At 41.2% G+C, this 1,153,433-nt stretch overlaps 5 protein-coding genes, 7 long non-coding RNA genes, 1 other non-coding gene and 1 pseudogene across 49 annotated transcripts; 6 read left to right on the forward strand and 8 right to left on the reverse strand.

Moving 5' to 3' along the window:
- Window positions 1-96,690: 96,690 nt before the first annotated feature.
- On the reverse strand, window positions 96,691-104,120 carry LOC102550339 (uncharacterized). Of its 2 annotated transcripts, XR_010066544.1 has the most exons (4): window positions 103,921-104,115; window positions 103,533-103,606; window positions 100,795-101,032; window positions 96,691-96,814 (listed from the first exon to the last, which is right to left on the reverse strand). It is a non-coding gene; the product is annotated as an uncharacterized LOC102550339 (long non-coding RNA). The 2 variants fall into 2 exon arrangements; XR_592641.4 differs by lacking the exon at window positions 96,691-96,814 and having other exon boundaries at window positions 100,671-101,032; window positions 103,921-104,120.
- LOC134486951 (uncharacterized) lies at window positions 96,799-101,068 on the forward strand. The gene is made up of 2 exons (XR_010066545.1): window positions 96,799-97,249; window positions 100,833-101,068. It is a non-coding gene; the product is annotated as an uncharacterized LOC134486951 (long non-coding RNA).
- Window positions 104,121-173,245: 69,125 nt separating the features above from the next.
- On the forward strand, window positions 173,246-179,920 carry LOC120102923 (uncharacterized). Of its 2 annotated transcripts, XR_005504896.2 has the most exons (3): window positions 173,246-173,556; window positions 174,626-174,775; window positions 179,440-179,920. It is a non-coding gene; the product is annotated as an uncharacterized LOC120102923 (long non-coding RNA). The 2 variants fall into 2 exon arrangements; XR_010051919.1 differs by having other exon boundaries at window positions 173,246-174,775.
- A 22,357-nt stretch (window positions 179,921-202,277) lies between these two features.
- On the reverse strand, window positions 202,278-218,286 carry LOC120102924 (uncharacterized). Of its 3 annotated transcripts, XR_005504898.2 has the most exons (5): window positions 217,732-218,286; window positions 216,381-217,024; window positions 215,460-216,073; window positions 212,794-212,908; window positions 211,944-212,107 (listed from the first exon to the last, which is right to left on the reverse strand). It is a non-coding gene; the product is annotated as an uncharacterized LOC120102924 (long non-coding RNA). The 3 variants fall into 3 exon arrangements; XR_010051918.1 differs by lacking the exons at window positions 211,944-212,107; window positions 212,794-212,908 and adding an exon at window positions 202,278-202,587 and having other exon boundaries at window positions 216,381-217,075; window positions 217,732-218,284; XR_005504899.2 differs by lacking the exons at window positions 211,944-212,107; window positions 212,794-212,908 and adding an exon at window positions 202,278-202,587 and having other exon boundaries at window positions 217,732-218,280.
- Window positions 218,287-349,226: 130,940 nt separating this feature from the next.
- On the forward strand, window positions 349,227-349,388 carry LOC120103235 (U1 spliceosomal RNA). Its single transcript, XR_005505323.1, has one exon. It is a non-coding gene; the product is annotated as a U1 spliceosomal RNA (small nuclear RNA).
- A 42,894-nt stretch (window positions 349,389-392,282) lies between these two features.
- Window positions 392,283-779,423, forward strand: Fggy (FGGY carbohydrate kinase domain containing). 12 transcript variants are annotated; one of them, XM_017593260.3, is made up of 18 exons: window positions 392,283-392,362; window positions 402,613-402,693; window positions 405,094-405,282; window positions 421,698-421,912; window positions 435,237-435,348; window positions 439,560-439,711; window positions 467,645-467,733; window positions 550,704-550,819; window positions 595,034-595,162; window positions 634,683-634,786; window positions 666,060-666,167; window positions 675,222-675,283; window positions 683,010-683,157; window positions 694,357-694,431; window positions 700,608-700,728; window positions 706,015-706,109; window positions 775,740-775,801; window positions 779,216-779,423. In XM_017593260.3, the coding sequence occupies exons 4-18, from the start codon at window positions 421,709-421,711 to the stop codon at window positions 779,295-779,297; spliced, it is 1,659 nt and encodes a 552-aa protein (XP_017448749.1). In that variant the 5' UTR covers window positions 392,283-392,362; window positions 402,613-402,693; window positions 405,094-405,282; window positions 421,698-421,708; the 3' UTR covers window positions 779,298-779,423. The 12 variants fall into 12 exon arrangements, 11 of the variants coding, with proteins under 11 accessions (XP_017448749.1, XP_017448750.1, NP_001013954.2 ...); XM_017593261.3 differs by lacking the exon at window positions 405,094-405,282; NM_001013932.2 differs by lacking the exons at window positions 402,613-402,693; window positions 405,094-405,282 and having other exon boundaries at window positions 392,287-392,362.
- Window positions 593,690-707,635, reverse strand: LOC103692418 (uncharacterized). 7 transcript variants are annotated; one of them, XR_010051924.1, is made up of 14 exons: window positions 706,000-707,634; window positions 705,438-705,565; window positions 691,830-691,969; window positions 691,615-691,732; window positions 690,917-691,311; window positions 688,434-689,002; window positions 688,077-688,138; window positions 671,012-671,127; window positions 664,421-664,558; window positions 602,652-614,709; window positions 601,875-601,958; window positions 601,303-601,405; window positions 601,159-601,226; window positions 593,690-599,458 (listed from the first exon to the last, which is right to left on the reverse strand). It is a non-coding gene; the product is annotated as an uncharacterized LOC103692418 (long non-coding RNA). The 7 variants fall into 7 exon arrangements; XR_010051920.1 differs by having other exon boundaries at window positions 601,303-614,709; window positions 690,921-691,311; XR_010051923.1 differs by lacking the exon at window positions 688,434-689,002 and having other exon boundaries at window positions 601,303-614,709; window positions 690,921-691,311; window positions 706,000-707,635.
- A 67-nt stretch (window positions 779,424-779,490) lies between the features above and the next one.
- Window positions 779,491-817,930, reverse strand: LOC120102925 (uncharacterized). 6 transcript variants are annotated; one of them, XR_010051929.1, is made up of 5 exons: window positions 817,441-817,691; window positions 816,370-816,482; window positions 811,806-813,335; window positions 793,929-794,152; window positions 779,491-785,922 (listed from the first exon to the last, which is right to left on the reverse strand). It is a non-coding gene; the product is annotated as an uncharacterized LOC120102925 (long non-coding RNA). The 6 variants fall into 6 exon arrangements; XR_010051930.1 differs by lacking the exon at window positions 793,929-794,152; XR_010051928.1 differs by lacking the exon at window positions 779,491-785,922 and having other exon boundaries at window positions 785,930-794,152.
- On the forward strand, window positions 817,909-881,192 carry Hook1 (hook microtubule-tethering protein 1). Of its 6 annotated transcripts, none has more exons than NM_001107946.1 (22): window positions 817,909-818,224; window positions 828,718-828,803; window positions 849,291-849,363; window positions 849,661-849,711; window positions 850,357-850,489; window positions 852,910-852,977; window positions 853,918-853,980; window positions 855,976-856,059; window positions 858,371-858,537; window positions 859,632-859,772; window positions 860,860-861,061; window positions 861,667-861,777; window positions 866,270-866,357; window positions 866,435-866,495; window positions 870,134-870,274; window positions 871,754-871,847; window positions 873,383-873,417; window positions 873,928-874,010; window positions 874,572-874,672; window positions 875,645-875,746; window positions 877,382-877,450; window positions 877,987-881,192. In NM_001107946.1, the coding sequence occupies exons 1-22, from the start codon at window positions 818,162-818,164 to the stop codon at window positions 878,155-878,157; spliced, it is 2,187 nt and encodes a 728-aa protein (NP_001101416.1). In that variant the 5' UTR covers window positions 817,909-818,161; the 3' UTR covers window positions 878,158-881,192. The 6 variants fall into 6 exon arrangements, 5 of the variants coding, with proteins under 5 accessions (NP_001101416.1, XP_063143708.1, XP_038965825.1 ...); XM_039109897.2 differs by lacking the exon at window positions 817,909-818,224 and adding an exon at window positions 818,604-819,944; XM_063287638.1 differs by lacking the exon at window positions 877,382-877,450 and having other exon boundaries at window positions 818,086-818,224.
- A 20,065-nt stretch (window positions 881,193-901,257) lies between these two features.
- LOC100912642 (cytochrome P450 2J3-like) lies at window positions 901,258-923,872 on the reverse strand. Its single transcript, XM_008763958.4, has 8 exons — window positions 923,647-923,872; window positions 920,522-920,671; window positions 919,984-920,144; window positions 915,310-915,486; window positions 906,563-906,704; window positions 904,631-904,818; window positions 904,368-904,506; window positions 901,258-902,087 (listed from the first exon to the last, which is right to left on the reverse strand). The coding sequence occupies exons 1-8, from the start codon at window positions 923,762-923,764 to the stop codon at window positions 901,909-901,911; spliced, it is 1,254 nt and encodes a 417-aa protein (XP_008762180.2). The 5' UTR covers window positions 923,765-923,872; the 3' UTR covers window positions 901,258-901,908.
- Window positions 923,873-953,721: 29,849 nt separating this feature from the next.
- Window positions 953,722-988,624, reverse strand: Cyp2j10 (cytochrome P450, family 2, subfamily j, polypeptide 10). Of its 4 annotated transcripts, none has more exons than NM_001134980.2 (9): window positions 988,199-988,519; window positions 980,945-981,107; window positions 978,482-978,631; window positions 977,824-977,984; window positions 972,746-972,922; window positions 970,200-970,341; window positions 963,148-963,335; window positions 962,295-962,433; window positions 953,722-954,201 (listed from the first exon to the last, which is right to left on the reverse strand). In NM_001134980.2, the coding sequence occupies exons 1-9, from the start codon at window positions 988,406-988,408 to the stop codon at window positions 954,023-954,025; spliced, it is 1,509 nt and encodes a 502-aa protein (NP_001128452.2). In that variant the 5' UTR covers window positions 988,409-988,519; the 3' UTR covers window positions 953,722-954,022. The 4 variants fall into 4 exon arrangements, with proteins under 4 accessions (NP_001128452.2, XP_038965827.1, XP_038965828.1 ...); XM_039109899.2 differs by having other exon boundaries at window positions 953,997-954,201; window positions 962,295-962,395; window positions 988,199-988,624; XM_039109900.2 differs by lacking the exons at window positions 953,722-954,201; window positions 962,295-962,433; window positions 970,200-970,341 and having other exon boundaries at window positions 963,158-963,335; window positions 988,199-988,624.
- Window positions 988,625-1,001,183: 12,559 nt separating this feature from the next.
- Cyp2j16-ps1 (cytochrome P450, family 2, subfamily j, polypeptide 16, pseudogene 1) lies at window positions 1,001,184-1,051,221 on the reverse strand (annotated as a pseudogene).
- On the forward strand, window positions 1,007,166-1,021,253 carry LOC134479009 (uncharacterized). The gene is made up of 3 exons (XR_010051931.1): window positions 1,007,166-1,007,490; window positions 1,009,740-1,012,782; window positions 1,019,500-1,021,253. It is a non-coding gene; the product is annotated as an uncharacterized LOC134479009 (long non-coding RNA).
- Window positions 1,051,222-1,082,112: 30,891 nt separating the features above from the next.
- On the reverse strand, window positions 1,082,113-1,132,441 carry Cyp2j16 (cytochrome P450, family 2, subfamily j, polypeptide 16). Of its 3 annotated transcripts, XM_063261310.1 has the most exons (11): window positions 1,132,123-1,132,338; window positions 1,121,800-1,121,962; window positions 1,119,040-1,119,189; window positions 1,118,388-1,118,522; window positions 1,116,690-1,116,711; window positions 1,115,737-1,115,740; window positions 1,107,562-1,107,738; window positions 1,106,051-1,106,192; window positions 1,097,336-1,097,523; window positions 1,093,781-1,093,919; window positions 1,082,851-1,083,042 (listed from the first exon to the last, which is right to left on the reverse strand). In XM_063261310.1, the coding sequence occupies exons 1-11, from the start codon at window positions 1,132,336-1,132,338 to the stop codon at window positions 1,082,867-1,082,869; spliced, it is 1,512 nt and encodes a 503-aa protein (XP_063117380.1). In that variant the 3' UTR covers window positions 1,082,851-1,082,866. The 3 variants fall into 3 exon arrangements, with proteins under 3 accessions (XP_578474.1, XP_063117380.1, XP_063117381.1); XM_578474.4 differs by lacking the exons at window positions 1,115,737-1,115,740; window positions 1,116,690-1,116,711 and having other exon boundaries at window positions 1,082,113-1,083,042; window positions 1,118,362-1,118,522; window positions 1,132,123-1,132,441; XM_063261311.1 differs by lacking the exons at window positions 1,107,562-1,107,738; window positions 1,115,737-1,115,740; window positions 1,116,690-1,116,711 and having other exon boundaries at window positions 1,118,362-1,118,522.
- Window positions 1,132,442-1,153,433: the final 20,992 nt, after the last annotated feature.

Below are 1,153,433 nucleotides of genomic sequence, written 5' to 3' on the forward strand. Positions count from 1 at the left end.
ATGGCACAGACATAGACATGCAGGTTATGTGGATTGTGAACGAAGCTTGCCCTCTGGTAGTCCTGCTGTAAGTTTCTGCTTCTTTGGTTGCTATAGGTTTGCACTTGCCCAGGTTATCTGGCTATATCTGAATGAACCGGTTTCTTTTCTTACCTCCCCTACCTTGGCCATGTAAGGCCCATTTCAGGAAGCCTAGATCCATTTTATTCCTCTTCTTTACCCTTTGCCTAATGGTTATTCAATGAGCCAGGGACACGTGATTTAATTGCTACATCTCAAATGTATCTGCACCGTCATTTTCTACTTGTTCAACAAATATTTACTGAAAGACTGCTCCATCCTAGGCCCTCTGTTGGCACAGAATATCTGCTTCCAAGGAACAACCCAAGTAATCGTTTAGTCATAAAACATATGATCCTCCAATAGAAAATGGGTGCATGCGTAATACAAGCCTCTTTTTATTGCTTGCTTAATTAAAAGCAGATATGGTATGAAGTGCTTTACGTGCACTGAATCATTTCATCTCCAGCAATAAGTGAAGGAGATATGTTTTATTACTGTCTTTACTTCCCAGCTAAGGAACCTAAGGCACAGAGTGGCCAGGCACCTTGTCCAAAATAGTGACCCGCGGAGGCAGGAAGCTTACAATGCAAGCTTACAAGTTGTTACCATGGAGCTCAACTTTGTCTTCCAGGGTTTCAGAGAGGGTTTTCTAGGTGCCACAGGACATACTTTTACCTACTCAAGGCCTGGCTGTGTTGTGCTTCTGGGTAAGGAAGAACAATGTATCCCAGGCCCACCACCCATACTCTGTGTGGACTTCCACCTTGAACAGCCCCTTCATGTCCCCTCTACTGTTAGTCCTTCTTGTCAAACTTTTTAAACTGTTGATCATGATCCACATATGGGTCCTCGTAGGGGTCACATAACTTAGAAATCCCACCCTCAACTCCACACACCCCCCAAACACAAACAAAGCAAAATTCAGCAACAAGAAACATTTTTTTTGAGTGTGCAATGACCAAAAGTTAATTCAAAACCAAATGCATGATGAATCTGAGGGTTTCTGGCTGTTCTGGCCCATGTTGCATCACATGACTTTGCTGAAGCCTTGGTTCTGAACACAGAACCTATACACTTTGCACTATGCATGCACACTGAACACCAAGTGCTCCCTGAAACATTTCAGCTCAGATTCCAGACTACTATATGTTAGACATTTTAGGTTTGTCCTAGTGTACAACCTTTTTGTGCTCTTGTAGAAAGAAAATGGTTTAATTTATGAAAAACAAGATTTAATATTTTTCTATCGTCATTCTTCGGTACGGAAGTATCAAATTAATATACATTTGAGTTATCTTGAGTTCCAGTGTTGGACCTTAAAACTGCTGACTTGAGTAAGAAAAAAAAATCATTTTGGGTTGAGATTAGGGAGGGATTTCCAACAATTTCTGACGTGTCCCTAAACCTATTTTTATCACTTTGTACTTTTATTTTTATCACTATGTATTTATGTGACACAGGACTCTAAGCATTCATTAGAATAAAATTAAAATGCAGACCAACTCAGAAGCACATTGAAGAAGCTCTACATCCTTTAGTACCAGATTTCATTCTTCATGTAAAAACAAAGAGCACTCATCTTTGTAGTATGAGATTTCGTTTTCTTTAATAAATTCTAAAATTATATGCATATCAATTTTCATGTACGTCTACACCTTCATCCGTGTCCTATCCTATTCCTTTGGCACTCATGGCTTCTTTCTGGGACACCGTTCCAAATCCCACAGATGAAGTGAGGGGATGCTGTCACACTCCCAATGTTTTTATTTTAGCCTTTCCCCTATGAAATTGGGACATGTGGCATATGAGTCTGTCTCCTTCATTACGCTGTATGTCCTTTGAGTATCTCACAGCTCCATATGGAGCTTAGAACCTGGTGAACTCCTAAACTAATGGCTACAAAACGAAGGTCAGCCTGGAGGATGTGTCCGTTGCAGTTCATTCATTCCATAGTGCTGAGGACATGTAGTATCTAGTCAAATGCTGACATCTGTCTTATACTAGTGCCCTCTTTGGAAAAGCGTAAGGTCAAATATCATCCATGAAATCAAATCATATCTTTGGTAAAGCACTAGGCAAATCTTTGGGAGTTTGTGGATTGCTGTGACCTCTTTCAGTCACTGTTTCTTCAGTTACTGAGGAAAGTAGAGGAGGGCACAGAGCTGAACAGCCCTGAAAACGGTGAAGTGCTGAATAGACCAGACTTGTCTATGACATGATTGATCCCTTTGAACTATTCTCAGGATCAGGCTAAACTAGATGTGCTGGATGCTTACTGCGGCCATGAGGCCAGCCCTTCCCACTCTCTCCTCTTCTTGGACTGTATCCAGGAAGGTCTCCGTATGTAACTTGTCTGCAAGCCAGTCTGTGAACCTAGGGTTAGGAAAAACAGGCATGTTATATTTGTCCAGATGTATCCTGTCTGTACACAGAGCTTTAAGGCCAAGTTTGTTCTCAGGATAAAGGTAGTGTGTGTGTGTGTGTGTGTGTGTGTGTGTGTGTGTGTGTGTGTGTATTGCATGTGTGTCCATGTGACTGAGTGTGTGTGTGTGTGTGTGTGTGTGTGTGTGTGTGTGTGTTTTCTTATTACTAGGCCAATATTCAGCTTAATAAGGGCAGCTGCAAACCAGTAGTAGCTGATCTTGGCTCTGTTTCAGTCTTAACCTTGCCACTTTTATTTGTGTGCCAGGTGGACTTTGCTTGGGTTCTTAAACTCTTACAGTCTCACTGCCCCCATGCTGCAAATAACGTGAGTGTGCCCCAGATTCTTTGCGACAATTTAAGTGAAACAGGAATGAAGGCCATTAGCACAGTGCTAATAGATGGATATATTACACAAATGTTTGTCCATTTTAATTTTTACTAATAGTAACTATAATTTTCCTAAGTACTTTCTACACACTGTACTTTATAATAAGCAATTTACTATAATGGTCAAGTCTCAAAACAATTAAAAAAATCTTGTTATGCCATTTAAAAATGTTAAACTCTGGATTAATATTTTTGAGGTGGGTGGATGGCCCCACCCCTCAACTTGGAGTTGTGGCTATACACTGGATATGGTCTCTACAGGTTCTATCTCCCTTTGTTGGGTATTTTGGCTAAAGTCCTCCCTATTGGGTCCTGGGAACCTCTTGGATCCCTGGCATCTGGAATTTTCTAGTGGCTACTCCCAGTTTCCCCTCCCCCACTGCTACACACCTACTTTCAAATTCCTGACCCTGTGCACTTCTTTCCTGTCTCCTCCCATATCTGAACTGGCCCTCCTTTTCCCCATCTCCTCTCTCCCCCGAGATCCCTCTCTCCTTCCACTTCCTAGAGATTATTCTCTTCCCCTTACTGAGTAGGACTGTAGCATCCACACTTTGGTGTGATCTTTTTCTTCTTGGGTTTCATATGATCTCTGAATTGTATCATGGGTACTCTGAGCTTTATTTTTGCTAATATCGACCTGTCAGTGAGTACCTACCACGTGTGTTTTTTTGTGACTGAGTTACCTCAATCAGGATGATATTTTCAATATCTCCCCAGTGCTCCCAAGGACTAAACAACCAACCAAAGAGTATACAGGGGGGTGCCCATGGCTCTATCTGGATATGTAGCAGTGGATGGCCTTAACTGGCATCACTGGGAGGGGAGCCCCTTGATTCTGTGGAGGCTCCATGACCCAACATAGGGAAATGCTAGGCTGCTGAGGCAGGAGTGGGTGGGCAGGTTGGGGAGCATCTTCATAGAGATGGGGGGTAGAGGATAGGGGGATTGTGGAGGGGAGACTGGGAAGGGGGATAACATTTGAAATGTAAATAAATAAAATGACCAATAACAAATTTTAAATGCTTTATTTTTACTTTATATGTGTTTGTATTTTGCCTGCATGTATGTCTCTGTACCACAGGCATGAAGTTTATGTGGAGACCATGGCATGGCGTTAGATCCCCTGAAATTGGACTTACAGATGATTGTTAACCACCATGTTGGTCCCAGGGATCGAATCCAGGTCCTCTGGAAGAATAGTCAGTGCTTCCAAGCCCTTATCAACCCCTTTTAAAGATTAAGAAACTGATAGTGTGTATTAGTTACTTTTGTATTGCCATGACTTAAACATAAGGTAGAGGAAACTTAGGAAAGAAATTAATCTGGAGGCTCATGGCTCTAGAGGGTAGAAGAGTCCATAGCTATCATGGCAGGAAACATGACAGCCATCAGGCACTAGAGAAGTAACTGAGAATTTACGTCTGATCCACAAGTCTTAGGTTGAGAATGGTATGGACTTTTGAAGCCTCAAACCCCACCTCCCAATGACACACCTCCTCCAACAGGGCCAGAGCTCTTAGTCTTTCCCAACAATTCCAACAATTAGGAATCAAACATTGAAATATATAAGCCTATAAAGGCCACTGTCTTATAATTTTGGTTACGAGCATAGTCTTTTAACCGTCGAGCCATCTCTCCAGCCTGGCCACTCTCATTCAAACAAATACACTGTAATAGGTGAAAGAGGGGCCCCAAGGTCAGAGAAGAGCTTATAATTAAGGGATGAAAGCTCAAGTGTATATCTTTACCTCCCAGGGTGATGCTCTGGAGACTTGCCATGTCCATATACCTGCTTAAATCAGCACTTTTTCAGTTTGTCCTATCAGAAAGTTATACCACAGACCCAATACATAAAATACAAATAAAAGAACCACAACTTTAACTTTGTATAACAACTTATATAAACATATATGCTAAGAAATATGTTGACTGAAATCCGTTTAGTAAGAAGAGGAACTAGAGAAAGATGAACACCTTAACTGTTCCATGACTCATAATAGTAAACTAGTAGGTATTGTACAAAAAAAGTACAGAGGAAGATGTTATTTAAAGATGGGATTAAACCAGTAACTACTAGAACAAACAAAAGACATTTTTAATATCAGAAAACTACAGACATAACCAATGAAGCTGAGTAGATAATGTAATGAAACACACACACACACACACACACACACACACACACACACACACACACATGCACACCAGACAGACAGCAATCCAATGATTCAGGGCACTGACATAAAGCAGTGAAGGGCAGCGATCCCCAAATGACATGGGACACATGCAAGAAGTCCTACCAGCAGCCTAATGACCTGGAGAATTTCCAGGCTGTGTCCGGTGAATGAACCCAGGCAGTCCCAGCAGGGTTGGATGAAACTGTTCATAGACACAAAGAGAGAGAGAATATGCAGGGCAGAAGGGTGGACAGGACAGGGCCAAACAGATAGCAGAGCCTGAAGACCTGGAGAGGATTCTGGTCAGCACACACACACACAGGCAGAAGCCTGTGCGTGCTCGGGAAACAGCCCCCAACAAAGGATTAGAGGAAATGCAGTGATCACGATTGTATTTGTAACACATGGGTGATAGGAGAAGTCACAGGGAAATTATAAAGTGTTTTGACTGAAGGAAAAAAATATGCAAACTTGTGGCACTTCATTCAAGCAGTATTTGCAAAAAACCTAATGCACTAAACACTTAATTAGTGAACTAATTAGTAAAGAGAAATCTATGAGAAATCTACAACCAATATCATGCTTAATGATGAAAGAACGAATGCTCACCTTATACTGAAAAAAGACACTGGCATCCATTCTGTTAGAGCACCTCCCATTGCTCACTGACATACACAGCTGCAGAATAGTGTGGTATTGGTTAGAAATATAGACAAACACAGAAACAAACAGAACAGAAAACAAAGCTACACAATTGAGCAACTTTATATATGTGCACGTGTGTGTGTGTGTGTGTGTGTGTGTGTGTGTGTGTGTGTGTGTGTGTGCATGTACATGTAGGTGCTGACCAAGATCAGGAGATGTTCAGTCCACTAGTACTTGAGATCATTGTGAGCCACTCCATTCTGATGTTGGGAACCAAACTCCAGTCCAATGTAGGGGGAGCAGCATTCTTAACACCTAAGACATCTTTCCAACCCCAAAAACTATTTTTTCCTTCAGAATTGGGCTTTTATTTTTTATTAATTTATTATTTAATTTATTTACATCCCAATGATGCCCCCCTTCCCAGTTCCCCTTCATAGCATTCTTCCCCCATCCCCACTCCCCATTGCCTCTGAGAGGGTGCTCTTCCCCCACGTATTCCTCCACCCTGGGGCATCAAGTCTCTGCAGGATTAGGTGCATCCTCTCCCACTGAAGCCAGACAAGGCAGCCCTCTGCCATATATGTCCTAGGGGCCTCGAACCAGTCCCTGTGTGCTTTTGGTTGGTGCCACAGTCTCTTGGAGCTCTCGGGGGTCCAGGTTAGCTGACACTGTTGGTCTTCCTATGGGGTTCCTTCATTCCTTCCCCAAACTCTTTCATAGGGGTCCCTGACCTCTGCCCAGTGCTTGGCTATGAGTATCTGCATCTGTTTCAGTCAGTTGCTGGGTAGAGCCTCTCAGAGGATGCTTAGAAGGGGAAACAAAATGATCATGGGAGGCAGAGAGAAGGAAGGCCCTGGATGGTAGGGGTAAGGGAAAGAGGAATGGGGTCAGGATCAGGAATGGGGGCAGACAGGAGAACCCACCCCTCTAGAAAGTTCCAGAGATTTGGGATGAAGGAGGCTCCCAAGACTCACTATGGGTGACTAAAGCCGAAACACCCAACATTTCAGGGATATGGAACCTGAAGAGACCACCTCCAATAGTCACACAGGACCTCCAATGAAGGGGTGGGGACATCAAGCCACCTACAAAACTTCTGACCCCAAATTATTCCTATCTAAAGGAAATTTGGGGACGAAAAATGGAGCAGAGACTGGAGGAATGACTGACCAGGGACTGGCCCAACTTGGGATTCATCCCATGGGTAGACACCAGTTCCTGTCACTATTACTAATACCGTGTTGTACTTGAAGAAATTGATTTTTAATAAAAGTATTTTTAAAGTCAAGTTAGAAGATAAAGCAAAATTGTTTTTAGCACATGGCATTAGAATAATTGTATAATCTATGTGTAAAAATATTTAACTTTGATCCATACCTTACTTTAACTCGAAATGAACAAAAGTAAAACTATGAAACTTCTAGAGCAAGGAAGTTTAGTTATAACACCAAAAGTAACACTGAACAAACAAATTAATGAATTTGACCTCATACAGATTTCAAAACATTTTTTTAAATGCTATTAAGAAAGGGCTCCCAGGGTGGAGATAAGGACACCAACCCACCCACAAAACCCAAAACTTGTCCTGCCCTCAAGAAATGCAGAAACAAAGACGGAGCAGAGACTGAGGGAATGGCCAAGCAATGACTGGCCCAAGAGCTATCCCACAGGCGAGAACCAATGACATTCTTAATGATATTGTTATGCTTGCAGACAGGAGCCTAGCATAACTGTCCTCTGAGAAGCTCTACCCAGCAGCTGACTGAAACAGACGCAGAGACCCAGAGCCAAACATTAGACCGAGCTTGGGAAGTATTGTGGAAGAGTTGAGGGAAGGGTTGAGGAATCCAGAGGAGACAGGGACTTCAACAGAAAACCAACAGAGTCAACTAACCACCTGGATGTTACTTGACTTGTTGGGGGAGAGGGGCCTTCCAGAGACTGAATCACCAACCAAAGAACACACAAGGGCTGGACCTAGGCCCCCTGCACTTATGTAGCAGGTATGCTGCTTGGTCTTTCTGAGAGTCCCCCAAAAACTTGAGCAGGGGTCTGATGCTGACTCTGTTGCCTGCCTGTGGATACTGTTTCCCTAGTTGAGCTTCCTGGTCTGGCCTCAGTGGGAGAAGATATACCTACCTGTAGTGACTTGAGGTGCCAGGGTGAGTTGGTACCAAGCGGGCACCTCCCCTTTCTCAGATGTGAAGGGGAGGGGAAATGGGGGAGGAACTGTGTTATGGGGGGGCAAGAACAGGAAGGAGAGGAGGGGTTGTAATCAGGATGTAAAGTCAATAAATTAATGAGAAAAATGAGAAAATTTTAAAAAGAGAGAGCTGAAACAAGCCACAGAGTGAGAGAGGATATGTGTAGATCATATATCTGAAAAATGACCTGGACAGAGACTGTACAACTAACTCTTAAAACTCAGTTTGAAGAAACAGCCCCAAAGCTTTCTACAGACACTCAAGATAAAAAATATAGATGGCAAGACAATACGCACATGGGAAGGTGTTCGGCATCCCTGGGAGAAATGGAATTAAAACCAAGTGAAAGACCACCCCACAGCCATCAGAATGATGGAGGGTGGCGAGACCAAACATGCATAAATAGGTAAGGACACAGAACAGTAAGGTCTCTTAGGGGCTGGGAGTTGGGATCTGTGATAGCATAGGCATTCTGAAAAACAGTTTGGCAGGGTCATAAGAAATAAAATATACTGTTAAGGAAAATAAGTGTTTACAAAGTTACTTGTGTATGAATATTTATCAGATATATTTAGAATAGTTAAGTGGAAACAACCTAATTATCCACTAAGAGAAGCATGGCTATGTCACTGTGGGATGTTGAGACAACCGAATACTACTCAGCTACCACAAAGGAGCCAAGTTTATTCACATAGCCACATAGATGAAGCTCAAGATCATGCTGAGTGAAAACAGAGAAAGAGAAAGTAAACTGTTGTAGAAAAGTCTAGAAAGCCCAAGTAAGTTTATGGTGATAGAAAGTAGATCTGTGGCTTGTGGTGCAGAGATGATTGCGGAGGTGAGATTGGGAAGTGGAACAGGAGGAGAGATTTTACTCAGTTGTAAAGAGACAACTTTTATAGTGTTTGAAATTTTAAAATCTGTGGGACTTTTAAAAAGTTGGAATGTTTTATATTGTGATACTGTTATTAGTGTGAGTCATTGAAATGAAATAATATTTTTAGGAAAATGCAGTTCCCAAAGAGGGCTTAGGTTCTGGACTGGAGAACTCAGCCAAAGAGATATCTGGAAGAAGGTGAATCCAGAGGTCCAGGCCCTAAGATAAGGACATTGTAACTGTGGTCTCCTACAGTATTCAGTTATTCTGAACAAGCAATCCATATAAGGCTAGTCACAGATAGTCTTAGACGATGGTTTTGGAAATCACTGTGACAGTGTGGATTTTCTTGGTTACCTAGCTCTGCTGAGTCATTATCTCTGTAAAAGGAATATCTTCTGAAGTGCATGAACCCTTTGCTCAGCTGTGGCTGCAGTCAAGCACCAGGTGGTCTTTTTCCTGTCTAGCTGGTTTGTGGTGGAGTGTTCCCTCTGGTTCGTGCACTCCCTGCAGACTTTTTTTTTCTTCCTGCTTATCTAACAAATATACAAAAACCTCCTACTCCAGGCTAACTCTTAGCCATGGAACCTGTTGACTGAACAGTAGAAAGGGACAACACACAAAGCATGGTGCTCAGAAAGCTGCTGAACCTTTGTGAGTTGAAAACTGGTGAAGAAAAGCCATGAGACAAGATGATTCTAGCAGAGGTGATGAACTGGGGCCAAACAGGATGGGTGAGTATCTGTGGAAATTAAGTTTGGAGGATGAGGAATGAGGGCATATATGGTGGAGGGGAGAGTGGGTCCAGCAAAGGAAAGAGGAAGGGTCAATTTTGAGGTACAAGAGCACCAAGAGGGCTGGATCCCAGAGGTTGAATGGACATCATTGTGAAGGAGGTGAAGAGGGAGAGCAGGTAGGAACACCAGCCAAAGGTAGGAGTCTGTCTTAGCTGCTCAAGGACACAATGATCAACATTTGTATTGTGGAGTTATATGAGTACTTTGGCCCTAGCCCTTGGGAGTGTGTCCCAGAAGTAGGTGGGAAGGTAGGACCTGGCCTGGAGTTGTTGAAGGACCCCTACTGCAATGCTCAAAACATCCTTCTGGAGCCATGTTCCATCTCAGAAGTGGCACTCCCAGAAAGCCTGCAGCAAACTCAAGTTTGCAAGCTGAGCATGAACTCACCATGACATCAGAGTTCATGACCAAATATAGGGATGACCAAGCAACCTGGTGTGTTTGGCTCATGGATAAGGAAATTGGAATCATTTGAGCTTCCCTCACAGAGGTGATCTGTGTCATCCAGGTCAGACTGTCTTCAGAGAATCCCCAGGCTCTAAGCAAGACCAAGGAGTGCAGGCTAAAGGTTTCTAGGCTTTTCCAAGGAGTTAATAAAATGATTTTATTTTGAAGAATCGCATAGTCCTCACACCTGCTTCTTTTTTTAAAGCCATCGATCCTTTGAGTCACTTAGGAATAGACTGTTTTGGTCGAGAAGGATTCTGTGGGAGCCTGAGTAGGAGTAGGGATAGCTGCTGTCAGAGAACAGGGGAACATATGGTGGTCTATTGTGAATGTGATCTGTTTTTTGTGTTGTTGTTAAACTTCCTTTTGCTAGCATTGGGGTTGTTATGTAAGAGCTCGAGGGTCCATATGGTTTGTTGCATAAGACGCCAAAGAACATGATTTTCTGTTGCCCTGCAGCTGATCCAACTGTGTTTAGAAAGCTCATGACCACCGTGTGTTACCTTCCAGAACCAAAGTTAAGTTGTCCAGGGCTCTGATGCCTGCCTACCTTTGGTAATCTGGGTAACTTTGGACAAGCTGTCTCTGATTCCTTTGGGATTTAAACTCCTCAACACCCTCATTTGCTTCCGAACTGGTGAAAAAAAATAATACCAAGTCCATAGAATTATTAGAGAGTTTGGAATTAATAATTATTTATTGCATTGGATGTATTGAACATCCAAAGTTTGAATACTGTGTGCTTGTGCTTCATGGATGTTAGTTTGCTTAAACCTCACAAAGACTTTTGGAAGTTTCTATTATTAACTTTAAATGGGGAAAGAGGGGTACTGTCTTAGTCAATGTTCTACTGCTGTGAAGAGACACCGTGACCACAGCAACTCTCATAAAGGAAAACATTTCATTGGGACTGTCTTACAGTTCAGGCATTTGGTCCATTGTCATCATAATGGGAAGTATGGATGCATGCAGGCAGATATGGTGGTGGAGAGTGGCTGAGAGTTCTACATCTATGTGGGCAGGCAACAGGAAGAGAGAGAGCTACTGGGCCTGACTTGAGCATTTGAAACCTCAAAGGCTCCAGTGACACACTTCCTCCATCAAGGCCATATCTACTACAAGGCCACGCCTCCTAATGATGCCACTCTCTCTGAGCCTATGGGGGCCATTTTAATTCAAACCACCACTGGTAGAAAATACAGAATAGTTTTTTGTTTGTTTGTTTGTTCGGTTTTTTTCTTTTACTTTATAAGAAGCCACAGAGCTAAGATTCAAAAAGGCAACATATTTATTTGAGGGAAACAGTTTAAAGGAAGGGGAGACTCATTCGGGGGACATGGTTTCAGGGTCTTTGGACAGCATGGCAGCACATTGGCAACAGTATGTGAGGAGCAAAGTTTGCTCACCTCATGGTGGTCAGGAGAGAAGAGAAGGTAGGGTGACAGGAAGAGCCTTCCAAGGCATGTTCCCAATGACCTACGTCCTCCATGAAAGTCTCCATCTAAAGCAGTGGTTCTCAACCTTCCTAATGCTGCAACCCTTTAATACAGTTCCTCATGTTGTTTTGACACCCCAGCCATAAAATTATTTCATTGCTATTTCCTAACTGTAATTATACTACTATTATGAATCGTAATGTATATATTTGATATACAAGATAGCCCATATGCAACCCCAAAGGTATTGAGACCCACAGGCTGAGAACTGCTTGACCTAAAGTTCTATCTTTTGAAATTGTACCTCCAGCTGAGGTCTGAGTCTTCGTGTACCTGGGACAGACATATTTCAGATCCAAACCACAACATCGATCCTAATCTATAAACTCTGCAAAGGGAAACATTTGAGCAGTGTTACCCCAGAAACCATGACCCCCAATGAGCCTTAACTTTCTTTAAACCATTTCTCCCAATTCTTCGGGAAAATCTCAGTTTAGACGTTTACTCTCTGTGGTCAGAATGCTTACCTGATCCATTTCCCTGTATAGTAATCTCACTCTCGTTTTAGGTTAAATGTGATTTCTTTACACAAATTTCCCCCTTCCTTAGGTCTGCATATACAGAGTAACCTGTGCCTTATTTTTATTACCCAACTGGAGGTAAAACAGACTAACCCTGACCCAAGTGTCTGAGTCAGTGTTCTATTGCTGGGAAGAAATACCATGACCTTAGCCACTCACACATATATTTTTAAAAGCATTTAATTGGGGCTTGCTTACAGTTTCGGGGATTTAGTCCATTATCTTCGTAGAGGAGGAAATGGCAGCATGAGGGTAGTGCTGGAGCAGGCTAAGAGCTATATCCTGTATTCCCTTATCTGTAGGAAGGGGGAGGAGAGAGAGAGAGAGAGAGAGAGAGAGAGAGAGAGAGAGAGAGAGAGAGAGAGAGAGAGAAATGAATGGGCACTCCCAGTAACACTTCCTCCAACAAGGTCATACTTTCTAATCCTTTCAAAGAGTGTCACCCCATGGTGACCAGGTATTCCAATCTATGAGCCTATGAGGGCCATCCTTATCCAAATCACCACACAATGCTACAATAAGTGTATCTTTGCTTCCAGGTGGCAGAACTCCAATAAACACTGCAAGGCCATGCCCTTTCTTGTGGCCAAGTTTAATTGGCTTCCTATATCAGAGGCTTTGCATCTCAGCAAACATGCCCCTGAGACATGGTGATTTAACCCATGGCCTGCCACAGAACCTTACCTCATCTACAGGAAGTATGACCTGAGAGCAGCTCTCCTCAGGTGTCCTCCTAGCTGAGTGGGAAAAGTCATGACTGAGTAGTGATGGTTGTAAAGGAAGTAAGGGGTTATCATTGGGGAGGAGGGTCTGTGTGCGCAACTGGTGTTACAAGATTTCACAGTAGAGAGACCAGGCACCAGCAAGGAAAAATGTTACAAAAGGCCAATCTGGAACAATCAACAGACCCTATTAGACCCCTGGTTGGTCTGATTTAGAGTTCAGGATGCTTGTTCTGATTAGCTAGCATAAGTCTTGGCTAATTTTGTGCACACACACACTCTGGGCATCTATCCTGAGGTTGGTGACCTTGAGGCTCCTTTGCCAAGCTTCCTTTTATCCTATAGCATGGGTAGGCTGCATTATATTCATTTTGGAGATGAGAAAACTAATCTTGGATGATAAAATTTCATAAGGTTCCAGAGCCAAAGGAAGAAGGCTAACCAGTTTCTTGTCCCATGGTCATTAGATATATCTGAGCACACATGCCAGGGCTAAGGAGTTGGCCACTGACAGACTTGGGCATTGGTCTCCTATGTACAGAATTATGTGAAGACTGGCAAGTGTCTCCCTCTTTAGACCTCATTTTCTTCAGCCTTCAGTAACAACAATCAGTGCCCTTCCTCTACATAATAGTGTGAGGGCAAAAGAATGAGCGGCAGCCTGCTCTATAGCATGGTGAAGAGCAAAGAGACCACGGGTGTGCTGCACCAGAGTTGGGAAGCCCCCACAGGGCCCACAGTCACTGTAGCCAGCCACAGCCCCCAGCACCACTGCTCTGCGTCCTGACAGTAGGCTCAGGACTGGGAAGTCCCCCAGTCCTTTCTTTTGTCAACTCAGAAGAACATGCTATTTCAAAACAAGGTGGTTCCTTTTAAGAAAGTGTTCCTACATACCTGCAGGCTTTTGTGCTGTATGTCTGGGGCTCAGCCTTGTCTTTCCAGTCTATGATTCCCAGTCATAAAAGGTAACACACGGCATGTTCATCTGCTGTATTACCGCATAGCTTCTTTTTGTCCTGGGATGGTTTTGAGCTAACGTCATCTGTGCCTCAGCTTCAGAACGAGGGATTATTGAACAGCCAACTATTTTTAAGAAATGCTAGAGGAATCTTTGAAGATGGTGGCTTCCCTGCTTTAGTCCCCATCCTGCTTCAAAGACTGACAGTTTGATGTTTGTTCCTTCCCCCACAAGGAAGACATCTTGGCCAACTTCAAGCTTGCAAATTAAAAGGCAAATCTCTTTGCCCTCTGCTCAAGAATTCTCTTGGTTCTCCTCCTTCTGTAGCCACTGTGCAGCCTCCGTTTTGGGATTCTCTCTCTGCCCTAGTTTGTAGGAGTACACTGCTTCTATGGGTGTTTCCTCTCCACTCATACACTGTCTGTGTGACTTCACCCAAAGCTCTCCAGTTTGCCTTTCACAGTCCAAGTTTCTTTCTTCTCTAGACTGGTTCTCAAGACACAGCAATCTGACTCCTCTCTCAAATCCAACCCGCTCCCAAAGGCCTCACACTCCTTGCCACCATCCACTCTCAGACATGCACCACCACTCAATAGATGCAACTAGAAGTGGCTTCTAGAGGTAGGCCCTTCTCAGGTTCAAAGGAACAGAGCACAGGGCTGGCCCTCATCCTGGTATCTTGGATATCCTGGTGTCCACCAAGATAACTTCATGCCTGGCATCATCACAGTCCCTTCTTCCTCACTCTCCATGCACCTGGATACCAAACCTTGTTAATTCTTCTTCAAGAATATTGCTTGAGTTAGCCCTGCTCTTTTCTATACCATTTCCACTGCTATAGAGGAGTCAAGGACACTGCTTCCTGCCTGGTCCACAGTCTTAATCCTTCTAGTTTACCACACCCAGGAATCAAAGCCATTTCTCCCCCTTTTCTTTTGTTTGCTCATTTAACTCTTAATTCCAAACTATTTCATGTATATATAATATATAATATATATTGATGATACACTTTTAATTTTTGAGAGCACAATACATTTCTCCCTTCACTTTCAAACCATCAGATATACTCCTCTCTGGTCTCCTTCAAATCCACCCCCTCTTTTAAATTGTTATTGCTTGCATATATGTATCTGTATACACAAATATAGTCCTAATTATAACTTGTGTGGTCTGTGCAATGTTATCTGCATATATGTTTTCAGGGCTGACCATTGGGTGCTTGTATCCAGCTGTCATTGGGCATTGGACAACCAGTTGGTGTGCTCTTCCCTGAAGAAGACCACCTCTCCCTCAGAGCTATTATTTAGCAACATAAATCTGATTTCTCTTCCTTTGCTTAAATCTTCCCTGGCTTCTTCCCCTCACATCAGTGTGATGTCTAGCTATATATGTGGGTGGATGTGCACCATACAGTTATGGATCACCAAAGAAACAACCAATAAGATATTTGAAGTATTTACCATCTATCTGTCTGTCTGTCCGTCTGTCTGTCCATCCGTCTGTCTATCTATCATCTATCTACCTATTTACCTATATTTTAAGGAATTTGCTCTGGAAACAGTGGGGTCTGGCTAGGTAAGTCTGAGGTCTGCAGGACAGGTTGGCTAGTTAGAAATTATGGGTCTGTAGCTGTAGACCACAGGCAGAGTTTCTGCTCTCCCAGGGAAGCTTGCTGCCAATTGTATGAGGATAATCTCCTTTACTTAGTCAACTGGTTATAGACAATGACTGTGTCTAGAAAGGCCTTTGTAGCCTCACCTAGCTTCATGTTTCTGAGTACCTGGGCATGACAGCCTAGCCAGATGGCATATAAATCTAACCATCTTGATATAGTACTTTTGGACATGGGTCACAGTCGTCTCCTTCTTTTTCCTTCTTCCTACCTCACACACTGGGTTCAGCCACCTCTGCATTGTGTCAGCTGGTCTTCTGCCATCTGCTCTTTTGAGGCCTGGAGTAGTCCACATTTTTCTATGTATCCTTCAGGTCACTCAGGAGTTTCCTACTCAGGATGGCTGTATATACACACCCAAGCTTTGCATTCAAGTGTACTGTGTCCGAGTTTTCAAAGCCCAAATGAATCGGAAATTTCTTGTGTGCTGTGAAGTCTGTTCACATATGTGAACGGTTCTGAGATAAGACCTTCTGCCCTATTACCCTGTTAATCCCCACATGCCATACCTCCCAGTTAGCAAGGGTCTTCTGAATCAATTTGTCTGTCAATCCCCAATCTTTCCTTTGGCATGAAAGCTCTGTGGAGATGGGTACCAGACCAGCCTGGGTCACTTCAGTATCCCTGAGACCTCACTGTACATATCACCCAGGAGATGCACAGTGTTTATTGAGTAGATAAATTAATGTTTGTTTGAATGAATTCAGCAATAGTATCAATTAAGCACACCTAAGTCCTAGATATTATCTGAAGGCTTGGAAATGCAATCAACAGGAGGACAAATTCCTGTTGTGTGAAGTTCGCTTCCCACGGCAGGGTCCTAAATAGATGTATAAATAATAAGTCTAGGGAAACAGAATATAATATGATTGTCTGGATGAATGGATGGGTCTATACATTGGAAGAGGTCTATACATAGGAAACAAAGGAACGCCTGTACTGGGTTTGTGGTAGAGTCAGAAAGTTTACTCCTCTCTACTGCTGATACACACCCAGGTAAACAGCCCTGCCTTCACCTCTATCCCTCCTTTGCAGTAATTGCTTGTTTATCTCACAAGGCTGTCGTATCATATGAGACAGCAATTGTAGAAGAGCTTATGGATATGAACTCTGGACAAATATGAGGGGTCACTGTTGACATTGTAGTTGTTGCAAACAGAGCAAGTTGGCCCCATCCGCTAATACTATGGTTTAGGTGAAGAGAAGCAGAAAGGAATTTGGGCCTGACGCCAACCAATGGTGATCTGCTTGATCTTGAGCGTGAATTACACCACCTTTCTGGGTCTCATTTCCCTGATCTGTGAAAATGGGGGGAAGGAGAACGCACCTCAGTCTCTTGCCAGATGTAAAGTAGATAATCCATGTCAAGTGCTTGGCACGAGGTGAAGCCCATTCAAAGAGCTCTGCTAATATTCGCTCCTAATAGTCATTCTGTCAATCATGGGTAAGTATCCATAAATGGAGCCATTCATGGCTCAATTTCTCCAGTCTCACATTTCTGCCAGGAAATGTCTCGTGTCTTTATGCACTGACACCTGTGATTATGCAAAACCACAATCAACGTTCATATTCAGAACCCGAACAAATGGGGAATGTGTTACTCAATTCCCTCCCTTCCAGCTTTTCAAAAGATATTTTTCTGGGATAGATGAGTGGGGAGGGAGGTGGGGAGGGAAAGATGCACTTTTCATTTGTGTAGAAAACAAATATTTCGGGTTTTATGACCATAAACCCCAGAAACTGTTAGGGTTTTTTTTTTCTCTTCATGTACTGCATTTTAGAAGCCCCATAAAGGAGTCCTTGTCAAGGGAAAACACAGCTGGTGCCCAATTAGAGAGGTGATTGAGACTAATGGACTGGCAGAGCTCTTAATTAAACTGGACCACAAACTAGGGGGATGGTGGCTGGGGAATGGAGGTGGCCCACACACTCACTGACAGACATGGGGAGGACAGATTTCATTCAGGCGACAAGACTTTGACCATTTTGATTACATATGAATTTAAGCTTTGGGAGGACAACTCCTTGGAGGCAGATATCTTATTTGGCTCATTGAATACCTCTCTCTTCACATTCCACGAGAAGCTTCAAGCTTTTTGGCTTCTAATCAAGTGTCCATTCCTATCATATTGCTCCTCTTGGCCCCTAGTTCGATCCTAGAGATGACAGGGAGACCACCAACTTCAGAACTTCTGAAAGGCCTCCAGGGAGCCTCCACTCTGTACTTTCCCTCTGTACTGACATTTCTACTGTCTTCCTCATCAGCACCCAGCAACACCAGCCCTATAGCATGCCTGTCCTAGATGGCCGTATCTTATGGTCCATGTTCCAGCACATCCTCAGGAAGTTGTGACTTGTAGCACATATACCCACCCTCAGACCCATCACTGCATGCCTCTCTGTGAACCTTGAAGACACACATACACACACATACAGACACACAGCCATACAGAGACACACACAGACACACACACAGGCACACACATGCACACAGTCACACAGACACACGTGGACAACACACACACACACACACACACACACACACACACACACACACAAGCTATCTAACAGGCACATAGGGAAAGTGCAGCTGCCCACTAGGTCCTGCATGGATACTGTGTGTGTCTGTTCTGAGACACTAGAGAGTGGAGCACAGTTTCTCAAAGTACAGTCTTAGGAGCACGTAGGATCAAGGAGCCCCAGGGAACTTCTGAGACTATTATCATTGAATAACAATTGAAGGAAGTCCCAGCTTTCGTCTCTGGTCCTCGTGGTAAATGTTCTGTATACCTTTATGTACCTCCTCCGTAATGACTGCTTTTTAAGCTGTCCACTGTGGAGGAAGGCAGGCCTGTACACACACAACACCTTGGGGTCTTTTATCATATAGCTGTCTGTTTGAACATTAAAAATCCACTATCGGCAAACTCTTCTATTAAAATGTATACCCCAGGAAGCTGTAATTCACTTAAACACAGGATTATTACACCTTCCCCCAGATTCCTGTTGTCCCAGGAAGACCAGCATCACTCCATCTGGTGTTCTTTTGACCCCAGCTCCAGGGATTTTTGCCTCCACAGACATTCATCCACCCGCACTCAGAGCCACACCTGGCTTTTATCTGGCAAAGGCTGCTTTCCACCCATGATGTCTCAAATAGCAGGGTACCATCCCCTGACCCTTGTTCCTATCTTTCAGAGCTCTCACCACACTGGCTCTTTGACCGTCTCCTGCATTACAGGCTCCTGCGTCCACCTTCCTTTCCCTCTTCGACGTTAAGATCTCCTAGGCCTCTTAATCTTGGAGATCACCATAGCTCCCCACCCCCCAGCACTGAAAGATGAACATACAGCATGACCAAGCAAGAAACTGTATGCAAATGAGCCATTTCTGTTCATCTGTCTTTGAATCATGGCCTTTCTCATCTTGACCTAGGCACCTGCCTCCCAGGGAGACACAAACATGAAGGAGTCTGTGTTTGTGGTTGGCCGGGTACCTGGACTAGAGTAATTGCTACTGAAACACTAGCTCTTACTCTCATCATGAAATGATCATAGGGAGCCCCACACGTTATCTTGTAATGTGTCCGAATACATCTCTGGTGGATCAAGACTCAGATGCTATCTTCACCTCACCTCAGTTTTCCCAAATTGTTTTTTGTTTAAATTTATCTGCAGTTTTCCCGTCTGATTAATTTTCCTCCTGGATTCAGAAACAGTTGAGTTCTGTTTCCTGACCTCAGGAATTAAGAGGGCAGAAGTGGGGTCACGTTAAACATTCACCCACTCACCCACTTACTCACACATGCATCCTTCCTTCTAAATAGGAAGGGGTCTAAAGGACAGTGATTTAAAGATTGAGACCGGAAGAGTCAACTAGGTCAGACCTGTTTTTTTTCCCAAATGGATGTATCCCATCGCTTGCTATATTCTATTGCCCACCTAACATATCCAGCAACAAAGATGTGAAAGGAGGCAGGCTAGGCTGATGCTGCTGAATCAAGCCATCCTGTCGCCATCCTTGGATATATGGAGGAAAGGAAGAAGTATGAGATGAATCATCGATGGCTGTCTTTGGAGGAGATAATGAGGTAAAGCCAGAGTGACTTACATTGCAGCCACAGACAGACAGATAGATAATGGTATTTCTTTTCTCCAGACAGTCTCCTCAGCAGCTGCTGATGACTAAACCTCCCCACCCACCTCATGGGTGTGGCTTGTAGGTAGCTTAGCACCCAGGGTTGATGTTGTACGTGGCATTAGGGGAAAAGTCACAGGTACTTGCAGATATGAGTCTTGGAGAATTTTCCCCAGAACCCTTTACCTGCCAGTCAGGTCCTTGTGTCTCCTACAGACTCAAAAGCCATCAGTTCCATTTTTGAGAAATTGACTTGGAGACAAAGCAGGCCCCTGTTGACAGGGCTGTGAAGAGAAAAAAAACAAAAAAACAAAAAAACAAAAAAACAAAAGATGGACCATTCCAAGATGGTCCAGTAATCCTAGCTGATGGTCTGAGGAACTTGGTGACCCATGGTAAAGAGACTTGTCTATTAAATACAGTAGCCACAATTCCTACCAGCAACCAAGAGGGAGAAAATGGGTTAATGGATTAGCATAGAGTACTGAGATATTTGCCTTTTCACTAATATAGTTGTAAAACATAAATTTATATATTTGCCTTCCTGAGGAAAAGGAGTCTTCTACAAAAGCTAAAATGTTGAAGGTTTACAGCTCTGCCTGTTCACCTCCTGAGTCTGATCTCCCTTCTATTGAATTCAGCTCCTGACAGATTCTACACCATTTCACCCTCAGGTCCTTGGGCACTCTTCTTGAACCATCCTTTACTTACCGCCTCAAGTCTCCACAGGCTGCCTTCTTGTTCTGTGTAGAACACACAGAATCCCTAGGGCTGCATTTAGCACCCTAGCCCTCTATTGGCTTTCACTTTGAGCTGTTCTCCACCCCATCATGCCCAGCTCTCTCTGGTCTGAAACAATGCCCACACCCATTGTTTCTGGGATAGGCTGAGTGAACCTTGTGTGCCTGTGGGTCTTTGCACACTCAGGGCCACTTTGCTTCAAAAGTACCATTCCATTCCTGCCTACAGGCCCTCGTTCACACTGTGGCTACTTAATTGGATAGATCCCTGTACAAACTAACACTGTGAAGTCATTGTTCAAATATCATCAGGATGACTGAGCAGAGCACCCTACTATGTGTGTGGCTTTTTGAGCTCAGCACCCTCTGACTGCATGCATCATGAGTCTTTCAGTCTAGAAGCCAGGGCCGGGACCCACCATTCCTTTTCCTACCTCACCTCAAATATCATCTGCCTTTCTCTCTCAAACAAATGGTGGCAAGGCATGAAATAATACATTTTTCATGTTCTGTGCCATGTGCTGTGCACCTCAGAGCCACATGCTGCTGTTGGTATAATATCCTTAGTTTGCAGATGGGGAAGTTGATGCAAGATGGCATTTGAACTGAGTTTCTGAATGCATGGCTTGAACTCCCACTGCCTGGGCTCTGAGACAATCTGAGCCTGGATCCTTCTCGTCTTGCATATGTCCTCTGATCTCTGAAGATCCCAGGCCCCCTCCTTTCTTACTGATCTCTGACTGTCCATCCCTCCAACACTTCCAGTTTCCAGTTCCCCAACAGGCCAGAAACTTCCTCCCAGAGTAGCTTTAGGATTTCCAGGAGAAAGTTAGATTGAAACATCCTGTCTCTTAAACACCTGACAATGATTGATTACTACCTTTTTCACACTCAATTCCTGGAGACTCCCATACCTAGTTACTCTGGGACGTGGATAGATAGCCTTTATCCTCTGAAGAACCCAAGTCTCACTCTAACCATCCCCGTCCTCACTGTAACACCCTGAAGTAAGCCTGCCTTTCAGAAAGGAAGGCCAGAGTCTGTTATCCTTCCTAAAGGTCCTTCTGTGATTCCCATTGTCCCAGATCCTTACCCGAGCACCCAATACCCTACCTATTCCTTGTTTAGATTCCTCGCAAGTGAACACAACTATTAACTATTTGAAATTCCCAGATGAACCGGGGTTTCTCATGTTCTTATGACTGTCACTAGATATTCTTCAAATGAAACCTCTTCTGGGAATTCTGGGAAAACTGCTTCTAGTGAGTCCAGACAGTTTTAATTGATATTGTCTCACACAGGACAACTTTTATAGGCTCCAAAAGCTAAGGTGGAGGTGTTCTTCTGGATCTCCAGAGTTCCTCAAATTCCTGTCTGGCCCAATCTGTACTTTTGCTAATCTTTCTGGCCAAGGAGACTTCTGAAGGTAGTGGGGCTTTAATGTTTCCATCCTCCAGCCTCAGAGTGCTGTGGACCTTTCTGGGAACTAGAGGGACGTGGTTGGCATTTCTGAATGACACTTGAGCTTTGCTCTTTGCCTTGTCCACCTGCTGACATCAAAAACTTCATTGAAACATCCCAGAATTCTCTGCAGTTGATGGAGGACAAAGGTCCATATTAAACAGGGCCTGAGAGGACCAGGGCTGCTTGAAAACTGTGACAAACCTGACACTCATCACAAGGACAAACCAGTGCCTTTGGACAAAGAATCATGTGGATTTACAACTTGGGACATCTGTCTCAGCTAAAACTACAGCCTATACCAGAGCCAAAGCACAATCACAATGCAATAAGGCTCAGCTGATAGTTTTATGATCTCAACATCATCATGAATGTAAGCAAACTTTATGCTCTAATTAGATTATGAGGGCAGAGGGAAGTGCCAAGGCTCCTGGGAGTTAACATTAATTCCAGCACACCTCAAGCTGATAGCTGAATGGAATGGAACATTGGGAGGAGTATCAGGTACTGGCTGTCTGGGGAGACAGTAGGAAAGAGGCTTCTGAGAGCCCCTATCGAACTACAATTGATGCTGGTAGATCAATCTGACGCCTTAGCTACAACCTGTGTGGAAACGGGGAACTGTGGAAGCCACACTCTGTCCAATTGACCTCACTAATTTCCTGAGGGCAGTTCACCAGAGCCCCCCTAGATCTGAGGGCCAGGCTTGGCACAACACTCTCCGTTACCTGACTCCACCCTCCAATATGGGTGCCATGGCTTCCTCCTCTGGGTCCTTTCTTGGATTTACTCCAGAAGGCTTCTAGCCTTTTACTCCCCATATCCCACTCTGATGCTATGGGGAGATTCACTTCCTTTCATCCAAGATGGCTCTACAGGCCTTGGTTAGAGATTCTGTACCTTCTGGTTATCTTTCCATCTGGACGAGCTGTGTGATGTTCAGTTGCTAGTCCACCTCTCTCGTGCCACAGCTGAGGTACTTGACTAGTTTTTTTCCGCGTCTGGATGTTGGAAGCATTCAGTATGCTGCTTGTAAGAGTGAGGGTGCTCACCCGAGTATCCAGGTTCTTCCCTCAACTTGCCCTGCTTTGCAGCAGCCACCACCAGCAGCATATATATGTTGTTGCCAAGCTCCACCATCCACCATGCCCCTGCTCTTAGCTCCTTACCCTCATTTCGCAAGTTGAGAAACAAAGCCTTTTCAGAAGGAACTTGTAAGGGAGGATCCTATCATTCACTACCCATTAGATCACAAGTGGGGATATGTATGCCCAGTCACAGAGCAGCACGCACAGAGCAGCCAATACCATGGAGGGCATGCAGGTATCCCTAGCAGAGAAATGGTTGAACAGAGTACAGAAAGAAATACTATTGAGGCTTGAAAAGGAATAGAATCCAATGCCTACTACAATGTAGATGAACCTTGAGAACATTCTGCTAAGGAAATTAAGCCAGTCAGAAGAGGATAGAGGTAGTGGGACTCAGATTGCAAGAACAGCAGATTCTTGGGGACAGGAAACAGAAGGGCAGCTGCAAGGGCCTGAAGGCATGCAGGAACCAGGAGTTAGTGCATAACGATTCTAAGATTTCACTATGGGAGAATGAAAATGTTCATGAGATGGCTGGTGGCTGTCTTGTAAAATGCCAAGATGGACTTTGGGCATAGTACAGCAGCATGAGGTTGTTGCTACTGGACTACAGACCTGAAATTATTTAGGTTTATGTTAGGCATGTTTTCTCTGTAGGGGAAGAGATCAGAATAGAGTATGGTTTGGGTGAAGAGAAGTATGGGTTGCTATTTGATAAGCACAGAGGTTCCACTGAGAGCAATGGCACTCGGGTAGAGAGAGCAGAACTGGCTTCTAATATTGAGTGCACTGGATTACTGGACATTTGTGGATAGTTAAGTTGATAATGCCAGGACATTTTGCCACAGTGAAAAACAGGGGCTGCCTGTGTGCCTTTGACTACCTCTGAGAGGGAGCTGCAAGCATAGGCTGGGACACAGTAGGTCCTCAAGAGTCTGCAGCATACAGTGGGTGGCCACATCAGCTTCTCCTGGAAAGTTGTCTATAGGAAGGGGCAGAAGTCTTACACCTTGAAGAGTACAGATAGTCAGGGCTCCAGCCTGTCTTTAAGCTCTATGACCAGAAGTTCCATAGCAAACCCTTCAAGCCAGGGGCTTGGCCATAATGACATGGAAAAGCTGTCATCGCTGGGATTTTTATACATACATCATAACAGCTACCAATTACTGATCACTTACTCTATACCAGATACTATTCTAAATGCCATTAAGACACTGGTTGAGACTGTTACTATAGAATTCCCATTCTGTCCTGAGAACACTAAGACCCAGAGTGGTTGAGCTTTTTGCCAAAATGCTGTAAGCGTCAGCAACCAGTTTTTGCATTCCAGTCCTTCTTGTCTTTCCCTCAGCTCTGAGCAGGAAGCAGGGAGAGGAACTTCAAAGGAGGAAGTAAGAAAAGGGCCTTTGAGCCAGGGAGTGTGTATGCTGGACCCAAGGCACAGTCTTGGGTGTGGTTCACACCAACTTGGCTCAAAGCCTGGCGCTGATTGCTTGCTTCCTAGTGCTCTGAACTCTCATGTGTGGTATGGAGCTTGATGTGTAAACTTGCTAGAGAATGTGGTCTCGGGCCCAGTGAGTGTCTATGTAGTAGGACTTCATAATGGTTGTCTTTCAGGAATGATTGGGTAACTTGTCTCCTCAGAGCCCACTCCTATTATGAAGCACTTACCAAAACCAGCCCCACAGGTTTGTTAAGAGGAGCAAAAAGACTGTGCTTCAAACTGACATCTATTTATAACCGTGACTTGCTACCCAATAGCTAATAATTGATTTGCAAGGCAAGAGTGGGACTTAGAGAAAGGAGGGTCACAAAAAGAAGCACACATGGGACCACATTTGGAAGAGCCTGGCTGCCCTGCAGTGTACCTGCTCTTATCTCTGTCCCTATCCTCTGTTGAGACAGTTGGTCTTAGGGACTCTGGACAATGAGCCTGCAGTTAGTCCACTTTGTGCTGGAGAGGAGAGGAGAGGAGAGGAGAGGGGAGGGGAGGGGAGGAGAGGAGAGGGGAGGGGAGGGGAGGAGAGGAGAGGGGAGGGGAGGGGAGGAGAGAAGAGGGGAGGAGAGGGGAGGGGAGGGGAGGGGAGGAGAGGAGAGGAGAGGAGAGGAAGATGGAATCTACCAAATTGTACACCTTGGAGGAAGAGAGAACAGAGATCAGCCTTGAGAATCCAGGTCAGTTTGAGATACTCATGCTCTGGTTCTGGATTCATATGTGAACTCTGAGTACCAGGCCAGTCAATGAAAAGGTTCTACCAATGATGAAGGAGACAGGGGTGAGGATGAGGTAGAAATAGAGAATCATACAGAGAAAGGAAGCTAACTCTGATTGGTCATTTATATCTGCCAGTTCCATTAGAAACCCGTTTCTGTTCATCTTCATTCAGCAGACCTTGAGTTGCGCATGCCTATGTTGGGAGCTGAGATATGGATTAGTGTATATCTGATCTCCTGTAGCTCAACCTAGAAGTTGGCTCAGAGACAAAAACTGCTTCTGAGAAAGGTGTGCTGGCATACCCTTGAGTCTGTCACATGGGCAAGTCTGTCAACTTGGGGCTCAGTCTTCCAAAAGCACCATGTAGCACCTGGAGTACCCCTACCCCATAGCAATCTTGGAGGGAAGCTTGGGAGGGCCTGTCTCCCTTTAATGCTGGCTATACTCTCTGAAGTCCTGTCCTTGCTTGTTTAACTGTCTTTTCTTCCAGGCTGGAAGTTACAGTTGGTAGGAGTCTGGCCTGCTTGTCTCTCCTGAATCCAGCACTGCAATCATAAGGAAGGAGAGGAGAGGAGAGGAGAGGAGAGGAGAGGAGAGGAGAGGAGAGGAGAGGAGAGGAGAGGAGAGGAGAGGAGAGGAGAGGAGAGAGAGAAAGCAGATCTAATCCGAAGGAAGATCACATGGAGAGGCCAGAGGCAGAGTCATGGGGTTCTAAGTGCTGACTCGGTTTTAAGTGCTGGTCTCAGTAGATGGCTAACAGAACAGGCAGTTAACTAGCTGGGTTTTCCTTACAGCTCTGGTGCTAGTGTTGAGTAAAACTATATATGTGTGAATTCTCTCTCTTTCTCCCTATGTCTCCTCCCCCATCCCTCCGTCCTTTTTTTTCTTCCCCCTCTCTATATTCTATCTTCTAAGATTTCTATTTCTGTGATAAAACACCATGACCAAAAGCCACTTGGGGAAGAAAGTGTTTATTTCAGCTTAGAGTACCACAACACATACCATCACTGAGGGAACTCAGGGCAGGAACCTGAAGGCAGGAGCTAATGCAGAGACCAAGGACCATGGAGGAATGCTGCTTACTAGCTTGCTGTCATGGCTAGTTCAGCCTGCTTTATTAGACAGCACAGAATCAACTGCCCAGGGATGGCACCACCCACAAAGGGCTGGGCCTTCCCGCATCAATCACTAATTAAGAAAATGTGCTACAGGCTTGCCTACAGGTAAATCTTATTAAAGCATTTTTTTTTCAACTGAGAATCCTCACCAAATGACCTTAGCTTGTGTCAAGTTGACATAAAACTATGCAGGGCACGTCTTCACTTCTTCACTCCCTTCCTCTCTCCCTCCCTCTCTCTTTCCAATTTTTTAGGCAGGGGCTACTGTTAGCTGTAGACTGTTGTCTTTATGCAGGTGAGGGCAGGCACAAGATAAGGCAAGGCCTGTGATTGGGCAGTGAAAAAGTAAGGAGGGGACAGAGTTTTTGTAAGGTGGGAGAGAGGGAGAGAGGAGAACCAAGATGGAGGCAGAGAAGGACAACTCAGATCTGGGTGGCCTTAAGTGACCACAGGTAGTCATAAATATTTCATTAGGGATGGATTTTTATAGGACAATTTGTCTTATCTAGGTGGGCAGTTTCTATTATTATCAATTTGTTGTGTAGACAGTTTGTGGATTGAGAATTTAAGATATAAATCTGATTGCTAAATTATAAGCTTCTTGAGTTTTGATTTTAATGGGTTACTTGGACTTGTTACTATAACCACATTAGGCAGATGCTGGGAATGTGGGCAGAGTCTGCATTAAGAAAGCCGTGAGATAGACAGTCTCTGAATGAAACTGGCATGGTAGCAACTTGCCTTGGGAACTAGATGGATGGAGAGATTGCCACTGGGCTCAGAGAGTAGCGGCAGCAGCATGGGATGGAGATTGGAAGCTTAGTAGTTGAGATGCTTTGCTGACTGAGATGAAAATATGCCACAGATGCCATGGCGCCCACCGGTGCTGGCAATAGCATGGTGTGGAAGAGATTGTTTTTAATTTTTTTTATATGAGTACACTGTAGCTGTCTTCAGACATACCAGAAGAGAGCATCGGATCCCATTACAGATGGTTGTGAGCCACCATGTGGTTGCTGGGAATTGAACTAAGGACCTCTGGAAGAGCAGTCAGTGCTCTTAACCACTGAGATGTCTCTCCAGCCCTCTTTTTTATATATTTACTGTTACAGTCAGCTACTAAACTAAGTGCTAAGATTACAGATATATTCCACTGTGCCTCTCTCAAAAGTGTCCCCTATTTTAACATATGATAAATGTCTGGAGATCTAAGGAACAAGTGGAGCAGACATGTTGTCCTTTCCTTTATAGCAGAGGAAGGGACTCTAGTGTTATTGGCAAAGTCCCATTTCTTCCACTGTCTGCCTGAGCAGGGCTCTGGTTCTCTCTCTCTGTAGACTCGCAGACATTGCTGGTTTGCTGATGGCCACCAAGTAGGAATGGATCTGACCTTCACAATCAATTTGCTTCAACAAATTGTCTTCAATAACGACACTCCTGCCTGCTGGATTAATTTACTGCTTAAAATTCACTGGGCAATCTTCTGAATGTGTCCAGTTTCCATTCAGAGCTTCTTCACTCAGGGTTGTGCAGCGGTGGGCAAGCAGTCTCTTCTCTCTAGACAGAGAGATATGACTGTGGTCTGCTGTGACAGCCTAAGGAAGTCCCTGTTGCAGTAGTGGAGGGAGCTGATGCCGCTGTTTGGTTCACTCAAGCCTTTCCTCTCTTCAGTTTTAAAGCTAGAGCATCCTTCCCAAGAGAGAGGCTTGTGGAGTCCTTGTTTCCCTTGGGCATACTTGTTGTAGAAGGGTGGGTGATAAATGGTCAGCCTTTCTTTTCATTCTCAGTATCTGGCCATTGTTGGGGAAAAACAAACATGCTGGTGATAACCCCAAAAATGATAACATGGCTGGTTTCAAAGTCACTTGCTGAGGTCTTTGTAGGGAGGAAGCCATGTTCTTCCTGATAGCAGGGAGCACACTGAGACAAGCAGGAACTCATTTAGGTTAGAAGAAGAAACCTCAGAACTTACTCTTCCTGTCAGGTCACAGCAGGTCAGGACAGAGCAGGGTAGGGTTTGGGCTGTGGGTTAAGAAGCCAGACGTCCCTGGCTTTCTAACCTCACCCCACTCCCTACTTGTCTGGATCACACTGATCAGGTCATGGATGACCATTTTCTAGTTTATAAAACATAAATTATAGTAACACTTTCTGTCTCAGACAAACACAGGTAGAGATGACAGTCTGCCGCCTGGGAACTAGGCACTGTTCACTTTTACTGAGCCTCGAGCTACCCACCCCATGGTCCGCTCAGCTCTCCCCTCATCTAATGCAGCGTCTCCTACTTAACTGTGCAGGTGCCGATGCCTAGGCATTTCTAGGCATTGGATATGCAAGAGTGCCTAGGACCCAATCCTTGCTTTAAGCAATTCAGAGTCTCAGGTTCTCCAAATTCTTCTTGATTGCCATCTACATATTAATAACATATTAATAGTTGTGCTTATGTTGTTGTTGCTGCTGCTCCACAGCTTGTGCAATTTACTGGAAAGTATGTGTGTGCTCGCTCAGTGCTAGCTGCTATCTGGGCACAGTAACCTGCAACCCTAACAACTCCTCAGGAGTTGTACCAATAGTCCCAGTGATGGGAAAATGAAGCTGGAGGGACAATGGTAGGTCAGGTACTTGTCAACGTTTTACAGCTGAGAAAGGGGAGAGCTGGGATTCTAGCCTATTTTCTTCAAATTCTAGGGAAGGTCTATATTTTCCAAGCAACACCCCTCCACCTCACTGTTTTGCAGGTAGACTGACCTTTTTGAAGCCTAAAGACCATCCCTCCCACACACACACACACACACACACACACACACACACACACACACACAGAGCCCCAGCCTCAGGAGACAAGGGCCTTTATGACTTTAGGATAAGATTTATTTCCGAATGAGGGTGTTAAGAGGAGAGCAGGTGAATTCACTGGCTACCTGCAGCTTTGCAAGCAGGAGCTATGGAGACATCACTCCTAAGTGGCAGCTCAGAGGCTGCGGGGTGGCAAGGAGCCTTCTGCAGAGGCGAGAAATATGTGCAAACAAAACCAACAGCTTTTCTTTCTGCTCCCCAAAGTTGCTAAAAATGCCTGCGGGTTTGCACACAAGCAGACGCTGTGCAGTGCTCACAATGCTGGGTGGCTTCCTCTTCTTGGCTCCAGCATGAAAAGACCTGGAAGGTATTTCTCACGTCTTTGTTAAACACACACACATCAGACAGGGGAGGAGTTCCAAGGTAGTCCCAGGGTTCGGATTTCTGCCAAGTCTCTCTTTACTTGTTGTTAAGCTAGAGAAAAAGAAGGAAAAAGTTATATCATGGACAAGCCCATCATCCTTGCAGTACCTAGTACTGTGGGAAATACATTTTTGTGCTTGGCATCAGGCAGCCCTGCAAGACTACAATCTTCCCATCTAGAAAATGGGAATGGTAACAGTTTCTGCAGAGGCGATAGCTGCAGAAAGGCAGGGTTTTGGCCTATTGTGTTTTCCCGCCTTCTGAGGCTGTCAGCACCCAACACAGACTCCTTCTTTTGTTGACAGAGTAAATAAGTGAATAGATGGATGGGCTGCTATCTTGTAGAGTTATCGAAAGATAAACCTCCTGCTGTGAAATTGTCCCTTTATAGTGATGTACAAACTGAGGGTGTCTGATGGTCACAGAATGTGGTGTGATTTCTATTAAAGCCACGCCTTCACTAGTTGTTCATTTGTGAGTTTTCTTTTGGTCTGATATATATTGGGATAGAAAGACACACAACACCTAGTTTTTCATGTGCTTGTGCACTGAGGATCATCCTATAAAGTGGTGGAACATGGGAGTTTCTGGAAGATTTATTCAGGGAAAGTTCCAATGTTAAGGCCATCACCAGACATTTCCCAACACATTTTAGACCTGGGCCCCTGGGTTTTCCTGTCAACCTCTCTATAGCTCATTTCCCTTTTTTCTCATAATCTCTCCCTGAGGTACAATTTCCTTCAATCTTCCATGACTGGTTACAGTACCAGGCAATCCCCCAGGCCTGGCCATGGTGACATCCCTCTATACCGCTGTGGCTGTGAGGATGACCACTGTGTCCTGCCTGGTAAGCTACTCTGCTTCCCTGCTTTGTTTGTTCTTCCAGCCTTACCTGTTTCAGACTTTTCCCACTACCCTACATGCTTCTATGGGCCCTACTCTATTGTCACTTCCAGCCTAAAAACTTTTTTCCCATCTCTGACAGAAGAGAAGTCACACATGCTCACACAACCACCTACCACAACGGAGCCCTAAGCAGGGCACAGGTAGGCTAGAGACAGCTCCCAGTGGGCAGCAGGAGACAGGCCATTCCTTACAGTGTGGGGTGTGAGGGTGTGGAGTGTGAGGGAGGAGTGTGAGGGAGAATGCAGTCCACAGGGAGGCATGTGTGTCCCCTTTGCTGACTCAGTGGGTGCGGTGGCTAAGTGTGGAGATGCAGAGAGTCTTGAAAGTCAGAATGAGCCAGAGGGCTGGGGACCCTCTGGAAGGGACTATGGAAGAGAAGGCATTGCTGATATAAAAACAAAATGAAACAAAACAAAAATCCCCGAACCCTCAGAACTCAAAGGGAATAAAGAAGAGTTTATTCTGGAGCCAAGTTTGAGTGGCATTGTACTAGAGGGCTGGCTAGTTTTATGTCAGCTTAACCCAAACTAGAGCTATCTGAAAGGAGGAAACCTCAACTAAGAAAACGTCTCAGTAAAACCCGGCTGTAGGCCAGCCTATGGGGCATTCTTTTAATGAGCGATCGATGAGGGCAGGCCCAGTCCCTTGTGGGTGATGCCGTGCCTGCCATTGGTGGTCCTGGGTTCTATAAGAAAGCAGGCTGAGCCATCCATGAGAACAAGTCAGTCAGCAGCACCCCTCCACAGCCTCTGCCTCAACTTCTGCCTCCAGTTTCCTGCCCTGTTTGAGTTCTTATCCTGACTTCCTTCAGTGTGGAAGTATAAGCCAAATGCACCATTTCCTCCCCGTCTTGCGGTTTGGTCATGGTGTTTCATCCCCTGCATTAGAAACCCTAACTAAGACATTTCCTGTCCCTCGTGTGTCAGGCAGGTAATTGTAAGATCTTAGAAAGCTGCATCTGTGGGCCCCCAGGACATAGCTGCTAAGAGGCAGCTTTTTCCTCCTCACCACCGACAGAGTAAGACAAAACCTACAGAAATCCACTTACATGAGTCAGGCAGTGAACAGATCTGTCCAGCCGCCCTGCTGGTGTGCTGTTCGTCTTCTAGAAAGGGCAGCCATGGAGGCAGATGAGGGAAATGATAGCATGTCACAATTGGGGTGAGATGGAGCAGGGAAAGCTATGGGGTAGGGTAGGGAATCAAGAAGGATGCTTCTGAGGGTGGTGTGGAGGTGAGACTTGAGAGGAGCCGGACAGCCTGTGGGCTGCCTCTGAGGGGAGAAAGCACACAATTCTTAGAAGCAGGATGGAGGAAGTGTAGTGGGGGCAGAGGGAAAACAGATCTGTGAAACAACAGGAAGAGGCGATGGGTCACACAGGACCTTCTTGGTTGCTGGGATGTTTCTAACATTTCTTGCTCTAGCAGTGAAGGCAAACACAGCAGGATTTTAAACAGAGGCTTTGAGTTGATTTGTGTTTTAACAATTTTTCTGGATATTGTGTTGAGAAGAGAGCAGAGGGGACAAAAATGAAGATGGGGCAGCAATCTAGGTGAGAGGTGACAGCATTCGGGCTTGGGTGGCAGATGCAGTAAGGCATCAAATTCGGAAGGGAAGCCAGACGGGTGTGCAGAGCAACTAACGGTGATGAGAGAACATGGAGAAGTCACAAGTGCGCTTCAGGAGGTGGAGTGGAGACAAGAGTCCAACCAAGGCGAACCCAAGAACATAGAACGAAAGGGTTAGAGGTAGGGCAGGCATCCACCGGATTAAGGAGCAAAATGACAGGGTGGTAGCTCTAGAAGGATGTGAGCTTGACAGAGTGTGCTCATGCTTATGTGGAAGAAGTACCCTTGTGTGTATACTGTGGTAGAAACAACCATGTCCCAGAGACAGAGATGATGTGGCTATGGAAGGAGAGCGCTGCTGGAACAATAGCCCCAGAGACATGAGAAGGTGTCTAGCACAGACTTGCTGTCCAACACACAGCATGCTAATTTGTTTTTGGTCAACTTGACATGAGCCAGAGTCATCTATAAATAGGGAACTTTAACTGAAAGAAATTGCCTGTTCCAGATTGACTTGTAGACATGTCTGTGAGCATTTTCTTCATTAATGACTGATGTGGGAGAGCCTAGCCTACTGTAGACATTGCCACCACTGCAACCCAAACAAGCCTGGCATAGCAACCCAGTGAATACTACTTCTCCATGGTCTCTGCTTCAGTCCCTGCCTCCAGGCTCCAGCCTTGGCTTTCCTTGATGATGGGATGTTAAGCCAAATAAACCCTTTTCTCCCTGATTTGTTCTTGATTATGGCATTTCATTACAGCAAACTCAGACACACAGGGGGTCATGAACAATAATGGAAGAGACTAGGCACAGTGACTGAGGGCCGGGAGGGACACTCCCAGAGTGGCAACCCGCACTGCCACAGTGAGTATTGTGTGCCAGGCTCTACTCATCCACAGACTTCCAACAGTCAGACACCCACGCAGGAGGCACTTACTGTGCCTGTGTTGCATCTAGTATACTAAGAAACAGTGACGTTCAGCTGTTTGCCCATAACATAGAGTCTGACTGGTGACCAATATATGCTAGTAGTACATGAACAAAGTGATGACAGGAATGGGCAGATTTGAGAGGGATTTTCTTACATTTCCTGGGATGGGTCCATTGGTTTCTTTTTCTGGGATACTTTATTTGCACAGTGCTTTCTTGTCACCATGTACTGAGCAGGACCCAGAGTCGGCAGAGGCTTCCACTGAGTCTCCATCTTGGGTTTTGGTGAAATCTAGAAAACTGTCTATACCTCACTACCAAACACCATGCACTGATTCCTAATAGGGATTGACAGCTCCTTTCTGTCCCCATAGAGACATACTTGGTCTTCTGAGCACATGGAGGACCATGAGGAAAGGTCAAAGGAACCGAGGCAGCCATACATCCTGTCCCAATGCCAGGCAGCTGAGAGACTGTGGCCAAGTCATTTCCATCCTCTGTTTTAGGTCAGACTAGGATCAATCCCTCATTTCATGGGATTAAAGGTTCTACCAGCTTGTACTTCTTTGAATGTCCTTGTATCCAGGAGCTCTCAAAATGTTAGCAACATGACAGAGGGCACAGAGGTTTTGGTGGGAGATTGCAGCTAATTGGGGCTAGAGATGGTGATCAGACTTGATATGCATGTTGATTGAACATTCTAAGTTATTCTAAGTTGTTTGGGGATAGGACTGGAGTCTTTCCTGAGATATATTACATATACACACACATACACATACAATCACATGCATATGCATACACACACACACACACACACACACACACACATATATATATTTTATTACACAATCTAGTTGAGAATTGACCTCCCCAAACCAATGTCTTTCTTCATGGCTCATTCACTCGTTTATTCAGTTTTCTAAAATAAAATTAAATAAACGCCTACCTACTGTGTACCCTCTGAAGCAGTAGCTCAAGTTCCCCAATAAGAGAATAGGCTGGAGCCACCAGCAAGATGGCACTAAGAATGAAGTGATTCATTCACTAAATTCAAGACACTTTGTGGTAGAAGGTTGTGGGCTAGGTACAGAGGCATAGTTGTGTAAGACACAAAAGTTGTGTGCTCTTTCATCATGACCTCCCTGGGGTCTCATGGGACTCCACTGAGAAAAGGTGCAACTGATCTGATGTGGGGACATGAGGCTGAATGCAGGTGACACGGCACAGGAGTGTGAGACCGGAGTCATGAGATGCATAACAATAGAGCATTCTGAGTGTTGAGCCATACTGAACTAAGTACCACAGCATGTGCTCCAATCCTCATAAAATCCTGGAGCTTGGTTCTGCGTCTCCATTTGTGCCACAGAGAAGCTGAAGCACAGATGAGAAGTGTGGTATGGGCTGCACCACAGAGAGCCCTCATTTGTTCTCAGAAAGCCGAGGCCTCTGAGATAACCGAGAATCATCCAGTAGAGCAGTAGCCACACCTTTCTCACCACTCCCCTCCCTCATCAAATAGCCCTCACCTTGTCCTCATTAACCATATTTACTTAGAATCATGTCGGTCTTCTATCATTAGTTTATAGTGCAAGTATTATTTCTCCTGATCAGGTTTTCACCCCCCTTCCTCCCCGGATTGGACAAGAACTAATCAGCATAAGGTAGGGTCTGCACAGTGAGCAGAGATCAGGTCTGTGCTGAACATGCCCACATCCCATAATTCAGTATCATCCAGATCAAACAGCCAATAGTCTTGCTGTCTTCAAGAAGCCATAATCTAGACCCTGAAGCCTGGACACAATTAACTATGTGCATGGTATCTGTGGTGAGAGGACATATGCTTGGATCTGGGCTCGACCACTAGCTAGTGACTGAGCAAAGTTAGCACCAAATCATGACCTGTAGTAGTTTTTCAATAGTACAAGGGGATTGAAAACCATTGTGTGTGTGTGTGTGTGTGTGTGTGTGTGTGTGTGTGTGTGTGTGTGTGTGTGTGTATAGGGGGGTGGGCAGCCTTTAGAGCCTCTTGGACTGAAAATCCGAAGATTATTTTTTTATCTTGTTCTCTACACCCCCATTATCTTTTGGTGAAATTGACTTATTTTCAGAATGCCTAGAAAGGATAGTGTGAAATCAGTCCAGAGTTGGAAGGCACAGAGGTGCGATAAATCCTGCAGATCACCCAATAAGACAGAAGAGTGCAAATGCTCATTTTTGGTTATTTGGCAAAATTAGACCAGATTTAGGTTAGAGACACAGAGGGAGGGTACAGGAAGTTCTATGGGTTACCCCAGTCTGCCTCCTGTCTGAAACTTTTCTTTGAAGTTTTTGGGGAATCTTTCTCCTCTTCTTCCTTATCTCTCTCTCTCTTTTCCCCTTCCTTCTTCTTTTTTTTTTAACAGACTTTAGACACCATGATCCAGAAACAACCAGTCTTGGCTGGGACTTTGAACTAGGCACTGTTTTGGGTTCCAGTTTCAGAGGTGTCTGTCCATGGTTTTAGGCTATAATGAAGCAGCATGTCATAGCAACTTGAAAGCAAAAGGAGAAGGAGGGGCCATGGACAAGCTCTACCCTTTAAAGGAATGCCTCTAGAGATCCATTTCCTTCAACTGGGTCCTCTTCTTAACCTATCACCTACAGATAATACTAAAGAATTATGAAATCATAACAAGATGTATCTATTTGCAAAGAAAGGACCCTCTAGATCCAATTACTTTCTAGAAGCCCCACCTCTGAACACTACTTACATTTAGAACCATCAACCTTCCAACCCTTAACAAACAACCTCTTGGCCAATTTTGTACGTGGTCTAGGTCTAGGCTGAGTCAAGAGGGCAGGGCCCACTGCTGAAGAATATCTACATCTCATTGTTCTAAACCTTACATATTTCCCAGACCTATTCCTCAGCTGAGCTGTATGCAAGTCAAGGGTAGCTAGTGCACTTCTATCAGGAGACTCCTTGAAGGTGGAAATCCTAGACTAGCTGTGCTCATATCTAAAAGCAGGGGGATCTCTGAATTAGATCTCAGGTATGTATTACATGTAGAAAGTGTTCCAGGATTGAAGGGTCCACTCTGACTCAAATACATGTCCATCTCCCATCTTACTAGATGTCACATTTGGTTGGTATGAACTCATGGTATCTTGGTTTCCTTGTCTATTAATGGGTGTCATAACCAAACCTATTCTGTAGGTAGTTGTAGAGACTACATGGTCTCACTTGTCACTTTGAACACCACTCTTCATTTCCTTCTTCCTCTTGAGGACTGGATTGTGTACAGGAGGAATCATCCAAGGATTCTTGCTCCAGGCTGTTTCCTGAAGCAGTATATCCATAATAGGAAGTTGACAGAGTACATTTGGATGAGTGAGGTAATAGCAGGTCAGAAGACTCAATGCACTCATGTTCCTCCAGTATTTTACTAAGTATTAATTCATACCATGCCAAACTCATACGTGCTAAATATGCACAATTGGTAAGAGGTGCAAATCGGCCCAACCACTATGGAAATCAGTATCATGTTTCCTCAGAAAACTAAAAGGGGAACTACCATATGACTCAGGTAGACCACTTCTGTGTATTTATCTGAAGGAATTTAAGGTAAGGTACCTGCATGACTATCAATAGCCAAGATAGAATCAGCTGTGTGTCCACTAACAGATGAATGGAAAAAGAAAATGTAGAACATATGCACAGTGCAGTTTTATTCATCCACAAAGATTAATTCATTCACTAACTCATTTGTTGAAATTAATCCATTTGCTGGAAGTGGATGTGACTGGAGATCATATTAAGTGAAGTAAGATGGATGCAGAAAGACAGATATCACATATTCTTTTTCTTACTTGTGGAGCTCAGAATTCCTTATAGACAATAAACCATCACACACACACACACACACACACACACACACACACACACACACACACACGGTGGCATAAAGCAGAGAGGAGACTTTAAAAAACACTATGAAAACCTGCCTGAAATCAATGTCCCTTTAGCCACTGTCTAGTCTCACCCCGTAACAATGTTTTTCTTTATAATAATCCCTTTAGGCAAATATCCAGTTTTATCTCTGCAAGTGTGTCCTAGTTTGGTTTCTATTGCTATGATAAAACACTGACCAAAAGAAACCTGGGGAATTGAAGGTTTTATTTGGCTTATACTTCCATATCAGAGTCCATATCAAGTGAAGTCTAGACAGGAGCTCAAGACAGGAACCTGGAGGCAGGAATTAGAGGCTGTGGAAGAATGCTGCTTACTGGCTTGCTCCAGGCTAACATTCAATTACCATTCTTAAATGGTGCTGACTCACTTGCTTAGGGATGGTTCTGGTCACAATTGGGCTGGGCTCCCTGACCTCCTTGTCCATTAGCAATTAAGAAAATGCCTCACAAACATGGCTACAAGTCTAGCTGATGAAGGCAACTACTCATCAATTGAGGCTTCCTCTTCCTAGGTGACTTCAGTTTGTGTCAACTTGACAGATGAAACCAATTTTGAGAATGTGCCTCTATTATTCTGTAGTATAGTCTGTGGTTTCATTTGAATTAATCTGATGAAGGACTATAAGGACCTGTCAGTGACAGGAAGTTCAGTGCGTAATAATGGTTGTAACCGGAAGTGGTAGGTTTGACAGTTGGTCCCGTCTCTGTTCACTACAGTCCCGGAGGCAGTCCTGTGGTCAGTATTCAAACAGGAGAAAAGAGTTAGGTCTACTTCAGGCACTTCCTGGATAACTATCCTTGCCCCACTCTGAGTATTCTATACCTACACCAAAAGGGCCTTTGGTTGCTGAGGACCTCAAGGTGGTTTACTCTCTCAGGTCAGAAGTGGGAAGATGGCAGGTGGACTAGACAGTTTGCTCCAGGAACATGTAGATTCAGATTTCTTTTGGTCTCCTTCATGTTGCACGGAAACACCTCATAGAAAATCATCTGTCCCTTCCTCAATGATCACGGCCTCCATATGCAGAGGGGTTGACAGGGTTCTACCGGGTGACTCCACAGGCCCCTGAAGAAAGGCTAGCAAGCTTGTTCTACCAGGGGGAGAGCTGAAGCCCATAGAAGTTTCTCCACTTGCTCAAAACAAACCCTGACCCAGCTGTTTTAAGGCCCAATTGTCTAACTATTAAAGTCTAAGACCTCTGCTCTCAATCATGCTCATCACCACTCTGTCCCCCAGCCATGCTCCCTTTGCCGCACCTAAGCTCTTTAGACTTTTCTTCCTGCTAAACATTTCCATGGTTCCCTCCCAACCCCATACCCTTCTTGAGCTACTTGTCTGTTTCCTTGGTACTGTCCCATCTCTGGGGTGTTCTCTCGGGTACCCAATGGAGGTGTGCATTGTAAAGTTCTCTCAAATCACATCTCTGTTGCTAGAAAGGACAGAGTAGAATGAAAACTTAGTCATTTGTTGGAGTTTGGCATGGGCTGTGTTGGTCAAAGACCTCTTGCATCTCACCACATCCTCCTATGAGGGAGGAACGACTGTTATTCCATTTCACTGAGACTTAGGGACATCACCAAGAAATGGCAAAACAGTCCCCAGCTTGAGTCTTTCTGAGTTCTGTGCCTTACTACAATGTATCCCCCTGCTCCAAGACCTGTGTCCCACATCCTGTCTTCCATTCTCTATGACTCATGAAGGTCTTCTCCCTTGGGGCGTTTGCATACGCTATTCCTTCTGCCTAGATCACCTTTCCTGCTACTTCTACAGGGTCCTTGGTTCTGCAGCTCTTGTTCTGGGAGTTTCTCCTCAAGGAGGTAGCTGCCCTTTGGCCCCATTACTAGAGACTTTCCCCTTGGTCTCCATATGTGGGCCACAGTGGTTGTCTATGTCAGCATCAACAACCCTCTCTACATGCTTTCTAGGTAAAGCATGTTGGTGTTAGGCAGTGGTCTGAGTTCATGGGATAAAGAGGAAAGGAGACAGGTATTTCCTGGTCTTTCATAGAAGGCAGCCTAAGTCCAAACATACAATGGAGAACTGAGCCCTGTGGCGAACATTGTAGAGGGGCTGTAAGCCCTCCTAGAAAGAGCCTTTCTCTAAGATTCCAGATGCCCATGGGGCTCTGATGAGCAAGTGATGATACAAAACTACAATGGAGTTCACCCAGCTGGAAGAGGATTTAGTGAGAAAGCAATGTCCCGGACTAAGAGGACAGCCCTTCCAAAGGTCCAGAGGTGAGAAGAGGCAGGGTATACTCAGCACACCACAGAAGATTAACATGGCTGAAAAACTGAGTATTCTGGGTATGTTGCAAGACCACTCCAGAGAGGCAACTGTAACATAAGTCATGGGCAGAACTCCTGTCCATGACACGTCTGTGACCACCTGGCTTTGAGAAGAGTCTTGGTCCGTGCCCAGCCAAACTGCCTTTGAAGTGAGCAAACACAGACTGACTCTTCCTTCCAAGTGCCTAAAATCCTCTCAGCAAACTACTTAACAGCTGTCCCAAATAATCATGATTCCTGATATTTTAGCATCATATTGGAACCATTGCTTTCTCTGTAATGGTGACCTGGCAAGGTCTTGGTCCTGGGGAAGATGGGTGAGGTCCAGAAATGTTGAACAACCCCTTTGCTTTCCATTGTGTAAGAACCAGAGTAAGAAACTTCTATGGTCATGTGGAAAATTCTGGCAGATGTGCTAGACATAGGACCTTTGAACACTCTGGTCTGGCTGGGAAAGCTAAAGCTGCCTTTCAGCTTGGATCACTCTTTTCCTTAAATGGCATTCTCTTCCTTGGGGAAGATCCCCACCTCAGGGCTGGCTGTTTTATTCTCCCTTCAGGATTCCAAGAAAACTGATGTTGCAGTGGTTCTTCTGTGTGGCCCTGCCCATCCAATCCACTGCTCTGCCTTCTCTAACTGCTTTGCTCCTTAAAAGGACCAGCCCTGCATCCCCTAGGTTCCTGGGTCCTCTAGGAATATTACTTGGACTTTTTATTGTGACCAAAGAGATACTCCAGCAGAAGACAGGCAGTGGGAAGAGAACAGTCACTCACCACTTCCCCACTCCCCTGAGAGGTCCAGCTGTAGCCAAGAATGGACATGGCGGGCTATTATTCTCATCCTCTGGCAACTTTGGTGACTTCTGAGAAGACAGTAGAGGTGCCCTGTGAACATTCTTCGAAGAGATGCTAGTGCTCTTGCCTTTCAGAGGCCAAAGCTCTCTGAGTGTAGCCTATAGCCAAAGCAGGGCTCCATCACGGAAAGAGGGATTCAGGCATGAAATAAAGGAAAATCTTTTCAAGTCTGAAGATTGATTTCTAAATTCGAGGAGCTTCTCTCTAGAGAAGAACAGGCTCTTGGGATGGAGTGCAGCCTCAGGGGACAAGCCGAGGTGCCATCAGGATCTCTGCTGAGACTTCTACCAATAGAGAAATCCGTTGTCTCGCCCTCTGTGTGCTGAAACCTGTCCCAGAGGCTATACAGCCACCTTTAAAACTTCCTTCTGCCCTGCAGGGCAAGTTCTTGGGCCTCAGGGCCTACCACCTGCTAAGGTCTTTAGCAATCCATCCCGAGAGCCTGGCTTATCACTGAACCCTCTGGAAGTCAATTCTGATGCAAGTCCTGGGCAAGCAGCACAGAGTAGGACATTATCTGCTGTGAGGGAGCTCTAATATCAGATCATCCATGTGACCTTGTCAAACAAGGGCAGAAGTAAATATCTTCCATGCACATGCCCGGGATTAGAATTTCTATAACCTCTCACTTAATCCATGCAAAAGCCATGGGAGGAGGAATGCTGTCCCTACTCACACTGTGGAAGTGGATGTGCAGAGAGAAGGAGCCACGCGGCTGGAGCTTAACTTATACCCACCCTCAATTGTTCTATGCCTTCCCCCCCATGGAGGCTGCAGCTCTGTCTTTTTTTTTTTTTTCTAGACCAATATGGCTGTTAATTTCTGTACAGTGCCAACTCAACACAGTAAACGGGGATACTTTTTTCCAAAGTTGACAGCACAGCTAAAGTTTCAAAAAATTCAAATTATATATCTGTATATATATATTTATATTTATATAAAAAGACCAATAATAGCAGTGTGTTATGCATCAACAGCAGCAACAGCTTTTCCAGGTTCTGCAGTCATCTGAACAAAACTGTAGAGACATCCAGCACACTCCATTAAAAAAAAAAGTAAAAAAACAAAACCCAAGAAAGCAGCACAGTTCTGTTACTCTTGTGGTACCTGGCACCATTTTTTTTTTAAATTAGCTTCTCAATCATCATCTGGAAAGAAAACATTCTGAGCAACATCATTAAAAACAGCTCTGATAAAGCACAGTCACTACTACGTATCATAAAGCAGGTACAAGCTATTTTACATCCACAGAGGTATGATACAGTACTGTCCTACATCTATAATACTAGAGGATACAATTTAAAAGGCATTATTTGAGACTTGATTCTACTTTTCCAGCAGAGGGCCCAAAGGATGGTGTGACACAGCTTTGTAAAGAAACATACTCTAGACAGGATTTCCTTTCACTAGTGGCACAGTTCTAAGGATTCATTCTCTCCATGAATGTCAGCTAAAACCATTATTAAAAAAATGAAATATCCCTAAAACAAAACCGTATAACCACCGGATTCACATGAAGATGACCTAGTGGAGACAAGCTGGACCTCACCTTACCAACAAGCTATCAAATCTGTTATGTTTAAACAGTGAGACCTCCAAGGAAGGAGATGCCAAGTAGTGCTTCAAAGCTTCGGACCACAATCAAACACAGCATCCTTTTTAACAGAAGCAGAAGCTCATCTGAATATGCTCAAGGATGCTGACATCAACATTTAATCATCTCCTCACTCATCCAGGAAGAAGGGGAGATCAGTTACTACTGTACTTTATTGTGTTCAACCAAATCACCATGTTACAAAAATAGCAAGCTGCCATAATAAAAAATAAGGCTCCTCTATCCAGCACCAGATAGCATCATTTTACTTTCAAGCCTAGAAATTGCACACTTGTATATAAACCAACCGAAGATGAGGATTGAGAGTTCATCTTGGTGGATTTTTCCTTTGATGAATATGAAGTGTCCTTCCTTATCTTTTTTGATGACTTTTAATTGAAAATTGATTTTATTTGATATTAGAATGGCTACTCCAGCTTGTTTCTTCTGACCATTTGCTTGGAAAGTTGTTTTCCAGCCTTTCACTCTGAGGTAGTGTCTGTCTTTGTCTCTGAGGTGTGTTTCCTGTAGGCAGCAGAATGCAGGGTCCTCATTGCGTATCCAGTTTGTTAATCTATGTCTTTTTATTGGGGAGTTGAGGCCATTGATGTTGAGAGATATTAAGGAATAGTGATTATTGCTTCCTGTTATATTCATATTTGGATGTGAGGTTATGTTTGTGTGCTTTTCTTCTCTTTGTTTTGTTGCCAAGATGATTAGTTTCTTGCTTCTTCTAGGGTATAGCTTGCCTCCTTATGTTGGGCTTTACCCTTTATTATCCTTTGTAGTGCAGCTCTGTCTTTTATGAGGTTAGTGGGGGAAATGTGCTGTCAGATAAGGACCAGGGCAGAAGAGGAAACAGCCCAGGGGTAGACTTTAGCAAGAAAGAACTGAAGACTTGAGAATGATGATAGGCTGCCATAAGTCCCTTGCTGATGTCACCTGTCCCCTCTTGCTGTAACAGTGAAGACCTATGCTTGCATCTCAGTTTTGGTATGAAAGGCCAGAAGTGGCTACACAAGCACTCAACAACTCCCACTTGGTTTAAATCTCACTTTTTCTAAGAAGCCTTCCTGGACCTTTGATATGTGTTAACATAATTGCTCATAATTGCCTATATGCACAACCCCTGAATCTGCTGCTGCTAAACTTTCTTTCAAAATGGGGAAGTATTTGCTGACATAACCCACACACACCTCTGTTATATCTCACATAATCCCCAGGTTACTCATAATCTCAGAACAACCTGGACTCTTTGTTTGTATTTGTTATACTCTATTGTTCTGTAAACAATCAAGAGAAAAGTTTGTATGTATTCAATACAGATGTAAGGGTTTTTTTTTCTTCATATAGTAATAATTTCAACTCACAGTTGATTGAATCCATGCATGTAGATTGAAGGGATGCCTAGGGGCTGAGAAACAACATATCAATCTTCCTTTCTTTGTACTTGAATACGTTTCTGTAGAAACCCAACTAAAGCCTCAATAATTCTATGGGCCTCACCGGGATGGCTGAAAGCTTTCTTCTCTCCTGCAGAAGGCTGCACTGGGGTGGGGGTCTAGCCTTGTTTGCAGTGGCCACAGTGGAGAGCTAAAAGGAGAAAGGCTCTGGAGAAACCTCTATTCCAGTCCAAGAAAGAATTCTGGAGTAGTGACAGCCCCATCATGGGTGCCTGCAAGCCCAAGCAAAGAGGATGTCATGGGTGGAGCCTGCCCTTTTGGCCAATGGAGATGGTTCAGGGGTCGGTCTCAGGTGAACTTTTCCAGTTCTAAGATCGGTGTCAGTCACTGAAACACCCGTCCATTTCACACAAGAATTCATTTGAAACCTACGTGGATGCTGTAAGGCAGGTAGGAGCCAGTTCATAGATGAGGAATAAGACACAGAGGAGTAAGTTCTGCCCTGCCTATATCCAGTAGAGGATATAAGCATATCTGACCTGACACTCCATCTCATGTACCTCGTTGCCCTGCATCATCCTTGCCTCCTTGTTCTTGGAAGTTATCTATCATGGAAGGTTGTCAGATACAGCCTGTTCGAGTCTAGCCTACACCATGATTGCCAGACTCAGGCTTTCCCAAACTTCCTTTTATTTCCTCCTAGAAGGAATCTGCTCTTTAAAAACTTATTTTAGGACTTCTGGTTACAGTTATGTGATTTGCATGCCCTGTGAGCAGGTGAGAAGAAAATGAGAGCTTTGGTTGGAGAGGGGTTTAAGAAACGGTAGTTTAGGCTAATTTAAAAAGGAGAGGAGGAAGAAGAAAAATAAGGAGAAGAACCAGAAGGAGGAGAAAAGGAAGGAAGAAGAGAAAAGCAAGAGGGAAGAGGAGAAGGAGAAGCAGAAGAAAAAGGGGGAGGAGGAGGAGTCATAGTTGAAGAAGGAGGAGGAGGAAGAAGGAAGAAGGAAGGAGGAAGAAAGAAGAAGGAAGAAGGTGGTTAAAAAAACCCAAGTATGATGCCTGCAAGATTCAGCATAGAGCCCAGGCCAGATCCAAGCCTGGACAAAGGGGAAATTGCTGACCTTACATGGGAGCAGGTCTGCAAATATCTCCTGAAGCCACCTTCAGCAAATTTGAATACATGTTTATATGGCAAGAGCTTTCAATTATATTTTTAAAAATGTATATTAAGTAAGCAAGATTCCTCCACTAAGATAGTATATAAACAGATTACTGAGCGAGTACTGGCCATGCAGGGCTACAGAATGTATTGCCCCATCCCAAGGCAGCTTGATGATCACTGGAGAAAAGAAACTCAGATAGGATTTCTGGGACCCGAGGATCTCAACCCAGTGGTTCTTAACTTCCCTAATGTTGTGACCCCTTAATATAGTTTTTTTATGTTGTGGTGATCCCCAATCAGAAAATTAATTCATTGCTCTTTATAACTGCTCTGGTTCTGAATCCTTATGTAAATATCTGATATGCAGATATCTGATATGCAGCCTCTGTAGGGGTCATGATCCACAGGTTGAGAACCACAGGATGAAGAAGGAGAGCCTAGTTTTGAAGGGAAGATTGAAAGCAGAAAGCCTTTATAGGAAGACATGAAATTACATAAATGGGCAGCTGTCAGCTGCCATTCTGTCCTTTCCACCTGCCTTGCCCAAGGCGAGCAAATGTTCAGATTCTCTGTAAGCAAGTAGATTTGTGGTATTTTGAATGAGAATGGTCTCCATGGGCCCCATATGTTTGGATATTTAATCCCTAGTGGGTAGAACCATTTAGGAAAGATTTAGAGGTGTGACATTGTTGGTGTATCACTAGGGGTGGGCTGTGAGGTTTCAAAGGATCATTTCCAGTTAGCTCCCTCTTTTTGTCATGCTGTGGATTAAGATACACGCTCTCAGCTACTGTTCAAGCACCATGCCTGCTTGCTACCATGCTCCCCCCTAATACTATGGACTCTAAGCCTCTAGAACTGTAAGCCCCCTTTGAACCCCTTCTTCTATAAAGAGCCTTGGTTATGGTGCCTCATCACAGCAGTAGACAGGTAGCTAACATGATGAGAGCATGAAGAATGAAGAGACACTGGGGTTAGCAGTCAATGACTTCAAACCTGCCTCATCCTATATTTCCTTGGAAGCTTAGTGAGACACTCCTCTGTTCTCACTCTCATTCACTGAGTACTCCCAGCATGCCACCTGCTCGGCTTAGTTTCTTATGGCTGTTGTGTTTTATAAAAAGATAGAAGGAAGACATGTGTTTGGTGGAAGGTGTGGTATGGTTTGGGGAAAGGGGTAGCTCTGTGGGCCCATGCTGAGGCATCCCTTCCCCCCTGAAGTACAAGCCACAGGATGGTATAGAATAAAATAGAGTTTATTCGTGGCGTTGGAAGGTTGAGACAGAGAGAGAGAGAGAGAGAGAGAGAGAGAGAGAGAGAGAGAGAGAGAGAGAGAGAGAGACAGAGACAGAGACGGAGACGGAGACAGAGAGACACAGAGAGAGACAGACACAGAAAGAGACAGAGAGACAGACAGACAGAGAGAGAGAGAAAGAGAGAGAAAGAATGAATAGAGGGGTAGAAGGGTAGACGGTAGAGGAGTAGAGGCCAGCCATGAGCATGTGGAGAGACGGGGGAGGGGAATAGGAAGAGATGGTGAGGAGCAGGAGCAAGAGGAGAAGAGAAGGGAGCAAGAGAGCAAGAGGGTGAGGAAGGGGCGAGCTGCCCCTTTTATAGTGAGTCAGGCACACCTGGCTGTTGCCAGGTAACTGACGTGGAGCCTAGAAGGAGTGCCAACAAAGACCAGTGCCTTCCATAAGGCAGGCAAAGCAGGGATTTGGAAGTAAGTGGCTTGTCTGACAGTATAGGGATGTGTTCAGTTTCATGCCATGCCTGTGTGTGCCACCTTTGTTTAATTTGAATAAGTGGTGTGCATGCCTGGTACAAAGGTTATGATCATGTTAGGGGCATTTCTGCCTCTGTTATTCTTAAAGAGTCCTGGAAGCTCCCAGGATGCTGGGCTTCAGCTTCCTGAGGAAGCTTACCCAAGGGACAGTCAGCTGATGTTTCCTGCCATCACATGTTTCGAAGTCCATTGTTATTTTAAAAAAAAAAAAGCAGAGTAAGGCCTATTATTAGCATCTATCAAAGGGCAATCATACTTCCTAGTCTTTAGGAAGAAGGACATTTGAAGCCATGCCTAGGTGGCATTGATGGTGCAATGTGCTCAGGGGTGGAGGTGAGTTTCATAATTGTCATGCCTGTCAGGTGACACTGAACTTTGCCTCCCAGATACTTCTATAGTCCGGAGACAGCTGGTCTGGTATTTCTGGGGCAGTATACCTGAGAGTTTTCTTTTGTAAGACTTGATCTGTGCTACATGGAAGACCTAGCAAGAGCATATGCTGCACCACACAACTGATTCGAACCAGGATTCATGGGAACCTTTTGTAGCTTGGCAATCTTGGCCCTTGGGGATGCTGTACCATCTGGCTGCACACCTCTTTAGGACTAGACCTGTGTTCTAAATGTGTGCCTCGTCTGACCTTCTTTGCTAACTCTGGATAACCTAAGGCCATGTGTTTAGTCTATTCTGATTCCCTCAATGAGTCCCTGCTACTAGGATAGTGCAAGTCAGTGCAAGGTGGACTTGACACCTCCCATTGCCCATAGCGAGGTTCAGTGCAATGTTGGCCTCTTAGGAGCATTCCTTCCTAATACACTGACACTGTGACTTTCCTATCCCATGATGGGCCCAATGTTTCTTGTGCCATGGAGATCATTGGCCTTAAGACTTTGCTGCTCAAAATGAGGTTCTGGATAAACTACCCTCATTGAAGAAATTTAGCATTCCATGCCCAGTCAAGCCACTCTCAATCTGTATAGCTGCCAGATCCCAGGAAGTTTGTATGCATGCCATGATTTAAGCAATGCTTCTCAAAAGCAACTAAAGGCTACTGTTAGGCATCAAGTTTCACTGCAGTCTCGCTCCAGGTCCTACAGACTACTGTGGCATCCAACACCAGCTCCACTCAGCCGCTGTAAGTGTGCCTGTCTGATGGAGACTGCTTGGGAGGCCTGCTGTTTATCCGGATGGACACACGACGAGCTATCTGTTAGCAATGGATTGTCTATGTCCTTCTAGTGTACATGTTTAAGAGTGTACCTGGGTCCTTAGAGTCCCTATGGAGATTGTTGATGAACCCTCTAGCAAGGAGACAAGCTGGTACTTAGGATGTAATCTCACCTTCCAGCCTGGGAGGCGGATCTTATGACCTTCATGTACACAATAGAAGCCTGAGGTCCAAATGGTTTAGTTCACCTTCCCAGTGTCACACAATCAGAAAGAAGCAGAGTAATGTATTTTCTTTGTATCAAGCCTTTGAACAGCTCCCCCAGACAAGCTGTGCCTGTAACTCTCACACTACCACCTTTGAGTTAGCTCACTCTCTGTCCACAAATCCTTTCCCTGGAGAGTTAACTGAATTCTCTGGAGATCAGACACAGAATTTGATGGCCTGCCCCAGACCTTTGCACTTCCTTCTGCATAAAGTTCCCCAGGCCCCATGTTTGCTTGATTCTTATCATTCAAGGCTCACCCATATACTATCTCTTCAGAGAACTTCTCCCACAGGGAAAATAGTTCTCCTTTCTCTCTTTCCTCTCCCAGTCAGCATTCACTCTCTTCATTTCAATTTATTTTAGTTAAATTACCAAAGCATTTATTCCCCAAGCCTTCTTCCCCCTCTAAGAGGGCATCTTAGTGAGGCCAAAGCTCTAGGGAGGATGGTGCTCCACTCTTGGCTATAGATGCAGCCACATAGTAGAGATAACCAGGTATTGTCAGAAACAGTTGGATCAAGGGATCACAAACAACGATACAGAGAAGCAGTAGCCCAAGTTTCTCACTTGACAGTCCTTGTGCTGAACTCCTGGTTTAGTAGCATAAAAACCTTTAACTCTGACAGTGTCACCTCTAAGTTAGCGGTCCACGAATCCCTTTTCTGCAGGATTGACTGACTTCTCTGGAGCATCAAACACATGGTCACCTGATAGTTTTGGGCTGAACTCACAGTTTAGTGGCATGGCCTTAGGAAATTCACAACCACTGTAAGACCTGGATTTTTCATCTACAAAATGGGAATTAGTAACCCAACCCACAGAGGTAGAAAGAATCAGCCCCGGCTCCCGTTTCCTTTCTGACTTGTCTTCATTGTTGGATCTTTTGTCATCTCTCTGGGCATGACATGGGCATGACAGCCAGCCCTCACTCCAGGCCTGTGGCTATGCTCTATCCTTTGTCTGAAATTGCTTCTCTACCTTTAACTGTGTGCAAAGTACCTGGTCATGCTTTAAAACCCAGAGAATTTTCTGATCCTAGGAAGTCACTTTTTACCCTCATCATCTAGTAGGAAAGTAACCAAGACAATATTAGAGCCCATGAAGCACCTGACACATGACCTGACACTTGGGCAGAATATGTATCATCTCCCGACAGGTTAAAAGCCAACTGAATGTCTGTCCTCATCTTAGGAGACGAGCCTAAAAAGAACTGGTAAATTTTACTCATTGGACAGAAAGAACAGTATTTGTTTCCTGACTGCCAGCCTGGGTCACCTGCCCAGGCATTGGAAACAAGTGTCTGAGGGCACATTTCTCCAAGCATCTCTGTGCCTAAGGTTAAATCACTGTGAATGGGAACTGCTCCATAGACTCATATATTTAATGTTTGGTTTCCAGTTGGTTTAGGAAGGAATAGGAAGTGTGGCCTTGTTGTAACAGGCCCATCTCTCTCTCTCTCTCTCTCTCTCTCTCTCTCTCTCTCTCTCTCTCTCTCTCTCTCTGCCAAGAGCTTATGTAAGCACTCAGCTACTGCCCCAGTGTTATACCTGCTTGCCTGTCACTATGCTTCCTGTTGTGATGATCATGGACTAACCCTCTAAGATTGTAAGCAAAACCCCCATTAAATGCTTTTCTTTATACTTGCCTTGGCCATGGTGTTACCTTACAGCAATATATAGCAGGAACTAAGACAGACATTGGTACTAGGGACTAGGGTGATGCTGTGACAGAACTGATAGTGCTTTTTGTTGAGGAAATATGGCAGATTTTGGGACTTTGGACTAGCAAAGCAATTGAGCACTTTAAATATATCTTAATGAGTGTTCCTAGTGGGATCGTGGGAGACAGTAGTGCTGAGAGCAATGCGGAACGTGGAGACCCAGTCAAAACCTTTCAGTGGGGAACAATACTAGAGGCCATTTTTGTGGCATTTCTGCAAAGAATGTAGTTGCTTTTTTGCCCTTTTCCAAATTTAGCCTGAGGCTAAATTGAAGAGTTTTTAGATTAATGACATTAGCAGAGGGGATTTCAAGGCAACCTAGTATTGACTGTGTCACATGGTTATTAGAAATCACCCTTAAACAGGTATACAATGAAAAAGAGCAAGCAGGGGGAAATACATAGCTTAAGGAGAAAAAAAGAACCAGGAAATTTAATGTTGGGGCCCAGTCTTGTGCTCAAAGAATTGAAAAGAGGGATAAGAAGGCTGAGAGATTTCCTCCACCCTAAAAAGAGCAACAAGGTAAAGTTTAAGTAAACACAACTCAGAGATGGGTCTAGGCCTCAGCCCCAGGAGGCAGCAGAACTTGTCAAGTTTGGGCCATGTGGTTCTGACGTTACTAAGAAGGATACAGGAGGAAATGGACTGTGGAATTTTTGTCCATGGTTCAAGAAAGCTGCTGAGGCTAGACATGTGGTAGGGAAGTCCTTGTGAGGAGGCCTGGGGAGGCCATTGAATGAAGCTGAAAAGGCAAAGTCTAGATTTTACCTCAAGATGCTGAAGATGTCGAAGCTCACGACTTTGACAGTGAGCTAACTGCCTAGGAGAACTGCAGACGGGGAGTAGATCCAGACAAAGAGAGAAATGTTTCAGTCAGCAAATCTGGGAGTGGGAGATCTGAAGAACCCTCTAAGCACTTGGACATCAGACACAGAGCTATAGAGTATGGAGTGCGCTCTGCTGGGTTTCAGTCTTGTTTTAGTCTGCTATTTCCTCAGCATGTCCTTTTTCTTTCCTTTCAGAATGGTAATGTGTGTTCTGAACCATCGTATGTTGAAATTATGTAACTTGATCTTTGTTTTTGCACAAAACAGTTAAGATATTGCCTAAAGTCAAAAGAGAGTTTAAAACAGTGTTGAGATTGTGAAGGACTATGAGTACTTTTGGAGTTGGACTAAATGCATTCCACTATAGTGCGGCTACAAGCCTATGGGGACAGGAAGTTCTTGTGGTGGTTTGAATGAGACTAGCCCTTATAGGCTTACGTAGTTGAAAGCTTGGTTGCCAGTGGGTGGACTGTTTAGGAAAGATTCGGAGTTGTGGTCTTGTTGGAGGAGATGTGTCACTGGGGGGTTGGGCTTTGAGATTTCAAAAGCCCACGCCAGATCCAGTATTGATCTCTTTCTGTCTGCAATCTGTGGATCCAATCTGAGCTCTTGGTTACTGCTCCAGCACCATGCCAGCCAGTTTGCTGCCACACTCTCTACCACAATGATCCACAATGGAAAGGAGTAATTAGTTCTTCTCATTGTTGAAGTGTGTGAGGAATGTCTGTACATACTCTTTAATTCCTACAATATCCATTACACCATGCATTTACAGACAAGGAAGCCAAGGCACAGAGAAGCTAGATGATGTCTCCATAGCCCTAGAGCTAGTAGGTGGAACAGCTTTATTCATACTGAAGAGCTGAAGAACTATAGCTTAGATATGCTGCTTAGTCACCTGGGAGAAAGAAACTCTAGCTAGATGGGTCTGTGCACACATCTTTAGGAGCTTTTTCTAAAGTGGAAATTTCTGATTTCTTTAACAACTCAGTTGTGTCACGTGATATTTTTGGGAAGCTGTCTCATGAGAGGGCATGTGATATTTTGTTGAAATCAGACACGAGAGGGCACGTGATGTTTAGAGAGAATATAAATGGAATCCCACAAACAGAGAGAAGACACTCTTGCATTGCTATATTGTGCAATGCTTCCTGGTCTTCGTTGGTCTTCACTGGTCTTTGCTGGTCTTTGTTAGTATTCACTTCGTAGAAAGGAACACACCAAAGAACTTCTCCAAGCATCTCTGTATCTCAGGTGAAATCACTGTGGTGATTTGAATGAGACCTGACCCATAGGCTCATATATTTGAATGTTCAGTTTCCAGTTGGTGAACTGTTTAGGAAGGTTTAGGAGGTGTGGCCTTGTACCAGGTCCAGTTCTCTCTCTCTCTCTCTCTCTCTCTCTCTCTCTCTCTCTCTCTCTCTCTCTCTCTCTCTCTCCTTCCCTTCCGCTCTCTCCTTCCCTCCCTCCCTCCCTCTCCCTCTCCCTCTCCCTCCCTTCTGTACCTGTCCCTGTCCCTCTTCCTTTCTGCCAAGTATTTATGCATATTCTGGCCGCTTCTGGTTGCTTCTTCCAACTCCTGCCAATTCAGTAGAGCCTTGTTGTTTCTGCTGGATCATGCAGCTGCTACTGATTTGTATTTGGTGCTTGCTATTGAACTAGACTGCTGATATTCTGACAATAAAGAGTGGAATTATCTCAAGGCACTACTTCTACCCAGGTCCATACCACCCTTTTCTTATTAACCTTCTTTCCCTCTACCTCTGATTTGTGGGTTAGAAGGGAGGTTGAAGTATATAAGCCCTAAATAAAGTAAGTTTTGAAAAAGATCTAAGCATACAAATAGTACCCATCATGGAGCTTAGGTATAACGAACGGGTAGCTTCATTTCTAATGCAGTAGAGGAACTGGCAGGTTTTGATGGGTTATCAATATTATTTAAGGAGGTAGGCAAAACAGCAGTTACTGCTGCTGGCTGATTTTCTGCCTTGCTTCCAGATGGGGTTTTCTGGTTTTGCTTCGTAGTTTTCATGTATATCATTTTGAAAAAGATGGGAGGAAAAGCTGAAAACTTAGGAGTTTTACTCAATTCTCTTGTGTTAGAAAGGATTGGAGAGTTGGCAATGCACTTAGAGAGTTTGTGGATAGAAGTTAAAATGTTTAGAAAGCAAAACGAGCCAGTGGAAGGACAACAACAAGATTCAGGCTTGGTGTCTGAGACTGAGAATTTAGGATAGAATAAAAGAGGGAAACAAACAAGGCTGGAGGCAAATTGTTGCCCCACCCTGCTCCACACAATTTCACTGCCAGCTACCTAAAGCACTTCTGTGAGACAGGGGCTGGGAAAAACAGAAGATAGTACAGGGGCAACAGGTGTTCAGTCAAGTGCATGGCCAGAGGATTTGCTTGGGGCTACACAGGCAACTGCAGCCTTCCAGGTATTGTACAGCATATGCCTGCTAGTGATGGTGTTCATGCTTATCATGAGCTAACATGGCATCCAATAGAAATGCTAGATCTAAGGCATTATTAAAGAGGTTGTTGTATTGTATGGCTTTCATTCTCCATTCATTAATGAAATGCTAAGTATTGAGCTATTTCCCAAGGTTGGAAGGGATTGGTATCAGTCTACTAGAAATTGGTCAACAATTACAATGGTTGCTGCGGTGCAAGCACAAAGCCACAAAAACAGAAGAATGTAATATAGCAAGGGGGATAAATGTTACAAAGACCAACTGCTTGGTGAAAGGCATTATGCTAACCTACAAGAACAAATCCAATGTGATGTAATTGAATAATGTCATATTACAGTTTTAGGAGCTTGAGATATGATTGGGGGGGTCATTTACTAAGGTAATAAAGGGTCCTGCAAATCGTTTACTAACTTCTTACAGAGATTGAGTTTGACTGTAAATAGAGCCATATCAGATTCTGAAACCAGACAGTCATTGATCAAGATCTTGCCATTTGGAAATAAAAATACTGAATGTAAGAGAGGAATCAGACCATGGAAATCATGAGGAAGCCCCATAGACAAATGGATAAGAGAGACAACTGGTACTGGCTTTCAGGTGCGTTGTACCATCATCACAGGGCAAGCCATAGCTAGAAGTCTCAGAAATCAAAATGCCTGATGCTTTAATTGTGGTGAATTTGTCCATTTCCAAAGAAATTGTAAGGCTAAAAGATTCAGAGCTTTAAAAAAGCAGGTGCATTGTCTCTGGAGAATATGGTATTTGTAAAAAGAACAAGAGGTTCTGGTTGCTATGAAACACAAAGGCTTCCAGGATATTGTAGCTGCTATGAAAAGGAGAAACATTGGTCTGAGGATTTTGGAGCAAGAGAGACATACGAGGTAACCTCTTACTATCAGAAAATGGACTGACGGGCCTATCAGCTCAAGGCACCATAGCAGACAATATGAGCTATCTTCCTTTGGTCAGCCAGGAGGTACCAAGCAGACAAGAAAATTAAAACTAAGTATTTCCGATCTACATGCTACAGAAGTTAGAGCAAGTTTGGATCTTGCCACAGATATACCACTTATTCCACCCCCAAAAGTTGAATGTAACACGTTAACTACTGGTGTTTATGGTTCTTTACCTGTAAGAACAGTAGGAATAGTCTTGGGAAGAAGTGAATTAACTTCTCAAGGATTTATTCTGCATCCAGGTATAGTAGATGGAGATAGCAAGGAAGAAAGTAAAAGTATGGCATATGTGAAAAAGATGAAAATTAATGCAGGGGATAGAATTGCTCAGTGGTTATTGTTTCCTTACATTAAGGGGAAAGCTGCCCTAGTAGAAAGAACAAGAGCTTTGGGAAGTACTAGAAACTTGTGCTCTGGCAGACAGTGGTTAATGATCAGAGACTGAAATCAATGTTACAAATGAATGGTGTTGACACAGAAGGTTTGGTGACCTCAGGAGCTGATGTTAGTATACTTTCCTAAAAGACTTGGAATTCAGATTGGCCACTTCAGAAGCTTTATTCACAGTTTATAGGATTTGGTAAGTCATCACAAAGAAGACAAAGTGTCTGATGGATTAACTGTGGGAGCAGAAGTGCAAGCAGGGAAGTTGAGACCTATGTTGGTGACATACCCATACAATTATGAGGAAGGGATCATTTACAACAATGGGATACTCAGATTACTATTCCTGCAATTCTTGGGAAAGCAAATAAGGAAATTAGGGGTTATATGATAGATACTCATGTGGAAGGTATTGATATGGACAAGCTGTGCCCATTGTCCAAACACAAGACATCACAGGGGTTGAGTTTCTAAATTTATAAAAGTCTTCACTGCTAACATACCAACAGCCTTTCCCCTAAATTGGTTATCAAACAGACCTATGTGAAAAGGGCAGTGGTCCATACCAAAAGAAAAATTGCAGTCATTTGAACAACTGGTGCAAGAGCAGATGAGAGACACTGGATTGTTGAAAAACTAAGAAACTAGGCTAACCAGTATGTTACAAAGCTATGCTAGTATTAGAATGGAAACCTGCAATAGTCTTTTTTTTTTACTTTCTTTTTTTAAATTTTTTTTATTATTATTTTTTTTATTAACTTGAGTATTTCTTATATACATTTCAAGTGTTATTCCCTTTCCCGGTTTCCGGGCAAACATCCCCCTCCCCCCTCCCCTTCCTTATGGGTGTCCCCCTCCCAACCCTCCCCCCATTGCCGCCCTCCCCCCATAGTCTAGTTCACTGGGGGTTCAGTCTTAGCAGGACCCAGGGCTTCCCCTTCCACTGGTGCTCTTACTAGGATATTCATTGCTACCTATGGGGTCAGAGTCCAGGGTCAGTCCATGTATAGTATTTAGGTAGTGGCTTAGTCCCTGGAAGCTCTGGTTGCTTGACATTGTTGTACTTTTGGGGTCTCGAGCCCCTTCAAGCTCTTCCAGTTCTTTCTCCGATTCCTTCAACGGGGGACCTATTCTCAGTTCAGTGGTTTGCTGCTGGCATTCGCCTCTGTATTTGCTGTATTCTGGCTGTGTCTCTCAGGAGCGATCTACATCCGGCTCCTGTCGGTCTGCACTTCTTTGCTTCATCCATCTTGTCCAATTGGGTGGCTGTATATGTATGGGCCACATGTGGGGCAGTCTCTGAATGGGTGTTCCTTCAGTCTCTGTTTTAATCTTTGCCTCTCCCTTCCCAGCCAAGGGTATTCTTTTTCCTCATTTAAAGAAGGAGTGAAGCATTCACATTTTGATCATCCGTCTTGAGTTTCGTTTGTTCTAGGGATCTAGGGTAATTCAAGCATTTGGGGTAATAGCCACTTATCAATGAGTGCATACCATGTATGTCTTTCTGTGATTGGGTTAGCTCACTCAGGATGATATTTTCCAGTTCCAACCATTTGCCTACGAATTTCATAAACTCGTTGTTTTTGATAGCTGAGTAATATTCCATTGTGTAGATGTACCACATTTTCTGTATCCATTCCTCTGTTGAAGGGCATCTGGGTTCTTTCCATTTTCTGGCTATTATAAATAAGGCTGCGATGAACATAGTGGAGCACGTGTCTCTTTTATATGTTGAGGCATCTTTTGGGTATATGCCCAAGAGAGGTATAGCTGGATCCTCAGGCAGTTCAATGTCCAATTTTCTGAGGAACCTCCAGACTGATTTCCAGAATGGTTTTACCAGTCTGCAATCCCACCAACAATGGAGGAGTGTTCCTCTTTCTCCACATCCTCGCCAGCATCTGCTGTCACCTGAGTTTTTGATCTTAGCCATTCTCACTGGTGTGAGGTGAAATCTCAGGGTTGTTTTGATTTGCATTTCCCTTATGACTAAAGATGTTGAACATTTCTTTAGATGTTTCTCAGCCATTCGGCATTCCTCAGCTGTGAATTCTTTGTTTAGCTCTGAACCCCATTTTTTAATAGGGTTATTTGTTTCCCTGCGGTCTAACTTCTTGAGTTCTTTGTATATTTTGGATATAAGGCCTTTATCTGTTGTAGGATTGGTAAAGATCTTTTCCCAATCTGTTGGTTGCCGATTTGTCCTAACCACAGTGTCCTTTGCCTTACAGAAGCTTTGCAGTTTTATGAGATCCCATTTGTCGATTCTTGATCTTAGAGCATAAGCCATTGGTGTTTTGTTCAGGAAATTTTTTTCAGTGCCCATGTGTTCCAGATGCTTCCCTAGTTTTTCTTCTATTAGTTTGAGTGTGTCTGGTTTGATGTGGAGGTCCTTGATCCACTTGGACTTAAGCTTTGTACAGGGTGATAAGCATGGATCGATCTGCATTCTTCTACATGTTGCCCTCCAGTTGAACTAGCACCATTTGCTGAAAATGCTATCTTTTTTCCATTGGATGGTTTTGGCTCCTTTGTCAAAAATCAAGTGACCATAGGTGTGTGGGTTCATTTCTGGGTCTTCAATTCTATTCCATTGGTCTATCTGTCTGTCTCTGTACCAATACCATGCAGTTTTTATCACTATTGCTCTGTAATACTGCTTGAGTTCAGGGATAGTGATTCCCCCTGAAGTCCTTTTATTGTTGAGGATAGCTTTAGCTATCCTGGGTTTTTTGTTATTCCAGATGAATTTGCAAATTGTTCTGTCTAACTCTTTGAAGAATTGGATTGGTATTTTGATGGGGATTGCATTGAATCTGTAGATTGCTTTTGGTAAAATGGCCATTTTTACTAAATTAATCCTGCCAATCCATGAGCATGGGAGATCTTTCCATCTTCTGAGGTCTTCTTCAATTTCTTTCCTCAGTGTCTTGAAGTTCTTATTGTACAGATCTTTTACTTGCTTGGTTAAAGTCACACCGAGGTACTTTTTATTATTTGGGTCTATTATGAAGGGTGTCGTTTCCCTAATTTCTTTCTCGGCTTGTTTCTCTTTTGTGTAGAGGAAGGCAACTGATTTATTTGAGTTAATTTTATACCCAGCCACTTTGCTGAAGTTGTTTATCAGCTTTAGTAGTTCTCTGGTGGAACTTTTGGGATCACTTAAATATACTATCATGTCATCTGCAAATAGTGATATTTTGACCTCTTCTTTTCCGATCTGTATCCCCTTGATCTCCTTTTGTTGTCTGATTGCTCTGGCTAGAACTTCAAGAACTATATTGAATAAGTAGGGAGAGAGTGGGCAGCCTTGTCTAGTCCCTGATTTTAGTGGGATTGCTTCAAGTTTCTCTCCATTTAGTTTAATGTTAGCAACTGGTTTGCTGTATATGGCTTTTACTATGTTTAGGTATGGGCCTTGAATTCCTATTCTTTCCAGGACTTTTATCATGAAGGGGTGTTGAATTTTGTCAAATGCTTTCTCAGCATCTAATGAAATGATCATGTGGTTTGTTCTTTCAGTTTGTTTATATAATGGATCACGTTGATGGTTTTCCGTATATTAAACCATCCCTGCATGCCTGGGATGAAGCCTACTTGATCATGGTGGATGATTGTTTTGATTTGCTCTTGAATTCGGTTTGCCAGAATTTTATTGAGTATTTTTGCATCGATATTCATAAGGGAAATTGGTCTGAAGTTCTTTCTTTGTTGTGTCTTTGTGTGGTTTAGGTATAAGAGTAATTGTGGCTTCGTAGAAGGAATTCGGTAGTGCTCCATCTGTTTCAATTTTGTGGAATAGTTTGGATAATATTGGTATGAGGTCTTCTATGAAGGTTTGATAGAATTCTGCACTAAACCCGTCTGGACCTGGGCTCTTTTTGGTTGGGAGACCTTTAATGACTGCTTCTATTTCCTTAGGAGTTATGGGGTTGTTTAACTGGTTTATCTGTTCCTGATTTAACTTCGATACCTGGTATCTGTCTAGGAAATTGTCCATTTCCTGAAGATTTTCAAGTTTTGTTGAATATAAGAAACCTGCAATAGTCTTAAGATGAAGGTGTGGTTATGTATCTATAGAGAAAGGAAAAAATATGATCACCAACAAAACTTATGAAGATTAGATTTGACCATGTCTCTTATCAGCTGAGACATTGAATGTCTTCATGAAGCAAATAGCCTGGGTGATTCACTCTCATAAACTGTCTCAGCCATTGACCTCTCTAAAATATGCATGCAAATCAATTTCAAAAGGGCTAACCCAAATGACTGATCACGTGGACACTGGATAACATAGAGACTGGACAACACAGGGAACGAACAATGCAGAGACTAGACAGAAAAAAACACAGCTAGCTTTCCCAGGATTTAGCCAATGTCCCAAATGTCATATAGTATCCAAAAGAGATCTTTGTCTCCAGACAAGTAACTTTAAGAACATGACTTCCCTATTCCCAAAAGGTGGGATGGATGTTTTTGGTCATTTGATGTGTTATGGTTGTTATCATCTAGAGTGGTTGCTTGTTATGACCAGGGAGGAAACAAAATAAAGTTTAAGTCAGGTGTCTCTCACCTCTATCTAATAATGGGGGAAAAGAGGGTAAGGGGGAATATAAATAAATAATAAAAATACTAGCCATAAATATTTTACTTTGGCATAAATTAATATATCTTTGCAGAAATCTAAGGTTATTTTGTTTGACTATTATTGACAGGTTGTACATAAGTGACTTATTTAAAATGTGATCTAAAGTTTTAATTTTATGACTCTTATAATTATTTCTTATTGTATATAGATTGTTAACGGTAGAGAAAAAGACAGAGAAAGGCAGATATGAAATGGAAATTTCTGGTTTCTTTAACAACTCAATTTTGTCCGGTGATGTTTTTCTGGAAGCTTCTATTTGTGAGAGGGCATAGGTTTAGAAAGAATATAAATGGAACCCCACAAACAGTGAAAGTATACTTTTGCATGGCTATGCCATGCAATACCTCGCTGATCTTCAAAGTCTGGTCTTCACTGGTCTTCATAGCTCTTTACTTTGTAGAGAGAAACATGCCAAAGAACTTCTTGTGGGTACTGGCAGTTCCACTGACTCTTGTCGATTTGGTGGAGTCTTGCTGTTCCTGCTGATCCTGCATCCACTACTGATTCATGTTTGTTGTTTGCTACTGAACTGCATTACTGCTATCCTGACACTGAAGAGTGGAATTACCCCAAGGAACTATTTCTAAACAGATCAACAACACACTTTTCCTCTTAACCTTCTTTTTCCCCTACCTCTGGTCAGTGGGTTAGAAGAAAGGTTAAAACATTCAAGAACCTTTAAAAAAGTAAGTTTTGAAAAGAAATCTAAGCCTACAATTTTCTTGTTTATGATTGTGATGGTTTGAATGAGATGCATCCCATAGTATCAGGCATTTAAATACTTGGTCTCAAGTTGGTAGCCCATTTCTGCCATTAGGGGGTGTGGCCTTGCTGGAGGAAGTAAAATCCTGAGAGTGGGTTTTGAGATTCCAAAGCCACACACCATTCCCAGTTCACTCTGCCTGGCTCCTGTTTATGGTTGGAAATGTGAGCTCTCAACTTTGGTTCTGACCACCCTGCATGTGCTTTTCCACACCTTGTTGGACTCCCATCCCTTTGGATCATGATCCCCAAATAAGCTCTTCTTTCTACATGTTGCCTTGGTCATGGTGTTTTATCAGAGAAATAGAAATGTCACTAATATAATGACTATTGAGTGGCAGCCCAGGCCTTTGTGGACACTCTAGGGAAGGTGGCCCTAGATTGTATAAGACAGGAAACTAAGTAATCCATGGAAATCAAGCCAGTAAACAACTTTTCTCTGTGGCCATGGCTTCAGTTCCTGCTTCCAGTTCTGGCCTCAAGTTCCTACCTAGTCTTCCCTCAGTGATGAACTGTAACCTGTAAGCAAGATAAACCCTCTTCTTCCCACATTGGTTGATCTTTTATCACAGCAACAAGAAGCAATCTAGGAGAAATGTGAAGTGTCATGGCCAAAAGTTTGCATCTTATTTGCTTTCATGCACGCCAGAGGTGATGTCCAAGCTCAGGCATTATCACTTTCCAGCCCTATGCTGCCCCTCCACTTCAGCCCTAGCATCTTCTTTGTACTTTGTAGGGATCCTTTCTAAGGATGGTGTCACTTTGCTTTCAGTATTCCCTATGGAGGCTATTCCATGCATGTGGCTAGTCCGCTCCTACAATTTGTTGGTAGCTCATCAGTGGCTCCTTTCCGTCTAGGACTGCCTCATGAGCTTTAATCCAGCCTTTAAGACCCTGTGGCAAAAGAAGGCCAAAAGGACAAGCTGGCCAGCAAGTGACAGACACTTTGCAAGACCTTCTTCTGTTTCACCATTTTACTCTGGAGACACCCTAGACTAAACACAGAGGCAATGCCTTGTGGGAGTGTGAGGAACCTACCAGGTGACTTGAAAGCTTCCTAGGAAGTAGAAGCCTGTGTAGCTCTGGGGATCAGGAGGCAGTCTGGAGACCATTCTCTGATGCTTTCCCTTATGCCATTGCAGAGGGAGGATGGTCATGTGACTTAGGGAGACACTCAAGCAACAGTCAGGTGTGGTCTGGAAGAAAGTCATGAGTTAATGAGGGCACACAGTGTTCAAGCCCAGGAGCCAGTAAGGGCAAACTTTATCTAGGTGATGAGGACTGTAAACACCCTTGGAATCAAGGATTAACTTCAGAAGATTTATTCTTATCATAAAGGAATGTTATATTGTCCTTCTAGGTACACAACCTTTTTACTGGTACCTGAGATAACTTTAGAAGACATGTCTCTTACAGGGCATTAATAAATCACATCACATAGTAGTATGTAAATGCATTTTTTAATTGAACCTCTACACAGGACATTGGAAAGTAATTGATATTCCAAAACAGATAGAGACACATTCTATACTTCCTAAGAGATCAGCACAAGGGTCAAATGTGATTCTTTGAAGTCACTGAACTTCTATTGACAATTGTTTAGTGTGGCCTTTCTGGCTACCCCACTAAGATTCTGCACCCTCATCAATAGGCCCTGCCAGCAGCCCTTCACAGTGTGTCATCAAATGTGCTAGATATTCGACTTACTACCTGTGTTCCCACAGTGCTTCTGTGATGATACCTACATGTTCTGGTTGCTCTGTGAGTATCAGCTGTCTAACCCTGAGCTACTGTGAAGAAAGATATTGCATGTTTCTCCACATGGATGAGGACACACGTACAGAGAGGTTAAGCAAGATACCAAAGCCACACAGCTCACAGGTAGCAGAGTTATGAGTTTTCTATTTGAGTCCTTAATCCCAACTCTTGTTCTGCCAATGCGGTATGAATTACATGGGGAACAGGGTCTATGAGTCTGATTTGAGTAAGCCTAGGACACGATGTAAGCCTTCATTCTTACACTCTGGTGTGGACAGACACTTTCTACTAACCAAGTCTTTTGGTGACACAAAGGAATTGGGGTATGGGAAGAACATGGTCTGACATGTTTGGGGCGTCGGAGTTTTGGGGGTCAGATTCTGACTTGTGAGGTACATTTGGTGTTATTGGAGTCAGGTGACCTTAGCAAATTCAGTTCTCTTCAGAGATTTGGCCGCTTTGTCTTCAAAATGAAAACAGAAGTCTTGATGGAATGTGCACTGCAGTCGAGGTGAGCATGTGGGCACAGGGCAAAGGCCTATCAGGAAACCAAGCATCTCCTGATACTCCTCCCTAGTAAGCAGGACAGAGAAGAAGGTATGAAACCCCTCCCTCCTGCTGAGCAAGCTCTGTTCAGAACAAACATTAGGGTCAGGGCAAGAGAAAACAAAGAGAATCAAGAAATGGAAAACTTCACTTTTCTCTTCTACTCCAATTAAGACTGGAATGACTTCAGTGAAACTGTGGATCTATTTCTTTTGATTCATGGTTAAAGCCATTTTGACGTCACTTTTTTCTCTTCTGCTACCTTATTCAATTTGGTTGTCTATAACCTAAAACATTGGCTCTTCAGAAGTGGTTTCCACCATGTTATTGAGAAGCCAGGGGGATGTCAATTTATCTTCCACCAGAAAACAAAGTCTGCTTTAAATTAGGGAAAGCAAAGTTGCACATCTGACATTCGATTTCTCTGTGGCTCCAAATTTGTAGGCTTAGCTCTTAAAACTCTAAATATTTGTCTTAGCTTGAAGACCATTTTTCAAGTCTTAGTCAGAAATTCTGCTGTGAAACTAACAAAGAGTCTGAGGTTTAAAACAAACTACACTAAGGTCTTAGAAGCTGTCTTCTGTGTTTGGTGAGGTCCTTGATATCAAATGGCATTGGAGGTTCCAGCAGATTCTTTCTGTAGGGGGAGTTCGAGGTCCAGGGACCTCTGCATATATGCTCATCTATATTCTTCACCTTCTTTTATTCGCCCATAAATACCACACAGCAACTATGTTAGATCGTTCTAGCCAGACGTAGCCAAGATTTTAGCCTTTTCTCATATTGTTCTTTTCTTCTCCTCCCCAAATCTGTTGACTGGTCAAAACTCAATGTGAACCCACATGCATCTGGGGCAAAACTCCTGAGTGTCTATTTTCTTTCCTACCATGTATACCCTTCCTCAGGATTTTCTAAATATGATACTTTTTTATATATGCATGGTCAGGTTTGTGTGTTTTAAGGTACATGTGTTTATGCATTTGTGAAGGTCTGCAGACAACTTCTGGTATCTTTCGTTCCTCACAGCATCAACCTATTTTGAGACAGAGTCACTCACTGGCCTGAGACTCACCAACTAGTCAAGGCTGGTTGGCCAGAGGGCCTCATGGACCCATTTGTTTCTGCTTTTCTAGAGGTGGAATTACATATTAGAAAAAAAATGTGGCTTCTGGGGAATTGAACTTCAGTCCTCATGCTTTCCAGGCAAACACTTTATTACCTGACTTACTTCCCATCCATTTATGCTATTTATTTTATATATTTGGGACCTTGCATAGAGCCTAGTCAGTACAAAGACACCTTGAATGATGGACCAAAAAGGAAGTACTTTATACTTTAGGCTCGGATGAATAGGAGTCCTCACTAGCAAGACCATTAGCATGGGGCAGGTTGAGTCTTTTGAGAACCTGAGCTAATATGGCCCACCCTCTAAGAATGACACATTATGGTATTGTGCATAGAGGAGAAACTCTGGGATGCATACACTGCTGATAGACTGAGGCCTCCTGACTCTCTATCCAGCACTGACTCTGATGATGTCATCATTGTCATAGGAAATAGAGAGTGAGAACGGCCATCCAGAGGAGGAAATGACTAGATCTGGACACAAGTTATTTGGAGAGTGGCCACTGGCTTGGGAGTAGGCTCTGGGCAGTCAGGAAGATGCTAAGATCAGGACGGCACAAAAGATGAAGGGGAAGTGATCTGGACTTTTCTTGCCAGGCTCAGTGGATTGGATCAGCATAGGATCCAGGACAAAGTGCAAGGGAACTACCTTCAATCAAAGGACAATGACTCGTCACAACTGGGTAGACATGAGGAAGGGTGGTTACTTCAAAACTCTCTAGTAGTACCAGGAGGAAGTGGTTTGAATTTCCTCCTAGCAGGAAGATGATCGTTTACATAGAATTCAGGAGAAATAAGTGTCAGGGGAAGCACCCCAGTTAGACCTTGAGGTCAGCATCTTGCAAATAGGAAGGAATCACAAGTAGCCTCTCAGGGAACTAGGAGAGAATTTTGCCAACGGCTCAGACCCTGAGTAGAAACTGAAGGACAGACATTTCCACCCGTGACCTCTATGTTGTACGGCACCCATTTTAGTTCCCTTATTCTCCCAAACGTTCTCTCTGAGGGTTGCTGAGAAACATACCATCCACTCCTTAGATTAGCCCCAGAGACACTCCACTGGACTGCATTTTCTGACATGGTACCCAAAGACATCTGGAACTCTCAGTTCCCGGAGCTTCAATCCAAGCGAGCCCCTTGCCTGTGAGCACCTCTACACCTGCTTTGCACTGCTCAGTTGAGCCACCGGAGTACGGGAGCTGGTTTAATTGGTCTTCCTCTTTAGGGTGCCAACCCTATGGCTGGGCACCAATCAGATCCTTAGGAAGTACACAGGCTCTCTATGTCAGGACCTTCCCATGTGTTAGCTCATATAACCAGAGAGGTAGGTTTTACCATCCCTTTGTGTGTGGTAGGGAAATTGAGACTCATGAGGGATATATTGTTTGTTGGCTCTTTAAAAAATAAATTTGTCTCCTGAGTATGGAATAGGCAGAGTGTTTTTATGACACCTTGATGCAAAACACATTTATTTGTGTTTCCAAATCAGATAAACTTCTCCAGTTTGATGGGAAGTCTCATTTTAGTGATAAAGGGTAGGGTTGCTCCAGACTCTAGGGGCTCGTGAGGAATAATGTTTAGATACAGGTCTGTCTTTGGTTTCATAACTAACATATCTCAGATTGGAAGTTATTATTAAAGAGCAAAATCTTTAGAGAGCCTCACCATACAAGTTTCTTCTGAAGAGGATGCTAGAAAACTGTCCACACAGCCACATCCAATCAAGAAAAGGATAGTATTATAACCCCAATAAGCATGGGTCCTGTTGCCTTCCATTCCCATGCGTGATCTTATTTAGTAAGCTGCATGCAGTGGGCATGCTCTGTGTGTGTGTGCTTGTGCATGTCCGTGTGCACGTGTGTGTGTGTGTGTGTGTGTGTGTGTGTGAGGGAAATGGCACTCACACCCTGGCCCACAACCTAAATGACAAAACCAACCCACGAGCTCCACTTTCTGGCACAGCAGCAAGGGTACGTTGAAAGCACCATCCATTCTATGCTGAGCTGCTGGTGCTCGGATTGTGACTATGTCCTTAACTTTAGTTGAGGACAGGGTGGCTCAAGAATAGAAAGGAACTGGGTGTAGCTTTGCCCTTGGCCTGAGGCCATAACAGGGATTTTCTCCTATGTGCGATGCTAACAATGAAGGAAAGTTGACCAGTTCTTGAGAGGGGCTGTTCTTGATTTTAACATTTTTTTTCTAGTAGCAGAGGTGAATGGGAAGGCCATGATTGAGAGGGCTTCCAAAGTAGAGGAGGCCTTTGTGTGCCACAGGCAGGACACAAGGAAAAGACAGCAGGGGAACAGCATGCGTGAGACTTGTGCTTGCTTTTATTCTCATACAGGAAACTCACAGTAAGAGTCCTTGATATTCCCTGGAGCAAGAGTACCCTACTCCTTCCTGGAGCCAAGTAAACAGGACTTTTGGAGCCTGTGGTGGCCACTGCTGACACATGGGTCACAGCCTGGCTGGCATTAGGGGACAGGACAGCAGGAAGTAGCCCAGATTAGGACCCACCCTGGCCTCTGGACTTGAGTCCATGAGGAAACACCTGTGCCAGGACAACCTGTCTTGGACACTTGGAAACTATATCTCAGCTCAAAAAACAGGCATAGCCTTTGCCCTAGTGATTCTGTCTCTAAGGGCATGGTGAGAAGAGATCATTGCTGATGTGTCTGATGACCTGTGCTCAAGGATGGCCAGTGTAGTGCTGATCATAAGAAAAAACAGAAGCAACAGAAGTATCTAGCAATGGTACATGTTAGTACATCTGTGCAACAGAAAAGGATTGGTCATTAGCAGTCACATGCTAAAGATTATCTATAGGAATGGAATGCCTAAGATGTTCTGACAAGTGGGAAAAGGCCACACAATAGTAGGACTGATCTGCTCCCAATTATATAAATATATATTATGATGACATTTATTGGGCACTTACTATGTATCAAGCATGGCTCTAAGCATTTAAAGTACAATAATACATTTACTCATGTGTCACAATTATGATGAGGGTATTTTTATTATCTGTTTTCTTACAAGGAGGTTGAGGTATGTGCGGACCTGTAAGATCTCAGTCATGAGTGGCAGAACCTATGTGTGAACAAGGCTGTGTTGCCTGATGGCCATCTATAAAACACTGACCATCCTCCCTCTCCCTGCATGAGCATCTATGTGTACTTTTTTTTCTCCCCTTTTTCTTTCTTAGTGGAGTCACACCCAGATGTTAGCTGGGTTTTAAGTAATCCCCTTCCAGGGCAAATTAAGGCAAATATTTCCATAAGACTGAACATTGCTACTTTTATGGATTCTGGAAGATGTCAACATCTTGGTTAGAGAGACCAGGTTGTGTGCTCCTGAGCTCCTGACCAGCCACAGGCAGCAGTGGCCTAATTCTTTTTAGCTCCACTTGGTGCCAATGCAGTCCTGCATCCTGAGGTTTCTGCAATGAACAGAGTAAGGGACACAAAGCCAATTCTGGGCTAAGACTTTCACCCTAGTGGGGGAGGTAGGGAGGGAACCAGCAACAAAGAGCCAAGAAAAATATCATCTGGAGTTAAGGGCTGGGCGGAAGAGTGCAATTGGACTGGGACCATGGGGGTGGGACCATGTGCTTAGGAAGGCAGCCTTTGAGAAGAGACATTAAGGCTGAAAATTAAAATGTTGAAACAGAGCAATGGAGGTCAATAAAATGTTTTCTAACACTCTGGAAATCTAGTGAATAATACATTGAAACATTTTGTGTGTGTATGTTTGTTTTGTGACATTTCTATAAGTTAAGATTATTTTAGAATAAGACATTAAAATACATGAAGAGGCTGGAGACACTGCTCAGTGGTTTAGAGCACTAGCTGCTGCCCAGGATATGGGTACAGTTCTCAGTACCCATGTGGCATCTCATCTCTGTAGCTACAATTTCAGGAGATTCCACACTTTTGTCTGGCTTCCACAAGGCACCAGGCACACATACAGTGTACATACACACATGCAGCTAAACAAGCATACATATTAAATAACAAATCTTAAAAAGTTATTGAAATGAACATTTTTAAATACACATGATGATTGTGTACCTAGACAGGCAAAGCTAGTGCTTATGGGGAAGGCATGCGATACATGAGGGGAAATCTAAATAGATGAGGCAGGATGTTTGACTGAAGAAGGGTTTGGGTTTGGAAATAAGCTATCTTTTATTAGTCCTGCTAAGCTGATGGTTTGTAACTACAGTCCTTGAACACTCCTGTGCTCAGTGGTTCTTCAACTCCTAGAGTTAGGTAACATTGAACTGATATTTCTTTCTCACTGATTAAAAAAGTCCAGAACTAAACAAATGTGGGATATGACTGTGCAAGACCTCATGACAGTAGGCATCAGGATTCCAGCTAGCCAGATATTTTGAAAAGTGGCCACTCCATATAGGTGTGTGTGTGTGTGTGTGTGTGTGTGTGTGTGTGTGTGTGTGTGTGTTTTCGCGCGCGCGCCAGTTTTAGGGGGTTGTGGGAGCTCAGCTAGGATAATGCTTTTTCTTCAAAACTGCCAAAGATTCCCTACGATCAGCAAAGCATTTTAATCCCCTAGAGGTATGGTGTTATAGACTGTAACCTAACTTCTCTTGGTACCAGCTTACAGCTCTACTCTTATTATTTTTTAATTATTGAGACAATATAGGTAAACCACTCACCTGGTTTAATGGTAGTCAAAAGAACTGCATTCCAGGGAGGCAAGCAAGTGAAGAAAGGATTTTGTTGGACTGAACTCTTGACTTGGTGTCTTATTGCTGTGATAAGACACCATAACCGGGGTTGGGGATTTAGCCCTTATGGTAGAGCGCTTGCCTAGCAAGCGCAAGGCCCTGGGTTCAGTCCCCAGCTCCAAAAAAAAAAAAAAAAAAGGAAAAAGAAAAAAAAAGACACCATAACCAAAAGCAACCTGGGAAAGGAAGGGTTTATTTCATGTTTACAGTTTCCAATCACAGTCTGTTGTCAAGGAAGTCAAGACAAGAACACAAGGCACGAAATGGAAACAGAAATCATGAAGGAGTGCTGCTTACTGATTTGCTCCTCATGGCTTGCTTAACCTGCTTTCTTAGAGCTCTCAGGACAAGTCCAGGTGCCACCCACAGTGAGCTGGGTCCTCCCATGTCAATCATTAACCAACAAAAATGCCCGACAAGCTTGCCAACCTGGTGGGGGCATATTCTTAACAAGTTCCCTCTTCCTAAATGATTCTAGCTTGTGTCAAGTTAGCATAGAACTATCCAGGACACTGGGGCTGGGGCAGTTCTCAGTGATTTTGAGAATGTGACAAAGCTCTTAAGTGTGACTTTGATGACTTGCTCAATTTCTATCAAATTGGAGACTATTTTAAAATTACAACAGGTTTTAAAAAAATGTTTAAGAGCATGAAGGTACTTAGAGATAGGAATTTAAGACATCATTTAACTGGCACCTGCTCAGGCCTTGTTGCTTCATGTAATCCTGAACCCAGCAACCATTGAAGGTGGCCCTACTAACCTACTTTTAAGGTTGAGAAGACTAAGGCTTAAGTCATTCAACAGCAAGGTTGCATGCCAGCTATGATCCCTCTGGGTCTGATGCTAAAACTTAGACTCTTTATGGTTCACCTCAAAGCCATGTTGGCCCTTGCTGCTCCCAAAGGTGAAGGCTAACCAGACACAGGGGTGGAAGAATGTGTGGATTTGGAACCTACTCTGCTTGCTAGTCCTCGCCACCCTGAATCAATGAGCTGCATGATTTCACTAAGATGGTATTCAGGTTGGATTTATGTTGGCACAGAACACATTATAAATTGTGCCCATGGACCCACTGAAGCCTTTTCTCACACAGAAGATGTTTATAGAATCAGGAAACATGGCCTCTGCATGAATGTACTGGTCCTTTCTAGGTCAACACCATCATAAATAAACGTATCCAGGATCCCTGCCTGCACTGTTTTTCATAGATACTTAGCAAGCCTGGGAAGTCGTCATTCTCACCACAGGGCAGAACAGAGGCGCTCCCTCTGTCCAGAGCTTAGCCTGAGTGAGACACTCTTGACTGATGACATCAAAGCATACCCTACTTTCTCCATTCCCTGACCCACACTAGCAGCGAGGCATATGTTTGAGAGTGTTTCTCTCCTTTGTGCAGCTCAAGCTGCAGTCTCTTCACTCAGATCGCAGCATTATGGAGTTGTAGTCTGGCGGGAAAAGCTGGCCCACCCTGAACAACTCCACACACCTTTTACTCTCTCTGCCCTTTCCGGTTTGAAAGGTTTTTGTCCTGCTATAACAGACCTTGCCCAAAGTTCAAATATATGGAAGAGCTTCTTTTAAGGGTCCCATTTTCTGAATGGACACAATAGTACAGGAAGGGAAGGACCCAGCTTTGGATTCTCACAGAACTTGACATGGACTCTGCCTTGCTGAGTGGGGAATTGATCGAGGCTGAAGATTTCCATGATGGCCATCATCTATTTCTGAGAGAAATCTGCCAAAGGGCATTCTGCGTGCTTATAAAGGCTTTGAAATACATAGAATTTATGAAGGCATCATTGCAAAGGTGTGGATAGCCTTAGGGTCCAGCATGCAGAGACTTGCAAAAGTGGGACGTTGTTATCACCCTCTCTGGACTGAATTGTGTCCCTTTCCAGAACTCAATGTTAAAAACATAACTTCCGGTGTCTTGTTATTATATTTAGTCATAAGTTCACAGGTGAGGATAGAGTTAAAAATGTTATGAGTGTGGTTCAAATCCACTCTGCAGATCTGTATACAGACAAGCACACATGAGCATATGCACACGCGCACGCACACACACACACACAGGCTCACACACACATACACACACACACACACACACACACACACACACACACACATGCATCAAGTATGAAGACATGGAGAAGGTCCCCAGAAGACAAGGAAAAAAAAACTTGATCAAAAACCTCTACTTTCCAGATCCATGAGAAAATGTGAGTCACAGTATTTGCTCTACTGTCCCATTTCTAAGCTTGACAATAGGAGAAGGAACAAATAGCTCTTGTTTCTCCTTTCAGACTCTGATGTACCAGGGCCTCCCACTGTAAACCATGGAAGGCAAGGTCCCATTAGAAAATTAGATCTCTCATCAAGAGCTCTAGACAAAGATTAGTTCATCATTCACTCAACAAATTTCAATCAAACACCTTCAGTCTATGGAAGCTATTCTGAGTATTATGGATATAAAGATAAATTAAAACAGTTCCTATCCTCAAGAGGCTCACACTGTAGGGAAGCCTGATCAAAGGACAGCTATATACTGACAGCTACTCTTGCAACAGAGAGGAGAGGCTGCCTATTTGGTCATAGTCTGCTGATCCTTGAGGACTATTTGAGAGATTTTGTGCAGAAATAGGAGAAGTAAAATGGGCTCAGGGACCTGAAAAGACCAGAAGTGTAAAAAGTTCAAGATTCCCTTAGAAGGAAAGTCTAGGAATGCACACCCACATGGTCAGACTATTATCTCAGCTTCAGTGTGTCAAACACAGTGGTCTATGTTGTGGGCATTGATTACTTCCTGTAGCCACCTGGCATGACGACAAAGATAGGTTTATCATTACTCAGTTCCTGTGCCAGCACATGCCCTCTTTAGGGACGTTGGGGAAGTCATTTTACTCTTTTGAGCTTGTTTTCTCTGAGGTCAACTGATCCTCCAACACTATTGTGTATCTTCCCTATCCAGGCCCCAGAGCTGAAGGCTTATGAGGTGCAGGCTCTGCCAGGAGTCCCTCAGAGCACTGGATAAGTCTTCCAGGGATGTGGCCAGAGTGTTCTGGGAACACCACTTTGCTCATTGTCTTCACGTATCTCAGAGATGTAGTCAGTGCTTAGAGAAAGAGTAGTAGAAGCATCAGCAGAAGGGCTTGTGAGCTGTCACTGTTACTGGGTGGCTAATGCATTATGTAAAGGTTCCTTTTTCAAACCTTCCATTACTCTGCTTTAGTTTTTCTTTGAAAAAGAAGCATAAGAGCTATAAATCTAGAGAGGGAATTGTTCACCAGGAACAACCATCAACTAGGCATATATAGAGAAGAATTACAGAGAAGACGTAAACAAAGGGTTTTGCCTTTTAATAGACTGTATTTTGCTTCTTTCTCTTTATTAATTTTTTTACATTTAAGATTAAAGTATAATAACAATATTTCTCATTTCCTTTCTTCACTCTAAACCTTCCCATATACTCCTACTTGCTCATTTTCAAATCCATGGCTTTCCCCCCATCAATTGTTGTTTCAAGTAAATATGTCTATATACATACATATTGCTAAATATAACCTGCTCAGTCTGTATAATGTTACTTATATGTATGTTTTTAGGACAGAGCATTTAGTCTTGAATAACTAATTGATGTGGTCTTCCCTGGGAAAGACTATTTCTCCCACTCTCAGCATTCCTTAGTTACCTATAGTTCCTTGTGTAGGGTCGAGGCCTCATGGGCTTTTCTCCATTCATTTTGACGTGTCTATTGGTATTGTCCTTGTTAAGTTCATGTATAGGCATCCATGTTAGTGAGACTTTAAGGGTGTAGCTTCTGACATTAGTAGGAAACAAAAATCTCACTGCAAATTTCCTGATCCTATGGCTCTTAAAATCTTTCTATTTTCCTTTTCTTCCACAATATTCCCTGAACCTTGCATGTGGTAAGGTTTTGTAGATGTAGCTGTTAGGACTGGGCTCCATAACTCTGCATTTTGATTGGTTGTGAATTTCCACAGTGGTCTCTGACTGTTGCAAAGTTTCTTGATGAGTGGTGGTGACAGCACTTATATAGGGATATAAGATCAATCATTTAGATTGCTATTAGGGGTTATGCTGGTTTAGTAAAATAGTGGTTGTAGGTTCTCTGATATCGATGACCTTGTTAGCACTGAATGATGGCCTACGTTTCCAGTACTAGTCATGGTTGCCCTTTATTTGAGCAAGTCTTAAGCCCGAGAAGAATGCTGTTGGTTATCGCCAAGGTATGTGTACTACTATAGCATCCTCAGGTTATTGTGCCTTGCTGACCATCGATGTGCTTAATAGGCATCATAGCTTAACACTGTTGGTTGCCTCACCTGCTTGGAAGCTTGCATGATGCTTTCTGGTCAGTTCCAGATCAGGTGCCTCTGAGCCTTGCCTCTGAAGCGCCTAGTATCTTCAGCAATAATATTCCACCTTTGGCGAGCAAATCAAGGGCAAAAGCAATAGGTTGTCTGTTTGGGAATCTCTTGGACAACACTGACCAACAACTCAAGAGGGCTTTTCATGCTTTGTATTGGAGTTTTTGTCAGATTGTTTCTGACCAGAACATTATCATTTCAGATCACTAAAACTATCCATATGTATTTATACACAGAATTACATGTTTTGTAATATTTTAAGATAAGAAGTTAATAGTATGATACCTTATGACTTCCTATTTTACCCTCATTCCTCCTTCTTTATTTACTTCCCTGCCCATTGTTAAAGAACTCCCTTCCATGTCTGTGTTGAGACTGCTTGTATCCTACCATTTCCTCTCTATTGCTTTCCTAACTGCTATGCAGCAATAGATCCATTTTACTTTCCTGGTTTATGTAATTACTACTTACACCTGAAGATTTGGAGCTAGAAACCTCCCATGAGAGAGAGCATGAGACATGTGTCTGTGTGGGCCTGGGTAACCTCACTCAATATGATCTTTTCTAGTTCAACTTATTTACCTGCAAAGTTCAGGATTCCATTTTTCTTTGTAGCCGAATAATACTCTGTAATGAGTATACACCACACTTTCATTACCCATTAATTGACTAAAGGACGTTTAGATTGTTTCCATTTCCTACTAATGGAATAGAGCAGTAATGACCATGGCTGAGTAAGTGTCTGTGGAGTAGGATACTACATCTTTTGTGACTATGCCAAGAGTGGTGTCGCTGGGTCATATGGAAGATTCATCTTAGCCTTTTGAGAATTCTCCACACCTTTTTCCGTAGTGGCAGCACCATTTTGCAGTCCCACCAACAATGAATGAGGGGATCCCCCTTCCCCACATCTCTTCTAATATTTGTTGTCAGTGGTTTTATTGACCTTTACCATCCTGACTGGGGAAAGATAAAATCTCACAGTTATTTTGATGATAGTTCCTTACTTGTTAGGGATGATGAATGCTTTCTGAGATACTTCTTAGCCATTTGTTTTTCTTCTTCTTTTGAGAATAGTTTTTAGGTCTCAGGCTCATTTTTGAATGGGTCATTTGGTTTTTTTTTTCCTGACTCCGTGTTTTGAGTTCTTTATATATTTTGGATATTAATCTTCTGTCAGATGTATAGCAGGAAAAGATTCTTTCTCATTCTGTAGGCTTCCTCTTCACCTGGTTGATTGTTTAGCTGTGCAGAAGCTTTGTAGTTTTATGAAGTCCAACTTGTCAGTTGTTGATGTTTCTATTCGGAAAGTCATTTCTTACCTCTATATCCTGTAGGGTACTGCTTATGAATTTTTCTAACAATTTAAGTGTTTCAGGCTTTATATTTAGGCCTTTGATCCATTTGGAGTTAGTCTTTGTCCAGGGCTATAGATGTGACCTAATTTCCTTCTACTGCATGTGAACATCACATTCTCCCATTATTTGTTGAAGATGGTTTTTTTTTTTTTTCCGACTAATGTTTTTGGGCATCTTTGTCAAATACTAAGTGACTGAAGTTGTGTGTATTCATACTTGGGTATTTGATTTCTTCTCTCTCTCTCTCTCTCTCTCTCTCTCTCTCTCTCTTTCTCTCTCTCTCTCTCTCTCTCTCTCTCTCTCTCTCACACACACACACACACACGTCTGCTTTCATGTAGGTAGGAAATTGGCTCTGTGATATATCATATGGTCTCTAGCATTGTTCTTTACCATCATGCTTGGTTATCTGGTGAGTCGAAATAAATTTTAGATTAATTTTTTTCTACTGCAATAAGCGATGAGAGTTTTCTATGGGTTGGCATTGAATTTGTAAATAGACTTTGTTAAAATGGTCGTTTTCATTATATTAATGCTATCAACCTACGAGCATGGGTTGTTTATCTTTACTTAGTGTCCTTATCTTTCTCATTAGAAGTTTAAAATTTTCATTTTTAGAGGTCTTTCACTTCATTAGTTGGGTTTATTCCCAGATATTTTATTTTCCTTTGAGGGTATTGTGAATAGGAGTGTGTAAATTGATTCCTTCTCTGAATGTTTGTTCCTGTACAGAAAAACTATCGATTTGTGCAAGTTGATTCTGTATTTTTCCACATTGCTGAATTTTTGTTTATCATTTCTAGAAGCTTTCTGGTATCTCTAATGTATCATTTCCTGTCACCTGAAAATAGAGATGGTTTCCTGTTTGTATCCCTTTAGTTTGCTTCTCCTGCTTTTTAATTCAGTCACTATTTCAAGTATTGAAAAGGAATGGGGAGAGTGGAATATCTGATTCGGTGGGACTGGTTTTTGCCATTTAAGAGGATGTTGATGGTGGGTTTCTTACACACAGCTTTTATTATGTTGATATTCCCTGTACCCCTACATTCTCTAGGCCTTTTAACATGAGGTTGAATTTTTCTTCAACTATTGAGATGATCTGACATTAACTCCATTTATGTGGTTTATTGCATGTATTGACTTGTGTATGTTGAACTAACTACCCCTGAGATTCTAAGATAAAGCCAACTTGTTTGTGGTCTGTCTCCTGTTTCAAGTATTTTATTGAGCATTTTTGAGACTCTGTTCATTAGGGATATTGGCCTATAGTTTTCCTTCTTTCTTTTCTTTTTTTTTTTTCTGTTATTGTGTTTTTACCTGATTTTGGTAAAGTAATACTGGCTTCATAGGGGTTTGGAAATGCCCCTCTGTTTCTCCCTTTTGGAATAGTTGAAGAAAGATTGAATGTAGATCTTCTTTGAGAATCTGGTTTACTTCTGTTGTGAATGCATCTGGCTGTGAGCATTTTTTTAAGTTGGAAAGCTTTTATTACTATTTTAATCTCCTCATTTGTTATGAATCTATTTATATTGTTGACTTAATCTGGAATTAATTTTGGTAGCGTAGCTGAATTTAGAAATTCATCCATTTCTTTTAGGTCTTCCAGCTTAATGGAGTAAGGTTTTTAAAAATATTCCCTTGTAATAGTCTGAATTTCTCTGGTGCCTTTTGTACTGTTTCTCTGTTCATTCCTAATTCCGTTCATTTGGGTCCTCTCTTTCTTGTGATTATTTGGACCAAGGGTCTGTGAATCTTGTTTATCCTCTCAAAGAACAAACTCTTAGATTCATTGATTCTTTCTATTCTTTATATTGTTTGTTCTTTGTTTTATTTACTTGATATCGGTTCCGAGTTTTATTATTTCTTGCTATGGGCTGAGTTTGCATTGTTTTGTTCTTCCTCTTCAGCTTTTTTGATGTGCATCGCTGAGGCATTGATTGGTTGGTGCTCTTCCTGACTTCTTAATTTTTTAAATTTTGTTTTATTCATTTTTTTAGCATAGGCACTTAAAGCTATAAATTTTCCTCACAGTACTATTTTCAATGTGTCCTAGAGGGTTACTTCTATTGTGCTTTCATTTTCATTTAGTTCTGGGATTTTTAAAATTTTTTTCATGATTGCTTATTTGCTCTATTCATAAGTAATCAGTTATTCCATGACTTTATTTACTAGCGCTTTTGTTTCTGTCAATTTCAACTTGTATCACATTGTGGTCAGAAAAGATACAGGGAGTTATGTCATTCTTTTGGATTTATAAAGATTTGTTTTGTGTCCAGGACGCATCTTAGATACTTAGATACTTTAGAGAAGCTTCTCTGTGCTGCTGAGCAGAGGGCTTATCCTTTGTTGATTGAGTGGAATATTCTGTGCACAGTATTACTTCTGATGTTTCTATGTTTATTTGTGTCCAGATATCTTTGTATTAGACAAAGTGAGGTATTGAAACCATCTACTATTAATGGATTGGTGTTGCTCTATGTCTTTAAATCCAGAGTATTTTCTAAATAAAATGGATTATCTAAGGGTTTGGTGTTTGTTTGTTTAGAATAGTTGTGTCTCCTTGGTTAACTGTTTCCTTTTTTCAGAATAGAGTATAACTCTTTATATCTTCCGATTGGTTTTCGTTTTAAGTCTGTTTTGTCAAATATTAGGATAACTTCATTTTCTTGCTTTCTAGTCATCTTTGACTGGAGAACTTTTGTCCATCCTTTTGGTCCAAGGAAGTGCCTATATAAAACTAAGACATATTTCCTGTAAACAATAGGTAGATTCTGTTTCTGGATTTTCCGATCAGAGATTTGAAGCCGTTGATATTTAAAGTTATTACTGAAATGTGTGTGTTAATTGGAGTCATGTTGTTAAAGTGTGGTGTTGCCGTTTGTGTTTTGAGCAGTATTTTATGTTTTACATAAATGACTTTGTATTTTTTATTACTTTTATCTTTTTACAGTCCAGCCCTTGCCCCCCTCCTGGTCTGCCCTCCCACAGTTTCTCATCCCACTTCTCTTCCCTACTGTCTCCAAGAGGATAGCTCCCCTCTCCACCAGGTCTCCCCACTCCCTGAGGCCTCAAGTCTCTCGAGGGTTAGGTGCATCTTCTCCCATTGAGGCCAGACCAGGCAGTCCTCTGCTGTATGTGTGTCAGAGCATGGACCAGTTTGCATATGCTGCCTGGTTGGTGGCTAAGTGTCTGAGAGATCTCAGGGGTCTGGGTTAATTGAGACTGCTGGTCTTCCTATGGGGTTGTCTCCTTCTCAGCTTCTTCTAGACTTTCCCTAATTTAATAATAGGATATCCCAACTTCATTCCAATGTTTGTGTGTAAATATCTGTGTCTTTCTCAGTCTCTGCTATGCTGAGTCCTCTCCTCAGCCAAAAATAATGCTTCTGATATTTTCTTTAGATTTGATTTGCTACATACAATTTTATTTTTGGCTGACTATGTAGTCAAAAGTGGGTTTTTTTCCTCCTTCAATTATAGCAGATAGTTTTGCTGGATGTCATAGGTTTTTGGAACTTGGAAGTTGCTGATCTGGCCTCTTCTGGCTTTCAAAGAAAGAAATCAGTCATTATTCTGATGTGTCTTCCTTTATATATGACTTGCATTTTTTCTCTTGATGTTTTAAATACACGTTCTTTGTTAAATACACTTAGTATTTTAACTATGATATGCTGTGGGTATTTTCTGGTCTTGTCTATTTGATGTTCTGTGCAGTTTGTTGTAGTTGTTTGGTGTGTTGTTCCTTATTTTGAGATAGTTTTCTTCTATGACCTTGTTGAAAATCTATCTGATCTATGCCATTGTCTTGGGATTCTTCTCCTTCATTTATGCCTATAATTCGAAGGTTTGATTTTTTTTCTCATGCTGTGGCACACTTTATTTGTTCTCCTTTACTTTGCTTTAATTTTTTTTTGTTTGTATTCCTTGATTATGTGGTCCAGCTCCTCTACCTAGTCTGTAAGTCCTGGCATTTTGTCTTCTGTTTGACTTATTCTACTTGTGAAGCTTCCCTTTTCAGATGTCATCAGGGTTTCTTCTCCTTGAATTCCCTCCTCGCGTCCTGGGTTGTCTTCGTCATTTCCATCAGCCTTGTTTGTGTTTCCTTTGGCATCACTGAGCCATTTATTCTCCTTAAGTGCTTCCTCCTTAATTTTATTGAGTTGTTTCTTTTTGCCATCCGTTCATGCCTCCAATTTTTTGGTGATGTTTACTCATTCTTTTCAATTCTGCACCTGAGTATCTCATTGGAAGGTATTTCTATCGGTCTGGTATGTTTTGGAGAGAAGTTACTGATTTGTTGCTTCATATTGTTATTATTGTTGAAATGATATCTGAGCAAGAAGCCTTTTTTGTTAGTTCTGAGTCTGTTGTGGAGAGAGTAGGTTGGAAAAAGAGAGATGCCTAGAGGTTGAAAATGGCTTGGGTAGAATGAAGTCAGGTAAACAGAGGAGATGTTACCATGGGCTAGTACAGAGGATGTGTTTTCTGATCCAAGCCTGGAGTGTGGAAGTAGATCTGGCTGGGTGAAAATGTTGTACATGGTGTGGGAGGGTCCTGTGGATTGGAGAATTGGTAGAGAAAATTCTGGCCTAAGTCCATTGCAGTGCAAGGAAGGGATACCAGACTGTATCTAGCTGATAAAGGAGTTAATGGGATTGTCAGGGAGACCCTGGAGGAAGAAGAGAAAAGTCTGTTGATCAAGTAGGTGGTTGAAAGCAATGTAGAAGAAACCTGTGGGTAGCTTCAGAAAGAGTGGGCCTGGATTAAGCCAAGGACCTTCATTTCAAGAGTTCACTTAGCACTTTCTATGTGTTCCCACCTTCACATCCCAGTTCATGCCAAGTCCACCTCACACATTTTTGAATATTTAAATCCAAACCCCTTTTCATGATCAAGCTCGGATTTATCTTCTCTAGGAATCCTGCCTAGAGCATGTCAGGTCACAGGTTATTCCATCCTTTCATTTTTTGTCACTTTTATGGACTTTTGAGGCACTTATCCATTTCCTAAAGATAGCTTTGCACTATTCTAGGACAGTCCTAAGCCACCTGGATCAGAGAACAGCAGGCAAAGCTGGGTGTGACCTATTAGGCCATTAGAATACCTCTAATTCCACACCTCCTAGCTCATTCTTCTGGCAGCTGAAGTCAATTTTCTGCTCCTTTCCTTCTTAGCACCAGGTGACCCTACCATCCATTGCCAACAGAGAGATATCTGAGGGCTTCTACAATGATGGGAAGCCAGGTCTAAGCTGGGATGACATGAAGCAACCTAGAGCATAGGTCCTTAGGTTACCTTCCTATTTCCCTTACACACTTATCAGCTGGAGTATCCCAGTAGCTCATGAATAGCTTGAACTTAACCCAGTGTCCCTCACTTGCTCTGTCTCCTCTGCCTCAAATGTGCTGATCCCTCTTCTGTAGCCCCCACCCAGTCTATTCCATTTTCCAGTGTCAGGCTCAGGGTTGCTCCCATACAATACCCTCTCACTTCCTGATGTGGGGGGCGGGGTTCTGTTTCCAATGGCTTTGAGTCAGTCTTCTAGCATGAGCTGCAGTTATTCACAAACTTGTCATCTTCCACTGCCTCTGATCCCTCAGAAGCTGTGTCTCCTTCCCCATTCTCTCCCTGTCACACTGCCCAGGGTCTGTGTCTGAGCAAAGAAAATATAATGTACGTGTGATGATTTCTGGAGATTGCCATTGTATTGCTCAACGTCATCACTACCTTTTCATATTTAATTTGGGGTGTGTCATTCGGACATCCCAACAAGGACCAAGCTTGTCTATCATGTCCTGGAGACAAAAGCCTACTCCCGGGAAGCTGTGGTGGTTCCAGCATTCTTGGCGATTTCAGAACTAAAGCTATGATCTTCTACATCCTTTAAAGGGGCAAGTCTTCAACCCATATTGCTGTGAACATCTTGTAAAAACACTTAGAAGCCCTTGAGAGCCCAGTGATGAGGATGAGTGGCCTAGAGCAGATGTTTCAACCAGGCCCAATAAGTAATCTGGAAAAAGAATGAAGGAAGGAAGAAAGAGTAAGACAGCTTTCTTTTTCAATTTTTCTCTATATAAGAGAGTTGGCCAAACCCTAACAGAAGCATGGGAGAAGAAAAAACATATTTTGAACATTTTCAATACATTTACCGAACTGGGCATTTTATTTGTGTCTTACTTTAATGTAAATGGAGAACACTCAGCCCAAGCAGATAGCACCATCTGAATTTAGAAGTGGGCTAATTAGACCTTAGAACATTTTTCCAAGCTCTTACACACGTTAATGGAAATTATATCATATTTAGACCTAAATCTAGGCCCATGTGACTCTATGCCCCTTCATTTTTCTCCCTTCATTAGTAGATATCTGGAGTCCCCCAGTGTGGATTTTTTGAAGAGTTTTGTCCATTGAATACATTCATCTGGGAGGTGGGGTTTTAGAAACTACTCCATAATCACCATATGGACCAGGGCTCTCTATCCTAAGAGCCCATGATGATCCTCTGTGCTTCAGGTAAGTTCAACATATCTTCATTGGCATCTCAGATCAGATTCTTCTGCTTTATGGGGTAAATCAACCCCAGCTTGACAATAGCCTTTTCAACTATTCCTCTTTTTTTGTCCCACCGTGCCTATTTCTCTTATTAGAGGTATCCAATATAATCTGCTCAGTCACCGCAGTCGTCTTAGTAGCTTATTGGACACCTATCTCCAGGGCCTTGCTACGTGTTAAATCCCATGCCAAAGCAATGTGCTCGCCACAGTTTATACGTTCCTGCCCTCTGCCTGCACTGTCAGGTCCTGTCCCAAACACATACTGGCTTCTGTCAATGCCTATTAGTGAGGTCCTTTGCTTCTGTATGGTCTAGTCCCTCCTTAGAAGCCCAGAAAATACTTGGCTGGTTATGGTGTGTTTGGTCTCATGACTTAGAGGAGATGTAGCAATGGTCTTTGCCAGGCGGAGCTTCCTATATCATCTTTAAAGAAGATGGAAGAGTTATCCCATAACTGGGAAGACCGGCTCGCTCCTGATGCCAGGAGGAACAGGCAGAACCGGATCAAAGCTGGCAGGTTCTCAAATCCTCAAGACTTCAAACCCAGTGTCCTCTGCCCAATCCTCTTGAGCCAGGGTCTTTTTTTTTTTTTTTTTTTTTTTGCCTTCTACTCACAAATATCTCCCTGCTCCTGCCTTCTTCTTCTTCTTCTTCTTCTTCTTCTTCTTCTTCTTCTTCTTCTTCTTCTTCTTCTTCTTCTTCTTCTTCTTCTTCTTCTTCTTCTTCTTCTTCTCCTTCTCCTTCTCCTTCTCCTTCTCCTTCTCCTCCTTCTCCTTCTCCTTCTTCTTCTTCTTCTTTTTCTTCTTCTTCTTCTTTTATTAACTTGTGTATTTCTTATTTACATTTCAAATGTTATTCTCTTTCCCTTTTTCCAGGCCAACATCCCCCTAACCCCTCCCCCTCCCCTTCTTTATGGGTGTTCCCCTCCCCATCCTCCCCCCATTACCGCCCTCCCCCCAACAATCATGTTCACTGGGGGTTCAGTCTTAGCAGGACCAAGGGGTTCCCCTTCCACTGGTGATCTTACTAGGCTATTCGTTGCTACCTATGAGGTTGGAGCCCAGGGTCAGTCCATGTATAGTCTTTGGGTAGTGGCTTAGTCCCTGGAAGCTCTGGTTGGTTGTCATTGTTGTTCATATGGGATCTTGAGCCCCTTCAAGTTGAGCCAGGGTCTTAACCTGAGTCATTCCACAGTGGAAAATCTATCCTTCTCTAAAATGTCATATCCTGTCTTTGACTCAATCTTCAGCTTTTTCTTCTATCTACTTGTAGGAAACCAGCTCTTGGTATACTGCCAAGGAGGCCCTCTGTTTTTCCCACTTTGTCTAAAATTAGGGACAACTTATTTCTGCAGTCATCTTATTCAGTAGTCTTTAGTGTCTAGGTTTTTTTTCCACCTTTATCTTTTCAATATCTGCTACACTGCACCTATGGGTTCCTTCTCTTTTACTATACCAAATCCTAGCTACCCAAGAGAACAAACCCTTGAGTCTCATGCCCATATCCTACATGCTATCAGTTTTCTCCCAAGCTCAGTGGTGAGCCTCATGGCCAGCTAGCTTTCAGGTCACCCAGACCCTAGTGCAGAGCCATGCATGGAACAGACTCAGCACAGTTACTTGCCTGTGGATAGGCCATAGGCAAGTGCTTTGAGAACAACCTGCCTAAAGACAGAATGTGAAGAAGGACTGGGAAGATACAGAAGCTGAGCGAGATACAGCTGCCAGGGACTCTGTGGTTCAGTTGTCTCTTCTGACAAATGAAGCCAAATAACCCAGGCCCTTCATACAGATCCATTTGTAGATTTCCTAGAAAACAAGCACAGTATCAATTAGGTGATTCTTGAAGTCATGGCCAACTGTGTTTGTAATTATGGTAAGAGTCTTAAGTAGACTTGTAGGCAAGCAACACCAACATCCAGTGTACTGAATGAATGAATGAATGGCTGCTTGTCTTTCTAAGAACCTGGGATAGCCTTGAAGAAAGATCTCCACCTACTATGATCCTTTCAGACCTAGCAACTCTGGTTGCCTAGTACTTATACTCGGTACCTCAATATAACAAAGAACCTTTGAAACTACTACTTTTTTTTCCCATTTAAATCCTTTTCTAGTGTGCTTTTTAAAATCAAGGTCTTTAATATTTAAACAACTTTTCTAAAGTCCCCCAGAAAAATTTACAACTCAGCCCAAATGCCCTTAGAATTGTGTCAGCCTCAGGAAGAGGCTTAAACCCCATGGATTTCCTGTTCTATAACAGCTTCTGAAGGTCCAGAGCTGGCACAAGGCACACGGTCACCAGAATCCCATCCCCTTACTAGTGTATCACACTCTACCCTCCAGATCTAGCATGGAAATGTATCACACTCCAGTTGAGCACCAAGGGAAATCATGGGCCCCAGAGTCCATCCCTGACTAACGATTCATCCCTGAGGCCTGCATGTCCCATCAGACATTAAATTTACTCCCCACATGCCATTGGGGAGAACTTTGTCCTATACTATCTCTGACTATGAAGAACATTAGGAAATGTCCTCATTCTACATGGCAATTTATCCAGCAGAGAGCAGATGTTTCATATCTCAGCACATAGGGCAAAGTGGATGTTCAGTAGGCAACTAACAGTTGCTGCCACAGTGCTGATAGAACTGTAAAACCAGCAACAGAAACATCAGTTCGGGTTACACCTAGATAGGTCTTCTCGCTGCAGGAAGAGTTATTTCACCTCTGGACCATTAGGATTTTTTCCCCTGTGAGACCCCACAGGGTGATTATGAATATCTGTAGAAAGCACCTACCACATGAATCAAGTAGCTGCCACATGCATAAATTGTAACCATGTTACCCATCCTTCTCCTAGGACATTAAGGAACTTGGTTAAGACATAATGGACATAATGTCTGTCCTGTTTAAAGAATTTCCAAACTGGCCTAGATGGAAAGCAGAAAACGAAGTTGGGTGGGTAGGGAGGTGAGGGTAGAAAAGGTGAATTTGGAAGGAGTAATTGACGTGAATATATCACAATGTTAAATATGAAATTCTCAAAGTGTTCCCAAACTATTATTTAAAGAATTAAAAAGCATATTAAAAAACACATGCAAACTCACTAATCCATGACAATTCAATAAATGTCAACTCACTCAAAAACAAAACCAAGAAACAGTATCATGTTGTTCACATAGCACAGTATGTCTGAGATCTTTGACTGGCATTCTGCTATTTTTTTCATATAGCGCAGAGAAGAAGAAAATCCATATGTTAGGATTATCTCATTGACTTTTCCTTGCCCTCAGCTGAGGACAAAAAGACATCAAACCAAAACAAGGCCTGGAGCATACTTTTTAAACACAACCCATTTTTCTTTATTCAGTCCCATTCATGAGAGCAGACAGAGGCTGTTTCTGGACACATTTTCTGTTGCTTCCTCTTTAGCAGCCCACTTCAGGGCTCTTCTGCTCTGACCTCTCTAGCCCTGTCATTCCTCACACAGACCTTTTCTATGGAATTAGTCCTGGCTGAGGAGCTAGGGACAACAGAGATGCTGCAAGTGACAGTGCTTGCTACTGAGGAACTGAAGTCAAGTCAGGGTAACCAATTGGTTACAAACGATGTTTAGCACAATCCCCTGTGAATGGAACTAGGGGAAGAGGTTGCAGGTTAGAGTAGGGAGGTCACAGAGAATTATCTGGAGGTGTGTGCATGAGGGTCAGGGATATGCACTGCTTTTGACTGTCAGGGCAAAGAAACATTAAGGACAAAGGCTGTTGGGATGACAAAGCTTGGAGTATATTTAAAGTTGCAACTGCTTGGTGGTCTTCGACTGTAAAGGAGAGGGGAGGCTCCATTCTTAGCAGGACTAACACTGAAAATTTCAGTGTTTCCCCACAGCCCAGGCTTTTGTTTTCATGTATGCATTCTAAAAACCAGTGAGGCTCCCCATCAGGACCAGCATTCACGCTCTGGTGGACAGTCGTGAGGATAGCAATCTGGTGGACAGTCGTGAGGATAGCAATAAAGCTTGGAATGACTCTGCCCCGGATTGTTAGACCTGCTTCCAGTTTCAGAATTCTGTGACTTAGGATGCCATCGCAGCCTGGTTTTCATAGGTGTGTTTTCTGAGAACATCTGGCCTTGCGTTTCCTTGTGTCTTCTTGACAGCCCCCAATTCTCTTTAAATAGCAAGCACAAGAGAGCTAAAAAGGAGTGACTCTGACGCTTACACGGTACTAAGCAGCCTCCTTTTGCATGCCTTCTCCAGTAAGCTTCCTGGGGAGTTGTGAATAAAACAGATTGGCCTGCTTTTTTAAGAGATGAGGGGAGAGGCCCAGAGAGATTGGGATCTGTGCATATGAACACATGTGATAGAGAGAGTGAAATCCTCTAAAGAACATCTACACTGTGCTAGGTCTTCCCTTGTCTGGGGTATCTCTATCCCTCCACCCTCTCCTGCTCTCCTCAGTAATAAACTCCTGTTTTTTCTGGAACTTTCCCCATAGTATGCCTTTGAACTTGGGATAGTAGCCAAAGATTCCAAAACGGACATCTGGAACGTACTGAGGGCAGGGTGTCCCTGGAGAATAGGTCTTTGTTTGATGGCTTACTCTTACCAGCAAGTTCTCCCTCAGGTAATGTCCCACTTCAGAAAAGATTAGGTGTAGAAGGGTCCTCTGTTTCCTTAGTCACTCTTAGTATGGGATACATAGAGACATTGTGGCTCAGAGTTGCATGTGGAAATCCCTAGTGGGTCAATCGGGAAAGAACAGAATTTAGTACAATCCCATGAGAAAATCATGTTTGGATTTGCTATCTCACTTCTCCTAATGGGTTTCTGGCTCCAGGAAGGATGCATTAGCCAAGAACAAGCCTCGACACTACACCTGTGTGTAGGTGTGTGCTGCTCTGGAACCTGGTGTAAATTGCTAGGGATAGTAGAAAGCACTGTCAGTGTTCTAACCCAGGGATCCTTGTCAGAGAGCCAGGTTTCAGCCAGAAGCTCTGGCTGTAGGAGGAATGCATGGTTACGTGGACATGTCCCAAGACTTTGGGTCATCACAAGGAGAAAAACAAATGATCATTGCCTAGCACCTTCCCTCGTAAAGAAGAAACAGAAAGTCAGAATGGAGAGGTGCTTTGCTTGAGTCACAAAGTCAGAAAGTGGCAGAGCCAAGACTGCCATGCTGTTGTCAAAAACCAGGAAGGACTATGGGTCAGTAGTCAGGCCACCAAACACCTAAGCTTAAGACCCGCTTCTGTAGTTCGCAACCTGCATATCAAGCAAATCACTCAGCACTTCGAGCATCATCACCTATTGGCCATAAAATGAGGTCACTGAGAGAACTAAGTCTATAACGAAGGTGAAGGTGTTTGATTCACAGCCACTGTTAATTTTCAGAAAGAGCCTCCTTTTCCACCTTGATGTCTTAGGAATATTGCTGTAGAGTAGGGCAGAGAAAGAGTTACCACTGGTAATTTTAGACATAAAGGTGAGAGGAAGTCAGGGTGTGAAGATGCCTGATGCCCTGGGAGAGACTACTCAGTGATGTCTCTGAGCATGGGTGTGAATAGAACCCACAGCTGGGGGAGCCAGCAGCTACAGCTATGGGCAGACCTGGTGGGCTATACTTTGTCCCATGGAATAGCTGACATTTAACCCTTTTGGGCAAGGGAAAACACTGACTATTTTTAACCTAGAGGAATAGCTAGACTTGTGTTCTTGTGGGTCCTGTGCAGGTGAGTGTGGACATAGTAGTGATGTGGGGAGGGGATGCTGGAGAAACAAGTGCAGTTGTCCTAGATACCATCATGGAGATCTTGGGCCAGGGTAGGACAGTTAGTATATGGGGGTGATGGGGGAAGAATGAGCAACAGGACTTGGAAATAAATTTCACTAGAAAAGCAAGGGAGAGCAGAAGGCCACAATGTTTCCATTTCCTGACATAAAACCGTGGTGTTACTTTCTTGTTGCTGTGACAGAACACCCCACAAAATAACTGAGAGGAGAAAAGTGTCATTTCTGCTCGAGGGGAAGAAACAAAGGAGTTTTCAGTTAAGAAATAAAAGCTATTTTAAAAAGATAGAAATAGGTTGGGGCTGGATGATTGCTCGGGTGTGTAAAAACACCCGCTATGTAAGCATAGAGACTTGAGTTTGAATCCCTAGAACCTACCAAAAAAATCTGGATACATGGCATGAGGGTCTGTAATCCTAGCTTTCCTGAGGGAGATGGGATTAGAGACAGGAGAATCCTGGAGTGTTGGGGCCAACTAGCATGAAATAAGCAGGCAAGAGGTCTCACTTCAAAATCACAGAAGGCAATGACCAATACCTTTTAAAGTTGTCTGTAGAAGTTATGTCAGATTCTTCCTCCAAGCCCCATGCTGCCATTAATAAGACTCGGTCTCAAAATATATTTACAAATACCTTGCCATATAGCTAGGCTCTTCTCTTATTAGATCATAACTTAAATTATCCCATGTATTCTAATCTACATCCTGCCATGTGGCTGATTACCTGTGCTCACACACCACTCATCCTTATCATATCTTCCCAGGTGAATCTCACCTCGCTGTATCCCAGAATTCTTTCTCACTCCCAGATGCCCCACCATCCATTCTACTCTTTCTTATAGGCCATAGGTCTTTAGTTGACAGGTGATATATCCATACAGCACACAAGATATTTCCTCTACAACTGTCCAACAACTACAAGGCAACTATATCCACATTCACATGTTATATAGAAATGCACGCATGTGCACACATGTACACACACACACACACACACACACACACACAGAGGGTGGGGGAGGAAACATTATATATGGAAAACACAATAACAGAATAAACAGTTCCCTAGAAAAGGCCAGATAACAGAGATGACAAACCTTGAAGCAATGTCAGGGTCTGAAGTATTTTAGTCTTAGGTAGTCATAAAATCTCTGTCCTGGCAATGCAGCTTTGTGACTGTAGCATGAAAAAATGCAAGTGAATAGGCGTGGCTGTGTTTCAAGAAATCTTTATCTGCCAAAGTAGACAAGCTAGAATACAGGGCATTGTCAATTCATTTTACATGGTTGACATTATCCAACTATCTAGAGTACACAAAGATTGTGTAAGAAAATGAAGTAAAATATATTTGCAAATCAAATACATACACACAGAAAGGTTAATAGCTCACCATCAGCAGATAGCACCATGAAGAATGCAAGTACAGCTCAGTATTGAAAGCGCAGAATGGAATCTGCCTTATCAACCAGCGAAAGAAAAGAGACATGATCACAAAGAAAGGGCCACACCCATCCATAACAGATTCAGCAAGCTGAACATAGGGACCTCCTATGTCTACAGGAAGATGGGTTAGATATCTCGGCATGAGCAAAGCTCGAAGATGTAATGTTGAATGAGTGACGATATACACAGTGTAGATATACTGAATACCGTAGCCATAATGTTTATTGCATTGCAAATTACTTTATAATACTTACAGATACCACAAAAGTGTTTTCAAGGAAGAGCACAGAATGTTAAAGTGACACTCGCCATAGCTTGAATGGTAAACCTTGAATTCTTTTTTTAAAATGTGCCTGAAATGTAAAACAATAGTAAGATTTGAAGGCTGGAAGAGAAGGTATATAGTCATGCATATTATCTTTGATACTTTCCTATATGGTCAGTATTTTATATTGAAAATATACTCTCTATCTAAAAGGTATAAACACTGTGATAAAAGCTTACTAGGATTTTATGGACACAAGGCCTGAGCAAAGAGGGAAAGAGGCCAGATCTTATGGAGCTTTCTGCAGGTGACTCCAGCAATTCCCCCAAACTTTTCTGTGACTTGGCAGTGTTTAGGTGTAACTTCTAGAAGTATAATTTACTTTACACAGCCAGTGCTAAGGCCTACTTGTAGGTTAGTGGGGTCCCGTGTCCACTTTGCCACAGGGCTTAGGCTGCTCAGGGAGGCAAAATGCGGTGTTTGATGGCCCTAACCCTATGCCACCACCAGGCAGGTGTACGGCTGTAGGGCAACTGCAGAACATCTCTCTGGGGGTGGGGAAGCACAGTCTGGTAGTCTGTGTATGGATAAACTGACGCTCAGGAGGCTTAATGTGTTCTAAGAATGCCAATGAGAGAGGAGGTGCGACATAAACTTTACAGGCTAGTCACCAAATCCTGAACCAGGCAACCCTCTGCACTGTGCTCGGTTTGTAGTGGGGACAGCAGTGTATGTTCTGGCAGTGATGGGACAGAGAAATAATGGTTTCTCTATCTATCTATCTATCTATCTATCTATCTATCTATCTATCTATCTATCTATCTTATTGATCCTTTTACTAAATCTTTATATAGTCTTAATACAATGTCTTTGACTTTGGTAGGGGGATTAAACCTATGCCAGAAAAGGCATACCTCTGAACTATATCCACAGCCCAGTTTTATTTACAATTTTGGCAACTACTTCCCCACTCAGGTTGCATCTTTTGCTTGTTTATGGTGGCATTTTTTTGTATAGAAGTTTTCAGTTTTATCTGGAAAATGGTACCTAAGCCAGTAGTGAGAGGGGAGGAGAGAATAGGGAGGGGCTCATGACATCTGCAGAAGAGGTGATTTACTGATGCTTCCTGTTGCCACATGTAGGGCAGGGTGGCAAACCCTTCCATGACACTTAGCTCTGCTTCTAGGCATGGCAAGACCTCTACAGTGGTTTCTGAAGGTGGACTCGTGATCTGTGTGGAGTTTCCCACAGCCCCTGCTTGTAGCATTGGATGGCTTGACATCTGTAGGCTAAACACTAGCCAAAAGCCAGCATTCCCTGTAGCCCAACTCATTTAATTCAATCCATTTTTTCCTGTATTGTATGTTTCCAAGGGGCATGTTTAAAATCTCATTTTATGTAAGTAAAGATACTGACATTAGATACTATGTTATTGCTTTCCAGCTCTCTTGTTTTGCTGTCAGTACCGAGTTAACAATTTGTTCTGCTTAGTTAAGTTTAAAACAAACAAACAAACAAACAAATAAACGAACAAATAAAACCAAAACAAATCTGATAACAACGATGCCAAAGAGCCTAAACATATCTCAAAATATGTTTCCAGTTGAGTTACAAATATATATTAGCCCTATAACCATGAAACAAATCAATGGACCCCATGAACCTTGGTTTCTTAACCAAAATAGGTTAATTATATTCACCTTAGGGAGGAGGCTAAGAATGAAAGAAGTGATATCATAGGAAGTTAGTTCACGTCAATTTTTTTTCTCCCTTCCTGGCTGAAAGGAACTGGAATTTTTATGCTTGCCTTGACAGTCTTCCTGGTTAGACCTTATAATAGTAGGCATTCCAAAAGTGCCTGTTAGAAACCTCAAAAGGGATCTGTACTTGGAGCTGACCCTGTACCCAGATTCTGCCAGGAGAGAGCTGGTCTCCCAGGAGTGCTGACACACAGACTTACAGGAAGGTCAAACCACTGTCAGAGACAGCAAGACCAGCCAACATCGGTTATAACCAAATGGTGAGAGGCAAGTGCAAGAACCTAAACAACAGAAACCAAGGCCACCTGGTATCATCAGAACCCAGTTCTCCCACCACAGCAAGTCCTGGATACCCCAACACACCAGAAAAGCAAGATTCCAATTTAAAAATCACATTTCATGATGATGTCAGAGGACTTTAAAAAGAACATAAATGACTCCCTTAAAGAAATACAGGACAACACTGGTAAACAAGTAGAAACACAAAAAACCCTTAAAGAATTACAGGAAAACACAACCAGACAGGTGAAGGAATTGAACAAAACCATCCAGAATTTTAAAATGGAAATAGAGATGCCCACGAACATACAAGAAGCCTACAGAACTCCAAATAGATTGGACCAGAAAAGAAATCCCTTCCGTCACATAATAGTCAAAACACCAAATGTACTAAACAAAGAAAGAATATTAAAAGCAGTAAGGGAGAAAAGGTAAAGTAACATATAAAGGCAGACCTATCAGAATTACACCAGACTTCTCAACAGAGACTATGAAGGCAGAAGATCATAGGCAGATGTCATTCAGAACCTAAGAGAACACCAATGCCAGCAAAACTCTCAATTACCATAGATGGACAAACCAAGATTTGCAGGACAAAACCAAATTTACAAAACATCTTTCCACAAATCCAGCCCAACAAAGGATAATAGACAGAAAACTCCAACACAAGGAGGAAACCTATACCCTAGAAAAAGCAAGAATGTAATCTTCTTTCAAGAAACCCAAAAGAAGATAGCCATACAAACATGGCTACACCTCTAACAACAAAAATAACAGGAGGAAACAATCACTTTTCCTTAATATGTCTTAACATCAATGGACTCAATTCCCCAAAAAAAGTCATAGACTAACAAACTGGATATATCAACAGGATCCAGCATTTTGCTGCATACAGGAAATACACCTCAGTGACAAAGACAGACACTATTTCAAAGTAAAAGGCTAGAAAAAAAATTCCAAGCAAATGGTCCCAAGAAACAAGCTAAAGTGGCTATTGAAATATCGAATAAAATAGTTTTTCAAGCAAAAGTTATCAAAAAAATAAGGAAGGACTCTTCATACTCACCAAAGGAAAAATCTACCAAGATGAACTCTCAGTTCGGAACATCTATGCTCCAAAGGAAACTTTACTGAAGGTCACAGCACACATTGCTCCTCACACAATAATAGTGGGAGAGATCAGCACCCCAACCTCATCAATGGACGGATTACAGAACAAGAAACTAAACAGAGACACAGTGCAACCAACGGAAGTTATGGATCAAATTGATTTAACAGATATGTATAGAACACTTCATCCTAAAGCAAAAGAATAAACCTTGTTTTTAGCACTTCATGATACTTTCTACAAAATTGACCTTATAATCAGTCACAAAACAAGCTTCAACAGATACAAGATGATCAAAATAATCCTAAGCATCCTATCAGATCACCATGGACTAAAGTTGGTCTTCAATAACAACAACAACAACAACAACAATAGCAACAACAGCAGCAACAACAACAGAAAGCCCACATACACATGGAGGCTGAACAACATCTACTCAATGACAACTTGGTTGAGGAAGAAATAAAGAAATTAAAGACTTTCTAGAATTTAATAAAAATGACGGCACAACATACCCAAACTTATGAGACAGTGGTAGGACAATGAAGGCAGTGGTAAGAGGAAAACTCATAGCTCTAAGTGCCTCCAAAGAGAAACTGGAGAGAGCATTCAATATCAGCTTGACAGCACACTGAAAGCTCTAGAACAGAAAGAAGCAAATATACCCAAGAGGAGTAGATGGCAGGACACAATGAAACTCAGGGCTGAAATTTACCAAGTAGAAACAAAATGAAGTATACAAAGAATAAAAAAAAAAAAGGGGAGTTGGTTCTTTGAGAAAATCAACAAGATATTTAAACACTTAGCCAGACTAACCAGAAGGTACAGGAACAGTATGCAAATTAACAAAATCAGAAATGCAAAGGGAGACCAAAAGCCTATACTCAACAAAACTGGAAAATCTGGATGAAATGAACAATTTTCTAGACTGATACCAGATATCAAAGTTAAATCAGAATCAGATAAACCATCTAAACTGTCCCATAACTCCTAAAGAAATAGAAGCAGTGATTAAAAGTCTCCCAACTAAAAATAGGCCAGGACTAGATGGGTTTAGGACAGAATTCTAGCAGACCTTCAAAGAAGACCTAATAGCAATACTCTTCAAACTATTCCAGAAAATAGGAACAGAAAGAACATTACCCACTTTGTTCTATGAAGCCACAAAAAAATTCTCCCAAACTGGATCCGAGAACACATCAAAACAATTATCCTTTATGACCAAGTAGGCTTCATCCCAGGGATGCAGGGATGGTTCAATATAGGGAAATCTATCAATGTAATCCACTATATAAACAAACTCAAAGAAAAAAACACATTAATATTACATTAGATGTTGAGAAAGCATTTGACAAAATTCAACACTCCTTCCTGGTTAAAGTCTTGGAAAAATCAGCAATACCTCAACATGGTCCATACCTCAACATGATAGTATACTTAAGTGACCCCCAAAATTCCACCAGCGAACTCCTAAACCTGATAACTTCAGCAAAGTGGCTGGATATAACATTAACTCAAACAAATCAGTAGCCTTCCTCTACTCAAAGGATAAACAGGCTGAGAAAGAAATTAATGAAATGACACTGTCTTAGTTAGGGTCTTATTGCTGTGAACAGACACCATGACCGATGTAAGTTTTATGAAGGGCAACATTTAATTGGGGCTGGCTTATAGGTTCAGAGGTTCAGAGTGAATGTTCGGTCCATTATCATCAAGGCAGGAACATAGCAGCATAGCTGCATCCAGGCAGGCATGGTGCAGGAAGAGCTGAGTTCTACATCTTCACCCGAAGGAAGCTAGGAACAGACTGAGCATCCTCAGGCAGCTAGGAGGAGGGTCTCCCAGCCCACACCCATAGTGACACACTTCCTCCAACAAGGCCACACCTTCTAATAGTGGCACTTCCTGAGCCAAGCATATGCAAAACCATCACAGGCATCCTTCACAATAGTCATATATAATATAAAATACCTTGTTGTGAGTCTAACCAAGCAAGTTAAAGGTCTGGAGGACAAGAGCTTCAAGTCTCTGAAGAAAGAAATCAAAGAAGACCTCAGAAGATGGAAAAATCTCCCATGCTCATGGACTGGCAGGATTAATAGTGCAAAAATGAACATCTTGCCGAAAGCAATCTACAGATTCATTGCAATTCCCATCAAAATTCCCACTCAATTCTTCATAGAGTTAGAAAGAGGAATTTGCAAATTTTTTTGGAATAACCAAAAATCGAGGATAGTTAAAACTATTTTCAACAATAAAAGAACTTCTGGGGGAATTACCATCCCTGACCTCAAGCTGTCTTACAGAGCAATAGTGATAAAAAAAAAACTGCATGAAATTGGTACAGAGACAAGTAGATAGATCAATGGAATAGAATTGAAGACCCAGAAATAAGCCCATACACTTATGGTCACTTGATCTTTGACAAAGGAGCTAAAACTATCCAATGAAAAAAAAGATAGCATTTTCAACTATTGGTGCTATTTCAACTGACAGTCGGCATGTAAAATAATGCAAATTGATACATTCTTATCTCCTTGTACAAAGCTCAAGTCCAAGTGGATCTAGGACCTCCAAATAAAACCAGATACACTGAAACTAAAAGAAGAGAAAGTGGATAAGAACCTTGAACACATGGGCACAGGGGAAAATTTCATAAATAGAACACCAATGGCTTATGCTCTAAAATCAAGAATCGACCTCATAAAAGTGTGAGGCTTCTGTAAGGCAAAGGACACTGTAAATAGGACAAAACATCAACCAACAAATTGGGGAAAGATCTTTACAAATCGTACATGTGATAGAGGGCTAATATCTAATATATACAAAGAACTCAAGAAGTTAGTCTCCAGAGAATTAAATAACCCTATTAAAAATGGGGTACAGAGCTAAACAAAGAATTCTCAACTGAGTAATGTCTAATGGCCAAGAAGCACATAAAGAAATGTTTAATATCCTCAGCCACCAGGGAAATTCAAATCAATACAACCCTGAGATTCCACCTGACACCAGATAGAATGGCTAAGATCAAAAACTCAGGTGACAGCAGATGCTGGTGAGGGTGTGGAGAAAGAGGAACTCTCCTCCATTGTTGGTGAGATTGCAAGCTGGTACAACCACTATGGAAATCAGTCTGGAGGGTCTTTAGAAAATTGGACATAGTACTACCTGAGGACCCAGCTTACTACTCCTGGGTATATACCCAAAAGAGGCTCCAATGTATAACAAGGACACATGCTCCACTATGTTCATAGCAGCCTTATTTATAATAGCCAGGTGTCCTTCAACAGAGGAATGGATACAGAAAATGTGGTACATTTGCATAATGGAGTACTACTTACCAATTAAAAACAATGACTACATGAAATTCATAAGCAAATGGAACTAGAAAATATCCTGAGTGAGGTAACCCAGTCACAAAAAACACACATAGTATGCACTCACTGATAAGTGTATATTAGCCCAAAATCTCGAAGTACTCAAGATACAATTCAGAGATCATATGAAGCTCAAGAAGAAGGAAGATCAAAATGTGAATGCTTCAATCCTTCTTAGAAGGGGGAACAGGAGATAGAGGGTGGGAGAGACTTGGGAGGAAGAGAGGAGGGGGAGGAGGAAAACGGGGGGGGGGGTGGCAAGACCAGGTATGTGAAGAGACTGGGATGATATACATAAGGTCAGGAATTCGAACAGAGGTGTGTAGCAATAGAGGATGGGGAACTGGGGGTAGCCACAAGTAAGTCCCAGATGCCAGGAAAGCAAGAGGCTCCCAGAGGCTCCCAGGACCCAACAGGGATGAGATTAGTTGAAATACCCAACAAAGGAGAGGGAGAAACTGTAGAGACCATATCCAGAGGTCAGACAAGGTACGATGTTGGGGGCGGGGCTACTCACTCATCTCCAAATTTTCAACCCAGAATGGCTCTTGTGTAAAGGAAATATGGGGACAAAGTGTAGAGCAGAGATGGAAGGAAAGGCCATCCAGAGACTGCCCCACCTGGGGATCCGTCCCATACACAGACACCAAACCCAGGCACTATTGCTGATGCCTGTTATAGCTGTCTCCTGAGAAGCTCTGCCACAGCCTGACAAATACAAAGGCGGATGCTCACAGCCAACCATTGGACTAAGCATGGAGACCCCAATGGAGGAGTTAAAGGACTGAAGGAGCTAAAGGGGCTTGAAAACCCATAGAAAGAACAACAATATCAACCAACCAGACCTCCCAGAGCTCCCATGGACTAAACCATCAGCCAAAAAGTACACATGAAGGGACCCATGGCTCCAGCTGCATATGTAGCAGAGGATGTCATTGTCTGGCATCAATGGAGGGAGATGCCTTTGGCCCTGTGAAGGCTCAATTCCCTAGTGTAGGGGAATTGTCAGGATGATGAGGTGGGAGCACCCTCATAGGAGCAGGGGGAGGGGGAGAGGATAGGGCATTTCTGGAGGGGAAACCAGGAAAGGGGATAGCATTTGAAATGTAAATGCATAAAATATCCAATAAAAAAAGGAAAGTCAAATGGAGTTGAGGCACGGGGATACAAGTGGAAGGGGGAGATGAGGTGTGGTGGGAGAATCAACTAAATGAGAGTGTGCTTAGAAATTACATAATGATATCTAATATATTATATGCTGACTTAAAAAGTTTTCCATAAAGATATTTTATTGTAGGCTTAAGCACAGAGTCAAGAGAACAAGAGGTTCTCAGAGAAAACATAAAACATACCAGTGAACATGGGAGCAGGCTTTCCAAAGAAGAGTAGCAGAAAATAAGAAACACAAAAGAGCTAGTATGGGCTGTCAAGAGACTCACTACTTACAATGTTTTAAGTAAATGGAGTTGCAGAGAAAAGAGGAAAAGCAGAACATTCAGGTAGAGTCTATATATTCCAGAGAGTATGAGTAGGGAGAGCTCAGAGGGATGCCTGGGACAGGAGCTTAGGGAGGGTGGCTCTTTAGGCTCTGGGGATTTTATGCCTGAAGTAACAATCACAATCACCACTGCAGGACCATTTTGGAGATTTTGCAGATGTTCTGGATACACTAGTTCTAGCCCATACGGGACTCACAAGGGCTTCTCTTGCTGGTCTGATGGTTCTGTATTTGTGCCCTCTGCCTACCCAGATCCATTCTGTCTTCTGTACATATGAGATTGACCATTGTGTGTGCACCAGGGTTACTCATTGGCCTCTATCTCCTGCCTGTTTGATAAAATGGCAAGAAATCATCACAGGAGATGGGAGAGTGGGAGAATGGGAATTTCCCCTACTGCCCAGGCTTTGTGCCAGGGGCTGTGTCGGCCCCTGTGTTTCTCTCCCAGCACATCTTCTGGTCCTGCATCTGGCTAGCCTGCTTTTGTTCCTTTGGGTCTAGAGTGAGATAGGGCTCTGCTGCTGCAAGTCTCAACACACTTGTTGGCTTTTTCAGACTCATCCTGTCCCTGTAAGTTTGGTAAATGCACTTCTGTATCACATCGGACCAACCTTTTTCTAGCTGATAAATATGCTGAGAACTTCTCTGGTACTGATGGCCATTACCGAATAACTGCTGTGTGCTTGGAGCTTCCGGTTTATTATGCGTTGTGGACCATTTTCAACTTGAGGAAACTGAGGCGGGCACATAGATGCTAATTCAACACCATGCAAGTCTCTTACAGAAATCACATGGCTAGTGAGGAACAAAGAATTCAAACCCTTGAATCCAAAGGTCAGAATTCAAAGCCTTGAAGCTCCCAAACTGATCTATCCTATGCTCTGGGTCATGAGGAAATCCTTTGGTAGACTTTGAAAAATCTATAAGAACATCCATAATGAAATCTCTAGGGCAAATGGAGACAGGGTGTTCTGTGGAAAGTTCTTGTGTTGCTAAAGAATACCGCGTCTTTGAGTTCTGGAATTTCATCACCTCACATTGTTGGAAATAACAATGGTGGGTGATTGTCCAGGATGCCCGGCTCACCATGTGTCCCTGTGGAGATAATTCAGCCCTTAGACAGTTCAAAAGAAGAGAAGATTCTTCCTCAAAGACCTATGGCAGAAAGCATGAGGATTTATTTACGAAGAATATTTTATAATTTTTAAAAATTCTTTTGTATGCTTGTATACCGAAGGTCAGGCAAATGCACACTTTAGGGATCAGTAGTCAAGGGAAACTTCTGCATTGTTTTATTTTTTGGCAGGGTTGTGGTTGAGACTGACTCTCACAAAGACGGTACAAGAGAGTGGAATGGCAAAATCAAAGATTTTTCACATGATATGCTTGCTTTATGCCATTATTTAGTTAAGGGAGTGGAGTGGATTCTATGGCTGGCTGAAGAAGTAGTGCTTCTTGGAGCCAGATCTCCCTGAGCTGTCCTTATCTGCTTCGCGTCTTCCTTTCCTAACCTCAAAACTCCTATTTAGGTCCCATCACAATGGCAGCAATTGAGCTTCAGCAGCTCTTTCTGTTTGATGAAGGTCTTTCACGGCCTGGAGAGATGACTCAGTGGGTAAAGTGTTTGCTCTGGGTACTGGCTGGTTGTGCTTGTTTGTTTTTGTAAACCTGACATAATCTAGAGTCATCTGGAATGAGGAATACTTAGTTGAGGCATTGTCTCCATCAGATTGGCCTGTAGACAAGTCTATGGGGACTCCTGGGCAGCTGGTCCTGGGGCCTTTCTGAAAGCAGGCTGAGAAAGACATGGAGAACAGTCAGAGAGTAGCATTCTTTCACTACCTCTACTTCAGTTGCTGTCTCCGGGGTCTTGCTTTTGAGTTTCTGCCCTGACTGCCCTCAATGATGGACCATGATTGGGATACTTAAGCCAAATAAACCTTTCTTCCTCAGGTTGGTTTAGTCAATCTGGTGGTTGAATATGTTTGGCCCAGAGAGTGGCACTATTGGGAGATATGGCCTTGTTGGAGTAGATGTGGCCTTGTTGGAGGAACTGTATCACTGTGGGTGTGAGATTTAAGACCCTTGTCCTAGCTGCCTGGAAGTCATTCTTCTCCTGTTTGACTTTGAAATGAGAAGTAGAACTCTCAGCTTCTCCTGCATCATACCTGCCTGGGCACTGCCGTGCAGCTGACCTGCCTTGATGACAATGGACTGAACCTCTGAGCCTGTAAGTCACCCCAATTAAATGTGGTTCTTATAAGAGTTGCCTTGGTCATATCGTGTCTTCAGAGCTAACTAAGACAGTCAGTGTTTGATTACATTGGAAAATGTAACTAAGACACTGCACTATCATGAGGACTAGAGTTTGAATCCCCAGTACCCAAGGGAGTCAAACAGCTATGTCACCTACCTGCAATCCGAGTTCTTGGGCTAGCTTGCTTAGCTGGAATTGCCAGCCTCTCAATTAAGCTAGAGACATTATCTCAATTAATAAAGTGAAAAACAATCAATGGAGACATCTGATGTCAACTCTGGGACTCTGAACATAACTCACACATGCAATGTAATGCTCCCCTTATGTGTGCACCATACATACGTGTGCCAATTAATCTTGTCAAATATCTAGAATATCTAGAATCAACTAAAACCCAGGCAGTTAGTGCAACTATGAGGGATTTTTCTTGATTAAGTCATCTGAAGTGGAAGACTCACCCTAAATTTGCATCTTCAGAGATTGGAAGGCCCACCCCAAATTCAGGTCATTTGAGTATAAAAGCAACTTTTATTCACCTGATAGAATTTTCATCTCCAAGGCTTACTGCCTCAGTCTGACAACCTAAGCCTAGTCTTAGAAGCTTCTAGCCTCTGTATAATCTAGGCCTAGAATACTTTCAGCCTCTAAGACTTGCTGCTGAACAAATTCACCCTTTCTAGTTCTTTCTGATTGATTTCATGCTCAGCAGTTCTGACTCAAACTCCTCGCCAAGCTGACTGATTCAAACTGGAGTCTCTCAGCCTCAAACTTTTTGCCTCATACTAACTTGAGCAATGTGTTCTCTTCTGGCTCTCTCTCATCCTCTGGCTCATTCTGTCTTCACCTGTGTCTAGCTTGTTCTCTCTTCAGTTTGTCTCTGTAAAACTGTCCTGGTAAAATTGCTTTCCTCGTTTCTTTTCTCTATGCTGCTCTTTCTTTAGTAGCTTCCCTTTCCTCCTCTTCTTATGAGAATTGGTCATATCCTATCTCTGATTCATTCTGTCAAATCTTTCTCTGATTCATCACTTTGTCTGCCATGCAATTAGGCATCGCTTTCAAACAGGGGTGCTTTCTTCTACAACTAACTTTACCTTCATTGTTTGGGATTAAAGGTGTGTACTATCTGCCTCTATATTCCCACTGTGTGGATTAAAGGTGTTGGCAAAGGCTGAACAATTAGAAACAGTTTTTTTCTTCAGTAAATAATACAATCTTGTGTTTCACAGTGTTATCATATCTCCTGCAGTAGTGAGGTTTGAAGACCCACTCTAAATATGAGCCACACCTTCTGGTGACAGCACCAGGATATTGAAGAAGGAAGCTTTTGCTTCTGGCTCCTTCCTGTCACTCTTGGTGGCAAGTTTTTCTTGCTTCTGAGGTATTCCTTTGCTGGTATTAGAAACTTCTTCAAGACTCCAACATAGTCTCAAGACCAACTGAGACATGAGCAGAACAATTACAAGATTCTTTGCCTTTCTGATGGAAGATAGCCAATGCTGGACTTGATGGACCACAGCCTATAAGCTACTCTAATAAATATCATAAATATAAATGTAAATATATAAATATGCTATAGATAGATGGATAGATAGATAGATAAATAGATAGATAGATACAGATTAGTTCTACCAGTTCTTTGCCTCTAGAGAACCTTAATACAACATGTGAACATACACACAAACACATGTAGGCATAACCATACAGCACCATTATAATATATTCACATGCATGCACTCATGTAGACATACCATATTGGGCATGGTTGCTCACACCTTTAATCCTAACACTCAGGAGGTAGGTAGGTAGATCTCTGTGAGTTTAAGGATAGTCTAGTCTCTGTAGTGAGTTCCAGGACAGCCAGAGCTACAAAATGAGACTGTCTACAAAAAAAAAACAAAAACAAAAACAAAAACAAAAACAAAAACAAAACCCAACAAACAAACAAAAACAAAGAAAAATATAGAAAATCTCTAGAGACATTACTATTATTTCAACACATAGCATTTTTCCAAGGACAATAAAAAATAAGAAATGTTAAAAATGGTTTGACCACCCCAGTGAACTAGATTGTTGGGGGGAGGGCGGCAAGAGGAGGAGGATAGGGAGGGGAATACCCATAAAGAAGGGGAGGGGGAGGGGGATTTTTGCCTGGAAACCTGGAAAGGGAATAACACTCGAAATGTATATAAGAAATACTCAAGTTAATAAAAAAAAAATGGTTTGACCAGTATAGTAGTGCATAACTGGCAATGGTTGTCCTTAATTTAAACCAGAGTCACATGGTGATACTGAACATGTAACCTATGATGGCCAATAAGAGTGGCTGTTTGAAAACATAATATAATGTATGATATCTACTTCACATGTCTGCAGAGCCTAGAGATTAATATCGGCAAATCAATGGGGGAACTTTAATCCTTACTAGGGCCAGGTGACATGTCAAGTGCCAGGAACGTAAACTTACCCTGTTACCACACAGTTGGCTATTTTTGATATTTAGTTTCAAATACTGTTTAAAAGCTTTGAGTAAGCACCTCCAAAAACATATTGTCGGATCTGATACACTCAGAGCTTCTCAGCTAATTTTGGTGCTCACATCATGTGGTTTCTGATAGTCTTCACATTATAACATGGGCATCTCTTTTCTGTGTTCATAGGACACTATATTCATATAGTGATATATATATTCACATATATATTCACACACATATATATTATATATTCACATTTTCATATTTCCTGTTACTTTACGTAGCCCAAGACCAGGTTGTAGGTCAAGGGTGTCATGTGGAAGCTGAAACAACTCCAGTTTGGTGATCAGAGGTTAGACAAGACCTTGTTGGTTGAGCCTCAGTATCCTCATTTCTAAATATAACATGCACCACCCTGGGCTGAAGTGAGGAGTACACGAATCATATAAAGTATAACTTACAGAAGCTGCTCATACATAGTAGCTGTCTTTGGCTTTTCATCAATCTTATCTTATGCTCAAAACTGAATAGGACCACACCCCTTTCTCTTCTGAATTTCAGCAGTACTTTATAGCTTCCTGCTAAATGGGCGACCCTTGGCATCACCAGGTGACTTCCTCCATATATATATATGGAGCATTGCAAAGTTCTGTTGGTAGATCCCTGTACTTCCACTCTTCTCCTGAGTCTAATCCCTGGTACCTTGAAATAGGCACTGGAGAAAGGGATTACCAAGGATCAAGCACTCTAATGAGACCACTAATTCAGAAGGTTGGATAACAAGGAAGAAACAGGTAGAGGTAGAGCTGTTCAGTCACCAAGGAAATGAGTGAAGAGAGCAGCTAGTCAAACAGAACCTTATTTCCATTCTTGGTAAAGTAATCTGACATGTCATGTTCAGGAGGAAAGAAAGTTTGGCTGACTAAAAAGTGTCTCCTAAATTTATTGGACCCTGAACTCTGAAACCTATAGCTATGGACATAAATAACAGGGAGGCAGGTGTGATACATTGTTGGCTCCAAAGTTACGAACATTATCTTAGATTACCCGGATGTGCTCAAACACAATCCCATTGTTCTCATCAGACAGAAGAGAAACCAACATGTGGCTGGCAGCCTGTGTTAGAGGAAGCGGGAAGCACATCCAGAGGGAAGACAATGGTACAACAGTAAAGATGAAGGAAAAAAACATCATCGGAAGGAGCTGGGAATCGGGTTTCCTGTGATCTCTGCAGCTGCCATGGCCTCCAGTTCAGTCACTCACGCTGGTCTGGGATAGTTGAACTCTAGAAGAGAATAACACAAATGTGTGGTATTGGAAACGTCTGGGTTTGTAGTAGTTTGTCATGGCATAAATGGGAAACTAAAATACACAGTGTGGGAAAGACAGAAGCAGACAACATAACTAAGGATGAGGTACACTGGACTTACAAACACCTGAAATCATCAAGTGTTGGTCCCCGCACTTCTACAGCTCTCCCTGGGCAAACACTTCCCCTCTTTGAGTTAGAATTTCTTCATCTGGAAACAAGGCTAATAAATGTTTGATGTATAGATGCTTGATAAAAGGCAGTAGTCACTTCATGACTATTGAAAAGGAATGATAAATTATGGTGGCCAGGCAGTGAGGCCAGGCAGTGAGGGCAGGATCTAGCAAGGCTTTCGCTAACCCCCAGTATTGACTAATGATGTGGCAGATTGATGCTGTCAAGAGATCCTCACTACTCATACCATAGGGCACTACAAGAGTCAAAAGATAGAGACATGAGGCTGGGGACATGGCTCAAACAGTAAAATGGCTGTGCAAACATGAGGACATTTTCTCCACGAAACCCACACGAAAAAAGGTAAGAACAATATCTGTCTGTAACTTCATCATTGAGGATGGGGAGGGGCATGTGGAAACAAGCATACTTCTAGACTTCACACCCAAATCTAGGAGCTCTAGGTTCCATGAGGCATACCATCTTCAAAAATTAGTTCAAGAATACTCAAGGAAGGTTCTGGAATCTACACTGACACAAACACATGCACATACTCACATGAACAATGTATAGACCACACATACAAACATATAGATGATTTAATTTTGTTTTATTCTCAAGAAACCTGGAAGTCTTGTTCTCCTTTTAAAGAAGGAGTGAAGCATCCGCATTTTCGTCATCCTTCTTGAGTTTCGTGTGTTCTGTGCATCTTGGGTAATTCAAGCATTTGGGCTAATATCCCTTATCAATGAGTGCATACTATGTGTGTTTTTATGTGATTCGGTTACCTCACTCAGAATGATATTTTCCAGTTCCATCCATTTGCCTATGAATTCCATGAAGTCATTGTTTTTGATAGCTGAGTAATATTCCATTGTGTAGATGTACCACATTTTCTGTATCCATTCCTCTGTTGAAGGGCATCTGGGTTCTTTCCAGCTTCTGGCTATTATAAATAAGGCTGCTATGAACATAGTGGAGCATGTGTCTTTGTTGTATGTTGGAGCATCTTTTGGATATATGCCCAAGAGAGGTATAGCTGGGTCGGTCCTTAGGGAGTGCAATGTCCAATTTTCTGAGGAACCTCCAGACTGATTTCCAGAATGGTTGTACCAGTCTGCAATCCCACCAACAATGGAGGAGTGTTCCTTTTTCTCCACATCCTTGCCAGCATTTGCTGTCACCTGAGTTTTTGATCTTAGCCATTCTCACTGGTGTGAGGTGAAATCTATGGGTTGTTTTGATTTGCATTTCCCTTATGACTAAAGATGTTGAACATTTCTTTAGGTGCTTCTCAGCCATTCAATATTCCTCAGCTGTGAATTCTTAGCTCTGAACCCCATTTTTTAATAGGAGGGGATAGGGAGGCAAAGTTTAGAACAGAGACTGGAGGAACACCCATTCAGAGCCTGCCCCACAAGTGGCCCATACATATACAGCCACCAAACTAGATAAAATGGATGAAGCAAAGAAGTGCAGGCTGACAGGAACTGGATGTATATCTCTCCTGAGAGACACTGCCAGAATATGACAAATACATAGGCGAATGCCAGCAACAAACCACTTAACTGAGAACAGGAGCCCCACTGAAGGAATCAGAGAAAGAACTGAAAGAGCTGAAGGGGCTTGAGACCCAATATGAACAACAGTGCCAACCAACCAGAGCTTCCAGGGACTAAGCCACTACCCATGGACTGACCCTGGGCTCCAAATTCATAGGTAGCAATGAATAGTCTACTAGGGGCACCAGTGGACTGGTGCCAAGGCTGGACCCCCAATGATCGGGATTGTTGGGGAGAGGGCGGTAATGGGGGAAGGATGGGGAGGGGGAACATCGACATAGAAGGGGAGGAGGAGGGGCTAGGGGGATGTGGGCCTGGAAACCGGGAAAGGGAATAACATTTGAAATGTAAATAAGAAATACCCAATTTAATAAAGATGGAGGAAAAAAAGAGAAAGAAACCTGGAAGCCTGTTCCAACGGTATCTGTTTAGTACAAAATCTAGTCATTTTAGGTTTAAGACAGCAAATGTGCTCTCTGTCATGTGCAGAGACCACAGACCCAGCACATAAAAACTGGCCTTTAAGAGGAAGATTGCTCTGCTCTTTGGGGGTGAGGTGACCTTTCCACACATTTTCCCCTCCCTAATTCAGTTCTCTGACCTATGAAATGGACTCACCACCTTCCTTGAGGGTGCTTTCTGGCAACATTGAATTAGCATATGTAAAGGGCTTGGCACAGGGAATTGGTGGTCCGATAACTGGTGATGGCAGTGAATAATTTGCTATTGTGGTTACTCACCTCTTAATTCACTTGAGTGACATTTCACCTCCCATGTTTTCGAACCCTTTAAGTTCCGTAGACAGGAGCTTTGGCTACGGAAACAACAGAATTTAGTGGCTAATAGAAAGTGGAGTTTACCTTAGTGCTACCGCCCCCACTCACTGACTCTGGTATTGGGTTTGTGCTGCAAGCCGTGAACCACAGCTTCCGGTCTTACTAGGATTCAATGGTGTTTAACCACACTGAGCTGGTATGCAGATTATGCAAAGTGCAGATATCTTTATATGGCTCAGAGTGGAGTAGGGGGTCAGTACCCAGTGAAGGAAAATCACATGTTCACACTCCTTGACAAACAGAAAATAAAGCATGCAGGTCTGAGGCAGGGGGGGATCTCTAAACTGTTTACCAAGCGTGAAGCTGATGAAGCCTTGCCTCTCTCCATGCTTGCTCTATGACACCCGCAGCTCAGGGCTCCGCATTGTTAGTGGAGCAAGTTCTCGGTAAACCAGACCCCTCTGTCCAGAAACCTGCGGTGAGAGACAAGAAAAATCCCTCAGCTCAGGGGTGACCTTTCTAGTGAGGCTGTTTACCGAAGCCAGCAACCTGGGATGCTTCTGAGCGCACCGGGTGGGAATTCCCTCCACAGTCCTGACCTTGCCCCGCTGCCTCCTGGGGTTTCTGTTGAGCCGAAACTACCCGAAGAGGCAGCTGGAGAAGGGGGAACTCTGGGGCGTTCTGAAAGAACTTTTCCCCACTTCTTTCTGAAAATCGAACAACTCTCAGACTAGCTTTTCTAAATTGTAACCCGAGCCAAATGCTTTCTAACTGGGCGAGCACACAAGGAACACTCAGGGCATTCTGACTTTTGGATGTTGTGATCCAGGGCTGCAGAACCCGAGCAGAGCAGGTTCTCAGGCCTCCTGGGACAGCTAGAATGCAGCTTTGTTTCCTCTGAATTTATTGGCTGACTCCTCCTTCCCTACCGCCTAAGCCTTGATTTATGGTTGTGCAGGCTCGGTGGCTTTGCTCCAACGTTATTTCTTTCTTCAGAAATAAACAAGATTTTTACAGCTTTATAACCGCCCCTAAGTTTGTTTGTTCTTCCCTCTGCGCAGCGTGGGCCATGTTTGTTCCCTGGGAAAGTCGCTTCTCTAATTATTTTCACATTTCAACAGCTTTTGTTTCTTCTTCTTTCTCGGAGATTTTAAAAAATGCTGATAGTACATTTGCTTTGGGTTAAATGATACCTTAAACATTTTCCATGGCACTCGCTGGGAGCCTGGGTGACTTAGGGGGCCCTGTTGTCTTTGCTTATAGGGCAATGTGCAGAAGAAAATCTGAAAATCCTGAAATTCATTTGTGTCTTCTGGGAGGCTGTTCCCACCGTGTTCTCTCACTCAGTGGCTGGTTCCTCTCCCAAACATACACTATGCCCTTCCACACTCTGGGCATCCCCACCTTGACTCTAGCTGCTCTATGCCTTCTCCAGCTGGCAAACATCTCCTTAACCTCCAAGACCCAGTTCACACACAAGCATCTTTCTGAGGCCTTCCCAAACTCCAGTAACTTCGTGTCATACTCCCTGTCTGAGTTCTGGAAGGAGCCTCCTTACATCTTTCCAGTATTCCTTCTGACATACACTCTAGCCTCAAACATCACACCTATCCTCTATGATCTTTAAAAGTCAGGTCTGAAGTTGCTCCCTTCTACTAAGCAGCATCTGGCCTGTGGGAAAAGCTGTTGGATATAGGACAATATTGAAGTGATTTTAAGGGAAACCCATTCTGGGAACAACCAGTGTTGGTGAGGGTAAAAATGGCCTCCTGCATTGCTTGGAAGACCATGCACAGAGATTGATACAAGTGTAGGAGTGACAGAGACTGAACTGAATGGGGCAGGAGCTTCAAATGTGGTCAATTTGGAGTCTCCCTTTCAGAACAAGAGAATCTTGAGTATTTCCTATTTCAGGTGCCTTGCTTTACATGGAACCCCTGCTGTCATGCGCCTCTGCCATATGGGACCTACCTGGTCCAATGTCTGAATTTGATGTGCTTCTTATACTATTCAGAATTGAATGGAGGCTCATTTTAGGGTGCGCCTGCTCCACCTTTGGTATTTCAGTCACATGGATTCTGTGGCATCTGGGGAAGTTTCAGTATGCCTTGGAGATAATCCCATCTTTATCTGCTGGCATGTTTTATTCAGAAATAGGGTGGCAAAGAGGGTATTCCCCTCTTTTAAGATTCCAATGAGATAGTAATGATTCTAGAACTCAAGAGCTCTGACCCCAAACCTTATTGGTTTATTCAAATCTCTTCTCCATGAACCTAATGTCTGCCATGGATTATGGAGACCCTAAAGATTCAAAGGTGACTTCAGTGACATTGTTGTTCTGCAAGAATTCTAGTCTCAGTGCAGGAGGTAGGTGTGAGAGAGAACTAAAAGGCTGGCTCAAGAAAGGTCTGAATCCCAGTGTGATCCAGGGCCATTCTCTGTTTCAGCTCTTTGCTTGTACAACGGGGTTCATCCTCTGTGTTCTATTTGCCATACAGGGTTATGGGTACCTAGTCTACAGTTCAAAGTTCAGGTTGCTAGTATAAACTTATTGTGGTGTCAAAAACTTAATAAATATTGGCTCAGTAACCAACAATAGATGAATGGTTTCTGCTCTTCGCCTGATTGGGAAAGAACAAGACCACCTACTGTGCTTTACCTATGTCACACCATGTGCATGTGACCACTGCTGTATTAGTTAAGGTTTCTATTGCTGTGATGAAATACCATGAACCAAAGCAACTTGGGAAGAAAGGGTTTATTTCACTTCTAGGGAACAGTCCATCATCAAAGGCAGTCGGAGTAGGAAATCAAATAGAGCAAGAACCTCGAGACAGGAACTGTTACAGAGGCAATGGAGGAGTCCTGCTTACTGATTTGCTGTTCATGGCTTGCTCAGCCTGCTTTCTTATAGCACCATGGACCAATAGCCCAGGAATGGCACCACTCACAGTGTTCTGGGCACTTTCCCGTCAACAATGCCCTATAGGCATGCCTACAGCCTGATCTTACCGAAACATTCTCAATTGAAATTCCCTCCTCTCGGATGACTTTAGCTTGAGTCAGTTAACATAAAACTAATCAGTACAACAGCTAATAAGAAAGATAGTACACATACCCACTGCAAGCCAGGATTCATGAACCAAGGACTGAGTTGTGGAGTGCTTTTCCTCTCAGTGGGAGGGAGAGAAGTTACTCTCTAAGGTAGTGCTTCAAGGAAGAGTGAAACGCAAGAAGTCCTCATATAGAGGTGGAGGTTTCATGCGAGACTACCAAGGATGGCTTTCTAGAGTTCTGGAGTCTGTGTTCTAAGTTTCGACCTCAGCTTCTCTGTGTGGCAGAGATAGCCTCAGGGTCATCCTTCTGGAGTTAAGGTCCTTCTTTGGATTCTTGGTAAGCTCTTTGTTTCAGACTCTACCTGTATTTCTAGGTCAATTAGCCCCTCTTGTTTTCCCTCTGTGTCTTCATGGGTCTCCAATCACCTTTTTCTTGCTCTCATGATCTTTTCTTCTTGCATACTCATTGTCTTACTGTAGTCCTGAAGCCCCTCCTCACTCACTCCTTCCTCCCCTCCCTCTCTTCTTCCCTCTCTATTTTCTTTCTCCCTCTCTCCCTTCTAGCCTTACCTTTCTTCCCTTCCTTTCTTTTCCCTTCTTAACAAATGAAACAGCTCAGACTGAGCCTAGGGAAAATCTAGAAGGTTCGCAATGCTTAGCTCCTCTGAAGACAAGGACCTCTGTGGGTCTCCTGGAGGTGTATCTGGCATCTAGCATGGTGACTACATTTGGAAGGACCCTGAGTATTGTCACACAAACACAAGTCATTAAGCGTCACTTGCTTGGAATGACAGTATCTCTAATTTGGGTCTGGTTTGTAAGCTAACCTTCAAGAGAAAAAGGGAAGAAGATATAGATGTGTTAAGAGTCTCCGACTGGCAGCAGCTCTCTGCTCCCAGACCCAGTGAGAGAGAGACCCAACCGCCTGGTCAGGTGGGCACTCCTGAGGCTGCAGAGCGGAAGAGACCACCAACACTGCTCACCCCTGCCCACATCCCTGGCCCAAGAGGAAACTGTATAAGGCCTCTGGGCTCCCGTGGGGGAGGGCCCAGGAGCGGCAGGACTTCTGCGCCTGAGACACCGCCGGAACCTGAAAGAAACAGACCGGATAAACAGTTCTCTGCACCCAAATCCCGTGGGAGGGAGAGCTAAACCTTCAGAGAGGCAGACAAGCCTGGGAAACCAGAAGAGACTGCTCCCTGCACACACATCTCGGACGCCAGAGGAAAAAGCCAAAGACCATCTGGAACCCTGGTGCACTGAAGCTCCCGGAAGGGGCGGCACAGGTCTTCCTGGTTGCTGCCGCTGCAGAGAGCCCCTGGGCAGCACCCCACGAGCGAACCTGAGCCTCGGGACCACAGGTAAGACCAAATTTTCTGCTGCAAGAAAGCTGCCTGGTGAACTCAAGACACAGGCCCACAAGAACAGCTGAAGACCTGTAGAGCGGAAAAACTACACGCCGGAAAGCAGAACACACTGTCCCCATAACTGACTGAAAGAGAGGAAAACAGGTCTACAGCACTCCTGACACACAGGCTTATAGGTCAGTCTAGCCACTGTCAGAAATAGCAGAACAAAGTAACACTAGAGATAATCTGATGGCGAGAGGCAAGCGCAGGAACCCAAGCAACAGAAACCAAGACTGCATGCCATCATCGGAGCCCAATTCTCCCGCCAAAACAAACATGGAATATCCAAACACACCAGAAAAGCAAGATCTAGTTTCAAAATCATATTTGATCATGATGCTGGAGGACTTCAAGAAAGACATGAACACACTTAGGGAAACACAGGAAATCATTAATAAACAAGTAGAGGCCTACAGAGAGGAATGGCAAAAATCCCTGAAAGAATTCCAGGAAAACACAATCAAACAGATGAAGGAATTAAAAATGGAAATAGAAGCAATCAAGAAAGAACACATGGAAACAACCCTGGATATAGAAAACCAAAAGAAGAGACAAGGAGCTGTAGATACAAGCTTCACCAACAGAATACAAGAGATGGAAGAGAGAATCTCAGGAGCAGAAGATTCCATAGAAATCATTGATTCAACTGTCAAAGATAATGTAAAGCGGAAAAAGCTACTGGTCCAAAACATACAGGAAATCCAGGACTCAATGAGAAGATCAAACCTAAGGATAATAGGTATAGAAGAGAGTGAAGACTCCCAGCTCAAAGGACCAGTAAATATCTTCAACAAAATCATAGAAGAAAACTTCCCTAACCTAAAAAAAGAGATACCCATAGGCATACAAGAAGCCTACAGAACTCCAAATAGATTGGACCAGAAAAGAAACACCTCCCGTCACATAATTGTCAAAACACCAAACGCACAAAATAAAGAAAGAATATTAAAAGCAGTAAGGGAAAAAGGTCAAGTAACATATAAAGGGAGACCTATCAGAATCACACCAGACTTCTCGCCAGAAACTATGAAGGCCAGAAGATCCTGGACTGATGTCATACAGACCCTAAGAGAACACAAATGCCAGCCCAGGTTACTGTATCCAGCAAAACTCTCAATTAACATTGATGGAGAAACCAAGATATTCCATGACAAAACCAAATTTACACAATATCTTTCTACAAATCCAGCACTACAAAGGATAATAAATGGTAAAGCCCAACATAAGGAGGCAAGCTATACCCTAGAAGAAGCAAGAAACTAATCGTCTTGGCAACAAAACAAAGAGAATGAAAGCACACAAACATAACCTCACATCCAAATATGAATATAAAGGGAAACAATAATCACTATTCCTTAATATCTCTCAATATCAATGGCCTCAACTCCCCAATAAAAAGACATAGATTAACAAACTGGATACGCAATGAGGACCCTGCATTCTGCTGCCTACAGGAAACACACCTCAGAGACAAAGACAGACACTACCTCAGAGTGAAAGGCTGGAAAACAACTTTCCAAGCAAATGGTCAGAAGAAGCAAGCTGGAGTAGCCATTCTAATATCAAATAAAATCAATTTCCAACTAAAAGTCATCAAAAAAGATAAGGAAGGACACTTCATATTCATCAAAGGAAAAATCCACCAAGATGAACTCTCAATCCTAAATATCTATGCCCCAAATACAAGGGCACCTACATACATAAAAGAAACCTTACTAAAGCTCAAAACACACATTGCACCTCACACAATAATAGTGGGAGATTTCAACACCCCACTCTCATCAATGGACAGATCATGGAAACAGAAATTAAACAGTGATGTCGACAGACTAAGAGAAGTCATGAGCCAAATGGACTTAACGGATATTTATAGAACATTCTATCCTAAAGCAAAAGGATATACCTTCTTCTCAGCTCCTCATGGTACTTTCTCCAAAATTGACCATATAATTGGTCAAAAAACGGGCCTCAACAGGTACAGAAAGATAGAAATAATCCCATGCGTGCTATCGGACCACCACGGCCTAAAACTGGTCTTCAATAACAATAAGGGAAGAATGCCCACATATACGTGGAAATTGAACAATGCTCTACTCAATGATAACCTGGTCAAGGAAGAAATAAAGAAAGAAATTAAAAACTTTTTAGAATTTAATGAAAATGAAGATACAACATACTCAAACTTATGGGACACAATGAAAGCTGTGCTAAGAGGAAAACTCATAGCGCTGAGTGCCTGCAGAAAGAAACAGGAAAGAGCATATGTCAGCAGCTTGACAGCACACCTAAAAGCTCTAGAACAAAAAGAAGCAAATACACCCAGGAGGAGTACAAGGCAGGAAATAATCAAACTCAGAGCTGAAATCAACCAAGTAGAAACAAAAAGGACCATAGAAAGAATCAACAGGACCAAAAGTTGGTTCTTTGAGAAAATCAACAAGATAGATAAACCCTTAGCCAGACTAACGAGAGGACACAGAGAGTGCGTCCAAATTAACAAAATCAGAAATGAAAAGGGAGACATAACTACAGATTCAGAGGAAATTCAAAAAATCATCAGATCTTACTATAAAAACCTATATTCAACAAAATTTGAAAATCTTCAGGAAATGGACAATTTCCTAGACAGATACCAGGTATCAAAGTTAAATCAGGAACAGATAAACCAGTTAAACAACCCCATAACTCCTAAGGAAATAGAAGCAGTCATTAAAGGTCTCCCAACCAAAAAGAGCCCAGGTCCAGATGGGTTTAGTGCAGAATTCTATCAAACCTTCATAGAAGACCTCATACCAATATTATCCAAACTATTCCACAAAATTGAAACAGATGGAGCCCTACCGAATTCCTTCTACGAATCTACAATTACTCTTATACCTAAACCACACAAAGACACAACAAAGAAAGAGAACTTCAGACCAATTTCCCTTATGAATATCGACGCAAAAATACTCAATAAAATTCTGGCAAACCGAATTCAAGAGCACATCAAAACAATCATCCACCATGATCAAGTAGGCTTCATCCCAGGCATGCAGGGATGGTTTAATATACGGAAAACCATCAACGTGATCCATTATATAAACAAACTGAAAGAACAGAACCACATGATCATTTCATTAGATGCTGAGAAAGCATTTGACAAAATTCAACACCCCTTCATGATAAAAGTCCTGGAAAGAATAGGAATTCAAGGCCCATACCTAAACATAGTAAAAGCCATATACAGCAAACCAGTTGCTAACATTAAACTAAATGGAGAGAAACTTGAAGCAATCCCACTAAAATCAGGGACTAGACAAGGCTGCCCACTCTCTCCCTACTTATTCAATATAGTTCTTGAAGTTCTAGCCAGAGCAATCAGACAACAAAAGGAGATCAAAGGGATACAGATCGGAAAAGAAGAGGTCAAAATATCACTATTTGCAGATGATATGATAGTATATTTAAGTGATCCCAAAAGTTCCACCAGAGAAATACTAAAGCTGATAAACAACTTCAGCAAAGTGGCTGGGTATAAAATTAACTCAAATAAATCAGTTGCCTTCCTCTATACAAAAGAGAAACAAGCCGAGAAAGAAATTAGGGAAACGACACCCTTCATAATAGACCCAAATAATATAAAGTACCTCGGTGTGACTTTAACCAAGCAAGTAAAAGATCTGTACAATAAGAACTTCAAGACACTGAAGAAAGAAATTGAAGAAGACCTCAGGAGATGGAAAGATCTCCCATGCTCATGGATTGGCAGGATTAATATAGTAAAAATGGCCATTTTACCAAAAGCAATCTACAGATTCAATGCAATCCCCATCAAAATACCAATCCAATTCTTCAAAGAGTTAGACAGAACAATTTGCAAATTCATCTGGAATAACAAAAAACCCAGGATAGCTAAAGCTATCCTCAACAATAAAAGGACTTCAGGGGGAATCACTATCCCTGAACTCAAGCAGTATTACAGAGCAATAGTGATAAAAACTGCATGGTATTGGTACAGAGACAGACAGATAGACCAATGGAATAGAATTGAAGACCCAGAAATGAACCCACACACCTATGGTCACTTGATTTTTGACAAAGGAGCCAAAACCATCCAATGGAAAAAAGATAGCATTTTCAGCAAATGGTGCTGGTTCAACTGGAGGGCAACATGTAGAAGAATGCAGATCGATCCATGCTTATCACCCTGTACAAAGCTTAAGTCGAAGTGGATCAAGGACCTCCACATCAAACCAGACACACTCAAACTAATAGAAGAAAAACTAGGGAAGCATCTGGAACACATGGGCACTGGAAAAAATTTCCTGAACAAAACACCAATGGCTTATGCTCTAAGATCAAGAATTGACAAATGGGATCTCATAAAACTGCAAAGCTTCTGTAAGGCAAAGGACACTGTGGTTAGGACAAAACGGCAACCAACAGATTGGGAAAAGATCTTTACCAACCCTACAACAGATAGAGGCCTTATATCCAAAATATACAAAGAACTCAAGAAGTTAGACCGCAGGGAAACAAATAACCCTATTAAAAAATGGGGTTCAGAGCTAAACAAAGAATTCACAGCTGAGGAATGCCGAATGGCTGAGAAACACCTAAAGAAATGTTCAACATCTTTAGTCATAAGGGAAATGCAAATCAAAACAACCCTGAGATTTCACCTCACACCAGTGCGATTGGCTAAGATCAAAAACTCAGGTGACAGCAGATGCTGGCGAGGATGTGGAGAAAGAGGAACACTCCTCCATTGTTGGTGGGATTGCAGACTGGTAAAACCATTCTGGAAATCAGTCTGGAGGTTCCTCAGAAAATTGGACATTGAACTGCCTGAGGATCCAGCTATACCTCTCTTGGGCATATACCCAAAAGATGCCTCAACATATAAAAGAGACACGTGCTCCACTATGTTCATCGCAGCCTTATTTATAATAGCCAGAAAATGGAAAGAACCCAGATGCCCTTCAACAGAGGAATGGATACAGAAAATGTGGTACATCTACACAATGGAATATTACTCAGCTATCAAAAACAACGAGTTTATGAAATTCGTAGGCAAATGGTTGGAACTGGAAAATATCATCCTGAGTGAGCTAACCCAATCACAGAAAGACATACATGGTATGCACTCATTGATAAGTGGCTATTAGCCCAAATGCTTGAATTACCCTAGATCCCTAGAACAAACGAAACTCAAGACGGATGATCAAAATGTGAATGCTTCACTCCTTCTTTAAATGAGGAAAAAGAATACTCTTGGCAGGGAAGGGAGAGGCAAAGATTAAAACAGAGACTGAAGGAACACCCATTCAGAGCCTGCCCCACATGTGGCCCATACATATACAGCCACCCAATTAGACAAGATGGATGAAGCAAAGAAGTGCAGACCGACAGGAGCCGGATGTAGATCGCTCCTGAGAGACACAGCCAGAATACAGCAAATATAGAGGCGAATGCCAGCAGCAAACCACTGAACTGAGAATAGGTCCCCTATTGAAGGAATCAGAGAAAGAACTGGAAGAGCTTGAAGGGGCTCGAGACCCCAAAAGTACAACAATGCCAAGCAACCAGAGCTTCCAGGGACTAAGCCACTACCTAAAGACTATACATGGACTGACCCTGGACTCTGACCCCATAGGTAGCAATGAATATCCTAGTAAGAGCACCAGTGGAAGGGGAAGCCCTGGGTCCTGCTAAGACTGAACCCCCAGTGAACTAGTCTATGGGGGGAGGGCGGCAATGGGGGGAGGGTTGGGAGGGGAACACCCATAAGGAAGGGGAGGGGGAGGGGGATGTTTGCCCGGAAACCGGGAAAGTGAATAACACTCGAAATGTATATAAGAAATACTCAAGTTAATAAAAAAAAAAAAAAAAAAAAAAAAAGAGACCAAGCAGGGTTGGGGATTTAGCTCAGTGGTAGAGCGCTTGTCTAACAAGTGCAAGGCCCTGGGTTCGGTCCCCAACTCCAAAAAAAAGAAAAAAAGAGACCAAAAAAAAAAAAAAAAAAAAAAAAAAAAAAAAAAAAAAAAAAAAAAAGAGTCTCCGACTATCCTATCTGTCTCCCTGTGTGGGAGGTGGGATGGAAATCCTCAATAGAAACTCCTCTAAGGAGTAGTCTGTTCAGAAAAGACATCCTGGATTTCATCTTTCAGAAGTACCTGAACCTGGGACCAGAGAGCCCAAAAGAAACCTGATGCTATAGAGCATGTGATACAAAATCCCCATTCTCAAAGAGTTGTTACCTTATACAGGTCTGAATTGCAATCGGGGACCCTGATACCATTCTGTTCTGACAGTCACATAAGCCTGTACAGATCTGCCACTGGGCAATGTCTCATCTGTGCAAAGAAGGGGGGCAGGCTAGCTGTGACGTAAGGGCTGTGCTGTCTTAGATCTATGAAATTAGGTAAGAAGTGGGCTAGGGCTTTGAGAAGGATTCCATGTCAGGAGCTTTGCTTTCCCAGTTAGAACAGGAAACTGTGCTGTGATTGATTTCTCAATGCTCGTGGTGCAAGTGTCTGAGCTGTATGCTGATGGTACAAGCTATTCTCAGAGCTTCCTGGCCCAGGCAAGACAGGGTTTCCACTCTCAGTGTGGCCAGAGTCACATGGAAATATAGAGGACAGAAATTCAGGTCCTGAGAGTATCCACATGGGAAAGAATCTAAATTCTTTATGGTGTTTTCAGGAAAATAAGACCCTAACCTATTTCATGTTTATATTTCCCCTTTCTGGTGGTTTCTAAGCTCCCAGCACAGATTGTATACATCTGAATTCCACCAATGAGAGCAGTCAGTGTGTAACTCCAAACCTCACATCCAAATATCCAGCTACCCGGCATTTTTATGTGCCACATACCAGCATATACCTAGAAATTCTGTATGTCCCCCCACACTCACATTCCCAACTACATACTCAAGTCATTTTATTTTTCCTAAATACTCTGCATTTGTCAATCCACAGTATGGTAGGGAGAATGACACGTCTCCAGAGATATCCCAGTCCTAATCCTTGGAACTGTCAGCAAAAGGGAATTAAGGTGATACCTAGAGTTAACATTATTGTTACTGATCTGACTTATCTAGGTGTGGCAGTATAATCAAAGTCTTTTAAAAATGTAAGACACAAATTCAGCACCAGAGTGACATGATCTAGCAACTGCTACCAGCCTTGGATGGCTTTGCAAATGAAGGAAGAGGCTGTTGGTTATAGGCTATGGGTAGCTTATAGGAAAGTCAAGCAAATAATTTTTCCCAAGAGACTCCCACACACCTTAATTTTAGCCCAGTGAACTACTGTTAAACATATACCTACATAACCACAAGTCAGTAAATTTGTGTCACTTTAAACCTTGGTGTAATGGTAATTCGTTATTGCAGCATGGGAATCTGTACCCACACAGGCAGACAGATGTTTGTCTTCTGGAGCCTATGATATAACAGGCAGACACACATCCAGGGTGCCAGGGCACAGAATACGAAAGTGGCTGTCACATAAGCCCAGGATATCATGCCAACACACTGGAAAACCCCAGTCTACATGTAGATGTGGAGACAGTTTCCTCACAGAACTTCACAGGCCCGGGGCCAGCTCTCACAGAGTCTGCATATGCCAGATACCCAAAGGAATACCTGTTAGAGGGAGGGAGAGAAGAAAGAATGGAATGCTGAAAGAAAGGCCCTCATCAAGACTGCCTGTTAGATAAGCAGGGGTTGAGATGGGTAAATAGAAAATGGGGTAGAGTGTTCCAGGCCGAAGCAGCAGCTGAGGCAAGGACCTGAGGGCTATTTCGAGAACTAAACAAAGTTGACTTTGGCTGGGACACAGTGCCCCATGGGGGGCATAGGGAAAGAGGCCCAGATCATGAGGGCCTTGTCGGCTATAATTAGACATTTGGCCTCTATTCTATGTGCCATTGGCTTCCCAACCCCCTCCTCCCTCCCTTGTTTCTTTCTCTCTTCTCCTGGGTTATACTTTAACACCTTTTAAGTGGAAGGTGTTTGCCTGACCTTGTTGATAATACATGGCTCCTGCCCCAGCCCACACCTCAGTCACTTCCCTGTTTCACCCAGGTAAGATCTAAATCAGCAGTTATCATTTGGGGTAAACAATAAACACTGCATTTGTAATTACAAGCATCTGGTAGTTTATACTCTCCCTAATAGTGTTTTCTATCTGCGATCCTGCAAGTGTTTTTGAAGTGGCCCGTATATACTAAGTACCATGTCACTTAGCATTAACAGTCATGCCTAGTTGTACAATTGTTATCAATTCAGTCATAACTATTGTGTTGATAAACTTCCATGACAGTCCAGGCTACCCCCAGGCCTTTGTACTCCCCTGTGCCCAGACAGATGCCCTGCAGGGGTAACAGTAATGAGCAACACTTCCCTCTCAACTGCCAGAGGAGCTCAGCCTACAGGAAGCAGCAGGAGGAGATGCAGGAATGTAGAGCAAAGGAGCATGGGAAGGCAAGCAGCAGGAGGAGATGCAGGAATGTAGAGCAAAGGAGCATGGGAAGGCAAGCAGCAGGAGGAGATGCAGGAATGTAGAGCAAAGGAGCATGGGAAGGCAAGCAGCAGGAGGAGATGCAGGAATGTAGAGCAAAGGAGCATGGGAAGTGATCCTTTAGCTTCCCCTTTGCAGGCTTACAGGGCACCTTGCCTGCTCTAACAGAGCAACCTCTGATCAGTTGACCCTTCCTTACAAATACTATCTTTAGTTTATGGAGCTGGTCCCCCTTTTCCCCTGTGAAGACATAGATATGTAGTGGATTTCTGTTGGCAGCAAGCTGCAGGGTTCCCTTTATACCTAAGCATGCGGTCTTTTCATTAAAATGTCTTCCGGTAACTTAGTGTGAATGCTCTGCCTTCTGTTTTCGGTTGTAATCATACTGTTGACTCTTTAAAATATCGAGTCTGCTAGAGGGGGCCCCAGCACTGGGAGGGAAGTAGACCTGAGCGCCCATCCCTAACCAAGACGCGATCAGCCATTGATGCCGCTGACTCAGGGAAAGTTAGTTTTCTCCAATGGTGCCTCAGTGGGAATATTAACTACATATCAGCTGGTCCCATGCCAAGCACTAGATGACCAACACAAAATGAAATTAATGGTATTTTTGAAGACTATTTTGTTTCATGTTTCTTTGTTCGGGTAACAATTTTTGTCATGTTGGCTTTTTTTTCAGGATTACATATGCTTAAGACTTTTTTTCCCCCCATCTTTATTAACTTGGGTATTTCTTATTTACATTTCGATTTTTATTCCCTTTCCTGGTTTCCCCCTAACCCCCCCTCCCCTTCTCTATGGGTGTTCCCCTCCCCATCCTCCCCCCATTACCACCCTCTCCCCAACAGTCACATTGACTGGGGGATCAGTCTTGGCAAGACCAAGGGCTTCCCCTTCCACTGATCTTTTGATTGTAAATTTTGATTTCCGTTTGGGGGAAGAATTCCTTTTTTCATTTTTTTTTTGTTTGTTTTCTTACTTGCTTTTGAGAGAGGAGGGGGAGAGTGGGGAGAGGTAGAGAAAAGCATGATCCAAATATATTGTATGAAAAAAAATGTTTTTTTCAATATATTTTTCCAGAATAGCCCTTGAACTTAGAAGACTTCTTCAGCCAAAAATGAACAGTCCTCAGCCTCCACTTCTCATGTGGCAAAGGCTTTCCCTGCTTCTGCCTCTGTGTGCGCTCCTTTGTTCTGCCTCAGTGTATACCGCAAAGGAATGGGCCAAGCCCACTGTACCACTAGTGCCACAGCACGAGAGACGTTCACATTGAACATCAGCTTTGTGTCAATTACAGGAAGCACCTGGTGGCTATGGATGCCGAGCAGCCAGTACTGAAACTGACCCTGTAAGCCAGCCTTGTTTCCTAATACAGTCTTATATCATCTTTGACCACTGGAATACCCAAGACTTCTCAGAGTGGGGGAGGGGGAGGAGAGAGAGAGGGAGAGAGGGAGAGAGGGAGAGAGGGAGAGAGAGAGAGGGAGGGAGAGAGAGAGAGAGAGAGAGAGAGAGAGAGAGAGAGAGAGAGGGAGAGAGAGAGAGAGAGAGGGAGAGAGAGAGAGAGAGAGAGGGGGAGGGAGAGAGAGAGAGAGAGAGAGAGAGAGAGAGAGAGAGAGAGAGAGAAAGAGAGAGAGAGACTAGGACTTGCACTCCAGATTACAGAAAACAAATGTTACTTGCTAGAGAACATGGACGTAGATATTGGATATGGATAGGAATTTGGATAGATGGATATAGATATTAAGCAAAGGGTGAATGAGTAGGAGATAAAATGTGTGAATACATGTGAAGGAGAAGATACTAGAATATGGATGATGAGGATGGGGCTGAAGAAATCTGAGATAAGAGAAGGTAACATATCAAAAAATAGCTAGCTCAAAGCTGAGGGTTCATGCACAAAAACAATGCTGCAAAGGTGGCAGATGCTGGAGTATGGAAGCTGCTCATGTGATCGTGCCATACTTTTATATAAACATAGATATATTTGTGTGTGTGTGTGTGTGTGTGTGTGTGTGTGTGTGTGTGTGTGTATGTGTTCTGTTTCTACAGAACAGCAAAGCTATCCACACACACTGGAACTTTTTATTTTTCTAATTTCTTCTGGGAGAGATGAAATGGAGAAAATGCCCCTTCTCTGTGATTATTTTGTGGTCATGATTTGGCTCTTAAAAATCAATAACCAGGGGTTGGGGATTTAGCTCAGTGGTAGAGCGCTTGCCTAGGAAGCGCAAGGCCCTGGGTTCAGTCCCCAGCTCCGAAAAAAAGAACCAAAAAAAAAAAAAAATCAATAACCAGTAAAATTAAAAAGGTTCATTTTAAGCACTACAAGTCCAGGAAGTTAGCAGAATGAACAATAGTGGTTTGTAAAAGTCATGGTTTTTGTTTATAATATTTTAAAATATTAAAAATCAAAGTATAAAACAATTACAAAGGTTTAGAAAATAAAATTACTTTATTATTATCACATTTTAGATTTTTTAATAGTTATGGATATGCTGTTTACATGTCTGTATATTTCATTCACATCTGGAACACGCAGAGGCCGTAAGAGGACATTGGATTCCCTGGAACTGGAGTTTTGGACAGTTATGAGCCACCATCTGAATGCCGGGAATTTAACAATTCTCTTGAAGAACAAGTAATCTTATCCACTGAACCATCTCTCGGGGCCCCCAAATCAAATGATTTTAAATGCTCAAATTGGAGTCATGGGAAGACACAAACTGTCTGCTGGATTCTGAGGAAACTCGTGGTCAAATCCAACAACAGTGAAATTGTGATTGTAGTATTTCTTTAGAAATAATCTTGTGGGCTTCAGTTGATTTAAAAAAAAAAAAAGCTTTAGGAACGAATAAGAAATGCAATTCATAGAGCTGGATGATTGGCCCCTGAGACCTTCAATAAAGGGCTTGCCAGTTTTCTGTGATATGGAAGCATTGGACCCTGGAATGTACAGTTTGACCCACAGAACTTGCCAGAGAAACTGCCAGAGTTGTGTGTGTTGTATCGTATGCCACTGAGCTTACCAGGGAGATATAATAAACAAATCTCTGTACATCATAAAGGTTTTGGTCTAGGACTTTGGGGGGGGGGCTGTAATTAGTGGCCTAAAATAGAGTTTCAGAAGTGTGAAGATTAAATACTCCTTGCTGCCAATAATGAAATAAAAGATTGTTTGTCCGTTGAAATATTAACTCAGCCAAATGGTTTATTTTACTGCAGTCTTTGGGAATTTGGGGTGAGGCAACTGCATGATGCACTGTCCATCCTGTAGCCCTGGGTCACTCAAAGAAGTGCCTGAAACTACTAGGTGACTATGATGCCAAGAACAGGGAACAACTTTTTACTGGAAAGATTCTGATGGAAAATATTGATTTGCTTTAGATCGAGATCTTAATAATTCAGACAAGGTTTAAAAATCAGGGATCTTGGCCATTGGGCTCTCTCGCCATACAGCCACTGATCTGCATCAAGTTTTTTTGGTTTTGTTTTTGTTTTTTTTAGGACAGACTGAATTTGTGATCCTCTTGCCTTAGCCTACCATGCAGCTGGAATTATAAGCGCTCTCCATTTGAGGGGTTCAGAAGTAAGTGTCTGGCTATGACATGGGCAGAGAGTCAGTGCTGTGTCCTGCAGTTTGATAAAAGGCAGTACCCATCTCTCTGGACCATTGCAGAAGCAGCCATCTTTTGGTACATGGCATTCCTCTGGTCAGGCTCTCAACCTGTTTCAGTCATCATTATCAGCCAAAGTGCTCCCCACCCACCATGTCCTATTTACCCTCAGTGAACTTAGACCCTAAGACATCCAGACAGGGAACTCTGCAGGACGTGGTAGGAAAATCTGACTCTTTTCTTTCCCTCATGTTTTCTTAAATTCAAAAAACATTGGTGCAAATCACAACTGAATTTGAAAGCCCAAAAAAGGCCAAAGCAAATCAACTTCACTACAACTACAAAAAAACTTATTGTAGCAACATATGGGGAAAACTTCAACTGAGGCACCCCAAGGCAATTATCTACCCCCTGGCTGATTTCCAAATCCCCAAAGGACCTCATGTTGATTGCATCCCCAGGATACAGCCTCGTGTGTGGATGGAGTGGGCTGTTCTTGTTCCAAATGTCTGTGGTTGTGGGTAAATATATCCATATCCTAGCAACTCCACAGCACCTTAGTCAGAGGTAAGGGCTTTTGCATTCTGTTAATAGGAGAACAGGTTTCAGATGGGGCCTGGAGCCAAGTTGTCTTGGTAAAACCACCAATTAATTTTCTTTTGGTCATCTTTGGCTACTCTTTGCAGGTTGGAGTCATCTTCAATTCAGCCTTCCAGGGTCTTCTAGAAACCCAGTTTTCTCTCCTCTTTGAAAACACAGAACTAATGCTACTGATTTTTCCCACTTTCACCAAGGGCCCGGTTCCACGTGCTGTTTGGGGTTCTGAAAATGGAGGCACATCAGATGTCCCTTCACCCCTGAGAAATGCTGTGAAGACAGAAACCTTGCTGTAGCAGCCAGTCTAGACTTGTTCCAGCCTTTATCGTGCCCTTGCTCTTGCCCTTCCGTTCCTGGAAGCCTTTGGTTATCTTGCTTCTCCTCCACCCTCACCATGGCTGTCCATGCCTCTGGGATAATCTGTACTTTGGACGTCTATTTCAGAGTTTCACTGGATATAGAGTCATCTGATACTCTGCTTATCGCTTCTTCCAAGTGCACTCCTCCAGTCTAGAATGGCTTCTGGCATGCAACAAGCACACTCTCATTACCAGTGGGTTAATGCAAAAGAAAAGTACAGCATCCTACAGCCGAGTTGTGTCAGTTTAAGTGACTCTGGCTATATGATCTGAGCTAAGCCACTTAGTCACTAAGACTCACTTATTTTTACCTATAAAGTGGGAATAAGCTCCATTTCATAGTATTATGAGAATGATCAAATTATTACTAGGTCCATGTTAAAAATTACTGTCAGTTAAAAGGGTTCCATCAATAAAGCTACTAGAATAGCCGTCTCTAACAGACATCTACTGAGAATGTGATCACTATGTTACAGACAACGTGAACCAGGAGAAGGCTTTCAGTGAGCTCCCTGTATGGTTGGGAAGACTCACTGTCTAGGCTGTGGTAGAACATTAGTTTGTTTCATAGATCCTTTACATGTGTCTCCATCTCTTACAAGCTTTGTTCCCCTAGAGGGAGAAACTACGTTGATAACTCTCGTTTATTGGCATAGTAAATGCTGATCAATGCCTATTTGATCAAAGAACACAGTTGTTAGCCAAGTCTCCCTATGGGCTTAGAACATATTTGTAAAAGAAACAGCCTGGCCTTCTAGTAGTCAGCTCCTTGGAGATGAAATATTTATTCCTTATATCAGTTGGCACACAATGCAATCAAAAGACACATTCATACACACTGGAAAGTTTCAAATTAAGTCATTTACAACATGCGTCATGATGTTGAAGGGAGAAGACTATGGTGAGAGAAAGGTGATGTATAGAAGAAGGTCTGAAGTATGAATAGTAATTAACAAGAACACAGAACACAGGGAAGCATGGTGAAGTATCATCTCAGGAGCTCCAAAATCTAGGAAAATCACAACAGCAAAATAGCTATTTTTGTGACTGGAGATGGCATGAATATAAAAACATCACAGAGCGTTGTTTAAGCACCACCCAAAGTCTATACAGATAGTTTCCTAAATGGATATAATGTGTGACAGGATGGTGGCTACACAGATGGATGGATTTTTGAGAGGGTGGGCAGGTGGATAGATGAATTATGTCCAGGAAGATATGTGGGTAGATGGATGGATGAATGGCAGAATGTTTCTCAAGACAACCATTTTGGATAAATGAAGAGAATGTGAAGAAGAACCATGGGTGAAAGATGAGTTCTTGGTCTGTATTCAGACCACCATTGATTGATATTAATAACAATGTTTTAACAAAAGCAGCACATTTATAATGAAACAATAAGTAGATAAGACAAAGGAGTTTTTAGATGAAATAGTCCATCTAAAGAGTTGGAATGTCAGCATATGTCTTTTGGTTTCCCTGTGTCCTTCTGTTTCTTATGTATACTCTCCTACATGTCTTTCTGAGATCCTTCCACACCCAGTCATTCATCTCTTAGTCAAAGCTTTTCTGAAAGAAAACAGGCTTCTGGGGGTACTAAGACCTTCACTTAATTTTCTAACCAATTTATTGTAAAGATTCTGTTTTTCCTCCTTTTGTCTTAATATCTATATAATATCTCTGTTTATGAAAGATGCCAACTAGTGATTCAGCAATTCTCTGATTTTTTGGCCATTATTAAAATGTTTCAGTGAACATTGTGTTCTCTTTTTGGCAGAAAGTTTCAGGCAAGAAATTAGTTTTCTCTCATTTATTCTGCTCTGGATTGATTGAGCAAAAGTTGATATGGGGACATATTTCATCCCCAGGCATAACTCACTGGAAGCAACATCCTTTTGTCACCATAGTGTCCTCCCTGATCAGCCAGGCAGGGTGGACAGGACTCTCTGTGGTGCAGGTGCACTCAAGCAGCCATCAGACATCATTGGCTGTACAAGTGACATGCTGTGACAGTGTCAGCTCATCTGGCATCCCCTCTCTGATGGTGATTCAGAGCTGTCAACCGGCACAGCTGGGAGGAAATGCCAAAGAAGGATTTATGGGGTGCAGCAGTGACTTTGTAACCCTCATCTGGAAGAGCAGAGGCCTGTGAAGTCAAACGAGTCAATGTGGCAAGAGAGAGGAGGCACTTACCTACAATGAACTAGGAAACGTCCTGCCAGTTCCTTGAAGTATCAGATAGTCAATGGCTCTAATTACTTACAGGGAAAGGATACCAAACATTTTAGTTCAATGAAGAGGCAACAAAGGTATAAAGAGGTCTGTGGAAATTCTGATGATCTGATGCCATAGATCGAAGCTAAACCCCAGCTATACACACTAGCTGTATAACCCAGGGAAGTCACTTCTTTTGCTCTTGATTTTCCATCATCTCTACAATCACCTTACATAATTGACGTTTGAAGGTTGAATTAATCAGTTAGTGAAAGTCACTCACTGTGGCCTCTAGAGAGGGCACACTAGAACATGGTGGACCACTCCCATATGGTGGGTATTGAATTTGGGGGTAGGAGCATAGGACAAGAGACTGTGCAGTATCAATGGATGTGGTGTTGACTGTGATAGGGTGGGATGCTAAAGACCAGTTCAGAGTTCATCATAGCCTGAGGATCCAGCATCTCTAATGGCCTAGCAGCCATTAGATAGAACAAGGCACAGAGAAGGTGAAGAGGTAAACTTAGGACATAATGGCCCTTTCCCAGCAAAAAGGAGCTAAGTGTTCAGTCAAGTGCATATTTACTGAATGTCTTACTACCAGATTCTGGAAACTCAAGGACAGATGAAAAGGCATCTCTCCTCTCCTGGCACAGAACTGGAGGAACAAGATCAAACAGTAAGAAGCAGTGGGGTGATGAACAGGAACATGTGACACAAACCCAGGATGATGAGGAGAGGCTTCCCAAAGGAGCCATCATCACAGCCAAGATCAGAGCAAGAAATAAATATTTCAAAAGCTAACATGGGTCTTGAATCCTAACCTTCCAACAGGCTGCTTGCCCATGATCACCCTGACCGATAACATCTGGGGCTCTCTATGAGTTTATGGAACTTTCCCCACTTGGATGAAATCCAGAACGCAGCTGAGATTCATTGATGAATTCAATAGAATGTTAGTGACGCTTTGCAGCCCTTTAGGGAAATGGTTTCAAGTCTTCAGTGAACCAGAATCCCATAGCAGGCTTGTGGAAGCTGATTCCTAGACATAAACCTCTGAATTTCTAATTCAAGTAGTGTAAGGAGGGGCCTGAGAATCCAGCACTGCAAGTCCCCAAGTGATGTGCTGAAAGAAACCTTTTTAAAAAGAAATTAAAGGCAGTTAGGTCAGCAAGGACTCATATTTCCCGACCCTTCCTTTTCACCTTTGTGATAATTAGCCAATAGCATCAGATTGTGAAGTCAAGCTCTCACCAATGGGGTGAGATGCTGTCACCTATGTCAGGAATAAAGAAGAGAAGTCATATTTTCCAATTTTCCATGTAGTCCTTTTTTCAAAGAGAATTCCTCCTGTGTTTCATTCTCTTTGTTCCCGTGTTCCTTTGTGCACCACTTAGATGATCTCTTGCTTGTTTCTAACAATGTCCATGATAACTGCTGGTGAACCGTACTTTAAGAAGCTCTATCTTAGGGGAAGCACTTCTGTTTCTGGGAGTGCTGCTCAGGGCATGGGGTTGTTTCTCAATTATCCTCAGATTTTGTGGAGATGGAAGGTGTCAGTCTAGGCCTCTAGTGCCCTTCTAGGGAGGATCCTGTGACCATTGTTCAAAACCATTGATTATGTAACCAAATCATGCCACCAAACCTTGCCTTAGTGTTTATGTTTTACTATACAAATTAATTTTCTTTTTTACTTTCTGAGGGGAAAATGTAAAAGACCAAATTCTGTGGTCTGAATGTTTGTGCCCCATCCCCAATCCATATGTTAACATTTTAATTCTGTATCTGATGATATTAGAGGGCGGAGGTTTAGGAGGTCACTAGGTCATGGTAGATGCCTCCATATAGGATATGTACCATTATTAAAGAAACACCAGAGGAATAATCAGACCTTCTTACCATGTAGGCACAGTGGTAACGTGCCCTCATAAGACACTGAATCTTGCCAGAGACTTCTCCAGATTTGTGAGGAATAAGCATTTTCTTAAATGAGCCACTCAGCCTACTGTATACTGTTATTGCAGCCCAAATAGACTCAGATGCCTCATGAAATGTACCAGTTAAAAGCACACAGGATCAGTGTGTCCTCTTCAGTGGTTTTTTTCCTTAGGTCTGTGTTTCTCAGGCATGTAGATCCCAAAGTCCATACTAAACTTCAGCCGAGTCACATTTCATCACACCACATTAATGGCTCCTGGGCTGTGGTGGATGAAATGCACTGTCTTGTAACCTGGAGTCAGACTCTCAGGGCAACACTTTGTAGAGATTATTGGGCCTCTTTGTGCTTTTGGAGAATGATGGAGGGAGTGACGATCAGAGCTCCACAGTGGTTGGAATAACTAGAAAGGACAATGCTCACCTTTCCTCTGTGCATACTATGCCTCCAGGGCATAACTTTCAGTGTTTGACAGCTTTTGCCTAGACTTTTGAGGTGTCCTTCTAATGGATTTCTCTGCCTCTAGAGCACCCGTCCAACTCTCCTTCTCCAAATCTCCCTGAAGAAACCCATGTAAAGCAAGAGTCTGATCATGCCCTTTTCCCTTACCCACAGAAAACTGACTTTACACTCATGAAATCAAGGACTGCACCTGGCAGGGACAGACAGACAGACATTCCATGAGAGGGCCTGGGCAAGGAGCTGTGGCAGGGAACTTGATGAACTGGAGTTTTGCCAACTAACAACATTCAAATTTGGAATTCTGGAGAACTCTCTACAGGCTCGATGAAACTTGTCTTGGGACAAAGTTTTGGGGACAGAGTTTTTGGTCTTGACTTGGCCAGAATATGAAACCTGAATTTCTTACCTTGGTTGATGAGGTTCTGCATCCTTCTTAGTGTTCCCTGGTGACTTAACAGTCTTATGACTGTCAAACTGCAGTTTTCCCACATTCTTATACTGGTCCTTGGCTCAATGTCCTTGATGAAACCTGGCATGCCTGACTTTGCTCATCCTTTGCTGAAACCCTACTCATTCAGGTGACTCTTCCCCCAGCTCGCCTTCCCTGCTCTCATATGCATTTCCTCAGATGGGCTATATATGGGTTTACTGTCCCAACAATATCTGTTGCTCTCCTCATCATAATTAGTATTGGATTGTAATAGTGCTTTTGTTTTGTTTTGTTTTTTCTCCACCTCCCCTGCTAAGGTATATGTACTTAAGACCCCAGAGACTAAGAGTTAACTATCTTTGTGCCTAGAGTAAATGGAATTTTCTATTATTGTTAAACAAAGGAGCAAAAAGGCAGGTGACCCTGTAGTGATAGGCAGGAATTTAACCAGTACATGGTATAAAAATTGCTCCAATTATTTAAACTAAAAAGTAGGGCAGGACTGCTTCTCTAATTCTGTCTGTCTGTCTGTCTCTATCTCTCCATAATAGGAAAGGTTAGACACAATGGAAACAAAAATTCAGGAATAGTAAGGTTACCTAATGAACTGCTTTGGCCTGGTGTGTTGGTACACATCTTTAATACCAGCACTTGGGAAGCAAAGGCAGGAAGAATCTCTGAGTTCTAGACCAGCCTGGTCTATATAGTGAAACCTTGTCTCAAAAAATTTTAAATTGTTTCTGGACTTTATATAAACACTGCCCCTCATTGTTGATTTGAAGTCTCAAGAGAGAGTTTGTTTACCCAGTGGGATAGTTACCCACTGTCACTAGATGGCGGACTTCTCTTTGATTGCTTCTAGACAGGGTCTCTTCTTTGTCCCATTTGAGGTAGGGGCCCCCTGCTAAAAAATTCAGCATGTTCCATGGATGGAATATCTACCTTAGTTTGTTTCAACTTAGAACAAAGTTCCATAAACTTGGGGACTTATAAACAGTAGCAACTTGTCTCTCAAAGTTCAGGAAGATAGGACACCTAGGGTCAAGGTATGGCAGATTCAGTGCCTGTCAATGGCCTATATCTTCAAATACAAAGACTTTTTGCCATTTCCCCACTCAGGAGGGTTAAAGAAGAAGTGGTCTGGCACCTTCTAAAATAAGAGCACTGCTGTGGTTCAAGTCTTTACTCATGTTGGAACTGGGTCTCTGGTGCAGGAATATTACCACAGATAGCCTTTGGTAAGTCACTGAGTCAGCAGGACTCTTTCCTTGCAAAGGGGACTCTGACCCTCTGGAATGAAGCTCCAATGGGCACTTAACCCACTTTAGTCCTTTCTGCCATGTGAAGACGTAGGATTTGTCCTTTCAAGAGAATGAAGCAAGGGACCATCTTTGAAGCCAAGATCGATTTTCACCAAACTCCACACCAACTTGATTGTGGACATTCTAGCTTCCAGAATTCGGAAGAATGAGTTTCTATTTCTGTAATGTCTGTAATACATTTCATAGCAGCATATATGGACATAAGCACTACTCTTGCTCACGAAAGCTCTACCCTAATTATATCCCAAGGCCCCATCATTTTCTAATACTATCACCTTGGGTTTTAAAATTTTGACATGTGACGTTGGGGTGAGAAGCAGAGTATTTAGAATATATCAACATTTCTGGCTATTTAAGCGTAGTGAATTTCCTCAAGTCTAATTGGTACAGTTTTAAAGGCCAAGACTAAATGAACAAGATCTACAAAGCTAAACAAAGATCTACAGGCATAAATCCAGAGAGGGAAAACTTTGTGGGTCATAAAAGTACCCTTTTGACTATCCTCCGTCCACCCCCAACAGAGCTGATCTTGTTGGTGACTTCATGGAAGTCACTGCCTCTTCTATAAAATGAAGAAGTCAAGCTATATGGAGTATTAGGTTCTCTGGCTTAAAAACTGCCTTCTTGACCCAACTCTCAAGGCCTCCACCATATGTCATTTAGCAAAAGCAGTCGTGAAAGAGCAACATAACATATGGACCTTCTTGGAGAGACGTGCCTCACATTCCTCCCCTCAACGCAAAATTGATTGGCCTTGACCTGGGGCCACACCAGGAAGAAGGCACCCTTTGGGGATAGGGGCCTTTCAGGAGCTGGTTGAAGCTGCTTACCAAATGCTCCAGGAAGCCTGAGGAATGAGAAGTATTTGCTTCTCTGTAAATCTCTCAGAAGAGTTAGGATTATCTCAGGTCAAACTGACAATGTGCATCTTGATAGAAAAGGAGCCTAAGATTTAATAGCCATTTAGAAAAAGCTCATGCGATTTTGTTTCCTATGTTAGAGTTATAGTATTAGAGAAATGCATCATGAGGGTAATGGAAATGAAGAGGAGAGCTCAGGTAGCATGGTTTTGTCCTTAAGAATGTGTTATTCATTGATTGGTTTTCTCACTGTGAATCACAGGTCTGTGGAGTCCACAGGGCTGGGCTCCCATCTTGGCTCTCATCTCCCCAAGAGCATCAGCAAATGCTGAGATGAGATGAGATCCAAAAAGATGCAGTTAAAGCTCAGGTCTGCTCCTTGAACCCAACTTATTTGTCATTTCAAGAATGGGAACTCTTCCTGAAGCAGCTCATTTCACTGTTGGGTGGCAAACACTATCAGAGGTTTGGGGTTTTGTTTGTTTGTTTAGTTAGTTGATTCGTTTTTATGAATAGTGACCTAAAATTTATCTCTTTGACTCAGCCTCAATATAAGTTAGATTCAAATCAGTTTTCTGAAGGTGTTTGCACATCCTTCCCAGGTAACCTACTCTCATATAGAACACATATTATTCTGTCAGCTCTTTTCTATACTGTACAGTTACCAGATATCCCACTCCTCTGGCTGTCCAGACTCCCAGAATCACAATGCCCCATTGTCTTTCACAGAGTGAGGCCAGGGGTGCACATCGTCATTCGACTACAGAGAGCAGAGTGGCTATCTCAACTGGAAGATGTCACTAGATAATGAAAGCCGGAACAGGAGCTCAGTTCTGCTGATCCTGGGCACCCGGGGTTAACAGAGCAGATGCTTAATTGACAAAACATGTAGAGACACATCTAAAGCACAGAATCATTTTGCATGAAACTTACCATGTACACAATTTCCTCACGGAGCCCACAAACCACAGGGCTGAATAAAGCAAGTTCATGTTCCATACAGAAACACTGACTACCTTAGATGTATTTGAGTGAGTCAGCTGCTCCATAAAAATGAAAAGTTCAAACCCGGGGTAGTACAGTGTGAGGAATTTATGTCCACATGACTAAGTAGTTTTCTTTTTCCTAATTAACAAATATGTATCATTTCATTAAGAAATATACTTTCAGGAAGTGCATTCCTTTTCCCACTTTTCCTTAACATAGTATTCTAGAACAATTATCCTCGATCTTTTCTTTTACTGATCTTATGATTCCCCTTATCACAATACATGTTGCTCACATGAAAACTGCATGGTTTAGGAATGAGGAAAGACTACTCTGAACTTACCCTGGTGATTTCAGCTGCTACCTGGAAGTAAAATTTTCTGTTTTGTACAAAACCTTTATTCTAAACAGTTGGTTATATCTTTGCAATATCGCCCTTCTTTTCCCATAGGGAATTCTAAAAATGCTAAAAACCATCACCTCCCCATTCTTTGAATGATCTATCAAAACTAGAATTCCCATAATCACTGCCCACCACAACACTATGAAGCTTAACCCTGCATTGAAAACATTTGTTTCATAAAATGAAAAAAGAAAAGGTTTTAGAGCAATGGCTCAGTGAATGGAAAAGAGAAATTATTACTCTTGCAGAGGACTAGGGTAAATATTGGCAAGGGTAAGGAAGACTGGAAACCCTTGTTCTTGAATGATGTGAACATAAATTAATGTATCTACTATAGAAAAAAATAAAAAATCATTCTATCCAGCTGGCAAGATGGCTCAGCCGAATTGTAACATTATATGCCACATAAATACAATTCATACTTGACAAGTATATATCAATAAAATTAGAAAAGATAAAAACAAAGGCTCTGGTTGCAAGTATATGCAGAATCCTAGAATTCTAAGTCATTGCCATCGTCGTCTCCTCCTCCTCCTCCTCCTCCTCCTCCTCCTCCTCCTCCTCCTCATCTTCGGCTTCCTCTTCTTCTTTTGTAAAAATGCAGAGCTCTAGGACATGCACCATCCCCCAGCATCACCATCTTAGTCATAACTACCATCATCCCCTGCTGCAGATGTTGCAATGACCTTGAGCAGCTCCCCATTCCTATCCTCACATCTATTCACTCTCAACTTTACAGACAGAGCCTTTAGAGAGAGTTTGATCAACTTGATGAAATTCCTACTGGGTTTCTCTTTCACGTGAAACATTGTCCTTTCCACTAACTTGAGTGCCCACAAGACCTGCCTCCAGCCTTCTTGAGTCTCCTCTCTAGCTGTTCTTCCTCCCCAAACCATGTTCCAGTTCCTAGGCCTTCTTCACTGCCTCTGAGACTTCCACACACTCTTGCTTTGCAGTTAGTACTTGCATTTGCTTCCCCTGACTGTCCTGGGACAGAATCCCTAAAAGTAACTGTGTGGCTTACTTCTTCGTTTCCCTTATGGGTTCTGCCCACTTAAAAACTACAGAATCAGAGATATCTCCTCTGATCACTTCCTGTACAAATTACATCATCATGTCTCCATGTCATATGTGTGTGCACAAGTGCCTTAGTCACTATTCTGTTGCTGTGAAGGAACATTATAACTAAGGAAACTACTATAAGAGGAAAAATTTAAGTGGGGCTGGCTTACAGTTTCAGAGGTTCAAGTCCATTATCATCATGGCAGGAAGCACGGCAACATGTAGCCAGATGCTGGAGCAATAGTTGGAAATTACATCCTACTCTGGAGGGAGGGAGGGAGGGAGGGAGGGAGGGAGGGAGGGAGGGAGGGAGAGAGGGGGTGGGGATTAGGCCTGGCTTTTGAAACCTTAAAGCCCACCCCCAGTGACATACTTGTTCTTACAAGGCCACACTTCCTAAAACTTTTCAAATAGTGCCACTCCCTGAAAACTAAACTAAGCAGACACATATATGAACCTATGGGAGCCATTCTTATTCAAAGCACCACAGCAAGTTTGTGTGTACATATATATGCAAGAGAGGAAGCTCTCTCTCTCTCTCTCTCTCTCTCTCTCTCTCTCTCTCTCTGTGTGTGTGTGTGTGTGTGTGTGTGTGCGTGTGTGTGTGTGTGCGCATGCACGCACACACACATGTACATGTATGTGAATACATATAGAAGCCACAGGACAGTTTCTTGTATTGTTGCACAGGGACTGTCTGTCCTTTATAGGCTTTTGTTGATTTCTTGTTTAAAACAGTGTTTCTCACTAGGCTGGAACTCATCAAGTAGGCTATGCTCCCTGGGATTTTCCTGTCTCTGCCTTTCTAGTGCCGGCATGGTATATACCACTGTGGTACACGTCATTATTTCTGGCTCTTTATAATTAGGCAATTAGGGTTAAACTCAGATCTCCATGCTGACAGAGCAAGTACTTAACTGAGTTATCTCCCAGCCTTCATCTCCTCACTTGGAATGCTGTTTTCTTCACAATTTGCCAATAAATGAGATGTATATTCACTTTTTATTTGTTTGCTATCCAATGCTAATCTAATGGCACAGTTTGCTTCTTCCAATAGCTAGTAGGTGTTTCATAAACATTTAGTGAATTGAAGAACAAGACATAAATGGAAACCGGGGGTGAGGACTACAGATTTTGTCACAGGCTCTGTGCTAAGTCTTAGGTATATACAACCTGTAATATAGGAGTGCAGTGACTAAATGATAAAATGAACATTTTTTTTGAGGCCTTAGATCCTGATGCTGTGCATATGACAGCATTCTTTAAGGCACCCTGAGCCCCATTCTAGATGCTGGTGAAAGCATCATCTTGTGGATGGTGCCCAGCAGGCAAGGTATACCCATCCAAACACACTTCATGTAAATGTGGTCTGACCCCAGGCATCCTGGTAACTGGGAAGGACAAAGCAGAGTAGAAACAGATGTGAATCCAGTTTGCCAAGGAGCTCAGAAAATACACTGCTGGTAGAAACTGCTAGACACAGGGCACAGGTGGGAGGGAGGTGGTTTGGATCAGGCTGTGAAGAGTGATAAAAGTTTGTACACGTCAAAAGGTCTGTCTGGAATACCAGTCAAGAAGAAAGTAAATTTCAGCACAATTGTGCCCACATATTTAGATTTCAAAACTGCTTTTTGGGGGGTGTGGAGAAATTTGGGGAATTTTATAACATGTTATTGAGGTCAGACATTCCTCTGACATCTAGATGCCTATAACCTGTACCATGAGAAAAAGCAAGCCAATGATCTACTTTGACCCAGGTCATATGATGCCAAGGAGGAAGGTGGGGGATCACATTTATTAATGCAAGTGAACACTTTTTGGTTTTTCTCTATCGAGCACAGAAGACAGGAGAGGAGAACAGGGACCAGCATGAGACCCATTGAAGAGCTTTAGAAACAGAACCTAGGGCATGCTACCCATAGGCACGTCTCTGTCATCCCAGGGAATTCTGCTCCAGGCAGAGGGCTTTTTCCAGGTTCCCTCAGGGGAGACATTGGAAAAGTTGAGCCACCCTGTACTGTGCTTAGGTCTATGTGGGAAGCTAAGCCTAGAATCATTTGTGTGTGGAGCAAGATCTGCTCTCAGAGCTTTACCTCTAGCTGTCCTTTTAGTTTTTAATTTTGAAAGAGGATTTCAAAAAGTTATTTCGGTTCGTTGGAATTCACTCTGTTCCCGAGGCAAGTCTGGAAGTTGCAATTCTCTTTTAAGTAGCAAGACTTAGGTTAGCAAAGAAATTTTCCTGTTTTGAATCTGATTCCATGAAGTTTTCTATGTCAATCCTCTGCACCAGGTAGACAAAGCAATGATCACACCAATGAGTATTCTGGAGGGGAAGCTCTGCTCCTGCCCTTACTCTGCAGATGTATAAGTGGGTTTCCAGATAAAATGTAAGATACCCAGTTAAACCTGAAGTTCAAATAAGCATTGAAAGAAAACCCCAGAAGAAATGACATTATGCTGCCTCCCAGGAGCCCACAGAACCATGCTGTTCACATAACTCAGCTCATCAGAGCTGTTTCTGGCCCTGAAAGGCATGAGAGCTCTGGATCTAGATGACTGTCGATTCTAGCATGTGACTGGGGTTAGAAATGGTTTCCTGCTTAGCTGACCTGCACTGCCCAGCAGCCCAGATTTAAGCCAAGCAAAGAAGAAACAACTACTGTTTTATGATGAGCCCAGTAACCCAGATAAAAGCTGAACCTAACAGTGACATTCTCTAAAAGTTATCCAAGGACTTAGAGACTTGTGAGCACCCTGAAGTGTACCCTGAAGAGTGTGCTTAGCTGTCACGCGTGTGTGTATACACACACACACACACACACACACACACACACACACACACCTGCTCTCAGCAACTCTCAGATTTATACCAGACCTTTCATTTTGGGTCTCTTAGCCCCAATTGCTTAAACACACCGCTGTTTTCTACCTCATGGGTCATGCCCTTTGCTTTGCATAATGTCTTCTACTACTCTCCCCCAGGACCTCCCTTAGCTGGTCACCCGCTATTCAAGTAGTGAAACTTAAGTGACACTGACCAATAATACCTCTACTAAAAGCTTCCTTGAGCATCTCCTTCACCTTCATGAAGGCGGAGGGTATCCTATACTACACTGTTTAACTGTTCACCTACTTCTCATCTGCATGAAGATCTTCTCGAGGACAAGTCCATGTCCTGCTCATCCTCTCCAGTCTCACCATTTCTAAACCAGTAGTGCCAGAAGAGCACTAGTACCAACTTTGGTAGAAACACTCTCAGGCCCTGCCCAGAACCACTGGTGGGGAAACCCTAGCAGTTGGGTCAGAAAGCTCTACCCAGTCCTGTTGCAGCCTGAGAACTGCAGGCCTGTAAGTCTCCCACAGCTCTGGCCTGGGGTGCTGGGATAGCTTTCAACACAGCTTTGTTGAGTTACCTAGCTGCCTTTCAAACAGCCCTTTACTGCAGAATTATCTTTTTATATCATGCAAGAGCTCTGCTTAGAAGCTTTCAGTGGCTTCCTCTTGCATGTAGGAGTCAGTCCAGCTCCTTGGGTGTCCTGTAAGTCCCTCCATGATCGGGTACCCTCCATCCATTCTCGGCTTTCTGGATTGTTTTGGCTTCTTGGACCTTCACCACTCCTCCATTAACTCAAGCCATTTACTGGGGCAGCACACAAGCTGACCTGACTCACTCACCCAATTCTTAAGGAAGAGTGGTCAGGGAGGATAGACAAATACACACACGTAATCTGGTAGTTTCTAGAAAGAAAGGCAACTGAAATAGCAGTGGTGAGTTCCCTTGGGGGGCTTCCATTTGCAGTCATTTCTAACTTTGTTCCTAAAGGTCAAAGGTGTGGGTTTTTCTTTTCAAGCCTTTGGACTAGGTTTTCCATCACCCCAAACCCAAGTCTCCTCTGTTGGTTTGGGATCATGTCCATCATGTCCACCATATAGGGATGTTGGGAAGAACAGATAGTATACAGAGTCCTTCCATTGTTGGCAGGCGACATGTTCCAAGATGCTACAATGCCTAAAAGTATAGACAGAGTGGAAGCCTGGATGTGCAAGGGTTCCCCCCCCACACACACACACCCATGATAAAGTTCAGCTTTCAAATTAGGCCCAATAAAAGATTAACAAATACAGATAGAACAGAGCAATTATAATAGCCGGCTACTGCCAATGTAGGAAGTGATTCTTAACTTTCTGTTTAATATTTTCCGACGGAGATTGACTGCAAGTAATTCAACCCACAGAGAAGCACCAGAGTGGAGGAGTCGTGACATCGGATGCTCACCACAGCACCATACTCATTCATCTCTGGGCAGTTGGAAATCCTGATACTGTGAGGAGCAGCAATGTGAGGCCAGCTACATCCTAAAAACCCTGAAGCCTTAGGGGAAGACTCAGGGTTGGGCCAGAAGAGAAAGGAAAGTGCCCCTCCTGCTGAGAAATCTCCCCTTGGGGGTGTCCAGTGAAAGTGAAAGTGGAACCCCTGCCAGTCGGATTTACCAGAAGGGCAGTGGGGCTTGTAGAAGCCTTTCAGAAAAAGCAACAGCTGAGCAGGAACCCAGACAGTTTCTGAGAAACCATGAGCTTCGGGCCAGAGTCTGGCAGCTCATGTTTACAAACTCCAGGTCCACCTGCACCCAGATGCCTTAGCCACAGAGTGGGTCATGGTGCTCTGTATTCTGAAGCAAGGAAACTGGAACAAAAGCCAAGGTCATTTCTCCAGGACCCAGGGCTCCCAGGACTTTATTGGGGAAAACAGCATAGTTGTGGTTGCTGGGATAAGATGGGAGACAGCTGGACCTGAGTGAGTGGGGCCTTCATTCTGTTATCATTCAATAATAGATCTATTCTTTTACTCACTCTATACAAACCTGCTACAATAAAAATAATAATGGATGCTCACTGAGTGTCAAGTCCAAGTCAGAGGACCCTGCTAACCACTTTAGCATACTCACAGCAAATGCTCCAGGTTCCGCTCTTATTTGTACTTGCAGATTGGGAAACTGAGGCTCAGTGAGATAACCTAGTCACATCCCAGCTAATTCACAAAACTGGGACTTGTCTGCTAATTGGTGCTGTGCTCATAGTCATTATGCCTAATGAGGCTCAAGTGTAATTGCCTGTGCTGAAGTCAGAGGTTGGCAAGGATGGCGGTGATCATTTATTAACCTCTAGATCTGCAGTGCCTGGGTCCCGGGCCAGCATAGGATAGCTGCTCGCTAAATGTCAGCAACTCATGACCAGAAACAGAAGACTCAAGAAACTACAGACCCAGTCTAACTCCCTGGACCCAGAGCAAGCCCCAGGGAACAGAAAAATAATTATGTGGATGTAGAAGACCTCAAAGGGAAGCTGCAGCTACCTGAAGACTACAGAGAGATTTTCATCAAGGCAAAGTTGGCAGCAAGAGATAGGGATTGAGTGAGTCAATGAAGGGGAGAGAAGGAGCAACAAGACCTGGGTCATAGGAACCTGGGCAGAGGGTACCCTGCTGAAATCACTAAGGACCACTGAGGACAGTAGAGCAGGAACATGACTGAGAGGGACTTGCCTCGAGGCACAATTCCTTGTTCTAACTATAGAGTAGTGACTTATTTGAGGAAGAAGGGGCTAGAGATGGGCGAGCCACTTGGGAACAAGGGTGGGGTTTGAACAGGTAGAATCCACCCTCTTTGAAGAAAATGAAGACAAACCCGACCTGCAGGTGCTACAAGGCCTAAATTTGTTCCCCACTTGTCTCTCAAGGCAAGTGTAGAGCCAGGATGACCACAGGTCAGTAATCAAGGCAAGCTCATGTTAAAGGTGAGAGTAAATTCTCAGAGTCTCGGGGAACATTCTGCTTGGGTTCTCTTAAGGAAGAGAAGGTTGATGATTACAACTTTAAAAGAGATGAATCCTTAAAGGGCAAAGGCTGTCTGACCACACAGGACCATGTAAGACAGAAGGAAAAAGGAGAGGTCAGAAACTAGGAAGCTGCCTTCATCCTTACAACACCAGGAAGACTGCCTGGAGGTGGGGGGAGATGACCACATGGTGCCAGGAAACAAATAGAAAGGAAACGAGCTGGTTCTGCCTTTCTGTGTTTATGTATTGATTGGTTGGTTGCTAATATTCAATATTGTGCTGGATAGTCATCTGAAGAGGGAATTTCAATTAAGGAAATGCTTCCTTGAGAGGGGGCTATCGGCAAGCCCATAGGGTATTTTCTTAATTAGTGGCTGATTGAGACATTCTAGCCCATTGTAGGTGATACCATGCCTGGGCTAGTGGTCCTGGGTTCTATAAGAAAGTAGGCTGGGCAAGCCATGAGAGCAAGCCAAAAAGCAGCTCCCCTTCATGGCCTCTACACCAGCTCCTCCCTCCAAGTTCCTGCCATGTTTGAGTTCCTGTCTTGATTTCATTTGATAATGTACAGAAATACAGAAATATAAGCCAAATAAACTTTTTTCCCTCCAGCTTGCTTTTTGGTCACGGTGTTTCATCACAGCAACAGAAACCATCACTAAGACAAATACCATGGAGGTTAAGGGAGGGTAAAGTCAGAGATATTGCAGCCTTTTCAGAGGAAATCAAAAAATCACATGCTAGGAGGCTGAGCCTGAAGTTAAGGGCCTAAATTTGGCTGTATAGAAAAAGAGGTCATATGTTAGGGAACCATGGTAGAAGGGATGATGGTTTGGAGTTGGGGCATAGTACAGAAATTATATGGGAGATTATGTTTCTCTAATCTGTTAAAGTATAATCATATATTAATTCTTTATGGTAAGGTGGGTGACAAGGCAACTGGGAGGCAGAAAAGGGAAAGCAGTCTATGGCACAGCAGCCCTCTCCCTAAGGCAGATTGCTGCCTTGTTCTCTAACACAAAATGAACTCAGGGAGGAGAGCTAGTGTCCCTGAACTCCACACAGACACTCCCAGTTCCTGTTTGATCCTCAGAACAGGCATCAGAAAAGAGACCACAGAGTAAAGAGGTCACAAAGTTCTTTCTACAAAAGGTGTGAGTGTAAATATTCTGAGCTTTGAGGAACCATAAACTTGTTACCACCACTTCCTCCGCTTCCTCCGCTTCCTCCTCTTCCTCTTCCTCTCCTTCCTCCCCCTCTTCCTCTTCTTTCTCCCCCTTCATCACTTCCTTCTCCTCACCCCTGCCCTCCTAATTCTCCTTTTTTTTCTCCATCTTCTCTTTTTCTTCCTCTTTGTAAAAATTGTTTAGAAGTTCCAGAAATCACCATTATCTCAGAGGCCACACAAAAAAGAGGCTTCTGCACTGTTTTGAAATTTTGACATGGGTTTTTGACTTGGGTCTGGATTTGGGTTCTGCTTCTGAATTTGGTTGCTTCTCTATTGCTATAAGACACCATGACCAAGTCAACTTATAGAACAGGTTTGTTTATTTGGAGCTTACGGTTTCAGAGGGTTAAGGTTCATGGGCATCGTGTGGGGGACCGTGGGGGCAGCAGGCAATCCTGGCACTAGAGCAGTAACTGAGAACTTATGTCATGATCCACAAGTAGGAGGGAGGGAAAAAGGGAGGGCAGTGAGAAAGAGAGAGGGGGAGTGGGAGAGAGCTCAAATACATGAGCCTATGGGACCGTTCTTATTTGAACCACGGGTGTGAATTCAAATTAACAGGCCATGTGACATTTGGCAAGTTATTTAAACTACTCTTACTCTGTAGAATAACCAAAATCTACTTCCCACATTTCATTAGATAGAAATATTATCAAGCACCAGGCTCTGGTCTGTGTTCTGTCATTTATTCATAGTATGACTCTCACTAATGAATGCTCTGTGCCTCAGTTTCCTCATTTGGAAAATGAAGGTGATAACATACTATCTACATGTTTCATTTATTATTATTGACAGGTACCTAGTATAAGATGAATATTTGGCAATTAGTAGCTAACCATTCCTGCTATTCCTCAATGAAAAGGCAAACCAAGAAACAGGCAGGCCAGCTCTCTGGTAGGGCCAGGTTCTGCTAGGGTTCACTTACAGGTCAATCTTAAGTCTGTCTTATAGGAAGCCATCCAGACGGGCTGTGTGAAAAGCTCTCTAGTTTTCTGGCCCATGTGTGGCACTCCCCCACCATCAGATAAGCACTTTCGTAAGCCAAGACCATTTTGATCTCAGCAAAGATCCTGTACACATGCACACACTTGGCAGCTGTGGGCTACAGGCCCTGTGTTCTTGCTTGTGATTTGAGCTATGTTATCAATATTTGTGAATGTAAACTTGGGAGATCAAAGCTGTCCAGGTCACGAAGGCTAATATTTAAATTCCAGACTTGCAGGCACAGCTCTGAAATTCTCTGGCTCCACATCAAGTCTTTGTACAGAAATCAAGTCAAGCATGCATTTGACACAGTTGTGGGGCTCTGGAGTGTGGGTGTGGTATGTATTCAGTAGAAACTGGGGGTCTGCCCAGAATGAAATTCTGTGGAATTCTAATGAAGGACTGTTCTTCAGTTCAGTGCCCTGTGTGACCCTAGTCAGAGCAAACAGATTTCCACAGTTCAGAGACATCACCGAGATCGTTTCAGTCTCTGGAAATACCGTAAGCTGTCCTCAGGGCTAATGATTTGGGCCTGACTTAGCACCACTACTTTTCATGTTTGCTCTTCTGTTGCTGTGATAAAACACAGACCAAAAATCATCTACTTCATCACAACTCTCAGGTCACAATGCTCCTTCGTCTCTGAGGGAAGCCAAGGCAGGAACCTAGAGTTGAGAACTGAAGCAGAGTCCATGGAGAAACACCATGTTGGCATCCTTTTTGTAACTTTCTCAGCTAACTTTATTATACAACCCACAGCTGAGCTGCAACCCTTTCACATCAATCAGGGATCAAGAAAATGCCCCAACATACATGCCCCCAGGACAGCTGATAGAGGCAGCCTCATTCCTCAGTGGAGATGACCTCTTCTCAGGTATGTATCAGATTATGTCAAATTGACAACCAACTTCCATTTGATATAGAAATTATAAATAATGGTCATATATTTTCTGAAACTTGATGATAGCCACGTTTTTAATCACTTGAATTGTACCACCCACCTCCTTTATACCCTTGAGTGTACAGAACCAAGACATCCTTTGGGATCATCAACTAATCTGTTATCTGCCCAGCTCTTGCAATTCAATCAAACATTACTGAGCTCTTTACACATGCTTTTTAGAATGCCAGGCTTTTGTAAGGACAGAAATGAGCAAGCTGAGGTCCGGAGTGATGGATCTCCAGGTGAAGGTGCTTGCTACTAAGCCTGGGTTTTGTCCCTAGGACCCACATGATGGAAAAAGAGAGCAATTCCAGTGTGTTTGTTGTTCTCTGACCTCCACTTTTGTGTACACACACACACACACACACACACACACACACACACACACACACACACAGAGAGGGAGGGGGAGAGAGAGAGACAGAGAGACAGAGAGAAAGAGAGAAAGAGACAGACACATATACAGTTGTAATTTTAGAACATTTTAAATGGACAGAAGTTTTTGTTGTGGAAGACAGATGCTCACTACTACTTATATTATCATGCAGGTGTACAGAGTATAGGTAAAGGGATAGCTCATCCTTCCTGTCAGCTGCAAATTTGCTTGCACAGAGGACTTGTACATCCAATCTTCCCTAGGGTCAAGCCCTGGCTCTGTTTTAAACTGGGTCATTGAAAACAAATAACTTAACCACAGCAAACGTTTGTTTGCTTGACTATCAACTGAGGGTCTTGCAGAACTTTCTTCATGGAAAATTTGGACGAAATAAAGAGATATAATTTGTGCAAAACTTGCAATACTATTGTCCAATATACTACCACATCATAATGATACATGGCCGCCATCATAAGACAGACTCCATTTAGAACATGACATTCTTGTCAAAGACTCTTCCCTTGTCTGATGATTATAGTCCTGTATTGTATCTGTGTAACACTTTTATAGTTTACAACATGAAGAATTGCCAATTCATGACCTATTGTAGCCTATAAATGAACATTTTTGTAATAGATTTTCAAAGTACCCTCTTCCACAGCGTATCATCAGAGCCCGAGAACTCTGATGCAATGGTATGAGTAGCTGGGTTTGTAAACCTGGCTGGAGCAATGGGAGATTAAGAAAGAAAGACACCCGGACCGCAGTAGCTCTCTGCTCCCAAACCCCGTGGGAGAGAGACCTCACCGCCTGATCAGGTGGGCACTCCTGAGGCTGCAGAGCGGAGGAGACCACCAACACTGCCCACCCCTGCCCACATCCCTGGCCCAAGAGGCAACTGTATAAGGCCTCTGGGTTCCCGTAGGGGAGGGCCCGGGAGCGGCAGGACCCCTGCGCCTGAGACACTGCCGGAACCTGAAGGAAACAGACCGGATAAACAGTTCTCTGCACCCAAATCCCGTGGGAGGGAGAGCTGAACCTTCAGAGAGGCGGACACGCCTGGGAAACCAGAAGAGACTGCACTCTGTGCACATCCAGGCGCCAGAGGAAAACACCAAACGTCATCTGAAACCCTGGTGCACGGAGGCTCCCGGAAGGAGCGGCACAGATTTTCCCGGTTGCTGCCACAGCGGAGAGGACTTAGGCAGTACCCCACGAGCAAACTTGAGCCTTGGAACCGCAGGTAGGACCAACTTTTCCCCTGCAAGAAACCTGCCTGGTGAACTCAAGACACAGGCCCACAGGAACAGCTGAAGACCTGTAGAGAGGAAAAACTACACACCCGAAAGCAGAACACTCTGTCCCCATAACTGGCTGAAAGAAAACAGGAAAACATGTCTACAGCACTCCTGACACACAGGTTATAGGACAGTCTAGCCACTGTCAGAAATAGCAGAACAAAGTAACACTAGAGATAATCTGATGGCGAGAGGCAAGCACAGGAACCCAAGCAACAGAAACCAAGACTACATGGCATCATCGGAGCCCAATTCTCCCACCAAAGCAAACACGGAATATCCAAACACACCAGAAAAGCAAGACCTAGTTTCAAAATCATATTTGATCATGATGCTGGAGGACTTCAAGAAAGACATAAAGAACTCCCTTAGAGAAAAAGTAGAAGCCTACAGAGAGGAATCGCAAAAATCCCTGAAAGAATTCCAGGAAAACACAATCAAACAGTTGAAGGAATTAAAAATGGAAATAGAAGCAATCAAGAAAGAACACATGGAAACAACCCTGGACATAGAAAATCAAAAGAAAAGACAAGGAGCTGTAGATACAAGCTTCACCAACAGAATTCAAGAGATGGAAGAGAGAATCTCGGGAGCAGAAGATTCCATAGAAATCATTGACTCAACTGTCAAAGATAATGTAAAGCGGAAAAAGCTACTGGTCCAAAACATACAGGAAATCCAGGACTCAATGAGAAGATCAAACCTAAGGATAATAGGTATAGAAGAGAGTGAAGACTCCCAGCTCAAAGGACCAGTAAATATCTTCAACAAAATCATAGAAGAAAACTTCCCTAACCTAAAAAAAGAGATACCCATAGGCATACAAGAAGCCTACAGAACTCCAAATAGATTGGACCAGAAAAGAAACACCTCCCGTCACATAATTGTCAAAACACCAAACGCACAAAATAAAGAAAGAATATTAAAAGCAGTAAGGGAAAAAGGTCAAGTAACATATAAAGGCAGACCTATCAGAATCATACCAGACTTTTCGCCAGAAACTATGAAGGCCAGAAGATCCTGGACAGATGTCATACAGACCCTAAGAGAACACAAATGCCAGCCCAGGTTACTGTATCCTGCAAAACTCTCAATTAACATAGATGGAGAAACCAAGATATTCCATGACAAAACCAAATTTACACAATATCTTTCTACAAGTCCAGCACTACAAAGGATAATAAAGGGTAAAGCCCAACATAAGGAGGCAAGCTATACCCTAGAAGCAAGAAACTAATCATCTTGGCAACAAAACAAAGAGAATGAAAGCACACAAACATAACCTCACTTCCAAATATGAATATAACGGGAAGCAATAATCACTATTCCTTAATATCTCTCAATATCAATGGCCTCAACTCCCCAATAAAAAGACATAGATTAACAAACTGGATACGGAACGAGGACCCTGCATTCTGCTGCCTACAGGAAACACACCTCAGAGACAAAGACAGACATTCCCTCAGAGTGAAAGGCTGGAAAACAATTTTCCAAGCAAATGGTCAGAAGAAGCAAGCTGGAGTAGCCATTCTAATATCAAATAAAATCAATTTTCAACTAAAAGTCATCAAAAAAGATAAGGAAGGACACTTCATATTCATCAAAGGAAAAATCCACCAAGATGAAGTCTCAATCCTAAATATCTATGCCCCAAATACAAGGGCACCTACATATGTAAAAGAAACCTTACTAAAGCTCAAAACACACATTGCACCTCACACAATAATAGTGGGAGATTTCAACACCCCACTCTCATCAATGGACAGATCATGGAAACAGAAATTAAACAGAGATGTAGACAGACTAAGAGAAGTCATGAGCCAAATGGACTTAACGGATATTTATAGAACATTCTATCCTAAAGCAAAAGGATATACCTTCTTCTCAGCTCCTCATGGTACTTTCTCCAAAATTGACCATATAATTGGTCAAAAAACGGGCCTCAACAGGTACAGAAAGATAGAAATAATCCCATGCGTGCTATCGGACCACCACGGCCTAAAACTGGTCTTCAATAACAATAAGGGAAGAATGCCCACATATACGTGGAAATTGAACAATGCTCTACTCAATGATAACCTGGTCAAGGAAGAAATAAAGAAAGAAATTAAAAACTTTTTAGAATTTAATGAAAATGAAGGTACAACATACCCAAACTTATGGGACACAATGAAAGCTGTGCTAAGAGGAAAACTCATAGCGCTGAGTGCCTGCAGAAAGAAACAGGAAGGAGCATATGTCAGCAGCTTGACAGCACACCTAAAAGCTCTAGAACAAAAAGAAGCAAATACACCCAGGAGGAGTAGAAGGCAGGAAATAATCAAACTCAGAGCTGAAATCAACCAAGTAGAAACAAAAAGGACCATAGAAAGAATCAACAGAACCAAAAGTTGGTTCTTAGAGAAAATCAACAAGATAGATAAACCCTTAGCCAGACTAACGAGAGGACACAGAGAGTGCGTCCAAATTAACAAAATCAGAAATGTAAAGGGAGACATAACTACAGATTCAGAGGAAATTCAAAAAATCATCAGATCTTACTATAAAAACCTATATTCAACAAAACTTGAAAATCTTCAGGAAATGGACAATTTCCTAAACAGATACCAGGTATCGAAGTTAAATCAGGAACAGATAAACCAGTTAAACAACCCCATAACTCCTAAGGAAATAGAAGCAGTCATTAAAGTTCTCCCAACCAAAAAGAGCCCAGGTCCAGACGGGTTTAGTGCAGAATTCTATCAAACCTTCATAGAAGACCTTATACCAATATTATCCAAACTATTCCACAAAATTGAAACAGATGGAGCCCTACCGAATTCCTTCTATGAAGCCACAATTACTCTTATACCTAAACCACACAAAGACCCAACAAAGAAAGAGAACTTCAGACCAATTTCCCTTATGAATATCGACGCAAAAATACTCAATAAAATTCTGGCAAACCGAATTCAAGAGCACATCAAAACAATCATCCACCATGATCAAGTAGGCTTCATCCCAGGCATGCAGGGATGGTTTAATATAAGGAAAACCATCAACGTGATCCATCATATAAACAAACTGAAAGAACAGAACCACATGATCATTTCATTAGATGCTGAGAAAGCATTTGACAAAATTCAACACCCCTTCATGATAAAAGTCCTGGAAAGAATAGGTATTCAAGGCCCATACCTAAACATAGTAAAAGCCATATACAGCAAACCAGTTGCTAACATTAAACTAAATGGAGAGAAACTTGAAGCAATCCCACTAAAATCAGGGACTAGACAAGGCTGCCCACTCTCTCCCTACTTATTCAATATAGTTCTTGAAGTTCTAGCCAGAGCAATCAGACAACAAAAGGAGATCAAGGGGATACAGATCGGAAAAGAAGAGGTCAAAATATCACTATTTGCAGACGACATGATAGTATATTTAAGTGATCCCAAAAGTTCCACCAGAGAACTACTAAAGCTGATAAACAACTTCAGCAAAGTGGCTGGGTATAAAATTAACTCAAATAAATCAGTTGCCTTCCTCTATACAAAAGAGAAACAAGCCGAGAAAGAAATTAGGGAAATGACACCCTTCATAATAGACCCAAATAATATAAAGTACCTCGGTGTGACTTTAACCAAGCAAGTAAAAGATCTGTACAATAAGAACTTCAAGACACTGAGGAAAGAAATTGAAGAAGACCTCAGAAGATGGAAAGATCTCCCATGCTCATGGATTGGCAGGATAAATATAGTAAAAATGGCCATTTTACCAAAAGCAATCTACAGATTCAATGCAATCCCCATCAAAATACCAATCCAATTCTTCAAAGAGTTAGACAGAACAATTTGCAAATTCATCTGGAATAACAAAAAACCCAGGATAGCTAAAGCTATCCTCAACAATAAGAGGACTTCAGGGGGAATCACTATCCCTGAACTCAAGCAGTATTACAGAGCAATAGTGATAAAAACTGCATGGTATTGGTACAGAGACAGACAGATAGACCAATGGAATAGAATTGAAGACCCAGAAATGAACCCACACACCTATGGTCACTTGATTTTTGACAAAGGAGCCAAAACCATCCAATGGAAAAAAGATAGCATTTTCAGCAAATGGTGCTGGTTCAACTGGAGGGCAACATGTAGAAGAATGCAGATCGATCCATCCTTATCACCCTGTACAAAGCTTAAGTCCAAGTGGATCAAGGACCTCCACATCAAACCAGACACACTCAAACTAATAGAAGAAAAACTAGGGAAGCATCTGGAACACATGGGCACTGGAAAAAATTTCCTGAACAAAACACCAATGGCTTATGCTCTAAGATCAAGAATCGACAAATGGGATCTCATAAAACTGCAAAGCTTCTGTAAGGCAAAGGACACTGTGGTTAGGACAAAACGGCAACCAACAGATTGGGAAAAGATCTTTACCAATCCTATAACAGATAGAGGCCTTATATCCAAAATATACAAAGAACTCAAGAAGTTAGACCGCAGGGAAACAAATAACCCTATTAAAAAATGGGGTTCAGAGCTAAACAAAGAATTCACAGCTGAGGAATGCCGAATGGCTGAGAAACACCTAAAGAAATGTTCAACATCTTTAGTCATAAGGGAAATGCAAATCAAAACAACCCTGAGATTTCACCTCACACCAGTGAGAATGGCTAAGATCAAAAACTCAGGTGACAGCAGATGCTGGCGAGGATGTGGAGAAAGAGGAACACTCCTCCATTGTTGGTGGGATTGCAGACTGGTAAAACCATTCTGGAAATCAGTCTGGAGGTTCCTCAGAAAATTGGACATTGAACTGCCTGAGGATCCAGCCATACCTCTCTTGGGCATATACCCAAAAGATGCCTCAACATATAAAAGAGACACGTGCTCCACTATGTTCATCGCAGCCTTATTTATAATAGCCAGAAACTGGAAAGAACCCAGATGCCCTTCAACAGAGGAATGGATACAGAAAATGTGGTACATCTACACAATGGAATATTACTCAGCTATCAAAAACAACGAGTTTATGAAATTCGTAGGCAAATGGTTGGAACTGGAAAATATCATCCTGAGTGAGCTAACCCACTCACAGAAAGACATACATGGTATGCACTCATTGATAAGTGGCTATTAGCCCAAATGCTTGAATTACCCTAGATCCCTAGAACAAAGGAAACTCAAGACGGATGATCAAAATGTGAATGCTTCACTCCTTCTTTAAATGAGGAAAAAGAATACCCTTGGCAGGGAAGGGAGAGGCAAAGATTAAAACAGAGACTGAAGGAACACCCATTCAGAGCCTGCCCCACAGGTGGCCCATACATATACAGCCACCCAATTAGACAAGATGGATGAAGCAAAGAAGTGCAGACCGACAGGAGCCGGATGTAGATCGCTCCTGAGAGACACAGCCAGAATACAGCAAATACAGAGGCGAATGCCAGCAGCAAACCACTGAACTGAGAATAGGTCCCCCGTTGAAGGAATCAGAGAAAGAACTGGAAGAGCTTGAAGGTGCTCGAGACCCCAAAAGTACAACAATGTCAAGCAACCAGAGCTTCCAGGGACTAAGCCACTACCTAAAGACTATACATGGACTGACCCTGGACTCTGTCCCCATAGGTAGCAATGAATATCCTAGTAAGAGCACCAGTGGAAGGGGAAGCCCTGGGTCCTGCTAAGACTGAACCCCCAGTGAACTAGACTATGCGGGGAGGGTGGCAATGGGGGGAGGTTTGGGAGGGGAACACCCACAAGGAAGGGGAGGGGGGAGGGTGATGTTTGTCCGGAAACCGGGAAAGGGAATAACACTTGAAATGTATATAAGAAATACTCAAGTTAATAAAAAAAATAAAATAAAATAAAATAAAAAAAAAAGATATGTCCACAGAAAAACCTGCAAAAACAAAAAAAAAAAAAAAAAAAAAAAAAAAGAAAGAAAGACAGACACATGTAGCACAAGCAAAGCTTGGGTGGGGTGGACTGAATGTTCTCCCTGTAGGGAAGCAGTCTCAGTTTTGATGAGGAAGCTGCAGTCTATGTTACCTTTCTATATTGTTAACATCTGTATGTGGACCAGAAGAAGGATTTGCCATTCCTGTGGATCTGAGGCACTGGAGCCCTTGACATGGCTGTGCTCATTTCAGTAATAAACATTCACTCAAGATTTCATCTGCCCTCCACACTCTGAGTGTGCTGACACCATTGAGATTTCCTAGATAACTATTTTCTCAAACATTGACCCTTTCTTCTTTACACATATGGTAAGATACTGCCTATTCAGTAGTTTCAAGTGTTTGGTCCAACTATAAACATACAACCGAATTGAACCACTGTCCATTCCCTAAGGCTTCATTTGTTTAATCTCTGTCCTCTCTGTCTTTCTCTGTCTCTCTATCTCTGTTTCTCTGTCTCTCTCTGTCTCTCCCTGTTTGTCTCTATTTCTCTCTCTCTCTCTCTCTCTCTCTCTCTCTCTCTCTCTCACACACACACACACACACACACACATCTGTTTGTATATATGGGTGCAAGTGTACAAAGGCCAAAGGTCAACCTTAGATGTCTTTTCTTAGATTCCTTTCATTATTTTTTTTATATAGGGTCTTTCACTGGCTTGGAATTTGCTAGTTAAGCTTGGCTGGCCACTGTGCTCTGGGGATATGCCTGTCTGTCTTTCAATGCTGGGATTATAAACATGTCACCTTGCCTGCATTTTTTATATGGGTTTTGAAGATGGAGTGCAGGGCCTCCTGCTTAAACAGCAAGCAACCTACTAACTAAGCAGTTGACCCAGCTCCTAATCTACTGTTTGAATAGAAAGCTAGAAAGCTAGACTAGCCTTTCTCTAGTACCTGAAGTTGTAGGATGTTAAATGCTGGAAAAGCCAAATGTATCTTTTTGATGGTTTACTGATCCAATTAATTTTTATAGAGTGCCTTCTAGACACCATACTGGGTATAGGAGATACATAAATCAACATATGCATGAAGTCTTTTCCCCAGTGAACTTTATATATGGAGAGACTAAATCCAGGCAAGAAAACAAGTCAGTTGTAGCAGAACGTAATGAGTTATGTGCTAAAACTCTGTAGAAAAAAGCAGGATGCACATAGACAGGGAGATACAGCCGAAACACAGACACAAGCAACAGCAACAACAACAACAATTTTTAAGAAATTGTAGGAGCATTCATGGGAGCTCCAGCTTCTAGTTCCAGCAAAGTTTGAATCCCAGCTCATCACTGCCCTGCCAGCACTTGGCTGTTCAGTTCTTCCTTGGAGCTCATGGGCTGTTAAGACAGTCCCCTCAGTGCCAGCATTGACTGAATTAGGTTCTGCCAGTTTTAGTCACTAACATGTATTCTGACATGGCAGCTTATATGGGAGAATCCATTCTTTTCTGAGAGAGAGAGAGAGAGAGAGAGAGAGAGAGAGAGAGAGAGAGAGAGAGAGAGAGAGAGAGAGAGAGAACGAGAGATGTTAGTTCTTGGGGGAAGTAGAAATATGGGTCTGAAATGTGAGCTTCATTGAGTCCTCTTTTGGCTATGTGCCTAAGTAACTGATATATGCTTCAATTGAAAAATTATTCAACTTGGGATCCCCAGTGACCATTTCTGACCTGGACTCAGGTAGATGTACAGAGCTTGATCGAGGTAGCCCAGACCCAAAATGACAAAACTGGTATGTATTCTTTTACATGCAGATGCTAACTTTTGAGCTCTCAATATGAATGTTTATGAAATGAATAACCACAATGACTTATATACATAAGAATGAGGAATAAGGGGAAAGAAAGATCTCTCAAGGAAGGGGAAATAGAATATATAATTAGAGAGAAATGGCAGTGGGAGGGTTTGGTAAGTGGGGATTATGGGAAGGGGAAAAGAGGGAGATAAAGAAAGAAACCTAGGAAGGGGAATATAGAGAGAAACAGATAACATTAAGGAAATTTATGACAGTAGAAGTTTCTTTAAATAAATACATATATGCATGAAATCTAAATAGAATCACCAAATGATGCGGGATACAAAGCCTCATCTAGACACCTCTCCACCAAGTGAAATCTCCAGTGCCAGGAATGGGTTACATCTATTTGAGTCGTTGACCAAAGGGGCACCATGGAAATTCTCAAATGAATCAGGCCATTGCCAAGTTGTTGTCCTCTGAAAAGGATGGTAAGGCACCATCGCTGAATACAACGACTGTATATCTTGTTAAACATAGAATAGCTTATCAGATACCTAACCGCAGCCTTCATCTCTACTCCGGAGTGTTAAAAGGTACTAGAAGGTACCCTGTAAGCTATTAGAGGAGAAAAATAAACATTAACCCTCCTAACAATCTTTCCACTTACAATGTTAACCTGCCTGCCTGATATGCCAATACATTAGTAGCATAAACATAGGAGTAATCAGCCACTTCTCACAGTGTTCTGTTATGCCCATAGATGCCTCACTCAGGCGTCATCAGAGAAGATTTCTGCTGCAGAAAATGAGAACTCATACAGACATCCACAACTGGAGAGTATACATAGAGTGAGAGACTGTGAAACAGTCTTTTTTTTTTTTTAATTACTGTTTTTGATAGTCCCCCCTCCTGGTTCACCCTCCCACAGTTCCTCATCCCATTCTTCCTCCCCTCTGTCTCCAAAAGGATGTCCCCACCCTACACACCCCCTCCTGGCCAGGCCTCCGCCCCACTCCCTGAGGCCTTGAGTTTCCTCGAGGGTTAGTCTTCTCCCACTGAGACCAGACCAGGCAGTCCTCTGCTGAATATATGTTGGGGGCCTCAGACCAGCTCCTGCATGCTGCCTGGTTGGTGGCTCAGTGTCTGAGAGATCTTAGGGGTCTTGGTTAGTTGAAACTGCTGGTCTTCCTATGGGGTCTCCCTCCTCCTCAGCTTCTTCTAGCCTTTCCCTAATTCAACCTCAGGGGTCCCCAACTTCAGTTCATTGGTTGGGTGTAAGTATCTACATCTGTCTCTGTCAGCTGCTTGTTGGGCCTCTTGGAAGGCAGCCATGCTAGGCTCCTATCTGTAAGCACACCATAGCATCAGTAGTAGTGTCAGGCCTTAGAGCCTCTCCTTGAGCTGGATCCTAATTTGGGCCTGTCACTGGACGCCCTTTCCCTCAGTCTCTTCTCCATTTTTGTTCCTACATTTCTTTTAGACAGGAACAATTCTGGGTCAGAGTTTTTGACTGTGGGATGGCAACTTCATCTCTCCACTTGATGTCCTGTCTTTCTACTGGAGGTAGACTCTACAAGTTTCCTTTCCCCACTGTTGGGCATTTCATCTAATACCTATCCTTTTGAATCCTGCGAGTCTCTCACCTCCCAGGTCTCTGGTATTTCTTAGAGGGTCCCCTATTACCCCCCACTACCCAGGTTGCCTATTTCCATTCTTTCTGCTGGCCCTCAGGGCTTCTCTCCTTTTTCCCTTCAACTATAAGAGATCATGTTCCCCCTTTCCCCTCCCCCTCCTCTCTTCCTCCCAGTTCCCTCCTTCCCTCTGCCTCCTGTGATTGTTTTCTTCTCCCTCTCAAGTGGTATTGAAGCATGAACACTCAGTCTTAAATGAGATGTAGTCATTAAATCCTTCCTTTTGGGGCTCAACATACTATGTGGAAGAGAAAGTAGGAAGATTATAAAAAGCCAAAGGGAATGGATATGGATGACAGCAGGGAAATAGTGTCTTCCAGATGTAACAGGACTGATGCATATGTGAAGTTACAGAAACTGTGATAGCATTCCTAGGGTCTGCACAGGTCCAAATCAGATGGGGTCCCATGCTGAGATGGGGAAATGGGCACAAGCTCCTATCCCTAACCACCTTAGTTTGGGTTATTGTTGCTATGATAAAGCACTGTGACCAAAAGCAATTTTGGGGGGAGGCTTATTTGGCTTACACTGTCACATTCATTACAGGAACTCAAACAAGGCAGAACCTAGATGCAGGAGCTGATACAGGGACCATGGAGTGATGCTTCTTACTGGCTTGCTCCCCATACCTTGCTCAGCCTGTTTTCCTTTAGAACCCAGGAGCTCAAGCCCGTGGATGACCACACCCAAAATCATTTAAGAAAATACTCTACTGACTTGCCTAGAGCCCAATCTTATGGAGGAATCTTCTCAATTGGGGTTCCCTCCTCTCAGAAGACTCTAGCTTATATCAAGTTTACATAAAATTAGCCAGCACACCAGGAAATTATCTCCGATTAATAACTGTGCCAAATAAAAAATAGTATCTTTAGGAGACACTCTGTGGGTATACAAACCATACTTGGTTTAGGTTCTATACTCAGCAGTACATGGCTAACATAAAATGAACTCTTTTAAGATTTTTTTCCCATCTCATATTGTTTTATTTGGTTTTATTTCTACCTCACTGGTCTTTTGCTTATATAGTATGGTTTCCAATTATATTTTTATGAGGTGTGTGTGTGCGTGCATGTGAGTGTGTGAGTGTGTGTGTGTGTGTGTGTGTGTGTGTGTGAATATGTATGTAATTCTTATGTTCCACTACTCCAGCTACATATGTAGCAGAGAATTCCCTTATCTGGCATCAGTGAGAGGGGAGGCCCTTGGTCCTGTAGAGGCTTGATGTCCCAACATAGGGGGATGCTACATAGGTGAGGCAGGAGTGGGTGGGTGAGTGGGAGAACACCCTCATAGAGGAGAGGCAAAGGGGAGGAAGGATGGGGGTTTGCAGAGGGGAAACTGGGAAGGGGGTCAGCATTTGAAATGTAAATAAAGAAAATAACCAAAAACATAAAAAGAAAGTAAAAGAAAAAAAGAAGAGCATGTGGTAAGGCATGGAGGCTAGGGCTTAGGACTGTGGAGGAGGAGAGATGAGGGGGACTGAGAGCCTTATGAACAAGCAGGGGCAGGATTGCAGTTTGGCAGGTATTGTGGGATGTGATAGAATTTAGGACTATTGATCAATGCTGGATTTTTTTCATAAGTAACCAAATGGACAGTGTTTCTCCTCTGGGTGGGTAATGAAGATAGAACGGTAAAAGGAAATACTCATTAAGGTTCTGCTGTTGCCTCTCACCCCATACTTTGGAACTATGGGTGCTGAAAGAGTAGCTCAGTGGTTAACAGCAACAGCTGCTCTTGCAGAGGATCGCGGTTCAGGTCTCAGTACTCGCACTGTAGCTCTCAACCATTTGGAACTCTAGTTCTAGGGGATGTGGCATGCTCATCCAACTTCAGGCACCAGGTACAAGTGGGAGGCACAGACATACACGCAGGCAAAATTCCCATACCCTTGAACTGTATGAACTCTACATCCAAGGTCAACAACTGACGAAATTAGTCCAAAGAATACTCAATATATTGAGAATACTCGAGGATGGAGGCCAGGGCCTGCTATTCTTCATGGCTATACAGTTGGCCATCCAGTGTCCTGTCTGTCATTGATCAGTGTGGTTACAGCCTGAATGGATTAACTCCTGTTTCTGAAAACCAGAGATAGGCATTGGGCAATTGCTGAGATGGCTATCTTGCATGAGAAGGGACAGGTCAAATCCCTGGGGGAGGGGTGGGGAGGCAGAGTTGGATGGGTAAGGGTGTCCTAAGTGGAGAAAGAACTATGTTCTCTATCCAGAGGTGTGTGGGATCACCATGAACTAGCACTGAGACAAGGTATACTTACAGTCTAACATGACAGATGAACATTTTATCTTGTAAGAGAAAGGTAAGTATAGAAAATAACACCATGTAAGAGAGAAGAAAACCAGACGTAATCATTTATTCATTACATAAGTCTAATCCATGTACAAAACTGTTTCATGTATAAACTCTTGATAAATGTGGGAATGGGGGGGTGTTCAGTGCTAGTAGAGTGTGCTAGTTGGTCTTTACCAACTCGACACAAACCTAGACATATCTGGGAAGAAGGAATCTTAATTAAGAAAATATCTCTGTAAGACTAGCTTGTAGGCAAGTGTGTTGGGCTTATTGATTGATGACTCATGTCATGTTAGGTCTATCTTATTGTGGGCAGTGGCAGCCCTGGGCAGGTAGTCCTTAGTTGTATAAGAAAAGGGGTTGAGCAAGCCATGGGGGGCAAGCCAGTGAGCAGTATTCCTCCAGGTTCCTGTCTTGAGTCCCCTCAGTGAAGGTGTGTGATCTGAAAGTTGTAAGCTTAAACAGTAGAAACCCTAAAACACAACATTGAATGCGAGCACATGAAAGGGTCAAATAAACAAAGCAGTTTGGAAATTTTGTGCACTACAAACCCTTGGTTTACGCAGCGGTCTAGACTGATAGCAAAGTGGAGTGGTAGCCCAGTCCTTGCTCTGTTCTCTGAGCTGTACACAGCTGCTTAGTGCTTCCATACAATAGGAACCTCCTCTCTCTTATGGTACACACTACAGAAGCTGTAAACACAGGGTTGGGTAGAGGGTGGTGGTAAGGTCAGAGAAGTAATAGGGCCCAGACCTAAAGTGCCTTGAAAGTCATTGTAAAGGCTTTAGCCTTTCTTCTGAACAGACCATGCTTGACAGAACAATGGAGCAAAAGAGACCAGAGAGGTGCCCTGGATTGGTTCCTGGTCATTCTTATTCATTTTTGGCTAACCCTGCTTTGTCCTGATTTGCAATTTATCCTCTGTAGACAGGGAGAGACAGAGAGACAGAGAGAGAGACAGAGACAGAGAGAGAGAGAGAGAGAGAGAGAGAGAGAGAGAGAGAGACTTTAATTCTTTCTCTGTCTCTAAATGGCATTTATCAAAGTTTTGATTCTCAACTGACCCTTCACAGAAACCATTGGAGAAAGTTTTAGGTAGAAAGAGGTAGGAAAAACCTGCCCTACCCCCTCCTAAGGTGGGCTCAAACCGACATTCTTTTTTAGTGCTCCATGGTCTTGGTGGGAAGGCTTGAGGGAACCTCAAGGAAGTCTGAGGGAACCTGGAAATGGGTCCATACCTGTCTCCCTGTGTCCTGGGTGAGGCAATTGTACCTTTCTGTGAGTAAACAAGGGCATTGTTGGGGTTCAGGAGTTCTGATGACAGCCTCTCTAAGTTTACTTCCTGCTCTTATGGTCCTGAACCCTCCCTTGCCCTTCTCTTTCCAAAGTTCCTCCTCTTTGGGCTTATAAATGTGTAAAGTGTTGAAAACCATGTAGGAGGTTGCAGGGTGGAGGCCCCTGGGGACTGGGTGAGTGATCAACGCCCAGGAGCAGCCAGGGTCCTGGGAGTCCTCAATGGTCACCACTGAGAGAAGGGCAAGCTCTCATTGCAAAGGGGCTCTGACAGGCTAATGTAAACCAGATGTGCACCAGAGAGAGCAAGGCCTATTACTAAGTGTTGTGAAATGGCCCAGGGGAGGTAAATAAGCAAAAACAGGCCAGTTGCCTAGCAGCACATACAACAAAACAAGCAGCAGCCTAGTTGGCATTGGACCAGGCAGAGCAGCTTTCTGCAGGGGGCGGGAGAGACAGGGAGGGCTCAGTCTGATGAGACCCAAGAGGCTGGCTCCCCAGCACCTTCCAAACTCCCCGATCCCCTGGGTACTAGGGTCTGCCATCTGATCAGTCCACGTTGGTTCCACAGGCACAGTGACTGCTTTAAGTGAACCCCTATGGGTCAGTGTCAAGGATTTCTTAATTGGGGGAAAGAGGATCTGTACCCACTTCTGAGGGCTATGCGCTGACTATATCCACTGAGAGGTTTAACAGCAGGGACAGAGCTGCAAAGATCTCCTAAAGGTCCTCAATATTCTTATCATAGTCTTCTTCAGCCACCAGTGCTCCATATCCCCAGGTATCTCTTAAACTTGTAACCCAGTATAAACGAGGCACTGGGATAGCTCCAAGTTAGACAGAATGGATCAAAAGAGGCTCACACCTTGTTCTCAAAGGATCTATCTACAGCTTATGGAGGAGATAACCATGATCAAGGAATCATATGCTCAAATGCATGGTTGCAAATGTTGCTTAATGCTTTGAAAGAAGATGCAGAGTGGCAAGAAACAGCGAAGCAGTGATTGAGTTTCAACAGTGTGTGAGGCAGTTTGCTTTTAGAAGGAGAAGCTGAGATGTGCAAATGATTAGCACTCACCAGGAGAGAGGGGGTGGGGGCACAAATGAGAAAGTGTGGTGACATGAAGGTGCTTTGGGGGGGAATGCCTGAGAGAGTGGCACTGGAGGAATGTCTGTGAAGTGGGTTCTGGGGTAGAGAAGTAGATGGGAGACAGGTCACTTGAGACACAAGAGATCACATGAGAATGATGGGGGATTTTGTCTCAAGCTCAATGAGAAATGTATGGGGTTTATTTACTGAAAACTAATTTCAGGAGTGTAGGAGTCCTGACTTATTAGGTTCACATTTGTAAAAGATTACTCCTGGGTACAACATGGTAGTCCTGAAAAGGAATGAGAGGGGCCAGGAAAGCTTGTCAGGAGGATAGGATTATCAGCAAACTGAAAACAGAAAAGTTCATGAACTAGCTCAGGGTCACAGGCAGGGCTGCGATCCAAGCCTAGACTTGCACAGTACCAATCAGGTTAGTGTTTCCAGGTTCCTGATTCTTCAGACCAATTCTACAGAAACTTCCTCACCCTTAGCTGACCCCCCACCCCCACCCCAGAGGAGTGTATCCCCATCCCGGCTGGACGATGAGTAAACACTGGCCTGTAAAGGCCCAATCAACACTGTAGACAAGGATGCCTTGGCCACTACCTAGCCCTTCCCTGTAGTGGGATTCCATTTTGCCTATTCTCCCTGAGCTAGCCACCTTAACTGGAGAGTTCTTAGAGAAATCCAATCTCTGGCAATGTGGTGTTATGAACAGACATGGCTTGCAATCAAGACTGGAGTTTGAGTTCTTTATCTGCCTTTCACGAGCTTCCCCTTCGAGTTGTCTGTGTGTTCTAAACAAGTTACTCAACCTTTGTAATTGGAATAATAATTCTTGACTTATTAGTACCAATAGAAAATGTGTCTCAAACTCCTCGACTTCTTCCTTTCCGTTCCCCTTTCCTTCTCCCTTTCTCTCTCCCTACCCCTCATCAAACTTTTTGACAACTTTTCTAGCTTCACCCTGGGCAGGCTACCTCCAAGGGAGATCACTGGTGTGCAATGTCTCAGGTGGACAATTACGGACAAAGACTCTCCATGAGACTCCATAGATGATCTCTCTACCCACTGCAGGGAATAGAGGCCCGAGTCCTGGGACAGGAGGGGAGTCTACTTTGCAGGGCATCTCTGCTGTCTTAGTTGGGATTCCTATTGATGTAATAAAAATGTCATAACTGAAAGCAAGCTGAGCAGGAAATAATAGGTTACAGTTCCATGTCACAATCCATTGCCAAAGGAAGATGAATGGAAAAATGAAAAAAAAAAAAAAAAGGAAAGGAAAGGACATGATTACACCTAGGTATGGCAGAAGAGAAAGTTGATTATAGATAAAAGGGAGACACAGCCAGAGGTGGGGACATCTGGGAGAGCCCAGAGTGGTTATGATCCTGGCCCAGGCCATATAGAGAGGGAGTAGGAAAGGGAGATCAAAACCAAGAGGCCAAGAAGATTAAGGGAAAATTAAAAGTTCAGGTAACTAAATGATTGGATTATATAGGAAAGAGCAACTAGGGGGAAGGGCTAGGGTTTAGTTTACATGGAGGGCTATGCCAGCCTTACCTGTACCAGGAAGGGGCAGAGGGATGTAGGGAAAACCTGGTGACCAGGTTTGCTTTTATATATTGGGTACACACCTTAACCTTTTGTCCTGAGTTTGAGACCTAACAGAAGTCAGGATGGGAACACAAGGCAGGAACCTGGAAGTAAGAACTATAGCAGAAAGCATGGAGGAGAGCTTCTTAGTGGCTTTCTTTAATCCTGGGACCACCAGCCCAGGGATGGCACTGCCTACACTGAGCAGGGCTCTCCCCCATTAGTCATCAATCAAGAAAGTGCTCCATAGGGTTACTCATAGGACAATCTAGTGGGGACATTTTCCCAACTGAGGTTCCCTCTTCCCAAATGACTCGAGTTTGTGTCAAACTGACATAAAACTAGCAATACAGAGACATTGACGAGAATCGGGCAGTTACTTGATTCTACCCTTTGGAGGCTGGGAGCTGCCGCTTTAGGAGGGGGAGGTCAACTTGAAAAGCCATGACACACATTTAAAAGACAGCCAAGGGCCAGTCTTCCAGGTAGAGGGGAAGTCCACTTTGCAGGCCCCTCTGCTGTCATAATCTGTGCAATAATGTATGTAAGTGTAACTTTGAATCTCCTGTTATAATTGTTGTCTGTGAGGCTTATTGCATCGTCTAATAACCAAGGCCTAGCCCTGGACGTTTCTAGCCTCCATACAATCTAATCTAGGCCTAGGCTGATCTAACTCAGCTGTTCTGACTCAAACTGCTCTCCAAGCTCTCTCTCTCTCTCTCTCTCTCTCTCTCTCTCTCTCTCTCTCTCTCTCTCTCTCTCTCTCTCTCTCTCTCCTCAATGGAATTCTCTACTTGACCTCATACTAACTCTAGCAATATATTCTAATCCATTGGCTTCCTCTCATTCTCTGACTCATTTTGTCATCACCTATGTCTAGCTTGTCCACTCTTCAATCTGTCTCTGTAAAACTCTCCAGGTAAAACTGCCTGCCTGCTCTGTTTTTTTTTTTTTTCTTCTGCACTATTCTCTCTCTTAAGTAGCTTCCCTTTCTTCTCTCTTCTCCTGACAGTTGGATGTATCCTATTCTGCCTAATTTTACTCTGATCCATCACTTTGTCTGCCACTCTATTAGACATTACTTCTACAAAGTAAATTTACCTTCATTGTTTGGGATTAAAGGTATGTACTAAGGGCATTTCTGTATGCCAAACAGAAGTATTAAAAGTGTGTGCTAAGGCTGAACCATACCACAACTAGAAACAGCTTTTTTAAAACTAAGTAACACAATCTTGGGGTTCATAGTGTGATCAAATATCTTGCAACAAGTATGTAAGGAGATCACCGTGGGCAGTGGTACATGAGTCGCTCCTGTCTTCAGGTCTCCCCTTTTTCTGGGAAAGTTCTGTTTGCAGACCTTGTAGAGTATAAATAGAACTTTATATACAGGGATGGTAAATTAGCTAGACAGTAACTTGACACTTGGTGTAGGAGAGCAACGCATGAGTGTTTCAAACTAAATGTGAATTCTTTTCCAGAGAAGTCCTTTTAAAAAGTTTATTTTTATTGTATGTCTATGAGTGTTTGTTTGCATATATGTATTTGTACTATGTGTTCCTGGGGCCTGTGCATGCAAGAAAAGAGCTTCACATCCCCAAGAACTGTGGTTAAAATGGTCGTGAGCTACCATGTGGATGTTGGGAACTGAACCCAGGTCCTCTGCAAGAGCTAGAAATATTCTTAACATCTGAGCCATCCTAAAAACCCCAAACCAGAAGTCTCTCTCTCTCTCTCTCTCTCTCTCTCTCTCTCTCTCTCTTTCTCTCTCTCTCTCTCTCTCTCTCTCTCTCTCTCTGCCTCTCTCTCTCTCTCTCTCTCTCTCTCTCTCTCTCTCTCTCTCTCTAGAACAGTCTTATGTGGAACAAACAGGAAATGCATCATTCAAGCATCAATAAAGAAAAACAAAAAAATTAACATGATCAAAGTGTGTAAGAACTCTGGGACATATTCAAGAGAACCCTAAGAATAAAAGGAGATAAGGTGAAAAGTAAAATTACAGAGAATCTAGTCAATGAAAATATAGCAGGACATCTTCAAATCATAAGAAGCACTTACGACCCCAGATAGACATGATCAGATCATAATACTAGAGCTAATCTGTTCATATAATTATAGCAATATTAAAAGTTGTTCATGGAAAATACCAAATCACCTACAAAGGAAAATACATCAAACAATATCAGATCTTTCACCATCAGCCAGGAAAACTAGAAAAGCATGGGACAATATATTTCAAACCCTGAAAGCAAACCATTGCCAGAGCAAGCTGCAATATGCCACAAAATTTTTAAATTGACAGAGAACTAAGAATATTTCAAGATAGTCACAAAATAAAGAATTTCATGATCATTAAGCCATGATTACAGAATATGCTTAAAGAAATACTATACACAGAGAAAGAAGAGCGATATTTGCAAACATAAGAGTACAAGAAAAAGTAAGTTTCATGAGACAGACAGATGAACAAAGGAGGCCAAAGGAGGCATTGCTTCTATTCAAAACAGTAAACAACCAAACACCCAGTATTCCCAGGAGAAAAGTAGAACAAACAGTAATCTGATCAACTAAAAAACCAACAGAACTGCAGGAATTTGGGAACATCTCTCAACACACACAGTATGAGATCTGAAGGTTGGTCATCAATCTGTCAAGCAAATGCAAATAAAAAAGGAGCTGGCGTATCTATTTTAATAATCTGCTAAAGTATACTACAAATGAAAATTAGTCAGAAGATACTAAAATTAGAATTGTTCCTATATAATATTATAATAAATCATAAGTATAATAAAACAACATATATGATTATTATATATTGTTGATATATATTGTGCTATGTGAATGCTGGGAACTGAACCTAGGTCCTCTGGAAGAGCAACAATTGCTGATGAGAGATCTGATATAGTTTTGAAGTATTTACCTTTGTAGATGATTTGATATTTTTCCTTAACAGTGTTTTCATGTTGTTATATTTATAGTTATTTATATTTTAACATATTTACTATAATATTCCTCTCTGGTCCTGTCTTTCTGGGGGCTCTAAATGCCTCCTGTAGTTCTATGTCCATTCCCATCTGTGTGTTTGAAGAACTTTCTGCTATATTTTCATTAAGTGTTGTTTTTACAATTTCATAAGCAGTAATGGGCATAAAAGGACAAGTTACAATACAGTAAGAGTGGATGACTTCAACTAATTCTCTCATCTTTAGATAGGTCAGGAAAAACAAAAAGTAACAAAGTAACATCATAATTAAATTACAGCATAAACAAAAAAGAATTTAATAGATACCTATGGTATATCTCATCCAGCATATATGGAACACATATTCTTTTCATCGTCCTTTATAGGTACCATTATAACTGATCACATTGTAGGCCACAAAGCAAATTTTTCATTAAAAAATTACACTAATTCTTATTAGATCATAGTTAAATGAAACTAAAAATCAAGTAACAAGAGAAACCACAGAAACTACACAAATACATGGATACAGAACAACACACTCTTGAAGAAATCAGAGAGGAAGTTAAAACTTCCTAGAATCAAATGAAATTAAAAGTCGAAGTTACCAGACCCTTTGGGATTCAGATTCAGCTTTTCTCAGAGGAGAGTTTATAGCTATGAAGGCTTACATGATAAACTCAGAAAGACCAAAATAAGTACCCCCAACAAAATACTGTGAGCTCTACAATACAGGAACAGGCAAATGTGAAGGACATCAGGAAGCAATAAAAACCACGGCAGAGATTAATCAGAGAGACTGAAAAAAATCAAACAAAAATGTGTTATTTGACAAAAATAATTGGAAAGCCTCTAGTGAAACTCACAAAAAAAATAAAATAAAAGAGGGGGCCAAAATTAATATAATGTGAAAAAAGAATGTCATGAGGAATATTAAGGAAATTCATAAGACTGTGGGATGCTTTGAAAACTTTCACATATTCTCTAAACTGGAAAACCTAAGAGAAAGGATACTTTCCTGGACACACATGGTCTACTCAAATCAACAAGACATAAGCAACGCAACCAAATCCATACAGTGAAATTAAAGAAGTAACAAAAAGTTGCCTTACAAAGAAAAACACAAGATTGTATGGATTGACTTCCTAATTATGACAAACCTATCCAAAAGAGCTAAACCCAGCCTTCCTGAAACTTTTAAACCAAATGAGAACGAGGAGACACTGACGGATGCATCATGATGTACTAATCTAATGCCAAAACCCAGAAAAGAACACAATAACAAACAAACCTGCAAACCAGTTTCCACAGTGAACACAAATGAAAATACTACCAATCAATACCAACAGATTCAATTTAAGAACACACTAAGATTATAAACCAGTACCATGTCGGTTTTATCCCAGGGATGTAAAGTCAGTTAAACATATGGAAATCAATAAATGCAATGCAATATATAGTGATACGTATGCCCATTTCAATTTGACAAGCCTGATATAGAATACTCCTTTATGACAAAAGCCCTCCTAAAAGAAATCAGGAATAGATGTAATATGTATGAACATAAAACAGCTTTACATGACAAAATTAAAGCCAACAAGGGCACAAGTTCTATTAACTGACCAGCTAGATGCTTAAAATAGTTTTGTTAAACATTCATGATCTTTTTAAAATTTAATACTTTTTGTTCACTATTTCAAATTATTGCCATCTACCCATGTAATCAGTGTGAAAATTATTAAGGATGGTGTTGTACTTTTGGGGGCTGTAACTCTGGTGCCAGAGAGGCAGAAACAAGATGCTTGAGACCTGGCAAGCCAGGCTAGCTGGATTAGAGAGCTCTGGGTTCACTGTAAAAAGTAAGGCAGAGGGTAATTGAGAAAGACACACAGCATCTGCATCTGTCCTCCACATACACACACATTCATATGCATACATGTATGTTACATATGTGTATATATGTAAATAGCCTTTTATATACTGTTTTCAAAACCCAGTATATATTTTATACTAAAATATGTTCAGTCATGGAATTTTTATCTATTCTTTATCAGAAAAAGTTTTCACTGTAACATTTTCATACACACAAATGATTGTACTTTGGTCTTATTCACACCCCACCCCACTCCCTGCTGTGCTCTGCGATCCACCGTCCCCATCTTGCTGGTCTCATTCTCCCTGCAAATGGTCCTTGTGTAGATAAACACAGCTGCAGGGAGTACATGAGTAGAATAGCTACGCACGTTCATCAATGTGGGACCTTTTTTCAAATGTTTATTCCTCATTGGTATTTCCTCCCTTGAAAACTGTCTATTCAGTGTGTTGGCGTTAGTTTATTGCAGTGTCGTGGAGGGAAACACTGAGCTAAAGTCAGCCGAGGCACAGTTAGTGATTGGATGACTTGATGCTCACCGCTCAGAAGCCTTTCAATTCCATGCAATCTCATGTGTCAGTTTGGGGTTTACAACCTGTGCTATTGAAGTCCTTTTAAAAAGACGCTTGCCTGAGTTTATAACTTCAGGACTTTTACCCATGGTTTAATCTGAAAGTGTCAAAGTTTTAGGCTATAAATCGAGGTTCTTGGTCCATTTCTATTGATTTTTTTTCTTACTGAAAGATACAAGTTCTTCTTCATGTGGACATCCAGTTTTCCCAGCATCATTTCTTGAAGAGGCTATCTCTAATATTTTCTAGAATCGAATGTGAGGTATGTCCATGTGTCTGTTTAGTGCACTCTGAGATCAGGTATTGCGATACCTCCACCATTGTTCTTTCTGTTTGGCACCACTCCTGCTATTTACGATCATTTTGGCTTAAATGTGAATTTTGAGGTTTTTTTTTTTTTTCCTTTTCATCTTTATTAACTTGAGTATTTTTTATTTACATTTCGATTGTTATTCCCTTTCCTGGTTTCCAGGTGAACATCCCCCTAGCCCATTCCCCTTCCCTTCTCTATGGGTGTTCCCCTCTCCATCCTCCCCCCCATTACTGCCCTTCCCACAACAATCATGTTCACTGGGGGTTCAGTCTTGGCAGGACCAAGGAGTCCTAGAATTTTTTTTTTTTATTAACTTGAGTATTTCTTATATACATTTCAAGTGTTATTCCCTTTCCCGGTTTCCGGACAAACATCACCCTCCCCCCTCCCCTTCCTTATGGGTGTTCCCCTCCCAACCCTCCCCCCATTGCCACCCTCCCCCCCCATAGTCTAGTTCACTGGGGGTTCAGTCTTAGCAGGACCCAGGGCTTCCCCTTCCACTGGTGCTCTTACTAGGATATTCATTGCTACCTATGGGGTCAGAGTCCAGGGTCAGTCCATGTATAGTCTTTAGGTAGTGGCTTAGTCCCTGGAAGCTCTGGTTGCTTGACATTGTTGTACTTTTGGGGTCTCGAGCACCTTCAAGCTCTTCCAGTTCTTTCTCTGATTCCTTCAACGGGGGACCTATTCTCAGTTCAGTGGTTTGCTGCTGGCATTCGCCTCTGTATTTGCTGTATTCTGGCTGTGTCTCTCAGGAGCGATCTACATCCGGCTCCTGTCGGTCTGCACTTCTTTGCTTCATCCATCTTGTCTAATTGGGTGGCTGTATATGTATGGGCCACCTGTGGGGCAGGCTCTGAATGGGTGTTCCTTCAGTCTCTGTTTTAATCTTTGCCTCTCCCTTCCCTGCCAAGGGTATTCTTTTTCCTCATTTAAAGAAGGAGTGAAGCATTCACATTTTGATCATCCGTCTTGAGTTTCCTTTGTTCTAGGGATCTAGGATAATTCAAGCATTTGGGCTAATAGCCACTTATCAATGAGTGCATACCATGTATGTCTTTCTGTGATTGGGTTAGCTCACTCAGGATGATATTTTCCAGTTCCAACCATTTGCCTACGAATTTCATAAACTCGTTGTTTTTGATAGCTGAGTAATATTCCATTGTGTAGATGTACCACATTTTCTGTATCCATTCCTCTGTTGAAGGGCATCTGGGTTCTTTCCAGTTTCTGGCTATTATAAATAAGGCTGCGATGAACATAGTGGAGCACGTGTCTCTTTTATATGTTGAGGCATCTTTTGGGTATATGCCCAAGAGAGGTATAGCTGGATCCTCAGGCAGTTCAATGTCCAATTTTCTGAGGAACCTCCAGACTGATTTCCAGAATGGTTTTACCAGTCTGCAATCCCACCAACAATGGAGGAGTGTTCCTCTTTCTCCACATCCTCGCCAGCATCTGCTGTCACCTGAGTTTTTGATCTTAGCCATTCTCACTGGTGTGAGGTGAAATCTCAGGGTTGTTTTGATTTGCATTTCCCTTATGACTAAAGATGTTGAACATTTCTTTAGGTGTTTCTCAGCCATTCGGCATTCCTCAGCTGTGAATTCTTTGTTTAGCTCTGAACCCCATTTTTTAATAGGGTTATTTGTTTCCCTGCGGTCTAACTTCTTGAGTTCTTTGTATATTTTGGATATAAGGCCTCTATCTGTTATAGGATTGGTAAAGATCTTTTCCCAATCTGTTGGTTGCCGTTTTGTCCTAACCACAGTGTCCTTTGCCTTACAGAAGCTTTGCAGTTTTATGAGATCCCATTTGTCGATTCTTGATCTTAGAGCATAAGCCATTGGTGTTTTGTTCAGGAAATTTTTTCCAGTGCCCATGTGTTCCAGATGCTTCCCTAGTTTTTCTTCTATTAGTTTGAGTGTGTCTGGTTTGATGTGGAGGTCCTTGATCCACTTGGACTTAAGCTTTGTACAGGGTGATAAGCATGGATCGATCTGCATTCTTCTACATGTTGCCCTCCAGTTGAACCAGCACCATTTGCTGAAAATGCTATCTTTTTTCCATTGGATGGTTTTGGCTCCTTTGTCAAAAATCAAGTGACCATAGGTGTGTGGGTTCATTTCTGGGTCTTCAATTCTATTCCATTGGTCTATCTGTCTGTCTCTGTACCAATACCATGCAGTTTTTATCACTATTGCTCTGTAATACTGCTTGAGTTCAGGGATAGTGATTCCCCCTGAAGTCCTCTTATTGTTGAGGATAGCTTTAGCTATCCTGGGTTTTTTGTTATTCCAGATGAATTTGCAAATTGTTCTGTCTAACTCTTTGAAGAATTGGATTGGTATTTTGATGGGGATTGCATTGAATCTGTAGATTGCTTTTGGTAAAATGGCCATTTTTACTATATTAATCTTGCCAATCCATGAGCATGGGAGATCTTTCCATCTTCTGAGGTCTTCTTCAATTTCTTTCCTCAGTGTCTTGAAGTTCTTATTGTACAGATCTTTTACTTGCTTGGTTAAAGTCACACCAAGGTACTTTATATTATTTGGGTCTATTATGAAGGGTGTCGTTTCCCTAATTTCTTTCTCGGCTTGTTTCTCTTTTGTATAGAGGAAGGCAACTGATTTATTTGAGTTAATTTTATACCCAGCCACTTTGCTGAAGTTGTTTATCAGCTTTAGTAGTTCTCTGGTGGAACTTTTGGGATCACTTAAATATACTATCATGTCGTCTGCAAATAGTGATATTTTGACCTCTTCTTTTCCGATCTGTATCCCCTTGATCTCCTTTTGTTGCCTGATTGCTCTGGCTAGAACTTCAAGAACTATATTGAATAAGTAGGGAGAGAGTGGGCAGCCTTGTCTAGTCCCTGATTTTAGTGGGATTGCTTCAAGTTTCTCTCCATTTAGTTTAATGTTAGCAACTGGTTTGCTGTATATGGCTTTTACTATGTTTAGGTATGGGCCTTGAATACCTATTCTTTCCAGGACTTTTATCATGAAGGGGTGTTGAATTTTGTCAAATGCTTTCTCAGCATCTAATGAAATGATCATGTGGTTCTGTTCTTTCAGTTTGTTTATATGATGGATCACGTTGATGGTTTTCCTTATATTAAACCATCCCTGCATGCCTGGGATGAAGCCTACTTGATCATGGTGGATGATTGTTTTGATGTGCTCTTGAATTCGGTTTGCCAGAATTTTATTGAGTATTTTTGCGTCGATATTCATAAGGGAAATTGGTCTGAAGTTCTCTTTCTTTGTTGGGTCTTTGTGTGGTTTAGGTATAAGAGTAATTGTGGCTTCATAGAAGGAATTCGGTAGGGCTCCATCTGTTTCAATTTTGTGGAATAGTTTGGATAATATTGGTATAAGGTCTTCTATGAAGGTTTGATAGAATTCTGCACTAAACCCGTCTGGACCTGGGCTCTTTTTGGTTGGGAGAACTTTAATGACTGCTTCTATTTCCTTAGGAGTTATGGGGTTGTTTAACTGGTTTATCTGTTCCTGATTTAACTTCGATACCTGGTATCTGTTTAGGAAATTGTCCATTTCCTGAAGATTTTCAAGTTTTGTTGAATATAGGTTTTTATAGTAAGATCTGATGATTTTTTGAATTTCCTCTGAATCTGTAGTTATGTCTCCCTTTACATTTCTGATTTTGTTAATTTGGACGCACTCTCTGTGTCCTCTCGTTAGTCTGGCTAAGGGTTTATCTATCTTGTTGATTTTCTCTAAGAACCAACTTTTGGTTCTGTTGATTCTTTCTATGGTCCTTTTTGTTTCTACTTGGTTGATTTCAGCTCTGAGTTTGATTATTTCCTGCCTTCTACTCCTCCTGGGTGTATTTGCTTCTTTTTGTTCTAGAGCTTTTAGGTGTGCTGTCAAGCTGCTGACATATGCTCCTTCCTGTTTCTTTCTGCAGGCACTCAGCGCTATGAGTTTTCCTCTTAGCACAGCTTTCATTGTGTCCCATAAGTTTGGGTATGTTGTACCTTCATTTTCATTAAATTCTAAAAAGTTTTTAATTTCTTTCTTTATTTCTTCCTTGACCAGGTTATCATTGAGTAGAGCATTGTTCAATTTCCACGTATATGTGGGCATTCTTCCCTTATTGTTATTGAAGACCAGTTTTAGGCCGTGGTGGTCCGATAGCACGCATGGGATTATTTCTATCTTTCTGTACCTGTTGAGGCCCGTTTTTTGACCAATTATATGGTCAATTTTGGAGAAAGTACCATGAGGAGCTGAGAAGAAGGTATATCCTTTTGCTTTAGGATAGAATGTTCTATAAATATCCGTTAAGTCCATTTGGCTCATGACTTCTCTTAGTCTGTCTACATCTCTGTTTAATTTCTGTTTCCATGATCTGTCCATTGATGAGAGTGGGGTGTTGAAATCTCCCACTATTATTGTGTGAGGTGCAATGTGTGTTTTGAGCTTTAGTAAGGTTTCTTTTACATATGTAGGTGCCCTTGTATTTGGGGCATAGATATTTAGGATTGAGACTTCATCTTGGTGGATTTTTCCTTTGATGAATATGAAGTGTCCTTCCTTATCTTTTTTGATGACTTTTAGTTGAAAATTGATTTTATTTGATATTAGAATGGCTACTCCAGCTTGCTTCTTCTGACCATTTGCTTGGAAAATTGTTTTCCAGCCTTTCACTCTGAGGGAATGTCTGTCTTTGTCTCTGAGGTGTGTTTCCTGTAGGCAGCAGAATGCAGGGTCCTCGTTCCGTATCCAGTTTGTTAATCTATGTCTTTTTATTGGGGAGTTGAGGCCATTGATATTGAGAGATATTAAGGAATAGTGATTATTGCTTCCCGTTATATTCATATTTGGAAGTGAGGTTATGTTTGTGTGCTTTCATTCTCTTTGTTTTGTTGCCAAGATGATTAGTTTCTTGCTTCTAGGGTATAGCTTGCCTCCTTATGTTGGGCTTTACCCTTTATTATCCTTTGTAGTGCTGGACTTGTAGAAAGATATTGTGTAAATTTGGTTTTGTCATGGAATATCTTGGTTTCTCCATCTATGTTAATTGAGAGTTTTGCAGGATACAGTAACCTGGGCTGGCATTTGTGTTCTCTTAGGGTCTGTATGACATCTGTCCAGGATCTTCTGGCCTTCATAGTTTCTGGCGAAAAGTCTGGTGTGATTCTGATAGGTCTGCCTTTATATGTTACTTGACCTTTTTCCCTTACTGCTTTTAATATTCTTTCTTTATTTTGTGCGTTTGGTGTTTTGACAATTATGTGACGGGAGGTGTTTCTTTTCTGGTCCAATCTATTTGGAGTTCTGTAGGCTTCTTGTATGCCTATGGGTATCTCTTTTTTTAGGTTAGGGAAGTTTTCTTCTATGATTTTGTTGAAGATATTTACTGGTCCTTTGAGCTGGGAGTCTTCACTCTCTTCTATACCTATTATCCTTAGGTTTGATCTTCTCATTGAGTCCTGGATTTCCTGTATGTTTTGGACCAGTAGCTTTTTCCGCTTTACATTATCTTTGACAGTTGAGTCAATGATTTCTATGGAATCTTCTGCTCCCGAGATTCTCTCTTCCATCTCTTGAATTCTGTTGGTGAAGCTTGTATCTACAGCTCCTTGTCTTTTCTTTTGATTTTCTATGTCCAGGGTTGTTTCCATGTGTTCTTTCTTGATTGCTTCTATTTCCATTTTTAATTCCTTCAACTGTTTGATTGTGTTTTCCTGGAATTCTTTCAGGGATTTTTGCGATTCCTCTCTGTAGGCTTCTACTTTTTCTCTAAGGGAGTTCTTTATGTCTTTCTTGAAGTCCTCCAGCATCATGATCAAATATGATTTTGAAACTAGGTCTTGCTTTTCTGGTGTGTTTGGATATTCCGTGTTTGCTTTGGTGGGAGAATTGGGCTCCGATGATGCCATGTAGTCTTGGTTTCTGTTGCTTGGGTTCCTGTGCTTGCCTCTCGCCATCAGATTATCTCTAGTGTTACTTTGTTCTGCTATTTCTGACAGTGGCTAGACTGTCCTATAACCTGTGTGTCAGGAGTGCTGTAGACATGTTTTCCTGTTTTCTTTCAGCCAGTTATGGGGACAGAGTGTTCTGCTTTCGGGTGTGTAGTTTTTCCTCTCTACAGGTCTTCAGCTGTTCCTGTGGGCCTGTGTCTTGAGTTCACCAGGCAGGTTTCTTGCAGGGGAAAAGTTGGTCCTACCTGCGGTTCCAAGGCTCAAGTTTGCTCGTGGGGTACTGCCTAAGTCCTCTCCGCTGTGGCAGCAACCGGGAAAATCTGTGCCGCTCCTTCCGGGAGCCTCCGTGCACCAGGGTTTCAGATGACGTTTGGTGTTTTCCTCTGGCGCCTGGATGTGCACAGAGTGCAGTCTCTTCTGGTTTCCCAGGCGTGTCCGCCTCTCTGAAGGTTCAGCTCTCCCTCCCACGGGATTTGGGTGCAGAGAACTGTTTATCCGGTCTGTTTCCTTCAGGTTCCGGCAGTGTCTCAGGCGCAGGGGTCCTGCTGCTCCCGGGCCCTCCCCTACGGGAACCCAGAGGCCTTATACAGTTGCCTCTTGGGCCAGGGATGTGGGCAGGGGTGGGCAGTGTTGGTGGTCTCCTCCGCTCTGCAGCCTCAGGAGTGCCCACCTGATCAGGCGGTGAGGTCTCTCTCCCACGGGGTTTGGGAGCAGAGAGCTGCTGCGGTCCGGGATCCGCCGGTGTCTTGAGGTTTTTTTTTTGTCTAATTCTGTGAAAACTATAATTGGAATTTTGATAAAAGTTTCATTGAAACTGTAGTCTTTTTTGCTTTAATATGGCCATTTTTATAATACTAATTTTGGTAAATCCCTGAGCATGGGGTTCTATCTACCTTCTGGTGCCTCTGCTGTTCATCCATGATTCACAGCTGTTCCCAACCAGTGACAGAGTAGTTCAAGAGGTAGTTAATTCCTGAGATACACGCAGCTTCTATAAGAAATATTGGGTCAAAAACTCCCAGCAACTTGTCTACCATTTTTTACAACTAATCACCAAGAAATAAACTTATAATGTTGAAACACTGGTTCCTTGTTCTTGTCTGATAAAGAAGTTAACCTATCATGTTACTTGTATCTTTACATATGAGAATTCTGGTTAGCCTTGGGTTCTCCTATATGTCTTATCAGCGTGTAAGTTTCTTAATAAAGATACAGAGATTAAATACTTTTTTTCTGTATCTAGTCCATAACTCAGGGTATTCCCATCTGTAATTTGTAGCCAAATAGGGGCTATTTCTCCTTGTCCCAACTTCTAATAGTGCATATTGCACCCCATACACACATACATATAGAGAAAATGTAATTATGAGAATTAAACTAATATTTAATTCAATGAAATCATGCATAACTTCTGTAGATAAATTTTCTACATTGACTGACTAAGAAAGTGTTTCTTTTTGGCTTTCTGTATTTTTTTAACAAAAGGAACTTTATTAAACATCTAGTGCTACATAACAAATTACTCCCAAAATTAGTGGTTTTAAAGCAACAATTATTTATCATCTCAATTCTCTGGTTAAGAATCTAATATGTGTTGGTTTAAGGGTTCTCATAAGACTGGTCAAACCGAATTCAAACTGGAGGGAGCCAGAGATTTTCATCTTCCAAGCTTACTCCAGTGTTTGCAAACTTTTATCCCACACTTGCACCTCCCTCCTGAACTGCTTAATAGAGAGCTAGTCTTCTCAAAAGTGCGCTTCTTGAATGTGATTTCAAGATAGAAGCTACAGAATTTTTATAATGTAATTTTAGGGATGGCCACTGATTATTTCTCCCACAAGGTGAGCATGTGAGCATCATTGGGGGCAGGCTTCCTGGCTGTTTATACCAGGAAAAAAACCTAGAATTTTTCAAGAGTCTCTTATAGTAGACTACTGGAATCTTTGAGCTTCTCATGCCAGTGTTTCTCCGCCTTCAATTTTAGGCCTAGTAGGGTTATGAGTATAGTCACTCATGATATTTCAAAGAGACAGAAACAGTATGGTTCCTCTCACAGTGAAAATTTAATATAAAGAATTGTTAAAGGGTTGGGGATTTAGCTCAGTGGTAGAGCGCTTGCCTAGCAAGCACAAGGCCCTGGGTTCGGTCCCCAGCTCTGAAAAAAAGAACCAAAAAAAAAAAAAGAATTGTTAAGTACATGTTAAGGAATTAAAAACAACAACAACAGCAGCAGCAGCAGCAAAAAGAATAATGGGAGTTAGTGATCAAAGGGAACAGTTACCATACCTGTTCCCTGGGGAATAAAGGAGCCAGGTGTGAATTATGAAGCTACCATGCTCAGAGCACTGAGTAACAGAAATATTATTGCTCATCCAGTGCTGAGCCTTTGGCCTGAAAGAGTTGCTCTGTGGGGCTGGGACCCAGAGTCTTAAGGAGTGATTATAGTTGATGCTGGGGTCTAATCCATAAGAAAGTAGAAGAATCTGGTACATGAAGAAACAAGGTTGGGAAAGAAAGGGTTTATTTAGCTTATACCTCTACACTGCTGTTCATCACCAAAGGAAGTCCAGACTGGAACTCAAGCAGGTTGAGAAGCAGGAGCTGGTGCAGAGGCCATGGAAGGATGTTACTTACTGGCTTGCTTCCCCTGGCTTGTTCAGCTTTCTTTCTTATAAAACCCAAGACCACCAGCCCAGGGACGGCACCACCCACAATGGGCTGGGTCCTCTCACCTTGATCACTAGTTGAAAAATGCCTTACAGCTGGGTCTCATGAAGGCATTTCCACAACTGAGGCTCCTTCTCTGTGATAACTCCAGCTTGTGTCAAGTTGACACACAAAATTAGCCAGTACAGATAGGTCCCAGAAGGGAACTGGTGACGAAAAAGAGATTCTGGTTATAAGTAGAGCCTCAGTCTAGTCTGTCCAGAGTACTGAAAGGGATGGTATGTGGGTTCATATGTGCTGGTAACAAAAACAACAACAGCAACAACAACACCACAAAATCATCATGATTTGTATGTAGACCCAAGCCCAACTCTGGTAACAATATCTTCATATGTATTTTAAATATCCCATTGTAAGAGTTGGCATTTGTACATCTCATATCTATTATAAGTAATAGCACAGAAAAACTAGCAAACTAGACCACTCTGTGGGTAGGAAGAAAGGTTTATTGGGGATCAGACTTCCAATGCCATTTCTTGGGCTGGGAGAGGGGCAGAACAAAGAGTAAAATGGCAAAGCAGCATGAAGATTTTCAATGACATCAGGGTGGGATCTGGGCTTGTATAAGCTGTTGGGAAGTAGGTATATCCACCCAAGGAATTGACCTTTGGGAGAAGGTTAAGCCAAGGTGCTAACAAATGGGAACCCACCTTAGGGGATCTGCATTCCTGGTAAACAGAAACCTGCCTTTAGGCTTCTTTACCTAATAACAATCTTGGCCAAAGTCTTTCTGTTTAGAAAAATGCATCTTGCACTTCCAGTTTTTGTTTTTTTGTTTTTTTGTTTTTTTAATTTGGGATTGGGGATGGGCAGTGAACGGTAGGGGGTGGGGATGGGGGGGGTGTGGATTTGGACCTAAGGTCTATATTATCTCATTTCATCATATAAGAATGATTGGAATCCTTTTCCCATAAAAGACAATGATGCACAGACAGGAAAAATGCTTATCAAGTGATGTGTTAACATGTCATCAGGGCTTCCTGTACGTTCAGACTCTTATCTCAAACCAGTACTTGTCCACTATGTCATACTGTCTTCTCAACATCTCTCTGAAGGTCACATGATCCATGGCCTGATGCTCGACTATTAGCAATGTTCATTTTAATTCTCCTTAAGCAGCTATTTATTCATATTCCATTTATTCAACAAATATCAGTATATATATATATTTTTTTCACCCCAGAAGGAGAACCCATAATAGACCAAAGTAATAATTGAACCAATGAGTTTTTATTGCAGTTATTAACAGGAATATGGGTAAGGTTACCTACAAGGAGCAAATACAGCTCAAAAAGCAGCCATTTCATAGAAGAGACTGCCAGACATGATTGACAGGTTATAGCTCATGACAACTGTAATCCTGGACCTAGAGCCTCCTTCCCCAGCAGTTGTTTACTTCTTTCTCCACCATTGACATGTGACCTTTTGTTCTCCTACTGCTTCTCTCTCCTCCAAGAAACTGCCATATAGCAAATAATTTGAATACAGTTCTGAAATCAACTGGGAATCTTCCTCAGGAATTTTCTCAAAATATCAGCAAGTCTACAATCTTCTCTAGAACTCTGAGCTATACGCCTGAGAACACAGGAGACAGGATTTACCCCACTTGGGTCCCTGGACTAAGGAGTTTGCTTTAGGTCACCACAATCTAGCTATTCCTGAGCTGTCCCTGAAGAAACTCCCATCTGTCTTTGTGACATCTCTTTTATGTCACTGTGGCATTTTCTAGAGCAAAAGTGGTGCAGACAGGCTCCTAAAAGATGAGCAGTGTCCCTGAGGAGAAGACTGAGCAGGAGAGAGCCCTTACTTTGGAAACCCCTGGTGGTCAGATGTAAGGTCCTGTTTCCCAATTGGTTCTTAATCTATCAATACAAATGCCATGGGCCAATTGCTGAGTGGAAGGATAGGTGGGACTTCCGGAACCCCACAGGAAGCTGGGAGAGGCAGGAGAATTTAACCATGCTTCAGAGAGAGAAAAGCCAACCAGCCGTGTGAGGTCTGGGGCTAAGCTGCCACCAGGCTGTTCTGCAGATTGAGGACATTGAGGTGGGTGAGCAACTGAAGTTGAGTGCAGATTTAGAGTGCTGAGCAGGGAGTACTGAGAAGGGGAAGCTAACTGAGGTAGATCGGGGGTGCCCAGCAGTTGAGCCAAAAAAAGGAAAAATGAAATTGAGCAACTGTGTGCGTCTGTGTTTTTCATCTGTAGATTGAATATTCTCTGGGCAGGGTACTATGGTAGCAGGTAACATGGCCTGTTCCCTGAACTTGGGCAGGATTGGAAAAGCTACACTCAACAGGCAGATTTCTGAGCTGTATTTCCACCCCATCCCACCCCTTAGTTCTGCAAAGATTTCTTTCTGTAGGTTTCAGACAAGCTCTAAACCTATGTCTGAAGATGCCTCTGACTTTTTGCCTTCTCAGTTCCCAACTCACAACCTTGTCATGCCATACTGCGTGTTACAATGATTTTGATAAAGAGAAGAAATTTTAATGCTTACCAAATACAAACAAAACCAAAAATCAAAACAACAACAAAACCCCCAAACAGAAACCACATTGGAGGTTGATTGGGTAGAGACGGCAGGACATCATGAACTTTCTAGAAGGTTATCATAGTCTTAAATGCTTTGCCCAGCTAATAGTTCTTTCTTGTGGGAAAGAGAGTGATTGAAACCTTTCTAGCCTTGATATTTTTCAAAATATTTCTGTAGTGTCAGAATTTTGTAGTTATTTGTTATATGTGAAACCTAATAGGTATATGAATATGTACTTTAGAATACACTTAATGTGTTATTGTTATTAAAATTATATTTGTAGTTCACAGGTCCCAGGAACTAGGGAAGACTTATGAAGCATTACCTATCCAATGCTGTTCTACTGTGAAACACCAGCATCAGTAGGAGCTTGAGGGATGTGCAGAATCTCAAGCATTTGAACAAATCTGTTGATTTATCAGCACATTAGCATTTAAAAATCTCTAGACCAGCTAGCTTCTTGGTCCAGTGGGTGGGGGATCATTTGGAAAAAGTTCATACATATCTTCAAACACCAAACTGCTTCCCCAGTTTGCAATCTTCCAGAACTCAGTTTGGTTTTCTATATTTTTATTCCTTAGCAATTGTGTTCTAGGTCTCATGGCCACATGGTTAAGTGAGCATCTTCCAAAACTTCATCTTTCAACACAGTTCAAAGCAACAGCAAGTCTACAATCTTCTCCTGCCCTCTGAGATATATGCCTAAGGTCAAAGGAGACAACAAGAGTAGGGTAAGAGACATTATCAGTTGGAATCCAGAGTTCATCAGTGTTGGGTTGGGCCCCAACTCATACTGTAATTGTGTTTGAGAAAAAGCCAGGATATGTTTGAAAACAATTAAAGGTAGGGAAGCCAAGAAAAACCACAATGCCAAGGAACTTTGGGAAAGTCAAAGACAGGCAAAGGTCGGGGCTAAAAATCCCTCAGTTCGCTTTGGCACAGGTGCTCGCTATCCTGCTGGAATTTGAATGTAGGAGTCCCTGACCAGCGCTGATTGCTTCTGTGCATGCTAAGCAGGCCAGCTGCTTGTGGATGTGTGTTCAGCTATTTGCACATGTAAGTGGACAAGACGATACCTATATACTGGTGTGTCTGAGGTTAATTCCACTGGGTGAAAATAAGACCAGTACCACAGTTTTTTGAGTCAAATTGGAAACACACTTTATTAAATACTGGTCAGGATAATGGATAGGATACTCCTGTGTATGGCCAGGTCCATACCAGGATTCCCGGCGAATGATCATGGATAATGATTATGGATTGCATAAGTTGGGTTCTCATAAAGGCAAAATCTACAAGGCTATGTATGTCTTACCTTTGTCCAATTGAGAGTGATCATAAATCCTGACATACTTCCTATCTATATAGCTCCTGACTAAATGTGATCGAGCACATCTTATGTAGTTATGGCAACAAACTTCCTTTATAGAAGTGAAAATGAATGGCTTGTTATCTTACTTGAACAACAGCCCCCCAGCATTACAGGAAGTTACCTGTCCTTGGGCAAGTAGGGCTTACAGGTTAGAGGCATTTATGTTTTATAGATCTCCTGAGCATAGCAATTAAAACTTAAAACATAATTTTAGCCCTCAGAGGGTCTGTAGCTCTGTCTTCTCATCTTGATCTGAATATATCCTGTAGGTTGGGGTTACTGACTTAAGAGATGTCTGAGTTCACACACATAAAAGGGCTCTCCAAGTTCCCAAGGCTGGAGTCAAAGAATTCTTACTTGAAACATTGGAGGATTCTGAGACTAAAGATATAGCTGTGTGGGAAACACACACACAAAACCCACAAAGTCCTTAGGGCCAAAAGGATTCTCTTTCCTCTACCAAGCTGCTCGTGTATGACTATGGGAGGGGGCACCACCAACACTTCACAGTTTCAGCTAACATTAGTACAAGTGAGTGTCATTCACACACACACACACACACACACACACACACACACACACACACATATATATATATATATATATATATATGTAAATTGTTTTCATGAAGTTCCTTTTGTAAGGAATAGAATATAAAAACAAACTGTCTTAGTTGGAGTTTTGTTCCTGTGAAAGACACCTTGACCACAGCAACTCTTATAAAGGGAACCATTTAATTGAGTCTGGCTTACAGTTTCAGAGGTTCAGTCCATTATCATGCTGATGGAATAGGATGGCCGCATGTAGCCCAACTTGATACCTGAGAATGAGCAGAGAGTTCCACATCTTGATCCACAGCCAGCAGAAAGTATGAGCTTTGGAGACTCAAAGCCCACCCCTTAGTGACACACCTTCTCCAACAAAGTCACACCTACTCCATCCAACAAGGCCACATCTCCTAATATTGCCACTCCCTAAGGACCTATGGGAACTATTTTCACACCGCACCAACTCACTATTTTTAACAATCTCTCCCTCTCCCCTCCCCTCCCCCACTCCGTTTCCTTCTCCCTCTTGCTTTCCCTCTTCCTCTTCCCCCCTGGGTGGGGGAATCATTTCTTTGCATCTGGGTTACACTGAGCTGCCTTGAGATCCTAAGTAATGATTGGCAGAATGAAGTTCGGGCATGATCTCACCCAGAATTCAAGTGTTCTGTCATAAAGCTATGATGCATCCCTGCTGGGAATCAGTTCGTGCACCATCTGCTCAAGGCTTCCCTGAACGTCATTCCTCTTCCAGTATGTGTGGGACATGGGCGAGAAGTCCCTCTCTAAAACGCCAGGTGTTTTTCTGTTGGGAGGAAGAACCCATTGCACTCACCCACACCATGGCTGCAATTCCTATACTTAAGGCCGATTATTGAGAGAATAATATACAGATATAGTTAATGACTAATGATATGTTACAATATTTAATATAATAAAACATTTTATGGACATGGGAGCTTTCATTAAAAAAAGGAAGACCCCAAAAAGCAAATCTGAATAATAAATAGGTCAGCTAAGTAGTAGACTGTGTTGTTGACATAATAGTGTGACCTATGAGCATTAAATGGGGGTTGGGGCATCATGGAACTGAGGTCTTTGCAGATGCTTCTCTATCAACTTTTCCCTGAAGAGGAACTGCCCCCTGGTGTGGGGAGTTACCTCTCAAGTGAATGCCTTATGACTTGCTTCAGGCAGACGTTAGGAAACATCCTTCCCCAGAGGGACATTCCTGCCTCAGCTGTTTCCTTCAGTCTACCCTGGGGCCATATTTGAGATAGCAGCAGGTCCTTAACTCCATCACCAGCCAGGGTTTAGGTCTAGTCAGAGAGATCAATTCGGGCAGATTCTAGAATAGAGAGATGAAGACACCCTCCTGCTGCTTGTACTGAGACCCTGGACTGGAAAGTTGTCAGGATATTCAGATTTTCCTACAGCACTATCAGCAGAGAGCTCAATGTGGCCGCAATCTTTTGTGGATGGCAATATGCATGCATGAGACAAATACTGCTGGTGTAGACCATGACAGGCATAACATAGTTTGTCAAGCTCACAGCAGTTTGAGATGAGTTTACAACAAAAGGCTTTTATTTCATAGAAGGTACAAGAAACAACAGGTCTCAGAACTTTGGAGTCATTTCTAAAAGCTCAGCTAGAGGGCCTCTTCAGTCTTCCCAGTCATGTATGGGCCATTTTAAAGCTAGGCCGTTTTCTACTGAGACATTGGTTCAGCTGTTTTGTTAGTATAAACGACAGTCTCCTGAGCAAAATAGAAAATTTGCTATTCTTTTCCATAAAACTATAACCCAATAGGTATTGTTACAGTGCAATAGGGTGGCCCTGTTACTCCAGTATTCAAGTTTTAAAATTCTCGGCATCCTACATTCTACCATCATTCCTACCTGTTGCTCAGACCCTAACAATGAAGCTGTTGCCACCAGTATATCACATATTCCAGAGCACAGGAAATGGGGAGTGTGCAACCCAAGGGAAGGTACTACTACATATTTAACATGTATTTGATCTGGATGGGATTTGTGTGTATGTATACTTGTGTGTGTGTGTGTGTGTGTGTGTGTGTGTACATGTGTGTATGCTTCTGTATGTGCATATGTGCATACATACATATCAGAGCATGCATATAGAGGACAGAGGACACCTTGTAAGAAACAGTTCTTTTCTACTACCATGTGGGTCCCAAGAATGGAACTTAAGTTTTCTCTGGCTTGACAGTAAGCACCTTTACCCACTGAGCCATCTCACTGGTTCTTGGAAAGCAGGTCCTTTTTAAGTAAATGACTTTAGGGCTGGAGAGATCCCTCAGAGGTTAACAGCACTTGCTGCTCTTGCAGAGGACTTGAGTTTGCATGCCAGCAGCCATGTTGGTCAGCTCACATCTCCTGTAACTTCCGTTCCAGGGAGAACCTGTGCTTCTAGCGTCCAGGGAATCTCCAATGATGTGCACATATTTCCTATCCCCAACCCAACATATACAAAATTTAAAATGAAATACATCTGGGAGAAAATACATTAAGTAAATTACTTAAAATTTTATGTATGATGTTCACACATATTCCATTAACCTTATCATATCCACGGGATACTGCCTAGCCATAAAGGGATGGAAAAAGCAATCCTTACACAGGTAGCCAAATAAATGTTCACTTAAACCTTGGAGTAAAGTTCTAGCATTAAGAGGAGGAAAATAGTAGACACTGGTAAATAATATCTTCCTCCTTACTTGATTAAAATAAATTCTGTGTTGTTTAAACTGGCTAGAGTGATTGTCTCTAGTGAAAAGTGCTATAGCTTCTTAAACCAGTACTGAGAGGGCCTTCTACCTTGTATTGGAATGGATTTAAGCAATCATTTCTGAGCCAAATTTGTGTCCAAAATCTCATTAGCAAAACAAAAAACAACACAGGACTAAGATGTGTTTTTGAAAAGTATGCAGTACATTTAAAAGATCCAAATTAATGTACAAGAATCACCTTGAGGTGGAAACACTTGAGAGTTATACTTGGGAGTAGAATGAGCAAAAGACAGACAGGCTGAAGCCTGTGTGATAGAGATAAAAAATAAAGATTTCAACTTATGCGACACTGTGCAATAAGCTATTTTGGAAGTGAGTAACAGGAGGTAGGTGTGGTTTGTGACAGGCAAAGAGTTAACCGAGAGGCAAGTAGTGAGATTTATTGGGTGTTTATATTTCCATGGACAGACAACCTAGATAAATGTCTTAATTTCTTTCTTACCATTGGCAACTATGTTTGTACTGAACTTTATATGAATACTCAATAAGCTTAAATACAATAAGAATAAGTAACTTTCCTAAGGTCATGTGCATACTACTAATGGTATGGCTGGGTTCCAAAGCCAGGAAATCCATAGCCTTTGCTCTCCATTACTCCTTTCTGTGGTATGTGGTTGTTATTGACATGTGTAGCTGTGGTTACAGCCTGGCTAATTCCCATTTCAGGGTGTCCAACACCAGTTTCAGATCAGAGCCTTGAAAATGCACCAAAGAATCCATCAGATCTGTAAGTGACCTCATATGTGAGTAGTCTCTATAAATGAAGAGGCAATGGCATTTCACCCAGGCTTAAGTCTACCCACCATTGTGTGGAGCATTGTGTGAAGAGGAAGTCCCTCCTGTGTGCCCAAAGGACAATGTGAAGAGTCAACAATGTGTGGACTACAGAAAAGCCTTGTCAGAATCTCAACAAGTGCTTCAGAATCATGACCGTATGTCAGAGCCAGTGCTTTGTAAGAAACAACAAAATGAACAGGATTTCTCCTCTAATGAAGCTCAAAATCGAACGGGCAAACAGATGTTAAATAATTTAAATTCATGTGAAGCACATTATATAGAAATATATGAAGTACACAATAAGAGAAAATGATACAAGGATGTCCATTTAGACTTGGATGTGGGACAATAAAATGATGTGTTGTGAAAAGTGTTAGATGAAGTACTGAGAGAGAACATGGCAAGGAAGAACTGAGTCTAGGGTCCCTAAGGTAGTGTGGAGCTCAATGTAGTGAAGGAACTCAAAAGTAGAGTCATGACCACTGAGAGGAATACTTTAGGACACGACTTAAGATATTAAGGAAAAAACATGTCTTTTCCTGTTCTAGGAATCAGATCTGTGTGCTTGAGTAGAGAAATGCTTTTATGATTTATGAACTGAGACAATCAATCAGTCTTGTTACAATACTAATCCATTAAAGAGGATTAGGAGTGACAGAGGAAACTAATAAAGGTAGTTAAAAGTGTTAAACTAGTTAGAAGTGTTTAAAGGCTAAATGTAGTTACATTTCAGTATACCACAAGGCATGCTTTGAGATGCCAGGACCAGGCCTCTGTGCAACATTTCAGCTTGGACACCTAGTTATCTGTGGAACTCAGCTAACGGGGACACTATGAGAGCCCTGCACACTTGGAGGGCCTAAAGAATGAATTGTTTCTCCCTGATTTCGGTTTATCTTTATTTCCAGTCTATAGTGTGAGCAAAGTCATGTTCACCCTGAAAGCAGCAGTCATTTTAGGGGCAACAGTTAAATCCAACACACTCCTCATTGTTTTTTAAACACAGAATCTTTGTCATTGTGCCCCCTCAGTGGCACCAGCAACCCTAAGCCCTTCCTCAGCAATCTGTCCACAGGTAAATGCAAGAGGTCCTTCAAACTCTGGGACAGCATCAGTATCCCTTCTCAGAGTCTGAGTTTCAGCTCTGTGAAGGTCTTTACCCAATAGTTATATTTTGTAATGACAGCTCTTCCTGCTATAAGCCAGTACTATAAGTAACTACTACCTACAGTCTTATCCCTATCGTACCTTAGCATTATCATTTTGCTATTTAAATCCTTAAATTCCCAGACAGCGGTTCTTTATATTAAATTGTATCTGTTAAAATAATTCTCCTGGTTGGGTCTTTACTAACACAGGATGGGATTTTATTTCCTTTTCCTTTTGATCTTTAAAATATGTATCTGTATTACATCATCTAAAACTATAAGCTAATGAAATGACAAAAGTCATCACGGAATATGTATAAAAGCCTTATGGTCAGGAAAGTAACAGGATTCCAGTGATCACAGTGCTAGGAACTTCTGTGACTTTTAGCCTCAGTATGTATAAAATAGATACAGTAAAACTCCATTTACAGGGCCATTTTGATGATCTAGTGTATACATCATAGATACATGACTCATAGCATTATTAGAAGTACTCATGGCTACTATTAGAAGTACTACATTGTTAAACTATCTTAGAGATATTGCTCAGTTTGTAGCATTACCTTATATGTATAAGGTCCTGGGTTTGATACCTAGAACCTATCCCCTAATACATCATTTTAATGCTAATTAATTCAAAGATGCTTTTAAGACAGTGCTCAGCAATGTTAACTTCCTATTCTCTTTTGCTAGCCTATAGGTTCATCTGATTCATGACTTCCTCTCTCATGCATAGCCTGTGAATTCTCCTATCTGTACATCTTTACTTAACTGATTCCTCCACCATCCATCCTCACAAGATCAAGAAAACTCAACACAATACCCAGCATTTTGTAAATCTACAGTGGCCATTTGTTGGCTGATGTCTTCTCCTTGCTAATAGCTCACTCCTTGATTGGCTCCTCACTGCCTTGACTACCTTGGTTTCTCTCAAGATACTCCAGGGCTGTCCTGGAACACTAGGAGAAAAGGGCAGGGCAGGAAAAATAAAGACACTTTCCACCACACCTTGAGGCTTCCCATTGATAAGGCCAGCAGCAGTACTTCAGCTTCTCCTTCACGTCAGCCAGCTGGATCTCTATCAGAAGCCTAGGGCTACTGGCTAAGGCCCATTAGCAGTTGATTAAGGGATAATTAGAAAACCCATTCAGGGTTGATAGCATGTCTCAGTTTTCCCATTTATAAATTGTAACTAACTTGAATGAGGCACAAAACAACTCATGGGGAAATTCATCCTGGAAGTTCAACTACACTATAGCTCATAAGAGCTGGTCCTCCATGGACTTCTCAGTAGGTCAAAGGTCACATCTTCCTGAAGTCCCAACAGGGACCACAATGGTAAATATCACCAAAATTTCAAAGAATACCAACATCCCTTGTCTGGCCATCTTAGAAAAGCCAACTTGGGAAGAAAGACGGACTTGAGTTGAAAACTCAGGTTAGCAATCTTGGGTAAATCATTTAATCTTTGTATTCATTTCATCATTGAAAACACAATTGCCCTTATAGAAAGATTATTTTCTTTTACTTTCTTTATTATTTGTTTGCTGGTTTTTAACAAACCAAAGTAGCAGGAGGAGAAAGGAGAGTTATGTGGAGCACAGAGGATTTATGGGACTGTGAAACCATTCATTCTGACACAATAATGGCCAGGACAACACAACCCTTGTGAAAACTATGGCCTTGTATTGCTGAGACCATAACACTAGCTCAGCATTGCAACTAACATGCAAGGTGATGATAGTGCAAGAGACAAGTGGGAAATCCCAACTCACTTTTATGCTCACTTTTTCTGTCCACCTAACCCTACTCTAAATGCATCATTCATCATTTTGAGAAAGATAAAAAGAAATGTTAGATTATTCCTTACTTACAGGTGTCTGACCAAGGGTGTCAATTACTTTAATGCAAACAACTCCTCTCAGGCTTGAGACTCTACATGTCTAAGAAGCCATGCAGGTCCTTGAGGCTACCCTTGGAGACTGAAGCAAATAAGAAATGGTAGTTGCTCAGGGGATTCTTTCACCTCCTTGTCCTTGTCCAGTGTCAGCAAACAGCACAACACAACTAAATGAATACACCAAACATTGGTGAATATGTGTGAATGACAACTGGGTGAATTTAGGGTAATATTATCAGACAAAGTACAGGATACTTGGGTAAACTTGAAATTCAAATTGGTGATTTTTTTTTACTTATTAGATTCTTCTCCAATCCTGATTTCACTAGTAGTGAGAAATTACTAATTTTCCAGGACTTAGTAGGAAACTAGACATGGTTTCTTTCTTATTGAGCAGGCCTTAAGTCCAATCAGAGAGCCGTTGTTTACTGTCAAGATGTGCATGCTACTACCTCATAGAGTTATAGCCACATGCTCCTTGTTGATTTGTCATAGCTGCATAGGACTGTTAGTTATTGTTGTGGTTTGAATAAGAATGACCCCCTGTCTTAGGGTTTTATTGCTATGAACAGGCACCATGACCGAGGCAACTCTTGTAAGGACAACATTTCATTGGGAAAGGCTTATAGGTTCACAGGTTCAGTCCATTATCATCAAAGTGGAGCATGGCAGCCTCCAGGCAGGCATGATTCGGGAGGATCTGAGAGTTCTTCTACATCTTCATCTGAAGGCTGCTAGGAGAATACTGACTTCAGGCATCTAGGATAAAGGTATTAACGCTTATACCCACAGCGACACACCTATTTCAACAAGGCTATACCTTCTAATAGTGTCACTTCCTAGGCCAAGCATATACAAATCATTATGCCTCCATGGGCTCATATATTTGAATGCTTACTTTAGTCATCAGGAAGTAACACTATTACAAAGGATTTAAAGGCATAGGAGCTATGACCTTGTTGGAGGAAATGTGTACCTGGTGGTAGGCTTTGAGATTACAAAAGCCCATGACAAATCTAGAGTCATCTGTCTCTGTCTGTCTCTGCCTGTCTCTGTCTTTCTCTCTGTCTCTCTCTGTCTCTCCACAGATCAGGATGTAGTTCTCAGCTACTGCTCCAGCATCATGTCTGCATGTATATATGCTGCTATACTCCTGCCATGATGAAAATGGACTAACCCTCTGAAAGTGTAAGCAAGCCCTCAATTAAATGCTTTCTTTTATAAAGCTTGCCTTTGTCATGTTGTCTCTTCTCAGCAATAGAACAGTGACTAAGGAAGAAGTTGGTACCAGGGGTATTGCGATAAGCCTGACCATGCTATTTGTTGGGGGTTTGTGGAAGACTTTGGGACCTTGGACTAGAAAACTGGTTGGATGCTTTAAGTGGCTTAGTGAGCTATCCTAATAGCAGCATGGAAGAGAGAGAGAGAGATGCAGAGAACAATGTGGGGACCTACCTCAAGGGTTTCAGGTGAGAAAAATACTTGTAACTAACTTAAAGACTTTTCTTGTGTTATTTTGCCAAAAAATGTGACTGAGTTTTGTTCTTGTCTAAAAAAGTCTACCTAAGTTGAAGGGTTTTAAAGTAATGGTATTGGCAGAGGAGAGTTCAAGACAGTCTATTATTGACTCTATCATGTGCTTATTAGTGATCACTGTTATGCAGATCTATAACGAAAAGAAGCAATCTGAGCAAGGAAAAATGTATAGTTTGAGCAGAAAAAGAGCACTAGAAGGTAAGTATAATGGGGCTATGTCCAGTGCTCAAGGAGATCAAATGTTTAAAGAAAAATCTGATGCTAAATGAAATAATGTGATTACTACTTTGTCTCTGTGTCTCTGTGTCTCTGTGTCTCTGTGTCTCTGTGTCTGTATCTCTCTCTCTCTCTCTCTCTCTCTCTCTCTCTCTCTCTCTCTCTCTCTCTCTTTCTCTCTTTCTGCCCATAGATCAGGATGTGGCTCTCAGCTACTGCTCCAGCATCATGTCTGCATGTATACTGCTATGCTCACTGCCATGATGAAAGCAATCTCACCTAGCTAAGCTTCTAACTTATAGAAAAGAGTTAAATAAACTCTCAAGTACTAAATGAAACTTTCAAACCCAAAAGGCTGGTGCAAATGTAATTAAACAAGAGGTTCAACTTCCAGCCCCATCAAACAACCGACTTGGCAGCTTCAACCACATAGTTCTGGCTTTAGAGTCAAACATACAAGAAAGAGGTTGTAGAATCTCGCTCCTTCCTATAAGGAAAGCCATGGAGGTCAAGTATGTGTCAGGGTTATCCCTGAATGGAGGCCCAGAGAGACCACTGAATGAAAGTACGAAGCTAGTGGCTTGCCTTGGAAACCCCAAGATGTTGGGGATGCTGAAGTTGGGATACTTGCTGAAGAAAGCTGTGGAGCATGTGTGGAACCAGCAAGAGAGAAGCATATTGCAGTCAATAAAGCCGAAAGAAGTTGGAGGTCTGAAGAGTGATTTGACATCAGTCATAGAAAGAAGTGGAATTTAAGGTTTGCCCTGATGGCTTTCAGTTCCGCTTTGATCTAGTATCTCATTACTTTACTCTGCTTTCTCTCTTTTGGAATGGTAATGTATATTGGTAATGTTGGAAGTGTGTGATTAGCTTTTTGATTTTGCTTTTACTGGGAGTTACAGTTAGAAGACTGCCACAAGTCTCAAAAGAGACTTTGAACTTTTAGACATTGTTGAGACTGATAGACTGAGAACTTTTGAAGTTGGATGGGATGCAATTTCTATTATGATATGGCTATAAGCCGACCTCCTAAGCTGGTTTTGTATGTCAACTTGACATAAGCTAGAGTCATCAGAGAGGAAGGAGCTTTAGTTGATAAAATGTCACCATGAGATTCAGCTGTAAGGCATTTTCTTAAATAGTGATTGATGGGGAGGGCCCTGCCCATTGTGGGTGGTAACATTCCTTGGCTGATGGTTCTGGGTTCTATGATAAAGCAGACCACAAGAAGCAAGCCTGTAAGTAGCACTCCTCCATGGCCTTTGCAACAGCTACTGCCTCCAGGATCCTGCCCTGTTTGAGTTCCTGTCTTGACTTCCTTCAGTGATGAATGACAATGTGGAACTGTAAGCTTAAATAAGCCCTTTCTTCCCCAACTTGCTTCTTATTTATGGTGTTTTGTTACAGCAATAAAACCTCTAACAAAGACAGAAGTTATGGCCTTGGAGGAAGTGTGTCACTGGGGATGGGCTTTGAGATCTCAAAAGCCCATGCCAGGCCCAGAGTCCTTACCCTCATCAAGGAAACTTTTCTTTGCAACAGAAGGAGACCACTACACAAAACTACATCCAATCGAAATGCAGAGTTGTTAAGTCCAGTCTCAATGTATACATCTACAAAATTTCACTGCACCAAAGACTCAGGAAATAGTGCAGGGTAGTGGAGGAGTAAAGAATGATTAGCCAGAGAGTTTGTTGTAAGATCATGTCTCCTAGTAATATCAGAAGCCCTGCCCATAACATCTCACCATTGTAACTGCCCAAATGTGAGCTGAATGAGAACACAGCAATTACATGCCAAAACAAAGGGAGAAAGGTCATAAAGCTTCAACTTTACACACAGAACTATAGGCAACAGATGAAAGCTGACAGTAGGAAGAGTGGTTAACCTTTGGAGTGAAAAAATATGCCAATTGGTTTTCCAGTGTCCAACAACTAGCCTTGAAAGCATAGAACAGATAGCATTATACAGACTGAACAGTTTATATTTTAGAATATATATATGTATATACATACACATGCATATGTGGTAAAGAAACCATTAATGTTAAGTGCCTGGACAAAAAACACCTAGACATCATGGTTCCATGTGGAAGGGCTTTAATGAGAGAAGAGTAGAAGAAGAGAGGAAAGGAGGCCGGCCATGGGCGAGTGGGGTGGGAGTGGGGAGGGAAGCAGCGAAGAACAAAGAGCAAGAAGGGGTAAGAGAGGGTAAGAGGAAGAGAGGGGACAAACAGCCCCTTCTATAGTTAGGCACAACTGACTGTTGCCACGCAACCATGAGGCAGAGCATACCTGGCTGTTCCCAGGTAGCTGTGGGGGTGGAGCTTAGACAGAACACTGACAATTAATTCGAAGGAAAGCAAGGAGGGGTATATGGGAGGATTTGGAGTGAAGAAAGGGAAGGAAGAAATATAATAATACCATAATCATAAAAATACAATTTTTAAAAGATTTCTTATGCTCCATGTGATTGTATTTCCATGAACCAATTAACTGAGGGAAATGCCTGTCCTGGCAAGACAGCAAGTGGCCAGCAAAGACTGAGTGGAAATTCTGTGCATAGCAACATAGCTTCTCAATTTTACTACATTACTCTTACCATGGTACACCTGACTTCACACTTCTCAGTACGCCTCCACATCCTTTAATTCAGGATTTCTCAAACTTTAATGTGCATATGTTTGTTAATGAGACTATAATTTAGTATATCTGAAGTTCTATATTTCCAGCTGGATTCCAGCGCTACTGATAGACTGGTCTGTGGGTCACACTGCAAGTAGTGAGGGCATAAAGATCCAAGGTGATAGATTACATCATTCCTATTTTTATAGCTGAATATTCAAGGCTGCACAAAGATGGGGGTAAAAGGTATGTTCGCATATCAGGACCTGTGCAGTACTGCAGGAAGGAGAAATGAAGATGGCCTGCATGCCTCTCCATCTATCACAGTCTGCGTGAACTTGGAGACATCATTTACAGTTTCTGGCTTTCAGATAGCTGGGCTGTGAGACAGGAGAATGACAACACTGGCGTCGCAGCTGCTTCAGGCCACAGTAATGAGAGGATTCACAGACTGGTCTTAGGCTCTGCGTGGTGATTGCCTATAGTCAATCTGAGACAGCCTCTGTAGAAGTTACCGTTTGCATTGCTGGGATAAAATACCCTGACGAGGAAACACAGTATTTGCACAAATCCATAGCCATGTAACTATTTGTGGTTTTATCAGTGTTTACTGAAGTGGACATCACAGTATTAATAGGATATTACAGAATGAAACCTTTCTTAAAGGAAAATTGTACTGACATTAAGCCATGAAATCATGCGGTTACTTGTGATGAAAATTGGCATTAGGTATAGTCAGCATCCTAGTTTGGGCATCTGAAGATTGCTTGTCATTGTGAAAGTCCTACAGAAACTTTGAAAAGTGGCTTTGCAGGAAGGCACTGGGTCTGCCCAAGCTTTTCTCCTCCCCGCTCCCTCCCTTTCTCTCCTCCCTCCTTCCTTCCTTCCTTCCCTCCTTCTCTCCTTCCCTCCCTCCCTCCCTCCCTCCTTCCCTCCCTCCCTCCCTCCCTCCCTCCCTCCCTCCCTGCCTTCCTCCTTCCATCCCCCATATGCATGTGTGCTTTACTGGCAACTCTGAGTGTTTTCATAAAGCTAGTTACAGCATAAATGAATTCAGTCTTGTTTCATTTGTATTAGATGTTTATACAAGGAATCTCAAAGAAGCACCCAGAAGGAGGGCCCAGTGGAGCAACTGAGGTTCTGTGTGGGGAGCACAACATCCCAGGACTTTTACCCTGGATCCCTGAGCTTCAGTAAAGTAGATGCACTATTCTTTTGGAAAGAAAGCTTTCACTTGCTAATGCTGTTTATCTCATTTAAGTTTTTCCCAAAGCACCAACCAGTGTCAGTATAGTTCATTATATTTCCTTCTAAGAAAAAGTATTACAGTTTACTGTGGAGATCAAATTAAGACAGCATCAGTTCTACAAATGTTTAAATAATCTTAAGTTAAAACATTATTGGCCCAGTCAATTTCTTAATTAATGTTCTCCAATTTTCCACTTGATGTTTCATATTAAAATTCTTTTATATGGATATTTTATATTTTAAGATGTTATAGTTTGTATATTTAACAGTAAGGGGAAAGTGCAACAACAATTCACCTTCTTTCATTGTACATACTGATACTTAAGTTTTTCATTTTAAAGAAAGTCTTTTTAGTACTCAATTTCTCATTTTCAATGTAAGTGATTCTAGTTGAAAAGCTGTCTTACTTTTGGTTACTGTTAATACCATGCTGGAGGAATTAAGCCAATGCTAATACAGTTTGCAATTAAAAATATGTCATACAATCATTTCAAGTGAGCTCTAAAAAGGGAAGTTTGAAGATTTAAGAGAATTGTGTTTTTATTAGGCTTTGCATATCTTTGCTCCCTGAATTTCCCTTGTCACATCCTTAAAGAAAGGATTTGATGAAATGATAAGGGTCTTTTGCATCACTTGGCACAGTTTCCAATCTGAATTTTCTCTGGTTTGTGTTGAGGAGGGCATACTTAGCCAAGCCTTCCTGCTGTTGTCCTACATAATCTTTGAGGCTTTCAATAAAATTTGGTCAACCAAGGGGGTGGGGAGGGGTGTCTTGGAACTTTGAAACCAATGTGTATCTTCATCATTTCCTATCTGACTGACTGAAGGCTGGATTCCAGTTCTGCTAAAAATAAGTATGGGGTTGCAAAGGGGCTGCTACTCCAGCTGAAATACCTGGAGCACGCTTGATCAAGACAGCATGCTCAGGAAAAGCGGTTGGCTTTTAGTCTAACTCAGATACTGTTGTGTCTTTTCTCCATCTCGCAATCTCATTCAGAGTCTGAAAATAATTGGCACACAGGAAATGGAAGAAGGGGGGAGGGGCCACTGTTCCTAGGAGAAAAAGGGCTACTGCTCCTAGTAGCAAATTCCTAGGCTAGAGCAGTGGGCCTCTGTGTAACAAAGGTTTTACTGGGTAGGGAGGGTTAAAACATTTGTCTAAGAATGATTTTAATTTCTTGTCCTAAACACAAGTTTTACAGTATTTGCTAGAAAAGACTCATATTTGATATTCTTACAGTTCCAACCTATAAATTGGAGGTTGGAAGCAAACCGTTGAGAGCCATTGCCAAGCTGAGCTGTCGTCATAGGAAATCACCTGTCCTAGGACCCTGGATATACCAGAGAGTTGATGTGAGCACTGTGGACTGCCTTGAGAACTCTACTGGGATTTTGAGTAGCTTGGTGTAATAACAAAGAGGATTTGATCTAGCTTAGGAGCTGTGATGGCTAATCTTCACTGTCGACTTGACTGGACACAGAGAGGTTAAGTGGGGAGGGAAGACTTATCCTGACTATTGATGGCTCTGTTCCATGGACTAGGGTCCTAGACTGAATAAAAAGGAGAAAAGGAACTGACCAGCGTTTGTCTCTTTCTTCTTCCTGAGTAAAGGGCTGTAATGTAGCCAGTTGCCTCCTATTCCTTGCTATGATTTCTCCACCAAGGTTGACTGTATCTCTTTGAACCATCATCTAAAACAAGCTTTTCTTCTTTATGTTGCTTCTGACAGGTATTTTGCCATAACATTGACAAAAGAAACCAAGACATTTGCTAACTGGAGTCTTGAACCAAGACCCTTCCTTTATGAAGTAATCTCATTTCCTTTTTCCTTATCACATAGCCTTTCAACTTCTGCCTCAGGGTACCAACTAAACTGGTTTATTGGGTGATGTGACTTCTTCTGCCTGACAAAAAGTCTATGGTTTCCTATGAAGACAGCTCAGATTGGCAATGGCTCTCAACGGTTTGCTTCCAACTGCCAATTTATAGGTAGGAACTGTAAGAATATCAAATATGAGTCTTTTCTATTAAGTACTGTAAAACTCACTTTGCTTGTTTTGGTTTTTTTTCCAACTCTGGTGGCAGCCATATTTTTACTTGATAATACATGTCCTTGGAGCATAGAAAAGCTTACCTGACTTACACACACACACACACACACACACACACACACACACACACACACACACACTAATACATTGCAGGTGTTACATGCGGTCAGGTCCTGAGTTTGATTCTCAGCACTGCAAACAAATGCAGTAGCAGTAGGAACAAGAGAGCACCCTTAGGGTTGCTGTTTCATGGGTCTGTTTTCTGGTCTGATTGCATCAAGACTAGAGTGGGGCCTCAGCTTACTCACATGGGCCCAGCATACAATTCTTGACATAAGAGAGAAAATGACTAAGGAGGTTATTCTAAGTGGCAAATACTTCTACACATGCATTTCACTGTCATTTAACAGATATTGGTAGAATAGAACTGACACCAACCCCTATCCTCAGTTATGAGGATTCTGAGAGAGAAGAAGCTCAGGAGTGAGGGTATAGAGACAGGCCTTGGACTTCGAGAACCCAGATACAGAGATGAGCTGTTCCTCTGAATAACTAGTACATCCACATGGCTGATGAGAGTAGTGGTCCGTGACTACCTGGACTACCCTGCTTTGAGCTGGGACTTGGGGATGATCTTTTAATTTTTAAAAAACTGTAAATCATTTTATTTTAGAATACATTGAGCTTGATATATTTCTTGTGTGTCTACTTGTGTAAAATGGGCTGGGGCACTGGGTGGTGGGGGTGGTCCCCTCTGTAGGACCCTGTTTCTAGAACTGTTACAGACACAGAATAATAGTAATTGACAATAGTTGTGCACTATATTCATCCTATTCCTGTTACATTGATATTATTCTAAAATAATATATTCATCATATATTCTTTAAGGATATTTTATTAGTTTCTAATTATATGCATACATGTGTATCTGTGGGTGGTAGCATATGAGTACAGGGCCCCTCAGAACCCAGAGTCATTGTATCTCCTATATTAGGAGTTTGAGATGGTTGTGAGCCACCATGTGGGTGCTGGGAATCAAACCTGGATCCTCTGCAAGAGTAGCCAGTGTTCTTAACTGCTGAACCCTTTCTCTAGTCCCCTCCCCAACCATGTATCATTTTATTATTAGTATTATACTCTCAACAACCTGAAAAGGTGGTTATTGTTTTCTGCTTTTGCAGCCAAGGAACTGAGACTTTGTTGACAGGACAGGGATCACAAACCTAAGAGAAGAAAGAGTAACAGTGTAGAAGTGTGACACGAACCCAGGCAATAACAAAGTCAGAGTTTATCACACAGCTCACAAGATAGCCAGAGACATGAATGTTGCCTTGGAAGTCAAGATGGTGGCTGAGCCCTTAGGGAGAAACAATAGAAATCCCAGGCTGACATTAAATTTTAATCTGTGTCCACTGCCTCCCGCTTGGATTGTAAGAAGGATGAGAAGAGATTTGACTACCTCCTCAGTGCAGTATATCTAATTGCTGAAGAGCTAACTGGGTGCTGGGATGGTGAGATATGGGCTGTGGAAGGAGACTCACTGAGATAGCTCTACTGGTCTTGGCTCATGTGACTTTTGAGCCACAGCTGCAAGGATGAGACATTCTAAGGGTTGACCACTATGTTAGATGTTGGTTAAGACAATTTCCTCATCTCCTCCAAAGCTCACAACCTCATTGCAAAACAATATAGTTGAATGAAAAATGCTAAGGCTGCCATCATCACTGAGCTCAGTTGGGGAGGATAATAAGAGACAGAACTCATATGGGTGATAAGCAAACTCCTAGACAATGGAATAGCACTTGGCTCTAGAAGTAGAGAGTTCCAGGTAGAAAAGACATAGGGGAACTTCTCAGAAGGCACTAGACAAATCAGCAAGAAAAGATGTCCAAAGGAAATCGAGCTAACAATGAACCTTGACTGGCATGCTAATGAGTTTAGACTTGACCCAGCAAAAAGCGATTGTGATACAAGCTCAACTCCACATCTGCAAGACCATAGTACCTACCTACAGAGCTCCAGTCTAGGAGAGGAGAAAGTCAGGACTCTACAATTCGAGGGAGGAGAGCCTGGCAGTCAGGGGAACTGCAAATCAGCTCGATAATATCAGTGGTTTTTGTCAGGCAACCTGCAGAGGCTTAGAAAAGACGATCTGTGACTTTGCAGTGAAGGTTTTGTGCGTCTGCTGGAGATGCAGCTGGAAGAATGTGTAACTCTAAGAAGCAATGATTGAGTTCCTAAAGAGACTAGCAACCCAGCCTGGTCACCTACATGCTTTCAGGGCAATCTAGCGATGAATCTTGACTACTACAGCACTGAAAACACTGGCGTTAGTTATGCCAGGCCAGGGTTCTTGATTCTTCTGTACCCTTTTGCTAGGTGCCCCCTCGCTTGCTACTTTGACTCACCTAGAAACTGGAGGTAGCGGTTGCATCTATTCAGTGAGTTGTTGAAGGTCACATGAGAGCGCTCACTTACAGTTACTGTTAAATGGGATAGTGGAAGTACGTATAAAGGGATTGTGTGGGTAAGAAGAAAAGGAGGAAACACACTTTTGCAGAGTAGGGGTAGTGGGTAAGAGGGATACCAAACAGATGAAAGTAGACCCAGGCCACCAGGGAAAAAAGATTCGCTTACTCAAGGCCACCAGTCTTTGAGTCAGGAAACTGTCATTTCTCAGCAGAGAAATGCCAATCAATTCACTTTTCTATGTGAACTCCTTTTTTATTTCTCCATCCCCTTCCCCAGAGAGATCTCTTCTAGCAGAACACTCAAGTATGGGAGTCCTTATTGTGTGCCAGGCCCTTTACTGAGAACTTGTGTTAATGGTGGGAGCTACAGCATTAAACACAACATATGCCCAGTCAATTTATGACCCTTGGTCATCCTCAGCACCAAAAGCAAACGAACATATCTTTCTTTTTACCTGCCCAGCCCCTTTGTTGTGACATAAATCCTGTTAACTCCTTTTCACACAAGAAGAGTCCAGACTTAGAGTGGTTAACGACTATATCCTGCGCCCCCTGCTCAGCTCTGATGCGGGCTGGATTCAGACCTGACTCTGCTAAATCAACATCAAAGCTTTGGCATATGCCTTCCCTGAACTGGTACACACTTAGAGTTTGCGAGAACACTACTCAGCACCAGATGGTCTTGAAAACACTTAACCAGGGAATGCAAGAGCCATTTTCCATAAGCTATATGGTTACAATTTATGAGTCCCAGCTCACTCCTGTGGGGAGGCAATTGGGTTGATTATTCCAGCCGAGAGCCCTTCGGTAGTACCAGCTGTGATAACTCTCAGCTCTTGGCTGCCAGCCCCAACCAGAGCTTTTGTTGGCTATCTTTCCCCCAGAGAAAGTCCACACTCAATTGCTCATTAACATGATTGGGATAATTTTCTCAACAGCCCTCCAGTGGAACAGCCAAAGAAGACTGAAAAGCTCTCAGTCCATTCGGATCCCTCAGCCTTGGTCTTTCCTGTTTACCCATAATGGACAGGCTCAGTCTTTGGAGAAAGACTGATCTGCATTTGGATTCTGGCGAAGACATTGGCTTGCTGGGAAATCTGCTGCTTCATATTTCCCCTTTCTCAGTCTCCAATTCCTCCTTGGTAGAATGAGATTATCATATTTAATAAGTTGTTTCAAGGACTAAACCAGGCAGTATGGAAGGGAGGGGAGCAGGTTAGCTAGTTTATTGAATTCCTCACGGTAACTCAATAATGAGATAAGGAACGTCACCCCCATTTCAAAGGCAAGAAAACTGAGTAACAGATAGCTTCATTTTGTAGCTAGTAATTAAGTGTGAGAGCAGGGAATCAAACCAAGTCCACTTTCTCTTTTCCTTTCCACACCTCCTACCACACTGGAAACAGAATCTGTAGCCTTGTGCATTCTTGGCAAATGCTCTACCACTGAGCTGCATCCCCAGCCTTTCTGTGCTTTTTCTATTGAAGCAGGATCTCATTAAATTGCCTAGATTGGCTTTGAATTTATAATCTGCCTAAGTACCTGCCCGAAGTGGCGGGGACTATAGTCTCCATTTACATTTATGAATCCATTTTCTTTCATTGTTGGTCACTCTTAGACCACGTTATTTGTCTATATCAGTGTGTAGAAAGAAGAAAAGTGGGAACAGCTAGAATAGTAGTAGGCTTGGGGTTTGAGCTCTGGTCTCTTTTGTGAACTTTTCCAAAAGGGGGAAAAATACGCACTCAAATACACACACACACACACACACACATCACAATCACACACACACATCACACACACACACACACACACACACATCACACACGTATGTGCACATACATGGGGCATATTACAAATGTATGTCCAAGTCTTACTTAGAGACCGGATTCAATCTCTGGTTCTACAACTTTAGTCAATGAAATTGAACAAAGTCCTTCTCAGCCTTTGAGCCTCAGTTTCCTCAACTGTACAATAGGCATCACAAATAGATCCCTTCCCCCTGGGACTCAAGTGAAGATTCAGCCTGTTAGGATAGAGACCATGCTCAGTGTCCCGTCTGGCACACTACAAGAGTTGGGCAGTACTAGAAATTCTGCCACCTTTAACCCATCCATTGACCTATAATAACCCCAGTTGCCTCAGATCTCTCCTCAGGTGGGAAGGTTTTTCATAAATGCAAACTTTTCCTTCTCTGTACTTTCCACAGTGATCTGTCTCCTTTAGCCACAGGAATGCCAAGGAATATTGGTGAATCAGCCATTAGGTGTAGGCAGCTCCGTGACTGTGGGGTTAACCTGCAAGTGACTAATGTTTGGAGATATGCCTTTGTACCCTTCCCACTGCAGCAGCATGGCTGGCTAGAACTCCTCCTGATGAGTTTGCTGAGGGGTTCACTAAAGTGTCGGTATTAATATCCGCATGAATACTTTCAACAAAACCTTTTGTTCTCTGAGTAGGGGGTGTGGGAGGTGATTACAGGAACTGTCTTGCTTTTCCAGATTTAATTGTCTAAATAGAGAGCTGTCTCAGCAACATGGGGCAATTTCTTTTTTCTTCCACTTCCCCCCTCTCTTTCTTTCTTACGAGAGCACCTTCAAGAGCCTACTTTGTTTGTGTATTAGTAAACTTGCTGTGTCAGTCACTTTAGCCCAGCAAGGCTAAGAGAGTTGACACACACTCTCTAAAGAGTCTTTTCATTATTTATTAGACACAAGTCTGTGGCTAAGTCTGTGTAATAAGAAACTGGATGGCTCCTAGACAAATACCTGCTTTTTGGCAGATACCCTGGTGCTGAATGTTCTGATCCCAGGCTCCCTAATAGGTGACCCTGCTAGCTTCAAAATCTCCCAGCTTAACTCCCAGCACAGTTCCAAGTGCTCACACTGTGCAAAGCCTCATTAGGTTAACCATCATGGCACACGAAGTGGCAACTTATGTTAGAGTACTTGGGTTTTGACATGAGGGAAACTGAATCTCAGGGAAAGGAGAAACTTAAGTTCACGTGGAAATTAAGTGATGGCACTAGGATCAGGCCCAGGTGTCTAGCTGATTCAGTGTCTGAATTCTTCCATTCTTCCCTGCTGTTTGTAGCAGTGTGGGGAGTTCTGTGCCCCCATTCTCAGTCCTATCCAATGGTCTTGCATAGGACCATTTTATAACTAGAAGGAACCATAGGTAGACTGACCAAGTGTCATTGTCTGCCTAGCAGTAAACTGGCTCCTGGATTTTGTAACTTTCAATTTTAGGACTGGTACAGTCAGGGTAGGAATGTAGCTCAGTTTGCAGAATGCTTGCCTAGCATGTGCAAGGCCTTGGGTTTGATCCCTAGTACTTCATAAACTGGGATTGCTTGCCCATGCCTGTAATCTCAGAGTGCAGAAGACAGAAGCAGGAATATCAGGTGTTCGAGGTTACTATCTACTACTCAAAAGAAAGGCCAACCTGGGATACAAGAATATGATAGAGTCCAGGAAAAAAAAAAAAGGAAGGAACTGGTTTCTCTATAGGATATAAAGTTAATGGAAGTCTCAAAACAAATAAAAAGTACTTAATGTGAGATATTATTGCTTAGTTGTTTTTAAACTTGTAGAAGGTAAAACTAAAAGGTCATAGAATGAAAATAACCTACTCAAGGCAAGCAGACTGGGAATTGGAAAACAAGCTTTGGGATTTGAGTGCCATTTCTAATTGCTGTATATGAAGCGACAGCACTTAAGACATGGGACACTTACTGAGTTCCTACTATGTACATGTACCCAGCTTGCCATGGCTTAGCAGAAGCGCAGGTGAAATCACAGGTACTTAAGGTCATGTTAGCCATCAGAACTCTCCACAAGATGAAATTTCCTGTCTCAGCGAGGGCCTCACTCTAGTCGCCAGCTACTTGTAGCAACCGAGCACTTAGAGTATGACTAGTATGGATATAAAACTGAATCCTTCTGTTTTATTTAGTTACTTTTAAGTGATCCCACTCAGCAGGTGATTACCATATTGGAAAACACAGACCCAATGGCTGTGCTTAGTGTGACAAAGCATTTTCTGCCTCTCAGAACAGATTCTATAGTGTGTCCACTTTTAAAAGGACAGTTTTGAAAGGGAAAATAAAAGATGGAGTAGGGATCCAAGTTGGGTATAGGCATGAAGTAAAATTAAACTCACTTCTCCAAGGCGATGAAAGAGAATCACCTATCTAGGTTTTAGTTACAAGGAGAGAAATCTCAGAGGAATTAAGAAACTGTCTCAAGGTCTCCACTTGTCAAAAGTAAGGCCTAGAATTTGAACCCAGAACTGATTATAAGCGATATCCCCTATATGGTGGGACTTGGGCCTTAAAGTAGATGTGCACATGTCTGGTTCTCATTATTCTGACTGTGGAAGGTTGTGGGTAGGTTTTGGCCATTCTAACAAAGTTCTTGGTAAAGTCAATGATACAGTGGACAGACTCTACTTTAGCTAGTAGAATTTTTTCTTTGTCTTAAATAAGAAACCTTTCCCCTTTTCAACTGTCGAAGAACATCATATATCTATGGAAATCTGAAGGAGAAATCACAAGTTGTTCTTATTAGATTTGGTTGACTTGACACAAGCTAGGGTCATCTGGGAAGAGGGAATCTCAACTGAGAAAAAAAACAAAAATACAAAACAAAACAAAACAAAAAACAAAAACAAACAAACAAACAAACAAAAACGCCTTAATCAGATTGTCCTGTAGGCAAGACTGTGGAGCATGCTGTTGAGTAAGACTGATGTGAGAGGGCCCAAGAGCGCTTTTGGTGGTGCTTTGCAACCCCTGAGCAGGTGTCCCTGGTAGGTAGGATGAAGCAGGCCAAGCAAACAGTGGAAAGCAAACCAGGAAGCAACATTCCTTCCTGGGATCAGAACCATTTCCTTCCTAAGTTAATTTTGGTCATGGAGTTTATCAAAGTAATGGAAAATAGACTAGGATATAAGGTGTAAAAGTTAATGTTCTGAGGAAGAAAGGAAAAACAACTCTTTTGTTCATAAGCCAATCGCCATCCACTGGAGATCTAAGTTCTTTCCCTGGTGATCATCACACACATCCAACCACATCTTGGTTTTATTGGATGGTAAAAGCAACCAGGGAAGGGTTTTCAGTCAGAGGGTAGAATAGCCCAAAAACGTCCTTGAAAATGAGGCTGCAGTGAAGAAGCAACCCAGAGCTGCTTGTTAGAATGGTATGACCTTGTGGACCAACCATCATTCCAGAATCTTGATTTGCTGATAAAGATGGCGGAGGCAGAGGCTGTGACATGGACCCTCATAAGGGTGGCAGAAGCCAGGAGAGCAAGAGAAAGCAAAACAGATTTAATATCTTCCAAGGTTTATGTGACACGAGAACCTTCAGGTATTAAAAGCTAAAGACCAGGACATGTATTTATTTTTAAAGATTTACTATTTATTTATTTATGTGTGTGTATGTGTCTATGTGTGTATGGTATATATGTATATGATGGGGGTTGGGCCGGTGGAGGTCCGAAGAAGGCATGGGTATCAGGTTCCTTGGAGCTGAAGTTACAGACACTGGAGCCAGCAAGTCAATGTGAGTGCTGGGAACTAAACTTGGGTCATGGGGAAGAACGACAAGAAGTTTTAATCACCGAGCCACGTGTCCACTCCCATGCTGTCCATTTTTATGCTTCAGTTGGGTAAGGAAAAGACAGCTTTGGAGAAATGTGAGTGGACAGAAAGGGTGGTAATAGGTGAGGAAAGTAAGCTTCAATGCACCTTCCTCCCAGGTGTAGGGGACAGTTCTGACAAAAGACACCAGAAGGGAGAGAGTAACCCTCCTTTGTTTTCTGGCTTGCCTTAAGGAAGGCATTCAAGTTTCCATAGCCTTGGAGAGGAGGAATTCTGCTTTCTATTATGTGCTTTGGGAGGATATAGATAGATATAAGAGAGACTTTGCTTCTGAGGCCTCAGAGGCCCCTTCAGTTCAAAGCACTGAGCATCCAAAGTGCTATCCATTGGTGTGCTGTTTCTGAGCCCTGCCAGTACTGAGAGAAATCGTGTGTAACATGCCTGACAGAATGTACTTAGTAAGTGGTGGCTGCCTCCACCCTTCTGTCTCCCATATTACTCATTCTCTTCACCATTCTAGTTTCTCCTCTCTTCTGAGAAATCTTCAATAGCACCCCTGAGTGACATTCAGAGAGGAGGGACCTAATGAGATCACATGGTCCATGACTGTGGTGGGAGCTTGTTAGGGTTAGGTGCCTCTTTTCTTTCATATTCTTATTCCAGGATACATCACCAAAAACTCCTTCAGACCCTGATATTCCCTTATCCCTGTATCCCACCTCTGAATTAAAGCCAGAAAACAGAGGGAGCTACTAGTATGCTTATTAAAAATTATGATCTTGGGCTTTAGAGATGGTTCAGCAGATAAAGGCACTTGTTGACAAGCTGACCTGAGTTTGATCCTCGGATCCCACATGGTGGAAGGAGAAAATTGACTCCCACAAGTTGTCTTCTGATCTCTGCATATGCACTGCAACACACACACACACACACACACACACACACACACACACACACAGAGAGAGAGAGAGAGAGAGAGAGAGAGAGAGAGAGAGAGAGAGAGCACAAGCACAAACATTAAATAAAATATAATAAAAATTGTGATTTTTGGAATAGTTTTGGAAGAAAAACTACAATGTTAATCTATGAGGAGTACAATTCTCTTTAGTCTAGTCCCGCCAAAGGCAGGCAACCTCTGACTCCCTTTTTCCTCCTACCATCTCTACCTACTTAGCCAGGATAGCCTCTCTTTAGTAGGGCCCCTAGGTCTTTTGGACACTGGCTCTTGAGATGTGAACGATCCTAACCTTCTAGGTTGTGGACTACTTAGCTGAGGCCCTGTTGAACTGTAAGTTTCTGTGTTAGCTTTGAGGGATTGACCCCAAGCACAGTTTCTGGTATATGTCCAGAGTTCATAATAAATAACAAACATTCATTAAAGTTCATTGATTATTTTTAAATCTCTTTGTAGTAGAATGCAATATTGATTCCAGTATTTCAAGCTAAATCACTAAATCACCCCTCCCTATCTTTGCCACTGGTAAGCTTCCCTCTCAGCCATACTGTACTGCACAGCAGGGAGAAGAGGAGAGTAAGGGGTGGGGTGGTAAAGTTTTGGGTGCTGTGGAACTTGGGTGGACACAGAAAATCTTAACTGCAGAGCAAGAGTGTTTGTTTGTTGTTGGTTTGGTTTGATTTTCTGTTTCTTTGTTTTAACTGCAAAGGATCTGTGGTCTTCATTTTAACACTGAGGGTAAAAAAGAAGAGAAAGCCCCGCTCTGAACTGAAATCGTCTGCTGTTCTTTCTAAACGCTCAAAGCAAACTAGATTACGGTAAAGCTGGTGGAAGGCCACTCGGATGGCCAGCCATTATACCTCAGCCTCTCATAGTTACGGAGCTTACAGTCAATTGCCCTTCAGCTGCACACTGTGCCCATCTGGACCCAGACAGTCTGAAGGCTTTCAGGGTCCAGGGTCAGACTGGGGGCTTAGACAACCCCAGCTCCTGTCGTTTCTCTGGCCTGCCTCCTTCCTTCCTTCTTTCTTGGCAGAACCCACATCCTGTTGCTCTGAGCAAAGCCCAAGAAAAAGGCCAGTGGCAAGTTATTGTGCTTCGAATGAAGACAAATGAGTCCCCATTCTGTGGTGCTCCTGGCATCCTGTTGGAGGAAGCAATGCACAATGCTTGGATGGAGGGGGCTTTGCTCACCTCCTCCCTGATGGCTTTTCCCTCCCCTTTCCGGTGCCTCCCCAAAGCTTCCACTTCCTGAGGAATCCCTGGATGCAAGCTTTAGGTATGTGGCTCCCCATGCCCAGGCAGATTCCTAGCCAGATCTTAGGAAGTGCAGCTCAAAGAGCTCTGGCCTCAGACCCAAGACCCCAGAAAACGATAGAGTCTTGGCTGCTCCCTCTCCTTGCCAAGGTGGCCATGCCCAATCCTTGAACGGCTCTAAAATGTGTCTTCAGTGTGCCAACAACTGCCATCTACATCAATGGCACCAGAACTCACCCTCGGTCAAAATTCTCCAGGGAGCTTTGACAAGCTGGCACCCTTAATAACACACTCTTAGAGCAGACATTTCTTCACCAGAAATATTCTGTGATTATTCTGATTCTGTGAAATATAAACTGTTTCTCTTTCCTCACTCAGTGCTTTTCTATCCCTGTTTAATACCTTGGGTAGGTAAGAGATAGATAGAGCCAGATAGATGATAAAAGCAGCAGTAATAAGTGACCAGGAGCCAGATTCATCCCTAAATATGTGACCTCGGGCAGAACTTGGAGTTGCAAGGTGATTTACTTTACTCATCTGCAACATGGGAACAACAATAGTACTTCAGAATTGGGTGTTTGAGCTCATGGGTTTGCATGGTATAATTGCTATCCTAGGGGGTTACAGTTAGTCTTCCTAGATTGAACAGTTCAGTGGGCACGGTCCTGTATTTGCTATCAAAAATCCAAAAACCTCAAACCAAACCAAAACCACACACACACACACACACACACACACACACACACACACACACACACACCCCAAAAGGCCACTGGTAAGTTAAGAATAGATGGGACCAATGTCTTGCTCTCTCCAAGATTTTGGGTTATTAGAGGACTCTGTGATATGATCTTGTTACACGATATAGTCTCCCAAGAAACCAGAGCCAAGTGTTAAACATGCAGGATATTTGAGAGAGAAAGGGGAGAAGGTGGAAGCAGGGTTGTGAGTGAGGAGGCAGTCTACAGTGAGGTCCCCAAGTGATGTTGTTAATTCCACTTAGAGTTCTGTGACCTTTAGGGATCACAAAACTGTGGCTGAGGCAGGCCCTGGTCATGGGCTGCTCCAGAAAGGGGCTCAACCTTGGGTTTCCTGAAGGCTGCTCACTGACATCTGGAGTAGGTAAAAAGGCATGGAAAGGGAATTGAGGAATGCCTCAAGTAAATATCCCAAGTCTGTGAGGAGAATTCTGACAAAACAACTACAGTACTGAGAAGAGGCAGAGATTCATCAGATACCTGACAGGGGTTACAGGTCATGCCTGTCTGTTTATATGGGTGCCGAAGATCTGAACTCAGGTCCACATAGGTGTACGGTGAACGCTCTCGTGCACGGAGCCTTTACTTGTTTTATGCAGACCAATCTCTATCTCCTGTCATAAATGCATTACTTTCTCTCTGCCTCTCTTTCTCTGTCCATTTTTTTTCTCCACAAGAATATCAAGAGCCAATGTTAAAAAAAGATAGAACTCTCTACTTTCCAATTGTGAAAGAGGGGGAAGGCAGCTGGGGTCAGGAACATACTCAAAATTATTTGCCACCAAGAAGTGAGGATGGCCCGAGGCAGAATGGACTGGCTGAAGACTTGGATGAGGGTAGATAGACTGGTGATGAGCAATGTCTTGGCCATCAGTTTGCTGACCAGCAGGGAGGAGTGGAAGGTCCTAGAGGAGGGTTTTAGGTGGCAGAGGAAGCAGAGAAAATAGACACGGGACTCAGAGAAGGTATCGTCAAGAGTGTCAGCAATTTCAGGAGAACCTTACAGGTAAATTACAAACTGTGTCCGAAGTTGGAGCAATCACCACCATGAGTCCCACATAGCTCAAAGTCATGACAGGATCCTAGCTGGAGAAGTCATAGCATGTTTGTTCTTCTTTGTGTCACGGACTTCTGGTATTGAGAATGTTCAGCTTTGAAGAGGTCCAGAAAGCAGTTCGGCCCCTTGGATGTGCCGAGAACATTGAGGGCCTCTTACTCTTTGAGGAATTCAATTCCATCCATTGTTTAGTGGGACCAATACTACTGACCTTCTGGAATGTAATAAAAGTTAAACATCATTGTGTCAGTGAAAGGTATTTTACATCTACCTGGGATATATAGTGGTTGTTCAGCAAATGCTTTTCCCACAACTTCATTGCTGTTTCTTTCAGTCCCTGGTTCTCAATACTCTCCCTTGGCTTCATGCCCCTAAACCATGCATACCCTCCATAAAATTAGGATGAGTTGATGTGAGATGATGATGATGATGATGATGATGATGATGATGACGACGACGACAATGATAACAATGATAAGTTATAAGAAAAGCCTTTGGATCTGTGACAAACTACTGAGATCTATAAAATTTCAGTATCAACCAACCAGAGCCCCCAGAGTTCCCAGGGACTAAACCACCAACCAAAGAGTACACATGGAGCAACCCACGGCTCCAGCCGCATCTGTAGCAGAAGATGCCCTTGTCCAGCATCAATAGGAGGAGAAGCCCTTGGTTCTTTGAAGGCTCAATGTCCCAGTGTAGGGGAGTGCTAGGGTGGGGAGGCCATAGGAAATGGGTAGGTGTGTGGGGGAGCACCCTCATAGAAGCAGGGGGAGGGGAAATGGGATAGGGGGTTTCCGGAGTGGAAACCAGGAAAAGGGGTGTCATTTAAAATGTAAATAAATAAAATATTCAATAAAAAAATGAAAAAAACTGCTCCAAACAGATAGTTCTAATTAAGAGAATAGAATCCCCTGGTGAATTCTTTCTGCCCAAGAACCACAGACTTTCCCTCTCCCCGAGGTCAGGTAACTGATTTAGAGAGATAATTGGAATAAGAGGGAACCTACTCTATGTGTTCATCCGCACAACCCACATCTGAGACGGTTCCATGAGGCTTACCTCTTGAATCACTTGAACTAGCGTGAAGAATATTTGAAAATCTGGAGACTCACTCAAATATTGTTAAGTGGTCATCTGCATTAAGCTGTTTTGAGTCACACAGCAGCCAAAAAAGGCAGCTGCTTTTAAAAAGCAGAGAGCTGTATCGAGAATTCTGGAATCTTGGGCTCTTTAAAAAACACAGAAATATTATAAGAAATGTTTTCCTTTTAGTCCCAGGTGGGGTGATATGGGACTGCTTCAGAGCAACTATGAATTGCCTCCTGCTCTGGCAGAGGCATGGTTTTGCCAGCTGCAAGCTGCAATTGTGTGATGTTTAGAATTCTGGAAAATCTTCAGAAGGTATATTAATGCTAGAGCTCCAAAGGGTGGGGTGGGTGGTTGTTGGTCATTCAGGGTGGTGGTGGTTATGATTTGTTAGTAGTCATGCTCAAAGAGGAAAGAAGAAAAGATCCATGAATTGTTATCTCTCTCTCCCTCTATCCTTCTTTCTCTCCCATCTAGTGAGAAGGGTTGAAACCATGGGGGATAGAGAGTGGGAAATAGAAGAACCCATAACGCAGCAAAGACCAGCTGCACATAGCATTTTGTCTTCTTTGTTAAGCACTAACATACTAATTCAATTTTCCTTTTTAAATTAATTTTTAAAAACTTCCTTCCAAAAACATTGCAAATAAGAATGTAGAAAAAAGAAAAAAAAGGGGGGGGGTGGAATTACCCAGGACCAAAGACTTTAAGACTCAATGAACTGTCCTATAGTTAGAGTAGATGTTAGGGATGGAGCTGTGGACATTTATGTTGGATTTTGTAGTTTTATGCATTCATCCACTGCCAAAAAACAAGAAATCCATGATAGAGTTGAATCAGATACACAATTAGCTTTGTACCCTCTTGCCTGGCCTGTGTCCACCATCTGTCCTTCAGCCCCTCCCCATCCTCCAGGCCTTGGCCTTTCTTGTGCTCTTGCCTACATTCTACACTGTGCCCACATGTGCATTAGTTCACATGCAGACATATATTATTGCCTATATTCTGCTCACAAGGGAGAACATGTGGGATTTTCTTTCTGTGACTGGAACTTCTGTTAATGTTACACATTCTAAGTCTGTCCATTTTCCTGGGCAAATCCAACTTGCTACTGAATTGTTTAGTTGACAATATTCAAATAAATATTTTTCCATTTCAAATTCTGGAAAGAGTCACCTTAGCACACACAAAGAGGTTAGTCTCTAGTGCAATTTGTCTCTAGAATGTTTGCATTTGTGATGCCCAGTTGGTGACTTCCATTTCAGCAAAGTGTCTTCGATAGTAGAAGTAAGTTAGAAACATGCTTTCCTAAGTAAGGATAATGGAAACAATAACAGATTCTCTTCTTCCTTAGTGAGTTTTTCTTCAAGCTCTAGAGCTTTAGAAGTAGGAGTCAGGGCACAGCGAGATAGAACTGAGTGGGATACCTTTCCACTCTGTGGGTTTTTTTTTTTTTTGTTTTGTTTTGTTTTTTTTTTTTGGTTCTTTTTTTTCGGAGCTGGGGACCGAACCCAGGGCCTTGCGGTTCCTAGGTAAGCGCTCTACCACTGAGCTAACCACTCTGTTTTTTAACCTTTTATTGATTCTTTGTGAATTTCACATCATGCACCCCATCCCACTCATCTGTCCATCCTTCCACCCTTGCAACCTCTCCTTCAAAAGAAAACAAATAATGAAAATGAAATTGGAAAAATACAAAAGAGAAACAACAAAACAAACAAACAAACAAAACATCTAACTATGGAAGCTGCATTGAGTCACAGGATACCCTTTTGTCCATGTATCTTTTCTTGCAAATGTTCATTGCAGTGAATCAGTCATTGGTCTGGTTTGAGGCCTCTGGCTTCTGTTACACTATCAGTACTGGATCTTCACCAGAGCTCCTCTAGGATATCTTGTTGTTGCCCTGTGTCATGGAAATCCTACAGTTGGATCTGCAGGGCCACATTTTTTTCACACACTCCAGCAGTTCATAGATGACCTAGATGCTTGAGTGGGCCAACTAAAAGCTCTGGATTTGGGCCTGGGTGGTAGCTGAGTTGGTCAGCCTGTCAGTTCTCCTATGCCCATACCACCAGGGTTAGTTCTCCAGGACGAGCTCTCTAGCATGCCCCACCCCCACCCCTGATAGATCACCCAAGTGCTGCAGCAGGCAGTGACTAGGCCAGCTCTCCTGCACTCAGACTCTTGGGCTCACCTCCACCCACTCCACCAGGACCAAGGGCCAGCTTTACTCTGCTGCCCAGGTTGGGAATAGGGCCTAGCTCTCTCGATTGCTGTGAGGCCAGCTCTCCAGCTCTCATAACCTTCAGGCCAGTTCTCCCACCTGCTGCAGGCATCAGGGGTGGGGTCCACTGTGTGTTTATGAGAACATCTGTGTGAATTAAACTCTTCTAAAAGGATCGGTAGGCTAATGAAATCACTTTGGCTGGTGGTCTAGGTTGTCTATGTTTAAGTGAGAAATTTGATCAAGAGCTAAGGAAGGAAGGATGAGGGTGTGGAAATACGACTGGCAAAAAAACAGGGCACTGGAGCCCCACGCAGTACAGAGATTAGGTAGTTTAGAGGCAGCACAAACACAAAGACTCAGTAGAAAGGTGTTAAAATATCCTACATGTTTGGTCTGAAATGTGCCCTGTGAATTGCTTCTTCTGCTTCTCCATAAAGCCCCCAAGAAAATTCTCTTTGGTGAGGAGGGCTTTCTCTTTGATTTGTTTCTGGAGAGTGAAAATGTGACTGAGACTTGCAAAGTTGGTCAGATAAGAGGGTCAGCCATGGCTTTCCCAAGGTGCATACACTATGTGGGACAGCCAGGGAACTGAACACGTCTGACTTTATTTCTGTGGCCCCTTGTGTCTCAGTGAAACAGTCAGAGCATTGAGCAATTCCAACCTTGGTTCTGTGGCTCCTAGAGTCCAAGGACAGAATGTTGTTTTTCATTTCCTGTTCTCATAGGGCTCTTGAGGAGGTTAGGTAAATTGATACATGTTTTTAAAATTCTTCAAACAGTACCTGACAAGGGAATTGCCCAATACATGTTTTCTATTTGACCAGAGCTTCCCAGTCCTAGTATCATCGTTCTCTCAAGCCTAAGAGGTGGAAACTGTTGCTCTTGTTTATAGACAATAAAGTGGAGGGCCAGAGAAAACTGAGTAATTTGCCCAGGCTCATACAAAGAATACATCTCAGAGCATGAATCTAAGCCTCAAGTTGAGATATACAGACATTGTCACTACAGATGTGTCTCAGTTCCTTTGCTCTTGTCTTTAGTTTACAAAGTTTCTGGAGCTGGGAACCAGAAGCCTCAGGTCACCTCCCATCCTGAGGTCCACTGTGATTGAAGCATACATACTGAATAATCCCAGAGCTTTCGCTTCCCAGATTCTCCTTTGCTCTATACCAAAGGGCCAGAGGCTGGAGGCAACAGCCCGTCCTTGGCATGGGCGTGATCACTCAATGTTTAGTCTGTTGTTTGCTGTCTGCACGGCTGGATTTCAAGCACTGAACAAAAGGATTATGACTTAGGAATCCAGAGAGTATGGTTTTTTCCAAAGCTCTCCCAGTCACATCTCTGTGTTTGTGCTAAGTTGCCTGGTTATGTTGCCCATCTCTCAACTGGTACAACCAAGCTGTCTGTTATCACTGACTCTGGGTTTAAGTGGCAGCAAATCAGAGCTGTTGTTCACATAGGCATGTGCATCTCAAGTGTGTCTGACAGAACTATTCATTGACTACACTGAGCCCTGGAGAATTCAGTGTGGTTACAGTTGCTATAAATACCCACAAGGTCACTGGAAGGTAAGAGTCTGGAGTCTAACTGTTGACTTTAGGGAGGGAAGTCCCCGTTCCTCCACGTATTAGGTGTGTGACCTACAGCAAACAGCCTCTCATGAAATTAAGCTCCAGTATGCTCATTAGCAAAAGAAAATACTTGTATGTCATTCATACAGCACTTGTGAGCTTCGTGAGTATGCATGCAAAATGAGTACACACATACATCAGGATTGTCTCTTATTAGTGCTAACATCCCATGATGCTTTGGAGGATTTAATAATTCAGCAGAAGTTATTTGTGCAATGCTTGACACAGAATTAGTACTCTATAAGGATCAGTTATCAGCAACATTGCTGGGGTCTTTGGTGTTACCATCGTGAAGCCTATAGGCCTTTACCTTCAGGTCACTCATTCTTTCATCCATGAAAAGTGTCTCCCCTGTGACAGAAACACTGCATGGGAATGAATCAGTCACCATCACTAAGGTACAGAAAGTCCCAAGTCATGTGGGAAGGTTGATCAAGAGAGACCTTTGTTTCTTACTTGCAAGAGAGGATGGACTAAAGCCAGTCAGAGGGAAGGCTAGTAGACAGTACTTCCAGATTAGATGAAGACTAGAAAACACCTCACTAAAGAAGGCACTGAGCTGAAATTTGAGGGGAGTATGGGTCAACAGGTCAGGGGAAAGACCACTTTGGACTAGGAGCCTTGAGGTTCCAAGGAGCCAGCACTGCATATCTATCTAGACTGGCAGGTTCAAAAAACATAAAGGAGTTGAGTAAGAAAAGAGGTAGGTAAAGGGGGAAAGATCCAAAGGTAGAAGAAGGTAGTTTCTGCATGATGAGGACTTGGTTCCTACTCCATTGGAGTTGGAGACTAACCAGAAGGAAGCACAGACATGACAGAATCACTTCTCTAATAGCTTCCGCTTGTTAAGAGCTTGGTAAGAGTAGAGAATTGAAGAGCTGTGTCAACAAGATACAGAGGGCAGAGTTTTGAGAAAGAGACAAGCAGTCCTACCAAAGTCATGGTGAAGTCAACTGAGATAAGCACTCAGAAGCACTAAGTGGATGGAGCAGTTGCAAAGCCGATGAACAGTCTTGGAGACTACTTTTAACAGAGCAGAAGGCACAGAATCCTGGTGGGTTCTTCCTGCACCTAAGAAATGTACATGCGTCCCCTTTAATGCATTCACTGAATGGTTTCAATATTAATTACAGATCACACAATTCTTTCTCCCAAAGGCTTCAATATGGGTATCCTAAGAAAAGAAAAACTAGAATATTTTTCTATATGGATTTAACATTTAGAAAGTACATATTGACATAAAATTACTGTCTTATGTATAGTCTATATTCAAATTTCTTGTGTCCCCAAACTTCCCTTTATAGCTGTTTTGTTTTTTAACAATGCTGTTGAGAATCGTGCATTTTAACTCTTGTATTTTCTTAGTTCCATTGCATCTAGAAAAAATCCCTCCCCGACCCATGGAATTTTGTTTGTCTGGCTGTCTTCCTTTCTAGCCTGTTACAACAGTGCCTCGTGGAGAGTATAAGTGCAGAGTGCCTCTCAGCTTGGAGTACTTGGTTATTTCTCCATAATTAGATTCAGGCTACTCTCTTTTGATATGGACACTATAGATGTGACATACACTCCTTTCTAGTGCCTCACATAGCTGCACTGTCTACTCACATAGCTCACAGGCTACTCTGTCACTCATGCTGTTGTATTTGATCATCTAATGAGTGGGCTCCACTAGACCTCAGCCTGTGGAGGTAGCATTATATTTTTGTAGTTTTAAGCAATCTTTAAGCTAGGTACCTGAACTGTTCTCTTACTTTTTTTCACCTACTGACTTTAACAACTTCTGTTGATGACTCTTGCATAGACCCCATACTTTGACTGACGTAAAACATGATTTTCTATCTTTAGCCTCCCTGCTGTATTTATTAGCTAATGTTCTTTAGTTGTGGAGGTGCAAACGTATCTGAGACTTATCCACTCTAACAACATTCCTAATGTTTGAGTTGTATTATCCAAGATCCAGACTTCACTCAAATTCAAAGTTCCATTAGTCAATTTAGGGGAAAGAAATGCTACTTGATATGTCTCACTAAGATTTGGAGAAAGGGATAGTTCCTCAGGGAAGATGAGCTGGTCTTATTAAAGTCAAAAAACAATAGCCAGACAGGCAAAAGCAACAGATGCCCTAACAGCAATGAGTCAGTAGTATTGGGACTTCCTCATGTCATTATGAGAGACATCCCAGTCTTACACCTTACATCAGAGAGGTCTCCAGAAATTGTGTGAGGCTCACGGCATCTCAGATTCGTTTGTTTAATTATTATCATTACTTATATGTATGTTTGTGTATGTTATGTATTTTGTTTGTGTGAACGAATGCCACACATATATGGATGCCCAAGGAAGCCAGAAGAGTATCAGCTCCCCTGGAGATAGGATTTCAGACAGTTGTGAACAGCTTAAAATAGGCGCTGGGAACTGAACTCAGGTCCTCTGGAAGAACAACGAGCTTCCTTAACTGATAAGCTTTCTCTCTCTTTCTCTCTATTTCTCTATTTCTCTCTCTCTCTCTCTCTCTCTCTCTCCCCCCTCCTTTCTCTCACCTCTCTCATTTCTCCTCTTTTTCTCTTTTGAATCTTTGCAGTCCCTGATGCCAGCACTTAGTTACGGTCTCCAGTTGTTTCTCTAGCTTCAGTTTCCAGCCTTGTATTACAACCAAATGGAGGAGAAAAGTGGGAAAAGTCATATGGCCCACAGTCCTCTCTGTTTTTCTTTGTGAAATCTGAACATACTAGTTCTATTGACCACAGCAGAGAATCAGTTTTCCCTCCTTGGAAACAGAAGAGATATCCTCTTTACTTCGGACAGCAATATGTTCTGATAAAACACTAGGGGTTCTATTATAAAAGAGGAAGAATAAACCAGTTCTTCATATAGACCTTACAAATAATGTTCTCGAACATACATTTTAAAAGGGAGACATTAGAAAATGGTCAGTGTAATCAACCTGGAAGAATCATATGGAAACAAATTATTTTGTACCTTTGACTTTAAAAACAAAACTAAATCAATGCTCACATCTCAGTTTTACCAATCGTCATAGTTTGGGTTGCATTGCCGTGAAGAGACACCATGACCAAGGCAACTCCTTTGGGCCTGGCTTACAGTTTCAGATGTAGTCTATCACCATCACAGTGGGAAACATGGCAGAATCCAGGCAGACATGGTGCTAAAGGAGCTGAGAAGTCTCCATCTTGATTTACAGGAAGCAGAAGAGGACTTCCTCCACAGACAGCCAGCAGGAGTTACTGATTCTGTGCTGGGTGTAGCTTGAGCTTATATATGAGACTGCAAAGCTCATCTCCACAGTGACACCTCCTCCAACAAGACTACACCTCCTAGTATTGACACTTCCTTTGGGTCAAACATTTAAACACATGAATCTATGGGGGCCATACCTATTCTAACCACCACACCAGTCAAATTGTTTTGTTCTGTAGCCCTCTTTGTGGGCTGAGTTGCAGTAATGACATAGGATGTCTAGTAATACCAGATCCTTTTCTATCATTTTCTCACCCATGTCCCTGAGGCAAGTGGCATAGACCACTGAAACTCTGATCCATATGTGGCAGTAGGAGGGTCACAGATGGGATGTGAAGAGACAGCGTGTGTATGTTGGTAACCACCCCAGCCTGGATCCTGGATCCTGAGATTCCAGGTCCAGATTAGCCACTGGGTTCCTTCATAACTCAGTTTCCCTCTTCTGAGTATTTCGCCTGACCCTATTTTCATACTTAGTAGGTAATATTTCCTTTCAGGAGAAGCTAATCTGAGATCTGGAATGAAAAGCCTTTATTTTTGCTCTGTCTGGAAATGTGAGAATCTGGCAAATTCCAAGGCTTAGCTTGCTAATTGTCTCTCCATATGGCTTTGATACAATGCTGCACGGTTAATGGCAAATGCTCATTAACCAGAGGTTTAATGAGAATGGGAATCTGTTTGATTTTCTCACCACTGTATCAAAAACAACTGTCAAAATCCCTGGTACATGGGAGAGCTAGCTCCTGTCGTGGTAACTGACTTTTTGATTGGCCTGGATCATTTTCTTCCTAAACTATCATGAGGACTGTTTCTGCTCTTCTCTTCCCAAGATCAAGCAAGAGGTGATTTAAGAGGAGCCAGGAAATAGGGCTTACATACAATTTATGCTATATTTTACTTCATCTAGTTTCCCTTAAAAATATATCATGATCTTTTTTATAAATGACAAATCTGGATATCAAAAAAATAAATGAGCTCTTAAACGTTATGTAATTTTTATTACATTTATTTTTTATTTACTTCCTTATTTATTGTATGTGTCTGGAGGTCAAAAGACAACTTATAGGAATCAGTTTTCTCCCTCCATCATATAGGACCCAGGGATTGAATTTAGATTAGCAGGCTTGGTGACAAGTGGCTTTACCTACTGAGCCATCTTACCAACCCAAATTTTGCATAATTTTTGATGAATAATATCTACAAAATATATGAAAAACATCCCTAATACGTAGATGTGAGCTTGCACAAATGGAGAAAACATTTTTGCTCTTAATTCAATATCTCAGCATCACCAGGATAGGCATATACCTTAATCTGATTTACTAATTCACTGAAATTCTAATAAATAGACTGGTTACCTTCTTCCAGAGTTAAACAAGCTTATTCTTAAATCCATATGCAATAATCAGGATGAATAAAACAGATAAGAAAACACACTAAGAAGCAAGCACGTCTCTCTAGTTGAAATAGTGCTGCACAGACCCCCATGAGACAGTTAGTTCACCATTCGGGAACAACTCTCATTCCTAAGAAGGAAAAAGAAAAAAAGAATTCTTAACACACCAAAGAACGAAATGTGAGGTGATGCACTATATAAACAATGGAAGAAATCATGATTGATTCCCTATAGTGCCATGTAGAGTAATAGTTTCCTAGCTATGATTCAAGATTAAGATGTGATAAGAAATGATTGATACATCTGACTAATTAAAAACAAAACGGTTGCATGGAAAGTCACCATTAGAAAAAAAAACAAATAGCAAATGACAAATCTGGAAAAAAATCTTTGTGACATATACCCTAAGGACTAAGATTGATAACATATAAAGAACTTTCAGATCAAGGAGAATATTGCAAATAAATCATGGATAGATAAAAAGGAAGAGTGTGTAACTGGCCCATTCATGCGTAGAGCAATGCTATGGCAGGTGACCCCTCTGCAGCCCCCATGATGTGTGTCCTTGTATCATGCTCCACTTGAGTGTGAACTAGACCTAGATAGTATAAAAGTGATAGGATGCTTCTTGAGATTAGGTTACAAAATAATATTACTTCGGCCGTGTTTATATACTTGCTTGGAGTGAACCCAGCTGCCATGTTTTGATCTACACTATGGAGAGACCCATTGACTTAGGAGCCATTGTCTCTAGCTAGTAGCCAGCCAGGACCTAAGGACTTCTAATAACAGAATATACTTGGGGATAGATGGTACCTCAGCCAAACCTTGTGATGTTCACAGCCTCCAAAGACAACTTGGCCTGCTGATTTGAAGAGCCCTGAGACAGAGGCATCAGTCAAACTGCACCTGAATTCTTGGCTCATAAAAACTGTAAATAATAAATTATTATTTCTAAGCTACCAAGCAATTAGTTCAGAACTAAATTCCACTTCTCAGATTTTGTCCTTGAAATATATCCCCAATAATACAAAAGAACATACATATTCATTCACTGGAGCATTATCTATAGTTGAATCTGTGAGGGTATCTTCATAGTGGAATAGATAATTCTATCTTTTCATTGTTTTGTAACACATCACCACAAAACTTAGTGCCTTAACTATTCCACAACTTACCCTTCATCATTCTGTCAGTTAAGTGGGTGTTTCTGTTTAGCTACAGTGTTTAATATCAGTTGGGGGTTTCTACTTTGCCTTTGATATTCAGTTCCCAGATAAAAGACATACAACCTTTATATTTATAACAATCCTTTAGTGTATTAGAGCTGGGCAGATTTCTACCTGCTAAGCTATTAGAATCTATTTCTCCATCAATAACTTCACATTATAGCTTTCCACTTTCCATCTAGGCTTAAATCCAATTGGCCAGCCCTCATGGCCATGTTTTCATGACTCATATAACATATGATGTCTTCTCCTCCCTCTATCTTCTCTCTTCTCCTCTTCATGATTCTCCTTTGACCCCAGCCCAGGAACTAAAAACTCCATCTGCCTCTCTTATGTATAGCTATAGGCTGTAGGCATCCTTATTCACCAAGATAATTTAGAGGACAAGGTCATAGCATCACTTTGTGTACATACAGGATTCTCTAGTCCCTGGGGGTAACCAGGCCTTGGAGGCCAGTATTTAGCATTACAACATATAGCAAAAAAAAAAATCAAACCTCAATATCAGAGGATGTAGGCTAAGGTCACTCAGTTGACCACATTCAACTGATGCTAAATGATCAAGCTGGTCTCTTTCAAGGACCACTTAGCACATGGCCAAAGGACAAAGGACAGTAGTGTCCTTTGAGCCTCTGTACAGCATGGCAGCTCCTTCCAAGAGTGAAAAGGCAGAAACCCACAGTCCTCTAAGATCTTGACTTGGAAGTCCAGGATATGATATATGCTACTTACTGTCACCCAAAGCAATTCAGAAGGGAAGAGGAATGGCAAATAATTTATGCAAAATCTATTATGAATATGCAATGGTGATAAAGAATGGGGCCAACTTCATGAACATCCGTGGAATAAATGCCAGAAGAACGCAAAGTGCAAGAGTGTGCACATAGGACTCCAAATTTTACACGGAAAAAAAGAATGAGCAACAATAACAAACCCCACACATGTCTGCCTGCTTCCTTGTTTTCAATTTTAAAATAATCTAGGAATAATAATAGGAAAAAATGGGCTACCTAGTATGGGCTGTCATTGGAGTAGAAAGGAGAAGAGAGGATGTTTCTCTGAGTATGACTTTTTTTTATAGTTTAATCTTGAAAACATATTAATCTTTCTGTTCAAAAAATAAAATTAGTCTATAAAAGGGGGTGGAAACGTCCAAGAGACAGAAGATGCAGCAAAGCACATCTTCTGGACATGACCTGGCCACTGCACTTTTGAATTCGCTATAGTGTGGATATCTGTGGAGAAGGTCTGCATGACATCCGGCACAGCACCATCCTGCATTAGGATAGTTAAATGTTTTTTAGGGAAAGGATGTCTTTTTTTTTCCCTCAGTGGTTGTGGTAATAACCTCTTGCTATAGTACTAACTTCCTACCCAGGCTCAGGCAAGAAACATTAAACTCAATGGGTCACACCCTAACAGACAGGAAAGTAGGAGGGCCTTGTTGAGAAGGCTTTCAGCCTGTAGCAAGAGGGGTGGTGGTGGTGGTAGTGAAAATTTATTGTATAAGTATATGAAACAGCCAGACAATAAAAATTAAAAATAAATTAGAAGTCTAGAAGGAAAACCATAAACGTGAACACAAACAGAAACAGATGTACTCAGGGTCTTCAGGTACTAGAAGAAATTATGGTTTATAAAAATCTTATTGATACATATGAAGAGATATATAATGCATACCACATATTAAAGTATTCTATCATTGTCAGATTACCTGAGACTGCATGGGGGTTACATAAGAGGATGTCCTTGCTCTTAGACGAACATATTAACATACTGACTGCATCCTAAATGACAGTCTATGTCTACAAGCTATTCTTAAATGGTTCCAGAAAACACTATGATATGTTAGTTATGTAATATCTCAAACCTCCTGGTCCAATTTTAAATTTCCATATCTTTTAAAGTAGAAATATCACCAATTTAATTTTCTCTGAAAATGTTCTTTTAGTTCTTTTATTTTAGTTTTGTGACTTTTGAATAACACTTTTAAATTCCATGGTTTCTTTTTCCAGTGAAATTTTTATTATCTTCCATCAAAGAGACTGAAACAAAAGAAGGGGCGAGAATAATCTGGAAAATGAGGCGAGCTGTTATAAATTGGTGAATCTGGGCAAAAGGCGCACAGGAGGTTCCTGTGCTACTTTTGAAACTTTCTGTAAGTTTGAAGTGATTTCAACATAAAGGACAGTGTAGCCGGAAATGATTGCTGATGTCTGTGCTGTCCCGCAGGTGCGCTATGCCCAAGCTTACCTTCTATCTGCGCTTTGGCTGCCTTCAGAAGAGAGGAGTGAGGAGCATTGTCTGGGCTCATTCTCTAACAGGACGGACGACCTGGCAGGGCACAGGCACTGTGAATGAATGGGGGAGTGGAGAGAAGGAAAAGGCTTTCATTGCCCTTGGCCTTGAGGGACTTGCTCTCTAATCCACCGAGCTAACTAACTCCAGACCTTTCCCCAAAGAGAACCGTGTAATAGGCATGTCAAACGATGAAGCGGATTGCTGTGGAAACTTGTGTAAATAACTCTTTGGGCAGGAGAAAGATGGCCAACACCTGCTTTTTGTTTTCTGGAATTTATTAGAGCCACCCTGTGAGGGACGCTAAGCTTCCTGGAGCTTATTCACTTATCTGAGTTCATTCTTGGTTCAGGGCCGGCATTTTGGGGGGCCCAGAAAAAGCTGTCAAGGATCAGAGGAGGGTCACCAACTGCAGGCTTTAGGGAGGTGAAGGCAGTTCATAAGAGCCCAACTGGAAAGTAATGATCTTGTAGCCAAGTATGCTTCTTTGCTGTATTTCCATACCCAGATGCAGGCAACACTTCAGTAAGAGCTGGGATAGTCATTCATGGGTGCTGGGATGCCTAAGACTGTCGAGAGAAATATTTGGAGCTGAAGTCAAAAGAATGTTGAGAATGATGTGTCAGGCAAAGGAATCATTTGGATAAAGACAGGGTCATCTAAATTCTTGCTTCCTGAAAGTACGGTCTCTTTATCAGGAGAATCAACCACAGCCAGAACTTACTAGAAACACAGAAGCATGGGCTGTACTCCAGCCCTAGTACGTCAGAGATGCATATTTATAAGGTACCTAAGCACAGTGATCTGAGAGGTGCACTAATTAAAATTCCATTTCTTAGAGAGGGTACCCATGGTTGTCCAACATCTCACTCTTACCTGGTGTAACTTCCTGCCAGCCACAGTTGTATCAATCGTTGATCTGAGGATTCAGCCCAGGGCTCTTCTTCCCCTCCAGACTTAACACCAGCATCCCCAGCCGCTGAAGCCCTCTGGGAAAATGGGAAGTCCCTCCTCCTGGCAGGCTCAAAGACTCTAGCTTTCCTTGAGCTGTAATACTGTCTGTACTTTTTGACCCAGTAATTCTACTTGGAGGATGTGAGCTCAAGGAAAAAAAATAATCCAAAATAAAGCGGCCATCTATGTTCAGATGTTGGATGTTTACAGCTGTGCTGTCTCCAGTCATAAACAACCAAAGGGGAAACTATCCAAATGCTGGCAGTAGCCTAGGGGCAAGGCGGGGGCATGTTGTTCCCTAAGCACTGTTGGGAACAGCCAGTCTGCCTCTGGGGACTGGCCCTGAAGTTCTGGAGATTGGCTGGGCAGACAGGGAACCTGGGTCTCATTTTCATTCTGCTCTTCACCCTGGGTCCCCACTGTAGACTCATGCCTGTGTCAAGGTCTTCTGTGACTCCTACTATTTAAACATTTCATATGTGCTCATCCTCTAGTCCCCTTTCACAAAGATGCTGGGAGGAACACGGGTGGTATAAAGAAAGAATCTTAAGTGGAGCTGACAGCAACTGTGTAGAGAGAGAAAAGAACAGGCCCGGAATTCATGTTCTGTGCAGACTCTGTGATACAAATAAAAGCTAATGTTTATTCAGGGCTTGCTGTTGCCAGAGGCTGTTTTAAGCACTTTTATATGAATTAACTCACTTAATCCTCCCATCAACACTATAAAGTTGGAGTTATTAGTCCCCTGTTTTTTAGATATGGTTGAGAAAATAATTTGCTTAAAGTCACTCTGATGGAAGGAACAGAGCCAAGAATAGTATATACCTTTCTTCTCTGACCATAACTCATACTCTTACCATCTTCCCAAGTCCTTGCCATGTGGTCCCCAGATCACCATCAGCAACAATCCTGGACTGTTCTTTGAAAGCAATGTTCTCCAGACCTACCCAATCAGAAGCCTGGGGGGAGGCCTAGGCACCCTGCTTCAGCAAGCTCGATTCACCCTTGTCAATATGATGCGTGACAAATTTCTAGAATTATTGCTGCACCACTTGCTGCTTTTAATACTCATGGTATATGAAAACTAGACGTTCCCATAATTATACCGCTCTATTGCTAAAGCAATCGAGAACCATGCAGTCAATTGCTTTTTGACTAAACAGCTAGAAAAATAATAGATCCGGGGTGTGAGCCTAGAGTACCATGCCTTTATTCAGACCTCTGCAAAAGTCAGTTTATTCAGAGGGCGCGGGAGGAGGAGGGAGGCACTTACCAGTTATGGGAAGGTTGCTGTGCAGGAATTAGAGATGGGAAAATCGGTAAACCATGAGAACGTTTGCTCAGTTGTTCTACCTGTGTCAGATGGAGGTGACACCCGTATGGTGCTGGTACCTAGAGTGGTGGTGGCAGCTTGGTTCGATCTGATGATTAGCCAACCTCTGTGTGCTGGGCTGCTGGTTTTTCTAGGCTCTATGCATAAGACCTATTTTTAGTTCAGCCTTGATAGGACATGCTGGCCGGGTGTTGCCAGATCTCAGGCACAGTCCCACTCTGGCAGCAGGCAGACTTTGCTTGGCTCACAGATCATGGAGGGCTGTCAGGGCATGCATCCAGCCTCCACCCAGATGCCAGCCCACCTGGACCAGCCCTGGGTGAAAGAAAGAGATCCCAAGGGAAGCCAAAGGAATTGCAGTGACAAATCTTTTCTCTGGTCTTACTGACACACCTACTGAAAGGCTATCAAAACCTACAAGCCACGGAGACAGGGGATATGCCATGACTTACTTCCAGGCATCTAGCCAGTTGGAGGAACAGTGAGAGTAAGAACCTTAGGTTTTCAGACTTCCTCCTCCAAGTGATGCAGATGATCCTAGAATTCTCTGGCACTTGTCTGTTTGTATTCTTTCTGCTTCTACTGACAACCAAAGATTGATGACTATTGGTTCTTCTTATAACAGGTACATCTTCCCAGGAGGAGACAGAGAGCTGGAGGTCCCAGAAAGTAGTATTCCATGGGCAGCAATAGTAACTTAGTAAAATTGGTAAAGGGAGCAAAACTTGAGACTGCTGTCACAGCCAGAGACCACACCTCATATCTTTTGCAACGATTTAAAGTCTCTTTTATCTAAGATTTTTCTGCAATTTACACACAGGAGAGGAGAGGCCAAACAGCACTTTATTATCAGTAATAGCCAATATATCTGCAATGATAATGACTGTTAAATTTGGTGTCAGATTCTGTCTCACATTCATTAACTTTTTTAAACAACCCAGTAGCCTCATGAAACAGAGATGGATATCATTTTACTAATAGAGAAATGAAAGCCCAGAATGCAAGTCAGTAAAAGTCACGCCAGCACTGGTTAGAGCCAAGTTTGACAAATCCAAACTATGTGGATGTGGTGGTTTGAATAAGAATGGCCCCAGTAGGCTCACAGATTTGAATGCTCTGTCACCAGGCACTATTAGGAGGTATGGCTTTGTTAGAGGAAGGTATGGTCTTGTTGGAGGAAGTGTGTTACTGGTTCGGTGTGTTTGGGGCTTTCAAATGTTCAAGCAAGGCCGAGTGGCTTTCTGCTATCTGTGGATCCATATGTAGAGCTCTCAGCTACCTCTCCAGCCTCATGACTGCCTGTGTGCCACCATGCTTTTTGACATGAAGATTATGAACTGAACCTCTGACCCTTTAAGCCAGCCCCAATTCACATGTTTTCCTTTATAACAGTTGTTATATATTTTCATAGCAACAGGACATTGATTAAGACAGTGAGCTTACCTATATGGTCCACCCTAACTAGAAACAAGGATAATAACCCAGAAAGCCATGAATAGATACAGATAGATGAGGTTGAGAACTCTACCATCCAGCAAATGTGCTTTCATCCAATGAAGAATCAGCAAGACACATTCCCTGCTGGGGAAAGGCTAGAATATTACTAGTAAAAGAAATGATGACTGTGGATTTACAGAGCAAGCTTTTTGTGATAGCGGCTGTTGGCACGAGAGTTACATGAGCAGCAGTTGAAGGCAGATGTTCCCAGTGGAGCACGGGTGCCTGGATTAAGGGATGCCTATGACCCCTCCATGGTTGGTAAGCATGTGTCTCAAGAATAAATACTGAATTCTGTATTTTTCCACCTTCCAAATACCCAGTACAGACCTCCCTAGTTAGGGTTGAACAAATGATTGCTGGTCATGGCTTCACCAGTGAACACAGTTGATTTTTTTTTTCTGCATAGCCCTTAGAAAGAAAGACTAGTAAATGCTAGCAGGTCTCATCTGTAGCCAAAAATGAAGCTGTCATTCTCCCAATTTGCCTAGACATTGGTTATGACAATTTGAAATGATCTGTCTCATAAGTAGTGAAAGAGGCACAGGATAGAAACTCCAGAGATGTTCTTCAAGTGTCCACATTCCTCTTATGCCATTCGCTGCCTAAAGACAGCCACAACGATTGAAGCTGAAGTAGCTCCCTATGGTATAAGGCAGGAGCAGTCCGCTGAGCATGGCAGATCAGCAAGGCAGGAATGATTCTCTGGAAACGCACGGCTATCACTAGCCTCTGCTCACTAGAATCCCCTTGTCCAAACTCCCCTGGGCAAACATTCAAGTTGCTCCCATAGTATACCCTTTTATTTCTCTTAATACCCTTGAAGATACTTCAGACCAGGCACACTCACAACATGCTCCAAGATTTTCTACCAATATCATTTGTCACCCTGAAATCATCCCCACTTTCCAGAATCTTCCCCATTTCAATCACTTTATGCAGCCTTCTTGTCTTCTGCCTCCTTTGAATAACCCCAGCTCACTGAGAATTCACCGTGAACTTTTTTTGAAGTAGAAGTCTGTGTTTTCACGCCTGCTTTGCAATAAAGGGAACTAAGCTTTAGAATTAGATAGTGTTGTCGACAGACAAAATTTTGGAACTACTCAGCCTCTGTTTTCCTACCTGTGAAATGAAGATGCCAATACCTACCTCGTTGAGACTCAAGGCAAGGTTAGCCAGAAGATGAGGCAGACTGGAGAAGGTTCTAGAAGGTGGAGGCAACTTGAGGAAGGGCAGAAGCTGTGTTGTTAAATTTCACTGCCATGAGCTCTGAGAAGTTCAAGGGGATAAGACTTATAATGTCCTGCATTCTGTGGACTGTCAAATCATTTATCCAACAATTACCTTATAGGTCAAATGAATCATAGCTATGGGAAATGAGAGGCTGAAATGACCTGTAGAGTTGCTCTTAGATTGTCTTCTCTGGTTATAAATTGATCTATATAGTATGTCATGGGTGAAATAAGTGTATAGGGGCAGAGAAGGCGCAGAGAATAGTCCAGCACGGTAAGTATATATTTAAAGACTATGGAGCACTTGACAGGTAGATGTCACATGTTTTCAGCCTTTCTAGAAAAGACATAAATTTGGGTTTGGGGGCCTGAATTGATGTCTCAGTGGTTAACAGTGCTCTTGGCTCTTCCAGAGGACCTTGGTTGAGTTCCTAGCATCCACATCTGGTGGCTCACAGCTTCTTGTAACTCAAATTCTGAGGGGTGCCCTCTTTTAACCTCCATGGGCAACTGTATACACAGAGCACACACACACACACACACACACACACACACACACACACACACACGAATAAAAAGAAATTTACCTGGAAGTGGTAGTGTATGTCTTTAATTCTAACACTTTGGAGCCAGAAGTAGGCAATTCTCTGAGTTTAAGGCCAGCCTGATCTATGCTAGGGTTACATAGTGAGACTCTGCCTCAATATTTGTGTGTGTGTGTGTGTGTGTGTGTGTGTGTGTGTGTGTGTGTGTGTGTTGGGGTAGGTGGGTGGAGGGGAATGGTAAATAAAATCACATAATTTTTTTAAAAAAATTCTTCAAATAGTGTGAAATTTCACTTGGCCCTTCAATTTATTTAAACCAATATCGGTGGGTGTAAGTCAAAGATGCTAATTTCAAGTGCCTTAGGAAGCACACATTGCTACATCTCTTGGTGGCTCGCCATTATCTTTCCTATCAGCTCAGGCAAGGAGCTTGAGGACACGTGGGCTTCAGTTTAAATCTTAGTTCCAAGACCTAAGACCTGGCCCTGGGGAATTTACTGCTGACCTTAGATTTCTCAGCAGAACTTCAACAGTATCAGACTATTAACTTCACAATGTAACACACTGTTTTAAGCTCCTTTAGTACTAACTACATTCACTTTTCAACAACTTGTAAGATGAGAAAGCCATGATTACTTTCATTTTATAGATGAAAATATAGATGAAAAGTTCCTATAAATGGAACTTTTGTGGTATAAATAGGGAGTGGGGAGGAAGCATGGACTCTGTAGGGCTTTACTTCTCTGGCTGGAACCTGAGAAAGGAAAAGGCACTAAGAGTGAGCCAGAGTTCTCAGGAGGAGTGGGAAACCGGGAAAACCACCAAAACACAAAAAAATCATTAACTAGAGGAAAGGATGCTAGCACCATGATAAAGATGGGGTAAGGTACCTGCATGACATCAGTAACTCTTGACTGGGCTCATGATTTCCTTTCCCCATCCTTGGTCTCCACCTCTGTCCCTGTTCTAATTGCTAAAAGAATAATTCTCTCTGTACCCAGTTCTGGGCAAGCATCCTTTAACCCTCCTCCAAACCATGGCTTATTGCTTTTCCCCTTTCTGTCCTTTACTATCCTTCCCGAGCCTTTCCTCAACACTTTTTTAGTTTAATCCAAAGGACTATTTATCAGATAAAATCTATCATTAGGTAATGCTTTAAGAACACGTTTCCCATCAGATAAATAGATATTACGTAAACCCTAGGTCCAGCCATGCCCTATGGTAAATGTTACCCTAAAAAGGAAATTCATGACTCACGATTAGCTGAACAGCCAACAGAGAAGACAAGGAGTTCCCATTTATGAAAATTAGTATTGTCTGATTGGTTTTTAACCCACCCTCTGCCTGAGGGTCCTTTGAGTCATGCATACATGTATAGCATGCAAACTGGCAGGGGCTGATTGGTTAGAGATGAAGTCAGGGTGACTTAAGAGCCTATATTTATAGTAACTGTGTATAAGGGAAAAGTCTCCGTTTTGTGCAATGACCTATAATCAGGAATTTCCTGGCAATGCACACACACAGGCACACAGACACCAGATCCTGTAGCTCACCTGCCCCAGCAGGCCAAGAGCGCTGCTCCTCCCTGGTTCTCCTCCAACTGTCTGCTGAGCTATAGGGAGGTGCTCAGGCTTGGCAATGTTCAATGCCTACATTACAGCCTAAACGACTGTTTGCTTCATGACTGCAGACCTAAAACAAACTCCTCCAAGCCTCAGTGGGTGAGAGCAGATAATGCCACTTTTATGTAGTGCATCACTCAGATGTTGACACTGCTAAGGAAGCTGCAGGTGGGGGACATTCTGCACACAACAATGGTAGCTATAATGTTGAGAGTTTTTTAAAAAAATACTTATTTAGTTTTATATAAGTATGCCGGCACTGTTTTCAGACACACCAGAAGAAGGCGTCAGATTTCATTAGGATGGTTGTGAGCCACCATGTGGCTGCTGGGAATTGAACTCTGGACCTTTGGAAGATCAGTCAGTGTGCTTCACTGCTGAGACATCTCTCCAGTCCCCTAATGTTGAGATTTTTTTTTGTGGGGAAACCCAAGGCTCCAGACACATTTCAGAATTCTCAGTTTTGTCTGCTTTGTACTGATGGACTGAAAACAGTGAGACTATAGGTCTAGTCCCCTCTCTTTGAGAAGCTACACTTGGCCAGGAACCGAGTATATAGGTTCAGGAAGAAAGTAATGCCCCTAAATTTATAGGCTGTAGTGATCAATAAACTAGGAAAATAAATCTGGACCACTTCTATCCTAGATGTAATGAGCCACATCTCTGAAAAGTAAGGTCTTTATTTTAACAAGTCCCCGATCAATCCCATATACACTAAAGTTTGAGGCTCATTTGTAGCATCTAAAGCTTAGTTGCTTGTTGACGGTCTTTCCCTTCATTTGACAAGTATTGGTTGATGGTATTCCTGAGCTGGGTGCCAGCACTAAATAGTCTGTGCATGGACCCATTAAGTCCTTTCAACGGGTGTAGGCTGAAGTTGTGACTAATTTCACCCTTCCAGCCAGATTAAGGAAAGCACACATGTCTCATGCTTGCATTCGGTAAGTGTGTGCAAGAGGTGCAGTAAAGGAACTGCCTATATGACCATTCCACTAGGGAAAAGGTGTTTATTGGAGGTAACAGGAAATATCCAGAGGCATGTGGGGGAGTCCAGAGCGGAGAGAAAGAGACTGGACATGACCAGGGATAGGGAAGCAGTAGAGAATCATGGAGATAACAAGATAGCAAGAGTTAGAGAACAGAGCATATTGAGAGAGCAAGAGGATAGCAAGAAATAGAGAGAGAGATTGGGGGAAGGCTAGAGATTAGCAAGAGAGAAAGAGTAGCAAGAGTGGGAATAGAGATAGAGAGTGGGTGAGAAGTAGCTGGAGGGAGGGGAGGGCAGGACACTAGCAAGGGCTAGGAAGTGGGAAATGCATACTTGTGATGCTGAGGCCAGCATGAGCTTTGATGTGCTGATTGGCACCACAGGTAGCCATATGTCCCTTCCTGCAAGAGCTAAGGGAAATGACTTCTTTTGGCAGATGAAAACCAGTTTTGCAAGGTCCTGAGGAATGCTGGCTTTTATATAACTATAACAAAATTTTCTATAGGCCACTGAGCTGATTTCTGGATATTTGGATTGCCTGAGACCTAATATTCAAGCCTTTTGTTGATGGTAAAGGGCAACAGGTCTCTTCTGCAACTGTTTCTCAGCAGGGCAGAGGTAGGAAAGTCTAGGAAGGCTAGAATATGAGTCAAAATCAGAGAGCAGTAGCTGTAAGAGCTAGGGGCCCAAGGAAGAGCCAAGGATAGCCTGGAAGCAGCACTTTGCAAACAAGTTCTTTCACTTGACTGGACAGGTTCATCAAGTTGAGGGCTTCAACAGGATGACTTGGGGCTGGCAGAGTGGAGGCTATTTCGGAGCAGGCTTCAGGGCTGCCATTCAGTTCCTGGATGGTGTCAGCTGACTGGAAATCTGGTGGGACAGATACAGACTAGGGACAAAGGTATTAGCCTGACCACCATCTGTGATCTGCACTGCAATCCTCATTGTGGAGAAAGAAGTCAGTAAGTGTCTGTAAACAGTGAGAGCAGACTTCTGCTCTGAGCCATAGCGAAACAAAGCTGAAAAGCTATCAGCACAATAGTGGCATAAACACTTTTTTGTAACAGGACAGAAATGTCTCAGCAGGAAGGAGAACAAAGAAGAAGAGCTTGAGGACCGATATATATATAGACCGGACAGAGATGTTTTTAGCACAAGAGGCACTTTTAAGTCTATATTTAGAAAACAACCAAAGGAAATTTAAATTTCGGAGCCAGTGACCATCATAACAGTTTCGGAGACTAGATGAATAACTCAATAGAAACCCAGTGATTAATGTTAAACTTTGAATTTTTTGAAGTCTTAACATCACGTATCACCTTTAAGTCTCTCTCTGTTTTTAAACTTAAACTTAAATCACTTCCTCAGGCCTTCAAGACTTACATAAACTTTAATCTCTCCCCTCCCCCACAAATCTGGAAACATTCAATCATTTACTGTGGGACACAGATGCTTGATTACTAAAAGCAGTCCCCGAAAAGAAAGTTCTGTTTTTAAAAAGAAATAGTAAAAAGTAAAATTTTAGTCAATAACAGCAGCGTGGTAGTTCGGTTTCTGTCTTTCATGAAACCTGCTTTGAGAGTTTATCCTTGGCAGTGTGAAGCCTGCCCGTAAGATAAACTTGCCTGTGAGTTTGCCTTTCTCAGCAGGAGACCTATTAGCTCTAAGAAAAGCAAGGCATGACCTTTACTTATGAAATGCATTGGCCAGGCAAATGCAGCCTTGATGGGAGGAGCCGGGTAAGTCAGCTTGCTACTGCCAAACTGTGAAAGCTAGGGCTTGCCACCATTACCATCACAGAGATCTGAGAAAAAAAAATACATGACTTTGAGCAAAAAGTATAAAACAAGTGGCCCCTGTATTGATTAAGAATGACAGAGACGTGGGCACCTTACCCAGGCAGGTCAGTGGAGTCAGCCCGAGGTCATGAGAGCAGGAGGGCCGACCCTGCCCCTTTGCCAGTTGTGGCATTGGGTGAGCTACCCAATGCTGGAAAGCTTGCCCTGGTGATGCAGGTCTGGGAGAGCTGGTTTACCAACTCAGCTACCACCTATGCCCAGATCCAGGGCTTTGAGTTGGCCCACACCATCGTCTACCTCGTTTATGAACTACTGGAATGAATGAAGAAGCCGGCCCTATAGATGCAAAGCTGCAGGATCTCTATGACACAAAGCAACAACAGGATATCAGAGAGGAATCCCAGTGAGGATCCGGTATTGATAGTGGAGGTCTCAAACCAGACCAGTGACTCACTGGAATGAACACTTGCAAGTAAAGCAGTATGGACCGAAGGGTATACTGTGGTACACACCGTGACACACTAAAGCTTCCATGATGTTTGTTGGTTGTTTTATTTTTGTTTTTGATAATTTTTTTTAAATGGTAGACTTACTCCCTATCTGGCCAGGCAGTCTAGGATCCTCCATGGTGATCTTGGTGGCTTTGTTTGTCACTCTTCTGCCACCACAAAGGATAGTACTAAGTTTTCCGGTGCCACCCAGAGCAGCATCAGCCTTCAGGCACCAGGCCCAGAAGTTCTGAGAGATTTTTTCCGTGGAGAAGGAACTTTGGGGATTGCCTTTCCTTGGTAAGGCAGAGTAGCAGTCTACCCAGTAGCGTCTATAGTTTGGGAAGGGCCCTGACAGGCAAGGCACAGTGCAGCTCTTTACCTCTACACCCAAAACAAGCTCCAGGCAGACTCTGTTGCTGTCTTCTTCAGAGTTAGGCTCAGCTGCTGCTACCAGAAACTACTATTTCTACTAGGGGAAGTCTTTTTATTAAATACTTCAATGCCATATTTATCAGATCTCTGAGTAGTTTGAGAGCCATTGTCTATTAAATATAGCTGATTTTAAACAAACTTTACTTCTTTTTTAGTTACTTGCTTTAAGCTTAACACTGACAACATATACAGAAGGCTAAAGCTTATCCCAATAGAGGAATTTTATATTTGCACTTAGCATGACAACAAAGCATAGTTCTGAGCTCATTAAAGAATTTAATCATTTATAATTTGACTGACCAGTTATCTTTTACCAGTTCACAATAAGTTAGTAGTTCTTATATGACTAGAATTTTATTCCTATTACATTTGAGCCTTCAAAACTTGAAGATTCAACTGAAAATCCTTTAGCATCAAAATAAAACTTTAGACCAAAAATACAGTTCCCAGGGAGATTTGAGAACCTCATTTCCCCAATCCCTTTAGAGCGTGTCATTCCAGAGTACTTTATACTTTTAGTATGATGCAGTTTATTCAAATAGCTAAATTTAACATAGATAATAAATACAAAGTGGCTATATATACATCTTCATGTCGGTTTCTGCTACCCTGTATAGACCTTAGGAATTGATAAGCTTTAACCATCAGATATATGGTATTAGTATATTCTATTTCAAATAAGCAAGAATTGAATCCAAGGTACATGCAAAAGGTATGCTATAGCAAATCTAGTTTGTAAACAGAAATTGAATCCAAGTTACATATAAGCATGCTGTACTAAATTAAGATTATTTGTGTATAGTTTTTTTAAAACTATCAACCATTTTGGTAATATTGTTATTTTATTAGATATATTTCTTTACTTACATTTCAAATGTTAGATTTTATAGATCTTTTAACTATACAGAATAAACTTAAAAATCCTGAAATACAGAGAGTTTAAGCAATGGTCTTAAGAGACGTTTTGAGAGTAGAGAGCAATGAAAGCTTAGAGATAAGAGATTTTTCAAGACAGGAGAATAGAGAAAACTTAGAGGTAAGATATTTAGAGGATCATTTGCTTGAGCAGTGGCAGAAGTTGTTACAATCTACAAGAATTTGGAAATTGGGTGTGCCCTGTTTTTGACCATTGAGTTGTACTGAGGCCAAAATGTTTTCAGGAAGACAGCAAGGCTTTAGTGAAGTGTGTAGCCAAGGAGGAAAAAGATTAGAGAATAACAGTGAGTGGTCTAGTAAGAGGCCACGGTGTTTGGGTTCTACCAGGCAAGCAAGAGAGACAGAGTAAGCTCTAGGAGTGAACAGAGACACAGTAAGCAGGAAAGAAGACATTCTTGAGGAACAGAGTGAAGAGGAGGTCAAGGAGGCTTGAGAAAAGGGGTTGCAAACAACTACAAACTCCATCAAAAAGATTCCAGCAGAGGGAGATGGGTAAGCGCCTCAACAGAGAGATACCCTGAATAACAGCACAGAAGGACACAGCAAAATCCAGCAAGCCAACAAGAGGCAGAGTCTTTCTTTCCACATGATGGGTGCCCAGGCAGGTGTAGGAGGCTTCAGGAGCCAGAGAGGCCGAGAAGACTCTTAGTAGAAGATGAGAGATGAGTGGTTAGAGCAGTTGTGTGAGAAGTGGCTATAGGAGTGGACTCTAGAATTTAGAGTAAAATACGGTGGGTAGAAATCAGCAGAAACAAATGATCCATACTTTAGAAGAGTTAACTCAGCAACTCAGATTCAGTAAGAGAGGCTAGGGCCCTTGGGAAGGGGTCCTGTTGTCTCCCTCCCAGATTTCAATACCAGATGTATTCAAGGGGGCACACTAAAGAAACTGCCTACATGACTGCTCCATTAGGGGAAAGGTTTTTATTGTGGGTCAAGGAGAGAAAATATTCTGAGGTATCTGGAAAAGTCCAGAGCAGAGAGAAAGAGACTGTTCTTGACCAGATATAGGAAAGTGGGGGAGCAGGTGGAGTTAGCAAGGTAGTAAGAGATAGAGACCAGAGCTTATTGGGAGAGCAAGAGGAGAGAGGAGGGTTGGGTAGAGAGTAGCAGGAGTGAGCATAGAGGTAGAGTGGGGTAGGCCAATCATGTGGATTAGAGAGGACAAGTAGCTGTAGGGAGGGGAGGGCAGGATACGAGTGGGGGCTATGAAATGTGTAACAGGTTCCTGTGATACTGAGGGAGCCTGGAGACCAGCATGAGCTTTGATATGCTAATAGTTGCCAGAAGGGGAATGATTCCTTTTGGCAGCCAGGAGCTGGTTTCACAAGTTTCTGAGGAATGCTGGCTTTTATTTAACCACCAGAAATCCTCCTACAGTTCAGCTTGAGCTCATTTCTGGATATCTCGATTGCTTGGGACCAATAATTATCTTGACAGAGGTGCAGCAAATGTTCTCTGTATGTCCTAAGAAGGCAGACTAAGAGAGGGAGCCTAGGAATGAGTCTACAGTGAACCAGTTCTAACACTGTTCCAGCACGGTGATGTTTTACACAGGATTAAGGGCTCTCTCTGAAGAAGGACTCAGATGTCAGTGTTCACCTTTAACATCAGTTGTGTTTTCTCAGATAAATGTGGTCATCTTCATGGGGCTATGCCTAGGCACTGAGAAAGAGGCCTTGATTTTTTTTCTTTATGAGTCTAAAGGGATGCATGGTGTATGAAAGCAGTTATTCTATTTTAAATCACTGTAACTCATTTTTTCTAAATGAAATGAAGGCAGTGTTACTACCAGTCTATGAACTTGACAACTATTAAGTAGGCGAGGATTACATGAGAAGCATTTGATTTGGGTAAAAGTGTGGTAAAATGGACATTTCTTGGAGCCGATGGGTATGTGAATTTTCACGCCCACCCTCTGTGGAGGTGATTTAGCGATAGAAACCAAGAACGTGAATGAAATTTCATACCTCTGAGCTTTCTAATTGCTGTTCTGTGAAATGTGACTCATGGAACAGGCAGGGATATAAATTTGTAAATCAGTATGTTGTCCCTCATAGTACTGTTTTTAAGGCCATTAAGTCAGGAGCACTTTAAAAGAGAGTGGTTAAGGAAAGTACCACAAGCTCTCATGATAAACTGGAAGTGAAATGCTAGCTCTATGGGGTGGGCTTTGTCTTGAGTTCACTGCCATTCCCAGAGCCTAGCCCTGACATTCATCAAGTGTTTGCTGAAATAGAACAGTCAGACACAGCCATTTTGACCGTGGACTTCTTGGCATAGTCTACTGTTGTGCCTACCATGTCTCAGAATTTCCATTGGAAGATGAAGGTGCCCTTCAACCTTTACAGAGGACTGGAAACTAGAATATCTTCCATACTTGGGGAAATTCACAATTGAACAGAAGCCTACATAACATTTATATTTATAAAACTACAAGGAAGTGTAGATGGATGGTTTGCCTCTAAAAGACTGGTAACTACAGGTTGAGTTTAATGTAGCCAGACTTACCTGTCTATATTCATGCTGCAGGAAAAAAATTAAAGGGAGTATGTGGGGTTTGGGAGAAAAATAAGCACATCGTGTTATAAGGAATTATCAGCAAAGACAAGGCCTTTGGAAACTTTGCTTACTCCAAGCCTTATGTTCGCTGACGCTTTAGCTTGCTAAGGATGAGAGACTGCTCCAATGAGTTTAGTTCTTGGCTTGGTGCTTTCATTTCTTGGGAAGATCTATGAGCCTAGGAGGAAGCTTTGCCACTTGCTGCTCCTAGACTTTCCTTTAAGCAGTTCTGTGGCTTTAAAGTCAGACAAAGCACTGGCATAAGCCACATTGTCAAGGCTTCATCCCAGCAGTCTAAAGACTTGCAGAGCAATTTGTGTTTTCAAGGACTATTCATCAGACTTTCCGGTGGCATGCGCAAACTGAAAAAAACTTGAGGTTAAAAGCAATGATCACTGTTCAGAAGGGGGGAAGGTTTGCGCTACAAGGAACTACAGATAAATCTTGCATCATGGAGTTAGAAGATGTTGTCTGGAACACCAGCCTTAAGCACTACCTGATATTATTGATACCTAGCATTCTGTAACCCCATGCCCAACTACCCACTACTCTCTCTCTCTCTCTCTCTCTCTCTCTCTCTCTCTCTCACACACACACACACACACACACACACACACACACACATACACACACACAGACACACACACACACACACACACACACACACACACACACACATACCTTTTACTATTTCAAAATACCTAAGGTTTCAAGACAGGAAGGTTTGGTAAGGCAGGATAACAATAGTTAGAAATGCAGATCACTAGGTCACAAGCCAAAACATTCTTTTTCAAATATCTTCTTTCACAATGTCATGCATAATGTACTTTGGTTGTGTTGAACCCCATTATCCTCTTTAACTCTCCTCCACCAAACCACTTCTACCCAACAAGTCCCTCTCCTACTTTCATGCTTGTTTGTTTGTTTGTTTAGGTTAGCCAGTCTTGTACAGGTAACCACCATTGCTAGGAATTCCTAGGTGCAACTACCAGGTCATGTCCAGAAGACAGTATCTCCTGACACTCCTCCCCATCTTCTGACTTTTGTATCCCTTTGCCTCCCTCTTTCACAATGTTCTCAAAGACTTAGAGGTAGTGGTATTAATGTCCGTTTGAGGACCAACCACTCAACAGTTACTTGTTCTCAGCACTTGAACCCATTTAGAATTTCCACATTCTTTCTATTGCAAAAAGAAGCTCTTTGACCAAGCCCAAGAGCAGTGCTATGGGTGAGTATAAGCATAAATCGTTAGAGCACATGTTGCCCACTTAGCAAAACATCAGTAGTGAGTTCCCCTAACCCTTGGGGTCAATGACACCAGTACTGGGCTTTTGACAGGTTTACAAGACTTGATATGGATTCCCCACTATAGAGTTGATCTCAGATACTATTAGAAAATGGTTGATTTCCTCCATAAAAATCAGGCTACTACTTTCGCACCAGTGGGTGTATCTTGCCTGGCAGTTCAATATGGTAGCATTCAGGATCCACGGCTCAGTAGGGCCACGGATGAGTTTTTTCCATCAGCAACTTGCAGAGAACCTTCAGGCACTATGAAAACTCCTGATTGCTGGTAAAATTGTCTATAGATATACTAGAGTTGAGTAAGTTTATACTTTTATTCAATTCTGCTTCATTCTTGGTGATTTTTTTAATGCTCAAAATATTAATTACTCAAAATATTAGGATCTTTCAAATATGGTTGTGGGTCTGTTTCATCTTTTTATTCTGTCAATTTTTGTATCATAAACATAGAGCTGAAGGGGGACAATTTAGGATTATTATGTCCAGAAGAATTTTCCTTATTACCGTTGTGATACCCCTTCCTCATGCCTGGTCAACCACTCAAACTTTCTTTTAATTGCTATTTTCATAAAATATTTCCTCACTTTTTAATTCTGACTTTACTAAGAGGTTACTAATAGCACATTGTCACATTTTCTTCCTTTGACTCTGAATACTTTAGCTACATTCGCTTGCATTCAGTGAGATTGTGATACTCATGATTAATGTATTAGATGATATTGTGGTTCTTCAACAAACCATCTTGTTATTTGTTCTCTATTTGCCCTACCTATTCTTGGTTGTCATCATTTATATGACTTATGAGTAGGCCTTGAATGGATGTGTTAGAAGGAAAGCGCCAGGTGAGAAAAGTAAAAGTCACTGAAAGAAAGTCACACACATGAAAAAGCTTATATAATTTCTTTATGAAATGAAGTATCAGGAGATAAAAAGGAATGGACTAAGATGAAACTAAGCAGATGTATAATTACAGTGTAACATAAGGTCTTATTCACACTTTAACTCTAGGAGAACTGAGGAACTAGTTAATAGCTTTCGTGGGTGGATATCATGTTTTTTTTTAGTGTTTTAGAAAATTGCTATCATTTGCAGTCTAGAAAATGGTCTCTAGGGGGATAGTAATGGTCCAACAAGAAACTATATTAATAATAAAATTATTTTGGCTTGAGTTGCGTTATTGGAAACCAGAATGGATGAATATGGTGGTTTGAATATGAATATTCCTCATTGGGTTTTGCTTTGGTCACATTGAATATTGAGATGGGGCATTTCTTGGTCTCTTCTTGATTTGACTATTGTCTTGCCATGTATGTGATTCTGGGTGTCTACTTACCAAGGCCTTCCTGTGGGTATTTCCTATTCATTGATTTGCAGTCCATCTCTTGCTTGTTCTAATGGTCACATTCTGTGTGAGCCAGGCTGCATTCCTGGCTGGATCACAAGGTTGGACATCTTGTATCTGTTGTACTCTACTCTGTATTCCTTTCTTCAACTTTGAAAATAGTGCTACCATATTTTTCCTATGATTCATGAATAACTGTGACACAAAAGTCAATAAATAGATACATAAATTAATTAATGCATAAAACTAGGTGGCATGGCTGAGTGTAACTATAGGTTTAATAAGTTCAAGACATTTTTTGAGTTCCCAGCACTAAAACAATGCTCCATTCTCCCACCCCATCCTACCCCCAAAATTGAAAATACTTCCTGGAGATCAGATTCAGAAAAAAGCTAAACCTTGTAGAGTATAAAGACATTCTTGCACAAGGTAAGAATGTTGGAAATATTCTGGCATTCCGTTAAGATCAGCAGATAAAATGTTGACTTATAGAGAGCTGATAAAGAAAGATACTAGAGAGTTCAACAAAGGTCCTGATTGTTCTAAGTCATTGACTCTTCTTATGTAATAACAGAACCTTCTTACTTTTAGGTATGTGGCTAATAATAAAAATCTTGAAGGTAGATAGATCTAAAGTCTCAACCAAATACAGATGATGTAATCAAATCAGGATAAGCCAAAGAGAACTTCTTCATTAATATAATGTTTACAAACATGAGTTTGAAAAAACTATAAGTGTTGTATAGCAATGTAGACCTTGTATCAGTGAAGTTGTTATCACCTATAGGTCCTAATGATATAAGGGAAGTAACAGTTACCAAGACCTGGAAAAAGATAGATTGGCAGGACCAATCCTTTTGCAAGAATCAATAATCTTGAGTTGATGGGCAGAGCCTGCCTAATTTAACATTGAAGAAGAGATGTAAAGAAATATATACCTTTACCCCACTCTTCTCTTTCTAATCTCTTTCTGGAGGCCTCATTTTCTGCACTAGAACCATAGAATTCAGATGTAAGATATTCCATTGAAGGAGTCTACAAAGGTCAACCTGCCATGACAGAGAATAAAAGAAGAATAAGCAGAAAGACTGGGCACAAGAAGTAGAAATATGACATTGACATATCTATTCTGGGGACATGTTTCTAAAGGGCACAATGTCCTTACTCTTTCCTGTCAACTGGAGTGATGAAATGTTAGATGAACATTGCAAGGCTATTTGGTTCATAGGATGGAAGTCATCTCCTGAAACTAGTCAAACAATACAATAGACAGCATCCTAGGTGTCTAAGGACCAGGTGACTACTTCTAGTCACATACATTTAATGGAGAGAAATGGACATATTATTAAGCCACTGTTGCTGTAGCCTTTCTTTTCCTTGTAGTTGGTACAAACCCTGACCAATTCAGAAGACCAAACAGGAAATTCTTTAGGGACATAGATGTATTGGTTATGGCATTTCTTTTAGACCTGTAAACATCTGAAATGGATTTTTGTCTAGCTTGAGAAAGGGGGAAATTTATTGGAAGGATGCTGTGGGTGTCTCAGAGAATCAAAGGAAGTACTGAACTGTCGAGATAGGAGGACCCAGGGCCACTCTGGTATCTCAACATTCTTCACGGCCTTTTCCCCTGGAGGTCTGCCACAAATGTGACTCACTGCCCATAACACCCACTCTCTTCTGCAATTCATTCCAAAGATCATATTTCTATTTGAAACACTCTGATTGGATTGCCTTGGGTCAGGTTCTGGTGCCTTTGGAACATGATCGCCGAGTATAAACAGGATCATAGGGGTTTACTAAAGTTCTAAAGGCCATGAGGCATTATGAGTCAATCATCCCAGAGATAAGATTTTAAAAAACCATTACTCCAACTTATAACAATCTCTAAAGGATCTTTTTAAGTGAGGTATATCTTCACAATGAAGTCACAGCTCTTCAAGGACAGTTTTCATACTTATTCTGGAGGCAGAATGGATAATAAAAATGCCTGGCCTTCAGTAGATACCTAATGTCTATTAACCAGGATATTACAGGTCTAGTGTCAAGGGAAAGGAGAAGAAGGACTCAAAGCCTAAATTTTGTGTAGCTAAGTTGCCAAATTTTTTAGTGTCTACCATGTTTTAGGAGAAATATTTTAACACAACTGACAAAAATTATTAAGTTATTTTTAAATCATATATTCTGGTAGGCATTAGAACATATAGATAAATAGTAACAGCTATATGCTATCAGAGAAGGAAAATATATGTCAAAGAATGGAGGGAAGAGCCCTGGAAACTGCCTAAAGTTCTGTTTGAGTAAACCAAGGTCTTGAAGGTATAATTGGAGGAAGGGAATCAAAGCACAAGAGATTACACATGTGAAACTAAGGAAGCAAAGCAAATGTTCAGCCCTGTTCTAGGCAAGGGTAGGGGTGGAGAGCTAAAACCTTGTGAACAGACTCCTAAAGGCACTGCCTCGATTCTTGGTAGTGATCTACAGAGTATGACTGTGTGTGTTGAGTTACCAGGGAGTCAAAGGTAATGTAGATGTCATTCCCACTTTCAGTGGGAGGGGAAAGCAGTGATTGGATGAGCTACAACAGCAGGAACAAATGTCCGACTGTGAGTTCAAAGGGAAGGGGGCTTTGCAAACCGAGTCCAGAACTCTAGGCAGGAGCTGAGAACTGGACTAAGCAGCTAAGGCTGCTTGGGTTTAGAGGTTATGACACCCTCTAAACTTAGCAAATGTGTTTGTCCATCAGCAGAACTCAATTGCAGATGCCTCTTCAAAATCTCTAAAAAGGGACAATCCAGTTGTTTCACATTTGTTCCAAGTTCTGATCTAGTGACCTTACAAACACCATCTCATTTCAGGTGACATTGGTATTCAGGCAGAGGACTGTGTGCTTGAGTTTGGAGGGGAGCAAGTCAGAGGAAAGGAACGGACCACAGTTTCTACTGGAAGGGCTGGGTCGAGCAAGTGAATCCTGTTATATGTGTCAAGTATAGGGCCTTTCACTCCTCTTGTCTTCCTTAAAAGCTACTATCCAGTGGGTATGTGTGATGGGTCAGAGCTTTGTTATTCTGTCAGTCAGAATCACAGGTCAGCTGAAACTAGTTATCTTCGGATTTTATCATCACCAAGTCCAAATAAAAGCACTCCAGAGATCCAGACTGATCCATTTTGTTAAGAAGGTTGCTATACCTCCAAGTCTCCCTTTCCTAGTCCAAGAAGTGAGGAAAGGCTTGGCTTTCTTCTTCAGGTCTGGCTATGTTAGAGCTATCTGCTTACGTCCCCCTGGTCAGTATGATGTAGTTTGGCCACCTCTAGTGCTGCTAGAGTGTAAAGTTTTATTGTAGTTGCTATCATTGTTATTATTATTTATGTACATGTATATATGTGTATGTCTGTATATGTGTATGTGCCTGAGATTAGAGGCATCCCCAGCAGCTGGAGTTAGAAGCAGTCTTGAGCTGCTTGATGTGGACACTGGGAATTAAACTCAGGTCCTCCATAAGAACAATATATGTTCTTAACCACTGAGCCACCTTTCCAGCCATGATAGTGCAGTATTTTAACATAATACATGTGTACCACCTCCACATGAAGATGAGTCACTGCAGCACAAGGAAAATGCAAAAGGAAATGGGTTACAAGTTGACCAATATCACTTCATTGCATATTTCCGCAGTTTTGAGAGGTATCCAGAGTGACTCGGAATCTACTGATGCTGAAGTGTGTTAGAAAAAGAAAATCAATTTTCCAAAGTCACCCAAGTAGTGAGTCACAAAATAAAGATTATAAAACAGGTCTGTATTATCCCAGCAGCAAAAGGTTTTCAACATGATATCATCCCATCTCCCTTAGCTGTGTGACCTTGAACTTGTGTAAGCCTCAGCTCTGTAAAAGAAAGACTATCAGCATGCAGGAAACATCTAACTGCAGAAGGGCTGGGAGTCGATGGGCTGGACGTTGAATAGGCCCTGCTTACAACATCTCGCTAGGGTTCCACCTAACTGACAGGCAACAATGTTTCTTTGAAGAATTGAACACTGGCATTGGAACTTGGCACTGCAAATTCTTTTCCTTGGTATTTCCTATTTCGGCTCCATCACAGTTCCCCAGGAATTTCCACTGGCTGGGTTTCCTTTGTGTCCTGCAAAGCTGCCTGAGTACATGCATTTCTGTGGTGTTCCTCAACAGAGCAGAGCAGACATGTAGACCTTTCCTCCCACACTCACAATCATCCTTCATAGTCTCAATGAGAACCAAACTTGTGCTGTTTCTTAGATGATGCTTCATTTGTGCCCCACTGCAGGATGGGAAACACCAACTAAGCACCTAGGTATTTCTAGCTGAAGAACCCCACAACAGCCCCATGGGCTTTGACTCTTACAGGTCTGGAGATTCCCTGATGCCAGTGTAGGCTCAGGTCCCCTCTTCTTAGGCCCTACTACTATCTTGTTTGATAGTTTCTTCATCGATGTTTATTGTTATTTTCACTTATCTATTAGCATATGTCTTATTTGATATCTCTATCACAGTAGAACACAATAAATATAGTCTGAATTGAGTCTCAACCCTTAGTGAGGTAATTCCCAACCTCCTAATGCTGTGATCCTTCAATACAGTTCCTCATGTTGTGGCGATCCCCAACCATAAAATTATTTTCATTGCTACTTAAATAACTCTTATGAATTTTTTTGCTCTATTATGAATCTGTTATGTGATCCCTATGAAAGGTTCATTCAACCTCCAAAGGGGTTGTGACCCATCAATTGAGAACCATTGCCATAGAATCTGTTTTACCTTTACTAGTTACCAGAAAATTTGAAACAAAAAAGTAGTATATATGTCTGTCTGTATGTATGTATATGTGTCTGTGTGTGTATATATGTGACAGATAGATGACAGATAGATAAAATAGAATATATGCAGCCTCTCTATATATCTATCTCTATCCCTCTCTATATATGCAGAGAGGGAGGGAGGGAGGGAGAGAGAGGGGGGGGGAGGAGAGAATGCATTACTATGGTCTGAGTGCTTGCATCCTCCTCAAACTCTTAAACTGAAGTATTGGTCTCCAAGATGATGGTCCTAAGGAACCTTGATGAGCTCATGGGGCAGATACCACATAGTAGGGGTGAGTGCCCTGAAAAAATGAAGAGGCCAAAACGCTCTCCTTTGCCCCTTCTATGTAGTGAGAAATGCCATCACTGAGGAAGACGACCATCACCAACTTCTTCTAGGCTTCATCTTGTGCTTTCTGGCCTCTGCATCTCCCAGAAGTAAACATTTGTTGTCTACAAGTTTTCTGGTTTATGCTATCATTGTTGTAATAGCTATGCTCATTATAACACAAAGGAAAGAAATAGGGGAGGGAGGAAGAAAGAAGGAAGGGAGTCACGAAAAGATATTTAAAAAAATTTAACCCCTCCCCATCAACCACTTAGCTGTGCATAGGTATGACCCAAGCATGGTCTCACTGGAGCAAACGAAGAGATGAACCAGTGTGCCAGAGGCCTCTCGTGGAAGCCAGGGTTCACCTATTAGTTGCCATTTTCATTTTCTGGGTCAACAATGTATATATTCTCATTGCCTTTTAACTACTAGATGAGGTTGCTCTCAATCTCTCAAGCCATTTCTCTACTTACAAGCTCACTGTTACAAATGATGCTGGAATGGAAAGATGCTTGAGAATATAATTGTCAGACAGGTGGTGGCATTTCAGAGTGACAAAATCCAAGAGATGGGATTTGGATGGATACTCCAAAGTTGCTTTCTGCTAACAGAGAATAAGTACACTCACTTCCCAGAGCCTCGCTGAACCTGGATGTTACAAACACCTCACTCACTCACTCCTGGATTTGAATTTCTCTAATGACCACACAGTTGCCATTTTCCTTCTCTACCTTGATTATTAGCATCAGACTCTTGACTGTGACTGAGTCTGACATAAGACTCTTGGTTGCAAAGTCACTAGTTTCCACTCGCTCATGAGACCCTTCTTTCATAATATCTCCTGCATTTCTTCAGCACACAGATTCATTAAGAATACTTGGGCATTAGACCTCTAAAAGGCCTTCCTTTGAAGTTCACTTAGCATCTTTCCCCTATGTTTTCTTTTTATTCTTTTCCCCCTCCTGTTTCTTTCTTTCTTTTTCCCAGTTATTGTCTGCATCATTCTTGACTTTGCTTTGCCCCAGTCTGGCGGAGTATCTTCCATTTGAGATGACGTCTATGTCTATAACATTCAAGCGTGTTAAATCATCTTCTAAAGTCAAAGCCCTTGCTGTTGAACACTCATTGTCTATTGTCTTTGCACAAGTCAATTTTATTTCATTTCAAATTCAGGGAGTGCCCACTCTGAGCCAAACTTTGGGAATACAAAATTGTGAACCATTCATCCCCTATTTCAGTGATGTTTGAACTCTACAGGAGTAGAAATCCAACAAAGAAGGAATGTTGTGGTCACTTAGACAAGTCAGAAAGAGTGAAGCCAGCATGCTAGGGTGGACAGGAGAGCTCATCTATTGTTAGCTTGTGAAGATCAGGGTCTCTCTGTGTCCCTTTTCTTAAATTCACATGTTGAAATCCTAGCACCAAGGTGTCAGAGATGGGGCTTTAGAGAGGTGATGATGTCACGAGGACCATCCCTATTTGAATTGAATAAATCCATGGAAATAGAGACCAAGAGACATTCCCCACCCTTTTACCATATGAGGTCACACCAAGATGACAGCCATTATTGAGGGTGTAAGCTTCACCACCAAGTCTGCAGTCTTTGGACGTCCCACAGAACTATGGGAATACACAAGTATTCACTCTTTATAAGCCATCCAGTTTATGGTATTTTGCCCTAGCGACTTGAACTGGTTGAGATACCAGTGACAAATTAGGTCAGCTAACAAATCTGCGTGCTTGTTTCATCAGCTGTTAAGTACAGACAGCTGGCCAGGCAATGGTGGTGCACGCCTTCAATCTGAGCACTCTGGAGGCAGAGGCAGGGGGATCTCTATGAGTTGGAGGCCAGCCTGGTCTACAGCGTGAGTTCCAGGACAGCCAGGGCTACACAGAGAAACTCTTGTCTTGTATTAAAAAGAAAGTACAAACAGTAGTTTGTCTCTAAGACGGTGGTTATGAGGTCCTGTGTGTGTGTGTATGTGCATGTGTGTGTGTGTGCGTGTGTGCAGGAATGTACATTGTTAAAAGACAATGTCATAGAGTCAGTTCTTTCCTTCCACCTGCATAAGGATCCCATAGATGAAATTCAGGCCATCAGCCTTGCACACGTGTTTACCTTCTGAGTAATCTTACCTGCTTAGTAAATGTTAGTTTTTAATGCTATTGTTGCCACCATCATCTTAATTACTATTAATTTTATTAGAGCACCATAAAAAAATGTCTCACTCAACCTAGTGGTTAATAGACAGTCAAACAGAAAACATGGATGTGGCCTTGCTGCAGGAATGAGATTTTCCATTTTGATTTTGCATTTTGAGCAGCGACAGTGGATGAACACTTAGCTGCCATGACCCCATTTATACATCCGGATGATCAGATGTGGGGGAGTTGCGTATACAGCCCAGGGTTATGGGACACGAATGTGCTGAATTTTTATTTCCTCTATTTTATTAGACAACAGTGAAGCACATAGCATCAAGGTCAAGATTCAGATTCCCTTCTTAACCCCCTAAATCTATGTTCTTCTATTACCCTTAGTGGCCCACCTACAGTAATAAAAGAGTGTGGTCTCTTTTGAGGCACCAGAAGAAAACATTGGTCTTCCAGTTTTATGGGATTTTTGTTTGTTTGTTTGTTTTTCAGCCTAACCTCTCTGTCCCTTTCCCTCCACATAACCTATGTTGGGACCCTCAGAGGCTGTGACAAGAGGGCTTTGACTGGCAAGGTGCCTGGGTTTCTCTGAAGGAAAAGGGAAGCAAAGCACAGGAGAATGGATGGAACCGGAGGCCTTTTTTTTTTTTTTTTTTTTTTTTTTCCGGAGCTGGGGACCGAACCCAGGGCCTTGCGCTTCCTAGGCAAGCGCTCTACCACTGAGCTAAATCCCCAAACCCCCGGAGGCCTTTTTAAGGGTGGAGATGCATGGAAACTTCCTAACATTTCAAGCAACAACATCTGAAAGGAAATGGAATTTTCCTAAAGAACAGGCAAGACCTCTCTGTCTCAAGTTATTGATCTGGTGCGCACGTCTCGCATTTAATCTGGTGATTAATTTGGAGGGAGGCAGCATGAATACTGCCTTTCATTTAGTGAGTTTAAAAGTGCTCGGCTTCTGATTTATTTTTGCCTTGATTTATGCAGGGCTGTTGGATTGGGAAGGGTTGAATGATGGGCATCTGGTAGGCAGTAAAGGCAAGAAATATCAAATCTTTTAAAGCACTCTACTTATCTTTTGTGGTTTAATAGTCACACCCACTGAAGGCTAGTTGGCCCTCTAGGAACAGCTTAGAAAGAGGGGCTATTCAGCTTGCAAAGTTCACTAGTTCTGGTCTTTTTTTTAAAAGTAACTCATAATTTCAAATATATTAAGATTTCCAGATATGTCTGAAGTGCTTTCATAACAAGTTGGTAGTTGAGATATGTCTGCTCAACTCCTGCTGCTCAGGTGCAAGCCATAGCATTCAGAGGAACAGACCCACCAGCCAGTTGAACTGCCCTGCTCACTAGATTGGGTTCCCAAAGACCCCATCTACTTCTGTCCTCCTGCAACTTCATTGTCAGCCTGCACCCCAGACCCCTGCCCCTAATTCTGGAATGTAAGTCTGCCCAACTCCTGCTGTTCAGGTGCAGAACACACAAGTCAAAAGAACAGAGACCCCACGCAGCACCAAAGGCCAAGCAAGTTGCTTGAAGTCTAGCCCCAAACCCAGTCAGGGAAGCCTACTGGATCAGGTCATGCCGGCCACTGCAAATCCAAGCCCAAAAGACAAGAAAACCAAAGAGAAGACAGAAATCAAGGAACAAAACACTCATCCAACAAAGACAAACCCAAAAAGTAGCACCGGGACCTATAATCATCCTAAATCGAGATGTCTAAACGCCAGTGTGAGAAAACAATCAACAACAGCCAGGATGGTGTGGTACCACCAGAGCCAACTACTCTATGACAGCAAAGTCTGAATATTCCAATGCAGCTGAAAGCACAAGAAAATGACCTTAAAGCCAACTTTATGAAGGTGATAGAGATCCTTAAAGAAGAAATGAAAACATCCCTTAAAGAAATTGAGGAGCTAAGTCTGCCCTAGGTCCCTCTTGCTTTAAGAACAAACATTATGAGCTAACCTTCACTAAGCTGGCAAACCCCTCTCATTTCTTACCTCCATCCTTCTGGGATAATGTTATCTTTTTACAAATAGGTTATACAGAGGCTTCTTAATGAAGGCTGAGGCGAATACTGGCCACCTGTCTGGAACATTCCTCTAGAGAAGGAGGGAGGTAGGAAACACCCAAATCTGGATTCCTAGCTCATTTTATTGGGAGGCTTGCTTCTCTGGGTTAATGTCCATTACAGCAATTCTAGGTATCTCTGACACACAGACTTTCAGCTTCTTGACTGCAGTTTATTGGTGGCCTGAGATGCTCCTTTTGTAAATTTTGGCACTAAAATGACAACTGATTTAGGAATGTTGCCATACTGCCTACCTTCTGCAAACCTCTCCATTTCCATGCTCAGTAGGTTGGGAACTGGATTAGAGTTAGGGTTAGGCAGTGTGTGGATCTGGGAAAGCAAACTTACATGAAAATAGATAGATTGAGAGGGGAAATTTCACAGAATAGTGTGTGGGTAGACGATATCATCTAAAAGGGCAATGTACTCGTTCAGTACTTTCAACAAGAGCTGGGAAGCATGCAGGACTGATACAAATATTGTGCTTATTAAGAAGTACCCAGAGGTCACATCAATATGGGGACATGGAGAGCTTGGCTTAGACTCTGCTGTCACCACGGAGAGGATGAAAGTCAAGATGAATGGGCAGACAGTGTGGTGCTAGTAGAGCTAGGAAACAGGTCAGTGTACTCTGCTTACTTTATCCACTCTCTGGCTCCGTTCTAAAAAGCCAGGGTATGGCTAGGAAGAAAACGCGATGAAAAGAGAGGTTAGAATTCACTTCAGAATTCAACCAGGAATTCATTATGTTGTTCATTTGGGTTTACTCATATATAAAATGCACGTATTCTTTAATATTATCATTTGACCTAATGTTATCATGCCAGGCACTGGCCTAGGCATGTGTACAGCAGTAATAGAGACAGACATAACTCTGCCATCCCAGAAAATTATTACTAAGGGGAGTTATTAGTGTAAAGCCTTTGCTGACAGAAGATCTGGCGAGGTGAGATGACTCTGTCCACATGGGACTGTTAAGATGGAGGGAGACGGTGACTGCAGCCTCCAGCCCGGGGTATATGCTCACAATTTCTCTTCCCCTTCCCCCATTCACGGCACTTCCCAAAGTCCCACAGGCCTGATACTGCTTCCTGTCTAGCCATCTCATTCCTTTGTGTCAGCCTCCTGTAGGCACTTTCCACCAGGGACAGCACAGAGCTGGGGCTCTGATCAGTGCCCCACTCAGAGACACCATGAGAGAAGCATCTTCTGGCAGTACCAGAAAACTAACAGAGAGACCCACAACTGGACAACGCATAGAAAGTGAGAGATTTTGAAGTGCTCAGTCCTAAATGAGATGACTTCATCAAACATCTTTCCTCATGGCTCAGGGAGGAGAGGAGGCAGAGAGGTTGTAAGAGCCAGAGAGCATGGGCTAAGAAAGCAACATCTTCCAGATATAGCAGGACTGATGCACATAAGAATTCAGAGACCGAGGCCACATGCACAGGGTCATACAGACTTATGTCAGATGGGGTCCTAGTGCTGAGAAAGAGAAGTGGGCATGGACTCACCCCACTTCTAACCAAAAGCTATCTGTAACTGACTCCTGCTTTCAAAGGTAAAAATTATTTTCTCCAATGGAGTCTCACTGGGTAAATTAATCACCCTTCAACACACACACACACACACACACACACACACACACACACACACACACACAAAGGTATTTTGTCTCAAATTGCTTTGTTTGGGCATTTTATTTTAGTTTCTTATCTTTTCTTTTTGCTAGTATATTTTGGTTTCTATTTCTGTGGTGTGAGTATATGCGTGCATGTCTGTCTATTTGGTTGGTTTATTTGTTGTTTGTTTTTGAAGAACGAAAAAAGATATTGAATTGTGTAGATGGACAGGAACTGGGGAAGGGAAAAAGCATTATCAAAATATATTTTAAGAAATAAATGCTTCTTTCAATTAAAAAATATCCCACAGGGAACCAGAGTATCAGGTTTCATATTTTGTTGTATATGAAATAATCCCAGACTGGCAACTACAGAAAGAACTATTACAGGGTAACTTGCCTTGTGGAGCCTTTGAAAAGCAGAGCACTTCCCCAAATTTGCTTGGATAGCAGGCTACAGTAGCAGAACAGCAGAACAGCAGAAGCAGGGCCACCAGGTCAAGAGAACCTGTATAGAACTTGATCGTCTAATGAATACCAGCCTGAATCCTTTGGAGGAAAAGGCTTGTGCTGATTGATGCTTGGCCACAAGCTAGTCTTTGGAGTCTTAAAGCGAGTGTTGTATTTGGCTCTGCATTCTTATGGCTCACCTGAGAGATGAGCAGGAACATGCCTCCCATGTGAATGCTGTCATGACGACATGGAATAACTAGTGCTTAAATGATTGGCCAAGCTAGCTCATCAAATACTGTTCATTAACTGTGAGAGCATATTTCTTCTCAGCAATGAACAGTATTTATAGCCCTGGTGGTCACATGGCCTTCCCTCTCTAGTCCTTATTCTCTCTATAGGAGCTTAGAGCTAGGAATCCAAGCTCCACAAACACAGAAACTGCTGAATCTTATCCTTTGTTGTACCTCGGGAGAATCTCTTGTTGAAGTAGGAATGCATCCACATCATGTACAGAGCATTGCTGGGACCAAAGCCTCAGTACTACAGTTGGAATTCTGGAGTGTAGAGGGTTTATGATAAGTGGGTTCCTCAGTCAAGACTTAACCAGAAGTGCAGAACTGTCTCTCAGAACAATGATTAGTCAGATCTTCATCTCCAGTATTTATCCTGTGATTTCTATCAGTGAGTCTGTCTGAACTCCCCACCCATGCCTTCTCCTCAAACCAGCAGCCTGGGTCCTATATCTACTGCTCAAGACTAGTCTAGCTGCCTCTGCCTACTATACAACCAGCCACCAACCTATAGGCTTCTACCAAGATAAACACTATACGTTTCTATGCCAAACCTAACCTCTCCAACAAGCTAGAACTCCCACATCTTTCTTAAAGGTCTTTCCTGGTGAGTGTCTCTGACTCTCCCCATCCATGTATCCCACATGACTTCATTCTACCCAAGCCATTTCTAACCTCTAGGGACAACCCACACACATATTCTCTCTTCTGCCTCAATTGGCTCAGTTCAGACTAGACTAAAACTAAGAAAATAAGTCCATGTGCCAAAACCTCATGACAAAAATAGCAACAATATTAAAGCCCAAGCTAGTATCTTCTCTCCTAAACTTACCAGCACTCTAGAAGTGTTTGCCAATGAGAATTGCCTAGATGAACCTCAAGACACAGGCTGTAAAAGAACAATTATGTGCCTCATCAAAGAATTTAGATTTTGAAGAAGATTCTAAAAAGCAGCTCAAAGAATCAAGGAAAACGAGCTTCAGGAGAATAAACACTTGAATGATGTCCACGAAAACATAAGGCTGATGAAAATGACAAAGACACTGCAGGACTTGTGAACAGAATGCAATGGGAGATAGAAACACAGGAGCACCCAAGCTGAAACAAAGATGGAATTGAAAATCCATAGCTCAACTGCAAAACTCAAAGGAAAGCTCTACAAGTAGAATGACTCGAGCAATTTTATGAATCGAGAATATTATGACTCAAAGACAATGTAGAGCATCTAAAACAGATTCACAAGGAATATGAAAAAAAAGACAACTCACATGAAGGAACATACAGGAATTGAACATAGGACTCACGTGAAAAAAACAAGCAAACAAATCTTCAAGCTATAGGCACAGATGAAGGAGAAGAATCCCAACTCTATGGTATATACCAGACCTTTAATAAGATCATAGAAGAAATATGCCCAAACCAAGGAAAGGCATATCCATACACATATGTACATAGAACACCAAATAGATATGACCATAAAAGCAAACAGCCATGGTACGTCACAGTGATATACTAAGTATACAGAACAAAGAAAGTGTACTGAAGAGAGTTGGGGCAGGGATTCCTAAACCATAAGTCACATATACACAAAAACACATCAGACTAACAGCCAATTCTCAACGAAACTTTGAGTAAAGCATGGACAAATGGATATCAATCAAATGGGATTTGGAAGCAAGTGGGTGTCACTAACTTAATATATGCTAAAATGAGCTTGAAACTAAAACCAACCCAAGATAAAAAAGAAACATGTTATTCTGAAAAAGGCAACAATTACCCAAGGAGACATTACTTCCTTAAAAATTATGTGCTCCAAAGTCTGGCCATCCAGTTTTGTTTAAATAAATAAAAAAAGTACTAGTGGACTTAGAGACACAGATAAACATCAATCCATCAAGAGTAGGTGATTTCAAAACTCCTCTTTCTCAAATATACAGGTCATTTGTAATAAAATAAAATAGAATAGAAGAACACTGGAATTAATTGATATTATACATTAAATGGACTTATTGTATATGTATACACTATTACACCAAAACAACAAAGAATACACATTCTACTCAATAGCACACAGAAGTTTTTCTAAAATACACCACATACTGGGGAACAAAACAAAACTGTACATATTTAAAAAAAAAGACTGAAATCACACACCTCTGTCCTATCTGAACACATTGCAATAAAACTTAAAATTGACAGAAGAAATTCTAGTGAATACATAAACTCATGGAGATTAAACACTTCATTCCTGAATGATGAATGAGTCAAAGAAGAAAAACATTTACTAGAACTAAAGGAAAATGAATACACAACACAACAATACTAAAGGTGCCCAACATATAAGCTATAGGGAAAAATGCATCTTCAATACATAGTGCTAGGAAACAGATGTTCACATACAAAGGAAGGAAATCAGACAGTATCCATCACCTTGCACAGAAACTAACTCCAAATGCATCGAAGACTTAATTAGATGTAAAATCTGAAACACTGAAGCTACTATTAAAAAACAAAGGAAACAGGCAGCTTTGTATATGACATAGGTGTAGGAAAGGACTTCCTGTACAGGACTCCAACAGTTGGTAACTGAGATTCATTAAACTTAAAGGCTTCTGCACAGCTAAAGAAAAATCAACTGAGTCAAAGAAAGGAAGCCTTGGAATAGAAAAGAAGCCTTGTCAGCTATAGTTCTGACAGAAGATTAACACCCAGAATATGTAAGGAACTCACATAGAATGAATAGAAACAAGAAAAACAAAGCAAAGGATCAGTTTGGAAAATAGTCCTGGAACTTGAACACGTTCTCAAAAGAAGAAAAGAAAATAGCTAAGAAATATTGCAAATGATGTTCATTATCCTAGGAATTAGACATATACAATTGAAACAACTTTGAGATTTCACCTTCTCCAGTCAGAGTGCTAACAATAAACAATAAATTCTGGAAGGACTGTAGGGAAAATCCCACCAAATCACTGTTGGTGGTGTTAAAAACTGATGCAGCCACCACGGAAATAAATGGGTAGAGTTCTCAAGAAGCTATGATAAATCTTCATATGACCCAGCTATTCTACTGGTTGACATGGGATCCAACATCCTACTCCACAGATACTTGCTTAGACATGTTTATTGCTGCTCCCTTCACATATACATTCACACACACACACACACACACACACACACACACACACACACACACACACACACTATTCAGCTGTGAGCAAAAATAAAACCATAAATTTTGCATTTACTTGCCTCCACACAGATAAGCATAGTTCCCACAACTCTGTAAGGAAACTTCTCTTTGCAACTGACAGAGATCCTGACAGAAAACCACAAACAATCAAAAAGCAGAGTTGGGCAGCTCAGCCCTAATGGCTACATCTACAAAACAACGCCCACCCCTAAAGTTCAGGAGACATTGTGGAAGTGGGGGCAGAAAGACTGTAAGAGCGAGAGGGAGTGTATTTTAGGAACGTCAGAAGCTACAAACATAATGTCTCATGAACATGACCATTCAAGCATAAGCAGAGCAAGAATAACAACAGCAAGCATGCCAAAATGGGTACGGGAACACCCACGAGGCCCCAAGTCTACACAAGGAACTAAAGGAATGCTGAGAACTGTAGCAGCAGTCTTCCATGGAACAGTACACCAACTGGTTATCCAATATCAAATGGTCAGCCCTGAAACCATACATATGGCTAACATTATATGGACTGAGCACATTATATTCAGAAATAAACATAATGTACATACACATACATATATGTACGTGATACAAATCCATGAAAAAAGAGGCTGTGATTTGAAAGTATACAACAGAGACTTTGGAGATAGAAATAGTGTTCTCAATGATAAAGGAAAAAAACTCGTTAGAAGATGAGTAACCAATTCATCATTAGGTAGCTGGATGTATGCATAAATAGATTTTAATTTAAGGAAAATTAAAATGCATGGTTCCCTCCGACCAGAAACAGACAGAGGATCATGCGTCTTAACCTAGTCAAGTTGACATGTTCCAAAGCAGTCACAGTAGTCAGTTATAAGGCAAACCAGAACAGATTTTGGTGCTCCAATAACAAAACTACTCTCGATGCATGGGTTTTTGCGACTATCTGGAACAGGCCAAAGAGAAAGCGTCATTACCAGCATGAAATGTGTGGTGGGGAGGAGTGTAAACCGATGGCAGAATGTCTGTGGAATGATAGGGAGAGAGACCTGTAAAGCTTCTTCCTTTGATGGGATTCTGTAATCCCACCAGTTAGGGATGCTGATGCTGGCTGCTGGTGATGACAGTACTAACATCAGAGCTTCCTGCAGATAAGCAATTCACTCTGGGGCTTCTGGTGTGCCAGGGTAGTTCTTACCACTGTGAGACTAAATGATGAATCACTCCATTTTTAACTAGTAATATTCCTTTTTCTATGAGTTTTAAAGGTGCTGCCCACACTCTCAAAATTAGGCCTCGACAGAACTATGACTGTTAAAACCACATATGCCCATTGCTGATTAGTGGATCACATGACTTAGGAAAAGAGATTGGATCTCACATCCTGGGCAAAGACACAGATGAGTAGCTTGCATGTGTCATTCTGCAGTGGGCACAGATCCCTAAGCTCTGCATTAGGACACAGGATCTCTTAAAACTCCCCAATGATATATAGACTTTTTCATCTGTCCAGACCTTTGCAGTTGCTATCACTCTGCTCTTCTGCCTGAATCATGTGATGCCTGTTCCAATGCCATGTAACAAATGTCCTCAAAGTAGTGGTCTTTGAGCACCAAAACAGGAGCTGGGAAGACAGCACAGTGGGAAAGAGCACTTCCGTGAAAAAAAGGAGGCTAGAAATGGAAACATCCCAGAGCCTGTTATCATGTTAACATGGAGGCTCCTTAAAGGCACCAAAAGGACCAAGCAAAAGCCACATGATCTTTTGGTAACTTAGGCTCCTATGAAACACTTGCCATTTTTTTTCCATACCCTCTAGGTAGAATTGCCCTCATCTATGTTCAAAGACAGAGAACATGTAGGGTAGGAGATATGTCTTAGAAAGTTTATTTTCAGACAATATATGCTTAATCTGTTCTTTTTCTATCCAAAGAACATTTCCTGTGTGATTGTGTCAAGACCCAGCTCAAAGCTTAACTAACCTAAGCAAGTTACCTCCTGTGTGGGGCTCTAACTGTACCATTTTCCTGCCTTCATATGGCTTGGCATCATAAGATCATGTTTTCTGTTCCCCAGAGATGGAGTGATAAGCTCTTCAAGTCTACGGGGATGTCTCCTGAGCTGTTGTTACCAGGTTCTTGTGATGCCTTAGATAAAGCTAGACCAAAACTTCTCAATGTGTTGGACTATGATATCAGGACGCCTGGAACTTGTTCAAATGCAGACTCCTGGGAACCGAGCCTCTTAAGATGACTCCCAGGGAAAGACCTTGATAATATGCATTTTAATAAAATCCTCTAGGTAATCCTGAAGTGTTATGGTTTGAACATTACATGTCTTATCCTTCATCACTTCATTGATCCCTTACACCTCGCTGCAGCTCCTATGCTGGTTCCAAGCTGTTGGTGCTATTTTGGATGGTTCAAAAACTTAAGGACTTGGAACCTACTTGAACAAAGTAGGACACTGTAGGCATATTGTATCATTTATTTTTCTCTTGTCATGATATAACACCCTGACAAAAAAACAGCTTAAAGGAGAAAGGTTTTATTTTAGCTGATGGTCCCTGAGGGATAGTGTCTATCATGATGGAGAAGGCATGGAAGAATTAGGGGAGATATGGATGCAGGAGCAGAATGTTGGCTGATAATTTAATCCACAGGAAGGAGGTATACATGCAGGAAGTGGGGTGAGGCTATATGACCTCAAAGTCTCTTCGCAATAAGGTAAATTTTTCCAATAGCACCACCAAATGGGGGCCAAGTATTCAAATACAGGAACTTATGAAGAGAACTTCTCATTCAAACCACGATATTTTACCTCTGCTTCCCACAAACTCATAGCTATGTCATAACTCAAAATGCATTTAGTCCAAGTTTAAAAGTCTGATAGTCTTTAACAGTTCTAAAATTATTCAAATATTCAAAATATCTTCTGAGACTAAAGGCAATTCCTTTAGCTGTGTATGATAGGAGGGATCAAGTAGGGGAGGACTGAAGAAAAGAGAACTGGAAGAGAGAACTGAAATCAGTGTATGTGACGGAGGGGGCCATTCTGGGATGAGCCAGAAACCTAAGACAAGGGAAACTCTCAGGAATCTCTGAAGGTGATTCTAGCTAAGACTCCTAGCAACAGAAGATATGGAACCTGAAATGGCCACCTCTTCTAACCTTGAAAGACTTCCAATGATAGACTGGGAGAACCAACCCAACCACAAAATTTTCAATTCAAAATTTGTGCTGCCTACAAGATATGCAGATATAAAAATAGAGCAGAGATTGAGGGAACACCCAACCAATGAAGGGCCCAACTTGAGAACCATCGAGAGAGAGAGAGAGAGAGAGAGAGAGAGAGAGAGAGAGAGAGAGAGACAGAGAGAGAGACAGAGAGAGAGACAGAGACAGAGAGAGAGACAGAGAGAGAGAGACAGACAGAGAGACAGAGAGACAGAGAGACAGAGAAATCCAACCCTGGACATATGATATTCTGTGATACTTGCAGACAGGAACCTAGCATAATTGATCTCTGAAAGGCTTCATCCAGCATCTGATATAAACAGATGCACAGACTCATAGACAAACATTAGATAGAACTTGGGGAATCTAATGGAAGAGGGAGAAGGAGGATTAAAGGAACCAGAAAGGTCAAGAACACCACAAGAACACCTACAGAATCAATTAACCTGGGCACATGTGGATTCACAAAGACTGAACCAATAATCAAAGAACAAGCATGGGATGGACTTGTACCCACTACACATATGTGACTGATGTGCAGCTTGGTCTTCCTGTGTGTCCCCTAACAACTGGAGCAGGGGCTGTCTCTAATTTGTTGCCTGACATTGTAGCCCTTTATCCTAACTGGGCTGTCTTGTCTAGCCTCAACAGGAGAAGATGTGCCTAGTCCTACTGCAACTTGATATGCCAAGGTGGGTTGACATCCATGGGAGGCCTCCCCTTCACTAAGGACTAAGGGAGGAGTAGGAGAAGGTGATGTAAGAGGGGTGGATAGTGGGGAGAGGAGGGAGGGGAAGCAGCAATCAGGATGTAAAGTAAATATTAATTAATGAAAAAATACTACAAAAAGTAACTGTATATTCTTACAACATTAAATGGTAGAGAATATACATCACCATTCCAAAGGGAAGAAATGGAGGCACAGTGAGGAAGGACTGAGCCAAAATCCAGCAGCTACGTCAATCCTGTATCTTGATGTCAATCACCTCTGGTGGCCTAATCCCTCCAGCACTGGTGCCTACAACATACATTTCTCTCCTGGGCTGATGCTGGGTCTTGTATGCAGCTTTCCTTTTTTTTTTCTTTTTTTTTCTTTCTTTCTTTTTTTTTTTTTATTAACTTGAGTATTTCTTATATACATTTCGAGTGTTATTCCCTTTCCCGGTTTCCGGTCAAACATCCCCCTCCCCCACCCCTTCCTTATGGGTGTTCCCCTCCCCATCCTCCCCCCATTGCCGCCCTCCTCACAACAGTCTAGTTCACTGGGGGTTCAGTCTTAGCAGGACCCAGGGCTTCCCCTTCCACTGGTGCTCTTACTAGGATATTCATTGCTTCCTATGAGGTCAGAGTCCAGGGTCAGTCCATGTATAGTCTTTAGATAGTGGCTTAGTCCCTGGAAGATCTGGTTGCTTGGCATTGTTGTTCATAAGGGGTCTCGAGCCCCTTCAAGCTCTTCCAGTTCTTTCTCTGATTCCTTCAACGGGGGTCCTATTCTCAGTTCAGTGGTTTGCTGCTGGCATTCGCCTCTGTGTTTGCTGTATTCTGGCTGTGTCTCTCAGGAGCGATCTACATCCGGCTCCTGTCAGCCTGCACTTCTTTGCTTCATCCATCTTGTCTAATTGGATGGCTGTATATGTATGGGCCACATGTGGGGCAGGCTCTGAATGGGTGTTCCTTCTGTGTCTGTTTTAATCTTTGCCTCTCTCTTCCCTGCCAAGGGTATTCTTGTTCCCCTTTTAAAGAAGGAGTGAAGCATTCACATTTTGATCATCCGTCTTGAGTTTCATTTGTTCTAGGCATCTAGGGTAATTCAAACATTTGGGCTAATAGCCACTTATCAATGAGTGCATACCATGTGTGTTTTTCTGTGATTGGGTTACCTCACTCAGGATGATATTTTCCAGTTCCAACCATTTGCCTACGAATTTCATAGTCATTGTTTTTGATAGCTGAGTAATATTCCATTGTGTAGATGTACCACATTTTCTGTATCCATTCCTCTGTTGAAGGGCATCTGGGTTCTTTCCAGCTTCTGGCTATTATAAATAAGGCTGCGATGAACATAGTGGAGCACGTGTCTTTTTTATATGTTGGGGCATCTTTTGGGTATATGCCCAAGAGAGGTATAGCTGGATCCTCAGGCAGTTCAATGTCCAATTTTCTGAGGAACCTCCAGACTGATTTCCAGAATGGTTGTACCAGTCTGCAACCCCACCAACAATGGAGGAGTGTTCCTCTTTCTCCACATCCTCTCCAGCATCTGCTGTCACCTGAGTTTTTGATCTTAGCCATTCTCACTGGTGTGAGGTGAAATCTATGGGTTGTTTTGATTTGCATTTCCCTTATGACTAAAAATGTTGAACATTTCTTTAGGTGTTTCTCAGCCATTCGACATTCCTCAGCTGTGAATTCTTTGTTTCGCTCTGAACCCCATTTTTTAATAGGGTTATTTGTCTCCCTGCGGTCTAACTTCTTGAGTTCTTTGTATATTTTGGATATAAGGCCTCTATCTGTTATAGGATTGGTAAAGATCTTTTCCCAATCTGTTGGTTGCCGTTTTGTCCTAACCACAGTGTCCTTTGCCTTACAGAAGCTTTGCAGTTTTATGAGATCCCATTTGTCGATTCTTGATCTTAGAGCATAAGCCATTGGTGTTTTGTTCAGGAAATTTTTTCCAGTGCCCATGTGTTCCAGATGCTTCCCTAGTTTTTCTTCTATTAGTTTGAGTGTATGTGGTTTGATGTGGAGGTCCTTGATCCACTTGGACTTAAGCTTTGTACAGGGTGATAAGCATGGATCGATCTGCATTCTTCTACATGTTGACCTCCAGTTGAACCAGCACCATTTGCTGAAAATGCTATCTTTTTTCCATTGGATGGTTTTGGCTCCTTTGTCAAAAATCAAGTGACCATAGGTGTGTGGGTTCATTTCTGGGTCTTCAATTCTATTCCATTGGTCTATCTGTCTGTCTCTGTACCAATACCATGCAGTTTTTATCACTATTGCTCTGTAATACTGCTTGAGTTCAGGGATAGTGATTCCCCCTGAAGTCCTCTTATTGTTGAGGATAGTTTTAGCTATCCTGGGTTTTTTGTTATTCCAGATGAATTTGCAAATTGTTCTGTCTAACTCTTTGAAGAATTGGATTGGTATTTTGATGGGGATTGCATTGAATCTTTAGATTGCTTTTGGTAAAATGGCCATTTTTACTATATTAACCCTGCCAATCCATGAGCATGGGAGATCTTTCCATCTTCTGAGGTCTTCTTCAATTTCTGTCTTCCGAGTCTTGAAGTTCTTATTGTACAAATCTTTTACTTTCTTGGTTAAAGTCACACCAAGGTACTTTATATTATTTGGGTCTATTATGAAGGGTGTCGTTTCCCTAATTTCTTTCTCGGCTTGTTTCTCTTTTGTGTAGAGGAAGGCTACTGATTTATTTGAGTTAATTTTATACCCAGCCACTTTGCTGAAGTTGTTTATCAGCTTTAGTAGTTCTCTGGTGGATCTTTTGGGATCACTTAAATATACTATCATATCATCTGCAAATAGTGATATTTTGACCTCTTCTTTTCCGATCTGTATCCCCTTGACCTCCTTTTGTTGTCTGATTGCTCTGGCTAGAACTTCAAGAACTATATTGAATAAGTAGGGAGAGAATGGGCAGCCTTGTCTAGTCCCTGATTTTAGTGGGATTGCTTCAAGTTTCTCTCCATTTAGTTTAATGTTAGCAACTGGTTTGCTGTATATGGCTTTTACTATGTTTAGGTATGGGCCTTGAATTCCTATTCTTTCCAGGACTTTTATCATGAAGGGGTGCTGAATTTTGTCAAATGCTTTCTCAGCATCTAATGAAATGATCATGTGGTTTTGTTCTTTCAATTTGTTTATATAATGGATCACGTTGATGGTTTTCCGTATATTAAACCATCCCTGTATGCAGCTTTCCTTAACCAATGTCCAACAGCTCTGGTATCTTCAATACCTTGGAGTCTCTACCACACCCCTGGCTTCACCTTCACAGTTTCACACAATGGCTTACTGAGACTCCAATTCTGCTAGATGTTGCATGGTCTCAGCAGCTGTCTGAAAACAGTGAATAATCCATTTGGATGACAAAGCCAAGTTTGGTCACCAGTTTGCGATGAAGCCCCCATGCCTTTTGGACCACAGTAACAGCCAATTCTATACATGAAAGATGATGAAAAACTTCACTAGGCAGATGTTGAGAGCACTGGTTCTTAACCTGGGAGTCATGTCACCTTTGGCAAATCTCTATCTCCAAAAACTATTTACATTATAATTCATGACCAGTAGCAAAATTACAGTTGTAAAGTAGCAGTGAACTAATGTTATGGTTGGGGGTCACCACTACAGAGGTATGATGTTAAAGGGTTGCAGCATTAAGAAGGTTGAGGACCACTACTTTAAAGGAACAAGCTATCTATTTGGCTCTCTTTCACAAATTGGAGACTTAGCTTGTGGGTATTCCTCAAGGCATACTTTCTATTGTTTCAGAACACAGCAGGAAGTTACTTCTAAACTCTCATTTTTCTAGCAAGTATAGTCTGTTTTTCAGCACACGATTGAACTTCAGTATTATGCTTCCTAGTGGTTTTTTTAGCTTTAATCTGAACATTTTTTTATTTCATTCTAGCCACTTATTGCTCTTATTTTATAGACCTGCATAAGAGTAATCGTACATCATAGGCTAGGTGTTGGGCTATGCTGTCTTAGAATTTCCTCTGCATTCAAATTAGTCCATTGTTTTAAATTCAGCTTCATACATGTTCTCAGGATACATATAGAACGAAGCCGGATTCTTTACCAAATCATCATATAACTTCACTATAGACCAGTTGATAATAGAATTTGTGTTCTCTGAAATCTCTGAATCTTCACATTGGAACCTGGGCCTCCATGTCTGCATTTCTCTCAGCATAACTGTATTTGAATCTTGTATTAGAACAGCTTGTTTACAGCATTGAAAGGCTTTTCCAACTCTAAGTTCTAAAGCCTACCACATAATATTTCAAAGTTATGAAAGTCACATGGCCAAGTTTATCCTAGCAGTATCTCACTCCTGATATCATTTTCTGCATTAGATACTTTTTTGTTGTTCTGACAAAATACCACAACCAAAAGTCAACTTAGCGAAGAGAGGATTTCTTTGGGCTTACAGTTTGAGAGAGATAGAGCCCTTTATGGCAGGAAAGGTGTGGTGGCAAGCACAGGGAGCTGGCTGATCATATTTTCATCTACACATAAAAAGGGGAGAGAGGGATAAAGGGACGGAGGAAGAAATAGAAAGGGAGAAGAGGAGGGAGGAAGGAAGGGGGGGCATTCGCAGGAAGTAGGCAAAGCTATAATGATGCAAAGGCCATCTCCAATCAACTGCTTTCTTCAGTAAGTTTCCATCTCCTAAAGGTTCAACAGCCTTCCAAATGAGGACCAAGTATTCAAATACACAAACCTTTGGGGGACATTCTCATTCAAGCATCACACATCCTCTGAAGTAAATGCTGAAGCTCTTTCTGCATTCTCTCTGCTTCTTTTTCTGTCATGAGGTGAACAACCTTCTCTTCAAATGTGACCATAGCCATGGTACCCAGTCTCACCATAGGTCCATAATCTTAAAGCCAAAGTTCACAGGCTGCAGTTACTAAAACCGTGAGCTGAATAAATATTCTTTCCACTTAGGTTGCTTTTTCCTGTGGTATTTATCAAATCATGCAAAGCTAATGCACACATACCTTTGTAAGCTACTGCATCCTCAGTCTTTCCTACAACACCACTAATGTAACTGGTCAGTGAATTAGTATTTCTAGAGCGGATTTGCTCTTTTGTCTGATGTGATGTCTATCTGTGGCTCCAGAGTCTCTTAAGCATAAATCCTTCTAGGTTAGTTAAGTGAGGCTCACCGGCCACTCACCTTCCCGGACTAGGACAGGCCATGGAAGAGGAGGATGTGATGATAGAAGAGAAATAATCTTGGCAGCTGAAAAGTTGTCACATTACCTCACCCTCTATCAGAAGGCTCCTTTATCATCCCACACCTCCTCCTCATCTCCCTACCCCCAAGCATCCTGTCACATCCCATATCAGAGCCATTCTGGAAGCAGTGTTTGCTAGTTTGACATTTCAAAATAGAATCTAGGAGGCTAAAGATAGCTAAGTTACTGGGGAGGTTAAACATCTCGCCGAACAACACTGAGTATACCAGCCTCTCTTCATGTTGGTCCAAAGACTACATTGGTATTTTCCCCTAAGTAAAGAGCAGGAGCATAGGATGGAGAGAGGAATTAAAGGAAGTGCCAACACAAGAACTTCAGTCTAGTTCCTGGTGTGATAAGGGTGCCATGACTTCAGAGGTCTCACTTCATGGACTTTGTTTCTTTAGTTGTCTAAGACAAGAGTCTTCACATATGGAAATCCTTTCTTACAGGCTAAGTGCATAGTGTTAGTCTAGGAACTGCATTCATACAGTATAACAAAATACAGCCAAGGATAATCCAAGCTGTGGAAGCAGTTTGTGCCTTAACAACAACAACAACAACAACAGCAACAACAACAACAACAAAATAGGAAAGAAAAAGCCAATGATCTTTAACTTCCTTTTCCTTTCTCACTGTCTCACTTGTTTTTCAGTTAAAATTTCTAGAGCTACACTGACCACGGGTTTAGGCATCTGAGAGCCAGACCTCTGTGCTAGGTTTCAGGAAAGGCAAAATCTTTCCCAGAGAGCACAGATGTCCTAAGAAGTCATTCTGTACAAATAATAATGCCATTTTAGGCTGGTGACTTTTGGCCAAGCACTCTGATAAGCCTTTGATGTGTTCCTCCTCATTTGATCTCACAGCAAACTTAGAGTTAGGTAGTAGTGTTTCATTGGGAGAAGTTAAACTGAGGGTCACAGAAGTTCAGCTGTCGGCCTCCAACGCCTGCTTTCTTCCCAACCATGTTCATCTTCCTTTCTACAGATGGACAGGGAATAGTCTTACTTGCACATCTTGGATTGAATACGTTCCAAGAATCAACTGGCTTCAGAGAGGAAAGATGCATTCCTACAAAGGGCCACCCTCAAGGCCAAGGAGACTGACCACATTGAGCCCTGACTCAGCAGGCTAACTTGTGTCTGACACTCCCTTCCCCCACATCACAGACATCTGATGAAAAGGCTATTCCTGCTCGCACCCAGCAGGGTGACTAAAAACCAAAGTCTCAGAGGAGAGACTAAATGTCAGAGTTGAAGTGAGTCCCTCTGCCTCACCTCTGAATGTGACTACAGCTGCCCACTGTGATGAAGGCCACACTGTTGCAGACAGGGAGGTAGTGAGGGAGCTGTTAGGGCAGGTTAGTGGCTGCGCTGATAAAATGGAGGTGGACTGGAAAAAGCGATCTAATTCCTATAGCTATACTTTGACGTTGCCCATCTTCCAGAAGCTCAGATAAGAGCAGAAGAAGACACACTTAAATTTCCACAATTGGGGTCCTCTGCAGGGAGGCCTTCTAAGTTTGGGAGCAGAGTTCTGTGACATAAAGTTCATTGGGAAGATCTCAGGTCTCCTGTGTAGGGCTGAGTCTGTGAAGACAAACAATCAAAGATGCAGCCTCCCCACAGCTTGAGACCATTGGAAGAGTAAAGACTTCCTGAGGGTAGACAGCAAAGTGAAGAGGAATGTGGGCTAAACAGAAGCATGGGAGTCTGGCAATGCATCCTGGCTAGGAGACTGAGAGACACAAGCTAAGATAATGCCTACTGGAGGAGCTGGAGGCACAGGAAGCAGAGAACATGGCGTATGGGAAGAGTCAGGGAAGGAGGTAGTGCACACAGGGGCAAAACAGAGCAAGGTTGGAGACAAAGGGATAGACTATAAAGAGAGAATAGGAGAGCTCAGCTGGTGGTGGGAATGCCAGGTCTGAAATCCAACTTGCAATCCATTCTCTTGGAAGTACTAGTCTGGCCTCTGTGAGAAGTGGGTATAGGCCTAGGTATCTGCAGGAGCTCAGTGGAGGGCATGGGTAATGGCATTATATACTAGACTATTGTGCTGGCCAGGAATGGAGAGGAGACAGGGGTTAGGCCAGAAAAGAGGTTAAAATAACAATGTATACAGTCCCTAACACTGAAAAACATTTTCATTGAAAAGTAAACTAATTCACCCCAGTCTTTTGTAGTCTGGAAGGCTCCTTTGTAGATATTTAGTTCAATATCTTTTTAAGAGAATCCCAGAAGTTTACTAGGGGTCTCCCAGGGAGAGAGTCATGATAATGTTAGGCAACATTATGTTCTACCTGGGTGAGCAGCTAAATTGGATCCAACCTTTCTTGGGGTTCCAGAAACTTCTGAATGTGGAGAATGTGTGTCTAGTCAGCTAAGCCTGTAGTTCCAGGCAATTTGGGGTTCTTTTGTCCCCTGACATTTGTGATGGAGCAAGCTTCTACCCTTGCCGGGCAAAACTCCAACTGAGGAAGATTGGAAAGGCACCTTTCAACCTAGAGTTCCTGCTACAAGTATTTGGAAGTGACTGCTCTAGGCCAGCATGCTTCTAAAGCTTGGGATAATACTCAGGACAAGGTCCATCACTTACTAACATTCATGGTCTACTTATTTGCTCCACATGTGTGTGTGTGTGTGTGTGTGTGTGTGTGTGTAAATGTAATATTATCAGTTTCTCATGTTTGTAGCATGCTCTTATTATTCTCAAAGCAGAAAGATATACCTCCTTTCATAGTATTTGGAATTTTACAGAGATCATGGTCCCCAGTGACTGGTGTTCAAATCCTTACCCCTTCCTCACTCTGTGACAATGGGATGGTCTGCCTTGCTTTCCTTCTCAGTGTCCTTCTCTATGAAATAGAAGTGATACAGTTGTTTTTAAAGGTTACTGTAGTAAGCATTAGATGAGGTGGTACTGCTTAGCCCAGGGCTGAATAAAGGGTTAATTTTTCTGCTTTGCTTCTTGCCCCTTCTAATATTCTAAACAAGGGGCTATCTAATGTTGGGAAACCAGAAGTGGTGCCTGGTGCAAAATGGATCTAAAAATAAACATTAATTTCTCTTTTCTCTCCTTAAGGCCAGATGTTCCCATGTTTTGCCTCACCTTCTAGGGAACCCTTTTGATAATGTCATGAAAGCCACAGAGCTTCTCCTATGAGAGATGCAGATGTGTGTGTGTGGGGGGGTGTCTATAAATATGTTCTCACACAATTTCACTTACAATTTTGAATTTTCTTCACAGATTCCATGAAGCTCATCCATGGACTTTAATTTCAAAAGGAGTGATGGTACCATATGATAAACTGCTTTCTGTGACAAATTGTATTTCTCCAGTTAACTAATTTCCCCTGTAGAGTAAGAGCTACATGATGTTGAAGACCACTCTTTTACGAGTTTGTATCTATTACTAAAGAATAAAGAACATCAGTAAATATTAACTGGATTCCTGGGTGGGTATGTATATGAACAGACATATCTAAAGATAAGGGATGGGTAATTGTGTAGCAGAGTGGATGCCAGGTAGGTAAAAAGGTGAACAAGTGTGTGAGCGATTTGGGTGGGCAGGTGGATAGGTAATGGATAAGTAAATGGGTATAAGGATGAAGGGCTTGCAAGACAATGGCTTAGGTAAGTAATGAGATGATGCATAAGGGGTCTGAAATTCTGTAGGATCGTAATGCCTCGGTGGAAGACTTGTGACTTAATTCAGTAGAAATTTTGGGGTCTGGAGATATCAAAACAGAGACTGGCGGAGAAAACATTACTGCAGGCTAGGTTTAGAAAATGCCATCTGCAAAGTGGGGCAGTGAAAATATGAGTCAAAAAGATCACTAGGAATCAGGAACCCAGCAAGAGATGGGGGAACTCATGGTGAAGATCATCCCTCTTACTCAATGGAAAGCAGAAGCTTAGTAGAACCATTTCTAAGGAAAAATGCAGAGCAACCAGTGTGGAACAGAAGTGGATCCTGGGGGTAGGAAAGAGCCTAGGAAGTACAGAAATCTGTGGTATGTGTAATTTACTGAGTCACTCACTCAACACACATAGTGGGACTCTCCTCTGTGTCAAACTGTTCTGGGATGAACCATAAGATTTGGCTTTTACCCTGAGCTAAGAAAGATAAGACCAAAAACAAACAAGATATTTTATATTATTTGTGAATATTGTGAAGGGTGTTGTTTCCCTAATTGCCTTTATAGCCTGTTTAACCTTTGAGTAAAGGAAAGCTACTGATTTGTTTGAGTTAATTTTATATCCAGTCACTTTGCTGAAGTTGTTTATCAGTTGCAGGAGTTCTCTGGTGGAATTTTTGGAGTCACTTAAGTATACTATCAGCAAATAGTGATATTTTGACTTCTTCCTTTCCAATTTGTATCCCTTTGACCTCCTTTTGTTGTCTAATTGCTCTAGCTAGAACTTAAGTACTATACTGAATAAATATAGGAAAAGAGTGGGCAGCCTTTTCTAGTACCTGATTTTAGTGGGATAGCTTCAAGTTTCCTCCATTTAGTTTGATGTTGGCTACTGGTTTGCTGTATATTGCTTTTACTATGTTTAGGTATAGGCCTTGAATTCCTGATCGTTCCAAGACTTTTAACACGACAGGGTGTTGAATTTTTTCAAATGCTTTCTTGGTATCTAATGAAATGATGATATGGTTTTTAATCTTTGAGCTTATATAGTGGATCATGTTGATGGATTTCTGTATATTTTGAAATCCCTGCAACCTGGGAATGAAGTCTACTTGATCATGATGAATGTTTGTTTTGATGTGTTCTTGGATTGGTTTGTGAGATTTTTATTGAGTATTTTTGTATCAATATTCATGTTGATCTGAAGTCCTCTTTCTTAGTAGGGTCTTTTTGTGGTTTAGGTATAAGCATAATTGTGGCTTCAAAGGATGAATTGGGTAGTGTTCCTTCTGTTACTATTTTGTGGAATAGTTTGAAGAGTATTGGTATTAGGTTTTCTTTGAAGGTCTGATAGAATTCTGCACTAGACTCATCTGGTCGTGAGATTTTTTTTTTTTTGTTAGAAGATTTTAATCACTGCTTCTATTTCTTTTGGGGATATGGGACTGTTTAGATGGTTTATCTGATCCTGATTTAATTTTGGTAACTGGCAACTGTCTAGAAAAAATCATTCATTTTGTCCAGATTTTCCAGTTTGGTTGAAATATAGTATTAGGATCTGATGATTTTTTGGATTTCCTCAATTTCTGTTGTTATGTCTCCCTTTTCATTTCTGATTTTGTTGATTTGGATTCTGTCCCTGTGCCCTCTGGTTAGTCTGGCTGAGGATTTATCTATCCTGTTGATTTTCTCAAAGAACCAGCTCTTGCTTTTGTTGATTCTTGGTATATTCCTTTTGTTTCTACTTGGTTGATTTCAGCCCTGAGTTTGATTATTTCCTGCTGTCTATCCCTCTTGGGTATATTCACTTCTTTTTGTTCTAGAGCTTTCAGATGTGCTATAAAGCTGCTAGTATATGCTCCAGTTTCTTTTTGGAGGCACTTAGAGCTGAGTTTTCCTCTTAGCACTGCTTTCCCTGTGTCCTGTGAGTTTGGGTATATTGTGCCTTCATTTTCATTAATTCTAAAAAGTCTTTTCTTTCTTTCTTTCTTTCTTTCTTTCTTTCTTTCTTTCTTTCTTTCTCTCTTTCTTCTGTGACCAAGTTATCATTGAGTAGAGTGATGTTCAACTTCCATGTGTATGTAGGTTTTCTGGTATTTTTGTTGTTAATCAACACCAGCCTTAGTCTGTGGTGATCTGATAGGATGCATCAGATTATTTGTCTACTAAGCCCTGTTTTGTGGATGATGTAGAAACTCATAGCTCGTTAAAGTGCAGAGAATAAATAGCAGTGGAGTGCTCATGTGGTACTTCTGTAGCACTCCTGCTTCCCCCAAGAGACTATTCAAGAAGTAGGAGTAGAAAGACTATAAGAGCCAGAGGTTGGAGGGGATCAGAGTGAAAGCAATTCTTCCAGCCATGGCAGTTTTGGTTGTCTGTGCAAGATCCGTGACGTCAGTGTTCTAGTACCTTAGGCTCATAGGTCCCTACCCCTAGCTAAAGAATTATTGGTACTCAATGACTACTTGGAGATGCCATTGAGTTTTCTTTAAGGGAGAAGCCCTTGACAGATTAACCATGCTTCAGTACACCTATGAGTATGTGGGAAGTACAAATTGAATTTGGTGAATTGTTTAAAAAAATTTAAAAAGGACACAAACTTTGGAGGATAGGGAGGTGGAGATTAATTTAGGATGGGTCAGGGGGAAGGAATAATGGATGAATATGACTAAAATACATTGTTTAAAGCTCTATTAGGTTAAACAAGGTACAGTTTTAAAATTAACTTTACCTGTGTAGTTTTTGATTTTGTGACACTACTCAAAAACTTAAAATTTCATATATTATCATTTCTCTGGGCCAGCACTCCTGGAGAGCAATTTCTGCCATGGTTTACTACTTCTGCAGTGAGTAGCTGACACAAAAGTGAAACCAGGGAGAAGAAAATGTCTCAGTCCAGGAATTCCCCAGCTAGGGCCATCTGCTTCAGGTAAATGAACTGCAGTTGAGGTAGTAGTGGCTGGCAACAGCTAAACTGTGGGCACCAGGTAAGGTTTGCCTCTTGACTACAGCTTTTTATAAATCAGACAAAAGAAAGCCCCACCCCTTTTCGTATTTTAAATATTGAGCCTTTTACATTATTATTTAGCATTTCATTATGGCATTTCCATATGCAATTAGTTTTTGCTGATTCTCTCCTTCCTCTTTCCACATTTTCCTACTCCCTTGTCATACCTTTCTGCTCCCAGAATTCCTTTCCCCATTTACTTTTCTTACTTTCCAGGGCTTCCCCCAAATCTCCTATTTCTTATGGTCCCCCTTTTAGTTTCATAATGCCTACTGGCATTTAAACTCACATATATAAGAATTAAAGGCTAGTGTCTATATCAGATAGCACATGTAGTATTTGTCTCTCGGGATGTGGGTAACCTGGCTTAATAGTTTCCAGATCTGTCTGTTTGCCTGCAAGGGTCATAATGTCATTATTTTTTAGTGCTGAATATAATTCTGTTGTATATATGTATCCCATGTTCATGATCCCATCAACTTTTTTTTTTTAAAGATTTTATTTATTTTATCTATGTGAGTACACTGTCGCTGTCTTCAGGTACACCAGAAGAGGGCATCGGATCCCATTACAGATGGTTGTGAGCTACCATGTGGTTGCTGGGAATTGAACTCATGACCTCTGGAAGAGCAGTCGGGTGCTCTTAACTGCTGAGCCATCTCTCCAGCCCCTCCCATCAACTTTTGATGGACATCTATGCTGCTTCTATTTCCTTTTTTACTGTGAACATAGTAGCAATAAACATGAGTGTGCAATTATCTCTTTGGTACAATATAGAGTTAAATGGAGGCTTTTAATAATTCAATAGAGCCTTCCCCTAGCTATTAAAAAGTAAATATTTAAATTTTAAAGAGGAGAAAAAGGAAAAGCTGAGAGGGAATGGGTGAAGAAAGGGACTGTCCCCAGAAGTCAGAGGCTATTGTTTCTCTGTCTAGTACCCTCCAGGGCTCAACATAGCCACAGGGTCAGTATTTCTTGACCAAGTCAGAGAAAATGATAAGGAGAAAAGAACTTAGAGAATGAAATGGGATGGAAACAGGAAATGAGAAATGATCTAAGGCTAGAGGTAAGACAAAGAGTAATAGAGATGACAGCCCAGGAATGAAGAGGGCCAACACACCTGCTGTTCTGGCTTTTGCAAGGCTCTAGTTCAAACAGGGTGGACCTGGTCACCTGCCCTAGTCATAGCCTCATGAAAGTCAGAGCCTGGTCAAGAGTTGGGAGTATCTGGGTGCCCTGTCCTTTCCCACTTCAGGTTAGCCCCATGTTGGGACACTCCCTGAGTTCCTGAGATATAGGGAAGAGAGCCCCTCAGCTTCAAAGGGACATTTCCTTTCCAAACACACACTTGTAGGATGGTTTGCAAAGCTCTAACCACTTCCTGGTGCAGATAGGGTGTCAGAATCTCCTTGAGATTCCTGAAAGCTAGATCTTCAGCCTGATCTTCAGTTTCTGATTCAGTTGGTTTGGCATGGTGTCTGAGAACATCCTCCAGGCCCTGGTGACTTGTCCAGTCTGAGGCTCATCCCTTGGGCCTCAGATAGCAGTTCTCTCCATCATTTTCTTCCTCAATGCTCTGTGTATTTACTCAGCCTTCCAGTGAACCTAGAACCTTTGACCTTGAGGGGTTGTGATCAGTATGCCAGTAGAGTTGAACAGGCATCTGGAACACCCAACTCTCAATCCAGGGTATTTTCCTCACAGGAGCTGGCCCTTCACCTCTCTGGGGGAGGCCTTTCTATGGGTTAGATGTAAAGCTGTAGAAGCTGAATGCCCGATCTCATTAGATACTCAAGCCTTGCTATAGGAAGACAATGAAACGGTCATTGAGGAATTACTGTCAACTAAACTCATCCTGCGTTGGAAATAATGCAGGGAATGACTCTGAGACTCTTATCTGTGCAGAGCACAGATGGGAAGGCCAAGAATGGCATAATGAAAACTTAACAAATGGGGTAAATTTAAAGGTAATAAAAACTATGTGAGAGGGCAGGGACAAAAGCTAGTGAGGAAATACTAGTGGGAGCTGCAATTCTGAATAAGATGGTCAGTTTGACTTCTTGGAACAGAATTCAGGTAGTTACCACCTAAAGCTGCAGTTGGAGCACTTCAGGCAGCATAAATGGTCAGCGCAAACGTCCCCAGAGAAGAAGGTGCTATTCTTGAGGTTCCCAGAATCCCTCAAGTTGTTGGTGAGTGTGATTGCGTGAAGGGCAGGGGTAGAGAAAGGGGTGATTGAGAGATGAGATAAATGAAGGAAGAGATGGCAGGATTAACTTAGAGGGCTAGATGAGAGTTTACAGAAAGGCTTGGATTTTGCCCTAACATTTCTCCAGTTTTCATCTTCTCCCCACTGGTTCTTGCCTTTCCCATCTTCAGAACACGACCTTGTAGGTCTGTAGGAGGCCCCTGACTCACAGCTACTGTTGACTGATCCTGATGGCTCAGATTTGGGCATAGCTGGAATTACCCTTTCTGGCCACAAAAGCAGAACACTGAGAGCCCAGTGCCTTCTTTCGGTCCCATATTGTTCTCAAAGCCTCCTCATACATTTTTCCCTTTCTTCGAGGGAATATCAATTTATACACATTAGCCAGTATCTGACTTAAAATTGTCTAGTAGCACAGACATGATAAAATTAACTTTAGTAATGTGTTGGATTGAACCTAATATATTCCAACTCTCATTTCACCAAGTAGCCAATGTAAAAACAATGAGGGATTTTACATTACCTTCTTCTATACTAATTCTTTAAAATGTAATATGTGTGGAACATACTCCAATTTGGTTATGTTTCAAGTGTAGTATCCTTCTGTGGCTAAGGTTGAATCAGTTCAAACCTGAGGCTCCTTCCTCTTGCTCCCAGATGGGTGTCTGTTTTGATTTATGATTCTCTTGTGATAATTCAGTGAAATAATTTACTAAGAGTGCCTAGAATAGTTCATAGTACACAGTGAACTCCACAGAAGCACCAGCATCCATGATAACACCACTCACTATATTTATAGTAAATGAGTTGACTGTCACCCCAAAACACTATGAGGAGAAGAGTCCCTCCTCACTCCCTCTTCCATTGCTTTGAATTTGGGAATTTGTACTGACTATCGCACAACTATTTAATATAAAATAGTCGATGATAAGTATAAAAGGAAGTCTGTTAAGTCTGATAATAAACATTTTAGGTATAGTTGCAGGGCGCTCAATTCTGTATGGCAGCTGTGTTAGACTTTGTATTTAGCAATGTTTAGACAATTGTTACCAAAGTGGGATGAAATTCACTTCATGAATAGATTAAAAACAGAGTGGTGTGTTGAAAAGTGTACAGTTTTGAGTTCAGAGAGATCTAGGTCTGAAGGCCTGTTTCCTTAATGCACAGTTACCTAACTTTTCCATTCTTCCATTTGTATATCTGTAAAATAGGATACGGTCATCTGTTTATGTTGTCTATTTAAATGCGTAGTTGGTTTCTAAATTGGCAAACCATGCTCTAATTGCAGCCTAGCCATACCCACTCTGAACCGCCCTGCCTACTGTGGCTGCTGTGGATCTGCATGTACATGCAGCCTTCATCAAGACAAGACAGTAACACATGGAGGCTTGGTCTAGAGATAGAAGATACTCGTGTTAGTTTTTCCTTCAGTTTTTACCTGATAGCTTATGCCCTTTCTTTTCTCCCCTTCCATTTCCTGCTGAAATAAAGGAGACAGCTCACAGGGTTTACTATTTAGGACATGGAGCTATATTTACAAGATGATGGTGCAGAGTAGGTTCAAGGTTTAAAAAAAAATCCTCTGGGCTAAGCAATGAACCTTGCTACTTACGACAATTAATACTGCCAACTTGACAGCATTTAGAGCAGTGATTCTCAGGGGTCATATATCAGATATCCTGCATGTCAGATGTTTATATTGCTGTTTAAAACAACAACAAAATTACAGTTACAAAGTAGCCATGAAATAAGTTTATGATGGGGGGTGGTGGTCACCAGAACACGAGGAACTGTATTAAAAGATTGCAGCATTCAGATGGCTGTCCACCACTATGGGGCAATGGCTAGATTAGAGTAAGTGAAGGGGAGTACCAGCATTTCATGGGCCATGGCTTTGGATTACAAAAACAGAAGTGAGCTGAACAAAAAGGCTCCTGTCCCTTTTCTTCTTGACAGCAGAAGCAGTGTGACAAGAGTCCCCTGTTTCTGCCACCCTCCCTTACCGTCTGCACCCTTGTCTTGCCTGACATGATAGATTGTATCCCTTCAAACTGTGAGCCCCGCAAATCCTTCCTCCCTTAGGAAGATTTCTTTGTCAGATATTTGGTCACAGCCTTCTTTTTGCCTGTTTGTTGCTATGTTTCTTCTGGGAGAAAGAAAGCCTCTCTGTGCCATATAAGCTCCTGGCATTTCCCTACATCTCCAAGTCCTCCTAGATTAGTCTCCATACATTGTCTACACTTAAGTGCTTGTTTCAGGGGAGGAGGGCTGCCAGGCAGTCAACACCAGTGCTGGCCATTCTCAGAGGTCCCTGGCATTTTGCTTCTGTGCATTTTCTATGACTTCCTAAATGTCTGCTTCATGCATTTTACCCCCACCAAGACCATGAATGGTATGGGCAAACATAGCCTATGTCTTTTCAGATCCAAATCCTTAGCAATCAGTGCTCACATTATAGGTGCTCAATAAACACATAAGTACATGTGTGGGTGCACAATGTCCTAGTGACTTTATCTGCTTGCATTTCTCTAGAGTCTACCAGAGATTGACAGATATGTGGAGTCAGAAGCTGGAGGAGGAAGAGGAGAGGGTTGGAAGAGGAGGAGTAGGGGAATGTGATGGGAAAGAGAAGGGGAAAAAGAGGAGCAGCAGGAGGAAGAGGAGGAAATGGAGGAGTCTGGTCGCTTGTTAAGAAGTGAAACTGAATGCTGAGAAGCTCCATGTTGGATCCATTCTGTGTCCTCTGGGGATGAAGGGACAGTGGCAAAGGGAGTTGAGAGCGCAGAAGGGCTGACAAGGTGCTCTCCTGAGCCCTGAGTCAGCAACAGTGGCCAGTGGACACAAGCTGATCCTGAGTGCAGGGGCTGAGTCATAAAATAACTGGAATAGTTGTTTAGATCATAATGAATTCCCAGAAGCTTTCTGAGCTGACCAGCAGGCTCAGACACTTTCCCTACCCTCCGTGTGTTCCAGCTTTTTATGAGTTAGCAGACAGGAGGGAGGAAACCAGACCTGGCCTGGGGGAGGGAGGGCCAGGGTACAGGAATCCTCATCATCTCCATCGTCAGACATTGAAGGCTGTCTTCTGACCTTTCTGTGTTCTCAAGAAGGTGTAGAAAGAGACTAACATCTTGGGCACAGACTGCACAGTAGTCATGTCAACTAGATAAGGAAGGTATGGGCCAGATCGTTTAGTACTTCACAGTGTGTGGTTAGGGTGAGAATGGCTGTTGATTGGCCTGGGAGCCCCTCCTTAAATGTCTTAAGCAAATTGTGTATCTTAGATAAAATATTTAAAGTCTAGCAATGAAGGAAACTAGGGACAGGAAGGAACTGGCCTAGAAGGCTTTGTAGGATTTGGTAGACTCATTACAGGTTGTATCCACTAAGCTGTAAATACAGAGCCCTCTATAATGCTGGTTGCTAGCCCCATTGAAACCTTCAGTGACCTTTATCATCTAAAACGTCAACTCAAAGCTTCCTCCCAGTATTTTCTTCCAGAGATCTCAATCTTCTGAGACTTTTTTCTTTCTCCTTGACAGGACATCCATGGCGAGTGCCTCACCAAGGCCTGTGACTAACAGTTTCTCCTTATGCTTTAAGCAATGGTTAAAACTTGGACACATAGACATCACTAGAATTCGTAAGACAGATCTCTGGGCACCAGCCCCAGAGTTTCTGTGTTGAAGCCTGGAAATAGACATCCTAATGGACCTTACAGACTATGCTGCTGCCTCAGGTCAAGCTATGAGAACCACTCTTCTAAGGCAATATTCTGAAATCAAGTTTTAGACCCAAGACCCGTGTACTACAACCAATTTAAGCATTTCCTCAACTAGCTTACAAATAAATGAGAGTCAGACTGTGGTTATTCTATTTGGCTTTGACAATTAGTGGGATCACTCCTAATCTACTCTTCTAACTGCTGGCCTGGCTTCCTCCCCAGCAGTGTATACCAGATACTTGCTGTTTCTCCCGGCCATGTGCTCAGGGTTCCTCTCCCCTCATGTTAGCTTCCTCTTCTTTCCTTCTCCCTCCTTTCTTCTCCTCTCTCTCTCCCCCAACCACGTCATTCCAAACCCATCTGCCTCTAGTCCCTCCTATAATTGGCTGTAGATAATTTATTTAACCAATAGGTTTAAGTCAAAGAACAAGGTTTGTATCACAAAAGCTTGTGACCATGAGAATTCACTAGCAGGCCTATGTCTTCCCTTTAGTATTACAATGTATACCAATGGACCAAATCTCATCAGACCCTTTGGGGAATCTCTTGAAAAGCCAGGCCACTGCTTCCCTCAGAAACAATAATCATATGCCAGAAAGGCACAGAAACTTGTTATTGTTCATTAGACCTGAAGAAATTTATCCATGAACTTCTTGGCTAAAAAAATTTCTGACTCGGCTTCAAACCAGAATTTCTAAGTGGAGAAAGATTTATAAAATAAAATAAAGCAGATTTTGAAGCAGTTATCCAACTGTTTCATAAAGTCAGACCTACTTGTTTCAAGTCCTGTCCTCACTATCAGCTATGGTTCAGTTTCCTCACCTGAAGACCTGAATTGGTAATACAGCATAAGACTGAGATGAATTAATAAATGCAGAATAAAAAATAGAGAAAGTCACATAGAATGCCTATAGAAAAAGCTCCCACTTGACTTAGGTCAGCTGAGTTCTAGTCTCTCATCTTCCTGATATATTTCAAGTCTCTACTTTGCATTGTAACACCCATAGTCCTAGTGGAGGTCCTGCTTGTATTCCCATTTCCTCCCAACTCTTCATGCCAATGTTTCTCCATCTCAATGCATCTCCTGAAAAGTCTTCAGAGCTATTTTTTCTGGATCAGTTCACTTCATTACCGTATGACAAAATACCCGACACTGGGAACTTTATAAAGAAAAAAATGTTTAAAATTCACAGTTCTCCAGATTCAAGAACCTGGTTCTAGCATTTGTTTAGCTCTAGTGAGTGCCTATTACTTATCACATCATAAAGCATATGTAAGATGAAGACATGACACAGAATATACAGAAAACCAGAGACAATCAGGAGGCAGATTGGAGGTAATTGGGGGTTCCATGGATCTCTGGTCTGACCAGAAACAGCCAGTGTTATAGCTCTCAGAAGGGAAGCCAACACAGGTAGCTGGGGTCCCAGGTCTTGCCTGATTTTGTGACAGCACCAATGCCTGAGGCAGGGGTGGTGGCAGCAGAGACAGCAGGTGGCTGTGACAGGCAGCAAGCAGGGTGGCAGCTGCAGCGACAGCAACAGAGACAGCAGAGGCATGAACCCACCTTGCCAGGCAGGTCTGAGATCCTGCGATGAATGTTTCAGGAGAGAAAACTCTTCTTGGAAGTGTCCATCTCAGTAAAACAATCACTCTCAGATGATTCTCCGTGAAAAACGTGTGTACTTTAGTCCATGTGGATGGGACTTTATAAACATTGGAGAGTAGGGTGGTGTCCAGGGGTAGATGTTTACCATTGGATGAGTTTGAGATGCTAGGGATACTCCATTAGCATGGAGAAAAACTTCAGGTGTTTTCTCTATGGGACTGATGGCCATGTTTCTTTTGGTGGGGTATTGTAGTTACATGTTCCAGAGCAAGTAGACATTGGCTGGGAGCTGGTTCCCTGCCTACTGCACTCAATTCTGAGTTTCACAGGATTTGGGCTCAGGCAGCCTTACCAGTTCTTCTGTCTGGTGGCACAGTCCACTTGCCCACAGCCAGACTGGCTCTTTCTTTATAACAAAGTGACAAGTCAGAATTCCAAAAGAACAGGTTAATCATTTCTAAGGGTGTCATGCCCAACATCTTAGTCATTTTCAGAAACCTTCACCCCTCAAAATTTCTGCCATCTCAACTCATGAACCTTTAGATACACAAACAATATCAAAGCACAGTCCCTCCCTGAACCAACTTCCCCTGTTTCCTACCTACCACACTGTCTACCCTCTAAAGAGTCCCTCTATTACCTTAGAGAAAGTCAGAACTCTTGAGAATAATTATAATAAAGTCTATTTGATTCTGGGCCCTTGTTTCTCTTAGACTTCATGGTTCACTGCTCTCTTCTTTCTCCCTGGACACCAGAAGGAGGAGAGGAGAGCAGAAGCTACCTTCTCATGCTCCCTTGCCTTTTCTATATAGCTTCCACTGCAGTAAATGCTATCCAGCTATCTTTAAGGAAGACAACTGACTGATAGACTGTAGGAGCATCTTCTCCACACTGTCCCTGAACATTCACACAGAACTGAGTTCTCCCCATTTTGCAAACTGCTAAGCCTTGTTGCTCTTATGCTTCCTGTAGCCCTTTGGGCAGCCTCCCACTAAGATGGGGTTCACCAGATCAGCATTGGATGTGGGGAAGATTAGGTTTTTATAGCTCAGGGGTAAGGGATTTCTAAATACGGATTTGACAAACAAACAGGCAGGGTTGCAGAAGCAGAACAAAAACATAACAAGTTGGTCTTAACAATCTCCTGAAACAAAGCCATGGTTGCAAGGTGGTCATAGTAACAGGTGGTCATAGTAACCTTTTGAAACAAAGATATGGTTGCCATTTTCTGCAGCATGCAGTACATATCCATTTTGTAGTTAAGGTTACAGATGGGGCATAGTCTCATCCTTGAGAAACAGAGATTTAATCACAAATGGAATGAACCTAGTTTGTCTTTACTATAGGATGGTTTCCACGCTCAAAGTGGAGGCAAGCTGCTTCATCAATTTTTTACTTCTCCAAAGGACTGCTATAAAATTTGAAGGGAAGACAGGAAAGACAGGGAAAACAGGAAAGATAGGAAAGACAAAGCCACTGGGCCTCTGTGTGCTGCTAGCTTTCCATGCACCCTTTCCTGTCCCCTCTCAGAATGTGCTGCACCAGATAGGAAACTATCCAGTGTTCCTTCTAGCATAGATCCTTTGCTCTGTGAAAGGACTCATTCTTTACTCTTCTTTGAAGGTAAATTACTAAGACTTCTGTGAAGTCAGATTTCTCAAACCATTTGTCTGAACAGCCTTGGGGAATGTTCCCTGAAGTTGTTGAGGCCAGAGAGGACAGGAGGTAAGAAGGAGCCATTCCAGGAAGTTTACTCCTGCCAGCTAAGGAAAGAATGGGAAACTTGGCTTTGCTTCTCCATGTAATCATGTTGTTTGTCCTCATCAGACAGGCTATTAGCATTTGAGTCCAAGCCAGTCTTTCTGTGGTATCCTGCACAACTCCCAGTCTAATGCAACCTGCTGCTCCACATGCCCTTGTTAGGAATTTCCCCATGAAAGAGAGGTTCCACTTGAGAGCTGTTACAAATATAGTATAGTTTTCCCTTTAAGATATTGCCATCTTTCATCAGAGGAGAGCAGGGCAATGTTCTTCCTTCAGAAAGGTCCAAGCAACAACAGGAACACACACACACACACACACACACACACACACACACACACACACACACACACACGAACTTAAATTGAAATTTTTATTTTAATTTTTAAAGAAAAGATATAGTTCAGGCTAGCCTTAAGTTTGTGATCCACCTGCTTCAATGGCTTCTGAACATCCTACAACAACTGGCCTTGCATACTTTTAAAAAGAGTTTGACTGCACATGGGTCCTTAACAGCCAAGAGTCTGACTGTATGTGGACCCTTAAGAGCATTCAACTAAGGGCTATTGGGTTCAACCAGACCAGAGGACTGAGGGAATGAGGCCCACAGGAGCTAAAAGGCATGGAAAAATAGCTCCTGAGGTCGTAATGACAAAACACTGATAGAAGCTCAGTGGAACACAGTGGATCACAGGAACATTTGCAGAGATGTCCCCCAGCACGGGGAGTGGAAGTCAAAATCAGAACAAGAAAACTGATCTAGCTGAGCATTCTGTGCACTGCCTACTACCTTGAGGCAAGGATTCAGTAGTTTATGAAGACTGGGCATGAACGGGTTAAGCTACTCAATCTGAACTCCTCCAGCTAGCAGAAACATTTGACGTTCTGCCCAGGAAGCCTATCCCAGAGTGAATAATTCCCTCACAGCAGGGAAGCCTTTTCTCAGGTTGAACTCTGTCTGGAAGCAGCTCTTTTCTTGTCAGAGAGCCAGGGGCAATCTCTTCTACCCTATCCTTATCCAGACCAAGAGTGATAAAGGGCAGCCAACTCCCATCAGGCCTCTGGGAGCACAATAGAGGTGCTGAGAGACACCCCTTGTTTTTTTGCACAACCTAGAAAAACAAACCTCCTTATCAGCTGCTGAGGACCACCTGCACCTTTACCCCGGGCACAGGGTCTAGGGTTCTCCCCCATTAAAGAGACTCTAAGACTTCTTACAATTAAAGCTCTCTCAAATATCCTCGTTTTTTAGCACACTGGCTCAGCAACAGTTGTTCTCATTGTCTCAAGTTACTTGTTTAAGAAGAGTGCTTCATTCATTTTTCAAAGAAACACTAGGGCATATGTTTATTAGGTCCAGATACAGAGTGAGATTGGGGGAATGTGTCCCGAGTTATAAAGTGATGTTACTTAGCATGTACAGAGCAATGTAGCATTCACCAAATTCTTTGTGAATTTCTGACCTTTGCTCTAACCTCTAAACTGCACGAACCCCCTTTTTATGCTCTAGTTTTTAGAATTTCCAAGTACAATACAGAAGCTGCTCCAGAGGGAAGAGCGGTAGCTTAGATCAACAGCAAGTCATAAAATCAAACAATCCAATACAAATGAAAAGGACAAAATGTTTGAACGGTCATTTCAACAAAAAAGAAATGTAGATTGTGAATCAACACATGAAACAATGTTCAACATTACCTTTTCCTTAGGGAAACGTCAGTTAGAACGACAATGACAGGAAATGGCTCTGTGGTAAAGGGCTTGATACACAAGCATGAGGACCTGAGTTTGATGCCCAGCACTCCCATAAAAAGCCAGGCGTGATGGCATGGTTTGCAACCCTATGTTGAGGAGAGAGGAACAGGTAGGCTCCACAGGCCCCATGGCCCGCCAGCCTAACCCAGTTGAAAACCAACAGCTTCCCAAGAAGAACAACACCAAGGTTGCTTTCTGGCGTCTATGTATACCTGCATTCATATGAGTAAGTGTACCCCTCTCCACAGTATCTTCACATGCCCACTTGATGGCTAATGTCAGTGAGAACAAGGAACAGCTGATACATTCAAACACAGCCAGTGAAAATGTATTTGAACAACCACTTAGGAAAACGATGAGGCAGTTTCTTATAAAGATAGTATAATCCACCATTACACATCTAGATTCTAGTCCAAATTAACATACTTAGTAATAAAATACATGTCTATGTGTACTCGTGGTACCTTGTTTGAACTTCTTTGTGCACTGTTTGCTATGGTTTGACTATGAGATATTCCTGTCAACTCACATGAAATATTTGGAGTAGAACTTTTAGGGGTGGGGCCTAAAAGTAGATCATTAAGGGTTCATCTCTAGGAGATATACCCAGCTGCTGGCTTCTGTCTCATAGCAGTGTGAACAGCCTCTATCACCCGTTCTCTTTGTCATGATCTCAGTTATCCCATCATGTTTTCCCTGTCGTGATAGACAGAGATCCTGGGAAGCTGGGGCCAAATAACTCTTTTCTCCCTTAAGCTATTTCTAAAGTTTGGTGGTCACTGTGACGCAAAAGTGACTGACACATTGCCACACATAGTCATAGTCAGATAATGTGATAAGAGATCTAAAGAAAAGGAATGGCTTGTTGACATGTTCAACATCCTGGACAGCTGACTGTGATGAGTGAAAGGGAAGATAGTGAAGAACACAGTCCACACAAGTGGCTTCGTATAAATTCTCAAAAATGCAAAGTGACCTAGAGCCGAAGATTGGAAATCAGAAATCTAAAGATGGAGGTGGGTCAGGAAAAGGACTACATGCTAAAGAAACGTGAGGAAATCTGCAGTTTAGAAGATGTTTGTGCTTCTATGACTAAACACTTGAGAAAATAAACCTAAAAGAGCAGAGTTCTGTTTTAGTCATGTGTTTATGTTTGGGCTATGGCTGCTGGACTCATGAGTTTGGCAGTGGCAGATTGCAATGGAGGACGTTCTTGGTAGTGGACCAGATTGGGGGAGGGGTGATTGGTAATACCTCCAAGAGACCTATTTTTTCTTGTGATCCCTGCTTCCTAACATTTGCACGTCCTCCAAATAGTGTCATAAACAAGCGCCAAGCATTGACAATGAGCCTGCAACATGTATATCATAGTCATGATGGATGTGCTCTTTACCGAACTTGTGGTGATGTTCTCATGACTACAAATATATTTTAAAACATATTTTTATTGCTTGATGATTGTCACGTGTATCCCAAAAGAAAACACACCAGGCGCATGTAGAAGGAAAAAAGCAAACCCCAATAAGACAGGTGACCAAAAAGAAGTACTATATGGTGGTTAATAACCTGAACCAGGAATGTTCACTGCTCCTTCAGCAAGGTACGTACCATGTGTTTGCTGTGCAAGCATGATGATCTTAATGTGAATCATCATGTGTGTCTGTAACTCTAGCACTGGGTGTGGGAGGAAGGTAGACACAGACAGATTCCTGAAACTCACTGGCCAGACGGTCTATCAAAGCAGTGAGCTCCAGTTTCCACAAAGAAACCTGACTCTCAAAAAATGTGAAGAGCTATTTAGGAAGACACCTGATAGTGACCACTAACCACCACATAGACATACAGACTTATGCACACATGCACACACAGAGATAGACACACACACACACACACCACCACCACCACCACCACCACCACCACCACCACCACCACCACCACCACCATTACATACACACATGAATCCAAACCGTAGTTTCAAATCTCAGTTAAACTTTAGGTATGGTCCTTTATTTCCTGTGTAAAATGTAGATTATACTGCCTACAAATAAATACATACTATATATAAATACCTCCTATAAATAAATACATGAATATGAAAGAATTTAGGAAGTAAATATGTGAATCTGCTGTCTTTCTACTCTTATTTCTAAGTTTTTTAACTTTTGAAATTATAATTTAATCAAAACATTTCTCTCTTCCCTTTTCTTTAGCCAAATCCTCCTATATATCCCTCCCCTCTCTACTTCAGTTCCATAACCTCCTTTTTCACTGATTATTATTGTACTCATACATGTATGTGTAAAAAGATACATACCCCTAAATATAACCAGTATGGTACCAACTTTGTGTATGTTTTCAGTACTTTTTTGCACTAGACATCCAATTCATGTGCTCTTCCCTGGAGGAACCACCTCTTCCACTTGGTTATCTACAGTTCTTTTTTTTTTTTTTATTGAATCTTTTTTTTATTAACTTGAGTATTTCTTATATACATTTCGAGTGTTATTCCCTTTCCTGGTATCCGGGCAAACATCCCCCTCCCCCTCCCCTTCCTTATGGGTGTTCCCCTCCCAACCCTCCCCCCATTGCCGCCCTCCCCCCCACCAGTCTAGTTCACTGGGGGTTCAGTCTTAGCAGGACCCAGGGCTTCCCCTTCCACTGGTGCTCTTACTAGGATATTCATTGCTACCTATGAGGTCAGAGTCCAGGGTCAGTCCATGTATATCTACAGTTCTTTATGTGGGGTTGAGGTATATTATGGGCCTTTCTCTGTCCAATTTGGTGGTGTTCTTGTTCTTGCCTGTTACATAACAAAGATACTTTATATAATATTCTTTAGCAATACAAATCCAATGCTTGCCATCTTAGAGGCTGGGAAATCCTACATTAAGGCAGATTTGGTATCTAGTGAGGCAGGTTTCCTTGTCCCAAGATGTGTCTTTTCAGGATTCTCATGTGGCAGAAGGGACTCTCTTCTATGTCACTCATCCTTTCATGAGGCCAGAACTACATGACTTAATCAGATCCATCAAACCCCATCTCTTCATTCCTTGGCTTCAGGAGAAGCTTTCAACAGACATGTTTAAGGGTAACATATACATTTGGAGCATAGCACCTGTTCAGATAGAAGCACTTCTCTGTTCAGTAATTTTGTTACTTTATGGGGCTGGAAAGCTGTGCGACTTAGGGAGTCAATCTGAAGCAAGAGTGAGATCAAGACATGTCTAAGCTCCTGAAAATCTTGTCCTGAGACCTGGCAGGAGTAGGACTATTTTTCTCCTTAATCTGGGCCTGCATGTCCAAGAACACATAAGCCTTATGACCCCCATCTCCACCAATCTTAAGGTAGTCATGTAGCCTGGTAGCCAAATTAGAGATTAAATTTCCTCTCTGCTTCTAAGAACATGTCCAGCAAGTACCTGATATTTCTCTTCTTGAAAATGAGGCATTCCCAGAATCTTGGCACCACTCAATAATGGAAACTCACCCCCAAAACTCCTACCCACTCCCTAGGAATTATATATAACTCTTATTACCCCCAATAAAGGAGAGTTGTTTCACAGAAAACTGTTTTCCAGAGAAGGCTATTTTTCTGCACTCATGCCAGCTGAAATCCTGTACAGCCCATCTGTCAGACTAAGCTTCATTCCTTCTAGTCCAGCCTAGTGCACAGTGGTGCCTGGTTACCTTGAGGACAGAAACAGACCCCAGCCCACAGCACCCAATGTTTTATGAAAATCCATTAGATTTCTTCAGAGGCATAAGAAAGAACCAATAGGAGTGTTTCACACTAATCTAAACAAGCTGAATCAGATATGAAAATAATATAACGTCTTTTATTTTCACTACCAATGGATACTTCCTATTAACCCTGGTTAATGAAAAAAGTGTCTAGCTAATAGGAATTGTTGACAGTTCACAGGGATTTTGAGTATCATGGTTTTCACTGCCTCTCCACTCCTGACAAATACAAGATGCTAGACAGAAATGGTCCTCACTGCAAATGACTGATAGAAGTTCAAGACCTGGAGGAATTTAGTTTCCTGGCCTAGGGATGGTTAAGGCAGGTAGCTCCCGAGTTTGACCCAAGTCCCAATATGATTGTCAAGCTCCTTGGCATGCTAGGTTCCCGTGCTGGTCCTAGAGGTTGACACTAGCTCCCTGCATCCTTCACAACACTCATAGTTGGCCTGAGGAGCTGTTTGCTTCTAGTTCACGGCAGCTTTGCTCTTCTCCTGACTCACCACCAGTGTCTTTCTGGATGCACTCTTTGAGGAGCTATGATATTGGGAAGTGGCCAGCATGGAGGGACAGGTCACGGACTAGGATCAGAGCTCTCATCGTTTTGACTCACTGTCTAATCTTGGAGTAAACACCAAGGCTTCATGCATATCAGCATCTTGGCTTGAAGAAGAAAACAGCTGTCGATAGTTGTAAACGTAGTTGATGTACAGCATATAACCATGTTTCAACGATGGGGGAATATTTTTCTCCGGCTTCATCCTACAATCTAGTATTCCTGGTAGAGAACGTACAAAACCTCCAAACAAAACAAAACTAAAAACCCATATGCTTTAGAACTGGATTCTAATCCTGTCTCTATCATTCACTAAGAACCCAACCAAGGCAATTTCCCATCTTTCTCATTCACAAATATTTACTGCAATCCTATGTACCAGATAATGTTCTTCTGGCTAATGACACAGAAATAAAGTAAGAAAGACCATTTCTATTCTTATGTTCTAATTCAGTGGTTCTGAACCTTCCTAATGTTGCTACCCTTTAATATAGTTCCTCATGTTATGATCTCCAATCATGAAATTATTTCCATTGCTATTTCACAACTGTAATTTTGTTACTGTAATGCATCATAATGTAAACATCTACATTTTCAGATGGTCTTAGGTGACACCTGTGAAAGGATTGTTTGACTCTCAAAGGGCTTATAAACCACATTAGAACCACTGCTCTAATTCATCCATTTGATTTTTTTTCTTCTTTTTTATCTTTATTAACTTGAGTATTTCTTATTTACATTTCGATTGTTATTCCCTTTCCTGGTTTCTGGGCCAACATCCCCCTAACCACTCCCCCTCCCCTTCTATATTGGTGTTCCCCTCCCCATCTTCCCCCCATTGCCGCCCTCCCCCCAACAGTCTAGTTCACTGGAGGTTCAGTCTTAGCAGGACCAAGGGCTTCCCCTTCCACTGGTGCTCTTACTAGGCTATTCATTGCTACCTATGAGGTTGGAGTCCAGGGTCAGTCCATGTATAGTCTTTGGGTAGTGGCTTAGTCCCTGGAAGCTCTGGTTGGTTGGCATTGTTGTTCATATGGGGTCTCGAGCCCCTTCAAGCTCTTCCAGTCCTTTCTCTGATTCCTTCAACGGGGGTCAGGTTCTCAGTTCAGTGGTTTGCTGCTGGCATTCGCCTAGGGTAGATGTATTTTCAGGGGTTGGGTTACAGTACCCCTTTTGTTACTATATAACTACACCCATTCTAGCTCCAAAATCAATGACACAAAGACCTATTAAGATCATTAGCAGGCACTATGACTGGGAAGAATAGGCCATCTTACCCTCTAAGCTAGCTACATCCCAGCCATAGGCCCTGTGTTACTTGCAGTTTAAGTCTTGCCGTGGCTTGCTGTGCTCCATCTATGTCCTTATGTACATACATGGTGACCTGCTCATCAGACTCCTCCTAGACACCCTGCCTCATAGCCACCTCTTCTCTTCCTTCCTCATTGTCCTACTTCTATTTCTCTGCACCTGGGACCCTTTGCTGGGATCAGAAGTCCAGCCTTCCTATCTCTTCTGCCCAGTCATAGGCTGAATCAGCTCTTTATTGACCAATCAGAAAGTGATGAAGAAGAAGGTTTATGAAACACTAGGATAAAATAACACTGTCAGAAAAATAACAAAAGTCCTGCTTGTGCTCAACTCTCTGTCAGTATAAAGAAATCAGCACAAAGACCATCTTTCCAGTGTGCACAAAAAGACTACCCTTGCAGGATAGTAATAACTTATAGTCTATATATACAATAAGTTAAGACAATTTATGAAAATTTTCTATGAGTAAGAGAATCAGAGTAAACATTCATCCTCTTCCCTCCCATTTCTCAGCACTGTGGATGTTGGGATGGCCTTGGTTGGGTTTTAGGCATGCACTTTTGTCATGACATCTCTGGTCTCGTTTTCCCCTTCAGTAAAACAGTGATCTACTTGTACAGATGATGTTCTGTAATTCTCAAAATGAATAATTAATCTTGAGATATTGTAGAAGGTAGATCTATTAGACTGTACTCTGATTTAAAAATAAATGTAACACAGATGTCTATCAAGGCATTACTGTACCCAAGCCCTGTGCTAAATCACCGCACTTTATAACAATCCCTTGCTCTGATGAGGCAGTTATTAGGATCCACACTTTGTATGAAGAAGCCAAACTGCAGAGGAGTAAATTTAGCCAAAGTTGTGAAATCAGACATTGAGAAATATGCTACTGACAGCATATTCTTAATGATTCTAAAAGTCATTTTCTAATCCTCTACTGCTGGTGTCTAATTTAGAGCTTGCAAGGCCAAATGGATACAGGTAGATTTTTCCGTCCTTTAAGCAGCACTTCACAGCAAGTGTGGTTCTTCTGTGTTTTACAAAGGGAAGCCACAGATTGTAAGTAATTCTTGCCTTCCACAGTGCCTCTGCTGCCTTTCCCTGCCTCCATCTCTGAGAATATCTGCCTGTGATTGATGGGAAACTGAACATTATTGTCCATGAATGATTTTTTTTTTCCAAATTGGACATCTGCTGCTTGTTTTTCTGGAAGTTTGGCAAGTTTTCCAATTCACTGTGGTGGTCAAATCTAGAGGAAATAATTAGGTGGCCATGGTAACGAGCATCCCAGGAATATCACCATGATGTTGAGGGGCAAACATTAATCAGAGAGTCCAAATATCCCCCTCAGCCCTCCATGCTCTGGCCTCAGGGTCCTTAGCAGAATCTCCTTTAGGCCTAAAATTGCCTCACTGGTACCTGGAAAGGAACAATGGAAATGAAAACTCATAGAAACCAAAGAAAGACTTAGGAGAGGAAAGGGAGGAATCACAAGTAAAGCACACTGTGTGTCCTGAAGCTATGCCTCAGAAAGCTGAAATGGTTCACCTATGATCATACAGGTCGCTGGTAAAGAAACAGATGGGCATATTGGTTTAGGTGAAGCTAGGCCAATTTGTTCCATGTCTGCACTAAGTTTCCATCAAAACCTTCCCCAAGAACATTTTACTGGTGGAGAAAGAGTCTGGGTGGAAGGCACTAGTCCTGAGCCTGATGTCCATGGTCTTTCTGCAGTTGCCCATCTTGTTTGGAATCTATCTTTTCTTTTCATTCCTAAGTCATCCTTGCCCACTCTACACCACAGTTCCTTGCCTTCATTGTGCCAAGTACTTGTTCTCTCAGAACCATTTCTGCTGTGTCCCAGACAATGTCTTGTTGTTGGATCTGAAATGAAATCTCTTTTTCTACCTTATTGAAAAGATGGTCAGAGTCGCATGTACTCTGCAATCCCTGGACTGTTTCTTGGCTCTGAGACAGATGTTGACTGGTTGTTACCTTATGGATGCGTGGAAAGCACTGTTTTTTATAGGCAAGTTCAGAAAAGTCTCAGTCTCAGAGATTTCCATTTCCTCTCCCATCCCACATTCCTGCAGTGTCTCAAGGCTCATGGGATCACTACCTATTGCTCGGTGACAGTAAAGTTGCTTGGCATTTTGTGCTTAGTAGATTCTAGGAAGAAAAGGTTTCAACATCCCCCAATACAGGATATCCTTATCTCTCTTCTTTCTCCTTCCCTTTCTTTCTCACTGCTCCCTAGTCTTTCCTTACTTTCTTTCCTATTTTTAGACATTGTCTCCCTATGTAGCCCAGACTGTTTTAAAACTTAAAATTCTTAAAGCTTTACCCTCCTTAGCATTGCAATTATGGGTACCCTTTAGTATTGGAAATCAACTAGACATGCGGTGTGTCTGAGATAAGAGGTTAAGCTACTCCTGGAGGTGATTCAAGTCTTCTTTCTAGTAAATAGAATCCAAGTTCTATTTAAAAATTTGGGCTATTGAATCTGAGACTTCTTCCCATCCCCAAAGGTTTTGATTTGTTCCCTCATATTTTAAGAGCAGGCGCTTGATGAGTTTAAAGACCATGTTTTGTTTTTTGTTTTGTTTTGTTTTTTCCTATACCCTGGTAAGCAGAATGCTGCAAGGAGGTCAACCAGAGATGACTGTGAAGTCCTTGAAGAAAGTCAGCATGTTAAAAGATGCCCGTGAGGCAGAGAATCCACTGCTTGAGTCATGCTGCCTTTGCCATTACAATATTACATCATGCTTTGGCCACAGTGGATGGTGAGGTAATAGGAAGGGCACACAGCTTGCCTCTGCCTCAGTGTCACTTTCTCTTCAAATGAACACTGGAACCTGGGTGGCTCTGAAGATCAAAGACAATGTAGATTAAATAATGTGGCGCTGACATCTAGAGATACAAGTCTGTATAGGAAAATTCACGTAATTTTTAAGATTTACTTCGAAGTCACTAGTGACGGTGGTGAACTGATTTTTTTATAAGGGAGTTCAAACAACTTAAGTGATTTTAATATTTTAAAAATTGGTGCTGAAGCAAGTGCATAATCACCTGTGAATGAATGAGGTGGTAAAGATCAGGGAACATTTTTTGAAGAGAGAATTGAAAGTCTAAAAGGGCCAGAGGATCAGGAAATCTGCTTTAATATTGGCTTTAATGTTGTGTCTCCTAGCAGTGTCAGAAGCTACACCTGTAAAGTCTTACCCACATGACTGTACCAATAGACTTTCTGAAATGGGTGGGGAAAATCTCTCACGACCCTAAGACTACACAAAGAACTGTGGGAGACCAACTGAGATACATAGTGAGACCTTGTTAACGGATGGGGAAGGGAGTGAGAACAGGACACAGAGAGAAAAACCCAGGATAGCAGATATCAGGTATGTCTACAGTAATATTTTCATATGTGCAATGTAAAATTTTTATATCTTGATAACAAAAGGACAGATAACAGTTTAAATTTGAAAAGCAATCTGAATAGATATTTCAGTTATCTGAAAGTGAACAATAAAAACTGAAAATATGCTGTATATCATTAGTCATCATAGAAATATAAGTAAAACCACAAGGAGATGACACTCCTTATCCTTATTTAACCCTAATGTAAAGGACAGTAATAAGGGTTGAGGGCAATATGGAGAAGTTGGAACATTCACACTCTGGTCATAGAACATAAAATGGTATGACTTCTATGGAAGTTGGTCTGAGAGTCCCTCAGACGGTTCAAATAGAGTTACAACCCAACCCAACAAATCCTTTTCAAGACACCTATCCAAAAGGAACGAAAACATATGCACTCTTGTACACGAATATTCTTGTACACAAATGTTCATAGGAGTCTATTCGCAGAACTGCCAAAGTAGAACTAATGGAACTATCTTCCAGCTGGTGCATGCATAGACTGTGATTTAGGCTGGCAGGGCGATGCATGCTCACAATGTCCACGCTTAGGGAGCTAGAGAGTCTCAAGCCTGAGACAGGCCTGGGCTATGTACTGACCTGGCTTAAGCAAACACAAACTAAACAGCCAGTTTGTCCACAAAGTGGAATATTATTTCTAACAATAAAACAAAATAAAGTGCCGATGTATGCTACAACATGGATAAACTTCAGAAATACTGAGTAGAAAAATCCAGGTTTAAAAGACTACATATTTTCTGATTCTGTTGCTGTGAGGTGTTCATAAACAGGCAATTCCAGAAGAACAGGAAGTAGAGGAGTAATTGCTTAGGGCTGAGAGCTGAAGTGATCACGTGACATGTGTAATGCACGGCTTTCTTTTCTTTTTGAGACCATAATATGTTTATGACATGTCTCCTACCACTTTCTTCCCTCCATGCCCTCCCAGCTGCACTTCCTTACTCTTCTTCATTTCCTCATATGTATATGGTATATATGCGTATGCATGCATACATGTATGTGCATATTACACATATGTATATATTCCTAAGTAAAACCAGTAAAGGATTTCTTTTGGGGTGATAAATCTATTCCAAAACTGCATTGATGTCCATACGACTCTGAATATTTTAAAATATTGAATTATACATTTTAAATCAATGATTATATGTTATGAAAATATTTATCAGTAGAGCTGTCTTAAAATAATGTAACCTAGACTAGGGGATGGACATCGGGATAATGAAGGCAGAGAATGAAGGAAACAAAATCAACTGACTAAGATTTGATCATACTAAGATGGTAATGGGGTAACTGCTGTCTAGATTTATGTCCACTTGACACAAGCTAGAGACATCTGAGAGGAAGAAACCTCAACTGAGAAAATACCTACCTGAGACTGGGCTGTGGACATGTCTACAGGGTATTTTCTCAATTAGTGAATGATGTGGGGTGGGGGCTAGCCTATTGTGTGTGGTGCTACCCCAAAGCTGGTGACCCTGAATTCTATAAGAATGCAGGTTGAAGAAGTCATGAGGAGCAAACCAATAAGCTGCACTGTCCCATGGCCTCTGCATCAGTGCCTGCCTCCAGGTTTCTGTCCTGTCTGAGTTCCTGTCCTGGCTTCCTTCAGTGATGGACTACAATGTGCAAGTGTAAGCTGCATCAACCTTTTCCTCCCCAACTTGCTTTTTAGTCATCACAGCGACAGAAACCATAACTAAGCCAGGATACATGGAGGTTTGGTGTGTACACCATCATCCTCCCACCCCCTTGTGTATGTATTTGAAAGCCCTTAACACAAATGCAAAGAGAAATCAATAGCCAGGGTACAATAGACTTACCAGAAAGACTGCTACTGTTGAAAGTGCATCACAGAGTCAAGCACTAAATTCTGAAATTAATGCAAGCGTTTCTAACTGAGCTATCATTACTTCAATTATAGACTTTCTTTTCAGTTCTGCTTAATTTTTACTTGTAGATCAACATCTACATCCTTTTTCTTCATCCTGGACCCAGACGGGAGCAGGGACAACTTGGCCACACACATGAGAATGAGTAGTAGCTCCTGACTCATGCTCTCTTTCTCTTGTTATGACACTTCAGAGACCCACTCTTAATAACTCTCCACATAAAAGATTTATCTTCATCCATTCCTTTTACCTCTTGCCACTTGCTGAGACCTCGGTGAACTCTGCTAATGTTAAAGAAGTAGCCAGCTATCATGCACATCATCTCTTTATCCAGTGGACATCTATCCTCCATACTTGGCTTTTTCCAAAGATGTCCATAAATAGTCACCCTTGCTCTAAAATGAGTAAATGAAGGAGGAAAGAAAGAAAGAGAGAGAGAGAGAGAGAGAGAGAGAGAGAGAGAGAGAAAGGAAGGAAGGAAGGAAGGAAAATAGACTGTACGCTGCACTTGTCTTTAATCATAAAATGTTATTTTTTTTTAACTTGGATTCCTATCATCCAATGCTAGCTTATGAATCTTTGTTTGTTATCACTTATTACCTTGTACTCATTGCTCTAATCTGCAGCACTCTCATCTACATGACCTTCCATGTAATCCACGGTCCGAACCCCTCGATTAGTCTTACCCAATCATGTTACTTCAACTTTTTCTTGCCAGTGGTTGATTTGAAATGAACATACAATGAAACTCTTGAAAATAATGATTGGGAGAAGCTGCATTGAGGGCACAAATGAAAAAAATACTGGAGAGGAGGCAAAGCCTCTTCTTGCCCAGACCTTCTGCATCCCTGGACCTCTGGACATTTAAGTTCCAATCGGAGGTTGGAATTGCTGAAGCCCTCTTGTGAGCATGAAGAGAAGGCAGAGAGAACGAGAGATGTGCTATTGAGCCGGAGCTGAAAAGCTCCATTAGATTAAACTGGGATCGAAACTTCCCTGAACCTCATACAATGGTTTTACTTTGAACTCTCACTGTGAGCAGTATAGTTTTAAAGCCTCTCGGACTCTGGTTTAAGAATTAACCAATTTTTAATTACCAGCCCTAACTCTGACACTTACTAGCTTTGTGTACTTGGTACAGTTTGGACCCAGTGTTTCTTAAACTTCTCTTCACACCGTCTTCTAAAGATGTGCCGCACAGCCAAGTGGTACCAGGCTAACATGCTTTACACTTGAGAGATGGAGTAATAACAGGTGGCAAGAGCAGAGGCTGCTGGAGCCCAGGATTCCGGTTGCCATGTCAGAATAACCTAGAAGGCTTGTTAAGCAATGGACTACTTAGTGGTTCTTATTCAGCAAATTTGGGGGCAAGTTGCAGGGTCCACAGAGTTTGTATTTCCAACCAGGAAATGTCACTCACAGGATCAGACTGAGGGATGGGTGAGGAGGTGGTGGGGATGGGCAAAAATGTCCACAAAATAGACAGGAGAGCTCTTAGGGCTTGAGATCAGCAAACATATTTTTGGAGGTTCAATGTTAGACCTGGTTCTTGGCACAGATGTCCGGCTCAGGGACCTCAGCTATTCCAGGGCTAAGTTCTTTGCCCAAGTTCTCAGTGTATAGGCATGCTCTTGCTAAGTTTTGGGTCCCCGTTGGACAGCCTTTCCCCGATATAAAGAACCAAAAGCAATTGCCTATTGGAAGTATTTACTAGGTGTGTGAGGAAGAACGGCATGAGTGATTTGCAGGATTATTGAGAAGCGTCTGAAAGGTTGCAAGGTTGGGAAACAGATGAGGGAAATGGCCTTTGCCTATCAGCCCTGCATTAAAGTGGGCTGGAGTGTGTCTCCAAATTATCTGTGATTTAAAGAGGTGAGACCTTAAGCAGCCATGAAGGCAGGAAGAAGCCTGACTGGCTTTAAAAGAGGAGAGGCAATGAAAGATTAGTTATTAAGTAAATGAAGTCCAGGAAGTGATCCAACATCATGGGAGTGGTTAATCATGGGACACGGGTGCGGGGGCGGGGCGGGGGCGGGTGCAGGTTCGGGGGCGGGGAAAGGGCTGGAATGGATGCTTCTAACCTTGTGGAAACAAAGAAAGGCAAAGCAGAGCCCTTAAACAACAGCTTTTTATGGCTAGGCTGGGGCATGGCATGGACAAATCAGAAGGCTGAAAACAAGGACCTTTTACATTCTTCGTAAAGTGCCCAGTCTCACTGTTCGTTTTATAGTTTTATTTTTATTTTTATTTTTAATTATCAACTGCAAAGAAGTGTTTCCATTGTTGTCACTGTCTGTTATAGACATAGACATTTGTCAATTTCTTTATATATGGCACACATATCACTTGCTATAGTCCTTAAGTGAATCTACAGCAGTGTTGATATTTATACCTTTCTCAGATCGGGAAACAGGATTGGCACCGTGAAGCAGTAAAGTGTGAAAGGAGGGAGTGAGGTTAGACTGTACTTAAGAAGTGTATTTCCTTTCAAAATAATTTGTACCTCTATGCTTTTATGTAGTTGTCCCCTGAGATTCCAGTGAGTATTAGTAACCCAGTTTCACAGTTATGGAATTACAGACAGAAACACAACATGTGTGAATGTAGCCAGAGGTACAAAGATGAGACGTCAGGATTAGGACTTGGGTTTTACCCACCACCACTCACTGCTATTAGAAATCCCTGAGGATTGTCCTTGGGGGTGATTTGTATTAAGAGTCTGTTTCTTATCCCTGATGTCCCACAAGAGACAAAAGCCTTTCTGATACTTTTTTTATCTGTTTCTTACAAACCCTTCTTTTCTTTCCCCTTTCTCTTTTTTCTACTTCTCCATTTTTCATTCCCTTCCATTTCCAGTATAAGTTGGGCCTGCGCCAATTGCTCCTTCCTGACACTCCTCTGTCTAGGGCTGCTCCAGGGAACATGAAGCATGGAGGTAATGCACCATTTCTCCTTCAGTGATGTGACAGGCCTATTTCATTTAGCATAATGTCCTCAAGAATCATCTATCAGCATTAGGGTCTCTATTACTGTGAAGAGACACTATGACAACAGCAGCTTTTATCGAGGAAAACATTTGATTTGAGGCTAGCCCACAGGTTCAGAGGTTTACTCCATTATCATGATGGTGGGAAACATGGTGGCATGCAGGCAGACGTGGTACTGGAGAGGTAGCTAGAAGTTATACATCTGAGCTATCAAGCAGCAGCAAGAAAGAGAGAGACACAGAGGCTGGCTTGGATGTTCAAAACTCCAAAGCCCTAGTGACTCATTTCCTCCAACAAGGCCACTCCCACTCCATCAAAGGCCATGCCCCCTAATGCTGCTCTCTAAGTATTCAACTTTATGAGTCTGTGAAGGCCATTCTTATTCAAACCACCCCATTCCACTCCTTGGTTCCCACAGGCTTGTTTCCATATCGAGATGCAGAAATGCATTAATTTTGCCTCCAAAATCCCCATAGTGTGAAGTAGAAACTATTAGTTCTTTGGAAAGTTACTCATGTCAAATGATGTTTTGCTGGGGCAGAGAGGTGAAAGGGTGTCTTGCTAAAGCAAACACGTGAAAGACTGTTGTCCTAAAGCAGACACGGGTAAAAGGATGTTTGGATGTAGCAAACATGTGAAAGGATGCTTGATGAGGGAGTATAAATATGACCCCACGGACAGTGGAAGACGATGACTGAGCTTTGCTTTGGTTTGCTCCACCTCACTACTTTTGCTAAAGACGGGCATGTATTGGTTTGCCTTACACAATGTTGTTGAGTTCAACTTGTGCTAACAACACCATTGAGAGAAACTTGCCCAAGAACTGCTCGTTAGGTTCCTGCAACAGCTTGCCACTTCTGTGGCCTCGCCTCAGGCTGGCTGGTGAGCCTGGCGGTTTCTTCAGGATGAAGAAACTTCTGCTAGCTGAAAGGACTGGACCATAGCTGCTGGTTTGCACATGGTGTCTGCCTGCCTAGAGGTCTGCAGCTGCTGAGTCATATCTGGTGTTTGCTACGGGACTGAACTGCTGCCAAAGATCAAGCTCGCCCGAAAGAACAATGCTGACCAGGTTCCACTTGTCCGAAATCCTAATAATTTTTCTCCTCTACTACCTTTACTGGGTGGTGGACTAGAGGAGAGGTTGATCCCTTATCAGGAGTAGATTGCAAAAAAAATTATGCTTATAGTAGTCCCAACATTGTTTAAAAGGATTTTCAGAGACTCGTGGAAATCTCTTAACTTGAATCTCCTGTAATATCAAAATTCAAAATGTAGATTACATAACTTCTAACATATAATATAGCACAGGATATACAGTACTATTACAGAAAAGGGAAAAAGAGGGAGGAGCATAGTGAGGAAATACCAGACCAAAGCAGTAGCAAAATCTAGCTGGTTAAATTCCAGTCTCTGCATCTCCATGTCTGACGTCAAAACACTCCAGATCTCCAACTCCTTTCAGCTTTTTGACTGTAACACACTTCTTTCTCTTGGGCTGCTTCTACTCCCTGCTAGCAGCTTTCCTCAGGAGGTATGCCATGGCTCTGTCATCTGCAACGTCTTGGGGTCTCTAAGGCACTCATCCAGATTTTACCACCACAGTTTCACTCAGTGGCCTCTCTAGGTCTGCATACATGGACAGCCCTGACGTATGCCTGGCCTCAGAGGCTTTCCTTAGAGGGAGATTTCATAACCTCTTCCTTGTACTCCAAAGGCAAACCATGTTCCAAAGGTACCAATTTCTGCTGCTTGTGGGGGATTGAACTTGGCCCCCCCTTGTAGGCTTATATATTTTTTAAACCTGCTTTAATAAGAGTTCTTAAATGATTCAAGCTTCTTTATAGCCCACCAAACAGGTAGCGGAGGAAGATGGCTAATAGGACAAGGGGGACATTGACCTCTTTAGAAGTAGTTCTTTGGGGCAATTCCAACCTTCATTGTCAGCAGTCCAGACCACTAGCAAAACACCAAATACAAATGAGCATTAGTGGTGTGATCCAGAAGAAATTATGCGACTCTGTTGATTGGCATGAATCCACAGAAGCAGCAAAAAGCTGGAACAGTTCTTTGGTGCATTTCTCTCTGCTAAGTCATGATCAGAGAAGAAAGCAAGGTTCACCAATGCAAGAGCATTGTCAGTGAAAACCAGCATCAGTGAAGTCCGATGAAAACAAGCAAGGTGAACCAATGCCACAGTGTCATTCACTGTCTATATTTGCTTATACTTATAGCCTTTCCAAACATCCTGAGTCCTCTCCAGCATCCACTCCAACTAAATGTCATATACCCTTTCACAAGACAGTTTCCGGAAAAATACCACATGTCTGTTCTCAGCAAAACATTCTCTTGTGCATCTGCTTCAGCAAAGCGTCCTCTCGTGTGTCTGCTTCAGCAAAACATTCATAAGGCAGCTCCCAGAAAAACATCACATGATACAACATGTCTCCAACAAAACCAGAAATTCCCACTTCACCTCCTAGTTCTATTACATTTGCGCCAATTTTCTGCTTTTGATGGTTTCCTTTACCGCGTAAGACTGGTTGTTCTGGAACTCTTTCTGTAGACCAGTCTGGCCATAAAATCAGAGATCTACATGCCTCTGCATCCCAAGTGCTGGGATTAGAGGCATGTGCCACCTCCCTTTTCTTTAATTCCTTTTTAAATTTGGAAATTTAGCTGGGAGGAGCCTTCCCCTAAGGTCACCACTCCCTTGATTTCATTTAGAATCAGGGTTTCCTTTAAACTTTTTTTCTAGTGCTTTTTTTTTTCCTCTTCAAAGTGTACATTCAGGATTTTCCTTGGACATCTTGCTCCTTTTCTATTATAGATCTATCTAAGAGTGACCACTAATAGTCAAAAGACTATTAAATGCCAATACTACATATGCTGTTAATGCCACTCTAAACATTTAAATACGTAAGTCAAGGGGGGTGGAGTATATTCTTATTCAAACCACCACAGCATGTGTCAAAATTTCTTTCCTTTTAGAGGATGAATAATTTTCCATGTATAAAAACACATTTTGCATGCATAACACACACTTATTAGCTGTCTGTATAATGGTGCTGTGCATGTCAGGGTATAAGTATCTATTAGAATCCTATTTTCAGTTTTTTCATGTGTATGGTGAGATATGAGGTTGGAGTTGGTTCTGTTTATTTTTAAGAAGTTATCAGTCAAACTGTTGTGACAGCAGCTACACCAGTTCCTTTCTTACCAGCACTCAAATGTCTCCAATCTTTCACCAAATCTTATTGTATTTGTTTATTTGACCAGTTGGTGGTTTATTATTGGATTGAGTTTGTGGGATTGTCTCTGTGGCCATCCTCGTGGGTGGGAAGTGATATCTCACTGAGATTAGTATTTAATGGTGTTACTAGCACATCTTTTTATGTGTGTATTGATCATGCTTCTACCCTATCTATAAAGACATTCTGTGCATTTTTAAACTACCCTGCTTTTGTTTCTTTGTTGACTTACAGAAGTTCTCTGCATATGCTGGCTATCAACTTTTTATAAGACAACTGGTTTGAAAAATACTGTTTTGCTCATTCTGTTGATAGTGTACACACACGTATTTTTAATTTTGATTCTAGCCAACTGATTTTTCTCTTGCTACCTGTATTTTCATTATCATATCCAAGAAACCATTGCCAAATTCAATTCCATCAACACATTCTTCTATGTCTTCTTTAAAGTTGGTTTTTTTTTTAAAAATAGTTCCAGCTTTTCCATTAAGATCAGTAGTCCATTCTGAGTTAAGTCTTTGTAAGTGTAGGGTGGGGCACTAAGTATTTCTACATGTATGCAGCCAGTGTCTTCCATGGTGCTCGTTCAACAGCTTACATTTTCTCCCACTAAGCCATCTCGACACTGGTGGTGAATGAAATGTTTCCCCACAGTTTCAGGCATTTGAATATTTGCTCCCATGTGGGAAGCACAGAGGTTCTTGGCCCACAGATAGGTACTAGGGCAATCAGGTATGTTAAAGACACAGGTCTATCTCTCCAAGGGGAGAGATGTAGCCTGCTTTTCACCCAGAAGGCTGAGAGTGGATGTGGGTGACCTTTGTCCTATCTGTGTAGCTGAGACAACACCAGATCCTTGCTTATTGTGTGCCTCCCCATCACCAGTCAATTTATAGAGCATATCTTAAGGCATGTCACATGGACTTCAGAAAGAATTTTGATGTAGTCATGTCTTACGCTTTGTTGTGCACATGGGATTGAGTTATTGCCAAGAAATTTTTCATCAAATTGTGTTGTGCTTAAGTATGCCTCAAATAAACTACCTGGAATCAGACTTCCACAGTATGAACCTATGGCAGCTTCTGACTTGTGCTGAAACAAACTGCCTTCTTACTTCCTGCAGACTGTTACACTGCTGGCCATGGTGATCACAGAGACCACTTCAGTCTCACGGCAGTTGGTGGTGTTGTCTGGGAAGGCTTAGAAGATAATGCCTTGTTAGAGGAAGTATGCCACTGGAGTCAGACTTTAAGAGGAAAAAGCCTCAACTACTGCTAGTTTGCTTTCCATGCTCTGTTCTTGTGGTTCATGCTATGAACCCTGAGCTTTTGATATAGCCACCACGCTTCCACCAACTGCCTCTATTCTACCAGGATGGACACCAACACCCTGGAATCATAAAGCCCAAACAAACCCTTCCTTCTTTAAGTTGCCTTACTCCTAGTGCCTTTTCACAGCAACAGAAAAGCCACTAATGCATCATCCTTCTCAAAAACTTCCAAACACACACACACACACACACACACACACACACACACACACACCCCACACTCATACAAGTGTAATGTGAAGTTCTTCTAAACCACTCATCTGTACACACATGCCTCGATGGTATGATTGTCTCCTCATTGATGTTTGTTTTTAGTGCAGGCAATTTAATCCAGGGCTTCCAGTACACCAGGGAAGTACTGTTACTGAAGATATCACGTTATTTTTCATAGGCTTTGATTGACTCACCCACATATGTAAGTTTGATCAATACTTGGTAGAAATACTGTGAAGACTTCCTGACTCCATTGCTTTGATCACTATTGCTTTCCTCCAAATTTGTAAGTCCTGACATTGAGATGTCAAATTTTGTTCAAGCTTTTGCTGATGAGTTGGTTCCCTTGAGATGTCGTATGAATTTTAGGATGGAATTCTGAAGAAAAAGTTTTGAATTCTAAAAATGTATTTTATTAGGCTTTTAAGTACAAATTATGTGGGTTCTCTAGGTGGTTTAGGGTAGGATCAGTTCCTGCCCAATACTAAGTCTTCTCATTCAGCAAACCAGAATGGCACGCACTGATGAATGTCTTCTTTCTAACCATTAAAAGGCTTTCCATATGGGCTTCTCTGCTATTGGTTCATTTGAAGCTAACTCATTCTACACATAGAAGTCGACATATTATTTTTAAAAAGTAAAGATTCACTGTCAAAAGTCTAGAAATATATAGCCCAGTATAGTTAAAGTTGTATACTAAAAGCTCACAAATGACCTCATGCTGTGGGAAAACTGAGAGCTCTCTCTTTAAGATAACAAGCAATTTTTTTGTTTGGTTGGTTAGTTTTTGTTTTGTGTGGTGCATTTGTACATGAGGACAGATGTCATGAAATACATATAAAGAGTGAGGGAATAATGTGCAATGGTCAGTTTTGCCTGCCCTTCGGCTTCCACTGATTGAACTTAGGTGATTACACACGGTGGCTATCTTCTTTGCCTTCTGGGCCATCATGCAAACCCTGTTTGTTTCTTCTTTAACTTCTTTCAAGAACATTTTATAGTTTTAGTTGCATAAGTACAACTGACCTTATTTGTTAAATTAATCAATTAATTAGTTAATCAATTAATTTTTGATATGGGACCTTACTATGTGTCCCTGGCTGTCCTGAAATGTGCTATGGAGACCAGGCCGACTTTGAATTCAGAGAAATTCACCTGTTTCTGCCTCCAGAGTGCTATAATTAAGGTCTGTGCTACCACTCCCAGACCAGTCAATTGATTTTTATATATTGATTTGGTACTAAGTTACTTTGTTAAGTCATTTATTAGTTCTAACAGTTTGATGATAGAATCATTAGAATGTTCTGCATATAAAACAATGTCATCTGCACAGATATAATTTTACCGCCTACATTCCATTTTCATTCTGTTTTATTTTTTCCTAAAGGCTTCAAGTAAGAATTCCATTTATAATATTGACTAGAAACAGTAAAAACAGCACGCTTGCCTTGTCTATTATCCTAAAGGGAAAACTCTCAGTCTTTCCACAGTACAGTCAGCTGTGAGTCTTAACAAACGACCTTAACAATATTGAGTTGGTTTCCTTCTATTTCTAGCCTTTTGGATTTTTACTTTTTAAAAATAACACATTGACTGTTAAGGGTAGTATGAGTTGGATTAAAAGGAGCTAATAGCAGAGAAGCCTATTTGGAAACTGCTGTAATGTCTTAAGTGAGAGACATGGCCCTGAATTTGGGTAGTATCAATAAGAATAGAGAGGATGAACTAGTAAGAAATTACAGGAAGGCCCAATAGATTTCAGAAATGTTGCAAGAGTCATTAGAAGCAGAGTCTACTCCCTGAAATCCCGGACAAGACAGGCTCACCCACCTGTACTCAAAAAGTCAGTTTCATAAACAACCGGAGAAAATGAGATTTAATCAATATGCCTGTTGGAAAGATCCATTGCCCAAAGTCATCTTCAGGTTTCAAATAAGGTAGAGGTTTAAACAGAAGGCAAAGGTGTGCATGTGTAATTTAGTAATCCAGTTAAGGAGTGCTTTCCAGGCCCATCCTTGTCTATCTATCCTGCAAGCACATCTAGCAAGTTGTTCACTTTTCTCCAGGAGACAGTACCCATTCTGGCTCCAGCCATTTTGTGTGTGCGTGTGCATGTGTGTGTGTGTGTTTGTTTGTTTGTTTATTTATTTATTGCTTGTTTAATTCTTACCACAAGATTCCTAGGGGAATTCTAGTTTCTTGGAGTCCATTATTTTAATAGTCTCATAACCCAAGGGAGTAATCAAGTGTCTCTAGAGCAAAGGTTCTCAACCTGTGGATTGTAACTCCTTTGAGGGGAGAATCGAATAACCCTTTCACAGGGATCACTTTAGACTATCGGAAAACACAGATATTTACATTCTGATTCATAACATTAGCAGCATTAGTTATGAAGTATCAATAGACATAATCTTATGGTTGGGAGTCACTATAACATGAGAAACTGTACTAAAGAATTGCATTAGGAAGGCTGAGAGCCCCTGCTTCAGAATGTGATCCCGGGGAACCTGTAATTTGAAGAACTATAAGATTGAAGAGAAAGGTGTGGCTTGGAATTAGAAGTCTTGAAGTATTTCTACCCAAGTGGGTGATCAAAATCCAACAGGTGAGTTAAGAAAAATTCAACAGTCATAAATGTCTACAAAGGGGAGCCAGGTATGAGCACAGTGAAGGGAGCCTGATGCAGGTTCTAAGGGACACTGGGCCTTCCCGGAGTGGTGGGTCAGTCAAATAAGACTATTGTTTTGTGAACTACTCCTTTGTTCTCACTTATAAACCTATGCAGTCGGTTCATACTCTTCGTGCAGTTTCAGAGAGTTTGTTAGATCAGTGAGTAGGTAATTAGAGACAGGAAAGGCCCCCTCTAGTAGCATGGCTGACATCATTCTTCAGAGCAGATGTGGTTCCAGCTGCAGTCGATTCTATTCTCTGCTCTTGCTTTTCAGCGGCTTGCTTAGTACAGCAACCTCCAGGAGTTAGTCTAGGAGTCCGGGCCCCCCTATATGGAAGAGCCAAAAATCCCAAAGCCAAGACTAGTCGGCCTGGCTCCTGTTTCTGAGCCTGGAAGCACAGCCTTTCAACACATTAATAACCTGCTGAAGGCTTGGCCTCCCATGCATGGGATACTTGGAAAGAAAATGTGTGTGTGTGTGTGTGGGGGTTCTGTTGTTTTACTGCATAAATAACACAATCTGACTTTTTAGAACTGTAGAGATTTCTGGGCAGACAGACTAAGAAGACCCCCAATGGAGCAAATTTCAGAAGCCTTTTTTAAATGAGCCTAAAACTCCAGGAGGATTTGGGCCTGAGCATGCAGAGGTCGCCATCTCAGCTGCTGTTTTTCCTAGCAGGTCAGTTAGTACAGCGGATCATATTAACTAGCTTGAGTTGTTGGGGTTATTTGTTTGCCTTGCTCTACTAAGTAAATTTAGCAATCCTGTGATCCTGCCCTTTCATTGCTGTAAGACCAGGTAAAAGATTATAGGCAGCCCATTCAAATGTCACAAACAATTGGCTCCCTTAGGCAACTAGCATGACAGTATCAAGGCCTGGCTCAGATGTCACAGTTTGTGTCCAAACATCTGCCTATCTCATTTCTTTGGGTCTTTAAAATGTTTACTACTGTTATACATCCAATGGGATCATACTTTGGGCTACTCAAAGGCAAATGAGTGGCACTCTGATGCTTCCTGGCTTAGGGACAAAGAGGTTCTTCATACATATTTTGTGTTTGGATGAATTATTGCATAGCTTAATTTGGTTAATACAGTGCTCTTCCCCTCACACTGCTCCTATAAAGATTTTCTTAGTGACTTTGTACACATTTCCTGGCGCTTCCCTAACAATGTACCACAAACTAAATGTTTAACAATAGGAAGTTGTTGTCTACAGTGCTGAAGGCAGCTAGTCTGAGACCAAGGTCCATACAGTTGATTTCTTCAGAGGGAGTCAACTCCAGGGCCTTCTCCTATTTTTTAATGGTTTCAGTCCTCGGATTCTGTGTCTTGCAGGTGCGCTCATTTCTGTCTTTCTGCTTCCATGGTGATGGGCCTTATGCACTCTGAAAAGACCTCATCAGTCCATTGGGGCCCATTCTAATCCAGTACGCTCTCATTAACTACTGCATCTTCATATGGTCATTTCCTAACAATGTAGATTTGAATATGGGTGAGGACTTTAAATTTGAAGAATGGCATGACTTCTATCTTGACAGCTCTGTTTTATATTTACTAATTTTTGTGGGTCCCAAGTTATTTTTGATGTTTGTTTTGTTTTGTTGTTCTTGTTTATTTGTTTGGTTTTGAGACCAAAGACAGTATTCTGTTCCGAGCTACACACACACACACACACACACACACACACACACACAATCTTTCTTATTTCCTGATCTCAACTCTTCCAAACACAACCTGAAAAGCTGGAGTAAATAAACTATAATCACACCCCTCCCCCCAACTCAAGATCCTTAGAAATTTCTGAGAACCAATATATCTAGGCTTGTTCTTTTCCGGGATTTCTCTAACCTCTAATTGACAGCAGACCTTTTATTAGGCAATTTTTCCTCTCCCTTTTTGCTAATGTCAGTTCCCTTATTTTGGTGAAATTCTCGTTGCCCAACATTTCACAATTTAATGAATTTATATTCATCATCATCATCACTGATGGTTACGCAACCTTTCTGTCCATGTGACAGAACACCTGAGTTAAGGAGCTTAAAGAAGGTTTATTTTGGCTCACAGCTATACTCAATATATGGCCCACTCTAGGTAGTGGTAAGGCCTAGCTAGCATCAAGGTCAGGGACAATTGGTAGGATAATGTCACTTACCTCATAGTGACCAGAAAGCAAAAAGAGAAAGTGTAGCAGAAATGGCAGGGCTGGGGAGGGGGAAGGACACAGCTGCAAAGGCATCTCCTTCAGGACTACCTATGAGACCAAGGATTGCTGGAGCAGACAATGCCAGCCAATCAGGAACTGCTGTTTAGAAGAGATGCTTTCTCGAAACCAATGGGGTAAGGGGGGTGGGGTTTAAAGGAGTTTGCATCAGTGTTCAGATGAACTTGCTGCTGCATTTCTCACCTGCTCCTGAAGTCTGTGTCTTGACTCCTTGCCCTCACCTCCAACCCCCAAGGGCAAGTAAGGTATGGAGTAGTCTAGGACACAGGCAGCAAGATAGAACCATACTGAGATCTCAACATGCTTCTGAAAGGAACGGTCTGATAACCTCAGTCTCTACAACTATGTGTCATCCGTTAAAGGTTCCACCATTTCTTTCCTAATAGTGACAAAGCCTTAACACATAAACTTTTGAGAGGCATCTAAGATCAAATCTATTATTCAATTATTTGAATAATCTAATACAAATTTTCACATCATGGGCTTTTTGGTTTTTGGTTTTTTGTTTGTTTGTTTCTTTTGTTTTGTTTTGTTTTTGCTATGTTGAAGTGCACTCATTATTTAGTTTTGAATGACATTGAAGAGAAAATTACATAAACATACTGAAAAATGCCAATATAAAGGTGTCAAAATGATGTTCTAACCTTTTCAGACTCTGTTCCATTAAAGAAGTAGTAAGTCAAATATTTATGTGGTTCAGATCAATTTTGCTCATCTCTGTCATCCTCTTCCTTCTTTTATATATGTTCCTCTAGGCTCATTTTATATCTATGTGTCATTTGTAATATTCACACCTATATTCTTTCTTCCAACCTTTTGTTCTATGCTCCTCCCCCTGGCATGGCCTTTCCTTATAATATCCTGCTTATCTGCTAAGACCCAGATGAAATACACACACACACACACACACACACACACACACACACACACACACACATGCACACACATGCACACACATGCACTTGCATACTTGTCCTTTCTTACCTCCCCAAGGCAAATAGCTCACTCTGTCCTCAAAACTGACATGTACTGTTTCTGCACTTATGTCTGGATTTTTATCTCTAATTTGTACTAGAACAAGCCTCATTATTTTTCAGCTCCACTTGTACATCTATCAGTTAAACTCTCAAGTCTCAGTTTACTCACCTGCAAAGTGGCCTGCTCTAGAGCAGTTAGTTATGAAGGTCTATACAGGCTCAATAGGGGACTGTCTCATATAGCTGCTTAGCTTGTACCCTAACCAATATGCATGTGGCTTTTCCCAAGGGATTAAGTCACACCAGCACATGAAAGCACCTTGGCTATGGCCAAAATACAATAAATAATTTGGTCCTCAAATGAGAGTCCACTTTGTAGGTAGACTTCTCAAGGGACTGAAAATATCACCTTCATACACTTTTTATACTTCCTTGCTTGTGCCTCACTATAAACTTAGAGAGTAAGAATTAGTTTTTTTCTCATTGTGTCATAGAAACCAAGCCTCCAGCAAGTAGCTTGCTAACATTAACATGCAAATATTCAGTATTCCTGGCAACCCAGGAGAGGAGGGACACGACAACCTGTGGCTGGATGAAGCAGTTTCTAAAGGTTCTGGCTGATGCAGAGGTACAACTCCTAATTAAAATCTAAGCCTTATCTAAAATTGTGTGTCGACTCAAATAATCCTACTTTTAATCACCCTAGCTCTTTCTTCCTCCTCAGCTTAAAGTCAATTTGACATAACCAGGCAGCCTCTGACTATAACTCAGGCTTTGCCATTTAAGACACATTTTAATAAAATTACATGGCCAGGGGTAGAATCCTCATATCCCCTTTCAGGCCTCATAACAAACATATGAGACTCCTTCCCTCTTCTCACAAATGGAGAGAAACTAAGATACACAGAGGTCAGGCAACTTGCCCATAGAGCATAGTCAACAAGTGAGATCATTTGAGTCAAGTCCTCCATGTCTTGGCTGGCAGTTTTGAAGTGTCTGACTAAATCTCAGTCACTGGGGTCTGAGCATCCCTAATCCAAAAAGCCCAAATTTGGAATGTTCTCAAATCAGATTTTGGAGCACTTCTGGGTTATAGATTTCTTGATTAAGGTTTTCTAACAGGTGAATAACAAAATCCAAATAATTTGAAACATATTCAGGCCTATCTATTTTGAATAAGGGATGTTCAACTATATTGACTATTTTGGATAGCAGATGGAGACAGCAATTAAATTCTTCTAACTCTAATTTCACCCTTGCACTTTTCCTCTTACACCCTGCTATATCAGACTATGCATGAGGTAACACACCCAAGGATGTTGATAGCATCCTGAATTGATTGTCTCTGTGCCAAGGCTTGATGTCTATCCTTTCTTTGCCCTTGGCCTCTAACCACCATGTGAACGTTTGTCATCTACACCAATAATGACGAGTGCCTGCCACTCAGACCACCGAGAGAAGTCCAGTGCTGTTCATCTCCCCTCTTCTTATCTCATCTTCACATCAGCATCTCCATTTGATGGATAAAGAGCCTGGGATTCAAAACACTGAAGTAACTTTTCAAGGCCACACAGCTAACACGCATCAGCTGGGGTTGGCAACAACACAGTGTGGCCTCAGAAATCTTCCCTCTCAACCACCATACTCCACCTCTCTTATTCCACGGGGAAGGCTCAGTTTCATTCACCTGAGGCATCAGTGTACTCATGACCCCTGAGCATCTGAACTCCTTAGTCCCAGTTCACAAGCTGTTAATTCTCTAGTTTGCCTTGGTACATGCCATTGGGCTTCACAGATTCCTGGGTACTAAACTTTCTCTCTGGAAATCTGCTGGAATTTGTGACTGGGACAGCTGCCTGGACCTCTCACTCTCACCCAGCCCAAGCTTTCTGGAACCTGCTTTGCCTGCTTCCCTGGATACCAGGTCACCACCCTCCAGGCCTCCCCAATGACCACCCCACCCTGTACGTGCAGCTTGTTTCTGGAGGAGCTGTACTCAGGCCCAACCCCAAATGCCTGTTGTGACATCCCAAAAGAATCTGACTGAGGCTGCTTGGGTGTTTGTTAGCCCTGTCTACACACTTGAAGGCTAAGAGGTCTAGGGAAAAGAGCCAGCTAAGTCCCTACATAATAGATGTGTGCACACCGAGCAAGTTACCCAGCCTCCTTGAAGTTTATCAGCTGCAAAAATAAAGACACTAATGCACATCTCATAGTAGTGATAGTGGGTTCAGTAAGACCCTACATGCTACATGTGAGCTTGGGCATAATTTAGGGAAGGTCTTCCTCTGACATACATTGTCTAGAGCCGGGCATTTTATACTTAAAAAAATCAGTTTGAAGAGAGAGAAATATTGAACTTTGCATTTTGTTGAAATAACTTATAGAAAATATCCTTCACAGGGAGTGTCCTCTGCAGGAGTCGACTCCCCTCCTCCTTCCTCTTTTATAAATGGAAGATAACAAATTCATCACTTGTCATTCTATGCTCCAATTTTCAATGTAATAAACACTAAATCAATAAAACAATAGATCATAGAAAGCTTCTTTAAAAAAAGAAAAGGGCTTTAGATGTATTTTTTCAAGATTCTACATGTTCTTTTGCTGTTTTTGAGAAAGACAGGCTACAGCTGATCTCAAACTCAAAATTATCCTGTCTCAGTTCTAACAGTTTTACCGAGAAAACTGACCTTCAAATTTGGGATCCAAGGGGGTCCACATGCAAAGAGAGAATTAGCATCATTGGGTTGGAGACTATATCTGTAAATTTCAAATGACTCCCATTTTGTGCTGGTTGTGTAACCTAAGAAAAGGTATTTAACCTCTCGGGGCTTTTGTCTGCAGAAGCAGGAATAATGCTTCTGCCTTGTAGAAGTATTTTGAAGTTTTCACAGATATTCTATATGTGCAGTGGCTGAGTCATGACAGAGTCTCAGCCAGTATGATCCTTTCCGTCTGTCTTAGTCGGGGTTTCTTTTCCTGAACAAAACATCATGACCAAGAAGCAAGATGGGGAAGAACTGTGCTTACACTTCCACATTGCTGTTCATCACCAAAGGAAGTCAGGACTGGAACTCAAGCAGGAAGCAGGCCATGGGGGGATGCTACTTACTGGCTTGCTTCCCCTGGCTTGCTCAGCTTGATTTTTTATAGAACCCAAAACCACCAGGCCAGGGACAGCACCACCCATAGTGGGTCCTCCAACCCTTGATCACTAATTGAGAAAATGCCTTATAGCTGGATCTCATGGAAGCATTTTCTCAATGGAGGCTCCTTTCTCTGTGATAACTCCATCTTGTGTCAAGGTGACACAGAAAAGCAGCCAGTACACCCTCCTTCTGCCACACTGATATGCTGATACTAACAAGAAGGAGAACAAGATTGAAGGGGCACTAGGATGTAACTCAGCCGTTGGGTACTTGCCCAGCACACAGGAGGCCCTAAGTTCAGCCCCTAGCATGGGGAGGAGGCAGGCTAATTTCAGGTATAGTGTGTTAACACAGTAATTTCAGACTTCAGGGAGCTCATAAGAGCAGAGAAAGGCTCTTTTCAGACAACAGTACTGCAGAGTTATTTAGATCCTGCCATCAGCAAACCCCTGGGGCAGTTCATTCTCTGAAGGCCTGGGGCTAGAAAACAGTGAACTGTACAGGAGTATTGTATTTGTTACCAAAGCATCTTCAGCCCAGATATAAAGCTGACATTCTTATGTCCCATCTCAATAGGAGAAAGGAAGATTGATTAGTCAAAGGTTAAACACGCTTTCTTTACTTAGCCTCATTAAAGTCCTCTCCAGTATGTTATGCTAGCTCTACTTTACCAGGGGGTTTCCAGGGTTTTCAAGGCTCAAGAAGATAGGCCTAGCTCTGTGAAGTCAGAGCTTAGCTTTACCTGAGTACATACAGCTCCTTAAGGCTTGTATGTCTTTAACTGAGACGCCAGAGAATGGCTGCCCCATTTCCTGGGTAGCCCATGGATGTGACAACTAGTATACTTTGTTAAATACAAAACATCTCTGGAGGTGAGGCGTCCCATTCATTGTGGCTATAGGGGAAAACACTGGCACAAAAATGTCCCAAGCAAGGATGCTGGACAAATGAGCAATTCAGCTCTAAATAAGGACCACATTTCCAGGAGTGCTGGAGAGTGATCTGGACTTTCTCCAGGAAATAAGGACAGCAATATAGTTCATTCATCCCACGAGCAGCAACTTAGCTCATAGCACGTGGACCTCCCTGTGCGTGGCTTCTGCCTACTCAGTGAGGACTCCTCATCCCATCTCTTATGACAGCCACCATTTTTGCTTCAGATGCAGTGAGTCCTGGGGTTTCTGTGAGGTCACCAGAGCCCAGGGGCTTGACCTGAATCGAGTTTAATCAATTTTATCACAGCCCCTGGGGCTAGGGTGGGTATGGAGGGAGAGCAGTTTTCCTGAATTCTGGCTCAGACTGCTTCAACATCTGTGGAAAACAAGGGAGTTTACCACACAAGCCTCTCACAATGAAGCACTTGATTAATACTTGGCTCCCTAAAGCAATCTTTATAAAGAAAAATGCCATTAAAAATTCTTTTGCTTTTTCTTCTCTCCATCTTTCAGAGTATGCACAAGGCCAGTCAGAGAGAGTCCTCAGTGCCTGGTTCTCTTTGTATATTATTGTTCCATTATCAGGTATGAAAACAGGGACACTGGGCTCTCTCTCTCTCCTCTTCCCTCTCTCATCTCTCCTCTCTCCTCTCTCCTCTCTCTCCTCTCTCTCTCATCTCTCTCTCTCTCCTCCAGTATGACTTCTACACTGTCTGGGTGCAGACTGAAGAGGGACAAAGGCAAAAGGCCAACATGGTCCATAGCAACCCCCAAAATGGTAGTGTTGATGACAATGTCCTAAACAGAAGGATCGTAACTAGGTAAACAGATGAAATGTTATTCGGTAAACAGAGGCCTAAGGGCAGGTTTTGTGAGGGCTAACATTATCCTTTAAGTTTTAAATTACTGTGTTTAAGAGATCTATAAAGCAAATACCTCTAACACGTAAGCCCCACTTGCTCAAAACCAGATAACTTCCTGGAATGCTGGGGGCTGTTCATGTAAGATAACAAGCCGAGTGTTTCCACTTCTATAAACAAGGTTGGTTGTCCCAACTGCACAGGATGTGTTTGATAGCAAGTAGGCAGGTGCTATATAGGCAGGAAGCACATCAGGATGTATGCTTGCCCTAGATTGGATGCAGGCAGGAAGTATGTAGCCTTGTGGGGTTTTGCCTTCATAAGTACCTGACTAATGTAATTCTCAGTGACATTTTGTGTGTCCTAGGTATGGACCTGGTTGGAATCCATCTTCCTGTCCTGCTTTGTTATTAAAGCTTCTGAGCTTTACTAAAACTTGCTTCAAATTTGGCTCAGAAATTATGGTAGTGGCTTTATTCTTACCTGGTAAGGTTAAGTTTCTGTCTACAGGGATCTTCCTTAATCTGCTCTCAAATGTCAGCTAACTTCAGCAGGGTCATCTAGACCCAACCTGCTGACTGTCATAAAAATTCTTGGTTTCCTCACATTTTGTTCTTCTCTCTGACCCTCAAGGCAGCCTTGGCAGTTTGATCCCCCAATAAACCTTTCTCCTTTTGGAGCACTCAGTTTGTGGTTTCACTATACTCTTGCTTTTGAGAGAATAGTAAAACCACTGAACTAGACTGGTTCATGGACGGGAGAAGGTTTTATGCTAGATATGTAGAGAGAGGATAGCTGGAGGGGGAAATCAAGGCTGCCATGGCAGACTGATCTCACAGGAGCAGAGAGAAAAAAGGAACAGGTGAGTAGGGGCCGTAAACTGGAAGAGCATTTAGGCTGGCAGGGGGGTGGGTTTGCAGGCTGAGAGAGGCTGGTAGCTTTGGTACACACAACAGGAACATCTGGATAGGGGCTGCCCCATTAGATGGAGGTATGGAGATAGGGAAGTGGCTGTCTAGGCAGAAAGAAACCCATTTCACAAGTTTCTGGAGGATGCTGAGTGGTAGTCTCTGCTCCCTGCCTTCACCTCCTAGGAATACGTTCAAGAGAGAATCTCTGGTGACTTGTTTTTCTCAATGTTCATCTCTTCCATGTTTTATACCACTGGAGGCAGTTTCCAAAAAGATACAGCTCTGCTCTCTGTATCTCCTATAGAAGATCAAGTAAAAACAAGCTGTTAGCAGTTGGGAAATGGCATTCTTCAGGGCTAAAGCTTGGACCCGCTCTTTGTATGTCTGCTTGGACTTGGACAGAGCCACTCTCATTTAGATGCTGTTGGCTAAATTGAGCCATGTCTCCTTATCTCTGGCTTTGTTTTCATTGAGCAAGGGCCAAATAAATACTGAAAATGCTAAATAGAAACTTCCAGAAGCAAATAGCTCATACGCTTTAATTACAATGAATTCTGAGCAGGATCATGGAATTTGTCCTAGCAGAATGTCAACCATTTCTTTGTTCAGCATAATTCTATCAGTTGTATGCTATGACCTCCCACCCTTTGATTCTGAATATCAGATGGATAGCCACAGTATTGAAAACCCTTGTATAAGTACCACTCCTTTTATCCAATGCTCCAGAGCCCAAAAGTAGCAAGGCAGGCAATTTGACTATGCAAAAGGGACATCATAGAGTGCTTTCAAAAAGTATCATTCTCAAATCAAATAGCTTTTTATTTGTTATGATTCTATTTTATTATTAGAAATAATAAATAGAGTTTCATTCTATCCTCATATTTTCAGTTTCAAGTATCCATAGGAAGTCCAGAAACATTTTCTGAAAGTAAAGGAGGGACTGTGTATGGAAATGTGCATTCTTCCTCCAGAGAAAGTTCAAAACTCTGGGGCAGTTTCTGAGGATGTAGAACTGTCTCACTATGAGGAGAAATTAGGGAGCTCTCTAGTAACAATTTATAATGCCAACTGTCTCAGACTACCTGCAGAGGCCAATGAGAAGGATAGTCATATCTACTCCACGGTAAGTGCCCACAGAAGTTGGCCTTAGGAAGGAAAGCAGAGCCCAAGCGAAGAGAATATCTTAACGAATCTGTCTCTTCCACTCTAGTGCTTGTACTAGCTAAGGAAAACTTCTTCATTGCCTCTGTCTCCACTAGACATCCATCAGTTGCTTGTGACTTTTCTATACAGAACTGTGTTCTCTGTACTTTGTAAGCATACTGACTGCTGTGTTTGATTGAACCTAGGAAGTCCTTTGACTCACACTGGTCTTCCCAGAGTCCCATCCATGGTCACAGGGAGCTGGAAATGGAGTTGGGGCATCTCAGCCCAATGACAACGAGCCTGGGGCCAGGGGAATGGGGAACTCTAGTTTAGATCATTTGTGATTGTCCTTAGCTTAGCAGCAGTTGTCTGGGAGCGCAGACGGGCCTTCTACAGGAGACTTAGGCTGTGATTCTGTAGGCAAAGGCCTTCTCCAAGCTCCTCATGGAGGTTTTTGATGGAAGAGACAATCCTTGGCTCCAAACCGTTTATTGATTGTTCATCATGGAAAATGGGTGCATACCAACTCCTCAGGGTCCACCAGAGATTAAATACCTTTTGCAGGGAGGAACGTCCAAGAAGGGAAGCTTATTGGCTAAACACTCAGGGCCTTTAGGTGCCTCATTAGCATGGAGAACTCTGCTTTGGGCTGTGTGACCACAGGTTACGTTTCCTATAAGAGAACTGTGGCACCTGTTCCAGACCAGGAATCTGGTAGGAGCGGGGAGCCACCTACCCTCTCAGGTGGGTGCTTTGATGCTGACAACTCTGAACCTACTCAACTACATCAAGGTTCCTGTATGGTCCACTGTCCCACAATTATGTTTATAATGCTGGAAGAAGATTCATAAATCTCATTTCAAGTCTAACCCTCTGTGATAGACTTAAAAATCAATCATGTTTAAAGGCAGCTTCAGTAAAACAGCTCTGTAGGTCTTTCCTTCTAGGGAGATGGTTCTAGGGTTTTATGACTGTGAAGAGACACCATGACCATGTCAATTCTTATATAGGAGAACATTTAATTGGGACTGGCTTATGGTTCAGAGATGTAGTTTATTATTCTCATGGCAGGAAGCATGGTGACATGCAGGTAGAGAAGTAGCTGAGAGTTCGACATCTGGATCTGACCAGCTGGCAGCTGGAAGAGAATGCCACACTGGGTATGGTTTGGACATCTGAGACCTCAAAGCCTACTCCCTACTGATGCATTTTCTCTAACAAGGCTATATATCTCTTAATTGTGCCACTCCCTGTGGGACCAAGTATTCCAACACATGAGTCTATGGGGGTCATTCTTATTCAAACCACCACAGTGATCAAAGCTTCATTTTGTGGTACTCAGTGTCAACTGAAAACTGTTTCTTGAGAAGGACATGTTTTGGTTGAATATGAAAATGGTGGGAAATGAGGAAACTGAGACTTATAAGCAAATTGTATCTTACATATTCTACAGACATCGTCTCATGCAACAAATTAAAAGTGGGAAGGCCAATAGTTAAACACATGCCTTCCATACAACAACCTTTACACGGAAGGGCAGATGTCAACTCCAGTCTTGCCTTTTTTCCAACCCACGTCTTGAACTACCTTTCAGTGTTTGACCCAATTGATGCTTGATAAACGGCATGAAGTAGAGGAGAAAAGAGGAGGTGTTCCCCAAGTGGTACTAATTATCAGGCCAATAGGAGGGAAAGATTGCTGGTAATCAATTGTACATTATGATGTTAAACTAATAATATATGCATACATCAAAAACAGATGACAGGACTTTAGATGTTCTCGCAAAAACTGAGATAATAAATATGCTACTTAGCTTTATTTCGTTATTCTTTACTGTTCATATTGAAATACCACATTGCTCCACCTAAATGTGTATAATTATTGTCAATTAAATGGAAAATAATATTTAAATATATTTTTTAAAACTTGAAATAACATTTATTATCTCCAGTGAGTCATGGATTTACAGGCAGCTGGGCTGAGTGGTTCTGGCTTGGGTGTCTCATGAAGCTAACAGCCAAGATGTCAACCAAACATGTTTTCATCTGAAAACTTAATTGTAGCTGGATGGGCTGCTTCCAGTAGCTTCCAATTGCTAATACTCAGGTGCTCGCTACATGGAGGAGTTCCAGCTCTTCTCATGTAAACTTCTGCATGATTGCTTGACTACCTTTCCAACATAGGATCTAGTTTTCACTGGAAAGCAGTCTAAAAACATGTGCCATGTGGATGACAGCCTTCTCAAAGCCTAACCTCAGAAGTCACAGTAAGCCACTTCCTCACATTTTATACATTATCCTTCTGGCCCACATTCAAAGGAGGAAGATAAAGCTTAGCTTTAGAAAGGGGGAGAATTGCAGGGCTATTCAAAGGACCACTCTTAATAACACGAAAAAACGTTCAGCTCTATGAGTATACAGCCTCCACTTTCAAGACAAGCTTCTCGTATGTCTTGGGTCAAGATCAGAATGTCCATCATGGCCACTACTTCTTTGTACTCTGGAATCCTTCCACGTGGACTTCACTTGATTTCACACACCTCAGATTTAATTGCTTCTGAACCAGTGGTTCTGAACCTCCTAAGTCTGCAACCCCTTAATGCAGTTCCTCATGGTGTGATGACTCCCAAATATGAAATTAATTTTGTTGCTACCTAACTGTAATTTCACTACTGCTAAGAATCCTAATGTAAATAGTTTTGGAGGTAGAGGTTTGACCAAGGGGCTGTGACCTACATGTTGAGAACCGGCAAATCTAAAGCATTGCACTGTTACACTCTCTATCTGAAAACCCTCCAGAGGCTTCCTTGGTCTCTGTGCAACACAAAGATCGCCTCTTCATCAGCCTCTTCATCATCTCGGTCCGAAGCAGATTCTGTCAGATGCTCTCAGCCTCAGGTGTCTCTGACCTTTCCTTTGTAGCTATGTAAATGTGTTCTTGTGATTCTTGTGTCTTTCCCACTGCCATTGGCTCTACTGAGACTGCACTTAGTTTTATTCAGCCGAGTCCCCTTTGCACAGCAATACTGAGCACACAATATGCACTCATCCCATTAGAATGTGCCAAAAGAATGAAGCCCAAGTAGACGTTCTTATAACCGAAGGCATTTGAGGATACCTTTTCTCTGCCTTGTTTTCCCTCTGCCTCCTTTACAGGTATGTTTCAGGGGAGTTTGGGGGTTGGGGTGGGCTGGGGAGAGAAGGGTTCTGAAATCAGATCAGGGAGACTATGATTTGTAGGATGCCGAACTGCCACACCATCTTTAAGATTCTGTCCTATTGTACTGTGCTTACCACTCCCTACTAAGCACACTCTGCCCGACTGGTACCTCTCCTATAGCCCATTTCCTTTGGCTAGAAGAGCGTCTCCCAGGAAACAGCCTGTCTCAGTGCAGCTAGCCTCCTGACATGTATCCAGCACAAAGAGAAACTGTTGGAGTCTGGGAACCACTGCCTGGGACTTCAGGAGAGCCTCTAGTGACTTCTCTAAGACACCTTACAAGGAGAAGGCTTTCTGTAAATACAAGCCCAAAGGGCTTTTAAAAACACTTTTAAAGTGGTGTGTTCCTAGCAGCCATTTTTGATGGGCCTAAGGGATTTTAAAAAGCTTCAAAACCCACTTCTCAGCCTGTCCCCCATGTGGAGCAAGTTTGATATACAGTGACTTTAAAGACAGAGACACTTTGAATTTTGCTGTACTTTGTAACTGAAACCTTCTGCAGATCCCATCCAAGAGGTTCAAAATGGAGGGTACAAGGTGATGTATAGTGTTTATCACCCTAGAGGCCACATGCTTTTTTCACAGTCAACAACTGTCCCAAATAACCACAGAACCGGAAGTAGTCTCCTGTAGGAGGCTTGGTGCAAGTCTGTCTTCCTTGTTCACACTCTTTCCCGTGGGTTTCTTCACATTACAGCATGCTGTTGATTACTGCGCATTCTCACACATTCAAACCTTCGAGGATGCAACCATCTGCTTGTGTGGTGCACCTGGGAAACTGCCCAGGTGTACTGCTTAGCCCATGGCCAGCAATGAGTGAGGAAGAGCATCCCTCTACTGAAGTGTTTTCCTGCTGCTTTCCTTTGCTTTTACTTCCTTCTTTTCTTGTCTTTCCTTCCCTCTCCTTCTTACTCCTACCTTTCCCTTTCAGTTGTTAGCTAAACGTAAAATGTCATCACATGCCACCTACAGGACGTCTGTTTCAGTGGGGAAAATAAGTTTAGAGGTAGACGGAGCAGGAGGATTTCTCAAGAAGTCTGAAATTCTCTGAAGACCCTTTATGATTTGTAGAGGACTCTGAGATGCAGTATACCGCATTTCATTCTCCATAAGCCCAATAAAGAATCTCTTTTTTACATAAGCAAGAGAACTGGGGTCGAAAGTGATTCCATCAACCTCTGTGCACACATAGTCCATTATTTCTCTAGCCCTATCTAAATGCTTAATGTGATAAAACAGATACCAGTGAAAGGTGTTATGGGAGTGCAGAGGAAAGACAAATTCACTTTCAGCTAGGTAAGTCAGGCAAGATAGTAAGATACTCTTACTGGGGCTATAGTAAGATACTCTTAATTCTTAAACCAGTCTGCTTTGTGCACAAGTAAAATATGTCCAGTTTATGCATAAACATCAAAGTCTGCCCAGGGTTGGTGAGGCTTACTTACTAAACTTCACTCTGATTTAAAGCATCGCATAGAGAGAAGTCCCTGTCAATCTTCCTCCTATGACATCTGTTCTACTGCTCAACCCATACTGCCCACAGGGCAGGAAGTTCAGAACAATTGACACAGTCACTAAGAGATATTGTTTTTGTTGAGCCACAGGCTGTGTCTCTGTGGTTTCCACCTACTGGTTCTGTGTTCTTGGAGCATCATCAGACTGATGGGTTCCATGGTCATAAGAGTCCCATGATATGCAAAGACACCCTGTACATGGTCCCTGAATGCTTGTCTTCAACTAGACCCTCCCATTCTTCCTCCTGGCATGAAAACACAGTAGGATAAGGCAGAACGTGTACTGATTCTAGAAACAGACTAATGAATCCTGCTTAACAAACAGCTTTATGACTCAGAGCTTGCAAATATTTGGATAACATAACTCACCTCACGGAGTGTCACTTTCCTTATTTGCCTAATAGAGATAACTGCAGCGGGGAGTTATAGTAAACTATGTAGAAGTATGATCAGCATGCCTGAAAGACTGTAAAGCATATAGATGATGTTGTAAATCTGATACAGAAGTCCTGAGCTTTCTTCTCCAGATACAAGCAGGGAAATTTACCTGAAAGATCATGGGTTGGGATGAACAAGTTTTTAGGGGGCTGAGACATTTACAGATGACTGAAATCTCTCAAAGGCATTCAAAATCCCTACCCAGAGCACAGATGCCTAAACTTTAGTAATGTACCAGAATCACCTGGAGATCTTGCTCGAGCAGAATGCTTGGCCTGAAGTTCCGGGAGTTGGGATGGTCCTGCGAGTGTGCCAACCATGTCCCAGGAGGGGAACGATACCGCTGGATCACACTTCGAGAAACATGATTCTGAAACTGAAGCAGCACTTACGTAATAATAACTTTCACAGGTACTGTGCAGTTGCTTTACGCCATCATACATAAAGTCCATACAATTCTGACATTCCTTCAAAGTGCCCATGTAATTGGGTCTTATTTGTTTATTCCAGGAAGTCTTACTATATAGTCTAGGCTTGACATGAACTCATAATCCCTCTGACTCTGCTTCCCAAGGGCTGGGATAACAGGCTCAGGACTACTTCGGAGACAAAGACACCAGTGCTAGAAGTTCATTAACTTTCCTTTTGATACTAACAAAACTAGTGAGGGCATCCAGGTCTGATGCATGAGGTCCATACCCTCCGTTGCAAAGTTCTTGTAAACCAAAGCACAGGGTGGGCATGCCTTATAGAGCTCACATCTATAATGGCTAGCTGAATTTGTTTTCAAATCCAGACCTACCTGACCCCAAAGTCTAAGCACTTCACTCTATCCAGTATGAATAACATTCCAGCTATGGCCATTCTAGCTGGAACCTGCCTGATTTTTCACTCTGTCCCATCCTGATTGCTTGACTTCTCCAGTAATCTCCTCAGTTGATGGAGTAGAGCCAGCTTTTGTGGGAAATCAAAGGCGAGCAGCAGGAGATGAAGTTAGAGCAGCCATTTCTTCATTTCTCCTCAGCTAGTGTTTTCCTTTCAGAGGTTGGAAAAAAACTGGGCCTCTGCAAGTGGGAAACCGGCCTGTCAGCTGCACGGGCCTTGGCTTGCAGCGTTCATTAGGACTGGGCGGGCCTCAGGAGAGCACCTGGGCTGAGAAAAGTAAACTTGTCTCAGTTCTTTAGTCCCAGACTCTCTTCTAGAATGGAACCCCAGAGCAGCTGCCAGGCACTAATGCGACCAATTATTTCTGTCCTCAGTTACTAGGTAATAAATCCAGTCCTGGCACCAAGTCGATGGTTTGGCGTGGGAGAAAGCTTGGTTTGAGGATCAACTGCAGCTCCTCACTGTGGGATTGTGGCTAGGAATCTCAGACTTGAAACAAGAGCGTTGCTATAGGAGTTCATCGTGGCCCTCTCAACTACCACCTGTGTGTGACAGCCATGTTCTTGGCTGTACTCTTCAGTAGAAGATGGATGTGGAATCCACTACCTAGGCTAAGTGATGCTGCACTTGAGAAGAGCTTAGGTTTCTGTGAGAGGCCACTGAGGACATTTATGTTTGCGCACCTACATGGACAGCACACAGTCAAGCCTGGCTTTTCTCTGGTCTCGGTCTTTGCAAATGCCATCCTATCTCCCGCAACAGAATGCTCTGCCTTACTTATTTGCCTACCTGGAACATCTACACTCTTCAGTTATACCCCAAACATCACCTCTTTCCTTACATCCCATTTAAAATTCCTCCTTTGTTCTCTCAGATAGCTTACTATTTCTATCTTCTGTATCCCCAGATGAAATATGTCATTTATCTTAGTATTTGGGGGTCAATATGTGTGTATGTGTAAAACTGCCATGTATTGTAAGTAACATCTGAGCAGCCTTCTGAGTAGGCCCCTCAGAGCCTGGTCTGCAAATTCCACTCCCCTGAGAGTGTGAGGCTTAGCATCACAATTCATATCTTCAGCTCTTCATGTGACAATTCATGTTTTTTTATGTTTCCTTTTTTATCTTTATTAACTTGAGTATTTCTTATTTACATTTTGATTGTTATTCCCCTTCCCAGTTTCTGGGCCAACATCCCCTTAACCCTTCCCCTCCCCTACTAAGTGGGTGTTCCCCTCCCCATCCTCCCTCTATTACCACCCTCCCCACAACAATCCCGTTCACTGGGGGTTCAGTCTTGGCAGGACCAAGGGCTTCCCCTTCCACGGGTGCTCTTACTAGGCTATTCATTTTGAAACTCAAAAAACTTAAAAAAAAAAAAAAACTCATGAAACTAAAGCAAAGTGCAGGAGTTAATTGTTCTGTTGAGCTGAAATGATTCTTATTCATTAGTCTACCTTTCTTATCTTTAGCAGTGATCACTGCATGCTAAATTTGATTTTTTAAAAATGAAACAGTCAAACAAACTGGAAAAAAAGAATCCTTGCCTTGTACTCAGTAGAAAGGTGGCGAGGAGCAGAAAGTAAACAGTTAGAAGCTAAGGTAGTAAGTTTACTGATACAAGAAAGAAAACAGCTGCACCGTGACATACATGACAAAATGTAACCTAGGCATAGGCAGAGCTGAGAGACATGGAGGCCGGCCAGCAGCTTACAGACAGGTGTTGGCTGAGCATGGTGGAAATAAATGTGAACGTGCATGACTCCACAGAGTATCAGGATTCAACTCCCATCCCTATGCCTCACCTCCCCCTCTGACTACCATTTTTGTCCTAACAGGGGGATGACTGGCTTCTTCCTGGCCTAACCCATATGTCTCTCTGTCATCTGGATCCTTATTTCTGAGTTCTCAGTACCAAGTACTATGTTGCTTAAAGTCAGTATTAAGTTACTGGTTAATAAATGAGTTCTCAAGGTTTAAGGCACAGTACAATAGAGGTGACAAGTGACAGAGGTAGAATTCTGCAAAGTTGAAGACAAGAATGATGAAACTTGGGAGAAATGAAGGGAGTCGGCTCTTTGGTTGACATTTCAAAATGCTGTGACCTAGAAATGTAGACAACTCTGCATTAAAATGCAGTAAAATAAAATATGTTTACTAGCCTTATAACCCTAACAAATATAACAAATATAACTATTTCTCAGTAAAGGAGTGTCAGGGCTATTATTTTATAATTCTCTCAAATTTTATAATCCATAGTTGAGTTATCTACCCTAGTCTAGTGTCTTTACTAAATATGAACAACAGAAAGTGCCTTGGTCTAGAGGGTAAAAACAATTTAGGATTTGAAATCAAATAGATTCAACTTCAGGAAAGACCTTGACCTCTTTCTGTGGGACGTTAGACAACTCAATTTTTCTGAGCTTCAGGTGTTCTTTTTATAAAACAGACTAAGACTTCAATATTACTAAGGCAATTAAATTGTGTTTCTATTATCATATGACTGTCTGAAAAAATAAACCCCACATTTAAAACGACAGCAGCAGCTCCCTCTCAGAATCCACTGGGCTGCTTGGATCAGCTGGACAATACTCAAAGCTCTGCCTGCTGGGCTGGAATCATCTGAAGTATTAATTGAGCTTATCATCCAAGACAGTTTCTACCAGTGATATTGTCTGGGGTCTATTTAGCACTGTCGGTTTAGAAATCTTGCACATGGAATTACCACACGGCATGAACATGCCACAGCCCAGTGCTAGAGTCTAAGGTGAAACACCCCAAGGATTAGCATGGAGTACAGTTCTACAGACTCCCACAAAATCCAAAATATCCAGATGTTCAAGTCTTTCTATAAAATGGTGTAGCATTTTCTTAGTAACCTATAGATTCTCTTCTATAGACTTAAAATGATTGTAGATTACCTATATTAACTAAAAAATAAGGTCTATGTAAATAGTGGCAAAGCACTATTAAAACAAGAATAGCAAGATAAACTTGTGCAAATTTAGTATGTATGCAACTGAAAAGATAATTTTATACATGGCTGATTGAATGTTTAGATATGGAAGCAGAAACAGAGACTACAAAAAACCCAGAGCAAACTGCAAAGCTTTTGCCCTGGTGGTTTTAGAGCATGGTTGCTGTCACATGTCACAGGTCAATACATCATAGAACCTACCCCAGGTTCCATGGAAAGATTCATGGGCTTCATCTTGTGACGTGTGGAACAGTAACACATACTGAATGGGCAAAGGAATTGGAGCCAAACATTGTTGGACAAAACATCAACTCCAAAACACTCGCTATGTCATAGATACACAAGGAGCATTCTTCCCATTTTCACATTAACTCATTTACTTGAAAAGGTATGTTTAAGGTACAGTTTTGGAAAATCAGAGCTGAGGGAAGTGATGTTTTAAAGATATTAAAGAAAAGTCTCCTCTTATTCTGTAGCTGAGAACACTGGGACTCAAAAGAGTGAAGTGCTGAACCCATGGTCATCAGCTGACTGCACGTAGTAGGTTCCTACTATGTGATCATGAAGCATGGGTTTTTTTTTGCATTGGCTTGCTTTCTTAGAGTATAAGCGCTTATGCAAGTGAACATTAAAATAGACCATACCCAGGTGTGGGATGAATAGTTCTGCCACAGTTCCAGCTCTTGTACATTATGATTTTGGGCAAGGTGTTCAACTTCTGTGGCCTTCAATTCTCTCATTTAAAAGAAGTATTAAATTTTAGAAAGGTTTGCCAGGGCATCGTGAATGTAGAGGTCGTTAAAGTCAACTTGCAGACACCAGTCGCACATTCAAATTAGTATGTGGAATTCACTTTTATTCCTTATTAAGATTTACACCAACCCTATGAAATGAACATTGGTGTTTCTTCATGGGCTGATAAACTGAGCCTCAAAAAGACTGAGCTGTTTTCCTAGGATTGAAAATGTGTTTCTACCAGACAAGCACATTTCCACCCATGACCTCATGACTCCTCCTCCCTACGTGAATTCTTTGAGTTCTACTTTGAAAAGCAGGGCAGAGGATTTGTACAATAACAAGTTGCTGAGAGTATTTTTATTCCAGGGATAGGAGGGGAATCATCAAATTTGGTCGGCTTAGTTATCTAGCAGTTTGTTGACTTTTCAAAGTTTGTGAGTGTCATTGATCTCAATAGTACTTGAGAGAGGAGAAAACCATGGTAATGCAATCATAAAGATGAGAAAATCAAGGTTTACCTTTAGCAAAATCAACATGGCTCCACTTCACACTCTGTTGTGAGTATTCTCACTGTAGTATTTATGAGTAGGGAGGTGGAGGAAGAAATATTATAGAGATCTCAGAAGATAGTGAACCTCGTATCTCTTCCGGCTAATATCATCATGACGTTTTGTAAAGCCAACTGTAACTCTATCTATCTATCTATCTATCTATCTATCTATCTATCTATCTATCTATCTATCTATCTATTTATATATCTGATTGTGACATCTCTAAAATGACATAATCAATAGTGGAACCAGAGAAGGCAAAAGCATATGGGAAAAGAAAGAAACCAACTCTCCAATTAACAGACTTTGACAAGACCCCAAGGAGCTTCCCCTCCGTCCACCAGACCAAAGATGAGGCACCACTTGCCTTACCCGCTAGCTCATTCTTTTTCATTTTTACGCCTATTTTTCTTCATCTGCTCAGTGGTAGCAGTCTTCAGAAGAGAGCAATTCTTGTCATGTGGCACATGGTTTTTGTTTGTTTGTTTGTTTTGTAAGAAAGGTTATTTGGGAAATGTGCTAAGATCCCAAGAGGGAGGGAATGACCTGAAATGAAATGATTGTTTGTTTTGTTTTGTGGTTTGTTTGTTTGTGTGTTTGTGTGTTTGTTTGTTTGGCTATTTGCTCTCTCCTCAAACTTCCCTACCCTACAACCAAGAATATCTTGGAGTACTTGGATATACTTGGAGTCTTCTGTCTGGTTAGCGTTTGAAGGTGGAATCCATATTACCACATCCATCTGCCTGTCCAACCACTCTTCAGGCCCATGTGCTTGAAAACTTGTTCCCAGCTGGTAACGATGTTGGGGAAAGTTGTAAAGCTCTTGGGAATGCGGTCTTGTGGCCCAGCTAACAGAAGAGGGTCACTGGGGTGGACCTTGAAGGTGATGTTCACTTGTGGTTCCAGTGCTGAGCATTGCTTCCTTAGGCAAGATGTTAAACAGCCTCTAAGCTCAGCTCTTGCCTCAAGGATGGAGCTGCCCTGGCCACCATCACTTCTCTGCCATAATGCACCTTAACCTGTACAACAGAATTAAGCAAAACCTTCCTTCTCAAATTGTTTCAGCTTGGTCTTTTGTCACAGCTATGAGGAAAGTGATAGATACAAACCCCCTTTCCTTTATGTGGGGTCAGTATTTGCAGCACAGTCTAAGTCTAAACGAGAGAGAGAGAGAGAGAGAGAGAGAGAGAGAGAGAGAGAGAGAGACCATCGACTGAGCGACTGCAGGAGGAACTCTCTACCCTGAGGGGAAACCCAGATTCTTCATAGTGTGTCACCAGGCTGTAGGAAACCACAGCCAGGCCCAACCCCCATATAAACAGTTTCCTTGAATAAACATCTCACAGTCTTTAACCTTTCATCTCCTGTGAAATGAGGCTGCTCCCCAGAGGAGGATATTCTTGAGCTGTGTTCAGTCAACACACTGTGAAGTGTCATAGAGGTATCACAGCCCCTTCCATGCAGGTGGTTCTCCGCTTCTTGCTGCCTTTGTCTGCTCATGGAAGATGTATGCCAGGCCCAAGATAACAGCGTTCATGTAGAGCAAGTGACGGGCTTTTTCTTCTGTTTTACACTTGAGGTTTCACTGGGACAAGCTTCTGGCATCTCAGAACACTGGCCGTGTTAGGACGTGACCTTGGGTAAAACCTAACTGTTCTAACACAAAGTCTAGACTCAAGTCCCTAAAATATACCTGTAGACCAAGAAGGCCTGGCTTCACACTGCTGCTCTGTGGCTGAGGAGCCCGACCTCATCTCAGCCTCAGTTCCTCTTCTATGAAACAAGATTATTGAAAGCACCTACTTAAAGTTAAGTGAAACGAGTCATATAAAGGGTTTAACACCAGGCACTATGCTTTCTTTATAGTTGTGTGTGTGTGTGTGTGTGTGTGAGTTTGTGTGTGTGTGTGAGTGTGTGTGAGTGTGTGTGTGTGTGTGAGTGTGTTTAGTGTTTCTGCACATCACACATGGGCTGGTGAACAGTCTTTAGTGTGCACCTGTATGTGGAGTTCTGAGGACAAGTGTCCTCTGTTTTTGTTTTTAAAAGAAAGAAATTGTCTTGGAACGTGCCAAGTATGCTAGTCTGACTGGCCAGGGAGCCCTGGGAATCTGCCTGGCTCCCCATCCCCAGCACTGAGATTACAAGCACTGGCTAGACAGATTTTTTTGGGGGGGAGTTCTGGAGAATCAAATGCAAATGCTCTGATGAAGGATCCATCTACATATAATAAGTATTTAATAATAGGAAGTTGCTGCGGTGTGAAGACTATCATTATCATTATTGTTGTTTTGCTAAAACTGCTTGAAAAAGCAAAGTTCTACCCTCCTGTTCTTGTGTTCTTTGTGTAACATTAAGATCAGTCTCTGCAGGATATGTTTAGAGAGAAGTCTCCCAGGAGTCACACAATATAGACAGGCAGACAGACAGACAGACAGACAGACAGACAGACAGACGCATGTGCACCCACATGCGCACGCACACACACACACACACACACACACACACACACACACACACACACACACACAAGGTGGTGGTGGTGAATCTCATCTATCTTAAACTTGCAACATGCACTCCTTCCTGCCCTTGATGTCCTTCCTTGAGAGTCAGCTTACCCTGTCTGGCCCAGGTCTAAGCTGCAGCTGCTGCTCTCTGGGTTTATACTGGTCAGGCAGCCAGGAGGGAGAGGAAACCAGAATAAACATGTTTTGCAAGAGCAAAGCTAGTCCAAGTGAAGGCAATTCTAAATAAGGACAATGCAGTCTTTCAGAGCCAGCGCCTTGGCCTGTAGGCAGCTTCCTCCATGGGCGGGCTTGCCATGTTTTCCAATAAGACTGATAAGCTGAGAGTGCCTGAGCTAGGCTGGCCAGAAGTGCATAACAGGCCCATGTCCAGCATAAAAGCTCACAATAGGCCAGAGTGTGGTGGTTCCAGAGGAGTGAATCCAGCCACGTCTACAGTTCCAGCAACTATGACCAAGGGCATCAGATGATTGGCCTATTCATAAGAGAAAAGAAGGAATAAACATTAGTGGCTTCCCCTAAGAACCAACAGTAATATAGAAAGTTGATCAACAATAAAGTGATCTGCAAAGTTCTCCTCAGAACTGGGCTTTGGTCTCAGCTCCTTCACCACTGACTGTGTGGACCTGGGCAAGCCAACTTACTTTTCTGAAGCACAGTTTCCTAATTGTCATGTTTCCTAGAGGTCCTAGATTCTAATGACGCTGTGGTACAGAGGCTGGTCTGCAGTCTTCTGTGGCTGCCATAAGTAGTGTCCATAGCTTAGTGGTTTAATACAAAAGAATTGCCTTTACTCACAGCACGCACCATCGATTGTACCTGTGAAGAGTCTCCCCAGAGGTTATAGAAGAGAATAGGAGAACCCATTCTTTGGCTGTTGCATGCCTCATAGCCGTGGTGTATCACTCCAAACTCTGCCTCACTACCTGGTAAGCCAGTCTCCATGTGCTCTCCTCTCAGAGCATAAGTGAGGTAATCCAGAATAATCTCTTCACCGAGAGTCTTTATTATGTCTACAAAGTCCCTTGCTTTGTAAAGGTAACATTTACAGACTCCAAAGATTAGAACCCAGTGTCTTGGTATTCGACACCTCAGCCTACTGCAAACCTCTCTTTGAATATTAAAAATGTGGAGAATTTTAGAAGGATCTCATCATTTAAAAATACCTTGTGATTTTAATTAGCAGCCGTTGAGACATACCACATATAACATTGGAGTTCTTCATGTTTTCCTGTTTTGTGTGGGAACTCCAACTTAGTATATTTGTTTTCTACCACAAGTGAGCTAGCAGAAGAACTCAGCTTTATAAACACAGGAATGGGTACATGGAAGTATTTTGATTTCATTTTGAGGCTCAAAAAGTGGCCATGTATATATATCACGTGACACTTTACAAACCCCGGGGCACTGAGCGAGTTACTCAGCCTGTCTGACAGGATTCAGTGTTCTCACAGATAAAGTGAAAATAGTGACATGAGCTAGTACTTAACAAGCTTGAAGGACTAAACGGTCTATGTAAAGGAACAAATACAATTCTTAGCAAGTGATAGAGAGTAATGGTTGTTAACTTTAAATGATTTTCAAATGTTTAATATATTGTCTGTATATATCAAGAATCAGACTGACTTAAGGGAAGGAGGGAGCAATGACACAAGCTACTGAGAGCTTTATGAGTCCAAGTCAGTGTGTTTAACGCCTCTAAGCCATAGCTGTGCCTTCATGATCAGATGGAGTTGGAATAACAGTGGTAACTGTCATAATAATATGTTCATTAGAGACACCAAAATCTGGGTGCTAAAGACAAGCAAGCAGAGGCCTCTGAACTTGTCATGAGATAGAGAAGAAAGATCTAGAGTGAAAAGGGATGCTCTAGCCAGCGTTTAGACTCTCGATTTTGAAGGAGTGGCTTCTAAGGATTGTCTGCTGTTCTAACAATTGCTACATGCACTTGAAGATGGACCATAAAGAGGCTGAGGAGGTGGCTCAGTGGTTATGAGTATTTCATTCTCTTCCAGGAGGACCTTAGAGATCTGCTTCCAGCACCTGCTCCTGCAACTCACAACTACCTGCCACTCCAGAGCCAAATGATCCAATATTTTTCCTGGCCTCTACAGACACCTAGCATGAGCGAGAGCGCGCACACACACACACACACACACACACACACACACACACATACACACACACATACACACACATACACACACATACACACACATACACATACACACACATACACACACACATACACACACATACACACACACATACACACACATACACACACACTCACACACACACTCACACACACACTCACACACACATACACATACACACACATACACACACACTCACACACACTCACACACACACTCACACACACATACACATACACACACACATACACACACATACACACACATACACACACACATACACACACATACACACACATACACACACATACACACACACTCACACACACACTCACACACACACACACCTTTAAAAAGACGGACTAGGAAAAATGTGCAGTTTTTGAAATGCAAGGAGGCCAGGCAGGAAGAGAAAGGAGCATTTGTAGCCTAAGGACAAAGGAAGGCAAGGAGATCGGACAAGGCTCCAAGGAAACTGAGTCTGCATTTCAGTAGGACCCATGTTTCCTGTAACTACGCATTGAAGAATCTCCCTATGAGACTTCAAGAGATTATCTGGCTTAGACCTTGGTCTTCAGGGACCTGGCATTCCCAAGTCATAGGTAAGATTGTGGGGACCCAAAGAAAGCACAAGAAATCATGGCATAAAGAAAGTGACAGCATTTGAATCCTTCTGCTCTTCAAACTCTCAACTTTTAGACAAGCTGTAGGAGTAGTAATTGCGTGAGACTTTGTTTTCGTTAAAAGCGTGATCAGCTAAGAGTGACAGAGACCCAATGGGCTAAACAAATAAAAATAACTTTTATGTAGTATAAAAGTCTAGAGACACTGATAAACATTAGTAATCCTCATAACATTATTCATTTGAACCCAAAGGGGAATTTAGCCCAAACATCTAATCAACAGAGAAGCAGGCAATGAAATACCCTATACCCATAGCATAGACTGATAGTTAAGCATGATACAAAGTGCATGAATATCAAGAACAGGCCAAGTAAAAGGAACTAGTGCAAATGATTTTACACTTACTTATAATAAATGCCCATAATGGACAAATGTATCAGAACAGAAAGCAAACTGGAGGTTTCTGGTAACTAGAGAGTGAAGAATGGACAGTGGGCAATGGTGTTGTCTTAAGAGGTAACTAAACGTCTTGGAAGCATAGGGAGTGTTTATGGCAGATGTAGTCTGAATCACTGTGTTACATATTTTAAATGTCTAATGCTTAATTTAAGAAAATGAAACAAGAAATGCAGAGGTGGCAAGTTCAGAAGCTGCAGGCAGCTCTTTGGAAACTCTAGACATCATCCATTTCCCATTTGTCTTATGGTGATTCCAGCATCTACAGCTTTTAGCTTCTCCCTCACACTCTGAAGTACTGCTCAGACTCTATGGAGGCAAAGGTGCATTTCCGCCATCAGAAGGGAAGACAGGAAAGGGGAAGGAGGGGTGATGGAAGAAGTAGTGTATTAGGATTTGATGACACACAGGAATGAACAATAGGAAGACTGGTGAGGCAGAGCTCTCTAGAGGACTCAGTAGGCACAACTTCCAGGTATGAGAGTTGAGGTGAGAAGGGAGCAAGGAGAGGCTGGAAGAGTTGGTTCCCTGGGAGCGAACTTGCAGGCATCCTGGTCCACCCTGCCTGCCTCCAAAACATAGGCTTCCCTCCTTTTCTCCTACTCCACACTCCTATCCCTGGAGTACACAGATTCGTAAAATTACCGAGCAAGAGTAGCATTTGGAGTTAGTCTCTTTGTGCCTAAGAGCATACATTTTATCTTCTGGCCTAGGACTATTGAAGTTATTTACCTCTTACAGGCTGCTGCCTAGAATCCCATGATTCCAGGGCCCCCTCCCACCTCTGGGGTGCATGTTTTATTGCCGCCTGTCCAGGGGTCCTCTTTATTTTCTCCTCTTCCAATGACTTCATTCTCTGTGTCACTGAAAGCCAAGGTAAATGGTACAGACTTATGGCCAAGGTCAGCTGCTGTGCTGTGGATTGACTATTTGTCTCCCTGTGCCCTAAGAAAGGTGACGCTGTTTGGTACAGAAGGGAGGAGGCAAATGCTATGGGTCACTCATGCCCATTCCTTCTCTGCTTTGACTTTGGCAGGCACTGGGTTTTATGTACCAAGGAGCATAACTAGGGCCACCATGCCTTGGCTAAGTCTCCTGTGCCTGAAGAGAGAAAGCAAGAACCCACAGAGTTCAGCGGGAGCTCTGGACAAGTTACTGTGCCTTGAAGATGCCATCTATGATTATGGACAAAACAGAACCAGGGACATTGGTCTGGATTGCTGGCCTGTATTTCACAGGAGCAGATAATGACATCTCATATACTTTGGTCAGATCAATGATAAGAGATGAGATTATTAAATGTCTTCTGGAATGGATCCCTAAGTTTCTAGAGCTTTGGTCAGAAACCTAAGGACATAAAGGCAGAGATTAAGATGTAAAACTCAAAAGGATGATCGTTTTAGCATTGCCTGATATAGGAAAGTATTCTTCATTTGGGAATAACTGCTGCTGACTAAGTCTACCCATGCACTCAGCTCTAAATATACTGTATGCTTTATACATTGCCACAATGCTTCAGGAATTTTTTTTTTACCATTTTAAAGGTAAGAAAGAGAGACTCCATTCTAGAGTTGGAAGTCAGAGGTGGAGTCCTCGACAGGATGACCCGCAGTTCTGTTAGGGCCTCCCTTCTGTCTCTTCTGTCATCTGTGATCTGACATCAATGGGCAGTGGAGATGGCTGATGGTTTCTTTCATAAAGGCTTCACTTTCATGGTCTAATCACCTCTAACAGAGCTCTGAAATACATAAAGCAAAATCTAAGAGAATGAAACAGTAGACGCTCTAATAATGTGCGTCAGAGACTTGAATGTCCTTTCTTGATAATTTATACCAAAAGTAAGTAAAAATACAGAGTACTTCCATATCAGTGATGGCTAATATTGCTTCTGACAGATGAAACTCCCAGGAGACAGGCCTCTGGGTCTGAGAGATGGTGTAGCTTGCCCAAAGCCACCAGCTATTAAGAGATAATTAATACAAAAATGTCTTTGTGCTTGAACTCAGTGTACATGCTCTTGGTTAACATATATTTTGTAGTCAATACTCTTTCCTTGTGAACTCTACTGACTGGATTTCCCTGTTTAAACAAACATGGAATCCTCATTCGTAGCACAGGAAGAATTTTGAAAAAAATTGCTGAAGTCCCATTTGCCCAAACATGTAAAACAATTGGCCAGGCAGAAGTCCAGGAAGGCAGGACCTCTGTCTTCTTCCACCTTGCAATTGATGCAAGACTCAGGACATAGAGTGAATAGTCTCTATTCACTCTGGAAAATACACTCTCCACATTTCAAAGGTGAAAGTCAAGCTTCCTAGATGTATCCACCCAACAGGAGGAATCTACACACAACGGAACAGAGGAGAGAGACTAAGCTCCCCTCTCCTCCACCTACTACTTTAGCTCTTATCAGGTACCCCCATGCTGAGGATAGCAAGGCTCTGGTCTTTTCAGGTGCTGTCTTCAGCACAGGCTGAGTCACAGCCCCACATAGGTTTCCTTTGACTCTATTCATATCTTTGTTAACAGCCCATTCACTAGTCTCTCTGTAATTATGCCTGAGCAACCTTTCTGACTCTGGTAGGAGCCAGGACTCTCTAGTTACTATAGCTTCAGGTCTTTACTATTGAGTTTCACAAACTATATTTCTAAATAATTATTTATTTCTTTCATGTATGTGAGTACACTGTAGCTGTCTTCAGATACACCAGAAGAGGGCATTGGATCCCATTACAGATGGTAGTAAGCCACCATGTCGTTGCTGAGAATTGAACTCAGGACCTCTGAAGGAACAGTCAGTGTTCTTAACCGTTGAGCCATCTCTCCAGTCCACAAACTGTATTTTTTATCTACAGAAGTAAGAGCTCTTGTGGTAAAACCCATTCTGAAGGCTGTGGAAACCTGCCTTGCTCAGCACCTAACTTCTAAGTAGTCCTCTCCTCTAACATCTTTCACTCTCAAATAAATGTAGGACACATGTTATAAAGCCCACTGTCTAGTCCAACACCCCCAAATCCCAGCTGCACATAAGGGCGAAAAGGCAATTAGAAAAGTTCCAACCTGTCTTTTGTTGGCCTGAGTAGTTGATTTATGCCTTGAGCCTTCATTGACTGTTTGTCTTAATATCTTCCAAAGTGTAAAAAGTCCCATAAATCTTCAATGGAGGCGATGACTCGACTGCCAGCCCATGTTAAACACACACACAAAAATGTCATTATGGCAACAAACAGTCCCATTGGCCCCGGCAACGGCCCTTTCTGCCAGGCTCAAGTTACCCCAAATCAATATTTGAACAAGGACAAAACCACATGTTTTCCAAAACCAAATTAGTGGAGTCCAATACCAGGACTGGAGGTGTGGTTACAACAGGCACATTCTAGCTTGCCCTGGAGACTATGTGCTTGGGCCAGCAGGGCCTGCCTGCCTTTACAACCTTACAGGGTCAACATTCTGTGTGTGAATGTGGCCTGAGGTGACACTGAGATGCAGGAGAAGGGGGAACTGCAATGCCAGATATGATAGTTGAGTTTAAATAAAGGAAGTGAGGTATGTCCCCCTCACTCATGCCTTAAACATTTGCTCAGAATCTGTACCAGGATCTCCCTAAAGATCTAGGAGTCCAAAGGGAGCAGAACCAGATGACTTGGCTCAGGGGAACTCAGAGTACACTGTGGCAGACAACAGATAGCCTCCACAGTTGTGAAAGAGCCCCAGGTATGAACAGGAGCTTCGGTGTCTCCCCGTAGAGGCAGGTTACCCAGGCCTATTAGGCACCCAACTGTCAAGGCTTCTAAAGTTAGATATGCTAAAATGCACTATAACTAACTCACCCTTTTGGTTTTGTTATATGCCAAGCCTCAGGAAGAGAGGACTAGAAGAGAGGGAGGAAATTCTGCCTTCTTCAGGAAGAGACGTAGACAACATCACCTGGCCCCTGCTTCCTGCATCTGGGAATGGATCTCCTGATTGGTGAAGTAGGTGAAGGAATAAAGTGTGGCCTGCAGGATTTCTAGGCAGGGCTCTCATTTCTGAACCTATCTACTCATGTCATCCCACCATGACTACCACCCACTGTCTGCTTTCATTGAGGTGGCCATGAGAATAGGCTTCATGGTCCAACTGTCTTGCAAAACCCCTTCCCAAGTGAAATTCTCTATAACCACAACAAGCTCCTTTATATTCTATGTTCCATGGTTGAGCACACTGGTGTTTCAGGCTCTCCATGGCTGACAGCACCTTCACTTACCCTTACCAGTTCAACCAGGTCTCCCCTTGAGAGCCAATGTGCTTACCCTATGCACAAGCACACGACAGTCCATCAGCTGGAAATGCCTCTCCCACCTACAGGATGAAGAGCTGCTTTGCCTCAAGACTTAGTTTAAGCATCCTTTCCCCCAGGATGCTGTCCTGAGGTTCCTCTTGGCAAGCTGGACATGTTCTACCTACTAATTTGTTTAGGATCCAGCTATGGAATCCTGGGTGTTTTGCTTCAGAGTCACATGTTTACAAGCTGGGCTCTTGTTGGCAGATCTGCCTTCTCTTCATCTACTTCTTTATTTTATCACATTCAACTGACATTGACTGAGATCTACTCTAGGTCAGACAGTTGGATACTTGTGGGCAGAGAACCCACCTTCCCAGATTAATTGTCCAAGGAAAGAGCTTACTGTCGAATGGAAAAAGAATATATATTTCTTCCAGAAAATAGTGCTGCAAAGACTGCTTAAAGGTGCAAAATGGGCCATCCAGAAGATTTTATTTCAGCACAGTGATTAAGTAAGAATGAATAACTTTAAGCAAGTCTTAAAATTTTGCTTTATTTTTTGAAAATTTCATACTTGCATATAATGTGTTCTGATCAACCTATCCTCATCCCTCCCTTGTAACTGTATCTTTTGGCTACTTTATTGGGCTCTTCTACCTACTACCCTTCTCCATCTAAGTCCCTTTCAAGCCCCCAACACTAGGCAAAAAAGAAGGTTAGAGGAGAAAGTGGGCAGAGGTCTTTTAAGCTTCTTTTTGCTGATTAGGGATATCAAGTTCCTAGTGGCAAGTCCAATCTTTTTCATAGGCAAGACAACTCAGCAAAAGCACCAAAACAGCAAATGGAACAGCAGGAACCGCCACCACGACCACCACCACCACCACCACCACCACCACCACCAGCAGCAGCAGCAGCAGCAGCAGCAGCAGCAGCAGCAGCAGCAGCAGCAGCAGGGACCACCCAGCAGCTAGGGGAGCAGCCTCCACTGACTCTCTTGGGGCTCTGGCCTTTCTATACCTTCTCAAAAGTTTCCAAAATTCTGAATTTAAACTATGTTCAGCCGGCAGAATCACGCCCATGCTAGAGCATGAGACAAATCAGTTAGCCACTGTGAACAATCCGAGGCAGACTCATATCCCCCAACTGCAATTAAAACAAAAACACAGTCACATAATATAACTAGGTTTTTCTTTTAAGAAACCAAAATTCTCACAACACTCCCTCTCCAATTCCTCCTCTTTACTATATTCTACTTTTACATACAGACGTTGCATGTTCTCTTTTTGATACCATTGAGTCCATTTAGTGACACACACATGTGTACATGTTTAAGTCTGTTCACTGGAGCACTTCTCATAGTATTCACTCCCAGTAACCTCTCGAGAGCCTTGTCTCTGAAGAAAATGAACTCTCTTTCACCTAGTCACCATCAATTTCCAGTAGTTCCTCTTCTAAGGGTAACACTTCATGAGTCCCATGCTGGGACTTTGGCTTGCTTGATCTCGTATAGGTCCCATGCATGCAGCCAAGTGTTGTGAGATCATGTGAGCAATAGTTCTGTCATGTCCTGCAAATTCTATTTTTCTGCAGATGTTACTATCTCTTCCCCTCATAGTCTTTCCACCTCTTTCCAGGAGGTCATCCCTGAGCCTTTCAGTGAAGGTTTGTGGGAGTGCAATAGATTTCCCATTTAGAATCATGTGCTTCACAGTCTCCTCTGTGAGGATTCTGAACACTGACCAATTGTGGATCTCTATATAAACTACCACCTATGCTAACAAAAAGATTCTCTGATGCAGTCTGGCAGGTTGAAAGATTCACTGTCTTGATTAACATCCATAGCCCAGAAGCTGGAAATTGGCCATCATATTTAGAAACTTCTAACATCGTCAGGCACCACATAACAATATCTCACTAGGTGGTAGGCTGTGTAGACTGAATGCAACTGAAAAATTCTCCTCACCCAATGACATCTCTCTCCTGGCATCACAGTACGATTCATTACTCATGCATTTTTGTCGTGCTGTTTTAAGCAAAGAAAATTGCAGTGGCATCAAAGTGTAATACTCACATGAATCCATGATGCACTATGGTAAACTTTCTAGTCATCATTTTAGACTATATTATTTCTACTCACAACAGCAAAGTACACTGTACAATAGCATGCCGGTGTTTCATCAGTAACAGACTTATACGTTGGGGTTTATTCTTGCTTTGTCAAGGTTTATGTATATCTACCCCACGAATTCTGCAGAGCATTAAATTGCTAGGAACATAGCTCTCACAAGGCTTTTTTCTCACCTACAAGCAACGCATGATTGTGGGTCAATATGACTGTGAGTATATGTGTGTAAATATAGGTGATAAAGTGGAGACAGAGGGGACATAGACTATGAGAATGGTTTGAATGGAAGCCACATAACAGGAGGGAAGCCTAAGTTAGATCATGGAGGGTTGCATATCCTGGGTATGCCTGTGTTAGGTCAGGGTCTGCAAACCCTGGACTAGAGACCTGTAGTTCACTTAGGAAATACCACGTACGGCTTAAGACTTTACATGTCTCAGAGATTTGAATTAGGAAGATTAGTCATTTTCATTTTCCTAGTATCTAGAAGAATGGCTGCTTCATTAGCATTTGTCACTCAGTCACACTACATGTGTCACCTTTTTAAAGAACTCTAGGATTCCAGAGGCCAGGCCACTCAGAGATGAGGGAGAAGTCACTCTCCACTGGAGCTGAAACTCCAGGTAGTTCTAGCTACTAACTTCCCCCAAAGTGCTGCTAATTGGCATTCTTCCCTCTCTCCTCATTACATGGTTATCTAGACAATATGCATGGCACAGACCTGATTCTTCTTTTCATCTGCTGGAAAGAAGCTGTAATCTCCAGCTATGTGTCATTTACACCAGTCCTTCCTCAAGGCCAGGATATTCTTGCCAGACATTAGGTCTCTATAAGTCATGGTTTCCCAGAGAAAAAACAATTCCAGAAAACAAAAATAGATGGACAGACAGATGACTGTGTAGTTGGGAAGATTGTGTATGAAGAGACTCATCTTATAGTTCAAGCTGACGTGGTTAGAAGGCTGAGTGTAGTTCTATAGCTTGTGGCCTGCAGAGAAGTTGGTGTCTATTAGAGTTTAGATGCTTGATAGCTACAGAGACAATAATGTACGCTGTCTGAATGAATGCCTGAAAGCAGAGGGATGGCAGGCAGAAGACCAACATGGAAGTCTATGTAGTCCGCAAGACAGAAGACTCAATCTTCTCTACTTCCTTGCTCTATGCAAGTTCTTGACTGATTAGATGCTGGCCACCCGTACTGGAAAGAGTCACCTATATTTCTTAGTTCATCAATCCAGATCCTAGTGTCTACTGTAGATAGCTCAGAAATGACACTCGAACAACTTTCAAAGCTGTTAAGTCAGTTAAGTACAGTTAAATCAGTATACAAAATTAGCCATCATAGGTGGCTTCTAAATTGGCTCCCAGTGAGTCCTTGTGCAGCTCTTGGAACTGCCACACAATGAACCATACATGGGACCTCAGGGTTCTAACATAAGAAGAACACATTGAGGGAGTGCAGTGTAGTACGGGGTCTCGAGGGATCGTCTGCCTCAGGCCTCCTGCTTAGATTTGATGGTGTTTGTGCAGCAGCATGCCTTGCTCTCATGTCTGCCTCCAAGCTCTCTGTTTCATAAGGTCACCAGTCATATTGGATTAGGATCTGCCCTATCGACCTGATGTTAACTTGCTTACCTCTGAAGAGATCCTGTCTACACATAACCTCATTCTGAGGTACTAAGGCTCAAGACTTCAGCATGTGAATATACCAGGCAGGACGCACAGTTCAAGCTGTAAAATTCCGCTAGTGTTTATGTCCTCCTAGAAGCCTTTTTCCCTTTAGTGTGGACTGGACCAGAATGTTTGTTTCCAAATAATAGAGTATGGTTTTTTTAAAGCAGTAAGTTTCTGTCTCTAGCATTGGGTTGCTAATGAGTAAGATTGTTCTCTCCCCACCCCTTCTCTCTGTCTCTCTCTGTCTCTGTCTCTCTCTGTCTCTCTGTCTCTCTGTCTCTCTCTCACACACACATGACACATGACACATGTCAGATAGGTATATATAGAGAGAAATTTTAGGGGAAAATTATCTTGAACATGGAGAAATAGAAAAATTGTATTTAGAATTAAGAGTTAAATTCAGGAGGAGCAGAAATTTATATTGAGAGAGATAATAGTGTTGTTTTTATTAGAGTTTCTATTGCTGTGATAAATCACTGATCAAAAGCCATTTGGGGAGGAAAGGATTTACTTGGATTTTACTTCAGTGTCACAGTCTATCATCGAAGGAAGTCGGGGCAGAGACCTGAGATAGGACTGAAGCTGAGGCCAGGGGGGCTGCTGTTTGCTGGCTTACTCTTGGTGTCTTGCTCAGTTTGCTTTCTTTCTTTTTATTTGTGTGTGTGTGTGTGTGTGTGTGTGTGTGTGTGTGTGTGTGTGTGTTGCTTTTACGTGTGTTTGAGTACTGCCTGTGTGCCTGGTACCTTCAGAGTCAGAGGAAGAAGTCAGATTCCCTGGAACTGGAATTATAGATGGTTATGAACCTTCGTGGATGCTGGGAACCAAACCTAGACCCTCTGTGAGACCAGCAAATCCTCTTAACCACTGAGCCACCTCTCCGGCTCTGGCCTTGTTAAAAAAAAAAAAAAAGCCTTGAACCAACTATCTAGGTAAGTAACCACTACCTACAGTGGGCGGAGCCGTGTCACGTCAATCATTAATATAAAGTATTTATTTCATTTGGGCTTCCCACTGGCCACATCTATGGAAGCAACTTTTCTATTAAAGTTTCCTCTCCTCAAAGGACCCTAGCCTGTGTTGACAAATAGGACAAGTGTCTAGGGCCATTTTGTTTTAACAAAACATTTGATTATGGATACTTTATAAGAAAAAAAAATACCACTTCTCAGCCTTTTAGCTAAGGTGAAGTGAAGAAAAAATATGCGGTTTGAGGGTTTATGGTTTTGACAATTTAAAAGCTTTAATTATATTATTCCCGGTTACTGGCAAGTACTTTGTAGCAAAAATACATGTGACAGCAAAGAGAGCATGTGGTGAGGGAGGCCAGGGAGGGGCTTGTCTTCTGTAGCAGAACACTTTCCTTTTGTACCAGCTATTAACGCCCAGCACACTGGAGTGGGCATGAACCCCTTATTTGGATGATGCTCCTTCACCTCATTATCTTCCTTAAAGTCCCCACCCCCTCGATATGGCTACATCAGATAGTTAAACCTTAGCATGAGTTTTTCTGAGGACACACCCAATGTAGATCAAATACCGGCAATAGTCCCTCCCCACCTCCTGGATTCCTGTAATCTCTCTTGCTATCCATTTGTAGCAAGAGAAAAGGTTTGTCCTTCACAATGGTGGCACTTCTTATTGAGACTTCCTAAATGTTCCCTCATTGATTCTGTCCTGTACAAGTGACATCTCGCAATGTACAAAGTGGCAAACTGGGAGGAGCCAGCTCTTAACCAAGTTTTTTCTTGGAGATGTACCAGGAAATCAGATGCCTAAAACACATAGCAGGCAGCTCAACACAGCAAATGGAACTGTGAGACCATACAACTTAGAGTCTAGAAGAAAAAAAAACATTAGCATAGAACAGGTTCTCGATAACAATTGTTTGATCAAATGATGTCAATTCTGAAAGTTCATTGGCAAGGATGGAGCTAAGAAGTGGCTAAATCTGAAGATATATAACCCAGAGTCAGAAAATAGGAAGCTGTAGAGGTCAGTGGTTAGCACCAGGGAGGACTCTACAAACGATGGAATATCAAATGGTATTTGAGCTCAGAGTTCCAAGGTTCAGGACACTGGCCATGCTTATTTAATAAGGAAAAGCATAATCAGTATGGGATCAGCATGGGATCAAGGTCAGGCCCAGTCTTGGAGCAACTTCTCTTATTTATTACCCCACACATCCTGCCCATCTTTTGTTTATTCATCTAATATTCTTAAACATATTAAAGTTCAAATAAAAGACATCTTGTACCCCCTAAATTCTTGACCTCAGTCTCAATCATTAAGGTGGTCATATTAGAAGGTAGGTCTTTAGATCAAAGAGGACAGTGCTCTTAGAAAAGAGTTCTGAGGAAACTTGTTTACCACAGGAGCACAAGCAAATGTCATAAGGCAGGAAATGTGCCCTTAAAAGACATCCGTCTTTTGTTGTCTTGATCTTATATTCCAGAGGTCCAAGAACCATGAATAAAATTTTTTTGTTGTCTACTTCACAGATTTTGTTAAACTCCCAAACAGAGTAAGCTGGCACTTCGTTTCCACTTCCTTCTTTCTCCTGTTGCAAATCCTTTTCATATCAGGTATTGTTATTAAGTCAGAGCAAACATCAAAAATATTTGTAAGGGTCAATAAAAAAGCTGGTCGGAGTTGGGAAGAAGACTGAAGATAGACCATTTTTGATGCTCACTCTGGAGAAGCAGAAGGCACTGCAGCCTCACAGATCAGTTTGGCTACTTTTGATTGAAGTGAAAATTCTAGGTCTGGAAGGAAGAGCAACTGAGTAAGATGTGGATGAACAGAAAACGAAGGAGGTGTGTGTGAGGAAGACAACTCAAGATGCCTGTGGAGATTAGACTCAGAAGTAGAATACGGAGAAGTTGAATAGTACACACGACATAGCTTTTCTGAGTGATCACACCTTAGAAGACCTGTCACTCTGACGATGATGTGTATGTCCACAGCTCCTCAGATACTTTGTTCATGATGGGCTCCAGGAATTCTGTTGTTGGTCAAGATGCATCCTCTGGGACTGTGTTGCTCACAGTCTAAGGGTGATCAAATAGAGAAATGCAGTGTCAGATAATTATGTTGATAAGTTGAGCATCTTACCTTGCCTTGAACTTTCCGGGAAGACTTCCATTGGAGAGGTGAGGCTGGGGTTAGAATTATCTAGATAGTGAAAAAGTAACAGAAGAAAAACAACAACAAGCAAACTCAGCTTCTGCAAAGAACCGAGGTATGTGATGCTTCGTATAATTCCATGTCTTATTTGAGTGGGAAGGAAAGGAAAGAGGTACTGATGCAAGACTTGGGTCATGAATAACTTTGTTTGCCACGCTAAGCACTGATACTTTATTCTCAAGGCTATTTGATCTATTTAAAGAATATCCTACAGAACTATAATCTTCGCTCACTGACATGGAACTACTGGAATATGTTTAATGGTTCCAAGCTCTGAGTCGAAGGCTCTGGTATCTGGCCTGAAATTCACAAAACCATTGGCTTCTTGGTTTGCTTTGGGATCAGGGACTTACTCCACTGGCTCAGAGCATGGGCTCATTTTTATGATGTTGAGCCACTGGGTGGATCTTTTATAGGTGACTCCTTCCAGAAATGAGCTGTACACCCATGATGTCAGAGGGTGGGGCGTCGAGGAATGGAGTAGGGTGTAACAGCTGCAATCATAGTCTCTTTCCTCCTTAGAAAATGCAAAGCTCTGTCCAGCTTCTGAGCAAGGGATGCTTTAACTTCTGGAGAAATTCGGCCTTTCATAAAGATGACGATGATCTCCAGAGACTGAAGGATTGTGAAAAGACTTCAAGCATTCTACATGAGCTGATTTAGACAAGCTGTGAAAACTTGAGGAAGTTCATTAGTTCCTTGGGTCCTAATTCCCTTTGCTATAGAAGAGATGATCATGAATCTATTGCAGGTTATTAGAATATCAGAGGGAAAAATTGTAAATCTTTAGAGATACATATTAGTTCTGTCTCCAAACAATTTTTCTTGTGGATTTTCATTCTCTTATTAGCACTCTAGAGCCACCCCAGTTCAACTTTTCTATCCCAATATTATAATTTAAAAGTATTATGTAAAGTCATGAGAATCATTAACAAAACAAAGAAATTGGCTCATTTTCTCATTTAGTATAATCAAGTATACTAAATCAGGCACCATGGGTCTCTGAATTTGGAATGCAAATAGCTTCTACCTCATGCTGTGCCTCTCAACAAGTCACTTTTCAATAAGATCCTTTTGGTTGTGATGCATTCTGGAGCAAGCAAATAAATGAGTGGGTTTCAGCAAGTCAGGCTTATGAGAACAGGCTACTGACCACTGGTTGGTATCTCTCCTGATCTGTTTACTGAAGTTCTGGGAGTTTCCATGTCAACCTGTAACTTAGCTAGAAAAAAAAAATCCTCCACAGGAAAAGAGTTAAAAAGTTCATGCTTCAAGAATGAATCATGAAATATTCCAAGAATGTTTGAGAGAAATATGACATGCCCCAGGGGACCCCCAGGGAGAAAGAGGGGAACAGCTGCAGCCGACACATGCTGAGTCCAGTGAGGTATCCAGTCCTGAGAGAAGTTTTTGCCTGCAGCGAAAATTTAAAGGTGTACTAGTGAAGGGAGAGACATAGACTTCTTCTAGTACAACGAGATCTTCTGTGATGAAAAAAAAATCTTAATGACTTCTAATTAAAGTCTTTAATTCCAAATATCATCTTCACTACACATTTAAATCTTGATAGGACTAGAAATGCATTAGATGTCTTCTTCTTATAGACATCCTATCGTCTTGCTACAAAATTTCCCCATTTAGATGGTCATTAGTCACCTGGCGTCTGGAAGAACAAGAGCTTCACTCCTAAGCACGGTATCTGTGGGGCAGCTCGACACCCGCTATAGCTGTGCTTTTCAAAATCACAGGCTTAGATACCAAGTACAACACAACTGGGATGAAATCATAGGATTCCAGTTTTCTCTTTTTCTTATGAGAAGACGAGGAGATGAAGATAGGATAGATTGGTCCATGATGCTGCAATTGATTCTCCAGGTAGGTATTCTTTACATCTTCGCCCCCATTTTATATAATCTTCATCTCTAACACATAGTTAATATGCAAAGTAGGGTAGTTCAAACCCTCATCCATGAGGAGGTATGGATATCACATCTAATAATAAAACTAGATGACAGGATATACCAAAAGATAGCAGAGTGAATGCCCTGAAGGTCAAAGCTACCCCTTCAGACACTGGTTGTATAGGAGATAACCAATCTCTAGTTGTTATTTATTTGCCTAAGGTACTATTTTTCCTATTTCTATTCTTCCATGCCTTCCTTTGAACTCAAATTCCCAAAGTGGCCAGAAGATATCAACAGCTGAACTTTGAATAGGATACTTGAAATGCATCTGATGGAAGATTTCCTCCTTTGGAAGATCTGATTTCAAATCAGTTGAGTCCAGAATAGTGTGGACAAGAGATAGAAACTCCCCACATGGATATTAGAAGTAACAGTAAATAAGAACAACCTCTGCTTCTTTTGTTCCTGAACCCACAAATCCTACATATGGGAACATAATAACAAATTGTGGGTCGTTGATTTAACACATTTATCAAATTCTTGGATATTGTGATTATCTTTGCAAGGTCACATCTGAAACCTAGTTCTTTAGATGATTCTTCAAGTGGCTGTTCAATCCCTCTGTCACAGTGGAAGATCTGAGTTACGTATTATAGAATAGGATTAATGAATCCAATCAGACATCACCAACTTACCCTCTTTACTATGCATTACTTGATATAATATTATACTATTGATGATTCATTTCATTTCATTCATTTCATGATCCTTGAACAGTAGTTCTAGATAAAGTTCTACAGGACAAAAAGACAAACTTATACCCACAATAAATGTTGAGTCTGGTCCATCACTTCGCCTTCAAACATACCCTGAAGCTGTTCATTTCTTCTTCAAGGAATACTGTTTTATCAGAAATTTAGATTTGGTCTGATGCTTTCTCTCTCTCACTGAATACTTTGCCAAACTTTTGGGGAAAATGCTAATTAAGGTCGAAGTCCACCCTGACCAGATAGCTTCTGTGCTCAGCTCGCTATGGGAGCCTCCATCTGTGAGCTGCCTTTCTTCTTCTCTAACCTTGTGGGGAATTCTAAGCCTTTACACCCACTGCTACTTGAGAAATGTCATGTAGCCTCAATTAGTTTATAGGACCAATTTCCTTTCTCCGGAGAAATCGTGATCAGCCAACACCTGAGATTCCTGAAATGCTTCCCTATGCTAATGAGGCATTCAAGGTACCATAAGCCCCCAGCCAATGACCTTTGCCCATCCTGGATACTGCTGCCCCTAGTTCCCCTAAACTTTCTAAGCCTTCAATCACTCTAAATAAAGTTGATCTGCCTAGCGACCACAATCCCCATGTGGTTTATTCACTGTACTACTGAAGAGGCTTCCCCCTGTTTGATGTCTCTGCTCCCACTGCCCTTGTGGATTGTATTGATCAATGATCCACCAGCATAAGAAGACCTACAGAGTCTCAATAGCTTGACCAGATCTTAGGAATGATCCTCATGGTATTGGGCCAGACAGCTGAACTCAACAGAAAAGGAAGAGTTTGCCATCGTTGCCTCCTTAAGGTATTTAATGACTATAATTTCTGCATCTTATATCTTCCTGGGCTGGAATATTGTTTTAATTTGCTACTGTGACCAGTAAAGTATCAGTTTAAGAGGCTTTTGCTTCCCATTTCCTACTTTCATAGTTAGTTCCAAGCCAAGGACCAAAGGGTTAACAACTGGCTACATACATTTTAATTATACATTAAAATCTCTGGGGCCCAGTGGACACTCTGAGAGGGACTTAGGCCAGGATTCCATTTACTTAGTGGTCCTGTATACTCCAACTTAGCAGAAAAGGCTTGAGAATACTTCTCACTCCAAGATGAAACTCTCAACCCATAACCTGGAACAGAGGTCCCTGAAAAACTTGAATAATCCTTGTCCCTAGTATATGCTTATTCACACAAAACATTATGTGCTCTTTCAGGGAAGGTTCTGGGGAAATCACTGCTAAGTGAGCTCCTTTGATATTATAGGGTACTGTACTCTTTAGTCAGTAGAGTGAATTCATGTGTTAATTTAGGTCCAGAAAGTAGAGAATGCCTTGATGGTATAATGTATATTCCTTTGAGTATAGATTGAGCAGCATCAGCCTGGGTTTTAGTCCACATTACCCCTAGAGATACTGCACTCTATGGTTTCCATGGATTCCTAGGGGTCAGACGTTCTAACTGTGTTTCTAATAGCTACATGCCACGATGTGATTCCTAATATGTGTGCTATTCTCTCCCCATTGATGCCAGTGAACCAGGACTGTGCTGTTGTCTTCACACACATGTAAGAATCCAAAGGTTTCCAGTTATACTTTTATTTATGTCCACATCTTTTCCAAGTTTGGTAAACAGTATGTCCTCTGATTTGGGACTTACCTATAAGCTTATTCAGATATACCAACTTCTTTTTCATCCCTCTTTTCTCATTTGCAACGAACCTGCTATCAGTCCTCTGTCAACAACTGTGGGCAACCACTATGATAAAGCTTTAGGGATCCCTCTTATAGGATGTTACTGCCATCTCCTCAGGTCCCTCCCAAGGTATTCAATAGACTATATCATTTTTTTTTTGGTTCTTTTTTTTCGGAGCTGGGGACCGAACCCAGGGCCTTGCGCTTCCTAGGTAAGCACTCTACCACTGAGCTAAATCCCCAGCCCGACTATATCATTTAAAATGCTTGGCGTCCTGCTTTTCTTTTAGATATCACTGTCAGACCAAGTATTATACTTCCAGCCCTGTCACTTGGTATTGCTAGATCCTTTGGCTGCTGTTTCAAAATGGAGTCTCTCCCTCATCTTCTTCCTCTTTATTTATTTATATTTTATTTGATTTATTTTTGTTTTAAATTCATTCATACACGCACTCATTTTTGAGACAGAGTCTGAGATTCAAGTGCAGCTTCAAACTACCCCACCCCCCACCTCACCCCTGCTTCAGCTTTTCAGGGGCAACACCATATCTGGCAGTCTAATACTAGCACCTCCATGGTTGTATTATGACCTTCCATGATTACTGGCCTATTGATCATGGTGAGAAGTGAAGGAGTCTTCTTGGTGTGTAGCTTCAGGTGAAAGTGAGTGAATCATCTTTACCTGGTAAGGCAGAAGCATCTATGTTAGTCTCTCTTTTTCCACCTATGTTATTCTTAAAGAAAGATGGTGCACTATTCTTTAACAAAGATAAATGTGCAATTTAATAGCCATGAATGTCTACAAAAGTCTATGATTTCAGGTTTTCACATGAAACTAACATAGATGTTTCTCTTCCAAGTTTCAGCATGCTACTCCTTCCCAGGTAGGGGCCTGACTTCGAGCAGCCTGCTTACTGTGGTTAAAAACAAAAACAAACAAACAAACAAACAAAAACAAACAAAAAAATCCCCCTTCATTTTCTTCTAGATCTTTGCCCTTTTTACAATTAAATTCTGGGCTGGAATTTTTCTACCCACTGTGGCAAAGGAGAGTTTCTTTACATTCTGCCAAGAAGGATCGTGGAGATCCATATAAATTGATGATTAATCACGCAAGCCTTCATATTTTCCCAGAGTATTGATTGTCCTCAGCTACCCAATTGCATCATCCTTTATAACGATTCTTTCCCCCAAGCCTCTCAAATGCCTGAAGTATTACAGTAGCTAGTTAATTCCTTTCCACCAGTGCCCCATGCCATACATGTGGTGCAGGTTGAATTTTAGACATTACCCAAAATTGGTGTATTTATGTCTTGGTACTCAAGCTGTGGCAATATTGGGAAATGGTGGGACCTTTAAGAGAATTTGCTTGACTGGGAAAAGCTTGAACAACTGGGAGTGTACCTTTGAAGGGAAGAGTGAGACGTGAGACCCTCATGCCACCACCTCTGTCGCCTCCTCCTCCTCCTCCTCCTCTTCCTCCTCCTCCTCTCTCTCTCTCTCTCTCTCTCTCTCTCTCTCTCTCCCCCCCCTTTCCTTCTCCCCTTCCCACTCTCTTCCCTCTCCCTCTTCCCTTCCTTCTCCTGGTCATCATGGTACGAGCAGGTCCTCTATTACAAATTCTCTCTTCCTGTATTCTGTTTCATTTCTCTCCTCAGCACTTACCTCCCCACCTTGATCGTCTTGATGACCTTTGACCTCCTAGCCACAGGACTTTGTACTCTAGACATATGGTGCCTGTAACCTAGAGCCCAGCCTCTTGAACTGAAGGTCACAGGAGTTGATGAACATAATGGAAAAAAAATCACTAGATGCAGGGTAGTTATACATAAAAGCAAAAGACTTCTTGTAAATATCAAATCTTTCAAGTTATTCTTATACTATTTATTTCTCAACTTCTAAGAGTATGTCTGATGCCCCAGCATGGGTCCACAGAACTGAATTTGGTAACAGTAAAATGTTTCTGAACATGAAACAAACAAAAACGAATTCAAAATCCAACTTGCAAAGAACCCAATATATTTGTGATAGCAGACACTCCCATTAGTATCATACAACTTCAGTACCACCTTGATGTACAAAAGGCTAACTTTGCCCTGTGGAAGACATTTCACCATTCAGTGCCAATGAATACTGCCGAAAACATCAACTCAGATTCAAGACTATTTTATGTTATGAATTAAGAGGTTTTATTTTTATTTACTATCCACACGAAGTTGTCTATACTCACAGCAAAGTAACAGTTTAATTCGCCTCCTCCAAAGTAACAGGTAAACCCGCCTTCAATATCTTCCTATTTTCAGTCTTCATGTGAGTTGACAAGGTAGCATGTATCATGTTGAAATGTTTGATTTTAAAAATTGTTTGAATTGATGATTTACTGGAGTTTCATAAGTTATTATATGTAGAGCAAAGAACTATTTAGTAGAGGTTTCTTTATGATTTATCAGTAAATGTTTGACTTGCATACCTATTTTATATACCTATAAATGCACGGTTGTATAAATATTTCTCAATGTTTATTTCATCAATAAAGATGTCAAATGTGGGAAAAGCTTAAGAAGGCCGGAGCTAGGGGAGGGCTTGGCACAAAGTAGTACCTCAACAGGCAAGGGAAACGCAAATATTTATTAATGACTTCTGGGTGCATCTTACTGGAATTGCATGAGGACAGAAATAAAACTAATAGATAAAGATCTTGCACAGACTTTCAAATGAAAACAGGTTAAAACACAAATATTATGAAGTGCTTGTGAGTACACTTTTGTAAGTAGCACTGGGTAAGGAAAGGGGAATTTTCTTTGTAGAAAAGAAAGACATTCAATTTGTGCAATTCAGCATCAGTGAACAGTCTGAAGCACTTACTGAGAATTTACGAGTAGGTCTTTGATTCGCAGTAGGAAGGGAGGGTTTGAAGCCTGCTTCTACTTTTTCCAGCACCAGCATTTAATTGCAGGCTTAACAGGGGCTCAAGCCTATAAAAGATTCACCTTGTTTCTCTGAACATATATATTATTTACCGTACAGTCTATAAAATATTTACCCATTTTCTTAGCCAGCTGCACTCCGCTCAGCCTTAACTACCTCATGGCTGCTTTAGCTGATCCAATCGGCGGCTGGCACCTCTCCAGATATGGGCTGAGCAGGCAGCTGGAAGGGGCCTATAATTCATGTGTGTGTCAGAGCACATAGAAGTCAGGGTGTTGAAAGGCTTTCTGAAGGTGCTGGGCAGGAGGAGGGTCCCTAGGTGCTTAGACCTTCCACCACCACCTACCAGCTCTACCACATGATTGTCATTACCAGATTCAGCTGAGATGAGGTCTCTATTCAGGATGCAGCTATAGGATACTTGTTGGATCCTATGGATCTTTTTCAGGTGAGTGAGAAGAACCCCAGTTCCCATGCTTTGTTGGGAAGAAAAAAAAATAGAACACAAAAATCATCTCTATGTGCAATTGGTGGGTATAAAAACATGTGATCTTTGAAACCAGACTTTTAAGCCAGAACCCAAACTTCTTCCATCATTTATGGGTTTATACCCTTTGAAAATGTATCACTGGGACACTCACTGGTAGTTCCAATGTCATGGACTTACTGTTGGAATTATGTAGGTGTTAGGCTCTGAGTATGTTGCAGCTGGATAAAAGGAGTCAATGCAGGTTAGAGGCAAAGAGAAAAGGGAGTGAATTTTCGATGACAGCTCAAGGTGCTAGACAGGTTGGGATCCATAGTTTGCAGACGAGAGCCAAAACTTTAAAAGTTAAGTACTCTGTTCAGCACTCTTACTTATTTCCACCCATTTATGTTCAAAACAAGATTTTTACTAAATTAAGTTTTGTTTTGTTGGAAATGAAAGTGCAAAGTTAGCTAGACTAGAATAGGGAGGAGGGAAAAAAGACCAACACTGAATTTGCAGTACTTAGGAACATTAGCAAGGGTACAAAGCACTTTAACATGCCTCAAAAGGAGGCCAGTTGATGTCGGGTGAAGTGCAATATCAGTCCAGGGTTTGGCAGATGCCTGGGGGTTTGAGTATGGGAATGGACCCAGAGTGAAGTTGGATGCTTTGGCTCCACTGTTTATATACTGATTCATGTTAAGTTACCTCCCTGGCTTTCCTGGCTTTGCTTTAGAAGGGCAAATGAGAACCATTTATCTCTGTGGCTCAATGTCTAGATAATTTTTTAAAGACGTATGTATGTATGTGTGTATGTATGTATGTATGTATGTATGTATGTATTTAATGTGTATAACTACACTGTAGTTATCTTCAGACACACCAGAAGAGGACATCAGATCCCATTACAGATGATTGTGAGCCACCATGTGGTAGCTAGGAATTGAACTCAGGACCTCTGGAAGAGCAGTCAGTGTTCATAACCACCGAGCCATCTCTCTAGCACCAATATAATTCTTAATAGATACTACTAGTAGAAAGGTTTGGCACAAATAAAATTGATAATGGAGGAAACCACACATCATATTATATATTGCTGACTGTAAGTGAACAAAATTTGAGCTATTCTTTTTTTTTTTTTTTGGTTCTTTTTTTTTTTTCAGAGCTGGGGACTGAACCCAGGGCCTTGTGCTTCCTAGGCAAGCGCTCTACCACTGAGCTAAATCCCCAACCCCGCTGAGCTATTCTTAAATAGATTTTTGACACTGGATTTTGTAGAATGAACACTCATAAAAGAAAACTCAAAATAACAATACCCATAATCAGTTCAGCGTAACATGGAAAAGAATACTGATGGATTAGTAAGCTGCCCACTCTTTAGTTTACAAAACCATCTTTGATCACAGTACAGTTGGAATAAGGAAAATAAACAGAAATAGTGAAACAGCACTGCACAGAATTACTATAAAAACATAATCTATATCAATAGCATTTGCTCTGCGAACCACTTAATCCATTGATGAGAATATTATTTGAGTAAAAATTGTTGCATAAGTGTGAGTTTTTGGAGTAAATGCCTGTGTCCCAGATACCTTATGCATCTTACCCCAGGTCTGACACTGTTCTAGGCTTTGCTTGGGAAGCCCCCAATCCCCTACTCAGTGGTCAGCAATTCAGCACTGTGCTATGATATTAAAAAATAAATAAAAATGTGTGGATTAAGAAACTGAAAGTTTGGTTAGCTAAGTAATCTGTCTCTGATCATAAATGGTTCAGTTCCAGGGCCAGGGTTTTCTCTATTTCCAAAGTCCCAGCGTAGTTTGGTCATTGAGCTTTCCCACGTAGAGTTAGGACTTTGTTCAGGGGTTGGGGAGCTACTTACTTCCTCACCTCCCTCAGAGGTCTGAAGGTGTAGAGGCAGGCATAGGTCAGCCTCTCTCAAAACAGAAGCACTGAGATTTCCCCTACCCCCCTAGCCCCCACCCCACCAAAAAGAAAGAAATGGGCTGTCGAAGGCTTCCAAGTAAAAGACCTCAGCCTTTTCACTTTTCCTGACCCCCATCTATCATTCTCTTCTCTTGAGGCAATGGCCTGCTCATCAGTCTTCTCTAGAACAGACAGACAATAAGGCTACTTTGTTAATTAATCAGTAAAGTAATTTGTACAAGCACTCTATCACTTCTCTCTGAATCATGGTATTTTGAAAAGACAGACTTTGGGATGCTGTCATGTGGTAACAACAGGAAATTTTGTCTTACTATCCACTTTCCAATTTATACTCAAAGCAAAATTATCTTCCAAAGAGATGTGAAATAAAATACCATTCAAAGATAACTTGGAAGGCCCGAGTTCGTCACTGTAACCTGTCTGCACCGTGTTGTCTCTTTATCAGCTTCTCTCTGGGGATCCCTGAGAAAAACACTAGGACCCATTTCATTCCCACCAAAATGTTTCTAATATAACTTATGTTTTTTTCCTCTAAGTCACACTGACTTCATTAATGCATCCATGTACAAGGACACAGGAGCAATTTTTTGCCAGCATTCTAAGTGAACAATTAACCATATTTGTCTAGTACTTGATTTAGTACCTGATGATAGGTGCTGGGTGATCAGCATTAAGCCTGGGACAATTTCAAACAAACTGAGATGGTCTCATCACCACTGTGATATTACTGTCATTCAGTGCAGGAAGGGGGCCCCTGCTACTTCCCTGAAGGCTGTGTGTGTGTGTGTGTGTGTGTGTGTGTGTGTGTGTGTGTGTGTGTGTCTTTTCTCCTTTGTAGAAGGAGGAAAATAGGGGCCTGTACAGCCCTATTCATTTACAGTACCCATGTTATATTGTAAGGACACAGAGAAGTAATTGTTATGATTATTATGTTGTCTAACACACTATAGAAGAATATAAATAATGGTGGAAAAATGCAACCCAGAGACTCATTTTCCGAAATATTGGAGCCAAAACAGTCTCTAGCATGATGTGAAGTGTGATGACTAGAGTCAAAGCTCAAAAGAAGACAAATCAACAGAGGTATATAAATAGAGGGAAGATTAATAGTGATATAAATTAGCAGAAATTAATTGAAACTTTACAAGTCCTATTTGCTCTTTATTTGTTTGTTTGAGGGGAGGGTTTCACAGAGTCTAGCCTGGTCTAGAACTTTTATGTAGACAAGGATCACAGTGAATTTCTGATCTTTTTGCCTTTGCTTCCCAAGGACTGGGTTTGCATGTGTGCACCACCATGCCCAGGGTTTCATGCATTCCAGGCAATTAGTTTACCAACTGAGATACATCTGCAACGCCAGCGTAATTAATTTTGTGGCATTATTCCCAGAGCTAGGACTTACCTAATCTAATCAATACATATTATACAATACAATTCAAAGTCTACATTCAGCATCTAACTCTTGATAAGGTCAAGATGAAAACTGAACCCTCTAAACACATTAAACTATTGTTTTGCAAACCCCAACTAATTTTAGCCATTTTCTCTAGAGAATGGTATGATTCTCTACTTTAGCTGGTAGTTCATTCTTCTTCCAGCAGAAATTTGGGTGCTTTTATAACATAAAAAAATTTTTTTTGAGCCTCACCAGCTGTCTGGCCTGCTCTCCTGTTGTTGGATAGTGAGGTGGCCTCAAAGAAACAGCTGAGAAAGCAGAGTGGGCATTCCAGTAGCCTGGACCCCTGATGAACATTCCCATAGGCATCAAGAAGCAGAAAGTCTGCTGTGCCAAGTGCCTGGCCAAGTTTATCAACTTATCCTTCCCCTTATGCTTCCTTCTAGGCCCCTGTCCAATTCCGCTCTTGTCTCTAGGACTCTGGCTTCCTTTGTAGCTGAGAATCCATTAGACTATGGGCAACTGGCACGCAGGGACTCACCTATTCATTTCTCTACACTGGCTCTTAGCAACGAGCCTTGTATAAAACAGAGGCTTGGCAGATGAATAAATGAATGGATGAAATAATTTAATGCTTCGTAGTTCAAAACCAGGCCCAACAATCACAAAATCCATGTTTGGCCCAAATATCATTTCTAAAGATATTGAATACATGTATAAAACAAGTGATCATCCCTGAAATCACACACATACAAGCAACACTAAATTTTGTTTGTGTTTATATATTTCAGCATATATTTATGTGGGGCTATGATTTCAAGAAGAAGACGGAGGTAGGGACCATGGGAGGGATTGGAGAAAGAAAAGGGAAGGGGAGTGATATGATGTTTAACTTTAAAAGGTATATAAAAGTAACAGATGAGTGATTTACATGATTAAAAATTATGAACAGGCAATTGGTTTTGTGCCAGATACTAGAGAGAAATATTTTCTTATTTAATGACGTCACCTCAGAGTACTGTCCCTTTCTTCTTAGTGGTCGGTACTACGTAGCAGATCAATGCTTTGTTTACACTTTCTGTTATTGTCTCCCATCAAAATTGAACCTCTAAGGGCCAGATGTTTTGTTTGTTTTGTTCATTCCTGCATTTCTTGTCTATTACTCAGTAGATCTTCAATAGGTATCTGTGCCTTGTAGCCTAACATCTCTACCTCTCTAAAAAAAATGTGGATTTGTGTCAGGCATGCCACAGCAACCCAAGGCTTTGGTTTTTTTTTTTTAAAACAAAGCAAGTATAATGTGAGACAAGAATTATTATTCTAATGAGGCAGGCATCAGAAAGGTAGGGTCATCAGCTCGAATCCAGACAGTGGCTCACCTCATAAATGGCTGTATCAGAATTCAAATCCTGGGTCTGCGGCTGCAAATACATGCTCTCACCATGACCTCAGTCTATCTTGAAATGAGCAAACATCCTGAGCCTGAGGCAGAATATTCATGAAGAAGGTAGTATAAAAGCAGAGACCCCACTGCAACCCAGGCCATCTTAGAAAGACCTCATTGAACAGAGATATTCCTTTCAATTAACAATGTAATAAATGTAGAACGGAAGAGATTAAAACAGGCTATTATTAGATGGGGAGAGGCTAACCAAAGACTCTTTCTCCTAATGAGATGCCCACCGTGTGTGGGCAAGCAATTTCTCTGAGTACCATGTCATGTGAAGAGAATAGTAAGGAGCTCTTCAGTGACACACAGGCACACCTCCTTCTAACACACCTGCTTCGGGCTCAGCAAAAGACAGTGAGTAAATGTCTGGGATATTGCATAAAAGCTGTCTGCCCAACCAGTCAAAGCTATTAAAATCCATCTCTCTGAAATGAACCCTGAGAGCAGGTCAAACAAATCTAATTTTTATTGTTCCTTAAGGAGATGTCTGTGCCGGAGACAAAGGAGAAAGGCAAGAGGCCAGTTCAGAAGAGAAGGGGAAGGGAAAAAAACCTTAAGAGGCCTTAAAAAATTAAATGTTCAAAAGAGCTGTGGCAGGCAAGATAAATGATATATTACAGTGCTGGTTTAAACGTAATTGATGACTAATGTTGTAATGTATCTGAACCTATGCTGATCTATTATACGTCTGGTCCATGCTGGAGGGACACTGCAAGGAGAAAAATTGCTAACTGTTTTAACCTGATGGAACTTTGGAAAAAATAACCAGGCTAGTTACTTTAAAAGATAAATGGCTGGGCGGTGACCTTCTAATGTATATCAGGGTCCTGCAATGCAAAATCAAAAGTTAATTAAATAGAATCCAGCACAAGAACAATGCAGAAAGTGTGTTTTAGAACAGGAGTAGCCATAATGAATTGTTCTGTTGTGTCCCTTCAAAATATCTCAAAGAAGCTATCAATGGAGATCGGTAATACCGTAGAGATAACATAGTGCTGTTGAGAAATCCAATGCACAGGCAAACACCATCTGGGAAACTGCTGCATACAAGCACAGCTAAGCCACTGTCATGCAAGGGGAGGGCAGTAGGGACATCAACAGAGTTGCTGTGATGGGCTAGAGGAGATGAACTTTCTTATAACAACATTCAGAAGAAAATATAAGCAAATAATGTAAAAATACTTTTAAACAGTTCAGGAGTCAACTTGAAAGGGTTCTAGTGCCCATGTCTAGAATAATGTTACCCACCAAGTAGTGAGAGTATTAAGTTATGCCAAAGACTAAGGAAGCAGCGCTAACAGTACCAGTAGTGGAACAAGTGGGTTTCATGTGCCTCTTGATGCATTGAACTGGAAAGTACCCAGCATCAATTCTGTGGCATGCCTGCAAGAAATGGATGGCCAGGAAGTAATTGTGAGAAACATCAAACTAGCTGATGGATGTAGTACAAAAATATTTGGCCAGTTCTCCTCAAACGTATTGAGCTAATAAATCAAACATAAAGTAAAAAGGAGGATGCAGAAGGTGTTCTCCATCAAAAGAAGTGAAGGAGGCATGACCATTAAACGGAACCTGAAATTCTGGACCAAGAAGAGACATGTTCATGGGATAACTGATTTGAATGAGAATGGCTCCCGTAGGTGCATTTGTTTGGATAATTGGTCCCCGGTTTGTGGAGTTGTTCAGGAAGGTTAGGGCGATGTAGCCTTGTTGGTGGAGGCATGTCATTGGTGGGAGCATATAAATGTTAATTGAAGGCACGAGGCTCTACCATCCCCAAAGGGCAACCAGGATTGACAGCATCCTCTACATGGCTTTATATTTAGAGGCCAGCCAGGATGTGGCATAGCAGTCTCTGCATGAAGGTTCTGTGTGGGTAAGAAGCCCTGAGAAGCCACTGTTGTGAAGCTGTGAATGAGAAGCGTGGATTGCATTTCAACTAAGAGATTGCCTTGAGTCTCACAGGACTGAACTTTGAAACAGTATTGAGAGAATATGGGAACTTTTGTAGTTGAGCTAAATGCATTTTGCATTATGAGAGTACCACTAGCCTACGGGGGTCAGGGAGTGAAGTATGTTGGTTTGAGTACTTGGTCCTCAGTTGGTGAAACTCTTGTGGAACAATTAGAAGGTGTGGCCTTATTGAGAGAGGAACATCGCTGGAAATGGGCGTTGAAGTTTCAAAAGGATTTGGCAGAGTGTGGATCCAGGTGTGAATTCTCAGCTCTGCTCCGGTACTAGACCTGCTGCCATGCTTCTCTCTATGATGAACATAGACTCTGACCCTCTGCACCATAAGACCCAAATGAACTCTTCTGTTAGTTGCCTTGGTTATGCTATCTTATCATAGTGGTTAAAAAACATAACTAAGACACAAGCAATACTGGTTATCTTTTAAAACTCTTTAAAATCTATGATAACATTATAACCAAAACATTAATACACAAATGGTATGATTGTGCTTTCTTTAAGAAAGCTTATTTATTTTTTTTAAGTTTAGGCTTATTATTCTAGAGCACATTCTCTTCAGAGATGATTAAGGGATACCATCAAGCCCTGGGTGCCCTCATTTTATTGAAAGGGGAAAGTATTATATAATAATGGTATATTACTATATTGCTAATAGTCATCAGAAGTCAGATCCCATAAGAGGCTCAAGTAGCTTCAATGCAATGTTTCCTGAACAGCTCACATGGTTTAGATACAGAAGTCAAGGAAAGCCCACTGAGAATACATTAATTCTGATACTGTCTACAGAGATAAGTGAAGATAATTAGCCATTATATTTATTTTATTATACATATTTTTATTTCACACTTATTCTGAGTTAGGTTTTGTACTGATGTCATATATATGTATATGTGTATGTACATATATAATGCATATATATTATTTCTTCTAATCCTTATAAAAGCCTATGAGGGAGCTTTTGTCTGCATTTTAAAACATATTGAGGAAAACACACTTGCTCAAGCAGACTTCTTTTCTAAATGAGAGCTTTGGCAGTGGCTGGAAGAATTGATGCCAGAGTTTATGCCTACTGCTCCAACACTGAGGATATACCGTCTCAAGAGTGCAGAGTCAATTTCCAATGACTTTTAAAAAGCTCAACCATATCTAACCTATGCCTTAGTCGAATGTTGCATTTAGAAAAGAACAAAATCAGGAGAGGCAGCTTCCAGCCAGCTGTGTAAGGCAAGATCACTGCAGGGTCACCTCATCTGTTCAGAAGACCAATTCTAGAATTCAGGCAGTTTCCCTTACCTCATGCTAACCATCGGCATGCCCACTGCTAGGAATACTCATCTACTGCCTTGATTAGACAAGGAAATTCTGAGCACATCCTTGTACAAAACTCACCTTTCAGGGGAGATAACATGTTCACAAAGGTGGCTTTCCCAGGGTGACGTTTGTTTATCACACTCTGGATGTCCTGACCCTTGTGATTCCCCAAGTGTGGAAAACTAGCTGCAAAATTTATGGCAGTAGAGGACCATGTTTAAGATCCCCTCATACAAAACAAAAGCAAAACAACAACAACAACAAAGAACTCACTGCTTAGCCTAAAACACAGAAAAAGAAAAGTCACCCATTTGAGCTTGCTGTAACAAGCCATGATAACATCTCTCCTAGCATTGATCAAAAATTCCTCCATCTCTGCCTTTCCTCTCTTTCTTTCTCTTATTTCTTATGCTTTCTTCTTCCTACTGATTCTTTTCATGTATGGAAACACTGGAACATAAAAAAAAATCAACATAAACTACAAGTTTTAGGAAAACTTACACAGTGGAGAGCCCCTGAGCAGAGTCCTAAACACATACATCTCATCTTGATATGCAGAGATTAGAGAAAAAGTATTCTGGTGAAAAAGTCCAAGGAAACAAGATCCTTTGTACAATGTTTAGAATAATGTACAAGAGATGGTGGTGTAAGTGGGGACCCAGGAGTAAGTGGGGAGAATGAGAGTTAAAAACAGTTAATATTTGCAAAGGCAGCTCTGAATTTCTCATGGAGATGTCATTAATTCCTCTAGGAGGGATCTGCATCTGATCTCCTGGCCAGAAAATAACCCAGAAGAAGTGTTGAATCTGCATTTGCTTCTTCATTACTCAAGACTTGAAGTCCAGAAGATCTGGTTCAAGATTAATGTTTAAACTCTTCCAAAGAATGAACCACTGAAGTGACCTCATGAAACCTCTTCTCAGTAAGAGCATTTATTTCTGTCTTCCTTTCCAAGAGCAAATTATGCCCACTTTCCTTTAAGCTTCTCTTGTAATTTAAGCTTTCTATAATATTAAACTGGTTGTCTTTCTCGAAGTATGAGAAGGATTGACTTATAAATTGATGCTGTGAGTGTTTTGATGAAGAAAATAAGGACAAAGGCCCTTAGAAAGAAATCTTAACTTCTCTACGTGGGACCTGACAAGTACACAGCGGCTCGGACTGTCACCTCATAGGCTGGCTATGTCCACTAAGTTCCTGCACCACTTATTAGAAAAGTCAAACAAAGCTCAGCTAGTTCAATGAAAACATCTTGCTGAAAAACCTCAAGTGCTCTGTAAATAGATTCCCAGAGTTTTCTTGAAGGGTTTATGAGAACACCATGGCTGATCACGAAATTACATGAGCAAAGAAAGGGTCCAGAATGCAACCCTTGAAATTGATGTGTGCTTCTCTGTGCAGATCTGTACTTGACTGTCCAGTTAAAAACACAAGCTCTGATTTTATGAAGACCTAGGATCAAATAAATCTCAATTCTTCTGTCTACTGGCTACATGTAGAAGCTAGGTACTTTGTGATTCTAAACCTGGGTGATTGGCAATTCTAACACTCAGTTCTCAAGTTACTTTGAGGACAATTAACCTCCTGAGTAGTTGTATGGCTGAAGACTGCAGCCTTTGGAACTTTTATTCAGTTCTTCCCAATAAAATCTTCTTAGTCACCATTTGTGATGCCAACTTTCTCCCACAGGACCAAATACTTCTTATCCTTTTTATATATTTCTTACCTGGCATAATTTCTATATTTACCATTTTTTTCTTGACTTTGTCTCTGAAACTAATGTAAATTTTAAAGATTTTCCTTCTATGTTTTGCTTGCATATATGGCTGTGCAATATATATACATGTAGTACCCACGGAGGCTGGAAGAGGGCATGGATTTCCTGGAACTGGAGTGACAGAAAGTTATTAGCTGACATGTCGACATTGGGAAGCAAACTAGGCTCTTGTGAAATAGCATCAAGTGCTTTTTAACTGTTGGCCTATCTCTCCAGCCCGAGACTAACAGTTTAACAATACAAGGATAAATAGAATTGACTGTTTCAACCACTGCTACATTTGTTGGGTGTAGAACACAATTACAGGCTTAATAAATATTTATTGCATAAATGGATGGATGATTAAGTGGTTGGCCAATGGTAGAACTCTTGCCTACACTTTTTTAGTTAAGATGCATTGATATGTCTAAACTCCTTCTACCCTGGAGTGCCAAATACAGAGTAATAAGACATTAACTACAAAAGAAATAAATTATATATTTTATATAAGATGGTAACATTAGGAAAAGTTGGATAAGACGTATAGAACTTTTTTCAAGTTCCTGCACCACTTTTGAAAGGTCAAAATCATATTTTACGAAGTATCTCTGAAATGGTTCTGGCAGGGAAAAATTATTTCAAAAATATTTTAAAAAATGGTTTATGAAAGAAAGATAAGCATTTTCATAATCCAGAAATAGAACAAAACATGCAGCAATAATAAGGGGTTAAAGATATGACCCAGAAGACTCCTCACTTAGCTAACCTACAAGGTGGGCTCTTGAGAGTCAAACATAGTGGAGATTGGCTTGATTCTCATGGGTTGGATCTGACAACCTGGGGTCGAACTCGTTTATCCATGAATGCAAGCTTGAAGCCCCACCACCTGTTGCATGAGACTGCGGCTTCTAAAAAGTTCAGGAAGAAAGAACAGCTGCACAGCTAGGACTCCAGCCAAACTATCTTCTTAATGGCTCATTTCTATGGAACCATGGAAGATGAGTGTTTCCAAGTACGATGCATGAAATAGTTCAATGTTAAAGACAGATAATTAGTGTCAGAAGGCCAAGTGATAAAAATAGAATTGCACATCAGGAAGATGTGTATAATAACATGGCTACAAAGAATATCATCAAACCTTCTAGAGGAAAGAGAAGAGATTACCTACCATAGAAAAATACTCAGGACAATAGCAGCTAACCTAAAAATAGCCATCTTTGCCAGAAGACTGATAGGCACCTTCCCAAAATGCTGAAATGGAAAAGCTTTAAACGATGGATGCATCTAGTGTTATCATTTAAGACTGTATTAATTTACTAGGATTGTCATAACCAAACATAGACACTGGCTGACTTAAGCAACAAGAAAGAAATTTCCTTAATCTGGAAGCTACAAGTATAAGATCAAGGTGGCAATGAATGTGTATTCTCCTGGTGAACCTCTTCAACCTACAGACCACTCTCTTCTCATCATGTGTGCCTGTCCTCCTATGATGTTTCCCAAGGTGTTTCCCCTGTCACATTTTCAGGAATGTGTTTGAAAACCCCAATTCCATGTTCATATAAGAATATACTCAAACTGGCCTCATGTTAACTTTATGTTTTTAATGGTCTTATCTTCAAAGATACTCACATTCTGAAACTTATGGTTTTAGCACACAACAAATATATATATATACACACACACACACACACACACACACACATATATATATATATAAATATATAAATATATATATATATATAACCAAAACTCACAAAATAATTAGAGCACAGGAAAACTCACAAAATAATTAGAGCACAGGTTACTTATGGATACTTGCTTTAAATAATAGCACATGTTATTTATTGGCATGGAGAAAAGTGCTACAAAATAAAATTGTAGGAATATATCTAAAAATTGGAAATGAAATTAATTATAAATGAGTTAAAGCTGTCTGTTCGAAAGTAGAGATTATCACAATGGGTTAATAAAAAAAATAGTTCAAAAATTGAAACTCACATGCAAGACATAAATAAAAAAAGGCTGACAATGGAATTAATATTAAACCTGCCTATGATTGTGATGGGAATTATAAAACCTTATCTCTCTCAAAAATAATTAACAATCTTTGTATAAAATATATTATATGTATAATTTGTGTTTGTACATAAATATTTTTCATGTATATGAATATTAAGTGAGTATACATGTTATTCAATATATAAATTTAGCATAAAGAATATATGAACTTCGCCTAAAATGTTATTTTGGTCTTATCATTCTGGCATATGCCTCTTGGGTAGAATTAGTCATGATAATTCAGGCCTCCATTATTATTGTCCATATATCTCATATAGTCCTTATAAGTATAAGGGGAACTGTACCTGTCTGTCTCTAATAGCCTTCCCCTCCAGTTCCTGGGGCGTTAACTATCTCTTTTAATTCCAGTGACTGATACAGTGCATATAGATGAAAATTTCTTCTTGAATAAATGAATCTATGCTTTCTGGCCTCTAGAAATCTCTGTTCACAAGACAGCATACTAAGCAGCTAACATGCAAATTAATGAATCTAGGTACAAAGCACTTTTTCAAGTCTCTGACAGGAACTTTTCTAGGAGTCTGGAAGTTGTTCAGGTTACTTCTCTTTGCAGTAAGAAAATTTGATACAATTGAGCTGCTGTAACTCTTCCAAAGTCACGTAGTTGATAAGTGGTATATCAGGATTGTGGCCCAACTTTTCTGCCTCAGTCTAAATCTTGCAGCATTATTCTCTATGACTCACATTTTGTTTGTGAAGTATACCACTAATAGAATGTAGTAATAGCTAAGTATTCATTTGACTGAACAGATAGACCTCCAGTTCCCTTATTCTAAAATGACGGGATACAAGTTACTATCTTCACAAACTGCAAATTGGTTCTGACAGCATTTCCTATGTGGTGCTTTTCTACCTCTCTGAAGAGGTATACAGGGTGGGAAATGAGTAAATAAGTCAAGTGACCCCTTTTCTTAGATTCCAGCGGTTCCAAATTCTACTGGTCACCTTAATGAGAGTTGTTAAATCTTGTCTCTCAAAAACAGCCATAATAGGAATTCTTGCTTGGTGTACTTTGACTCAGATACCTGGGTACCAACATCTCTATAGTGTCTTCTCTGCTTTATACAGCATACTACCCAGAAAATTCTGCTGTATGTCAACGGCAAGGATATGGGATAGAGAACAAGAAGGGGTCAGATGAGGCTTCCTGTGTCATTTCAAAGCATGTGCACTCTCTCCTCAGAGCTTAGATGTTAAAACACAAAGGCAGCACAAATTCTAAGCAAAAGCCACTTTTGCAGAGCAAAAAAAGAAAAGGACGCAGAGCAAGATGCCTAATTATCAATCTTTATTATCATGAAAATTTTATGAAATATTTTATATTCATATCACATAAGTCATGAGTACTAGAGACAAAGAGATCCACATGTGGCATCTTACCTTATTCTCGCTGAAGGATCAAAAGGAAAGCACTATTATATTTGTGTAGCAATGTGGCAATTTCTCTAAGATGTAAAAGACTTTCTGGTCTAGCCCAGGGTCACTGAAAACTTAAGATATAACCTGCATTAGCCATTGTGTTGTTTGATGGTACATTTGACCACAGCTTATGAGACAAATGACTGCTATGTACTTTTAATCCAAACTGAGAAGCTGCAAGAAATGTAAGCCATGTCTGACTTCAAAGCCAAATTAGAACATTGCCTTTGAGCAGCCAAATGGTGGGTATATGAATATTGTAAAGCTTTTAGCTGAAAAAACTAAGGGTTGGTACTTCACCACCAATGATCCATTTAAGAAATGATTGACAAAACGCTCAGCTTAATTTTCAAGTAAGACATGTTCTAGCCTGATAATACAGAAATATTTTGTTAAAGAGGGAATTACTTGTGCAAAGGATCTGAGTACTCTGAGACATATGGTGGGAAACATGCTCTTACCAATGGCAAGGATACAGGATAGAGAACAAGAAGGGGTCAGATGAGGCTTCCCGTGTCATTTAAAAGCATGTGCATTCTCCTCAGAGCTTAGATGTTAAAACACAAAGGCAGCACATCCCACCACAGGCTCTGTCCGGTGAGTAATACGATCAGCTTTGGAGAGGTGTAAACTATAAAACTGACAGAAATAAATAACAAATGCAGAACATCTAGTCCCGTACTTAGGTAAGAGACTGAACCAAGACACAAGCATTCTTTACATGTCATCATGTACCCATCAGAGCAGCCATATATGAAATCAAGAAACCGAGTCTCTGGGTCAAAGACACATGGCTTAGAAATGGAGGTTGCTTGGAGTTCAGGGCTCCTAGCTGACCACTGACTGCTTACTGCCACAGCCATTCATGGGTCTACAGAATTTCAGTTTCCAAAAAGCAAACAAACAAAAGGCACCACACTTTCCTGCGCCCATAGCCCACACTAAGGTCACAATGACAGGAAGGACAATAAAATGCAGTGGGAAGCTACTCTTTCCAGGTCACCCCCAAGAAGTGCTCAAACAATGATAGGAACACCCCAAAGCCACTGCCGCTGCCTCCTCCTCCTCCTCCTCCTCCTCCTCCTCCTCCTCCTCCTCCTCTTCCTCCTCCTCTTCCTCCTCCTCTTCTTCCCTCCCTCCCAACTCCCCTCTCAATTCTCCCTTTCTGCCTATCTGTTTCTGTCTCTATACCCCTACTCCCTCTCCCGGCCTCTTTTCTCCTTTCTCTGTCTCTCTTGTAACCTTAAGGAAATGAAGGGATTTAGATTTTTTTTCCAAGGACTTAAGATTTTAAACCTCTTGTTCTTTTGTGACTCAGGTTCAAACCACACACTGTGTTAAAATTTATTTACGCTGCCTTCATTTCCATGGTGACAAACTTTTTACGTTTGTGTGCCTGGAAATGAAGGACAAGGAGCCCTCAATTCCTAGACGAGAAAGTATTTCACTAGCAAATCAGGAGAATGTAAGCAACTTCATCTAGCATCAATTTTTGACCCATTTGTACCTGGACCAAATATTCGATGGTTTTTAAGTTAAATCATTCAAACATTGGCTCTCTCCCTAGCATCTCAGGTAAAAACTAGAAAGAAAACACCATATACACACATCCACATCCATTTGTGTATATGAGTATTTACATGTACATTCCCAATATTCATGTAAAGTTTAGCAGACTTTACAATTCAAATAACTGCTATGTCAGTCCAAATCCCATAATTTCTGACTCACAGAGGGTATAAAGTAACAGTCTAACTTTATGCATCTCAGAATTAATAAATTTTATAAACTTTATAAATATGCATTATTTCTTAAAATGTACAATAACTTATTAGCTATTTATATTATTAGATATAAATGTATGTATTAAAATAATCCTCAAGAAGAACAAAGATAGATGGCTTTATTAGGCTTTAAAATATTATAAAGTTATAGTAATTTCAGATTTATTATATATACATATATGTATATGTGTGTCCACTTTGTGTATATATTATGTAACTGTGGTAGGATGGGGTATGTTCATGCAAATGTGAATGACCCAGGAGGACAGAAGAGCCTATTGGATGCCCTGGGGCTTGAGTTGTAGAGCACTGTGACATGTCCCACATAGGCGCTTGGACTTGAACTCTGCAAGAGCAGCTAGTACTCTTAAGCACAGGCTGCTTCTTCAGCTGGCACTATAACCGTTTAAACAGTATGGCATTTGGGCTAGGTTAGAGAAACAAAGCAATTAACAGACTATAGATTAAAGAAATAGGTCACTTATGTAGTCACATGGAAGGAAGCACGGGGATTAAGTAGAAAGAAGGTAGAAGACTTAATAAATGCTGGACAGGAAACAAACGTTTTAAAAGGTTAGGTATTGAATAATGTGCTACATAGAAAATTGACTTGTTATAAACAAAAGGAATATTGACAACGCCATGCACAAAAATTGACCAGAAGTTCATTAAGAATCTAACTCTTCATGGTCTTGGCAGAGTGCTTCATAAAAAGGGCCAACATGGCCACCACCTTCTTTGGCTTCCTGTATCAAGATACAATCTACTTGTTCCTGCATTTACTTCCACCCCTGGCATTCACCATGAACTAATGATCCTGCCTTCACTGTGTCACTTAACTGTCAGCCTTCAAAGAATGAAATAAGCCTCATTTTCAATCTAAGTGTGCTGTGTTGGACATTGACTACTACCTACTATCTTCTAATCTTTCTCAGTGTGGCGCTCCTCACATGTGGTGTCTAAAACTGGAATCCATGCTTTTTCTTACCTAGATGGTGAAAGAAGGAATTCTAAACAAAGGAATAATGTATGCAAACCCCACAGAATTCTAATAAAACATTTTTATTAACACTAAACATCTCTCTCTCTCTCTCTCTCTCTCTCTCTCTCTCTTTCTCGGAGCTGAAATTCCAATATTAGATACTTAAGAAAAAGAGAAATATATATATTCTAGTAGTGGTGAGTGTGTAGATGTGCCAGCAAAGCAATGTGTAGGGGATAGAGAGCATGACAACATATGTCCGCGTGTAACACCTCATCTTCTCCCTACTCTCACTTCGTGTTCCTAAAAGTGGTATTTTCTAGTTTAACCTTTGTTATTGTTTAGGGATGAAGTGTCTTCCAAATGTGGTGATATGAGGAGGTAACTGGAACATGAGTGATTTCATCAATGGTCCAGTGATAATATACTCACAGATGAATTTTACTGTTAACAGACAGGGCTTAATTTGAGGAAATCGGTCAGTAGATCATGGCTTTGAAGGCTATAGTTTGTCCCTAGGTACTTCCTATCTCTTTGTTCACTGGCTGACCTAAGATAAGACTTCTCCTCTGCCACATCTCTACCTCACTGAATCCTCATGACAATGGGACCAGCTGACCTCAGGCTGAGACTCCTGGCGCATTCCACCCAAAGAGATCTTTCCTGATTTGTGTTGTGGTGTTGTATAGGCTTGGCCTAGGCAGTGACAATATTAGAAGGTGTGGCCTTGTTAAAGTAGGGGGTGGCCTTGTTGGAGGAAGTGTGTCACTGTGGAGATGAACTTTGAGACCTACCTCCTAGCTGTCTGGAAGCTAATCTTCTGCTTGTCTTCGGATCAAGATGTAGAACTTGCAGCTCCTCCAATGCCATGCCTGTCTGGACACACATACTTCCCACCATGACGATAATAGACTGAACCTCTGAACCAGTAAACCAACTCAAAATAAATGTTTTACAAGATAAACTCTTTTACAAGAGTTGCCTTGGTCATGGTGTCTCTGTCTCTTCACAATAGTGGAAACCCAAACTAAGATATGTGTTCTCATGTATTCTCATGTGTTCTCATGTATTTTTGTCCCAGTTATAGAAGAGTTAATGACATGGAAAGTTGAGACCCAATAGCACAGTTACTGCTGTGACTATATATCTCCATGGTGTTCAGTAGCCTTTGAAAGTGTTTTGTAGGAGGATTGAAAAAGACTGTAGATGTAAGCAGAAGTGCAGAATGGACAATTCTGGTGGGAAGTGACCAGAGTAGAATTTTGTTAGGAACTCCAACAATGAAGTTTGTGTTCATAAAGTTTCATATGGTAACATAGATCCTGTTGAGAACTAGACTAGAGGCCATTCATGTTACAGTCTGATAAAGGACTTATTTACATTTTGTCCTTTCCTGACACTTTCTGTGAGGACAAGTTTAAAGGTAACAAACTAGTTAATCTACTGAAAGACACTTTGAATAAACATAGCATTCAGGAGTGGCATGGGTGTTGCTGGCTGCATTCAGTAAGGTTTATAGTGAAAACAAGGAGCAGGACTTGAAAATGCATAATGTGACCAGAAAAGGAGGGCACTGGGCTGTAATAAAGGGATGTGGATGTGTGACTGTTGAAAATATTAGCACCATGAAAAGGATAAAAAAATACTTTATACTAGAAGTGTTCTCCAACATTCAGCCATCCCATAAATTAAAGTCGACAGAAACCATGGTCTCATGAGCCCACTCATTACTTGTGCTGTTGGAAGATCCTGACATTATCCACCCACGATTGTGTGTGTGTGTGTGTGTGTGTGTGTGTGTGTGTGTGTGTGTGTGTATTGTATTGTATTTACATATAATACTTTAAGAGTCATGTAGGTTTCCACCATATTACAAATGAAACCCTCAGAGGCCAGGCTGTTGGTAGCAGAGTTGAAGCCCTGATAGGCAACCTTGAGATGGTATATTTGACTCTGTGAGAATGAAGTGACAGAGTCTGTGGAGACCCCAGCATGTGAGAGATGCCAAGAATATAGAGCATTGACCAAGAAAATCTGCAGGCAGTGAACAGATTTCCCAAGAGAATTTCTATATGCATTAAAGCTAGAAAAGGGCTGTGGCCCACTGCTCCCAAATCCTGGGGGAGAGAGAACTGATCACCCAGAAGTGCGGGCAATCCTGAGACTGCAGGGCAGGACAGACTGCCACTTCTGTCCACTTTTGCCCACATCCTGGCACAAGAGGAAACTGCATAGTACCTCTGGACACGAGAATATAGGAGCAGCCTGCTGCAGGAGCCCCAAAATCCAGATCTGCAACCAGATCTGAACTGAACAGGTCAAACAGCTCCCTACACCCAAATCCCATTGGAGGGAGAGCTAGACCCTCAGAGGTGCAGACACCCCTGAGAACCCAGAAGAGACTACTTTCTGCTCACATTCCCAACTCAAGAGGAAAACGCCTAGTACCACCTGTGCCCCCTGCACACAGGGACCTAGGAGCAGTAGGGGTGGGACACTTCCTACTGGTTGCTGTCAGTTGCCAGGAGCTACTACACGCCTGTGAGAAGAACACTCTGTTCCTATTACTGGCTGAAAGAAAACAGGAAAACAGGTCTACAGGAGTGCTGGCACACAGGCACAGAGGAAGGTCAAGACACCACAGACAACTTGATGGCGAGAGGCAAGCACAGGAACCCAAGCAACAAAAGCCAAGACTACTTGGCACCATCAGAACCCAGTTCTCCCATCAAAGCAAACACTGGATATCCATAAACACCAGAAAAGCAAGATCTAGATTTAAAATCACATTTTATCATGATGATGGAGGACTTTAAGAACGTCATAAATAATTCTCTTAGAGAATTATAGGACAACACAAGTAAACAAGTAGAAGCCCTTAAAGAGGAAACACAAAAATCCCTTAAAGAACTACTGGAAAAAACAACCAAACAGGAGAAGGAGATGAACAAAACCATCAATGAATTAAAAGCAGAAATAAAAACAATAAAGAAAGCACAAAAGGAGACAACCCTGGAGATAGAAATCCTAGGGAAGAGATAAGGAGTCATAGATGTGAGCATAACCAACAGAATACAAGAGAGAATCTCAGGAACAAAAGATGCCATAGAAAACATTGACACAACTGTGAAAGATAATGTAAAACACAAAAAGCTCCTAGCCCAAAACATATAGGAAATCCAGGACACAATGAGAAGGTCAAACCTAAGGATAATAGGTATAGAAGAGAGTGAAGACTCCCAGCTCAAAGGACCAGTAAATGTGTTCAACAAGATCATAGAAGAAAACTTCCCTAATCTAAATTAAGAGATGCCCATAAACATACAAGAAGCCTACAGAACTCCAAACAGATTGGACCAGAAAAGAAATTCCTCCTGTTACATAATAGTCAAAACACCAAATGCATAACACAAAGAAAGAATATTAAAAGCAGTAAGGGCAAAAGGTCAAATAAAATATAAAGGTAGACCTATCCAAATTGCACCAGACTTCTCACCAGAGACTATGAAAGCCAGAAGATCCTGGACAGATGTCACACAGACGCTAAGAGAACACAGATGCCAGCCCAGGCTACTATATCCAGCAAATCTATCAATTAACATTGAGGGAGAAATCAAGATATTCTAGGACAAAACCAAATTTACACAGTATCTTTCTACAAATCTAGCCCTACAAAGGATAATAAATGGCAAATCAAAACACAAAGAGATAAACTACACCCTAGCAAAAGCAAGGAAGTAAGATCCTTGCATCAGAACTAAAAGAAGAGAAGCACACAAACATATTTTCCTCTCCAAACATGAAAATAACAGGAAGCAACAATTGCTCTTCCTTAATATCTCTCAACGTCAATGGACTCAATTCCCCAATAAAAAGACACAGATTAACAGACTAGATACATAAAGAGGACCCAGCATTTTGCTGCCTACAGGAAGCACACCTCAGAGACAAAGACAGACACTACCTCAGAGTAAAAGGCTGGAAAACAACTTTCCAAGCAAATGGTCAGAAGAAGCAAGCTGGAGTAGCCATTCTAATATCAAATAAAATCAACTTTCAACCAAAAGTCATAAAAAAAGATAAAGAAGGACACTTCATATTCATCAAAGGAAAAATACACCAAGATGAACTCTCAATCCTAAATATCTATGCCCCAAATACAAGGGCACCTACATACGTAAAAGAAACATTACTAAAGCTCAAAGCACAGCACCTCACACAATAATAGTAGGAGATTTCAACACCACACTCTCATCAATGGAAAGACCATGGAAACAGAAATTAAATGAAGACATAGAGAGACTAACAGAATTTATGACCCAAATGGACTTAATGAATATTTGTAGAACATTCCATCCTAAAACAAAAGGATATACCTTCTTCTCAGTATCTCATGGTATCTTCTCCAAAACTGACCATAAAATCGGCACAAAACAGGCCTTAACACATACAGAAAAATAGAAATAATCCCATGTATCCTATCAGACCACCCTGGACTAAGGCTGGTCTTCAATAACAACAAGGAAAGCACGCCCACACATACATGGAAGTTGAATGATGCTCTACTCAATGATAACTTGGTCAAGTAAGAAATAAAGAAAGAAATTAAAGACTTCTTAGAATTTAAAGAAAATGAAGGTACAACATACCAAAACTAATAGGACACAATGAAAGCTTTACTAAGAGGAAAACTCCAAGTTCTGAGAGCCTGTAGAAAGAAATGGAGAGAGCATACATCAGCAGCTTGACAGCACACAGAAAAACTCTAGAACAAAAAGAAGCAAATATACCCAAAAGGAGTAGAAAGCAGGAAATAATCAAACTCAGGGCTGAAAGCAACCGAGTAGAAACAAAAAGGACTACAGAAAGAATCAACAGAATAAAAAGCTGGTTCTTTGAGAAAATCAACAAGATAGATAAACCCTTAGCCAGACTAAAGAGAGGACACAGAGAGTGTGTCCAAATTAACAAAATCAGAAATGGAAAGGGAGACATAACTACAGATTCAGAGGAAATTCAAAAAATCATCAGATCCTTCTACAAAAGCCTATATTCAACAAAACTTGAAAATCTGGAGGAAATGGACTATTTTCTAGACAAATAGCGGGTATCAAAGATAAATTAGGAACAGATAAACCAGTTAAACAACCCCATAACTCTTTAAGAAATAGAAGCAGTCATTAAAAGTCTCCCAACCAAAAAGAGCCCAGGTCCAGACGGGTTTAGTGCAGAATTCTATCAGACCTTCATAGAAGACCTCATACCAATATTATCCAAACTATTCCACAAAATTGAAACAGATGGAGCACTACCGAATTCCTTCTATGAAGCCACAATTATTCTTATATCTAAACCACACAAAGACCCAAAAAGAAAGAGAATTCAGACCAATTTCCCTTATGAATATCGACGCAAAAATACTCAATAAAATTCTTGCAAACCAAATCCAAGAACACATCAAAACAATCATCCATCATGATCAAGTAGGCTTCATCCAGGTATTCAGGGATGGTTTAATATATGGAAAACCATCAACGTGATCCATTATATAAACAAACTGAAAGATAAAAACCACATGATCATTTCATTAGATGCTGAGAAAGCATTTGACAAAATTCAACACCCCTTCATGATAAAAGTCCTGGAAAGAATAGGAATTCAAGGCCCATACCTAAACATAGTAAAGCCATATACAGCAAACCAGTTGCTAACATTAAACTAAATGGAGAGAAACTTGAAGCAATCCCACTAAAATCAGGGACTAGACAAGGCTGCCCACTCTCTCCCTACTTATTCAATATAGTTCTCGACATCCTAGCCAGAGCAATCAAACAACAAAAGGAGGTCAAAGGGATACAAATTGGAAAGGAAAAAGTTGAAATATCACTATTTGCAGATGATATGATAGTATACTTAAGTGACCACAAAAGTTTCACCAAAGAACTACTAACTCTGATAAGCAACTTCAGCAAAGTGGCTGGATATAATAGTAACTCAAACAAATCAGTAGCCTTCCCCTACACAAAAGATAAACAGGCTGAGAAAGAAATTAGGGTAACGGCACCCTTCATATTAGTCCCAAATAATATTAAATAGCTTGGAGCGATTTTAACCAAGAAAGTGAAAGATTTGTATGATAAGAACTTTAAGTCTCTGAAGAAAGAAATTGAAGAAAATCTCAGAAGTTGGAGAGATCTCCCATGCTCATGGATTGGCAGAATTAATATTATAAAAATGGCCATTTTACCAAAAGCAATCTACAAATTCAATGCAATCCCCTTCAAATTTCCAGTACATTTCTTCATAGAGATAGAACAATTTGCAAATTCATTTGGAATAACAAAAAACCCAGGATAGCGAAAACTATCCTCAATAATAGAAGGACTTCTGAGAGAATCACCATCCCTGACCTCAAGCAGTATTACAGAACAATAGTGATAAAAAACTATATGGTATTGGTACAGAGAGAGGCAGATAGACCAGTGGAATAGAATTGAAGACCCAGAAATGAACCCTCACCGCTACGGTCACTTGATTTTTTTACAAAGGAGCCAAAACCATCCAATGGAAAAAAAGATAGCATTTTCAACAAATGGTGCTGGTTCAACTGGAGGTCAGCATGTAGAAGAATGCAGATTGATCCATGCTTATCACCCTGTACAAAGCTTAAGTCCAAGTGGATGAAGGACCTCCATATGAAACCAGATACACTCAAAGTAATAGAAGAAAAAGTGGGGAAGAATCTCGAACACATGGGCACTGGAGAAAATTTCCCAAACAAAACACCAATGGCTTATGCTCTAAGATCAAGAACCGAAAAATGAGACCTCATAAAACTACAAAGACAAAATGGCAACCAACAGATTGGGAAAAGATCTGTACCAATCCTACACTGATAGAGGGCTTATCTCTAAAATATACAAAGAACTCACTAAGTTAGACTGCAGGAAAACAAATAACCCTATTAAAAAATGGGGTTCAGAGCTAAACAAAGAATTCACAGCTAAGGAATGCCGAATGGCTGAGAAGCACCTAAAGAAATGTTCAACATCTTTGGTCATAAGGGAAATGCAAATCAAAACAACCCTGAGATTCCACCTCACACCAGTCAGAATGGCTAAGATCAAAAACTCCGGCGACAGCAGATGCTGGTGAGGATGTGGAGAAAGAGGAACCCTCCTCCATTGTTGGTGGGATTGCAGACTGGTACAACCATTCTGGAAATCAGTCTGGAGGTTCCTCAGAAAATTGGACATTGCACTACCTGAGGACTAAGCTATACCTCTCCTGGGCATATACCCAAAAGATGTTCCAACATACAACAAAGACACATGCTCCACTGTGTAAATAGCAGCCTTATTTATAATAGCCAGAAGCTGGAAAGATCCCAGATGCCCTTCAACAGAGGAATGGATACAGTAAATGTGGTACATCTACACAATGGAGTACTACTCAGCTATCAAAAACAATGAATTCATGAAATTCATAGGCAAGTGGATGGACCTAGAAAATAACATCCTGAGTGAGATAACCCAATCACAGAAAACACTCATTGATAAGTTGCTATTAGCCCAAATGCTCGAATTACCCAAGACACAGAGACCACATGAAACTCAAGACGGATGACTAAAATGTGGATGCTCCACTCCTTCTTTAAAAGGGGAACAAAAATATCCATAAGAGGGGATATGGAGGCAAAATTTGGAGCTGAGACTGAAGGAACGGCCGTTCAGAGCCTGTCCCACATGTGGCCCATACATAGACAGCCACCAAACTAGACAAGATGGATGAAGCAAAGAAGAGCAAGCCGACAGGATCTCTCCTGAGAGACACAGCCAGAATATGGCAAGTACATAGGCGAATGCCAGCAGCAAACCACTGAACTGAGAATAGGACCCCCGTTGAAGGAATCAGAGAAAGGACTGAAGGAGCTGAAGGGGCTTGCGATCCCATAAGAACAACAATGCCAACCAACCAGAGCTTCCAGGGACTAAACCACTACCCAAAGACTATACATGGGCTGACCCTGGCCTCCAACTGCATAGGTAGCAGTGAATAGCCTAGTAAGAGCACCAGTGGAAGGGGAAGCCCTTGGTCCTGCCAAGGTTGGACACCCAGTGTAGGGAATTGTTGGAGGAGGGGGTAATGGGAGGAGGATTGGGAGGGGAACACCCATATAGACAGGGAGAGGGAGGAGTTAGGGGGCTGATGGACAGGAATCCGGGAAAGGGAATAACATTTGAAATGTAAATAAGAAATACCCAGTTTGATCAAAATTGAAGAAAAAAATGATTAAAAAAGCTAGAAAAAACAGAATCTGTACTACTAGAGTATGTCAGATAGGACTATCAGGCCACTACACACTCTAGATGCTAGACATGAGGCTACATGACCTGATGTTTCCCTTGACAGGTTTTACTTGTACTTTGGTCCCATCCATACTTTCTCTTCTGTCCCTACCTTTTGCAATAAAAATGCTGGGTGTGGCTGCTGCAAACATTGGAAGTGTATGCCCTGGGGTTTTGTTTCATTTTACTTGGTTCTCTTTGAGGGTAACTGCTATTAGTTTTCTTTATGTTACAAAGTAAAGATGGACTAGCATATTGGAGAAATGGTAGAACTGCCTCTCGCAAGTGTTGGTATTATGGGCATGGGCTACCATTAATACCAAATCCATTTTCTAGTTTTTTAAAAAAGATTCGTTTATTTTTATTCATATGAGTACATTTTAGCTGTGTTCAGACATACCTGAAGAGGGCATTGGATCCCAGTCCAGATGGTCTTGAGCCACCATGGGGTTGCTGGGAATTGAAATCAGGACCTCTGGAAGAGAAGTCAGTGCTCTTCACCACTGGGCCATCTCTCCAGCGTCCCCAAATCCATTTTCATTATGAGATTCAAATGACCTTTTAAGGCAGTAGGGTGAAGTGTTATAGTTTCCATATGAAGTTTCTCCCTCAAAGATTCACATATTAAAGGTTTGGTACCCAGGTGGCAGTGTTAGGGAAGGTTGATTAAATCATGTGGGCACTGTGTTATCAATGGATCAATGTACTGACAAGTTCAGAGATCGATGGGCTATGTAAGGGAGATGGTAGATAAAGCAGTCAGTAAGGGGGTGCCTTTGATGGGTACAACTTATTCTTGGCCTTGGCTCTCTCTGCTCTCTGGCTTCAACTAGTTGAATAACATCTCTGTCTCAGATTCCTGCTACTAAAATAAACTGCTTTACCACAGACCCATAATGACACGGCCAGCTGATCCCTGAAACTGTGAATATAGATAAATCTTTCCTGTTAGAAATTGATTTTCTCAAGCAGTTTGTCTGTAAACTCTGTGACTTAATGTTTCAGCATCTTTTTCTGGTTTTTTACTCTCCGAACTTTTCCCAGTCTCTGAGGTCATTCTCAACTCCTGTCAGGTGGCTGACCTTGTGTTTTTAAGGATATATTTTGAACACCACCAATGCTATATGTTATTAAGATGATTGAGAGATTAAAAGGTTATAATACATATATGTTATATATAATGCAAAAATATAATACCACATATATTTTATATATCACATAGCATGTCATATACATATATGCATGTATATTATATATGTACACACACATACATAATACATATATACATATATATGTATGTATTGTGTATGTATATATGAATATAATAACTTTTCAGACTTGGAAGAAACTTATTTAAAACTTTGCCTTGTTCCTTACTCATTCTGTGATCATCCTCTAGATAAGTGGTGTAAAACAATCAGGCCCCAACTGCCATTATGATATGATCTCTCAACGGTTTCTCTGTTCTTTGCTCTAAGTTCCAAGTACACTGATCTTCTCACCACAAGTTTGACATGTGTCTCTTTTACCCTTTGTCACACTTCCCTCTTTGTCATTGACTGTCTAGCTGATCTCTTCTGAGTCCAATTTCCAATGTAAATGTCACTTAAAGGAATGCCCTCCAGACACTACACATGATGAGCTTTGTTCCTATAGCAACCTGAGTTCTCTTTAAAATAGAGTGTGGGGGGCAGAGATAAACACTTTCTTTGTACTCGGAGAGGTAACAGATCCAGTTTGCTCCATCTTTCTTCCCAGTCTAATTTTTAAAAGTAGTAGCTCTCAAGTCACTCTTTGGCCTTCAAAGGCAAGAGCACTGCCTCTAACAGCTTTAATTTCTATTAGTTACATTGTAAACATCTGCTAACTAATGAATGATGTATGTCTATGTGCACAAATGCAGATGTGTATTTGAAAACTTATAAAGGCTGGATGTGCTAAGTAGGGTTTATGTGCGAATCCCCACAGAACCAGTTTCTGTCTTCCGTCTGACTTTCAGATAATGGGAAACTGTAAAACTAGAGAGAAGGGCTAAAACATTCTTCCCCTGTCCCATTCTTGTTATGGTGTCCCATTGCCCCTATCCAACTCTGAAGTATAATCCATTGATGATCTCACTGGAAAGTATTTAACGGACACATTACTTCTTGCCATGCTCTTTTGACTCTGGGAGGACATGGTGAATTCTCTTTGTTAGTATTTTCAGAGTTTCTGAAAACCATTGTTTGTTTGCTCCCTAACTCTGCCTACTTTATTTCTTCTTAATCTCATCTGCACAATCTCTTTACTTAAAATATGTAATAAAGTCTGGTTTGTGCAGAACCCCTCAATGTTCTTGAGCAAAGCAAATGTCCTCTCCTCTTAGCTGCCGATCCTTGTATAGGGATGCCCCTCTCAATTGCCTTGCTTTACCTGTGAGTCCCCTCCCCCATGGTCAGGGAGTGCATGAGCACAGAGAAAGGATTCATTGATCTCTGCATCCCCAGGTTCCTAGACAGCATATGACCTATACAAAATTATGTGTTTTTCTATCACTTGCAGCATGAAAAGCACTTCCACTGAACCTTGTCTAAAACCATAGGTAAACTTTCTAAAGCAAATGAGGCAGAAAAAATTTTTTTCTGGATCTTCCTAACCCTTCTGAGAGAATTGTCCAGAAACACACACACACACACACACACACACACACACACACACACACACACACACACACATTTGCCTTTTCATGGATCTTTCTGTGGCATCCCTAAGGGAAGAGATGCTTTAGGAAATCCAAATTCAGCAATTTATGTTGGAGAAGAAACTGACCACAAAATATCCCAGTTCAGATCAGATTTAATAAGCCAATAAATGGTTGCTCAGTGAGGACACTTGGTTACTGTTACATTAGACTTCCTAACAGAGACCTAGCTCTATTCTGCTGAAAGACTACGAAGGGCCCTGAGCATAGGCGTTCCAAATTTGCTGAAAAGAAAATTCAGAATTTGTTGTAAATTGTTCCTTTTAAATCCAGCATGAAAATAAGCCTCAGCTATCTTTTCAGACACTTCCTTCATATATTTGGGGAAAAGTTTGGCCTGACTTACAAGGAAACCCCTTAATTGTCCCTTACAAATAGAATTGCGTCATTGTGGAGAAGACTGGGATTCAAATAGCTCCCTAGGGGCTAGACTCTCGGATACTCAGCAAGATTTTAATTGTAAGCAGACAATTTGTTTTGGTTAATATGCAAAGCACAAAGATTCAACCGCTATAGTATCCAAAAACATAGAAGAGTGTCTATGCTGGTGTTGCCTATTGCTTTACTTCTTAGCCTGACTGTCTCTGAAAGTGATGAACACGGATTGAAGATTATTTGATGTCCCATTGAAAATCTGAAATGTGTCAATTATTAGGTATTATCCCCCTTTGGGTTTTAGTCACTCTTGTGCCACTAGTGCCAATATTACACTGTACTGCACTCCACTCTCATGCCCAGCAACATTATTGTCTTTCATATATTGTAAAATGCACTTTTTCAGTTTACTGGCTCTGAAATATGAATGACACATGAATTGACAGTATGTCATAGACCAATTGGCTCTTCCTTCTCCTTGGTGCACAAGAGAATGATGCACATGACACTCAATAGAGTCAGTGAAACGTTGAATGCTAAGGGCCTATAGTGAACTCGATTCCGTGTCAGCTCCTTTAATACATTATTAATACATCATATGATAAAAAAACTCTTGAAGGTAGGTGTTATCTAGCATCACATGACAGATAAGACTCAGAAAACTGTGGTTAATTTATCAGAGTCCCATTTTTTTCTTAGAAAATTCGAGTTATCCGTAAATCCAAGTCTGCCTCCAATGCCTATAATTGTGTCACTAGGTCCCAATGTCTTCAGGCAGAAAGTCCAGATGAACATACTAGTAATCTGTATGCTAAAATCCAGGATATGTCATTGAAATTTTAGCTCTCTATGTCCTGGTGCTCAACTAAAGAAATATATGACACCTCAAATACTTTCAAAATGGCTAATTTGTACTCATTTGTTTGTATTTGTGATGACACAAACTCATCTTAGATCAAATGAGACAAATGTGAGATTACTGGAAGTATCCATGTATGTCTTATAGCTCCAAGACTAGGTAAAGATTGAACAGACTTTGAAACAGGTTGCCCTTGTCTGTGTTTCTCTGTGTGCACAATGTTTTTCTTCTTACCACAGGGCACAGTTTCCACAAAACCTAACACTGATCTCTACTAGTGCTAAAAGGCTGTTTTATTGTGTGCCAGCTACTGAGAAAAATAGATAAACTCTTTCTAAGTCAAACTTTAAAATCCTGAAGATTTTACTCACTAGGCTAGAGTATAACACAAACCTCCCTAGTCCAAGCAAACAAGGCCTCAATTAGCATCACAATGTATTGACATGGGTGACCAACAGAAACTATGTGAGAAGGGCCAGAGAGACAGGGGTTATCCTATAAATGTCTGAAGCCACATTTATAAATAATCAAAGAGAAGGTCAGAAATGTTTTCAGCTGTGCTGATTGACTGGTAAAAGGCAGAATTCAGAGTGGCTCCTGAAGGATCTGGGTGTGTGGAAATGAGATGGGAGAGCTTTCTGATGTGGAAACAGTATGACAAACAGGTTGTAGAGGTACATAAACACATGGGTATCAATTAACGTTAGTGTTAAGGAGAGCTAGACACAGATGGATAGATAGAAAGATAGATATATAAATAGATACATAATAGATAGATGGGTGGAAGGATAGATGTGTATACATTTAGGGAAGAAGACTTTGAGAGATTTAAGGATAACTTCCTTGAAAAGTGATATTTGAACTGTGCCTCAGGGGCAAATAGACAATAACAGGGTAAACAGCATGGATGATGGGTCAACAGAAGAAAACCACATGCTGAAGGAGAGAGCCATGGCCAGGTGGAAGAATGAGAAGAGTGACTTCTGACATCTCTTCCTAGGTCTCAGGAAAAGTACACAGACTCCTTGTACCAACCTAGTCAGGCTGTTTCCTTGCTTGAAGTCCTTCTTTTTCTCCATACCAATCAGGGCCAATAGCCATGTCACCAAAGAATTCCAAGGGATATCCCCATCCCTGATGACAAACATTCTCTTCCATTGCTACAGTATGCTCTACAAAAACCAAAAACATTATGTTGCATGTACTTGCAACTCATGTGTGAGCGTGGTTATAATAAAGGATGCTCAATCATTTCTAAGTATGTTTTTTGAGTGTGTTTCTAGAAAAAAAATTAGCCTTTGACTCAGGAGACAAAGGAAAGACGGTCTATATTCACCAATATGGATGGATACCTCAGAACCTAGGAAGCACCTGCCAAAGAACCAAAAAGCCAAGAAAAGGCCATCTCCATTCCTGAGCTGGAATGGCCACCTTCTCTTAATCTATAGCATCTGATATCCTACGCCACATACCTATGAAATGCAAGACTTACAGCAGAGGATGCCTTCCTTTCACCTTACATCTTAGGCCATTGGACTTAGACTGGATTTCTGAGTTGTACCAATGGGCTTCTCTTGGGTTTCCAGTTTGCAAATCATTCTGAAACTTCCTAACCTCCACAAATGAATAAACTCATTTTCACTATACATCTTGTAAAAAGATTTAAACACCCACACACAGAGAAGAAGAAGGAGAAGGAGAAGAGAAGGAGGAGAAGGAGGAGAAGGAGAAGGAAAAGGAGGAGGAGGAGGAGGAGGAGGAGGAGGAGGAGGAGGAGGAGGAGGAGGAGGAGGAGAAGGAGAAGGAGAAGGAGAAGGAGAAGGAGAAGGAAGAGAGAGAGAAGAGAGAGACAGAGAAGACAGAAAATGTTAGCTACTCTAGAAAAACCTGTCTAATATATGAGATGACAAACCCATGAATCCCAAAGAAACAAAGTTCTAATAATTAAAATTTCAGATTTTACTCCTTAAAATCCCTTTTAATTAGGGAATTTAAATTAGGGAATTTTAACTAGGGAATCTTCAATTCCATGTTTCTTGTGTGAGAAGGGCATACAAGGCTTAGTTGAGATCTTAGGTGCTTCCGTTCTCCTAAATGCTTATCTTCAGGTATTTGTGCAAGTATTCCTGAGTGGATTCCTGATAATAATACAGGCATTACTCTGTTTCAACCTCTTTTTTATACACTGGCCTACTTCTCTAATACTTTTCTCCTTTGCTTCTGACAGTGTCACTATTGTGTCACGTACCCGTGTCTCTGCACTATTCTCTTTTCAAGAATGACCTACCCCCCCATACCAGTGTGCTGAAGGATATTAATAATGATGGAAAACAAGACTCAGTATAATTGGAAACATGATTCAGTATAATTGGGAAAGAGTAAGATGTTCTGGACTACACAAAGTTAAATGGTACCTCTACCGTAGTTCTCAGAGCTGAGTATGTGGCAAGATTCATTAAACATCTAGGAAGGGTATTTGTTATCCAGAATTTCCTGAAACCTCTTAACTATAGAATCATTGTTTATCTGTGGGACTAGTCTTTATGGCTAATGTACAGACGAGACGATATGGAAAGAAGGTAAAAAGGGGGGAGAGTATATGAAGGCGCCCCTCTAAATTCCAGAGGTTTTCCAGATTGCCCTATTTACAAGTAATTGCTTTTGTTTGTGTAAAGAACATATATATATATTGTGACTCATCAGGGTCTGCTGGTGACCAACCTTCCGAGAAGGAAAGCATGAGCTCCCCTTGCCTGTCAGGTCCCAGCTGCAGGAAGGCTTGCTGGCAGTCACTACAGGGCTGTGACAATGCTTTCATAGCAACTTTTCCTCCTTATCTCAAACAAAACAGCTCAGAGTTCTTGTAAGGAATTCAAAGGCAGGTGGCTGAGGTTTCTTCCAGGGCTCTTTCACTGGAATTAACAATGCTCTACTACCAATAATGTTCTAAGCCAGAGTTACCACATTCTGGGCATCAGGAAAAGTCCAAAACACTGTATTCAAAGTGTGTTTAAATGAGGTGAGTAAGCGATAGCAAGCATGCCGTCTTTGTTCTCATAACTGCACATCTGCTTCCAGAGAAGCAGTGACTAGCATTCACAGCTGAGATAGCATTTTCAGTATTCAGATTAAGATCGGTATGACCTGGTCTCCTTCTTTCATTTGAACTGCATGAGTCACCCTAAAGTCCAAAACTATTTCCGACACCTTTGAAAGGAAGGATGCGAGAGTGTGGTCTGTCTGTATTCATTTGCAGTGGCTCTGGTTTCTGACTTCAATGCATGTGGGCATCCTCCTAGTCAGGTCCTTTCTAATCATACCCATCCTCACCCCCTGCTTTGCCTTACAGTTTTAGCTTCATCAACGCTGCTTTAGAGGAATTCCTTTTTTAATCAAATAATTTGTTAACTCTCATTTTCCCCTGGTGGTCTTTATGGTTAGTGTAGCTACCCACAGGTCCTTAAAGCAGCCAGCCCTGAAGATAAGGGAGAAACTCACACTGGGTGTCACCGTCCAACAAAACTGAGGTAAGAAACCAACCAGTTTTTATAAACAAAGCAGGAGATTTCCAGCGTCCAACTGAAAGGGACTGGTTAACCAATAATAGTGATGAAAGATGATAGTGTCCCTTCCTGTTAACCCTCTATTGTTAGCTCCTGCTTTTGTTAGCTAGCTTCTTCCACCCAGCTCATTAAAACCACCCATTCTCCCTTATTTTTTTTTACAATCACAAATTAAAGTCAATTCAAAATTAAATTTGTTAAAATTTCAGAATTTTTCCTTTGAAGGATTTTTTTTTTAATTTCTGTGATTCTGGCTTTTGAAAGTAGTCATTGTTTTTTAAAGTGGTGTTACAGAGCTAATAGGATAAAGCACAGCCATTCTGCTACCAATCCCTCCTACGTTCCCATTTGAGTTACATTTCATATGCCTCTTCCTCTTACCCTGGCTGAAGGAGGACAAGCCAGCCACTTTTTAACTCCATTCAGCATGAGTTCTCCTTTAGCTTCCCTAGCTCTGTATCTCCTTCCTTCCCTCTTCTTTCTCAACCCTAGATACCTTTGTGCTAATGTTGTGGTTCAAATATAAGATGTTTTTACTGCAAAGAAGTTCTCTGTGCCCTGTACCTTGACTAACCATTTTAGCATCATAGAAATATGTGTGACTTTCTAGGCTAGGCGGTGCCATCCTGTGAACAGGCACACCTTCCCAGTTGTACCATCTGAGTCTGACTCCCTGAGATCACCTGGCTACAGAAGCTACAGAGAAACACTTAGAGCCCAGCTGATCTCCAGCATCCAGGACACCTATGTGAATATACCTTGTTGGATATCTAGTCACATCTAACCTTGAGATCATTACAGTTTTAGGAGATATTTGACTTTAATCACAAAAGGGCTCTGAGCAGGAATTTCACAAAGGGCTGTTTCTCACTGAAGGAAAATTAAATAAATATTATTTCAGATCTCTAACCATAAAATAGCTTGTTACGTGGCATATTAACTAGAGTTCTCAAGTGTTAGAAACTAAGACTTCCAATGTATTATACGAGGTTGATACAAGGTTAGCACAAGCTGGTGGTTCTAGCTCATTAATAAAGAACCAACAAGTAAGTAAAGACTATCTGAAAAGTCATGGGACTCCACTGTGCCGGAAAGAGAATGTGAATCAAGATGGCTAGGTTAAACATAAAATGTATTAATGTCCCACAGGGCAATTAATCCCTAGTATGTGTGGGTTATTGTTCTTCTAAACAAAAGCCACTTATATTTATGCTTTTAAAAAAGATGTTTCTTCATAGTCTTGGCCTTTAACAGTAGTAAATAGCATGCCAAAAATTGATTAGATAATTTATGAAGAGGCCCATTAGATAATGCTTTCTAGTGTGAGGTTAAAGGAACACAAATTGAACAATTTATATGTTCAAACTGTTTATTTTCTTGATCTGCCCTACATAGAGATTCATACAGCTCTTGTTGTTTTGAAGCAGGATTTCATGTAGCCCAGGCCGTCCTTGAACTCTCTATATGGCCGAAGATGACCTTGAACTTCTGATCCTCTTACTCTACCTTTCTGATCCTCTTACTCTACCTCCTAAGTGCTGGGAATACAGATATGAACCATTCTACCCAGCTAATAAAGCTCTTTTTACAAACAACCACCTGAGCACAAATGAGAGAGGCATCATAGTCCAGTTTCTGTGATAGCAGTGGAAAAGAGATTCCAGGAAGGTTTCTAACCTAGCACCTTCTAAGCACACTAGCACCTACTGCCTGCTGCCTTCTTAGCTTATAGATTTTAAATTAGATCTGTGATTGTCAAGGTGTTACTGGCATTAGAGAGTCAACTGGGTGTTTTTCCATGTGAAGAAATGGAAGTCAAGTAAGAAAGATTATGCTGAAGGGAATTCATGAATTGTATATATTTAGCATCTCTTAAAATCACCATAATAGAAAATTCTTTTTGATATAAGTAGGAAATATTTGTAGAGAGGAGCAGAATATGCCTGATTAGAAGTTCTTATTCCAAACTTTCATTTACTAACTGACCCACTTTACTTTTTTAGTGGCCAGCACTTCCTTTCCTAGCCCTGAGAGAATTTTGGAAGTGGTACAGTTCTATTCACACAGACTCACGTGAAGACAAAAATGATGGACAAGAAGGAAAATTCTTCCAAGTAGTTGTCATGTCTCTTCAGACCCACTCCGTTGGCCGGACCAAAAATCTTAGACACAACTCACTGCTGCCCATGGAATTGCATAAGTCAAACTGCTGTTGCCAGAGGTAGCTCAGGAAGGGCTAACTTTACCTGAGCAGTGACTCATCAGTAGGTCTCAGAGAATCCAAAGTGAGCTAGAGAGACGTCCTGTGGCATTTTAGAAAATTGATTCCCTCAAGAAAGAAGAAGAGCTAAGCCAGGCACTGGAGTCCTCCAGCACTAGCTGGCACTGTCTCCATGGCTGTGTGACTATGTGATAGTAGGAAAGATGTTTCTCCTTTTAGACTATTAATGTCCTCCCCCACAAATGGACATAATCATGTCCAAAGAGCTGATGGAAAGTTGAAATTCGAAATTTCTTCTCACAGTTCCTGTTGATGTGAAAAAGGACAGGTATGCAGTGGTATGGTCATATAACAGAGCATAGTTAAGAGTGAAAGGACAAAACCAGAGCTATGGGGGCTGCCGTTCCTGGAGCTGTGCAGTATGATCTCTACATGTGTCAATGTGCACACATACACATATATGTAGCATAGATGTGAAGATGAGTAGTGAATGTGTACTAATACACACGTAAAATGGAATATTGGAAGGACACAAACATTACAACAAATTGCTCTCTCACATTCAAAAAAATAATTTACAAGAGAAAAGGAGATAAACCCCTTAAGGGCTAAGAGAGAAAAGCAGTCAGAATGGATGGGGAGACAGGTAAGGGGAGAAACAGAGAGTAGGTTGGAATGTGCCAGTGTTCTTGTTTCAGTGCTTGGTGGAGGAAGCTTTAGCAAGTTCAATACTTCATTGCTTATGAGGCCAAGTATAGACATCATATAAGTATGTCATGAGACGGACTAATTCTCCATCCTATAACACTGACTGGGCGGTCTGTGAATACTAGTGGTTCTTCTCTGGATTATTATTTTTTTTTCATGTAACTCACATCCTTCATGGTGTAGTGACTGACACTTTGTCCTATAGTTCTTATTCAGCTAAAACAATCACTGGGTTAGGCGTGCTATGGGGTTTCTGTCCGTGGAAATTGTACTGTATGTGGGTATTTGCTGCTAGTATTGGTAGTTAGTTTTTCTTAATGTCTGGTTCCCACTCACTGTCAGAAAGGAATAGTTGGAAATACGGTGAGACAGCCAAGTAATTAAACAGACAACACTGTAGTGCATGCAACATAGCATCAGGACCTCAGAGCCTGCTCACTCCACACTGAGATTCTTCCAAGGCTGGTTTATTCCAGCCTTGGTAAACACAAATTTCTGCCGTTTTTCAAATATAAGATGATTGATTACACTGATATTTCACTTCCTATCTGGAAGGCCTTTATCTCCTTCCCCCATTGCTCATGGAAAATCTCCATTCTTCTTAGAGAACCACACTTAAATGTCATCCCTCTATGAAATATTCATGAACACAGCAGGAGAGTTCAATGTTGCTTCCTCCTCATGTCTACATTACTTGAAAAGTACTGGGTGCCTTACAGAATGCATATGCTCTTCGCGAGCAGCCCGTCTAGATCATGTCTGGAGTGTTATAATTGCTTCACCTCAGAAGTGTCCGCAACACAGCAGAACACAGGGAGTTCAAGCGAGCATGAGTGCCGGAGAGTTCATTACATTAACTATTTCAACTCCTCTGTTGCTGACAATTCTTGGTGTGGTGCTGAGCATAAGCCCAAACAGTGCACATAGCCAGGTGTGAGGTTTCTTAGAAGGCGTTTTGGATGTGGCCTTGATTGATAAGAAATGCGGGAGGAGAGTGGCTTTGTTGTTGACCCCATCTGTCTCTGTTGTCTTTATTTTTTTTTTGTTTATTGTGAATACTTGTACACATTTGTTGTAGTGAGATGATTTGATGTACCCATAGAACACGTAATGACCAAATTGAGGCAGTATTTCCATCTCTTTAAACACTGAACATTTGTAGTAGGCAAGAGTGATATAAGTTAGTGGGAAATTGCACATATTCCAGTATAGTTACCCAGTGCACGAAAGTCAAACAGAGTAACATTTCTAGCTCATTATTTATGTTCTCTTCTCTTCTACTTATTTCTGAAATTAACAGATTGCTCTAAACTGCAGTTTACAAAAAAAAATTGTGTTGTAGAATCCTGAAGCTTTTGACTGCTTGGTACTTATTTTCTAGTCCCTACATCACATCCCTCCTCCCTCAGTGTTTCCCAATCTGTACCTCTAACATTCACTGTCATACACTGAGACCAACCTTCTCAGCTTCCCATGCTTGGAAAAGAGCATGGAATCCTCATCTTTGTTGAGTGTGGCATTTAATCACACACAAATGTTCTCCAATTTCACCTATTTATTGCAAACATTATTTTTTCTTGACCTCTACACAGAAGATCCATTTCCATAGATGCCCTAGAGTCCTACATGGAGAGATGAAGAGTTTCACAGGAAACATACATGAAGACATGTCTTTGAGTGACCTGGAAATTTTTTCTAAAGGGGGAAAAGTTGTTAGGTTTTTTTCTCTCCAATATAGTGAAACACATTCCTTCTTCTTAAAAAATGTTTAGATGGAAAGGAATGAAAGTCAGTGCTGTGAACTGCAGTATATGAGGATCAATCAGACCACGGTATCTATCTGCCTTTGCTGAATGCTGTTCTGTATCATCCAGAATGAAACGCATGCATCTGCAAATAGAAGGGTGTATCACGTAAAGATGATGAGTTCCTAAGAGAACAGAATTTGATTCAGGACATTGAGCCAGGAGGATTACGAGATCACTGGCAGCCTAAGCTATGTAGCAAGACTATTTCTGACAAAACAAAACAAAACGAAACAAAAAGAATTCAAAACATATTCATCCTTAGACCTGGGAGCAAATCAATTTCAGATACTTCGCTACATTTCTATGGATGACTCACTCCTTTTTTTTTTCTTCTTCTTTTTTTCGGAGCTGGGGACCGAACCCAGGGCCTTGCGCTTGCTAGGCAAGCGCTCTACCACTGAGCTAAATCCCCAACCCCCCGGATGACTCACTCCTATTTCCTCTTATCACTTGCCTTTGTATCTAACCCAGATGAAAAAGAAAACAATATTTATCTTTATGGATTTTTGTAAGACTGAATAAGACTTAAATCTGACCAGTAGACCGGAAGTGCTCAGTAAATGGTAGCAGTTACAATTACTTCAATTCTTTGAGTCTATATCTCCTGAAAGAAAAGAAGGAGCAAGCAACATTTTCTGTTTCAGAGCAGGGCTGGAAGGGGATGTGAAAAACTAAGGTATTCAGCAGGGAACTCAGGGAGCTAAATGTTTGATAAACAACTGGGTCAGGAAGAAGAGAGTTCTTAAAGCCGACTTCTCAGTACTTTGTCAGGGGGGAATCTCTCTCTGTGAACCAATTCCCCAGCTTGGAGGGGAGTATGTACACACACACACACACACACACACACACACACACACACACACACACACACACACACTCTTAACACTTGGATAGAATTATAGTGACCCTCTGAATTACATAAAACCCAGGATTTTTAGATGCTTAGGTTTAAATTCCACAATCAATGGAGACTTTGTGAAAATAATTGACTTTATTTTAAATGAGCAAGTCCATCATTTTTTTAGAAGCTCAGTTAATGCAGGCAGGCACAGCTAGACTATAAGTTAAAAAAAAACCCTTTAGTGGAAGGAAAAGGAGACAATGGCTCATGGTCAATCTTTCCTCTTGAGATCTGGACTGGTTTATCTACTGCCCTCTCTGAATGTGCTATTAATTTGATTCCCCTTTTGGCTTTGACTTTATATTAGAGCTAATGGAATTGTCCCCTGATGTCCTCATTCTCCATTCCTCAACCCGTCTGACCTTTTGCCTACAAAGGTTACCATTTCTATGAAGTCATGCAATTCATCATTGCTATTGAGACAGATTTATCCAGAGTTTTCTCCCTAAAGACGTCTGTAAGCACAGCGACTATTACATCTGAGGTTGACCACTGGGGTTGGACATAACACTTACAGTATCCAAACCCAAACTAAAACACCGAGAGACTCCCCAAGCCCGACAATGTTAGCTATAACTAGAACTGAATGACAGTGTGTTTATAATTTTCCCAATTAGATATTAAAACAATGACTCTGAAGAATAAGAATTGCACATTACTCTGGTCACATACAGAAACAAGCCTTGGTGGACTCAGCGTCAATTTATTTTTACTATGTTGGAACACGGAACCCACTCAACTTTTCTACATGGAATAAAGTATGTGGATTCATAATAGTACACATGTTGCTGCTTCAAAGGATGTCTGTATTCTCCTGGCAGGCATCAGGATTTGATCCCAACATAATTCCTTACTTAAGAAGAAAAAGAGATCTATCTCTCTTTCTTGTCAACTTCTATGCCACTGTCAGCTGGCACTGACCTAAGAGTAAAAATGTCTGCCATTTCTTGTATTCTAAGACATGTGTTTGGAGTCCTTCGTTATCATTATGCTCAAGTACTTCTCTTGGACATCCTAATAGTGTGTCCCATCTTGGAGCTGGAGAACTTTCTATTGCCCAAGAGTCAAAATCTGTCATATGGGCCAGTGAGATGGCTCAGTGGATAAAGGCACTTTTTGCTAGCCTACTAACCTTAGTTTAGTTTCCAGACCCCCATGGTAGAGGGCAAGAAGCAACTTCCACAAGTTGTCCTCTGCCCTCCACACAGATCCCACAGAATGTTCACACACACACACACACACACACACACACACACACACACGTATGTATATGTATATATTATTATTAAAATTTATCTGGCTTTCCTCATTGCAACTCTATACAACATACCAAACCCCTTTGCTATTTGATGGTCATTGAGCAGATGCTGTAATTGCTTCTGTCATGTTCCTTGAGCACTGCTGGATGTGGAGAACTGTGGAGAGCAGAATAGCTTCTCATTCCCTACATGCTATCATCTCAGCAGAGCAGAGATCACATGGCAGTCATGATTCTTCCAGCTTCCAAGATTACCACTCCTAACATCCTAAACTCCTGCATAAATGTTGTTAGTTCTTAGACCCTTCTGTGATTGACCGGCAACATTTTTAAGGGATCACCAATTACAGGAGGAAGAGCAGCGAACGAGAGACCTGCCATCGCTGCCTTCATGAGTAAGTATGTTGTCTGTGAGTCTCTGGAGTCCTTCTCCTCAACTTTCAGTAAGTCTACAGTTTTCACAGGGAAGGCAAGGAGAATAATGAATGAGAAGCTGAATTATCTCAGTGCCATTACTCCACATGAAGAACACTTCCATTGTAGTATATATGAATTGAGTCCTGAACTTGCAGGTCCAGTATCCTAGTTTCAAGTTACAGCTCTGCCAGCTAATATTTAAAGAAACAAACAGCATTATGTATGACTTTTATAACCATATGGGAGAAAGCTCAGAAGGTTCCTGAACTTGCCTTAATGTGTCATTATTTTGGAATTACTAACGATTTTCAATACAGGGTCCCAGTGGACCCTGCATATTATAGAAGTTGGTTGTATAAGTTGGTAGGTTTACTTATGCGATAGGTCGCAGAGAGTTTTAACGAGACAATGCACATCTTCCATGCTTGTCTCAGTAAGCTCAAACTCCAGTGTAAGTCATTGTCTTGTCAGAACATCTGGCAAGAACTCTTCTGAAGTTAATGTGCATTCTTCTATAATGAGCACTTCCAAACTCATCTAATTTTAATTACCTTTTTGTGTATATTTTCTATTCTCCTAAATGGATAATTCTTGTTTGGGAAAGAGAAACATGATGGTTTGCATGAGAATATCCCACTTAGTCTCATCTATTTGAATCCTTTGTCCCCAGGAAACATGTTTGGGGAGGTTTAGGAAATGATCATATTACTGGAGGAAATCTGTCACTGTGGGCTTGGAGAGTTTAAAGATTGGTGCCATTTCCAATTTGTTCTCTGTCTTTTGCTTGCCAGTGAGAACATGGCTCTCATCTTCCTGCTTCAGTCACCATGCTATTTGTTGCCCTGCCATCTTCCTGATGCTATGGACCATAACCTCTGGGACTGTAAGCGCAAATACACCTTTTCTTGTACAAGTTGTCTTAGTTTTGGTGTGTCGTCACAGCAACAGAAAGGTAGTTCGTTGAACTAACTTTTTTCTTGTGCCTATAATTTTTTATTCTTGCATGAAGTAAGCTTATCACACACGGGATTTTGTCAAAACAAACAAACAAGAATGATGGGAAGGCTGAAGTGCCAATCTGGGAAATGAATAGGGACATAGGCAGCCTTTACTGGAGGCCAACGATTTTTGGTTGTGATAGAGTACACATGTTTCTGCTAGTCTCTGCCATACTGCTGCAGACTGCAATTCTTGAGAGGGTATGTCTACAACTTGGCTCAATTCAGGAGCTCAGCCCCAGGCTAGTAAAAGCAATTCATCTGATTACAACTCCCTAAATATTGACACCAAGAGGAACTAGATAGAAGGAAAACAAGGCATAGTCAGGAAGAGTAAATAGGTCTCAACAAACCACGTTGCCCAGAGTGCCTACAGTGTCCATTACCTGCAATAGGGAACTAAAGGTGAGATAGATATTTTGCAGTCACTTGTTGAGTTCAATATTGGAACAAGTACGTGGACTACATAACCCTCAGATAGCTCTTGGAAATAGATAGTATCAGTCTCATTTCACAGAGGAAGGCATTGAAGCTGAGACTTAAATCATATAACTGATAGGTCCTGGGGTTAATATTCACACCTGATTTCTAATATTCGGATTTTTAATTCTGTTGTATGTTGCTTACCCTTTACAGTGTATAGGTGAGAGACTGTTTTATACTTCTTGTACCTTACAAAACTCCAATTTAATGAAGACTTCTTATTTAGGACTGAGTAGTCCAAAGTCTCCCACTCTCTGTGCACTGTCTAGTTGTGGTTGTATATGTTAGTTCCCACATCCTATAGGAGAAAGCTTCTCTGGCAATGGCCGAACAAAGCACTGGTCTATGTGCACAGCAGAGCATGACTAGGAGTCATTTTATTGCTACGTTCCTTTAGGAGAACAAAATTACTTGGTTATCCCCTAGGCTCATAGTATGTCTGATCTCAAGCTTTTTTTGGGGTCGGGGGGAGGATACAAGAAGGCTTGGAGTAGGGAAAACTATGATTAGAATATATATTGTATGAAAAAATATTTTCAATAAAAATTAAAAATCACCACTTAACTGATCACTTTATTTTTTTATATAAAATGTATAGAATATCAAAGGCCCATAAATATTTGTTATTTAATATATTACTAGGGTAATAGATCCAATAAATAATTTGAAATTGTATATATAATTAATTTCTGAGCATTTTTGTTTATTTACCTTAAAAATTACTATCATAGGCCAAAGAAACCATCTTAGAAGTTGTTTCGTTTTTATTAGCATTTAACATTTCTGTCACAACCAGTGTTGCTCCAAGGGATAGACCTGACTGGAGTGACAAGAGATTGAAGAAAAGGCAAATAGAAAGAGACACAGAAAGTTGGGGGTTGGGAGGTCTGGGCACTCAGATGGAAAAACAACAGTACCCCAGAAGCTCAGTGTGCTTTTAATTGGAGTTGAATACAGTGGCCAGATCATTGCATGAAGTCAAAGTAGTAGATGGGGTTATACACAAATTAACAAGGAGGCAGGATGTATGTCATACAGCTAGATTAAGGAGACAGGTTTAGCTAATCTCAAGAGGAGCAGTTCTTGTAGGGGACAGTCTTCAGGCCATAAATAGCCAGAGGGTAAGAAGCTGTGGTGAACAGTTTCTGTGTACACTGTCAACATTCATGCCTGGAGAAAGGGATTGCCATTCCTTTGAGCTTCACCAGCAGGGGTGGGGTTGGCATTCCTGTTAGGTATGAGACCCTGAGGATTTTGACATGGCTATGTCCCAGTCAACAGCATACACTCACTCGGGGCTTCTTCCTTTCCCTATATATATATATATGTTTCTAATATACTTTGGCCACTTCAGTTCCCTATTCTCATAACCTGTCCTCCATCACTGTCTCCCCTCCAATACTTCAAAGCCCTCTTTCTCCTTTCATTTATTATCTTTATATATATTGTTTTGTCCATTTAATTATTATTATTACAAGTATACATATGTATAAATATGTAGCTACAGTCTGCTGAGACTGATTAGTGGTGCTCATATGCTTGTTTTTAGAACTGATTATTTGGTATCAGATAACCAATTTAGGGGGTTCATCTCTGTGGAGGGATGATTTGTCTTCCTCTCCCAGCAGTCATTAATTTCCTATAGCTATCCACCTAGGGGTGGGGCCTTGGGAGATTTCTCCCACTCACATTTGCATATCAACTAGAGTTGTCACACCGTTCAGGTCTTGTTTATGCTAGCATACTGTAGAGATTTCAGGGGTGCAGCTTCTCTGATCCTCATAGAAGACACAATCTCTGAGCTGATACCCTGGTCCTCTGGCTCTTGAATTCTTTCTGTATCCTCTTCCTTGATGTTTCTTGAGCCTTAGATATAGGGGTGGCATTGTGGATACATCAAGAAGGATTGAGCACCCTATGGTTAGTTCTCTGCATTTTGACCAATTATAGTGATCTTTGTTGGAAAACCAAAAGGAGAAGCTTCTTTAATGATAAGTAAGAGTTACAACTTGCCTGTGGGTATAGGATGTTTTTAGAATGCTGTTAGAGATTACATTGTATTAGGAAAAGTAGAACCTAGGAACATAGATTCTCCTCTAGGTTCCATGGTCTTAGTGATCATGGATAGTTGACTAGGTTTACAGTATCAGGTGTGAATTCCCTCCTATTGTGAAGTCTGTGAGTTTAATTAGTCAGATTTTTGTTACTCCCAAGGCACAAGTGCTATTATTACATCATTTGGGATATCTTGGTCTTTGTTCATAGGCACCACAGGTGGGTAGGACTACTGATTGCTTTCCTTGCCTGGCAGCTTGCATAACATCTTCCAGTCTTATGAGAACTAGTCCTCAGGTAGAAGGCTTTCATGTCAGTTCTAGCCCACTTCCTCGAATTCCTGTGTCAGAAGGGTGTAACATCTTTGACAACAGAGACTTAATTTCAACTTTGATAAACAACCGTGGGCAATGGTAGCAGCCTATGCTGTTTTGGAAGTATCTTGGACTCTCCTGACCAACAGCTCAATAGATTGTTCATGCATAATACTTGGGTTTTTGTTGGATAGACTATGACTCTTTAGGTGCGTTCAACTTTGTTTAAACTATATTGAACACACACGCACACACACGCACACACACATATACACACACACACACATTGTAATTTTAAATAAGCATGGAGCAACAATATGATTGCCCATCCTTTTGAAAACATCCTTAACATTATCCATTCCTCTTGCCTTCCTCTTCCTCTGTTTCCCCATTAAATCCCCCTTCATTTTGTGCACCTGCAACTTGCTATTCTCTTTTCTAGAGCTTTCTGCACTGTCCCCTTTTACTTTTCTGATTTCTGTAGTTACGCTAGGTGATGTCCTCACCACATCTAATGACTCAGAGTTTGGAATCACAAATAAGGTAGTATATGTGTTTTGGAGTCTGGGTTACCTCACTCAGGACCATATTCTTTAGTTTCATTCATTTACCTACAAATTTCATGCTTTTATTTTCTTTACCCTTGAACATAATGTCACTGTGCACGTGTGGCGCCTTTATATCTCTGTGCCTTTTATAGGCTCCTTGAAGTCAGAGAAGCTGGCTGCAGATTACCCAATGATGGTTCCAGAGAGTTTGTCTTACCTGAAGAAAATTAATTTTGTGCTTCTCCTCAGATTTCAGAAAGGAAGCAATAGAATGCATAGACATGATATATCAGTGTGGTCCATAGTGACTGGATGATAGACTCCCCACAAGACTCCCGTGAGAATAGTAGGGAATTGCTAAATCTTTTGCATAGCTGATATACAGCCACCAAAATAGATAAGATGGATGAAGCAAAGAAGTGCAGGCTAACGGGAACCGGATGTAGATCTCTCCTGAGAGACACAGCCAGAATATGGCAAATACAGAGGCGAATGCCAGCAGCAAACCACTGAACTGAGAACGGGACCCCTGTTGAGGGAATCAGAGAAAGAACTGGAAGAGCTTGAAGGGGCTCGAGACCCCATATGTACAACAATGCCAAGCAACCAGAGCTTCCAGGGACTAAGCCACTACCTAAAGACTATACATGGACTGACCCTGGACTCTGACCTCATAGGTAGCAATGAATATCCTAGTAAGAGCACCACTGGAAGGGGACACCCTCAGCCCTGTCAAGGCTGGACCCCCAGTGAATGGGATTGTTGGGAGGAGGGCGGTAATGGGGGGAGGATGGGGAGGGGAACACTCAAATAGGAGGGGGAGGGGAGGGGTTAGGGGGATGTTAGCCTGGAAACTGGGAAAGGGAATAACATTTGAAATGTAAATAAGAAATACTCAAGTTAATAAAGATGGAAAAAAATGATTAGAGAACCAGAAAGAAAGCTCTGGCAAAGGCAGCATATTCACTATCACATTTGACCAAAGCCAAGACTTTGGTAGATAAAAGATAATTTTTTTCTCTCTGAAAGACTAGACATTGGTTGGTGAGCTATGCCATCGTGCTTTTTTATTTCTGTATGTTTTCATCTTCTGTTACTAATATCAAGTAATTCTCCCTTGGAATTATTTGGATATATATTTTAAAATCAGATATCATTTCTGTGTCTATGTGAAAAGAATATAAACAAAGTACATTTATTGATGATTTCAAAGGGGGAGAGAGACAGAGACAGAGAGAGACAGAGAGAGACATACAGAGAAAGAGAAAGGGGGGAGAAGGAGAAAGATAGAGAGACAGAGACAGAAAGAGAGAGAGAGACAGACAGACAGACAGACACACACACAGAGAGAGAGAGAGAGAGAGAGAGAGAGAGAGAGAGAGAGAGAGCCTTTCAAGTTCCTTTCGTCAATGTTTTGGGGGGAAATACTGAAGATTAAATCCAGAGTCTTGCATATGCTACACAAATACTCCCACTGAACCATATCCTTAGGCCTCGTTTTCTCTTTCAAATATTGTATTTGTTTGTTTTTAGAGACTACAACTCACAATATAGCCTTGGCTGATCTAGAACTCTCTACATATGCCAGGCTTGCATTAAACTTTCAGTAATCCCCTTATCTACCTCGGACTCATGAGTTATTAGATCACAGTTCTGCACTACCACAATGGGCAGATTCAATTCTCTTGGTGATTCAGCACCTGACTTGAAAAGTTCTCCAGAGGAAGTGAGGAAGTATTAGCAATACCTTCATGTATGCATTGTCTCTAGAAAAAGAGCATAGCAAGTAGGGCAGAGTTCCATGAAAGACAAATTCAGTTGCCACCTTCTTCACATCAGTCACAGCAGGTGCACTTGTCAGATGCTCCCCCACAGGCCCAGCCCAGGGAACAGGTTGGCCCTCTGCAGACTGAGCCCTGACCTAGCAGGGCAGCAGGAGAGACAGATCTTCCTGCAAGAGATGAACTTGCAGTCCTTGCAGGTGCAGGTGCAGGTGCAGGTGCAGGTGCAGGGGCAGGGGCAGGGGCAGGGGCAGGGGCAGGGGCAGGGGCAGGTGCAGGGGCAGGGGCAGGTGCAGGGGCAGGGGCAGGTGCAGGGGCAGGGGCAGGTGCAGGTGCAGGTGCAGGTGCAGAAACCTGAGCAGGTGTAGCAAGTGCTGTGGGGAGGAGAAAGAGAACAGTGAGCTGCAGACATAGGCAGGAGAAAGAGCAGTGATCATAGAGGTTCCCTGAAGCCAGCACACTCTGCAGTGCATGTCTGGGCCTTGCTCCTTCTGTCCCAGGGGTAACACACAGAAGCATACCATTGGACCTCTCCATCCTACAGCAGGGATTGCCCCGCCTCCCCAGCTATGGTGGTGACAATGAGGTGGTGATAGACAGAGCAACATAGAGCCTGCTTTCTCCTTCCTTGAAATGAGAGCCTTGAGAAAAGGAAGGCAGGAATGGATGTTTGGCAAAGCTGCTTTCCCTGGGTGGAGGAGTGGGGGTGGGGTGGGGAAATGTGTATTTCTTAAAATATTGTTGTCTTGTCTTGAGAATGTCTGTAAGGTGACCGTTACTGGTTTGGAAATTTAGATGCTAGTATTATCTCTTTTATTTTACTGTATGTCACAAATTGAAGTTTCTCAGAATACAATTGAAGCTCCCATTTGTTCCTGAAGAGGTTTGTAGGTGCTTTGTCCACTGAAATCTCAATGACAAGGTGTCTACTCATTTTGTATAGAACGATAACCAAGTACACATACGCGATGGTGACCTGGCACTGCGTCACCCTGACAGCTCACATTTCCTGTCACAAGATATTTCCTTATTCAAGTGATATTTAATGCTAAATAACACCGTTCTGCTTCTACTACACTAAACATGGCATTAGGGAGGTTCTTGGAATTTTATGTTCTTGGATCTTGCATTCTATTTCTTTCTTTGACACGGTATGTGGTTCTAGAACCTTTCCTAGTGTTTAGAAGTATACATTTCTTGATTCTCTCATTTGGTAGATAGGAAAGTAGCACCAGAGGGTTACATCTCGCTTAGATTACTCAACACTACCCTGTGGGTATGCTGCCTGGGACTCCTATGTCCTGTTTACATGGCTGCCATGAATACTATGCTGGAAGGATTATTTACCATGAGCACAAATCATTGGCCATTATCTGCCCCTCTGTCATTTTCCCTCAAAGTACCACAGTGCTCTCTGATCACCACTGGCTCTTCAGGGCACTGCTGTGACTTCTTCGTCTTCAAATCTCAAGTTCAGTGTCACACCCATGGGATGCCTGTTCCAAGAGCCACTCCTTCACTTGGCCCACACCTCCACTTCCTTAGCAAGGAGCTGTTTCGGGTTTTGCTGAGCCTTAGCACTCAATCTTCATTGACTTCATTCTAATTACTACATAGTTTCGAATTATTGTGCTTTACAACATGTGTTCTTAGGAAAAAAAACTTAAATATTCGAAGTAAACAAGGAATTTAATGAGCCTCTGTGTGCCCATCATCCAAATCCACCAACTACCAGACCCTTTCGATTGCTAATCCTTCCATCATTCCCATGACCCCTTACTTTCAGCTGTGCTACCTAATGTTTTATACATTTGGTGCAAAACCGACACAACACGAAACATGTAATTCCAAATAGATGTGTTTATGAAACGTGAACATCTACCAAAGCTTTCAACATTCACGCTGACTGGGACAGTTTCCTCATGTCCATGTACAGTTTGGCTCAGTCAATTTCCCTCCTCAAGCCACTCTAGGTCCTTTACTTTCCTTCACTATAGTTTGTCTTGATGTTCATAACAGCACAAAATGCTGTCCCAGAATGTGAGTTCATCATTTCCTATAAATGCTCTCACAAAGCTCGCGTGGTCTTCTCTGTTCTACTTTTCCTCAGTACAATTTTTTTGAGATCCATTCATGGCCTTATAATATCTATTCATCCTCCCCATCCCGTCTCTTTCACCAGTCTGAGATACATCTTCCCAGCCTATCCTAGGGCTGGACGCGAATCTGGTATCTTTACAAGAACTGTGACTGTGAAGATACTACCATCTTTCTCCCACCAAGATTCATGATGGATGGTGACGTTAAAACACTTGCTTGCCACATTTTCTGCTGTGTGGCGTGATCCCACTGGAGTGTGGAGCAATCATAGAAATTAGGAGATGAAACCTGGAGAATAAATGGTCATTTAAGACATAATTGGTATTCCTGGATGACTCTTCTGAGTTTCACTTTCTTCTTAAATCACCCAATTATGTGAACCAATAAAGTGGCTATTTGTTTCAACAAACTTGAATTACAGTTTTTCAGGCAAGGAAAAGAATTATGTATAATCTTTAATAATGAACCATCCTAAGTCTTTATATTACTTACCACTCCAGAGGCATTCAAACTATTCAAGGAGATGGGAGTAATAAATATTTCAGAATATATGATCCAAGAGGAATTCTGGTTCATATGTTATGTAATAGGGTTAAAAGTCATTAATTTTTTATAATGACAGACCTTAACACTCAGATGCCACTATCATTTCTGAGTGTGCTCTCAATATATAGAAGTAAAATGATGAAGAGCACATTTCATTTTACTTCTATATATTGTCATCAAACTCTCGAGGACTACTGAATGAAAACAATGAACATTTGCAAAAAGGGAACTCATTCTTCTTTTCCCTGTAGAACATTTGTTAACAGAGTCTGTCATGTAGAACGGATGGGAATTGTTTATGTTAATGATGTTATGTATTCATGCCTATGTCTATGCATAAATCTGTTTACTTGTGTACACATGCTTTTTTGTATCTCTAACTTTATGTGCTTGTGTGCCTCTGAATAATTATATGGATTTCTATGTGTCTGATATGTGAGTCTGAAGTGGCAATATAAGACTATACAAATATGGTTGTACAAAGCGTGTTTGGCTACACATATGGTTGTGTGATTTCTATCAGTGTGCCTATGTATGTGTGTGTCTATGTTTATCCTTCTGTATCATGACTTAATTTGTAGTTATGTGACTACGTATGTGTAATATAAGAGTGAGCGGCATGTGTGTATATCTGTAAACTCCACAGCTGTGGTCTAGTTATGCTTCAAGCCAGTCTTTAAAGGATTCACATGCAGGAAGCTTGATCCCTAGTGCAGCGATGTTTACAAGTGGCAGAACCTGTAAGCTGCGAGGACTTGTGGGAGGTAATATGCCACTGGGAACATTGTGTTCCAATGAGATTGATGTTGGTTTCTTGGAGTGAGTTAGATTTTCAGAGATCAGACTGTGAATGAAGAAAGGTCAACCGTGCACTTGCTGCCTTCCACGTGGTGTCATTTTCTCTTCTGTTTTTCAGCCACCTCGTGTCATAGTCAGTATTTTATGAAGTACTCAGGATTTGTTATTTCTTCCCATAAGTTGTAGCGTGAAATGGGTGTTTTCCATATTCCATGAGGCAATAAGCACATTCCATTTCTGGGCCATATGAAGGAAGAGTTGGGGCAATGTATTGTGTGTATTAAGTATACAACCTTTTGCAAAACATTTATGTGATGTGGTTTCAGAGGGTTGCGTAGTAGAGGTCTCTTGTGGTTTGCCCTGAAGTTATCTGTATTTTGATGCTAATTCCACTGCCCCAAGGACAGCTGCCTAGTCATGTGCTCAGAACTCAGGTGACTTCACCAGAACCACCTCCCCATTGAATTTGTAAAGTACAGGTGAGGGACAGGTACAGGATAGAAGGAGGCCTATCATTGGAGGAGAAGGAAGGATGGGCGGGAGAGAAGTTTGAAGGAAGAGGAAGAGACTAGGAGAGAAAGGAGGAGAGATGAGACGGAGAGAGGGGAGAAGCGATGACAGGTGATGTTAAGATTCTGCTTTGTGTATTTACAGGTTGTTATTAATGTTCTCAAGGGATGGATGGCACTGGGCTTAATATGTTTAAGTGGACAATTATATCTTACCAATTGGGTCAAAGATTATTGTGTTGTGTGTTCTTTTATGTGAGGGGTTGAGTGTAGGAAAGTGTGCGGCTGGGCTGTGTTTCCGCCAAGATATCTAGCAGATATCTTGGGACACCGCGGTGCGGACCTAAGCGGGGTAAAAGACAACTCTACTCTTTTTTATTTTTATATTTTTACAACAACAGAGGTTAGTCACCCGATTTCTAGTGGTAGGTGAGCTGCAGGGTCTTTTGGACTCCCCCTGGTCTGGTCTACACTGCATTATGAACCCAAGCTTTTCACCATGTTTCTTTCCTCTGTGTGGTTTTATAGTTTAGAATGGCTGCTGGGGGCCCAGGCACAAGGCGACTTTTGCTACTGATAGTATGCTATTCAAGAGGAAACAAATAAAAAAAAAAAAACATAGCAAATATACCAAAGACTAGAGACAGCTATCCACTCAGGCCAGCACACTAATCTATGTTCAGCAAAGAGGAGACCTTTTATGCTTTCACACCCGACCACAGTCCACAAAGCAGCAGGAATGTTCCATTGCTGGGATATATTAAGAAAGAGCTGGGACGATGTATTCTGTGTATTAAGCATCCAAGAAACGCAGTCGTAGTGTAGATCAGTGGCTCTCAACTGTCCTAAAGCTGAGACCCTTTTTGTAGTGACCTCTTGTTGTAATGACTCAACTATAAAATTATTTTTTTTTTGCTACTTCTTCACATATCTACTTTTGCTATCCTTATGAATCATAATGTAAATATCTGAGATATGGACACCAAAGCAGGTTGAGACTGCTTGTGTAGAGGAAATTAAATCTAAAGCAAGACCTGCAGCAGGGTGCAGGACTAATCCTGTGGCCTCAGCCTCACCAAGACAGAGTTCTCACCTGGATGACCAAGAGAGATAGATCACTTGCTTACTCTCAAGTCATGTGGATACCAGTCTTAACATAATAAATACATTAGGTCTGTTTCAGGAAGTCCCTGTTATTATTCAGAAGGTTTGGCCTTCACAACTTGGGATAGTCTCCAGTAAAAACCCAAACCGGTTTTGGGCTCTCAGTGTCTAGCGATAAGGATGGAAAACATGTAGCTTACTGGAAAGGTCAGTATCAACTCGTCCGTCAACTTCTCAAAGGCAGGGGCCCATTTTTCTTTGAGATTTACTGTAATCTTTACCTCAAAGACTAGAGCACACGATGAAGTGAGAGAATTCCTGAAAAGCACTGGGTATAAAGGGTTCGAGGAATTGTAAGCCCACAAGCAACCCTGGTGCTCAGCCGAGGGATTTAACAGTCCATTAGATACTGCAGGATGGGCTAGGAGAGAAGGCGCTCAGAGGGGATTGCTTAGATTGAGCAGTCTCTGTTGCCTTAGAGGCTTTAAAGTCCAGGCAGCGATCTAAGGAGTTTGAAACGCAAAGCCAGGACTTGCAGTGTAGCGGGAAGGGGAAGGGCTCACAAGTACTGACCATTCCTGGTGCCCGTTTCAAAGGACCAATCAGGATACGCCTTACAAGGGTTGCTGGAGTGGCTGCACAGAGGCAGGCGGAGTCACAGCTTGTTTGGACCGCCCTGCTGGGTGCGGTGCGGCTGTGCTTGGTGGCCTGCTGGCCTGCTAGCTAGAATGTGATTTCATATTGGACAAGTAAGTGACCCTCCCAGGGGCTCTTGCAGGCACGCAGGCTCTCAGCCGGCTCCTAACAAAAAGCTTCTCTAGCCTGCTAGATGTTTCCCTCCTTCACCTTTGGGTCTCGCTCCAGCCAGGCCATCTGCTCGCCTTTCAGTTTCCAGTGTATTCTGGGTGAGGTGTCTTGCCCAAGGGAGAGGCCTTTACTGCATCCCAACCACTGCCCCACAGATGTCTGGGGCCTAAGGCCCTATCTCCCTGAGTAGTTTACAGTTAATTAAATAAAGTGTTTATCTTTCTCCCAGAAAGAATTTTGCAACCCCGCCCCCTCCCGCCCCACCAAATTTGGGGGCAATTCTCTAAACATTTTAAGTCTTTGAATTAAAGTTTGTCAGTGTAAAGGCATTTCAGGACTGGAGCTGTTTAAGGTTTTAGAAGCTGAGCTGGTGGAGATTGTGTTTGATGCGACGTCAGTTTAAAAGGGATAATGCCATCTGTCTTGTTACAGGGCTGTAGACTAGCAGGGATATAGGGGAATCTTTCCGTTTTCTTGAACGTCCTGGTCCTGTCCGTTTCAGGATGGAGACACTCACTGTAGGGGAACTCCTCTGTCACTGGAGCATTTCACTGGGGCATTGCTTATTTGTTAGCTCCAACTTCTTCCCCTAATTAAAGGGCAAGCTATGGCCAAGTTTGATCCGTAGATCAAATGGGAAGTGTCAATTCTAAAGGTCCCATTGGATTGTGCTTTTAGGGAGCAGAAGAGTAAGGAACAATTACTGCCTTTGTGGATTTGTAGGTTTGTCTCGTTTCATTTTCCTGTTCTTTTTAAGGGGTTTCTGGTCTTCACTGTGAGCTATGTGAGTCCTGATGTTCCCTTTCCTGTTGCTAGCTGTGGCTGCTGCTGTTCTGTCTTCTGCAGTGTCCTGTTAATGCAGCTGTCATGCTTGATCTTGACTTAAAAGCTTCTACCCTGGCTGTACTAGTGAGCGCCCCAAAGGACCGCTACTGACTATCACAGGGTTGGGGGGTGGAAAATAAGGGTGAGGAGGGCCTGTGGATGATTATTTTTGAGGGGGGAGCGGCATAGGATTAGGAAGTCAAAGTTTGCAGATTGGAGAAGGGAAAAAACCCAGAAGGTGGAACACTGTGTTTTTGGGAAGGAGTCCAGGCTCTCACTCAGGCTGTGATGAATTTTGGTGGGCTCTGTCTTCTGGAATTTAGTTCCTTTTCTATAGCCTTTATCTAAAAACCACAGTCAATTATTAGCTTTTTAAAAGACAACAACGATGACAACAACAACAACAACAAAACAGCTTGGGCAAAGCCCTATCTTTAAACTCTTAAGCACAAGGAAAGTCTGAGATGGCTGCTTGTCTGGACTGTGCCATAGAGACCATCTAACTCTGAGATGATCACAGGAAGAGAGGTGTTCTCAGCTGGGTAGTAAGTAGCAGTCCTATTGAGGAGTGATTGGCATATAATTAACTGTATAGTTAAGATTCCATTTGCTGAGATTTTAAGCATTCTAGTATCATTGTTGATAATGGATATTGATTTGTAATTTTCCTTTCTTGCATTTTCTGAGTTATGTTTTCTGACTAATTTTGGCCTTAAAGAATCAGTCAGGGAGTATTTTACACACACACACACACACACACACACACACACACACACACACACACATTTTCTCTCTAATGATGAGTGGAACTCACTAGGAAAGCCACCTGGGCCTAGTATTGTATGTAAGGGATGCCAAGTACAAAGCCTTTTGATCTAAAAGCCTCCTTACACTTCCTATTGCTGTGAGAAACCCACGGGAAAAGTAACTTAAGGCAGGAAAAGTTATTTTAGCTCATGATTTCAGTTCATCACGGTAGGAACAGCGCACATCATAAAGGATGGGTGGAAGATGTTTTTATGTCTAAGATGTTTTTAGGTTAGTAATACAAGTTATGATAGAAAACGATTTAGGTGCAGAACTCTGGACTCACCAAGATAGAACACATAATAGAGTTATCTAATTGTTGCCAAACACAAATGGACTGAACATTTTGAATGCAGTTCTTGCATGATAGTTTTTGTAGTTGTTTCAGAATTATTTTTATTATATAGAGATTATCATCGTAAGAAAAGGAGCATTTTATCGGACTAATCAGGAATTAATGGGGGAACACTCTTAACAGCACATTGGTTATACAATACACAAGATGACCCTCAACAAAAGAGAGAAAGAAAAAGTATGTTTCACTGGAGGGCTTTCTCTCTATCCCCGTTCAGTCACAGCCTGCCATGAGATGGTGCCATTCATGGCCCCGGGTGGGTCTTGTCTCGTAGTTAATCCTTTCTAGGAATAGTCACACAGATATCACACAGATACACCGGTAGTGTGTTTTACTAATTTCCCAGACACAAACATTTTAAAATGTTCACATTTCACATTTATCACCACAGGCCTACCCAGATTATGTTTTAGTCTGCCTCTCCTAGCTTTAGTGGGATATAACTAACACAATTCACATATATTCAGTGTAAATGATACGATACTCACACACACACACACACACACCATCTAGCGCATTCTTTTTCTTTGGTGATCAATAATTTTAAATTCTGCTCTATGAACAAACTGCAAGAATATAATGCTAACTTTATCACATGTTTACACTGGATCTCCAGAAAATTTTCAACTTATAACTTAAAGTTTATAGTTGTTGACCATCATCTCATGTTTCCTACCTCCCACTTGCTGGTAACTACCATTTTATTTTCCGTTTTAAGGAGTTGGAGCCTTTTAGATTCTACATAGTGGCGACATCACAGAATTCCTCTGACCCCTGTATCTGCAGGAGATTTTTTTTTTTTGCTTCCAAAATTAAATTTTATTTAAAAAGTGAAGGTAATATAAAAATGTGTAATAAGGGGACACTTTCATTTCTGACTAACAAATGTGGGATATATAGATATAGATATATACCTATATATCTATATCTATATATCTATATCAATGATTCATGGACTTTTAATCCTTTTTTTATTAAATTTATTCCAAAAACATACCACTAGTATTTTTTCTAATAATGAATATTTCATTTTTGCTATTGATGTTTTTTACAAAATTATCAGAAACCTTCTTTAAAACCAAAAGTACTATGTGAAAATCTGAAAATATTAATATTTTATTAAGTATCAATTTTCCTGTGATTATACTTTTTTTGCAGATTTTTGGATGCTTTCATTTGTATTTCTTTTTTTTTATTATTATTAACTTGAGTATTTCTTATTTACATTTCGAGTGTTATTCCCTTTCCCGGTTTCCGGGCAAACATCCCTCTAATCCCTCCCCCTCCCCTTCTTTATGGGTGTTCCCCTCCCCATCCTTCCCCCCCATTCCCGCCCTCCCCCCAACAATCACGTTCACTGGGGGTTCAGTCTTAGCAGGACCAAGGGCTTCCCCTTCCACTGGTGATCTTACTAGAATATTCATTGCTACCTATTGCAGGAGATTTTTGTTCCAAGCCTTCTATAGACACCAAAACCCTATTACTGTTCAAGGTTTATTTATTTATTTTTTATTTTTTTGGAATTTAGCATAGCGATGCAAGATGTTATCCTGAAAGCAGAACTACTGACATCCTAATGAGTGAACTGTGCCTTCTTGCCTAGACAGAGAATGTAGGAGGAGTCCTAGCACCCTCATCAGAGTAAACCACCATTCTTTTGGTAATTATTCCCCAATTACCTGTGGCCTTAGGTTCTAGAGGAGGTGCTAGAGTCAGATGGTGCAAACTCGGGAAGGGGTTTCCATACATATGACTACTGGGGAGCCAATATCTACACTGGGTGAAGACTTTCCAGTATGGCTGCTTTGGAGCCTTCTAAGCTCCTGTCAATAATCTCTAACCCATGCTTTATAAGTAAGCCAGTAAACTTATTGTTTCCCCATGGTCAGTCCAATGCAGCCCAATGCTCCACTGGAAGACTTCCCTGGTTACAAAGGTAGCCCACTCATATTCTACATCCTCCAGCACTCACTAGTACTCCAGTGCTCACGTCCTTCATTTCTCACTAGGCTCACCCTCAGAGAGTCCTGGATGTTTCCACTGCTTTAGGTTTCCACTCACCAGGTGCACCTCAATTATACCTGTTTCTCCCTGCTCTCTCTCCCACCATCCTTTTTACCCCTTCATCCTCCTGCACCTGATTCCTCCTGCTCCTGCCCCACTCATCCCCAGTCAACACTTACCTCCTGGATCCCCCTCATAACCTAACCTGTCTGGGTCTGTGGGATTTAGTTTGATTATCATTTACTTAAGAACTAATCTCCACTTATAAATGAATACATCCTATACTTGGCTTTCAGGGTCTAGGTTACTTTACTCAGGATGACTTTTTCCAGTTACGGTATATTTCTTGATGTCATTTTTTTTTTAAAAAGAGCTGATTAATATTCCATTGTGTAAATGTATCACATTTTCTCTATCCATTCTTCGGTGGAGGGACATCTGGGTTGTTTGTAGTTTCTGGCTCTTGTGAATAAAGCTGTGATGAGCATAACTGAGCAAGTGTCCTTATGGTAAGATGGAGTGTCCTTGGTGTCCATGCCCAGGAATGGTATAGCTTCATCAAAGGCCTTTCTTCTCACTAGAAGATCTTTCACACCTTCAGTTAAAATTTTCCTAACCGACAAAACGGCAACCAACAGATTGGGAAAAGATCTTTACCAATCCTACAACAGATAGACGCCTTATATCCAAAATATACAAAGAACTCAAGAAGTTAGACCGCAGGGAGACAAATAACCCTATTAAAAAATGGGGCTCAGAGCTAAACAAAGAATTCACAGCTGAGGAATGCCGAATGGCTGAGAAGCACCTAAAGAAATGTTCAACATCTTTACTCATAAGGGAAATGCAAATCAAAACAACCCTGAGATTTCACCTCACACCAGTGAGAATGGCTAAGATCAAAAACTCAGGTGACAGCAGATGCTGGCGAGGATGCGGAGAAAGAGGAACACTCCTCCATTGTTGGTGGGATTGCAGACTGGTACAACCATTCTGGAAATCAGTCTGGAGGTTCCTCAGAAAATTGGACATTGAACTGCCTGAGGATCCAGCTATACCTCTCTTGGGCATATACCCAAAAGATGCCCCAACATATAAAAAAGACACATACTCCACTATGTTCATAGCAGCCTTATTTATAATAGCCAGAAAATGGAAAGAACCTAGATGCCCTTCAACAGAGGAATGGATACAGAAAATGTGGTACATCTACACAGTGGAATATTACTCAGCTATCAAAAACAATGACTTTATGAAATTCATAGGCAAATGGTTAGTACTGGAAAATATCATCCTGAGTGTGGTAACCCAATCACAGAAAAACACACATTGTATGCACTCATTGATAATTGACTATTAGCCCAAATGCTTGAATTACCCTAGATGCCTAGAACAAATGAAAGTCAAGACGGATGATCAAAATGTGAATGCTTCACTCCTTCTTTAAAAGGGGAACAAGAATACCCTTGGGAGGGAACAGAGAGGCAAAGATTAAAACAGACACAGAAGGAACACCCATTCAGAGCCTGCCCCACATGTGGCCCATACATATACAGCCATCCAATTAGACAAGATGGATGAAGCAAAGAAGGGCAGGCTGATAGGAACCGGATGTAGATTGCTCCTGAGAGACACAGCCAGAATACAGCAAATACAGAGGCGAATGCCAGCAGCAATCCACTGAACTGAGAATAGGACCCCATTGAAGGAATCAGAGAAAGAACTGGAAGAGCTTGAAGGGGCTCGAGACCCCTTATGAACAACAATGCCAAGCAACCAGAGCTTCCAGGGACTAAGCCACTACCTAAAGACTATACATGGACTGACCCTGGACTCTGACCTCATAGGAAGCAATGAATATCCTAGTAAGAGCATCAGTGGAAGGGGAAGCCCTGGGTCCTGCTAAGACTGAACCCCCAGTGAACTAGATTGTTGTGGGGAGGGCGGCAATGCGGGGAGGATGGGGAGGAGAACACCCATAAGGAAGGGGAGGGGGAGGGATTAGGGGGATGTTTGCCTGGAAACCGGGAAAGGGAATAACACTCGAAATATTTAGAAATACTCAAGTTAATAAAAAAAAATTAAAAAAATTTTTCCTAACCTTTTGTTTATCATTTAAAAAATGTTTTTGTAGTTGGGATTGTTTTCTTATTTATTTATTTATTTATTTATTTATTTATTTATTTATTTATTTATTTAAGGATATATGGGTAATGAATAGAAACACAGACAATTTTTGTAGGCTGATTTTGTATCTTGCTGGCATCTTACTATTATTAGTTGTAGCCATAGCTGTGTGTGTGTGTGTGTGTGTGTGTGTGTGTGTGTGTGTGTGTGTAAAATAATATGTCAGGGGCTGGGGACATGGCTTGATTGCTAAAGGGATAGCACTTAAGCATGCAGACCTGGGTTCGATGCCACCTGTATGTCAACCTTTGGCTTCCTTACAGACATATATGTTTCTGTACATCCATAATCATGTGGACACACATGTGAACATGTTTACATTCACCATACATGTGAACATGAATAAGAATCAGAGATGATGCCTGCAAATAAATTATTTTTTCTTCTCTTCCCAATTTTGATGCTTTTTTTTTTATTATTTTTCTTGGACTTGCAGACTATGTAGAATAGAATTGGCATGTGGTCACGAAGGAATAGTATGGACTCTTCTTAGATGTTGGTAGTTAAGTCATTAGACCCTGGACTATCTCTTGATCAAATATTTTTTAAAGTTAGTTGTGTGAGAAATTCACACATGGTAGATGTTGAAATACTGAGTCATCCCTTCACTCAGTATGAGTCTGATCAGCTTTCTGTTTCTCCGTGACTCACTGTGTAGATCGCATACCTCTAGAAAGTGTGTCATTTCTTCTTGCCTGTACAAAGCGTGGGCACACATTTTATATACTACTTTCTTATGACCTTCTTTTATTTGGGGGCTATTAGAAGAAATGTCTTCTCTTTCCTTTTCAATTTTGTCTTTTCTTTTGTTCCTCAGTATCAATAAAGGCTTCGTTTTGTTTATCTTTTCAAAATACCAATTCATCTTATTGATCTTATTTATTATTTTTCTCATCTCTGTTTATTTCTACTATGTTGGGTCTTTTGATACTTCTGAGATAAAAACTTCGGTTATTTCAGAATTTTATTTATATGGGCATTTACCAGCATAGTCTCCTCTTTTAGAACTATTTTTGCTGCCTCCTGTAAGCTTTTGGGCATTATATTTCTGCACTGATTTCAACTTTTCCCTTCTAGTTTCAACTTTATTTAGTTCAAGAATGTATGTTTCTTATTTTTGAGTTTTCTTCTTGTTATTGATTCCTAGCTTCATATCCTTGTGGCTTAAAATATAATTAATCTTTTGATTTGAGAATTTAGTTAATTTATATCTGGAGTAATTATTGATAGGTATGAACTCTTGCCCATTTATTAATTGATTTGCAATTCCTTTGTTTCTTTATCCTCTCCTGCTGTCTTTTGTGCTTTGAGGAATTTTTTAAATATAATGATAAGATGGGCTTCTTTCTTGTTCTCTGTTGTATGTGCATAGAGCACATAGATCTTGCCTGTCCATTATCATGGGCTTTCTCTCAAACATTATGAATGAACTTTCATTCACAACCTTAACTACATATGAAAACTTTACATATACCTCCTTATTTCTGTCATGATTTACTTATTTCATACAGTGTCCTCATTACTAAATTACTGTAGGTGCTAGTCTTAATACTTTTACCTCTCATAGCTATTAGGCTGAAGTTAAAAGTCCTTTACCTGCCTCTGTCGCGGTCTTCAAGTATTCTGAATTTGACTATATATCTGCCTTTGGGAAGTTTTGACGGTGACCTCCTTTCATGCCATTCATTATGATCTTTTAAGTCCAACCTGAAGGTCCTGCTTAGGTCTCCTTCCAGCAGATCCAGCAATGAATGATGTAGATCTGGGGCCACTTTTCTTGTTTACCTCTTGTTCGCTATTAAAAGATAATTTTGCTATATTTTTTTCTTAAACAGGGAAATAAAAAGCAGTGCATTGCGTATTCATCCTGTTCTCTTCCCATCTGTAAAATTCTGCTGAGAAACACATGAGTATTCTAATGAAGGCTTCTATGTATGTAACATTCTCTTTTCTGTTGCTGCTGTTGAACATTTTTTTTCATCTTTATTAACTTGGGTATTTCTTATTTACATCTCGATTGTTATTCCCTTTCCCAGCTTCTGGGCCAACATCCCCCTAACCTCTCCCCTTCCCCTTTTCCATGGGTGTTCCCCACTACCCTCCCCCCAACAATCATGTTCACTGGGGGTTCAGTCCTGGCAGGACCAAGGGCTTCCCCTTCCACTGGTGCTCTTACTAGGCTATTCATTGCTACCTATGAGGTTGGAGCCCAGGGTCAGTCCATGTACAGTCCCTGGGCAGCGGCCCCGTCCCTGGAAGCTCTGGTTGGTTGGCATTGTTGTTCATATAGAGTCTCAAGCCCCTTCATGCTCTTTCAATCCTTTCTCTGATTCATTCAACGGGAGTCCCGTTCTCAGTTCAGTGGTTTAATGATAGCATTTGCCTATGTATTTGCTGTATTCTGGCTGTGTCTCTGGGGAGAGATCTACATCTGGTTCCTATAGCCTGCACTTCTTTGCTTCATCCATCTTAACTAGTTTGGTGACTGTATATGTATGGGCCACATGTGGGGCAGGCTCTGAATGGGTGTTCCTTCTGCCTCTGTTCTAAACTTTGCCTCCCTATTCCCTCCCAAGGGTATTCTTGTTCCCCTTTTAAAGAGGGAGTGAAGCATTCGCATTTTGATCATCCGTCTTGAGTTTCATGTGTTCTGTGCATCTAGGGTAATTCAAGCATTTGGGCTAATAGCCACTTATCAATGAGTACATACCATGTGTGTTTTTCTGTGATTGGGTTACCTCACTCAGGATGATATTTTCCAGTTCCATCCATTTGCCTATGAATTTCATAAAGTCATTGTTTTTGATAGCTGAGTAATATTCCATTGTGTAGATGTACCACATTTTCTGTATCCATTCCTCTGTTGAAGGGCATCTGGGTTCTTTCCAGCTTCTGGCTATTATAAATAAGGCTGCTATGAACATAGTGGAGCATGTGTCTTTGTTGTATGTTAGAGCATCTTTTGGGTATATGCCCAAGAGAGGTATAGCTGGGTCCTCATGTAGTGAAATGTCCAATTTTCTGAGGAACCTCCAGACTGATTTCCAGAATGGTTGTACCAGTCTGCAATTCCACCAACAATGGAGGAGTGTTTTTGACAATATAATGATGTATCTAAGCCTCCCTCTTTGGATTGGACACATTTGAGCTCTTTGTAGACCTTTATGACTCACGGACCTGAACATGCACATTTTTTCACGGGATTTGAGAAGTTTTCAGCTATTCATTTAAGGTAGCATCCATGCCCTATTTTCTTCTCCTTTGGGAACTCCCATAATTCATTATATCATTTTAGTTATCAAGCAGACATGGTCAAGAATCAGCTGGGAGACAGCTGTTAGTAGAGGATTACCTACAGAAGGTTGGGCTGTGGGCATGCCTGAGAGATTTTTCTTAAATGGGTAAATTGAGGGGAAAGATGCACCCTGAATTTGGGCAGCGCCATTTTTAGGGGCGGGCCCTGAGTGGTTTAAAAGCCGAAAACGTAGGTTTGGTAGAAACATGGCATATGTTCCTGTTCATGCCCTCTGCTCTTTGCTGTCAAGTGATTGATTGTTTCAAATTATTTAATTTCTTTAAATTCCTTGTCAGGCATTTCTTTTGTCTTAATTTCTTAGTCTCAGTTGATGAAAATTAATGTTTGTCTTTGTTCTGTGGTATTTCCTCGACTGGTGTGCATACATGTGTGTGTGTGTGTGTGTGTGTGTGTGTGTGTGTGTGTGTGTGTGTGTGTGTGTGTGTTTGTGTGCTGCAGATGCTTCTCAGACTGTCTCCTTGTGGTCTTCTTTAATCAAGCAAGCAGTCATCTTATTTTGGCTTTACTTATTAGTGTTGAGAAAAGAAAGTCATCCTTGCTCAGCTGACCTCGGGTTTTGAGCCACTCTGGTCTGTTCTCTGGCTGTGCTTGCTTCACTTCCTTGTTTCTTTTTGGGAAGCCATCCATAAGATTAGGCGCCTTCTCTTCATGCAAAGACATTTGTTTTCCTCCATCAAACTTGCATGCTCTTTTTCTAGTTGTGCAGAGTTGTTGAGCCACTGCATGTCTGTTTGTGAGCTGTCTGTAAAGAGTCCTGCCGACTGTGCATGGAGGCTGAGGTGAGTCACTTTAGATCATCTCTGGACCAGAGGGAGAGGTTGGCAGCAGCAGGGGAGGGTGCTCCTGATAACCTAGCTACTGTGATGTGCAGTGTAGCCTTTCTAGCTCCATTAGTATGGATCCTTCTTTCTGGTCCTTACCCCACTCTCTCAGCTGCCTAATCCTCAGACTTCTTCAGGTGTTAAGAATGATGGGGTACCTTGGGGGATGTCCTGCACAGCTGGAACAGCTGGCTTCTCACTGGCTGAAGGCCCTGCTCTCACCCTCCCCTAGGAAAGAGTTGTGGACCCTAGGGCTTCTTTTTGGCACTTCTTTGGGGGAGGTGCTGGGAACCTTATTCTTAGTCTTTTTAATGCACTTTATCTCACATTCTCCCAGTGGTCTCCTCATTCATGTCTACTTGTCACAGCCAGTATGCTGTGGTGAGGTGACAGAAAGCTACTTTGCTATTGTGTTCAGTTAATATTATTCCATTCTGTTTCTTGTTGAGTGAGGCTTGATTGTGTGCCTCAAGGGAGTGACATGAAGTGACTAATTTGTCAAATTTATTAACATGCTACTGTGCAAAACATTTCCCAGCTGTTATTTTAATAGCTATAGAAGCCATTCTAATTTCATCCCTCTAATTCTCAATATTGGCAGTGTGTACATTTTCTCTTTATTTTCATGATCAGTTTGGGTTGAGTTATATTAATGGTTTTGTTCTTCTCAAAGTGTTAGCTTTTAGTCAAATTTATTTTCCCCATCATTTTTCTGTCTTAAAAGTGCTTATTTCTTCTGTACAGCTTGTTATTTCTTTTCTTCAGCATATATGGGGTTCATTCCCTTCTAGTTTCCTCAGGAGAGATGCTGAAGTGTGTTTTACTGAAACTTTTCTCCTATTGACGTTTGATGCAGTCAATTTCTAGGCCCGGCATTACTCGTGTCCTAAAAAATCACACACTATACTTCTAATTTGCGTTGAGTTAAACACATTAAAATTGCATAGTTGTGTTCAAGAAGTATGTTAATTAGTTTACATTCATTTGAGGATTTTCTCTAGAGCTTTTGATCCTTGATCTATAGTTCTGTCATGGTCATAGATGATCCTTTATATGACTTGAATCCTTTGGGTTTTTTCGTTATCTTGTGAGAGTTATCTAACCAATACAGACTATACTCTGATTAGAACACTCATGTTATACTGGTTGAGTAGAGTAACAGTGTAACATTGGAAGTACCAATCTGTCAGGGTGGGTAAATCATTTCCCATTGTATATCACACCCTTGCTCAGCTGTATACTGTTTCTGTCCCTGTCAGTCACCCAGAGCATAATCATTTACATGGATTTCTCTACCATTCCATTTATAGTTTGCTTTATGTATTCTAATACTACACGATCATATTATGATCAGGTACATAAATGGAACCGTATGCTTTGATACATCTTTCTGTTCTGTAGCAAAGCTATTCAGTACAAATTGGTCCTTTTGGTGAATCATCCTGTGTTATTTCACGGTTTCTGCTAACAGTTCTACTAGAGAGATCTACTTCGTCATTGTTTAGGTCATGTGTATTTTTAAGCCTGCTTAGTCGGATATTGATGGAGAGACTTTGTTCCTTTTCATTGTGATATGGAAGATCATGTGCCTCTTCTGGCTTTTCACGTTATGCTTAAACTGAGCTTCTTGTAGGCAGCATTTAATTAAACTAAATAAATCAGCAGTGGATAATCTGTCTTTCAATTGGGGTGTTAATTTTTCATTTATTTTTTATGTTTGACATATCTTTACTATAGCAAAGGATTATTAGGGTTGCTATCTAAATGGCTATTACCAATTGATAGTCACAAACTGTTGATAAATGTCAGCAGCATAACAAAAACATGAAGAAATCCCACTGGAGCAGCTCTTTGTAAACCTGACAAATGGCAGGCGAGCATGTTGCTTTGCCCAGCATCACCTTCTGTGTCCCTAGCTCACTGGTCTAAGACATTCACTGTTTTCTGTACACTGAAGCTTCTATCCTTGTCTTCTTTTGACAGCTTGTTCCTGTTTAGATAGATGCAAAGAGAGTTATTTCAGCCTTTATGCCCATGTTCAAAATATGGATGTCATTGACACACATCTTGCTCTCTCTGAGCTTCAAATCCATGCCAAAACCTTATGGCTGGTTTGACAGTAGCCCAATGGCTCTCACTTGTATCTCATTACCAGTCTTGAGTCAAGCAGTGGCAATAGAACATGGCCACCTTTGTGATCACTTACAGCAGCTCTGGTTTTGGTTGTACAAGAACTACCTGAAGTTCTCAGTTTAATTCAGAATCCACAAAGGCACGCAGCCATCAAAGACAAAGCCATCTCTTCTCTTCCATCACAGAATAGCTTTCACGACCAAGGCACGTTTTCTTGCCTTCTAGAGATATACGAAGAGGACAAAGGTGAATGGATGAATGGGTCTCTATTTACCCAGAACATACAAAAGCACCCCAAATCAGAAGTAATCTCCCAGGATCAGTCTGTTTTTACTACAATTCTGGAGCTAAGGAAAGAAGGAAAGAAGGAAAGAAGGAAAGAAAGAAAGGAAGAAAGGAAGGAAGAAACTTAAGGTGATGGACATTCAAACTCATGTCCTTACACATATGCAGCAGGTCCTCCCACTTGCTGAGCCTCTCCCCAGCCCTGTGCATGGTAATTTTCTTATATAACAACCATTATGTATTTATACCACGGGTGCTCTTTTTTTTTTTTCTCCTTGTACTTTTTGTAAATACACTTGCGATTTGTTCAAGGGCATGCATGAGTTATTTGGAAACAATTTGACTCCTTCTGGAGTTTTGTTTTATGCCTTGTCAGTTGGGCCCACACTATTCTGTACTATGCATTTTGCCTAGCACTCTGTGAGCGATGTTTTCAACTTGGTTGATATGAAACTATGAATCTTTACTGTAGTGTTTCCTGTTGCTTCTGCCTCTCTGTCTTGGATCTGCTGTGCTTTGGGTGTTTTCCTGCTGCAGCTCTCTCCTCTCTTGTCCTCCATCCCCACATGTGTCACTATGTCTGACATAGTTTGCACATAGTCCCCAGGCATTCAGCTGCAGCAATTGAAGGAATTATCTTTTTTTTTTCTTACTAATTTTTCTGTAGTAATGATTGTTGCCAGATTTCCAGCAACCTGAGACATACATTTATATATTTAATATTATTAGAATCAGTATAAGGGTGGAGGATATGGTTCTTACAACTCTATATTGGCTGGAAATAGAAATTGTCAACTACAAATTTTGAATAAAATATATAGAAGGGACTATTTGAAAGTGAAAAAGGGATTTTTGAGGTACCAAGGCATCAGTAATAGTGGAGGACTTTTTCCTATATAAAGCCAGGGGGATCATGGGCAAAGAAGTGTATTAGAAGGAAATATAAGATGCCCCCAAATGGAGTTGTTCTTAGAAAAGGCACTATGCACAAGATTGAGCTAGACCTGGAGGTATGACCAGTAGAAACTATTCCAAAATGAAGTTCTCCTCTTCCGTGGTTAGAAGTAAAGAGTGAATAGTGTGTTTCAGGGAAGAATTGGGCTTGCTATATGAAGGAAAATTATATTCTTATCCAGACCAAACAGACGAGGGGGTGGGTGGGTGTGTCTGTATACAGTACTGTTTGTAGGGGCTGGGTTCAGGGATGACTGAGGAAGCAGTGATTAATTAGGGTGAGTTTATTGCTAGTCCTTGACTATCTAGACTTGTGGCTGAGATGTTCTGAAGTCCTCACACACAAAGCTGAAAGCTTAGTCACTTGGGTTCTTCTGCTAATTGACTGTGGGAGGGAGGGGTGAAGGTCACAAAATAGGAAAAAAATCTATAAAGTCAGGAATGGTGTAGATATATCAGACTCATTTAGCTTACAAAAATCTCAGTTAGTGGAATTATGTGGTAACTTTGATGTTAGAGTAAGTCTAATTTAGGATTTTAAAAAGTTGCCTTGTGACACTGGTGGAAAGCACAGATGATTGAAGTCCTCTGAGATCTGGGAAGACCTCTCCTCTCCGAAGTACTGTTCTCTGAGAGTTGTTGTGGGTACTCCAGGGCTGTAGGCACGAGTAGTAAGGCCTTTGGCTAAGGGTAAAGTTTATAGTACCTTCGGTTGCCACAGAAAATATTCATGAATATTTTAACTAAGGATAGAGGCAAGCTCAAAATTAAATAGGAAAAACCTAGATGCATATGAATGTAATTATGGAAAAATGCAGGAAACATTACTTTCTGGTGAGCTCCCAGGGGAAGAGCATGGGACCAGAGGGGAGAATATTTAAATTGATCCTTATGATTGTCTTAAGTAATAATGTTCCAGGTATGCATGACCATGTGTGCTTAGGCCTCTATTCTTTTAAAAAATAATGCAAAAAGGCGACATATTCTATAATGTAAGAGCTTTTTTACATTTTTATTTTGCTCTTTTAAACAGGGTCTCGTTCTGTAGCCCAGGTTAGCTTGGAACTCACTCCTAAGTACAGAGTAGCCTTGAGCTCACACTGATCCTCCCTCTTCAACCTGTTAGCTCAGCAGCTTGGCAGGTTGCTTTTTAAGTTAATACTCTATGAGCAGCCTGTTTCTCTAGCTCTTTTTTATTCAACTGCTGATATATTATTCTTATAAACTCTCTTCTCAATAAATGTGTTAATTTCCTCTTTTTTTTGCAAGGGTGCTCTTGCATTTATAAAGGTGTTAGGGTGGACATGTTGTTTTGCTTATGGTGACCCAATACTTCATCAGTTCTTAGAAGTTAAACTGTTGGGTAAAGGTAGACTGTAAAAGCTGACAGATGCTGCCAATCTTTTGACAAATGATTGAGTGAGTTGCTTTCCTGTGTAATGTATACCTGCCTATGCACTAACTGAAATTGGCTATTTTTAGAGTTCTAAGGTCCGCTAATTTGTTATGTCGAAATGATATCTCAGTGTTGCTTTGATTTATAACCCCTCACTCCTCTGAGGCTGGAGATGTGTTCATTCTCTCTGTATGAATGCCCACTTATTATTTATGTTTCAAAAGAGAAAACATGTAAGCCAAAGGCAGCAAACTAGTAGTCCTACAGGTTTACCGTATACAGTGTTCATTCCAGGGAGAAAATAAGGTCTAGGGAAGTAGACAGGAGGGCCAGTGGAGGAGCATCGGCCTAACCATTGGTACTTTAGCCCAAGATAATCCTGGCAGGGGTGTGTTTGAGGAATGGCAGGCCATTTTATTTCTTCAAATTGAATATTTGGTTTTCAGATAACTGGCTCTTAACCTGCCTAATGCCATGACCCTTTAATACAGTTCCGCATGTTGTGGTGATCCCCAGCCATAAAATTATTTTCATTGCTATTTCATGATTGTAATTTTCTACTATTATGAATTGTGATGTAAATATCTGATATTCAGGATATCTGATAAGTGCCCTCTGTGAAAGGGTCATTTGACCTACAAAAGGGGTCATGACTCCCAAGTTAAAACTACTGCTTTATGTCGTCTTCCCTGGGCCTTAAAGATACTTGTCCACATTTCATGAACAAGTACACGTGAAAACAGACCAAAGACCACAGCCATCCTGGCCTTTGTCTCAGGCAGGTGTTTTGTTGTGCAGAATGGATTTTGTGGCTTTCCCTGAGGCTGCCTGAGATGTCTATCTGATATCCTCATTAAGGTTGGTGGGTTCTTCTGCTGCTTTAATTTGAGTGAATTTCTGGGAAAAACTGTGGATTTCGGCCAAAATGCTAATAACTATGGCATTAATTTGAAGAACTGGTTAGTTCTGTAGAGAATCGTTTTGTAGTTAATTATGTGAACAAATCAACAGCAGCCTCTTGGAGGGGAAAGTGATAGTGGAGAAACTGCATATATATTTAAATTATTCATAATTCAAAGAAGGGTCAGGAATTCATTTCCCAGAAAGAAGAGTGTGCTTGCAAGTAATTCATGTTTGCATATAATTTCCATGTTACAGCTATAACTTTGTAGTGGCCATCATTCTCAGGGATTAAGATAAAGGGCCTTGCATTTGAGGCAGTGTACTCATCCCACTTTGTGCCAATTCGAACATTTTCCATTCTACACAACGAGAGATCTTCAACCCAAGCCCATGGTTTTAGTGAACTTGGGTGTCAGTATGGTTTGGGGAAGGGAGGTGACCATGAGGATGCATGGATACTCTTCTAATTAGGATGAGAATGATACTCTGTCCTTCTCTCCTTCCTTTCTATGGAAGATGGTTCCCTGTTATGAAGTATGACAGTCGCAAAGAGGAATCCATTATATACAGACTAGTTGCTGTGGTAGTTAGTTACTTTTCCCTTACTATGATAAACTATCATGACCAAGGCAACTTAGTGAAGGAAGAATTTATTTTGGTTTGAGGTTCCAGAGGGGAGGTCTGTAATGGTGGGACAGGCATGGCAGGATGAGACTAGAGCAGAAGGCTGAGAGGCCACATCTTCAACTCTAAACACAAGTCCAAGAGCTATGACTCTTACAGCCTATCCCAGTGATACACTTCCTTCAGGATCACTAGACTTACTAAGAGCTCCATAATGTGCCCAAACAGCACCACCCAGTGGGCACCAGTGTTCAAATATCTAAGCCTATGGGGCATCCTTATTTAAACCAACACTGTTGATTATTGTGCTTCTAGAACTCTTTAGAGGAAGATAATCCTTAGTTCTTTTTAGTTAAACATCTATTTGATTATTTTATGTATTAACAATCTTCCAACCTTATGACTCATTAATCCCCCCTTTTCCTATAATATAAATTAGTAGTCTCAAAAGATGGCTCAGAGGTTAAGAGTACTTGACTGCTCTTCCAGAGGACCTGGGCTCAGTTCTCAGCCTTCCCACAGTGGCTCATAACCATTTGTAAGTCCAGTCACAAGGGATATGATGCCCTCTTTTGGCCTCAATGGGTGTCAGGCATGTACATGGTACACAGACATATATTCAGGCAAAACACTCATATGCAAAAATAATAAAACAAGGACTATGAAGGCAGCATTTTTCTGAACAGTGAAGAAGACATTTTTAATTTCTGATGACTGATAAAACTTCTCAAGATAAGTTGGATCAAGGCAGTTTGATTAGTTGGGGAGGCCTCATGGTAGTTATTCTATTCCTGTCTAGGCAGACTTCAATTTGAATATGGACTCTTCCTTCTACACTGAGCCTTGAGATCTTCTTCAGAATTTCTGCTTCCTCTCTGTGTGAATCGGAGAAGCAGTGCTTATAGTAGTGTGTCTTATATAACCTTTCACCCCTCTGCAAAGGGAAGGGTAAGGAGGGCAACAGAAGGCTTTATAAACAGGTGAGGGCTGTTTTATGGGAACACAAAGGTTATGTAGAGGATAAGAGGGGAGGAGAAGATAGGGAAGGAAGAGGCAGAGAAAACACAAACGACAAACATGGTTTTTACCTAAAAGGACATGAGAGATCTAGAGTTTCATTTGCTCTAAGAGAAAGTTTGTTGGTACAGTTTGAGTTGTCTTCTGATGAGTCAGATTTTATTCATGATTACCTTAGGAGTTGGACCACATTTGGCCACAAGCTGTGTGTGTGTGTGTGTGTGTGTGTGTGTGTGTGTGTGTGTGTGTGTGTAGGTGATTGCTCCATGGTTTTTAAAAGTTGGTGATTTAACCATTACCCAACCTTATTTATTCATTTAGTAGCTTCATGTCTTAGTTGCTGTGACAAAATGTCATGACCAATACAACTTATAAGAGAAAGCATTTAACTTGTAGCTCACTGTTTGAAAGGGTTAGTTCATCACCATCAAGGCAGGATCATGGCAGCAGGCAGGTAAGGCGGGCAGGCATGATGCTGGAGCAGTACTAGTTGAGCTCAAATCTCAACCACAATGTGTGTGTGTGTGTGTGTGTGAGAGAGAGAGAGAGAGAGAGAGAGAGAGAGAGAGAGAGAGAGAGAGAGAAGCACGAATACACAAGTTAACTGGGAATGGGTTGGACTTTCAAACCCTCAAAAATCATCATCTCCACATCCAGTGACACAGTTTCTTCAACAAGGCCATACCTACTAATCTTTCCCAAACTATTCCACCAACAGAGGAACCAAGCATTCAGATATATGAGCCTGTGTGGCCATTCTGATTCAAACTGTTACACTAGAGTTGTCTGGGAAGATAAACCTCAGTTAAGAAAACACCTTGATCAGGTGCCTATGGGCAAGTTCATTCATTGGATTTTCTTTTTTTTTCTTTTCTTTTCTTTTCTTTTTTTTTCTTTTTCTTTTTTTTTTTTGATTAATGACTGATGTAGGAGAGCCCTGCTCATTATGGTAGCACCAATCCTGGGCAAGTAAGTGGTCCTGAGTTGTATAAGAAAGTAGGCTGAACAAGCCATGAGGAGCAATCCAGGAATCACTTGTCCTTCCATGGTCTCTGTTTCAGTTGCTGCCTCCAAGTTACTTCCTTGAACTCCTGCCTTGGCTTTCCTTAATCAGCTGTGATCCTGGATTTGTAAGGCAAACCAACTCTTTCCTTCCCATGTTCTTCTTGCTTTATCACAGAAAGAGAAATATTAGCTGGAACACATCTTGGTACCTTGTATTTATCTTTGTAAAATGGCTCATTACAAAGCATGACGATCCTCAAAACAGGAAAAAAGAAAACACAGAAAAGCACCAAGTTCTCATTAAGTATGAGTCACAGCTTCTGGGCCAGTAACAAATACGTCTTTATTCTTCAGAGAAAGGCTGAGTGGGATAGAAGGCAAGAAACCACTTAGCTGCCATATGCAGTTTTACTAGGCACATTAGCTTTTCCTTGAAGTACCTCCTGGGTCTCTTACATAAGCGTCCTGATGTCATCCATAAAGGCCGTACCCACTGTGCAAAGAACACATACCGCAAAGCACTCATACCACAGCAACATAAGCTTGTGCACCATGAAATCCAGGCTAAATAATTTTTATCATTCCCTCACATTCTGACACAGGGAAAACACTGGGCTGGGTGCTCTTTTGCTCCCCCCCGCCGCCCCGTGTGTGTGTGTGTGTGTGTGTGTGTGTGTGTGTGTGTAAACAGAGGTTTTAGATATGATGAGAAGACATTAGAATGGGTAATATATATTTTTAATTAAACTTTATTATAAAAAAAGCTTGCAGATGGTCAGTGGTTAAGAGCACTGCACTGGTTGCTCTTCCAGAGGACCTGAGTTTAATTCCCAGCACCCACTTGTCAGTTCACAATTTTCTGTAACTCCAGTTCCAGGGGATCTGGCACCCTTATGTAGACACACATGTAGACAAAACACTAATGCACATAAAATTAAAAATATCTTGTAAATAAAAACATCACAAACCAAAGTTGTGTGTGTGAGAGTGTGTGTCTATGTGTGTGTGTGTGTGTGTGTGTGTAAACAAATGATTATGTGTATATAGTATAACATATAGAAAAGAATAAAAAGACTAAATAACAAATAATAAATATAACTATTAGGCAGAAGTTGTATACAAAGAAGACATGAAGTGAATTGTTTTTCTTCTTCTAACTCTGCCGTGAATTTTTTATTTTGGAGTTGGACAAGTGCATGAATACATCTAATAATCAAACTATGGAGTCCATTGAGAAGCTCCACATCCTTGGTTCTAAATGGCTGCTCTGTGTAGGAGTTCACTGAGATGCATGGACCCGGGGTCTTGTTCATTTCGGTGGTTAGTCTTGACAATACATGTTAAAAGACCGCGAGTTCAGGAGTAGATGCAGTGTTGGGGGCTGTGGTGAGTCCCGGCACCATTCTGAGTTGCTGGGCTCTGGCCCTTTCAGTGGTGCTGTACGGTGTATGGTACTTTTTTCTTCTGTATCCTCCAATGCCATCAAACTCTCATATTTATGAATGGATTGCCCCCTTTAAAATCCCTTCTATGTGCATCTCTTCTCTCTCTTCTTTTAATTTTAATTTTTTATTCACTTTCTATTCTGATCACAGTCCCCTCCCATCCTCTTCCTAGTCCCACCCTTACAAATCCACCCCCCCCAAGTAGGACTAGGCACATCCTTTCTCAAGTTCAGGTATGGAGAAGAGGACACAATGGCAGGGAACAGAGACTGAGGACAGCCCTTGCGCCACTTATTAGGGAACACACATGAAGACCAAGCTGCACATTTGCTACAAATGTGTAGGGGGTCTAGGTCCAGCTCCTGCATGCTCCCTGGTTGGTGCCTCAGGCTCTGTGAGCCCCCATAGTCCCAGGTTAGTTAGGGACAAGAAGACTTAGTAGGTCTTCTTGACCTCTCGGACTTGCTCACTTTTATCCTCCACTCCTTCATAAGACTTCTCGGGCTCTAGCTGATATTTGGCTGTGGGTCTCTGCATCTGCCTCTACCCACTGCTGGATATAGCCTCTCAGGTTATGCTAGGTTATGCTAGGTTCCTGTCTGCAAGCATAGCAGAGTCTCATTAGTAGTGTCAGGGGTTGGCTCTCTTACATGGGATGAACATTAGTCATAAAGTACAGGACAAGCATGCTACAATCCACAGACCCAAAGAAACTGGGTAATGAGGAGGTCTCAAGAGAGGATGTGAGAATCTCTCTCAGAAGGTGAAACTAAATAGCCATTGGAAGTGGATGAGGAGAGGGAACTGGGTAGGAGCGGAGGTGAGAAGGGGAGTGGGAATAGTAAACAGGTGTGGGGAGGGGAGGCAAGAGAGGGCTGGGAATGAGAGTGGAAATCAGTGTTGGGGGAGCATCTCTGGTGACTAGCTGGAGGCATTGGACAGGAAAATATATGAGAAGTCTATGGGGGTGACCCCTAGCTTAGATTCTACTAGAGAGGGATATAGAGACTGAAATGGCCACCTCCTGTAGCCAGACAGGACTTACAGAGGAGGGAAGGGGACATCAATCTACCCACAAAACCTTCAATCCAAAATTTGTCTTGCCCAAAAAATGTGCAGGGATAAAGGTAGAGCAGAGACTGAGGGAACAGTCAACCAATGACTGCTCAAAATTGAGATTCATCGTTTCTCTTAATCTGAACAGTAATAACTTGGAGTACAGAGTGTGTGAGTATCATTTTGTCGTTCAGAAGAGACATGTTACATGACTTATCCCAATCAGTCAGTGCTAGGCATGTTGGGGTTAGGGTATGGCTTTTCTGTCTCCCAGCAGTGGTTCATCCATCCATCAGCTTCCTAATGAGTACCTTGTTTATGTTGGATTTTCTCTGCATTGTGTACTGGTGGTAGAATTGTCCAGTGAGGGAGGACCCCGTCATATGTTGCCCTGTCAGCACTCAGCCTTTCGTCTCCTTGTAGGATAATTTTTATGCTCCTGCTTGAAGCTTTTCTCCTGAACCTCTGAGCTCAGAAACAGAGTGTGTTGGTTTGAATTTTCTCGTGATGCATGATATCTGGACGGGTCTTGAGGATCTATGTGTTGTGGGATTTAGAGGTAAAACCCTGGTTTTCAGTGTCTTTAGTTCTTCACAGTCGGGTGACTGACTGAGCACTCCAGGGATGAGTGGATGACTTTTGGAGTAGATAGGTGGCTTTGCTGCTGCATGCTTCGTTTTGGTTTAGTGTTTTGAGTTGTCTGGTCTCTGACATCTTTCTCTGTTTCTTCTTTCTGTTGCTTTTCTTGGGCAGGGATTCAGACAGGTATTAATCGTTGGTTAAGAACTATATCTGCCTTTCTTTCCTCTGTCCCCCCTTCACCCCCCTTCCCCTTCTGCCTGCACTAGACCAGGCCTTTTGCTATGGGTGATTGTTAGACATTGCCAATGAATAAGAGCTTGTGCTCCCAGGAGCTTCTCAGAAGTTGACAGGGGATGGGTTCTGCTTATTCCCTTTCTTCTCTTCAATGCAGTAGTTCTCAACCTTCCTAATGCTTCAGCCCTTTAATCCAGTTCCTCCTGTTGTGATGACCCCCAACCACAAAATTATTTTTTGTTGCTATTGCCCAACCGTAACTTTGTTAGTGTTACAAATCATAATGTAAGTATCTGTGTTTTCTGGTGGTCTTAGGCATTCCCTGTGAAAGGGTCATTGGACCCCAAGGGATTTAGAACCACCACTCTAATGTCATGACCTGCTAGTCACTCCAGACTTGATCCAAAGCACACTTACACTGCCTGTAGGTTTCTATCAGGACACAGATAAATTCGGATGGAAGATAGTTTGTTTAGTTGGCACAGAGACTTGGGAATCTAAGAAACATTGGAAGATTTTCTTTTGAGCTAGCATTGGCAATGAGACAAGTCTAAAAATGTTTCCCGAGCTGCAAAGCTGAGGAGGAGAGGGCAGTAAGAGGAGATAGCCTTTCACTTTAAGAGGAAGAAAGGTTCTGGATATGCTGATCGAAGCCATAAAGAACGAGGTATTATTGTCATATGGACTCATTCCTTTCTGTACACAATTTCCTCACCATCTTAGAGCATGTGGGGTACTTGCAGGAGTCTTCACACTTATAGGGATGGTGAAATTTTTCTGTTAATAAAACTGAAGTGAGCAGTGCAGGCCTACCTGTTGCTTTTCCTCATCTCCTGGTCTTACCTAAACTCGATTACAATGTAACCAAATACTAAATTGCATGAGTCTGGAACTCATGAGCTCCCAGTAGAGTCCAAAGATCACTGTTGAAAGAGGACACTGAGTTGAGTTTTCTCCCCAGCCCTGGTACACACTTTCTTTAGGCTGTCACCAAAGAAACTGAACCTGGAGGAGTGGCTCTTTAAGAAGCAGAATCTAAGGTAAGCTCCTCCATTTTCTAGGGAGGAAGTGCTGGGAAATAGTCTTCATTGTGACTAGGTTATTTGAGGGGAAGAAAAGGGAATACAGGGACAGCACAATTCCCTAGGGGATGGTTTTGAGCCGAGAGTTTGTAGCATTTACCCCCTTCTAAGGATGGCTGAAATAGTTTTGCAGAGAGCAACCCCAGTTTTCAGGTCTCCCGCCTATCCTCACATGGCATTTGAGCACACTTGTACATTTGCTAAACAATCAGCTGTGAAATCTATGACTTCCCGTGGTTCCCTTCTCACAATGTTTATACAGGCCGTCATTTAGTAAGACATATGAATATTTATGGCGTGGAACAGCCTTTTGATTATAAATAGGGGCCAGGGGTCAGTGTACCCCAGGCCGGGAACTTGGTAGAACCTGAAATTTAAGGCATCGAGTAGACTGAGATATTAGGTGTGTCTCAGGATTTGTGCACAGCTTGAATTTCTCTTCATTATTTTTCTTTCTATTTGCCATGCAGAGTCCATGGGCTTCTTCCTCTTTCCTGAATGCCCTCCCCTACAGCTGCTTTTCTTTTTAGAGTTTTCTTCTTTGCCCCAAGACAGTGAAATGAAGCCCAAGTTCCATTTTTCCTCATCATAAATAAAGTAGGCTTCCAAATTGCCCTGACCTAGCATAGTCCCTCTGTAGCTGCTGTACCTTACCTAGTGCCTCTTTGAACACCTCAGCTCATTTTCCTGAGAAAGGGGAGCTTCCACACTACTTGACAGGGCTAAGCTAAGATTAAATAAGATCATGAAGTCAGGTGGACAGTTTGCAGGGCAGACCTCAAGAAAGACCATCTTTTGTAGCATCTGTTGTTATTGAAGTTGCAAAGGCTTTGCTTTTTATTTTTAGCTGAATGTTGAGAAAGTGCCCCAAACTCACTATTGTATGCTGTGTTTAAATCCTGGAGCTGGTGTTTGCTGCCCGTATGCTTGAGGCAGATTATGTGTGCTGCTGAAGTATATAGTGAGTGGTGGACTTGCTAACCTCATTGACTGGGTTTCTGTAATTCTATGAGCCCTTCGTAGAAACAAGGAACACAGTGGTGATCCTAACCCCTTCTTTTTCCAATTAGAAAGAGAATATTATTTCCCTTCAATTGGAAAATATTATTTCCTAATTAGAAAAAATATTTTCTCAATTTCTTAGGTTTTTGTATCTTTGAGTACTGATTAAGTGTGGAGTTCAGGACACAGAGGACTGTACTTGTAACCGAGGAGCAAAGGGCACAGAGTAGGCGGGGCAAGGGAATCTCCTTTCAGGGAATCTGGTGCCCAAGGGTTCATACTTGCTGGGGTTCGGGTTCCAGGTGTGGAAACAATTCTCAAAGAGATTAAAAGCACAATAATGGAGAAATGGTGAAGCTGAATGTTGAATTAGGATCTCTTTCTTAGAAAAACATGAACTGAGAAGCTTGTGCTGGGAGAATGTTTCTGGCTCCCAGAGGGCTGTAGGCATCCTATAGGATGTGTAGTAATAGTTTCTGGAAGTTGGAGAAGTTAGAAAGAGGCTTCCTAGCATTGTGGAAGGACAGACTGTGAAGGTGGACTGCCTGACTTTTGGGTTACCTAACCCCATCATAGTAGGCAAGGGCCCTTAACACAGTCCTCAGACAATCAGCATTTAGTAATAGAAGACTGTCAGAAGGCAGCAAAGCATCTTCAGACAGACTAAGGGCTTTGAGGAAAGAGGGGATGGCTCACTGTCTCACCCAGTGGTCGTGTGAACAATTGGAGTATATTGCTTCACTCGTCTAGCGCTTATCAATAAAAGTTCGAGTTCACTGTATGGGTCATACTCTACTTTCTGCAGGTGGTGAGGGCGCTCTTTCTTGCAGGTAGATTTTTCCTAGATTCAGAATCCAGACCTAGAGCAAGCTGATGAGTGGACATCATTCTCTGGCTCTTCTTTGTAGTTTTTGACAAAACATTATTTTACCTGCAGAGGAGTTGGTTAGAAGGAACCTAGGCCCAGCTCCATGGGAAATTTCTCTTGCCTTGGGGTTGGCAGCATAGAAAGAAGCCAGAGTTCTTCTGTTAGAAAGCAGAAGACGTTCTACAGAGATTCTTCATTCCTCCCTTATTTTCTGGCTTCTCTCCAGGTTTGGAACAGTCTTGTATAGTTTTAGGTTAAGAGCAGAAGCCATTCTTGTGTCCGCGGTGTGATGGCTAATGCTGTCAGCATGGCAGAACCTAAAGTTACCTAGACAAGTCCCCGGGCAGCCTGTGGGGATCTTCCTGATTGCTTTAGTTGAGGTGAGAAGACTGCCCACCGTGAATGACACCATTCCATGGTTGGGATTTCAGGTGTGCTCCTGAGTAGTAAGGGCATTCATTAACTGCATATTTTCAGTGATGGGTTCAATGTGGCCAGATGCCTCAGGGTTCTGCTGCCTTGACTTCTCTATTGTGATGATGGCTTGGACCCTTGAGATCTGAGTCAGAATAAATCTTTTCTCCTTTAAGGTAATTCTGTTGGAACATTTTACTACAGCATCGAAGGAGTAGCTAAGGCACATGGGAAAAAGCTGCTTCTCACAATGGAGATGTGCATGCAAGCTAGTGGCAAGAGGGCAGCATAGGTGGCTAGGGTAGTCTGAGCCAAGGCACCCCCTTGTGTTGTCAGTCACCTTGCCATTAGTGGAGAGCCACTCTGATATCTTCATTTCATAAACCTCAAAGAAAGAAATTCTACAAGTGGATTTCAGGATACCATTGAATATAAGAATCACTCTGATCTCTGAAGCTAAATATGGAAAAAATGTTGTCTTAGAAGTAGCAAAAGGTGGTTGTAAACATTTAAGAGAATACTTATTGGTTGACACAGAAATTAGAATAAACCAGCACTCTATGAGATGCTGTGATGTTTCATAACAACTGTGGTAATTGACAGAGCACAGGTAGGACATGGGTTTATGTGCCTCTGAGAATGCCTCAGGTTCTCCCTTCTAGCTTTCTGTAAGGACAGCTTATGATGCATGCACATCACGGACATCATCTACTGCATCTCTCAGAAAGGAACCCTGTTAAGTGACACATGATTGTACAAGCACAAACTGAGAAATTAACATGATTAAGGCATGCCTCTTTTCACTTTTTTCTATTGGTTCACTGATAAAGGAGTTCACTTTAGAAAAGCACCATTGAAAACCAATTATATTCGAGGCACTGGAAGGGAATGGGATGCAGAAATCAGTAACGTCCCTTTCTTCCAGGTTCAGTCTAATAAGGGAGATAGACATAGAAACATACCACCAAAAACATGGTCCAGAGAGAACATTTGAAATGAAAGTATAGACACTATACCATATTGACAGCCTTCATACATGTGCAAGAAGAGTGAGAGGGTACCCCTTGGAGAAGTAGAGGTTGGAATTGGGAAGGGAAGAGCAAGTAATGGGTGTGGGATGATGTGAGGCAGGTACAAGATAGAAGGAGGCCTGTCATTGGATGAGAAGGAAGGATGGGCGGGAGAAAAGTTTGAAGGAAGAGGAGGAGACTGGAACGGAAGGGGGAAGAGACAGGAGGGACAGAGAGTGAAGCCATGGCAGGACTATATGGCGGGTGACGTTAAGATTCTGCTCTGTGTATTTACAGATTGTTATTAATGTTCTTAAGGGATGGATGGTACTGGGCTTTGTATGTTTAGGCGGGCAATTATATCTTATCAATTGGGTCAAAGGTTATTGTGTTGTGTGTTCTTCCATGTGTAGATTTAAGTGTAATGGAGTGTGGGATGGCTGGTCTGGGCCACCATGGAGCTGGGATGTGTGTTTCTGACATGGAAACCTGCCTTGGGAACTAGATGGGTAGAGAGATTGCTGACAGCTCAGAGAGAGGCCTTCGGCAGTGAGATATGGGATGGAGCAGAGCGGGTGAGACGCTTTGCTGACTGAGACTTAAGACATCCAGCAGACATCTTGGGGCACCGTGATGTTGGACCTAAACTGGGATAAATGACAACCTTACTTTTTTATTTTTTATATTTTTACAACAACAGATGGACGTTGGCAGGGTGGGGGGAGACCGTCCATCAGCAGACAAGTATACTTCCAGGACTGTGAGAATATCTAGGACCCTAGTGGGCAGGGCCAGGGCAGTATTCATTGGAGTTAAGAAGCTCACAGAGGGTCTCACTTGGGGAAGAACTCAGGCTGCCTTTATCTATTATGATGGTATTCTACTGCCTTGAGAAAGCCTAGCAGAGTAATCGCTATGGTGTCCATCATGGCTTGATCCTGGATACCTGACTTGGGATACTAGGTCACAAAAGGACAGACACACAGATACAAGTACAGGAAAGCCAGGACGGGATGGGCTGTGCACACGCTGATAAAGATGCACCCTCAGAGTCTGCACTATGGAGGTGGGAGTTATTATAAACAGTTGTAGAAGGAGTGGGATTATTGTATACAGTTGTAGGAGGAGGTAGGGTTATTATATAAAGTTGTAGTGAGAGGCAGGGTTATTGTATACAGTTATCCCAGAAGGCGGGGCTATTATATATTTAGCTGACCAAGGAGGCAGGCTTAGCTACTCTCGGTGGGGGAGTCTTTATGGAGGAACCATCTCAGAGTGTAAGCATCTAGGAGGAGGAACCTGTACTTGATCTTATGGACCAGGGGAAGGTTTTGACATTCCTATGGGTCTGAGGCATGTGGTTATTGACATGGCCATACTCATGTCAAATAATACATGTTCATTCTGGACTTCCTTTAGAGCAAACAGGGAGGATGGGGATGACAACTCAGCATGTATTTGCATTATTTAAAAATCTGCTTTTAGTGGTTACTGGCTTAAAGAGAAGGTATCCCTCCCGAGTGAATGAAGGAATGAAAGCTGGTACTCAGGTTTCTGTGAGCTCCCAAGGGAAAACCAGGGAGAGAGGAAGACCCACCTGCTGAGACTGGGAACCCCATCACACTCAGGGGGAGGCAGTGAGCTTTACTCTTCTTGCTTCTCCATTTTCTTCTTCACCTGCCACAGTGCTGGAAGGGAGCAAACACAGATGGCTAATCACTGTGATTAAGCCAGAAGCTATCACTTTTAATGAAGTTGTTTTTTCTTTCTTTTTGTTCCTTTTTATTGGGGTAAATATCCAGGAAGCAGTAACTGAACATCTACTGACTGATTTGTTTTAGAATCCCCAAGAGTGAGGTGGCCAAGAGACCATCATTTTTCTAAGTTGAGGGTGCAGACTGCTAGGGTTAAAATTGGACCACAGGAGCTCAGAGCACCTTGCTGACCAGGGGGCAGCTGTGCTGTGCTGTGTGAGTGAAGTTAGTGAGTAGAGGCGGCCCCACATGAGTCTGAAGAGAGCTCTGGGAGAATCCTGTGTCATGTGGCTCATCTGAGAGCAGCCCCAAGGGCCCAGGCATTCCTGAGGGGGTCTCTGGTCAGGTTTCCTTGTAACTCATCAGGGGTCTGGCAGGAAAATAGATCACCAGCACACTCTTGATCTTGTCTCTCCTGGGTCTCCTCCCGACTCCCAGTAAGCTCATAATGGCTGTGGTATAAGTGCTTCCTAAAACCCTTAGGTCAAGCCTCTGCAGGAAAAGGGAGGGAGCCCGAGTCTCAGGGTTACACAGGTGGGGAGTTCAGGCACAGACGCTTCAGTGAAGCATGGGGAGCACCTTCTGTTTCCAGATGTTGGTTTTCCTGTCCCTGTAATTCGGTGTCACTGTCATGAGGGACATTTGCTTTTAAGAGTGTGTAGACTCAGTGTGAAACAGTAAGATACTTGCCTTTTAGACTTTCCCCTGGTCCAGAAGCGTGAGAGAGATGGCCATGTGCTTGCCGTCGTAGAGAGACGTGGACAGCACATGGCTGCGCACACTGCTTGGCACAGGATACCTACGAGACTGATTTGCTGCATGACTGGCTCGGGTGCTTGCTTTGGTTCCAAGGCCGCTGTCTTGTGCGTTCAAATTCTCACAGTACACATTCATCTCCTATGGCTCCATCTCTGTTCCCCACTGCTCTCTCATTGTCTCAGCCTTGCTTAAGTCATGATGTATTCAGGTGCTCAATTTCTGATGCCCACCAGGAGTGGAAATGGCATGTGTTAGATGCGATTGTTCTCGGACCACCTTGCTTAGGGCCTATAAAACCTTTGACAGCTTAAGTAAATAATACACAGCCTCCAGTCAGGTAGCTGGATTCCCTTCTCTGTCCACTTTGAAGATTGGATTTCTTAAGCTGTCTGAGCAGATCTGCTTGTCTTCACATGTCTTTTTTACTTGTCCACCACAGGTAGGGGGACCATGATGTCTGGCGGAGACCAGGAACCAGATCACTACTATGTGGGCATCGATGTGGGAACAGGAAGTGTCCGTGCAGCTCTAGTGGACCAGAGAGGGGTCCTTTTGGCTTTCGCGGAACAGCCAATTAAGAAGTGGGAGCCCCAGTTCAACCACCACGAGCAGTCCTCAGAGGACATCTGGGCAGCATGTTGCCGTGTCACGAAGGTAAGAGCCAAACCATGGCATCCCCTCCTTGCGTGTGTTCCACCTGCCCAGCAGTTCTGTATGTGCACACTCGGTCTGCACACTGCATCAGGGCTGCTGGAGGCATGGACCTGGGTGCTGTAGGCTTTGCCTCTCAGAATAAAGCTTACTGGGAGTGACAGACAGCTGAAATGTGCTCAGAGGATTGCTGCAGCCAGTACAGAGAGCTAGAGCTAGGAGGGCACGGAGGCAGTGAAGACAGTGCCGGGGCTGTGGAAGCCTGAGATGTGGAAATGAGGAAGGAAGAGTCATGGCGGCACACGGTGTGTCTCTGTTGTATGTCAGTGTGTTAGGACACACTGTGCTGGGACCTTGGAACCTGGTGGAACTAGCCTTACAGCTGGTGCTACTGCAGCTCCAGTTTATTTTCCTCCAGGAAGAGATGGAAAGAGGAGTGCTGGCCAGCTTACCCTGTGTCGGCAGTGTTAGTGACTGGCAGCCGCCGGGCCAGAACATAAATGTCTGGTTCTTATTAACAATGAGCTCTGTATCCTCCCAATTGGACACACAAGGGGAACTGCACTGTGAGTAGGAGAAACAACAAGGGGCCGAAAACTATGGCATGCTCTAGGAAAGCATCTTTATATGACCTCACGCTCGCTCGTTGAGTGGTCTGTGATAAGCCTGGGCCTGCTATCTTAAGGAAGGAAGAGATCTGGTCGTGACTAGTTTATGTCTGAAGTCTGTGACGGTAGTTTGACCTTTTATTCTGATGATCATTAGCAACAGACATTCTTTTATCTCCCCACCCCCAAAGGAGAAAAAAAGATGAAATCCCGAGTTCTGTTCCTTCTCTCTGTTTCTAATCGGGGTCCTTAAATATTCATGAGGAGCTTGGTCATTTTCAGCTTGACAGTCACCCATTTTTTCTGTATCGATTGGTCTGGTTAAACTTTGATGAGCTCTGAACAGCTGTTAGTGCCCCAGAGAAAACCACAGAGAGGTGGCTTAGGCTACCCAGACACTCTGCAGAGATAAAGGAGGGCTCATCTTGTCTTCTGCCTGTTTAATTTTCCTCTTCTCTACCCACTCCCAGTCTCTGCCTCCGTGAAAATCTTCTGCTCTTTGCCCTTGGGTCTCTTTTATTCTTCTAACACTCTTGCCATTAAGGAAATTGTCAAGAAGAAAATATAGTTCCCTGATGAAGAGCTCCCTTAAAGCAGATCTACTCCAGCACAGATCGGTTTAATGGCAGACTTTTAATCATGTCCCAGTGGTGGTCAGCTCCTCATTTGTGTCAGCCCTGATAACCACAGAAGTGCAGGGCATTAGTGCTCGGCCATGCCTCTCGCTGCAGCAGGTCTGCAGAAAGCCCATGGGCCTTAGGCCATGCCTCACGCATGTGCATGGAGATGTGCTGGAGTGTGGTGTGTGTGCTCATGTGAGGAGGAGCCTTAAGAAGGAGGCCTTTCTGACCTACTAAGTATGTATTCTGCAGCTGAACTGCCTGGGTGGGAGTCCCTGTTCTAGCAATGTTTCGCTTGTGATCTTGGACTGGTTACCATTTCTTGCCCAGTTTCCTTCTTACTAAGGGGAGATTAATGAGAGTCCCCAGTTTCATAAGATTGTTGTGATGATTAAAGTCTACAGAAAGTTCTAGCAGTGTCGGGGATAAGCAATCATTGTTGCCTGTGGTGGGGATGATAACGAGATGAGCGGAGTTAGGCAATGGATTCTGAGGCAAAATAGGAGAAGCGCAAGTGCAAGGAGATGCTGCTGCCTCTGGGAATGTGCAGCCCTCCCTGCGGTCAGGGCTCCTTCCATGGAAGACTTAAAAAGCATTGGTCTAGGTCGAGGGCTGCTGTCTCTTCTACCCTCACCTGTCTTTGCTTTGTCAGTGGCTCCAGAAAGCAGAGATCTTCAGAGCAATTGTGAACTTTCTTTTTCTTTTTCTTTTTTTTCTTCCCTCCACTGAGAGATGATTTTTCCCTTATTTGAGTTAATAACGATAACAGCAACAGCAGTAATGACAAGGCAGTGATGATGTCAACAGCTTACATTCTTTGGTGATTAACCATGTTCTAGATGCTGTGCCTAATACTGTGTGTGCCCATCATGTCATTTGGTTCTTATAACAATCTTTGTGGACGGTTTTTCTTCTCATGAAGATGAAAAAAGAAGGCTTTGAAGTAGTTCAGACTAAGGGGTCTTATGATGACTGAGAGACCGGTCTCGAGGGCCTCAGACCCTTCTCTTTCCAGCCTCAGCCCTTCCCTGTGACTCCTGCTTACAGTCAGAGGTGTTATAGGTTGCTGCTATGTGGGGGCCAGGAACTCACTTAATTGGGAGTCTAAGCACTGCATAGTAGTGCCTTTACCTGGCTGTTGCTCGTGGGAAACTGTGGTAAATTGGTATGCCTTTGTTGGGCCAGTATCCAGCACACCTAAAACATTGTCTAGAAACACGGAAGTCCTAGGAGACACATATAGTTCCTGATCTTAAAGTGTACTTTTTTGGATCTACACACCTGTATCAATCCAAGGAGACATCACAGGTTTTTATATTTCCACTGGAAAAAAGGAGATAAGCTGAAAGAATCATATACCCAGTTGTCATTTGTTAAATGTTCTTATTTTTATGTTTGTGTATGTGCATTTATGTGTATGATGTGCATGTTCATATAGGTGCACGTTTGAATGCAGGCATGCATGTGTATGCATGTGTGTACAGGTGTGCCTGAGCAGGTGTGCAGGTATGTATGCGTGTGTGTGTAGGTGTACGTGTGTATGTGTGTGTGTGTGTGTGTGTGTGTGTGTGTGTGTGTGTGTGCTGGAAGACAACCTGGGATGTGCTTCTCAGGAGCCATCCACCTCCCTTTTGAGGCAGAGTCTCTCCCTGGGGCCTGAGTTCTCGTAGTAGGCTATGTTGCCATTGTGCCTTAATGGTGCTCTGCTCTCCACCTTCCAGCACTAGGGTTGAAAGCAATAAGCCAGCTGTTTTTCCTGGCACCGGGACCAAACTTGAGTTCTCATGCTTGAGAGGCAAACAATTTACCAATGGAGTTATTTCCTTAGGCCCAGGAAATTGTTATTTTATTTAGTCTGAAAATATTTATGGAGCATGGACTGTATGCTATACTCTTTGTCAGACACTGGAACATCTGTAAGAGACATCGTAAGTCCTCTGGCCGAAAGATGAAATACCTTCATCTGTATGGGAATAAACCCCATAAACATATGAAGCTGATGAGCTCTGATTTGGCTCTAAGTTGGTACTTTCTGTATGGACAGTAATTTTAACATCTTATGTTCATGGAACTATTATAGTTTGTAAAAAACCTTCATATTTTAATTATGATTACAAGATAAATAGAGGTGGCCTATAGTTTCCATTTGACAGGTGGAAAGGTAAACTGTGGACCAGAAAGTTGAATGTCATTTCCAGTGTTCCCAGGTAGTGACAGCCCAGGCTTAGATGACAGAAGTTTGTGTATTCTCTGTTCCCAACACCTACTGCCCACATCATTTTCAGAGCTAAATACAGGCCGTAGCATCTGTGCTACTTTTCTGATGGTAGTGATGGTTTCTGTATTTAAACTGCTGTTACTCTTTGGCTTCCAATTCTTTCTGGGTAGAATCTAGAATTCATAACATGGCCTTCATGGCTGTGTACATTATAGCTCTTCCCAAGGTCCTTATGGATGTGTTCTTGGCTTTCTGTTCTAGCACCATTCCTGTGTTTAAACACAGAACCACTTGGAGAGAGGTTTCCTCTGTCTAGAACATCATTTTGCCTTTGACTGCACCAGGATTAGAGTCTTGCGCAGGGAGAAATGGAGATGAAATGAGAGGCTGCTGGAAGGAAGATCTCATGGGACTTGGTGGCAATGGAGGGGACAGAGGGGACCTCAGTACTCCAGCTAGTAAAAGAATATAAGGATCTCTGTTGTAAATGGAAGTGTCTGGTGTTTTCATTTCCTTGCTTATTGTCAAGGGACATCACTTTACATTGCTGCTCTAGGAAATCCTAGGTCTGGATTTTTTGTTCTTTCACTGGTCACAGCAGGAGGTGTTAGAAAATCATGCTTTGAATGTAGCATTCCCCATACAAGTTGTATTCTTTTCCTTGCTGTTTCTGACCCAGAGCCTTCTACGCTGGCTGCATCCCTACTAAGAACACTGCCTAGGTTTACACAATGTCAGTTGCATGAAAGTCTTTCCTCAAGATTCCCTGTTTTGAAAACTACCTTCTCCTCCTCTGTCATGCCTAATCCTCTTGGCCAATCAGCTTTGGGTATGTTATAACTATTCTATCATTATTTGACTCATTGGTGATTTACCTCTGTAAAATGTAATCCCCTAAAGAGTGAGCATTAAAGAAAACACTTTGCTCTCTACTGTTTCCCTGTTTTCTGAGCAAACACACCCTCATCTAAAAGGGCTTCATTGTGCATTCTAAGTACCCCAAACTGACTTTCAAGCCTATATTCAAAACTAGACCTACACATTCTGTTTTTGTGTGTGTGTGTGTGTGTGTGTGTGTGTGTGTGTGTGTGTGTGTGTGTGTGTGTTTTCTTTGGATGCCATAGCCACACCCAACATAGCAGAGCTTGCTGATTTAAATCACACGCAGGATTGAAGCCATTGTAACAACAAAGAAGTACAATCCCTTCCCTGAATTCTTTTTTGTTTTTCTCCATCGTTATTAAATTGGGTATTTCTTTTTTACACTTCAAATGTTATTCCCTTTCCCGGTTTGCAGGCCAACATCCCCATATCCCCTCCCTCTCCCCTTCTATATGGGTGTTTCCCTCCCCATCCTTCCCCCAATACTGCCCTCCTCCAACAATCATGTTCACTGAGGTTCCAGCCTTGGCAGGGCCATGGGCTTCCCCTTCCACTGGTGCCCCTACTAAGCTATTCATTGCTACCTATGAATTTGGAGCCCAGGGTCAGTCCAGGGTAGTGGCTTAGTTCCTGGAAGCTCTGGTTCGTTGGCATTGTTGTTCATATGGGGTCTCAAGCCCCTTCAGCTCTTACAGTCCTTTCTCTGATTCCTTCATTGGAGGTCCCATTCTCAGTTCAGTGGTTTTTTGCTGGCATTCGCTTAGGTATTTACCATATTCTATCTGTATCTCTCAGTAGAGATCTACATCTGGATCCTGTCAGCCTTCACCTCTTTGCTTCATCCATCTTATCTAGTTTGGTGGCTGTATATGTATGGGCCACATGTGGGGCAAGCTCTGAATGGGCATTCCTTCAGTCTCTGTTCTAAACTTTGCTTCCCTATCCCCTCCTAAGGATATACTTGTTTCCCTTTTAAAGAAGGAGTGAAGCACCCGCATTTTTGTCATCCTTCTTGAATTTCATGTATTCTGTGCATCTTGGGAAATTCGAGCATTTGGGCTAATATCTACTTATCAATGTTTGTTTTTCCGTGAATGGGTTACCTCACTCAGGATGATATTTTCCAGTTCCATCCATTTGCCTATGAATTTCATAAAGTCATTGTTTTTGATAGCTGAGTAGTATTCCATTGTGTAGATGCACCACATCTTCTGTAGCCATTCATCTCTTAAAGGGCATCTGGGTTCTTTTCAGCTTCTGGCTATTATAAATAAGGCTGCTATGAACATAGTGGAGCATGTGTCTTTGTTCTATGTTGGAGCATCTTTTGGGTATATGCCTAAGAGTGGTATAGCTTGGTCCTCAGGTAGTGCAATGTCCAGTTTTCTGAGGAACCTCCAGACTGATTTCCAGAATGGTTGTACCAGTCTGCAATCCCACCAACAATGGAGGAGGGTTCCTCTTTCTCCACATCCTCACCAGCATCTGCTGTCGCCGGAGTTTTTGATCTTAGCCATTCTGACTGGTGTGAGGTGGAATCTCAGGGTTGTTTTGATTTGCATTTCCCTTATGACCAAAGATGTTGAACATTTCTTTAGGTGCTTCTCAACCATTCGATATTCCTCAACTGTGAATTCTTTGTTTAGCTCTGAACCCCATTTTTTAATAGGGTTATTTGTTTTCCTGCAGTCTAACTTAGTGAGTTCTTTGTATATTTTAGATATAAGCCCTCTATCAGTGTAGGATTAGTAAAGATCTTTTCCCAATCTGTTGGTTGTCGTTTTGTCCTAACAACAGTGTTTTTTGCCTTACAGAAGCTTTGTAGCTTTATGAGATCTCAGTTTTCGGTTCTTGATCTTAGAGCATAAACCATTGGTGTTTTGTTTGGGAAATTTTCTCCAGTGCCCATGTGTTCGAGATTCTTCCCCACTTTTTCTTCTATTAGTTTGAGTGTGTCTGGTTTGATGTGGAGGTCCTTGATCCACTTGGACTTAAGCTTTGTACAGGGTGATAAGCATGGATCGATCTGCATTCTCCTCTATGCTGACCTCCAGTTGAACCAGCACCATTTGATGAAAATACTGTCTTTTTTCCATTTGATGGTTTTGGCTCCTTTGTCAAAAATCAAGTGACCATAGGTGTGTGGGTTCATTTTTGGGTCTTCAATTCTATTCCACTGGTCTATCTGCCTGTTTCTGCACCAATACCATACAGTTTTTATCACTATTGCTCTGCAATACTGCTTGAGTTCAGGGATAGTGATTCCCCAGGAAGTCCTTTTATTGTTGAGGATAGTTTTAGTTATCCTGGTTTTTTTGTTATTTCAGATGAATTTGCAAATTGTTCTAACTCTATGAAGAATTTGAGAAAATCAACAAGATAGATAAACCCTTAGCCAGACTAACCAGAGGACACAGAGAATGAGAGAATGTGTCCAAATTAACAAAATCAGAAATGAAAAGGGATACATAACAACAGAATAAGAAGAAACTCAAAAACTCATCACATCCTACTACAAAAGCCTAAATTCAACAAAACTTGAAAATCTGGAGGAAATGGACAATTTCCTAGACGTAACCGAAGCTAAATCGGAACAGATAAACCATTTAAACAACCTCATAACGCCTAAAGAAATAGAATCAATCAGTCATTAAAAGTCTCTTAACCAAAAAGAGCCGAGATCCAGATGGGTTCAGTGCAGAATTCTATCAGACCTTCATAGAACAGCTCATACCAATACCGTCCAAACTATTCCACAATAGTTTGGAGCACTACCAAATCCTTCCATGAAGTCACAATTACTGTTATACCTAAACCACACAAAGACCCAACAAAGAAAGAGAACTTCAGACCAATTTCCCTTATGAATATTGAGTCAAAAATACTCAATGAAATTCTTGCAAACTGAATCCAAGAACCCGTCAAAACAATTGTCTATCATGATCAAGTAGGCTTCATCCCAGGTATGCAGGGATGGTTTAATATACGGAAAACCATCAATGTAATCCACTATATAAACAAACTGAAAGATAAAAATCACATGATCATTTCATTAGATGCTGGGAAAGCATCTGACAAAATTCAACACCCCTTCGTGATAAAAGTCCTGGAAAGAACTGGAATTCAAGTCCCATACCTAAAAATAGTAAAAGTCATATACAGCAAACCAGTAGCTAACATTAAACTAAATGGAGAGAAACTTGAAGCAATCCCACTAAATCCCACTAAAATCAGGGACTAGACAAGGCTGCCCACTCTCTCCCTACTTATTCAATATAGTTCTTTAAGTTCTAGCCAGAGCAATCAGACAACAAAAGGAGGTGAAGGGGATACAGATCAGAAAAGAAGAAGTCAAAATATCACTATTTGCAGATGATATGATAGTATATTTAAGTGATCCCAAAAGTTCCACCAGAGAATTACTAAAGCTGATAAACAACTTCAGCAAAGTGGCTGGGTATAAAATTAACTCAAATAAATCAGTAGCCTTCCTCTACACAAAAGAGAAACTAGCCGAGAAAGAAATTAGGGAAACGACACCCTTCATAATAGACCCAAATAATATAAAGTACCTCGGTGTGACTTTAACCAAGCAAGTAAAAGATTTATGTTAAGAACTTCAAGTCTCTGACAAAAGAAATTGAAGATCTCAGAAGATGGAAAGATCTCCCATGCTCATGGATTGGCAGGATTAATATAGTAAAAATGGCCATTCTACCAAAAGCGATCAACAGATTCAATTCAATTCCCTTCAAAATTCCAACCCAATCCTTCCCTGAATTCTTGTTTGCTACTTCGGACCTGCAAGATGACAATAGTTAGACATGGGTCAGTTTCCCAAATGAGGCTGCAGCAAACTCCATTCCTGGAAATTCTTTATTGGAATGATGTGATTTGTCTCTAGCAAGGGTAATCTCTTTCTGCTGGGTTCATGGACTGAGTTTATTACACTTTTCTCTCCACTATCAAGACTATAAATAAGAGTGCATGGCCAAGTCGCAGAGGCCTTGCAGTAAAGTGACCATGAAAGCAGATCTCTGGGATAGGCTAGGAAAGGGTGTCCCTTTGTATGGAAAGAGATGCTTGTAAGTTATGTACTTGATGCTAGACATTTAAGGCAGACTTAATACATAATGACTTTTTTAAAAAATGTCCAGAGAATGGCCCCTTATAAAACTGGAGATTTTCACCATTGACAAGCTGTGATTTGAATCCAGAGCTGTGTAGACCTCAGAGGGTACTCATAAAATAAATCAAGAAATCATTATCTTTAGGCCGAGTAGAAAGCTATACTCATAACTCCCCAGAAGTACTTGAGTCTGCAGTTTTCTGTTGCTTCCTCTTTCTTTAGCATTCATGTTTGTGTTCATACAGCAGAGAACATGCTGTCCTTTGAGCATAAACATCTTAAATAGACATAATTAATGCAGTGTTGGGTAGTCTCTCTGCCTTTACCCAGCAGTGCAAACCCTCAAAGCCTGCAGTCTTCCCCCATGAGTTTTCCTATTACCATGAAACCAAGATTCAGAAAGACTGAGTGAGATTAGTTCAGAAGTGGTCAAACCAAGAGGTGGCTGCTGGCCCTATCCCATGCTGCCTGCTCTGGGCTCTCATTGAGTTACCCTTTTTTTCCCCTCAAACTTCCTCTTTTGACTAACTGTAGGCTCTGAAACATAAATAGACCCAGTCGTGTGCACTCTGGGACTAGGGGGCCAACAGTCACCAATCTCCTTAGATTTGGGGGAGAAAAACAGGGTCATCCCATTCGCTCTCTGGTTAGCCAGCCTAGCCCAAATGGCAAACCTCAGGTTCAGAAAAAGACAGTGTCTTAACTAGAGGATTCTAGGCTTGGCTTGTTCACTGATGGATGTCCCATGTAACCACAAATGCTTAACATATTAAGTCTTTCTTTTAGTGGACTTTGTAAAGATTAAATTCAAGAAAGTAAATAAAGTATACGGCACAGTAGATGCTTCATATATGACAGCATTTGAGTATATGTTGCTAATATTGCTTCAAAAATAGAATGCTGCCTTTGTTGTAAATCTATAATAGTTGTGTGTAGCTCTTTTGTGGTGCATATTAAATATTAATAGTCTAATGTTGCCAACAGGGCAGAGTTCTGCATTTTAAGATGAACTCATAACCAAGTCCAGGGAATTGGGGATGGCTCATACATAAAGTGCTTGCTATACACACATGGAGACCCGAATTTCCTCCTTTTCTTTCTCCTGTTCTTTCTCTTTCTACTCCTCCTCTTCTTCTTACTCCTCTTCCCCTCCACTCCCCTTCCTATTCTTCCTCCTCCTATTTTCTTTTCTCTTCTTCCTCTTCCTTTTCTGCTTCTTCTCCTCCCTCTTCTTCTTTCTCTTGCTTCTCCTCCTCTTCCTCCGTTTCCTCTTCTCCCATTCTTTCTTCTCCTCATCCTTCACCTCTTTTCTCCTTCTCCCCTTCTTCCTCCCTCACCCTTCTCCTCCTCTCACTTCCCCTTCTTTCTCTTTCTCCACCCTCCCCTTCTTCCTCCTCCTCCTCCTCCTCCTCCTCTTCCTCCCCCTCCTCCTCTTCCTCCTCACCCATCTCCTCCTTCTCTTCATAATCCACCAGCTCTAGTTAATGCTGTATGCATGCACATGGTGTAGGGCCACGTCCTGGAGATGAGAATGAGCAACCAACCACCATTCATCCTTTGAAAAGTTGTTCCTCATCTCCCAGCAGTTGCCTCATGAATGGGTGGGCTATCATGAGCGTACTGATAGGTTCCGTCTTATACAGGCATCAGCACTGCCTGGACTCCGTGACTGTAGTAACCATGTCCAGCATTCCATCTCACATTCTCTCTGCTCCTTCTTTGATGTTACTGACAGTGTGTGTGTGTGTGTGTGTGTGTGTGTGTGTGTGTGTGTGTGTGTGATATAAATCAGACCTTCAACCTTGGTCTGATTTTGAATAGTTTTTATGTTGCTATGAATGGGATTATGTTCTTAATTTTTGATGTGTTAGTTGCTACTGTGTAAAAATGCAATTCATTTCTACTTGTTAATCTTCAGTCTCGTAGTCCTATTAGATTTGCTTATTAGTTCTAGTAGCTTTTATAAAGATTTTATTTTTGATTTGGGGTGTGTGTGTGTGTGTGTGTGTGTGTGTGTATGTATGTGTGCACTTGCAGAGAAAGCAGATACATACAAAAGAATGCATGTGCCTTTGAAAGGCAGGGCATCAGATCTTCCTGGAGCTACAGTTAGAAGCAGTTTAGGTGATGAGACCTGAGCTCTGGTCCTCTATAAGGGCAGTGATTGCTCTTAACCTCTCTCCCTAGGCCCTCACAGCAGCTTTTAAAAAAGATTTTTAAAAAGCATTTTCAGCATGTGAATTCATATCATTTGTAAAGAAATACCTTTAGCTTTTTCTGACTTGTTTACCTTTAGTTTATCTTTCCTGCCTTATTCCACGGTCCCTGAACCCTAGCACAGTTTGGATAGAAGTGCTAAGTGCAACTCTCTTTCTTTGTATCTAATGAGGACAACGATGCATCCTTCTAACTTTTTGGTATGATGTTATCGCTGAGTTTTCCTCCTGTTTTCTTCTTGTTTGTATAAATTTCATTCTGCTTTTATTCTTTCATTCATCTTTTTTGTGTCAGAGAGTTTTGATGATTTTGAGATTATAATTGTATGTTGGTGCTATATTCTGTTAATATATGTCTTACATTAATTAATGATTGTTAAATCACCCTTGCAAGTTCTGGGGTGATTACACATGGTAATGATATATAATGCTAGTTTTATGTTCTGTAAGATTTGGTCTGCTAGTATTTTCCTATTTTTATACCTGCACTTATGATGAATAGTCTTCTGTATTTTTATCCTTTTAATGTCTTCCCTATTGATGTCAAGGCAGTGCAGACCGTATAGAGTTTGGTAGACAGGCTTTCCTCTTTGCTCTGCTCTAAATGTCTGACAATGGTAAGGTTTTCTCCTTAAGTATTTTATAAATTTTCCCAGAGAAACCACTTAGACTTGGAATTAATTTTTTATTTTCTATCTTATAAGTACAAATTTCATTTTCTAAAACAATGCTTCTCAATTTATTGAATAGCTTTGACCAATTTCCACAGCTGTCAAATGGCTATGATTGGTGATTTTATCCAGTACTATATTTTACTTTGCTAAGAAAATTTGCTGTCCCTGTCATACCCTCTGCTGAGAAATTACTTCTTTATGTATCTTTTTAGTTTCGCATAGTATTTCATTGTATAAATACAGCATAATTTATTTGATAAAATTAATTTATTGGGCTTTAAAATACTTTGTTAACAATTTTGTAAAGTAGTCATCTTATATATAACTTTATTCACTTACACCCATGATTTTCTAAGCTATGTTTCCAACAGTGATATTGCTGAGCTGGTAGTTTTAAATATATTTTAATAGGTACTGCCAAATTACTTTCCAAAACTTGTGCTCAGTAATTACATTGCTATAAGAATGTTTAAGAAGTGTTACTTCTTAATTTCTTTTAGCATTTTTATTAGCTTATATGAATTTTGGAGAATAATGGTTTTATTGTGTGTGACATTTTCATACATACATGTAATATGTTTTGATCATGTCACTCCACCACCCTCCTTTATCCTCTCTCACCCCTATCGATCCCCTTCCTCTTCCCAGCTAGGCACTTTATACTTTCCTATCTTCTGCTTCTTTTTTCTTCCTCCTCCCCCTCCCCCTCCTCCTCCCCTCTTCTGTGAGTGAATGAATTCAATTAACTATTATGTCTTCATACATCCTCTAAGAGGGTGGAGACACTGCTACCTACAACTAACCTTTAACGTTTCCCTAATGTAAGGAGCGAAATTTGCTATTTTGTTTGCATTGATTAATATCAGTACAACTGGAGAACTTCATACACTTTGACCTTAGTTTTATATTATTTCCAGTTAGATTGCGTGCCTTTTTCTTTTTTTTTTTTTACGAATTTATAGGATTTTTTTTAGTATTTTAGTGATATTAAAAGGTTTTTTGCAAGATGTTTTAAGAATCTCAGACATTTTTATGACATCAAGGATCATGGGTTTCAGTTTGTTTCATTATAAAACGTCTTTTTTGGGGCGGGGCTTGTTTTCCAGTGTTGGAGATTGGATTGAGGACCTAGTGCATTGAATGCAGGTTCTCTACTCTACCACTGAGCTACCTCTTTTTTTTTTCTTTCTGGTTTTGTGATTTTCTTGGGGTTTATCATGGGCAGGAGTTGCCACCATAAGGTATGCCTCGTCCACCAAGCAGGTCCGTTCTAATCCTCCTCCTGCGCCTTCTGGGACTTTTTCTTTGTGCCGCTCTTTGTGCAGCTAGCAGCAGCCTCAGACTCCTCAGAAAATTTCCTTTTCTTCTGAGGGGCTGTGCTAACCCAAAACTAAGGTTTCTACAAAAGAATTTCCAAATCTTTTATATATATGGATTCTTTTCCTGAATGTATCTTCGTGTACTATGTACGTGCCTGGTGCCCGCAGAGGCCGGAAGAATGAGTCCGGTTCCCTGAGGCTGCTTTACATGTGATTTTGAGCCACCATGTGGGTGCTGGGAATTCAACCCAGTGAACAGAGAGTGCTCTTATCTCACGGGCCATCTGCCTAGCCCCAGCTTTCCATGGTGAGAACTTGGGACATTTGACTTCTTTCAGGAGTAATTTCCCTGTCAGCACCTTTCATTTAGGATCACAGCTGTGAGGTTCCATGGGTGAAACCCGACTCTGACCATGGAGACGGAGAGATCACTGGGGATGGAGAGTAGAGAGGTAGTGTGGAGTGGTCAGTTTTTATTATTTACCACTACATTACTTGATAAAGAATTATCTTAAATTAAATAGTGATGCTGAACTTTTCTATGACACGTGTTAGGCAATTTAAAAATGTTTGGGTTCATTTCCTTCTACTGGTGACTTGTCTACAAGGTTTAAGATCCTGTGTTGTCACTGATGGTTTTGTTTGCTTGCTTTTAAAACAGGAAATTGTTCAAGGGATTGATGCCCACCGAATCCGAGGACTTGGTTTTGATGCCACCTGTTCTCTGGTTGTCTTGGACAAAGAGTTCCATCCTTTACCAGTAAACCGTGAAGGTAGGCCTGCTCTTGTCCCTTCCTCTTCAGGCTGCTGCAAGAGAAAGTCTCACGTCTAAGACTTTAAATGCTAAGAGTACTAGCTCTCAAGGCGGCCATACTGCCTGGTTCACTAACATACTTTCTTTGTAATTCTTCCTGGTATTAGTGTGACCTGGACATCTCAAAAGCTATCATTCGTGAGGTTTATCTCCCGAAGTGTGTACGTGCTTGGCTTGAGGTTGCACTTTTTATTTTGTTTTGACAATGAAATGCTCCAACAGCAGTCATGGAAGGAAGAGTTTACCTTAGCTCACAGCTCTGTGTACCATGGAGGCCGGGAAGTAATGGACGCAGGAGCTTGAACCACCGGACTGCTTTATGTTTGCAAGCAGAAGAAGAGAGCAAGTGTGTGTGTGCACATGCCGCGCGGCCCCCTTGTCATGCCTCTCATTCACTTCAGGGCCCTCCCTTGAGATGGCCCAGCCCATCTTTCCACATTAATTAACACAGTTAAGAAAATCACTCACTGGCAGGCTCAGAGGCCCATCCCCCCCATGATTCTGAATTTGTCAAGTTGATAATTAACACGAACCATCCCAGGCTTTTTATCAGTCTTACTTTCCTTACTATTTCTAGCTGTGCAAAGCATCGGGTACAGGTGAATGCACAGGTAAAACATCGGAAGTGGCGTTTGCAGGGGAAGACCACTGCTCCTCCTTAAAGCTGCATACATGAGATCTCTACTCACCGACCCGCTTTGCCTTGTGGATAGGCTGCCTAAAGGCACTCTGGCAACCCTGTGAAATGAAGTGACTGTATTAAAATGTATCTGTTCTTCAAGTGCATCCAGCTGATGTAATTCCTCAACACTTTCTCGATCTCCAGCTGATTAAGGGTAGAGTTTGTCTGAGGTGAATTATCTTGTGTTTGAAAATGAAATCAGAATTTTAATGGCGGTTTTAAAGTTTTTTTGGAAATCTTTATGTACAAGGTGCTTACTGGAGCGGTTATGCAGAGCAAGCAGGTAACACCGATACCCCTTAAAACCAAACCCACAAGATGGGCAAACGTTTGGCGTCTTTAGATGTTAGCCAAAGGATGAAAAGCCAATACAAACTAAGTAGAATATTTTAAGAAAGTAAGTACCACTGTGTAGGTAGTCCCAGTAGTTGCCTTTTAAAAATGTCCTTCTTGCTTTGAAGGTCAGCCAACCAGTTACTTGTTTTTTCTCCCCTTGCAGGAAGCTACCTCTGTACTCAAGCCAGATTCAGACTTTCCCCTTAGTGAAGTTTTGGGGACAGAGTGCCCAATGGTGATAACTGTAGGTTGTGAAGGGCTTGTCTGTATGTGTAGCCCCAGACTCAGCTCACGAGAGACTCCCCTAAACAGGCCTTCTGTGTCACCATGATGGGAACTCTGTCCTGGCAGTCATTGCATCCACACAGAAGCGTCTCCTTAAATCATGCTTCTGAGCAGGGCAGAGCACCAGCACTTCATTGTGCCTCCCATGCAGAAGCCATGAAAGACTCTATACCTTCAGTTGAATTCTTTAAGAGTGACTTTCTAGGAGAGCTAAAGAGAGATGAATTCCCAGTTTTGTATACAATGAAAAATGATTTGTAGTAAGTATTCCATTTCAGTGTATTGTTCTGGCTGCAGCAGCTTGTTTCATGTTTCCACAGTTGGAAGTTTAACAGCAGCCGCTTCTGTCTTAGAGCAGCTCTAAGATCCACACAGTTAAGCAACAGTGATACCTCCCCTCCTGCTACTTATCCCCGCATGCCTGTGCACCTGTGCACATGGGGCAGCACTCATGGTTCTACATAGGACCTGAAAGTTATCTGGGTACCATGTGTATGTTGGTCCAAGAATCAAAGCCTGGAGTAGTTCTGTTATGTAGTATATTATTTTGCTTTATATGAAAAATGCTTCTTAATGTTCCTGTGGGAGGCCTTAGTTTCATTTTCTATTTTATTTCAAGCTAAGTGACACTTCATAATTTTCTAGTCAGGAAAAGCCGTGAGTGACTTTTTTTTTTTTACTTTATAATTTTTTAGATATCTTTTAAAGTTGATTATATTTAGTTAAAACTTTTTTAAGATACAAGAAATAAGAATAGACTTTGTAGATAGTCAGGATAAAGAGAAATTTTGTAGGATAAAAAGAAATTTAGCCAAACTTGAAGGTAGGTGTCTTTTTTAAAAAAAATTAAAGAAAATATTCTCTGCAGTTTAAGGCTTCTCCCATGGCCATTCTAATTGCTGTACATAAACACACATGCTGCTAGTACATGTGTCCACATCTTCAGTGAGAAGCACATGTATAGGGTTTTAAAATACCCATGTGATAGTGCTTTATTCATGTTGATACATCTAAGTCTTGTGCGTTCCCCTTTCCAGTTTACTTGTTCTCCACACAGATCTGGTTTCAAAGCATACCTCATGGGTTTCCAAGCTCCCATCTGGAAATACCTTCAGCTGTAGAATCTTCCTTGCCATTGCAAACTCAGGATAGTGATCATAGTGGATCATTGTTTTGCACAGTTGTATAGTTATTTCACTATTTAATTAATACGTGAGAGTGGCTGGCACATGTCAGGACTGGGTCCCAATAACATTGTACTGATAATATTGTAGGTGTTTATGGTGCATTCTCCACATTGAACCCTGGGCTGTACGCTTGTTAGTTTTTGTCAGCTCAATGCAATCTAGAGTCATTTTGGGAAAGGGAACTTCAATTGAGGCAATGGCTTCATCAGATTGACCTGTAGACATGTCTTTGTAGCATTTTTCTGGTTGTCCGTTGATGTGGAAGGGTACAGTTCATTGTGGGCAGTACCACCCTTGGGCTTGTAAATTGCAAGATATGAGAAAGGCTGCGCGGCAAGCCATGGAGAGCTAGCCAGTGAACAGCATAACTCCATGGTTCCCACCTCTGCTTCTTTTTGAGTTCTTGTCCTGACTTACCTCAGTGATTGACTGTGATCAGGACATACATGCTAAATAAATCCTTTCTTTCCTCAGTTTGCTTTTTGTCATGGTGTTTATCACAGTGACAGAAAGCAAAGTAGAACAAGAGACATCAGAGATGGTAAAAAAAACAAACACACACAACCCCAAAGTCCTATTCACCAGTGCATTCTGTCATGAATTCATGGAAGCCATGAGGAAGGGAAGGGAGGGGCAGCTAGCTACCCTGGGGAAAATTAGAGAGAGTCAGGGCATGAGGGTTAAAGACTTCATTTTGTACTGACTTTCATTTGCCCCTTATGATTTCCTCCTGAACCAGCTAGGAACTAGAGACTAGGTATGTGGGCCTCACTGTGAGTTGTCTGCTAGGAAACACATGACAGATTTCTGTTAGTTTCTCTGTGCTCTCAGGTAAGGCATTGGCGTCTCCATTGAACAGATGTGGATGCTGAAGCCAGGGAGCTAAATTAATAGACTGTATCGCCCTCTGCAACTTGAGTGAGCACCCTCATCCAGAACTGCTGTGCTTGTCACTCCACCGAGCCAACCAACAGAATGAGGAAAATAACCTGGAATGAGCTCATTTTAATTCGTTTGACTGGAAAATTAAGAATAGGATGAAAATGCTCTTGAGTAAAATATATACTCTGTCAAAATATTTGTTCCTATGTGAAGGTGTCAACTACTGAGACAAAGTATCACCTTAGCCCTATCACTCATAGGCCCTTTTCTCAACAAGAGGAATGGGAAAGGAAGAGAAGTTGTGAGAAAATGTAATATAAGTGAATTACATTTAACATTAAGTTAAATATTAAGCGTATATATGTCTACAAATATAGGTTTGTGCATGTCAATGACTTTTAACCCTGGGATTCTGATCAAGGGAGACACTGCCTTGGAGTGTATTTTCCCTTTAAGTTAAATTCATTCTACATTTACTTATCTATTTAGTGTATGTGTACATGTGTGCACACACTCAGACACTTGTGTTACATGCGTGAAGGTCAGAAGACATCTTGCAGGAGTTGGTTCTCTCTGGCTATATGGGATGTGGGTTTTGGTGGTCAAGCTCAGGTTGTCATGCTGGTGTCAAGTGCCTTTACTCACTGAGTCATCTCCCCTGCACCCACTTTGTTCAACCTTGACACAGGAATTTACAGTAGAAATTGTGGAGGGCTTTGCCTGGGAAATATCATTGCTCCCTTGAACTAGAAAGAGAAGGCGATGTGTCTACGTGTGTGTTTCTCTTATGTCTTCCAGGGGATTCCTCTCGAAATATTATTATGTGGCTGGACCATCGGGCTGTCAGCCAGGTTCACAGGATCAATGAGACCAAGCACAGTGTTCTTCAGTATGTGGGTGGTGTGATGTCTGTGGAGATGCAGGCCCCAAAGCTCCTGTGGCTGAAGGAAGTAAGTGTGTGGGGTTAGGGAAGGGCATTAAATGGTAGTAGAAAAGGTCCTTCACCCAAGGTTGGTGGACTGAGTGTCCTGTCAAGTCTGCACTGTTTGGTTTCCCCCAGACAGTGTGAAGAGGCTGAGGCGGAGCCCATCTTCTCGTTTAGGTTGCTGTCGATCATTCTCTTCCACACACAGGTGTCAGGCAGGCATTGTATGTAGCATCTCCTTGAGCCCTATCACTATCACCGTGTGCAGTAGATGGTTTTGAGACAGAGCTTTTTTTTGGACCTATTTTACCTTAAAGTCAAGATCCTACCTCCACTTTCTGAGTGCTAGGATTCCAGGCATGCATCGTGCTCAAGTATTTGTTTCTTTTCTTATAGCACAGTGTCTCTGTTTTGTAGATTAGAACACTTAATGTCATTAAGAGGAGCCATATCGCCACAAGTGACACAATAAGCATGCAAGGAAGCCAGGATTTGAACTTGAGATCACTTGACTCCAGAACCAATTTTTTTTTTAATATACTGCACTCCACTTCAGAGTTCAGAGGTTAATTGCCATCCCAATTAGAAAGTGGCAGGGCTGGGATTTAAATCCAGTCCTTCTGACCAGAGCCTTCTTTGTCTACACACTCTTAGCCCCAAATTATTCATCTTTGGCCTTGTTGACATTCAAGATATCTCTTTCTCATTTTACCTGCCCCTGAGTTTCCCTGCTTTGAGTGATATGGTGATCTTGGTCAAAGCTCTGTCAGGTGGTTTCCATTTCCAGATGTTAGCACTCCTTTATGAAGTGTGGAAAATGGTGATGTCAGCTTAATGGCTCCCAGAAGAGATGGATGGGTGAGAAGGTTCACCTCCTCTGGGAAGCTCAGAGACTTGAAACCCCTAGGTGGTCTGCTGCGTTAGAGAATCCATCAAACGAGAAAGTTGGTGTGATTCATTACTGACTGTGGGGTTTCAGGTGGTATCAGTCATCAGTTACTCAGATTGTATATGGAGATGGGGAGAGCAAGGGAATGTGTGAAGGTGTTTCAGCCTTGTGACCATGAGGTAGGCAGTGAGGCAGCAGGAGGGCCACATTTATTGAAGCAGGCCCGGCTTACTGGCTGTCTTTTCAGTTTAAATCTGCAGAATGCCTTCTGTGGTTGCTGACTTTGAAAAGCTTTCTCAGCAGTCAAGGGTTTTACGATTCTGATTCTGTCTCTGGCCTCAACAATTGTAAGCTTTGGGAAAAGTCCTTCGTGCCCCAGTCTCTCCTCTCTTTTTTATATGCAGTGAGAGAGTTGGAGCAGAATACAGAACCGCTGTGCACTGCCACTTGCTCTGGGCTTCATAAGCACCAATTAACTTAGTCCTAACAAGTTCTGCCTGCAGTCAGCCTGGGACAGTGAGACAGAGAGGCCATCTGATTTTACAAAATGCCTGGTACAGCCAGGCTTTAAAACCTGTTACCGTGCTCCAAATTCTAGCTCATTCCATCAGGTTCTAAATATGTTCTCTGAAGTATACCACTTGAGATGGGATCAGGAAAAAGGCTGATACTGTGTTCTTCAAATTACCTAACCTTAGCTGCAAGACAGGGAATGGTTTGAATGTTTTCCCTTTGAAGGCATATAGAAGAAGAGCATTGTTGAGGTCATATTAGACCACTGGGAAGATGGTCCTGTGTTCATGGAGTCTGATAGTTGTCCAAAGATCTGCAGCTTTACCATCGTGTACTTGAGAGCAACAGAAAATAACTTCCAGACAAGTTGATATTATTTGTAACTACTTTTCACATGTTCCATTTTGGCAGTTCGTACTTCCTCAGGCAACCTAATGGTTCCTAGGATTGGGGGGGGGGGCGCATCACCATGCTGATTCTGAACTTAGTGTGGACACCAGGTTGGCATAGCATACTACAGCCGTGAACTCATGGAGAGTCAAGCAATGCTTTTCCCTGAGACTTTTGAGTAACTTGTAATTATAAGAACTTACTGTCATAACTGCCTGTATATTATTCTCAAAAACACAGTTTCCTTTTAAAATTTTTGAGTAGAGATCAAAACACTGCTTTTCTGCTTATTCATGTATCTGAAACTGAACCCAAGATTGACGATGTGTTTTGTTTTCTCTGTCTTTTTGTCAGCATGCATAAGAATTCCTGCTGAACATCATTTGGTGTTAACAAGATGGCTCCCAGAATTAATGGAACTTCTAAAACCAACTTTTTATATTTTTGGTTGTGAGCCTAGCCTTTCTCAGAAACAGTGGAAACTAGGAGCATCTCTCCAGCCCTAAAACCAACTTCTTTTTTATTTTTATTAACTTGAGTATTTCTTATTTACATTTCAATAGTTTGTCATGAGTCTCAGGCCACAAGTGGAGGCTTTGTCTAGTATTTAAAACCGGAAGGATTTTTATGGATATATCCTATGATATAGTTTTGGAAGGGAGAGATGCGACTTTAGTGAGTGTAATTGGGGAAGAGGTTAGGTAAATAGCCTGTTATAGGTTTACCTTGGTGATGCAGTCTGGTTGATGGTTATAAAGTAGGAAAAGGAATGTCTTAGATAACTTTGGAAGGGATGGGACGATTGAATAGGGCAAGGAAATGTGTGCCTAAGAGCTGGAGCATTCTTACTCTCCATGGAAGCCTTCAGTGGTTTTGCATCTAGGATAAATAACAGCACGCACATCCTGGCCTAGAAGACAGTATGTGATATCATTTAAGTTCTTGCTTACTTTACTTCATACACTGGAATCCAGTCACAGGTCCCCAAACACAGTGGATTCTTCGCTACCTCAGTCTTGGTTAGGGGATGGCAGAAGGTACTCTCGTGCCCTATGCCTGCCTGTTTGACACGTTACTGGGGAACTTGGGGTCTAGGAAAGTGTTTCACATGTTCAGATGTTGAGGAAGAATCCAAGGAATATTTGGTGACATGTGACAATGAAGTGAAGATTGGTGGCTGTGACTAAAGCTTTGCTGGAACACAGCTATGGCCTTTCATTGTTGTATGTCAGGGGCAACTCTTTTGTTATATCTGAAGAGCCTGCAAAACAAAATATATTCTTCTCGACCTGGAAAGAAAATATTTGCTGATCTCATTTGTCTTGAGGTGTTCTTTCTCTGCCTAGAACGTTTTCCACGAGGCTGGCTCTCCTCTCTGACTAGTTCTCTACTGTTCCTGTGCCACCTTCAAAAGTCTTTCCCTCACATAAGAAGGCTCTTCCCGGGGCTGGGGATTTAGCTCAGTGGTAGAGCGCTTACCTAGGAAGCGCAGGCCCTGGGTTCGGTCCCCGCTCCGAAAAAAAGAACCAAAAAAAAAAAAAAAAAAAAAAAAGAAGGCTCTTCCCAATGGTACAATCTTACCATAGTAGTTCACATGCTTTAGGTCAGTTCTCATGATGGTTTCCTATTCTACAGGTGGATGGAGATCCAATCTATTTGTTCACTGCTATTCCCATAACCCTTAGCTAGAGGGCTTAACACATAGGTTTAGAATAATTTCAGTGACTTGATAAGGTGTTCCAGGTGAGAACTAATGAGGGCAGAATTAGACAAGGCAGGGTAGACAGACCATGAGTTGCAGAAGCTTTAGAGACAACACAGGATAGTGAGGCTGATGGGAGATGACCACTCTTTCATAATGAAGTCATTTCTGTCCTTAGCCTGGGTTCCCATGTCCCAGGCAGGCAGGCTGAGTTTGGAGTTTAGACATCCCAGTAGTCAAAAGGGGTGTTCTGGGACAGATGTAGCTCATGGACAAACTCACTGGGATCTAGTTTTGTAATATGGCATTTTAATCATGTCTGTTACATTTAATGATTGCATGATTAAGGTTGAAGTGCATCTTCATAATAAGAATTTTCCGATCAAAGGAAAATGTTTCTAAGTCCCAGCAGCTGAGATTTTTCATTTGGCTTCAGTAATTCTGACTTTTATCTTAATGAAGGCTACCTGTAAATTAAGTTCTGCCATCCTAGCACAGCAGGAGTTGCCTGTGCTTATTACCACGAAATATTGTGTGATACAAGATAGAAACTACAGAAGGACAGGACAGGTAACAACTGATCCTGACGTATTAAGTGTTTTTTTTTTTTTTGTTTTTTGTTTTTATTTATTAACTTGAGTATTTCTTATATACAAGAAATATATATATATATATATATATATATATATATATATATATATATATATATATATATATGCAAGAATCCCATTCACTGGGGGTTCAGTCTTGGCAGGACCAAGGGCTTCCCCTTCCACTGGTGCCCTTACTAGGCTATTCATGGCTACCTATGAGGTCAGAGTCCAGGGTCAGTCCATGTATAGTCTTTAGGTAGTGGCTTAGTCCCTGGAAGCTCTGGTTGCTTGGCATTGTTGTACATATGGGGTCTCGAGCCCCTTCAAGCTCTTCCAGTTCTTTCTCTGATTCCTTCAACAGGGGTCCGGTTCTCAGTTCAGTGGTTTGCTGCTGGCATTCGCCTCTGTATTTGCTGTATTCTGGCTGTGTCTCTCAGGAGCGATCTACATCCGGCTCCTGTCGGTCTGCACTTCTTTGCTTCATCCATCTTGTCTATATGGGTGGCTGTATATATATGGGCCACATGTGGGGCAGGCTCTGAATGGGTGTTCCTTCAGTCTCTGTTTTAATCTTTGCCTCTCTATTCCCTGCCAAGGGTATTCTTGTTCCCCTTTTAAACAAGGAGTGAAGCATTCACATTTTGATCATCCGTCTTGACTTCCATTTGTTCTAGGCATCTAGGGTAATTCAAGCATTTGGGCTAATAGCCACTTATCAATGAGTGCATACCATGTATGTCTTTCTGTGATTGGGTTAGCTCACTCAGGATGATATTTTCCAGTTCCAGCCATTTGCCTATGAATTTCATAAAGTCATTGTTTTTGATAGCTGAGTAATATTCCATTGTGTAGATGTACCACATTTTCTGTATCCATTCCTCTGTTGAAGGGCATTGGGGTTCTTTCCAGCTTCTGGCCATTATAAATAAGGCTGCTATGAACATAGTGGAGCATGTGTCTTTTTTATATGTTGGGGCATCTTTTGGGTATATGCCCAAGAGAGGTATAGCTGGATCCTCAGGCAGTTCAATGTCCAATTTTCTGAGGAACCTCCAGACTGATTTGCAGAATGGTTGTACCAGTCTGCAATCCCACCAACAATGGAGGAGTGTTCCTCTTTCTCCGCATCCTCGCCAGCATTTGCTGTCACCTGAGTTTTTGATCTTAGCCATTCTCACTGGCATGAGGTGAAATCTCAGGGTTGTTTTGATTTGCATTTCCCTTATGACTAAAGATGTTGAACGTTTCTTTAGGTGTTTCTCAGCCATTCGGCATTCCTCAGCTGTGAATTCTTTGTTTAGCTCTGAACCCCATTTTTAATAGGGTTATTTGTCTCCCTGCGGTCTAACTTCTTGAGTTCTTTGTATATTTTGGATATAAGGCCTCTATCTGTTGTAGGATTGGTAAAGATCTTTTCCCAATCTGTTGGTTGCCGTTTTGTCCTAACCACAGTGTCCTTTGCCTTACAGAAGCTTTGCAGTTTTATGAGATCCCATTTGTCGATTCTTGATCTTAGAGCATAAGCCATTGGTGTTTTGTTCAGGAAATTTTTTCCAGTGCCCATGTGTTCCAGATGCTTCCCTAGTTTTTCTTCTATTAGTTTGAGTGTGTCTGGTTTGATGTGGAGGTCCTTGATCCACTTGGACTTAAGCTTTGTACAGGGTGATAAGCATGGATCAATCTGCATTCTTCTACATGTTGACCTCCAGTTGAACCAGCACCATTTGCTGAAAATGCTATCTTTTTTCCATTGGATAGTTTTGCCATCAAGTGCCCATAGGTGTGTGGATTCGTTTCTGGGTCTTCAATTCTATTCCATTGGTCTATCTGTCTGTCTCTGTACCAATACCATGTAGTTTTTATCACTATTGCTCTGTAATACTGCTTGAGTTCAGGGATAGTGATTCCCCCTGAAGTCCTTTTATTGTTGAGGATAGCTTTAGCTATCCTGGGTTTTTTGTTATTCCAGATGAATTTGCAAATTGTTCTGTCTAACTCTTTGAAGAATTGGATTGGTATTTTGATGGGGATTGCATTGAATCTGTAGATCGCTTTTGGTAAAATGGCCATTTTTACTATATTAGTCCTGCTAATCCATGAGCATGGGAGATCTTTCCATCTTCTGAGTTCTTCTTCAATTTCTTTTGTCAGAGACTTGAAGTTCTTAACATAAATCTTTTACTTGCTTGGTTAAAGTCACACCGAGGTACTTTATATTATTTGGGTCTATTATGAAGGGTGTTGTTTCCCTAATTTCTTTCTTGGCTAGTTTCTCTTTTGTGTAGAGGAAGGCTACTGATTTATTTGAGTTAATTTTATACCCAGCCACTTTGCTGAAGTTGTTTATCAGCTTTAGTAGTTCTCTGGTGGAACTTTTGGGATCACTTAAATATACTATCATATCATCTGCAAATAGTGATATTTTGACTTTTTCTTTTCTGATCTGTATCCCCTTGACCTCCTTTTGTTGTCTGATTGCTCTGGCTAGAACTTCAAGAACTATATTGAATAAGTAGGGAGAGAGTGGGCAGCCTTGACTAGTCCCTGATTTTAGTGGGATTGCTTCAAGTTTCTCTCCATTTAGTTTAATGTTAGCAACTGGTTTGCTGTATATGGCTTTTACTATGTTTAGGTATGGGCCTTGAATTCCTATTCTTTCCAGGACTTTTATCATGAATGGATGTTGAATTTTGTCAAATGCTTTTTCAGCATCTAATGAAATGATCATGTGGTTTTGTTCTTTCAGTTTGTTTATATAATGGATCACGTTGATGGTTTTCCATATATTAAACCATCCCTGCATGCCTGGGATGAAGCCTACTTGATCATGGTGGATGATTGTTTTGATGTGCTCTTGGATTCGGTTTGCCAGAATTTTATTGAGTATTTTTGCGTCGATATTCATAAGGGAAATTGGTCTGAAGTTCTCTTTCTTTGTTGGGTCTTTGTGTGGTTTAGGTATAAGAGTAATTGTGGCTTCGTAGAAGGTATTCGTTAGCGCTCCATCTGTTTCAATTTTGTGGAATCGTTTGGATAATATTGGTATGAGGTCTTCTATGAAGGTCTGATAGAATTCTGCACTAAACCCGTCTGGACCTGGGCTCTTTTTGGTTGGGAGAACTTTAATGACTGCTTCTATTTCCTTAGGAGTTATGGGGTTGTTTAACTGGTTTATCTGTTCCTGATTTAACTTCGGTACCTGGTATCTGTCTAGAAAATTGTCCATTTCCTGCAGATTTTCAAGTTTTGTTGAATATAGGCTTTTATAGTAAGATCTGATGATTTTTTGAATTTCCTCTGAATCTGTAGTTATGTCTCCCTTTTCATTTCTGATTTTGTTAATTTGGACACACTCTCTGTGTCCTCTGATGGCGAGAGGCAAGCGTAGGAACCCAAGCAACAGAAACCAAGACTACATGGCACCATCGGAGCCCAATTCTCCCATCAAAACAAACATGGAATATCCAAACACACCAGAAAAGCAAGATCTAGTTTCAAAATCATATTTGATCATGATGCTGGAGGACTTCAAGAAAGACGTGAAGAACTCCCTTAGAGAACAAGTAGAAGCCTACAGAGAGGAATCGCAAAAATCCCTGAAAGAAATCCAGGAAATCATAAATAAACAAGTAGAAGCCCATAGAGAGGAGTCACAAAAATCCCCGAAAGAATTCCAGGAAATCATAAATAAACAAGTAGAAGCCCATAGAGAGGAGTCACAAAAATCCCTGAAAGAATTCCAGGAAAACACAATCAAACAGCTGAAGGAATTAAAAATTGAAATAGAAGCAATCAAGAAAGAACACATGGAAACAACCCTGGATATAGAAAACCAAAAGAAGAGACAAGGAGCTGTAGATACAAGCTTCACCAACAGAATACAGGAGATGGAAGAGAGAATCTCAGGAGCAGAAGATTCCATAGAAATCATTGACTCAACTGTCAAAGATAATGTAAAGCGGAAAAAGCTACTGGTCCAAAACATACAGGAAATCCAGGACTCAATGAGAAGATCAAACCTAAGGATAATAGGTATAGAAGAGAGTGAAGACTCCCAGCTCAAAGGACCAGTAAATATCTTCAACAAAATCATAAAAGAAAACTTCCCTAACCTAAAAAAAGAGATACCCATAGGCATACAAGAAGCCTACAGAACTCCAAATAGATTGGACCAGAAAAGAAACACCTCCCGTCACATAGTAGTCAAAACACCAAACGCACAAAATAAAGAAAGAATATTAAAAGCAGTAAGGGAAAAAGGTCAAGTAACATATAAAGGCAGACCTATCAGAATCACAGCAGACTTCTCGCCAGAAACTATGAAGGCCAGATGATCCTGGACTGATGTCATACAGACCCTAAGAGAACACAAATGCCAGCCCAGGTTACTGTATCCTGCAAAACTCTCAATTAACATAGATGGAGAAACCAAGATATTCCATGACAAAACTAAATTTACACAATACCTTTCTACAAATCCAGCACTACAAAGGATAATAAATGGTAAAGCCCAACATAAGGAGGCAAGCTATACCCTAGAAGAAGCAAGAAACTAATCGTCTTGGCAATAAAACAAAGAGAATGAAAGCACACAAACATAACCTCACATCCAAATATGAATACGACAGGAAGCAATAATCACTATTCCTTAATATCTCTCAACATCAATGGCCTCAACTCCCCAATAAAGAGACATAGATTAACAAACTGGATACGCAACGAGGATCCTGCATTCTGCTGCCTACAGGAAACACACCTCAGAGACAAAGACAAACACTACCTCAGAGTGAAAGGCTGGAAAACAACTTTCCAAGCAAATGGTCAGAAGAAGCAAGCTGGAGTAGCCATTCTAATATCAAATAAAATCAATTTTCAACTAAAAGTCATCAAAAAAGATAAGGAAGGACACTTCATATTCATCAAAGGAAAAATCCACCAAGATGAACTCTCAATCCTAAATATCTATGCCCCAAATACAAGGGCACCTACATACGTAAAAGAAACCTTACTAAAGCTCAAAACACACATTGCACCTCACACAATAATAGTAGGAGATTTCAACACCCCAGTCTCATCAATGGACAGATCATGGAAAGAGAAATTAAACAGAGACGTAGACAGACTAAGAGAAGTCATGAGCCAAATGGACTTAACAGATATTTATAGAACATTCTATCCTAAAGCAAAAGGATACCTTCTTCTCAGCTCCTCATGGTACTTTCTCCAAAATTGACCATATAATTGGTCAAAAAACGGGCCTCAACAGGTACAGAAAGACAGAAATAATCCCATGCGTGCTATCGGACCACCACGACCTAAAACTGGTCTTCAATAACAATAAAGGAAGAATGCCCACATATACGTGGAAATTGAACAATGCTCTACTCAATGATAACCTGGTCAAGGAAGAAATAAAGAAAGAAATTAAAAACTTTTTAGAATTTAATGAAAATGAAGGTACAACATACCCAAACTTATGGGACACAATGAAAGCTGTGCTAAGAGGAAAACTCATAGCGCTGAGTGCCTGCAGAAAGAAACAGGAAAGAGCATATGTCAGCAGCTTGACAGCACACCTAAAAGCTCTAGAACAAAAGAAGCAAATACACTCAGGAGGAGTAGAAGGCAGGAAATAATCAAACTCAGAGCTGAAATCAACCAAGTAGAAAGGAAAAGGACCATAGAAAGAATCAACAGAACCAAAAGTTGGTTCTTTGAGAAAATCAACAAGATAGATAAACCCTTAGCCAGACTGACGTGTTAAGTGTTAATGAGGCACGAGTAGCTGGGCCTTTCTAGAACACCTGAGAGACTGCAGTCTGACTTTTCAGTCACTTCCTTTTCCTGCCATTGTCCCCAATGAAGAAAACAAATTCATTCTTCCCACCTCCATCCCTACTCCATGTTTCTGTTTGCCTCAGGGTACGTCAAGAAATGAGTGCAGGTCCCTACTTGGGACCTTCTTACACCTACTTGGTTCTTATGCACCTTTCCTTGCCCATGTAGAGACCAGAGAGGTTCCTGCGTGTTGGGGTATGGAATGGTAGTCTGATAACTCCTTTTGTCTGAGGAAGTATCAGTCGAGTATATTAAAAAAGAAACTGTCAGAAAGAAACTCATACTGGCTATAACAAAGGTCTCACTAAACTCTAGTCCAGTGGTCCTCAACCTTTCTAATGCTGTAACCCTTTAATACAGTTCTTCATATCGTGGTGACCCCCAATCATAAAACTATATTTCTTGCTATTTCATAAGTGTAATTTTGCTATTATTATGAATCATAATGTAAATATCTGTGTTTTCTGATGGTCTCAGGCAAACCCTGTGAAAGGGTCATTTGACCCCCAAAACGATCATTTGCTACCCACAGGTTGAGGGACAGTTATCTAGCCCTTCCTGTCTACTAAGAGTCTTGCCAGCTCTTGCTGGTGCCTTTCCTGGTTTGATTTTTCCATTCTTCTTGATGACTTAGTAAGACTTATCTTAAGGTTTATTCTAAGCATGAAAGATAAAAATGTATTCATTTATTGAAATAGTATCTTATTTTTCTCTCTAGATAGGTTTATTCTAATTATGAAACTTCATGAAAGATAAAATGTATTTACTTCTTAAAATATTTTAATTTTTTCTCTAAATGTCACAGTCATAGACACTCTTCTTCCTTAGGATAGCTTAAAATTTCACATGCAGGCCTAATTCTTCCCATTCCTGTTTGGTACTGGAGCTAATACAGATGTTGAAGAACTTTAAGAGACACAGAAGAGTTCTACACTATCGACAACAAAATGTGTCTAAAATTTGAAGCCAGACGTATGGTGTTTAAATCTTGTTCCTTCATCTAACCTATTGTAGCACCCTGGAAAAGGTAAACAAACTCTTTGATGCCTCAGAGTACTGGACTATGATGATGCTGACCTTGGAGAATTACTTTAATTTAGTGAGATGTTCGGAAATTGGTTTGTATAGTAGATATTTACATAATAGTTTCATTTTTCTGCCATTGTGTTTGTAATTTTTTCTCCTGTGATGGGTATTTCAGCTACGTACTGTCTATTATGATTGAGTGATTCTAAACACTAGAACGTCTTCCTTCATGGACCAGCTTTTGTGGATAGTGAGTGTCTTATGAGAGGTGTGCTTCCTGCTTAGTAGTTAAGCAAAACATGTGAGGGTGTCAGAGACAATCAGGAAACAGGAAGGAGGAAAGGACCAAACTGGTCCAGTCATGATGTGATCATCTGCTGTGCGTGACACTTGCACAAAGGCAGCCAACCATGAGTGAGCCCAGGGCAGGCAATCAGTGAGAATATTCCCCTGATTTCCCTAAACTTTGCCAGTAACGCCAGCCCTGGTGCTACAAATACTTTATTAACAAAGATGATTTTATTATCATCACAATACCCTTAAGGGGTACATTTTATTCACTTCATTTTATAGATAAGGAAGGTGAAGCTCAAAAGAGTTAAATGATTTATGTTCTTTGACAAGTAAGGAAACTCACACCAACAGCCTTGTCCTGGGTTCTGTTCCCTTCCCATATTTTCTAGGCACCTTCATCAACCTGTATAGACACTGAAAAGCAGTCAATGATGTTTAGAAATTAGCCTGAGTAAAGAGAAATGTATAGATCAACCGGGTTCAGAGAACAGAACCAGGAAGTAGTTGAAGACAGCGGTTAGTGACTATAAATAAATGAGATACTATGCATCTAGTGCCTCCAAGCATTTTCATTCCTGTTAATTCTTCTAATCCTTACAACCACCCTATGAAGTAAATACCATCCTTTTTGTATCAGGACATAAATACAGAGACTTGAAGTTTGCCCGAAGCCCCTCAGCTTGGAAATGACCAGGCTGGGGTTAGAACTTTGACTTTTTTATTCAGAATACAGCTCATCGCCAGTATACTTTGTTTCTTCAATCATTTTTCTGTCAGGCTATCCATGAACATGTTCAGGAAAAGATTTCGGGGAGCAGAATTCAGAGGCTTTAAAGCTGTGTGCAGTGGTAGGGTGGTGGGCTCATATTACCTTTAATGAGGGTCCTTGTGTGATAGGCATTATGATGATATTAGGGGATTCCCAGGTAAGTAAGAGAGGTGAAGGACCTAGATAGCTTCTGGAGATCTAGTTTAGAGTGGTAGCAAATGGACAAGGAATTCCCCCCCCCCCAACACATGCAATGGTTTTATTTTCTGGAGAATGCTGTGGAGGATTTGGTGTGGCCAGATTCGACTTTTTTGGTTAGTTTCATTGGGGCAGAATGCTGAGAAATTTTCCTTATTTCTCAGTAAAGGTCATTGGATTCCTGGCACAGAAGAATTCACCTCATGAAATCTGCCTAGGAGGTTAGCAAGGGTGGGCTGTCTGAGCTAGGAACCTAGCAGGCTGTAGTGCGTTCAGAACCAGGCAGGCCATGGCATGCATTACCTCAGAGCCCTGACCTGAAGTTTAGACTTTATTCTAAGAGTGGTAGGATATGGTTGATAGGTTTTAAGCATGAATGTGACACAATCTGTTTTATGACTTAAAAAATCATCCTGGCACAATACTATGCTTGGTACACAGTAAATACACACACACACACACACACACACACACACACACACACACACACACACACACACCAGCATTCACTCTATATTATTAAAGAGAAAAACATTAAATATTGAATGTGCAGTTTCTAAATACATCTTTTTAGAGGAAGTATTCATGCAGAAAATGGACTAGTTGTAGAGAAGGAAGGTGTTACTACTGGGACACTGTCCTTTAGAGTCCTTGGCTATGGTAAGAGCAGTTTCATTCTTTGCTTCTTGGTAATTGCCCATGAGAAAATAGCCTTGTAGACACAGCCAGACTTTCCGGTTGATAACACTTACTACTTATTCAACAAGGGAATTGTTTTCTTTTTGGACCCTATTTTCCTAAATATCACTGAGGAATTTCATGTAAGCTCCTCAATAACTGTGTCCTCACAATCAAGGAGGCCCCCAAGGCTTCCACAACACCCTTGAAAGGCATGAGCTGGTGCGAGAGCCTCACTGGGCTCAGCCTGTCCACAGTTCCTAGGCTCCAACCTTCATCCCTTACTGCTTGCTTTTAAAATCACTCATTTGTCTCTCCTGCTGCCACAAGACTGAATCAGGCCCCCAGACGAGTTTTATTTGATTCACTGTATATTTGGGAAAAAACAATTTTGAGTATTTCCAATACTTAAGAACTAAGAAAATTCTCATAAAAATATAGATTTCCTTCAAGTCTGGAAAAAGAAAGAAGTTCACAGTCTCAAGCCCACACAACCATGCCGGAGAATGGCGGGTCTGAGACTCGCCTGTCATGTTAGAGGGCTCATGTCCCTTCTGTCACAGCAGGCCCCACCCAGTCTGCTTACTCATTTTCCTTTCAGCCCTCTCCTCCAGGCATTCGCAGTTGAAATTCAGGCTATGGGATCATGTTTAAGGACTCCATCATTACTTTTCATAGGACAGATGCTGAGCACAATGGAAAACCCTTCCAGATTGTGAATTCCTTGCTCACTGACTGTAAGTCTGTGCCAGAATATCTCACATCTCCGGGTCTTTGATTAGGTTTTTTTTCCCTTTCTGGAAAACCTATAACAATTTTCACTTCACTTAAATGCATATTAACTGCCTAAGGCTCAGCTTCACCTTCTCCTGGCAGCCATCCCTGGCATTCTCCTGTTAGTGTTGAGCGGTGCCCTGCTCTGTGTCCTGTGCAGCATCTGTTGTGTTATCCTTACCCTCAGAACAATTACACTTCATCGTATCCAATTTATCCATGGGCTGCCTAGTATCTAGAGCTCGGCTGAGTAGCTCTGGGTAATAACACAGTAAATACTCATATACATGAAGTATGGGTGAGGGCATTCAATTGTGAATTATGCCATTTCTTATGGCTGGGTAAATCCATTCCAAAGCAAAGATCTGCTGAACAGAAAGCATGCTCGATCTAACTTTCTTTTCTCTTTCCGTTATGGAAAGTGAAGTTGGAGAATAATAGACCCTTTTCACCTGAGCTCAGTCTTGGCTGCATGCCTGTCACCACACTCATGGGCCTATCTTCCAAGTGAAGTGATACAGGCTCTGGGGAGGAGGTTAGGGTCCTGGGCCCCTCTGTTATGCTCTTGTACTTTGGTAATGAATGACTGCCTCCCCCCTAATTTTTTCCCCATTTTTCTCCAGGTGAAGCTAAGACTCATCTGCTAATCTAAAAGTCTTCTCTAGGATGCGTGTTCTACACCTCTAGGCACCAGGACCAGATATCTCAGCATTTGAGCCTTGTATTTTGTAGTATTACCCTGAGGTGTCTCCTGTAAACAGATACTGAAGAAACACATAACATGGAAACCATAATCCTGAGCTGCTCCCTAAATTTATTTGACTCATGCTAAATAAGTTCTCTTTTAGTTTTCTATTTTATAGTCAAGCAGAATGACTGAAAAATGTTAATAACATTTGAAGTGTAAATAAATACCCAATTTAATAAAGGTAGAAAAAATATTTAGAGAGCCAGTTATTATTTGAACTATTTGGATCCCATGTAACACTTCTGTCTCACCTAAAATTATACAAACTATAAAACAAAAGGTATTACATTTTCAAAATTTAGAGCCAAAGTTAGGCTTACATTTAGAGGATTATCCTTGGGAGTTATATAGTCTTAAGTTTCCTTCTACTCATAAATTCCAGCCCGGAAACTCTTTTACGTACCCCAGGACAATACAGGAACCTCTCAGAAGCCCTGTCTGGTCTCCTTTACACTCTGCCCAAAATATGTAAACAGAAAGAATGGATGAATAGCTCAACGAGTCCTTTGCCCCTTCTCTGTTCCAGGGCCCTGAAAGGATTCTGCAGCTATGATGTCACTGCAAGCTTGTCTCTGAGCAATGGGCTGTGGCTATCTTGCTGGTTGAATTGTAAGCGAGATCAAGGACTCCTATGAAGTCTAATGTATCTTGCAGCCTGGAGGGGAAGTGCCTTGGGTGGAGTCTGTGGAGGGCAGTCTTATCCCCGAGGGAAGCACTGTGGAACCCATACCCGTACTCCAACTGAGTCCTTCAGAGTGGCTTCTGGGTTGTCTCAGTGGTCCATGTCTTCTGACTCAAAAATCCCCCACAGTTATGCATTCCAAGATCATTAGAGGATTTCCTAAGTCAGGGCTCCACTGTACTGCCTGTTTCTTATAGCATTGCTAAGTGGTCTAAACTCTGTGATGGATAGACTTTTCCCATAGTAGTGATATGTTGAAGTACTGAAATTTACCCAAATTAAAGAAATAAGGAGATAGAGTCTCTCTTCAAATAATTATTTATAGCATCCATAATGCTTATGTTACTAATACATAACTTTATTTTACTATTATTACTTTCATTTTTATTTAACCACTGATAAGTAAAAATTTTTGTCCATGGACTAGCACTGTGTTTTTGGCATTTGACCTCTGGAGTCCTTCAGCATGGCATTTTGTGAACACCAGAGAGGAGTGAGGCGAGGCAGGGGCCATCAGAGGCGATGCCTTTACAGCTGTCTTGGTATTCAGCATGGGGTCTGGCCTTGTCTGGAGGCCAGAGTCATGTCTTGAGACCTGAAAGAGAGTGAATCACCCTTTGAAGTATTTATCAAGCACCTCCCCAGTTCTTGGAAGCAACAGCTGAGTGGAGGTTATAGGAGGTGGGCCTCAGGGTCCTGGCCAGGATTTCTTTCCAGTTCTTTTCATTGTCCTGTGATGTGGGCAGCTCAGATGCTTGAGGCCCTGAGGTTCCTGTTTATGAAATGGAGTCCCTGGCACACTGGGAATCAGAGGGGATAGAGCAAACTCTTGGTTGTTTGTGGCAGTGCTGATGATAACAAAAGAGTTGATTATTGGGATGTATTTTTGATATGGTTGTTTCTGGACCCAATTAACTAATCCAACAGTGCAGTTGATGTGGTTCACATTTTTCAAGGAACAAGGCATTGACAAAAATTATGCTTCATCTTCCGGACAGCTTTTAGGGAAGGATGGATACATGTAAATTTTAGCAGGTTTAGTAATTTATAGCTTGTTAACACTATAAAATAAAAGACACTATAATAATATAATTTTAGTTAGGTTTAAATCAAAGACATTCATTAGTAAGAGGTATTCACAGGTGAATATTCTAGAAAGTTCTGTAAGCCATCTAATCAGAAAAACTATCACCAGATATTACCTTATTTTGGATGGTATTAGTATAAATTTGAATGAAATTTTTATTTTCAAAATAAACTCTCATTAAGAAAAAAGCTATTCTCCAAACTAAAACAATTTAAAAAGATTTTTTTGTTAATTAATAATAAAGGTACACTAGTCACCTTTCTGTTCTTAGAAAAATTCCTGAGACAGCCATACATGGTGGTTCATACCTATAATCACAACACTGGGAGACAGAGGCGGAGACAGAAACATCTCTGTGAGGTCCAGGTCAGCCTGGTCTTTAAAAAGCAAGTTCCAGGATAACCAGAGCTACATAATGAGACCGTACCTCTGTGCAACACTCTTCCCCCCCCCCCGGTGTGTGTGTGTGTGTGTGTGTGTGTGTGTGTGTGTGTGTGTGTGTGTGTCACACAGTTTATTTTGGTTCATGCCTTTGGAAGTTTCAACCTATGGTTAAGTGGCCATTGCTTTGGGGCCTGTGGCAAGGCAGCATATCATATAGAAAATGACAGAGGAAAATACTCATCTTATGGTAATCAAGAGGCCAAAGAGGTGCTGAGAAGATGGCTAAGTGGCTAAGAGTATGTAGTATTTTGAATTCTGTTCCTAGGACACATGCTAGAGAGCTTACAGCTACCTGGAATTCTAGCTCCAGGGAAATTCTGGGTATCTGGCTTCTGCTGATGCACCCCGCCATCATATACACATAGTTAAAAATAAAGCCCCCCTTTTTTTTCAAGGAAAAGGAAAAGGTGCTCTATCTATGTTTTATGAGGACATACCTCCTAAAGTCATCATTTAACAACAGAATCACAGCCTGGTCACCGTGCTTTTTGCCTTTATGGGCTTTTGTGGGGGCACTTACCTATATTACAGCAAAAGTCGTCAAGATTCTCTATGAAATGGGATCCCAAATGAGTCACAGTAAAAAGACTCTGACCTCTTTGAAACAGAGGTTACTGTCTGTTCTTCAGACTTGGAAGCAAGATGAAGAAAAGCCCATTAGTAACTTCTGATAGGATATTGCCAAAATAGCACTCATACTTTGAACATGAACCTCTCAGTTCCTATTTAAACAGGAGGCCTCAGGTCCTATCTGAAGCAGTGAGAAAGGCTGATGGCAGACCCACTGCAGTCACTGAGTGGTAGAACTGGGGGTGTTGGTTTCAGGTTGTACTCAAGTTTTACAGAGCTCTCAAGCTAAAGGGACCAGGACAGGGAGGTTGCCCAGGGAGTAAGCTGGAGTTAGGGCAGGAGTACCTGTCAGGTGGACAAGCCCTGGGTAGTCAAGGTCCTTGATGGTCTATTTATAATTGGAATTTCCTTTTGGAACATCATGATATAGGTTCTAGTTGCCCATTAGCCACAGTGAGAGAAAAGCCAGCAGCTATTTGCCACCCACTTTCCCGTTTTCTTGCTACAAGGACATAAACCTGAGAATTCTAAGGATGAGCTTTGAGCACTCGCATGGCTGAAGCATCCTTTCTGAGCAGGCAAGACATTCTCCTATTGCACACATCTGGAGAATAGGCTATGCAGTGCCCCCAAGGAAAAAAGCAGTGAGTTAGCCCCTCTCATTCATGGGGATAGGACTGAATTACAAGATAGAGACTTTTCCACCTTTCCTTCTGAGGGGCGTTTGACTCAGACAGTGACATCAGACATGACTTCATCTGTTTAAAGGAAAGGCTGAAAGCAAGTCAGGCTTCTGCCCTTCTCTCCCCACGCACGGTCTCCTTGAAGACATTGTTATGTTCCCACTGTTTCTCACAGGATTTCTTCCTCCTCTCTTCTTCTCTTCTTCTCTTCCTCCTCTTTCCTTCTTCATACTCTGTCATTGTCTTTTACTTGTTTTTCCTACCATATCTCATGCTTAAGCTGTTCTTTCTCCTTACCCTGTACTCCTGTTGTCTTTTGTCCACTTGCTTCTGTCATTATTTGGCCTCCTTCTTCCTACTTAGTTTCTGTTGTTCATTTTTCCTAAATCGATCTTCTATTCTACTTGTTTTTCTTCTTCTCTGATCTTTGTCCTTTTGTGAGGCATGTATGTGGGAGCTGGTCCTCCTTCCTCTTGACTGTTCAGTTCTGGGACCTCTATGAGGTGCTTGCTGTACCAACTTTCCTAAGACTGCATGCATGCAGTCACCCTTTCCTCAGGGAATGGTGACTCCCATTCCTTTCCGATTTCTTACTGATTTTAGGAAACATCTCTCTGACTAACCCCCTCACAGTTTCTTCTCCTTGTTCATGGGTACAGTTGACAAGAACTTATCAGGCCCTGGCATAGTCTCTACTTCCCTCCATCTCTCTTCCTCACTTTTACCTGCCCTTCATACTCATTTTTTCTCTGATGGCAGTGCTTCCCTTGATGGCCATACTGTGCGTTATAAACCAGGTATGTCAGAACTTGAGCAGCTACCTGGAGTACTTCACGTGTTTTTCCTAACGAACTTGAGGATTATGAGCAAAATTTTGTGATCAGGGGCTGGAGAGATGGCTCGTTGGTTAACAGGATTTGCTTCTCCTTCAAAGGACCCAGATTCAATTTCCAGTACCTACATGGCAGTTCACAACCATCTGTAGCTTCAGTGCTAGAGTATCCATTTTCTGACCTCTGTATTCACCTCACTTGTATGGTGCACAGCCGTACAGAATATATACAATAAAAGTAAAGGAAAAATCATTTACAAATTTGCAATCATCTCCAAGCTTCCTCTTTAGTTGTACCTCCCAGCACTTTATAGGCTTCAGAGCCAGAAAGCAAGAGAACACAGCAAGCTCTAGTGCCACTTCCTAGCTTCCTGGCTTTGACAACCGATGCAGTTACTCTTTGTTTCAAATTCATGTCCTATAACAATTACTGAATATCTTAACTCTGTGTGTGTGTGTGTGTGTGTGTGTGTGTGTGTGTGTGTGTGTGTTTTATAGGTCTGCTGAGAGACCACATAAGTAAATATGTAAACTGCCTAGAACAATACTTAGTATGTATTCAGGGAACACTTCTGAAATGATTAATTAATTTGAATGCTAATTCCACTCCACCACATTTTTCCATCTTTGGAGTTTGGCTGTTTTTAATCAACCTTGATTCTGCTCTTAGTAGTTCTGTCACCAAATGTATGTGGGTCTCATGTTCTTCATTCACTGCAATGTTTAAGTCATAATATTCTGACCTGGTCATTCAGTGAGGCTGTATATGTTTTTTGTTTGCTATTCTGGCATACACTAAGTAACTATCTCTCTCCTTCACGATTCTTGCTGTTCTTAAGTAACATGAAGGCCTCTGCCTCTCCTGCTAGATTCTTAGCTCATTTTTAGGAAGAGATTATAATTTATTTATCTATATCTTTAGAGTTATTATCAGTAGTTCCCTCCCCAACACCACCTCCCTCCCCCCTGTGCAAAAAACCCTTATACTGGCAATGAAACTGCTTCTTTTTTTTTTTTTTTTTTTTTGAAGCTGGGGACCGAACTCAGGGCCTTGCGCTTGCTAGGCAAGCGCTCTACCACTGAGCCAAATCCCCAACCAATGAAACTGATTCTGACAGTCTTGGTTGATGTCTAGCCAGGTGCTCGGAATTCTGGGTTAAGATGTAAGCTAGGACCGTTTCACCTTAGCCACAACGCCCTTGTGGACTTACTACCTTCTTCAAAGGCCTTTGAAAAACCATACAAGATATGTCTTAGAAGAGATGCTTTTTGTGTGGTCTGATTGCTATGAACCCATCATTGGGGGAGATTTTATGACATTCTCATCCCCTACTTTTGCTTGAGCATTGAGGTAACATCTGTTGTGGCCTTTGTGTATGCCTAGTGGGAACTGATGGAGGGCTCTGGTGCATAAATGAACGGGTAAGGCTGCATATTCCCAAGTAAGTCCCACAGAATGCATAAGAACAACCACCTTTCAAGGCTGAGGAGCAGTAAAATTGCAGGGTCAGAGTCTTTGGGGAACAAGGGTGTGTGTGTGAGCTTGATGAGAACTGATAGTTTGTCCTCAGATGTCCTACAGTCCTCCAATCTGATGCAGCTCTTTTCCCATTGCAGCCCCCCTCCATCACTTGCTGCTTGGCAGCCATGGAGTGGTGCTGTGCTGACCCAAGAACCCATGCCAGGAAGTGAATGAATCCATTTTCCAATTACAATGAAACTTCTCCAAAAGACCTACTCACCCGGAGAAGAGAAATTTGTCTTCCTGGCAGTCAGGCTTGGCTAGAATATGTTTCTGCTCCTGAAACAGACTGAGAAAAGCCATTAACTTGAATGGAAGGGGGAAAAAAGGAAAGAAACTAGGACAGCACTTACTCATTCATGTATCCATTCATTCCTTATTTTCATTTCCACAAACTGTTATTTAGTTAGTATATCTCTGCTCATTCATTCTTATTCTTCTCATTCAGCTAGAGTGTATCATATACAATGCCAGATCCTAGGCACAGATTACAGTAAAACCACAGTTCTGTCTTTAAGGGGGTGTAATGTAATGAGAAGGACAGACAGTGAACAGCTCATGGGAAGAACAGGGACAGGGATATTCACCAGGTACTATAGATGTGATGTTTAGCTTTTCTTTCCAACTCGACACAACCGAGAACCAACTGGGGAGTTTTATATGAGAATTGTCTAGGTTTCACTATGGACATATCAGTGGGGGTTATTTTGATTGTTAATTGTGTTGGGAGCCCCACCCTGGATGTGGGTGGTGCCATCTCACGGACTGGGCCTTGAACTGTATGAGAGAAGAGAGCTAGCCTGAGCAGCAAGGAAGCAAGCAAGGAAGGATTTGCTTGCTCTCTTTGCTCTTGTGGATGCTTTCATTTCAGCCTTAACTTCCCCCCAAATGATGGAACCTGGGATCAGAAGCCAAATAAACCCTCCTCCCACCCTGGGCTGCTTTTTGTCTGGATATTTTCTCATAGCAACAGAAACGAAGAAGAATAAATAGGCACATACAGCATTGAACCATCCAGTTCAGTGTATGTGCAGTTTCATCGAGTGTTTCACACAGATGTAGAGACCTCAGTGATGAGTGCGTTTAAATGCATCTGTACATGCACATGTATACACATGCACAGAGAGTTGCTTTTGTTTCTCTAGAGAGCTCTGATGCAAGGGTAGAAACTGCTCATGAGTGAACTGAGAGTTAAAGCAGAAAGGATACCTGAGCACAAGGATCCATAGAGAAGCAGAAACAGACCATGCCTTCTTTGTCCAACAGACATAAAACTGAAGAGGAGGAAGCCAAGTTGGGAAGATAGCAGGTTTTCTGTATTGAAATGTCTGGAGGTGAGTGTGGCATCTAGGAGACGCTTTTGAGGAGAGTTTGAAGTAGAATATGATTCAGTGTGCTTTACTCTGAAGCACCCTGGAATCAAGGAGTAATTGAGGTCTCTCAGTGCATATGTAAGCAGTGAGTTAAGTGGCTGTGGTGTATACTCTTTGGAGCATCCATATTTTAAGATCCACCAAAGAAAGGGGCTCGTATAGGAGAAAGGAAAGCAGTGAGGAAAACAGCTTGGGGGTCCAGCATGAAATCCTGGATAGATGTCTCATTTTTCCATGTGTCTACATCCTTTTTTGTTTACTCCAAGACTTTGTTTCCGAAGTGTTTTCACACTCAGGCCTCCCTTGCTTCTCCATAGTAAGAACATCCAGCTGTAGTTCTGTCTTCTTGGCCATAGGCTTCTCTCCTGTCCTCCATTAAAGGAAAAAAAAAAAACCTTCTGGGGAAGTAGAAGACTGAATTATCACTGAATGGGTGTTACAGGTGCAAAAATCTGATTTCCAACTTACCTGTCATGTGATTGGAGCATTAGTTTCATAATATGTAAAGTGGAGGTTACATTTCATACTTCTCTGACTTACATGATTGAACAGATAATAAATCATATTTATCAAATGCTTTCAAGACTATGTAGGTCTATTATAGCATTGAAAGACTCGTTGAGTTATATAATTTGCACACTATCCCTTGAGGTAGGTTACAGTAGTATGGGATATCAAGAAATAGTTTTAGAGAAATTGATTTTTCTAAAGGAGCACAGCTGGGAGATTGTGAGGACAACAGTCAAACACAGAGTTGCCAGATGCCATATTTTTTTGCTCCTGCAGGGCAATCTTATTTCCAAGGGTACATGGGAGTGTCATATTTCTGGACCAGATAAGCATTTAGGATTCTGTCAGTTGCCATGTAGATGCCAGTGTGCTTATGGTTAGGAAGTCAACTCTAGTGTGGATTAGTTTAGCTTTCTATAGCTCTAGGGTGTGAGTGAGCAGAGGATGCATGTAAACACAGCACATGAAAGTCAATTGTACAAATATCTGATAGGACAAACACTTGTAGTTGGGATTGTCTGCTGTATACACCTCTTTGTTGCTTTGGAGTTTCCCTTAGCAGTAGCATAAGTAGTCTACTTGGTCTTCAGTTCCAAGTAAAGTCTTGTTCCTGTGGAGCATGTGCTAGCCACTCCAGGCCCGAAGCCCCTTCTCTCTTTTGAACCCTGTCTGTGATTACTCATTAGAGACAGATATATGAGCACACACAAAATGGTGTGATAAAATTATGAGTCTGACTCACCAGGCTTTGGTATCAAAGTCATTACATTATTGTCATACATCATATTTTTAATTACCTTTCCTTTGGGTATCTTTCTCCAGCTCCAATGTCTAGCCTTAAATTCTACATCTCTAGAAGCATTTTTCATGTTTCTCCCCACAAATTAGACGTGTCCTTTGTCCTCTAAAAGAAGTTGTCGTTTTGAAGATGGATTTGAGTATATGAGTATAAAATCAGTATAATCAGTTACATCGAGGGAAGAGAGACTCTCAGCAAAGGTATGTCTGAGCTGTGTTTGCATTAAGGGCAGGAGATTGAGAAGGAGAGCAGGGGCACAGGGGTGGGATGGCTGTGGGAGAGCAGTCCACATAGAAGCATCGGAGGCTTCTGTAAAAGAGCAGAATGTGTTGAGTTTAAATAAGCAGGATAGAGTGAAGGTTACCAGAGAAGCCTGGAAAAAGATCCCAGAAAGACATCCTAGGAATCACAATGATGAACCCCTAGACACTAGGCTTAGGACTGAGTCTTAGCCTTGGGAAGTTGTTGGATGTTTTAACAGAGGAACAAATTGTTAGCTCTTAGCTTTTAGAAAGATGCCTCTGGTGCTTCAGATCCCAGTTTATTTGCCTGTCTGCCCAGAAGCACTGTTAGTGTTTGCTCCCTGTCCATAGATGGGAGTCTGAAACACACAATAATTTCTTTCATTCCAGGAAGGTATTGCTTGGACTTCTGACCTGCTGCACGTTTCAGCATTGTCTTCTCTTGAGGATGACACTGAGGAACAGGCTCCCTGAAATATCCCACATCTCGGCTGGCAGTCCATGCTCCAATTTCAAAACTTGAACATAAAGCCACAATAAAATTTTGTATTTTCATAGGTAGTTCTAGAAAACATGAATGGTATGGAACTTGGAGTGTGTGGGCAGGATCATTTATTGTGCGTGAGGTTAGGGAGCTCTGGTCCACCCCCTTTCATTTTAAGGACACCACAGATAACTCAGATCGAATCTCTTTGCAATTAATAATAAACTAAACCCAATTTTTTCCACTTTGTCCTGCATCTTGGTGCTCTTTCTGAACTGTTTTGTTCTCTACAATACTTCTCAACATCTACAAAGAGCATAAACCTCACACTGCAGTGGCATCAGGAGGGCTCTCCTCTGCCCCAAGCTCTTGGTCTTGGATCTTGGGCATCCTGTTCTGACCCCACTTGCTACAGAGATGCAAAGCCATGTGAGCTATGAGTATTAGCCTCCTCTGAAGAAATGCTATGGTTTTAGGAACTAATAAATGGTAGGGACCAAGCTGTTCTTGATTGCTTTCAAGGCAATGGGTTGCTTAGCTCAAAGGTTTGTTACTGGAATGCAGAACCTCGAGCACCAAGTGATAACACCCCAGATCACTGCTGACTTATTGTTTCTTGAAAAGACCAGGTATTTTTAGTTCTTTGCTATCTGGAGGACAGAATGATTTAACTCTTTAACTCATCTCGAGCTCCTACTTACTGGATTAAAATATCCCAAGTTGAGACACAGTTTCAGTTGGCCTGTGTGGTTCTCTAACTTATGGACTGCTTATGCATGGGGGTTGGGTTTAGTCTGTAGAAGCTAAGTAAGTCATTTAAGATTTAAACTGGAATCTCTGAAATGTTTTTGGATGGGTTTCTAGCCAGCATTGTTTTCTTCTCATGGAAGGAATGGCAGAAGCTTCATCAAGGTATTTCTGAAGACCGCAAACCCATATCTCTGCTAGGAGCCCAGGCAGCCGCAGTTCCACAATGTTAGAAATGAGCACTCAGCATAGATGACTTAAGGACCAGCTCTTGGAGTCTAGCCCTCAGTTCTCATCCACTTACATGCAGGAATTGTATATTGCCTGCCCTGAGAATTGTCCTGAGAATCAAGGAAGATAGAGGATTGGGAGAATGTTGTACGTTGTGGAGGGAACAAGATGGTAACAGTTCTGATTTAGGTTCTGTGGACACAAGAAGAGGATTAATTCAGTGAGTCCTTAGCTGGGACTGTAGTGATTGGGGAGGGTGAAGGACAAAGGGATTTCCATGTAGAACTAGTTAGAAATCTATCTTCATCTGCCAGCATAGCAATTGATGGCAAAACCCTTGTAAATCTAGTAGCTTTGTGGGAGAATTTTATGGGAACCTCAGAGCCAGCCAGCCAGTCTCTCAAGCAACTGTCAAGCTTCCAGACAAATCCCTGTCACCAAGGCTCTTTACCCTTCTCTGTGTTGGCCAATCCACAGACCTGAATTTGCAGAGAAAGCAGGGAATTATTCTCTTCCATGATAACATTCCTTCTTTCTAAAATTTCTTTTAATTTTTGAGACTATAATATAATCACATAATATCGCTCTTCTGATTTTCTCCTTCAAACCCTCCCAAATACCCTTCTGTCTTCTTTCTTTAGAATTCATGGCTCTTTTTCATTAATTCCTGTAATCCATAAAAATCCAGCAGATTTTTATGTAAATATAACCCATACAGTCTTTCTGATGTTCCTTGTAAAGATGCCTGCTGCTTTCTAGCATGTTAATTCTGGTATTTAGTTCTATGCAGATGGACTAAGACAGGGGTCTCTGGCTTTGAGCCATGAGGCTGGGATGAGCTCCAGAGGAAGTGCTCCTGGGTTCCTCACTCCTACTCTCAGGACACAACACAATCCCCGAGATGTTCTGCTTAGATATCTTTGTTCACAGCAGCTATTGGTATGGCTCCAGGCAGAAGATTGCCGTCATGTATGGCCTTTAGTAACCCTACATAAAACCTAACAGAAGCAGTTGTTTTCTCAGCTCAGGGTGATTGTTTGGCTTTGACTAGAAATAGTGGTTGCTCTGTAGTGGTTTGGCCTTTGATGCATAGTGACTGGTCTTGCATTTTTGGAACTAAGGAAGGAGGCTGCCTTTTCCCCTGACCGCCAACTGCCACAACCACAAAGCACATGGAAATAGGTTTTTGAGACTGTCCAAGAGGCATACTGGTAGTTTGACTCACATAATATTAAAGGCTACTATCTGGTTGTGACTTGTTAAGTGTACAGGGTTATACAAGTTCATAGCTGTGTTAGGACTATTTTGTAAATCTTAAGCTCTGAGTTATTTGATGTTAAGATGTATGTATATCTAAAGAGAAATTTGAGACTCATTTCCTTCTCAGCAGAGACTTTTCACATACATGAAAACAAAATGATTGTAATGCTTTGGCTTTTATGCCTGAGCCTTTGATGTCCTCATTATACTTGAGGCAGTGCTTGGACATGGGTATGTGTGCTAAAATAGGATTGAGAAGGGACAGTAAGCAGGAAAAAAACAGTTTGAGGATATAAACATGTAAACATTTGAGGATATAAACAAGCTAAATCCATGTCTGTCAAATTAATGTAATAACTCCTAGCAATTTTGCATTGCTGAGAGAAGGCAAGTCACACAGGTGGAAGTCATTGTACCATAAGAGGCCCCTGTCACAGCAGAGAGAGTGGAAGGGGAAGCTATGCAGTCTGTTTAATAGGTCAGCAGATTTTTATTGTACCACACAGGCACACTATGTTCTTTTGAAGTCTGCATCATTGCCTTTAGGTTCCAGAAATACCCCAAACTTATGATAAATTCCCTTTTGTGTGTCTTGTAACAAAGAATATTTAAAAGCAAGAAGACATAGCCAGTTGAGTGACAGGTAGACTTTGTCTTCTGTTGTCTCTACAATTCAACTCTAGGAGCTTTGCAGACAGTAGCTGCTTCGTCCTTTCCAGGTTTACCTAATATCTAGTTCCTCTCACAGGCAGAGCTTGAATGGCTTCATTTCAACCTTGATTTTCAAATCCTGGGAGAACAATTGTGCTTGACTTAGCTAAGTCACATGTCAATTGCTGGCTTAATCACATGCTTATCATGAGAGGACTAAAGTTAAAGAATGTCCACTCAGCAGCCAAAAGTCCATTCAGTACGTAGGAAGAGAGGTATCATGGTCACCAAAGCTGCCAAAATCCTTAACCTCACAGAGCTTCCAGAGCAGGAGAAATGGAGGGCATTGCCTATCTTGGTTAAGGTTTTACTGCTATGAAGCAATACCATGACCAAGGCAATCTTATAAGGGACAACATATAATTGGGGCTGGTTTACAGGCTTAGAGATTCAGTTCATTGTCATCAAGGTGGGAGCATGGCAGCATCCAGGCAGGCATGGCATGGGAGCTGAGAGTTCTATTTCTTGATCTGAAGGCAAATAGAAGACTGTCTTCAGGTAGCTAGGAGGAGGGTCTCAAAGCCCACCCCCACAGTGACACTTCCTCCAACAAGGCCACATTTCCTAATAGTCTTAATCTTTGAACCAAGCATATTCAAACTACCATATTACCCTAACGAGTATGTGTGTGTGTGTGTGTGTGTGTGTGTGTGTGTGTGTGTGTGTGTGTGTGGTGTGTGGTGTGGAACTAGGCACAACCTTGAGTGGGAGGTACCCCAGTGTTTGCAAGGTTAACCCAGTGTACAGGAGGATGAGAGTCATGGGAAAGAACAGAGCAGCAAGTGAGGACTGAATTGTCCAGACAGATTTGATAGATCAAAGAAAAGCCCAGCAGCAAGAAAAAAAATCTGGCTACTTGACAATATGGAATAAAATAAATGTCTATATGTTTCAGCATTTTCTTGATTTGACCATACACTGGCTTAGGCTGGAGTTCTTTGAGTTGCCTTTGGTACCAGTCTATATGTGGGGAATTTTCATGACAAAGCACATTTTAGATCCCTTGAGTATCTAGTGTAGCTTTTTTCTAGTGTATGCTTTTAACTTCTTAATCCGTCTTTGAAGCATAGCCTCTTGCCTTTGTCAAGAGGCTGGGTTGTATATCCACAGAAATGCCTTTTCCCTGGCCAGGTTGCAAAGGGGACAAAAGGAAAATTATGGTCATTTTTGGAAGGATCAATAATTGTCATGTTTTCTTTCCTGTATAAATACTACTTTTATACTACCCTCCCCCAAGCCCTTAAACAGATGTTTTCATGAACATTGTTGGCTCCATTTTTGTTTTGAAAAATTTGAAACATTTTTGAAAGCGGAGAGGAGTTGGGAAAAAAACCTCATAATTGATTCTAATATATATTTAATTTGGCAGAACTTGAGAGAGATTTGCTGGGATAAGGCGGGACATTTCTTTGATCTCCCAGACTTCTTATCATGGAAGGCAACAGGTGTCACAGCACGGTATGTTAATTACAAGTTAGATTTTATTTGTGTTCTCCCAGTCCTGGGTGTCTCTCGCTATATTGCTTTCTTAACTCTCTTTGACTGGACATAATGTTTTTACATCTGCATGTGATTTTGCATACTTGAAACATCTTGAATCTATCTTCTGCCTCTGCTGCATCTGCTTAAGTACCATTGTTTCCTATCTCGATGGGAATGTGAGTATACAAGGTGAAGACCATTCATTAAAATTGGACACATTTGAAAGGAGATGTTAAAATTCAGATTGTACTCCAACTCTTTCTGAAAGTGTCTTCTATGTGGTAAATTAAAGGGAACAAAAGCTATGCTTCAGAAATTAGGGTAGGATATATGTTTTGCAAAGAGGTGGATGTTAGCTGAGTGCATGCATTATGAATTTAAATCATGTTTGATGGAAATGTCCTAGAATTATCCCAAACTAACACTGCCTGTGTTAGGGCAATGGTTACATTTGAGTCACTTACACATGCTAAAAATAAACTATATTCTACATGAGAGTGCGTTTACAAATGCTCACTGAGTGTGAGCTTGTGGCTCCTGTATGTGGGTATGAAGAGAGCTAGGTGTGAAACCTCAGTATGGCAAAATGGTGGTCATTTGATCTCATCTTCAAAGGGATTTAGGGAGATGATTAGCCTTCTGATTTGAGAAGGAATCAGGATCTGGATTGAACAACCTCTGAGGACGAAAAGCCGCTGAGTGGACAGATAAGGCCCTGTGAATTGATACAGGTGCTCCTGAGTGGGTTAGGTAGGAAGACCTTGTTTCTAAAAGTCAGCACTTGCAGAGGGGCAGATCCTTTTCTGTCTCCTTATTTATGCTCAGGAGGAGCAGAGAGTAGTGACAGCTCCTCTCCTGCCTGTCACCTTTGGTAGGGTTGGGGCCTTTTCTTGGGGTCAGAGTTTGGTCCCAGAAAGAGATAATAAAGGTTCTGCTTCACAAGTACTTCCATTTTTCATGTCCACCTGCCCCTGCCACCACAGTGACAGGATCGCCAGAGGGCCCTCAGTATGGAGGGGAATCCCTGTGCATATATGATGATGCCCTTGTCCATCCTTAGTTCTCCACCATGATTAAGAGAGAAGGCTGGGTCTGCGCTTTGTCCTAGATAGTACAACTCCTTAGAATCAAATCTACTGTGGAGGGAGTGTGTGGGTGGAGTCCTCATCCTCAGCATTGCTCTTTGCTTTGGTTATTTCTGAGAGGTCATTTCTGTAGTCTTTTTTCCTGCTTTTGTGCAGTAATGAACAAAATGTTATATGTTATTTTAGCCAGATGTGTCTATTAGTCAAGGTACTGCTAGTAAGTTGTGGTTTTGCTGGGCTGAAAAATGAAACCAAGAAGGAGGAGCACCTGGGGCCAATGCTTGCTAAGCCTCAGCCACTTCCTCCTCTTTGTCTCCTTTCTTTATCCCCATTCATCTCTCTCCCTCCCTCTCTCCTTCCATTGTTTCTCTCTCCATCTTTCTGCTTTTCACATCCTTGCCACTACTCTATCTCCCAGTTCAGCTCACTTTTGAGTTGGTCCCTGGCCCTTCCCAGTGCCTCTGGATGCTGAACATACTCACTTCCTGTTACCTTCTGCAGCATTTTGACACCAACACGTGGTCTTTCAGTGGCTAACCCGGACTAAAATAACATCATGAGATAGCGTGCATGCACACACTGTGGCTGTCACACTGGAATGTATGCTTCTTAATAGTTATGTGACCTTGTGACCTTGGGCATGTCTCTCTCTGTGTCTCTCCCTCTGTCTCTCTCTCTCTCTCTCTCTCTCTCTCTCTCTCTCTCTCTCTCTCTCTCTCTGTGTGTCTTTTTTTGAGTCTTACTGTCTATATTTGTTGGTGGAGACCATATGCCCCTGCAAGCTTGTAAGAGTTCTATCAAAACTATTTTCTCAAGTAGTTCTTTTATAATAAGCACCTGAATCATTCATTGTATTATTTGTGTGGTAAATGTGTGTGTGCCTTTGTGTAGATGTCTATATTTCAAGTTGAGTCTTTTCACTGATGGTTCTCCACTTTTATTTGTTGAGACCGAGTCTCTTGGTGGACCCAGGTCCTGTCCAGTTCTTGCTTGTGTTTTTAGTTTTAAAATGATTGGCTGCCTAGTTCCCTCTGTCTGGCAGAGTCTTTACAGTAAGCTCCTGACACAGTGCACATCCCAATGGTCTCATCACTGTTGTCTACAGTAAATATACTGTTTTTCTGAGTGTGCTTACTCATCTGTGAATCGTTGTGGTGATAGATACTGTGGATAAGTATGTGCCATGTACTAGTAAACAATAAAGCATGTGCAACCCAAAAGTCCCTTCTGTCTGCCCCTTCTAGAACAAGGGATATGAGGCCTGAAATAGTGTGTGCCAGTGCCAAAAGAATTCTGGGCAACAGAGCAGGAACTTGGCACCCAAAAAGTCAAGGTGAGGTTCGGATTTGGTGTTCATTTGGCTTTCTTGTGCTTGTTTTGGGTAGCTTTGATGAAGTCAGTGCCAAAAAAGCTAGAGGGTGTTTTTCTTTTCTTTCTTTCTTTTTTTTTGTTATTAGCTAAGAAGGGATTGGATTTCACCTGGTCTGAAGGTTACAAGCTTGTTTTTGGCAGTAACAGTGTAAGAAGGTCCTTCTTCTTTTTTCTTTCTCCCCCAAAAAAGAATTCGATTTAGCCACTCACTTTTTTATCTGAGTCACTGAGAAAATGACTGCTAGGCCTCTGATTGATTTGTGATTCATGTCTACACTTTCTGCTGTATTAATGAAAGGAGTTACTGCTGCTTTAATCATAACAATAATGAGGGTAACACAATGTCAACAACAACAATAATAACAACAACATCAATAAATGGTTCTCCTTTATCAAGGGCCTTCCTTTTATCTATGGTAAACATATTGACAATTTTAATTCCTTTGGTACTCAGCAGCCATCTGTTAGAGTACTAGTGTTAGTACTATTTGCAATTTAAGAATTGAAATTGAGTGTGTTAGTAATTTGCCACATTCTCACTACTGAGTGGGTAACTATTCAGATCATGAGAAATGGTTAGTCAGAAATGTGAATAATAAAATTGGTCATAATGAGACAAAAACATATTTGTATGCATTCAAATATTTGTATGTTTTTATCTTCTAAAGTAATTTGGAATTTTAGTACATGCAATGAAAACAGGGGTTGGATGGGTAGCCATCAGTCACTGGATCAGTGCACAGCATAAAAGAAAACAAACAACAACAACAACAAAAAGCAAAGAAAAACAAAACAGTGATTAAACCTAAAAAAAAACCCCAAAAAACAAAAACCAGAACAAAGTGGAAACGTGAATATGATGACTGCATTGATGCTGAAACCTTTGTAGCTGCCATGCGTTTCTTTATAATAGATTTGTTTGTAAGCTTCCTGGTGGCCAGAAGGGAGCATGGGAAACCTGGCTGAAGCAATGAATACATGAAGCTGTCTGGAGAACTGGAACCATGTCTAACATAGTGAAGCTGGGAGAAAGGTTCTTTACATTATTAAAGGTTCATGATATTCCATAAATTATTTATAACTATGTTTTATTAATTCAATTATAATTTCAAATAAGCATTTAAAAATAGTTTCAGGATTATAGGAAGGAACACTGTGAATATGTACAAAGAGTTCTCAGATGCCAAAATGCCACTTTTTTATAACTAATATATTAATATGTGGCATATTTATTATAATTAAGGAACCAAGGTTGACATTATCATTAGCCATATTCTTTGTTCAAATTTCTTTGTATAATGATGGGTGACACCATTCTTGGCAGATGCAAACAACTGACTACTCCCCCACATAGGGAACCAATAACAGACCAAAATACAGATACCATCAAAATCCAAATTGGTGAACCCATGAGTTTGTTGCAAGTTACTTACAGGAATGTGAGTGATGGGCTATGTACGGGAACAGAAATCACTCAAAGACAGCTGCATCACAAAAGCCCATCATAGCATGGGTGTGTCAGCCCACCAAATCTGCACATCAAATTTGACAGGTTGAAAAATGCCTTTTTCAGGCAGTTCAGCTGGTTTCTACCTCTTCCAGTCAACTTTGCTAGTATTTAGTATGTTGGGGAAGGTCTCTTAGCAGTCCTTAAGACTTACGTACACTTAGAGAAGGAGGATATTTAGTAAACCTGGTCAGCTTCAGGGGCTTCCTGGAATCTTTGAGTTGTTTGCTTTCTGTGATTAAGGAGCTTACCTACAGGGTGGAGTGTTTCACCTCACCTTGGAACATCCATCATGACCCTCCCTCTAAGGTAGGATATTTTATACAGGTGCGAATTTCTATATAACACATAGTTTTTAACCTAATGGTCTTTCTTGGTTCCATAATAGTGTATTGTTTGGGCAAATCTCGATAGTTTGTTTGGCTGTCCTAGTCTCTGAGACTTTCCTTGTTATGATAATTTTGCCATCTTTGAAGCACATAGGTCCTGTATAATGTGGGATTCCCGCTTTTAGAGTTTATTGACTGCTTTTCTTTAGGTGACTATAGATATTCTGCTCTGTGGAGGTAACATACCATTGCTGTCACTGTTGATTCTGTTTGTCACTGTGTTGGTGTTTGCCTCCATCTGCCCTATGCTGTGTTGTACTCCTTGGCATGGTTCACAGAGTACAGCCAATATGTACAGAGTGAAGTATTGTCTTTTAACTTTTGGAGGGCAGAAAAGCTGCCTGCATTATCGTGAATTATTTTGTATTGGAGAATTGTCTTTTCAGTTCACTAATTTTTATTGACATGAGCCAAAAGAAATGGATGATTGTGCTTCTTAGGTACAAGAGAAAATGTGTTTTATTTTGAGGTTATATGCTACATTTTCTGAGAAATTTATACCCTGAGGGAAAACAGCTGAATTTGATAAAATTTTGAATTTATTTTACCTTATGTTTTGTTGTTTTATATACTCTTATTTTCTTTTCACTTCTACAACAATGTAAAACTCTTTGTTGGCTCTCAATGAATTGTCTTTATTCCATTGTAAAGAGATGAAATTATAGTCCTTAGGAACTGGATATTGTAGCTAAGTCCTATGGAGGCTGAGCCAGGAGGATTGCTATGAGCTCAAAGGCAGCTTGGACTAAATATTTAACTGTAGGGGGTAGTCTGTGCTATAGGACTAGATAGTACCTCAAAACAATAAGAATAACAAAACCCCGTAGTTCTCTTTAAAATAGCAAGCATTTCCCTAATAGTATTGGTTCTCTGTGTCTGTGTAGGGGGTTAATAAAGGATATTAGAATATTGTTAATTTTCTTATGGTTCCTTGCTTCCTTTATCAGGAGATGGTTGTGGTTGCACTATTGATCTGTAGTCATTTTATAATGTAATTTTCAGCAGTTCAAAGTCGTAGCATTATTTATAATTTTATTCAAGTTTTTCATTTAATAGTACCTTATTTTGGCTGTCAGTATTATTTGTAAATAATGCTCATGTAACATTCTAATCAGTGAGTATAACTATGTCTTAGTGTTTCATTACCCTGAAGAACCACCATGACCATGGCAACTCTTATAAAGGACAACATTTAACTGTGGCTGGCTTGCAGTTTCAGAGGTTCAGTCCACTATCACTATGGTAAGAAGCATGGCAGCATCCAGGCAGACATGGTGCTGCAGAAGGAGCTGAGAGTTCTCCATCTTGATTCCAAGGCAGTCAGGAGACTATCTTCTGTACTGGGCAGAGCCTGAGCATAGAAGGCTTCAAAGCCCATCTCCAGAGTGACACCCTTCCTCCAACAAGGCCACGCCTACTAATAGTGCCACTCCTGATGGCCAAGCACTGAAGCATGTGAATCTATAGGGGTCAAATCTATTCAAACCACCACAACTATATCCATCTTGTCACATATTTTAGTTTGGTATGAGGTTGTAATAATTTGAATCTTGAAATGTCTCCAGAGCTCCTGTGCTGAAGGGTTGGTCTGTGGTGCTGAGTGGGAAGGGTCGTACCTATAGGTGGTAGAGGCAGAACTTAGTAGAAGGCAGACGAGTATCTCATTGGCAGGGGTTTGCAGGGCTTTCTTCTCTTTGGTTGCTCGACGTCACGAGAGAGCTTCCCCACCGTATGCTTCCACCATAATGTGTAGCAGTGTTACACATGGGGATGAGCAGTTACACAGTGTAACTTCTGAAATCTAAACAAACCGCTTTCTCCTACAAATAAATGACCTCAGGTATTTTGTCATGGTAAGATAAGCTGACCATCACAGGGGTCTTCTGGCAATTTCTTACGAAATGCCACCCAATCACCCAAATGCACCAGTGTTCTGTGTAACTGCAGTGCAGTCCATCACCGAAGGCAACTACAATTTGTTGCGTTGTTTAAAGCTCTTACAGGTATCCTTCTGTTAAAAGTTTTGACTATCACTTATTCTTCCTTGTCATTGGGGTTCTGACAGCAACGTCATAAGAGCGAGGCTAAGGTCTGGAAAGCTGCCTCATCTTGTGGCTATGAGCAGCCAAGGAGAGGGGAAGCACTGCAGTGTCCTTGTCAATGGGACACCGACCTGCATTTTATTGAACCAACTGCAACTACTACTCTTCCTCTCAGCGCTCAGACCCCAGACCCAGCCTTCGGCACATCTTAGAAACCACTTACCTCGAATGTATAGAACCTTGATGTGCTGGATAGATAATGAAACTCGGAAGTTCATGGTGAGCACCATCTGCATGTTCATGTGCATGTATGTATGCACACTTGGGTACTGGGCAGGGTGGAAGACTACACATACCAACCAGCCTACAATGTAGGGCCACACGTGCTTAGCAGTCTGGATAGAGACCATCCAATAGCACTGGAAGCTATCGGGTGATGCTCAGACATAGAGAAGTAATGCATTCCCACTCTGTCTTCAGCACAGTGACCCAGAATGTGTTTCAGCGATCAGAGAATTTCATTTATCTTCTTGGAGAAAAGTGAGAAGATAGGACATGAGGTCATCCGTGTATGCTGGTGCTATATATAGGATACACAACTTGGGTGAAAATCTCTTCCACTCTAAGGTAAAGGGGAAGCGTCCACACTGAGATCTGCTTCTAGTGATGTGTCACAGTTCATAATCTTTTCTTAGTACTTGTCCTCCTGACTTACTTTTGCATTTGCATATCTGAGATAACATAAAAACGTTTTTACTGAGCTATAACTGTCATATATAAGATTTGTCTATTTAAAATATACAGCTCAATTGTTTTGGTATATTTATTTTTATAATTCTATTCTATGCTAATCTGCATATAATTAACTAAACAAGTATCTTTAGATGTATACTATAATGGAACTGATTATAGTCACAATATTACATAAACCGTCACAGGTTTCCAGAACCTGTTTATCATGGCACACGAAAACTGTCCTTGTTGCTATTTCCTACTACAGCTTTCACAGCCCCTGGAGCTACTTTCTGTCTGTATGCGTCTGCCTGATCTGGATATTCTCTGTACATTATCGGTCCTCTCATGTCTGTCTAGTAGTGTGCTGGTGGCATTTTCGAGGTTTATGCTCACTGTTATATGTAGTTGACTTTCCTTCTCTTTTAGGACTAGACAGTGGTATTCAGTTTCAGACTCATGCTGCGTTTGCTCATCCTTCATCTGTCGGCAGTCATTCTGGGGAATACTTGCTTGGTTTACATCTGTCGCCTCCTGAGATCATGCTACAGTGATTGCTAAGGACATAGTTTGTCTTCTGTTGCTCCAATCTGGGACTGTATAATCTGAAAATAAAAGACAATATCTATTTTAACTCACAGGGCAAGTCATTTGCTCAGCTTCTGGTTAGGGCCTCATGCTGTATCAACTCATTCAAAAGATCCCGAGTGAGAATGGAAGCCGACCTACTGCATAAGATCTGTTCTCTTAGTCTCTACTTCCCTCCCTAGCCTCGGTAGAACCAACCCTTTATCAAAAAAGACCTCAATTTATTTGCCAGGGTTCTGCCTCCGTGAACTATCTTCCCACCAGCTGCTCCCTCTTAAAGGTCGGCCATCTCTCAATTCTCTAAAAATGGGAGCCAAGCTTCCAGCTCAGGAAGTTTTGGGACCAATGATGTCCAACATGTGGCAGTTATTCGTAAGGACCTGTTCAAGTACCCGCCTTTAGTTCTTCGGAGTATCATCATCTAAGCGTCGAGCTGGTTTCTGTCGACATTCCATGAATAGCTTTTAGACGAGCTACCTCTACCTCTCAACCTGAGGCAGAGCTGTGTGCCGATTTTCTTACAGCCTTGCCAGCACTTATTTTCTCTCCTTTCCTAAAAGAAAAAAGCCATTATGATCAGGGTAAAGTGGTTTCTTGTTGTGATTTAATAGTCTTTTTAAGTTTTAGTGCTCTCTGGTTGAAAGTAAAATGGACTACATTTTGTTCATCATTGAGGTAGGGTGCTTTGGCTAAACCTTGAAGGGAGAAGCAGTTATTCATGATCTGTCCCATGGTAATGCATCTTGATTTGCATTGTTTTATAGTTGTACTGAAGGATGATTTCTCAGAACAGAGCTAGATAAAATAGCCCTTCTAAGTTCTAGGAAGAATGATTCAGTCTTCTCCGATCAGCTGATTCTTGAATGTCGTTAATAATGCTGAGAAATGACCTGTAAATATGGCATGTATTTACCCTTAGTTTTGGAAGATAAGGAAGATGTTTCTAATCTCTTCAGAAACTTATGGCCCTTATCTCTGATGAATAGCAGAAACAATTAAAAATTAAAAATAACACAACCATAAAGGTTGATTCTCTCCTATAAATAAATCTAGAGACAATCTTTGGATAGTTGTAAAGGTCCCATGAAGAAATTAAGGACATCATTATAATTATAATTATATTTATATAATAATAATAATAATTATTATTATTATTATTATCATCATTTCTATTTTACCATCTTTAGCCCTGAAATCATGCTTGGGATTGCTTCATGGTCCCATTTGTGTAGTGTCCATGATAAAAAGATGGCAGGGGCACCTATGGTACCACAGAGCTGAGCTAGCCTTATGTAAATGACCTTCCTGGGAGTTCTGTATAACACTTGCACTTAAATAATCATCAATCAACACTTAGTTTTATGGTCAAAACTAGCCAGAGGGAGGCTGTTTTATCTGAGTATCTTTCTACACAAATAAACTTGGAGTTTTCTTACTACTAGAGAAAAACAAAAAGACAATTACAAAACCATCATTTTCTCAGTAAATTGCATTGGCCAGTGTCCTAGATATCAATTTATAATATCTCTATCATAATCATAGAGAACAGTATATATGGTACTTATGGGGGAGACGTTATGGTCTGAAGCAACCTTAACTCAATTTCTGTCCATCCCTCATCCACGAATCAGTTTATTCATTTTTGATCTGCAGTAATATAACATCTATGAGATTCTAATCAAGTAGTTGGTGCCTGCACATTCCTTGAACTCTTAAAATCCATAAAAGTAATGGGAATAAAAATAAAAGGGGAGATAGCTCAGCAGGTAGAAGCATGTGTTGTTCTTGCAGAGGACCTAAGTTCAGTTCCCAGTACCCATGTTGGGTGGCTCACAGATGCCAATAACTTCAGCATCAAAAGACCCAAGCCCAGGCTCCATGATACTGGCACTTATGTGCACAGACCTCCACACAGACACATAGTTAAAATTATTTTTAAAAGTCCTTTTGCAAATATGGAGTGGAGCCAAACGCTCTTTAGCTGGAACTACTTACTGATACTATTCACCTGGGTGGCCTTGGGAACACATTTAATCCCCATTAATCCATTTCCTTTTACAGAAGGACAAAGCATCAGTTTGCTTTATGTAGAAAATACAATGTTATGGATAGAATATCTCACATCATGGCACATGGCAAGGACCACCTCCATTTGTCCTTACTTTAGGTCAAATCTTACTTTATGTAAAACTTATTTACTTATTTTAGTATTATAATAAGGCAAATTTCAACTCAACTTAGTAGCTCATTTGTGGGAGAAAAGAACAGTCCTTTCAGAAATCAAATAAAGTTGCCTGATACTCCCCCTAAACCCCTTCAGTTTGGAGGTTTTTAATCTTCTCTTCTTCAGTGAGGCATTGAATAAGAATACTCTGGTACCTCAGAGCTCTTGTGAATGTGAAGGTGCAAATAAGTGTGGAGATTCCTCAGGCTGGGGAGGGAACTGAGTAGGAGAGAAGATGAGGGGAAGGGAGCTGAGATCAGATGTAGGGAAAGCCAGGGAGAGAGGGCCAAGAGAGTGAATAGAAATGGGGGGGGGAGGGCATCTCTAGGGCTTGTCAAAGACCTGGGGTGGGGGAGGTACCAGGGAATCTACAATGGTGAGACTAGCTGAGACACCTAGCAGTGGGCGATATGAAGCCTGAAATGGCCAGGTAGTACTCTCAGTGAGGGATAAGGACACCAACCGACCCACAAAACCTTTAACCCAAAATTGGTCCTGCCTACGCAAAGTGGGGAGACAAAGATGCCACAGAGACTGAGGGAATGGACAAACAATGACTGGCCCATCTTGAGTCCATCCCATGGGTAAGAACCAATCCCTGACACTATTAATGGTACTCTGTTAGGCTTGCAGACAGGAGTCTTGCATAACTCTTCTCTGAGATGCCCCAACCAGCAGCTGACCAAAACAGAAGCAGAGACCCACAGCCAAACATTAGATGGATCTCGGAAAGTCTTATAGAAGAGCTGGGAGAAGGATTGAGGGACCTGTAGGGGATATGGACTCCACAAGAAGACCAACAGAGTCAACTAACATAGACCCTTAAAGGCTCCCAGAGACGAAAACTACCAATCAAAGAACATACAAGGGCTAGACCTAGCCTCCCCCAGCTCTCTGCACATATGTAGCAGATATGCAACTTGGTCATTATGTGGGTTCCCCAACAACTTGAACAGGGGCTGTCCCTGACTCTGTTGCCTGCCTGTGGTTTCTGCTCCCCTAATCAGGCTGTCTTGCTTGTCCTCAATGGGAGAGGATGTACCTACTCCTGGAGTGACTTAAAGTGCCAGGGAGGTTGGTACCTAGGAGAGACCTCTTCCTTCTCAGAGGTGAAAGGGAAGCGGATATAGGTGAGGAGCTGTGTGAAAGGGGGACTGGGAGGAGAAGTGGGGCTGTGATTGGGATATAAAGTGAATAAATAAATATAAATAAATAAATGGGGGAGAAAGAGGCTTAAAGGATAAGAAAACAGACTGTATTGTGCCAGCCAGCAGTAGGAGGGGCTGTGAGGGTTAGATGTAATGCCTTTTCATCCATGCCTAAGAAGGCCCCAGTTCTTGGGAACGCTTCAGCTCTATTGCTGTTATGAAGACGCTGGCATCTACCTATCTCTGTGGGGTAAATGGAGGCTGGAAGGTCAAGGGGCTTCTTTCAGTGTTTGGAAGTAGAGCAAATCTGGATGCACGAGGTTAAGTAAGCGTCCTCATATTTGCCTTAGGGTGTAATTGCTATGTGAGACTGCAGTCCCAGTGAGGTGCACCCTTTGTTGAAACCCGCTAGTCTGACAATGCTCAGTCTCTATGAGGTTCTTTGCCAGGTTCTCTGCTCTGTACAGCTAGACATAAATTCTGTGATAGTGCATTGCAGAAATGTTCTGACTGAGTAGCCGTATAGCTTTTCCTCTATTTAACCTTTTATCCTTTCCTGAGGCCTCGGATCATTTCTAGAATGTATTTCTATTTGCTGTTTTAATTTGGCAAAGTGGAGCAGTCTCAGAATTTGGTTCCTCATTTACAAATAGGTATGATGGTATATTCTCTTTTGACAGTGTTGGAACTATGAACGTGATACTGAAATCAGAAGTATTTGACCCTGAGCATGAAACTGGTGGGTGAAGTTGAATGGCCAGTAAGACATTTGTACTGAAACTTAATCAGGGGTACCTTTTCTTGAAACCAGGTCTCCCATAGAATGGATGTCTCTGTAGACTCATGTTTGTTCCCAGAATGGGCCCCTCTGCAGGTGGACTGTTTCTCGGATGGTAACTGCATCTTCTGAGTGTGTCGTTCTTATTATTTTCTGGTGGCTTTCAGATTTGCCCAGTCTCATTACAGGTGCCAGCATCTAGTGCTGGAGTCTATGACATAGCAAGGGTAAAACATGGTGGCTGTGTTCAAGATGGGATACAGGATGCAGAAGGGAGGTGGTGGGGAGCTTGAGGGACCATGGGTCTTGACTTTCATCTGTAAACTGCAGATGCCATGATCTGGTGAGATGGCTTCCACCATCCCAGACCCCCCTGGAATTGTTCTTAGCCTCTCTCCCTTAGGAATGGCTAATTCTTAGAATTAGACCTCTGAGCTCCAACTTCACATGGAAATTCTGAACCCTCCTTCTCTTCTTTTCCTTCCACTAATGCCTACTTTCTTTTTTTTTTTTTTTACAAAAATGTATGTACTTTCTTTTTGCTATGTGCATTTTCCTTCTCTCTCAAGGGCCTTTGAAGAAAATATTTAAATGTTATTAAGAAACTGCTGTCAGGGAACCCTTTGTTCTAAAGTCATTTAGAAGATTGCTTTCATTTTTGTTAATGCAAAAAAAAAAAAGTCAACCCGTGTGTTAAACAGTGCCAAACAGTGCATTCATGAGTGAAAACTCTCAGCTTTGAATATTGCCCTGCTCTGATTCCTCTCAGAAGTCCAGCCCTCCCTCCCTGGGTTTGTAAAGGTCTTCCACTGATCCACTTCCTAGCTTCCTTTCTTGTTCTTATGTAGAGGGTAGCCTGTTATTTGAAACCAAATGCCACTTCACCTGTTTGTACCCTTACTTCCTCCCTAACCCCCCATCCTTGCTTCTTAGAAAATTTTTATTTTCTATAAATCGAGCTGGAGATAGTTTCGAAGAGGTGCTTAGACTTTTAATTAGTACTGACAACCTCTTCTGCTTGGGGGTTTGCCCTGCAGTCTCTCTGGAAGGCAGGTTGCTTCCAGTAGGGAGGGGAGGGGAGGGAGGCCCTGAACTAGATGTGCTCCTGGAGGCCAGCCCTGGAGACTCAGAGCTCTGAGCCAACCATGAAGTCATTTTTGAATTTAAGGCGTCTTTTTAATCCAAGGCAGTGTCTCTTAATTTGACAAAGGAAAAGCTGCAGGATAAGCAACTCTCACTGAGAGCTCCATGAAGCTGGGCACATGAGTCGACCTTGTGCTGAAGAAACAGCCATGTGGAAGAGTAGGTTTCTTTTCTACTGTTGACTACTTCCCTTTTTTCTCTTCTCCCTTTGCCTTTCTTTTTCTCTTATTGGGCCAATTTAGCCCTGCAGTCTGGCCTCTGCAGTGGCTTGATGTGAAATTTGAGAAACATATGTAGTTTTCTATTTCAGGAAAATGATCTCAGGGATTGAATGTGGTCTCTTTTTTTTTTCCTGGCTGTGGCTGTTAAGCTCTGATCTTGCCCAGTGTGATTTTTTTTTTTTTGATGATGGGAAAGAGGTTTCGAAGTGCTTCTTTATCAGAATTTCATGCAATAAAACTTCAGGATTGTTTTCTTTGCTTTGGCCCCCATCCCCTCCCAGGCCCAAGACACAGTGTCATGTGTTCTGTTGAAGTGGGAAGAAACACACATTGTTCCCATTACAATGGCTTCATTGCCTGCTTGCACACACATGAAGAAAAACGGCCACTGTGTCTTGTGTCTGTCCTTCACAAAAGCCATTTTAACTGTAGTTCAGTGGAGGACCGGGGGTCTGTGTACTGTTATATAGAAAGGAAAAGAGATCTTTTAGGGGAAAGCCTGCCTTTATTTTGCTTGGGAAAAGAGATGGACTCCTGATAGTTCAGTTAGAACCCTCTCCTGTGGACTGGGCCTCTCCCCTCTGTCTGCTGCAGAATAAGGCATGGCCCAGCTTCTGAGGGGCATCCTAGCCAGTGATGAGCAAAGGCCACATGACTGGGGTTCTATCCATTAATAGGGATTGCTTTTTAAAGACAGTGGTTGGCTTTTCTGTCTGGATATCTAGGGAATGCCTGGGAATTCACAGGTAGGAGATAGGAGTCATCCTAGGACTTATTAGGGATTCAGCGAGAAACCCCCGTCTACACTGAGCTGAGGGGCTGAGGAGGACAGAGAAAGGGCTTATCCTGTGGGAAGGGAGCTGCGCTCTGGGATGCTGTGCATTTATCCTAGGTGGCCCTGACAGTGTGCCAGGGGACACGCTCTGGCTCACCCAGAGGCTGGGGCCCACCTAGGAATGCACGGCTTCACAGCCATGCTTCTTTCTGTGCCCCTTCTTTTTTACAGAGAAGAAAATGTGAAATTTCTAGCTTCTTTTACACTGTACTCATGTCTGCTCTCTTTGATGTCTTGTAGTGAATTGCCTCAAAGTCTCACTCTCTGTTGAAACCCCTTGTAAAGGTTTAGGGGATTGTCCAGCAGTGGTAGAGGTGGCCTTCAGTGAAACAAATGCAACACTTAAACATTAGGGTTCTTCACTGTGTGCAACCACGTGATACAGTCAGCTGTTGGTAGGGGAGGTTCAATGAGTATCATGTTGGAGTCAGAGCACCTCTGTGGAAGCCTTTCTGATCTCTTAATGGGACCCATATCCTCAAAATTGGGGTAGTTTTGCTTGTTTATTATAAATGATACATTCTTAGACTTGGTTTTCTGTTCATAATTCTGTATTTACTTTCCTAGTGAGTTTCCACATATAGCATTCTAGTCCTAAAAATCTAGAAGTTGCCTTTAGAAAGTAGTGTGGAAACATGCTCTATGGAAAGAGCGAAGCGGGCTCAAGGATGAGAGGAGTTTGGACTCTGGAGTGAAAAGCTACAAGACGGTATTCTTTGTGACTTCACAGTATAACACTTTGTCCTTTTTCTCTCATTTGTTCACCATTGTGGTTTGGGGGGTGGAAGAGATTATGAAAGGTATTAGTACAACAAGCTTAAGTCATGCTAGTTACCTTCATGGCTGTTGTTGCAAAGTAAGGCTTAGTTAGCTGGTGCTTGGTATGAATGTTGGACATAAAACCACTAACCCTCAAGAAGATGTCACTCCAGGACATCATGAGATCTACTTTTGAGAGCCAGTGAGATGGCTCAGCAGGTAAAGGTATTTGCTGTCAAGTTTGATCTTGGGAACCTATGATAAGATGCAAGGAGACAACCAACACCTTCCTCCGAGTTGTCACCTGACCTCACATGCATGCCATGGCTATGATGACCCACACCCCCAATAAGCAAGCAAGTAGCAAACAAATAAACACATGTAATAAAAAAAATAAAACCAACTTTATGCATTTATTTCCTTGCCATCTCTGTTAGCTTTTTGTTGCTATAACAAACACCTGGCTTAAGTAGTTTATAGAGAGAAAAGGTTTATTTTGGCTCACGGGAACAGTTGGCCCAGTTCATTTGGAGTGTAGCAAAGAAGCACATTAGGAGTGTCAGACCCAAATTGTTCACATCACAGCTGGTTTGTGAAGGAGAGGAACGAGCTGAAAGCTTCCAGTTAGGAGCTATCTTGTAAGAGTTTCCATCGCTTCTCACAAGTGCCAGATTTGGAAGCAAACCTTTAAACACATGGGCCTTTAGGAAACCTTTAGGTTCCAAACTATAGTACCGTTTTTCGTCATTATGCACATAGCTTCAAATAGACTTTTAATTAAAAAAGACTGATTTTTTTCAAAGCACCCAAACTGAGCTTTTAACTCTCCACATGCATTTCAAACATTTCAGACCTATGAGACATCCCCCAGGTTTGGGCAAGCTAGCCCTTATCCATTTTGTCTTTATGCACACTGTTCTCCCTCATGAGAAGGTTCGTTGCTCCATTTTTCTACATGCCATGTGTTAATCATCCTTTAAGATCTGCTTTAGAAATCCAGTTGTTGCTGAAGCCCTTTAAACTGCATTGGTTCCTTAGGGACAGTTCTTGTATTTGGATCTTGAATGCCTTCCTTCCTGACCAAGCCTGTGCACTAAAGGCTTCATCCCTCAGGGAAGCACTTAGGAGTGATGATAGAACCTTTAAAAGGTTAATGCTAGTAGAGGCTGTTCAGGTCATTGGGCTTCATCCTTAAGGGCAATGATGGGTGAGACTCTTGCCAGTCTAGTTTTCCTTTGTGCTCTTAAGGTGAGAAAGCTTGCTCACCATGTGCCCCTACCATGATGCCCTGCCTTGCAGCAGGCCCAAAGCAGTAGAGCCAGCTGATCATATTGACATGTGAATCTGTGCCAAGATAAATCTTTTCTCTGTAACCTGTATCCTGTATCTCATGCATTTTTTTATAGGAAGAACTGACTGACCCTCCCCTCCATTGTTACTATAATTCCAGCCTTTCTCACACTGTACTGTGATCAGTTCTTGACATGTTTCTTCTGAAAACTCAGAAACTCACTGGATTATTTGTTCACCTTCATTGCTGTTTATTCAATGTGCATGACACCTGTTGGATAACCTAGACCAGAGAGGGGACCAGAGGAGGACCAGGGGTACAGAAATATGTATGAAATGTTTATAAAATAGGAAAGCATCTTACATAATACTTGGAAAAATGGGACAGTCAGCAGAAAACTATTACAATTACGCAATGGGATGGAGTCAGCATGATGATCAAACAAAGTTGCACAAAAGGAACACAGGATATCTCAAATGTGCATGGAGGCCTTGGAACTGATAACCATTGCCCTTTAGCAGAGGAAGAGTTGGATTCTCAGGGTCCACAGTCACAATTCCCCCAAGGCCCTGGCCCCAGGCCATTACCGACCTTGTCAAGCATGTCCCTGGCTTTATACAAGATACTCCATTCTTTCTCCATGCATATGTCTAGGGAAAGCCTTGGCTTGGCCTGGCTCCCAACAGTTAGTTGCTGAGACATTTGGAAGGAGAGCTTGGAAAGACTTGTTCTTTTTATATTTCTGTATTTAAAAGACATGCTTTGTTCCAGAAAAGCTATATGGTATATAACCTACATACAATTATATTTTTGCCATTGATGTATTTTCCAATTTATTAAGTAAAGCATTGAAAGTCTCCTGTTGAGATGACTAGTGTATCTCTATTTCCCTGCTTTCAGTCATCCGATCAAGCAGAATGTTTGTAAACAACTCTATGTATAACTTCGAGAGTGCAGGGATTACAAAGTTCAATCCCCAGTTGCTGCCATATTATGATTTGCTGAGCACAGATCACACCTATGATGTGGTGTCAATAGATTGTGAATTTTGGAGTTAAACATTTCTTTTGCTTACCATATGCTTGTAGTTAAGCTGAGGTTTTTATAAGACATACAATTAAAGGAAAATTAGGAGCTTTCAAAGTAATAAAAATTACTGTAAGCTAAAGTTAATTTCTTATTAGAGCAATATAGTAAATGAATTTAGTGTAGCTTTAAGTACATAGAGTCTATGTGGTATACAGATGTGTAAAGTGATGTCTCAGGACCTCAGGGGGACTTTTTGGCTCATCAAGAGTAGCTACATTCGGCCCATACATATACAGCCACCCAATTAGACAAGATGGATGAAGCAAAGAAGTGCAGACCGACAGGAGCCGGATGTAGATCGCTCCTGAGAGACACAGCCAGAATACAGCAAATACAGAGGCGAATGCCAGCAGCAAACCACTGAACTGAGAATAGGACCCCCGTTGAAGGAATCAGAGAAAGAACTGGAAGAGCTTGAAGGGGCTCGAGACCCCATATGTACAACAATGCCAAGCAACCAGAGCTTCCAGGGACTAAGCCACTACCTAAAGACTATACATGGACTGACCCTGGACTCTGACCTCATAGGTAGCAATGAATATCCTAGTAAGAGCACCAGTGGAAGGGGAAGCCCTGGGTCCTGCTAAGACTGAACCCCCAGTGAACTAGACTGGTGGGGGGAGGGCGGCAATGGGGGGAGGGTGGGGAGGGGAACACCCATAAGGAAGGGGAGGGGGGAGGGGAATGTTTGCCCGGAAACCGGGAAAGGGAATAACACTCGAAATGTATATAAGAAATACTCAAGTTAATAAAAAAAAAAAAAAGAAAGAAAGAGTAGCTACATTCAGGATGAGCACTCTACAAAGCCACACAGTCCTTTACAGTGGTGTGTGTGTGTGTGTGTGTGTGTGTGTGTGTGTGTGTGTGTGTGTCTGTGTGTGTGTGTGTGTGTCTGTGTGTGTCTGTGTGTGTATGTATGTGTGTATGTGTGTGTGTGTGTGTCTTTGTGTGTGCGTTCGTGCACGTGATTAAATGTGTTTAGGCACATACATCTTTTTCATTTTATTATAGTAGAAGTATTACGTATATTCAGTACAACAGCATGCTATATGAATTCTAGCCTAGAAGTTCTCAGATCCCCCACACATTGTAGATATAAAGCAAGTTATAACATTTGGTTTATGAAAGTATCTTCTGATATTTGTTAGCTAACAGTGCATTTTGCCGAATGCATTTTTAATAATTGAATGACACGTGACTGAATAGCAATTACCTTAGTAGTTTATGTTAATACTTATGTTAATTCCATTAGGCACAGATGTATTTTAGATATACAAATTACTTCAGTTACTTCAATTACTTCAATTCCCAACATACTTATGTTATATAGTATATATAGCTTTACTATTATTGTCACATATATTTTCTAGGTAGGAAAACTCAGTTTGAGACATAGAGTTGGGGTTTAAATCCCAGAATTTAGGGTATTTACCCTTATGACATATGCCACCTCTGATTTGTACCCATTAAATTAATGTTTTCGTCTTCTTCAACAGATTATGAAAGGAATCAAACCAAAACATAGTTTTCTAAGGTAAAGTTTTATTATGCAAATGAACAGTGTTCTCTTAAGTGTAGAACCACATCAGGCCCTGAGTATATTGTGAAAATGTGTTAGAACTGTACCTTCCACATCCTCCCTCCCAGCCTACTGAATTAGAAGTTGGACAGAGTAGTCTGTTTAGCAGATTCTCTGAGGTACTCTGATGTCATTAATACTTGAGATCCGTTGTTTAAGACTCAGTTTACTTCTTTTGTATTCTTATAAAGAGTTGCATATTGGGGGAACCTCACCGGGAGCCATGTTACATCTGTGTACTGAAATCTAGGTCTGTGGATACCTGTGCTAAATTTCTGAGATACTTTTCAAGTTTGGGCTGTATCTATATTGATGTGTTTCTATTATCTGGATGATGGCTGCCAGGCTCATGGATCATATAAAGTCTAACCCTCCCCCATCCATGTCCGCTGTCTCAGGGAGCTCATCGCTGCTGGGATAACAAGGGATGTAGGAGATATAGGGGAAATGTGCAAATGATCATGTTTCCCCTTGAAACCTCAGCCCTGTTGCCTGTTGGATTGTGCATATGGAAGGCAAGATGTCTAGGCTTCCAACTGGACTCGGGACTGGGTACAGATACCCCTTGCAAGTGACTGTAGCTCCACAATCTCTGCATTGCCAACAGGGGGTGCCCTCACGTACTCACAGTGGCATCACGAGGATTTACCCGATAGCTGAGAGATGCATATGTGGTGCCGGTCTGTTGGAGGAAAATTAGAAGTGTTAGGATTAGCCGCTAGCATCATCGTCAGAGAATATCCTAAGAAACGGATTTTAGATTTTCCAAGAACCAAGGAAACAGGAATGCTCCAGAATGACTCATATTTAAAAAAAAAAACCTGGGAGGTACACTAGCAGACAGAACAGGTTCCAGTTCGAGCTGTTTATGTTTCAGATCTGCTTGTTTTCAGAAAGGTGATCTAATGATGTCGGAGTATAGACTCAAGGTTTTCTCTGTGTTAAAGGGTTAATTGTTAAAAGTCTAGACCTAATGGCTGAAAGTATTGATGACTCTGTCAGAGGGATGTGATACCTGACCTTCTGTTTGTAAGGATCAATTACTGCATGGTATGATATTTGAGTCTGAAAACACTACCCTTAGTTCCACTGCTATCCCACTGTGATGCACAACTTGATATATGGGGTGGAAGAGTATGATTTACTAAACTAAATGCCTAGTAGTTTCAGATAAGAACACAGTGAGACTTCCTGTATGGGAATGGCCATAGAAACAACGCAAATATTTGGCCATAGTAATGAGTTTGGCTAAAAAGTATCCCCAGAATATAACCAAATCAGGGGAAAAGTAAGCACAGATAGACCAAGGGCAAGGCAGTACTGAGTAGATGCCACTGGAAGCAGAGTGTCTCTTAGGGAGGCATATTCATGGATGCCTCCAGCACTGTGAAGAGTGTGGGGTTCATTGATGTCTGTTGGCTAATGCCACTCCTCTCCCCTCCCTTCACAGGCTGACATTAATAGTGGGCCCTACACCACATAAGAGCAGGGCGATATTCCATGCCTTGCTTAAAAGAGCGCTCAACTTACATAGCTTCGTTTTAATATTTTACTCTTGTCGTTGTTCATTCCCAGAGAGAGCTTTAGACTCAGCTCATCTAAGCCTCTGACTTCAAAGGGAGCTCATGCTTGTTTGACAACAGCGGCATCCATTTCACAAACTCGGTTGACCTTTGAAGAGCATGCACTCAGGTCAGAGCCGTCAACTGTAAAAAAAAAAAAAATCCATGCAGATCAAGGACTTGATACTTTTAAAAGCACAGCTAAAGAATGGGCCTTTTCTAATTTTGTGCCCCCCCCAGGAGTAATTTTTGGGAAAAGCCAGCAGCTGCTGTGTAGTCTTAGGAAGATAGAATGTAGGGGAGTGGAGACTGGGCCTCGACTTACAGTGTGGTCGCGTACCCTTTTATTGCAAGATGCACATGATGCTCTCAGCCATTCACGTCAGCATTTTCTTCCAGCTGCAGTTAATTTTATCTCATTCTGATTGATCATGATTATTTGACTATAAAAGTTTTAAGAAAAAAGTGCAGGGGAGATGGCTCAGCAGTTAAGCACTTGCTGTGAAAACAAGGGAACCAGAGTTTGGATCCCAGGACCCACATAAATGCCAAGTGGGCATGGTAACTTGCTTACAGTCCAAGCCTTAGAAGGCCGAGGAATCCGGTCAAGCTGGAGACTGAAACTCTCTTTCTTGGTGGGCTCTGAGTTTTATTAATAGACCCTGACTCAAAGAGTCAGGTGGAAAACGATGAAGGAAAATTCCAGAGTTTTCTTTGGTATGTTTTATGTAGTTCCGATGTCCTTAAATGCTGTAGGAAAGAAAAAAATCTAGAAGTCTAGCTTGGTGTAGGCAGGATCTGGCTGGCAAATTAGCATTTCAGAATCTCCAGTATAATTGCTTCTGTTTCTGCAGAAGAGTAACAGTAATCTCACCCTCTACTTATACAGCCTAATCTTCTTAAGAATGCAAAGCAGTAGCTTTTTCTGTATGAACTTCTGTTCCCCAAATACATCAGTTCAGTATGAGATGTTGGATGTGGTTTCAATCGCAGATGTGCTATCATGAGGGGCCCATGACTGTGGTGATGCTGTGGGAATCATATTATTGGAAGCACTTACATTCAGGATAATGGGACACGGTCGCATTTCCAGTAGCTATTTACGAAGGGACATCTATGTCACCACTTTCTTATCTGAGGAGAAGGGAACAATAAGAGGCAATACTTACTGGGGTGATTGTGATGACTGATTGTGTTAAAACATGTAGTACACTGTCATAACAGTGCTGCCACAAGCTGAACTCACAAGAAAGCCCTTGTCAGCATTGCTTTTTAATGTTGGCCAGCTAATTTTGAGTTGAAATGTCCCCTGTTTCTCGCCAATTGTGTATTTTCTATAATAACAGTAGTGTTTAAGACAGTCACTATTGGTTGAACAATGGCTTGTGTCTTTGACACTATATGGGTTCCTTTATCTGAATTGTTCCTCATTTCTTGGTTTAGCTTTCTAAGGTAGCTTTGGATATCTCCATTTTGTAGACAATCAAGCTGAGGGTTAGAGAAGAAACTGGTCATATAGTAGCAGGGTTAGACTGAGGGTCAGAACTGAAAAGGCTCCTCAGAACTAGTTTTTATTAGTAGTAACAGGAATAACAATAGCACCTAGTAAGAACTGCTGCATGTCTTGACACTTACTGGGCATTCTTAACACAAAACACAGTGATATTGTCAGTCCCAGCTAGGCTTTTGTGCAGCAGACATCTCCTGTTTCTATTATTCCTGTCGTGTGTGAAGATAATTCTGAAGAAGGGATTCTTGCCTTCCTGAGAACCTTAGACTCACAATATCATCTAGTATAGGACATACCTGGTTATCTGTGTGTATGCACACCTTCATTCACTCTGTGAGTGTAGGGATACTAGGTCTCAATACTTGTTAGAGAAATCACAGATGTTCAATCCATGGGTGTTAATGAGAAAACCTCTTGGCCTCAAAGACTTGTCTTTGTTTTTGTTCTGAAAGTTGTTAAGGAAACTGCTTCAGCTGAAGCCAAACCTTTACTAATCAAGTATGTTTGGATGGTAGGGCGGAGTACCCTTTATACATTCACTTTTGGCTCTCAGAAGGAACAATAATTTTAGGCTGGGGTGTAAAGATGTAATGTATTCCATGAAGCCTCAGCTTGTATTTCTTGCCTTAGCCAATGGAAGCACTTTGTAAGTTGGGCTTGGAGGCTCCACCCTTCCTTTTTTCCTCCTATAGTCAGATCTTCCGCATAAATGATCAGCATCTGATTGCTTTCATATATTTACCTATTATTCGTTCTCTAGCTCCTTACAGTTTAAGTTCCACTCTTTTCACGTATCGTAAAGAACATCAGTGATTTTTATTGTGGTTATGTCCTTTTTTTTTCATTGTTGCATAGTGCTTATTCTATTAATCGTTTTATTTGTTTAATTTTTTTATTTTTTTATTTTTTTTTATTAACTTGAGTATTTCTTATATACATTTCGAGTGTTATTCCCTTTCCCGGTATCCGGACAAACATCCCCCTCCCCTCTCCCCTTCCTTATGCGTGTTCCCCTGCCAACCCTCCCCCCATTGCCGCCCTCCCCCCACCAGTCTAGTTCACTGGGGGTTCAGTCTTAGCAGGACCCAGGGCTTCCCCTTCCACTGGTGCTCTTACTAAGATATTCATTGCTACCTATGAGGTCAGAGTCCAGGGTCAGTCCATGTATAGTCTTTAGGTAGTGGCTTAGTCCCTGGAAGCTCTGGTTGCTTGGCATTGTTGTACATATGGGGTCTCGAGCCCCTTCAAGCTCTTCCAATCTTTCTCTGATTCCTTCAACGGGGGTCCTATTCTCAGTTCAGTGGTTTGCTGCTGGCATTCGCCTCTGTATTTGCTGTATTCTGGCTGTGTCTCTCAGGAGCGATCTACATCCGGCTCCTGTCGGTCTGCACTTCTTTGCTTCATCCATCTTGTCTAATTGGGTGGCTGTATATGTATGGGCCACATGTGGGGCAGGCTCTGAATGGGTGTTCCTTCAGTCTCTGTTTTAATCTTTGCCTCTCTCTTCCCTGCCAAGGGTATTCTTGTTCCCCTTTTAAAGAAGGAGTGAAGCATTCACATTTTGGTCATCCGTCTTGAGTTTCATTTGTTCTAGGCATCTAGGGTAATTCAAGCATTTGGGTTAATAGCCACTTATCAATGAGTGCATACCATGTATGTCTTTCTGTGATTGGGTTAGCTCACTCAGGATGATATTTTCCAGTTCCAACCATTTGCCTACGAATTTCATAGACTCGTTGTTTTTGATAGCTGAGTAATATTCCATTGTGTAGATGTACCACATTTTCTGTATCCATTCCTCTGTTGAAGGGCATCTGGGTTCTTTCCAGCTTCTGGCTATTATAAATAAGGCTGCAGACACCCGCGGATCCCGGCCCGCAGCAGCTCTCTGCTCCCAGACCCGGTGAGAGAGAGACCCAACCGCCTGGTCAGGTGGGCACTCCTGAGGCTGCAGAGCGGAAGAGACCACCAACTCTGCTCACCCCTGCCCACATCCCTGGCCCAAGAGGAAACTGTATAAGGCCTCTGGGCTCCCGTGGGGGAGGGCCCAGGAGCGGCAGGACCCCTGCCTGAGACACCGCCGGAACCTGAGGGAAACAGACCAGATAAACAGTTCTCTGCACCCAAATCCCGTGGGAGGGAGAGCTAAACCTTCAGAGAGGCAGACAAGCCTGGGAAACCAGAAGAGACTGCTCCCTGCACACACATCTCGGACGCCAGAGGAAAAAGCCAAAGACCATCTGGAACCCTGGTGCACTGAAGCTCCCGGAAGGGGCGGCACAGGTCTTCCTGGTTGCTGCCGCTGCAGAGAGCCCGTGGGCAGCACCCCACGAGCGAACTTGAGCCTCAGGACCACAGGTAAGACCAAATTTTCTGCTGCAAGAAAGCTGCCTGGTTAACTCAAGACACAGGCCCACAGGAACAGCTGAAGACCTGTAGAGAGGAAAAACTACACGCCTGAAAGCAGAACACTCTGTCCCCATAACTGACTGAAAGAGAGGAAAACAGGTCTACAACACTCCTGACACACAGGCTTATAGGACAGTCTAGCCAGTGTCAGAAATAGCAGAACAAAGTAACACTAGAGATAATCTGATGGCGAGAGGCAAGCGCAGGAACCCAAGCAACAGAAACCAAGACTACATGGCACCATCGGAGCCCAATTCTCCCATCAAAACAAACATGGAATATCCAAACACACCAGAAAAGCAAGATCTATTTTCAAAATCATATTTGATCATGATGCTGGAGGACTTCAAGAAAGACATGAAGAACTCCCTTAGAGAACAAGTAGAAGCCTACAGAGAGGAATCGCAAAAATGCCTGAAAGAATCGCAAAAATCCCTGAAAGAATTCCAGGAAAACATAAATAAAAAAGGAGAAGCCCATAGAGAGGAGACACAAAAATCCCTGAAAGAATTCCAGGAAAACATAAATAAACAAGTAGAAGCCCATAGAGAGGAGACACAAAAATCCCTCAAAGAATTCCAGGAAAACACAATCAAACAGTTGAAGGAATTAAAAATGGAAATAGAAGCAATCAAGAAAGAACACATGGAAACAACCCTGGATATAGAAAACCAAAAGAAGAGACAAGGAGCTGTAGATACAAGCTTCACTAACAGAATACAAGAGATGGAAGAGAGAATCTCAGGAGCAGAAGATTCCATAGAAATCATAGACTCAACTGTCAAAGATAATGTAAAGCGGAAAAAGCTACTGGTCCAAACCATACAGGAAATCCAGGACTCAATGAGAAGATCAAACCTAAGGATAATAGGTATAGAAGAGAGTGAAGACTCCCAGCTCAAAGGACCAGTAAATATCTTCAACAAAATCATAGAAGAAAACTTCCCTAACCTAAAAAAAGAGATACCCATAGACATACAAGAAGCCTACAGAACTCCAAATAGATTGGACCAGAAAAGAAACACCTTTTTTTCATTTTCGCCTCATGTAGACAATACCCTCCCTCTCCTTGAAATTTCACCTAAGTTTATCTAGTAAGTTCCTTTGTCTTTCTTAGTCATTGGTTTGTAGAAGACACTATCATGGTAGATGTCCCAGTCTACTGGTTTTTCTAGTCCTTATGTCCCATTTTCCATATTGTTCCCTGACAATATGGCACCAAGGGGACTCAAGACACAGGCCCACAGGAACAGCTGAAGACCTGTACAGAGGAAAAACTACACGCACGAAAGCAGAACACTCTGTCCCCATAACTGGCTGAAAGAAAACAGTAAAACAGGTTTTGCTTGAAATATACCAACCGGAGATGGGCACATCCCAGGTCAGTTGTTCTCTGCATTTTGACCAGTTTTGGTTTCCGGTAATATTTTCCATCTGCTCCAAAGGGAAGCTTCTTTGATGGGGCATGAGGCTTTTCTTATTTATGAGTATCATGATAGTATTTGGACTACAGTTAGAAATCATACTGGTTTAGGAAAATGGTAGTAGGAAGTTCTCCCTTAGGTTCTAGTACTTCACCAGCTACGGGTTCTTGGCTTGGAGCACTGTACTAGGCATGCGTTCCCTCTATGGAATAGGCCTTTTGGTCCAAGTAGACTGCTGTTGGTTATGCCCAAGAGTAAGTGCCACTGTTGTACATTTTTGGTATATCTTGCCACCCTGGTCACTTTTGTGGTTCCCATGAGATAGTAACAATAGAGTCACTGAATAAAACCTGGATAATGACAACACTAATTGGCATGCAAATGTGGATGGGAGAATCTCACAAGTCCCTCTCCCTAGGTGAACAGCTATAGGCTAATGACTGCTGAGAGGTGAAATCAGTTCTCCAGGAAAAAGCTTCCTGATAGGTTATCCAATCTAAACTGGTCAGCCCCAAACACATAGACATTGGAACAGCACCAAGGGGACTGAGCATATTGTAGTTGTAAATTTATATGTATATATATAAATTGGAAAGTAGCTGTAATAGATTTAAAAGTATTGGTATTTTTCATTTAGAATAATAAACATGCATTTCAACTAACATACATGTTTAACACATTAAGTTTTTAAAATTTTCAAAACCCTATAGCATCTCAAAAACCCTATAGCATCTCAATAGTTCACTTATATTTGGAAGTGAATAGTGTGTTTTTATCATTGCACTTGTTGTAATGTCTAGATGTGGTGGACACCCTCACTGTTAGATTGTCTTTGAGACACTCAGTTGTTATTAGAATAGTTAATGTCAAATACAGGCTGACTGTGTCATGATCTTTGCTGATTACTATTGCCATCTATTCCTAATTGAATTGTTGTACGGATGCAGGAAATATTGAGAGGTTGAGATGCTGAGTGATTGACCATGGTTCCATGGCTAGTAGTCTTGCTGGGATTTAAATGATGGAATTCGGGCTTTTTAACCATGTTATTCCTCTAAACCTCTCAGTAAGCGTTCGTGGATTAAATGCATCTGATTCTTCAATGAAGAAAATACTGGGGTATTAAACAGTGTTACAGGAGACTGGGACTGGGAAACAGAAGGAACCAGTGTACCAGCAAGAGGCCCCTGAGATCTACGTCCATGTATACTCATGGCAGCCTGTCTTTAACCTTGTTGTAAGACATTCTGTTTACTTTGACATGTCTGTCTCTGTGCTCCTCTCTAGACTATAAACTTTCAGGAACACAGAACTAAATCAATTTCCACATCACTTTCTTTTCCCCCCTCTCTCCCTCTCTCCCCTGTTTCTGCTCTCATATCACTTCTAGCAATTGTTCTTTTTTATCGTGTAGTTTAAGGAAGGGTAACTTTTTTATTTTTTTAGGGTTTTTTTTGTATTTTTTATTAGCTGTCTTATTTATTTATATTTCAAATGTTATCCCCCTTTCCAGTTTCCCTTCCACAAACCCACATCTCCTCCCCTCTCCCCCTGCCTCTATGAGAGTGCTCCCCCATGGGCCCGCCCATTCCTGCCTCAGCACCCTAGTATTCCCCTATGCTGGGTCATTGAGTCTTCACAGGACCAAGGGGCTCCCCTCCCAGTGATGCCAGATAAGGTAATTCTTTGCTACATATCCAGCTGGAGCCATGGGTTCCTCCATGAGTACTCTTTGGTTGCTGATTTAGACTGTGAGAGCTTTGGGGTGGGGGAGTCTGGTTGGTTGATATTGATGTTCTTCCTGTGGGGTTGGAAACCTCTTCAGCTCCTTCATTCTTTGCCCTAATCTCCTTTGGGATCTCCATGCTCAGTCAGATGTTTGGCTGCTTGCATCCGCATCTGGATTGGTTAGGCTTTGGCAGAGTCTCTTAGGGGACAGCTAAACCGGGCTCCGGTCAGTAAGTGATACTTGGCATCAGCAATAGTGTCTGGGTTTGGTGTCTGCAAATGGGATGGATCCCCTGGTGGGGCAGTCTCTGCATGGCCTTTCCTTCAGTCTCTGCTTCATTCTTTGCCCCTGCATTTCCTTTGACAGGAGTAATTCTGGATTAATATTTTTGAGGTGGGTGGGTGGGTGGCCTCATCCCTCAACAGAGGGCTGTGCCTATGGTCTCTACAGGTTCTATTTCCACTTTGTTGGGTATTTCGGCTAATGTCCTCCCTTTTGGGTCCTGAGAACCTCTTGGATGCCTGGCATCTGGGACTTTCTAGTGGCTACCCCTAGTTCCCCCTCCTCCACTGCTACACACTTCTTTTCAAATTCCTGACCCTGTGTACTTCTCCCCTATCTCCTCCCCTATTTGAACTTGCTCCACTTTTCTCTTCCCTTCCTCTCTCCCTCCAAGATCCCTCTCTCCCTCTGCTTCCCGAGATTGTTTTCCCCCTTCTGAGTAGGACTGTAGCATCCACACTTTGGTGTGGTCCTCTTTCTTCTTGGGTTTCATATGGTCTGTGCGTTGTATTGTGGGTATTCCAAGCTTGCTTTTTTGTTTTTGTTTTTGTTTTTTTTTTGTTTTTGTTGTTGTTTTTGTTTTTTTTTGTTTTTGTTTTTGTTTTTTGGCTAATATCCATTTATCAGTGAGTACATTCCATGTGTGTTCTTTTCTATCCGTTTGTCTACAAATCTCATCAAGTCATTGTTTTTAATAGCTGAGTAGTACTCCCTTGTGGAAATGTACCACATTTGGAGTTCTCTCATGGATTTTTTGGGGTCATTTATGTATACTATCATATCATCCGAAAATAGTGATATCTTGACTTCCTCCTTTCTAATTTGTATCCCTTTGATCACCTTTCATTGCCTACTTGCTCTGTTTAGAACTTCAACTATGCTATATTGAATAGATAGGGGAGAGTGGCCAGCCTTGTCTTGTCTCTGATTTTAATGGGATTGCTTCAGTTTCTCCCTATTTAGTTTGATGTTGGCTATTAGTTTACTGTATATTACTCTTAGTATATTTAGGGATAGACCTAGAATTCCCGGTTTCTCCAATACTTTTAACATGAAGGGGTGCTGTATTTTGTCCAGGGCTTTTTCAGCATCTAATGAGATGATCATGTGGGTTTTTTCTTTGAGTTTGTTTATATAGTGGATTACGTTGATGGATTTCTGTATATTGAACCATCCCTGCCTCCCTGGGATGAAGCCTACTTGATCACAGTGAATGATTGTTTTGATGCGAGGCCATGGAGGAGTGCTGTTTACTGCCTTTACCGTTCTTAGGAACACTAACCTGAGGTTAGTGTTCGCCCACAGTGAGTTGGGCCTGCCCACATCAATTATCAATCAAGAGAATGCTCCACAGGCTTGCAGATCAATCTGACCAATCAGATAGTCTCATCTTCTCATTTGGGAAGGGTGCTTCCTTCTTCCCAAATGACTCTAGCTTGTGTCTAGATGGAAAAAAAAACAAAAAAACAAAAAACAAAAAAAAACAAACAAAAAAAAACAAGACACTAGCAGCACATCTGGGGTGAAAGTTTCGTTGTACAGTTTTTGAGTGCAATTATTTTTTTGAACACATGAGCAAAACCTGGAATTAAGAACAAAAGGCTTAGTGCTAGATGTATCCTGTGAACAAAACCATTTCTTCTTATATTCTATGTCTGCTGCTTCTCAGCCATCTGACAATGAGTGTGCCATAGTTGTCCTACTCATTAGGTAGGCATTTTGTAGAGTTGTTTAATAAAGCAATTAGCATCATTACATTGTTTTGTAGGAAGGTTTGAGAGAAGTTAAGGTGTGGCTATGCACTCATCAATACTTACTGCTCAGACTTCTGGGTAAGATTAGTGCTTAGGGAATAGGAGGTGGATCTGTAAGGTTTCCTAACATGAGGGCCTCTGGGCTTGTAGACAGAGACAGCTCTGTGGCAACTGAGAAGAGTACTGAGCTAGTTGCTGGAGCCTGGAGAGAGGGGGAATGGCAATATCCTTCTAGGGGGCTTAGCTGAACGTACCAGAAAATCCCAGAATAGGCAAGAGGCCCCTGTCTTAGTGACGTTCTGAGCATGGAGCAAGTCCTGGTGGTTCTACTATTGCAATGAGGGCTGCACATGGAAGTGCTAGACTCTGAGGCCTTTAGCATGGTGCTAGGATACAGACATCAGGATATGATACAGATCTCCATGTGCTACCGAGTCTTCATCTACCGCTTTTCTCTTGCTGTGTCTGGGCAGTGTTTACCTTGTCAAGTTAAGGAAGAACTAACAGTCAAAGGTAAAACAAAACAAAAGTTGCCAGTGTACTGAATGCTTCTGGGAGAATGTCAAATGTGGTTATTTTATTTTGATCTTTGTTGGTGGTAGTAGGGGTGATGATATTAAGCACCTTTGTTCTTTTCTTTTTTACTTTCTCTGAGCCATTCCAGGGAAGGTGGTGTTTGTCCATACTGACTTGTACATGACTGTGCCGTACTGTGTATCTGCTCATCTCCAAGTATCACACATTTCCCAAAGTCTGCTTTATTCCTGCTTTAGGAGACCCTTAGAAGAAAGCACATTCCATTTAGATATAAACACTGGAATACAAGTCTAGAAATTTCTAGATTCTGCAGTCACAAAAGGTAGCAAAGTTGTAGTCAGCTCTCCCAGAAGTCACAGAATAAGGAGTGTCTGAGCTAGGCCTTGAAAGATGAGCAAGACTGTACTAGAAAGGACCGCCTGCCACTGTGGCACACAGCAGATTGGAGGGGTTGCAAAGCATGGGTCTTACATAGGTACCATGCCTGGAGATGCTTGTAGAAAAGAGGAACGGATCATACATGGTGTACTCAAGCTTTTGGCCTTGAAGGATATGAGGACTGCATCTGTAAACTCTGGCCTACCAAATGATATCAGTGTAATTTTGGGCAAGTACTTCAATTTTTCTGTCCCTTGGTTTCCTCATGATTGTAGAAAATGTTTCACAAGGTGAATTAGAAAAATAACACAAAGCAAGTCAAGCAATATCTGTCATAGCAGTTATTAATGTTAATCAAGATGTGTCATTCTGTAATTAATAACTAATGGAGATCTGTACCCAGAAGTTCAAACAAGGTATATATTGCTGGGAACTGAATGCTTCTGGGACATTCATCTCATTGATAAGTGTTCTTTGGGCACTGTAAATAAATTACTTTTTCATTTCAGGTTTTAAATTCAGCTCTACTTTTTTTTCATTTCAGGTTTTAAATTCAGTTCTATTTGCAGGCAGCATCTGTACTCCAGATTCTAGCTCAAATTCTGCAGACAATTAGACCAAGAAATAAATTACAGAATAACTCTCCTGGAGTGGAAAGATACTTGAGCTGTGGGGATGGGGTGGTGGCTTACAGATGAGTAACACAGTCAGGGTCTTGAATCGTCTAGAGGCTAACAGTATCCTCTGTACAGCTCTGCAAACTGAAGTAGAAGGATTGTTGGAGCCTAGACTTGTCTGACCTCCCAGCCATGCTGCTGAGCTACAGGATGTGAGCCGGGTAGATTTGACTGAGTCTGGCATAAGATTGGGTGAGGAAGAAGAAGAGGAAGTGGAGGAAAAGGAGAAGAGGAGGAGGAGGAGGAAAAAGAGGAGAAGAGGAGCAGGAGGAAAAGGAGGAGAAGAGGAGGAGGAGGAAAAAGAAGAGAAGAGGAGGAGGAAAGGGAGGAGAAGAGGAGGAGGAGGAAAAAGAAGAGAAGAGGAGGAGGAGGAAAGGGAGGAGAAGAGGATGAGGAAGGAGGAAGAGGAGGAGGAAAAGGAGGCGGAGACGAGGTCTTTCAGACACTGGCTATCCTAAATCCATGTATCTGGGTACCATTTCTGCTGCATGTGTTGTCACTGAGCTCCATGTGCACCGTGCATGTAGATGTACTCCATGTCATCTTTGGCTGACTTAGCAATACACGCTGATGAGCATATTTATAAAATGTGTGGCTGGGAAAGTCACGGAAGCTTGGAACTTCCCATTTCAATCCCATCTTTAAAATGCTTGTTAAGCAAAGGATATAATTCATTTTATCAAACGGCTGAGATGTTATGTTGGCCCCTTGAATCAAAAGCATTCCTCAACTGTTTTCTTTATTACAAGCCTTAAACTTTAATTAGAATTTGATTACAAGATCCCGAAGGCATGAGTGAGAAGAGCAGATGGAGCAGCCAAAGCAGCTCAGAGAAGGAGGATTTAGGGGCAAGCATTGCCTGTTAACAGCACAGTGAGCAAGCGGGAGGTGAGATGATTAGGCCGTCTTGCTACTTTGATGCTGTTTTCAAGTTAATTGTATTCTTGAAGGTAAAGAATCCCATAAATTAGGATTTTGTTTTGCTTTGTTCAGTTGTGGTTACCAGAGTAGGACTGTACCTAGAAAACGTGTGAGGTGAAACATGACAAGGTGTTGTTTCTTCTCGCTCTTCTCATGGCCTGTTCTACACAGTAGGACATACATCACAGTCAGACATGAACTGAAGAAGCTTGCTTGCGTCTTCTCACTAGTAAACACCAAATGAATGCTGGAGGAGATTTTCTTAGGGGTGGATGGGGAAGGTCTGAGTCTGTAAATTCAGACTGAACAGGTCTGTGGGACGTGGGCTGTCCTGAGCTGTTTGCCTATGAACCTCTCTGACCTCTGTCTACTCCACAGGCCCTGACTAATTGTCTTCAAGAGTCATTGCCTACAGAAGCTTGTGGAACACTCTGTACTATGTGTCCTTCAGTCTATAATGAGGCAAGGTTGTGCTGTGCTCCTGAAACTCACTCGGGATGGTATCCTGCTGGGATAAACGGTTCTTCTATTTGTTGCCTTTGTTTCTAGTTTTTCTTTTCTTTTAGAAATTTTATATTTAGCACTCCGTCTCCTCTCCTCTTAATTACAAGTTCAATGAAGAAAACCATACAATAGAGAAAACAAAAGAAGAATAAAAAGTGTATAATAGAACAAAGGCCAGTTCAGTCCCTGCTAGCAAGGACTTTTAATTTTTTAACATCTAGTTTGATAACTAATTATCACTACTTATCATTTTCAGTTCAATAATTCACAACTTAGTGAGATCATGTAGAACTGCAGAATCAACTCCTTTGGTGCTTCATAGTCGTTTGTATACGTGTGCGTTTGTATACGTGTGCTCTGGTAGTGTGGGTTCTTATTGCTGTGGTAAAACACCACAACCGAAGCAACTTGGAGAGGAAAGGATTCATGTTGGCTTACATTTCCACATCATAGTCCATCACTGATGGAAATGAGAGCAGGAACTCCAATATGTCATGGACCTGGAGTCAGGTCTGAGGCAGACATCATGGAGGAATACAGCTTATTGGCTTGCTACTCATAGCTTGCTCAGTTTGCTTTCTTATAGCAATAAGCACCACTAGCCCAGGGATGGTACCACCCTCCATGGGCTGGGCTCTCCCACATCAATCAATACTCAAGGAAATATTCCATCAGCTTGGATTCAGGGCAGTCCAGTGGGGGCATATTCTCAGCTGATGTCCTTTCTCCACGAATGACTCTAGACTGTGTCAAGTTGATATAAAACTAACACCACATGTGTGCAGGGAGAACAGTTCTGATTACCCCACATACATGTTTTTAGCTGGGTATAAGAAGACAGTACAGGCCATCCTCAGTTTTCGCTGCAAGCATCTGACCTTTCTGTATCTATTAGTGCCAGGAATTCTCATCTTTATGTGTTTCCAATGATTTCCTTGTTTCAAGTCAAGTGCCGAGGGGTCATCTAGTGAGTCTGAGTGCAAGATGGTTGCAGTGTGCCTTTAAGGGATAACTCTATAATAGACAGTAGATATCAGGAATATATATCATATGGGTAACAATACAGGGTAACTATGACACAAGCACAGAAAACAAGGCCCTGTTGATTATTTGATTAAGATTTAAGCAGTCTCAAAGGAACCTATCCCTGTGATTCCACTAGGAGCCACAGGTTTGCAGTCCTGTCCCCTGACTCAGCCCTGTCGGGGACTGTTTGTGTGTGGGTATTGATATAAATAGTAAGGAGCAGCTGTACCACACTCTGTTATTCCTGTGTTCTCTCACTCTCTTAATTTCTGTAGTGTGTGTGTGTGTGTGTGTGTGTGTGTGTGTGTGTGTTGCTTATTTGTAAATGTTGTCTCATGTAAGACATGACTCTGGGTGCTGTATTGTATTTTGTAGTTGTTAGTTGTTTTGCCCTTTAGTCAATTTGTTCTTACATCTGTTTGTCATTGTCACCCTGTTATCTGCTGTCTTGCAGAGTTGACCCTTTCTCTGACGTCTTGATATCAGTGAGAGAGGGAAGGACCTGGAAAAGAGAGATGCCAGAGTCTTTGCCTCCTGCCCTCTGTCTTGGGAAGCAGTCACAGCCCTCTGTCCTCCTCCCACTAGCTGGATTCTCTCTTCAGCACTGACCTGGGTATTGGGCTCCAGACATCCTTTTTTTCTCATCATTCTTCCTGCTGTTGCTAATCTCCTCAGGGTTTTTTTTTCCCTCAGGACAAGAAACTGAGAGGCAGCAGTACAGCAGCAAGAGTTCCTCATCACACAGATTTAAAAAAAGGAAGGATGGGTAGCTGAGACCATGGCCTGACAGGCACAAGACCCTACCTTGTAGGCACAGGTTAAGCAACTCCAATGCCACAGATGCTTGGAGAGCAGCCAGCTCCTCTCACCCTGAGCCAGTTTATCTGGAATATGATTCTCCCGAACCTGACAGGCTCAGGCACGGAGAGAAAAAACATTCATTCTAGTAATTATTCTGACAGGGCCCTAACAGGGCCTCCTTCCCAGGAATGTTTTTTCTTTCTGCTCTCTTTATTCTCCTTTCACATCAGGACCCGTTCTTCCCCATGTGCGAGGCCCCTGTAGGCTCTGTGGTATGCTTTCTGAACTTCCTGTGTTGGCACAGACCTTATTAAAAATGTATCTTCCCTGTACTTGGCTGTACCCTGCCCCCCAAATGTGGATTAATACAATGGCCTTTGGAACCAAAACACAATTTTGAAGAACTGTCCAAGTAGAATTGAATATTTATTACCTGCTTACATGGAAGTTGTTTCTCTTCCTTAGCTCATGGTGCTCAGAGCAAAGCATGAGAAAGCTTTTTCTTTCTTTCTTACATTGCTGTGCTATTTTCCGGTCTGGTACATTGAACATTTCTTTGTCCTCTTGTGGATACTGGGGGAGGAAGGTTGTCCTGGCCCAGCATTCTTCGGGAGACCAGGTGTGTGTCTAATGGAACAAAAAATGGCTAGCACAGTGCTGCTGCCTCGGGTGAGCCTCTGGGCTCTGGACACTGCTCTTCCGTTGAGAAGGAAGGATGTATCAACAGCAGTGAGCTGGCTCCTGGGCCCTGGGGGTTCGCCCCAAAGGAATTCTCTTCCCTTCTTCCTATCTTGCTTGTATTTGGGGCTTCCCAAAAAATATTTTTAAGCAGCCCAGAATAAAATATACTATGTATGCCATCAGAAACACAGTATTTAATCTTTACTGAAATGGTAGCCGGAATCCCTTTGCTGTTTTTGGAACACCCTTGTCAAGAGATTTTGACCTTGCTACAAAACAGCATTAGTATTTCAAGGGCATGGAGCCAATGTTATTCATACCTGAAAAGGGGGAGAGGTTTGGATACATGGGTTCCCATGTTCAAATATTTTTCTCTCCTCTCTGCCTTATAAATGTATATGCATGTACAGAGGCACACATACATTTGCTAAAGACACGTGCTTATGCTTTATTTTCTTAATTTTTCTATACTATTCCATCCCTCTTCCTCTCACCAGAACTGTCTGTCCTTATTTCAGACACAACCACTGAAAAGGAGACATAAAAACAAATGGCCTGCTTGTGGGAATAGTTGAATTCCTTCAGACTCTCAGAGACCAGCTTCTTCTTGGGTTTTCAGGCACTCTGAACAGGAATCCTGTTCCGCTTTGATTCCTGCTTGAAATAGGAGTCTGTTGTTAAGCTGGTGAGAGCCTCTGACGGGCATTCTCTCGAGCTCAGGAACTAGAACACCAGGAATCATTTGATCTTATTTGCAACTTTAGCCAAAGCAGCCCTCACTGGGCTTTGGTTTTCTTATTTGGCTGCTTTTGTTCTTATAATTAGCCCAGTTTCTTTTTCAATCCCTGTATGCCTAATCTCTCATTTGTCCTCAGATTTCCCTCCAGCTCAGCCTGTATTTAAATCCATCCTCTAGGAAGTGTCTAAAAGCTAACACACACGCACGCGCACACACACACACACACACACACACACACACACTCACACGTGTGAGTGCAAGAGAGAGCGAGGGAGGGAGGGAGGGAGGGAGGGGTGAGGGAGGGAGGGAGGGAGAGAGAGAGAGAGAGAGAGAGAGAGAGAGAGAGAGAGAGAGAGAGAGAGAGAAAGAGAGAGAGACTATTATTTTTTCCTGGTTGTTAGAAAAGCACAAACTGATGGGCATTGTGGGGCCATGTGAAAGTGGGGTGTGGATTTTATAAAATCTCAGCACTCTCTCATTTGCCCCTCATATGGACTGCTTTCCTCTGTCAGAGGCCCAGGAGCTGAGCTGTAGATGGTTTCGACAGGAAAGGACTGAAGGGATAAGTGCTTCCAGGCCTTGAGTGATGGAGCCTCAGCTACTCTTCAAGCTGTCTGGTGGTGTGACAAGGAGAGGGGGGAAGGGGAGAGGAGAGGGCCCAAAGAATACCAACACAGCAGTATCTCCTTGGGCTTGAAGGGTTGTTATCATGGTGTATCCTCAGGGCCATGGGAAATGCATTCATGTCCCAGTTAATACTCACAGGAGATCAGAGAAGTAGACAGTGGGTTTTTCTCTTATGATCTGACAGTGTAAGTCTGTTGTGGGAACAGAAGCTCTATACAGGGTTTCGGTGAATCTGACTTAAGCAGTTGGCAGAGGGCTCTTCTCTTATCAACACCAACTTTCCCCACTAGTTTGCATGTCCTTTAGCTTAGTCAAAGGTTCAAGAGTGCTATTTTGCAGTATGTATGTATGGAGTACTTCTTCCCATGAAGAAGATGATTCTTCCCACTCCAAAGACTGTATCCTTGGGACCTAGAAGACCATGTCATTCCTCATAGTTGCTAGGCATAGGGGGTGACTAGGATGTGAACCTGGGCATGACTGCAGAACTTTCCCATGAGCATTCTATCAGCTCTGCCATTAGTACCAAATCCATTAGCATTAGGGCAAAAAGAGTCAACAAGATGTAGTATTTTCTATTCTGCTGCAATCTCACTGCATTTCGTTTAGAAGTGGGGTTTCAAGCAGAGGTAGGGTTGAGTCCTTGTTTCACTTTATTTGGAAGCAAACATGGTAACAGTGGCGATGTGATTGTGATACCTGTGAATACAGCACACATCTTATCTTTGCTCATTCCCCTTTCAGCTTGCTTTATGGCAACCCCATGCTTTTTTCTCAATATTTACATAGCATAAACTCTTATTCTATTCTAAGGGACAATCTTTCATTGCTATCATTGTTTGTATGGACACGGGTCAGAGTCCTTCATGCTGCCATCTCTGTCCTTTTCCATGTCCTCATCTTGTGGATACATCTTTGATTTCTGGGTCCACAGAGCTGATGCAACGTTGTACTTCCCTCTCAGGCCCCTAAGAGCATCTACTCTTACAGCTGTGTTGCCTCTCTCTCTGGTATGCTGTTGCTCACACTATTACATGATTTCCATTCTCCATAATATGGTGATAAGTGAGTCACCATAGACAGATCGTTTTCCTAGAGCTGAGGTGTGTCTGACTCACGATGCTCTGTTATAGCTTTCCCGAGGAGGATGGCAAAGGAAAGGTCTCAGCCCATGCTATGTGCGTCCTTTAGGTACCATGAAGTTGCTGGCCAGTGAAAGCTCTGGATCTCACTCTGCCCAAATGTACATAATGCTCCCTCCCCATCACTTTATTATGGATGGCTCTGAGATCCATTTTCTTCTGTGGTTCACTCGTGGGATTGTGGTTGCTTCTACTGGATGGAAAATCACTTACTGTCAGTGAGATCTGCATGAAAACAAGTTTGTCTTGCCCCTCCTCCTTTCGTACATCCCTCCCCTTGCTCCCTGTGACTGTGCTCTCTAGTAGAGTACTACTACATAAAAGCGCCTGCTCCTTGGTCCCCTTCTGGGGAACCTAGGTGAGCATGGACTGTGATGAATATTTGTTCTCCCAAATCACTCAGATGTCACAGAATCAACGTGTTCATTAGTCCCTTCATTTCAATCAATGCATTCATTTACAACATTGATTGAAGGTGAAGACTTCCACAGAGGTAGTCAAAGACCTTCCTTTTATAGACTCTGGGTGGGTTGGGGGCTGGAACAGAAATAATCAAACAGGCAAATAAAAGCAATCCCACTCTGAAGGAAATACAGAGGGAAACAGGGTAGAAAGTGGGCCACATGTGGATAGCTACAAGTACTGTCTAGACAGCTAACACTGGAACAGGGAGGAATCAGAGGAAAGAAAGGGGCGATGGACACACAGGCTCTGTAGAAAGAGGAAGTTAAAGAGCTCTGCAGCAAGAGCCTCGGCCTGCTTGAATCGAGAAGCACGTGCATTATGCATGGCAAGCAACAATGGCTATAAGAATATTTCCCGAAGAGGTGGGAGGTCTTATAAGTTACAAGAGAGTGTGTTCTGGATTCTGAATTTTCCTTAAGTCCAGTAGGATCCTGAGGAGTTTGGGCAAAAAGGCAGCATGACAGAGTTAACATTTTAATGAGTCATTCTGGGCATGATGGCCCAACCCCTAAAGGACCAGCCCTTAGGAGGCAAAGACAGGTAGATCTCTGTGAGTTTGAGCTCCTACATGGTTTACATAGAGAGTTCTAGGACAGCCAGGGTTACATAGAGAAAAGTCTATATGGAAAGTCTGTTGGGAGGCAGCAGTAGAAAGAGGTAAGAGGTAATGGCAGAAATCAGCAGAGAAGTGTCATGGTGATATGGATCATTGTACTAAAGACTATAGGAAGCACTTAAATTTACAGTTAGGATTTTTTATTTTTACCCTAAAGCTGAAGCAGTTTACTTATTTGAAAGACAGGGATACAGACCACAAACTAAATAAAGAAGATTGGAGCCTCAAGTCCTTGTCTTCTATGCTACTAATGGTTCAGAGGTTTCTTCTAGAATCTTCCTGTGCTGGCTTTTAAAGGCTTCCTATCTTAGAGCTATGCCCTCTTCATCCGTCCAGGCTTGTACAGCAGAAGACTCAAACCTCTGTTCTTGTAGAATGCAAGAAGTCATAGTATGAGAGGCACAGCTCACAGTGTAAATGCTGACAGTCCTGGACAGGGGCCCCTGGGGCTCTTGGAATGAGCCCTGTCAGTTTCCAGAAGTAGGGCACTGGTTTTTCACAACTAGATACTCTGGTTTTGTTGTTGTTTGTTTGTTTGTTTGTTTTGTTTTGTTTCTACTATCTTTAGTTTTTTTTTTTTTTTATATTGGCTCAACATTTTCTTTAGTTCTCTGTGGGGGCCAAATGAAGAAGTCTGTATTCCAGATGTGCCTTTTGGCTTACAACTTCTTCAGAAATAGTCTTTCTGGAATAACTGTATGTGGCTTGGTTTTGTTTTTCTAATTTAGGACTAGTAACTTCCAAGTAACGTTTCCCAGTGTGCTCTTTAAACTCCGACTGGGCACTGCACACTGGCTTCAGCTTTTTCAAAGTCATCTTGTATCACCAAGTCTCAGGTTCAAATTCTTGCCCCCTCTTGGCTATTGCAATTCAGCATGGTACTGAATCTTGGCTGATTGTTCACGTCTGGCAAATTGACACTATGTCTTCAGAAGTCTACTATAAATCTCATTTGAATTAGTCCAAACAGTTTTTAAAATGTCTTTCTTCCTACCCCAAGCTTTATTTCGTCCCTTGCCTAGGTTTGGAAGCAATACAACTAAACCGTCATCATTCTGCCTGTTTTATAGATGCAGAAATTAAGATTTGGGGGGAACATTTTAATTTATCAGGTTACATAGCATAGTGTCCATTTGAACCCTGGCGGTCTTACTGCAAAGGCCAGATTTGTCTTCAATACAAAAATAACAAGATCACTTGCCAGTGATTTTAAATGATAATAATCTGAGGAAAGGTGGAGTTCTTCAGCCAGAGTTCTCCCTAGAGAGCCTCATAGCTAACCTCTTCTCATGACCTGATTGGAGTGTCAGTTTTCCGTTTCAGTACTACTAGATCCACAGTGACGCTCCGAGAGGACTCCAAGGGTTCTGAAAGCTTCTTCCCTTACACATTATTAGCTCTCCCTTGTGTTAAATACTTCTCCACACAGGTGAAGTCAGCCTAGTTACAGTGACTGGAGTTTACACCGAGGCACTGAGCATTTACAACTATGGTCAGGCAAGGCATCCTATACCTCTGAAAGTAAGCAAAACTGATTCAGAGCCAGGGGCCTGCTCTGTGGGTCCTATTTCTGCTTGGGGTCCTAGAGGTTGTCTGCTTCTGCTGGAAGCTGTGTTCATCTAGCCTAGCAGATAGGCCCCTCCCTAGTAACCTCCAGAAAGGGGGTTCTGCAGGCTGTCTTCTCTTGCCAGTCGTTGGTGTTTTCTTTAATACACTGTGACTGGCAGCTGTCTTGGGATGATATGGAAGCACGTGGTTGATGGTCTTGTTCTTCGCTTCATTTAAAGAGTAACTTGCTTTTGGATTAAGCCATCCATGTGAGGGGCATGGAGGGAAGGAGCCTGTTCCTTGATACTTGAAGGTCTGAGTTCAATTTAATTAGAAGACTTTAAGAATTCTTGGGAATTATGACACAAAAGAGTGCAGCTGTGGTAGTTTAAGTGCGGACCTTGAAATCAGACTCTTCTGGGTCTGAGCCTGTAGGCTCATTTATCTGAGTCTGTTTGTTTGTTTTTAATTTTTAAAATTAGAGCAGTAATTCCCCTGTGGGATCCTCATGAAGGTTAATGAAATGATGCCTGTGGAGCCTTTAGTCAAGCGTCTGGCACATGGTAAACCCTCAATGAATGGTAGTTATTACTGTTATTATCAGAATAGCTCTTTTATTACTTTATTGGCTTATATACTGGTACCTCAGTGAACTCCAATTGTGGATTCTCCCAAAATAGCCACTTGTTGATGGTACTTTGATCTCTGGTCCAGCTGTTATTAAACTATGCTTAATCAGCATTCCCTGTAGCCTACTTCCTAATTAACTATCTATTGATTAAATAAACACATTTAGGATATTTTCTATGTGCCAGGGGCTGTTTTAACCTCTGTGCATTTTAAAAGTGGGCTATGAGATTACACTATTTTTATGTCCTGTTTCAAACCAAGCCAAACCTATATCATTGCTTTCTTATCTCTGCTCCAGCTGCCATGGTTTTTGGACGGAAGCTCCTGGGACCTGGAGATTGCTCTACTGTGCATCAAGCTGACATGTTTCTGTCCTTAGTCTGTCCTGACTCTCATCTGATGCTAACTCTTCTTTTCCAGCAACATTCCAGGCTTTTCTTTGGTCCATGAGTTGGGTGTCTTTGGAGATACTGGGTAAAAGTGAGGAGAGGAGTGCTTTTGGCCTCATAGGAAAGAGGTTGTAGACACAGCTAATCCTTCCATGGTGGGCAGGGCAGCCTCCAGCTCTGTACCACTACCAACAAAACGTCAGCTCTAAATGTCTAGGATGAGTTTAGAACCCATCCTTCTGTCCACACAGACAGAGATGTGAGCTTGCTTCCTGGTGGCAGGAGGCATTCTGAGAAAGGCCCAGGGGTAGTGTATGCTCAGAAAATAGAATCACAGCCTCTAGAGCCTCTATATTTTGGTTTGTTGAGAGGAAAGTAAAGGAGGTGTGAAAAGTAGGGAGAGAGAGACTGCAGGAGCCATAGATTTGAAAGAATCCAACCGTGAACGCCTCATTGAAATTAAAGTGTGTGTGTGAGTGTGTGTGTGTGAGTGTGTGTGTGTGTGTGTGTGTGTGTGTGTCTGCTAAGCTATTAAGAAATTGCTCTCCTTGTCTGTAAGCATACTAGTAAACCCTGGGGCTTCACTGACCGTGCAATGACAGGTAGTCTGATAGTCTTTACTCAGACTACACTTCTCGTAGGAAATCTCCACTTGCTCTTAGTTAGCTCACCAAACCCAGAATGAGGAAATCCAGATATAAGAAGCATCATTGGGCCTTTTGCATGGCAGAACCTCTCCCTGTAATCAAAATGAGCAGGTATATGAGGGTTCTTTCCTCTTGTCTTAATCCTTACTCCAAATGTACCGATATAAAAAGTGTCGCTTGAACCTGTCCTAGAGACTGTATCTGAGTCCATGACGAGCTAGGAGTACTTCTGAGGGTGAAGAGACCAAGGTGATCTTGTCAAAGGAAACTACTTCTCTGAAGTCCGCATTCTTAAGGCGGTGAGCCTGGGATCCCTGGGGTCAAGGTGGCAGTACAAGAATCTTTAAGGTGTATTACATTTAGTGGTGTGGAAAAGTTAGTAACCTTTCATTGATAAGGCCCTCCCTGTGCCTGATGTGCTTCTCTGCCCATGTTTGTGTATGCATGTGAGCTTGGGCAACCACAGGTGCCGGTGTCACATTGTCAACTGTGGTTGACATTCTGATATCTTCTTGATCCTGCATCTAGTCTTACGGTATCTCCCCTTGCAACTTTTCTTCAGTCTCATCTGCTTCTGGTTCATGGAGCACCCTAAGAGATTTTCTGCCCCAGGTTCTAGAACGTGATTTTTAATTGTAATTATTTTAGTTCTTTTCATTTTTTTTTTTTAAAAAATGTTATCTGGCTTATCCTTATAGCATGGACCTTAGATCAAAATAATGGAATTGAGATTTGGGGTATTTATTTTACACAGTGCCAAGGAATAAAACTTAAGAGTTTATAATTTTTAAATTTTGAAACTGGTTCTGAGGTTTTCTGTGGAACTGTGGGTAGCACTTCTTAGAGATCGGCTTACTCTGTCTCCGGTCACCATTAGACCTCTACTGCCTTATGTGCAGAAGGTGTTTGCCATGCTGCTGCCCATGCACCCGCACTCCTGTGTACTTTTTCTTAACTTAGCAACTCCAAGTCCCAGCAATTTTTATTTCTGTCTCTAACAACTCACAAGGGATGGCATTGCCAGGGTCAGGTGGAATTGAGGTCTTGCCATGATGGTATCTAGAACAAAGGGAGGTAGAGAGAATGAGATGGAGGTAGGGAGGCAATTAGGCTTGGGAAAGAAGCTGTAGACTGTCGTCCAAAATAATAGCATTACCTCCACATATTAGCACTTTGTAAATGTATTCGTAACGTTCTTCCAGCCAGTCTTACTCCAGAAGATTCCAGAGAGGCCTCACCTGAGCCTCTGCTTCACATGACTAACTATATATCAGCAAGTTCATATTCTTAAGATGTTTACTACTTTCCAGAAACACATTGCTTAATTCTGTGATTTTGGGAGGTGAATCTGAACCATTCAAATATAGTCTAGGCTTCTTGAAGTCAATGGCCTTACTGCTTTCTCTGCAGTGCCTAGAAATATGGCTAAAACTTTAGTTGGAAGCCAGGAGATGGCTTAATTTGTAAAGTGCACTTGCTGTCTAAGATAAGACATGGATTCTGCTTCTAATACTCATGTAAAACTCCAGGCATGGTGGTAGGTACATGTAATCCTGACACTGCGGACGTAGAGGCAGGAGGATGTCTTGAGCTTTCTGGCCAGCTTTCTTCTCTGAATCAGTGATTACAGATTCAATGATAGACACTATAAAGAAAAAGGTGGGAGGAATTGAGGAAGACATTGGACAACAGCATCTTGCCTTTACATATGTACACTCATGCACATGTGTATTTGCATGCACAGGAATTTACATATATACTACATGCACACACAAAATAAATAAATAAATAAATGGATGGATGGATAAATAAATGATCAGATAAATCCTTAGTCAGCTCTGGTGATTATTTGTTGAAATGGTGGATAGAGATGGTTGTGATAATTCAGAGAGCCACGGTTTAACCTCGAGAAGGCCCCATGATGGCTACATCTTTCTTAGCCAGGCTAAGCAGTACATATATAGGCTTGGCGATTATTTGCCTGATTTTTATTTATTTTCAATGCCCCACTTACTGCCAGACTTGTAATTGAAACAAAAACTTTGCAACAGATGGTACCACCTGCAATACCACTAAGTCTTGTTTTCTATGCCTACCATCCTCTCCTCGTCAGATACCAATAAACAAAGTGGTTGTTGTTGTTTTTAAATTCTTCGTTTGGAGGGAGGGTACGTTAATATTCTGAGTCAGGCAAGGAAACTCTGTAGCCACAGGGACAGCTGGAGAGTCAGGTCCACAGAGGGTACCCAGGGCAGGTGAGAAGGCGCCTCCCTGTCTGCAAACAGCAGCTGGGTACTAGCCCTGCCCTCCCCAAAGACATTCAGTTGAAACCAGTGCACTATGGGATTCTTCCCTGCTGACTGAAGCAGATGCCTGCGGGCAGCGGAGAATCTGCCTGTGGCACGAGTGGCAGAGGTGCCATTTATTTATGACTCATGAGACAGGAGATGGCTGAGGGGCCAGTCAGTTGCCTTGTGCATGTGTGTTTCCTTCCTTAGCTGGCACAAATCACTTTGTTCTAGCTTTGCTCTGGATGTAGCTTCTGCCCTGGGAGAATTTCCTTTGCTTATGCTCTCCCACGGGCAAGACTGGGCCAGAGATGTGTAAAGTGCTACATATTCCATTAATGCATTTGAGACAATTCATAGTTTCTTGCCTTTACTTGTCACAGGAGGGAGCCTGTCAGAAGTCCATTACAAGCGATCTGCTAAGCAAAGCAGCAGTCTGAGAAGGGGAACAAGGCTACCACAGTACCTTGCATCACTTTGCTAGTGTGTTTGGGCAGTTGAGAGCTGGAGTGCATGGAGGTGGAGTGAAAATAACACTGTGAGAGGGAGCCTGTTTCTGTTCCAGGGCTGGAATGGTTACTTAGTATCTGAGATCGTTGGCAAGTGCCTTGTTTAACCTCAGTGGTCTTTGACTCTCTCATCTCTAACAAGGGATGCTGGCTACAGACAGGGGATGGCAGATAAATTAGTCAGTTCTTTGGAGTTGTGAGCTGCGGTCTGGAGCACAGTGGAGGGATGGGGAAATTCAGTCTCTGCTAAGAGAGAAACAGCAGTCAACTATTGATGTTTGCTCAGTGTGTGGATGGGGGCGGGGTAGTCACACTTGCCAAGTGTAATTGGATTCCTTGGTAACTTCTGCCTCAGCCATGTGTCCATCTGTTGGGAGGTGACTCTAGAGCAGCTGTATAATGTTTCCCAATTATAATAATTTCTCAGGGCTCTATTATGATGGTGAGGAACATACACTTAGCCGTTATTGTATTTAACATTATGTTATTAAAAATCCTTACAGTGGGGCTAGGGAGACGGCTCAGTCAGTAAAGTGCTTGCTGAGCAGGCACGAGGATCTAAGTTCAGGTCCTTCAAGTTGTGTGAAAACCTAGGCATGGCAGTGCATATCCATAATTCTAGGACTGGGTGGAGCACAGACGGGAGGATCTCTGGAGCTCCCTGGCCAGCAGCTTAGCCAAGTCAGTGATCTTCAGGTTCAGTGAAATAGCCTGGCTCAGAAAATAGCGTGGAGAGCAACTGACGTAGACTCCTACTACCAACTTCTGGCTTGCATACCCCCATGCGCATCAGGCCACATACATACAGGCATTCTTTCTCTCTCTCTCTCTCTCTCTCTCTCTCTCTCTCTCTCTCTGTCTCTCTCACACACACACACACACACACACACACACACACACACACGGTTCCTTATAGACAAGGGGACTAAGGGTCATAATGATTAAACGACTTGCCTACAGTAACACATTTAGTAATAGTTGAACTCAGCTGGATTAATTCTAGGTCTTCAGGTCTTCAGGTTCCCAATGATGAATGGCCACACGTCCTACTTGCAAATGAAAGCATACCTTAGTACAGGTTATCCCAAAATTCCAGTGTCTGTGGCATTGCTTGTGGGTACTATGGTATCAGAAAGGTGTGCCAAGGGTTGATTTGCTGCTAATTGCTTGAAGTCTTTAAAGTTTATGCAGTATTCTCAGAATAATATGAACATACACTGAGTCCTCGTGACATGTGAGACACTGCAAAATGCTTTACTGGCATGAACTGAGTTAACCTGTACCGGCCATGACTCAATCTTTCAGGTAAGACTTATACTTAGGCAGCTATCCCCAAGGTCATGCAGCTGGGGTTGGGTTGAGGCCTGGCCCACCTCTGGGTCCATGGCGGTGGCTGTTGAGATAAGTAAGCACTGAGTAGAACACGAGGCTGTTTTAGAAGAGCCTGTGAGTCGGACAGGTGAGGTGCGGGTCCCTCGCCTCTGTGTCTGTGCTGCCCTACAGTACCTAGTGACCATCTTAGCTCTGCTTGCTTATGTCAAAAGGGGGGACTCTAACTGCTGTTTCAGTGCTTATCTCTATCTGGGCAAGTCTGGGGATCCCAGGCCAAGAGGGACTGATGCCCAAGGCGGACCACCCTCATTTGTGTGAAAGCAAATGAAGTGCAGGAGTTCAGTTCATTCAGATGCCTGCCCCACTGAATGTGTGAAGTCAGGTGAGGTGACAGGACACGGTGACTTGGGTACATGCATTGAGAGGCCATTTCCCTGGAAGTCTTGGAGAAATTAATGGTAATAATTCTAGGTTTTTGTTTTTTTGTTCCAGACTATCAACTTAGTAGTTAGTGCATGTGCATGCATGCGACGCGCAAGCACGCACGCGCACACACACACACACACACACACACACACACACACGTATGCAGAAATTTAAGGTTCATAGGATTACAGAAATCTTCAAAGAAGTAAAATATTATTTTATATTTTACTAGTTTATCAACTTGTTTTCCCTTGGATTCATTTCTGTTTCACTTGTCAATCACATTCATTTGATGCTATTGAGTTTATGAAAACATATTCTGGGAATTTGATCAAAGCAGACCCGAAAAGACAATCTTCAAAATGCAGTTATCAGGGAATATGGAGTTTGCCTTCTAGGGCTGAAGTCATTTGCCTGCAGCCTGCTGTCTCGTGCCCTCTGCTCCCCACCTCAGCCAGCCGCCACTATGATACTCATTTTCTTCTTATTCCGGGCTATTTTCAGCAGACATACATGTATACCCATGCACACACAAGGTGTGCACACAAGCACACTCGGACATTTCTGATTGAGCTAATGAGTATGTCAATATCAGCTCTCTGGGTCTCAGGACTCTCGGGTTTGAATTCACACGGCTTGGGAGATCCAGAGTTGTGAGTGTGTTGTTGTTGCTTTTGTTGTTGTTGCTGTTGTTGCTTTTGTTGTTGTTGTCTTCGGTGGTGGTGGTGGTGGTGGTGTCACTGCCTCCTCAACTCAGCCCATAGTTCTTTCTTTGATTCTTTGATCCAGCAACATTTCCTAAATTGTTTCCAAAGAATTTTAAGGCTGCATGGTTCTGTTTCAGAGCCGAAGGGAGACTTTTCTCTCCTGTGGTTAAATAGCATCCAAATCAAAAATGCCATTTCCTGCCCTCTGCTCATTCCTTAAAAAGCAATCGGGAGTAAGCCCCAGGCTGTAAGTGGCTGGGTCTAGGATCTTCAGTTTTTTTATGTAGTGAGCTAATTTTCTGGTCCAAATTTAGAAAAAAAAAAGCCAAGAATTAACTGGCAAAGAATGCACCATAGTTAAAGAGAAAATAATTACTGGGACTTTCCTGCCCTGTGATAACTAACTGGAGCACTGCCAATTCTTACAGCACTGTCCATACCCACTTCCATTCCAAATAGAGTAATTCTACAGGGCCTTGGAAGTAGGACCCACATGCTCTGTTTGACAGGCTCTACGCAACCCCTCATGTGCTGACTTTAGAGTAATTGCTTGTCTTTTTGGTAAATATTTCCAGAGCAGTCAGATGTTTTATGTATTTAGAGACATTGGTGGTTTCTATAGGTGTCAGATCTGTTTGTGGGCCCTGCATGTATGCTTACTGCTAGGTCAGATAAGGGCTCTTTCAGGAACTGGACCAAGTCCATATGGAAAATTATTTCTGACAAGGACCAATTATATTTGTAATCTTTATTATTATTATTATTATTATTATTATTATTATTATTATTAAAGTTTTATTTAACTGAATTTCTTCTCCAGTATGAGGGTGATTGGTGGATGATGAATGGATAGATGCATAGGTGAATGAGAGATGGTTGTTTTCATCTCTTGTCTACAGTAAACAGCAGTAGATCTTTTCCCTGTATTACTAAAGGTTGCTGGAATGTACTTGATTATATATACAGGTCTATCAGAGTCCACGAATTTACCATGTACTCCTACGAATTGAAATGCCACTGTTCACTGGTGAGTTACCAATGTGACCATTAGTCCTGTATCCCCCTCCTGTTATCTATAAACACGGATCTGATATTATATAAGTATTTGAGATTTTTCAGTAGCATTCTGCATCCTGTAGTAAATGATTCCTATGACATCCTTTAGGAAATGAGTCACTATGTCATACATGACCCACTGTTGCCTGGCTGATCTCTGAATCTCCATCTCACTCCCTGACATTGCCCTGGGATACATGATCCATTGGTGTGTATCTCCTTCTGTTCTTTTTCACTCTGTCCTTCTGCTTGTGTTTTGTTCTACGCTAGCAGCTTTTATTTAGTTGACTTTCACCTCTGACCTCTATATTTTTATATGAGTAGGCTTATATTATCATCATAGCATTGGCATAAATTAAGATTGAATTTCTCTAGTTTTGATAGTTTGGCAGCAAACACTTTCCACTCAAGCATCTTGGAACCTCCAGGGTTTGTGCACTGTATTGATTTTCTTCAATATCTACAAGAGACTGGTTTTATGATCAACCCCAGATGCCAGAACCCAAGGCTTCTCAATTCTACTATATAAAGTAGGACAGTGTTTGCTTGGAAACTTTCATACGGTAGATTGTGAACCTCTCTACATTCACACACATTATGCAATAAAATGTAAGGACAATATAGAAATTGCTATATTTTATAGGCAATAGTTATAAGGAAGAAGCCCATGTGTGTTCAGTGTTCAATGAAGACACAGTGGGATTTTTTTCAAATATCCTCCTTTAGGTTGGTTGTACCCACAGTATGGAGCCATGACTATGGAGGATGGTCAGGTGTGCTGTAATCGAGGTGATGCCTTTGTTTACATGGTCTCAGATGGGCTTTAACATAGCTTCTTCTGGGCTGCAAAATGGAGAATGGATGAAGAAGGGCCATGCCTTCTTTTAGGAGCTGCAGCTTACTAAGGCATACATGTTTAGTCTCTGCCTCTGGCTTCTGGCATAGAGACTCTAAAACCTTTACATCACCCCAGTGCTAGGCAAGCTCAGATCATCCTTTATTCTACTGTTTGACAAGATCCTATGTAGTGACATAGAAATCCTTAATCATTTGGGATGCCCTGGGTGACAGGAACACTGCCTATTTTAATGAGGTAACACAGGGTAGCGTTGTGGGTCATTTAGAAAGAACTGAGGACTATGCTCTGGGAAGTCCAAGCCATGGCTAGAAGCTTAGAACTTTCAACTATTACATCAGTCCCATCCCCGCCCCACACTCCACAAGTGCAGAAGCAGTAGAGATTGTTGATCATAGAGCTCCACTCCCCAACCCCCCAGTGTCCCTATTAGAGGGAGTTTGAGAAACTTCCACGGTGGTGAATATATCATAGCTTCTGGCAGTGTACTGTAGAGGAAAGGGATGCTCTGTGGCTTTCCTATGTATCTTTTCAGATGTCTCTCTCCACCAGGTTCTTCATTTATATCCTTTAAAATAACCAGTTAAATGTAAATAGATTGTTTTGTTGAGTTCCGTGAGCCACTTGTAAATTTCTAGGTGCTAATTCAGGATGCCAACACTTTCTGATGACAGCTGAATGACTTTAATCTTAAAAGACTGCAATTTAACCTGTGAGCTCTTTCTCACCTGCATATAGGAACTTTAGAATTGAGTTATAGGATATTCATTTGGTATCTGGAGAGAGAGAATTTCTGTCAGAACACCCCTTACAATTTGGTGTCCAAGCACTATAAGTGGTGGGATTGTATTCCTCCTAAGGAGCATATTGCAAGAGCCATAAATACGCCTGCTTCCCTGTCCCTTCAGCCTCCCATCCGATTGGGATCCCTGCCCCATAGATCTGATAGATAGCAGCAGTGATCACAGCGGACTGGCAGCAGTCTCAGCAGTAGGAAGTGGAGCAGGTCCAGTGTTGTAATTCCCCATTCAGTCCAGAAGACGTTCAGGTAGAAAATACTTTCGAACCTAGGGTTCTCTCACTTCAAAGCTTGTCACCAGGGCTGCCATCCAGTCTCATTGAGTGGTAATTGTTTCAGTGTGTGGTTGTCTCTCCTACTAGATTCTGAGTACCTTGTGAAAAATGACTTTCCAGTGCACTCTGCTCTGTGGAGCTCAGTGGGAGGAGGGGAAGAGACAGGAAGCAGTGAGCATTTGGGATGTTTGAACTAGCACTACTGACATTCGGGACCAGGTATTCTTGATGGCTGTTCTGCTGAGCAGTGCAGGATGCTAAGCCTCGGTTTCTGCTGCTCATCCCTCCAGCTCCAGTTTCTAAAAAAACCAAAAAAATAGCTTTGGATGTTGCCAAATGTGCTCTGAGTGGTGAAATCTTCTCATAACAGTGGTTGGTTGAAATTCATTGAAGGCCAAACAGCACGAAGTAGTTGCGTTCACATTTGCATGGGCATTTCTAAACCTGGTTGGCTGCTGGTCACTCAGCACTGATGTCTTTCAACCTAAGCTTTTCGACAGAGTTTGATCCCAAACTTCTCACAGGCTGTCTGCCCCGGTTGGTGCAGTGGTCTCAGTAAGCCATGCCTTCCCAGGGAAAACCAAGGAGGGCCCTTCTGGGGGCAGCTCCAGTGGTTCACAGAATAAGCTATATTGCTTGAAGCTACCTAGTGAAATCTCATCACCTTCACCAACATATGCTTTAGTGTATTTCTTGGCAGTTTAGGGCTACATTCTGTTTCCTGTTCTCCCCTGTCCCCAACTCTATTTACTTCCATATGTGTCACTGTCAACACTTCAATCCCAGGAAAACCTCTCTTGGAAATCCATGTCTTGGGCTTTGCCTACTGCTTAAGGCAGCCCAGGATCTGTTACCCCTGTGCTGCTTAGTGTCTGGATATCGTTTTTACTTTAGGATTTGAGAGCTATAACATGCCGTAAGGAGACAACGTTATGGATGATGCTGTAAATCAGGTTAACTCTTCCTGGTTTAAGTGTCTTTATTGCTGATGAGAAGCTTGAATTCACGATCCAACATTTGTTAGCTATGTCATCTTCAGATGTCTTCTCTGATTCTTTGTCTTCAAAATACAGTAGACTCCATATCCTGTCTACTGACTCAGTAGTAATACATGAACAGAAAAGGGTGACACCTGCCTAAGGCTTCACATCTGTAGTATGGTACACTCTCCATATACCCTTTGTAACCAAGAAACTATAGTACAATGATTCCTAGGCTCTGTGTTTGTTTTAAGGTCCCTTAAGGCAGGCATCTTTCCATCTTTCCCTAGTTCCCAGAACCTACAAGTTAGTCAGTAAACATGTGTCGAGTGACTAACTCTGTGGGGAAAATTGGAGAGGGAAAACCCTGTACCCAGACCATTGTCAGGGGACAGGCCTGGGGAAGGACAGTTATTGTGTGGCTTCTATGACATTTGTACTTGTTGCTTTCCCCCAGTGTGATTAGGAGTCACAATCAACACAGATAAGACATGTTTAGCACCAAAGAGATAGGATACAAGACAGAGTAGGGGAGGGGGCTAGAGGAAGTGAGGAGGGCGCTCTCAGCTGTCTAAGCCTATTCAGGTTGATGCAATAGAATGCCATAGAGAGAAGTAAATTTGAAACAAGACAAACGTGTCTTCCTTCCTGGTCTGGAGGCTGGAAAATCAATACAGGTACTGGATAGCCCTGTGTCCCAGCAATGTTTCTTTGTCAGTGGACTTCTGTAAGTCCTTCCAAGTGGGACAACTACAAGTGCTCTCTGCAGTTGCCTTTTTAAAGGGACTGAGGGCCTCATCACTTCCCATAGAGCCCTACCTGCCAAAAAAATAGCCATGAGAATTAGGTTACAGCATAAGGGTTTTAGAGACACACAAACACTGTTTTATTGACAGACTGCAGCTACTCAGACTCAGAGTCATGCATTCTGAAGCTGGCCTCAGCCAAACAAAATGTATCTTTGGGAGGATGTATGGGGATAATTTATGACTCCTGATTGACAGAGTGTCTAGGACAACCAACAGGTACTCAACCTATGTATACAAAATTGAGCATGAGTTGTGTGCAGTATGGACAGGACATGGGCAGTGAAAGATGGGTGGCTAATAGGCACGGACACCACGGCCCAGCACAGCCCTGTATGTTTCAGGCATGACAACAGGTATTCTCCCAGCACCCCTGTGTGGCACAGGGGACTTTATGTCTCCTGTTCTATAGATTAGGATGGTAAGGTCTAGGCGATGAAGCTAGTTGCCTGCTCCACAAAATGTAATGTACTACACTCAGTGCAGCACAGGATGCTACAGGAGTATCCTTTATCTGTTTCTGTGCTACCCCTGTCCTGGTGCCTCTTTTATCAAAAACCTGCACAACCCGTGTAGGCATTCAGCAGCCTTCCTGCTGTTTCTTCTGTAACATCCCAAAGCCAGTACAGTTTTGAGTCACCTTGGCCCCTTCTCCTTTCCTAGCCTAGCCATATACCTTGTGGCTTCTACTCAGCTTGTGCTCAGACAAACCTTGTACTGCCCTGGGTTTTGGAGATGCGCTCGTTTTTGGCTCTCATGCAGAGGCCCTCAACCTCAGTGTCTGTGAGGCCTGTTCCCTTCCCCTCCTGTCCGAAAGTGGCTGTAGACTGTGCCTACTCACTCAGTTCTTCCCTTCCACAGAGGTAAGCAAAGGCCCAGCTAGAATGTGGACACAGCTGCATCTTGGCCTCTGGCCCTCTCAGCATGTCCAGTCCTGTCTCCTATGGTCTTGCTTACCCTCTTCCCTGCGACTTTCCAGCCACACAGCCCTCACCATCCCTCCTCACAGTCCTTTAGTTCTAGCTGAACCATGTACCCTCCTGTTTCATGCTTATATCCTTATTATCCTTCAAGTTTCAACTTGAGTCTTCTTGAGATCTTTCCTTCAGTCCTTGTACTTGATTACCACAACCATCCCCTGTGCTACATTGGCCACACTGGTCACACTATGACTGCTTCTGGCATTTCAGTCTGTGTCTAGGATCAGATGCATCCTCAGGTTGTTTGTGTCTACTGACCCAGGGCTGTTAGGAGGAATTTGTCAAGGGAATGCAAAGACTAGATAAACAGGTATGTGAGTAACTGGGAAGGAATGGGAAAGAATTCACGTATTTATTTTCTATTACATCCCTTCTCTGGAAATCTCTCACAGAACAGGTTGTCTAGGCTTAGATCGTTAGCTGCTCTTGGTAGCACTTGCTACGTGCCTGGAAACTGAACAAGTTTGAGTGTTTGAGAGTCACAACAGAGGATGAGGAAAACCTCTGACTTACACTATTTTATATATTACATATTATATATATTATGATTATATATTACATATTATACTAAATATATTATATATTTATATAAATAGAGGTAAATTAATAGGACTAAATTCAGTCCTCCAGTGGTGGACTTTGTTGACACTGTCTAAGTGCACCATTCTTGGACAGTGGCCTGTAGAAACCCTAGAGAAAGTCAGTGTTCACAAGTGTGTCTGAGTTGCTCGTGCTCTGCTCACACACCTTGACTCAGACCCATCCCTAATTAGAGCTGACTGTCAGCTATTGCCGTCTGTCGCTCAAGACTGAGACAGGAGGTCACTCTCCAGGCGTGCATTCCCTCCTCTGTGCCCAGCCTTGTGCTGGCCACATCCTTCAGAGTTTCATCCTACTAGTGTCCCCTCCACACAGCTGCTGAGCAAATGACAGGCACAAGGGTTTTGCTGTTTCGTTGTACAGGTACCTTATGTTTTATTTGTGCTATGAGTGAAGATGTCTGCATATCCACACCTGGTTCTCCCTAGAGATTCAACTACAGAGGAAAAACGCGTGCCAGAGATAAACTTACTTTTTCCCTGACGACTGACTACTTACCCCAGAGCAAAGGGATTTTTGAGTTGGAGTCTTTGCCAGGTACACAAAGCCAACACTGTTTCACATCAGCCGTGCTCAGTCACAGTGAGATACAGATGGCAGATGGCTCCTCAGTCATTTTCAGCTCAGGCCTTTCCCATAGCTATTTAACACAGACACATAATCATTGGCCTTCTCCCCCTCCCTCTCTTCACTCTCCCTCCTCTTCTCTTCCTCCTCCTTTCTCCGCTACCTCTCCTTCATATCCTCCTCTTCTTCGTCTTTCTCCTCCTTGTCCTCCTCTTTTTTCTCTTCTTCTTTTCCCTCTCCTCCTCCTCCTGCACTTCCTTCTCCTTGTCCTCCTCCTCTTCTTCCTTTTCTCCTAGTGAACATAATTAAGCGTTGATGATAGCACACAGCTGTACAGAGCTCTGCTACTCCAGGTCTGATGACCTAGGGTCACAAATAATGCAACAAAAGGGACTTATGACCTAACTTCCTCCTCCCTTCCTTTCTCCATTTTGTGTGCTACTGGAGAACCCAGGCCCTTATTGGACAAAAACTCTACCACTGAGATACACCATCATGTACCTTGCTGATTTCTAGTTCCACAAACACAACTACCCCATATTCTGTGCACATTGTGGTGATTTGAGTTTCATATAAAGGGCCTGGCAAAAAAATCACTGTTGCTAATGGTAGTGAATAGTTTGGCTGTACAGCTCTTATTTAATTACTTAGCTTATCAAATTATTCCCCATTACCTATTTTGTTGTGAGGCAAAATCAGCTGTGACAAAGTGCTTACTGGGGTGTTGGACTTAGAGCCTACATGGCCCCTTCTTTTGATCATCAAGTTTTTCTCTTCTTCTTCATTCATTTCTCTTCACTGGACAATGCATGTTGTTCTTGTAGCCTCTACTTAGACCTTAGTTCCATCAACAGTCCCTCCCTGAGCACTGTCATTGTAGAGCTTCGTATTGCTCCACCCTTTCTATGTATGTGTGCATGTATTGAACCCACATATTAAGTACTGGCTGCTCACCCTGAGTGCAGGAGGCAGATTCCATTTCTTTCTGTCTTTCCCTTCTGAGATTAGCACACAACCAGCTTTCAGGTAGACTTTTGTGGATGCCCTCAGGTAGAGGGCAACATTTACTGGCTTTTGTGTTATCAAATCCATTTTGTTATACGCATTGCAACAAATGAATGAATGCAATATATTCTGTACTCATTGGACGTGTAGTGTCAATGGGTCTAATAAGCATTTTGGGGGAAAAAGCTAGGGAAATAATGCATGCTGAGCTCATGCTGTTCCCTGTTCATGTGTGAGCATTCTAAGAGGAGGAAATCTGGATGCATATGTGAAGCCAGTGATTTCTCTCAGTGACTATCATGGGTATGCTTTTTCAGCATACCTGTTTTGTTTTAATGTAAATATTACTAAAATATGAATACTGAAATATTTTGTCGACTAGAAGAGCATAGGGCTAGAGAGAACTAACCTTGGTTCCTGGCAATAGCAAGAGTATGAGTAGTATCAGGAGGAAAATCTGCCATTTCTACCTACTCTCTGCTCCATAAAGAAATATTGGGCATTAGAAGTAATCCTTATATGTGGAGACTTTCCATAAGGATTGATTTGTAAGTTTCTAGAGCAGTGTCTAGTAACTATGTTTATAAGTTCACATGAATGCTTAAATTTGGCAAGTTAAAAGGAAGAGCAATGAATATAACAACAACAACAACAATAGTAGTTGCTGTTTTGTGAGAACTTGTCTGGTGCAATGGCTATGCTGTGTTCCTTTACAATAATATTTTATTAGTAGTATTAACATGGTGGTAAGTCCAGCATCATTGTTGATACTTTAGATGCCAGAGGTTGGAGAAACTGAGAGTTGCTCATGTCTAGTCAGATAGCAAGTGGCCAGGCAGGACCTATAGGCTTCTGCTCAGCAACCAACACACCTTTGACTTGAGAGAGTTGCCCTTGGGACCTTATCCTTGGCCTTCTTATTTATTTCATTGTACTACCAAGAATGTTTCACACATGCTACAGCAGGAGAGCTAGTTTTAAGGTTTAAGCATATCATGTACAGCTTTATATCTTATTTATTTTTGAGAATTTCATACATGAGTACTATGTTTACATCACTCTACCCATCCCCTATGTAACTCTTTCCATGTCCCACCACCTCTTTCTCAAATTCAGACCGATTCTTATTCGATTATTATTGTTACATATACATATACAAGTCTATATGTGTGTGTATGAATAACCATATATGCATATATGAGTTCATTTAGAGTTACTTGTATGTAGATGTGTTTAGGGCTGACCACTTAGGATTGTATTGTCTATCAGGGAGCGTATCCTGGGAGAAAACTGATTCTCCCTCTCTCAGCAGACCTTGATTTCCTAAAGCTCTTAATCTAGGGGTTGGTCTCTGTTAGATTATCCCATCTACATTGGCATGCCAACTGGAATTTTCATCATGTAAGTCTCGCTTAGGCAACCATATTATTGAGATTTCATGGATGCTTCTCTGCCGTGAATAGAAGACACTATTTTGCAGCAGCTGTTCTGGTCCTCTGGCTCTCACAATCTTTTAGGTTTTTTTCCCATGGTTTTCCCAGAACCTTGGGTGCAAGAATTGTGTTCTAGACATGCTACCTGGGTTAGGCACTTCACCTTCACTTACTGTCTGCCTGTTGACCACTTGTGGATCTTGCTAAGTTTCCATTTGTTCCAAAATAATCTTCTTTAATAAAGGGTGAGATAATGCTGATCTTTGGGTTTTAGGGTAAGTATTTAGAATTATGTTAAAAATTACTCTGGCTTAGGAAAATAGCAATAGAGGTTCTTCTCTAGGGTTTGGGACCTCTCCAACCCCAGGCAGTTAGCTATGTCTACAATACCAACCATGAACTTCCTACTATTCTGTGGGACTTAGGTGTGATTAGATAGCTATTGCTTACTCTCTAGACGTGAGTGTCATTATTGCGTTACTGGGACTATTTTACCAGGCTGGATATCGTTGTGGTTCAGAGACTTTACTTTTATGGAGGGATATTCACTGCTTCCCTTCAGTGGCAGCTGCATAGCACCTTGAGATACTCTGATCGTTCTCAGAGAGGAGGCTTCAAGTTCTGGGAGTCAACCACGGGCAATGGCAATAGCTCGCATTATCTTTGGAATCTTTTGGTTTCTTCTACCCACTCAAAGGAAGATTTTCCATGCTTGACACTGGGATTTTTGTTAGATAGTCTATGTCTTTTGGAGGAAACATTACCACCTCATGTGTCATAATCCATAAACTTCATTTAAATTTTCTCTCTCTCTCTCTCTTTCTCTCTCTCTCTCTCCCTCCCTCCCTCCCTCCCCTGCCTCTCTATTTCTGCGTCTGTCTGTCTGTCTGCCTGCCTGTCTGTCTCTGTATCTCTCTAATCACTTTAAAAGTAAGTTCATCACAGGGACCCCAATGGAGGAGTTAGAGAAAGGACTGAAGGAGCTGAAGGGCTTTGCAAACTCATAGAAAGAACAACAATATCAACCAGTCAGACCCCCCCAGAGCTCCCAGGGACTAAACCACCAACCAAAGAGTACATATGGATGGATCCTTGGCTCCAGCCACATATATAGCAGAGGACGGCATTGTGGGGCATCAATAGGAGGAAAGACATTTGGTTCTCTGAAGGCTTGGTTCCCCATTGGAGAGGAATGCCGGGGTGATGCAGTGGGAGTCCGTGGGTGGGTAGGGGAGCACCCTCATAGAGGCAGGGGAAGGGGATGGGATAGAGGGTTGTGAAGGGGAATCCTGGAAAAGGGATAACATTTGAAATGTAAATAAATAAAATATCCAATACAAAAACTAAAAAGAAAGTAAGCTCAGAGAATAATGTTTCTTTAAGGCTTTTTCCAAACACTTTTAGTGTTCTTCCTCTAAATTGCCCTCCCAAATTAAAGTTCCCCCACATAATTCCCATTTCTCCTTTTATAGCACTGTGTTCTACTATATCCCTTTCTGTGGAAATAGCCAGTTTTAAGGTATAGGCAAATCACTACATGTTTTATTAACTAACATTAGTGTTTCTTGCTTCTGATCTAGAAATGTTTTCAGTGTCAGATATTTATAATGACTGTGTTTGTAAATATTCTCTGAAAGCTACAGTCCATCCTGCTATTGCTTTATCACTACCCAAAACAAAACAACAAAAACCACCTAAAACTAAAACAAAAATCCTGCACGGGATACTTTATAGTGGGTGCTAATTCAAGTCTTGTGTATATGTTTGGTCCCTACCAGCAAATTACTTAAATTATAATTTTCAACATTAGGACTTCTGTTTTATTAATTATACAGCAACACAGTAAAGCTTATTCTACTTGAGTGGGACTGTCATTGGACATGGGTTTATTTTTCACAGTGATAATTATCTTGTTGCTTCACAGTTCAGATTCACATATTGAGTCACTTGTATGAACCCAAACAGCGCCCAAGTACTCATATCTCCTCAACACAAGTAGACCTGTTCATATTAGAGATCATCCTGTCCCCAGCATCAGTCAGATAGCCATACATCCATGTCTTTGTTTGTAAAGTTTATAATATCTATAATATTTATAATTTTCTTATGAAGTGTTAATATTTACCTCTTAGTCTATTTCTTCCTCCAAACCCCTCACAGCTCTTGAGAGCCTAAGTGGCTTTGTCCTTTTGCACATTTGGCTCCACCAGTATCTGTGTTTCATACCATTGTATATTGCATCTCCCTTCTTCTATAGTGACCTTCGAGCCTATCTTCTCTCCTCACTGACTGAGAGCTACTTCTCATCCCTATGCAACAGACACCCTGTGAAGAATTTGTACTTCATAGTCATTCAATAGACTTGGTAACTTAGATTGTTTAATGGACTTTCAAAAGATATGTGCATTTTTACTTAAAGGCCATAAATTTGGTGCTATCTATGATTTAAAAAAATCTCAGAAATATTTTCTTTAGATTTGTTCTTTGGTTGAAATTGAGGAGGTTAGTAGTATAAGAAATGAACCACAGAATCTTGGAGCCAATATAATGAACTACTAATAAAAACACCATGAATCATCCTTGTTATCCAGCCCCCTCTCTTCAAGCTTGGCATTTCTCTGGCCAAGAGAAATGGTGGTTTTCTTTTTAATAGAGACCCATGTAGAAGGTCACAGGATGGCTCAGCAAGAAAAGATTCAGGCTACTAAGCCTGCTGCCCTGAGCTCAATCTGGGACTTACATGATGGAAGAAAATACATGAGGCAAGATGTTCTTTGTCACATGTGCAGCACTATACTACATGTACATATGTGTACACACATGTATACACACACACACACACACACATCCCATAATAAAAAGACCAGACCTTCCTAGAGAATCTGCCAACTTCTCTTGTATGAAGTTATTTTTCTCTATTTTTATCAGCAGCTTCCCTCAGAATTCACCCTTGCCTTACTATAATTTATGCTAATTGGTTTCATAAAAGGGAAAAAGGCTCTCAACGAAAAAACCTTTTGCTTCATAATGTTGCTTATTCCATTATCCCACATCCTTCTCTTCCTCAGACAAAAATCTCCCTTGTATCTCATATTCCTTTTTGTTCCTGGTTTCTGGTTCATCTAACACTATTCTCTCAATTTTCTGATCTTTTGCCATTGGTCTAGGACGTGCATGAGGTACAGCTCTTGGACCTTTAAAATCAGTCAGTCTAGCCCCCTTGTGGGTCACTGGAATGCCATGACCCCACATGATATAGGTGGTGGCATCTTTTAAACCTGCCATCGACCATTCACATCTCAGTTTCTCCAGTTGCTTAATTTATGAGATGGTTTGTTTGTTATAAACTGCTTTACAAGGTTCAAAAGAAACAAAACTGGTACACAGGGGAAATTGAGTGAATTTTGGCCCATGTATTTTCCCTTCAGATCTGGTTTATAAATAAGCCTTAAGAGTAGTCTCAATTACAAAACCACATGGTAATCCTAGGGGAAATTGTCAGAGGAGTGTGGCACACAGCAAGTGTACTTTTACCTTTTCATATGGCTTCTCACTTAAGAGGCCCCACAAACTCCTTCTTAGAGGTGATTGGAAGGACGTGAAGCAGGCAGCCTCCTCTCTGGCTAAGTGTTTTTTATTTACACTTTTAGCAGAAACTCTGATTCTTTCTTGTTGGTGATTTTGTTTGTTTTTAAAATGAATCATCGAAGAACGCAGCACACATTAATAATAGTTCAATTGTGAGCCTCAGTTGGACATGTAGAGCAGATTGCTGTGCAGGGATGAGGTGATTATTTATATGTGTGGCAGCAGTTAAAGAAGATGTCAGGGACAGAGCTAGGAATGCCATGAACATTTAACATCTGTTTCCCAGCCTTTCAGGGAAATCCCAGGATGAGGAATACACGGCCTGCATTTCAGGGGTATAGTATAGAGTTGGAGACAGAGTGGCCATTTAGTTTTAAGGGTTAATGACAGGAAGCACAGGCAGCACAGGGGGTCTTGTCAACCATTCCTGGATCACATTCCAAAGGAAGGGAGACCCGAAGGTGATGAGATTTACTAAGATTTGTTCTTTGAGTATTTGCCATGTAGTTGGGTATCAAGATTAAGACTTCATGTCTAATTAATTTTGGTGTGTGATGTTTATTTGTGAGTTTTTTTAAAAATCAAGTATATAAAAATTGTTTTTTTTAAGAGATTTGTCAAGATTGTAAAAATGTATAGGTGTTTCTGGTATGTATAATGAGGTCCATGTTGGTACTGATTTCCAAAGAGCCATTCAGAATTAGACACACACACACACACACACACACACACACACACACACACACACACACACACACACCCATTTGTTTAAAGCTGTGTCTGGCTTAGTACTGATATTGGACATGCGTACTAGAGCCCTGTTTTTGCTTTTTGTTTTTATCATTTTTACTGTTGTGCCTAGAAGTTCCAGGGAATCAGTACCTTAGCCTTCAAAGATCCTTTCAAGTTTGGATATATCCATGTGAAGAACCTCCTTACATTGATTTGTATTTGTTTGTTTTATGTTGTTATGTAACCCAGGCTGACCTGGACCTCACTCTCCTGCCTGTGCCAGTGGAGGACAGACTGTGAGCGTGTACCAGCACACTCGCCCTAACATGGCTCTCCGTGTTCCTTTATATGTGCTCTTTTCACCTCTGTCTGTTCTTCAGGAGTGTTTAAGTGAAGGGCCTTTTTTCTGCAGTGTCATGCTTCACACCAACAAAAGTTTATTTGGGACTTAATGAATAGAATAGAACATTCTGGATATTTATTGTTTTTACCACTTAGTAGGGAGCAGAATATGAACCCAACACTGATTTCCAAGTTGAAAACATGAACTTTTTAAAAACTAAAGTTCCATTTCAACTTTTTTTTGTGTTGAACAAAGCTGAGCTAGCTTGCTCATGACATTTAATTTCATTCAGATTCTAGGTATCAGATGAAAAGCATCTCATTTCTCTGTAGTAGACTTAGTAGTCATGTAGTCAACAAATCATTTAAAAATCTCATCCCTTATTTTCGTTCTCAGAGGTAACTAAATGATGGTTTTCATTCTGATAAAAAGAGGAAGGACAACACTAGTGCTTTTGGTTGGACCCATGATCCATACATGACTTTCTATAACACTGATCTTGTAACATGTTTGTGAGATAAGTGCTACAGTTAGCTCTCTTCACCAATGAGGAGGATAAGGCACAGAGGAGGCCTCAGTAACAACAGCATCCCCATTTGACCCAGACGCCGTGCTAACTCTGTAATACCTTTCTGTTATGGCAGGGCCCAGTTACTTCACCTCCCATCTAAAGCCTAGAGCAGGAGCTAGGTACACACTACTCGAAACACCCTCTAAACCTGTTCACCTGGTCAACCGCTCTTCCGTCCTCAGGACTCTTCAGCAAAGCTCCCTTAGTATATATAGGCAGGGTTGGTTATTTCTACCATTTTTCTGCATTGATGTCTTATGTTTTCCCCATTTACCAGTTCACCAGTTGTGCTGTTGGTATTTTCTAGGGACCTTTGCGTGGTTGTTAAGTTGAAAGCAAAGTGAGTGCAAATGCCATTAGCAGACCTTAGGGTGCTCTTATCCCCTGCCTGACAGTCCTCAGGTCAGAGAAGGAATGGCAGCTGTATTAAATGGCCTGGTCGCAGAATTGACTATGGTTTTGCCCTGAATGGTAAGTAACTAACATAGTTTTCCCAGCGTCTGAGCCTTGATACCTAAAGCACGTTGTAAACTTAGCTTTAAGGCCATTTTTATGTGTCTTTCCTTCTCTTTAACGTTTTGGTTTCCTTTTAAAAAAGGGTTCAATTCATTTCCTTCATTTCTTCAAGGCAAAGCATTGTACTGGCTATAAATCTTTAAATGAGTCACCAACTGGGATACAAAGCTGAATCTCTTTTTCAGTTTCAACTGTCATAGTTTCTCTGTACAGAATAGTAGAGGAGAGTGCTTAATACTAAGTGCTCCTGTGAAGACAGTTCTAGCTTTCTGAGAAAAGGTTTATTTTATTTTTATTATCTGCTCATGAGATTATTTATTTTGAAGAAGATTCCCAGTTCATATGATGTTTATTGGAACATCTTGTCAGAAATTAAAGTGGCCTAATAGCCAATGGAATTAAACTTACTGGACTACATAGAAGTGCACACATTTAAATATACCCCTTCTTTTCCTCTGTCAGGAATCGTTCACCACACACAACATCATTTTATTAATGCCTTCCTTTTTATGTTTTCCTATATTCCTAATCACTTGTTTTAGAATAGTTTGACTGTTTCTTCAGGCATTTGATATAGACATGTAAACTTCAAATATGTTTATAGCACCTCAGTTCTTTATTTCTCAAGGAGAAAGCTCAGGTTACCATTAGGACTGAGAGATGCTGAGAGATGAAGATATTCCCCCATTATCCAATTACAGACTAGGCCAGGGACTTGACATTGGGGCATGTAAGTTCTCTTTTGGCTAAAAGGGGTTGTGTATCCTCAGTTTCTGGGGATCATACTGGACATGGTGATATTTGTAAATCTGTCTTAGTGTCAATTACAAACATGTTAGGTCAGACTCTGTAATAGAAGTAGAGTATAGGACCCCAAAGACAAGTATGTAGAGTGATAAATCTCCAGGTTGTCACTGTAGGCAACTTCTGATTCAGGAAGCCATTGCAAACCTCACTTACTGAGCTGTGAACTTCAGTTCATGCAAGAGAGGATCTAGAGCAAAGACATGGATGGCAAAGCTATGCCACCAGTATAGGATGTTCTGAGAATGCTGCCACCACAGAGCACAGCCATGAGCCTTCAGTGGAAACCCTTGACCTTGTAGGCTGGGCTTAGACACTTACCTCTCCATGCACTCTCTTTTTTTTCCCCATACACAGCCTATATATTACTTTCAGTGTACTTGCCCTGCCTCCCAGTTTTTGTTAGGTCTATGATTAGGTCACTTACAGATTTCTCTCTTCTTCTGGACACTCAGAGATCCACAAAAGATGTGAGGATTAATATTGATTATGAAGTTGACAAGATCTAGGATTACCTGTAAGGCAATATCTGGGAACCCCATGAGGCATTGTCTAGATTAGGTTAGCCTCTGGCCACACCTGGACCCGTGTGGCACTGTACTGATTAGCCTTCCCTACCCTAAATATGTGTGGCACCATTTCCTGATTTTTCATCCCAGAGGGCATAGAAATGCCGGAGTTCATAGTTCTCCACTGCCTCAAGCTCCTGCTTGAGGCTGGACTTTACCCTTGAACTGTGAGCTAAAATAAGCCCTTTCTCCCTTTAGTTGTTTCTGTCAAAATATTTTATCATAGCAACAGAAAAAGTACTAAGACAGAATGACAATATACTACCCATTTAGTGTATAGAAGTGCTTAAAAGATATGTATAGATATTTATTATAGACAGGGGAGAGAGGGAGGGAAGGAAACCAATTTCTCTTCCTTCTGTTCTCTGCATAGTGAAGGGACTCAGCTGGGAGGCTTTACACCTTGAGATGTGGGTTGTGTGTATTGTGCTGTCTTGCTTCTAATCTTTTCACATATGGATCACCCACCTCACACTACCCACCACACCCAACCTCCCTGGTCCTCTTCTCCCATCCAGATCCCTCTTTTATGTGTCTGGTACAACATTCCTTTAAGCATCTTTAGAAAAGGATGTATTTATTTTATCACACGCATATGCATGCTTTGCTAGTACATTGTGTTCTTGCCTGGTGTGCTTGGGGTCCAGACTATGGTGCTGGATAGCCCGGATCTGGAGTTCTGTATCATTGTGAGCTACCATATCAGTGTTAGGAACCAAACCTTGGTCCTCTGGAAAAGCCCCAAGTGCTATTAACTGCTAATCCCTCTCTCCAGCCATCATTAGGCATTTTAACACCAGGCTGCCCTGAGAGTCCTTGAAGCCATTTGCCTTTCCATGATTGGTTTTTATTGTTTTCTCTTAAATCTTAATACAATGACTTTATAACTAAACTCTGAAAATAAATCTTCATTTCCTTTTTTTAACTGAAACAAAATGAGCTTAATGAAAATAGTTGATCATAAGCTTAAGCACTCAGGTTGAGAGAAGCAAGGATCTCAGAAAACAGTAAGCCACACCTCAGAGCACTGGTATAGACGTTTCAAAGAAGAGTCCTTGGGATTAAGACACCCTGAAAAGTGGGAGAGCCAGTTTCCCCTCCTGGGAGTATCTCGTTGTTGTCCCTGGCTATGGTGTGTTTCTCTTTTGTGAACACCTTAAGTTTTACCTGAGTGCCTCTCTGTAGGAAATGTTTCAGTGAACCCGAGACAGCTTGTTTTCTCTTTATTAAGAAGAATAGAAGAAGGCTGGGCATTAGCCTAGGGGTAATGGGACATTCAAGTACTAGGGCTCAATCCTCAGTATGTGTGAACATTTACATATGCACACACACAAAAGAAGACATAACGGAGGTAAGCAATGGTACAACAGACAGTACATCAAAATTACTCTTCTCTTCTGTAGTGTCTTAAAAGTACTTTTCCTGGATGATCCTGAATGAACATCCAGTTAACAAGAGTAGACGTGATTGTGTGTGTGTGTGTGTGTGTGTGTGTGTGTGTGTGTTTGTGTGTGCGCGCGCACGCGCGCGCGCACGCACGCAAGTGGGTGTGGATATTTGGGTGTGTTGGGGCACATATTTACGATGGTATGCATGTAGATCAGAGAATAGAAATTGGTTCTCTCTTTTACCTTGTGCATTCTAGAAATGGAGCTTGGGGTTGTCTGACTTGGAAGTGAGAACCTTTACCCACTGACGCATCTTTCTGGTCTCAAAAGCAGACTTGAATTGGTTAAAGCACAGTTTCACTTTCTGCCCTACCCCTTCCTAGTGAATTCAGGTGAGTTGCTGCACCTTGCTGAACCTCTGTGTCCTTTTCTGTCACATGGGGCTGCAGCACTATATCTTCTTAAGGCTACTGTAAGGTTTAGTAGCCTACATAAACAGACTGTACACAGTGCCTTACATAGGGATTCTGCCCTTCTTTGCCTGTCCTCTGTGTTTCATATTACCCAAACTCACTATCATTTTTATGTTTTATTTTATGGCAAATCTAAATCCATAAACCTAAAGGACTTCATCTAGATTTTCGGACTATCTGATAACAACTTATCTTTTGTTTTTGACAGTGTTTTGAGATGTCTTTCTCTGAGAGCATGGGAAAACTATCTCAGCTTGTTTTTGCGGGTCTCTCATGTTGTCATGGCCACATTCGAGCTGTTACTAGCAAGTCTAACTGAAAAGGCAACTTAATATTGCCCTGTGCTTGTATTATTTTGGTCTGTCAGGAACCTGTCAGCAAGTGCTGATGAAGTGCAGAGCCAGTAGTAACAAGCCTGCGCCCTGAGAGCTCCCTAACACAAGTAGCTGCTGTGGGTGGGTGCATGGCTATTTCTTCAGAAAGAAGCCCCTCTTGTCTCTTTGCTGATGTGATTAGTGGTCCAGCCTGAGTCTTTATATCTCCCCTTGAGCTATATCTTCAGTGCTGCTAATTCGGTCTTTTGTATGCCTTGAAAAACACAGAGCCATCACAGGCCTGTGAAGTACCAGAGGCTGCAGCCAAGAATATCTTGGTAATTTATCCCAGTCCTTAACTCTAATTATTCTGTTGTTCACTGGCTTGCTCAATTGAGACTCTCCAGGTTCTACATTCCCCAAGCAGAGAACAAAAGGCTTCCCTTGAGAGTGGGGCCTGGCAATGTCAGTGCAGTGAACTGTGTATAAATTATGCAGCACTGTGGCTGGCTTTCTTTTCATAGTCTTGCTGGAGAAATTCCGGAGAACTACCAGGCCCTTGGAACTGGGCTGCCTTATTCCTCTGAGCTTGCCTTGCTCTGGGTGTATAGGACAGCAAGAAGTTCCCTTCTTTTTGCTGAGGCTGCTTCGGGTTCTTCAAGAACTACAAGCGTGTTTGGTCTTTGTTTCTGAGTTTCTACCATCTAGGAAAACAAAGTGAATGAGAATTACAGCAGGTCCCTGGTATAAACTTTGCTACTATTCCTTCATTTGAACCCTCCAGCTGGCCTACTCTGGCTGGGCTCTCCTTTTTGCTTTCTCTGTTTCTCCTTACTTCCTTGAGACTGGCACACTCCCTTCTCTACTAACCAGGTTCCTCTCAATTTTAGCCTTACTGTTAAAAACTATGGTGTTTTTATTAAGAGAATTTCATACAATGTATTGATCATATTCATCCCCCAATCCGTCTCCCTAATTTCTCTCAGATCTACTTCGGCCTCCACATCCACGCCAACTTTTTTACTTTGTGTAAAAAATATAACACATAATGCCCATCATGTGTTTTTAAGTTTGGGACCTTCTACTGAAGTGTTATTGACCTACCAGAGACCACAACCTTAAAGAAAACTGACTCTTCCACTCAGCTCAGCAGAAGCCACATTGTCCGTAGCTCCTCCTTTATTCCTCGGGTTAAGGAACTCTCCACTCTGTGTCCTAGAATATTGTCAGGCAACATCCAGGGCGTGAGCTCAAGGGCACTATGGTCCTGTCATATCCAGAGGATACTTTACACTGTTGTCTCTAGCTGCTCCCGTTGTCTCTCTTTCCCTCCCTCCCCCTTTTTTCCCTATTCACTGCCTTACCCCCTTTCCCCTCTCTCTCTACCTACCTCTCTCTTGTCTCGTTTGTAGATGAATACTCCATAGACACTCTTTTACACTTTTACCAGTTGTGAGTGTCTGTACTACCATCCACTGCACAAAGAAGCTTCCCCAATAGGGTCTGAGGGCTGCACTAATTTTTGGGTAGACATGAATTAATTTAAAGGGAAGTTTGATACTCTGTTTATGTGGCACAAGAATAGTACTAGGTTCAACCCTGGGGCCTGTGAACTTTTCAACCTTGAGTAACCTCATTGTTACTGTTTTTTTTTTAATTATTTTACATGTGCATGTGATATGCTGTTTTGCTGTTTGCTTTGATTTGATTCGGTTCCCACAAAACAAATCTTCAGTACTTGTAGTCCGGCAGCCAGAGCTCTGGGATGAGAAGGAGCCTGAGGGCTGACTTGCAATGTCATAGATCCTTACTTACTTTGTTTCAAGATGCTGTTACCCTTAACCATCTTCTTACTGTGTGGTCCAGCTACATCTCCTTGTAGACAGTAAAGATGCTGTGTCCCTCTCAGACCCTCTGAGGTGGCTGTGATGTTTCCTTCCTACTTTTCTTGTTTAGGGCAGGGAGTAAAACTCACCTTGCCTGCTTCCATTCTTGTCCTTTCTTACTTCACTGTGCATTTTTGCTTTGAACTAATATTGTATGTTCTGCAATATGAAGAGGTCATTTTTCTTCCCTTTATAATGTGGTGACACACCCATATATCTTCTGTCATAAAGCATCCTTGAATGTTGCTCATATATGCTTTTGCATGTAGAATATTAAATCCGTTGCATGCCGGGTAGGTTTTTATAAACATGCCTTAAGTTTTCTACTTGTTCTACTGCTATTTGAATTTTGTTATCTTAGCTTTAGCAATAGGAAGGAGCTATTCTCTCGAGTCTAAAGTACTTCAGAGGGACCTGTTCAGCTAAAGTTAGACTTCCTAGTACAACCACATGGACTTCTAAAGTATTATTGGAAGGGTGACTTAAACTATTAACTCAATGCTCTAGTACTAATAACTCCACTAAAGGTTTCTAGTGTTTGCTTTGGTAAATTTTGTTTTCCTATGCAATTGTACTTTCGTGTAAATTTCCACAACTCTGTAGTCTGACTCATGTTATGCTTTGGTGTTTTTTTCTGTCAGTGTTTGCCTTCCCCAGGGTTATAGCCCTGTTTCCATCTGGGATATTTGTTACTTTTAGCCTCATCTCTGTTTCCTTTCTTTTGCTCATCATGTTTTCACATTGACTCACTTAGTTTCCTTCTCAACTACATTCTAATCTTTCAGTTTTTCATGATTTTCCAAGGTTTCTGATTAGGTTGTTAATTTTCAGGGCTTTTCCCATTCAAGCCCATTATTAAGTACCACTTACACCATTCAGGACCCGCATATAAAATGCTTTTCTTTTTCTGCCTGTCCAAATACATAGAACTGAAATTGTTCAACTAGATTCATTCCACAGTAGAGGTAATTATAATTGTTCTTATGATTTACACATTTCTTCATTTACTGAAAGTGCAATAGCATATTTCAGTATAATTGCTTATGGTTTTTCATTTTTGTACATTATTATTTTTAAACATTATAAGTTCTCTGATTAGACTCAACTGACTGCTGACTGCTGGCCTGGCAGTGAGTCCTAAGGGTCATCTGTCTTTGTCTATCCAGTACCTGAATGTCAAAAATGTTTTAACTATCCAGTACCTGAATGTTAAAAATGTCCTCAAAGCCAGTGAAGTGCCTCAGTGGGTAAACTGTTTGACATGCAATGTTGACGGCCTGAATGAATCCCTGGAATGCACATGAAGTAAAGAAAATCTTTCCTCTGACCATTATATATGTGCTGTGCTACACGCCCACCCTCACTTCCACCAAGACATTGTACACATGGGTACACAATGATAAAAGTAAATAACTGGAAGCTGCAAGTGCTGCACAGTGGCTGGGAGCTCGTTCTGTTTTTGTAGAGGACCCAAGTTCCGTTCATAGCACACTGTGATGGACAGTTCACAAGCTCCCGTAACTCTATGGACAAACACACACACACACACACACACACACACACACACACACACACACACACACACACACACAAAATTAATAAAGGTAAATCTAAACATAAATTTTAACATTTAAAAGTTATAGTTTTTATGCGTGTATTTTAACAAAAAGAACTATCAGATTGAAAGATCTACATTAGAAGTATTTGCCTTACTTCTAACTCTATTTTGATTTTTCTCTTTTTAGTAAGTTGTGACATTGATGCCATTCATTTTCTGTGTAATCTTCTAGTAACTGACTTTATCCTTATTTTTACTTTAAGTTATATTGATTACTCACCTGTGTTTATTCAGTGTGGGTTTACTTAGCTTCACTGGCTTCATTTTCCCCTTCATTTTCTTTTATCTTTTGTGATTTTTAGGGTTCTGATGAGCTTTTCATTTCCACCAGGGACACCCTCATTCTTTTGTAACCAACATTAAGCACAACGTAAGAAAGTCTAGTCTTCCCCAGGGAACAGTATGTCAGTCAATTAGTTGTTCAAGGTCAAAAGATCAGTGTATGAAAACATACATAAAATAACATTATTCGGTCTGAGTTGGTTGTATTTAGGAATATATATGTGTATATATACATATATATATATATACTCATATGCAATATGTATGCGTATAACAGCAATTAATGAAAAAAGATCATGAATCAGGAGAGCAAGGGGGGTTATCAGGGAGGGCTTGGAGAGAGGAAAGGGAAGGAGAAACACTATCATAATTAATAAGTAATTTAAAAAAGAAGACACTTTGAGTTCATTAAACTTCTCATCTCTCTAAAATATGAGCAACATCTCTTTAATGAACAATGTTCTGTTGTTTTATTTTTATAATTCTTAATTATATTTTTCCGATTATATTTTAATTACATTTATGCTTCCATATATTACTCCTCACTAAATTCATGGCCACTTTTTTACTAATAATTATTGCATGCATATATATATATATATATATATTTCACATTCAGTCTACATAATATTACTTATATGTATTTTTTTTCAGGCCTGACCAGTTGATGTGTTGTTTGCTAGGGAAGATCACATCTCTCCTAGCTTTCTTCAGTTGCTTATAGTTCTTTGTGTAGAACTGAGGCCTTGTAGGCTTTTGCTTGTCCACTTTGGTGTGTCTATTGGCATTGTCCTTGTCCAGTTCATGTTTGGACAGTCCTGCTGGTGAGACTCTATCTATGTAGCTACTGACACAGTCTCATAGCAAACTCCCTGAACCTCTGGCTCTCAGAATCTTTTCACCCCCTCTTTTGCAATCTTCCCTGAACCTTACGTGTGTGTGTGTGTGTGTGTGTGTGTGTGTGTGTGTGTGTGTGTGTGTGTTTTGTAGATGTATCTCTTAAGACTGGACTCCATACTCTGCATTTTCATTTGCTTTGGTTTTCTGTAGTGGTCTTTGTCTGTTGTAAGGAGAAGTTTCCTTGTGGGGTAAAGACTTCACTTCTCTGTGGGTGAAAGGAAACATGCTTATTGAATGTTGTAAGGGATTACGTTGACTTAGTAAATTAATGGTTGTAATTTCTCATCCAATAACCATGACTTTACTGAGTAATTTCCAGTATTAGGCATGGATTCCCTCTTGTTGAACATGCCTTAGATTTCATCAGAGAACTGTTGATTACCACCAAGTTATGTGTGCCAGTTCTGCACACTTAGGGTTATCATGCCATGCTGGTTGTTAACGTGGTCCACAGACATCATTACAGGGCATGGCTGTTGGTTGCTTCTTGTCTTTGGAAGCTTGCATGATGTTTTCTGCTACTGTGAAAGCTAGTCCTCTGGGAGGGGACCTTCAGGTCAGTTCCAGCTCAGGGGTCTCTGAGTCCTGTGTCTGAAGTGCATGATATCTTCAGCAATAGAGACTTACCTTACACCTCAGGGGAAAATTCATAGGAAACAGCAATAGGCTGTATGTTTAGGCAGTCTCTTGGAAAGACCTGACCAACATCTCAAAAAAGGGCTTCAGATGTCTGGTCTTAAGGTTTTTGTTATGTGGGCTTTGGTGGAAGGAGCACTGCCAGCCTTGTGGTATTTTGATGCAACAACACAGACTAAGACATGCCCCTTAACTAATCTTTTAACTTTGAGGGATTATGTAAATTTTTTCAGTTCCAAGCCTTCCCTTGGATTTTCCTTGTATTAAAGCATGCCTGTTATGCTTCCAGAAAACTCCATATTATAAGCTTTGTTTATGTTATCATCATCTGTTTAGACTGAATATGCTTTCATCTATGTGCAGATATATATGGATATATGTATATATTTAAGCACATACAAGTAAATGTGTATGTTTATATGTGTGCATCATGGAGAAAGGAAGATGATATAAACAACATAAAAGTATACCAGTCATTTTACTTCTCTTGCTACTCTTCTCTATGCTGACATAGCTACTCTGAACCAGTGGATAATTGTATGTTTTCTCAAGCATTGTCCTCAGAAAGCCTATGTGAATAGTTTACTTTCTAAAACTCTTGTATGTTGAAAATGTTTCTCTTTTCCTTCGAGAGCCGAATGCTTTGTCTAGGTTTAAGACCCTTAGATGAACCTTTCTTAGGGATCGGTACTTCATTCTTATGTTTTCTGCACTCCACGGTTATAGGTGAGATTTTCTTTTAGCTTGTTTGGGTCCTTTGCTCTTCTAAGCAACTTAGCTTTTCTGTCTGGCAGTATGTATAATTTTCTGTTTACTCTTGAAATTCAAATATTTCCTTGACTTGATGAGAATTTTTAATTCGCAGGCTTAAGTTTAGCCTTGGCACAGCATATGAAGAGCCCAGTACTGCATGCATTTGCTTAGAGTATGTTCCTCAACTATTCTGTTCTTTTTTAGCCTTTGAAGATCTCTTCTGAGATTCTGTAACTATCATGTTAAGATGTTTACTATGGAGACCTTGTGGGAAAGAGACCTCACTGCCTGGTCAGGTGGGCACTCCTGAGGCTGCAGAGCGGAAGAGACCACCAACACTGCCCACCCCTGCCCACATCCCTGGCCCAAGAGGAAACTGTATAAGGCCTCTGGGCTCCCGTGTGGGAGGGCCCAGGAGCGGCAGGACCCCTGCCTGAGACACCGCCGGAACCTGAGGGAAACAGACCGGATAAACAGTTCTCTGCACCCAAATCCTGTGGGAGGGAGAGCTGAACCTTCAGAGAGGCAGACAAGCCTGGGAAACCAGAAGAGACTGCTCTCTGTACATACATCTCGGACACCAGAGGAAAACACCAAAGGCCATCTGGAACCCTGGTGCACTGAAGCTCCCGGAAGGAGCGGCACAGGTCTTCCTGGTTGCTGCCACCGCAGAGAGCCCTTGGGCAGCACCCCGCCTGGTGAACTCAAGACACAGGCCCACAGGAACAGCTGAAGACCCGTAGAGAGGAAAAACTACACACCCGAAAGCAGAACACTCTGTCCCCATAACTGACTGAAAGAGAGGAAAACAGGTCTACAGCACTCCTGACACACAGGTTTATAGGACAGTCTAGCCACTGTCAGAAATAGCAGAACAAAATAACACTAGAGATAATCTGATGGTGAGAGGCAAGCGCAGGAACCCAAGCAACAGAAACCAAGACTACATGGCATCATCGGAGCCCAATTCTCCCACCAAAACAAACATGGAATGTCCAAACACACCAGAAAAGCAAGATCTATTTTCAAAATCCTATTTGATCATGATGCTGGAGGACTTCAAGAAAGACGTGAAGAACTCCCTTAGAGAACAAGTAGAAGCCTACAGAGAGGAATCGCAAAAATCCCTGAAAGAATTCCAGGAAAACACAATCAAACAGTTGAAGGAATTAAAAATGGAAATAGAAGCAATCAAGAAAGAACACATGGAAACAACCCTGGATATAGAAAACCAAAGGAAGAGACAAGGAGCCGTAGATACAAGCATCACCAACAGAATACAAGAGATGGAAGAGAGAATCTCAGGAGCAGAAGATTCCATAGAAATCATTGACTCAACTGTCAAAGATAATGTAAAGCGGAAAAAGCTACTGGTCCAAAACATACAGGAAATCCAGGACTCAATGAGAAGATCAAACCTAAGGATAATAGGTATAGAAGAGAGTGAAGACTCCCAGCTCAAAGGACCAGTAAATATCTTCAACAAAATCATAGAAGAAAACTTCCCTAACCTAAAAAAAGAGATACCCATAGGCATACAAGAAGCCTACAGAACGCCAAATAGATTGGACCAGAAAAGAAACACCTCCCGTCACATAATAGTCAAAACACCAAACGCACAAAATAAAGAAAGAATATTAAAAGCAGTAAGGGAAAAAGGTCAAGTAACATATAAAGGCAGACCTATCAGAATCACACCAGACTTCTCGCCAGAAACTATGAAGGCCAGAAGATGCTGGACTGATGTCATACAGACCCTAAGAGAACACAAATGCCAGCCCAGGTTACTGTATCCTGCAAAACTCTCAATTAACATAGATGGAGAAACCAAGATATTCCATGACAAAACCAAATTTACACAATATCTTTCTACAAATCCAGCACTACAAAGGATAATAAATGGTAAAGCCCAACATAAGGAGGCAAGCTATACCCTAGAAGAAGCAAGAAACTAATCGTCTTGGCAACAAAACAAAGAGAATGAAAGCACACAAACATAACCTCACATCCAAATATGAAAATAACAAGAAGCAATAATCACTATTCCTTAATATCTCTCAACATCAATGGCCTTAACTCCCCAATAAAGAGACATAGATTAACAAACTGGATACGCAACGAGGACCCTGCATTCTGCTGCCTACAGGAAACACACCTCAGAGACAAAGACAGACATTACCTCAGAGTGAAAGGCTGGAAAACAACTTTCCAAGCAAATGGTCAGAAGAAGCAAGCTGGAGTAGCCATTCTAATATCAAATAAAATCAATTTTCAACTAAAAGTCATCAAAAAAGATAAGGAAGGACACTTCATATTCATCAAAGGAAAAATCCACCAAGATGAACTCTCAATCCTAAATATCTATGCCCCAAATACAAGGGCACCTACATATGTAAAAGAAACCTTACTAAAGCTCAAAACACACATTGCACCTCACACAATAATAGTGGGAGATTTCAACACCCCACTCTCATCAATGGACAGATCATGGAAACAGAAATTAAACAGAGATGTAGACAGACTAAGAGAAGTCATGAGCCAAATGGACTTAACGGATATTTATAGAACATTCTATCCTAAAGCAAAAGGATATACCTTCTTCTCAGCTCCTCATGGTACTTTCTCCAAAATTGACCATATAATTGGTCAAAAAACAGGCCTCAACAGGTACAGAAAGATAGAAATAATCCCATGCGTGCTATCGGACCACCACGGTCTAAAACTGGTCTTCAATAACAATCAAGGAAGAATACCCACATATACTTGGAAATTGAACAATGCTCTACTCAATGATAACCTGGTCAAGGAAGAAATAAAGAAAGAAATTAAAAACTTTTTAGAATTTAATGAAAATGAAGGTACAACATACCCAAACTTATGGGACACAATCAAAGCTGTGCTAAGAGGAAAACTCATAGCGCTGAGTGCCTGCAGAAAGAAACAGGAAAGAGCATATGTCAGCAGCTTGACAGCACACCTAAAAGCTGTAGAACAAAAAGAAGCAAATACACCCAGGAGGAGTAGAAGGCAGGAAATAATCAAACTCAGAGCTGAAATCAACCAAGTAGAAACAAAAAGGACCATAGAAAGAATCAACAGAACCAAAAGTTGGTTCTTTGAGAAAATCAACAAGATAGATAAGCCCTTAGCCAGACTAACGAGAAGACACAGAGAGTGTGTCCAAATTAACAAAATCAGAAATGAAAAGGGAGACATAACAACAGATTCAGAGGAAATTCAAAAAATCATCAGATCTTACTATAAAAACCTATATTCAACAAAACTTGAAAATCTTCAGGAAATGGACAATTTCCTAGACAGATACCAGGTACCGAAGTTAAATCAGGAACAGATAAACGAGTTAAACAACCCCATAACTCCTAAGGAAATAGAAGCAGTCATTAAAGGTCTCCCAACCAAAAAGAGCCCAGGTCCAGACGGGTTTAGTGCAGAATTCTATCAAACCTTCATAGAAGACCTAATACCAATATTATCCAAACTATTCCACAAAATTGAAACAGATGGATCACTACCGAATACCTTCTATGAAGCCACAATTACTCTTATACCTAAACCACACAAAGACACAACAAAGAAAGAGAACTTCAGACCAATTTCCCTTATGAATATCGACGCAAAAATATTCAACAAAATTCTGGCAAACCGAATCCAAGAGCACATCAAAACAATCATCCACCATGACCAAGTAGGCTTCATCCCAGGCATGCAGGGATGGTTTAATATACGGAAAAGCATCAACGTGATCCATTATATAAACAAACTGAAAGAACAAAACCACATGATCATTTCATTAGACGCTGAGAAAGCATTTGACAAAATTCAACACCCCTTCATGATAAAAGTCCTGGAAAGAATAGGAATTCAAGGCTCATACCTGAACATAGTAAAAGCCATATACAGCAAACCAGTTGCTAACATTAAACTAAATGGAGAGAAACTTGAAGCAATCCCACTAAAATCCGGGACTAGACAAGGCTGCCCACTCTCTCCCTACTTATTCAATATAGTTCTTGAAGTTCTAGCAGAGCAATCAGACAACAAAAGGAGGTCAAGGGGATACAGATCGGAAAAGAAGAAGTCAAAATATCACTATTTGCAGATGATATGATAGTATATTTAAGTGATCCCAAACGTTCCACCAGAGAACTACTAAAGGTGATAGACAACTTTAGCAAAGTGGCTGGGTATAAAATTAACTCAAATAAATCAGTTGCCTTCCTCTATACAAAAGAGAAACAAGCCGAGAAAGAAATTAGGGAAACGACACCCTTCATAATAGACCCAAATAATATAAAGTACCTCGGTGTGACTTTAACAAAGCAAGTAAAAGGTCTGTACAATAAGAACTTCAAGACACTGAAGAAGGAAATTGAAGAAGACCTCAGAAGATGGAAAGATCTCCCATGCTCATGGATTGGCAGGATTAATATAGTAAAAATGGCCATTTTACCAAAAGCAATCTACAGATTCAATGCAATCCCCATCAAAATACCAATCCAATTCTTCAAAGAGTTAGACAGAACAATTTGCAAATTCATCTGGAATAACAAAAAACCCAGGATAGCTAAAGCTATCCTCAACAATATAAGGACTTCAGGGGGAATCACTATCCCTGAACTCAAGCAGTATTACAGAGCAATAGTGATAAAAACTGCATGGTATTGGTACAGAGACAGACAGATAGACCAATGGAATACAATTGAAGACCCAGAAATGAACCCACACACCTATGGTCACTTGATTTTTTACAAAGGAGCCAAAACCATCCAATGGAAAAAAGATAGCATTTTCAGCAAATGGTGCTGGTTCAACTGGAGGTCAACATGTAGAAGAATGCAGATCGATCCATGCTTATCACCCTGTACAAAGCTTAAGTCCAAGTGGATCAAGGACCTCCACATCAAACCAGACACACTCAAACTAATAGAAGAAAAACTAGGGAAGCATCTGGAACACATGGGCACTGGAAAAAATTTCCTAAACAAAACACCAATGGCTTACGCTCTAAGATCAAGAATCGACAAATGGGATCTCATAAAACTGCAAAGCTTCTGTAAGGCAAAGGACACTGTGGTTAGGACAAAACGGCAACCAACAGATTGGGAAAAGATCTTTACCAATCCTATAACAGATAGAGGCCTTATATCCAAAATATACAAAGAACTCAAGAAGTTAGACCGCAGAGAAACAAATAACCCTATTAAAAAATGGGGTTCAGAGCTAAACAAACAATTCACCGCTGAGGAATGCCAAATGGCTGAGAAACACCTAAAGAAATGTTCAACATCTTTAGTCATAAGGGAAATGCAAATCAAAACAACCCTGAGATTTCACCTCACACCAGTGAGAATGGCTATGATCAAAAACTCAGTGGACAACAGATGTTGGCGAGGATGTGGAGAAAGAGGAACACTCCTCCATTGTTGGTGGGATTGCAAACTGGTACAACCATTCTGGAAATCAGTCTGGAGGTTCCTCAGAAAATTGGACATTGAACTGCCTGAGGATCCAGCTATACCTCTCTTGGGCATATACCCAAAAGATGCCCCAACATATAAAAAAGACACGTGCTCCACTATGTTCATTGCAGCCTTATTTATAATAGCCCGAAGCTGGAAAGAACCCAGATGCCCTTCAACAGAGGAATGGATACAGAAAATGTGGTACATCTACACAATGGAATATTACTCAGCTATCAAAAACAATGACTTTATGAAATTCGTAGGCAAATGGTTGGAACTGGAAAATATCATCCTGAGTGAGCTAACCCAATCACAGAAAGACATACATGGTATGCACTCATTGATAAGTGGCTATTAGCCCAAATGCTTGAATTACCCTAGATACCTAGAACAAATGAAACTCAAGACGGATGATCAAAATGTGAATGCTTCACTCCTTCTTTAAAAGGAGAACAAGAATACCCTTGGCAGGGAAGAGAGAGGCAAAGATTAAAACAGAGACTGAAGGAACACCCATTCAGAGCCTGCCCCACATGTGGCCCATACATATACAGCCACCCAATTAGACAAGATGGATGAAGCAAAGAAGTGCAGACCGACAGGAGCCGGATGTAGATCGCTCCTGAGAGACACAGCCAGAATACAGCAAATACAGAGGCGAATGCCAGCAGCAAACCACTGAACTGAGAATAGGAACCCCGTTGAAGGAATCAGAGAAAGAACTGGAAGAGCTTGAAGGGGCTCGAGACCCCATATGTACAACAATGCTAAGCAACCAGAGCTTCCAGGGACTAAGCCACTACCTAAAGACTATACATGGACTGACCCTGGACTCTGACCTCATAGGTAGCAATGAATATCCTAGTAAGAGCACCAGTGGAAGGGGAAGCCCTGGGTCCTGCTAAGACTGAACCCCCAGTGAACTAGACTGTTGGGGGGAGGGCAGCAATGGGGGGAGGGTTGGGAGGGGAACACCATAAGGAAGGGGAGGGGGGAGGGGGATGTTTGCCCGGATACCGGGAAAGGGAATAACACTCGAAATGTATATAAGAAATACTCAAGTTAATAAAAAAAAAAAGATGTTTGCTATGTCCCCCTGTCCTTGCTATGTCCCCCGTCCCCCTGCTAATCCTATCTTTCTGTCTTTCCTCCATGTTGTAAGCCATTCCCATCATCTTCTATTCGAAGAACATTACATGGATTTCCATCCATGCAGGTGGTAGTTTATCTGTAGAAAACTTAATATCTGCTATTATCATTACTACTGTGTGTGTGCATGTGTGTGCATGAATCCTCATTGGAAGGCACATGCATTTGACGTAGCTCCCGGTGGAACACAAAGGACTGCTTGCTTGTATCACTTACCTTCTTTCCCTTATGTGGGTTCTGGGTGTCACGCTGAAGTGGTCAGGTTGGCATAGCAGGTGTCTTCATCTGTTGAGCCATCATGCTAGCTCAGACAATTGAAGCTTTCAAATTTACTTTTGAATTACTTCTTTTCTTCTAGGAAATCTATTTTTCTTCCTCCTCATCTGTCATGGTTTTTCATTGATGTATTTTCCAAATAATTTCATGATTTTCTTCTCAATGAGATCTGCCTCTCTGAGACGTTGTTTCTCAAGTGACCTTACTCCCTTATATGTATTACCATGCCCAACTCTAGGTACTGTGTTTTATATTGTTTTGCATTGTGATATTTTGATAGACTGAGGATCTATGTTTTTGATATTTGTATGCATTCTAGAGTCCTCTGGCATTAAAAAACTCCATAAGAAAGTTACAGCACTCCTGTCCTGACATTTTGGCTGACTTTGAGAAAACTGGCCAGCAGTTAGAGGCCCTAGAGGGCAGGTTGCCCAGTAAAACACTTTGGGGGTAGTCAAAGTCTTGATTTTAGTAGAAGCTTCCGGGCAAGGTGCACTATTTATTCTGCCATTAGTACTTTGTCTTTTTTCACTGCTAGGATACAATTATAACTTTCTTCTATAGAGTCACTGAGAGCCTGTGACCTCAAATGCACTCCTTAAACATTGGTGATTTTGCTGTAGGAGGGACATCACAGTAATCGCTATCAATTGATTCTAAAGAGATTCAATGAAACACCATGGTAACTCATGTCCATAGTTCTAATTTCAGGCTAGCCTTGGCTATAATGTAACTTTCAGACCAACACACACACACACACACACACACACACACACAGAGAGAGAGAGAGAGAGAGAGAGAGAGAGAGAGAGAGAGAGAGAGAGGAGGAGAGAAGAAGCATGTTAATGAGATATATATAGAATGTTAGAATGTGTTTTTAAGAGGAATCTGTATCCATAAAACTTCCTGCCTCCTGTTCAGTCATTTTCTTCCAAAGAACATTCTCTGGCCGGTATTCATATTTACGTAAGAAATAAGGATTTGTCATTCTTTTCCTTGTTAATGAAGAAAAATACATTTGGACTAATTTACTTGTATTGTGAATTCATGTTTGCTCAACTGCAAACTGTCACCAGGTTTCAGTTGTTGAACCCAATGGTCACTTATCTGGCTCAGGGAAAGATTATTTCCTCTGAGCTTTGGTGGATGGTTCTGCTCTCAACCAGATTCTCATGATTAAGGTAATCCTGTTCATTTCTCTGTTACCCTCCCCATTAGCTAGCTCAGCATGGATTCCTCATGGAAATGATGAATGTTCAAGAGAACAAGCTACAACACACAACGTTTCTTCAAATCTAGACCAGTAACTGGTTTGCCATCATTTGTGAGTCATTCTTTGCCTAAATGCAATCTTGAATTATTACCCAAAATCTAGAAAGAAAAAGAGGCCCTTTGAACAATACAGGGTAAAAGGATGATACTCTACTGTTAAGCACAGGACAGAGGGGTAAAGACAGTAGCCAGTCAACCTCCCTGGGATATTTAGAGTTGCAGTGTAGTTAGGTTACCTGGAACCTTACAGGAGGGACCACGAGTTTGTCTTTGAGGTCAACGGAAGCTCTCACAGAGGAGCAACATTGAACTGGACCTTAAGGAGACTGTTTACCAAGAGGTCATAAATGGATTCAGAGGCGGCAGCAGCTAATTAGGATGGAGCTCGCTGCCAAAGTAGAGGCACTGGCGTCTCTGGATGTTTATGGGCATTAAGGTGTGAAGAGTTAGCCCATATGCCAGGGCTATTAGAAACAATCCCTTGGCCTTATCTTCTGTTCATAGATTTGCTCTTTCCAAAAACACACCAGAACCCCAAAGGTTGAAAATTCCGATGTTTTCCTAGGAGAGGTTAGGCTACCACATACTTCAGAGCGCGCCTCATAGTTGGCTCCTACCTTCATACATTGGGTGAAAGTGGATCCAATGGGTGAAGAGCAAATGACCTTGTTTAAACCAAAGAGTGAATTAGCACATAGATGTTGTTTGTGCTGGTATGAGCACCTCTTTAATGTGTTTCTACCCCTTAACACAACCTGACATGTTCTGCCATCTGTGCTATATCACAAAAAATTTTTAATGATAAATGTCTCTTGCTTAGACTTTAGTAAAATGATACATCATCTGTGGAACCTACCTTGATACCTTCTTCCTCACCACCCAACCACACTACTCCCAGCACTAGATTTCATCAGGTTTTCCCACTAACAGTTCTCATGTCTCCATGTACTTTCTTTAGAAAATTTAGGGTTAATCTTTACTATAGGATTTTATGTGTAATTGTTTAAGGAATATCTGTCTCCCCAGTTGAATTTTCTGCTTCTGGGACAGCAAAGGACTAGTTCTTGTGTATATTCCTTGCCACTGAGGCCTACCATAGCACCAGCATCATAATAGCCACTAAAAAGCTATTGATGGAATAATTCTATATCACTGCATGAGTTACATCAAGACTTTGGCCCATGAATGGGTCTTTGGTTATCCTTAAAATGGTATGACTCTCATCTTGGGTTTGCACATTCCTGTGGCAGTGTGAAAAAATATCTTTAATGTTTCTATTCAACAAGTTTGCTTTACGGCTAGACATACATTTGCCTGGCGTTAAGTACATTTGCATGGGGTAAGCAGAGACAAGAAGTACAGTTTGTGATTAAAAACAGGTGTCTGTTTTAGTGGGAGAGGTGGAGAAAAATAGCATAAAGCTACAGAGGTCAGTAGAAGGTAAGAATATGTCCAGATATGCACATAGGAAAGAGGATTTTGGCTTGATGTGCTTTCTTTTGGGGCTTCTGGAAGAGAGACAATCTGAGGTAACTTAGAGTAGCTAACTAGGAATCTGATGCATAGTGAAACAACCGTTCCAGGAAGAATAAAGTAATGAGAAGTGAGAGTCAAAGGCTGACTACAGCAGTGTACCAACCTAGTACTGCACAGCAGAGCATGCAGGGATGGGAATGGCCAAGAGCAAAGAGAGGCAGACACAGACATCTCACAAAGAGTTTATGGGCAAGTTACAAGTTTATAAAGTTTGCTGTGGGTAAAATATGGAAAGTAGTTTGAAAAATATAGGAAATACATAGGAAAAAGCAGTTAATTAACTTCAGTGTGATAAAAGTAAGGACATAAGATATCGTCTGTGGGCATGGATGTGAGTCAGTGGTACTTGGCACACATAAGGATCCGAATTTGATCTCTGGCACTGGCTAAATGTACTTTCATTTTGTAAGAAAAGAAGTATTTCTTCACAAATTAGTTTCATCTTAGGTTAAAGTTAGTGTTTAAAGCATTGAATCGTCGAGAGGAAGAAAGTTGGGAGGTCTTTAATCTGCAAATGGTGGAGCAGAGGCAATGAAGTATATAAGAACATGTGTCCTTCATAGACATAAGGTTATTTTTTTAAAGATTTATTTTACATATATGAGTACACTGTAGCTGTCTTCAGAAGAGGGTATTGGATCCCATTACAGATGGTTGTGAGCAACCATGTGTTTGCTGGGAATTGAACTCAGGACCTCTGGAAGAGCAGTCAGTGCTCTTAACCACTGAGCCATCTCTCCAGTCCCATGTAAGGTTATTTTTAAAGAATTATAAAATATTAAGGGTGACATTGTAAAATGAAGCTGAAAGGAAAACACCTTCTGGTGTTAAAGAATTGATTTTGATTATAGTGACTATTATTTACTTTATAATAGACGTTTAAAAGAAATATTTTTATAATAGAGAACTTAGAAGATGTACAAAAGTAGATGCCATTGAGAGTCCTGTGACTTCATCTCTGCTCCAGTGGGCAGCAGCCCAGGACAGTCCATCCATCCATTGCACCATTCACTTCCCCTTCTTGTGGTATTTTGATACAGACCCCAAATACCACATGATATACATGAATATTTGACATATGAATCCCAATGATAAAAAACAGCTGCAATATAGCCATATCAATATTACATTAAAATTTGAGTTTACTTAGTTGCATCTAATAGCTAATTAGTATTATAATTCATAATTATCCCACATGTGTCAAATAAATGTAGAAGATCAAAGTGCAGATATTCACGTACTGGGTTCATTTGGTCAGAAACCATGTAGAAGAGCAAGTCTATCGTGAAAGCAAAAGGGGCCGGCATTCATTTCCAGGTGTACGGAGAGCCTGTCGTCTAAGGAGGGATGCATAGTTACTGTTTCTGCCGTGCTACTAAGGACACCAGGGAAGTTACTTGGCAAAAGATGAAGGAAGCTGCCTCACACTGTTGCTCTTGCCTCTCTCCAATTTTTCCAGGTCTCTCTGCTCCTTGGTGTGCAAATGGACATACTCTGCAGAGAAAGGTTGGGATGACAGCTTCTGGAAGATGATTGGATTGGAAGATCTCATTGGGGATAATTACAACAAAATAGGTAAAAATAATAGAGAACCCAAAGTATAATCATCGGTGCATATATATGTGGATGTTTGTGATTTTTTTTTGTTTGAATTACATTATAGAAACTCAATCGATTTTTTTTTCACATTTTCTATCAGTTCTGGATCTGCCCACACTGGCTGCTACTCTACCATATGGTCCATAAGCCGCCCTCTCCGGGTGGTCACCTAGGCAGTACTTACCATGCCTGGCATGTGTGTGTGTGTGTGTGTGTGTGTGTGTGTGTGTGTGTGTGTGTGTGTACGCACATTCTGCAGGCCCTTGCTCATTCTCACTCTGCGCAGGCAACAGAAACAGATCAGCACGCTCCAACTGCCCTTCTAGCCATTTCTTTCACACAGTGTGCTCTTTAGCCTGGAAACCAAAGTTCCAGAAACTTGTAATTTAGCAATTAGATTTACATGTTAAATTCCCAGTCCACAATACATCCACATAACAAATTCATTGCCAATTAATAAAGATTTAAATCTCCCACCTAGACAAGACAAAATTGATCCAGTCCACCTGGATCTGGATCATCCTGCTGTGTTGTCTCCTTGATTCTTTTTGCTCCTCCTCCTTCTCCTTCTTTCCTAGACCTTTCCCCTCCTACCTTTCCTTCTCATCCAATGATAGCATATGCCTTATCCTGGACCCACCTTGCTGCATAATGACATCATTCAACAATCCATGTCTTTAGACACTAGTTTTCTGACTTGCTTAAACTGGGTAGAAATATATTCTGTGAAGATATGTCTTGAAATAGAGTATCTGTCATGGTGCTGTCTCAGGATGATCATGTATGGAGCAGTTAAGGGTGACATCATCAGGGAGGCATATGGGATCATCCAGAAGTAGGAAAATGGTCTCATGAATTTGGTTCAAGAAAAAAACACAAAAGAAATATAAGAAAAAATAAAATTGAAAAATCTGAACTAGAAGAATCAAGAGAAAGAAGGTAGGATATGAGTCAACGCTTGCTGAGCCATGGACTCCCACTCTGACTATGACTATGACTTTAACTAGATGGTATATATCCGAGTGGCTGGTAAGTACTTAACTGGTGCAAGTTTCGGTATCTGGTAAGTATAATTATGACATGTTAACCTTTAATGTTTATATGGTCTTTGCACAAGATGATGTTTACTTCATATAGTTACTATTTATTATTCTGGTAAGCAATTGCTAGTTAGGCAAGTGGTCACATATGAATAGAAGTCTCTCTTAATTGGTTTAATACTCTGGCTATAGCATTGTGACAAGATCTAGATGTGTACTGAATTATGAAAGATATCTTATTCCTCTCTAGTAGAAGACAAAAGAAGCAAGTGGCTATTACTGCAGTTCTATTGAGCTCTTATAAGTTCCCAGCCGGTAAAAGGAAGAATCAAAGCAACCAAAGAGGGGCGGGGGTGGAGAGATGACATAGTGGTTAAGAGCACTGGTTGTTCTCCCTAGAGGTCCTGAGTTCAATTCCCAGCAACCACATGGTGGCTTATAACCATATCTAATGAGATCTGATGTCCTCTTTTGGTGTTCTTGAAGACAGTATATTCGTATTCATAAAAAATAAATAACCTTAAAGACCAACCCAAGAACCCTGGCACACATTCTTTTGGAGATGTAGAACCTCACTGCTGATTACCTCTTATTAACTAGTGCATATTCAGCAAACCCCTTCATGCTATCAAACTGAGTAGAAAATGTAATATTTACTGGCTGGGTGGTCACATGCCCATCTACATTCTTACCGAAATGTGATAATTATGCTTGTAAATTGGTAAACAGCAAGTGGTATTTGGTGGAGCTTCTGGCCTTCTTAGTCGATTACTACAGTCTTTTCTCTGGTGCAGTCTTAATTGTTGTGCTATGAACAACTCAACTATCTTAGAAGCAAACATTCAGAATGCAAGTGGACACCTGCACTGCCAGTGGTATGCAGTCTGGGATCTGCTCCACCACCATTGCCTAACTCTGAAGAAAGAGCAAAGCAGACCAGCGAGCAGAATACTGTGCCGGGAGATGTATGGCTCAGCCAAAGCCGTCTGAGGATCTGAGATGGTAGAAACGGCTCAATGAGGGAAGGATATAGAAAGCTCAGCTGACGTCTAGGTGTTCAGTTAGGCGATTTATGTACATAGTTCTCATAACACTATTACTTTCATATTCCTATTTTACAGATAGGACGCCAGGCTAGGTTTCTTTAACCACTTCCAAGGTTTACAGTTTGTGCCAGCATGTTTCTTGTTTCCTTGAAACATTCTAGACTGAGAGAGCTAATGTAGTTCTACAACTGGCATCTGATGGGGTTAGCATTAGAATGTTCAGCAAACACTCAAAGCCAACTTAAACTAGACAGGACAAGCATCCATACCTGGCTCAGAGTGGGATAAGGTGGAATCTGTCTAAGGACAGTGCCTGTGGGAGACGGTGATCCTAATCCTCCTCCCTCTATATCCCACAGGCCGTGTTTCACATAAGTCTGCTGGCTTATAGGTGAGGACCAGAGGGTAGAGGAAGCCTCTGAGCATGAACAGAAGCTCCAAATTAGTCAGCATCTCTGCACTGTACTGAACACAGGTTTCCGCTTTAGTTACTTAAGTCAATTAGAAAATCAGTATTACCCATCTTTCTTTAAAAGCTTATTGGTGAAAGCTTCCATGTCAGTTAAACTCAGTGTGGATTGATAATCTGTTTACATTTCTTAGCAGACTGTGAACCTGTTCACATAGCATTTCATTGGTTACCCTTAGATATCCCATCCTAGCTGGAACACGCTTACTGTTGTATTGGAATTACTGTGTGATGGGATTGGAGAGGAGTAAGCTGAGATGGCTGGCATTAAGAGCTTAGTGCTTCCAGCTCTTAAAAGCTCAAACTTAAAAATTACTTGTTTTAATAGCATCTTAGGTGACATGGATCTATCTTAAACTCTTCTTTTTGATTATTTTGACATTTTCTTTTTTCTAATATGATACATGTTCAATTAGTATATTAATTCTTCTACCAGAGCAAGTTACAAAAAATATTCATTAAAAGTCCATAATGTTGACCTAGCAGACATTTTCCAGAGTAACTTCATTAGATTTTTGCCTGTTAAGTTAATGGATTTTTAATAGATGTCAGAAGGAGAAATATTATGAACTATAATTTGCTGGACACAAATTAAAAGTCATCCATTTATCAGAATTAATTGTATGATGTTTCTTTTGATTTTCCTTTCCTGTTAGTTGAGATTGAAGCTTCAGTGTGAACACACAGCATAAGACTTTCGGAAGGAGAGTTTGAATTTTAGAAACTCCTCTGGAACCTTACCTCTATTCTTTAGCAGTTCTTGGAACAATGAAAGATGAGTCTCGGAAGTGTTCCGTCAAGAATTAAGCACTTCTCTTGGCCTCATTGCCCGTCAAGATGTGGGCAACATAGCACAAAACCTTTTAGCAGATTTGAGCATCGAGTGCTGTGAGCATTAATACAATTACCATAATTTTCTGCATGTGGAGCTTTTAGCCAAGTCTTTACCAGCCTTCTTTGGCTCAGGCTGTAAATAAATGCTTTCCCTGAAAACCGAACACCTCAGCAATGGAGTCTCACGGAGGAAGGCTCTTGAAATAAATTATTTATGAAATGTAACTGAGTGATCAAATGTGATATTTAATGTGGCGTATCTCAAGGACAAAGCACAAATTGTTATTTGGTCAGTTTGGTTATGAACATTGTAGAAGGTAATGAAAATAATTTTATGAGTTCAAAGAATACAATAGAAAATGCAAAGAGACTACTGTTTCAGTGTTGTGAGTGATAGACAGAGCACAGCCCCACTGTGTCTGCCCTGCTTCCTCCCTCGTCTCCTACTCCCTTCCTGGCATCTTTCTGTTTCTTTTTTAAATAGGAGATTACCTACCCATAGTCCAATAAAATGATTTGTGTCAGTAAGTTTGACCTTTTGTTCTAGGCGAATCATTCCCAGGTTACCTGTTTAATCCTAAATATCTATCAAAAGCAGGCAGGAAGGAAGACATCAGCGGGGGACAGATCCCTAGGAATAGAGACAAGGTCCCACCTGTTCTAATCGATTATCCAGGCTCCCTTTCAGCTAATCACAGTTGCCTTTTTATTTCCTGGGAAAAGCATTTCATTGTTTTTATTGGAGGAGACCATGTTTTCAAGTTTATTGGACGAGCATAACTAAATTTCTGAGAGATTAATTACACTTCAGAGTTGTGTTATGTCAAAAGACTCAGTGTGCTAACTTATAGATCATTATTTGCGATCATGGAAGCCTGGTAAATCCAAGGGCCAAGTAGAGCTGCTGTCTGTGAAGTGAGAAGCAGGAGCAAAGACAAAGCACATGTGGAAAAAGATACCTTCTAGAGGGGAAGGGGACTGCCATTTTATTAAACTGATTTCCTTTTCCCAATGAGACCATATTTTAGGTGTCATACACTGTGGGCGAAATCACATAGCATAGAATAAGTACTGCTGAAATGCATGATGAATTAGTCAATATATGTTTGAATGAAGGGCTTCATAGAAACTATCTCTTTTTGTTTTTAGTTATATCAAAAGCTTAGTGGAATTGCTACCAATTCTTTGAAGTAAAAGATAGTTCTAAGCGATAGACTAGATGTATTTCACAAAGTCAGTGCTCACAGAGATCCTCATGTACATCTATTTAACAAGGGACTCCAGGCAGAACAATAGCTGGAACTAATGCCATTCAGTCTTTTGATCTGCTTTCAGATACTAGGACATTCACGATATTGACCCACCCACTCGTGGGCTGTCTAGGAAGCTGGCACACAAAGAGGAAACAGATCTAGTTGTGTTTTTCTGGTACAAGCTTCATTCTTTTGATTTGCTTGCTTCATGGGCTGAGAGAGACCACTGGCTTGGGTGTAGGTGACCCATGAAGAGACCCATGGCAAGGCTGTCCTGATGCTGTGTCCACCTCTATGACATATCCCTAGGGATGTCAGACTTTTTTCAAGAGTCACAGATTAGATAAGGGATTCCTCTTCTGTATGGAATTAGTGAGTGGTGGGAAGCCAGAAATAAGAGTGTTCTTATCAATACTATTTGATCTCAGAAGAGACTAGAGAAGATCCCCTGTGGTACTATCCCCCAGTGTTTTCTACTAGCAAGGTTTACTTATAGTCATGACTAGTGTGGGGATCCTGAACCTACTGATGTTGTCCATACTTGTGGGACTTACAAATCCTTCTTAAGCTGGTCATATACAGTGTTTTACGTGTTAGAACGAAAATAGGACATGCTACCAAGGACTTGTCAATATTGGTAAAGGCTTGCTTTTCATTTTGCTATTCATGAGCTATGTGGTTTGTGGTCACCACTGTCTTTCAAGGCTTCCATTCTTTCATCTTTGTGATTTGTTATTTTAGGTGAAACTTGACTTGGGAAGCCTGGAGAATCTTTGGCCACAGTCACTCCCAGCCTTTTATTGGTTACGTAGGGCCTGTCACATCATTTATCTCCCATGTTCAGAAGGAGAACACCAACTATCCCAGACTTTGCCTTCGCAGTACCCTCTGAGCCCTTGACCTTGCTGCAGTTTTAAAACTCACCATTCTTATTCCTGTCCACTTTATGTAACTATGTCTTTCTATTTTTTTTTTAAAGAAAAGGAAGTATCCTCTCAATATTGTATGTACTAATTTTACTCTTCCAAGTCTCTCTTCTGTCTAAAGGAATGGCTTGGAGTCATAATTTATGCAATAATGTATGCATGCAGTTAACCAGCACTTTCTGATTACCTCCCGTGTTTTAGGCGCTAGAGTAAGTATACAAAATGAATACAAAAGGAACCTGGTCCAGAGACATCTTATCTACTCAGGTTGAGATGGATAAGTATATATCCAATGCTATCAAGATATTTAATAAGAGGGCAGGAGTGATTTCAGTTTTCAGCACCCGCATTCGGCAGCTCACGACTGCTTGCTGTGACTTTAGCTCTTGGACGATCCAACACATTTGGCTTCTGAGGTCACTCGTATTCATATATGCATTCCATGCAGACATACCCACATACATAAAATTTAAGATGATTTAAAAATCTTTTCAAAAAGGATATTTAATGTGTGCTTCCCAGTACCATGAGGAAACACTGTACGACTTGATGATGTTGGTAGTGATATCAAGGATGTCTTCTCAAGAGGAGGTAGGGGATTTACTAAGAAAAGAAGGAATACTTCTACAGCAGAAGGGACAATATATGCAGAGGCATGGGGGCATGGAAGAATGGAATGTCCTCAAATTGCTGGATGGGGTAGGATAAGGGATAGAGAAGTGTTATCTTGTGGGACTTGAAGATGGGCCACTAGTAAGAGCCTCAATGTAATGATATTTGTGTGATTGCTTTTAAGAGATGATCCAATTATTACCTAATGCCAATCTGCAAATGAAATGGAAGACAACACAGGCCACTGTGGATGTCTGTAGCTTCTGTGAGGATGAGTGTTTATGTTCTGCCACCATTTGTTGTCTGTGATCATGGACAATACCTTCTTTCCTTTCTGTAAATATCTGTTATGAAATGTGAGGTAAGATCTCAGATGTCCGAGGACATGGTTTATGCAGTCTGTAGGAACATTAGCTGTCATCATTTTTAACTGTGCCCTGGCACCCTGTACACAGGATCACTCCCTGTCCAACCTTCTTCCAACACTGCACACCCACCCCTTAGGTTCCCAGAAATACCATTTCAGCTATTGTTTCTTCCAGGAACAAGGGAGCTAGAAGGACAAGGGAGCAGTGATGACCACATCATGATGTGATAATGGCAAGTAATGGTTTTTAGAAGCTTTTTGGGTCTGCACTGTTCCTCCCTACAGTTTGGCATCTGGAAGATGATTGGAAACACTCAGAAGTAAGGTTAACCCTCAAGATTCCTTCCTCCTCCTATAGAATCTGTAACCATCAGAGCTGGGAGGCAAATAAGGGTCTTAATCGACTACTCTCAATTTCAAGATAACGGAGCCTCAGAGATGTGGAGTGAATCATCTTGATTCTGTGGCATTTTAGAGACACACCTGAGAACAGAGGTCAGCCCTCCTACAACCCCACTTGGCCACCACCAAGCTCACATCCTTGTAACTTTCTCTCTTCTGTGCCAGCTCTCCTATTTGAGGTTTTCCAACAGTGTTGCTTATTAAGGCAATCTAGGTGTTGTCAGCCAAGTGGGAAGAACCACTCATCAAGAACATAATTGAGGTCAGCTGACACCAGAGACCCTCCTTAACAATGTCATGTCTTGTCCAGGGAGCTGGGGAATCTGGAAGCATAATAAGCAATCTCTTAAAATGACTGACTGATGTAGATAAACAAGAATAAGTAAAATATTAGTTATTTCCTATTGAAAGGATGTTCCTTATCCCCAGACTTAGATAGGCTTGATTTTAATTATGATTCTGCAACCAATGAACTATGCAAGCTCCGCCATTTGCAACTTGAGCTCTTTGCACCTCAACTGGTGTATTGCAAAGTTTGGAAAATATTTCCAGCAAATATTTGCTGTTATTATAAGAACTGTCAATTCCTCTAAACCTGAATGCTTCCTTGTGACAGGTCATATATGCTACAGATAGTACCTGGAATAATCCCAATAATTATTGTCAAAATCTAAAGTTGGAAAATGCCTTTTTAAAACTCCCCTTGGGATTACACAACCTTTTCCCAAGCAATGTATAAGACAATTAAACCCTGAGAAGTTATCTCAGCTGGAATTACAGGCCTGTCTAAATTATTCAGTTACATATGGCTGGTGATAATTTTAACTGTTGTTTGAGTGATTTATCATGAACTGAAGGACATATTAAAGCCATACACAAATTAAAAATACAAATTATTTTGGTGATAATTAGGGGAAAAATCCATGACTAATGTTCCTACACTGCTTTATAACTTTTAAAGACTATTTTTCTCTGTGTTATTTATTTTTCCATAAAACTTCAAAATGAGTTTAATTTGTGTTTCGTATTGGGGAAACCCAGAAATCACAAGCTTTCAAGTGAGAAAAGCTTTGGCTAAGATCCTAGATACACCACTGACCGGCTGCATAAAATGAGCAGGATGCCAATCCTCTCTGAGATTTAGTTTCTTCATTTGTAATAATACTTGAAGGACTGTGATGGGCAAGGATGAGGTATAAAATGTGCGACTTCTGGAAAGGACTCAATAAAATAGCACCTAATCGACCAACACAGCAGTCCTAAAGCACAAACAGAGTCATCACTGGGCTGTTGTCAGGCCCAACCCAGGGAGGAACCCAATAGGGCTTTGAAAATTATATTCAGAGGAGGAACAGTACAGCAAGTGGACTCATGATATGCAAGATCAGGTTATATTAAAGACTGAATAATCTTTCATTTCCTTCTTAGCTCTAATTCACTAACCCAATGTGATGCACTGTTAGATTCTGAGAACAAATGAACTAAAGGCCCCGAGGATCCTGAATTCATACAGCGGATTGGAGAGAATAAATCACTCCATTGACTCTGTGGTAAATATTATAAAAATAGGCCAGTGGTGCTTTCAGGAATGTATGCTTATGTGATTGAGAAATGTCTAAAGCCGTTCTTAAACTAGCTGTGATGCATTCAGTCTATGAACGGGGTCAAAAGAGTGTTTAGAGAGAGGGATTAATGGAGCCAGAGATAAAGAGAGACACACAGAGAGACAGAGACAGAGGCAGAGAGAGACACACACACAGAGAAAGAGAAAGACAGAGAGAGACAGAGACAGAGAGAGACAGAGACAGAGAGAGAAAGAGAAATCATGGAGAGGAAGCCAGTGTGGATACAATCAAGAAAGTCAAAAGATGGCAGTGTATGTGAGGATGCTGAAACCATAATGTGAGTAGGGTAGCTTAAGAAAAATGAAATTTAGGAGAATATTTTCACCATTATGGCTCTATGTATTCACACCCAGCTATATATCCATAATCAATAGATTAAGCTGAAGATGTGCTCAGATACATTATAAAACTAAAACTGAATTGCTACTCAGAACTAGAATATGGTTATCATTATCTTGGTTTCCCAAAAGTTTGGACCCTAATAGTTACTCTATCATTAATGATATATTTTTTTAACAAAATCCTTGCTTTACTTATTAAAAATTAGGCAGCAGAGTCAGAAACCATCAAGGTTGTTTGATAAAGACTGTGCAATTGTATTATTTTATTTTTTCTAAAATTATGTACAATATATACACCTGTGTGAATTGTATTATATCACATATTATATATAATATATTAATTGAAGTTAAACCACTTGGCCTGACCTAAAACGCTGACTATAGATTATCTAACAAAACCCCCAGTGCCAGGCATGAGAAATCTCTTGTCTAGTTGTTGGTCAGGTTAGTCCAAGTGGCTCTCAAAACAATATTGTGTTGCTGTTGCTCTTGGTTGCCTCTCAGAGGTTGAAGGTAAATCTCTGTTGCTGAAGAGACACCAACACTTAAGATGAAAGACTCAGATTCTCTTTAATATGGATCTAACCTAAATACTTCCTTCCTACAGTCTAGCTTCCATAGTACCATAAAAGACTATGCCAGCTGCCAAGAGAAGGGAGGAAGCAATCAGTAGTCCTTTCTAGGTGTGATACCTATGAACCACCACACTAATCAGCATGGCAAGGTATTGTACCTGAAGGTACAATAGTTGCACTCGTATCTTAATGATAACCAGCAGCTATGTAATCAGACTTGAGGACCACTTAGCAGGAAGCAAATCCTGCCTGGTACTGTACATTCAGCCAATGTCTCAGGGCAAGTGAAGTCATGGATCTTAGAAGAGAATCCACAGCTAACTACCATCTGTCATCAAAGAGCACCTCCTTACAGCAAATGGAGACCTTTACATAAAGCCACAACAGTATACAATGTAGCCATCAGCAGAGCCTCGGTCTACAGGATAATTCTGCAGCACAACTCCTATACCTGACGTTCAGGAATGTATCAGAGATGGGGCAGAAAATAGTAAGGACCAGAGGACCAGAAATTTTATTGTGAGATGGGCTTTTGAATCTAGACCCAAACAATGACAGTATTAGTAGACATGCTAACTCAGAAGAGGGAAATCCCCATGGAGTCCCAACACTAGACAAAAGACTACAGGTAACAAATGACACTGAGAGGAGAGATAGCCTCTCCCAGAGATGAGCAACATAATTGGTTTTGCAGCCATAGAATGATATGTGCACAAACAACAAAAATGAACTCGTCAGGTTGTATTTATATATTACATGTATATTTGGCAATTTTAGTAAAATAGGAAGAGGCTCTCAATTTGAGAGGAAGCTGGAGAAGGGGACATGAAAGGGGTTGGAGGGATATTGTTTTAACTAACTTACTCTCTCATATATTATATCCTGACAGTAGTTTTCCCTCCCTCCTCTGCTTACCCACCTCCTCCATCCTCTCCCCCATCTCTTTCCTCTTTATCCACTCCCCCTGTTTCCCTTCAGAAAAAGGCAGGGTTCCCAGGGATATCAATTAAACATGGCAGATCAAGTTACAATAAGATTAGGCTACAATAAGATTAGGTATTAAGGCTGGATGAGGCAACCCAGTAAGAGGTCAAGGGTCTCAAAAGTAGGAAAAAGTATCAGAAATACCCCTCTCTTTGTTAGGAGTCGCACAAGACACCAAGCTACAAAACTATAACATATATGTGCAGGGCCTAGGTTAGAGCCATGCAGGGTCCCTGACTCTCCATACAGTCTTAGTAAGCCCCTCTGAGTCTGTGTTTGTTGGTTCTGTGGCTTTGCTTGTGATGTCCTTGACCCCTGTGGCTCCTCCAATCCTTCCTCCCCTTTTCAGTAGGATTCCCTGAACTCTGCCAAATGTTTGGCCATAGTCTCTCCATCTGCTTGCACCAGTTGCTGGATGATAACTAATATCATTAGGCATCATTTTACTGATTTTATTTTACTAGTCATGTTTGGTTCTATGTTAGTTTCTGTACCTTCTGGCCTCTGGTTTCCGGTCCTCCAGGCAGTGTCCGGGTGGCTCCCTCTCATGTTATGGGTCAGGTCTCAAGCTGGACCAGCTATTGGTTGACTACTCCCACCATTGCTATATCATCTTTACCCCAGCACAGCATGCTGGCAGGACAGATCATAGGTTGATGGTTTTACAGTGGGGTTGGTATATGAAACTCGCCACTGGAAGTCTTGCCTGGTTACCGGAGACAGCAGGTTCAGGCAGAGTATTCCTGATTACTAGGAGCTTGGGCATTTCCATTGCACTAGGTTTCTCCCTTGCCCCCAAATTGCCTCCCAACTCCAGTTGTCTCTTTTTGAGGAATATATTTATTTGGTGTACATGTATAGTCACATCTTTTTATTTAAAATACAGGAAATTGGAAAAATGCGGATTCTCTATGGTTCGTATCTAAGCTTAGTGGTTACTAGATTAACTGAAGTGTTAAGTCACTAAGGATAGCTAAACCAAGCAAATGTTCGTGCGTTGTGTACTAATCACTTCTAGGTGTTTTCTTAATATTAATCTACTAATCATCCTAACCAGTCCAGGTAGGTAATACTGTATCATTTGACTAGTGAAGAAACAGCAGCACAGGGGATTCTGATGCTCAAGGTAATAGGTTAAGAGAGCCATTAGGCATTAGGTAAGTCTGTTCTGGAGTCTCCTGGGCCAGGAGTCAGTGTTCAGCTCAAGATAAGTAAGAGCTCAGATTGCATTTGAAGTCATGTGTTGTATTCAGAGCCTCACATTAAAAACAGTCTGGGATTGACACTCACCCTAAAATCACTTTTCCCAAGACAAGCACGGTAGGCATGCAGCGAGATTCTAATCCCAGGCTGCCTGTCACTCAAGCGAGTTGCTGTTGACTGGAAGAGATCATATACCTTCATTTATGCATCCTCTTTCTTAGCTGAGGAGATGGCTTCTGTCATTCCTGGAAAGAAGGAATGGAATTTTGCCTTGAAAGGCTGAACATGTTTTAATCACATCGAAGTACACAATTAGTGAGCTTTTCCTTTCTCTGAAGGTTATTAGTGTAGGACTTGCATCTAGATCCTATGCACACAGATGCCAAGTCGTCAATGTCACCCATACAGAGAGGGTTAATCCAGTGTTCTTGAGAGGTTTCCCCTGTGCCCGACCAGCTTTTGATGGCATAAGACATGCCATCACTCTTATGCCTCACTTTTCATGGTCATGTAGAAGGTAAGTGGTGACCTTGGTGTCTGCGGTGACCTACCCTCTGACTCCATGGTTCTTCTGTGGTTTCTTTCCCTTATCCCCATTTTGTGAGTTTTGACTTCTACATACCCATGACCTTTTCAGTTTCTCAGCACAGATCAACCTTTCTGAGAATCCACATCAGAGGGTTGCTGCGGTGAGTCTTTGGGGTCACTAGTTGACTAATGACTTTCTTTAAGGCCTGCTGACAGGCGCTGCCTTGCCTTGAACTTTATTGATCCCAGAAGTTTGCCCGCCACACAGAGAGCCTCCGCAGGTCCTGGGAGGTAATGAGTCACTGGCCCACCTTCCCTGTGACCCCTCTGCTCTTGTGGTGAGCAGAATGAAGATGATCTCTTTGTGGTATCATAAAACCTAGAAAAATGACATTAAAACTCTGTTAAATTTTCATACCGTCTTCACTTTTGAAATACACAGTACATGGGGCGGGGAGCAAACAAAATCCCCCATTGGTGCTCTTCCTAGCTGTTCTTACTTCAGAGGCTACTTAAGGGACAAGGTAATGATTTTACGAGGCTTATTAATACTTCATGTTCTTCGCCCCTCCTCCTGCCCTTTCCTGTCAAGGACTTTGTGTCTTGGCTTTAAACTGAAGCCACTCAGCTGCCAGAGAATTGTTACAAGGCAAAGTTTTGCAGTGTCTTGCTTGTTCTGTGATGCACACCATGCACAAAGGTCTGTTGTTGGCTCTTGCTACTAGGGAAAAACAGTGTTAATTTTCCAGATTTACTTTGGGGCAACTATTGGGGCGGGGCTAGACTGACATGAGGTTGCAACCTGATGCCACCATGTGCTGTGAAACTGGGTTAAACCCATTCGGGCCTCAGGGGGAAAGCAGTACATTCACTTGGTAACTCCAGTGACCTCATATAAAGTCTTTTAAAAAGAAACTAAAATATATTTGCGTTATTTAATCCTTTCCACTCCACCAGACATATGAACAAATCATCAAATCATCATATAGATACAACCTGCAGAGTTCTTTCACACTTGATCTTAGCCAAAAGGCCAAGAAGCAATTGCAGAGTTCTTTCAGTGTTACATAAATATGTTCTCTCTCTCTCTCTCTCTCTCTCTCTCTCTCTCTCGCTCTCGCTCTCGCTCTCTCTCGCTCTCTCTCATTCATATACACACACACAGAGACAGACAGACAGACACACACAGACACACACACAGACACACACACACACACACACACACACACACACACACACACACACACACACACAATCATATTTCTATGACTGAGCGCTCAGCATTGGATAACCACTCGGGCCTAATCCCTGGGAAAGACCAATTCTCCCTGTCTTTCTTTCTAATTTTTAATTGCATGTAGCTCTTTATCTAGGGGTGAGACCCTGTCAGATTCCTCCCTTCTGCATTGTGATGCCAACTGTTGATTGAATTGTTCAAGTCCTGTTTCCAAAGACATGCTGTTGTGATTTCATTATTATAGTTTTCTTTGTCATAGCTAGAAGGCATATAGAATAATGTTACAGCAGCCTTCATGGCCCTCTGGCTCTTAAATATTTCTATCTTGTTGTCTGTGATGTTTCCTGAGACAGGGGATTTTTTTTTGTTTCTGTTTTTTAATCTATCAGGTGGCAATAGGCACCCTATGATCAGTTGTTCTTGCATTTTAACTGTTTGTGCTTTTACTAATTGTCTCCTGCCATTTCAAAAACAGAAGCTTTTTGATGATTGGTGAGATTTATTATCTGTGGGTGTGCAGAGAAGTATTTAGAATACAGTTAGGAATTAAACTGGTTTACCAAAGTGGAGCTTGTAGGTCCTCTTCTGAGATCCGTGGCCTCACAAGGCAGGTGTAGTTGGCTAGGTTTCCCTCCTCTAAGGAGGCTTCGGGTGCAATTAGAATGCTGCTACTTACCCCCAAGACGCCACTGTTGCACCTTTAGGGAAGTCTTGCCATGTAGGTCGTTGGTGTGGTTTACAGACATCTCAGCTGGACAGGAGTATTTCTTTCCTCTCTTAGCAGCTTGCATATTACCTTCTAGTACTGTGAAAATGAGTTCTTCCCTGAGGCTCTCTTAATGTGTTGTTGATGGCGTAGATCTTGTCTGGTATGAGAACCCAACCAATCAATCTCTCTCTCTCTCTCTCTCTCTCTCTCTCTCTCTCTCTCTCTCTCCCTCCCTCTCTCTCTCTCTCCCTCTCTCTTAATAATGACTTTCAGTTTTTCTGTTTCTCATAGTAATCACATTGGAAAGCTTTTAAAATGTCCCTTTAACTGCTTACTGCATTGAGTAGGTAAAGCAAACTGGCGACTCATTTGTAGTGGTCTTGTGAACTTTGATAAATTCATTTCACTTCATTTTGTATTCATCTTTGGATTCGTTTACTCGTTATTCTATTTTATTTTTATTATCTCTGTGTTCTGTTTATAAGCTGCCTAGAGCATCCTCACATAGCACATAGAACACAGTTCAGCATATGAGAGGTTAGTAAATACCTTATGAACACAGTATTGGTCTGTGCTGGGGAAGTAGGTAAAGATGGATGTCAGCAGTGTGGCTGGCATTGGATGCTGTGGATATGTGTAACCACATTTAGAGAGGGAATAGAAGTGGATGAGAGAAAGCTTTGAGCAATTCCAGTTTATGAAAGACAAGACTGAGTGTACCTGCACATGTCTGTAAAAGCTACCAATGCAGGTAGACCAGGGATGTTTAGAATGTGGAAGAAGGGTCTCCATGGCTGTAAGCAGAGGGAAGGGAAGACTGAAAACTGTCCTTTTATACAATGACTTGGGGGCTGTACTAACCTGTATGTGTTCCATAATACTACAGACTAGGACATTTATGAACACTAGTGCCCTGTGTCTCCCAGCTTTGGAAGAAATCTGCTGGTGTCTGATATTGACTTGCTGTGTTCTCACATGGTGAAAGGCAAAAGGACAAGAGAGAGCAAACCCATCACTCCAGACTCTATATATGAGCATTACTGTCTCATGAATCTTCCATACATCAGCTTTTCTGGATATTAAGTTTGCAACACATCCGTTTTAGTGGTCATATTCAGGTTATAGCAGAAACATTAGTGAAAGTTACTTTATTTTAATAGCAGGGGTTGAGGAACAAATAACTACATTTAATAAATAGTTACTTGATGCTATGTCAAGTACCTAGTATGCATTTTTACTTTCCAACAACCCAATGACAAAAGACAACCATGAGTCATGAAGAAGTTAACCACCTGATGCCACACAGTTAGCTGGTGACTGAGTCAAGGTTCAAGCTAAGGGGGTCAGGTCAGGCACCATTGTGGAATGGGAGAGTTTAGACAGCACTTAAGGAACTTGGCTGTCAAGAAAGGAACTAGAAGTGGCATGGTCACTAAAGGTGGATGACTGTGCAAAATGGATTGTTTTGACTGACTTGTTTGATGGACTGATGGGAGAGAAATGCTTAATATTGTGTCATTAGTGATAGGAAATGTCTAGTGGGGGTGTGGGGATGTGGACAGCAGAGGTAAGGGACAGTCAGAGTTGCAAGGACTCTTCCTCGGGGAAGAACTAATTTTCACAGTACTAGAAGGTAATATACAAGGACTCTGGGAGGGAGGAATTCTCAGGACAGGCACCATATTCAGTCAATGAAGGAAGTAAACAAGGTCTGAAGCTGGAAGCAGTAGATGCTAGGAGGTGAGGAGCAGTGTCTGTTCACAGAGCTTCTGCCTCCTTTGGGAAACGAGAGTAAGGTGGTCCCTGAGGGGCTGAGACAGAAGCAGAGGAGTAAGGGAGTTGGGAAATGGAGAATGTGCCAATGGAAGTTCAGATACCAAAGGAGCAAGGAGATAAGAGAACGTGGAGTCTGTGGAGTGGTGAGAACCTGGTGGAGGGGCAGTATGAGCTCCCTTTGAGTCTACCCAGGCCCCAATTTTTCTCCAGCATTCTGATTTCAAGCAGACAGGCAAAAGTAGGTTTTTTTAATTTTGCTTTGTTTTGTTCTGTTAAGCATTGGGAGCAGTGGGACCCTTTTCTGCAAGTCCTTGGTATCACATTTCTCTTCAGCTACCAAATCCAGTTGTTAACGTGATGTTGTTATTGTGAGTTATCTTCCGTGAACTCTGATTACCTGCAAATGAGGTCAAATCTGTTTTGACCCAATCTCCCACCTTGTCTACTCAGTAGGCTGCGCTAGAGCTTTTTCCTGGTGGGAACTTGTTGCCTGTAGTCCATTCTGCATACTACGGTACTGCACCTGTGATATTGACTTCCTAGAATAACTTTCTCAAGTTTTTCCACTGATTTTAGGAAAGCTGGAGGTGGAAGGGCCCTGTGTAGGCCTGCCACAGTGTCACCACTGTTTTCTCCACTCTGAACTCATGTCTTCATGGCAGTGCCTCCCTTGTACCTCTATGGTTTTACTTCCAGTGACAAATCTGTGCTCTTGGCAGAGGACGAGGGCAAGGGCAAAAGTGTGCACATTAATTTAAGCTGCTCCCATACTCAGGAGGTCATCTCTAACATCCTATCTTATCTTACATCTCATAGCCAGAAATACATTCTCTCAATACCACTATCTAAGGAGGAACCTGAGAAAACATATGGCTTTCAGAGGTTAATTCGCAGTCTCCAATGTGATGAGAATCAAGGCAAGATGTGGAGTAGGTGGGAAACTTGGAGACTCTTGGAGTGAAGCAGCCGGTTGGCCTCAGAATAATTCTGAGTATCATTGTGGGGGACTCTGGGCTCAGAGTCCCCAGGGCAGTTTCTATGGTCTTGGTTTGAACATTCTTTCCAGTGTGCAATGCTAACACTATTGATTTTAAATTTATTCAGCTAAGAGACTAAGAGTGAACTGAATAGCCTCACTTGGTTGTACAGAGACTTTCCAAGAGGTTTACTGCCCAGTTACATCTCAATCTTGGGCATATGGAGAAACATGTGTTTTCCCTTGGGAACCCATATGTGCTGAGATCTGTTTCATGGAGAGCATCTTATAAAAATTGGTAAAAAACCCCCCTGTTTTATAGGCTCCTATTTCCTGATATAGATTCTAGCTCGGGACTTTGCTTACTACCTCTTGCCAGGGTGGTTGATTTATTCTCCATGCCAACACCACCCCACTGTGTATGTACAGGAAACACTGACTCCGATGACCAGATGCTGAGTGAGATGTGCACTCCTGTAGATACACTAAACTATTTAGCAAATTCAGGCCATAGGGGTATAGAGCAAGGCTTACAGGGATCCGAACGAATGTGCTCATCAAATTGATGACCATGTTTACTGAGATCTCTTTCTAACCACATGAGTCTTCTGATGGTTTATCTCTCCCAGGAATCATTTTCCAAAATAGCCTGATTTAGAACCTCCTGTGGACTTGCCAGGCACTGGTCTAAGTCTGTATCCTTCAGGCTTGAAAGCTTTCCCCAGAGACATACAAACATAAATCATAGACAAATGCTCTCACACTCAAACATGTTTGTTTGATTGGTTGTTTAAGACAGTTTTGCAGTGATCTTCTTATATCTGCTTCTCAAGTGCTAGAATTATAAGTGTCCATACCTAGCTTCCAGCAAGTTCTTGCTTTGTAAAAATGACTGCTTGTTTAAGGTGCTGGTTATGTTTCCCAAAAAATTACATTTCTCCAAGAACTATGATTTTATTCCATACATGTGATATATAGATTATATATTTACATTTTAAATGTTACCCTACTTCCTGGTTCCCCTTCCAAGAGTTCTTCATTTCAGATAAAAAAACTGAAGCTCAGGGAGAGAAAGCATCACAAAATCAAAAAGTACTAAATTTGCATATTTAATTACCTAAATTTTATAAAAATGATGCTGGGAAGACAACTCCATTTCCTATGGGGACTTCTATTTCCTCCTCTTTGAACTGAACGGACTGGGTTTTCTTATCAGTTCTCAACTGAGGGCTGATTTAAGAACCACTCAGAGGACATCATAAAACTTGCTACCTTCTTCTGCTTAAAGTTTTTGAATCAAGAGTTCTGGATGGGACCAGAGAAATGACATTTCTAACAAGTCTCCAGGTAACCCCCACAACCACATCTAGATATTTCAGCTTCCAGATTCCTTCCAGCGAATCCCATCATCATCATCATCATCATCATCATCATCATCATCATCATCATCATCACCATCATTATCATCATCATCACCACCACCAACAACAACTCCACCACCTCCACCACGACCAGCACCACCATCAGTAACTGCAGCAGCAGCAACAAACTCTTTACTTCTCCAGTCTCCTGCATCAAGGGATCAAAAATACTTCAGAGAATGACAGGACAACTAGTCTGTCTGGACTTGACAGCTCAGGGAAACTCAGTGTTGGAGCTGATGAGAGCCATTCCTGTGTCAGTTTTACTATTGTTTTATCAATATTTGTTGAGGGTAGCATGCGAGAGCATTGCAGGTCTCAGCATCAGCCCTGTGGCTGCACCCTTATTCCCTGTCAGCGATGTGCTAACAGACTGTGGAGAGAGTGATCCTCTCTTACAGTCAGTATCAAAGGAGACTCAGAAAACAGTGTACCCTCTGAGGCTTGCTGCAGTTACTTCACGTCTTATCTAATGGGTTTATTTTCTACCGCAGTGTTCGGTTGTTTCCTTTTGACTTTTATTCTTTGCTTTTTGAGTTCTTTTTCCTGTTTAGAGTCAGCAAGTGGGGCATGTCACTTAATTTTTGTCTGTCTAAAGATGGTCTTTCCATTCTAGGTGAAACCTTGGCTTTTCTGAAATTTGCATTTCATTTTTAGCATGTGAAGACAGTTTAAATCCAACGCAGGAGCAGACACCCTCATCTAAAGCAATTTCCTCACTATTACTCTAATTTCCATGAAATTAGAAGTCCTGGGGAGATAAATTCAAATAATCACCTCTATCCTGAGCCTTGCCCCTGGCAATCTGACTCCTCTTAAGAATAAAAGATGCAGGGTTCTTAGTGTCTGCTATAAAAAGAGAATGAAAGGACATAGTATAATGTGAAGGCTAGCACTGCTTTGTAAAATTTTAATTCAAAAAAATTTCAAGGATTTCATACAAGAATATGTGTTTATATTATTTCTGCTCCTTCCCCTCCTCTAACATCTTCCATGCCTCATGCCTCCCACTCCCTCTCAAATTCATGACCTCTTCTTTTTTAGTTATTATTGTTACACTCACACAAACACAGGCGTGCCTGCACACACACACACACACACGCGCGCGCACACACGCACACACACACACACACACGCACGCACACACACACGCGCGCACACACGCGCACACACACACACACACACACACACACACACACACACTGCTGAATTCCTTTAGTGTACCTAGTGATTATCACATGGAATTAGATAGCCTGTGGGGGCTTATCCCTAGTCAAGACTGATTGAACATCTTCATTAACTATAAATTGCTTGCAGCTCTTCATCTAGTGATGGGGCCTTCTGAGATTTCTTCCGTCCATGTTGGAATGTCTACTAGTGTTGTCACCATAAGGGTCTTGTTTAGATGACTATTTTTGAGATTTCAAGGGTGAATCTTCCCTGTCATATATAGAAAACTTTCTGGTCCTCTATCTCTTACATTTTTTTCTGCCTCCCCTTAAGTAATGTTCCTTAGATGTTGAGGTTATATTACAGACGTATCAGCTGGTGAGGTTGTATTATAGATGTATTGGTTGGGGATGGCGTCTCTTGGCTTGTTGTTCTCTACATCTTGATGAGCTGTGTATCCTGTAATAGTCTCCATCTGCTGGGGGTGGGGCATCTTTGAGAACTACAGCTGTTTGTGGGTAGAGGGGTAAGTATTTAGAATGCAGTTAGAGATTATGTTGGTTTAGTATTCTTGAGGGTTCCTTATGTCTAGGCATCACTATCCAACATTTTAAATGAGTTATCAGGTTAGTGTCCCAGGAACCAAAGAGATGTAGGTCCTATTAGTATTTATGCCTTAAGCATAAGACTGAGGGTAGTCAACAGAACTAAATCCTCAGTGCTCTTGGTGGAGGACAGTGCTGCCTGCCTAGCAGAGCTCATACTATTATAAGCAAATGCATCCCCTCATTGCAGCCCTTGCATTTTTCATAGGACCTTCTGACTCATTTGGCTTACTGGCTTCCTGACTCATCACGCTAAGCAGGGTCACATCCAGTGTATCTTAGGCGCTCTCTCTTGTCCTTTTCCTGATCTCCTCTCCAGAGTGTTCTGCTTGTACCACTGTCTTCCTTCTGTCCATATGTCCAAAGGGAAGCCTTCTCACGACCTTCACTATCTCTGAATCTGTAAGCTCGCTAAACAGTAAGCATGGACTCAGCAGTCATTTCATGTCAATTAAAGGGGACTTTCCTTCCCAAATATGAGTATAAATTTAATTTTACATCCTTTTGATTAGAAAATGCTTCAACAAATAATGTCTGGACAAAAATCTTTATAGTCTACATTATTTTAAAAGATTTGGTAATAAGACTAAAGTTATTGATAACTCCTAACTAGTATGAAGTAAATAACATCTTTTCAAACAAAGTTATCATGATACTGATGTGTAAACAGAGCTTTATTTTGTCAAAAAATTACAAAAAAAAAATCTACAAAGTGTCCCATAGCCTATGAGTAGTAGGCTCAGCTTTTTTTTTCTTGGCAAAACATTCTTCTACTCTTCAAAGAGTTGGTGGTTTCATTTTCTTCAAGCTCCTTAAAATGGTTCAGAAGTCTTGGCTAGCAAACACCTTTTTAAAAAAATCAATTTTCCAATAATTTAGACTGAATCAGACCCATATAGCTACATTTCCCTTCAGGGGGCTATGCTTTCAAGATGATTAAAGCGAGGCAGCTGTATAGATCCTGAGGAAATGTGCTTGGAAATGTCCTGTGATTTGTTATGGACCCCAAAGCTTTGATAAAATGAAACAGAACCCTAATAAGCTTCCCAGCTTTGTCACAGACATGGCGATGGTGTGGGGATAGTGAATACCCATGCAGGCTACACTGGCATTCCCTTTTCTACCCAGACTCAAACTTTCAGCTGGACGTGGGGTCCGGTAAGGCTTTCGTTTTCTGGATTCCTTTACATCTGTGTTTGGCCCGTGAGGTATGTGCAGGCAGGTGGCCCTGCATTGTGTAAGAGGAAATGTAACTGCTTTCTTTTTTCCCATAATCCTGTGTCAGGTAGCTGAGGATGCAACAGCTACTTGTAGTCAGGAAAGCAAAGGTCAGACCCCAGGGGAGATGAGACTCTAAGGTTCTTGGAAGTTACCATAGCACACTTAAATTCTCTGTGTCTGGACTTCCTTTGCACATATTTATATGTTTATTTCTCTGATGTTTTGTAAGGTACATGTTTGTGGATTTGTAGCTGCTTTGTGTACTAATAGTCAATAAAATAGTAGCTCGTCAGGTTTTGGGGGGGGGAGAGTTAAGTAAGCATAGTAGGTTTTCTGTTGTTGAATGGTTCTTATATCTCAACAATGGTCACAGAAGTAACAGCTCAGGAAACTTGCATGGCAGTCTTCTAAGGCACTAATACCCCCACTTTACAGATTGTGGAACAGGGGTATGAAGAGGTTAAATCAATTGCCAACGTTTACACATCCAAGTCAAGAACTGAAGCCAGTGAGTCTACTCTGGAACTGTCACTGCTTTGTGCAAGCCACTTGAGATTTCATAGGAGCCCGACTTAATTAATCCCTAGCTTTTCTCCATGTACCTAGGCATGCTTATCCCTACACTTTCTCCCTTGGTATATGCCTGCTTCTAAGAGTCTAATACTTCAGTTCCTGTTAGTTACCTTGAGCCTTACAGTATGCTAAGCACACAGGTGTGTGTGTAATAACCCTGATCTAGAATAATCCTACAGGCTGGTTGACACTTATCAAAAGACAAGGAACAGTAAGAGGAAATTGAGAACAGTTATGTTAGCAAGTCTGGAAAAGTGCATGGTATTTGCCATTTGGCTAGAAACCAACAAATGTTTTAAAAAATGTAGTGATGATACACTATCAACTGCCCTGTAAGCACAAGAATTTCATGTCGTGAGTCAAAAGGAGAGGTACTTTGGACTCTGAAGGACTGATGAAGACACTGAATGCTGTTTCTGGGTGTTGGGTTGGTAAATGGAGGAGTCTTAAAGGTCTGTAGTTGGTGCAAAACTTAGGTCCTCTCCTCTTATTCTTTCTCTGCCCAAAGATTGACTCATAAGACACAGTTCACACTTTAATACTTCAGCTCCCACACAGGCATCGCTCTGCTAGCCACTTTCCCACCTTCTCTTCCTAGCCAAGTTCTTATCCTCCTGCACATAAATACAGTGATCCAATAGAGTGAGTAGACTCTCCAATGGCATCCATACCCACTCATATCACTAATATCATAGGATCCCATCAACTAGAGTTTGATTCTATAGTCAGGTCATAGTGAGAAAATTCTACTAGTTAGAATTATCCTCGAAATATCTATGGGAACCAGCTGCACAGTGGAAACTGATAAGCTTTTTCCATTAAATCCAGCACAGATAATCATTCTAACATAGACACAAATCATACATATGTGTATATGTACATACATATGTACAAATGTATGCACACATATTTTTAAATAGCTAGCCTATTTTTAAGTCTAGGTTCACTGAAAAAGACCTAGACCTAATGTAGCTTTCCAGATTATGTACCCAAGGAGTGTCCTGAACATGGATCACACTGTGAATGACACTCCTTGAGCCTTCACCTCACGCAGACCTGTAGACCATGGTCCTACTGGGAATATGTAGCAAGAGGAAATAGATTGTTTGAAATGGAGACTAATAGATTTGCAGTCCATCCCAGGACTGAGCTCGCTGAAGGATGCTGAAATCATGTATGCTATTCATATTCACTTTGCTCCACAGCTCCTCCCTTATGTCTTCAGTACCACTGAATTGGGGTAAGGCATCGATGTGCAAACCACAGCTCTACTTCAGATATTCCTCATTTGAGTTTTTCATTCACTGTTTGTAAGTACGGATCAGGTGATTCCTTCAGTCTATTTATCTCATTAGGGCAGGGGCTATGTCCCCCTTAGGACTTGCTGGGTCCCAGCACCTGGACAGTGTTTGTCACACAGTCTTCCCAGGCATTTCCATGTCAACATTCATGTGGCTTTCCTCTAGCTTGCTGCCTTCAGGACATTACCGATCCTCTTTGATTTCTGGGGCTGCAGGCCAAGGCATATCTTGCAGCACGGCAGAGATTCAGCCTGCCTACTCTAATTCTTACAGATGATACCCAAGCCAACACTGATCATTATCTGGACACTTGATAGCGTAGGACCATCTTGGCTAATTGCCATCTCATTAAAGTTGCATTTCCAGCAACCCTCACTCTTAATGCCCCTTCTCAGTGTTGGTTCCTACTGCAGCAACCATGGCTGCAGAAGCTTCTTGACTTTTGTTGTATGTTTGCATTTTGCTTGTCCTTTTTTTCCCCTCAAAAAGTGCAAAAGTGGGACCTAGTGAGGTTGAGCTCTTGCTATGAAGGCCTGATAAATTTTAAGTTTGATTCCAAAAAGCATATGAAGGCAGAAGCAGAGAATTCATTTCACGTACTTATCGTCTGACCTGCGCATGTTCACCATAATGTATGCTCCCCTGACCCTGCACATAGTACACAGCAATGATAAATAAATTTTATCAAAAATATATTATGACAATATATATTAACTGTGCTTTTCCCCTCCCAGATCCTCCCCATTTCTACACCCACCCAACTCCATACCCTTCCTGATGTTTTAATAAACAGACAAAAGTCTCAGTGAAACCAAGAAACACACACATACACAAAACTCCCACAGAAACAAGAATGGTATCTGAAAGGCCAGTTGAAGATGCTAACAGTTAGAGAATAATTAAAATAAAAGTTACATGCCATTTTCTATTGCTTTATAATTTCTATAATCCTACACACTTTTTTTTTATTTAAAAAGTGTCCTACAGATACCTTTTTAAAATACCTTTTTGCTTTAAAAATCCAGATCCCCTGGACTGGAGTCCAAGATGATTGTAAGCTGCCACGTGGGTATTAGAACCTGAGCCTGGGTCCTGTCCAAAGAAATAAGTACTCTTAGCTACTGACCACCTCCAGCCCTTCAGATGACTTATTCAATTGAATCCCTGGTATGGATTTCTTAAGCAATATATGTATTTCTTAAGGTACATATGTATTTAAGGATGTTGTATAGTGTCGAATTTCTCTCCAGAAACAGATTATACAAATTATAAAGCAATAGAAAACAGCATGTAACTTTTATTTTAATTACTTTTTAACTGTCAGTATAGTTCAACTTTTCCCTTGTCATTTATGTATATTTTATTCCATGAGCTACATGTATTCTTAAAAACATAAGAGTGTTTGAAGACATGTAGAAATTGGTTTCAAGGATCATAACATAGCATGTGAGAAAGGAACAAGAAATATACCTATAAATGGAAATATTGAAACTTTTTGGTATTCTCTGTCATATTAGACTGCAGCTATCTATTCCAGACTTATGAAGTTATAATGGGCACTTCTTATGTCTGGAGTCAAGAACAGCCACGTCATTTTTCTAGGCCTTATCTTTCTAAGCGCTGCAACTGCAAGGAATGGCAGTAAATTAGAAGGATAAAGATAAGTATGATATTTACAATCCCAGATTGTGGGGGAGCCAGTTACTATACAAGCTTCTGATTACCTGCTGTCATTTTCACATATTCATTTGTGGGAGATATTATCTGGTTCTCATGCAAATACATGTCTTAAGGCTTTCCCCCCTCTATGTAGTCCTTTCTGTTGACTTTCTAACCTGTGTGCTTATTTAGATTCCTGTTCTTCATCCAGTTGCTTCCAGGTGGTCAAGTGATGAGAATGACCCAAGCTGCTGAGAACTTGTCTACATACACAACACCTTCACCTTTGACCCTGTAGCTGATCCTGGTGGCTTAGGAGGAGGGAAATTCTCTGCCAACATATTTGCTTCTCTTCCCTTCCTTAAATTTGAGTCCCAAAGTAAGCTTCTAGCCTTGCAGTGTCCAGTCACAGCGGTATAAGCCTGTCTGCTATAGCACAGGAAATAGAGACTTGATGGCTGCATTCATTTCCTCTCTCTCTTTATATCCACTATCTCTCCCTTTTTAGATGATAAATCACCACACCACTTTTAGCAGACAAAAGAAACCAGTCTGAAGATGTGTCAAGCCATTACTGAGCCTACCCTTTCTATTAAGCAAGCTCATCTTCTTGATTTAAGGTCTTCTTTAAGCTTACTTTTAGATGTAGCATTACCCCAAAATCCTAAGATTTTCAGTGTTCTCAATGGCAAACCAAGTTTTTGGGATTCAGCACTTCGGTATTAGTGAGTTTACCACCATTCCTCAGTGTGCTGTCCTAGCTTTCAAATGTTCTTGCTACTATTAGTTTGTCTCCTAACTTAGGCTGGATGGGTTTGCACTTTTAGAGTAAAACACCAAAATATGTGCTAGTGTGGAAGTAGGGAAATTAGCCCTGAGCCATATTGGTGGTTATAAAATGATGCTGGTGTCACAGAAATGTGAAGGTGCTGCTCAGGGGGTGAGGGGGATTAGAACTCCAAATTGGGATTCAACATAATTTTTTAAGGTATATACTCAGGGAATTGAATGTGGTGGCCCATAGAAGTATTTTTCCAGCCATGTTCTTTGCATCATTTATAGAAGCCAAAAGTTGAAAGCAGTCCATAAGCTGGAGATGGTACAGAAATTCAATGAAGCAGAAAGTGGTACAGAAATTCAATGAAGCAAAACTCACCCTTCAAAAGCAAAGAAATTCTACAACATCCTATAACATGGATGAACCTTTGTTTAAGCAACATTATGTAAAATGATATTATGTCAGACATTAGAGGAAAAATACTAGATGATTCCACTTAAAGAGAGCACTACTGTTATTTCACTGTATTCCCCCAAAACTTGTGAGTTGCCAGTCTAGTCCTCAGTTTTGTTTGGTAATAGTATGTGGAGAAGGGACCTGTAGGAAATAATGAGGATCGGATGAGGTCAAGAGCGATGCTGGGCCTTCTACCATTAGAACTTAATAAAAGAGACCTGTGCTAATAAGCTTGCTTGGTCTTACACTTTGATACCTCTTAAAATTTCGACACCATATTCTCAACCTTTCAGCTTCTACAGTGTGCTAAAAAAAGCTGTCTTCCTTTATTAGTAGATTCTTCAGCCTTCTATTAATGCACAAAAACCATACTAAGCCTATTGTCTTAGCAATGTTAGTCAGCCTTCTCTCTCTATAACAAATATTGAAAATAACCATCTTACAAAGAAGAAAGGTTTCTTTTCTCTCTCTGGGGTTGTGGCAAGGCGAGGCAGTACAAGGCAAGTGAGAGCATTTGGCAGAGGAAAGATGCTTCCCCCGGGGTGGGAAACAGAAAAGAAGAAGGGGTTGGGATTCTCTCGTTTTCTCAGTGATCTGCCTCCAATAGCATAAAGATTGCCTAGTAGACAATGCCTGCTATGGGTCCTAACCAACTCCCCATAGTTAGTTGCTTATAGAAGACATTCTTCAAGTCACAGGCCTTCTGAAAACACTTAATATCCAAACCATAGTTCTTTTTTTCTTCCATTTTTATTAAATTGGGTATTTCTTATTTACATTTCAAATGTTGTTCCCTTTCCCGGTTTCCTGTCCATCAGCCCCCTAACCCTTCCCCCTCCCCTTCTATATGGGCATTCCCCTCCTCATCTACCCCCTATTACTACCTCCACCAACAATCCCCTGCACTGGGGGTCCAGCCTTGGTAGGACCAAGGGCTTCCCCTTCCACTGATGCCCCAACAAATCTATTCACTGCTATCTATGCAGTTGGAGCCCAGGGTCAGTCCATGTATAGTTTTTGGGTAGTGGTTTAGTCCCTAGAAGCTGTGGTTGGTTGGCATTGTTGTTTTTATGGGGTTGCAAACCCCTTCAGCTCCTTCAGTCCTTTAATTCCTCCCATGGGGGTCCTGTTCTCAGTTCAGTGGTTTGTTGCTGGCATTTGCCTCTGTATTTGACATGTTCTGGCTGTGTCTCTCAGGACAGATCCTGTCAGCATGCACTTCTTAGCTTCATCAATCTTATCTAGTTTTGGTGGCTATATATGTATGGGCCACATGTGGGGCATCTCCTCTTATGGATTCTGTTCTCCTTTCAAAGAAGGAGTGAAGCATCTGCATTTTGGTCATCCTTCTTGAGTTTCATGTGGTCTGTGCATCTTGGGTAATTCGAGCATTTGGGCTAATATCCACTTCTCAATGAGTGTATACCATGTGTCAAACCATAGTTCTTTAATAGGCCAGTTCGTGGAGATAAAAAGTAAAGTGAAGATTGTGGGACTAGGGGAAGGTGGGGTACTGCTGTTGTTTGATGAACATTGTGAACATCTTTTCAGTTTTGCTAGGTCAGTGTGTCCTGGAGAGAGATGTGGTGGTTTGCCCAACAGTGTGAATGTCCTTCATATCAGTGGATCTAACTTGGTGTTAAGATGATAAATTTATATTATATGTATCTTAGCACTGTTTTTAAAAAGTAAATAAATAATTCCTTTGTAATTGTGCTTGGCTTTCTTCTTTGAGAAGACAGAAATTAATAGTTGTATTCAATATGTCATTTAAACTGTAAGTCAATTACTTCTTACCTGGTGGTTAACTTTTAGACGTTAAATGACACCGTGGGCAAAGAGGTTGTCACTAGCAAGTAAGAATGCAATCAAATTCGAAGGAAGTCTGGGACCCTCATCCTCCTTCCTCCTAGATAGACTTATTCCTTCATAGCTAATGAGTATTCAACACGTCCCGTCTTCCACCCCTCTTGAAGATGGCAGTGAGTTGAGCTAAGGTTATATTGCTATGGTAGACAGCCTGGGTGTCATGCACAGACAAACAGTGGCCAATACTGGATCAGAATAAAGCTGTCTGTAACATGGGTTACATGTCTTTTCTAAGGAAGATATCCTTGAATTAAGTCTGCATTGTGAAGACTAAGCAAAGTTACATGTCAACGAGAATGTTCCTCATAGAAGCTAGGCTACACATAAAGGGCAAGAAATGGGAATCTGACTGATATGTTTGAACCATTTTAGCATAATGTGATGGGAAAGGGGAGTAGAAGGCCTAGGAATGTAGACCCATGTGAGACTTAGAGGAACCCAGTGTTCTCTGAATATAATCAGAAGCCACCATGGTGGTTTATAGAAGAGAAATGATGATTCTACTTTTGACATCCAGTTGACTCCCCCCTTGTAGACATCAGAAATACATGATCAAACACTGTTGTTCACAAGGGAAATTATAGCCAGGTGAATAAGGAAGGCAGACACTGTCATTACAATACAGCGGTATATCATACAGGGCACACTTCAGAACCAGTTGTGACTGTGGAGGAAAACAAATGTCCATAGTCAGACATTTGAAATTGGGGAATTCCTATCCTTGTTTCCTTTGTCTGCTATTGCACACCAATATACTAAAGTCTTAGAATTGCATGGTGCTCTTGAAACATATCTAACTTCTTTTAGCTTAGCATTTATTTCTCTGTTTCATTTACACTAAGACCTGCTTCCCATCAACATATATATGTGTTTATTAACTAGTGTGCAGAATACTTTGGGAAGTATTCAGGCATGTATTTATATGGTTATACATTGCTCAGGGTGTGGGGCAGGAGGTCAGTTAGGGTAACCTTTCTGGATTTGGTAACCTTTCATGGATCTCCACGCTGCCTCCTAGTGGATGTAGAGAAGGCAGCCATGTGAAGGAGCAAGGAATAGCACAGAGAGAAAATAGCTTTGGGCCCAGCGTAGGAAAAGAACACGGGCCATTCATCAAACCTAGGCAAGTGGGTATGTAAGCTTCAAGCAGGAAAAGAAAGGTAAATTACTGAAGTTTATGTTTTCATCTTAGTCTTACCAGTTTTTGAAAGAAGAAGGAAAGTGCTGTATGGCCCTGAGTTGAAAGTTGTATAGGAACTGCTGGTTTCTGATGTGTGGAAGGCCTGCTTCTCTGCCTTGTCTCTTAACTGGTTCAGCTGTGTGTCTGCATCTTTCTCCTCGGACTGCTTCACTTTGAGAAGCCCTCTCTAGGAAGGTCGGGCGGAGCCCCAGATGTATGGTTCTTCTATATCAGTTGGCTTTGTCTTCCTGAAAGTTGGTTGGTCTTAATACAGCTCTGCCAACACAGCATGGTTACTTTTGTCTTCTTATTGTTTCAGAGTATTCTCGTACTGGTGCCCCACTTTCCCCTGTACTTTCTTCTAGACTCATTTAGATAAGACTTTTGCATAACTAGAGGCCATGGCATTTTTCTGTGAAACGGTGTGCACATATACAGCAGAGCCCATAGAACCAGAGCTCCTCCAACTCCAAGAATGGGAGCTAAAGGTCCTGTGTGGGAAGAGAGGATAACAGACTCATTGGCATTCCCTTTCCTGCACCCTCCTATGCCACACAAGACAGTAGATTTCACAAAGCTTAGCTTTGTGTCGTTGTCATTGGGTAACGAAAGAACCTCTTCCTATCCTTGGTGCAAAGGGTTTTCTGTTCTTGTCAATTTTCTAAAAAGTATGTCATTAAGTATTTTAGAAATAAAGGGAGGGAGGACAGAGAGTTGCTAGCTTCAAGTCTCTTGATTGGTCAGGAAGAAGGCCATCATTTACATGGAGGATACAGGTGCAAGGCTCACACTCCCCACACAGTTCCCTTGAATGCTCTAACTGATAAAAAGAATTTTGGGAAATCTTTGCTTACTTTGGTTGATTTTGTGAGGATTCTTTAAAAGCATAGATCAAAGAGGCTCACTCCATCAGTGGTGGTGAGAAATCAGAAACGAGTCACAGTGATTTGTGTTTTCCATACACACAGGGGACGTTGTGCATTAGAACCAGCTGGGGCACTGGTTCAGTTGGCTAGGAGCTGTAGCAAAGAGTTTTGTCTTGGTGGTAGAAGGTCAGACCCAAGCAAGTGTATTTCTTAAACATTTTAAGTGATCCTTGGGCATGGCAGGCATGGAACTGTGTCACTTGCTGACATCTGCCTGGTCTACTAGAACAGATGACAAATGAGGGGCTAAGATAATGAGAAGACAGGAGCTCAGGTAAAGGGTTAATGCCCATCCTTCCCTCTCTTTCTGCTCTTCCTCATTTCTGTCCCTTTACTTCCTCCCCCTTGACCATGCGGTTTGTTTTGGTTGTTCCAAGATATTTTTCTTGTTAGACAATAGGAAGATAGATACATTGGAAAAGGATGTGGGCTCACTCAGCTGGCATCAGTTCCTGGTTTTACTACTTAACCAAGCACTTTCTCCATATAAAGAATTGAGTTTCTAATGGCTGCCTCTTAGGTATTAGTAATCTGTATTTTGTTAATCATCTTCCCTTCTACTCATCCTGTCAGACTTAAAGGCTTCATTCTTACTTTTTAATTATTTATTTTATGTGGATAAGTGTTTTACCTGCATGTATATCTGTCTGCCACATGCATGCCTGGTACCCAAGGAAGCCAGAAAAAGGTGTGACATCTGCCATCTGACTTAGCAAAGACTCTGAGGTTCCTGTTCACACTGAGAAGGACAAATACAGGTCATCCCAATTCCAATTCTTTATCTTAAAAATGATACATTGAACATATTGTTGTCACAAATCAATTAGAACAAAATGTGTATGAGCCAAACTGTAAGCGTATGTCCTTAACCTTCATGATGAACTCTGTCTATTTCTGATCTGAACCGTCTTGCAGCCCTTCCTGCAGGGTTGTGTGCTAATCAGAGCTCCCTAAGAGGCAGGAGTAAGCATGTGTGTGGCAGAGGCAGGGGTGAGTGAGAGTCTGTCAAGAAAGAAGGGGACTCATAAGAAATTATCTTACCCAATTCTGGAAGCTAGGGAGCCCCCAGAGTTTCTGGTTTAGGACCCATATCGAAAGGTCTGAGGAACAAGAGAGCCCGTGTTGTAGTTTCAGTATCGCATCAGCAGACTCAAGTGAGGCACAGGGAGAGCAGTGCTTCCAGCCCAGAGGTGTGAAAAATGCTGATGAGCTGGAAGGCCACCGGGCAGGAAGTTCATTCTTCCTCCGGGAAGCATAAACCTCCTCAGGTCTTCACTGAGTAATTGGATGAGCCCATTTACACCTCAGATGTGAACGTAAGCCTCACCCCAAAAGTACCTCACAGAAATACTCAGAATGTTGTTTGATCAAATTTCTGGACATCATGTGGCCAACTAGGTTTCTCAAGTCCTCCCTGAAATAGGAGGCTGAGTAGTGTATAGATCATTCTCACCAGCCAATCAGATAACTTTCTCCTCTCATCTCTTAGCCTTTTTTATTCTTCTCTGTGTGGGTCAGCTCTCCACTCCACAGGAAACGTACCTAAGATAAGCCAGAAAGAGAAAGAGGTCATCTGGCTCACAGTTTCAGGGTGGACAGTCCATGGTTTCTTGACTATGGCTTTAGGGCAAATGGCAGCGTAAAGCATTGTAGAGTGTGTGATATAACACAGCTGCTAACTTATGACTGTTAGGATGCTAAGAGCGAGGTCAAGGGACCATTATTACCTGTATATCCATACCTAGATACCATAACTTCCTTCTATTGGCCACAACTAGGAAATATTACACCACTTTCTGACTGTATCAAAGACTGGTGACCAATCATACGAGTCTTTCAAGGCCCTTGAAGTTGTAAATCATCATATTCCCTTTGAAAGAGAAATTCTTTTGCCTCACCTTGAGATTTGCAGATTTTACGGTTAGATTACCCCCTTTCCTCGACAGTACACTTTGAAATAAAGCTAAGTCTGGATTGTTCTGAAACAGAAAAAGAAAAGTTAAGTATTCAGTTCCAGACATGCTTAAATAATATGACATACCTTAAAGTAATATAAATTCTCCCCTCTGTGTGTGTGTGTGTGTGTGTGTGTGTGTTCGCGCATGCATTATATACATGTTTTTATTTGGTATGTAAGCACATATATGTGCACATATGTATGTGAAAAACAGGGGTCTCCAATAATGTCTTCTCAATCTTTGCATTAGTCTTTGAGACAGGGTCTTGGCTGAACTGAACCTGGAGCTCACTGATCAGCTGGCCTGGCTGGCAAAGAAGCCCCAAGGTTCTCCTGTTGTCTGTTAAGAAGTGCTGAGATTATAGAAGTGTGCCCTTTTGCTCCTAGTTTTTTTTTTAAACTCTGGATGTTGGTGATCAAACTCAAGTCTTGCTGATTGACTAGCAATCACTTTACAAAGTTACCTCCATAGCATTATGATAGATTTTCTAATAGAAAACTTGATTAATGAGGAAAGACATCTGTTGAGCTTAAAACACAGACTTTACAGTTGTATAAACATACGAACTCTGCTACAGAGAATTGAATAAGACATATCTTAATATTGTCTGATACTCTCTCAAATTTTATTACTAGTTATCTCAGGGAAAGGGAAATTTAAGGAGATAGCATTTTCTCTTTTTACTCTTTGTGTTTGTATTTTCTATAATGAAGTCTTAACTACCTTCAGCTTGATGTTCTCCATATTTATCCTTTAAAAGTCAGCTCTGTTGTTTATGCTAGGGCTTGGCGGACTGCTCCTATGGGTGTCCTAGAGGATGTGCAAACTCAAATGCCATCTCTGGAAACAATCCCAAAAGGTGACCCTTAGGTTCCCTCTCCTCCCTTTTCCTTCCCTGTCTATTTCTTTATCTTTTCTCCTCTAGTTTTTTGGAACACTAAAGCCTGTAGGAGTGTAAATCTAGTTCTTGCTGTGGTCAGTACTTCCTGTGGGAGCCCTTTTTATATCCTGGGTAAATGGACATGGTGACTAATAAGCTTTGAGCCAATTATCTTTTATCATTTTGACTAAAATTTGTTCACTTTCTTAGGTCCTCTGTCCAAAGAATAAGACTTTTATTTTTTTTGTTAACTTGAGTATTTCTTATATACATTTCAAGTGTTAGAATAAGACTTTTAAAATGAAGAAATTAGATTTATAAAGTTTGAACTTTCCATTTTTTATCAGTTGACCATTTCCCCAAAATTTGTATGCTACCCCCAACCCATGTAACACAGAGATGTAGAGTTTAAATGCTGTAAGTTACAGCATGATTCTGGAATAGTCTTTTACTATAATACCATGAATTCACAGATTTGACTCCAATATTTTGATTAAAGTCAACTTGGCCAACTCTCCCTCTGTATTGGAGGGAGGATGCTCCTTATCCTGCAGTAACGTCAGTGTCTTTTGCTTCTCCCTTTTACCTGAGGAAGCCTAATGGAGGGATTTTTTTTCACAACCCAAATCGCCATTTCTTCTTTAAGGGCTCCAGGTGGATAGTCTGATGCCACAGGTCAGGTTCTAGAATCAGACCTCAGGATCTTAGTCCCTGGATCTGGATCCTCGGAATGTAAGAACTAATGCTCACAGCAGCCTTTGGGCATTTCCTTCTCTACTCCAGGCAGAGGAGAAATACTGTAGGGCTCTAGAACCTTTCATTTCAGGGTAAAAAGATTCTGGTTGCTGGAGGAAAAGTTTACAAGTCATATTCATAGTCTCTTTCTTCCTGTAATTGAGATGTTTCTGAATTCTGATGAAATCTAGTATAGAAAAACAAACAAACAAACAAACAAACAAACAAACAAAGCCAAAAACTAACTGTCCTGTCAAAAGAACTAAACAATACCCAGCTTGGTGCTCTTGCTTTTATGTTCAGTGTTTATTTACAGCCTGGCTTTTGAAACACAGCTGTTACATTCAAGCAAGTTCTGCAACAACTTTTCTTTGTCCCCTGTGTGCTTGGAGTCTCCTTGTCTTATCCACACATCTGTCCTTTTTTTAAGGAGATTAGACCTAAAGCCTGTCTCTCTCAAACATTGCTTAAGTGCTATTGGTTGACTTTTGCCCACTAGACTTGACTGAAAAGACACACCTTGTCCTGTTCTTTTCATCATCTGTCCAGTAAAATGGTTGGTTGTCAGGACAACGGCATAGAATTTAGGTCATTGTTAACCACATGAATTTTTTAAACCAACTTAATAAGCAAAATTCCAGCATTTGCTCCATATAAGGTTAAAGAAAAGATAATATTTTAGATACCCTTCCCCTTACAAACTGGACATTTCTCTGTAAAATCTCTAAGAATGCGTCAACACGCACACGCACAGGCACACACACTTACCACTCTCTCTTCAGCCCTGTCTGCATGTTTGATGGAGAACCTGTGGAATGTGCAGGCACTTTGGACCACCTTATTCTAAGTACCAGACACAAGAAGCACCCAAGCAGTGTAGGAACTGTGGGCTTGCATCTTGATTATGGCTTTTATACATGGATTTTATGAATGTTTATCTACAAAGAATCTCAGTTTAGAGGGCTTGAGGCTCTGAAAGTTGAGGCACGCAAGCAAAGCCAGATCACACTGACTGCTGAAATCACACTCTTCATAATAGCGTTCTGGCTTCCAGTCAAAAATGTGAGGAGTAGGGCTTTAAAAAGAGCACTTCTAAGATGAAATATATGCTTTTCAAAACAATAGCAGAAAGCCTTTTCAAGGGTAAAACAGTTGGGGGAGAAAGAAATAATATGTAATTTAGTGTTCATTGAGTATAAGCAATTAATCCTGCCCTCTGGGGGTGAATTTAGTCTAGCTTATTTGCACATGAAAGTACAAGACTGGCTTCCTCTTTATGAAAGTAAGACATCTGGTTGGAAAGTGAAAAATTTGGTCAATTACCTGAATCGTGTTTGGTCTACATGGTAGAAAAGCCCCAGATGTCTTGGAATCCCCAGATGTTTGGCCTTGTGCGTTACCATCAGCCCTGCTGACTGGCCCTTTCCTGTGAGAGTCACTGTTTGACATCCCATAGAGGCAGCCATTGTGAGGAGGCTGTTATCTTCTGTGAGCCAGCAGTGTACAAACAGGAGTCTAGACTGCTCACCCACACTGGCCTCTGAGAACGTGTTCCTTGGCTATGCTGCATCAGTGAATGGAATAACACAAAGAAGCACAGTGATTAAAAGAATATCCTTTATTTTTCAGATAGATCACTTCTCCTGTCTTTATAATAATCAAATATTCTGTTCCATACTGAATTGCGGGTTCGGGAAAAGAAGTCCTTTGGACAGAAGTTTAAAACTGAGAAACTTAGGTCTGTAGTTTTGTTGCTGTTCTGTTTTTTAAATGTAGTTTTCATCAAATTGTGAAACAACAAATTAAAGTCCTGAAACCTCACATAGTACGTGGAGCAAAATGGCAGCTCAAGCCCCTCTTTGCTGAATCTGCCTTTTCTTAGATGTGGGGCTACTCTATGGCAGCGTTTCTTATATAGCTCTAGAAAGCCATTGTCATCTGACAGTCCAGTGTTTTGTTGATTAAAATAATATTTCCTTTTGAAACCAGCATTTAGTGCTTAAAATAACTCCGAGGAGAATGCTTTCTACACTTACTCTTAAAACATTTCACTCCGAAGACTTAGCATGGAAACATGTGTTAAACTTGGAAGTCACGTGAGAAAAACCAATTCCACGATTTGAAGCAAGTTTTAGTTAAATACTGGCCAGGATGATAGACTCTAGGCAGGACCTTTCCATGGTTCCCAGAAAGTGCCAAGGAGTCACATTTTACAGTGACTTATAAAGTCAAACCCATAAAGCTTCGTTTTGTACTTCCTGTCAGGTCCAGTCACGGCTGGACATATAGCCTGACATACTTCCTGCCTACATACCTCCTGCCTACATTCAGTCAGGGCAAGCATCCATCCTGATGGATTTCCTGCCTGTGTACCGTCCATCTACATGTGATCAAGCATGTCCAGTGCAACCGGGTCAAACAAACTTGTTTAACAAGTGAAAACATAAACAGTGGTCTCTAGCATTTCAGGCGGCATCTGTCTGTGGGCAAGGGGTTTACCGATCAGAGGCACTTTTGTTTTAAGAATCTCTTAGGCACAGTAACAAAGCTTAAAACATAACTTTGGCTCTCATACATGACTACCAGGAGACATTTTTCCATGCTGGCAAACTGAATTCCATTATTGTGAATATTTTAACACCTTTCCTGGTTTCTGCAGCTTGCTCCCATGACCTCAGAAGCATATATCTTGTCACACACTAACATCATAGACCCCTCAAGGTTTTCAGCTCAGCCAGAATGAAGTATGTGACCTCTTTGTGCTAGGCAGTATCCCACATACCAGCACAGAGAGTTGTGATAACTGTAATAGTGTCTCTCACCTCGTGATTATTTTTTGTTCTATGTGGGATGTCTGCAATTGTGCATTATCTTGATGAATTATCATTACCACTCCAGGAGGAAAATTGCATTATTTTAGAATTCGTATAAGCATGAAGTTTTCACTGGAAGGAAATCCCTTGCCCAAGGTCATAAGCCCTGAGAATAGTAAGGTTATGGACTGCGTTCAAGCTTGTGTATTACCTAACCTGAACTCCACAAGCTATGCTAACCTGCCTGCCTCTGACAAGACAGTTGAAAGAACTGTGCCCTCTGGGCCCTTATCATTGAAATTAGAAGAGGTAGGTGCAAGGGCGAAAAGTCTGTGTATAACCGAATGATGTAATTCCAGACACCATACTGTGGGGTTCTAGAGGAAAGAGGGATTAATTATGATCTACCTAGGGAAGGATTTTAGGAGGTAGCCTTAGGCTAGGTGAGAACAAAATAGGTCATCAACAATTATCTAGAGAATTAGGTCATTGTGGGTGTCAGAGCTGATGATTTCAAACTAAAAGACTACAGCTATGCCCTGAATAGTTCAGAACTGCCTCCCATAGCTCTGGAAGCTCTTGGGTTTTGCCAGCTATTCTAGACTCCATATGGCTTACGGTCCTGGCTTCCTTCTGCATGCTGCAGAGGGAACAGAGTAGTAGTCCACAGTAGGAGGGGTAGAAAGCAGAGGAAGCCTCGAGAGTCAGGAGCCATGTTTTCAGTCTGTACTTTGCTTCTGTGGTTGCTTAACAACCAGAGATCCAGTTCCCTCTTTGGATTCCTGGTGTGTAAGGGTCAGTCTAGGAAAGGAGAAGGTAGATGTTTTCAATGTTAGAATATCGTGGCACTTTTGTTGCTGTGTACAGCCTATTAGTGGTACCTTGCTTTCCTACTCATTGCAGTCTATACCCAACTCACTTTCCCAAATTGCATGGCAAGTTGGGAACGTTTCAGGCTTTAGACTCAGACCTTAGAGTCCTCATCCTGATCTGATCCTCAAATGTAACCCCTCACTCTCTTCCCTCCCTGGTTAACTGAAAAAAATTTGAAATTTTGTGGTTTTGTTTTTATTCTATAAAATAATAAACTCTAATACTTAGACTCCAAGTTACAGAATCTAAACCTATTGCTTTCCAAAAGACTTTTCATGTCATTGATCTGTTATTAGGATGGAGAGGTATATGAGCAGAAATGTTCCAAGAACAGTTACAGAAAGCTCATAGACCGGAATAATTATGTTGTTGAAATACAAAGGGTACATACTGCTCTTCCACTCGCTGACCTATTGCCGTCAGTAGTTACTAATTGGATTCTCTGAACCAGCTTGTCCAGCTGGGAGGACTTGAAGCTTATTCTGCAAGAATCTAGTATCCATAGTCTCCTGCTGCCATGGGAAGAGTCTTTGTGCCCAGGGAGAGGTGGCAGCATTCCTTCTGCCATTTTCTGTGTATGTCCATTGCCCTTGGTTTATGTCATTGTCCCGAGTTAGAAATGAGATTGCACCACTGGTGGGATTATATTAGTTTCTTTATCCCAGTAATATCTAGGATTGAGAGTTAAATTTAGTGTTCATCTGTTTTGTTTACTTTCTACTGAAATGCTGCATAGTGGGCACATATAGGTGTGCAACTTTAATCTTCTTGTCCAAGTTCATCAATACATGTTTTATGGTCTTTAAAAAATCAACAAAACTGTGTAAGTTTCTTAAGTAAACATTAATTTTCATGCTTGAGAGTGAGAGAAAGCATATGGAAAGAAATAAAACTCTGTGAGTTATTTCTTTTCTACTGGGAGAGATGGACAGAACCTAATATAGGGATATAACATGTAAGCATTATTTAAAAGTATATTTAAATTATAGGGTAAATAGGGGATATAAATACTAGGAATACAAAATCAGGGGTCTTTAGTATGTATCAAACCATATAAACTATGGAGTATATATAAGACACATTCAGTAACAGATGTAATTCAGAAATGATATTAGAAAGCACTAGTACCTGATTTCCTCTATCCTGATCCTTGACCTGTTTTCTAGTGGGTGGCACACAGTAGATATCTACTCATGATTTCTACAGTGAGTGCTAACAAATACCATACAATTTGATGTGAAGCAGTAATGGAAATGGAATTTTGTTTCTAGTCATAATGATTTCTAGGTGGCATGTCAGACATTGTCCTTAAAGAGTAGAAGAACACCAGCTCTGTTTTTCTCAGGAAGTCTCTACTTAGATGAATCATTCAGGACATGTGTAACTCCAATCCAGGAGCCAAGACTACTACAATCTTTTCAGCCATTTTCTACCAGTGTCCCAGTTTTCTATAAAATCCCCTGAGCTGACCTACCCATGTGATCTGAGTCAGGCAAGACCTTACCATTCTCTGGAATCAGTCAAGCATGTACCATATCTGTGTGAAACAACAGTCTTAAGAATTGCCCCTGAATACTGCATAGTGGTTGAGAATTGTATGTTCTCAGTCTTGTTCCCCACTTTTAAATCAGATTGAAAGTAGGTTGAGTTTGAAAGAATTCCAGAACTCTAACTGGCAGGGCAAAGTGTCCTTTAGTGCAGTCTTGGACATAATCTGGTTGGCCTCTCAGCCTTGCCCAACTGAGCGGTACTAGCATTCCACAGCAAGCACAAGGAAGCAGGGTTGCATGCCACCCATGCCCAAACCTCTCTGACATTTCCGTGGGCCTGGAGCCAAATCTCCCCCTGTGTTTCATCTCCCTCTCAGAATACAAAAGAACACTGAACCTTCCAGTTAATTCAATACCCTCCCCCCTTCCTGGAGAGGATAACAGTTCTGTTGACCATTATAATGCATCTTCTGTCTCCCAGCAATCCACATAGTCATTAATTTCTGCTGCTGACATCAGGAAAGAGGATTATGTGTGTGTCTGAAACTGTTCCCAGAGTGCTCATTAGTCATAGATAATTGAAAAACTGGTAGGGGAAGGTTTGGTGTAATAGGAGCCCTGCTTGTGAAGAGGGACTGCAGCCACCCAGTAATTGTAGGCTCCAGCTTTGACCACTCGGGCCAAATATGTTCATTCAGATGGGAATTCATGGAGCCCAGGAGTCCTCAGGGATATCTGATATCCCAAGGTGAAAGTGTAACACAGCCAGAGATCAGTGTGTGGGTGAATTGTCCATGGGTTTCTTTCCTGTTCCTTGAGGAACAGGACTTAGAAAAGATGCAGGGACTCTGCTTTCGTTTTGTTTTTATTTAAACTTAGGCCAATTTGGTTTCTTATAAACAAACACGAGGTCATGATGTGAAAGGACATTGATGGTTCAGGAGAGTTCCTCACAGCACATGCTATCTGTGCTATTACAGAAATTGTCTTTTGTTTTTGTTTTTTTTCCTAGAAACTTCTAGACATACATGTGCTCATGTGATTGAATGTTTGTAGTCTTTAAAAGGACCATGAATATGACATTGGATGAGCACTATTCTGCATCCTGACCTGGTTCCTTATTTTATCCTTCTCTTTATCTCAAATTCATACCTTAATTCTTCGTCATGTATTTTAATGACTACTTAGGATTCTGTGGAATAGATGAAATGGTTTATTTGTTTGTTGTTAGTTTGTTTGCTTGCTTGTTTTCCTTCTTCCTTCCTTTACTCTCTCCTCTTCCCCCCCCCCCCACTGCCTCTAATCAGACCGGAAGAGAAACACCTACTATACAAGAAATGTTTGTTCAAATAGAACATAAAAGAGCATGGGTTAATAGAAATCCACCCACACCCCCATTGGAAACATTTGTGTGTGTGTGTGTGTGTGTGTGTGTGTGTGTGTGTGTGTGTGTGTGAGAGAGAGAGAGAGAGAGAGAGAGAGAGAGAGAGAGAGAGAGAGAGAGATTGATTTACCTCCTAGGAATGTAATTTAGTCATATTCTTCTGCATAATATTTTACAGCTTGCATTTTTCACTTGTTTGGGAGATAAAATAATGTTTCCTATGCTAGCCTTTCCTCACACAGTAGGTTCACATTTTTAAAAACCAAATCCTGGGTTAAGTGTGAGCAGGTCCTCAGTGCCTTGTTATCTAGAGCCACATGCTGCCTCTTTCATAAGCACCCCTGGTTCTCCACCCCTTCTCAGTGCTTATGTCCTCATAGACTGGATACTTACATCGACTCCTGGCCCTTCTGGACTCCCTACAGTGAACCACCATTTCTTTTGATAGAGCTATTTTCTGGAACATTCCAATTCTAGTATGATAGCATATATTGTTCACTTTGGGAAGTCATCTCATCCACTTCCCAGGTGTTATCTCTACCTTGAAGAGTTCGTTCATTCTCTGAGGCCAGCGTAGGGAGTTCTCCTCATTTCTTTAGGCACATCACATATATTCTACCTTTTGGAGATCTTCATGGTTTATTATCTTAGTCTCCCAACTTCTTAGTTGTAGACTTCAGTGTGAATCTTTTAAAATTGTAGGGGCTGCTTTCACTTAGAACTTGGCACAGGGCAGGTGACAATCGGTGTGGAGCGTCTTCTAAGCATGTTTGTAACTGGTTTGTGAAACGCGAGCGAGCGCTTTGACAAAGCATAGAAGGGATTGCAATGCTGAGTCAGGGACATTAACTCTGGGAAAAGCAGTGCTGTGCTTTATTAAATTTTCTGGTGAATGAAAACGTTTGGGAAAGTTATCAGGTCGCATTTAACAACCCTATTCCTTCTCTGATGCTTCTGGCTGAGAAAGCGTGGATGTGGAAGGGGGATTTCTTAAATTCTCACAATGCCTATTTCCACCTTCCTGTTTCATGTTTTGCCCTTCTGGTTTGGATAAACAAAGTTCCTGCTTGTTTGAGGTTAGATGGCTGATTCCTGAACACTGTGGTTCCAATTTAAGGAGGGATATTCATCATGGGGAACATTAACTTTTATTCCTAGATCACTAAGCCTCAGAAGGCTGGCTTACTGCCCTGGGCTGAATGGTCTGGGAATAGAGCTGAGACAGATGTGGTATCAGTTGTTGACTGAGAATGCTTATCTGTGACAGGGGAAACCCTCAGTGGATATAGTTCCACATCACTTTGGCCAGCCAAGAAGCATTGTAGGGTGAGGTGCGCATAACAGGTTTCCCTCCTTTGAGTCACAGGATATTCAAGAGACTTGGCAGTTGGCTTCTGTCTGCACCCTCAATGTTTTAACCTGGTCAGCTTTTCCTTTCTTGATAAGAGAAGTCAAGACATAGTATCTCCTCCTCCATACTCTATATCAAAGCTACCACCATGATCAGTTATTTCTTGCTCCACAAAATCTCTCATGTCTTCTTTATTCCTGCATTCTAGTTACTCTTACCTTAATGTCTCTTCTGTTTTCTTTTCTATTCTCAAGTGTGTCCTCTCCTAAAATGTTGCTGGAATGAGCATATAAAAACCCAAGTGGAGCCACCACACTCTCTGACATCACTGTGGGTTCCAGCTTGTCAGTGCTTCGGCCCAGGCATTGCAGTGTTACTGTAAGGTCTGCCTCTCCATTCTTCCCAGGCATTGCAGTGTTACTGTAAGGTCTGCCTCTCCATTCTTCCCTGACTGCGCTCCACCCTCTTCTCGCAGCCCATGTGCATTCTGACAAGCACATCTGCTGGTAGCCCAGGGCTCTGCTTACAGTCTTCTGCAGCTTTCTCAGAGAGGCCAGATTTGTTCATTTACCACTTAAGTTCTTTATCTAAATCTCCCTGGAAAAAAAGAGGTCCACCATGTAAATTATCTAAACATGTCTGGCAAAGTTACTCCTTCTAAAGCTGTAGACCTTGAAGATGAAGGTAGACCAGAATTTTCCCTTTTTACTTTTTTACATAGAAATCAAACCTAAAACCAACTCTTCAGGCAGGATTTCCAAATGGTAGTGGTTTTAACAAGTACAATAATGCTTGTTTTAGAAATACTTTTCTTGATCCCTTCATTTATTCAAAGCATGTTTGAGAAAAATTCATACTTCCGATATCAGAGTACAAGACTTGATGTCAGAGAAGACCCTAAAGGCCTACCTCCAGCTCTTAAGCTGTGTGGCTGCAGGCAATTTACTCTTCTAAAACCTTCAGATTCCTGACCGCCTGTGAGACGCAAACACGGCACATATACTCGCCGTAGGAATTGTTAGTAAAACCAAGTGGCAAAATGTGTGGTGTGTTCGTAGTCGAGTTCAGAGACTCGATGGCTTCATCCCAGGAGGGATGCTGCATTTGCAGACTGTATATGGTGACATAATTAAGAGACTCTCTATAATCTAGAAGACAACTCTTCCTTAGTTCTTATGCCCTGCTAAATCAGTACAGACCAGAGGTTAGCCTGCTTCTACTCTTATGTTTGTACCTTGTTCTTTAGACTAGAATAATTCAATCAAACTCTTCTAGTCCTCACAATGAAGGTCTTAAAAAGTAGATGAATTAATTCAGATATGTATTCAGATATGTAGATAAAAATACCATTTCAACATTTAATTGGTTTGGCAATTCTTTTTAGTTGTGCTTAAGAATAAAGCCCAGGATTCTATCCACACTAAATATGCACAATATCAATAAACCACACCCCCAACTTATGTGAAATTAATAGTGAGATATTTTACATTCACCTTCCCAAACTGAATGACTCTTTGGTGTATGTTCTGCATTTCTCACCAAACATATCACAATTCACATACTAGATTTCCACTAGAATTTTTTTTTCTTAAATGAATGCTAGGAAAGTAAAATTACACACCCAGATTATTCCAAACATACTTTGTTTTTCAAAACAGAAATTCAATGATTTTAAATTTTAAATGTAAATTAATTAAAATTAGTTTTGAATAAAGATGCTCTAAAACCATAGTGATATCAGTCTTTTGGGCTAACCTATTTTCAGAGTTGTAGACAGAAGCTCAACATTTAAAATAGTTGTATGTGTAGACTGGGGAGGTGCTTTGCTTCTAGTTAGTGTGAGCTGTTGGAGCCATTTGTCATGTTCATTTACCTTTCTCAGAGCTGAAATCCTAAGGCACTTCTGCCCATCCTAGAATCAATCACGCGAAAAGGAGATTGTATAATACATATGGTATAAGTCTTAGACAACCCCTGGAGGGCAGAGATCCATCTAGAGTATCTTTTAGAGTGAAAAGGATTCTGCCTCTGTCAAACAGCTAGCAACAGAGAGATTGCTTCCTTTTCTTCTACCTCACATGGTTTTCTGTGTCTTTATCTCATCTCCCTAACTAGGTGGAAAACAAGAACAGCCTTTTACCGCTCCACAGCGCCCACATAAAGCTAGACAATCAATAAATTATTAACTAAAAGCCTGCCTGACTGTGAGAACTCAAGGTCGCTTGAAATATCAGGGTTACTGCATTGCAAAACTCCAAAGAATTGTTTCTGTGTAAGCAGTAGCCTCATGGAATCCCCAAGGTTTCAGCTGGGCTATCTCATCCAGCTGGAACAGAAAACTCAAGAAATTCTTTCTTGGAACAAAATATTTTCTTCCCTTATCCTGTGATAGGAAACAACTACCGAAGTCACTTTTCTGTTTCTTTTGGAGTGTGTGTTTACATGCATATCAAAGATGTATACCAAGGCCACGGAATGAGCAAAAGGACATGTCATGGCTGCATGGTCTCTGTCTTTGTAAAGTTGAGAAAACACAGGCATGGAGGATGGAGCAAAAAGGTTTTCTTAAGAACCCCCCCACCCCCCAGTTCCCTTTAGTGTATTCCAGACTGATGGGCGTTTGTTTTCTCTCATGTCTACCCAGGAAATCTTGTCTTGCCTCCTGGAGCTTCTCTTGGAAGTGGGCTAATACCAGAAGCAGCCAGAGAGCTGGGCCTTCCTTCGGGAATTGCGGTGGCAGCCTCACTCATTGATGCCCACGCAGGAGGACTAGGTAACCTCTTTTCCCCTCCCAGCACCAGTTCAGTGGGTTCTCTGGCACACAGTGTTGCCAAGAAGCCAGGATCCTTCTCTGTTTCCCCGCAAAGGTCAAGGGCTGATGAGTCAAGGTGTAAGAACGGAACGCCTTTATCCATGTAGGCTCTTGAATAGAGTTAGGCAACTTTTAATCACATATATAATTTGTTTCTAAATTATTAATTTCTTAATACATCACAATATAAAAATTAATCTAGATAGTTCTGCAGCTTACTGAAATTCAAAAAAATGTACGTTCATTTGCATCTATAGTGGGTGATGGTAGAGTGTTTCATGTCGTCTTCTAAGCATAATATATTGATTTAGTAAAATAGCTTTTTTCATAAATTCAATTACCCAATTGATGTCTCGGTTTCGTTTTCTATGTAACTTTCAAGTCTTCAGGTCTCGTATTTGTTTATTCATTTTTCAAAACACCAGCTGACCTCTCACCACACTCTGGCATGGTGCTAGGGATAAGGGATGTGAAACAAAGCCCGCGACTGGTGTGGGAGCTCAATGGTAAAGCATTTGTCTAGTGTGGGTAGGGTATGGGATTCAGTTCTTAACACCTTAACACTATCTAACTGGATGAAATAAAACAAAACCAAAATCCCCCCCCCCAATTTTTAGTAGGAAAAATACAGTGAAGCAAAGAGTTATTGTTACATGTGGAGACTGTGTTCTCATCTCTACTCCTTCTGTTTTCTTTTTTGGATACTATAATACTCAGAATTTCTCAATTTTACTATGGTCATATATTTTCCCTAACCTTTAGTACAAGAACATTTGTTTCAAATTAGGGCTTGTAATTCATAAGGCAAATATACCAACACAAATGTTAATACATGACTTTGAATTTGCAGAATAGAATGGTATAAAGTAGACCAGAGCAAGTCAGAACTCAGCAGACTATGTCTCCCATGGTGAAGGTAAATAAATACTGTGGTGCAGACCCGTGTTTCCATTTGTGAGTGTATGTATGCATTTACCAGGCCAAAGTGAAAGTCTGATAATGCATTATCATCATAAAACTTCAGGCATGTGCGGTGACATGTACCTGTAGTTTTAGCTGTTTGGAGAAATGAGGCAAGAGTTTAGCCAGTCAGGTGGCCCAGGAAGAGTCCAAAACTTAATTACTTGTTCACACTTTACTTTAGAGAAAGTGATTCTCAATTTGTAGGTCATGACCCCTTTGGGGGATTAAACGACCCTTTCACAGAGCTGCTGAAGACCATTGGAAAACACAGATATTTACATTCTGATTCATAACAGTATCAAAACTACAGTTACAAAGTAGAAATGAAAATAATTTAATTGCTGGGGGAACTTAATATTAAGTTTCAAGCATTAGGAAGGTTGGAAGCCTGTGCCTTAGAATGAAGAGCTGACTCTTTCAAGGACTTACATATACTGTGTTTCCAGATCTCATTCCATTATATCTCTGTCTTGGTACATATGTTCTCTGCCTAGAAATGACTATTAAAGTCTCAGTCTACTTTACACTGCTGTAGCAGAATACCTGAGGCCACAGACACCCAGAGTGTAAATTTATACTTTAGAGTTTTGTAGCCTGGAAATAAAAGGTCAGGACACTGATATTTCCTAAAGGCTTGTCTCTGTTCAAAGGCGGAAAGACAGGGAACACACAGTGGAATGGGCTGCTTTCACTCAGAGCCCCCTTCATTAATACCCAGCCCCACCATACTGAACACCATTGACAGTTCCCACCTTTTAACATTATGTCAATGGGGGAGGGTGTCGCGAACCACAGTCATTTCCAGGTATGTAACGCTCTCCGATTTGAGGTCTATACAAGCGTCCTCCTTCGCAGGGAGTTCACTGGAACAGTCAGATGTAAATGTTCTGTTAATTGGGCTTCTTTCATCACAGTCATTTATTTAAAGAAATGATGACGTTGTGTTGTAACTGTATGATTGATCTGATTTCTTCTCTACCAGACTGTGAACTCCTTGAGAATAAGGACGTCGTATTATTCATATCATATTCCTAGGAGTGAGCCTTGTATTGTGTTTTTACAGGTGACTAAGAAATGCGTTGAGTAAAGTCACACTAAACTTTAGAGTGAAGTGTCGTCTGTTTCCTGATGTTCGGATTGGGTGGCACTTATCAGCTTGAGGGCTCCTCCCCTCTTCATCTCTCTGTTCTCAGGCTCTGGTCCAGAGACAGAATACACACGAGTACTGCATATGGGATAGTTGGGTGATGTACGGTGTGGCTCTGACCACAGACAAGGTTGTTTTTCTCCAGCATTTCCCAGTATGAGCAGTGCTTCTGAGTAGAATGTCATGTGTTGGGCTTTCAAGCAGCGTCACAGACAGAAGTGGAGGTGTGGACAGACATGGAGTGTTCCTGCCTCACAGTCACTCTGACGTTGTAGGTCACAGAGGCAGGCAGGAGCTTTCTTCACCCTCTTTTGCAATTGTCCCTGGGGTGACAGTTTCAACCATTTGCTTCACCCAGGTGACAAACACTTGGCTGTGGCTATTACTTGCTTCAGGGAAGAGAACCTTGCAGTGGCGAGCTGCAGGCATTGTGGTTTCCTTGTCAGCTTCTAAGGACGTGTCAAAACTCACCTTCTTATTTCAGCCCAGGACACTCTGTACTGTCAGAGAGGGGAAACTCCTAGATAGTCCCAATGTATTGCCTAAATGCAGAGCTCACTGAAAGAAATAGTACTTCTAGAATCTTTGGCTTATGTCTTCTGTGCTAAAGTTCTCTCATATTCATTAATCAGTTCCCCATCTATGGAAAGTGAGTTTGTGAAGTTCAAAGATAGAATAAATTCCTAGTTTCTTAAAGGACAGAACTGAAGCCTGTGCTGACTGGGGAGGGTGGGTGAAGGGGTTCTCATTACTGATAGTTCTGATTAGGTTTTATCCTTATAGCTTTTTTTCCCAGTCTCTTGTTCCATCACCTTGCAGCCATCTCAGGATTAGGGTAGCAGGGAAGGTAAAGGGTGGATGCAAAAATTCTACTCCTCATCACCTTGTATCTGTCATGTCGGATTGCAGAGCAGAACAGAGGCATGAGAGACCTGAGAAGACCATTTGACCACAGATAAACTAAAGATGCATAACAAGCTTGTGCAGACCCGTCTGTTCTGGGTCTGGACCTGGACATTATCAGCAGTGAGCAAACCAGACAAGTGTCATTCCTTCGGGAGAGACTTGTATTGTTCTTTCCTGCTGTGTTTATGAAGCTTTATAGAGCTGGCTTGAGATAGCAGGTCTCTGATCAGACTAAATTCTTGTCCTGCCTACAAACGGGCTACCTCTTAAGCTTTTGTTTTTGATGGGAAAGGTTAGCAATGGCTCTTTTTCTTTTTCTTTTTTTTCTGTGAGAACTAGTGATATGTACATCACGCACACGCATGCGCATAGACACACATTCATATACCCCTTAAAGCAAATGGTATAGTGGTTGCCACATATTAGGCACCCAATAATGAAGCCTCTCTTTTTGGTTTTCTCACTCCAGAACCAAAATGCATATTACAAAGGAAGACTTTAGTGGATGAAGGCCTTTGATTTGTCCATGAAGTTCCCTTCCAGGTGAGATATTTCCAGGTGAAATATCTCTCAGCAGAACTTCCACTTCCCTGTATATAGGCAGGCAGAAAAGAAGAATCCAAAGATCTGACACCCTCTGTCTCGCCAGGTGCCCTGATTTTGTCTTTCTTATGTCTTCTAAATGAATGTGGAAATCAGTACTCTCAGTTGTATAGGTTTCAATCAGAAACAGCCATAAGAACCGTTGCTGAGACCACAAATGTCAATGTAAGGGCCCACCTTTGTAGTGAGATGCCATGCAGGCCTCTCAGAAAGTTTCCCTGACAGTTGTAGGATGACATATGCTGGCTTGACTTGACCAGCTATGGACCCCATATTCTGATCAGGAGGAGGGATCAGCTCTCTGCAGAAATACCCCATAGACTCTCATTCCCAAAGACAGCCTGGGAGGGCGAGATAAAGATCAAAGGGCAACACAACTCAATTCATGTGTTTTCCAGTCTGGAAACAGAGGATGAAGGACTTTGTGGGAATGAAAAAATCAAAGATAAAAGAACATTTTGTTCTTAAGGGACTGGTTAGTGAGTTCTCCAGCAGACAGGCAGCAGATAGGAGGAGTTTTGTTTGCACTTTGTGGGGGTGGTTCTGGCCAGGACTCCTGCTGCTGCTATTTTTCTAGCTTGTAAAAATAGCATTAACTTTGTTCCAGGTCTCTTCTTGGCTCCAGCGCCCCAACTGTCCTGAAAGGAAATAACAACTTCATATTTCTCTCAGGCCCCCTCTCCTTTCAGTGGATCTTGTCTATCGGACAAACTTCTGCCTATGCCTATCCATCAAAGCTTGGAGATGCTGCCATCTTCTTACAGAAGCCTTCCTTGACTCCCTGACTCCCAAGCTAAACAAAGCCCTCCTTTGCCCGTGTTTGTGCTGTATCTTATATTCGCTGGTCTGTATGTCGATGTCATCTCATTTACTTATGTGTGGGTTCTCATAGCATATCCTGAGCAGCCGCTGTCACAGTTAGTGATTGGGTGAAGGGAAGGATGGCATTCCCTTACCCGTGGGCACTTACTTCAGCTGGGAGGCAGCTGTCCTTGTATGGTAGCTGTGCTTGGTTCCCTTCTTCAGCAGCAAGCATTAGGTCCAAGCAATTCTTCAGCTAGTCCTAAATGTCTCAAAATCTCCATAGTTTCTGTTTACAGTCATGTTAGCATGACTTGGTCAAAATCATACATTTTGCTAGGTTGATCATAATCCCTTGATTCTCAACATTGCATTCGCTGTCAGATGCTGCATTGCTTTTAACTGCTCTTCTGAGCTGTGGTGTTGAAACAAAGTAAGGATTTTCTATTTTCTTTCTTTTTGTTTATTTTTCTAATGGCAGAAGAATTTATTTAGCCCATCTTAGGGAAAGAACCTCTGGTCCTTGCCTTGCTAGGACAAAGAAGTTTCTTTTAGTGACAAACCGTGCCACTAACTTATCTCACCCTTTCCTATATTCCTATATTCCCCTATGGGGAAACAGCAGATTTCAATAATGGGATTTAGGGAGTATTTCCTTATAATTAATATGCACGTGTGTTTATGAGGCGAGGTGTTTTTACAGCAAACATTGTTATTAGCAATGGTCTGTTACATTTATTTCTAAACTTTAGAGTGGAGAAGCACATTTCTGCTCAGTCACTCCTCACAACAGCTTTGTAGTTTACCAGAGCAGATGTGTCAACCCTCATTTGGCCATGGGAGCACCTGAGTCTCAGAGTTGAGTTATGGACCCGAGAACAGACTTGACTTTTTACCTCACAGGAAGTTCAGAACGAAGCTCTGCACATCCTGCTCTTCCCTTGCACTTGTCAAGTGAGACAGCAGTGGCTCCTGTGACTCCCTGACTTTGTCACAAACTACGTAGTGAGGTGGGGACGTGTGATGGAGCCTGTCTAGTCAGATTCCATGGTGCATTTATCACCATGCGATATGGGATGAGCGGCCCGTTTCTATGTGGCAGCCCTACTTTTGAGTTTGTTCCCTAGAATATCTAAGTGACGAATCTTGAGAACAGCCTTTTAGTGAGTACCCACTGATAAGCAGCTTTACTATCTGATGGAGACAGGAGGTGACTGTGACAGAGCAGAAGAGTTTTGGGAAATTGCAGCCTCGTGAACAGGCGAGTAAGTACTGTAATTACAGTTATTTGTGCTAAGCGTGGAAGGATTTGGTAAAACATGAAATGCTCTCAAAATTGAGAAGGAAATTACAGAAGGATCCCTGGGCAAGTGATGGCTAGAACTGCGCTCCCAGCAGGCCATGCAGTTATTATGTCATGGAAAGTGCATTTGTTCAGTCAGTTTTAGACTTTAGTTATGATATTTTCTAACAACATACCAATAAGATCGGCATCTTTAATAAGAACAACAGGTCTTAGAGCACGACCATTTCCTACCTGTCTTCTAAGGCTCCAGGGCTCTGCCTGTTGTTACTTCACATGCTTTTCACCTTTCCACAGCAATTCTGTTAGGTAAAGATTAGTTAGATTTGTGTAAAGCACAAAGCAAGACTTCCAAAAATCACCTAGCTAGTGTCTTACCCAGCACTGTACTGGAGCTCGAGGCTGCAGCTCACATTTTCTCTAGGCTGGTAGATCTTTGACAGGGGCTGACTTTGGGCACCCATGGTCCACTTAGTAGTATCTGGAAACATCCAAGGAGGCAGAGTTATCACTGGTGTGTGTAGCAAAATGAAACCACAGATGTTGTCAGCCACAGTGCAACCCACCCAATGCAGGATTTCCCAGCCATAGACTTCACCAACCGTGAGGCTAAGAAGCCTTGCTCTGTCTCAAAATATCCACAAGGATAATATGTCCCATTATCAAATCAGCTTATTTCTTCAGAAGCAAGAAGTAAGCCAAATATGGTTTTACTAATGCTGTTGGGTTCGGAGTGGAAGCCGAGAAAACTCCTTTCAGATATGGAAGCTTAAAAATAAAAGCTTTATTTTCTGAGAGCTTGGGGAGGCGGCCAGTTTGGGATCTGAACAGCATCCTCAAAGGGAGATTGTACAACATTTTTATATGATGGAAACACAAAGCTAGGGGATGGATGGGCTTTTCCATTAACTGACCATATTTGACACAAGGGTTCAAGCAAGAAACCTAACCTTGGTGGCTAGTCCTCATCTGTGTCACCTGGTTTCAGGGTCCTTGATTCAGTTTTTGCAGCCAGGTCTCTGCCCAGTGTGTGGCTGCAATGTTATAATGATAAGGGAACAAAGGAATGATCAAGCTGCAACAATAATAATTAAGTCAAGACCAACAGCACAATTATGACTTCCGTGCCTTAGTTTAGATAACGGAATAATGGCCTCTCTCTTTACATCCTTCTCTGGTTAGCAGACCAACACAAAACATCTGAAGCAGCAGGACAGGAGGTGGCTTCCGGCCTGGGAACATGAACTCAGTGTTGATTCTGCCAGCAAGGGAGAGCTCATTCCTGAGATGGCTGACGTCAGGAAACTCCTTCCTACCAATGCAGTACTTTTTAATACTCTGAGACGTAAGCTCCTCAGAGAAGTAGCTGAGTGATAAGGAAACTGGACATGGAGATTGACGGTTCAGGACCAGCCTGCTTTCTGCAGCATCTGCCCTCCTGACATCAAGCTTCTGGGAGACCCAGCCTTCTCCCATGCACACCCACTTTGCACTTCTTTCCATTGTGCCCAGGCCTCACTACTTAGGGCACCTCCTTCTCCCCTCCTAGACAGTCTCACTCAGTCACCAGCACATAGTCAGGCTGTTACCGCCGCGGTATCTTCTCAAATCTCACGCTTCAAAGGCTATGCTTCTTCTGCACGCATCCTACCTATTGTGTTTCCCTCTGTCTGCCCGTCATCCAGCAAAAGTCCATTGACAATCATGCAAGGATTCTGCGGACTTACAAGTAGGGATTGCTAAATCCAGGAAGCAGGACATCGAAAAATGTAAATTCTTCAGTCAGAGGAGATGCACCTCGCACTCAGGAGACTGGAGGCCCCAGGAAGTTTTGAGGTCTGGTGGGATGGTGGGGTGGTGGGGTGGGTGGAGTAGGGACATTCTGGTGGAAACAGGGAGGGGAGATGGCGAGTGCAGCAGGGTGGGGAGGAGGTATGGGCTGTAGAACTCTCAGAGGGGGAGTGGACCAGGAAGGGAATAAAATCTGGAGAGTTAAAAAAAATAAGTAAGTAAATTCAAAAAAGGAGAAAAATACAGATTTGAAATCTTAATGATACAGCCGAGAATCTGGCTTTGTGCTTACAAGATATCACCTAGAACCCGGAGGAGCCGGAATCCAGGGACACCCTGGCACTGAGGACACCAGTCCAGAGCGGTACTGGCGTTCAGCTGACAGGTGGGCAGTGAGACCCGAACTGAGGGTTTCTTGGCATGAGCCAGGTCTCGACTCAGAGCAGGAACTCAGCAGCCGGGAACGCTTTCAGAGGGAAAAAAAAGAGAAAGGGAGGGGATTCCAAGCACTGATAAAGCTACATGTGGAGTCTTGAGGGAGAAAGGCCGTGCCAGGCCCCAAGCAGATAGAGAGTGCACAGCTCAGGGAGTTTCTGGGTATGATCGGAAGCAGCAGGAAGAGTGAGTTAATATGATTTCAGGCTTGTGGCTTTAAGCAACTATATGAGTGTGGCAGGCACATCAACAGTGGAGGCTTACAGCGGGCACTCGCGGTGGGAGATTTGGGGATTTCTGTTCCGGACTCCAGGACTTTATTGGAGAACTACAGAGGATTGGCTGGGGCCAGGCGACCAGTCTTACCTGTAGACAGAAAGCTGGGAGCGACCCAGGCCTCGGGCTGTGGCTCCAGCTCACCCCTCTTTAAATCTGGTGCCACGTGATCCAGTATGTGCAGCTGTGACCTCACAGTTTTCGCTCACAGTTTGACACGCACACACACTCATGTGTGGATAATGAGCGATCACACAGTTTGGGAACAGAAAGGCTACCGAAAGAGTTTCTATACTAAATTCCTTAATTTTCAGATGACAAAACCAAGGCTCACGAACACAGTGCATCACCCACGGCTATCCTAGAAAATTGCTCAGAGCCGGATTGAAAGTCTATACGAGCTTGTTCAGCTTGAGGGCACTCGGGGCCCTGCTTCATTATGTAACCCCATCTCCAAATTAGGGGAAAAGGAGTCCTGGTGTTTTCCATTCCTTACCATGTATCCTACGGAATGGCTGGGGTCCATGTCACAGCTGGCCACTAACTAGGTGAATTAGTTTTTCTAAGCTCTACATGAATAAGTTCTTTGTTTTGTTATTAATATCTACAAAGCTCTAAAATGTCCCCTACAAAGCTGTCAACAATCAATATACGTAGTGACCGGCTTCCTCTGAAGGGCTCAACCTACTTATTTTTGTTGCACCTCCAACTTATTGAACACATACACTCTGTGCCAAGTACTTGGCTGGGACCTTTAACAGCCACTATTATTGGCTTCGAACTGCTCTGTAAGTGCCATTGTTCTCCACATTCAGTGCCCAAGGAACACTGGGTTCATTAACTTGCTCATTGTAATGTTTTAATACATGATACCGTTAGGTCCCGTGCCCAGACTGACACTGGGTCCTGTGAGCTTCCCTTCCTTATGTAGTCTTGGCATGTCCATGCCTTCACTTACCTTAGCCTATATGTACACCTGTGTGTTGAACAAGGCGGCAGGCACTCCTAGTTAACTTTCTTTGGAGTCAGTGTGTTTCCAGATCCACTTATAAAAGAAAATTGAGGCCTGGAGCAAAGAAATGAGTTTGATAGAGGGATTCTAGGGAGCCTGAGAACCCGGATCCTATCATATGAGACTTGTTAGATAAGTCTAGAAATACGATAGAGGGAATAGTATTAATTTTGTTAGTCATTACTACTATTTGTATGTTTTTATGTTTTATGTTTATTACTACCATTAATAGTATTGATTTTGTTGTTATTCATGCTAGTTTTATTTGTGTGGTATCTTGCCATCTTCAAACACCAGGAACAAGGAAGAATTGTTTCTTTTTAGTGGCTGAGAAAATTGGCACTCCGGGAAGCAAATGAATTAGCCAGCATTAGAGGCCAAGGAGGGTTTGAGTTCAGAGAGGCACTATCTGTATGCCCAGCCGTGTCTCCATGGCTTCCTTGCCACACTGCGTCAAGCAGGGATCAGGCTGTACTTGACAACTGAGCAGACTTTCTTGACCGAGCGAGGGTAGGGCCTTGGTTTGCAGCATGCTTTTGCCTTGTCACCAGCCCAAGAACCCGCCTGTTCTCTCGGAGGATCCCCATGCAGAGGGCTGCAGTGCGCTCTTCACGTATGGGTAGATGGCTGGAAAGATGAGCTTGTGTTTTCCATTGCTGAGCTTAGCAAAGCAACTAAAAGGAACACATAACTGCCCAACCCCAGCTCTGACGCCCACCCATTAGGGGATCCCACTGAGTTTGAGGCCTGGCCTTGAGGATTGCCCTTGTGCTGCAGGCTGTTTCTCATAGCACAGGAGTTTAACACGTGTTCTACATGCTGCTGCCAGGGCTCTCGTGTTTACTTGTGTGACAGCACAGCAGCATTGATGGTGGCAAAGTGCACGTTTCCACCCACTGCCCTGCGGCAGCCTGCAAGTGACCACTGGCTGCTTCCTTAGACTTTCGAGGTGGGCCTGCTTCATCTTCTTGCTTTCAGTTTTCTCTTAACAGTGCATTCAGATAGGTCAGTGTCTGAATACAATGTCTCAGGAAAGAGAAATAACTGTTGGAATTCCATCCTGCCTCAATGGCTTGTAAGAAGCTAAGGAAGATTGTTGAAATATAGAGAAACCTTTAGACTTCAGTTCTATCACCGACCAACACTTAACTTTCCATAGGGCTGATCTGTATGTGCTGCTGTGAGTCTGATAGACGATTCTGGCTCTGAAGCCACTGGGGATTAGATGTTTAGAGATAACACAGCAGAATAGTAAAGGACTCGCATCTACCTAAGCCCCGAGTCTATAGGTGAGTGTTGGGCCCTGAGGAAATCATTTGACATTTCATGCCTTGTTTTTGCCACCTGTGAAATGGAACAGTAACAGTAGCTACCATGTGTAGATGTTTAAAGATTATGTGCATATGCAGCGAATGTAGAAGGCAGACTTGTGTGCAAAGAAAAGTGGGCATATGTCATACACTGTTCCTCTGGGAAGTGATGAACTCGGGCGAATTCACTGGCTTTCCTGGAATAAATTAGGAAAAGCATCTCCTAGGATAAAAGTGGGATCTTCATGTCAAGAAGCAGGAAAAGCATGTGCAAGCAAAGGCCTGGAAATATTAGAAGGCATGGTGTAGATAAGGCATGTTTCGACATGGCAAGCTTCCACTGTGCTTTCAGGGACAAGCATCCCTGACCAGTCTGCAGGAGGGTGCCTTGTCAGGATGCTCGGTGTGCATGTCTCTCACCTTGAACACTCAACAGTCCTGTTTTCTAGATGCCTCACCTAAGAGGGGCAGCGCTGACCCTTACCACCTACACTGCCACTCCTGACCCCACCACTGTCTCTTGTGGGGAGCACGTTCTCTGTCCCTTTTTCTTTCCCCTTTAGTGCCTCACCCTACGTTCTCATACTGTTCTTGAAATGCAAACAGAAATGGAGAGACGGTTCATGGGTACGGTCGTGTGAGCTGGTGACTGGACTCATACTTAATGTTCCCATCTTCATTTTGTGGGGGACAGTGACAAATTACACAGCCCCATGGCTTTCTGCCTGCCCCCGACTTACTTAGAAATCACTATTTACTGGAGACAGAGAGTGGAAAATGCCTGAAGGGACAGCAGGAGAATCAGTTATTTAGATAACTCCCAATTAGTCACAGTAAATGAATTCCCAATATGGATAAGAAAGAGAGAGAGAATATTTTTGCTGAAAACCAGATCGACTCATAGGAGTTTATCTGATTTCTAGCTTATTTATTCATTATAATATTTTCCACACTCGAGTACATGTCTTGTCACCTGTTATATTTGAATATGTAATGTCTCCCACGGGTTCAGATTTTGAAAGCTTAGTCAGTGGAGGGTGGTACCATTTGAGGAGGCCTGGAAACTTCCTGAGATGGGGCCTAATAGGTTCCTTCGTTAGGCCATCAGGGGCATATTATTCCTGGCTGCTTCCTGTCTTACTCTCTATTTCCTGGCCCACCACAATGAGAACTGAGCTACCCCATCATGGGCTCTCTGCAACAATACATTCAACGCTATAAAGCAATGAGCCAAACTAAATCTGTCTTCTAGGTGCCTGTGCCAGTAATCTGGTCAGAGACAGAAACATTATTAATATAAAATCCAAGTAGTTTACAATACACGTCAGTGACTTGCCTCTCACTCCAGAACAGCTTCTGAACAATAGTTGAACTGGGGCCTTGCCATCTTCCCGTGTCAACCCCCATATGGACCTGATAGCTTTACCCAGGTACCTTCAAAGGCGACAAGATGGGTGGAAGGAACAACAACTATCCCAGGTGATGGGAAGCCTGCATTTAGATGGCTGTCTTTCAGAATGAAGCTGAGAATGAAGAGGTCTTCTGTCTTTTGCCCCTATGTGAACTTGGCACCCCGTCAGTGACAACAAGCCCTGTGGCCTTGGCAGGTCTGGCTGCTGCTTTACAAAGTATTCAGCCTCAAACAAGCCCCAGTTAGCTAACTTACCTGCATTTGATTTTTAAAATATATACATAAGCCTAAAGAATTATTGAGGGTTTTGTTTTGTTTTTTAATCGAAGTCTCTCCTCTCTTCTCTTAAGAGGATATGTTAGGGTGTTGATCCATATTGGTTCCTGTGCTGAATTTAGCTTAGGGAGTTAAAAGTGTGTCAGCCTGTGACACCCCACCATGAAGCCCTGCAGGACCATCTCCTACCAGTATTGTTAATATGAGTAAAAAAATCCCACACCTTCTATAAACAGGGCTCTCACAGCTGAAACTTGTAAAGAAATACCCACACAGTTCAATTCTGTGAAATATATCAAATATCCCCAAATAATGTGACTCTTCAAATGAGTTCATAGGTACTGTCTGCTATCCTGTGATGTAATATTATTGCCCAGACTAATGCATATGACCCAATAATTCTTTCCACTTGTATAAATTCCCAGCAGTAAGTATAACACATAGACAATAATATTTAAACACCTAAATACACACTGACATTCCCACGTTCTCCTCCACTGCACTGTGAGCTTCTTCTGGGCAATGGTATCTGTATATATTCTTCTCTTAAGCCCAGGAATGACTTCAGTAAATGAATGAATATATCCAGGCATGAATGAGTGGCATGCTAAATACTGGACCATTTAAGGTGGCAAGCACAAGAATTCAAACACTTTATTTGTTGATGAATGCTGGACTAACAGAAATGTGCTGAAGAGGCCCATGTATAGTCTATTCCCAGCTTGCTCAAAGGCCACCACTCTAATGAGAATTTCCCACCATGTTCCCACTGGGAAGTAGGAAGGAGTGAGTATCCTTTGAACTGAATGAACTCCAAAGGGTGTGTTTTTTTCTTCAGAAAGGAGTAGAAAGCAGAGGATTTTGGTCAGAGAGAATAATATGAGAGGATAGAGAAGTGGATTTGGCACTGCCATTAGCCATGTATAAAGGATTCCTATAAACTATAAAGATCAAGGAAGCAGAGACGATTGTGAGCCTTTGGCTTTCCCTCTCCCCTCTCCTCTTTGCAAGTCTTGGCAAGTCATCGAGGGTGTTGTTAAGAGACTCTTATGTAATTTGGCTTGATATATGTCTATGTTTGGTTTGGTTTGTTTGTTTGGAGACAGGATCTAACTCCAGGTTATCCTGGAACTCACTCTATAGCCTAGATTACAGTTCTGCCTTAATCCTCTCAGTGGTGGGGTTAGGGTTATGAACTACCACACCCAGAAAATGCTCATATATGAAAATATCACATAAATACAAACGCATACATACACCACACACACTTAGAAAACCATATATGTATGTATACATACATATATATAATATACATATATATATACATATATATATATTACATACACACACATGCATGTGCACAGTACACACATCAAACCCAAAAGGGGGTTGCTTGATATAAGCTGTTGTAGTGGGTCTTGAAAAGAAGACAAGGAATTTGATACCTACTTACTACAGATCTATGGATTGAATAAGAATTAAGATTTTGGATGTTCATTTAATCTTCTGGCTCCTTCAGCTTGACTATAACCAGACTAAATATGTAAAATTATCTTTCTTTTGAATCTGAAATGGATTTCCCTTTATGCTTTACAGAAGATAATAAAAATGACAGCCCACCACTTGTCAAGGTGACTCCAAGTCCAGGTTTCATTCCTATCTGTTGTCACTCATGCAGAGAACGAGTCTCCTTAAAGTAGAGCTCAGAAGCTGAGAAAGGGCCTACTGCAAGGTTTACACACTACAGGAGCATCCAGGGGCCATTCTGGGGCTTAGCAGTTTATATAAAACATGCTGCTTTTCAAGTGAGGCATGCTATAACTAGGCACTAGTCCTCTGTAAACAGAAAGCAGTGTGCTGGCCATAAAAATGTGAGTATACATGCGTCTACTTCCTTCACCTCAAGGACAGGAGGGAGTGCTATAGGGATTGCCAACTAAAAGTATGCAGCAGTGTTATAGGGATCTAACTTCATCTTGCCTCATCAGGACAGTGAGACTCCACTTCCCTTGACAAAATTGGTGTTGTGCTTGCACCTAAAGGTGATGAAGAGAGATAATAAGATGAGGTGGTTTTGTTGGAAGGAAAGCTAGATAAGGAGCAGGATGGGGAGTGGGGATGGGTGGGCATGTGCCAAACTGCCCCTGCTACCCTACAGCACAGACACATTGAATATTTCACAACAACTGTACTGTTAAGTGTGAGTGTTGATGTGGGGGCAGGGGGATACAGGTGAGGGAAAAATTTGAGGTGTTTGCATGTAATTTTTAACAGTTTGGTATTTTTATTCTTGAGGTAAGAGTTTTTAAACAAAGACTTAGAAGGCAAGGAGGTCAGCATGTCAGTGGAGAGCTGTGAGCAGAGGTAGTGAAGGCTGGAACTGAGACAGTATCACAGAGGTGGAGAGGAGGAAAGAGTGAAAGGTGTTAAAAGAGGCTAAAGAGCAGTCATGACCAACATCAGGGTCATGAAAGGCTACAGATACTCTTCGCTGCAGCAGGAATAATAGCACGACCGCCTTTGACAGAAATGAGTAGAGGCTATAGGGTCATCCGAGTTTAAATTGAAATCTCAGGCCTACTGTTGCTAGTAAGGTGACTCCACAGGATGCTTTATTAAATCCAGTTTCACATAGGTCAGAAGATCAAGGACTATGCTTCCCTTTCATTCATGTATGCAACCACATTTTTAGCATATGCAAAAATTTTCTTGCTCTTAAAATAAAATACTGTTATTGGAATGGGGTGATCATAAATACAAAGTACTTTTTTAATATCCACTGGTGAATTTATTGAGCGTTTTTGTTCCTGACTAAGATTAGGCTATCCTCCACCACCTCTGAATCAAAAAGGCTGAGTAAAATTTAATGTATACACACACAGAGATAATGCTGCATGTATGCACACACACACACACACACACACACACACACACTCATGCACACACACACTCACACCTGTTAACGGGCTTGAAATGCTACTTGGTAAAGGACTTGAAGAACCAAGACTAGAAAAGAGCCTAGAACTGTTTGACATTTCTAGACCTCTACATTCAACATTTGGTAGTTGAAAGGGAATGAGCCTCCTGATTGGTTATCCAATACCACGTGGTTGGCCCTGAAAATGTGTATGCTAGCAACATTAAATAGACTCCACAGTTTGTATTTATATGTCTATGCATATATATATATGTATATATGTGTACATATATACATATATATACATACACACACATTAAATCATAAAAGTGGCTATGAATTTAACAAGAGTGAGAGGGAAGACAAGGGGAGGAGTCAGGAGATGGATTGGTCAGAAAAAGGGAAGAAGAAATGTTATAACTCTTTTTTAATTAAAAATTTACAAATTGTAAGAGAATAAATAGAATAAAAGAAAACAATACACAATGCAGCATTCAAAAACAATGAGTGAAAGATAGCATAGATCAGAGAAAAGGTTATCCACATTACAACATAATGTTCAGAAGGATGTAAAACACATGAAATACACAGAAAAATATGAGACATGCAAAGAAGCAAAACACTCAGAAGTAATGCAGATGCACTCCTGAAGGTAGAAATAAAGTAGAAGGTATATTTAAGAGATAATGACCAACAGTCTTCTCAACCTGCGTAGAGTTATTGCATCTTCAAAAGATCAATTAATGTAATTTCTTAATAAAAGAAAATTCTTGATAAAAGAAAAATTGATACATTAATAGCTGTTTAAATGAAGTTTTTGATAAAGCTCAGGACATAAAAATGTCTTGACAAAGTAAAAACAGAAGTTCTTTATTCTGATTAAGGATATCTACAAAGAAATATCCTAAGGCATCTGCATTCTGAAAATGTTACAATATTTCTTCTATGATTTCTATGATATCATGATGAAACTCCTAGTCAGTGCAACAAGTTAAGAAAATAAATTTAAAATACAAATTTTAGAAGGAAAGCTGACTTCGTGTACAATTATATGCATTTTGAAAACCAAAGGACTCTATGAATAAATTAAAATTGAACCAGATAGTTAACAGGGTTGCTATTGCAAAAGAATATAAAAACTCAGTTTCCTACCTGGGATCAGAAGCAGCTGCTTACAGAGTGATGCACCTTCATCAGCATGGTTTCCAGTAAGATCAAAGACCGGAGGTGGCCATGAGAAAGGCGTGGCTGCAAGGGACTCTAAATCAGCATGAGTGACTGTAAAGTGTCTTAAGTGCGTATTGGAAGGTTCGGCTGTAAATGTGGCTGTTCAAGTGTTTTGTGGATTCAGTGCAGTCCAATTCAGATTATAGCAAGTTTGTGTGTAAAGAGCTGGAGATTGGAAGTGAGTCGAAAGAGACAATGATAAGACAGCCTTAAAAATAAACACGAGCCTGACAAGCATCAAAGCTTCCACAGAACAGTTGAGAATACGGGGACTAGGGAGTCCAGAACCAAACACCCATGCACGGGCAGGTTCTTTGTTACAGAGCTGGCCCTATAGATCTGTGACTTGGGGGGCAGTATTTTAATTCAGATAGTGATAATTGGATATCAATATTGAAAAATTAATTTTGTCACCTTATTCATGCCTAACATGAAAATAAATTCCACATGGATTATATACCTAAATATGATGTGTGAAATAATAGGAATTAAGTAATAGAAGATGATCTTTATAACCCTGAGATCAGCAGATACTCAACAGGATCTCAGGGTCAGCACAGCTGTAAAAGAAAGTTTTGTAATTTAGACTACATTAAAATTATGAATTTCCATTAAAGAGTTAGACGGATCAAAACGCAATCTTCATGTTCATAGGACTTGTAAGTATGTAAACAGTTTCTGTAGATCAAGAAAACAGAGCCATGCTAAGTGGAAATGGTTCAAAAGATACTGGGTGTACTGTAGATGGGTCAGTGGTTTAGAGCATTACTTGCTCTTCCTAGGGCCCTGGGTTCAATTCTCACCACGACATAGCAGCTCATAACCATCTAGTTGTGATCCCAATTCCAGAAAGTCTGATCGCGATTTTTGGTCTCTGCAGGTAGCAGACACGTTGTACTCAATGCATAAATTTATTTGTAGTTGTAGTACCTGTGCATATAAAAAATAATTTTCAAAATTAAAATATTATCCCTGCTGGCCTGCCACAGTTGGTGCTATAAGTTGATAAACATGTTAGGAAGAGGGTTGGATATGAATGAGGAAATGCTCAGGCTGATATTGAGTGGTGATACCCCTTGACAGCGCTACCTGCTGTAGGACCAGTGCTGTTAGGGACCCTGAAGCAAGTTTCACAACTTACCTTCCCAGCCTGTGACAGGTGTCTTCCTCCAAAGAACAAAGAAACAGGACTGACCAAGTCACAGTCTAGGTTTGACTTGGTGGTCTTTAAGGTTGAATGTGTTCTTTTTAAATCATTTTAACATTTTCTTCACTTGCAAAAGGGATTATGAACCTCATATCTCCCTTTGTTTATGACTCATGATTATCAGTCTTGCAAGACGGGAGCAGAAAGTACCAGTGGTGTGACAGAAATACCAAATTCAGGTGGAGAAACAGTGGAAGATGAATGAAGAAGACTATGGATATGCAATGTGGCACGTATCAAAGAAAAATGTGGGCCCAGAGGCCATGCACAAAATAGACAGCATTTTACACTGTTCCTGAGCATTGCAGAGGGTGATCCCTGAAGCTGGGCTGCTGAACTCAGACCCTGTGCCATCATACTCTCTGCCATCACTGTTGATTGCTTTACGCACTGGGTAAGCTTTCACCTCCGAGGTGAAGCATCCTAACGGCACTTGTGAGGATTGGATAACTTCACTTCCATGAAGTCTTTGGACCTGTAGCCGGCACATGTAAATAGCACACAAGTGCCACTTGTGGTGGTGGTGGCGGCGATGTGGTACTGGCAGTGAAGATGAGGATGATAGTGTTAGTGGTGAAGGCTGCAACAAGGAAACGGAAGCTTGTTTTTCTGTAGCACTGGACATGAGTAGAGGATGGCACTTATCCTCGGGTCTAAGTGGGGAGGTGCTCAGAAATGTTATTGGCAAACTGTGTGGCATACTAGTTAGCTGCACCTATAAGAAGCCTAGTTTGAGAGTCTCTCAAAGGCATGCTCAGTCTAGCTCTGCAGAGGGATGAGCGTCTGGGACGAGGTATTGGGAGCTGGTGGGAGCTGGTGGAAGACAGCAGTTATTCTTCTGAAAGCATCATTTCCCTGCTGCTGGGCTCAGTAAATGGGTTTGGAGTTGAAGCTATGGACAGATAAGGAGAGATACTCATCAGGGCCTAAGGCCCAACATGAACCAGTCAGGACAAAACTCTCCTTCACTTGTATTTTTTAAATCACCGCCTCCATTTTACAGATAAGACCAGGCTCAGGAACATTACTTATGTCTAAAATGAGACTCAGGTAGTATTGAGAATTTTCTCCCTCAGACCCAGTAACCCCTTTGTCTGGTCCCCATTACCTGTGGATCCAGGAAGGGTACAGGGCAAGAAGAGGAGGTGGGCACCTGGAGCAGGTACAGTGGTGGGGATCTCGTAGATCTTGGAGTCTGCCTTTCATTGCTGCTCTTGAGACTTGCCAGTGCTTTCCTTTGGAGATTTTCAGTAATGCTCCTTTCCCTCCCCTTTTCTGCACTGTTTATTTACCTAAGCCTTTATTCTTTTTGAACCTCTTTCAGCCACATGTCCTTCATTTTGCTACAACCCTGGGTCTTTATCCAAGCAGAGCGGGCTCAGCCAATCCACATGCCAGTTCATTCGCAGCCGACTCTTACGGGTAGGGGTCACCTTTCCCTCCCACCCCCAGTCTCCTGGGAACCGGGAAATAGGGCTAGAATCAAAATCCAGCTTCAGGGTCTGTTTTTCTTTTCAGTCCCTTTGTTGTCTGAAGCTTGAGGCCAGGCGTGATTAATCAGTCTAGGTATAGTGGAACCCTTGACACTCTCCAGGGGAACTCCAGGCATTATGGAAACCTGGCCTGGTTTTGGCTCTTAGACTGAATTCCAAGCTTTGGTCTGTCAATGTTCAACTAACCCCACAAAACCTCTAGAAGCTACCAAAGGACTGAAATCCACACCAACGGAGGAGGTACAGTCAGAAGTCAGGGAGAGGAGAGCTAGCCTGCAAATTATGGTCTTTTTCTTTGACATTTCAGCCCTCTTCTTTTAGTAGCTAAGCCTTCCCATGTCCACTTGGGGTCTTCTGAAGTGTCTCGGGGAGCTTCCGCAGGACTGCTGTTTCCTTACTCCACCTCCAGGAAGACAATTTGCAGATAACCCTATAAATGTCCACCAGCAAGAAAAAGTTGCTAATGAAAACCAATGTCTGCTTTCCCCAGAAGAAAGAATTAATAGTTCCCTGTGTCACAGGTTCACAGCTGTGTGCCTGACACATATAGAGACAGACTATCTGAGTTTACCCAGGACTGAGGCACGTCACAAAAAGATGTGGAAGGAAGAAAGTATCTTTTCCTCACTAATACCTTGGGCTTGTGTCAGATGCCCCTGCAGCATACAACAGATAACAAGAAATGCATGTGGCTTACTGTAAGTTTTATGGGACATGAGAACCCTCCTAAGGCCATGAAGACCCAAAGAAACAGTTTCTTGACTGGTTTAGTCTAGGTTGTACAGAGAATACTGGGAAGTTTGAGCATGCAGGAAGTGTAACCCAGCAGTTCTGAGCTAGGGGCAGCTCAGTGAGGCCTCTGGTCAGATGATTCTCTGTGAGCCTTTCTCCCTAGACAAAAAGATGTGGCTGACTTCTTTTTTTTTTTTTTTTCAAATCTTTTTTTTTCTTTTTCATTTTTTTTTATTTAGAGAATACTTTATTAGTTTTTGTAATCAAACCCACGTATATAAGACCTTACATATTTAATACAGTGTGTTACCCCTGTACAAATGGAAAAAACTTAAGTTCAACATTTCTAGACCAATATGGCTGTTAATTTCTGTACAGTGCCAACTCAACACAGTAAACGGGGATACTTTTTTCGAAAGTTGACAGCACAGGTAAAGTTTCAAAAAATTCAAATTATATATCTGTATATATATATTTATATTTATATAAAAAGACCAATAATAGCAGTGTGTTATGCATCAACAGCAGCAACAGCTTTTCCAGGTTCTGCAGTCATCTGAACAAAACTGTAGAGACATCCAGCACACTCCATTAAAAAAAAAAAGTAAAAAAACAAAACCCGAGAAAACAGCACAGTTCTGTTACTCTTGTGATACCTGACACCATTTTTTTTTAAATTAGCTTCTCAATCATCATCTGGAAAGAAAACATTCTGAGCAACATCATTAAAAACAGCTCTGATAAAGCACGGTCACTACTACGTATCATAAAGCAGGTACAAGCTATTTTACATCCACAGAGGTATGATACAGTACTGTCCTACATCTATAATACTAGAGGATACAATTTAAAAGGCATTATTTGAGACTTGATTCTACTTTTCCAGCAGAGGGCCCAAAGGATGGTGTGACACAGCTTTGTAAAGAAACATACTCTAGACAGGATTTCCTTTCACTAGTGGCACACTTCTAAGGATTCATTCTCTCCATGAATGTCAGCTAAAACCGTTATTAAAAAAATGAAATATCCCTAGAACAAAACCGTATAACCACCGGATTCACATGAAGATGACCTAGTGGAGACAAGCTGGACCTCACCTTACCAACAAGCTATCAAATCTGTTATGTTTAAACAGTGAGACCTCCAAGGAAGGAGATGCCAAGTAGTGCTTCAAAGCTTCGGACCACAATCAAACACAGCATCCTTTTCAACAGAAGCAGAAGCTCATCTGAATATGCTCATGGATGCTGACATCAACATTTAATCATCTCCTCACTCATCCAGGAAGAGGGGGAGATCAGTTACTACTGTACTTTAATGTGTTCAACCAAATCACCATATTACAAAAATAGCAAGCTGCCATAATAAAAAATAAGGCTCCTCTATCCAGCACCAGATAGCATCATTTTACTTTCAAGCCTAGAAATTGCACACTTGTATATAAACCAACCGAAGATGAGGATTGAGAGTTCATCTTGGTGGATTTTTCCTTTGATGAATATGAAGTGTCCTTCCTTATCTTTTTTGATGACTTTTAATTGAAAATTGATTTTATTTGATATTAGAATGGCTACTCCAGCTTGCTTCTTCTGACCATTTGCTTGGAAAGTTGTTTTCCAGCCTTTCACTCTGAGGTAGTGTCTGTCTTTGTCTCTGAGGTGTGTTTCCTGTAGGCAGCAGAATGCAGGGTCCTCATTGCGTATCCAGTTTGTTAATCTATGTCTTTTTATTGGGGAGTTGAGGCCATTGATATTGAGAGATATTAAGGAATAGTGATTATTGCTTCCTGTTATATTCATATTTGGATGTGAGGTTATGTTTGTGTGCTTTCATTCTCCTTGTTTTGTTGCCAAGACGATTAGTTTCTTGCTTCTTCTAGGGTATAGCTTGCCTCCTTATGTTGGGCTTTACCCTTTATTATCCTTTGTAGTGCTGGATTTGTAGAAAGATATTGTGTAAATTTGGTTTTGTCATGGAATATCTTGGTTTCTCCATCTATGTTAATTGAGAGTTTTGCAGGATACAGTAACCTGGGCTGGCATTTGTGTTCTCTTAGGGTCTGTATGACATCTGTCCAGGATCTTCTGGCCTTCATAGTTTCTGGCGAAAAGTCTGGTGTGATTCTGATAGGTCTGCCTTTATATGTTACTTGACCTTTTTCCCTTACTGCTTTTAATATTCTTTCTTTATTTTGTGCGTTTGGTGTTTTGACAATTATGTGACGGGAGGTGTTTCTTTTCTGGTCCAATCTATTTGGAGTTCTGTAGGCTTCTTGTATGCCTATGGGTATCTCTTTTTTTAGGTTAGGGAAGTTTTCTTCTATGATTTTGTTGAAGATACTTACTGGTCCTTTGAGCTGGGAGTCTTCACTCTCTTCTATACCTATTATCCTTAGGTTTGATCTTCTCATTGAGTCCTGGATTTCCTGTATGTTTTGGACCAGTAGCTTTTTCCGCTTTACATTATCTTTGACAGTTGAGTCAATGATTTCTATGGAATCTTCTGCTCCCGAGATTCTCTCTTCCATCTCTTGTATTCTGTTGGTGAAGCTTGTATCTACAGCTCCTTGTCTTTTCTTTTGATTTTCTATGTCCAGGGTTATTTCCATGTGTTCTTTCTTGATTGCTTCTATTTCCATTTTTAATTCCTTCAACTGTTTGATTGTGTTTTCTTGGAATTCTTTCAGGGATTTTTGCGATTCCTCTCTGTAGGCTTCTACTTGTTCTCTAAGGGAGTTCTTTATGTCTTTCTTGAAGTCCTCCAGCATCATGATCAAATATGATTTTGAAACTAGATCTTGCTTTTCTGGTGTGTTTGGATATTCAGTGTTTGCTTTGGTGGGAGAATTGGGCTCCGATGATGCCATGTAGTCTTGGTTTCTGTTGCTTGGGTTCCTGCGCTTGCCTCTCGCCATCAGATTATCTCTAGTGTTACTTTGTTCTGCTATTTCTGACCGTGGCTAGACTGTCCTATAAGCCTGTGTGTCAGGAGTGCTGTAGACCTGTTTTCCTGTTTTCTTTCAGCCAGTTATGGGGACAGAGTGTTCTGCTTTCGGGCGTGTAGTTTTCCCTCTCTACAGGTCTTCAGCTGTTCCTGTGGGCCTGTGTCTTGAGTTCACCAGGCAGGTTTCTTGCAGGGGAAAAGTTGGTCCTACCTGTGGTTCCAAGGCTCAAGTTTGCTCGTGGGGTACTGCCTAAGTCCTCTCCGCGGAGGCAGCAACCGGGAAGATCTGCGCCGCTCTTTCCGGGAGCCTCCGTGCACCAGGGTTCCAGATGGCGTTTGGTGTTTTCCTCTGGCGTCTGGATGTGCACAGAGTGCAGTCTCTTCTGGTTTCCCAGGCGTGTCCGCCTCTCTGAAGATTTAGCTCTCCCTCCCACGGGATTTGGGTGCAGAGAACTGTTTATCCGGTCTTTTTCCTTCAGGTTCTGGCGGTGTCTCAGGCGCAGGGATCCTGCCGCTCCTGGGCCCTCCCCTACGGGAACCCAGAGGCCTTATACAGTTGCCTCTTGGGCCAGGGATGTGGGCAGGGGTGGGCAGTGTTGGTGGTCTCCTCCGCTCTGCAGCCTCAGGAGTGCCCACCTGATCAGGCGGTGAGGTCTCTCTCCCACGGGGTTTGGGAGCAGAGAGAGTGGCTGACTTCTTGAGGGGAACTTAGCACATGAAGGTCTTACAACCTGCTTCAAGGTCAGGGTCAGAAAACCCAAGGCTTTTTGACCTACTTCAGGGGAGATGAAATAGGGTTGCTTTTTGCTCTTGTGAGTTTTCTCTGGTACCTTCAGCACAAAATATTCAGGACTTTAGTGCACCATATACTGAGACAGAATTTCCTTTACCACACCAACCAAAAATATTGGGGATGATGACCTACTAAAGTAGAAGGCAGTATTCGTAGCCTATGGTTGAAGAACTTGGGGCTCAAAGAGGTGCAACAAACCAAGAGTAAATTTGGGAATCAGGGTTCCGTCTGAGTGACATCAGAGCAATACCAACCAAGTTCTGCAGAATACAGTCCCATCTGCTTCAGGGTAACCCAGTAGGCCCCTTAACGAACCGTTTTTCCTCACTTGTGCCTTGGCTTGATAGCTCTTGTCTAAAAGTCTATACAAAATGCCTGTCTCTTCTTCAAAGTCTCCTCTGTCAATAGGCACATTTCTTTCTAACTTCATTTGCCTTTGGAGGTCCCCTGGCTCTCCTAGAGAGGTTAAGTCTGAAGGCCCCACCTTCCCCTGAGACTTAGCTCATTGCCTGCTTATTTTGTCAGTATCTCCTGGTGTATCCTCCACCACCACCACCACTAATAAACAGGAATCTTACAGAATAAAGGAAATAACTATCTTTAGTTTTCTACCATTTCATACTGGATGTCTAGCATAATATAGGGATCAATAAGTAGTTGTATTTATAAGATGTTAACAGACAACTGTGTGATCTAGAGTTGCAGTTTTGAATCTACTTATAGATATATTGTAAACATTTGTGATACTTAGGCCAATTCTCATATTTTTAATTTAAAAAAAATTGAGGATTAACTTGGGGAGAATTGGATTTCAACGTGACACTTCACTGTGCATGACCCATGCAAGTCTTTTATGAATGTATGGATGATGGGGTAGCTGTCGTCTGGATGTCTTGTTGAGGTTAGGAAGAAATGAAAATCTCACTTTTTCTTAACTGGGGATTTTGCTCGTATTATTTAAGTTTCACATTTCCAAGGTATAACATATTAACCAGCCTTTGAGATTTGATCTCTCTGGGTAGATGTTAAGGAACAAAGGAATAAGACCCAATTATCTGAGGGTCTGTTCTTTGTTTTCTGTTTCCTCAGCCTCCACTAGGCCTCTGTATTGGTTTCCTATTAGTTCAAATTATGGAAGAGTCTGTCATTAAGACAAAAATAATCAATTAACACAAATTGATAACAAGTAGAATTGTAGTTCGAATGATACTTTGTGTAATTTTGGCTTTGCGGCTATGAACATGGTTTTAAATTGCTCTCCCTAATGTTTCTAACAGTTGCTTGAGTTGTGGCAAATCTTCCCTATCCCCCACTCCATTATTCTGTCATGAACTGTATGTGAAGGACAGGAAGCAGATCTTGTTCTTGTCTGTTTGCCTAAGGTAGAGTAAACCTGACAATGCACATGCCAAGGAAAAGCAAGTGTGCGAGCTGCCCTGCTAAGCCTGTGTCCAACACTAGAAGTACAGAGTTACAGTGGTAGCAGGAAGAAAGATCAATGTATGGAAGGAGCCACTGTTCACATATTTCTCTACTCATAGAATCTTCTTAGAAGCCCCTGGGCTACTGACTACTATCTTTCTCATCTAATACTTATGGAAACTGAGGCATAAGAAGGTTATGAGATTTCACTCATTTGCCAGACATCTAATCTCAGAGAACCTTCTTAATCACTCAGATATCTACTAAATGCCCATTTACAGGACTAACTAGCTTCTGGCCCTGGAGATGAAAGAGTAGGGGTGGAGTGATGGTAGTTTCAAAGTGTGTGAAATCTCCCGAAGATTAAATCCCAGCACTTTTTAAAAATTGAATTTACTTTTTGATGACTTTGTAGTACATAAGTATTGTTTCTATATCACTCCCTTTCCTTCCTCCTCCTCCCCTCTAAATCCTTCCTCATCACTTCTGAAGGCACGCACACGTGCGCGGACACACACACACACACACACACACACACACACACACATGCACGCGCGCGCATATTAAACCTCCTGAATCCCTATCCCTTTTGCATTGCTGTTACATGTTTGAACACAGGACTCCTTTTAAGGTAAATGTAGTTTAGGATTTGTATTGGGTGAATTCTAGAGCAAACTTCTTTCAAAGCCGAGACAGTGCTTTAGGAACACTATGACTTCAGATGCTCTTTTACCTGTGCTACCTCTCAGTATCTATTGTTCCTCAAGTTAACACTGCAGGCTTGCTCTAGTGGCACAGTGACAGCAAATTCTGAAAGACGCTGTATTCAACTATGTCTTTTAGGACTATTGTTGTGAGTTATTACAAGGAAAGTGTTGTTGGTGGTGGTGAGCACTGTGAGTTAGTGTAGGGTGAGACTAGGTGAAAGTCGGATAGACCTGGATATGCCACCCCAACTCCTGTTGTAATAGTGATGACCTTGGAAAAATTACATTCAAGATTGTTTTTTGTTTCCTCATGTTGGGAAGATGGCTCACAGTTAATAGCACATGCAGCTTTTGCAGATTCCAGGAGTTCATATCTTAGCACCCACATCAGGTTGTTCACACATTCCTGTAACACTACCTGCAAACTATGGCCCGGATTTGGCTGCCACATACACCTGCATGCTTGTGGGATATCTCTCTCTCCATCTGTCTCTCTCCCTCTCTCTCCCTCTCTCTTTCCTCCTAAAATTAAAAATAAAATAAATCTTAAAAGAAAATATTCCTATCGTCACTGTTTGAGGACCTGTGTGGCAATAATCACCTCAAGATACTGGCATGCAGTTTCTGTTTGCAAAGTGGTAAGCGTAGAACAATCGTCTAATAATCAAGAGTGATGATTTCTAGCAGTTTTGTAAATGTAAGACATGAGGTTCTGTTAACTATATATAATTGTGTGTGATTAATCTCTTTATTTCCAGAAAATCTTATAATATTTGTCCATGATGAATGTGCTGTTGTCATCTAAAAAATTACCTTAGAACCTTAGAAATAAACACACACACACATCTTGTTTCTACAAGTCATTCATTCATTCAGCTTACCACAGAAAAGAATTATAAAACCCTACGTGATAAGATCTCCAAATATGATTATTACATGTTAATTGAAGGACCAGTTTCCTGGGTCCCAGCTTGTTCATCACCTAGCAGAGAAGGACAGGATGCCAGTAAACAAATTCAGAGATAAAAATGGTAGAGGCTCTGAGTCAGATACTTGGGTACAAACAATGTTCTGCCTGAGTGGTGTGCTTGGCAGATGCAGAGGGACATGGTCCAGAAAGCTTTCTGAAGCCAAAATGGAGGCTTTGGGGAGGATTCAAGAGGAGTACTGCAGGAAAGGCTACATTAGGCACAGGGAGTAATATGAGGAAATGCTCAATGACAGACATTTCTCAATCAAACCATCAAAGAGGTCATGTTCTGGGATCTATGGAACAGCCTAGAGGGTGTCCCGTTTGTTCAGACACTGATAGAGCCCGTAGATTTCATGACTCCCATTTGATAAGAACCAGTGTGCTCTTTGTACCTGTCCGTCTCCATAGCTCTTTTGTAAGTGCGTTTTATTATCAAGGCCTTCTGAAATGGAAACTAAGATCCCATACCTATATTTCAAAGCATTGCTCAGAGTCAATAAGCAGTATTAAAGTTTGATTAGGATATATCAAACTAAATAACAGAAATAGTAAAAATGACGAAATAATGAAACAACAAACATACACTGTGAAACATGGGCCAACCTATACTACCTGATAAATCGCTAGTACTATATGGGGATTGAAATTTGATTTAATTAAAATTGAGTAAAATAGAAATGTAGTTGCTCAGTTTTGCTAGCTACATTTCAAGTGCTCAGTAGTGATGTGAAACTGCTCACTGATGACCTGGATAGCTCCAGCCCAGAACATATTCATGTTCAAAGATTGTGCTACTAGATAGGACTGACCGAAGAAGTGCTTTGAATGTATTAACATGGATGTGGACATCCTGTGAGGAAGGTGATTTCCAACTGTATGTAAAAACTGAGGCATAAATAAAAGATGTGGAACTTAACCAAAGTCACAGGGAGAATGACTCTTCAAATCTCCATTATGCCAACAACATAGGTTGACATACATTAGGGTCTATGTAGTATACGTATTATTTAAAATAACAGAATTGTATGAGTTAGGTCTTCTGCAGAGAAAATGTCTCTGTTATGACTCTTCCCCTTTGGGGACCTTGCAATTGCCCCATATTTTCCACACAGAAGGCTGGTGGACCATGTGGAGTTGTCTTTCCAAGAATGCCAACCTACTTTCCAGTATAGTGGAACAAGTTTTGGCTTTATTACTCAGCTCATCCCTTCTATGGTCGAGCCAAGAGTTGATGACATCTCAAGCTGTGTTCAAAACTCATCTTATTTTTCTTCTTCTGTGGAAAGTCTCAGACTACTATGTCAAGAGAGTAGTCCTCTCTTAGGGCTCGAGCACTTCAGACTCAGACTCAGTGAATGCCCATGAGTCAAACCTCCATCCCGGGCAGCATGTGATGACTTCCAAATCTCTGAAATTCAGTTCTTTAAGCTTGAACTGGAATAAAGGGTGTAGTGTTGGTGGATGCTTGCAAACTCAAAAGTACTGTTACATAGCTATGAAGTGGGACATAATTATAACACAAATGCTAGAACTCACATTGTTTTTCTTCCATATAACCCTATAAAAATTTCAAAGCAGTTGTGGTTTTATAAATTACAGGATAATGGACTCTTAAATCATAACATTTGCAACGTCTCTTTTTTTCTGTTTGTAAGTACAGTAGGGGCTTAATGACTGTCTATAGAGAAGATGGATGGGGCAAGGGTCGGAGGAGGGAAGCACAGAAAGGGAAAGAAGAAAATTGCCCATTCTTCTAACTTTTCCTTTTAACTTTTTTTTTAAACATGTTGCTTGACATGAATCATGTCTAAGTTTTGAGGATAAAGAGTCAGTAAACGGAAGTCCCTGAATTTGTTCCTTGAATCAGGAACAGGAATAAGCTGATTTTCGTGGTATTTCTTTTTCAGTCACCAAAAACATCGATTGAGCAATTGCCATCCGCCAGGCATTGTGCAACGTTGAGAGGACACACAGTTGAAAATGTGACTAGTTTTTGTTGGTTCTTATTTCTTCAGCTGCTAATTCTTCTTCAAGCGAGCTTTCTGAGGAAGTCAGGATAACCTGAAAGTTGTACATCATATACCAGACCCCACCCAACACTGCTGAAGGCTGTGCTTGTCAAATTCTCATCTCATGCTTTGTTTCCTGATGTATGTGCATAACCTGCGGTTTCTCTACAGATTGTGAAATGTTTGTTCAGAAAGGAGAAACCTGTCCTACTCCTCCTTACTATTCTCTGATTGCATTTGGGTTTGTTGTCTCTGGGGCAGCCACCCCTCTAAACTCTGCATGGCCTTAAGAAAATAAAAATGGTGATCTCATGAGCACATGACCTGTGTGTTGCTATTCAGTTCAAGATGGCACCTGGTAGGACAAAAAAATCTCCCATGAGAAAAACCAGTAAGAGCAGCTACTTGCTGGTTCAGCCAAGTGTGGCTGGTATCTATGTCTCAAGATTGGAGAGTTGGGGTCCTGAAAGGAACAGTTTGTTTTGTGTCCAGCAGATATATTAGAAGTTCTCTGTATGCTGTGTACTAAGAACAGTACCATCATTTAATTCCATTCTCTCATTTTTGAAAAACAGGGGACAAATGAAAATTTGTGGCAGAATTGGGAGTTACTAAAACTTGGATTTTTTCAAATTGTTGACTAGGACATGTTGCTGTAAAATTTAAAAAAAAAAAAAAAAACCAAACTTTCTTTTATCCCACACTAGGGATGGAACCATGGAGCCTCATGGCATCTGTTTGATATTTTCATCTCAGTCAGCAAAGCATCTCACCCGCTTTGCTCCCTCCCATATCACACTGCTAATCACTACTCTCTGAGCCTATCAACAATCTCTCTACCCATCCATTTCCCAAGGTGGGTTGCCACCATGCCAGACATACACATTCCAAATCCACGGCAACCCAGTGTTTCCAGCCACCACACATTCTCTTGAATTCAATTAAATCACCAAATCAAAGAACACTCAACACAATAATCTGTGATCCAATTGATAAGATTTAATTGCCCACCTAGATAACATATAGTTTGCTCATCTAGACATACAATATCCTCTATACATCCATCCCTTAAGAATATTCATAACAACCTGTAAATGTGCAGAGAGGAATCTTAATATCTGCCTCTGTGTTCTCTCAGCTGCTCTCCTCTGCTCCTCCTCTTAAAACTTTTCTCCTCCCGTGGGGGAGGGCCCAGGAGCGGCAGGACCACTGCCTCTGAGACACCTCCGGAACCTGAAGGAAACAGACCGGATAAACAGTTCTCTGCACCCAAATCCCGTGGGAGGGAGAGCTAAACCCTCAGAGAGGCAGACACGCCTGGGAAACCAGAAGAGACTGCACTCTGCATACACATCTCAGATGCCAGAGGAAAACACCAAACGCCATCTGGAACCCTGGTGCACTGAAGCTCCCGGAAACGGCGGCACAGATCTTCCTGGTTGCTGCTGCCACGGAGAGCTCTTGGGCAGCACCCCGCGAGCAAACTTGAGCCTCGGGACCACAGGTAAGACCAACTTTTCTGCTGCAAGAGACCTGTCTGGTGAACTCAAGACACAGGCCCACAGGAACAGCTGAAGACCTGTAGAGAGGGAAAACTACACGCCCGAAAGCAGAACACTCTGTCGCCATAACAGGCTGAAAGAAAACAGGAAAACAGGTCTACAGCACTCCTGACACACAGGCTTATAGGGCAGTCCAGCCACTGTCAGAAATAGCAGAACAAAGTAACACTAGAGATAATCTGATGGCGAGAGGCAAGCGCAGGAACCCAAGCAACAGAAACCAAGACTACATGGCACCATCGGAACCCAATTCTCCCACCAAAACAAACATGGAATATCCAAACACACCAGAAAAGCAAGATCTAGTTTCAAAATCATATTTGATCATGATGCTGGAGGACTTCAAGAAAGACGTGAAGAACTCCCTTAGAGAACAAGTAGAAGCCTACAGAGAAGAATCACAAAAATGCCTGAAAGAATTCCAGGAAAACATAATTAAACAAGTAGAAGCCCATAGAGAGGAGTCACAAAAATCCTTGAAAGAATTCCAGGAAATCATAAATAAACAAGTAGAAGCCCATAGAGAGGAGTCACAAAAATCCCTGAAAGAATTCCAGGAAAACACAATCAAACATTTGAAGGAATTAAAAATGGAAGTAGAAGCAATCAAGAAAGAACACATGGAAACAACCCTGGATATAGAAAACCAAAAGAAGAGACAAGGAGCTGTAGATACAAGCTTCACCAACAGAATACAGGAGATGGAAGAGAGAATCTCAGGAGCAGAAGATTCCATAGAAATCATTGACTCAACTGTCAAAGATAATGTAAAGTGGAAAAAGCTACTGGTCCAAAACATACAGGAAATCCAGGACTCAATGAGAAGATCAAACCTAAGGATAATAGGTATAGAAGAGAGTGAAGACTCCCACCTCAAAGGACCAGTAAATATCTTCAACAAAATCATAGAAGAAAACTTCCCTAACCTAAAAAAAGAGATACCCATAGGCATACAAGAAGCCTACAGAACTCCAAATAGATTGGACCAGAAAAGAAACACCTCCCGTCACATAATAGTCAAAACACCAAACGCACAAAATAAAGAAAGAATATTAAAAGCAGTAAAGGAAAAAGGTCAAGTAACATATAAAGGCAGACCTATCAGAATCACACCAGACTTTTCGCCAGAAACTATGAAGGCCAGAAGATCCTGCACAGATGTCATACAGACCCTAAGAGAACACAAATGCCAGCCCAGGTTACTGTATCCTGCAAAACTCTCAATTAACATAGATGGAGAAACCAAGATATTCCATGACAAAAACAAATTTACACAATATCTTTCTACAAATCCAGCACTACAAAGGATAATAAATGGTAAAGCCCAACATAAGGAGGCAAGCTATACCCTAGAAGAAGCAAGAAACTAATCGTCTTGGCAACAAAACGAAGAGAAGAAAAGCACACAAACATAACCTCACATCCAAATATGAATACGACAGGAAGCAATAATCACTACTCCTTAATATCTCTCAACATCAATGGCCTCAACTCCCCAATAAAGAGACATATATTAACAAACTGGATACGCAACGAGGACCCTGCATTCTGCTGCCTACAGGAAACACACCTCAGAGACAAAGACAGACACTACCTCAGAGTGAAAGGCTGGAAAACAACTTTCCAAGCAAATGGTCGGAAGAAGCAAGCTGGAGTTGCCATTCTAATATCAGATAAAATCAATTTTCATTTAAAAGTCATCAAAAAAGATAAGGAAGGACACTTCATATTCATCAACGGAAAAATCCACCAAGATGAACTCTCAATCCTAAATATCTATGCCCCAAATACAAGGGCACCTACATATGTAAAAGAAACCTTACTAAAGCTCAAAACACACATTGCACCTCACACAATAATAGTAGGAGATTTCAACACCCCACTCTCATCAATGGACAGATCATGGAAACAGAAATTAAACAGAGACGTAGACAGACTAAGAGAAGTCATGAGCCAAATGAACTTAACAGATATTTATAGAACATTCTATCCTAAAGCAAAAGGATATACCTTCTTCTCAGCTCCTCATGGTACTTTCTCCAAAATTGATCATATAATTGGTCAAAAAACGGGCCTCAACAGGTACAGAAAGATAGAAATAATCCCATGCGTGCTATCAGACCACCACGGCCTAAAACTGGTCTTCAATAACAATAAGGGAAGAATGCCCACATATACGTGGAAATTGAACAATGCTCTACTCAATGATAACCTGGTCAAGGAAGAAATAAAGAAAGAAATTAAAGACTTTTTAGAATTTAATGAAAATGAAGGTACAACATACCCAAACTTATGGGACACAATGAAAGCTGTGCTAAGAAGAAAATTCATAGCACTGAGTGCCTGCAGAAAGAAACAGGAAAGAGCATATGTCAGCATCTTGACGGCACACCTAAAAGCTCTAGAACAAAAAGAAGCAAATACACCCAGGACGAGTAGAAGGCAGGAAATAATCAAACTCAGAGCGGAAATTAACCAAGTAGAAACAAAAAGGACCATAGAAAGAATCAACAGAACCAAAAGTTGGTTCTTTGAGAAAATCAACAAGATAGATAAACCCTTAGCCAGACTAACGAGAGGACACAGAGAGTGTGTCCAAATTAACAAAATCAGAAATGAAAAGGAAGACATAAGTACAGATTCAGAGGAAATTCAAAAAATCATCAGATCTTACTATAAAAGCCTATATTAAACAAAACTTGAAAATCTGCAGGAAATGGACAATTTCCTAGACAGATACCAGGTACCGAAGTTAAATCAGGAACAGATAAACCAGTTAAACAACCCCATAACTCCTAAGGAAATAGAAGCAGTCATTAAAGGTCTCCCAACCAAAAAGAGCCCAGGTCCAGACGGGTTTAGTGCAGAATTCTATCAAACCTTCATAGAAGACCTCATACCAATATTATCCAAACTATTCCACAAAATTGAAACAGATGGAGCACTACCGAATTCCTTCTATGAAGCCACAATTACTCTTATACCTAAACCACACAAAGACCCAATAAAGAAAGAGAACTTCAGACCAATTTCCCTTATGAATATCGACGCAAAAATACTCAATAAAATTCTGGCAAACCGAATCCAAGAGCACATCAAAACAATCATCCACCATGATCAAGTAGGCTTCATCCCAGGCATGCAGGGATGGTTTAATATACGGAAAACCATTAACGTGATCCATTATATAAACAAACTGAAAGAACAAAACCACATGATCATTTCATTAGATGCTGAGAAAGCATTTGACAAAATTCAACACCCCTTCATGATAAAAGTCCTGGAAAGAATAGGAATTCAAGGCCCATACCTAAACATAGTAAAAGCCATATAGAGCAAACCAGTTGCTAACATTAAACTAAATGGAGAGAAACTTGAAGCAATCCCACTAAAATCCGGGACTAGACAAGGCTGCCCACTCTCTCCCTACTTATTCAATATAGTTCTGGAAGTTCTAGCCAGAGCAATCAGACAACAAAGGAGGTCAAGGGGATACAGATCTGAAAAGAAGAAGTCAAAATATCACTATTTGCAGATGATATGATAGTATATTTAAGCGATCCCAAAAGTTCCACCAGAGAACTACTAAAGCTGATAAACAACTTCAGCAAAGTGGCTGGGTATAAAATTAACTCAAATAAATCAGTAGCCTTCCTCTACACAAACGAGAAACAAGCCGAGAAAGAAATTAGGGAAACGACACCCTTCATAATAGACCCAAATAATATAAAGTACCTCGGTGTGACTTTAACCAAGCAAGTAAAAGATCTGTACAATAAGAACTTCAAGACACTGAAGAAAGAAATTGAAGAAGACCTTAGAAGATGGAAAGATCTCCCATGCTCATGGATTGGCAGGATCAATATAGTAAAAATGGCCATTTTACCAAAAGCGATCTACAGATTCAATGCAATCCCCATCAAAATACCAATCCAATTCTTCAAAGAGTTAGACAGAACAATTTGCAAATTCATCTGGAATAACAAAAAACCCAGGATAGCTAAAACTATCCTCAACAATAAAAGGACTTCAGGGGGAATCACTATCCCTGAACTCAAGCAGTATTACAGAGCAATAGTGATAAAAACTGCATGGTATTGGTACAGAGACAGACAGATAGACCAATGGAATAGAATTGAAGACCCAGAAATGAACCCACACACCTATGGTCACTTGATTTTTGACAAAGGAGCCAAAACCATCCAATGGAAAAAAGATAGCATTTTCAGCAAATGGTGCTGGTTCAACTGGAGGGCAACATGTAGAAGAATGCAGATCGATCCATGCTTATCACCCTGTACAAAGCTTAAGTCCAAGTGGATCAAGGACCTCCACATCAAACCAGACACACTCAAACTAATAGAAGAAAAACTAGGGAAGCATCTGGAACACATGGGCACTGGAAAAAATTTCCTGAACAAAACACCAATGGCTTATGCTCTAAGATCAAGAATCGACAAATGGGATCTCATAAAACTGCAAAGCTTCTGTAAGGCAAAGGACACTGTGGTTAGGACAAAACGGCAACCAACAGATTGGGAAAAGATCTTTACCAATCCTACAACAGATAGAGGCCTTATATCCAAAATATACAAAGAACTCAAGAAGTTAGACCGCAGGGAGACAAATAACCCTATTAAAAAATGGGGTTCAGTGCTAAACAAACAATTCACAGCTGAGGAATGCCGAATGGCTGAGAAACACCTAAAGAAATGTTCAACATCTTTAGTCATAAGGGAAATGCAAATCAAAACAACCCTGAGATTTCACCTCACACCAGTGAGAATGGCTAAGATCAAAAACTCAGGTGACAGCAAATGCTGGCGAGGATGCGGAGAAAGAGGAACACGCCTCCATTGTTGGTGGGATTGCAGACTGGTACAACCATTCTGGAAATCATTCTGGAGGTTCCTCAGAAAATTGGACATTGAACTGCCTGAGGATCCAGCTATACCTCTCTTGGGCATATACCCAAAAGATGCCCCAACATATAAAAAAGACACGTGCTCCACTATGTTCATCGCAGCCTTATTTACAATAGCCAGAAGCTGGAAAGAACCCAGATGCCCTTCAACAGAGGAATGGATACAGAAAATGTGGTACATCTACACAATGGAATATTACTCAGCTATCAAAAACAACGACTTTATGAAATTCGTAGGCAAATGGTTGGAACTGGAAAATATCATCCTGAGTGAGGTAACCCAATCACAGAAAGACATACATGGTATGCACTCATTGATAAGTGGCTATTAGCCCAAATGCTTGAATTACCCTAGATGCCTAGAACAAATGAAACTCAAGACAGATGATCAAAATGTGAATGTTTCACGCTTTCTTTAAAAGGGGAACAAGAATACCCTTGGCAGGTAAGCGGGAGGCAAAGATTAAAACAGAGACTGAAGTAACACCCATTCAGAGCCTGCCCCACATGTGGCCCATACATATACAGCCACCCAATTAGACAAGATGGATGAAGCAAAGAAGTGCAGACCGACAGGAGCCGGATGTAGATCGCTCCTGAGAGACACAGCCAGAATACAGCAAATACAGAGGCGAATGCCAGCAGCAAACTACTGAACTGAGAATAGAACCCCCGTTGAAGGAATCAGAGAAAGAACTGGAAGAGCTTGAAGGGGCTCGAGACCCCATTTGTACAACAATGCCAAGCAACCAGAGCTTCCAGGGACTAAGCCACTACCTAAAGACTATACATGGACTGACCCTGGACTCTGACCCCATAGGTAGCAATGAATATCCTAGTAAGAGCACCAGTGGAAGGGGAAGCCCTGGGTCCTGCTAAGACTGAACCCCCAGTGGACTAGACTATTGGGGGGAGGGCGGCAATGGGGGGAGGGTTGGGAGGGGAATACCCATAAGGAAGGGGAGGGGGCAGGGGGGAGGGGGATGTTTGCCCGGAAACCGGGAAAGGGAATAACACTCGAAATGTATATAGGAAATACTCAAGTTAATAAAAAATAAATAAATAAAAAAATAAAAAAATAAACAAAAAAACTTTTTTCCTACCCATCCTTCCTTCTTTTCCAATGACAGGCCTCGTTCTCTCTTGTACCTGCCTTCACCCGCATAATGACATCATCCTACAAGGACACTCAGTATGCTCACGGTACATATTTCCAAGACTGTTCACCTTATATAAGACAGTTAATTTGAAACCTTATACTGAGAAAAAACAATGACAAATCACAGGCTTCAGAGCCCCAACAATGTCAAACCTTGGCATTAGTTTTTGTATCTGTATGACCCCAAATGCCAATTAGCTGAACACTCTGACCCTTTGTTTCCACGTTTATTAAAGTAACATGATACCCAGATTGTCTTAGGTGTCTGTTATGTTTGCTTGAGGCAATTGGAAGGATATGGCTGATTCTTTACATAGTTCAGGAGAGGTTGATGTCAAGAGTGATGGGAGTGAATAGTGTTGGTGATGGTGACAAGTCAACTGCACATTAGACATGTTTTCAGAATATTGTCTCAATCTCAATCAGTAAACTGATTTTATTATTTGTCTCATTTTATAGCAGATACTTATTTTCAAATTACTCTGTTTTCTCATTTTAACTTCCTAGATGTTTTGTTCTAAAGTTAGCTTAATTTATATTGACTACTGAATGGAGAGGAAACAAGTAAAAACGTTTTCACAATTTTCTTCTTTCCTTATTTCTGAGACTCCCTAGAGCTGAGTGACCTTGTAATGTTACAGTTGCTTAGACTACGTTCAAGTGGAAGTGGTTAGTAAGGTCCATTGACAGCAGTCTCTGAGAGCTTTGTTCCACTGAGGACCAGTAGTTGTCAGCCTCCTTTCTGCCAAGAATCTAATATCAGTACGTTTGAGACCCCAGTATTTTGAGATGTATAGACAGTAAGTATTTGCTATCTGGTCTTAGATAAAAACCCCAACCTTAATGATGAAAAGGCAACACTTTGGAGTCAGGTTATCTTAGTATGAACCATATCCCTGCTTTTAGAGCTCTATGCCCACTTGAAGAATCTTTTCCTTCCTAAACCTCAGTTTCCCCATCTGTAAAACGAGTATGATAATAGTGGAATCATGTTAGTAAGTTACTTTTCAAATAATAAAAAACCTAGCTATAGCAATGTCCTGTAGTAAAGGTTGCTAAAATTTGCTCTGTTTTTCAGATTCTTCCTGATCCAAAACTCTGATGTTCTAAACATGGGACTCAGAAGTCACACAGGAAGATATCAGTACTATGTGTTTGAATAGGAATTTCCTACACAGAAATGTCAGCCAGATATCACACTTATGAAGCTGCCTCCAGTCTACCAGTTAGGGAATCTGAGTGTGGTGGGCCCTAGAAGGTGCCGGAGTTCTACTCTACAGAGCTAAAGTCCTGGGAAATGCATCTTTCCTGTGAGCCCTGGCTTGGATGAGGGAATTACCTTTCCTCCAGCTCCTACAGCTCCTGGCAGGCTAATCTGGACCAAGACTGTGCATTGCAGTCTACAGGGACAGCCTCTGTTTACAGAATAGAACAATAGACTTAATCTGCAAATAGACAGGAGACCCTTGTCGGTTCAGGCCCCAGGGCTAAGGGTACCTACTCACTGGATTTTACTTACTGTGCTTAGGAGCACTGAGTTTTTGCTGCTAGTCTTCTGAGCAGCGGGACCCTGACGGGGTAGATTTGAGAAAGATGTTACAGCATGTTACTGCTCCCCCACCCAGCTCTTTCTTTCCTGCTTTGTCAAGACACTGGTGCTATCTGTAGACCTGTTGCCGGTGCGCTGTTCCTACTCTGCCTTTCTCTTGGCAAATTCTGGGAAAATCAGAATTTGAGACTCTGATTTCTACATGTGAACTAATCCTTCTGAGTTGAAATTATTAATTTAAGGCTCTCTTCCTCACCAGACTGTGAGCATGGGAATGCAAGGTTTTGTCTAATTTTTCATTGTATTTATAAGCAATCTTACTTTCTATTCATGCATAAGTTAGCAACTAGTGTAGACCCTGGGCTACTAGGCATATGAAGAAGATAGTACTAGTTTCTTACAGCCTTTATTAGAGAAATTTGAAAATTCAAATTTCAACATTTCGAGTGTCTTGTCCTACAGGAGTCATTTATCAGGAAGACTGAAAATTCCCTGGATAATCAGGAAAATCTGTTCTGAGAAACTCGCACCGAGTTAATAAACAATAGTTCACCAGGGAGTGGGTTGAGGAATGGCAGAGGAAAGAGCGAATGTCTGAGTTATGAATGAATGGGCATCCTTTACTGTAGATGCAGAGCAGGGTGGTACGGAGGTGATCAGATGAGATCAGACTGTTCTCTGTGCATCAGTGTCTGCCACACCCTGCTCATCTGTCACCTCCTCTTCATATTGTTGTGATGCAGATTTGCAAGTCTCTGGCTTCCCACATCATACTCACAACATGTGAGTCTCTCTCTCTCTCTCTCTCTCTCTCTCTCTCTCTCTCTCTCTCTCTCTCTTTCACACACACACACACACACACACACACACACACACATTTCTTGATGTCTATTTAAGTAAATAAAGGATCTCTCTGTTATCAACCTCACTTGCTTCTTGCTGGGAGGTTCCCTGTTGCCTGGCATTCTTAGAATGGGGACTTGTCTTTTATACCTGGAGCTTTGGAAGGCCTGGATATAAGAATAGTGACATGAGTGTCCAAAAGATTCAAACATCACAATGTCCCTTTGCTTCCTCCTTCTTTGACCATGGGGTACCCTGTGTTCAAAAGGATCCCAGCCAGAAGTGCTTGCTTCTTACTAGTACTTGGACCTTGAACCTGTCCCTTAAGCTCTGAAGATCTCAGATTTTCCCTTAGTGTTTGCTTATGGCATTAATTATATCTACTAGACAGTGTTATTATTAAATGATCCATGTAATACAAAGACTAGAGAATGGTATTTAATGAGATAGAACTCTTATGGCTGCCTTTTTATGTATGTGATTATAGTTGGTATTATTCTGACAAGGTTAGACGACATATATGGACCAGAGTGGAAAAATCAGAATATACTTCCTAGTTTGCCCTTGGCTAGCTAGTAAGTTTTTGTTATTGTCATTTGTCTGTTTGCTTTTTAACTTGAGACCACATATGGGATTCTTACTCCTTATTATGTGTCCCCCCTTTCTTTCAAAAAAGGATTTTTGCTTGGTTTTGGCTTCCTTACACACACACACACACACACACACACACACACACACACACACATCTCTTTTCTTAAGATTTTTGTTTGGGTTTACTTTCTCACAGGAGTGATTGGAGCAGATGTGAGAGGTCACGGGCTCACCTGTGAGGGACAGCCAGTGACATCAAGGCTGGCTGTCATCTGTGGAACTTCATCTTGTCACATGGGGGTAAGTGTACCACGCTGAAAGGCAAGGCCACCACAAACAGTGGAGCAGCCCAGAGCATAATCCCGAAAACTACTGGCTCCTTTACCCCTCCATTCTTTCTGTCTCTCCCTTCCCCATCCCAAGCCTGACAGAACTTGCCTGAGGCTAAGAAAATGAAATAATGCTCAGTGAGTTCACCTGGGCCCCAAAGGTGACAAAGCCATCCAGACATCTCTCCTTAAAGGGTGGCTGTGTCTCTCCTGCAAACAGGTATCCATTTTCCTTGGCCACTGAGTTCTCCCTCCATCAATGTAAATCTCCCTGGGAATGTCCTGATGATCTATAGAATCAGGCTGCATATCATGACTTCAAAAGAACACTGATAAGCAATTTTCACCGTGTTAATTTTTCCCCATGAATTAGTGGAAAGGCTTTCTCCAAGATTGCAGTAAAATTTAGTGCCTGCCCTAAAATTTATATCTTTTTTAAATGCATGAGTCTGAAAGCATTCCATTTCGATAAGTACCCATTTCTACCATATTTTTATTTAAAAGTCATTACTCTGTTAAGCTGAGATGGACGACTCCTTGGATTTTTCCCAGATGAGTAAAACCAAGGAGAGAGTGGAGGAGGAGATGAGCAGAGAAGGGAGCAGAACACAGGGCAGACTCTGTGCAGGGAGGACGCAAAGCTCTCAACAGCCGAGCTCCCCTTCACAGACAGATGCTTTGACTGAGTTACAGCCGCTGAACCTTCTCTTTTGTCCTGGCTACTAAATTCTGGGAACAAAAGGATAGCATGGACTTCCCATAGAGGAGATGGGGTTATAGGAAAGTGTTATGGTGCAGGGTCCTTGAGAGCAGATTAAGCTTGAGGTCACTATGCTGCCTTCTGGCGTGCTAGGCACTCGTTCTCACCCATGTGCTTCCCCATCCCACATCGGGCCCTGCAGAACATGGAGTTTTCTACCTGCTGCTTCGTCGCATGAAAACTGAGTGAGTGCTTCTGTCAGGGAGCCTCTGTACAAGTCAGGCCTGGGACTACCAGTCCTGTTTTTACAGAGCAGACAGGAAAAAGTGGCTGACTCAGATGGGAACTCAAGGTGGCAGAAACCTCCCGATGTGACACTTGGGCTGAACTTTAAGGAACAACATTTTATTTCATACTTCTCTGAATTCTAGGCAGTAAAGTATCTTTTTGTTCCCTTTTGTTGAAAATAGATTATTTTCTTATATGTTATATCCTAAATACAGTTTGTCTCCCACTACTCCTCCTAGGTGTCCCTGACTTCTCCTCCCTTCTGGAGTCAGTCTCTTCCTGTTTCTCATTAGAAAACAAGCAGGCTTCTAAGTGATAATAATAAAATAAGATAAAAACAAACACACCAAAATAGGACAATATAAACAAACAGAAAGAAAAAAGCCCAAGAAAAGGCACCAGAAATAGATATAAAAATGAAGACCCACTTGTTCACATACCCAGGAATCCCATTAAAACAAAAAGCATGAAACTGGAAGCCATAATATATACGCAAAATGTGTGTGTGTGTGTGTGTGTGTGTGTGTGTGTGTGTGTGTGTACATGCACGCGCAAGAATGACAAACTGGCAGAAGCTAGGTCTTCTTGAACCCGTAGTGTGGAACAGCAGTTGGTTATCTTATCTCTTGACATGGGTCTAAGCTGTCAATGTATTATTTAAATTACTTAAACGTCTACTATCATCAGGGGGGCACATCTTTTCCAGTTTCCCAAATCTGAGTCTGGACTCTTTTTCCTCTTCAATTCAGACTTGCAAATAGCAGTCCCAACCAGATGTGAGTTCCCACCTTCACAGTTTCCCTCAGTCTCACAAACTCCTCAGAGAGTGGCACTAGCTTTTCCTACTGTATCCTGGTTTTACAAATTAGAAAAATAAGACAGAAAACTCTAGTGCTTTCCTCCAGGTCACAAAAATGCTAATTTTTGGAGCAAAGACCCTAAAAGCTCTCTCAGTATGGTTTCAGAGCTCCCACGTTTTAAGGCTACTTGATGTCATGTGTTATTATCCCTCACCCATTACAGAAGAGTGAGATGGTAAGCATTCTGATTTCCAGATACAGGTTGTAAAATCTGCTTTATCCTTTTGGTTCTGTGATCTGAGTGAACCACTCATTTTCTCTAAGCGTCAGATTCATCCTCCATCATCTAAGAGGCAAGACTGCCTGTACCAGAGAGTTTGTGGAGAACATTTATTTTATCCAACTATGATGTACAGTTCACAGACACTCAAAAATAGTAATGATACTTATAAAAATGTTCCAGGAACATAAATAGCTCACATGGGACAACTGTTGGGGCTTTAACAAATTTGATGGGCAGCTGCAGTTGGATATAGTCATAAATGAATGCTGGTTATAAAGTGCCAGTTTATTGTCTCTTGTTGGACTGGAAATATAGTCCCCACCACCACCCTGCTTTGTTCTTGTTAGAGTGAAGAGGCCTGTAGGCTAAAGGGATTAATCATCAGATTTAATGCTATGTCAGGAGGGCTGGACTGTGGTACCTTTGATCTTCCTCAGTGCTGGGAGCACAGCAAGCAGGCAACAGTAACACCTTTGTGAGGTCTAGGAGAGGCACAGGACTGAGGAAGCACTCCCAAGTGATCTCAAGGACCCCTTTGTTGTGGGTCTGGCAAATAAAACCACCAACTGTCAGGGAGAATTCACCAACAGAACACAGGTATCAAGAGGGCCCTGGGTTTGTCAAGGAGTGGTTTTAAATGTGATCTGAAGGATTCACCTTCTTCCCATCTGTCATGTCTGATGTTTCCAGCTCAATGTTTAATTGATACCGGGTTCCCTGGTATATTTTGTGCCTATAAGGTTGCCTCTTTCAGATTTACCACAAAATAACAAATGAATAGGCAAATGACCAAATAGTTGAGTACTGGTAAGTTCTCAGAAGACCCTCAACTCCAGGCCCCTATTACCTCTAGGAATGGGGACAATAGGCCGGAGGCAGAGCACAAGACATACTAATCCGGCCTTTGATATTTTAGAAGATGCAAGTGTGGGCTGCACATTTATCTTCCTCATGTGTGATTTAGTTAACAAGGAGGGAACGCTGTTCTTTTGTAACTTATGAAAGCAGAGCTGCTTGCTCAGAGTTAATCACTACCAACTCCTCAAAATGCAGGAGCACACACGGCAGGGGTGAGCGGGAGGCCAAAAAGTCACAGGGTCAGAGGGAGCTAATCCTTGCCACCGCTCCAGTGCCCCTTTTCAGGAGCTGTCAAGACATGGTGGCTAGTTCTCCAGTTAGCTTGTCCAATGGGAAGGAGAATTCTCCACGGAGGTTTGGTGGAAACTGGGAGGTATAAACCTCACAAGAACCTACAAATAGGAATGTTCTAGCACTAAATGGATGCAGAGTCTCAAAGACAATGGCTTCTTTGCTACCTGCTAAGGGAATGCAGGTAAAATACTTAATCTCACAGTGTCGCCTTTCTTTGTTTCTTCATGTTCTGCCTAAATTGTGGTGTCATCCCATTGCAATGTAGAGAATTTAATCAGGTCACCTTTGTGAACAACTTTGCAGAATCCCTGGCACAAAATAGCAGCTATTGTGTTACTGTTTAAGATGATTCATTAGGGCTAGAGCATAACCCCTGTGGTAGTGGGTTACAACTGACGATATCACACCAAAGTCCTCGTTAGTGTAATATAGAAATGCTTAGGGATATGTGTACATAAAGATTAGTAAGCATACATGCCTCAGGTTCAGTCAGCTGAGAGGGCAGGGCCAGGTAGTTTATAATGTTTCACTAATAGTTCTTGGGGGATGAGTGTATAATGATAGCATTGGATTTGGTGGGGGGACCCATGGCAGGAATACTACGTTGTGGTTGGATTGCTGGCAAGAGTGCTGGCCATCTGGAGAGATCATATGCTGGACTATAAAAACAGTCAAAGAGCATCCATTTTTTCACTCTCTACTCTCTTCCACTGAGACAGATCTCTAGAACATTCCATCTCTGTTCCCAACCCACCTCCATACTCTTCACTATGCCCTCACACACAGTGCCTAATTTCCCCATGTCTCTGGAGCACACCAAGAAGCATTTAGATTTCCCATAGTCTGACCTCTGTGCTATTGGGAAAGATAGATGGAGCCCATGGCTCTGGTGACTGGGCCTAGACAGGCGAAAGCCTCCCTAGACCACACCCTGTTGTTAAAGCTGGGTAGTGTTGCTAATTGCTCATTGTAACCACATGAGGAAAACCCTTCCCCACACCTCCAAAGCATAGGGTAACTGGCACTATGTAGGGATGCTACATAGATATGCAGCACCTGCCAGGCAAAGGGTAATTCCTGTTAAACCACAGCGAGGGCTAGGAAATCAGCTTAGCCAATAAAGTGTTCACCTCCCTGGTCTGAAAATCTGAGTTCAGTTTCCAGAACCCACTCAAAGTTATGAGGCCTGGGGAGTACACTTATAACCCTAGCACAGAGAAAGCAGAGACAGAAGGGTCACTTGGGTTCATTGTGCAACCCAACCTAAAGTTACTGGTATGTTCTAGAGCAATTCAAGATCTTGTCTCGAAAGAAGTGTATGATGTTCTTGAAGATAACTCCTAAAGTTATCCTGTAGTCTACATATACACAGGCATACTTGTATAACACACACACACACACACACACACACACACACACACACACACACACACACACAGCATACACCTATGCATTTGAGAAACCACAGTGCAAAGATTCATGGCATCCATACTGGAATGGTAAGAATGTGGGAAGCCAGAAGTCACACACTACTGCAGAAAACATTTTATCAGTCTCTTAAACAATAACACCTGTGGTATAATCCAGCCATTTCATTCTGTGAAAGCTGGGATGGACTATCTAGCACTATGGTCTGGAAGCCTACCAGGAACTCAACAGTCAGGGCAAAGGTCAGAAACAAAAGCCCCAGGAGAGTCTGCCTGGCATCTAACCTGAGCCCATCTTTCCTCCAGGAACTCCACCTTGCCGTAAGGAACTGTTTAAGTAGTGAAGGGAGAAATAGGAGACCCATATTTTAGATTATTTCTGATGAGCTCTGAGTATTTGGGGAATGCGGTGGTAGATGTATTCCCCTCCCAAGGACACAGGGAAAATAGCAAAGGGTTGAAAGTTCTAGACAACACTCTTGGTAGCGTGACAATAACCACAAATATTTATCACACTTTATAATAGCCCGTGAGGATATATCATCACAACTTCATGCAGCTGTCAGAGTTATCTCATCAGTACACAAGGAGCAATCTCAGTGAAAGAAGCAGCTACGGAGAGCACAAGGATAGCGAATACTAGCTAGGTTCGCAACTCCAACTGCGCAATTCCAGAGCTCCTATTCTGGGTTCTTAGTAGAGACAGGAGACAGGCTGGGGGTTGGGTTGGCTCTGCCCACAAATATTTTGTGGGAAAGAGGCAAGAGTATCACGAGGCATGTCTTCTCCAAAGGCAGATGGGAACTGTAGAGTTGGGGCGGGACTGCTATACTACAATGTTACATTTGCCCTTCTTGCTAGCATTCCAAGTCACTGTCATTCAGGAGGCCACTAGCATAAAGATAACAACAAAAATAAACAGCATCACTTGTCACCATCCTCCCCTGGGAAGACAGTGTTTATAAGACTCTATGTAATCTCCTTTCTTCCCCTGCTGGTTTGTGGTCAAGTACTAAATCTGGCAATTTGAAAACGTTACCAGCTTCCCAACTCATGAAAATGTTTTTGTAGAAGAGCATAAAATGAAAAACACATTGATTTCTTTTCCTTTTTTTATTTAGTGGGTTAATAGTCCTATGGCTGCTGAGGGGATACACAGCAGTGATGGAATGGTTTGCGACTTTCTGATGGCTCCATGGGTCAGATTTGATGCAAAAGGCAGCCGCTATGGAGTCTGCTGAGCCCTGTGCAAGATACCAAGTACTGCAATATACTCGAAGGCACTGTCTCCCATGTGGCTTTACCTCAGGGTATAACACTCTGCCTTATCACACTCCTTTTAAAAAATGCCTTCCTCCACTCAACCGGGGTGGGCAGGCTCTTCTCGCATAGTTCTTCCATGGTGAGTACACGTTCACACCTTTCCGTTTGCTGGAAGAACTATCCTGCATACTCTTCAACATAGCCAGTACTTAGAGCCCCAGGAGAAAGAGCGAAGAGACCAAGATACAAACAGAAGTTAGGGTTTTGAGCAGGTGGTTGAAAGTCTCTTCCTAAAGGAACTGTCAAGATCTTCCTCCTGCCAACAAGATAAATAGTTCAAATGGGGAAAAAATAAGGGGATAGTTTGACTGTGGTTTCAAGGATTTAATATATATTCACCTCAAGTGAACTCAGTCTTAAATCATCAAGATGTGAGCGTCATTGTGGTGCACTTGTGTATTTTCAAACTTTTAGAGAACTAAGTTAAGTGAATAAGAGAAAGAGAAAGATCCATACCCATTCTTTGGGGTACACTATGGAAGGATGCCAACATGTGGTCCCCGCCACCTGGAAGTCGTGGAAGGGACCCCTCATGCTGCCCCGTGGATTTCTAGTTAATTTGCTCCTAGTGTTATATAGTAGGTGCTTAGGAAGTGTTAAGTAAATACATGAGCAGACATACACACAAAATGATTAAGTCGTAACTATAGAAGTTCGCTGAGGAACAAATTACACCTTACTACTTCGATGTCTCTGGTGTGGTTAAATGACTGGCTGTACAGCAACTGAAAGGTATAGCACCTGAAATAGTCCATAGTGAGTAAGGTTTGCCTTCTCCCTTTAATTAAAGAGTCTATACAACACAGAAGCCTAGGTTGGTACTATCCCATGGGAACTGAGCTATTCACTAAATTGTATCTTAAAACAGGTCAAAACCACACATATTAAAGTATCAACCAATTCCCGTTTTCAAAATTCTGATTGGGTTTTCTTTTATTCTCTTATTTTTTAAAGATTTGTTTATTTTATTTATATCAGTACATTGCAGCTGTCTTCAGGCACGCCAGAAGAGGACATCAGATCCCATTACAGATGGTTGTGAGCCACCATGTGGTTGCTGGGAATTGAACTCAGGACCTCTGTAAGAGCAGTCAGTGCTCTTAACTACTGAGCCATCTCTCCAGCACCCTGATTGGGTTTTCAACCAGTGGTTTTGTTTTATGTGAAGCAATGTGAAGAATGAAAAAAATGTTTTTGAATGATGGATTTCCTGCATGCGTGCCTTCGGACATAGACTGGTCAGGACTTTTGTGACTGAAGCTCCTCTGGGTATCTGAATGGTTCCCGGGTTTCTATGTATCTTCTGGCTGTGTCATTTGATATTATTTCTGAAGACTTAACTAGATTGTTCTGAGGTTGAGTTTGGATTCCCCAGAAGGAAGGTTAACTCTTCAGGGAATGGGCAGGTATGGACAAGAATTAATTTGTCTGTGATAGGCAGAATTACACTCTGGGCAGCTCATAAAGAAGGGAGCCATGGATACCAAATAAGGATGGCTTAAGTCTTCCTGTCCATCTCTGCACAACATTCATCCCTAGCTCAGCACAGCAGAGCCTATGATGCTCAGCACGACAGAGCCTAAGATCTAGTACAACTGTCACTCATCGCTGGTGTCTCACAGCTCTTGTTCTGTTTTCTACTAGGTTTTTATCTAATCTCATTGGGCCAGATATGTTTAAACACAAAGAATCACTAGGTTTGTTTATTTAGTTTCTATTCTATCTACCAGAAAAATTATTAAATATTTTTGCATTTGTAATGTTTTACATGGAACAAGTATAGTAGACTACAGTTAGTCTTCCTAAAAAGAGAATATCACTTAGCATCTTTCTATTGTGCACATGTTAAGCACTCGCTGTGTTATTTGTTACCCCAGCAAATGTAGTCACCATTATATTGTGAGGCCAGTGTTCAGATAAAGGAAATGAAAGTTAGAGAGCATTGAGAAATAGGAAGAGGAAGACCTGGGCTAAAACATAGCATAGGAACCCCAGGGTCACAACACTGTTCATATTTTCCTAACAGTTTTAGCCCAACTGTCACTTCCAAAAGCTTTTTTCCCTTCCTGTATCACCCTTAGTTGGCTATGCCCCTGATAATCCAGCAGACATATTTCATTCTACGTCTTCACAGTAATCCTGACTCCTGTAAGGGAATGTCTACTTCACTGACATATGTAAAGAGTTGACATACGGCTTAAACATAGGATCTACATTAATGGATGATAACTTCTACTCCTGGTGAAATGGATAGTAAATATCAGACTGTGAGTTTAAGGATGTAAAATACAGATATATATATGTGTATATATATATATATATATATATATATAAGTTTGTGCATTTCACAATCTATAGCACTCATTAATCTGGAACTCAGTATGTAGACCAGGCTAGCATTAAACTCATGTGTCTCCCACATGCTAGGATTAAAGGTTTGGGGCACTGTGATTAGTGTGTAAAGAGGAATATTTTGTTGAGCACCAGGTCAAAGATGAGAGATACATTTATGTTTAATAACCATAGCTAGGATATATTGGGTACAAATACTAAATGTGCAAATTTTCCCCAGGCAATCTGTATATAGAATTTCTAATTATAACAGCTCTATTAGAGTACCTTAGTGGACAAAACAGATTACATTTCCCTGTGTGACATATGATGGAAGTGACATCATAGAGACTTTATCATACATTCCTTGAAGGACACCCTGGTCTCCAATGAAGAGCTTATGATTCCTCCTGGGACCAATTTGAGCGGTGTGGCATGTTCTTAAAAATCCGCCAGAACCAGAAAGGAGCCACATAATCCACAGAGAGAAAGCTGACCCTGTGGATGACAGAGGACTTGTTCTCGGTGGCTGCTCAGTTCTTGTTTATTTTCTTAGAAAGAAATAACTTTTTCTCAGTGTTTTTAGAGTGTGGGAAATATTTAAAGAATTCAGTGCCCAGAATGTAGGATGGCAGTCAGAACAGGTGATGTTTTCTTTTCTTTTATTCCTTTCTTCTTTCCAAAGAAATCTAAGGAAACTGAATGACTTACTCAACATACCACAGCCAATAAGCGAACGGGCAGCAATGTGGGTGCACATCTGCACAACCCCTAAGGTGTTCCAGGGCATCCTCAATTGCTTCATCATTGTTGGCTCAGATTTTAGTCTCTTATAGCTGGTCAGAGTCTGGTTTGTTGCAGGAAGGACTCCAGGTTACATGTCATTGATTGTTACCTTCTCTAAGTTTTCCCTTAGCTGTAAACCAGGTCAGCTTAGCTAATATGCACAAAACAGACCCAAGAAGCTCCAGCCCTAACTATGAGGGCTGATTTAGTAAGGTCTTCTGGGAAGCAGAAGATGCGTGTCTGTCATTTCATTTCACTTCATTTTATTTATTTACTTATTAGTGCCAGGCTAATACCCAGAGCTCTGTGTATGGTAAACATGTGCTCTACTGGGGATCCATGCCGTGAGCCACAGAATCTATAAATGTAATGTGTTCACAGGCTGTTCTAATGGGGGATTTAAAAATGCCTGCAACAAATGTCATCAGAGGACAACTGTATCTTTCCACAACTATTCTTTTAATCCCTCCAAAGGACGTTTTATATAGACAAGATCCTATAAGTATGGTTCTAAGAGTGAAGTAAGTAAATCAAAACTTAATAAAATATGAATAATATCAAGCTGGAGAACCCATCCCTGATTGGTGTGGGGCACACAAGAGGGGTCTCTCAAATCTCTATCCTTTCAAAGATGTCTTTGGTAGGCTTAGGTCCAGCTGTTCTGAGGAGCCATGACACAGTATCTGGTCAAATCTGCTAGCAATTAGAGACTGTGGAATTTTTATGTTCTCTTGAATAGTGAGAGGGACTGTTTGTGTCTCTCTAAAGACAAACCCAGAAACCAAAGTGCAGATGCACCAGGGCACAACAGGAAACCACAAAAGCCCAAGATCTTTCCATGTAAATAAGAAGCTGGCCTTTACTTTTGAATCCACAGTGCTGAGTAGAGCACAGTGGTTAATCCAGCTTTTTGCCCAGCTCTTCTTTGAGCTTGAGCAGAGTTAAACCATGCCACACGATAAAAAGCACTTAAGAATGCTTGTTTTGATCAGGACTTCAACTAGCTTCATTTGTGTTAGTGAACCATTTGGGGACACAGGTGCAGTTTAGACTCAATACCATTAATTGGTCTCCCTTGTTCTCCTTGCAGTGAAATTTGAAACCCTTCTTCCCTCCACACAGTTATATTAATCCACATAAATGCACGGGGCATTTCCTGTTGATAAACCTCTTGCACATCCCCCATCCTGGGACTTCTCATCCAGGTGCAAAGTGAAGGAACAGTGGGAAGAATTCACATCCATTTTGTTGTTGTTGTTGTTGTTGTTGTTGTTGTTGTTGTTGTTACCTCAATGTCCATAATCTCATTTGATCACTCCTATTACACTGGGAAATCATTAATACCATACAACTGATCTTTTTTTGTAGATAAGGAAAATGTGGTAGAAAGAACCTATAGGTTTTGTTATTAGGTTGGCAGACATATGTTCAATATATAATGCCTTAGCTTCAGGGGACCTTCCTTGTTCAGCGCCTACTGTGACCTGGCATGGGGCATAACGGAGAGTACACGTAGACCCCGAGTCAGTCACAGCCCAATGGAAGAGATGCATAATCATGTCAGAGAACCTTTACGTATGCGTGTGCAACACTGCCAACTTCATGCCCAGGTAAAATCCTGGGTAAACTGCCACACTTGTGTAACAGTATACACACAGAGCCTTGTTTTGTACACCATATATCATAATATCCCCATTTTGGATTTGTATTAGTAGCATATATTACTCAACTACTATATTCATATGCTGGTTTACATGTATACTGAATAAACTGCATCTACATATAGTGGATAAATGCAACCGTCCTAAAGTAATGCAAAGAAGAAATAGGTACAGAAATATTACATGCATGGAAATCCTAAAAGAAGTAAAAACAAATGATACAACTTAAGAATTTGTGCTGAGCTCAGATAGACAAAGAGATAATTGCCACAGATCTTAAAACCTTAGTGGATTATATTGATTCTGGCTGTGAAGAAGATAAATGCTTTCAGGAGTGGTCTAGAGGAAGTGCCATTTGCTGGTGGAGGACCTATAAGCACTTATCACTTTGTAAGATGTTCTGTAATTTTTATCTCCTCTTCTATGGGTGATATGTATGCTGGAACCATCATGAAAGGGCCCACCATATGGCAGAGAGTGCTGTACCCTTTGGGGGGATATGGAGAAGGCTTTAAGAAGGCAGCGGTGCTCGAATAGGTGGACTGAGTAAGTGACTAAGCGTAGTTCAGTGGTGAAGGGGCGAGGGTGTGTGTGTGACAGTAGCCAGCAATGGAGAGAACAATGGAGTGCAGCAGCAGATGTCTGCAATGCTGGTAACATTGGAGCGGGGCTGCAGGGAAGGCTGCAGTGAGCAAGCTGGAGAAGCAGTGGGGCAGAGTGAGCCGGGACTGGGAGCATCCTGCTAAGACTTGTGATCCCGGCGTAAAGACATTAAGCACAGCAGATGATGGCTGGGTTTACCAAGCTTAGGTAGCTGTAATTTACTGCATGTATATATGTGTATGTGGTAGTATATGTGTACAAGTGTACATTCATGCACACACACACACAAACACACACACACGCACACACACACACACACGTGCCTGCTCGCATGTGCTAACATACCTGTGCATACTTGTATAGAAAGGACAACATGCTTTATACTGTAAATATTGGGATGAAGAACATACAGAAATACCTTGTATTTTTTTTGCTCGTTTTATATTAGGTATGCATTCATTGTAAATAAAATGTTATAAAAATTTCAAAAGGAAAGAATGAGGGAGGAAGGTGGAGTAAAACGGGAGTGGGAAGGGGTGTGGAAGCCATGTGAAGGCCATATTTCTCCTAAGTGTCCTGAGCAGTTGATGTGTCACTTATTGTACCCCATTCACAAGTCAACTTGAGAACTTGCTTTAGAATTAATTGTATGGAGCACATTGTATAATTTGAACAGATCAGGGTTTTTTGTTTGATGTTTGTTTTTCCTTAATAAGAATTGTTATACAACTGATTATATTTACTTCTGGTGCTGGGAGCCAGAAAGCTGAGGTGGTTACTATAACAAATTCTCACAAGCTTAGTAGCCTAAATTAACACACACACACACACACACACACACACACACACACACACACACACTATATATATATATGTATATATATATATATATATGATGTATGGAGAGAGAGAGAGAGAGAGAGAGAGAGAGAGAGAGAGAGAGAGGCATTGGTGTTTCCACAGAATACAAGTCCAAACTCAGTTTTACTCAGCACAAATCAAATATCCAGAGAGCTGTGCACCCTTGGGAGGTCTCCTCTCTTGTTCAGCATTGGTAGCTGATGTGTTCCTTGTCTTGTTACTATGTCACTGTATCATATGTCACTGTGTCTTGTCTTCTGTGCCCATCACCTGAACTTCTGTCCATCAGCTCCTAGACAAAGGTCAGTTATGGTGATGTTTAAGATGCCCCTCCCCATTTGTTCAAAATTATCTGCCTATTTTAAGAACTTCCACATTTACCAGACTTCCTCCCAGCACCCTTTTAACTAATAGTTACAGGTTAACTCAAGAGGCAAATGCTCTGTGAAGTCTTTGGTGAGGCAATATTTTCTATTACATGTGGGTTAGGAAAGATGCAGTCTGAGTGAAGAGGACAGTAGGAATTGTTTAGACTCATAAGTTTTGTCCCTTCCTTTACATTTAGTGTGTGTGTGTGTGTGTGTGTGTCCGTGTGAGACTGTGTCAGTGTATGCCACATGTATTCAGGTGCCTGCAGGCCACAAGAGGGCATTGAGTCACCTGGAGCTGAAGATACAGGGGTCTGTGAGCCACTGGACATGGGTGATGGGTCCAAACTTGAGTCCCTCTGCATGAGCAGCAGATATTCTTTACAGCTGAACTATCGCTCTAGCTCTGCACTTCTTCTTGTAGACTTTTGTCTAATTGTGTTTGCCGTGCCCTCTGGTATTATGTTGATCTATTATGTTAATAAAAATATTCTCATCTAAGACATACTGAAAATTTCTCCAGTGATAGAGAGATTGTGTAAAGGTAGGTAATATCTTTTATAAATTGAGGGGATGATTTCTATAGTGCTTAGAGCAGATCAGTAAGCTCTGCTTAAACTGCATAAAGATTCTTCTGGAAAACAATGTTCTGTTGTTGCAGAGCTCTGTCAAGGAAGTCAGCCCTAGAAAAGGAACTTTTGACACTCTTTCATTCCCAATGTCCAGCACAGATATAGGGACTTAACTAGGCTTTGGTATATATGGAATAAATAGAGGGGAGACACTTGATACTTACATGTTGAAACCTAGGAAATTCTTTTTGAAAAGTGAGCCAAAATTCAGCTTTTTTTCTAGTCTCACATTCAACAAGTTGAGCCAATTATGATACTGCTAATACCTCTGTCCAACATCTGGTATGGCCACCAAGTCATGTGACATCGGAAGGGATGAATGAATGAGTCAATCATGCGATGCGATGCTGCCAGCTATTGGACTTAGCTACTAAAGATTCTGAACTCTGTCTGAACTGAAGCCAGCTGGTTAAAGATGATTTAATAAAGGAAGGAATAAATATTCTTTTTAATGGAATAATTGCTTATTTCATTTTCTCCTTAAACTTGACCATTCATCTCATGCTGCAGTCTTAATTTATATATGTTGTCCTGAAGCATTAAAACTGATTATTCTGAATTAAGACTTTGTGCTCATAAATAATTGTCTAGCATGTAATGAGAAGGGTCCAGATTCTGGTATTAATTGGAAAGGGGTTGAATATAGTAGAAAACCAAAGTTTACTTTCTTAAAGAGAGTTGGCTGCCCAAGGAAGGAATTATGCATGTAGATATACTTCTGTGGAAATAGCTGAAGAAGGCTAGTTGCCATACAGCAGGCAATGCAAAAATAATATAACGGTTTATGGTACTTTCTGCTGGCTCTAATTTGTGTATATGTCCCTCTTTTCAAATATCATTTCGTGTCATATTTCTGTTATAATACCCAATACTAGAAAATTTGATGACTTGGAATTTTTTGCATAGAGAAGAGGGGAGGTTTACTCATAGTGGTTCTTACCATTCTATCTGCCTTCTGTTCACCATACATGTCCGCCTACATGTAACAAGGCACCATAGTGATCTTTCTACATGAGAGGATTTTAAAGGCCCAGAGACTGGATCTCACATGCAGGATTGACTGAAATATCAAGAAGTTTCTGTCAAGGCACTCTGGGCATGTAAAATGGAGGTGAAAATGTCAAGGGAAAGAGGACAAGACTGGCTGCTGTGTCTGAGATAGTAAAACAGAAAGTGCAAATACTCATACAGACGATAAGGAAAAGTAGTGTGTCTAGCTCTTACAGGGGACTCCTATAAAAAAAAAGATCCACTGAAGGACAGGAAGCAACCCTAAAATGGGGCTGAACCACCAGAAGGTCCACCAGGGCTGGGGAGCCCCATGCAAGGACCCTGCAGTGGGTGGGCAAAAGCATATTCCCTAGCATCAGTTTTGCCCCACGCCCTGAGGCAGGTTGAAACCAGATTGCAGATACATTACCCTCTAATAACTTTCTTAGGATCTGACCCTGTGACTCAGTCACAGCTAGAGCAGATGGAGGTATGGCAGAAGCCTCTCTACAGTTCTATTCTAAGCCTAGAAGTAGCTTTGGCTATGTAACGAGGAAGTTTCAACAAGGCAGCATAGCAATTTGGACTGTTACTGCCGAGTATGCACATAATATCTGGTGGTGCCCCAAGGACTTTAAGTTGTTAAATCTATTATTATTGGTGGTGGTAGTAGTGGTGGTGATGTGTGTGTGTGTGTGTGTGTGTGTGTGTGTGTGTGTGTGTGTGTCTGTGTCTGTGTATGTGTCTGTGTCTGTGTGTCTGTGTGTCTGTGTGTTATAATGGGGCATGTGGTGCATGCTTAGAGAATAGCATACAACTTTGTACAGTCAGTTCTCTTGTTCTCCCTTAATGTGGGTTCCAGAGATCAATCTCAGGTCTTCATGCTTATAGAGCAAGTGCATTTTTCTTCCCTGAGCCATCTTTCTGTTCCTAGACTTTTATTTCTGAAAATAGCAGGAATGCTGTTAATGCATCTGAAATTTCATTTTGGAAATATGGAAAGGAATTGAAGGAACAAATGCAACAAGAAATGGGGATAGAGAAAGCTAGGTTTCTCTGCACATCCTTCACCGTGCAGTTGCTTCCACAGATGATGCATACACAGGCTCCGCCTCATCTCCTTCTCTGCTCCTGTGCTGAGAAGTCCCATTCTCCACTCTATCCTATAAAGCTACAGCTTATGGCCGGATGAGGTTGCAGTCCAAGTCTTGTAAGCCCAACACTTTGGAGGTTGAGGGATTGTGAGTTTAAGATAGCCCTGTCTCAAGAAAAGGGATAGAGGAGACAAAATCCTACAATATGCTGTAACATCTCCTGACCCAGTTCCCTTTTTTCTTCCTGGAACACTGTTAGTTTGTTCTCATCACAATAACCAATGAGGTCTCTCCAGGCACAGCTCTAATTATAGCCATCCTTCGCTGAGAAGCATTAATGTTTCCCTATTTCATAAAGTCACTAACCTAGAAGACCAGGCCAGCCCTACATCTGGGGTTCCTACTACTTTCAACTCCTATCAGGCTTCACTTTCTCACCACTCCTGCTCTGGAAAGTTGCGAGCATGCTTCCACATTTCTACATTCATCGTACCCAAAATGGAAAGAATTTATAGAGCCACGCTCTGCCCTGTTCAGTTAATACAGCCAATGAATACTTGAAAAATTACTATGGTGTATGGGGTTTTGAAATATTTGTACTTATTCTTAGATTGATTGGAATAAACATTGCTATTTCAACTTAGTGTTGAGAAAGAGTGAGTGGCTCAGTTGTATAGTGAGTAGCAGACCTGTCTTTGAACCCATTACTACAAGCTAAACTCTGTTCCTTTTTCTTTGATAGCACTTAAATGAGCATGAATGTGGCTAACTTTGTTGCAACAGAAGGAGCGCTGCTGTGTGCGCTGTTGGCCATTTACATGCTGAGCCGTCAGAATGGAGTTGCAGAAAAAACTTAAAAGGGATCATACCCAGTACTCTTACTTGGAGCAACAGAATAGATTGATGTGTCATTTGCCCCTTACCTAGTTCCTAGTGAAAAAGTGGTACTCTTGACCCTGTAAATTCTGAATGAAGTACCAGATTTGCACAGGGATAAGCACTGGATGAAGATATGATTTTACCTTGAAGGTTGTCCATGCTTGAGGATCCAAAACCATCTTCCCATTCTGTAATTCCATTCTGTAATTCATACTGGCATCTGTGATACTCAGGAGCTAGGCTCAGGCTAATGTAAGGAGGTAAGAGGGTCTGTGTGGACTATGGAGGGGCCTCCTCCCCACTGTAAGGATCCCACAGTCTCTGTTTATTAGCACTGAGGGCGAAGCTGCTCTCATGTCCTTTGTAGCCCTATGTAACTATAACTGCAGCAGCTTTCTTCTGACTAGATCAACACTTTAAACTAAATGAGTGAAGAACTGTCTGGGACAGGAGTCTATAAAAGATTAGTGGGTGATGGTTTTGGTGAATGATAAGCATGTTTCTGACCTCTGTCATATCATATACATTGTTTTTTTTCAATATTTGGTCAATAGAAACCCTGGTGGTCCAATAAATAAAAGAAATTGTTTTTTAACTTGAGTGATTCATTTTACTTTATAGATTTTCCACCTTTTCTTCTAAAGAAGTTCCTCGCCTAATTTCTGGAGGTGTCTCAAGAGCTGTTTGAAAATTGCTAAGTCATAGAGACCCCAAACAGCATCTCTGAGGCTGTGAGGAGAATGTTCGATGGTGATACACTTACTATAGGACATTTCCACAGTGGGAGACCTTCCTTATCGTTGGCTCTCTGATCTGTCCAGCTCTTCATGGTTCTTTTCACCAATATCTCCAGAGCAGAGAGAGTGCTGGACAAAGCACAGCTAGCCCAAGGGGATCAAGTACAGATTAAATTCAAATGAAATCCCCAAGATGAGGTATGTCATGAGTAAGGTGAGAGATGAAAGGTTTGGCTGGATAAAAACTGAATGTGGGCACTAGCAGGTCTAAAGTACTGGGCATGGCCCCTTTGGGGTTCTAAGGTTACCCATTCAAGAGTTGACTTTGTGCTTGAGTTGGTTGGATAAATTAAAAGCCAGTGTTAAACCAGATTTGTTAAATTCAATCCATGGAGAGGCAAAGGATGATGGGAAAGAAGAGCTGGACAGATGTCTCAAGTTAAGAGCACTTGCTTTTTTCTAGAGGACCCAGCAATCATGTCTGACAACTTGAAACTGCTCGTTAACACTTGCTCCAAAGGATCCAACACACTCCTGTGGCCTCCACAGGCCCCCTCACAAAGACACACACATTAATAATAATAAAAATAAATTATTTATTTAAAGGTTAAGATAAAAGGGTAGGTTTGGGGAAACCAAGTATCTTTTGTATTAACTCAGCAAGAGAACAAAGAACACACACTGCCACACTGTACAGCTGCTCAGAAGTTCCAGAAGGCCAAGGAAGAGCTCTGTGAGCTGCAGTTACATAGCCCAGAACCCCCAAAACTGTCAGGCAGCAAAACAAACGGCCATGCCTTATACAAACTCAGATGACCCATCAGCTATAATCTTGTAGACAACTACCTATAAAGTAGGCAAAATGAGAATAGTGATTATTTCTCCATTCAAAAGACAAGCAAAAATAAACCTCACATTTGTTTCAGTGCTATCCCAGAGCCTTCTCTCTGCCTGTCCCTTTGTTCTTAGGAGTGACATCATTTTACACATCTCCCGCTCTATTGCTGATAACCCAGACACTGAGAATTTGGTGACTATATAGTGAGTTTTCTTATAGTTTGCTTGCATTGCAGCCAGAATATGGTTGGTGTCTTATGCAGCTCTGTCCTAAAAACTTAGACCTCTGTTGAGGTTCTTACCATTTTGGGATTGACTATCAAACATCCATCCCAATTCCTCTGAGAAGCTAGACAAGGCCAGTATCTTTTTCTCCCGTCTCCCCCAAGTCTGAAAGATACTCAGGTACTCAGTGGAATACCTACTGAGGGCCCCTGTTCTAGGCCCTCAACTTTTCAACAGTCTCTGTGTTCTTATGGTACTTCCCTGCCTCTTGTCAGGCAACTGTTCAACAGTTGCTTTGCATGTAAGATCTCAGTTAATGTCCCTGAACCCCAGGAGGCAGCTGTTATGTAAATCTCCTGGGGTGAGTAGGGAGCATCAAGTAATACAAATGCCTTGAGTGTAAACATCAGTCATCTTCTTACATCCACCCATTAGAGACACAAATGGAAAACGGAGCAGTCTTCCTGGTCCAGCATAAGAAATGAGACCCAGATTTTTTTCCCACCCAAATTTACTTCCATTTTCAACTGCTCCCTCCCTCACAAAGAAATCGTTGCTGTTTGCGTCATACAAGGTTTAATGAGACTAGTCTATATTTCGAACTCAGAGAGAAATGTGGATTAAATATTCCCGACTAACATAATAAAGAATACAGAAAGTCATATAGTCGGCCCATGGCAAGGCAAGGCAAGACGGTCCTGAAGCCTGAAGAGGATGTGAGAAGGGACAGCACGGAGTGGCTTTCTATTTTAACCTGCCTCTAGTTTTTTTCAACATCCTGGCAATAAAATATTCGTCTGTCTTTTCACGAGGGGAGCTAGACAGTGACCAGGCTACTCACTTGCTGCACAGAGCTGTTATTCATAGGACACCGAGGTGTACTATAGGCTAAGAGCACAGCCTCAGGATCCAGCTCCTTATTCTGACTTCTGCACATGAAGGCTGTTCTGTCCTTCCAGGGCTCCATACTTGGTTACTTTACCATCCTGTGAGTCAAGTAGGAAAGTAGAAAATAGCTCCTGCTCCTAGCATTTGTCCCAAAGGTGAGAGCCAGGTTCTCAGATTGCCAGTGCAAAGGCAAGCCAGCTTATACCCCATGCAGAGAACAGGAGTTCTTTGGAATTGGCACGTCTGAAAGCCAGGCCGTTCCTTATCTGTACCACTTAGTGAAACCTACTTCCCTGATAAAAGTCTAGGAGGAGAATGGCTGGCTGGTTCCCTGGAACCCCAGATGTTCTTTGACTCTCTTGTTGCTAAATTGCTCAGAGGTGGCTGGCCTCTTACAACGGGAAGACGTGAAGGTCTAGATCAGACCTGCATCCTGCGCATAACATCTTTGCAGCCCTGGGAAGACATTGAACTCCAAGAGTCATGGTTTCTTGTCAGGAAACTAGGAAATGCCAGGACTGAGATTACCAATAAAGATGCATTCAAGTGTAGTAACTACTTGGCAAATAGTCCCCTCCCTCCACGCCCACTGTGTGCATTTGTTTGGCTTTTTTTATTTAAAAAATAAAGGCAATTATCATTCTCTTTGGTTTGCAAACTGAATAAAAATTAATAGTGTGCAGTTTCCATTTAAGCCACCCTAAGCGGGCTGTGGTGTATCATGCCATATATTTTACTGACAGTTGTTTTCGTCCCTTCTCTTTTCTCCTAAGGAAGTCCAGATGGGCCCAAGTACTTTCTCATACCCCAAAAGATCTACTCCCGGGTTGAAGTCAGGCCTGCTTCCCATCCAGATGATCTATTCATAACAAAAGCTGCCTCCTGGCCATTGCCCACAGCTGAATCCTGTTACTCTGCAGCCAACATTTCATTTGTTTCTGATTGTTCTACAGTGTTTGCATACCTTATATATTAGTAGGGATTTTTTTTAGCCCACAGACAGGGGTTAAGCACCCCCAAATCAACTTTCCCTCAATATCCTTTCTCCTTGTCCTTGTATTCCTGCTTTGGTGTTACAAACCACCTCTCTTTCATATGATCTCATTTAAATGTAAAACAGTTTTTTTTTTCAACTTAACCTCAGAGCACTGTTATTGCCTGAGGAAAAGAGGGAGGAGACTAGAGGGATCCTTTGATTACACCCCCACCCACATTTCCTGATACAGGATATCCCACAACTTTATTAAATGGACAAGGTGCAGATCTATTCATGGCCCAGAAGAGCTGAGCTGAAAGAGTCTGTGACTCCGTGTTTGAAACTTCATTTTTTTAAAAATCAAATTGTTCCCGAAGAGAATGTCCTGGAGTCCGATTGTGGTAAATCCTGGTTTGTTCTTAGTCGTGACACACATTAAGTTGGGACTTGAGAGTTAACACTCTGAACCTATTCTTTTTCCCTTTGTCATCAAAACTGAGTATAACAGACTCAGGCTTGCCTGGATCTTAAGGCAAGGGGCGAATATGTGAAACTGGGCACCTAGAGATGGAGAGAGCCTAGCACCTGTTCTTTCTGGGGATTTCAGGTCTCCCAGGACCATGGTAGATTCGGGGGCCTACTGTAGTGCTGACAGGGAGGAGGGCTGGGATCTCTTCTGTACATCTCTCATGTCTGTGCTGTCTCTGGGTATTCAAGGAATTGGAAGAGATTTCACACTGTCTTCTCTATGCCTGCCATTTCCTCTTGACCTCAAGCTAGCCCACCATCACCACCATTCCGTCAGTCTGTTTATAAAGATGTACATGATGAGCCTCATTCTGGTATCTCAGCTGTGCATGACAAATGCTTTCCTTTATAATACCTTTGCCTTCATAATGGAAGCTACCACATTTAGCTAGTTTTTAGTTCTCTTTGTCTAGCCATTTTGACCTCGCCCTTTTTATGTTAAGCCAAAAATGGAGGAAGAGGTCTACAAAGCAGATTTCTTCATGTCTAGATTTGCATGGATGTCCTGAACACCTCTCAGCTATACGTGGGACACAGTGACATGTTTGGGAGAATATCTCCAGAAGACAATAGCTAGTGCCTGTGCACAGAGATGGTAACGTTTTAAAACTTTTATGTACTTGGAGAAGCATTATAATATGATTATGTCGCTTTTCCCTTTCTCCCTCCAAAAACTCCCACACCTTTTCTTTTTTTTTCAAACTCATTGTCTCTTTTTTCATTAATTGTTGTTTCTATTTATTTACTTCTTCACCATTTTTCTATCTATCGATCTATCTATTTATCTATCTGTCTGTCTGTCGTCTGCTGGTCTGTCTATCATCTATCATCTGTCTATTGCTTGGTACTGGAAACCTAGCCAACTACCCAGGGCTAGTGAAGTCATGGGTCTTGGAGGAGAACCTACAACCACCACTTTACTAAACCAGCATAATGTCTAGCTGCATTCTGTTTGTCTTTATACCACAGGGAAGTGGAGCCATCACCCCTCTTCAAGGAAATTGCTCTTTGTAACCGTTGGAGGCTATTACTGAATCTGCTTAAAAGATTCAAGGAATGTAACCTCATAACTTGAAAGGCAGAGACAGGTGGATTAACATGAGCTCCAGGCCAGTCTGATCTATGTAGTGAGTTCTAGGCCAGCCAAGGCTGTTACATTGTAAGACCCTGTTTTTCATATGTGGGGTGTGTGTGTGTGTGTGTGTGTGTGTGTGTGTGTGTGTGTGTATTTGCCTTTTTCCAAGTCTACCAGGGTTTTCTTTCTCTTTACACAATATGCTAGTAATGAAGTGAAGCCTCTGTATAATTGCTTCTGTGAGGAATCATACAGGTAATGTCAAAGCCACCCTATGGTCCTGCTTTCTCTCCTCTTTCAAACCAGTTCAGCCACTGCACTTCAGTTGAGAGTTTTTCTCTATGTAATGCTAGGCCTTAGCTTATAAATTAAACGCTCACATGGATTCCAGGGCATAAATAGGAAGCACACCTTGAACAGCATGTGATGCAATACAGCGACACTTCCCTAGTCACCAAATGAACCAGGCACCCTACACTAAACGATGCTACACTTCAGCCTTGCACATTTGTAAGAGCAGTCCTGTATTTCAGATGAAGATCCTAGGAATAAAAATCACACAGAGAGTTAAAACAGAACATTGAATTTTAGAGCAAAATAGGTGGCTGGTTACACCCAGGAGATGGTGCCTAAAGTCAGACACTTGAATCAGAAAAATGTAAGTACAAAGGAAACTCAGGAACACAATTTGAAAGTATTCACAGTTTGGCAGTTACAAGTCAGGAGATGTATGTCAGAAACATGTTGTAATAACGGACTATGTATGTGGCTAGGGAGTAGGCATGTAATCTCCCTCTGTTGCCATGTTCTGATCAGTCCCAGCTGGGAGGCTGCCCCAGGCAGGCCTCCTCCCTAACCCACAGTCTGCACCATAGAGCTGTTTCTTCTAATAGTCAACTTACAATAAAAGGAGCATCAGTCTCTTCATCTGTAAACCCCTTGGCAATTAGTACTATTAGTCCTGTGTTCACTATTTCACATGGAGGAGAATGTCCACCTGGCCACTTGATATTGAAGCAACAGAACTAAGGCTCCATCTGGCAAAGACAGAGCAGCCTAACTCTGCTTCATTAGTTCTCTCTACTCTCCTACATGAATGTTCTTTCTAAATCCACAGAAGAGATCCTTAACTGTCTGCTCTCACAGTTTGTTTGGTTTATGGGAAAGAATTTGTTTCTTTAGAGTCACAGCTCAGAGGTTTCAAAGCTGAAAACCAGTTTCAGCTCATGGGAGCTAGATAGGCATTTGTATACAAGAGGTCAAGTATGGCTTCTCCTTTGCAGCCCGAGGAGAGTTGGGTAAACATTTGGATGGCTTCAAAGTTGGCTGTGCATTGTATCTTGTAATGCAGCTCTGAGTATGTGAAGTGCAAGTGAATGAGAAACATATGGATTGGATTTCTACTGTGATTACATGTGGGTCTTGAAATGATAGAGAATGAGGAGTTCGGCGCTTAGGAGTTCAACTTTACAAGCAGCTTTATAGGAAACATCGGGCTGCACCCCACCATCCCAAACTTTAAGACTGGTTGGATGACAGACCTTTCTAGTACATTCTTACATGCTCAAGTTGCTGGGCCTACTTTGGGTATGTTTCATATATACATTTTTTTTTGTTCAGAGTACAATAAAGTGATTGGATTTCTAGGAATAAAAGACTTCGTTGGAGGGGTATTATCCTTTAAAATCCTCTACACAAAAGATTTGGCAAACCCGAGCTTTAGGAACCAGGCTTCATTGAAGGCTGTTGGACATGTTCTTCACACCCTATCCGGGTACTCTACAGTTTATTCAGAGTTTTGTGAAACCTAGACAATTATCGTACCTCAGCAGTTGGACAAATTTTGTCATCTATAATTGCTCTTAATTTCAATGTTATTGCTGTGTTATCAAAATAAGAGCCATGTCTGGAACTTCCATAGCAATTTAATTTACAACATGGTTTAATAGATTATTTCTAAAGGGTAATTGTAGATATATACACTTATACACATAGCCTGGTATGACAACCTACAAAATAAGAAATGCACAGTTAAGACAAGATGCAGGCAAGAACATTCCATGAGTTTTTATGGAGGAAGTTGGTGTTCAAAGATGATAACAGGAGGTGGTAATATTGAGATGAGACTTTATTTCTAAATACCTGTATGTGAGTGTTGGTATGAGCACCAGAGTGCAGTTACAGGCCAAGAACAAAAGAGGGTGTCAGATCCTCCTAGCTGGACTTACAGGTAGTTTTGAACCACTCCACCTATGTCCTAGGAACTAAACTGGGGTCCTCCAACTGAGAAGGAATTGTTCTTAATCTCTGAGCCATCTCCAAAGTTTTCGAGCGAAGTTTCAGGAGAATATATAACCTTTTTATCTGAGGGGAAATTATAAAGATTCAGAGATGAGAAGAAGATTGCTCACTTCAGGAAATTTCAAGTTATTCAGCAAATCTAGAGCTTAGTCTATGGAAGACTTAAAAATGATAGGGATGAGAATCAGCAAACAATAATATTGTGATTAAGTCAGACAAATAAGGAAAAGCCAAATCAGAAAGTAAGTCATCTGTCAGGGATTGGTATTAAGTAAGAATACAATTGGGGTTTTGTTTTAGAAAGGTCATTTATGGGGTTGGGGATTTGGCTCAGTGGCAGAGCGCTTGCCTAGGAAGCGCAAGGCCCTGGGTTCGGTCCCCAGCTCCGAAAAAAAGAACCCCCCCCAAAAAAAGGTCATTTGCTGGACATACAGAATTTGGGTTTTGTAGGGGTAGAGAGGATGGAGGAAGGGAGGAAAATAACTGAGAAAGGGAAATCAGTTTAATTGCTGATGAAATAGTGCAAGCAAGACATGGGAGATAATACGACAGCAGCAGCAGTAGAGAACAAACTGTGCTTGTGGACGGAGAACAGAATGACCTGTTGTGGGTAGATGAAAAGTGAATAAGTTAAAGCTGGAATCTAGAATAAGAAGAGCCCTGAAAGAGTATGAGATTCTCTTTTGAGTATATCATCTGGACATGCAATTCACATAATTAGTGAGAGACTCAAGAGTGGGGTCTGAATTTGAGATAAACATGTGGCACTCCACAGCTCACACATTGTCCCTGTACTCACTGGAGTTGATGAGTCCAGAGAGAGGGAGGTAATAAAGGGTGTAGGGGAGATCACAGAGAGGAAGAATAGTTTCCTAAGGAGACAGACTAATAATGGGCCTGAGGCTATGTGAGAACTCTAAGCTTTCCACTCTCTCAAGAAGGAATAGAATTAAACCACCTGTTTCTTAACAGTTTGTTTAAGAGCCCAGGGTATCACAGCGTCTTTGTACACACTGTACCACGCAGATCTTGGGTTCTCGTTGATGATTATCCACACTTATGGGTCAGGAAACTAAGCCTCAGAAAGACAGAATCACATGGCCAGCCAATGGCCTAGCCAAAATTGTCTAGAATAGTTTATCTACTTCCCAAGCCCATGCTCATATTATTCTATCATGCTCACTGCCTTGAAGATAGCAACTACTTTTATCTTAACTGGTTCCTGGGAGAGACAGGCACACTAGTAGCTCATTACAGTGTTCAACAGAGCAAGGCAAACAAGAGATGAACACCAAGAGCCTCCCTCTGTTCTTGAACATTTCTCCAGGCTTCTACTCTGTGTGTATGTGCGCTAAGTAGTAAGGGAGTTGACAGAAATAGATGTATAAATGTTTTTTTCCCTCTGGTAAGACGATATCACAGTTCATTTGGAAAAAGAGATGACCATGGAAATACCCAGTCCCACACAGGTCGGCTGCTACTCTCCAAAAATCCCAACCTGGCAGCAGACAGTCCAAGCAAAGCCTCCTGTTCCCTCCCAGGACTGCTGGCGCCTGGAGCCTGCCTCCTGTCCTGCCAGGGGTTTAGGCCAGACCAGTCTTGGGGTGATGGGCTGGGAAAGAACAGAGAGAGCTGCAGTAGCTCCCTGCTCCCAGCCAGTCACCTCCTCCCCAAAGGGTTGTGAGCAAGCATCTGGGCTTTGTCATTCAGGGAACCCAGCCAATAGGGGCATAGCCTAGATGAAACTGGACCTTTGACATCCTTGCTTACAGCTAGCTTGGGCAGACATGACTAGAGGCAGGAACACTTGGAATGTGACCTCTGACCCCAGCCTGTTACTTCTGATCCTTGTAGGAGTCTGCACATGCTCCTTGGGCATCTCAGGTTGTAAGTGTGTTCAGTGTGTTTGGTTTGACATACACAAGGAAACTCAAAGGCTAGATAAACATGAATACTCACAAGTGTTCCCCATGCCCAGCCCATCGTGAACTCACAGCTCCCACCTAACTAAGTTTCTCGAGAACAGAGACTTGGACACCACATTTGAAGCCCAGCTCTCCCCATCGTTTTATGTTTTAAACTGTAGTCTGTATTTGGTATGTATCTGAAGTCTTCCTCAGCTAATGTCTGAGATTATAGATTATAGCTATTAAATACAGCCTATAAAGTTAACAGATTTTTTTAAAAAAGAACTTCCCATAGCCTTAGCAGCAAATTAGTTGGGTGACAGAATAAGTAGGTACTTGGAGACACCCCAAGAGACAAACTGACACAGTCCCATAAACTGCAGGCCATGTGAGGGCACAGTCTATTGAAATATCTCACTGGAGTGTTCTGCTTGACCAGCTGGGATGGAGTGACTCAACTCCATGGAATCTTAGAAGCCCTCAAAGAGAAAAGTGTGTCTGCTCTAGTTATCTTACAGCCAGGGGAATGGTGTGGAGAGAAGGACATAGGTATAGAGTTTCTAACAAGTATACTGAAGTGACTTCTCTTCTAGCTGTTGACCTGCTCAGCTTAGATTTCATTTATGAGTTTAGTTATATCAATAGAATCATGCCTCTCTCTGACTTTCATAAATGTTATGTGATAATGTAGTATGCAATCAAAGGTTTAGTTAGCATTTGTAATTTAATATAGAGCACATATGATTAAAGCATCTGTCAAATGTCTAAGTTCAATGGTAACACTGATACTAAGATTAATAGCCTTGTGCCTACCTAGGTTGTACAAGAAAATATTGCCAGTTTTCTAAGCTAAATAAATAAATAAATAAATACCCCTCAGATAGCTATATCATTAAATAAATATCCACTGATAGCCTATTGGATTTTGCTGTCATGGTGTAGCTGGGTTCATCTGATCCTGGTTCACACGCCCTAATAGCAAGGCTTCCCGGTCTAGTCTTTGAAAAGATGCTGTTTTGCTCTCCTGTTTTTTTTTTTCCAGTATCGTTATTAATAGTACTGACTAGAAGAGCATGCTTGTGGTGCCTTTCAGGTTGATTCCATCTGTACCCTCATACAGGCCTTGGGTCAAGGAGAACTCACATTGCTTTGGATGGAAACAAAGATAAGCTGTGTCTGTAACAAAAGTTAATGTTTACAAGTGTCCTTGTGGAAACTAACATTAGACCTTCCACTTCGAAATCAAGGAGGCCAAGGGTCAGAATGTCTAATTTGAGGAGGAGAATTTGTCTAGAATGTTGCAGAATAAGGAAGAAATCATGATGAGTCTTTGACCTGACCTGTGCTCTCTCTTCTATTAACAAGCATATCAGGGAAATGTTATTAAAAGTCTTTTAGAAATTAAGATTATCTAACTTAACCCAGGCATGTAGTCCATGCTGCAGTGCCAGTATTTGGGAGGCTAAATCAAGAGTGTCCTGATTTTTTACAATAGTCCACTTACAAGACATAAGTCTGAGCTATCTTATGTTCTAGACCACCTTGATCTAAATAATAAAAATTGTGTTAAATATATATTTGTATTTTAAATACAGACATACTCATATATGCACACATCCTAACATACTGGTTTTCAAGGCAAATGGGTATTGTATACTTTGAGCGAATTTGTTGGCTTGGATGACCCTCATTCTCTACCCTTCACGTACATGTGGAGGATCCAAAGAAACAATGGTAAAGTTGGAACAAGATCTTAATGTGTCAGAAGCAAGTATGAAAATTGTAGAGCTGTGGTCTTTAACCTGTGGGTTACAACCCCTTTGGCAAATCTCTACCTCCAAAAATGTGTACATTGTGATTCATAAGAGTAGCAAAATTAAGGTTGTGAAGTAGTAACAAAAATAGTTTCATGACTAGGGAACGAGGAACTATATTAAAGAGAAACAACATTGGAAATGTTGAGAACCACGGCAGTAGAGATTTTGGGTAACTACTTTGTGGTGATTTTTATAAGGTTGGGCACATGATATTTAACATTTTCTTCCTCAGTTTACACATATACACAATAGGGATAATGTTGATTCTTCCTCAGAGTTGTAAGAACGGTGTCATTTATACCAGAGTAAGGCCTGTACCAAGTCCCAAGGCGAAGTTGCTGTGTTGCAGCCAGCAGTGCCATTAGGATTAGAAGTTAGTGTTCTACATGGATACCTGTCATTAGTGTGGCCAATGATCTTCCTCTTCACAGAGCAACCCCTACGCCAAGAGTGCAATCAGGAGGGAAGGAGCTTTCAGGAAAATATTTTCAAATATTTACATGTACTGTGAAGGATTAAGGAACACATAAATACACTAGTGTGCATCCTCCTCCCTCAAAAACAAACTGTAGCTCTTTTCCCTGAGAACGCAGACTTGCAAGTGATGGGAAGTACACTTTGTTTCCTCTCTTTACTGGGAAGGTCTGATGAGAAGCATGTGTCATGCCCAAGGAGAGATCACAAACACAGTCATCCCAAACCATTTCCCAATACCAAACCAAATAAAGCTTCCATTGGACATTTGTGAGTAGCAGAGCCAGTCTCTCAGTGAAGTCCTGCCACAGTAGCATAATACCATCTTTAGCTGTGGGGGCTAAGGTGGGAAATAGGGAATGATGCATGTGCCATCTGGTACTTATGTCAGCTTGTCACAGGTTAGGGTCATCTGGCATGGAAGCTTATTGGAGGAAATAGGATGTCATTTATACCAAAGCCTGTATCAAGTCCCAGGGCAGAGTTTCTGTGTTGTAGCCAGCAGTACCATTAGGACTAGAAGTTAGTGTTCTACGCGGACACCTGTCATTAGTGTGGCCAATAAACCAAATAAAACCTGCATTGGACATTTGCGAGTAGCAGAGCCAGTCTCTCAATGAAGTCCTGCCACAGTAGCATAATAACATCTTCAGCTTGTGGGGCTAAGGTGGGCCTTACATAGGGTGGGACTACATAAGGTTGGCCTGTAGGCAAGTTGGTAGGGCATTTTCTTGATAGATGGTTGATGTGAGAGGGCCCAGCCTTAGTCATGTAGTCCTGAATGGTATAAGAGCAGTAATCCTATATGGCCTCTGCCTCAGCACCCACCTGCAGTTTCCTGCCTTTACTTCCCTTATGGTGGACTTTGATCAAGACCTATAAGCTGAAGGAAACTCTTCCTTCTCCAAGTTGTTTTTGGTTAGGTGTTTTATCACCACAGAAAAAAGAAGAAGAAAAGCAAAAAAAGGCACTGCATATCCTTCCCAACCCATCTGTGGGAACATGAAAAGTATATCCAAGGGTTTGCGGTCCATACTGACTTAGATAAAATCTTAGCCCAGGCATTTACCATCTACTTGGCCATGCGCAAGTTATAGAACCTCTCAGCTCTATTGCTTCAGATGGAGTTCAGAGCTCACAAAAAGAGACGATTTGGCCTCAGTGAGTGGTGGCTCACCATTCAAACCTTGGAACCTTGGTGGTAGCTTTTCTTACTCATCCCAAACAAATTCTACTAGTCTGTTCAGACCACGAATACATGTGATCATCGTGGAATGAAACCTTCCTGGGAAAAGACAGTGACAAAACTGAGTGTCAGCTAATGTGTGCTCACCGCTCACCCACCGTGGCAGGAGTATTTCACAGATAGCACACAGACACGCCCACTTGAGTGAATGCCAGGTGGCTTTCCTCTTAATTCACATGGAGCCATCTCTAAGAGGCTTTTCCTGACCCTAGGCTAGGTTAGGTCCCTCACTTCTGCACTTTTGGAATTCCTTTTGGCTTCCTTCATTCTTTCATCACTTCGCAATTAATCACACACTGAGAATTTGATTACTGCTTATTTTAAGGTAAACAACTGTCCCAGTGGAGCATTGTACCGACTAGAGATTTTATGACCCAAGAATATTAGCTCTAAAAACATTTAAGTCTTCTCCTTACCTGAGTGAGTGGCCACTCCGGCCTTCTCCTGCTTGAAACATTATGATTCATGAGAACATGGACTCTGCTCTTTTTTTTTAAATCATTTTTCTTCAGTACCTGTTCCAAATCTGGGTCTCAGTAGAACTCAGGAGACATCTGGAGAAATAATGTGAGCGATTGTAAACCTGTAACTTTAACCCTTCTTTTTGTAGAAACTTATCTCTTCCACACTAAAATTATTGTTTCTATTTAGATATTAAATATTCCTCTTTTTTTCACAATGGCCCCCTTACTTGACAGAATTCAAAGTTAATAGTGTTATATAGTTTCTTTCCTTACTTCTCTTTGACTTTCTTTGCTTCCTTTACATTGAGGTCAGAAGACTTACTGATGAGAAGAATGAGCAGTCAAGTGAAAGAGGAGCCAGAATAGTGGGCCTTGGGGGTGATTATAGGTCTCTCTCCATGCTAATGATAGAAGGTGACATTAACGAGGCCAGAAATTACTACTGCTCAGTTTTCTTGTCTATCTTAAGAGCTCTTAGTTTCAAGCTGAATAAATACTTGTTGGATAAATAAATGAGTAGATCCTATTCTTTGATATCTAGTGGAATGGAATGAGTAACTAGCCCCCTCCTCTTTCCTCTCAGGAATACTGCTGTAGCCATGCATTGGCTTTCAGCAGCCATTTTTGTTAGATAGAAGAGAGATATGTCCCATTGAGGCTGCTTCTCCTGCCCTGGCTCCTCTTGTACACATTTCCATTTCACTACAGAACCATAAGAGCCCACCACAAAAGCATTGCAGAATCTTGAACTTGAGAGCACATTTCTGGTAACCTGTTCCCCATCATCTAGTGAACTCCTGCTACTCTTTTCAAGCTAAGCCTTTCTCTAAGAAATACACCACTACAACTCTTCGCATGTGAAAAACAGAATATAACAAATGAAGGGGAAAGTTTATTGTCATTTAAGAAAAAAAGCATGTTGTGGTCAGCAAGACTTGAACCTAACCTAAGTGATGAAAAGCTTTCCTGAGGAGCTGCAGCACAGTTTCTAATGCAAAGGGTCAAGCACCTTGGCTTTTTCCTCACTGGCTGTTAATTAACTTTTGAAAAACCATAATGTGAGCATTTAAATTGATTGCCTAGAGCTGGCTTGATCTCATAGAATCTTGCTGTCAAGGATAAAGAGTTAGCCTTTTCATTTCATAAAATCAGGCTGACAAGGATAAAATTTGTATCTTGTGTTTTCTTTTGACTATATTATTTGGTGGAACCAGGACACCTTAGACTTTGGCTTCTTAGTTATAGGTCGCTGACCTTATGGAGCGGATCTAAGCTGTTCTTTTGTATGGATGGAAGAGTGTGAATGGAGACTAGTGGTTCCTGCCACAGAGAGGAAACTAGCATGGAGGAAATTGTCAGCACCTATCCAAAATGACCACTGTTGCTCCCTTGACATCTGAACAAACTGATCAACAAGGGATCCACACATAGAGTCATGCTCTTCCTTGAGAGAGGGTGACTTCCCCACCATAAAAAATACTTTATAAGAAGCTGAATTCTCTGGTGGTACCAACATTAGTGGTAGGAGAATAAAGCTCTCTCCTTGGGGATCAGTTTTTTATTAACACACATTGTCCTTTTTTTGTTCCAGATCAGCAAAGATCCAATCTTTGTACCAGGTGTCTGGGGACCTTATTTCTCAGCCATGGTGCCTGGCTTCTGGTTGAATGAAGGCGGTCAGAGTGTGACTGGAAAATTGGTAAGTTGGCATTTTCTCCAAAGGGTTGTGAGTGTTGCCATACCATCTTATTACATCACCCATTCACTCAGTAGCCGGACTATTGGCAACTCAGAAGTCAGCAGTCAGCCAATCCTTAGTACCTGGGATGGGTGGCGTGTGTTAGTCAAATGAGGGGTGTGGCTTGGGCTACAGGAGTCAGGCATGTTTCTCATGTGATTATTCCCTCTTCTCTTTTTTGAGATGGCAGTGTTATCAGCTGTTGTTCATTCCATGGTTCCCTGTTGTTCTAGGGACAATTCAGCAAACCTATCTAGAAAAATTTGGGGTACTCAAATGCTTCAAAGACTGTCTCCTCTAGACTCACAAATATATCTGTCACTTGGGATAGACTGTTATGAACTCTTCCTACACACAAGTTCCCAGTGACTCATAATTCCCTTCCGTTATCCCTTTGTGCATGATTCTCTTCCAACCTCCTTTAGAATTACTTACTGGCTTGGTGATTTACTTGTCATTTAAGATGTAGCTCTAGTTTATTTCGTCTAAGTTCAAGGAAGCTCTCTCTGAGGACGTTACATGTGATGAAAACCATCCAGAATTTGATCAAGTGGATGTGTCTACATGTGCTTATATGTATGTGTGAGAGCAAGGTGCAGAGCATTCCAGCCATGGTGATAGTTACTATAACCAGCTTTCTAATCTGTTGTTCTAAAACACTATCAGTTCCTTAAAGCAAGAGGGATGCAATGATTCTTTCTGTATCTAGCCTGGTTGTTCATTCATAGTTGATGCTTAATACAAATGTGTTGAGTTGTTGGAATTGTTTAAGAGGGAAGAGAGAAGATCCACAAAAGAAGGATTAGTACTGTTAACAGGGGGTATGCTAGGCTAGGAAATTCTTAGTTGGGAAAAATGATTTTTATTGAGCCAAAGGAGATAAGTAGAGAGCCAGGGAGGGAGTTCACAGGAGAAGATGTGAAAGTGAAACATGAATGTAGATTTGAGGATGCGTGCCATTCAACCCCAATTCCTGTGTAGTATAAATGGTTCTTTAAAAAATGGCTTTCAATAACAGCTAGGGAACAGAGCAAGGACCTCATCTTGCAACCCTCTAAACATACTTTCTGTTGCTGTTTTTAAACACCATGATCAAGAACAATTATTCATTTCCACTTCCACTTCCAGGTAATAGTCTGTGGCTAAGGGAAGTCAGAGCAGGAACTTTAGGCAGGAACCCAAAGTCAGGAATTGAAGCAAAGACCGTAGTGGAGTACTGCTTGCTGGCTTGCACCATCTGTCTTTTCAGACACCAGCCTTAGCTTTCTTAGACAACTCAGCCTCACCTGCACGAGGAGGCTGATGCCACAGTGGACTGGTCCTACTCACATCAGTCATCAATCAAGACAGTCTTGCACAGACATGGCCTCAGGTGACTCTAATCAAGGCAACTATTCAAATAATACTAGGTTATATCAAGCTGACAATAAAAACTAGCACAATCCATTTTCTCAACTTGGTAAACAAACAGATCACTGTTAAAAGATAACCCTTCTTTCCTTATCCTCAAGATCTCAAGTTAATATCATAATTTAAAAAAACAGCCCAACTTAAGTGACATAGTCTGTGGGATTGAAGAGACTGTTCAGTAGTTAAGAGCACTGGATCTCTCCTGACTCTGGAAGTCCGTGCAGTTTCATTTGACTACGAATTAGACCCGTATTACTGCAGTGGATGCAGAGACTTATGGCAATACGAGGTACTGAGAGTAAGTTACAGTTGAATGCTCCACCCTAAACAAAGGGGTTTTAGATCCTATTTTTGGCACAGACAAAGTGGGAAGAATGTAAGCCAGAAGATAGGAAGAAGGGCTGTCAAAGGCTTCCTTCTGTGCTCTATGCAATCATAAACTCTCAACAGCGGTGGTGAGCTGCACATAGAGGGACCCATCAGCAGCCAGGAAAAGATGGAGGAGGGACTCATGGTGCCCTGCCCCTCACTGCTGAACTGTTTACTACAAGATAGTTTCAGAGAGAGAGAGAGAGAGAGAGAGAGAGACAGAGACAGAGACAGAGACAGAGACAGAGACAGAGAGACAGAGGCATACAGAGACAGACAGAGACAAAAGGGCGTTGACAACAGGGGAGAGAGAACCATTAAGATTTACTGATTGTTAGATAGAGTGAGAGAGGAAAAATTAGGAGTCATGAATTAATCCTATTTTTTTTTTGGTTTTAAAAATTACAGATGCTAGCAGCTCCTTAGTGACACAAACACAAAAAATTCCTACCCCGAAAGGGCAGCAGCTACTGCAGTGAGACAGGCAGTGAGTCCTGACCTCTCCTGCCCACCTCCGGTGCACCTAATCCATTTCTCCAAAGACAGTGATACTGTCCTAGGCCTTGAAGGGTATTGTTTAGGTATATTTCACATCTAATCTTTCAAGCACTTCTTTTGGGTTTCCTGTGAGAACATATCTTAAGTCTGATGACTGCGGACTGCCATCTCTCATCTGAGCTGACTTCCTGTAGTAGCTCATCTCTGGCCAGTGCGTCCATCCTCCCACCCCATCATCAATGTAAAACAGAGCAGACCAGGGTCAGAATGACCCTTCAGATCTCAGCCGCAGCATTTCACAGCTGCTCTTCTCCATGGGCTTTCTATTTTACTTTGGATAATGGTGAAAATCCTTATAGTGGACAAAGATACAACTTCCTGCTTCTCCGCTGAAGTGCCCCTCTTTCTGTTTCTATAATGACCTAAGCAAGCAACACTCAGGCTCAGTGCACGGATGGCTTCCTTGACCTTATGCATTCTTTCCTGGACTCCAAATAACTAACTGCCTTTCCTTTCTCATTCTTTGTTCAAATATCACTTGATCCTCTTATTTAAAATTGTAAACTCTGGGCTGGTGAGATAGCTCAGCATGTAAAGACACTTGCTGACAAGTTTGACAACCTGAATTAAATCCCTGAAACCCACATGGTGGAAGGAGAGAACCTCCAGAATTTTCCCTTTGATTTCAACATGTGCACTTTGGCACACATGACCCATCCCCATGTGCATGTGCACATCTGAGCACACATATGCTTAGACACACACACACACACACACACACACACACACACACACACACAGAGCAATATAATGAAAGTAAAATAAAATTGTAAACTGTTCATCTGAACTCATATGTGCAACTTCTACTAACGTAAAAAAACCTATAACATAAATGTAATGTGTTTATTTGTTTACATTATCTATCTCCTTGTGTTAGATTGTACACTTGAGAAAGGTTCAGACTAGGCAGAAAAAGGATGGCCTTGCTTTTCTTTCTATTCTGTCAGTCCAAATACCTGGGACAGAAAAGAAAGTCCTCTCAGCAAAGAATAATTCCAAACAAAACGCTAAACATACAGAACAGAGAAAGAATATTAAAAGATGCAAGGGAAAAAGACCAGAAGGGCAGACCTATTAGAATACCAGCTGACTTGTCCCAGGTTACTCTTGGAGGGTTTATATGCCTATGTCATTGGAAAGTTCTGGTGTGTTCTTTCCCTTTCTTTTGATGTGCTGGTCTGCGATTGTTTATTACTTTTGTTTTCTTGTGTTTGCTTCACTTGTTTTTACCTCTTTAGGTTGAAGTTTTTCTTCTAGCTTCTTCCGTAGAGCCAAATTGGAAGATAGACACTGCTTAAATTTTTTATTCATAAAATATCTTAGTTTCTGAATATATTACAATTGATAGTTTTGCTAAGTATACTAGTCTGCATTGGCATCTATACTCTCTTAGAGTTTGTTGAACATTTGTCCAGGACCCTCTGTCTTCATGGAAATATTAGGTGGTATCCTAATAGGTCTGCCTTTATATCTTTCTTAGTCTTTTTCCCTTGCAGCTTTTAATATTCTTTCTTTGTTCTTTATGTTTACTATTTTGATTATTATTTGCTGAAGGGATTTTCTTTTCTTGTCCAGTCTATTTGGTGTTCTGCATGCTTGATAGGCATTTATTTTAGGTTATAGAAATTTTCTTCTATGATTTCATTGAAAATATTTCTGTGCTATTGATCTGGATTTCTTCTCCTTCCTCTATTCCTATTATTCTTGGATTTGGTCTTTTCATCATGTTCCATATTTGCTGGATGTTTTGTTCAAGGATCTTATTTTTTGATTTAACATTTTTATTTCCAGTTTTTTTCTCAGTTTGGAATTCCTTTTCTGATTCCATAAAAGTGGAAAGTTTTATGTCTTGAACTCTTTTCTCTACTTTGTCCCACTGTCTATCTTTGTTTCCATAGATTTCATTAATGGACTTATTTATATCCTCTTTAAGATCCTTGAACCTATTCACAATAGTTATTTCCTGTCCTTTCAGCTATGTTGCATTTCTCCAGGCATGTTACGGTTGCTGGGCTTTAGTGGCGACATATTGTCTTGGTTGTCCTCCTGTTTTTATGCTGACACCTAAGCATCTGGGTTTTGGATGATTGTAATTCTAGTTGTTGATGTCTAATTGGATAGATTTTCCATTCCTTGGTTTTAATTGCCTTCCTGGATCTCAAGAGCCTGATATGCGTTACCTAGTAGAGAGTCCCTTCTTCAGAGTCCCTGACAGAGATCAATACCGAGGGTCCAAGCTACAAGTTTCTAGGTAGGGATCTGACAGGAAGGAGTAGGGATGGGATATGGGGGGTGTTGAGGCTGAGTAAGAGGATCCATGTGTGGAAGAAATGGTCTGTCATTAGTACCTGTGGAGTCTCTGGGGAAGGGAGGAAGAGAGGGATGACAGCACACTACAGATCATCTGCTACAGGGCTGAACAAAACTGGGGAACTGGAATTGGAAGGCAGAAAGAAGAGATTGCCTACCTGATTTCTGGGCCATTGGGTTTCCAGGGACAGAGTACCTTTGGGTGTTGAGATCTTCCAAAGACAAAGCAATGGGCTAAAGGAGGAAGGCTATAGAAGAAGGTCTTTGTAGAACCCTGGCAATGGGGCAGAAAGAAAACAGAGGTCACAGCCGTGGTCTTTAACAAGCTGGGAATAAGACTGGGGGAGGGAGGAGTTGGAATTTGAGCATGGGAAGGACAGTGAAGATGACCTACCTGATTGAAACCAGCATGACCACCAGGTTTCCTGAGAGTGGGAGCCTGCAGTGTTAACTCTATCTCTCTGTAGAGATAATTTTACTGAGAAAAGAAATCCCATCTATCCTGGTTGCACTAAACCCCTGTGTTTATTCACTATGCCTGGAATACTCAGTTAACATGGATAGAATCGTGAGAAAACTATAAACACCATAGACTATATTTGAATTTGGATATATTGCATCCCTTTGTAAGAAAAAGTACTTTTATTTATCTTTGTATCCTGCTTTTAAAATGATAAACAGCACAAAATAACCATATATCAGATGTTAGCTTCACAAATAAATGAACCAATTAACAACTAAAGACACATAAATCTCCAGCCTGCTTGTGAGGGAACTACTTTTGAATTAAATCAGAATTTATCCACTAACTAATAAAAATTATTCTATGTAAATCTAATATGAAATTTGTAAAAAACAAAACATAGTTAGCATTCTCCTTCAGTGATGTTTATGCTTTCCCAAGGACTATGCTGAGGAGTCCACAGTTCCACCCAGCAGCATGGTTTCTTTCACTCCCCTCTCCTTAGAATTTCATGAATGAGTGAACAATTTACATCACTCCCCTCTCCTTTCCCTCCACTCCCAATTCTTCCCTTGTCTGACTCCCAAGGAATTTAATGATTTATTTTTCTATAAGTACTATTCTCTCTCTCTTCTCTCTCTCTCTCTCTCTCACACACACACACACACACACACACACACACACACACACACACACACAGAGAGAGAGAGAGAGAGAGACAGACAGACACACACTAGTCAACCCAATTAGTATTGCTTGAGTATACCTGTGTTTAAGCCTGATCAATTACAGTTGACAAGCCTGTCCCTGGAGAACATTGATCCCCCCCCCCATTATCATCAGCCACCTGTGTTCATATTTTTATGGGAATTTTGGGTCTGGGTAAAGTTAAGGTCTTTTGATTTTGGTTTTGGTTTCCCCTTCTGGATAAGAAGACAAGAGAAGTAAAGAGCTAAAATAAATTTGAAAAAAATATTGCTGTCATGGTCATACATGTCTATAATCACAGTGCTTGAGAAGGTAAAGCAGGAAGATCATGAGATTAAGACCAGCATGGACTGCATGAGACTCTAGTTCAAAAACTAGGAACAAAAACAAGGACTTGGTAGGTAGCTCAGTGCATGGAAAAGGCCTTGGGTTCATTCTTCACTCAAAGTATATTGGGGGTATAAAAACTCATGATGTAGATTAATAATACACATTACAAGAAAATAGTTGTGAAAATGATAAATCACTCTCCGAAACTAATGTCTTTACTTTTCCCACAAGAAAATGTCATAGATAGCCTCAGAAGTAATACTAAGAACTATGTTAAATAGGAATGAAATAACATAGTTTTGTCTTACTAAATAAACACAGATCCAAAGATGCCAGGTTTACATTTTTGGTATATTGTCCTTGCCTGCAAATTCTTTGTTATCAATGCTGATGTTTCAAGGAATTCCTTCCCTTTGTGATTGTGCATGTTTGGCCATTTGTCATGTTAGCATGATAAATGTTTTCTAGAGAGAATCAGAGATGGAGATTGCTTTCTTCAAGAGCAGGCTTTAAGACAGTCTGGAAACTCCAGTCTCAGGATTTCTTGTCTTTTGTGGTTTCTCTCTGCCAGATCAAATGTCAAAACCCAAATGCCTCATGGGCCAAAAGGTAGTATCAATGATTAAACTTACCATAGAGGCAAAAGACTTGTTCTGGTTCCACAGGGACATTTCTTTTGCCCCTACTATACTCTGAGATCCGGCTCAGATTCCCCCACTTGGCAGAGGTGGGCACAGGGAAGAGAGTCTTGATAATAAGCAAGTCATTCATCCCGTGCTTGCTTCAGAAGTATGTATGTGCTGTGTGGGCTACCCGACTGCCTTCCTTTTTACATCCTTATCTCCTTCCATCTCCATGCCTCTCTAATAATAATTACCAAAAGACTGGTTCCCTACTCATGGTGATGTACTTTTTTGTATAGTGTGTATACATCTCACTGTCCTCAGAATCTAAGCACATGTCCTAGTTTATTTAGCATTCAATAAACACTAAGTAACTGCATTCATAAAAGGACCTCCATGTCTTACTGGAAGTTCATTTAAATATTTGCTTTGTGACTCCTAATGTGCTTCCCATAAAATTAGCATCGAATGTGAAGATTTGCCTTATCTTTACATCTGCCTGTAGCCTGTTAAAAAACTATCAAGATTGGCTACTCAGAGAGTATGGATAGGAAACAGATGGTAAAAAAATGGGATTGGAAACAGGATGGACAAAGGGAATACCTCTGGATAAATGTTTCTGTATCATCCTTTCTTACAGAACCATGGGGATCTCTCATAGCCCCATAACGTGTTTAGAAGAAACAATGCTATGTGACAGATATGTAGGATATGCCTTAACAGTGACCCAAATTGGACTTAGAGAAAATATATATTGCAAAACTGCATGTTTTTTTAAATGACCAATTTCTTTGGTATTTTGAAGAATTTCCATAAAATTGCTTCTGATAGAATTCACTAATTTACATTCAACCTACAACTTTATTAGGCCACACAGCATAGCAGTTACTAATAGAACATTAGCTGTCAGAGACCACAGTTTGAGTCCAAGATTTGACCCTGTGACCCAAGACAAGTTAGTTCTCTAATTTCAGTCTGTAAGCCCCAGTTTTCTTATCTTCTTAATGTGACCTAGGAATCCTGTTTAAAACGGAGCTGGTTATGAAGAAGAATATTGGGGTGCAGAGCTGCTTAGTGACTCTTTCAAAAACACAAAGACGGTGAGGTGCAGAACCAGAACCTGGCCTCTGTGTCTCTGAAAAAAATGTTGCTCTCTTTATTCACAGCCCTGGATCTTAAAGAAAACACTCAATTTCTATGGGGCCAAAACAGTCTGTTCAAGACTGATTGAAAATAATTCCTTCCAAATGGATGTTTTAGACTTCAGGAGACTGAAGTAAACACTCAGAAATACACAGATTAGTGAGCAGGCAGAGAGACGTGTTGAGAAGCATTGATGTTCCCAGGCCTATTACATGTTTTCTTTAGAGCCACCAGGGGGATTAGGAATTAAATCCTAGACATAGTAGTCCAGATAAGATCTGAACAATTCAGACATTCCTGCCCTAGCAGAGTTTCCCTGCTCTCCCCTGCAACAGCTTAGGGGTGGGGGTGGGGTCTCTTGGCTTCTTATCTGTGCTTAGCTGGGACTTGATCATCATTGTTTCACTCTCTCCCTACCTCAAAGACTGCATTAGGGAAGGCACAGCTGGTTCTAGGCTGCTTAGAAGTGGCAGCCTAGATTAGGAGGGAGAAACAAAGTAACCCAGAGACAGTTAGTTCTTTCCACAAGCAAGAACCTTTGTCCTTTTAACTGACCCATCTTTTCTCAATCTATTTTCTAGGGCAGGGCTACTTCCTATGACCAGCTTAGCATTAAGAGTCCCATCTGCTGTTACTCTTCCTCCTAAATTTTGTATAATTCCAAGGCTCCTGCACTAAAAAAGAAAGCTACATTTCTAAAATAATGCATATATTTGCATTTATGATTTTTGGGATTTTGTGGTTTTTTTGTTTGTTTGTTTTTGTTTTCCATGTGGGAAGGGGTAATGATTGGAGAAGAAGAGTAGAAGGGAGGATAAGTAAAGGCCTGCTATGAGCACATGGAGGGAAGGGGGGATGGGGAGAGAAGGGACAAAGGAGAGAGGGCAAGAGAGCAGCGAAGAGAAGAGACAGCAAGAGCAAGAGAGCAAGAGCATCTTTTTGTTGTTGTTTTGTACTTAGATTCTCTATGGACAAAGAGTTGAACAAAGCATGAGTGTGTGTGTGTGTGTGTGTGTGTGTGTGTGTGTGTGTGTGTGTGTGTGTGTGTACCTTGAGGATAAAGACATTGTGAAACTGACACACCTCTTTTGTGTTATTTAGATAGATCACATGGTGCAGAGCCATCCTGCCTTTCCTGAACTACAAGCCAAGGCCACAGCCAGGTAACTCCTTCAACTGTTTCCGTCATGGCTTTTCTATGTGAATGTATGAGAGGCATTCGTTTTCAGAAGTTGTATGATTTCTCAGAGCTTATGGACAATGCAAATGTTTGGCAGGACTTAAGATAATCACCCAGATGGTTTTGAAAATACATTTGTTAAGTTTGTTTTAGAATGATCTAAGAAAACTCAGAGAAACTACTCCCACACACAGATTGCATGGATGAGCAACCCTGATGGAGATGACTGTGTCTGGATTTTTGATCATAAATTCTTGGTGTTCCAGCCCAGCTTGCCTCCTTGGTAGATGTGTGGACATGCACAGGTACTCAGTTTCCTACTTCATCTGTGAAAGTCAGAATAGTAAGTAATATACAGTGGCTTCTGAGATATATGAAGTAAGACGGAGTGCAGAGGAGAACAAGAAAATCACTGTATGTTAACTCACGTGTACAAAAGAACTATAGGAAAAGTAAGCTAGATAATGAACAAATTTGGCTCTCATAGAGTGTGACTCGGAAACGGATGGTTAAAAATGGGATTGGGAATAGGATGGAAAAAGATAACACCTCTGGATAAATGTTTCTGTATCACTCTTTCTCATAGAATCATGAGAAGGCCTCATAGCCTCAGAACGTGTTTAGAAGAAAGAATGTTAGATAGAAAATTTATAGATGGTTGATCAGATATAAAGGTAAATTATATATATATATGTATATTATGATAGATAGTTGATAAATGATAGATGGATAGATAGATAGATAGGTAGATAGATAGATAGATAGATAGATAGATAGATAGATAGATAGATAGATAGATAGATGGTAGACATAGACAGACAGACAGCAGACAGGAAGACAGCAGGATGTATACTTGTGATAGGATGGACAAAATGAAATATAAATAGTAAAACCATTCCTTCTGTATCACAAAGGAATAGCTTACCTATAATGCTATAATTCCATACGTGTTATTAGAATCCTGTGCTCCCAGGGTATAGAAAAGGAGCTGTATTACCAAGCCTTCCTCTAGGAGTCATGGCAATGTCATGACAACTAAGAAGGCTTATACCGTGTACTCTCAGCAACCGGTGCTTTCCTTGGCTTAGTGAAGCGGTAGTCCATTGATCTGCCCTAAACTACCTGGTTGGTATGCGTGCCTCCTAATGTTTTGGATTTATGAATGCAAGACACGAATAGCCTTATTTTAAATATGTCTGAACAGAGCAGTGGCTGGGCCACTCCCTAACTCCATGTGGCTAAAACAAACTCCCCTCCAATATTTCTGAGTTAATACTTAATCTATAATTCATCTTTACTGCCCTGGACCCTGTTGGGGCTGCTTTTCCTGGATTTACATCACTGTTAGTCTGTATAATGCAGCTCTCCTGCCTGATCTTCCTGCTTCCCCACCATGGTAGTATTGTCTTTCTCTCTCTCCTGTGTTTCTTGTTCAGAAAAACGAAAGGTCCTGCCTCTGTCTCCCTGCCCAGCTATTGGCTGCTGATAACTTTATTTCTCAACCAGAGCCAATTAGAGGCAGGGAGCCTCAGTGCAAATGTGCAGGTTCCTACGTGATTTCAGGAGACGAATTAACACAGCATTAAAACCAATCCACCACAGCTTTGGCATACTATAACCTTGAACAAGAATTCCGAACTTCAAATCAACATTGGGATTGTGTATCAGGTTTTGCTGATGATATATTTGATGTGCATGACATTCTATAATTAGAGTTCTTTTCATCACTTGGTTCCATTGAAGTAAAGGACTTTAATGGTCAACTACCAGAGAGAGAGGGAGGGAGGGAGGAAGGGAGAGAGGGAGGGGGGGGGAGAGAATGGGGGGGAGGAACCAAATTTGGAATTTAGATCTAAATTCAAATACCAACTATGATGTGTATTATCATGGGATAGGATTGGGTGATTAGCCTCAGACTCTGAGAACTTATTTTGACATTAAGGAGTTGATATACATGGCAAGGGTGTTGTTGTTTCTTTGGTTTTGGTTTTGTTTGTTTGTTTTGTTTTGTTTTTTGAGACAAAATTTCTCTTTGTAACTACTTTGGCTGTCCCTGTAGACCAGGCTAACCTCAAACTCACCGAAATTTACCTGCCTCTGCCTCCCAAGTGCTGGGATTAAAGGCATGAGCCACCACTTCCTGGGAGCAAGTAGTTTTTTTAACTGAATGTTGACAATGACGACTACACCTTTTCCTCACTGATGAAGAGAAAGGTGTCATTCCCAGATGCCTGCCTTCTTTCTCGTGACAGGTGTGTGCGACTGTAATAACGCTGGGCCTGGGATTAGAGATATTGATTCATATGCCAATTCTGCCTGCCACAGATGTCTTTCTATGACTCCACTATAATCTCATAAAGCCACAACAGTGCTTGCCTGCTTCATTTACTTACAGGTGTAATATTGATGCATACCTCAGGGATATCAATATGTAAATATTTAATGCTCAATAGAAACAGAATAATTAGATCTTTCAATGGAAAATAGCTTCTAGAACATTCTTCTATAGGGCAGGGAATCCTCATTTCAGTTTATGCTGCAATTAGATAAAAGGGGAAATGTGATAAGCTTGCAAACTCAACCTGAAAATCAGAGATTTCTAGAATTCAGCCTAGAGTTAGACCTGGACTTCAACCCTGTTGACCTCGTGTCACTGCTTTCCTGTTCTTCTTATTCTTTAAAGCTAAATTTCTCCAACAACTTTGGGATACTTTTGGTCTTCATTTAGTCATTTTCTTCTCCTTTGCCTGTTGTAGTTTGAACACTACCACTTTCAACTCCATGAAAGATTTGATATTGATGTTTTTCAGTGACTCGTGCTTTGGTAAATGCACAAGACACTCACTTCTCACATTCTCTGCAGCGTGTGGCCTCAGGGATTCCTAGGCCTTCCCTTTGTCATGCCTGCTCCTTGCATTCCAAGATGGGCTTTTTTTTTAATTCCAGCAACATTAGTATTCATCACAGCTAGTTCTCTGGCGGTCTTTTACTGCTTTGCCATCCATTCCAGAGTAATCCTAACGATGCTCTTGACTTCATTTCTTGCTGTAGTTTGATGAATCTCATACATATTTATTGAATAAAATTAGTTTTCTTCTACCTTCCTATTGCTATCATCTTATCACACCAGATCTATTTTGTACAATGCTCTCATTCCTTAGGTCTTAGAATGAAAAGCACAGAACTCTGTTAAAATAAAGTTGTCTTTTCACAAAAGAGGAAAAATCCATAGGCTTCCTTGCTGTGACTTGGGACCTTTTGAAGACACCAAAACAGAACACCTCCCTTCATAGCTTAGCTTCAGCAAATCCTGTTTGAAATTCTAGGAACAAATATACATAAACAAGTATAAGATAAACAGATCCTTCTGATCTACCATAATCCTTTTAGTCCCCATCTCCCATAGAAATGTCTTGAGAGCTTATAAATTCAGTAAACAAACTGGATGTGCTCATACATGTACCTGGCAACCATCTTTCTAAGCGTGCAGTCAGACATCCAGGTGTTTCACCTCCTAGACAGATTGCTTGCCATTGAGCGCAGTTTCAGCTCTTCTCTTTGGCTTGATTCCTATAGAAGCTAAACTTAAAATGTCACAGAATCAAGTCCTGGTGATAGCAAACCTTGTAGTAGATTATGTTGGCCTGATATATCAAGGTTGACACCTGAGCCAAGGTTAGATCTGTTGGGTATAACATATATTGTGAACACTTATGATAGATGAGAGAAAAAACAAAAGCCTGCTTTTGTTGAAATTATTCATATATATGAGTATAAGCATTCACATATAGTATAACAAATGCATATATATTGAAATTGATAAATTCTGAATAAAAAATGTGGTAACTTTGGAAATGTAAAGCAAAGACTACTGGGACAACAGGAGATGCTGTCCTTGCAGTAGGACCTTAAAGGAAGGGACAGAACAAGCCAGGATACTTGAGAGGGCCCTTCCACATGGGAAGACCAGAAAGTCTCTAGGTCTTCTGCAGCAGCCAGCTGTGAAGGCCCTGCTACTGGATGCAAGTGGAATGGAGGCTCTCAGCTTTCCCTGAATTTTCTGGAATTTCATTTAGTGTAACTCAGGGGTTTTTTGTTTTTTGTTTCAGGGATTTTGTTTTGTTTTGTTTTGTTTTTTGATCACATTGGTTCCTTATGGAATGCCACTGAGAATCAATTTCTTCAAGTTCACTGTTATTCTGGTGTGACACGTCTAGATGCAGTTAAAAAATTCTTGGAAACACTAAAGTCATCCCCACTGCCCTCACACAAAGCTGCACTGAAGGAAGGCAGCAAGGGAGTCAGAAGCTGTGTTCAGCACAGGTAGCTAAGGCGATATGACCAACAACAGGGCTTTGAGATGATAGCCAAGGTGACTCTGAAATGATGACTGCTATGGGTCAGGGAGATGAGAATATGTATTTGGACCATATCAGCATTAGATGATAACTGGGGTAGTAAAAGGAAAGCAGGGATGTAAATGAGTAAATAGAGTTAGAAGGTACCAAAGGTAGGTTAGGAGAAGAGCTTGTATATTTAATGGACTAGCAAAAAGGAGATTAAGCTGGAGAAGGATTAGAAAAATTAAAAATAATAGATTGTTCTGGGGACTTAAGGAAGAGAACAAATGACAAAGACGGGGTGAAGTGGTATAAAATGAGTGTCAGTACATTGTGAAGAGCAGATACCTGAGGAGAAGGGACTGGAGACTGATAGCATGGTCGCTCCTTTCCGTGATTTCCTTGTGGTGGCGGCAGTGGCGGTGGTGGTAGTGCTGGTGGTGCTGGTGTAGTTGGTGTTGTAGTTGCTGTTATTGCCACAACATGTATTCTTACTTTTGGCTTCTGAATATGGTCATCATAAACAAAATAAGACGGTACCAAAGGCATGACTGTGGAAGAACTTGTATATTTCAAGGACTAGCAGAAGAGATTGATCTGGAGAGGGGTTAGAAAAGTTGAAGCAATAGCGTGCTGGTGCTGGAAGGAAGAAAGCAAATGAGAAAGGAAGCCTGTGGACCTGGAACATGCATTGATTTGAGTGGTTAAGGGCAGTATCTGCATTTAAGATTCTAAGCAACTCGACCTGAAATAAAATCTGTAACCGCAAAGGAGATGAACTACTTGTTAATGACCTGTCATTTCCTAGGGCACAGACACTGCATGGAATCTTCCTAGCCTTGTGTAAGATAGAGACTACTGAATCGCATTGCAAAAGAGTAGCCTGGACTCAGCGAGTCCTAGTATTCCTGCTCACCAATGAATTTGCCTTCTGGCTGCTGAGACTATGTTGTGTCGTCCCCAGTGGGGCTCGCTCTGAGACAGGATATATGAGACTGGCATTCATGTTTGGAGGGAGGACAATCCAATTGGGATTATGGTTACTATGCTTGGAAGAGAGCAGACTGCCATTTGAGAAAGAATTGATAAAACATACAAAATGAAACAAAGTCAAAACCAAAAACAGTATCATGCAAGGTTAAAATTATGTGAATGATGATGTGCATTAGTTATTTTAATGTCTTCCAAGTGCACTTCATTTTGAATGATATACTCAGATAGCACACGTGGTAAGGTATAATTGGAAAAGCATGTAGGGGAAGGACTGCATTCAAAGGATAAGCACGCAGCTGCGAGGAGGTTAGGAGTCAGAGGGGTAAGCATATGCCCCATCCCCCAGGGATCACATTTGTGTATGAGTGGCCACATACATGGAGGCTAAATGAATCTCTCTGTTTGCAAAGACCCTCAGTAAATGGGACAATGACGAATCAATAGTCATTAGGCATAGAGATTCTATTGACCCAGATGTCTGAAGCCAAACTCCCACTCTGAGATTCCTTGAAAGGCAAATGAGAAGATTTATGGGCATTCACTTCTTTAAAGAAAAAATTAGACCCTAAGAGCACTGATGCCCTTCCTAAGGGGAGACTGATTAGAAATAGTGCAGACTCTTGACTTCTGATGAGAAAGGTTGTTCTTGAGCTTTCTATTATAAATATGGTTCCTGTTGAGTCAGACCAGGGAGAGCTAGGAGATAGAATGCCAGGATGTGATCATATGGGAATGTTCTGTCCTTCCCTTCTGTGGATGCCTCAGAGGGCCCTTTCCTAAAACTGAACTGAAATAACTGAAATAGATACTATATTCTATAATTGTGGGGATGGGGTCATGTGAACATTTCCCTATGGTAAAGGACTTTTCCTTCTGTAAAGGATCTTAGTGCTGCATCCTCCCTGGACCACAGTGAAAGCTTGGCGCATGCTCCAGGAATGGCAGGAGGCGCGCAAATCACAATTGGGCTTTTCCCCATTAATATTGTATTCCCCCTGCTAGAACTAAAGGCATGGACTGCAGATATCAGTAAGGGTTGCAGCAAAGCCCTCACTCTAGGTAGTACTCCCTTTGCTCTGCGGATGCTACAAACAGACGTTCATCAATTTGTACTCTCATGTGTGCAAACACCAAGTTGTTTTCTTTTTCTACACATTTTGCACATGAATTCCATATAATTTTTTACTCACTAAAAGAATTTCCCTGGACCTGGGTTTATAGACCAGTGGTTAAGCATTTGGCTGGCATTCTCAAAACTCTGGGTTTAATCCCCAGCACAAAAACAGTTCCAGTTTTTAAGTGTTTTTTGACATTTGCAAAAGCGGTCATTTACTAGGTGAAGCTTTTGAAACTAGAAGTCACTTCTTCTAAAGCACTTTAAAAATGCAAATCACAAATTTTGGCAGAAGTAATCTAGATGCTAATCTCCCGGGGGCATTCCCCATGCTTTATGTCTATGATGTTTTCTGGTCCGTCTTTGGGATCATTGGTTCAGAACTTTGGAAGGCGCATTTTCCAGAGATTCCCCAGCTACTGAAGCGTCATCTTTGTGTCATGCAGTAAGACTCAACCCAGTGAGGAAAGTATAATACTACGTTATAAACAGGAAAGAGGAGATCAGAGAGGCTCACCATGGCCACGGCAGACAACAGTAACAGAAACTAGCACTGTCTTTACTCCCACACTCATCGTCTTTCTGACCTGATTAACGTCAGTGACTAAGGGGGTCATCCCAATTCTCCATTTTACAAACTCAATCAACTGAAGTATAAATGGAAAAGCCTCCACAATAGCATTGCAAGGCGTGGTTCTGAATCACATGTCTAATTCTCGATCCTTGCTGTGTGCATGACTGGCATTCGTTGGATCCAGGAGAATGTATTTATCTCTATTTGTCATTTCATCATTTTTACAGTTAGGAAGACAGATTGCAATAAATCCCTTGCATGTGTGCCATATTGCACTACGGTTTACAGAATGCTGCATGTTTGCATACGTGGTCTCAGATCTTCCTAATAACCCTATGAGGTAACTTGGGCAAAGATGATGGGATGTTTCTACAGATGAGAAGAGGATAGTTCCAGAGCTTGGAATAACTGTCTCATGCTCACACACCTACCAGGAGTGAAGCCAGTGTCTGACCAGGTCTCCTGACTCCAAGCCTTTCCACGGGACATGCTGCCCTGGTGTGGCGAGGACAGTGTGTTCTGAGAGTATGGGCCTAATTCCATACAAAAGTAGCTGCTTTGCTGAAGATTTTGAAAGCCCTGTTCTCTTTCCTGGGTCTGATATGGAAGTGCAAATGGTTTCTTTCTGCAGAATAATTTGTTTTTCAACCCTAACCCCTTTTAAAATCAAAATCCACTTCTCTTCCAGATGCCAGAGTATATATGCATATTTGAACAGTCACCTGGATCTGATTAAGAAGGCACAGCCTGTGGGTTTCCTCACTGTTGATTTACATGTTTGGCCAGATTTCCATGGCAACCGGTCTCCCTTAGCAGATCTGACTCTGAAGGGCATGGTAAGTAAAAGCCAGTCCATGCACTGAGGTGAAGGCCAGCCAAGGGGTTACAAAGTTTGGAAAACACAAAGTGAGGAGAAAAGAAAAGAGGGAACAACTGAGGAAAGGTGGCCAAGAAGAGCTGGCTTTTCTCAGTTGCCTTGGTAAGGTCCAGTTACTGCTGCTCTCCTGAAAGACCTGCTAGCCAGTGTTGTTTCCAAGCCAACTCAGAGTGTCTTCAAATTAGTATTTCCTGTACTCAACTACTGCTGCGTCTTTTTGCCCTGGTGGGGCTGAAAGTCCTGCCTATGTCATCTTTACATTTACATTGATTCATAGTCATGTTTTCCATCTCTGTCTCCAGGGCACCCGCTACCTCAGTGGTAAATATTACCACCCATGGTCCCACTTCCTGAAGCTAAGTATTGGCTGGCCTGTGAGCCATAGCTGTTCTGAGCCCACAGCGAATTTCAGAGTTTCATATTTAACTTGAGCTAAAAATATAATTAATAACTAATATTGGGGGATCAAGTCAGCTCTATTATTTTTATTATTTACTATTAATAATTTTATTCATTTACATTTCAAATGATACCCCCTTCCCAGTTACCCCTCCACAAACTTCCTCATCGCATCCTCCCCCATCCCCCATCCCCCATCCCCTTTGCCTCTATGAGGGTGCTCCTCCACCCATTCACCCACTCCTGTCTCACCACTCTAGAATCCCCCTGCGCTGGGGCACCAAGCCTCTCTCCCCTCCCACGGAGATGGGATAAGGTTGTCCCCTGCTATATATCTGGAGCCATGGATCCCTCCGTGTATGTGTATACTCTTTGCTCTTAAGAATATTTAAGGCAACTTTCCGTACAAAGATTGTGAACCATGCTGGAGAGTGGAGGAGGAACTAGATAGGCAACCTCACACCTGAATGAGGTTATAGCACTTCCAAGCCAGGTAGGATCTGTAGCTGGGAGGAGGTCGGCTAGTGGGAACTTTGAGAGCCAGGCTTGGCGATGAACGAAACAAGTTAAATCTAGAGAAGAAGAGAACTTTGAATTCTAAGAGGCCAGATAAGAAACCATAAATGCCAAGCCCAGGAAGGGGAGTATAAGGAAAGTCAAAATGGGAAGTGAGAATTAGGCTGTGAGCAAACGCCACTAACATTCAGGAGGGATGTTAACGGTGAGCAGGCCTTCAGGAATTTAAGGTTGTGGTTAGGTTCATTAAGATTGTTTTAAATAGTTTTATGATGCCTCCATGAAGTTCAGAACATCATTTTTATTACATAGTTGACCACAAATCAACTCTTTGTAAAACAAAGTCATGGAAAAACAAGGAAACTGGACAGGTCAGAATGTGTTCTGGAACCTATGAAGCATGTGTATGAAATACACGGTGAGCTGGGCCTCTGAATTCAAACAAGGAGGCAGTAGAGAACTATCAAAAGTAGACACAGCCATACTTTCTGCTTTCTGATAATCGACACAGGCAAACTGTAGGATAGGAAGGAATTCAACTTATACAAGTAAAAAGAAAAGTTATGACAGTCTTAACAAGAGAGACAAATAGCAGAAGCCAAACCTAGTGAAAGATGCTCAAGATGTGGTTTTACCAGTTCCTAAGATGGCCCCTAAACAGAGCCAGGCCGAGTGGTAAAATGATCGTGGCTCTGAAGTGACAGACTGGAGAACTGCCCTGACTACCATTTGTCAGACTCAGCCTCAGCACTCAGCATGTCAGGCTGTCAGATACCCTGGTTGCTGGGGATTTATTCCATCTGTTTCTTAAAATCAAGCCTGGCTTCCAAAGACCTAAGAATCCCCAGCATTAGGACATCCTAATCTGCTTGGTCAAATGCAGAGTATGCCCAGGAGCCAATGGAGTACCATTGCATTAGATGAGGAAGCTTATGCTCAGCACAGGGGTCTTCTAGGGAAACAGGGGCCTGGCTATGTTGGTTATGTCCATACATCCTGTCGGGCTTGCTTTGTATAGGAGTTTTCCCATCCTATAAACACACCTCCCCTTGTTTGATGTTTCTAAATAGCCCTCACCCTCTATAACTGTCCTTGGTTGGGCTTGGAGTATGGCAGGTATTGTTATATGAGGTTGCATAACAACAGTACAGGGATAAAGGGGGCCAGACAAGACGGAAGAAAAGCAATTCTAACAGCCCAACGTGCTCTCTCCAGGTCGCTTTTGAATAGCATCAGAAAAAACCTGCCTTCTGAAATCATTCTGAAATTGTGTTCGATCCTTCTGCCTGAATGTGCACTGTTTTTTGCTAACTCATGTTCTAGATAGAGTCCACATTACTACTGCATGCTTTATCCTTTTGCTGGTCCTAAATCTCAGGCATTCATCCCCGAAACATTTACTGTCCACACATCGCAATGAAATAAAAGACCAAAGGACTTAAGGACTTGAGTTGAAATGCACAGTATTTACATATTTTTTAAAAAGGTAGGTGTGACCATAAGCAAGGAGGCTGCAAATCCAGAACTATAGGATAGAGAAACAGAAAGATCAGTGGCGCCTACTTTCTAATATCCTAGCCCCAGGCTCAGGGAAACTGCCTCAGAGAATAGGCAAGGGGTGACAGCAGGACACTTGAGGTTGATGCCTTTCTTTGGTATCTGTGTGCACCCACAAACACTGGTACACATTTACCATGCACACTTTCACAGAAATTTAATTAACTAGGGAGTGCCAAGCACTGCTATCAATACAAAAAGTGCAATAATTCTTATATTTGTGGAATACTTTTAAAAAGGGTAGGGAGAAGCACTTGGTAACATGCGAAGAGCAACTGGCATTGTTAAGGCAACACAATTAGAATCACAAGCACAAGGAGTTTGTTCTTTGGGCTCCAGAATTTTTCCTCTGGGCACATATTAAGTACTGAGTATTTACTTAATGGTAATTCGTGGTACATGGACTTTTATTGCTCCAGGAAAAAATTGCAGATCAACAATTTACCTAGTAGCAAATTATCATGTGGTTTCTGGTTGTGAGTATATATATATGATAAATATTTAATACTACTGCTAATGTCCAAATAAATTAAAATGTGCTGTGATTTTAGTGTACTTAGCAATGTTTCCGTTGTAATCGGTAGCAAGTGTCAGAGTAACCAGATAGGATCCCCAACCTCTGGACATTGCTGATGTTGAACAAGACAGAATGAACAGGCCACGAGCAGATGGGGTCAAGGTCTCTACCTGTCAGTATCTCTTTTCTTCCTTTGAAGAGCTGGGGTAGTTTTGTGGATTTGGAGGAAAGGTTAGTCTCACCTGTATGCCAGGCTGTGGTGATCTACCTCAGCCCTGTGAAGATATGCAAAGAAAAGTCTTTGTACTCCTGCTAACCTGGGTCTGTGTGAAAAAAGGAAGAGGCAAATCCACATATGCTGTTAATGAGGCCGAAAGTACATTCTGGGAAATTCAGACATAGAGTTCCCTTACAGGGGGAACTCACAGGAAAAATAATGTGGCATACTGGAAACAAGAAATGGCACTTTGAACATGCAGCAAAGGCCTCGTCAATGCTAGCTACTATCTTGATGTAAACAATATTATTTTGTTTTCATCTCTTTTGTTTTTTGTTTTTTGTTCTGTTTTTACTTTGTTTTTGTTTTTGCATATCCATGGACTAGAGCCAACACTTAGAGGAAGGATGAGGAAAGGGGCTGGTGATATGGCTCTCTGAGCAGGGCGGAAGTCAGCCTGATGACCTGAATTTAACTCCCTGGACTCACACAATGGAAGGAGAAAATTGAGTCCTTAACTTTGTCTCTGACCTCCATACCCATGCTAAATGTGTGTGTATGTGTGTGGGGAGGGGGGTGTATTTGTATATACATATATATCTATATATCTTATTCTCAAATATAAACACAATACACACACACACACACACACACACACACACACACGCACACACACACACAAACTGGGGTGTATCTGTAAATAGAAAGAAGCAAATCCATATACACAGTTAAGGAGGCTGAGAGTCCATTCTGGGAAATTCATACATATTCATCAAAAATATTGCATATATTTGTGTAAGTTAGGATAAATGGACAGCTAAATGAAAGAAAGGAAATGACCATGACCACAAGACAACTAAAACTGCAATAATGGAACTAAAACTTGCATCAAAACCAACAAAGGCTGAAAAAAATATCAAAGCTGCTGTTGACTTTGTGTGTCTGTGTGTGTGTGTGTCTGTGTTTTAAACTTACTGTATTAGAAAAGCACATTGTGAGTAGCCTATATATTTATAGGTACCCAAGGGAGTCCTTAAGGTCAAACAGTTATCCCAGTCTTTCTTTGACAGTCGAGGAGGAACAGTGAGCTTCTCAAGGTTAGAGAGGCAAGAAAGACTGACATTTTAAGGGAAGTGTAAATCTTATTGGCTATTTGTTTGTTTGTTTGTTTTTGTTTTTGATTCATAAGATGACATATGCATAGTGCTGAATTTTGCTAAATACGCTGAGAACTACAAAAAGGGAGTCCACATTGGTGGATTAGGTTTGAGCATTCTCAGCCTAGTCCTTGCTATGCTGCCCTTGGCACCAACCTGTCAGTCATGCTCCATTTCTACTCTAACTATAGTCTTTGAGGGTCACTCTGGGCCTGGCTTTTCTTTGTAAGAGTTGAGCCTTCCTTCTCAGCCTTACTGTCCGGGTTACAAGAATACTTGCAGTTCCTGGTTGTATGTTTCCCTTCTACTTCAGAGCTGATGTTCACAAGAGCAGGACAGGACCCAGACATCCCATCAAGCTCAGGAACATAGTTTTTTTTTTGCCTCCTGGCATCACTTTTCTCTTTGCCATGGGGCCAGCTGTCGTCTTCCCTTTGATGACAAGCACAGCTGCAGAAGTGATGCTGGAGGCTAGGGGTGGGGAGGAGATAGATCTGCATCAAGTAGATACTTACCCTTTTCTCTGTTTCTCTTGGTAAGTAAAACGGATACGAGTTAGAGCTGTCTTCATCATTATCTAAAAGAGACAGATTCTTGGTGAATAGTAATCTGTGTGAGAACGTTTGTGATTCTATAGCTTCTTCTAAAATAAAAGAAAGGCTGCCTTATAGCTAAGCATGGTGAGCTGGTACCTATAATCCCAGAGCTAGGAAGGTGGAGTCAAGAGACTCAGGAATACAAGGACATCCTCAGGTTTTAGAGAGTCCACTGCCAGCTCCAAAGAAGAGAAGGAGGAGGGGAGAGGGGACGAAGAGGAGAAGAAAAGCAGTGCTTGCGTTAGAAGTAAAGAAATGGGTTGGACACATGCTTACCAGAGCAGATGTAGCTAAACATCACAAAGAATGGCTTCATCTTCTTTTTTATTTTTTCGTGTGTGGCTGTTTTTATCCTTATTGGACGTTTGAGTGGCTCTTCCTTGCTTTGAAGATACACAACGTGTGTATTTGTGTATTGTGAAGTCACTCTGGTGTTGGCATCTTAGCTTAAAAGGACATTAGCATGTGACACCGGCAGGTTCATTGTTGGAGGTCAGTCAGTTCAAAATGCAGCTGGAGTGGCCCAGGCATCTTTCCAAGGTCACTGTTTAATGAGAGATGCTTGCTAAACAGCAGGCACACTGTGGGTTGCAAGCAGTGACTGACTCTAGAGTGTCTGCTTAATGGCCCGTGTGTGGATTCCACATGTGACTGTTGAATCTTCACCAGCCAGTTGTGTATCTTCAAGTTAGTCCAGAACTGACCGGAACTAACAGACGCTGAGGTGAACATCCAGAAGACCAGCTGGAGGAGTTGCTAATCCTTTCGTGTGTCACAGGCCTGGGGGCTATCATGTAGACTCTTCTGCAGTGGTCCAGGGGAGAAACATCAAGAAGAGCTAAAGCCTAGGGACCAAAAATGGGATCCAGGTTGTCCTGAGACTGAAAGCAGGGCCAGAACACTTACACAGAACCACTCCATATGCAGGGGTCAGAACACTTGTACAGAGCCACTTTGGGAACTGGTGCATGTACACATCAAAATGGCTTCCGCTGAGCCTCCAAAGGTGAGAAGTGCCAGTGTGTCCCATCAGTTAAGCAGTGGTAGAAGAAGGTCACTGGGAGAGTGTCATCCCAGCATTTCCTTCTAATATGTGTGTTCACTACCGCATGACTTTAGCAGTGTATACCTATCCTTTCACAGTTCCACACCTCAGATGTCCAAGATGCCCCTTTCCCATGGTTTCCGTGCTCTAGTCTTCAGATGGCCAAAAGCTGAGACTCCTATTGGAAGGCTCTGGGAAAATACACTTTCCATCCCATCCAAATTCCAGCAGAGGTAGGACTGGGAACCTGGTTTCCCTTTGGGCATCCAGGATTCCCACTCAGTTTCTAGATGCCCTCCTGCACTCTTAGGCTCGTTGGTTACCTTCTGCCTATCCTCCAAAGCCAGTAAGGCCATCATATTTTGAGCTTTCCTCCTTTTCATTTCTGTCTCCTGCCCTCTGACCTCTGCCTTCCTCTTTTTTTGTCTCTTCGGGGTGCTCTTCTGCCTTTCTCTTCTGCTTTTCAGTGCCCATGTGATAAATCAGGATAATCACCCCATTTAAGGTCAGCTGGCTAGTGACAGATTGTTTCTGCCAGTTTCTTTACAGCTGAGTATAGATCAGTGTTTCCACAATCAGACGAGAGGAATCTTTCTAATTCTTTCTCCCATGCTGTGCTGGTACATATGTCTTCATTTCCTAAGTCTTGGTGGGTTTTAAGCAGTGTTAAGCGTCTGCCTGCCTGGACTCCCACAGTTACTGATCCTCCCAGGCTTCTGTCTGTCTCCATTCTCTAGTTCTTCTCTTCCCCCCAGAAGTCCTCTACAGAATTTTCTCTGATGTCCCCCACCAACTGCCTTCCTTACTGAGTGAGGAAACAGTGTTTGGAACCCCCATTGGATTCTTAAGGGCATCCAGTTCATTCCTGAGTGTTACTAGCCCTCACCAAGCTCCAGTCTTTGACAGTTTTCAGAGACCCTTAGAGAAATGTTTCCTACAGCACCTCTGTAACTAACATAGACAATAATTTTTATTCCTTTAACAACTGGAAAGAAAAGTATAACTAAATTGCTATAATTATTAAATTGCTAGTCCTTATCTGAAACAGACTTTGAAATTTTACTTTTAGACTCTTTGAATGTATCTAATGTGATATTTTGTAGATAGTACCCAAGTTCAAAGTTGAACTTCATCCACATTTTATGAATACTTTATATACGTAGCACGAAGGTAATTTCATACAATATTCATAATAATTTTTTCATCAAACACGTTTGTGGTGGGAAGCCCCTTTTACACAAGAGCCAAAAGAAATAAAATGTGCATACCATCACAAATTTCCCATGGGCCTCACATTTGACTGTCTCACCTCAACTTTCAAAACAGGCAAATACATATTTATCAGCACACGCTCTCCATTTATGCTTCCTTTCAACTTCCTCTTATCATCGAAATCTGTCAGCTTTCAGCTGAACCATATAGCTCATTTGGCCTGTCCCAGCTTTTGAAACCAGTACAAATGTACACACACACACACACACACACACACACACACACACACACACACATATACACACACACATACACACACATACACAAACATGCACACACATATACACAGTATCTCTGGCACTCCTAGGCATTCACCTTTCATAACAATTTGTTCTAAGTCTCCTTCACCCTCTTGAGTGGTCCACATAGCAGACATTTTATAGGTAGTACCATCTTGGACTGATTTTGCCAGTGCAGAACTGAGAGAATGAAATGGACTTACTTACTGGACAGCTGCTCCTCTGTTGTGTGCACATACATGTGAGGTGAGCTATCAAGGCCCAATCACAGTGTCTCTTTGCTTTAGGGAGAAATGTCTCTCACTCATTCTCATGCAGCTGTAGCCCTGGCGCTGGCATGAAGGAATGCAGGAGGCTGCTGTGGAGCTGTGCTCGCTGCTTCTCTGTTGATGTGCCAGACAGTGGCAATAAATGTCTAGGACTCCTTCCCAAGAAGGATGTTGTCTCTTTAAATGACCATGTTGTTTCCCCTTTCAGGAGAGCTATTTGCAGCTAACGTGTCCTCTTTTTGCTGCAGCTGCTGTCAGGTTAAAGTTTAGGCCATTGATTACCGTACTGGTAGTTTCTAGAGGTTCCCTCTCAAAAATGTCCCTTTTCTCTGGAAGCACAAGAAATTTACAGAAAGGGCCATGAGATCTTTTCGCTTAAACACTAATGGCTTTTGGAAACTCTTATGTGTATTTACTAATTATTAAAAAATTACATACAGTTATGTCATATTCTTGTACATCTTCATGTTTTTAGTAATTGAGAAATATATCAGATGAGCTATATTATCCACATTACCACATAAAAACTAAGTCACCTATTGACTATAGATAAGGAAATGCCCAGATACACAAAATGGACCCACACCCTACCTGCCATCACACATTTCCTGGATTTGGTCCTGTACACCCACCTGTGGTTCATCCATGCAGGTGACCATAGCCTGATCCACTTCCAGGTGCTGTCTGGAGAAGGCAACTTACCTCCCCAGGTCCAGAAGGGAGCCCTAAAGTACAGCACGGTCAGTTGCCCTGTTAGATAAAGACCAAAGGGTGAGCAAGTGTCCACATGTCTATCAGCGATGATCACGACCCAGGCCTCTGCATGCTGTGCTGTAAGGTGGCTTACCCTGTGTATTCACTGGAGCTGGCCAGTGGCAAGGTTGCATCTACTTTATTCTGCCACCAAGGGTAGCTTGTCTTCATTTACACAAGGACTTTTGTGAGTTTCTAGAAGCTGTTTATACCCCAGTCTCATAAGAAGCACTCCTAGGATCAGGAAGGACAAGAGTGGGGACTTAGGAATTACGAACATCAAGTAAGTTACTCAACATGTCTAATGATTTCCTTTTCCTTTGAAGCTATGAAGCAAATATCCTCTCATATCTGAGAATATTTAAGCATCCAAGCAGTAACTATTGTTATACAAGGATCAGACATCAGGAGAAAGAATGATATAGACAGAATCTTTATGCACTATGTAGAAGCATTATGTACTGTCACTAAAAATCCTCTGGCCAATGAGCTCAGGCAGGATTAGAAGACAGGACACTGGCAGAGAGAGAAGATTCCTGGAAATAGTGAGGCAGGAAAGATTTATCCAAAGGCTGATCCAAACAGAAGAATAAACCCTGAGGAGAGGTAACTTACTACTTGACAAGACATAGACTAGTTTAAACGGGATGATTGAGTTATGAGCTGGTGGAAAGGATCCAAAGCTATTGGCCTGGTATTTATTTTTATATAAGAAGTCTCAGACATTGTTTCAAGGAACAAAGCCCTCAGTTGCAGGATGGTGCTGGGGTGGGGGCTTTGAGCTGCCACCAGCTCAGGCATAGCTTCGTGCCTACTTCTTCACATTAGTAGTTTGGGTCTCAGAATTCCTTTCTGCACTGATCCATAACGTTTCAATCTTCTGTGTGTCAGTATCAAAGACGTAGTTTTTACCTGGTAACTCAGGTTTCAGTCAAGAATAAGGCAACAACGTCCATGCATGAAAGATTCAGAACAGTGGGAACATGGCATGATTCATGGGGAAAGTAAGAGTAGATACTGCAGGGGTTAGTGGGGGCCATATCTGTCCAGAAAGCCGTATCTGCACAGACTTCATTCTCTCTCTAGTGCCAAGGTAACATGGAAACATTGACCAGAGTATTTTATTTGGTGGAGTTCTGAGAGTGGAACTTTGTTTGTTTGTTTGTTTGTTTGTTTGTTTGTTTGTTTTTGAGACAGAGTCTCACTGTGTGGTCCCAGTTACACTGAATTCACTAGTTAGCTTAAACTGACCTTGAATTCTTAATTCTTATGCCTCAGTTTATCTTCCTGGTGCTAGACTTTAAAAGGGAATGATGCGATCAGGTGGAAAGAAGAAGAATCATGCTAGCTCCACTGTAGAGAACAGTTACGAATGGGCTCTCTCAATGAGCAGGAATCACAAGATTAAGGGACAGAAGAGCGTAGAAGACAAAAGCAGATGGAGTTTAAAAGGTTTGACAAACTAAGTAAAGGAGAAAGCAAGAAAAAAAAATGATGTCTATGCCCTGCAATAGAATACCCTGTCTGGAGAGCAACCAAATAAGGCTTGAAAGGTAGGCCAGGGGTGTTTGGCAGACCACTCACTCAGCCTTGTTGCTGACTACATATTCACACCTGCTGTATGTAGTTCAAGACTGTTCAGTCCATACCACCTATAGCACATAAATAAGTTTTCATACTGTGAAAATCTAACGTGAGGCCCAGTGAGGGCGTTCATCCAGGGAACACACTTGCCACCCAGTCTGACAAATAGAATTAGATCCTCAGGACCCTATATGGTCAAAGAAGAAAATCAGCTTCCAAAAGTTGTCCACGGACACATGTAAATCAGAAGCACGCATGCACATAGGTCAGTTTCTCTTTTTCTAAAGTGAAACTGATCTAAGGTAGATCAGTTTCTCCTTTGATGCCCACAAGCTTGAAGATGACATCAGCCTGTACTTTCTCTAAAGATCCCACAAGAACACTAACACAGAGATGTGAAAGGGGCTGTGAACAGACTGACTGTACCACACCCAGAGTCCATTCATCTTTGCAGTCTTAGGAAGACTGACCTGCTCATATGGTTCTGATTGATTTTAATGGGATTGCTTCGCAAACCATAGATTTTAAATTATCTCCAGTAGGTATAACATTTGTAGGAGACATATTATTTACCCTCAGTAACCCTTGGGTCCTGTTACATTAAGTTCTGACAGAAACTGAATTCACAGGCATCTTATAGAAAAATGCCATTTTCTATTTTGTAGAAGCCACAGAAGATACTTATTTATAACTCATTTAATCACATATAATTTCATGTTAAAACTATCAAATATAATCTTATGAGAGGCTTGTTTGTTTATGTGTTAGTTTGTTTATTTTTAATTTTGGTTGGTTTGGTTTGGTTCAGTCCGAGGATAAAGAATATTTTTGGCATAGGGAAGGGATTTTTTTTCTCTCGAGTCTGAAGTTTAAAGAATTTAGTTCATTCCATGTTTAGCCCACAAAGCAAGGGATTTGCATATGAACTTGTTGCAGCCAGAAAGCAAGTCTGAGCATGCTCACAGTCCCCAGAAGCTGTTTATATGCATGTCAGCTGCTTTTGGTCCCTCATCCTTCTCCTTTCTTCCTCCCTGTAGGTCACTGGGCTGACGCTGTCTCGGGATCTTGATGATCTTGCCGTCCTCTACCTGGCCACTATTCAAGCCATTGCTGTAAGATGCTTTAGTGAAATTTCCAAAACAAAGCAAATCAGAATGAAACTTTGTGCTATTGATATGTTCTGAGCCACGAGGTTCCTGAGAGGCACCACAAGGATTTTGTGGCAGTTTCTTAATTAGAAGAGGGGTTGCCACAAGACTTGTTTGCTTGTCCAGACAGCAGTGGTGACAAGGGTTCTCACCTGCCTCCATGATAGACCACAGAAATGAAGGCCAATGGAAAGGGAAGCCTTTGAGCATCAATGCTTGTCACTTGTCTCATATCTTCTAAATTCAATAAAGCAGAGAGGCAGGTTCCCAGAACATGCGCAGTTGGAAAGCTGCTATTAAGAATGTTTGCTTTTATACATTACATACTATAGTTCTCTTTATAAAAGATTTCGTTATATGGTTCCCTTCAATTTTAAACCTTCCTAGAAACATTTTGGTTTGGGGTAGTTAGGGATTTACATAACAGCTCAGAATGACTAAGGCAAGAATCTGAAATTTGAGAGGTTCTTAAAGTGAAGTTCAACATGAAAACCAAACCCTAGGAGCTCATGCATTGCCTAAGAGGTCTTCTTGTGCAGCAGTGCTCCACAGATGGGCTGCCAGGGGTTTCTAATGCCCCACGATCACACATGTCACACATGAACCTCTGGTCTAGAAGCTGATCCACAAGAGTGGGTCATAGAGATCATCATCTTATAGTAGGCCTGTAACCCAAGAATAAAGCAGTGGTTTTGTGAATTTTAAAAAGAATTAAAAAAAAAACTTCAGAAAGGAAAAATAAATTTACTAAATTTGTATTATTCATCATTAAACCCATGGTTCATTATGATTTAGATTTATTTATATGTGTATGACTATGGCTATGTAGGACACATGTGATGAAACCAGGAAAAGGTGTTGGACTTAGGAGATGTAATGAAAGGTGGTGGGAGTTGCACAGTGTGGGTGCTGGGAATTGAATTCATGTCTTCTGTAAGATTAACATATGTTCAAAACCACTGAGCCATCATTCCAGCTTATTACTAATTGCTATAATTATTCTTTGTATCCATTCTTTGACTACTTTGTGGGTTCTTTTTTCTCCCACACTTCTCCACACCTCTTCTTCCTCCTTTGCAAACCTTAACACTAGAAAGGAGAGAAAAAGAGATAGATGGGAAAGGGGGTGGCTGTAATTAGGGGCATTGCATTCAGTAGGACAAAGTTTAATCTTTGCCATCAGGATATCTAATTATTTCTCCTCCTCCTCCTGCTCCTCCTCTTCCTCTTCCTCTTCTTCTTCCTCCTCCTTCTCCTCCTCCTCTGCCTCCTCTTCTCCCCTCCTTCCCCTTCTCCTTCTCCCCCTCCTCCTCTTCTTCTTTTTCCCCTTCTTCCCCTTCTCCTCTTCCTCTTCCTCCTCCTCCTCTTCTTCTTTTTCCCCTTCTTCCCCTTCTCTTCCTCTTCCTCCTCCTCCTCTTCTTCTTTTTCCCCTTCTTCCCCTCCTCCTCTTCCTCCTCCTCCTCTTCTTCTTTTTCCCCTTCTTCCCCTTCTCCTCTTCCTCCTCCTCCTCTTCTTCTTTTTCCCCTTCTTCCCCTTCTCCTCTTCCTCTTCCTCCTCCTCTTCCTCCTCCTCCTCTTCCTTCTCTTCCTCCTTCTGTTTTTGCACCTGAGTACTTAATGAACCTCAACCAACATTATTCAAGCAACCAAAAACCTACCACCTCTCGGGGCCCTAACATTTATACAAGTCTCTGAAGAGTTCCCAGAATTCCACATGTCACAAAGTTATACAAACTTTCTGCAGTTGGCATAAGCACTCCCTACTAGAGTACAAAGCAAATCATAGTCAGCTGCTATAGACAATCTGAAGCAGCCCCTGTCTCACACCTGAGATTAAAACTAAAACATATTCTTATATTCTGTGTTTTTAAAGAAACCAAAATTCTCATGATGATAAAAAAAGCTTCAGAAAGGAAAAAAATAAATTTGTATTTAAACACTGTTATTCATCATTAAACCCATGATAATGATGATGATGATTTTATTATTATTATTATTTGTACTGGTGGTGGCAGTACTGGTTATGCTAGGGATTGAACCAAGACTTTTACCCTGTGAAGCAAGCACCCTACCTCTGAGCCTATCTCTATCTTTAACCAAAAATTTTTGGTTTGCTTGTTAATGCTATGCAGATATATGACAGTCGCTATTTTTTAACAGCTGTTTTTATAGTATTATTCTCTTAAATGGATACATGCATATTTATCTATATCACCAACACAAATGCTCTGATAGTACTTATACTTACCCAGGTGTGACCTGTGTCTAGAGAACAGAGCTCCCCGGTCACTAGAGTACCATCCCTTCTGCAGAGCCACTGCAGAGGCATATGGAACCTGCCCACTCAGCCACACAGCTCCTGTAGACTACAGATCAGAGCGTTTCTCCCTTAAGCAACTTCCCTCTTGTCTAATACCTTGACCAGTTCAATGAAACCAACCAAACTGCTTTCTACATGGAAACTACAAGCAAACAAAGGAAGGAGGCAAACAAATAGCCAGACAGTTCTGACAGCTATCAACATGGAGAACATGAATAGAAGATGAAATCTTCCATTGAGATGAGGGCAGGCTGTTTGCCAGGGTCCTACAGCAAGTGCACACTAGTTGGAATGAGAACCTGTGTCCATCTCAGCCCCAGCCCCTGCTCTCTCTACTTTGTTGGTGTGATTTGCTTTGATCTTTTCATAAAAGCTACATGAGTGAAATAAGTTTTCAGGCATTCCCAAAGCAGCTTTTACTTAACACATATCAGAAAACGCCATTGATTTGGCCCGGAATCTTTTTCACAGGGTACTTCTCCTGGTAAGAACATTGCAGCAGGAAGCCCAGGAATGCAAAAGAAGATTAAAGTTAATAATGCATGCAGGAGAGGAGGGAGGAAGAGCCAGCTTTGTTTTCTCAAGTAACACAGTTGGGAAATCAATCTTATATTTAATGGACCATACGTACATTTAAAGCGATCCTATTTTTTCTGTCTATTGTCTTAATGACCTTTATAATTCCATGCAGGGAAGACATTTTAAGACAGATTTCCTGATAAAGCTTTATTATAGAGTCAATTAAATTTGGGAGGGGTTCCATCTGTTTGAAAAAGTATCTGAGTGTACTGATTTTCTAGGCAAAAATGTGCATTTTAATGAAGCATTTTGATAACAGATATTTTCCCATAATGTTCATCTTGGGAAAAAATGTTTCCTTCTTCTTGAATATTGCTTTAGCACCTATTCCTTATTGATAAGTTAAACAGTTTCCTCTCTATCGTAATATCCATGGTTGGCACTCTGTAGCCATGGAATGAAGTTAAAGAAAGAAACCTTAGCTCAGGACTATGTGAAAGCTCTCCATGCAGTAAACTCTCTTGCTTGGTTTCTTTGAAAGACCTGTCAGCCACTTGGTTAGTCCACAGCTTGTCTGTCTGTAGTTCTCCTTTCAGAATAAACCCTTAAAAAGTACTATTTGCATTTGAAGTCTCTTGATTTGCATTTGGTTCTCTGTCCCCTTGGAATTGCCTAATTTTAATTTAAATTTCTCCATGAAAACATTTTTTCCAGAAAGGTGAGCACAGAAGCACTTTCGCACAAAGCCCTTTGGTGGGCATTTCAAGAGGGTGTATCGTCTCACAGTAGAGTCTGGGACGCTAAAGGAAAAGCCCTGCAAAGAGCTGCCAGAGTGGGAAATGAGAGACAGGCTGTCACACACTGAAGGGAGTGCCTCTTGTTCATGTCCTTCCTTTCCTTTCCCAGTAATGGGCTTCCCAATGACCCCAGTCTTAGACCTGCTAATCACATGGTCCAAGTGGGTTAACGATGTTCAGTTTTCTAGTTTGTCTTAAAATTAGAGATGACATTGACATGTGCAGCAGAGCACCCATTGAACCTCCTAGCCCGAAGAGCTCTTTTGTAAGCACTTCCAAGTACCAGCAGTTGGGAGCTTCTAAGGGATACAGTACTGTGTCATGCCATGTCACAGGACATATGTTTTATTTCTTTTCATTGACCATTTTCAGCAATCCACATGCAACTGAATGAATATTAAATCATTTATCCCATTAGTAAATGAGAATGGAATCTTCAGTTGGATAGAAGAAATAGGTGAACTGCCCATCAGATGAGGTAGGGCTTCTTAATGTCAATGAAAGCTCATGCCTTCAGCTATTTAGATTTCAATCTTTAGAATAGATCAAAGTAACCTACAACCAGTGGTCCTCTAATAATCCATGATGGAGTTATGAACATCTATTAACCTTCTGATGTTATGCATAAGTTCTGTTTTCTGTGTGACTGTTTTTCCTGGAGTTCATGATGTCCCCAAAACTAAAGGAAGAACATCTAGAGAGAGTGAACAATACTCACTAGGAAAGGCATCACGTTGTATGCTACATGTTTCATCTTGCAAACACAATGTAGCCATAGATATTGTTGAAGGCCCACATTTTACTAAATTCATGTTTCACCATTCCTGGGCAGCTTCGACAAATTCTTAAGACGTCTTTATTGTAACTGCTGAGCCTTTTGTTCCAGCCCAAGTGCCTCAATATTTATTATAAACCAATGCAGCTGTCATATCCTTTGGCCCTAAATTACCCTCTTGCTCCTCCTTTCTTTGGAGGCACTCCCATGGCCAGGGAAGATGTCCCTGTAGGCACCCTTATCTCGGGGGCACTTCACTTACCTAGACCTGACCCCTCAGGGCCTGACACTAGGTCAGTTCGCTGTGGGGGTCCCAAACCTTGTTTCTCACCTGGGCCAATGACCTCATTCCTCTTGCCTCAGTATACATCAAATACCAACTTCCCAATAACACTTTCACTTTTACTAAAAACTATAATATAAGCTCATTTCTCTTCTCCATCCCTGTCTCTCCATGGCTGATTCACCATTCATTAAGATGCTTGGGTCGTCAGGATCTGTAACCCATTATGTTCCCTGACCTCCTTCCCCATCTACCCAGCAATTCATTCCCATCCTCATACCTACAGCATTGCCGTCTCCCAAAACTAAATATTCAAAGACCTCCCTGTCCACTAAAAATATTCTCCTCATTTTTCTTCAGAGTCATTTCTTAACATCACCCCATGACTGCCTTTTTAATGCCATGTCATAGTTTATCTCTTTTTTAAAAAAATTAATCCTCAAATAAATTAGGAATTTTGAGCGCCTAGGTTTTGAACATCCCCCCGAAAATTATGGTCACAGCTGCTTAAATAGTCAAACCCAAACTACAAATTATGCATTAAGATTCACTTGATAGCCTTAAGATAGGATCCTCTCCTCAAGCCATAGAAGAGTTACTGAGTAAATAGTAGACTCAACAAGGTGGGAATGGGGATAGCGCATCTCCAGAAGATATTACAGGTATTACAGCAGAAGGCTTGAATACAGCAGAAGGTTGGCCCAGAGCCAACCATAGTGTGTGCCTCTAGATCATGCCAGCTCACTAAGGACTGGCTGGGAATGGAAGCTTGTCCAGAGGCCTCATGATTAGAACACATTTAAAGGCAGTTTTAGTTCTCTTCCTCTTTTGCTAGCCAAAGGTTTTGCATTTTTTCTTAGTTTTGTTGCTGGAGGTTGTTATTTTTGGTTTTTCTCTCTCTTCTCTCCCTGTCCCCCTCCCTTACTCCCCCATCCCCGCCTCAGTGTGTGTGTGTGTGTGTGTGTGTGTGTGTTTGTGTGTGTGTGTGTTTCACATCTCACATACACACATATGTGTGTAAGAACAATTAATAAAATAGGAAACTATTAATTTGAAAGATAGGGAGGGGTATATCAGAAGGTTTGAAGGGGAAATTGGTATAATTTTATTATAATCCCATACAGAATTAAAATGATATAAAAAGTAAACACATGAGCTGTGATAGCAGCCCAACTGTTTTACTCCATGTCACATTAATCCTGAGAGAAGCAAAAGGTGACTACAGAGGTTTGGGGTCATTCAGGGCCAGGGTACAATTCTGTGTGTGAACCAGCTATGTGATCATGGCTTGAGTGTGTGGTCACAGACATACCCCTCTGAGCCTCAAATCTCTAGGGGGGTAATGCAGAGAGTGCTGGATGCCAAGCCAAGCACATGCCAAACACACGTGTTCTTGCTGGCTCGCCTTCACTGCCACCCTAATGTTTTCTTCTGCTTTCTCCTTAAGTTCGGGACTCGCTTCATCATTGAGACCATGGAAGCAGCAGGACATTCTCTTAGTACCCTCTTCTTATGTGGAGGCCTAAGCAAGAATCCCCTTTTTGTGCAAATGCATGCTGACATTACTGGTAAGCCTCAGGGCAGGGGCAGGGCTGGTGGAGAAACTTGGGGTGTCAGCAGAGGTGAAGGGTAAAGGCAGGCTGAGGATAAGGCGCCATTGTGGGTGACTCAAGTTATCAAGGTAACAATAAAATCTATGTCTTCATGATGGAAAAAGGCACTCTCAGATATGTGCAGTTACTAAGCAAGACACCAAAGTTGGCAAGGACAGATCTAAATTCAAGGAGCATTTACCCATCTTTTTTGAGTACTTCTGAACCAAGCGTTGGGAGGAATATTGAAGATAAACAAATGAATAAAACATGACCAGGGCTCTGTGAAGCTCAAGGACTCCCCAAAAGGCAAAAAGCAGACAGACAAAATAAATACATCATGAGAAGAGAGCTCTGAGGGGGAAAAACATAATAGGACCTTGCTCAGGTTTGGACTGTGTAGCCCAGGACAATTGATCAGGCTATCAAAAAAGGAACACAGATCCTAGATGCTGTGGACAAGGTCTAAAATGGGCCTGTAATCCCAAAGGGACCCAGATGCAGAGATTCCTTCCCTTTATGATAAGGAGTTCTTATCATAAAGTCATGCACTGAGCATCTTGTGATGGGGATAGAGGGGTTAGGGACAGTGGCGGACTGGCATTTGGGAAGAGCTGACAGCTCCAGGAAAGGCTCTCTGGGAGGACACCTTGCAGAGGTACAAACCCTGACCTAGAGCCCTGTCTCTGTGGGCCAATACTCTCACCATTCTTCTATCTTCTCTCCAAGTCTCTCCTGGTGACTGGTACTCCCTCTAGTACCCATTGCTGGGTACTTAGATACCAGGTACCAAGACAAGAGGAGGACAGTGGGGTCCGTGGAAGCTGCTCTTGCCTGCCATGAGCCCACCTTACCCTGGGCTCCATTCCTTATGAACCCACCCACTATGTTCCTTCCACATGAGATCATTCCTGTTCCAGGCCATGCAGATATGGGGCTTTTATCTGGGTGACAGGTTCAGTTGATCCCTGTATATAAGGTACTAAATATGGAACAAAATACATACCTATTACTTACTACTATACTACTATAGATAGACTGGGGCGTAAGTTGGGGAATCGCTTGAAAAAGCGTGTAGTGATAAGGATAGGTCTAGGATATAGGGAAACCTGTGCTCTGCTCCCCTTAGCCAAGTGGCTAGGATGTTGATAGGAATCATACTGCAATCATTTAATTCTCCCCAACTGCCCAAATTAGAAAGTAGGCAGCAATGTAGTCAAGCAAACAAGCAAGAAAAAGGGAGCCACATTCAATGGGCTTCCATAAATCAGGATTGTGCTGTTGAGCCAGGTTCCTTTCCTTTGATGATGCCTGCCCTGTTCCAAGGTTTACTAAACCTGCAGAAGTGGACTGGGAAGAGTGGAGTAGACAGAAATGAAAGCCACATCAGCTGGGTGGCTCAGATAAGACACAGGCCTGAAGTCTGCTCTATGGGCTCCCACTTTTCAGCCTTCAGTTACCCAAAGCCACATCCCACCTGGATGAACGCAGGTTAGTGCCAGCTTCAGTGCAGGAAATGCAGAAAAGAGGACCCTTGAGCATGGTGGCCAGATGTGACCTGGACACAGCCTGTGCACTACGGCGAAAATGGGCCGTCCTCTAGTCATGTGTCCCTGCGCGTCAGAAACCAGGGAATGCCACTTTGCCACAAGCTCTGCATTGGGATCTGTTGTTCTTTGGGTGCTGAATGGAAGGCTGTTAGTGGCTATTTGGGTTCAGACTGAAATTGGACCCTTTGTCTCTAACTACTGGCCGGTTACAGTTGGGGACAAAGAGACCTTTTCTTTGCCTGAAATTCCTCTGCTCATGACTGACAAAGGATAGCACAGTGCATCTGCCTTCAAATGCTTTGACTTCTGCTAAACTCATTAATGCATCCGATAAAATAGCTGACATTCCAGGCAAAGCCTCCCTCTTCCTGCCTTCACCCAGGCTCAGAGAAAGGAATGCACTTGAGTCTGTTCTGTGAAAGAAGCCTGGGGAAAGGTGAGGAGGCCCTTGGTACCTTTAAGCACTGCAATTGCTCTGCACTCCCTCCCTGTCCAGAGCAATTTAGAACAAAGCACAGCATAGTAGGAAATTCTCAGACATCTGAATGAAAAATTGCAGAGCAGAGTAGTGGGAAGAGTAGCAGGCCAGCTGTCTGCAGTAGGGGAAGTCACTAGTGAGAGCCTGGGGTCCATCTTCTGAAAAAACAACGTTGTTGTCATGTAGCTCCTGTAGACGGTTCTGAGGGATGCTTAGGAGTTTGAGTTCTAGGTCCTTGCTTAGCTTGCAGCAAGTGATGCTAGCCTGTTGCTTCACTTCTTCCCTGCAGGCAGCCCGATGCCCCAGAGAAGAAGGCATGGCAGAGAAAAAGACAATTTAAAAACAGTATGAGCAATTTTGGCAAGGTTAGGAAAAGCCGGCTCCATTAATGCAGGGAATATGGGCTATACCACCTTGGGAAATGACATGGGCACTAGAGGCACTTCCTGTACCTTGGCCATGGACTTAACTGTGATTTCCAAAAACAGTTTGCATGCATGTACCAAGGAACTGTAATCTTCTTACAGACTTGGGACTAAATGTTGAGTCTTATAAATTATACTTTTTTAGGGCTGGCAATTTCTCTAGGGTTTTCTTCTTCCTGTATCACCATTCTGACCTTTAGTCCCCCCCCCCCCAACACACACACACACACACACACACACACACACACACACACACACACACTCACTCACTCACAAGCACCCCTGGGTTCACAGGCTGTCAAGTACTTGGCTTGAGAATACAAAGAACAAGATGTCTCCAAGAAGTCCATTACCAATCAGCAAAATTCCCATTGTCTTTGGACCAATGTGCAAAAGAGCAGAACAAACCCAGGGGTCAGAGGTGACAAGGCCAGGCAGGGAAGGGAAGCTTACTTAAACTTGGCCAACTTGAATAAATGGTTTGTTTACAGAGGTAAGGGAAACCTAGACAACCAGGGAGGCACCCCACCCCCTACCCCCGCCCCAATAGCTGCTAACTTATTTCCATTCCCTAAGCTTAGGGATGGGGAGCTGGAGGCACTGTGCCTAAGATAGGAGCTTAGTTCAGCTACAGCCAGAGGGTCCTTCGAAAATGAGAAAACAGAGGTATGGAGAGGTTAAATCACCTGTCTAATATTGCACAGCTGTGTCAGCAAGGAAGCCAGGATTCCAACTCTGGCAGGCCAATCTGAGGCTGAGAGCTAATGAGGAGCTCCCAGGGGTTTGCCTGATCTCTACTGTTCAAGAAAACAGCTTGGGTCCCACTCAGAAATTGTGACGTTGTGGATCTGTGGCAAAAAAGGCTGGAGATTGGAAGGCTATCTCCTAAAAATAGTTCTAGGCCAATAGAGGGCCTGGGTGCTAACAGGTCATACAGGCGTGTAGTATGATTTCTGACCAGGCCACCAGTACCCTTCTGTGTGGCCTGGTATCTGTCTTTACCCTCAGGGTGTCCTTTTCCTTCCCCATAGCTCTGCTCGACAGCTCCCATGAAATCCACAAAGAGCCCTTCCTCTTGGCCATGTTGAGTCTAACAGTAAGGGCCAGCATGGCTTCACACAGAATGCAAACATGAGTTCTGTCTGAGTGAGTGCTGTGTCACCAGCCTATCTATTAGGTTTCTGTTTCCTGGCTGTCTGTAAGGGGTATGATGGGAACTTACCTGACCTGGAGAAGCTAGGTAAGTTAGCAAGTGAGCATCCCTAGAAGAGGAAGAAAGGAACTGCAGCTTTTATCTAAAGGAAGCATTTCTGTCATAGAACTTTCCAAATAGGATCCCTACTAATCTTCAAATTTTTATTTCTGTCTGTGTCAGCCACTGGCCCTGAGATTACCAGGGCTGGGAGAGAGAAAGAGATGGTGAAGGACTCCAGAGGAAAGAAATCAGGGAGTGAGCCAGGCCTGAGCCTCTCTCAGATCTGTCACTCTCCCTGGTGGCTTAGTAGCACATCTAGAGGAGAGGCAGGGCTTCTTATAATTCTTCAAGTCCTCTAAGATGTCTGTAGGATTCTGTTTCCTAGTGGCCTGAGCTGACCTGAGCTGGAGGAGGTAGGTAAGTTACCAAGTGAGCTTCTTCCCTAGAGAGACAAGAGGAGGGCTGCAGCCTTTGTCTAAAAGAAGCCTTTCTGCCATCCACCTTTCCCCTGGGGCACTTCCCATCATCTGTTGATTAGAAAATCAAGAGTCATCCTGTGAAAGTAGATGGAATTTTATCCCCATCTTTCAGATAAGGAAACTGAGGTCGGGAGAGGTAGAGATCCCTAACTTAGTATCACATTGTTAAGTGAGTGAAGAAGCAGAAGTGTAAATCATCTTAAGAATCCAGAACAGCATGTGAAATCCTCGTGAACCTTCAACCTTGGGACTTGTCATGTAGATGGCTTTACACCTGGCAGATCCCTAGTTACCTTCACATGACATTCCAGTCACATGACTACTTCAGTCTCATGTCTACTGTGTAAGCCACTGGCCAAGAGACCCATTCTTTCACCATTTACTTGATGGCCTGGGCCCTGCTCTAAGTGTCAGAGACATGGTGGGAGACAGAGTGGAGGCCATAGCCTCATACATTGTCAGTTTTGCAAGGCAAGGCACAAGGCTAAGCAAGTAAAACACATGGTAAAGACATGAGGGAGGTTCAGGAGAAAGGAAGGGCCGATGAAGTTGTCTCACCATTTTAAAGCAGTGACACAGGAAAGCTCAGGTTGCATTCGTGCTGTGGAGAAGAGGCACTTGCATGGACATCTGGAAGGACCCTGAACCTGGCTCAAGAAATCCCAAGGAGAGTAGGTTCATGTGGTCTAGAAAACAGAGAAGCGAGATGGTAGAAGAGACTCTTGCCAGACTGAGGAGCATGGCTTGCACTGGAGATGAGTCAGAGAACCAGCACTTCCATGGCCCGTATGCATCACCATCTGAGACTGGAAGAGCAGGGCACAGCCTCATTCATTTCAGAGTTCACTGGGCCCAACAAAGCATGTGAAAGAGTTAGAGGGAAGCCAGGAACCTCGGTGCCAACGTCACACAAGTTGATAGATATGGTATTAGCTACCATGAGGCTGTGGCCAGTGCACTGGCCAGCACAAGGCAGAGAAATGTCCTGGAACCCATAGTCCCAAGGACTGGGGACTTCAGGGAGATATAAGGTACTGCTGCTTTCACATCAGAGGCTTTGCGTCTGGAGGTGTTTGCTGGATCCCCACAGCTCTGGTTCTGCTCACTAACCAAGGTGTACCTTTGTCCTGTGCAGGCATGCCTGTGGTTCTGTCACAAGAGGTGGAGTCTGTCCTCGTGGGAGCTGCTATTCTGGGTGCCTGTGCCTCAGGGGACTTTGCTTCTGTGCAGGTATGTCAGGATCCATGGGTGGCTGTGGTCCCTGCCCTGTCTGAGGCTGTCTGTTCTTTTGACAGCAGCTCACAGCTTGCAAAACACACAGGATATAATTAGGGAATGATAGGTTGCAGCCAGAGAATCACAGGCACTGGCCGCCTCTGACGTAGTCACTGTAGCCTCCCCTTGGCTTCACCTCTGCTCCTGTGAATTGTTCTGCTTTTCTCTCCTTTATAGGACCTCCTGAATTATTTAGCCTCATTTTCTGCTTAGCCATTTTCCTTTGATCAAGTGAAAAGAGTTAATTCTCAAAATACTGGTTTTCCACGTGGACTTCAGAGTTTTATTTGCTTATTTCATCTGTATCGCTTTCCGAATACCTTTGAAGCCTCTGTCAACAAGAAACACAAAAGAGAGTGTCGGTGGGGGGAAAAAGAATTAAAAGTAAAAATAAGGAACAAAGTATAGGAAGCCGGAAACAATTTGGTGACGGTGATTTGAGTACATGATTTTGCCTTGAGCTTCCTGGCAGCCAAGACCAAAAAAAAAAAAAAAAAAAATGCATGATAAATTGCATAATTCTTATTTTCAAAAAGAGGAAGCATCCTAGTTTCTGGTAAGAGACAAGCTTTTCCTGATGTGAAATCACAAAAGACATTGTACATGCTGGAAATTGTTAAAGGCTTCCAGCACTAAAATGATACCAAAGTTCTTTAAAGAAATATTGAGCGTGAGGTAGACTAAGAGCCTCTGCAGTAAGACTACTTGGTCTCGAATGCTGGCCTCCTTCCACATGAGCTCTGAGGACTCAACCATCTCCTCTGTACTGCACTTCCCTAACTCTGATAGTGGCCCATAGCTGGCTTGTACATTCTTCCTACAGCTCAGTTGAGCTGGTGTAGTCCCCACCACCGCTCTCGAATCCCCATTTTAGAAATTGGGAAGTTAAGCAATCTTCCTCTCCTCTTGCATCTTTTGTCCCCTTGTGAGATCTGCTGCTCGGGGGGTTGGTAGTCGTTTTAGGCGAATGAGGTTTGTAGAGCAGACACTGCACACTGCAGAAGACATCCTGGATTACTGAGCCAGTCCTGGGAGCAGATTGCCAGCTCTTGGCCAAGCTCATGAGACAGCTAGTAAGAGCCGAAACCAAGTCAGAACCCCAACCACCGGCTGAGAACCAGACACTTTAATCACCCATATGCCCCAGTGGTAAGAACCAGGTATCTACCAGCACCCCAACAATTAGAATTCAACTTGCCCAACTGTCTAGTGTGGCAGGTACTGTGCTAGGTTCTTTAGTATAGCTCTCCTAATGTATTTAATACCCTTTCGTGGCCCAGAAGAGAGATGCAGAAAACTTGCAAACATAGACCATTAGAAACTTTCAGAGAAGCCCGTTTCCAGTGTAAGAATGGAGCTGGGTGTGTGGCTTGATGCTTAAAGGACTTCACTGCTCTTCCAGAGGACCTGCATTCGATTTCCAGCACATTAGGTGGCTTATCTGTGGAGTTCCCATCCATAACTCCAGTACCAGGGAGTCTACTGCCTCTCTGGCTTCTGAGAGTGCCTGAACACAAGTAGTGCCCGTGCATACACCTATGCCTTCAACCTACACGCCGAACAAAAACTAATCAATTACTCTGGGAGAAACAATGTGGGGACCAGCTTAGACTCCACAAGGTGATCCTGTCTGTGAGTCGTGCTTTTCTGCTTAAACTTAAATGCAATCTTTTCTTAAAACTTCCAAGATCCTAGCTTGGTCCTCACAGTGCCTAAGAAAGATGAGTGCTTCCTGCCAGATACCCAGTTCCTGCAGTCCTCATGGTTGGTGGATCTTACCTAGAGAGGCTGACTATAGACACTGCCAGGGTCATCTCTTTCAGAGAAAGGAGGGGATGAGATCATGGATTGGAGGAGACATGGATTGGAAATTTTGAGAACGAACTTATATGTGCCTGGAGAGAACCTGTCCCAGTCTCCTGAGGCCATGAGTGACTTCAGGCATGGGTAGAGCTTGTACCTTCCATGTCCAATACCAGTGGATCAAAGGGAAGCCATAATAATGGTTTTACTAGAAGTTACTGCTAACTTCTACATACCACAAGTCTGAGAGGATTTAGTAGGATAGAGGGAAAAGACAATGAGTGGGCTTTCCTTGAGGTGTGTTAGAGTGGCTGAGTCCAGGTTCCATTGCTGTCCCATGTCCTGACACATATGGGCAATTCTTTTGTCATGCCCCCTGCTCTTTCTTCTACACTTAGTTTCAGCCTCAAGTTCTCTGCCCCTTTTCCCTGGTAGTTTCCTGCCCTTCCATATCTTCTCACCATTCCCTTTTTTTAATTTACATTTCAAATTATATCCCCTTTCTCAGTTCCTCCCTCTCCTATTACCACCCCCCTGCTTCAATGAGGAAGCTTCCTCTCCCACCCACCCACTCCCACCTCAACACCCTGGCATTCCCCTACATTGGGGAAAGGAGCCTTCACAGGACCAAGGGCTTCTTCTCCTATTGAAGCCAGACAGTGCCATCCTCTGCTACATATGTGGCTGGAGCCATGGGTCCCTCCATGTGTACTTTTTGGTTGGTGGTTTAATTCCTAGGAGCTCTGGGGATCTGGTCGGTTGATATTATTCTTCCTGTGGGGATACAAACCCCTTCAGCTCCTTCAGTCCTTTCTCTAATTCCTCCATTGGGGACCCCATGCTGAGTCAGAGCCTCTGAGGAGACATCTATATCAGGCTCCTGTCAGCAAGCACTTCTTGGCATCAGCAATAGTGACTGGGTTTGGTGGTTCCATATGGGCTGGATCCCGCAATCTCTGGATGGCCTTTCCTTCAGTTTTTGCCCAACTCATTGTCCCTGGACTCAAGAACAAAGAAGGAAGAGTGTCCTAGTGAGCTGTCCCAAGGGTGTCTCTTCCTTCAGGACAGTCATGTGATCTGTGTGTCAGCAGCTTAATGCTCCACCAGCAGGGCACAGGTATGCTGCTCTTGGGGTCAAAGGTCAGATGTTGAGCTATGTCAAGGGATAGGTTGAAGGGAGTCTTATCCCTCCTCTTAATTGAATGTATGAAATTGTATGCCCTTGACTGACACAGTTTTAGGCTAATCCCCTCTCCATCTCAGTGTCACTGTGCTGCACAATAACCCTCAGTATTTCTGGGAAACACAAAACACATCATTTGAAGTTGGTAGCAAAATATAATACTATGAAAATTAAAATGTATAAGCTTGATTTTAATAAATTTATAAAAATAAATATATATTATATATTATGAAGCAAGAAGCAAGTTTCAGGAAGTTGTGAAGGAAATAAACAACCAAATAGTAGAGACAGACATAAAGTGCCTTTCCACTGCTCCCTGCAGACATCCAGCAGAGGTCATTACTTCAGGTAATTTTTTTTATCTTAAGAAGAAGCAAGTTTTGCTCCACAAACTTTCATTCCAGGAATGCTATTTATCCTGAACTGCCTTCTCCCTTCCCCAAGTTACCCCTGCAAAGCAGTGAATTAAAGATCCCAAGGCAAACTTAAACTCAAGGGACAGTGATGGGTGCCCAAAAAGCACCTTTAGCCCTTGTAAAGGGAGTGCTGGCGTGAGGGAAATGACCCAGCTTCTCAGAAGCCACTCCACCACTTAAGTGGTGTCCCAGTCAGCTACTGTACACTGAACTGCCATAACTCCCACCGGACTCCTATTTCTCCTGACGAACACCTACCTTCAAATGACAGTTACTCAACCCCTCTGTAGTGTGTGAGCACAGGATAGACATTGCTGCGTATTGCAGTCCACCCCTAGGCCAAACTTCACAAAAGGTCCTCCTTGCTCCTAAATATGCCCCTCCCAATCATTTGCATAAACTTTGCCTCATTTAGAGCCAAGTATTTTATCAATTATGATGCACTTCAAATCTGTTGTCTGTGTATAAATGTATCTCCTAGTTTGTGTGTGTGTGTGTGTGTGTGTGTATGTGTGTGTCGGGGGGTGGGGATCAACTTGCTGCGGTTTGAGGCCTGTTTACCTTTCTACCACCATAAATGCCAGTTTTTCAGTTTGTAAAGTAAAGCTCTGATTCAACTTCTGGAGGGTTGGAAAGGCTTAGGACAAAAGATGTTCAGAAGTGTAGAAACATCCCTTTCTTAGTGGATCTGATGTGAATTTGGTGCCACACCGCCATCCTGTCGATTGATCCTTTTCTAAAACATAACTGAAATACAAGCTCCATGAGGAACAATTAGAAAATCCAATTGGGATAGAAGAGAAATATAAAACATTATTACCCTAAATCCCCTTTAGCAATTCTTAATTAATTAATTAAGTAATTAATCTCTTGTTCTTTTTGTTTGTAATTAAAATCATTTTAATTATAAAATATGTTAATACAATGAATATTATTTTATAGTCTTTTCCCTGCACCCAAGAACATGTAGTAAACCTTCTAATAATTTCTGCTGGTTGTGTAACTTGCTACCCCTTAGACTCTACCACATTTATTCTACCAGACCTCAGCTATGCTGGCTGTTTTAATGAACGATTCAGTTAACATCTCTGTAGCTAATTTTTTATTCATAATCTAAGTTATCATAGTCTAACTATAAAACAGATTGTGGGTATATGTAAAAGTTCCATCAACTTCACTTTTAGCATCTTTTATATAGAGTAACAATTTATACACTTACCAATAGTATCTAAAAAATTTAAGGTGCATGTTTCTTGTGAATTAAGGCTCCATTTATGTTGCCTGCTCAGGCATCTCATAATCTGACTCATTTCACACATAGTACTGGTAAGAGTATGGGTTTTAAGTATATGGTTGCCCTTTGCGGCTTAAGTATGTGTTCCTGAAGGTATGAGATGCTGGTTTCTAATTAGATAGATTCAGATTTCAGATTAAATTTTCTTAATATGTTTTCAGTCCAATGTGTCAATGCTCATAAAAAGTCAACAAAACCCTTTGGACAATAGTTAACAGTTTCAAGTAGAATTAAATGGGAATGGGATGTTGGTTCTAACACATGTTAAAATTATTGTCAATAGCTAGTTATTAATTTTCTTATCATTTTATAAACATCTCTCCCTCCTAAGGGAACAGAAACAAATTTGGGATCTGATATAATTATCAGTCTCTTGGTTCCAATCCAGTTTGTAGAATAGCACCCTGGGTGTAAAGTCAAAATATTTATCTCAAAATTAGAATTCTATTTTTAAGAATAAAAGCCATGTAACATCTGATTCTCCTACTCCTCACAGGCCGGTTAGTTTCCATCTGTTACTGTTCTTAGTATTACAGAAGCAACCTAGCAGGTGTTAACAGGGCCCACTGTGCAGACGAAGACTCTGAAACAGAGGAGTGAAGCCATGTATCCTTGATTGACACGGTGGGCACCAATCCATCTCTTGGGGTGGACATAGATTTCATGGTAAAGGCAGCCTGGCTGCCTCTCACAGGTAATACAGTACCTAGAAAATCACTACTTGGTCAGTTGTCAAACAGAAATTAAAGCAGAAGTAAGTCCTGTTTGACTCACCATATCATGATACTGATGTTATCAATGAGCTTGTCATGGTTTACGTATTTGTTTTCGTCATAATCTACCTGCCGACTATTTATAGAGATGAATACAAAGCACATCAAAGCATTTACGTGAAAGATCATTTTAGCCCAATATTGGTATTAACAAGGTTTGATCTAATGAGGGCTGGTTCAAGAGGTTAAGAGCATTAACTGTTCTTGCAGAAAGGCCTGCTTTGATTGACTCCCAGCACCCATTTGATGGCAGATAGCAATCTGTAACTTCAGTTCCAGGGAATCTAAAGTAAACATTAGCATGTTTTTCCTTTTTATTAATAAATATAATGCATAAATAGCAAATCCATGCTGCATAGTTTAGCAGTCACCATAGTAAGTTAGGCTGTGCAATCTGAGATTACAAAAGACAAGGTCTTTAATAAAATCAAGAATAGTGAATAAATGTAGGAAAGACCTAAATACACATACACACACACACACACACACACACACACACACACACACAGGAACACAGCCAGATGTCCACACATGCACATATACCACACACACTCAATCATGCACACAACACATACACATATCCCATGTCTCATCCCCCCTGGAAAAAAGGCTTGATTCAGACTCAGAAAATGAGACCTCACTGGAAATTATGAGACAGTTTTGAATGCAACCTTAAGAACTGTGCAGAAGAAAATCTATCTTTCCAGTTGTTTGTTGGGCGACTTCGATATTTTACAGTGAAGCATTGAGAAAGTATCATTGTTTCAGAAACATGAATGATATATCTCTTTTCAACTGTATCTCTAAGAAACTTTATCTTTTAAAATGTTCTACTGTTCTAGATGTGTCAAGGGAATTTTTTACACTCCCATAATAATTTTACAAATGGGGAAAGAGTACCAGAGAAGCTAATGGACAAGTCAACTGGTAGAAAGTAATGGAGCCTGAAGCTTCATCCTAACATAAGTCAGTCACAGTGGCTATTCTATAGCTAAGTATGATTGTATTATTTAAAGCCTGATATCAAATTAGGTGGCCAGAAAATAGAATTTACATTTATATTGACATGCCACTGTCTTAATCAAATCTCCATAGATATTTAGAGAGTTTGAAAGATGGACTATCTATAGAATTTATGGCCATACTCTAATATTGGTAGGTGAAGGTCAGGGAATGGAAGTCAGTACACAGGGTGGTGTGGAAGCTGTCTGATTGTTGTGATGCTAGAAGGAAGGAGCTGGGCTGCTTACCTATGTCTGCTTAGCTTCCCTGAGTCAGGAGGCAAGAGAGCACCTTGATAAGCTGCATGCCTGTCAGCCTGTGTATGACCAGAGCAGGGTGCTGAGAACCTTCAGGAACATATGAAGGTGTCCAACATGGTCTTATATATGGGGACACTCATTCTGCTGGGTGTTGCTGAATTCTAAATGGTTTGTTTAGGTCTGTGATAAGGAACTTACATCTGAATGTGAGTTAATATGTCAGCAACTGTACTGTTTGGTTTGACTCACATTTTATTCAAAACAAGATAGATGTCCTCAGTGAAGGAACCAGTGTTGGCTTGCACTATGGGCCAGTTTATGGAGGCCATTGCACAGTGACCATTTCAGGAGTATTGACCTAGCCTCCTAGCCCTGTGGGTAATGAGAAACCTGGAAGTGTCCCTCAATTTGTATGAATTGGCTGTTGTCCATTTCCATGCCTAATCCAGGAGGATGGGAAGAAGCTAGGGAGAAAGCATTCATGAGAGCAATATACATCCCTAGAAATGTTATTAATTGGTTGAGTAGAACAAAACAGGGAAATAAAATATCTGCTCTTTACAAAGTAATGGCATCTTCCTCCCTTAGCTCATTAAAAATTAAAAGTACTCTTGGCTTAAGTAGGGCAAATTAGTAATTAAGTGCTACATAATCAACCTGGATAAACATAATGTTGAAGGGGAAGCCAAATTAATCACCCCACTGGTTTGTTTTTGGCCCATTAATGCACCTTTTCCCCCATGTCCTTCCTGTGGTGGCAGGATGCCTCTTCTGCTCCTGTACGGCTGGAGGAAGAGTGGGTTGTGACAGCTGGGCTGACAGATGACAGAGAAGCAGATCTGAAGAAGGTGTGTGCATGCATATGGGCCTTTATTCAAAAAACACAGTTAGGACCTGTGTTTTGGTCTTTAAAGGACCATCCTTTGGAGAGCTAACATGTGACAGGAAAAGCCTAGATGGTAGGAGAATGAATGAGGGGAAGCATAAACAATGCACAACACTGCCCAGGCTAGTGACGGAAGGGAGGAGAGAACACAGACACAGCATAGGAAAGCCGTAATTGAGGCAACAGGGAAGACCATTTGCTTGCTTCAAACCTTGACTCTGCCATTTGCTATAGATGAATTATTTAATTCCTCATGTTTTACATGCACATACGTGTGCACACACACATATGCACATACACACACACCACATAAACCACAGAGAGAGAGAGAGAGAAAGAGAGAGAGAGAGAGAGAGAGAGAGCGAGAGAGAGCGCCTCATAACTCTTACCATAAGGGGTAGACATGTTCACACATATAAAGCAAAACAACTCTAATTGTTCATACTCTGTTTAAATTATAATAATTATACAGTGAGATAATGGACCTTCAAAGAAACATCCTTACTGTCTTGAGGGCAAGAAAGCTCTCCCAGTAAGATGCCATTTCAAGACTACGTTTAGGGAACTTTGTGCCATGGGCCTCTGCACTCAAGGAAGATCCACAACTAGGATGGCAACTCCCCGTGCAGAGAGAAGCAGAGGCTTAGCTGGGCAAATCACTCTCTGCTTTGGGCAGTACAATAAACTTCAGTAACAACTGCTGGAGACACAGTCATATGGCATTGTGGCAACTGTCTGCCAAGTGTGGGAAGACGGGTGGAGACAGAACCCAGTACACTGTGGCAGGGTAAGAGGAAATAAAGGGAGGCAGAGAGAGAAAGTAGCCCTTGAACCACCTTGTTCCATTCCGGATGATGGCCTGTCTATGGCTTGCTCACTATGTGAGCAAACTTAATGAAACACATTATGTAATGTCACTGAGTCTCAGTTCCTTCCTAACAAACCTTACTGAATTGCTACAAATCTACGAGTGAAAGCTATTGAGCACACTGCCTGCTACTAGGAAAAGTACTAATATTACTATTCTTCGCATTAATTCAACACTCATAACAAACTCATCCAGATAGATCATATATTATCCTATTTTATAGAAGGAAATTAAAGCCCACAATTGTGAAGGTTAGGAGTAGAATGAGGGTTTAGACTCAGGTAGACTGGCTTCAGACACACTAATACATCCCTCACCTCTGTGCTTTGGAAGATACCTATGCAGAGATGGTTGGGGCTGGGTGTTGGAAATGCAGAAGGTGTCCCATGGGCTCTTCAGTCAGTAGTAAGGAAGACACTATTTCCTCTTACTATTGGAAAGAATGGCAGGGCTGAGCCTTTAGCTGTGGTAACAGTGACCCTTTAACAGGCGGGGGCAGGTGAACAGGCAGCATGGCTAATCATGCGTCACTACCTCCGATGTGGTAGCGAGGTAGCCGCTTACCCTGATCTTAGTGGTTTTGCTCAGAGAACAAACAAGTTGTTTATTTGTAGGTCACTCAGATCCATTTGGCATTTAAGGGTGATTATAGTAAGTGACTGAATATGCCACTGGAATAAAAGTCCCAGTCAGAAACTGTCTACAAAGAAGGTACTCAATAAAATAAAGTCCTTACATCTTTATATTCAAAGCCTTCGGCTACCAGGCAGGCTGTGTAAACATGGGGAGAGCCTGACTGGAGAAAAGTACTAGAGAAGTATTCCTGAGAGACATTACAGCTGCAGCCATTGCCTGGTGGGAGGCTCGAGGAACATGTATGGGATCTGGCAGTTTGTCTCTGACTAGACTAAGGGGATTGGTTTGATGGAACGTCACATAGTGAAGGCAGAACTGGGAAGCATTTCAGGTCATGTGGTGTCTGCTCATGGCATCCAGGGCACATGCCACCACTTGTAGGAGATGACATCTTCCCTGGTACCAATTTTTTAAAATGAACATTTCTTTGCACACTAACTCAGAAATCAGTTTCTTCTTGGGCGTTTTATAAAACCAGAATTTATTTTATCTCTCCTGGCTGATAATGGAAACTTGGGTTCAAGACTGTGGATTTCCCAGGGCCGTCATGGGGCCTCCAGTTTGGTGGATGAATCGTGTGCAACTTTGGCTGGTCGCTTCCTTTCTAGCAGAGCAGCGTTACTGGCTGAGAAGGGTAGGCTAAGTACTAAATCTCTTTACCCGTCTGGCGTGAGCGGAGTGCTAACGTGAAGTCCCACATCAATCAAGAAGGGGAGCAGATGCTGAAGTGTATCAAGTATCAGTAAACAAGCCCACAGGAAGGCCGCTGAACTTGGCATCCTTCAATTGAAAACACACAACCTTCATGTCAGATTGCTGTGAAGTTTTATAAACTGCAGTAAGCGATATGTTTTTTCCCCCTAGCTGGACAGCTGCTACTGTTCCATGAAACACTTTTATTTGGAGATGATATGTTATATGTGCTAAGTGTTTCCAATCTGTAATTTTAAAGAATACATTTAGTGCTCAGAGTATTAGTGGTTGCCAGCCCGGAATTACAGCTTATCAAGTATCTTCCCGGGAATTATGAGGAACTTTTTATTTTCCTCGTCTGGTACCTCCTCCTTTTTACTTTACACAGTATAATTCACATAAGAAATAGCATCGTAAATAAGAGCACAGATTCTGATACCACACAAAGCTAAACTCAAGTCCCAAGTTCAGATTTCATCACTATGTATTGGACAAACCCCTTCGCCTCTCTAAACCCGTTTCCTCTCTTTGAAAACTCAGATCCTGGAGTATATACCTCATGTGGTTGTCGAAGAAATTAATTGAGACGAAACGTTCAAAATCTTTGGCCCAGTCACTGGCATGAGTCATCCCTTAATGTAGAGGACAAATTGATGTAGCCTATAGTTGATAAGGATTAGCTGACTATACAGTCAGGGTTAGCACTTTACATGTATGTATGATAGGTTCTGTTTGTGATGCCTGGGATCAAACCTAGAGCCTTGTGCCAGGGAAATGCTGCGTCACCAAGTTACTCCTGTAGCCTGGTCCTGGGCAGTCTTCACTCAGCCGCACTTACCCAGCACTGCTCTGCTCACTCCGAATTACATTGCCCCTGGCCTGGCTGATGAGAGAAAAGCAAATTACTTACTCAAGTTCACACTTTGTACACAAGTTGGAATGTTTCTATCCCTAATCCCATGAAGAAATGGAATTTCTACTGAAGAAATCCGAGCATTCGAGCATGCCAAGTAGAAGTTAGGTTAAAAGGAAAAGAAAGAAATCACAACCGTGTTCCTACCACCAAGGATCTGACAGTGAGGGGAGATCTAAAAGCAATAACCAGAAACCACAGTGTACTGTTGCATGATTGGCAGGCCCGCCAGTCGTGGACACAAGTAGGAGCTCAATGCATGGCTTCCACAGTGAGTGGCCGTGGAGGGTAGACAGAAATGTTCATTTCAGACCAAGCGGCAGAGTAGTATGATTTGTAGAGGTGCCAGTGAGAGTGACGGAATACACTGTCAGATGAGTTTAGTCTGGGGAAGGATTCCAAGTCTGCAGTACTGGAGAGAACACTGGGTCTGTAAGGAGCACAGCCTGACTGGCCTTAGGGCTGGTAGAACAGCCTCCTGTTTAAGTAAGCAAACAAAGAGTGGTGAACTGATTATTCCCCTCCCCTACACTAACAAGGTGAGGCGTAAACTAACCCAGCCTATGAATGAAAGCAACAACAAAATCTGTTAAGCCTGTGAGAGCTCCTGCAGCAGAAAGGGAGTGCCTTATCTCAGAGTTCCGGGAAAACTGCTAGCAGTTTGTTTCTCTACAGCATATCTGTGGACAAGGTACTGTGGTGCACAACAGCACACGCTAACATTTCGGTCTGGAGAAGGAATCTTCTGCGGTGCCACTGAAGGAGAGAAGTGCACAGCCTACCTTAGCTCAGTGCTGAGCCCACCTCATGCCCTCTCTGCTTCCTTGTAGCCGCCTAGCACCTTGGTCTAGAGGAGCCTGGGTTTAGAACAGAGCTGAGGAGCTGCAGTTCTTTCCACTGTGGCCAGGCCACTTCCGCCTGCTGCCATTTGCTGGAGTGGGACCTTGACGAGCCAGTGAGATAACTGCAAGAGGAGACATGTGCGAGCAGTCCTGAACTGGACGTTTAGGCTTGGCTTCCCTCCTCAGAAACAACAGACACTTTTGATTCTAACCCGCTCTAGTAGGATGGGGAGATGGGACTCTGTTTTCCAGGGCATCCTAAAACGGATAGCAGAGTAGATGTATTCCGTATGTACAGGTGATAATTATGGTCTTCGTTACTGACTGACTTAATCTGCAGAGCCATCCCCTGAAGGCTCAGTGTTGATGGCACTTTGCCAAAAATGGTGACCTGCAAACACAGTTGTTTCTCTGAGTTACCGGCAGTAGAGGTGAAGCTCAGATAAGAATGCTGATGCCCGCACTAGGCTTGGCTCACCACGAAGTGCTGAAACCCACTTCTGTAAGTTTTCTCTTGGTACACTGAGCATGTGCTAACCTCACTGAACTGAGCTTCCAAAATAAAGTTCCAACTTTAATCAGTCCTATCCAGTCTTAAGAGCTGGATAAGTGTGTGATGAGCCAACAGGTAAAACTCCATAGGCATAGCCTGAGCTGGCTAAGAAGGGAAGCACTCATTATAGAGCGCCAACCATATAGAAAACAGTGCTACTGTGGATGGATTCGGCCTTCTCTCCAGTCCACACCAACACCAGCTCCCCACTCTCCTTATGAGTCTCTGCTCTGTAGTGTATGCCATCACTGAGTGACTCTGGTTGTGACCTGGACCAAGAGGTCCTCCTCTTTGTGTCTTCGTCTCTTCGTATTTACACTGTCAGGATCAGATTTTCATACATGCTAAGCAGTGGGACCTCTGCAAAGCCAACATGTAAGAGAATGTGCATGTGTCTCCCACTTACCCATCACTCCTGTTATCCTTCCTCAGAGTAGAACACCCTGGAAAGTCCCTGCTGAACACGAGGGCTGAGTCACATGATTTAACAGGGAATAATGAGTGAATTTTTAGATACCTAAAAATGCTTGATAAAATAATGCCAATGTAGCCTGGCTGGACAGCTATAACCATGTGCTCTGTATCTTCACATCTGGTACACTGTCTGTCTGGTGGGGAGGTGCTTTTGTCTATTCTGACAGTGTCTGGTGACTTGCTACAGACTCTCTGTCAGCCCTTGCAGGTAGAATTCTGCCCAGGATGCTTTTCGAGTTTGGCTTTCTATCTGGGACTCTGACCTCTGGTTTCACCAGCAGACATCCTCTTCTGGGAAGACAGGGAACTGGTCCTCCCTGCCTTAACCCTCACCTTTTGCTGAAGGAGGCTGTTTCAACTCTGTTTGTGGCCTTAACAGTGTCAGTTTAATTCCTTCTTAGCACTCTGAGCTATCAGTACCCAGCCCTGCGCTGGGACACCACTTAAGGTTTAAGTCCTTCTGTGCCATTAGACCGATAGAGTTGGTGGTAGATGTCCCATTTTCTTCATTTTTGTCCTTGATAAAGACCCTTTATGTAAAGGCCCCAAGGGTAGGAATTTTGCTTAAGTCATTTCCCTATCTCTAGTGTCTAACACAGCCAGACACAGAAATGCTGCTTGGGAAATCTTTTTCATTCATTAAGCAAACAGTCCTAAGTATTTGGACAAGTAAAATCCTCATCACATCTACAATTGAGTGGGCAAGAGGGTGGAACAATAAATGTAAATGTATATTATAGCTTGGGTCAAGAGTTAAAAAGGAAAAGAACAGATTTAGTGGAAGAACTAATTAGGATGATTGATAGCTGGATGACAATACATGACATGGACTCCTAACTCTGAACCCGTCTCATTTCATCTTTGAATGTAGTAGTCATTGCTATTATGTTCATCCTTACAACGGCTACTCCTGTTCCTTGTGTATACATTGCATTCTAAAGTTTAGGCCAGTGTTCTCACGCTGATTAAATAAATTTCATAAGCTAACCTTGCCCGGTAGGCCTCCTTATTTCAAATGAAACAAACATGACCCAGGAACATACTTCATATGATGAAATAGCTAGTGTCGTAGATGATTCTTGAACCGAAGCTGGCCAGACAACCTTCTGTTCTGAGAAAAAGGAATGTCTCCTGAACTCCTAAGTGACCACTGCAGGTCCAACCAACATCCCAGTTTGAGAAGCCCTGAATCATATTACATGACAAAAGCCTCATTCCATGAGGTTAAAGGGCACAAGGAAAACAACCACAACCAAAAACAAGTTGCTGGAGAGTATGTAGGAAAAAAGGGAAGATAACTTTCCCTTGGCCCTCTCACGGTCACCTTCCAGTGGTAGTAAGCCGTCACCACCACGGCAAGAGAAGGTAATTAATGTTGGATGATGAATCGTTTTAAAAAGCTGCATCAACAGAAGAACAAGCTGATGCTGTAAACTCTCTGCTACAGCTGTTCTGACAACGCTAGAGACTTTGGAGAGACCCATGTTGGAGTGGGGACAGACTCGAGCTTAGTTCACATTGGAAGATTTAAGTCTAAGCCTTAACCGTGCCCTGTTGCCTTGAGCAAGTCAGCTGACAAACGTGAGAGGCAATTGTGTTAAGTCAGTATTACTGTATTAGCTTTCTGCAAGTGCATTCAAAACTTTGTAAAATAGAGGAGTGATGTTTTATAAACATCATCAGGAGGTTGGATATAAAACCAATATGGAATGCACTTAGTAAACTATAATGTTACTAACATTATCCAGCCAAGTTTGGAAGAACTCACACAGGAGTCAGGTAGACAGGGCTGTTCTCTGCAATTTGTCTTAGTAAAAAGTCCAAGCCTCAAATACTCAGAGCCTCAGCTTCCCCACAACATTTCCTATTATAAATCTGCAAAATGCCCTGCCTGATTTACACAGTTTGGGCTCTCTGCATCCTCTCTGCACTTCACTTTACCCCATGGAAATGGAGATGACACCAGTGCTCTCTTAGTAAGGTGGGAGGCGAGGCTTAAATGAGTCCTGGAAGAGCACAAAAAGGCTGGCTGCCTGGCTGCCTGGCTGCCTGGCTGGCTGCCATGAGTGGTAACAGCAGGGATGGCTGAGGAGAAGAGGAAGGAGCAGGAAGAACATTGGAAATGACATATGTGTGTCAAGCTCAACACTTCCATGGAGCACCGATGGTGGTACTCACAGTCACCAGATGTTCTGGTGCCTTTTAGCGAGCTCAGATCAGTCACATGCCCTTTTCTGTCCTCAGAGGTGTCATGCCTAGAGTGGCTTTTTGTCAGGCCAGGTTTGCATGCCTGCCCTTCGTTCGGTGCTGTTTTAGGTGGGAAGAGAGAAAAAGACCAAAGAATTGATAAAATCAAGAGGAAAATGTATTAATAAAACAAGTTCTCTACAAGTGATGGTTTCCCAAACGTGCTGTCTAGCATATTAAAAGAGAACAGTGGGAAGCACTGGTCTGGGAAATACTCAAGTTAACTAAATATCTTCATAGTGAAACTCCATCAAGACTTTAATATATAAATATGCTTCTGAATCTCCTGGATTGGGCAGTCACACAGATATAATGGTCCCCAAATTTACTTAGACAAAGAATTGGCATTTTGCCAGTCTTTTCTAAGAATGAAAGAGTGGTAGATGCGGTGTGATTCAGCAGTTAAGGTCCTCAAAGATGACAAGAGGTACCATGGAAAGAACTGGAAGATTTCTACCAATCCTGCCATTGGCTTGTGTGTCTGTTTTGGCAGTAACTGTGTGTTAAACGGGAGAGAAACAATGACATGTAAACCTGATAGAGTCACTAGCCCCACAGTTCTTGTGAACATTCTGGAAAGAGAGAGGTGTTGCAGGGCAAATTCAGTATAGAAAGAGGGCCATATGCCTGCAAAGGGGCTTCTCGCCCCATTGACTGAGCCAAGGGAATCATCCAGAACCACCCATTTCCAAAGTGAGGCCCAAAGGAATAGTCACAGCCATTTGGTGTGTGGTTTATGACCCACTTGCTCATTTGTGGCCTTGTCACAACTTTCTCAGATTCAATGGCAGTGCTAAAGTATGATGATGCAGACCACTCAGAGCCCATAGCACAGGCCAGGCAGGCACCGTGTAAGGCATCTGATGAATTGAATGCACCTAATCTCCTTTTAGCAGTAAATAGAACTCATAGTTTACAAAGGAGAAGTTGAGGTCTAAAAAAAGTTAAGTGCCTTTCCAAAAGCTACCACCAGTAACTATTACAAAACCAGGGCTGCAACTCAGATCCCGGAGGTTGCAAAGCTGCTTCCCATCATGCCCTGGCTCACCAGGAGCATGGTTGGTCCATGGCAGTTTCAACAAGCGAGAAAGGTAAAAAGCAAGACGGTTCTTTTTCTTCTTCTCCTCATCCTCCTTTTTTTCTCCTCTTCCTCCTCCTTCCTCCTCTTTCTCTCCTCCTCTTCTTTTTGAAATAGAGCTTCTCTGTGTAGCTCTAACTATCTGGAACTTACTCTGTAGATCAGGATAGCCTTGAACTCACAGACATCTGCCTGTCACTGACTCCTGAGTACTAGGATTAAAAGTATTTGCCATCACAACCAGTTTAGGGATTCTTCCTCAAACTATTTTTTTTCTTAGATACTTGGATTTTCTAAACAGTTATGGCTTTGCTGTCTTGTTTTTATTTAGCCAGATTATTTTTTTTATTTTTTCTTCTTAGCAAACTAAAAAATGACTAACTATATCAGTCTCATAAATTCTCAAAAGTCATTTTGAAGTTTTATTAACCGTGAGATTTGAAAATTTGGGGAGAACTATGTAAATAATTGTATAGTTTATGCCCAAACCAAACTGGATGGGTGGAAAATGGTAACCAGCACATGGCTTTGAAAGCTGATGGATCCAGCTTGGGTCAGTTATTAAACTCTATGCACTGGCGAGGAGCATCAGAAAAGGTGGTAAAATATGAAGAAGCCACGTCAGCTGGGATGTGTGTGTGCAGAGCACGTGTGGCTCGCACTGTTTTAAGTGCTGTGAAGACTTTCTCGTGCTTTGCTAGTTATTTCTTTCCCGAGTATTTCCTTCAATGTATGATAGAAAAACATTAAGTAGCTGGAATCAAATTTGAGTTTTTATAAGAATTTCCAAATGAAACCACGTCTTAAAGAAAAGGGGAGTTTTAGTCAAAATTCTAAAAAATAGTCCCTTACTAGTGAATTCAGTTAATACCTAGGTGTGGAAATGGTATATAAATTACTAAAGTTATGTGTAATAATCAGATAATATGTGTGAAAGTGTCTCCTTGCATAGAAAGCCCCAATAAATGCTTCCTTCCTTCCTGATTCACATGGCAAGCAGGTGGCAGAGCCCAGGCCTCATCCTTACAGCATCTAATCCCACCTCAGTGCTCCTTCAAGGGTCCCCTCTACTTGAGTGACGCCTATCTGCTCACCTCACAGGACATCCTCCAAGTGCATTGAGCACAGGTATTTTAGAAGTGACCAAGGCTCAAAAACACTCTGAAGAGTGCTAATGAATACCTACTGTTAGCTTTTGGAAAACAGTTACCGGTTAGGACTGGAAGGGTCCTTCAAGAGCCTCCTTTACATATCACAAGCTGAGACCCAGCCAGGGCAAAAAAGTCAATGGGCAGTAAGCTCATTGCTAATCAGACCAAGTTAAGAAATCATATAAGGCATGCAGCTGTAAAGCTCTACATAATCACCTGTTTCTTCCTGACTTTTCACTTCCGCGGAGATGACCTGGAAGGACCATAGAAGCCCTTATACTTCAAAAAGCATAAAGACATTGGAGGTTGTGTTGTACCCTGTATGAAGAAGAAAACATTGCGAGTGACCATGGTGTGTGGTCAGAATTGTGTTCCTTTTTTGCTGTTTGATTGGGGTAAAATGGATATGGTCTATCAGTCAGCATTCTAACCCTTTACCCCTGTCTGAGTGTTCCTGCCTTACGGAGTGGGGCTTGGCCCCAGCGCTGTGCAGCTGTCAGCTCCATGTGTTTCAGAACTTTCTTCAAGGTGTGAGACTTAACTCAGGACCCATTAAACAGCGATTCTGCATAGCTCCTTCCACAGCCCCTGACCAGCACCTCACTACCTTCAACAGCTCTAGCCGCATTGTATAAGCAGCATTAAATAACACTTGCCTTTTGGTAACTGGCTTATTTCTAGCATAACCATGTGCTTTGGGTCCATCTACACTGTAGCATGTGTCAGATTTCCTTCCTTCCTCCCTCTGCTCCTCTATGTGCCCCATTATGACTGTCACCAGTGAAAATGTTACTGAACTTCTCATCTCAGCTCCTGCTTTCCAGCGGCAGAGATAAATGGCCTGGTTGTAAAAGTCAGCAGCAGCAGGACATGGTGTCTGAGAGCTCAGCCTCCCCTTCTAGTCTCAGAGATGACTAACACAGAGGAGTAGAATTTCATGCTGTGCTTTCCACTGGGACCCCAATTTCTCTTTAGCTGCTGCCACAGCCTAAGATCAGCCTTGGGGAAGTTTAGGGTTACAGGTCTGAAAGGTGAGGTTGCCTTGGGCGGCCTTGTTTCTAGCCCCACCCCCAAAATGCCTTTGTGACTTGTGTGGCAGCTCTCTGAGGGTCAGGATAAAATAAGACCTTCACTTTAAAAAAAAAAAAAAGGCCTTTTTTAAAATTTTGAGTTGTTGATCGTTTTCCGGATCTAACTGGTTTAAGCATAGTTCCCTAAACATCAGGATTATGTGTTTGCCTGGGTTGTTCTGAAGCAGCAGAATGTGATCGTGTGTGACATTCAGATCACTCAAATGTCTTGTTCCAATCTGAGACTTGCTAAGCAACCTCACAGAGGGCAGCAGAATATGCCAACTGGCCAAGTGGGTTCTGCAGGATAGAGATTTTTTTTTCTCCGTTTAAAAACACTCAGCACAGCTTGGTGAGGTAGCACGCAGAAGGCCCTGGCTAGGTGAGGTAGCGTGCAGAAGGCCCTGGCTAGGTGAGGTAGCATGCAGAAGGCCCTGACTAGGTGAGGTAGCATGCAGAAGGCCCTGGCTAGGTGAGGTAGCATGCAGAAGGCCCTGGCTAGGTGAGGTAGCATGCAGAAGGCCCTGGCTAGGTAAGGTAACAAGCAGAAGGCCCCGGCTGAAGGACCAGCATAAATCACGATCAACCTTGGATAAAGAGTTTGAGGTTAGCCTGGGCTACTAAATGAGTCCTTGTCTCAAAAAAGAAAATGTGCAGGAGAGACTAACAGCAAACAAGCAAACAAACAAAACCACTTTGATTAGAGGTGTCTTACACATCTGTCTCTTTTCTGTCTGTCTCCCTGGCTGTTAAGAGCAATCCCTCTCAACCATCCCCATCCTTGATTACTGGCTAACATTATGCCCAGGAAAGTATAGATTCATCCCCCCCCCCTCCTGTGTTCACCACTAACACATTTCCTCCACTTCCTTTACAACCTCATGGTTCAGGAACCATTCAATTGGACTCAGCTGTGATAAAGAAAAAGTTAAGCTGCAGAAACCGTCCTTGGTTCTCCTTGGTTCTCCTTGGTTCTCCTCGGTTCTCCTTGGTTCTGTGGAGTTGAGCATGTCTTTAAGGCTGGCTACTTGAGCTACTGCTCCAGACCCTCCACTCTCCTTTCTTTGGAAACAGGACAGTGGTCCCCAAAGGGAAGCATCCATTACCTTTCTCTAGAGTTGAGTTCATTTTCCATTGCATGTTTCTGTTTAAACAGAAAGCCTTTAAAATGAGCCGAGCATACATTGAACGTGCGTGCTAAATTTTTAATACGTGTGTGCCCACAGCCAAGAGAACAGAGAAGCCTTAAATAATAATGAAGCTGGATTATGCACGTTGTATGCTTTATGTGGCACGGGTTTCTAAATATACTCTTAACAGCCAGGTATTATTTAATACACCCCTATTAATCAAGCTGCCAAATCTAAATGAAAACCACGTTTAAATCTATTTAATAAGATTATGGCTTTGAGGTGAGTAGCAAGCTAATGTTGGCTGCATTTATTTTCCTCCCAGTCAGTCCTCCTTCACTCTCTTGTGTTTTCATCCTGGAAGCTCCTTCTTTATCTAGTGAAGACAGTGTTGATTACAAAGCGACTGATGCTGCAAACTTTCTGTATGAATTTCAACTTGATGCAAAAATGGGAATATTTTAGGAAAGGAAAACAACACAGATTTTTTTTCTTCTACAACTGAGAAATGAAATTTCATTTCTTCTTGGGGTGAGCCCTTGAATAAGGGCGGATTTTAATAATCGCCTTAGAGAAACGCATTGTTTCTACCTTCTGCAATATAGTGTCTGCTTTTTGATCTGTAATACTCTTAGTGTCTTGTATTGAATGTTGTGTTACTTTTCCTTTTAATGGTTAGTTTTGCAATAGTGACACCCAGTGGCACTCATGAGCATCGCCAGGGCTGCTAAATGCTGCCTTTCTAAAGCAATCCCCTTTTCCTCCTATGGAATATATATAATATAGTTTCTTGAAGTTGAAGGAATAATTGAGTCTGGGCAGGACAAAAGAGCAGTTTCATCTGGGAGCTTCTCAATTTGGGACAAAGAAGGGAAGTAAAGAAGACCAGGACAGATGTGTGTATTGGGGGGGTCACACATGCCACCCCTCAGACTTTCAAAGTTATTAGTGAAATGCCATTGTATACCCCTGCTGTGTATAACCGCTCCTCTTATTGCAGCAATGTGTGCACTGTCCCAGCCTTCGCCGCAGGCATTTCCTGAACCCTGCAGAGGAATAGCTATTTGCTGGTGTGGCAGCCTTCTGCAACTGTGGTGATTTCTTGTGTCTCCTGTCTCCACCCCCCATTTCTTTCCATCTAATTCTCTTTATTCATATTTGCCCCTACGATGTATTTGGGACGTTTTAGTCAATTCATTCTCCCCCCTAGCCGGGTTTCATCTGTTCCAGATTCTGAGCCCTTAACTTGTGTCTCCCTGTTTACATGTCTTAAAACTTTTAAATCTTTGATTAAAAAGCCATAAATGCCTATTACAAACTTATTAAAAGTTTCTGACTATATAAACACCAAAAACAATCCCTATAAAATGTTCAACACTGCCTACTTTGCCTTTAAAATAGGGAGCACATGTTTAACATCGTTCATTGTAGAAATTTCAAGCTTTGTTTTAAAAACCAAAAGTACGTACGTCTAATACATGACACACACAATTCACAGAGGCAGAATGCACGAACCCGCCATGTCTGTGCATACAGTGGTGCAACAGATGCTGCTTCTGATGCTCTTTGCATGTCGGACACTATTCTAGCCACTTAATGTGGGGCAACAGTAAATTGAATGAGTCTATAGCACAAACAAAAACAAACAAACAACTGTGGAAAGCATGAGGGCAGGAGAATTGGCCTAAGACACTGCTTCCAGGGCACATTCCCCCTGCCATATGAATGGAGGGTAAGATGAATGTGAGGTATGAGAAGTCTCTGCAGACATGTGCATGCTGAGCACCTGATAGCATAGGTGGACCATGGCTCCCATTCTTCTCCTGCCATGGTTTGTAGGTGTGTGGCTCTGGACCAAAAGCCGACTTCTCAGTCTCTTCCTTTCTCTCATTCTCTTATTCACACACTTCTTCATGGGCAGCTATCTGTCTTAGGCCTATTCTCTTCACAGGTCAATCCTAGAGTGAACAGATTCAGTCATGGTGTTTTGTTTTGTTTTTAAGTTTTTGCCAGCATCGTAGAGAAAAAAAAATACCATGAAATGGGTAACTATATAGTGGGCTAAACTCCTAGTCTTGAAGTCAGAGAAAATATTCCAAAGGAACTGACAGTTGAACTAGGACTTAAAAAAAGTCGAACAAACAGAGGTGAATATGTGTATGTGTGTTCAGGGGATGATGTAGAGGGGCAGGGCCAGACTTTGAAACCTCAGGAACAAGAAATGCGTGGACTTAGAGACAAGTCCATTGTATGTCAGATATAAATGTGAATAAATAAGTGAATAAGTTTCCCTGCTTACATGGTATAGAGGCAGCTGATATGAGAACTATACATATACCTATGAATCAAGTAGGTTCATAGCTTTGTTAATTCATTGAGAAACCACTTTCTCCAGCCTTGCTTGTCATTTCCCCCTGGGTAGACACCTGAGAAAACCCTATCTTTTTACAACCATTGCTTACCAAGTAAATAGTACATTATGGTAATGGGAGACCATAGCAAATATTGATCATATTTCAGGGATGACTGGGTCACTGGATCTGGACATGCCCAAATCTAAATGGCCATTGGCTCTGTTTGTCCTTCAGTGCTTTAGTAGATAATACAGAGGGAGCAAGCAGAAGCTTGTCACAATGTGAAAGTGGCACTTGGTTGAGAAAGAAGATGGCAGTGTGGTCTAGATGCTAGAAATTGAGAGCAGGATTAGGAAGAAATAGTCCAGATCCTAGTTTTTGCTCAACTATGGGGTTGAAGTGCAATCTGAAGCAAACGACAGCACTCCACCTGTCTGATGGAGCTGCACCAGACATTGTATTAGATTCCTGCCAGCTCTGGAATTCTCATCCTCCCTGAATGGCAGTGCTGGCTTCTGGTCCTTACCCTTTCCAAAGGGTGAATTCCATTGGGCCCAGAAAACCTTAAGAAGCTATGCTGACTTACTGCCCTCTTAGTAGCAGTTCTCAGAGGCCACACTTCTTGTGAGCATCTCCTTCCTTCATGTCTCTCAGAAGAGGCCATGGGATACCCTGCTCTGTCAGTCTCTATCCCACTCTACTGAGACAGAATCTCTCACTGAATGTAGAGCTAGGCTGGTAGCCATCAAAGCTCAGTGGTTCTTCTTTCTCAGCCCTGCCTTGTAGGTGGGCACTGTGATCTGAACTCAGACCCTTATTTGTATGCAGCAAGCTTTCTTGCCCACTAAGATGTCCTCAAGCCCTTGGTCTAGTTTCCTAAGCATTGTGCCTCTGGTTTCTTCACCTGGCATATGTGGGTGAACATGGGTTCTGCCAAGGACAGTTATCTGTGAAGATCAATGGTAAAGCAGTTAGAGAAATACCTGTTTCTTCATAAATGCAAATAGTACAATTGTTTGTCAATTTCCTACAACTCTCGTTTCACCTTTCTTCACATGCCTCCTGCCCAGCTCTTAGGCAGACACCAGGGCATATCCTAGGTACATATGCCTGTCCTGGAGTTCAGCCTCAGTCCATTTACTAGAAGCTTCCTGAATGGCAGGCCCTAGGCCAATTTCACCGCATAGAATCTCCATGAGAGTCCTAGTCACTGTTCTTCCCATTACATGGTGGAAACTTCAAACTAGAGTGGTTATGTGATGTTCCCAGCATCCCATGTGAGTATATGGCAAGGGAGAACTACACTTTTCCTTTTTCAGGTTCCTCTTTCCTCGGTTTCATCCTTCTCCCTCAAAGCTGCCACTACCAAGCACTGGAAGAAGAGAGTGTGGTGGAACCATGATGTTGGGGAAAAGTTCTCCCCACTTTCTACTTTCAGCTCTCAGATGGTCCACAGTCAACCTAGCTCCCAGAAATCATTGCTTAACCCATCTGAAAAGGTTCTGTCTTTAACAGCAAGGAGGCAGAGAAAAAGAATTCATACTAAAAACAAACTCTGTCATGAGTCATTTGACTTTGCTTTCCCCTGAACACATAGTTTATGTCCTAGGGGAGCCGGGCTAAAGGAACATCTGAAATGTTTTAGGAGAGTAGGAACCATTCTTTAAGGCATTCCCATCTCGTATGTGCCCATTGGACCCCAAGATTGAAATCAAGTGTATGCTTCCAAGGCCTGGAAATTTGTTATTTTGCTGGAGTTGTTGTGAAATGTGATCGCATACATATTTTCCCAAGATGACAAAAACCTATTCGGTCCTTGGCTCATAAGTTCTCAGGCCATGAGCTACCCTGCACAGTACTTCTTCTGATTGAGAATGTTTTTCTTTTCTTTAGAAACCTGAAAAATGCCAAGAATGTATTTACAGTATAAAACAGGAGCTACACAAATACAGAGGGTCAGATAGATGACGCTAGTTCTCCTAACCCACAGATTGTCACTGTCTCACATTTCCTATGTCTTCCTGGCCATTTTAATGTACTCACATGCACACAAGAACACAAGATCATAAGGTAGAGAGTGTTCTGCTTTTTCCTTCATTAATAAGAGATATTGAATGCATCTGCCCTATATCCCTTACATGTTAATAGCTATCCAATAATCACCACTTAAAAATGGTGTAGCCGGTTCTCTGTTGAAAGCTACAGGTGAAAGATACAGATACTCTTTATTGGAAAAAGTGGCTTAGAGCTCTTCAGTGGTGTGGTTCTTAATACCAAAGTGTGAGGATTTCTCTGGGATATATACAATAAAGTAGAATTTGCAGTGACAGAGTTGCAATTTTAAAATTGTGGTCTCTCACTGTGGTTTCAATCATCCAGGAAGGCTCTGGATCTCTGCCAACATGTGACATTGTCAGTCACTTAACATTCTTGCCAAAACTGGTAGGGACATCTGTTGTTCTCTCCCTTTGCCCATGTACTTTGCTTGAATGTTCTGAACAGCAGTGACCAGCTCCATACCTTGAGTGCTCCCCGCCCCCAGCTTGTTGAGAAAGTTTCCCTCCTCCGTGTACCATGAGTGACTGCAGGACTTGGAAGTGAAGTATCCTACATGGAGGAAAACATTCAGAACAGAATACATCGGCTTTCGGACTGACCTCTTTGCAATTTTATCATGAATTGTGGGGCAATTCTAAAAGGTCCCCAGCCCGTGAGTCCATTCGTCTGTAATCCCAGAGCCACTGGAGCAATTCAGGCTCCTCTCCTAACCTCTTTGCTTTGTAGCATTACTTTGACGCTGTTGGCCTTATTTATCTCTCTGTAAAATGAGAGTCGTCCCAAATTCAAAGAATTGTTGTCAAATTGCCTATCACCTATTTTCAATTTTGCCCTTATTGACTAAAGTCTTCCCCACTGGAATTTTAAATACAACTGGTCACTGAAAACTTGAAGATTTTGTAGGCAAATTCCAGAGGTAAAGCATGCTTAAAGAGTCTGAAGCAATTTCCTAATGATGTTTCTAGGTGGGCCAGGGCCTAAGGGAATAAAAACACCTACACAATAGCTTAGCAACTGGAAAATTCTTTAGGGTGGCCCACCTGTATTGGAGAGGAGGAGTCAAGGCTCTAAGGAACTGTTCTATCCATCCGAGGGGGCAGCTCCTCCTACATCTTTCAGAGTGTCTAGACACACAAGGTTTCTTGTTGCTTTAGATCCTGCTCCTGAAGACACACCCCTTCTCTTACCCATTCAGTATCTGTCCCTTCTCAAAGCCAGGAAGTGCCAAAGACTAAAACCCACCTCTTGCAACCAGACTTTCTGGAATAAGTACCAGCTCTGGCATTTGTGTGGCCTGCTATAAGTCCTAACTTCTCTCTGTCTGTAAGATGACCATGCTAATATGACCTTCCTAATAAGATTGTACAAAGTATGTGTCCCGGAGCCACTGAGAAATAGCATTTGGCTTCCGAATCCCAGCTCCTCCTTTCATAGCCAATTCAGACACCTTGCTTATTCCAAACTCTCAGTTCCTTCTTTGTAAAATGTGAAAAATTCTACTCCATGGCATGGTTAGGAAAGTCGAACAGGACAGTATATTTCACTATAGGATGACTTGCTGGTGGTAGTGATTTAAAAGGGCAGGAATGAACATGTAGGAAATACCAATTTTCGAATGCAGAAGAGGTTGTGACTTGGAGGAAACTCTGGAGTCAGACACTGGTTAGAATTCAAGTGACCTGGACCTAAGCCCTCAAACATTACTTCCTTGGGTATTAAAAAAATGGATTGCTATAGGTGCCTACCTGTAGGCTTGTCATGGATATGAAATGATCATAAATCAGGCACATAGACAGTGCTTAGACAAATTAAATACTTCTGTTACCCATACATATCTCCAATCTATTCACGGGCAGATCCTTGATTGCAGTCAGGGACCTTGAGCAGAGTTAATAGAACCAGGGCCAAAATCCCAGCTGAGTCCACATAGATGACTGTGGAGGAGCAGAGATGGAGGGTGAAGACTAAAGAAGAGAGACAGAAGCTAAGAGGTCTCTGGAGAGACATAGACAAAATTAAAGATGTCTGTCAGATAATATATCTCATCTAAACCCAGATGACAACTGACTGAATAAGTAAGTACTATTTCTATTCATCCAGTAAAACTGAGGCTTAGAGAGGTTAAGAGACTTGCCCAAGACTAAAAGTGGAGAGATGGATTCTGGAGCCGGAACCTGCCTCATTCACAGTCCTCAATGCTGTGCTATCAATAGTGTCTGTCCCCCTCTTTGGGGAATTACTCGGGAGGGGTGAGGACAGGGTGAGCAGAGGCAGCCGTCAGAGAATAGGTCTGGAGTGTCAGCTTCATGGGAAAATTTAGAAAATGTATCCTGAAGCACAAAAAAGGGTTTTCAGCTGTAGTCTGTGTGCTGGGCTGAGGGCAAACCCAAACAGACCCATAAATAGCCCTCCACAGGGCTCATGTCACAGAAGCCCCCTTGTTCCTTCTGCTTGGAGGGTAGTGCGGAACATGCCTCATGAAAACAGCTGCATCTGCCCTGGGCATGGGAGCCATCCCTAACCACTCAGACGTGCCCTCAGTGGACAGAGCAACACAGTCTTTGGTCAGGTGACCCGATCCAATCTTCTTGTAGGGGATTTGCATCCATCTGTGCCTTTCCGAGGCAGCAGGTCTCCTAAAGCCATTTCTCCTCAGGGACCCATCCTAGTTTGAGTATACAAGCCTGATTTTGCACGTTTGCCCACACACACATGTGCACATTTATGCAGAGAGGAGTGGAGGAGATGTTGTAGGCAAGGAGCGACCTGTTAGCTAAGCTGGGAGTTCTCGCATGTCATCGAATGGCTACTGCAGACAGAACTGGCTGCTCACCATGCTGAATCCATCAGCAAGATGAAAATCCAGAATCCTGTCCAGAGTCAGCAGCAGGCTCCATAGTGCCCACTCCAGTGTCCATCAGACCAGAAATAAAATGATTAAGAACCACAGGATAGCATCTGGGGATTATTAAACCCCAAGCCTGAGTTCTCTCTACAAGGGGTCTGTAAACTACAAGGGGGAATGCCAGTACAGCCAACACTCACTAACCTAGCAAAGTGTCACTATTTTAAACAATACAACAGTGTGTCTGTTTGTAATAATGCCAAGTTAAGATTGTTCCAATGGCTTCACTTTGTTCTTCTATCCTGACCTCCCTCCCTCCCCTCCTCCCCCTCCTCCTCCTCCTCCCCCTCCTCCTCCTCCCCCTCCTCCTCTTCCTCCTTCTCTCTCTCTCTTCCTCTCTCTCTCTGTATTAAAATTGTTTTATAAAATACTGTTGAAAGCAAATGTTTAGAAGTTATTATCGTTAGAGTCTCGATATGATAAATAAAAGTAATAATTATTTACATGCCTCCAAATAGGATGTTTCGCTGGTCTAATGCTGGGGAACCCCTAAGCCAGACATACTTGCCTGTCAAGGCAGAGGCTTCTCCCAGTAGCCAGCATCAACACAGCTTCCATCCTGCATACAATTAGAAACTGTTGCATGCATTAAACATGTTCTAGGAAAATCATTGCTTCATGTGTCTCTCTAAAATATTGCTAAAGTCTGTCAAAAGAGGCAACAAGAATTGTCACGAAAATTAAAATTCAAAGTCTAAAATGTCTTAGTTTCCTAACATTTTTGAGCAAACAGGTTAGGTGTAACATATTCCCTCATATCACCCAGCCATCCTTAGCTATTGGACATAAAATGAGGGTGACATTGACTCCTAGATAGGGTGGCTTATGTCTATCCCTGACACAGTTGATCATCTCTATTTTATATATATATATATATATATATATATATACATATACATATACATATATATATATATGATATCACAAATATGAACTTCCATGTAAACTTAACATCTTACTATTTTTTAAAATGTTTAGGACCGAAAGGTGAATCTACTTGGATCATAAAGTATAGCTACACTGATTAAAGACCTTTTATCCCTCCTCAGTCAGGAAGCCACTGGTGGGTAAATAAATCCACTTGTGTCTTTGGTGCTTAAAGTCTAGCTAGACAGGAGCCTGAGGGATCCACTTTGATCTGAGTGTCAGAGCCTGTGTGGTGGTGAGTTCTAGAGACTTCTGGACCACTGTTTTGCTCCATGGTTTATCTGTTCAGTTGAAGGCTAAGCCTGGGTCTTCCCTCTAATGAGGAAAAAAATCCATCAAGGAACCATTGGGTCCCCTGAATTTGAGGACAGACAGGCATTGCCTTTTGGGGATTATGACCTAAGTAGTATTGCTCCAGCATTTGTGGAATTAAACAAAACAGACAGCTGATTGCTATTAAATCAACATGCACAAAACCAGCTACCACAGTGCTTCTCAGTTACAGAACCAGAGATTCCTGTCATAGAAGAGACTCCTGGTTAGACTGCACTTTGGCATAAGAGGAGAGAAAAGGAGAGAGAGAGAGCGAGCGAGAGAGAGAGAGAGAGAGAGAGAGAGAGAGAGAGAGAGAGAGAGAGAGGAAAAGCAGAGAAATAGAAAGGCAGATAAATCGATAGCTTTGAAACATGCAAAGCCTGGGCCACAGAGTGCACATTCTCCGGTTCTCTCTTCCCTCCTTCCTTCTTTTCTGCCATGAATGAAAAGGAACACTTGCTACCAGCTTCAAAAAATGAGGTGTCCAAACCCTCTCACTGTCCTGAGGGCTGCTTCCCATGCTCACCCTGAGGCCTTCATACTGAGAAGAACTAGGGATGCCCAAGAGTTCACAGGGCATAACAGTGACATTTCAGGGTGCCCTCTTGTCTCCCCATCCCAAGAAAAGCCCTTTCTTTAGGCCTTCTCACATAACAGCTTGGGATTCTTGTCACCCAACACCCCCACCCCCAAATGCATTTGAACTTACTGAGTTTGTTAAAAGTCAGGGCATGGAGCCTTTTTCCATGGTGGAGGAGTTCTGGCATTACAAAGCAGAACTAACGTGGGATTTTGGAAGCCTGCCCTATTTGTGCAGTTAATTAGAGCTCCCCAAGGGCTGCTTGAGCTAGTGGTCCCATGAGACATGGTGTGAGGGAAATCCGTGACTGTGTGTAGCCTGAATGGCAGGAACATGTACCAAACAACTGTCCCTCACCAAATGCAAGCTGGAACCCAAGGCAGCAGAGTGGACTGCTTTCATTCGGGCCCCCGCTGATAAAATCAGTTCTCCAGTGCCAGTGTTTGCATCAAGTCCAGACATACCGAGTTCACCTTAGGTCAATACAGTGAGTTCTAGGTTCTAATGAGAACTTTGAAGTTCACAACATTGCAGTGGAAAGGCTAAAGAACTTCAACTGAAAATGACCCGTACTGTAGATCTGCCTGGCACTGTCAGAAGATGCCAGATTTTACAGGAGTTATTCAGTAACTCTGATTTCAGTTCCTACTCCCCCGTAAAGGCATGCCCTGTGCTCATTTCCCAGACTCACTACAGTAAGTACTGCCAGTCGCTGTGTAGTTGCTTTGTACTAAGCACTATCCTAGGACCGTGGGATATAGTAACTCTTCCGTCTTTTGTGGACCTATGAACTAAATATAGACAGAAGCCTTCCCACAGGCTGACGCACGTCTGCCTCTTGTTTTTGCAGATAAAGTTAAGTTGAGACACAGTGACCCATATTCATTTGTATAAATCCTATGGCCCCTTGTATGGAGCAACTGCAGCAGTGCTGTGACAGACCTCATGTCCCACAAACGCAGAAATGTTTACCCTCTGGACCTTTATGGGGAAAAAGATGCTAACCTCTGCTCTAAATTATCCCAGTTTAAAGATCAAAGAAATAAGCCTTAGACAACATAAATAACTCAGCTGAGACTACACCGCTGCTCAGTAAGTGGAGCAGGGTTTGAATTCAGTAGCCTGACGCCAGGACTGTGTGCTTTAGTGTGCAACACACATAAGTGACGTGTGCAGCATGTGGCACAGAGCACGTGCTTACAACTCCCTTAGCAATCATGGACATTCTCTATGGTACTCCCCGCTAGACCTTGTCCTGCTCTCTCCCGTCATCTTCCCCTTTGCCGAATGTCAGCTCAGCAGACCTACACAGACCTTTCAGTCTACCAGGTAGCTTCAGGAGGTCTGGCATCACAATCACGTTTATTTTAAAATGAGGAAACCACCTCAGATCTCAGAGTGGGAGGATCTTTACGATTCCATGTGGGGTCTTCCAAGGTCACAGTGCCAGGACCTTTGTGAATAGTTGCTAGCACTTTAATACCATGTCAGTTGCTATTCAAGACAATCGTCCAGGGCCAGCAAGGTGGTTTAGCAGATAAAGACGTTTGATGCCCAAGCCTCACAACCTGAGTTGTATCTCCTGATCCTAAAGCAAAGGTGGAGGAGGGAATAATCAACTATTCTGAGTTATTCTCTGCCCTCCATGTGCACACAGGAATGCACACATGAACACAGTAATAGAGGAGGAAGCTCATGAGGAAGATAATAAAATTTAAAAAGAAACTATCACATTCCTATTGAGGAAGCAAAATGAAAATGCTGAGACAGCAGCCAATATTTAATGGCTATTTCATTCCGTAGGAATCACTAATGGGTGTAAATTCTAAGGGTGGTTGACAGGAGAGAGAAACAGTGAACAAATCAGATGGGACCCAAATGTGGGGTGGAATTTGAAAAGGAGAGGCTCAGATCTGAGCATAAAAGAAAGAAACCCAGAGAAGATACAGAAAAGAATTGAATTCTCAGAGGGAGTAGCGGGGCCCAGCAAATCGGTGGAGTGTGTAGAAAAGAAGAGTGGATAGGCAGTACAGAGACAGACTGCAGAATTTACGGCCAGAGACAGATGTCTGGGACAAGCATAGGGACACTTAAAAGCACGCCTTGTCTAGAGTGCTGAGCAAACACTTCTTACCTGTCCTCTCCTTGACTGTACTCAACCACTCTGCTGATACCTGCCCCATCTGCAGGTACTGGGACCTAACTTGGGTGGTGAAGGAATGAAGAGAGACAGACATGTGGAAAGAACAACTTGGACCAGATGGTCTGGGCTCTCAGAAGGGAAACCTCAGCACCCGGAAGCTCAGCAGTACCCAGGGAGGCTCTGTGATTACACACAGCTGACGAGGAAGCAGAGCCACTGTACACTGATAAACAAGGAGACAGGGTTTCTGGTGTACAGCCGGAACAAGGGGGAGGGCTTAACTAATCTCGGTAGGAGCAGTCTCTGTAGAGGGACAGTCTTCAGGATGTAAACATCCAGGAGACAGAGAGGTGGTGGTATTTTCTTCACACACTGTCAATATCCACACTTGATCCAAAAGAATGCTTTCCATGCCTCTGAGCTCTGGCATCCGTGACATGGCTGGTTCGTGTCAATAACACACATGCACTCAGGGTTTTCTCTCCTCCCAGCTTTAGAGACAATAAAACTAAGGCATAGGCCATACACGCAAAACATTGGTGGGACAATTAGAAACAGACTCAGACACAGTGCACTGTGTCTGTGCTGGTCTTTCTTCTGTGCTCATGGTTGGACCTTTCTAGCATGCCCTTTCAATAAATCACAGTTGCTGCATGTGAAGCTGTCATGGTTTATTTTGATGCTGTTATCTATTATCAGTTTCTCATGGACTCAATGAGTTGCAGTCCCTGTACCTCCTGAACCACCCTGGTAGCCCCACTGCTGGCCATGGGCAACTGGAGTGTGTGTCTGAGAAGAGGTTGCTCTCAGGAAAGGAACCATCCTGCCTGCCAAATCCAGATGAGCCACCACTGGCAAAACAGGCAGATGAAAGTGTCATAAATCCAGAAGTCTTTTATTGGGCATGACATAGACAGTTGGAGTCTGCGTTTGGAGTGGCTAAAGAGGACAAGTCAAGGAGAAAGGACCTTATGCGAGACCAAGGGGTATGAGACCAAGGTGTGAAGAGTGCCACTCAGACCTCAGCACATAAAGAGCCACTCTAAGGAACACAGGCCAGCACGGAAACTTCTTTCTAGTCTGGCTTTATTGTGGGTGGTGAGGGGAAATGCAGGGCTGGTGAGGTGGCTCGGTGGGTAGAGACATCTAACCCTGGCCTAAGAACTTGAGTTCAGGAAGCTACACAGAAGGAGAGGAGAATGATTCTTACAAGTTGTCCACTGACTTCCACATGGGAACCATGCCACATGCATGTAATTCTTAAATTTTTAAAAGAAAGGGCAGGGTTCCATGATGAGCCAGTTATACAGTGAAACAAGAAGGGGAATAGATCACCTCGACATGCGTCTGCATGCCAGCACTTTCCAGGCCCCCTTCAATCCCCATTTGTCAACCTTTTTATTCAGTCTTTATAAAAGTCCCATATGTTGGGAGGTATTACTGTCTCCTTCCCAAGGATGAGAAAGAGCGTAGCCGCGGTCACCCACTGTTAAACACAGAAACTAAGCTTTGAGTGATGTTACCTCGGCCCCTGAATCTGTGTTGTGAATTGTCAAACCTCCTCAGGAGGAAAGCAGAAGAGGAATTCTGCTTCCTGTTTTATTGACCTTGAGAAGAGGATCTGAGACTTGCATCAGAGTAAAAAATTGTCGTGATGGCATATGAACTAGGTCTTGATTCTGTTCTTAGCACTCATCTCTTCAGGTCAAACTGCCCCCTGTTTCAGGGTAAGCATGTTACAGCCTTAACCCTGCTTATATAAATCCTTAACTCATTGTTTACACTAGTTTAAGCATCTCTCATCTCAGAGAATGAAAGAATAAGTCAAGCTGGTGAATGATCATTAAGGTCTTGCCCTCCAGACTGTGACCTCCTCCAGGTGAGGTCCACTTCTCAGTTCCTATGGATCCATAGGGGCTGGCATTTGGAGGGTGGGGGTAGCTATCAATTAATGTTTATTGAACACACATGTTCAGGGTAGCAGCTGTGGGCTGTTTCATCTCATCACTGTGATATAGTCAACATGTCCAGGTGTTGGCTTACAAGTCTTACAGTGCTCCTTGGATATTGATATGAGAGTGGTGTCACTGTGGACTTGTCACCTGATCCTTCTCTAAGTTGTGTTTACCAAAAGAAGCATTTTGTGGTTAAAGTTAGTCCAGCTCATCCTGTCACCCACATCTTCGTACTCTTACCTCCACATGATAGGTCAAGGACTGCAGCCAAAAGGCTCTTTGCCAGACACTGCTAGCATTATTTATACCATTGAAACCTTCTCATGCAGAGCCCAATACTCAGCTCCTGGCCATCCCCAGAATTGTTTATTCTAGCCTTCTGCCCCAAGAACAGGTTCCTAGTACCTCTCCACAGGTTCCCTCCCTGGAGAGTTCTGTGTTTGGAGCAGATGAGGATACCCCAGATCAGTATCCCAGATCCTTTGCCATGGCCAATGTATATGTTTTCTCTCCTCCGCACTCTACTAGCTCTTACACACAGAACTGGAGAGCTCAGCTGCCTCCTCAAGGGTCTGGTCTTTACTGGTTCTCTGTTACTGGCCCAGTAGCTTCCAGTTCCACAGGATGAGGCTGTTGAGGTTATTCTGGGAACAACAATCTCTCTCACCCCCGATTGAGTCACTTAACAAAGGTTAAAAGCATCTTTTCTTTCTTTAACAAAATTTACATTAAATCCCTTACTTGGAGGTACAGAAGTTAGGAGAATATCCTCTAGCATCTGAAAGACCTGAATTCAAGATCCAGTCCATCCACTACTAGTTATGAATCCTGGAAGTATTAGTCAAGGGTTTCTAAACCAATAGAACTAACAGAATGTGCACATATGCACACACATACACACACTTAAATATAATATATGATATACAAGTTGTGTATAATAAATATATTATATATTATAAATATAATGTATGGTTATAATAATATTTACATTATATACACACATATGTAATACATAATATATAACATGACAATACCAAGAGAACCATATATAATAGCCAAGACAACCATCACATTAATCTTGGTCCCTCTTTGTAAAATAGAGCTATATATAACTATATATTATATATTAATATAATATGTAATATGTTTATATGATATTTGTTATGTATAATATATTGATTATATACTATATAGTATATATAATGGGTTTTATTAGAATAGATTACAAATTGTGGTTGATGTAGTCCAACAATAGCTATCTCTTGATGGAAAGACAAAGAATCTTGTAGTTGTTTACTCCATGAGACTAGATGTCTCAGTGATACCAAGCTGGAGTTCCACATGATTACTGGAGAGCTGTTTGTCTTTGGTCTATGTTGGAATCCTGAAGAAATAGTTTCTAATAGCAGCAAAGGAATGCCTCCATAACCGGATACCCACCAGGATACAGACAACAGGATAGCTCACCAAGGAAAGTAAGGGCTAGAGGCAAAACCTTCTTCCTGGTCCTTTTCTGTGGGCTGCCACCAGAAAGTGTGTCCCAGATTTAGGATGGATCTGCCACCTGAAATAATCTAATAAAACAACAAAAATTCTCACAGGTCTTAGTTCGTTGCAGATGTAGGTATAGTCAAGGTGACAGCCAAAAGAATCATCTGACTTGGGAAATTCCTTAATCGTTTTTTGGCTCCTCTTTGTAAAGCAGAGTTAGAAGGTACATCTTAATGGGACATCGTGAGGACAGTGAAATGATATAATGTGGCTCTGACAAGTAGTCAGAGCTTGGTGCATGGCAATTATTCTCAACATTATAAGTATCTTTTGATGGATCTGGACCAGTGGCTTTGAAAGCACTCGGTGATCTTGCCTGGGTTCAATTCCCAACACCCATAGGATCACATTCTAGTATTCAGAAGACTTGATGATCTCTTCTTCCCTCTAGAGGCTCTGCATGCATGGGATGCATATACATGCAGACAAAACACTCATACATGTGGAAAACAGTATTTTTGATTGGAAGCATCTATTGTTCCTTCTCAGAAATATTTTATTTAAATTGTTGATTATTCGATGTACTTTACTGAGCGTACTCATCCATGCTAAGTGTGGAGAAGGGATGTACATAATTACAGCTGGAAAGAAAGCCATGCTTGTTGATCACCACCTAGAAGGCAAGTGCTCTCATAGGCATTTGGTGAATGTTATTTAATCTTGATATGGTTATCATTTCAAAAATGGAGACATGGAGGTTCAGAGAGGTTAGTACTCGAAAGGTATGACCAGTGATTGAAATTTGACCTACTACACTTAAATATATCAAGTGTTCTCAGATAAAGTACCCTCGGTAGAATACCTGTATGCCAATAGTGTCTTTGTTTATCTCCTTTTCTGGTCAATGGCTGTGGTGCTCAATCCATCGTCAGCATTACAGACCTCTGTGAGAGATGACAGATCTTGCACTTTTATAGGTGGAGGTGATGAGCCTGGAGGAGCATCCTCTAATGGTGAGAGATGTCCCAGTCAGAATATTCTCTAACCTTATTTGGGACTAGAAGCAGGAAGTGAGATGGGGAGCAGCAAGGGATCCTACTTTGATTGTTCCAAGGCATGCTTTTCCTCACAGCTGTCAGCTGAGAGCTTACCTTTTGGACTTTAACCCCTCTGGCGATTGAAAACCAAATGTATCATGTCCTTCAGTGAGCTGAGGGCCTACCATCTTTCAACTTTGGTGGTTTGAAACCAATTACAGACTGTGTGTTGTATCTACATATGAAATAAGGCCAATTAACTTAACAAAAAGGAAAAATGAGGAAAATCTACTTTTCTTTCCATCATTTAAAGATTTCAGGCATATGGAGGTGTCTTTTTTCTTTAATATACCGAATTATATGAAAAACCTTCATTTCTACTTTGTTTATATAGGAACAATCTCATGTAGTTGTTTTTGTTTTTGTTTTGTTTTTGCAGACAGGAGAGAGCCTTCCTGAGACCTGCTCTGTGGTGACTGATTTCTTTCTTAGTGCCTTTGTCATGGAGTGAGTGTGTGCCTGCCTAGGCAAACAGCTCTGTCACAAGGGGGGGCGATCAAAAACAGAAAAGCTCCTGGAGAACTGACAATCAGATTCCAAAGGAGATTTTGTCTTACTCCCTCACTCCTTCCCCCTTTACTGTGGCCTGAACAACATCCTCACCAAGACTCATAGCCCTTCTTCTGTTTCTAATCGCCCTTCTCCTCCTCCTCCTTTGCTTTGATTAGGGTCTCTCTTCCTTTCTCAAGTGACTTGGGGTAGTGCCAAAATCTCCTGCCACCTTCCGTGGGATTGTTCCACACTGGTCACGCACTCAGTCTCTCACAGCCCCGCTTTCTGTCATAGAACCCCTACCTCCTAATCTGATGTCTTTTTCATTTCCCAGTTCTATTCCCTGTTTGTATCACACCACAGTCAGTGGTTTGGACAAATGTGTATAGCACGATGTAGATACAATTGCAGTATGGTGTGGAAGACTGTTAACTGCCCTGCAAAGAAGGTGTTTGATCTCTTAAGTGTCACCTATTTAATCCTCCACCCCTTCCCCTGAGCTCCTGGCAACACCCACCCTTTCACAGTTCTGTCTTTTCCAGAACATCATGTGCTCAGAACCATGCGGCAGGGGACCTTCATACATGTGTGCTCTGTTCACTTAGTAATGTGCATTTGTAACTAATCCCTGTCCTCTCCAAGCTTCGGCACACTTCTTTCATTGCTGAATACTGCTTCCTGGTCTACTGTACACTGAACTCCTGAAGGACACCCTTGTTCCCTACAGAATGAGTGATTATAAATAAAGCTGCTTTGAAATTTCACCTGAAAATCTGTAGATGTGTTCATAACTTAAAAAAAAAATGGTTGGGTAAACAGCTAGGAACACAATTGCTGGGTTGTGTGGAGAGACTGTAGTTAGCTTTGCGGTCAATACCAAACCTCTTGCAAGGTGACTGCACTCCTCTGCTTCTCCCTGGCAAAGATGGAGGATGCCCTTCCACGTCATTTCCTCATTTGACACTGTCCTGCATGCATGTATACCTCACTGCCATAGGTGTGCAGCTGTGTGTCTGTGTATCTGAAGTTCTCGTACCCTGGTGAGAAATAGTGTTAGGGATCTGGGCAGGCTCCTTTTCCTTCTGCTTATCTACTTCTCAAAATATATTCATATCCTGTGCACACTACCTTCCTCCTTGGATTGTTCCTCTCATTTTAGAGTTTTATGTGTTCTTTTTGTACGTGGACTAGAAGTTCTTTGTGAGATGTGTTTTCTTCAGTTCTGTGGCCCCTGGTCGTCTTCTTTTACAGTAATACCTACCTGAGCTGCTAGAGATCCAGTTTTACCACTTTTGTTCTCTCATGGATGATTTTGGCCTTGTATCTATGATTTTTTTTCTTTTTCTGCCAAATCTTGTTTGTTCATTTGTTTGTCTGTTTTCCCCTTTATGTTGCTGTTGGTACTCTGAATGAGATATGCCTCCCACATGCTCCTGCGTTTGAACATGTGGTCCCCACTTGGTGGTGCTGTTTGTGGAGGTTATGGAACCTTTAGGAGGGACAGCCTTGCTGGAGGAAGGGAGGGCATGGAGCAGACTTTAAGGACTGATAACCTCACCCCCACCTCTGGTCCCGGCTTTTTCCTGTGTGTGGATGAAAATGTGATCAGCCAACTAACTACTATTACCATACCCGGCCTTCCCTACCATAACGACCTCAGTCCCTCTGGAAGTATAAGCCAAAATGAACACATTCTTCAGTTGCTTTTGGTTGTGGTATGTTATCACAGCAACAAAAACAGTGCTAACATGTTCTTTGACCTTTGCAGTCTTGTCTCATATGGATGTGTTTGGCAGACATTTTGAGCTATTTTGTAAACAGTCTTTTGGTGACAAGATTCAATGTTGTAACATTGGCGTAGGAACCGTTGAAAAGATCTCCTATGTCCTCTGGATCCCCTTTACTCCTGTATCAAAGGCTGGTTAGCTCTTCCTGTGAATCTGTTTAGGTCTTACTGCTCTGTTTCCACAATCTATTTCTCACCGATTTCATGATTTCCTGATTATTGTGGCTGTATAGTAAATGCCATCAGTATCATGGTGATAAATCTAGGCTTTGTTTGTCTTCCCATTGTAACTTGTTTGACAGGGTCTCATAGAGAACTTTCTGACCTGGAATTCATGCTGGCCTTGAGCTTTCAATTCTGCTGCCTCAGACTCCTAAATGCCTGTATTACAGGTCAGTATTACCATGCCTGTCCTTCAAAGTCATATGATTGATATTTACAGACTAACCGCTGAGAATTCAGTGGTATTCTATGAAGACTGTAGATCCAGGGTGAGCATTAGTCACTTTAACATCATCTAGCCTGAGAGTGCAGATAATTCCTTCTCCATGTCTTTGGATCTCTTCTCACTTTCCCTTTGTGATCCTGTAGGATTCCATGTGTAGAGCATGTGCCGTTATGGTTACAATGATGCCCACCTTTATTTTTGTGGCCTGTTATTGTCGAGTAGGTTTTAAATTCACATTACAACTTGTTGTCCATGGCAGTTGCTAGAAACCTGCTGAATTGTGTGTATTGACCTAATGTCCTGATACCCACCATGCCGGCTTAGTAGCTGCTGCCAGTGTGCTTGCTGTTCAGAATGTTGATTCCTTGGGAGATTTTTGTCAAGCCATCTAAAAGCAAAGAGATCTGTTTACTCCTTTTTAATCTATGTGCTTTTTCGTTTTCTTATCTTACTGTACGGTCTATGACTTAAGTACAGTCTTGGTAAGGCTGGTGAGAAATGATATCTTTATTCATTCCCAATCTTAGGGCAGAAAATCCAGTTTTTCACCAAGTGTTTAGCAGTGAGCTTTACCAAATTGAAGAAGTTCCCTATATCCTTAGGTTCCCAGCAACGTCAAGTCATAAATGATAATTTCATTAGATTTTTTTCAAATAATTCTATTTATTAATATGCTTTTTGTATATCTGACTTGCTTATGCAGTGCATTTTTATGTTAATTTAACCTTGCAGCTGTTTTGATGTTCATTTCTTGTACACATCCTTTATTTCTCATTGTTATACTGACAGGGTTTGGGGTCTGAGGACTAAGGACTTTGGATTTGGAACTTCATTTTGCAATATCTTTGTCCATGTCAGTGTCAGAGTCATGTTGGCCTCAGGATAAGTTGTAGAGTTTTCTCCTTCATCTAGGCTTCTGTAGGTGGTAGGGAAGTAGATAAACCTTTGTGCCTAAATATTTGGTTATATTTAGAAGTAAAACTATCTGGGCCTGGTGTTCTGTTTTTATGAAATTTTATTGATTATTGTTTGAGTTTCTCTAATAGATACGGCTCTATTTAGTTTACTTATCTTTGTGAATTTTAGTACTTTGCTTTTTATTTCAAGGAAACAATCCATTTTAAAATCTGTGGGCAAGGATTTATAGATTTAAAATCTCTAGAAGGGAAAAAAAAATTCAGCCCCGTGTTGAAGACTCTTCAAGATTGACTGGTTTTAATTTTTTGACTATGTAGAGTTAGAATGTTGCAGTTCCAGGGGGCAATTCGGGCTCTTTGTAGTCTCTGTGAAAGCTATTCATCTCCCAGCCGTGTCTGACCTAACATCTCTATGACTATCAAGACCTTCACTGTATTCTTAGCAGACTACTAGCTCCCACTAATCCCTAAACAAAGATGGCATCAGGCAGCTGAAATTTAACAGCTGACATTTCCTATGTGTAGCTCACCTGTAGTTCCGAGCGATGAACGTGTGCCTTGACTATTGCTCTCTGTGCCCTAGAATTAATGTACTCTCTCATGTCAGTACTTCCACAATGGACCTGGATCCATGTTTCCGAACCCTGGTCACTTGTATTTGGCTTAAGAACAAAGTGTTTCTTACTCTCTTTTAAGTGAGCGCTGTATTACATAATTGAATTTCTGATGTTAGTCTGTCTGTTTGTTTGTTTGTTTTGTTTTGTTTTTGAGACAGAGTTTCACTTTATGGACCAGGCTGGTCTGGAACTCACAGAGATCCTCCTGCCTCTGCCTCCTAGGCGTTGGGATTAAAGGAGTGAGCTAGCTTACCTTCTGTGGTTAGTAACTTGTCAATTTAACTAATGTATTCAAGAAACGAGTTTTAGCCTTTGTTTCTTGATTGCTTCCCTGTGCCCCAATTTTAGATTTTTGTTTTGGTCCCTGTGGTTTCCGAAGCTTGCTATGAACTTACATCACTCTACTTCTTAACTGACTTTCTAAATAGATATAAATTTTCCTCTGAAAAGTGCTTTTGTTACAGTCTAAAAAACTTGGTAAAAAAAATATTTTAACTTCTCATAAGATTTCTGTTCCTGACCTGTGTGATATCTGGAAGTTAAGTTGTTTGCTATGCAAATATTGAAGGTTTTCTTACCCATCTGTTATTTCTGGCTTAATTCTCTTTTATTATTTGAAAGCATAGTCAGTATTTCTGTTCTTTTCTTTTTTCTTACTGTTTTTCTTTTATTATTCAGAGGAAAGCAGCCTCGGTTAGGGCTTCATGACCTTGGGAAGAATCTGGGTCTGCTTTAGTCTGTGTCTCATCAACTGCATCAAATTGATTGACAGTCACACTCGGGATTTACTTACTCTGTCTTTTCGACGATCAATTGAAGTCTGAAGTTTGAACCGTCATGGTGAATTGGTCTCTTCCTCTTTGCGGTTGTCGAGTTTTGTGTTTACTCTGACATTCTGTGAATATGTACACACTAAGGATTGTTTCTTCTCATGGAGAATTTATCATCACCAGTTGCCACTCTGCGTTCCATAAATCCTTCTTTGTCCCCAGATCCTTCTTAGTCTGAAATTTATAGAACCATGTCAAACCTGTGACAAGAAGGCTAAGTCTCTGAGGATCAAAGAGTATTCCAAAGACCTTTTTGGAGAATCCGGGGACTGCAGGCTTGTGACCTAAGAGTAGTGCAAACACAACACTTACCATAAAGCAAGCAAAACACGAGGCGATGTTTGCAGACTTCACGGAAATATAAGTAGAGGGAGGGAATACACCTGGTGTTGTGTCTTACCACCTTTGTGTACATGAAAAAAGCCAAGAATACTCTTCCCAGACCTTTGCTTTCTCAGAGATAATGTGAACATGCCAGGGCAATCCTTTCTGGAAGAGACCATGTGGGGAGATTATTCTGTCCTCTGCCCCATTTGTAGTTCACAGCTTCCCTACACAGGCTCTCACACAACTGCAGCTCTCCTTTGAATGACATGAAATACCTTTTCCCACTCTCAGTTTCCATCAGTCTTTAGCAGTCTTTCAATTTACATCAGGTTTCCTATAGGCCTTGCTTTTTTCTAATTGACTGCAGGAAGCTTTCTTTCTTTTTGTCTGTCTGTCTGTCTTCCTTTCTTTCTTCTTTCTTTTTTGGTTCGTAATACATATTTTTTTCTAGAAAATATCTTGTTATTTTTTAAATTGTTTTATTTATTTACATTCCAAATGTTGCCCCTCTTCCCCGTCTCCCCTCCAAGAGTTCTTTACCCCCTCCCTCTTTGCCTCTGAGAGGGTGCCATCCTTCACCCCACCCTCCCACCACCACCTCAACCCCCACCACATCCCCTTTCCTTGGGGCATCAAGTCTCCACAGGATTAGATACATCCTCTCCTACTAAGGTCAGACAAGGCAGATGTGCTACAGATGTGCCCAGAGCCATGGACCAGTCCATGCATGCTCTTTGGTTGGTGGCTCAGTCTCTGGGAGCTTCCAGGGTTCTGGGTTAGTTGATGCTATTGTTTATCCTATGGGGAAAACATCCCCTACAGTTCCTTCAATCCTTTCCCTAACTCTTCCACAGGGATCCAGGAAAGGAGGGACTGGGTTGGGAGATGGGAGGAGGAGGGGAAGGGGGACAGGATTAGGTATTGGGAGAAAACAGGAGAGAAGGCCAGAGGGTCAGGAGAATGAATGGAAATATGCAGCTGCAGGGGTGGAGAGGGGAGAACCTCTAGAAAGTCCCAGAGACCTGGGATGTGAGAAGCTCCCAGGACTCAATGGGGATGACCTTAGCTGAAATGCCTAACAGTGGGAAGTTGGAATCTGAAGAGACCACCTCCCATATAAAGATAGGGCCTCAATGGAGGGAAGGGGTCTGTTCCAATCAGAAGCTGCTTACAGCCAGCCTCTGAATCCAGCAATGATGCCATCCCTAGGTGAAAAGGACCTCCTGCCTCTGTTGTGCATGCAGGTAGGATTTGCTGAAGGAAGCAGAGGCAGGAGGGAAATGGGGAGAGAGGAGGAAGAGGGTAAGGGGCAAGAGTGACCTCCCAACTTGGGATCCATCCCACACCCAGGCACCAAACCCTGACACTATTACTGATGCCATATTGTGTCTGCAGACAGGAGCCTAGCCTCTGAGAGGCTCTACCAGCACCTGACTGAGACAGATGCAGATACTTACAGCCAACCATTGGACTATGGGAAACTCTTAACCAATATATTCATGCTATTAACATTTAAAGTGATTACTGATACAGATGGATAAGTATGTACTCTTTTACATTTGCTGTATATATTCATATCTTGCCCCCCTTTATGAGATGGGGTCTTCTTGTGTCCCCCAAGCTGTCCTGAAATTTACAATCTTCCTGCCATGCCCTATAGAGTATAGAGTATAGGAATAATACAGGTGTGTTCTACCAAACCCACAATTTTTATTCTTAATCAACTCAATCTTTTGTCTTTTTGTTTCTAGGGATACTGAGGTTATGTTGCCCCATGGGTCTCAATCTGATTTCTTGGCCCCAGCAGTCCTTTGCCTGGCTCTGACAACAGCGGAGGGGGCTACAGTCATTCCTCCCTGCACTTATTCTTCATTTCTTCTCTTTTCCCTTCTGCTTCTTCTAGTTCTCATTGCATATTTCTCGTGATCCCATCTTATCCCTCTCTTAGAATATCCGTCATGCTTAAAAGCAGTTGCTAACAACTGCCCTAACCTGTGCAGTGTGTATGACATGTCCACCCCTAGCTCTGCTCGTAGCTCCCCGTCACTCACACAGAGCAGTTACGTGAGGGAGCGCTGTCAGGTCCACCCTGCCATGTGCTTTCATCACATAGTGCTAGCATTGCTCTTGAAGGGGGATTGGAGGCGGCCAATTATTAGAGATTGGTTATTGACTTAGTTACCGGCTTACGTACAGCCCCGCTTATGCTGCTTATGTGCTGAATTTTGATTTCATTTACTACTCGGGACAAAATATCAGAGACAGCTGAAATGATGGCTCTTTGACCTTAACCACCTGCTGACTGCCACATATACTTCTATTAAATCTTGCTTCCTTGCCTGCCCCACCTCGTAGGTTTACAGTAGCCATGAGCCTACACACTGGGCCTAGCAGTGAAGCCTGTATCCAAGGGTGACATCTCTCTCCATACACACTGGCATCGGAGTACCTATTCCAGAAAGATTACCATAGCACTTTATTTTTAAATTTTAAATTTATTTTTAAAAAATTTGCATACAGAGTAATGGGCTTTGGTTTCATATATATCATTTTAATTTTTGTTTAATGTCTGCTGTCCTTGCAGAGGTATAATATTTTGACTAAGGACAGGAACATAGCTCAGTCAGTAAAGTATATGCCTTGAAAGCACAAAGATCACAGTTCAATACCCAGAACCCACATTAACCAAAAAAAAAAAAAAAAACCTTCAGGCATGGTATATGCTTATAATGCCAGGGCTGTGGAGGCAGAGGCAGGTAGATATTGGAACGTCCCAGGCCACTTGTAGACTGTCTCAGAAGACAAGGTAGACACCTCCTGAGGAACACACATGCACGTACGTAAATCTCAGTACTCATATGGGCTTGTGTCTCTCTACATATACACACTTCCACTGTAATAACTAAAGGGGGACTAAAGCCAGGATACAACTCTTCTTTGTAACTAGATAAAGCTTCCAAAGTCCTTCTCTTGCAGAGAGGTCTTGTCCTGGGCAACTCCGTGGTTTGTTCCTGATACTTCCTCTTTCCCTCATTCTGTCAGAGCTGTAAGCAGACCATTCTTGGCTTTCATGGTAAGAAACTGATAGGATCTTCGGGGTAAACTCATAAAAGCCTGCCCTCCCCTCACTTAGGTTGTGGTCATCAGAAGTTTCTCTCTCAGTCGTCCATATTCAGCCCCCAACTCTTCAAGCTGTCACCTAAATGTCACTGCTGGTCCTGGCCATCACTAGCTGTGAATGGGTTCTCTGGGTTTTAGGGTCCAAGTTTGCACTTTATCCTCAGTTTTCTAAGTGATTCAACTCAAGAAGAGTGTGTGGTTGGCAGTTTGCCGCTCCTCCTATTGTCTGGATCTCATGTGCTGGAGCTGCAATCAGGAGTCTCTGTGTTCCCTTCGGAGAGGTGGTGGTTAGGTTTTTGAGACAGGGTTTCTCAGTGTAGCCCTAGATGTCCTCAGACTCACTCTGTAGACCAGACTGGCTTCAGACTCAGAGATCTGCCTGCCTCTGCCTCCTGAGTGCAGGGACTAAAGACATGCACCACCAGCCGGGCTACTCTATTTCTCTACTGTTGCCCTAACTCCTTTTATTTGAACGTATGCATTTCCTAATGGGTTTCCAAATCTCCCTGATACAATGTAAACTTCTGGAAGTAAGCCCTGTGTCTGTTATAGTCATGGCTGTATGACTCAGAGTAAGGACTGAGTAATATTGGTCATGTGGACTAATTAATTCACTGAGCACACTCGGAAACTGGCCACTGGGCTTGGTACAGAGGTTCAATCAAAACAGAAACATGTCTGTAGTTATCACAGGGGTTTCTTTGTAGGCTATACATCCCCTGTGGATAAAAGTACTGAAAGGTTAAGGACATGAAATCTGACACAGTTGGCAGAGTGGTAAAACATCTCTGAAGGGAGGCTTCTGTGTTGTCTAGAATGAAGGATTAGCAGCTTTTAGCTTACGTGAAGGGGAATGACCTTGAGAAGGGATCGCACAGACCCGCTGAACTATGAGTCACTTTACAGCAAGTGACTTCCTTCAGCTACCTCCCTTTCCACGCAAGGCATATCACTGTTAGTTCATTGCACATCAGAAGACCCAGTCTTAGATGCTTTCCTTGAGTGGGCAAACTGCCGCTGCCGCTGAGCAATGGGGCGAGTCATTTTCTCTACTGTGGAGATGAGTCAGGCTGGGCTCAAAGGGTCCTAAGGAGCCAAGCTTGCACTGATCAGCCTCCTCCGTTATTCCAAGATGCACTTGGACTGTGCTGTCATTGTTTGCTTCTCACAGAGAGCTGAGCCCCCAAAATAGAAAGATAAAAATCAGAGCTGCTTTGCAAATGCCCACAAAGCCACTGGGGGGGAGTTCCCCAAAGAAGGCGGGAAAGAAAAATAAATGTGGGCTTCTTCTCTTGAAACCTCATCTCAGTGAGCCAGGCCTTCCCGGAATGCTGAAGGCTGCTTCAAAGGCCCATTGTGGAAAGCTTCCAGATGTGCATGGAGAGCCTCACTGGGGAGCTTCCCAGTGAGGAGACTTTAGGCCTGAGCCAAGATGAAGGAAGTCGCTGTGATGTATCCCTACCAGGTGGGCTGTATTCTGACAGAGTCCAGATTCTACCTTGAAAGAGAGACCGAGGGCAGTTACCCTGTCCAGACGCCTGAGCCAAGCAGCGTATGTCCTCTTTAGTTACGGACAGCAGTGGTGTTTGCTGGAGTGGGACAGAAAGGTGTTCTCCCATGCAGGAACTTTCCTGTCAGTTGCTCTTGATAGTCTTCTCACTCCTCCAGCATATTCTGGAATGTATGGGAGGGGTTTCAGTTTGGAAAAATGACCAACCATGGGACAACTAGAGTCCAGCCCTACATGATTCCTCTAAGGTATAAAAGGCTTGATGTCCCATTATCCTCTTATTAGACAGGGGAAGTGAGGGGACCTGTGATAAATTTCTTTTTTTTAAAATTGCATTTTTTATTTACATTTTAAATATTATCCCGTTTCCCAGTTTCCCCTCCAGAAACTGTTATCCCCCCACCCCCATGCATCTCTGAGGGCGCTCCCTCATCCACCCACTCCCTCCCACCTCCCCACTCTGACACTCCCCTACACTGGGGCATTGAGCATTGATAGGACCAAGGGCCTCTCCTCCCATTGATGCCTGACAAGGCCATCCTCTGCTACATATGCAAATGAAGTCATAGGTCCGTACCTATGTTCTCTTGGAATGGTGGTTTAGTGCCTGGGAGCTCTGGGTGGTCTGGCTGGTTGATATTGTGTTCTTCTTATGGTGTTGCAAACCCCTTCAGCTCCTTCAGTCCTTTCTCTAACTCCTCCATTGGGGACCCTGTTCTCAGCTCAATTTCTTAAGCCTCAATTTCTCCATTTGTAGGGGGCAGTGATGAGCCCCAAACTAACCTCCTGTGAGAAAGAGGGATTGCTGTACACAAGGCTGAGCTGCTGCACATGTAACATCTGGCACAGCGCCTGGTCCGGAGTGAGGGTGCAGCCTGTTCTCACTTCTCTTCAGTCCAGTTGTTCAGGGGGGCAGGGCTGGTCCCATTTGGCCTTTAAATTTTACTTCTGTGGCTCTTTAAATCCTCTCCCTGTGTATGTGCATATGCACTTAGCTAAGTATTTTGAGATCAGTGTATTTTGGGGAAAGTCCTCTTGTCTCCAGCTAAAATTAGGCCTCTCTTGCTCCTCTGCTCGCCTGCCCCCATCCGATTTTACCTAATTAAAAGCATTGACACTCAGCAAGGCTTGGGAGAGAATTTGGGTGAACAGCTGGGAGTTGCTCTCCATGCCAACAGCTGCCTCCTCTCAGCAGGCCGGCAGCAGGGAGCCTTGAAGACAAATTAAAAAATCTGGCCACAGGGGAACCATCTGAGCAGGGTGCACCCTGCGTCACCATGTCCCCTGCCTTCAGCTGAATGAAATAGCTAATGGGAAAGAGGGCAAGCAGGAGAGGAAGGTATAGAGTGTAGCTAGCTCTCAGACACACCACTGGTACCCATGTTTAGACTGCAACATTCACCCTGCCAAAACAGAGAAGCCATGGGATGGTGCCAGGCATGTCTTTAAGATAGCCTCGTTCAGTTTCTCCCATGGACTTCAGGGAAAGTCTTTGTGTAACCTGGTGTGCCCAGGTGTACCCTGCCTCACGTCTGGGCATCACTGCAGCCCGGCCTTTGTTTCTCCCTTTCTCTTCACCAGGCTTTCTCTAATGGAACCAAATCCTGAGTTTAGTCTGGACTTCTTCACAATCCACCTACATCTTGCAGGCTTCCATCACCCCAACCCGGCCTTGTAAATCTGCTGTCTTTGTGTTCTCCCTGAATGCCCTGTCCAAAGCCTGCATGTACTACAACCCCCAGAGAAAGGCATTAATGGCTCCCAACAGCCATAGTTTCTGTGTATAAGGGCTTAGTATTTTTCCATGGCTGGGTGTCTTTCCTCTGTAACATATGTTTCTGTGTTCCTATTCCTACCTCAAGAAACTGAAAGATGCCTTCTATGGAAATGTGTGAAGGTAAGACACTATTAGATACCCAGAGGTGACATTTAAACTATCTGGCTTTCTGCTGCTTTAAAAAGAAAGAGGAAGAAAAAAATCACATCTCAGGTGTAAGTGCCCGGTCCTATAGCACCTCCAAGGACAGATTCACCTTCCTGAATAATTGGGTTTGAGTCACACGACAAGCTGACTTAAGCCTTGCAGTTCTAGGACAGATCTAGCAGAATTATTTCTCTTCACCGTTGTCCACTGAACAGCGTGAGAAGCTGAAGCTGTCATTCCTGGTCACCCCCATGATCCTGTATGATTAGGCAGCTCTGTGCAAATAGCATCTGGATTCTCAGGGCCCAGGATCAGCTCCTTGGGGAATTCCATTACTCCACCTGGTGTGGGTTGTTTTACCCTGGGGTCAGAAAGGGTCTCAGGAGACAGCTGTGGGGTCACCTCTGCTGTACTGCTCAGATTCCCAGTGCTCTTCCTAAAGTAGTTCATGAACCCCAGACCAAAATCATAGGAGGGAGTCCATTGTCTCTTATGGCTTCTGTCTCTTCCTAATCTCTGCTTTTGATCCATCACCACAGCCTGTGGTCAGCCTTCAGCATACCTCTCATGTCTGGATATTATAATAAATACCTCATTCCTGCATGCACTTCTATACATGCTCCCCACCATGCTGAACATTCCAGGGCACCGGTGGGCAGCAGGTGTGGCTTCTTGGAGCTCCTGGAAGATGCCAGGTCCCCAGAGTACAGCCCTGTCTACCTCAGGGAACTGTCTCCCTGACACTGTTCTCACTCTAGCTGCCCTAACCAGTGCCTTTCTCATTTCTCCTGTGTTACTTCAGCCCATACCCTTCAACCTCACTCTGTTTCCTCCTGGAATAGATACATGCTTCTCAACATCACCTGTCAGTGCCTGTGCATTCTTGAAATCTCAGTCCAGGCATGAAGTCCCTGTGGACCATGGACATACAGACACATACAGTAGGAAACATTTGAGGCCCAGGAATGCCACGGCCCTCCTCTGGATTCTTAGAGCCCCATAACAACTCCTTGGGGCTAGGGGATTTCCATTTCTCCACCATTTCTTTTCTAAGGGGGCAGAAAGCATCTCAGAAGAGAGCTATGTGACCACCTCTGCTGTGCTGTTCTCCCTCATACTTCCAAGCAGAGTGGACAAGAAAAGGCTGGTTATGGGAACAATTGTTATCCTGCCCCTTCCACTTACCCGTCAGAACTTCTTGGTAACTTAGCAGACTAATAAGTCCCTTGTACAAAAACTAAGTCAAACATTCTGGCCCAGGCTGCAAATAGCCTAACCAGTCTGTCAAGCCATATCCTAGCACACTCCTTAAGGAATCTGTTGTTGTTTTGAGTTTTAATAGCTGGCGTGCAGGACAGTGTTAAGAACCTTTCAAAGTTATTGGGTAATGTTTATACACACACACACACACACACACACACACACACACCCCACTACCCTTTCACACAAAGGTCCTGGATCCCAAAGATTTTCTTTTCCACTTATCAGACCACTGAGGGTTAAGCCATTCTCCTTTGGCTGACATCCGGGTCCTACTGAAGGCTGCCCAGCTCTCCTCAGCTACCAAGAAGGATCTGCAGCCCAAAGTTGAAGTCCCAACGTTGGTAGAGGGCAATCTCCTGGCCATCTGTGAGCATGTCAGCTAGCAAGGCCTCCTTAGCATTTTCCCCACTGACTCCACATTATGGAGAGGCCAGCATTTGGGGATGCTTGCCTGATGCACAGTAATACTGATATTCCCTCCATCCTTACCAGGCAAACCTTGCTCCTACTTTAGAGAAGACAAGGCTTAGAACAATCAAAAAACTTCCCTAGGCTGGTGGAATAGACAAGTCTCAAACCAGGTCTCCCCAGAGCTCTTGCTACCACACTTAGCTCAGACCTGGATGTACTGTAGGGAAGGAATTGAAGCAGCTTTGTAAAAACAGGAACTGCAACACATCCTGTGTGTTCCTATATCACAAGATATACAATATGGGATTCCCCTAGGATACCTCCCCTTCACACGCCTGTGTTCAGGAGCTGAAGAGAGGGAAAGCCTATCCCAGGACTTAGAGCACTGATCTGTGAGTCCCAGAACAAAGAGAGATGAGGACAGCAGACATGGGGAAGGTCGGAACACATACCTAATTCAGAACATTTACAACTGAGGTGAGGAGCCAGCTCTGGGGTTTCCTGCTTCTTTTCACATATCCTTTCAAAGAAGATTAGCCCTCTCTGTAAGGAAAAAATCCCACCTCTTTGAGAACATTAATTTTGTTCTCATCTAGAAGCCATGCTGAGCTACACCAAAGGTAATGGTATTTAAAAAAAATGTTTCCAGAGACACTCCCAGCTGAACACACAAAGAAGCTGGTCCCCAAGGAACAGTGTAAGGATTGTCTGAAGGGGTCGACATAGTGAGATTACAGAAATCATAATATATGAATAAATGAACATATGGAAGAAATCAGTAAAGCCCTCCCCTTCTTCCCATATGTAAACCCGGCCTTCGCATAAAGTCCTTAAGTAAATGCAGATGTACCCAAACCAGGCACCAGATGGCAAACAAGCACTGGACCAAGAGGTAAAGAAAGCTTTCTATGTTTATTCAAAGATGGGGGAAAGTCATAATCCAGAATGCTGTGGTGTTCTCAGAAGGGCAACCGCGGGTCACATAAGCCCAACCAAGACGCAATGCAAGCAAAACAACATTGACAGAGTTTATAGCAATTGTGATTTGCTGTAGAAAAGCCACTACCATCTTACGTGACTAGAACCTGATGTCAGAAGTTGTATGTTTGGGACATGAAAGCAATGTTTAAAGCAAAGGAGCAGGACTAGATGGGCAGGAGAGCAGCAGCATTGGCCTTTGCCCGGCATTCACATGTGCCAGCAGCTTTGATGCCTGGTCTCCTTTAATTCTCTTCACTATGTACTAGGTATTGAGAAGATTCTATAAGGGCATTTTAAATGGATCAAGAGACGTTAGGTCCCTAGATTCCCCACCTACCTGGGGATGTCAGCTTAGCTATCACCAGTGCTTCCCGGGTTCTGCGCACAGTCTCGGCTTTGTAGTTCTGTGTTGTTGGGATGAATACCACTTGACAAGAAAGGCAGGTCCCTGAAGACTCTGGTCAGGGCCTGCCATATCCTCTACCCTTCCTGCCCAAACAAGAACTAGGGGACAATGTTAGCTACCCAGGTACTGCCTTGAGATCAAAGCAAACATGCTGTGGGGAATGAAGCAGAGCATGGCTCTGTTCTCATAAACCATGGCCTTCACCTTCCTCACTGCCTGTTGAGTGTGCAGAAATCTACATATTGAAGGAAGGTTCTGGTAGTGCTTTACCTTCACGTACAGGCTTAAGTGAGCATTAAGTTACCCTTTCCCGGCAACTCAACGAAATCACTGTATGTGGAGTGGTAGGGTGGAAAATGATGTCACGCTAGTCAGTCAGGCCTCTTTCCTGATGCTACGACTAACCGAGCCTGCTACCTCAAGAAGGCCATGTCATTCTTTGGATACACATGTGAGTGTTAGAGGACAACTTTCAGGAGTCAGTTCTCTCCTTCAATCATGTAGATCCCAGGGATTGAACTCAAGTTGTCAGCCTTCGTGGCAAGTGTCTTTACCCATTAAGCCCTCTAACCCATCACAATGTCTAATTTTTTAATGAATACTTTCTCAAGCTTACTGCAGTAATGTCAGTTTCCTGGCAAGAATCTGGTCAATATGATATGTTAGCTCCGTTTCCTATTTCCCACAATGTTTCTATTAAATCGTTTAGCCTCTATCCCCATCTTTCCTCTCATAAATGATCTATTTATTCTCAACCACCAGCCACCCCTAAGTAAACATCCATTAGTGGAACCCTTGCTTGGCTTTGCTGGGACAATCAATGCTGGTTAGCTGGATCTGAGAAATGAGTGGTGATTGAGAAGAGACCTGCATCACTGAGGCAGGATCTTCTGGGAAGTGTTTCCTTAGGGTCAGTACATGGAAGCTGTGGTCCAAAAGGGGGAAAGGAGGTATATTTTACTGGCAGCTGAAATTGGTAATGTAAGATTTTTGAAGGCATGAAGGGGAGTAGAGAGCAATTGTGTCTTGGCACCGGGAAAGGCTATTGTTGGATGTGCGGCCTCAGTTGCAGTTGTAAGCTGAAGATTTAAGGACACATGGAGAAAGTGGCATTTGGCCATGTGATGGCATCAGAGCCCTTGAAGAGAGCCCAGGAGAGGTGAAAGTACAGATCAGTTGCAGCAGAAATAAAAGCTGTTTCTTGGCAAAGATTAACAGATTGACAAACCTTTATCCAGGTTAACCAAAGGAAAAAGAGAGGAGAAATGAAAAGCAAAATATAACAGACATGGGCAATCCAGAGAATCATAAGGGAATATGTTTCAAATCTATGTTCCATTAACCTTAAAATTAAAGTAAAACAATGGTTGACTCTCTAGATGCACATGACCCACCCAACTTAAATCAAGATGAAGTAAAAATTTCAATAGATCCATAACACCAATGGGATACAAGCACTAATTAATAATCTCCCAACTTAAAAAACCAAACAAAAAATTCAAGGCCAAATACTTCAGCAGAGAATTCTACTAGACTTTCAGAGACGAGCTAATACCAACGCTTCTCAAATCAATCTGTAAAACAGGAAAGAAAGGAGCCCTTTCTCATTCTGTTCATAAAGTCAATGTCACCCCAGCTCCAAACCATACAAAGACCCAAAAATAGCCAGAAAGAAAACTATGATCTGATCTCTCTGATGATGGAAAATTCTCAGTAAAATATTTGCAAACTGAATTCAGGAACACATGAAAGAAATTATCCACCATGATCAAGTTGGCTTCATCCCAGAAATGCAGGGACAATTCCACATGCATAAATCAATAAATGTAATACACCACATAAATACACTCAAGAAAAGAAACCACATGATCATCTCATTAGACACAGAAAAGGCCTTTGACAGAATCCACCATCCCTGCATGATAAAAGTTCTGGAGAATCTAGGAATATAGGGGACGTATCTCTCAACATGATAAAGGCAATGTACAACAAAGCCACAGCCAACGTCATGCTAAACTCAGAGCATTTCTATTAGAATTAGGAACAAGGCAAGGATTCTCCAGTTTATTCCCCCTTAACCAATATAGTGCTTGAAGTCTTAGCTATAACTGTAAGACAAGTGAATATTAAACAACAGATAATTGTATCTCTCACCTTCATCAAAGAAGCTTTGTTTTACAACAGATGAGGATATTTCAGAGATCTGCAACCAGTCACGATGCAGAAAATAAGTGATCTTTGGGGTGGCCAGTCCGAACTGATGCATCTTTGAAGCTACATTACAATCCCTCAGTCTAACACTAGGGGGTTAGATAATAGAAGACAGAAAAATCCAGAGGACAAGGATGTCCCTTGCTAGTGTCTTTTAGATATGACAGGAAGCAAAACCTGTGAAATGTCCATGTTTGCCTAAACAAGACCCACATATGACAACACTAGTTGACATACCATATACTAGATTTCACTCCCTCTTATTCTCTGCTTCAGTATCCATAGTCCAGCATTAAATGAAGGCATAATGAGGGCAGAACTTCCTGGTTCCCTGTTGTATCCATGGCGCATAGCACACCGGGGGTGTAATAATTCACAGTATCTATTGGTTCATCGATAAAACCAACGTTCAGTTTCAGACTTCCCATTTTGAAGAAGTTGAGATCTGAGGAAATGAGGCAACTTAAGTAACTGAGCCCAGACTAAGATTAATACAGGCTCCACGCCTCCTGATTTTGCAGTACCCCATGTGCCTGTCTGTAATATTGTTTCTGGAGGGAAGCAGATTGAATCCCTGTCTTGGGAAAGCCCAAACAAACTTACATTTGTAAACACAGCTGATAGTGTTGTTTTCTTCGTTTGTTTTCTGTGAAATGCCTGAAAGTCCAACCCAAGACTAGATTCTGTTTTTTCCATTCGTAGAAGCACATACAGCTTTTGTTGTCTACAAGGTTATTTTTTTTCTGTTGATTGTTCATCTTCCTCCCCCCTCAGTTAACTGGAGGAGTCAGATGGCATTCAGTGTTGAATGGTCCCTAAATTTCGTTTCCTATTTATCACAGCACTGTCCTGTGACATAGAGAAGGTCAGGAAGTGTTGCCTTTAAGCAGTGATTCTCAGAGAACATGACAGTATCTTGTATAGAACTAGGAAAGACATGAGTATAATAACTGTCATCAAAATAACTAATATTTTTAGGTAGTACTTAATACAAGATGCTATTACTAATCATTTCCACATACATATTCTATCTTACCTTAACAGTTCTATGAACATTTACCTTATTTCTATTTTCAATATGAGTAAGTTGAGGTGCAAAGCAGTTAGTAAATTGCCTAAGCCATTTAGTTAGCCGGTAAAGATCGACGGGCAGTCCTGAACCCAGTCTTAATGGTCTTATCACTGTCTACAAAGAATTCACTGATTTTACATTTAGGAAATACTACAATATATAACCAAGAGCCTAATTTTGTGTAGATATGCTAGGCATGTAGATATGCCACCCTGAGTTTTTTTAATTTGTGAATTTGTTTCATTGTCTGTTTATTCTTTCTAAATGCACAGTTGCATTATTTATATGAGTTGCTGTAAATACAGGTAAAATAAATGCCCTCTAACTCTCATAGCCCAGTGGAGAAAATTTACCAGGAAAAGGATCACTATTCTACTGTGTCCTATATAACAAAGTGAAAGGAAAGCAGGGTACTGGGGTAACACTAGAAAGATCATAAGCCAACCTGAAAAGTCAGGCACTGGTTTTTCCTGGATGTGCTGCCCTCCATTTCCTCTCTTTGCTGGACCCCCACTTTATCGCTCTCCTACTAGCTTCCCACTTTTCTTCCAACTTCTTTTCCCTGGCCTCCCCACTTCTTCACTTCTTTCACATTCAGCTTCTTTGCTTCTCTTCTTCCTAAGGTTGATTTGAGATGAATTCAGGCTGGGCCAGAAGAATTCCAAGGTTAGACTCCACTGCCAGTAAGATGACTCTGGCTCTGAAGAGCTGGTGATCCCAAGTTAGGACCTATGATAGATGAATGGACACAGGGTGTTCTAGATTACGTGGTTGCTCATCCATGTCAACATAGAGCCACAAACCTGGTGAGCCAGCATCCTGAATAGTTCATTCTATGTTCACTATATAATACCATTGCATACTGTAGATTTTATTAATTAACTTAACCCTTAACTATTTCATACATGTATATAATCCACAGTGATGCTCATGACAGCCCCCTTCCTTATCCCCTTCCCATCCGTGTCTACCTTCTTTCTTCCCTACAAATCACTTCCTCACATTCCTGTTTTTCTTGTTGTTGTTTTGTGAAATAACTGGGTTTGACCAGAGCCATTTCCGGGACTATAGAGTAGAGCTGTTTATCCACTGGTGCCTGGTGGGCTCAGCACAGAGTACACAACTGAGGACAATGAGTCTCCCTCTTCTAGATCATACTAATAGTAAGTAGTTTGGAAATAAGGGGATGATTTCATGAAACCTCCTCACATCCATGTATGAGTGTTGACAAGCCCTGTGCAGATCCAATACAAGTAGCTACAGTTCCTGTGAGGTCATGTTTGCAATGGTTGTATAATGCCTAGAAGATGACATTTTGTGACCCTCCTTCCTATTTTCAGCTGTTGTATTATTCTGCACTGCTTCTCTGACATGTTCCCTGAACTTTAGAAGAGATAGTATGTATGTCTTATTTAGGACTGTGCTCCTAATTCTCTCTACTCCATAACATCTTGGATAGGCTCAAGTCTCCACATTGACTGTTGTCCAATCAAAAGCGAATCAACTCTGATGAAGTATGACAGTTGTTTTGTCTGTGGGAATAAACAAGGTTTAGGAGGCTGTTTGATCAATCTGGTTGAACAGTGGTAGTAGGTCCCTTGGTTCTATGACCTCCTCAGGCATGGGTTGTGGACTGGGCTTAAAGTACCTAACACAGATGCCTTCCTGTGAAGCCAGCCTCAAATCCAACTAAACACCAAAATAATTCAACCTGTCCTGAAAAATAGTTCTATGTATTTCATCAACCAATTGAATTTGATGACTAAGAGAATGTTAATGGTGATGTTGGTCAATATATTTGACATAGATATAGGCTGGCCTAATGTGGATGGCCATATATCATGGTCTGTAAGTTACCCTAAGACAAAGAAGGCTAGGAGTTTAAAGAAAAGGGTGGAATAAAGATTCTAGGACTTTCCAAGGAATTAGGAGTAACATTTGGTAGAGACAATTATACCAGTGAGAGAACTGGACTGTGACTGTTGGAATGCATGGACACATAGCAAGCCTGAGAGCTGAGTTCCAGTGTTTGGCTCTGGGAGTTCTGGAGTCCAAAAAAAAGTATCATATGGTCTTAGAAACAGACCCTGAAGTATCCCTGATGAGTCATGGGGTGGGTATATAGTTCAGGAACGTGAGCTTTACTGGATAGATTAGTATAAAAGAGAGGCTGGTGAGAATGGTCCAGTGAGGGGACAGGTATTGCTGTGTCTCAGTCAGGCAAAATGAGCCTCAGATGTGATTTTTTTTTATGAAAACAGCATTTTCAGATAGAGCAAGGCCGATGCAGTATGGACTGGCAGAGACAGCATGCACAAGACCTGCATAAGCTTGAGCCAGACAAAATCTGAGCATGGAAGAGGGGGACGTGGGCAGCAAGTCCTGCTCCTGGCCAAGAATCTGAGAAGATATTTGCAATTAATAACTGTTGAAAGCAGGAAATTCAGAGTTTTCTTCAGTGGAGTGACACTGAGTATGTCAACCACATTCCAGGGCAGGCCCCGAGCTCAGGAATAACTAACAAAAAAAGGACTCTGTATGTTTTTGTTCTGTGTTTGGTTTTGGTTTTGGTTTTAAGGTTTATTTACTTTTACTTTATGTGTATGATGGCCTTGCCAGCATGTCTATGTATGTGCCTGGTGTCCAAGGTGGTCAGAATAAGTCAGTGGATCTGCAGAACTGCAATTCCAGATGCTTGTGAGCTGCTGGGAATTGAACCTGGGTCCTTGGCAAAAGCAGCCATTGCTCTAACTGTTGATTCGCTTCTTCAGCTCTCTGGGTTTTGTTTTGTTTTGTTTTAAGAGTGAGAAAGAATATGATGAAATGGATTGGGTACAGAAGTATGGAGAAATCTGGGAGGATTTGGGGGATGGAAAAAAGTGTGCTCAAAATATATTGTATGAAATTCTCAAAAAAACAAACATATTTTAAAACTAAAAATGTCTACGCTAGAATAAAGAATTCAATAAAACTAAAAGTGTTCAGTGGATTCTGCCCTCTCCAAGGTCCACAGTTGACAGTCCACAGTAACTAGTGAGGAATAGATTTCAGAACTCCATCTTTCAACTGAAGGAATCAAGTAAGTGGGTGTTTATAAAACATTAGCTATAGTAAATCCTTGATAACATACTAGCTGCCATCACTACTACCACTGTTATTGTTAACGAGGCCATTGTTTCTGTTACAGCTCAGTGAGATACTTCATGCCTTCTCAGAAATGTCACTGGGATCATTTCAATCCCAGTAAACAATAAGTGACTAATTGAGCTCCCCTGTTTACATTTTTAGAGTCTATGATCTTTCTGATGCTTTTATTAAGAAGCCTTAGAAATCTGATAAAAATGAGTCAAGCTCATAGAAATAGGATGAATTGCTCATTATTCATATTTAGACCCAATCCTTACCAGCCAAGGCCATGTATTAGGACTCTACCTCAAAGTCTCTTGACAGGGATAGAGTCACTTCCCTGTGCCATGTTGACGCATGTCTAATCAAGAATAAAATGGCATGTTGCCATGAAGTTTAGTAGATGTGTGTCCTGTTGGAATGAGACTAGGAAAACCGCAGAAACTCAGAAGTAACTTGTTGGCTGAGAGTTAATTATGATAACACACACACACACACACACACACACACACACACACACACACACACACACACACACACACAGGAACGCCAAACTAACTGCAGAGCTGGCAAGATTTTAGAGATAATTTAAGCCAATGCCTTCACTCTGCTGATAAGGTGAGGTCAAGGAATGGGAAAGGCCTTGCTCAGGGTCATACACATGGTAGTAATTTTGTTTAGTTTGTTTCAAAAAGTAACATGAGCAGTTTCTCTTAACATCAATTAGTCTGCCTCTTTAAGCACAAAGTAGTGACCATGGTTAAATGTGACTTTGACAGGGGAAAAGAAAGCTTTGAGAATTTTATAGGGTCTCAGAACCATCACATGGAGGGTAACTGTGATGGGCTCAGCCCGGGCATCTGCCTGGTGAGCATGAGCTCCTGACATGGGCACCATTTTACTCATGACTTGAAGCAAGCTTGTAATTTATTAATTTAGGAAAATCATTTGAATGCTTGGAGCCTGAATTTCCTCATTTAAATAGAGACAGAACCACCACCCCCCAGAATTTGTCAATCAAATGTACAGTCCCTTGCATTAAATATGCTTTTGATAAGTTGATTCTCTCAGCTGACATTTAATAGTCTACTGAATGCTCTTGGTACATGAAGAAGAATGCTACAGACTCTGAGCTTCTGGTTCTGGAAAAAGGAGGAGAAGTGAGGGGCCTCATGAAAGGAAGTAAAAACTAAGCCAGTTAGCAATAGAACTTCAGATGACACTATGTACAGGGTGCCTTGTGAAGTTAAGAAAGTATGACGGTACGGCCGCTGGTATTTAGAACAGGACTGAGTCAACTAAGGAAGACCAAAGGTAAGTCTAGGAGACAGTGCATATGAAGAGGCCCTAAAAGAAAAGGCCAGTCAGTCAATGTTTCCTGGTAGAGGTACAAATTGGGAAGGAACAATTTTAGCATGGTCAGTCATTAATATGAAAGCTAGGATTTCTAGAATGGCTCACTAGGAGTGCAGTGAATCTGGCAATGCTGGAAACAGGCACAAGCTCCATCCTGAAGGTTTCAGACACTGAAAGTTTTATGAAGTCTGAATTTCACCACAAAGTCTTGGTATTGATCACAAGTTTTAAGAGGGGACGAAATTGTGATGTATTATGTAATGCCATTGTCTTTCTGCTCCTAAAAGGCAAACTCCTTAAACCTTTGGAGTCTCCAAAATGGTATCTTCTTGAATGCTCGTGAGAAGGTTAATGACTGGAAGACTATAGATCCTTCGAATTGGGAATGGGTAGTTAGGAATGCTCAAACATGATCAAAAGTCCAGAACTTTCAGCCTCTCCATTAACTTTCTAAGATAGAGAATAAGGTTCTCGCCAATGATTCCATTTAAAAAATCTCCAAATGATGATTCAGATAGACCCTAGGTGGATGACCACAGGCAGGTCATGCAGATTGCCATGCCCAAGAAAGAGCATAGACCCTTGCTGTGTCCTTGTCTTTCTGCCTTTCTACTACCTGCATAGGATTTGTAGCCCTGGTAACATATTATTAATAGGAAGTGAACTTTTCCTACATTATGTGTATCCATTCAAGCAAATTGGGAAACCTGTGATTTATACTTAGTCAGATTTATAGAGAGACTTCAGGCTTGTAACTAAAGTTGAGAAAGTCTTTGAGGCTTGCAGTAGAAGGATGACACTGACTCTGGGTAGTTAGTACTGGAATTTAATTGTGTAACGTGGTGATGTCTACAGAATTAGAAGTTGATTGGTACAAGGGTACAAGGTAGTCCCACACCTTTGATGTCAGAAGTGCCATGGGTAAAAACAACCAGAGACAAAATCTAATTTACTTCATTTGATTGATGCAGCACATCCTGATGTATTGCAGAGTCCAGCCAAGCATGGGTTTTAGTGCAGTGATGAATCAAAGATCAGATCTGGCCTGTGAATCCCGCACACTAGCAGAATAACAAGATACACAAGGCTCTGATGTGCTACAACTATCTCACATAGCTGCCCTGGCAATGTTGCCAAGCTTTTCAGATGCAAAAACACCCATAAAGAAAGCAAGGTATTTGCCTGATCACAGCCTCAGAATGAGTCCACAGAGAAGTCCAACTGTTAATGCCGACAAGCTATTACAGTTTTGTTTAATTGCCACACTTCATTTTCCTCTTTCTGACTAGCCACAACCTCTGTACAAAGATGGAGGTGAAATCAAGAGAACAATTAAGAATAGTGGTCAAAGTTGGGTAGGGAATATTCAACAATACTCTGAGTAGATACTATTACTCCCATTTTGCAGATGGAAAAACTGAGTTTGAATTTGCATATCTACTAAGCAACAGAATTAACCTAAGCCCATTGACTTCTATGTAATATTTTTCTAGTAGCTGCTCTATTTCCTATAGAACTAGACATGCCCCATTACTCCCTTTCTTTAGGTCAAGAGAATATTATGATAGAGCTATATTTTATATAGAATTGAAGAAGTTTTGTTTTGGTAGGCTGTTAAAAACCAAAAAAGTAAAATTTAAGCATGTGACACATTTAAAACACAGTAATTGCTTTTACAATTTGAAAAGTAAGGCATAGTAAAGATGAACTGACTTACACATGTTAAATGTCCAGTTCTGTGAGTTTTAAAAGATGTGCACACTTGTGTAATTAAGCATATGTGTAAGTGTCTGTGGTAGATATAGGATATTCAGAATGGTGCATGGAACCCTGGTCTTCACATCATGGCGGATAAAGACACCCCACTCCATCTCTTCCTGCTTCTCAGCTGATGTTGTTTTCAGTGTGTTGGGGTGACAGAGAGCCAGCTGCAAGTCAAAAGATGACCATGCCAAAAATAAGAAACAATAATATAAACAAAAGAACAATTAGCCATTTCTTACTACTTGGTAAAGGAAAATCACATTGCTATTTTTTTCTGTTTTTCTATGGAGGGGGTCATGAGTCCCAGCCCACACATACTAGCACATGAATTTGTTGTTCCAGTAAAATGAGTCAGAGTTTCTCAAGAACACAGATTCATGTATTTCAGAACTATGTGTCAGCATCTTTTGAGAAAGGTACAGTCCCTGTATTAGAGGGTTTTCTCTCTCTCTCTCTCTCTCTCTCTCTCTCTCTCTCTCTCTCTCTCTCTCCCTCCCTCTCTCTCTCTCTCTCTGTCTCTCTCTCTCATGCATATGCACATTCAGACACACACACCATATCTCACAGATATATGCACACATACACTCAGAGGTATCACACAATTGATAAACAGAAGTGGGATTTGAACTCAAGCCCAGAGGACTCAAAATCAGATGTTGTTCTTTACAAGGAAGATGGTGGCCCTGTGGGCAGAGTATGGAACTAAGCAATGGCTTGGAGTCAGAACGAGGCTGAAATTCAGGGCTATATTACCCACTGGCAGCCAGCTACAAAATTCTTGAAACAGATTGGAAACCAGCTGTTGTTTTCACTCATACTGCCCTTTTCCATTGTGGAGGAGAGCTGATATTTCCTGCCCTGGTTAAGATTTATGAAAATTACTTAAGCACAAAGTAATATGGTGATACAAAGTTCATAAACTTTTAGGTTAAGGTACCCAACCAAAATTCAAGAACCCAAATATCAAGAACTATTTAGTCCTATCATTCAAAGTAGTAGAGGTAGGCGATAATATCTGTACTAGAACATTTCAAGGAATCATGAGTGTAAGGCAAGTGGCATGGATCCCAGCCCGGAGTAAGCAAGCACCTGGGGAAGGGCAGCTGAAATCTGGCAGCTGAGACTGCATAGCAGTGCTTTTGGACCGTCTGGTTCATCAATCATGAGAAATGTGCTTATGTATCTCAGTGTGTGAACATCTGTGTACATTGTGCCTGTAGATTATTTTGTAAAACAGACAAAGTATAGCTGAAACAAAAATATTTTGAAATGAGCATGTTTATGCAATGTCTAAAGGTCTGCTCTATGGCTGATGTTTTTAATAATATTTTTTAAAAAAATTATGATTGATTTTGTCATGAACAACATTCCCTGTGCAGCCTAAACTGAACTTAACATTTTGATTCTCCTGCCTCAGCCTCCTGCATGCTGGGATAATAAGCATGCTCAACAGATAAGTTTTCATGACTTTTTTTTAACATGGCTAGAATATGTAATGTGCATGCATGTGTTTTCCTGTTTGAATGCATGAGGTTGCACATGGCTATAGGTAAAAGTCTGGGGTTACATATGTATGTGCGTAAATATATGGATACCCAATGTTAATATCAGGAGTCTTCCTTGATCTTTCTTCACCATAGTCATTGAGGCCAGAGATTGCTGATTGGGTTAATCTATTTTGTCAGCTTGCTGCAGGGACCCCTATGCCTTGCTCCATATACTGGCTTATAGATTCGCTGCAACAGCCACCTGGCACTCACATAGATGTTAGCAATCTGAACTCTGGTTCTCATGGTAGCATGGAAACACATGTTCATTGGACCAGTTCTCAGACTTATTTTTGATAACTTCTAAAAGATTTTATTTGTGCCTGTGTTCATGATTCAATTTCTTGATAATTTTGATTTTTCCCTAGTCTTATCAGACTAGGTGTTTATTATTTTCAATCTTACAATGTAAAGAGATAATACTTAATAAATATAGCACCATTTTTATTGAATCTGAGCTATTACCTCCTGTCCATTGAATGAATTTTTTTCAGACATTTGTCCATTTTTTTAAGTATTAGTATATATCAAAAATAGGGCCTAAATGTCCTCAATGACATGAGACATTTAAATGGCAGCATATAGCAAATTCTGAATTTAGTGAACTTCCAGGTAAGTACCATGCCAGTATATCAGTGGTGGAGGAAACTTGCGTGCAGCCTATGCAACTCTTGGTCTGACCTGTTGTTGAGCTGTTGTACCTAGTACCAGTCTGTGTTAAGAACAGGAAAATCTTAATTAGTTTGGAACAAAACTCATGCAGATGACACTGCCAGTATTTTGTTCCAGAATCTTTAATGGAACACTCCAAGTCCAAGTACAGATAGGTCTCTCAGAAGACACTGGCTCTGATGACCTTAGAATGTCTATTATGTTAGGATCAACGTTTACAGGCATTAACTAAACAACGATGGATGCTGGGGTTGTGTTCAATTGTAGCTCAGGGTCATGTTACCTACTTTCTAGGGGCTATCCTTCGCCAACATTGGGTGGTCTTGATTTGTTTTTTGCTGTATACTGTAACTCTAGACAGTTCTAGGCTTTCTCTGCTGCTCCATGCTGAGATCTAGACTACCTGACAGTCTTCCCCAAGTCTTAAGGGCATAGTTCTCCAAAGTAGGGGAAGCAGTGGTCTCCTGGTCCCCAGATTGCCAGCCTCAGTATACGCCACTCTTGTGAGGAATATCTCCCTCTTCATGTACTCTCACTTCCCTGACAGCCTACCCAACAGTACTGGACAGCTGGTCCATAGCACATGACAACTGAGTGTTTCCTCTGCCCACAGGAGGCCTGGCCACTTCAAGTACTATCTCCAGAGAAGCAGAAGGAGAATGCTGACTGGTATCTTAGCCTTGACACAGCAGGGAAGGGTCAAGACTATGAATGAGGCCCTTCATGGCTAGCTACAGGGACCCCATTTTTTCCTACAGAAGCCATGCACTTGCTTTCAGAAGTGACAATCAACTGTGAACTTTCATGGTTTATTTATAGCTCTGCCTTAGAGAGATAAAGAAAAGAAGTGATTAAAATGCTATTTTACAAAATATTTTGTTTTTAAAAAGCGTTCATTGTGTGGGCAAAAGGGGAAAAGAAAAGTCACTCTATTCATTGTGCTGTCTAGACTCTCAAACAAAGAGGATAGCGTGCTGCAAATTGAGATTGTCCGGCCCCTCCATGCTGACAGAAAGTATGAATTTAGACCTCAACTTCAAATAAGTCCCTTTGAACAGAAATATATGGGGAGACTATATTTAGCATGTGTCAGCATTTCCATAATGAATTCATATTGTTGTACTATAGTGATTCCCAGATTTACCACAGGCAGAAGATTCATGCAGTTTCACTTTTGTGGTAATTATCTGGAGAGATTGGGATTCTGAGTGGTGCTGTTTATGATGACAGCATTGCTGCTCTGCACGTTCTCTGTGCCATGTCTGGTACCCATAATGCCTCCGGCCTTCCAAGGGATGAAGGTGAGCCCGAGCCCTTTTGACTGGTTAAGCAATGTAATGCAGAGTATGTGTGATTTGTCTTCAACAGTAAAACCAATATAGACCACTGTGGAAAGTAATTCTGAGTGGAGGAAAAAATAACTGCCCACCTCCTGAGCTTGCTAATAACTCAATATAGTCTCACCTGACCTTTATAAAGTTTGCATTTGTAATTTTATTTAGCAAGTTATGTGAAGCACAAACTTGTATAGAAAATTGTACACAATCCTTGCTTTCTTCTTTCTGTTCTTCCTTCCTTCCCTCCCTCCCTCCCTCCATTCCTTCCTTCCTTCCTTCCCTTTTTTCTTGGAGACAGTTTTCTCCATGTTGGGTTAGCCTCATTCTCTGGGGCATGAGCACTCTGCTTTCCGTACCCCCCGGCTAGCTGGGAATACAGTTGCATACCAGCTACAAAGTTCTTGAAACAGAATGAAAACCTTTTGTTTCCACCGTAGCGCCCTGCTCCGTTGTGAGGGAGAGCTGATTTGCCTGCCCTGGTTAAATATTATGATTACCTAAGCACAATGTACCATGGTGAAACAAGGTTTATGAATCTCAGGTTAGGGTACCCAGGCAAATTTCAAGAACCCAAATATCATGGACTATGTAATAGCAAATGTGAGCCCTCTCCTAGTGTCTGCAGCTGGGCTGTGGCACCCATGACCGGGATTTCTTCTTTCGCAATCTTTACCATTATCTCTCCTACCCCTATGATGGTTGGAGGGCACAAAGTAGTGTCATACACAAGAGTCAGGCTCTTAGATGTGAGTGGCTTGTTCTTGGTCTCATAAGGCTCTGCTATAGATGTTTCTGGAGACCTGTCTCTGAAAACATTTCACCTACAGTATGAGGTGTTAATGCCCCTGTGTTAGCAGAATGCTGGTTCTTCATTCCATAGAAATCTGGCCACACTGGACAGGAACTAAACCAATGCATGGCAGCCAGTGCCTGCTAAAGTCTGTAAGGAATGGCCCTGCCTTTCAGGACCTGAAAGCAAGACTCCTCCTCTCTTCTCTACAGCGTCTGATAACAGCTGTTTTGTCCCTTCCCAGCATGTGCCACTTGAAGTCCACTATATGCTATAGCCTTAGTGTCAGACACCTAGGGAATTCCTGTTGACTTGATGTGTGAGGGTGCGGCCTCCCTCAGAGCTCACCCAGGAAGGAGTCCTGATCACAGTAAACCAGCCTTCTCTGAGAAGCTTGTCTCTGACTTGCCATTCCAGTGAAAGGCATAGAGATGATTCATGGGTCTTAGCTACCATTCCACAAACTCTCCAAGGTGGGCTATTTCCAGCTCACTCTGGTATCATATCTGTCATCTCAGATCTTAGCAGAAACTTCTATTTTAACGTCTTGTCACACATATTATCCTTAAGTTCATTCAGTCTGCCGACATTCCTGCATGCATAGGATATGCCAGATGCTGAGTTTGGCAGTGAAAATAATTTTAACGATTCCTTCCTGAAGGAGCTCACAGTCTAGTTGGGAGGCTGATATGTTAGCACAAAAGCATGACACCATGTCATAAATGCTGGGTAGGCGGAAGCATGAGTTGCTGTGTGAGCAAATAACTCAGTCCAGGAGGGCATGTAGGCAGTAGGGACGAGTCAGCAAAATTCTCAGTAGGCTGGGTACCTGACCTAAGTTTTAAGTTTTAAGTTGCCGGCCCTTTCTCAGAAACAAAATCAGCCCATTTTAAATCCTCAAGATCTCCATTGTGTTACTGGTTTCTCAGTAACTTATTTTGAAAACAAGCAGCGGTAGTGTGAAGAACAGAGAATTCCCTGGTGTCTGCCATTTGTGGAACATCTGTTACTGTGGGGGGAAAAACGATGTAAATACCTTCAGTAAGCTTCCTGGATCCCACCCATGAAGGCAATCCTGGAATGTTGTCTCAGGTTCTGAAGAAGCAAGGCCAGCACAACACAGGCAGAAGGGGCATGCCCTGGGAACATTTCCCAGCTTGGAGGAAGTAACAGCAGCAGGGTCTTCTCGGGAGCCTCACAGAAAGAAGGGCAAACCAAAACTAATAGGGTAAAGTGGCGGCAGTAAAAGTGGGGGTACCTTCAGTGGCCCATGCCAAGGTGTGCCACTAAGAAAGTATGCCATGCAGTGGATCTAGTGTAAGAGGTTTATTGGAAGACAGCGGAAAGCAGGAGGTTGTCTTGCAGTGGGGACATGAGGAAGAGAGATTGGCAGATAGAAAGGCAGTGAGAGCAAGAGTGAATGGAGAGAGACAAAAGAAAGGAAAAAATGAGAGAGAGAGAGAGAGAGAGAGGGAGGGAGGGAGGGAGGGAGGGAGGGAGGGAGAGAGAGAGAGAGAGAGAGAGAGAGAGAGAGAGAGAGAGAGAGAGCGCCAGAGAAGGAAAGAGAGAGGGAGAGGAAGAGGGGGAGGAGGGAGGGGAGCTTTCATCCATACTTGGTGCACTTGGTGGCAGCCAGTGACATAAGCTGCCACTAGGTCCCTGAAAGCATGTGGGTAGAATGCCTGATTGCTAACAAAAGCCAGAATGAATAGCAAAGTGAATGGTAGGAACAGTAAACCATCCCAGGTAGCAAAACTGAGTCAATGAAGAGAAATCAGAGAATCACAGGGCTCTTAAACCATCTCAGAGCAGGGCAGCATCTCAGTAAAATGCATTTGCTTGTGTCCGCTTCACAGAATGACTGCAAACAACTGCCCTTTGGGTTATTTCTTATTTCTCTGCTTCCCTGGCCAGTAATTGTTCATCCATTTTAAGATCCTCCCCTTCGTTAAAGATGGCGTTTCTTTCTTCAGCCAGTGTGCTCTTTACCACAGCACCTCTTACCTCATCAGGATGCCTGCCATAAGATCAGAGCATGAGTTCAGAGCACCCATGCTGTCTTTGGGGAAGAATCATAAGAACAACTTTGCTGAAGTGGGAATCACGAGTTAGCAGAAAGAGAAAGCTATCTGCTGTCTTAACCTTCGAATGGCCATTGAAAATAATAGAATAGAACTTATCATACTGTCTTTTGATCTTGACAGTTATCTTTTCCATTCTGTAGCAAACTTCTTAAGAAATATACATGTCATCTATTTCTCGGCTCTCCTCATATATTGAGTGTCCTCCTTGGCACATAAAAGTGGTCCGACGTGGTTTATGGATATTTTAGGTGTGAGGATCTAGCAGGTCACAGGCAAGTCCCCTGTTCTGCAATGGCTTACCTTTGGGTTAGAGCACACTAGACAGTAACTAACAGTATGTAACTGATTAATCAGTGAGTTGGCAGAGATGGACAGGGGACACTTGGATATACTTTCTAGTTACACAGAGGCTCTCATATACTGCACAACAGGAAGACTTTGCATTCAACCACCCCTCCTTACTAGTGAATGGGTTTCACCAGGACAGAGTGTATCTCGCATTATGTTCTCTCCTAGAAACTTAATATACAGTGAGTAGTTAAGAAACATGCAACATACGTTTTATCTATGTAGAATAGCTACAGATTTATTAAGTGTTCAATATCTGTTCTTAGGCAGAGCCTTTTCCATGGAGGGTCATTTGCTTGTTCTTCATTGTGTTTTTGCTGTTCCATAGTTAAGTCTGTTGGACACCAAGATTGGAGTGGCTCTGTGCTCTCAAACTCTTTCATGGATTAAAAACCTTGTAAAACTGGCTAAGGAAACCTTGCCCTACTTTTCTGTGCAGTCACAAAGAGCTTTGCTCTCTGGGTCACATGCCCTAGAGACCTCAATGCACTGTCATTTAATAAATAAATATTAAACCCAGGATGTGTGGTACCAGATGTAACCCTAACTGTTCATTGCATTTTGTTCTTATTGGCAAAGAAAAGCAAGTTGCTGGGAGAAAGCGTGGTTTGACTGAGTATCTTAAGGGAAGTGGATTCTGATTACAATGTTCCTGCCTGACACAAACCTGACTTGAGGATTTTTGGTTTGGTTTGGTCTGGTTTGGCTTTTTTTGGTTTTTTTTGTTTGGTTTGTTTTTTGAGATTATAATAGATTATTACAGCAATTCTCCCTCCCCTTTCCTCCCTCAAAGCCTTCCCCTTTACCCCTTTGCATTCTCCTTCAATTTCATGGCTACTTTTTTCATTAGTTGTTACTGCATCCGTAAGTATAACCTGTCCATATAAGGTTTGCATGTTTGTTTACACAGCTGACAGATTGACACTGGACATCGAATCATGCTCTTTCCTGGGAAAGACCGTATCTGACCCTTCCAGCTTTTTTCAGTTCCCTGTAGATTTTTGTATGGGGTTGAGACCTCATTGGCTTTTCTCTGTCCAGTTTAGCATGTTCGTTGGTGAGATCCATGTTCTGTTGACATTTGGGCAGTCACATTGGTGAGCTGTAGCTTCCGATGTTCCTTGGAGACAGTCTCATAAGAAACTACCTGACCCTCTGGTTCTTATAATCTCCCCATCCTACATTTTTCACAAAGTTCCTTCGGTGGAGGGCTGTTTTACAGATGTGTCCACTGGGACTAGACTCTACCTTCCTGCAATCTGATAGGTTATAGTTTTCTCTATTGGCCTCTTTCTGTGAAAAAGGCATTCCTTGATGAGGGGTGAAGACTACACCTACCTGTGGGTGTAAGGACACAAGCTTTTACACTGCTGATAGGGCTTCTGTTGCTCTGGTAAATCAATGGTTGTAGATTCCTCCAATAACCATGGCCTCACTAGCACTGAGTAGTTAGTTAACCAGGTGTCCAGTTCCAAGCATGATTTCCCTTATTGAGAAGGCCTTAAGTCCAATTAGGGAGCTATTGGTTACCACCGAAATGTGTGGCTTTACCCCACCCTCAGGGTTATCCTGCCGAGCTGGTTGATGATGTGGTTCATAAACATCGTGGCTGAGTAGGAATGTTGGTTACTTCTCCTTTAGAAGGTTACATGGTGGCATCTGGTTGGTTCCAGATCACAGGTCTCTGGGCCCTGTACTGAACATGCATGGTGTTTTCTGCACTGGGAACTTATGTCCCACCCTGAGAGGTGACCAAAGACAGTAGCAATCAGCTGTATGTTTGGAGAGTTATTTGGACAGAATCTGACCAACAACTTGAATGAGGGCTTCTTGTGTCTGGAGTTGGGGTTTTGTTAGGTGGTCTTTGGCTCTTGGAGGGAGCACCAGTAGTTCAGATGACAAAAGTTCATTAAAACTATGTATGTATATTTATACGCGTGTCACGGGGTTCTGTTTTTAGGGAAATAGTTAACAGTATGATTCCTTGTGACTTTTCAGACACCTTTATTGTTCTTTTACTCACTTCCCCTTTGCTATGCATTTACCTCCTCTCTCTCCCCTCCCCACTGAGCACCTCCTCTTACCATTCCCTGTACCCTTGTCCTTCCTCTGCATTTCCTTCCCTCTTTCTACAGAACTCTTTCCTGTCTCTCCGGTCAGTCTGCTTGGATCCTGCTGTTCCTTCTATTGCTCCCCAACTCCCATATCACGGCAACAGTCTGGTTTTCCTCTCCTGGTTTCTGTAACTTGTTTACCTTCTGAATTAGGATTTTAATGGCATATAAGCTGGTTAGTTCAAGCCACAGCATAGAAGGGATTTTTATAGTATAACCTCATTTTCAGTCTTTGTTTTGATATAAAATTTTAAATTATTATGATTATGACTATGATTATGATTATTATTTTGCTTATTCATTTTGCATCCCATTTACTGCCCTCCTCGTGGCCACCTCCTCCCACAATCCTTCACCAATCCCTCTTCCTTTTTTCTTCTGAGCAGGAGGAGCCCCTCTTTGTTATTCCCCAACCCTGGCACATCAAGTCTCTGTGAGGCTAGGTGCATCCTCTCCCACTGAGGCCAGACAAGGCAGCCCAGCTAGAACATATCCCATGTACAGGCAACAGCTTTTGCAATCAGAACCCACATGATGACCAAGCTGCACAGCTGCTACATAGGTGCTTGAGGGCCTAGGTTTAGCTTGTGAATGTTCTTTGGCTGATGGCCCAGTCCCTGACAGCCCTAAGGGGTCCAGGTTATCTGACTCTGTTGGTCTTCCTGTGGAGTTCCTACCCCCTTAGGAACCAAAATCCTTCCTCCTATTCTTCCATAAGCGTCCCTAAGCTCAATCCACTGTTTGACTGTGAGTGCCTGTATCGTCTGAATCAGCTGCTGGGTGGAACCTGTCAGAGGACAGCCATGCCATAATCCTGTGTGCAAGCATAATAGAGTATCATTAATAGTGCCAGGGATTGGCTCTTCACTGGTCTGAAGTTTGGAGCTAGAGGCTTCCGATGAGAGAGAACATGGGATATTTGTCTTTCTGGGTCTTGGTTACCACTCAATGTGACCTTTCCTGGTTCCATTCATTTCCTGTAAGTCCCATGATCTCCTTCTTAATTACCCAGCATTCTTTGTTTTCATTTACCAGGAGGCAATGGCAAGAATGAGCAAAGTGGGGAAGGTTGTGTTCCCAGAGCGTGCTGATAAAAAGTAAGTCTGTATGAAGCATCCAGAGAATGAGAGCATGGAAGCGGGGACAGCTGTTGCTCCAAGATGGACCTTGGATCAAACCCTGTGCTTCTGCCATTTAGACCAGTGGTTCCCAACCTTCCTAATGCTGTGGCCAGTTCCTCATGTTGCACTGACCCCCAAACACAACGTTATTTCATTGCTACTTCATAACTGCAATTTTGCTACTGTAATGAATTGTAATATAAATATTTGGGGAGAAGTTTTGCCAAAGGGGTTGCAACCCACAGGTTGAAAACCACTGACTTAGAGGTTGAAAGAAATTCCTCCAAATAAGAGAACTTTGATTTATAAAGATCCAAAGCTAGACTGGCCAGAGCTGGGGTCACATGCAAACTTCCAAATTCTCAGACCAGTGTTTTCACCCTGAATCATAGGAAGAAAGCTATTTTCTCTGTGCTAAAGTATAGAGATCTTTTATGTTCACATCAAAGGACCAGCTGGCATTCTCCTACCCTTTGTATATTTCTTGGCACTAAAGGCTAGAAAATCCCCTGTGCTTAAATGCCAAGTCAACAAAAATATCTATCTACCTGCCTGCCTGCCTGCCTGCCTGCCTGCCTGCCTGCCTGCCTGTCTGTCTGTCTAGTTCTTGCTGTGTTTAAAGAATTAACTGAGCTCTGGAAAGGACACAGAGACAATGAGACACTACCTGATTTATGTACAGAGATGATTATTAAATAACATGAATAAATTCTTCCATAGAAATACCAGCAGGTAGCAACATAACCCAAAAGAAGAAACAACTGGGACCCATAGGGGAAAAGGAAAGCTTTGGGGAGGCACCCTGCCTCAGCTGACTTTAAATGTTTAAGACATTTCCAAACAGGCTAAGGGAGAGAACAACATTCTTGGTAGAGGAAAAAATATATGCAAAGGATTAGCCTTTATACTGAGATCACTACAATCCGGACACAAGGTGATGAGGAAGTGAGGCAAGCGGAATTCAGATCATAAAGCCACTGCAGCCATGTCAAAGACCCCTGGGATCAGAACTGAGTTTTAAGCAGTGATGAGACCTGATCAAATGGACAGTTTGGAAAATTCAGTCATACAGGATCGATTCTTGAGAGCTAAGGCTAGAACTCAGGAGGCTCCATCGCAGGCTTGTGGAGCAGCTCACGTGAGCAGTCAGGATCGTTATGTAATCACTCATACGTCTGAAGATGAAGGAGCCAGTCCCGGAGGAAAGCACTTGGGGTTAAGACCTGAAGAGAAGCCTTACCACGTCACTGACCGTATTTGTCCCAAAGGTCCGTATTTGAGAATTTGAAATGCCCACTAAAAGAACAGTCTAGACTCATTTTATTCTTTGTCTCCAAATGCAGTCAGACTGTTAAAGCCTCTGCATGTGAATCACTCTCTGACTACCTAACTCATAGGAGCAGGCCCAGTATGAGAAACAACCCAGGAACACAGACTCCCCTCCCAGTGAGTGGAGAAGCTGGGGAGTGTCCGCTAGAGGGCGTCTGGACTATCTCGTTTGTTTGAAAGGGGAAGCAGCTTATCCTCTATCTCTTTCGTGACCCTCTCAAGACTTTTCAGGGAAGTTCTTTCTCGGTAAAATCCGTGCGCTTCCATTGAAAAGACTCTGATGTTTTGACGGCTGCTGGCAGGGTTTCCGTGAAGCGGATGCACAGTGCTTTGCCGCCATCTGCAGGCAGCACGAAGATTACAATCAGAAAGCCAGGGTCCATTTCCTCTTCCTGTCTCTTGGCTTTAAATCTCATTAACTTTATGTTTCCTTGGTCCTGAGCCACAGAAAACCAATTGTTCAAGAGGAAGGGAATTTAGAAGATAACTCAGCTGGCAGGCTGCATGTGAACTTAGTGTCTAATTAAATAACTGTAGTTCAATAAGCAAATTTTTACGGTGATTCAACTTATTCAACCTTAAAAGGGTGAATCATGGGTTCCTGTTGAGTGAAAAAAAGACATTTGCAAGAAGACCAATGGGAATACAATGAAGGGAATTTCAGTAGAGTCGTTGCCCTTACAAACCTTACTGTGTGAGGGGGCAGCTGACCAAAGCTCCCTTTTAAGAGTTTGAGATAACAACGTTAGGAATCCATCTCATCCCTCAGAAGAATTGCTCTGCCTTGTATTGTCATAGAATATCATTAGGAGTGGAAAATTGTTTCTAAAAATCATCCCGTGATTGACAGTTGAATGCTCTAGAGTGGGGTTTAGCAGTATCTCATAACCCTAGATTGCGTGCAATACTAGAATACAAATTACTTCAAAGCAATAACTCATTATTTATTATAAATCAACCAGTTATTGTTCTTATACTTGTCATATATTAATCCTTAATCCTCACAAAATTTCTGCAATATATCCTGTAACTATCCCAATGTGCAGGGCAGGAAATTTACAGATGTGTTTTGTAGGAATTTACTACACTGGGATTCAAATCCTGGCCTCAAACCCCCTCCTTAGCTGTGGGTTTGGCCCCATCACAGCTCCTTCATTACTAGAATGCTTAAGGCAGAAATGTGGAGCAAGTACAAACTTCTGTGTGCTCCCAAAATTCTCATAACAGTTCCCCACAATTTCCAATTGTAAACATCATGTATAAGGGTGTTTGTCAGAACCCTCCAGAGTCTACCAAATAATCATGATGTGGATTCATCCACCTCATCGAAGAGCGGAAGGACAGAGTTTTCAGTTATGATACTCCATTCTGTGGCTATCCTTTTTGGAATGGTGATGTCTAAGCAGCCCGGGTCTGATTCACAGCCAACAGGTCTCTCCTGAAGAGTCGGATGGAGAGGGCAGGTTAGCAAGGTCACTGCCAGACAGTGAGGGTAGAGCCAGGTGCAGGGAGATGTTGGTCTCATGTCCTCAGAGTTTGCCCTAGATAAACCGTTGGATAAGCCAAACACCTGGATAAGGCAGTCTGCCAAAGACACTGATATGAGGAGATCAAGAAGGGGACTAACATGCTCATTCTTACACCTGGCCAAGCTGCAGTCTTTACCTGTCGCCTGTCACGGCAGAAAGATGCATTTGAGCTTAGAATCAGAAGGGATCTGTGCTAAGCCTGAGCCTTTCAGAAGGAGCAGGGGAGGCTCAGAAGCCATTCCTTTCTAAGCGTGAATCCCACCTCTGCTACTCTTCATGCTATGCCACTTCAGATGTGCTTTTGCTGATAAAATGCCTACATCTCAAACGTGTAGCATGCAGAACTGCATGTCACGGACACACCACAGATATGAGGCATACTAACCCCATGTCCAGGGCACTGCACACTCTTGAAACTTAGGTTTCAGCCAAAACACAACAGATACATTCCCATCCTTATAAATAAGGGGGGGAAGGCACATGACAGCCTTGTTTTGCGAATGTTTAATATGCTCTTTTTTGTACCCCCCAGATATTATGACAAGAAATATCAAGTGTTTCTGAGAATGGTTGAGCACCAGAAGGAGTATTCAGCCATCATGAATGGAAGTTGAACGTGCCAATCCGTTCAGACTCTGTGCCATTCGTTGGGGCCCTCTGCGTGTTCAGCTTATGATCAATGCCCCTTGGGTATACCTTTGGAATTCCTTCTTATCTAATAAAAACTTTGACAAGGCAAACATACCTGGAGTCATTCATGTCTGCGTCTGGATACGGCAGTTATTTACTTGGTGGTTTCTAGGGCGCTTTCCTGGCAGCAGCAGCTCTTATTGGATGCTGGGCTCTCTTGTAAGACTAGACCTTGGAGAGGCCTTCAGTCCTGTGGAGACTTGTTCATTCTTTCCATGTCAGCTGTTAACTCAGGCTTACACTGCTTTGTGTGGAATAACCTGATGCTTATTCTGTGTATTTTATGGTATTAGAGACTTTAGGGTCAGATATTGCATTTAATTGCAGAATCACCACTTTCCATCCATTATTTAAGATAGGGATGGGCAGGAGTCATCCATGGAATCTGAAGGAAAATCTGATATGTAACAGGATGTATACAGGATCTTAAAACTGTTACTTCACAGATGAGTGATTAACTACACAAAAGAATAGAGCACCGTCACATCTCTGTTGACTTCGTGCTTCCAGATGTGGTAGTCTGACAGAGAAACATCACTGTTGCTGGGAATACATAGTCCAAATGTAATGGATGAGACAAACACATTCCAAACATCTCCTGACCTGGACTTGGCCCATACAGCCAGGAGATCAAGTTCTCCTAGCACCTCCCAACCAATCAACTCCTCTGTAGGCCAAGTGACAAGGGCCCTATATGGTGCTACTCATAGCCCAACTGCAGTCAGACTCCAGGAAATTCCACACTGGGTCCATCTGTCTCATCTAAAACCTTTTCATTCTCCTCTTTTTTCTTTCTCCCATCCTTCAGTACTCTTCTAACCCTGCTTTACTGTACTAACCTGCTCCCTCAAGTCTCTGCTTCCTTCAGATTACCTGTTTCTCCACTTCCCCCTATCACCGAACAAGATGAATCCCACTCTCCATTTCCCACTCCTTGACCCACTAAATTAGTACAGCTGGCTAGTCCACCTGGCAACTCCAGGTCAAAACCACAAAAACTCTGCTCAGGTTATCGGCAAGGCGTTCTGTCCCACAGCTGGAGTCAGGGCTCCTACTACAATCCCTATTCAGCCCCACTCAATTTTTACTAAGTATAACAATCCACACTTTGTCTGCTTCGCTTTCAATCAATTTGGCATCTGAATATGGTGGATGTCCCCATTGGGTCTTCAAAGTCCTTTGGGCCACTTGCACCATCCAGTGACAGGTCTTGGGAAAGCCATTCATACCTCCGGACTCCTTCATACCCCTAAAATCCACACTCTCCAAAAATATATCCAAGACCCATGGGAGGACAGATGGGCCACTAGAGTCCAAGGTGTATTTTACAGAGGAAAACGGGCCAGTCCCTTTCACACTTGGACAGCCACAGCTACTATTAACATTCACTGCTAGCAGCTTCCCCTAATCACGTTAGCACTCCACAAGTCCTCGGATGACAAATGCTACACTCCCAATTATAAGGCATAAATAAACCCAAACCTCCCCAGCCGTCTCATGGCCAAACCCTCACTTTGATAGAGGTCACTCAACAAATAATTTTGTCAGTTTCATGTCTCTCGCTGCTTTCCCTGTGCCTGCCTTCAACACCCTCCCCTAGCCACAGTCCTTCTTGCCTGAGATGCCCCAGTTACCAATTCCCTACCTCCGCTTACCCCTTCCCCAGTCATCTGACCTGCTTTTTATGAACCAGAGACAAGTTATCTGGACCTGTCCACACTAATCCTCTGAATCTGTTACTAACCATCCCTTTCAGCATTGAACAAAAGCCTCTCTAACCTTCCCTGTTCCTGAAAAGCCTCAACTTCAAAGCCTACCTGGGTGCCCCAGGGAAGGCTATTTTGGTGTAAAGAAAGTCTTTCAAACTACATTTTCCCCATTGAAACTAGACCCTAATTTTTATGGCAGTAACCCCCAACCGACCTTATGTAGCCAACCTGAATTCTGCTGGCTCCTCTCAACAACTGAGTTCTCTGGGCATAAATCTGGCCACTTCCTCAACTGAGACAGCTATGGCCGACAGTGCTTTGGGACATTCCGCCCTTACAGCACAAGATTTTGAGACCAAATTACAGTTCTCTAGACTTCACAGCCTAATGCCTGGCCTCCCTCCAATGACAGCTCACTTCTCTGGCCCAAGTCTCTCTCTAGAACCACTGGACCTTCGATCTCTTAACAGCAGAGAAAAGAGGAACCTTGTCTGTTCCTCGGAGAGATTGCTGCTACTACATCAACAAATTGGGGGAAGAGGAAATGCTTGTAAGCCGACCTTCCTTGTTTGAGTACCTTCTAAAAGGAATTTCCCTCTTTGCTTCCAGCTCCACTAGCTGATTCAAGACCTCTTCAATGAATTGTATCTGGCCTTTGGGGGGGGGGCTTATTATCACTGTTGCTCTATTGTGCTTTGCCTCTCTATTCCTTAACTGACTTTCCTCTTTCCTAACAAATTTGACAAATAAATGATCAAACTTGCAATCAGTTCCTCTTCAGTCATTACCAATCTCTTACCACTAAAGATGACATCATTTCCCCATCTGGCTCCTGGACATCCTCATCTGGGCATGAGGACCATTCCTTAATGGCCTCTGGGAGGACTCCTGGCATCTACAGATGCCTGTCCACGAGCCAGACAAATCCATCACCAATCTATGCTTCCAGGACCTTTCCAGCGCCTCAACCCAGAGCTTACTGAATTTGTGCCTCCCTTCTGAGCCTCTTACTTTTCCTCCTTTCCCCCCTGCCAGACCCACTTTCAATTCCATTAGAGTAATGGCTCCCTTTTGCTTGATCTTCACCCCTAATCAGCAGAAAGCAATCAGAGAGAATGACCTGGACTTACCCAGTACATAACAACCCAATAATAAAACGAAAGGGTGGGAATGAATGGCTCTAGCAGGCCGGAGCTTAGCACACACAGGCCCAAGCACGGCAAACATGGCACTGACAGGGTCTTCCTTTGCCCCTGCTCCCCCTTGTTGAACTGTCAGATCCTATTCCTGAAGCTTGCCACTGAAGTCTCGTCCCTCATTTGGTCACCGATTCATTCCTCGGACTGATTGCCCAGGTCCAACAATCAAAAAAAAAAAAAATAATCAAGGTCCAGGAATCAAAAGTCATTATTTTGATTAACTTGACTAAAGTGTCTAGTCAGAACTTACCAACATGGCCTACCTCGTTCTAACACAGACTTCCCCCTTTTCTCCCTTTTAAAATTAACACTTGCAAAATTATTTGCTGCTGTTTCTGACCTATTCAGACTCAGACAATTGTCTCTCTGCCTTGCTTAATAAAGGATCTCTTTGCATGTGATCTGTGCCTGGGAACTGGTATTTGAGTATGGTCTGTGCCTAATCTCGGGTCTGGGAGGACACCCTGCAGTATGTGGGTCCCTCCAGTCAGAATGTTTCTCACACCAATAGAAAACAAACTAGAACAAATACTGATACCAGGAATGGGTGGGGTATAAGGAACGATTGTGCAAGCATTTGGAACTTTGGGCTAGAAAAGCTACTGAGCATTCAGAATTTAACACCGTGTTCTGTGGGGGTTTGGAAGATAAAAACACTGAGAACAATGCAGGCAATGGAAGCCTGGATAGTGAAGTTTCAAAGAAAAGCCAAGACTATCAGGGTCATTTGTAAGCTTTCTTTTGAATTAAGGATCTGAGGTTCTGAGCACCTGGGGATGCTAAAGCAGCAGCTGTGGTCAACGATAGACCAGACGACATGACAGGACATTGGCTTTACTGGGACATTAGGTGCCAGTGAGCTGGAGCTGAGAAACTGCCTTTAAGTAAGGAGAGAGCAGCATCACTAAACTGAAACCTTCTGGAACTATTTCCTCAGAGTCAGTACACCAGGGTTGTGGTCCAGAGGAGGCAAAGGCTCTCTGTGCTGGCAGCCAGACTTTGCAATAAGTAAGAGTCTCCCATGTGGTAGTGGCTTTGAAGTCTTGAAGGGTCATGGGATGAAGCTGAGGTTTGACACTGTAAGAGGCAGGAGAGCCTGGAAAGTATAACCTGGTTGCAGTGAAGACCTTAGGGTCATAGAGGTAGAAGAGGCTTGGTGAAGTGGCGTTTCTCCATGGTCTCTGCTTCAGTTCCTACTTTAAGTTCCGGCTATGTCTTCCCTTCATGATATGTTGTGGTCAGAATGTGTTGGCCAAACCAAAACGAAACAAAACCCCTTTCTCTCCAAGTTGCTTGTGGTCATCATGTTTTCCTCACAGCAAAAGAAAGCAAACTAAGACAGGGGTTTGAGGGTGGAATGAGATAAGTGCACAGCACGGAGCTTGATTCCCTGGGCTCTGTCTCTCTTCTTGAAGGACTTAGACATAAGACTGGCAGTATTATATTCCTAGGCTGAGAAGGCCAGCCCTGATGTAGTAGTCCTTGGTATCCAAGGTGCGACCCAAGATGAAGGTGGATGTGATTGCAGTCACAGCCACACAGGAAGTCCCAGTCAAAACTTGGAATAAGGGATTGGTAGACATCCCAGACGAGGAATAGGGTAGAGCACACGATGTCAGGACCCACATTAAACATGCTCTAGCTGGTAAAGCTGATGAGTTCTGACTAAGGCACTGGGGCATGTCTAAGCCAGCCCCACAAAGCACTGTGGACTGCAATGGCTGTCTGTGGTTAGGAGAGGCAGAAACACAAGAATGTGGTCTTTCCTGTTTATTCTCCTCAGTCCTTACTACCACATCTTGAGGTTCAAAGCATTAACCTCACAGTCTAGCTGAGAAGATGATGGTCAGAAAACAAAAAAAACAAACAAAACTACCAAACAACCAATCAATCAAACCACCACCACCAATAACAACAACAATAACAACAAAATATAACACAACAACAAAATATAACCCAACAGCTGCTGCAGTCCCTTAGGTAGTGTGGGGATAGCATCCAACCTCATGTCTGTCCAGTTGCAAAACCTTGGAGGGAACCCCAATTGTACCATCAGAGAAACAATCCTTCCTCACAACTTGCCTGTGGCTATAGTGTTTTTGTTGTGATGAACACCCTAAATGTTCAGAACTGACCTTGGGTACCCACTGCTTTGTAGGAAAAGAAAAATACAGCTGAGACAAGGAATACAACAGGCCCAGGATTTCTTCCGCATCTTAGAATCAAGGAGGAACTTAGTAGAAAATGGTGGGCCCTCAGCCGTGGAGGGGGGGTATCCTCCTGTCCCGGGATCTTTCTACTACATACCTGGTCTCTAGGTGGGCAAGGATTCAGCAAGTTGCTTGTTGCACTGTGTTTAAAACCCCGTAGATAACACCTTGCAAGGTATAATCATTCTCTTAACAGTATTTCTACATGATTCTTTTGTATCTCTTGACTAAGTCAATCCCAAAGGAAATCATTGTGGTTCCTATTGTGAGACACTATCTTGGGGAAAGTATTTTAACCATATATAGATAAACAAAAATGTAACTATTCTTGAGCTAATAGAAGGCTTAATTTACTGAATACATATGTTTAGCTTTTATGAATTAAGAATTACAGTGTAGCCACAGTGGTTCCTGAGAATTTTGTTGCCTACTGAAGGGTTTTGCTTTTTCTTTTCCTAGACAAATCCAGCTTTGCTGAACAAATCATTTTCCGAAGGAATACACTGTATTATGAACAACATAAACATTCAAGAGAAACACAAACAAAAGACAACAACAAAACTAAGGCTGGCGGAGGGTGGGGAAGCAAGTATGAGGATGGTAGAGTAATGTCTTTTGCTGCAGAGTACAGTACTGATCAGCTGGGGTCCACACAAGGCAACTAGAAGGTACACCTACTCTCAGAGAGAGAGAGAGACTGGGCAGTTGGTCTTTACACCAGCTGAATAGAATAGAAGTGTCAAGAGGAGCAGTAAAATTGTGATTAAAATGTCTCTCAGAATTCCCTGCTAGGAAAAGGCTATCAGTGAACTGTGGGGAGGGGGGAGGGGGAGAAGCTGAACATTTAGGCTTGAATAATAAACTGAGATGCTATTTCTCTCTAGACTAGCATCATCATGTCCTTTTGCTTTTTTCTTCCATTCCTTCCATTCCTTGGTTAATGGCCTGTGAGTCCTTAGAGGGAACAGGCTAAAAGTCTGAGTTCCCTGTACCTTAACAGGCCCTGACATTTAATGGATACGCAAAAGATTTATCAACACAAACCAAGACATCCTACTGCAGAACAGAATCCAGCAGAACAAAACATCCCTAGGATCTCATGTTTAGGTTAAACTAAATATGCATTAATATAAGTTACTTTAAGCAAATGTCAAAAAATTTTAGTGTCTTGGTCTCTGAGTGTTATAAAACCTTTAAATCTCATGTTTCATGACTTTCTTTTAGGTTTTTAAAATGTATTTATTATAAACATATATACATCAATGCATATGTGCGCCAGCACACACGCACACCCCTAATGACTATAATACTTCTTTTTGCTTTCTGGCTTGAACACAGAAAGCATCTGGCAGTGCCTGGGGATACTGCAGACTATCCGCTGAACAATATCGAATGGGGCACCCTTGTACCCTGGTCCAGAAATGCAGAGGCCTGTAGGACAAATAATTTTAGAATTCAAGACATATTCACAAATCACTACAATCAAAGAATTTAAAATGAAGGACATTATCACTAAACAAGAGACTAATGACTGGGCAGCGCTATGTAATGTAATCACTTAAGATAGGGTCTCTGCTGGGTGACAGAGGAGCCTTTGTGCTCTCCAGTGTCTCATAAACAACCTTCACTGGTGCTGACAGCAGGACGGGGGAGTCTTGAATATACAAAGGGTTTTATTTTTGTTCCTTCTGTGATCTCTAAAGGAGAACTTCTGAATATTAGAAAATTCTATTACATTTGCAACCCTAGAAGTCATTTAAATAAAAATGAAGACCCCTGCTAATAAATTCAGGAATCTCAATTTAGTGCAGTCACCCATTCATTTTGTGACCAAAAAATATTCTTTTATGCCCAGAAAAACCATTTGAAATCACTTATCCTTTGAGCACAAATGCTTCTAAAAGCCTGATTTGTATTTGTTTTAAGTCTTGCTATAAGCCTAGATTTGAAATTTTTCCCCATTAAAAATCAAAAATAATTCCTACTGAATAATCATTATTCATAGTTGAAATCCAAAATGTTTTATTTATTAATGTCTATTACATGGCACAGCCATGACACCTTTTCTTTGTGAGTGTCTTTACCATTTCATGTGTGTATGGTCCTCCTCCATGCTTCCCAGTGAGTTTCCTAATGGCTCCCTCTTCTGCACTCCCCCTGTCAGCTAAGAAATACCCAAGAGCTCCCTTCGAACATTCACTGATTGAAGAACTGTGCTATTTCTACTTGCCTGCAGAAGTAAATCAAAAAAGCCTTGAGCCAGTGAGCCATGAGTTCTACCTTCAGTCTCTGGGTTGTATTTACAAAGTGAGAGAGGAGAAGGCTGCCTCACAGGTAATATGAAGGTTCGGTGGAGAGAGGTACAAAGTACCAGGTACCTGGTTAAAGCTTAACACTGAGGACAGGAAATAGCAGTTTTCGTCTTAGAAGTGTGGCTTTCATACATGTTGTACACCTTTATATCGGTTTCTACAGGTACAAAGTCTCATGCTTCATCACAAACCAATTTTGACTGAGCTCTTATTTATCAAGAGTACTGGAGTGGTCCCTGACAGTGGATCACGGGACCATCGATTTCAGGTTCAGGAGAGGGGACACATATAAAAGACAGACCAGGAACTGCAGAGCTCTACGCTCAGTACTTACTGAGCACTACAGCCCAGTCGATGGGTGCTACAAGCAACCCAGTCACCAGAAAGGCATGCTTATTAGGAACTGCTCAGGCAGAAACCATAAAGGCTGAAACAGGCCAACCCTGCCCTGCTGAGCTCTGTAAAACTGCAAGCAAGGAGTCTTCTGTCCTCCAATAAAGTCCGCCCTACTCCAGCGGTAACTCAAGCCAAGGCAGACACTGCAGTCTCTCTGATACTGTGTCCAGAACAGCGGGGGCCTTGCCAGATCAACCTTCTCCCCTAAAATACTAACATATTTCCCTAACCTGGCTTGTGTTTTTGAAATTGCCACAATATTCTTACACCAGAACAAAAAGTCCCTTCATATGGCCCATGTACATGGCAACAAATCCACCTCTTTCTCCAGCAGGCACCTCTGAGCTCAGGTCTCCTAGACCTGTTCATTCACTATCAGCCCAACTACTCTGAGACTTGACTTTTGAGCAATCTCTGTAGGTAGATTTTGACTTCTTCAACCACAGGTTAAATTCTCCTGCCTGCTCGTCTGACCCCAGTCACATGACTCCCTGTCTCAGGGAAAGCCACATGAAAGGCTTGTCTTCTTTAACTCAATATGTGATGTGGAAATATGATTCACCCTTCAATCTCCTTGTGGCAATCACACTTTTGGAAAGGCTACTTAGATGGAACCCTGATTCTTTATCTAGCTCTCACCAAACCTTCTCTTTCTAAGGTCATTCCAATTCTCTTACTCTTTAATCAACAAATTGTGCTTTGCATTACCCCAAGTGGACTTCTCAAAATGAATGCAAGGGCCTCCAAGCATGATTTTTGACTAGAAATATCTACTGTGGTGCAATCACCCTGGTATGACACTGATGGAAAATGTGCGCTGCATTCTGGTCCCTCTGCTTCATTCTTGTTCTTCCATGTATCCGAGGAGGAGCTTAATGATTACAGAATCTGTACCAAGTCTTTGATTGCCAGTATGTGTATCTCCAGAGCTCTTGTCCCCTACAGCATGACCAGCAATGTACCAGATGAGGATTCTCCCCCACGTCAAGTGCCAGAACGAGGGTGACTCTGAAGTCAGCTCCCTTCAACCCAAAATGAACACGGAGCCTTAATAAGAAATAACTTCTGTTGCAGAAGCCACTGAGGTTTTATCTCACTTCATCAGCACCTTCCACCCCATCCAAACTGGTCCACTTTGTGACTGGCATACCTCAGATGACTACAGGTATCCTGACTCAAGTCAGGTCTAAACTTGTCAGAAGCAGAACAGCTGGTTCTATCTTGGTTGTGGCAAGTCATCCAGCTAATGTGAAATCTTCTGGTTCTGACCTGAATCAACTCCATCTCAACTTTATCCAGTGGTTTCATTTTGAGCCTCAATACCCTGAGAGTCTGTGCCAGCTCCTCCCAGCCAGGCCATTCTTAAGGTATAATTTCCAAAGCACTGGCTTGGCTGTTCCTAGAGATGTCTGTGGAGAACATATTGTGCCACAAGTATTCACATACATCTCTTCAGGCCTACCCTTCTTCCAGCAGACACATGATGCACTTCCTGGTGTTTGTGCCAGGAACATGTATTCAGTTTTGGCATCGCCTGCCCTTTTAGTAGAGAGATTTATCAGGAAATTCCCTGATGGTATAAAAGCCACAGGAAATAACTGTACATACAATGATGACTTTGTTCCAAAGGTGACTTAATTGTTAAGGACAATTGAGAACACTGAGAACCTTTCATGGCTGAAACTCTGGAATGAAGCCCTCTCTTCCAAGCTTCCTGTCCCTATAATTCTTTTACATTTGTACAAAAATTTAGATGAACATTCTAAAAACGTTTCTCATACCATATTTAAAACACAACTTTTGTTTTTGATTCTATGTACCAATATGAACATCTACTTATAATAGTAACTAATATTTAGTAAATGCCTTGTGGGCAAGCTTTGTTCTAAACCAATTTCCCATTTTTTCTTTACTACAAACCTAAATTATGTTAATTATTGCCATCCTTTTAATAGTAGAAGATAATGAAGCATAGAAAACAATAACTCAAGATCACAAGAAATGTCTTGCCAAAGTTCTCAATCATAATTTTGTATTGACTAACAACATCAATAATAATGTAGTGGTTTGAATAGGAATGGTCCCAGAGGCTCATATATTTAAAGGATTGGTCATTAGGAATGGCACTACTTGACAGTTATTAGGAGGTATATCCTTGTTTAAGGAAGTGTGTCACTGGGAGTGGGCTTTGGGGCTTCAAATGCTCAAGGCAGGCTCAGGTCTCTCTCTCCCCTGCTTCCTGCAGATCAGGATGTTGAACTCTCATGTATGTCTTTGCCGCCATGTTTCCCACCATAACGATAATGAGTAAAACTGTCAGCAACTCAAAGCAAGACCCATTTCAATGCTTTCCTTAATAAGAGTTGCCATAGTCATGGTGTCTCTTCACAGCAACAGAATATTGACGAAGATGAATAATAACCACCTTTCTAGAATGTAAATTGCACATAAAACTTTTTTCATCTCATTCTGCCCTAATAGCCCTGGGAACATATAACCCTCTTGTCTGCAGGCAAGGAAAGCCAAGATTCTAAGACATTAAATAATTTGTTCAAAGTCAGATGGTTATAAGTGGGACTACATGACCTCATCTAAATGTCAAAGGTTATTTTAGAGTGAAATGCAGCTGATCCTTTTAAATTAGTGATGGGCAACAGAGGATGTCCCTTTTGTACTACATGATGCTGATTTCTGCTATCCTGTGACTAGGAGAGAGATAAACTGTGGCCTCATGAATTAGAAAAGAGAACACAGATGCACAGAGCATAGGACAACCTCCTCTTACTCATTGAAAAAGCTTAGAAAGTGAGGAATCATCACTGGAAGGAGCTATGGTCTTTTCGCTCTAGATCCACATTGTACTTGCAGAGCAGGGCTTAGCGAATGTCCCAGAGAAGGCCATATGGTAAACATGATTGGCTTTGTGTATCAAAACTTCTCTGCCCCTGCTGTTATACAGTGTAATGCCATCATTACAAGGAAGCAGTTACAGACAATGTTTGAATGATGGGGCCAGGCTACTCCCATTAAAGCCATGAAGAGACATCATAAGGTCTCTACTTCTGCTGTTCTACACTGCCATGACATTGCCACAAGGAAGTCGTCACAGACCACATATGAATGGGGGCTGTGCCCATTACACCAGGAAGAGACAATTGCTTCTCTTTTATAATCTGTACTATTACTGCTTGAAACACATTCCTTGCATCAGATTCCACATGTCTGCCATTGCGTCAACACATGTACTTATTGGGTCTTCTTCCATTATAAATATAGGACGCTTTCTGAGTCTTCTTCAAGAACTCTCCTTAAGGGGTTGGGGATTTAGCTAAGTGGTAGAGCACTTGCCTAGCAAACGCAAGGCCCTGGGTTCGGTCCCCAGCTCCGGAAAAAAAAAAAAGAAAAAAAAAAAGAACTCTCCTTAACTTAAACTGAATTCCAAGTTCAATCTCAGCAAAACCTCACAACAGAACAACAGCAACAATGAGGACAACAACAGCAGCAGCGGCAATACAACAACAGCAGCAGCGGCAATAACAAACCCGCCTTCCATTACTCACTCATGCACTGAACAATTATCGACTCACAGTTGTCAGTGAGAATGGCCTTTCGCTTACTTTACATACATTAAGTCCCCAATTCTCAACTTTATTTCTCTTACAGGTGAGACAACTGGGGCTTAAAAACATATCTTAGGGATACTGTTCATAAAGGGCAGGGCCAAAGGTCTAACATGCAGCCATGTTCCAGACCCCTGCTATGTAAAGCAGGCATTGCTGCCCTGTGAACGGAGATGTAGTAGTGTCCAACACACAGATCACCTCTGCTGGTGGAGTTGTAGCTCAGTGGGAAGACAGCTCTGACCTTTCATTTTACTCTGATTTTACCTTTTCAGAAGAGTTTCAAATAAGTATAAACCATTCCCATAGATCTGTTCCCTCAGATTGCTTCTCCCAAAGTTGACATCTCTCATAACCACACATTTAGTGGCACTAATAAGCTATCCAACCTACACATGCAAAAAGTGTTGATGTTCTAGCATCCAGTTCAGAAATGTCATATTGAACCTCTCCTTAGTGTTCTCCAATCTGTGACAATCTCTTAGACATCGTTTGTTAGCTATGAACTTGAAACTTTTGAAAATTATTGACCGGGTATTTTATGAAGAGCACCTAAGTTTGGCTGTATCTAATGTGCTTCCATAATTGCGTTGGTGTGATGGTTTCTATAACAGTGGAGAGAGAAGATCCATCATATTTTGGGGGAACAAATGCTGTTCATAGAAGGCATTGATACTGGTGAGCATTCAGTCAGTGTGCTATCTGGTAGATTTCTCTGCACAAAGTTACTCTTTTATTTTGTATCAATTAGAACTGAATACTAAATCCAGACCACACAGGATGGTAATTAAGTGGTATCCCCTGAAGGAATGAGTAATTACACTGGATTCTACGAGAAATCATTGCGATTTCAATGACATCACAATGTCTATTATTTAGGTTATAATCCTAGACTGTCATTACGTATTTGCTCTTTGAATTGTTTCAACTTTTGCCATTGGGGCCTTTTGTATATAGGCTATTGCATCTTGTTCATGTATATTCTTTTTATAGTGCTGGCTTGCTTGCTTGAGATATATCAACAGCTCAGGTTTAGCTCTACACACTCAGGCTGGCCTTTACCTTTGAATCATACTCTCCAACAAAGCATTGTTAAGTGGAAATCACCACTTCTTTATTTTTAGAGACCTCTTCTTCCTCTTATTACAAGATGGTACAAGCTCATCTCTGCTTACCTGTGACAGCCCTAGAGTCAGTCATTTCTGCAAAGAACCCTTGTTTTCTCATTGACAAATGCTATTTAAAGTCAAGACCTTGATGCCAGGGGTTTTTAGGTCCTCTCAGGAAAGCAAATAGAAAATATATGTGTTAATATACATATGTCATATACATATGAAAACTTTAAATGAATAAATCATTCCATTAATGATTTTTATCAAGGAAAATCACACAGTCTTAAGTGAGTATCTAATATAGACAGATAGAGTAATTACATCAAAGTAGTCTTTGTTACAGAAGGACCACTAATGATAAAGTCTACTAATCAGTTAGGAATCATTCAGATGAGTGTGCAGACAGAGACCATCTCTGATGGAAGGAATATCACTGATGAAGTACTCTAGGAGAGGAGAAAATTAACTGCAAAGAAGCAAACACACACACATGCTTGAAAGCCAGGCAACAAAATCCAGATTGTCATGATGCAGAGGGGTGCCACTAAAGAGATTTTATTTCAGTAGAAGGGAACATTCTCCTTCACAAAGAAATGAAAGCTCATGTGAAATAGAGTTTTTCTACTTGCTCAGTATCCCTTACTACCTCCACCTATAAACTTTTCTCATATGGTATACATCTATAAGAATTAATATGGTATCTTGCATCACTTTGGAGCACTAGAATTGTTTATTAACAATCTTTGTATCTCACCAAGGTCCTGTCTGTAAAGAAGATTCACTTGAAATACTTTAATACCTTTGTTATAAAATGTGCTATCATTTGTTTGCATTATTTTTTTTTCATTTACTCAGTCCTTGGAAGGGGAAAGAACTCCCTGAGTAAGTCAGTCCTATGAAATCAACTATTGTAATAGTTAATCTTCATTGTCAACTTCTTTGTATTGAGAGATTACTAGAAGATCTGTAAAGTTTACCTCTGGGCATTTTCAGAAATAAGATCCTGAGGGCTCTGCCCTAATCCATTGTTCAGTTACTTAGAGCTTCAAAATTTGAAAAGACTGGGCATTGATGGAACTGTGGTAGGGCCTAGCTGGAGGAACTGGGTTGCCAGGGAATGGCTTTAATGGATCTATCTTAACTTTACCTTTGCTGTGTACAGCTTTTTACTTTCTGGCAATCATAAAATGAATAGCCCTCTTTCACTGAGCCCTTCTGCCATGGTATTAGACCTAAACATTACCAGTGTGCCTCCTGTGTCTGGCTTTGAGCACAGAAACACAGAGACACAAAACCTAGCAATAAAACATCTGAAATTGTGACCCATATTTCAACTTTCCTTCTTTCTAATTGTTTCTTGGATGCTTGTCACAGCAGGGAAGTCTAATACATCTGTGCAGCCCTTAGACAGTAAAGGATGCCCCACTCTACTACTGCACACGTTCAGCCCATCAAGGTGGTCTCACCCTCACAGATAAGGCCTGTGGCGAGTGATGAGTATCTCACACTTGCTGTCAGTTGCAGTGGCTCCTGAGCACTCAGTGAGCTTCACCAAAGAAGTCCTGTATCCTATCTGCTAGTATACTGTCCAAACTCCTGTAGACCAGGCTACTGAAACACATATAGACATCGGAGACGTTGAAGCTTCATTGTTGGAACTTGCTATTTAAAGGTAGCAGTATTCCACATCCAGACAGTTCTTTTGAGCTTGGCACTAGGTAGGGGACTCCCTTTTCTTAGCAGGGCTTCCTCTTCTCTGTCTGATTTGGGGAGCCCAACCTCTATATCCTCTACCTGCAGAGTGTCCTGTAGCTTTGCTGAGATTACAGGTTCAGCTTCCTTCCTACTAACTACCTGTCCAGCAAGCACCTAGAACTCCTAGACTTCCTCTCCATGCAAATGGGGCATTCTTAGGTACTCTAAGCTCTGGCCAATGATTCTTACCGACCCTGGAAATTCCTACCCCCTTCCTAAAACACATACAGTCATTGATTCACCCTGAGTAAAGTTGAGCTGCTTCTCTGAAGCTAATCCTTGGAAGTCTGTCATTTCTGTAGTACTCACTGCCCTTCCAAACCCTGTTGACTCTGCTCCCTTTGTCTTCATGGGCCAGTGGCCAACAGTTCCCAGGGAGAAGGGAGGACAACACTTCATGGTCATCAAAGTGTCCACTGGAAAGTCAGGCATGAGAAGCGAACCTGTAATCCTGGTGATTCAAAGGCTGAAGCAAAATAAAAGTTTGAAGTCAGCCTGGGATATATAGGAAGACCTTATCTATCTGTCTGTCTATCTATCTATCTATCTATCTATCTATCTATCTATCTATCTATCTATCTATCTATCTATCTACTTAAAAAAGCGCAGTTGGAACCAAAGCTAATGTTGTAGCATATCTAATCAATAAGTTAGGGCACATCACTAACTGCAAGTGCTTTACTGGGACAGGTGCCCTATAAAATTGATACAGGCATTTATGTTCAACCTTATGCGTAAATACTAATGTGGAGACACAGAAGCATAAAGGAACTGGGGCTAACAGAGCAACTGCGAATGAATACAAGGATTCTTCAGCAGTCCGAGCACTCCAGGCATGGCAAGACTCTGCCTTAATGAAGTAGAAAGTAATCGAGACAGACGCCCAACTTAACTTTATACCAACACACACACACACACACACACACACACACACGCACAGAGAGAGAGAGAGAGAGAGAGAGAGAGAGAGAGAGATATGCACACACATGCAAAAATTCTTCTCAATAAATGATGCATCAATTATAAAAGGAAAGGGCAGTGTAAGGAAAAAAACAAATAAAAATAAAAGTAAAACTTAACAAAACTGATGAGATTCTGTAAAAGAGGAATAAATGCTTACATTCAACAACTAGAAAGATTTCAGATTACTGACATACTGATACAACTCAATAAACTAGCAAAATAAGAATAAACAATGCAAAATTAGTAGAAGGAAAGAAATATCAAAGATTGGACGATATTAAAAATAAACATGTTGCTTTTAAAATATAAAAATTGTACATTTTTAGCTACACTAACCTAAAAAAACAAAAAAATCAGATTTGAGGAAGGAGATACTACTTCTGTCCTCATTTTTTAATGTCAACTTGACACAAACTAGTGACTTGGACAGGAAAGGCTCCATTGGAGAACTGTTTTCATTAGAACGGCCTGTGGCTGAGTCTATGAGAAACTGTCTAGGTTGATGATGAATGAATGAGTGCCCAGCTCACTACTGTGGTCAGCACCAATACATAGCCACATGGACCTTTGCTGTATAAAGAAAGCTAGATGAACATGAGCCAGCAGCAGCATTCCTTCAGTTTTAGGTCCTGATTGAGCTTCTGCTCTGACTCCCTCAGTGATGAACTGTTACCTCGAAGTAAAAGCAAATAAACCCTGTTCCCCACATTGGTTTTGGTCAGAGAGCTTTACCACAGCAACAAAAATCCAACTGAACAAACAATTAGAATCTCCCTACCTTTTAGAAATAAATCAACTTCTAGATCTCTCTCTCTCTCTTTCTCTCTCTCTCTCTCTCTCTCTCTCTCTCTCTCTCTCTCTCTCTCTGTGTGTGTGTGTGTGTGTGTGTATCTTTATCTCTCTCTCTCTGTGTGTGTGTATGTATGTATCCCGTATCAAAATTGAACCACTAATCCATATAAATTTTGACCTTTCAAATAAGCAATAAAAGGAATTGAACCAGGAATTTAAATCTTCCAACAAAGAAAAGCCCAGCTGTAGGACAAAAACCCCTCCACCTCATCTCTTTTGTTCTCTTTCTAGCCAATTGGAGAAAATCACGCCCCATTCTTTCTGGGGGAGCAACAACCACCTTTCTTATTTTTTCTGTGCTAGAACCTTTAAAATTGCCATGTGCCAGTGAGCCACTGCTGTCTTTGCCTGATCCAGAAGCACCCCACTTATTCTTCTGGGTTAAATAAAGCTTCTTTGTGCCAAGAATTTGGTGTCTGGGTGTGTTCTGCACTGACTCCAAGGCCCCCTAAAGAACTAACCCCAGTTCTTCCAAAATTATTCCAAAGAATTAACATCCAAAATTCTCAGTGAAATACTATCAAACTCAGGAGCACAAGCACATAGAACTCATTGTAAAAATTGATTATGTGGGATTTATCCAAAGGATGCATGAATGGCTCAACATGCAAACTAATGTGCATAATACATCACATCAAAATAATAAAGGACAGAAACCATATTATTATCTCAGTAGAAGCAGAAAATAGCCCTCAGAAATTGGGGATACAAAGAGGAATTTGACCTTCTTTCACTTCAGATGATTCTCCATTGGGAAGGGTCAGAATCTGAACATTCTGTGAATTCCCACTTTCACTATCATAACCTAGAATATATGTGAAGCCTACATGGTTGAAGTCCCCTAAGCACAGCTGGAATGAGCAAGGGAAGTGGCCAGGTTGTCAGGTCAACAAGAGAATCATCATGCTCCTGATCAAAACGGATGGACTTCATGCACTCAGGTCTGTCTACACAACAGTAGGTAGGGAATGGTTTTGTTAAAGAATGACTTAATGAGAACAATCATCCAGTATGAACATTAATCACACAGAATCTATTTTGATTTTATATATATTTGCACGTATGTATTGTTAAATTTTTCTTAAAGGCTTATTTATGGATTATAATTTACATAAGATCACTAAAATCTATAAATATTCACAAAACTAAGAAATTGCTATCATTATGAATATTTTGACTATGATTATGATCTTTGCCATTTCTCTGTGTAGCCAAGCCTGGCCTCCAATTCATGTCTCTGCCTTCAAAGTGCTACAATAATAGGGATGTATCATCATGCTTGGTACATTATAATCTAGCCTAAATATTGGCTTGCCTAAATGAATTTCACTCTCTTTTCGATGCTACAAAATACTGCTTCATGAGGATATGAGACCATGGATTAATGACCCTATAGCTTTTGTAGGACTAGTGATACTAATGAGGCCAGAGAGACCTTTATCTCAGATAATAAAACTAAACAAATAGCACATGCAAAATTTGAGTTATCCTTGTAATGGTACTGCAACTTTGGGTCTATAAAAGAAAGGTTATTTGCACTGTATGTGTGTATACATTAGTATACAGCTATTTGCCTTTTTCTTATTCACATAAAATATGAAGGCCAGTCAGATGATGCTACTTGTCACATGCAAAAATTTACACAGAAGGCTTTTATGATGTCCTCTTTTTAACCATTGAAGCCACTCTCCACAGGGTATTTTATATTAAAAATCCTGAGACTAAGTTATGGGTTATATTGTACTAAATGTATGGTTTTCAATTCCCCTGTCAACGTTCTGGGAGCACTTAGTTGAAAAGACTATGAGGCAGTTTGCTTTTCTTGTGGCTGTGATAAGACCTGGGCCTGTCAGTAAAGGGGTTTCCAGAGAGGATTCCTGAGGCTTTGGGTTGAATTAAAAAGAAGAAAATGAGTGGAGCACCAGTGTTCTCATTCCCTGGCTCCCAGCTGGAGACAGTGTGGCCAGCTGCCTCATACTCATGCCACCACCACGGCTACTCTGCTCTTCTTGCAATGGTGGACTGTTTCCATCAAACTGTGAGCCAACATAAACCTTTCCTTCCCTAAGTTGCTTGTGCTAGTTGTTTGTTACAGCAACTAGAAAAGTAACAAATGTACATATCTAATCATTTTTGAAATGATTAATAATTTTCAAATAATATTCCAGCAAAAAGGAATGATGTATTTAAACACACACACACACACACACACACACACACACACACCCCATTAAAATATAATGATTAAGCATCTGGCCATAGTGACAAGGGCCTCAAATCCCAGCTACTCGAGAGGCTATGGTAGGGGCATCACAAGTTTGGGTCCTGATTGAGCTATACAGAGATAGCTCCAAGCCATCCTGGACAATTTAATTAAACTGCATCTCAAAATAAGAGGTGGAGGCTGGAAGGCTTGGATACAGCTCAGTTGCAAAGTATATTCATGCAGCCACTGATTTAATCTTGACACCACTAAAGTTCACATGACTCAAGTTCACAGGGTGCTATCTTTTGTCTTGGAAATGTCCCTCAAAGACACGTGTCCATCTTGGTTCTACTGAGAGCTAGTAAAATACTTAAGAGACCGAGCTCATTGGCAGTGTCTAGGCACCGGCGGTGTACCCTTACAGATCACAGGATCATTCTCTGTTCCACACCCTCTGTGTGAGTTGGAGGGGTTGGGCTACCAGGCATTTCCGAATCACCACAAGTCTCAAAACACCGTAGCCAGTGAATCATAGTCTGAAACCTATAAAACTGAACCAAAGCAAACCTTCGCCTTCATGAACAGATCAGCTCATGGATCTGTTTCAGCAAAGGAAATATAGAACAATGGGTAGCCAAAAAATCCTGATGTTGGTCCTGAAATTACTGCTCTTAGATAATTTGTCCAGCTTCCTTTGTGAGACTATTCTAGATGTGACATGGGTCAGCAGAGGCCCTCGTTCTCGTCCTTTTTATCAACAGAGCCTCCTTTTCTCTTCTCTGCTGAAAGTAGTTTTTCAGGACACAGGAGGTGAATTGAGATCTTTTGGGCATAAATTGTTCTTGTAATCAAACAAAAGTAACCACAGGGTAGAGGAGAATATAAGAAGTAAAAGACTCAACAAGTGCAATATTTTAATCCCTGTCCTCTGATTCCAATTATACCCTGCATTGATTTTTAAGATGCAGAGATTATTCTCTTATTACAATCTTAACCAATGAAATAGGGAACAAAGACAAAAAAATTAATAATGACGCTTTAGTTGCTTTCATTTTTTGACATGATCAGCTTGATTACTTTTTATGTTCATTCAAGAGTTTTGTATTTCGGAGGGAACTTTTCTTGAGATTGTTCATATGTCCCAGATGTGACCTACTTTCATTCTGGGAAATGAATACTGAGTGTGCCACCAGCAAGTCAAGCAGGCATGGCTATTCAGGAGCTATTTATGTGACATGCTTATGGGAACCAAATATGCAAGCCCAGCTGGCCACTGGAACCTTAACTGAGCTTGTACTATGTACTGAGTGATATATTTCAGGCCCCCAAGTGGCAAAAACAAAGACACAGAGTAGTTAGTTCTTGGACTAATTTAAAAGAAAAGCAATAACACAGCCACAAGGTAAAAGAAACAAATGCAAAAAATAAGAGCAGTGCAAACTGTGACCAATATTAGAAGTTAAAGAAAGGCAGAGAAGCACGCCATCCATTCAATGTAGGCATTTATTTTGACCAAAGACAGTTCAGGAAAGCTTCACAGATGTGGTACAATTAGAGCAAGCTAAAGTTTAATTACATTATCAAATTAATTTAATTACACTGTTGGCTATTGGTTTGTCATATTTAAAGAAATTGAAGACAGCATAAAGATACCTGCACTTCTAAATTTACCAAGGCACAATTCACAGTAGCCAAGTAATGGACTCCGCCAAGATGCCTATCAACAGAAGAGTGAATAAAGAAAATGGCATGTGAACACATAATGGAGTGTTATTACTAATCCATTGAGAGAGACATGAGAGACATGGAGATCATCATGTCAAGTGGAATAGGTCAGATTCATAATGATAAGTGTTGGTTATTTAATTTCATCCGTGGAATAATAATAACAAAAAGACAAGAAGAGGAATATTGGTAGGAAATTAAGGTAACTGGGATAAAAGAAGATGACTAGGATCAAAGCATCTCAACTGCATGCATGAAAACGTTGTAATGAAGAACTCTGTGTGTGTGTGTGTGTGTGTGTGTGTGTGTGTGTGCGTGCGTGCGTCTGTGTGCTCACACGCCATGTGGCACACACACATACACACAGAAATAGTCTTTTTAAATGCTTAAATTAAACGTAGAGTCTTCTCAATTCAGTCATTACCTATCTATAGACAAATGTTCTACTTGTATCAATGAAGCAAAAAGACAATGTGAGAAAAGAGTTGGACATTAAATAAAGGTAGTTAAAATCTGTAATCTGGTTTTCTTTTGAAATATAAAATTTCCATGATGTTATTTCATCCTTTTGTTTATTTTAAACTGAGCTGTCTGGTAGTGTATGTTGCATCCATGATACTTTGTATCCATTGTCATTATCCAATTCTAGATATCTAATTCTATAGTTGTGATGGCTGCTTTTGGTTATCATTTTGACTACATCTGGAATAAAACCCAAGCAGGTGGGCCTATCTGCAAGAAGTTTTTCTTGGTTTGACTTTTTTAGGTGGAAGACATCCTAAATCTGCTTATACCAGATAGGACATGTAAGAAGGGAGTTTTTGCTTTTTGGTAGGATATAACTCACATCTTAATTAAAAAACAGACAGATGTGGTCAGACTCATTCATGATAAATGACAAGCAAGAAGCCATTCAAAGTTAACTCCTCCAGATGTGCTTGCCATATGTCTCCTTTTTTTTTATCTATAAAAGCCAAAGCTGTCTCAGCTATTGGTGCAGAAAGACTGAGCCTGCTTTAGGCATCCCTTCAAACAGTATGGACCTTACTTGTCATCAGTTCATGAATTCTAGCATTCATGACCTGTCTTTGGTTGATCTACCTCTGAGAGAATCTTACTGGTCTTTTTTATGTATAAGAGCCACACACCTTATTGGTCACAAAGCAGAAAGTCATGCCTGTCTTAGATTGCCATCCCAAAGCAAAGCTCTTACTTGTCATTGGCATGTGAATAATATTGTATTTGTGGCATGGCTTAGGTTAAGAAGAATTTCAAGCTGGTCTTATTTCTGTAAAAGCTCTGATGATTCCCCTCAAAGGAACAGATAATAGACATGCTTACATAAGATCAGAAAGCCAAGTCCTGCTATGCCCAATAAGAGAGATTTAAACTAGGACCATGAAGGAAAAATGGCATGTAACTTTTTCAGAATATCATTTGCAAGGGTAGGAGTGTCAAAGGACAAGGATTTGCATTTCTTAAACTTATAACCTCCTTATGTAGGGCTAATAAATCTAAAGAAGTATTAGTATTATGCCATATACCTTGAAGGTACCTTCCTATTTTGATCCAATTATGCTGACTCTCATACATTTTTTTGGAGTTATACAAAGCCATAGATATCTAGCATGATGATTCCAAATGGCTTCTGACTTTCATTTCTTGTACCTCATTTCCCATGATCTGTACTATATCATATAAAGTGTCAATTCTTTGTTCTAACCATCTATCCAAATCCTCTTGAATGCTGGGGGTGCTGGTTACATTTTCAGCAAGATGCGTAACAAACTAGCTGTTTGGACCTCTTATGCTAAAGCTAATGCAGAAGTGGTAACACTGGCCGTAAGAGCTTTGAGAGCAACAACACTGGCAATGATCAGCCCAACCATATGTTTGCTCCTTGCCAGAGGGTGAACTAATTCTTTCAATATTTGTAAGCCATTTTCAGAATCCCAGAGTTCAGATAAATTTACTGGAATCATAATAAAAGCTGGTCAGGGTACTTCTATTACAGATTGACAATTGCACAGTGCAGAAACACAATTAAACAAAAAACAGTTCAAACAAGAAACAGTGAACTCCTTATCAGAGCCATTAGCAAAGGTAACATTCCCAATTAGTAAAAGATTAGGTGGGGCAATGTAGGATGTTACATTTACCATAATCCCATAACCTGTCACATTTTTACACACAACAAACCCAGCAACATACAAGGCAGCTGCCAATTTTCAAATATGTCTCTGAAAATGTCCAGAATCAACCGTCCAAATGCCCACTGTCAATTCCTTTTGTTCAATATTAGATTGATTTCCAGACCAGTCTATGATTCAGTAGCAATAACCAGTCACATTAAAGGGAAGAGGAGGGTCATTATAACAACTTCTCTATTTGATCGATTTTTTGAAGGTAGGTTCCACAGTCTCTGTGTTCCCTGTCCCGTGAGGTCTAAAAGCAAGGCAGCTTGTCTAATCTGAGATATAGGCACTCCTACCTTACTGCTTTGCACTACTGTCTTAGAGATATTCTTCCAAGTCTTAGGTCCACAGAAACACATCCAGCATTGGTACTATTTCTACTAAAACAAATATGTAGGCCCTGATCCATAGCAGTGTAATTCACTCATTTGAAATACTGTTTTACTCTCAGACCAAGGGAATCCTAATAGCTGGGTATTATTAGAGATCACAAGTACTTGTGGCCTTGACCATACAGGGATGTAGCAAAGGTTGGTCAGGAGCGTATGCCCAGTACAGCTTCCCCATTGTCATCATCAGGGCACTCAGCAAGACCACAGTCAGCATCATTCTTTGTCCTAGCATTAGCATGTCTCACCAATCACTCTGGCAGACAGCGCACTGTTTCAGCATCCTGTGAAAGAAACACAAACGTGCCCTCTTCCCCATATTAATACTGGGTCAGGATCATGCCATATGCCAGTAAGCAGATTCATTTATCCTGGGCATAAGTATGCCAAGTTGTATAGGGTGCCAAAGACACTCAACAGCAGAGTGTCCCTTGGCATACAACGTCAAAACTTTTAAAATAAAAGTGAAGGGGTATACAACTCCCTCTTTTATAGTTTTAGATTTTTTAGAGCTCCACGGGCTCACTCCATAATTCCCTGTCCTTGAGGACACATAAAATTATGTATTTTATATATAACTCATATTTTATAGTTAATACATCTAATATTTAACACATATAAGTTATATTTAAAGTATATAATTAATATTTATTGCATATAATTAATATTTAGTGCATATGATTTATATTTACTGTCTACCTTAACATATATAAATTAGATATATAATATTCATTTAAAGTATATAATTGATATTTAATATATAATTTGTACTTAATGTGGATAATTTATATAATAAATTTATACATGATTTATATTATATTTATATCATAAATATTTTAGAGCGATAATGTATAGATCTTCTATTTTATAGGTTGCTTTTATTTTTGTGACAGCATCCTATGACAAAGCATTAATTAAAACAATATTTGCTTTACATGTGTGGGGGTGGGGTGCTTTGTCTGCATATATGTCTTTTTATGTATGCCTGATACACATGGATTCTGGAAGGAGAACTGAGATACCCAGGAATTGACATTACAGATGGTTGTGACCCACCATGTGGGTGCTGAGAATCAAGCACAGGTCCTCTGGACGGGCCAGTGCTCTCAAGCTCAGAGTCTACGGCCTCCAATTTTGGTGAACTCTAAAGTCCCAAGATACTTTTCCTTTTGTTGTTGTTGTTTGCTGCTTTGGTATTATATTTAGGAAATCACTGCTTAGTCCAAGGTCATGAGCATTAAATCGTAAGTTTCTTTTCAACAGGTACATTTTTTTTTAACACATTTAGAGTTTTCATGCAGTTTGAATCAGTGTTTGCACATAGTATGAGATAGAGATCCAAGCCTTTAGATACCCAGCTGTCCCCAGCAACATTTGCTGCAAAGATTGTCCTTTACCCAAGGAATGGTTTTCAGCATCCTTACCAGACACCCTGACCCTATATGCATGGGTCTTTTCTACACGTCCCACTATATTTCTTTGATATGTATGCCTCGGTTTTTCTGTGACTCTATTTTCCTTATTGTCTTTTTTAAACTAGAGAAGTAGTAAGTCTTTAGTTTATGTGTTTTTTAGGATTTTAGAAATCCATATTTCTTAAAATTAAATATGAATTTGAGAATCAACTTATACATTTATTCACGAATATTTGCATTATTGATGTGTTTGCATTAACTGATCTGTGGATCAATTTGGAGAGTTTTGTCATCTGAATGTTATTTCAACTCATGAACAAGTGATTCTTGTGTACTTTTCTGTGTGTCTTTATTTTGGCAATGCATTCTGAAAATATGTAGCGCTGCTATATTATTAGTTAAATGCATTAAGTACTTCATTGTGATATTTTAAATGTGATTTTTTTCAGATAATTCACAGCTGGTATATAGATACAGAATGCATTTTCTTTGTGTTGATCTTACTCAGGCAATTTTGCTCAAGTCTTTTCTTAGCTTCAGTAATTATGATCTGTATTGAAATACAAATACATGAAGTACAACACACATCAGTAGAACTAAGACAAGCTAAATGCTATTGTACCATTTCTGATCTGAGGCCATTTTGTTTCTTCCAGTTTGGATCTCTACCTCCCCACCCCCTCCTTTTTTACACCTGCTCTCTGTGTCTGTGTATGTCTGTGCCTGTGCCTGTACCTGTGTGTCTCACACTGCTTTACATTGCTTATGATGTTGATTGTCTTTTTTTTAACTCCACCCATCTTTCGGCTAGTGTGTACATAAAGTATCATCTCATCTTTTAAATTTCAATTTATTTTGTTTTTGTATTAAAATAAATCTTGAAAGAGCCAGGGTGGGGGGTCAATCCAAGGCCAGTTGGAAAGTTCCACTGCAAACCTCCAAGCACAAAGACCTCTCCCTTCCAGGGAGTAGTTAGTTTCTGGAGCAACTGCAAACCAAACTGTCAAACAAAGACATCTGTGACTCCCAACCGACCTCTCCTTGACTCCCAACTGTCTCCCATGAACTATCCAGAAGAGTTCACTGATCACAAGTCATCTTGGAGGTCACTTTGCCCCATCAATAATACCCTGCCTAGTTACTAATTATTTGAATTCTGCCCCAATTGTTTGCAAGGTATATAACCCTGTCTGAGCCTGCTCAGGGTCCTCTCCCCTTGAAGTGAGATGACCCGAGCATGTCGGAATTAAACTCCTCTTTAATTGCATTGATCACTGCCTCTGTGAGTCTCATTTAGGAGGTCCTGGAAGAGGTTCAATTTGGACCTCACAATCTCTCATAGGAAACATATGGGCAGAGTGTGATCTTTGATCCATTCTGCCAGTATTTCTCATTTCATTAGAGATTTTCACTGTTACATTTAAAGCCTGATAATGTGGGCTTTCTACATGTTTGCTATGTTTCCCCTCTATGTCATATCTTTCTGTTTCTCATATCCTCTATTCCTGCCTTATATTTTGTTAAATATACATTTTCTAACCTACCATTTTTATTTTTTCTTTTTCTCTAGAGTTTAAGCTATTTTCTTAGTTATAAACTGGGGATTACAACATTTAAAAATTTTAAGCAATCTATTTTTTATGATTCACTTGTATTTCTTCAAATCATATACATTTTGTTTGAATGCAGTTTTAATGAATCTAGACTTGCTCAACTCAATTCACTGTCAGAAAAAAATATGCTCACAAAATATGCTTTTTCTGTTTTCAAGATGAAATTTGATATGATGTGTTGCAATCTGCTCTTGTTTTTTGTTTTTGTTTTTAATTATGGTTGACAGAATTTGTAATCCACTTTTAGACTATGAATTTTGTTGTTGGTGGTGGTGGTGTCGTGGTTGTTTTTGTTTTGTTTTGTTTTCACAGGATCTCACTATGTCACCTTGGCTAAACTGGAACTAACTATATAGACCAGATTGGCCTTGAACTCACAGAGATCCCCTTGCCTCCACCAGGATCTAAGGTATATACAAGCATGAGTGCCTTTTAATTTAATTTTATTAATAAACTAGTGATATAGTTTGTCATATTTTTTTTATCTTCTTGTAGACTATGTCTATAATAGCGATGCTTTTTAAAAGTCTGCATCAAAAATATTTATGTCAAAACTAGAGCCATGGTAGTATATCCCTTAAATCCCAGTATCCACAAGGGAGAGGCAGATCTCTGTCAGTTCAAAGTCAGCCTGGTACACATCCAGGACTGTGGTGGTTTGTATGTGCTTGGCCCATGGGGTTGCAGGATTAGATGTGGCCTTGTTGGAATAGGTGTGTCGCTGTGGGTGTGGGCTTAAGACAGTCGCCCTAGCTGCCTGGAAGTAAGTATTCTGCTAGCAGCCTTCAGATGAACATGAACTTTCAGCACCTCCTGCACCATGCCTGCCTGGATGGCTCCATGTTCCTGCCTCGATGATGATAACAGACTAAACCTCTGAACCTGTAAGTCAGCCCCAATTAAATGTTCTCCTTAAAAGTGTTGCCTTGGTCATGTTGTCTCCTCATAGCAGTAAAACACTAATTAAGACAAGGACATCCAGGACTCCAGATTACCCTGTCTCACAAAAGAAAAAAAATGGGTAGAGCTACAAAATTATATTTTGCTTCTACTTGTGTATTTGGGGCTTTCAGGGAACTTGACTCAAAGTCGGCTATTTACTAAATTCACAAACAGAGTTTTTTTTTAAAAAAAAAAACTGGCTTGCTCAATACAAGAACCTTCATTGCTCTGAAATTTGTCCTTCAAAGCTTGTATAATAGCACACCCGAGTCCATAACAAGTCCTAATATAAATATATATGAGCAATTTTTTGTTATGCTACAATTCATTTGTTAAATGTCAAATCTTTTTTCATCATAATAAATTGTATATAACTACTGTCACTCAACAACTATACACTCATGTACAGTCACTATTTATTGTCAATCTTGAATCAACTTTGGCTAATGTGAAGAATTTCCCTTACACATTTCATTTAGAATATATTATTTCTTTGTTTGAAGATATAAGTAGTTGAATAAATGACTGGAACTATAATATACATATATATATATATATATCTTTTACCTGTTCAGTTAAAATCTATTTATAGATAAAATGAGTTTGATAAATACTTAATCAGAAAATAAACAATCTAATTTTAGTTAAACCAACTTAGTTTTAATGAAATATGAAAAGTTCGCTCCTATATACTCCATGTCTTTACATTGTTACCTCAATAAACTCGCTTTATACTTTGTACATGTCCTTACATAGCTAAAAATTATTATTCAATAATTTAGAAAAGAAATTGCAAATCATAAATATAGAAATTCTGAATTTTCATCTGTGCCCCACAGTTAATCCTGTGGCACAGCTCTCAAGACCCAAATCCTGCCAGGAGAGAGTTGGTCTCATAGGAGTGCTGTATTCCTAAGTTCACAGGTAAGATGGACATTTTTGCTCCAATGACTGGCCAAAGGGACCTGCCAGGAGACCACAGGGATCAGAAACTGCAGAGCAACTTGCGACAGGATCATTCCTGTCTCCATCTGTGCCCTGAAGATAATCCTATGGCACAGCTATCTGGGCCCAAATCCTGAATGGAGAGAGCTGGTCTCCCAGGAGCGCTGCCTCTCCTAAGTTCACAGGCTCAAAGGCTAACAGGAGGGGCAGGCTCCAGTCAAAGACAACGAGACCAACTAACACCAGAGATACCCAGATGGTGAGAGACAAGCATAAGAAACCAAGAAACAGAAACCAAGACTACTTGTCATCATGAGAACCTACTTCTCACATTACAGCAAGTCCTAGATACCTCAACACATTGGAAAAGCAAGATTCAGATTAAAAAAAAATCTCTTGATGATGATAGAGGACTTTAAGCAGGACATAAATAATCCCTTAAAGAAATACAAAGGAACACAGGTAAACAGGTAGAAGCCCTTAAAGAAGAAACACAAAAATTCCTTGAAGAATTACAAGAAATACAACCAAACAGGTGAAGGAATTGAACAAAAGCATCCAGGATCTAAAAATGGAAATAGAAACTGTAAAGAAATCACAAAGAGGTAGACCTGAAGATAGAAAACCTAGGAAAGAGATCAGGAGTCATAGATGCAAGCATCACCAACAGAATATAGGAGATAGAAGAGAGAATTTCAGGGGCAGAAGATACCAGAGAAAACATTGACACACAGTCAAAGAAAATGCAGAATGCAAAAAGCTCCTAACCACAAATACCCAGGAAATCCAGGACAAAATGAGAAGATCAAACCTAAGGAAAAAAGGTATAGAAGAGAGAGAAGATTCCTGACTTAAAGGGTCAGTAAATAACTTCAACAAAATTATAGAAGAATACTTCCCTAACCTAAAGAAAAAGATGCCCATAAGCATACAAGAAGCCTACAGAACTCCAAACAGATTGAACCAGAAAAGAAATTTCTTCAGGCACATAATAGTCCAAACACCAAATGCACAAAACAAAGAAAGATTATTAAAAGGAGTAAGGGGAAAAGGTCAAGTAACACATAAAGGCAGACCTATCAGAATTACACCAACAGAGACTCTAAAAGCCAGAAGATCCCAGGCAGACGTCGTACAGAACCTAAGAGAACACAAATGCCAACCCAGGCTATTATGCCCAGCAAAATTCACAGTTAACATAGATTAAGAAACCAAGATATTACATGCAAAACCAAATTTACATAATATCCTTACACTCTTCCAACCCTACAAAGGATAATGGATGGAAAACTCCAGTACAAGGAGGGAAACTTGATCCTAGAAAAAGCAAGAAAGTAATCTTCTTTCAACAAACCCAAAAGAAGCTACCTATGCAAACATAATTCCACCTCAAAAAACAAAAATAACAGGAAGCAATAATCACTTTTCATTAATATCTCTTAACATCACTGGACTCAATTACCCAATAAAAAGACATAGACTAACAAACTGGACCCAGCATTTGCTTCATAAAGGAAACACACATCAGTGACAAAGACAGACACTACCTCAGAGTAAAAGGCTGGAAAACAAATTTCCAAGCAAATGGTCCCAGGCAACAAGCTGTAGTAGCTATTCTAATATTGAATAAAATCAAATTTCAACCAAAAGTTATCTAAAAAGATAAGGAAGTATATTTCATACTCATCTAAGGAAAAATCTACCAAGATGAACTCTCAATTCTGAACATCTGTGCTCCAAGTGAAAGGGCATCCACATTCATAAAAGAAACTTAATAAATCTCAAAGCTCACATTGCAAATTACACAATAATAGTGGGAGACTACATCATCCCATTCTCATCAATGCATAAATCATAGAAACAGAAACCAACTAGAGACAGTTAAACTAACAGAAGTTACGAACCAAATGGATGTAACAGATATCTATAGAACATTTTATCCTAAAACAAAATCATATACCTTCTCCAAAATTAACCATATAATCAGTCACAAAACAGATAGCAACATATACAAGAGGACTGAAATAATCCCATGCATCCTATCAGATCATCATGGACCAAGGCCGATCTTCTTCAACAACAAAACAACAGAAAGCACACATATGCATGGAAGCTGAAAAATGCTCTACTCAGTGATAACTTGGTCAAGGAAGAAATAAAGAAATTAAAAATGTTTTAGAATGTAATGAAAATGAAGGCACAGTATTTCCAAACTTATGTGTCACAATGAAAGCAGTGCTAAGAGGAAAAGTCATAGCTCTGAGTCCTCCCCCTCCAAAAAGAAACTGGAGACAGCATACACTAGTAGCTTGACAGGACATCAGAAAGCACGAGTACAAAAAGAAGCAAATACACCCAAGAGGAGTAGAGGACAGGAAATAATCAAACTCAGGGCTAAAATTGGCCAAGTAGAAACAAAAAGAACTATAGAAAGAATCAACAAAACTAGGAGCTGTTTCCTTGAGAAAATCAACAAGATCTATAAACCCTTAGCCAGAGTAACCAGAGGGCACAGAAAGAGTATCCAAATTAACAAAATCAGAAATGAAAGGGAAATATAAAAACAGAAACAGAGGAAACCCAAAAAATCATCAGATCCTACTACAAAAGTCTATATTCTGCAAAACTGGAAAATCTAGATAAAATAGACAATTTTCTAGACAGATACCACCTACCAAAGTTAAATCAGGATTGGATAAAACATCTAAGCAGCCCCATAATTCCTAAAGACATAGACGCAGTCATTAAAAGTCTCCCAACCAAAAAAAGGCCCAGGGTTTAGTGCAGAATTCTATCATTCTTCAAAGAAGACCTAATACCAACACGCTTCAAATTATTCCACAAACTAGAAACAGAAGGAAGACTACCCAAGTTGTTTTTGAAACCACAATTACTCTCATACCTAAATGACACAAAGACCCAACAAAGAAAGAGAAATTCAGACCAATTTCATTTATCAATATGGATGCAAAAATAATAAAAAATTCTTGCAAACCGAAGAACACATCAAAATGATCATCCATCTTGATCAAGTAGGCTTCATCCCAGGAATACAGAGATGGTTCAAGATACTGAAATCCATCAACATAATCCCGTACAAAAACAAACTTAATGCTGAGAAAGCATTTGACAAAATTCAACACCCCTTCATGATGAAAGTTTTGAGAAGTTCAAGATTTCAAGACTCATACTTAAACATATTAAAAGCAATATACAGCAAACTAGTAGCCAACATCAAACTAAATGGAAAGAAATTTGTAGCAACCCCAATAAAATCAGAGAGTAGACAAGGCTGAGTACTCTTTACCTTCCTATTCAATAAAGAACTCGATGTCCTAGCCAGAGCTATCAGACAACAAAACGAGGTCAAAGGGATACAAATTGGAAAGGAAGAAGTCAAAATATCACTATTTGCCGATGATATGATAGTATACTTACCTGACCACTAAAATTCCACCAGAGAATGCCTAAACCTGAAAAACAACTTCAGCAAAGTGGCTAGCTAAAAATGTAACTCAAACAAATCAGTAGCCTTCCTCTATTCAAAGGATAAACAGGTTGAGAAAGAAATTAGGGAAATGATACCCTTCACATTAGAAAAAATAATATAAAATACCACAGTGTGACTCTAACCAAGCAAGTGAAAAATCTATATGACAAGAACTTCAAGTCTTCAAAGAAAGAAGTCAAAGATGATCTCAGAATATGAAAAGATCTCCTATGTTCATGGATTGGCAAGATTAATATAGTAAAGATGACCATCTTGCTGAAAGCAATTTACAGATTGAATGCAATCTCCCATCAAAATTACAAATCAATTTTGCATAGAGTTAGGAAGAGCAATTTGAAAATTCATTTGGAATAACAGAAGTCCCAGGATAGCCAAAACTATCCTCAATGAGTAAAGAATTTCTGGGGAGAATCACCATCCTTGACCTCAAGATGTATTACAGAGCAATAATGATAAAAATTGTATGGTATTGGTACAAAGACAGGCAGGTATATCAGTGGAATAGAATTGAAGACCCAGAAATGAACCCACACACCTATGGCCACTTGATCTTTGACAAAGGAGCTAAAACCATCGATGGGAAAAAGACAGCATTTTCAACAAATGGTGCTGGTTCAACTGGAGATCAGCATGTAGAAGAATGCAGATTGATCCATTCTTATCACCCTGTACAAAGCTCAAGTCCAACTAATCAAGGACCTCCATATAAGACCAGATACACTGAACTATCTAAGAGAAAATGGGAAAGAACCTTGAACACATGGGCACAGAGGAAAATTTCCTGAACAGAACACCAATGGCTTATTCTCTAAGACCAAGAGTTGATAAATGGGACCTCATAAAACTGCAAAGCTTCTGTAAGGCAAAGGGCATTGTCATTAGGACAAAAGAGCAATCAACAGATTGGGAAAAGATCTTTAGCAATTCTGCATCTGAGAGAGGGTTAATGTCCAATATATACAAAGACTCCAGAGAATCAAATAACCCTACTAAAAATAGGGTAAAGAAGCACCTAAAGAAATGTTCAACATCCTTAGTCATTAGGGAAATGCAAATCAAAACAACCCTGAGATTCCACCTCACACCAGTCAGAATGGCTAAGATAAAAAACTCAGGTGACAGCAGATGTTGACGAGGATGTGGAGAAAGAGGAACACTCCTCCATTGTTGGTGGGACTGCAAACTGGTACAACCATTCTGGAAATCAGTCTGGAGGTTCCTCAGAAAATTGGACATTGTATTACCTGAGGACCAACTATACCTCTCCTGGGCATATACCCAAAAGATGCCCCAACATACAACAAAGACACATGCTCCACTATGTTAATATATTCATTGCCCCAGAATCAACAATTGTACTTACTGATCCTCTTCACTCAGCAGATTCTTTAACAGATAGCAATCAATTCCATCCATTCGGACAAGATGGCTTTGCTTGCAAAACAGTGTTGAAGGAAAAGAATGTGGACTAATTGCGGAAGCATGTCCACAACCACAGGAGAAACAGACGTGCTCAATGAAGGATCACACAGGCTGTTTATTTTACAAAACAGTCTGTGAAAATACTCTCTCACCTCCCTGTACAGAATTTAAGAGAGATTTGTTAGAAACAGACAGCTTATGAACATGGGGACCGCTTTTAAGTACCAGCATGTTTGTAAATAAAAGTGGAAAATACTGTATCAGATGGCTGAATTGCTATGAGACAGATGGTCAGAGTGGACAAGTGAACAGGCATCTGTGAAGCACTTAGAGTATGGTACAACACCTCATTCTCATACATTTTCATGAGTATTATTGTTATGTAGCTTCAGGACCATGTCAGTATGCCTCATGTAATGAATTGTAGTTTGGACTAAGCCTTGTTGAGCTTTCCCTCCATTTTCTTTTTTCTCTTCTTGTTTTCAGGAGAGCTGGGAAATATTTTCAGTCTACATTGAGACACTTGAAAATTCAGTCAAGCAGCACCATACACTCACTAGCCAGAACTGGTTTATGGGTATTTTCTGCAACTTACACAGATAAGCACGTTACATGTCTTCATAGGCAATTCTGCCCATTTGTTCTTAAAGCCCAACTTGTTATTGTGCACAACAAAATAAGTTTCCTCTTGTGTCCTTAAAGGATTTCCTGAATTCCTTCTTTTTAGCACTTTGGTATTTTTAAATATATTAGTTATATATAATAGACAACAAACAAGATATCTTTCTCCAGGCAAGTTTCACTTTAATATATTTTCAATTCTACACAGAGAGTTCAGAATATCACATTTTAGCAACAGAATCATGTCAAATATAATTTTCTCTTATATAATGACATATAAACAGTATTTCTAACACTGTGATGGTAGACTTTTTAAAAAGTAGTTTTTTTTATTAAGCCTGCTTGATATGAATGTGAATATGTCTTTACTGTTTGCTTCATTTAAGTTATATTCTTTGATAAATTTAACAGTCTTGGGGAAATAGGCAATAGCTTGATTAGGGATACTACATATAAGGCTAGATTATTATTGCTTTTTATAGACAGGCATCTGCGGATTAAATGATTATCCACTATGTGCCACTCTTTGATCATTGTTTAGAAAACCTGCTTACCAGGATTAGAAGGAATTTTGTGCATAAAAATAGGTCACCAGTAAGAAGCATGAACTATTTCTTCTAACCGAGTGTAAAATGATGACATATTTTATGAATCAATTAGGTGAATATAGACATGGGATGTGCCTCTATTTACCTGTTGTTTTCAAATATTTGAAAAACCGACACCTGCTTTTTTCTCACTCGTGTTATTTGGAAGAAGATAAAATATTCATTCACTTACACTAAAATTAAGGACTTTAGTAAATGAAATAGTTGTATTTCATTTTATCCAACAAGCATCAGACTTTTCCCTGCAAATTTAAAACAGAATTAGAAAGATTATAGTGTTTCATAATTTACCTTTTTGCTATTTCCTTTGCTTAGGTAGCACAGTCATAAATTCATTTATGTACTTATCTCACATTAACCTCCTAGGTGAAACCACAGCTCAGGCTACAATCCATGCTTGCTTTGGAATCTTATCAATCTAAGAACTGGGGATGTCAATACTTTTCTTCTATAACTATTTCAATTTTGTATTTAGGATAATTTATTGGTGTACTTATGATCACTTCCCTTTCCATTTAACTAAAATTCTCAGCAAAGGACACTTCTACTCTCACCCAAAATGACTGCCGAGGTTCAACTACTGAGATGTCCTTGGCTATTTCCTCACCTGGAAGTGCTACCAGGAGCCAGCCAAAACCAGCAGCATGTTCTTAAATCATCTGGGCTGTGAGGCTACCTCTCCAGGACAGCCTACCCACCAAACTGATCCATCTTCACTTAACCTCAGGAAGACTTGGAAGGGCCATTCCAGCTGAGGCCTCCAGATGTGAACCTCACTGGGGCTGTACCACACACAGCCCGCTTCTTCTCCTTCTGCCCAATTCTGTATAGTTCCCTTCTCATTTCTCAGAACTGTTAGGTTAAAAACATGCAGTAGATCTGCAGGCTAATCTCAGCGTCTCGTTTCCAGAAAACACTTTATAAAGAAAGCTGTAACAAAATTCCTTGACGTTAATCTTTTCCCACTCATGGTAGTTTTAAGTTTCTTGCTCTGAAGATGTTCATCCTCCAGTGGCAGAGCTCTGGCAAACCAGTACTTTTGAGTTTGCACTATTTGGCTTGAAATTTGCATGGAAACCTTAGAATTCTCTTTGGGCAATCCAACAAACCGGAGACAATATCAATGACAAGCAAGGAGCTAAAATGTGTTAAGAGGAAGTTGAATAGGTTATATATCTCTGAAACTATTACCTACAAAAGTCTCAGACCAAAATCCCCACTGTCCTTTCTTGATTGCACAGCAGGCAACAGTTCCTACCAATGTGAGTAAATGGGTATAATCCTTCCTGTTTAGAGTGAAGGAAAGAACCACATCCTTGATTCCCCCTTTCTGGTCATTAAGTCAATATTCAACTTTGAGTGATAACATCCTTGGCAAGGAAGTCTGTCCCTGTCTTTCCAGACTGTTACCACTTAATATACACATGGATTCGCTTCAAGACTGTCCCTTGGGTAAATCTCAAGAATGGATTGAACAAATGTGAAAAGCTGGTATCTTTCATCAAATGCCTATCACAACTCTGCCAGAGTCTGAGAGCTGTTTTGTCTTGTGCACACCATCCTCTTCGACTGTCCTGTCTCTGATTCACCTCGATCCTGCAGTCTCAATAGATTAGCTCCTCTAGGCATACTATCCTTCTCTGGCAAAGGCTTGGGTACATATTCCAATTTAAGCAACCAGAGAGATGACTTCCCTAAAATTTGAATCTTGAACATAATGACTCCCAGAAAGAGTGAATTAACATTTTACTAATCTCATTTCACCTGGAGTGTCCTAAAAAAATTCCCTCATTCTTTTTGCTGCTGAGATTCAAAGAGCTATCACCCCACCTCACCCCACCCCCTGTTGGATTTTTCAGCTCTTCCTCTGAATTGATGATGAATGTCCCATTTCATTCCAACAACATTAAAAGTATACCTCCTAACACACCATCAGAAATTCCAGAATAATTCCAGAAATGCCAGAAACATAGTGGCATTGTCCTAGTTCACAGTCACTGAAATTGGGATAATGAAATTAACTAACTTGCTGAGAAGCACACAGGCAATAAGAAAAGGAATCAACTCTCCATCGCACAGAAGTTTAGGTGGAGTTTTAAACAGTTCTCTTTGTGGATAGATATGTAGGTGAATGTGCATGTTCTTACAGTTGAGTGCCTACCGTAGTTAGAATTTCTAATAATTTTTAAGTTTATATATTTTATCTGAGAATAAGTTCACTGTATGAAACTTATGTCAAGTAAAAGGATGTTAACACTCACCCACTATTCTAGCACCTGGCCATGCCAAAGCATCACTATTAACATTTTGATCTCCTTTCTTTAGACTTTTCTTTTTCTACTCCCACCTCTCCCACCTCTCTCTCTCACCCCTACCCCCTCTCATATGGATACATGCATAAGCAATACAGGAACATTTAAGGATTTTGTACTCAACGAGACCCTTGTTTTATGTTCAGATTCAATCATCATATTTTCTTTGAATAATTATAGTTCAAAATGTATTAACAGAATGATATATGATGCCTGTTTAGAATGTTGATAAGTATCACTGTAATCTCATTATTTTCTTAGAATCGATTCTGAAACTGAAACTATAGCTTTGAAAATTTCATCATCTTTTGCAATATTACATTGTTTTCAGCAAGATTATGCAACTCCACACTAAGAGTATAAAAAGCATACAAGTATCATTTTAAAATTAGATTTAGTCAACTGTACAAACTTAGACATTAACTTAAAAAATTAATGCCAAGTTGGTAGCTTGAAATACTAACTCATGCTGGAATAGGTGTTTCTTCTATTGTTCCATCATTATAAACTACTACCAGCTAACTACGGAAAGATAAAAAGACATAGAACATAATAATTTCAAATAAACATAATAGCTTAATATCTACATATTAAAATGTTTAAGATTTTATGGTTATTTTATCTAAAATTATACTTAATATAAATTAGTTATAATAAATCATTCATTATGAACTTTTCTCTGTTAAATATTCTCCAGTTATTTTTAATTAGATATGACTTTTCTATAATATTCTTGCTTATTAGACTAGTAATTAACTATTACTTGTCACTGATCAATGTTGGACATATAATTGATCAATACTTGTAATTGATTTGTAATATGTCACTTCAGTCTGTGACTGAATTTGTGATGATTTGACAAATGGAATTATGGAATTATTCCAAAAATGGAATTATGGGTTTAGATGGTATGGCTATTTTAAAGTTCCTTGGAAGTGGAGAGATGGCACAAAGTTAAGAGTACTTGCTGTTCTTGCACAGGACCAGAGTTCTGTTCCTAGCCCTTCAGCAGGCTACACAAAACTGCCTATCAGCTCCGAGAGAGATTTGATGCCCTCTTCTGGTCTTCAAGGTAACCTGCACACATGTTGCAGACACACAGGAATAAAAATAAAAATCTTTAAACTTTCCAAATAAATATATCAAAATTTCCTTGAATTTTTGCTTTAGATTTATATTTGTTTCACATGTATCACAATTAGTCTTTTTTTTTTTTTTTGCTCTTTTTCAGTAGTGTTTTTCTAACTTTTCAAATTGGAAATAATTTAAATTTTAGTAGGCCACTTCTCTGGGTCTCTGATATATGTTATCATGTGCTTTAACGTATGTATGTTTATAGCAATTCAAATTGCAAAGTTTACAATTACAATTTACATTATTTTCACAATGGGTGCTTATCTTTTAGCTAGAGTGCTTTTTAGAAATGTAGAGGCTGGGGTCTCTAACATAAGATAACACTGAAAGCAACACTGAGGTTGGGAGAGACTCACAATACCAATTCTTCAATTCTTAAGGCCTGTAGTTTTCATGAAGTTATATTACTGTTTATAGTGTCCAGAATATTAAGCAACTCTTGACACTTTACCAAAATTCTAAGATAGCGTCAAAGGAGTCAGCAAATGCCCTCACTGTATCTTTAAAGTGGACTTATTTATAAGGGGGTTATAATTTATTGTCCAAAAGTTTAACTTAATGTCTAAATATAAAAATCAGAGATTTAAATGTACCAGCTGCTTCTTAATACAGAGTATGAATTGACGAACTCATGGAAGAGTGAAGCATTGATAACCAAGAGTTAGAGTAAGAATATTGTAGCCCCTTCCAAGACAGACAGAATCCATCATGTTGGCTTGCCACCCTCCAGATCTTTTGCACCACCAACAGCCTCAGTGGACATACACTTTTTTTTTTTTTGAACATTTATAGAGGGGGTAAGGGTTCCCAGATACAACCTATGCTTTTTGAATACTATTTAATTTTGCTATCTAAAAACGGCCTTCCCTTTGGCCCCATTTAAAATGAAATCAGTCACAACCTGTGATTCTGTGAGGGCTTCTTTGACTTAGGCAGCAGGGAGGTTTGGTATTCCTTAGGAAACACGTTTCTTGGTCCTGTGGTTCCTCTTCCTTTGGGTGTTTCAATTCCTGAGCACTCTCGTGGGGAATGAGAAGACGCTGGCAGCTGGACGTTGGGTCTGTACAGGTGCTAACCAGAAGAGGAGGAAGGCTGCCCTCTGAGCCACCCACTACCACTACCCTTTGGCCACTCCACTTCGCGCAGGCGCGCCCTCCCCCACCCCGCCCCGCCCCGCCCCGCCCTTATTGCACCTGCCAGGTCATAAACCTCCGCCCACCCACACCCGCTTCTCCTGGCGGTCCGGCTTTACCCCTCCTTGATTGGCCAAGAGTCCCTGGAGTGCGTCCAATCAGCAGCCCTCCTGTGCGAACTATTCCCGCTCCTCCCGCCCTTCCAGTCTCGCTGGCGTCCAGCTTCTTTGTGACTGGTGCTCGCAGAGGTCACTCAGCTTGCGGTGTGCGATCGGCGGGCGGGGCTGGCTCAGGTGCCGCGGCGCGGGACGGACGCGGTGGGCCAGGGGGCGGTCGCGCCGCGACGTTTGCGGCGTGAGGCTTCGCGCGTGAACGGCGCGGGCGCCGGGCCTGGCCGCCGAGCTCCAGTGGCGGGCGCGGAGGTCGTTGACGCGGGCTCGGGTGGAGGCGCGTCCGTCGCTGTGAGCGCGGCGTCGAGGTTCTCGGACCATGGAGGACCCGCAGCCGCTGCCACAGCCTGAGCTGCCGCTGTGTGACAGCCTCATCATCTGGGTGAGTGTGGTTCCATGCTTGCCGGCGAGGCCACGAGCGGGGCGAGCGGGGCGAGTAGAGCACGGAACCTCCGGCTGCCACGTACACCTACTCCGCAGCCTTTGCGTCCCAGACTCTGGCTCTCCACGCAGCTACACAGCTCTACCTTTCACAGGTGGCCAGGAGGCGCTGGCAGCCTCGGTTCCCAGAATGCTGTCCATTTGGGCCCACACAGCACCCATGGTGGTGTAGTCACAGCTTTGGAGAGACGGCCAAGCTGCCTTTGACGTGGGAGCTTTTTTTTCTTCTTCTTCTTCTTCTTCTTCTTCTTCTTCTTCTTCTTCTTCTTCTTCTTCTTCTTCTTCTTCTTCTTCTTCTTCTTCTTCTTCTTCTTCTCTTCTTCTCCTTGTCTTCTTAATACCTTTCCTTGTTTAAAGTAAAAAAAAAAAAATGCCATTTTTTGGTTTTTGTTTTGTTTGTTTACGCTTGATCCATGTGCAGGATTTATTAGCTCAATTGGCTCTGAAGATTTTATCAGTATTCCGGTGAGCAAAATGGTTTCTAACCTGTTGAAATTGCCTTGATATGACAGAACTGTCATCCAGGTGTGATTCCTAACCTTTTGTTGTGCTAGGATAATTGACGCCCTACAAATGGGTGTTGATCTCTCGGATCGCTCAACCCAGTTGTATAATTGTGTGGAGAGCAGTCTGTCTGATTGGAATGTAAGTAGACTGGATCAGGAGGATTACATCCTCCAAGAGATTGCCATCTTCTAATTCGAGTACATCCAGAGGACAAATAGGAAAGATCTCTCTGAGTGTATGAAATTTGTATTGCACTTTAGACTCTAATAACATGTTTTAAGTAGAGTGCCAGTAGCTAGGATTTCAGGGTTAAAGATTTAACTCATTGTGGATCTGCATGTTTATTTAAATTACTATTTAGGTTTAGATATTCTATTTAAGATTGTCGGGGAAGAAGGCAGTATTACTTTTAATGATCTGCTTTGTTTAAAAACAAATGTCTAATCATAGGGTGTGTTCAGGTCTCCAATTTTGTGCTCTGATCATCTGACTGAAGTAGTAAACTGGATTCTTTATGATGTCACTGACTTCCCTGTGAAGTCACACCAAAGACAAGATTTTCTTAAACTGTACAGCAATATTTCCAAATGTTATGACCCTATCCTTTCTTAAAGTAGTTTAACTTCCTACTTTGTGCTAGGCTCTCAGGAATTACTTTAACTAGCAGAAATGTGTATCATTACAATGGAAGGCAAAGTTCCCCAAGGTCTGAAAAAAAGAAGGAGGGGGGATGAGGGAGAGGAAGAAGAGGAAGAGGAGGAAGAAGAGGAAGAAGAGGAGAGGAAGAGGAAGAAGAGGAGGAAGAGGAGGAAGAGGAAGAAGAAGAAGAGGAGGAGGAGGAGGAAGAGGAGGAGGAGGAGGAGGAGGAGGAGGAGGAGGAAGAAGAAGAAGAAGAAGAAGAAGAAGAAGAAGAAGAAGAAGAAGAAGAAGAAGAAGAAGAAGAAGCAGAAGCAGCAGCAGCAACAACCACAAGAACCCCCACCAGATAAGGATTTATAGACAACAGAGGTGGTTGGTTAGCTGTTGCTGTTAGCCTGCAGTCCTCTCCCAGGTTGCTGTACACTGGAGAAAATTGAATGGCTGAGAAACAGTTACTGCTTACAATCATGCTGTTCTCCCTGACACTGCCCAGCTTGGTGAAAGCGAATGACCTGGTAGTTGTAGTTCTTTTTAAGAAGCGTCACAGTCTGCTTGCCTCTTCTTGGAACTGAATCATGACTTTCAGGCCCAATATCACCTCCTTCTCTTTGGGTCTTCCTTTAAACTCTGTTCTTCTAGAGCATTGTTCTGTCATTTATTTATTGATTTTTTTTTTTTTTGCTGTTCTAACCCTGTTGAACCTTAATCCCCCCCCCCCCCCCACCGAAATAAGGGGTCTCTGCATGTACCGTACCAATGGAGCTGTATCCTCACCTCCTTTTTACTTAGCCTTGAATTCAGGCTGGCTGACAGGCCTTGAGCTTGTGAGACTTCTTATACCTCCCAAGCACTTAGGATTACAGGCTTGTGACAACAGGCATGCTCTTTACAGCATCTTTCAATTAGCCATTTCCTTCATATGCTCACACTTAACTTTTTACTGTTTTAAAAAGAATTGAGGCACCACTGTAGCTACTCCATGCTGTGGAGTTTTCTCTTTCCCAGTAAAGGTGCAAACTCCCTCATCTTTATACTTCTCATTTCCTTTCTCTGCTCAGCCTATTACATTTGAATTTCTTTACTTTAAAAAAAATTATTTTATCTACGTACATTCCAAATGTTGCCCCTTTTCCTGATCCCCTCTCCCAGAATTCTTCACCCCATCTCCTCCACCTTGCTTTTCAGAGGGTGCTCACCCCCACCCCTCCCCCTTCTTCCCCCCAGCAACCCTCATCTTCCCCATCCTTGCAAATCCCCCTTCCCCGATGCATCAAGTCTCTACAGGATTAGACACATCCTCTCCCACTGAGGGCTGACAAAGCAGTCCTCTGCTACGTATGTGCTGGGGGAATTGGACCAGCCCATGTATGCTCTTTGGTTGGTGGCTTAGACGCTGGGAGCTCCAGGGGGATTGGGGTGGTTGATACTGTTTGTCTTCCTATTGGGTTGCCATCAGTTTCAGCTCTTTCAATCCTTCCCCTAACTCTTCCATAGAAGTCCCCAACCTCTGTCCAATGGTTGGCTGTAACTATCTGCATCTGTCTCAGTCAGCTGCTGGTAGAGCCTCAGAGGACAGCCATGCTAGGCTCCTGTATGCAAGTACAACACGGCATCAGTAATAGTGTCAGGGTTTGGTGCCTCTACTTGGGATGTATCTTAAGTGTTCACAGGTCACTGGATGACCCTTCCTTCAGCCTCTGCTCCACTTTTGTCCCTGTATTTCCTTTAGACAGGGTTGAAACGTTTAAAGATGGGAATATGGCCCCATCCAGCCACTGGGGGCCCTGTCTATCTACTGGAGGTGGTCTCTTCCAGTTCTATCTCCTCACTGTTGGGTATTTCAGCTGAGGTCATCCCTATTGAATCCTGGGAGCCCCTCACATTCCAGGTCTCTGGGAATTTCTAGAGGTTCTCTCCCCTCTACTCCCTGCCGTTACATATTTCCATTCATTCTCCTGGCCCTTAACGGCTTTTCTCTTGTCTATCCCCATACCTGATCCTGCTCGCTTTTCTCCTCCCTCTCTCATCCAGGTCCCTCCATCCCTCCCTCCGCCTCCTGCGATTATTTTGTTCCCCCTTCTAAGTGGGATTGAAGCATCCTCATTTGAGTCTTCTTTTTCTTAAACTTGCTATGTTTTTTTAGTTGTACTATGAGTATTCTGTACTTTTTGGCTAATATCTGTTTATCAGTGAGTATATACTATGCATGTCCTTTTTGGTCTGGGTTACCTAGCTCAGGATGATATTTTCTAGTTCCATCCATTTGCCTGCAAAATTCATAGTGTCCTCATTTTTAATAGCTGACTAGTATTCCATTGTGTAAATGAACATTTTCTGTATCCATTCTTCAGTTGATGGACATCTGCATTGTTTCCAGCTTCTGGTTGCTACAAATAAGGCTGCTATGAACATAGTGGAGCCCGTGTTCTTGTAGTATGGTATCTATGCACAGGAGTGGTATAGCTGGGACTTCAGGTAGAACTATTTCCAATTTTCTGAGGAACTACCCGAGCGATTTCAAGAGTAGCAGTTTGTAATCCCACCAGCAGTGGAGGAGTGTTCCTCTTTCTCCACATCCTTTCCAACATGTGCTATCACTTGGGCTTTTGATCTTAGCCATTCTGACTGGTGTGAGGTGGAATCTCAGGGTCCTTTTTAATTTGCATTTCCCTGATGACTAAGGATGTTGAACATTTCTTTAAGTGCTTCTTGGCCATTCAGGATTCCTCTGTTGAGAATTCTCTATTCTGTGCCTCAATTTTTAATTATGTTATTTGGTATTTTGGAGTCTAACTTCTCAAGTTCTTTATATAATGTACACATTTGTCCTCTATTAGATGTAGGGTTAGTGAAGATTTTTTTTCCAATCTGTAGGTTGCCGTTTTGTCCAGTCGATAGTGTCCTTTGCCTTACAGGTGTTTGGTTTCATGAGGTCCCATTTGTCAATTTGTCAGTCTTAGGCCTGAGGCATTGGTTTTCTGTTCAGGAAAATTTCCCCTGTGCCAATTTGTTTGAGGCTATTTCTCACTTTCTTTTCTATTAGATTCAGTATATCTGGTTTTATTTTGAGGTCCTTGATCCACTTGGACTTGAACTTTGTACTAGATGATAAATATGAATCACTATGCATTCTTCTGAATGCAGACTGCCAGGTAGATCAGCACCATTTATTGAAGATGCTTACTTTTTTCCACTGTATGGTTTTGGCTTCTTTGTCAAAGATTAAGTGGCCATAGGTGTGTGGGTTATTTCTGGGTCTTCAGTTCTATTTCATTGTCTGTCTCTGTACCAATACCCTTTGGTTTTTATCACTATTACTCACTAGTACAGCGTGAGGTCAGGAATGGTGATTCCCCAGAAGTTTTTATTGTCAAGAATTGTTTTTGCTATCTCTGGGTTTTGGTTTTCCATATGAAATTAAGAATTGCTCTTTCAGTGTTTTTGAAGAATTGTGTTGGAATTTTGTTGAGGATTGCATTGAATCTGTAGATTGCTTTAGGTAAAATGGACATTTTTACAAAGTAAATCCTACTGATACATGAGTATGAGAGATCTTTCCATCTTCTGAGGTCTTCTTCAATTTCTTTCTTCAGATACTTGAATTTCTTGTGATAACCGATCTTTCACTTGCTTGGTTAGAGTCACACCAAGATATTTTATATTATTTGTGACAATTGTAAAGGTTGTTGTTTGCCTAGTTTCTTTTTCAGCCTGTTTATTCTTTTTGTAGAGGAAGGCTACTGATTTGTTTGAGTTAATTTTATATCCAGTCACTTTGCTGAAGTTGTTTATCAGGTTTAGGAGTTCTCTGGTGGAAATTTTGGTGTCATTTAAGTATACTATCATATCATCATCAAATAGTGATATTTTGACTTCTTCCTTTCCAATTCGTATCCGTTTGACCTCCTTTTGTTGTCTAATTACTCTAGCTAGACCTTCAAGTACTATATTGAATAGATACGGAGAGAGTGGGCAGCCTTGTCTAGTCCCTGATTTTAGTGGGATTGCTTCAAGTTTCTCTCCATTTTGTTTGATGTTGGCTACTGATTTTCTGTATATTGCTTTTACTATGTTTAGGTATGGGCCTTGAATTCCTGATCTTTCCAAGACTTTTAACAAGAAGCAGTTTTGTATTATGTCAAAGGCTTTTTCAGCTTCTAATGAGATGATCATGTGGTTTTTATCTTTGAGTTTGTTTATATAGTGAATTACGTTGATGGATTTCAGTATATTGAACCATCCCTGCATCCCTATTGAACCATTCCTGTATCCTTCAGAAGAGGCCTACTTGATCATGGTAAATGATGGTTTTAGTGTGTTCTTGTATTTGTTTTTTGAGAATTTTATTGAACATTTTTTACATCAATATTCATAAGGGAAATTGGTCTAAAGTTTCTTTCTTTGTTGGGTCTTTGTGTGGTTTAGGTATCAGAATAACAGTGGCTTGATAGAATAAATTGGGTAGTATTCCTTCTGTTTCAATTTTGTTGGAATAGTTTGAGGAGTATTGGTATTCAACGTCTGGTAGAATTCTGCACTAAAACCACCTGGCCCTGTGCTTATTTGGATGCTATCTTTGTGCCCACTGGCTAAGGGTTTATCTATCTTGTTGGTTTTCTCAAAGAACCAGCTCCTGGTTTTGTTGATTCTTTGTATCATTCTTTTTGTTTCTAACTGGTCGAATCCACCCTGAGTTTGACTGTTTCCTGCTATCTACTCCTCTTAGGTGTGTTTGCTGCTTTTCTTTCCCCCTAGAGCTTTCAGGTGTGCTATAAAGTTGCTAGTATAGGATTTCTTGAATTTCTTTTTGAGGACACTTAGTGCTATAAATTTTCCTCTTAAGACTGCTTTCATTGTATCCTATAAATTTGGAAATGTTGTGCCTTCATTTTCATTGAATTCTAGAAAGGTTTTAATTTCTTTCCTAATTTCTTTCTTTATTTCTACTTTGACCAAGTTATCATTAAAGAGCTGTTCAGTTTCCATAAGTATGTGGGCTTTCTGTTGTTTTTGTTGTTATTGGAATCAGGCCTTAGTCTGTGGTCATCTGATAGAATCCCTGGGATTTTTCAATCTTCTTTTATCTGTTGAGGCTTGTTTTGTGTCTGATTATATGATCAGCTTTGAGGAAGGTACCTTGAGGTGCTGAGAAGATAGTATATTCTTTTGTTTTAGGGTGAAATGTTCTATAAATATCTTTTAAATCCATTTGGTTCAAAACTTCTGTTAGTTTCACAGTGTCTCTGTTTAGTTTCTGTTTCAATGACCTGTCAATTGGTGAGAGTTGGTTATTGAAGTTCCCACTATTATTGTGTGAGGTTCAATGTGAGATTTTAAAAGTTTCTTTTATGAATGTAGGTGCCCTTGTATTTAGAGCATAGATGCTCAGAATTGAGACTGCATGTTGGTGGATTTTCCTTTAATGAGTTTGAAGTGTTCTTCCCTTCCTCTTTTAATTACTTAAGTTTATTTAATTGGATATTAGAATGGCAACTTCAACTTGTTTCTTGGGACTGTTGGCTTGGAAAACTTTTTTCCTCCACTCTTAGGGTTTGTATGATAGCTGTTCAAGATCATCTGACTTTGAGCATCTGAGAAGTCTGGTGTAATTTTGATATGTCTGCATATATACATATACATATATACATATACATACACACACACACACACCCCTCATTTCCTGACCTTTTCCCCTTACCACTTTTAATATTCTTTCTTTGTTCTGTACATTTAGTGTTTTTCTTACATGGTGGGAGGATTTTCTTTTTCTGGCCCAATCTATTTGGTGTTCTATAGGCTTATTGTATGTTTATTGCCATTGCTTTCTTTAGGTTACTGAAGTTTTCTTCTACAATTTTGTTGAAGATGTTTTCTGGCCTTTTGAACTTGGAATCTTCATCTTTCTATTTCTGTTATTCTTAGGTTTTCCCTTCCATTGTGTCTCAAATTTCCTGCATGTTTTGAGTTAGGAATGTTTTACCTATTGTATTTTCTTTGACTGCTGTGTTGATATCTTTTATGATATCTTCCTCACCTGAGATTCTCACTTCCGTGTCTTGGATTCTGTTGGTAATGCTTGCATTTGTGGTTCCTGATCCCTTTTCTAGGTTGTCCTTCTCCAGTGTTGCCTCCACTCATGATTTCTTTGTTGTTTCTCTTTCCAGTTTTAGGTCTTGGATCATTTTGTTCAATTCCTTCACTTGTTTGATTGTATTCTGTTTTTTTCTAAAGGATATATTTGTTTCTTTTTTAAGGGCTTCTACATGTTTGCCTGAGTTTTCCTCTATTTACTCTCCTTAAAGGTCTCTATCAACTTCATGAGATGGGATTTTGGGTTAGAATCTTGCTCTTAAGGTGAGTTAGGGTATCTGGTGCTTTCTGTATTCATTCCTCTGTTGAAGGACACCTGGGTTCTTTCCAGATTCTGGCTATTATAAATAAAGCTGCTATGAACATAGTGGAACATGTGTTTCAATAAATGGTGTTGGTTCAACTGGCGGTCAGCATATAGAAGAATGCAAATTGACCCATTCTTATCTCCTTGTACAAAGCTCAAGTCCAAGTAGATAAAGGACCTCCACATCAAACCAGATACACTGAAACTAGTAGAAGAGAAAGTGGGGAATAGCCTGGAACACATAGGCACAGGGGAAAGTTTCCTGGTCAGAACACTAATGACTTATTCTCTAAGATCAAGAACCAACAAATGGGACCTCATAAAATTGCAAAGCTTCTGTAAGGCAAAGAACACTGTCAATAGGACAAAAGGGCAACCAACAGATTGGGAAAAGATCTTTACCAATCCTACAACAGATAGAGAGCTAATATCTAATATATACTGGAGACTTTTTATGTTCTCTTCCCTCTACCTATAAATACTCTTTTAGCTCATCGATTGTGGAGATGGAACAACTTGAGGGAGCATCTTCTCCATGTGAGTTCCAGGAATTGAACTCATGGCAAATTTGGTAGCAGGTGCTAATTTTTTCCCTGTTGAGCCATTTCACTGACTCCTATCAGGATTGTTGTGCCTAATATTCTGAGGTTGATCTTTTAAAGCTACTAATCATACCTATTTTATAAAATATTGATGAAAAACTTTTAAGGAATGCATGCAAAGTTAACATGTATATAGAAAATGTGGGCACATGGTAGCTACAGTGTTGTCCTTTTAAAGGTACCCTCTTGTACTGAAGTCTCTTTCTTCTCCACCCAGTTGCAAAAATTCTTGTTTCATATCTCATGCAATCCATGTTGCCATGTGTCTTCATGCTGCCCATAGTTTATAAACAGGATGGTTGCTTATAAGCCATATAAGCACATAAGCTGTTCTGTATCTCTATTGGGTCTCTCTCTTCCTTACTGTAACTCCTTAGTGATTCTTAGATGCATAAAAACCACTGGATTTAATGTGCTGGAGATTTGAATTTGTATTTTCATGGTTCGTGAAAACTTAGCTTGTCTAGATTGTGCTAGTAGCCATTGAACACATAACATTAACCACATAGCAGACACTGGTCACACGTTCCCTCCTTTTTTTAATTCTCCCAACCATCTTCCGTGGTAGAAACTTTTCCGGTTGTTTCTGATTACATAGTTTTCTTTTCTAAGGATATTATATAGTCCACGCTATAGTCCAAGTCCTTTAACATCCTAACTCCTGCCTGCCTCTTCACTTGCCTTGGTTGACAGTCTTTTCTCATCCACCTTAGTACTGACAATCCAATAATACCGAAATGTATGCTCTTAAAAATGCTATCTTTTCTCTTGTATCTGTGTGATAAAATACTCACACATCCTGATGCTTCCTTCCTCTGGCCCTTGATTTCAAAGCTTTGCTGTTTAACCCTCATGACCTCCCATCTAGGAACCTTCTAGAAGGCTTTCCTAAATTATAAATTTTAATATATTTATTGACTTTTCTTTCAAAAATATTTTATGTATACTGTTATTGTGAAATGATTATGTTGTCTCAATGTGACATGCCATTTTCTCCTTTTCTTAATTTTAATGATAACTACTTTGAGAGAGAATCTGGTGCATTTCCCCTTGTAATCCTGTCAAATCTCAAAATGAACAGAATCATAGTGACTTATTCCGGAAGAAACTATAGAAGTTTAATAGTTAATAGTTCTATAGTTAACTATAGAATTTTAATAGTTAAATGGCAAACTTGAGGAGAATAAGTGAATAGTGAAGGGGATGAATGTTTATGAAAATGAATTCATAATACATTTTAGTATGGGTAGAGATTAGATTTCTGTTAATTTATATGACCCATTTTAGTTTTTACTTTGCTTAATAAATTTTTTCCTATTTTGGATTTGATATTATGAAAAAGATGTCAGGGCCTGGTGAGATGACTCAGCCATTAAGAGCACTGACTACTCTTCCAGAGGTCCTGAGTTCAATTCCCATCAACTACATGGTGGCTCACAACCATCTGTAATGGGATCTGATGCCTCTTCTGGTGTGTCTGAAGACAGCTACAGTGAACTCATATATATATAAAATAAAGAAATTTAAAAAAAGAAAAAGATGTCACTATTCTACATCTTTCTTAAAGTATATATGAACATTTAAAAATTGCATTAATTTTCTTATTTGTTGATTATATTTGCATAATTATTTGCACATGTGATATGGCTGGAGAATGGATGTCAGAGAACAACTTGCAGGAATTGGTTCTCCCCACCTACCAATGTGTGTTCTAGAGATTGAACACAGGGCACCACATTTAGCAGCAAGAACTTTACCCACTGAGCCATCTTGTCAGCTTCATGAACACCTTTATAATCAAGATTTGAAATGTTAGCAGTAGCTGAAGCCATCCTAGATTGAAGCAACTCAGCCGTTTGTGCTCTGGGGATGACTGTTGGCTAGTTCCTGTTTCCTTTGGAGCTCATTCATTAAGTATAAGTAGTTTTAGACCTAGCACTTCTATTCTAGCTTTTAGTGTCTAATCAAGCAACTTCGCTGAAATTTTAACTTAGATGTGCTCAGGTATCTCAAAGTTCTTTCTCTGATGTTCTCCTTATAATAGATATGTCTGAGTTTGTATTATTTAGAAGTACTGAATAATTTCATACAATATCATTACTGTGTTTCACTATATTAGGCTTGATTTTATGTAATAATGTGTTTATTTCTATACAGAATTTACACAGCCATAGAAAAATAGTTTTGCATCTGTAGTTAAACAAAATAAAATCAATTTTGTTGCTTTCTATTTATTCTGTATTGTAAGAATAGTGTAACAATAAGTTGATTTGTTTTGTGTCATTTTAGCTGCAGACATTTAAGACTGCCTCACCCTGTCAAGATGTCAAACAGCTGACTAATGGAGTGACCATGGCACAAGTTCTTCATCAAATGTGAGTAATGACCAAAGTATTCCTCATTACAGTGTGAATCCAGTAACAGCTAGAACACTTATATAAAGGTGATTGAAATTTCATTTTATCCAATGGACATAGGCATTTGGTACCAAGTCATCCTTTCACCTAGGGAACAAGAACAGTTTACTATGTTAGGATTTCTTGTTTATAAAGATTCATTTAAACCAAACAATTGATAAAAATTCATGTACCATTCTAGAGGAAAAGGCTAAATGAATGATAATACTTACCTGCATTTCTTACTGATGTGCATTTTCCTCTTTATATGGAGATTCTTAGAGACTTGGGTATATGAGTGTATACTAAACATTAAAAATTTTGAGTTCAGAATTGGCCATTTGTGCTATTGAGGGTACACTACAATCCAAGTCCCTGGACTATGGTAGGCAAATATATTTTTTTCCTTTTCTCCATTTTTATTAACTTGGGTATTTCTTATTTACATTTCAATTGTTATTCCCTTTCCCAGTTTCTGGGCCAACATCTCCCCTTCTACATGGGTGTTCCCCTCCCCATCCTCCCTCCATTACCTCCCTCCCTCCAACAATCATGTTCACTGCTGGTTCAGTCTTGGCAGGATCCAGGGCTTCCCCTTCCACTGGTACTCTTACTAGGCTATTCATTGCTACCTATGTGGTTGGAGCCCAGGGTCAGTCCATGTATAGTCTTTGGGTAGTGACTTAGTCCCTGGAAGCTCTGGTTGCCTGGAATTGTTGTACATATGGGGTCTCGAGCCCCTTCAAGCTCTTCCAGTTCTTTCTCTGATTCCTTCAACGGGGGTCCTATTCTCAGTTCAGTGGTTTGCTGCTGGCATTTGCCATGTATTTGCTGTATTCTGGCTGTGTCTCACAGGAGAGATCTACATCCGGTTCCTGTCAGCCTGCACTTCTTTGCTTCATCCATATTATCTACTTTGGTGGCTTTATTTGTATGGGCCACATGTGGGGCAGGCTCTGAATGGGTTTTCCTTCTGCCTCTGTTCTACACTTTGCCTCTCTATTCCCTCCCAAGGGCTTTCTTGTTCCCCTTTTAAAGAAGAAGTGAAGCATTCACAATTTGGTCATCCTTCTTGAGTTTCACTTGTTCTATGCATCTAGGGAAATTCGAGCACTTGGGGTAATATCCACTTATCAATGAGTGCATACCATGTGTGTGTTTCTGTGATTGGGTTACCTCACTCACGATGATATTTTCCAGTTCCATTCATTTGCCTATGAATTTAGTAAAGTCATTGTTTTTGATAGCTGAGTAGTATTCCATTGTGTAGATGTACCACATTTTCTGTATCCATTCCTCTGTTGAAGGGAATCTGGGTTCTTTCCAGCTTCTGGCTATTATGAATAAGGCTGCTATGAACGTAGTGGAGCACGTGTCTTTTTTATATGTTGGGGCATCTTTTGGGTATATGCCCAAGAGAGGTATAGCTGGGTCCTCAGGTAGTACTATGTCCAATTTTCTGAGGAACCTCCAGACTGATTTCCAAGCTGGTTGTACCAGTCTGCAATCCCACCAACAATGGAGGAGTGTTCCTCTTTCTCCACATCCTTGCCCGAATGTGCTGTCACCTGAGTTTTTGATCTTAGCCATTCTCACTGGTGTGAGGTGAAATCTCAGGGTTGTTTTGATTTGCATTTCCCTTATGACTAAAGATGTTGAACATTTCTTTAGGTGTTTCTCAGCTATTAGGCATTCTTCAGCTGTGAATTCCTTGTTTAGCTGTGAACCCCATTTTTAATAGGGTTATTTGTCTTCCTGCAGTCTAACTTCTTGAGTTCTTTGTATATTTCGGATATAAGCCCTCTATTAGGTGTAGGATTGGTAAAGATTTTTTCCCAATCTGTTGGTTGCCGTTTTGTCCTAACAACAGTGTCCTTTGCCTTACAGGAGCTTTTTTATGAGATCCCATTTGTTGATTCTTGATCTTAGAGCATAAGCCATTGATGTTTTGTTCAGGAAATTTTCTCCAGGGCCCATGTGTTCGAGATTCTTCCCCACTTTTTCTTCTATTAGTTTGAGTGTATCTGGTTTGATGTGGAGGTCCTTGATCCACTTGGATTTAAGCTTTGTACAGGGTGATAAGCATGGATCGATCTGCATTCTTCTACATGCTGACCTCCAGTTCAACCAGCCCCATTTGCTGAAAATGCTATCTTTTTTCCATTGGATGGTTTTGGCTCCTTTGTAAAAAATCAAGTGCCCATAGGTGTGTGGGTTCATTTCTGGGTCTTCAATTCTATTCCACTGGTCTATCTGTCTGTCTCTGTACCAATACCATGCAGTTTTTATCACTATGCTCAGTAATGCTGCTTGAGTTCAGGGATAGTTATTCCCCCAGAAGTCCTTTTATTGTTGAGGATAGTTTTAGCTATCCTTGTTTTTTTGTTATTCCAGATGAATTTGCAAATTGTTCTGCTTAACTCTCTGAAGAATTGGATTGGTATTTTGATGGGGATTGCATTGAATCTGTAGATCGATTTTGGTAAAATGGTCATTTTTACTGTATTAATCCTGCCAATCCATGAGCATGGGAGATCTTTCCATCTTCTAAGATCTTCAACTTCTTTCTTCAGAAGCTTGAAGTTTTTATCATACAGATCTTTCACCTGCTTGGTTAAAGTCACACCGAGGTATTTTATATCATTTGGGACTATTATGAAGGGTGTCGTTTCCCTAATTTCTTTCTCGGCTTGTTTCTCTTTTAAGAATTTTCAATATTATTATTTAAAAAGAGAGCAGAATTATATTTTGATGTCATTGTTCTCCAGTCAGAGATTATTATATTGACTTCTTCCCATCATCTAGGAGATGAAACTGATTTGAAAAACTCTGTAGATGGAGCCGCAAAAACCTCTATGCTGTTCCTAGAAAAAAAAAAAAAAACCTTAAAACTAGTTCAACATCTTAATGAATGTGTATTTTCAAACTTATTTAATTTGAATATGCAGATTTTCTAGTTAATTCAAAATATGTTAACATTTTTTCAGTCATTGTAAAATACTCCTTACTTCCCAACTTTCTTTTTTTTTTTTTTTTTTTTTTTTTTTTTTGTGGGGAAAGCCGAGCATTTTTTTTTTTTTTATTAACTTGAGTATTTCTTATATACATTTCGAGTGTTATTCCCTTTCCCGGTTTCCGGGCAAACATCCCCCTCCCCCCTCCCCTTCCTTATGGGTGTTCCCCTCCCAACCCTCCCACCATTGCCGCCCTCCCCCCATAGACTAGTTCACTGGGGGTTCAGTCTTAGCAGGACCCAGGGCTTCCCCTTCCACTGGTGCTCTTACTAGGATATTCATTGCTACCTATGGGGTCAGAGTCCAGGGTCAGTCCATGTATAGTCTTTAGGTAGTGGCTTAGTCCCTGGAAGCTCTGGTTGCTTGGCATTGTTGTACTTTTGGGGTCTCGAGCCCCTTCAAGCTCTTCCAGTTCTTTCTCTGATTCCTTCAATAGGGGACCTATTCTCAGTTCAGTGGTTTGCTGCTGGCATTCGACTCTGTATTTGCTGTATTCTGGCTGTGTCTCTCAGGAGCGATCTACATCCGGCTCCTGTCGGTCTGCACTTCTTTGCTTCATCCATCTAGTCCAATTGGGTGGCTGTATATGTATGGGCCAAATGTGGGACAGGCTCTGAATGGGTGTTCCTCAGTCTCTGTTTTAATCTTTGCCTCTCCCTTCCCTGCCAAGGGTATTCTTTTTCCTCATTTAAAGAAGGAGTGAAGCATTCACATTTTGATCATCCGTCTTGAGTTTCATTTGTTCTAGGGATCTAGGGTAATTCAAGCATTTGGGCTAATAGCCACTTATCAATGAGTGCATACCATGTATGTCTTTCTGTGATTGGGTTAGCTCACTCAGGATGATATTTTCCAGTTCCAACCATTTGCCTACGAATTTCATAAACTCGTTGTTTTTGATAGCTGAGTAATATTCCATTGTGTAGATGTACCACATTTTCTGTATCCATTCCTCTGTTGAAGGGCATCTGGGTACTTTCCAGCTTCTGGCTATTATAAATAAGGCTGCGATGAACATAGTGGAGCACGTGTCTTTTGGGTATATGCCCAAGAGAGGTATAGCTGGATCCTCAGGCAATTCAATGTCCAATTTTCTGAGGAACCTCCAGACTGATTTCCAGAATGGTTTTACCAGTCTGCAATCCCACCAACAATGGAGGAGTGTTCCTCTTTCTCCACATCCTCGCCAGCATCTGCTGTCACCTGAGTTTTTGATCTTAGCCATTCTCACTGGTGTGAGGTGAAATCTCAGGGTTGTTTTAATTTGCATTTCCCTTATGACTAAAGATGTTGAACATTTCTTTAGGTGTTTCTCAGCCATTCGGCATTCCTCAGCTGTGAATTCTTTGTTTAGCTCTGAACCCCATTTTTTTTTATTAACTTGAGTATTTCTTTTTTTTTTTTTTTTTTATTAACTTGAGTATTTCTTATATACATTTCGAGTGTTATTCCCTTTCCTGGTTTCCGGGCAAACATCCCCCTCCCCCCTCCCCTTCCTTATGGGTGTTCCCCTCCCAACCCTCCCACCATTGCCGCCCTCCCCCCATAGACTAGTTCACTGGGGGTTCAGTCTTAGCAGGACCCAGGGCTTCCCCTTCCACTGGTGCTCTTACTAGGATATTCATTGCTACCTATGGGGTCAGAGTCCAGGGTCAGTCCATATATAGTCTTTAGGTAGTGGCTTAGTCCCTGGAAGCTCTGGTTGCTTGGCATTGTTGTACTTTTGGGGTCTCGAGCCCCTTCAAGCTCTTCCAGTTCTTTCTCTGATTCCTTCAATAGGGGACCTATTCTCAGTTCAGTGGTTTGCTGCTGGCATTCGACTCTGTATTTGCTGTATTCTGGCTGTGTCTCTCAGGAGCGATCTACATCCGGCTCCTGTCGGTCTGCACTTCTTTGCTTCATCCATCTAGTCCAATTGGGTGGCTGTATATGTATGGGCCAAATGTGGGACAGGCTCTGAATGGGTGTTCCTTCAGTCTCTGTTTTAATCTTTGCCTCTCCCTTCCCTGCCAAGGGTATTCTTTTTCCTCATTTAAAGAAGGAGTGAAGCATTCACATTTTGATCATCCGTCTTGAGTTTCGTTTGTTCTAGGGATCTAGGGTAATTCAAGCATTTGGGCTAATAGCCACTTATCAATGAGTGCATACCATGTATGTCTTTCTGTGATTGGGTTAGTTCACTCAGGATGATATTTTCCAGTTCCAACCATTTGCCTACGAATTTCATAAACTCGTTGTTTTTGATAGCTGAGTAGTATTCCATTGTGTAGATGTACCACATTTTCTGTATCCATTCCTCTGTTGAAGGGCATCTGGGTTCTTTCCATTTTCTGGCTATTATAAATAAGGCTGCGATGAACATAGTGGAGCACGTGTCTCTTTTATATGTTGAGGCATCTTTTGGGTATATGCCCAAGAGAGGTATAGCTGGATCCTCAGGCAGTTCAATGTCCAATTTTCTGAGGAACCTCCAGACTGATTTCCAGAATGGTTTTACCAGTCTGCAATCCCACCAACAATGGAGGAGTGTTCCTCTTTCTCCACAACCTCGCCAGCATCTGCTGTCACCTGAGTTTTTGATCTTAGCCAATCGCACTGGTGTGAGGTGAAATCTCAGGGTTGTTTTGATTTGCATTTCCCTTATGACTAAAGATGTTGAACATTTCTTTAGGTGTTTCTCAGCCATTTGGCATTCCTCAGCTGTGAATTCTTTGTTTAGCTCTGAACCCCATTTTTTAATAGGGTTATTTGTTTCCCTGCGGTCTAACTTCTTGAGTTCTTTGTATATTTTGGATATAAGGCCTCTATCTGTTGTAGGGTTGGTAAAGATCTTTTCCCAATCTGTTGGTTGCCGTTTTGTCCTAACCACAGTGTCCTTTGCCTTACAGAAGCTTTGCAGTTTTATGAGATCCCATTTGTCAATTCTTGATCTTAGAGCATAAGCCATTGGTGTTTTGTTCAGGAAATTTTTTCCAGTGCCCATGTGTTCCAGATGCTTCCCTAGTTTTTCTTCTATTAGTTTGAGTGTGTCTGGTTTGATGTGGAGGTCCTTGATCCACTTCGACTTAAGCTTTGTACAGGGTGATAAGCATGGATCGATCTGCATTCTTCTACATGTTGACCTCCAGTTGAACCAGCACCATTTGCTGAAAATGCTATCTTTTTTCCATTGGATGGTTTTGGCTCCTTTGTCAAAAATCAAGTGACCATAGGTGTGTGGGTTCATTTCTGGGTCTTCAATTCTATTCCATTGGTCTATCTGTCTGTCTCTGTACCATGCAGTTTTTATCACTATTGCTCTGTAATACTGCTTGAGTTCAGGGATAGTGATTCCCCCTGAAGTCCTTTTATTGTTGAGGATAGCTTTAGCTATCCTGGGTTTTTTGTTATTCCAGATGAATTTGCAAATTGTTCTGTCTAACTCTTTGAAGAATTGGATTGGTATTTTGATGGGGATTGCATTGAATCTGTAGATTGCTTTTGGTAAAATGGCCATTTTTACTATATTAATCCTGCCAATCCATGAGCATGGGAGATCTTTCCATCTTCTGAGGTCTTCTTCAATTTCTTTCTTCAGTGTCTTGAAGTTCTTATTGTACAGATCTTTTACTTGCTTGGTTAAAGTCACACCGAGGTACTTTATATTATTTGGGTCTATTATGAAGGGTGTCGTTTCCCTAATTTCTTTCTCGGCTTGTTTCTCTTTTGTATAGAGGAAGGCAACTGATTTATTTGAGTTAATTTTATACCCAGCCACTTTGCTGAAGTTGTTTATCAGCTTTAGTAGTTCTCTGGTGGAACTTTTGGGATCACTTAAATATACTATCATATCATCTGCAAATAGTGATATTTTGACCTCTTCTTTTCCGATCTGTATCCCTTTGATCTCCTTTTGTTGTCTGATTGCTCTGGCTAGAACTTCAAGAACTATATTGAATAAGTAGGGAGAGAGTGGGCAGCCTTGTCTAGTCCCTGATTTTAGTGGGATTGCTTCAAGTTTCTCTCCATTTAGTTTAATGTTAGCAACTGGTTTGCTGTATATGGCTTTTACTATGTTTAGGTATGGGCCTTGAATTCCTATTCTTTCCAGGACTTTTATCATGAAGGGGTGTTGAATTTTGTCAAATGCTTTCTCAGCATCTAATGAAATGATCATGTGGTTCTGTTCTTTCAGTTTGTTTATATAATGGATCACGTTGATGGTTTTCCGTATATTAAACCATCCCTGCATGCCTGGGATGAAGCCTACTTGATCATGGTGGATGATTGTTTTGATGTGCTCTTGAATTCGGTTTGCCAGAATTTTATTGAGTATTTTTGCGTCGATATTCATAAGGGAAATTGGTCTGAAGTTCTCTTTCTTTGTTGTGTCTTTGTGTGGTTTAGGTATAAGAGTAATTGTAGATTCGTAGAAGGAATTCGGTAGGGCTCCATCTGTTTCAATTTTGTGGAATAGTTTGGATAATATTGGTATGAGGTCTTCTATGAAGGTTTGATAGAATTCTGCACTAAACCCATCTGGACCTGGGCTCTTTTTGGTTGGGAGACCTTTAATGACTGCTTCTATTTCCTTAGGAGTTATGGGGTTGTTTAACTGGTTTATCTGTTCCTGATTTAACTTTGATACCTGGTATCTGTCTAGGAAATTGTCCATTTCCTGAAGATTTTCAAATTTTGTTGAATATAGGTTTTTATAGTAAGATCTGATGATTTTTTGAATTTCCTCTGAATCTGTAGTTATGTCTCCCTTTTCATTTCTGATTTTGTTAATTTGGACGCACTCTCTGTGTCCTCTCGTTAGTCTGGCTAAGGGTTTATCTATCTTGTTGATTTTCTCAAAGAACCAACTTTTGGTCCTGTTGAATCTTTCTATGGTCCTTTTTGTTTCTACTTGGTTGATTTCAGCTCTGAGTTTGATTATTTCCTGCCTTCTACTCCTCCTGGGTGTATTTGCTTCTTTTTGTTCTAGAGCTTTTAGGTGTGCTGTCAAGCTGCTGACATATGCTCTTTCCTGTTTCTTTCTGCAGGCACTCAGCGCTATGAGTTTTCCTCTTAGCACAGCTTTCATTGTGTCCCATAAGTTTGAGTATGTTGTATCTTCATTTTCATTAAATTCTAAAAAGTTTTTAATTTCTTTCTTTATTTCTTCCTTGACCAGGTTATCATTGAGTAGAGCATTGTTCAATTTCCACGTATATGTGCGCATTCTTCCCTTATTGTTATTGAAGACCACTTTTAGGCCGTGGTGGTCCGATAGCACGCATGGGATTATTTCTATCTTTCTGTACCTGTTGAGGCCCGTTTTTTGACCAATTATATGGTCAATTTTGGAGAAAGTACCATGAGGAGCTGAGAAGAAGGTATATCCTTTTGCTTTAGGATAGAATGTTCTATAAATATCCGTTAAGTCCATTTGGCTCATGACTTCTCTTAGTCTGTCGACATCACTGTTTAATTTCTGTTTCCATGATCTGTCCATTGATGAGAGTGGGGTGTTGAAATCTCCCACTATTATTGTGTGAGGTGCAATGTGTGTTTTGAGCTTTAGTAAGGTTTCTTTTACGTATGTAGGTGCCCTTGTATTTGGGGCATAGATATTTAGGATTGAGAGTTCATCTTGGTGGATTTTTCCTTTGATGAATATGAAGTGTCCTTCCTTATCTTTTTTGATGACTTTTAGTTGGAAATTGATTTTATTTGATATTAGAATGGCTACTCCAGCTTGCTTCTTCTGACCATTTGCTTGGAAAGTTGTTTTCCAGCCTTTCACTCTGAGGTAGTGTCTGTCTTTGTCTCTGAGGTGTGTTTCCTGTCGGCAGCAGAATGCAGGGTCCTCGTTGCGTATCCAGTTTGTTAATCTATGTCTTTTTATTGGGGAGTTGAGGCCATTGATATTGAGAGATATTAAGGAATAGTGATTATTGTTTCCCTTTATATTCATATTTGGATGTGAGGTTATGTTTGTGTGCTTTCATTCTCTTTGTTTTGTTGCCAAGACGATTACTTTCTTGCTTCTTCTAGGGTATAGCTTGCCTCCTTATGTTGGGCTTTACCATTTATTATCCTTTGTAGTGCTGGATTTGTAGAAAGATATTGTGTAAATTTGGTTTTGTCATGGAATATCTTGGTTTCTCCATCAATGTTAATTGAGAGTTTTGCTGGATACAGTAACCTGGGCTGGCATTTGTGTTCTCTTAGGGTCTGTATGACATCAGTCCAGGATCTTCTGGCCTTCATAGTTTCTGGCGAGAAGTCTGGTGTGATTCTGATAGGTCTCCCTTTATATGTTACTTGACCTTTTTCCCTTACTGCTTTTAATATTCTTTCTTTATTTTGTGCGTTTGGTGTTTTGACAATTATGTGACGGGAGGTGTTTCTTTTCTGGTCCAATCTATTTGGAGTTCTGTAGGCTTCTTGTATGCCTATGGGTATCTCTTTTTTTAGGTTAGGGAAGTTTTCCTCTATGATTTTGTTGAAGATATTTACTGGTCCTTTGAGCTGGGAGTCTTCACTCTCTTCTATACCTATTATCCTTAGGTTTGATCTTCTCATTGAGTCCTGGATTTCCTGTATGTTTTGGACCAGTAGCTTTTTCCGCTTTACATTATCTTTGACAGTTGAGTCAATGATTTCTATGGAATCTTCTGCTCCTGAGATTCTCTCTTCCATCTCTTGTATTCTGTTGGTGAAGCTTGTATCTACAGCTCCTTGTCTCTTCTTTTGGTTTTCTATATCCAGGGTTGTTTCCATGTGTTCGTTCTTGATTGCTTCTATTTCCATTTTTAATTCCTTCATCTGTTTGATTGTGTTTTCCTGGAATTCTTTCAGGGATTTTTGCCATTCCTCTCTGTAGGCTTCTACTTGTTTATTAATGATTTCCTGTGTTTCCCTAAGTGTGTTCATGTCTTTCTTGAAGTCCTCCAGCATCATGATCAAATATGATTTTGAAACTAGATCTTGCTTTTCTGGTGTGTTTGGATATTCCATGTTTGTTTTGGTGGGAGAATTGGGCTCCGATGATGGCATGCAGTCTTGGTTTCTGTTGCTTGGGTTCCTGCGCTTGCCTCTCGCCATCAGATTATCTCTAGTGTTACTTTGTTCTGCTATTTCTGACAGTGGCTAGACTGACCTATAAGCCTGTGTGTCAGGAGTGCTGTAGACCTGTTTTCCTCTCTTTCAGTCCGTTATGGGGACAGTGTGTTCTGCTTTCGGGCGTGTAGTTTTTCCTCTCTACAGGTCTTCAGCTGTTCCTGTGGGCCTGTGTCTTGAGTTCACCAGGCAGCTTTCTTGCAGCAGAAAATTTGGTCTTACCTGTGGTCCCGAGGCTCAGGTTCGCTCGTGGGGTGCTGCCCAGGGGCTCTCTGCAGCGGCAGCAACCAGGAAGACCTGTGCCGCCCCTTCCGGGAGCTTCAGTGCACCAGGGTTCCAGATGGTCTTTGGCTTTTTCCTCTGGAGTCCGAGATGTGTGTGCAGGGAGCAGTCTCTTCTGGTTTCCCAGGCTTGTCTGCCTCTCTGAAGGATTAGCTCTCCCTCCCACGGGATTTGGGTGCAGAGAACTGTTTATCCGGTCTGTTTCTTTCAGGTTCCGGTGGTGTCTCAGGCGCAGAAGTCCTGCCGCTCCTGGGCCCTCCCCCACGGGAGCCCAGAGGCCTTATACAGTTTCCTCTTGGGCCAGGGATGTGGGCAGGGGTGAGCAGTGTTGGTGGTCTCTTCCGCTCTGCAGCCTCAGGAGTGCCCACCTGACCAGGCGGTTGGGTCTCTCTCTCACCGGGTCTGGGAGCAGAGAGCTGCTGCGGGCCGGGATCCACGGGTGTGGGACTTCCGGTAAACACAGACCATGCCTCCTAGAGAAATTCTGCTTCCGTGTCCCAAGCTCACCAGGCAGCTTTCTTGCAGCAGAAAATTTGGTCTTACCTGTGGTCCCGAGGCTCCGGTTCGCTCGTGGGGTGCTGCCCAGGGGCTCTCTGCAGCGGCAGCAACCAGGAAGACCTGTGCCGCCCCTTCCGGGAGCTTCAGTGTACCAGGGTTCCAGATGGTCTTTGGCTTTTTCCTCTGGCGTCCGAGATGTGTGTGCAGGGAGCAGTCTCTTCTGGTTTCCCAGGCTTGTCTGCCTCTCTGAAGGTTTAGCTCTCCCTCCCACGGGATTTGGGTGCAGAGCTCTTCCCAACTTTCTTAAAATATTTTTAATGTTTTATTTATATCTTATTTTAAAACTACCTGACTAAAACCATGCAATCTCAACACGGTACTTCTTGATTTGAGGACACCATCATGCTTGATTATGAATATGTATCTTGCTGCTTCCATTGGGATACTTTTTGTGTGTATGAATGTAAAGCATCTGTCAATATCTGTTCACTTACTCACCAGTGCTGTCTGCATATGCACCCCTGAACCCAGCCTGTTCTGTTCTGTTCTGTTCCTCTCCCCCTCATCTCTTTCTTTTAACATGGTTTCACTCTAATTTAGACTGATCTGGAATTTACTCTATAGTCCAGGCTGCCCTCAAACTTAGAGCTGTCCTCCTGCTTCCTTTTCTAGACTACAAGAGTTATAGACATGAAACACAAACTTTGCCAAAGACATCATTTCTGTTTGTATTGATAAGCTTTAATGGCTTTATGGTGTAGGATCTTACCTTGGTTTGTCATGTATGACTGTTTGATCCCCTAGATTAGCCAGCATTAGGATTAGTACCAAGTGCATTTTGTCTAAGCAATATCTGGTATCTTCATCAACAGCTCCTCCCCACCACCATGGTCACATTTTTACTCTGTCTCTCTCTCTCCTCTCTTGCTCCCCCCATCTCTCTCTCTCTCTCTCTCTCTCTCTCTCTCTCTCTCTCTCTCTCTCTGTGTGTGTGTGTGTGTGTGTGTGTGTGTGTGTGTGTGTGTGTGTAAATGTCTTCTAATACCTGCTATTTTGCAGGAAAAATAAAATAGGTTAGCTATAATAAACAAGCGACCAGTGACCCAAAGTATGTCCAATCCTGTTTCCACCAACGCTCACTTACTCCATTTGCCTGTTTTAATGTACTTACTATTTGGTGTTTTAGCCACCTTGTCATCTTGAATCTTTATTTTGTTATTTTGTTTTTAACCCCTTTTCTTGAAGTTTATATTTGGGGCAGTAAGACTTCCAAGAATACATTTGGGGGGGTCAAAGTATTATAATCCTAATAAAAAAGGTAATTTCATTTTATTTCTTTGTTTAAAAGCACTGTATTTGGTAGCATAATAACTTTTACTGGTGATTCATATCAGATCACATAAAAGTTGATAATAAATGTGAGAAGATAAATTCTGCTTTTTAAAGAAAAGGCGGCATTTCGAAAATCACTTTTGCTTATCCGAGGCACGTACACATCTATTGGTAGGATCTTTTTTTTTCAGCTTTATTAAATTGGGTATTTCTTATTTACATTTTAAATGTTATTCCCTTTCCTAGTTTCCAGGCCAAGATGTCCCTAACCCCTCCCCCTCCCCTTCTTTATGGGTGTTCCCCTCCCCATCCTCACCCCATTGCCGCCCTCCCCCCAACAATCACGTTCACTGGGGGTTCAGTCTTAGCAGGACCCAGGGCTTCCCCTTCCACTGGTGATCTTACTAGGATATTCATTGCTACCTATGAGGTCAGAGTCCAGGGTCAGTACATGTATAGTCTTTAGGTAGTGGCTTAGTCCCTGGAAGCTCTAGTTGCTTGGCATTGTTGCTGAACCCCATTTTTAATAGGGTTATTTGTCTCTCTACAGTCTAACTTCTTGAGTTCTTTGTATATTTTGGATATAAGCCCTCTATTAGTTGTAGGATTGGTAAAGATCTTTTCCCAATCTGTTGCTGTTTTGTCCTAACGACAGTTGTCCTTTGCCTTACAGGAGCTTTGTAGCTTTATGAGATCCCATTTGTTGATTCTTGATCTTAGTGCATAAGCCATTGGTGTTTTGTTCAGGAAATTTTCTCCAGGGCCCATGTGTTCGAGATTCTTCCCCACTTTTTCTTCTATTAGTTTGAGTGTATCTGGTTTGATGTGGAGGTCCTTGATCCACTTGGATTTAAGCTTTGTACAGGGTGATAAGCATGGATCGATCTGCATTCTTCTACATGCTGACCTCCAGTTCAACCAGCCCCATTTGCTGAAAATGCTATCTTTTTTCCATTGGATGGTTTTGGCTCCTTTGTAAAAAATCAAGTGCCCATAGGTGTGTGGGTTCATTTCTGGGTCTTCAATTCTATTCCACTTGTCTATCTGCCTGTTTTTACCAATACCATACAGTTTTCTATCACTATTGCTCAGTAATACTGCTTGAGTTCAGGGATAGTTATTCCCCCAGAAGTCCTTTTATTGTTGAGGATAGTTTTAGCTATCCTTGTTTTTTTGTTATTCCAGATGAATTTGCAAATTGTTCTGTCTAACTCTCTGAAGAATTGGATTGGAATTTTGATGGGGATTGCATTGAATCTGTAGATCGATTTTGGTAAAATGGTCATTTTTACTGTATTAATCCTGCCAATCCATGAGCATGGGAGATCTTTCCATCTTCTAAGATCTTCAGCTTCTTTCTTCAGAGGCTTGAAGTTCTTATCATACTGATCTTTCACTTGCTTGGTTAAGGTCACACTGAGGTATTTTACATTGTTTGGGACTATTATATAGGGTGTCATTTGCCTAATTTCTTTTTCAGGTTGTTTCTCTTTTGTGTAGAGGAAGGCTACTGATTTGAGTTAATTTTATACCCAGCCACTTTGCTGAAATTGTTTATCAGGTTTACTAGTTCGCTGGTGGAACTTTTGGGATCACTTAAGTATACTATCATATCATCTGCAAATAGTGATATTTTGACTTCTTCCTTTCCAATCTGTATCCCTTTGATCTCCTTTTGTTGTCTGATTGCTCTGACTAGGACTTGGAGAACTATATTGAATAAGTAGGGAGATAGTAGGCAACCTTTTCTAGTCCCTGATTTTAGTGGGATTGCTTCAAGTTTCTCTCCATTTAGTTTAATGTTAGCTACTGGTTTGCTGAATATAGCTTTTACTATGTTTAGGTATGGGCCTTGAATTCCTATTCTTTCCAGGACTTTTTTCATGCAGGGGTGTGGAATTTTGTCAAATGCTTTCTCAGCATCTAATGAAATGATCATGTGGTTTTTATTTTTCAGTTTGTTTATATAGTGGATTACGTTGATGGTTTTCTGAATACTAAACCATGCCTGCATGCCTGGGATAAAGCCCACTTGATCATTATGTATGATTGTTTTGATGTGTTCTTAGATTCGGTTTGCAAGAATTTTATTGAGTATTTTTGTGTCGATATTCATAAGGGAAATTGGTCTGAAGTTCTCTTTCTTTGTTGGGTCTTTGTGTGGTTTAGGTATAAGAGTAATTGTGGCTTCATAGAAGGAATTTGATAGTGCTCCATCTGTTTCAATTTTGTGGAATAGTTTGGATAGTATTGGTATCAGGTCTTCTATGAAGGTCTGATAGAATTCTGCACTAAACCCGTCTGGACCTGGGCTCTTTTTGGTTGGGAGGCCTTTAATGACTGTTTCTATTTCCTTAGGAGTTATGGGGTTGTTTAATTGGTTTATGTGTTCCTGATTTAACTTCGGTACCTGGCATCTGTCAAGGAAATTGTCCATTTCCTCCAGATTTTCAAGTTTTGCTGAAGATAGGCTTTTGTAGTAGAATCTGATGATTTTTTAAATTTCCTCTGATTCTGTTGTTCTGTCTCCCTTTTCATTTCTGATTTTGTCAATTTGGACACACTCTCTGTGTCCTCTGGTTAGTCTGGCTAAGGGTATATCTATCTTGTTGATTTTTCTCAAAGAACAAGCTTTTGGTTCTGTTGATTCTTTGTTTAGTCTTTTTTGTTTCTACTTGGTTGATTTCAGCTCTGAGTTTATTTCCTGCCTTCTACTCCTCCTGGGTGTATTTGCTTCTTTTTGTTCTAGAGATTTTAGGTGTGCTGTCAGGCTACTGATATATGCTCTCTCCTGTTTCTTTCTGCAGGCACTCAGAGCTATGAGTTTTCCTCTTAGCATAGCTTTCATTGTGTCCCATAAGTTTTGGTATGTTGTACCAAAATGAAGATTTTCAATAACTTCCTAGAAGTCTTTAATTTCTTTCTTTATTTCTTCCTTGACCAGGTTATCATTGAGTAGGGCATTGTTGAACTTCCATGTATATGTGGGCCTTCTTTCCCTATTGGTATTGAAGTCCAGCTTTAGCCCGTGGTGGTCTGATAGGACACATGGGATTATTTCTATCTTTCTGTATCTTTTGAGGCCTGTTTTGTATACCATTATATGGTCAATTTTGGAGAAAGTACCATGAAGTGGTGAGGAGAAGGTATATCCTTTTGTTTTAAGATAGAATGTTCTATAAATATCTGTTAAGTCCATTTGGTTCATAACTTCTGGTAGTCTGTCTATGTCTCTGCTTAATTTCTGTTCCCATGATCTGTCCATTGATGAGAGTGAGATGTTGAAATCTCCTACTATTATTGTGTGAGGTGCAATGTGTGCTTTGAGCTTGGTAAGGTTTCTTTTATGTATGTAGGTGCTCTTGTATTTGGGGCATAGATATTTCGGTTTGAGAGTGTATCTTGGTGGATTTTTCCTTTGATGAATGTGAAGTGACCTTCCTTATCTTATTTGATGACTTTGAAAATCCATTTTATTCGATATTAGAATGGCTACTCCAGCTTACTTCTATAGACCATTTGCTTGGAAAGTTGTTTTCCGGCCTTTTATTCCGAGGTAGTTTCTGTCTTTGTTTTTGAGGTGTGTTTCCTGTAGGCAGCAAAATGCTGGGTCCTCATTACAGTTTGTTAATTTGTGTCTTTTTATTGGGGAATTGAGTCCATTGATGTTCAGAGATATTAAGTAATAGTGATTGTTGCTTCCTGTTATCTTTGTATTTGAAGGTGAGATTATGTTTGTGTGCTTGTCTTCTCTTTGTTTTGTTGAAAAACGATTAGTTTCTTGCTTTTTCTAGGGTCTAGCTTGCCTCCTTGTGTTGGGCTTTACCATTTATTATCCTTTGTAGGGCTGGATTTGTAGAAAGATAATGTGTAATTTTGGTTTTGTCATGGAATATCTTGGTTTCAATCTACTTTAATTAAGAGTTTTGCTGGATACAGTAACCTGGGCAGGCATTTGTGTTCTCTTAGGGTCTGTGTGACATCTGTCCAGGATCTTCTGGCTTTCATAGTCTCTGGTGAGAAGTCTGGTGTGATTCTAATAGGTCTGCCTTTATGTGTTACTTTACCCTTTTCCCTTACTGCTTTTAATATTCTTTGTTTTGTGCATTTGGTGTTTTGACTATTATGTGATGGGAGGAGTTTGTTTTCTGCTCCTATCTATTTGGAATTCTGTAGGCTTTTTGTATGTTTATGGGCATCTCTTTCTTTAGGTTAAGGAGGTTTTCTTCTATGATTTTGTTGAAGATATTTACTGGTCCTTTGAGCTGGGAGTCTTCACTCTCTTTTATACCTATTATCCTTAGGTTTGATCTTCTCATTTTTTCTGGATTTCCTGTATGTTTTGGGCCAGTAGCTTTTTCCATTTTATATTATCTTTGGCAGTTGTGTCGATGATTTCTATGGAACCTTCTGCTCCTGAGATTCTCTCTTTTCTCTCTTGTTTTCTGTTGATGATGCGTGTATCTACGACTCCTTTTCTCTTGCTTTGTTTTTCTATATCCGGGGTTTTCTCCCATTGTGCTTTCTTTATTGTTTCTATTTCCATTTTGAATTCCTTCACTTGTTTGATTGTGTTTTCCTGTAATTCTTTCTGGGATTTTTGTGTTTCCTCTCTAAGGGCTTCTACATGTTTGCTTGTGTTTTCCTGCATTTCTTTAAGGGAGTTCTTTGTGTCTTAAAGTCCTCTATCATCATGATCAAATGTGATTTGAAATCCTGATCTTGCTTTTCTGGTGTGTTTGGATATTCAGTGTTTGCTTTTGTGGGAGAATTGGGCTCTGATGATGCCATGTAGTCTTGGTTTCTGTTACTTGGGTTCCTGCGCTTGCCTCTTGCCATCAGGTTGTCTCTGGTTTTACTTGTTTTGCTATTTCTGACAGTGGCTTGACCTTCCCAGAGGCCTGTGTCAGGAGTGTTGTAGACCTGTTTCCCTGTTTTCATTCAGCTAGTTATGGTAACAGAGTGTTCTGCTCTCAGATGTTTAGTCTTTCCTGTCCACTGGCTTTCAGCTGTCCCTGTGGGCGGGAACCAGAAGGGCCTGCCCCTATTTCTCCTAGGTCCCTATGCACAAGGGTGCCCAGATGGCGCTAGGTATTTTCCTCTAGAGTCAGAAATGTGGGTAGAGTGTAGTCTCCTCTGGTTTCCCAGGAGTGTCTTCCCCTCTGAAGGTCTAGCTCTCCCTCCCCTGGGATTTGGGTGCAGGGAGCTGTTTGACAGGATCCTTTCAGATTCAGGCACAGTCTGGACAGTAGGGCTCATATGCAGCTTGACTGCTGCTATCTTCCCGAGCCCAGAAGCACTATAGTTTCCTCTTGGGCCAAGGATGTAGGCAAAGGTGGGCAGAAGTGTTAGTCTCTCCTGCCCTGCAGTCTCAGGATTGCCCACACTTCTGGGCGATCTACTCTCTCTCCTGAGGGGTTTGGGAGCAGGGAGCTGTGGGCCAGGAACAGCAAGGTTCACCAGCTGGAAACCGAAAGTGTCTGGTCCCAGAGGAATTTTTCCTTTGTGTCTCCTGAGTCCACCAGGTAGGTCACTTGGAGTAGAAAAGTTGGTCTTACCTCTGTCTTGGGCCTGAAATCACTCCTTGGGGCTGGCTTTCAGCTTTCCCTGTGGGCGGGAACTAGAAGGGCCTGCTTCTACATCTACTGGGTCCCTGTGCACAGGGGACCCAGATGGCGCTAGGTGTTTTCCTCTAGAGTCAGAAATGTGAGCAGAGTGTAGTCTCCTCTGGTTTCCCAGGAGTGTCTTCCCCTTTGAAGGTCTCGCTCTCCCTCCCCTGGGATTTGGGTGCAGGGAGCTGTTTGCCCGGGTCCTTTCAGATATGGGCGCAGTCTGGACCGCAGGTCTGCTGCAGATTGACTGCTGCAATCTTCCTGCGCCCAGAGGCACTATACAGTTTCCTTTTTGGCCAAGGATGTGGGCAAAGGTGGACAGAAGTGGCCATCCCTCCTGCCTTGCAGCCCCAGGATTGCACACACTTCTTGGTGATCCGCTCTCTTTCCCACGGGGTTTGGGAGCCAACATGGTAAGAACTTAAACAGTTGTCTAAGCTATGAGATCTTGGGAATGCACTTAGTAATGGCCTCTGTAGTTCCTTGTCTTTAGCTTAGATTGTAATATGTGATTTTTTAAAAAATACATGTAGGTAGTTCAGTTATGAAAAGAAAAACTTGGGGAAAAATAAACCCCTAACTTAGTTTTCTAGGTCTGCTGTAAGAGTGCCACAGGCTATGTAGGTTAACCCAACATAACTTTATTTTCTTACATAGTTCTTGTAGTTAGAAGACTAAATCCAGGTGTCGGATGGGCTTTTCTCATTCCAAAGCTTCAGGGAGAGGATCTTCCTTTCCTTTTCCAGGCTCTGGTGGTCTTGAGCATTTCTAGACCCTGTGCCTCAGTTTGGCTTTCCTGTGTTTATGCCTATGTCTGTTCCAATTTAAGGGCACTAGTCTTAATGGACCCATTCTAAGTCAGTATGATCTCTTCCTACTTGATTGATTCTGTGAAGAATCAATTCATTTATTTTCTAATAAGGTTAAAATTTTAGGTACAGAGTTCATTTTTGGTAAATGTGGTTCTGTATACTACAACCAATAATGCATTCCACTTTCCCAGAAGAAAGGCTTAGCTTTGTCACTTGACCAACTATTTATGTTCATGTATGTTTATTTTTATTGTTTTTGGCTGGATATCTTGCAAAGAGGAGTGAAATATTGAAATATTCCGGTTTTAGTAATCATATCTTTTTCATTTTGATGGTATTTGGGTAGTTAAATGATAAACCATGATAGCTGGTATCTTACTATTTACTAAATATACTGTCATAGGGTGAGAAGTCCCCTTACATGGGTTATTTGTGTCCATTTGTATGCTTACGGAGTCCAGAGATTGGTGTTGGATATTTTCCTCGGTCAGTCTCTGCCTTATTTTGTGAAACAGGCCAGTCCGTGACGTTGAGCTGACCATTCTGACTAGGCTGGTTGGCAATGAGTTCCCAGGACCTGCATGTCTTTACCCTCTTCTTGCCCCAGTACTGGGAATGAAGACGTACTCACCTTTTAAATGGGAGCTGCAGGTCTGAACTCACACACACACACTTATGCACTGAGCCGTCTTCACACTCCTTCTTCTTTATAAACTGGGCATTGTTTTTATGTCTAGTGTATCCATAGAACTGAGGTTCTAAAGAGCTTACAGTTCTTTTGGAAGCCAAGCAGTGAAGCTGGGATTGGTATTACTTTAGTCTGACTCCAACACTAGTGCTTTGATTCAGTTGTGACACTAGAAATTCAGTACCTTGAATTCTTCTGACAGACTTTATTCCAGAATAGTTTGTAGCATTAATCAGAGGCAATGTAATTGTTTTTAGTAAGTAGAAATAAAATTATTCCTTCAAGTTAGCTGCTTAAAATCTTGACGACATATCGTGGATGGAATGAAACAATAATGATTTTTACTTAGTTTGATTAGAAAATAATTGGATTGAATTTTTCTTCACTAGCCTCTCCTTCAGTTATTTGTGCTCTTTACTTCCTTTAATGGCTCTTTCTCTAAGAGCAGTAAGTAAACTCCATGTTGGTCTTGCTCAGTCCCTAGACAGACTGCCAAGTGTTCTAGAACATAGTCTCTTAATGTGTGTTATAGATGTTGCAGGTTTAAAACTTTATTAAATTCATAACACTTTTGGATGACAGTTATCTGTCTTGAACTTCAGTTTAAACATAAAACCTTATTTCTAATGAAATGATTTCTAATTTCTAAGGTTTTTGTCTTTTAATTTTTTTAGTGTTTGACATTTTGCTGTGTACCAGTGCATTTGAGGCAAGTTACAGTGCTCTTCTCCTTTGCTCTCTTAATAGGGAGATGGAGCAGATAACATATCCTTTGCCAAGTTACCGTGCTATTTAAATGAAGTAATACCTCCCACAGAATTAGCGCTCCATGCACACTAGACACCTGAAAGTCCTGGGTTTCTTTGTACTTCTTTGGGATTGGTACTTTAGATCCTCTGCTAGCAGAATGTCTAGTGTTAAGCACTTGGTAAATGCTTGTTAAATTGTAAAACTTAATAACTAAATAGCTTAATTTGAAGGGAAATTCCAAACTAAATATTCCAGGGTTACAAAAAAAATTAATAATGCATTTAAATCATTGCTAATCTCACCAAGGATAGCTTTTAAACTGTAAATAAATTTAAAATTAAAATGTTATAAAAACATGTTAAAGTTTAACCTTCATATTTTTGTTTTAGTGACGTAGCTTGGTTCAGCGAATCTTGGTTAAGCCGAATTAAAGATGATGTTGGAGACAACTGGAGAATAAAGGTATGCAGAAGTGGATGGGGGTTGGGAGGGCCACATGATAGAAGAATAGTGGCACTGAGCTACATGGGGGAGTGCTTAAGTCTCTACCAATGAGTCTGATATTTCTTGTCAGTTCTGATCATTGTCATTTGAATTTCTGTTGTTAGGTTTACTACACATTTTTCTCTCCTCTTGGTGAGGAATTCAATAATGTTTGGCTATTTTTCTTGGAAAGGTGATTATTTCTCACCTTTATGTATGTCTTGCAGTATTAACTTGAAACAAATGTACTTATTTCCTCTTTTTGTTCTACTTTAGGCTAGTAACCTAAAGAAGGTCCTCCATGGAATTACAAGTTACTATCATGAGGTACAGCGAACACCTGATTTTAAACAAAAATGCCAGTAGTTTGACTGCTTGTTTTTAATCATCAATTTGTAATTATAATAATGATGTTGCCACTTATAGAACACAAAAAACTTGTGAAAATGAAGAGGTTTGAGGATGAAATACATTGGGTTACCAAAGGAAAAGAAGATAGCTTTCATTTTCCAACTCTAAATTGATTACTTTTATAAATAGAATTTATTGCATAATAATTGGTGGCCTTTGAACTAATTTTGTTAGTAAGGATTTTTTCTTTTTTTACATATAAAATTTCAGAAATAAACTTGAAAGTTTCTTGGAAGTTTTAATACTATAAGAATTTTCAGTGCTTTACACACCCAGTATCCCTAGAAACTTAATCAGTTTCAAGAAAATAGAGAAAAGGCCACAAAAAGTCAAAGCCATTGCATTTGTTATTCTTTTGTGAAAGGGCAGTATATATTGTGAATCTAAATGATACATACTATCTCAAACTTTGTTCAACTGTTGACTTGGTTTTAGTCAGTATTAGTAACTCATGATTTCTTTATTTTATGAAGTTATTTTGAATTAATTTTTATTTAAATAATAGTATATGTTCTTTCTAGCCTACATAACTGAGTACTCTAATTTTTTTTAATTCTTCAGTTTTTGGGGCAGCAGATTTCTGAAGAACTTATTCCTGATTTAAATCAAATAACTGAGAGCTCAGATCCTGTGGAGCTTGGGAGATTGCTTCAGCTAATTCTAGGATGCGCAGTCAACTGTGAGAAGAAACAAGGTAATAAGCGAGCTCTAGTCACTTGAGGTGGTACTTTGTAGAAATAATCTACATTGCTGGTTCTCGTGCGGCATTTACAGGGGAATGCTGTCTTCCTGCTACGATGTGGCTGAAATCATCCCGCTGCATAAACTAGGTCTAAGTTGTAGCAGTGAGTGCTGCAGCTCTCTTAGCTGTCCTATATTTTGGTGGTCAGTGGCTATATTAAGCATATTTAGTTGAAATTAGTTAATAACTGGTGTTTGGGATATATTATGTAGTCAATAAGATAGACTCTTGGGTAAATATTTTTCATAATAAAATATTCAGTTACTAAATTATAATAGAAAATTTCTTCATATTGTATGCTGCTCTGTTTAGAAACACAACTGTCTACTGTTTTCTTTTGAGAAATGGACAGTGATATTGATGGAATCAGTACATTACACTAGTATGTGTAAGCATAGTAATCTATGTACTTCTGAGCACAAAAGGTCTTAAAAATAAACTGGGTAGACTTCAGTCTCCTTCCCAAGGGGAGCTTGGATCAGCTTGGGTGGGAGGAGCTTTGACCCTGCTTCTGTGTGCTTTATACAAACCTGGGCCTTGGTGTTTGTTCTTCATAAAAACTACATGTTCAAGAAAGGATGCAAGACAGGTAAATTCAATAAGAACAAGCTCAAGAAAAGTTAATATGAAATCATCTGTAGTTTTATGAAATAGGTGAGAGCACATACACAAGCGCGCGCACACACACACACACACACACACACACACACACACAAACACACACACACACACACCATAAACCTTTCTTATCCCAGCATCTGCTATTTAGTAGCTACATTTTCCCAGGACAAGTAATCAGTCTTTCTGTATTGCTTCCAAAGGACATTAAGATCTGTTGGTGTTATTTTATGAAACTTAAGAATTTTCACTCATGCAGGTTAAAATGTCCCTAGCTATCACAGATCCACCAGGAATAATTAAGGTTTAAACTAGTCCTTTTTGTTACAGTTGTGGGTCTTTGATTCTTGACTAATACTTTTCTTCTATTCTGGTTTCTGGTTATTTTAACATATTCTTTTGCATGATTAATGTTTCCAAATGTTAAAGACATAATTCATTTTCACAGATGTAACATTCCACTTTAATTCTTTTTCATTTTGGCATTATTTAGTTTGTTGTATTGCATTCTTTCATTTTCTTGTGATTATATGGTTTATATAAGCCATAATTGAAGGTTTAAGCTACAATTTTCCTTGGTGATCATTTGTTGCACCCTCAAAACTTTACTACACTATCTCATTCATTATTTAGCATAAGCATTATTAAATATTCTCATCCTCATTTTTTGAAAGGAAGTTTAGTTTCTGGAGATGTAAGTGATTAATTTAATAAGGGGTACATACAAAGAAATAGCTTAACTTTCAAAATGTATTTGGGTTAAAAATTAGGTTTGAAGAGCTAAACAAAATCTTAGTGGATGAGTATGTGGTTTATTAGCAGAACTTTTATTTATCATATTTGGAGCCCTGAATTCCATCCTCAGAGCTGCAAAAGGACTCAAAATTGGAAAAAGATAACCAAAAATTCTCAAGAAATGAGCCTTCTAAATTTATGGTTATAAACAACTTCTGTACTTTTCTGAAAATTGGTTAATTATTAATAATGTCCTTCTCAAAGGGGATGATTACTTTTTGTGTAGATTTCATCAGACTTGAATCATTTCATCAGCCAAGTCATTAAAGGAAACCATTGTGTCTTTGGTACATTTTTCAGCTAATTTTCTTTCTCCTTTGTAGCATTTCATGATCATAAGCATACCATAATCTTTTAGACTCTTAGCATCAAAAGAAAGGAAGATTTAAAGGACTTAACAGGAGTCTCTAAAACAATCAGTAAAACCCAAAGTATTGGGTAAATTTGAGGGTTCAGGGCAGTGGTCAGGGAAGATCATACAGATGAAATGGACTTATGTATGCAGATATGAGATATTCTTTGATTGCAGTCCTCATGTCCCGAGTGAATCACCCTTATGTACTGCATATGTTTGTGGAAAGCTTTAAAATCTTGTGAGAATTAGTGGATGCCAGCCAGATGTTGCAGAAGGCTTCATATGTACCGTTGAAAGCCTTCCTGGAGTACAAATAGTACAACCAAAGTTTCTAAATCTAAAACTTGGATAATTACTATTAATAGTTTTAATATTACTTGCAATATTATTTTCTTTTACCAAAAAAAAGTTTCTTTTTTGACCAAAAAAATCTAAATACTAAGGTAAAAATATTTTCATCTTGCTGTTAATATGCAATTAGTGAATTAGTATATTTGCACGAAAAATCATTTATAGGTATTTAATTTTCACACTTTGAATATTGAATAATTAAGCAATTGTACAGAACAGATTTTATTACAAATTTAATATTTTTAAATTATAGAACATATTAAAAATATAATGACCCTGGAAGAATCTGTTCAACATGTGGTCATGACTGCAATTCAGGAGGTAAGTAATCCCATGTTCATGTGAGGATGAAGACCCTGAACCAAATTATGTAAAACTTCTTGTAAATTTTTTAACAATTAAAAATAAGTTAAAGCCCTTCAAGTCCAGTTTAGAAGCCTTAATTTTAAAGGCTAATTGATATTTAATATTAAATAAAAGTACTTTTATTTTATTTTGGAGCTCAGCACTGAACTCATGGTCTAGTGATTGCATGTTCTACCATGGAACTAAATCCCTAGGCATATCAAGTACTTTTCAGTACCTTCCCTAATAAGAACAGAGTCGTCAACGCTGTTGCGTGGGGAGCTTTCCCCTTCTTCTCTTCTTTCTGCCAGCTAGAATAGTGCTCCTGACATGCTCGTATACCTGCATCAGGTACATCCAGAACTTTACACGTGTGAAAACTTAGATTTTTGGAGCCAGATAACCTCAATTTAAGACTATGGTTATATCAGCCATAAGAGAAGGGATACCAGATAATTGGGATGTAGTATTGGCTCTTAATACCAATTAGAAATCTTGGGTGGAAAGTGTTAGTATGTGATATTTGAATTTGAATCATATTTATGAGGAACTTGACGGTATACCCTATAGTCCTAACATTACAGGAAGATGTCAAGCTTGAAACTAGCTTAGTCTACCTCAGGAGAATCCTGACTAGGTAAAGAAAAAGATAAAAGAGATGAAACAATCCTCCATTTAAAATTGATTTATATTAATAGTAATATGTCCCCAAAAGCTTTCATAATTAATCTTATCACTAATGTGCTTGAAGATTCTTATTTGGTTCTACCTCTAATAAATTTTTACTTGATTAATATTCTAAGGATCATTAAATTAAGGCAAGAGAAAACGAAATATAAATCAATTTACTTTCATGTAAATAGGTCTTCTAAGTATTGCTCTATTATATTTAATTTTGCTATTTTCATTGTTCTAGTTGATGAGTAAAGAAATAGTGAGCTCTCCTGCAAGTGACGCTGTAGGAGAATTAGAGCAGCAGGTAAGGCTTCATTGCATGTGGAGACAGTTGACAATGCTGACACGATTCCTCTACCAGTTATTTTATAAGACTTAAGTGTGTATGGTGTTCCCTTCTGTGGAACTGAGTCTGATTTACTATAAGATCACACTTGTATATTAATATGTATTTCCTAATGAATGTAAGTAGTGATAGCTTTTATTGTTTTCTGTTGTCATACTGAAGACACAGTGGCACTAAATATTCTACCTGACCCTTGATGTGGCCCAGTCTATGTGGTTATACCATTAGGCAGTAGATAATTTTTAAAAATTTGCTAAAGTTTTATTATGGTCTTAATATTCACACACACACACACACACACACACACACACACACACAATTTCTATCCTTTTGTCTGAGATTGAAGAAAGAACTCAAAAGACTCAGGATCCTATGACAATACTTTTTACTAGGGAGAATAACTCTTCTCCCTATATATAACATAATCTAGGTGGTCCAGAGAAAGAACAAAAGGAGAAGCCAAATGCATTTTTATGTATTTCTTTTATAGACATCCAGCTTCCCCTCCTCGATGAGTAATATTAGGTATCTTGTCCTCCTACTTATTTATTTACTTTACAACCTGATTGCTGAATTCCTCTTCTCATAGTCCCCCTTACATAGTCCCTCGCTTAAGCTCCTCCCTATCTCCTCTGAGAGGGTGGAGGCACCCCCAGATTATTCCCCACTCTGGTACATCAAATCTCTATAGGACTAGGCACATCCCCTCCCACTGAGACCAGACAAGGCAGCCCACTTAGGAGAATGGGATCCACGGACAGGCAACAGGTTTAGGGACAACCCACAGGAAGATTGAGCTGCACATCTATCTACTTCCTATGTATGGGGTTTTAGGTTCAGCCTGTGTATGCTCTTGGGTTGGTGGTTCAGTCTCTGAGAACCCCCAAGGGTACAGGTTAGTTGACTTGGTTGGTCTTCCTGTGGAAGTTACTCTTCTTGCCGGGGCCCTCAGTTCTTTCCTCAAAATCTTCCATAATACTCTGAGTTCCATCCAGTGTTTGGCTGTAGGTCTCTGTATCTGCTTTAGTTAGCTGCTGGGTGGAGCCTCTTAGAGGGCAGTTATGCTAGGCTCCTGTCTGTAAGCATAACAAAAGCATTCATTAATAGCGTCAGGAATTGGTGCTTGCCCATGAGATGGGTCTCAAGTTGGACCATTTATATATTGGTTGGGCATTCCCTCAGTCTCTATTACCTCTTGGTCCCTACATTTCTTGTAGAGTAAAACATTTTGGATTGTAAGTTTTATGGGTGAATTGGTGTTCTTATTCCTTCACTGGGAGTTTTGCCTGGCTACAAGAGGTGGCCACTTCAGGTCCCATATCCCCATTGCTAGGATTCTCACCTAAAGCTACCCCCATAGAATTGGAGCCTTCCCCATCCCAGGTCTCTGGCATGTCCTATAGTTGCCCTGCCACCCCCAGGCACTGGTTACCATTTATTGTCCTGGCCTTCTGGACCTCTTTCCTGTTTCTCCCTGCATCTGATCCTGAGACCCCGAGGCATCTAAAGAAAGCACACTGTTTTCTAAACATATTTTCTGTAATGACATTAAAAATACAATCTAATAACCTTTAAAATATATATATATAAAATATATATAAAAATTTTTATAAAATTTTATAAAATTTTATAAAATATATATAAAAATATATATAAAAAATTTTTATAAAATTTTAATTCTGTGAGACTTTATCTTTAACTATTAAATGGCAACACATGAAGGCTCATTAGTTAAAAGGTGAATTTTAAACATGATTTCTAATATCATTATACATGTGTTGACGGAAGGATTTATTTATTTACTTTTTTTTTTTTTTCCGGAGCTGGGGACCAAACCCAGGGCCTTGTGCTTGCTAGGCAAGCGCTCTACCACTGAGCTAAATCCCCAACCCCAGGATTTATTATTTTAATTTACTGAACATGGTCTATTGAGAATTATGTTTTTGATTTCAGCTAAAAAGGGCTTTAGAAGAGCTTCAGGAGGCCCTAGCAGAAAAGGAAGAGCTGAAGCAGAGGTGCCAGGAACTGGATATGCAGGTATGGACAGAGAAACCTGAGTGGAGAAGCGTTCTCTGTAAATAATTAAAACTACCAGCATGCTCTGAAGGTTGGCTTTCATTTCATGGAAGAGATATTAAAATGATTCCTTAACATTTAAGCAGAAGTTTTACAAATATTTTTCTCTGTTTTGAAAATTGTTGGCTTGATTATTGAGAAAACCATTATATAAATTGGAGATTTCATGATGAGGATTCAATTTTGTATGCTGTAAGAATGGAATTTTAATTTATTTATCCTATAATAGGTTTTGGATATTAAATGAAATAATTTAATGTTGTATGAAGTAATGCATGACCTGCTAATAGAGTATATATTCTCTCTGGTTCATTTGTGTGTGTGTGTGTGTGTGTGTGTGTCTGTGTGTGTGTGTGTGTATAGTGTAGTGTCATATTTGTCTGTTTTCGTTGTCATTGTTTATGGCTTATGTAATTCCTGCATTAAGTAAATGCGGTATGATCAAATGTTGGGGCCCACTGAGTAAAGACATAGTTGTTTAGATAAGGTAAAACTGGCCTGCAACTATATCCATGTGCCCTACGGATAGAACTTGAATGTATTCAGTATTGATATGAACAAAGTAGTAACATTAAAGATTTTCATTTATCAAATGAGAATGTATCTTTCCTCTTATCTCTATAAAAAATAACCTTCACGATTATCAATAAGCCAGGAAAAGTGAGCATAGTGGTGTGTGTACATGCATCTGTCTGCCTTTCTGTCTGTCTGTATATGTATGAATATGCATGTGTGTATTTTGCACTGCTGAATATAAAAACCAGGTTTCTGTAAGTGCATTCTTGCCTCTCAGGTTCTGTGCCACTGAGGTACTGCCCCATACTCCTAGACGTTTTCAGTGTCTACAGTGAGGCTCTATTTATTGATTTATTGACTGATGGTAAAAGGGTGGCAATATTTCTGAATCAAAATGATTATGATACTAATAGAGATGAAGTTGTCAACACTGCAAAAAAGCACATGGAATGGCCTGGGTGAAGAATGAAAGCAGCATATGTTTTGTACCATGATAGAAACTCATGTCCATTAAATAATATCAGAGAAACCTGTTTCTGGCTCTGGAGGAAACATTTGAAAAGCTATCCAGCAGTGTGCCTCCTTTACTCCCTGCTGTCTCATATGCTTCTGGTGTTTCTTCTTAAAAATAAAATGAAAATAATCAGAAAAGAACATATGTTAACTTTCTAATGAGAATACAGCATCACTGTAATTAGCAGTTGTGGCAAATCAATGTGGCTGTTGCTATTTAAGTGTGACTGTGGCTTCTCATGGTGCTAATTCAACCAATTCATGCTGGCTATTCAACCAAAGCATGGTGTATTATTATTATGTTGAGTATCTTACTATGTATATGCAGATATCCCAAAATCTTAAATGCTCAGATTAGGTATTCTTGACCTGTATTCATTGACCCCATGGTGTTTACATCAGAATAACTCTTGCACCCATTACATAAATACTTAAAACAACCTTTAGGGTCATACCTTTTTTGGTATTAGAATCACTTAGAATTTGTGATAGGTAGGTAGTCACTGAACTATGTGACAAATATGGCTGAATACACTGACTTTAGAACAGAAAGTTGCTTTTAATGTTGTTCTCCTAGTGCCAAGTTCTTAGCCTATCTATAGTCCTCATTTGTATTTGTTACAAATCAAACTGAAGCACCTTTTCATTTTTAAAGTAAGATTCATATATTAGGCAGTTCCACAATAGAATTAGTTCAGGAATCCACTGAGGAAAAACAACGGGGAGGCTGTCAGTGAAGGAATAAAGTCAAGGAAGCTCTGAGAGATGACTCAGTCGGTAAAGATAGCCTACATTCAGTCCTTAGAGCCTGTGGAAAGGTAGGAGAAGGGGACTGACTCCACAAAGGTGGCCTCTAAACACCCGTACTTACTGCAATGCCCACCCATAGTATATTTGTGTAAGTGTATATATAATACATATATCTATATCTATATCTATATCTATATATATATATATATATTTCCTACCATGAAACTAAAATGAAAGCTTAGGTTGAGAAAAATAATCACATTCTAAACATTAGCTTAGATCTCTAATTGTATCTTTACTTTAAATTTAGATTTAGAAACATTAATTTGATTTCCCTTGTTTGATCTAAAACTCTGTAATCAGAATTTTAGTGTTGGAAGAATCCTTTAAATAATCTTATCTGTTAGTCAACGTGTTCATTCCTCAGTCAGGATTAGAGTACAGAACTCCTACCTCTTCAGTGGTGGTTTTGCTATTGATGTTTGTCTCTCAGGTAACTGCACTTCAGGATGAGAAGAATTCCCTGGTCTCTGAGAATGAGATGATGAATGAAAAGCTTGACCAGTTGGATGGCTCTTTTGATGACCCAAATACAATGGTTGCAAAGAAGTATTTTCACGTACAGCTGCAACTAGAACAATTACAAGAAGAAAACTATAGGTAGTATTTTTAGTAGAATTTTTTGAGTTTTATTAAACTAATATCTAAAGCATCATAAACACTGATGATTGAGAATTATACATGCTTAGGGCATTGATTAAAATACATCTAACAAAAATACCGAATGTTCTCAGTGGTGCCTTCCTCACAGGGTTCAGTCAGGTTAAGCAGGTAGGATATGTATATTAAAATAAAGGTATTCAGAGGTATAAGCCAGATGTTGACCAGAGGCAGTAAGAGTTCAGGGGAGGGGTCCCGAGGTCTTAGAGAGAGTGCCTTAATAGAAGGAAATTCCAAATGAAAGAATGCACATCTTAAGATAAAAAGATGCTTTTCACTCTTAACATTTTACTCTTTGAAATGAACATCCAAAGCTCTACCTTTAGTAGACTTTGGTGGTTTTTGATGGATTGACTACCAAGCCCTGTGCCAGTAGGTATTCAAATATTTAACAAGATGCATTCTTTAGCCCATTGAAGCTTTGGCACATTTCCTAAAAAACAGGAAACCACAGCATAATGATAGTAATTTGAAGGCCTTTCATTGACGAGGTGTTCTTACCTAATTTTCAAATTCACTTAGTTGTCTCAATTTCTTTATAATTTTTCCCTATCAAAATTGAGTCCCGGATGTTTGCTAAGTGGCTTGTGCTCAGTGGATGCTCAGTCTGGTCTATTGCTCTCATTTTATTTTGATGCCCTGCTATCCTAGATTAGGCCAAGTGGACCTTTATATCTTTTAAATGTCACCTTTTTAGTGCTTTCTTTCTGACACAGCAATATGCCTTAGACTAATTATCCTTAATTTATCTTCTGCTTAGATTTAATATTTACCTCTATACATATTATACAATAATTACTATCTATGCATTTTTCTTTTTTTTTTTGCCAATTAAAATTTCTGTTAAAATTGATAGAGGTAAAGTATAAACCCAGAGCACCATGTACCTTCAATCATTTCAATATTAACTGCCATGAATTACCTTTTTCCTTATTTTTTCCTCTTCTGAAGGTGGAATTTATATAAAACCAACTTCATTTCAGTGTGAAGACAAAAGGTGGAAACTATATTAAAAATTGCTTTCTTCTTTTAAGACTTGAAGCTGCAAAAGATGATTACCGTGTTCACTGTGAGGAACTGGAAAAGCAGCTGATTGAATTTCAGCACAGGAACGATGAGCTGACGAGCCTTGCTGAGGAGACCAGAGCCCTAAAAGACGAGATAGATGTTCTTAGGTATGACTTGTATGGATTGTTGTGCCGCTTAAGTTATTGTTTAAACCCCAGTGAATGTGATTGTTATGGGGAGGATGGGGAGGGGAACACCCATAAAGAAGGGGAGGGGGAGGGGTTAGGGGGATGTTGGCCCAGAAACCGGGAAAGGGAATAACATTCGAAATGTAAATAAGAAATACTCAAGTTAATAAAAAAAAAGTTATTGTTTAAAGAATGAGTGATTTGCAGCCTTACCAGGCCTCTCAGTATCATCCCTGTGTATTGAGCAATGATCACTTTATCTAGACTTCTGGTCATCTTCCGTGCTTATTAATTAGAACTGCAGTTTAAAGGTATAATGTTTAGTTCTTGGTGGGACAGTTTCAGATGAGAATCTACAAACCCAAAATGATAATATTTTCTTAGAATTTTGTAAATGATACATTATCACATTATGGGAAATTAAGCGTAAGGTAATAATTCTAATGTTCTTTTTCAGGATGGGTTGTAAGTGAGATATAAAATGTATGCTCAGCAGATATCTATGATATATTTGGGAGGACACCTTGTAGGAATTGGCTCTCCTCCCCACAAGTGGGTTCTAGTGTCTAAACTCAGGCTGGAGGGGAGCACCTTCAGCCACTGGACCATTTTGCTAGGCCTCTGTTATTATTTTTATGTGACTTTTTAATGTTCCAAATACACATATGAAAAGAAATCATTATAGCTATTATTTAGCGATTTGATTTTTTTCAGTTCATTTTTGCTTTAGCCCAGTAAATGTAGTTCTAAAGAAATATGCTTCACCAGACAAATTTGTCAATTGAGTCAACTTTGTAAGCATATAGAACATGTACATTTTAATAAACTATATACCCAGTTTTCCTGGGAACTGCAGATAGCTGAGGATTATTTAATGATGTGTACAGAAGTTTGATACATTGTGCTAAAACTCTTATCAATCTACCAAATTTGAAGTGTTTTAATATTTGGTGACTTTATGGCAAAAAAATGAACTTGAAATGGTTTTAAACCTATGTCTTTGTTATTGTTTAGAATTGTTTTAGAGCTGGAAAAAAACGTGTGCATACATGTTTTATCGTTGTAGGGCTACCTCAGACAAAGCAAATAAGCTGGAGTCAACAGTGGAGGTGTATCGTCAGAAGCTCCAGGACCTAAATGACCTCCGCAAGCAGGTGAAATCCTTACAGGAGACAAATATGATGTATATGCACAACACTGTGAGCTTGGAAGAAGAGCTGAAGAAGGCCAATGCAGCTCGTGCACAGCTAGAGACCTATAAGCGCCAGGTGAGACGACTGCGCCTCTCAGCTGATGCAGTACAAGTTCGGTATGGTGATTTCATCTGCTTTTCTCAGAGTGATTCAGAAGAAGCATCAGGTGTAGCTTTGTGTGCTTCCAGTGAATTTCTTCTTTCTACAATTGTAGTTTAAGGGATGGTCAACGAATCTGACTTCCTGTGTCCTTCACCTTTTTACTGCCTTCTGAGCTCGTCAGGTTTTCCTGCTGACCTTTTATTGTTTGTCAGTGTTTTGTTATGTGGACAATGCCTGCACAATGGTAGAGACTGTAGTGCTACCTTCAATACTCTGTTGTGCCATCTATCAAACAATCCAGAGAAATAGTCAAGTAAGGCCTACTTCTAAATATTTAATTATGTTAAATTATGTTAATTGTATTGTTAATACTGCTACTAATAAATTAAGTATATCAAATACATTAAAAATGTGTTGAATTTTATGTAATTCTTATTTTGATATTCTGTTTTTCTAAATACTTAGAATTAGACACTAATATTAGACATTTTATTTCCAATCAGGCTTTTTATTTATTCAACCCTGAAAGTTTATGAGTATCATGATCTATTTTCCTTCACTTTCTTTCCCGTCCAAAGGTTCAGGACCTTCACACTAAGCTTTCCTCTGAATCCAAAAGGGCAGATACACTAGCATTCGAAATGAAGAGGCTTGAAGAGAAACACGAAACTTTACTCAAGGAAAAAGAGGTGATCATAAATGTTTGATGCGAAGTGTGTCTTTTTTTAAAAAACTTTGGATTGCCCTAATCCTAGTCCTTAACCACTAACCTGACACTTAAGCATATTTCCTTCCTAATGATTTTCTAGTTCCTTGTCCTAAGTTTTTAATTCATTTGTAGTTGCTATATCAGTACATAGAAATATGGTTGATTTCTTTTTAATATTTTTGACAACAATAATTAAGAGGCTCGTTTTTCTATGTGTAAGTTTTTGTTGTTGTGATGGAAGATCTGTTGACTAAAAAGGACTGGGTTTATTCCACCAGTCAGTTTGACTACTTTTTGCTGGTACTGTGGTTCTGGTTGCTGTGGCTCTGAGGTTTGATTTAATATCAAGTAATATGATGCTTTCATTGTTTGTTTGGTTCAGGATTACTGTGGCTATTTGGGATCTCTTGTGGTTTCATAGAAATTCCAGCTTTTTCCCATTCATTCATTCTTTTTTTTTTTTTTTGAAAATGTTGTCATTCCTCCTATGGAGTTTGTACTGAATATGAATAATTTTGGGTGGGTTAGACATTTTAGCAATATTCAATGATTCTTATATAGAATATTGAAGGAGTATTAGAATTGAGAAATTGAAATTCAGTAAAGTTGTAGGACAAAGTCAAGCTGTTTTATGCACCAGTGGTGAGATTATTGCAAAGAAATCATGAAAACACCCAGTGACAATAGCTACAAAATAAAATTCTTAGTACTAAGCTTAACCGAGAGTATAAGATCTCTGTGGTGAAAGTTAGAAGATATTGATGATAGGAATTGGTGGTGACATTTAGAATGGAAAATTCTCCATTTTTCACACATCCTTTATTCAATTCCATTAACTTTTGTCAAGAAGAATAATGAAGTAGCAGTGTTTTAGTGCATGTTTTCTAACTGGTGATTTTCAGCCAGCTACTTTAAAGCAAGGACCATAAACAGGTTTATTAGCATATATAAGTATACTATATATTCTACTTCTTTAAAAATATGTTGTTTCAAGGGTGTCATTGAGCTATTTGCTATGACAGGATGTCTGGCATATATGTAGACAGGAAAGATACAGTTGAGCTTACCAGTTACTATAGTTTTAGTTCATAATGCCTCCTTCTTTTGGCAGGCCTGTGGTAGGATTGGACATCATGAAAGCAGTGACATTTTAGAGGAATAGTTTTTCACCCAGTGGTGGATGGTAGGTAGACAGAGGGGCGCACAGGAGGGCACCAGAACAAGTGCTAAGTCCTCAATGACATGGCCCCAGCACTCTGTTTCCTCCAACAAAGCTCCAGCTTCTATTCTTTCTAGTACCATGGTCTTGTGAATCTACCAAGGATTAACTCATTCATTGGTTCAGGGCTCTCATACTCTAATCATCTCTGAAGTATCATCACCCCTGCCAACCACTTATTTGTGCTTTGCTGATATTCTAGACATAGTTCAGTGGAGTTGAAAATTAAAATGAATCATCATCTGCAGCTTTAATATATATCCACAGAAATGATCCATGACTACCACCATCAAGTACTGTATGGTCGAGTCTGCTTTCTCTCAGTCTGAGCAACTGTTTATATATATTTGCTGTCTGCATTTTTCTGGCCTGTCTAGAGCATGCAGTGACATGACTGTAGGTTTTATGATTATCTTGTTCAATGTCATCTGTACTTTAGCACAAGCTCTATATGGTGTATGCGGGGAGTCTGCCTGGCATTTGTTCTCTCTGGAAGGCAGTGGTGGGGCATAGCATTAGTGGTTTACAGGAAGCAAAACTTGGCTTTGGGAGAGTAAGAGCTGCTTAATATCAATAATATTTATCTTACTTAATTCTTCGCTATGCTGTGGACAGAAACTGCTGGCTTCTGGAGATTGAAACCTGTTGTTTAGCAGAGGTGGATTAAGTAACGCAACAATTGTTCTGGCTTTTTGTTATTTTTTTCCACAAATTCTCTCACTGATCAGGAGTTTTGAGTTAGTTAACTCCTTGAGAGTCAGGAAAAGAATGCCATGCATACATGCATAAAGAAAGAAAATTGGTATACAGTGTGCACAGAGAAACACACATTCACATACATAACCCTTCTGGTCTAGCCCAAGCATGTGTCTTATCAACTCCACAAGTTTCATACACACACCCATGCTTACATATGCATATATATTGCACATATATATAATTATTTTTTTTGGTAAATAGGGCAAAAGCTTTCATGAGCAAATTTCATTGAACAAGCGCCAGTGCAGAAAAAACTCAATCATTCTAGATGAAAAATAAGTTCCCACTTTTATTACTCAGAGAAAGAAAAACTTCTACCTTTTTATTGATGAAAGTAAGAAAAAAAAACCCATCTTCTTTATTGCTGAAAGAAAAAACCTCATATCTCAAATCGTGAAAGAAAAAGCTTTCTTTTTACCATTTCTTGGTGAATTAAACAAGTCTTCATGTAAGAAAAATGCCTCTCTCTACTGTTGTTCTTAGAACTTGTATTTTCTCAGGAGAATAGATTATATGACTTTCAAGTGTCTTTGTATCAAAAAAAAAGTTCACTGCAAGTTCAAGACATTAATTCAAGTCAATAAATTGATTAAGGAGTTTCAGCAGGAATGTTTACATGCCTGTTCATTTAAAACTTCTGTCATAAAGTAGCATAGTTTTGTTAAGAGGCAAATGATCTTCCTGTGTCTCATTAGTTTTGAAGTTTTGTATAGATAAATCCAGGCAATATTTCTTTGTTCTTGTACTTACAATAAATTGTTCGTCTCAGTTTAATGACCTTTAGTCATCTGATAATGGTCTCATAGCTAGCCTAGAAATGTCTCTGATCATAAATTTGTCCCAAGCCTGCTTATCCTAGTGCAATTACCCTGTGGAACATGAAAGTTTACAGAACTCAAACTAGCTTAAAGGGCTCCAAATTACTCCTATAAATTTAGGAATTCTGTAGAATCATAATTATGAATTATGATATCAATTTGTCTAAATAGCATTACTGCAAGAGAGTATGTCTTCATTTATCTGCAGAAAATCTGCCCAATAGGGTGGCCTAATTCCTAGGAATTATTAGACTAATTTAATAATTACAGGAAAGACATAACAATAACAAGAATCAATCCTGGGATGAGCTCTCTTGAAGGCCTTACAATTCAGTGTTTTACCCATCAGAGCCTTGCAAAAGGATGGCCCATCTCCAGGAAAGTCACCCGCTAGACTTAGGCTCTCCTAGATGGGTCCTGACAGATGTACTATCTATCGTTGAATAATGCCTGTAGTGTTGATGTAGCAGATTTCATTTGTCTAGTCACACTGGGACTCATGCCATTTTGGACTGTTATAAATATTGCTGCTAGTTTGTTCACATGTTTTTATGTGGGTATTTTTTCATTTCTCTAGAACATACTAAGAAAGGTGATGTGGTGACATGTAATAAGTATATTTAATATTTTTCTATGTCCTAGCCAATACTTTTCTGTCATTTTGGTTTATTTTAACTATCCTACTGAATGTGAAATAGCATGTCAACTTTTACTTGTATTTCCATAATGACTAAGGACATTGAGCAAGTATGTGTACTCTATGGCTATTTGCCTAAATAGTACTTCCTGTAAAAGAGCTCTTAAGATCCTTCCCATGTTTTACTTCAATTGTTGGCTTTTATTATGTAAGGATTCTTTTTAATGTATTGTGGATGTTAAGTGTTGGAATTTTTTTTTAAAAAAACCATAGAAATATTATTAAGAATACGTTTTTGTTTTAATCCCAGGTATATGGGGCTGCTTTGGACTGTCCACAATAACTGACCGTGATTTGCTTTGTGTTCTAGCAGTGACGTGGTTTTGCCAGCCATAGATAGTTTGTGTGTGTGACATTTGGAATCCTGGGAACTTTTCAGAGGGTATATGAAATGCGAGAACCCCAAGAGTGTGGTTGTCGGCTGCTCGGGGGATTGGATGCAGTTTGTCAGTAGTCATGCTCATTAATGAAACAAAAAGAAAGAATTAGATCTCTCTCCCCCTCCCCTTCTTTCTTTCCTGTCTACTGTTAGGGGGAGAAATTGGATGGGAGAGATAAAGGGTGGGAAAAGAAAAATCCACAAACTATATACAGAAGCTACAGTCAAATCTATAAAAATAACTGATACAACAGATGTAATTGTCTCAGAGACTTACTGCTGAATAAGCTCACCCTTTCTAGTTCCTTCTGAACTCTGGCAATCTAGTTCAACTCAGCTGTTCTGGTTCAAACTCCTCTTCATACTGACTGATTGAATCTGGTTTCTCTCGGCTTCTCACTGAATTGCTCTGCTTAAGCCTCTAACTAGCAATTTATTCTAATCTTCTGCTTCCTTCATTCTCTGGCTTCAACTGTCTCTGCTGATGTGAATAAACTGCATGAACTCACAAAAAGCTCACACACACACACACACACACACAGTTGCTGTCTACTGGTTGTTAATGGGGTTATAACTGCTGATAAAACAATTCTTTTCTAGCGATTGATAGAACAGCGTGACACTCTGAAAGAGACGAATGAGGAGCTGCGGTGCTCAAAAGCACAACAAGATCACCTAAATCAAGCTGGTGAGTTGGTTGGATTGAACTGTTTTTCTAATGACTGAAGTATACTGATAACACACTAATTGATTTTCATCACTTAGATTCATCTGCTACAAAAAGTTATGAAAATCTTGCTGCTGAGATCATGCCAGTGGAGTACAGGTAAATTTGTACTAATTGATAAGTCATATCTGATTGTATAAGTAAGTGCCAGTTCATTTTTTTCTGTTCTTTTTTATATTTCTGTATCTTTAAGGTTTAATAAAAGTTTAGTTATTTAATAGAAGTTTATTACCATAGAATTGAAAACAACTTTAATATTTTACTTCAGCAATTTAAAAAACTATCAGAAGTAAAATTTTATAACTGACAGAGTAACAGTTTAATTTTTAAGACATGGTCTGTATTGTATTGAAACCATTTTTATTTATTTTTTAATTCTGAAAAACTCTTAATATATGACATTCAAATCCATGTGAGTAAAATAGAAGTTTTCAGTGGTAGTGGGAAAATTAAAAAAATGGAAGCATAGGCAATCCCCTTCAGTCCAGCTTTCATCCTGGTTGTGTTTATGGTGAATTAGGTATTTAACCTATCCACTTGTAAAATACTTCCCCAGGAGTCAGGATTTAATCATTAAAAGTCAGATTAGATTATCTCTTGTTTAGTTTTATTAAAATATAATTCATCCACTTAAAAATACAGTTTGCTGTTTATTACTGTATTCCCAGTTCTCACTTTCACATTGTGACCATCACTGTTATTATCTGATTTTAGAATGGTTATTGCACCCATAAGACATATACACCCAGTAGCAATTGTTACCCGTTCCCGTCACCCCCAACTCATCCTTAGATGACCAGTACCAGCTGCTTTTTACTAATACCTCATATACAAGGAATATATAGTATCTTTTTTTTTTTTTCAGAAGAAATAATACTGAAGTTCTCTTTGGTCTAAATTTGTAGCCTGATTTTTTCGTATGGCAAAATTTGCTTTACTGTACACTTTTAGTAACTCATTTTAAGCCATATGACATAAGACAAAAAGCAATATCATCATAAGCCTCTGAATAGTTGTGTAAAGTGAGAATCGCTTTGTTGTTGAGTCGATCGTTATACTAAAATTAGATTTTCAAAGCTGTAGAACTTAATTTTTAGATTGATGCTGTTGACATTTAAGACAAAAATTTGGATTTGTTGAAAGTAGTTGCTTTGGGAGTATGAAATTTGGAAAAAGGAGAAAGCGTACATTTCCTTTTTAATATTAGGATAAATTTTGTATTTTTCCATTTTAATAAGTAAAGTCCATTAAAACCTTTATATGAACCATTAATATAATTTGAAAATATTTAATATACCATATATGTGTGCTATATTTATACCATTTCCTGACTGTCTCTAACCCCTGTGTGTACCCCTCCTCATTAATTACCTTTCTTTATTTACTTGTCATTGCTACATATGAATTTAAACCAATAGATCTTACCTGCTGAGTCCATTTAGTGTTGCTGATACATGTGTGTTTTGGGTTCTGACCACTTAGAATTGGATAACCAATTAGAGGTTCATTCCTGGAGAAGACCGACTCTCAGTAGTATCTCAGTATCACCTTTGTCTTGTGAAATCTCCCCATCCATCTGATGCTGTCATTGCGCAGGTCTTGTTTAGGCAGTCTAAAAGTTGAGATTTCATGTTTGCAACTTCCCTGACTTATGTCTCAGCAGACATATCCTGGTTCTCTGGCTCACACAGTTTTCCCAGCACATTCTCTGCAATGTTTCCTGAAACTTAGATGGAGGATTGTGTTGTAAATGTAGGAGTTGGGGCTGAGCACCCCGCAATCAGTTGTTCTCAACATTTTGACAATTTCTGGCTTCTTATAATGGTCTTCTGCAGTAGCAAAAAGAAGTTTCTTGGATGAGGGACAAGAGGTACATGTAAGTGTACACCTGTGGGCCTAGGGATAAGTATTAAAACTGCATTTAAAAGCTAAGTATGGTGTCTCATGCTTTTATCCCACACCCTGCTTTGGAGGCAGAGGCAGAAAGATCTCCTAGAGTTCCACAGCAGTCAGAGCTACAGTACATATTAAGACCCTGTCTAAAAGGAAAGAAAGAAAAAGAATGCAGTTACTAGTCATGGCCGTGGTAGGCTCTGCTGTGGGCTCTAATTCCAGTTACTGAGATACACGTGCCAGCATTGCACCTTTGGGCTGTCTTGCCTTGCTGGCGATTGTGGCTCATACGTATCACACTAAGTAGGACTACTGATTATTTTCTTTCCTTGGTACTTTGGAGTACTGTAAAATCTAGTCCCCGCAGAGACTTTTGGGTCAGATCCTGCTGAATTTCTCTTAAATCCAAAGTGCCTGGTGTTTTGTACAACAGGGAGCTACCTTCAGCCTCCTGAGAACAACCAAGTACAGCAGCAATAGTGTATGGGTTAGCACTCTCCTCGATGCCTCCAACCAACAGCTAGGAAGGTTCATACCTACAAGGTTTTGGTTTTGGTTTTAGGTTTTGAGGTTTTTTGTTTTGAGGTTTTTTGTTTTGTTTTGTTTTGTTTTATTCTGTTCTGTTTTGTTTTGTTTTATCTTTGGTTCTTGGAGGAAGCATAATCATAACAAGTGGTGTAACTTCATTTAAAAAAGGTACACACACCCACACATTGTTATATATGTAGTTTTAGATAAACATGAAATAATTCTCCCACTTGAAAATATCCAGTGTATTTATCCCTCCTGCCCCTTTCACTGTCTGTCCATCTGTCTGTCAGTCTGTCCGTGTCTCTCTGTCTCTTTCTTTCTCAGAACTGTGCTATTCTATTCTTCCCAACTTATTTCTCTGCCCATTTTCCCCATTTACTCCTTCACAGCACCTATATCATTCTGTTCTCTCTGGAGGTTGTCTCTTCCATGGCCCTTTACTTTCCAGGTTTTTGTGGCTACTCCAGTAGAGCTGGGAGAGTCAGAGCTGGGGCTACAGATAAGAGAAATAAAGCATTTGTATTTGGATCTGAGTTACCTTAGTAGTTTCCTTCTTCCAAGTCTTTACCTCCTAATTTTATCATTTTATTTTTCTTTACAACCAAATAATTTCAAAAGTTAAAAATAAACCATTCCTTGGCATATGTCCAAAGAATTGAACATCACAATAGCTAAGAAATGAAAACAACAGAATGCCCTTCAACTGATTCGTGGATAATGAAACACACAGATTTTCTTAAAAGAAAAATAGAGACCAATGTCATAAGAATATTTAAAGTTTTTAGGCAAACTTTTTCTTACATTTAGTTGTTTTAATTATATATATCTTAAGAATATATACTACATTTTCTGAAGTTGCTAAAGTTTAAAAATGAAATCATTGTCTTGCATAGTGATTTAATGGTCTAACTCATGGTCATTTACTGTTAACCTTTAACAATTTTCTTTTGAGGTGTGACCTTTCAGGACATATAATGTTTCTGTTTAAATTCTCAGAAGTTTTGATCATCTTTTAAAGCTAGAGTTATTGGGTAGATACAAATTCTCTAAAATCATATGGTGGTTCCAGTGAGATAGCTTAGTGGGTTAAGGTGCTTGCTGCCAGCCCTGTCTTCCTGTGCTAGCTTTGGACACGCATGGTGAAGGAGCAAACTGATTTCACAAGTTGCTTTACATGGATACTCTGGAACATATGTGCACATACACATATATGTACTTATACATACAAATAAATAGATGTAGTAACAATTTGAAAAGAATATAGTAGATTTTATTTTTAAAAACTGAAAAACAAAATTGCTTTTAAATATTAGAGAGGTGTTCATTCGACTCCAGCATGAAAACAAAATGCTTCGCCTGCAGCAAGAAGGGACGGAGAATGAGCGCATCGAGCAGCTGCAGGAGCAGTTGGAACAGAAACACCGCAAGATGAACGAGCTGGAAACTGAGCAAAGGTAACTGTTGCCTCTAGATGTTATGTGACTCCATTATCTAAAGTGGGATACAGTACTGTGGTCTCAATACATAACCAAGCAGGTGTCTCCAACCACTATATTCAGGAAGGAAGTCAAGGAATTTAGTCAAGTGATAATCATAAAATAAATGAGTGATATGTTCATGTGATAGTCTGGTTATCCCAACTACTTATTCTTGAATTTCACTAAATGTCCTCACAACTCAAAGAAAACAAGTGAGTAAATAATGGTCTGACAGCTGCCACAGTTGGTGTATAGCTAAGGCATTGCTTGTATAGTCAAATTTTTAAAATTCTTGCACTGAGGTTTATGTCATTTCAATAATATTATATGAAACAAAAGCTAACACAGATCAAAACTTAAATTTTTAAATAGAATAAAGTGCTTTTCTGAGATTTATACTGGTGAGATGAATTTTCTCAAAAAATTCATTTATATTTTAATAATATTGGTCATTCTACAATCTTGGACATGGGAATGGAATACTAGTAATAAACTATTACATGAGACTAGAAACAATGCAATATGTTAGCAGAAGCAACGCTCCATTTCTGCATTATGCAGTTTCTTAAATTCAAGTCACTTAAATTCAGACTCTGTTCAACTAGCCACAGGAACAGTCTGCATAATATAGCATCAAATAGGGTGCTTCCCTAGTCCTACTGAAGTGCTTAGGACTTTAATAATCATAAACAAACAGTACTCACAGCTAGCTTGTAAGAGTTTCCTGTGAGAATCCTTCATAATGCCCTTCCTTCTATGCTTCAAACTCTAGAAGCTGAAGCCCAGGGTTCCTTCATGGCAAGCAAGCAAGCGTTCTGCTGAGCTATCTCTCTACGCTCATAAGTAATAGTTTCATACAAGCACTTTTGGGGACCAAGTCTGTTAAATCCTCACTTTGAATTAGTAACTATGATTATGCTTTTGCCATAAATAATAAGAACATGGAGACTGAAGGTCAGAAACTTACTGAAGTTAGTTACACAGCTTATACACTCTGATTTTCACATCGAAAGCATCTATTGATCTGACTGCTGAGTGTCTCTAACTTACCTCATCAATAGCTACTCATTATAGAGACTAGCTGGATAGTTTGCTTATCCAGTGTTTACCAGATCCTAAAGAGACCATTGCAGTTTCAGACACTTGAACTTTTTTTCTGTGAGCAAAATAGAGACTTGACTATTATTGTATTGCTAACACTGTAAATGCTAGGTTTCCGCTTTTACTCAACTGATCAGGAATGATAAACCTGTGACTGCATTCAGCATGTGCACATATATATGCTTTAAGAGAAGAAAGTTACATCCTCTTCTACCTATTGTGCGTGTCACAGATAAATCACCTTGTACTTCTTTCTGCTAGCATTTCCATTAAATGCACAAGTGCATTTTTATAACTCCATAGCTGCTTGGACTTTAAATATGAATAGATAAACACCAACTCATGTCACAATAGGTTGAGCAAAGAGCGCATTGGAGAACTACAGCAGCAAATTGAGGACCTCCAGAAGTCGTTACAAGAACAGGGCTCTAAGTCTGAAGGTGAAAGTGTAAGTAACAAAGTCCATAACTTGTGTGTTAATTCTCTAATAGAGTTTTTGCTGCCCATCTGCATTTGAAATGCTACCCTTCTCATTAAGGGTACCTTCAAATACCGTATATATCTGCATAGCAGATGCATTGATTTGCCAACTTGAATTAAATAGATTATTCATATGTATCATAAGATGATTTCTATCTGTGCTGCTCAGCATCTTTCCTTAAAGTCTAAGTCTTGGCTTAACAGAGTGACGCACTCTGAGACCTAACAGATCTGCTGGGATTTCACTGAGGTTGGCCTGAAGAAAAACAAAAATGAGAAAAAAACTTCTTAGTAGGAAAATGAGAATGAAACAAGTGATTACAACTAACAGGTCATTCAAGCAATGCTAACAAGTGTGAAGGACATTAAAACAGTTTGAAGACAGCACTCTCCTATTGGTTTCCCCTCTCAAATACCATCCCAAAGCCTTCCAGACAATGTGGGCTAAGATAAGAAAACTTGAAAAGATGTAGATTTATATAAATTTTGACATTTAGCAGTTTTTTCATACTTTACATGTATATGTGGGGAAGAAAAGAATTGAGAGAGATGCATGTAGTTGATAAAGCAAAGGTAGGTAGACCTGGATGAGCTAGCAGATCCCAGTTGCTAGAAAGTACTGGTGGGGGAGGAAGCTCCAAAGTTAGGAGAGATAGAAAGGCAAACTGAAAGAAAGGGCTGCATTTCCTTCCTGTCTTTTGCATACTTTATATGGTTTTCTCTTTCTTCCCTGGGGACTTGGAACATAGAAGTCATCTCATGCATGGCGGCATCTCATATGCGCATATATACGGTATTGTACCCTCTTTAATACGGATAACGCTAAGCCGCATTAGGGAATGCTAAGGTGGCACCTGTTTAGGGGAATGCATTTTGGTTTGCAGCGTTTTCAAGAGTAATTCTTTCATCTTTTCTTTTTGATTTATTAATGTCCAGATTTATTAATGTTATCAGATTGTGTCTTTTAAACTTTGTAGGTATTTAGTAGAAGTAGAACTGCTGTTATGATTTAAAGTACCACTTTTAAGAGAGGAAACTTGCTATTTTAAATTGTTTTTGACAAAAAAATCCAATTGTCTTATTTTAATGTTGATATTCAAGTGCTTTCATTTACAATAGTAGTTTTATAAGGTAACTATTAAAATCTGTACTTTTCAGTAGTTGTTATCTAAATACTGAAATGTTTGATACTCCTCAATATATCACATTCAGCTTGGATTTGCTATTTTTCAAGTTGAAGTTTAATTTTTTAATGTGTTCAAAAATGTGTAGAAGTTTTAATTGTTCCTCTTTTTTACTTCATTTCCTATTCTCGTTTCCTTTCCCTTTTGATATAGAAATTATACCTAAAATTTTAGGTTTTAGAAACTGTGCTGTTACAAGTACATGTTCTGAAGACTTTTTACATAATAGACCTTTGAAAGAGGTTCAGAGACTTAGATGTTTGGGCAATTTACCCTTTGTAAGTGAGTCATCTTAACAGCAACTGTTTTAATTTTATAGTCCAGCAAATTAAAGCAGAAGTTGGAAGCTCATATGTAAGTAAAACTGATGTTCATTTCAAAGGGGAAGGGGGTTGAAGAAGCTTCTGGAAAATGTTCTTTTCTGACTTGGTGAATGAATGCATAGGCCCTGATGTTATCAGACTACTCACCACTGCTACCAGAAGCAAAAGAAAACATGTTCAACTGCTCATGTCTGTCAGCCAGTCCAATGCCTGTACTTTTAAAGAGCTAATATCATCTGACACATATAACCTATCAGACCACCTTGCTTATATGGCTACTAACTCTATAGAGCATGTCCTTTCATGTGCATAGGAAGTGGAGGTGCTGAGGGAAAAGCAACAGTTTTAGAATGCTCTATGAATCAGGTGCATTAACATCCTCACAGCAGTCAATGTAGTTAGGGAAATATGTTCCCATTTTACCTGTGGCAAACTAAAGACCAGACAGATCCTTGCCCCAAGTACAAAAATTTATGTGGCGAAGACCAGTTTTCATCGTCAAGTCTGTTTGACACCAGGCTCCATGCTCTCTACTACTCAGGGAAAAACTAACAGAAGTCCATGAAGAATTACAGAAGAAACAGGAGCTCATTGAAGACCTTCAGCCAGATATAAGTCAGAATGGTAAGTATTCATTAAAACCTGGATCAGCCTTCTTAGGATCTGCCCCTTCTAGTGAAGGAGATAAGAATAGATCTGACTTTACACAGTGTATAGTTGTGCACATTGCATAAGAACCATGCTCTTTTTAATGCTCAGATCATTTGCATATGCATATTAATTTTAAAGCAAAGATCAATTTTAACATGAACTGATTGATATAAAGGAGTATCAAACATTGTATATGCTAGTCAAGTTAATACTATAGAATCTGAGTAAAATAATTTCGGGATGGGTTAAAATAAACTTCAAATCAGGCAGTGTTTTATTTTCTTTCATATGAACAGTATGCTTCATTTCTGTGATGCTTGCTTAAAAAACAAAACAAAAATAGCTAGGTTATAGAGAATGATTGAGGGTATATTACTTATAGTTCAGAGGTTTTAGATATGAATAAATGACAGAGAAGAAATTAAAGGGTTTTCTTGGTAGCCATTGGAAAATTAATTTGACAAATACAATTTTTGTGTGCAAATCAAGTGTCTTAATAGGTAATAATTGATTTAATTTTCTTTTCACAAATAGCCCAAAAGATCAGTGAACTTGAAGCGGCTCTTCAGAAGAAAGATGAAGACATGAAAGCGATGGAGGAGAGATACAAAATGTACTTAGAGAAAGCCAGGAATGTGAGTGACACACTTGCTCAGCCCATCCCTGTGCCCATGTTCTCATTATACTTGATTCTGAGTGCAGTGCTGTTCAGTGCTGAACCTAGTCACTCTGCTATTCTCTGCCTTACCTTGCCTTGCCTTGCCTTGCCTGTGAGGTTCTGGCTTCTTCTATGTGACGTCTGCATACTCAGTCACATTCTAACTTAGTGTCTGGTAAATATGACCTTAGGGACAGCTTGAACATCGACTGAAAGGAGTGAACTTACTAAAGAATGTGGCTGCTGTAATAGAAAGTCTTTTACTTCAGAACAATGAACCTAAACGTTTGTGTCAGTGTTTGTTCAGACAATACCATGTGTATGAAATAAATAGGAAAAGTGTATGTCTGAAGAAATACGTTGTTTTGTCAAGTTCTAACTCAAATGTCCAACTGATAAACCTGTGGGTCCTGGGTGTGATTCCCAGCACCCATCTGGTGGCTTACAATCATCTGTACCTCCAGTTCCAGGGACTCAGATGACAAATCTTCTGTCTGGTCTCTGTAGGCACAAAGTATACATGCAGTGCACATATATACATGTAGGCAGATGCTCAGGATGAGGTCATGGAGGTAACCTGTATTCAGGGTTACCTTTTGTTTGGAGTAAAGTGGAAAACCAAAGGCTTCTGAGCAGAGGTATGGAGTGATCTGGCTTAAGTTGTTATGGGGTCATGACCAGCCACCTTGAAAAGTAACACTCAGACAAAATAAAACTAAGACATCTAATTCTTAAAAGCTAAACAATCAAACCTCAATGCTCAAAGTTTAACAGAAAAAGTGGCTGCCATGGAAGATGTACAAGAGGAATTTGGTTTGGTTGTAAACTAATTTCTAATGACTTGATAATCTATGTTAGATTGATATCTAATCTATGTTATAATTTTATAAAGCATGTTCTTATGTTGTTGTTACTTGTAAAGTCAAAATGGACTTTTTTCTTTATGTAGGTCATTAAAACTTTAGATCCCAAATTAAATCCAGCATCAGCAGAAATAATGTTACTGAGAAAGCAGCTGGCGGAGAAGGACAGAAGAATTGAAATTCTAGAGGTAACGCCTCCACATCCACTCAGGTCCTCACCCTCCACGGAGTCCTGGGAAGTAATCTCTGTCATATTGCCATCCACAAAACCTTTGTTCCTCATGGTGTGATCCTGATAATTGGTTGGGTTCTTAGCCTTTTTTTCTTACACAATTTTTATAGTAGTACTTACCATTTTTATAAATAAAGGTGGATGTGGTATTGTACAGTTTCAAGTAAGATACTTTAATTGCTTTTTCAGTTTCTATGGTAAAATGTTTTACAGGACTACTATTTTCAAGAATTGCTGCTGTTTTTGAAATGGACATGCTGAACTGTGTTATATGGCCTCCCCCATGAACTGTGATTGGCTTCTTCTCATATAATTAGAGCATAATTACCTTGTATGATGTCCTACCAAGTCATTGTGAGCTATGATGGAATTATTTCTTCTCAAAACTTGTAATATGTTCTCTTTCCTGCATCCAGAATATATATACCAGGCTGATGTTTGCCTGCTATCAGCATCTGTCCATACAAAGCCATGTGTATGAAATGCACAGAGAAAGTACATGTCTGAAGAAATGTGTCATTTTTTTTCAAGTTCTAACTCAAATGTCCAATTCTCTTCCTCTATAAAATGTTGCCTGTGTTTACACAACAGAAACTCTCACCATGTTTGAGTCCTCTTGCATTGCATGGCAGAAGGATACTTTGTATTTTTATCTTTTGATATGTGATAAAGTACCTTGGGGATGCAGAAGTCTATCTTGCATTTCTGTAGTCCAGCATTAAACATCTGTAAATCAGAGGCTGGATTTGCAGCTCATTGGTAACGCATCTCAGGCTTCATCTCTCATTTTTGATTCTTGGGCTGGGTTTGTCCAAAATAAGGAGACTTAACTAGATAATTTTTAAAATCTTAGTTTTCCAAGTGTGTTGACCATTCGTTTTACAGAGGAAGCCAATGCACATATTCCAAAAAGAGCAATGGCAAAGTGGTGGCACTCACTAGAGGATTCTGAAGGAAAAGCCTTGATTAACTCAAAGCATACGGGTGCTTAATTTTTGTTCATTATCCCTTGTGTGTAAGAAAAGGAGAAGTTGGGTTGCAAGGGCTATTCTCTAGGTGTTTGGGCCTTGCATACTCTGTCCCCTGAGCATGGATTTTAAGGAGGATACAAGCACTCACTGTTTTTATTATTTGTACCCCTATATCTGCTGCTCATCAGAATTACAGAAGTGACTTATTAGAATAATAAACAGTGGTGCTGAGGAGCCCAGCAGTTTGTTTGCTGTGTCCTTTCTCCTTGGTTTGACTCCTTCAGTACGGCGCCATACTGGTATTTCAGCTAGTTGCTTTTGTCTCAAGTCATGAGAATCAGCAGCACAGGAAGTGATCACGAAGGGTGTGCTGTATATGTGTTTAAGTTGCTATTTCTGAGGAACATTTGTAAAATGAGGATTATTCACATTCTTTGTCTTCGCAAAAGATGTTTTGATTGCATTCTGCATAATTCACTCCTTTAGTAATTTATGTACCTTACAAATGCATGTTTTTCTATTCTCCCAGGAGTTGAGATAGTATGGAATTTACTTTTTTTTTTTCAGTAATTTGGGGAAACTGTTGATATCTTAGTTGTCTTAATCATTTTCTATTGCAGAGTGAATGTAAAGTGGCAAAATTCAGGGATTATGAGGAAAAACTCATTGTTTCTGCCTGGTATAACAAGGTGTGTTAAGTTTCAGTGGTGAGTGGGTTTAAGCCCTGTTGATCACTTCCTTGACTGGAATAATAGAAAGAAATATGTTTTATACTAGTACAATACAGTTGTGTTACAAGATCTGCTGTCAGAGTAATACCTTCCCTGATCAGAAATCCAGTAGACCAAACTTGAGTATTTTTGTCCAGGTAGTTTTATACCCACCTACACCTTCCAGATCTGTTTATCTAGGTTCTTCTGTATGATGTGTTGTGCAGTACAGTGATGATTCTAACACACACACACACACACACACACACACACACACACACACACACACAATTGCTTTGTAAATTTTTTGTTATAATTAAACTTAGTTCTAGCATGCTGTCTAGATGTAAAATTTAGTGGGTTAAAAGAGAGACGCTGAATTTTGTGCCCTCTTCCTAGTGTTGTGTGACATAGATTGGCTTTTGAATCCTTAATTTTTTCTCAACCATTAGCCTGCTAGAACTGCTGTAGTGATGACATTACATTTTAGCATGTTTATCTGTTTCTTCATTCAGAGCCTGGCCTTTCAGAAACTGGGCATGGAATCTCGGCTGGTGAGCGGTGCTAGTGCTTGCAAAGACAGCGTCGCGGCTGCTCCCGCGCGCTCCTTCTTAGCACAGCAGCGGCACATCACCAGCACCCGAAGAAACCTCTCTGTGAAAGTCCCAGCTGCGGCGTCTGACTAGTCTGCAAAGCAAACACAACAGAAGTGCCTCAGAATGTCTGTACCCCAAGGAACTACCAGATAGAAAACAAAGGTTAAGATGCTTGGTAGCAGCTAGTTTTATTTTGGTTTCGCTTTGAGACAGGGTCTCATAACCCCAAAATGGCATAGAATTCACAATATATTCAAGGATGATCTTGAACATCTGATCAATCCTTCCTACCGTTCCTGTGCACTGGGATTAATAGACAACACTTGTAGACTACCGTATCAAGTTTATATAGTTCTAGGGATCAAAATCAATTGCTCTACTAATTGAGCTACCTTCCCAACCTCAGAATCAACTGTATTTAAGTCAAAATATATCAAATCAACATTTCCAGCTTACTTAGAAAGCAAAGTACAGACTCAGCTCTGTCTCTGGGCAGCACATTGGAGTAGTTGGAAGTGTGATGAAGTAAATACTTGTCTTGAAATGGCATCATCATCATCATCATGTGTGGGAAAGCAAATGCAGATTCCAACTTTGTTTTTAGTTGTGACAGCAAGTCAGTTAATTTGCAAGAAGTAATCAGTAGTTTGTCATTTACTATCTAGATTAACCTTATGGAAAAGTTTCCAGTTAGGCATGTGGTGAAAAACTGTTGCAGGTGAATTCCTTAGACTGTTGTGTAGTTGCCTCTGTAGTTAATTCTGCCCTCTAGAGGATGCTTCGGGTGCTGTGGAAACGACAGAGCTGGGAAACTGCTGTTGTAGTGACTTTGTCCTTAAAAGTGACAAACGCGCAGCTTCTCTGAGTTGGATGCCCCTTTGAACATGGATTGCTGTGAATGAGTGTGGACCAAAGGGTTAAGATGGGAAATAAACTGACATTTATATTTCTGATGAAAAGCAAACTACACTTTGAAATGTCCACATGCCTTTAAGTATGCACTGTTGTGGGCTTTGCTTTCTAAGAAGAAATTTTGCCTCTTTATTGAAAAGAAACAGTGATGAAACAGCTTATAGCCAGATTGGTTTCTGCTTTCCTCTAAGGAGTGTCTGGAGCTGTATTTGTGGCATTCAGTTCATGTCTGCCCAAGGATGTCTGTTCCAGAGGTGTTACTTTCCAATTTGGGGTCACTTTTTAAAGTCACAGCTTTGGAATATTAGTTGTTAAATCAGTATTGCTTAATGTAGCCACAAATGGTTCATTCTTGTGTTGGTCACACTTCCAACACTTACTAGCCACATTTTTCTCTCATTGTTGAGAGTTCTTGTGCAGTGAGTCACAGTAAGTCTTGGTTTTTGATGACTTCCTTAGACTACAAATGTAGGAAGTGTACATCCATTTCCCATGTACAGAGGAATCAGATGGTGACAAGAGCGTAGCAAACACAAGTGAGACAACGTTGTGTCTACCCCAAACATTCCCAATCATAATGTGAAGGAGCAAACTTGTGAGCTGCTTGATCCTTGTGAATCAGCTCCTCACCTCTGTCCTCGTAGCATAAAAGAAGGGAGTTGTCATATGTAAGCAAAATGGGGTGGTGGTAGCTGAGTAAGGCAGATTGAGCTGGCAGGCTGTGGGGCTGTGGTCTACATCTAATTCTTAGTCCTTTGCAGATATGAGTATTGTTCTATTTGCAGTATTAACTCATTTAGATAACTGCCTATAAATCCTTGCACAGTAACTTTTAACCTCTTAAAATATAAGAATTTCACAGTGATTTGGGGTCTTTGAGATTAGTGGCATCTGCCAGGATATTTTGTTTTATCAGGGTTCCTTCTGTTGACTACCTCTTAGATTTTGATGATTCTTGTCTGTATTTTACACTGTTGGTTTGTATTTTGTATGTTCTTACAGTGTCTGCTTGCCTATGTCTTTTAGTGAAATAAGACTTTGAAATTATTAGCATGCTATTTAACATTTTTCTAAAAATTATGACATTTGGGTATATTTTTGTCAATGAAGACATTGATGGTAGTGTTTGTATTTGCTTATAATTGAGATTTTATAAGTACCCTTTTAATGGAGCTGACTGTAAAACATCAACTTCAATAAATTTGTTTCTAGTACAATTGCTCATAAATTTCTAAGTAAGTAATATAGCACAAATAAGGACATAAGGATGATTTCTTTTTTCTTAATTAAAAAAAAGCAAATTTTCTGATTTTTCTAGTTTTAAGTAGAATTTTGAATGTTTGATACATGTTTATACAAAACTAGTGTAAAGTTCTATATCATCTAGATTAATCACAGAAATCCAGGCTGTGATCAGGGTGAGATTCTTTCCTTGTATAGTTTATGCAGTGAGACTGGTGCCCTACCAGGTAGAAGTCAGATCTGGAACCATGCTTTTCCAAGAGGATTGAAGGGAAGATTGAATGCATAAGCAGGGGTTTGTCCCAGTGACTATAAAGTTAGAAACAACCTTGAATTTCAAGTGGTTGTCCTTGGAGTGATACTCCTTTCTCTTTTTGGATATAATTATGACACTGATGTTTATCTTGGGATTAACTTAATGTATTGAGACATATTTGAAGTTTATTCTATTTTTTTAATGATTTGACTAATGATTTAATGTAAGTAAAAAATGTCTTGCCTAGCAACCTTTAGCTGAGTATACTTTAATAATAAATATCTGGTCTTTGATGACTGGATGTTAAAAACTTCACAACCACATGTACTTCTGTATAATGGTGTATCTGGCATTTTGGGGATGATGGTGGTTTGGGCCAGAGTACTGACATTTTGTGTAAAAATGAATGTATATGGCTTGTTATACATTCAGTCTTACTGTGATCCTGTTTGTTGCACAGAAATAGTTTGGACATTTATAAAGCACAAGTCATCAGAGGAAATAGTGTGTAGTTATTAAACTTGAGGAAGTTTCAGTGTAGCGTTTAGTTTATTCAAAAGGTCCCTTCTATTTTCTATGGCAAATGCTGTCACACTTGAAAACTAGAAGCAATACTTGATTTATTTTTGTAAGTATTTAGAATATTATTTTAAATAAATAATTGTCAATATAATTGTGAAATGTTTTAAGTAAATAAACGTCTGCTTCTGAGTCAGTTTGCTGTGGTGTTTTAATGGCTACAAATGCATATTTATTTTCCATTTCAGTGAAGGGCTAAATTTGATTGGTAAGCAAAATTCCATGAATTCAAGCTTAATTTTTATGTGTGAACAGCTTACATAAAAGTGATTTTTATGTGTTCTTAGTCTCTTGTTTTCACCATTAGAATGTAGATATCTTTTGTTAATGTGGAATTCAGAACATTTCTAGGCACATGAGTTTTATCAAGGGCTAACTTCAATATCCATTCTTGAATTATCTCTTAATAGTTTCCATAATGTAATAAAATTCTTTCATTAATAATTTATTGCAGTACCTTGGGCATGGACCTCACACCTTTTCCTCCTTGTGACGTGGTGTCAGGACCACGCGAGTTCTGGCTGACTAGATATGAATAATACAGAGCTCACATATGGAGAACATGGGCATGCTCCTCTTAGTGCTGTGACCTCCCCCCCACTGCCTCATGGTTCCCACAAAGCACATTTGAACCCTTCAGCTGTGAGCTGCTAGCTCAAGATTCTCTTGTGTAAAGCTAGTTTGTATTTTGTTCTTTGTCCATCTTGGTAACCATGCCCAGCTTGTGTTTATCCTCACGAGCTATACACGGACTGAGGAAAGCACACGGACTGAGGAACGCACAGGTGCTCCTTGTTCTCAAACCCTGTCTGCAAATGTTGGCTTTTGTTGACGTTGCTGACTTGTCAGTAAGTGTGTTACGATCACATAAAAATCCAAAGATATAAAAGAATAGGGACAGGGCAAAAAGTGAAAAGCCTGCCTCACTTTAGGTAGATGTCCAGGATACCTCCCAAACTTTATTTTGGGACTTGTCAACTCTAGAATATTGTGATGTCCTAACGAAATCAAAATCACTTTGTTTTTAATTCACTAGTTAGTGAATTAACTAAATAGTGATAGTGCCACTAACTCTTCTATTTCAGTGCAGATTGCAGTCACTTGAGGTTGTTTTGGGAGTTGTACTTTGTAGATCACTTAACTGATCATAGGGACTTGGAATTCTACAGACCCAAAGCTGAAGTTATTTTTATCTATGCTGAGCCATCTATGTAGCTATTTCAAGGTGTAAAACTTACAAGATGTATTAGCAAAGCAGTAACTTCCACCAACCCAAAAGCCAAGAATGTGTTGAGATCTCTGGCAGGGTTCCCCACTTTCTGCTGCCCTGATGCCCCACAGTGTTTGTGGTAAACACTTTACTTATGACCACCCATAACTGTAAAAGTACAGTCAGTAACTTTCAGAGTGGGACGTTCCCAAGCCTTGGCTGCAAATAAACCGTGTCTTGGTTTTTAAAGAAACTTTTGTTGTTGTTGTTGTTGTTCACAAATGGACCTATGAAGTTCTGCTCACTTCTCTGTGCCCACTTCTGTCCTATGGAGTTCCCAATTTCATTAACTTCTTTAGTTTACTGGTTCGCCCGTCTGCCACTTTATATATACTGCTAAATCCTTCTAGTAAATTGTAAACCTGTTTTATTTTCTACTTTGACATTCTCTAGGTATCTGCTTTGAAAATAGTCTCCATACTGTGACTTTCTATTAAAAGCCATCCTCAATATTCTGGTGTTTACTGCTTGACTGCTCTTACTACATACACAGACACACACACGCCATACATGCATAGTACATAATATAAACATACATACATGCTCAGATTTTTGTAAGACTGTGGTAATTTTACAAATTCCTAGAGTTTTTTTTTTTTTTGGAAAGAACTTTGGAAATTTGCATGATGGATTATTTTTCTAAGATGAACTGTTGTCAATATATTTATTAAAATAGAAGCAAGGTAATTCAAAAGGAGAAGTGATATTTCCAACAACTTTAGGCTTCTTCACATTAAACAAATATAATTCAAACTTAGCATCACATATAACCAAATTATAGAGCTTTCAGAAAATGAAAAATAATACCCTGGAGTAGATTAACTGACATTTCAAAACATGTTTAAAGAAAAATGTTGCTAAAACTGTTTTTTTTCCCCCTACCTGGTTCACTTGCCCCATCTCTATGATTTTTTTTTACATTTTTTCTTTTATTTGGATTATTTTTTAAACTTTAAATGTTATCCCCTTTCCTGGTTTCCCCTCCAGAAACCCTATATCTGTCCCTCTTCCCCCTTGTTCTATAAGAGTGCTCTCCCACCCACACACCCACTCCCTCCTGTCTCCTTACACTGGCATTTGCCCTACACTGTGGCATCAAGCCTTGAAAAGAAAAAGGGCCTTTTCTCCCACTGATGTCCAACAAGGCCATCCTCTGCTACATATGCAACTGGAGCCATGGGTCTATCCTTGTGTACTCTTTGGTTGGTGGTTTAGTCCTTGGGAGCTCTAGGGGATCTGGTTGGTTGATACTGTTCTTTTTCTTACATAGTTGCAAACCCCTTCAGCTCCTTTAGTCCTTTCTTTAACTCCTCCTCCTCAGGGAACCCATTCTCAGTTAAGTTGTTGGCTGCCAGCATCCACCTTTGTATTTGTCAGGCTCTGGTAGAGCCTCTCAGAAACAGCTATATCAGACTCCTGTCAGATGCACTTCTTGGCATTCACAATATTGTCTGTATATGGGCTGAATCCCCAGGTGGGGTATTCTCTGAATGACTTTTCTTTCAGTCTCTGCTCCAGACTTTGTCTCCATATTTCCTCCTATGAATATTTTTGTTCCCACTTCTAAGAAGGACTGAAGCATTAGTACTTTGGTCGTCCTTCTTGACCTTCATGTGGCCTATGAATTGTATCTTGTGTATTCCGAGCTTTTGGACTAATATCCACTTATCAGTGAGTGCATACCATGTGTGTTCTTTTGTGACTGGGTTACCTCACTTAAGATGATATTTTGTAGTTCCATCCATTTGTCTAAGAATTTCATGAAGTCATTGTTTTTAATAGCTGAGTAGTACTCAATTGTGTAAATATATCACATTTTTTGAATTTATTTTGAATTTCCATTTATCTCTGCTGAAGGACTTCTGGATTCTTTCCAGCTTCTGGCTATTATAAATAAGGCTGCTATGAACATAGTGGAGCATGTGTCCTTGTTATATGTTGGTGCATCTTTTGGGTATATGCCCAGGAGTGGTATAGCTGGGTCCTCAGGTAGTACTATGTCCAATTTTCTGAGAAACCACTAGACTAATTTCCATAGTAGTTGTACCTGCTTGCAATCCCACCAACAATGGAGGAGTGTTCCTCTTTCTTCACATCCTTGCCAGCATCTGTTGTCACCTGAGTTTCCCCCACCCCACCCCACCCCCGGAGCTGGGGACCGAACCCAGGGCCTTGCGCTCCCTAAGCTACCTAACCGCTGATCTAAATCCCCAACCCCGACACCTGAGTTTTTGATCTTAGTCACTCTGACTGGCATGAGGTAGAATCTCAGGGTTGTTTTGATTTGCATTTCCCCAACAACTAAGGATGTTGAACATTTCTTTAGGTAATTCTCAGCCATCCAATATTCCTCAGCTGAGAATTCTTTGTTTAGCTCTGCAGTCCATTTTTTAACGGGTTATTTGACTGTTTGGAGTCTAACTTCTTGAGTTCTTTGTATATTTTGGATATTAGCTCTCTATCAGATGTAGGATCAGTAAAGATCTTTTCCCAATCTGTTGGTTGTCATTTAATCCTAATGGTATTGTCCTTTGCCCTACAGAAGTGTTGCAGTTTTATGAGGTCCCATTTGTCAATTCTTGGTTTTAGAGCATAAGCCATTGGTGTTCTGTTCAGGAAAATTTCCCCTGTGCCCATGTGTTCAAGGCTCTTTCCCATTTTCTTTTCTATTAGTTTCATTGTGTCTGGGTTTATGTGGAGGTCTTTGATCTCTTGGATTTGAACTTTGTACAAGACGATAAGAATGGATCGATTTGCATTCTTCTACATGCTGACCTCCGGTTGAATCAGCACCATTTGTTGAAAATGCTGTCTTTTCCCCACCGATAGTTTTAGCTTTTTTGTCAAAGATCAAGTGACCATAGGTGTGTGAGTTCATTGCCGAATCTTCAATTCTATTCCATTGATCTACCTGCCTATCTGTGTACCAATACCATACAGTTTTTATCACTATTGCTCTGTAATACAGCTGGAAGTTAGGAATGGTGACTCCCCCAGAAGTTCTTTTATTGCTGAGAATAGTTTTCACTGTCCTGGGATTTTTGTTATTTCAAATGAATTTACAGATTGCTCTTTCTAATTCTGTAAAGAATTGACTTGAAATTTTGATGGGACTTGCATTGAATGTGTAGATTACTTTCAGCAAGATGGCTATTTTTACTATATTAATCCTTCCAATTCATGAGCATGGGAAATCTTTCCATCTTATGAGATCATCAATTTCTTTCTTCAGGGACTTGAAGTTCTTGTCATACAGATCTTTCACTTGTGGCTTCATAAAAGTAATTGGGTAGTGTACCTTCTGTTTCTGTTTTGTGGAATAGTTTGGATAGTATTGGTATGAAGTCTTCTATGAAGGTCTGATAGAATTCTGCACTAAACAAATCTGTTCCTGGGCTTTTTTTGTTGTTGTTGTTGTTGGGATACTTTTAATGACTGTTTCTATTTCTTTAGGGGTTATGGTATTGTTTAAATGGTTTATCTGATCCTGATTTAACTTTGAGACTGAGACCTGTCTAGAAAATTGCCTATTTCCACCAGATTTTACAGTTTTGTTAAGTATAGGCTTTTGTAGTAGGATCTGATGATTTTTTTTAATGTACTCAGTTTCCCTTTTCATTTCTGATATTGTTAATTTGGACACTGTCTCTGTGCTCTCTTAGTCTACCTAAGGGTTTATTTATCTTGTTGATTTTCTCAAAGAACCAGCTTCTGGTTTTATTGATTCTTTGTATAGTTCTTTTTGTTTCTGCTTGGTTGATTTCAGCCCTGAGTTTGATTATTTCCTGTCTGCTAATCTTGTGTGTATTCGCTTCTTTTTGTTTAGAGCTTTGAGGTGTGCTGTCAAGCTGCTAGTGTGTGCTCTCCAGTTTCTTTTTGGAGGCCCTCAGAGCTGGCTTTTCCCTCTTAGCACTGCTTTCATTGTAGCCCATAAGTTTTGGTATGTGTTCATTTTCATTAAATCCTTAAAACTTTCATTTCTGTCTTTATTTCTTGACCAGTTTATCATTGAGTAGAGAGCATTGTTCAGCTTCCATTTGTATGTGGGCTTTCTGTTGGTTTCGTTGTTACTGAAAACCAGCTATGGTTCGTGGTGATCCGATAGGATGCAGGGGATTATTTCAATCTTCTTGTATCTGTTCATGTCTGTTTTGTGACTAATTATATGGTCAGTTTTGGAGAGGGTACCATGAGGTGCTGAGAAGGAGGTATATTCTTTTGTTTTAGGATGAAATGTTCTATAGATATCTGTTAAATCCATTTGATTCATAACTTCTGTTAGTTTCCCTGTGTCTCTGTTTAGTTTCTGTTTCCATGATCTGTCCATTGATGAGAGTGGGGTGTTGAAGTCTCCCACTATTATTGTATGAGTTGCAATGTGTGCTTTGAGCTTTTGTAAAGTTTATTTGTGAATATGGGTGCCCTTGCATTTGCAGCATAGATACTCAGAATTGAGAGTTCATCTTGGTGGATTTTTCCTTTGATGCATATGCAGTGTCCTTCCTTATTTTTTTTGATAACTTTTGGTTGAAAGTCAATTTTATTTATTATTAGAATGGCTACTCCATCTTGTTTCTTGGGACCATTTGCTTCGACATTTTTTTTTCTCAGCCTTTTACTCTGAGGTAGTATCTGTCTTTGTCACTGAGGTGCATTTCCTGTATGCAGCAAAATGCTGGGTCATCTTTACATATCCAGTCTGTAAATTTGTCTTTTTATTGGAGAATTGAGTCCATTGATATTGAGAGATATTAGGGACCAATAATTGTTTCTTACTACTTTTGTTGTTAGAGGTGGAATTATGTTTTGTGTGGCTATCATCTTTTGGGTTAGTTGATAGAAGATTTCTTTCTTGCTTTTCTAGGGTGTAGTTTCCCTGCTTCTGTTGGGAGTTTTCCATTTATTAACCTTTGTAGGGCTGGATTTGTGGAAATTTCTTGTGGAAATTTGGTTGTGTCATGGAGTATCTTGGTTTCTCTGTGTTACTTGAGAGTTTTGCTTGATATAGTAGCATGGGCTGGCATTTTTGTACTCTTAGAGTCTGTATGACATCTGCCCAGGATCTTCTATCTTTCCTAGACTCTGTTGAGAAGTCTGGTTTAATTCTGTTAGGTCTGCCTTTATATGTTACTTGACCTTTTTCCCTTACTGCTTTTAATATCTGTTCTTTGTTTAGTGCATTTGTTGTTTTAACTAATTATGTGATGGGAGGACTTTCTTTTCTGGTCCAATCTGTTTGGAGTTCTGTAGGCTTCTTGTATGCTCATGGGCATCTTGTTCTTTGGGTTAGGGAAGTTTTCTTTTATAGTTTTGTTGAAAGTATTTACTGGCCCTTTAAGTTGGGAGTCTTTGCTCTCTTCTATACCTATTATCCTTAGGTTTGATCTTCTCATTGTGTCCTAGATTTCCTAGATATTTTGGGTTAGGATCTCTTTGCGTTTTGCATTTTCTTTGATGGTTGTGTCAATGTTTTCTTATGTTATCTTCTGCCCCTGAGATTCTCTCTTCTATCTCTTATATTCTGTTGGTGTTGCTTGTGTCTGTGACTCCTGATCTCTTTCCTAGGTTTTCTATCTCCAGGGTTGTCTTTGTGATTTCTTTATTTTTTCTATTTCCATTTTTAGATCCTGGATAGTTTTGTTCAATTTCTTCACCTGTTTGGTTGTGTTTTCCCGCAGTTCTTTATGGGATTTTTGTGTTTCCTCTTTAAGGGCTTCTACCTGTTTACTTATGCTGTTCTGTATTTCTTTAAGGGAGTTATCCATGTCCTCCTAAAGTCTTCTAACATCATCGTGGGATTTGACCTTAAATCAGAGTCTTTCTTTTCCGGTTTGTTGAGGTATCCAGGACTTTCTGTGATAGAAGAACTGGGTTTTGATGATGCTCTGTGGCCTTGGTTTCTGTTGCTTAGATCCTTGCCCTTGCCTCTCACCATCTGGTTCTTTCTGATGTTATCTGGTCTTGCTGTCTCTGACAGTGGCTTGACCCTCCTGTAAGCCTGTGTGTCAGCACTCCTGGGAGACCAGCTCTCTCCCAGTGGGATTTTGGTACCGAGAGCTATGGCACAGGGTCAGCTCCGTGTGCAGGTAGGAACCAGATGGATCGTATCCCAGACTGCTGCTGGATTCCTCTGTCCTGAGGGTTCAGGGCAGATCCCTCTGAGCAGAGGTGGTGTCACCAGCTCTCTTCTGGCAGGATATGAGCACCAAGAGCTGTGGCACAGGGGTCTACTCCAGGTACAGAAGGGAACTGAAAAGATTTAAAGTTGTTTTGATAAAGATTCATTTCCAAACAAAACAAGGCATTGAAAAGAGCCTTAGACTGGGAGAGATATTTGTAATAGCACATAAAAAAAAAAGGTTGGAAAAAGAACAAATATGCTAAAATATATGGATTTATTACAAAACATTATACCTGGATACCGAGTCTATATCTAAATGTTTTTATTCTTTGTCATTATAATTACATTTCCTCTCATACACACATCCTCTCATAATTCATGGTCTCTCTTTCTTTTTATATATATTCCTAAACATTCTGGGTGTTGTAACCTATATGTACATGATCTCAAGGCTAACCACTAGGTATTGGATAAGCAATTCGGAGAACTGTATCTTCAAGAAGACCATTTTTCCCTCTCTCCACATTACCCAGTTTTCTAGTGTTGAGGACCCATGAGATTTCTCCATTTCATGTTCTTTCTGTTCATTCCCCCTTCTTCCCTCATTGTTCATGTTTTGTTTAGGCATCCAGAAGATTTTGTCATTATCGCACTTGTTGATGGGAAACACATGCTGTTCTAGGAGCCTCGTAAAGAAAATATCAAACTCCCTGGTAGAAAAAAATTTACAGGGATATGATTAGTGTATTTTGATTAAGCCAATCATGTGGCCTTCCTGAATTTACCAGGCCGTTATGTTAAATAATTAATACAAGGAGGAAGGATAAAGTCACCCAGCAGGGGGGTAATGATTCCCTTACGAGGCAGCCTTTAGAGTAGATGTTATGCTTTCAGGTCAGAAAGGAAATAAGGTAAGGTGTTTACATCACCAGCGTAAGTTAACTGACGAACCTTGGCTTGGCCAGTTAGCCAGACCTGTGGCCTAGTTCATCTGGCCCCCAGGAAACTCCCTGGAGTCTCTTAATGTAGTTCGGTGTACATGAGAGTGCTGTGATGTTTTTGGTCCCTGATGTATTTGGACAAAGAGAAGCCTCTGTTCTGACCTTAGTAGCTACAGTAAGCACCACTGGTGACTCAGTATCAGCTCCTGAAGGCATCCCTTGCAGCTGGCCCTTTCTTCTTGCTCAGTTTAATGCCACTATTTCAGAAGAAAAGTTCTTGCTGTGCCAGGGCAGAACAAACAGTTCATGGTGAGTGCACAAGAACACAGCCTGACCCAGAAAATACCAATATCCCAGGGGCAACTGCCAGCTTTTGAGACAAACATAGGGGAATGTGGAGGGAAGACCCAGGGAGCCAGCTGGGAACTAGGGCAGAAGCATGCTCACAAAGCTGTGTTGCTCTGCCGTTCCTGAAAGATGGTAGTGAATTTAGCAAAGGGAGAAAACAGTGAAAAAAATGTTGCAATCTCAGTGGGTGATCAGTCAGCATCTGTAGCTCAAACTTAATGACTGCAATTGAAGAAAGGTGACAGCGGAGTGTAGCTTCAGGGGGAAATAATGAAATAATGGCCCAAATGTATGCGTATTTTCTTAAACTAAGCTTCCAGGCAGAAGGATTTAAGTTAATCAGCAAAATACCAAACTCTTAACAAGATATATGATACACTGCTTAGAGTGAAAATAAAGGGGATCATTTCAAGGGGAGCCAGGGCACCCCAGGAGAAATGACAGTGAATACCAGAAACAAGCCTTAAAGAAGGAATGTCTCCAGGAAGCCAAGGTAGAAAGCCATCAATATAAGATTATACCTGGCCATATTTTTAAGGCAACAATTCACATCCTGTCACAGAAGAGGGAGGAAGAAAAGAAAATGGAGAGAAACTGGGGCACCATTTACAGCATTACTTTTTAAACAAAAGTGAGACACAGAAAGATCATGCTAGGGACTTTGCCAAAGTAGCCCCATTCCCAAAGATTGCTAGTAGTGAAGAAAGTAATGTACTGCTATAGTTATGAGTTCATACACACACATGCGTATTTGTACATGTGAATTTTTTGGATGACAATTTGCATATTTTAATCCCCATTTCTCACTAAAACTAAGGTCAGAGAGCCCTTGTACCTGACCTTGTTGACACAGTATCTCCCTCATAGTCTATGGCCAGTAAGTATTTGTTGAACTGGGTGTCATGAACTGATTAGGTCTGTGAGCTTCTACACTGTCCGGAGAGCACAATGACCTGACACCATATTCTCATCATTCCTACCTCATGGGACTTAGTCTTGAGTTTTATTTTGGGGAAATAAGGCTGTTGTCTACCAAGATCTTTCTGTAATTTGTTTAAACAAACAGAACTATTTTGAGACCTTTAACACACTAATCTTCATTAAATTTAATCAGCAAGGTTTCCACTTCAAATTACTTACTGAATCTAGCTGCCAATTTGTGATTTTGAAAATTCTATGAACCTCCTGCATGAGTTAACATGTGAGTGCTTGTTCTCTCCTTGTATTTATTATCATGAAAATAGGTATGAACTTTTGAATTTCTAATTTTGTTTACAGTTATATTCAGTTGTTAATCGTTACTTGTTTGGTACCACAGACAGTCCTGATCTGGAAAGTAGAGGCCATTCAGCAGAGATTGCCTGACTTCTTGATATAATTATATTTTCAGGCATATATTTTCTAAACTAGCCCTGGGGTTTGTCACTTTTCCAGAAATCTTCCTTCCATTTGCTGATTGATGATATGCAGGACATAGGATCTGGCATGAGGCACACACATAGTTCTGTAGGTGCTGACACTGTTAGGTTTCCTTGGAGGGGAGAGATTAGGATGTATAGATAAATTTATACGGTGGGTTTAACTAAATGCACGCACACACATTTGCATCTATATTCATTTCTATACATAAGACTCGAATCTACTGAATATTTGGGCTTACATTGGTAATCACTGATACCAATCATAATGACTATAATTCCATTGTTCTATTCTTCAAGTGACTGTCATTACAAAATACACTACAGTACACCTTATAGTCCATGCCACTATCTTTCTTATATAATTTAAAACAGTTGAGCATTGTGTGTATGAATGTGTATCCTTTGTGTGTTTTCTTAAGCTATAGGATTCTTCAGGTTTGGCCCTCTTGTTTAGTCTAACTGCTGGATTAGGCAATTGGATTTTAGTATTCCTCTCTAGCAGAAAGGAATAATGAGAATAAAGCAAATCTAATCTTCCTTTTCCCTGGGTTACACATTATGTGCCCTGTAACTTCAACGTTTTCCAACCAAAGACTGTAGTAATTTCCTTCCCCTTGAATGGGGTCTGGACTTGGAACTTGTAAAGGCTACCAGAATGCAGAGGAAGTCATGTGTAATGGGTCCCTAGTCTGAGCCTCACCAGGCCTGTGTGTTTTGGCTATCCTGAGTTTTTTTTTTTCCATGTGAAGTTAAGACTTGCTCTTTCAAGGTCTATAAGTGTGTTGGAATTTTGATGGGAATTTCGTATTGAATTTGTAAATTTCTTTTGGTAAGACGGACATTTTCATTCTATTAATCCTACCTATCCATGAGCATGGGAGATCGCTCCATCTTCTGAGATCTTTAATTTCTTTCTTCAGTGACTTGAAGTTCTTGTCATACAGATCTTTCACTTGCTTAGTTAGAGTCACACCAAGACATTTTATATTGTTTGTGGGTAGTGAAAAGAACATTGCTTCCCTAATTTCTTTCCCATCCCATTTATCATTTGTACAAAGAAAGACTATAGATTTTTTTTTTTAGTTAATTTTATCTCCAGCCACTTTGCTGAAGATGTTTATCAGCTATAGGAGTTGTCTGTTAGAATTTTTGGGGTCACTTACACTAACTATTATATCATCTGCAAATACTGATACTTTGACTTCTTCCTTTCCAATTACCAATTCCTTGATCTTCTTTAGTTGTCTGATGGCTGTAGCTAGGACTTCAAGTACTATATTGAATAGGTAGGAAGAGAGTGGCCAGCCTTGTCTTGTCTGAGTTTAGTACAATTGTTTTAAGTAGTCTATCATGACTGTCCTCTGAGAGGCCCACCCAGACGCTGACTTAAACAGATACAGACACCCATAGTCAAACAGCAGGTGAAGCTTGGGGCAGGATTGCAGCCCTGAAGGGGATGGTGGAAGGATAGGGTGGAAGACTGTAGTTCTAAAGGGGATAGGTACTCAACAGCAAGACCAACAGAGTCAAGTAACTTGGACTTTTGTGGCTCTTGAAGACTGAACCAAAACCAAAGAACTGAATCTAGGTCCCCCTGCACATATGTCGTAGATGTACAGCTTGGTTCCATGTGGGTCCTGAACAACTGGATTGGGGCTCTCCCAAAACCTGTTGCCTGTACCTGGGATATGTTCTTCTAACTGGGCTGCCTTGTCTGGCCTCAGTGGGAGAGGATGCACCTAGCCTCAAAGAGACTTGATATGCCAGGGGGAGGGGATACCCAGGGGGTCCCACCCACTCAGAGGAGAAAGCAAGGGGGAATGGGGGGATATTGGGGGAGGGGCTGACAGGAAGTGGGAAGTGGGATGTAAGGTGGATAAATAGTAATAAATAAATACATAAATAAATAAAAGAATGTTTCAAAAAGAAGCCGCTGCTGTTTTGATGGAGAATGAGAAATAACCCAAGAACAGCACGGTTGCACTGAGGACATCCTAGAACATCAGTCGATAAGCTGACTTCCTGCTCATATAAGGTGGGTTAGCCAAGAAAAGCCAACCCAATGACCTGACCTGGAAACCTTTCAATATTAATGGGTTATTGCTAAGTAATATAGTCTGTGGTGCTTGTTATACAGCAAGATTCTAGCTGATACAAAGGATTTGAAGTTAGTGAATTCATATTAAGCCTTGGGCCAATTCTGTAAGCATGTGGTCTTGAATAGCAAAGAACTCCCTTCTTAGCTGTTTTCTTGTTTTAAACGTTTTAAAAAAATATTTAATGTATATGGATGCTTTTGACTACATGTCCATCTGCACACCAGAAGAGGACATTGGCTCCTATTCTATTGTGAGCTACCGTGTGGGTGCAGGGACTTGAGCTCAGGACCCCTGGAAGAACACCCAGAACTCTTTTTTTTTTAAGGTTTATTTATCTATTTTATGTATGTGAGTACACTGTAGCTGTCTTCAGACACACCAGAAGAGGGCATCAGATCCCATTACAGATGGTTGTGAGCCACCATGTGGTTGCTGGGATTTGAACTCAGGCCCTCTGGAAGAACAATCAGTGCTCTTAACCACTGAGCCATCTCTCCAGCCCCACCCAGAGCTCTTAACCGCTGAGCTATCTTCCCAGTGCCACTGGAGTTTTCTTACGGTAAGAATGTGGACACTAATTCACTTCCTCCTTAATTACTAATAATTACAATCCTGTAGTGATTGTCTGAGATAATTTGCCTGCTCACAAAGTCTGTAATTATGAGTAAGTAATAACGTTCCTGATAACATAGTACCAGTGAGTCTCTGTATGTTGCCACTTTGGTTTTATAGCTGGTACAGATGGGAGAAGAGTTTAAACTGGGTGAGACCTGATGCCACGATGGGAAGAGGATTTCGCTTTATGAAGAGAAGGCATGCACCTGGGCAGCAATGGGCCTAGAGGACCATCCTCCTGTGGAAGCCCTAGCTGGGCATCTGTTCACATTCCTCACTACAGTCTGAAGAAGCAGCACATGGGCACTTATGTGCAATGTAACAAGAGTCATATTTCTAGGCATTCAGGGTCTGATTCGAGAACCAGGAATAATTAGAACACATGAACTATGTATCAGGTTTTGTGCTGTAATTCAAAACTTCCCATCCTTTCGGAAACTGGAATACTGGACAGTGTTCTCCTCTCCTATCAGCTTTCCTATTAAAGGGAGTTGTGAACAGTGAACAAGGGGACCGACAAGCCCAGGACGAAAGACAAAGAGGTCAGAACCTCTAGTCTAGCCTGACCTATGCAGTCTACATGTGTGGACTTCTGTGCAGCATTTGGTTCTCATCTGCAACTCCAGCTGTAGCACATCTGGCTAGCTCTGTGTCCTCCTCTCTGCAGTGCTCACTGATTCCAGCTGGAAAGACTGCAGTGGGACATGTGTTCTGGGGGACTGGTCGGCCTCATGGTCTATTCCACTGTTTTCATGCTTTGATGTGTGTATTTGACATGCAATATATCCTCAGTACACATTTCGGGAATTAAGGAACTGCATTATCTTTTGAAAAAATGGGTAACAGATATATGAGCCAATATCTATAATACATGGGGCCCCTGACTACGGGGCCCCAAAACTATGACCACAGTCTTCAGTAACTGGATGGTTAGAAAGTCAAAGAGACAGAATTAACACTGAATTCCCCCCTTACCTGCCTTGCAACATATGCAGAAACATTCCTAGATTTTTAAAAAAGTGATTACAAATAAAAATCTGATGAAGTATTTATAGGACAAGGGCCATCCATTAAAACTGTTGTCACAGTGCACAGTCTCAGAAGTAGGTAGTCCCTCGTTCATACCTCCTCCCCTTTCCTTTGTTAAAACTCATCTCTATATCCCTGGTAAGGGCTCACTCCTTTGAATGTTTAAATATATCTGTAAAGATGACAGATGAACTTTGTGAGCAAAAGGATTTCTGTTCTCAGTTTTGTGGAAAACAAAACAAGGCAAGCTGAAATTCCCAGCAGAAGCAAAGGGAGGTGAGAAATAGGGCAGGTCTGAAGCAGTGCCAGGTTCAGGAGATGCTGGGTTGCAAGCAAAGCAAACTGAGCCACTGTGGGCCATCAGACAATGTCCCAGTTAGAGGGGTGGACCACACGGTGTAGAGGGAAGGGCTGGGCTCTTGGAACTCTATCCTGCTCATAACCTACCCATTGAGAATGGCAGAAAAGATTCTCCCTTTTAAAACTTTTTTTTTCCAAAAAGTGCTCTGGAATGATCACATCTGGAGTAGCCTAATCTTTGGGGTCCACTTACAGTGCTATCCAATTGGTCAGGACTATGGACTCCTAGGGAAGATACCCAAGACTTATGACAATGTATGGAATAGACAGAGAGAGAGAGAGAGAGAGAGAGAGAGAGAGAGAGAGAGAGAGAGAGAGAGAGCGCTGGTGGATATCAAACTCCCATGCCTAGGTCTGCTCACATCCTCAGTTTCTTCAAGATCCCCTCCTTAGTCTAGATCATTTTATACTTGCCTCCTAGGAATTTTCCAGGCCCTTAGACACCTCCTTGTAAATCATCTACAGGAGAGTTTCATATGGGTCTAGGGAGAGGAAGCTAAGCATCCATTGGGGCTGAAGATGATGCGACAATTGAAGAATACAGAGTAACTACTTACTGCAGTGATAAAGTGGCCGTGTCTGCGCTACAAAGGGAAATGACATACCTTCCAGCTCTCCACCTGCAGAGTTAGCATTCAGAGTGGAGGCCTTGGAACCCAGCCCCTCATCAGGGTTCGGAACACATCTGGGTATCAGGGTAAGCAAGTCTATCAGGCAGCCTGGCATGGTGCAGCGTGTACCTTTCCCTCACACTGACTCAACCACCCAACAGTGAGCTGACCCGTTCTTTCAATCTCTCTCGATTCAGCCATTTTTGTTCTGCCCTGCCATCTTAGTGCAGGCTGCCCAATTGCTCCTTTAGACCCCCATCTTTGGTTCCAGAGTGGACAACCTAGTATGTATTGAACTTGACCTAACCATGTCAGACTGCTGCCTACCTACACCATACTCCGTAGTATCTTTCCATCAATTTTGGCACATAGATATCACATCATCCTCAGGGGCCTGCTTCCTCCTGTGCTTGGGCTGCCATAGGCTGGTGTCCTAGTTACGGTTTCCACTGGTGTGAAGAGACACCATGACCAAAGCAACTCTTATAAAGGACAGCGTTTAAATGGGGCTGACTTAGGGGATCGGAGGTTCGGTCTGTTCTCAGCAAAGTGGCAGGTACAGCAGTATCCAGGCAGACACGGTGTTGGAGCGGGAGCCTAGTGTTCTACATCTTGATCCAAAGGCAGCCAGGAGAAGACTATCTTCCAGACAGCTAGGAGGAGGGTCTTAAAGCCCACCCTCACAGTAACACGTTTCCTCTAAGAAGGCCATACCCACTCCAACAAGGCCATATCTCCTAATAGTGCCACTCCCTGGGCCAAGCATATTCAAACTACGAGAGATAGCGTTCACTTTCTTGAATGGACCATGTTCTATTCATTCAAATGCCCATTTAAATGCTGTTTATCCTATCAGAAACATTCTTCCTCTCCCCTGTTGTCTAACTAACCCTCAACCATGCTTTTATTCTCATGCAATTCTCTTTCCTTGGAACCACTGTTTATCCCTCCAGATACTGTTCCTTACTTCAGTTCATCTGCTTCCAGACAGAGCCAGGATTTGCTATGGCATATCCATCTGACTTATAAGTAGTTTTTTTTTTCTTGGAGTATTGTTCAGATTCACCCAACATTTTAAGGATTTAAGCAATATTGTTTGGGCCAATAGTGGATTATGGCATGACTTCCTTCCACTCCACATGGATATTATGGGAGATTTAAGTGCATTCTGTAGGTGAGGGATCTAAAACTATGGGAGGCTAATGTGTTAGGACACACGATGGAGAGAGATACATCTGTGCCTCTGGTAGCTTTGGTTACAAGTCTGTGGCACTATTAGGAGGTGTGGCCTTGTTAGAGTGTATGTCTTGTGTTGTTAGAGGGAGGCTGTCACTGTCTCATCCTGCTGCCATGAACCAAGATAAAGAACTCTCAGCTAGCTACCTGTGTCCTGTACCATGTAGCCAGCATGCTGCCATACTTCCTGTCATGCTGATAATGACTGAACCTGAATTGTAAGCCAGCTCCAATTAAATGCTTTACTTTCTAAGACCCCAACTAAGATTAAGTCTATCTGACAACATAGCCAAAGCTCCTAGCCTCTCTGACATGTTAGGTGGCTTCTCAGCACTCAGAATCATTGACATGTAACAATGAACAGTTAGAAGTGATATGCTACACTGACCAGACTTTCTGAAATGACATGATTGGCTCTATTTGTACCCCCTGGGTGTGTTCTAGATTCTAGCTACGATCAGTCGAGAAAAACATTTTCTGGAGACAACAACCAAGTACATAGACCCCACCACCACCACCACCAGAGTCTGCCTGTAAGAGTGACCTGGTTAGCTTGAAAAGTTGAGAAGATCTAGATTAGCAGAGTGCACTTTTGGAAGTATCTGTGAGAACAACTCCAGAAGGAGTTAACTACAGGTAGAACTCTTGATTGTGGATGGCACCAACACCTGGAGGCCTGGATACATAAAAGAGGAAAAGGAAAACGCCTGCTGGGCGCTGTGATTCGAAAGAGTCTGCTCTGCAACCCCTCACCACTAACTATGCCGGGCTGAAACCTCAGGACGATTTTTAAGAGCTCTTAGAAAAGTCCAGCTTCTGATGATGTCCTGGTGAACAGAAAGAATAGAAGGAATTGCAGTTCTGCATTGGGCCCAGTGGGGAGAAGGCCAGGAGAAAGAAAGCTTTGAAGATATCAAAAGAGTGGTTAAAAGAATTCAGCCCATGGGGATAGAGAATTTAATATGGGTACATTGGGAAAGCTACAATAAAGAACATTTAATATCAAAGCAGTCAGCTCTGAGGAAGAATCACCAGGCAGTACCAACAAGCAGAACATTTAGTTCTAGATCCCAACTCTTGTCAGATTTTACTGGAGTTATTTTTTTTCAAATTTAGTTTTTCTGGTGCTCAACTTTCTGATCTATAAAATGGGTACTGATAGTTATTCTGAAAAAGGAGTAAGATATTCCGAAAGAAGTAACAATCTATAACACATGACTGTTTTTTGTTACCATCCCATCTTAGCACATGGCACTAGGACAAGGCAGCACCCATTACAATTTGTTTTCACTGTCCTGTTGATAATTAATACTGCACTTTGGACCTGCTCTCTCCAGGAGATAGAGAGCACTCTGTCGTGGGAATGTAAGGACAAGCTGGAAACATAGAAGCATGCCTGTGGGAGTCAGTGTGTTAGAAACCACCCCCACTGTGATGTCTGTCCAGTTCTTCAAGTGTCCAATGTCTGTCACAGCTAAAATTCCATGTTTGGGGGATTGTGAAGTAGAATTTTCTTTTTTTTTTTAATCTTTATTAACTTGGGTGTTTCTTATTTACATTTCAATTGTTATTCCCTTTCCCGGTTTCCAGGCCAACATCTCCCTAACCCCTCCTGCTCCCCTACTATATGGGTGTTTCCCTCCCCATCCTTCCCCCATTACTGCCCTCCCCCCAAGAATCCCGTTCACTGGGGGTTCAGTCTTGGCAGGACCAAGGGCTTCCCCTTCCACTGGTGCCCTTACTAGGCTATTCATTGCTACCTATGAGGTCAGAGTCCAGGGTCAGTCCATGTATAGTCTTTAGGTAGTGGCTTAGTCCCTGGAAGCTCTGGTTGGTTGGCATTGTTGTACATATGGGGTCTCGAGCCCCTTCAAGCTCTTCCACTTCTTTCTCTGATTCCTTCAACAGGGGTCCCGTTCTCAATTCAGTGGTTTGCTGCTGGCATTCGCTTATGTATTTGCCGTATTCTGGCTGTGTCTCTCAGGAGAGATCTCCATTCGGTTCCTGTCAGCCTGCACTTCTTTGCTTCATCCATCTTATCTAGTTTGGTGGTTGTATATGTATGGGCCACATGTGGGGCAGGCTCTGAATGGAAGTAGAATTTTCTAACCAAGCCTGGCATGTCCCTAGTCCCAATTACTGTTCTACTAGGGAAAGACAGAGAAATGCTATATGCCTGTGCAGATTATCACAGGAAGATACTGAGATGTCCTTAAGCATATAAATCTAAGCTTCGCCAAGGTCACCTTGAATATAAAATAGTCCTATCTCAGTCTCATAAGTGCAGTGACTACTGGTGTGCCAACAATCACATCCCTTATTGCCATGTTTAATGTACAGCCTAGCAGTGTTAAATATGTTCAATTGTATAAGGACTGGCCAGAACTTTGCTGTCTTGTGAATGAACTACATGTCCACCAAAGAAGTCCTAGCTCATGCTTCTCTACCTTATACCTCTGTGTCTACAAATTCACCATTGTACATAACCCATTTAATTTGACTAGTACAGGATTTGTGGTTTCGAGGTTGCCTGGTTTTCATAATGTTCTGAATGTCCATGTCTACTGTACCATTCATCAGGATTTCTTTCCTTAGGAATGAACTTCCTTTCTGTCTCTTCTATGTTCTACAGGTTGTTTATCTATCCATGGCATCTGAGTACTCTGGTAGCTTCCATCCATTGACTACTATGTGTATAGCAAAATGGAAATAAGTGTAATTTTAGTTCTCTAACTCCCCCTGGGTATGTGAGCTAGCCCAGTGGTAAAGACACTTGCTGCTGAGCCTGACAACCTGATTTCAATCTTACAAACTGAAATTGTGGATGTAGAAGACAGGTGTCACAAGTTTTCCTCTGATTTCCTCACAAATGACGTGTTACACAGGAACTTTTGCACATACACACACATGCACATGCACATACACACATATACACACCAGTAAGCCTTGTATATTGTGTTTGTTGACTTTTATGCCAACAACACAAGTTAGAATCATCTGAGAGGAGGGAATCATGATTGAGAAAATGTTTCCATAAGATCAGGCTGTGGCAAGTCAAGTCTTTTCTTAATTAGTAATTGACGAAGGAGGACCCATCTCCTTATGGGTGGTGTTACCCTGTGTTGGTGGTCCTGGGTTCACAAGGAAGCTGGCTGAACAAGTCAGGAGGAACAAGCCAGTAAAGTGCAACCCTCCACAGCCTTTGCATTAGCCCTTGACTCAGTTCCTGCCTTGGCTTCCTTAAATAGACTACGACTTGGAACACAGTCTTAGTGTTTTTCCCCCTTGTCTTACAGTTTTCTTGCTATGAAGAGATACCATGACTAAGATAACTCTGGTAAAGGAAAGCATTTAGTTGGGGCTTCTCTTACAGCTTTGGAGAGTTAATCTATTATCACCATGGTGGGAAGTGTGGTGGCAGGCCATGCCACAGGCAGTGCTAGGTGCTAGAGGTGTGTCTGAGAGTTTAGCCTCCTGATCCACAGGCAGAAAGATATACAAACACTAGGCCTGGCTTTGAGGTTTCAAAAACCCACCCCCAGTGACACTTTTCCTCCAGTAAGGACATAGTTACTTCTACAAAATCGCACTTCCTAATCTTTCTCAAAATGGTTTCACTTCCTTCTGACCAAGCAGTTCACAACCCAAAGGGTCATGCTCTTTCACCACAGCAATGATACCCTAGGGAGAGCTATTGATGCTGCCTCAGGGAAGTGAGAAGGCCTACCAGCTTCACTCATCACGTTATATAAGCAGTAAACAGTTTCTGGGATTGGGAATGGAGAAGAAATGCTTCAGTTGTACAGCTGACTGTACATCAAGCAGGGAACGTTTTGGTTCCAATGACTTGGAACTGTCTATGTTCTTTTTCATAGCCCCAATAAAATTCTTGTATCACTAAGCTGGACTTTCCATGGTCTGATGTGCACTGTCTAACAGGGATGAATAGACAGATGTTTCAAGTAACACCATGTGGCAGATAGAGGGAAGGTAGAAAAACCTTGTCTTGTTTCCTTATGGAGTCCTAAGGTAGAAAGATTTCTCAGTTCTGAATTTTATTTGTTCCAACAGACACAACCATGATCGAGGATTTCTGTCACCACTCATGAGTCAATAACTGATAAATGACTCATTCTGTCCACACCACAAATTTATCGGATTGAACTGTATTAGAGTGTATTAGAATCATGCCAAGCTTTTTACTTTGTGCACAGAAGCATGCTTTTTGTACAAGTAAACTTTGGTCTCATCTTGGGCATGAACATCATTAACTTGAAAAGGCGACTGCCTTCTGATGCCTTTAGTTTTGGAGACTCCGCTTATGGCCAGGAAAATGGCTCCGTACCACAACCTTCCAGAGTTGTTTATCAGAAGTTCTGTGCTCAGCAGGCTGCCATGGGCTATGAGGTAGAAGAGAGATCTCTGTACCACTACCAAAGGAACCAATTTAACATCTAGAAGCAAGTGCACATTTGTGAAGTAAGCAGGAAGCAAATTGAAGGTATAATTTTATGACATGACAATGATTTCTATGCTGTTGGTGTATCACCATTTCATATTTACAAGCACTTTTCACAGGAAGAACCATTATTTTCTTTGCAACTTGTAGATGAAAAGATTTATCATTGAGCACATAAGTTATTTATCCTCAACCAATTTGGAGGTCTCAGTAGTCCAGAATATGGTCCACTGACTTTAGTCTAATTCTTTCCAGCTTTCCCAGTCACCTTCTTTCTCTCCCTTCACGGCAGTGGCTCAGTGAGTTCTTCAGTTCTTCCTGTTCTCCTTTTCTTCTCCAACATCACAGTCTAGGGACAGCGCAGATGCGGTGGCTGACTGGAGAAATGGTGATGCCTAATCTGAACTTCAGACTCAGCTTCTCATTGGTTGGCGGCTTGAAGGTAAATTTTTGCATGAGAGCCGTGAAGAAAATAAAGAGCTCAGACCTGGCCAATTGTTCTCCAAGGCAAGCTCGCTTTCCTGCAGGAGAGAAAACAGAAGATGAGGTACTTTCTCAGCTAGCCTTGGTACCTTCAGGGACTGGTGTTTTTTGAGTTTTGATTCCTGCAAATCCTGAACGCACCCTGGACTGTGTGTGTAGATTTTTGTTGTAGTGACTAAATGTGGAACGTTCCACTGAATATGAAACTTCAGAATCATAGGTCAAATGTCTTCCTGTAGGACAATAGAAGTGAGAGGCCTAAGCTGGCTGGAGAATGTGTGCCTAGTCTCAAGGCTTTTCAAATTCATTTAAGAAACACAAGTGATATATCATGCAATGGCTGTGCAGCAAAATCATGGAATGCTATGCAACCCTTACAAGGAAGAGACAGGTAATGATTAAGGCTATTTACTGCTCTATCAGAGGATTGGAGCTCAAATCTCAGCACCTACATCAGGAGGCTCACAGATACCTGCTACTCTGAGTCTAAGAGAGTCAATGCCCCCTTTTGGCCTTCATGGGCACCACCACACAGCACATGTATGTATATGTATGTACATGTATGTACAGAGAAATATACCTACATATGTAAAATAAAATAAAACAAATGTTAGAGAATGAAGTAAGATTCCAAAATTTAAGCAGGTATCAGCAATAACAAGAAAACCTAACAAGAGGCTGGCCTTGCAGTGGTTCTAGTTTGTTAATTGGGTCTTTCTATCCATACCTGACTACTAGAAACAGAATGCTTGGTCTCTCTGCATTCATTTAATATGTCTCCTGTCTGTGGAGTCAGATTCCTGCTTAACTCTACACACAGGCATGCCTGCCATTTAATAAGTGCACATCTAAACTTGACTATCATCCTTTCCAAGGATTTAGATGCCAAGATAAGAGGACCTAAGTTATGGTTGTCAAACTGACAACAACCAGCAATCCTCCTACAGAGTCCTGGGAGGGCATCCAGAAGTCTTCAGTTTTTCCCTGACAGCACAATGCCTTGCATGCTAATTCTGTCCCCTAAACAGGTGCCGTCCTCTCATAGAGCACAAGCTGCTTAGCATCCCTTCTAGAGTCTCTGCTCTGACAGAACTTCACCCTGCAAAGAAAGTGGAGATTGCCACTCACTGCCTCCATGAGCAGCAAAGACCTACTCAGCACCAAATGCAGATTGCTCCCAGCAGGGAATAAAGGGATAGGTGAAAAGGCAAAGAGATGAGATCTGTCCAGCCAGACAGCTCCAGTGCAGCCCAGCACTGAGAAATACTAGCTCTGGATCCAGACTAGCAAGAAGCAAATTCAGGCTTCTCTTTTGCAGAGCCTTGGGTTTATGAGAAGTGGCACTGCCCCAGATAATCAAGCAAACTTGTTGACCTTGTCAAGCATTCCAGTGTGACTTCTGTGCAGTGTTCAGTCACCTTCTGGAGGCAGTGTTAGGAAAGACAAGCTTAAATTTGAGAACATCTGGTGGACATTGAGCTCCAGCTGCTGCACATCTGGCTAGGTCTGTGTCTGCTAATTTCAACCGGAAAGGCTGCAGTGGGACACATGGCCCAAGGAGCACCTCTGCCTCATCTTCTAACTTGTTACTTTCATGTCTCTCAGGGTAAATATTTGGCAGATAATATATGCTTAGAACATATTTATGGAAGATTGAAGTAAGAAATTGCAAAATTAAAAGACATATAGCAATATAAGCCAATATTTATAATATACTATAATGTATGGTTATTGATTTCACACTACAACTACTATTAAAATGACTACTACTACTACTACTACTACTACTACTACTACTACAATAACTTTCCTGGTGGAAAACACAAGGGAGCAAGAGCCATCATTGAATTTTCTTTTATGCTTGTAGGGTGGTGTAGCAGGGGAATGAACTAAATATATTTAACAAAGGGGTTTTCAGTTTTAAAAAAAAAATCAGAACTATTTGGGACATATTCATAGGACAGAGGCAAATTCACTTAAGTGAATGACAGCTAAAACCTAATAGATTAAAACCTATTAATACTCATCTCTCTTTCCTGTAACAAGACATCACTTAAAAAGAACTTGTGACACTCAAAATGTCTACACAATGGCAGGTGTCCAGCTTTCTGGTAGGGATTGGGACTCTGTTTTCAGTGTTGCATAAAAAAGAACAAGGGAAGCTGAACTCTTCCTCAAAAGCAAGAAAGGATTGGCAGTGTGTGGATGGGCATGCTGCAAAATGGAGTCGTTGTAGGCAGGCTTATCTGAAAGGATGCCATGAGAGAGGGAAGGGATGAGACGGAGCTCTGAGCTCTTTCCAGTGAATCACCACTCACCCATTGAGAATGGCAGGAAAGAGTCTCTCTTCTTAAACTGTCCATTCTCCAAAAAGTGCTCTGGGTTGAACACATCTGGGGTGGCCCACTCTTTTGGGTCCATATGCAATGCAGTCAAGTTGGTCATAACCACAGATCCCTAGGGAAAGTAACAAAGGCTCAAGACAATGTATGGAACACACACACACACACACACACACACACACACACACACACACACACACTCACACACAGGTCTGTTGGACATGCCTGAGCCTACTTACTTTCGGCAGATGGAATCCAGCCAGTGTAGTATCAACAGCCACTTCTCTGGGAACATTCAGAGGGACAATATTGCCCATTCTCTGAATTTCATGGACAACAGCATTGGTGTAGGGCATAGAGTCTCTGTCAGCCAGGCTGGGATGCTTCTCCTGGCCAATCACTTGGTCAATTTCAGCCTGTACTTTTTCTTCAAGGAAATGGGGATGGTAAATTTTAATGCTTTCTTCTAAATATATAAAAATGAGGGGAAGGACTGAAGGAGCTGAAGAGGTTTATAACCTCATTGGAAGAACAACAGTACCAACCAAACAGACCACCAGAGCTCCCAGGGATTAAATCACCAACCAAAGAGTACACATGGAAGGACCCATGGCTCCAGCTGTATATGTAGCAGAGGATGGCATTGTCTGGCATCAATGGGAGCCCTTGGTCCTATGAAGGCTCAATGCCCTTGTGTAGGGTAATGCTAGGGTGGTGGGGCAGGAGTGGGTTGGGGAGCATCCTCGTGGAGGCAGGGGAAGGGGGTAAAATGGGGGGGGTTGGAGGGGAAACTGGGAAGGGGGATAATATTTGAAATGTAAATAAACAAAATAACCAATAAAAAATTTTAAAACATTGTCTCCCAAATTTTCCTTGCTTTTATTTCACCCAGCATCCTGATTGTGAGGAAATAAAAGTTCTCTACCTCTTAAAAGCCTAGTTTAGAAAACTGCAAATTCTATAGCTTTTTTCAAGCCCACAGCATAAACATGAGTTTTCATATATTCTGAACTGAATAATCAGGATCTCCATGGCTAAGCTCATAACAGTATCTGGTCTTCTAGCTAAAAATGTTATTTCTTAGATTCTATAAGAAGCAGTGTAGAATGAGTACATGTGACAGAGCTTTGCAAGTAAAACAAAATAGATGTAAAGTTTTACTCTTGGAACAAGGCTTATAGAGACAATGTCTGGTCCTTTTCTCAGTTTCCTTCCTGAGGGTGCAAAGGCTGTCTTCATGAGAGCCACTGTACAGTCTGCTGGTCCTCAGCTGAGCTCAACACAGCCATAAGGCAAAAAGGATTTGGAACTCTAGGAACTTTACATGGTCCAGCCTGACTCACTCTCTCTCTCTCTCTCTCTCTCTCTCTCTCTCTCTCTCTTTCTCTGTATATATATATGTGTGTGTGTGTGTGTGTGTGTGTGTGTGTGTGAGGTGTGTGAGTGTGTTTTAAGAGCTTTTAGCGATAAACTATTGGTAAAACAGCTAAAATAAACTATTGCTTAATATCCTGGAATCTTTGTTTTAGAAGGCAAGTCAGAATCATAATTAAATAGGCCTCAAGTTTTCTCAAAATGTACTTTAAGCAAGCAAGCAAGACATTTTAAGTAGTAGCCCATATGTATTTGGATAATATTGATACGGTATATATATGAGAAATATATTACAAGCGTTTGTATGTAACTTAGTAAATTGGCTGCCACGCACACACAGAACATGAGTTGGAGTCACAGAACAAATGTAAGATGTGGTAATCTGTGCTTGCTTGTTATCTGACTACTACTTGTGAGGCAGAGATGGGCAGATCCCGAGCCTGCCAGAAAGGTGCATATCACAAGACATCAGATACAGAATAAAGAACTAGGACAGTACCCAAAACGGGAAGGATTGCTTCAGAGGGAGGAAGGGATGGGTGAATGCCGTGTGGAAATGTCATTCTTGCTGGAACCTACCGCAATGTAAATTGACTTCACTCTTCTCGCCTAGCCTCCAATACTGTTGAAGGTACAGACTGTAATATTTGTACTCTTGGAACAATCATAGTCCTAGTGGAACGTGTGCAAGATGGGCCCTTCCCAAATGTTGTCTCATTGCTCCTCAGTCACTCCATCACGCTCTACATCTTCTGGCCCCATTCTGCTTTGATTAGACACAGTAAGCACATGCTCACCTTGGACTTCTGGGTAGAGGGCCATGTAGAGCACAGCCCAGCGCAGTGTCGTGGATGTTGTCTCTGTCCCAGCAAGGAAGAGGTCCAGGGTGCTGCAGATGAGGTTTTCTTCATTGAAACTTGTAGTCGTCTTGTCTGGGTACTGGAAAAGACAGTGTGCGTTTGTTTATTTAGAGGATTTGTGATCATCTCAGAACACTGGTCCTCACCAGGAGAAATGAACTGGATTAAGTCAGAGTGATGATTCCTTTGAAAATCAAACCAACCATTCTTATTACTGAACTTTTTTTTTTTGCACAGTGGAAAGAGAACATATTAAGAAAGCTTATTTGATTTGGCTTCCAGTGTCCGCCATATCATCAAATATCTGTGTAGCCTAGTGTACTCACTTCATATCCTTGCTACATTTATATGTCAGGCTATACAATAAGAATGACACACAATCTTAATACACTATTATCATTTGTGGGGACGACAACAGGCTCAAAGCCAATATTTAACAGGTGACTTTGTTCATACAGAAAAATTAAAATAAAATTTCTGTGTTCATTTATTCTCCAATCTTCATCAGCTTGCAAAGTTAAAACATCACCGATCCCATCAATTGTTCTTTATGAAAACAACTCTGCTTTTAATCACTCCCTCTGGAAGGATCGATTTCTTAGTATGCTCACAATGTTGATGGTCTCACATCTGTACTTCACAGAGTAAGTGATTTGCCTCTTCTCCTGGGTGTACAATATGGCTTCTACCAATATTATGCCAGGAGATAAAATAACAGAGAAGATGTTAAAATGAATAAACAAATAAATAAGTTAAATAAATAAAATATTTACCACTGTGTGCTAAGCAAAGGAACAGCCTGTTATGCAGTGAGTTGGAGCTTCTATGACAGATTCAATGATATCAACCAAAGGCCTACTAGAGTCGAAGGCTTACATTTTACAGTATGTCTTAAATTCAAGATATTCCTCCACAGGCTCATGTGTTAAATACTTGGTTCCTTGCACTGACAGTATTTGGAAAGTTCTTAGAAATAGGAATATAATGTCTTACTGAAGGAACTAGACATCCATGAGGAAGGGGGTAACTACAAGTTACAGCAAACCCATGTCCTCCTCCTTGTTTCTGCTTCCTGACCCACTGTGCTGTGAAAACCTACCCCACACCCTTCGGCCCACAATTTAGCTCCTTTGCATTTGGCGCTTTAGATGAAAATCTTCTGAAAGCCAGCCAGATTACAGTTTTGCTTTAATTTGCTGCCACATATTGTTGGCACGGGGATTCAAAATTAACTGATGTTTTCTCAGTGTCTTCTTGCCTTTGTATATTATAGACTAGTGATGATATGGAGATCGTGGAATGATAGATTCCTCACCTAGAAATAAATGGGTCAACTTTACCTCTCAGCTGACGTTTGTCTGTTACAAAGGGGGGGTTCAGCTTTGGATCAACTCATAACAAAATAAAGTTCTGAAATTTAACTACTACTTTTATTTTTTTTTTTTATTAACTTGAGTATTTCTTATATACATTTCGAATGTTATTCCCTTTCCCGGTTTCCGGGCAAACATCCCCCTCCCCCCTCCCCTTCCTTATGGGTGTTCCCCTCCCAACCCTCCCCCCATTGCCGCCCTCCCCCCATAGACTAGTTCACTGGGGGTTCAGTCTTAGCAGGACCCAGGGCTTCCCCTTCCACTGGTGCTCTTACTAGGATATTCATTGCTACCTATGGGGTCAGAGTCCAGGGTCAGTCCATGTATAGTCTTTAGGTAGTGGCTTAGTCCCTGGAAGCTCTGGTTGCTTGGCATTGTTGTACTTTTGGGGTCTCGAGCCCCTTCAAGCTCTTCCAGTTCTTTCTCTGATTCCTTCAATAGGGGACCTATTCTCAGTTCAGTGGTTTGCTGCTGGCATTCGCCTCTATATTTGCTGTATTCTGGCTGTGTCTCTCAGGAGCGATCTACATCCGGCTCCTGTCGGTCTGCACTTCTTTGCTTCATCCATCTTGTCTAATTGGGTGGCTGTATATGTATGGGCCACATGTGGGGCAGGCTCTGAATGGGTGTTCCTTCAGTCTCTGTTTTAATCTTTGCCTCTCCCTTCCCTGCCAAGGGTATTCTTTTTCCTCATTTAAAGAAGGAGTGAAGCATTCACATTTTGATCATCCGTCTTGAGTTTCGTTTGTTCTAGGGATCTAGGGTAATTCAAGCATTTGGGCTAATAGCCACTTATCAATGAGTGCATACCATGTATGTCTTTCTGTGATTGGGTTAGCTCACTCAGGATGATATTTTCCAGTTCCAACCATTTGCCTACGAATTTCATAAACTCGTTGTTTTTGATAGCTGAGTAATATTCCATTGTGTAGATGTACCACATTTTCTGTATCCATTCCTCTGTTGAAGGGCATCTGGGTTCTTTCCATTTTCTGGCTATTATAAATAAGGCTGCGATGAACATAGTGGAGCACGTGTCTCTTTTATATGTTGAGGCATCTTTTGGGTATATGCCCAAGAGAGGTATAGCTGGATCCTCAGGCAGTTCAATGTCCAATTTTCTGAGGAACCTCCAGACTGATTTCCAGAATGGTTTTACCAGTCTGCAATCCCACCAACAATGGAGGAGTGTTCCTCTTTCTCCACATCCTCGCCAGCATCTGCTGTCACCTGAGTTTTTGATCTTAGCCAATCGCACTGGTGTGAGGTGAAATCTCAGGGTTGTTTTGATTTGCATTTCCCTTATGACTAAAGATGTTGAACATTTCTTTAGGTGTTTCTCAGCCATTCGGCATTCCTCAGCTGTGAATTATTTGTTTAGCTCTGAACCCCATTTTTTAATAGGGTTATTTGTTTCCCTGCGGTCTAACTTCTTGAGTTCTTTGTATATTTTGGAAATAAGGCCTCTATCTGTTGTAGGATTGGTAAAGATCTTTTCCCAATCTGTTGGTTGCCGTTTTGTCCTAACCACAGTGTCCTTTGCCTTACAGAAGCTTTGCAGTTTTATGAGATCCCATTTGTCGATTCTTGATCTTAGAGCATAAGCCATTGGTGTTTTGTTCAGGAAATTTTTTCCAGTGCCCATGTGTTCCAGATGCTTCCCTAGTTTTTCTTCTATTAGTTTGAGTGTGTCTGGTTTGATGTGGAGGTCCTTGATCCACTTGGACTTAAGCTTTGTACAGGGTGATAAGGATGGATCGATCTGCATTCTTCTACATGTTGCCCTCCAGTTGAACCAGCACCATTTGCTGAAAATGCTATCTTTTTTCCATTGGATGGTTTTGGCTCCTTTGTCAAAAATCAAGTGACCATAGGTGTGTGGGTTCATTTCTGGGTCTTCAATTCTATTCCATTGGTCTATCTGTCTGTCTCTGTACCAATACCATGCAGTTTTTATCACTATTGCTCTGTAATACTGCTTGAGTTCAGGGATAGTGATTCCCCCTGAAGTCCTTTTATTGTTGAGGATAGCTTTAGCTATCCTGGGTTTTTTGTTATTCCAGATGAATTTGCAAATTGTTCTGTCTAACTCTTTGAAGAATTGGATTGGTATTTTGATGGGGATTGCATTGAATCTGTAGATTGCTTTTGGTAAAATGGCCATTTTTACCATATTAATCCTGCCAATCCATGAGCATGGGAGATCTTTCCATCTTCTGAGGTCTTCTTCAATTTCTTTCCTCAGTGTCTTGAAGTTCTTATTGTACAGATCTTTTACTTGCTTGGTTAAAGTCACACCGAGGTACTTTATATTATTTGGGTCTATTATGAAGGGTGTCGTTTCCCTAATTTCTTTCTCGGCTTGTTTCTCTTTTGTATAGAGGAAGGCAACTGATTTATTTGAGTTAATTTTATACCCAGCCACTTTGCTGAAGTTGTTTATCAGCTTTAGTAGTTCTCTGGTGGAACTTTTGGGATCACTTAAATATACTATCATGTCATCTGCAAATAGTGATATTTTGACCTCTTCTTTTCCGATCTGTATCCCTTTGATCTCCTTTTGTTGTCTGATTGCTCTGGCTAGAACTTCAAGAACTATATTGAATAAGTAGGGAGAGAGTGGGCAGCCTTGTCTAGTCCCTGATTTTAGTGGGATTCCTTCAAGTTTCTCTCCATTTAGTTTAATGTTAGCAACTGGTTTGCTGTATATGGCTTTTACTATGTTTAGGTATGGGCCTTGAATTCCTATTCTTTCCAGGACTTTTATCATGAAGGGGTGTTGAATTTTGTCAAATGCTTTCTCAGCATCTAATGAAATGATCATGTGGTTCTGTTCTTTCAGTTTGTTTATATAATGGATCACGTTGATGGTTTTCCGTATATTAAACCATCCCTGCATGCCTGGGATGAAGCCTACTTGATCATGGTGGATGATTGTTTTGATGTGCTCTTGAATTCGGTTTGCCAGAATTTTATTGAGTATTTTTGCGTCGATATTCATAAGGGAAATTGGTCTGAAGTTCTCTTTCTTTGTTGTGTCTTTGTGTGGTTTAGGTATAAGAGTAATTGTGGCTTCATAGAAGGAATTCGGTAGGGCTCCATCTGTTTCCATTTTGTGGAATAGTTTGGATAATATTGGTATGAGGTCTTCTATGAAGGTTTGATAGAATTCTGCACTAAACCCGTCTGGACCTGGGCTCTTTTTGGTTGGGAGACCTTTAATGACTGCTTCTATTTCCTTAGGAGTTATGGGGTTGTTTAACTGGTTTATCTGTTCCTGATTTAACTTCGATACCTGGTATCTGTCTAGGAAATTGTCCATTTCCTGAAGATTTTCAAATTTTGTTGAATATAGGTTTTTATAGTAAGATCTGATGATTTTTTGAATTTCCTCCGAATCTGTAGTTATGTCTCCCTTTTCATTTCTGATTTTGTTAATTTGGACACACTCTCTGTGTCCTCTCGTTAGTCTGGCTAAGGGTTTATCTATCTTGTTGATTTTCTCAAAGAACCAACTTTTGGTTCTGTTGATTCTTTCTATGGTCCTTTTTGTTTCTACTTGGTTGATTTCAGCTCTGAGTTTGATTATTTCCTGCCTTCTACTCCTCCTGGGTGTATTTGCTTCTTTTTGTTCTAGAGCTTTTAGGTGTGCTGTCAAGCTGCTGACATATGCTCTTTCCTGTTTCTTTCTGCAGGCACTCAGCGCTATGAGTTTTCCTCTTAGCACAGCTTTCATTGTGTCCCATAAGTTTGAGTATGTTGTATCTTCATTTTCATTAAATTCTAAAAAGTTTTTAATTTCTTTCTTTATTTCTTCCTTGACCAGGTTATCATTGAGTAGAGCATTGTTCAATTTCCACGTATATGTGGGCATTCTTCCCTTATTGTTATTGAAGACCAGTTTTAGGCCGTGGTGGTCCGATAGCACGCATGGGATTATTTCTATCTTTCTGTACCTGTTGAGGCCCGTTTTTTGACCAATTATATGGTCAATTTTGGAGAAAGTACCATGAGGAGCTGAGAAGAAGGTATATCCTTTTGCTTTAGGATAGAATGTTCTATAAATATCCGTTAAGTCCATTTGGCTCATGACTTCTCTTAGTCTGTCTACATCACTGTTTAATTTCTGTTTCCATGATCTGTCCATTGATGAGAGTGGGGTGTTGAAATCTCCCACTATTATTGTGTGAGGTGCAATGTGTGTTTTGAGCTTTAGTAAGGTTTCTTTTACATATGTAGGTGACCTTGTATTTGGGGCATAGATATTTAGGATTGAGAGTTCATCTTGGTTGATTTTTCCTTTGATGAATATGAAGTGTCCTTCCTTATCTTTTTTGATGACTTTTAGTTGGAAATTGATTTTATTTGATATTAGAATGGCTACTCCAGCTTGCTTCTTCTGACCATTTGCTTGGAAAGTTGTTTTCCAGCCTTTCACTCTGAGATAGTGTCTGTCTTTGTCTCTGAGGTGTGTTTCCTGTAGGCAGCAGAATGCAGGGTCCTCGTTGCGTATCCAGTTTGTTAATCTATGTCTTTTTATTGGGGAGTTGAGGCCATTGATATTGAGAGATATTAAGGAATAGTGATTATTGCTTCCCGTTATATTCATATTTGATGTGAGGTTATGTTTGTGTGCTTTCATTCTCTTTGTTTTGTTGCCAAGACGATTAGTTTCTTGCTTCTTCTAGGGTATAGCTTGCCTCCTTATGTTGGGCTTTACCATTTATTATCCTTTGTAGTGCTGGATTTGTAGAAAGATATTGTGTAAATTTGGTTTTGTCATGGAATATCTTGGTTTCTCCATCAATGTTAATTGAGAGTTTTGCTGGATACCGTAATCTGGGCTGGCATTTGTGTTCTCTTAGGGTCTGTATAACATCAGTCCAGGATCTTCTGGCCTTCATAGTTTCTGGCGAGAAGTCTGGTGTGATTCTGATAGGTCTCCCTTTATATGTTACTTGACCTTTTTCCCTTACTGCTTTTAATATTCTTTCTTTATTTTGTGCGTTTGGTGTTTTGACAATTATGTGACGGGAGGTGTTTCTTTTCTGGTCCAATCTATTTGGAGTTCTGTAGGCTTCCTGTATGTCTATGGGTATCTCTTTTTTTAGGTTAGGGAAGTTTTCTTCTATGATTTTGTTGAAGATATTTACTGGTCCTTTGAGCTGGGAGTCTTCACTCTCTTCTATACCTATTATCCTTAGGTTTGATCTTCTCATTGAGTCCTGGATTTCCTGTATGTTTTGGACCAGTAGCTTTTTCCGCTTTACATTATCTTTGACAGTTGAGTCAATGATTTCTATGGAATCTTCTGCTCCTGAGATTCTCTCTTCCATCTCTTGTATTCTGTTGGTGAAGCTTGTATCTACAGCTCCTTGTCTCTTCTTTTGGTTTTCTATATCCAGGGTTGTTTCCATGTGTTCTTTCTTGATTGCTTCTATTTCCATTTTTAATTCCTTCAACTGTTTGATTGTGTTTTCCTGGAATTCTTTCAGGGATTTTTGCGATTCCTCTCTGTAGGCTTTTACTTGTTTATTAATGTTTTCCTGTGCTTCCCTAAGTGTGTTCAGGTCTTTCCTGAAGTCCTCCAGCATCATGATCAAATATGATTTTGAAACTAGATCTTGCTTTTCTGGTGTGTTTGGATATTCCATGTTTGTTTTGGTGGGAGAATTGGGCTCCGATGATGGCATGTAGTCTTGGTTTCTGTTGCTTGGGTTCCTGCGCTTGCCTCTCGCCATCAGATTATCTCTAGTGTTACTTTGTTCTGCTATTTCTGACAGTGGCTAGACTGTCCTATAAGCCTGTGTGTCAGGAGTGCTGTAGACCTGTTTTCCTCTCTTTCAGTCAGTTATGGGGACAGAGTGTTCTGCTTTCGGCCGTGTAGTTTTTCCTCTCTACAGGTCTTCAGCTGTTCCTGTGGGCCTGTGTCTTGAGTTCACCAGGCAGCTTTCTTGCAGCAGAAAATTTGGTCTTACCTGTGGTCCCGAGGCTCAGGTTTGCTCGTGGGGTGCTGTCCAGGGGCTCTCTGCAGCGGCAGCAACCAGGAAGACCTGTGCCGCCCCTTCCGGGAGCTTCAGTGCACCAGGGTTCCAGATGGTCTTTGGCTTTTTCCTCTGGCGTCCGAGATGTGTGTGCAGGGAGCAGTCTCTTCTGGTTTCCCAGGCCTGTCTGCCTCTCTGAAGGTTTAGCTCTCCCTCCCACGGGATTTGGGTGCAGAGAACTGTTTATCCGGTCTGTTTCCTTCAGGGTCCGGCGGTGTCTGTGGCAGGGGTCCTGCCGCTCCTGGGCCCTCCCCCACGGGAGCCCAGAGGCCTTATATAGTTTCCTCTTGGGCCAGGGATGTGGGCAGGGGTGAGCAGTGTTGGTGGTCTCTTCCGCTCTGCAGCCTCAGGAGTGCCCACCTGACCAGGCGGTTGGGTCTCTCTCTCACCGGGTCTGGGAGCAGAGAGCTGCTGCGGGCCGGGATCCGCGGGTGTGGGACTTCCGGTAAACACAGAACGTGCCCGGTTCTAGAGAAATTCTGCTTCCGTGTGTCCCAAGCTCACCAGGCAGCTTTCTTGCAGCAGAAAATTTGGTCTTACCTGTGATCCCGAGGCTCAAGTTTGCTCGTGGGGTGCTGCCCAGGGGTTCTCTGCAGCGGCAGCAACCAGGAAGACCTGTGCCGCCCCTTCCGGGAGCTTCAGTGCACCAGGGTTCCAGATGGTCTTTGGCTTTTTCCTCTGGCGTCCGAGATGTGTGTGCAGGGAGCAGTCTCTTCTGGTTTCCCAGGCCTGTCTGCCTCTCTGAAGGTTTAGCTCTCCCTCCCACGGGATTTGGGTGCAGAGAACTGTTTATCCGGTCTGTTTCCTTCAGGGTCCGGCGGTGTCTGTGGCAGGGGTCCTGCCGCTCCTGGGCCCTCCCCCACGGAGCCCAGAGGCCTTATACAGTTTCCTCTTGGGCCAGGGATGTGGGCAGGGGTGAGCAGTGTTGGTGGTCTCTTCCGCTCTGCAGCCTCAGGAGTGCCCACCTGACCAGGCGGTTGGGTCTCTCTCTCACTACTTTTATTTTGTGAACATCTCCTTCAGATACGGGAAAAAGACAAAGGAGGGGAGTTGCAGGTTGCCTGCTAACTGTAGGTATGATTAATTTCAGGGGAAAGGTTATCCTTATCAGAGAGGCCCCAGGGTTAGAACGAGAGAAATAAGATATAAAGGGGTTAGAATGGTAAAATCCAACCATTGAGGTTGCCTGCTGCTGGATCAATTGGAAGCTATTCTACACCACTCTTACCACTCAGCCAGTAAAAAGACACAGGTGATATCTTCCTACCTTTGCCATTTCATTGAGAAAAGCATCAATGAAGTCTCTCGGCTCAGCAGGGTTCCAGTCTTCGCGGTGATTTTCAATGATATCAGCAATATATGATTTCAGTTTTCCCCAGGTAGCCAACAAGGTTTGGTGTTGTCCTGGGAGATGTTTGATTATCCATGGGAACATGTTGTAGAGCTAATTGGGGAGAGGAAGGCGATCATAAAGTCACTTTCTATGTTTCAAGACAGTTTTGACTTTCCCTCTTCAGATTCCACAGTGGCCTCCCGCTTTCCTTCACACCCTGTCGGTGCTTCACCCCTCCCATGGAAAACGCACCAGCCTCCAATCACTTCTCACCGGTCCAACTGCTTCCTACTTAGGACATTATAGCTGTGTCGGTGCGGTATAGCATTTAGTAGTTGTCCTAATTTTGATCATAATGTCATCAAAGACACAGAAGGTCCAAAGGATGACGGTGGCAGGAAGTGAGGTCAGGTTGTGAAGCACATAGGGGGAGATAGTTCCACATGCAGTGGCTACAAATTGACCTTATCAACTTAAATTTATCGTGGAATTTGATAATTCTGAGTCTGAGGCCAGGGGCTGGGTCAAATTATGCAACTAACTTTATGTTGTTTGTTGCTATAGAACCCAGAAACTCTGGCATGCCTGGGGTGTCCACGAGCTAAAGGGGAATTCCTCCAGAATTCAGTACAGAAGGCCTTGAATGTGTGGAGATAGGTTGCTTCCCACACTCTCCACATACTTGGGACACAACCCCGCCTGAGAATGGCTCCAGGTCTCATAATCTAGGAAGTCTTGCCCTGATCACAAACAAAATGCAATGCCAAGTTTGACCAGCAGAGGCCCCTGTTAGCCATGGAAGGAAAAGAGATGCGGCGAAGCCTAATCTGCAGATGTGGGATGGGATGCTTGCTGCGGCACAAACTCAGCAACAGCACCAGCCAAAACCAAGACAGGAGTCACAGGCTCGGTCGCCTCTTCTGCACGTAAGCAGCACTCGTCAGTTTTTGATGACCCAGAGCACAACGGAGTCAGTTGCGTTACCTTTATTGATTCTCTTCCTTTTGTCCCTCCTTTTTTGTTCTTTTCATTTGCAGAATTTTTAAGTGGACAACATATTTTAAAGTTACATTTTAGTTTTTACTCCCTTCATGGACTCATCTAATGTTATTTATCAAGTTTTTTTTAAAATTGAAGGCAATAACATTTCTCTTTCACAAATTATTTTTTATATCCTGTGCCTTCCCCTTGCATTTATGACTTTATTCTCTATAGTTAAATACAATTAAATGTTAACTACAGTTAAAATATAGTCTTCTTGGTTTTTTTCTTACATTTATTTAAGCTTTGGAACTTTTCACTATTGAGAAATATTTATGATGCCTCCTCCCTCACTTTTAAAAATCTCTGGTGCTTTTCTCTTTCATAACATTTTGTACACTTCCTCATTCATGAATTTTGCTTCTCTTCTCTTCTTTTCTTCCTTTCCTGGTCTTCCTTTATTTTACTTGCTGTTTCTACACTTAACTTAAATTTATCTTCAGAGAGAATTGCAAAACAGCCTTCAGATTATCATTTCAACAATGATATGTTAGGGAAATATCATTGACTTTCAAGTGTATTTTTTAATCTGTAGAGTTTAGTATCACCACTAGGGCAGTTCGTTTCCACTCACAAAGTGGCACTAGCCTTCAAGAACAGGCTGATCAATAAAAAGATCATTTCAAAGAATCCAGAAGAGATACCCCAACCACTAGATGCATGAACGAAATCAACAAATAAATAAATAACAACAAATAAATAAAAGGAAAAAAAGACAATATGACACGTCCAAAATCATAACTCAATTCAAACACCCTGAAACAAGTTAATTGTTGGAGAATGTGTCCAAGAATTTCCTGATCAAAATGACCAGAGTCAGGAAGGGGGCAGACACAGGCACAGACTCCAGTGTGGGCCCCAGAACTGAAAGTTAGCGGCAAGGAAGCAACTGGGAAAAGGAAGAGAAAAGCAGCAATCAAGATGAAAAATGGAGAGAACAGGTGAAAATAGAGCAAGGAAATTTGAGAGTTGATAAAAAAAACAAACCACAAACAAACAGAAATGTTGGGAATTTAAAACTTGAATCAAAAATTATATGAAACAAACAAACAAATAAACAAATAAAACCCCAAAGCCACAATGGAAAACCCTAGCAACTGTCTCCAGCCAAAAGAAGATCTAGAAGGGACAACACTGCTCTGGACCCTACAGTCCAACAGTGTAATGAAAATGTAAGCAATGACTAAGGTAGAAATGTGTAAGAACTGTGATATGATCAAGAGACCATGCCCAGAAATATGCATGATCTTATTTCAGAAACTGAGCTAAAAAGGAAAGGGATGAATAACACATTCAATGAAATCATAGCAAAACGTTTCCCCAAGTCAAAGAAACAAGAAGACACTGCAGTATAAGAGGCATTTAGATGCCCAAATAGACATGACGTGATAAGAAGATCTCCATGGTAAATAAAAAGTCAAAGGACAGTGGCAATAGTTAATGTTTTAAAGGGTCCCCTAGGAGATGCCTCAGCAGGTTTGCTACAGAAGCCCGACAACACAAGTTCAAGCACTGGATCCCACAACTAAAGAACAGAATTGATTCTCAAAGGTATCATTTGACTTCATGTTTACTATCATGTACACATATGCACACACAGACACATAATTAAAATTTAAAAATTACATTCTAATAGAAATATTCTGAAGGACATACAAAGCCTGAAACAGGAAACTAACATCAGATTCCAGATCAGCAGCTCTCAAAACCTGGAAATGCTTAGGATGAACCGATGAACCATGAAAGTGAAGAACTGCCAATCATGTGCTACACAGTTAGCTCAGGTCTGTTTTAAAACTGATGAGGAATAATGGACCTGTCAAGAAGAATACAGACTAAGCCAAGCGCTGACCACCAAGACAGCACCAGAGAAGGTACATGGAAGGATGCTATACACAGAGGAAGAAAGACAAGTCTCCTTCATGAGAGCACAGAAAAGAATACATTTACAAGAAGGATTGAATAAAGAAGGGCTAGGAGGGAATCCATCATGACTAATGCAGGAGACAAGCAAATCCTTTCTATTAATCAAGGGAAAGTAAAATCTAAATAATCCAAACATCCAGGAAAAAAATGGAACAACTGACAAAATTACCGTAACCAGTAACTCCTCTCCATAATAACCTTAAATATTAATAGCCTTAGCTCATCAGTAAATAGACATAGAGTGACTGATTGACTAGATAGAAAACTAGATTCAACATAGCATTACCTCCATAAAACACACATTACAGAAAAGATACCCACAGATTGAAAGTCAAAGAAGGAAAACCTCCATGAAGCAAATAGAAACCAAAGACAGGCTGGATTGCCTATTCTGGAGTTAAATGAAAACTAGCTAGAGGAAATAAAGAAGGCCATTACTTATTCATAAAAGGAACTACTTTTCAATGAGAAAAATTGTAAATATATATGCACCAAAATTTGGGGCAAGAATGAACATGAAGTTCAGATAGATCCTTGTACAATAATTATGGGTGGTGTCAGCATTACATTCCCAAGCCTGTGTAGGTCATCCTGAATAAACAGGCAGAGAAACTGTACTGAGAAGAAACTCAGAGCTAAACTGTACCATTGATCAAATGAACTCAATAGATATCTGGAAAGTATTCCATCCAAGTGAAATGGAAAATTCTTTGTTCTTAGTAGTATATGGAACTATCTGTAAAATAAAAGTATCTAAGCATTACCAAATCCAAAAGAATAAATAAACTGAAGAATATAATCTATCATATTCAAGTAGACTATAGTGTAATAGAACTAAAACCTAATAGCAAGAAATACTACAGAAGCTAAATACAGAGACTGACAAATAGAATCTTGAAAAAAAAAAGACACCAAGCTTCTAGAATAAAATGATGAAAACTGAGCCTACCAGACCATCTGAGAGATGGCGAAGGCAATTCTAAGAGGAACATTTAAATATGGATAAATATGGGAACATAGAGCCTACCAATGTAGGAGTAAAGATTGAACCCCAAAGGGCTACATGTTATGGTACTACAATATTGACAGCTTTAAGGAATTGTCATGTAAATAGTGGAACAAATTTTTGATAACATGTTCTATATCTACATAAAAATTCAAGAAAGATTAGCAGATTTATTCACAAGGACATTTAAAATACTCATAGCAGTGCTATTAATGGCAACTTTAACTGAGAATCAACCAAATGTCTAACCACTGGGAAAAGATTAATGAACAATGACAAAGGGCTACGTGGAAGAGCATATAAACAGGTGGACAGACGGGAAGAACTTATACTTGGAGTCTGAGTGAGAGCTATGAAGGGGTAGCCTTAGAAAAGAGTGGCACTTGGACATAAGTGGATAGCATGTAAATGTTGGTACTTCATTAATATCTGGGAAACATTTTGTACAGTAAGTTTTCCTCTCTAGGACTTCCAAATCAACAGATAAAATTGAGATAAATTAGTGTCGAACTCAACTTGAAGACGTTATATTTTAGTTTTTGAAAGTCCTGGAAACAAAAAAGAACGAACCTATCTGTACTAGAATCAGCACAGATTCCATTTTCTCTTAAAATAAAGACAGCCAGAATGCTTACGTGGATCATCATGGGAGTACCCAGGTACATGGCCTTATCCAGTAACTTCAGCAGCTCCTGAAACTGACTGTCATGGTACTCAAACCTTTCACCAAAGGTGATGGAGCAAATGATATTGGAAACTGCATTGTTGATCTTGAAGTGAGGATCAAAAGGCTGTCCTGGATGTGAATGAAGAAAGAGATGCATCTTCCAAAGTTCTGGTTTGTTAATTCCACATGACAGAAAAACATCCTAGAGAACCATGTCAAAAGGTATGGCCAGAGCATACGACCTGGGGTCTGACATGAGCCAAGGACTCCTGATTTCTGGCAAGTCAGACTGACAACCAGACTTTAAGTTCAACAATTTGTTTAATGACCCTTTTATGTGCTTAGATGCAGAACTCCTAGGGAAGGGACATGTCTAGGTAGTCACTGTTCAATCCTCAGTGACAAGCACAGTGCAGATCACAGGAGAAGCACTTAGACATTTAGTAGGAATCTATCCAATGAATGAAAGGCCCACAGCCACCTGCAGCTCCTCTGTGAATTCCCACCTTCCTCCTCTCCTATGGCCTCCACAAGATGGTGAGCCTCCTCCTGGATTCGCTGCTCTAAGCTCTTCTTTCCCAATCCAAAGTTCCTCAGAGTCATCAGGGCAAACCTCCTTTGCTCCTTCCATGTCTGGCCACTGGAGAAGATCAATCCTGGAAAGAAGAGATTCAGCATTATGACAATCTGTTCTAAAATTATCTCATGAACTATAAGGACACATTTGCAATGTAAAGGAGAAGGGCCAATAAGGGACTTGACTGCTGTCTAGAGAGAGTGTCACAAAGCAAGGGATATAATATCTATCATCTCCTGGTGGCTTGCAACATTGCACAGTTTAGTAAGTACTTCTAATATATTCTTTAATTTTACATTCTTAGAAAATTTAAAGGCTTACTACCGAAATATGCTAGACCCATTCCAATGGATGGAAAAATTAAGATACAATGATAAAGTAAAATTTCATGGTAATATGGTTACTAGGTAGCTATCAAGGTGGTCAATTGTAGGTCTCCCCAGAACCAACACTTTGTGTTTGATGTATTCACATTTTTGTTTCATAGATATGTGTAATAAGAAACCAAACTGAAGTCATTTTGAATAAAATTTCCATTTCAAGTAGGGGTCAAATAAAGCTTAAATTTCCAAGCCCTCCCTGGGTAACTGTCTTCCTGGTTTGCAAGTAGGACATAAATGCTAGGCTACTCCATGCCACAGTTGAATAATCCATGCAGTGGGGACAGGATAAGTATACTAGAAAGACACACTCTTAAGGAATCCTCTATCCCTAAACCCTGATTTGTGGGACAATGTATCTGTCTGTAACTTGGCACAGATATTTGTAGTTTTCAAGCTTGAAAACTCAGTAACATTGAGTTGGGGATGGAGGAGAGGGATGTAGTTCAGTTCCCAAGTCTATTCTGTGGTCCCAATTGATAAGTGGTAGCTTAATTATAATAATTTTTTGTCATCTTCACTGACCTAGCATATGAGTTATGTTGGGTCTAAGTGGACCCCACAACAATATAAGTATTGTTATCTATGTAAAGCTGAGTCCCAGGAACTACTCCTGTTACCATAATCTGTATTAGTTGGGGTTCTCTAAAGCAGTGGTCTGCACCTTTCTTAATGTAGTGACTCTTTAATGCAGTTCCACATGTTATGGTGACCCACAACCATAAAATTATTTTCATAGCTACATTATAACTATAATTTTGCTACTGTTGTGAATCATAATGTAAATATTTGATATTTCTTATTGGCTTAGGTGACCCCTGTGAAAGTGTCATTCCATCTCCAAAGAGGTTGTAACTCACAGTTCTAAAGGACTAGAACTGATAAAAATGAATCTAGATACCGTAAAGGGGGATTTGTTAGAGTGGCTTACAGGCTAGTCTAAAAATCACTGTCTCCTGATTCAAGGTCAATAATGCTATGATTGTTCAGTCTGTGATGCTAGATGTCTCAGCTAGTCTTCACTGGAATTCTAAAGATGTAGGTTCTAACACCAGTGAAGGAATTCCTCAGCATCAGGATAGTAGAACTTGCCAGTGAGAGTGAGGGCAAGGAGGAAAAAGACAAAAGCTTCCTTTTCCCCATGCTCCTTTGTGTGGGCTGCAATCAGAAGGTGTGGCCCAGATTTAAGGTGAGTCCTTCTGATTCTAGAATCTCAAATGATTCAGATTTAGGGTGCATCTTCCCACATCAAATGATTCAATGAAGCAAAATTCCTCATTTCTTTTCTGCACCCAGATTCTTGGATTGTAGTTGCTTCCAAATGCAATTAAGTTGACAATTAAGTTTAACCATCAAAGTCATGGTGGTGTTCTCTCAGCACCCTATTTTCCTAGCATGTAGAACATGATATCCTGTTGGCTTTCATCAGGGATGTGTCTGGTTTTGCTACTGGAATGTGCAAGCTTCCACCTTTCATATCTATAATGATATGTTTCCTAATATCTTTCATCCATCCTTGACATGATATACTAAGATCTCTGTTCAAAACCATTCAGAAGCTTTCCAAGCTGTTGGAATGAAAATCAACATTTTGGCAAACACTGTCTGTGTTCTTTCTGACCACACACAGAAGTGTCCCTGTGCATTTAATTATGTCCTTTGAATACCATGCTTGCCACACCAGATGCCTCTCAGTTCCTCAACACCTCTGTCCTTCTTGCCCTTTCAAGGATATTATATCCCCTTGACTAATTATTTATTTGGGCCATTAAATGAATATCATTTACTCAGGTTTTTCAGAATCCTTGGACATTAGGCATCTCTAATAAAAGTCTTCTTCATTCATACAGGTTTAATTATAAAACTTAATAATTTTATTAATGCATTTACTTGATTGTCTTTCTCATCCAATAGAGATAATACAGAAGAACATTTTAAAATATATTTTACTTTCTGTTAATCAATTATACTATGCTGGTTTTATGTTGACTTGGCACAAACTAAATTCATTGGAGAGGAGGAAGCTTCAGTTGAGAAAATGCCTCCATAAGATAGGGGCTGGAGGCAAGCCTATAGGGCATTGTCCTAATTTGTTTTCAGTGTAGGAGGGTCCAGACAATGTGGATAAGGCCAACCCTGGGTAGTGGTCCTGGAGTTCATAACAAATCAGGTTGAACAACTCATAAGGAGCAAGTCAATAAACAATATTTCCCTATGGCCACTGTATTAACTCCAGCCTCCAGGTTCTTGTCCTGTTTGAGTCCCTGTCCTAACTTCCATTGTCCAATACTGAGGTTGGACAATGGCATGGAATTATAATCCAAGTAAGCATTTTCCTCCAAAGTTGTTTTGGACACAGTATTTCATCCTAGCAATCAATAATAGCCCTAAGACATATGTCTAGCACTGTGCTCCTCATAGCAGACAACAGAGTAAATTGATATAGAATTAATTAATGAATTATTTCAAAGAGTAATTAGCATCTAAAATGCTGTTTTGTTAGATTAATTGACTTGAAATTTTGTTTTGTGATTTTATTTGATAATGATATTAATTATTCATCTTAACAAGTTGTAACATTGGCTAGGAGCCTACCTGCTCCCATAATTTTAATTTCATATCATAATATATCATAAAAATTACAATACATATTTACAACATACAAAAGACTTACCATTATCATTAAAGATGTGTTTTTGTAGAGGAAATATAGGGCGATTTATAAAGTTTTCATCCAGGTGAGAAAAGGCTTCTTTGATTAAAGGCAGGCTGCTTATGATCACTGAAGACATGATTCCCAAATCAAGACTGATAACATTTCCATACTTCTTCACAAACTAAAAAAAATATTTCAATAGTTAGAGGTAAGCAGGTTCATATCTCTGTGGCCAGGGATGGCAGTCAAGTGTGTAACCAATGGGAATCATACTGATAGGTTCTTATTTCCCTGTGAATGAATAAAACTTGGTTTGTGGAAATGTTCTTGACTTTATTTTTTTACCCTGCTACTGTACTTAACTCAAGTTCATTTCAGGAATGGAGTTTCTACTATATAAATTCACTAGCATAAGTGAATAGGAGAGGAAAGTTTATCTACAGTGTATTCTTTACAGTGTAGAGAAGGCTTTAAGACACAAATTTCAATAAATAAGCAGATTCTCTAACAGAAGCATTCTTTAGTCTAGTGAAGGCAGAGAACACAGCAAATGCCACTTGTTAAAGACAAGGATATTTCTGTGAAGGTCTGCTGTAGGAAGCACAGAACAAGAAAAAAAATTACATTTATCTATCAATCAATTTATCTATCGATTCTTCTATCTATCTATCCATCCATCCATCCATCCATTCATCCATTCATCCATTCATCCATTCATCCATCCATCCATCCATCTTTTTTTAGGCATCATCCATTTAGTATAAAAGAGAGGCATGGAGATTATTTTCTTTTTTTTTTTCCTTTTTTTTTTAATAACTTGAGTATTTCTTATATACATTTCGAGTGTTATTCCCTTTCCCGGTTTCCGGGCAAACATCCCCCTCCCCCCTCCCCTTCCTTATGGGTGTTCCCCTCCCAACCCTCCCCCCATTGCCGCCCTCCCCCCATAGACTAGTTCACTGGGGGTTCAGTCTTAGCAGGACCCAGGGCTTCCCCTTCCACTGGTGCTCTTACTAGGATATTCATTGCTACCTATGGGGTCAGAGTCCAGGGTCAGTCCATGTATAGTCTTTAGGTAGTGGCTTAGTCCCTGGAAGCTCTGGTTGCTTGGCATTGTTGTACTTTTGGGGTCTCGAGCCCCTTCAAGCTCTTCCAGTTCTTTCTCTGATTCCTTCAACAGGGGACCTATTCTCAGTTCAGTGGTTTGCTGCTGGCATTCGCCTCTGTATTTGCTGTATTCTGGCTGTGTCTCTCAGGAGCGATCTACATCCGGCTCCTGTCGGTCTGCACTTCTTTGCTTCATCCATCTTGTCTAATTGGGTGGCTGTATATGTATGGGCCACATGTGGGGCAGGCTCTGAATGGGTGTTCCTTCAGTCTCTGTTTTAATCTTTGCCTCTCCCTTCCCTGCCAAGGGTATTCTTTTTCCTCATTTAAAGAAGGAGTGAAGCATTCACATTTTGATCATCCGTCTTGAGTTTCGTTTGTTCTAGGGATCTAGGGTAATTCAAGCATTTGGGCTAATAGCCACTTATCAATGAGTGCATACCATGTATGTCTTTCTGTGATTGGGTTAGCTCACTCAGGATGATATTTTCCAGTTCCAACCATTTGCCTACGAATTTCATAAACTCGTTGTTTTTGATAGCTGAGTAATATTCCATTGTGTAGATGTACCACATTTTCTGTATCCATTCCTCTGTTGAAGGGCATCTGGGTTCTTTCCAGCTTCTGGCTATTATAAATAAGGCTGCGATGAACATAGTGGAGCACGTGTCTCTTTTATATGTTGAGGCATCTTTTGGGTATATGCCCAAGAGAGGTATAGCTGGATCCTCAGGCAGTTCAATGTCCAATTTTCTGAGGAACCTCCAGACTGATTTCCAGAATGGTTGTACCAGTCTGCAATCCCACCAACAATGGAGGAGTGTTCCTCTTTCTCCACATCCCCGCCAGCATCTGCTGTCACCTGAGTTTTTGATCTTAGCCAATCGCACTGGTGTGAGGTGAAATCTCAGGGTTGTTTTGATTTGCATTTCCCTTATGACTAAAGATGTTGAACATTTCTTTAGGTGTTTCTCAGCCATTCGGCATTCCTCAGCTGTGAATTATTTGTTTAGCTCTGAACCCCATTTTTTAATAGGGTTATTTGTTTCCCTGCGGTCTAACTTCTTGAGTTCTTTGTATATTTTGGATATAAGGCCTCTATCTGTTGTAGGATTGGTAAAGATCTTTTCCCAATCTGTTGGTTGCCGTTTTGTCCTAACCACAGTGTCCTTTGCCTTACAGAAGCTTTGCAGTTTTATGAGATCCCATTCGTCGATTCTTGATCTTAGAGCATGAGCCATTGGTGTTTTGTTCAGGAAATTTTTTCCAGTGCCCATGTGTTCCAGATGCTTCCCTAGTTTTTCTTCTATTAGTTTGAGTGTGTCTGGTTTGATGTGGAGGTCCTTGATCCACTTGGACTTAAGCTTTGTACAGGGTGATAAGCATGGATCGATCTGCATTCTTTTACATGTTGACCTCCAGTTGAACCAGCACCATTTGCTGAAAATGCTATCTTTTTTCCATTGGATGGTTTTGGCTCCTTTGTCAAAAATCAAGTGACCATAGGTGTGTGGGTTCATTTCTGGGTCTTCAATTCTATTCCATTGGTCTATCTGTCTGTCTCTGTACCAATACCATGCAGTTTTTATCACTATTGCTCCGTAATACTGCTTGAGTTCAGGGATAGTGATTCCCCCTGAAGTCCTTTTATTGTTGAGGATAGCTTTAGCTATCCTGGGTTTTTTGTTATTCCAGATGAATTTGCAAATTGTTCTGTCTAACTCTTTGAAGAATTGGATTGGTATTTTGATGGGGATTGCATTGAATCTGTAGATTGCTTTTGGTAAAATGGCCATTTTTACTATATTAATCCTGTCAATCCATGAGCATGGGAGATTTTCCATCTTCTGAGGTCTTCTTCAATTTCTTTCCTCAGTGTCTTGAAGTTCTTATTGTACAGATCTTTTACTTGCTTGGTTAAAGTCACACCGAGGTACTTTATATTATTTGGGTCTATTATGAAGGGTGTCGTTTCCCTAATTTCTTTCTCGGCTTGTTTCTCTTTTGTATAGAGGAAGGCAACTGATTTATTTGAGTTAATTTTATACCCAGCCACTTTGCTGAAGTTGTTTATCAGCTTTAGTAGTTCTCTGGTGGAACTTTTGGGATCACTTAAATATACTATCATGTCATCTGCAAATAGTGATATTTTGACCTCTTCTTTTCCGATCTGTATCCCCTTGATCTCCTTTTGTTGTCTGATTGCTCTGGCTAGAACTTCAAGAACTATATTGAATAAGTAGGGAGAGAGTGGGCAGCCTTGTCTAGTCCCTGATTTTAGTGGGATTGCTTCAAGTTTCTCTCCATTTACTTTAATGTTAGCAACTGGTTTGCTGTATATGGCTTTTACTATGTTTAGGTATGGGCCTTGAATTCCTATTCTTTCCAGGACTTTTATCATGAAGGGGTGTTGAATTTTGTCAAATGCTTTCTCAGCATCTAATGAAATGATCATGTGGTTTTGTTCTTTCAGTTTGTTTATATAATGGATGACGTTGATGGTTTTCCGTATATTAAACCATCCCTGCATGCCTGGGATGAAGCCTACTTGATCATGGTGGATGATTGTTTTGATGTGCTCTTGTATTCGGTTTGCCAGAATTTTATTGAGTATTTTTGCGTCGATATTCATAAGGGAAATTGGTCTGAAGTTCTCTTTCTTTGTTGTGTCTTTGTGTGGTTTAGGTATAAGAGTAATTGTGGCTTCGTAGAAGGAATTTGGTAGGGCTCCATCTGTTTCAATTTTGTGGAATAGTTTGGATAATATTGGTATGAGGTCTTCTATGAAGGTTTGATAGAATTCTGCACTAAACCCGTCTGGACCTGGGCTCTTTTTGGTTGGGAGACCTTTAATGACTGCTTCTATTTCCTTAGGAGTTATGGGGTTGTTTAACTGGTTTATCTGTTCCTGATTTAACTTCGATACCTGGTATCTGTCTAGGAAGTTGTCCATTTCCTGAAGATTTTCAAATTTTGTTGAATATAGGTTTTTATAGTAAGATCTGATGATTTTTTGAATTTCCTCTGAATCTGTAGTTATGTCTCCCTTTTCATTTCTGATTTTGTTAATTTGGACGCACTCTCTGTGTCCTCTCGTTAGTCTGGCTAAGGGTTTATCTATCTTGTTGATTTTCTCAAAGAACCAACTTTTTGTTCTGTTGATTCTTTCTATGGTCCTTTTTGTTTCTACTTGGTTGATTTCAGCTCTGAGTTTGATTATTTCCTGCCTTCTACTCCTCCTGGGTGTATTTGCTTCTTTTTGTTCTAGAGCTTTTAGGTGTGCTGTCAAGCTGCTGACATATGCTCTTTCCTGTTTCTTTCTGCAGGCACTCAGCGCTATGAGTTTTCCTCTTAGCACCGCTTTCATTGTGTCCCATAAGTTTGGGTATGTTGTACCTTCATTTTCATTAAATTCTAAAAAGTTTTTAATTTCTTTCTTTATTTCTTCCTTGACCAGGTTATCATTGTTCAATTTCCACGTATATGTGGGCATTCTTCCCTTATTGTTATTGAAGACCAGTTTTAGGCCGTGGTGGTCCGATAGCACGCATGGGATTATTTCTATCTTTCTGTACCTGTTGAGGCCCGTTTTTTGACCAATTATATGGTCAATTTTGGAGAAAGTACCATGAGGAGCTGAGAAGAAGGTATATCCTTTTGCTTTAGGATAGAATGTTGTATAAATATCCGTTAAGTCCATTTGGCTCATGACTTCTCTTAGTCTGTCGACATCACTGTTTAATTTCTGTTTCCATGATCTGTCCATTGATGAGAGTGGTGTGTTGAAATCTCCCACTATTATTGTGTGAGGTGCAATGTGTGTTTTGAGCTTTAGTAAGGTTTCTTTTACGTATGTAGGTGTCCTTGTATTTGGGGCATAGATATTTAGGATTGAGAGTTCATCTTGGTGGATTTTTCCTTTGATGAATATGAAGTGTCCTTCCTTATCTTTTTTGATGACTTTTAGTTGGAAATTGATTTTATTTGATATTAGAATGGCTACTCCAGCTTGCTTCTTCTGACCATTTGCTTGGAAAGTTGTTTTCCAGCCTTTCACTCTGAGGTAGTGTCTGTCTTTGTCTCTGAGGTGTGTTTCCTGTAGGCAGCAGAATGCAGGGTCCTCGTTTCGTATCCAGTTTGTTAATCTATGTCTTTTTATTGGGGAGTTGAGGCCATTGATCTTGAGAGATATTAAGGAATAGTGATTATTGCTTCCCTTTATATTCATATTTGGATGTGAGGTTATGTTTATGTGCTTTCATTCTCTTTGTTTTGTTGCCAAGATGATTAGTTTCTTGCTTCTTCTAGGGTATAGCTTGCCTCCTTATGTTGGGCTTTACCATTTATTATCCTTTGTAGTGCTGGATTTGTAGAAAGATATTGTGTAAATTTGGTTTTGTCATGGAATATCTTGGTTTCTCCATCAATGTTAATTGAGTGTTTTGCTGGATACAGTAACCTGGGCTGGCATTTGTGTTCTCTTAGGGTCTGTATGACATCAGTCCAGGATCTTCTGGCCTTCATAGTTTCTGGCGAGAAGTCTGGTGTGATTCTGATAGGTCTCCCTTTATATGTTACTTGACCTTTTTCCCTTACTGCTTTTAATATTCTTTCTTTATTTTGTGCGTTTGGTGTTTTGACTATTATGTGACGGGAGGTGCTTCTTTTCTGGTCCAATCTATTTGGAGTTCTGTAGTCTTCTTGTACGTCTATGGGTATCTCTTTTTTTAGGTTAGGGAAGTTTTCTTCTATGATTTTGTTGAAGATATTTACTAGTCCTTTGAGCTGGGAGTCTTCACTCTCTTCTATACCTATTATCCTTAGGTTTGATCTTCTCATTGAGTCCTGGATTTCCTGTATGTTTTGGACCAGTAGCTTTTTCTGCTTTACATTATCTTTGACAGTTGAGTCAATGATTTCTATGGAATCTTCTGCTCCTGAGATTCTCTCTTCCATCCCTTGTATTCTGTTGGTGAAGCTTGTATCTACAGCTCCTTGTCTCTTCTTTTGGTTTTCTATATCCAGGGTTGTTTCCATGTGTTCTTTCTTGATTGCTTCTATTTCCATTTTTAATTCCTTCAACTGTTTGATTGTGTTTTCCTGGAATTCTTTCAGGGATTTTTGTGTCTCCTCTCTATGGGCTTCTACTTGTTTATTTATGTTTTCCTGGAATTCTTTCAGGGATTTTTGTGACTCCTCTCTATGGGCTTCTACTTGTTTATTTATGTTCTCCTGGAATTCTTTCAGGGATTTTTGCGATCCTTTCAGGCATTTTTGCGATTCCTCTCTGTAGGCTTCTACTTGTTCTCTAAGGGAGTTCTTCATGTCTTTCTTGAAGTCCTCCAGCATCATGATCAAATATGATTTTGAAAATAGATCTTGCTTTTCTGGTGTGTTTGGATATTCCATGTTTGTTTTGATGGGAGAATTGGGCTCCAATGGTGCCATGTAGTCTTGGTTTCTGTTGCTTGGGTTCCTGCGCTTGCCTCTCGCCATCAGATTATCTCTAGTGTTACTTTGTTCTGCTATTTCTGACAGTGGCTAGACTGTCCTATAAGCCTGTGTGTCAGGAGTGCTGTAGACCTGTTTTCCTCTCTTTCAGTCAGTTATGGGGACAGAGTGTTCTGCTTTCGGGCGTGTAGTTTTTCCTCTCTACAGGTCTTCAGCTGTTCCTGTGGACCTGTGTCTTGAGTTCACCAGGCAGCTTTCTTGCAGCAGAAAATTTGGTCTTACCTGTGGTCCCGAGGCTCACGTTCGTTCGTGGGGTGCTGCCCAGGGGCTCTCTGCAGTGGCAGCAACCAGGAAGACCTGTGCCTCCCCTTCCGGGAGCTTCAGTGCACCAGGGTTCCAGATGGTCTTTGGCTTTTTCCTCTGGCGTCCGAGATGTGTGTGCAGGGAGCAGTCTCTTCTGGTTTCCCAGGCTTGTCTGCCTCTCTGAAGGTTTAGCTCTCCCTCCCACGGGATTTGGGTGCAGAGAACTGTTTATCAGGTCTGTTTCTTTCAGGTTCCGGCGGTGTCTCAGGCAGGGGTCCTGCCGCTCCTGGGCCCTCCCCCACGGGAGCCCAGAGGCTTTATACAGTTTCCTCTTGGGCCAGGGATGTGGGCAGGGGTGAGCAGAGTTGGTGGTCTCTTCCGCTCTGCAGCCTCAGGAGTGCCCACCTGACCAGGCAGTTGGGTCTCTCTCTCACCGGGTCTGGGAGCAGAGAGCTGCTGCGGGCCGGGATCCGCGGGTGTGGGACTTCCGGTAAACACAGAACGTGCCCGGTCCTAGAAAAATTCTGCTTCCGTGTGTCCCAAGCTCACCAGGCAGCTTTCTTGCAGCAGAAAATTTGGTCTTACCTGTGGTCCCGAGGCTCAGGTTCGCTCGTGGGGTGCTGCCCAGGGGCTCTCTGCAGAGGCAGCCAGGATGCTCTCTTAAAGGCTAGAAAGTGGCTTAGGGTACAGGGAGAATAACTTTTATGAAGATGTTCCCTAGAAAAGTGATGCATTATTTTATCTACTCAGGAATAGGTTTGGATGAGTTTAGGGGATTTCTGCATTTGGTGTCTGTGGTAGTTTCCAACATTAAGTGGGAACTAAGATAGCTTGCAAGAGGATGAGCTGAGTGATGATCAGGTAAACATCAACAATGCTTCCAGATGAATCCTAGCGTGAACACTAAGAAGCCTTAGTTGGTACACAGACATAACTCTGTACGTTGTCATCTACAGTAGCCTGGGATTTCCCCTAGGATCTTCAGGACCCAACTTATGCCACAGTAAGATATTTGGCTTTAAGAGTACACATGGGGAGAGGGGAGAAACCATGAGTCTAGCTGGATATGTACCAGAGGCTTGCCTTATCTGGCATCAATGGGAGGAGTGCCCCTTGATCCTGTGGAGGCTTGATGACCCAGGGTAGGGGAATGCTAGAGCCCTGAGGCAGGACTGGGTTGGTGGGTGGGGGAGCACCCTTATAGAGGCATGGCGAAAGGGGAGGAGATAGCGGGTTTGTGGATGGGAAACTGGGAATAGATAACATTTGAAATACAAAGAAACAAATAACCAATAAAAAAATAAATACACAATTAAAAAGGACATTTGGCTTTTGATATAGTAAACATGAGATTTCAGAGAAAGAGAGCACTTCAAAGAGAAACTAAGATATCCAGATGGAGGTGAGAGCTTTCCAGTGGGAAGTAGCCTTTATGGGTTGTAAGCATACCATGGAATGCATCTTCTTTTGTTTTTAGATTAAACTAAGCCATAGTTATCTTCTCTTTGTAAAAGGAATTTGCTCTGCTTGAAGATAAGTAGTGAATGGCAAAGTTCAGTGGATATTAGGTGAGGAATGAGTCTGAAAATAGTTACATCCCTTTGAATGTTGACCAAATCCAGGAAGATGCGAGACACAGAAAGTATTCACCAAAATCCCCCTGAAGAGATAATACTGGGAGTTTGGATAGAGGGGATCCATGTTGGTACCTGGATCTTGCAGTGAAAATTGATTTATTTTCGCGATTGACCCACATCTAGCCATCATAGCTGTTGACAGAAAACAGAAAATTTACCTCAAGAGACTAAAATGTAGTTTATTCTGGGTATCAGTATGAGTAATCATGGCCCAGGAACACAGATTCAGTTTATGCTAAAATTCACCTTCCAATGTAGTAACAGTTTCATGAAGTTTTATAGTAAGAGAACAAAAAGTGTCAGAAATCACGGGACTCTTCAAATACATTGAAGAACCCACCAGAAATCTCTGCTGGAGGCATAGAGGCTATTACTCTCTGATGACAATAACAGTCTTTAGTTTGGTGCAAGTCAGTGATCTGTTAAATTTTCACATTCCAATGGTTTCTCTTTAGATCATATACAAAGATGGAGTATTAGTGACTATTAAGGGTACTAACGATAAACCAAGATGTATCTGGGCCTGAAGAACTTCAGCTTCTCCACAATCATTAGAGCTCTAATCAGTTAATCACCCTTGCAGAAGATGCAGTGAGGACGTTCTTTATAGGAACATTCATTAACAAGCACATTGAGGTGAATCTCAATTGTCATTTGTGTAACCACAGAAGACATTGTTGCTTTCCTATCTTGGTACTCCTAGGGATAATTACAATAGATGAGGTTTTGTAATCTCAGTATGATTTCTAAGACAGTATGGGTGAAAATAGCCTCCCTCCTCAGAGTTTCTCAGCAAACAATACCATCTTATTTCTGTGATTCATTGAAAATATTGCTTGTTAAATTTGCTATTCTTAGTCAACCTGATTTAAAGAAGTGTGTGTGTGTGTGTGTGTGTGTGTGTGTGTGTGTGTGTGTGTGAATGCTTTGGAGACATTTTGCTCTATTAACATGTAGGAATCAGTCTCTCTGTTCCTCTTCCTGTCTTTTTAAAAATGATTAACTGAAATGTCTAATTTTAACTGCTGCACACAACTTTTCTTCCTTAGCCCTATAGAGTCAGTTATAATCTTCTGCTTACATGTGGGTTCCAGACACTGAGCTAACACTACCAGGTTTGTGAGTTAAGTATCTTTATTCTCTGAACCATCTCTCTGGCCTTGTGGACTAATTTAAATGCCAATTTTGAGCAGCCTTCCTGAAATGATTCAGATATGAGACTTTCAAATGTTAATTGTGAAAACTGATATAGAAAAATTTAGTAACAGAATTTCTGACATATTACCAACAATCTTAACACTTAAAGAAGGATTTAATTAATAAAATATGCTCTTGATAAGACCTAAGAAAATTCTTATGGTGGTTTGAATAAATGTCCCCCATGGGCTTATGTATTTGAGAAGTCACTCCCCACCCCTTGCTGGTGGCGTTTTCCAAGGGCATAGGATCTTTAGGAGGTGGAGACTTGTTAGAAGTAAGACACTCTGCGTGGACTATGAGGTAGCCTTGATTGACCACACTTCCTGTTTTTCCTCTTAGTTTCCTGTATGCAGATGAAATGTGGTCTTAATGCCTGGTGGGTGAGACTCGACCTCACCATGCTGTATCACCATCAGGACAAACTCTATTCCCTGGAAGAACAGGGCAAAACAAATGCTTTTGTTCTCTAAGTCAGTGCTTCCGAGGGCCTGGGCATTCTATCTCAGCAGCAGAAAGGGGAGGAATATAATTATTAGAATGGTTTCTGCTTGGCAAACTTAATATGTAAAAATTTTAAAGATTAATTTTAGAATCAGTCAGTGTGTAGCATTACCTTTATATGATTTCTGGGCTTTGTTTTTTTTTATGAGATGGACATATTATTTGTCTGTATTGAGATGTGCTGCTCTCATTTTGAGGTAATTGCTAATTAATAATATATTTTAGTTGTAAATGTTATGAGTTGATATCTTAATATTTAATGTTATGTAAAATTATATGATTATTGAGATAAAACAAGTATCACAAAATTATAGTGTTAGGTTTTGGATTGTTTGTTTCAGTGTGTCATTAAAATAATATTTGTGTTTGCAACAGAAAATGTTTTGTGATATCAGTCGTATTATATATAATAATTCTGTGTAATGCAACAGATGCAACATGATGAGGTGCAGAAAGTTTCTTTACTTTTCTGTTTTTAGATAAATTTCTACTGAATGAAAAGTGACGGTATCTAAATACTGTTCACAATTTGTCAGAAAAATAGAAAAAAAATGATAAGGCTTAAAGAAAAATCTTAAAAGAAACAAATGATATGTAGTTAGGTTGACCATAACAAAAGTTCTGTTTACAAGGGACCTTTTTCTGCCTTATATATTAAAGTAGTTAGACTTGGAATACCTGTTTTCTTTTAATAAGATAGAAAAGGGTTGACTTTAAAAGAGAATTTAGAGGCTGGGAAGTTGGCTCTATGATAAAGGCAGTTGCTGCTAAAGTTGACAACCTCGATTGTATCCCTGAGACCTAAGTGGTAGAAATTATTCACATACATGAATATTCGTGGGTGTGCATGCATCCACACACACGTTCGTGCACACACACATCATTTAATAAATTAAAAATAGTAAATTATTTACTATTCTATGTTTTAGAATATTAAATTCCATTGGAGAAAACTGATTTTTTTCCTCGCAAGTGAGTACTTATAATCAAGTATTTTTAAGTGATTTGGGAAATTGATGGCAGTTCAGTGGTTAAAAGCATTTATGAGTCTTTTTTTTTTATAGAGGACTAGCAACTCCTAACCAATTTAAGTCTCAATTCAAAAGGACTAGAGAATGTTAAGTTCCATCAATGGACCTGAGGGTGAAAAGTTAAATTTGTCTGGCATAGATCAGTATCCCCAACCTGATCAAGAGTAGTGACTGAGGAAACCTGAATTGAGGGTTGTACAACAGTATAGACACCTGAGCAATGTAGTCAGTCCTCTTTCTGGCTTAGGAGGTTCCCTTACTATTCAATTTTTGGTCTACATGGAAATCAGGAGTCCTTAAGGATGCTCTCGGTCATCCAACATAAGAAGAAGCAAGTAAGGCAGAAAAATCAGAGGATGGAAGGTTGAGAATATTTGGACATTATTGAATCTGTGGTATTTAAAATGAGAAATATCCCTCATAAACTTACTTATTTAACCTGATCACTATTTGATGGTGATGATTGAAGAAGTTATGAAACCTTTAGGAGGTAGAGGCTTGTTGGGAGAAGAATGTCTCTGGACTTAAGTGGGCTTAAGTGTTTATGGTCTTGACCCACTTTCGTTTTTTTTGTTTTTTGTTTTTGCTTCCTTTGTGTTTATGGGACTATGATTTCTCAGTTCTTTTGCTCTGATCCCTGCTGCCTCCCCTTCAATATTGGAGCTTCCCACTGGAAACACAGGCAAAACAAACTCTTTCAACATTCAATTTGTCTTTAGTTAGGGAGTTCTGTTACAAGGGAACATAACTGATATTGATTCTGGGACTGCCCTTTTAAGAAGGGAATATATTTCTTTTTGGAGATATGTGGAAGATATTAAAAATTTGAAACTAACAAAATAATTCATTATTATACTGCACCAATAAATATAGTTAAATCCTATTGGTGGGTTCTGCTATGTGCCCCAATGGTCATACACAGCCTTATTTTGCTATGCCTTAAACAGTTCAACAGCTGGGCCACTGTCTAACCTCCACATGGTTAATTCTAAGTTATTAGTTACAAGTTCTATATTCTATCTTGGCTGCACTGGACCCAGAGGGCTGCCCAACTGGGCCTCACTCAAGGTCATACTCTCCTGGCTCCTTCACATGGTAGCCATGCCTCTCTGTCCTGAACTCCTATCAGGCATAGTGTCTGTCCTCTCCTCCACATTCTCCCAGCATGGAGAATCTCCTTCTTCTTTCTCCTCTTAATCCCAAGCCTTGGAATCCTCAAATCCTGCCTTTGACTCCCTTCTCAGTTATTGGCTGTTGGCATCTTTATTTATCAATCAGAACAAACTGAGGGCAGGTTCCCAGAAGCTATGTGCAGGTATTCTCATACAAATAGTTTTTTGGGGAATATAATTAGCATTCGTAATACCAGAACTTAGTGAGCCATTCTAGAAGGAGCTTCTTAGAAGACAGTAGTACTGAGTATAGCAGACAGCAAAGGTGCAGCTCCTGAGGTTTCAAAGGGAATCAAAGAGATCTGTAACTACACCTGGGGTAAAAGCCATTTGTTGGATATTTTGTCAAAGAACATGACTTCCATCTACCCTTGTCATAAGAACTGTGTGAAGCTAAATTGAGAAGCAATGGATGCATTACTCTGACAGAGGATATTACTCAAAACAGCATGATATTGAATCTCTGGCATGATTGTTATTGATAACTTTTATATAGGTCTACAATGATAAGGAGGAAGAGGGCCAGAAATAAGTACAAACTATAGTTTGGAGAGCAAAAGAATATTAGCGGTCTTAATGGTAAAGTCAAGGCAAGTACTAAAAGAGAGGCTGTAGTAATTAAGGAGGTTAGCACTCTTACAGAGAGGCTTGTTGCTCTGCATTTAAATAATGGGAAGGGTGCACAAGAGCAAGATCTCCCTGAGTAAGTAGCCAACCTGGTAAAGGAAAAAGCCTAAGGGTTGCTTGTACCCAGTGAAAATTGCATTAACATAGGGAGGTTGGTACTGATCTTAAAAAAATAATTCCAGCTACAATGACATCAGAAACAATAAAACCTGTCTCCAGGAATAACAATGCCTCAAAGCAAAGAAGAACGAAATTAAAGAAAATACTAAACAATGAAAAGATTCTTCATGTTCATGAACAAGAGTAATTAGTATTTTCAAATTGACTATATTGCCAAAATCAATCTGTGGGATCTTTTTTTTTTCTTTTTCTTTTTCTTTTTTCTTTTTTATTAACTTGAGTATTTCTTTTTTTTTTGAAACTGACCTTGAACTCTTTAATGTATTGGCAAATTTTTTTTTATTAACTTGAGTATTTCTTATATACATTTCGAGTGTTATTGCCTTTCCCGGTTTCCCGGCAAACATCCCCCTCCCCCCTCCCCTTCTTTATGGGTGTTCCCCTCCCAACCCTCCCCCCATTGCCGCCCTCCCCCCAAAAGTCTAGTAAAATGGGGGTTCAGTCTTAGCAGGACCCAGGGCTTCCCCTTCCACTGGTGCTCTTACTAGGATATTCATTGCTACCTATGGGGTCAGAGTCCAGGGTCAGTCCATGTATAGTCTTTAGGTAGTGGCTTAGTCCCTGGAAGCTCTGGTTGCCTGGAATTGTTGTACATATGGGGTCTCGAGCCCCTTCAAGCTCTTCCAGTTCTTTCTCTGATTCCTTCAACGGGGGTCCTATTCTCAGTTCAGTGGTTTGCTGCTGGCATTCGCCTCTGTATTTGCTGTATTCTGGCTGTGTCCCTCAGGAGCGATCTACATCCAGCTCCTGTCTGCCTGCACTTCTTTGCTTCATCCATCTTGTCTATATGGGTGGCTGTATATGTATGGGCCACATGTGGGGCAGGCTCTGAATGGGTGTTCCTTCAGTCTCTGTTTTAATCTTTGCCTCTCTGTTCCCTGCCAAGGGTATTCTTGTTCCCCTTTTAAAGAAAGAGTGAAGCATTCACATTTTGATCATCCTTCTTGAGTTTCATTTGTTCTAGGCATCTAGGGTAATTCAAGCATTTGGGCTAATAGCCACTTATCAATGAGTGCATACCATGTATGTCTTTCTGTGATTGGGTTAGCTCACTCAGGATGATATTTTCCAGTTCCAACCATTTGCCTACGAATTTCATAAAGTCATTGTTTTTGATAGCTGAGTAATATTCCATTGTGTAGATGTACCACATTTTCTGTATCCATTCCTCTGTTGAAGGGCATCTGGGTTCTTTCCAGCTTCTGGCTATTATAAATAAGGCTGCGATGAACATAGTGGAGCACGTGTCTTTTTTATATGTTGGGGCATCTTTTGGGTATATGCCCAAGAGAGGTATAGCTGGATCCTCAGGCAGTTCAATGTCCAATTTTCTGAGGAACCTCCAGACTGATTTCCAGAATGGTTGTACCAGTCTGCAACCCCACCAACAATGGAGGAGTGTTCCTCTTTCTCCCCATTCTCGCCAGCATTTGCTGTCACCTGAGTTTTTGATCTTAGCCATTCTCACTGGCGTTAGGTGAAATCTCAGGGTTGTTTTGATTTGCATTTCCCTTATGACTAAAGATGTTGAACATTTCTTTAGGTGTTTCTCAGCCATTTGGCATTCCTCAGCTGTGAATTCTTTGTTTAGCTCTGAACACCATTTTTAATAGGGTTATTTGTCTCCCTGCGGTCTAACTTCTTGAGTTCTTTGTATATTTTGGATATAAGGCCTCTATCTGTTGTAGGATTGGTAAAGATCTTTTCCCAATCTGTTGGTTGCCGTTTTGTCCTAACCACAGCGTCCTTTGCCTTACAGAAGCTTTGCAGTTTTATGAGATCCCATTTGTCGATTCTTGATCTTAGAGCATAAGCCATTGGTGTTTTGTTCAGGAAAATTTTTCCAGTGCCCATGTGTTCAAGATGCTTCCCTAGTTTTTGTTCTATTAGTTTGAGTGTGTCTGGTTTGATGTGGAGGTCCTTGATCCACTTGGACTTAAGCTTTGTACAGGGTGATAAGCATGGAGCGATCTGCATTCTTCTACATGTTGACCTCCAGTTGAACCAGCACCATTTGCTGAAAATGCTATCTTTTTTCCATTGGATGGTTTTGGCTCCTTTGTCAAAAATCAAGTGACCATAGGTGTGTGGGTTCATTTCTGGGTCTTCAATTCTATTCCATTGGTCTATCTGTCTGTCTCTGTACCAATACCATGTAGTTTTTATCACTATTGCTCCGTAATACTGCTTGAGTTCAGGGATAGTGATTCCCCCTGAAGTCCTTTTATTGTTGAGGATAGTGTTAGCTATCCTGGGTTTTTTGTTATTCCAGATAAATTTGCAAATTGTTCTGTCTAACTCTTTGAAGAATTGGATTGGTATTTTGATGGGGATTGCGTTGAATCTGTAGATCGCTTTTGGTAAAATGGCCATTTTTACTATATTCATCCTGCCAATCCATGAGCATGGGAGATCTTTCCATCTTCTGAGGTCTTCTTCAATTTCTTTCTTCAGAGTCTTGAAGTTCTTATTGTACAGATCTTTTACTTGCTTGGTTAAAGTCACAACGAGGTACTTTATATTATTTGAGTCTATTATGAAGGGTGTCATTTCCCTAATTTCTTTCTCGGCTAGTTTCTCTTTTGTGTAGAGGAAGGCTACTGATTTATTTGACTTAATTTTATACCCAGCCACTTTGCTGAAGTTGTCTATCGGCTTTAGTAGTTCTCTGGTGGAACTTTTGGAATCACTTAAATATACTATCATATCATGTGCAAAAAGTGATATTTTGACTTCTTCTCTTCCGATCTGTATCCCCTTGACCTCCTTTTGTTGTCTGATTGCTCTGGCTAGAACTTCAAGAACTATATTGAATAAGTAGGGAGAGAGTGGGCAACCTTGTCTAGTCCCTGATTTTAGTGGGATTGCTTCAAGTTTCTCTCCATTTAGTTTAATGTTAGCAACTGGTTTGCTGTATATGGCTTTTACTATGTTTAGGTATGGGCCTTGAATTCCTATTCTTTCCAGGACTTTTATCATGAAGGGGTGTTGAATTTTGTCAAATGCTTTCTCAGCATCTAATGAAATGATCATGTGGTTTTGTTCTTTCAGTTTGTTTATATAATGGATCACGTTGATGGTTTTCCGTATATTAAACCATCCCTGCATGCCTGGGATGAAGCCTACTTGATAATGGTGGATGATTGTTTTGATGTGCTCTTGGATTCGGTTTGCCAGGATTTTATTGAGTATTTTTGCGTCGATATTCATAAGGGAAATTGGTCTGAAGTTCTCTTTCTTTGTTGGGTCTTTGTGTGGTTTAGGTATAAGCGTAATTGTGGCTTTATAGAAGGAATTCGGTAGGGCTCCATCTGTTTCAATTTTGTGGAATAGTTTGGATAATATTGGTATGAGGTCTTCTATGAAGGTTTGATAGAATTCTGCACTAAACCCGTCTGGACTTGGGCTCTTTTTGGTTGGGAGACCTTTAATGACTGCTTCTATTTCCTTAGGAGTTATGGGGTTGTTTAACTGGTTTATCTGTTCCTGATTTAACTTCGGTACCTAGTATCTGTCTAGGAAATTGTCCATTTCCTGCAGATTTTCAAATTTTGTTGAATATAGGCTTTTATAGTAAGATCTGATGATTTTTTGAATTTCCTCTGAAAATGTAGTTATGTCTCCCTTTTCATTTCTGATTTTGTTAATTTGGGCACACTCTCTGTGTCCTCTCGTTAGTCTGGCTAGGTTTATCTATCTTGTTGATTTCCTCAAAGTACCAACTTTTTGTTCAGTTGATTCTTTCTATGGTCCTTTTTGTTTCTACTTGGTTGATTTCAGCTCTGTGTTTGATTATTTCCTGCCTTCTACTCCTCCTGGGTGTATTTGCTTCTTTTTGTTCTAGAGCTTTTAGGTGTGCTGTCAAGCTGCTGACATATGCTCTTTCCTGTTTCTTTCTGCAGGCACTCAGCGCTATGAGTTTTCCTCTTAGCACAGCTTTCATAGTGTCCCATAAGTTTGGGTATTTTGTACCTTCATTTTCATTAAATTCTAAAAAAGTTTTTAATTTCTTTCTTTATTTCTTCCTTGACCAGGTTATCACTGAGTAGAGCATTGTTCAATTTCCACGTATATGTGGGCATTCTTACCTTATTGTTATTGAAGACCAGTTTTAGGCCGTGGTGGTCTGATAGCACGCATGGGATTATTTCTATCTTTCTGTATCTGTTGAGGCCCGTTTTTTGACCAATTATATGGTCAGTTTTGGAGAAAGTACCATGAGGAGCTGAGAAGAAGGTATATCCTTTTGCTTTAGGATAGAATGTTCTATAAATATCTGTTAAGTCCATTTGGCTCATGACTTCTCTTAGTCTGTCTACGTCTCTGTTTAATTTCTGTTTCCATGATCTCTCCATTGATGAGAGTGGGGTGTTGAAATCTCCTACTATTATTGTGTGAGGTACAATGTGTGTTTTGAGCTTTAGTAAGGTTTCTTTTACGTATGTAGGTGCCCTTGTATTTGGGGCATAGATATTTAGGATTGAGAGTTCATCTTGGTGGATTTTTCCTTTGATGAATATGAAGTGTCCTTCCTTATCTTTTTTGATGACTTTTAGTTGAAAATTGATTTTATTTGATATTAGAATGGCTACTCCAGCTTGCTTCTTACGACCATTTGCTTGGAACGTTGTTTTCCAGCCTTTCACTCTGAGGTAGTGTCTGTCTTTGTCTCTGACGTGTGTTTCCTGTAGGCAGCAGAATGCAGGGTCCTCGTTGCGTATCCAGTTTGTTAATCTATTTCTTTTTATTGGGGAGTTGAGGCCATTGATCTTGAGAGATATTAAGGAATAGTGATTATTGCTTCCTGTGATATTCATATTTGGATGTGAGGTTATGTTTGTGTGCTTTTCTTCTCTTTGTTTTGTTGCCAAGACGATTAGTTTCTTGCTTCTTCTAGGGTATAGCTTGCCTCCTTATGTTGGGCTTTACCATTTATTATCCTTTGTAGTGCTGGATTTGTAGAAAGATATTGTGTAAATTTGGTTTTGTCATGGAATATCTTGGTTTCTCCATCTATGTTAATTGAGAGTTTTGCAGGATACAGTAACCTGGGCTGGCATTTGTCTTCTCTTAGGGTCTGTATGAAATCAGTCCAGGATCTTCTGGCCTTCATAGTTTCTGGAGAAAAGTCTGGTGTGATTCTGATAGGTCTGCCTTTATATGTTACTTGACCTTTTTCCCTTACTGCTTTTAATATTCTTTCTTTATTTTGTGCGTTTGGTGTTTTGACTATTATGTGATGGGAGGTGTTTCTTTTCTGGTCCAATCTATTTGGAGTTCTGTAGGCTTCTTGTATGCCTATGGGTATCTCTTTTTTTTAGGTTAGGGAAGTTTTCTTCTATGATTTTGTTGAAGATATTTACTGGTCCTTTGAGCTGGGAGTCTTCACTCTCTTCTATACCTATTATCCTTAGGTTTGATCTTCTCATTGAGTCCTGGATTTCCTGTATGTTTTGGACCAGTAGCTTTTTCTGCTTTACATTATCTTTGACAGTTGAGTCAATGATTTCTATGGAATCTTCTGCTCCTGAGATTCTCTCTTCCATCCCTTGTATTCTGTTGGTGAAGCTTGTATCTACAGCTCCTTGTCTCTTCTTTTGGTTTTCTATATCCAGGGTTGTTTCCATGTGTTCTTTCTTGATTGCTTCTATTTCCATTTTTAATTCCTTTAGCTGTTTGATTGTGTTTTCCTGGAATTCTTTCAGGGATTTTTGTGACTCCTCTCTATGGGCTTCTACTTGTTTATTTATGATTTCCTGGAATTCTTCCAGGGATTTTTGTGACTCCTCTCTATGGGCTTCTACTTGTTTATTTATGATTTTCTGGAATTCTTTCAGGGATTTTTGTGACTCCTCTCTATGAGCTTCTACTTGTTTATTTATGATTTCCTGGAATTCTTTCAGGGATTTTTTGCGATTCCTCTCTGTAGGCTTCTACTTGTTCTCTAAGGGAGTTCTTCGCGTCTTTCTTGAAGTCCTCCAGCATCATGATCAAATATGATTCTGAAACTAGATCTTGCTTTTCTGATGTGTTTGGATATTCCATGTTTGTTTTGATGGGAGAATTGGGCTCCAATGGTGCCATGTAGTCTTGGTTTCTGTTGCTTGGGTTCCTGCGCTTGCCTCTCGCCATCAGATTATCTCTAGTGTTACTTTGTTCTGCTATTTCTGACAGTGGCTAGACTGTCCTATAAGCCTGTGTGTCAGGAGTGCTGTAGACCTGTTTTCCTGTTTTCTTTCAGCCTGTTATGGGGACAGAGTGTTCTGCTTCCCGGCGTGTAGTTTTTCCTCTCTACAGGTCTTCAGGTGTTCCTGTGGGCCTGTGTCTTGAGTTCACCAGGCAGGTCACTTGCAGCAGAAAAGTTGTTCTTACCTGTGGTCCCAAGGCTCAAGAGCTCTCTGCAGCGGCAGCAACCAGGAAGATCTGTGCCGCCGTTTCCGGGAGCTTCAGTGCACCAGGGTTCCAGATGGCATTTGGTGTTTTCCTCTGGTGTCAGAGATGTGTGCAGTGTGCAGTCTCTTCTGGTTTCCCAGGTGTGTCTGCCTCTCTGAAGGTTTAGCTCTCCCTCCCACGGGATTTGGGTGCAGAGAACTGTTTATCAGGTCTGTTCCTTCAGGTTCTGGCGGTGTCACAGGCGAAGGGGTCCTGCCGCTCCTGGGCCCTCCCCCATGGGAACCCAGAAGCCCTATACAGTTTCCTCTTGGGCCAGGGATGTGGGCAGGGGTGGGCAGTGTTGGTGGTCTCTTCTGCTCTGCAGCCTCAGGAGTTTCCACCTGACCAGGCGGTGAGGTCTCTCTCCCAAGGGGTCTGGGAGCAGAGAGCTGAGTATTTCTTATATACATTTCGAGTGTTATTCCCTTTCCCGGTTTCCGGGCAAACATCCCCCTCCCCCCTCTCCTTCTTTATGGGTGTTCCCCTCCCCACCCTCCCCCCATTGCCGCCCTCCCCCCAACAGTCTAGTTCACTGGGGGTTCAGTCTTAGCAGGACCAAGGGCTTCCCCTTCCACTGGTGCTCTTGCTAGGATATTCACTGCAACCTATGAGGTCAGAGTCCAGGGTCAGTCCATGTATAGTCTTTAGGTAGTGGCTTAGTCCCTGGAAGCTCTGGTTGCTTGGCATTGTTGTTCATAAGGGGTCTCGAGCCCCTTCAAGCTCTTCCAGTTCTTTCTCTGATTCCTTCAACGGGGGTCCTATTCTCAGTTCAGTGGTTTGCTGCTGGCATTCGCCTCTGTGTTTGCTGTATTCTGGCTGTGTCTCTCAGGAGCGATCTACATCCAGCTCTTGTCTGCCTGCACTTCTTTGCTTCATCCATCTTGTCTATATGGGTGGCTGTATATGTATGGGCCACATGTGGTCTGGCTCTGAATGGGTGTTCCTTCTGTGTCTGTTTTAATCTTTGCCTCTCTGTTCCCTGCCAAGGGTATTCTTGTTCCCCTTTTAAAGAAGGAGTGAAGCATTCACATTTTGATCATCCTTCTTGAGTTTCATTTGTTCTAGGCATCTAGGGTAATTCAAGCATTTGGGCTAATAGCCACTTATCAATGAGTGCATACCATGTGTGTTTTTCTGTGATTGGGTTAGCTCACTCAGGATGATATTTTCCAGTTCCAACCATTTGCCTACGAATTTCATAAAGTCATTGTTTTTGATCGCTGAGTAATATTCCATTGTGCAGATGTACCACATTTTCTGTATCCATTCCTCTGTTGAAGGGCATCTGGGTTCTTTCCAGCTTCTGGCTATTATAAATAAGGTTGCGATGAACATAGTGGAGCACGTGTCTTTTTTATATGTTGGGGCATCTTTTGGGTATATGCCCAAGAGAGGTATAGCTGGATCCTCAGGCAGTTCAATGTCCAATTTTCTGAGGAACCTCCAGACTGATTTCCAGAATGGTTGTACCAGTCTGCAATCCTGTGGGATCTTCTTGAACACTCCAATTATATATTCCAATGATATCTATGTATCCTAATGATATCTGTATAATACAATGATATCTATATATTCCAATGATATATATTCCAACAATAAATATATATGCAAAAATTCATAAAATCCTATAGAAGTACAAAAGGCTCCAGTAAGTCAGACCAATCCTGAATAGAAAAACACTTGCTGAACGTACTATAGTAGAATTCCAAATATTATAGTAAGCCAAATATAAGCAGGGTATTGACACAAAGACATATATGTAGAACATAGATAGAATAGAACAGAAGATACAGAAAGAAATCCACACCATCACAAAAAAATGATGACACGTTCTCCAACATGAGAGGGTTGGTCACCTCTCTTGGATAAGCCAGTTAAATCAGCCAATTAATAGTCAAAATAGAACACTAGAGATTGATTTAATGTGGTTACAATAAGAAGAAGACCAAAGCGATGTAGCTTATTCATCCTCCACAGCTATTATTGACGTCCGGAAATGAAACTAATGTTTAAAGATAAGGCAAGAGATATGGCTAGATAAACATCTAGCCAAGATGTGGTACCACCAATCTTTATTACAGATCCAAATCTCTCAGTAAGTTCAAATAACAAGTTGTAAATCTTTCTCCAGGAGACAAAATTCACACTCTGGAGGTAAATTGCTCCCCTGGCAAACCCCAGGGCTTCAGAATTGTCTTATGTAGCAGGAGATTCCTGGGGGGAATTCTTATGAGGGTTGATGTTTCAATAGTCTGATAGCCAATGAGAGAGGCACAAATGTCTCTTGAATATATTTATTACTGTCAGACATGTTGGTGGCAGTACAACAAAAGAGATAAGTGACTAGTGAAGGGGCATCCTGTAGAATAGGAAAAAAATTTTAGTCTGCTATTTAGTAGGTAGCTAATGACCAGACTATCTAAAGTACTAACAAACAAAAAAATATAGTTAGTTGGGAAAAAACTGAACAAATGTGACTCAAAAGAAAAAAAATTGTTCTCTTACAGTCTGCATGACCTCTGACCATGCTCTTGTGGCCTTTAGTGTCTCTGTTGAGAAGTCTGGTGTCATTCTGATAGGTCTACCTTTGCTATGTTATTTGGCCTTTTCCCCTTGCAGCTTTTAATATCCTTTCTTTGTTCTATGTGTTTAGTGTTCTGATTATTATGTGACAAGGGGATTTTCTTTTCTGGTCCCATTTGTTAGGTGTTTTATGTTTCTTGTACCTTTATGGCCATCTCCTTCTTCAAGTCAGATAAGTTTTCTTTTATGATTTTGTTGAAGAAGTTTTCAGGTCCTTCAAGCTGGGAATCTTCATTCTCCTCTATTCCCATTATTCTTAGATTTGGTCTTTTCATTGTGTCCTGAATTTCCTGGACATTTTGTGTTAGGAGTTTTTTATGTTTTGAATTTTCTTTTACAGTTGTGTCAATTTCTTCCATGGTATTTTTTTTTTATTAACTTGAGTATTTATTTACATTTTGAGTGTTATTTCCTTTCCCGTTTTCCGGGCAAACATCCCCCTAATCCCTCCCCCCCTTCTTTATGGGTGTTCCCCTCCCCACCCTCCCCCCATTGCCGCCCTCCCCCCAACAGTCTAGTTCACTGGGGGTTCAGTCTTAGCAGGACCCAGGGCTTCCCCTTCCACTGGTGCTCTTAGTAGGATATTCACTGCAACCTATGAGGTCAGAGTCCAGGGTCAGTCCATGTATAGTCTTTAGGTAGTGGCTTAGTCCCTGGAAGCTCTGGTTGCTTGGCATTGTTGTTCATAAGGGGTCTCAAGCCCCTTCGAGAAGAGCTCCATGGTATTTTTTACACCTGAGATTCTATCTTCTCTCTCTTTTATTCTGTTGGTAATACTCACGTCTGTAATTCTTGACCTCTTCCTCAGTTTTCCATTTCCAGGTTTTCTTTCATTTGTGTTTTCTTTATTCTTTCTACTTCCACTTTTTGGTCTTGAACTGCTTTATTCAATTTCTTCACCCATTTGATCGTGTTTTCCTGTATTTCTTTAAGGGATTTATTTGTCTTCTCTTCAGAGGCTTTTACCTGTTTACCTGTGTTTTCCTGTATTTCTTTCAGTGAGTTATTTATATCCTCCTTAAAGGACTCTATTATCTTCATGAGATAGGATTTATGTCAGCTTCCTGATGTTTTGGTATGTTGGTATATTCAGAGCTTGCTGTGGTGAGAGAAATGGGTTCTTAGGATGTCCATATATATTGGCTTCTGTTGCGTATGATCTTGTGCTTGCCTCTCCCCATCTGGTTATCCATGGTATTTGCTGGTCTGGAAGACTCTGTCTTTTGTCCCTGGGTTGCTACAGATCTTGTTGTAGGCCTGTGGCCTTGGCTGTAGCAGACCTTCTGTGGGCCTTCAGAGGGGCAGAGAAGCTGCTGATTTATTGTCCTGGCTGCAGTAGATCTCCTGGGAGGTCTTGAGATCATTGAGCCTTCAGAGGAACAGTCAAACTGTTGTCCTGTGTGAAGCTGTTCTCCAGGGGTTCTATGGACTGTGTTTCTGTTTCCCTGTGTGCAGCAAAACTCCAGGGAGGCTTTCAGTCTTTTGGCTGAGTTGCCCTGCATGCCACAGAGCCCAAGGGAGGTTTACAGACTGTGGTATTGGTTGCCTAGTTGCCCTATGTGCAGCAGATCTCCTGGGATGCCAGTTGCCCCATTTGCAGCAGATCTCTTGGGATGCCTCAGGCTGTGTGGGGTCAGTTGTCCTCTGTGCAGCAGAGCATCTGGGATGCCTCATGTCTTCAGGGGAGCAGACCAGCTAGCAGTTTGTCCCAGAAGAAAGGACCAGGCAGAAAGGGAGTGGAATTCAGTGGGCAGGAGTTTTGGGAGGTCATGGGTCCCATGTCCACTGGGCTCTCAGTGGCAGCTGTGGGACTTCTGGAGGGTTCTTACCAAATGCTCTGAGTGCAGTGGATCTTCTGGGGTACCTCAAGATATGTTGTCTTCAGGAAACAGACTAGCTAGCACTCTGTCCCTGAAGAAAGGAATGGGCAGAAGGAACAACAGAAGAATCTTGAATGGCTGAGAAGCACCTAAAGAAATGTTCAAAAACCTTAGTGAACAGGGAAATGCAAATCAAAATGACCATGAGATTCCATTTTATACCAATCAGAATGACTAACATCAAAACCTCAGGCCAAAACCTGAGTGCTAGCAGAAAGAATGGAAATAGGTAACTTCCGGAGGTAGGAAGGTGACTCAAAGGGAGGGACCTTAGATGCTCTACAGTCAGGAGAGGGAACTTGTTGAACCTACCTCCAGCAGAAAGATAGGGCATCAAGTGAGGGATCGTCCCAATGTCAAAACTCTGACCCATATTGTTTTTGTTTGAAAGAACTGCAGGGATGGAAATTAAGAAAACCCTAAGGAAAAGAAGGTCCAGTGACAGCCCCAAAGTGGGATCCAGCTCAAGTGGAGGACCCAAGGCCTGACACTGTTACTGAGGCTATGGAACACTCACAAAAAGGGACCTATCATGACTGCCCTCCAAAAGACCCAACAAGCAGTTGAAAGAGTCAGATGCAGATTTTTGCACCCAACCCATGGACAGAGGTGCTTACTCCTGTGAGTGAATCAGGGAAAAGCTAGAAGAAGCTGAGGAGGAGGGCTAGGAGGAGGGCTACCTTGTGGGAGGACCAGCAGTCTCAATTAACCTGGACCCCTGAGATCTCTCAGATACTGGACCACCAACCAGGCAGCATACACCAGCTGATATGAGGCCCTCAACACATATACAGCAGAGGACTGTTAGGTCTGAGTTCAGTCAGAGAACATGCACCTAACCTGGAGGCCCCAGGGAGATTAGAGGTCTCGTGGGATGGGTTGGATGGTTGTATCCTTGTGGAGACAGGGTTTGGGGGGAGGAGGAGGTATGGGATATGGAACAGTTGGCGGGTGGACTGGGAGGGGAATAAAATCTGGAGTATAAAAAAAGATTAAATAAAAAGAAGGAACAAGGTAAAAAGTTAAATGCTTAATGATTACATGAAAAAGTGCTCAATATTTTTAGCCTCAGGAAATATAAATAACAACTCCTTTGACATGCAAGTCCACCCAAGTCAGATGTCTGTCATCTCTAAAACAAAAATCAACCTATACATGTAATTAACTTTTCCTGATTTTCTGAGCACTGGAACCTTATGCTATGGCAGCCTTAAGAATCGAGACTTTGTCACTTGTCTTCAATAAGACAATTAAACAGACATGCAAAAAGAAAAGATTCATTTAATGAAGAGCAAAGAGTTCTAGAGATCATCCAAGTCCATCTTTGGTCCTAACATCAAGTTGAGGTTTAAATGGTAGTTAAGATGTGGGCATAACTAAGCAGTTCTGGTCAAGGTTTAAAACCCACTATCATTATGGATAACTGTCTGAGGTCTAGTCTCTCCTACATGGTGGTCTGATAAGTTATCAGAATATAAATTCCTCTTCTGGCTACACCAGTTTTTCCTCCTATTTCTTCAAACATGACTTTCCTGGGGAAATGTCAATCTCATAAAGACAATTCTTTCAATAGTTTAATAGTTTACCATTAGTAGTTTAATGATGGGTGCATGATTGTTTGTTTTGATGATCTTTATATTTATAAAACCTTTAAGTGTTGTTGGTGATAATGAAGATAAATAATTAATTCACTCTATATGAACATAAATATGGAAGATCCTCTAAAAAGTAAAAATAGAACTTCAAAGTAATATAGCTGCTTCAACCATGCACACATACTCAGAGGAATCAAAGTCAGCATGTTATAAAGATAACAGCATCTTTAATTGAAGAACAATTCACTAAGATGTTACATTAAGTATTCCTGGGACTATGTAGACAAATACCCATTCACCTCAGACAGGACACTAATGAAGGGACAAAGTACTGCTCTACTAAAGCCCAACTTGTCAAATCAGTGTGTTTATTGGGCTTAATTACAGAGCATAGGTGAACCACACCTTACACTGAACTGTCTACAAGGCTGATCATTTGATAAAATTGTCAATGGCTATTGAAAATTTAGTATCTGCAAGTCCAGAGACCAATTACACTTTCCATAGCAATTATATCACACTTTCCATAGCTTCATTAATAGCCATTCCTTGTCCATTTGTTCTTCTATAACCAATACTGGTTCGTCCAGATGAATCTTAGCATAGCCTGGTATTCACTGGGAAAAGGGGTTGATGAGACAGAAATCATTTTTTTCATTGTAAGATTGTAGAGAAAGAACACTGAAGGATTGAAGGATCACTTTCTGGTAGTTTTAAATGTTATAGTGTCAAGAGTATGTATGTGGTAGTTGCCACCCATGATAAAGGAAAAACAAATTGATAGAAGTACTTATTTTTACATATGTCTAACTTGAGATCATTTTTGACTAGCTTACAGCTGAGGACCTACTTTTGAAAGTCTACACTCACAGTCAGCCTATCTGGAGGTGGAAACACACAATCTGAAAACCTTAGGGAGTGCCTTCTCTGTTATAGAAAGCCAATACTATGGTTGATATTTTCCATTAGAGGGCACTGTTTACCCTCCAGTCTGATGTTAGGTCAGGCTCTAGTGAAGGAAAATAGCATGCATTTTTTTTTTTAACAATTGTGTCAAATTGATACAGTTTTGGGGCATCTTGTTACCCCTCTGTGTGACCAATGGAACATATATCGGAACATCTTCCCTATTTTCTTCTCTAGTAGACTTGACATAAATGAATTGTCTCTCTCATCGTGACTCTCAGATTATGGAAACATTGGAGCCCAAAGAAAGGGGATTGCCCCATCCATCTCATGCTGGGAGAAGGAAAAGGCACTAGCCAGAGGAGAAACTTGTCTTTTAGAAAGAGATTTTACACAATTCACAACTTGTCAGGTCATTTTACAGAATAAGACTAAAACCTAGACAAGGTGGATCAGTGTTGGGTGGACCACAACTTAACTAGGGCTGCCTTATGTGCATGTCCTTGGCTCTCTAGTGAAACTTTAATCTTATTATAGGACCCCGAGGATGATAACTTAGGACTGTTTCTGGATCTCTTTGTCCTTTTTCCCAATATAGCCCCATGGAATAAATACCCCCTCTTCTGTTTCCCACATTTAACTTAGCTCTTTTTATTGGCTTATTTAGGAAGAATGTTTAGGCCTGACTTGGAGCATAGGTAGCAACACAAAATTTCTATAACACTTTGTCTTCTACCCCATAGCATCCTTTGAAGATTTTCTTTTATCCAGTCTCCACCCATGAACAATGGAATGGAGAAACCTTTTGGATTAATCCCTCTTGTTGACAGAGAACTTAATTGTTCCATGTATCTTGTCCTGCCTCATTAGTGACAATGATTCTAATAAGCTCTTTGATAAACCTTACTGCATTTTATATGGTTAATCTTAGCCTGTCTGTGCAATACCTACCATCTGAAAAACTAGAGTAAATATTGAATCTTATGTATTTGAGAAGTTAGCCAGCTTCTAATGATTATATAAATCAAGGAGCGTCCCGGCTCTCTTGTTGGTTAAGGCTCAGAGAAGTATCTTAAATGTCAAGTTTTTTTTTTTTCATCTCCCAAATCATGTGGAGTAGGGGAGGGGCATGGATCCTATCACCAATTGAGAAACGTCCCTGGGTTTTGGAGCATCTCTGGAATGCCAAGGTCTAGGGATACATGGAGAATCAAAACTGAATGTTGGAAGAGGTATTTGAAAGTCTGGAACTAGTAGTTAAGAACTTTTTCCCAGAAGAGACTGCAGTTTTCTTGATTTTGTAACAAGCTCATGAGGCCCGCTGTGTATGCCATCGTAAGGTTCATCTATATTGGTGCTCGGCTCATAAACTGACCCTTAAGGCTTGAACGAATGCAAGGGGACAATGGCTGGACACCAACAGAAGACTTCCACTGCCGAGGCCCGGCCTCAGCATGAGGAAGGTCCTGAGAAAGGAGGCAGATGAGCATGGCACTGACTCAATAATGACCCAGAGTCGGTAGTGGATGCAAGCTGTCAGGTCAAATGTGCTCTCTTTCCCAGAGAATTCTCACTCTTCTTCCTCTTCTTCTTCCTCCTCCTCCTCCTCCTCCTCCTCCTCCTTCCTCCTTCTTCCCAGTCTTTTTCCTTCTTTCTTCTCATTCTTTTTTCTTCTTCAAACCAGAGAGTCTGAACCCAGCCTTTTATTTGCTAGAGAAACATCATCTAGGATTTGAACATTGTTAATAATTTCTTTTAGAAAATTTTAAATTTACATAAATTCTGTGGGTCCCAGATCATCAGTCCCAACCCCTGCTTCCTTAAAACAGAAACCAAACACAAAGCACAAGCTCATTTCCTTATCAGTTTACACAGCTTGTTCTTCATGGGTAGCTGGACGCAGCTGCTGTGGTTTCCTGGTACAGCAGACAGCAGTCTTTAATAACTATTTTCATGTAACAACAGAAAGGTGACAGACTAATGTTAAAATAATTTCTTATGAAGTTTTAAAATTCATGCAAGTCAAGTAGGCATTGCTGTCTTCAATCCTTCAAGTAGCTAGGAGAATGAAATACTAACTTTTTATATACTTGTTCATCATCTTTCAATTCTCTACTTTTTGTTTACCATCCTAGCAATTCCACGGCCTCATATACTCTCCTTCTAATAATATTTGTTTCCAGATCATATACATGCCTGCCTCCTGTAAGATAAACCCATCTATCATTTGCTGTTTTTTTTTAGCTTATAGATTCCTTCTTTCCCTATTCTTGCCTTTTCTTCTTGAGACCATTTTAACTCTCTATCCCCAATTCATCCTGGCTAATTAGGGCAGCAGTCATTGGACCAGAGGTACATGTATCTCCTCATAATTCTAAATTCAAGGCCAAGTCTCACAATGAATAATTTCCACAAAGGACCTGTTGGTTTTTATGGCTGCTGTGATTATGCTGTTTAGATCCTTTCCCATGCCTCTAACGGCCAAGTGGAAGGTCTGCGCCTCATCTTCCACAGCCTCATGAACATCTCTGTTTCTCATTTCTGAGAACCACATGTGTTTCACTTGCTATGGAGTGATTAGTTCTGAATAGTGGGGCAAGTATATTTCCCAGAAAGAGAGATTGAAAGCAAAACACATAGATGAGAAAGCAGATTAGTTCCAGGCCAACAGTAGTCACTGTCACATGTGGGAATCAACGGCCTGACAATGTTCCAGGGATAGGAACTGTGTCATACCACCCCTTACACAGCCATGCTGGACCCAGCATAGTAAGAATCAAAAAGCTCAGAATGTGGTCAGAGAGCATCTGAGGGCTACACATCTCCATCTTGGTGTAATGATTTTATTTTCTGTAAATGATTTTGTTTTGTTCTGTAAAACTATAAAACTTCATGAACCTGTTTCCTGTTGGAATATGCAATTGGTGGTAAACTAAACCATGTTCCCAGCCATGGTCACTCAAAATGGATCCAGAATAGGCTGAGTCTTATTCCCTTTAAGATAAGAGCCATGACTTTTATAACCAGATCAACAGCATCAAGGATCAAAGGCGGAGAACTTCCAACAACCCCTAGGGCCCCAGATTGGCTCATGTATCTGAAGACAAAATGTCTTTACATTTTCTCCCTAAACTTCCTGCTAGAGTTTGCTCATCAGTAAGTATATATTACTCAGCCCGAGATCAGCGATCAAGATCCAGCTACAATATTTAGATCATAGAAACTGCTTCAGTGCTGCTTGCTTTGTCTGCCTGACACCAGTGAATCATCCCTTTCTACCTGGCCTTCAGGAGAACTCAGGTGAAGAGCAAGATGAGGTAGCTATAGGCCTTCCAAATGGAAGAGTCTTCATGTCCTACTTCTGTGTCTGTCCCCACCCAGAAACCTAGTTCTAACTCTGAGGCTCTTTTTGTATCATTTCCAAATGAACCATTTCAACAGGCCAGGGGCAACTGTATGTCTACAAGAGGAAGACAGACAAAAGTTGAAAGCACACCTCTTTTAATGTGATTTATAAGTTAAATAGTATTCTTAATACACTGTATCCCTTTACATACACTTTAAAAATGAAAAGAATAATTCTTCTTTCAGCAATTTTATGAGCACATAAGTGTATACTCAGAACCAACTTGAGGGGCCGGCAGTCCAGGAATTTGATTCAGTTTCTCTACTCTAAGTTTTCCCATCTTTTCTCTGTCACCTTCATTCTGTTTCCTCCTATGTGTGTAGGCACCAGTGGTTTCAAAGGGCAAGTCATTCCTTCTTTCCTTTCTCTTTGCTTCTCCAGCATCACTGTCTGGGGACAGCACAGATGCGGTGGCTGACTGGGGCAAGGGTGAGGCCATTTCTGAACTTTAGGCTCAACGTCTCATTGACTGGAGGTTTGAAGGTGAAATTTTGCATAAGAGCAGTGAAGAAAATGAACAATTCAGTTCGAGCCAGTTGTTCTCCAGGGCAAGCTCTCTTTCCTATGGAGAAAAAACAGATGAGTCACTTTCTCAGTGTGCCTTGGGGCTGGAGTCCCCAACTTCCTCCCGCCAATCTTGAACAGACTCTGGAGGTTTTTTTTAGCTGAGTATGTTTAACATCTTCTTGGTTTGGCCATTAGAGTCCCATTCAAGTTGCTATTACTTGACATTTAGCATAACAATATGTTGCAGTCTAATGTTTTCAGTTTGCCAGCCCAGAAAATTGTTATTTCCCTAGGTGTCCTCCTTCTTTGCACTGAATAATAATGGATAGAAGGTGATACCTGAAGTTAGACTCCAGAGACCCAAATAACCCTATTAAAAAATGGGGTACAGAACTAAACAATGAATTCACAGCTGAAGAATATCGAATGGCTGAGAAGCACCTAAAGAAATGTTCAACATCCTTAGTCATCAGGGAAATGCAAATCAAAACAACCCTGAGATTCCACCTCACACCAGTCAGAATGAATAAGATCAAAAAGTCAGGCGGCAGCAGATGCTGGCGAGGATGTGGAGAAAGAGGAACACTCCTCCATTGTTGATGGGATTGCAAACTGGTACAACCATTCTGGAAATCAGTCTGGAGGTTCCTCAGAAAATGGGACATTGCACTACCTGAGGACCCAGTTATACCTCTCCTGGGCATACACCTAAAAGATGCTCCAACATACAAACAAAGACACATGTTCCACTATGCTCATAGCAGCCTTATTTATAATAGCCAGAAGCTGGAAAGAACCCAGATGTCCTTACACAATGGAGTAGTACTCAGCTATCAAAAACAATGACTTCATGAAATTCATAGGCAAATGGATGGAGCTAGAAAATACCATCCTGAGTGAGGTAACCCAATCACAGAAAAACACACATGGTGTGCACTCATTGATACACTTATTAGCCCAAATGTTCAAATTACCCACGATGCAATGCACACATCACATGAAACTCAAGAAGGATGACCAAAATGTGAATGCTTCACTCACTCCTTTAAAAGCAGAACAAAAATATCCATAGGAGGGGATAGGGAGGCAAAGTTTAGAGCAAAGACTGAAGGAACAGCCGTTCAGAGCCTGCCCCACATGTGGCCCATACATACACAGCCACCAAACTAGAGAAGACTGATGAAGCTAAGAAGTGCATGCTGACAGGAACTGGATATAGATCTCTCCCAAGAGACACAGTCAGAGCATGTCAAATACAGAGGCGAATGCTAGAAGCCAACCACTGAACCAATCCCTGTTGGAGGAATTAGAGAAAGGACTGAAAGAGCTAAAGGGACTTGCAACCCCATAAAAATAACAAGGCCAACCAACCAGAGATTCCAGGGACTAAACCCCTACCCAAAGACTATATATACATGGACTGACCCTTGGCTCCAACTGCATATGTAGCAGTGAATAGCCTTGTTGTGGCACCAGTGGAAGGGGAAGTCCTTGGTCCTGCCAAGGTTGAACCCCCAGTGTAGGGGATTATTGGGGAGGCAATGAAGGGGGGTAGATTTGGAGGGGAACACCATTATAGAAGTAGAGGGGTAGGGATTAGGGGGCTGATGGCTAGGAAACAGGGAAAGGGAATAACATTTGAAATGCAAATAAGAAATACCCAATTTAATAAAAATGGGGGAAAAAAGGTGATACCTGGGCAAGAAACATTCTAACAAGTCTGGGAGTTGTTGCTCAAAGTCACCTCACACCAGATACACATGAACACTGTAGTTTTCAGTGTTTGTAGTAATATGTATATTTGTGTTTATATCCATTGTTGTACCTGTCTTCTCGCCAGTCTCTCTAATGAATATCTGAATTCACTTGGGCAGCCTCTATGATCCAGGATAACACTAGCACTCCACTGTTCTCTTCCTCAGCGAACATCCTTGTCAAGTATCCCAACAGAACTGAAGCACTCCATCCAGTCTCTCACCCATGTTTAATCCCATCTTTGTGTGGATGTGTTTGTGCATATGTGAGTTCATTATGTGTACTCATGTGTGTATACATGTGTGGATACCAGAGAACAGACATAGGTGTTCATCCTCAAGTGCCATACCCACCTCCCCAACCCCCTGCCAACTTTTACAGATAGAATCTTAAGTCTTCAGAACTTGTGAACGTAGCCTGGCCACTGAGTCCCAAGGAACTCTCCCTTCATGTTCTAGGATTATAAGCATATGTTACCATGTTCCACTTTTATATGAGGTCTGAAGATCAAATTATGTTCTACGCTTTCAAGGAAAGCAAGAACTTTACCAAAGGAGATGTCTACTCTGCCACCAAGTGATTTCTTTCTTCCGCAATCATACATTTTTGACTGAAAAAAGTCAGGAAAAAATTTATAAAGAGTATGACAAGAATCCTTAAATGATTACTCAGACAAAACAATTATTAATATTTGGACATATTTTCCATCCTTCTCATGGGGTTTCCAACAGGAACATGGTAGCAGGAATGACAGCATGGATCATTCTCTGCAGGCTAATACATAAGGAGCTACATTGGCTTTCAATGAGATTAAACACTCTAGAATTTTCTGATATATGATTATTTCTACTTCATTATCTGCCTAATACATAGTAAACATAAATGTGTTACTATGATGATGCCAGTGTCATGTGTTACATCTGTGTTTTTTGCTATTGTGTTTCAATCATCTCTGTTCTCCTCAGACTCCTCCTGTTACCTGTCATGAATAACATGGTTAGCAACTTAGGAAATTCTTTAGATTCTCCTGTAGGAATCCACATACTGTATGCAAAGTTAGGTCCCAGGGTTGCCCAGTTCAGCCACTGGGACAGGGCCAACAGGGCATGGGCCTCCACCAGTGCTGATGGCTTCTGTGGGCAAAAGGCTTGTTTGTATAATAATGTATATATTTTTATAACCCTTCTTCAAGGAATGCCTCCCTGTTAATGCTAATGAGTCCATGATAATCAGAGAGAGCGTGAGTGTGGAAGGAAAAGACATGGCCAGTATCTCAGCAAAATGGTAAATGCTGGGACTTTCAGGACAGTTAGTTCATGAGGTCATGGAAAAGAACTCTAGAAATATATATATATTATACACACACACACACACACACACATATATAATTTTCCTCAAAATCTAAGGATGTAATATAAATTATATGAGGGGCTTCACAAATCTAAAGAAAGAGAAGCAGCTGTTCTATGAACCAATTTGTCAGATTCAAAGAGAGGCAGATACAAATGTAGGCAGATTCCTGAGTTCAAGGTCATCCCAGAATAGAAGGAGTTTACGTCCAGGTCCAGGCATGGTAGAAGTAGTAATTTCAGGTCAGGGTCCCACCCAGTTAGCTTATAGTCTGTGCTTATAAGAGGCCAGCAGATGTCTGAATTCTTTTGCAATGTGAAAAAAAAAATGTATACTTGTTGCATTCTAAGAATTAAGGGGCTGGGGTCATGAGATGCTGATTCATAGGAATAATCAAAAGGAAATCTAGAGTGAATGACTGGACTGATGTGAAAAATAGAAGACTAGGCTTATAACCTACAAGAGAAGAGCTATCAGATAATTTTTTTTAGAATAGCAAGAAAGAACTTCTTGGAACTGTTTCGAGCAGAAAATAAAGAGAGAACTGTTCGAAGATGTCCAGAGGAAGCAGAGCATAGAGAGAGGAGTCTGGAGAGCTTTCTTGAGTAGAACATAGGCCACCAGCTTGGACTCACTATTTGACTTCAAGTCATTCATTTCCTCTGCTCCCAGACACTCCTCTCAGAAGCCCTCTCCAAGCTGAGGCTGACCCTGGCACAGGGTTAGTGACATGACCTGTGGGCAACCCCTCTGTGATTGTGACTAAACTTCTCCTCTTCATGAAGCTAAGCCTTTCTCCTTTGGCAATGAAGTGAAATAGTCTCTTTCTTCCTGAACATGGCTGGGTAGTTGGGAACTTGTTTAGCCTGAAGCATGAAATTAAAGCTTGGCTTATGAGACAAGCAATCCTGATTACCATGTGTTTTAGGTACAAATGGCTCCCATAAGCTCATAGATTTGAATGCTTAGTCACAAGACAGTCCTACAAAGCTGGGGTCTGTCTGTGAGATGATTGGCATGTATGTCATAGAAGTGAGAAGAAAATCCTGTCCTGAGCATTTAGGGTAGCATCCAGTTTGTTGGCACATGCCACGTGGCAAGGCTGCTTCTTTGTGAGTTGCTGCGTCTTCACATGGCCATCACTCCAGCTTCTTCAGTCTAATACTTGGGCTTTCTCCAATTCTGTGGAAGACATTTAGGCTTTCTGGGGACAAGTTGCATCATATGTCCCCCTTATCTCAAAGTTCTCAGGGTACGTGGACTGGGCAGCATAGTTACCAACTTGTCTTACTCTCCAAATTACCGAAGGCAATTTTGTCATTATGCACCAGTGACTGAGTAAATAAGACTAGTAATAATAACACATGCTGGTGAGAGAGCCTGTTCCTAGATCATCCTGATCAATGTTAGTGTCAGCTCTTGCGAGAGAATTTCTTTCTGTTTTTCTTTCTCTTGGCCTCCCTTTTTCCTTATTTCTCTCTATGAAGGGCTTATTGTGTAAAGCACCCTTGAGCATACGATCCTCAGTGTTATAAAGTTGAATGGACCTGGGGATGAGCAGGAAAGCCTAGGCCTCTATGACCCGGGCTTCAGTTTCTGTCTTCAGGTGCCTGCTTTGAGTTCCTACCTTGATTCCCTTCAGTGATGTACTGTGATCAGGAATTATAAGATAAACCCTTTCCTCCTCAAGTTACTTTTTGGTCATAATTTTTATCACAGCAATAGCAAGTAACCAACATGGCATTTCAGTGACTGAGGAAGACTGGAATTTTGGAATAATTGGTAAGATAACACTTACATTTGAACAGACCCCACCCCTACCCTTGGAAAAACTCAAGCTGAAGCCTTCACTAATGTCTCTCGTAGTATCAGTGAAGCATACATGTTTTCAGGGCTCATATCTGATCTTTCCCTGTAGAATTCAGTCACTCGACTGGGAAACTTGAATGATATCACAGTATTCACCTAGACCATGCAACCTGAATGGACGCAGGTTAGCTTTGCTCATTTGTTGACAAGGACTTCCACTGCAGGCTTGGTTGACAATTGTGACACTATTAAGAAGTGGTGCAATATTAAGTAGGTATGTGCCTAAAGTCATTTGAGCCAGGTCCCTAATGGAATATCCACAATCTGGTAGCACCTTTTCCTTCTTTTCTGGCAACCATAGGTTGTCATGTTCTTCAGCCATACACATCTAACAAATGCTCGCTATCACCGCAGGTGCACGCAGGCCACATGTCCTGCTGACCACAGACTGAGACCACCGAAATGATGAGACAAACAAAACTTCCTCTTAAGAGGTTGTTCGTCTCAAATATTATATCAAGGTGGGTAAGCTGAAAAACGCAGCCTGGACTAACCCCCACCCCTGCAAACCAGAAAAATGACCTACTGATTGAATTAAAAGGATTAACCTAGGCTATCACCAATGGTCTTCACTAGCCCTGACCATACGTTCTAGGGCACCACTTATAAATTTTTAAAAACCTCTTATTTCATATTATATAATTTACTTATACTAAAATAATTATATTAATCAATATTAACTATGTTAATAGATCTGAAGCTATCTATTAATTGTTGACTACAGCACACGAGGGCATAAATCAGGACAACATGTAAATGTATGATTTAGTTTCCTATCTTCTGTGATAATATATAAGTCACAATAATATAACTGGTTTTCTTTTCCAAGAGAAAGAAGCTGCCTAACGTAACAGCTCCAGGGACATTGGCTTTATAACATCCTAGAAATGGTGAAGGAAAACAGCTACACATCAAATATAGGGCAGTAATAGAAAATCCAGATTGCTGCTTTGTCAACCCTGAGTCTTTCAGGTTTGCCCCTTCTGGTTCCCATTGAGCACTGAGCATGTAACTGAACTTACTCACCTCTATCAGGAAGAAATGTTGAAAGCAAAACATCTGACTGATCTCTCGACCCCCCCCCCCCATCTTGATATTTGCACTGGGTCTTCACAGATTTCCCAAAGATTGTAGGACTTACTTTCCTTCAGATCTGGGGGAGGTCTTCTTGCTTTTATAGCTCACCAGAAGTCATGCTCATTCGTGAAAGTCCAGGCATAGATCTTACCAGGCCTATGTGCTTTTACTTTGTCTCTAGGAATCTTTAGCAACACCATTTGAATGGCCAGTATAACATGTATGTCACATTAACCCAGATTAGCTAAGTCACTTACTGACTTGAAAACCACTATAGATAACATGCTTTTATAAATAATATAGTATTGAATGCTTATCATACAGAAAAATTCTAACTAATGCATAGAACTTTTGGAATTGTAAGGTGGGGAGGTTAGATATCATGTATATCTAGTAGAGAAAGAAAGAAAATAGGAGTGAAAACTCAATCCTGATCAATTTTGCCAATTGTTTGGGCACATGGTCTTGAGTGAGAAAAAGCTCTCCTGTAACCTGGAGTTTGTTTATAAGATTAAATAAATACTAATCCTCCTTTTCTATTGGATTACTAACATCTACATTACCTTGGTTGTCCGATATAATTTGTGTGCTAATGGACCCTCTAGTTAAGAGGGAGCAATGCAACTGTCAGTAGCAAAGCATCAGTGGTGCTTTCTATTTATAGCTGCTGTAGGCAGGAGAACATTTTAAAGAAAATGAGATATGAATCCTCTTCAGGGAAATGATTTTTTGCAATATTGAGAGATTGCATGTATGCAGGCCTCACCTGGCCTAGAGGATCAACTTCCTGTGAAAGCCATGGGGATATGGCTAGCTTTCCTTTCACTGCAGACCTAGGAAACAGATCACTGAAAAGGAGTCACATTCTAGATTTTCAGGATCTGACTCAATGACTGAGCATAATTAGAAGTGAAATATACCACAGAGATCTTGAACTGTAATTCAAATCTTTTAAATTGTTTTGTGAACAGGAAGACTGGACAGAAGTCCAATATCTGAGGGCTTTCCTATTAATGTGAATTGTGAAAGGTCAACAAAGGTGCCTCAGAAGCACAGGGAAAGGCAATGGGAGGAGAAGCAGTACCAGGCAGGCACTCCTAGCCCACAGTTTGCCAGTGTGGCTCCTGGGCAGCATTTAGTCACCTTCTGGAGGCAGTGTTAGGAAACACAAGCTTCAGTGTGAGAAAATCTTATGGATATTGAACTCCAGATGTAGTATTTTTGGCTAGGTCTTTGTCTTTATTTCAGAGGTGCTCACTGACTCTAGCTTGAAAGGCTGCAGTCGGACACATGCTCCAAGAGGGAGTGCTGCAACATCACCTATCCCATTATGTCATTCATGCTCACACATATGTGCTTTTACATGTAATACATGGTTAATTATTGAACTAAGGAACTGTAAAAAAATTTGAAAATAGATGTGCAATATAGCTGTAAAACATCAGGGCATTTGATACAAGCTCAAAAATTGTAAAACTGAAAGTATCTGTTCATAATTGGCTAGAAAAAAACACAAGAGAGAGGGTCATCACTACATCCCTAATTATGAATATCAAATCACAGAAGACAAATATGTCTAATTATAATTTTAAAGGTGTGATTAAGGTCATAAAAGACAAATGTCTTACCTGTTCAAGGAGTAGGAGAACCCAGTTACAACTATTGTTTGATTATCCCATCATAGTGAATTGGTAGCCCCTTACACATATAGCATCCCCACTCCTCCCCATAAGATCTAAGATATTTACCTTTGAGCACAAATTACTTAGAAAGTATTTGGTTATTTAAAGACTTTGAAAAGAAGGCATATATTTAGATTATATTATGGCAAGGAGTCAGAGAGTTTGTACTCTCCAGATTTGTGGAGAACAAAACAACAGAATCCAAAATTTCCACCAGAGGCGAAGGAGAGCAGGAGAGAGAGAGAAGGCATGAAGCAGTTCTAGGGCCAGAGAACACTGGGCTGCAAACAACACCTTGGGGCTGAACAAGGTGAGGCCATTAGGAGAGGCTCAAATTATAGCAGAGAACTCTAGGTATGAGAGAAGGGAAGGGATGAATAGGATTCAGACCTGTTTCCTTTTCATTACTACTCACCCATTGAGAAAGGCAGGAAAGAGTCTCTCTTCTTAAACTGTCCATTTTCCAAAAAGTGCTCTGGGTTGAAGGTGTCCGGGGTGGCCCACTCTTTGGGGTCCCTGTGAAGACCAGTCAAATTGGTCAGAATTGTGGTGCCCTAAAGGAGAAAGCAAAGATTCAAAAAGTATGAATTGTGGAACACATTAAGACAAGGGATAGGGGTTCCCAATACCCCATTCTTGTTCATACCATAAGTTCTCTACCAAATCCCATCCTTAGTCAAAACACTGATGGACTGTGTGGCCTTACAATATTCCAGGGACATTAGATTTTCTTTATTACAAAGTGCTGGCCTGTGGAAATAGGTCAGCATATACTTAGGGAAAAGACATGTGACCATTGACGGGAAGATAATGGAGAAAAAAGGTATCAACAGCCATTTCCTACAGTGAAGACCATGGAAGTTCTACAAAAGAAAATGCTGTGTCTCCCATCTCTGCTTCTCTATTCTTAGGGGCCCCAGTATGGAGCTCCTGAACCCACTTCCTTAGGTTTAGGAACACATCACACCAAACATGCAGAGTAGGCTAGCCCAGCCCATCAGATTCCCTGGCATGGTGCCTGGAGTCCCCAGAGTGTGACTTTACCACACACTGACTTGCCCACCCCATTCTATACCTGAACCATTCTCTCAATTCTGTCTGGCCACTGGTTCTCACTGCCACTGTAGAGCAGGAATAGTGCCCACATTCTGTTATGAATATCTTTCTTCCATTCCAGATGACTTCTTTGGGGGCAGGACTATACGTTTGTCTTCCTCACATAATGCCAAGGATATGCTGGAGGTCAGAAGCTAAGAATGCAAGGTTACCTTAGGCAGGTGGAATCCAGCCAGTGTGCTATCAGCTGTCATTTCCCTGGGAACATTCAAGGGGATGATGTTGCCCATCCTCAGAACCTCATGGATGACAGCATTGGTGTAGGGCATGGCATCTCGGTCACCTGTGCTTGGCTGTCTCCTATGGCCAATTACTCTGTCGATCTCAGAGTGTACTTTTTCTGCAAGAAAACAGGGGCTTCTGTTAACTTTAAAATTTAATGCTTTCTTCTGAAGACTAAGAAATTGTCTCTAAGATGTTATTTTCTTACATTTCACCCAGTGTTCTATTTACAAAGAAACACCATGTTGTTGGTTTTTTTTTTTTTTACCTTCTCAAAGAACTGTTTTGAAAGACGGTCAATTCTAATTTTCTTTGTGCTTACAACATAGTCACAGCTTTCAACCTACTCAGAACTGAATCTCTGTGATCAGCATGGCTAAACCCATAGCAGCAACAAGTTAGGCTTCTGCAAATAAGTTCACTTCACCTACTTGTTTATAAAAAATGAAAGCTAAGTTTTCAGAATTTGATATTCTCAGATATCTACTTTCAAGGCATCAAGAGATTTTATTTTAATGTGATATCGATTAATCTGTAATCTGATAATTGATAACCAAGTTTTGCTGTGTCCTAGTGTCTGGCTAGGAAGGAATCACTTTTGTTTCTGTTATTTTTAAAATACATTTTAAAGTATTCTATATTTTTTTATTTGTGTGCACTTGCGCATGTTCCAAAGTGAAAAAGTGAAGTTGAGAGGTAAATTTGCAGGGGTCAGTTCTTTTCTTGTACTATCTGGGTTCTGGGGATTGAACGAAGGATGGTGGGCTTGTAGCCAGTACCTTTATGTGATGAATCATCTCGTTGGCCTGTCTGATATCTCTTTAAAAGTCACTAATGCAGTTCACAAGGCTAATCACTTCCTAACATCACTCCATTGGTAACTGAACTTCACAAAATTATTTCAATTACTGATTTACTGTAGACTGCGCTTTCCTAAGGAGTTGCATCAGAGTGGAAGGTACATTTCGAATGCTTAGTAAACATTGCTGCCATTGTTGCTGCTGAAGCTACTTATACACTTGCAGACTCAGTTTCCTCACCTGACTTCTAAGAATAAATAGGGCTTATTTTAAGAATGTTTTGATAATTATATGAACTAATATAAGCATAACAAGGAGTTATAACTCCTTTATAGTTTCACCACTTTCTATCTTAACAGAGATTCTACTGTTGTCCAGCTAAGAAAATTCATTTCTAAATTTCTTTCAGAGTCAGTGTGAGCATGTGACTAAGTACTTCCCAGAAATATGGAAGTAGACATTATGCTTTAATTTGTGCCAAGTTCTGAAAAGATGGCTCCCTGCTTCCTTCCTCTGTTCCTTGTCTGTGGATACAAAAGCAGTCCTCATGGAATTCAGTTTAGAGCTCACTTCCTGCTAACTCAGTAACAATAAACCTTTTACAGGATATAGTTTATAGAGTTTTCTTCTGTGAGAGAAATAAACGTCCATCAGTGTTCTACCACCCACAAATTCTTAATTGGGGATGTGCATACAACCAAAAATATTACCATGATAGCCATTTTTTTTTTTCAGAGCTGGGGACCGAACCCAGGGCCTTGCGCTCGCTAGGCAAGCGCTCTACCGCTGAGCTAAATCCCCAACCCCGCCATTTTTTTTTTTTGAGGTAGAGCCTACCTTTGTAGACAAATAACCTCAAAGTTGTCCTACTTCTGCCTTAGACTTCCAAGTATTATAAATAAATGTTTTCCACCAACTGTAGATCACCATAACAATTTTAAGGCTACAAATCAGAACTATTAAGTATACTCATGTGGCTGTGTATGTAAATGTTAACACACCGTTATTTGGAACTGAAATTTAATGTCCACTAAGTATGTTCAGTATTCCCCTACCCGCATTCCACATTTTGTCTCAAGGAAATTAACTATTTTAGATAACTCTTTTGAGTGGTTTAGGACAGTTTGTACAATTTTGCAATTGGTTACAAAACTTAGAACTGTGTCCTAAAAGCTCATCTATGCTAGAATACTTATCAAAACTTCTTTTCCTCATGACTGACTTGTGTTTCTAGGTCATGGATGTCATTCTTTATCCATTCACAGTCCACCGATGCTCTGGTTAGTCCTATCTCTTGATTATGGAGCATAATGCAAAATAAACATGGGTGCAGTAAATGTCATGTAAATCTACTGATATTCTGGAGCCTTTGATATAGAAATCAAATCTGATCCACAGTAGCTTTCATGGTTTGTAAAATGTAAATGTTCAGGCAGACATGCATTTTAAATTATAACCCAATAAGCATATTGTAGAAGTTTGAATAAAAATGTTTCCCATAGGCTCGGGGAATCTGGACACTTCCTTCCAGCTCTTGGTATTGTTTGTGGAAGATAGAGAATCTTTAGCAAGTGTAGTTTTGCTGGAAGAATGTTGTCACTGATGTCAGTTTTGAATAACTTTCTGTTTCCTGTGTATAGTTGAGATGTTATTTTTGGTTTTGCTCTGGCTATCAGCTGCCAAGCCTTCCCCACTTTTATGGAGTCTCTTCTTGGTACCATAAACCAAAAGAATCTTTTCCTTCTGTTGACTACTTTTGGTCATGAGTTTTATCCAGTCATAGAAGAGTAACTAATGCAGAAAATGATAAAAAGAAATGGGGTTGCTGCTCTGGGAAACCTAAGCATGTTAGGTTTTTTGTTTTTGTTTTTGTTTTTGTTTTCATCTTTATTAAATTGGGTATTTCTTATTTACATTTCAAATGTTATTCCCTTTCCTGGTTTCCAGGCCAACATCCTCCTAACCCCTCCCTCTCCCCTTCTATATGGTGTTCCTCTCCCCATCCTCCCCCCATTACCGCCCTCCCCCCAAGAATCCCGTTCACTGGGGGTCCAGTCTTGGCAGGACCAAGGGCTTCCCCTTCCACTGGTGCTCTTACTAGGCTATTCATTGCTACCTATGCAGTTGGAGCCCAATGTCGAGAGGCAAGTGCAGGAACCTAAGTAACAGAAACCAAGACTGCTTGGAATCATCAGAGACCAGTTGTTCCCTCAAAGAAAATACTGGATATCCAAATAACCAGAAAACTAAGATTTAGATTTAAAATCACATTTTATGATGGTGATGGAAGATTTTAAGAAGGTCATAAATAACTCCCTTAAAGAAATGCAGGACAACACAAGTTAACAAGTAGAAGTCCTTAAAGAGGAAACACAAAAATCCCTGAAAGAATTACAGGAAAACACAACCAAACAGGTGAAGGAATAGAACGAAACCATCCAGGATTTAAAAATGGAAATAGAAACAATAAAGAAAGCACAAAGGGAGACAACCCTGGAGACAGAAAACCTAGGGAAGAGATAAGACTTCATCCCAGGGATGGTTTAATATATGGAAATCATCAATGTAATTCACTATATAAACAAACTCAAAGATAAAAAACACATGATCATTTCATTAGATGCTGAGAAAGCATTTGAAAAAATTCAACACCCCTTCATGATAAAAGTCCTGGAAAGATCAGGAATTCAAGGCCCATACCTAAACATAGTAAAAGCCATATACAGCAAACCAGTAGCTAACATCAAACTAAATGGAGAGAAACTTGAAGCACTCCCACTAAAATCAGGGACTAGACAAGGCTGCACACTCTCTCACTACTTATTCAGTATAGTTCTTGAAGTCCTAGCCAGAGCAATTGGACAATGAAAGGAAGTCAAAGGGATCCGAATTGGAAGGGAAGAAGTCAAAGTATCACTATTTGCAGATGATATAATGGTATATTTAAGTGACCCCAAAAGTTCCACCAGAGAACTACTAAACCACTTCAACAAAATTTCTGGGTATAAAATTAACTCAATCAAATCAGTAGCCTTCACCTTCTCAAAGGATAAACAGCTGACAAAGAAATTAGGGAAATGACACTCTTGACAATAGTCTCAAATAATATAAAATATCTTGGTGTGACTTTAACCAAGCAAGTGAAAGATATGTATGACAAGATCTTCAAGTCTTTGAAGAAAGAAATTGAAGAAGATCTCAGAAGATATGGATATGGAGGCAAAGTTTACAGCAGGGACTGAAGAATGGCCATTCAGAGCCTGCCCCACATTTGGCCCATATATATACAACCACCCAAACTAGAGAAGACTGATGAAGCTAAGAAGTGCATGCTGAAAGGGACAGGATATAGATCTCTCCTGAGAGACACAACCAGTGCTTGTCAAATACAGAGGTGAATGTTAGCAGCAAACCACTGAACTGAGAATGGGACTCCCTTTGGGGGAATTAGAGGAAAGATTGAAAGATTCTGAAGGGGCTTGCAACTCCATAAGAACAACAATGCCAACCAACCAGACTTTCCAGGGATTAAACCACTACTGAAAGACTATACATGGACTGACCCTGGGTTCCAACTGCATATGTGGTAGAGAATAACCTTGTTGGGGCACCAGTGGAAGGGGAAGCCCTTGGTTCTGCCAAGGTTGGACCCCCAGTACAGGGGAATGTTGGTGGTAAAGGGGGACTGATGGGAGGAAACACCCATATGGGGAGGGGAAAGGAGAGGGGATAGTGGTCTTGTGGACAGGAAACTGGGAAAGGGAATAACATTTGAAATGTAAATAAAGAAATATATCTAATAAAAATTCATTAACATTAAAAAAAGACTATGGGGACTTTTAAATTAGACTAAATGCATTTGCATCATGACATACCATGCGTCTATAGAGAACAATGGCCCAAATGAAGAGGATTAGTTGAGAAATGTCTGTACAGGCTCTAGTATTTAAACACTTAGTTCTTGGAAGTGGTTTGGGAATCCGTGGATCCTTTAGGAATTAACTCCTTGATGGAAGAAGCATGCCACTGGGGATGGCCCTGCGGGTTCTATCCCTGCCCTACTTCCAGTTTGCTCTTTGTTTTATGTTTGCAGTTGAGATGTGATGTCTCAGCTTCTTGGTCACTGCCATACATCCTGCATAGTTATAGACTGTCAGTTGTTATCTCTCCAATCTAGAAATCGGTTTTGGTTGTACTGTTATATCACAGCAACAGAATTGTAGGTAACAAACACTTAAAAATAAATAGATAAAAATACATACATTTTACATCAATAAAGAAAAAAGCCTGGTGATCAAAGAAAGCTCAATAAATAAAGTGATAGCTATGCAAACATGAGGATCTGAGTTTGCTCCCTAGAATCCATTTAAAAAGATTTCAGGTGTGGTGGCATCTACTTCTATCCCAGTACACTAGGGAAAGGCAGAGACAGACAGATTTCTGTGGCACACTGGCAAGAGAGTCTTTTTTACTTGGTGAGATTGAGACAGTGAAAGATCCTGTCTCAAAAAGTGGATGGAGTTGAAGAAATGACCATCTGATCTTTACTATAAGGAAGACATTGAGATCACTACTCTTGTTTTCATCTTAGGGAAAATATTTGGTTTTGAAAGGAAAATTATACAAATTTAAGGTTTAAAAATATAAAAATATAAAATTAAAAGAGTAAGCCCCAAAAGCCACAAACTCAGGGCTAAGCCCTGCCGCCAGGAATAGCAGGCCATAAAGATAAAGAAAAGGAATGAAAAACCACCTCAGGCTATCAAGGACTGACCCATAAACCATCCACAGACATCCCCCCAGCTTACTCAGAGTCATACTTTAACCAGATGTCCTCCAGACCCTGATAAGCCCCTACTTGTGCTTTTCAGCCATTGTGTCCTGCAGAGAGCATTCCAGGAAACCGGGCAGCCCAAGCCTAACCAGAGGTGTTTCAAATACAGATGCTTCATCAATTCTGACAAACTTTTAAAAATAATGAGGACCTGAAGACCCTACCCTTCTCCTGATTTAGTAGCTCTCTTCCAGGAACCAGGGGGCCATGAAACCTTCTGGCGCCCCCTTATCTCCTGGAGCCATAAAACAATCCTGTAACTTGTGGTGCCTTCCCCTTTGACATCCCCCATCCCCTGGTGCTCACAGCCTCTGCCTTTAAATACTCTTTCTCCCAGCCTCTCGGGGTCGACACCTCTGTCTCCTACATGTCGGCCCGGAGATCTCTGTAATAGGTCTCCGTAATAAACCTCGCCTTTGCTTATTACATCCAAAATGGTCTCTCTGTGTCTGGGGTCCACGATTTCCCAAGACTTGAGTAAGGGTCTCTCTGTGTGGGATCTTTCAGTTTGAGTGTGCTATAGTATCTTTATCCTTCACTCATAAACTATTGCCTAAATTTTTAAAAAACTGTTTCAGGACATGAAAATATTCTTATCTTTCATGTGAAAAACTTTTCTATAATCCACAGGAATAAAAATGATGGGATCAGCCACTCTTTTTGAAAGACTGAAAATTCCCATGGAGATGTAAAGAATATGCACAGCCCGTCATGGGGAGCATGGCGTAAACTCTCGGGGGAGAACATGGAAGCAGTTTACTAGGCAGTAAATTCTTTGCAGATTTGACAACATTTTATGGGGTAGTATCTGAGAAAATTCTTCTGGAAGCTCAAGAAATTGGGATAGTACATTTTTGGTAGATGGGAAGCCCAATATTGTACAGAGAGGCAAAATTAGGGCAATGCCAATGGCGAAAATGTAATGTAGAGAGGCACCATGCAGAATGTGTGTGGTTGAGTCTGGACAGCAGAGGTAACGTCAATAGGATGCCAGGTATCAGAGTGAAGTATCTTGGTGATATCCATGACAAAATGAGAAGGCACTGCTGGAAAGGAAGGACTTGGTGGATTTTTCCTTGCACTTTCCCTCTTTGCTGGAAACTATCACAAGGGCAGCTGGCTTCTCTATTTGACCCTAACTGAAGATCCTTTAAAGCACAGAGTATGAAGTCTGCACCCATGACTCATCACAATTCTGACAGGACATGTGAAGGCCATGCCTGTTCTCCAAAACAGCTCATCTCACAGCTGTTTCATTTCTTTCCACACCACTATTCTGGCCCCATCTAAACAACAACTTTCAGAAGCACCATTTTCCCTGCTCTAGGCACATCCAGCCCATGCTCACCTTGTACTTCTGGGTTTGTAGTTATGTAGAGCAGAGACCAGCGCAGTATGTTAGATGTTGTCTCTGATCCAGCAAAGAAGAGGTCCAGGGTGCTGTAGATGAGGTTTTCTTTATTGAAACTTGTAGTAGTCTTGTCTCGGTACTAGAGAAGACAGTTTGCTTTTTTTTTCTTTATTTTAGTTTTAAGATTTGTGATTATCTCATTAACAGAATTTAAAAACTGGAAACCAAATTTAGAAGGAACCTTTCTAAATGATATTCCCTTTCCTCTCATTGGAGAGTGGTGTGCCCATTCAAGTGAGAGCTTGATCAAAAGCACTTGACAGTGAAAAATCAGAACAATTGTTCTTTTATGACTCTAATTTTATAAAAGCCTTTAGTAAAAATGGGAATTATTGGATACAGAAAGAGCTTTTTTTTAAATTTTTTTGCACTTATCAGTTACATCACTAAGTCACAGAATGGCCTAGAGTGCTCAATTTACATTTCTCTGTTTTAGTTCTTTTAACAGGAAGAGAACACTTGTGATAGTTTTTGGGTACCCCTGGGAAGGATTTTCTTAATTAAATCATTGAACATAGGAAGATGCCTCCACATTTTAGCCAGATGTTTTGAGGGGCAAAGGTCCATCTTGAATTTGGGCAACACCTCTGGCCACAGCTTATATAGATGACATGAAAGATGGACATTTTTGCTCATCACCTGCTATCCCTTGTTGTCACTGGCAAATGAATTCCTTCACTGGCCTTAAAACCTGCTTTTAAGTGTATGCTTTTTTCTGGCATACACTAAAGATCAGCTGAGATATCCAGCCTCATGGACTGAATGACTACTAGATTCCTGGACTTTCTATTGGTAGATAGTCATTGTTGGACTAGCTAGAATACAGACTGTAGTCCACATATGTGTGAGATTTAATACAATGACTTTCACTTCTGTTCCTCTAGGAATCTCTGAATAATACAATGCAAATTTTAATCATGGTAAATTATGTGAAATAGAAATGTTGAACAAATATAGCAAATATTCAACAAATATTTTGTTCACTACAGAAATTCAGTAAAATCTCCATGATCACTGGCTGTCTTCCTCCCCAATTAATCATTCGTTGTCAAAACTTCTTGGGACCTATCAGTTCTTCTTTAGAATATAATGTTATCTTTACAACCTTCTCTGAGGGCATCCATTTGTAAATGTAGCTCTTGACATTGATGGTCTCACACCTGAACTCCATACAGTAATCAACTTGACTCCCACTCTAGGGATAAAATGTTGCTTCTATTGAATTATGCCAGGAAGATGAAATAAAAGAGAGATTGGATAAGCATTTCCCACTGCACACTTGGTCAGATGTAGTAATGTAGATTAGCCAGAGGCCTACTGAAATTCTAGAGGCACAATTAGTGTTATGATCTGAACCTGAAACACCTACAGGCTCATGCTTTTGATATCTGGTTCCTAGTTTGTTGGAACTAATTTGAAGGTTCAGGGAATTAGGAAGTATGGTTCATCAGAGGGCCCCTCACCAGAGAAGGTACTCAAAATTATAAAAAGGCCCTGGATTCTGCTTTCTGCTTCCTGGTACATAATGGTGGGCAGGCTTCACCACAACCTCTGTTACCACGAGCTCAGATGCTCTGCCATTAATTTTCTGTAAAAATGAATCAAAATACCCTGAAATTGTGAACCAAAATAAATCTTCAATCCTAAATTGTTTCTATTGAGTATTGTCACAATGACACAGAGGTAAGATATACATGCAGCTGACTGCTTTCTGACATTTATTTAATTGGAGAGTTTTAATACACAGTCAGCAGAAGACAGAAGGCCCACCCCAGCTTTGACATTAAACTTTGCTGGTGCCCTGTGGTAGGGACTAAGATGGGGTAAATGACTGGCCTTAGATTAAGTCCTTGAAGACTTGAGCTTTGCAGTTTCATTGCTACTTTGACTTTGTGTATAGTTTTGTCACCTAAAGGTGAGGGATAAGGAGGAGCATAAAATGCCAGTATCTGCCATTTTCCAAGATTTTATGTCAAAAATGCTATTTTGCATTTCTAAAATACTATTCATAATTTATATTCCCACAACATGCTAGTCAGTGATCTTCAAGGCTACCCAGATTTTAATTTTATAACCCATGCATGTTAATTGATAAGCTAAAATTGACTTTGCCAATGTGACTCATTTCAGAGAGGAATATTAGCCTGAATTATTGTTATTAGAGGAACGTAAGAACCAGGGAGAGGAGATGTAAAGCTGGATGATGAGAGAAGAAAGATGCTACAGGCTTGGTACTGAAGATGAGGGAAGGAGACAATATCAAAGGATACCATTGCCCTCTGAGAGCTTGGGGCATCTTGGTGATGGAATCTCCATAACTCGCAGAAGAGGGTCACCTGTCTAACGGGCACAGAACTTCACCTAGTAGTCAATCTGAGCTGTGTTAGACCCTTAAGTATATGGCAGCAGGATGCAAGATCAACTGGAATCTTCTAAACCACCACAGTTTTACTCCCAGGAAGACACAGGCAACTTGTCCTTACCTTTGCCATTTCTGTAAGGAAAGCATCAATGAAATCTCTTGGTTCGTCAGGGTTCCAGTCTTTCTGGTGACTGTCCATCATACAGGAAATAAACAATTTCAGTTTTTCCCAGTTTCTCAAAACTGTTTGATGTGATCCAGGAAGATATTTAATTATGGTTGGAAAGACATTGTAGAGCTTATAAAGAAAATAAGAAAACATTGGTGACATTATGAAGTAACTTTTCAATGTTTTTAAATAATCTCTTCTTTCCATGTTTTCTTTGGGGTAACTTTGGTGCCATCTTGGTTTCTGTTTTCCCTTTCACCACTGCATATACAGGTGTTTCAACTGTGTCACACAAAATATAAGCAGGAACAGGGCACATTTTATGACTCTAGCCTCTTAGTCCCTGGTGTCTACCATCATCTCTATTATCTGAGTGCTTGCACACTAGTCAATACATTTTCTGATTCCAATGTTAGCACCTTCTCAAATCATTTTGTAAATATTTTCCAGTGAGAACATTTACCAATGTCATTACATAGTTTCACTTCTTGACTTGCATTTCTCAAAAGCCATTCACCACACTCAAAGTCAAACATAGTGTTTTCTACCTAAAATCCCTACAGATACGGAATCTACCAAATATTCATTATCCATGCTCCTCTACACAGTCCAACTGTCATGGCCTCTATGATAACACTGAGGACATCTCTATTTCAGGTCAAAGCCGTTGGTATTCATTGAAAATGTACAGTATCTCTGAAAATAGCATGGGCTCTCCTCTCCAAGAAAGTAGTGCTCAAAAGTCAAGTGTGTGGAGCTTTGCTAATTGATTGTAATAGAAAACATAAGCACCATTTTCTTTAATTTTAATTCTTTGGAAGGATTTTCTCCCAGGAAAATTACCACTTATGTGAATTGTGCAGGCAGTTGTGAATGCTCATGTCTCCAATATGATTTAATTTCTATATGGTGAGATGTCAAACTTTACTGAAATTAAGTAGATGGTTAATAAATTAGAATTATGTTTTGGAGTAAATAGATAATAAAGCACAGTGTAACATTAAAGATACTTAAAATAAGGTAGATGTCTGTTGTTACTTCTGCTACTTTCAGGTTTGATAAGTTAAAACAATATTAATAATTTTAGTAATAGTAATAACATTAAGTTGTATCAGTATTTAAAGAAATGTTAATATTTGACTCTTTACTAGTGGAATCTCATTCTATCTGCTCACAGAATGCTATTCCATATAAGAAATACACAGGGGTCTAGTGGACTTTGCTTATAAATATTGCTTGCATACTCTTGTACCAGCTTGCAGACATCATGCTGTATCCTTTTTAATGTAGAGGGTGATAGGGAAAATAAATGAATATGTGCTTTTCCAGTGTCTGACAAAATGTCCCATATGATTGGTCATGCCAAGAATGTTTATTATTACTTTCGGAAACCTCCTTGTTTCCTCCTAATTTTTTTTCCTCTGATACACACACCTCGAAGTTGGCTGGGATCTCACTGATGTCCATGGACTTTCTAGGCTCTGCTTACGGGAAGGAAAATAGTGTTGCTACTGGACTTGGAATTACCATGACTAAGAATTAAAATAAGACTCATAAAATAGTATAGACAATAAGTATTATTGATCTCATTCTTTTTTAAATTAAATTAAATTTAATTGTTCTTTACTTATTCACTTTACGGCCTACTCATTGCCCTCATCCTCATCATCCCTCCCATATTCCTCCCTTTTTCCCCTTCCCTGATATCTCCCCAACTCTGGCACTTTAAGTCTCTGCCAGGCTAGGTGCATCCTCTCCCACTGAGGCCAGAGAAGGCAGCCTAGCTAGTAGGTAATCCAGTCTCAAAGACAACTTTAGTTGCTGTTTCCTTAAAAATTTGCATTCAGTACAACTTCAAGGTAGCTAGCTTAGGTGGTTCAACCTCACTGACTGCTTCAATCAGGACTTCAGGTAAGCCCTGTATTTTCCCATCTCACAGAAATCGGAAAGCAAATAATACAGCGTGCTCTTGCAGGACTTGGTCAATATTCCAATTTTCTTAGGGCCCCCCAAAATGTTGCCCCCAGACTGCAGGACATAATTTGAAGAACACAATACTCCCATCCCCAAGAGGTAGGGTGGGTGCTTCATGGTTGTTCAGTGGGTGATGGATGTTTGTCCTCATTTGGGGGGGTTGGTTTTAAGTAGTGAATGATCTTGGTCAGAGAGAAAACAAAGTAAAAGAGGTTAGATTCAGGGATCTCCTCTCTTTCCTTTTCTTTTCTCTATGTTTCTTTCTTTCTTTCCTATCTAATGTGAGGGGGAAAGTGGTGAGAAGGAATGAAATGAAAAAAGGGGGATATAGGAATGATAGAATAAAAGAGTAGATTATTGAATCTACTTTTAAACTAAAATGCAACCATTAGTCTCAAATATTTTACATAGGCATGGATTTTTTTGTACTGATACAAATTTACTGTTGTTTTTGTTACAATATACTATACATATGTTTCCTCTCTTGTTTAAGGTATTTTACCTATATGCAACTCATTTAAAATGTAATGTAATGTTGTAATCCTTGAAAGCCACTATTATAAACTGTTTGGGATAATTAAGAAGTGCAGGTTAGTAGTTAGACACCTATAAAAACCAAACTTGTAGTCTTGTTAGGTGCTAGTTTAGTTAATTATAAAAGTAAGCTTTATTCAGCCCCTGTAGATGTTCTCTCTCTCTCTCTCTCTCTCTCTCTCTCTCTCTATATATATATATATATATATATATATATATATATATATATATATATATGAGCAATGTTTGCCTATTCTGATAGACTTTAGATAGATCATCTTCAAACACTTTGGAGACCCACCAAATATAGCATTTACGATGTTTTAATAATAATAGGCTTTTTAATGACAGTGAGACATGTCAGTTCTTGGCAGCATCCCCATACTACTTCAAAGAAGATGATGGGCATTGAAGAACTTCCATATGAAGTTTGCTTTAAATGTGGCAAGGCTAGCCAATGGACAAAAAAACTGCCCTTGCTTCAACTTCTGGCAGCATGCTCTCCAAACTGTGGACAAGTAGAACACTGGGGAATCAAGTAACAAATTTTGTCAAGACAAAGTAGGCCATTTCTTCAAATTTCCTGCTTCTCAAATAAGTCTGTCAGTTATTCTTGGCCTGTAGGGTGAAGATGGTTACTGAGGAAAGTTGGGTGACTGTCTAGGCATCCATCAGTCTCTGACTTTCTGCAGTTTTCGAAGCTGCTTGATCTACATTTCCTATTTACTCAGGTAATATTTATCATTCTCAGGTTTTGGATAAGGTTGAAGATAATTAAAGTGTTACATATAAGCTTAAGATGTTTAGGATTTGAGAAAATGTTTTCAGGTCTAAGAAGATGATTTTAGGTTGATAAATGCAATTTATGATAGAAAGTTATTCAGGTACAGAACTTTGGACTTAGTCAAGATAAGATAGTGGACTACGTTCTAAGGTTGCCAAATACTAGATATGATGACTGTAATTCTTACCTGAGTATTGTTCTTATTGTATATCTGTAGTTGATTGATATTAAAGAAAGAGCCTTTTACTGAACTAAAAGGAGAAGATATTTGGGTTGTCTTTGTATCATTCAACTGTTGACTTCTTTACCAGCAGAGAGCCGAGTACTGTCTAGACTTTGGTATTGTTATTTTTATGGATAATCGACTGTCTTAGTGTTTTGTAAGCATACACCTCTATCACCTCCTGGTTGGCCTAATAAAAGTCTGATGGCCAATAGCTGAGATGGGAGAGGAAAAGTGGGACTTCTAGGCAGGATGGGAACAGTGAGAAAAATTAAGAGGTGTTAAGATCTGCCAGTCAAACTCAAAGAAGTTGGACATACCAGGATGAGTGAGGGGTAACAGGTCATGTGCCAAATATGAACTAGAATAAGTGAGTTAATTAAGTAATATCAGCTTGTTAGGGGTCAGCGAGCTAAGGCTTAAGCTGTAATAAATAATAGTAAGTCTCTATGTCATTATTTGGGAGCTGGAGGGTCTGATGATAGATGAGAATGAGAGAGACAATCTTGCCCAGAAAAGAGCTCAGAAATTGGTCAACCAACATCAAATGATTATCCTTGAAAACATACCTGAAGGTCATATTATGTAGACTGAGAATGTTGTACTATGTACTTAGAAACATAAACATAGAACACAAACATAACCATGCTTAGAATCATTAATACATATACATAAGAAACAAGAACTAACTACAAATTGAGGTTGTGAATTTGAGGGAGACCAAGGAAGGGTACTTGTGTTCAAAGGAAAGAAAGGGAATGAGGAAATAATATTAATTGCAAAAATATATTAAGTAATTTATTTTAAATTACACTAAAACCTCCAAGGAGTCAATGTGTTCAATACACACTGGCACAAGAATATTCATGGATATATTAGTCTTAATATCCTAAACCTAGGACAACTCAAATACTTAACAACAGAGAAAATGATATCCCATTCAGACACTGCACAGTGTAGAAAGAGGGGTCTTAAAATAAATTCATGAACTAAAACATACACTTAGCAGGTAACTCTGAGGGAGAAAGAGAGAAGCATAGGAGACAATCCTAGTCAATGGAAACATTGCTATTTGTTTTTAAACAAGGAAATTCCCACATATATGTATAAGTACCAATGCAAATATCAACATAGACCATTAAATGTTAGAAATGTTTTGTATGTACTAAGTTCATATAAGTAGATTTATATCAAATTCAACTTTTTAAAAAGAATTATTTACTTATTTTAGGCATGAGTACATTGTTACTGTCTTCAGGCAGTCCAGAAGAAGGCTTCAGATCCCGTTACAGATGGCTGCAAGCCACCACCTGATGGTTGCTGGGAACTGAACTTAGGACCCCTGGAAGAGTAGTCTGTGCTCTTAAGCAGTGAGATATCTCTCCAGCCCCTCAAATTCATCTTTTTAAGGTGTATATTACCTTGAAAGAGTCCCCCAAACAAAGAGGAAAACCTGTTTTAGTATCAGCCTCCATCCAAAAGTCTTTCCAAAATATGTAAAAAGGAAGAATGTACCTGGCACATCATTGATGACTCCAAACATGAGGCCTCATCCAATAATCTCAGCAGCTCCTGAAATAGACTGTCCTCATACTCAAAGCGCTCCCCAAAGGTAATGGAGCAAATGATATTGGAAACCGCACTGTTGATCTTGAAGTGAGGGTCAAAAGGCTGTCCTGGAGGGGAGAAGGGGAGGCATAAATCTCATAAATCTTTCAAAGATATAGGTTTGTTTCTCTCTCTCTCTCTCTCTCTCTCTCTCTCTCTCTCTCTCTCTCTTTTCCTCTTTTCTTCTTTCTTTCCCCCTTCCTTTCCTTTCTTTTCTCTTTCTCTCTTTTTATTTTATGAAGTCTCTATTCAGTATGACATAAAATACTCACAACAGAAGATAATATGAGAAGCTCTGGCCACAGCCCACTACTGCTGTCTGGCATTATTCAAAGACATTGTCAATATGTGGGAAATCACGTAGATAAACAGGGTTTAAGTTAAGTGATCTGTTTAGTGATCTATTTGTGCCATTAAATAGCAGACTTCAAGGGAGAGTATCCCAGTCAGATGTTCACTGGTCAATCCTCAGTGCCCGCTGCAGGTGAGCTTCAGACAACTTAAAAGAATCGGTTCCTTGAATGGAATGGCAAGGGCCTCCCGCAGCACCTTGTGAAATACCCACCTTTGTCCGCTCCAATAGCCTCCACAAGATAGTTGGCCTCCTCCTGTATGCGTTGCTCTAAGCTCCTTTTCCCTAATCCAAAGTTCTTGAGTGTCGTCATTGTGAACCTTCTTTGCTCTTTCCATGTCTGGCCATTGGACATGATCAATCCTGGAAAGGAGAGATTCAGCATTATGGCACTGTGATTCTGGCTTACTAGTACCAGAAAAACTGTATTAGATATGTGTATAGATAAAACAAAAGGCCAAAATTGGAATTGATAGCTGTCTAGAGACAATCCTAATGTAAGTGGCTAACAGGTTCTGATCATAAATATTTCTTATGTATCATATGATTTTGTACCGACAGAAATGCTATGTGTTTATTACCAACTAAAAAAATGTCCATTTCAATTGGTAAAATACTGAGTCATGATAATAAATTGAAAAATAAACATTAAAAAGGTAAATAGGCATCCAGGTGTTCAAATTCATTCTTTTCTGGTTCTAAAGGCCCCAATTTAATTAATAGACATATAAGTCTCTTTATGTCTCAATGAATACTAAAAAATCACTCAGAATAAGAAAAAGCACACAGTTTTAGAGAAGCAAAAAAGAAATTATAGGTTTTACTAAAGATGACAAAATAACTCAAGATGAGTATTACACACACACACACACATACATACACATACACACACAAACACACACACATATACATACAACACACACATGCACATGCACACATGTACACACACATGCACACACACACATGCACACACACATGCACACACACATACACACATACATGCATAATACATGCACACACATGTACACACACGTGCATACACACACACGCACACACACACACACACACGCACACACGCACACACCCCTTTGCCAGTTACCTGAATTTAGACTCAGCACATGTACAACAGAAGTCACTATTATATTCCCCAAATTACCAAATAGAAGTCAACACCACCAATCCCCTTGTCTCTTGCCAATGTTCCTGTTTGTCCCACCTCTCTTTAGAACCCCATTTTTCTGGCATCTAAGTCATATGTCATAATGCCTTCTCTCTTGAATAACTTTAGTTCATGGGGCTTTAATGCCACCACCTCAGTCTAACCTACTATCATTTTTGTGCCTTGAGTGTTCAACCACCCTCTTGTAATTTAAAACCATGATATCTTTGCTATCCTTCCTCAGTTCTCTACCTGGCATTACAAATGAGCCTCGAGATGTGTCATGTTTGATCTTCTTCCTATTCTACATCACTCAGGAGCTTCTTTTGCTGTCATGGTGAAAATTAAGAGCTGGGCTCCTTAGTGCCGATCTCAGCAGTGTTACGTCCATTTAAATGTGGTCTTCAGATAGCATACTTGACATACTGAATGCTTTGCAGTTTGTTAAGACCCTTGCCTTCTTATCCATCCCATCATGGATATTCTCTCCCTACCTAGCACCTTTCATACTATTAAATGGATATCATTAATTCAAAAGCTTTCCTTTAAATCTAAGCCAACTTGGATGCCTTTAATACATTTTGTATCAGTAGCATGATGGAATTTTATTCAGGATAGCTAATTGATTCAGACTATCTTGGTCAATTTATTAACTGTTACAAAGTGAGAATTATTTTTTATCTATTTTGCTTACTATTAATCACTTAAGACCATGGCTGTGCTTCTCACAGCAGATCATGTAGTCAATGATATACAATTAATGGTTGATTGTTTCAAGGAGCTATTAGGATATGGCTAAAAGTGAATCCTTCATAGGTTAAAAGAGTTGAAGTCTGTTTTCACTTTTCAAGCTTATAACCTGATTTAATGATTGGTTTATGCACTCACGCCAGTCTATTCTAAAACTAATTGGAAAGCTAGAGATTCCCGTGTGGCATGGCCTTAATGGTGCAGTTTAAGAAGCCATAAGGAAGAATAGCAGTGGGAGGAAGGAGCCTCTCATCTGTTTCCTAAGGCTGAGGGCTAGAGTTGGAAAAGGCAAGTAATGGCACATGTATCTGGATGAGGAAGCTGCTGCTGTAACTTCCTATCCCTGCTTCTAGGGTTATTTTGCAAGACATATGATTTCTCCAAGACTCTCTCAGAAGGAGATGCTCTCAAGTCCTCTGATGGTTGCTCTCATCTGTGAAATATAAACAGCTAACTTTTAAGATAACATTTCATGAAGGGCTTTGTTAGAGGAGTGTTATAAAATTATAGACATGGAGGTACCTTTGACATACCATACACATGCTTTATATTCTACTAGAAACTTAATATTGTATGCACCAATTTCCTTTTTTTTTTTTTTGATTATTTCATTCTTGGTCATATCATTTGTTTACTCTCTCTGCCCAGCTCTTCATGGAACCTATCCAGGCTGGTGTCATATTTTCCATCCAAATTCATATGGAGTTTTTGTGTGTGTTTGTTTTAAATAACCCACTGAAGTCAATAGTGCTGCTAATTAAACTTACCATTGTTATTAAAGACACGTTTTCTGAGAGGTGTAACAGGGCGATTCAGGAAGTTTTGTTCCGTGTTAGTGAAGGCTTCTTTGATTAAGGGCAGTCCAGTTATGACCACTGAAGGGATAGTTCCAAAGTCCAGGCTAGTTAGGTTTCCATACTTCTTCACAAACTGAAACACATTTCAATTGTTAGAGTATGCCTATGATAGTGTATCAACGGACGGCAGACATGTATGTATTTAAACAGACTAGTGTTTAGAGGTCTGTATGTTAACCAGAATGAATGAATGAATGAATGAATGAATATACCTCAGAATGTAGAAGTGTTTCTGAAGATTTTTCTTTCCTCCTCTGAACTAAATTGAAATTCAATTAAAATGAATTTATAAAAATGTCATTGCTATATAGGTGAGTATGAATTGAGTGGGCCTCTATCACACATTCCTAAAAGAACATATAAGGATATGTGTCAACAAATAAGCAAGATCTCTAATGAAGCATCCTAAGGTCCAGTGAAGGCAGAGTATAAGACACACGTGACCTGTCAATGGCTAAAGATGGCCTGGGCGTGTTTTGTGCTATACAGCTTTCATGTATGTCTTACAAAACCAAGTGTCTGCTTATCTTGGGAACAATACCATCCACTCAGTGTCTACCAGACATGAGATATACATGGTTAATAATGAGACTAACACTGTGGGAAGCCTGTGTACCTGTGTCTGATAAAGGAACCTTGGTGTAATGGGAAAGTCTCAGTATACTTCTCTTAACTAACCTCCACCAAAGTTCTAAATTTACTTTAGTATTTGAAATTTCTCCTTAAACTCTTATTTATATTTCCAACAATAACATTTGAGGAAGCATCAATGCTTCCCTAGAAGTATTTTAGAGAAAGCCAGGTCTCTAACTTGGCATCAAGTGAAGGCAGAGAAATAAGGGTATCAGTCCTCAGAGAGGTCGAACAGTCTAGTAAAAGTTTGTTGTAGCAAGCACGGAAGCCCTAGTAAAAGTTACAATATCAGTGTAGAAAAGAGAATGCTCTCTATTTAATCAGTAGTAGATATGGAAATGCAGTAAAGGGTGGAAGGTCTGAGTAGAGACATCTCTGAAGATCCATGTGATGTTAGCATGTAGGCTTTATGGTTCACTAGGAGTGGGTTCTTGGGGTAGATGATGTCTTCTAAGACTCGGATTCACAGTTATTAAAGAGTAAAATCCACCCCTCCACCCCACAGAGAGTTTTGTGGGGAAGAATGAGATCAGCACTTTGAAAAGCATGTTGTTTATTTCCAGGCACTCAGCTACCTACTGCATCTCTGAGAATTGAATGAGCTCTGTGTTCATGGGCTCAGGCATACAAATGCATTCTGAAAGCCAGGACAAAAACTTACTGATCTCAGACAGCCACACCCACAAAGTGGATACTCAGTAAGCTTTGTGACTTACTTTACTCTTTATAATCGTTCTACAGTATTTATGGTTTTCTTCATCGTTATGATAAGGCAAATAAGTTGTAGCGAAGCAATTTAGAAAAACCCAGCTTTTTCCTGGAGGAAAGAAGTTTCCAGGTATTTTGTTAGATTTGAAGGCAAATGTATAAATGTTGAGTTACCCATGGGACCTTAGTGTTTACTGGAAGATAGCATGTGATGAACAGTCATGAGCATGAGGCATGAGGAGATATTTGGGAGAGAACAAGAGTGTCCATGAAGTGCACAATGCACAAAGCATGGTTTGGTTTGAATGAAGGTGTTAGCAATATCGAAGGTTCTCCTGCCTGCGTGTTCAAGAGTCAGAACTATGTAGACCACATCTCTGCCCTGTGTCTACCTGTAATGGTGGTGTCTTGTTTAACTGCAACAGTGCTATCCAACAGAAGAGTTCAACTCCTTCAGATATCTTGGAGTCTCTACCCCATCTCCGTTTTCATGCACTGTTAGCCTACCACTCTGAGACCTGAACTATGGGGACAGTGTCAAAACATACAGAATGGTGTGGTCTCATCTTAGAATCTTGCACTCACATTAAAGACAGAGCCTAGACTCAGTTTTCCTTTTGTTCTTTACCCATTGTCCTTAATAATGTCATTTAATTCCAGCTAGACTGCTGTGCTCTGGTCATAACTGCAGAGCCATTGAGTAAATACATTTTGTCTTAAGAAATATCAGCAATGCAGTCATAAAAATGAAGTGAATTTCTAATCTCATGTGTGAATGCCCAATTAAGAAGTTCTAGAGACAACAAAAAACTGGTTTAAGGTAACTGACTCCTCACTGGCAATATGTAGCACCCAGATTTGGTGCTTGAACTTAAGAAGTATCCAGAGGCTAAGTACAGAGATGAATGAATGACTTTTTCCATTTTTATAAATCCTTTGTCTGTGCAGATTTCTACTTTTGCAGAATGTTATCACTAAACTTGATATATATTGTTATCAACCATGTAGAGGTCAGCAGATCAGTTGACCTCTACAGGGCTAGCCTTATGATTCTCAAATGAGTCAGTTCTGTCTGTGTATTTGTTTTATTTGGATTAAGACTCAGATTGTGTCTCAGAATATGCCATAAGGCAGGACTGCTTTTCACTGTGCAACATTAAGCCAAGAAAAAATAATTTAGAAAGACAATAAAAGTAATATAGGTTAGGGCTGGAGAGATAGCTCAGTGGTAAGGCTGCTCTTCCTGATGATCTGGGTTCTATTTCCTGCACCTACATAGCTGCTCACTATTGAGTCTGTAACTCCTGTTTCAGTAGATCCAATGCCCTTTTCTGGTCTCTGTGGACACAAGACATACATATAATGCATAACATACATGCAGGCAAAATATTAATATACATAACATAACAAAGTTATTTTTATAAATATAAGGTAGTCCACAAAGGATAAAATAGGCTCTAAAGTAGAATAATGAATAAGAAAAATGAACAATTGATTAAAACAAGACACATATTTTTGAAGAAAAGCAATAGAGACAGGATATTAATATAGAAATGAAATCTCCAAATGTAGTATAAGGAAACAAGGTTCAGTAGAGGGAATGTTTAGAAGAAAGAGAAATATTTCTTTCCCTGGCTGTTCTAGGTATGGCCAGTGGAAGTATATGGTGGGTATATGTATGCATTCTGGGTCATGGGTCATCAGAGTTTCTTGCTTGACAATCCCCCTTCCCCACTACCCAGAGTACAAACACATGAAACTAGTTGAGAATGAGAGTAGCAATACAAAGACACTGGACTTCTCAAGTGAGCTTGTGGTACAAAGCAGCCTTTGCATCTTGGAAATTCAGCCTCTGGATCTTGGTACCATTATGAGAGGAAAAAAGTGTTAATCTTGTTTACGCCATTTTATTTGGAGTGCTATGAAACGACAAAGTAGTAATGCATGGGAATATATAATTTACGTACTGCTTCATGCTCATTGGAATTTGTTCTTACATAAAGCATGTTCCAGGGCACGGTGGTTAAAATACCTTCCTGCTCTTGCAGAGGACCACAGTTTGGTTCGTAGCACCCATGTTGGTGGCTCACAACTGCTTGTTAATTCATTTCCAAGGATCTAACATTGCCCACTTCTGGCCTTTGTAGGTACATGTGTGTGCGTGCACACACACACACACACACACACACACACACACACACACACAAACACATATGCATAAATATAAATAAAATACATATTTAATAAAATGTTCTTACAATAATTTAGTAAGGTATACTAGAGGAACAAGAGAAACTGAGGCAGAGGGGAAGTACAGTTCCCACATGCTGAACACGATGGCTCCTTCATTGTCACTTATCTTTTAACTCTTGCCAGCTATTCCAACTAGAATGACTTATAGTTGCAATCTGGTAGATATTTGTTAAATATTCCTTTAATGGCTGTCCAATTTAGGCCATCATACTCCCAGATGGCTATCTCCAGACCTTCCCACCTATTATGATCTGATCTGATGGCACAATTGGTATTGGATCCTATCTGATTATCTTACATTATGCCTATCATCGTATGTACTTAATAAATGTTTATCACTTAATAAGTGCATGAATAAGCAGCCCTTAATCATGCCATGAAATGGTAAGCATGAAGGGCAGAGAGTATGTGTACAGACAAATCACATCGTTTGCCCTTTCCCTGGTAAACAACATTGGAAAGCCAGACCCTTAGTTTCCTCAGCAAGTTTGCTCAGCGTTAATTGAAAATGCTAGTATGGCAGCTCACATGTGTGCCTGAAGCAAGAGAAGCATGCAAACCAGAATGAAGCCCACCAGATGTGAGGATTATTTACCTATGGCAAGAATCCAAACAATTATAAGAGTACTGCACCATTTTACTTCTTGTTTATAGCCATTGATCAGTGAATATATAAATATAAAATAAATAGATAAAATATAACTCAACTGGGAAGAAGAGCCCAATCTCAGTTTCATCATGAACCATGGTTGTGACACCAGGCATTTCACCTAAGCCCTGTGGTCAGACTTAACCTAACAGCAAAAGAATGATACAGATCAATATTTTTAATTAACTCAGAGTCAAGTAAAATAATTTCTTAATCACACTTAATTACAGCAGCAGCAGACAGAAGGTAAACTCCAGTCAGTTTTCAGTCTTTAGTCAAAAGCCATAAAAAGTGCTGACTAGCCGGACAACATCTCTTCCTTTTTGCCTGATGACTTTTGGTTGAACACCGTGAAATAGTGTTCACCATAAAAAGTTCTCCAAATTTTCAATGGGTTGCAGGAGTGGGGTTCATAAGTGAAGCCTTGTCACTTACTCTGCCTTGTTGTCACATCTGGGCTGAGTCTCTGAGAAGAACTATGAGGTCCACAGCTGCACTGTGACCGAGAGAGTCTTCAAAGAAGCATGGGGTGGGATTCGGATCTCTCCCCTTCTCCTATGGTAATAAGGTGTCTCTTTCTCATAGTAAAGAGGAAGGAAGACCTCCTTGACTTTTATGGCCTTATAGTGAAGTGTGACCCTTATGACGGTCTGCAGTTATCCTCACTTTCAGTACACTGTGGGAATGAAATTTTCAGGGGAATTTCTGTGGGATCCACACACCGAGGTCACCAAGATGCATACTATCAACTCTTTGTGATGAAAATTTACTTGCGAATCATCATTGAAAAAGATGAATATTCAGATCCCCAACAGTCTACCTTTGCAAGTAAAATTACTCATCCTAAAACTGGAACATCTCAAGCCTTGTGAGGTGATGCCCTTAGAGCTTGTATATTGAAAGACTTTTTAAAAAAGTCACATTTTTTTTTTAAATATTGTCATGTCTCAGCAAAGAAATGAAGAATACAGAGAGGAAGCAAAGGGGAATGTGAGCATAGAAAGCTCCTGTGTTCTAAGGGCAGATTTGCACAGAAGAGCTCAGCAGAGAATGCGAGCACAGCCATGGGCAGCGCAGGGGCTAGAAGCACCTGCACCCTGCAAACACAGAGCTCTGATAAACAGCAGGAGCCGGCAGCAGAGATGCTACACCTGTGCTTGTGTCCAGCCGTCTGCCTAAAACAGGAAAAAGAAAGCACTGAAGAGGAAATTCTTGAAAAATTATGGAAACTTTCCCCAAACTTTCCATGAAGAACCCAACAGCACAAAGCCCCCAGTGAAGCAAAACTACCCTCAGCAAGGAAACTGCAATACCAGAGAAATCTATTGAAAGCAGAGAGAAAATATCTTAGTACTTCTGGAGAAACCAGAAATGCCAGAAAGAAAAAAGGAGGGTGTGCCCTAAAATCTTTAAATGCAACAGAGAGTCAACCTAGTATTGTGCAATCAGGGGAAAAAGTGTGGGAGTGGGTATGAGCATTTTGAGGTTAGGAAAAGCCAAGAAATGTTCTTCTGCCACAGCTTCCTCTGAAGGAATGGAGAAAAGAGGTGCTTGAGGTCAGAAAGGAAACTGTAAACATGAAAGGTCAGAAGAAAGGTAGAGAAATGGAGGGATGAGTAAGGGCCAAAGATGGCAGGCTCTTCTGCTTTCCACTTCCAGCTGCATGGGACACGGAAGAGCAGGTTAGTGTCTGACCTGGTTCTCAGTGTGTGTGGAGACTACACCTGAGACAGCTGTAGCATAGAGGGGAGACAGGGGCGCTCTATGCTTGTAGTCACTTTGTTTCCTGTGGAAAATGGCGCTATAAAATCTCATGAGCTGCATGTGCCTATTGCATAGCACGGAGCATCTGGTAGAAGGACAATGAAAGAAGTGCAATAAAAGAATGAAGAGGAGTAAAAAAAAGCAAATGCTAGCCAAGTGTCCTAGAAACACACTGGGAAGGGATAATAGAAGAATAAAGAAACAGGAATACAAAGAGAAAGCAATATAGTCAAGAAGAAAAATCCTCCTCTAACAGTAAGTACACCAAATGATCTGCTTTCCTCAGCTAATGGTAAGACCAGGAAGTAGAAATAATAATTAAAAAAAAACTCCAAAAATAACGTGGCATGAGTATACTCTGTGTAGGCATAGGAAATTATTACATGTAAATAGGGATGGCCATTGCAAAAAAAAATCTGCTGATTTTAAACGTGTATACATACAGGGAGGGAGGGAGGGAGTAAGAGGAAGAGGAAGAGGAAAAGGAAGGGGGAGGGGGGAGGGAGAGCTGAGGACAAACAGGCAAACTCCCAATAGAGCTGGATACTTCAGCACACTTTCCATTGTAGTTGATGAAGTTAGGAGGCAAGCAGTCAGCAAGGGTGTAGACAAGTATCAATAAGCGAGAACTGATATTATACAAAGTTGCAATCAAGGGGAAAGTATATACTTTTTTTTCCTGGATGAATGCTTATGAAGGCTTAACATAGTAATCTTGGGGGCACTTGCTTACACATTTCTTTCTTTTAAATTTATTTATTTATTTTTATTCATTAGTCCTTTTTTACAGTCCACACTTCTTAAAGAAGCAGAATCAATCAATCAATCAATCTATCTATCTATCTCAAAATGATATATAAATGTCATCCATCCACTTGACATAATGAAACGAATTGAATTCATACATAGTGTGCCATCAGACCGTAATGGAATAACAATAGATTTCTTTCTTCCAAAGATAATGAAATCAACTTTTTGGCATCAAAACATAGTCTTTCTTAAATGGGGCTCGGATTACAAATTAGATCTCCTGGCTGGGTGCACAGGCAGCTAGCATCAGCCTCCAGTCATATCCTGCTGCCTCCAATGCCAGGATCCCTGTTTCTACAGCTCAGTCTTGGGTCATGTAACAGCCAGACACCCTCACCCTTTCTTACCTTCTGAATCACTACATGTGGCTGCTTCACATCCAACTGGAACAAGTTGCCCACAAAAGGCAGGCGCCAGGGTCCCGGAGGGTAGTTCTTGGGACGCCGGGTTTTGAGGTAGTTAGCCAAGAACAGGAAGGTGACAGCAGCGAGCAACAGAGTTCTGAAATGAAGCAGTGCCCGGATGGCAGCCTCCAGAGTGTCCTCAGTAGATAGCATGGTGAGAGCCGGGCTGGTTCCCTGACAGCCCCTCTGCTAAGTTCAACCCTGTTCTTGAGGACTGTGCTTCTCTCTGCCCCACCACAACTCCTGTCCACTGCTTTGTTCACTGTTTTAGCCACTCCCCTTCTCCCTGTCCTGCCTGTAAGGCTTTACCCACTTCATCAGCACTGAGTGTCCCTGGAGGCTTCCACAGAGCCCACTTTACCCAATCTTCTCCAGGCTCCGCCCTCACAAGCTTTTCCTTGGTGTGCTCCACTCTATCCCTTCCCCCGAGTCGCCCCACCTGCAGGTATTTTGCTTCCACCCCTGTGTGCCAGGCAAGGTAATCCCAGCACTCACCAAAAGTGCTTAAAAGACCGGGTTAGGTGGGGTTGCTTTTTCAGAAATTCTTTTCTCCTAAGCTTTCCTGTGATTCCGGGAATCGTGCTTTATATCCCAGAAGGCTTCTGGTTTGTAAACAAACTTTCCCCAGTGCTGGCAACCTTCCTGAGAGGTAAGATTACCATGGGCAGGGACACCCAGCACTTTTTGGTTCTGATAGCATGACACATGCCTCTAACACTAAGTCCCCCTCCCCCCACTTTTTTTCCTTTTTGAATTTCCTTTTCATAAACCTTTTCAAATATTTAAAATGTTTTGCGTATTCTCTGAGAATTGTAGACAGTATATTTTGGTCAATGCTTTCTCCTAATCTGACCCCTCCCAGATCCTACCCATCTTCTTACCCACCCACCTGACTTCATGTGCTTTCTCCTTTAAATAAGTGTGTGTGTGTGTGTGTGTGTGTGTGTGTGTGTGTGTGTGTTAGTTTGTTAGATTTTAGGGACTGAGAAAAAGGGGTATAGTCCTAAGGTTATTCTTCAGAATAGAGTTATCCAGAAAAATTTTCAATACCACTGATAGCATGCCAAGGTTCTGAAGAGAGAGTTCTAGATACTACCTAAGAGTGAAGTCTATTCTTAAAGGTTTCTGAGTTGATTGGAGGTCCCACAGCAGGAGGCTAAACAATTAAAAAGTTTGTTTATCAGAGAAAGGACTGGAAGAGCTTGAAGGGGCTTGAGGCCCCATATGAACAACAATGCCAACCAACCAGAGCTTCCAGGGACTAAGCCACTACCCAATGACTATACATGGACTGACCCTGGGCTCCAACTACATAGGTAGCAATGAATAGCCTAGTAAGAGCACCAGTGGAAGGGGAAGCCCTTGGTCCTGTTGAATATAGGTTTTTATAGTAAGATGTGATGATTTTTTGAATTTCCTCCGAATCTGTAGTTATGTCTCCCTTTTCATTTCTGATTTTGTTAATTTGGACGCACTCTCTGTGTCCTCTCGTTAGTCTGGCTAAGGGTTTATCTATCTTGTTGATTTTCTCAAAGAACCAACTTTTGGTTCTGTTGATTCTTTCTATGGTCCTTTTTGTTTCTACTTGGTTGATTTCAGCTCTGAGTTTGATTATTTCCTGCCTTCTACTCCTCCTGGGTGTATTTGCTTCTTTTTGTTCTAGAGCTTTTAGGTGTGCTGTCAAGCTGCTGACATATGCTCTTTCCTGTTTCTTTCTGCAGGCACTCAGCGCTATGAGTTTTCCTCTTAGCACAGCTTTCATTGTGTCCCATAAGTTTGGGCATGTTGTATCTTCATTTTCATTAAATTCTAAAAAGTTTTTAATTTCTTTCTTTATTTCTTCCTTGACCAGGTTATCATTGAGTAGAGCATTGTTCAATTTCCACGTATATGTGGGCATTCTTCCCTTATTGTTATTGAAGACCAGTTTTAGGCCGTGGTGGTCTGATAGCACGCATGGGATTATTTCTATCTTTCTGTACCTGTTGAGGCCCATTTTTTGACCAATTATATGGTCAATTTTGGAGAAAGTACCATGAGGAGCTGAGAAGAAGGTATATCCTTTTCCTTTAGGATAGAATGTTCTATAAATATCCGTTAAGTCCATTTGGCTCATGACTTCTCTTAGTCTGTCGACATCACTGTTTAATTTCTGTTTCCATGATCTGTCCATTGATGAGAGTGGTGTGTTGAAATCTCCCACTATTATTGTGTGAGGTGCAATGTGTGCTTTGAGCTTTAGTAAGGTTTCTTTTACGTATGTAGGTGCCCTTGTATTTGGGGCATAGATATTTAGGATTGAGAGTTCATCTTGGTGGATTTTTCCTTTGATGAATATGAAGTGTCCTTCCTTACTTTTTGATGACTTTTAGTTGGAAATTGATTTTATTTGATATTAGAATGGCGACTCCAGCTTGCTTCTTCTGACCATTTGCTTGGAAAGTTGTTTTCCAGCCTTTCACTCTGAGGTAGTGTCTGTCTTTGTCTCTGAGGTGTGTTTCCTGTAGGCAGCAGAATGCAGGGTCCTCGTTGTGTATCCAGTTTGTTAATCTATGTCTTTTTATTGGGGAGTTGAGGCCATTGATATTGAGAGATATTAAGGAATAGTGATTATTGCTTCCCGTTATATTCATATTTGGATGTGAGGTTATGTTTGTGTGCTTTCATTCTCTTTGTTTTGTTGCCAAGACGATTAGTTTCTTGCTTCTTCTAGGGTATAGCTTGCCTCCTTATGTTGGGCTTTACCATTTATTATCCTTTGTAGTGCTGGATTTGTGGAAAGATATTGTGTAAATTTGGTTTTGTCATGGAATATCTTCGTTTCTCCATCAATGTTAATTGAGAGTTTTGCTGGATACAGTAACCTGGGCTGGCATTTGTGTTCTCTTAGGGTCTGCATAACATCAGTCCAGGATCTTCTGGCCTTCATAGTTTCTGGCAAGAAGTGGTGTGATTCTGATAGGTCTCCCTTTATATGTTACTTGACCTTTTTCCCTTACTGCTTTTAATATTCTTTCTTTATTTTGTGCGTTTGGTGTTTTGACAATTATGTGACGGGAGGTGTTTCTTTTCTGGTCCAATCTATTTGGAGTTCTGTAGGCTTCTTGTATGTCTATGGGTATCTCTTTTTTTAGGTTAGGGAAGTTTTCTTCTATAATTTTGTTGAAGATATTTACTGGTCCTTTGAGCTGGGAGTCTTCACTCTCTTCTATACCTATTATCTTTAGGTTTGATCTTCTCATTGAGTCCTGGATTTCCTGTATGTTTTGGACCAGTAGCTTTTTCTGCTTTACATTATCTTTGACAGTTGAGTCAATGATTTCTATGGAATCTTCTTCTCCTGAGATTCTCTCTTCCATCTCTTGTATTCTGTTGGTGAAGCTTTTATCTACAGCTCCTTGTCTCTTCTTTTGGTTTTCTATATCCAGGGTTGTTTCCATGTGTTCTTTCTTGATTGCTTCTATTTCTATTTTTAATTCCTTCAACTGTTTGATTGTGTTTTCCTGGAATTCTTTCAGGGATTTTTGTGTCTCCTCTCTATGGGCTTCTACTTGTTTATTTATGTTTTCCTGGAATTCTTTCAGGGATTTTTGTGTCTCCTCTCCATGGGCTTCTACTTGTTTATTTATGTTTTCCTGGAATTCTTTCAGGGATTTTTGTGTCTCCTCTCTATGGGCTTCTACTTGTTTATTTATGTTTTCCTGGAATTCTTTCAGGGATTTTTGCGATTCTTTCAGGCATTTTTGCGATTCCTCTCTGTAGGCTTCTACTTGTTCTCTAAGGGAGTTCTTCACGTCTTTCTTGAAGTCCTCCAGCATCATGATCAAAAATGATTTTTGAACTAGATCTTGCTTTTCTGGTGTGTTTGGATATTCCATGTTTGTTTTGATGGGAGAATTGGGCTCCGATGGTGCCATGTAGTCTTGGTTTCTGTTGCTTGGGTTCCTGCGCTTGCCTCTCGCCATCAGATTATCTCTAGTGTTACTTTGTTCTGCTATTTCTGACAGTGGCTAGACTGTCCTATAAGCCTGTGTGTCAGGAGTGCTGTAGACCTGTTTTCCTCTCTTTCAGTCAGTTATGGGGACAGAGTGTTCTGCTTTCTGGCGTGTGGTTTTTCCTCTCTACAGGTCTTCAGCTGTTCCTGTGGGCCTGTGTCTTGAGTTCACTAGGCAGCTTTCTTGCAGCAGAAAAGTTGGTCTTACCTGTGGTCCCAAGGCTCAAGTTCGCTCGTGGGGTGCTATCCACGGGCTCTCTGCAGCGGCAGCAACCAGGAAGACCTGTGCTGCCGTTTCCGGGAGCTTCAGTGCACCAGGGTTCCAGATGGTCTTTGGCTTTTTCCTCTGGCGTCCGAGATGTGTGTGCAGAGAGCAGTCTCTTCTGGTTTCCCAGGCTTGTCTGCCTCTCTGAAGGTTTAGCTCTCCCTCCCACGGGATTTGGGTGCAGAGAACTGTTTATCCGGTCTGTTTCCTTCTGGTTCTGGTGGTGTCTCAGGCACAGGGGTCCTGACGCTCCTGGGCCCTCCCCCACGGGAGCCCAGAGGCCTTATACAGTTTCTTCTTGGGCCAGGGATGTGGGCAGGGGTGAGCAGTGTTGGTGGTCTCTTCCACTCTGCAGCCTCAGGAGTGCCCACCTGACCAGGCGGTTGGGTCTCTCTCTCACAGGGTCTGGGGGCAGAGAGCTGCTGCGGACCGGGATCCTCGGGGGTGGAGTAAGAGTGATTCTTATCATTCACAGCTGAGGAATGCGGAATGGCAGAGAAACACCTAAAGAAATGTTCAACATCTTTAGTCATAAGGGAAATGCAAATCAAAACAACCCTGAGATTTCACCTCACACCAGTGAGAATGGCTAAGATCAAAAACTCAGGGGACAACAGATGCTGGCGAGGATGTGGAGAAAGAGGAACACTCCTCCATTGTTGGTGGGATTGCAAACTGGTACAACCATTCTGGAAATCAGTCTGGAGGATCCTCCGAAAATTGGACATTGAACTGCCTGAGGATCCAGCTATACCTCTCTTGGGCATATACCCAAAAGATGCCCCAACATATAAAAAAGACACGTGCTCCACTATGTTCATTGCAGCCTTATTTATAATAGCCAGAAGCTGGAAAGAACCCAGATGCCCTTCAACAGATGAATGGATACAGAAAATGTGGTACATCTACACAATGGAATATTACTCAGCTATCAAAAACAACGACTTTATGAAATTCTTAGGCAAATGGCTGGAACTGGAAAATATCATCCTGAGTGAGCTAACCCAAACACAGAAAGACATACATGGTATGCACTCACTGATAAGTGGCTATTAGCCCAAATGCTTGAATTACCCTAAATGCCTAGAACAAATGAAACTCAAGACAGATGATCAAAATGTGAATGGTTCACTCCTTCTTTAAAAGGGGAACAAGAATACCCTTGGCAGGGAAGAGAGAGGCAAAGATTAAAACAGAGACTGAAGGAACACCCATTCAGAGTCTGCCCCACGTGTGGCCCATGCACATACAGCCATCCAATTAGACAAGATGGATGAACCAAAGAAGTGCAGACCGACAGGAGCCGGATGTAGATCGCTCCTGAGAGACACAGCCAGAATACAGCAAATACAGAGGCGAATACCAGCAGCAAACCACTGAACTGAGAATAGGACCCCCGTTGAAGGAATCAGAGAAAGAACTGGAAGAGCTTGAAGGGGCTCGAGACCCCATATGTACAACAATGCCAAGCAACCAGAGCTTCCAGGGACTAAGCCACTACCTAAAGACTATACATGGACTGACCCTGTACTCTGACCTCATAGGTAGCAATGAATATCCTAGTAAGAGCACCAGTGGAAGGGGAAGCCCTGGGTCCTGCTAAGACTGAACCCCCAGTGAACTAGACTGTTGGGGGGAGGGGGACAATGGGGGGAGGGTGGGTAGGGGAACACCGATAAGAAAGGGGAGGGGGGAGGGGGATGTTTGCCTGGAAACTGGGAAAGGGAATAACACTCGAAATGTATATAAGAAATACTCAAGTTAATAATAAAAAAAAAAAAGAAAGTAGGCTAAGCAAGTTAAAAAAAAAAAAAGAGTGATTCTTATCATTAGGTTTCCCATTTAGAAAGATGCCATGAATATATGTGGGTATTAGTAAAGCAATACAAATTTACCAAATAAGAGACCATCAGCTGCAGCTTATATAATGGGAAAAGATTTCTATCCACTCCACATCTGACAGAGGGCTGATACCCAAAATAAACAAAAATCTTAATAAACTAGATGTTAAAGTGCCAAAGAGTCTAGCTGAAACAGAGTACGGATTTAAACATAGAAGTCTCAATAGAGGAAACAGAAATGGCCGAGAAGCACCTAAAGAAAATGTTCAGCACCCTTATCCATCAGGGAAATACAAACCAAAATTACTTTGAGATTCGACCTTATACCTGTCACAATGGCCGAGATCAATAATATCCACAGTAGCAGTGCTGGCAAAGATGTGGAACAAAGGAAACACTTATCCATATTTCCTGGGAGTGCAAACTTGCTCAGCCTCTAAGGCCACTAGTGTGGAGGTTCCACAGAATAATAGGAATCAGTCTGACTCAATACCAAAGTATAGCACTCTTGACCATACACCAAATCATAGGAACACTTACTCAACCATGTCCACTGCAGCTATATTTGTAATAGCCACACATTTTAAACAAATTAGGCATTTCTCAAGTGAAGAATGGATGAATAAAACGTTCCCCATTTACATAATAGATTATGAGTAAGCTCTTTAAAAACAGCATCATGAAATTTTCAGGGAAATGGATGGAACTAGAAAAGTCACCTTGACTGAGGTAATCCACATCCAGAAAAATAAAATGGTATGTACCCACTTTTATCTGGATATTAGCCATTAAATAAATGTTAACCAAGCTACAGTCCAGTGACCCAGAGAGGTTAGGGAGAGAAGAAGAGATTGGGGAGGGGTCACATGAATCTCCCTGAAAGGCTACATAGAAGTGCACAATTTGATGTTCTTATGGGACTCCTGAGCATGTGAAAGAGTGTGTCTCTGACTCTTGTGTCTGTTCCTGAGATTTTCCTTCTGTTGGTTTGCATTACTCACTCTCTATGCAGTGATTTTGGTTCTATCATATTATATTTTACTTTGTTAAGTTTGATTGCTATCTCTGAGACGCCTATTCTTTTCTAAAGACTGACAGAAATGCAATGGATCATGATAGGAGAGGAGGTGTGGGAGACTGGGTAGAATAGTAGGAAACTGAAGTCAGGACATATTGTTTAAGAAAGGAACCTATTTTCAATAAATGGAGGGAAAAGAAATAAAAAAAAAAACCCATCCTGGTTGTTACATTGTAGGATGCTGCCTCATATCCAAACATAATTGGATGAAAGAAAGGAGCATTTTTTATTTGTATCTGGGAACTTACTGAGACTAAAAGATTCTCTGTGATACAAGATCTCATTCCTCAATGTGGCACTGGTTTGATCACCCCGCTTTCATCAAGGGGGTTTAGCAAGGGATTGTGTTTCATTTTGGTGGTTTACTGCCAAGGAATCCTTCACTAAATGGCAGATACAATGACCTAGGATGCGTTAGGATTAGAGTTCAGATGAATATGAGGATGCATGCTCTAAATGCTCCTGAATAAGGCTCACTTGATACATTAGACACATTTTTGCTTTGGGTTTCTTTGAGTGTGGAAGCCTTCTAACTTCCCTTTCCACCTCCCCATTTCCTTTTCTCCACCTATCAATAGTTTCAAATACATTTATTTTATGTCCATAAGTGGTTTGCTTGCTTGTATGTCTGTGTATCACATGTGTCTGTTGTGCCCTCAAATGTCATGAGAGAGTGATGAGTTCTCTGGAACTAGGGTTATAAACAGTTGTGTGCTACCATGCCGGTATTGGGTTGTCACCAAGAACAAGTGCTCTTGCCTGCTGTGCCATCTCTTCATGCCTGACTATCTTCTCTTTTGAATAATAGGGCCATGGATCTCCTTCATTTGGTGAGATGACTGTGCAGACTCTTCAGAATTCCAATCACCATTGGAAAACAGGTTTCAAACTTCAGGTGTGGTAGTGATTATCGAGGGGCCTTTCACCAGAGGGCATTGTATTGCCCGACATTCTGTGAGAAGGATGTGGGCTCAGCCAACACACAAGGAACTCAACAGAGCAATGTCTGATGGATTAATAAGGCTTAAAGATGGGCAGATCTGCTGATGTCAAGCAGTAGGGGGAAGACTAGAGGCAAAATAAGAGTGCTGCATGGATCAGTGGTTGGGAAAGGCTGCAGTGGGCAGATGTTAAGAAAGGGTGATATATGGGTAGGAATAAGAGTTTGCAGAAGCCATGCCCAACCCACCTGAAAAGCAGTCACTATGACAACTTGTCTGGGCAGGAAGAATTACTTTATGGAGTTATGTGCTTGTATACCTATTAAACTGCAAGTTACCATATCGATTGAGTGCTAAGAAGGAATGCCAAGAATTTTAAATGATTACAGTTTTTACAGTGTTATATTAAAATAATTACACATCTGAAGAACACCCTCTAGAATCACAAAAAGGAGTGATTCCAGACGTTTGGAGTCAACTGTTGATTCTGTGTGGCAGTTCCCTCTAGGATCACAGGATCATTGCTGCGACCAACAGAGAAGCTATTAACACCTGTTTGATATCTTTGATGCATGGAACCTGTGGACATTGACTCACAAAGAGAAAGGACATGTCTATGAGTTTGGAAAGTCTCCTCACTGAAGTTACACAGGTGGTAGATCATACAATAGGAAGGAGACTGTTCATTTGTTCAGCTTCCTGAAAAATCAATCAGGAATCTTCTTGGTGAAAGCTACCATTGAATCATACATGCTCTTGTAAGTGTCTCCAAGCCATTTAGTTGTTCATCCATTTGGGTATATTTTCTGTGGCCTATAGGTATCCTCTGAGTCTAAGGTGAATAATGTTTCTTTTGGCTCTATAAAGGCTTCAGATGATAACACAGTAGGGATAAATTAAGCTCTATTTTTCCTTACCAAGTCCTGTTAGTCAAATGGATTATATGGGCAACTTTTCAACTTCCTTCCTTCCTTGCTCCTTGCTTCCTTTCTACTTCCTTCCTTGTTTCTTTCTTTTGTTTTTATTAATTTTTCTTTTTTATTAATCTATTCATGTTATACCTTGATTGCAGCCCCATCTTCTCCTCCTAGAACCACATTCCATCTGCCCCTATATTCTTCTCTTTGGGGAAGGGAAGGTCACCCTAAATGGGTATCAGCCTGCCCTGGCACATCAAATCACAGTTGGTACATCCTCTCCTACTGATGTCAGATAAGGAATCCCAGGTAGTGGAAAAGGATCCAAAGTGAGGCAACAGAGTTAGAGTAAGCCTCTGCACCAATTGTTAGGGGATCCACATGGAGATCATGTGACCATGGTCCTTACATAGGTTAGTTGATTTTGTAGGTTTTCTTGTGCTGCCTGTTCTCTCAATCCTTCCTCCCATCCTTCCACAGACACTCTGAGCTCTACCTAATGTTTGGCTGTAAGTCACTCTATCTGTTCCCATCTGCTGGTGGATATGCCTCTTAGAGGACAGTTTTGCTAATCTCTTGTCTGCAAGCATAGCAGAGTATCACTAGCTGTGACCCACTGCATTGGGCATATGCAAACTGAAGAGGCCACCTCTTGTAGCCAGGCAGGAACTTCAGTGCCAATAGATAGAGATGCCAATTCACCCACAAAACTTTCCACCCCAAATTTATACTGTCTACAAGAAATGGAGGCAAAGGGGAGGGAATGGCCAACCAATAGCTTGCCAATTTTAGGCCCATTCCATGGGCAAGCACTATTTCCTAACACTATTAATAATATTCTGTTATGCTCGAAGACAAGAGCATGTTGTCCTTTGAGAGGATTTATCCAGGAGCTGTCCCAGACAATTATAGGTACCAATAGCCTAACAGTGGATGGAGCTTGGGGACCCTTAAGAAAGAAATTCAGGCCCCAAAAGGGTTAGGAACTCCACAGGAAGACCAAAAAGCAACTAAACTGGACCCTTGTGGATCTCAAGGTCTGAACCACCAACCAAAGAACATATGCATGCTGACCCTAGGCCTCCCCACACGTGTGTAGCAGATGTGCAGCTTGCTCTTCATGTGGGGTCCAAACAGCTGGAACAGGGCTATCCCAAACACTGTTGCTTGTCTGTGGGATATTTTCTTCTAGCCAGGCTGCCTTGTCTTACCTCAGTGGGAAAGGAAGCATCACAGAGACTTGTGCCAAGGTAGAATGATATCCAGGGGGCTCTCCAACTACTCAGAGGAGAAGGGGAGCAGGGTATAGGGGAAGGGTTGTGTGTGGAAGGTGAGTAGGAGGGGTTCAGTGGGCAGGATGTAAAGTGAGTCAGTAAAAATAAATGTCTCATAGGTTGACACTCTTCATTGAGATGGGCCTCAAGCTGGGCTAGTAGTTGGCCTTCTACCCAATTTCTGCTGCATTTTCATCCCTGCACATGTAGACAGGACAAATTTTGGATTGAATGTTTTGTGGGTGAGTTGGTGTCTCCATGCCTTCACTGGTTATGAGTCCTTCCTGGTTATGAGAGTTGCCTTCTTCAGGCTCAATATCACTCACTGCTAGGTGTCTCAACTAGGGTCAAACTTGGGAAACCAGATTGTGTACCTAACCTATACAATGGGGTAGAGCTGGCTCTGGTTGTTGAGTTTGCTGATGTGACAGGCCAGAGAGAGCAGGGGAGCTAGTACAATCCCTCTTCTGCTGTTGCACTTGGAAACATGGCACTGTACTTCTGCTGAGAAGCACAAGTAGAGCTGAACTTGATGGTGTAGACAAAGATGGGCAAGCCCAGAGGTCATGAGATCCAATGCCTCTTACTGGCTGCAACATTAGATGGGCCAGCCTAGGCAGGGCAAGAGATCGTAACCCAGTGGTGTGGGGACAGGACAGTTGGTGGGTTGACCATCTCAGATATTTTGCACGCTCATATCCAGTGCTTTGAATTGGACATTTCTACCCTATCAATGAACTGCTGTATTGCATAAAATTGCAGGACCTACAAGTCCAAATCAACAGTGTCCCAATGATACAGGGCAACAACAGGATATCTGAGAACAGATCCATTGAGGTTCTAGTATTGCTAGTGTAGTAGAAGCCAGAGGCCTCCTACTAGACCAATGACTCATTGCAAGAAACATGTGTAAGCAAAGATATGTGGATAAAAGTGTACCCTGTGGGACACACTCTGATACAATTTCACAATGAGATTTTTTTGTTCTGTGTTGGTGGATAGGTTGCAAAGGTGGAGGGTAGGTACAATGTGAGGGGGAGATGAATAGAATTGAGGTGCATGATGTGAAATTCATAAAGAACCAATAAAAAATAAAATAAAGAGGGAACTGATTTTATATCACTTCCTTTGCCTGCCTGTTAAGAGGGAAACATCCCTGGTCTGCTGGTTTCTAAGACTACTTGGAATAGAACTATGTAAGTTAGTGACAGGTCTGTTATATGGGAGAGGTTACATGGCCTGCTTTTGTGGATGCACTCAGAAACTCAGTTCTGATTCTTATTCTTGCTGTACCACTATAGGCTAACGTATCACTGGTCCAGAAACAAATACACATGCATGAAAAGAGAAAGAGGCAACCTGTCCACATTCCACTTGAAATGTGACTCATGATGCACTTAGCAAGTTTAAGTTTAACTAATAATTAAAATTTAGTTTTTAATTTATTTTAATTCAATTTAATTGGTTTTCTTATAGGAGGAATCACCATTCTCTTTGAAACTTTTAGATGAAAAGGTATACCATTGAGCTCATAAAAGAAAAAAAGATGTAACAGAATCAAGGTAATTCAAGAAATATTAAGAAATTGGGCTAAGAAATTGAATCAAATTTCTGGATTCCTGGACCCTTTCTTTTCTCATGTGAGCAAGGCTCAGAATCTTTAGAGCATATGCACGATTAATGGGGTCCTGCGTCCACTCCACCACAGGGCTCAGGTTGCTCGGGAAGGGTAGACGCATGAAGTTGACCTTGTTTATTCCCCTCTGCTGCAGGGCAGGTATCAGGCTGTGGGGAGCCAAGGGACACTGCTCTACTGCTCTGGCTGGGAAAGCATGGTCTGGGAGAAGGACACAGCTTGAGCTGGCTCAGGAGTCCAGGACCTGCAAGGAGGCCTGGGCGTTAGGTTCTCAGACTCTTGGGCATCCAGGACTGCTGGGATGCCACAGAAGAGCTGAGAACAGAGTGGAGACCTGCGGGGCTGGATCTAGCCAGGGACTGAGGGGAAAGAGGAGAAGCTCCAACTGGTCAGGCAGGGAGTAGTCCTTAGCTTGATTGTAGGCTTGGTAGCTGTGGCTGTCTTGGCTGGGAACTCAGGGAGGCTTTCTTCAGGAGATTTGACAGCAGTTCTGTAGGCGAACAGCAGTTCAGTAGTTCTCTGTGGCTCCCCATGGTGGGCCCCATGAAAAGAGGCATTCCATGTTTTCAAGGTGTTTATTTTCATGGTGGAAAGTGGATGAGTAAACCCATACCCTATTTCTCAGAGTGGGCCTGAGATTAAATACCTTTTGCAGGGAGGAGTGTGTGGGAAGGGAAGCTTCATTGGCTAAGCCTCCAGGCCTTTAGGTTCCTCATTATAATGGAGATCTGTCTGGAGCCTACTCAACCTGTTCTCACATCCTCTACCTATGAAAGGGTTTGGGGCATTGCCCTTATGTGACTGCAGTTCACAAATCTATGGAAGGCTTAGGCTAGCCTAGTTTCCTGGGAGTGAGGTGAAATGCCTACAGTCCTTTCATTGTCTCTGGGGTTCAAGCCTCCTCAATGGGGAGCCAGGGTGCCTTTCGCTGTCCCACAGGTACACACATATTTTTTATGTTCTCTTTTTTTCTTTCCCAGCATCACTGTCTAGGGACAACACAAATTCAGTGGCAGACTGGGGAAAGAATGAGGCCCATTCTGAACTTCAGGATCAGCTTCTCACTGATTGGGGGCTTGAAGGTAAATTTTTGCATAAGAGAAGTGAAGAAAATGAACAGCCAGACATGGCCAGTTGTTCTTCAGGGCAAAAGAGAGGGACAAAAATAAGTCACTTTCTCAGGTGACTTTGGTGCATCATGAACTGGTTTTGCCAATTCTTACTTCAAATCATGAGTTGACCCAGGGCTTTGTGTCCAGTTGTTTATGATAGCATTTTGATTTAGTTATTAGAGCCAGATTCAAAATGGTATTTCCTGACCTTTTGAATAACAATGTCTCAGACATATGTTTTTGTTTGCCACCATAGAGAATTTCCCGGGTATCCTAGTTCTTTGAATTTAATAATGTATAGAATGTAAAACCTTGGCATGAAGCATTTTCATAAGTCTGGAAGCCTTTGCCTTAGGACACCTCACACCATACACACATGCACACTGAGTAGTTATGAATGTGTTTGTAGAAACACATGTATTTGTGCCTATATCCATTTCTATACCTGTCTTCTTATGAGACTCTCTATTGAATATATGGATTCATGTAGATAACCTATCATAATCAAGGACAACCCTTGTGCTCCACTGTTCTCCTCCTCAGGGAATAGCTTCATCAAGTAGCCAAAGAGCACTGAATCACTCCATCTATTCTCTAACCTACCCTCAATTCCCTTTTTGTATGGATGTGTGCTTGGGAATATGTGTGCTCATCATGTGTACTCATGTCTGCACATGAATGTAGATTCTAGAGGACACACAAGGGTGTTGATTCTTGAGTGTCGTACCTCTCATGTTTTTCATAGGCTGTTAATTCTTTGAAACATGTCAAGTTGGCATGACCACTGAGTCCCAAGAGACTCTCAAGTACAAGGATTATGAGCACAAGGCATCATGCTCCAAGATTTTAATGTGAATTCTGGAGACCAAATCGTGTTCAATGCTTCAAAGGCAAACAATATACCGTTTGAGATGCCATTTTGCCAGGAAGTGCTTTCTTTCTTCCAAAATAATACATTTTTGACTGAAAAGAAATGAAAGATTTCAAAATAGTAATTTATAAAGACTATGAAAAAGATCAGCATTAAAATAAAATTATTGGACTGCTGAGATGGCACTGTAGGTAAAGGCACCTGCCACCAAACCTAACAACTGAAGTTTGATGCCAGGGATCCACATGGTAGAGGAGGAAACCAATCCCTGGAAATTATCCTCTTCTCAATACACACACACACACACACACACACACACACACACACACACACACACGGACAGACACACACACGGACAGACACCCTTGAAAACAAAATTAATAAGCAAAAGTTATTTTAAATTAGATAAAACTATTGTTAATATTTGAACGTCTTTCCCACTGTCCTCATGGGGTTCCCAACAAGGACAAGGTAGCAGGAAAGATAGCATGTTTCCTTCTCTGCAAGCGAATGTTAAGAAACTGCATTGGTTTTCAGTTACATTAAACGTTCTAGAATTTTCCGATAGACGAATGTTTCCACTTTATTATCTTTTTAATATAGATTGTTGAGAAAATAGCATGAAGCACACTGAAGAGATGAATTGTAAATGCATTACTATGATTCCAGTATTTTATGTTACATCTGTAAATTTTGTTATTGTGTTTTGTTTATCCCTAATCTGTTCATGCTACTGTTACCTGTCATGAATAATATGGCTAGCAATTTAGAATATTCCAAAGATTATCCTGAATGAATTCACATACCATAACATGCAAAGTTAGTACCCAGAGTTAGCAACGTGACCTGTCCCTAACCCCTCTGTGACTTTGATGAAACCTCTCCTTGTCACAAAGCTAAGTCTTCCTCATTTGGCAATGATGTGAAACAGTCTTTTTCTTCCTGAGCTTGGCTGGGCAGGTGTTTCAATATGGAGCATGTGATTTAAAGCTTGGCCTGTGTAATGGGTGGTCTTGAATTTATCATGGTGATTTGAGTGAGAATGGCCCCCATAGACTCATAGATTTGAATGACTAGTAAACAGGGAATGAAATGGTCCTGAGAAGAATTAGGAGGTATGGTTTTGTTGGAAGAAGTGTGTCACTGGAAGTGGGCTTTGAGGTTTCAAGCTACACCATTGTTCCCCCCAAACCCCAACACACACAACCCTTTCCTCCTCCTCCTCCTCCTCCTCCTCCTCTTCCTCCTCCTCCTCCTCCTCTTCTTCCTCCTCCTCCTCCCTCTCTCTGCCTATTATTCAGGAAATAAAGCTGTCAACTAATGTTCCCGTGCCATGCCCAACTGTTTCTTGCCATAATGAACATGGACTACTTCTTTGAATCTGGAATCAAGCCTCATTTAAGTGCTTTCTTTTATAAGAATTGCCTGGGTCATGGCATCGGCTCACATTAGTAGAACGGTAAACAATTCAGTTCTACTATTGAGAAGTGGTAGAAAATTGAGTAAATGTGTGCCTAACTTGAGCAGTGTCACTAATGGGATAGTTACAAACTAGTAGCATCCTTTCCTTGCTTTCTGGCTGCCATGAGGTGACCATATTCTTTAGCCAAACACATCTAATAAACTCTCTGTGTCACTTCAGACACAGGCCTGTTGGCCAGTTAGTTGTCTTCAGACTGAGATGTCTGACACCAAGAGTCAAAGAAAGCTTCCTCTTACAAAGTTGCTCATTTCAGATCTGGTTTCAGTGAGGAAAATTTGACCAACATAGTGTGTGCTGAAGGCTACTTGATCATTTTCCCTTTCACTAAAACCCGGAATAGCACTCCTGAAGCTCTGTGTGCCACTGCGGTTATTTAACAGCTGGTGTGGGTAGAAGGAGAATTAAAGGGATGATGCATGACTCCTCTATGAGGAAAAGATTTTGCAATGTGAAGAGATTGCATGTATATAGGTTTAACTTGGTCTAGAGGATAACGATCCAATGGAAGTTGTGGGAATATACTCTTTTCATTGTGTTCTTAGGAAAAACACATAAATCACTTAGGTGGAAAGTAAAAAGTCATTGTTCTAGACTTTCAGGAGCTGACGCAATAACTAAGAATAATTAGAATAAATGAAATGGATAGCAGGGATTTTGAGCTACAATTAAAATTTTCAACTGTTTTGTGGGTAAGAAGATGAGACATATGTCCTATATTCTGCCATGTTTTCTATTAAAGTGAATTGTGAAAGGTCCACAAAGATGCCTCAGAAGGCACAGGGAAAGGCAAAGAGAACAGAAGCTATTCCAGCCAGGCACTCCCAGAGCAGCCAAGAGTTTGCCAGTGTTGTTTCTATGTAGCATTTAGTCACCTTCTGGAGGCAATGTTAGGAAATCTAAGCTTCAATGTGAGAAAATCTGGTCGATATTGAGCCACAGTTGCAGCACATCTGGCAAGGTCTGCATTCTCAACTGTTTCCAGCTTGACAGGCTGCAGTGGGACACATGCTCCAAGGGGGAAGCTCTGCCTCATCTTTAACCTACTACTTTCATGTGTGTGTTTTTCATGGAACACATGCTCAGTACATGTTTATGGGACTAAGGAACTGCAAACTTATTTGTAAATATGTGTGCAAAGCATAGAAACAAATAACCGTAACATTCAGAAACATTTTGTTATTGGTTCAACCATTTTAAGCCCCAGTATTTATTCATAATTGGCTGGCTAGAAAACACAAGAGAGTGGGTCACCACTCTATCACTTAACTTATTATCAATTTGGAGAACACAAGTCTCTAACTAGGTTTTTAAAAGCATACTGAAAATCTTAAAAGACAAATGACTTACTTGTTCCTAGAGTTATTCTGTAGGACAGAGCCCACCCAACCCACTTAAACAAATACAGTTCCAGCTGTTATTTGATATTTCCCTTTTAGGGAGTAGTTAGCCACCTTCTCATGTTTTCTCCCTACCTCATAGCAAACCTGAGTAGCCAATGACTGGGCAAAGGGAAACAGAGTGGGACCCTTAGAGCTGTGTTGAAGAGGATACAGGTGGGAGGAGGCAAAGGATCACCAGAAGATGGAAGAGGAGAATGCAGGACAAGAGACAAAGAGCTATGTAAGAATTCAGGTAAGTGGCCATTGGCCACTTCCCTGGGCCTAGGGTAGCAGGGGAAGGTTTAGGAGTGCAGAAGGTTTGAGGTAGTTAAGGAATTTTAAAAATAAGCTAGTGTGTGTGTGTGTGTGTGTGTGTGTGTGTGTGTCTTGGATCGAAAGATAGCTCCTGGCTAGGTGTGCATGTGCAATCCTCTGAGAGCCAAAGCAATGTAATGTGAGGTGAAAATTGAACCTCTTCCAGGACTCCCTGAATGAGACCTATGGAGGCTATGATCAATGCAAAAGCAAGAGGAGTTTAATCATCCCAACATGTTTGGGTCATCTCATTTCAAGGGAGAGACAACCCTGAGCAGACTCTAACAGGGAGTTATATACCTTGCAAACAATTGGGGCAGAATTTACACAGTGGTAACTAGGCAGGGTACTATGCACATTTGGTGGAGCAAAACCACTTTCAAATCAACTCAGTGTTCCATTAAGAACTTTTGGTTGGGAGTCACAAGTAGCTTTGGGTGATAGTTTGGTTTGCGGCTGTTCCAGGAACTAAACCAGCTTTCTTTCTTCCTGGTAGGGCCCTTGTGCTCAGAGATTTGTTGTTGGATTTTCCCACTGGCCATAGATTGACGCCCACTCTGCCTCTTTCAGTAGCACAAACTCACTGCAGGGTGGCATCATGCAGAATATCTGTGGTTGAGTCTGAAAAGACAGAGGTAACATCAATAAGATGCCAAGTATCACACTGAGCCATTTTGGTGATATCCAGGGCACAATAGGATGGCAGTGCTGAAAAGGAAGAAGGGACTGAGTGGTTTTCATGTGATGCTATCACTCTTTGCTAGAACTTACCACCAGGACAGTTGACTTCTCTAACCTCAGAATTGAAGTTCCTTCAAAGCATAGACTATAAAGTCTGCATCCATGACTCATCACAATCCTGACAGGACATGTGAAGGCCATGATCTTTCTCTGCAACATCTCATCTCACTGCTCTTCCATGTCTTTCCACACTACTCTTCTATTTTCCGGCACTATTTAAGCTACAACTTTCATAAGCATCATTCTGCCTTGTTCAGCATGTGATCACCTTGCACTCCTGGGTTTGCACTCAAGTAAAGCAAAACCCAGCTCAGTGTTGTGGATGTTATCTCTGTTCTAGCAAAGAGGAATTCCAGAGTGCGCAGATGAGGTTTTCTTCATTAAAATTTGTAGTAGTCTTATCTGGGTACTAGAATGACATTGTGTATTTTTTTTTTAAAAGAGGATTTCTTCCTTAATTAATTTCCCCTCCCTCCAATCCTTCCAATCTCTCCTCCTCATCTCTGCTCTCCCACCTACACTTTTCCTTTGTTCCCCTTAAAAAAAAAAGAGCAGGCCTCCCAGGGCTATTGACTGAATATGGCATATAAAGTTATAATAAGATTAAGCATGATCTGGCATATCAATGTTTAATGGAAGCTAGCCGCTAGGAGGCAAAAGGTCTGAGGAACAGGTAAGAGAGTCAGAGACATCTCCCATTCCTAATGTTAGAAGTCCAACAAAAGTGTTAAGCCACACATCTGTAACATATATACTGAGAGCATTTCTGATTATCTCAAGAGTAGAATGTTGAAACTGGAAAAGGAAGTTGGAAGAAATCTTAAAAATGATATTTCCTTTGATCACATTGGGTAGTGCTGTTCTCCAAGTGAGAAGTCGTTCAAAAGCTCTTGAGTGTATAAAAATCAGGAACCTTGTTTTCTATGACTACAGTTTTGAAAACCTTTTGGTTAAATGGGAAATAATTAGATGCAGAGAAGCATTTGATATATTGTACCAGTTTCATCATAGGTCATGGCATGGCCTTGACTGCTCAATTCACATTGCTCTGCTTGAATTTCATAAAGTGAGAAGACCATTTGTAAGGGTTATTCTTGGTGGTCAACTTGATTACATCTTGAATTAACTAAAATCCAAGTAGCTGGGTACACCTGTGTGGAAGTTTTCTTAAATAAATCATTTAAAGTGGGATCTATTGAGGTATAAATGTCCGTCTTAAATCTGGGCCACAGCTTCTGGTGGTAGCCTATATAGAAGACACTGAAGAAGGAAGTTTTTTCCTTATCTGTTTGCCTTTATTGTCACTGTCAAGGCAATTCCTTCACTGGCCTTCGTACCTACTTCTGGATTCTGGCACATGCTAAAGGCCATCATTGCTGGATTAGCTGGTATGTAATTCTCTCTAGTTTATTATATATTTATGTTTTATTATTGTACTAATATATTATAATAATATTATTTATTAATACATTAAATAAAATATTATATATGTACGTTATATATTTGATATATATAATATATCATATATATGATTTATTTGAATGACTTAAAATTTTGTTCCTCTAGAAATCACTAAATAATACAACATACATCTTCATCATGATAAATTATGTGGAATGAAATGTATTATAGCAAATACTCAGGAATTTTTTTTCACTACAGAAATTCTGTAAAAGTTCCATGTTCACTAGCTGTTCTGCTCGCCCACTGATGTTTTATTGTCAAAAGCTCTTGGGACTTATCAGTCCTTTTTTAGAATATAATATTATCTTCACAACCTTCTCTAGAAGCATTAACTTGGTAATATTGCTCTTGATTTCTCATATCTGAACTCCACATAGTCAATAATTTGACTCTTCCTCTAGGGATAAAATGTTGATTGTGTTGAATTATGCCAGGAAGGTGAAATTGAAAAGAGGTAGGGTAGGCATTCCCACTGTACACTGGGTCAGAGGATGAAACAGGAATCCACTGAGTTTAAGATTCTATGACAGATGCAGTAATGTGGATTAGCCAGAGGCCTACTGAGGCTATAACAGCACAATTAGTTATGATCTGAACCTGAAACATCTCTTACAGGCTCTTGTTTTTGAAGCCTGGTTCCTAGTTGGTGGGGCTAATTTAGAGGTTCAGGGAAATTAGGAAGTAAGGTCCATTGGAGACTCCATCAGGAGGGAAGGTACTCAAAATTATAAAAGGCCCTGGATTTTGCCTCCTGCTTCCTGGTAAACAATGATTGTGCAGGCTCTACCCCAGCGCCTTAACACCATGAGCTAAGGTGCTCTGCCATTCCCTTTCTGAGAGGATGGATCAAACCCATGCTGAAATTGTGAACAAAAGTTAAGTCTTCAACCTCTTGAATTGTTTCTGTTGAGTGGTGTCACAGTGATACACAGATAACACATACATGCAACCAGCTGCTCTCCAGCCTTTTTTTTTTTTTTTTTTTGTTTCTTTTTTTCGGAGCTGGAGACCGAACCCAGGGCCTTGCGCTTCCTACGCAAGCGCTCTGCCACTGAGCCAAATCCCCAACCCCGCTCTCCAGCCTTTTTGTGATTAGAGAGTGGTGATATCTGACAGAGGATGGCAGAGGCCCCACCCATACTTTGGAATTAAACTCCAGCATTCACTCAAACTCAATGTTGACTGAGATGGGGTGCGTGATTGCCGTTAGACTAACTTGTCAAAAGCTAGATCTCTGATGATTAATTGCTACTTTTACTTTGTGTATAGTTCCTTTACCTAAGGGCAAAGTACAAGGGGGAGAACATAGGGATTCATTATTTGCCATTTTTAGAATCTCATGCTAAACAGCAGTGAATCATTTCCATTTAATGATATTTCTGGTACATGGCTTTATGCAGTCCTAAAACATGATTCCTAATTGATATTTCCATACTGTGTTAACCAGTGATCTACAAAGATGCTCAAATCTTCGTTTTCTAACCGGTGCATTTTATTGATAAGCTAAAATTGGCTTTGTAGATGTGATTAATCTGAGAGAGGCAATATTAGCATGGATTATTGTTATTAGTAGGGGGCTTGAAAAAACAGAAAGAGGTTATGTGAAGATGGGAGCAGATGAGGAGAGGTGAAAGATGCTATACGCTTGGTACTGAGGATGAAGGAAGGAGACATAGCAAAGGATACCATTGCCCTCGGTGATGGAATCTCCAATATTCTCAGAAGGACCTCACATGCAAATAGGCATAGGAATTCATCTTGTAGTGAATCAATTCAGTGTTATACTCTTAAATATATGGCATCATGATGCAAGGTCCATTGGAAACTTCTAAACCACATTATTTTTCTTTTCTATGAAGACCCAGGCAGCTTGTCCTCATTTTTGTCATTTTTGTAAGGAAAGCATCAATGAACTCTCTCTCAGCTCAGCAGGATTTCAACCTTTACAGTGATTTTCTGCTATATGGGACATACGCCAAATCAGTTTTTCCCAATTTCTGAAAACTGATGTGATCCAGGATGATATTTCATTATGGATAGAAAGGCATTATAGAGCTTATAAAGAAAAATAAAATAACCAGTAAAAACCAGAAAAGTAAGAAAATATTGGAGATACCATAGAGTAACATTTCTGCATTTTTAAAAATCCTTTCCTTCTTTCTGTTTCTTTTAGGGGAATATTCGGCTTCTGGTTTCCCTCTCCTTCCTGAATACACATGTGTTTCGCCTGTGTCATACAGAATATGTGAAGCAACAGGGTACTTTTAATGGGCCGAGCTCCTTGATCACTGGTGTACTCCAGCATCTATCTGAATGCTGGCATACAAGTCAATCAGTTTTTATTCCACCATTAATGCCTTCTTTGATCATTTTGCAAATTGTTTCCAGAGAGAACATTTACAAATTCACATGACTTTACTTCTTGGCTTACAATCCTCAAAAGCCATCCATTATGCTCAAAGTCATGGCGCTTTGTACCTGTTAGCCCTACAGAGACAGAACCCTTAAAATTCTTCAACATTGTGCAAGTTTCTCTACACAGCCCAACCACCGTGGCCTCTGTGATAACATTGAGGACATTCTCTTTCCATCTATGCAGTTAGTATTCATTGTGAATAGACAATGTTTCTTAAACTAGCATGGTCCTGGGCCTTTACTTCATGAAAGTAATGCTCAAAAGTCAATTGATTGGAGCTTGGCTACTTGCTTATTGTCAGATAGGCACCTTTTTACTGTTTTTCTAAATTTTTTGTCAGGATTTATTTTTCCCTCAGGAAGATTACACTAGTATGTATTGTATAGGTCACTGTGTATGCTGGTGTTACTAACATGATTTAATTTTTATATGGTAAGATGTCATTCTTTACTGAAGTAAAGTAGATGGTGAATAAAGCTTCAAAAATATTATATAATCCTGGGAGACTTCTGGATCAGAGAGGATAGTGGTGGGGACACAGAGTAGGACTCTGGTGATGTCTTAAAGTCTGAGGGTGTCTGGACATTCTAGCTCTCTAACTGTACTGAGATGCTGATGATAACTTCTAAAAAGTCCTAAAAACTTTCTTGCTCTTTCTGAGGGTAAAAGACTGCTTGCTGGCTTAGGTGATTGATACCTGTAGCCAAACAGCGGGAGATTAAGTTCTATCTCAGCAGGGAACTACACAGCTCTAACTTACAGCCTGCTAGTCAGAAGTTTCAGGAAGAAAAAGGGACACTTTGAAAAGTAATTATAGTGTTTATTACTAAATTGTAAAAAAATTTCCTATGAAAGCTATCTAAGTGGAAAGATCCTAAGCAAGGAAAGGGAAAAATTCTTCTAAGTGGGGAAAGGGAAAAAATTCTTCTCTAAGCAGAGAAAAGCAACAAATTCTAGTAAGGGAAAAACTACTCTTGTATCTCATCCCTTTGTACTCAGTACTTGTACATCTTTCAGAAAACATGATCACATGCTACGAAGTTCATTGCAAGTTCACATAAAAATATCAAATCATAAATTGAAATAGAAGTTTACAACAGAGAATGTTTACATGCCCATCTATTAGGAATAATTATCTGGCTAAACATCCATCACCTGTCACAACTCCCCAGGTTCACAGAAGGTTTAAAACCATAACTAAGTTATTAGTGAAGTTTTGTGTCACTAAATCCAGTCAATAGTTTATCTTCTGTCCTAGTACCTTTAATAATTCCTTAGTTCCCTTTTTATGACCTTTGGTTAATCATTTTACAACCTCTTGGAATTTACTCAGAGTAGGAGAAAGTCTGGTTTCTATCTAAGCAATTCACTGGTGACACTTGGGAGAGTGGCAGAATTCTCACTGCAGTTTTGACTAACAGAAAAAGACCTAATAGAAGCCCCACTATAAAAGAGCTTAATAATCATTGATACAATTTTAGGAATTCTTATAGGATTATCATTATGACTTAAGAAGTCTTCTATTTGTCTATATAGCATCACTACAAGACAGTACATCTCCGTAGATCTGCAGAGATCTGCTCTGAAGGGGGTGGGCTTAGTGATTGTTATGTATGTTTAATAATAACAGGAAAAACATATTAATAGCAGGAATCTTCTCTAAGTGAATTCTCCTAGGGCCTTACCTATTAAGAGTGAACTTGTCACAGCCTATATAATAATCTGTAGCAGGCCATCTCAGGAAGATCACCTGCTGGTAATTAGCTAGTCCCATTAGGCTCCTGACATCTCTTCCCTTTGAATAATATACATGGAGCATATAATTCTCCCTTTGAGCAGAACTGACAGCAGATCCTAACTGCTTGAAGATGACTGGAAGATAAAACAGAAGCAGAATAACTAATCCTATAATAATTCCCAAATTTATAAGAAAACTCCATAAAGAATTATCTTTAACAAAATTTATGATCGAACTTGAAAAATGATCAGCCAATTCTGCTGCCGAAGAACTCTTCAGTCTGGAGTGACTGGGGGCACTGATCTGGGAATGTAGGTATCCATATCAACAGCAAGTTGGGAATTGTTCCACACACCATGTAGCTGTGCTTGTATCTGTTTCTAGGACTTTTCTGACCCATCGGAGATAGAGGAGTGACACAAATCTATTTATAATTGGCATAATATGAGGTAGTTAAACGTGTTTTAATATTTTGAACCTGAGTTCCTATGCAAAAGATGGCTTCCTCTAAAGCACTGATTCTATCTCTCAAACCTCTATCAATCCTATCCTCAGTAATCAGTGCTGAAGAAATAATTTCTATTAAAGAATTATATGATTAGCATTGTGTACCTGCTGGACTAGAGAAGCAGCAGAAGCTGCAACTGACCCTAAGATAGCAATTAAGATTGTAATGTCTAAGATTACTTCAGCTATAAATTTCTTATGTCATGAAAGAGATTAGCAGGCTGTATCAAGGCAAGCAAAGCAGAAGCATTACCTTAGGGATGTGAGAAAGTAATTGGTAACAAAACATAAGGTAGCCAGTATACAATGAGAAAAAGCAGTATGACACCTGGTGAAGTTATACAATTGGTCAAATAGCATTCTGGTCGGAAATGATACATATAGATTTATATGTAACAATTTTATATTCCCTTTTATCTCCTGGGTATAGGATTAAAAGTCCAATCAGATGCTGTCAGGGACCATGTCTTCAGTGTCTTCTTTTGCTGGGGTCTCTGGCATGGGTGGAGAGTCTGCAGATGATGATGACTGACCTGGACTTGAAGGAAGTGGCAGGTGTGGAAGTCTCTGTCCCTGGAGAAGACCTGGCACAATCAGCTGGTCTGGCATGTATAGAGTCCTGTAAATATATAAACAGTGTTTCTCCTGGAAAAACATCCAGTCTTTTTTATTATCCAGTTAGTAGGTCTTCATTTTATAGAGGCTTGAAATGTTTAGAAAACGGACTTATTTTTTTATAAAGTATAAGGAGATAAACAATTATGATTTCGTTTTGTAATTTAGATGTCTCTATCTTTTAAGGTCTGATGAGCTCATTCCACAATAGTCTGTCCCTGTGAACTAGAGGGGATGTCAGTGGATTATGAGAAACTAAGAGTCAAACACCAGTTAAACCTAAAGAGGCTTTTTAAGTTTAAACAAAGGCATTGTCTGATTTCGAGCCTTTGGCAAATCCAAGATTATAAAATACTGAAACAAATACTGTATCATATCCTTGAAAATTTTCCCAAGTTAGGAAAAGACATAAATAACAATGAGAATTAAGTGTCCATGAGTACAGGAATAAAGGCTAATTTTCCAAAAGACAGCACATGTACAACATTTGTCTATTTGGATTACAAGGACACAGGCTCATCAGGGGTTAATTCCCAAGCTGAGCTGATAGTTTTGCAGGAACTCAAGAGCAGTATCTCTGAGAGCAGAGGTGATCTGATGATGTAAGATTTTGCTGAGTTACCTTCCTTGGAAAAGGAACAAGCTTTTGTTAAGAAAGTAAAATAGTCTGCAATCCCACCAACAATGGAGGAGTGTTCCTCTTTCTCCACATCCTCGCCAGCATTTGCTGTCACCTGAGTTTTTGATCTTAGCCATTCTCACTGGTGTGAGGTGAAATCTCAGGGTTGTTTTGATTTGCATTTCCCTTATGACTAAAGATGTTGAACATTTCTTTAGGTGTTTCTCAGCCATTCGGCATTCCTCAGCTGTGAATTCTTTGTTTAGCTCTGAACCCCATTTTTAATAGGGTTATTTGTTTCCCTGCGGTCTAACTTCTTGAGTTCTTTGTATATTTTGGATATAAGGCCTCTATCTGTTGTAGGATTGGTAAAGATCTTTTCCCAATCTGTTGGTTGCCGTTTTGTCCTAACCACAGTGTCGTTTGCCTTACAGAAGCTTTGCAGTTTTATGAGATCCCATTTATTGATTCTTGATCTTAGAGCATAAGCCATTGGTGTTTTGTTCAGGAAATTTTTTCCAGTGCCGATGTGTTTGAGATGCTGCCCTATTTTTCTTCTATTAGTTTGAGTGTATCTGGTTTGATGTGGAGGTCCTTGATCTACTTGGACTTAAGCTTTGTACAGGGTGATAAGCATGGATCAATCTGCATTCTTCTATATGTTGACCTCCAGTTGAACCAGCACCATTTGCTGAAAATGCTATCTTTTTTCCATTGGATGGTTTTGGCTCCTTTGTCAAAATCAAGTGACCATAGGTGTGTGGGTTCATTTCTGGGTCTTCAATTCTGTTCCACTGGTCTATCTGTCTGTCTCTGTACCAATACCATGTAGTTTTTATCACTATTGCTCTGTAATACTGCTTGAGTTCAGGGATAGTGATTCCCCCTGAAGTTCTTTTATTGTTGAGGATAGTTTTAGCTATCCTGGGTTTTTTGTTATTCCAGATGAATTTGCAAATTGTTCTGTCTAACTCTTTGAAGAATTGGATTGGTATTTTGATGGGGATTGCATTGAATCTGTAGATTGCTTTTGGTAAAATGGCCATTTTTACTATATTAACCCTGCCAATCCATGAACATGGGAGATCTTTCCATCTTCTGAGGTCTTCTTCAATTTCTTTCTTCAGAGTCTTGAAATTCTTATTGTACAAATCTTTTACTTGCTTGGTTAAAGTCACACCGAGGTACTTTATATTATTTGGGTCTATTATGAAGGGTGTCGTTTCCCTAATTTCTTTCTCGGCTTGTTTCTCTTTTGTGTAGAGGAAGGCTACTGATTTATTTGAGTTAATTTTATACCCAGCCACTTTGCTGAAGTTGTCTATCGGCTTTAGTAGTTCTCTGGTGGAACTTTTGTGATCACTTAAATATACTATCATATCATGTGCAAAAAGTGATATTTTGACTTCTTCTTTTCCGATCTGTATCCCCTTGACCTCCTTTTGTTGTCTGATTGCTCTGGCTAAAACTTAAAGAACTATATTGAATAAGTAGGGAGAGAGTGGGCAACCTTGTCTAGTCCCTGATTTTAGTGGGATTGCTTCAAGTTTCTCTCCATTTAGTTTAATGTTAGCAACTGGTTTGCTCTATATGGCTTTTACTATGTTTAGGTATGGGCCTTGAATTCCTATTCTTTCCAGGACTTTTATCATGAAGGGGTGTTGAATTTTGTCAAATGCTTTCTCAGCATCTAATGAAATGATCATGTGGTTTTGTTCTTTCAGTTTGTTTATATAATGGATCACGTTGATGGTTTTCCGTATATTAAACCATCCCTGCATGCCTGGGATGAAGCCTACTTGATCATGGTGGATGATTGTTTTGATGTGCTCTTGGATTCGGTTTGCCAGAATTTTATTGAGTATTTTTGCGTCGATATTCATAAGGGAAATTGGTCTGAAGTTCTCTTTTTGTTGGGCATTCTGGAAATCAGTCTGGAGGTTCCTCAGAAAATTGGACATTGAACTGCCTGAGGATCCAGCTATACCTCTCTTGGGCATATACCCAAAAGATGCCCCAACATATAAAAAAGACACGTGCTCCACTATGTTCATAGCAGCTTTATTTATAATAGCCAGAAGCTGGAAAGAACCCAGATGCCCTTCAACAGAGGAATGGATACAGAAAATGTGGTACGTCTACACAATGGAATATTACTCAGCTATCAAAAACAATGACTTTATGAAATTCGTAGGCAAATGGTTGGAACTGGAAAATATCATCCTGAGTGAGGTAACCCAATCACAGAGGAACACACATGGTATGCACTCATTGATAAGTGGCTATTAGCCCAAATGCTTGAATTACCCTAGATGTCTAGAACAAATGAAACTCAAGACGGATGATCAAAATGTGAATGCTTCACTCCTTCTTTAAAAGGGGAACAAGAATACCCTTGGCAGGGAATAGAGAGGCAAAGATTAAAACAGACACAGAAGGAACACCCATTCAGAGCCTGTCCCACATGTGGCCCATACATATACAGCCACCCAATTAGACAAGATGGATGAAGCAAAGAAGTGCAGGCAGACAGGAGCTGGATGTAGATCTCTCCTGAGAGACACACCCAGAATACAGCAAATACAGAGGTGAATGCCAGCAGCAAACCACTGAACTGAGAACAGGACCCCCGTTGAAGGAATCAGAGAAAAAACTGGAAGAGCTTGAAGGGGCTCGAGACCCCATATGAACAACAATGCCAACCAACCAGAGCTTCCAGGGACTAAGCCACTACCTAAAGACTATACATGGACTGACCCTGGACTCTGACCTCATAGGTAGCATTGAATATCCTAGTAAGATCATCAGTGTAAGGGGAAGCCCTGGGTCCTGCTAAGACTGAACGTGATTGTTGGGGGGAGGGTGGCAATGGGGGGAGGATGGGGAGGGGAACACCCATAAAGAAGGGGAGGGAGAGGGATTAGGGGGATGTTGGCCAGGAAACTGGGAAAGGGAATAACACTTGAAATGTAAATAAGAAATACTGAAGTTAAAAAAAATAAATAAGGGGATTTAGCTGAGTGGTAGAGCGCTTGCCTAGCAAGCGCAAGGCCCTGGGTTCGGTCCTCAGCTCCAAAAATAAATAAATAAATAAATAAATAAATAAATAAATAAATAAATAAATAAATAAAAAGAAAGAAAGTAAGTTAATCCTTACCTTCATGTATCAGACCAGGAAGCATAGAATGAACTTGGACATGTTTTATAGAGAAAAGGCAATTTCTAAATTGAAGCAAGACTTGTAATTCTGAAAGTTGGGGCTAAAATTGTGAAATAGCAGTTTTTTAAAAGGGGGCTTGTCCTTAGTAGTTAAAAGACAATGGCTATTGTATTAACTCCTTTGGTTTCGTGTGTGAGGAAAATTTCTTCGAAGATCTTAAAAATTAAAGTAACTTCTTTGAGGAGGAGTCACAAGTAAATATTTTTTGTGGAGGCTCACTGCAGCTGTTGGATAGTCCTTCTTTGACAAACGAATTGGTCTCCTAAGGCTGTTGAATTATTGTTTGAGGGGTTGTAGGTGTGAGGTAGGTCCCTCACGTAGTTTCCCTGGTTTGATAAGATTCCTGTATTACTGGGGGTTACAGTAGCACCAGATAAGGCAGTACCATTTTTATGAAAGCTAGTTTGGCACTCTTTATGCTAGTGGTACCTTTTCAGACAGGGAGGACACCCCCATTGGATTTCTGCTTTGGGTGGGGCCAGGAGCATAAAACACATGGCCCCCCATGCCTAACCAGGACAGTGTTTGCTGATATGTTCAGGCTTGGTACTTGAATAACTCATTTATTAAATGGTTTTTGTCCTGGAATAGTAAGATTTAGGGTAGGGGTCTAGCTTTGTGAGGTGGTTGTGATGGGTACACCTTGAAAATATGAAGTAGCAACCTCAACACATGCTTTAAATTGATTTCCAGATTTTTCTATTGTCTTTAGGAGAGACTGACAAGCAGGTGCAGCGTTCTCAAAGGCAGTTGTTTGAAAACAATATCTTTTGCTTCACAGCTAAGAACTAATTTTTCTATAGCCTCTGTCAGCTGAGCGGCAGATTCCTCAAAGTGCTTTTCTGGTCCCTGTATCATATTAGCAAGCCTTTTGATTTTCGTATCTCTGTTGGGCAAGCGCCTCCATACTTCTAGGGCAGCAGCTGATATTTTTACTAGACCTTCCTTTGTCATTTCCTTGAATTGTTTCTTTAAACCATTCCGCCATACCCACAAACATTTCGTATGTTAACTCTTTCATTTTAGAGAACTCTTTCTGAGCCAAATTCATATCTATATCTATATCTATCTATCTATCTATCTATCTATCTATCTATCTATCTATCTATCTATCTCCACAGTAAAAATTCATCTTTAGTTGGATAGGCTCTGGCTATTTTTAAACCAATTCTGAGGAGTTATAAGCAATTTAACTGCCAAAGGTTCCCCTAAGTAATCCTTATCCTCTTTGTTATTTTCTATATTCACAGGGAAACAGCCCATATATTTATCCTATTGCTGAGCTTAAAGTACACCTCAGCAAATCCGAGAGGCCCCTTTGGCTTCTTTATACCTTTTTTAGGTGGTCCTATGGAATGACTTATATTGATGCTTAATTTAATTAATGACTTAATTAAATGCTACATGGTAGATCACTTATGTTTATGATATTTTGTTAATTTCTTTTCTGAGTCAGATTCTTCCTCTGAGGTTGATTTTTCCTCTTCTGTCTCAGCATTACCCTCTCCTGAGCTACATTTTTCAGACTTTTCTATTGAGGGGGTAAACATTATTCTTAGATCCTGAGTGAGACCCAGACCATAGGAGCGGAGTCCCCTCATGAGGAGGTAAATCTGATACCTCTTGGGCACGGAAGGCCATTTTGCCATCAGCTAATATTTGTTTAAGCACATTCCAAATAGCAAATGCTGTAAGGGGCATGCGTTTTTCTCCACTCTCTGTGAAACAATTTTTAATATCTAATCCTACCTTCTCCCATGTATCCACATCCAAACTTCCCCTTTTTGGAAACCAGGGACTGCCTGTTTGTACAAACAGAAGAAAGTCAGTCAGTTGGCTGGTGCTAACCTTAATGCCCTTTTTATTAAGAGTATGTTTAATATCATCTGTAAAGAAGTGTCTGTAGATTCACTTTGTCCCATCCTGAAAGATACCCACAAAATGCACACAACCCAGAACTGATGGCTCCTGACCTAAGATGGGTGCTAATAACTTCCAGCAGAGGCATTGATGGTACCTGATATCGGCCTCTGCTAATGGCAGCAGGCAATGAAAGCCAGAGCTGATGGCTCCTGGGTTAATTGGTGTCCTGATTTAGTGAAGGCGTGCGCTTTCCTTCTAGTCATTTCAGTTATGGAGTTAAGAGCTCTTTAAGTCCTAATGATGTACTATATGGTCATGTGACTTACTAAGCAAAAGACTCTTTTCCCAGTTTCTTGAAATATTGCCAGCTGGAGGGAAATAGTGGGAACTCTTAACTGATAATTGAAAAATTCCATACATGCCAGAATTAGACAAAAATAGTGTCAGTAAAGGGAGAGAGAGCGACAGCAAAGGAGGAACTAGCTTGGGGCTCAAAGCAGTCTCCATGACTTTGGCTTCCAGCCTGCAGATCTTATTCCCACTACAAGAGGAAATTTATTTTATCTTATTTACAACTTTCAGGTGCTTTGTTACAAACAACAAGAAGTGTGTGCTAGTATATTCCCATTTTACTGGTATGAAACTTTTCTCTTATTTAAACAATGTTCTCCAAGGTGAATTGAGATATATAGTAGAGAGATGAGGAAATGGGGTAGAGATTACAGTTACAGAACTAGGAGGGCGGATCCTTCACCAAGTATTTTATTCTGTTACTCTCCCAGGCACTTGTAAAGATTCTCTTTAAGTACAGCCTTGTCTATCTACCAAGTGATATCCCCAGAGTTACTCGTGTGACTTCATTTGATATCACATTGAGTTATAAGTCAGTACAGCCAACTCGTTTTCTTGTGTCTGTTGTTATAGCCACTCAATGACTATAAATATTGTCTTATAGGTCACAAGATGTCAACTCTTTCTACTGACATCAGAAGAGCAAGACAGCAAATGCAGAGGATGAATGTTCGGTTGAATCATGGTGGGCTCAAGCACTTATTTGCAATTATTCAGGGGATACATGGGGAAGTCATATTACTCTTTGCCTTAGCCAGTGTGCTCAAGGCAAGATGATGCTATCAAATGATGGCTAGCATTTGTACTTGCATAGAGCCTAAATGAAGAATATCCAAAGCCAGAGGGAAGACCCACCAGATCGCTGTAGTTAAATTATACCACTTAACAATATTTGTTCATATCCAGAAGTATCAAAACAAACACATATAAAAGACAAACAAACTGGATGAACAATGCTGGCCCAGCAAGGCTTCCCAAGCCTTATTTCCTCATGAGCCACTGTTTTGACATCAGACGCATGACCTAAATTCTGCCATCACATGGAGCCCTGTAGAAAACCAAATATATAAACTCAGACAAGATCAAATAAAAACATGGTCGTGCACTCTGTTAACTCATGGAAGCATCCGACAGAGGTTGAACTACAACCAGAGTTTGTTTTCTTTCAACAAAAGCCGAAAGAAGCGTAGACCGACAAGACAAAGTTCTCTTGCCTTTCTTCCTCTGCGTCCCCAAATCAAAAACCATAAAGGTGAGACTTTAACCCTTCAAGAGGCTGCCATTATGTTATTCCTGGATGCAACCTTGTTAATCTACCTATGTGGCTCTCCTGTGCAGTAAGCTTAATTTTTATTTTCACAGCTAGACTGCACACATTCTGTCTGGGACAGAAATATGATTTCAATTACATTAATGATATTATACCTCTCTCATGAAACAAAAGTGGGCAAAACTCTGACCTCTATTTCTTTTCTGTGAGTTATGGATGCTTTTATTAGAATGGGATCATGTGGTTATAGATATGTATCTTCCTTTTTACCAGGCTATTTCATTAGACTTTGAGATGAACCTCTGCACTTGTAGGAGTAGGGAACAATGTGGGTTGCTCAAATTCACAATACAGAGGTTTGTAATGTAAATTTACAAGTGACCCATGCCTCACAAAAATGGGTATATAGATCCTCAGCAGGGTACCTCTATAAATAAAATATATCCAGTCTCCAGCACAAATATGAGACACTACACTAACTGCTTGCAACTCAGTTTGAAAGTTCTCACCTTACCAAGAATAAAAACAACTCAGCTTCATAGAAAGGGCATGGATATTAAAATGGTAGGACAGTGAAATATTTCAATCCTATTATTATAAAAATAGTTCAAATGGTGGGAAATCTTGAGAGAAATGAAAGATACAGTGAGGAATCAAGTAGGCAAGGTGCATATGACCCTGCAGAGACTGAAGCACAAAGTACAGTACCTACATGAGTCTGTACCAGGTCCTTTGCATACGTATTATGGCTTTTAGGTTAGTACTTTTATAGGAATCCTTAAGTGTGAGAATAAGTGGGCTTCTGACTCCTGTGCCAGCTCTGGTGAATCTTTTCATCCTGATAAGTTGCCATGTCCAACTTTGGTATGATAGACTTTGTTTCATTTTATTATATTTTATTTTGCCAGTCCGTTTGTCATCTCTTAAAAGCCTGTTTTTTCCAACAAGAAACCAAAAGAGTACATCTGGAGTGGAGTGGGTGACTGGAAGGAATAGAGGGAAGAGAAACTGTAATGAGGATATATTGTATGAGAAAATAATCTATTTTCAAGGAAAGGAAGAAAATAAAGACACAGAAAGAAACCAAAGAGAAATATGAACGCATTAAGCAGCAATGCTTTAAGTGGAGATGTGCACAGGAGAGCTCAGCAGAGGAGTAATATGAGAACAACCATGCGCAGTGCAGGGGTGAGAAGCCATCCCTTTTTGCATAGCACAGAGCTATGGTAAACATCAAGACCCAGCACCAGAGATATTACATCTGTGCCTGTATCCAGCTGTCTGTCCCAAACTGGAAATAGAGAGTATAGATGAGAGAATTCTTGAAGAATAGTGGAAGCTTCCTAGTCTGGCAAAACACAAACTTGCTATGGAGAGCCCAACAGCACAAAGCCTCAAGTGAAGCAAAACTTCCAGTAATATAGTAACAGCATGGAAACTACAATCCCAGAGAAACCTCTTGAAGGCAGAGAGAAAATAGCTTAATACTTACAGGGAAACCAGAAAGTGCAGAAGGAATTGGGGCGGGGGTATGAAAACATGAAATGAAATAGACAGTTCAACTAGAGTCCTACAATCAGGGGAAAGACAGTGTGGGAATGGGTGTGGGTATTCTGAAGTGAGGCACAGAGAAGAAGCTTTGCTGCAGCCTCTTCTGAGGGAATGGAGAAAAGAAGTGCTTGAGGTCAGAAAGGAAACTGTGAACTTGAAAGTTCAGAGGAAAGACAGAGCTATGGAAGGATTAGTGAGGCCAACGGCCTCAGATGTTCTATGCTTGTAGTTAATTTTTTTTTCATGGAAAATAATGAGAGCAAGTCTCTTGAGCTGCATGTGTCTATTGCATAACATAGTCAATCCACTGGAAGGACAATAAAAGAGATGTAGTGAGAGATTGATGAGAAATAAAAATGCAACAACTAGTAAGTGTCCAAGAAAAAGAGTAGAACAGAAGTACAAACAGAAAGCAATACAGTAAAGTAGCAAACTCTTCATATTACAGTACGTACGCCAAATGCTCTACTCTCTTTGCTTAAAGGTAAGACCACGAAGTAGAAATAATAATAAAAAACATGGTCCCATTATACTCTATCTAGGCACACAAAAGTACTACAGTTAAAAAGGGACAGTACATTACAAGGAAGATGGTTACTGTACCAAACCCTCCTGCTGGTTTTAAATGTGTGCACAGAGAGAGAGAGAGAGAGAGAGAGAGAGAGAGAGAGAGAGAGAGAGAGAGACAGAGACAGAGACAGAGAGACAGAGAGAGACAGAGAGACAGAGAGAGACAGAGAGACAGAGAGAGAGACACAGAGAGACAGACAGAGAGACAGAGACAGACAGACAGACAGACAGACAGACAGAGGGAGGAAGGACTTATGGAGGAAGGGAGAAAGAAGGAAAAGCAGGCAGACTCCCAGTGGGGCTGAATACTTCAGCACACTTTCCATTATAGCTGATGAAGTCAGGAGGCAAGCAGTCAGCAAGGGTATAGAATAAACAAATATCAATAACTGAGAACTGATATTATTCAAAGTTCTGATCAAGAGAACGGTTTTGGTTTCATTTTTTGTTTTGTTTTCTTTGTTTTATTTTGAATGAGTGTTTAACATACAAAGGGACTAGCCACTTGCCTATTCTTCAAGGTGTCATTTACTTAAAGAATTGATATCATATAGAGTATGTTGTCGTACTGTAATGGAATAACAATAGAATTCTTTCAAAGATAATGAAATCAACTTTTTGGTATCAAAAAATATTGTCTCATAAATAAGGGCTCATTTCACAAACTAGCTGTACTGACTGGGTGAGCAGGCAGCTAGCTTCAGCCTCCAGTCATATCCTGCTGCCCCCAGTGCCAGGATCCCTGTTTCTAAAGGTCAGGAATGGGTCAAGTCACAGCCGGACACCCTCACCATTTCTTACCTGCAGAAATGGCAGAGGCAGCTGCTCTAAATCCAGTTGGAACAAGTTGTTCATGACGGGAGGGTTGCAGGGTCCCCATGGGTATTTCTTTTATTGCCAGTTTTGAGGTAATCAGCCAAAAGCAAGAAGGTGACAGCAGCCAGCAGTAGAGTTCTGAGTGAAGCAGTGCCCAGATGCCGGCTTCCAGGATGTCCTGAGTGCCAAGCATGGCAAGCGTTTGAGCTGAGCCTGGTCCCTTGAGTCACTACTTAGTGTTGACTGTACTGACAGAAGCTCTGTTCAGTTCAACCCTGTTCATTGAGGACCCTTCCTTTCTCTGTCCTGCCGGAACTCCTGTCCACTGTTTTGTTCACACCATCTCTATTGACCAAACCCCTCTCTCTGTCCCGCCTGGGAGCGTATACCCAGCTCATCAGCACTGGGTGTTGCTGAAGGCATTCACAGAGCCCTCTGCTTCTACTCAAGTTACCTAATATTCTCCAGTCCCCATTGTCCTAAACCTTGCCCTGGTGGCCTCCACTCTGCCACTTCCCCCAAGTCAGACCCACAGGTGGGTACTTTACTCCTCTCATATGTGCCAGGCCAGGTTTTCCCAGAACTCACAGAATAGGTGATTTAAAGGCTGGTTAAGAGTGGTTGCTTTTTCAGAAATTCTTCTCTCGTAAATCTTTGTGTGGCTTTGGGAATCTTAATTTACATACCTGATTTTTAAACAGGCTTTCTGCTATGCATGCTGGCAAGCTTCCTGAGAAGTAACATTTCTATGGACTTTGACATCTTATATTTCTGGGTTCTGATAGTGTGCTAGGGACCTCTATCAATGACTGACTTCCATCCCTTCCTCTTTCCCTCTTTCCTTCTTTCCCTTTCATAAATCATTTCAAACTTTTAAAATGCTTCGTTTATTCTTTACGAATCGCAGTCATCGAGTTTTGATCATGTACACTCCCTTCCCTCAACTCTTTCCAGATCCTACCCACCTCCCTGCCCACCTGACTTCATGTGCTTTCTCTTTTAAACAAAACAAAAGAAAAAGTTTAAAAAGTGTGTGTGTGTGTGTGTGTGTGTGTGTGTGTGTGTGTGTGTGTGTGTGTGTGTGTTGGTTTGTTAGATTTTATAGACTGAGAGAAAAGGTGGTAGGTGTTTGGGAGAGTCCTGAGAGGCTTATTCAGGAGAGACTTTCTCCAGGAGAATATCAGTGCCACTGATAGCATGGCAAGGTTCTGAAGAGAGTTCTAGGTACCACCTAATAAAGAGCGAAGTCTATTCCTAGAGGTTTCTGAGAGGGCAGGAAACCAAATAATTAAAAGTGGGCTAGGTTATAGTCAGTGGTCACTGGCAACAGAGGAGGAGAGACAGTTAAGCCCTTTGTGAGAGCTGTGGGAAGAGAGAGACTGCAGGGCAGCAAGTGGTCCCCCTGATTGATTGATTAATTGATTGGTTGATTTGTTTGCTTTTTGAGGCGGAATCTCACTAAATAGCTGTGGTTTGCCTAGAACTACTATATGGACAAAGCAGCCCTCAAACTCACAGAGATCAACTTGCCTCTGCTTCTCCAATGCTGGGATTGATGGTATACAACACACACATCACCTGATGTAGCACCTTCTCAGAGGAGACAGATTGTGTGGGTGGTGGAGCAGGGTGGTGGTGGCCAGATTTGTGAGTCTGTAGCAACATGACAAAGTGCAGGCACCATTGGGAAGTTTCTAAAACAATTCGCTCCCCATTTTTTTTTTGTTCTGTACTTATAAACCTGAGAAAATATGTTTAGAGCTTTATATGTTTTTAAACATCTTGTTTTTTTTCTTATTCAGTCTCATGTTGGAAGACTAATATCAATTTATCTGTGTGTTTATAGTTCCCTTTTGACAAATCCATCAAGCCTAGAATATGTTCTTTGAAATGGGAAAGCCCTGTTGCTTCTCAAACACATCACTGAAATCTGATATACAGTATCTAGTATTGTCAAATAATAAAAATGAAAATATTATCATGAAACTTGGTTTCATAGTCCAGTTGTATCAACTCTTAACAAGTAGAGGAAATTATTCTTATTAACTTTCTAAGTTTAGAGAGAAACCATGAGTATATGTTGGTATCAGTAAAGTAATGCAAAACAAATTGACCAAATAAGAAACACCAAGATGTTCAACATTTTTAACTATCAGGAAAATGCAAATCAAAACTACTTTGAGATCCTATCTTATACTTGCCATAGTGGCTAAAATCAATAATAACCATGATATCTTATGCTGCTGAGGATGGGAAGCATGGGAAACACTTCTGCATTGCTTGTGGGAATGTGAACATCTATAGCCTCTTTGGTCATTAGTAGGGAGGTTCCTCAAAAAGATGGAAATCAATGTCTCAATACCCAGCTACATTTCTGCCCTGTCCTTTCTGCTGGGACAGACTGCTAGCCAGTCTGCTCCCCTAAAGACACCATATCCTGAGGCAACCCAGAAGATTTGTGGCACTCAGAGCATTTGGTAATAACCCTCCAAAGTCTCAAAGCTGCTGCCGAGAGTCCAGAGGACTCCGGGACCCACCACACTCCAAAACGCCCACCTGCTGTATACCATTACCCTTTCACCTGGTCTTTTCTACTGGGACAGACTGCTAGCTAGTCTGCTTCCTGGAAGACACCATATCCTGTGGCATCCCAGAAGATCCACTGCACTCAGAGCATTTGATACCACATCCTGAGGCATCCCAGGAGATCTGCTGCACTCAGGGCACCTGACACCACAGCCAGAGACATCTCAGGAGATCCACTGCACTCAGGATACCAAAGCTTGAAGGCATCCCAGGAGTTCCTCTGTACACAGGGCATCTGGACAACAAACACCACACTCTGAAGACCTTCTGTGGGCTTTGTGGCGTGCAGGGCAACTGACTCAAAAGACTGAAAACCTCACTCAGAAACCACAGTTTATAGAGTCCCCCTGGAGAACAGCTTCACACAGGACAACAGCTTGACTGCCCCTCTGAAGACCCAACAGTCTAAAGGCCTCCCAGGAGATCTGCTGTAGCCAGGGCAACAGATCAGCAGCTTCTCTGCCCCTCTGAAGGCCCCACAATCAGAAGGCCCCACAGGAGGTCTGCTACAGCCAGGGCCACAGTCCTACCAGGGGACCTGTAGAAACTCAGGGACAAAAGAGTCAGACTCTAGACAGAATCACCCAGACCAGCAAACACCAGGGATAACAAGATGGCGAGAGGCAAGCACACGACCATAAGCAACAGAAGCCAAAATATGTGGGCATCATCAGAACCTAGTTCTCCCACCACAGCAAGCTCTGGATACATTAGTATACCAGAAAATCAGGAAGCTGACCTAAAATCCTATCTCATGAAGATAATAGAGTCCTTTAAGGAGGATATAAATAACTCACTGAATGAAATCCAGGAAAACACAGTGAAACAGGTAGAAGTCCTTAAAGAGCAAACAAATAAATCCCTTAAAAAATACAGAAAAACACGATCAAACAGGTGAAGGAATTGCATAAAGTGGTCTAAAATCTAAAAGTAGAAGTAGAAACAATAAATAAAACACAAATGGAGGAAACCCTTGACATGGAAAACCTGGGAAAGACGTCAGGGATTACAGATGTATCAGCAACAGAATGTAAGAGACAGAAAAGAGAATCTCAGGTGCAGAAGATACCTTAGAGGAGATTGAAACAATTGTCAAAGAAAATTCCAAACATAAAAAACTCCTAACCCAAACATCCAGGAAATTCAGGATACAATGAAAAGAACAAATCTAAGAATAATTGGAATACAGGAGAACGAAGATTCCCAGCTCAAAGGACTTGAAAATGTCTTCAACAAAATCATAGAAGAAAATGTCCCCAACTTAAAGAAAGAGATAGTTATAAAGAACTGTGGGGATGGAAATGGAGAAGAGCCTGAGGAAAAGAAGATGCAGTGACAGCCCCAAAGTGGGATCCAGCTCAAGGGGATGCCCCAAGTCCGACACTATTACTGAGGCTATGAAGTGCTCACAAAAAGGGATCTGTCCTGACTGCCCTCTGAAAGACCCAACAAGCAGCTGAAGAGTCAGAGGCAAATATTTGTGCCCAATCAATGAACTGAAGCTGCTTACCCTTGTGAGTGAATTAGGGAAAAGCTAAAGAAATCTGAGGAAGAGGGCGACCCTGTGGGAGGACCAGCATTCTCAATTAACCTGGACCCCTGAGATCTCTCAGATCCTGAATCACCAACCAGACAGCATACACTAGCTGATATGAGGTCCCCAAAACGTATAGAGCAGAGGACTGCTGGATCTGGGTTCAGTCAAAGAAGATGCACCTAACCCTCAAGAGACTGGAGGCCTCAGGGAGTTGAGAGGTCTGGTGGGGTAGGTGGGGTTAGAACATCCTCGTGGAGACAGGGTGGGAAGGGGAGGAGGTATGGGATGTGGAGCAGTCAGAAGGTGGTCTAGGATGGGAATAAAATATTGAGCGTAGTAATAACAATAATAATAATAATAATAATAATAAAACACAAACAAAAATAACCAACTATATAACTCTTGTTAATATACACAATCACAGGGATAGTCATGCAACTATGTATATTGCTGCTCTGTTTATAATAGCCAGAAAAACAACCTCGATATCTTTAAATTGAAGAGTGGATGGTTAACGTCTTGTAGTTTTATGTAATGGAGTATTTTTCAGCTCTTTAAAAGTAGCATCATGAAATCAGCAGACAAATAGATGGAACCCGAAAAATCACCTTGAGTGATGTAGTCAAAATCCAGAAAAATAATTATGGTATGCATTTGCTTATATCTGTATTTAACTACTAAACAAAAGTTAACCAAGCTACAGTCTATAGGCTGAGAGGGGTTAGGCGTCAAAAAAGGGAATGGGGCAGGGGCGGCTCATGTGAATCTCCCTGCAAGGGAAAAATAAAATAGATTCCATCAGTGGATTGTAGAGGAGGAGGAGGTAGAGGGACAACATAAAGGAGGATCCGGTGGGAAGGGGGAGGGGGAGGAAAGGTGGGATTGAAGGAGGGAACGAAGAGAGAGAAAGTAAGAATCGAAGGGCATTTGAGTGGATGTATAGAAACCTCGTACAGTTTAAACTTCTTATAATATATGATGATGAGTCACTGACACGTTCACCAAGTGGTCTCTGCAACATTCTAGGAATTGAGCTCAGTTCAACATGAAGATGCCTTCTTTAACTGCTCCTCAATAAGATCTTACTCTGTTAACTACAATTTTTATTAGGGACTCCTTGACTGTAGGAACATTTCCATTGCCTTACTCCCTCTCTAGTTTCAACTATATTTATTTTCTTTACTTGAGTGGTTTGCTTACATGTATATGTGTAGCAAATACATCCCTCTTACCTTCAGAGGTCAGAAGAGGGTGATGGATCATAACTGAAGTTATGAACTGTTGTGAGCTGCCATTTGGGTGCTGGGAATTCAATCAAGATTGTCACCAAGAACGAGTGCTCTTACCTGCTGAGCAATCTGTCCAGGTTAACCACCCCCAACCTCCCCTGTAGGGGGAATGGCAGATTTTAAGTTTATGAGAGTGATTTGAAATTATAAGGGCACATGGGCATATTAAAACCTTATCAGGATAAACAAGTCCCTAATGTTATTTGACACACCAGACCAATGAATGGATTTAACTCCATTACTTAGACAACAAAAAAGAGGTGCAAACCAGCACTATGACGGTCGCACACTACTAAAATTCATTGTAAAAGAGGCGATTTCCCTAGAAAAGTGAGGAAAAGCAAAAGAGAAACAGGCATATGGGCTGGTCAGTGTTCAGCCCAGACATAGGTGCAAGCTGACATGTGCAAAAGTACATGAAGACTGTTCATATGTCTCCCATGCAGCCCCTCCTGCCTTTTCTTTCTCTTCTCTCATTCTAGATGTCAGCATCTAGCAGTTTAAAACACCTAGTTAGAAGATATATTGTAATATATAGTAAAACAAAACAAAACAAAACAAAAGCAAAAAACCCTCAAACTTCAAAGCAGCCAATCTTGTGATATTGGGGATTAAATCTTTGTGTACTAATATCCTCTGGATATTGCTGAACGCATAAAATAAAACTGCTTGGGTGTATCTTAAGAGGCTTTTGTACAGCAGTGCCATTTGACGTCATAGTTTGATGTCACATCCAACAGACACATGTAACTCCCAACTGTCCCAAGGGTCATGTATTGGACACAGGTAATCATTATTGAAAAGACCTCAAAGTTATCACAGAGCACCCAAAACCAAGTTCTCAGCACAAAAGAGGTTTATTTGTCCCAAAGAGACAAAGGCAAGGAATAAGAAACAAAGAGGCAATGGAGGAGAGAGAAGGGGAAAGGGAGAAGGAAGAGGGGCAAGGATATTTACTCTGGAGGGACAAGGGACTGCTGTTGGGTAGAGAGGAGTCAGATGTAGCCCATAGTCTAATGGCAGTTTATAAAGAGAAAGACCTGTGTGTTTTTTTCCCCCAGCTATCCCTGTGGTAGAGTGCTTTGGTTGTGATGATTCGATATGTTAATTAGGCAAAGCTTTCCAAAGCCATGTTTGTCATGCTCGGGCATTCAAGGACCCTTCAATCATCATTTGCATTCCAAACCTGCTTCCACATATGACTTAGTCCTAGGTTCAAGGACAAACTACAGCATGTAAAAGGAACTGGAATTTGCAACCTAAGGTAGGTGGGACAATTGGCCCTAGAGAAATAAGAACACGAGTGCTCTCCCTGCCCCTGATCTGCTGCAACAGTTGAAAGAGCTGGCCCTTTCCCTCTCCTGGCCAGTGAGATAGAGCAGGCCCTGGACTTGGGGGTTGCAGGTGAGAAGGCCCCGAGGGATTGAGATCAGTAGAGCCTGTTCTTCTCCTTGTGTGCTATGTGATTGAGAAGATGAGGAAGAGATGCCCTCATCCTCTCCCTTGTCTCTTCCCACCTACTGCAGGCAGGAGAGCTGGCCCTGAGGTCATGAGAGTAAGAGAACTGGTCCTGTACTTTATCAAGTGCAGATCGTGGGAGAGCAGGCCCTGCACCTATCCTGGGCAACAGGGTAGATCTGGTCCTGGTTGAGGCTATTGCTGGTGAGCAAGCACAGAGGCCACAAGAGCAGGAGAATCTCTCAGCTCAGTGTCCCTCCTGCAGCAGCATCTGGGAGAGTGACTTTGTACATCCTGGAGAGCAAAGTACTCCCGGGTAGTGTGGGCAAGGATGAGCGAGCCAAGAGGGCAAGAGGATAGGGGGGCTAACTACACATTAGATGGTACAGTCTGTGCAGGGCAGGAGACCACATCCTAGTAGTGGGTACAGGAGAGCTTGTGGTCTGAGCACCTCAGGTAACTATCACCATCATATCCTGGGCTTGAATTGGCCCTCTTCAAAATCTCTACGCCATGCATAAACTGCTATAGTGTATGAAGGCTCAGATCACACAGATCCAAACCAACAGTAGTATAGCAGAATCCAGGGTCCTCTTGGCAGACTCATTGGAAATGAACACTTGAAAGAAAGGTATATGGATAACAGTGTATGCTATGGGACACATTGTGACATACTACAGCCTCTAAAAGGAGATTATTTTCTATTCTCTGGGGTAGGGGTGTTGCAAGGGTGAAGAGTGGCTAGATGGTAATGAGAGGGTTGGGTTATATGATATGAAATCCACAAAGAACTAATAAAAGTTAAAATAAAGAGTAAACTGTTTTTATACCTTGTTTGTTTGTTGCCTACCTGTAAGAAAACATCACTGCTCTGCTGGTTTCCAGGGCTTCGTGGAAGTAGAACTACATAATTTAGTCACAGGTCTTTCATGGGGGAGTCTCTCTGACCTGTGTCTGTGGATGTAGCCAGAAACTTAGTCCTCATTCTTACTCTTTGTACCACTTAAGGCGAACACTTCTTTGTTTCCCCGAAAGATCTTAACACAATGTAGAACTTAATTCAAATGTTATCCCCTTTCCTGGTCCCCCCCTCTCCTGTTCCCTCTCTCCCCTGTTTCTATGAGGATGCCCCCCTCTCCTACCCACCTTCTCTCACCTCACCCTCCTGGAATTCCCTACATTGGGGAATGGAAGGACTAACCCTTCAGTGAGCCAGAAATGAATACAAGTACAAGAAAGGAGTAGGGAGGCTAAGGAAAGCGCACCATGAGAGATGTGATTCATGATGTACTTAGCAAGTTTAACTTTTAATTGATAATGACATTCCTAAATTTTGATATTCAATTCATCATATTAAATTCAATTTAATACATTTTCTTCAAAGGAAGAATAACCATTCTCCTTGAAGCTTCTAGATGAAAAAGTATGCCATTGAGCTTTTAGATGATTACCCACCAGCAAATTAGGGGGGCAGCATTCTAGGAGTTTGGCTCAATTTTCTTAGCCCAATATCTCCAATATTACTTGAATCACCTTCAGTCTGTGACATCTTTTTCTCTATTGTGAACAGGCCCAGAAGTTTCAGGGTATGCCCTATATTTTCCTGTTTTCTCTTTTCTTCTCCAGCATCTCTGTCTGTGTATAGATCAGATGCGGCAGCTTACATGGGAAAGGGTGAGGCCCGTTCTGAACTTCAGACTCAGCTTTTCACTGATTGGAGGCTTGAAAGTAAATTTTTCATAAGAAAAATGAAGAAAATGAGCAGCTCAGACCTGTCCAGTTGTTTTCCAAGGCAAGTTCTCTTTCTTGCAGGACAAAATCAGAAAGTGAGTCAGACTCTTAACTGATGATTGCAACCAGTTTCCTCACCTTCCTACTGTAAATCCTCAAGTGAGGGGCTTTATCCCCACTTGACTAGGTCTAAGATCTTTCCAGTCATTAAAGGCTGATTCAAATAGAAATTTTCTTATCTTTACACACATATTTGAGTTTATATCTATTTTTATACCTGTCGCTTCACCAAAGAATCTATCCAGTATCTGGGTTCTTATGGGTAACCTGTGATCATCAAGGGCAACTCTAGCACTCCACTCTTCTCTTCCTCAGTGAATATCCTCATCAACTATTCCAAGAGGATTGCAGCAAAACACCTAGACTCTAACCCCTATTTAAGCCCCTGTCTGTATGGATGTGTTTGTGCACATGTATTCACATGAATGTGGATTCCAGAAGACAGATAAAGGTGTTGATCCTCAAATGCCATACCTCTCACCATTTTTAGATATGGTCTTAACTCTCTGGAACTTGCCAAATTAGTCTTGCTACTGAGGCTCAAGACACCCTCCTTTCAGGTGCTAGAGTTAAATGCTCATGCCATGATGCTCCAATTTTTTAATGAGAGTTCTGGAGATCACATTACATTCTATGCTTCCAACACAAGCCAGTTAAAGAAGTGAGATGGCTACTCTGCCATCTAGTTCTTTCTTTTTTCCAAACTAGAACATTTTTGACTGAAAAAAAATAAGTTAAAAAACAAGGCAATTTATATGGATTATAACAAAGAAACTTGGACCAGCATTATGATAAATCTACTGTTAATATTTGAACATCTTTTCCACTGTCCCCATGGGGTTCCCAACAAGGACACGGTAGCAGGAATGATGGCATTTTTTTTCTCTGCAGACTAATGTAGAAGAAGCTTTATTGGTTTTCAGTGACATTAAACATGTTAGAATTTTCTTATAGATTCCTTTTTCCACTTTGTTACCTGCCTAATACAGGTTGTTGAGAAAATAACATGAAAGCAGACCTGAAGAGGTAAATTGTAAACACATTACTCTGATGCCAGTATCTTATATTATACATATGTTTTCACTCTCATGTTCCGTTTATCTCTGATCTTCTCATGCTGCTCCTGTTACCTGTCATAAATAACATGACTAGCAGCTCAGGAAATTCCCAACATTCTCCTGTAAGAATCCACATACCATGATATCCAATGTTAGCAAGGTGAGGACCCAGGTTTAGGGATATGACTTATTATCAACACCACTGTGACTGTGGTTGACCCTCTCCTTGTCATGCAGCTAAGCCTTTCTCATTTGGCAATTATTTGAAATGGCCTCTTTCTTCCTGAGAATGGCTGGGCAGATGTAAACTTGTGTTTTAGTCTGGAGCATGTACTTAAAAGCTTGGCCTGGGTATTGGCTAATCTTGATTTTACAATGGTGGTTTGTGTGAGAATGACCCATATAGGCTCGTATATTTGAATAATGGGTAACCAGGGAGACAAACTGTTCCTGGAAGAATTGGAGGTATTGGCACACTGGAGGAGTTGTGTCATTGGAAGTAGGCTTTGATGTGTCAAAAGCCACACCAGAGTGCCTCTCTTTTATATCTCTCTCTGTCTCCCACCTCTCTCTGCCTTCGTGTCAGGACATAAAGCTCTCAGGTAATGCTCTAGTGCCATGCCTGTCTACTTCTTGCCATAATGATTATAGACTAATCATGTGAATCTGGAAGCAAGTCCCAATTAAATTCTTTCTTTTATAAAAATTGCCTTGGTCAGAGCATCTCTTTAAATCACTAGAAAAGTAAGCAACTCAGTTACTATCTTGACTGTGGCACTATTTGTAAATATTAGAAAATTAAGTGGCTATGTGTTTAAGGTAGGTCATTTGGGCAATGTCCTTAATGGTATAGCTGCAAATTGGTAGAATCCTTTCCTTGCTTTTTGGTTATGTGCTTTAGCCAAAGACTTCTAAAACATCACTCTGTGTCAGTTCAGCCATATGCCTATTGTTCATCTGGCCACAGACTGAGATTTCTGAAATTGTGAGCCAAACTTCCTCCAAAGAAGTTGTTCATCTCAGATATGTTTTCAGTGAGGAGAATACAATAAACACAGGCTCGGCTAAAGGCTACTTGAACACATTCCCTTTCACCAAAACCCAGAAAAACACCTGTGAGTCCCTGTTGGCGTTATTTTACAGCTGGTATGCATAGGAGAGCCATTAAAAGGAAAATACATGAATCCTCCATGGGGGAAATATTTTACAAACTCAGGAGATTGAACTATGCAGTCTACACATGGTATTAGAGGATAAACTCTAACCATAAAAGCCATGGAAACGTACTAATGTTCCTTTCACTAAGGTCTTAGGAATCAACATATAAATCACTTAGGTCGGATGTAAAAAGAGTCATAGTTCTAGATTACAGGTCTGATTCTGTACATAATTAGAAAGTTTAAGTATTCTTAAATAATTAAATGAAATAGACAGCTGAGCTTTTGAACTGTAATTCAAAACTTTTAAAATTGTTTTGTAAACAAGAAGACTGGACAGATGGCCTATCTTCTGCCAGCTTTCCTTCTAATGTGGATTGTGAACAGTCACAAAGATGCCTCAGAAGCACAGGGAAAGGCAAAGGGAACAGAAACAGTTTCATCCAGGCACCCAAAGGCAGGACAGTGTTCCTCAGTGTGCAGCATTCAGTCACTTTTGGAAGAAGTGTTAAGAAACACAAGCTCCATTGTGAGGTCATCTCGTGGACATTGAGCTACAGCCATAGCACATTTGTCAGAGTCTGTGTCCTCATCTCTCTGTGCTTACTGTTTCCAGCTTGACAGGCTGCAGTTGGACACATGCTCCAAGGGACAACTCTGCATCTTCTTAACTGACTATCGATTTGCAGAACACAAATTGTCTAACTAGATTTTAAAACCAATGCTTAAAATCATAAAAGACAAATGACTTACTTGTTAGGAGAGTTCTTCTATAGGACAGAACCCAAAGCTGCTATGCGAGTGATAGTTACAACTATTGTTTGATATTCCCTTTGTAGTGAGTAGGGAACAACTCTCCCATGCAGCATGCCTGCTCATCCCTATCAAAACTAAGATATTTACCTATGGGGGTGAATCACTTATAAATAGCATAGATATTCAAAAACTTTGAAAAGGTGGCATGTATTCAGGTTTTATTCAGGAGGTAGAGGGATTGGGTCTCTGTGTCTAGTGTTGTGGTAAACAAAGCAAGGTAAGCCGCAGTTTCCATCATATGCATGGGAGGGTTTGAGAGACAGGAGCAGTATGAACCAGTGTTCAATCTAGAGAACTCTGATCTGCAAATGACACTTTGGATCTGAACTGGTTGAAGCTGTAAGGAGATGGTTTAATTAAAGCAGAGTTCTCCAGGTATGTAAAAGGAGATGGAGTAGGATTCTGACCTGTTTCCTTCTCATAACTACCCACCCATTGAGAATGGCAGAAAAGGATTCTCTCTTCTTAAACATTCCATTCTCCAAAAAGTGCTCTGGATTGAATGTATCTTGAGTGGTCCACTCTTTGGATTCCCTGTATAGAGCAGTCAAATTGATCAGAACCATAGTTCCCTATAAAAGAAAGCAAAGAGACAAGGCTTGAATTCTGCAATACATGCTGTAAGGGATGGTGGTTCCAAATATTCCAATCCTCTTTACACCCTAAGCTCTCCATCAAATCCAGTCTCTAGTTCAGAACAATGATGGACTGTGTGTTCTTAAAATATTCTAGGGCCATTAGGGTTTCTTTTTATCGCAATATGCTGGTCTCTGGGAACAGGTCAGCATGTAATTGTGAGAAGACATGTGAGCATCTATGGGAAGAAAAAGACACAAGAGGTGAAAAGCCATCAATCCAGCTACTTCTTATAGTGAGGGCTCTGAAAGAAAGTTGTGTGTCTACTATCCCTGCTTCTCTCTTCTTACCCCTCAATAGGAAACTTTTGAACCCAGTCACTTAGCTGTGTTAGGAATACTTCAATCAGGCAGAGTAAGAAAGCTTAGTCCACTAGGTTCCTTGGCATGGTGTCTGGACTGCCCAGAGTGTCCCTTTATGTCACAGTGACTCATTCACCGCATTCTATACCTGAACCGTTCTCTCAATCTCACTTGATTCTACCATGTTAATTACTGGTTCCCAATGTCACCTTCGTGCAGATTGTCCTTTATTTTCTCTTAGACCCACACCTTCATCACAATGAATATGCCATGAACACAACCTATCACTCCACACTCCCACCTCCCATTATTTTTATTATCCACTCTGTAGTATGTTTATATATCAGTCTTAGTATGAAGAGTCCTTATTTGATTCACCAAGGCCAGTTTCTCCCCACTGCCTAAGATGCATAGGCTGGTTTTTATTTTCTCAAATAGTCCAGGTTCTCAATCATTCCATACCTCTTTAAACATTGTCTCCTTGACCTGAATTCTATCCCTCTACAATGTTGTCTGACAGAAGTCTAGTACTCTTTTTCTTCTGAGAACTAGGATCTCTTCTTTTAGAACCTCTCTTGTTCCCTCCCAGGGCCAGCTCCTCACTCCATCCCACATTTCTTTAGAAAGAACAAGGATGCTTTCTTCTGTGTGTTCTCTTGATTTATAACCTGGCACTTGTGTGCTCACTTTGTTTATGATTTTTTTTGTGTTTATGATGTTTTACAGATAGAATATCTTCATGTGTTTAAGCAATAAAAATTACATCTGCAATGTAGAGTGGGAAGCTCTACATGTACGACTCCTCTTTCTGTGATTACTGAACCTTATGCTTTACCATGGCTTACACTGCATTGTATTATTTAGAGTTACTCAGTGATCAGAGATGCGGCCACTTCTGAAAGTAGATCCATGTAAGGTCAAAGCCATGGCTCTTTGCTTCACTATCTAGTTAGATGTTCAGTGTTTAGAGCTGACATTAGAGTTGAAATTGACAATCCATGGTAAAAGGCATAAGTTGAGGTTGTCTGTTCCTTTGGGATTAAAGGCAAAGTTCTGTGTTTCCAGGGTGGACTTTTCTGATTCCAACTTGAAAGATTTCTTGAGAACAATATATTCTGAGTAATTGATAATCATCTAGGATATTACAACAGAACACCAGTGAGAGTAGCTGTGCGGTCATTTCCAGAGCTTATCATCTAATGGCAATAGACTTTCCCTGACATGTGGCGCCATCCTCCATGCTGAAGTACTGGGTGGAATAAATGGGGTGTGGTGATAGACTTCTACAGGCTTTCCTGCTGCTTCTTGGCTACCATCATGAAGACTGATCTGCTGTGTGCACTCCTTGCTGCCATGCTAAGCTGAATCCTCAGGCATTTAGTTTATCACTGTTAAGAAATGCATTTGATTGGTATACATTGTAGAGAAAGAATGCATTGGATATGCAGCAGAAAGAGTATGATGTGGTCAGCATAGCTCTCTGCAGAAATCGGGAGTAGATCCTAAGCTTGAGTCTTGGAACAGAATGACTGTAAGAGGGATCCATGGAGAAAAGTATAAGGGAGATCTTTCAATGTCTAACATGGTAAGTCTTGGGTGATGCAAATGTTCAGAACAGGTTTAGTCACTGACACCAACTCATATTTTATGTTGAAGCAACGAGACTTATTATAAGCTTATTTTGCATACTCCCATCTTCCTAGTGCATATAGAGGGGAGTATTTCTCATGAAAAGTGGATCTTGACATTTTGAAATAAATAAGGACCCTCAATACATGTTTGCGTGGCAATTTCTCATAATTAATATTTCACTTTGGACTAGATTTCTTTGTGAGTTAGAAAATTCTTAACTATGGAAGTGTAAGCAAATTCTGGAAAAACACTGTGGACTCATCAATGCAAAGAAATAAATCTTATGAACCCACATTTGCACAGGAAGACATTAGGAATTTCATCATCGATTAAAGCCATCATTTATTGAACAAATTCAAACAGGGAATCTCCTTTTCTGTATTTCATATGATACACATAAATATTATTTAGAAACATCAGAGGAATGCTTTCACTTTGTTATATAATTTACCTTTCTTCCATTTTAAATCATTTCTTGGATCAAAAATACATGTTACTTTTATGTGTGGGTTCCTCAGATAATGCCAAGGGTGGACTGGGGATAGGACAGTGCCAAGTTACCTTTGAGAGGCAGAATTCATCCAAAGTGCTATCAGCTGTCACTTCCCTGGGAACTTTCAAGGGGTTGATGTTGTCCATCCTCAGCACCTCATAGATGACAGCATTGGTGTAGGGCATGGAGTCTCGGTCACCTGTGCTTGGCGGCCTCCCATGGCCAGTCACTCCATCAATCTCAGAGTGTACTTTTCTGCAAGAAAATAGGGGGCTCTGTAGTTTCAAAGCTTTCTTCTGAAAACAGATACGTTGTCTTGAAGATGCTGTCTTTTTTTTATTTCACCCTAAGTTCTCTTAACCAAGAAACACGATGTTCCTCATTTTCTCAAAGAACTGTTTTGAAAAATTGTCAACACTGCAATTTTCCCTGAATTTAAGGCATAACCACAACTTTCACCCTACTCAGAACTGAGTATCTATGATGGACATGGCTAAGCTCATAACAGTTACGAATCTGGCTTCTGCAAATAAGTTCCCTTCACCTAAGGTTTTAGAAAAATTAAAAACTCAGTATTTGGAGTTTGGGAATCTGTGCTATTGACAATCAAGGTATTAGATTTGTTATCTGATAAAGATTAATGTTCTGTCTTTAGATGGTCAAGATTTGTATTATGGTAGTATCCAAAGGCGAAGGGACTCTTTTTGGTTTCTGAATTTTAAAAGGAAACATTTCAAATATATTCTATTTTTTCAATTTGTTGTCACTTGCATATGTTTCAAAGTGAAAAAAAATGAAGTTCATAGGACCACTTGCAGGAGTCAATTCTCTTCTTGTACCATCTGATTTCCTAGGATTAAACTCAGGATGTGAGACTTGAAGACATTCCATTTAAGAGCTGAGCCATCTCATGGCCTGTCTGGTATTTCTTTCAAAGCCACTAATGCAGTTCACAAGGCTCAACTCTCCACTGATAACTGAACATCACGACCCACGTTCACATGGAGGACACAAACTTTCATAGTATTGAATATCTGTAGACTGTGATTTCTTAAGGAGATCTATCAGAGTGGAAGGCACATTACAGACTGTTAGTGAACATTGCTGCTGCTGAAGCTACGTTCATTCTTCCAGGCTCAGTTTCCTCTTCTGACTACTATGAGTAAATAGAACCAATTTTAAGAATGTTTTGTTAAGTACCTGAACTGATATAAGGATAATAAATAATTGAAACTGGTAGATATCTCCCTTATAGATTCCCCACTTTCCATCATAATGGAGAATTCACTGTTGTTTAGCTAAGAATTTCAGATTCCTCTTGGAGTCAATGAGAGCATGTGAGTATTTAATGCCCAGTAAATTGCAAGTAGCCGTGATATTTTATCTTGTGACAAGATCTGAAAAGATTGTTTTCTGCTTCCTTCCTCTATTCCTTTCCTATGGATAAAAGGTGGCCTTCATGACAGTAGCTTTTGATAGTGTTGAGCCTCACTACCACTTCAACTCTGTAAAGATTTAAGCACATTTGGGTTAATAGGCCAGTTACAGAGTCTAGTTTGGCCTTTCCTTTTGTGAGAGGGATGGATGTCTTTCAGTGCATTATAGTCTAAAAGACATGCAAATAACCAGCCCTTAATTTTGAATTAGGGTCACTCTTTGTAGCCAAATCACTTCAAACTTGTATTGCTATTGCCTTAGATTCTCAATAATTATGATTGTGTCTTCCACTAACTGAAGATCATCATAGCAATGTTCAAATCAACAAATATTAAGTATGCTTATATTATTGTGGATGTAGGAACCTGTTAAATACACCTAGTTTCCCATGTGCATTTAACTTTTTATGTCTAGGAAATTTCATATGGTAGATAAATCATTTAAGTGAAATAGGACAGTTTGCGCAATTATGCAATTAGTTACTTAGTACTGTGTCCTGAAAGCTCATCTATGCTGCACTAGTTGCCAAAACTTCTTTTCCTCATGACTGAACTACTTTCTAGTTCATGAATGTCATTATCTATTCATCATCTATCAATACTCTGGTTGATCCTATTTCATAATTCCTGTGCACGTTGCAAAATGAAGATGAGCGTAATATGTATCTTATAAATCTACTGATATTCTGAAGCCTCAACTACAAAAGTCAAATTTGACCCCTGATAGATTGGACGGCTTCTAAAACCTAAATATTCAATCAGACATGTATTTGAAATTGTAACCCAAGATATGTGCACATTGAAGAAGTTGCAATAAAAATGCTTCCCATAGGATCAGGTATTTGAATATGTGGTCCATGTTCCTGCATTAATTATTTAAGATACAGAACCTTCAGAAAGTGTAGCCTTGCTGGAAGAATTAGTCACTTGCATCAGTCTTGAATGTTACTACTCTTGCCCCATTAGAAATTCACTCTGTTTCCTTTGTGTAGTTGAAGAGTAATTTACTAAGTTCTTACAAACAAGTGGTCCTGTGAAAGCTGGATGGAGGCTAGACAGTAGGAGGCAAAATGTTCCAATATTAGGTAAAAGAATCAGAGACATCCCATTCCTACTGTTAGGAGTACCACAAAACACTAAACTACACAACCATAGCATGTATAGCGAGAAGATTGGTGATTATCTCAAGAACAGAATCTTTACACTGGATAACAACATTGGAAGGAACTTTTAAAATAATATTCGCTTTTACCTCATTGGATATTGCTGTTTTCTTTCAAATGAGAAGTTGATCAAACAGTCTTGATTAGATAAAAATCAAGACAATGGTTTTCTTATAACTATATTTTTGAAACAGATTTTAGTAAAATGGGAAATAATTGGATTCAAAAGAGCATTTGATTTCATGTATCAGGTCCATCACTAAGTCATGACATGACCTCGAGTGTCCAATTTACATTTCTATGCTTCAATTTTATACAGTGAGAAGACCACTTGAGAGTGTTATTCTTGGTTGCCAAATTGATTACATCATGAATTATCTAAAACCCAAGTAGCTGATTACTACTCTCAAGGGGAACTTTTCTTAATTAAATAATTTATAGTGAGATCATTTGAGGTGTAAATATCCATCTTAAATTTGAGCCACATCTTCTGGTGGCAGCCTATCCTGAAGATATTAAAGAATGAAGTGTTTGCTCTTCACATGCTTGCCTTTACCCACACTAGGCAAGACAGTTCCTTCGCTGAAGAGGGAGAAAGGGGGAGGTAGGGAGGGAGGGAGGAAGGAAGAGAGGGAGAGAAAAAGGGAGAGGGAGAAAGATTTGTTAGATCCACGTTTAATGGCTGTCCTATTCTCCAATTAATCTTTCATTGTTCAAAGCTATTATGACTTATCATTCATTCTTTAGAATATAGTATTATCTTCCAACCTTCTCTGAGGCATTCATTTGTTAACACTGCTCTTGATGTTGATGGTATTCCATATGGTGAATAATTTGACTCCTCATCTAGGATAAATTGCTGCTTCTAATGAATTATGACAGGAAGATGAAATAAAAGAGAGTGTGGTCATGTATTTACCACTATACAGTTGATCAGAGGAGGTACCTGGAATGCAGCGAGTCAAAGATTCTATAACAGATGCAGTAATGTGGTTTGGCCAGAGGCCTAGTGACAGAATAGCAGCACAATTAGTTAGGTATGCTACAAACCTGAAACAACACCTCCAGACTCATGCTTGAAAAGCCTGGATGCTAGTTGGTGGAACTAATTTGGGACTTCAGAAGAATTAGGAAGTGGGGTCCACTGGAATATCTGTCACTAGAGGAGGTGCTCAACCTGTAACAAGGCCCTAGACTCTGCCTTTGTTTCTGGTTGCTGGGTTCATTATCTTACAGTTTTAGGACCTCACACTGAACAGCAATGAACCATTTCCTTTTAAGACTATTACCAACATATTGCTTTATACATTTCTAAAATACTATTCCTATTTTATATTTCCAGAGTGTGTTGATCAGTGATCTACAAAGACCATTATATGTTGCCAATAAGCTAAAATTGACTTTGCACGTGTGATTAATTTGAAAAATGAAATATTAGCCTGGATTATAAGTATTAGTGGGAGGTTGAAGTTAAGAGCCAGGGAAAGAAGATATATAGCTGGAAGCAGATGATGAAAGAAGAAAGATGGTATAGCTTAGTGCTAAAGATGAAGGAAGGAACATAGCAAAGAATATTAGTGCCCTCTGAGAGTTTGGACTATCCTGATGTTTGAGTCTCCATAATCCTCAGAAGAAGTTCATCTGGCCAACAGACATGGGGATATGTCTAGAACAGAATCAGTGCAGTGTTATACCCTTAAATATATGGTAGGATGCTGATAGATCCATTGGAATCAGCTAAACAATCATATTTTTCTAAGAAGACCCAGGAATCATCTTCCTTTGTCATATATGTAAGGAAAGCATCAATAAAGTCTCTGGGCTCAACAGGATTCCAGTCTTTTCTGTGACTCTCCATCATATGGGAAACAAACAAGTTCAGGTTTTCCCAGTTTCTGAAAAATGTTTGATTTTTTTTAAAGAAGATATTTAATTATGAATGGAAAGACATTGTAGAGCTTATAAAAAATAAGAAAATATTGGAGAAACCATTGAGTAACTTTTCCACATTTTAAAGTTCCCTCCGTTTCCCTTGGGGGATCTTTGGTGTCATTTTGATTTCTGGTTTTCCTCTCATTATTGCATATTCTAGTATGTCAACTGTGCCATGTGCCATGCAAAATGTATGTAGCAACAGGTCACTTTGAATGAACCTAGTTCCTCTATTCCTGGTGTACTCCAGCGTCATTCATATCTGAAATGATGGCATAATATCCAATACCCTTTTCTTTTTTGATTCCACAATATATGCCTTCTCATGTAATTTTGTAAATAGTTTCCAATGTGATCACATGGCTTCACCCCTTAGCTTAAAATCCTCAAAAGCCATTCACTACGCTTAAAGGCAAATCATAGAGATTTGTATCTGTTAGTCCTACAGAGATGGACACCTTCAAATTTTTATCATCATCCATGTTTCTCTGGACAATCCAACTATCATAGCCTCTGTTTTTACACTGAGGGAATTCTTCTTTCAGGTCTATGTAGTGGTATTCATTGTGAACAGATAATGTCTATGAAACTAGCGTGTTATTGTCTTTCGCTTCACGAAAGTAATCCTAAAAAGTCAAGAACTTGGAGATTTGCTTCTTGATTATTGTGAAAGAAAGAGGCATCTTTTCAGCTTCTTTCTAATTTTTTTTGGGGGGGGAGCAGGATTTGTTTTCCCTCACGAAAATTACTACTAGTATTTCTATGAAGGTAGCTGTGTGTGGTGGTATCCCAACATAATTTGAATTATTTATGATCAGCTGGCAATCTTTATTTAAGTAAAGTAGATGATGAGTAAAGGTTCAATAATAGTATACCGATAGTAAGGCACAGTATAAAATTAACAATACTTAGAATATGTGGGATGTGTTTGTTACATCTGCTAACTTTATGGTTGATAACATAACAAATATAATATTTTAATATTAATAATGTTAAAGTAGATCAATATTTATTATTAACTTTATTAATGACATTAAAGTATGTTGACATTTAATATTTTAATAACATTGAAACAATTAATGTTTAATATTATTAATCATATTAAGTAATGTTAATATTAGACTCTTTACTAGTGGATTCTTACTCTGTCAACATAAAAACACAGAAAGGAAAACATCACCAATAGACTAAATTAAACAAAGACTATAGAGAATGGAGGACAATGTTGATTAAATCTTCCACTAAAATATTAATAAAAATGGGCATAACTATGATATCTAAGAGCTCTGGGATAAACTCCTGAAACTAATTTTATGGACATAGAATGCCCATAGCCAGAAAAATTATCATTTAACATTTGATGATGAGGGACTAAGAAAAATGGTTCCACTGTTAGGATTGGCTGCTGTTACAAAGGACATGAGTTTGATCCTCAGCACCAAAATTGATGCTCACAACCGCCTGTAACTTCAGTTTTCAAGGGATCAAAGACCCTTTCTGCCCTCGTAGAGCATTTACACACCTGTGGGGTACATATATATATATATATATATATATATATATATATATATATACACAATTTCCATGCACATGAAATAAAACAAATTAACTTTGCAATTTTAACTGATAGAAAGCTAAGAATATTTAACGATAAGCAGAAACTAAAGTAGTCTAGCTCCACTAATTCAGCAATTGAGGTACTTAAAACAACATCATACACAGAAGAGGAACAAAAGTAACATCAACTATGAGGAAACATGAAAGGCTAAATTTCATAACAAATGGCTGAACTAATGAGAGCTATGAAGCAATCCATTATGATCACATACTTAAAAAGCCATCCTACAACAGTAACATAGAATGAAATAAAGAATAAACAATAATTCAACCAACCAGAAAAAACAACTGTCAAAATTACAGAAGTTAGTGGAAACTATTGAACAATAATATTAAATATCAATGACTCCAGCAAACCAAATAATCATAAAGTAGATGAAGAAACCTAGACTAATATTGTATTTTTCATGGGTATTTGTAGAGGCAATTTATTTTTATTAATTAATTATTTTGTTTATTTACATTACCTCCTGGTTCCCCCTCACTGAGTTCTTTCCCTATTCCTTCTTCCTTTGGCCTCTGAAAGGGTGACCCTCCTGTATTCCTCCTCCCTGGGGTATCAATTATTTACAGGATTAGGCATATCCTCTCCCATGGAGGCCAGTCAAGGCAGTCCTCTGCTACATATGATGTGCCTGGGGCTTCAGACCAGCCCTTGTATGCTCTTTGGTGGGTGGCGCAGTCTGGGAACTCCCGGGGTCTAGGTTCTTTGAGACTTGCACTAATGCTTTGAATTAACCCGCCCCCCAACCCCAAATCAAGAATTTGTACGTCCAAACACTTAAGGTCCTTGTCCCCAGTTAGCTTTTGATTAATCAATAAAGAGCCAATGGCCAAAGGCTGTGGTAGACTGTGGTGGGACCTTTGGATTTGGGTGGGCTTGGAACTGGAAAGAAGAAAAAAAAGGAAAGAAGGGAGAGAGGGAGGGAGAAAGGAAGGCAGGAAGGAAGGAAGGAAGGAAGGAGAATTGCCAGAATTCAGAGGGAGATGAATTAGATTTAAAGCAGCAGAAGGAAAAATTATCTGAAATGTAGTTGAGAAGCCTTTCCAGGACTGCCCAGAAGTGTCGTGGGTAGCAAAAACTAGGGAGCTGCCCAGAATGAGCCGGGGCAACAAAAATAAAATGTAGAATTAGAGGGAAATAAGCCAGAATTACAGGATGGAAATGTGTGCTAGCCACTGGGAGGACTAGAACTGCCAATCCTTTGAGCTAGCCAAGAAATTTAAAAATTAACTGGTGTGTGTGTGTGTGTGTGTGTGTGTGTGTGTGTGTGTGTGTGTGTGTGTGTGTGCACGCACGCATGTAGTGTGAATACTGATAGCACCTGGGCAATTGTATGAGTGTGACCCATTGGAGCCAAATGGTATAGCCTATTACTGCTACAGACACTGTTGGTCTTCCTCTTGGGGTTGCTGTCTCCTTCAGTTCCTTCAATCCTTACCCTACTCTTCCATAGGGGTCCCAGACCTCAGTCTAATGCTTGGCTGTGAGTACCTGGATCTGTTTCAGTCAGCTGCTGGTAGTGCCTCTCACAGGACAGCCCTTTTAGGCTCCAGTCATTAAGCACAACATGACATCAGCAATGTGCCAAGGATTGGTGCCTGCCCATGGGATGGATCCTAAGTTGGGTCAGTCATGGTTGGCCCTTTTTTCAGTCTCTGCCCATTTTTGTCCCTGCATTTCTTTTAGACAGGAGTTATTTTGCATCAAAAAATTTGTAGGTGTGCTGGTGTCCTCATCCCTTCACTGGGAGCCCTGTGTGACTACTGGAGAAGGTATCTTCTGGTATCATATCCCTACTGTTGAGCATTTCAGCTAAGATCACCCACATTGAGTACTGGGAACCTTCCCCATCCTAGGACTCTGGAACTTTCTAGAGGTTCCCCCTACACTTCATCCCCAGGAGCTGCATGTTTCCATTCACTCTGCTAGCCCTCTGGGCCTCTCTCCTGTCTACCCCTAACTCATCCTGTCCCTGTTACTCAGGTCTCTCCCTCCCTCTGTCTCCCATGATTATTTTATTCCTCCTTCTAAGGGAGATTTAAGTATTCTCACTTGGGCCTTCCTTCTTGTTTAACTTCTTAGGGTCTTTGAGTTATATTATGGGTATTCTGTACTTTTTGGCTAATGTCTACTTATCAGGGAGTACATAATGTACTATAGAGCAATCGTGATAAAAACAACATGGTATTGGTACAGAGGCAGACAGATCGGTGGGATAGAATAGAATATCCAGGAAAAAAACCCCACATACCTATGAACAGTTTATTTTTGACAATGAATTGAGAAACCATACAGTGGGAAAAGGAAAGCATCTTCAACAAATGATGATGAACTAATTGATATCTACATGTAGAAGAATGCAAATAGATTCATATTTATCTACCTGCTCAAAGCCCAAGTCTTAGTGGATAAATACAGCATAAAACCAAGATACACTGAATCTAATAGAAGAGAAAGTGGAAAATATCCTTGAAAGCACTGACACAAGAAAACTTCCTGAACAGAACGCCAATGCCTTAGGTTCTAAGATGAACAATTGACAAATGGGACCTCATGAAACTGAAAAGCTTCTGTAAGGCAAAAGATACTGTCAATAGGACAAAAGGGCAACCTACAGATTGGGAAAAGATTATCACTAGCCCTACATCTACTAACCCTATATCTGGCTAATATCCAAAATATGTAAAGAACTCTAGACCTCAGACTGAAAAAAAAACCCCACAAATACCCCAATGAAAACGGAGCTAAACAAAAAATTCTCAACTAAGGAATCTCAAATGGCTGCAGAGCACTTAAAAAATGTTCAACATCTTTAGTCATCAGGGAAATGCAAATCAAAATGACCCTGAGATTCTATTTTACACCAATCAGAATGGGTAAGATCAGAAACTCGAGGGACTGCACATTCTGACAAGGATTTGTAGCAAGGGGAATGCTTCTTCATTGCTGGTAGAAGTGCAAACGTGTACAACCACTTTGGAAATCAATATGGGAGTTCCTCAGAAAATTGGAAATACTTTTACTGGAAGACCCAACTATAGCACTGCTGGACATATACTCAAAAGATGTTCTATCATATCACAAGGACACCTACTTCACAATGTTCATAGTGGCCTTATTTGTGACAATTAGAAGCTGGATAGAACCCAGATGTCCTACAATGGAAGAATGGATACAGAAAATGTGGTTCATTTACACAATAGAATACCATTCAGCTATTAATAATGAGGACATACTGAGTTTTTCAGGCAAATGGGTGGAAGTAGAAGATATCATCCTGAGTGAGGTAACTCAGATTTAAAAGGACATACATGGAATATCATTAATAAGTACATATTAGACAAAAATTATAGAACACCCAGGATACAATCACAGAACTCAAGAAGCCTAGTATGGCTGCCTTTGAGAGCTCAACAAGCAGCTGAGTGAGTCAGATGTAGATACATGTACCCAGCCAATATACAGAAGCTAAGGACCCCTATGGTTGAATTAGGGAAAGGTTAGAAGAAGCTGAGGTTCCTAAGTCTACTCCATAGGAAGACCAGCAGTCTCAACTCACCTGGACCCCTTAGGTCTCTGGTACACTGATCCACCAACCAGACAGCATACATAAACTGCTCTGAGGCCCCGGAGCACCTAAGCCTCGAGAGACTTGAGGCTGTAGGGAGTAGTGAGGTCTGGTATGGTAGGCATGGCGTGGGGACATCCTCTTGGAGAAGAGGAGGAATGGGATGAGGAACTGTCCTAGCTAGGGTGGACTGGGAGAGGGATAATGACTGGATTGTAGAAGAATTAAAGAATAATAAGAAAATCAAAAGAACAGTTATATTACACTGAATATCATATGACCTTAAGAGATAACTAGATGGTTTTCTTTCCAACAGAAACACCCACATAAAACTTATTCTAAAATACAATGCATTCTACAGCACAAATTAGATCTCACCAGATAAAAAAGAATCAATTATCTATGATCTGAACCTGGGCAATAGTAGTAGACATGCCTCAGAGACCTCATCTCTATACAAAACATTATATGCACCTAAGGAATAATAAGAATGAGAGAAAGAGCCTTCTCCAGGAAAGAGCTTAACAAATGGTTGTACAACATCAAATGATCATCTTGAAAACATATATGAAATTAACATTATACAGACTGAGCAGCTTTATTTTGTATTTATATGTAGAACAGGAATGGAGGATGTGATATAACATCTTATAATCTTAAAAATAAAATAAATTTTAAAAAATCACAGTAAAAATCCCCAAATGTTTGGATGTGTTCACTTGAACACTAGCAGCAGAATATTCATATTCTTAACACCCTAAACCTAAGACATCTCAAATACCTAATCATAGAGAAAGTCACATCATATTTGGACACTCACTGTCATGGGTACAAAGATGTTGGGAGCAATGCCCTTGGAACCCTCCATTATTGATGTTATTATTATGGTTAGATTTAAAAATGACTGGGTTCATGGAAAATCCCCAGCTGGCTGCAGAAGACTAATACAAATCTGGTGGTCAGGATGAATAATGATATGATAAAGTTCTGACCTTTGCTGAGAAATACATCTGACGTCAAGATGCCCAATGTTACGACCTGTAACCTTTCTGAAAAACCAGCATCCTTCTGATTAATAGATATGACAAACCTGTGACCTTTCTGACATCCAGTTAACATCAGCTGACCACACAAATACTGTGTCTTGGCCTGTTGGAATGTTTCACACTTCACCCCTCCCTCTGTTACCTCTGTTATGGTATAAATTCAGCCTTGGGAAAAATAAAATTGTCGCCTTCATCAGACTCTTGTCTTGGCGTCCTTCTTCATGTCTCTTGTCCCTCATTCTCTTCCAGGTACCCTCAGCACCCTTGTTGACACAAAGAATTTTTTTTTCTTTCCTCCATATTTATTAACTGGGTATTTCTAATTTACATTTCAATTGTTATTCCCTTTCCTGATTTCCAGGTCAACATCCCCCTAACCCCTCCCCCTCTCCTTCTCTATGGGTGTTCCCCTCTCCATCCTCCCCCCATTACTGCCCTCCCCCCAACAATCACGTTCACTGGGCGTTCAGTCTTAGCAGGACCCAGGGCTTCCCCTTCCACTGGTGCTCTTACTAGGATATTCATTGCTACCTATGAGGTCAGAGTCCAGGGTCAGTCCATGTATAGTCTTTGGGTAGTAGCTTAGTCCCTGGAAGCTCTGGTTGCTTGGCATTGTTGTACATATGGGGTCTCCAGCCCCTTCAAGCTCTTCCAGTCCTTTCTCTGATTCCTTCAACGGGGGTCCTATTCTCAGTTCAGTGGATTGCTGCTGGCATTCGCCTCTGTATTTGCTATATTCTGACTGTGTCTCTCAGGAGAGATCTACATCCAGTTCCTGTCGGCCTGCACTTCTTTGCTTCATCCATCTTGTCTAATTGGGTGGCTGTATATGTGTGGGCCACATGTGGGGCAGGCTCTGAATGGGTGTTCCTTCTGTGTCTGTTTTAATCTTTGCCTCTCTATTCCCTGCCAAGGGTATTCTTGTTGCCCTTTTAAAGAAGGAGTGAAGCATTCACATTTTGATCATCCGTCTTGAGTTTCATGTGTTCTGTGCATCTAGGGTAATTCAAGCATTTGGGCTACTAGCCACTTATCAGTGAGTGCATACCATGTGTGTTTTTCTGTGATTGGGTTACCTCACTCAGGGTGATATTTTCCAGTTCTATCCATTTGCCTATGAATTTCATAAAGTCATTGTTTTTGATAGCTGAATAATATTCCATTGTGTAGATGTACCACATTTTCTGTATCCATTCCTCTGTTGAAGGGAATCTGGGTTCTTTCCAGCTTCTGGCTATTATAAATAAGGCTGCTATGAACATAGTGGAGCATGTGTCTTTGTTATATGTTGTGGCATCTTTTGGGTATATACCCAAGAGAGGTATAGCTGGATCCTCAGGCAGTTCAATGTCCAATTTTCTGAGGAACCTCCAGACTGATTTCCAGAATGGTTGTACCAGTCTGCAATCCCACCAACAATGGAGGAGTGTTCCTCTTTCTCCACATCCTCGCCAGCATTTGCTGTCACTTGACTTTTTGATCTTAGCCATTCTCACTGGTGTGAGGTGAAATCTCAGGGTTGTTTTGATTTGCATTTCCCTTATGACTAAAGTTGTTAAACATTTCTTTAGGTGTTTCTCAGCCATTCAGCATTCCTCAGCTGTGAATTCTTTGTTTAGCTCTGAACCCCATTTTTAATAGGGTTATTTGTCTCCCTGCAGTCTAACTTCTTGAGTTCTTTGTATATTTTGGATATAACCCCTCTATCAGTTGTAGTATTGGTAAAGATCTTTTTCCAATCTGTTGGTTGCTGTTTTTTTCCTAACAACAGTGTCCTTTGCCTTACAGAAGCTTTGCAGTTTTATGAGAGCCCATTTGTCAATTCTTGATCTTAGAGCATAAGCCATTGGTGTTTTGTTCAAGATATTTTCTCCAGTGCCAATGTGTTCGATATGCTTCCCCCTTTTCTTCTATTAGTTTGAGTGTATCTGGTGTGATGTGGAGGTCCTTGATCCACTTGGACTTAAGCTTTGTACAGGATGATAAGCATGGATCGATCTGCATTGTTCTATATGCTGACCTCCAGTTGAACCAGCACCATTTGCTGAAAAATGCTATCTTTTTTCCATTGGATGGTTTTGGCATGGTATTGGTACAGAGACAGACAGATAGACCAGTGGAATAGAATCGAAGACCCAGAAATGAACCCACAGACCTATGGTCACTTGATTTTTGTCAAAGGAGCCAAAACCTTCCTGTAACTTTTTTTTTGTAACTTTTATTGTTTTATTTTTCTGTATTAACTCAGAAATCGTTGAAATTCTTTAAGACTAAGTATAAAACCTCCTTTTTATCCTATATTTTGTTTCAGGAAATCTAATAAAGTCCAATAATTTAAATAAACTCTTTTGACATTAATTGTAGTTTTTCCAGAACCTACACATACCTGAGCCACGCGTATGTCATAAATTTTGCCAGGTATAGGAATTTAGACTCAGCACATGTGTGACAGAAGTCACTATTATATTCCCCGAATTACCAAATAGAAGTCAATACCATCAATCACTTCATTTCCTGCCATTGTTCCTTTTTTCATTATCCACTCCTCTGACAGACCTCTAAGAATCCCATTTTCTTGGTATCTGAGACTTACTTCATGATGACTTCTCTCTTGAATCATTTCAGTCCATGGTGTTTTAATGTCATCGTCCCAAGCTAGTTACTATCATTTTTGTCACCTTGGGTGTTAAAACTCCTTCTTTTTTTAACTTACAATGATAATACTTCTAATACCATACCTGGGTTTTCTATCAAGTATGCTAAATGAGCCTCAAAATGCAAAGTGTTCTTCTCTTCTATCCAACTCCACTCAAAAGCTTCTCTTGCTATTATAATAAAATGAAGAGCTGGGCTCTTCTTGCCAGTGCCAAGAGTTTTATATCCTCTTAAATATGGAAATTACTCCTAATTGCTGAAAGTGAAGGCTTTATAGATTAACGTGGTTGAAGTCTGTTTCAACTTTCAAGCACATAAGTTGATTTAATGATCTCTTTGTGTACCCATGGTAGTTTATTCTAATGCTATCAGGAAGGCTAGAAATCCTTGTGGGGCATGGCCTGAATGAGGCAGTTTGGGGAGCCATAAACAGGAAGAGCATGAGGAGGAGGGAGGAGCCTCACATCTGTTTGCTAAGGCACAGTGTTGGAGTGGGAAAAGGAAAATAAAGCACATGGATCTGGGTGTGGAAGGTACTGTTGTTACTTCCTGTCCATGCCTATGAGTTATTCTGCAGGACACAGGGTTTCTCCAAGGCTCTCTTAGAGGGAGATGCTGTCAGTCTTCAGATGGTTGCTTTCATTTTGGAAATGAAGTAGTCAGCTGACTTTAAAGATACTATTGCCTGGTTTTGGATCCCTTTCCCATAACTGGGCCTCTTTGTCAAGCTTCAATCCAAGAAGGTGTGCCTAGTCTTACTACAACTTGATAAACCAAGGCTGGTTGCTATCCACTGAAGACCTCTGCTTTTCTGAGGAGACAGAGAGGAGGGGTAAATGGGAGGGTGAGAGTAAAACAGTAAAATATAACATTTCATGAAGGATTTTATTCATAGTGATGTTGTAAAATTACAGACACAGAGGTACCTTTAACATATGGAACACACAACCTCTATTATACTAGAACCCAACATTATCAGCCCTTTCTCTTTTGAATAAATGTGCAGAGCATCATGTTAATATTCTTTTCTTCTCCTTCCCTTCAGCTATCAATGGAGCCTTTCCAGTTCTCCATTTTCCTTCCGAATTCATGTCTTGTTTTTAATAACCCACTGAATTCAATATTGCTGTCAATTAAACTTACCATTGTTTTTTAAACTTTTTTTTCTTTTTTTTTTCCTTCGGAGCTGGGGACTGAACCCAGGGGCTTGCGCTTGCTAGGCAAGTGCTCTACCACTGAGCTAAATCCCCAACCCTACCATTGTTTTTAAAGACATGTTCTCTTGAAGCTAAAACGATGCATTTTAAAAGGTTTTGTTCCTGGAAGAGCTTGAAGGGGCTCGAGACCCCATATGTACAACAATGCCAAGCAACCAGAGCTTCCAGGGACTAAGCCACTACCTAAAGACTATATACATGGACTGACCCTGGACTCTGACCCCATAGGTAGCAATGAATATCCTAGTAAGAGCACCAGTGGAAGGGGAAGCCCTGGGTCCTGCTAAGACTGAACCCCCAGTGAACTAGACTGTTGGGGGGAGGGCGGCAATGGGGGGAGGGTTGGGAGGGGAATACCCATAGGGGAGGGGGGAGGGGGATGTTTGCCCGGAAACCGGGAAAGGGAATAACACTCGAAATGTATATAAGAAATACTCAAGTTAATAAAAAAAAAAGGTTTTGTTCCATGTCAGTTAATGCTTCTTTGATTAAGGGCAGTCCACTTATGATCACTGAAGAGGTATTACCAAAGTCCAGGCTAATTAGGTTTCCATACTTCGTCACAAACTGAAAAACATGTAGTCATAGTTGAATGTGCCTGTGTCAGTATCAGACCGATGTGTGCTCAGTGGACTTGTGTGGAGGGGTCTGTGTGTTAATGTGAATGGAGGGATGCACCTCAGTCTCTGGAAGTGTTTCTGAAAATGTTTTCCTCCTCTGAATTTAATTTCACTTAAAGTGGAACATACTTTATAAAAAAATCAGCGGTATAGGTGAGTATGAATTTAGAGATATTCTATCATGTACTCTAAAGAAAGGTATAAAGATGTAAATGTCAACAAATTATCCTCATCTCTACTTGAAGAATTCTAACGTTCAGCAAAGGCTGAGACTTAGGCACACATCACCCTATGAAGCATAAGAAAAGTCTGTGTACGTTTTGTACAGTTTTCATGGACTTCTTACAAAGTCAAAGATCTGTTTCCCTAGAGAATTATACTGTCTAACAGCATCTTTCAGTCATGGGAGGTACACGTGTAAATAATGAGACAAACACAGAGGAGAATCTGCACATCTGTGTGAGGCAGTTACCGTTGTGTCATAGGAATATTCCAGGAATTTTCTACTTATCTCCACTCTATCAAATTTTAACTCAACTTATAATGTGAAATCTCTTCTTATACCTTTATTCATGCTTTTACCATTAAGAGCTGAGAGAGCATCTGATGTTTCCCTAGACTACACCATGAGGGTATAAATGTTTTCAAGAAAGCAAGGTCTGTAATCTGGTGAAAGCAGATAAACGGTCATCAGTCCCATGGAGCTCAAGCTGACTCTGTACGAGCCTGTTGTAGCAAGCCTGGGAAACTTTAGTAAAATGTATGATGTCAGTGTGGGAAAGAGACTGTTCTCTGTTTAACCTTTTTTAGGTTGATTCTCAACCTCCTAATAATGTGCCTTTGTAATACCGTTCCTTATGTTGTGGGGATTCCCAACCATAAGATTATTTTGTTGCTAATAATTTATAACTATAGTTTTCCTACTGTTATCAATTGCAATGTAAATATCTGTTATGAAAGGTGTCTGCCATGTGACCCCAAAGAGGTCACGGCACACAGGTTGAGAACCACCGTATTAGTAGAGGTGAACATGCAATAAAGGGTGTAGAGACATGGGAGTGGAGACATGTGTGAAGATCTGGAGTGGTGGAAGCACATAGGCTCTAATGTTCAATGACTGTGGCCACTATGGGGTGATGCGATCTTTCAAGGCTCAGGCCCCCAGCAGTGAAAGAGTTAAAAAATCACCCCATCCCTCATAGGATCCTGTGGGGAAGAATGAGAGCAGCACTTGTGAACCACTTTGTTTAGTCCCAGCCACCCACTGCATCTCTGAAAAGGCTCTGTGTTCAAAGGGTAAGTCAGGGACACAAATGCATAGTGACAGTCAAAAGAATACCCTACTGATTCAACACAACCACACTCACAGAGACTTATAGCTGTGCCTCAGGGTCCAGCTGTCAACCAAACCAGGAAGGAGACGGTATAGATGAGAATATACTTAAAGAATGGTAGAAACTTCCTAGTGGAGCAAAATACAACCCTGCCATGAAGAACTCAACAGCATGAAGCCACAAGGTTTATTAAGTAAAATCATCACAATCAACAGAATCTAAAAACAGAGAGTCCCTCAAAAGCAGAGATAAAATAAATGTATCACTTATTATGGGGAAACCTCAAAGACCAGAACAAAGCGGGATACTATGTAAAAACTTTAAGGGGAGCATTTCATCAACCTAGTGTCCTATAAAAATGAGGAAGACAGTATCAACATTAGGGGGAAATCATCCTGAGGTAGGGCAAAGCTAATAAGTTTCCTTCTGCTGCAGTCTTCTCTGAACAAATGGAGAAAGGAAGTGCTTGAGGTCAGAAAGAAGGCTGTGAACTTGAAGGGTCAGAAAAGACATATCCATAGGAGCAGAAGTAAGGAGCAAGGACAACAGGCTCTTCTGCCTTTGAATTCTATCTGCACAGGGCAGTGAAGAGCAGCTTAGTGTCTGATGTGGTTCACCGTGTGTGTGGAGACACCTGAGACAGATGTACCATACAAGGGAGACAGGGGTTCTCTATGCTTGTAGTCACTTTAGTTCCTGTGGAGAATGGTGTTAGTAAATCTCTTCAGCTGAATGTGCCTATTGTATAGCACAAAGCAACTACGGGATGGATGATAAAAGAAATATATGGAGAGAGTGAAGATGACTATTTGAAAAGTGTTCCACAGTGAAAAACACACAGAAAGGGCTATTGGGAGAAGAAAGAAACAGAAATATAAACACAGTAATAAAATTAAGGAGTAAAAATCCTTATATAACAATAAGTACATAAAATGATCTACTCTTCATAGCTAATAGTAAGAGATCAGAATAGTAAATAATGGACCAGGAAGTAGTAATAATAATTATACATGTGGCCCAAGCATACTCTGTCGAGGAACAGGGCACAGGAAATTACTATAAAAAGCAATATTACAAAAAAGGTGGTCACTGCACAAAATAATACCTATCAATCTCAGAAATCTCAGATGTGTACCAGACACACACACACACACACACACACACACACACACACACACACACACACACACACAGACACGGAAGGAGGGTAGGAGAGAAAGCTGAGTCAGGCAAACACCCAATGGAGCTGGAGACTGCATTGTACTTCCTCTGTAGTTGATAAAGTCAGTAGAGAAGCAGGCAGCAAGCTCTAGAATAAACAAGTATCAATGAGAGAAAATTATATTATTGAAAATTTGATAAAGGGAACAGTTGTGTGTGTGTGTGTGTGTGTGTGTGTGTGTGTGTGTATGTGTGTGTGTTTCCTGCTAAAGTGCTTAAAATACTAAGCAGATGGGCACTGGCTTACACATTTGTCACAGCAACAGAGCTTATTATTAAGGTGAACAATTAACTTATCCATCAACTTTAACATACTTAAAACAAAACAAATTATCTATTTCATATTAAACTTGATTGCTTTAGAACTAAAAGAAAATAATCCAATTGAAATCTAGCATAGTGTGTTGTTAGACAGTAATGGAATAACATTGAAATTTGTTTATGCAAAGATAATAAAATCAACTTTTTTGGCATTAAACATCTTGTCTCTCACAGGAGGACCAAGATTAGAAACCAGCTCTACTGGCAAGGTTAGCAGGCAGGCAGCATCAGCCTCCAGCCATACCCTCCTGTCCCTGTTTCAACAGCTCAGTATCAGAACTAGACACGCTCTCCCTTTCTTACTGGGCTAGATCCCCGAATGCAGTTGTGACACATCTAAATCAAACTGGAACAAGTTCCCAAAAATGGCAGGCGCCAGGGCCCTAGAGGGTTGTTTTTGGGGCGCCTGTTTTTGAGGTAGCCAGCTAAGAGCAGCCAGCAGCAGGGTCCAGAGAGGGATTGCTGAGCAGACGTTAGCCACCAGGCAACTTGCAGTAGCAAGCATGGTGAGAATCTGAGATGGGCCAATGCCCTGACAATACTTACAGCTCCCTGCTAAGTTCCACCTTGTTCCTTGCTAACCAAGCCAGTCTTTCTGTCTTTCCAGAATGGTTTACTCTGTTCTGGTACATTAACTCTATCCCTATTGGCCCCGCCCCCTCTTTGTTCCCTGTCAATCCTCTGAAAAATGAATAATTTGGTGGGCATACAGAGTGCCCTCTGCTCCTCTGCACCTTTACCCAAACTCCTCTGTGCCCTGCACTCGTAGGTTTTGTTCTGGTGTACAATGTTCTGACTCTCCCCCCAAGTCGTGTCCATCTGCAAGTACTGTATCTCCCACCACTAAATACCAGACACTATGTTCCCAGAAAGTCACACCCAAAATGGTTTAAAAGGACTAAATGCTGGAATTATGGTCTTGCTGCAGTCAGAGGCCATCCATGTTGATGTCTGTAGGCTGTGCTCCCGCCAAGGGCCATGTTGGTGTCTGTGATTATGCTACATCCTAGGGCCATGTTGATGTCCCTGTCCTTGGTTACAACTGAACACCATGTGGACTAGATGTCCCCGGCCTATGCTGAATCCTGAAGTCATGTTAAGGACCACAGGATGTGCAGGTAACCAAGGACCATATTGGTATATATGTCCCCTGTTCCTGGACGGCCATAGTGACCTCCATGGCCTGGGCTGCTGCCAAGGGCTATAATGGTGTCTGTGGCCAAGAGCCTTGTTGATGCCCACATTCTGTACTGGTACCAGAGAGCATGCTTGTGACCCTGGAACATGCTGACACCAGAGGCCATGTCTGTGGTTCATGATGTCACCAGAAACCATATGGAAGTCTATATTTCACGCTCTTACTGACTGTAAAGGAAGTTACTGCTCCAGGGGAATGGATGACTGCAGGCTCCTGGTTAAGAAATAAAAACATAGAAGGCTGCTGTGATAGCCCCTATATTCCCTTTCGAAAGAAAAGCAACAAAATAGATAGGAATCCACTAAGAGAAGTCTTTTAAAAATGGGATAAAGATTCTGAAATGTAGCTCTACACAATCGATGGCTTCTGGTGGGGGTGATGGTAGGGGTGGGGAAGAGACTACTTTTCTTTAAGGGGCTGTCCCCTGGGGGTTATAGCATACTCTAGTGAGTGTATGGGGAAGTATATGGACTTTGTTTTTCTACTTATATTTTCCCCTCAGGGGAACATCGAAAGTACAGATAGCACACCTAGGAGTAAGCACACCTGATAAGTAGGTTTAATCTTAGTGCATTTTGTGAAATTCCAACTATTTAATAAAAGTATGACTTGGGGGGATTGGAAGGCCTGCTGAAAGTGGTTGCTTTTTCAGAAATTAGTTTCTTCTAAGACTTTGTGTAGCTCTGGGAATCATTTACATCCCAGAAGGCTTCTGGATTGTAAACCGATTTTTCAAGTGCTGGCGACCTTCCTGCGAAGTAAGATTTCTATGGACTGTGACACCTTGCATTTCTGGATTCTGACATTGTGCCAGAGGCCTCCATCACTACGATTCCTCCCTCCCTGCTTTCTTTTTTTTCTCCTATTTATAAATCATTTCAGACATTGAAAATGTCTTGCTTACATTTTGAGGATTACAGAACATATATATATACATATATATATACATACATATACATATATATATACATATATACATATATATATATATCAATGCTTTCCCCTCTCCCAACTCCTCCCATTTCCTGCCACTTCCCTACCTATATAACTTCACGTGGTCTCTCTTTTAAACAAAATAATTGTTTTAAAAGCGTGTGTGTGTGTGTGTGTGTGTGTGTGTGTGTGTGTGTGTGTGTGTGTATGTGTGTAAAATTTGTGCTACTTTGTTAGATTTTAGGAACTGAGAGAAAAAGTGTCTGGCATTGTTTGGGAGCATCTTAAGACTGATCCTCAGGAGAGATCAGGATTTATCAGGAAAATTATCAGTGCCACTGACAGCATAGCGAGGTTCTGAAAAGATAGTTGGGTAGCTCCTAACAGAGTTAATTTTATTCTTTATTTTTATGTGGATATTTTATTTATTTACACTTCAATGTTATCCCCTTTCCCGGTTTCCCCTCTGCAACCCTCCTATGATATGCCCCTCCTTACCCTGCTTCTATGAGAGTGCTCACCCACCTACCCATCCACTCCTGCCTCATCACCCTAACATTCCTCTACACTGGGGCATCAAGCCTTCACAGGACCAAGGGCTTCCTCTCCCATGGATGATAGATAAGGACCCTTCAGTTCCTTCAGTTCCTTCCCCTAACTCTTCCATTGGGGTCCCTGTGATCAGTCAGATGGTTGGCTTCAAGCATCCACATCTGTATTGGTCAGAATCTGGCAGAGCCTGAGGCATTTGGAGGTCTCCCAGCGGGAAGCCAAGTAACTAAACAGTGTGGTTGAGTTACACGTCCTTGGTTACTGAAACAAAGGAGGAGGGAGAGCTTTTGTGAGAGCTGTAAAAAGAGAGAGGCTGGGGCTGGGGATTTAGCTCAGTGGTAGAGCGCTTACCTAGGAAGCGCAAGGCCCTGGGTTCGGTCCCCAGCTCCGAAAAAAGAACCAAAAAAAAAAAAAAAAAAAGAGAGAGGCTGCCAGGTCTCAGCAAATGGTTTCCCTGACTGACTGATGGACTGACTGACTGACTGACTTGTTTGTTGGTTTGTTTGTGAGATAGGGGTCTCACTAAGTATATGTGGTTGGCCTGGAACTGCTATGTTGACAAGACAAGCCTCAAACTCACAGAGATCTATCTGCCTCTGCCTCCCTAGTGCTGGGGTCCAAGATGTGTAGCACACTGCAGGCTGCTTGTCTCACCTTCTTAAAGCACCATCTTCTCAGAAGAAGGAGATTGTGTTACAGTGGGGAAGGGTGGTGGTGGCCAGATTTGTGTACTTAAAAAAAGAAAAAAACATGTTATAGAGAGGGCACCATTGAGAACTTTCTGAAATAATTTCCTCCCCATAAAGTTTGCTGGGTAGTTATGAAGGTGAGGAAAGAGGTTTAGAGCTGGACATGGTTTTTAAAGTCTTGGGTTTTTTGGTATCCATTCTTAAGTTGGTAACACTTATGCCTGTGTACTTGTATGTTTATACTCCCCTTTCCCAAAACCCATCAAGACTAGAATATGTACTCTGAAGTAGGAAAGCCCTGCATCATCTCATGTTCATCACTATATCTGATGCATATTGTAGATTATTCATAAATAATAGTACAAATGAATGTATTATCGTGAAGCTTGATTTCCAAGTCCAGTTGCATACACTCTTAACAAGATAGGCGTCATTTATCTTTCACATTTAGAGAAACAGCATGAGTACATGCAGTTATTGGGAAAGCAGTATAATTTTATCAAATAAAAAACTACAAGCTTTAGCCTACAGAATGGAAAATGTTTTTAAGCAATGACAGCTAAATTAGAGAGCTGATATTACGTATTAAACTGCAAGTGTGGAAGTAGTCGCTGAAGGGTCTCTCAGCAGAAAGTACGGCAGTGCCCCGAATTCTGTGAGAAGTGTGTGAGCTCAGGCAGCAAAAGGCTAGCTCGATATGGCAATGCCTGGAAGATTAATATGCCTGGAAGAGCAGAAGCCCAGAAGAAGAAACAGGGCTGATAGCAAAATAGAAGTGCTGCGTGGACCAAGAGCAATGTTGATGAGCTGGCAGATGGGGAAGGCTGCTGAGGGAAGATGTCGTGAAGGAGTTTGGGCAGAAAGCTGTGTGAGCAGAAGTCATGCCCAGACCACCCCAAAAAGCAGCCATTTTGACAACTGGGCAGTGCAAGAGGCTTTCTCTTGTGGAGTCATGCAATTGTATATCTATTAAACTGCAAATTACCATGATCAGTTGAGTACTAAAAGGGAATGTAAGGAACAAAATGACTATTGTAAAAAACAAGATTAAAGAAAATTAACAAGAAAAAAAGAATATTTTTGTTAAATGGTTACAAATTGTATGGAATTATTATATTAAAGTGATTATAAATCTGCTGAGGTCTCCCTAGAATCACAAAGAAGGAGTGAGTCCAGATATTTGAAGTCACATAGACATTATGCACAGCAGTTTCCTCCAAGATGATAAAGACATTGCTCTGACAGAACAGAGAAGCTGTGGTCACCTGCTTGGTATCTTGGATGCGTGGGACCTATTGACATTTGCTCATGGAGAGCTAGGGAAGGTTTATGAGGTTAAATAAGTCTTCTCACTGAGTTTACTTAGTTGGGAAACACTTGTTAGATGTTGCAACTGGAAACTGGAAGGAGGCTGTTCATTAATTCAACTGCCAGAAAATTAAGCAGGGAACTTTTTTTGGTGAAAGTCTGCCCCTGAATTATACATGTCTTTTTGAATTATCATTGCATCAACCTGAATACATTTTTGTCACCTATTAGTGCCTTCTGAATCTAAGCGTAATAGATGCAGATGTTTCTTATTGTGCTCTTTAGAATCTTCGTGTGACAGACACAATAGGAATAAATCTTTTTCCCTTACCAAGTACTATTCATCAAATGTATTATAGGGTCAACATTTCACATTTCTTAATTTTATTCCTTATATCAGAAGGTGAGGGTTTATGCTCTCCCAGATTTCAAGGAACAAAAGAGAAATTTACAGATTTAAATGTCTTGAGGAACTTATATGACTCATGTAGATGAACCTGGGCAATTCATCCTAAATCCTTCAACATTTCCCTTTGGTTCTCAGCCCAAATGAGCTCAAAATGAAGAAGACTAGACTTTAGGGTAGAGCTCTGGAGGTGTCTGTTGTCACTGAGCTGCCTCCTGTCAGAGGAAGTCATCCATGATACTGAGTTAGCAGGCTATTCCTTGTCTCAGGTCTGTCATATCCTGGACCTCCCCTTTTTGCATGTAGTCCATCTATCCAACCAGACACATTTCTTTTCATTCTGAGACCGCACAATACCTTACTTATTTTTAAGGTTAAGTGCAGCATGCCGGTTTCTATGTTTCTTTGACAGGGAAAGATTCAAGTTCAGTCTTGCGACATTCCATTTGTAAAGCATGCTCCTTTCTTGTCATGTGCCTTGTAGAGCAGGTGCCAGGAAAAAAAGGAGAAGGATAATGGGGTTTCAAAAGTAAATGACATAATCTCATTATAAAAATATTAACAAAATTGTTGCATAATTTTTAATAGAAAGGAGCCTTATCTTTTATAACATTTCGAGCAAATTAAAAAAAAGACATGTCTTATGGATTGAAATTTCCATTAGGAATCACAGTCACTTCCAAATTTTCTAGTTTATTGTGAGCCCATATTATTTGGCCCTGAATCTTCCTGTCTTTGGGATTCATAGTGAGATAGCAGGATTTGTGTGTGTGTGTGTACGTGTGTGTGTGTGTGTGTGTGTGTGTGTGTGTGTGTGTGTGTGTTTAAATACATTTACTGTATTTTGTATATTCAGGTCAAGTTCATCATTCTTATTTACTCCATATCATGTAAAAAAGGTGATTTTTCACAATCCTCTTTGCACAGGAGACTTCATTCCACAAGCCAAGTTTTACTCCAATTTGAGATGATCGTGTACCTGAGTAGACACACGAATGGTACCATTTCCTCTGTACATTGGAGGAAATGCAGACTGATCAATAATATGCATGTCTATAGAAAGAGTTCTAGACTATAAATTTTTAACAGTGATTAGATACTATAAAGGCATATGGTCCCTAAACTTATTACACACATCTAACTTTAAAAAAATGTAGTAACTACACCAGATGGACACCATGATAGGTGGCACCTTAATTTGGGGGCTGTCTTTAGGAATGTAACTTAACAGTCTAACACAGCTGAGGAAATGGGAGAAGGATAAGGCTTATCAGAGCCATGTTTGTGATTCTCAGGCCTATAAGAGTCCTTCAATTCCCAACTGGCTTCCAAACCTGTTTGCAGATTTTGTTTATCTGTGACTGCATATTAGCTAACCTTAAGTTAAAAAGTCAAGCTACACCATGAAAATGAAAACTAATGTTGCCACCTACAGCAGGGGTAACATGGCCTAAGCTGGCCCTGGGGTAATGAGAGATGGAGAACTGGTCATGCCTCTCACTTGTTACAAAACTCAGAAGGAGGCATGGGAGAGCTGGTGCTGATGATGTGTTCTTGGGACTCAGCCCCAGGAGCATGAGAGCAAAAGTTGACTCTGCCCTTTGTGGTTGTGCCACTGGATTAGCCAACAGGGGCAGGGCAGGAGAGTTAGCCCAGATGATGTGGGTGCTGGAGAGCTAGTGGCTGACCAGTTTAGATAACTGACAGGCCCAAATCCAGTGTTTTGAATTGGTCCATTTCAATATCTATCCCATCATTGTACTGTTTTAGTGCTTAAAGTGTCAGACCTACAGATCCAAAACTTCAGAATCTCCATGACACAGGATAACAACAGAATATGCAAGAGAAGTCCCAGTGGGGTTTCAATACTGAAAATTATTGATAATATAACAGTTCCAAATGGGTGTACTATTAGACACACTGTGACCTGCTACGGCATCCACAATTATATTTTTTTATTCTCTGTTTTGGGAAAGAATACAAGTGTGGATGGTGTGAGGTGAGGGGAGAGATAAGTAGGATTGAGGTACATGGTATGAAACCAACAAAAAAAGCAGAAAAAAGGAAAAGGAGACTTATTTTATACCACTTCTTTGCCTGCCTGTGAGTAGAGAAACAGTCCTTCTCTGTTGTTTTCCAGGACTACTTGTAAGTAAACTACATAAGTTACATAAATTAGCAACAGATCTATCTTATGAAGGAGTCTTTATGGCCTGCTTCTGTGGATGAAATCAGAAACTCGTTCTGATTCTTATTCTCCATACATCACTTTAGACTAACATTACAATGTGCCAGAGGCAAATACACATGCATGAAAAGAACAGGGAGGTGCACTGACAACAGACCACTTAAGATGTGACTCAAGATGCACTTAGCAAATTTACTTTTTAATTAATAATTAAATTTTTCATTTTTAATTTAAATTCATTTTCAACTCTCCTTAATGCATTCTCTTTACCGGAAGATCAATCATTCTCCTTGAAAGTTTTATATAAGAAGGTATGTCTTAAACTCATAAATGATTTGCCCACCACCAAATTAAGGAGGCAGCATTCTAGAAGTTTGATTGAATTCAGTTTCTTCAATATTTCTTGAATGACCTTCATTCTGTGACATCTTTATCCTTTTATGTGAGAAAGGCCCAGAAACTTCAGGGCATACGCTATATCTTCCTGTTTTCTTTTCTCTTTCCTTCTCCAGCATCACTGACTAGGGACAGTACAGATGTGATGACTAAGGAAGGGTGAGGCCATTTCTGAACTTCATGCGCAGCTTCTCGTTGATTGCGAGGTGGAAGGTAAATTTTTTGCATAAAAGCAGCGAAGAAACTGAACAGCTCAGATATGGCCATTTGTTCTCCAGGGCAAGCTCTCTTTCCTGCAGGACAAAATAGGTGTTACTTTCTCAGCTCATTGGAACATCAAGGGCCCGGTGATTCCAATCTTCCTACCTCAAATTCTGAGCTGATTTTTGATTTTGTTTCCCACTGATTATGTCTAACATCTTCAACATACACAGGTCACGTGGCCACTGAGATGTCTGAAACCATGAGCCAAACAAAACCTCATTCAAAGAAGTTGTTCGTCTCATATATTGCATAGAGGAAAGTTTGCAAGCACAGCTTGGGCTAAAGGTTATTCGACTTTTTCCATGTCACAAAACAGTAGCAGCAACAGCAACAGCAGCAGCAGCAGCAGCAACAACAACCAAAACAATAACCCATTGAGTTACATAAAAGTATTGACCTAAGCTATGGCCAATTATCTTAATGAACCATGGCCTTATGCTCTAGAACACCATTTGTTAATAGAGAACTGGCAATGTTTTCCTATGATGAAACTGTGTGTTGACACTTGCATGTACATATAGGCCTTTATCTTCAGTGACAGGGCACAGATTATTCTTTTTGCTCTTAGTTAACTCTTCCTGGAGAAGAGATTCTTCAATTGCAATCCACTTTCCCCTGAAGGGTTAAAATTTCTAAAAGTTAGTCATGAACAAAGTCCAGACATGCCTGAGAGAATTTGAGATAGGGCTCACTGGCCCGACTATCAACTCCCAAGGACACTGGCCATCTGGAGCCACCCCCTCCCCTTCCTTCACTCCCTGAGGATGGGTCATCCCCCTGCTGCAGTGAGATGAGTTGCCCTGCCCACATTGCTGAGATGCTAGATTACACGTATGCTTTGTTGATGTAACTCCGTGCCAAAAGTAACTGTGCACCCTTTGTATTAGCCAATTATGTGTATTCACACGAAACCCCTGGTTTTCCCTATATAAGCTCCTGCCTAGAGAGGCTCGGGGCTGGACTCAATCTCCTGTGTGAGATACGTGTCAGCCCGAGATCTCGTAAATAAAACTGCCTCTTGTTGATTACATCAAGACCGGCTTCTCGTGTTTCCTGGGGGTACCTCAACCCGTGACTGGAGCGAGAGTCTCCCCAAAATCTGGGGGGTCTTTCATTGGGGGCTCGTCCGGGATAGGAGCGTAACCCCCGGAGATCCGAATGCCTCTTGGAGGTACGTTAGTGTGAGTGCTGGAAAGCGGCCGCTGTGTGAGTGTGAGAGTAGTGTGTGTGTGAATTAAGTCCTGTAGTCTGTGTTTTTCAGTACCGGTTTAAGGTCTTGGTGCACTGTCTGGGCAGAAGAAGATTCCCCACTCCGTTGTTTTTGAGTGCACTCGAGTGGATGGGCTTCCCACTCTGTTGTTTTTGAGTGTACTCGGGTGGATGGGCTTCCCACCCTGTTGTTGTTGAGTGCACTCGGGTGGATGGGCTTCCCACCCCGTTGTTTTTGAGTGCACTCGAGTGGATGGGCTTCCCACTCTGTGTTGTTTTTGAGTGCACTCGAGTGGATGGGCTTCCCACTCTGTGTTGTTTTTGAGTGCACTCGGGTGGATGGGCTTCCCACCCCGTTGTTTTTGAGTACACTCGGGTGGATGGGCTTCCCACCCCGTTGTTTTTGAGTTCACTCGGGTGGATGGGCTTCCCACCCCGTCGTTTTTAAGTACACTTGGGTAGATGGGCTTCCTACCCCGTATTTAAGTGTGCTTGGATGGAAGGGCTTCCCACCCCGGACAGACGCCTGTGAGTAGGTACTGGGTTTCTACTTCGAATAGCTGTTTTCTTTTTGTTCTTTTTTTAGATAGTGGAAGTGAGGACGCCCCAGCTCTGGGAGACGTCCCACGAGCCGACTTTTGTCGGGAGGACCCGGCAGGTGACAGTCAAAGAGATCTGACTGTGACTTGACTTCGGAGGTCGTGTTCGGCTGCCTATTTAAGTATAGGCATGGACAAGTGTGCTTAGATGTGTTAGTGTCTGTTGTCTGTATTCTGTTTCTGTGTTTGGTATCCCAGAAGCAGCTAAGGTTAAGCTGCAGTTTGGGCCAGGTACTGAAGGTACCAGGCATCTGTGGAAATTGGTTATAGGATGCTTTGTCTTGGTCTTGTTTGTCTGGTTTGTTTTCTGTGGTATTGTCGAGTGTCTTTTTGGCTTTTGTTTCGTTTTTGAATTTGGACTGACGACTGTGTTTGAAATCTTGGACTGACTGTGTTTGAAATCATGAAACTGTTTGCTTTGTTCGTCATAGAGTTTTACTTGGTCCTCTTGGTGCTTAACTTAAAAGTTAAAAATAATTTGCTTGAGAGAAATTGTTTTCTGCCGGGGAGTTTTGTCTTTCTCTCTTGAGCCTCCTCCCCAAGGAGAGCTGCCCCTTTCTTTACTCCCATTGTCCAGCCCAGCTGCTGTTAACCGTTGTGTATGAAGGATTCCAGGTTAGCGAGTGATCCGTCTGAAGCAGGCATTAACAAGAACCTGAAAACTTTACCTTAGATCCTGAAGAAAAATTCTCCCTGTTGCTTAAACATTCACAGCTTCTAAGGAAGGGACAGCACAGAGTAGGAAAATGTAGGGGCTGAGGGTGGCAAGCATGCAGGCCTACTAGCAAGCTACAGGCTGCGCGTGGGCAACAGTGCAGCTCTGGCCAAGTCAGCGCAAGAGGAGTTTCAAGGTAAGGAGGCTGGCTGGGGTTGGCACTTTGACAACAAAGATAGCGTAGAGTTAGTGGTTGTATTTTGGCCCTGAAAAAAAAAAATTCCAGTTGCTGCCTTCAGTGGCCAGACCTTCAACACTTGCTCACAAAAGGAGAGTGTTCATTAAGAGAAGTTCTTTAAGGGAGCCTGCCTTATCTGCTGGCCCTATTCCAAGAGAGGAGTTGATCTCCAACACTAAGTAACCTTCCCTGTTAGTCATCATTGACATGGAGAGTGCCTTTGATCCTATCCCCACAGCAGCCAGTTCCTGCCCCTGTGGTCAAAATGCCCCAGGTTGGGGGGCAGAGAAGCCCCTAAAATAGTTTTAAAGAATCTGCAACAAACTGTGAAGAACTTTGTTTTGCCAGTCAAAATTTAGAATTCAGTCTTTGGCTGTGGCCAAGGTCAGGATTAATGTTTTCTTTTCCATGGGCCTTTAACCCAGTGAGACAGCTTGGTAAAGGACTACTACTACAGTCCTGATAGCCCCAGGTGAACTGGTTACAATTCTTTTGTCAGCCACTCTAACACCCAGGTTCTAACGTCTCTCCATCCTTTTGTTATTGTTACTGGAAGCCCAGTGCCATTTAGAGGATGGGTCTCTTGAGCGATAAAGCCACTGAGCTGGCACTAAAGGAAGGTACTCCTTAAGGGAAAATCTAAGTCCAGAGAGATAGTCGATAACAGATCAGCTGCCTCTCTGCTTGCCTTTCTGTTTCACAGGAACAAAGCTTGTGCTTATTTCTACAACGGCCTTTTTGTCCCAAGAAGGCCTCCTGGTTTAGCTGTGTGACTAAATGCTATTTGTCCTCTTCAGTGGACCTCTATTCTCAAGATTCCCTTGTTTTCTCACCATCCCATTTGAGATGCTTGTTAGTAACTGTTACAGGTCTTCTTTATCACCGAGGAAAGACAGAATCCTACTAGAGGCCAGACACGGATGGAAGGCCCTCACTTCTGCCTGTTGACTTCAAAACGCCTAAAGGTAGGGAGTGCCAGGTCTGCCGCCAGGCTCCAAGGGTGGGTCTCAGAGGGGCTAGAAAATGCCCCACCAATTTGGCTAAAGTAAGAAAAAAATATAAAGAAAAAGTTACAGAAACTTGAAGGGTTAAGCTAAGTCACTGAGAGAGTTGTTGTAAGTTGCAGAGAAAATAAGGTTGATATATGGTTCAGGGTCAGTGCACAAAAGTAGACAGCAACTAATAGCTGTAGAAGAAGATACAGACAGAGAGACTGAGGAAGAGAAAGAGACAAGAGAGGAACATATACTGGCCACAGTAGTTAGGGAACCTAGGAAGATAGTACCTGGCAACAGAAGAGAATTCCTGGCTAAAGATCGGTGTGCCTAATACGAAGAAAAAGGACACTGGGTCAGGGACTGCCCAAGAAAGAACAAGAGGGGACACTGGAGAGCTTCTTGGTCCTAGAGTGCTGGCTATGTACAGAGATAGAAGGGAAGTGTGGATACAGGGACCCAATGCTCTGTGCTCCTATGCCCCCACCCCCCAGTGGGTCAATATCCAAAGACCTTGAGTGCAAGGGGTTACTGGCAACGAACAATACTTATGGACTGCCCGAAGAACAGTGGACCTTGGCGTGGGCCAGGTAACCCACCCACTAGTTCATGGTCATCCCTGACTGCCCCTATCCCTTGCTCATTAGAAAATTGCTCTCCCAAATGGCTTGTGTGGGCTAAAATGGCTGGGTGAGGCCATGTGTATGCATATCTACAGACTGTGTATGTGGAGCTTAAGACCTGTCTCAGTGCACCAGTACCTGATGCTGGGAGATGTGTGTGTGTGGCTTAGTGCCGTTCTGCCTGGAACACATCATTCCTGCCAGCCGGGCTCTGACAATTATCACCCAATCCAGGACTTAAACTGTGATAGAGTGGCTGATAGAGTGTCCCAAAAGATGGGACCACTGGTCAGCTGCCATGGACTAGATTCTCCACCTGTTGGGGGCAATCTGGTCACCTTGCTGCCCAATCCTGACCTGGAGCCACCACAGCACAAGTGTCAAGCACTGGCAGAAGCCCATGGGTGGAGGAAAGACCTCTGCGACTGGCTGATTGACCCCTGCTGAAAGCCGAGGACCTTGTCCACAGACGGGAACAGTTCTCTTCATGAAGGTCAGAGATAAGTGGGTGCTGCCGTGGTGGACAACACAATGTCATCTGGGATGGCTGAACTTCTACCCCCCAGCACATCAGCGCTGCAGATGCCTTTACCATCTCTTGGATGCCCTGGTGAAGCCAACAACTGCCTACAAGAGACAGCCACTGGGAACTGGGATTGGACTAAGAGATGGCCTCTACAATCATCAAGAAGATACTGGAAGAAACTTTCCCCCGATTTGGAATGCCCAAGGTAATCTGGTCAGACAACGGCCCTACTTTCGTTGCCAAGGTAAGCCAGGGTGTGGCCAAGTATTTAGAGGTTGATTGAAAATTACATTATATTTACAGACCTCAAAGTTCAGGACAGGTAGAGTAAATAAATAAAACTCTAAAAGAGACCCTGACCAAATTAAATTGACCATGGAGACTGGCGCAGACTGGGTGACACTCCTTCCCTCTCGCTCTCTTCAGAGCAAGAAATATCCCTTCCAGATTCAGCTTTACCCCCTTTGAGATCTTATATGGGGCCTCAGATCCTCTGACTGTATTAGATGATGTTACTGAACCAACACGTCATAGTAATAATGATTTATGTGTCAGGCTAAAAGACCTACAGGTGATACAGAAAGAAATCTGCTCACAGCTGGCAGCAGCCTATGCCCCAGGGACCTCCGAGACATCTCATCCGTTCCAGGTCAGAGACTGTAGGTACATACAATGACACGGAGCCCAGACACTCGAGCCTCGCTGGAAAGGACCGTACCTGGTGCTGCTGACCACCCTGACAGCCGTCAATTCTCAGCCCTCACCAGCCGCATACTAGCCGTTGGGGCTGAGAACTGGGACCTAGAGGGACACTCAGATCTTCAAAAAGCTCCCTAGACTTGCACATCAGATAAGTGGATACATCAGAGACGTGACTGGGATGTTGCTATAATGCTCACTTGAGGAGTGTGCTTTAGAAACAAGAATTTCATGTTTGCCCTGGGTTCCATCGAGAAAAATATAGAGATAGGCTTGATTTCTATTACAAATGATGTAACATTACATATGTTAATACTCCTAACACTTCTTGGGACTGTGCCTCAGGGACCATAAGTTTAAAAGTTCTAAGATAGTCATGACCTTGGTGTATAGGTTTAGATAGTGTTCAGATTGGAATCCTAAAGACTTTTTAGCTGACCTCCACGAATACCTAACCTCCCTCTCAGAGGTAGTCCTTCAAAATAGGAGAAGATTAGACCTGATATTCCTTAAAGAAAGAGGGCTATGTGCTGCTTTGAGAGAAGAATGTTGTTTTTACCTCGATCACTCCGGGACCATTAAAGATTCTATGGCTAAACTTAGGGAGAGGTTGGACAAGAGACGACGAGAACGAGAAACCACTGATAACTGGTTTCAGAGCTGGTTCGATAGGTCCCCATGGCTTACCACCCTGCTGTCAGCCTTAGCTGGTCCCTTGATTATCCTCCTCCTTTTGCTCACTTTTGGGCCCTACATCATTAATCGCCTTCTAGCTTTTGTCAGGGAGCGGATTACTGCTATACATGTCCTTATGTTGAGACAACAGTATCGGGCTGTATCGGGCTATACGGGGTGAAGAGCCTCTAGACGCTAGACTCGTAGTCCTAAGATTAGGACTATTCACAAGGAGTAGAGGGGAATGAAGGGTTAAAATTTCTAAAAGTTAGTCATGAACAAAGTCCAGACATGCCTGAGAGAATTTGAGATAGGGCTCACTGGCCCGACTATCAACTCCCAAGGACACTGGCCATCTGGAGCCACCCCCTCCCCTTCCTTCACTCCCTGAGGATGGGTCATCCCCCTGCTGCAGTGAGATGAGTTGCCCTGCCCACATTGCTGAGATGCTAGATTACACGTATGCTTTGTTGATGTAACTCCGTGCCAAAAGTAACTGTGCACCCTTTGTATTAGCCAATTATGTGTATTCACACGAAACCCCTGGTTTTCCCTATATAAGCTCCTGCCTAGAGAGGCTCGGGGCTGGACTCAATCTCCTGTGTGAGATACGTGTCAGCCCGAGATCTCGTAAATAAAACTGCCTCTTGTTGATTACATCAAGACCGGCTTCTCGTGTTTCCTGGGGGTACCTCAACCCGTGACTGGAGCGAGAGTCTCCCCAAAATCTGGGGGGTCTTTCACCCCAAGTAGCTTCCTTTAAATCTTCTAGAAATGGCAAGAACAGGCATCAGGATGGCAGGAAAAAAATCAAAGAGTGATTAAAAGTTCGATTTCTTTGTTAACCAAGCAGGTTCTTCAGGTTTGTCCATGATGCTCAGTTTAACTGTTTTTCATTGTGGTAAATACATTTTATTTTTTCCATCAGAAATTGAGATGATGACAATAAAACAAGGACATTTTTTTTTTATCCTTGCTTCCACATTGTGTGCACTGTGACTTCTATGCTATTCCAAACAAATCCTGAAGCAATTTTTCCTTCCCTGGAATTATGGCTGGCTTTTTGACTTGACAGAGGAAGTTAGTATCAGGGCTGTGTGCTTTGGACCCCCCTCTCAGGAAGTGGTTACCACCATGTAAATGACTAGGTGAGAATGCTAACATTATACTGAGATCATCATAGACCAGTAGTCATCCAGAAGGCTAAGCAAGAAAAGCCAAGCCATCAAACTATGGAAATCTCTGAACAACAATAGGTTCTTACTAAGTGGTATAGTTTGAGATGCTTCAACACTGAAGGTTTTGAGAACTGCACTTAGGACACATAACTAGGTGGCATGAATCTTACTTTTTGAGCTTTCTCCCTGGCTTCTTTTAAAGTCATTAATTCCCTCCATAGGATTAATCACCTTGTAGCATCATACTTTTAGTAATTAGGTTGCAACAAGTGAATTGATGGGGAATACAACACTTGTTGGCATCTGCAATAGTGTCTGAGTTTGGTATCTGTATACTATAGGAAACACCCTTCAGAGAGTGTCCTACATGGGGATCCATCACAAATACAAAACAATAATAATAAAGAAATTTGTAACAAAAACTGAACTTGGAGAATTTTCCTGGGAGAGAAATAAATGCTTACCAATTATTTTACTGTCCATATAAAAATGAATTAGGAGTACACTCTAACATTAATCTTATCAGAATCAATTTGTTGTTTATGTACTTAAAATTTAGCTAAAGAACCTCAAACTGTGATAGTCCTGTCTCCAGCTCTTTAAGTATTTGACTAATGTTCGGTGCCACCAATCTCAATTCTTGTGTTTTTAACCTCACAGTTCAATAATGTTAATTGTGTTCATATTATAATATAAGCAATGGCCAAAACTTTTCATCTGGCAATTTTCATCTTAAGGCAAAAACAGTTGGCCAGACTCTACTAAATTGATCTGATAGGTTATAAGGTATCACCCAAAATTAATGAAAACTAAATCCAAAACAAAAGGACAAAAGGAACAACAATACCCATGTTCTATAACAGAAAAATATTTCTAACCTCATATTATTAAAATTTGCTAGAATCTGAAGGAATAAAAAGATGATAGGACAGAATACTTGCTGGAGCCAGTCAGTGGAGACAGAAACGATCAAGCACAGTCATCTCTGGAGGAAAAGAATCAGTTATTGCAAAGTCATCAAATTCATGGAAGAATTTGAAATGACTTGGGTAGATAATACTTGAAAAGATTCTTCTACAATGGGGGAAAGTGTGACAGAACACTCATGGTAGAGTGAAGATCCAATATCATGTCTAAGAGTCATGAACAGGGCACCATAGAATATGGGTGAGTTTGAGGCTGAAAAGGCAGAAAGGTGGTATTACAGTGTAGTAAATATTAGGGTAAAGAGTTTGGACAGAGTGGAGGGGAAATGGGGAGAGCCTACTAGAAAGGGAAGAAGGACATGAGTGGATGCACTCTACATATCTGCATCCTTGGGACCCATCTCAGTCCTGACAGAACATATGGAAGGGATGCCCATTCCCAAGTGTGCATTGCCTCACAGCTATTCCATCCGCCCATTTCTACCATGGTATCTATTGGTCCTCTCAAAGCCAGAGCTTCCAGAAGCAGAATTCTGCATTGTGAGGTGCAGTCAGCACAGGCTATGGAGTAGTGGATACAGGGCTATGTAGAACTGATACTGTAGTGAATACTGTCTCTGATCCTGCTCTGAAGAGGTTCAGAGTGCTGCAGAAGAGGTGTCCTTGACTGAAACTTGTACTCTTCTCTGGGTACTAGAAAATACAATGATTCTTCAGAAAATTTGTTATCTCAATACCCAGGTTCAGATGCTGGGTACCAAATTTGAATGCTATTTGAAGTTATATTCCCTTTGACCTCCTCAGGCTGCAACTATATCATTAGAACATCATGCTCCAAACACAAAAAGATTAACACATAGGGTCTTCTTTACCCTGGAGAATGAGTTTGGAAGGATTCCTTTGAAATGATATTACATTGACTTTAGAAAACACTTTTCTGCACCTAGTGCTAGAGGTTGACCAAAAGCTTCTGGTACTTGGGTAGATGAATGTTAAGGTGAAGATAACTATTTTCTTTGTGGTTATATTTTTGGAAATGCCAACAGAACAGAATAAATATGCATGCATATATTTGGCATCTCATATCACTACATCACTAAGCCACAACATGATCTAAGATGTTCATTTCACATTTGTGTGTTTCAATCTATAAACTAAGAGTAATACACGCAACTTAAATATACCATATCAACTGTTTGAGCATAACACACACACATATCAAATACAAGTGAATTCTTTGTGTTTACTGATCCTTTGACCTCTCTGTTAATATCCCAAAGAGAACAACTTACTGATTCCTTCTTTTTTCTTTGTGGTATATAATTCCATCTTTTCTAACTTCCTTTGAAAGCATCATTCTTTACATTGCTTATAATAATGATGGTCACATACCTCCACTCTATGTAACAAGTAATGTAGCTTCACTTCTGGGGATAAAACATTGTTTCTATTGATACTGTCCCAAGTTGAACCATAATAGAACAAGGAAAGAAATTCGCTATGGTGTCTTGGCTAGTGAAGGAGATCTATAATCTAATGAGTCAAAGTCATAGGACAGATTCAGTGATAGAGGCCTATTAAGGTTAGAGCTTTTTAAAAAGTGTTATAATTTGAATCTAAAATGATTCTTACAAGCTCAAGTTTTGACTACTTGGGACTTAGCTGCCTATTTTAGGATAGTCTGAAACATTGGCATATGTGGTCCAGCTGGAGGAAGTCAGTCAGTATAAGGAGGATTCCTATGGCTGTGTCGAAGATCTAGGTCCCAGCAAGTTTCTGCTTCTTGATCTACCATGACATAAACAGACTCCACTACATCCTTTCCCCATACATTTTACTCATTTTACTTCATGGTGTACCAATTAAATATTAGCCAAAAATTAACCTTCCAATTCTGAAATTGTTTCTGCCAATTATTGTCACATGTTGCAAAAATATCTAATATACCAAATTGGCTGTTTTCTGTTTGCTAGTGTAAGATAAAATGGTATTTATAACATACAATCATGTGATGGTAGATGCAACACCCATCCATTAAAACCAAACTCTAGCATTCAACTGAATTTTGCCTGTGTCCTTCTGTAGGACTGAGATGGGGTGAATAATTGCCTTTAGACTGACTTATCCACAAATAGAGCTCTGAAGTTTAATTGTTACTTTCCCTTTGTATCTATTTTCTTCATGTATGGGTAAAAGGCAAAGAAGAGCATGAAAAGGAAGTATCTGCCATTTGCAGTCAGGACTTTGTATTTATAATGACACCATTGAGTTCATATTACTACAAATTTTCACTTACAATTAATGACCTAAAAAGTTGTCTATATCTTCAATTTTGGAACCTTCACATGGTACTCAATGAGCTAAAGCACACTTTGTGCATTTGATTAATTTGAGAGAAGACAATTATCCTGAACTTCCTTAAAAGGGGACGGAGGGTCAAAACAAAATAGATCAAAGAAAAAGAGATGCAATAGTTTGGGAACAGAAGACAGAAGAAGGAACCAGGACCCAAGATATCAGTGCTTTCTAGGACTTTAGAAAGGCAGCATGGTAGCTTCCATTGCCTTTCAATGAACCTTGTGTAGTCATAGGAATTAAAGCCATGAGAACTGCAGGAGAATAAATATCTGCCAAGTAAAAGCCCTAATAGTGTGGTAGCCTGCTGCAAGATCAATTGAAAACTATTAAACAAATACATTGTCTGTAAGAAAAAGACATGGAGTAACTCCCTAGCATTTGCATTTCTTTGAGGAAAGTGTCAGTGAAGACACTTGGCTCATCAGGGTACCCATCTCTGCTTGTTGTCAATCATACAAGAAACAAACAATTTCAGTTTTTCCCAGTTTCTGAAAACTGATGTGATCCAGGGCCATAGTTCATAATCCATGGAAAAATATTGTAGAGCTGTTAGGGAAAATAAGACAGCAATGGAGACAGCATGGTGGCATTTTACAATGATTCTTTTTAAATATTCTTTTCTTGGATATTTTATGTAAAAAAGTGTATTGGATTTTTGATGGGATTGTATTGAATTTGCTTTTGGTAAATGGTCATTTTTACTATGTCAATCCTAGCAATCCATGAACATTGAAGATCTTTTCAAATTCTATCAAGCTCAGTGTCTTTAAGAGACTGGAATTCCTTATCAAACACATTTTTTCTGTTGCTTGTTGAGAGGTACACCAAGATATTTTATATTACCTATAGCTATTGTAAAGGGTGCTATTTGTCTAATTTATTTATCATTCAATGAATCATTTGTATAAAGGAGAACTACTTGTTTATTTGTTTCTTTGTTTTTGAGTTGATTTTTTTTATCAACTGTAGGAAATCTTGGGGAGAATTTTGGACTTCACTTATGTATACTATCATATTATCTGTGAATAGAGATAATTTGACTTCCTTGCTAAATGACATTTTCTTGATCTCCTTAATTTGTCTTATTGCTTTAGTTAGAAATTCAAGTACTATATTGAAAGATGCAGAGAGTGTGAGCAGCCTTGCCGTGTCCCTGATTTTAGTGGATTTATATTAACTGTCTTTCCATTTAGTTTAATATTGGCTAACAGCTTGCTGTAACTTACCTTTACTGCCTTTAGGTATCTTGCAGCCTGGTTTGTTGGGGGTTAGGGTGGGGATAGGGTTAGGTGGGGGTCTGGCTGGGAATGTGTATAGGGGTGGGTGGGTATGGGTGGGTAGAAGGCTTGGGATCCAGAAAGCAGAGTCATTTCATATTTCTTAATCTTACTTGTTTCAGTAGATGTAAGATTTCTGCTCTACAGCCCATTTTAGAGGTAGGAAACACGTGTTTTCAGGTTTAAAGGTCTTTATGAAATCATAAGACCCATCTGGATGATCGTGGGTGCTTCGTCCTATAATCCTCATCTTTCCCTTTGGTTGTCAGCAAAAATGTTATATCATCAGGCTTATATGAGCTCAAGAAAAAGAAGACTGGACTAGAGGGGTAGAACTCTGGAGTTTTCTGTTCTCACTGAGCTGTCTCCTATTAGAGGAAGCCATCTTTAATACTTAGTTACCAGGTTAGAAGACACCTCAGGTTTGTCATATCCCGAACCTTCCCATGGTTCATGTAGTCCAGCTATTGAACCAGACTTCATTTTTAAAGACTGTAGGCATTGCGTATACCATTCACCAAGTTCATTGTGCCAACACAGTCCTTTGTCCTGAGTTCTTCTGCTTTTGGGACTCACTGTGAGGTATCAGCATTGGTTTGTTTGTTTTTAAAAAGATAAGTAAATTATTCTAGCAATGTTAACCATGCTAAGTTACTTCATACAATGTAAGACAGTGGATTTCGGAATGAAGTTTGCCTTGAGGCACAGCATTTTATAATCCATTTTTGACTCCCTATTGAGAAAAAAATGTGTAAGTGGATGGACACATGAATAGGACAATTTTTCTAGTACAACAGAGGAAGCACAGACTGAGGAATGACAATACTGGTTGTCACACTATAAATTTATAAATTTATGATTGTGATTTGGGAATGTAAGGGCATATGTGCATATTAAACCCTTGTCAAGATAAACAAGTTCTCAATCTTATTAGACATACCTGACCAATGAGTGGATGTAACTCCATACCTAGACACCATAAAGAGATAGACACAAACCTTTGTGAGGGTTATAACCTACTAAAATTTTTTGTGGTAATAGAAGAAGGCCCAATAGAACTGATGGAAGGCAAAAGAAAAAAAAACAATGTGGGCTGGTCATCATTAAGTCTAGATATTGGTGCAAACTGACATACTATGTACTAATATACATTAAGACTGTTCTTATGTCTACCATGCAATCCCCCTGCCTCCCTCCTCCTCTCTCATTCTAGATTTTAGCAGATAGTAGTTTAAAACACCTAGTCAGAGTACATAGAGCAATATATAGGAAAAATGTGTAAAACAGATAATCTAGTGATACCAGGGGTTCGAAATGTATGTACTAATGTCTTCTAGAATTGATGTATGCATAAAATAAAACTGCTTCCTGATACCCAGTTTGGGTGTATCTGTAGTGAGTGCTGCTTGTATTCTAATGCTAATTTAGAGCCCCCAAGACTGGACTGTTTATCCCAAGAGAGTCCACAGGCAAGACACTGAATGCCCCAGATAATTCTGATTGGTTTATAAAGATCTCAACAGCCAATAGCTAAGCAGAAGAGACATAGTTGTGATTGAGGTATTGTGGGCTTGAAGGGAGAGTACTAGGAGGAAGGATGGAAAAAGCTGCAACTTTTGTTCTATTTTTAGAATGTGCAGGAGAGGTGAGAGGAGAGCTGAGCTAACCAATAGATTCAAAGGTCAATATGCTTAGCCACTAAGTTTGAACTGTAACCATGCTGAAGTAACCTGTACCCCTAAAAAGTATAAAAACTGCTTGTTATAGCCATTTGAGGTAGCCTTCTACTCACTTGCCATGAGGGGCTGATTGAAGGTCAACCCGACACACCGGAAAATAAACCTCTTGCATTTGCATTGAACTCCATTCTCGTGTTTCACTTTGGCAGGGATGGTGGGGTGGGGGTGGGGCTGGAAATAGGGGCTGGGGTGTGTGTGGGGGCATGTTTCCAGTCGTTAAGTCTCACTTCAAGTCTTACAGAGCCATAAAAAATCATGGTCCTCAGGACTGCACAATTGGAGTTAAGAGCAGTCAAGTAGAAATATAGTAAATAATAGTTTGGGGTTATCGCTAGGAAAGTAGATCTAACAGCATGATTGCTAGGAAGGTGCCCAGAGATCTTGATGTAAAAAGCCAGTCCATGGTTCCAAATAATTTATTGTCATGGTGGAAAGTCAATATGTAAAACCGTACCCCACTTCTCAGGATGGGCCTGAGATTAAATACCTTTTGCATGGAGGAATTTCTGGAAAGGGAATCTTCCTGGCAATGCCCCCTGGGCCTTTAGGTACCTCATTTGCATGGAGAGCTTTGTCTTGAGCTTAAGTGACCACAGGTCAAGTCTCTTTTTCTATTGTCTCAGTCTGAGATGTTAGGGATGCCTCATCTACATGTGGAAGGGCTTGTGGCAGGGGTTCCCTTCTGTGACTGATGGCCACAACTCTATGGAGGGATTGCAGCTACATGACAGGGGCTGGGTACCTGGGAGCAGGCAAAGCTCCTACTGTTCCTTTAGGGCTTCAAACCTTTAGCTCAACCAAGAACCAGGCTCATGGTTCACAGCCCACAGTAAGAGGCAAAAACTGGCAATAGAGGAGGAAGAAGAAGGGAAAGGGTACAAGGGAGAAGGGAAGGGATATTTTCACCTTTGAAGGACAAAGGACTGCCTCTGTATAGAAAGGAGACAGATGTAGCCCATAGGCAAATGGCAGTTTATAAGGAGAAAGACCTGTGTCATTTTCATCTAACCCTGTGTTAAGGTATGTTTCTGGTAACTGGGTATGTTAATTAGGGTAGTCAAATCGAGGCTTTTGATATCTGATCTTCAATACTTGGATAGTGTCTTAGTCAGGGTTTCTATTCCTACACAAACATCATGACCAAGAAGCAAGTTGGAAAGGAAAGGGTTTATTCAGCTTATACTTCACGTTGCTATTCATCACTATAGGAAGTTAGGACTGGAACTCAAGCAGGTCAGGAAGCAGGAGCTGATGCAGAGGCCATGGAGGGATACGTCTAACTGGCTTGCTACCCATGGCTTGTTCAACTTGCTCTCTTATAAAACCCAAGACTACCAGCCCAGGGATTGACACTACCCACAATGGGCTGTGTCCTCCCTCTTTGATCACTAATTGAGAAAATGCTTTACAGCTGGGTCTCATGAAGGCATTTCAACAACTGAGGTTCCTTTTATCTGTGATAACTCCAGCTTGTGACAAGTTGACACAAAAACACATCACTATTAAGCCTCAACTCTTATTTTCTTATTCATCACCAAGATCTAAATAACGTTAGGAGTCACAAGTCTTTACATATTAAAAGTTCAATCTATTTAAAATATACAATATCTTTTAAAATTCAAAGTCTTTTTAAAATCTAAAGTCTCTTTGAAAGACCTCCGGAGAGGACCTTTCCCTCAGGAGGAGACCCCAAGCGCCCAATGACCGAGCCGAGGCCACTCGGATGCAATCAGCAAGAGGGTTTATTGGAAAACACAGGTACCTGCGGGCACACAGTCTCTTCGGAGGACTTGCGCGCCCAGCAGCTCCAGCATGGGGCTTTTATAGGGTTTGGGGAAGCAGAAGAGGGTGTACAGAAGCAGATGCATAGTTACGGGGATTGGTGGATTTAAACGAGGCATATAGACATGTTCACATATGATTGGTTATTTCACATGATGAGGTAATAAGGTATAGCTACACACATTGGCAGGTTTGCATCATATTCGAATGAGGTTGTAACATGGTAAAAGAGTACGTGCGGGCTGGGACGTCCTGAATGTTGAGGGCTAGGGGCTTATCCCTTCCTGCCAGATCCGGTACTCCTAGTCTGTTCTGTATTCCTTTCCTTTTATGGTCTGTTAGTTTTAACGGTGACTTGGCCCTAGGTATCTGGGCGTGCCTGGGCTCGTTCAAGCCTGTTGCAGCTCTGAGTTAAGACTCATGGGGTGGGTCTTTCATCTTAACTGTGGATCCACTAAAATACTTTCTTACTTCAAGAGGGAAAAAGCTCAGGGCACAGTCACAATCAAAAGCAAAATCAAACTCCAACCATCCAATGTCTGGGATCCATTCACAATCGTATAGGTTCCTCCAAGGGCTTCGGTCACTTCTCTAGCTCTGCCCTTTGTAGCACACACTTTGTCTTCTAGGCTCCCGATGCCTGTACTCCACTGCAGCTGCTGTTCTTGGTGGTCATCTCATGGTACTGGCATTTCCAAAACACTGCTGTCTTCTGCTGCAACTAGGTTTCACCAATAGCCTCTCATAGGCTTTCTTCATGGTGCCAAGCCTCAACTTCTTTGTATGACCCCTTCAGTTCTGGGTCATCAATTGCAACTGATGATACACTGTCACCAATGTCCTTCCATGGCCTCTCACAGTACCCAGCCTCAGCTGCTCTCATGATTCCTTCATGCCTTCAAAACCAGTACCATGTGGGTGACTCTTACACATTACCAAGTCTAGCCACAGCACAAGGTACAACCGTGTGTTCTCTGGAACACAGCCTCTTTGTGCTCTCAGAAAACACTTCCGAGAAGATTTCACCTCAATGATACTGGTCTCTTGTTAATCACCACTAATTTCTTAGCACCAGCTGACTAGCATCAGTAGTCCCAGTAATGCAAAGGTTTTGTTTTAGTAGTTCTAGTATCTTGTTAATCACAGATGATTCTTCAGCCCCAGCTAACCAAAACCACAGAATCTTCACAATTAAAACAGCAATACTCCTGAAAAAAGTCTTTAATCTTCCCTCTGAATTTCACAAGCCAGGCCTCCATCTTCTGCACTGTTCTCAATATTATCTCTCAAGCTCCTACAGAGCATCCCAAAGAGCTCTTAACAGCCCATTGGCTCTTCTAGTTCAAAGTTCCAGAGTCCTTCCACAGTCCACCCCAAAACATGGTCAGTTTATGAGAGGAATACCCCACTCCTGGTACTAATTTTTCTCAGTCATGATGTTTGTTTAGGAATACAAATCCTGAGTAAGAAAGGTAGTTAGACTTTGCTGGTCAGATTCGGGGAAAGGAAGTGGCCACTAAGGGAATAGATATTGGTGACTAACTTTTGGAGTGTAATTTAACACTTTAGCAAAGCAGAGACAAAGTAGGAGGAACAAAGCTTGCCAGAGCCAATTTGCTATGCTCACAGCTATAAAGGCCCTTCAATTGCATTTGTCTTCCAAATCTATTTTCAGCTTTTGCTTATCTGTGACATAAGACATAGTTCTAGGTCCAAGGTCAAACTCCAACATATAAAAGGAAACTGATTTTGATATTTATGGCAGGAGGGAGAATTGACCCTAGGGTCATGAGAGCAGGAGTGATGTCCCTTTCCCTGATTTGCTGCAACATCTGAGAGAGTTGGCACTGTACCTCCTGGCCAGCACAATAGAGCAGGCCCAGGAAATTCGAGTTACAGGTGATTGGGCCTTGAGGGTCTGGGCTCTGGGGAGTCAGTCCTGACTGTGGTCTGCTTTGTGATGGAAAGAATGAGGGAGAGATGCCCCCACCCCCTCCTTTGTCTCTTGACACCTGTGACAGTTAGGAGAGTTGGTCCTGGTGTCAGGAGACTAGGAAAACTGTATCTCTTCCTCGCTAGATGCGGCACTCAGGAGAGAAGCCCCTGCACAAAACATTGGAAACAGTATTACCTGGATCTGGTTGTGGTCATTGCTGGTGAGAAAATCCAGAGGAAATGAGAGAAGGGACAGATAACATCTCTCCTGATGCAGTACTTAGAAAAGTGGCCCTGTATCTCCCCTGGGAAGCACAGTGGAGCAGGTTCTGATGGTATGTGCAAGGACAAGTGAACTTAGAAGGCCATGAAGGCAGGATATTTGGCTATGCATTGGATGGCACAGCCAGGGCAAGGCAGGAGATTGAGTCCTAGTAGTTTGAGTATAGGAGAGTTGGTGGGCTAACCAGCTCAGATACCTCTCAGGTTCATATCCAGGTGTTTGAATGTGCCCTCTCCAATATCTCTATCCCATTCATGAACTTCTGTAATACATGAAGGGGCGGGTCTTACAGATCCTAAACAAGATATCTATGACACAAGCCATCAACCGAATATCCTAGAAGAGTCCCAATGAGGTACCAGTATTAATAGTGTAAGAGGAACCAAAGACCTCCTACTAGATAAATAACTCATTGCAGTGAACATTTGTAAGCAAAGATATATGAACAAAAGTGTACGTTGTTAGACACACTGTGACACACTACATCTTCACAAGAATATGTTTTATTCTCAGAGGGAGGTTGCAAAGATGAAGAGTGGATATAATATGAGGGAGAAGTGAGAGGGAAAGGGGTACATAATGTGAAATTCACAAGAAGCCAGTGAAAATTAAAACAAAGAAGGCAATTGATTTTATGCCACTTGCTTTGTCTGCCATTGAATTAGAAAACATCCCTGTTCTGCTGGTCTGCAGAAACACTTGGAAACAGAACTCTATAAATTAGGGTCAGTGCTATCATACTTGAGAGGTTTCATGACCATTTCTGTGGGTGCAATGAGAAGCTCTCAGTTTGGATTCTAATTCTCTCTTTGCATCACTTTAAGCTACCATTTCAATGAGCCAGAAATAAATACAAGTGTATAAAAGGAGGAAGGAGGCAAACTGACAGCATACCACTAGAGATATAATTCCTGAAGAAATTAGCATGTTCAATTTATAATTAATATAATTACAATTTTGATTTTTAAGTTTTAATTCATTTTAATTAAATGCAATTCATTTTCTTCATAGGAAGAACCATAATTGTCCTTGAAATTTTAGATGGAAAGTTATGCTTATAAGTGATTTGCTGAATACCAAATTAAAGGACTAGCATTCCAAAAATTAGATTCAATTTTCTAAGCCAAATTTCTTTAATAGTTCTTGAATTACCTTCATTCTGTGACATCTTTTTCTTTTCTTGTGAGCAAGGCCCAGAAACTTCAGAGCATGCAGCATATCTCCCTGTTCTCTTTTCTCTTTCACTATCTAGGTACAGCACAGATGCGGTAGCTGACTGGGTAAAGGGAGAGGCCCTTTCTCAACTTCAGGCTCAGCTTCTCATTGGTTGGGGCCTTGAAGGTAAAGTTTTGCATAAGAGCAGTGAAGAAAATGAACAGCTCGGACTTGGCCAGTTTTTCTCCTGGGCACGCTCTCTTTCCTGTCAGACAAAACCAAAAGATGAATCACTTTCTCAGCTGACTTTGGTGCATCTTGGCACTGGTTTTCCCACCTTCCTCCTGTAAATCCTGAACTCACCCTTGACTTTGTGTCCAGTAGCTTGTGTCTAATATTTTTCTGACTGTGCAATTAGAGCATTTCTTGATCTTTGGTATAATATGTCTCAGACTTCTGTTTTTTTTTTTTTTTTTTTTTTTTTTTTTTTTTTTTTTTTTTTTTGCCAGCCCTGGGAATTGACATTTCCCCTAGATATCCTGGTTCTTTGCATTGAATAATAATATGTAGGAGGTAAGACCTTGGCACAAAGTATTCTCATAAATCTGGGAGTCATTGCTCTGGGTCACTTCACACCATATACACTTTCACACTGAGTATTCATCGAAATGTTTGTATAAACACATGTATTTGTATCTATATCTGTTTTTATACCTGTCCTCTCATCATACTCTCTCTCAAATATCAAGTTTCCTATGGGTAATTTATGATGATGAAGGACAACTCTAGCACTCCATTGTTCTCTTCCTCTGGGAACATCCTCATCAAGTATGTAAACAGTACTACGATGTTCAATCTAGACCCTAACCCATATTTAAGTTCCTATTATTATTGATGTCTTCATGCATAAGTTTGCTCACTGTATGTACACATGTGTGCACATGGATTTAGGTTCTAGAAGACAGACAAGGTTGTTGATCCTCATGTGCCAGACCTCCCACTTTTTAACACAGCTTCCTGACTCTTTAGAATTTGCCAATTTAGCCTGACTGCTGAATTTCAAGAAATTCTCCTTTCAAGTGCTAGGATTATAAGCGCATGCCAACGTGCCCCACCTTTCTCTGTATGCTCTGGAGATTGTATTATATTCTGTGTTTCCAAGGCAAACCCTTTAACAAGTAAAATATCTACTTTGTCATCAAGTCCTTTCTTTCTTCGAAAATAATTCATTTTTGACTGAAAAAAAGGGAAAACTTCAAAAAAAGGGAAATTTATAAAGACTGTAACAATAATGCTTAGCTGAACATCAAGAAAAAACTATTATTACTATTTGAATATCTTTCCTCTGTCCTCAGAGGGTGCCCAACAAGGACATGGTAGCAGGAAAGATAGCATGTATTCTTCTCTGCGGGCTAATGTATAAGAAGCTTTATTGGTTTTAAACATTAAACATTTTAGAATTTTTTGATAGATGCATGTATCCACGATGCTATCTGTTTAATACAGGCTGTTGAGAAAAATAACATAAAATCAGACCTGAAGAGGTGCATTGTATATGTATTAATATGATGCCAGGATCTTACAGTAATCTGTGATTTTACTATCATGTTTTTTTTTATCTCTGTTCTTCTCATGCTGCTCCTGTTACCTGCCATGAATATGACTAGCAACTTAGTAAATTCCAAAGATTCTCCTGTAAGAGTCCACATATCATGATAAACAAAGATAGGAGCCCGAGTTAGGGACATGACCTGCCAAAAACTCTGTGACTATGCCCGAACCTGTCCTTGTCATGAAGTTAATCCTTCCTCATTTGGCAATAATGTGAAATAGTCTCTTTGTTCCTGAGCCTTCCTGGGCAGATCGAAACTTGCATTTCAGTATAGAGCATGTGACTGAAAGGTTGGCCAGTAAAATGGATAATTTTGATTTTATTATGGTGGGTTGAGAAAGAATGGCCTTCATAGGCTCATATATATGAATAAGTAGTGTCCAGGGAGTGAAAGTGTTTTGAGAAATATTAGGAAGCCTGGCCTTGTTGAGGGAGGTATGTCACTGGAAGTGGGCAAAACCAGAACACTCCTTCTACGTGTTTTTCTGTGTCTCTGTCTGACTCTGATTCTGTCTCTCTCTCTTTCTCTCTCTGTCTCTGTCTGTCTGTCTTGATCTCTGCCTCTGTATTTCTGTCTCTGTCTCTGTCTCTCTCCCCCTCCCTAACTCTGCCTGTGGATCAGAATGTAAAACTCTCAGCTAATCCTACAGTGCAATGCCTGTCTATTTCTTGCCATAATGATCACGGACTAATCTTACGAATCTGGAACCAAGTCCCCCAATTAAATATTTTCTTTTATAAGAATTGCCTTGGTCATGGTATATCCTCACATCAATAGAACAGTAACCAATTCAGTTACTATATTGACGGTGGCACCATTGGGAAGTGGTAGAAAATTAAGTGTGTATATGCTTAATGTAGGTCATTTGAGTCATGTCCCTAATGGAATCGCAGCAAATGCATAGCATCTTTCCCTTTCATTCAGGCAACAATGTGGTGACTATATTCTTCAGCCAAACACTTCTAAGAAAATGTGTTGCTCTAGCCACAAACCTATGAGCCAACTTACCACAGGCTGAGATCTCTGAAACGATTAACCAAACAAAACTTCCTCCTAGACATGGTTTCAGTGAGGGCAATCCAACAAACCCAGCCTGGGCTAAAGGCTACTAGATCCTTTTCCCTTTCAAAGAAGCCCAGGAAACACCCGTGGCTCTCTGTGTGTGGCTGGTGTGACAGTTGGTACAGGTAGGAAGACAATTAAAGGCATTATCCATGAATCCTCTATGAGGAAAAAAATGTTTCAATATGAAGAGACTGGGCATGTGCAAGCTTCACTTGGTCTAGAAGATCAACTTCCAGTGAAAGCCTTGGGGATATGGCTACCTTCCTTCACTGCAGTGCTAGGAAAGAAAACATAAATCACTTAGGTGGGATGTAAAAAGAGTCACATTCTAGACTTTTGGGATCTGACTCAGTAACTGAGCATAATTAGAGTAAATGAAATAGCTGAGATTTTGAGCCATCATTCAAATCTTTTTAAGTGTTTTATGAACAGGAACACATTCTGCTATCTTTCCTTTTAAAGTGAACTGTGAATGGTCAACAAGGGTGCCCCAGGAGCACAGGAAAAAGCAAAGAGAACAAAGCCATTTCATCTAGGCATTCACAGGGAAGCCCAGAACATTTAGTCACATTCGGAAGGATGCATCAGGGAACCCAAAATTCAGTGTGAGAAAATTAGGTAGACCCCAAGCTTCAGCTGCAGCTTCAGCATATTTGGCCAGGACTGTGTCCATTTCTGTCACCGTTCACTGATTCCAGCTGGAAAGACTGCAGTGCAACACGTGTTCCAGGGGGATGCCATGAATAAACTGTTTTTTTGTTTTTTTTGTTTTTTGTTTTTTTTTTATTAACTTGAGTATTTCTTATATACATTTCGAGTGTTATTCCCTTTCCCGGTTTCCGGGCAAACATCCCCCTCCCCCCTCCCCTTCCTTATGGGTGTTCTCCTCCCAACCCTCCCCCCATTGCCGCCCTCCCCCCATAGACTAGTTCACTGGGGGTTCAGTCTTAGCAGGACCCAGGGCTTCCCCTTCCACTGGTGCTCTTACTAGGATATTCATTGCTACCTATGGGGTCAGAGTCCAGGGTCAGTCCATGTATAGTCTTTAGGTAGTGGCTTAGTCCCTGGAAGCTCTGGTTGCTTGGCATTGTTGTACTTTTGGGGTCTCGAGCCCCTTCAAGCTCTTCCAGTTCTTTCTCTGATTCCTTCAATAGGGGACCTATTCTCAGTTCAGTGGTTTGCTGCTGGCATTCGCCTCTATATTTGCTGTATTCTGGCTGTGTCTCTCAGGAGCGATCTACATCCGGCTCCTGTCGGTCTGCACTTCTTTGCTTCATCCATCTTGTCTAATTGGGTGGCTGTATATGTATGGGCCACATGTGGGGCAGGCTCTGAATGGGTGTTCCTTCAGTCTCTGTTTTAATCTTTGCCTCTCCCTTCCCTGCCAAGGGTATTCTTTTTCCTCATTTAAAGAAGGAGTGAAGCATTCACATTTTGATCATCCGTCTTGAGTTTCGTTTGTTCTAGGGATCTAGGGTAATTCAAGCATTTGGGCTAATAGCCACTTATCAATGAGTGCATACCATGTATGTCTTTCTGTGATTGGGTTAGCTCACTCAGGATGATATTTTCCAGTTCCAACCATTTGCCTACGAATTTCATAAACTCGTTGTTTTTGATAGCTGAGTAATATTCCATTGTGTAGATGTACCACATTTTCTGTATCCATTCCTCTGTTGAAGGGCATCTGGGTTCTTTCCATTTTCTGGCTATTATAAATAAGGCTGCGATGAACATAGTGGAGCACGTGTCTCTTTTATATGTTGAGGCATCTTTTGGGTATATGCCCAAGAGAGGTATAGCTGGATCCTCAGGCAGTTCAATGTCCAATTTTCTGAGGAACCTCCAGACTGATTTCCAGAATGGTTGTACCAGTCTGCAATCCCACCAACAATGGAGGAGTGTTCCTCTTTCTCCACATCCTCGCCAGCATCTGCTGTCACCTGAGTTTTTGATCTTAGCCAATCGCACTGGTGTGAGGTGAAATCTCAGGGTTGTTTTGATTTGCATTTCCCTTATGACTAAAGATGTTGAACATTTCTTTAGGTGTTTCTCAGCCATTCGGCATTCCTCAGCTGTGAATTCTTTGTTTAGCTCTGAACCCCATTTTTTAATAGGGTTATTTGTTTCCCTGCGGTCTAACTTCTTGAGTTCTTTGTATATTTTGGATATAAGGCCTCTATCTGTTGTAGGATTGGTAAAGATCTTTTCCCAATCTGTTGGTTGCCGTTTTGTCCTAACCACAGTGTCCTTTGCCTTACAGAAGCTTTGCAGTTTTATGAGATCCCATTTGTCGATTCTTGATCTTAAAGCATAAGCCATTGGTGTTTTGTTCAGGAAATTTTTTCCAGTGCCCATGTGTTCCAGATGCTTCCCTAGTTTTTCTTCTATTAGTTTGAGTGTGTCTGGTTTGATGTGGAGGTCCTTGATCCACTTGGACTTAAGCTTTGTACAGGGTGATAAGCATGGATCGATCTGCATTCTTCTACATGTTGACCTCCAGTTGAACCAGCACCATTTGCTGAAAATGCTATCTTTTTTCCATTGGATGGTTTTGGCTCCTTTGTCAAAAATCAAGTGACCATAGGTGTGTGGGTTCATTTCTGGGTCTTCAATTCTGTTCCATTGGTCTATCTGTCTGTCTCTGTACCAATACCATGCAGTTTTTATCACTATTGCTCTGTAATACTGCTTGAGTTCAGGGATAGTGATTCCCTCTGAAGTCCTTTTATTGTTGAGGATAGCTTTAGCTATCCTGGGTTTTTTGTTATTCCAGATGAATTTGCAAATTGTTCTGTCTAACTCTTTGAAGAATTGGATTGGTATTTTGATGGGGATTGCATTGAATCTGTAGATTGCTTTTGGTAAAATGGCCATTTTTACTATATTAATCCTGCCAATCCATGAGCATGGGAGATCTTTCCATCTTCTGAGGTCTTCTTCAATTTCTTTCCTCAGTGTCTTGAAGTTCTTATTGTACAGATCTTTTACTTGCTTGGTTAAAGTCACACCGAGGTACTTTATATTATTTGGGTCTATTATGAAGGGTGTCGTTTCCCTAATTTCTTTCTCGGCTTGTTTCTCTTTTGTATAGAGGAAGGCAACTGATTTATTTGAGTTAATTTTATACCCAGCCACTTTGCTGAAGTTGTTTATCAGCTTTAGTAGTTCTCTGGTGGAACTTTTGGGATCACTTAAATATACTATCATGTCATCTGCAAATAGTGATATTTTGACCTCTTCTTTTCCGATCTGTATCCCGTTGATCTCCTTTTGTTGTCTGATTGCTCTGGCTAGAACTTCAAGAACTATATTGAATAAGTAGGGAGAGAGTGGGCAGCCTTGTCTAGTCCCTGATTTTAGTGGGATTGCTTCAAGTTTCTCTCCATTTAGTTTAATGTTAGCAACTGGTTTGCTGTATATGGCTTTTACTATGTTTAGGTATGGGCCTTGAATTCCTATTCTTTCCAGGACTTTTATCATGAAGGGGTGTTGAATTTTGTCAAATGCTTTCTCAGCATCTAATGAAATGATCATGTGGTTCTGTTCTTTCAGTTTGTTTATATAATGGATCACGTTGATGGTTTTCCGTATATTAAACCATCCCTGCATGCCTGGGATGAAGCCTACTTGATCATGGTGGATGATTGTTTTGATGTGCTCTTGAATTCGGTTTGCCAGAATTTTATTGAGTATTTTTGCGTCGATATTCATAAGGGAAATTGGTCTGAAGTTCTCTTTCTTTGTTGTGTCTTTGTGTGATTTAGGTATAAGAGTAATTGTGGCTTCGTAGAAGGAATTCGGTAGGGCTCCATCTGTTTCAATTTTGTGGAATAGTTTGGATAATATTGGTATGAGGTCTTCTATGAAGGTTTGATAGAATTCTGCACTAAACCCGTCTGGACCTGGGCTCTTTTTGGTTGGGAGACCTTTAATGACTGCTTCTATTTCCTTAGGAGTTATGGGGTTGTTTAACTGGTTTATCTGTTCCTGATTTAACTTCGATACCTGGTATCTTTCTAGGAAATTGTCCATTTCCTGAAGATTTTCAAATTTTGTTGAATATAGGTTTTTATAGTAAGATCTGATGATTTTTTGAATTTCCTCCGAATCTGTAGTTATGTCTCCCTTTTCGTTTCTGATTTTGTTAATTTGGACACACTCTCTGTGTCCTCTCGTTAGTCTGGCTAAGGGTTTATCTATCTTGTTGATTTTCTCAAAGAACCAACTTTTGGTTCTGTTGATTCTTTCTATGGTCCTTTTTGTTTCTACTTGGTTGATTTCAGCTCTGAGTTTGATTATTTCCTGCCTTCTACTCCTCCTGGGTGTATTTGCTTCTTTTTGTTCTAGAGCTTTTAGGTGTGCTGTCAAGCTGCTGACATATGCTCTTTCCTGTTTCTTTCTGCAGGCACTCAGCGCTATGAGTTTTCCTCTTAGCACAGCTTTCATTGTGTCCCATAAGTTTGAGTATGTTGTATCTTCATTTTCATTAAATTCTATAAAGTTTTTAATTTCTTTCTTTATTTCTTCCTTGACCAGGTTATCATTGAGTAGAGCATTGTTCAATTTCCACGTATATGTGGGCATTCTTCCCTTATTGTTATTGAAGACCAGTTTTAGGCCGTGGTGGTCCGATAGCACGCATGGGATTATTTCTATCTTTCTGTACCTGTTGAGGCCCGTTTTTTGACCAATTATATGGTCAATTTTGGAGAAAGTACCATGAGGAGCTGAGAAGAAGGTATATCCTTTTGCTTTAGGATAGAATGTTCTATAAATATCCGTTAAGTCCATTTGGCTCATGACTTCTCTTAATCTGTCTACATCACTGTTTAATTTCTGTTTCCATGATCTGTCCATTGATGAGAGTGGGGTGTTGAAATCTCCCACTATTATTGTGTGAGGTGCAATGTGTGTTTTGAGCTTTAGTAAGGTTTCTTTTACGCATGTAGGTGCCCTTGTATTTGGGGCATAGATATTTCGGATTGAGAGTTCATCTTGGTTGATTTTTCCTTTGATGAATATGAAGTGTCCTTCCTTATCTTTTTTGATGACTTTTAGTTGGAAATTGATTTTATTTGATATTAGAATGGCTACTCCAGCTTGCTTCTTCTGACCATTTGCTTGGAAATTTGTTTTCCAGCCTTTCACTCTGAGGTAGTGTCTGTCTTTGTCTCTGAGGTGTGTTTCCTGTAGGCAGCAGAATGCAGGGTCCTCGTTGCGTATCCAGTTTGTTAATCTATGTCTTTTTATTGGGGAGTTGAGGCCATTGATGTTGAGAGATATTAAGGAATAGTGATTATTGCTTCCCGTTATATTCATATTTGGATGTGAGGTTATGTTTGTGTGCTTTCATTCTCTTTGTTTTGTTGCCAAGACGATTAGTTTCTTGCTTCTTCTAGGGTATAGCTTGCCTCCTTATGTTGGGCTTTACCATTTATTATCCTTTGTAGTGCTGGATTTGTAGAAAGATATTGTGTAAATTTGGTTTTGTCATGGAATATCTTGGTTTCTCCATCAATGTTAATTGAGAGTTTTGCTGGATACAGTAACCTGGGCTGGCATTTGTGTTCTCTTAGGGTCTGTATGACATCAGTCCAGGATCTTCTGGCCTTCATAGTTTCTGGCGAGAAGTCTGGTGTGATTCTGATAGGTCTCCCTTTATATGTTACTTGACCTTTTTCCCTTACTGCTTTTAATATTCTTTCTTTATTTTGTGCGTTTGGTGTTTTGACTATTATGTGACGGGAGGTGTTTCTTTTCTGGTCCAATCTATTTGGAGTTCTGTAGGCTTCTTGTATGTCTATGGGTATCTCTTTTTTTAGGTTAGGGAAGTTTTCTTCTATGATTTTGTTGAAGATATTTACTGGTCCTTTGAGCTGGGAGTCTTCACTCTCTTCTATACCTATTATCCTTAGGTTTGATCTTCTCATTGAGTCCTGGATTTCCTGTATGTTTTGGACCAGTAGCTTTTTCCGCTTTACATTATCTTTGACAGTTGAGTCAATGATTTCTATGGAATCTTCTGCTCCTGAGATTCTCTCTTCCATCTCTTGTATTCTGTTGGTGAAGCTTGTATCTACAGCTCCTTGTCTCTTCTTTTGGTTTTCTATATCCAGGGTTGTTTCCATGTGTTCTTTCTTGATTGCTTCTATTTCCATTTTTAATTCCTTCAACTGTTTGATTGTGTTTTCCTGGAATTCTTTCAGGGATTTTTGCGATTCCTCTCTGTAGGCTTTTACTTGTTTATTAATGTTTTCCTGTGCTTCCCTAAGTGTGTTCATGTCTTTCTTGAAGTCCTCCAGCATCATGATCAAATATGATTTTGAAACTAGATCTTGCTTTTCTGGTGTGTTTGGATATTCCATGTTTGTTTTGGTGGGAGAATTGGGCTCCGATGATGGCATGTAGTCTTGGTTTCTGTTGCTTGGGTTCCTGCGCTTGCCTCTCGCCATCAGATTATCTCTAGTGTTACTTTGTTCTGCTATTTCTGACAGTGGCTAGACTGTCCTATAAGCCTGTGTGTCAGGAGTGCTGTAGACCTGTTTTCCTGTCTTTCAGTCAGTTATGGGGACAGAGTGTTCTGCTTTCGGGCGTGTAGTTTTTCCTCTCTACAGGTCTTCATCTGTTCCTGTGGGCCTGTGTCTTGAGTTCACCAGGCAGCTTTCTTGCAGCAGAAAATTTGGTCTTACCTGTGGTCCTGAGGCTCAGGTTTGCTCGTGGGGTGCTGCCCAGGGGCTCTCTGCAGCGGCAGCAACCAGGAAGACCTGTGCCGCCCCTTCCGGGAGCTTCAGTGCACCAGGGTTCCAGATGGTCTTTGGCTTTTTCCTCTGGCGTCCGAGATGTGTGTGCAGGGAGCAGTCTCTTCTGGTTTCCCAGGCTTGTCTGCCTCTCTGAAGGTTTAGCTCTCCCTCCCACGGGATTTGGGTGCAGAGAACTGTTTATCCAGTCTGTTTCCTTCAGGGTCCGGCGGTGTCTCTGTCAGGGGTCCTGCCGCTCCTGGGCCCTCCCCCACGGGAGCCCAGAGGCCTTATACAGTTTCCTCTTGGGCCAGGGATGTGGGCAGGGGTGAGCAGTGTTGGTGGTCTCTTCCGCTCTGCAGCCTCAGGAGTGCCCACCTGACCAGGCGGTTGGGTCTCTCTCTCACCGGGTCTGGGAGCAGAGAGCTGCTGCGGGCCGGGATCCGCGGGTGTGGGACTTCTGGTAAACACAGAACGTGCCTGGTCCTAGAGAAATTCTGCTTCCGTGTGTCCCAAGCTCACCAGGCAGCTTTCTTGCAGCAGAAAATTTGGTCTTACCTGTGGTCCCGAGGCTCAGGTTCGCTCGTGGGGTGCTGCCCAGGGGCTCTCTGCAGCGGCAGCAACCAGGAAGACCTGTGCCGCCCCTTCCGGGAGCTTCAGTGCACCAGGGTTCCAGATGGTCTTTGGCTTTTTCCTCTGGCGTCCGAGATGTGTGTGCAGGGAGCAGTCTCTTCTGGTTTCCCAGGCTTGTCCGCCTCTCTGAAGGTTTAGCTCTCCCTCCCACGGGATTTGGGTGCAGAGAACTCTAAACTTTTATCCTATGATTTTCCTGTGTGTGTTTAACATGTAATATATGCTCAGTGCATATTTATGGGACTAAGGAACTGCAAAATTATTTGTAAAGATATGTGCAATGCATAGAAGCAAATGATTGTATTATACTACATTGTTACTGGTTCAACAATTGAAGACTACAAGTATTTTTTTTTATAACTGGTGGCTAGAAAACTATGAAGTTACAGAACACAAATTGTGTAATTAGATTTTAAAAGCATGCTTATAATCATAAAAGACAAATGATTTAATTGTTCGAGGGGTTCTTGTTTAGAACAGAACACAATTCAGTTATGCAAATACGATTACAATATTGTTTAAAATTCCCATGATAGTGAGTAGGTAGCCACCCTCCCATTTCTCCTACACATCTCATTACAAATACAATATATTTACCTTTGAGAGAGTAGCACTTAAAAATAAATTGAACATTTAAAAACTTTGTTCAAAGATGACATGTATTTAGGTTTCTTTCAGGTAAGGGGCAGGGATTTTGGGTTTCTGTTTATAATGTTGTGGAAAATAAAACATGGGGAGCTGAAAATTCCAACAGAACCAAGGAGGGCTTGAGAGAGAGTAACCATGTGAAGCAGTGCTAGGTCTAGAAAGCACTGATCTGCAAATAACACTATGGACCTGCACTGGGTCGAGCTATATGGAGATGGTCAAATTAGAACAGAGTTCTCTAGGCAGAAGAGAAGGGAAGGGGTGAGGTAGGATTGTGACCGGTTTCCTTCTCATTACCACTTACCCACTGAGAAAGGCAGAAAAGAGTCTCTCTTCTTAAACTGTCCATTCTCCAAAAAATGTTCTGGATTGAAGGTGTCTGGGGTGGCCCACTCTTTGGGGTCCCTGTGCAGAGCAGTCAAATTGGTCAGGATCATTTTGCCCTAAAGGAGAAAGCCAAGATTTAAGGCTTGAAATACGGAACAGATCTAGACACAAGGGATGGGGCTTCTTAATATTCCATTTCTGTTCATACCCTAAGCTCCCACAAAAACCTGTCCTTAGTTTAGATCAATGATGGTCTGTATCTGCTTAAGATATTTCAGGGACATTAGGCATTTGTTTTTATTACAAAATTCTGGTCTGTGGGAATAGGTCAGCATATAGTAGGGAGAAGACATTTGGCCATACATGAGAAAATAAAGGGAGTGAAAAACCTTTAATCCAGCTACTTCCTACAGTGAGGAATATGGGATGTCTGGGGAAAAAAAGTTGTGTCTACGATCCCTTTTCTCTTCTTAGCTCTCAGTATGTAGCTTCAGAACCCATTCTCTCAGCAGGGTTAGGAACGTGTACATCAGGCATATAGCATAAGCAAGCCCAGTCCACCATTCTCTCTGTCATGGTGCCTGAGCTCCCCAGAGTGTGTCTTTACCTCATAATGTCTCATCAACCCCATCTAATTTTCAAACCAGTTTTTCAATCCCTCTTGTGTCATGTAAGTTATTATTTCTTCCTATCTCTTTGATATTTTAGAGCCTCACCTGTTCCACAGCTGACAATGCTTATAGCACGAATAGAGCTTAATAACCACACACTCCCATTTCTCATCATTTTCTTTACCCACTCTTCAGTATGTGAAGTGGCATTCTTTGATTCTCCAGAGCCAGATTTCCCTACTGCCTACGATGCCACATGCTGGTATTTCCTTTCTCAGTTTTGTAATAATTCCCATCCCCCCCTTTTTTTTGGTTCTTTTTTTTTGGAGCTGGGGACCGAACCCAGGGCCTTGCGCTTCCTAGGCAAGCACTCTACCACTGAGCTAAATCCCCAACCCCAATTCCCATCCCCTTTAAACATTGTCTCCTTCTTAAAAAATATTCATAGGAGGGGATACGGAGGCAAAGTTTGGAGCAGAGACTGAAAAAATGGCCATTTAGAGCCTGCCCCACATGGGTATACAATATATATATATATATATATATATATATATATATATATATATATATATATATATACACACACACACACACACACACACACACACACACACACACACACACCAAAACTAGATAAAATTGATGATGCTAAGAAGGGCATGCTGATAGGAACAGGGTATAGATGTCTCATGAGAGACACAGCCAGAGCTTGTCAAATACAGAGCCGAATGCTAGCAGCAAACCATTGAACTGAGAATGGAATTCACGTTGGATAAGTTAGAGAAAGGATTGAAAGATCTGAAGGGGTTTACAACCCCATAAGAACAATGCCAACCAACCAGAGCTCCCAGGGACTAAACCACTACCCAAAGACTCTACATGGACTGACCTATGGCTCCAGCTGCATATGTAGCAGAGGATGGCCTTGTTGGGCACCAATGGAAGGAGAAACCCTTGGTCCTGCCAAGGTTGGACCCCCCAGTGTAGGGGAATGTCGAAGGGATGAGAAGGGGGTGGATGGGGTGGGGAACACCCTTATAGAAGACGGGGACGGGGATGGGATAGGGGGCTTATGTCTGGGAAACCGGGAAACCCAGAAACCAGGAAAGGGAATAACATTTGAAGTGTAAATTTAAAAAAAATAAAAGAAAAAAAATCATTGTCTCCTTGACATGAATACTAATCCTCCCTCATGCTGTCAGACTAAAGCCTACTACCTCTCTATTCAGAACCTGCACCTTTTACTTTAGAATCTTTCTTGTTCCTCCCAGGCTCTGGGTCTCATCCCAGCCTACCTACCTCTAGACAGCACAGGATGCTTTCCTCTGGACACTCTCATAATTTATAATCTGCCACTTACATGGTCACTTTCTTCAGAATGTTTTACAGACAGAAAAATCTTAAGGTGTGTAAACAATAAAAATTATAACTGTTATATCTAGTGGGAAGCTCTTTATTAATGATCTCTCCCTGTGAAGACTATACATTATTCTGTAATGATAGAGGCGTAGGAAACAATGCTATGAGAGATAAACAGTTTTCTTAGAGTCAGACAGTGGGCAGAGATGCAGCCATTTCTGAAACTAAATCCAAGTAAAATCAAAGCCTTGGTGGTTTGATTCACTTGCATCCTATCCAGTTAGACTGTCAGTGTCTAGAGCTGAGCTATATTTGAAATTGACAAGCCATTGTCAATGACATAGTTGAGGTTTTCTGTTTCTAGATGTTATAGTTATGGTTGTATCTGTGTTTCCAGAATAGACTCATCTGTTCTAAACTCTGAAGACTTTACTGTGTGACAACACATTCTGAGTAATTTATGATTGTCGAGGCTATCGTAATAAAACAACAGTGATAGCATCTGTGTGAGTTCACTACCTATTGGCAGTAGAGTTTCCTGATATGTGGTACCTTCTCCAACACTGAAGAACTGGATAGAATTAATGGGGTTGGAGGATAGCCTCCTGCAGTCTTTCTGCTTCCTGGCTATAAACTTGAAGCTTGCTCTGTTGTGCCTCCCACTGGATGCCATGCTGAACTGAAACCTCAGGCTTTTAATTTGCTACTATGAAGAAATGTCAGATTTTGTTTGGTATACAGTGTAGAGAAAGAATGGAGAGGATAATAATTGTGCCTTGAACAGAGAGAGTATGATATTCTCAGGAGAGATCTCTGCAGAAATCCTGAGTAGATCATATGTTAGGGTCTGTGATCAGAATGACTGTAAGAGAGATCCAGGGTTAAAAGTATAGGGGAGATCTTTCAATAACTAATATAATAATTCCTGAGCAGGAAAAATTATCAGAACAGGTTTATTCCTAAATACCAAGGTTAGGTTACTGTATATTGTAGTAGAGGGACATTATCTAAACTTATTTCACCTAATCACAATTTCTACTGAATAAAGAAAGGATCAAACTTATGAAAAGAGGATTTAGTAACTATTTGAAAAATAAGAATTCTTAATACATGTTTTGTGTTGCTTTTTTGGCAATGATATGGTTTTTTCCTTTTTTAGAGTTACTATTTCAGATTGGACTAGATTTCTTTATGAGATAGAAAGTTCTCAACTGTGAGAGAGTAAGAAAATGATGGGAAACCACCTGTGAGTTCACAAATGGCAAAGAAATATTGGCTCTTATGAGTGAGCATTAGCACAAGAAGACAAGAGAGTATTCTTTAGCAAATAAAGCTGTCTTTGACTGAACAAATTTAACCAGGGTATTTCCCTTTCTGTATTCCCCATGATATACATAAATATTGCTTAAACACATAGGAGGAATGCTCACATTCTGTTATGAATAAAATCTTTAATTTTAAATGGTTTCTTGGGTCAGAAATAAGTTTTACTTTTTATGATTGGGTTCTTCCAATAATGACAACAATTGACTGGAAATTGGAAGCTAAAAATGCAAGGTTACCTTAGGCAGGTGGAATCCAGCCAATGTGCTATCAGCTGTCACTTCCCTGGGAACATTCAAGGGGATGATGTTGCCCATCCTCAGAACCTCATGGATGACAGCATTGGTGTAGGGCATGGCATCTTGGTCATCTGTACTTGGCAGCCTCCCATGGCCAATCACTCTATCAATCTCAGAATGTACTTTTTCTGCAAGAAAACGGGGGTGGGGTGGGGGGGGCTGTTAGCTTCAAAGCATACTTCTTTCTTGTGAAGAGAGAGAAGTTGTATCCAAGATGTTGTCTTTTTACATTTCATCCAGTGTTCTGTTTACAAAGAAACACCATGTTGCTCATCCCATGAAACTGAAGTTTCAGGCATCATCCATGGGGTTACAAGAATTGTTATTTGACACCTTCAGTTCCATTTTTGCTTTGTTCTGTATTTTTTTCCTGTATCTTTATTTTTTCCTTTTGAGGTTAGCATGTATATTTTCTTCTGGTATATGCTGGATGTATATAAATATGCATTTTGTTTTATTGTGGGGTACATTCAAGAGATTGCCTTCAGTGTCTGGAGAGAATTTGGACTTTTGAATAGTATAGACTGTCAAAGACTATGGGGACTTTTAAAGTTAGATTAAATGCATTTTGCATCAGAAAATACCACAAGTCTATAGAGACCAAAGGCCTAAATGAAGAGTATTAAAAGGGAAATGTAAAATATAGGCTTTACTATTTAGACAGTCCAAGGAGATGATAGTATTTGGGAATCCATGGGCCCTTATGGAAGCACAGACTTGTCTGAGGAAAATGTTTATGGGAATGGTTTTGAGGGTTTCTATCCTTGAACTATTTCCACTTTTCTCTGAACTTTGTGTTTTTCTGTTGAGATATGATGTCACAGTTCCTGACTTTTCTCCCCACTGCTCTTCTTCCTGCATAGAATCAATCAGTGAAAATAAAGTCTCACATTCATAAATTAGCTTTGGTTATAGCATTATATAGCACGGCAACAGAATTGTTGGTAGCAAACATATATATAGATAAAGACAGATATATCGATATAATGGCATATACATTTTGATCTCTAAGGATAAAGTTGGGCATGAAATAAAGTTCATTAAGTAAAGATATAGTTATGCAAACATGAGAATCTGAGTGTGATCCCTAAAATTCATGTTAAAATCCAGGTATGGTGAAATATATTTCTCTTCAGTGTTCTGTGTGAGGCAGATTCCTGTGACTAACTGACAAGAGAGCCTTGTCTACTTGGTGAGTTCCAGATCAGTGGAAGGCCTTGTATCATAAAGTGGATGAAACTCAAGAAATGACCACTTGATCTTTACTAATGGGTGACATTATGATCACTACTCTTATTTTCATCATATGACAACATAGTTGGCTTGAGTGTTCTAGAGTGGAGAAATGTTCTATGACATGAAGAGTATTCTTATCACTCACCTGAAAATGTCTTCTATAATCAGAGGAATAACATGATGGGATGGGTCACTATTTCTGAAGGTGGGAAAGTCCCTGTGCAGATACAATCCATGTGCAAAGCTTTGTGATGGATGACAGCAATTTGCCATGCATTAAATTCTTTTTTTTGATAGTTATTCTCTCTTTTTTTATTTTTTTATTTTTTTTATTAACTTGAGTATTTCTTATATACATTTCGAGTGTTATTCCCTTTCCCGGTTTCCAGGCAAACATCCCCCTACCCCCTCTCCTTCCTTATGGGTGTTCCCCTCCCAACCCTCCCCCCATTGCCACCCTCCCCCCCAGAGTCTAGTTCACTGGGGGTTCAGTCTTAGCAGGACCCAGGGCTTCCCCTTCCACTGGTGCTCTTACTAGGATATTCATTGCTACCTATGGGGTCAGAGTCCAGGGTCAGTCCATGTATAGTCTTTAGGTAGTGGCTTAGTCCCTGGAAGCTCTGGTTGCTTGACATTGTTGTACATATGGGGTCTCAAGCCCCTTCAAGCTCTTCCAGTTCTTTCTCTGATTCCTTCAACGGGGGACCTATTCTCAGTTCAGTAGTTTGCTGCTGGCATTCGCCTCTGTATTTGCTGTATTCTGGCTGTGTCTCTCAGGAGCGATCTACATCCGGCTCCTGTCGGTCTGCACTTCTTTGCTTCATCCATCTTGTCTAATTGGGTGGCTGTATATGTATGGGCCACATGTGGGGCAGGCTCTGAATGGGTGTTCCTTCAGTCTCTGTTTTAATCTTTGCCTCTCCCTTCCCTGCCAAGGGTATTCTTTTTCCTCATTTAAAGAAGGAGTGAAGCATTCACATTTTGATCATCCGTCTTGAGTTTCATGTGTTCTAGGCATCTAAGGTAATTCAAGCATTTGGGCTAATAGCCACTTACCAGTGAGTGCATACCATGTATGTCTTTCTGTGATTGGGTTAGCTCACTCAGGATGATATTTTCCAGTTCCAACCATTTGCCTACGAATTTCATAAACTCGTTGTTTTTGATAGCTGAGTAATACTCCATTGTGTAGATGTACCACATTTTCTGTATCCATTCCTCTGTTGAAGGGCATCTGGGTTCTTTCCAGTTTCTGGCTATTATAAATAAGGCTGCAATGAACATAGTGGAGCACGTGTCTCTTTTATATGTTGGGGCATCTTTTGGGTATATGCCCAAGAGAGGTATAGCTGGATCCTCAGGCAGTTCAATGTCCAATTTTCTGAGGAACCTCCAGACTGATTTCCAGAATGGTTGTACCAGTCTGCAATCCCACCAGCAATGGAGGAGTGTTCCTCTTTCTCCGCATCCTCGCCAGCATCTGCTGTCACCTGAGTTTTTGATCTTAGCCATTCTCACTGGTGTGAGGTGAAATCTCAGGGTTGTTTTGATTTGCATTTCCCTTATGACTAAAGATGTTGAACATTTCTTTAGGTGTTTCTCAGCCATTCGGCATTCCTCAGCTGTGAATTCTTTGTTTAGCTCTGAACCCCATTTTTTAATAGGGTTATTTGTTTCCCTGCGGTCTAACTTCTTGAGTTCTTTGTATATTTTGGATATAAGGCCTCTATCTGTTGTAGGATTGGTAAAGATCTTTTCCCAATCTGTTGGTTGCCGTTTTGTCCTAACCACAGTGTCCTTTGCCTTACAGAAGCTTTGCAGTTTTATGAGATCCCATTTGTCGATTCTTGATCTTAGAGCGTAAGCCATTGGTGTTTTGTTCAGGAAATTTTTTCCAGTGCCCATGTGTTCCAGATGCTTCCCTAGTTTTTCTTCTATTAGTTTGAGTGTGTCTGGTTTGATGTGGAGGTCCTTGATCCACTTGGACTTAAGCTTTGTACAGGGTGATAAGCATGGATCGATCTGCATTCTTCTACATGTTGACCTCCAGTTGAACCAGCACCATTTGCTGAAACTGCTATCTTTTTTCCATTGGATGGTTTTGGCTCCTTTGTCAAAAATCAAGTGACCATAGGTGTGTGGGTTCATTTCTGGGTCTTCAATTCTATTCCATTGGTCTATCTGTCTGTCTCTGTACCAATACCATGCAGTTTTTATCACTATTGCTCTGTAATACTGCTTGAGTTCAGGGATAGTGATTCCCCCTGAAGTTCTTTTATTGTTGAGGATAGTTTTAGCTATCCTGGGTTTTTTGTTATTCCAGATGAATTTGCAAATTGTTCTGTCTAACTCTTTGAAGAATTGGATTGGTATTTTGATGGGGATTGCATTGAATCTGTAGATTGCATTTGGTAAAATGGCCATTTTTACTATATTAATCCTGCCAATCCATGAGCATGGGAGATCTTTCCATCTTCTGAGGTCTTCTTCAATTTCTTTCCTCAGTGTCTTGAAGTTCTTATTGTACAGATCTTTTACTTGCTTGGTCAAAGTCACACCGAGGTACTTTATATTATTTGGGTCTATTATGAAGGGTGTCGTTTCCCTAATTTCTTTCTCGGCTTGTTTCTCTTTTGTATAGAGGAAGGCAACTGATTTATTTGAGTTAATTTTATACCCTGCCACTTTGCTGAAGTTGTTTATCAGCTTTAGTAGTTCTCTGGTGGAACTTTTGGGATCACTTAAATATACTATCATATCATCTGCAAATAGTGATATTTTGACCTCTTCTTTTCCGATCTGTATCCCCTTGATCTCCTTTTGTTGTCTGATTGCTCTGGCTAGAACTTCAAGAACTATATTGAATAAGTAGGGAGAGAGTGGGCAGCCTTGTCTAGTCCCTGATTTTAGTGGGATTGCTTCAAGTTTCTCTCCATTTAGTTTAATGTTAGCAACTGGTTTGCTGTATATGGCTTTTACTATGTTTAGGTATGGGCCTTGAATTCCTATTCTTTCCAGGACTTTTATCATGAAGGGGTGTTGAATTTTGTCAAATGCTTTCTCAGCATCTAATGAAATGATCATGTGGTTCTGTTCTTTCAGTTTGTTTATATAATGGATCACGTTGATGGTTTTCCGTATATTAAACCATCCCTGCATGCCTGGGATGAAGCCTACTTGATCATGGTGGATGATTGTTTTGATGTGCTCCTGAATTCGGTTTCCCAGAATTTTGTTGAGTATTTTTGCGTCGATATTCATAAGGGAAATTGGTCTGAAGTTCTCTTTCTTTGTTGTGTCTTTGTGTGGTTTAGGTATAAGAGTAATTGTGGCTTCGTAGAAGGTATTCGGTAGTGATCCATCTGTTTCAATTTTGTGGAATAGTTTGGATAATATTGGTATGAGGTCTTCTATTAAGGTTTGATAGAATTCTGCACTAAACCCGTCTGGACCTGGGCTCTTTTTGGTTGGGAGACCTTTAATGACTGCTTCTATTTCCTTAGGAGTTATGGGGTTGTTTAACTGGTTTATCTGTTCCTGACTTAACTTCGATACCTGGTATCTGTCTAGGAAGTTGTCCATTTCCTGAAGATTTTCAAGTTTTGTTGAATATAGGTTTTTATAGTAAGATTTGATGATTTTTTGAATTTCCTCTGAATCTGTAGTTATGTCTCCCTTTTCATTTCTGATTTTGTTAATTTGGACGCACTCTCTGTGTCCTCTCGTTAGTCTGACTAAGGGTTTATCTATCTTGTTGATTTTCTCAAAGAACCAACTTTTGGTTCTGTTGATTCTTTCTATGGTCCTTTTTGTTTCTACTTGGTTGATTTCAGCTCTGAGTTTGATTATTTCCTGCCTTCTACTCCTCCTGTGTGTATTTGCTTCTTTTTGTTCTAGAGCTTTTAGGTGTGCTGTCAAGCTGCTGACATATGCTCTTTCCTGTTTCTTTCTGCAGGCACTCAGCGCTATGAGTTTTCCTCTTAGCACAGCTTTCATTGTGTCCCATAAGTTTGAGTATGTTGTACCTTCATTTTCATTAAATTCTAAAAAGTTTTTAATTTCTTTCTTTATTTCTTCCTTGACCAGGTTATCATTGAGTAGAGCATTGTTCAATTTCCACGTATATGTGGGCATTCTTCCCTTATTGTTATTGAAGACCAGTTTTAGGCCGTGGTGGTCCGATAGCACGCATGGGATTATTTCTATCTTTCTGTACCTGTTGAGGCCCGTTTTTTGACCAATTATATGGTCAATTTTGGAGAAAGTACCATGAGGAGCTGAGAAGAAGGTATATCCTTTTGCTTTAGGATAGAATGTTCTATAAATATCCGTTAAGTCCATTTGGCTCATGACTTCTCTTAGTCTGTCTACATCACTGTTTAATTTCTGTTTCCATGATCTGTCCATTGATGAGAGTGGGGTGTTGAAATCTCCCACTATTATTGTGTGAGGTGCAATGTGTGTTTTGAGCTTTAGTAAGGTTTCTTTTACGTATGTAGGTGCCCTTGTATTTGGGGCATAGATATTTCGGATTGAGAGTTCATCTTGGTGGATTTTTCCTTTGATGAATATGAAGTGTCCTTCCTTATCTTTTTTGATGACTTTTAGTTGAAAATTGATTTTATTGGATATTAGAATGGATACTCCAGCTTGCTTCTTCTGACCATTTGCTTGGAAAGTTGTTTTCCAGCCTTTCACTCTGAGGTAGTGTCTGTCTTTGTCTCTGAGGTGTGTTTCCTGTAGGCAGCAGAATGCAGGGTCCTCGTTGCGTATCCAGTTTGTTAATCTATGTCTTTTTATTGGGGAGTTGAGGCCATTGATGTTGAGAGATATTAAGGAATAGTGATTATTGCTTCCCGTTATATTCATATTTGGATGTGAGGTTATGTTTGTGTGCTTTCATTCTCTTTGTTTTGTTGCCAAGACGATTAGTTTCTTGCTTCTTCTAGGGTATAGCTTGCCTCCTTATGTTGGGCTTTACCATTTATTATCCTTTTTAGTGCTGGATTTGTAGAAAGATATTGTGTAAATTTGGTTTTGTCATGGAATATCTTGGTTTCTCCATCAATGTTAATTGAGAGTTTTGCAGGATACAGTAACCTGGGCTGGCATTTGTGTTCTCTTAGGGTCTGTATGACATCAGTCCAGGATCTTCTGGCCTTCATAGTTTCTGGCGAGAAGTCTGGTGTGATTCTGATAGGTCTGCCTTTATATGTTACTTGACCTTTTTCCCTTACTGCTTTTAATATTCTTTCTTTATTTTGTGCGTTTGGTGTTTTGACTATTATGTGACGGGAGGTGTTTCTTTTCTGGTCCAATCTATTTGGAGTTCTGTAGGCTTCCTGTATGCCTATGGGTATCTCTTTTTTTAGGTTAGGGAAGTTTTCTTCTATGATTTTGTTGAAGATATTTACTGGTCCTTTGAGCTGGGAGTCTTCACTCTCTTCTATACCTATTCTCCTTATGTTTGATCTTCTCATTGAGTCCTGGATTTCCTGTATGTTTTGGACCAGTAGCTTTTTCCGCTTTACATTATCTTTGACAGTTGAGTCAATGATTTTTATGGAATCTTCTGCTCCTGAGATTCTCTCTTCCATCTCTTGTATTCTGTTGGTGAAGCTTGTATCTACAGCTCCTTGTCTCTTCTTTTGGTTTTCTATATCCAGGGTTGTTTCCATGTGTTCTTTCTTTATTGCTTCTATTTCCATTTTTAATTCCTTCAACTGTTTGATTGTGTTTTCCTGGAATTCTTTCAGGGATTTTTGCGATTCTTTCAGGGATTTTTGCGATTCCTCTCTGTAGGCTTCTACTTGTTTATTAATGTTTTCCTGTGTTTCCCTAAGGGAGCTCTTCACGTCTTTCTTGAAGTCCTCCAGCATCATGATCAAATATGATTTTTGAAACTAGATCTTGCTTTTCTGGTGTGTTTGGAGATTCCATGTTTGTTTTGGTGGGAGAATTGGGCTCTGATGATGCCATGTAGTCTTGGTTTCTGTTGCTTGTGTTCCTGCGCTTGCTTCTCGCCATCAGATTATCTGTAGTGTTACTTTGTTCTGCTATTTCTGACAGTGGCTAGACTGTCCTATAAGCCTGTGTGTCAGGAGTGCTGTAGACCTGTTTTCCTCTCTTTCAGTCAGTTATGGGGACAGAGTGTTCTGCTTTCGGGCGTGTAGTTTTTCCTCTCTACAGGTCTTCAGCTGTTCCTGTGGGCCTGTGTCTTGAGTTCACCAGGCAGCTTTCTTGCAGCAGAAAATTTGGTCTTACCTGTGGTCCCGAGGCTCAAGTTCACTCGCGGGGTGCTGCCCACGGGCTCTTTGCGGTGGCAGCAACCAGGAAGACCTGTGCCGCCCCTTCCGCGAGCTTATACAGCCTCAGGAGTGCCCACCTGACCAGGCGGTTGGGTCTCTCTCTCACGGGGTCTGGGAGCAGAGAGCTGCTGCGGGCCGGGATCCGCGGGTGTGGGACTTCCGGTAACACAGGACGTGCCCGGTCCTAGAGGAATTCCGCCTCTGTGTGTCCCGATTTCACTAGGCAGCCTTCTTGCAACAGACAAGTTGGTCTTACCTGTGGTCCCGAGGCTCAAGTTTGCTCGCAGGGTGCTGCCCACGGGCTCTCTGCGGAGGCAGCAACCAGGAAGACCTGTGCCGCCCCTTCCGGGAGCTTCAGTTCACCAGGGTTCCAGATGGCCTTTGGTGTTTTCCTCTGGCGTCCGAGATGTATGTACTGAGAGCAGTCTCTTCTGGTTTCCCAGGCTTGTCTGCCTCTCTGAAGGTTTAGCTCTCCCTCCCACGGGATTTGGGTGCAGAGAGTGAGATTTGGGTGCAGAGAGCCATTAAATTCTTGACATAATTTAAAACATATTTGGGGGTAGTATATGAGAAGATTCTCTTGGAAGCTCAAGAAATTGAAACATTATATTTTTTTAGTAGATAGCCCAAACCCTACTTAGTGGTGAAACTAAGGGCAATGAGAAGATATAATACAGGGAGGCAAGGGGCAAAATGTGTTTGACTGAGTCTGGACAGACAGAGGTAGCATGAATTTGATGCTAGGTATCAGACAAAGTCACTTTGATGATATCCAGTATAAAACAAGATGTTAGTTTTGAAAAGGAAAAACAAGCTGAGTGGATATTTATGAGACACTCTCACTTTCTGATAGAGCCTACCACAAAGACAGCTGACTTCTCTATTTAGTTCTAGAACTGAAGCTCCTTCAAAGATAGGCTATAAAGTCTGTATTCTAGACTCATCCCAATCCTGATAGGACATATGAAGGCCATGACCTGTATTTACAATACTTCATCTCACAGCTGTTCCATGTCTTTCTACTCCACTCTTCAATCTTCTGGCCCCATCTATGTAACATCTTTCAGAAGCACCATTTAGCCTTTTCCGGGTGCACTCAGTATATGCTCACCTTGTACTTCTGGGTTGAGCGTAATGTAGAGCAGAGCCCAGCGCAATGTTGTGGATGTTGTCTCTGTTCCAGCAAAGAAGAGGTCCAGAGTGGTAGCGATGAGATTTTCTTCATTGAAACTTGTAGTAGTCTTGTCTGGGTACTAAAAAGGTATTGTGTACTTTTAAAAAGAGGATTTCCTCATTATTTTATTAATTAACTAATTTATTGTTTTGTTTTTCTCTTTTTTCATGTTCTCCAGTTAATTTTATATTTTTATAATTAATTAATTTATTAATTCATTTATACCATAATCACTGCTCCCCCTCCCAGAAATCCCTTCCCATCTTGATTACTTGGCTTGCCTCTTCATCCCCTTACCTTCTCCTCTGAGATGGAGGGAGTCTACCTTAAGTATCCCCCAATTCTGGAGCATCAAGTCTCTACAGGTTTGGCTGCATACTCCCCTACTTAGGCAGCCCAGTTGGAGAATGGATTTCATAGACAGGTAACAGCTTTAGGGATATCCCCTGTTCCAATTGTTGGGAGACCCACAGAATGATCAAGCTACATATCTGCTACATATGTGTTGGGGCTCTCAGTCTAACCAGTGTTTAGTTTTTGGTTAGTGAACCAAAGGTCCAGTGTAGTTAACTTTTAATGTCTGATTTTATTCCCTTAAGTGTTTTAGGACTGTTCTGATCACTTATTTGCTCTTGATATGGGATGTGGTATCTGTCTAGAAAATTATTTCATTTAAATTTTCTGATTTGTGGAGTGGAGGCTTTTGAAATGAAACCTAATGATGTTTTGTTATGTCTTCTTTTTCAATTCTGATTCTTTTATTTGGATACTGTCTCTCTGTATCCAAAGTTAGTTTGGCTAAGGGTTTGTCTAACTTGCTGATTTTCTCAAACAACCAGCTCCTGGTTTTGTTGATTCTTTGTATTGTTCTTTTTGTTTCTGGTTGATTTCAGCTTTCAGTTTGACTATTTTCTGCCACCTACTCCTCTATCACCAGGGAAGGTACTCAAAGTTGTAAAAGGCCCTCGGTTCTACCATCTGCTTTCTGGTACATAATAATGTGCAGACTCCACCACACCCTTTGAGACCATGAGCTATGTTGATCTGCTAATCCTTCTCTGTGAGAACAGATCAAACCTACCCCTAAAATTGTGAACCAAAAAACTTCAACTGTTCAAATTGTTTTTGCTGAGTGGTGTCCCAATGTTGCACAGGTAACACATATATGTGACTGACTGCTGGATGCGAGATACTTGGTATTGAAGATTAAGGAATAGCATAGCAAAGGATATTAGTGCCCTCTGAGAGCTTGGAACATTTTTGTGGTAGAGTGTCCACAGTCCTCAGACTAAGCTCACATATCCAACATGCATAGGGATTAGTCTAGTTGTGAATCAGTGTGGTGTTGTACCATTAAATACATGGCAACATGATGTAAGGTCCACTGGAACCTTCTAAACCACCATATTATAATTTTTCTAAGAATACCCAGCCCACATCTTCCTCACCTTTGTCATTTCTGTCAGGAAAGCATCAACGAAGTCTCTCGGCTCATCAGGATTCCAGTCTTTTCTGTGACGGTCTATCATATTTGCAACAATCGATTTCAGTTTCTCCCAGTTTTTAAAAACTGTTTGATGTGGTCCAGGAAGATATTTAAATATGAGTGGAAAGACATTGTAGAGCTTATAAAGAAAAAGAAAAGAAAAATATTGGAGATACCATGGAGTCACTTTTCCACAGTTTTAAATAATCTTGTACTTCCCTCCGTTTCCTTTCTGGTAAATCTGTGCCATCTTGGTTTCAGGTTTGCCTCTTGTCACTCATGTGTTTCAACTGTGCTGTGCAAAATATGTAAAACAACAGACCAGTTTTAGTGAGCCCATCTTCTTGCTTCCTGGTGTACTTCAGCATCTCTCCCACCTGAATGTATTGCAAATAGTTCCCATAGAGAACATTTACCAATGTGATCACATGGGTTTACTCCTTGTCTAACAATCCTCAAAAGCCATCTACTATACTCATTGTCAAACAGTGCTTTGCATATTTAAGCCCTGCAGAGATGGAACCCTGCAAGTCTTCATTATTATCTATGTTCCCTTACACTGTCCAACCATCATGGCCCCTGAATCACATTGAGGGCACTTCTATTTCAGGTCATTGCAGTATATATTCATTGGGAATAAATAATATCTCTGGAATTAGCATGGGTCCTTATGTTTACATTATGAATGTAATGTTCAGTGGTCCAGGGCTTGGAGCTTGTCAAGAAAATTGGCGTCTTTTTGCCTCCTTTGTATGTTTTTGATCAGTATTTATTTTCCCCCAGAAAAATTACCACTACTATGTGTTGTACAGGTAGGTGCACATGGTGCTGTCTCCAAAATGATTTAATATCTGTATAGTAATTTAGCAATTTTTACTTAAGTAAAATAGATGATGAATACATTTTCAATAATACTATGTAGTATACAGATAGTATGGCACAGCCTAAAATCAACAATACTTCAATTAGTCAGATGTGTGCTATTTATTCTATGAGCTTCAGGTTTGATAGTGAACAATATTGACATTTTTGATGTTATTAATAATGTTAAAATAGGTCAATATTTGCTTTTAATATTATTAATAACATTAAAGTATGATGACATTTAATATCATTAATAACATTAAAGTATGATGACATTTAATATCATTAATAACATTAAATATATCGATGTTTAATAAAGTTAATATTCTAAAGTAATATTTATATTAGATTCCTTACTAGTGGAAGCTCACTGTTATTAAAGATTCATAGCATTTCACAGAGTTCTATTTTGCTTGCACAGTCTTATACGAATACATTTCTATTTTTCCTTTGTGTTCTTCCAAACCTCTTTTTCTTTGCTGCTCCTTTTCTTCCATGCTACTGATCTTATAAAATATGCTATTGATTTTCTCACTGATAGTTCTGGCTTTTTACCCGTAAAAACCATATAACTGTGCCAGGTTTCAGATATCATGTCCTATACTTTTATATGTAAAGGTCACTGAGAAAATTCATGGACATGTACTTTTGAAGTGTTCATCAAAGTCCCTAATGTAATTGTTTATGCTAAGAATTTTGTTATCACTTAACACACAAACCCAAATTTATAGGAGAAAATGAAAGCAATACTAAGAGGAAAGTTCATAGGACTACATGCCTCCATGAAGAAATTATAAAGTTCTCATACCAAGAAGTTAAAACTATACCTGAAAGGTCTAGGGAAAAAAAAGGAGTGAGCACAACAAAGAAGAGTAAAAGGCAGGAAATTATCAGAATCAGGGTTGAAATCAATCAATTAGAAACAAAGAAAACAATACAAAGAATCAATAAAACCAGGACTTGGTTCTTTGAGAAAATGAAGATAGACATTTAGCCAAACTTCCTAAAAGACAGAGACACAGTATCCAAATAAACAAAATCATAAATGGAAAGGGAGACATAACAATAGACACTGAGGAATTCAAAGAATCATTAGTCTTACTTCAAAGCATGTACCCCAAAAATTAGAAAAATTTTAAACAATGGATGGTTTTTCTAGACAGGTACTACCTACCAAAGTTAAATCAGATGAACTATTTGAATAGTCTTATAATCCCTATAGAAACAGAAGTAGCCATTAAAAGTCTAACAACAGCAACAACAGCAACAACAACAACAACAACAACAACAACAACAACAACAGCAACAGCAACAGCAACAGCAAACCCCAAGGCCAGATGGTTTTTTGTTTTTAAGTTTTCTTTCCATCTTTATTAACTTGGGAATATCTTACTTATATTTCAATTGTTATTCCCTTTCCCGGTTGGTTTCCAGGCCAACATCCCCCTAACTCCTCCCCCTTCCCTTCTATATGGGTGTTCCCCTCCCCATCCTCCCCCCATTACCGCCCTCCTCCCAACAATCACGTTCACTGGGGGTTCAGTCTTGGCAGGACCCAGGGCTTCCCCTTCCACTGGTGCTCTTACTAGGATATTCATTGCTACCTATGAGGTCAGAGTCCAGGGTCAGTCTATGTATAGTCTTTAGGTAGTGGCTTAGTCCCTGGAAGCTCTGGTTGGTTGGTATTGTTGTTCATATGGGATCTCAAGCCCCTTCAAGCTCTTTCAGATGGTTTTAGGGTAGAATTATACTAGACTTTCAAAGAAAATCTAATAACAGTACTTCTCAAACTCTTCCGCAAAATGGAAACAGAAGGAACATTGCCAAACTCATTCTCTGAAGCAAGAATTACCCTGATATTTAAACTATACAAAGACTCAACAAAAGAGAATTTCAGACTGCTTTTTCTTATGAATATTTATGCAAAAACACTCAACAATAGAATTGCAAAATGAGTCCAGGAACACATCAAAACATCACCCATCATAAACAACTAGGCTTCATCCCATGGATGCAGGGACAGTTAAATATACAAAAATATCACCAATATAAATGAGCAGATTGACAAAAAAAAAGATGATCATTTCATTATATGCCAAAAAGCCTTTGACAAAATCCATTCCTGACTTTTAGCTATACTACAGAGCAATAGTGTTAACCACTTCATGGCATTTTTGGTACAGAAAGAGACATGTTGACCAAATGGAATCAAATTGAAGCCTCAGAAATAAAGCCACACAACTATGGACATTTGAATTTTGACAAAGAAGCCAAAGTCATACAACCGAAGAAATAAAGCATTTCCAACAAATCGTGCTGGTCTAACTGGATATCTACATGTAGAATACAAACAGATTCATATTCATCATCCTGCCCAAAACTCAAGGTCAAGTGGATCGAGGATCTGAACATAACACTGGATACACTAAATCTCATGGGAGAGAAAGTGAGAAATATCCTTGAAAACATTAGTATGGGAGAGAATTTTCTGAAAAAAAAAACAAACAAATAACAAAAAAACAAAACCAATGGCTCAGGCTTTCAGAGCAACAAATGATAAAAGCAAACCCATGAAATTGCAAACTTCTGTAAATGGCATCCTACAGATTGGGAAAAGATCTTCCAAAAGATGCTCCACCAAACCACAAGGACACATACTCCACTATGTTCATATAAGTCTTATTCATAATAGCCAGAGACTGAAAACAATCTAGATTTTCCTCAACTAAAGAATGGAAAAATAAAACATGTTACATCTACACAATGAAATAGTATTCAGCTATTAAAATAAAGCTACCATGAATTTTGCAGGCAAATGGATGGATCATGGGAATACCACACTGGATGAGGTAACCCAGTCCCAATAGGATATGTCTGGTATGTACACACTGAAGAGTTGATATTTGCCATAAAGTACAGGATGTCCACGATATATTTCCTGGACCCAAAGAAGCTAAACAAGAAGGAAAGTTCAGTTAAGGATGCTTGAATCTCTTGTAATTGGAGGAATAACATAGTCATAAGAGGCAGATAGAAGGAGAGAACTGGGTAGGAGAGGGATAGGAAGGGGAATGGATGGGTTCAGGATCAGGTATGGGAAGGGTCAGGAGAGATAGCCAGATAGCCCAAAGAATGAAAGGAAATCTGCAACTGATGGGTAGGAAAGGGGGTTGCATCTCCAGGGTGAGACAGAGACCTGGGCTAAGGGAGACACATAAGAATCAATGTGGTTGACCTTAGTGTGGCTCACAGCATTGGGGACATTAAACCTGAAGAGACTACCTCCTGTGGCCAGACAGGAACCCCAGTGGAGCAATAGTGACAGCAACCTACCCACAAAACGTTTGATCCAAAATTTATCCTGTCTACAAGAAACACAGAGACTGGGCATGAGCCAACCTATAACTTATAACTAATTCAACTTGAGACCCTTCCCATGGGCAAACACCAATCCTTGACACCATCAATTACTGTTATGCTTGGAGATAGGAGTCTAGCATGGCTATCTTTGAAGAGAGACCACCCAGCAGTTGATTTGGACAAATGCAGACACCCACAGAAAAACAGTGGATGGAGCATGGGGACTATTATAGAAGAATAGGGAGAAGGATTGTAGACCCAAAGGGCATAGACACGCCACAAAAAGACCAAGAGTTTCAACTACCTTAGACTCTTGGTGCTCTCAGAAACTGAACCACCAACCAAAATGTATAAATGGGCTGGACCTAAGACTCCATGCACATGTGTAGCAGATGTGCAGCTAGTTTTCATGTGGGTCCCAAACAACTGGAGTAGGAGCTATCCTAAAAGCTGTTGCTTATCCATGGAATATGTTCTTTAAGCTGGGCTGCCTGGTCTGCTGTCAGTGGGAGGGGATATGCCTAGCCCCACAGAGAATTGATGTGCCAGTGTATTGGAATACCAATGGGGACCACAGTTGCTCAGAGGTGAAGGGGAGTAGGGATGGGGGAAGGAATGTGGGACAGGGTGATCAGGAGTGGGTCAGTGAACAGGTTGTAAAGTTAATAAAAACCATAATCTTTGTTATCACTTTGTTGCCACCTCTTCATTCCTTTGATCCATACATCTAAAAATCGGTTAGGGAGGCACTGAACTCCTAGGCTGTGCTTATTAGAAGGAAAGAAATGAAACTGCTAGACATGGAATTAGCATGAGTAAGTTATACTGAGGAACAAACATAATAGACAATAGGAAGAACCAACCTTATTCTTTATGTTTCTTTTCATGCTTGTAAGTCATGGTAACCAGTTCTTTAGTGTTTAGTGAGAGCATCCCTGAATTTGAAGACAAAGTGTTTATGGGAATAGGATAAGTTAGAACAAAACTACTTCTGGGTGCATCATTCATAAGAGATGCATAGAAACAGAAGTCCTTAAAAAGAAAAGAAAAGAATTTCTGTAACCATTGTGTACTTAATGTAAGGTAAAGCTCAAACTTCTGAAACTGTTACTTCTATACACTCCAAAAGAGATGTTCAAGGGATATGAACTGTAGCACAGATATCCAAAAAACTATGAAAATAGAAACGGGGAGGATGTCAATATATATTATTAATTCCTGAACAAATAAACCCAAACATATTTAAAACAAGTTAAGAGTTACATAAAATAAGGAGTTTAAGAGTTTTGTTACAGAAATAATCATTAGCCTGAAAGTGCATTCAAGTAGGCAAATGGATTAAATACAAGACCTGTACAGGGAAGTCATTAAGGTAAAGGAAAAAGGCAGCAACTTCAAAGAGAAAATCAGTAACATAGTTGAAAAGGTCAGTAACATGGAAAACACATGCAGCAGAAAAACTGAGGTTTGGGAGAAAAAAATTCAAGTGAAATTTTAAGATACGTACAGCTTGACAATTCAAAACACAGAAAGAAAAACATCACAAATAGATTAAATTAAACAATAGCCTATATGTAATAGAAGACAGTGTTGAGGAAATATTATATTCAAATATCATTAGAAAATAATGAGTATGGCCATAATGTCTAAGAGTTCTATGATATACTCTAGAAACTAATTCTATGTATATATAATGCTATAGCAAGAATAATAATTATTTAACATTGATGATAAGAAAGCAAAGAGATAACTCAGCAGTAAAGAGCACTGCCTGCTGTTTCAAAGGACTTAAATTTGATCCCCAGCACCAAAATTCTGACTCAAAACCACTTGTATCTTTAGGGTCCCTTCCTGGTCTGGACTCCTAGGCACCTAGACACAGCAAGTAGAAACATACATAGAGGCACACATCTCATTCTCAAAATATAGTGAGTAAGTCTTAAATTTTTAACTGATGGAAAAATAAGAATATTTCAAAAAAAGAAGAAACTAAGTCAATTCAGCTTCACTAAGCCAGCAGTGAAGCAGCATCACACTGAGAAGAGGAACAAAAGCAATGCCCATAACAAGGACACAGGGAAGACTGCATTTCATAACAAATGGCTGAACTAATGAGAAATATGAAGGAATACATTGTGATTAACACCTAACAAGCAAACCTGTATTTGCAATAGAGGATTAATCGAAGAATAAACAATAATCCAACCAACCAGAAAACAACTCTAAAAATCACAGCAGTTAGTGGAGACTGTTAAACAATAATCTTAAATGTCAATGACTCTAGCACACCAAAACCAAAACATAAATGGGATGAAGAAACCCACACAAGCATTATATTGTGTCAAAAAACCAAATCTTACTGACAAGGACAAGGATGTCCACAGACTGAGAGATATGAGAGGGAAAATACACAATCCACAAAGAAAAAATTAAAATCACCCATTCCTGGTATCTGATACAGTCATTTTCAAATCCAAAGTATTTGTATGTGACTTTTAAAAAGACACAGAATATCAATAAAGATAACATTGAGTGAAGCTTGACAATTGTCACTAAATATAATTCAAATTAAATTCAGGGCTACAAATATTATAGAATGAACAATAATGAAGTCCTGAAATAGTAAATAATGATTATTTCAGTTAGCTGCTCTCATTTCCTGATAGCCCCTCCACAATAAAAATCAAAGGAAAAGAGTGATATTACATTGTATGTCAATGGTCTTAAGAGATACCTAGATGGTATTACTTCTAACAGAAACATAAAGGTAGAACCTTCTTTAAAATGGAGTGCATTTTACCCCACAAATTATGTGTGATCTGATACAAAATAATCAAAGTTATCCATGGACTGATCAAGGGCAGTAGCTATAGACATGCCACAGAGACCTCAGCACTATACTATGCACTATAGTCAACTAAGGAATACCGAGAATGAGAGAAACAGTCCACCCCAGGAAAGAGCTTACCAATCGGTTATATAACACCAAATGATCGTCTTTGAAAATATACATGAAAGCAACATAATACAGACTGAGAAGCTTGTACTATGTATTTAGAAACATTTATATTTGTAAATATACATATGAAAAATAATTAGTAAATAATCGGGACTGGGAATTTGAAAGAGAACAAGGTGGGTGTCTGATATAATTATTTATAATCTTAAAAGTATAATGATTTTTATAAATCACATATAAAAAATCCAAATGATTGGATATGTTTACTTGAATACTGGCAGTAGAATACATATGGATTTTTAACACCATAAACCTAGGACACCTCAAGTATCTAACCATAGAGAAAGTGACATCACATTTAGAAACTACACTGCATACAAAAAAGTAAAGTAAGTTGACGAGGTGGAAAATACACTCAGAATGATACTCTGAGGGAGGACAGAGAGGCTTAGTAGGAGCCTGTCAGAAGCTGGATTTGACATCACAGGGTATACCAAGACAGGCAGTGAATTGGTGTATGGTGTTGCCCATTGAGCTTGTTGCTATTAGCAACTGGTGGGGACTCCTGTTATCAGTGGCAGGGCAAGCGATTTACAGGTTCATCCCTACTGATAGAATAAAACCTAACTCTTTGGAGCTGGCAAAACTGCCAAGTGAAAAACTGAACTCTTTTAACTCTTATGTACATACCTATAGACAGACAGATATACATCTGGTGGATGGGGCAGATACCCAATAGCCACACTTTATTTCTTCTCTCTGGCAATTTAGACAACATTTTCTTTTTAATAATTACTTTATACATACAATGGTACACCAAAGGAGAATTACAGATGAATGCCAGTAGTAAGTCCAATGCAGTCTTTCATTCTATAAGCTCATTGCAAGTTCAAAGCAACAGTTTCACATGACTTCGCCTTATCATAGTACATACATGTGGCCTCATCCTTGGACCTGACTTTGAATGTTTTTCCTTGATTACAAATCAATCTCAAGTCTATTTTTTGTCTTAGTATAGTTTATGAAGCTCACTGTATTGCTTATTATGGAGTCCTTATTTGCTATTCTATGAAGAGGGGTGACATTCTTGATTCTAACTTTATTGCATCTTTCTGACAAAATGACTTAAACCATCTCCTTAAACTTTCCTAATAAAATTACTTGAATCAAATCAGTTTTTCTGTAAAGTCATCAATTCAACTTAGCAGCATTAATTCGTGAAAGATCATCTTCATGTTGACCTGCTATAAACTTGCCCAATAGGCTGGGCTGATGCCCCAGAATCATTAGACTATATAATAGTGGCAACTGGAAGGCATATCAGCAGCAAGAGGCTATCCTGGCGTGAAGTCTCTGAGCCTATGCATTTCCAGAGTATACCTATCGTAGCCAGGCAAAATGGTAGGCTACCTCCTGTAAGATCACTCGCTTGCCTTAGACTTTCATAGATGGCTTCTGTAAGGAGCCAATGCTATTCAAGAATAGTATTACTTCTTTCATTAACTTTTTATGGATTCGTTGTGCATTTCCCATTATGTACTCCAGTCCCACCCATCTCCCCAACCTTTATATTCATTGTCTGCTATTACAAAAGAAAATAAAATGAGACAGAATAAAAATGGAGGCTGTAGTGTGTCACTGCACTTACCCCTTCATCCAGACTTTTTTAATTGAAATGTTCATTGCAATGAAACTTTGGTCTGACTTGAAACTTCAGGCTTTTGCTATACTATCTATATTAAAGCCTCAAAGGAGCTATACCACATTGGCTCTGAAGAATTAGCCTTTTATTGTGCTCCTACAGATAATACCTGGAATAGATGTTGGAGTGTGTTACCTTAAGTCCCTGAATCTGGCACCGGAATGTATGTGATGTGGTTAGTTTACTAGCTCTCCCATGCCCCCACCACCAGGGTGAGGTCTCCAGCACTGCTTTAGGTGGCTCACCAAATGCTTCAGCCAATAATGGGCACAACCTGTTGCTCTGCTCTTCTGTCCTGTGGCCTGAACACCCACATATCCTCTACTTGGGCCAGGTCTACTGTGCTTCCCAGGCAAAGTGCAGAGCCCACTATAACAATCATAGTTATTTGTTGAAAAAAAAGAAATAGAAAAAGACAAAGAAAAAGTGAGAATAGCACTCTGAGTGAGGAAACACAAACTCAGAAAGATATACATGAAATGTACTCATTTATAAGTATTTATTAACCATGAAATACAGGATAACCATGTATAATCCATAGACCCAAAGAAGCTAAGTAATCAGTATTGCACAAGGGATGATGCTTGAATTTCACTCAGAAGGGGAAATAAAATTGACATCAGAGATGGATCAAGGGAAGGAACTGGGTGGGAGAGATGAAGAGGGGAACAGGTATAGGAATCAGGTCTGGGGAGGGACAGTAGAGGGCTGTGACAGAGAATAGAAATCAGTGAAAGGGTAACTCTGGAGCTAGCTGCAGACAGAGGGCAACAGAGGTTCTCTGAATTCTATGTGGTAATCCTAACTAAGACAGCAGGGAAATAAGAAGCTGATGTGGCCACTATCTGTAGCCAGACAATCAGGCAGTCTTTTCAGCGGAAGGAAGAGTACACCAAACCATATGCACAACCTTTGACTCAAAATTTGTCTTGCTTATAAGACATTCAAGAATAAAGATGGAGTAGAGATTGAGGGGAAGGCCGACCAATGACTGGTCCAACTTAAGACCCACCCAATGGGAGAAAGCCAACCCATGACACTCATAATGATGCACTGCTATGCTTGCAGCCAAGAACTGAGCATAACTGTCCTCTGAAAGACTTCATCCAGCAGATAATGAGAACAGGTGTAGTGACCCACAGCCAAACACTAAGCAGAACTCAGAGTCTTGTGAAAGAATGAGGTCTAGGATTGAGGGACAGCACAGGCTAATGACATCACAAGAAGACCTACAGAGTCAACTCACTTGGACCCATTGGTGCTCACAGAGACTGAACCACCAACTAAAGAGCATTCAGGGTTGGACTTAGGGTCCCTAAACATTTGTAGTAGATGTGCAGCTTGGCCTTCTTGTGAATCCCCTAACAATTGGAACATGGCCTATCTCTGATTATGCTTCCTGTTTTTGGGACTTCTCTTGACTGGACTGTCTTGTTGGGCCTCAGTGGGAGATAATGTGATTAGTCCTAGTACAACTAGATATGCTAAGAAGAGTTGGTACACGTAGGGGACTTCTCCTTCTCAGAGAAGGGGAGAGGGTAAAGGAAGGATTGGATTGTGAGGGTGGGAATGGAAGGCAGAGAGGGGGCTGCAATGTGGATGTAAAATAAATAAATTATAAACACTAATGGAAAATAGAAAGTAAAACTTTCACCTTTATGTATATATCACTATAAATGCTAGAATATTCATATAAATTCTAGAAATGATTTAGATATGCTAAATTCATATATTATAAATAGGTTTTCTATCAAGTTAAACTTTGAAGATATAATATTAGCTTCAACAAGTCCCCTAACAAAAAGGTAAACCTATCTGTTTTTGAGTCAGTTGCAATGCAATATTCTTTCAAAAATATGCAAAGGCAGTGAACTTACCACTGATGTCATTGATGCCTCAGAACATATGACCTCATCTGCTAACTTCAGCAGCTCTTGAAACTGACTGTCATCATACTCAAAGCGCTCCCCAAAGGTGATGGAGCAAATGATATTGGAAACTGCATTGTTGATCCTGAAGTGAGGGTCAAATGGCTGTCCTGGAGATGGAGAGAGGGGAGCATTGAGTCTAACAAAGATATTGAAAGGTATTGATTCTTTGCCCCCTCTTTCTCTCTGTGTGTGTTTGTGTGTTTGTGTGTGTGTGTGTGTGTGTATGTGTGTGTGTCCCTCTCTTCCTTTCTGTCTCCTTTTTGCTGTTCTTTCTTTCTTTTTTTCTTCTCTTTTTATTTTATGAGTTCTCTACTCATTGTGTCATAAAATATGCACAATTGAGCATAATGTGGAAATCTCTGTTCACAGCCCCTTACATGGAAACTGCTATGATTAATGTACATTGACAATATGTAGGAAGTCAAATAGATAATCAGGATTTCACTTCAGTAATTTGTTTAATGGTTCATTTGTGTGATTATGAGGCAGGGGCATGATTATTTGTTCACTGTTCCATCCTCAGTGCCTATCATGCTGCAGGCCAAGGACAACATTTACACAATAAAAAGGTACTCAATGAATTAAATAACCAGAACTACCTGCACCGCCCTGTGAAATTCCCACCTTTCTCTTCTCCTATGACCTCCACAAGATGGTGGGCCTCTTCCTGTATGCATTGCTCTAAGCTCTTCTTCCCTAATCCAAAATTCTTGAGCATTGTCAGTGCAAATCTTCTTTGCTCCTTCCATTTATGGACATTAGCAAAAAAAATTCCTGGGGAAAAAAGAGAGACTCAGCATCATGATATTTTGAATATAGCTTTAAAATACCTGAAACATCGAACTAAATCCATGTACAGATGAAATGAAAGGCAAATACGAAAATCCGCAGATTTAGAAATATCTATTGTCTAAAGAGAATCCCAATGCAAGTGGCTAAAATGTCCTGGTGACCTGCATCAGAACATAATTTAGTAAGTACTTCTCATATATCATATAATTTTTTGCTGGCAGAAACTCTATAGATTTATTACCAAGTAAGAAAATGTCCATTTCTCTTGGTAAAACACTGAGACACCATAATAAATTGCAAGGTAAACTTAGAAAGAGAAGAAATTGATTGGCATCCAGGGATTCAAATTCAAGTTTCCTTGGTTATAGAGCCACTGTGATTAGTAGATATTTGAGTATGTTTATAACAATAAGAATTAGGAATGCACTATTGAAAAAGGCAAGGCATACCTTTATGAAGCAGCTAGAAAGGCAATAATGGAGAGGATCTATAAATCAGACTTTAAAAATATGAGAATATGTCTCACAAAGTTAAGAAGGATGAGAATCCACCATTTCTCTCTCTCTCTCTCTCTCTCTCTCTCTCTCTCTCTCTCTCACACACACACACACACACACACACACACACACAGAGAGAGAGAGAGAGAGAGAGATGAGAGATGAGAGATGAGAGATGAGAGATGAGAGATGAGAGATGAGAGATGAGAGATGAGAGATGAGAGATGAGAGATGAGAGATGAGGGGGTAAATACTGGTGTGCTCAACATTCATCCTGTCTCAGGGTACACATAATGCCATGCTCATGACCATTTCTTTCCTTTCAGAAGAATGTTCAACTATTTCACCATAGATCCTGGCTTTTTCTTATGTTTCTTTTCACAACTCTGTCATTTATTTCTTGAAATACTCCTTTTAATTCTTGATCCTTCAGTTGTATAATTTCTTCTCTATACTTTGGCAGATGTTTTCCATAATTTCTTTATTTTGTTTTTTCCATCAAATCCTGAAATGTGGGAGTTCTATGAGACTAAGCATGAAACTCCCTTTTACAGTATATTTCAGGACATCTAATGAATGTCTGTAATTTAAATAACCTCTTTGAATAGTAACTGTAGTTTTGTCCTAGAAGGTACACACTCTGAGTCAGGCATGTGACTCTAAACATTCCAGTTACAGGAATGTAGATTAAGCATATGTAGGACAGAAGTCAATGTTATGTTCCTGACAATAGCAAATCGAAGGCAATAGCACGAATCATGGTTTCTCCTGCCATTGTTCCTTTTTTATCACCCACAGGTCTGACAGTCTACGCACACCATTTTCTTAGTACATAAGTCATATGTCAGGATGACTTCTCTTGAATAACTTCAGTCCATGAGGTTTTAGTGATACTACTTCAGTCTAACCTGTTGTCATTTTTTTGGTCAACTTGAGTGTTTGAATGTTTTCTTTTATACTTACAATGATAGTATCTTTGCTGTCATGCCTGTGTTCACTACCCAGCATCCTGAATGAGCCTTAAAATGTGGAGTCTGATCTTCTCCTCTACCCACACCACTCAAAAGCTACTCTTATTGTTATAATGAAAATTAAGAGCTGGGCTCTATCCTGCCAATCTCAACAGCTTTATATCCACTTAAATATGACCTTTAGATACTATATGCTACAGGAGAATGTTTTCCTTTACCTTTCTTGCTCACTATTAATCACTTATGAGAATAAGTGTGTTTATCACAGCAGATAATGTAGCCAATGGTATTCAATTTATGGTTGACTGTTTCAAGAAGAAACAAGGAAATGGATAAAGTGAAACCTTTGTAGGTTAATATATTTCATGTCTGTTTTCAATGCTCAAATACATAACTCGATTTAATGATCTTTTTGTGCACTCATTCCAGTCTATTCTATTTGGAAGGATCTAGATCCCTATGTGGATGATGCAGTCTAAAAAGAAGAGAAGTCAGAGCACATGTGTCTTGCTGTCCAAGTTGCTGTTGTTACTTCTTATCCATGGCTCTAAGTCTGCAGGACATGTGGTTTCTCCAAGTCTCTCTTAGAGGGAGACACTCTCAGTCCTCTGATGGTCACTTTCATTTAGGGAATGTGGTAAAACAGCTGACTTTAAAGATAACATTTCCTGTCCTTGGATCCCTTTCTCCTAACTGGGCTGCTTTGTCTAGCTTCAATAACTGAAGTCATGTCTAGTTTATTACAACTTGATATGTCAAGGCTGTTTGATATCCATGGAGGCCTTACCCTTTTCTGAGGAGAAGTGAATAGGGTGCGAAGAAAATAATATAAACCACATTTCATGAAGGATTTGATTTATTGGGATTTTGTAAAATTACAGACATAGAGGTATCTTTAACATATCAAAACTATACCATATATTGTACCAGAAACCTAATATTATCTGTAGGTTTTTCTCTTTTGAAAATTCATAAATGTGTAATGAACCTCGATCCTATAATTTTCCCATTTCCTCTCTCCAGCTCACCTTGAATCTTTCCCACATGAATCCCATTTTCCAGCCAAATTCATGTCTTACTCTTAATAACCCACTGAATTCAATATTGTTCCCAATTGAACTTACCATTATCTTTAAAGACACGGTACCTGCTAGGTACAATGGGGCGTTTTAAAAAGTTTTGTTCATTGTTGATGAGAGCTTCTTTGATTAAGGGCAGTCCAGTTATGACCACTACTGAGATGTTGCCAAAATCAAGGCTAATTAGGTTTCCATATTTCTTCACAAACTGAAAAACATTTCAATAATCACAGGTGAGTGTTGCTTTGTCATAGTATCAAGGAGAGGCAGACATGTGTGCTCAGTAGAATTTATATTTAGGGTTTTGTATGTTAGTGTGAATAGAGGAGTGTCTCTTGGCCTATGGATGTATTTCTAAAAATGATTTTGCCTCTTGCTGACTTAACTCAATTTTTTAAAAATGGAATATACTCTGTAGAAAATGTCAATGATAAAGGTGAGTAGGACTTGAGTGCTATTCTACCTTGTCTTCCTAAAAGAAGGAACAAGGATGTTATGTGTCAAAAAATTATTCAGATTTCTACTTGGAGCATTCTAAAGTCTAGCAATGGCAGAAACATTTTGTGTGGCAAGGGCTGAGGAAGTCTGTGCATGTTTTGTACAGCTTTCACGGACTTCCCACGAAACCAAAAGCCTGTTTATCCAAAGAATAATGCTGTCTACTCATATCCATATATAAATATTTCATATCATATGGACATATATCATATGTCCGTATATAAATAATGAGAATAACACTGAGGGGACTATGCACACCTTCGTTAGAAAAAGGTACAATTTTGTAATAGGAATATTCCAGTAATTTCTGCCCTCATGTCCATACTACCAAATTTCTAATCAGTTTAAAATTTGAACTTTCTTCTTAAACATTTATTCATGCATTCACAATTAAGAACTAGTTGGAGTAGAGACTGAAAGAATGACCATTCAGAGCCTGCCCCACATGTGGCCCATATATATCTAGCCACAAAAACTAGATAAGATTGATGAAGCAAAGAAGTGCATGCTGACAGGAGCCTGATATATCCATCCCCTGAGAGACACAGCCAGAGCATGTCAAATACAGAGGCGAATGCTAGCAGCAAACCATTGAACTGAGAAAAGGACCCTTGTTAGCGAAATTAGAGAAAGGATTGAAAGAGCTGAAGGGGTTTGCAACCATAAGAGCAACAATGCCGACCAACCAGAACTCTCAGGGACTAAACCACTACCCAAAGACTATTCATGGTCTGACCCATGGCTCCAACTGTATATGTAGCAGAGGATGGTCTTGGTGGGCACCAATGAAAGGAGAAACCCTTGGTCCTGCCAAGGTTGGACCCCTAGTGTAGGAGAATGTTGGGGAAGTGGAAAGAGGGGGTGGATGGGGAGGGGAACACCCTTATAGAAGGAGGGGATGGGATGGGATGGGAGTTTATGTCTGGGAAACTGGGAAAGTTAAAAACATTTGGAATGTAAATAAAAAATACCCAATAAAAGAAAAAAAAAAAGAACTGGGTGAGCAACAATGTTTCCCTAGACTAAATCATGAAGGCAAAAATGTTTTAAAGAAAGCAAAGTCTCTAACTTTGTCTCTAGTGAAAACAGAGAAATAGAGGTATCAGTCCTCAGAGAGTTAAAACTGTCTCTGTACAAGTCTGATGTAGCAACCATAGAGAACTTTAGTAAAATATATCATATCAGCATAGGAAAGGGAATAGTCTTTGTTTAACCAATAGTTCAGTGATTCTCAACCTTTCTAATGAAGTGCATTTTGATGCACTTTATCATATTGGGGGGCCCTTCAACCACAAAATTATTTTGTTGTTATAACTATAATTTCGCTACTGCTATAAATTGTAATGTAATTATCTAGTATGAAAGTCATTTGATATGTGATACCAAAGAAGTCATAACCTACAAAATGAGAAACATTATATTAGTAGATATGGGAAATGAAATAAAGTGTGCAGACTGGGAGTGGAGGCATCTCTGTAGATCTGGAATGATACAAGTACAAAGTGTTGAAAATCATCCACACAGGATCCTGCGAGGAAAAATGAGAGCAGCACCAAATGAAGCATTTTGTTCGGTTCCAACTACCTACCACGTCTCTAAAAAATGGATGAGCTCTGTGTTCAAAGGCTCAGGGATACAAATACATGCTGAGTCAGTACAAAAATATCCACTGACTCAGCAAGAGAGCCACACTTCCATAGTGGATGTTCAGTATGATTTGCAATTTTCTTACTTCTTTATAACCATTCTACTGTAGTCAAGATATTCCTCATCATTATGGGCAGACATATAAGTTACAGGTGAAGTAATGAAGCCAATGCCAGCTTTTTCCTACAGGAAAGAATTTTCCAGGCCTTACATTAGATTTGAAGAGAAATCCATGAATATTGAGTTGTCCATAGGACATTGGAGTTCAGTGGAATATAGAGTATGAGGAGCTGTCATGAAGTCTTTGAGAGAGAACTAGAGTGTTTGTGAAGTTTACAGTGTACAGTGAAAGTGTGTGAGCCATAGCATTGGTTCTTCTGCCTTTGTGCTAAAGAGCCGAACTATGTAGACCCTACCTTTGCCTTTCGTTCACCTACAACAGTGGTGTCTTGTGTAACTGCAACAGTGGTATTAAACAGAGGAGTTCAACTCCTTCAGTTATCTTTGGGCCTCTATTCCATGCCCATCTTTATGAATTGATACTTGAACATTAGGCAGCCTGAGCCCATGTGAACAGTGCCAAAACATATATAATGATGTTGTAACATATCAGAATCTTGCACTCACAGAAAAGAAAGAGGTGAGACTCTGCCTTCCTTTGGTTCTTTATCCATAGTCCTCAGTGAATTCAGCCAGGATGCCCTGTCTTTTTTTTTAAAAAGAGATATCAGTAGTGAGTGCATAAAATCCTAGTCATGGTCTAATATTATTTGTGAATGACCAATGAAGAGATTCAAGAAACAACCGAAAATTGGTTTAAGCTAACTGACTCTCACTGGCAATTTGTAGAATCCAAATTTTGTTCTCGAATTTGAGAAGGATCCAGAGGCTAAGTACTGAGGTGAATGACTTTTTCCACTTCTATCAACTTTGTTGCTATACCAGTAGCAGTTCTGTTTGCAATAATGCCATGTAGAACAAATGGCCCAGTTGATGTCTCAAATATGCCGTAAGTTAGGGCCTGTTTTTTTTCCATGCACCATTAGTCAAATAAAAATAATTTCAAAAGAGGACAAAAAGAGCATAGGCCATGTTAGCAGAGATTGCTCTTCCATAGGATGTGAGCTTCCACATTTTCAGCACTCACATAGATTTTCAAACTGTCTGTGACTTCCATTCCAGGGGATCCAACACCCTTTTCCAGCCTCTGTCTGAACCAGGCATGCATGTAGTACATAGACATGCATTCAGGCAAAATATTCATATCCATATGTGTGTGTTCAAAAAAGAACTTTCAGAGTCTCTGTTGCTAGGATTGAATTTTTTATTTTTATGCATCATTATTTGTGTGCGTGTGTATGTGCACTAGTATAAAGGCCAGAATTCATCCCCATGAACCTTTTGGGGGAACCATACATTTTTAAAAAAAATCAGTTTCTTTTATTGGCCTGAAAAAGCCAGTAAGCACTGGAGATGTACTTATCTGCTTCTTCCTAGTCCAGAGATTACAAAAGCAAGGTATTACACTGGGCTTTTTGAAATTCAGTTCTAGGGTCAATTATGTATACAATCATATCAACAGTGAATTGTGATACTTGACTTCTTCCTTTTTAATTTGTATCCCCTCTGATCTCCTTTTGTTTTCTTATTGCTCTAGCTAGAACTTCAAGTACTATATTCAAGAACTTTATTCAAGTACTATATTCAAGAACCTCAAATGCTAATAGATAGGGAGAGAGTGGAAGCCTTGTTCGTGATTTTAGTGGAATTTTGTCAAGTTACTCTCAATTGAATCTGATGTTGGCTACTGGTTTGGTGTGTATTGCTTTTATTGTGTTTAGGTATGCGACTTGAATTCTTGATCTCTCCAAGAGTTTTAACAGGAAGGGGTGTTTCGATTTTTGACAAAGGCTTTTTAAGAATCTAATGATGGAAGAAAATATCTTCCTCTGTGAGGTAACCCAGAGCCAAAACGAGATGCATATGCCAGGTACTCACGGATAAATGGATATTAGCCAAAAAATACAGAATAGCTAAGATTCACTCCCTCAGACACTGTGAAGTTAAATAAGAGTGTGAACTGGGGAAGAACTCTTCAAGGGGGCATTGGAAGGGGGCCAACATTTAGGATGTAAATTTATAAGATAATTAATGAATTAAAAATTAATGAAAAAAATAAAAACATAAAATTTGATTCTGGAAACTGAACTCAGATCTTCCTGTCTGTATGGTGAGGATCACCCAGACAAAATTCAGTGCCACATTCTAAAAAGTCTGGCGAGATTAACAGTAAGAACTTCACAACCCAATGCACATCAAAATCCAGATCTTATCACAACAGTTTTTTGATGAAGGAAAGTCAGTAACTCATGAAAGAAGTAGGAGAAGGTTGGGCTCCTGGATAACATAGCTTCTCATGAAAAGCGAGGTAGAAGGAAGACTTCTGAGTATCCTTACACTGAGCACCTCACTGCTATCATTTGCTAAGGAAGAGAATTTATAAGAAAAGAATAATAAATGACTATGACATACATGCTTGGCATTGCCTTGAAATTTATTGACTAATTTTATACTTATTCTATAAAATGCTCCAGTATTTTTAACAGTATGTGCAGACATTTAGTACAGATTTAGAATAATGTCTTCAGGGTAACCCAGCACTTTACCATTGGAGCTGAGGCATGTATCACAGGGCAGAGTTAATGCCTGGTACTGTAACAGGACCACAAAAGCATGACTGGGAGGTCCTAGGCCCTAGGAGTGAAGAAGATAGTGTTGTGTTGCCATGCTGTCAAATTGACTCCTAAACCTTTATGCTTATTATCTATAAATTTATATTGTTCTCACCTTTGGTCAGGCAAGCTACTATTTGCATTGGATAGTGGTTAATTCAGAAATTCATACACAGCCAAACTGTCACATATAAATAGCTGTGAGTTCTCAGCGTAGAAAGAACTATCTATATTAATATCTCTCCATTTAAGACTGAGAAAACATTGTGTAAGGCTAGGTGGAGACAAAAGTCCTGAATAATAAAGGGAAGAACTCTGAAATATTTACTTCTGCTCAAGATTTGGCTGTGGCACCCATCAATTTATAGCACCTGTAATTACTATATAAGACCTTCTGAGGATGAAGCATTTCATTCTAGTATGTAGTAGAGAAATAGCTCAGCCATTAAAGGTGTCAGTTTACACTGTTAAATGTCACCAGATAATTTCCTCAAATTTTAGTGTGATCAAGCAAGGTGCCCCTGAGACCCCTTCCTTAGGTAATGATTTTAAGAAAATTGAGAGAGGGATAACCAATCTCATTTGGGATCGTGGAGGTTGATAGGTTGCCCATACCCCAGCCTATGCTGTGCACTTATAGGCAGCATTAATTGGACTTGGTAAGTTATTAATGTTAAAAATAAAGAGGAGACATGTAGGGGCTACAATACAGAGTTGAAAGATGTAATGGTGGATGGATATGGCAAAATAGATTAAATAAATATATGAAAGTTTCAAAGTATAAGAAAATACTATAATAGAAATATGGACTCTTTCCCAAACATGCTACAGATACCATTACTTGGTGAAGATATGAAGAAATTCTTTTTCTGTTCTAACCTGAGTGATGGAGATGAAAAAGTACTATATGACCAGAATCTTATTAAGAAATTATTTCTTTTTTTATCCTTCTCTAGATAGTATCAGTTCTATAAATATGGCAGGTATATTATGCCTTCCGTGTCATAGATCATCAGAATATTTGTCTTGACAATTCCCTTCCCCCTAGCAGAACACATACAGATGTAACTAGTGGAGGACTAGAGCTGTAATGCAAAGCAAGTAGATTTCTCAAGTAAGCTTGAGGTACAAGGTAGGCTTTGTGTCTTGGGTATTCAGCCTCCAGATCATAACTACAATTATGCTAGGGGAAATGTAATCTTGTTAACACCACTATATTAAGGGTACTTTGTAACAACTAACTAGTAATACATGCAAATATACAATTTATATACCACTTCAGACTATTAGATTTTGGTCTTAGTTAAAGCATGTTCCAGGGCTGAAGCGTTAGCCCCATGGTTAAAAGAGCTTCCTGCTCTTACAAGGGACTAGAGTGTGGTTCCTAGCAACCATGTTGTTTGGCTCAAAACTGCTTGTAATTTCAATTCCAGAGATCCAACTATGCAAACTCTGGCCCCTATAGGTACATGCTCGCACAAACATACCAACACACAAAAACACAAACCTCTCCAACACCACCCCCCCACAGAGAGAGGGGGGGGAGAGAGAGAGAGAGAGATTTAAAAAATTAAGAAAAACCATTCTAAAAATAATTCAGTAAGTTGTACTAGAGCAATGTGAGACACTGTGAGGTAGAAGGAAGTACAGTTCCCACACACTGAACAAGAAGGCCACCTTCTTCATTGTCACTGTTTTTAACTCTTGCCAGCTCCTCCATTTATAATGACTTATACTTTCACTCTACTAGATAATTGTTTAGCATTACTTTTAAGGGCAGCCCAATTTAGGCCATCGTTCTCCCAGAGACTATCTACAGAGTCTCCCACACAGTGTGATCTGATCTGATGGCAAAATTATTGAACAGATTCTTCATGTGCTGATCTTACATTATGCTAGTCCTGGTAGGTACTTCATAAACGTTGTTCACTAAATAAGTACATAAGAAAACAGCCTCTAATTATGCCATGGAGTTGTAAGCAGGAAGGGCAGAGATTAAATGTTAAATCAAATCACATTGGATTCAGGACCTTTTTTGCCATTAGGCTGGTAAACAATGTTGGAAAGACAGATCTCCATTTTCCTAGGCAAGTGTGCTCAGTGGTAACTAGAAATGCTAGCAGATTAAAGCGCACATGTGTGCCTGTCATGAAGCCTGAAAGAAAAGGGGCATGCAAACAAGAGTGAAGGCCACCAGATGTTGAGGATTGTTTACTAGTGGCAAAAATCCAAACAATCATCAAAGAACTGTGCCATTTTACTTCACTTGTTTCTACCCAAAGACCACAAAATGTAACCTTATATAAAGTACAAAATGAATGAATGAAATACAACTCAACTGGGAAGAAGAGGCCAGTCTCAGTTTCATCATGAACCATGGTTGTGACACCAGGCATTTCACCTAAGCCCTGTGGTCATACCTAAGCAACACATGATAGATATAGGTCAATATTTTTAAGAAACTAAGAACAAGTAAAATAATTTCTTAATCATGCTAATTACAGCAACAGTGGACAGAGGGTAAATACCAACCAGAGTTTGCAGTCTTTGGTCAAAAGCCACGACACATGCTGACCAACAGGACAACATTCATGCCTTCTTGCCTGTCCTGTATGTCTTTTGTTGAACACCATAAAACAATGTGGATTTCACAAGGTTTCAATGGGTTACAGTAGTGGATATCATAGGTAGAGTCCTGTCACTCACTCCCTTGGTATCACATCTGGGCTGAGTGTCTGAGTAGAACTCTGAGCTCCACAGCTGCATTGTGACAAAGATAGTCTGCAAAGAGCCTGGGATGGGACTATGGTCTCTCCTCTTCTCCTATTGTAGCAAAAGTGCCTCTCCCTCACAGAAAAGACAAAGAAAAGCAGCTCTAATTTTTATGTTCCTATAGTGAAGTGTGACCCCTAATCTGATGAAGACCTATAGGTTACAGTTATCCTCAGTCTCCCCACATTATGCTGATGAGACTTTCAGGGGAATTCCTATAAGAGTGGGCCCACACACTGAGAACACCAAGATTCACTCTTTTGCCTCTTTATAACTAAATTTACTTTTGGATATCTACTCAAAAATATTCAGATCCCCAACAGGCTACCTCTGGAAGTAAAATTACTCATTTTTAAACAGGAACATGTCCAGCCTTTAGAGATGACACACTTTGGAATTCAGGATAATCAAAGATTATTAAGCAACTGCCATAATTTTTTTCAAACATTGACATGCCTTGGCAAAGAAATGAAAGTTACATAGAGGAAGCAAAGGGAAATTTGAAGTTAGGAAGTTGCGGTTATCTAAATGGAGATATTTACTTCAGAGCACAACAGAGAAGCAACTTGAGAATAACAGTGGTCCATGGAGAGGTGAGAAACAGGTTCAGCCTCTACAGCACAGAAAATGCAGGTAGCCATCACCAAGACTCAACACTATACATAACACAGTTTACCTCATTGTCCAGCTGGCATCCAAAACAAGAAAGAGATTGTGGAGATGAGAAAATACTTAAAGAGTTGTAGAATTTTCCTAGTGGGACACAATACAAACCTGCCAAGAAGAACTCAACAGCATCAAGCCACAAGCTTTACTCCAAGCAAAATCACCACAATCAATAGAGAAACTAAAACCAGAAAATTCTTGAAAGCAGGCGAAAACAATGTATGATTTATTATGAAGAAAACACAAAACTAGAACAAGGTAGGATACTGTGTAAAAGCTTGCAGTGAAGTATTTCATCTACGTAGTTTCCTATAATCAGGGGAAGACACTGTGGCATTGGAGGGGAAATACATTCTAAATTGAGGCAAAGCTAAGAAGTTTCCTTGCTGTAGTCTCCTCTGAAGGAATGGAGAAAGGAAGTGCTTAAGGTCAGAAAGGAAACTGTGACCTTGAAGGGTCAGAAAAAAAAGACAGAGCAATGGGAAGATAGGTGAAGGCCAAAGGCCTCATATTCTTCTGCCTTCCATTTCCAGATACACAGAACACTGAAGAACAGCTTAGTGTCTGATGTGGTTCTCAGTATGTGTGGAGACACCTGAGAATGCTGTAACATAGAGGGGAGACAGGGGTCCTCTATGCTTGTGGCTACTGTGTTTTAATCGAAAATGCTGTTAGTAAGTCTCGTAAGCTACACGTGCCTATTGCATAGCACAGAGAAGCTGTGGAGTGGATGATAAAAGAGGTGTAAGGAAAGAATGAAAGTGAGTAAAAATGTGACCACTAAGAAAGTGTCCAAGACACACACAGAGAAGGGATAGAGGAGGATAAAGAAGGATAAATGCTAACATAAATAAAAATAAAAATTTGTATATATCAATAATTCTACAAAATATTCTGTTTTTCCAGCCAGTGGTAAGATATAGGGATATTAAATAATAGATTAACATGTAGGAATAATCATTTAACATCATTGCTCAAGCATATTCTGTCTAGGTAAAGGTAGCAGGAAATTACTACAGATAAAAAGCAACATTACATTACAAAGAAAGATGATCTTTGCACCAAAACCACCAAACAACTTCCTACTACCTATTGATCTCAAATAAATACACACACACACACACACACACACACACACACACACACATACACTGAGCAATGGCGTGAAGGAGTGCTGGGGGCAAACTCCCAGTGGAGTTGCAGTACATTTCCCTGTATTTGATAAAGTCAGTATATACAGTCAGTAAGGACATAGAATAAACAAATATCAATAAGAGAGAGCTAATACTACAGAAAATTCTGGTCAAGAGAACAGTTTGTGTTTATGCTTCGTGCTTGAGTGTTTGATAAACTCAGAAAATGAGCAACGAGAACTTGCTTACACATTGGTTAAAGTAACAGTGCTTATTTATCAAGATGAACCATCAACTCTCCCATCAACCTTGACATCTGTTTAGCAGTTGTTCAAATCACCTCAGTAGGGCTCTGCAAATAAATCATGACACCTATTATCATGGATCTAATGTACTGTAACGTTATCAGTGAACAGTAAAATCTCCAATAACAAGTACAAACATTGAATAATTACCTATAAAGATTTGTAAAAGTAAAGTTTTTCCAATAGATGTCATTCTTGTCATTTTGTAAGATGACCCTGCAGTCCACCTGTTTGTAACATTTTTTTTCCTATTCTTTTTTTTGGAGCTGGGGACCGAACCCAGGGCCTTGCACTTGCTAGGCAAGCGCTCTACCACTGAGCCAAATTCCCAACCCCTTGTAACTTTTTTTTAATAAAATAGATATCTGCATTATGGAAAAAAATCTTGCAAAGTGTGTTGTCAGACCATAATGGAATAAAAAGGGAAATGGTTCATTCAAGGATAATAAAGTCAACTTTTTGGCAGCGAGACATGTCTCTTAAATGGAGTCCCTGATTAGAAGCTGGCTAAATTAACAGGCAAGAAGCATCAGTCTGCAGCCATAGCCTCCTGCAGATGTGTCTACAGTTCTGGAATGTGTCACGGCACAACAAGACACCCTTTCCCTTTCTTACCTGCTGGATCCTCAAATGCAGATGTGATATATTTAAATCAAACTGGAACAAGTTACCCACAAATGGAAGGCGCCAGGGCCCTGGAGGGTAGTTGTTGGGGCGCCTGTTTTTGAGGTAGTCAGCCAAGAGCAGGAAGGTGAGAAGAGTGAGCAACAAAGTCCAGAAATTGATTGCTGACCATATTTTAGCCAACAGGGAGCCCACAGTGGCGAGCATAGTGAGAGTCTGAGCTGGACCAGTCCCCTGATAATACTGACTGCCCTCTGCTAACTTCCACCCTGTTCCTTGCTAACCAAGTCTGTCAATCTGTGTCTTTCCAGAACATCTCTATTCTGCTATGTTCATTTTATGCCCATTGGTCCCACCCCCATGCTGTGCCCTGCCTCTGTCCTCAGCACTTAGTCATACTGGAGGCATAAACAGTGTCCTCTGCTCCTCTTTACCTTTACCCAAACTACTCTGTGCTCTGCCCTACTAAGTCTTGTCATGGTGTGCTCTGCTCTTCCTCTTACCCCAAATCATACCAATGTGTAGTTACTCTGTTCCCTACCACTAGGCCTCAGATATTTTGTTCTCAGAAACTCACACCTAACGTGGTTTAAAAGGACTGGGTAAATGTTCAGAATTATGGTCCTGCTGTAGACATGGGCTCTGGTGATTTCTATGGGTAGTGCTGCATCTGGAGTCATGCAGATGTGACTGCCCTATGCTGGCAACAGAGGCCATGTTGATACTTGTGGGCTGTCCTCCTGGCAAGTGCCATATTGGGGTATATGATGCTGCTGCAGCCCAGGGCCATGTTGATGTCCATGCCCCTAGTTACTAGTGAAGGGCAAATGGATGTCCCTGCTCTATGCTGCCTGCTGACTACATGTTGGTGTCCATGGTCTGGGATGCTACCAAAGATCATATTGATATCTATGGACTATGTTGCTTGAATACCATAATTTTTTTCCACATCCTGTGCTGCTGGGCATGGCTAGGATTGTGCCTGTGCTATAGTAGAGGGCTGTTTTAATGTCCATAATCTGTACTGGCACCTACTGACACCAGAGTCCATGGGGATGTCTATGGTTCATATTGTTACTTGAAACCATGCAGAAGTCTATGTCCATACTTCAGCTGACTGCAAAGGGCAATAAAGTTAAGAGATAATTACACACTCATGGTTGAGAAAGAGAGACATAGAAGGCTGCTGTGATAACCCCTGCACTACCTACTCTCAAAAGAAGGGAATATTGTAGATTGGAATCCATAAAGAGAACGCTTCAAAAAGTTGATAGACATAGTGAAGTGTGTCTTTCCCCAATTGTTGTATTCTGGTGTGTGTATGTATGGGGGGGACTACTTTTTTTTACAGAGCCCCTTGGAGTTATACCATACTCCATTGACTGTATAGGAAAGAGACATTGGGCATTTTTTCTTTTTTTTCTAGTCAGAGGAGGTCAAAAGTTTGGAGGGCGAACCTGCGAGGGCTGTACAGTGAATGTAATCTGAGGGCATTATGTGTATTTCCCAAATATTCAATAAGAATATTATGTTGGCAGGGAGTAGTGTTAAGAAGACATGCTACGGGTCATTGCATTTTTAGAAATTCATTTCTCCTAAGACTTTTTTTGTGGCTATGAGGATTGTGATTTACATCCCAGAAGGATTTTGTTTTGTTTTTTTTTCTTTTAATAGTCCACATATCTTTATTTTTAATTGTATATTTTCTTTTTTACATTTCAAATGTTATCCCCTTTCCCAGTTTCCCCTCCAGAAACACCTGTCCCATTCACCTTCCCCTTCCTTTTATGAGGGTGCTACCCCACCTACCCACCACTCCCTCCTGCCTCTAAGCCCTGCCATTCCTCTACACTAGGGCATTGAATAAATGGATGGAACTAGAAAATATCATCCTGAGTGAGGTAACCAATTACAAAAGACCACACATGGTAGGCACTCACTGGTAAGTGGATATTATCCCAAAAGCTTGGAATACCCAAGATACAATTTATAGTCCACAGAAGGAAGACCAAAGTGTGAATGCTTCAGTCTTTCTTAGAAGTGGAAGCAAAACACTCACAGGAGGAAATATAAGATAAAGAGTGGAGCAGAGACTGAAGCAAAGGCCATACAGAAACTGCAACACCTGGGGATCCATTCCACATACAGTCACCAAACCCAGACACTATTGTGGATGCTAAGAAGTACATGCTTACAGGAGTCTGATATAGCAGTCTCCTGAGAGGCTCTGCTGGAGCCTAACAAATAAAGGCAGATGCTTGCAGCCAACCATTAGACTGGACACAGGGTCCCCAATAGAGCAGTTAGAGAAAGGACTGAAGGAGCTGAAGGGGTTTGCAACCCCACAGGAAGACAACAATATCAACCAGACACCCCAGAGCTCCCAGGGACTAAACCACCAACCAAAGAGTACACATGGAATGACTCATGACTCCAGCTGCATAAGTAGCAGAAGTTGGCCTTATATGGCATCAATGGGAGGAAAGGATCTTGGTCTTGTAAAGGATTATGGTTTGTAAACAAGGTTTTTCAAGTGATGGAGCCTTCCTGAGAAGTAATAATACTATGAACAGAGTGAAAACTTGCATTTTTGGGTTCTCACAGAATTGCTGAGGCATCTATCCCCAAGTTCCATCACTATCTCTTTTGTTCCTGCTTTCCTTTTTATAAATTATTTTGCTTATCTGTTGAGAATTATATACATTGTATATTGATCAATGCTTCCCCCCACACCAATCCTTTCAGATCCTACCTACCTCTTTACCTACATAATTTCATATGCTTTCTCTATTAAACCAAACATATTTAAAGTGCTTGTGTATGTATATGTTTGTATTTGTGTGTGTGTGTGTGTGCGCGCGCGCACGCGTGCGCCCTGAATTTTCTGAGATAGATGGAGTCTCAGGCAACACAAAGCGATCTCAACAGAACCATACCTGATAGATTAATATGACCTGAAGAAGAGAAGACCTGAAAATGTCCAGGAGCAGAAAAAAAAGGACTGATAGCAAAATAAGAGTGCTGCCTGGATCAAGAGCAATACTGATAAGCCAGTGGATGGGGAAGACTGCAGGGGGCAGATGTTATAAAGGAGAGTTGTGTGGATAGGAGTAAGGGTTTGCAGAAACCATCTGACAAAACAGCTGCTCTTACAACTGGGCTGAGCAGGAGGAATTACTTTATGGAGTCATGCAATTGTGTACCTATTAAACTGCTAGGTACCATGAACAGTTGAGTGCTAAGAAGAAATGTCAAGAACATTTGTGTTAAATGATTACAAGTCTGGTCAGCTCTCCCTGGAATCACAGAGAAGGACTGGCTCCAGATATTTGAAGTTAGGTAGTTTTTTTCAGTTCCTCCAGGATGACAGGACCATTACTAATATGATGAAACAGAGAAGCTATGATCACCTGCTTGACATCTTTGATGTATGGATCCTTTTGACCTTGACTCATAGAGAGATAGGATAGATTCATGAGGTTGGGTAAGGCTCCTCACTGATGTTACAGAGTAGGTAAACAATGCTCGGTGGTGCAATAAAGAAGAGGGTGTTGGTTTGTTCAGCTGCCAGAGAGTCAAGCAGGAAATTTCTGAGGACCAGTCTCAGCTTGGAGAGGGGTTCTGAGAGAATGATTGTCTGAAAGTGGTAAAAGGAATGACTAGAAGTCAAATCATGGATCCAACCTGATGTCCTGTGTTCTGCTTGATACAGCTTTTCCAGTCTGCTTCTCTCTATGTTCTTCACTCTCTCTGTAGATTTCTCTATCTGTATCCTGATTGCTTACTATTCTAAGAGATTTCTGTCCATGTCCTATTTCTGCATTCACGTATGTGTGTGTGTGTTTGTTTGTGTGTGTGTGTGTATCTGTCTGTATGTGTACACATACACACTCATCTGTCTGCCCATGTGTGTCTGTCTCCAAAAAGTTCTTTCTTTTTATCTTAAAACATTCTCTGAATAGCTCATCTCCTGCAGAACACAGGTCCAATCTTTTATTTTATATACCAATCCAGTTATTTACTCCAGTTTTTCCTTTAGATTATCTTATGAATCAGCATCCCATGACCACAGCACCTATATTTCTTAAGAGATTATAAGCATACACTTTTGTTTTGAGATTGCAAAAGAATTCAGAAATCTATCTGCCTTTGTTAAGTACAGACAATAAACTAGTTGGGTGGGACCCTGCCCTGAAATTACCATTTCTACCACAACTGGGCCTAACCTTGTTGTGACCCAGACTGACTTTGAACTCAAGAATCTGCCTGACTTTGTTATCTTTCTGACAAGCTGGCTCATTAGTGCAGCTACCTTTGTTTCCTTAGTTTCATGAAGCTCATCACAATTTATATTACATCTTTATAGTTTGTATAGTTGAGAAATTATGTTTTTGTACTCATGTATCTAGAGTTATTTTCTATAGTCTTAAAGGCTGTCCTGAAGGTCCCAGCATTTATCATTCTACTGAGAAAATTGTTACATCTTCCCCTCTGGGACTCATGCTGTCTTGGATTATCATGGAGTCCTTAATATTAATTGAGAGGACATTCCTCAGAGGAATGTGGAAATATGTACATTATTATACAAACAAGCCTGATGCCAACAACATTTGTGGAGGCTCACACCGGGGCTCTGCCCCAGGGGCAGGAACCATGCTACCAGTCAGTCAATCCCACCAGGGCCACTTGGTGAAAGTTTGCCCTTCAATTATACATGTTCTTGTAAGTAGCTCAATATATTTTCTGTAGGCTATTGATACACAAATGTTTCTCTTTGTTTTCCTGAAATTCCTTTTTTTATTGGATATTTTTATTTACATTTCAAAAGTTCTTTCCTTTCCAGGATTCCCAGACATAAGCCCCCTCCTTCACCCTCCTCCCCTTCTTTCATAAGGGTGTTCCCCTTCCCAACCACACCCCTTTCCCACACACCTCCAGGCATTACCCTACACTGGGGGCGTCCAGCCTTGACAGGACCAAGGGCTTCTCCTTTCATTGGTACCCAACAAGGCCATCCTCTGCTACATATGCTGCTGGAGCCATGGGTGAGTCCATGTATATAGTCTTTGGGTAGTGGTTTACTCCCGAGAAGCTCTGGTTGGTTGGCATTGTTGTTCTTATGGAGTTGCAAGCACCTTCAGCTCTTTCAATCCTTTCTCTAATACCTCCAATGGGGATCCCATTCTCAGTTCAGTGGTTTGCTGCTAGCACTTTCCTCTGTATTTGACATGCTCTGGCTGTGTCTCTCAGGAGACAGCTATATCCAGCTCCAGTAAGTATGCACTTCTTAGCTTCATCAATCTTATCTAGTTTTGGTGGCTGTATACAAATGGGCAGTATACCCATATGGGGCAGGCTCTGAATGACAGTTTCTTTAGTCTCTGCTCTGAAATTTGACTCCATATTCCCTTCCATGTCTATTTTTGGTCCCCCTTTTAAGAAGGAGTGAAGCGTCCACACTTTGGTTGTTCTTCTTCTTGAGCTTCATGTGGACTGTGGATTGATAAAGATCTTTTCCAAATCTGTTGGTTGCCATTTTGTCCTAATGAAAGTGTCCTTTGCCTTACAGAAACTTTGCAGTTTTATGAAGTACCATTTGTTGATTCTTGGTCTTAGAGCATAAGTATTTTGTTCAGAAAATTTTCCCCAGTGTCTATGTGATCAAGAGTCTTCCCCATTTTTTCTTCTATTATTTTGAGTGTATCTGGTTTGATGTGAAGTTCCTTGATCCAGTTGGACTTAAACTTTGTTCAGGCAATAATAATGGATGGATTTGCCTTTTTCAACATGCTGACCTCCAGTTGAACCAGCACCATTTGTTGAAAATGCTATCTTTTTTCCATTGGATGGTTTTAGCTCCTACGTCAAAGATCAAGTGATCATAGTTGTGTGGGTTCATTTCTGAGTCTTCAATTCTATTCCACTGATCTACCTGCCTGTCCCTAAACCAAAACCATACAATTTTTTTTTAATCACTATTGCTCTGTAATACTGCTTGAGGTCAGGGATCTTGATTACTCCAGAAGTTATTTTATTGTTGAGGATAGTTTTCAGTATCCTGATAGTTTTTTGTTATTCCTTGAATTTGCAAATTGCTCTTTCTAACTCTATGATGAATTGAGTTGGAATTTTGATGAGGATTGCATTGAATTTGAAGATTATTTTTGTCAAAATAGCCATTTTTACTATATTAATCCTGCCAACTCATGAGCATGGGAGGTCTTTCCATCTTCTGAGATCTTCTTCAATTTCTTTCTTTAGAGACTTGAAGTTCTTGCCATATATATTTTTCACTTGCTTGGTTAGTCACATCAAAGAATTTTATGTTATTTGGTACTATAGTAAAGGGTGTCATTTCCCTAATTTCTTTCTCGGCCTGTTTATTCTTTGAGTAGAGGAAGGTTACTGATTTGGTTGAGCTAATTTTATACCCAGCCGTTTTGCTGAAGTTGTTTTTCAGGCTTAGTAGTTCTCTGATAGAACTTTTGGGATCACTTATGTATACTATCATATCATCTACAAATAGTGTTATTTTTACTTCTTTCTTTGTAGTTTGTATTTCTTTGATCTCCTTTCATTGTCTGATTGCTCTGGCTAGGATTTCAAATACTGTATTAAGTAAGTAGGGAGAGAGTAGTCAGCCTTGTCTAGTCCCTGAGTTTAGTGGGATTGCTTCAAGTTTCTCTCCATTTAGTTTAATGTTGGCCATTGGTTTGCTGCATATTGCTTTTACTATGTTTATGTATGGGCCTTGAATTCCTTTTCTTTCCATGACTTTTATCAAGAAGGAATGTTGAATTTTATCAAATGCTTTCTCAGCATCTAATGAAATGATCATGTGTTTTTTTTTTCTTGGCGTTGGTTTATATAGTGGATTACATTGATGGATTTCCATATATTGAACCATCTCTGCATCCCTAGGATGAAGCCTACTTGATCATGGTGGATGATTGTTTTCATGTGTTCTTGGATTCAGTTTGCAAGAATTTTATTGAGTATTTTTGCATCAATATTCGTAAGAGAAATAGGTCTGAAGTTCTCTTTTTTTGTTGGGTCTTTGTGTGGTTGTGGTATAAACATAATTGTGGCTTCATAGAGGGAATTCGGTAGTGCTCTGTCTGTTTCTATTTTGTGGAATAGTTTGGACAGTATTGGTATGAGATCTTCTATGAAGGTCTGATAGAATTCTGCACTACATCCATCTGGTCCTGGGCTCTTTTTGGTTGGGAGACTTTTAATAACTGCTTCTATTTCTTTAGGAATTATGGGAATGTTTAGATCATTTATCTGATCCTGATTTAACTTTGGTACCAGATATTTGTCTAGAAAATTGTCCATTTCCTCCAGATTTTCCAGTTTTGTTGAATATAGGCTTTTGTAGTAGGATCTAAGAATTATTTTCAATTCCTCAGATTCTATTGTTATCTCTATTTTTCATTTCTGATTTTGTCAATTTGGATATACTCTCATTTCCTCTTGTCAGACTGGCTAAGGGATTATCCATCTTGTTGATTTTCTCAAAGAACCAGCTCCTGATTTGGTTGGTTCTTTGTATACCCATTTTTGTTCCCACTTGGTTGATTTCAGCCCTGAGTTTGATTATTCCCTGCCTTCTACTCCTCTGGGGTGTATTTGTCTCTTTTTGTTCTACAGCTTTTGGTGTGCTGTCAAGCTGCTAATGTATGCTCTCTCCTGTTTTTGGAGGCACTCAGAGCTATGAATTTTCCTCTTAGCACTGCTTTCATTGTGTCACATAAGTTTGAGTAAGTTATGCCTTCATTTTCATTAAATTCTAAAAAGTCTTTAATTTCTTTATTTCTTCCTTGACCAAGTTATCATTGAGTAGAGCGTCATTCAACTTCCATGAATATGTGAAGACCAACCTTAGTCTGTAGTGATCTGATAGGATACATGGTATTATTTCAATCTTCTTGTATTTGTTAAGCTCTGTTTAGTGACCAATTATATGGTCAATTTTGGAGAAGGTACCATGAGGTGCTGAGAAGAAGGTATATTCTTTTCTTTAAGGATGAAATGTTCCATAAATATTTGTTGAATCCATGTGGCTCATAACTTCTGTTAGTTTCTCTATGCCTCTGTTTAATTTCTGTTTCAATGATCTGTCCATTATTGAGAGTGAGATGTTGAAATTTCCTCCTAATATTATGTGAAGTGAAATGTTTGCTTTGAGCTTTAGTAAGTTTTCTTTTATGAATGTAAGTAACCTTGCATTTGAAGCATAGATATTTAGGATCGAGAGTTCATCTTGGTGGATTTTTCCTTTAATGTATATGAAGTGTCCTTCCTTATCTTTTTTGATAAGTTTTGATTAAAAGTCAATTTTATTTGATATTAGAATGGCTACTCTAGCTTGTTTCTTCAAACCATTTGCTTGCAAAGTTGTTTTCAAGCCTTTTACTCTGAAGTAGTGTGTGTCTGTGTCTCTGAGGTGTGTTTCCTGTATGCCGTAAATTGTGGGCAGCTCTTTAAGTATTCGGTTTGTTAGTCTATGCCTGTTTATTGTGAAAATGAGTCTGTTGGTGTTGAGAGATATTAAAGAATAGCGATTGTTGTTTCCTATTATTTTTGTTGGTAGAGGTAGAATTATGCTTGTATGTCCCTCTTCTTTTGGTTTTGTCGCAAGGAAATTACTTTCTTGCTTTTTCTAGGGTGTGTTTTCCCTCCTTGCATTGGAGTTTTCCATCTATTATCCTTTGTGATGCTGGATTTGTAGAACGATATTGTGTAAATTTGGTTTTGTCATACAATATCTTGTTTTCTCCATCTATGTTAATTGAGAGTTTTGCTGGATATAGTAGCCTGGGCTGACATTTCTGTTCTCTTAGGGTCTGTATGACATCTGCCCAGGATCTTCTGGCTTTCATAGTATCTGGTGAGAAATCTTGTGCAATTTGGATAGGTCTGCCTTTATGTGTTACTTGACCTTTTTCTCTTACTGCTTTTAATATTCTTTCTTTGTTTTGTGCGTCTAGTGTTTTGACTATTATGTAACTGGAGAAATTTCTTTTCTAGTCCAATCAATTTGCAGTTCTGTAGGCTTCTTGTTTGTTTATGGGCATCTCTTTCTTTTCGTTAGGGAAGTTTTCTTCTATAATTTGTTGAAGATATTTGCTGGCCCTTTAAGTTGGAAATCTTTACTCTCTCCTATATCTAACATCCTTAGGTTTGATCTTCTCATTGTTTCCTGGATTTCCTGGGTGTTTTGGGCGGGAACTTTTTGCATTTTACATTATTTTTGATGGTTGTGTTGATGTTTTCTATGGTATGTTTTCTAACTCTGATATTCTCTATTCTATCTCTTGTATTCTGTTGGTGATGCTTGCATCCATGACTCCTGATCTCTTTCCTAGGTTTTCTATCTCCAGGGTTGTCTACCTGTGTGCTTTCTTTATTGTTTCTATTTCCATTTTTAAATCCTGGATGGTTTTTTCAATTCCTTCACCTGTTTCGTTGTGTCATCCTGTAATTCTTTAAGGGATTTTTGTGTTTCCTCTTTAAGGGCTTCTACTTGTTTACTTGTTTTGTCCCATATTTCTTTAAGGGACCTATTTTTGTCCTTCTTAAAGTCATCTATCATCATCATAAGATGTGATTTTAAATACTAATCTTGCTTTTCTGGTTTGGATATCCAGTATTTGCTTTGGTGGGAGAACTGTGCTCTGATGATTCCAAGTAGTCTTGGGTTTTGCTGCTTATGTTTTTGCATTTGCCTCTTGAAATCATGTTGTCTCTGTTGTTAGCTTGTCTTGCTGTCTCTGACAGTGACTTGATCCTCCCATAGTCCTGTGTGTCAGCACTCCTGTAGACATGTTTGCTTTCAGCCAGATCTGGGAACAGAGAGCTGTTCCTGGGTTTGTGTGATCTGAAGTCTCCAGGTGGGTTGCTTGGCACAGAAGAGTTGTTCTCAGGTGTGTAGGTGTGCCTGTCAACTAGCTTTCAGCTACTGATGCAAGCAGAAACCTGAAGTGTCCTGCCCCTGACTGCTCTTTTGTCCCTGTGCCCAGAACGCAAAGATGGTACTAGGCAGTTTCCTCTTGGGTCAGGAATGTTGGCACAAATTAGTTGTCTCCTCTGAGTTCTCAGAAGTGTCAGCACTTCTGAGTGTCCAACTCTCTCCCCAATGGGATTTGCATGCAAGGAGCTGTGGGACCAGTTTGGTTAAGTTCCTGGCACCCACAAATGTTTCTTATGGCTCTCTATAAGCTTTATGTGACAGGCACAGTAAGAATAAGTTAACCTTTATTTTTTCCTTACTGAATCTTGTTTGTCAAATGTATTATAGAGTCAGCATTTAACATTTCTTAATCTTACTTGTTATATCAGATTTTGAGGAAGAAAACAGAAGCTTACAGAAAGATTTAAACGTCTTGAGGAAATCACATGACCCACGTGGATGTCCCTGGCTGCTTTACCCAAAATCTCTCAACTCCTCCCTTTGCTTCTTAGCACAAAAGTTGGATCATCAGGCTTAACTGATATGATAGAATGCATGGTGTTATTTAAATCATGTATCTTTGAGGCTCAGCTTGTTACTGATTAAATGGTCAATTTTGTAGATGGTTCTGTGAGGTGCTAATAAGAAGGTACATCTAACACCTGTTGGTTTCATTATTTCTGTTAGCTTTTGTTTAGATGACATGCCCATTTGTGAGAGTAGGGTGAAAGTCCCCCATATTATGTTTGATATTCTGCATATGGTTTGATCTTTAGCAAATTTTAAAATGTGGGTCACGTGGATTGGGGCATTAATATTCCTAATTGAGCCTTCATTTTAGTGAATTTTTCTTTGATGAGTATTCAGCATCCTTCCCAATCTCTTTTGATACATTTTGCTTGAAAATCTATTTTATCAGATATTAGAATGGTTTCTCCATTTTTTTCTTGTGATCTTTTTGAAAACCTTTTTCCAGTCCTATACACCGAAGTAGTGTCTATCTTTTTTGTTGAGGTATGTTTCTTGTATGCAGTAGAATGATGGATCCTGTTTATACATCCAGTTTGTTAGTCTGTTTCTTTTTTTGCTGAATTGAGTCCATTGATGTTGAGACATATTAATGACCAATGATTATTAATTCTCGTTATCTTTTTGTTGGAGGGTTAGTGTGTTTGTGATTTTTTATTCTTTTGGTTTGGCTGTGAGATGATTTATTTCTAGTGTTTTGTTAGGTGGAGTTAACCTCCTTTTGTTGGAGTTTCCCTTCTGTAGGGCTGAAATATGTGTGTGTGTGTATATATATATATATGTATACATATATATATATATATATATACACACACACATATAATCTATGTACGGGTATTGATAGTTTTGGAGGGCATAGTTGTGTGGGTTGGCATCTGTGGCCTATTAGGGTCTGCAATGCATCTGTTCAGCATCTTCTGGCTTAAGTATCTCTGTTGAGAAGTCAGGTGTAATTCTGATAAGTCTGCCTTTAAATGTTACTGGATCCTTTTCTCTTACAGCTTTTCATATTCTTTCTCTGCTCTCTATATTTAGTGTTTTGATTACTATATGGCAAGAGGATTTTCTTTTCTGGTCCAATCATTTTGTGTTCTGTAAGCATCTTATATGTTTATAGCCACTTCTTTCTTTAGGTTAGGAAAGTTTACTTCTATGATTTTGGTTGGAAATGTTTTCTGGCCCTTTGAACTGGGGCCTCTTTATCCTCTTCTATTCCTATTATTCTTAGATTCAGTCTTATTATAATGTCTCAAATGTCCTGGATGCTTTGAATTAGGAAATTTTTATGTTTGGCATTTTCTTTAATTGATGTCTCAATTTTGTATATGGTATCTTCACATTTGAGACTTCTTTTTCTCCCATCTCTTATATTTTGTTGGTGATGCTGTGCCTGTAGTTTCTGTTTTCTTTCCTAGGTTTTCCTTCTCCAGGGTTGTGTCCATTTGTGTCTTCTTTATTGCATTTTCAGGTCTTGGGCCATTTTATTTATTTTCTTAGTCTGTTTGTATTTTCCTGTACTTCTTTAAGGGATTTATTTATTTCCTCTTTACTGGCCTCTATTATTGTTATGAGATGGAGTTTAAGGTTACCATCTTTCTTTTGATGTGTGTTAGGATATCCATGGCTTGCTGTAGTAGGATTGCTAGTTTCAGATAGCTATACTGCATTGGCTTTTGTTGATTATGTTCTTGCCTTTTGCCATCTGGTCATCTCTGATGTTGACTGGTCTGGGTGTGCTAGTTGGCACAGACCTCCTGGGAGGTAGGCAGAGTTGAGTATCTCAAGTTTGAGGCAGGCAAAGCTATGGTGTGGCCACAGTGCTCTGATCCATGATGATATGTGTGCATTCTGACTGGAAAAAGGATGGAACCCTGTCAGGATGGAGCAGATTCCACAAGTACTGGCCTTGCTAGAGTACTAGCAGAATGGGGAGTGGGTTTTGTGAAAGAAAGGAGTCTTACCCTGCGTGTTTCAGCTTAAAGCAGGCCTCCTAGGAGGCAGGTAGACTTCTAGGGTGGGACATGGTGTTCTGATTTGGGACTATGTCTCTGGTTGGAAAAGACCTCCTGAAGAGCAGGCTGACTTCTAGGGTAGGACCTAATGTGCTTTCCAGGACTGCTCACTGCATTTTCTTTATAGGAAGAGTAACCATTTTCCTTGAAACTTTTAGATAAAGAGGTATGTCATTGAGCACATGGATGATTTGCCCATCACAAAATTAAGCAGTCACCATTCTAGAAGTTGATGTACTTTTCTTAGCCAAACTTCTTCAGTATTTCTTAAATTACCTTCATTCTGTGACCTTTCTCCTCTCATCTGAGAGATTCCCAGAAGCTTCAGGATACCATATCTTCCTGTTCCCTTTTCTCTTTGCTTCTCCAGCATTGTTTAGAGAGAGCCTAGATGTGGTGGGTGACTGGGGAAAGGGTGAGGCCCAATATGGACTTCATGCCCAGCCTTGAAGGTAAATTTTTGTATAAGAGCAGTGAAGAAAATGAACAGCTTAGACCTGGCCAGTTGTTCTCCAGGGCAAGCTCTCTTTCCTGTGGGACAAATCACATGAGTCACTTTCTCAGCTGACTTTGTTGCATCAAGGGTATTGCAGTATTCCTAACATCTCTAACTCATTGTTAAGCCCCTGTTTGTATGGATTTGTTGTATACATGTGAGCTCATTGTGTGTACACTTGAGAGTGCATGTGTGTAGAAGTCAGAGGCCAGCTATAAGTATTGATCCCTAAATGCCATCCACTTTATGTATGTATGCGTTGTCTACCTTCATAACTTAAAGCTGGAGATGATCCTAATCTTTCTGTCCAACTATGTATATAGTATACATGTTTTATGTATAACATCTGCCTGGTTTGACCATTAGAAATTCATTCAAACTGGTGTATCCTGACCTTTGGCATAACAATATTTCTCAGACTTATGATTTTTTTAGAGGCACAGGAAATCGTCATTTCTCAGGCATCCTAGTTTTTCCCACTGAATAATGGTATATAGAGGGCAAGACCACGACATTAGGTATTCTTACAACACTGGGAACCATTGATATAGGTCATCAAATACTACACACATATGCACACATTGTAGTTATTCAAGTGTGTCCATGGGCCAAGTGTGTATTTATTTAAGTGTGTACATGTTTTTTCTCCATGTACCTATCTGTACATGTACTTATCTCTCCATGTACTTATCTGTACCTATCTCCTTGCCAGGATCCATATTGAATAGCTTGGTTTGGAGGGATGATCTCTTGTGATCAGAGACAATCCTAGTATGTCATTATCTCCTTTCTCACTGGACATATTAACCATGTATCCCAGCAACACTGCAGCATTTCTCATATCTCTAACTCACCATTAAGCCCCTGTCTGTGTGAATTTGTTGTGCACACATGAACTCATTGAATTCATTGTGTGCACACTTGAGTGCATATGTGATTAGAAGTCAGAGATCAACTATGAATATTGATTCCTAAATGCCATCAACTTTATTTATATATGTATGCATTTAATTTTGAGATGTGGTCACTGCAAAGCAGCCTAGGCTGGGTGGCCAGTAAGCTCTAGGTCTTCCTGTTTCTGGCCATCTAACAGGAAGAGTACAACTATATGCTGACATGTTCAGTTTTTTTGTGAGAATTCTGGGACTCAAATCAGGACATTATGCTCACGAGACCAGTAATCAACCAGTGATGCTACCATTATCAGCTATCCTAAGTGACATAATATTATCTTCCATTCTTCCAAAATAACACAGTTTATGTAGAAAAAATGCAATAGTATGAAATCCAAAGCAAAGTGTAATGTTACAGATTGGGCTGTTCTAATTGAATAGAAGTTTACTGAGATGAATAGACTGGTTCTGAGGTAGAGCTTTTATAAGAGGTCATTCATTTTAAGTCATTTTATCCCTTGGGTGACTGTGTAAATCACACTAGTAATAGTTTCACCTAGAGTATACCACATATTCCCTTTGACAATACCAACCAAGGTAGTTGCTGGTATAAGAATTTACAGAAGAGAAACATAATTTTGTTTTTCTTTGCTGGGGACAACATACGATGACAGGGACTCCCAGCAGTAGGCTGGGATGGAGACAACTCAGAAGCCTGCAGCAGTTCTTTGTAAAAACTGATTGTTTCCATTTCTCCTAACCTTAGCCCTGGACAAGGGCTGTATAGATTTCATTTGTGTGTGACTACCTTTCAGCTGGCCTTGGTGTGCATAATTATTATATTATATCTGACTTTTGCACGTCTTTCTCCTTCTGCTCTGGTGAATTCTGTGACACTAGATGTTCCTTGATGTTATGATTCTTAAACAATTGGAAATTGAGGCATAGGGGCACAGCATAGAACAGCCCTAATGGCCCAGGTACATGCTGTGTGTTCTCATCTTGGAAACAGTGTAATAACTCCACAATAGTAGTTCCAGATTAATGCTTGACTTGCAAAGAAACTTTAAAGAAATTATTAGAAAATGAATTAGAGCCAACATTGGGATCTTAAGAAAATGTTATTGAAGTTAGGAAATAAGTTTTACATAGCATTTGAGAGTGGTTTCTGGATAAGGAAGTATAGAATACATAAAATTATATACTAGTAAAACTATGTCAAAATACTGGAACTCTTAAAAGAGTCATTGTGTGCAAGGAACAGAAAGCTAGAGGAACTATTGAGTTAAGGGTTAACTTGATTCTTTCTGGCCACTGCCTGGCAGCCTTGCCCACGTCATTTATCATCAGAGCTTCACAGGAAAATGCAAGTAGCTGACCTCGGAGCTCTGAGCTCTGAAATATAATAAGTCAAAAGTTAAAGTTTAAATAATGATAAGTTTACAATTATTATTTTGACCACAGGCCTGGGAAGAGGAGAAGCTTGAAACTTTGGGGAACAAATATAATTCTTAGTTCTTTGTGGGATGTGGTTATTCTTTTGAATTTGATTTGGCAATGGTTATACAATGTCTTTTTTCTACCTGTTTTTGGGTTATCAATAAAAGACTGGGGCAAGAGAAAGGCTAGAGAGTGAATGTAAGAATGAATGAGAGAGCACATGAGGGAGCAAATGCAGGAGTGAGTGTGTGAGCAAGTATGAGAGTAAATGAGAGAGGGAGTTTGAGAGCAAATGTGAGAACAAGTCAGAGAGCATGAAAAGAGCATGTGAAAAGTGAAGAGAGAATGTGAAGAGTGAGTGAAGAGAGAATGTGAGGTGTGTATGAAGATTGTGTGTTTGAGTGAAAGGAAAGTGCATGTGTTGTGTGTGATATATGTGTGAGGTATGTATGAAGACTGTGTGTGAGAATGGAAGGGTAAAAAACAGAGGTGGGCATGAATGTGGGAGTGTGAGAAAAGAAAACTGCAATAAAATAATCAGAGTGCGCAAGAGAATACAAAGTGTATGCAGCCTCAAGCTGAGAGAGAGAGAGAGAGAGAGAGAGAGAGAGAGACTTTAAGCCTTGAAATTGCCTGTCAATTTGTACCCAAAGAGTAGTCTGTGTATATTAATTATGTGTCTTCCAGATATCCTTGCTTCCAGTTGAGAACTCCGATCCTGTGTCATGGCTGGACCTCGGAATTTCTTCTTCTTCTTTTTTTCTTTTTTTTTTTTTTTTGCAGCTGGGGACCGAACCCCGGGCCTTGTGCTTGCTAGGCAAGCGCTCTACCACTGAGCTAAATCCCCAACTCTCGGTATTTCTTTATTTCCATTTTTCCTTTCCTTTCTCTTTTCTTGGATCCCAAACACATCACTTACTCATTCATTCTCTCTCTCTCTCTCTCTTTCTCTCTCTCTCTCTCTCTCTCTCTCTCTCTCTCTCCACAGAAAGTACTGAATCTAGAACTTTACATGTTCTAAAAATTATACCTTCACTGATCTATTTCTGTCTCCCTTTTAACCATTTAATTTGCTACAGGAACTCTATAGTTTTCCCAGGAGGTATTTAATAACTACAGTTTGCAGGATTAATAAAGGTAGAAAAGACATATTTCATAGAACATATGACTTGTTCCTCAGAGGTGATTACTGTCAGTGAGCTTGAGAGATGTGATGTCTCTCAATTTACTATGGACGGAGGGTTTCAAAGAACGAGGAAGATTGGAAAAGTAGAAAGATTGACAGGGACAAATCTACTCCCATATGATCTCAGCTCTGGTCAATCATCTTCATGACCCCAACTCTTATGTTCTCTGACATCCTTTACTGTAGAGAACCTATCCTTCTTTCCTATGATGAAATGAGTTTTTTTTAACTCACTTAGAGGAAGGCTTAAATGAAAACACTTTCCATGTAAATATAGCTTTTTGTCTTGAGTGACAAAGCACAAATGGTTTTTTTTTTTTTTTTTTGCTTCTATTTAACTTTTTCTAGGGAGAGGATTCTTCAAGTACACCTGAATTTACCAAGGAGGTTTCCACTAAATCTTCTAGAAATAGCGAGAACAGGCAGTAGAATGAGAAAAAAAAATCAAAGAGTGATATAAAAAATCACTTTGTTTTGTTAACCAAACAGGTTTTTCAGGTTTGTCCATGATGCTCAGTTTAACTGGTTTTCATCGCGCACCCCTAGGCAAATACATTTTACTTTTCTCTATCAGAAATTGAGTCGATGACAATAAAACAGGGAAAATTGTCTTCTATCCTTGCTTCCACATTGTGTGCATTGTGACTTCTCTGCTATTCCAAAGAAAGCCTGAAATAATTTCCCTCCCCTGGAACTATGGCTGGGTTTTTGACTTGTCACCAGAGTACAGAGGCAATTTTAAACCTGGGCCTTACCAGGCCTGTGTGCTTCTGTTCTCCCTCTCGGGACATGACCACCACTATGTGAATGAACAGCTGGTCTACTAGAGGGTGAGAGGTGATATGAGAACTCTGTCCTTCCACTGAGATCATCACAGGACAGCAGTCAGCCAAGAAGACTAACCAAGAGTAGACAAGCCACCAAACTCTCTGGAGACTTGTCAGAAAACACAGGCCTTTGTTTGAGATGATTGACATTCATCAAGATTCTAGCAGATACATAGGATATGAACTCAGTGAATCTTAAACTAGGAGGGCCACATAACAATTTGCTTTTAATTCAGAGGGAATTGAACTGAAAGTAAAAACATAGGCCCTATTCTATCCCTTTTGTGAGGATATTATCTAACATAAGAACCCCTTACTTATTAAAGTTTACCAATTGAATAAAAGTAGATTTAATTCTTTTCCTCCATAACTACTAATAATTAAATGTTGTCGTGGTTTTCTGAGATACTTTGCTTGCTAATGATGTGTTAATTTAGAGAGAATATTTACTTCTCAGTGAATCTCTCTGCATTGCTGCTTTTAGTTTACAGTTGATACAAATGAAAGAAACGGAATGGGACAGGAAGTCCCTATGGGAAGAGGATTTTTCACTATGAAGAGAAGTCATGTACAGAGGCATCAGTGAGCCTAGAGGAATCTGTGAATAGGGATTTATTTTCTTTCCTCTCATCAGTCTCAAGAAATATTACACAAAGCATTTATTTAGAATGTAAAAGTGGACATAATTCTAACCTTTACATAGTTCATGGATCTGATTCATAAACTAAAAAGGACTGAGCGTAGAACCAAACAGGACCATTAATGACATTCTGCCATACTCATCCATTCACCCGTTAGTGCCTTTTCTTATTGTCATCTCTAGCAGCATATGGGAGTGGGTACAGAGGTCCACAACCAGCCAGCCAGCCAGCTAGCCAGTCAGCCAGTCACAACACACACACACACACACACACACACACACACACACACAGAGAGAGAGAGAGAGAGAGAGAGAGAGAGAGAGAGAGAGAGAGAGAGAGAGAGATTGTAAATTAAAGGTCTAATCAGACATTTCCCCTCACAGATCCTGGAATCCCATGAAAGTGGGGGTGAGGGGGAGTGCAGTAGTCAGAGGGAGTGGAGCCCACTAGAACAGGGCCTTCTGAATCAACTAAGTAGGACTCAAGGGAGACTGTAATGGCAAGTACAGGACCTACAAGGAATCTACACCAAGTTCTCTGCAAATATGTTGTTACCTTATTGTTTTTGTGAGACTCCTAACAGTGGGAATGGGTAAATCTCTGATTCTTTGCCTAATCTTGGGACTCTTTTTCTTTGGGTTGCCTTGTTGTATTATGTCTTGTGTTGTCCTGTTTTGCTATTTTCTCTTGGAGGCATATTTTCTGAAGAGGAAAAGGATGTGGAGTATTTGTGGTGAGAGGTGAGTTGGAGAGGAACTGAGAGGAGGAAAGGGAGGCAAAACTTAGGTCAGTGTCTATTATAAGAGAGAAGAATATATTTTCAATAAAATATCAAAGAAAATAATAAAATAAAACAATAGTTAGAATAAGTAAACTATTAGCTAAGATTTTGTATTAAAATTAAAAATTTGCATTTTTTTATAAATAGAAAGATTAGACCGAATCCCTGTGTCCTATCAGCTTTCCTATTAAAGGGAGTGTGAACAGTGAAAAAGGGGATGAAGAAGCCCAGGTGAAAAGACAGAGATTAGAACCAGTCTGGCCAGATACACCCAGAGCAGCTCAACACTGAGAAACACTGGCTCTGGATCCAGATTCAGACTCCTTCTCCCTTCTTGAACCTCGGTGTCCTGAGACATGATACTGCCCCAGATAATGAAGCAAACTGTTAACCTTGTGCAGCATTTCACTGTGGCTTCTATGCAGCATTTAGTCACCTTCTGGAGGCAGTGTTAGGAAACACGAGCTTCAGTGTGAGAACATCTCCTGGATATTGAGCATCAGCTGTAGCACATTAGATTAGGTCTGTGTTCATCTCTCTACAGTGCTCCTGATTCCAGCTTGAAAGGCTGGAGTGGGTCACATGGTCCAAAGGACAGCTCTTCCTGTATCTCTGTTTACAGTCAGGACCCCGTATTCCTAATGACATCCCAGAGTTAATATCACTACTAATTTTCACTTACATGGGGTATGTGAAGAATTGATCAACAAAGATGTCTCTTTTTGTAACCTTCACATGCTACCTGATGAGCTAAAAGGGCTTTTTAGATTTGATTAATTTGAGTGCAAACTATTATCTTGCACTATTCATATAAAAAGGGGCTTGAGAATCAAAGTCAAATAGATCAAAGAATAAAAGATGCTATAGCTTAGGAACAGAAAACAGAGGAAGGAACCACAGCAGAAGATCTGTGCTCTCTAAGAGATTGGAAAGCAGGTTCATAGAGTTCTCATTTTTTAAAGAAGAATATCGTGTGATCAACAGCAATTAATGATTATGAAAACTGCAGGAGAGTAAATCTGTGCAATGTTAAAGTCCTAAGAGTGTGATATCCTACTGCAGGATCATTTCAAACTATTAAACAAATATACAGTCTCTAAGAAAAAGATACAGAAGAGTCTCTAATCTTCATCATTTCCTTGAGGAGAGCATCGGTGAAGTTCCTTGGATCCTCAGGGTTCCAGTCTCTCCTGTGTTCATCAGTCATACAAGAGACAAACAATTTCAGTTTTCCCAGTTTCTGAAAACAGTTTGAAGTGATTCCAGGAATATATTTCATTAAATATGGAAAAATATCATAGAACTGATTAGAAAAAATAAGCCAGTCATATAGACAACATTGTGCCACTTTGCAATGTTTCAATATATACTCTTGTCCTTCCTTTTGTTCTTATTGTGAAATTGTAGCTTTTGTTTCCCTCTCATCAACCTCAAAAACATTTTACCTGTGTCATTCAAAATATATTGAGTCTCAGACAACTTCTTAATAACTGAACTGTCTCTTCCCTGCTATATAATACCATCTCTCTGTCTGAACATTGGGACAGCAATCAACACTTTTCTTGACTCTACTATCAATGCCATTATAACTTATTTTGCATACAATTTCTAGAAAGAATATTTATGAATGTAAACATGGTTGACTGACTCTGACTTTCAATACTGAAGGACTGTCCCTAGACATAGGATTGGACATTTATTAGTAAGCCCTACAGAAATGGTAGTCTCCAAATCTTTACCATTGTCAATATTTCTCTAGGTACTCCAAACACAGCAGCCTTGTGATCACAATGAAAGCCATTCTGTGTTATGTTCCAGCAGGTACTATTAGAAGTGCCTCTGGAAGGTACTTATTCATGTGCTTCAAAAGTGCCCCTAAAATTGTCATAACACTGCCCCCCATTTCATGAAGGCATGCTTCAAGTCTCCTTAGACATAGTTTACCTGATTATCCTTAAAGTGATAGAAATCTTCTTACTCCTCTAGTCCTTTATAATAATTTACTTCCACTCCAGGAAATTACCAATAATACATATTGTGTACATTCTGGTGTCTCTATTGTGATTTCATTCCCATATCATTAGACTGTAATCTGTACTCAAGTAAGGTGAATGGTGAATGAGGTTTCAATAAAATATGTACTAAACAGAGACAGACATGGTTAATAATTTGTACCTCTACTGACTTCTAGTAATAATAAATAGTAATAGTTATAATAACTATATGAATGATAGTAATATTATTAAATGTTCTATTGATAATATGCATTGTGCTAATGGGGTCTCCCTGTATCTGAGCACGGAATGACATGATACACACAAAACATTCCACCGGGGTCTGGTGGTCTAAATCTATATTTGTTTGTACAACTGTGCACCAGGTTGCCCACAGTATATTGTTTCATTGTGTATGTAGAGGGCCATTGTGAAAATTAATGAATGTTTGCAATTGTCTATCAAAGTGCCTGATATAATTTGTGATTCCCAGAGTGTTTATTATTATTCTCCCCTTTGGTGCCTTCTAAGATTTTCCCCTGATATATA

Source organism: Rattus norvegicus, chromosome 5, assembly GCF_036323735.1.
Source record: "Rattus norvegicus strain BN/NHsdMcwi chromosome 5, GRCr8, whole genome shotgun sequence".
Lineage (NCBI taxonomy): Eukaryota > Metazoa > Chordata > Mammalia > Rodentia > Muridae > Rattus > Rattus norvegicus.

What these genes read in the sequence shown, in the direction of transcription:
- Cyp2j10 (NM_001134980.2), bottom strand. Translation starts at nt 988,408, where the DNA reads ATGCTATCTACTGAGGACACTCTGGAGGCTGCCATCCGGGCACTGCTT. An exon ending in CACATGTAGTGATTCAGAAG is followed by an intron (nt 981,108 to 988,198) that starts GTAAGAAAGGGT and finishes AATGTGTTTCAG; the next exon opens with TTTGTGAAGAAGTATGGAAA. An exon ending in TTTCCTGCCTTTCTCAATGG is followed by an intron (nt 954,202 to 962,294) that starts GTGAGTAGTAAT and finishes TTTTCTCCATAG; the next exon opens with GAAAGAGAGCTTGCCCTGGA.
- Cyp2j16 (XM_578474.4), bottom strand. Translation starts at nt 1,132,338, where the DNA reads ATGCTCGCCACTGTGGGCTCCCTGTTGGCTAAAATATGGTCAGCAATC. An exon ending in GGTCATAGGAGAAGAGAAAG is followed by an intron (nt 1,118,523 to 1,119,039) that starts GTGGGAATTTCA and finishes CTCCATCTCCAG; the next exon opens with GACAGCCATTTGACCCTCAC. An exon ending in TCCTGACAGAAATGACAAAG is followed by an intron (nt 1,106,193 to 1,107,561) that starts GTGAGGAAGATG and finishes ATACCTTTTTAG; the next exon opens with TACCCAGACAAGACTACTAC.
- LOC100912642 (XM_008763958.4), bottom strand. Translation starts at nt 923,764, where the DNA reads ATGTCTTCAGTGATCATAAGCAGCCTGCCTTTAATCAAAGAAGCCTTT. An exon ending in TTCTCAATGAAATGGCAAAG is followed by an intron (nt 906,705 to 915,309) that starts GTAGGAAGATAT and finishes TGTCTTTTCCAG; the next exon opens with TACCCAGACAAGACGACTAC. An exon ending in TTTCCTGCCATTCTCAATGG is followed by an intron (nt 902,088 to 904,367) that starts GTGAGTGGTGAT and finishes TCTCTCCTGCAG; the next exon opens with GAAAGCGAGCTTGCCTTGGA.
- Fggy (XM_017593260.3), top strand. Translation starts at nt 421,709, where the DNA reads ATGATGTCTGGCGGAGACCAGGAACCAGATCACTACTATGTGGGCATC. An exon ending in TGCCCACGCAGGAGGACTAG is followed by an intron (nt 595,163 to 634,682) that starts GTAACCTCTTTT and finishes ACTTTCTCACAG; the next exon opens with GAGTGATTGGAGCAGATGTG. An exon ending in GGGACTTTGCTTCTGTGCAG is followed by an intron (nt 706,110 to 775,739) that starts GTATGTCAGGAT and finishes TTCATTTACCAG; the next exon opens with GAGGCAATGGCAAGAATGAG.
- Hook1 (XM_039109897.2), top strand. Translation starts at nt 819,867, where the DNA reads ATGGCTGAGAAACAGTTACTGCTTACAATCATGCTGTTCTCCCTGACA. An exon ending in CAGAAGTTGGAAGCTCATAT is followed by an intron (nt 873,418 to 873,927) that starts GTAAGTAAAACT and finishes TCTACTACTCAG; the next exon opens with GGAAAAACTAACAGAAGTCC. An exon ending in GCCAGATATAAGTCAGAATG is followed by an intron (nt 874,011 to 874,571) that starts GTAAGTATTCAT and finishes TTTCACAAATAG; the next exon opens with CCCAAAAGATCAGTGAACTT.